Source organism: Strigops habroptila, chromosome 9, assembly GCF_004027225.2.
Source record: "Strigops habroptila isolate Jane chromosome 9, bStrHab1.2.pri, whole genome shotgun sequence".
Taxonomy (NCBI): Eukaryota; Metazoa; Chordata; class Aves; order Psittaciformes; family Psittacidae; genus Strigops; species Strigops habroptila.
Genome location: NC_044285.2, coordinates 11,664,171 through 12,817,603, shown reverse-complemented (window position 1 = coordinate 12,817,603; position 1,153,433 = coordinate 11,664,171). Strand labels below are relative to the sequence as shown.

At 39.1% G+C, this 1,153,433-nt stretch overlaps 11 protein-coding genes and 1 long non-coding RNA gene across 34 annotated transcripts; 5 read left to right on the top strand and 7 right to left on the bottom strand.

The window, feature by feature from the left end:
• Positions 1 to 27,536: 27,536 nt before the first annotated feature.
• Positions 27,537 to 40,208, bottom strand: LEO1 (LEO1 homolog, Paf1/RNA polymerase II complex component). 3 transcript variants are annotated; one of them, XM_030496840.1, is made up of 12 exons: positions 40,097 to 40,208; positions 38,480 to 39,205; positions 38,106 to 38,213; positions 37,265 to 37,359; positions 36,741 to 36,886; positions 35,221 to 35,305; positions 34,807 to 34,901; positions 34,388 to 34,522; positions 33,693 to 33,828; positions 33,202 to 33,388; positions 32,842 to 32,939; positions 27,537 to 29,176 (listed from the first exon to the last, which is right to left on the bottom strand). In XM_030496840.1, the coding sequence occupies exons 1-12, from the start codon at positions 40,152 to 40,154 to the stop codon at positions 29,072 to 29,074; spliced, it is 1,974 nt and encodes a 657-aa protein (XP_030352700.1). In that variant the 5' UTR covers positions 40,155 to 40,208; the 3' UTR covers positions 27,537 to 29,071. The 3 variants fall into 3 exon arrangements, with proteins under 3 accessions (XP_030352700.1, XP_030352701.1, XP_030352702.1); XM_030496841.1 differs by having other exon boundaries at positions 38,106 to 38,210; positions 40,097 to 40,195; XM_030496842.1 differs by having other exon boundaries at positions 29,104 to 29,172; positions 38,106 to 38,210; positions 40,097 to 40,195.
• Positions 40,209 to 41,041: 833 nt separating this feature from the next.
• On the bottom strand, positions 41,042 to 67,113 carry LOC115612533 (tropomodulin-3). 4 transcript variants are annotated; one of them, XM_030496843.1, is made up of 11 exons: positions 67,029 to 67,113; positions 60,388 to 60,589; positions 58,769 to 58,925; positions 51,615 to 51,737; positions 50,912 to 51,001; positions 50,244 to 50,374; positions 48,907 to 49,014; positions 47,314 to 47,457; positions 46,820 to 46,964; positions 45,605 to 45,696; positions 41,042 to 44,203 (listed from the first exon to the last, which is right to left on the bottom strand). In XM_030496843.1, exons 2-10 carry the CDS (start codon positions 60,511 to 60,513, stop codon positions 45,641 to 45,643), a joined length of 1,080 nt encoding a protein of 359 aa, XP_030352703.1. In that variant the 5' UTR covers positions 60,514 to 60,589; positions 67,029 to 67,113; the 3' UTR covers positions 41,042 to 44,203; positions 45,605 to 45,640. The 4 variants fall into 4 exon arrangements, 2 of the variants coding, with proteins under 2 accessions (XP_030352703.1, XP_030352705.1); XR_003993063.1 differs by having other exon boundaries at positions 43,576 to 44,203; positions 45,555 to 45,696; XR_003993062.1 differs by having other exon boundaries at positions 43,576 to 44,203; positions 45,574 to 45,696.
• A 6,576-nt stretch (positions 67,114 to 73,689) lies between these two features.
• Positions 73,690 to 108,322, top strand: LOC115612531 (tropomodulin-2). 2 transcript variants are annotated; one of them, XM_030496839.1, is made up of 10 exons: positions 73,690 to 73,789; positions 84,131 to 84,339; positions 86,060 to 86,216; positions 97,298 to 97,420; positions 98,185 to 98,271; positions 100,944 to 101,074; positions 101,701 to 101,808; positions 102,047 to 102,190; positions 102,519 to 102,663; positions 104,771 to 108,322. In XM_030496839.1, exons 2-10 carry the CDS (start codon positions 84,214 to 84,216, stop codon positions 104,803 to 104,805), a joined length of 1,056 nt encoding a protein of 351 aa, XP_030352699.1. In that variant the 5' UTR covers positions 73,690 to 73,789; positions 84,131 to 84,213; the 3' UTR covers positions 104,806 to 108,322. The 2 variants fall into 2 exon arrangements, with proteins under 2 accessions (XP_030352699.1, XP_030352698.1); XM_030496838.1 differs by lacking the exon at positions 73,690 to 73,789 and adding an exon at positions 73,933 to 74,151.
• A 24,045-nt stretch (positions 108,323 to 132,367) lies between these two features.
• Positions 132,368 to 143,396, top strand: LYSMD2 (LysM domain containing 2). The gene is made up of 3 exons (XM_030496724.1): positions 132,368 to 132,750; positions 136,633 to 136,970; positions 142,633 to 143,396. Exons 1-3 carry the CDS (start codon positions 132,553 to 132,555, stop codon positions 142,682 to 142,684), a joined length of 588 nt encoding a protein of 195 aa, XP_030352584.1. The 5' UTR covers positions 132,368 to 132,552; the 3' UTR covers positions 142,685 to 143,396.
• Positions 143,397 to 149,150: 5,754 nt separating this feature from the next.
• Positions 149,151 to 175,432, bottom strand: SCG3 (secretogranin III). Of its 2 annotated transcripts, none has more exons than XM_030496721.1 (12): positions 174,773 to 175,432; positions 174,072 to 174,124; positions 173,472 to 173,517; positions 173,163 to 173,378; positions 171,960 to 172,102; positions 170,802 to 170,963; positions 170,299 to 170,476; positions 168,306 to 168,422; positions 156,936 to 157,019; positions 156,218 to 156,346; positions 154,107 to 154,184; positions 149,151 to 149,939 (listed from the first exon to the last, which is right to left on the bottom strand). In XM_030496721.1, the coding sequence occupies exons 1-12, from the start codon at positions 174,855 to 174,857 to the stop codon at positions 149,821 to 149,823; spliced, it is 1,410 nt and encodes a 469-aa protein (XP_030352581.1). In that variant the 5' UTR covers positions 174,858 to 175,432; the 3' UTR covers positions 149,151 to 149,820. The 2 variants fall into 2 exon arrangements, with proteins under 2 accessions (XP_030352581.1, XP_030352582.1); XM_030496722.1 differs by having other exon boundaries at positions 149,346 to 149,939; positions 154,119 to 154,184.
• A 4,401-nt stretch (positions 175,433 to 179,833) lies between these two features.
• On the top strand, positions 179,834 to 203,146 carry AP4E1 (adaptor related protein complex 4 subunit epsilon 1). 4 transcript variants are annotated; one of them, XM_030496717.1, is made up of 21 exons: positions 179,840 to 180,021; positions 180,429 to 180,500; positions 181,357 to 181,480; positions 183,320 to 183,393; positions 185,837 to 185,958; positions 186,802 to 186,961; positions 187,466 to 187,632; positions 188,272 to 188,345; positions 188,894 to 189,016; positions 189,106 to 189,215; positions 189,497 to 189,636; positions 191,024 to 191,136; positions 191,280 to 191,398; positions 192,109 to 192,411; positions 192,705 to 192,819; positions 194,913 to 195,048; positions 196,164 to 196,419; positions 197,212 to 197,787; positions 199,391 to 199,575; positions 200,400 to 200,557; positions 201,016 to 203,146. In XM_030496717.1, exons 1-21 carry the CDS (start codon positions 179,860 to 179,862, stop codon positions 201,174 to 201,176), a joined length of 3,450 nt encoding a protein of 1,149 aa, XP_030352577.1. In that variant the 5' UTR covers positions 179,840 to 179,859; the 3' UTR covers positions 201,177 to 203,146. The 4 variants fall into 4 exon arrangements, 3 of the variants coding, with proteins under 3 accessions (XP_030352579.1, XP_030352577.1, XP_030352578.1); XM_030496719.1 differs by lacking the exon at positions 183,320 to 183,393 and having other exon boundaries at positions 179,834 to 180,021; XM_030496718.1 differs by lacking the exon at positions 188,894 to 189,016.
• Positions 203,147 to 205,754: 2,608 nt separating this feature from the next.
• TNFAIP8L3 (TNF alpha induced protein 8 like 3) lies at positions 205,755 to 253,725 on the bottom strand. The gene is made up of 2 exons (XM_030496723.2): positions 253,455 to 253,725; positions 205,755 to 208,820 (listed from the first exon to the last, which is right to left on the bottom strand). The coding sequence occupies exons 1-2, from the start codon at positions 253,504 to 253,506 to the stop codon at positions 208,258 to 208,260; spliced, it is 615 nt and encodes a 204-aa protein (XP_030352583.1). The 5' UTR covers positions 253,507 to 253,725; the 3' UTR covers positions 205,755 to 208,257.
• Positions 253,726 to 281,964: 28,239 nt separating this feature from the next.
• On the bottom strand, positions 281,965 to 304,839 carry LOC115612630 (aromatase). Of its 2 annotated transcripts, XM_030497142.1 has the most exons (10): positions 304,700 to 304,839; positions 295,692 to 295,859; positions 294,572 to 294,722; positions 292,246 to 292,400; positions 290,862 to 291,038; positions 289,939 to 290,053; positions 287,940 to 288,054; positions 287,146 to 287,308; positions 285,473 to 285,714; positions 282,060 to 283,378 (listed from the first exon to the last, which is right to left on the bottom strand). In XM_030497142.1, exons 2-10 carry the CDS (start codon positions 295,834 to 295,836, stop codon positions 283,127 to 283,129), a joined length of 1,515 nt encoding a protein of 504 aa, XP_030353002.1. In that variant the 5' UTR covers positions 295,837 to 295,859; positions 304,700 to 304,839; the 3' UTR covers positions 282,060 to 283,126. The 2 variants fall into 2 exon arrangements, with proteins under 2 accessions (XP_030353001.1, XP_030353002.1); XM_030497141.1 differs by lacking the exon at positions 304,700 to 304,839 and having other exon boundaries at positions 281,965 to 283,378; positions 295,692 to 295,873.
• A 20,375-nt stretch (positions 304,840 to 325,214) lies between these two features.
• Positions 325,215 to 346,252, top strand: GLDN (gliomedin). Of its 2 annotated transcripts, XM_030497145.2 has the most exons (10): positions 325,215 to 325,634; positions 329,829 to 329,880; positions 332,109 to 332,126; positions 333,336 to 333,443; positions 335,524 to 335,670; positions 336,364 to 336,498; positions 340,493 to 340,573; positions 340,655 to 340,780; positions 341,527 to 341,677; positions 345,053 to 346,252. In XM_030497145.2, exons 1-10 carry the CDS (start codon positions 325,338 to 325,340, stop codon positions 345,510 to 345,512), a joined length of 1,575 nt encoding a protein of 524 aa, XP_030353005.2. In that variant the 5' UTR covers positions 325,215 to 325,337; the 3' UTR covers positions 345,513 to 346,252. The 2 variants fall into 2 exon arrangements, with proteins under 2 accessions (XP_030353005.2, XP_030353003.2); XM_030497143.2 differs by lacking the exon at positions 340,655 to 340,780 and having other exon boundaries at positions 345,053 to 346,245.
• Positions 346,253 to 347,624: 1,372 nt separating this feature from the next.
• Positions 347,625 to 401,392, bottom strand: DMXL2 (Dmx like 2). The gene is given in 48 exon segments (XM_032920162.1): positions 347,625 to 349,135; positions 350,243 to 350,460; positions 351,516 to 351,568; positions 352,147 to 352,238; positions 352,852 to 352,929; positions 354,572 to 354,699; positions 354,788 to 354,848; positions 355,461 to 355,599; positions 356,351 to 356,472; positions 356,554 to 356,640; positions 357,036 to 357,098; positions 357,929 to 358,046; positions 359,100 to 359,301; positions 359,546 to 359,631; positions 360,504 to 360,640; positions 360,991 to 361,204; positions 362,762 to 362,814; positions 362,816 to 362,842; positions 362,844 to 362,871; positions 362,873 to 363,008; positions 363,672 to 363,811; positions 364,494 to 364,566; positions 365,963 to 366,164; positions 367,262 to 367,489; positions 367,491 to 368,362; positions 368,976 to 369,240; positions 370,211 to 370,376; positions 370,543 to 370,640; positions 371,941 to 372,110; positions 372,870 to 372,980; positions 373,266 to 374,945; positions 375,374 to 375,601; positions 376,079 to 376,198; positions 376,944 to 377,061; positions 378,413 to 378,502; positions 379,572 to 379,693; positions 381,147 to 381,843; positions 382,031 to 382,308; positions 383,404 to 383,634; positions 384,445 to 384,619; positions 385,585 to 385,768; positions 386,480 to 386,658; positions 387,486 to 387,552; positions 388,517 to 388,667; positions 389,274 to 389,352; positions 390,193 to 390,264; positions 391,996 to 392,121; positions 401,152 to 401,392. Coding segments are annotated over 48 exon segments (9,261 nt in total). The 5' UTR covers positions 401,239 to 401,392; the 3' UTR covers positions 347,625 to 348,925.
• A 94,539-nt stretch (positions 401,393 to 495,931) lies between these two features.
• On the top strand, positions 495,932 to 1,060,150 carry SEMA6D (semaphorin 6D). Of its 11 annotated transcripts, XM_030498697.1 has the most exons (22): positions 495,932 to 496,085; positions 800,485 to 800,596; positions 837,485 to 837,588; positions 926,697 to 926,777; positions 1,045,359 to 1,045,515; positions 1,045,877 to 1,045,988; positions 1,046,581 to 1,046,641; positions 1,046,745 to 1,046,807; positions 1,046,893 to 1,046,994; positions 1,047,215 to 1,047,305; positions 1,047,587 to 1,047,706; positions 1,048,150 to 1,048,238; positions 1,048,967 to 1,049,184; positions 1,049,293 to 1,049,424; positions 1,049,621 to 1,049,776; positions 1,049,859 to 1,050,032; positions 1,050,809 to 1,050,949; positions 1,051,051 to 1,051,131; positions 1,051,944 to 1,052,035; positions 1,052,369 to 1,052,425; positions 1,054,232 to 1,054,399; positions 1,056,458 to 1,060,150. In XM_030498697.1, the coding sequence occupies exons 5-22, from the start codon at positions 1,045,407 to 1,045,409 to the stop codon at positions 1,057,759 to 1,057,761; spliced, it is 3,270 nt and encodes a 1,089-aa protein (XP_030354557.1). In that variant the 5' UTR covers positions 495,932 to 496,085; positions 800,485 to 800,596; positions 837,485 to 837,588; positions 926,697 to 926,777; positions 1,045,359 to 1,045,406; the 3' UTR covers positions 1,057,762 to 1,060,150. The 11 variants fall into 11 exon arrangements, with proteins under 11 accessions (XP_030354557.1, XP_030354558.1, XP_030354559.1 ...); XM_030498699.1 differs by lacking the exons at positions 495,932 to 496,085; positions 800,485 to 800,596; positions 837,485 to 837,588 and adding exons at positions 842,980 to 843,054; positions 862,344 to 862,443; XM_030498698.1 differs by lacking the exons at positions 495,932 to 496,085; positions 800,485 to 800,596; positions 837,485 to 837,588 and adding an exon at positions 842,968 to 843,054.
• Positions 1,060,151 to 1,060,152: 2 nt separating this feature from the next.
• On the bottom strand, positions 1,060,153 to 1,129,068 carry LOC115613353. The gene is made up of 3 exons (XR_003993366.1): positions 1,128,883 to 1,129,068; positions 1,061,444 to 1,061,581; positions 1,060,153 to 1,060,387 (listed from the first exon to the last, which is right to left on the bottom strand). It is a non-coding gene; the product is annotated as an uncharacterized LOC115613353 (long non-coding RNA).
• Positions 1,129,069 to 1,153,433: the final 24,365 nt, after the last annotated feature.

Here is a 1,153,433-nt window from a genome sequence, read left to right as displayed (position 1 = left end):
AGGTTAAGGATGCTTGTTACTTGTGTTCACTAGGAGAATATTGTCCAATTGTGCCCGACCCAAGTGGTGAAACTTCATTCTGTGCATCCAAATTCATCCCTATTAGGAAGAAGCTGGAAGCAGTTTCTTATGTAAGGAATTTCCATTTCTACTGTCATTTCACAGAAAATGGGGCAAAGTATTTTTTGCTTTTAAGAACAAACAAACAAACAAAAAACCCTCCACAACCCCAACCTAAAAACAAAGCAATACCAAAATGAAACATTTGCTGTGAGTCACCTAAAGCGCAGCAGGGAATCCCCAGAATTTCTTTGATTAGAGACTATAATCATGGATTTGCATACAGACACACAAAAGGGACCCACGCTATGAAGAGACACTCCCTCTTTCACTTGAACAAATACCAACTATTGAAGCATGTCATGTGAACTGTGAGATGCAAATGGATCTTGAAAAACCGAGGGCCCATCTGCAAGTTATTTACCCTGTGGAGGGAGTGACTTGCAAAAGCATTTGTTCTTCTGCTGGGGAGCAGAAGAACTCACAGTACAACCATGGAATAACCCTGTATTATAATCCTTCAAAACAACCCCCAAAACCCCACCAAACTAGTACACGCAATGAAAATGCTTTAACCTCACCTGTGCATGCCAGAGCAGGCTGGGATGCAGGCAGGACACCACTGAGTTACAACACGGTGCCATGGTGGGGTAAGGCTTGCTGCCAGGGGGAAGTCTGAATGCTCCAGCTGCTTTCGCATTGCAAATACATCACCAGAGCCCAAGGAAAGTGCTGGACAATGGGATATTAATTTATATCCTGACATGCTGCAGCCAAGCAAGGGAAAGCAACCAGAGGGAAAGGTTGCTCAAGGATGACTTGGAGATGTTAAGACTTGAAGGTCCATAGGGGGCCTTGTCACTGAGTGGCTGTCTACACAGGGAACTGGAGGAGAAACCAGGAAAGCCTGGGAGTTAGCAAGTTGCAGGGGTGAGGCAGAAAACTGAAACAAGCTGCCTGCAGAAGGACTCGGTCACCCCAGCTAAAGCTCAGAAGAAGCTGTCTTAGCTTTAGACCAAGATTTACACTGCTTTCTCTGCCATGTTTCTGAGGCTACAGAAAGCTTACCCCATTGCACTGTGCTTTTTCTTTATAAAGTGATTAACGCAGTTCAGCTTGTCTGAAAGCAGTGAAGAAGACCAGTCTAGTTAATTCTAAGAACAATGAAGGCTGGTGCAAGACCCCATCACATCAGCATTTCTCTATTCAGCGCTCTCAGAAAACATGGGAAAGTTGCATTGACTTTCACAGCCACATGCATTTATCTTGGCTGTCGCTGTATCAGGTTGCTACATGCCACAGGAGAGTGAGGAGAAAGGCAACGTGATGCTTGGTGTCACATTGTACAGCAGTTCAAAGGAAGTCAGCTTCTGTACAGGAGAAAGCAATTAGCTGGGAACAATGGGTATGTCCCGTACTGGCAGTCTGGGGTGGGAGCGCTGGCTGAGTAGGCTAATGGTTGGCTAGCTAGGACAGGAAAAATAAACTGCCTTAGATTGTACTTTTACCTCTCACAGTGTCTAAATAATACATCTACTGATTTAAGTTTTCTGCTTAAACACAGTTAAACTTAGAAAAAAAAAATTGAAACAGCTACTACAAGGAAACAGAGTGAATGAATCAGAGATTGCTAGAGAATATTCTCAGGCACGAGATAACTGGATCCAAAGGCAACTGCAAGAGCAATGATCTCAAAATAGCAGTTTTTTACACAACATGATGCACTGGGGCGTGCTTACACTGCTGACACCTCCTACTAAAGCACAGCTGCTGGGGTTACAGTAGAAATGTACCTGCAGCAATGTAAGGTCTTAGCATGGACTAAGTGTGTATGTATTTATTTAGCCAGTTCCCATAACTTGTGTTGAATGCTGTGTTGCCCTGATGAACTGGAGTGCTATCTTACCTGAATTAACCAGCATAGAGCTGGTTGAGGTATGCCTTTACATCTGCTGACTTGCCAGAATACTAGTCTTTTTATTTCTTATGCCTGCTCAGGCACGTTAGAAATGACTTGCTGCATTTCATACCACTTCAGATGAGGCTGTAACAGCAAAAGAGGAATTTAATAATACCTGGGATCAAAGACTGCTCTGTAACCTCAGTGTAATGCTCCTGATTTGATTTATCATCTATGAAGATCATTCACAATGGAAAAGTCAAAGATTAAGCGATTTCCCTTTTCTTTCCATATCTAAAGAGCTTCATCTGACTTCACCCACAGTGACAGTCTGTACTCACTAACTGTCTCTTTGAAGTACGTCATTATCTACAAGCTGTATACAGTGTGGCAGTGGGGGAAGTATTGCTAACCCTGATTTACAGAAAGGGAAACCAAAACACAGAGTCATAAGGTCTCTTCCCCAAGGCTATCTCCTGAAACCAGTGGCCATTCTCCTGGCGAGGGTGCAGCTCCAAGCACATGCTGGGTCCCAATGACAATAAAGGAAAAGACTTGCCTCCAGCCCTCCACACAAACCATATGACTCCCTTACAAAACGTTTTGCCATACAACCTCACCACCACACATCACTACTGAAGATGCTCCCACTGCAGATATGTGCTGCTCTTTGAAGGAGGTTGGAGCAGGCTCCGGAGTGGGCTCTGTGGCACTGGCAGGGCTGCAGCACAAGGCTTGCTTTGAAGCGTGGATCAAATACAAGCAGTGATTGTTCCTGCGGCACTGAGCGGGAAACCTCACTGCAGTGACCGGAAAAGAGACGTTAAAGCACAGATTTCAAAACCTGTTGCCACAGGAGAGGCCTCCAACATCTGGCCCTTCCAGCTGTGATATCATTAGGGGGCTGTGGAACACTTGCTGGAGATTAGTCTTCATTAGAGAAGCTCACAAACAACATATACAGGAAAACAGTTGCCATAAACTTTACAAGTCCAGCTGAACACAGGACTTGTACGTATAAACATAGAAACAGTAGCTCCAAAATCAATTCATTTTGACTGGAGGAGGTTGGGCACCTCCAGCAGCAGATCTGACGAAACCTTTGTAAAAGCAGATGGTTCTGCTATAAGGCAGGAGCTGGAAGAAGGCATTTGTCCATGAGCCGTATCCAAGCACCTCCCAGCCCAAGCCAAAGAGAAGTCTACCAGTTCTCAGTTGATGATTGCCCAGAGAGGATTGGTGCTGTATTAGTTTAAAGCCAGCTACCCTGGTGCAAAGCTCTTTGCAGGTCAAGGCTCAGAAAAAACATTCCTAAAGTGCAGTTTCACCTGAAGAGCCAGGAAACTGGGATTCACAGCACCATTCTCCTATCACTTGAGATATGGTACTCCTAATCCCTGAAGCTCTTCTGGCTTAGCCCTGTTGTCATGGCTGCCAAGGAGCCTCAGGGTACAGCCTGCAACTACAACTCCACATTAGCTCCCCCAACTGCACCCCGGGCTTTTTGAGCTCCTTTAGACCCCACAGCTTCTGTTCGCAGCCTTGACAGGAGCACGCCTCCTCACAGTGTCACGATGTTCATGAGGAATAGACTGCCCAGCTCACAATAGCCACTGTTCCTCATCTAAATCTCCATGGGGCTCATATTGCTTCAGAGAGGGGTTGATCTTCGCCAGCAGTTTGAAGGGAGGATTGTCAGTCGACAGCCAGTTTTCCAAGGGTGGTTCTGGCACAGAGGTCATGTCAGCAATGGAAAGACACGTGCATGGGACTGAAGCCTGCTCACATCAGCTGAGGTTTGGACCATTGAAGTGTGCTCAGGTGGCAAAACATAATCAGCTTCAAGTGTGTGTGTGACACTGAGCAGTCAGAAGCTGGCACAGGAGCATCGCTTCTGCCTGATGCTCATGGGTGAGACACCTCAGGTGCACCACTGAGGGGTGAGGAGATCTCCGCAGCATGCTTTGCTCCCCACACACAGTTCCTTGGAGAGAAGTAGATTCATCCAAACTATATCTGCAAAGGCTCCACTCCCAGGATTTCTTACAAACATGTGAATAACTAACTGTGGCAAACACTTATGTGCAGGACAATCAGCAACACCAGCACTTCTTTCTGATGTCAAGGTCTTCTGAAGCCACACAGGTTATGTCTGTTAGCTAGAAAGCTTGCTGGTCATATTTGCATGGGATAAAAAAGAAACAAGAATGAGGATGCATTCTGGGAAGGATTACTGAACTGACAGAGAAGAAAGTGCAATTTAGTGCTAAAAATAATGGTAACACAAGGAGATTCTTGGAGAGATTCTCCAGTTATGCTGATCGGCACTGGAGAGGAATCAAAGAGACAGATTCCTACAGGAGCAGAGCGTGCCAGCTGCTCAACACCTTATGTAAATTGATCCTATGGGCACAAACACAGCTACTAAATGCTAGACGCTTGCAAAAGTGCAAGCTAGAGCTCTCTAAGGCCCAGAGGCCAACTGCCACCTGCCCAAGACCTACTCAGTGTGTCACATAGCCACTAGCAAACTGGGTTCACACTGATGGTCTCAGGGAGAGGTGACAGGCTAGGGACACCTGCACTGCCAGATGTGCTTCAGGTTTCCTCACAGCATCTCAAGCACTGGGGTATTTACAGCTGCTACCCACACCCCTGCGGGCTTCCCCTGATGGTGGGGGAGTGAGGACAGGAATGTCAATGGAAACACAAGTGGGATTTCCTGTGAGTAGTAATACTCTTAGTCCAGAAGGGAGCATAAACCTGGACAGGAATCTCCTCTTGGACCACCAGCTATTGTCAGCAGCTCTCTGTTCTATTTTCCAGCTCCCAACTCATGTACTGAATTCACACTCTTAACTGGGTCATTTTTTGTCCTTCACACAATGCAGCTCCAGGTCTGGTGGCTCCTTGCTCTGAGGGAGAAGGTCTTTCCCTTTGTCAGCCTCTACAACCCTTTCCAGGGTTCAAATAGGCCAGTGTTTTTCCTAAGCTCTATGAAATGAAAACACAGACAATCTGCCATTTGACCAGTTATGCAAAACAAAACCTCCTTCAGCGAGGTATGATTTGTGGATTAAACTTGAGCTCAACACAACCTAAAAATCTCTTCCGGCAGCTTATCACAATTTAGCTAACCCCAATCTTTAAAAGGCTTCTCTATCTGAGCACACCAAGGAAGGTCTTTGTCAGGGACTTTCCAAAAGCCCTCGGCAAACCCGCTGCACTCAGGGTACAGTACGGGCTTCTGAATTCACAAAACGTCTGAGATGCCAGAGTGAGAACTGGGGGATTTGATGTCAGGAACAGAACAAGCCTGGGCATTATTTCACTTCAAAGCCTTTTGCCAGTCATGTGGGAACTCATCACGTCATTCCAGGAGCATGGAAAACTGGGGGCTTCAGTCAGAGCACATTGTTCCTCACATCCGAGATTTATGTGGTTCTGGAGAGGTGGCAGCAGCTCCCTTGGGTAGGCTGGAACTGGTCAGTGAAACAGAAATGACAGAAAACAACTCATAAAATCCCTCATTATTTCCAGATGCTTCTTCACAGACTATGCTGCTTTCACCCTCTGAGACATGCATGAACATGAGACTAAAACATGTGCAGTCCAATGGATTAATCAAAGGATGCCATGAATTTGTTGGGAGAAAGCAGACTACATGCCTGCAGTAACGAAGGACATAAGGAGATCATTATCAAAACACTGTCACAGGCTGCTTTGGTGATTTTTGTCTATTCATAATAGCTCTGTGTTGTAGCCCTCTGAAAAACCAGAGAAGATTATCAGGATGTAATCTTACCAGTTTCACAAACACCACCACGCTTAAGAAAATACCTGAAAGTCTGGATAGGCAAACAGAATATTTTCAATATACTCATCTAAAGAGCAAGATAAACTCCACAGCAGCAGAATACACATTCACATTATTTGCAATGGAGCCACATCTTGCTAACCCAAAATAGCTGGAGCTTGAGCTCTATGAAAAAGTAGCACATCATGTACGAGTACTCGCTAGCACACAGAGAGTTAACCTCTGTGCACTGCCCTTTTAAACAGAACTGGTTTTGAGATGTATTTGTTTAAACAAGTTAACAGAAATGTCAGAGGCCATTTCATCGACTGCACATGACGACAGCCTTCCTCCTCTATCAGCAGAGAACAATTACACGCTGGGAAATAAGGGCTTACTAATGTTGAGTCAGAGCAGGAAAATCTGTCCAGAAAATCCATGCAAATAAAGAAAGAATAAAAGAAAGAAAAGACAGACTTTGAATTCTGTCTTCCCCCTCTTCCTCCTCTCTTCCCTCAATAACATGACCTCCTCCTCTGGCTTGAAATGCCCCATTGAAGAATTTGGCACATTGACAGTCTTATCTGTTCCCACAACTCCCGCATGGGTAGATGGTAGCAAATAGGATGTCTGGATAAATCCTAGCTAAGGTTAATGACTTCTTGTTATCTCAAGGCAGGAAACTGTTTTCCAAGGAGTATCAGGAAACAGCATGTCCTTCCATGGATAGGCTTGTGCATAAAGCACAAGAGCTCTTAGATCTACTCCAAGATGAGAGCTCTGGACTTCCTATGACCACATGGACAAACCATGCTGGTGCTTCCCTCCAACCACAAGTTTAACGGCAGGGGACACCTTCACGAAGGACCCAGGGCCAAAGGGCTTGTTAGTTGCTGGGCACAAAAAGGGCCTGCAGAGAATTCAATTTTATTTGACTGTAAGAGCCATCTCTTCCATGTTTAACTGTAAATACTCATTAATAATTGTGCACACGTGGGAACTTCCAGCACCGAAACCGACTGGCAAGATCAACTGTGAAACACCAAGTTCTCTCCCATGTACATCTCTCCTCGCTGCCTCTCCTCTAGAAACAGAAACCATAAGAGAAACAGGGTTATCCCCCACTTTACTTTGGAGTTGATTTCCACCTACAGAGCTTACCTGATTTCCACTCGTGACCATGACATAGCACAAGGCTCCAAAGCCAGTGCCTCTTGCTTTCCCGTCCTTTCCCAGAGGGATCCACTGCCTGTTGGAAAGGCTCTGCAGCACCTCTCCACCTTCTAAATGGACAAGCCCTTCTGAAACCACCACCAACATCCTAACCCTAACTAGTTTTTAAGAGCAAGACTTACTCAAAACAAACTAACAAGAGAATCACCACTTCTAAAATTTCTGATCACGCGTTTAACTTTTTATTTCTAGGAGAGGATGAAACCCAGGTGAGATGCAATGAGTTATTCTGGCATAGTTCAAAAGACTTAACCATAAATAACTCAATACTCCCACCTCTTCCAGGAAGACCAGTCCTGCTATACCTTCCTCTCCATCAAGCAAAGATGTCATGCATAGTTCACTCCTAAAGTCAGGAGACATCAGCTCTTTCTCATTAAGGAAAGTCTACTATGTCAGAAAAGCATCAGAATTCGATCGAAGTTGCAGCCTCATTTTGCAGGCAGATCTGTTGACGTTGTGGTTTTCTAGATGTGCACTATAAAACCTAGCCCTGATGTGCACAAACATCCCTGGAGTGACAGCCTGCGAAGGCAGCGCTGCATGGCCCTCGATGGTTGGGTGCCCTGGGCAGGGCTGGGCCTCCTGGAGCAGGGTCTGCGCCTCCCTGCCCAGGTGACACACAAGTAAGGCTCCCATCCAACTCACACATTTCACTTTGGCTTCTTGCATTGTGATAAAATGGTCGTGCAATAAAACGCTACCTATTGTACCCACTTAATTCTGCCCTGAGGACCCGCTCTGCTTTTAACATCCTCTCCCTGGTCTCGCCTCCCTCACTAGGCTCTTGTGCCAGTTAATTAGTTAATGTTTGCAAGGTGCTTTGAAGATGAAGAGTGTTAAGTACTCAGCATTAAGCATGATCATTATAAAAGTACTGCAGGCTCTGGCAAGGCACTTCAGGCAGGTGAGTGTTACACTGCAGCCGCTTTATCCTTTTGCCTCAGAACTACCATCACCTGCAGCATGTTTCAGTTACCCAGACACACATGGCACGTCTTGTCTTAGAGCTTAATTATGAAACAACTCCTAGTCAATGCTGCGCTTCGCGGCACAGCAGGAAGGCCAGCCCTGGTTCACGCTGCACAAACCCCACCACTGTGACAGACCAAACAGCAAACTGCCTCCTGACAGAGGAAACAATTTCCATGACGTCCCCAAAGGCAGCAGTGGTTAGGTGAGGGGACCCCCTGCAGCAAACAGCTAGGATGCGGCAGGATTGTGAAGACAGAGACCAAAAATAGGCAGGAGAAACAAGCTACAGGAAAATTCAAGACCAGGAAGTGCAGCAGCAGGAGCCAGAAGTGAGGGAGAGCATCCTGACCCTGGGCTCCAGCCAAGCTTACCCTCCTTATCCACCTCCCTAATCCCTCCCAATTTCCCTAAAAGTGGAAAATGCCGCTCCTGGGTCTGCATCTGGGTCAGCTCAGTTCCCAGTTCAGCAATCCGCTGCCACCAAAGGCAGGCTTGCACCAAGACCCAACTGAAGTCCCCAGGATGCAGACACTTGTCCCCTGCTGCCCTGTAAGCCCAAAGGATGGCTCGAGGTGACACTGAGCAGCTGCAGCTACTTGATCCGCCAGAGTCAGGCCCCAGGAGTGGTGCTGAGCAGGAGAAGACACGTGCTGGACACGGGGCTGCAGGAGCAGCGAGCACTCTTCCTGGCAGCACGAGACATGGGTGAGGCGGAAGAACGCCAGTAGCCCTCTGCCTTCCAGATCCATGCCTTTGTGTGTTTGATATATGAAACAGCAAAACAGTTTGCTATTTCCTCAGTAATCAGGGAAACCCATTAAAACAATTTTCTTCTCCCTGCCAGTGCAAGGCTGTTACCTGTTAGTGTTTTATACAGTCAATCCCTCTTTCCTATGTATTTTCTTTAAACTTACTCTCCTAAAAACATTACAGTTGTATTCTTTTTGTACAGGAGATACCCCACAAGGAAACAAGCTGCTAATTAAGCTAGTACATAGGTACATCTGTCACCCCACATATGCTGAAATGAGCTAGGAAGCTTTTCCTCAGAACCATGGTACAATCAAGATCCCTGAAGCACTGAGCTGCTTTTCCCCAACATGAGCACCAGCCACCTTGCTGCAGAGGCTCACACTGGAACCCTGCTTAACCAGTGACAGCACAAGCAAGGGGAAATTTATTAACAAATGAATTCCTGCTATTACAAACCACTTCCAGTGCACTACCAGGGTTTTAAAGGTTCGTGGCAGGGTAAGCCATCTCCTTTCATTCCCAAGAGTGCAATTGAAGGCTTGATTTCCATGATTGCCGAGCTCTCACTGCAGCTCCCATTAGCTGTGGCAAAACCTGCGGGTGTTCAGCTCTTCTGAAACACAACAGCTTGATGTGAGGAGGGGAGCTAAGCACCCCCTCTCTGACTGAAGGCTCAAGATGCACCCAGTAAGTTTCCACTCCTGATGTGAGGGGCAAGTGTGAGTACATGCCTGGGGTAGCCTATTACACGCTGTGTCCATGGGCTTTGAGCATGGGGCTGCCCTGGAATGGGATGGGATGGGAATAGGCTGTATCTGCAAGAAAGGTTTGACTCCAGCTCCTGCCCTGGTACCTGCAGTTAAAGACAGCCAGAGTGGGGACAGCAGGCCAGGCCTGGGGTACTTTGGAGATGTCTGATCACAGCCTTAGCCTGCACCAATCCAGAAAACAACTGCAACAACAAGCTGATGTGCTCATGTAGGGCTGGACCTCCTGAAGCTCTGCATTAGCAGCAATCTCAGCCCTAAATTTAATTGGCGAGAGGAAGGTTTGATAGACATCTGCCCTCAGTTAGAAAGTGCTTTAGAGAGACAGCAGATTCTTCAAAGTAATTCTCCCGCATCACCTACAGTTCCTCCTCCTTATCTAAATGTGATGTTAGCAACCCAGCTATCGATGCTCCCCAGGGATTTAATTATTTGCAAGAAATCACTGTTTGCTGCAGCTAGTGCTGGGTAAGGTCTTCTGGGATCAGACTCCAGGCTGCTTTATGCCTTGACATTAGAAGGCAATCACATGAAAATCAGTCATCTTGTACATGATCAGATAAATGCAGTCATCAAGCACGAAGTTGAAAGCTCTTCAGTAAGAAGGAGCAGCGGCTTTTGTTTTGTTTTGGTTTTTTTTCAAATGCTGAAATGAACTATTAAGTCAAAACCAAATCATGAAGCACTTATTCAATCTCTAGTGTTTGCCAGACTCACACAGGCTTCTGTGGGAGGTCTGTTTAACAAGGCTATTTTCAGCTATCCACCTGGAGGAAAAAAAGAAGGGGAAAAAAAAAAAGAGAAATAAGGCGGATTTTGTTTCAGTATAGTCTAGTCCCACCACATGGTGCCGACTGATCCGTGATGAAGTTTCCAGAGCTCGGCAGCTGTTTGGGGAGTGGCTGCAGCCACCCATTCAACACAACTACAAGAGAAAGATCAGAAACCCAGGCCAAAGGAAAGAGTGCAGGAAGTTAGGTGCAAAGGTGAGTGATGAAACTACATGAAACTCGTGTCAAACACGATGTGCAATAGAGAAATTAAATTCTCCTTCTGGGTGAGAGCAAATCAGTTGGTCCCTGTTACAGGGCACTCTTCCATCACACTGACAATCACGAGGCTATGCATATTCAGATGCACTGGTTGAAGACCCCAGGAATCCCAGGCCAGAACACAACTCACAGCATACTTTGTACACTTACTTCTTCCACATCATTGCTACTATATTCAGCAAAGGAAAAAGATTTTATCCCATCTCTTCCAGGACTCCTGTGGTCACACAGAAGCTGAAAATCAACAACACAGTGATGACAAATTCAAGCAGAATCAATTCTTTGCTCTTTATGTAGCCCAAACACCAATGAGGAGAAAGGAGAAAGTTTCAGCTTACTGCTGATGCTCAGAAGCAAAAGTGCCCACAACCAAGGCCTTTGGCTGTCAGATGTTTCAGAATGACATACTAAATATAGTCATGACTCTAAATATACCCCATGTACTGTCTGCATAGAGTAAAACACTACACATGGACCAGCTAGACCGATTTATTTCAGTATTGGTGCCATGCGTAGGATAAACAGTACATGCTTATCCCAAACTGCTACGCTGTTATAAAGGCTGTTATTGCTGCAGAAACCTAATTTCAGAGTTAACTATAGAGACACAGGAATTAGAGCAGCAAGGGTGCTGAGGTTTAACAAGAACAGACTCAATGGCATTAAGGAGATAACCCGGGTTCAGGTTACCAGGCAGGAAAAAGGATGGATAAAGAGTCCCTGCATGTACGCTGTCTTTCCCCTTGGAAAATAAGGCAAGCATGGCTCTGCACAACTCCCTCCTGACTGTTCCGGAGAGCGCTTCCCAATATGCAAGCAGAAAGGCTCGTGGAGCCGCGGGCAGGAGGCACACCCCCACATTCCTGACCCGGGGAGCCAGCCTTCCTTCCTCCGAGGGGGATCCAACAAATCAAACACCAAGCATTTCCCAGAAAGACACGCACATACCAGGAGCCTCTTGGTCAAGGGAGCAGCACGTTAACCTCGGAGCTTTTCCCACAGAAGCTGCGGATCGTGGGTTGGTGAAAAGTCAGGTCCTTTTCCTTTCTGTGCAAGCTGCTTTTAATTCCTGCAGACTCTACCCACTTTATTACTGAAACTGGAGCAGGCTGATCCAGGGAAAGCACATACTCAGCAATGCACCGAGTTTTGCTCCTATAAAGGGAAAGAGCAAAACCAAATCAAAGAAACTCACTCACTATAGAAGGTTGCACTTTGCCTGCGTACACATATTAAATACTTTGGAATATATCAAAGTAAATTGGTGTGGAAAACTGACAGTTGAAAAATAACATAATAGTGTTATTATATTTGTCTGAATCCTCACTGTTCTATTTTATAATGTAAGGTAAAACAAACCAAAAATCCCATCACAAAGGAACCAAACAGCTGATGGCCGAGGCTTCTCCAAAGAAGAAGCCAAAATGGTCTGACCAGCCTGTATGAACACTGCACCGGTTGCTGCCATGACTTGCACATACAAGGACTTTAAACTTGATTGCTACTGTAATGATGAATCATTGTGTAACCGAAGCCTCGCAACCAAAGTATCGTTTGCAAAAGGATCACCCTCTACTGTTTTTTCAGTTCCCTGTTAATTTTTTCACTGCTGCAGCTCTAGTCCTCAGAGAACGACCATAAACACCCCTAAGGTAATGACCTAGCTAAACACGACTGTATTTATAGCATTATTATTTCCCCTTTAGTACATTTCGGAGCACAGGGAGAGCAATCGGACCCCTTGAGGATTGTATCCCAACATATCTACTATAAATATTTATCTGAGTGACTTAATTTTAGCTTTACCTTGGTCTTTCAGGGACACACAGTGGGCCTTAGGTTGGGAAACCAGAGAAGCAATGCAACGTGACCTTCTCATGTTCGAGCCAGTTTCCCCTTACTATTCCTGGGTTCGGTTACCTGTGCATAACCCATCTGGTATGGCCTCGCAGCGTCCCTGCTTTTCTCAGAATGAATGCCAGGACTCACAGTGCTGGGTGGATGCTGCATCTATTGCTGAAGTTAATGATGGAAAAGGCAGCAGATTTCATCTTATTTTCTTGCCACATGAGACCCTTTGCCATGACAATGAGAAGACTGGCACTGCCCAAATTAGTGTCAGTTCCTTTCTGCCTAGTACAGCACATTCTCATGAGAGAAAGATTCATTCAGCTACTAAAATGAAAAAAAAATAACATCCTGGTCAGAGGAACATCTTGGAAGTAAATTGCAAGTCAGAATAACAACATAACTTCTGGACCGTGACTTCGGGTGTCTGCAGTGATATCTGCCTACATGCTTGACACCTTGCCCTGTAAACTTCAGTCTTGCAAGCAGCTCCCTTCTCCAACAGCTCCTGCTCAGGATTCCCCACACCGGCTCGCCTGACACATCCATGCGGCAGGAAGGTTTGTGGGAAGGCACCCCAGGTTCCTCGCACCGTCCTTCCTCAACCAGCCCCAGAGCAGCAGCTATTTTACCCCACCACAGCATACCCATTACGGGCACTGTGCTGCTTTGCTCCATGCATCATGCTTTGTCCCAAGTGCTTGCTTTCAGGCAGCCTTTGGGCCTGGCTGAGCCACCCTAACGTAAAGGCTATGGGGAAGCCAGCAGAACCAAAGGAGAATCCCTGCTGCAACTACTGCCCTCGCACCACACATGCTGCTGACTTCAGAGAGGGAGACCTGGCACTGCAGGGTGGGACAAGACTGCATTGCAAAGGGGGAAGTCCAACAATAACTTCAAAATGTCCACCAGAGGAAGCAGGGCATCAGCTCTGACCTGGATGAACCCCCATGGTGCTCGTCTAAGCATTCACCACTCTCAAGGACAGACTGGTATCACAGCTGGCTTTTAGAGGGGTTTTCCCACCTGTAGTATGGCCAACACAGTCAGTCCCGCTGCCCTGAGGATGCTGCAGTAGTCCAGCATGGTCTCCTCAGCTATTAACAACAAATTGATCCTAATTGATTAACTTGCATGCTTGCCATGTGACAGATATTTAAGCATCACTTCACCGGCAGGAAGAAAGATTGTAATAAACTGCAAAAGCAAGCAATGTTTAAAGAGCCTCAGATCTGCATCCCTGAGCAGCACTGCAGAACCACCACAGGCTGGAGGGAAAACATGGAAACCAAACGAATTGAATCACTCAGATTTGGCCATTGCAGGCAATTCATCTCAGCAGAAAATGTAAATACATAAAGGAACCTTTGCCAAAGATACAGTGCCTCCTCTTGACCCCCCCTCCCTTGTTTCAGGGTGGAGGCAGACGCCTCACACACACGCCTGGGAGGCCAGTAATGCTCTCTGCAGCTTTACAATGTTATCAGAAACTGAGGGACATGCTGTTCACGTGTGAAGTTTAGCTCCAAACTCATTATTTCAGTACTCCCACTTACATTGCAGCCCCACAGGTGGGTCTGTCAGCAAAGCGGCATGAGGGAAAGTCCAGGCTCCTGGAGCAGGAATAGTTTAGTCAAGTGACTTTGGTTTGTTTTGTCAAAAGGTTTTGTTGCTAAAGAAAACGTGACATTGGGCTGCACCTTGAGTCACATTTTGGTACATGAAATATTCTCACAGGCTGCAGTTTCTCCTTGCTCTCCCTATACACAACAATGCATTAGAGCAGGCCAAATCCCACCCTACTGAGAGATAAGAGGCAGGTGATGGGTGGTGGATACAGGCACTGGGGTAACATTAGGAGACGTTTAGCTCTTGGCTTGTGGCTTTTAAATCCTTCCTTCTCCAAAGAGTTTGCTGAATTCTCGGTGCACAACATGGTATGAGCAGCACAAACTGCCACAGAAACTCTCACTGTGAGATCCACCTACCCTAGGGATGATGAATCACCAACAAGATGAAAATCCTGCCTGGTTCTGCAGTAAGGTGGAGTTCACCCCACTTGGGCAGCAGAAGTGGCCAACATCTCCTTCTCACCTCACGCCAGGCTGCCCCTTGGGCTGCCAGTCACGGAACTTTTTACGGGGCTGCACTAACAGGAACACATCTAGGTCTTAATATGAATACTATTAAAAGCAAGAAAGATAAAATCAGGTTTGTGTTTAAGGGCAGACCTGCGCAGCACAGCGTCCCACGCGCAGTTGCATCACCAGGAGGAGAGGTTCACTCAGTTCCAGAAGCCGGGATGAGAAGCCAAGAGTGGAGAGGGGAACACTGCCACCAAAGTGCCCACACCATGGAACTGCACCCATTGCAGCCCACTGCAGGAGCAGCCCTGTCCTTCACACAGCTTCACACTAACCACCACACCGGCACCAGCAGTGCTGACCCCTGAGAGCCCTCCCAAGCCAGGCACTGACGCAGAGCCTTCAAGCCACAGCACATCCCTTCAAGGGAAGCCTCCTCTCCCCTCCTCTTCCATGTGAAATAGGTGACCATGGGGAAGAACAGCATTACGGGAAGTGATCCTTTCAGTGGTGCCTCCTAAGCTCCGCACAGCAATGACAGCATCCTGGAGCATGGCCAGGATCACGGCTTCACATCCTCTGCTCACCACAACCTTTCTTCACAGATCTAAGGGGACCCATATCTCCTTAATGACTGTTTCAAAAAGGATACAAGAGTGGATGTATCTAAAATACCACAGAAACCAACATTTCCAGGAGGCATCTCAACGCCAAGGAAGCAGTGCTGGGCTGGCAGAGCAAGGGTTAACCGGCTGCTTTGGCCACTCACCACACCAAGTGCTGGGTTAAAATACTCCAGAAGCTGCTCGGAAAAGCTGTAGTGCTTGAGGGAAAAGGTAGTGCACGACAGGCAAGGATGGGTGTGGGGACTGCAGGATGCCTGTGGAGAACAGCCTGCCAGCCCCTGGCTTGTGAGGAAACCACATCTGCAATGTAAATTGGCCACGCACAGGCAAGTTATCATCCTGGACAGATTGGCAGGCCTGCTCTTCTGTCACTTCTGAAGAGGAAGCTGGGATTTTCACCATAGATGCTCATGCGGTAAAAGCACTGCCCAGCAGCCAGGGGAGGGGTGAACCAGCTATTTCAAATGCAATTCAACACAGATTCCTCTGGGAAGAAATCCAAATCCCAGGGGTCTCCCTGCCATTCCCAACATACCCATCCCTGCTACTGCCTACCTTCACCAAGATCAACACCCAAGCCACCCGCCAGCATCAGAAGATGTTTTGATGCTGCGTATCCCCAGCAAACTGACTCCAGCACTGGGGAAGAGAAAAGGCTGCTCCTATGGGGAGACCGTGTCAAACTGGGCAGCTGACAGGGATAACCACAGGTGGAAGATAATAAAAGGTCTTTCTTAAGTGCAGTTTTACACGGCGCCCTCAATATTTGATATATAATCCATTTATCAATGTCATAAAAGGTTTATACTCATCGCATTAACGTAAGCATTGAGTGAGTAGCTTACCTGGCCCAGAAAACAGGAAGAAACACAAACCTCACAAGCCCTGACACAAGTATAAATGTGTCACATCCGGCAGCAAACAAACTTTATATAGAAAAACCATGAGACACACAATGTCTTCACCCAAACAAAACCTGCCACACACTTTGAACCTAAACTTCCTGCTTTCTACAGCTGCTGCAGCAAGGGCCAAGAAGGCATGACTGCAGTGCATAAGAGCTTATTAAACTGGTCTGTTGGTGGCAGAGCCGTGTGCAGCTGTACGCTGCAGCATGAGCAGACACCCGCTCCTTGAGCAACCAGTGAACCCGCTGACTTCTGTTGGAGGTCATCCCAGGGCCCCGTCGGCCCCAGGGGTTATGCAAGCCCAGCTCTGGGCACAGTCAGACAGTTACCTGAAGTCACCAGGTTCAGTGATCCCTTCCACTGGCACAACTGTGTCCAACTGGTGGGCAAAATGAACGATAACATCTCTAACATGGACAGGGGCTCTCCATGGTTTCACTCATTATAAGGCTCCATGCAGGAACTGTTTTAAGAGCACTTGAAACCTTTACCAACCTTCCAGGCTCTCACGTCCCCCCCTGTACTGCCTGTGAGGAGCACAGGAAACCTTTGTACCTGCACCAAAGGGCAGTGAAGCAGAAAAGCCCCCTCAGCAAGCTGCTGCACAGGAGCACACCAACCTCAGAGTGGTCAAACACATTACGTGATAAGGAACAGCAACAGTCACTGAATAATTTATGTGATAAACTGTTTCTGCAGCATTTGATCAGCTCTACTGGCTATCATTATTTCTGCTGAATCAACAGCCCCCATCAGAGCATATGCTCTAGTGAAAACAAGCAACACTGTGACAGGTTAGGAAAGACATTTACTAAATTAAATGCACACCCCACTTGCTCTGCTGAGCCATAATGCGGTACATACATGGAAATACAAGCAGCTAAATGCATACTTTTCCTGAAGTGGCTCTCTGAGCATACACAATCTGTCCTTCCAAGGTTTTTCCATTAACATGCCCGTGTGTGGAGCTATAAATCAAACTGAAAGAGAACAGAGCAGGCCAGCAGAAGAGCAAGAAAAAGAAGATACATCGCAGGCTGTTTTGCAAAAGGTGGTGATTAACTATTATCAGTTAGAAGCAGTCGCAGACAGAGCGATTCCGCACCTCAGCAGTCTGCAACAGAGGGCTGGGGAAGTGGAAGCAGGTTGAAGAGAAACAAGGTGTTGAGCTGCTCTTGAAAACAGACATGACAATTTTAAAGAGATTAAAACCATTGCTAAATACACACTTGGATTCAGAATTTACTACAAGCAGAAAGAAACCAACAGTACTGACTTCTGCAGAGAAGTAGGACCCAAAGCAAAGGAGGGGAATGCAGCAGTGAAGCACAGAAAGTGCCCTGGCCAGACACAGGCCTGCACAGCTGCTCTGGTACCTCCCTGAGGCTGCTCAAAGAGCTGGTGTGCACAACTGGCTGCCCACATCCAGCGCAGGAAAGGCATTTACACGAGCACCCCTCCACTGCAGAATGTAGTACCTGGGATTAGCTGGGGGGGAAATTACCAGGCATTTACTACAAACATTCCCCAGGGACACCCCTCCTACAGAACCCAAAACCCTTCCTTGCTGCCACCTTTCTCCAAATGGCAGCTGTGCACCACTCTTCTTGTCATACAGTTGCCAGATTTTCAGAAAAAGAAAGAACTGACCAGATGATGATTTGATCAGCACTGATCACGAGACTCCTTTTGCTAGTGGAAGAGGATGCACACTATGCAAGCCCCCATACTTGCACTAAACTCCATGGAAACACACCTGTGGAATCACCTTGGTAGATCTGGCAGCAAAAAAAAAAATCACTGCTTCATGTGTTTTCCCAAAGGCACTCGGCTTTGGACAAGAGAAATCCCAGCATTTGCTGGGATCTTCAGCGCAACGTATGAATTCTCTTCAAATTTGATATTAGTAGCACACAAACTCCCAAGCCCCATGTGCATGCAGAAGAAATCTCATTTTCTACCCTTGACCAAGCTGAGGTGACAGTTCACAAGAACACCCCAGACCAACAGATGATGCTGGTGCAGTGAATCAGTTCAGAGCACGCCAGCGCGCATGACGAGGCAGGAGAGCTGCCAGCTGCCCTTCGGCTGCTGGAGCAGCTCCTCTCTGCACAAACACTGGCACGACACCCACTTGCTATCTGGCAACAGCAGATTTTACACTGCTCGACGCTGCTGTGAAATACAGGAACCATTTTAGAGCACAAAGTCACACGTAACAGGTTTAACCAAAGCTGCGTATTTTCCTGCTATGGAAACCGGTCACAAGGACCAAAAAGCTGCCCAAAAACCAGAATTAGGTGTGCTGCTCTCTCCGAATCTGCCCTGTTCCCTTCTGAAACCCTAAAACTGATGAACGGTGACATGGTCTAGTTACAGCCAGCCCCCAGCAGCATCCAAGCTTTTCACATCAAAGCTCTGCCAATACGTTATCAGGGGTCACACCAAAGCACAGAGATATTTCACCTGCCACCTCCAAATGATCTTGTGCAATGCACAGCTTCACCGAACAGACTTCCCACACGCAGACAGACAACAGACCTTTACGTTGTAAGGCCTTAATACATGGTTTGGTTGGGTTTTTTCTCCAGAGGCAGGAATAATCCAGAAGTCCAAGTAAATGGGAGCTGGCAAGAGCTCAGTGGCTCACAACTGAATGAGACAGACTCTGCCATATTGAGAAAAAAGCTCAAAAAGCAGCTATGAAAACAGTAGCTTGCCCTTGCCTATTAAGAGTAGAAAATGTTCTGACTGAAGCTGTAGCAGAAGGTGAGCTGAGACTCAGAAAACCTTTGGGAAAGTGGACACAGCTAAGCAGCACAATCATTACCGGGCATTTACAGGTTAAAATGTGTCAGGAAGGCTTACGCCAAGTTTATCCTGTCTTGGAGCATGGAGGTCCATGTCCAAACTCAAACAGGTTTAAGGTTCTATGAATCTAAACCCACTGGTGTTTCATGCTGAGCAACCCAAGAAGCAAAGCACTCAGTATTCTGTACTGCAGAATTCTGGCATTAGAGATTTGCTACTCTGTGCATCTCAGCAATCATTTCCCTACTTTCTAAACATTTAAGTAAACTCTTGTAGGATTTGTAAGCTATGCTCCCATCCATCCAACATCAGGCCCCCCTGCCATGTCACACCACAGCCCTAAACTCACATCCTGCGCCTCAGAGAGGCTTCACACACAGGCTAAACCCGAATGCTATCAACAGCCACATACTCATAGGATCCTTCCCGTAAATTAACTACCTTGGAGCAGAGTAACATTGCACCTTGTCTGAAAAAACACTTCACAGACCCTAACTTGTGCAACGACCAAATATTTCCTGTGTAGAAAAGCACAACTCTGCCTTGCAAGAACAGAAATACACCAGAAAGCTCAGCCCTCAAGATGGAACGATAAACAAAAGACTAAGCAGGGAAGACATCCTGGTGGCAGGTCTGCAGGGGACAGGGGGCACAAGGAGTGTCCACACAAGCACCAGGCTCTGCGCCCCAGCACAGCAGCTTGGTTGAATTGGAGGGGAGAAGCACCCCAGAGTGGTGGTGTGAATCCAAATGACTTCTCAGCCTAAATCACATTGGTATGTGCTATAAATGCTGGGGTTTTTTTTAATGCAAGTGTTCAGTTTATTTTACAGTCTTTTTTGTTACCAGCTTTAAAATACATATATTTATATGGTTTAGAAAGAACCATCTGGAATCACATCCTGAAAAACACATCCTTCTGGCAGGCAAGTCATGTACTTCTGAGTAATTAGTGTGTGTTTATAGAAAGGCAGGGCATGCTTGGGTTTTTTCATTTGTGAGCCCACTCTTCATTAATTACCACATTTCACAAAGAGTGAGAAATAACATTCTGCCTCTCTCAAACTCAGCTGCAACGAGCCCCTGTGTACAAGGCCAAGACACGATACACACTACAAATGCCTGTAACTTGTGCCTTCATTCCCTGCACAGCTTCTGTACATTTCCCTTGGGTGGTCCTGCATGGCCCATGGACAGGCAGTGCCTGCAAGCACTGCAGGTTCAGCCAGCCACAGCTTCATCCAACAAAGCCCCTCTCCAGACTAACCACCTGCCAAGAGTTCTGCCACGTCTCTGCCTCCAAAAACAATGGATTTTTTTTCCATCTATTTCAGGCTTCCTTTCATTTTAAAGCTTTCAGGTTTTTGAAACATTCATACAACCTGATGTAAGAAACATCTAAAGGCTGGACCCCGAAGGCCTTCAAAAAGCCAGTTTACCTAAAAACTCTAATAACTTCTGAAAGCTGTATATTCTTTAAATTTTACCATCACAGTCTGCTGACAAAAATGTGTTTGCTCCAAGTTCAGCCCCGCAGCACACAATGCATCTGTCTTAAACTGCTCCCAGAGATCCCCAGTGCAGTTGTGACACCTTCTCAACTGTCAAAGAGTTTGAGTTCTCACTTCTAGTGCTCTGGCAATAGTAGTTGATCCACCAGCACACCTTGGACGATGTTGTGTAACAACAGAAACCTGTCTGGCCTAGGAAGGTCTGGAGAGATTTAATGAGATGTTGTGAAAGGAAGGCAAAAAAGAAACCAAACCCAAACCCAGGGATAAAGATAGGCTTGAAAGGAGTTTATGAAACCCATCTCAAAATAATTTCTTCCCTTAAAACGCTTCCTTCCAGCTTATCTGGGAAGTGTTCTTGCTATGCAGCCAAGTGTATTTCAGATACAAACTACTGTCATATCCAGTGCTACATACAGAACCATTAACTGTTCCAAGCATCCAGCTCAGCACTCTCAACCTTTCCCGATTTGCAGCCTCAATATTTAACAGTTATATTAGCTCTTCTGCACATCCAACATCAGCCTACTCCCAGTTCGCCAGCTTTTCTGAGTTACGTGGTGTGGATTCCTTGCAAATAAGTTCAGAGACAGAAATCAGATTCAAAAATGCTGCTCTACACAGCTATGTGACTTATGCAGAGGTGTAAGCATTTCTACTGAACATATTGCAAATCACAGTGTGTTACACATTGCTATAATTCACATGACATCAATCCAGAATTGCCCTTAACAAATGTCACTGTTACATATATTAAGGACATTCAAATGAGTTGAAAAAGCTCAGATAATCCTGCTTACTCAAAAACTTTGCTGGCAAACTGAAGGAAAAGTTGTCCTAGAATTTAAAATTACGGGAGCAGAGGTAGGAAATAACAGAGGAAAATGACAGCCCCGATGTCCAGTAAAGTGCCAAATTACAAATGACTCAAGTCTTCAACCTGGCAGTGCAGCATTCACAGATTTAGTTTCCCACAGCATCTAGTAATGTCATGCTATGGAAGGACTAAATTTTAATACAGACAAACACATACATGGTGCTACCTGCTACATGTCAGCAGCTACTCCAGGTTTAGTGTTTGAGAATGTCTGAGTGCCAGAATAATCCTATTTAGTTCTGAGAGATCAAACAGGATTTGTAAAAGGGTAAAACATATCCACAGATTAGTGAAATGTTCTCAGTTTCAGTGTGGTCACTTTGCAATCATGTTCCAAAAGCATTTTCATCTGTAGATATAAAGAAAGTTTTTGACCATATCCAGAGACATTAGAATTACATGGATAATATACAGTCATAAATATGAATATATATATATAAAAAACTTGGGAATGGTACTCATACACCACCAATCCCCTCTTATCTACCCCTCAAACAAATTTTGACTCACTCACTGATACAGGAAGGTTCTCCCACTGCCATACTATCAACAAAGAGAACACATCAACAGAGCACAGTAGATTTTTCTTGGCAAAGAAAAGCCCATCAATATTCTCTAGTAATCAACTTTTCTAAACAAAGTTTTCTTCAGAAGGAAAAGAAGTATTTAAAGATACTATTAAAATGCCAGTTGTTTAAGCAAAGTCCATGGTGATATTATCCACTATTAATTGGTAGTGAATCTGAAATGATGTACTGATGCAAGCATCTTCAACCCAGCATACAGCTGTAGAGGGGTCCCTCATCCCAGCCTACAACTTCTTCAAGGGGGGTGGTGATCTCCGCTGGTGACCAGCAACAGGACACGGGGGAATGGAATGAAGATGCACCAGCGGAAGTTCAGGTTGGAAATTAGGAGAAGGTTCTGCACTGAGAGGGTGGTTGGTCACTGAACAGGCTCCCCAGGGAAGTGGCCACAGCACCAAGCCTGGCAGAGTTCAAGGAGCATCTGATGATGCTCTTAAGAGAGATAGTTTAGTTTTAGGTAGTCCTGTGAGGAACAGGGACTTGGACTCGATGATCCTTGTGGGGCCCAACTTAAGATATTCTGTGATTCTATATGCCTAACCCCATCTGCAATTACAGCAATTAACAGTTTCCCAGAGCTCACTGGTCCTTAACAATAGTCCTTAACATTCGTCCTTAACAATAGCTTAGATACAAAACTTCCAAGCCTTTGGTCTTAATTCTTTGTGCTCTGCCACTACCATGAAAATAGCACCCAACTCACAACAGAAAAGCCTCCACCCAAGGCAATTGTGAACGAACAGCTTCCAAAGGAAAATGCAGTCCACTTCGACCACAGGGGAAAACACAGCTCAGAGCACTGAGCTGACTGTTTGCAGCCTCAAACCTCCACCATCACCTGAAGGGCAGGAAGGGACCCTTCTGAAGGAGTTTTCTACCACTCTATTAAAAAAAACTAGAAAATCAGCCACCTGCCAGCAGAGATCCTGGGAAAACATTGCCTAAATGGTTACAGCAGACACAAACCTAATTATCAACCAGACAAGCACCATAAATAACCTAAATAGATGCACAGATGTTACTTCTGTGATAAGAACAAGGGCAGTCAGAGCTGCAGAAAGCTCTGGATCTCATTCAGCCAATACAGGACAACTCCTGCTATCCTTGAATATTAATTCCCCTGCCCTCTAATTTTTTCATCCCATTGCAATTAAGTATTAAACTCAGACATGCATATTTTACTTTTCTATTTACAGCAACATCCTATCCAACATGTCTGCAGAGGAAGGGCAGCCAGATCAAGTCAGCTGGCTGCCAAGATAAAAATCAATATATTGTCTGTGTGTATCCCACTTTGACTCAGTGGATAGCAATGCCTTAAGGGTGCTGTGATCAGCTGCACTTAAACAACCTCATAGAAGCTGACTGGTGACAGAACTCACTACCTGTTAGAATGCTGCATTTCTTACTCTGGGCTCTGATGGACTCTATTCAAGACGTGCCCATACGGCCTGTATTGCTGCTCGCTGGCTTGTTCTGTAAATTGCTGGAGAAGTTTCAGTACAGACCTGAAATTAATACTGACAGCGACCAGGCACATCCTGTAACTGCACACTTCACTGGGTGCTGAAATGAAGACCAATTTGTCTTGATAACTTTAGAGAAAAGAACAGCTAGTAACAAATTCCTATTTTCTACTGAAGATACTTATCTATCTTTCTTCCCAAGCACACTTTATTTGTACATCTTATTTAAGAAAACTTTTTTTTTTCCCAAGGAATCTGATCCCCCCCCCCCCTTACCTGAAACAAATAATTCTTCTCTTTTTATAGCAATGCCCACTCACACAGTGACGGGTCAAGGCTGAGTTAGTGTTTCCACTGTACATCACATTTCTTGAATCTTTTACAAGCCTACCATAAATACTCACATGGGGCTGTAATAGCCTTATACACCCTGATTAGATCAACAGACAGATTTTTTCCTTAAGACAGCTTTCACATCCTAGACTGTGTGCCTGCATTTCACTGAGTGAAGGATTCTGGAAGCTGACCATTTTCTCTCTACAATACTTCAGGCTGGCTATCCTTCCCCATAAACCCAAACACTTCTGCAAGTGTCAATCCTCCTTAAAAACCACAGGCCTGTCAAGTCAACTTGCTGACTTGAAGGTTGTTCCCCCTCTAAATTCATTTCCATTTATTGTTACAGAAGATCACTGCAATGTCCATCTTGGGTATATTAGATCATTTATACATAGCTGGACTGTTACAAAACTTAAATGCTTTCCTGAAATTATAATTTGAAAGTTTAGCTCTTTTTCAAATGAGGGAGGTTGCTACAGGTTTAAACGTCTTTACTGTAGGTACTGCAAGAGTTTGATCTCTATCCTATGTTCTCCCACTAGGTTCATCTAAATGTAGTTAGTCCCAAAATAAGAACACATTCTAGTCATTTTCATAAGACTGATTTAAGAATCCAAATATATTTGGGCCCAAATTTGCATTTACATTAGACTATAGCTGTCTTTGTTCAATAACACACTGGTGTAAGTTCCAGGAAGAGGAACACCATCTACATCCCAAGGCAATTCACAGAACTGCTGGAAAGGGTAACAGGCAAACATTTTTAGTCAGTAAGCTAACACTCCACTATTTCTGTCCTTGTTATTTAAGCCTCTTGTTTCATCATGAGACACGAAGCTGTAAGTGATCACCAATGCTTCTCAAAATGACAGCAGATATTTTGCATTTTTTTCCAAAGGAAAAATATTCTCATTTCCTTTCCTAATCACCAGAAACACCTGTACTGAGAGGAACAACACAGAAAATTCGATCCAAAAGACACATTACTGATCTGACACACACAATGCGACAAGGTAGGTATGAAAAAGGGTAATAACTCAAATGGTGTTAATATAAACGCCTGAATGAAAGAGCTGGCACTGCTGTTACCAAAACCCTAATGTTTATTTCCTTTACATGTTGAAAATGAGAGTGCTCCTTCAGTGTCCATGTATATTTTCCAAAAATGGATTTATCATAAGATCAATAAGGAGTCTTACTGTAAGAACCTGTCCTGTACAGAATGTTTATCATGTATCGTTACACGTCATGAGAAGAAAACCTCAGAAAAACTGCCAAATTACCAGGCTAAGATTAGCACCTCAACTCCACAGTTACATACTGAAGTGAGGTGTCTTGCATAGAACAGGAAAAGCATGAAACAATATAAAATGAGATATAACCCGACTCAGCCAAGGATATAAAAAAGAGGGTATGTTAGTTAATACTTTCACTGTTTTGTAAGATTTTATTTATCTTTAATTTACAATAAATAAAGAATACAACATGGATATGATTCCATGACTAACAATAACTGCATGAATGCAACTGCTTCCCAGTGAATTTCAACATAACCCAGAGACATGAAGCTACATTTGTTGGTAAACTGGCTCCACCACCTCTTATTTCTTCAAGACTAAGCCTTAATGGAAAAACCCCACTTTCTGAAGTTAAACTTCCACTTTAATAAATGACTTTTTCCAAATATCAGCCCGTAAGATTCATATAGGCTTTTAAAGCATAAAAATAGCCTTTAAAAGCACCACCAAAACCCTCAAGAAACCAAGAGTCTTTTCAAAAGGATTCCTCTCAAAGGACTTGGTTTGTTTTTTTTTTTAATAAAAAGGCTTTGTGTCAGACAATCGTTTCAGCAGATTTACTTAATTTTATGTTATTTTCTCCATTACTTAGCTTATATAATTCCCCAGAATACGCAGGAGTTTTAAAGCAATTAAAGATACAAGCTAGTAATCAATACCAGTTTGCAGCTTTTCTGCAAGTCTTTCATGTCCAGACAGGTATTAAAAAAACCCAGCTCAAGTCAAAGGGCATCACTAGGCAACAGCAGGTATTAGTCACATGCTCTCCAAGAAGCACTTCCAAGGCAAGTTACAGGCAAGTTCCTGAGTGTTAGAATAGCCTACCTATGTTTCACACATGTAAGACATTATACCTCTTACAGCAAAAACTAAAACATTTATCAGAAACAGATCATCTTCTCAGTCATTCCCACCTAACAATCTCTAAACATTCAACACCCAGAGAGCTTCATTAGCAGTCTAATGCTGTTATATAAAGGCAGTCTGCTAGCATGGGCTGACACCAAGGACCCCCCGTGCCTACTGATTGAGAAATAAATACCCATGACTTCATAGGAAAGTCACCATCTCATGTCTAACACATTCCTCAGGCTGCAGCTTCGTATCAGAGCTGAGCTAAAACTTGCTGCCATATACAGGATCTGTCCTGCTTCGCCTTGCACCACCTCAAGGCACAGATGACTCTTCATTGGTGCCAGCTCTGGCAGCTACACCAGTAGAAAACTACTCACTTCTTTCTGTATGGTCAGGGCAAGTTTTCAAAGAAAGCCAAGTAAATGTCTACCTCAGCTAACGACATCACCCTTCCCTGATTTCCCCCAGTCGTGGCCACACCGACTCCCTGCGGTGGCTGATGCTCACATGGCAGTAAGGCAGTCAGTCCTGCAGGCATGCCTGACAGAACACACAGCTCAGCAGAAAAGCCATTTCCTGGCAGTTTAGCAAGTTGACTCACTGAGCTGGGCTACCTATTGCCAAACCTGCTGCTAGAAGTGAGGGACTGCATGAGCAGCTGCTCTTTCCAATGGGCACTCCCTGATCCATCGCGTGATGCTGAAACATGAAATCCATGCCAAGTTGCATGGCCAGGATGGAGAAAAATGGATAGTGGAAAATGCTATAAGGTACTAGAAAGAAAACTCCAGATTAACAATTGGAAACCCAGATAAAGCTGAAGAATATACTTGAAATTACAAAACTATATAGCCAAGAAGAGCTTTCAGTGACTGCTTCAAGAGAATTTATCCTGCATCCTGCCACTAGCCGGAAAATCCAGTACTCACAGAGCTTAGTATCAGCTCTTCAAAGAAATTTTTCTTTGTTGGAAGTTGTTCAAATCATGCCCTTTCTGGAAGAAGTATTCTGACCAGTTAGTACAAGAGTAAACACAGTTCAATCCACATTCTCTTAACTTTGGCTTAATATTTTTAATTTTAATTTAAAATGAAACAATTCCAAGTAATTCTCTCATACTGGAGGCTGGGAAAAGGGATAGCAGAAACTGTCTTCAAGTTAAGTAAAACTATACATTAGACTCACAACTAAGAAAATACTGTGGATAAGGCTAAGTTCATTCAAGTGACTTTAATTACACGATGATTGTTAAACCAATTTAAGATGAGAAAACACTTTCTAAAATTCCATGTCTAAAGAAGACTTTAAAAGAGCAATTTACAAAGGACGACAGTGAAAAAAAAATTACTTCTTTTCATCTTCATAATCCACAAAAAGCCTAATTTTTGGAAGCTAAAGTGGAGTACTTAGTAAAGGCTTAGTCAGCATCAAACCTATGAAAGTGATTAAAACATTTTCACTCTTAGGAGTGTAGTCAAAATAAAAACAGCCAACACTTAATTGAACTGACATAAAAGCAAACACATTACCAGTGAAAAAGCAGTGTGTTTCCATACAGCAAATTTGTTGTTTAAGAGGTATCTGGGAGGTTTTTATGTGAAATTACAGTATGTTACATCCCTATAGAATGAGTCCCTTTCTAAGCAGATGGCTTGTTCCTGAGAAGGTTACGAATGGAAAGCAAGTAACCTCATGTAAGGAATCAGTCTCCCAGCAGAGGCCTGAACTAAGAGGATTACAGGGTCAAAATTCCAGCAGATGGAGAAAGGTTTTATCTGCACATTAAAGAGGCACAGGAACTCTTAGATAACAATTTAATTATAGAAAAAACCCCACAACAGTTTCTCAGGCACTCAGATTTCTGAGTTGATATTTTTCACTTTGTTTTCATACTTGCAAATATCGACACTGCAGTCAGCTGCTCATCAGAATATATTAGCACAGAGCTCCGTCCTACCGCAGCTAGAACACTTCCTGTACCTTCCAGGCAGGAGAAATTGAGGTACAGTACTTTGACAAGCTATTATCCTAATTAAAGATGACAAACCCAAGATGTCCAGGTTGAAAGCTGCATCTCAAAGCACCAGAGAATGTCACAAGAGGAAAATGCTGACTATGAGGCACTTGCCTTCTACTGTTTTTAAAGAGGCATTAAGCTAGTTCTGTTTTCTTTCTGTTACCTTATTTAAGTCACATCCAAACTCCGTAGGACTGTGTGGAAAGACAGTTAAAAAAGCAACACAGATAACATCTGAATGCTCTCTCACCAACGAGGAAAACTACATATGGGATATTTCATCTTGGAAAGAAAGCATGGAAAAGTTCAGGTATTTCTTGTAGCCTTTCCCCGCTTTACAACTGGTGTATCATCAAATAAGGTGTTTAGAAATAGTGTAAAAGCAGCAATGATTCTGTCCAGAACATTCACCTCCAGCGACTTCCCAGCTAAACAAACCTATTTATACAACCAAGCAGGAACAGCAGGAAATAGCACCATAAGGATTATAAGAGATTATGAGCCACTATTATTAGGATGTATTTTTGCATTATGGTTCATTTCACCTTTTAAAGGAGAGTTTCATCTCTGCTGGCAGAAATTTCTTAGTTTTGTTTAAACAAGTGCTTTTACTCTGACATTTACATCACTAGCATGTGCCTATTATTATTGTTATTATTGATAATGCTCAGGCAAGATGCAGATTTTCATTCTGGGCTTCAACGCATGAAAAATAAATGTCTTATTTGATGAGTTAACTATTCTAACTGCAGGAACTTCATACTCAGACATGGTAAGAAATATTTTTAGTCACCAAAATATATCAGGATAGTGATGTACTGTCCACAGTCAACAGGAAATATGGAATATCTAGAAATAAACCAGAATTGTACTGGACACTCATATGTTCTTCCAACCCTTCCATACAGATGGTAAGCTAAATCGCCATACCCTTGTCAGGGAAATTTATCATTTAAGCATTCTGTAAAGATTAGAATGGTTTCTCCTGAAGAACACAGTAAAAATCACTGATTAATTCACTTGGATAATCAATTACTACAGTTCTCCAAACTGAAATGTACTGTGTGAGATAACAAATGGCACTGTGACAATCCCTGGTGCAACAGTTGCTGCAGTAAGAGAAAAAGCTTAAAAAGTAAAAGGAAGTCAAAAAACTTTATTCACATCAGAAACTCAGACTTCAACGGAATTTTCCTTTATCAAAATAACCCCCTTATGGTTACTTACATCTTCGCTGTAAGAGAACTGTACAATATATATATAAATATATATATAAAAAAAAAATTCAGCTTCTGTGCTTCCTTAATATTAATCGTCATCATCTTCCTCTTCATCACTGATCACATATTTCTTATGCTTCTTACTTGCTTTGTCATCATCCTCTGCTTTTCTCTTTCCAGAAGGTTCACCTTCCTAAAGGCAAAAAAAGGACAAAACTCAACACACTTTAAGCCCAAATAGAAGACTCAGAAGAACAACAAAAAGACCTCACGGTCTTTCTTGTAAGAAAAGCAAAATTATTCGTTATAGTTTTCCCATTTTGAGTACTGTGATGCAGGACTGCTTATGGATCAGTACTTTAAGTTCAGTAAACATTTGCTACCAGTATCAAGGCCCAACCAGAGTGGGTCCATAATACATTTGCAGCTCCACTTACGTCAATGGACATGCAACCATATCTTCTTCAAACTGAACTGTGGCATGGAAGTAATTTATGTCATAATCTGGATTAATGAAATATGCAATATCATTCTCAGCAAGTCTTACAAGTATGGGTAATTCCTAGAATTTGCAGGGAATTTTTCAACATGCAGCAGCTTTCCCTTCTGGCAGCCTGTGCAGCTTTGCTCAGTTTTCAGACTATTGACACTTGTGTGCCCTAAGTTAGAGCTACTGAGGCAAAGAAGAAATTGAGTAAGTGGGGAGGCACTTTGTTTGTTCATTAAAAAAAAAATCCCAAACCAGCAACTAAATCACTCTCTGGCATAAAGGAAAAAGACTGATAAGAAACCACTGAGAACTAACATCAGAGTTTACACTCCAAGAAATTTAACAGTTCAGGAGGCTTCAAAGAGCTACTCAAAGTAACTCAAATTATTGAATTAGTTACCTGTTTGCAAGCAATACCATAATGATTTTATAGGCTGGATGACCAATTTTTAGCACCTAAATATTGAGTCAACAGGTTGATTTTTATTCCATGTGCATTTACATGAGCTCAGTTTAAAGCCTCCTTCCAAACAACATTTTAAATCAGATTGCTATGAAAATGTTTAATCAAACTACAAATCACCAGTTATTAATGCAAAACTCATCAATTTTGACATAAAGTACAAGTGGTAACTCCACTATTGTTTAAAAAGAAGAGTATCTTAAAAAATACCTTCAGGTCTAAGCAAGCTCATATCTTTTTCCATTTTTGGGCTTGGGGGTGGGTTTTTTTGGTTGATTTCTTTCTAAAGCAACACATATTACTCAGATTTTAAGAAGCAGCAAAGATTGAGTTGCAGAACTTTAACAAATTATTGGAGTTTCAGAACTCTAATGGTTAAGTTCTTATGTAAAGCATTTTATTCTATATTGAGTTAGCACAGTGAGAATCTAGGAAAGGAATTTGAAGCATGGAAAACAGACATTAGTAGGGGTGGGAATCTCAATGATAGCTTCTTCCTCAAAACAAGCATTCTCTTGTAATCTAGCCAGGCTATTGTTAAATGATTCATCTTCCTGGTTAGCAGAATATGCCCATTAACTACAGTAACAGTAAAACTACTTGCCATGTGTTGATAAAATGCATTAATAGCAGATTGACATTTTCAGTAATGCTAACAAATTATTACCAGGACAAAGATTTGTGCTGTATTGGTGACTGACAGCACATAAAAGTCTGTGTATGAGGAAGTCCGTGTTTCGTGTATGTGCATACGTATTACAAATACCATACTTCCTAAGTGGTGACTGAAAGTAAGCAGTGATGATGCATCCTGGGGTTTTTTCATAACACTGCAGCACCCCTCTGTGGCCTTGATGGGAATATTACCTGTAAGTCAAGTAATTTTAAAATGGAGGCTATTGTTCCTCAAGCAGCAGAGAAATGCTGTTGACTAGACCTGTTCTTATGAGACTGGAACTGCAAAGTCCTGACTTTGCTGTATCATGAACTAGCAGCTATTCAGTTTCTACTAACAAACACTAACAGAGCTCACAAAATTAGTTTTGTCCATGTGCCTCACTATGGCTGTGTCCAGGATTACTGTCATATTTTCTGAATTATTAACATTTCCTCGATGTATAATAAAAAGCCAGAATCTATGTCTAAAAAGAAGAACTAACTTTTACTTCTGTGTCATATTAGGGCAAATAGTCAGTGTACAGTGCAAGAGGAGTAGTCACAGCAGCAAGAACATGCACTCAGAATGCAGCAAACATCCAAGAGGCTCAGAAGACATGACTCCCGAGAAGTTTACAGGAAGCACAGTATAGAAATGCAAGTAAGAGCAAACCTACTCCTTCAAAAATTAAGATTTCTTTAATTATGGAGGTATGTGTCATACTGAAAACGATGTCCTCTATCAGTCATTTAAACACAACTTTGGAATTTCAGCAACTGTGATTACAGAAGTCTGCCATGCATTCATTCACTAGGACACAGAGCAAGCTACACTGCAAAATTACTCTTTTAAGAAAAGGTTTTATTACAGAAACCTCTAAAATTCAAGGATTAGATTTTAGCCACTTCAGCAGCTATTAAAATAGCACACTAGGTATGACTGTAGGAAATCAGCTGAAACAGTAAACAGGACAGGAAGATTAATCAAACTAACAAGCCAATGTAAAAACATCTCTCATACCTACAAGTATACAGGTAGTAATAACAACCTGTTAAGCTAAGGTAGGTTGTATTTATTATTCTGCCACATAAGTGAAGGTGCCTATCAGCAGAGCCAGGTGTGTCCAAAGTGCCACTCCTAAGCCAATCTTGGCTTGAGAGCAATGCAAGCACAGCTGCAACTCGGGGCTGCACTATACCAATCAACAGCAAGATTACAGTAATACAGAACTGGTGACATCTCAAAGAAAGAAAACTCATGGGCTACTAAAACCAAGTAGGCCAAACACCTGACCCAACCCACTGCCCTCTTGAACAGGGCAGTGGGAAGCCAGCGTCAATTGCCATGTGTCACGAATTCCAAAATTGCCTCTTCTTTCAGCTTCCCAAGGTACACAGTAAAAGCCCTATGGCTCTTTGCCACAGAAGCATATTACAATGAGGAGCAAGGGTCAGGAAAACAGACTACACAGGTATAGCTGATATAGGACAGAGTCCATATACCTCCTGGTTTCACTTCTGTCACTGGATGAAGACAGTTAAGTTTTAATCTCAGAAATGTCATCTGTCAGTTTTCAAAAGTGCTATACTGCAGTGCTCTCTCAGAAGTCACATTACTTGAAATGAACTAAGCCTCAAGACGTGATGTGCACAAAGATTCATCTGCTTAAACCCAGCAGTGATAAATTACTAACCAATAAACCACAATTTCAGAAGAGGAAACAGCACTACTGCTGTAGCTAACACTTGACCATGGCCTAACGTTTAGGATAGTACTTGGGTGATGGATAATACTTAGCAGTGGATATTAACTCTTTTCTACTATTGTTTTTTTAAATATTCTGGTTACTAAGAGAAGAAATATGATGTGAAAACGCTTCTGCTATTTACGTAATGAACAGGAGAGCACCATGTAGCTTAGCAGAAAACACTGCACTAGGGTACAGATATTAAGTCTTCTTACTTCTTGCATAATTCTGGTAAACTCATTTTACATAACTCTGCGTAATTTTTTCCATCTTTAAATCAGCAATAACAATAGTGACCTCCTTTGGGAATCACTCAGGTCTATGAACTGATGCAGTATGTAAGAAATTGGTGATTAATTGTCATGGGAAGCACGCCAAGTCAAATACATTAATCAGAGCAGAAATGAAACTACAAAAGTCTCAGCTTTAAGAAACAGATTTAGTGCAGGAAATGTTCCTGACGGAAAATTAGCAGCTTAAGAACAAAATCTTTTTCTTACCTCATCACTAGTAAGTTTCTTTGCCTTGAGTAGTCTTTGTGTTTTATCTTCATCCGAGCCTTCATCACTGTCAGAAGAGTAGATTCTAGCACGTTCCTCTGCAGAGAAAAATTCAAAGACAAATATTTATCTGAAATTGGTGAGGAAGAGGGAATATTAAAAATACTTCTCCTACATTTAGTCCACAGAAAGCTGGCAGAATCTAAGTCCAGAGTAAACAAAATAAACTTACACAAACTCAATTCATGTCTGCTCATGTATCAAATGAACTGGCAAAATACAATTTCAGCAGGACTCTACCAAGAAATTAATCCATCTGAATCACACAGGCCCTACTTACACCCTGTTAAGGTTTATTACCTCTGATGCCACCTTTGTATCTGTTTTTGATAGCTGCTAGACTGATTGCATCATCTCCCTCATCCTCTTCATCATAGCGGTCAGGTTCCAAATAATTTGCACTCAGACCACGCTGATGCTGCTTCTCCCGCATTCTTCGCTGCTGAGATTCTCTGCGAATGGAAGCTCTTAATCTCTCCTCTTCTTTCTGTCCAAAGAAACAAGGAATACATAAAGACTGAGGAAAAAAATCCCCAAACAAAACCAACTGAAGAGGAACTTGTATTCTACTCTACCTTTTGAAATAATGTCACGGCAGTGTAATGACTGGACTGTACTGATTTTTTTCTAATATGTAAGGTTAACCACCCATGGCTAACAACTCTTGTCTGTAACTCCAAAATACACTCTATTTTTCGTAAAGTCATAAAATGTTCAGAAATGTTCAGCTATATGAGGGTTGTGATGTTTTAGATTAAATCAGCAGATAAGAGAGTTCCCTGCCACAATACCTTAATCATTTCTGTCCGCTGCGACTCTGGATCACGACCTGCCATTGGCAGAATACGGATTTTCTGGGTCTTTGAGCACCTATCTGCCAGAGACAGAGTCATCTTCCTGTGAGTGGCACTGTCTGTAGAGTGTGGCCTGTTAAAAAATAGCTACGGGTTAAATACTTCTCCAAGGAACATCAGTCAGACCAGCATACTTAAGATTTCAAAGATTCACCTCCAGTGACGGAGGTGCACCTTATGTGCATTGTAACAGCTACTGGAGACATCAATTCCTCTCTCAACAAAGCATCTGCAGTCCATTACCAGCCTAAATAATCATCGTCACATTTCACGTCAATAGCCCAGGACGTAATCATCATCTTGATAGCAACTGTGCATCAGACAACAGGTTAATTTCAGGGAATATTCCTTCTGATTCAGGTGAGGACTTACACTTAAAAATGCAAATTAAAATATATATTAAAAAATACATGTAGCCTACATATTGCAGTGAATGGCATATTAACCTTTCAAACTGGGACATCTAATTTAGGACAAATCTTAGCGAAATACTGACTTTGGAAAATAGCACATTTTAATTAAACAGTTACACTCCGCAAGTTTAGGAACTAGTATGTCTAATCTTTCTATACTAGTTACAGCACTTAACTGCAAAGGAAGTATAAATGTTTGATATAGAATAGCATGTTTACCTGAAGGTTAATTTTGTCTTGAAAACAGCCTGTCCTTGTAGACCTGTCCCTTGTCTGATAAACAAATGGTTGTGATCTCCCTGTAATGGCGCCTTGTACACGTCAAAGACTTCGTTGCCCAAGTGAAGAGACATGCTTAAAAGAGATTCATATACCAATTATTTGACAAAGCCCCCACAGTCTATTTTTTGCCTCATTTCTAAATGGAGAAAGCCTTTGTGTTTTCTTTTCAAATATAGCCAATAATTATATTTCAATCCAAACTAAAGAGAGCATAAAATTTTCAAAGCACTGAGACTAAAATAATTTCTGCTGTGCAGAACTGATATTGAAGTTTGTTGACCTTCCAATTTTGCAAGCCATAGCATTTCACTGGAAAAACAACTGTATTCCTTCAATAGCACAAAGTCCAAACTAACCTTCCATCTGACCACTTCACTATCCGTGCATTACTTTCTCTGATCTCATTCCCTTCCTCATCTCGTCGCATCCGCCATCGTATTGTGTTTTCTACCTGTGGGGAAAATAAACAGCACACTTTTTCTAACTCATAGTAAGGAAGATTGTGGTAAAATATACTCTGTACAGGTCAAGAATTACAGTTAGAAAGGCTAGGATGCAAAGAAATGAAAGGTATTGCTTTTATAGGTGAAATGCAGCTGTAAAGGTTTTTTTAATTATTACTGAAATGGATCAACTCTCTTCAGTGCTGAACTGGTGCACTTTCATGACCTGAACCAGAACTCAAAACACCATTCTAAAATACCTGAAATAGACTTTGAAGAAATATGTCTAGATGAGTGTAAAAGAAATAAGGAAACTTAACGTTATACCTTGAGTTTTAACCTTGTTCTACCCTCTTCATCAAGCATCTCCTCATCTTCAAATTCATCTTCATAATACTGGGGGTCAAAAGGTCTGCAATAAATTATACAATAGTCTTTATTCTTCTAAAAATTGATCCAGCTGATTCCAGAGTTGTGCAAAATAACAGGTGCTTGAAAGGTTTAAATCATACACTGCACACAATAGTAGGCACTGCAGCTGTGAGACAGCAATTTCTGCAGTAATGACATTTACTGCATTGATCTGACACCACAGGAGGCCTGCCCAAGCATCTTCACCACCATCCATTACAGCCACTTGAACATTCAGACCCTCTAAATGGCTCTAGCTAAAGAAAACAAGTGAGCCTCAGAAAATACTGTTTCCTTAGCATCAGGATAATGAGGTCAGGGTGAAGTCTGGAACAAAATCTATACAATAATGTACAGAGAAAATAAAAAGAAAAATACCATTTTATAAATGTGGTGAATTAGGGATTTTCTAAAAGCACAGTCTTTGTCATTTTTTTAAAATTTGAATCTCAAAACCAACCAAAGGGAAAGGAAGATGAGATTGATTTTCCTCTCTTCCTTCAAAAAAGCTCACGACTGGGCTGGGAGTGAGTGGGGCAAGGCCATTCCCTAGCCTCCTTCCTAATAGTTTCCAGGCTGCTGCAAGGGAGAGAACTGACAAACAGACTCTGTTACTGCACAATCCTATTTTTAGTCCTGTCTGACCCCAAAAGATCCCCAGGATTTCCCTCACTGATTAGAGCCACTAACTGGATTCTTAACAGTTCCCTCCTGAAACAGTCTATAGCATGAAAGCCACGAAGAATGATTTAGCTGCCACATAACAAACCCAATGCTACACCAGCAGCTAACAAGACACCTATTAAACAGTGCAATGAAGCTGCCTAACAAAACACTCAAAAAGATGGCTCTGACAGCACTTTGCTAGAAGTGCTGAAGGTAGAATCTAGGGCCAAACCTTACATCACAAGCAACTCTAATAATTTACTTTGTTTCTCCTTATAAATTCCAGAATTTTTTTTTATCTTGGGTGAGGTAAATAGGAAAATAAGTAACCAGCCCCTTCATAGTTAAATAGCACATTTAGCGTGTACAAATAAAGGCTCATTCTAAAATTGAAAATGATGGTTTTATTACTCAAAAGTGCATTAAGATGCTGTCCATTCGGCTTTTACATATCCGAGAGCCTGAACCTATGTTTAAGATTCAACTGAAATAGGACACGCTTTCAGTTAAATCATATTTTTGTTTGGTTTTTAAAGACAAAAGGTTATTAAATCAAGCTGAAACCAAAGTTCATCAGAAAATTACTCAGCACTTGATTAGGTAACAGCAATATATATTACTATTGACTGATCACAACCAGAAGTGTGCCTCTTAATGTCAACCATTTTAAATATGGCCAACATATTTAACTGTATTACTAAATCAAAAACAATATAGGGAAATACTAAAAAAAAAAAAACCAACTTATCATGTATTTAATGTGCAATTACCTGGGCTCCACACTAAGGAAATTGGGCAGCTTCACAAAATACAAATCATTACCCAAGTCTGTGTTTACTTTTGGTATTTCTACTTCTATTCTAGTCTCTGGAATAGGCTCTTCTTCCTGTTGTTCTTGACTCAGTCCATTCTCATCCTAATGAAAAAAAAGAGAAGAGGAGCATATGGGAAAATACATCTACCTGGCAACTGTTGCTTTAGTAAGCACTTACATTAGCTTAAAGAAATGTCATCCATGTGCAGAGAAAAGAGATCAGGAAGATTTGGGTAAAAGAACTTGAAAGTGTTCAGTGAAAGCAACTCAAGTCAGCATTTTTATATGCTACTTAATGTGATGACAAATACCAGTGTAAACCCAAGAGACCAAAAGACAGTAAGGAAACAGCAAAGCAGCTGACATATGGTTTTCAGCTTAATGCTGTTACTCTTTTTCACTAAAATATTATCATAATCAGTGTTCTACATTTCAGAGTGGAATGGCATGTTAATTACTTCAAAAGTCAACTCTACTCACAATGGGCTGTCCTGGAGTTGGTGGCTTGTCTTCTCCATCACTCCCTGAGGAAATGTCATCTGCACCTCCAAATAGGTCCATGACATCTGCATGCTCTTGAGCAGAAAAATTGCTATTTTAAAATACACATGTATGTGTACACACACCCCTACATGCAAGCACACTTACAGGAAAATAAAATTAACACATCCTTCACTTTTATTGCCACTTAAAATCACCTACAAAGGTTAAAAATTACAAATGTTTACAAAGCACATGCTATTCTCTTATCCAGAACACCAGTTTTCCTCTGTATTTTTAAGCTAATGATTCAAGGTATGTTTTCCTGGAGAGACTCTATCAAGTAAGAGAATCTAGCTGAAAAATGGCAACAGAAGAATTAAGAGTGTAAGATGATCCTTTACTCACGTAAACAAATCTATATAACCAGCAACTTCATTAACACGTTTTAGCGGTTTTACTTCTCAGCAGAGTCAACACCTCTTTCTCAGCCAGCTAAACATCACAAAACCTCAGGTTCTCTGGGCTGGTTCTGATTAGAGGCACCATTTCTTAACACCACTCAGTAAAAATGTATGAAACAATGTTCACAAAAGAAAAGCTCTGTCTCTCATGGAGGAAACCAAAATACTGATACAGCCAACTAGAGATAATCAGGAGAAATACAGCACGTACTTCCCCACACAGAATTCTTGCTGTGTTGTTTTCTTATTTCCATGGCACTGCAGTTACACCATCTAGCAAGCACTATCAATTTCATCACGTTCTGTAGAAGATGAATGTCACGCTTAAGATGGGGATTAAAGGAACCAAACCCCCACAAAACAATGTCACCATTTACCTTTCTGTCCTTCTGTATCACTGTCCGCTTCTGAATCTGATGCAATGGGTTTCTTTCGCTTCATTCGCAGGACTTCATCTTCACTGTCACTGCCCCTTGCAGACTCTACTGAGGAGCACAATTATTCTCAGCAAATTAAAAATTTTGTTCCACATATTTTTTAATTCCTTTGTATTAATAAGTTGGTTCAGATGAAAAGGAATTTAAAAGTGCTACATAAAAAAAAAAACATTACAAAGATGACTGCAGTCATGTAGCAGAAAAGCTACATGATTAATGCCTTTATAGTGAAGTCTGAATCTTTTCATGCCAATATAAATGAAACAATAGAGATCAAACCAGAAGCAAATCATTACTACTGTATTCCATCCTACCAGATTTGTGCTCTTGGTCCTCCTCATCGGAGTGCTGGGCCCGTTCATCATCGTCAGAGTTCTGTATCTTCTCCTCGTCAGAGTGCTGGGCCCTTTCATCATCATCCGAGTTCTGTATCTTCTCCTCATCAGAGGCCTGCGGCCTCTCCTCATCATCAGAGTTCTGCATTTTCTCCTCATCTGAGTTTTGGAGTCTTTCCTCATCATCAGATACCTGCGGCCTTTCATCTTCATCAGAGTTCTGTGCTTTCTCCTCATCGTCAGAGTTCTGCTGTCTCTCCTCATCATCAGAGTTCTGCTGTCTCTCCTCATCATCTGACTGATCGCTTTTGTCCTCCTTGCCCCACTTCTCATCCTCTGAATGTGCTTTTTCAGAACCATCTCCCTCTGAATGATGACTGCCTTCATCAGACCCATGCCCGCGATCATCATCCTCATCATCATGAGCAGCTTCTGAAGCACTGTGCTGGTCCACGTCTGACTGGTCATTATCTTCATGCTCAGAATGTCCTGAAGCTTCAGAGCGATTGTAGGATCTTTCAGAGTGGTTGTCACTCCCTGTGTGATGGGATGCCCCTTCATCCTCACTATCGTCTCCAAATAACTCTTTATTACTAGGTTTTACTGCCTCTCTGTCATCGTCCTGGTCACTGTCACTTCCAGAAGCATTACTACCAGAGCCAGCATTCTCCTGATCAGAATCAGATTCAGATCCAGAATCGGAATCTGCAAAGCAAACATCACCTTTTAAGAGGTAAAACATCCCTCCAAGGATGTGCGTATGATGCTGGGCTTTGCTTTAAAACAAACAAACAAAAACCCCCAAACCCAGAGAGACAGCCTACAGAGAATGGTAAGAAAGACATATAAAAGTCACGTAAAACAGTAAAATACGATGTCTAATAAAGGCACAGCCAATGAAAGACACAATGAAAAACGATGGGTGCCACATAAAGTTTCAAACCACAAGCTATTATCTAAGACTCTAAAGCTGTAGAAAGAATAAGCAATTACACAAAAGAAAATAAAATGTGAAATATTGATGGTTTAAAATAGATAAACACATATATATCAGATCCTTCAAATGTGAAACTGCCATCATGCCTTTCACCCAAGTCAGCTTTCTGCGGTACCCTGACACGCTCATTACAATGGAGCTACTCTGGAATGCTGAGGCTGGCGGGTGCCGTTTCAAACGGGGAAGAAAAGGAACACTTGCCTTGAAAAGTAATTTACAGAAGCCGACACAAGCATTTTAAAAGCATACAAAGGAGTCAAACCGGGAGGTGCTCCATCCGTTCTGGTTTTCTTTACACGCTGATGACAGCTCTCCAGCGTGGCTGCTGGTGACAGCTCCTCTAGATAGCGAGGGGCAAAGCGGGCACCCGCCGCGCCTGCCCCTCCCCACGCCCGCACGCAGGTCACAGGCGCTACCACATTCGGAAGCGCGCCCTGCTTGTGCTTCCCACCGCGAGCTCCCTCGGCCGCGGCCATGGCAGCACCGCAGCGCGGGCTGGCCGCGTTCCGCCGAGCCCCGCCGGCGCGCAGCGGAGGCCCCGGGCTCGCCGCAGCGGCACGTTACCGGCCGGCCCGCCCGCCCCCCGCGGCGCCCCGCACCTTTCTGCTCGGCCTCCGAGTCCGCGTCGCTGCCGAACAGATCCTCCATGTCCGCCATGGCGGCCCGCGCGCCCGCCGCCACACCGCCGGCGCCGCTCCGTGACGCAAACACCGAGCGACGCGACTACGGAGCGTGGCGCGGAACCGCCGGCTGAGGCAGAGCGGGAGCGGGGAGCACCGCCTCTTAAAGGGGCCGCGCCCCACGGCCGTCACCGGTGGCGGCGGTTGACGCGTGTCCGCGCCCCCCGGGACAGTTCGTTAACGCAGTGGCCGCGGGAGGCAGCGGTGAAGGCGGATGTGGCCGCAGCTATGCGGCAGGGCCTGCCGGAGCCCGGGGCTCGGAGCAGGACCGAACAGAGGAGCTGCGCTCGGTGCGGGTTCCTCCCGTTAGCAGCGCTTGCCGAGGACAGGTCGCCCTGCCCTGGCGCCATCGCCGTTAAATACAGCTCTACACCCGCTCCACGCTGCGGTTGGACCTGGCCCCTGTTTAACACTGACAGTGATGGGAGATGAGCTCAACCCGCCCGTTTCTATGGGTGAGACACGGCACACTCACCGGAGACACAGAAGAGTGACCCGCTGTGTCCAAGAAAAGGAGTGTAACTCGTCATCTTCACCTCTACACCCTCCCATTGCCAAGTGCGGCTGCAATAACAACGCACAAGGCAGCCTAACATCCCACTCCACCACTTCTTTACTTGCTCGTGTGTATTGACCAGGCATGACAAGATGCTGTTACTCCATTTAGGGGCTTTACTCATCTTTCTGCTGCCTGCCATGTGAAAAACTGAGTTCCACAGCAGTAGCTTTTTACTTCCAGAAATGCCATTTGGTCACTCACTTTGCTACTGGGGAAGAGAAAGTAATGGCTTAACATAAACACACTGTCAACTTTCAGCAAGTCAAGGTGCTATTTAAACAAACCAAACAAATAAAACCCCCAAACCACAACAAGAATACAGTACTTTAATCATCCAAAACTTTTACTGGTTTACAATCTGACAGCATATAGTGCTGATATGCTAAAACACTCAATTCATGTTTCCTCAATGGAAATTTAAATTGAACACTTGTTCGTTTGTAGCTTACAAACAGTATTATTCAAGCTGTAGAGAGAATGAGGCTATTTCTTCAAATACAACACTAAATAGATAATTGCTTTGGAATATAGGGTATGTTTCCATGCTTAGCTTGGAACCAACAGAATCAATGTATGTGATCATTTGACTTTTGCATTAAGCCCAAAATATAATCAGGAAGAAAAAAAGTATCACCTCTTTCAGAAAAACAGATCTTGTAGTTACGATAGCTGGTAACCAAAGTAATACCCTTTTGCCCTCAAAAATAATGAAGTCATGCACAAGATCTCAGTACATTTGATAGCATCACATAGAATCACAGACTGGTTTAGGTTGGAAGGGACTTTAAAGCTCATCCAGTTCCAACCCCCTGCTGCCATGGGCAGGGACACCTCCCACTAGACCAGGTTGCATGTTCACTTTGCATGTTGAGACCATTTATGATACCTAGCTACAGACTGAATTCCTTCACTTATTCCAACAAGGATACACACTGTAGGCAGTAAAGTGATGGTTGTAAGTGTTCCATGCATCATATCACGTCTTGCACCAATTTGGAAGGCTAAACCCTTCTGGTTGAAAATAAACCAAACTAGTTTTCTATGCCCATCCTGTCAGATACCTGTCCTGAAAGTGACAGTAAGCAGTCAAATATTCAGCTGCTGCCTACAGAGCTAAATCCATTATTAAGGTCTACTACTGTCATCTGTGACAGAACACCCAAGTTGCAGCTTAAAAGCCCTTGGTTTTGATTGGAATATAAATCGTTAAGCAGCTATCTTGATTTAATAAAGAAAGGAATTTAGGCTATCATTTTCATAATCCAGCCTTTTATTTTCTCCATCTTCATGTAGGAGATGACTGCCTAATTTTTTTGATAATAAATCATCATAGAATCACAATACGTGAACAGATTCCATGAACATGCAGCCCTTCAACAAATGAAGGAAGATATTACAGCCTGTTTTTTGACACAAAATGATTATGGTGCCTAGCACATAAGTAGCACAGCTTTAGGCAACGTGGCACATGACATGCTTTGGCCATGTTTATACAGCACTGCCTGTAAAAAGACACTTAACTTGTGACATTTTGTATACTATACAAGAACTTGAATTTCAAAATCTAAAAAGTTCTTGAAAATTTACAAAGCCAAAACCAAAAGAAGCCCTTTTTGTTACTAGTCAGTTTCTAACTGTTTCAAAGTTATAGTATGTCTTTGGTTCTAACAGAATTAATACCGACTTGATTTTCAGAGCACACATTTATTTATAACAGAAGGCTGATTCTGAAATAGGAAAACTGTTCTTCCACAAGTATAAACCAGTTATATACATCCTCACTGAAGGCACTATAGTTTAAAATTCTCTGTACAGTTGCAGTAAAATTCGAAGTCGCCTCTGGAATTAAAGTCTGTCTTCAAAGATCCAAAACGAGATTTGCAGCAAATGACGTGGGCAGAGTGTCAGAGAGTTGCTCTCTTAAATTTTTATAGTATATACAACCTAATGCAAAAATCTCAGTCCAATGTTTTCTATACATTAAATGCTCACCATCTTACAGTCCTTTGATGAAAGCAATAGTCAGTTGAATTTGCTGTTGCTAGAAAGATGGCTGAGCAGTCCTAAAGAACGTTTCTGTGATCTCATGACAACAGTGAGCTAACTAGTATAGTACAAACTGACCTGCACAAAAAGCCTCTAGGCTTTCATATTATATCAAAGAAGTCTACTGTGACTATGTACAGAAGTTGAAGTGACTCTTGTTGCCTTATTAGTTTGCTTAGATACAGAACTTTAAATACTTCAGTAATTACCATATCATACTGAGTTGACACTGCATATTGGTTAATTTCTGCATGTCTTATGTAGTGTTTCAACATCAAGACATAAGTAGAATAGAAAAATCCTTTCTTAAAAGTGTTCCTTCACTGCTTTATTTAAAAAATGACAGATTTAGATCAAGTTCTAATAGCTTAATGCAACAACTTGAAAGAAAGGATTTTTCCATTTGCCAGTGAATTAGAGCAGTGGTTTTACAGAGTTTCCTGTACAGAATTATGCAGAATTTAAAAAAAACCCCATGTCCACCACTTCTAGAGATATTGATACTTATGAATGTAGATAAAGATTTTTAAACAAGGAATATAAACTAAATGCTGATGAACACATGAAATCAGTCTAAAACCATATCCGGTTCAGATACAGAGCAAGATACAGTCATGGGATCTCTCAAAAAGATTTTAAGGGTTTAGGTGTAATAGAAAAACTAGGTGTAATTTTATAATAGAAAAATTAGGTGTAATTTTGCAAGGCACCTTTTTTTTTTTTTTTATTTCAAGGCTTCCAATTTATTAGCCCCTCAAATCTCTTGGAAAAGTCCTTCACCAATTTATTTTTGTTAGGTTTAAAGGGATGTCTTTAATTAGTCACAGTATCAAGAACTAATAAAAAATAAAAAAGTAGAATTACAATTGAGATAGCTGTGAAAGATTTCTCTTCAGTGCATGAACAAGGCTGAAACAGCTCTACACAATGAGACTAACTGTTGTGTGAAGAATCCTTTATCACTGATGCATTGTTTCCAAGAATATACACACCCCTCCATGTAAATAAGCACCTCCAGATTTTCTAACAAACATTTCAATTGGGTCATTGATTTTGAATGTGGCATTCTTTGACTACAGACAATTATAACATTGATTCGTAATTACATTTTTAGCAGAAAGCACAGCCAAAGTCTTGAAATACAAATAAGTTCTTTAAAAAAACCCGATCAAAAACTATGGTACAGAAAATGGTGCAGTTACTGTGTCTCAATCTGAAAAACGTGATGCATACCAGCAGATTATTCATATAGTTTTGCTTTAAAAGGAATGGGGTTTCCAGTCTTTTCCCTTCTAACCCAGGTAAATTTAGTCCAACATTGCCGAAGCCCACAGTGACAACCGTGCCTGGACGACCCTTGAAATTTCCACACAGTTCTGACAAGATCTGCTAGATGTCTCCTTCAACCCTCCTCTTGCGAACTGTAACAGGAGAGAAAAAGGGTTTTAGTGTTTATCATTTTAACTACTTTTCATTATTTCTACAACATGAACAGTTGCCACATAAAGTTGGTAATTAGCAGAGTATTATCCATCATTTAAAGCTTATGCTTTAGCAGTGCTTATTGCCTTATTCATGAACAGCTTCAAATACTTGTGAGGAGAGACTTGTGGGAAACAATCATTTTGCTTGGTAAGCAGATTTAGCCATTACTCTTTTTACACATTGCAGTTTTCTTACTGAAACTTACATGGCTTCAAAAGGAACAGTACAAGAGTTTCACAGTGTATCTAATGATTTATACATGTCACCAAAAAATGTTACATTCAATAGCCTAAAACAATCCATTTGTTAATAAAAATTATCAATTGTCAAGAAATACAAGTGACAGATTTATGAATAAAATCACTAAAAGCTCACACTCTGTTTAGACTTAAGAATACGCAAGATTGACTGAATGACTGGAGTTTTGCTTATTATTTGTAGTGGTTTTAATTGATATTTTCTTCCCCCCCCATCAAATTGTGTTTTCTGTGCAAACATGAGGCCAAGTGTCTTCAAAATTATATAGGGTACCTCAATTAATATCCGTTAGCAAGCACATCGATACACGAAGTGATTCTGTTCTCAAATCCACTCATTGGAAATCATGTAGTTTTACACATATTTGCAATTTGAATTGATCTTTACCTTCAGATCAAAATAACAGAGGCGAAACTGTTTTGTTTAGCGCCTCCCTCTTCCTGTCTCAAGAAATGCTTTAGATACAGTTTAAAGAAACAATCAGAATAAAATCTCACTAGAATTTTACTCTTTACAAAGCAAATGTAGTGCTTACTTTGAGAAGAACCCATAGACTTATCACAGAATCATAGAATGGTTTGGGCTGGATGGGACCTTAAAGCTCATCTAGTTCCAACCCCAGGCCACAGGCCGGGACACCTTCCACTAGAGCAGGTTGCTCCAAGCCCCTGTGTCCAACCTGGCCTTGAACACTGCCAGGGATGGGGCAGCCACAGCTTCTCTGGGCACCCTGTGCCAGCGCCTCAGCACCCTCACAGGGAAGAATTTTTTCCTAATATCTTATCCAAATCTCTCCTCTGTCAGTTTAAAGCCATGATCTCCATTTGACCCCAAATCATTTTCAGTGGCAGCAGTTATGCACACCTGCTTCCATCAAATCACAAGAACAGATGGAAGAGATTCCAACTTTAGACTTCTCCAATCATGCAGTTCAAAGCAACACATACACAGTTTCAGACAAAGGGAAGTACTACACAGTGCAAGCAAAGGAGAAAGATGATGTAGACTGTTTTTTTAGAAGAAACATACAAAGACAGAAATAAGATACTTTGAACATCCCAGTTTTCAGTGCTCAGTACCCAATTGGGTATTCAGTGTAAGCTGTCTCTGTAGCTTCAGGGCTGGAGAGATGAAAGGGTATTTGCAGAAACTTTTACTCGCATACTCCAGACTAAGAAAGCAAAGAAAAAAGGCAAGATATCAATAGAAACATAGATTTCCAACTGTCAAACACCAAAATGAGAAGTAGTGAAAAAAGAAACCTTAAAAGAAAGCAGAGCATTATGAAAAAAAGATAAGAATAACTGGTTTAGAATCTAGAGAAAGAATTATGCAGTGTCTGAGTGTCTTCTCTATGCACTATTCTTCACTCCTCCTCCATCTCTTTCAGAGCTGTTCTCCTCCACTTTAAACTTTAGTCAGAGTGGAAGCAATCTTTAACCAAATTCCAATTTCCTGTCATTCTCTCTAATGTGTCCCTGAGCTACTAGTCCTACTAAACTGGCCCATTTTAGTGGCCCATTTTCACACTCAGATGTGTAATCCTTATCAAAAAGCATCTAAAGCCAAAAGGTTTAATTAAATGGAGTCTTAAAATGTAGTTCTATTGAAATAGATGGATTACGTTATCTTGTTGTAATTGAGAGCTTCAAGTATTTGACATTATTACACAAATGATTTCCATTCATGTGCTATTTTACTAACCAATTTTCTGCTGGTCCACTTAGTTAGGATTCTAACAGATGAGCTCCAATAACTTAATGCAGCAAATAAAGATGCCACTGCTGCAAGTTACCTTTCAGAGAGGCAGGGAAGGTACCTGTGCATGAAGAGAACCATGAGGGAAGAGATACCCAGCCCCTGCAGTCTCTGCACATGACAGTATGTTCAGTTTCCTTGCTCAAGCCACCCAAATGAGACTGAGTGTGCTGACACTAAAGAGGCCATCGTGCGCTATTAATTTCAAGTACTGCTCTCAAAGAAATGATCAATCATATCTCAAGAAAACTGATCAAAACTATTCTTTTCCCTCTTTTTGCCACAACTCGTGGAATTTCAATGTTCTTGTTCTAGACTATGCTAAAAATACACAATTCATTCACCTGAACACCCTGCAACAAAGTAAAAGAGTATCAAGCAGCAACAGAAGAGTAGGAATAAAGCACAGGAGAAATCTGAAACGGATCTACTCATATCTTGCTATCCTGGTTATGTCAACAGAAGAGCAGAAAAAACCAGACACCTGCACCACACACACATTCATTTAATAGTCATTCTCTGCTGACAGGACTTACCCAAATCATTATTTTTTGTGATAGCTGCAGCTGCCCTGGCTCGAGGTCCCTGTTGTGTGAAATGGTATCCAAATTTGAGGATCCTGGTGTTTTCTTCAAGCATCTTGGCAATTTCTACTTCTGCAATTGTGCCCAGCTGCTGCCTCTGTTAAAATAAAAGATACACAAGGACAACAGCGCTTATGTGTATTCAGCCTTAAAGAGATCAGAATACTTTCATCACATCACTCAATAAACACAGATTCATTTTGATTAACCTAAAAGGCAGCAGGTCACGACATGTATTTGCATGCTTTAAAGCACAAGCAAGCACAGAAGTGACCAAGAATCAACTTCAGTGGGATGCTTCCGAGAATCTTACAAATGATAATTCATGGGGTTAAGGTATTTAAAAGCAAAGTATTTTGGAAAGTTTATCACAAGCTGCCTTCTAAAAATACTCAGTCAACTAGGATAGACTGTTTTGACTACGATATTACCACCACCTCACTTACCTGATTATCAATTTTGATCTCTGCCAATGTTTCGTTGTCTTTCAGTGCGTCGATCAGTGCCAGAATTCCAACTCCAGTGATGAAGTTTGATTCTATGTTTAAACTTTTTAATTTTGTGTTTACTCTCAGCATATCTGCAAGAGCCTTTGAATGCAAGAAAGCATCATTAAGCTTTCAAATTTTGCTATGGTATATCATAGCACACACTGATGACCTCTTCCACTAACTAGTTCAATAGGAGCAACAAGTCCACAGATGCATGGCATAACTTTGCAAGCTTTCACTTATTGAGACTGAAGTGAGTCTTCAGGCATTATCTACATTCTCCTTTTAAATAGTATTAAGCCAAGAAAAGCCCTTTCTCTTGTTACAAACTAAAAAGCTACACAGAATATAGATTGTCTGAAATTAGCACATTGGACCAATTCCCTTTTGTCAGCCTTCACAGTATACAATGAGTAACACAAGCTGCTAAGTAAAGGCCAAAGAAAGGGTATTAGTCAAGTGAAAGGAGAATTAGATATGGTTAATTTGTAAACAGGAGATCTGACTTTCAAAATGCTTGTGTCTACAGATTTGGTAGGAAGAGGTAAAACTCAAAGCTATAGGCGCAGCACCAGGATGTAGCTAAAAGCATTCTTAGGGAAATGGCATATACCTGATCTTATTTCTGAGAAAATAATAAAACAAGAACAAGTAACTGCTGAGGTTCACTGTCATAAAAACCATAACCTTGAAATTTTTTTTGTATCAAGTCACAATGCAAAAATACTCCAAGAAAACCATGCCTGGGAAAAGAAGCCTTTATAGGCCATTGCAAATGTTTCAGTTCTACTGAGAAGGAGCTTTGTAACTGACCCAAACCAAAGCTCTCTAATGGTCAGTCAATGGAGTCTTTCAAAATAGTTTTCTTTCTAATTTGAAATTAAAACAAATGCAAAGGATTGTCCTGGCAAAAGTTAGAGATGTTTTCTTACCTCTTTATTTGTAAATAAATCAGGTAGTGCTTTTAATTCAACATAAGAAAAACAGGACCAGATGACAAATGCTCAAGTTTCAATTGTGTCAAACTAGATACCTTCACTAATGTCATGCTTTATATGCCGATGCTTTAAGCCAATCTTTGGTAGCAGGGATATCAGAGAAACAGGTGCTTTACAACCTTCTTCAACTAAAACTCTAGCTAGGTCAGAAAGATTATGAACTTTTTCAGTCCTCAAATGTGCTTCTTTTAAAGTTAAGTTTGAATATACTACTGGCTCTTGGAATGAACATTAGGAACTAAACAATTGAGAAAAAAAAGAAAAACAGGAAGTTAGCAAATGAAAAATCGGGTGGAGGGATTGTAAAAAAAGAATTCTCACTCATACATACATTCTCACTCATACATGGCTGCATGTTAGTCAACTAGCAATCACTTACCAACTTTGATACAACAAAGGTTTGTTAAAGAGAACATACTTTACAGGGTAATGGAATTTAATCATTTTAATCTCCAAATATTTAAACAGAATTCAACTCAATCCCTCACCATTGTCTTTCCATCCTAACTTCCCTTGCACCCTGTTTAAGCACATTAGCAAGAGTACTTACAACAGCAACAGGATCATTGCTTCGGGTGGCCGCAAGGCTGAAATTCTTCACATGCGTGTTGGTTTCTAAGGCTTTTGCAAATTCTTTCAGTGTTGGAATTGGTATGTTCTTGAATTAAAAATAGCATTTCACTCTCTTGAGATATACAAGTTTATTCCCTCCCCCCAACTTCTTCTATCTTATTCTCTTTACAGCAAAATGTACTATATTAACTATCACTGTTCTCCAGCAGTCTCACAGTAAAGGCTACACATGCAGAAAAGCTATATTTAAGATACAACAGCTATTAGAGTCATCGATTCTACAAAGCAAAGTCATTTTTACTACATTGATGCAACTGCAGTAATGTAAGTGTTAAAAGGTATTTAGCTGACTTGGAACTGTTACTGAGCAAAATTTATATGAATGAATATTCTGCTATCTGCATCAAATTAACCTTTCTCAAATATAAAAGCATTTAGAGCTTTGGACTGGTCAAACCATTAGCATTTCATTCTCTATGTTATTTTAAGTATAATTCCAGAATTTGCCAATGTATAGCTTGATAGTTTTTACAGTGTTTGTAGTAACCAAGCTTAAAAGGAATAATTTTAGGTAATTAGGGTAGCAGATTTCTCAGTTTATTATATCAGAAATTTTGTTCTGTTGCCTTTTTAGGCATTTATTTTGGTTAGCATGTCTCTATTGTACAATATTCTTGAACACATTTTATTTTCTTCCTTTAGTAAGGGCAACAAATACGCCAGGCTGTTAGTGAGGCTGCAGATAGCAGCCCGTCACTGCTGTCTGCACTGTAAGTCAGGAGTGCTATAGTTTTGTTTTCTTTCATACAAATATGCAAAAGTTTTAGCCATGTTTAAAACCACAACTGTTACGAGCAGGAGCTGCCCTAATTGCCAACAGCTCTTTTGTAAAAGAATCAGAAGGATGTCAGGTACAAATTTCACTTTGTCTGCAACAGTAGTAACCAAGAGCACATTGCTTCATAACCAAGAGCACGTTGCTTCATCCAGGATAAGGGATTCAAAGAAGTTAACTCCATGATGGTGAACTGCTGGAACTGTTGCCAACTTGACAGCAACAGAAATCTGGGCAGTAAGAAAATCTAAGACTTTAAATACACATTTGGCAAAAGAAACCAAGATGGCTTATCGGTTTAGCTCTGGGTTTCTGAGATTACACACACGCTACAACATTTAGCAGAAAGGCTGCTTCACTTAAACCTAACGTACTCTCTTACAAGCTTAAGCTGCAAAACTCTCATGCAGAGTTTTGCAGTTTAAAGCATCTTCTACTGAGCAAAAGCAACATATTTACTTCAGACTTCAGGTAATTACCTTAATGTTATTTAGATTAACTTCAACAAGACGAGAATCATTATCTTTAATCCTTTGCAGTGTCTCCTCTACATTTGTGGGATTTGGCGGCTCATCAAAAACAGGCAACATTTTTTCACCTTTTACTATATCTGAAAAGTAAGGCATTTAATTGTAACCAAACAGGTCACATCCTTCATTGTGAATAAATGATACACATACTAAATATTTTCTGTCTTTAAATATCATTAGTCTTTACATCTCTCCCCCACCTGAAAAGCATACCATCCTCTCTTGACCATATTTTCATAAAGTTCAACTCTTTTCCAAAGGCCCTCACAGTCTTCCTGCTTTCCTTCCAAACCAGAAAGCATATAGGAATTGAATTACAAACACAAACATGAAACCTAAAACCCAACACACACAATTACAGGTTTATGCCTACTTTTATCCCCCAAAAGTGACTTAAAATTAGAATAGATTGCAATACACATATATTTTAATTCCACTCTTGCCAGAACTCAATTAGCAATTTTAGACATACACATTTCCAACTCAAGACTGAATAGTCTACAGACTGCTAGTGCAACAGAAAATAGTTAATGCTATAGTACATAAAATAGTTAATGCTGTAGTAACTGTGTGTAGTACAAAGAACTCATTAATCTAGCACTTGTGTACACACTTACTTGAGAAGCTGTCTTTGTCAACCCCATTACTGCTTCCTACTACATCACAGAACTGATTGTTTGTTATCAAGTTGGACATTCCCAGTATAGCTGTAAAAGGATAAAAGCAAAAAGCAAATAAAACAATTTTACTGTTTCTGACTAATTCAGCTCAGGTTCAGAGTTCCTTTAATAACAACTGGTGTTTGTAAAACACCCCGTTATCAGTACAATAAACTATTTGATCTCTTAATAATTTAAAGAAAAGTAGAAAAAAAAATATTAATTGCAGACTTTTAAGCTGTCTTTCGCATCTTAGATTTGACCTCAGCAAGCTCAAGCATCAAAGTTAAAAGTGCAGCTCAGTTACAAAATTATTGACTTAAGCTTTAGAAATAGAGGTACATAGCAGCACATTCTTGCATGCAAAAAAAGTAGTACCATACACAACAAAACCCAGCCAGTCTGAAGAATGATCTTAGAGGGGTTGAGTTTGAAAATCAGGCATCTTATGCAGGCCAAAATAATCTACCTTCCTATAAATTATCACAAAGCAGCACAGTTGATACACTACAAGTAAGCTGACATATAACATGATCTAGTTGCTATCACAAACACAACTTCCTCTAGTCACGTTTCAAATAACAAATACACAAACACATTAACTATAGATCTTTCTTGTCTAAATACACACCAGCCCATTGGTATTTCAAACACAACTAACCTGCAAGGTCACCTAATTCTGTGTCTGTGGCACTGGTCAAGGCTTCCTCCAGTTCTGGATCAAGAGTGAATTTTTCTTCTGCGTAAGACTGTACAGGCTTTTGCTTGGGGATAAATATTTTCCCTGGAATAAAGAAAATGAAAAGTCTGATGTTACTTCATATTATATTGCTACTTATCTTTATTCTTTTCTGTACTTATGGAATATATATTACGTAAATCCTGAGAAGAGCACCAAGGACAACATAAAGAAATGAGGTTTCTTCTTTGAAAGTCAGATATGGAGAAAGAACACAGACAGGAATATGATGTCACTTATTCCAAATATTCAGAAGTCTGTATTATGACTCCAATAATTCATTTCTTCCCTAAGGATTAGAAAGTAAAGATAAGCCTCCTTTATATATTTCAAACAGCCTAGGAAAAGTGCCTGTAAGGAAAATTTAGTATTGCTAGAGAATGAGGACCAGTTTCCTCTCAAGGGAGAAAGGGACCCAGGCAGAACTGTAATCTGAATGTGTCAGACAGAACATATCAAAGTATCATCTGAAATCATGGACCTGAGTATTCACTGCAGTTTTGCAGCATACATGGTATTTCTGATTTCAGACGTTAACTCAATTTTTAAGCAGAAAAGGGAGATGCCCGAGCTGCTTGAGGAAACCACGGTCAGGGAACAGCACAAAACAGGATAACAGATTACTACGCCAATGACACTATTTTCTAAAATGATAGTTAGAACGTTCACAGAGAATGGAAAAAGGAGCAGTGGTAATACCACATTCTGCACGAACTTTGTAGTCATTAAGGACAGATAATAGGAAAAGTTATTCTAGGAGACATGCTAACTACATAGACCTCTATTTATAATGCATAAGTCCTGCATATATCTTCAACTGAAAAGTTAGGGTAAGAAATCAGAATATGAGAAAACTATTCTAACAGTTACTCAGAATCAGTTCAGATTAGAAAGATTTAGAATTGACCTTTCAGAACTAAGAAGTCTGCCACTAGTTAAGAACCCAAGAGAGGTAAGGAGTGCTGAGGTTCAGACAAATTAACACGATACTGTACTGCATGAGAGAACAAAAGTGATGCATTTGATGTAAGTAATTCACAACTAGAAAACCAACTCTCATCTTCACAGTTACTCAAAGTTTTTCAAACTTCCCAAGTTGCCTGAGCTATCAGCAGACAGAGTTGTGGGAAAGGGGCTCCAACTGCCTTTATTTCCTGGGTTAGGAAGTGGTGTTGATAATCTTCCTATGAAGTCTCAGTGCTAATCCAGGTACCCACCCTCTTCCCTATCCATAGCTATAAAACATTTTTGCACACAAATCACCCTAGCTTATCCCAATTACATGACGAAAACCCACCGTGCACCAGAGTCAGCTGGCCAGAAGCCTAAGACTTTTTTTAACTTGAACTGCATACAAGCATATCTTGTTATATGTTTGGACGAAGACTAAGTTTAGCATTTTTAAATACCTCCCAGTGACAAGAAGCTTTACAGGGATATTTCAGTTTTATTTCTGGGAAATTCCAACAAAGCAGGAGCTTGGTTTCACCACTTGCAGAAAGCAATGCCTGAAGTCAGCTCCTGGGTCCCACAGCAGACACAAAATCCGTAAAAGCATAACAAAACCCATCCACCTTTTCTCTCTCTCTAAATCCCTATCCTAGATTACAACAGTATGTAGTTCATTTTCTTTTTATAGGAACTTAATGCATGACCACTCGCACAGATTACAAAGAAGCATATCAGGTTTTTCCCTGACAACACAGTCTGATGACAAAGATCTGTTGCTAGCAACACAGTATTTTTGTTCCTGAGTTGCTATCTCTTTGGAAAGTTGTATAAATGGTCATTATCTATAGTCAGAAGCAGAAAATAAATCTTCTTACATAACTGTATTGACTACAAACAGCAGCTGAAAGCAGCTGACATGCATTACCACCCACACCTCAGGTTTGATGGACAGTGCAAAAGTAACTATGCTTGTGGTGATCAGGAAGAATAAATGATTTATGAATACAACCTTCATAAATTGAAGGCTTCCGTAGCAAATGTCGAAGGTTATTTTGATATAATTGGTATAATGCATTTCTACCTCCATTGTACCACTATCACCTCCTGGGGAAAGAATAAACTTGTAAATTTTCAGAAGAGAAAAGAGGGTTTGATGAAGTTTTCATTAACCCATGAAACACTCTGAAGAGCATATACATGATCTAAAGCCTTTCATTAGCTATGTGTTGTTTCCCCTCAGTAATACAGGCCAGTAAAAAAGTGAGGATTTCAGAGTACCAGGAGAGAGAAGGGAAGTGTGATGTGAGCACCTGAGCCTTCATTCATGTCATCCTTTATCAGCAGGCTGCCAGTGAGAGAAGGAAACTGATCTCAGTCAAAAGCAACTTTGTAAAAATTTTGTCTGGTTCATCACACAGTACTCACAAAAAAGAACTGCTTTTCCTAGTGTTACTTTAAGTAATTCTTCAATACAGAGGTTAGGAACTTCTGGTTCTAAACATTTCCTTCATAAGACAAAATTTATCCGTACATGCCTGACTCTTAAGATAACCTAAAGAGCCAGAAGTATACCCAGTTTTTATTAAAGCAAAAATGTTAAAAGCCACTCCCCTCCAGAAATGTTCATTGCAGCCAACTGCAGTCACATGAACTGGGTCAGGAGCAGTTTTTGTTACAAAACAGGTCACACCCTTGTGTATATAATGTCTCATTCATTGGCTTCACCTCATCCTTGCCCAGAGTTCAGGGGTTTAGCATGCACATGCGAAAGCAAGTTCTTCCTCACTCCCCGCTTCTAGTAACATACCTCAGAAAAAGATAAGACTCCTGGGTCTCTGGGGACAATGATCTAACTCAAGGCCTGCTGCCAAGACAATTTAGCAATTCCCTTCCCTAATGTAAGCTTTAAAAAACCCCACAGACTACACATCTGTTCAGCCTATGAGCTGAATAGCTTTCTTGGCCCTTGAGTGGAACATTTCCAAATAGCAGGGATTTGCTCACATAAAGGAACAAGACATCCTCCTTTTCAGCCAACAAGGATACTGCAAAGGTTAAGCAATACAACATAAAGAGGCAAATTTCCGAGTTGTTCACATGTTTTTGGTAATAACTATATATTCAGATCTCCTATGCCTTTACCTAAGGAGTTAAATGATATGCACATCCCAGGATTAATTCACAGGCTTTGTTTGCTACAGAATGAACTTTCCAGTTCCACAAAATTGCATTGTTCAAAAGGCAGAACCGTTGGATGATGTCTATTGACGTGCCCATGACATTTCATGCACAGACTCGCAGTATCTAAGGTGGGACTAAAAGTCTTGCAGAAATCACATCTGCTCAGTGAGGCCACACACTGCGTAGTGCTGGTGCTATTCTCACACACCCCACACTCCTACCCCCAAGCTATTAGGCAGCAAGTGACCTCAACTTGCAGATCAGAAGAATGTCCAAAACCCACTTTGCAGTACTCTGTTTGCAGGAAAGGCATCAAGTGTCACCTGAGGACAACTGAATACAAGCTTGTCTCATCAGTGACTTCATGAAGAACGAGCAACATCTGATAAATCCTTAAATCTTATGTTCCTTGAAGTTTCATCAATCCAGAAATTGATATAATCTGCAATTTACCAATCACCAATTCTTACCATGTGACAGACTTGGGTTCATCAATTCACTTCTAAGCACAATTTAATAGTATTTTTTTTAATCCACTTACAAGTGACTTCCTCAGTGTCTTACTGTAGAAACTGCACTGTTACTCATTATCTGATTACAGAGCACATAGCAGTGAGTTAGAAAACTGTTTTACATTAAGGCTACAGTATCACACGCTATTTTGTTCTAGTGGTCTTGTATGGAGAATGTCAATTTGCCAAGTTGTTTCTCCAGAGCTCCTACAGGATATTAGCTTCCTTTCAAACATGTAACACACTTCCTTTAAAGACTAATGATAGAAAAGCAAACAGAACACAGCATCACAAATCCTACTGCAACAGAAGCAAACAGCAACAACTGATCAGGGCAGCAACAAAAGAGCTCTAGCCAGGTGACTACAGTTTCAGCCTAACAACACTTTCTGGGTGACAGAGCAGGGAAAAAAACCCAAAACAAAACACCAAAACAAAAACATTAAAGAGGAAGTTATATGAAACGCAAATCTACACAGGCAAACATACTCCAGCTGGAATGCAGAGGGAGAGTTGGAAGAGAAAGCCACAATTAGGAGAGTGCAAAGGCTAGAAACGCAAAGCATTAATGCCTTGCACTGTGCAGCACAAAGTACATTACTGGTGTTAGATATGTTTTTATCTCAGGTGCACTATCATCTTTTGCTGTTCCAAGAGAAGTGAGGAGTATTGGTCAGACTTAGTCAGATGTGTGGAACACACTCAAGGGCAAGAGCCTCCAACACTGAAGCCTTATTTCACTGTTTAGATGACAGATCCTTCTCCTTGCACTATGCCTTGTAAAATCTTTATGACATACTTATGTACACAGATTGAGACAAAGCTAGTTTTGTTGAAACTATTACCACATTGCTCTCATGAATCTCTGGAACAATGCTTTACTGTATGGTTCAACACTTAATTGGAACAGAATGTGACTTAAGTCATTAAACCGTGTTTAAAAACAAAGTATATTTTAAAGAATGCTTTTAGGAACAAAATCAGGCAGTGGAAAAATGCAATAGAACAAAATTTAGGGATTGTTAAACTTCACATTTCTTTAGCACTGTTCATCTCACTGTATCAGGAAACTTTATTTCACATATACATTTCATAGCACACAGCAAAAAGAGTTCCAAAGACTTGAAGAAAATCACATCATCTATCAGTGAAAGATGATGCAACACTGTTTTAATAAAATGTTATCCCAAAATGAGGTACTTAGGACAACTGGAAGAGAAGATTTTCCTTTACACTGTAGTAGGGAAACAAGATTACCAGAATCATTAGCAAGCCAGGATGTTTAAAATTAACCCAGGGTAAGCTTCTTTGATAAACCTGCAGGCCAAATCGCCACATGGAACGTTCTACTAGAATCAGAAAAGGAAAGAAGAGCTTTTCCCCTTCTTGCTCCATAAAATAATTAGACCAAGTTAGAGCAATGAGATCACCTAGGCACACACAAATATTTTAGCAAAGCCTGACCTACAAAAATGGCACCAAGAAAACAGCTGTAACTCTAATCCATCTCTCTCTCCTCAAAACTTATAAATCTGAAGGTTACAGTTGTCAGGTTTCTTTCATATTTTTAGTTTTAATGAAAGTAAGAATTTTATTTTTCATATAATTTTCCCCTCTTATATGGTACTAAAATGTTATGGTAGAAAATGTTATTAAATAGCAAGGGATTTTTTAAAGATATGGGAAGTTTTGCTAACTGAACTGGTATGACATATTGCAACATACAGGCAGATTGCTATTTACTACATTACATAAAGGAAATGACATTTGATCTTTCTTAACCAAGATCTGCATTACAGCTGGACCCTTCTGTTTTTCTACATGATTCACACAGATTTTATCTACCCAAACAGTTTTCCATGTGCATGTATACATAAGATGACTTTAAAGAACCACATATCTGAATGAAGCACTAGCACTCACTAGAAAACCAAGTACTAACTAGAGAATATCCTCCATGCCCAGCCTCACAGCCTGAAGGAGCATTTAATTCATTACATTCAATATACTGCATTATCCTGAACTCAGTTACTCGTAGAGATCCAGGCAGCAAACTCCCATTCGCCCGTAAGGAAAGCAAAGGAGTGTCACAGTTACCTTCCAATGAAAGTGGTGTAAACTACACAAATAAGGTAAACCACAGTGTATTAAGGAAGTAGTACATCACATACAGTGCAGCACATTCAAGTAACAATCTCTCTTTCAAGGGAAAGAAAAAGAGAGACCAACATTGTCAAGTAACAGCTATCTGGTACAGGTAAGAGAAAATACAAATATCCCAAACAAAATTTGCATGGGATATACACCACCGTCACGATTATATATACAAACAGTAGATGAAATTTCAAGTCTAAAATAAGCAGTGATTCACAGCAGACAATTAAGTAAAGGGTTTCAAACTCTTGAGAAGAGATGAGCCTGTTCATCTCAGGCAGTTAGAATGCAACTTATCAAACAATTTACTGAAGTCTTACTGCAGCAGATCTGCCCTGCTGCTGGGGAAGGTTCAGACAAGCTAGGGTTCACAAGCAGCACACAAACACTGAGGTGAGAGCTAAAAGCCTCCTCCTATGCCTTATGTGCCCAGGACTGGGAGTTTCTGTCCCTACCAATAGCACCTTAGTAAGGCACAACAAATTTGGGAACTCTTGCTTTGTGGGGGAAGAAAATAAATAAATCTGTTCTTAGATATTTAAGATTCACATTCTTTAATTATCAACAGAAAAGGAAAACACTTCCCATCCAAGTCAGCAAGATGACTAGATCCAAAACAAAGATTTAAAATCCCAGGCTTTAATAATGGGTCCACTCATTGGGTCAATGTTTCCATGGTTTTTTGACCACAAACCACTGCCACATTTCAAAGCTGCTTGCGATGTTAACTATGTAACTAGTTAATAATAACTATGCAATCTTATTAGACCTCTCAGTAAGGATACTAGAAAAACAACATGATTGCATACACCACTTGCCTGGCCTTGTCAGCCTACAATGTCTTTGAACATTATTATCTACCACGACATCATTCTACTGCTATTTTTTTTAATTCAATGTATTACAAACGTTACTGTCATACCCAGCTCCACAGGGCATAAACCACAGGCACAACAACAGCATTTGTTATTACTAACACAAATCAGGGGTAGCTCTTACTTTGAGGATACCACCTCCATCAGAACTTTGTAATCTGATAAAATCTTTGAGTCTTGTCTCCTTCCTGTGCTAGATACAAACAGCACAGCAGCCCCAGCGTCACAAATGCCAGAACAGGAAGCATCCCGCCTCTGCACAACAGCACTCGTTTGGAAACGCCACCAGTTTAAAAGCATGAGAGCTGCCAGTGCTTCAATAAACTTTGGTTCACAGCAGTTCTGGCTGGTCCACTTCAGAGATTTCATAACCACCTACACCGACCGGAAGGGGTGGTGTTACCTTTCTTTTCTCTTGTAAAAGGCACATAGTCTTCCCTGTCTTTGTGCTCAAGAGCCTGCTTCTCTAAGTATGCCAGGAGCCGTTCCCTGTCGAAGGGACCCGAAGCCTTTTTAGCAGTCTGGTCTTTCTGTCGGAAGCCTGCAGGCAGCAGTGCATTCTGCAAAACAAAATGAAGCATATAAAGTACAGCTTAGAAAGTCTAAGTGAACACCTGCTTAGTTTCATTTCCCTCTTCCTTCTCCCTCTCCTCAAGGTTCAGACTCAATGCATCATCCTTTTTAGTCAATCTTTGATCCCTTGCCCACTTCCTTTTTTTGGGGCAGGCGAAGGACACAAGATAATCTGTTTAGATACCAAGAATATATTTAAAAATAGAGCACTCTGCACTCTGAAGAGGACTGAAGCAATACTTTAAGTACACTAGCTCCCAGCACTAGACTTACTAGGTAATTTGCATTTATTTTCTAGAATGCTGTTTAAACTAGTAGTAAATAAAACTCAGATATTTACAGCTTAGACATTCAGCAAGAGACTGCTTCCTCCATCACTTACACCCATGTGTTTCTGAGTCTTCAAAACAACTGCCTATACTGTTGTACGGCATTTAACACAGGGTATTTCTACTTTTGACATGATTCAAGGTGGGGTAGGGTTTTTTTTGCCATCATTAACATATTTCAGCTAAAAAAAAAAAACAAAAAAAAAAAACCATCCCCAAACAAATACAACAAAACCCAAAAAAACCCAAGCAACAAGAAAAAAAAAAAAGGAGGATATTAGAATGGAAAAAACATGGTATTTTGAAAATCGTAAAGGACAACCACTCACTTTTGCCAGTTCTCCTCTATTAAAATGTCTAGAAACTCAAAGCCAATTAAATTATCAAGAATATTTCGCAGTGCAACAAAATAGGTGATCATAATACTCTTAAATGACACCCAAACATCCAGACTAAACTTAATCTTGGCGCTATTAAAGCAAGAACAGACAATCAAGAGGTGAAAACACAAGTCTTCGACTCTGACATTAGCTGCAGTATCAGTAGAAGACATAGCTCGTTCTAACAGAAGGCTAAAATGTTCTTTACCCCACACTGATATTGTAATTCAGGAGCTGAGCAATTATTTGCCTCCTCTTTGCAAAGTCAGCATGAAGACAAGAATAGATTGAGGCTACCAGATACAGGACCAGAATCTTTAGAAGAGGTCAGCACCTTCCCTCTCCCACCAAACTCCAACGGTGGAAGCAACAAAACAAAAATGGATGCAGAAGGGCTGTTTACCAGACAACACTGGAAACAGGGAATTTAAACAGGCCTTTCTCAATAAACCTTCTTTTCAAGGACACAACTCAAAGCAATTTTTATTATAAATACGTCCCAGAAAGCTCCTCCTGACAACTCCTTCTTCCATTTTCCTCTACTGCAGTTGCATTTATATTGCAAACAGGAAATAAACAGTTGAAACATTATATACACAAATATATCTGTAAATAAGATCATAAGCAGACTAGGAAAAAACTGTTCAAAAGTATAGTGTACAAGTAAAAAAAGTCTCAATTTATTTCAGACTAGTTTCTAAACAAATGAAAAAATAAAACTGCTCTTGGCTAATACGTACCTCAGGGTCAAGATCATCCAAAACAGTTTCCAGTTGTTTCAGTTCTTCTTCTGAAAGTTTGCCAAGAATTTCATCCTCATCAAGATCTTTGTACTTGTCCAAGTCCTTTCGAAATGGGAGTGTCATGACTCCCTCGAGTAGCAAGTATTGAGTAGCAAGTTGCTCAAACACTTCAAAATCCAAGTCTTATTCTTCACCAGATCTATAAAAGAAGAAAAGTTTTTAAAAGAAGTAACAATAGTTAAGGTAAATATCCCAAGTACAAAGCACCTTCAACCTTCCAAATACATCTCTGAAAGGAAAGCTTTTTCATCCAGTATTCATATCTACCTGTTACTCTACAACAGACAAAGAGCACTTGGAAGCTGTCTACACCTTGCCACTTCGCTGACAAGAATCCTGTCCTGCCATGCCCTTTTCCATCAGTAGCTAAGCTAATATATATTTTCAGATGAATGCCAGACCCAGTTTTCTCAACGAGAACACCAAGGCCATAATTCCCACAGAGCTGGTCAGGCTGCAGGGCAGGATGGAATAAATGCCAACTATACCTAGTATTTATAAGTCCAGCTTAATGCCACTGTTCTTATACAAATGTTGCAGTCAAAGGAGAGCTAAGATGCTTTACATTTATTGTTGCTGCTGCTGTTTAAGAGCAGTAAAGGAGAACTTCACTACAAACAAGCTAATTGTTTATTACTGACTCATATCCCTGTGTATTACCTACAGAGGGAACAAAGGAAGTTTGCCTCCAAGTTAATTATAGCATTGCCATTGAAATAACATTGTTTTGTCCAAGGAAAATCAAAACACCTTGATGAAAAGCTTAGGGAATACAGCTCCCAAGTAGCAGTATTCTAGGCAGTCCTACAATCCTCCCAAAAATTAAGAATACAGAACAGACTGCTAACTGCTCACTAAATATTATACTTAGAGGAAACTGGGGTCCTTCAAAAGATGTACAGCCTATATAGCTCTTCTTACAGAGAGGGAGAGCACAGGGCACCTGTTTTCTAACAGTCACAGTTTTTGAGCATTTGGCTTGTAAAAAACAAAGAGTTGATCACAACAGTGCTGAAGCTGACAAGTTGGTTTCTCGAATTTTTCTGTAAGAAGTTCTGGGATTCTCCTTTCGTTCTGCCAAGTTCTTGCTTTAAGTTGAGCACACGCACAAAAAAGGTAACTTGAATGACTCTTTGTAAGTGACCAAGACTGTCCACAATGTATTTGGGGAGCAAAAGATAGATCCATACATTCAGGCTTATTAGCCTCCCTAACACCCTATAGAAATACTCAACACAGATCAGACATGCAGCAAACTTTATTTGTTCTCCAATGGCCCACATTCCAGTTTAGATACTCACACCATGTGTACTAACTGCATTAGTTCAAACCTGCACTTACACTGTACGTCAAAAACAGATCAATTTAAAGTTATTGCCTCTTAAGTAAAAGGAAAAGAAGGGCCGTATATACATACTATACCATGGAATCCTGCTTACAGGATTCCTTTACCTCAGTTGTTTATATCAAGAAAGGTTTCCGTGGCAGTCAGTCACATACAGTGATATTTTAGTTCAGAGACACTGAACAGACATGAGCACATAAAGGCGCATCCACACCATTTGGTCAAGTTTACCTGTAAAGTAAATCTGGTTTTAACAATTGCTTTTGCAAGAACAGTAAATTTTCAGTTCCTACCAACATCTACAGCAGAATGAGGAATAGATTTACAGCTATTTTCAGGATGTCTGCTTTTAAAAGGTATTACTGATATTAACACTAGAGCTTACTTGTAAACCACAGTTGACACTGATAGGACTTAATTCCAAAACTGAACAACCAACTTTGGTAAAGTTCCCTCAAACATAATGAAAACCAGGAGGAATCCTCAATTCCATGGTATATTATGCCAAAAGAATGGTGTCTCGCCTCCTCTGAACTACAACCAATAATGTTGAAAGAGCTTGGACCTTTTGCAAGAGGCCACAGAGCTGAGAACATCCGAGTTTAATGGCTGCAGAAAACGCAGAGGGTAGAGCACCTATGTTTTTCAAACCCATGTTCCAGAAGTAACTAAAGCAGTGTCTCCGTGGTCTGGCATGCCACCTCCTACAGCTTTCATAGTCTCGTGGTATTTGTTTCTCCAGGTGCATAACAGCTGAAGGACAATTAGCTGATAGCTGCAGCAGATGCCACACAATCTGCATGCACACTTCTCATTCTGAGCGCCTTAATGTTTTGCCCTTCCTTACAGTTCAAGCCATTACACACTATCATAAGAGAAAAACACTTCCTGCAGCCAATTACACAGCATTGTTTGTGACCAGGCTGCACCATCTGAATCCTACATCAAGACGCTGCTATTTACCACATTTCTGCATGTCCATTTGCATTCAAATATTAAAAGGTGCAGTTTTAACAGGTAATTATAAGGAACAGAAGAGTTAGCATACTGCAGAGTAATGCTCCCCTTACTCTGAAGGAGAGCAGCACTGCATAACCATACATTACGTTTATGTAGGCTGGATTTACTCTCTATGAATTGCTGTAAAATATTGTCACCCAAAATTAATCACCTTTTATTTACTCCATCAGTATGTTTCACATTGGAAAATACTCATCCTTTATAATATGTCAATTAACATTCAGGTCATAACCCTTAGTCTCACTTGTGTCTATAATGTGATCAAAGTAGCCATTGCAAATCCTGAGCTACAGTGCTCAGACACGCACACAAAAGTGAAAAATAGAGCAGCAGAGCAAAAAAAAACCCCCTGTTTCTGTAACCGAGTCTTCAGTTCAGCAAGAGGAAGAGAATCACATGTGGCCTGGCACATTTAAAGAGTTTTGGCCATATTTTCTAATACCTATCAATCAAAAGTATTTTTTAAAACATGAAAGCATACTTAATGTGAGACACCTTTAAGAAGTTATGGTGGTGGCACTGATTAGCATGGCTGTACTACAGAGATTCCTTGGTAATGACTTTCAGAAACATTCCCTACAGCAGAAACAACAGCACACATGACACTCTAGAAAACATGCTAAAAATCAGGTTTCAAAACATGGTGTCAGGAATTCTCACTGCCTAAAAAGGGCATAAAGGCCAGCTGAAGCCCTAATCTAATCAAAAGAGCCCCTTCACATCCCATTAAACACATTTGGTACTCTGCTTTCCAATCCTCACTGTAGCACTGCAGCAAAGATACATGCATAGCAAACTACAAGTTTTTAGAAGCAGCATTTATTCAGGCTGTGAATGTTTGTGGCCCATCTCACTGCAAAATCATAGGCAAAACAGTAACCATCAATTTCGGCTTTGCAAATACACTTTCTTGATGAGCAGAGCTAGTTTTCTTCCAAGTATCTTTCTTAGCTTTACCACGAAAACATTCCATATGTTAGAAGTCCAAAGGGCTAGCGTTTGTTTTTCAGATATATAAACTACAAGGTAAAGTTCTCCACTCTAGCAACTTCACAGTTGCATCAGAAACATACAAGGAAACGGAAACAAAGCCATCACTTCCAATCAATCAAATTTCAATTCTCTACTTGCTAGGCAGAAGTGGAAAAATCAGAAATGAAGATATTCTGCTAGACATCAGAGAGACATAAATCTTGCCATTATTCCTTCACCTGAGGAATCCATGAACAACTGAAGAAACTAGAGGACAGCAGTAACTCTAGGGCATTTCATAATTACCTGAATCATCCTCTGAAAGACTGTCAAGCAATTTTCACATACTTCTTCTCTACAAGTTAAAGTATTTGTTTTCTCCTGTGTGAAAAGGTATTTTAAAACCCAAGATTCTAGAATATAGCTAGCTTCCAACTTTCTTGCAAAAATTCACCCATCTCTCCCCAAATTTCTATTATATTTAAGAACACAAGTTCTTGGGACGCTTTAGCAGGAGTAACCCTTTAGAAATATCTTACCCATAGGAAACTACAGTCTTGTTAAAGTCCACCGCAAATGGTTTCCATAATTTAGATTTTAAAATAGAAGCAACGTCATGAAAAACAAACCGAGCTGGTTCAGCTCAGCACGTTTGCAGAGGTCACTTTAATCAAATTTGTTCCTTCAGAGCCTCCTTCCACCCAACCTCTGAGTGAACCTGACCCAGAGCAGGGGGTCCACAGGGCTGCAGCATTCCTGCACCAGTCCGGGTCCAGACCATCCCAGCTGCTTGCAGAGGCCTAATCTGAGCATTTCCCAAGGGAACCCCTATGATGGCAACAATTTTATTTTCCAGTGTGTGAGATTATACAGAGCTGTTTATGAAGAATGTGCTGCACTTGAAGGAGCTGTCTTTATTTACCAAAGCTAGGAGAAAAATGAGAAAATATAAATATTACCATAATCCCAGCACGTTCCCTGGCATGTTTCCGTAATGTCTTACGGTAACTCTGCTGAACAGCGCGATGCTGCTTTTCTTAGCAGAAAGCTCTCAAAAACCCAGCTGAGCCCTCCTGATTCTCCAGCCTGGGGCAGGGCACAGGAACCAAGTTCTCCTGCACAGGGATCCCGTAAGCATCCCCTGGCCCACGGCCTTACAGAGCCAGCAGGTGGCAGCTCACCTTTGCCTACACTTTTTGTTAGGATAAATTGTGTTTTCTGAGCAGCAAGAAATAGCTATTCTGGGCTATTTTCCTACAAAAGCAAGCCCGAGGCTTCTCTCTGTCCAAAGAATCAACTCACTAAGTTTTATACATGACAAACTGAGCTTCGCCAACTTCACATTTGTCCATACGGTGACCTGGGGAGTGGAGGGGGACAGACAGCTACTGCAGAGTAAATACAAGGACCGTGAAGGTTCTTCCATGATGAAGGAAATCTGAAAACAGTTGTACTTCCAGTTCCTGACAGCTCCTCCTCTGCATCAGGGCGCACCAGGAACCAGACAAAGCCCATTCTTTGACCTATCCTGTATACAGCTACACAGAACTAGGACATAGCTATCTTGCAGGCAGGGTGCTCTGTGCAACGGCTAAGCTGCCAAGTTGGCATTGTCCCATAAAAACTTATTCCGCATGCCTGTTCCTGAAAACCAGTCATCACACTCAGGGCCATATGGACATTCCCATCCAGCCCAGGCAACAGCAGAGGGGACAGAGCACACTTGGCAAGCTGCACAGGGCACGGAAGCAGCAGCCTTGGCAGCACGGGAGGCAGCATTCCAGCACACCCATCTCCACAACACTTCCAGGCACACTCATCAAACTAGCTGCAGGGCAGGTGTTATGATCCCAAACACACACGAGGCTGGGGTAAGCTAAAAACCCCAGGTACCACAGGTACTGCCTGCCCTAAGAAGCTCCTCTAACAGAAATCCCCACTCCAGCTATCCATTCCCTCTCCCAACAGGCAGGGCAGCACCACCGCATCCGGAGTTACTGACTGGCCAGGATAAGGCATGTTTTTTGGTGTTGTTTTTGTAAGACAATAGACCTGGATTTTCCTCAGTAGAAATGTACTGCCCACAGACCCTGATACACAGTTCCTCCCAGAGGAACTATCTACCGGCCTTTCAATCAAAAGAAACACCTGGTACAAGCTATCTGAAACTGTACAGAAGCATTCAGGTATCTGTATCCATTACAGAGAAGTGGTGAAACTTACAAGCCTAGAACAGGACAGCAGAGGAAATTAACTTTATTCCCATTATGTTACTTAGGGAAAGCTTCTGAGTAGTAGCCAATTTCAGATTCTCTCCTTGAAAGACAGGCTGTGTTTCAAGCTCTGCACACCTGACACAGGAGCAAAACATTAGTCTTGAGAACGCATACAATATATTATAACAAATTTAACACATTCGACAGCCTCTCCAGAACATCACAGCTTGTGCCTACCTCCAAAGAAACATGCGAATAGCTTTCAGAAGGTTATACCGACAGCTTATGTGCAAAGTCCCCAGGAAATGGAGGGAGCCGGGAGCGCAAGGCACACGGGAACCCTCCGGGGATCACCCCTTGCCCGGGCCCACGGCTCCGTGCCGGGGTGCAGCGCTGCACAGCACTAACCCCCCTAGGCATGGGTGCATGGGAAAAGCATTCCTCCGCGGTTCAGTGCCGTGCACTGCGCGCTTTATAAGCTGTACAAAGCACACAGAGCAAGTTGAGAGAATTACGCTAACCAGATCTACAGGCAGAGCTTTCAAACTCACAGCTCTCGGGTCTCACGGCAAAGCCGGGCGCTGGCTAAAACCTCACCGACAGCCCTACGTGAGCATCCACCGGCTGACACCGCCCGGCCCCTCCCGCCCCGAGCCCCGCACCCCTCCCGCGGCCAGCGCAGGAAGCCACCGCCGGGCGCCCGCTGACCAGCGCCAAACCCCCGCCCCGCGCCTCCCAGCTCCGCGCTAACGAAGCCCCGACCTCCCCGCTCCACGAAACCAGCGGAGGTCCGGGCCCCGCGGTGAGCCGCCGGGGTTTGGGGCGGGCGGGAGCCAGCCCAGCCCCTTCTTCCTCCTCCCGCCGCCGCGCTCCCGCCGCGCTGTGGCAGCGGGCAGAGGGCTGCGCCCGCCGCTGACCGCCCACCCGCACCCTTCCCGGCACCTCCGCGGGGCCCGCCCGGCACAGCCCGCCCGGCCGCGGACACCCCGCGGCTCCAGCCCCGGCCCCAGCCGCTCCCCGCTCACCCGGGCGGCGGCAGCGACCAGCTCTGTCCGCCGCGAGCAGCAGCCCCACGCCTGCGCGCCCGGAGCACGCCGGGAGCTGTAGTCCGGCCGCGGGGCGGGGCGCCGGGCTGCGCGCCTGCGCTAGCAGGGCGGCTCCGCGCCTGCGCAAGGAGGGGCGGGGCGCGGCCGCTCCCGCTATCACATAAAGCACAGGGCGGTGGGAGGGCGCAGCGGGTTTGGGTGCGGCAGTGGGGAGGGCGGGTCAGTCAGTCCTTGGTTAGGGAAGGGAGGCGAGGCCCTGGGCCCCGGGACGGAATCCCGCGCAGGAATGGGATTGGGACACAGGCTGAGGTGTGCGTCTGCTGGCTTCCCCCACCCGGGCACGGCCTGTGTCTGTGCAGCCAGTGGGGTCCAGGTGGCCGGGTCCTGCACCCCTTGCTAGACCTGGGGAGTCAGGAAACTGCGGTGTGCCTTAACAGCTCCCCACAGCCCTGCAGATCGCTCTTCCCTTTGGCCTCTCCAGGTTCCTCATCTTTACCTCTGCCTACATGTAGTTTCCTCTCCATTCAAAACATGCAGCTTCCTTTTCCGGGCTGTCGGGCAGGGCACAGGGCAGTCCCCTGTGGCTGTGTTCAATGTCCAATCCCTTCCTGATCCCAACAAAAGGAGCAATTACAGGGATGCAGCAGCTTCTCCTGGGAAGCCTGGGGACAGAGCACCTTTGGTGCCCCCACTGGCATGGCGCTGGTGGAGTTCAAACACCAACATGCCCTGGCCAGGGCTTAATGAACATGCATTTTTGGATGTTTCAGCTACCAAACATCATGTGCTAGTAAACATTAACTGTGTACAATATTTTAAAGGTTTATAGTATGAAAGCAATCTGGACAGATTGTCCTGAAAGCAGTGAAAGATCTTACCCGGTTCTCTGTTCTCTATCAGATTTCAGTGTATGTGAAAGCTGGAGCTGCTCAAAGACAGCAGTTTTCAGAGGTTTGGTTTTTTTCACCATGGGTTTCCTTTCTTCTTATTTCAATGTTGGAAAAAAGTTAAACTTTCCACACCTCAAAATAAAAATTAAAATTAAAATTAAATGAAGGCACTTGTCTGGCGTGTGCCATTTGAATGGCAAAATTCTGGCAACATAAAACAATGGAAATCAGGGCTTTAGAAACAGTTGAGTAACCTTCCTTGTAGACATTGCCATTCCTGTCTTCAGGATAAGGCATTGGTAGCATACAAATAATAACTGATAATCATTAGCACAGATATAGCAGTTCTGCTTTTTACAGATATCAAGGGCTCTACAACACTGCTGCGATTTAGAGAAAAAAGATTCCAAGGCTTACACAGTAGGTAATAGTGAGGTGCTGATTTGTTCAGAGTCACTGGAAACTCTTGGCAGATTTGGGAAAAGAAACGGGGTGAAATGTTGGCCCCACTGGCGCCAGCATGAGTTCTGCCATCTGCTTCAGTAGTGCCAAGATTTCATTTCCATAAGAAATATAGAGTGCAAGTTATCATACATAATCCATCTTATTTAATATGGAGTTTATTTAAAATACTTTAAATTCTAATAACTTGTGACTGGTACATTAATTAAAGATATTTTGCGAAGTCCTGGCTGTGCTGAAGTCATTATTGAGGCTCTTATGAACTTCAATAGAGACAGAAATTAATCTGATAAATTGTATCAAAATCAAAATTGTGCACAGTTAAAATGGAACAATCCAATGTGTTGGGCTGAACCACCTAAGAATGCTTTGCTTTGAAGACAGAAAGCCCCAGTGTGTGCAAAGGAGGAGGTGGGGAGCGGTCAGCGGGTGACGGAGCTGGGCTTTTGACCGCTGTGAGATTCTCACTTGTTCGGCACTGAAGGCAAGAGACCCACAAAGCCACACTGAGCCTTTCTGGCACCGAGCGCGCGGGTGAATGAAGAGACACTTTTGTAACCACAAGAGCACTTCTGCAAATGCTCAGCAATAGATTCATAATCCTCCAGTCATTAGAGGGCTGGCATTTTCCAAGCTGACAGACCAATGCATCTATCAGAGGGGAAACATAATGTTCTCAAAAGGATTAGGAGAGAAATTTCTCTTTCAAAGGCTGCGATATAATTTAAGACAATGGGTGAGGGAAGTGTTACAATAAGAAATCTCAAAGGACATAGAAGACCTGGACAGCAGTGGAATTCCACTAGTGCTGAGACAATGCCATGCAAAGCAAGAGCAGATACAGCATGAAGCATCCTCACTGCTGTTCACTGAGCTGAGCTGAGCTGAGCTTTGCACAGCAGGAAAGAAACATCCAAAGCCTCAGACATAATCCTAAACTGATTAAATCATAATATATTTACTTTCTATAGTGGTGATGTGGCACAAATGAAAAACATGGGTTCAATGTATATGGCCTGGGACAGAAATATCTCCCTGGGTGGGGAATTCGCACAGGCTATAGACAGGAAGGATGTTGTCCATAAAGCAAATGACAATAAAAAGTGATGCCTGGACCTTCTATCCTATATAATTTTTTTATGAGAGTGGCCAAAATCAGATTGAAACAAATTACAAGTGAGGAAATACATTCCTTGCAGTGGCAGCAAAGAAGGACACAGTCCAGTCCTGGTTCTCTTGAGACACAACCCTAATGCTTTGAAGATTTTATGTTCTGACATGAAAGGTTGAGAGGCTCATCCCCATGAGCAGGGGCTTACACAGCTTTGCTGGGAGGCCTGCACGTGTTGTGGAGTTTGTCCCCCACTGCAGAACGCTGCCTTGTGGACAGCCGGGGCCCGCCTGTCGAGGTGTGTCCAGCACCGACTGTCACACTCGCAGTGTTCTAAGCCGGATCTGCAGGAGCCTACACACTGCCTAATGTGCTTTGTCCAGCACCTGGGACTGCTCTGCATAGGAGATTGTTTTTTGAGTGCAGCATTAAAGCAGTTTGGACATATCTCAAATAATCGAGTGCACTGTCAGCCGGCTGTGTAAAAGGAATATGTACTCAGAGAAACGTCTCCAGTACATATTGGTGAGCTGCAGAGGGCCTTTGTCTGACCTTGGGCCTCAGGCTCTTCAGGTAGAGAAAGAAATCCAACACTGAACAAGCTGTCCTCCAGATCCATTCATGGAGAAAGAGGTGGAGCAGAAAGATCTTCACCATTAGCAGACACCCTAAAGAGAGTACAACAGGATCTGTTAGCTCCTGCTCCCTTCTGAGGAGCAAACCACTTTAGATGGGGCAGTTTAAAGGAGGTGGAGAGTTAGCCTGTACTTCCAAAGTGTCCTTCTCATACCAGTAGTAGCACAGACAGTAGAACTTGTGCGGGTGGAGGAGCAACTGTATCTCAGCGGGTAGAGCAGAAGTCATGTTGCCTGTACTCAGGGCTGGCTCCAGGAAAGTGAGAGCTAATCCAAGACACACTTTTGGACATGCTGCCCGGAGCAGAGCGGTGCTGCCTCGCTCTGAAAGTGGGGTATAGAGCATGGTGAGCTGCTGTTGGCTGGTCTCACAGTCAGCAGTGGTCTTCTTACATCCTTGGGCAATTCCTTCCACCTTTCAGCCTTTCAGAGTCCAGTGTTCCTGTCCCCAGTTGCATGCCCACCAAGTGTGACCCAGATTTAAAATAACTATCTGGTTTGTGTCTCACTTTCCACATCTGCAAAGTGGAAAAGGTGATTCAATTTGAGATCTACTGCTGCAAATTAATTGGTACAGATGAGGTATTTATAATTACTGTTACTACCATGGCAAGTACAGTGTACAAATCTAAATGCATTTCTTCAGGATTTAGAGTGCTATGGATATAGAAGGGCTCTCAGAAATCAAGTTTGGGTGAAATAACAGATGACTTGAAGTTAGTGTTATTTAATGTATTACAGTATTACTTACTCTGCCTTATGGAACAGCCCAAGAAAATCCTATTATCTGTCAAACCAATGTAATTAAAAAATTCCAGCCTAAATATAGTTGGAGTTTGACCACTTGAGATGCTGCTGGCCAGAATTTCAAGGCTTGAACCACCAGGCTCTAATGAACTGGGTCAGACTACATGCATTGGTTCTTTTTCAAAGGCATTTCACAAGTGTCACCACAACTCAGTAATTTTACATGTGAACAAGAATCAAATTTTATCTCTACCCTAGATCCGAGATCTGCTTATCGGGCATTGAACCAAGGGGTTTTAGGTAAAGGTCTGAATTTGATCAACAGCTGTTCTTTAAGGGAAGAGATCGCATCACGCACAACACAGTAATTGAGTCCAGATGTTTGTCTATAAGACAAGCTCCAGCTCAAGCAGGAATTAATTACATGAAGTCTTACAAGCTGTATTATAAGGAAAACAGATGAGAAGATCACAACAGCCCCTCTGTTTTTTTATTAAAAGGATATAACAAACAGTTTAAAATGACTGACCACATTTTGGCTACAAATAGTTCAGTGAACTAAAACTTGCTGTTGTGTGCCCCAGTCAGTGATTTACTGGTGCAGCTTGCTGCTGGTGAGCTCAGCTTAGGCAGTGCTGGAAGAACACCAGACCTCTACACTGCATTCACTGTGCAGCAGCTCCGAACCAAACTGTCACTGTTCAAAGGGAAGGAAGAACCAGGAAATACTGTTTGGGGATCCACAGGACCACCGGCTTTTGGAGGCACCCCTAAGAGTGGAGCAAAATTTTTTATAGATATCGTGTATCCCATAGACGGGTTATGGTGTGTCCCATACATGGGACATAGCTCAGATTTGTGAAGGGTATTCAATACTTTTTCGATTTTGTGATTTGGGCAGAATGAAAAACTATTTAGAACACACACTGTACATGAGACTGAAATGTGATACAGTTTGCTTTGCTGTGATTTTAAGGAGACTGTTATTCCTATACATGTAAGCATTCTGTCTGTACATCTGCATTTAATATATTTACCAGGTGTGTTTTTTCTGCGTGTCTCATGAATGAAGGCGACCTGTATCTTTTCTTAGACGAAGACTGATCATGTTTCCAATTTTTCACTTGCAAATTCTATGCATGAGGCAAAAGGAAGAAAGAAACACGAAACCACAGCCAAGGAGAAGAACCTCAACTCCAGCCAAACTCTGCACTCATGGCAGAGATCTTAGATTGTTACAGTTCTAACAGAAACTAATAAGAAGTGAATTTGTCAGCAGATACAAAGGAACTGCAAATGGAAAAGTCAGCATGGGAGGGGTTTTTCCCATCTGTATCAGCTGAGAGTTTTAACAAACACATTTTAAGGTGTGACAGGAAAATCTGAGTGAAAAACTTGCAGAAGTTTATCAGAAAACAAACACCCTAAAGTTAACTTTCACTGTTTGCTGATAGCATACATTTCCCTTTCCAGTATTTTTATAATTGAGTAACTCATTCAAGCCCTGATCCTACAGACCAAGATTAAACCCCAGAAGAGGGGTTAATCCATGTGAAGAATTAAATCTACATTTCTCTGTCTCGTGTCTGAATCAGCCCTCTTTGCAGTGCAGCTTCAACCCCAACGCCAAACCAGCAGATTCATCTTCAGCCTGAGCCACCATGGTACAGAGTGGCAGGTTTCAAAGCAATTTGATCCTGCTTCCCAACACTTCTAGTACTGAACAAGCAAAACCAGGGATGCACACCCTGTTGTCTCTGCACGCTTCGAGGCGGAGAGAGAGAGGGGAAAATTCTGGAATAAATGGAGCTATTTCTTTTTCCTGTTTCTATCTGATAACATTTTGGGTGTTTGGCAAAAGCTTTAATAACTTATAGCTGAATATCCCATTTCATAAGGAGATTGAGGCATGGAGGCTCCAAGCAGATAATTGCAGCTCTGGAGCATCGCTGTGCTCTCTGCACATGATTGTGGATACAGGTGTTTTCCTGAACAGCCCTGGCAAACTGCCCAAGGTAACCCTTCAGTCCCCAATACCAGTCTGAGTTTCCTGCTGTAAGTCTTGCTGCAGATGCCTGAGGTGTTTGTCAGGGTTTGGGGTGAAGCTGAAGGTATTGTATTTCCTAGTTGTACTTTCTTTTTTTTCCATAGGAAAGTAAGTCTCTGGTGCACATCTGCTTCTTAACAGGGCGATGTCTTATTTTCCTGCCAACATGTCATGAAATTTAAAGACATTTTAATCACAGAAATAGCTTTTCTGCTGCTCGTGACTCATCACTTAGTGCTCAGAACCAAGGGCCTCAGTTCAGCTAAAGCACAGTGCCCAGTGAAGGCAATGTGATAAATTAAATTATGGGCATACTGATTACAGGGGGTACATTCAAATCGTATTACATATTATATGCAATTTCAACCAATGGTTAACTTCAGTGTAGAATAAAAACACGAATATAAATTGAATTGTCAAAACTAATTAAGCTAGGAAGAACATCAAAATGGTCTCAGATCCCAGCACCCTTTACTCCAGAGTTGGCTCCCCGGGGTCACAGGTCTTGGTGCTGAGTGAGGGCCAGTGGGCTTCTGCTGCAGGACCTGTTGGGCTGGTTCAGTTTGCAGAGGGTGTGCAAGAGAAGCAAACCATATTCTTTAGGGTTGGCTGCTGACATGCGTGCCCAGAACTGTCCAGCACATCTGCCGAGGTGTCAGTCTATGCATCCACTTGTAGTGGGTGCACACTCAACTGCTTACAGACGTGCACAGGGCAGGGGCGGCGGCTGTGTTTGGCGCAGCGCAGTGCGTTTTCATGGTTTCCATATAGAGGGGGCACAAGGGAGGCGTGAGGCTGAGGCTGCATCATGCCAAAGGCGAGGGGGAATAAACGTGGTCTGGATGCAGGTTAGGTGTGGCTTCACCCGCAGGCTTGGGACAGAAAGACAGGGAAAGGGGTGCGGGAGGACAGGGGACCCGGGGTGACTTCTCAGGTGCGGGCAGGAGGGATGCTGTTGAGAGGTGCTGGCTGGGGCTTGCCGCGCTGCTGCCGCCGCTGCCCGCGGACCCCGCGGCGGCTGCCGGACTACGAGTCCCAGCGTGCCCGGCAGGACAGGGCCCGCGGTGCGCAGCCGCCGCGCCGGGCACCCACCTGCCGCCGCCGGCGCCCGGCTCGGGGCGCGGAGGGGTGCGCAGGCGGCGGGCGGCGCTGCGCTCGGGTGCGGAGGGGCGCGCAGGCAGCTGCCGGCGAGGGCCGGCCCCACGGCGGGGTAAGGCGGCGGGACGGGGACGGGACCGGGCGTGCCCCGCGGAATCCCCCGTGGGCCACAGGCGGGCGGAGGCTCCGCGGGGCTCCGCGCACCGTGGTGCGGTGCGGAGCGGGAGGGGCGGCGGCGTGCGGCGGAGCATCCCCTGCGCGGAGCATCCCCCGCGCGGCGCGGCTCGACCCCAGCCCAGCGCGTCCCGGCGGCAGAGCCGCTGGGCATCACCCTCGGTGTGTGAAAAGCGGCGGGGCTCGCCCGGGCGGCCGCGGCGCGTCCGGGGCTCCCGCGGTGTGCGGAGCGCCCTTCCCCTCCTGCCTATTGTTTTTAATAGCGCGTTTTCCCAGGGATCGCTGCTGGATGTATTTGGACGTGCTCGCATGCTTTATGTCAGGCGTTAAATGACAGAAATCAGATGCAGCAATTTAATAAAATACGGGAGGAAGGTATTTTTGTAGATGAAGATGAGCTGTGCCGGAGCTCTCACGCCTTTTGTACGTCAGGAACACGGCAGGATGGATGGCGGGCGGGCAGATACGCTCTGCTGCCGTAGAGCAGAGTAAATGTACTAGTGACAGGTTCAGACACAGGATGCAGATTTAGTAACATTTAGTAGCATTTCCAAGCTCTTGATGGATAAAATGCGTCCTCAAAACCTGCACATCGGCATCAGATATCACAAATGCTCTATTTTGTCATCTGATTACAAAATTACCAGGGTGGCCCTCTGCTAATTGGAGAGGGTTTGCTTTGATGGAAGCTTTGGGGGAATTTCTTTTACCAGAGTAAAAATCCACAGTTGACCAATGAGAAACATGTAGAGAAATCTGAGGATATAACACTGAAAAATAAATGAGAACAGGTTATACTCATGTGACCACCCTGCACTTAGGAGAAACATAACTAAAATCCTGTATTGTAACATCATTAATGGTGAAACAAGTCCAGAAATGTATCAGTATCAAAGAGCAATTTAAAAATAATTGGAAGAGGTGATAATATTTTTATACCATGAATGATACACTCTGTAGATCTATGCTTCTGAAAACGTTTAGTAGAGGAAGTCTTCAGTAAGTTATTATGTTGCGTATTTGTAGTAAATCAGTGCAGTCTTTAAATTTCTTATCATATGAAAGCTTTTCCTTAACTGATTATTCTCAGATATTGTCCTTGAACTTCTCTGTTCTGCCCTCCGATTCTGGAGGTAGGAACATGTAATGGGAAAGAAACTCCTGGGACCAATTGGCCTAATACCGCAGGCATCGCATTCTTGAGTGCCTTGCAAGCGATACAGTTATTAAAGTGTGAACTCAAATCTGGGGCTGTGTAAGGTGTCTCGCTGAATTATACTAATGATATTACAATCTTTCCTGTGTTATTCTGCACCCATTTGCCATCTAACAGACTGTCTTTGCTGTGGTGCTGTGTGCTTTTAACTGCCTTCCACTAGATATATTTAAATTTTTACCACTATGTAAAAAATGAAGGTTACGTGAGTCATTTTAGTGACTTTGCCAACCCGAGTTCCATATCCATCATTTCTCCCATCCACCTAGCTTGGCTGGATTTGTCTGAACTTAGCCAGTAGCCTCTCTCATCTTGACAGCCTAAATAATTTTGTTCAGAATGGCACGCTTCAGTCTCTCGCTGCGTGGCTTTCCTTCCTTCCCCAAATTATTATTATTTCCAGTGTTTTACTACTTCTGGACAGTAATGTTTATGCATTTCTGCTGTTATTAATCTGCTCTAGGGTTTTCTTGTAGCATTCCTAAGTTATTGAATCTCATAGTTTGGTGTCTTCCTGTGACTGAGTATCCCTTTGACGGAGTCTGTAGTAGCTGAGCAGGGTTTGGCATTGAGAGGCACGGAGCAGCATCCCATAACTACAGGTATTTGCACATGGTAGGTGAACACTGGGGTGAATGTGTATGTTCTGTTCACTGGCCATAACACACAAGTGCAGCAGTGGCTTCTGTTCAACAGTGGAGCTTGATCATCATTATTTGGTGCTGCAGAAATCTGTAAACTTATTTTTTTACATCCTTCTTTACTAGGGTTATTTCAAGGAGCAGCTGAAGGTCCATCTGCTGTTCTAAAGCAGGGAAATCTGAGAACAGCAGTGACAAAAAGGTAGCACACCGTGTGCTGTCTGTTGGCAGCACAGGTGGAACACTGCTTTTGTTAGTGTTACCCAGTGTCCTTTTTCCTATTGATGTTTCCAACATATGAAAAACAAACCTAGGGTTGTCTTTTCCAGAGCTGGTCTGATCTATTTCTATGTGAAAATAGAAAGTCTGTTTCCACGGACATTTCCTTCTCCTGTTTACTGTTTCAGCTATGAGGATGGACACATCACAGATAGTTTCTGGCTTTGGTTTACAGCTAAAATGCAAAAAATGTAGGTAGTTATGATGTCTCTGTACATCGTAAGGAGAAAAAAAAGCTTACAAAAGGTGCAAAAAGAGGTGTTTTTAGAAGTTACCCATCAGTGATCATTATTAAGGATCATAGTTCTGCAATCGGTAGTATGTGCTCTTTGCCTTTGGATCTCTCTCTGCTGTGTTTTCGCTTGGTGTATATTGTTCATTTAAAAGATGCACTTAAATGAACAAGATTGTCCATGGAAGAAGGGACCCATGGCCAAAGGAAAAGTGGTCCAACACTTGATACTTGGAAGATGATTCAGTTCCTTGTCATGCCACAGACTTTTTGTTTGACCTCAAACAAGGCATTTCCTCTGACAGGACAGTGAAGTGGGGAGGTTCTTGTGTGGCTGATGGTGTTTAAGGCACCACAACAATTGGTTCCATTCTTTACACAACACAAAATCTGGGAAACTGAACAGGATGGAGACACCATCTTGTAAGTGTCACAGCTATCCCTGTAACGTGCATGATGTAGGAGCTGATTTATCTGTGTTCACCTAGGGACCACAGAGCCATGGGCTACTGTGTCATAAGACTGGGACCATGTATGCTCTGGGGTGGTGCTCACTTGAGGAGGTGCAACCTCTTGTCCAAGGTGAGTCAGCACCTGACTACAGCAGAATCAAACCTGCACAGTCTGGTGGTTATCAAAAGAGGTTAAAATGTCATTGGCACCCCACAGAAAATGATGGGGCTCTTTTCTTCCAGTGGTACAGCTCAGCACTGGGTGTTTCTGTTCATGTCAGAGCTAAAGCTTAGAGATGACGAATTGTGGGTGGATCTGCCATTTCATAGCCTATTTTCTGTATAAAAAGACTCTGCTCTCAAGGATTTTCAGCCTAGCACTTCACACCAGCCTCAGTTTCAGAGAGTAGCTATGTTATGTTTTTATTTTAGAAAAGCTAATTAACCTTGCATGGATTTTCAAAGAATCACTTAAGTTCTAAAGATGGAAGAAACATACCTTCCAGTTCCACAAGGTTACCAGTTGCAATGAGCAGAAATAGAAGATGGTTTCTTCATTGCTTTAGAATTAAACTTTACCCATCTAAAAGTGAGGGGGAGTCTCTCCCTGCAGGAAACACAACAGATGGGCAGGTCTCTTTAGTCTTTTCCATTTCCAATACTTGGATGCCTCACTGGAGTGTCAGAATGCCACACACAATCCCACTAACATCTGTAACACTTAGGTTTGTTCTGTCATCCTCTTCCTGCAGGTGGGAACTGAGGGATTTAAAGGTAGCTTTAAGTAAGACTGGCTTAAATCATCATATGGTCACTGTATAATTAGTCATAACTTTTGTATGGAAACAATTCTAGTGGTTATGATCCAAATATATGATGATACCCAGAAACAGGTTATAAATTCATCAGGCATTGTGAAGACATCTACTTCCTTCCCAAGACTTAGTTTCATATTTTGAATGGTTATGTATAATACCCCTAATGTTATCTTGGAAACAGTCAGAAATTAGTTATTATATAACTTTATTCTGCATCAGTGGAAGAAGCATTAATGTTTCATCTTCAATCACCAGTGAAAAATCTTTCATGTTGTCTGAATCAAAGGGTGCTATTCTCTTTATATCTGCTATAAATAACAGTACATTCATATGGATAATTTTGCAATATACATAACAGTTATTTTCTTATAAAGGGCATGACTGAACTCCCATTAAAGTGAATTGATGTCTTGCATTTTATTTGCATAGGAGTTGTCAATCCCTCAGTAAAGAAGCCAACTGTAATGTAAACTACAGAGTGGTGTGAGCATTACCAAGGTTCAGAAGGGCTCATCAAATTATGGAGTTTCTGATTGCTGATGATTATCCTCAAGGTTCAGGCCTAGTCTAATGTTAGGACAACATATTAATTATTTAACAGTGTCTATATGGGACTAAACCAGTTGCTAGGAACGGAATATGATGAAATAACCCTACATTAGCCCTGGAAAAAACCAGTTTCAAATACACATGGATTTTTAGGGATTCTTTGCTACAGTATGACAAAGGATGGCAAATGGGTCTTGGGAATAGAAGAGGTTTGTTCACATCATTACCTGCTCGGTGCCAGGCCCGACTGCCACGTGCCATGTGCAGCTAAGTGTGGTCCTCCGAGACACCCTCTCGAAGGACCTGGTTCTACAAATCCTTAAACAGGTTATTTGCTTTGATCCACCAAGTGATCGTGCTGTGTCTTGGATGGAAAGGGTTAGAAAAGGTGACCAAACCAGAGCAGTTCAGTGCTCCTTATGAATGAGTTCTTCAGAGTTTTTTTGGGGGGAAACAGGCAAAAAAGTCGGTAGATTCTAGAAGACAAAAATCCTTTTCTACGCATCTCTCTCCCACTTTCTACCTACGTGAGTTTCTTTCACATGTCTACTGTCTCTATCTACATCAGGACCTGTAGCTAATACCATTTTCATTATACTCACAAAAAAATCAGTTTCATAATGCTTCACTGTACATTCTTATCATACTTCTGTGCTGTGCTTGCCCCAGTGCATCCTCTCTAGCTTTCCTGAGATTTATGAACCTCCCTAGCTCAAAACCAAGAGGAAATTTTGAACCACAAAACATGATCTCTAGGTATACATCTCCCATATGTTCATAGTCAGAAAGCACATATTGGTCTTGCTTTTAAAGTATAAAAACAAAAAACGAACCTTATTTATTTATCAAATAATGAAGTATTTCTCTCTTCTGTTTTAAGTTTGAGCTTTCAACAGCCCAGCTTTATTTTTCATAGCAGTTCCCGGACAGCAGAGAGGTCCCTTGTCAAGCACTGGATTAACTGTATTGGTGGGAGCATTCCATTGCCTGGATGGTGCGGGACAATCACCCTCCTTCTACTGAGCATCTGCTTGTATTGCACAAACACTGCTCTTAATCATAACGGCCCCAATCCTATTTATTTGGTCCAGTATCAATTTAACTTGGGATTTATTCTGCCTGTTTCTTATTTTCATGTTTATCTACTTCAGAATATTTAAAGAAAGGGAAGAGTTTTTCCATGTTTACAGATCAGTTTCACAACTATTTTTCAAAACACAAATATCCAGCACTGTTGATACAGAGATAGTTTGAAATAGATCGTGTATCAGAATTTCCTTTCTGAACATCAGTTGCTGTGATTTGGAAAAGTGAAAACAACTTCTCAAATCTGATTATGAAAAAAAGATTTTTTTTTCTATGAAGATGCAAAGAACTCTCATGGATTATTTCCCATTCAGCCCATGGCATTTTACATCATAAATGCACATTGCCATGCAGCTTCATTCTTAGCTTGTACACACTATCAAAAGCTAGAAATCCACATCATCTGTATCACAGGATTCTCATTGCTACAGGACCCCACAGACATTATGTTTTTCTAGGTATATAGTCTGTGTTTTAGACGGTGTGAGTGACCTGATGTGCCTTTGTAGCTTCTGGTCCATAGAAGGCTCTACAGTTCAGGTTGTTCCAACACTTCTCAAGCAATCCAGGCAAATGCAGGTGGGACCTCTCTGACATCTAACATTAATTCAGCAGAGGACTGATTCCCTCTCAGAAAGAAGTATCAGTATCAGCAGGAGAAAATTACAACAGTATTATGGTATCAGCGGAAACTACAGCCTAGCTACTCTAGCAAACCCTTTCAGTAGTGTATAAGGATTATAACCAAAAAGTACTTATGGAAAACAGCAAAATATAGAAGAGTTACATCACAGCAGGTGTTGACTACATAGAGCAATACTGATTTTACACAGGCTGACTAATGACACCCTTTTTGTCTTTGAAAACATATTTTGACTCCTGATGTTGACAGGCATGGGTGAAAAAGCTGCCCCAAATAAAACAGAAGTATGTATTTCTTTCTTTACAAGGAATCAAAGATAAAAAAATATAGCAGTGGATTCTTTGAAGCTCACTGCGAAATATCGATGCTCCACAAAGATTTAAAAGTAGCACATGGTTAGCAGAGATGCTGCCCCTCACGGTACCTGCAGTATGAATCAGCATAGATCTCACCTGTTGGGCATCTAGCAGCATGCTTTGTTGTGCAGCAGTGCGTGTTGGAGCCTATGGTAAACTGTGACACTCCGTGTTGAAACTAAAGGGAAAAAGCCAAATGGGGTTTGTGCTTCTTCATTCCTTACTCTCCTTGTTCACTTTTCCTGGTAAGTTTGAAGGGGAGCTCCACAGTCATACCCATGGTCCCTCATTCTGCTTCCCTCGGTGTCCCAGATGCAGTGTAACATTCAACAGCATATCACCTCTGTGATTACATTGAACATCTTTCTACTGTTTGACACTGATCTGCTTTTGTACACTCAAAACAACACTTGCTAGGAGCTGTTGGTTAGTTTGGATTGCTTTTTAACAGATGAAAGTTTTCATACAGTAACCATAACAAAGAAAATCAAGTGGATATAATCTGTAAAAAGTAAACAGTATGTGCACACTCAGTAAAGTCAAACCACAATAAGTAGCAGCACAGACAGGATATGGTCTTGTTTACGTATACATAATTAACAGTATGAAATCCAGTTAGGAAGGTGGAGATCATAATCATCACTTTAGACAACAATTTCTAAAGTGTGGGAACTCAAGGCTTAAGCATTTCCTTCCCAGACTGAATTATGCTGAATTGTCACATTTATCTCATTCCCTTGGCTTCCCATAATGTGATTGTGGTGAAAGGTCAATAGAGAGCATAAAGCCAGGACGTGAACGACAGGCACTTCACCAGAGCTTTCACTAGCCTGTACAGCAGGGTGCAAGCTCCACAAAAGCTTTACAACTTACAGGGATTGTGGACAAAGAAATTCTGTAAGTGTCTTCTGCTTTTGTTCAGTCACAGGAGAGTAGGATTCAGTTGTGAAAGGGAAAATATCAAGGGAATTTCTGTTGCAAATATATGTGTGCAAGAAAAGCATGGTTTCAAGCTCTTCCATGCACCGCTAATCTAACAAGGGCTGTCCAACATAGTACTTCATGCCATGAGGGAAGTTAGACTGATACATCCTTAATACCTGGGTTTGTATTTCTCTTTGGGTGTCCTTGCTGCACATGGTCAAATACCTTCTCTTCCTAATAATTAAAAGGAAACAGTTACGATACTGAAAACCGTCAGTTGTTGAAAAGCATCCTCCGGCACATTTCCCTTTATGGCTAAACACAGATGTAGTTCACAAAGAAACCAGAAATGTCTGGTGCACACAAATCAGGTTCTGCAGTAATTACCCATTAGCACCTGGATTCAACTTTGCAGACCTTTCCACAAAAGCCATTACACACGTGGTCTCGCTGATCTCAGTAAAACAACTCCCAGCTGTGTTCCTGGATGGGAATCGTGCAATGCCATACAGCTGGGGGAGAGGTACCGGCACTAGGCATTCTGCACAATGGAAGTGCTGAACCTCAGCCAGGGAAACTGTGATGTATTCTTACTAGTTACTTTTCCAACACTATTTAATTAACCTAACCTTGTGATTACATTTCCTTCTTTTCCAGGGATGAGATTAAACTCTAATAAAATAACCATTTAAACTATTAAATAGTTTTAAAAAGCTGTAATCCCCTCAAAGAAAGTTTTCAGCCCAGTTAATGACTGCTGGCTGAGATGTTACATTTTTAATGAGTTTATGCAAAGAAACTTAGAGAAGGCGCCTGGCGCCTTAGTACAGAAATGTACTGCAGCTGAATTTGTTTTTACAGTTTAAACAAATATACTTATCGCTTTTAAATAAAATGCTTTCATTATTTAACAAGTAGTTTTGATAACAGTTGTATCAATTAAACATATGTAGAACTAATGTTCTCTTTAAGCACCAAGTGCACAAAACCATAAGCTCTTTTGGACTTTTTTGTTGCCAAAATCTCTCTCACGCACATCACATATGATAGAATCTTGATAATATAAGAATTTTTCACAATGGCTGTAACTTTGTGAAACATCAGATGCTGACTAACTTCCTAAAATTAACTCACAATTTAAAGAACAGTTGAATTCTACCATGACATTTGGAATGGTTTGATAGTAATATCATGCTATAAAAACGGGCAAATAGAGCAGTAATAAGGAAAAAAATGAGAGTGTATAGGGGAAATAATGCTTTTTCTTGGAATAGGATGTTTATGTGTTTCAAGTCAAGGCTTATCATGCCTTGCAGTATTCATAGAATTCCAGATCTTTCAAGTTTGTAATTCTACTAATTATTCTCTTCCCTTTCTGCAGATTTCTGATTTCTAGTCTTTTTGATAGATAGAAAACTTAGATATGTTTTAATGTTTAGTATCTTAATAGTGAAACTCTAAGTAAATGTAACATTTTCATTTGGATTTTGAATAGAAGCAAAATAAATATCTGGCTTCCAGCTCATACGAAGAACAACATAACCCACATGGATGTTTTTAGTTTATGACAACTAATGACTTGGCCAAAGGAAATCAGAGTTTGGGTTCATACATAATCCAGCTGTAGGTGCCAGTTGGCTGTTTACCGTATCAACCATAGCTTTGAAATTTGTGAATGCAAAAACTCACCTGTAAAACTGCACAGCTGGCTGTGTAATTCAGAGAGCTCTGGTCCTGGAGTGGGAAATGGGGAGACTTGGGAGGGCCTGGAGCACAGCTAAAGTCCCCAGCAAATGCTGTTCCTGATCATAAATTAATTCTCTTTCACTCCATTTATAAGCAGATTCTGGCTCTAGAATTGGTTCTGGACAGGACAAAAAAGCAGCTAAAGACAGAGTTCTTCATAATGACAAATGATATCGTAGTGACTACTGTGGCCATGAAAATGATACTTTCTTGTTACTGAACAGTTGGAATCATCTAACAAGGAACCACATTCATGTTTTAAGACTTAAAGAGTTTGTGAAATACCAAGTCCATATTTTTTCATGACACTGTTTTGAATGCCTGCAAGTGCCCCATGGTGCAGACTACTTTACAGATGATTTTTTAAGTTATAAGTAGCATATCCTCACTGCAAGAATTATTTGGATGATAAGTGCTATCATTTGTAGCCAAACATTTTAAATAAGACTACCAGGCAGCATGCTTTACAGCTGCTTAGGTAACCGGAATGTACCAAAAAGCCAGCCAAGGTGATGTGGGCAAGCTTTCAGCCATCAGCAAAGCTGGGATAAGATAGAACACCACAACGCATATCGTTTTGTTTCTTGTTTGTCAGCGTTGGACTGTTCTCTGTGACTCTACCACTTTTCTCTGCCTTTAGCCAAAAGAACAAGTAGATTCTGCTGTTTCTAAGCAAATTAAACAGATTTATCTCTATGGAAAAGGATGAGCTCCTAATGTTTTTTCTTACCTATGTCTCAAAGCTTCTCTTTGCTGCTGCACCCGTGAGGTTCCCAAGTATATTGTACCCCTCCTTGCTGTTTCTTGGCTACTGCTGCACAGGCAGCCCCAGTGCTTCCCACACTCCCTCTGCTGAGCCAGGACATCTCGCTGCTTTGTTTTCATTAATAAAGTGTAAATGTGACTCTCAGCATGTGGGCTTTTTAGGACTCTATCAGCTAAATGGAGATCCTCATAATGCTTTATTGTTAACAGTGAGTGAAGCCGCAAGAAGCTCAGTACTCCTGGATGGTTGAAATCTTGGCAAGCAGCACCAGTCAAGCAGTGCAGCAGGAGCCATGTCTCTGCCCTTCCGAAAAGAGTTGGAGAAATATAAGAATATCAATGAAGATGAAATACTCAGCAAACTCTCAGAGGATGAACTGAAACAGCTAGAGCACGTTCTCGATGACCTTGATCCTGAGGTTAGTGATGGTGACCAGGGGATTCATAGCTCAAAAGCTGCCTTTTATTAATGCCACAGACTGCAGCATTTTATATTAGTATTCTGTTACACTAGAGGCAGCGTACCCTAAAGTAGGAGCAGCTCATCTAGGGACATTTCAGGTTTATTCCTGCTGTGATGTGCTACTTGCTTTTGTACAAGTCACTGTGCCCTTTCTCTACCCCTTGTCTGTTTAGACATGAGCTTGTCTGCAATCTAAATCTTTAATCATGTTTGTGCACTGCAGCATGATGAAAAGCTTTTTATGGCTGCTATTTATGAGCACAGCAATAAACAAACAAACATAACGTGTGTCTGTGAAGATCAGATCTTTTGAACTTCTGAAATTTGTTGACAGTGTCATTCAGCACTGATAGTTCTAGCTGAAGGGAATATATTTAGGCATGATTAAGAAAAATAAGGTTCAGCTACACAGCTGACATTTTCTAGAGAGCAAGGATAATATGGGTATTTGGAGACTCTCACAAAGAATTTAAAGATTTCTGGCCTAGGAACCACTTGGTCCCACAATAATGAGGTTACAGTCACAAGTGTGCTGGATGGGAATTCTGACTGTACCTACCCCAAAACCAAAGGTAGGAGTTTGAAAAGGATTTCACTCTGGAAACAAAATACATTTGAAAAAACACAATAGATTTATAGCTCCTAGTTCTATAGCACAAATTTACCTGGAAATTAAGGGTTGGGCTTTACTGTTCTCTCCCTCCATGTTGTCGCTTCCCTCGCTATTACCACTTTTACAGTGCATTTTCTGGTATTTTCAAATACCATTTTCTGGCATCTCAAATGGAGACACATTAAACCAACCAACCAAACAAACAAAACAGGCCATGCTGCATTTGTAGTCAGGCTATATATGTGCGATAAATTTGTAGCACTCTGGGCACATTTGTGCCCGCACAGGTAAAGTGTCTAGTGACTTGAGTTCACTGGATGCACTCAGAATTCACCAGGTATTTGCCATGGATCAGGTTTACTGGCCGACAACAAAGTTTCTGCAGTACTCTGGGGCATCTTCAACATAATGGCTTTACTGCACATGCACTACAAAGTCCACATACCTGTACTTCTTTCTGGGATTTCCTGGATTGAAATGTGGGAGCCTTACACATCTTCCTATATTAAGGGGTACAGATGCAATCACATGGTCACAGAGCTACATGTTTAAAGTGGGGCTTTATCTCTCTGCTTCGTACATACTCTAAATAACTAAATTCTGCATCATTCACCAGTTACTTTCTGTGTGTGCCATTAATTTCTGAAGCCCAAGAGACATCTGCATTAGCATGAAAGGAATTTTTTAAAAGATGAAAAGAGAGAGAAAAAAAATGGAGAGAAGGAAATGTATAGAAAACTTATCCTGGTCTGTTTACCTGGATTGTAAACTCTGTGGTTATGTGTAACACAAAGGGCTCTGATCTTGCGTAGGTCTTTGGTGCTATGATTATAAATATAGTTAATAAAAATACTAATAGGTGGTACAGTCAAGAAGCCCGAAAGATATACTGGATTTAATGGTTACATTTAGGTAATGTGTATTAGTGCTGTCACCAAAGAGCATTATGTGAAGTAACATGCAAAGAATGATTTCATTTAAAACCCAACAACATTGAAATGAGATTTGGAACGCTGTATGAAGTTGCCTCATCTCCCTTACATGCCTCCCTTGTCTTTCACAGAATGCCTTGCTTCCAGCAGGATTTCGGCAAAAGGACCAGACCACGAAACCTGCCACGGGCCCTTTCGACAGAGAGCGCCTGCTCTCATACCTGGAGAAGCAAGCACTGGAGCACAAAGACAGAGAAGACTTTGTACCATTTACAGGGGAAAAGAAAGGTACCGTCCATCTTCATGTGGGTGTTGAGTAATGGACTGCCTGGTACAGGCACCACCCACTGCCTGGCCTTTATGTGGAGTATACTGGGACAAAAGAGGTGGAGGCTGTTACTGTGCAGGGTGAGGCTCAGGAGTCAGATCTAGAGCTGTTGAGGGAGGAGATGTGGTGGTGGTTTAATCCGCTGTGTAGTGGTCTGCCTTGCTACACTGGAGTTAGAATGGCAAGTTTAACCAGGCCTGTTGGTGGGGATGGGAACACATGAACGCCCATCCAGCAAAGGACTCCATCAGCAGCTCCCAGATCAGCAAATGTCTCTATTTGCAGTCCAGCATGGACAAAGGTGGCCTCACTAACCTGACTGAGACTATTCCCATTAGGCCCATGCAAGGGTACTGTAGTGGGGGAGTGTTTAGGAGGAAACATAAATGCCTTTCTAAGTAAGTATTGCCTACAATTGCTGTAAGTAATACCTCAGGGAACACATTTACAGAAAATGAGTATTTTTCCACTTGTTTACTAGCACATCTGGCAATGCTATTTAATGCAGACATTTTCTCTGCTTCCCTTTGTCCTACAGCTACAGGAAAAAAAGGAAAAACAGGAAAACCTAATTCTAATCATGCAAACACTGGTAGGATAACCTTAGGGTTACAGGAACAGTCATATTTTTAAGCAAACAGTGTTCCTTTAGCACCATTATCTCATTTTCTTAATTTATATACACACACGAAGTGAATAAAAATGCCTACCTCAGGCCACCCCTTCATTCAAGAAGGAACTTACTATCTGGGTCCATTTCTGGCCATCTGATGAATTTGCCAGTATTTCAATGGGCTCTGCTTAAGGGAAAGCACATATTTCAAGAAAGGCAAAGACAGCATTTTTTACTTTATGTATCATTACCAAAGATAGAAAATGTTATTTGCAGGCCAGGAGCTGTTACTATCATTACATTGTATTATCAGTCTTGGAAACAACGGTTTTAGACAAATGTGACATTTTTCAGATAGATCTGGTTTACATGTTGTTTTATCATGCAGCATGTTCTTTAACCTACTTCTTTCTCCATCGTAACTTGTGCTTTACTGCTATTCACAGGGTTGATTCTGAGCCCTCTGAAATGCAGTGGCACTGCGGTGATCCTGCTGGTAGCAGGACTGAGCAAGCACATACTGTACAGAAAGGAAAATGGTTTATGGTAGTATGGATTTATTACCAATTGTTTTCAGTCTCCTACACACCACTGTGTCAGAGCAGCACAAGTTACTGCTTGCAGGTCTCTGCATATTTATACCAATATCTTCAGTCAGGTCTCACTGATATTTACTGACTTAGGGCTGAGACTTTGCATTTTGCACTATAGTCATGTCCAAGATCTCTAAACACGCCTGAAACATAAGTACATAAAATCCAGCAGTGTGTGGAATCGCATATACTCATAGGACTGGCACTTGATCTGTACAAAACTAATCCCTATATTGTCCCTGACAATGTTATTGTACATACTGGCCTGTTTATTTCAGTTTTCTTTTGATGAGGTTAAAGCAGTATTATTCCTGCATTTGCTTCCAGATACCCTTAAAATGCTTATTAGTGCTGCACAGAGTGAATTCAGCCATGCTAGCACCTAAAGCTATTCTTACTTTGGCTTTTGATTCACTGTGATCATTTACTTCAAAATTACAATTTTAAGAATTACCACAATTACAAGGTTATGAAGCATTTTAGGCTAAAGGAATTATTACTTTAATTTCCCCTGTTCCTTGTACACCACCAGTTCCTGACAAAGTCCTCATTATCAGCTTTAGCAGATTAAGTCAAATGAAAACAAGCACATGTTCCATGATTTCTGCAGTCATTTTACAATTACAATTTAATACAAAGAACTCTACTAAATTTTCTTTGAAGTCGAAGGCCAAATGCCATGAAAATACCCTCGGTTTCTTTGTTAATATTAGAAATAACTGAATTAATCTGAGGTCTGATGAGGTCCAGTACCTTGACAATTGCGAACTGGATGGACTGCACAGCGTCATTTTTGTGCTGCTGTAAGGGAACTGTCTTTTGAGAAAGGATCTGTTTATTTGAAGCTTGGCACATCCCTATTTGTACTTGAGTATCTCTTCTGCTGCCCCTGGCTTGCTTGGCAGAAGGTGTTCTACAGAAAGACCACCAGACTTCAAAGCACTGGGCTTTGCTGCCTCCTTTTCTTGTTCTCCTTCCCCTTGCGCTGCACTACAAAGACTTCACACAGAGTCTGAGCCTTATAAAGCATATGACTGAAACCTCCAACTGCCAAATGCACTGAAATCTTCCCATGAATTGTACCATAATCCTGCTGATATGGTGAATCTGGTGAAAGATGAGAACTGCTGCACAGAGGCCGTGTGTGGCTGGCTCTGGATCTTAGAATCCATGCTTGTGACTACAGCATTACTTATTTTGACACTCAATTCAAAAAAAACAATAACAGAATAACTGTATTAAAATACTAATTACTTGATTTGCATTTATAAGAAGATATTTTCCATGCAAAGAAATAAAGCAATTCTGCCAGATATGATACTACGTGCTCGATTTAAAGTCACTTTAATTAGAGAATAATTAGTATTCTTCCAAAGCTTAGTAATTACTTCAGGATAAATAATTTACATTTCTAAAATGTGTCCTCAAAAGAAGCTAAAGAAGGACATCTCTTGAGGAAAAGCTTATTCCTCACCTTCTGCACGTTGATGGTCTCTAAGGTGTATTTAAAGACTGGTAAATATTTACATGATTCTATTATATAGATGCCTGTTAAATGATTTCTTTGCGTTATAGCAGCACTGTAATATAGCCATATCATAAACAGCCCCAACTTAATTTTACGCTAATTCTGCTAGTTAAAAAATAACTTCTGCAGTAGCTCTAAAATGCATCCAGTGGCGTATAATTAGAAGTGAGAGGTGTGGTGCCAATGTACCATTTGGCACTATTTACCACTTGAGAATAGTTGTATGTCAGTAGGATTAGAATATGTCAAATGTTGTTTAAGCTTTTGTCAGTGTTTTGTACTTTGGTATTTGTCTGCTACTGGGAGAGCATTAATTTTTTCAAATTTAAAAAGTGGGATGCTGCTACCAAATGTTAAGTGACATTTCTACCAGTTCCTGCATTTATCATGCAAAGCTGATGCTGACTTCAAAATCCAACGATGAACTGAAAAGAAGGTGGCATTTAAAATATCCTCCTTCCAGAATAGTCTGTGATACATCATTATTTTTTATCTACTGTCTCTGCCTCTCTGTTTTTGTTGTTAACAGCTTATTAAAAAGTTCTTGACCAAAAAGCAATACCAAGCAGCTGCTGAAGGATAAAATTCAGTTGCCTACGTTGGTCTCCATATGCCGAACACAGCCATAAGGTTTTGATTGTGCTAGAAAACAAGCCAAAACAAATTCCAGAGCTGACAGGGATATTCAGAGTGGTTGAAACACAGGAAGTGTTAAATACGAGCTCAAGTTGTGGGGCTGATCGTGCAGGGAATTGCCTTGGTTTTGACTGTAATCATGGTTTGGAGAAGTTGAAGATGTTTGGCAAAACAAATCAAACATATGGCATGCATTAGATCATATATGCTCTGCCATATTTCGGCTTGTTAACATGCTACATTAATTGCTATACAAAAGGACGTTTTAAGCCTGTACAGGACAGCTCTCAGATTTCAGTGAAACCCCATTGTTAATGAGCAATGGAGGTATAGGGAGTTAGGGCTGATAACTGTAGCCATAGCAACTGGAAGTTTGTAAGTGTTTATTTTATGTATTTTTGGATTAGTTCCTACTTAAGATAGATATTTTAGAAATCCTTACATAGAGCCTGATGAACTACAGAAGTTACTTAGACTGACCCACTGCATTTAACACATCAGCTGGAAGAGCTGGTTATCACACTTCGATCACTGAGAAGCCTTTTGTGTATCATTTTCAAGTTCATGAAAGGTCCAGGAATAAAAAGAAGAGGTGGAGAAAGTAAGGGGCAGCATAGACACAAAGTATTAGAGCAATGTCAATGCTGCATGTTTTCTCTCTTACTGAATTCAGTGTGCACATCTGATCTCAGTTAAGATCTGAGTACTACTGTAATACAAACATGAACTATTAACATTTCTGTTCCTGTTTTGTTGCAGTGGTTCTTGTAACTACATGATACTAATGAAACATAATTGAAAAAAGTTCTGTTGTTGTGAAATATTAGATATGAAAAGTCAGGCCATGCCATTTTTAATCGCTATAAGGATTGTTGTTTCAACCCTTTACCACTACCCCTGTTTTCTACAAGTCTTCCACTCCTTGCCAAACCATTTCATTTTGGATCCGATCCAGTTCTCATCAAAGTCATGGAAAAACTCCAGTGGATTGGGCTATTATTATTTGTGGTTGGAAAGGGAAGGGGAACACACTTGTATATGATTAAATGGTAACATTTTTAGCCAACTGATAAAATGGAAAAGGAAGAAAATAAGGATGATTAAACAGAACTTTCAGCCAAAGCCTTGTTCCCAGTTGCTCTGGCAGGGACCATCTATCTTGCATGTTGCACTGTGCCAAGCAGAGTATCAATACACAGCACTAGTAATAACGACAGTCATTTTCAGAAGGTCAAAGTATTAGAGCAGATGCTAATGAATTCCAATGCCAGCTTCTGTAACAGACTCTATAAAGAAAAGTTAGGGTTTAGTTTAGAGACACGGCATCTTTCTCAGCTTGACAAAGGCAATCTTTTCACCCCCAATGCTGAAATGGCTTATTTAAATTTTAGCCACCTTCTTCCTGTTCTTCAAGGCGTAAATTTAGAATTGATATTTGTCTCTTAAAGCATTGAAGGTGCTGCAGTTGCTGATACTAATGCCTCAGCCAGTGCCTTTTGCTGCTTGCTTTTATAAGACCCTGTTTTAGTTGCTCATGACTTTGCCAAACTTGCACAGTTCACACTAAAATTTCCCATGCTGAGAGTCTGCCTCAGGCTGAATTTTTGGGAAGTGTCAGCAAAAAGGACTTGGCTGTTCCCAAGAACAAGATTAGGAGAAAACACATTGCTTTAGCCACGTTAAGTAAATCTTTCCAGCTGTTTTTTTATGAGCTGCAGTGCCTCCATGCTTTGAAGAAGGGACTTGAAATATATGCCATTTGGAATCCCCAGGGAAATACACTTTAATTTGGCATCTTCAAAATATTGTGTTTTCTTGTACCTCCAGTTTGTTATAGTGTTCTCCAAATATCCTTCCTGCAGTGAGTATTAGTCATGTCCTCAAAGCTTCTGCTTGCATGAGCACACGTGATAGCACAGCAGCACCCGGAGAGACCTGGCGTGGCCGGCTGGAATGTGTGTGGGATGTGCAGGATGCTCTTTGGGAATTGCTCATCTGAGAGGCCACTGCCACACCAGAACCAAGGGCAGGGAGTCTCTCTCCTGCTCTCACAGTGCTCCCCTCACTTCATAAGGGCACTGCAAAGGAATGAAGAAGAGTGAGCAACCAGCAGAGAGGCTAGTGTAGAGGTGGAGGAATTGGTTTTCAAGGAGCTTTATGAATATGTTCAGGATGAAGGACTAGATGTGGCTGCTCTGGGGAAAGGAGCTGTAGAAGAGAGCAGTGGTAAGAAATAGAGGACAGAGGTGGTGGGAAGGGTCAGGATTCAAAGGTGTGCAAACCCAGGAGACACTTAGATAGCAACACATGGGGCAGTGAAGAAGGATATAAGGGATAGGAGAAGAGATGCCAGAGAGGAAGATAACTAGTGTGGCATCTGGTCCAAGTTTCAAGGTTCTTTGATGTCCCTGAGAACCTGAAGCCCAGCGGCACAACTTGACTCTCTTCTTCCTCTGCTGCCATTCCACATCAGACATAAGAGCTTTCTGCTCTGTTGGTGAAGCAGGTTAATCCAGGTGGTAATCCAGAGGACTGCTGTAGGACTACAGGGATCTGAAACAGTTGGGATAATGTGATAATCCATGAGGGTCTGATTAAATTCTGGGCTTTCTTCTGTTTTAAAGATTATAGGTTGGCTGTTGTTTATTTTTATTTGAGAATGTATACTTTTCAAAAGAATTCTTTAAAGGGAATTCCTAAAGTGGCAGACACAACACACTGATCAAAGATGCTGGGACAATTTAACATCACTTTTTGTGTATAGGCACAATAGATTTAAGAACTTCGGACAGCTTAACTTTGCAACCTTCCTATCCATTATCATTAAGGCATAGAATATGTAGACACAAGTCCAAGAGTAACAGTACAGCTGCAATTATGACACTGCATTTTAATTACTATTAGCTTTCAGTTTCACACTTCTTTGAACTTGGCTCATTTTATTCTTCATAATACACATTTTTTCCCGGTAAGAACTAATTGAGCTCCATTTTCATGAAGTATTTGTAGGGAGGAGTTTAAGTAAGCTTCAAAAGGGAAGAATAGTGCAAAATGGAAAAATTGAATCAAGTGCCTGTGATTTATGCAAGGCAGATTTCCAAGATTATTGAATTTCACTCCTAAGGTCAGTGTCGCGTTCTCTAATTGAGAATAAACAGGCACTCACTGTAGTCAGAGATTCATTGAAAAGTAAGAAGTAATAAGTGTAACCAGATATTTTCTTGAAAGTACAATAATCTGAGCTACAGTTTATAGGAAAAGAGAGTACATTATTGTTTTACAATTGTGGCAAGAAATGCATTTATATTATAAAACTAAGTAACTATCCTTAATAAACTGATGTTAAATAAAAGGACATTTTTACAGCAAGTATAAATGGCTTATTTCCCACTGCTCTGTGCTTTGTTGAGTTTTGGCTTGTACAAGGTGGGAATAAATACTAAGTATTTATACTAAATAAAAATGGTGGAAATTTGTATTTATTCACAAACGTGTAATGACATAAGCAGGAAGGCAGAGAGAAGACATACCAGAAATGATGCTCCAAATGCTGAAAACTATAAATGGTGAAATCCTCAAAATGTTCAAATGCCTTTTCTTTTTCCCCTTATATAACAATAAACAGATAAACCTACTTCAGGAAAATGCACTTGAAGTAGTTCCCTGCTCATTAATACAATTTCCTAAGATGCGCATATGTGCTTGTGCAGTTAACTATTACTGTATAAGGAGATGAAGTTAGGGATGCATCTCATTTCCTTGCTTTACTTTGATATTGCTTTAATGGGGTCATTTGCAGAATGCAGGAAATCAAAGCTTGCTGAAACAAAGTGGCAAAATTATGTCTAGGGTTTTATGACTGTACCAAGTGTATTTCTTTTTTTCATAGAATTTTTCCTTTTACCTCACTCTGCTTTTCTGTGTCTCTCTGTAGTCCTTTGTTGAATCCTTTTCTCTAGCTTTCAATGGATTTTTTCCCCGAGCTGCTTTTGAGTAAAACATGAACCATATCATATTTCAAGTTGAATAGAAGTTTTGCAGTGTGTGAAAAGGAATAGGTCTGTGGTAGACTAAGGCAGGACAGATCTCACTGCATTCACAGTCAGAAAGTCCCTGGGTTACAATAAGCTGCCTCAGTCATCTCCAGATCACCCCGGGGACTTATCCCAGTTTGACTGAAAGAAGGGGAGAATGACATTGATTTATGCTTAAAATTTCATGTTGAAAAAAGCACTTTGGATTCCAGACAGTTTGGGTTTCTATGTATGTGTGAAAATAAAATGATATTTTAATGCTTACTTTTTTTTTTTTTCTGGAGTTTAATTTTGTTTTGCAGTTAAACACCAGAATATATTATTTTTGTACATAAATGTGGTTATCTTCATGCTGTTCAACTGATGTAGCTCAAGTACGATATGTATAAACATAACTTTTGTCACTGTGTTTTTCACTGATAGAAAGATAAACTATTAAGACTTAGCACAGAACATTAGCATGTTCTGGAGGCAAAATGTAACACAATTAATTATACCACAATTAATGTTATAATAAAGTACCTTCTGAAATACAGCGTGAATATAAATAGCACCAAAAGCAGCAGCCTTTCATCATAAATCTCACTTTAAAATAATAAACATCACTATTCTTCCAATGTTTCTTCCAAATAATACATTTTAAATTTAAGATGGACCATTGAAACAAGCAAGCCACAATCCATATTTTATTTTGGCAGTGAATTCCATGATGGCACTCTATAATGAATTTACAATGTGTGGATGTGGGACTAGAAGGGACTGCCTGAATCTTTAAACTCCGTCCTTAAAATAATGAAGGAAAACTGGTTGGAAGCTGTCTATAAACACAGACACACACTTCTGCTGGTGGTGGACCAATAACATGCTAAATGCATAAACTCTTCTAACCTTTATCTGCTATGCTACAGCATCTCTTCACAGTGGGATAATGCAAAAGAATGTTCTTATCTAGATAGCAGGAAAAAGAATATTTTAAAAACGCCACTGGATGCCAGCAAGGCCCACATACATTAAAGATATATATTACCAGCTTTGACATGACCTCTCCCCCTTTAAATATTTCAGATAACCAATAATAGATTTTTTTTCTAAAACATTTGCCAAGAATGCTTTAAATGAAACTATCATCGGGGTCATATACACATTTAAACAGATTTGGGCTGCTGTCCAGGAATTACATATGCCTGAAACAAATGCTTAAAAATTGTATTGCTATATAAGTGAACTGCACAGAAAAAGTATGAGCCTGTACTAGTTTCCATTACCCTGGATCTTGTTGCACAAGATACTTGCTCTACCCATGTCCATAGAGAAGGACCAATTATATTACATATTGTGTCCAGTTTACACCAGACTCAAGGTCCTGTGTCTCCTTATGTATGAAAGTATAGATTTCTGTCAGCATTTGTTAACAGTGTGGCTGGGGTTTGGGTCTGCGAAGAATCACTTATTGCCTGATGGAGAGGTTTCGTGCAAGCTATGGCTCTGTGGAGTATAGCTGTCAGGGGATAGTATTATCAGTCAGGATAAAGATAAGTAGGATTCCCTCAAGATCTCAGACAACCTACTGATTACTTGAAACTCATGTGGGACCACCAGTGATGAGAAAGGAAAATATTTTATGGACAGCACTGCTTACTGTTGGTTGCTTACTCAGATATTCTGATTCATTTTGGTCTTCTAGTTTCCAACATAGTAACGATTTCCTTTCCTTATGTATTATCCTTACCAGTCAAGCTGGCATCAAGTTAAGTCTTGGTCAGTGGTGTCTGGAGCTGCCATCCAACACTCCAGATTAGGTGGTAGTACAGAGAGAGTCTGAAATCTTAGCACCTGAGCTGTTACAAAATCTGGAGGACATGACTAATCTACCTTCACAGAGTATTTCTCACCCCAGATTTCCACTTGACTTTTGTTTGATGCTGCTGGGATAACTGTCTCTGATTCATTTCACCTACTGTGTGGTGAAAGTTAAAACGATTCTTACCTTTGGTCCACAAAGGCTTTTATCCTCTAGAAGCTTCTTAAAAAAATGACTTCCTTAAAATATCTCCTGAACAATGAGTCATAATACTTCTGTCTTTGTGCATAACCTTCTGTCCAGTTTTGTACTCAGAAATTATTTACCATTGGTACAAATATCTCTAAGGCAAATAATTCAAACCTTGCCAGAGTTCCAGAAATTTCCATTAATTTATTTCCCCCCCCGAGCTTATTCAATGACCTCTGTTATGGAAGCTGACAGCATAGAAATTGCTGTAGATAAAGAGATAAATGAATTGGGTATTATCTACATGAAAATGATACTTTGGACCATGGTGGGGAAAAATTAAGCCACAAAAAGATGACAGTGTTGAAAAACCAGAGACAAAGCATCTGTAATTCTACACTAAGTATCAGAACTACATTTATTAACGGCAACAAAATGACATCACTAATACAGTCAAAATTAAACTATTTTAGAGACATTTCAGAAAGCCACAGGATATGCTTCAAGCATTACATTTAGAGTGTACAAAGCTGCACAAGAATACAATTTAAAGTTGTCAGTGGGCCAAAGCCACCTGCATCCAAAGATCATCCCAGCTTCATTACAATGGGATTAACTAAAGCCTGCTTGAGAAGTTGTTAGGGACAAGGTGAGGGGAACTACTCCACAGGAGAGAGTAGAACATGGTAACTCACAGAACTATTAGAACAATGACACCATCTGTTGCATGTGGCATCATCTACTGTATTACTAATATGGGTTTGGTACAGGAAAGTGCTGAGTGGGAGAAAAGCCCCAGCAGCGCTGGTGACTGAAGCGCAGCCTTAGCTCTGATGTAAAGGGCCTTGCTCCAAGTGTTTGCAGTTACATCATCACACTGCTGAGGTTAACTACAATAGCAGGCTAAAGGAGTAGTGGAACCTTTTATGTTGTTTCTGGATTTATCCTATAATTTTCTCATTTCAGCAGAAGGAACCATGATCTCAGTCTTGGGGGAATATCGCATGGAAACACACACTTGCTGACCCCAATGTAACAGCAGTGTACACAGAGGGACAGAGAGGTCAGGAGTTTTCTTGGGGAACATATGGTTCAACTCAGTCCAGACTTTTCAGGCCTGCGCTTTTCAGGATAAGGCTATTTATGTGAATGATCATTAGGAGATGCAGAGGGGAAATACTCATGGAGAGGGTGGGAATTAAATTCCATTACTGGAAGAGAACAGGTTTACTGAGCTTTCAGGTTATTGTATGGAATTTGGTAAACTGAAAGATTCTTGCAGTAGGATGGTTTTAACTGCTTTTAGTGCCTCATTTAACTATAAGGATGAAATTTGTGCAAGCTTTTTGTGTAGACCTGATTCTGCCTGTTTAAGGCCAAAGGAACTTTAGAAAAGTCCCAGCTGTGACTGCTCCTGGGGATTTATCTTAGGGAATTTGCTTCCACATTAATAATCACCAGTATAGAGCAGAAGTCTGCACCTTTTATTTTTAGACTCTTATTAACACTCTATTGTGGAAGATAGCATCATGTAAGTAAGAGGAAAACAGGCATTTCCACTGTCACAGACCTATTCTCACCACTGCCGGGAGGCAGAGGAGTTGTTCCAATAATTCATTACTCATTTTGGCTTTTTTCTTCTCTTAGGAAAAATATTTATCCCTAAAGAAAAGCCCATAGAAACCCGTACAGAAGAGAAAGTGACGCTGGATCCGGAACTAGAAGAAGCCCTGGCCAGCGCTTCAGATACTGAGCTCTATGACCTTGCAGGTTAGATAATGTATAGGTATGATCCCCCTACATGTCCACTTTTTCTCTGCCTAACCTGCCACCGGGAGTGTCTCACGATCAGCTCTCAAGCACCTGTTGTTTCACTTTTCCGTAAGAATAAACTGATGATAAAAGTAAAAATCTACAGAGTTAATAACTTTTAATTAATATATGATCCTATAGAATAACATCCAATTAGATAATTTATGGGAGAAGTATCAGCAAACACAGCACAATTTATTCTCTGACACTACAGAAGTTCGAGCATGTACAAATTCTTCTCGGATATGCCAAACAATACAACAGAAAACAGTAAGAGGTTCAGGTTGTATATTAGGAAAAAAGAAATGATTTGGAGTATAGCACTGAAACAAGTAACCCAAAGAGTTTGTGGATTTCCCTCCCTGGGTGTTTTCAGGATCCAGCTAGACAAAGCCATGGCTGACCTCATTAATGTTGGCAACATTCCTGCTTGAGAGGGAGGCCTGGACAAGATGACCCGCAGCGGTTCCTTCCAGCTGGCATTTCTGCGAGATGCATACTACATTGATTCAATTGCTCAAAAATCTATGTTAAAAATGTCTGTATGTCCAGTACTTAGATCTCTAAAGACCCTCTCTACAAGTGAGCATGACTCAGAGTGAATATTTTATAAAGGGGGTTTTGTTTCAGGACCTAAACTAGAATTTGTAGCAGATATTTTTCTGCAGTCTTTGTTCCTGCCATTAATGTTGCATTGTGTTGCTGGTATTTACACATTTTAGCTGTTCTTGGAGTGCACAACATGGTCAACAACCCAAAATTTGATGAAGGAGGAGCTCGCAGTAAAGATGGAAAAGGAACTGTGAGAAGTAAGCAAGCTGATTTCTCTTGTGGACCGTATTTCATGTTTAGAGATTTCTGCATCTAGAGGTTGGGTATACTGGTCTAATTTAGTGTAATGTAACTGGGCCTTACCTTGATTGATCTAATTATTCACGAAGGGTAGCTCTTTAAAGTAAATACAATCTTAAAATTAATTATCTATAATGACAACAGTACTATGCAAATAAATCATTCCTAAGGAGCTTTGTTTTCTTAGAGAGCAACATCTGGCTCTGCAGAGGTGCTTGAAAGGATGGGAGTATTTAAGAAGCTAACACATACATATTCTCATTTCACTTCAGTTTAGATAGCAGACAGAAAACAGTGAGCTGTAGCTAAGAGGTGGCCACAGCACAGGCCAGGCCATCTCACCCCAAGTACATTTGCTCAACTGAAGAATGACTTGTAACCATGGGGCTCAATTGTGTCAGAATCCCTAGCAGAGTCACATTTGTGACTAGAGTCACATCAAGCTGCATTCACAAGGAGCCAACAACTGCATGGATGTGCTCCTGCCCTGGCTACTCTCTCTGATCTACTACCTCCCACCTTTGCCCTGTGGCAGTGTGTTTAAGCGTTGCCTGTTATATAGTTCTTTAGGTACACGGGAAGCGTAGCCATTCAGGAAATCCCCCAACAGAAACAGCTGTAGTTATTAAACAAATCCAGAAATGTTTGCATTAGATAAACAGACCTTTGCTGAATCAGACCTTAGCTCAGCAACCAACAGGAGGCTGGACAGGGGCAGAAATGGGTACATCTGAATTGCAAGTTTTGCTTGAGCACTGCCAAGTCTTGATCAGGAGCTCGTCACTTCCAAGCTCCAGGATATCAAGAGGGCTAAACTTTGCTTTTTAAGACAAAATTGTGGAATGCCCTTTTCTAGGGAAACTACTCCAGAAACATTTACTTCTTCTAAGGCCATGCAAACAGCAGCTATCTTTAACAAGGACTTTTATTTCCATGCTTCATTACTAAAGGGGAGGTGAGAAAGCAGACAGGACACCGTGTCACTTCATTTTTCTCAGGATTAAGACTGCTCTGTAAGCCTGCTTAACAGGGCCCTGTGCGAGCTGCCGTCTATCTCATAATAGGCAACTGCAAGCATTACACAGATTTCAGAATATTTTTGTTGTACTGAGTCAAAATGTCAGCTATGTGAATCAGCTAAACTGTGCTCCAATCACACAGTTAAGAACCAGAAAATCACCATCACATCACTGTATTCTTTGGTCCAAAAGCAAGACCTTTCCTTAGCTAAGTAAAATGCTTCAGTAAAAGGGGGAGACATCTCAAAAGCTTCCTGTCAATGTGGCAAAACAGAACTAAGATTAAAGAAACAAGATATAACTCATGAGAAGCAACAAAAAATAGAAAATGAAAAATGCTGGTGACTCCAGACTGAGTATACTGTGATGTCTAACCTGAGGACAGGGTGCAAGTTTCTCTCCAGCTCCCAGCTTGGCATGATGTTACCACTAGTGCAAAACATGCTCTGCTGTTTTTTGTTTACTTTTCATCTTTGCATCCAAGGTGAATTCACTATATTCATTGTACCTACTTCCCCAGGAAGGCTGGAGTGTTATTTAGGGATATACGAGGTCTCTCAGGGGCTTAATAAAATAAGAAGTTCAGGGCTCAAGGGAGCAGAGTGAAAACCAGCTCGAGGTTTGTGTATGACTTCATCTCTACTAAGAGTATGAGTTCTAAAAAAAATATTTGGTTTTCTTTTGGCCTGTGATATGGCATGAACTTTACCCACTGCACTGAACAGCAACATGGAGTACATTGAGACTTGAGCACGTCTTCAAAATCACTCACTGTGTGCAGCATAAAAGGGTTTAAACGTGCTTGTGGTCAGTAACATATTCCTTGGAGGGTTGGGTGGTCAGGGATTATAAATTAATCTCTGAAACTACATGCATGGGAATTAGAAGTACTAATTGTGTTCTAACCTATGATTTTTATGAATCTCTAAGAATATTTATAGCCCATAGCTTCTAGCATTAAAATCTGTATCTCTTTGGAGCATGAATGCTCAAAGTCTTCATAAATCTTGGTGCTGGCAGACAGACTTGCTTTTCATGCCTTGATAGTTTTATTATTTAGAAAGTGCAGATGTTGCAATTTTACAAGAGCTAATTGAATTGAAATGCAAGACCGACAGCATCAGCCAAGAGAAGGAAAGTGAGGGGCCTCCTCCTCATGTTCCTTTCTGTTAGCACAGCCTATTCATAGGTACAGGGACATTTTCTCACTAATGTAATGGGCAAGTTCTGAGCATGCCTTCCTTTACAGATATTAGACAAAGAACAAAGCAGCCCTTGCAGTATATTACAGTGTATATCATCGCATATTTAAGCTGCTTTGGCTCAATTTCATTGTACCGTGACTTTTGTACATAAAGAAGAAATTTGCTCGTGACAATACTGCCCAGCCTCTGTAACCACAGCCTCCAGTGACATGCTTTTGGGTGCACAGAAGGTGCAGAGGGCGAGGCAGAGATAACGGGGCTAATACGCCTGTTTCCAAGGTTTGTGGTTCATATAAACCCTTTCTTGAATGCGACAGTACAAACCTAAATGGGAATTGGAAAGTCAGACTGTTACTGATGATGCCTGATCCTCACATCAACATTTCATGAGATCTTGTGTTGCAGATGTGGTGAAAGGTGAAAAGGTCAAGCCCATCTTTGAGGAGCCACCTAATCCAACCAACGTGGAAGCAAGTTTACAAAGGATAAAAGCAAATGATCCTAGTCTCGTAGAAATTAATCTCAACAACATAAAGGTAGGTGCTGTGGTTTCATTTATGTCAGTCATAGGAGAGTTTATTCAAACATTTACAAAGCCCTTGCCTTTTATCTTAAAATTTTGTCTCTCTCTACTCTTCAGAAAAAGCAGGACACACAGAAAAGGGGTGTGGAAGGAACTGTTGTAGAGGTTTCAAGGTCACCAATGCCTGATACTGAATTAGATGCCAATTAAAAGCCCAAGGGGTGACTCTGGATGCTTTTCTTTAGCAGACTGTAAAGCAAGATCTCTCATGGGCACTATGTAATCATCACCAGCCAAATTCAATTAGCCCATCCATGCAAATGGAGGAGAAGCTGGCATGCTGAGACTAAACAACCAAGAGCAGGAATAGGAAAGTAGCTCAGAGATCAGTCACATGCTTGTGTTGGCCTGACCCAGTTAAAGGCAGCACTCACATCGCATCCTGGCGCAGGCGTCCCACGGGTCTCTGAAGGCCTCTATGAACAGAGGACACTTTGTCCATTCTAAGATACCCTTAAAAGTATCAGGGATGTTTAAACTGCATAGACTGTGGCTATCAATCAGTTTGATAGTAATTAATATCAGTGTCTAGTGATGTGACTGGCTTTCCTAATTACTGGATTTGTCTTCTTAATGTAGAATATTCCTATTCCAACACTGAAAGAATTTGCAAAAGCTTTGGAAAGCAACACGCACGTGAAGACATTCAGCCTTGCAGCTACTCGAAGCAATGACCCTGTAGCTATTGTAAGTTAAACACTGCTTGGAAAAAAACCCCTGCTTTAGGATGCATTCTTCATTTTCCCCTCACAGAATTTCTCTATGACTATGCAAAGTAGAAGTGTAATCTCTTCTGATCTACCTCTATGTTCTTCTAAGCCTATTTATGTCTTATTTTTTTGTAGGTACTATGTTTTGCAAATTCCTTGTTATTTCCTGAAACTCTCAAGACATTATTTCATGTTCCCTCTTTTTGACCCCTCAGGCATTTGCAGATATGTTGAAAGTGAACAAAACACTGAAGAGTCTGAATGTAGAATCCAACTTCATCACCGGGACGGGTATTTTGGCACTGATTGATGCACTGAAAGAGAATGAATCCCTGACAGAGATTAAAATTGACAACCAGGTAAAGATAGAACATTAAGTGAGTCTGGTTTTGTTTCCCTTCTATATGGATTCCAAGAGGGTTGTCTTAGAGGGCTCTGGCAAAGTCAAGGCAGCCTCTGTGACTCAGTCATTCTGCAGCTCACGTCCCACGTCTATGCAGCCGGACAGTGGAAAACTTCTAAATAAAACTGGTCAAAGCCAAATATAAAACCCAGAGCAAAATCTCTGGGGATGGGATTCTCTTTGTAGTTTGCAGCACAGTACTGAAATATAACTACTTATTTCTCTTTCATATGAAAACAAATATTTTCTTTTCTTTTGGGGACATTTCACCACATCACCAACAGAGGCAGCAGCTGGGGACAGCTGTAGAGATGGAGATTGCCAAGATGCTGGAGGAGAACTCCAAGATTCTCAAGTTTGGATACCAGTTCACAAAGCAAGGTCCAAGAACCAGAGTAGCAGCGGCTATCACTAAAAACAACGATCTGGGTAAGATGCTACTACATCTACTCATTTGTTTATGTGAGCCAAGCCCTGACCTTCCTAGACATAATTCTTCCTGTCTGTACATAAGATTGAATTTCACCTCTACAACATTCAATCTGCTGTACATGAGGGGTGATGCATGGCTCCATGGACTCTAGCATAGACAACAGAAAAGATCTCACTGTGATTAAAAGCTACTATTATTCTTCTTCCACCCCTTCTGGGAAGGAGAGTTACTTCAGTCTTTTCCATGCAGCTCCCTCGATTTCCAGCTGCCCTGTCAGCTGTTCTGCTCAGTAAGTAGAAAGCCAAACCCATCCTGTTTGTTCAGTGAACACAGAAGTCATTGCTTCTTTGCCCTGCCCATGATAAACCAAGCCTGCTCACCCAAGGGAACAAAGAAAAGACTTTCCTGCCTGCATGACCAAGTACAGGCAAAGACAATAAAGCTTTGCAAGTTTTACCTGAGCATGACATGCTCTGCTTAGTATGCTCAAGACATGTAATAGGGAGGAGATGACTAGGCAGGAGCAGTTTAGAATAAGAAGGGGGAAGAAAAAAACTATGTGGTTTTAATCAATTCCATTTCAAAGTGGGGTGTCAAACCATGATGCCTTTGCTGCTTCAGCTTGGGTTTATGTCTCTGAGAACTGAGATAAAAGTTGAACTAAAACTCATTTCTTTTACACGTACTTTTAATTATTTTTTTTTTCAGTTTTAATTTTTAGCAGTATCTAAGATTCCAATTATGTACTATTTGTCCTGAAACTATTAATGTTCTGGAATGGTATTTGAAACATCCCAACAAGAAAGAGAGAAAGACCTTTTTTTCACTATTTAAGCAGATGCCATTAGACATCTGTCCTGCTTTTGTATTGGATGGTTTTGTTCAAGATTTAGTAGGACAGAATACCTAAAAGAATTCAATAAAATAAAATAAATGAAGCAATGAAAACACTGAAAGCAGACAAAAATGACTGATGTTACACTGCAGGCTTTGGAATAACGCAGTCTGTTTGTCAAGAAAGCACTATGAGATAAACCACCCGATGGTAATGGGATGTTTGTAGTAATATATTGTTGTTATTGACTTTCTGTAGTGAAAAGCATTCATTCATCCAGTTTTACTGCTTTTGTTCTGTACTTCAGCAGTTCAATATCAGAAACAGAATACACGACAGTTTGATGTAACACCAAATTTTGTATCGCACAAACAGGAGAACCTCACTAATCTTTTCTGGCCAAGTCAGAGAAGACTCAATACATTTTTACTAGAGCATGGAGTAGCAAATGCTGCCCAATTAGACCTGCTCTATACCAGCTGTAATGTATTTTAAGTGCTGTAAAAGTTCACATGGGGCTGCTTGTCAAAATAATCCTGCCCATAACACAAAGCTCATCACTGTCTGCTTTGCTAAATGGCAACTTCAACCTACTTGGTTTCTAGTGAGAATCTGGAGTTAATTGTTAATTAACTTACTATCAGATGGTTGATGCAGTCAGAGCATGTTAAGTTTAAACAGATAATTTAAGGTCCAATATGTTGTTTTCCTTGTTGCCAGTACTCACTGATATCAGTACTTAAAAAGTACTTCAAATTATTTTCTAAAAGGATATGATTATTGCTCACCTATAATCACAAATTAAAAGTGTTATTTACTTGTGATGCCTAATGCTTAAATAATCCAGAGCACTGCCATACAGATTCGAGCACACAGCTATCAACTTAGTTGAACACACCAGCTTTTAAAATAATAAAACTGTAACAAAAATCTAAATGGAATCATTGGGAAGAAGCACTGGAAATGGCGATTTCTTCATTATCTAAAACCTTTAGTTCAGAATCTAATTTTTATAGAAAATGTGTTGATATGAACACTTGGTGAAATTCTACAGTCCGTGATATAGAAAAGCGCAATTTAGATACAAATGTTTCATTTAGCATTGAGATCTGTTAATTACAGCATTTATTGACATATCCTGCTGAGTATTTCTTAGAAGAAGCTTCTTTCCTATTCGTGGTACTGGGAAGGGAGTGTGTTAGTGAGAAGAGTCCTTGGGCAATCAGGAAAGCAATAATAACTGCTCTTGTCTTGTTTTATTGGTCTAGTTCGTAAAAAGCGGGTGGAAGCAGAGCGGCAGTAGCCACGCCATAGAGGATGCAAGGCAAGATTGGAGGCCACCAACAACCGCAATCTCAGAGTGCTCACTGGTCAGAAGGGAGTTTATAATGGGAGTTGCTCATTTCTGTTAATGTCTGCTTTTAACCTTGAAAACACAGCCTGTTCGTTTTTAACTTTCAAGGTTAATTTAATTTTCATGAGAAAGAATCACAGTTGGTTTGATTTTAATGGGAAGAAACCAAAATGTTTTGCAATATCTGAAGCCAATATGCAGAATCTTCACTGTGTTACTGAGCATAACACATGGTGATTCTGACCCTTATTTTAGACACCTTTTGATATGTTAAAATATGATCTTGTGTATGATAAGGAATTCTCTGCTGAAAATAGAAATTTTAGGGCCAAGTTCTGCAATGCCTTATATTTGTGAATAATCCTTTGTGTATAGTCCTGCTGAACTAAATCCTGCAATGGGATGCTCCCGGGAGTAGAGCTAGTAAAGCCAGTACAGGTTTGCAGGATCACACCCTTGAGCCTCTCTCCTGCAGCAGGATCTGGGCAACTGGAACAGCACCCTTCTACCTTGTTGGGTCTTCACCCATCCAGGTCCAAGTGCAGGATCATGCCTAGACATATAAACATTGTCAAAGCCTACTTGTTTACATAAGCTTAGGTGGATCATTTTGCAGTGTTATTTGTTGTCCTTACTCCACATTGTAAAGTAATAGTAGTGCTGCCAATCCTATAGATTTTGAATGTTTGGGGTTTTACAGACCAACAGATTTTTATTTGCTACTAGAATGCACAGTTTACAGCTATTAATCTTAATCTAAACAAGTATTCTGAGCAATATTTGTTTTGCTTTGAGCCATGTTTTGGACTTTTTTTAGTTCTAGTATTTATGTACATTTGTTAGTATTATAGAACCGTTCTCAGGACATTTTAGATAAAGATTAATTAAATAGTTAATCCAGAAAAGCAGCTGTGCTGCCCAGAAAAAAAACCATCAAAAGGGTAGTTGTGACAGCTACATAACTTACATTTAAGGCTCTAGTTCAGGTTTGTCCCTGTATCACAAAGCACTTAGGTATCCGTATCAGTGCTTACCTGAATAAGGGCAGATTTAAGCATATGCACAAATGCTTTGCTAAATCAGGGCCTTAACTCAGACGCTTGGACATGATCTTAACCCAGTGGAAAGCACTCTTGAAGCAGCAGCTAACCCCAGTGCTCAAAAGCATGAACGTTTTAGTAAGAATTCAGTCTGATGTTTCATTTTGTGTATTTTACAGTCTAAAACTATTCTTCTTCCACTGTTTTATCACTGCCAACAGTTGTCTCTGACCAACAGCCAGAGGTTCATTTTGCTTACATATATGCATGCTGCAAGAGCTAAGGGAGACTCGGGTTAGGTGTGTCACACAGACATAATGCTTTCAGAAAGCTGCAGAAACGCACCTGGACTAGTGCTGCTACCTGGGAAACACTAGCCTCTCCTCTGGGAACTCCTTCGGGACAACAGGGACAAAGCATTGCTTCCTTCACCCGGGTGATGGGTTAATGCTGGAGGTCATGGTCACTGCAGCATACTCCTGACCCGGGGGGAGAGCTGTGAGCCACTGTGCAGCTGGCCATCCAGGGATTAGAATCCAGGGGATCCCCAGGAGCAGCTGGTACATGTCTGACATAGTTCCCTGAGTCATGTCTTCATGACCAGAGCTGGGGTGCAAACTGACAGGATGAACCCTCCCTCCGTGCCTTTTATAATGGAAATGAGTAGGTCCAAGGCAACACTCTTTAACTCACTGTTAAATACTGGTCCTCACACTAGGGTCCAAACTGAATAACATACACTTAAATCTCACTTTACCAAACTATTTTAAGTCTACTGAGCTGGGATGTAAAGAGCAGTATCCACAGTTTACCTCCCTAGAGAGCTCCCAGTCTTTACAATTTCCACCTCTCCTTCCCTTCCTCAGAATAAGGCTGAAACCTTTGCTTTGCAAGTAGAAAACATAACACACCAGGGAGTATTGCTGAGGTTTTCCCTGGATCCATGCAAGATTTGTTGTGAAAAACTTTGATATCCCATTAAAAAAAACCCTCAAGTTCTGTAACATAGTCATAACTCTGCATGGGCTTAAAGAAACAGTCCTTAAAAACTGTGTGGATTACCAGGGGAGTACTGGGCTTTGCAGCACAAAGTCTCATGGATAGGAAAAATCCTCATCTAGGATTAGGATAGGAAAAATCCAAAACCTAAAGATTATGGTTACTAACAGACTTCAGTGATTAGACTCACACTGCCCCTATTTTCTTCTTTTCCTTTGATCCAAGGGAATCCCAAATCTTATTTTTTTTTTTAAAAGGTATTTTGAAGATTTTTTTTGTTTTTTTACTGTAACTTTTTTTTTTTAAGGGTGGTACATGTACATGTTTAAGGGAAACAAGTGCAATCCATACTAGTCTTAATTGCTATTTAAAGTGTTGGTATTTGCATGCAGCAGTTTTACAAGGATGGAATGGTCTAACTGCTCCATGATGTCTGCAGCGCATCATCCTGTATAGCTTTGCTCAGAGCCACACAGTGGTCATATAAGTCTGGTGGCTCCATCCACATCAGCTACAGTTTGCACCATGGACCAAGGTACCTGGCTGGGGAAGGCCCTGGGGGCTCCCCATCCCTTCTTGTGCCATGCTGTCTGCACAGGCATGTTTCCTTGCAGGGGGGATTCCTCAGGCACTTGGGAGTATCCATTCAAACACCAGCCCCACCACGCACTAGCAGACAGTGCCTGGAGCTGTGCCCCCATGGCGGGGACCTGGGAGGTCTGGCTCCTTCCAGCACGCATGAGGAGAATTCCTCATCCCTGGCCTTTTCCTCCAGGCAGCTGCTGCCAGCCCCTGCTGGGGGGCTCAGTGACCAGGGACATCTCTGTCCTACCTCTTGTGTGTGCTCCACACAAGGGCTTGGCTGTCATCCGGCCTTGAGCATCACAAGTCAAATATCGCAACAATATAGAGATCTGTTCAGTACAACAGCAGCACACGATGGTGATGCTTGAAGGCAGATTTTCATATTAATACACATATAATACCATTTAACTGAGTAAAAATCTCTGCAACTAACATGAAGGGGGTTGGGATGTGACTATTTTAAATTCTACTTTCTATTCTCAGTACTTAATGGAGAACATGGACAGAAGAGTCCTTTTTTCTTAAGCAAACATTCAGGAGTAACTTTGTCTGGTTTTGCACATTGCTTCTCGTGTTGACAGCTTCAGTTTGGTTTGTATCTTTTATACTTTTTTTCATGGAAAATCTCAACTTCGTATGTGTCCTAACATATATGTGAACGATGTGTGCACTGAGGACCATATGTGTACATGTGTAACTCTAGATGAAGATGCTATCTCTGGAACAAAAGTAATTGCATGCGCACAGTGTGGTGCATATTACTCAAGAAGAAGAGAATTACCATGCTATGTAACAGTGACTCCCCAGCATCGTGGTTTTTCTAAATAAATCTTCATAAAGGATTTGGCTTTTGCAATTTCTCATGGGTTTGGGCCTTGAACCAAGCTTCCCGTGATGCTCTGACATCTTCTCCCCAACAGTACATGCACTGGGCTGGAGCTTTGTGAATGACAGTTGGGTGCTCAGAACCAGCACTGAGAGCAGAGAAACCTCTTCCCAGGTTTAACAGACTACCCAGATTTACATACATAACTCTATAGGACGTGACAAGACGCATCCCAAAGTCCTGGGCAATTGGCTGATGTCATTGCCAATCCCCCTTCCATGATATCAGAGAAGCCATGGCAGTCAGGTGAGGTCCCTGGTGGGTGCAATGGTTCCCTTTTTCCAGTCATCTTTAAAAAAGGTAGTAAGGAGGACCCTGGGAGCTACTGACCTGTCAAGCCTCACCTCTGTGCCTGGGAAGACCATGGAACAGATCCGGCTAGGATTTGTGTTAAGGCACACAGAGGACAGGGAGATAGATCAGGACAGCCAGGAGGGCTTCATCAAGGGCAAGTCCGGCCTGACCAACTTAGTGACCTTCTACAATGGAGTGACTGCATCAGTGGACCAGAGAAGAGCCTGAAAATATACAAAATTATCCCTCCACCACTAGCTTCTACTCAGAAAACCTGCCAAATGGGCTTTCCGTGAGCATGAGGTAGACACACATGTATTTCCTGCCTTCTCCACACAGTGTCTTAGCGATTTTCCATATGGCACTTCATTTGACACTGAGAACATACACCAATTTCTTCTAGGGTATACACAGACTCTAAGCTTCAAGGGAATCAAGGGCATTGTAGAACACCTAAAGGCATAGACTGATTTAATGAAATGGTTAAGCTGACCCTTAGAACCTATTCTGCACCTTAAAAGACACCACAAAATACACATAACTACACATACATAAGGATAGTTAAGGAAATCTCAGAACATCTCCCCACAATGTCCCCTGCAATCCCAGATAAGGTCACAGTTTACCCAGAGTAAAAACATCTTCCCTACCCATTTAAAGCCAGCCTTTTGTTATGTCAATACTTTAACCCCCAAATCTCAGAGTGTCTTTTGTTTTCTTGCATGTTAAAAATAATGAGACTCCTCAAGAAAATGAGGAAGTCTCATAGTGAAAGGAGATATTCATATCCCAGTATGTGGTTCTGCTGGGATTTGCAGAGGCTATCATCAGAGGGAGTGCTCATGGGAACTATGCAGCACAATTCCCAGATCCTCAGTCATAAGGGAAAGAGAGAGTACAGCTGTAGAGAAGCTCAGGAGGTCATGCACTCCCACTTCCTATCTCCAAGATGGGATTTAATTTTTCTACATACTTCATAACTTTCGCAAAAAGACAGGGTTTGGTCCTGAATCCCTTCCATTAACAGGGTTGTGTTGAAGTCCCTTGGGATTTTGACTATAAATGTAATATGTGCCAAGGAACACAAATACAGTATCCCACCTTCTCAATCCAAGCCTTTATTTTAGAAATCAGCTTCTTCCCGTCCACTTTTCAGAATGAAAACTTTGTGTACAAAGAGTTGAAAAATAACTAATATAGAAAAAGGACTGATACTATTCTTACAGTCTCTTGAGCATGCATCTTCATATCTTTCATATTCCAATCTGCTCCATTCCTCGCCCAAGCCTGAGCAACAGCAGTGCAAACCCCAGGTGCTACATTTTCTACAAGGAATGCCAGGTCAGTCTCCCCATGAACATGATACGGAGCAACAGCCTGAACTGCAGCAAGTTGCATTCGCCACTGGCCATCCATCTCCTGCTGCTGCCATACAGAAGGTGCCTTGCTTGTGTTCTTTTGATGCATCTACACAAAAGTAAAATCTTCAATTTTGGCTGATACAGAGACTCTAGGGAGTTTTAATACATAAAGAGGCACAAGCTGACTACATCTTCTGCCATACTGCAGTAGCTCTGATCTGTCTGTGTGTTTCTCTGACCATAGTAAGGAGCTTTGCTCTCTGTGCCCAATGTCGAGCTGCTGCCAAACCTGCAAGAGGCTGTCATCCAAATGCAACTCGTAGAGAGCACACTGCTAGGGAGAGAAACCACAGGGCAAGTCTCTGCTGGGTGTGAGGATGTTGGACAGAAACCACTAAACCATACAGCTCTCAAATCATCTTTTTGGCTATTTTAATAGAGGACAGCATTTGCACATTAAAATCAACAACCAGCAAAGAATCTGTCATTCTAATCTGTTTCAGCTACAGCAAATGTCTGTCTGAATGGAGCAGAATGGTCAATGGCATTTGAGATTTCCTTTTTGAGGAAGAGGGGGGACACAGCAGAACTGTGTTCAGCCTGTTCCCGGGCACAACAAATTGCTTTAAATATTCATGCTTTTCTTGTCCATTCCCATAAAGCAGATGAGCACAAACAAAGGCAGCATGAGAGGCCTCCCTTAATGAGGGTCTGCCTGTTTCTTATAGCCAGCTGCTGACTTCATTGGATCTGACATTAGGTAGACTCATTCAATGAGCAAGGGAGGAGAAAACAAGGCTGTCAGATAAAGCCATCACATGCACTGTTTTACTCTATCTTTTCTGATGAGGACTGTGCTGATAGCATATTGAACAGAATCTGGAGGAAACATTTCATACTTCCAAGTTGTTTATTTCCCAGCTGTCACCACAGGTGCAGGTCACCTAAAAGCTGCCTAGACTCTCAATCTGTGTTAGTGAACACTATATATAAAGAATTCCTCAACCCTGAGAATCTCACATTAATTCTGCTACTTGTCCATGAAAATGTTATATAGTCATCATCTCTCTAAATGAGCATCAAAAGCTTTCAGATGGTGGAGAAAGAGATCACAGTGTACAAATGTCCAGTGAACAGGAGTTTTGGCATTCTTGGTTGGTTTGTACTCTATCAACGTTGGCACACTGTACACACTGGGTTTCATCACCACATCAACTAGGTTGCTTAACGGTCAAATGTGTTATCATTGTAACAGTTCATTTAACTCTGCATTCAGGAACTGAAAAGATAGAGACATGGGCAGGAGCTGGTGCCGAGGCCCCCCACAGCCAGCCCCCTCCCCAGGCAGCCCTGGGTGGCACAGTTGCTCTGTTCCATTCCTGTATTTTCCTGCATGCTTTTAGGCTGCTTGGAGGGAAAAGAAGTGTCACTAAATATCTCAAGCCCACCAGAAAATAAGGATAGGCCCTCAGAATAATCTCCTTTAAACTTCGGTCTTCAGAACTGACTGCTCTGTGGCTGCTGATTAAAGCTCCAGTTAAGCTCTCTCTGCCTTTACACTCCAAATGCGGTGGTTGATCCAGGTTAACTACTGTGACATCTTAAATACACCACAGGGAAGTTTATGGCATCTCTCCTTAGCATGGAGTAAGGTCAAGAACACTTCATATGAAGCTGGACGTTGTTACATCACATGTAAGTTGCTCCCCTTACCATGTTTTTGGCAGAGTCCTGATCTCATATGCATTTATGGAAAAAAACAGAGTGCCTGACAGAAGGGAAATGGAAGTTTGATTGTCATAAGAGGACAGAAGTGCTCTGCAGCTGTGACAAACCCAGCCAGCAGGGACATAAGCAGTTATGCCACCTGCCAAGAGCTGAGTCCCTTCCAGCATTATTGATTCACAGAGTTTAAAAGATCATTTCCACAATGAGAAAGACTGAAGGCTTAAACAAAGATATGTGATGACATTTAAAAATGCATTTGCTTCCACTTGGTATACATTTTTTCAGTAAAATGAGACAGTTGGACTTAATCTTCTACTTATTTCCTATTCTATTTTCATATCAATAAGAAAATCCAATTAAAAATATTACTTCTCCTCACTTCTGAACCTTTCAAACCAACTTTAATTAAATGAACAAGTCTGAACAAGTTGCTTTTAATATTTGTACAATGGAAACCCCACTGTTTCCAAGGAGAAGAGACATGATCCAGCATGCCCTGAAGTCAGCTGGGACTCAAACCTGCACACAGCCAGTGCCCAGAAGAGCAGCAATCCCCAGAAACACCAGCTGAAGTACCTGCTGGTCCTGTGAAGGACTCACCGGGCTGTCTGGTGAGCTTGGAGTCAGAATGAATCACTGCAAGGATCCAAGGAGATCTGGGTGCTGAGGGGCAGACTTGCAGAAGGTTTTGCTTACTGTTTTTCCAGTGATGCACAGTCATTGTAGTGTCCAGCCATGCCACTCCTATCAGCGTCATATAAGCTACTGCAAAGACCACAACGGTGTTTATTTTACCTTGATGGTACAGGTAACAGCTTTGCCCATGAGTTACTGTCAGCTCCTGCTGCTTTGAAACTGCTTGTTGCTTTATAATAATGATCCTACTGGGTCTTATTTTTCCATAACAGGGACTATGGGGCCACCTAGTCTGGCCTCTTGTGTATCTGATATCCTCAAAGTGCATGCCAGTACCCAGCCTATAATTTATTCAGGCCAAATACTTGCATCATTTAGAATAAAAGAAAGAAGCTGACACTAGAACTGTGCTCTAGAGAATAAGCAGTGAGACAGGAATGAGCTAGGTATGACATATTGCAGATACTTCCATGTGCTGACAGTAAAATCCACCTGCTACAGAGGAAGTGAAAAGCCTAAGGTCTGTCAGCTCAGCTGGGCTGGAGGGATATCTGCTCAGAGCTGGTGATTAAGTTTTACCTCTGGACAAATGAGCAGTTTGGCACACAAGATCTGCCAGAGATACTAAAAAAGCACTGGCACCAGCCTTCTGGATTCTTTTATGGAAGTTCACATTGAATCCAATCATTGGCTCTGCTTGGAACTTAACAAAAGAGACCTCAGCAGGCTAATTTACTTGAAAACGTCTAAACCAGTGCCAAGATAATCAGCCCTCTGGATGACCCTTTGAATCTCCTCCTCTGAATAAAGCTGCTGTGAACTTAAAGAGAAATTTACCCCCAAAAGAATTCAGATACCACAAAGGGTTCATACAGTAAAACTCTGGTCACAGCTCTGAGCAATCTGACATTGCACAACTAGAGTTTAATGTCATCACCACTGAAATTAACATGCACTTCTTAAGTGCTTTCACTTAGACTATGCCCAGCACCTGCAGTAATCATCAGTGTGCTGATGGTGCATTTACCTTGTAGGAGTTTAGAATAGATACTGCTGCTGTGCTGAGCTGTATTTGGAAATCCTCTCTTATCTGCAGCACAGGACACAAACAGTATTCCTACACTGTGAAGGAAAGCCCAAGCAAGCAGCAAATTACTGCTCATTGTCACAAAATCAGGTTTAGTTCACTGGGTTTTAACAGGGAACACACATGTACTGTGTTGGAAACACCAGTCACCTACTATTAATTAATACCAACTTACTGCAAATGCAAATGACAGCATTCCCCTCATCAAGTTTTACAAGCAGCAGGAATGAGAAAATGAGCTCTGAAACAAGTGCTGGCGTTTGGTGGGGTGCCCTGCACTGTACAGCTCCCCAGTCCCCTGCTGTGGCTTTGGGTAGCTTAGTACTGGTGGCTGCTTTGCCAGGGACGCCAAGTACAGCAGGTTTGCCTCCAGTGATAGATGTCACAGGATGACAAACAAGTTATTTACAGTTAACTGAAGAGGGAGGGGAGGCAGAAAGAGATTTGGGCTGAATGTGTGAGCCTGACTGTAAATGCACTGAGATTTTCGTAAAGCTGAGGAATACACCAAGCGCATAAGGTTAGTACTTTTGGGGTGATGCATCTTTATATAATTCTTTAAACTGGGCATTAATGGCTACCTCTCAGGTTGCTGATCACCAGAACATCCCATCCAATGCCAACTTGACATGTAAAAACAAGCCCGTTTTAATACCTGCTTTAGAAGGGGTGGCTATCAATTGCACACCCCCTTTGACTGGTACAGGTGACATTTCAGTTTGTGGACCATCTTCAAATCATAAATAAATAGTTTGCTTTCATTCTGCAAAACAGTTTTGGTGCAAACACTTAAAAATACTCAAACAGCAAGTCCTGTACGTATCCTTTACACTACACAGGTGGAAACTAAGACACAAATACATTCAATACTTTTTTCCCATTCACTCAACAATGTTAAAAATAGAACTCCCCTTGATATTTCCTGTAGCAGTTCCTACAGAGCCTGATGCACTGCCCTGTCAATGAGGATTTATCTACTAGTCATGCGTTTGTTTTCCAGTGGAGCTCATTGGGGCTGCAGTAATACATCTCCTTCCCCTCTGATCTCTGCAGTGAGTCACTGAAGCCTTTGCTCACTGTCTGGGTAGGAGCAGCGTCACCCTCTCCACATACACGCACCCCAGGAGCCGAGGGGAGCAGTAGTGTGACTCAGGCTGCAGCATCCAGGGGCTGTGCTGCCATGGCAACTGCACTTTAACCACTGGATTACTCAAACCAGGCTGCCTTTAATTAATGGCTTAATTCTCTCTCCTTCCTTTCTTCCACAGTCGTAATATTTACTGCACTTCAAGCAGACAGAAAAGAGCAGAGATCACAGCCGGTCCACATAGCATGTGGGAGAAAGCTCTGAGCTTCAAGGAGTACTGATGAAGGGGACTGGGTACAGCTGCTGGCCTGACCATGGCCTCAAAGAAGGGCAGTGCCAAGGTGATGGACATCAAGTAGATCTGCCCAGAGCCAGTGTGCTCATCACTGAAAGACCTGCATGAGATTCACTGCTGGCACCTGTCCACCTCTAACATTCAGAAAGTCCCTTCAGCATCAGAGCAAGGAAGCAAAAGATATACTTGGAATCAGAAGCTGCCCTCAGTTGTATCACTGATCATGGGAGTAAGAGGTCAGGGTTTGTCCATTCTCCTCCCAGTGGGATGACTGAGACTTACCACAAATAAGTTTACATCTTCTGGTAGATGGACAGTGGGCCAATAACCTTCAGGAATCCAAAAATCATGGGCTAGAAACCACTATAGCACAGAGTTCAAAACCGAAGATGCAGGTGGAAATTGTAGGGCTTTTCTCCTGTTTGAGTATTAGGTGAGAGTCTATACAAATAATCACTCAGGAAAGAGATACAAAAATCAAAGACAACAAGAAAGGCTAACACTACATACTTGTAATTTTTAGGAATGGCATTTTTGAAACTCTTTATAACAAAGGAAATTCCAGTCACAGCATGTGCTATGGGAAGACATCAATCCAGAGTGGATGTTGAAAGTCATTTTCTAATAAAGAAAAATCAACTTTGGACAGGTATACAACAGGTACTGTAAAGATCCACTTTTAATGACAAGCAACTGAAATCCACAGCCTGAAGTAACAGGGCAGCCTGTGAGTTCTATAGACCAAATTAAGTATACAAGGAAGACAAGAAAATACTCCAAAAATAAAACACGAAGCAATTTGCTTTTCCAGATCTGAAAACCTGCATTCTCACAGGCCTGATTTAAGCATACTTAAACTCACCCCTAAATCATTGCATAGCCAGAATAGCACATACCCACGGTAAGTATTCAGAACTGTCCAGACATACCTTCTTCTTCCAGTAGAGCTGAGTGGAGCACCACCACCATTCCATGAGTATGTGGCCTTTGCACAGTTACCATTAGAAGTTTTCAGGATTGGCTCCTCAGTGATGACTATTTCTAACAGCTAAAAGATAGATTCATCTATTCTTAATGACAAGGTCATTACATATACCACAACTACATGCATATGCCCACCAATACCCATCACACCATCATATACATCATTAAAAGTCTAGTCACATTACAGAGCCCAGATCTCACTGACCCTTTGCTCTACCTTTCTAGTTAATACCTGCCACTCCCAATTATTTTTATGCTGTTGGAGAAAGGGCTACTGATCTACTAGCACTACATTGAGAATCTCCATTTTCCCTTTAACTAAAAGCACTCCAGTTGATTTCTGCTTTACATGTACAAAATAGGTTTTAAAATAAATTGTACTGCAACTACATACAATGTACACAGTAGAAAGCAAGAGAATGAGACCATTGTCCCCCTAATTGCCTGATGTCCACAACAAGAAAGGATGAGCACTATGGGGGATACAACCAGGGTTCTGTCCTTTCAAGACTACAATTTGACTTCAAGGTTCAAAGTCTGAAGTGCTTTTTCTCTTAATGTAGATTACATAAAAGGCTTCTCCAGATACAGCCAAGCTTCTAGCTAAAAGCTTTGACTTCTAAAGATCTCCCTACTTTAATATCAAGTGGGAGCTCTTTAATACCGAGTAATGTAAATCAGCATCTGAACTTCCACCTCTTCCTCACTCCTCAGATGCCATTGACTGTCACCTAAAAACACTCTCCCCAAGGTTCAGGACTCCTGCTGAACTTGCCTTACTAGGGCCAAATGAGTGACCTGCCCAGAAGAAATTCCTGAGGATTATCTAGAGAGCTGAGAGCTTATTTTGGCTCAGGGAGGAGCAAAGACACATTCTTTCTCCAGAACATCACTTTCTCTTCAGTAAGTTATAGAGAAAAACCTGTCTGAGTGCTGAAGAAAACATGACTAACAATGCTCTCTCCAATGACAGCACATTTTCTTGTCCTGCACTTCATGCCTGAGACATAGTGGGGTTTGATGTTAACAAGGTAGGACTAACCTATTTACAGTATTGTTGCCATGATGACAGATGGAAGATCAAACTTACTTTCAAAATGATCAGTCCAGTTGTAATAAAGAACACAGTTTTAGGTGTTTTGATCTCATCCCATTACATATGCAATCTGGGAGAAGAATAATGATTTTAATGTGAACCCAGTTCAGACTGACTTGAAAGGTCTGTTACATGTCACACCACGCACTAACCAGACAAAATATAAAACCTAGAAACCAATGCCATTCATGGCCTTGAAATTCAGCATAAATAGTAATTGCCGCTCAGCTACAAGGAGCAACTACACTGCTGTGTAATAGCACAGCTGAAACAATAGCAGCATCATCTTCATCAGATGTAACCACCCAAAACAAAGCCACATGCAGGGAAGACAGGGAGACAGAGGTCACTGTAACAAAATGCTGCTACACTGCCAAGATCTGGGTTTATGAGAAGGATTAGCGAACCTGAGACAACACAGACACAGAAATGCAACATGTACATACTAACATAATAGCCAATACCTTAACATTAAACCTTACAGGCTGACAGTGAAACTAAGGTAGATTTTGTGTGCAGATAGGTTGGCAATAGAGATGAACAGAAAACCTTGCAAGAAAACACACTTGCCAAGACAATTCCTGACTAGTGAGTGCAGTTAGAAAAATGACTGAATGGCACAATACCAGCATGTCCACTGCAGAGCATGTTTTAGTGTAACTTTTAGTGTGATCACTTTTGGAAAAAATAAACTCAGTCCTAGTCTAATCCTCATAGACTCCACCTTTGAAACGTCAGCTCTGAATACACATTCTACTTGGTTTACTTGTTTGCCAGATTTAACATTCAACAACAGAAGTCTGCCTGTTTACACAACCAGGTCAGGAGTTGGTGATGAAGAAACAGAACTACGGGATGTTACAAAATGGACCTAGGGATATATTCCAAGCACAGATGAGTAATGGTACCTACTTCAGATGTGCATCAAACCCAGCCATCGTTAAGATGTTTGGGCTGTTAATCTTGAGATTTGCAATGCTGTTAGATTTTAAGTTATTCAAGGACAGAAATAGTTATGATTCATAAAGAGGCTTTTAAGAATATGAGTCTAAGCCCTGCACTGGAACAGCTCAAGTAGTGCTCTCACTGTAGCTTAGATAATCACTTGGGTCAATTAAAAGCTACAAAATTAGCTCTAAAGATTGCATGTGAATTTGTAACAGCTATTTTACAAAGCCAGCAGCCTCACCTGAATGGGAGGCCCCAGTGTGCCATGCATGTTCACCCAAATATCTAGCAAAAGCATAGTTATCATTGCAAAAAGATTACAAACTAAACCAGCAGTTTTATTATTTCTATTTTAGAGTTCAAAGTTACAAACTCATCTGGCTCCATTGCACCTGAGGCATAGAAACCCAGTTTCATTTGCCTTCATATGTTCTGCTCTCTCCAGCGACCGCAAGCCCAGGTGCCTCTCAGAGCACTTGCAAGCAGGCAGGGCTAGCCCAGGCACGACTGTCTGCCCAGGGACCACACTCAGCCTCCACAGCAGAGCAAGGACTCCTCACCTCCTGGTCCTCACCCATTGCACTCGGTCACAGAAACCATTCTTTGGTTGCAGGTGCTTTCCCCACAGAAACCCCACAGAGGTGACCAGGGCCATCACAGCCACTGAGCTACAGCTCAAGCGGATGCCATCCTACTGGGGAGAAAGATCTGCCTGAAAGAACTTCTCTTATTTCCACTTTCAGGTTTAATGTGAATACCAGACCAAAGCATCAAGTCCTTTTAAATCAAGACAGGAAAAGAAATGTACAAGTTTATAAAAAAAAGCTGAAAAGTGCTTTTTTCAGGACACTGAGGCACTGGAGAACATAATGTGTATTCATGGTGTGAATTATGCAAAGAATTTAAAGAATCATTAACTTGAGAGTAGCATTTAATTTTTTTTTTTTTTTTTTTTTTGGACAGAAACATTTAAATTATTTCCAAAAGGTCCACTACTGAAAGTGCTTTCTGACTTCTACTTTGAAACAAGTCTAATAGCTGCAAACACCATGGATTTAAAAGGTCACCTCGTAATCCAATCTCAATGATTAACATTTTCCTTTGTAGTTAGGACTACACTAACATAATGATCCCAATTCACAGGACGATTAAACACATCTATTAATTTTACTTCAGTAAAACAGGCTGATAAATTTTTGTATAACCAAGCTGGCCACAGCGCAGTTCACAACACACTTTCCTTCAAGGAAATTAACTGCCATTTAAAACAAAAAACCCAGTTCTTGTTCAAACCCAGCTTTTTCCTATTCAAAGCTGTGAAATAAGATTCCAATTTTAGTATCTAATTCAGAGCCAGCATCTCCATACTGCTGAACATTTTCCTTTTGCCTGCTAATTTTAAGGCACTCATCGTTGCCCTAGGAGGCATGTAATTGTTTACTGTAAGAGTTCCCATGCTGTTTCAGCCATTTGTACAAATATTCACTGAGATGAGTAAGTGCACTTGATACGAGGTGAAAAACCCTGCAAATTCACAAAAATGTACGCACTCAGAGCCACTTGTTATCCACAATACTGTCTTTCTGTGAGAAAGAACTTTAGTAGACCTTGATTTTTTTTTTTTAAGATATCATGTATTTCTCAGCACTAACTTGGACTGATTACATAAGCAGACCTCACTCTCAACAAGAAGACCAATTAATATGTAATAGTTTACTTTTAAAAGTTGTTTCTTGCATATTTTGTACTCAATTTACATTTCATACTAATCAACCATATAAGTGAGCAGAAATATACTGATATATGAAATGTTACTTTTAATGAAGGAAAGTTAACCTCTTGCCCTATCAGACAATTAAAACATTTATTAATGAAAGCAGATGGCAACTAGGTCATAACACTTAAGAGATTAATATATTCAGTACTTCTTGTTTCTCAATTCATGCATTAAATACTGGTGGTCAGCTTGCCAAGTTCAATCTATATGACTAAGCACATGGAAGTGGAGTGAGGAGAAAAAAGTCTAGTTGGCTCTTTTTGCAGAGTCACATTATTCATTATGTTTCAGAAGAGGACAAAGACAATAAAAGGGTTTGAACACCCATCTCGATGACATCCTAATCCCTCGGCATCCATACAAGACAAGGACCAAATCATGACAGTCATTTTGGGTTTCTTTTCTTTACAGCTTATAAACTCATTGGAGAGGCACAGACACAGCTTTACAGAGACTGGCTCCAGAGGGCTGCTCTGACTCCTCCTGACACATGCCTTTCAGCTTTTGTTTCCAGCTATGGAGCTCTGGAGGTGAGCTACATGTTTTGTACATATGAGGACAAGACACAGCTCCTTCACTTTCTCTTTCCTTATTTATGTGGCGTACTCTTCTAGAGGCAAGATACTGAGCAATACATAAATGAAGGCATTACTTAGTGGTGTCACATTAGTGATCAAACTGCCTGTATTTTATGGAGAAAAGCATCCTGGCAGCCATAGACATAACCACTGTAACAAACATGGCATGGAGTTAGGAAGTGATTCAAAGCAGGTCAAAAGAATCACTTAACAAAAGAAGATGTGAGGCAAGTTCCAGCAAATGTGTATGATTGAGAATAGCACAGGTGTTTGCATAAAGTGTTTGTGCTCTTTCAGGTAATTCCTCCCAATGGCTCATTTGACATCTTGGAAATATTTGCTCAGCTGCTGCTAATGACAGGACACTCACAGGACAAGGCAGGTCCCCTAAACCACTCTGTTCAGGTGAATTAGCTGATGGCAGCAGTTTGTTCTGCAGTTCTTCCACTCCATCAGCTTGATGGCCAGCAGTGGACTTAATCTCAGGAAAATGAAAATCCCCAGTGCCAAAGAATGAAGTGACAGATTGGAACAGTCTATTTTGGAAAAGAGCTGCCACATCTAGTTAGTATCATACACAGATTTGCTGCACAGTAACAAATGGATGTTGGACTGAGCTTGGAAACTAAAGCCAAAAGTATATTGAGGATTTCAGCCAGGAAAGGGAAAGAAAAATGCTCTTCTGCATTGAATTGCTGGGAGCAAGTGTTCGTATTTTACTACTGTTCCCCATTTTGTTCCCTTCATTTCCTTTCAAGTTATCTTTTTAAGGACACAAGACACCAGCATAGATTATGCTATACATGATCAAATTTGAAATTCAAGGGAAGCAAAAACTATTTGATGTAAGCAGCAAGCAAATCAATGGGTTCCTATTCAATTCAGGTTTCTCAGTCTTCTGCCACCATACCTCATCTAAACTCTGTAAAAAAGGGGTAATCACTATAGAAAACTCTCACACAAAACCCCCCAATTCACCCCCCCCACCAAGCAAAACATTTTATTTGCTTTGATATTTCTTTTATAGAAGAACCAGGCAATTTAAATATGAATCTTAACAATGAAACTACTACTAGTAGTTTATTACTTTCCAACTGATCACATTAATCTGTTGTTCCTATTTCTTACTCTATGCCACTGTATATTTTACTGCTTATGTTTGTACCCACTGTTTTAGTGTAAGAAGAACTTTTATATACTCATGGGTGTTGGCATAAATCAGCATTGTTATACTGTACAGCACTGCTATACTGTATTTAATATTAACATTTAATGTTAGAGATAACCACTGCTTCAACTACTCCAAATTATTAACTTCTGCTCTAGAATTAGCTGTCCATAACATCTGCTTGCCAGTCTGGCATTCATGTTTTCAAATTCAGAGCATAACTTGTTATGCACCCAGTTTACTACTGCAATATTCTGGTAATTTCCTTTCTATATTCTTGCCTGTGGTAATAACTCCCCAGACAGTCTTCACATACTTTATTTTATTTTGATGGGATTTCAGATAGGTAAAAGCTGGGTAAAAGCAGATGAAGTGCCAATACAGTCATTAAAAAAAAAAAAAAAATAAAAATCACATTTTATGGCCAGTACCAGAGTCTTAATCAAGGAGCTCTCAGCAACTACAGATGTAAATAACTTCTGAGAGAGCTCTTCACTACAGGCAGTCTTTAGCTGAGCCAAGTCATCAAGGAGATTATTTTACTGGCAATATTTGACAGATATTTCACACAGAGGCTCTCAGAGGTCTTCATATACTCAGACATGCCATATAGTCATATACACATAGGCACAACTATTGCAAAGACTCATCACCCATGAGATGGTGAGCAAGAATTAGCTGGTCACTGCTGCAAGTACTTTACAGGCTGGGGGGGGTGGGGGGAGTGGGGAGAAGAACCAGGAGGAAAAAAATATATATACACAAAAACATAAAAAATATACACATATATAATATGAAACTGGCAGGTGAAGAGATTCCAAACCAATAGGGAAGTAGAGAACTTAAATAACCAGTCCTGAACGGCTCCCTATAGAAGGGACTCTGCAGCTAAGGTTCTTTGAGGAGGAAGAGACTGGTTTGCATGACCTTCTATACTCACTTATACCTGACTCCGCAAGCACACTGATGCTTGCACAAACAAGCCTATCACTAGATGTGTTAATGCAGAAAGAATGTATGCTATTTTCACATTGTGCATGATGATAGAAGTTTACAGTACATAAGTACTATCCTCCGTCTTTATGAAAAGATGAGAGCATGAGAATACTCCCAATAGGACACACTTGGTACTTGACAGAAAATTTAATAACATATAGGTAGGATTATATATCTTTTTGGATAATTAGTCTACAATGAAGCATGGAAACATGGAATATTCTTCAAATACTCTGGGATGCTAAAAACGAGGTCCTCCCAAAACACACAGCTCTCTTCACGTAAAACCTTTCCTCATTTATCTTTGCTTTTTAACTTGCAGGCGAAACAAGTCACATACTGACACACATTTCAGTGGCCCAGAAAAACAAGCATCTCCAAGTTAAATCAGTACACTAAGCTATGACTTACCGAGGAGCCAGCCTCCTTATGCTTCTAGCAACACTGCTGTAAGGACTAACCTCTGGCATAGAGCTGTAGTATAAAACTGAAAGCAACAAGGCCTCAAGTTGCTTTCCCACAAGTCATTTTTATCCATCCTTTTATTAACTCTTCATCTTGTATCTTCCAAGCACAACTACAGGCTGCATGGAAAGTGGTTTCAGAGCAGCCCTGACAAGGACTCAGGGGTGTTGGTTGATGAGAAGCTCAACACAACCTGGCTTCAGTGTGAGCTTGAGTCCAGAAACCAACCGTGTCCCAGGCAGCACCAACAGAAGCATGAGGGAGGTGATCCTGCCCCTCTACTCTGCTCTTGTGAGACACTACCTGAAGCCCTGCATTCAGCTCTGGGGCAACAACACAAAAGAGACATGGAGGTGTTGGAGCAAGTCCAGAGGAGGCCATAAGGATGTTCCGAAGGCTGAAGCACCTCTGCTGTGGAGATAGCCTGAGAGAGCTGGGCTTGTTCAGCCTGGAGAAGAGAAGGTTTCAGGGAGACCTGGTAACAGCCTCCCAGTACCTAAAAGGGCCTACAAGAAATTGGACAGGGACTTTTTACAAAAGCCTGTAGTGATAGGACAAGCAGGAATGGTTTTAAACTGAAAGAGGGGAGATTTAGAACAGACATTAGGAAGAAAGTCTTCCCTGTGAGGGTGGTGAGACACTGGCACAGGTTGCCCAGAGAAGCTGTGGCTGCCCCATCCATGGCAGTGTTCAAGGTCCAGTTGGATGGGTCTTTCAGCAACATGGTCTAGTGGAAGGTTCCCTGCCCATGGCAGGGAGTTAGAACTAGATGATCTTTAAGGTCCCTTCCAACCCAAACCATGCTATGATTATAAGATCGACTTAGTAAACTGTCAGAATGAGTTAAAGCTCTTTCAGCGGCTATCTTCATACAGGACCTTTGTTACATGACATTTCTCCATAAGTGTCATTGCCAGAGACTAACTCAAGCCTGCCTGGAGTTTAACAGAAAGGAAGTTATAAATTAATGGGGGGAGACCCAGAGAGCAGAGTGGAGGTACTGCTTAGACAAGCTCAGAGATCTTTACCTCACTCCTCTACAAAGTTATAGTTTCTATGTTAAAACAGTGCAGCAGATGGAGTTATTGGAAGAAACATTCATATAAATTAAATTTAGAGGGCTTGTGGTCAGAGTAGCATCTCTAATATTAAATTTCCTCCAGAATTACAGTTGTCCATTTGCTTGTAAAGCCTGAGGACACCGTTGCTGCCAGGGAGCTCCAGCTGCTGTGCTGTAAGATCACTTGGAAGCTCGGGATCACTTCCTGCAGAGAGCAGGCTGGCTTCAGCTGACCCCGGAGCCTCGCTGCACTCAGGGGCTACCTGGGCACGTTCACCCTCGAAGGGCACAAAGGGCTCCAGCAAGGCAGGAATAACAGCTCCGGTTGGATCAACCAGCTGGCGGCCACTCGAGGGCAGCATTTCAGTACAAAAGAAGCCAACATGGGAACAAAAATGGACACCAAACTACCAGACTGCTTTAGCTCACCATGAGGATTGTTTGCAGGTCAATCTCAAAGCCTTCTGTATCTATATAAACAGAGTAGCAATATGAGAGGAGTACTGAAGTGTAAGCAGTGAAGAAAAATGAGATCAATACCAGATAAGTAAGACCAAAGACCAGACAGGCACTTTCCCTACAGCTTAGCTACGCTACCAGGAGGAAAGGCGGATGCACCCACACCTCCCACCCTCCTCCCCAGTGGAAACAATTTACCCGAGATAGGGAAAAAGTTAGTTTTCATTCAGATCAGCCAACTGTCTTCTACCAGATCACACAAAGTTGTTGTACAATTGTGACTTTAAAAGCTAAGGAATGGCAACCCAGAAACTGTCAGGATACAAAAAAATGACCCACTTGGTTCATCATCACCTTCTCACTTTTAGTAATGCCACTGTAATACTTCTGAGGCAAATTGCCCAAGATGAGCAGCCTGTAATAAAAAGCATGGACACTGCTGGTTTAGTGCCTTATTTACACCGACTAAAAACAGTCACAGGCCAAAAACATACTCCAGTTTTGGACACTGAATGACAACATGAGCTACAAGGCAAATTAGGGCAAATTAAAATATTCCCACAGGAAGAAAATACACACTAGTAAACACCCTGGAAGGCAAAGAGAACTCTTGGAATAGAAACTTGCTACACAGCTTCAAAGGCACCCTTGTCACTGTTTTGTCATCTTATTCAAAGAGTAGCTTTCCTTCTCACCAGCAACAGGCTGCTCTCAGAGGAGCATCACAAGGGCCACCACCTTCAGGCCTGGCTGGGGAAGCTGTCGTCTGAGGCATCCTCTGCACTCAATGAAGACAGGTAATTCTGTAAGTGACTCACAGCAAAACACTATTTTGAGTTGCTCTTTCCAAGGCAAGAGTCAAACTTTGGTTTTCCTTGAAGGAAAATATTCAAACTGAACCCCCTCCCCCCTATTTTCAACTGCTGCTCTAAGCTCTATCTCTAGACACATGTATACCCTGCAATCATGCATTGCAAAAGCAAGCATCTGTATGCTTCTCCCAGCTGTTCTTCCAAGTGGACAGGGGGCTGTTGGAATATCTGCAAGCAGCTGAAGATTTACAGCTTTTATTTAAAAATTACACTCTTTGTCACCCAAGTGACTCCACAGATTGAAGCCAATTGGAGTCTAGAGACCAAGTCTACTGGTAGTTCAGATTCTATCTTGGACCTGAAGCCAGACCCAGCCTGACAGAAAAAGGGCAAGAAAAAGATGGAAATGTAGGATGAGGATGGACAATTAACAGACATAGGCTCACTGAGCAGGCACAAGAAAGAATAAGCATAGTTTAGTAGGCAGCACATGTTGATGAAAAGCTTAATACTCTGACCTAGATTTTTGCATGTCTACTGACTTCATTCATGTTGTTGGGGTATTTCTGGACAGCTTTGTATTCCCTGATGAAGCTGTGTGAGGTACACTTTGATAAAGGACAGACCTTTTTGAAATCACTGGTTGGTTTCTATCATACTGAACCCTAAGACTGAAGGAAGGGCTACAAAGGGGACTGCTTTTTTTTTTTTTTTTTTTAAGTCTTCCTGAGCTTTAAAAAAAAAAACAAGCATGTATAAAAATAAGCTATTCTTGACCTGTTAGAACAGGTTATACAAAACTGTTGGTAAAAATAAGCTTAAAAAGGGAATTCTAATATGTATAAGTAAAGCAGTCTTTTCCTCTGTGGTTCTTAACTGGGAAAGTTCGCTTTGGCTCTAGACAGAGCTATGACTGAAACTACTTTGGCAAAGGGAGGTGCATAATGACACTTTAAAGAAAAATACCCACTGACAAATGAATGTTGATTTTTAAAGAAATCTCTGTGTGCATAACCCATTTCTAGTGGTGAATCACCTGTTCACAGAGTTTTCAATAAAATATACCCCAACCAAAAGTGTTAGGAGTGAAGGCCACTCACAGAGGAGTAACAGGGTGAAAACAAGACACTTCCTTGTTACCATCCCTCTGGCTGTTTTGCACAGCTCTCCCACACAACAGAGCTGTCTGTCTTGTGCTCACTGTTGTGTTTACACATCAGTGGATGTGCCATTATCTATCATATTACAACCAGATTCATTGTGTTGTGGGGGTTTTTTATTCTTTATTATTCTTATTATATAAGAGAGGCTACAGCAGGGGTTAATTGCATTGAATTTGAATTCTGCAGGGAAAAGACAGTGTTCACTTGGCACCAGAAGGCTCAGCAGTGATGGCAAAGTGGGATAATGGTGAGGATCCTGCATATAGAGGCCTTAGCTGGGGTGCAGGTGCATGTGAACAGAGGAAGCTTATGGGAAGCAGCAGTTAGCATGGACAGGCAAGGCCGTGGGAATAGAAACATACAGAAGCCAAATTAAAAACATGTTTAAACTCAGAAGTATTCTGCAATGAGTAATATTCTAATGTAATATGCAAAATGTATTTTACATTAATTTCACTCTGAAAATTGAAATCAAATATGGTATCATGAGGTTCAATGACAAAGGAATCACTCAAAGTTGAGTGTCAGCATTATTTTTGGTGTCCCTCTCTGTACTCTTCCCTTTCCAAATGAGCATGACATGCTGGATTTACATGGACAACAAAAAGCAACATAAGGCATCACCACCTGCAAATCTATAAACCATCTTGGGAGGTCAAAGGTATGTTGCCAGTATCTCCTGTCACTAATATGCTCGCTAAACAGTGTAAAAGGGACCACGCTATTGACACACTACAAAGTTAGTCAACATTTACCCATCTGCTATGCATAATTTGAGGTTGCATACATCAGCAAAGCATGAATTTAAGGAAGGCTATAGCCTGACATTTCAGTTGTAAACTGAACACAATTAACCCAGAAGTTATTGAAGGACAGCACATACTGTCCCATAGCACCTTCTTAAGAATTGCTTTTTAGTGTAGAACAGCATTTTATAAATCCATTAACATTATGAACTACATATGCTGCTGCTCTAAATGTTTCCTCCTCCTGTACTGTTGACCTCACTACCTGATAGCTTATTAACCAGACAGAGCTGTAAACAGTTTGATTTCAAGGATTTTACAACCTTGAAGAAAAGTTGACAAACAATAAAAATGCTGAAAAAAATCTGAACAAAACCAGAGCCTGAAGGACAGAAGCTGTCCCTGAAGAACCACTGGACAGTTTGTCCCACAGTCCTCCAAAGCAGTGTCAGCAGCCTGCCAAGTCCCCTCTGCTGTGGCCCCATGACAAAACGTATAACACATGGATGGTCCCCTCTCAGCTGCAGACGTGCAGAACATGGTGATTCCACCAAGCATGTTCAGCCAGCTATTTTCAGTGGAAACAACCATGAATTGCCCAAGAACTACCTGCCCTTTCTATATGCACAGATAGAAAACAAGTATCAGTCAAAAGATGTAGTGAGGAAGAGGAGGCCGACTAGTATCATCACTCTCCAGCAGATAACACTAAAAACCACATGGTTGGAGGAGACAGGACACATCTGTGAGAGCACAAGCCAGCTCTCACCAGGGGACCCAAACCACTTGCATTGTTTCCTGTGCAAGGCTGCTCCTACCAGCATGGGACTTGCGACACTCACATTACTAAGTAGTAAGGGATGTATAAATAAAGCTAGAGGCAATGAAGAATGGATAAGCATGCATTACAACATAGCTTAGAACAATATTCGGCCTCTGGAAATGGTAGGGAAGGGGAACAAATGCAACTTCCCTGCCACTTTATACAAAGCCAGAAATCTGAGAATGCAAACCCACAGCACATGATATTGCAAAACGGTCTTGTAACCTGATTACGGAAACCCACAGTAACCCCTGCTAAGAGCATTAAATATTAAAAATGGCTTACAGCTGCTACTGCTACATAATGGGCTTATTTTGATGAGGAATATGGGCACCACTTAAATAATGTGCATTGGTTCAGACAAACCTGCTTTCCTTTTGAAATTCATGCAAGACCCTCTCGTCTTGCTGTAATTAATTGCAGGACCCAGGGCTATTTTTCCTCAAAGGCAGGATTTATCTCTGATCTTTGTCCTACATTACATCTTTGTTTTTGTCAGAGGTTGCAATGTGAGCAGAGGTGGATAGCATACACTAGTCATTACCAGGGGGTAGCCTTCTTTTTGTCTATTGTCCTGATTACTGTGAATCTGCCCACACATACAGCCCAAAAGGATAGGGTGGCTTTTTTTCCCTGAAATTAAATCATCCCTGTCCTACATCAGTACATTAAAAATGGTAATGTTCCTGGCTTACATCATCATAAACAAAGTTAGGAAATGCTTGTTGTTTCATTTAATACTTTACTAAATGAATTTGGGTTTCTTTACTTACAAAGTAACTAATGAATATCTGATCATTAACAGATTCATTACCTAGCTAGAAGGCATTCTCTTCTCTACTTACTTTGTCATTAAATCATATGCCCACTTTAACAAGACTCGGTACTGATTTTTATTTGAATGCTGACTTTCGTCTGTTGACCTATATAAAATAAATCAAGACCTCTATGCACTTACTGATCTAGATATGGATGATTTTCAGTAATAAAATGGCAGCTGAGTATCCAATACTAACTGGAAGTCAATGGACTGCATAGGCTTAAATACTGTTGGTTATTTAGAAAATTCATCATGGAGCTCTAATGAAAACTCTCATCCTCACAGCAAATTCAGAAAGACAGAAGAGGTAGTGAGAGTTCCTGAACCTAATGATTCATTAGAATTAGCTTTGACTACTGCTGCATGAGTAGATGTTGCGGTATTAGCTCCCATACACATTGTATGTCCTTATCCAATTTCTGTACAAGAATTTTTATATAAGAATGCAAAGCTAGTATTATCTAGGTCTGAACACGTCCTTAAGAAAAAAATGCAGAGAGGTTTCCCTTGCTTCAGACTCAGCTCTAAGGAACCCTTAGGTCAGGCAGGCACACCACAATGCTTAGTTGAGGCTCTGAAGTTAAAGCTTTCATTTTTAAAAGTATGTTTCCAGCTGCTATAGCTGCAGCAATAATGAAATGAGTAATAGATGTAACAATGTCTGCAGCCAGCCTTGGAACAATGACTCAGAGGAGTGAACTCCTCTGTCTCATGTAAGTCTTGATGAGAGCGTCAAGTCCAATTCCCTGCAAGCACTACCTGAAGAATTACTGATTTTAATGCAAGAAACAGGTTTGGGCAAGTACAGCTCCTTGGAACTGGAAGCTACTGTGAGGAAGGAAATCACAGAAGCAGTAATGAGGAAAGTCAGAAGAGAACAAGGAGGAAGGAAGTAGAGTCAGTAGCACTAAGAGACTCCCACAAATTGCTGATGCAAAGAAAAGACAATCCAGCAACTCCAGAAAGAGGAAACAAACAAACAAAACCCCCACTCATACATATCTTTGAAAAGGTTTATTGCTAAAATAAAGCATTTAACATTAAAATATCTGTGGTATCTTTATACTTATGGAAGAGATGCTCCTGCTGTTCTCAGAGTTGCAACAGCTGATTCAAAGTGTATTGCACACACTTTGCATATAAGTAGTTGAAGATAACAGAAGGAATAATACTGCCTAATATTAGTGCCTCTGTCAAACATTTTCAAACTAATTGATATTGCACATACAGTCCACTGTATCAGTGATGTTAAAAAACATTCCCATTTGATTTAACTGCAGCTCCCCTCCACTAAAAGCCACTTTAGCTGAAGTAACAGGTTTGAGTAATTCCAGCTTTAGGCAGACATCCAAATGTTTGTGATTTCCATTGATCAGCCTGAAGAGGCTGAAGCTGATCCACAACTCCACACTGTACACACATTTTTAACTTAGACATTTTTAATAAATGCTGACCTGCAACTCAGCTCCTTTGCTAGGTGGGTCACAGCTGACTTGCTGATGCAGCTTAGCAGATCAAGTTGTTTCACAAGGAATTGAAAGCACAGAGATGTCACAATTTGGTGTTCTCTTTGTATAGCTGGTATAAACTCATTTGGACATCCTCAGGAGCCTCCAACTTCACAAATTGAATTTTCCACAGACTACAAGTGAACTTTTTCTTGCCAGCAATTTATTTAATCTCTTGCATTGCCCTGATCCATCTACACATTGCCTACAGTTCCTCTGTCTGAACACTCCTCCATCATAACCCTGGCTGCTCTCATGTGATGGTAGGGTGCTGACATGTCATTCCTTAGCAGTAACTCATGCATCTTGCAGGGCACCTTTTATGTTTTCCTAACTTATATGCCTGCAAACTTGTAGGCAGATAATTAATGTTTGTCAGACCTGCCTTGATTTTTTTGTACTGTATTCCTTGGACACTCCATGACCCACCCACTGAATGTAATTAATCTAAAACCCACAAAACCTACAACTAGATATTGTATCAGTTGATCCATTTCATTTTTCCAGTTATGTGAATACACACTGGGGTGAGGAATGCTGAGGTTATATTCATGTCTTTTTTGCTGAAGTTTAAGCTAGAGGTCCATCTTTCTAGGACTTCCCAGAAAAACATTACACCACATTAGGTGATTGTTACTCATACGCCACTTCCCAGAATCACAGCATGTTTGAGGTTGCAAGCGACCTTTGGAGGGTATCTTGACCAATACCTCAGCTCAAGCACACTCACCTAGAGCAGGCTGCCCTGGCCATTTCTTGGCGTTTTGGTACATAGTGTTCCTGTAAATGATGTACCACAGAGTTTTTGTTAGAAAGCTCCTGCTCAGTAACAATGGTTCAGCTTTCAAAGAAAGCCTATACACAGGTTTCTTGGCAAGAAGTGTTTACTTAAAACACTGCTATTACATTCATTTTAAAATAACATGGATATTCTAAGACTTAGGTTACTCATCAGGAAATTTAATACCTCCCCCCCAAATGAATTTTTCTTCTTACTGTTCTAATAATTCTGGCATAATTACTACATTTTTCAATTTGTACACTTATGCCCAAGGTTTTGCGGGTTGTTTTTCTTTTTTCTCTTCACACTATTTGCTTCTCATCCTCAATAACAAACTGCATTACTGAGACTCCAGCTGATGAACAGGCTGCAGTCTCAATAGCCAACAGAATTATTTGTAACCAGTAAAAAAGAAATTTTAAGTTTCTACTAGACTGATACAGATTCTGGGAACTAGCACAAGGACACCGAGCAGCCCTGAAGGAGAAGGACTTCGGGGTGTTGGTTGATAAGCTGAACACAACCCAGAAGTCTGTGCTCCCAGCCCAGAAACCAACTATGTTAACCAGAGCATGACCAGCACGCTGAGAGAGGCAATTCTCCGCCTCTACCCGACTCTCAGGAGACTCCACCTGCAGTCCTGTGTTTGGCTCGGGGCCCCCAGCACAAGAGAAACATGGAGCTGTTGGAGTGAGTCCAAAGGCCATGAAGGTGCTCCAAGGGCTGGAGCACCTGTGTTAGAAAGACAGGTTGAGAGTTAGGCTTTTTCAGCCTGGAGAAGGCTCTGGGGAGACCTTACCTTCCAGTACCTAAAGAGAGCCTACAAGAAACCTGGAGGGGGACTTTTTAGAATGGCATGTAGTGATAGAACAAGGAGGAATGGCTTTAACCTAGAAGGTGATGGATTTAGATTAGACATTAGGAAGGAATTCTTCACTATGAGGGAGGCAAAACACTGGCACAGGTTGTGCAGAGCAGCTGTGGCTGCCCATCCCTGGCAGTGCTCAAGGCCAGGCTGGTCTACTGGAAGATGTCTCTGCACACAGCAGGGGGTGGGAACTAGACTATCTTTAAGGTCCCTTCCAAACCAGTCTGTGACTCTGTGACATGCGTCACTTTCAACATCCAGCAAGTCCCCGCATGGCCTATACTCCCCCCTCACCCCGCTTTTCTCCCAACCCCATCGCAAGGGCCCCGGGCCGCGGCGGGGCAGTTTCTGCAGATGAGCGCGGGGCTCAGGGCCTGCGGGGAGGCCCCGTCCCAAGGCGCGCACAGCTCCCCCGGCGCCCGGGAGCCCCGGCCCCGCTCGCACACCGCCACCGCGCAGCCGCGGCGCCAGGGGGCATGCGCGCTGCCCCCGCGCATGCGCCTCTCCCGCTGCCGGTGGCCGCGAGCCCCGCCGAGCCTTCCGCCGTGTCCGCCGCTGGGCGGGCGGTGCCGGAGGCGGGGGGTTGCGCCATGCCCAGGGCGGCGGAGCAGGCGCGGAGCCGCGGTCGCTGAGGCGCGGCGGGAGCATGGCCGAGTCGCTGCGGGAGGAGCCGCCGGGCGGGCCGGAGTCGGAGGCCGAGCTGTCGCAGCGGCTGGCCCGCACCAAGGCCCGCTCGTACGGCAGCACGGCGAGCGTGGCGGCGCCGCTGGCCGAGCGCTACGTGGAGCATCGGCTCAGCGCCGGCGACACGCTGCAGGGCATCGCCCTCAAGTACGGCGTCACGGTAAGGCGAGCTGCCGGCCCGCGGAGCCAGGAGGGCGGCGGGGCGAGCCGGGAGGGGCTCAACCCCGGGGGCTGCAGCGCCGGTAGCGGCAGCTGGCTCCCCTAACAGCGGCACACAGTTGTTCGGCCCACAAAGTAACGGAGCTAAAGGGGAAGAGACGCTGGAAGTAGAAAACAGCCGAGGGATTACTGTATGGAGTTTTCCCATAGAGCATTTCCTACTATAGCAGGCAGACGATTCAGTTCTTACCGTGGATACAGTGCTAGGTTTAGTTTCAGTATTTAAAATGCTGACATCTGGATCTTCTGATCTGCCTGGAGGGGTCAGCACCCTGCTCTGATGGTCAGTGGCCGACAGTCACACTGCCCGAGGCAGGGCATGGGGCCCTATCCAGCATGGGCTTGGGACTGACAAGCACTGGGTCCACAGGACTGGCTGGTGGTCCCTAGGGAAGGGAGATGCACTTGCTCCCACTGAGTAAACCTGTGTTCACATGACAATTCACCACTACACTCACTTCAGATTAAAAAGAAAACAGTGTAAATTTGTCTCCAAAAGAATCATTATTTTGAGGTTGACACATATAGGCTATGACAAGAATAAAGAATTTCTTCCAGTAGCTTCAGGGCTAGAAATTCTTTCATTATCATCTGCTGTCATCAGCCTAGACTTGACTTATAACTGATTTGAAAGTGTCACTGCTTCTCTGCTCTCTTCCTATAAAGAAGAAAAATTTCCTTCTGTGGAAAATGTTGAAAGGCTTATGCCAGCCTGAGACATGCAGAACCAACAGGCCCCAACACTAGCTTCCCCCACAGAGCAGAGCTCAGCTACCCTGCCTTCATTCCAGCTTATTTGAAGCCCAGTGACCACCACCTGACTTACCTATACACAGCCTTGGTAGTCCCAACACGCAAAATCACTTGGGGCCAAGCAGCCAATGTGCATATCTAACAGCATGATGCTGGACACAGTCAATGCCACCTCAGCTGCAAAGAGTACCCACCAGTTGGGCTCCATCTGGTAAAGGTATGGTGCAGTCCTGAATTAATAGGTTCCAACTGGAATAGGTTTCTTTTCCTTCTCTGTGCAAGATCTACTAAAGCCTTCCAGGAACTCCAACAGCATTCAGCCTTTGTTGAGAAAAGGGTTAGAAGTATTTCTCTTCACTTAAAGATTAAACCACTTTTGACCATATCTTGTTGGTAACAGGACTACTGGCATTTTGGATTTACACTGGTCCACATTAAAACAAAGTTTTGCTCTCTATGGGGGCAAAGCAAAGTGACCTGAGTTGCTCCTTGGATTTGTTTGAAGTTTTGGTTTTAGCAGTGCTTTCCATAATGACAAAGTCCCTGGCCTAAATGACTTTAGCTATGTTGTTCTCTAGTCAGAAGTGTATTTGCTCACTGCAATAAGTGAAAATGTAATCAGGTTACTAAAATAGTAGTTTTCTAGGAGGAAGAGGAAAAAAAAAGGCATTTCTAAACACTTTACAACTCCTTTTCAGCTTAAGTTGTGGATCAAACCTGTACAGTCTGAAAAAATACTATAAACTTTGTTCATAGGATAAGTTTAGTAAGCTTTTGCTGTGCTAATGATGCATTCAAAGTACAAAAGCATTTTTTTTTTAAATCATTTAATTTGTTTTAATGTTGCTAGTATTCTGCTTAAGAAACCAGAGCTGCATCATTATAAACTTAATTGAGAAAGGGACAATTTATGTCTGTTTACCCAAGAGCAATGCCAGGTTAGGTGCAGTCAGCCATAGTGTTTCTGCCCAGGGTAGGAATGTATGCAAACATGTTTGTTTTTAGCAAAATGAAGAATCTTATGTATTCACACAATGACAAGGACTAACTTCCACTAAAGACTCATTACATTAGCTTTCTGCATCCCATATACTTGGCTAGAAGTGAGAGTTGCCATAATGGAAACATCAGCGTTATCTTTGGCTGCCATCGCCTTCAGTATTACTGTTTTTAGAAGTTTTCCCCTGTGGTTTTCCTCAATGGGAGTTACTTTGCAGCAAGAAACATTCTGTCCGGTGCCTGCCTAGGCATGACACAGCACAGGCAGTTTAGAATGGACAAAACCAGCGTGCTGGGGGAGAGAGATCAGTGTACTTTGTTTGGCCTCATCCTCTGCCCTTCACTCCTCTCCCCTAAATATTTTCTATTAATCTTGTATGGCTTGTGTTTATTAGATCTTCCTTTGAGTAGTGTTGGGTAAGTTAACACAGGGAATGAATATTTAGTGTTTATGGTTCCGTTGGAGTGCTGTTTTCCCTCATACAAAAGGTATCTCTTTTGAAGGGAGAAGGAAGAGGACATTTGTTTCATTGTCAGTAGAAGCAGCACCAGTTTATGCATTGGTGCAGCTCCAGTTAAAGTTCTAAAAGCAAAGGCTTTAGCACATGATTTAACTATTATAGATCTGTAACTAACAGAAATTAGCTCAGTTTTCCTAACACTAAAGCTGCTATTGTTAAATCCTGCTCTCCCATACATCTATGCATTTGTGGAGTCTTACTGAGTTGTAGGAGTGTGTACTGCACATATCAAGTAACCTGGTCAAGGCTGAGGGATGTTCTTTTTAGAACCAAGTATTTCCCATTTTATTGTTACGGAGTGCAGAGGTGCATGGTCTTCCAAATGCCACAAGATAATATTTAAGAGGTATTTTAGGAAGAAATAACCAGAGATAGAGTTACAATGAAGTAGGATAGAGAATAGCAGTACAGTGCATTATTAATTAGCTACTGAAGCATCACCTTCCAACTCCCCTGTGATAGAGATCTCACTTTTCAGCTTTCATGTTGTATTTTTAGAGAAAAGCTCCTGCTAGCATTTTAAACATTTTTGATACCCATCAAGACAGACAACTTGGAGTTTTGATGATTGACATTTACACTAGCATCAGATGGCCATTATAGGTCTCATTACTAAGTCAAGTGAAGCTTCCTTTCTTCCTTTCAGATGGTACTCAGCCTGGGAGAGAACTTGCACCCTGTACTGTGTAAGGGTAACTAAAATAGTTTCAGGAGCTGGAACAGTAATGAGCTTCTCTTATTTGTAGTAACTTACTGTCTGACTCTGGATGTTACTCAGTTTTTAAAAGGAATTACTAAATCTAATAACTTCATTATTTAGTCATCTACATCAACAGGTTGGGGTTGTCTGTAAGTAGAGAACACCATTTTTGGTATATTTAATGGGTAGAAATAGCTCACTGGTGAAACTTACTGCACTGTTTCCACTACTTGCCCATACACCTAGCCCTTCTAGAGAGAATCTCCTATTTATTTTTTAGGCAGAAAGATTTCATCAGGCTTCCAGGACCCAAGCAAATGCATCCATACATGACACCAGATCTATAATAGCACTGCAGCAGATACTCTTACAAGTCATACAGTACAGGTCTACATTGCATACAGTAGTTTATCGCAGTTCTGTAAGTTTGCCACAGTCTCACATCTGCAGAGGAGAAAAACTAACATCTCCACTGCTTCCTCTTGGTTTTAGACAGCTTCGCCTGCTCGTATGCACTAAGCAGCACATAGGCACGCTAACCCAGTTAGCTAACAATGTCACTTAGGATTTTTCCTAATGAAATCATGAGTTCAAGTTACAACTAAAGCTTAAAGTCACATAACAATGGATACCGATTTCTGTGCTTTTTTAAAGCTTGCACTTGAGAAATAGGAAGTTAAACTTACTGTTTACTTGGAAGGCAAATTTTGATGAGCAAGAACTTAAACAACATTCTTAGTAGGGAGATAGTATAAACGTTTACTGTAACTAAAGGTTACTGTATGCTTTGGAAGGTTAGTACTTCATACTTTGCCAAAACCTAATAACTTACTTTTCTTATCTTTTTCAGATGGAACAAATAAAGAGGGCAAATAAACTGTTCACTAATGACTGTATATTTCTGAGGAAAACTCTGAATATTCCTGTTATATCAGAGAAACCATTACTGTTCAATGGACTTAATTCACTGGAGTCTCCCGAGAATGAAACTGTTGCCAGCTCCCCTTCTTGTGAGGAAGGACTAATGACAGTTCAGGAAGAAAGTAGTTCTTCTCCCAGTCCTCAAGAGCCTGACAATCAGCCCACTGCACCAGAAGAACTATCTGCCAAAGATTTCCTACAGAGATTGGACTTGCAGATAAAGTTATCAAAACAAGCAGCCAGAAAACTAAAAGATGACAATGTCAGGTAAATGCCACTTTTAGTATTAAGCTTCTCAATCCCATCCTAAAGGCTTTTTAGTCTGAGCTGAACCCTCTTTGTGGGGTCTCAGACAGCATTTGTAGTTTTAGTTTGTCAACAGCAAGTCTATGCTATTACCATGCACCAGATACATTCAGAGCACACCATTAGCAGATGCCTTGATCTGGCAGTTATAAAGGCTTCCTTATAACACATTGTTTATAGAATAGCAATAATACTGCATGAAAGCTAGAAGGCCAGCATTCTCCAAGATGTCTTGCAATGCAAGTTTTTAAGCAAACCAGTAGTTTTCAGTAGATACTAAGCCAAGGCCTATGTGGAAACTGATTGCCCTACAGCAAGGCATGATCACTTTTCTTCCTGTCCCAATTGCCTTATAAGTGCGTAGCTATTCTTCACATTGCAATTTCAACTAAGCTATCTCGTTTCCCTACACAGTCCCTCCCTTTGTGGATCCACCTATGTAGACTTTTCTTCAGTATTTCTTCTACAGCCAGGAGCTCCCACACACTTGACTCATTAAAAGCAGGACTTTTTGACCTCTCTGCCACAGTGATTATCCCCTCACATGTGTAGGCATCCCATGGAGAGTACAGAAAGACTTAGAGCAAGAGTGGACTTCAGTAGTGTTTGTTTTCCCATGTCCTTGGGACAAACTTTGTCAGCTTGTTCACAAGCAGTCTCTTGGGCTGGGTGCTTGCAGGTGTATTCTCTGCAGAAATTACCTCTCAGCAGGTGATGCCAAGGTGGCCTTTCTTAAGGGGGAAATGGTTTTAAACTGAAAGAGGGGAGATTTAGATTAGACATTAGGAAGAAATTCCTTGCTATGAGGGTGGTGAGGCACTGGCATAGGTTGGCCACAGAGAGGTTGTGGCTGCCCTATTCCCAGCAGTGTTCAAGGCCAGGTTGGACAGGGCTTGGAGCAACCTGGTCTAATGGAAGGTGTCCCTGCCCATGGTAGAGGGTTGGAACTCCATGAGCTTTAAGGTCCCTTCCAACACAAACCATTCTATGATTCTATGACAAAAAAGGTATGACTGCAGGGGACTGGTATCACTTCTCTCACTAGAGAGCTGGAGAGATGTTGTGCTTGCAGATATGTACTTCACTTTTGCAGATTTGTTTAATCCAGAACTTCTTCCATCATCCTGGTTCACTTCACATACTGATTTTAACTTTTAATGTTAAAAAGAAAGTAGTCTTTCAGGAGCGAATGTCTCAGGTCCCATAATTTCTTTAACAAGTCAAGGGATTATTTCAGCAACTTAAAAACTTAATTCAATAGTAAAAAATCTGAGGAGGAGCAGTATAGCGCATTTAGCAATTGGACAAGCTTTATTTGGAGAAATATCCTGTAAGACAGCTTAAGGCAATTCATTACCTACTGCAGTCCACATACAGCTCTCCAAAGCCAGGAGGACACTGGTTTAGAATTAGTCTAATTAGGGCAGGCTGGAACACTTTCACATCTTGTTAATATGCTTTTCAATTATTTTCTTTCAAACTGATTACACTGAAGAGGAAAAATAGTTGTTGGAACTCAGATCCTTCTCTATTCAAACTCATTCAGCTGCATGGCTGTATTTCAAGCAGTATAGATTATCTATCAAAATATGCTGCTGTTGCCTCTCAGATCATTCGACATGTATCTAACACATTAGAGTAGGTGTTGGCCCAGCAGTTAAGCTGGGTGACAGGAAACCAAAGTCCCTGCTGGAGGAAGGCAATTATTTTAACATCCTTTCAAACGAACATACTCATTTACAGAAGAAAATTCACTTAGACCTTGCTGCACCATGAGCAAAGCCAATACAGAGAGTGACACCACACAGCTAGTACATTGCTACAACTAATATCCATTTCCTATATTGCTTAAGTTACAACTTGGGAAATGAGTGCCTGGTACTAAGTTTCCTCCCAAGGAGTAATGGATCCAGGAGGATAAGTTACTTTCCCACCTCCTGTTCAGATGTAGCAGGTAATTTTGTTAATTATGCATAGAGCACAGTTTATTGGTCATGATACTACAAAAAGCACAAAATACAGACCTGTAGGCGGTCTGAGCAGGATGTTATCCAAACCTTCTAAAGAGGAAAAGCTTCCTTTATGTCTCAAAGTTCTCATGATGTCACCTTTCACCCCACCATCTCCAGCTTTCAGTCATGGCTCACAAAGTTATCCGTGCCTTATCTTCTCCAACTACATCCACCTCTTTAAAGTCTGTCAGGAAGCGAATGTAAATGTTTTCTTCTTGCAGAGGGGTCTAATGCAAGTTCTTTATAAAGTCTTTAAGTTTTTAGGGTGGTACTGTGGTAGACTAGAACACTGGGGCCATATACTGTGCTTCTGGGACAGGTCACATCTCTCTGCAGTTGCCTTTCAGTGACTCATTTTGAAAGCCTTTTAATTGAGTAGAGCCACTCTAACCACTGTTAGTTGTACAAGCCCATGTAACTGGCATGCAGCACAAGAACAGAAGCATGTACTGTCATCTGCTCAGTTCCTTGACCTGACTCTGGGAAAGAGCAGGGTGTCAAAGAATTTGAAACTGGTAACTAATTGAGTTTAATTTGCCTAGTATTTTTTCACCATCATTGGCTATCAGCTAAGAAAGCAGATACCTCAAACGAAGCTGACTGTGAAGAATCCTTTCAGGCTTTCAAAAGCTTTTAACTCTCAAACTAGGATTGCTGCCCTGTTTAATTGTGGGTTCTAGAAGTATCCAAGCATTGAATTCAAGTTTGCTTGTCCACTCAGGTGCACTTGGTCTTAGAGAAGTGGTTATTAGCCTTATTATGGTTATTATGGCCTGATACATAAAAAAGCTTGCAATAGATGGCTTTCAGCTCCTGTAACCTACAGGCAAAGCATCAACAGCAAACAGGAAGAGACAGCACTACAAAGCATTGTAATGCTCTGCTGTTCCTTTCACTATGCCTGAAGGAGAACATCGCAGTGACTTACCACTTTGCTATTTTAAACATCTTAGAAGTGCAGAAAATTATTTGGTCATTAAACATACACACACTGCCATGTTGGTGCTTGTGGGCCAGAGGCTATAGCTACTACTATGTAATTTTATTTCATGTAAATCTTGGCTTCTTGTTAAGCCATCAGAACAGACATGTACTTGCTCTGTACAGTTCTGAAGATCTACTTCAGTAGTAGTATTTACTCTAAACCAAGGTAATAGCCAGGACTGTGTTGTAGACTTCATCACAGCCTAGTACTGCAGCCTGGGACAGAAGGTCAGAAGCTATTCTTACCAGCCCTTACTGACAACTACAGCATGCCTGAGCCTTGGTCAGAAACCTATTTTGTACATTACAGCCAATCACTGCTTCGCTTAGGTTCAAGCATAAGGACCTACTACATGTTTTTTTACATCCCTGCCACATACAGAAATCTCCAAAACTGGCTGTAACCCAAGTGTCAGTCATCTGCCCTCTCCTGGCAATTGCCAGGAGCCCATAGTCCAAGTGCATTTCACAAGGAAGTGGAAACAAACACAGATTAGATGTTTTGTTACTTTGATGTCTGAAGTCCTGCTAATATAACACCACTACTTCAATGCTTCAGTTCTCCATATTCGCCCCTACTATCCACCATAATCAACTGCACTAATTTCAGTTCAGTGTTTGGCTGTTGCCATGTCATGATGAATGTTATTCCTGTATTAAGGCTTTCAAGAAGAAAGACTGAAAGGCCAGTTCTGGCAGACTGATTAAAAGGAAGGCCTCTTTGTGGTAACTCTGCCACATTTTACTCTCTTAAAAGGGCAAGTATAACAAACATAAGAACTACAAAGTAATTTTCAGGGTACAGCATAAAAAGGTTTCTCCCCTACTGGACAGTGTAAGCTCTGAAAATATAAAAGTTCCCCTTCATCCTCAGAAACTAGCAGGAGATTGCTATTTGCAGCTGTGTTCTGGACGCATGTAGCTAAAAGCCCATTGCTTCAGAAGGGCCGATATCAGAGCTTCAGAAGATGCTTTTTGAAATATTCAGCTTCAGCCAAGTAGTTACGGTTGGATTTTACAGTCCTGCAGCCCAGTCTTACAAGCTTGGTATGATGATAGGTTTTAATTCTGAAAACATAGGTTTTAGAATGTATTGTCTTGAGACAATTTATACACAAGTGCTTTAGTGCTTATTCAACCAGACATGAATTGTTTGTTTCCTTACTTTACTATCATGCCAGGTATTACAAACAGCATCTGCAAACTATAGTGTTCTACAGCAGTTTTGAATGCAGACTAGATGACATAAGGATACTACTTAAACATCTGTATCTTAAGAATTGTGCTTGGTACTGGGTCTGTAGCATCACTAATCATGTAGTATTTGTAAGAAAAGCCAAAACCCATTCTCAGTACTACTGTAACAACACAGCCCTGCAGTAATAACCAGTTTCATCCAACACCCTCCACCCCCTTTTTTTGTTACAAGACTGTTTCAAGGCAAAAGAAGTAGCCATGCCTTTGGCTTCAGAATATAGTTTTGCTGGTCTAGCCAAGAACAGGGAAGGGCTGAAAAAAATGAGTGCAAGTACACAGCTGCTTGCTTAGTTTCTAGGGTTCTCTCCTGAGATTCTATTCAGGGGAGGTTATAGAAAATTTAAATTGTAGATAAATAATCATGCTTAGAAATTAGTGAAAAGTCCGAATGATTGGGGTTTCAGAATACTGTTGAAATATGTAGTTTTTACCTTATTATTAGACTATTTCAATAACTGTACCTTTGTATGGAGGCACATACAGTATTAAAAGTGACTGGAAATCCTTTGAAGCTCAGAGTGTGGCAACTCTTAAGTCTTTCTGTTCTCACCAAAACACTAAAATTGGCAGCAGCTTTAAGAATAGGTTCTCAGGAACATAATTTTGAAGCTACAGTAGTAGAAAATGATCTTTGGAGAACTTGGCATGCTTGAATTAGTACTGGATGCTGCACAGCACTGGGTTTACGTAACCACTTTAAGAGGCAATATTGTCAAGTAAACATAGGCAGATTTTTCCTGAGGATTTTAATAGCAACACTACTTTGGTTTATGCAGTCACTGCATTAACAGCAGCACTTGGGGGCAACTTTTTTCTCTGAAGATAATCCAAGTGATCATTCTCAACATTGATGCACAGGAAGTATATACATCAAGGAGCCCACTCAAGGAATATCCTTGCAGCATCAAGCCACAGATCTAGCTACAACTATGATGGACTGCTCCTGTTCTTGCTTCATTCAGTCCATTTGTACCCCCTGCCATTCAAAAGGATGAAACAAGCCTACAACTAAGCTTGCTTTTGAAAAAAAAAAAAAAAAAAAATAAAAGCAACAGTACTGAAGTCCAGCACTTTGGTATCCTTTACAGGATTTCTTATGGATTTGGCATTGTAGTGTCAGTTCATTAGACTCAAAATGCATTCTGATGTTGTTAAACTTACGCAACTTTAATTTTCAGCATTCTGCTCCTGAAACAAGAACTCCAGAGGTGCATAAGGAACAGTAATAGACTGCAAATAATATACCTGCTAAGCAGAGCCACTCTGACCTATTTTGATCCATTAGGGAAGCTGGTTATCTGTATTTGCATTAGAGTTTTAGTGTTCATGGTATATTCCTGATCTGATGACTATGATCATTTTCTTTTTAGAGAGGAGGAGAATGAGGAAGGCCCCTATGCAACTTCTTCATATCATCAGTAGAAGACAGATGTGATGGCCTGAAAACTTTCCATGAAATCAGTTCTTAAAGAACTAAATGGTCAATAGCTCAAAACCCAAGTCTTTTGGACTCATCGTCTTGATGTACTTAAAACAAGTCATGAATGGGTAATTGCACTGAAATTATGACCTCTTCTGCCTTCCATAGGTTAACGTCCTTATGCTATATCAACAAAGGGTTTAAGCCTTCCAAAACTAGCAATGGCCTTTATACCCCTTCTGTGCAAACTGTAGCATGGTAGCAACAATATATCCTTGAGGTCACCTTTATGCAGGATGTTGATCTTTAGTAAAGATTTTGTAAATACTGGTTATAGTGAAATTTGTTTTAAGTATTTAAAAAATATTGAATAAGTTTGCTTGTAAATGACAAACTATGGAAGTAATTGAAATTGACTTACTCTGCAAATACAGGCAAGTTTGCTGTGGAAGTTTTGTTTACTTCAGGGCTGCAGAACTTGCCTCTGAATTCTGTGTGTGGTGATGATGTATTCCTAGAAAGGGGAATTCAACTCATTTTGAGTAGTTAAAGCCTTTGTGGTTAAACAACTGTTTGCAAATTGGATTTCTGCTAATAAAAGGGAAGAGCTCCAGCAAGAGACTTTTCTTTGTGAGATATGGCATTGGAATACAAGATGTGTGTTCTTGTATGCAACTATATTTTGTGTTGTTTTAATAAATACAGATATACTGATGTGTCTGGTGATAATGAAGTCAGCTCGGTTCTAGTCTGGTTTTGGTGAAGAATGATTTGTCACATGAGCTATTAGATCCTAACTTCAGGGCAAATAATGGCCTTTCCCATATAGCTCACCATCCTAAGTAAGGCCTGTAAGAACTATTTGATCTACTTGTGCAGTCAAGAAAACTTTATTATGCTTAGTAAGAGCCACACGGGTAAGACCTCAGTGTTCTGAGATGCCAGTCTGCAGGTGAACCCCACCTGAAGCCTAGGAAGGCAGACTATTCACTCTTTGTCCTCAAGTTAATATATCAGCATCTTCTTGGTAAGCATCCTACAGTTTTTCCTCAAGTACTCAGTAACCTTCACAAAACTCTTGTCAGTAAAGAATTGCTGGATCCCCACTGTGACAGGTGCTGTTTCTTATCTTCCAGCTCATTTATATACTTTGTTGCTTCCAAAGCAAAAAGCCTCCTGCAATATGTTAAGATGGAAGCAATATAAAAAGTTACATTAGTTTGCTAAAGCTAGGAGTGAAAACTCAAAGCTAGACAGGAATTGGTATTTCTCTGGAGCCTGCAGGAGCCCCTACTTGCAGGCTCATTCAGATCATCTCTAGCTCTGATCTTAAGGAAGAAGTCTGCAGTGGCACACAAATTAACAAGAGCAGCGAAAGCTTAGAACAAACAAAAGAAATCATCGATTTTTCTTGAAGAGACTGAAGAAATAGTTTTCAATCTTGTATCTTTCTTAAATTGGGAATTATATTTATTCTATACAGGTTTGCTATTGTTGCCAGTTAATTTCAGTAGGACATTACCAGAGACAATAAACACTCTTCGAAAGGCAGCCCTAGCTTCTAGTGCAGTTATACTTTATAACCCTACAGAAAAAAAAATCCTTTTCTAGCAGACACCTGTTATTGCAACACCCACACCTATCCAGCACACACAGAGGTGCTTTGCTAAGCATAGTTTCCCTTACACAGCAAGCACACCTTGTGACAGAGCAACATTCCACTCCATCCTTCTCAAGAGCACTGCCGTGCTTATAGGCTGGATGACCTTCAAGACAAGCAACAGAAAATCACTCACACTATTTACACTTATTTTTCCTGACTAAGCCACGCAGAAGTGCATGGGAAGAAGCAGCTATGCTAGTCTGAACAAGCCACAGATTTAGGCAGAAGCCCATAACCACACAGCTTTCCCCCACAGCAGCAACTACATAAGCAGCCCAGCCCTGCAGCCCAACCCAGCAGCACCCTGATTAACCCAGGGCACCCTTCCTTGTTGCAAACCTCACCACACCGGCACCTATTACAAAACCACAAGCATAACTCAGTAGAAACACTTAACTTACCTGCTATCTGTTCCATACAAACATCTTCCCTCCAAAAGAGTTTTGAGACTACTATTAAGCACCACAAAAATGCCTGTAAGAGGCCCTACCTTATCAGCTGTAGCTTCAGAGCAGTTGTTTCTTCCTCACCTAGTCCACAGGCTCAACATTAAGCCAGACAAAACCTCAGCTTTCACTTCCACACCATCTTCTTCAGTTCCTCCACACCTACTAAGACCCAGACAGCAACCCCTGGCCTGGGGCAGCGGCTCTTTATGTCCCGGGGCCTCCCAGCAGGCTGTGGGGCCCGATGAGCCCTCCGCCCAGCTGGGCCCTCAAAAGCCCCCGGCCTAGCTGGGCCTCCTTGGTGGGTAGTGGCTGTGGCAGCCTGAGCATTCATGAGGTGGGGTTCTCTGCAGCCTGGGAGCCTGGTGCAGCATGGATGAGCAGTTACACTTTGTGGTGTTTAATGAGTGCTTGTCTGTGGCTTCCAGATAGGTAGTAGATGCAGTGTTTTATAGTTCCTAGGGCAAGTACAGAGACAGGTGAAATGCTTTCAGAAATGACTTTGCTATGGCTCTGGAAGCTCTTCACACCCCTTTGTTGGTAGGTAGCCTTGTGGCTGGGCCCATGTATTTCTCTACAGGTACCCTGGTGTGCTCACTTCTGGGGAAAGCTGACCACAGAGAGAAAATGGTCCCTAGAAATGGCCTGTAATATATCCAGAATGATTCAAGACAGTGTTTTCCTACTCTGTAGAAGAGGATTCTTAAAACTCTGAAATAACTAATGTTTTAATATCTTAATCCACATTTTTGTCATTACTCAAAAAAACAAGTTTTCCTGTTTGCATGTTTTTATATGTTATCTTGTATATTTTGCTTCTCATTTTACTTTTACTTCTCCTGTACTTATAGCTTCATTTTTTGTGTATTGCTACCAGCCCTACAAAGTGTGGTTTAGGGCTGGAACAGGGTGGTTTCAGGCAGAAGTGAAGTGCACAGTGCAGGTAAAATACTAGGGTTTAGGGTTGTTCTGTGGTGGGGAACATGCATGTTTGTAGTTTTGTTTTTACGTATTTCTTCAGGCAAAGCTTGAAAAGGCAAAACATAGGCAGGCTTGGACTAGAATATTTTTAAATGAAATGTGAGATATATCTGATGATAGAAAGCTTTAATTTGAGGCTCAGTTGTAATGTGGCTGGAGGCTACTAAACCCCTGTGAATCCAGCTAGGTCAGCCATCAGGTGCTGTTGTTGCATCTAACACTTTCAGAGGCACACTCCCTGGTTCCTGCAGACACTGTGATGAACTCCTATTGCTCCATGGTGTAGGATGTCCTCAAAAAGCTGGGCAGTGGATAAAAAAGATACCTTCTCTTTAAGGCACAAAAGCAGCCATGTACTACTTTTATGGTTTAATCCCAGCCAGCAACTAAGCACCACCTAGGTGCTTGCTCACTCCTCCCCAGTGGGATGGGAGAGAGAACCAGAAGGGTAAAAGTGAGCAAGCTTGTGTTGAGATAAAGACAGTTTAACAGGTAAAGTAAAAGCCATGCACAAGCAAAGGAAAATGAGAAAGTCATTCACCACTTCCCATGGGCAGGCAGGTTTTCAGCCGTCTCCAGGAAAGGGATCATGGCATGTGACAGTTACTTGGAAAGACAAAAGACCATGATTCCAAACATCTTCCTCCTTCTTAACCAGCTTTATATACTGAGCATGACATCATATGGTATGGAATATCCCTTGGATCAGTTGGGGTCAGATGTCCTGGCTGTGTCCCCTCCCAGGTTCTTGCACACCCTTAGCCTACTTGCTGGTGGGGTGAGAAGCAGGAAAAGCCTTAACACTACGTAATCACTGCTCAACAGTAACTAAAACTTCCCTGTGCTATCAATGCTGTTCTCAGCACAAATCCAAAACATAGCCCTGTACCAGCTACTATGAAGAAAATTAACTACTCCAGCCAAAACCAGGACACTACTGTAGCTTGACGTAAAGTGTTTAATAAAGTACAGTATCAGAAACAATAGTCTAATAGAAAAGCTTAAAAGATGAATATTATATGTATTGTACTTGTTACATTTTCAGTGATATTTTAGGGCATGAAGGATTTCTGAAGGATCCAACAGAGATACAAACAATGTAGAAACTGATTTCTGTCCATTTAGAACCAGAGATATGCATGTGTTGAAAATACCTTTTTCACCAGGAAAAAGGAAAGCTCTGACAGGATATTTATTAATATTTTTTTGATTTACTAATTTTGATTTACTAATGAGGTATTTAGCACGCTAGCAGCAGATGTCCAGGACTAATGTGCTCCAAGTGTTCCCTTCACAATAAGGGCTGATCTGTAGTGCAGGCTGAAACTTGCGTCACTCGGTTTGATTTTATTTAGCACAAGTCATAGCCTTTTAGAAATGCAGGGTGATTCATCAGGCTGGCTGTGTTCTTACTGCCTAGTTCCAAAAGGTGTGATGTGCTGATTGATGTTCATTTGATGTACCAGCAAAGAATCCAGCATTTGAAGCATTCAAATAACAAGTTTAATGGGCTGGGGCAGGATGGGAGGTGAATCCAGTTTGAAGAACTTCAGCTGAGATTGCTTATCTACCCATCAGAGGGGCTTGCTCTGCTCTCAGCTGCTTGTCAGGCTGCTCTAATTGGCCTGTGTATGTACCCTAAGTGATGCATGGCTGCATGGTAAGGACAGAACAGAACAGGACCAAGAACCTGCATACTCTGAACTAGAATCAGGTCATACCCATTGTTTGGACTTTTTTTTTTCCCCTAAATGTCATCTATGCTTTGCAAAGGTTAAAAAATATTGCACCAGTCTTTTTGTGGACATGACCTGTTCAGAATCACAGGTCGCTAGCTGATGGCATCTTTCCATTAACATGAGGCTCCTGAGAGGCCAAAGTTGTTTTGGTTTGGTTTGGTTTTTTTTTTTGAAGTAGCCATTGGAGGATGAAAGTGTCCTTTGTGTTTCTTAAGTGCAGCTCGTAGGTCACTACCACCTCCCCAGATGTAAAGGTCTATGGAGGTCTATGGTAAGTCATCTTTCTCCTGATTTCTTTCATAAACCCAAATTTGGGGAACAGTCCACTTTTCCAGTGTGATAGTCTCAGAAGAAACTAAATCACGAACAGTTGCAGGGAACAACTGAGATCTATAGGGACAAGAAGAAATTCTGATCTTGGGGAACATTAGCAAATAATAATAGTAATAATAAAGACTGTTTAAATGACAACTACACTGATTCAAAATAACAGGATTTTTTTTTTCCCCATAATTATTTTCTCTCTAGTTTCTAAGGGACTATTTGTCAAACAGGAAGGTTACATTGGCTACATTTCTGGATGCAGTTTTTACATTAACAGAAGTATTGCTGTGAGTGACTAATACTGCAATTTAGTGATCCATATCGGGACATGTATGAGCAGGCAGTGACGTACTTTTTGTATGCTAGAAAGCATTAATTGGCTTATGTATCATCAGTTTTCAAATAGATATGTTACACCTTATTGCTACCACATTCATTTTATATTTGTTACCAATAATGTTCAGTTCATAATTATGTTCTGTAGGGGTTCCAAAGTTTACTTCAGTTGACTGAGAAACATTGCTCAAATTCCTTCCTCAATCTCCAACTGTGCTGAGAAAATGAAGGAGATGACATAAGAAAATGATTTAACATTTACAGAACTAGGTGCTGTGTGGGCAATGCTGTAAGTCAGCATCTCCCTTCATTGGCAGGCAGATACCAACGTCTGCATCAGCTAACACTTTTTGACTGTATCAATCTCGGAGGTATCATGAGATTTTTAAAAAACATAGAGGAGGGATAACCTCAAATGATCAATGAAGAACCTCTTAAGTAAAGAGAACAGAAATGGCTTTCATGGAGTTCTTTTAAACAAATGACTGCTGCAGGGAATGGGTCTCAGACTTATATTTACTGCAACTTGGTTTAAAGTTTACTTTCCTAAAAACTTCTTCACCTGTGATCTTGCTTCTTAAGATCTTCATACATAAAATTATCTGTTCACTTAAGTCTAAAAGATCTTGTAAACTATTCTTCAAAAGCTCTGTAACCTGAACTTTTTCATTCTTTTGGGAGTTACCAAATTCTTGGCTAATGATAGCATGTAGATGGGGAAAAAAAATTTCCAAGGTAATACTGTTCAACACAGATCAAAAGTCAGTGAACAGAGATGCTGAGATATGATAGGCTCTTAAAGTTACGTCTTTCTGAAAAGCAGGGTCCATATTCCTCAGAACATCCCTGGTTGCAAACTCCCCTTCCCATGCAAAATTGCTCTTCTATTGTTATTAATTTAAAGAAAGTAATGGCTATTTACACTTGTTACAGGCTACTCACATCAGGAATTCAACTAATTATGCATGCACAAGCATCAAATGGTGCACCAAAGAGAATGTTTATACATGCTGAATAGTGGGGAGAATACAGCTCTACAATGGGAAGGGCAGTGTAGTGTCAAAGATTTATCAGTGAGCTAAGAATACAATAGTCCAAGTTATAGAATACTACATAAAGAAATAAAAAAGGGTCAAGGAAAAATGAGAATTTAAAAACAAGATTTCTGGCTATAAAATATTAAGATTAATAAACTTTAATAGGTGAATTATTTTCAAATATTTTATTTAGAGAACTATGAGCTATCTTCTAATAATGCCCTTTACATAGTTGCATCTATAGAAAGCTAGTGGAGTGAGAGCAAAAAGAAGTAGCATTAAAAGAACTTTCCATCACAAACAATTGGTTTATCTACAAAAGTAAACCAAACACAAATAATAAATCAAAGAGAACATTACATAAATATTTGCCCCATCAAATAGAAATTCAGTGTCAGAATTTGGCATTTAGGGTTGATTTGTGAGTTTAGGAAAATACAGTATGCAGTCAGTGTACAGAGCACTACAGCTCTTCATTTGTCTAGAAAGTTGTCAGTACAATGTAAACAGAGCATTTCTAATGATACCCTCAAATTAACAGATCATAAATCATTGAGCCGGGAGTGAGGGAAACTATTCTAGTTTTCTACATGTTTGGCAGCCACTAGCTTTTTACAGGCTGCTGTATATGCGTTTAATTACATCAGCCTCTTCCTTGTCCAGGATGCCCTTGTCCACGTAAGCATCGGCTTGCTCGTCAATGAAATCTCTCAGCTTTGAAAGATCATAGTCTGAAAAATAAGAATTCATTTGTACAATGAGTCACTGCCATTACACTGTTTCACCTAAGAAGCAGTGTCATTGTGAAGTTTATCCAAGAAATTCACTTTACCCAGCACGAAGAGAATTCACTGCAAGTGCAACTTGTGAAAACAATGTAAAAAACCCCACCACCGCATAAAGTCTTTTTACACATCATGAAGCTTCTACTATTGATGAGGAATAATCATTGTATTTTCTGGTCCAGAGATTTGATGATCTAGTCTGCACGGCAAAAACTGTTGTTAAAACCCTATTTTCACAGTTGTCATGGATTCAAAAGAAAGTGTTAAATTGACTGTTTCCTAAAGAAATCCCAGTAAAATTCCCACTTACTGCGAACACTTGTAGTGAAAATTCACAAAAGCAACTTCGTGGAAATAAAGAACACGCTTACCTTGATACAGAACATAATATCTTGTCGTGAAAAGTACTGCAGTGAGTGGTCTTTCTGGGAGTGTCAGGGTCAAAGTAGTCTCTGACAATCTTTGTATGACAATCTGCAATACAGTGCTGAAAGATCCTTCCTCCTTTTCCAATAGATGGGTGCCGCTATGCAGCATCTATGCATTAACTAGCCTTTTCCTATGCCAGAAAACATCGCTATTTTCCATGAAAAGAATCCTGCTGTAGAGCAATCTTTTAAATAACATAAAAAGGTAACCTATTGTGTAGTCGTAACTCTGGGAACAGATCCAGTATATTCGCACAGAAACATGATGCAAGTTTCAGTTGCACAATTTACTGCATAAAATGTAAAGCTTAATTTGTTAGAATCACAAGTTAGTAGTGTGGAAAACATCTGTGTCTTAAGGGTCCATACTAAGTTAAATGAATTAATATCTTTCACAAAAATAGATACATCCTGAATTTTTCGGTATAAATTACTTATTTCATGGATAGAACCTTCAGACTATGTTAATACTGATTTTATGATGTAGTCCAATGTATATCATCATACAGCAATAAGTGGTAGGACCTTCTTTCAAACTATACATTCTTAACTAATGAGGCAGTAATGACTTTCTGTCTTTTTATAGCTGAGTGACCAAAATTGGATAGAAATAGAAAGACATTAAGAAGCAAATTAATGCTTGCCGTCATTTTTAAAATGGTATAAGGCAATTTCAAGTGAGTAATACAGAAAATTAATATTCAAAACTCCCCACTCCTGCAGAGGTGTCTTCTCCATATCTGAGTTAACAGGAATTTTGCCATTTGCTATACTGATGCCAGGATTTCATGTCTGGTCTGTTACCAGCACTACTTAAGAGGATGTAACCTGTTTGTCTCTCCATCCTGTCTGAGTAACAGGGACAAAGAGTACCCAGCAACTTATTAAGGCTGGGAGATTTCATTCATGTTGACAGAATGCGAGTCTCCAGTGAAAAACACCATGGAATGGAAATGAACTGAAGAATAAATACTAAATTAACATAATATCCACATTATTCGCATTAACATTTCTGAGCTTATTTTTCTTCTAGAATAGTATTTGCAAGTCTAAGATCATTAAGTGGACATGTGAAGGTTTAATTACTAAACATTTTGAGATTATAACCATTATAATATTATCTAATTCTGGCTAATTTTTATATCTCATGGCAATTTAATTGGATTTTTTCTATGAATTGATAACAGTTAATTTCTAATACTTATTTAAAACCTATTAATTTTTACAAGTAATTAGAAAAATCAGCTTTGATTTATATTCACCACAACAGCTGCAACATTACATTTTGCTGTATAACTGCTACAGTAAATGAAGTGAGCTCTTATTTGCATATTCAGAACAATAACTTGCCACTGCAATTAATTATAGAATTAACTTTCATTCCTAAATGGCTATTGTTAGTGTTATGAAACTATAAACTACCTAAATATTTTGTGAAAATCCTGAACCTGCTATTTGCATGTATTAACTGGGTGACTCACAGTTATGTTCTTTGGAGACTAACTGCAATAGGATACCCAGCAGCCAATGTCTACTGGTGGGAGTGATGTTAATTTACACAGGAGAGGAGCTGGTTTTAAAGAGCACTGGATTCAAAGATGAAGCCATGTCTGGGAGATACTTAGGACAGGCCCACAAAGCCTATAGATTGTATATATGAAAAACAAACTTTGGACACAAAAGCCAATCAGGCTGAAATCTAGGCTTTTGACAAGTTTCTCTTTAAATCATACAGACCACAAGGTTTACTTGCCTCCTTAACAGGAAATTGATAATTTTAAACTGGCAAAATGCAAATTAACATTTCCAGGGTCATCAGTCATTGAACGAACAACAATTTCTACTGAAATTCATACAAAATCAAGTTTCTACAGATACCTGCCTGAAGAAAACTTAAAGCTCTTCAAGTGCATTTGGTGAGTAAAACAATCCATGAACACGTGTGGAAAAGACTGGCCATTTTAATACATAAATTTCTTGTGAATCACTTTTCTGCTAACTCCCAGGTGGTAGCTGGAAGTGTAAAAATGATTGATGAACACATCAATACCACCTCATCTTGTATGGAAGAAATGCAGCGCAATGCATTCACGGTTAGATAAGCTTACCCTGCCTGCACTTCCTTTAACATCATCCCAGGAGAACTGAATTAGCATTTTACAAAAATAAAAACTATAGAAATGCACAATAAAGATAATGTATCAGAAGAGTCAGAACACTGTTCTAATTCTGTCATAACTTACACTTACTTTCAGGGCCATTTCCATTGCCAGAGGGCAATAAAGATATTTTAGTGCAAATGAAAATCCATCTACACAGCAAGCATCTATCTTAATGCATTCACAGGCACATAAAATGCTATTGATCTGCGGTCACAGCCATTTTCACACTGCAGCAGCGCAGAGGAGAGGTTACTATGAAGAGGAGTGAGGAGTTGCACAGTCAGCATGTGTGATACAGGGAAATAATCACACATGACTGAGATCTAATTACTATAATGAGTACATTGATAAACAGAAACATGTATTAGAATTGGCAGGGAAACACTTGAGCAAATAGATATGCTGCTGCTAATTGCCATTGCTGCTATGGTGTGGAGATGATTTTAGAGATGGAAAAATTTTTAGAAAGTCCTTTCTGTTAAGGAGGTTTCTTATAGGCAAATGAATGTGTTGGGCTGTAGGCATGCACTCATCTCTGAAATGTAAATCATATGGAGTTCAATTCACAGAGAGGGTGGCTAGATTACCCAGGGCTAATCTCATCTCAGATTCCCCTCTGCCTGGCTGGTGCAAGAAGGATCCTTCTTGCCAGGCGCCAGTCATACCCCAGGGATTGGTCCCTTGGCTAGGAACCTTCACTTACAGAGAGGGTGATGCCAGAAGATGCAGCAATGGCAAAGAAAAGGGGCAGGAGGCTGGTTTTAAGTAAGATCTTGAGGGCAAAATGGTATGGATAAATAAAGATCTGAAAAGTAAGATGGAAATTCTCCCTCCAGCTCTTGTACAGCCCTGCCTCTGAGGAAGTCAAATGGTGGAGCAGCTGCTGAGCATACCCTGTGCAGCTGCTTTAGTCACTGCTCCCCTTCTACACAGCTTTGTGTGTGAGAGCTACAAGTCATTACAGTTGATTTGGGCTGTAATCCAATGTATTACAGTGTTAGTGACATAAATTTGTATCTTAACTATTTATGGTAACAAAAAAAACCTTGCTGTTCTTTGTGATGGCACGCACAGTGCTGGCCAGATATGCTGCAGTATTCTAGACACATCCAGACATTTAAAATACATTTACCTCATGTATAAAATGGTAGTTGAAAGATGTATTGAACTAAGAAATGAAGCACTAGACAAAACTGATGTACTGTTTCCCAGTGACAGCAGAGCACCAGGGCTACCTGGACAGCACTTCTAGCTGGTGAGTCACTGTTTTGCAGCCAAGGGCTGTTCAATTCAGTTTGCATAAATTTGTCTTAGTTTACTATTTTGATACATTGATTTAACTTTTACATGACCTGCATTATTTAACTAACACCACTAATTGTCACTATAACCTAGACATGCACAGTTTCACATTACTATTATTTAACTTACAGCATACTGCTGAGTTACACAACATGATTTAAATTACATGCTTCGTAATGTATATGGTGCCCACCCCAGTGTCAAGGCTTTTTGCATCATACCTTCTTTGTTACCTTGTTTGTGTTTTTTTAGCCATTCTATGTTCTTCCTGATTGCTTCCAAATATGCCTCAGCTTTCCCTAGAGGAAAGGATGAGAGAGAAATTGGGCACTTAGATCAATGAATAATGCAGCTTGGTTAACTGGGCACAGCGAAGGCAGATTAAAACTATTCTTAGTTTCTGTTTAAAAGCTGAGTCCTGTCAAGCTTAGTGAGGCAAAAGTCCCACAGATGGCTAACAGGTTTTGTCTGTGCAAGATGAGTCATCCACAAACTCAGGATCATGGCTTTTTTTGATCTTTATACATTGCTTTTAGTGATATGCATAGATACTGCATATGTGGATCAAAAGCAACCTGCAGCTTTTTGATCATCATAATTGTCCAGCAAAGATGAAGGTGTTAAGACAGCAAGGAATGACTTAAATAAGACTGACAGCTTTGAGAATCTGTTCATATACAAGTGTCAGAGAACTCCTCCATACAACAGTACTAAGAGCATATAGCAAATCTAAGATTGTGGTATTTTGGAAAGACAAGTTGAAACACAGCTACTTCTAATTTACTGAGATACAGGATGTATTACAATTACCATGATAACTCCTTGTTATAGCTGAAATTTTAAAAGTGAGGGCTATTTTGGACCAGAAAGCACACAGGACAGAATTAGTTCAAGGATTACCTAATAAGGCCCCTAAGGAAATATTCCAGCTAATGGGTTTTGAATTCTTAACTTGGCTGGAGCTTTATTGATGTAATGTTCTTACATTTGTCAGGGTTAAAAAAAAAAACACCCTGGTGTGATTAGCATGTAGAAGGCTCCTACTGCCAACTATGTGTGTCTGGTCCCATTAGTAAGTGGATATTAGATATGCCATGATTTTTCATCTGGGAGCACAGGATTAGCCTTATAGTAAGTTACTCTGTGAAAGAGCAAAGAGCATTGCAAGATGAGACAAAGAACTAAATAGGGATCCAATTTAAATTTCTAAAAAGCTATTGGGCTGAACGTTTTTCTGAAGGTAAAGAAAAATAACCTGAACCAAACTGAACAGACACATCTTCAGACAAGAGAAATATGCTATTTATCACTTCCAACAGGTGACAATTTTTCTTTAGTGTGAAATTAGGGAGCTATTTTCTATGCTTAAATAAGCATTGCTGGAAAAAAGCCCCTTCCATCTGTGAGTGGATGACAGTTTAGATGTCTGCACTGCCCACAGGACTGAAACAGGTTACCAATGAACTACAATCTACTGTAGCCTTGATTACTGCAATTCATTACTGAGCATGTTGCTGTGAAAACGTGCATCCAAAAAAGTACAAGCATAAACCAGCATCAGCGCAAAATAAATTATAAGCATTTTTTTTAACCAAGTGAATATAAAATCTAGATGCTTATGCTGGATCCTTAGCAATAAGAGCTCACTGAAAGGTTTCTGCACCAACAAACATCCTCCTTCAGAAGTTCTTCACTGTAAGGAGGCACAATGTCCTCTGCAGATTTGGTTTGAAATAGAGCAGCTGATTTGCAGAGACAGAGACTTTGGCTACTACAGTCTAATGTAGCATGGCACATGACATTATTTATCTTGCTAAGGCAACTATGATACTAAAAGTTTTCTTATTGAGATAGTAACTCACTGTAATAGGTTTGCAAAGTTATGCAAAATACTTTAATTGCTGATGACCCTTAACCTCTGGCAAGTTGTGTCACTTTGCAGAACTTTTCAGTACCTTTCATTAACAGCTTGTTCTAACACAAACTAGAGAAATCAGTGGGCTCACTCAGAGCACTGAATATCCCAATGACTTGATTTCACTGAAAAACCACAGATGTGAAGAAGCAAAATCTCTCTGAACTTCGTATTGCTCTCAAAAGGGCTTTGAATTCTGTAAAAGATAATGGCCTTACTCAGCAAGGGACAGAGTTTCATATATTTAAGAGTAAGCAATTGAGTGCACTTCCGAATCAAGCTGTTGTGTGCTGATCACTGGTAACCACAAATTGCAGATATTTTTGCTAACATAATGGAAAAACAATACCAAAGATAGGAAAATATTCCAATCACTTGGAGAGTATACATGTAGCAAAAGCAATGACTATTTTGTACCTCTGGGCTCTTCACTGTTTCCTGCTGCATTTTGTTCTTCATTTTTTGTAGAATCCTTTGAAATTTCATATTCCTTTTCCATTTTAGCCGCTTCCTCTTTTGTGCTGTCTGCTTCTTCACTACTCTTGTCTGAAGTAAGAGCAATTTTGTATCAAATGTATCAAAAACACTTCTAAATCACATCAACACAATCTCTAGGAAGTAAAATATTCTGACTGATGATTGAGGAAGAACCTCACTGGAGTGGCTCAAAGTGGTTTCTAAAGGTCATCTATACCCCAGATCTCTGGAAACAGGAGTGTCTATTTCTGCTCTTACGAACAGTAGCTGAACACAGGTGACTAAAATGTAATAATATGTAGTTCATAAAGGCACATTACTTTGTGCAGAGAAAAATAAGAAATTTGCATTCATTAGATCCAAAGTTGACAAAGATTGGGTTTTTTGTTATTTAAGTCTTAAAAAGCATTGTTAGAGCTTGCTTTAGTATGTGTGTAATGTCTGCATTCCACAGAAGAACACTGAATATACTTCTCAAAAATTAGATAAGTAAGTAAAAATTCCTCTCTTGTGTGTTTAGACATCCAAGCTGTGGCTACAGGTCCTTGAGGGACTGTATTTTTAACTAGCAGTCTGGCTTCTAAAGCAATTAGCATGCTTTTAACCGAATATGTTGAAAAGATGTGTTATCCAGGAGAGAAAACTATAGAATAAGTACCTGCTGATAGCTTTGTTGTGGTTTTCGTGGAAGGGTTCTCAAGCTTCTTCTTTGTCTGCTCAGCTATCATTGTATCTAAGTTTTCTAGAAATCAAAGTAAAACAAAACCCCAGTTATTCTTCAACAGATATGATGCAGAATCTATACTAAATTCTTTGCAACACTGGTTTGAATGGTAAGGAGAAATCTAAAGGAACTGTCTTCATCCTTGCCTCTGAAGAATTAATGCAGAGCCAGCACTAAGAGAACAAACAGCTATATGGAACTTTGATAAATCTTGCTAAAAAAATTAACAACTAAACCATGACAATAGGTGTACCAAACAGAGCCAATATTCATAAGGACAATAAATTCTGCATATACTAATTATTTATGTCACATGAGTCACAAAATATAAATATCTGTAGCAATTTATTCTGATGAAAGCAATGAAAGGGTTTAACTTCAGAAAGCATACAAAACTCTCAAATATGTGCTTCATCCTGGTGGGAAAATATTATCTGAAACTGCTTGTCTGTCTGGATTTTATATGGTTTCATTGGAAAAGTCTAATAAAAGGTTTAAAATTATATTTAGATGAAATAAATATGCAAATCAAACTGATTAAAACACATTTTTTCAAAGTTGCTGAAGTAAAGCATTTACGCAAAAACCCAGTAGACAGCCGTTGCCATGTATACAGCTCTAGAAGCCTGGAAAATGTATCTCATGCAAATTTCAGGACTCATTTGAAAGTAAAAAGCACCTTTTAATCAAGAGAGACATTTTAGATATAAGCATTGTGTGCTTATGTGTGTGGGGGGAAAAAAAGGTTCTTTTGATACAACTTTTTATAGATATTCACAAATACCTATTCTAAATATCTAAATATTCTAAATATGTTTTCTTCATCAGGGACTGTAGTGATAGGAGAAGGGGTAATGGGTTCAAACTTAAACAGGGGAAGTTCAGGTTAGATACAAGAAAGAAATTCTTCCCTGTGAGGGTGCTGAGGCGCTGGCACAGGGTGCCCAGAGAAGCTGTGGCTGCCCCATCCCTGGCAGTGTTCAATGCCAGGCTGGACAGGGCTTGGTGCAACCTGGTCTAGTGGAAGGTGTCCCTGCCTGTGGCAGGGGTTGAAACTAGATGATATTAAGGTCCTTTCCAACCCAAATTGCTCTTATGATTCTATAATTCTAAATGCAGACCATCATACAGTGCCATTTTTCCTCAGTCATATTATGGACATGGCGTAGAATTTTCTTTCCCTTTGTCATCTTCCCCCCCCCCCCCCCCAAGGTTCAATTAAACATGGATCCAAAATTTGATAGATGTCAGTTAGTTGGTGGGGTATTTTTGAGAGACTTGGTTTTGAATTGTCAATATTCCCTCTATATAAATAGAGAAAATGGTATGAGATGTGGTAACTTGCAAAATAGGTATTATAGAGCAAGTAAATTTTAGATTGTATCTTCTGTGTAAGGCCAACATTTTATCCATCAACCAGGAGCATCTTTTTCCATCAGAAAGATACTCAGCACTGAAACCTAAAGATTAGGTTTTTAGCAAGCACATCTCTCTCCATGGCAGATCACCATAAGCAATTCTGCCTGCCCTCTGATGAGAAACCACATAATCCTGTCTGCCCAAGTCCTCTATATTGTTATTTACATAAAATGAAAATGTAAGCAGTTTTTGTTGGCACCCTGCCTGATTGTAACCAGGCAGTTCTGCATCACATCAGAGTTGGTTTTATTTTTTTGTGAAAACTCTTTTCATTTGATACGTGTCCTTTTAATGTGATTTCTGACCTTGTTGTCTGCCCTAAGCTAACCAGGTCAGGGCTGGGTTACAAGCTGGATCAGACATACTGATGAAGAAAAAGCCAAGCCAGAATTATAGTGGTGGTATTGATGCCTCACTAATCACTTGATCCAAAGCTTATTGAAAGGACTGTAAACATCCCTTTCAGTTGAGCTTAAGATACTATTTTTTCATCCTGAATCAGTATCATACTAGTATTCCAGAAGGAATATAAGGGTTCCTCTGTTGCAAGAGGCACAGTTTTTAGAAAAAGATTATGCAGCTAAGAACTTAAAACCCCTTTGTAAATTGAAGTGAATAGATTATTCTTCTACACTAATTCATGCAAATGCAAAAATGTTGCTGATTTTAGACCTTAATCCAGCAAAATGTATTAAAGTAGGCTTAATTTTAAGTATTAATAGTATTTTAAAATAGGACTATTTAAGTGTTTAAAATGTAACACATATGTGACTGCATTGATTTGTAAGTGCCTTTCGTGTCCTGTCATGAAAGTGTCTGCATTTAGGCACTGCTGCAGTAAGATTGTATTACCAGAAAACAAAGACTCCACCACAAGACAGACTTATAACCCACTTAGGCATCTTTAGATTTAAATGTCTGCATACTGATAATATTTCTAGATGTTTTTTGATGTTGATAGTGTTTCAAAATTGTACACATCCACATATAGCATATGCTACTGAAAGCAGTAGGATTTATAGTCCTCCCTTATTCAGTTACTTCTATAAATACCATTAGGAATTTTGAGTCTTTTTGGCTAACAATTTGAGTCCAGTATATGAGTAATATATAATATTTCATAGAATCATAGAATGGTTTGGGTTGGAATGGACCTTAAAGATCACCTAGTTCCACTCCCCTGCTGTAACATGGTAATGGGCAATATTTTCCAGCCATATGCATTGAACAGTTACACTGTATATCAAGTATAATATGGCAATGTTGGCCACTAATGATCCAAGCTCTGCCCCTAAATCCAGACTGAATATGGTAACAACTATATTCCATTTTAAAAGCTTATTTTGTCACTAACGATACAGACAATTTAATATGACAGGCATTTTAATAAGGACTGTGTTTTACAGGAGAAATAGTGATGACTCTATCCTGCTACCTGGGTGGCACATCAACATGAATCTCAGGATTTCATAAGCAGCTGTATTTTCTGTGTGACAGAGGAATTAACTATGTAAGCCTGTTCATGTTTATGGGGGTCATGTGGTGTACCTACATATGTATCATAGAGAGAATATTACCAGAGAATCCCAATTCTTCCTGAACAGGATTTACTACCCTTTCCCCACCTTTAGAATTACCTGTCTTTAACAGCTGGTATTGTTTCAAAACATGTTTGTACTTGTCATGTTTGGCTAGGCCAGGGCTGAACAATGTTTGCTCTGAGTTACGCTGATGGAGTGAGTCATCTTCTCAACTGAGATGTGCCTGGCCAGCAGCTAAGCAACTGCATGTTGGATTTGGAGGTCTAACAAGAATTGATTACTTTTCCAGTATTGTTTCCCTAGCAACGTAATTTTTACGGAGGAAGAGTTTAAAAAGGTACTGACCTTTCCCCAGAGCTGGCCACTTACTTGAAATGGCACTAATTAAAACAACAGAACAATAACTACTGAGCTAATGGAAGTGACCTATGTTGGTAAAATAGGTCACTCCTCTGGTGGGTGGCTTTCTGCGGAGCACTATAATCTCATCACTGGAACCAGACACCAGGAGTCAGAGATCTGGTTTCTGCGTTGCCTCACTTTCTAACTTGCTCTTTTATCTGGGATGACTCACTGAAGCATTCATGCTGCAGGAGGGCTCCTATTTTGAGTAGGCATTCTGAGACACCCTAAGCCCACATTCTACAGGCACTACACACCAATAGATCCTATTAATTGCATCTGAAAATGCAAATTCCTAGCAGTTTTCAAACTTGTAAGGCCTTTGAGCTGGGCGTCCAAAAATCTGAATCGCATAAAAGCAGAATGCTTATCTGTGCTCTGGGAGAAAGCACTGCAGTAACACCCTTCAAATCCATGGAAAAAGACATGGAAAAAAAATGTTACAAACTAAATTACTTTGTTCTTATTAGAGAGGAAGAAACTAACATACCCATCCAAGTATTTAACAAATTGGTAACGGAAGCCTGAAATGGACCCTTCTGTATAGGGTCCAATCTGTCTGTCTATAGAGTGACAGATTACAGTGTTTTCTGCACTCGTGGATCTTCCTGCAAAGAGCTTTTTCATCTGCATAATTGTCTTGCACCCGGGAGGCAGTTTCTAATTCTATCCTCATCAAATTGACTGAAGCTGAGATTTCATGTCATTGAAGTTCCACAGAAAGACCTGCTTTGCTGCTGTTTTCGTACAGCATGGTTAGGCTGTGTTTATTAAAGGAGCGAAAAGGATGACCGTGGTGCCTGAGAATCTTAATGATAGATAAAAAAATTAGTTTAATGAGTTCATACACTGCAGCAGCTTCAGCTGGGAAGCTTTGTGCTGATGACTGCTTGTATGAGATGCACATATTTCAGGCATTAAAAAAGTACAGTTCTCCCAGGGTTCCTCTGTCTCCTGCAGTAGATGATCCTTAAGAGTTTGTAGGTCTTTTTTCCATCTGTGACAAAACTCGGGACATCACAGCATTTGCTTGTGACTATTCTGTGGGGAATAGCATACCTGATTAATTCTTTGGCCAAATCTTCCTTTTAGTTTACGTGAGTGCAGGTCCAAGAACAGTCAATATCCACTGGATCTTCACCAATATAGCCAAAAGCAGAGTTTGGCTTTTAGTTAGCTCATACATGTATCATGCATTTGTCACATAAACTGCTTAAAATGTGATGAACAAGAGAAATCCCTCCCTTGTGGTATTACAGATGGGTCTCAGCCTTGCAAATCTCCTGTTCCTAACTCCCTGCCTTACAGGTACAACATTTTCCTTTTGAATCTTCCTGTTTTGACAGATTTTTCACAATGGTGCCATGAGGAATGACATGTCAGGTGACAAACCTCAGGTAGTGGCATCACTTGTAAATGCATTACAGGCAAGATGAATGGTCAGAGTGATTTGAAATACAAACATCAGCAGTATTGCTTGGCAATCAGATTGAAACCTGTTTCCTTTGCATTGCTCCAGGTCTCCTAGAGCTGTGTGGTGCAGTCCTTTCCTAATCCTTTCCCAATCCTTTCCCATCCTGAGGCTGCTACATGGCCTGTGTGCACATTTTATATATTTCGATAGCATGCACTTTATAAGCATGATGGTTGGGGACTGAAGCAGCGCACAGCCGCCTCTACTGCAAGAGTGGGATGGAGCTTAGTTCTGAAAGTTCAGTGACACCTTCTTTACCCTGCACCCACATCATCATCTCAAATCGTAACTTACGGTCTCGGTGCTCAGCTGTCAACAGAGATACTGAATTCGGAAAGTAAGAGGGGTTTTTTATGCAGCTATTAGATACAGTAAGAGAAAATAAAAGCATTGCCCTCCTTTCTTTAGAAATGCAAACCACTTGATAGGATGTGAAGCCTAGATTTTCACACACTAGGCAATATACTTGTCAAGAGACACTATGAGGAGATAGAGATTTTTTTATAAAGTATCCAGTGGGGAAAGCATCGAGGAGGCAGTGAAGGGAAATGGAAGATGAGGCAATATATTTGCAGGAAAAAGCTGCAAATGTAAAGGGTAGCTAGTGATAAGCAAAGGAATGAACTGTAATATATTCATTCTGGTTCTTTGACATATGATTTGATAGTCATGTAATAAGATTACTAATTCTTTTTCTTATCACAAAACTACTGGATCTCTCCCAGAAAGATATCTGAGAAAATTTAGATCCTATGGATACTGGAAATACCATGCTCTCACTGTCACTCTCAAGTGATGCCCATTTTCCTGTAGTGTGTGGTGGTCCTGGTTTTTAGGATGTGGGAGATTAGCTGTAATATACTTTTCACACCATAGCCACCCATTTTTTTTTTCTCTGCGGTGAGTCTGAATGGGGGAAAATAGGTGATAAGATCTAAGCAGAGGGGGCAACAAAACATTCCAATGCAAAAGTAGCATGGGACAGACATGGGTGAGGCATGGGGTCAGGCTATAGAGAGAAAAGCTGTAAAGTTGCAGTGTGGTCTGCGATCAACATACTTCCTAGGTTCCACTCTTGTCTGGGACCTTTGCACACTCTCTGTCCCCACATCCTTTTATTTTACCTTCATGCAGATTCGTCTTGGGTTTAGCTATATTATGAAATACTGTCAGTGCCCTTCACCTCCCAGATCAAAATGAAGGGAAGAACAAAAGGTTCACATGATACTGTCCATGCATCACTTGCAGCTTCTGGCACTGGTTTAGCCACGCCTTCCCTCACTCCTCTGAAATCACACAGTCTGCATCAGGGAGCATATGCTTCTGGAGACAGTGAGTAAGGGAAGGTGGTGCCGGTCTGTGCTGTGATCTGCTCTTTGCCTCGCACCTTTGGCTCTGTGCCTGTTCTTGCCTAAACAAATATCATGATCAGACCTTTGGCCTGCAGCATCTGTGCTGATGAGAACTTCAGGCATTAGTCACAGTATTCAAACAAGTCCTCCTTGACCAAGAAAAGGCCAGATTGTCTACTATGCACTGGCCTATGCCAGGGAAATTGGAGAGCTTTGCCTTGATGAGAAGTGGAGCTGTGGAGGCTACCAAGTGCGAATGTGAGAGGCAGAACAGAATAGGTATTCCATATTCCTTAGCATGCAGAGGCAGGGACATGATAAAAATCAATACAGGGGACTTTCTGCCTCTTCTATTTCCCCTGTGGCCTCAGGGGAAATTTCATGCTGCGTCAGTCTGTCTGAAAGAGAGTATTATAGTAAAACAATATCCAACAGTAACTTTAGGAAAGGACAAACTGATGACTGCATGTATACCTTGGCAATAGCTTGCCGATGAACCATCCACCTCCCTATTGCTAGTGCCTCCTGCAGTTTGATCTTCTTTCCAATTGTTGATGGAGAACAAATGATGAGGGGGTAGAAGAGGTAAATAGAGACATCTGTTCATGTCCATTTCTAACCAACACAATCTCCTACTCAGTCACGGGGGAGAGTGTGGATTCTGACAGTGAGTCAGAGCCAAAGGGAGGCGGTGTGAGAGGTGGCTTTGGTTTGGTCTATGGAGGGAGGCAGCTGTGACTCAAACACTGCATACTGATGAGCTGGAGCAATTTCTCCATTTCCTTCCTAATGAAAGGGGGGTTTGCTCCCCAATGAGTCTGCAGTGGGCTGTGTGCTGTACACTGTGGCTCCAGTAAGTAAAATGCTCTACTACGAGGAGGTGAAAAGTGGGATCTCCCTCAGAAAGAGCAAAGCTATGGAGTGCTCAAACTTAATTTTCTTCCCACACTTTGCCTCTTTTTCTTTTTCAACAGAGTCCTGATTTAGAAACTGAAAACAAAATTACAAACCTCAATCATGTGATGTGATAGAACATGCAGTATCGTGGTGAAGCTTCTATATCTCTGTGAGAGGGAGATGGCAAAAGTTTGTGCTGCATGTACCAGTCAATAAGTGAGAACTCCATACAAGAATACAGTGTGCACATAACTGATTTACATTTCTAGGGTAATAGTTCATTGGATAACACAACTTTAATTTGGTTGGGGTGGCAATAGATAAATTTGCTACAAATCTACTCTTGCAAGCAGCTTACAGCAGGAGAATATAATCAATGTGCTGTGTAAAAAGAGTTCATACCTACACAGTGGTGCCTTTTAGGAATTTGTCTAGCATTTCTCAAAGCTCTATTTTTGTTATGGTCCACTAGGCTCTAATTACAAATATTTCCTAGAATGGTTCTAAAAATCACTCATTATTTTGGTCTTATTAGTGGGAGGTGATTTACAAACATATCTGAACAAACTGGCAGGAACCATTTGTTCTACTTCTAAGCTGACAACAGTATTATTAAAATAAAGGTATTACAAAACTACAGTTTACTTTACATAATTACTACAAACAGAGCTTTTACCAGGATAGTAGTGGACTAGTATGCTTTCATTTTAAAATTAGGTAGATACCCTGGTGTATGCAGGAAAAGTCACTCAGCACGCAAAAGATTCCCTTTTGTGTGGTGTAGATGAAGATTTTCCTTAACATTTATCTGGCCTGCGATAGATGGCTCTGATAAAAAAGCTCTCAGGGTGAATCTCCACCATGACACTACTCAGCAGACAGAAGAAAAATAAAGTATGGTATTATTCCCAAACTAACATTCAAACAGTAAAGTATCTCTACAATGCATTCTTTATTCTGCTCTGCTGAAATCAAAGTGGGTGGCTTGAACAGCACTTTTGAAGCACCATGAAGGATAGAATCCTTTCAATTCTGCTTGGAAAATACAGTATCGGCTATTTATGCAACAGAAACAGTATGAATGCCATGGATAATGAAATATATTATGCTGAATCAGTTGTAACTTCTCTAAAAGTTTCTTGCTGCTTTCCGCTGGTCATTACGTGGAGAGATTCCAACTCTTTCATTCCATTCTGTCACTGCATCCTTGCCAACAGCAATCATTGTTTCAATAGCTTTCCTAAGTCCTTCCTAATATTCAGCCTGTTCAGTGATAACAGCCTGTGCCTCTGGCAGGCTGCAGCAAGCAAGGAGAGTTCAGCTGTTTGGGCAGCATTTGCTGGATGCTGACAACCAACCCATAGGTGGATAAGTTGATACCACAGTTGGATCTAATTAATAAGCCACCTGTGTAACCGAGATCCTGTGTCATATGATTAATTACCTTATGCTTTCTGTACCAAGAATATTTGTCCATTAATTTAATTGCAAAAACTATATTAGAGCAGCTTTCAATCTTCAGAAGGCAGATAGGCTTTCTAGAAGGATTTCTGAAAGCCTTTGAAGAGGCTAGACATATATCATGAGGCCTTCACTCTACAGAAGAATTTGTGCCCAGTACAATAAAATACATCATTCATAGTTAAGGAAGTAAAGAGTGATGGAAAAGAGTGGCATTTTGCCACAGCAGGGCAATTATCACATATGATGCATTTCAGCTAAACAGTTTATATCAGTTTGTTACAGCCTGTCTTTAATGCTTCCAGAGCTATACTTTCTGAATAGACAGTGTAAAAGGTAGGCAGTACATTTTCTCCTGGCTTTCTGGGTTCTGAGTTACATATTTAGCATATGGAAAGCTTTTAAATTTCTATTTAATATTGAATATGTATATTAAAACAAGAACTTCCCCTTCTTTGCATTTATATGTATACGCATCTGTGTTTTTCTTGCACCACACTGCAGCTAGATCCTTTGTAACTTAAAGCTAAACCTAATAAAATCATTCACTGCAGCAGCAAGATACTTTCCCCTAGAGTAGGATACAATGATGATGACATAATGCTATGGTTTCCAAATCCCAAACCAGCTGTTACTGGTATATGCATCCAAAGTCACTGTCTCTGCATCTGTGCGAGAGGCACAAAAGCTTGTGACTTGATTCAGTAAATGATTTATTATTTTGAATGTATAATTCAGGGACATAGCTTATGCATGGCTTCAGCCACAGAGTGAGGAAAAGTAATTTAGGCAGTTTCCTACTGTAATAAAACAGAGAAAGGATATAATCCATCTGCACAGACCCAGTATGCAAAAAGCTGCCCATTTTAAAACTTGGTTTCTTCTCTCTGACAGTCATTCATACTAATTCCTTTATCTGCTATAAATAAACACAGCTGGGCATCAATCCTCTAACCCAAACCGCACCAGAAACACAGTACCTATTGAAGCATTACTGGGTATATTATGATGTAACTTTTAGTTGAATAAGGGTGGCAGTGAAACTGCTGCCATGCTTAGGGATACTGGAAGAAGCTAAGATTCTCTGGTGCTTGCTGTTCTTGAATCTTTGACAGTATTAGTCCAATAAATGGAGGTCAGCATTAAAGTAATTTCTTAACAGCAAGTCTAAAAAAAGAATACCACAGAAGCAACTAGAGACCTATGAGAAAGCTTTTTTCCACTACAGTAAGTTGCTTTGATGGAGTAAAAAATCCATCTCTTCGTAAATCACTCATTTGCAAGGTAGAGTCTGGATATATCAGTTGATAGTCCTACTTTAAATCCAGACTGAATCAGACCACTGAACCTAATCCCTGCCTTCCGTACTATGTCATCATGGCAATTTGTTTCCAGGGATACAGTATTTATTTACTCAAAGTAAAGCCAATGTGAACAACTGCCCTGAATTTTAGCAGGAAAAAATGCATCCCTAGTGTAATTCCATTATCTGAGTGGTCTTGCGTCAGGGATGAATTTAGCCGATTAAGTTTTGGCACAAGACTGTCAGTGAGGGCAATATCTGCTCAAGCCATATTATCTTCGTTTGTAGAATGCCACTGAAACCACTGAGGTTGTAACCAACCATTTCTTTATGTGCATCTTTCTTTAAATGTACAGGCAGCCAGAGAAGTAAAGAGCTGAACTGTAGCATAAGTAGTAAAAACATTCCAAAATTCAAGGGCTTCTCACAGAAAATAAAGGAATAATCTTAGTTAGAGCTATAATGAATTCTTTAGAGAAAAGGTGCAATCATGCACTGAATGTGAATTATGATACACTGGATTTTTTGTAGCCAAGTAATTGATAATCAATCCATACAGTTACAGTTGCATGGATCAACCATGTATCTGCAATGGCCCATATCAAATAAGCCAGCAGAAATCATGAAAGATCACTGCCAGTCCTATCTCTGTAATGGGCTGATTTATTAAGCTGAGAAATTGCCCTGATGTAAACAAAACCTTTTCAGGCTAACCCAGACCAGGAATACTTAATAAAAATGAAAGGTTTGTGCAGAGCTTATGCAGATAAGCCCTTCTGTAGCTTTGCTTGTTTATCTAGAGAGGCTACCAACAGTTAATAGAAAAGTTTGTAAAAACCAGGAGAGCTGTGTGAGAAAACAGAACAGAACAACAAAACCAGGCTGTTCCAACATCCCTCTCCAGGAAATTTTACAAAATCCGCATAGCCACAGACTCTAAAACAGATCCAGGAGAAAGTGCTTCAAAAACTACTCCTGTGCCAAGATGTAACACTTTCCATAGATACAAGGAGTTTCATTTGGCGGAAGACTATAGCATTAGGTCCCATCTACCCTAGCTACTTACAGGTGACAGATGAAAGGTACTGAAGTGCTGGATTCTTTTTAGAAAATGCAGGTACCTGATCCACAACAATATATCTGAGCAAAACACTAATCTTCCCCTGACATAAAGCCATTGAAATCAAGTGCGCTTCACAGGTGTGAAAGTGGAATAATCTTCTGAATACGTATCTGATAAATAACCTTTCCTTCATTTGATGGAAATACTAAAGCAGTTTGGAATTCAACATTGCTATAATGAATGATGAATCATTGCCAAGTACAGCTTTAACATTTTGAATGAACAAGTCTAAAACAGAATTCATAAGAGCAAGAAAGAGAAGATAATTACCACTATTGGTAAAGTAAGAACATAGCATTAATAACGCTGTTGCATAAAGTGTGTGCTCTCACCCAGATAGGAAACTCCTTCTTCTGGTGTGATTGTTCCATATTTAACCATCGTCTTCACAAAATCAATCAGGGTTTTCATAATAGTTATCAAGGTCTCTTTCTCTTTTGCCTCTGTCTCTGCATGACGAGATAAAGCAAAACTAGTCAAAGACTTCAGGTAACTTGGAAAACTCAGTTCTGCAGACTCTGCACAAACTTCATGCAGAAGAAATGACCTACTCACTAAAGAGAAAATGCTGTGCTGGATTAGCAAAGAGAACTCCTGTATATGTTTCCCTTTAAACTGCTCCTGCAAAGTACAGTTGAATATACTTTAAAACTTCAGGGTTTGGTTCTTCATAGCTTTTTGTCTTGAAGGTCTGTGTTATGGAAGGCAAATGGTATAATTCCATTTTACAGATAAGAACACTAAACACACTGAGATGAAGTGACTCGACAAAGTTCAAATTGCTGGTCAGAGGGCAGATATAGGCAGAGTTTTCTACAGTCTCTGTCTTTTTTTTTCAGTAGACCAGTCTGGCTCTGTATGAGGACGATAGTTCAGTGAACCTTTCTCTTATCAGATCCGTGAGTTCAATGACAAAAATATAGTGTCTCAAATGATATTGTTAGCATGCACAATATCATGGCTTAATATACATAATATAACATGGTTGGGAGGATCATGACTCCAGAATAGGATACAAACAATGATTTTTCATTATAAAAATCAATCTTTCTTGCCCATACATATCTCTATCTTCACAATCATTGCTTCTTAGCTTTCTTTTTTTGCTGTGTTTATCTGCTGAACAATATGACTCTATTTCTGCATTAGCAGCATGAAACTCCCCCATCACACAGTTTACACAAGCTCTTCCTGCAGCTCAGGTTGTTGCTGAAGGACCCAACAGAGCCAGGGGCACTGTCAGACAGGGACAGTCAGAAATCTACTCCCAGCTTTGGCAGAGGGTCAGCCCCTTTGGAGAGCTGCTCAACAGGTGTTTTTATTGCTGCCTGCAATTTAACCCGTATCTGTAAGATACAATTGAATCCCCTGTCCTGCAGCATGACACAAGCCGGCAGGTGAATAGCATAAAGCAGGAGATAGGCAGCGATGTGCAGCCAGTGGGACCTGGTTCTATTTGCTTGATAACCTGTTAAACCCAACATGCCTTTCTGCTCTGTGAGTAGAAAAAGAGAAAGAACAAGCGTACAGAACCGCTATGGGAAAATGAAAAGAACAGGAAGAAGAATATGAAGTTTCGCTCAACATTGGACTTGAGCAAAACATGCCCTCAGGTTCTAGCTCTCCACTCAGGTGTTTATGAGGACAGTTTGAAGCAAGATTAAGGCTCCTGCAGGACAAGGAATCTACAGAATAAATTGTTGCTGACTGTGCTGGAAAGAGCAGAAGATATGCTGGCTGCAGAGGGTGAGAGTGGGTGTATGGCAGAGTGTGCTGACAAAGGGGCTGTGGCGAGGTGCCACAGTCTTGCCTGAAATAACTGGAAGGCAATGATGTCTAGCACCGGAATAGGAAGAGACATGCAGAGCTTTCATTGCAATAAACAGCAAATCTGTGGTTTGTGAAAAGGCTGGGTGGCTCAGACTCATTTACTGGTACCATCACTGGGAGAATTCTACTGTGGCTTACTCGTATCTCTGTTGGCTTAGAAGACATGGATGTTACTGGAAAGATCTCTAGAGAAAACAGTTTGCCAGTTTTTCCATCAAGCCGTTACGGGAATGAAAAGAATTCAGGACTCCTGAATCATACAGCACAAGATGGGAAAGGCTACCTAGGTCACACAATTTGCTGTTCCTCCCAATGTTTTGCCATACTCACTACTCATTAATTTCTGCTATGCATCTTAGAGAACATTTTTAAAGCACATGGTCTCTTGGCAACTAGGGCAGCTGTGGGGAAGGGAAAGCACGAGAAGAAAACAGAGAAAATATAGACTTTCTAACTTTTTTCGTAACTATTCCCATAAGCACACAATGAGCTCACCTGAGTTGAGGCTTTTTAATAGTGCGTAAAAGTTTGGAAAATATTGGAGGTCTTCAAAATTATCTTCAGAGGGCAGCTCATTTCTTCTTTCCAAAATATTAGATGATGACCATGTGTTATCCAGTGTATCATCAATTTCTCCATTAATGAAACTATCCTGATCAGCTTTGCTTGGTATCTCCATAAAAGACATAAAAAAAATAATCATCTATAAGCACATTGCTTTTGGTGATAGAGTTAACAAAGCAATAAATAGCATCATTATCTTATGGTAGCATTTTCTTAATTATGAGGTGAAGATTCTACTATTTTCTCAAAGTTATTTCAATTTGGCATCTGACTTAAACCTCAAAGTAACTCATGATTCATTTTTCTATATGATGGAATTTCTTTAAGAACACCTTTAGTTTCCAGATTGAACTAATTTTTCCCTAAAGCAAAGCAGTGCATTGGTCTGCTTGTATATTTGGCAGATGAGTCAAAATAATTAGCTAAGAAGTTACCATTCTTTCCTGTTGCTTTTCTTTGGTATCACTCTCTGCTCTGCTTGGAAGGTAATCAAAATCTTCAGACTCCTTCTCACGGTCCTTTGCTTCATTTGCAATTAGCTGTTGTAAAACCTCTGCTACTTCATCTTCCAGGGTATAGGCCTGACTCTCTGTGATCTGTTAAAACATTTGTGCAGAGTACTTATAGAATATTGTGGTTTTCCTAGATTGTCAATATGAAACTTGAGCTTTGTAAATAGGTTGCTTCAAATATGCTTCCTTCAAAGCTAGGTACAGACAAATTAGGTGTAATACGTTTACTGATGTATATATGTATACATATAGACATATATACATGTCTATATTTTTATAAAGATATATATACACACATACAAACACACATGAAATAGGTGGGTCTAGATAAAAAACACCCACCCACCCCTACAGCCTCCAGTAGGAAAGCAAACCCATATAAGGCTTAACATATTGGAGTCCAGCTTGAAAGACGGAGCTGCAGGTGTGGTATGTATGTGTATATACACAAGTGTGTGTATAAATACATATGTTCTGCATCATATCGGTGGCACTCAGCATGCAATAGCTACTTGCAAAATCTACTGCAGAAAAGATAAGGTTTGTATTTCAAAATATAAGGATCCCATATTGCAATGGCTAAAACCATTGAGACATCTAGAGGTCAGAGACAAACCCAGTCTTGCTAAAAATCAGTAACAATGAGAAATGTATCCCCAGCTAACCAGCAGCATTATACACCTGCCGATGACAATAATTAGTAGGTGGATAGGAATAGGCTCAGACTTTTCCGCATAAGCATCCAAAATAAATTAAAAATACAAAAGATCTCGATGAGAAGAAAAATTACAGGAAAAATGAGGGCAGACATGGGAGGAGTACAATCAGTGAATGTTTTCTCAACATCAGAAACATTCTGCAATTTGGCCTATTTTTTTGCAAAGCCATCACAGGAACAACAATGTTATTGCAGAACTAAACCAATGTGCCCAAATGACTCAAGAAGCTTGCCTATAGCCTAGATCCCATTCATTTTCACTCAAGTCAGCAGGCAGGACACAGTGTTCATCCAATTGCTTTTTAACAGAGCATTAAACGAACCCACAAACCAGCTAAATGAAGTATAAAGAAGATACTTACTAGTCCCAGATTTAGAAGTTTTGAAACAATCTTGTCAAATACTCCTCTATCATTTTCCTCATAAATTCTTGCAGCAATTTTTTGAACAATGTCTTCAGCAGTCAAAGGAGTGCCATCTAATTGATGGAGGCCATCTGGATCATCTAAAAGGATTACAGTTTAACTGTGTGCTGAGTGTCCTAACTCATTTGGATTAGACATCTTGTAAAAGAAATATCTGCCCACATCTTTTTCTTTTCAGAGCAAACCAGCACTTTTTAGACACATTAGGAATATACTTTGATACACACTCTAGAACCCATTACATCACTCCCAGTAAAAAGTTCCTTGTGTCCATTTTCCACATCTGAAAAATGCCTTTCTAACTTGTTCTTTTGAAAGAGCAGAGATGAATGGCAGGAGCATACTCTCCTGCTTATAAAAAAGAACGTAAGAATGAGAGAAGACTGCTCACATATCTGCTTATATGCATCTTCCTGGTATCAAGTTCCATTGTATGGCCACTTAGACCAAAACTGATCATGACAAACAGCATACTATCTCCTTGTCTGGATTTCAGCAAATGAGGTTTTAATTATGTAATCATTACTTACAGCAAATAATATTATCATTACCAATGGGAAAGTGAGTATGATGAGGAAACCTAGGTCTGCGATCAGCATACTTTGATATAATTAAAAAGATCCTGAGCTAAATGCTGCTCACAGCTCTCAGAGGACTCACTTAAACTACAAGTCAATTAACTACTCCTGTAGTAAAAGGCAAGTGTTCTTTGGCCTTCAGTAACTTCTTTTAGCTTTGTGATGAGAACAATTACCTAACATTGCACAGAACACTTGGAACAAATATATGTGATTTAGCTCTATATAAAAGTGCATCTTCCTTTCAAACCAGAATAAACATATTTTCATTTAAAAGCAGGTCCCATTTTCCTTCCATCAAATCTAAATTGCTGAAAAACATAATGCAGATTACATAGTTGGAGTTTCCTCCACAGAAGAAGACTGAAAATCAACAGCAATTCTTTTGTCTTGTGTTTCAAAACCTAATTCTAATATGAGAAGCTTCCACTACTGGAAGTAATCGAAACTGCATTCCAGTAACAAACAGCTCATGCTTAGTGGTGACTGCAACATTCATGACTGCAGTCAGACTGCAAGAGAAGTCTAACCTAAAGTTCACTGAAAGATAATTACAGAATACCTTGGAATTTATAATCAAGCCCACTTTTAGTAGAGTCATAGTCATCCACAAGCCTGCGGTTCTTGGTGGAGTCTGCATCATCCATGGCCAGTTGCTGTTCATACAAAGAGCTTCTAATTGACTCTCTCTCCTTTTCATTCCTCTCTCTTTCTGCTACTGATTTTAGCAGGTTCAGGTCATCGACAAAGGAATAATTCCTGAACTCTGGCTGATTTTCTGGAAAATATATCAATGCACACATGACATAAAATCTTACACCTCTTTGAATCTGTTATGAATATTGCTATAAAACCAGGAAAGATGTTTTACCTGTGGGAGCTATCTTCCTATTCTTGTCTGCCTCAGCTTCAGCAATCTGATATACAAAGATAAAACAAACAAAACAACAAACAGGCAGAAAGAATAAACACACTAAAATGCGTGATCTTTTATTTTATCAGTATCAGCAGAAGCCTTAATGCCTGATCTTCACTCTTAGTAAGAAGTTTGCCTTAATAAGTAGAACATGATTAAGCGCTTGGCACTTTTTGTCAGTTCCACCACATCCTCTGATCAGAATCGGACATTACGAGAAGCTGCGATGGGCTTTCCATTTAAAGATAAATGCCAGTTACATTTTCCCACTTCAATCCAAGCTCCTGCTATATTCCTATAGGATGTCAATACAAAGGGGTGACATACCTGTGAGCTGCTGGAGCTAACAACCTGCTTTTGGAATGCTGGACAGCAAAACTCTCTATGCCAGTTCTCTATTTTGTATCCAAGCCCATCAATACTTACTTTACTGACAAATCTATTAACTCATTTGTTAAGCCATTAGGATATTCATGGATCTGGTACCTGAAGGCTCAAAATATTATGGGAATACCCAAACCAAAAAACACTGTAAATATTTTTTATTTCACTTACCTGTTCCTCCAAAGGTCTTTCTACACTTAATTGTCTGTTGTGTATAGCTTTATCTAGAATAAAAAAACATACACATATATACACTCATTTATATGATGCATGCAACTACAAAGGGACAGCATATTTTTTCTTCTAGTTTTCTCTCATAAAACACAGCCTTAAATCTGATGCCAAATGCTACTTCATGTAAAAAAAAAATCAGTGTTCCTAGAAGAATGAGAATACAATAAAAAAAGTCAAACATTTAAACAAAGCATGATTGTTTGGGGCAGAGGGAGAGGTTCTGCAAAAGATGTAATACAAATATAGACTTAGTAACCCCTTTCTGATAAGAAAACTAATAGAAAAGGGGGGAAAATGCTGTAAGAGATTGACTAAAATAGCAATAATCGGATTGGCACAACCAAGAGATTAGAAATCTCTTACATCCCGAATACCAGGGGAGACTGGGAGTGAGAGAGAGACTTGTGCAGAAACTGCTGTAGAATGGAAAAAATTCAGAGCTTTTCCCGCTACCAGCACTCTTCACTTTCATATTAGATTGCAACTTCAGTGATCCAGCGTCTTGCGCCAGGAATATTGTTCCTTTAGGATCTAATTGCTTTTAGTCAAGTGGAAGGAAAGTTTTTACTTTATCTGTACCCTGAGAAACTTTCCCCATTCATAGAAAACGGAGAAAATGTGTTAAGGAAGGCGCTTACCTTTGCCCCCGGGCTTCGGGAAGCCGTGCGCCCGGCTTGCCAGCAGCGACAGCACCTGCACCACGACGGCCAGCTTGAGGAACATCCTGCTGCCGCCCAGCCCCCTCGGAGGGCGAGCCTGGGCAGGGGCCGCTGCCCGCGGGGTTCCTGCCCGCACCGCCGCGGCGGGCGCTCAGCGCAGCGCAGCCGCTGCCCGGCGGGCGCTGTCCAGCGGCGCGGTGCTGAAGCAGCAGAGCGCAGCAGAGCAGAGCCGGCCGCCGCGCTCGGCCCCTCGTCCCCACGCCCGCAGAAATGGTCGAGACCGTCCCCGCGGCCGGCCCCGGGCAGGGGGGAGGAGACGGGGGAGGGCGGAGCATGCGCGCCCCGCTCCGCGCCCGCTCCCCCGGCGCTCCCGCCCCCGGGGGAGAGGGGCTGGAACCTCCCCAGGGCTGCCCCGCCGCCTGCGGGAGCGGGCCCGCCACGGATGGAGGTGCGGAGCGGTGCGGGGCTGGAGGCTGCAGCCTCGGGAACCGGCGCGGTCTCTCTGGCAGTGCTTCTGCGGGGGAAGCTGTGGCCGGCGCGGGGATGCCGGGTGCGCACGCCTCCGGAGCTGGGGAAGTGCAATGCGGCCTTGCAGAGGGACCCGGGAATCACGTACATCTACTCCGGACCTTCCCACGGTACACAGTAAAGGCACAGCCACCAACGATGCTTTTACTACAGAGAGAGGATCTCGCTCTTCAAAATTTAGTATTAAAAAAAAAAGCAGTAGCGGAGATGACCATAAGCATGTAAGCTAATTCTGAACACGTTCATAAATTAGAATTTAGCCCTTGCAGACACAGAGCATCGACAAATCCCTAGAGATGAGCAGACATTTTCAGCGTTTTGTGGCAGAACAAAGGATTGCAGCAGTAGCTCTTTTCAGCACGATAGGATCTGCTTCCAAAATGGGAGATCAGTCACAGGGGGTTTTCTTCAGAAAAGACCTCATCGTTTTGTATTGATAGATGCATACATGCAGGGGTCAGCTGAAAACACGTCAACATCAGAAATCTCAATACTTGCTAACTGCTTAGAAAAATGGCTGAAACCTCTATTTGGGGAGATGAAGAGGACCAGTGCTTTTGCAACTGAAAGCCAGGAACACAGGGGAACTGTTCAATCCCTTACCAGTGTATTATAGTACAAGCTGGGAAGAACACAAAAAAGTAGAGCAATAATTAATTGGACCACAAGCACTGAAATTGCAATTTCTTTTTTCCTGTTAGCAACCCCTGTAATTAATACTCAAGCCTTTGTATCTAATTTAGATTAAACAATGACAAACCCTGATGCTCTAGTTTACATCAGACTCACTGCTGTAAATTAACCCGCCTGTGATCCACAGATTCAGAGCAGTAACTTTCAGACGTGCACCAATAACCCCATAATCCTTACCTACAGCCAGGCTCCTACCCTTGGAGCTGCACCAGAGTTAGGATTTATGGAATATTTTGGTTTGGGTTGATTGTATGTTAGAATAAAATAGGCTTATTTACACAGTGCCTGGTAACCTACAAGAAAATTATTAGACTAAATGAAACTTTCCCTCACTTTAGAAGCACAGAAGACAAGAGCTTCCACAAGAACGTGTAGAGTAGCCTCTTCCCCTGCCAGCTTTAGCTCATATATATATGTATATATACACATACACACCAACAGGAATCTCAAAACTGCAGAATATTACTGATACAGAAAAACAAAAAGATCAATTCTTATTTCAATATTCTTGATATTCTATCCCAGTTTTGTATTAATTCAACAGTTCATTGCCTATCTAATGTTCTCAATGTTCAAAAAACACATTCTTTCTCTCATTTACCCTTCCTGATACTTATTTCTATGCCACCTGCACATTTCCTGCAATGCATTTTAAACATGTATCCATTTATAGGGCTCTATACATTTCATCATTCAGATAAAAGCCAGCACACAATACAAAAGCAGTGAATGTATTTTAAACATGATGAAAAGAATGTAGCTGTAAAGCAGGTCAGAAAAGGAACTCTAGTCAGTGACGACAGTGCAAAGAAGTTGCTAGTTAAAAATACACCTATTTATGTGATATGTCTACCTATGGCTTTTTGTGTATAATGGTGTGTTTAATTGTGTTCAAATGTGTTTATTTTCCATTATATGCTTCTGTTTATGTAATAAATGGAAGTTGTGGATGCCCCATCCCTGGCAGTGTTCAAGGCCAGGTTGGACGCGGTTTGGACCAATCTGGTCTAGTGGACGGTGTCCCTGCCCATGGCAGAAGGGTTGGAACCAGCCTGTGATTCTATGAAACCTTTTTATACTACTTCCCAGTTCTGTACAGTTCGTTATTTCCTTAGTGCTAAATCGCCTTCTGCTTTGCCAAGCCTCTCTAACAAGAAATGATGCAGAAGGACTCTGTAGGGTCTGGGGCGGATGGTGGAGAGAGAAAAGAACTCAAAACCTGCCGTCATCAAAAGAGAGTATGCCTGCAATAGCCACTCTAGTTCTTGAAATTGCAAGCTAAAAGAAACCATGCCAGGAAAGCCAAGCCTGAACCTTCAGACACGAACCATTTCGCCATTCGCAAAGGCTTCATGTCAAGGCAATGCGCTCACAGAGGCTGGCTGCAGCTGGCAGCCCAGAGCACACCTGCAGTGCGCACTCTGCTTGTGCATGTTCCAATCAGTACTCCTGGCTAGCACAATGGTAAGCTGTGTGACACAGGACAGATAATGCATCATCTCTGCTAATTATGACAAAACACGTTCAATCATCATAGAAAAATGCCTGGGTAAAAGTGCTGCCGTTGTTTCTCACTATATCTGTGTTTTCATTTGGCATCATTTACATCATGTACTACTACACATTCCTCTTCCCCGCGCAGAGACAATACGGTGAAGAACGTAAGCTCTTCTATTTTGGATTCTGTTTTGGCTCATGCACAATCAACCCATTTTCTATTCTGGAACTGTTTATTTCCAGAGATGATTCATGAGCCAGAAAGAATACCACTTGCCTGTCAGATGCCAAGGAGAACTTACAGGAATGGCAATTAGTATGGTTTTTTATTGTGGTGAGTGCAGTTGATATGGAGCCTAGAGAAATAACTGAAATGCAGCCTTTCAGTGCTATTTTTGCTGTTGTTTTATAACCACACTTCAAGGGTTTTCATCTAGCTGATGAAAACAGAAGGCAGATGAAAGCAGAAAAAAGCCAAACAACCCAAAAACCCACCTTGCCAAGTTTATGCCTAGATGGCAGACATTCCTTACTTCTGTGGATGTGCTTTCTCTACTTTATCTCATATTATGCTAAATGATATACTACATATTCTGGTGCTTAAAAGGATAAAAAATGTTGGAGAAGTTACTGGTGATCTTCATGCAAGGCATCAGATATATAGACAATCATCTGACAATAAGTCACGTATTGTGCACGTGTGCACTATGAATAGTCCTCCTGATTCCAATGCAATCATCAGCAGTATGAGAAATTAATCACACACAAGCTCGAGGGTTTGTACAAGTCATTTTACATACAGCATTTATTTGTACACCACCTGAGGCAAAGATAAAAGACTTAAGACCCTGGAGTCAATAAAAGAAAAAAGTTGAAGTTATTAAGATTTGAGCATTTATTCAAGTTCTGTCAGCTTAACCAGCAGCTTTTCCTCTGCTTATTGAATTTACATTTTTGGTCTGCAAAGCTCACAAGCTTTTCTAGCTTCTACAACACAATATGATGACTTTACATGAGCAGTTCTTAACTGAGATACTCTTAACCAACTCATTTTATAAAATCAACTTTAAAAAATACCAGTCCAAATCTTTCAACTTAGCTTCAAAGAAATGCCAACTTTTAATACTTTTTAAACTACTGAGCTCAGTTTGTCCCTGTTTGTTTGGGGTTTTTTTTTCCTGATAATGTATCACTTTATAGCTTCAAACATCAGCATGATTGTCTGACCAGATGCATGTTGGAGATGGATGCTTTTTTCCTTGCAAACACACAGCTTGGAAGGGATTACTTCAGTTTCTTCCCCACCCTTTCTAGAAAAAAATATCCCCTTTGAAGTGACCTTCAAACCAGAAAATGTCAAGTAATTTTGTTTCAGAAAAATACGTGTAACTGGAAAAGCCATATGTGGGTTAAGGTGGAATTAAGCATCCAAACCTACATAGATCAAGTATTCCTTTAGTCTGCTGTCTTTGGTGAGATGATTGACACTTTGGATGGCACTATGCTTTTTCCTTGTTCACGGGAAAAACTATTGTTAAAAAATACAGTGAAGTATCTATCTTGTTGCAATTGGCTGAAGATTTCATTACACGAATTTGGGAAGGCACAGCCTAACAGATCAGACTAGGCTAGATGTATGTTTTCCTGCTCCAGCACCTCGATGTCTTTCTTCTAGTGGGGGCCCCAGAACTGAACACAGGATTCAAGGTGCGGCTTCACCAGTGCCGAGTACAGGGGAGGATTCTATGATTCTACGATCACTGCCCTGGCCCGGTTGGCTACGCTATTGCTTGATACAGGCCAGGATGCCACTGGCCTTCTTGGCTGCCTGGGCACAAGCTGCTCATGTCCAGCGGCCGTCGATCAGCACTCCCACGTCCTTTTCCAGCCACTCTTCCCCAAAAGGAAGGCATCTGCTCGTACCTCGACGCGACCTGTGGCCGGTGACCGCGGGCACCAACCCCTGGAAGCCGGGCAGGGGTTGCCGTCACCCCGCTCCGTGCTCACCCGCTCTAGATGCAGTGGCTCAGCTCCACCTTCCGGCTCAGCGCTGAGCAGGCCGTGCTATCTCACGGCAGGGCCGGGGGCTGGGAGACCGCCGTTCCACAGCCACAGCCCTGCCCCGCGGCTGCTGCCCGCCCGCCACGGCGCGGCGCCACCGCCCGGCGCTGTCACCGCTCGGGCCTGCAGCGGGCGGGGCGGCCCCAGGCCCGCGGGCCCATCCCCTCCCGCCCCCAGCGCGCTGTGCAGCGCCCCCTGCCGCCGGGCGGCCCCGGAAGTACGTGAGAGGCCGGCGGGGCCGCGGTCCGGTCCCTTCCGGGCGGCGGCGGGGAACGGCGGGGCCCGCCATGAGCGACGTGGTGGAGCGGACGCTGAGCGTGCTGCCCGGGCTGCTGGGGCAGCACGACCCGGGCGCCGGGCCGGGGGGCGCCGGCGGCCCCGGCAGGGCTTCGGCCACCTCCCGGCTCGGGAGCCTCATCCGGAGCATCACGGCGCTCACCTCCAAGCATGTACGGGCTGCGGGCCTCGCTCCTCTCCCTTCCCACCTCCCGGTCTCCCTGCGGTGCCGGCGCGGTCCCGTGTGGCGGTGCGCGGTGGCGGTCTCCCCTCCACCGCGGGGTCGGTCCTGCCTGGGGCTCATCCTCCGGAGCCCGGCGATAAACCTCACTGCGGTGCGCGTTCGTGGGCTGTCGCGTTATGTGTTACCTGCTGTGCAAGCACAGTACTGCCGAGAAGTACTGCTGAGAAGTGCTGCTGGTCTCGGTGCGTGCCGCAAGCAGCCCGGTGTTACTGCTGAGGCGTACGCTGGTTTTGAGAAGACACTGGAATACTGTGAAATTAACATGTCTTTGACATTTGTTTCATATTTTGTCTCCAAAAGTTATGCGAGGTAAAATAAGTTTTGATTTTTTTCTAGGAAGAAGAAAAATTAATCCAGCAGGAGCTTACCAGTTTGAAAGTAGCAGTTTCAGCCCCCACCACAACACTCGTAAGTGTGGTTAGTGGTTACAGGCTGTGGTAGCAGCAGACCAAAAGTGGAGAAAAGCAGTGTTCTCACTCTTTTTGCCAAGTGGAGTGCGCAGGTTACCTGCGTTATAGATACTTAATTATCAGCATTAAAGGTATTGATGTCTGTGGTTTTGCAGCATGGTTAAAATAGTGAGGACACTGTGATTCTTTTTGATGTGAATAAGCTGTAACAGTACAGTGTGCAGAGCTTGTCATCCTGTAGTCTCTGAAATAATGCAGACAAAAAAGCTAGGTGATGAACTGCTTCCCTTAAATAATGTTCTTTGCAGGCTGACATTGGTTTTATCATTGATTTGTGTTGTAGAAGTGGTGGTGCTTTGTTGTATGCATTGTTGCTCATGTCTGAATTGTAGGAATTGATATACCCTAGTTTGAGTTAGTTGATGTATATCTCAGTCCCACAAGTGAGAGTTTTTGAAGGGAAAAATAAAGTTTTACCTCTTACATAGTGAAAACCCATCCTAGGTCAGTGTAGTGATTGGTAAAAAACAATCTGCATTAGCAGTGTGCTCATCTAACACTTCAGTTAACTCGTATTTTTTGTTAGTCATAATTTTTTTCATGACATGCATGCTAATCAAAATAACATATTTAAGGGTGGAGCATGGGGAATTCTGCTGCTATAGTCAGAAATTAATATTGATTCACAGAAGAGGTTTATAGCAAAGGAGAAATTACAAGTACTCTGATTTTAGCAAACGTGGAATGAGTGTATGTTTCTGTCAGGTAAAGTCGTCTACTTTGTTGCAGCAGTGAAGAAGAGAATAAAATGTGACTGACTCGACAATCTCTGTAATTTATTTTTGGTATTACAGAGACTAATGAAAGAATGTATGGTGAGACTCATCTATTGTGAAATGCTGGGGTACGAGGCTTCCTTTGGATATATCCATGCAATCAAGCTCGCCCAACAAGGAAATCTCTTGGAGAAAAGAGTTGGTATGTGCATGGAGCTGTAGGCTTCATAATATTCTCAAACTGTTTTTAAAGTTTCTAAGAATTTGTAATTCATGTAAAAATAGAACTAAAAATGTTGCTCTACTCTCTTGGTCTTGTTTCATAGTCTCTCGCTACTCTTGGAAAATAACTCCCTGGTTTGTGAGGTGCTTTGTGCCTGCTTGTAGAACAGCAGGCAGGGGGGATTATTGACATCATCAGTTGTTCTTTCATTGTTTTGAATTGTGGCACCACTAGAATAACTTGAGATTTTGCTAAAAAACACATCAAGCTGAAAATGAGTTTCTGTCAGGATCTGGTTTCTTTTCAAGTACTATAGTACAAGACTAGACAAGGATGCTGATATCAGAGATTGGTCAGACAAATAGTTTTGGTTTTGGTGCTTGTAGGATTTGTTGGGTTTTGTTGTTTTTTTGTTTTTTTTTTTTTTTTTAATTTAGAAACTGTTGTAGGAAATGAAGCAAATGGGGCAATCCTACTTGCAGCAGTTCCTGAGGAAATCTGAAAGGCTGGTTCAGCTTTCTTTGAACTTTCATGCTGTTGGGATTTCCTTGCCTGCCAGTGTGGCGATTAACTTGTTTCCACTATGTGTAGTTTGAGGTAGCTGTCAGCCTGTCTCGTCTGGAGAATCTCTTTGCAGTTCCTGATTCAGCTGCCTAGTGAAGACATTTCTTCTTGTTTGCAGAGAAAATGGTTTAACTCCAAGCAATACTATGTCTGCATACACAGAAGGAAGGCAATGTCTTGCGGGACATGCTTGTTTGATATCCTTTGTTTGAATTTCATCTGGATCATCCGCTCATGTATTGGAGTTTCTGAGAGAATGCTTTAGAAGTTTAAAGTTGCTTTATCCCTGAGTAACGAAAGCCAGTGCACAGATGCTGTGGTAGGGATGAAGAAGTTCTGTCTTCACCCAACCTGGGAGGGCAGGTGGTAAGCTGATTTGAAGAAAACTCTGTGACCCCTCTAAGTGTCAAGAACCAGTGTGTCTTGGTAGTAGTTGGTTTGAGACCTTTCCATACTAGGGCTTTTTTTGAGAAGGGTTTGGTGAAGCAGCATTGGTTTATATTTAATTTTTTTTTTTTAAATGTGGGTGGCTTAATGTTCACTGGACACAGCAGAGACCAATCTGGTAGCCCAGACAATAGTTATTTGTATCTAAGTTGTTCATTTTGGTCCCTGAGCCTTGAATGAACCAGGGCGGATCTTTTTTAAGATCTGTTTCTGCAACACAGATATTGTCATTTAAGTCCCTTAGTTTAAAAGAAAAAGAGATCTTGAAGAAAAAGGTTTAGTTTCTGGGCTTCTGGAATTGTTTTCTCCTTGTTAAGAAATAACAAGGAAGTTTTTGGCATGGGATGGTGAATTTACTCTTCTGTATTGCAAGTTGAATATAAAATTTATTTGAAATTGAGCTTTATTTTTTTGAAAAAAGAGAAACAGATGTAACAAGTGTGCTTGTTTGTGGAGTCTAGAAGTAATACTACAGAGACGATACTGGTTTTTCCAGGAAGTGATTTCTCATGGTGCTTTTAGCTGCTCCCTAGTTGTAACAGTATTGTGATGTCTCTTATTTCTCAGAGCTTATGAATCCTTAGCTGTTGAGCTTTACTGCAACTTACATATAGCTGGTTTGCCTGTAAATAAAATAAAGTCTTGGTATGTAAAACATGAGTAACTGTCATCCAACTGCGGGGTTTTTTGTTGGGTTTTTGTAATTGTTTGAGTTAACGCTTCTTGTATTACAGGCAGCCTTAAGTTTTCTATTTTGAAGTTGCTTAATTGCCTGAAAGTAGTAATGGGGGCTACTTTCTTTTATAGGTTACTTGGCAGTTTCTTTATTTCTACATGAAAATCATGAGCTGCTACTTCTACTTGTGAACACAGTTGTGAAGGTACAGTATTTCTGGAGGTCTGGAGGTAGAAAAAGAATTAAAATCTTAAAGGCACAGGAGCCAGCCATCCGCATGTGCTGAAAGAGAAGCTGGCAGGGAAGAAGACTGACCTGGCTGAACAGGGAGCCTAGCTTCAACTCAGGAAAAAAAGGAGAGTTCATGAGCTTTGGAAGAAGGGGAAGGCTAATCAGCAGAACTACAAGGGTGTTATGAGGTTATGCAGGGAAAAACTTAGAAGGGCCAAAGCCCATGTAGAGCTTATTCAGGCTACTGCCGTAAAAGTAAAAATGTTTCTGTAAGTATATTGGCAACAAAAGGAGGGCTTAAGGAGAATCTCTATCCTTTATTGTATGTGAGAGGGAAAACATAGTGACAAAGGCTGAGGAAAAGGCTGAGGTACTTCATGCCTTCTTTGCCCCAGTCTTTGGTAGCTGGAATACAGGGGTGGGAAGCAGAATGAAGCCCCCATAATCCAAGGGGAAATGGTCAGCAACCTGCTACACCACTTAGACACATGAGTCTATGGGGCTGGGTGGGATCCACTCAAGGGTACTGAGGGAGCTGTTGGAAGTGCTCACCAGCCACTGTGAATCATTTATCAGCAGTTCTGGCTAACTGAGGAGGTACCAGTTGACTGGAAGTGGGCAAATGTGATGCCCATCTACAAGAAGGGCTGGAAGGAGGATTCAGGGAACTACAGGCCTGTCAGCCTCACTGCTGGGGAAGGAAGGTTATGGAGCAGATCATCTTGAGTGCCGTCATGTGGCATGTACAGGACAACCAGGTGATCAGGCCCAGTCAGCATGGGTTTATGAGAGGCAGGTCCTGCTTGACTAGCCTTATCTCCTTCTATGACAAGCTGACCCACTTAGTTAAGGAGGGAGAGGCTGTGCATGTTGTCTACCTGGAGTTTAGTAAAGCCCTTGACACCATTTCCCACAGCATTCCCCGGAGAAACTGGCTGCTCATGGCTTGTATGGGTGCACTCTTTGCTGTGTAAAACGTGGTTGGATGGCTGGGCCCAAAGGGTGGTGGTGAATGGAGTTAAATCCAGTTGGTGGCTGGTACACCAGGTGTTCCCCAGGGCTCAGTACTGGGGCCAGTTCTGTTTAATGTCTTTATCAATGATCTGGATGAGGAAGTGGAGTACACCCTCAGTAAGTTTACAGATGACACCAAGCTGGGTCAGAAAGCTCTCAGAGGAATCTAGACAGGCTGGATTAATAGGCTGAAGCCAACTGTATGAGGCTTAGCCTTATCGCATAGCAGGTCCTGCACTTAACGTTACTACAGCCATGTGCGATGCTATGGGCTTGAGAAGAGTGACTGGAAAGCTGCCTGGCAGAAAAGGACCTAGAGGTGTTGGTCAGCAACTGGCTGTATATGAACTGTCAGTGTGCCCAGGTGGCCAAGAAGGCCAACAGCATCCTGGCCTGTATCAGACATAGTGCAGCCAGCAGGGCCAGGGCTGTGATTGTTTCCATGTACTCAGCACTGGCGTGGCCACACCTTGAATCCTGTGTTCATTTCTGGGTCTCTCACTGTAAGACAGACATTGTGGTGCTGCAGCAAGTCCAAAGAGCAACGAAGCTGGTGAAGGGTCTTGAGCACAAGTCGTATGAGGAGTGGCTGAGGGAGCTAGGGGGGGTTGTTCAGCTTGGAGAGAAGGAGGCTTGGGGAACCTTGTCTCTCTACAACTACCTGAAAGGAGGTTGTAGCGAGGTGGGTGTTGGCCTCTTCTCCCAGGTAAGAAGTGATAGGACAACAGGAAATGGCTTCAGGTCATTCCAGGAGAGGTTTAGATTGGATATCAGGAAAAACTTCATGGAAAGATTTGTCAAGCATTGGAACAGGCTGTCCAGGGAAGTGGTGGAGTCACTGTCCCTGAAGGTATTTAAAAGATATGTAGATGTGGCACATAGGGACGTAGTTTAGTGGTGGACTTGCTGATCTTAAAGGTCTTTTCCACCTAAATGATTCTATGATTCTATAAACTAAACTTGGACCAATTCTTCCCTTCTTGTCACACATCTAAACTATGTACCCATTAGTTCTGTCTTGCTCTCTTAAAGTTGCTGCTGCTTTGGTTAGCAATGAAAATTTTAAATGGCTTTTCCTGGATTTTTAATTTAATCTTGGCATTCCTGCTGTTGAAGGCATGTTTTAAAATGTTTTTTAAAATGTTTCAAATGTTACACCATAAAATACCCTTTTAAAAATGTACCAATTATATACATTCTCAACTCCAGGAGGAGCCATGCACACATATTTCAATATAGACTTCTGCTTTTAGCTGACAGCGATTGCCTGTTTCTTTGAGGTTTTTTTGATAATTTTGATAGAAAATGGAAATATGCTTTGGAGTGACTGAAAATCTGTTACCTAATAATGTTTCAGAGGCGTCATCTTCTGTCTTACTCTCTTATTTCACTGATTGTAACAGGACTTACAGAGCACTAATCTAGTAGAGGTCTGCATGGCATTAACCGTTGTCAGCCAGATCTTCCCACGGGAGATGATTCCAGCAGTTCTTCCCCTAATAGAAGACAAGCTCCAGCATTCAAAGTATGTACTCATTTACAGAAATTCAAGTGATCTTGTACAGTTGAGTGACTCAATTCTGTAGGTAGTCTTAGTAAAATGATGTGTTTTTCTGAGTTGTTTTTTCTAATCATTACCTTCAGAAATTGTTCCTCTTGTAGGTTTTTTTTCTTGGATTCTTGTCTCATTTATTTGCAGTCTTGACTGAGTATTGGACAGGTATTAGTTTTTTTCATAACCAGTTTTAATAGGTAAATGTAATTGAATTTATCTGCTGGAAGTATGTGGATGAGCAAGTGTTTATAGACTGAGTGGAGAAACAGACTGGGATCCTTGAAGTACTTCACTGATACTTCTTTTAATGAAGCTCTTTATAGAAACTTTGTTGATAAAAGTATCTGCAGATATCAATACCTTTGAGTTGATTGATTTTTAATTCATAATATCCCATGCACAGAGGATAACATTGTAAGTTTCGTGTTGATTATAAAGGGAACTGCAAAATGAGCTGACTCGGTAGCTTCTAGACAGGTATTTTATTTGGAGCTGCACATGCGACCACAACAGATTAGCAGTGGCCAATTTCATTGCTTATTTGTTGGCTATTCTTTTGATTTGTCAGTCTGCATCAAGGCCTATTATTCTTCTAATTTTGCTTTGTCACTTCCTCACTTAGATATTATTTGCAACGTCATTTGTTAGCAAACATGTGTTCTTGCTTCTCTCCGAGTTACGGTGTTCTGATGGCTGAACACGTAATTTCACACTGCTATAGAAATAACAAGTGCAAGCTGTTTTTTTTAAGTCAAGTACTTCAAATGCACAAGCAGCTTCATTTTGTTTTATGTAAATCTCATTTATCTTCAGGGAAATTATCCGAAGAAAAGCTGTTCAAGCTTTATATAAATTCTATCTCATTGCTCCTAACCAAGTGCAGCATATTCATGATAAGTTCCGGAAAGCCTTATGTGACAGGGATGCTGGAGTCATGGCTGCTTCTTTGCATATTTACCTTCAAATGATTAAGGTAGGTAAAGAATTAGAAGCACAACTGAACTTAGGAGCTATTTATGTATAAATATATATATAATTTTCAATACACAGTTTACTGCACGGAAGTTTTGCAGAAAAAGTTTGTAATTGTTAGAAAAGTTGATTTATGTGATCCTGGATATGTGTTATGTCTGTGCTAGCTCTGCATTTAGCTTTGCATGATCTGGATGTTCAGCGTCATTGGCATCCTTAGCTAGAGGATCTAACTTCTACTGTGTTTTAAAGGGGTTGCTGAAATTTGCTTGTGAATTTTTTTTTATTTGCTGTTGCCTTCAAGTTACATTTCACGCCCATTGCAAATGTGTGTGAAAATAGCATTGGTTTAAAGTGAAGAGCTTACAGGTGTTGGGGGATGAGAATAGAGGTTTGATTTAAAGAGATGAAACCATCGGTGTAGGTATTTTACTCAAGTTGTGGATTATTTTTACTTTTGAGGTGTGGCTTCAAAGTATTTGTATGTTTCTTTTTCATTACATAGGAAAACTCATCTGGGTACAAGGACTTGACTGGGAGTTTTGTAACCATTCTGAAGCAGGTAGTGGGAGGAAAGCTCCCTATTGACTTCAACTATCACAGTGTGCCAGCACCATGGTTACAAATTCAGCTTTTAAGAATATTGAGGCTATTAGGAAGAGATGATCCAAGGTAACAAGATCTTTCTCTGTAATTACTATTTTGAAGGTACAAAGAGTACAGTCATGACCTATATCTCATAGACAGCTTGTTGTTTTTTGGTTTGTTGCTTGTTTTGTTGTTTGGTTTTTTTATAAGAGAATTTCACTGTTTGACAACTTATACATTTGTTATTAACCAATACAGTAAGGAGATACTTTTTAAACTGCAATATTAGTTTCTTCACTTCTGGATTGAATAAACAATTGGTTATTGTGGGATATGCTTGAAATACATTTTTTGCTGGGATTTCTGTTACTGGGTTACCAAACAACTGTGTGAAAATCCAGAGTAAAGGTACTTTAAAAAGTGGTGTTGCTTTGTGAGAACGTAGTTGTCTGTGATCCTTTTCCTCTTGATATTTTATTTTTATACAAGCAGTGAGGGAAGTGTTTTTATTCTTGTGATATAGTAAATATTTCTTTTGAAAGCTGCAAACATCTTGTTAGATGCCATTTAGAAACATCTTATGGAGCTCTTCCATGTTAAAGCAAATCTGGGGATATGAATAATTTGTGTTACAGATTTCAGTACTAGTGTTTGAGCTGTTTGGCAAAATAAGACTACATGCTTGTTAGTGCTGCAAATAGTTTCTTTTTTCTTGTTAAACAGGATGAGTGAATTGATGTATGATGTCCTAGATGAATCTTTAAGAAGAGCAGAGATAAATCATAATATTACATACGGTGGGTGAGGTTCTTTTATGTAATTATTGGTATTTGGGAAGATTGAAAATGTGAGTCGTTGATCATGCTGAAATACTTACAATTTGAAAATACGATTATATTCTTAATAAACAACTGAATTCTTAAGTGCCCAACTAGTAAATTGTGAAACAAGTGATATATTGCTGTACAGTGCAGCTTTTGATCATTGGAGTATTATTCATGCATTATTGAAAAGTGTTTTGTCTCAAATCCTTTATAGTTGCCTGTTGGCTTTCTACAGACTGTCCCAGTCCCTTGAGCAATTATAGGAGATTTTGAGGTTGGAAGAACTTTAAAGACAAATTTTTCTTCATAGTGGCAAAAGCTAATAAGAAATACGTATATGCTAAAGGAGATAGTCTTTCATCCTATTTTTACTTACGTCAGTAGGTACTCTGCAGTTAAATTCATTGGGGGTGGGACAGCACTGCAAGTCCTTGATACAACCAATGAGTTTGCTTGTTCAAAAGTTTTGCATTATAGAAGTATTTAATACACATTAATTATGTGTCTTTCCCCCCCTGCAGCTATCTTATCTGAATGTGTCCAAACAATTTATACTATTTATCCCAATTCTGAACTACTTGAAAAGGCTGCCAAGTGCATTGGAAAATTTGTTTTGTCACCCAAAATTAATTTGAAATACTTAGGTAAGGATACCTGATTTCATTAAGATGTTTTTAATTTGGTCATGGTAGCATATATTCTCTTATATCACTTCCAATCACTTGTATTCTAGGTTTAAAGGCTCTGACCTATGTTATCCAGCAGGATCCTAATCTGGCACTTCAGCACCAAATGACAATAATTGAATGTCTGGACCATCCAGATCCCATTGTTAAAAGGGAGGTCAGTGAATTTTTAAACATCAAAATTAAGTTAATTTTTAAGATGGGTGATAAGTTTTCTAAAATGAGTAGTGTAAAAAGCATGTTATGTCTCAGCTATTGTGAGAGCAGTTACAAACAATATTAATGTGACAAGCTGTGTAGATAAGCAGTGTATTTCATTTAGGACTTGCCAAATAAAGACGGTTGCTCAATTTGGCATCATACTACAGTGTTTCTGTTTGCCTGCTTCCTTTTTTGTCATCAGAGCCAATTAAATATATTTTTTGCTTTCTCTTTCAGACTCTGGAGCTTCTCTACAGAATTACAAATGGACAAAATGTAATTGTCATAGTTCAGAAGATGCTTGACTACTTAAAAGAAACCAAAGAAGAGTATGCTATCATCAACTTAGTTGGCAAAATAGCAGAACTAGCTGAGAAATATCCTTTTATTTTTCTGAAGTAGCTGAGAAATATCCTTTTGTTTTTCTGAAACTTTGGAGTCAGAGCTCAAGCAAATGTAGCATTTGTACCTTTCAAAGCATCTTTCATAATCTTTTGAAGCAGGAAGTGTTACAGCTATGCTTTTCTTTCAAATGCAAAAAAAAAAAAAGACACAAAAAAAAATGCATACAAAAATGACTACAGTATTTCTTATATTTCACTGAGAAAGTAATAGCACTTAAAATATTTCATTTTGGCTGTGGCGTTTAGCGTGCAAATCTTGTGCTTTTAAATTAAAGCTTTGAAGTCTTACACCGCTGCATGGAGAGGATGCTTCAGTGCTACATTAAGTGTTCTGTAATTATGTTATTATCAGAACTCTTTGTTGGTGTATAGATTTTTAAGAATAATACACTTTTAGAGAAATAAAAAGATTCTTTAACTATGCCAAAAAGATGGAAGTGATGATTAGGGATTTGGTATGTGGTGGACATTGCAGTTAGACTTGCCATTGCCTTATTTTCTGTATGTGTTCTTGTCTGATAATTTGAGTTGTAAGCTCTTTATACCGGAGAGCTACCTTACCATTCTGTTTGTACACTGCTTGGCAGAGAGTAATGTACAAAAAAAGCTGTGTTGTCATGCAGTATACAAAAATATTACGCATGTTTCTGTACTGTTGAAAATTTCCATTCAGTAAGTGTGCATTTTCAGGCTTTATTTGAGGGAAGGCAGACGCTAATGTCCAAAGTTAGCAAAGGCTGATCAAATTTTAAATATATATATAAAAAGCAGTGCTGCTTTCTGTGGAGTACGTAAAAATGTTTATTGTTTTTCAGTAGATCAGCAGCAAAACACTGATGGAAAGAACAGCTTGCCTGTCTTGATCAAGTGATACTGGATAAAGGAACTCAAAAGATTATGCTGGAAAGCTGGCACAGAACAAGTCTGAACTTAAAATGCAGTAGGATAGGTTTCCAGAGCTAATCCTTTTCTGTTCCTACTGCGTGAGTTCTGCTTAAACTCATTTTTCACTCTAGCATTTATTAATGCACAACTTAAGATGTATTGATTGACAAGCCAGCAAATAGCACATAATGGATAACTGTTAGTTTCACATGCAGGCTTTTTCAACAGGGCAGTAACTTAAGACTTCTCTACCTACTGCCAGTTTTCATGAAGTTTACAGGAAACACTTTATAAAAGATACAGGAATAATTCATCTTCAGTTAGATTGAGCTGATATTTGATCATCAGGCCTCCAATTTATTGGGGGGAGCAAGATGGGTAGCTTAATTGTTGAAAATCTGTTTCCTTGGGAAACACACTAAACAAAGAAAGAAAAAGTTATGCCTTAGCACTTAATTCCTTAACATCTGGACACATATGCCCCTAACAATGAGTGGTTCATCCAAACAATGAATGCAGTGTTTTCAGTTGGAGGTGATCTTGTGCATACTGATATCCCAAACAACTTTCTGAGGCTATTGGCTGAAGGTGAGCAATTCCATGAATGCCCTGAAAAATAAGATGTGTTCCTTAATCATCTGGCTTGTTTTTTTTCTTAAAATGAACGTGGAAATATTTGATGGGATGTGTTATTTGCATTTTAGGCAAAGTGTGTATTGTTTTCTATCTAGGATTTGATGATGGAAAAGAAGATGATAAGCTACGGATGTATGCAGTAAAGTCTTACTTAGCATTACTAGAAGAGGAAGATGCACTGTATCCACAGAAATTCCTTCAAGTTATGAGTTGGGTATGGCAGACACATGGTCAAAATTGAATACACAGACATGAGAAAACTGTCAAAGGTGGTGATGTTTTAAGTAGATATTTTAAACTGTTTTCTTTTTAGTCATGAATATTCTGTTTTCACTTGAAGTCAAGATAATATGCCAAAATCTATTTCTAGTGACCTCTTCTGGTGCCCGAGTTGTAGTTTGTGGAAAAATCTGACTTTCTCCCTTTAAGGCAGGTGACTGTTGGAATGGCTTAGCAGCCATATGAATCTGACTGCATGCTGAGAGCCTTTCTGCCTTCATCAGAATTAGACCAGATGTGGTTGTGAAATGGATTTTTAGCCTTGCAGGTGACTGGCCAAGCATGATACTAGAGTTGTCTGGTACATGGGTGAGCATCAGCTTCCACCCAAGGACGAGGCTGCAGTATGAGCGGATCATGTTTTGTCATGGCCTAATTGCGATTTTTAGCTTTCTTTTCAGTACAGCTATTTGATTTTTAAGAAACTAAAAGTTGGAGTCTGCTGAGGTAAATACACAGAGAATTTCAAGCCTTTGACATTTAAGCCACAAAATCATAAAGAAATTTGGAACATGTTTAAATAGTAGTTTTTTGAATGTGAGGTGGATTTTATTGTGTTGGTATTTAGTACTACATTCTAATTTCGAAACTGAAAGCACTGCTCTGTGTGACTAAATGCCTGTTTTGTCTGTTCTTTGTCAATAGGTGTTGGGGGAATATTCTAGCCTTGTTACAGATGTTGATCCAGAAGTTATTTTGACAAAGCTACACAGCCTGCTGAAGAAGACTTTTGTTACTTCTGAAACTAAAGTGTGGATAATGGCTGCAGTCACCAAGATAGCATCACGTACCTCCAGTTCAAAAGCAGTTGATGAACTAATCCAAGAATTCAGCAACTCCCTAGATACCTGCATGAGACAATATGCCTTTGAATTGAAGAATCTGTGTGAGGACAAAGCACTGATGAAAAACTTGCTTCCATTTGACGCTAGCTGCAGTGACATGGTGGTAAGACAGCTGCAATGTGTGATTCTTCATGAACCTCTTTGTAGTTTGGGATGTTGGATATTTTGGTAAAGAAGTGTTTTCAAAATGAATGATGTTTGGCAGTTCTGAGTGGTGCCAGTCTTTAGTCTGCTTACAGTGAGTTTTCAGAAACATTTTTTTTCAAGCATAATGTTCTCTACTGAAAGGTAAAGAACCATGGTGTTTAGTTAGTAAGCTGGAGTAGCTTTTGACAAAATTATGATTTCATATGTTGGTTTATCTCCTGATGTCTCACTTTTCTTAATTCTGTGTAGGTAGATGCTTCCTTATCTTTTCTGGATGGGTTTGTCGCTGAAGGACTTGGTCGTGGTGCAGCACCATATAAGCCTCATCACCAGAGACAAGAGGAGAAACTTTCTCAAGAAAAAGGTGAGTGTTAGCCTACTGCAGTTATTAAATAGCTGATAAATTATCTGATAAGTGTTAACAAACAATCCTAAGTGTATAATTAATACTATTTCGTAAAGTAATGTTACTTTAATCTTAATCCATCTCTTGTCTGTAGATTTAGCTAAGTGCAAGTTACTTTAGTTCCACATTTGTCTGTCTGGTGTAGGCATCTATTCATTTATCATGGGTTGCTGTTCTGCAGATGAGAATGTTTTACTACAATCTACGGGATTTGAAATTTATGGGGATTATTAAAGTGAAAGCAAAGGGTTCCTAACTTTACTGTACTGAGCACTTAGTCTTGACTGTGGAATAATAGTTTGCAATATTAACCATTGGAATTTATTTCATGGCATAAATCTTGCATTTCTTTACCTAGTGTAGGTACAGATAAGACAGCAGTATGTGCTTTTATTTATTTAAAAATACCTCAAAACTTTAACTATATTGCTTATTTTTATTTTGACCTTCCCCCCCCCCCCCCCCCCCATAGAAATACTCATTTACTTCATCGTAACCCGTCACATAAGGATTTCTCTTAGACACTTCTGAATAATTCACTTTGAGGTTGGAAGGCTTTTCTAAAACATTTCTCAGCTTTACTGTTGAGGAATTAGAAAAATGAGTCTTGTACACTGCATTATCTACAATTAAGTTGTTATTTCTAAAAGATTATTTTGACTGTGCAGGTTAATGCATACAATAAATAATACTGTCCATTTGCTTGCATCTGTAGCTTGGCAGAACTTAACACTTTTCTGAGATAATTATAAATTGAAAGTATTACGTCTACCACCTCCACTTTAAGCCTACTAGAAAATGCAAAATTGTGGCGGAGAAATGTTGAACAAGGTCAGATATGTTCAACCTGAATATTCTACACTGATTTTGCATGCACATAAACCCAGTGAGGAATATAAGCTGTTGTATGTCAGATTGAGCCTGTAACAGTGCTTCATACTGAGGTGCTGAGAGTGAAATTAGCGGTCTTTACTGCTGAAGAACATCCGTTTAGCACGCTGGTGTTTGCAGTGTTACAATTTTGCAGGGAAGCCATTGTAGGAACCCGGTCGTGAATTGCTGTTTTTTCTCGGTAATCATAAGTACTGATTAGCATCTTCCACTAGCTCATAAATATTTTAGGAGGTTAGATATAGGTGAGGTGGAATATTCATAAGTATTCTAGAAGGGGAGTCTACTGAGTTTTTGCAATTTTTTGTTTATAGATAACTAAATTTATGGGTTGGTAGAGTTTGAATACCTTTATGTGGATACTATTTATCACAAAGCCCTTTGGGTCTTTGTTCCTTCTTGCTTCTTTATGGGACAGGACACTTCCTTAGCACTGCCTCCTCCTTTATTAGGAGACTTCTCTCATCCCAGATGCCCAACAGCTTTGCCCTGCTGCTTCACTTTGCTGGGAATAAGAAAGTGTAAGGCTGGGGTGGAGATGAGGGAAAGGGACTGTACCCCTTGATAGCTCCAGGGCTGCAAAGGAGAGTCTGTGCTCTGTTTTGTATGTAACAATGATTGTTCATGTTCTAGTCCAAAACCATTTTTAGAAACTATTCAAACTACAGTTCGATTCATAAAGCATAACAAAGTTGGCTGGTTCTGAATCCTGATTTGCAAGTCTTAGTGAAAACGATTTATCACCCAAGGTGTCAAGTATGTTTGCAAAGCAGACAGTGATATATGGACATAATGCTGTGGACTCAAAAGGTTATTTAGGCTCGTGAAGAAATGGAAAAGCTCATTTATTTAGATCCAATACAGTACTTCTGTCTACAAATACTATAAACACTGGCAGATGTTTTAGTGATATGCTGTAAAGTCGCTGTGTCTAATTTCAGTATTTAAAATCAAATATCAAATTAATACATTTTAGAGAAATTCTCTCCCTGTCTGAAAAACTTACCTGAGAGCAGAAATGTCTGTTTTGTGTGAGGATAGAGGATCCTGAATGGGAAGCCTGAGAAGTGCAGTTGTACATTGTATCTATTTTCAGAAAATAGATTTCTTTCTTACCTTTTTATGCCTCTTGTAATTTTGAGATTCTGTCTGTCTTGCAGCTCTGAATTTTGAACCTTACAGATTGTCATTTGCTTCGAGTGTGTCCTCATCTGGCATCACCGGCAGACAGTCCCCCACTGGTTTATCTTTTGGTTCTGATACATCTGTGAATAGTGCTGAGACAGGGCATAAAGAGTAAGTTAATTTGTGTTTGAAATGAAGTACATTTAAGTTCTATTCTTGTCAGTATCATGTGTCTTTGCTTCTTCATTACATGGAACTAAAAAGAATAGTTGAACTTGGGAACCTGTAAGAAGAAATTCAGTTGGCGTCGTCTTGGAAATAACCAGAAAAAGAGCTAATATGGTTAGGCTGTTTTTCCACCGTCTTGACAAACTCCAAATTAACTGATAGTTAGTGGAGTAAAACTGGGACAGGATTACCTGATGATGACATAATTAAGTATTTTTTCTCTGGCTTCTTTATTTTTCTTACAGGCTATGCTTACTGCTTACTTTTTATGGGCTTACAATAATGGGCCTTGTAAGGAAACTCTTTCAGATAACAGTGAGGCTAAGACTTGCAGTGTAAGATACTCTTTAAGTTTTAGAACACTACAAATAAATTCCGTATCCATAGTTTCATACAAATTAATAACTTTATTTTTGTGGTAAATTGGTGTGCAGGAGATCTTGGAAGCTGTTTCAGATTGTTTAATCAGTTTGTGTAAGAACATTTGAGTGAGGGTTTTAGGTGTAGGACTTACAATATTTAGCCTGTGTCTGTTGAACTAACTTATGCTAGAATTCAGAGTGTCTGACAACATGAACACTTTTCATAAGAAATAAAAATACTTTCTAGGTTTCTCCTAATTTTCAGTCTCTTACATTAACTTAAATGATTTTTAAGGAATCAGCAGCAGAACTATTTAAATACACTTAGAAATTCACAGACCATGTTGTGTGTATTCAGTTCTAAAAAATTATTCAAATACATAATAAATGTAATCTGAAACTCTGGAGTTGGCAAACACAGTCTACTACTGGCTGCAGGGATCTAATGCAGACTTAGTATTGGTCTATACTTAGGATTATGTAGCCTAGTCCAAGTTTGCATTTGTGGGGTGTTCTGAAGGTAATGAAGGACATTAATAACGTAGAACTTCATGAACATGCAGAAATATATATTCCACTACTCACTGTGTTTATCAAAGTATCAAAGTTGTGAATAATGTTTGAAGTAGAGTGTTGGTATGTTTTTATGAATGTGATGTTCATGTGGTGGATCCTGCTTTTTGTTCACCTTTTTAGGACAAGTACTCTGAAACTTGAGGGAGTACGCAAGCTATGGGGTAAAGAAGGCTATCTTCCAAAGAAAGAAAACAAAGAAGGAAAAGAAAAAGAGCCACAAACTGTTTCTTGTGGCAGCTTGTCAGCAGGACAGGTGGGTGACCCTCCTGCATTGCGGTCTGATCAAGTTGCCAGCATCTCCGAAGAAGACAAAGAGAAGCAGCAGTTAGCATCAACTTTGTTTATTGGCCTAGGATCAAATGCTGGTGTCAGTCTGGTAAGTGGCTCCTTTGAGACTTTCCCAGTTTAAGGTTTAGATATTGCCTTATTTACAATTACAGATATTGATATGCAAATGGAGATCAAATTAGTATTTTGGTAAAAGGAGGCAAAAAAACCCTCTAAGTCATTGGAAAAACTATTGAAAATTACTTTTGTAATCTGATTAATCTGTTATGAACCCAAAATGGGTTGGATATTGCTTGACAAGCAACCTCTGGATCAGATCTGATTCAGTGACTAGAACTTGCCTGTTAACAAGTTGTGCTTCAAGCATTAGTTTTGGTTTTCCCTAACAAATATTCCTTGACCCAACATTGCAGAGCTTTTTTGGCATTTATTTGTCAGTAAGGCTAGAGTTTGATGCCCTATGTCAAGACCATTTTTTATTTATGTATGGTAATACACAGAACATTAAAAAATTCACCATTAGGTAATCTGTTTAAGACTGTCATTATCATATTAGCCAGCTCAAATCTTAGCTTTTATCACTGGTTTAAGCAGGAAATTACCCGTGCTTGCTTTTTAATAGAAGCTTTTAGTTTACCTCTTGGAAAACTTAGATTCAGTCTGGCATTACAGGCTAATCCAATACCCTGTAAGAAATATGACAAAAGCCCATTACTGGATCCATTAAAATGTTTGGAATCTGTTTGTATTTGTCATCTGAATTGATTCCTTAGTCATTATTTGTCCTTGCTCACTCTGTTTCATGCTGTTAGCAGTAACACAGCTGATTGCTAGAAACTTGCCCACCCTTTTCTTGTTTTTTAATCTCTCTCCTTTCCAGATGGGCAAAGCAGACACAGCTACTCAAAAGTTCAAAAGAAAATCGAAGATAAATGAAATTCAACACAGTGAGGAGGTGTCAGACTTCCAAAATAGTACTGTTTCAGATTTTGGTCCCTTACTTGATACAGTACCTATTAATGTGGAAGACTCTGAGGGAAGTTTGCACACAAGGTTAAGGAAAGCCTCCCTGTGTTCTTCAGATATTGTAGAAGATAATTTAGCATTTGAAATGCCTCAGTCCTTCAAGAAGTCTGGGCTGGATGAGAGACTTTCAGATAATAGGCTGTCACAGTCATCTTTGTTTGCTGATAGTAATATTGAAATTTTTCAGCCTTCTCCAAGTGCTCAATGTGAAAGTGCCAGTAAAACACCACTAGTCCCTTCCTTACCAGAAGAGCTAGAAGAGCTCACTCACTCTGAAGTAGTGGAACTTTGTCAGAGCGATGCCTTAGCTCTGTATTTATGTAAGGTGTGGACAGATGACTCTCTGTTGCTCACTGTTTTTGTTTCAAATAAAACCACTGCTGTACTTAATGCTGTGAACTTAGTGTTTGAAGAAGCGGAACATTTTCAGGTAAGAACCTTTGTTTCCATTATGTTTCATATTCACTTGGAGCTTCTTGCTTTTTGCTTGTGTTTAAGTGTGCAGTATTTGGTTTAATGTAATAACCATGCCTTTTTCCCAGTGTATATCCATAAAACCTGTGGTATGGCTATTACACACATCCTAAAGGGTAGTGAAAGAAATCTCAATACTACACTTAGTGCCATTTGGTATAAAAGTTAGCATCTCACTTTTTTAATTCACCTTAATACAGCTTGCCTCCATATAACAAATATGTATGATTTTCCAGGTCTGAATTCAGCTTCTTCCTGGTTTTTAAGACTGAATGCAAACCTAACCAGTCATACTCAGAATGGTATGACTGGACTTGCCAAAGGAATCAGTATGTAACTTTGTCTGGGTGTGACTGTTAGGCTTGTGCATTCATTTGTATCCATGATAGGCAGACATGATGCAGTTTCTTCCTTCGCATAAAATTTATGTAAGCTTGCTTCAAGTTTTGTTTGCTTGCTTTTTGAGAGACATCAGTCATATTACATTCTTGTTCACATGCATTCAGCTGATAGCGGAGAGGAGTTGGTAAGTTTATTATTTGACACTGGCTACATCTGCGATTTAACTGGTTGGTAAAAGCATGTAATAGTCTTGATTGAAACTTCACTTAAATAATTGGAAAGCTATTTAGTAATTGCCCATCAGTGTGACTATCCATGGATTTTGCTGAAAGAAGCACAGAATTACAAATGGTAGATACAGTTACAGTAAGTGGATAAAGAGAATTAAGCAGAATGTTTCTTCTAGAATTGACTTAACTGAGGAATTGACTAGCCAAGGAGCAAGGAATTGGTTATGAAGTCTTCTTCATTCCTGTTTCTGGCTTGAATCAAACCTGTCATGGCATTGATAGAAAGTGGGCATCTCATGTCTAGATTTTGCTTGTAATTCACTTAAAATTCCACAGAGATCACTCTAACAGAATCTGTGTTACTAGTTTGTTTGGAGAGGCTAGGGAATGCTGAGTCATCTTGAAATTATCCTTGTTATTAGGGATGATTTCTCAGCTTCTTGCTTTTAGCATATAGCTTGGGGTGTCACAGAATTGTTACGGTTGGAAGGGACCTCTGGAGATCATCTGGTCCAACCTCCCAGACAAGGCAGGGCCACCTAGAGTAGGTTACACAGGAATGCGTCCAGGCAGGTTTTGAATGTCTCCAGAGAGGGAGACTCCACAACCTCCCTGTGCAACCTGTAAAGCCTGTATGTTGTAATGTTGTATATTAGTTTATTTAGGGACTGAACTATGGAAATCAGATTCTTGGTCATCAGTTCTTGGTCTTTCTTGAGCAATCATTCAGGGGGCAGAGGGGAAGCCAACTGGCAGAAAGAGATTGGTTTCTCCAGTGTTTTAATTCTCATAGAACTTTTGTACATGTTAATGATTGATTTATCCTCAATGAGTACTGAGAAATGGTAGCTCTGTTCGCTTGCCAAATAGTCTGAGAAAAATTAATTGAAATAAAAAGCACTTACACAATGTTATAGCTATATCTTAGCCACGTTCACAACTTGACAGCAAGACTTATATTCTATATTCTTTTAAAAAATTATGTAGATTTTGGAGAGTCCCAGCCATCAGTTTCCTGTAATTGAAGCTAAAAGTGTGGAACGTTGCCAGAAATGCGTGTGGATGGGCAAAATCTGTAGCCAGGGATTTCTTTCTGGCTCTGTTAATTACCAGTCAGAGATGGAAATGCACCTTGACTTTTCAATAACTTTATCTTTGATGGACTTCATCAGGTAAATAAAATTACCTGTAGTTTTTAAAAATGTGTGTACTCAAATGTATTAGACAAGGACAGGATGTTTGGGTATTATGAAGATAGGCTTCATCTTGAGGAGCTAATTTTAATCTAATGGAGATGACTGTTAAAGATAGTAAATGGTTATTTCTAAACTTAACAAAAAAGGGACAAAGTTCCAGGAAGAAGTACAAATCCAGTGAGAATATTGACAGTAGCTGCAGGTTAGAATAGTCTTGAAATACAGAATGTGTTTTTGAGGAGGCTAACAGAACTGAGTGAGCAGAAGGGCATGCTGTTTTAACTATGTCATAATATGAACATGTCAAACTGAAATAAGTGATTTTGAATACAGAGACCCATATGTTATATGAAAAGGCTGACAACTTTTACAGGGGAAAAAGAAAGCTCATTAATTCCATTTTTGAACACTGCATTTATTTTAGGAGTAGAAAAAGCAAGTATTGTTCTTCCAGTAGACTTCTGTTTTATAGTGAAATCCACCTTGTTTTCCTGCCTCTCACTGAACTTGTTTCGTCTCATTCAATGGGCAGATATCTCAAGGCCATTCTCTTCGGTCTTCCATTTACACAAAATAATGTATTTATTTATTTATTTTAATTTGGAAATCTAAAGCAAAGGATGCAAACTTTAAAAAGTGTTAAGCTGGGAAGAGGAGGGGTTTGGGTAAACTAATCTTTATTTGCTTATTGCTTTCTCTATTGTCAGTTGCTTCCAGATACTATTTTCTGGGATATTAAATATATTCTGAATAATATGTCTTACTTTTCTAAGATGATTTTGCTGTAAACTTATTTTTAGGCCAATGGAAATGACTACAGAAGACTTTGGGAAGCTGTGGTTGTCCCTTTCCAATGATGTAAAACAGAATATAAAAATGTCATCTTCTCAAGGTTCCCTTTCAGCAGCTCTGAATACGTTGCAGCAGAAGCTGAAGCTCCACATAGTTGATGTTATAGGTGAGTGAAAGTATACTGTAAGGTTGCTTCCAACCTGTAATTTGCCCAAGAAAAGAAGTGCATGAAGCAGGCATCTTACAGTTTAAGGCAAGGAATATTTAGGAGCATAGTAAACACAGGAGTGTTGTCGTATGGACTTTATTTGCCTTTCTCGGGGATCTCTGTGAATGCAAAGGTACAACTGTACAGCAGACACTAAATTTTACGAGGGAGAATGCTGTTGCACTGTGAAAGGTTTTGGACAGGACAAAAAAAATGGGAATTAAGCTATATGAGAAATCTGAAGCTGGGATTGCATTCAGGAAGCATGATTTTTTGGTGACATGTTAGAGTAGTAGGGTTAAGAGTAGCAAAGAACAGTGGAAATGGAGTTTGAGAAAAGGATACATTTTGTGTGAACTAGAATATAGCTATTGTTAATTACTACTTACTTTTTTTCTGTGGTCTCTTGTTTTAAGGTAATGAGGGAATACTGGCATGCCAGCTACTTCCATCTGTGCCCTGTCTGCTGCACTGTCGAACTCACTCAGGGATGCTGGCTTTGTGGTTCAGATCGCCTTGTTCTGCTCTTCCAGATGGTTTGCTTTATCAGTGTCAAAAAGTGATGGAGGAATCCTAATAACAATAGTGCCTGACTTAATCTATTTGGTATATGAAAAGCAAATCAAAGATTTATACAGTTGCACAGATAATTACCAAAGCTAAATTAAGATACTGCTTCTCAGAAGTATTAAAAGCTCTCTTCCAGCTGGCATATGTCATGTGGACGTGGGGGAAGACTGATGACCTAAACTACGCCTGCAAAAACATGCTCAGGACTGTACAGTGACGAACAAGAAATCCATTAAAGTATTGTTACCTGTTTAAGTGAAATGTATATTTCTTAATTTTGTTGTAAATGACTGAAAGTATTTATTTTTATTATGCAGCTTTTATAGATGCCTACAATTATTCCTCATAGCAACCTCTTAAATATGATTTTAAAGAAAACATATCTCCATTATGAGATCAGACTTGATCAGTTATGAGGATCATCTGATTTTATTTTGATAATTTTTCTAAAGCTATTTTTAAGCACTGCTGCCAACAAGACCCATATTGGTGGTTGTACAAAGTAACTTATGTAGCAACAAATGCATGTTTTGAAAACAGTTAAAAGATTTTAGTGAGCAACACACTTCTCATGATCTTAGATATTTACCTTAGATATCTAAGATCATGATATTAAGTACGTAGTACTTAGATATTAAGTGGTAACATCTAAGTAGGTTTTTGATAGGAGGCAGGCATGTGAAATTGTATGGAAGTACCTCCTGGGTGATGATCTAAGGCCCTTCAGGTTAGTTCCTGCCTGCAGTTCTTCCTGCCTCATGTTTCAGTCACATTCCCTTTCCTGTGACAGTCACTAAATATTTGTGTATGTCTAAGGATTAAGTTTAATGTGGATCAAGTCTGAGATATCTGAGCTGGGAATAGATGGTTGTGGACGTGTTGGCTAGGTGGTAGTTGGCTAGTGGACATGTTTGTGACTCTCCAGTCAATCCTGTAAATTTAATCTGGCCGATACCTCTGTCCATGAAAATTCACATGGAAGAAATACTCTTTCTTTTTACTTCTAATTATTTATAGCCTCATTATGGCTTTTCAAACCTTTGACTTGCTCAGAAGTGGCTGTGTTGTGTGTGCATGGCTAGGAACTGTGGTAAAGCATAGGAGATCTAAACTAGAGCAGCATATGTGATAAATGTGTCTGTCTAGATCATCTCCTTCCTGGAATAACTTCATGGTCTTGAAAATTCAGCAGTCTTGATTTATTTAGATGCTAAATGAAAACTTTAATACTGTTTAATATTATTTATGACTGCTCATGTTTATTATTTAAAAACATCAAAGATTGTACACACAGTTCAGACGTGGTATAAATGGATTCTACAGCAGAATTCTTTATGTTTAATTTTAACAAGGAACTTCTTTGTTATGTTTTAGTGTTATTCTGATAAGCACTGGTTGGAAAGGAAAAAAAAAAGTTCCATTACTTTGCTAATGTTTTGGTAAATGTTCATGAAAATATCATAAGAATGTTAAATGTGCTGATAGTTTTGGGTTTTGGTGGGTTTTTTTGTTTGTTTGTTTTTAGTCAAGTCACTTGTGTTATCACAAGTATAATCAAAGTTCCTTTTTTATTGCTGTTTCAGTAATTTCTTACTGAGGAATTTAAAGTGCACTGAACCTGTAAATATACTTAATGTTCTGCATACTTTCATGTTTACTTTGCACTTCAAGACAGTTTATATAAATGAAAACTGATTTATAGTGGAATAATTTCAAGCAAACTATTTCTCTGCTGGTAAATCAGACTTGTGTTATGCAAGTATGTTTGTGGCCTATGCATTTAAACCATTTCAGCAATGAGATGTTCAATATCCTGGTGTTTAAAAAGAACAGCAAAAGACAATAATGCCTTCTGTTGTTCATGTAACGTTCTTTATAACCTTTTTCACCACATGAATAGTGTATGTTAAGCTATCAATATGCGGATTCAAAGAGCTGTATTGTGACATCACATAAAGGAGTTTGCAGGGAATTGTACCTCTGTCAGGTTTTATTTTTAGATTGCCCAGCAAATGTTTTTCTTAATTTAGCACCATCTTTGTGTTTCTTGTAGTTTAATAAAATTCAGTTTCATTTAAAAAAATTAGCTTGATACTTGTTAAATATTCTTTGCAACTACACGTAGCGGTGGTTCTGCATATTAAGAACAAGGTTCTATTTTAATTGTTTCTCTTTGCATCTGAACATCGATGAAGAATGTAACATTGCAGAAGTCTTGAATCCATTGGCGTTTGGTATGTCCTGCAGTCCGTTGGAGGTATAAGAGCAGAGTACACTTCAGAGCTTTTGAACAGCATTCTGTGTGCCAGCTCATGTTACCCATTACTCTTTTTATAATGCTGCCAGATTGTAGGATTTGTTTTTAAGCATCACAGGAGACTTCAGGGTCTCTTGTTATTCATAGTTGACAGCAATAGCATTTATTTTTAAGTCCAATGCTAACATAACACACCATTTGCTACAGTACTGAGAAGGAGTTGGGAGTTTGGGAAGTTTGATGTAATTGCTGAATTGAAGGTGGTTGCAGTCTTCATCTAAACTGTGAGGCTGTTTTTTATGGCATGGCTGTTGGTATGTAATAAGTGCATGCTGCATGGCAGTTTTGGCTGAAGTGGGGAGTTTAGACCCTTGAGAACCTCAGAATTCAGTGCTGGGAATCCCTCTGATCCATTATCCATTTGTCTCTAAAATGAAATATAGCTGCATAAGTAATTGCACAAAGGAATATTCTTTCATCTAGTTCTGTATTGAAAATCTTGAGCAATTATCTTCATTGTCTTGTGGTGTTCCCATTTACTTTGTGACTTACTACATCTTGAGGGTTTAACCGATTTTCAGGGAGAGGGAAATAAGGTGCATAGAAATAGGCTAGAAGGAAGAGAGCATGTAATCTGGTTAACAAAAAGAAGTTCACTTTCAAGAGGCAACCAAAGACCAGTCAGAGTATATACTGACCTTTCTGAACTGGCAGGTTAATAGAGTTTTGGACCAAACCCCTGGGTACCAGGAGATTGCACTGTTTACTGCTCTGTGCCATGGGCAGCTTGGAGTTCTAGACGTTTTGGAGTCAACAGGTAAGTGATTGTATTGGATCCATATTTCAAGTGTTTTGTCAGGTTGTCCCCCTTTACTCCAAGTATTTTCAGATATTTCTAGCAATTAGGTAAGAAAAAATTGGTGGAAGTGAAATGTGGCAGTATGATGCAGTATGTGCCTAAACATAGGTCAAATCTCCTGTTGTTAAATTACTTTCTGCTAGGTATTCCCAATCCCATCCCAGCCTTTAAGGAGCCCGGAGAATAAATTTGTGTTATGCATGACACTATCTTGAAGTTTTCCTGTACTTGCAAGTAGGTCATAAATGACATTGCCTGATGGTTTCTAAATATTGGGAAGGTACTTATCTGCTACAAAGTCCCACTAGTAGCTTTTCAGCATAAAAAGCTGTATTATCTTTTCTGTGTGGATAAGGCTGTGCATTGTCTCTGGCATTGAGGGGCGTGAAAATGGAAGTAGACGTGCTTAAATCATCCAGTTAAGACTTGCTTTTGCATTTCTGCTGCTGTGATAAGACTTAATTCTGCTTTACCCTCTTGGTTCGCTTCAGGGTCAGCTATTTATACACCTTTCTGTGGGAATGTTTCTTCAACACAAATAAGATTACATGTGCAGTGTACTTCTCTGTGGTACACATACAATTTCATTAGGATGCCAGAAGTGGTCAGTCCCTTGAGAGTTTCTTGATCATTCTTTTCTCTTCATTACATAAAGTTGGCAGTGATGAAGCAAATAATATTGTGTCCTGCCATGATATGATTCATAAAATTAATCTGACAGCAATGTTTTAGCAGCAGTGCGGCTCAAAACACTACTTGGGAAGATTGCTTTAAACTTTTATTTTAAGGTAGTTGGCAGTTTGTGCCAATTCTTAATTGCTTTGAGTATAATTGCCATGTGAGTTGTTTGCAAATCCTAAGCTTTTTCAGCCAAAACATTTGGCCTTTTCTGGGAATAAGGATAGGAGAATATATGCTTGCTGTTGTTAAAATATTCTGGTAGGTTCTAGCATCTCTATGTTTAGGGCAGGGATTTGAAATCTGTCAGGGGTGTGTCTTCTGCCTAACTTAAATCACATTAGCTAAACTGAGTTAAATATGTCATGGAAAACTTGCAGGAAGGGGCATGGTAGAGAGCTAGATTTTAGCATTTTCCATCTGCTCTGGCCCTGACACAGGCTGCCAATGCATTTTCTAGGCTGAGCCCTGGTGACTGAACGGTACTGCTAAACACATTGAGTCACCGTCATTTGTTAGCTGAAGTGCTTGAGAATTTTGGAAAACAGAATTCATTTGCTGCTGATGCATGTTTGTGTTGCGTCTGTGTGATAGCACAGAAATGCGGATTTCCAGTTTTCTTTTAAACCCTTAAAATGTCCATCTACCTACCTCCTGCCTTCACAAAAATCTGGTCATCAAAGAGCATGAAGGTTGCAGAAGGTGACAATTTAGATTATCCGAATTCCCTCCTCTTATTGCTAAATTTCAGTTCACATTGGATGGTAGAATAAATAAGGGGAAACAAAAAGGGCAGTAATCACGCATTTTTAATCCACAAATATGATAATACATCATATACTTAAGGTGACCTGAACATTGCCCGTATTTTAGCAATGTTATTACATACCAAACTACAAGTACAAAAGTAAACAATGGATATACAGGATATGCAAGTATGAGAAATACTTGAAAACATCTCTTTCCTTAAGGCTACTGAGATTTATAAATAAAACAACAAATGTTCAGCTGGTGTGTCTAAAATACCAGAATCTGAATATTGATACTTGCAACACACAAATAGAAAGTCACAGAGATCCCTTTCCTTTGGACATCTTGAATGTTGAATAATCCTTTCTTCTGGCTTTAAAAAAAAAAAAAAAAAAATCTTAAATTTGTTTGCCACAAGTGAAACAAACACACAAAATCTGAAATGTGCACTGAGACAGGAGTGTTGGATACAATAAATACTGTTCAAAAGCATCGATTGACAAGTACGTGCTTGGAAAAAATGCAGCTAATGGTGCATGTAAGTATGACTCTGCAAATGGCTGAGCTTGCAACTCCAGATGTTAGTGTTTCGTTACTGTGTTGTGTTGCAAAGGAGTTGTCCACCTTCATTGATGCTAATTGTAATTTTTATGGTTAAAGGAAAGATGAGGGGGAAATTTACATCGTTACAAGCTGCTCTGCTAATATCTTGTGCTGCCATTTTTACTGTGCTCCAAATGATTTCTCCTCGGAACAGATAAAAATCCATGTAGCAGAACCCAAGTGAATATGTGATCTGTGTGTGTGTATTCTCTGTATAATGGTGTGATAGTCAGAACTGTTGTCGTAAGAGAGAAAAGTTATTCTGGGATGAGGAAAGACAGACGAAGTAGAATAAAATTTTGAGCAGTTTTCTCTACCACCATAGTACTTAAGAAATGAGAAACATGAATTTTTTTAATCCTAGAGTAATAAATTATCAACACTGGAAGCTCTCCTTAGAGAGGAATGGCTTTCAACTATATTTTCTTGTCTTCGTCAATTTTCAAGTATGTGCATCTCTATATTATATGTGATATGGTAACAATCTCCAGATAATGGGATTGTCTGCTGTGCCAACTAAAAGGAGCTACATGACACTGAAATGCCAATAGATACAGGTGAGGCTGGAGGATAACATGTAGAGGGCAAGGAGAGATTTCCAAACACACTTCCTTTACTTGGGGTCGGTCAGCACCATCCCAGTTGCAGGATCCTAAAAGTGGCAAACTTGTGTATCTGCTCTACTCCCGTTCTCCCTTAATCCTAACAAAACTGGACAGAAACCAATATTTCTTTGCAAAATGTTTCCAGATTGCAGACATCAGTATGTTTAGTTTAAAAAAGGGGGAAGAAAAAAAAAAGTCACTGACAACATTCTGAAGAAAAAAAAAGTCATCCATGAAGCTCCACGGCGTGGCTAGGACTGTTCTCTTCAGGCTACTGCAGATGTACTACCACTGGATGGCACTGCAAGCATGAGTCGGGCTTCATCACACCTCTGGTTTACTGTAGGCACAAATTAACGTCGTGGACACATTAAACTGAGAGTTTTATCTAGGCTGAGTATTTTGAGGATAGAGAATGTAAACGTTGCTCCATTGGTGTCACTCCATTGGTGTCTTAGTCATGTTCCTCTTCCCAAGTGCAATTTCAAAATCCTCACAAAGAATGTTTTGTTCTGTCAGGCAAAGTAGTAAGAGCACAAAGAGCAGCACAACCTTCAGCCTAAACTTGTCTGATGTTACCAAATACACAAACCCTGAGAGTGGGGAAACTGATGTACTACTATACCTAGTTTTCTGGTTACCTTTGAGCTTGAACTATTAAGCTGCTTTTCCAATTTAAAATGAAATCTTCCCTATGTTAGCAGGTATGAACCAAAACTCTCTAATGAAAGCATTGCTTCATAGACCAGTTCTTTAAATTTTCTCCCACTTCTACTCAGTTTGCATTATTTGTTATTCCCCTATCAGACTTAAATACCATGCAAAATCAGAGATGGCTTCTCATATTGATTCCTGATCCTTCTGGAAGGAGTGAGCTTAATCCAGTACAACCCTACTTTCTGTCTAAGCTTTTTCATGGAGATAATAAAAACATATGCACTCAAGGCGTGGGGATAAATTCCATGCGTTGCTCTTTAGCCTTCACCTGTCTAGTTTTACATAGCCATGCACTTGAGTTTACTTTCTTTTCCCATGTTCAGCCTTGAACACAAAGGTAGTAAGATTGTGGTGTGTAGCAATCTCTTTCTGAACAATAGGTATCGGCAGCCTTGTTCGCTCCACTTCTTGGAAAAGAGTGAGTTATTGGAACAAAACATTAAAATTGATAGCTTTCTGATTGAAGTTCATCATGAGCCTGGTGAGCACTTTCTGGCCCTTGCTGGAGACTGTACTAAGAGAGTGGTGGGAAGGAAGCTTGCTTGCTCACCGCAGCTCATGAAGGGTGGCCAGTTCTAGAGAGAAGTTTTTGGTTGGTTTATTGGTTTGGAGCGTAGTTTCAAAGGACCTTCTCATCAAGTAGTTTGTTGATGCCGTCACAGATCTTTTTGAGGTATGGCCGACAATCCCCATCAAGACTGTACAGGGCAGTTAGAAACTCCACATCTGCAAAGTGGTTGAAGACGTGGTTGATGCGCCCGTGGGATCTTGGTGTCAGGTGTCGATCTACCAGTTCATGCACAAGGTCTTTACATTCATTCAGAAGTTCTGCAAGAACATTTCTGTCAAACGTGTACTCTACCTCATAGAAACTGACAATTGTCATGGCAGTTTGGTTCAGCTTCTTCCTGAACTTGTCTACGATTTCCAGCTCTTCTTGGTTGAACTGATTATTTCGATACAGGATCCCAATTTTTATTGCCACTTTAATCAGGTCTTTCATAATTTTATGGGCTTCCTTTTTGTTTCTCGTATGTTCCTTTGTTACTTTGTACAGCTCATCGAAGATTTCGCTGCTTGTGTCATCGATGAGCATGTTAGCCATGGTTTTGGTTGCCATTTTACTCAGGATCTTTTTCTGGGCTTGCAGTGCGAGATTCTTGGAACTGAAATAATCAGGACCTGTTTCAGAATAGGAGGGAACAGGGAAAAGGTTAATTTTATTTGGTGAATAATTTTCATAAGCACTTAAGAAAAGTAGTGTTTAACTAGTAGTATTTGCTTAACTGAAACATTACGTGTATCACTTATCATTACATATAGTCATGGCTGCAGTAATACGAACGCTTCCAACACTATTTTCAGGCACCTTTGCGGTCTCAGACATCTGTGTTTCAGGTCTTGCTGTCACTGAGGCTTTTTGCTTGCAAATCAAGAACAGAACATTCTGGCATGGGATATCTTGTGCTGGTTCTTTGCTAGGCTTTTAATTTTGAAGTTCAATATTAAAGCTTTCTTGGCAGAGAGATCCCTTGAGATATTGTGTTCAAAATAATACATAAGCTATCAGAGACAAGCAAAATGAAATACTCACAAATAAATACATGACTCTGAAAGAGTTGTACTTTCGGTCATTGGGAGGCACTGTTGTTCCACTGTTACATCTCAGCTAAGGGCTAATAAGCAGATTCAATTCATCTGCGTGGGACATGGTTTAGTGGTGGACTTGGCAGTGCTGGGTTAATGGTTGGACTTGATGATCTTAAAGGTCTTTTCTAACCTGACATTCTATAATTTATTTTGCTTCAATCACTAATAGCAATACCTTTCCTGTTTGTTACAGGTTCGCAGTTACAGAATGTGATTTTTGTGACATGTTGGTACTTCAGTGCATGCGATCCCACCAAATGAAAGTACCCAAGCTATTTGCTCTACATTTATCAAATAAATATCTTGGATTTTTAATCTTTTACCTGTCTGTGCAAGTTTCACTCAGGTGTAGCACCTGAGTGAGCATGTGGCTACTCCTGCTGGACTTTACTCAATGAGCTTCTATAATTATTGCTAGAGATTAATTTGACCTTCCTCTGTTTTTCACATTAATGTTGGTTTTTAACTGATCCCGTGTGGACAAACTAAATGAAACAGACATGTTTATTGTATGAAATAATCATCCAGTTTAATACTAGGGTACTGAAGTCTCTGTTGGATCAAAAGGCATTTTGTCACTGTAGCCAAATGGTGAATGTGGTGTACTTGGGCTTACAGCTGATGAGGACGGATGCCAGCAGAGGCCTCTGGTACAAGATACCTTCATTGCCTTTCCCTCACACCTCCTCTCAGTGTTTGCTCACATAGAGGAGATGCCTGTCTTTCCCTGCCAGCTGGAGACCTCGCTCTGCTCACCAAGAGACCGGAGCCTTGCCTTGTGCAAAGCGGATGGAGACAACCACCACCAAGTTATGGATAACAATGAAAATAAAAGTTTCCAGTGCTGATTTCAATTTGGAGCCTGGGTGGGTCGAAGCTGGTTGGGTGAGCTCTGGGGACCCTTTCCAGCCTTCAGCACAGGAATGCTGTCACTCCACTGCCCAGCCGCCGTCTGTCACATCTGTCCATGCCTCAGCCTGATCCGCAGCCTCACTCACGCTGCCATGGGTTCACCCTCTCCTTCCTCCCCGTGCTCCTCACATCCTCGCATGAGGAAAAAGGGGTGCTGGGTGCCAGTGCTCACTTCGTATAAGTAACCCTCTGAATTTAAAATCTTCTGTTTAAATCCTGTTTTTTAAGTTAGTTTGAATATTAAAGTTGTCATCTTTCTTTGTGTGCTACAGCTGTACTACTGAGCAGTATGAAAGAGTAACATTTAATTTCAAATGAACCACCACCTGGAAAAAATAATTCAATGTGCTTAAAAGAATTGCCTGTCATTTGGAGAGAAAATTGTGGGGCTGAGCTGCCGACTGGAGGAAATGGAAAAAACTGTGATTTAATCTAGAAATGATAAAACCAGGATGAAAGCATTCTTTCACTTAGCAGTACGTGGGTATATAAATAGTATCAGTGATGAATAATTATGTGCATTTGATACAGTAAAATGGAAGATTAATATTAGCGTCTGTTCCTGTAGTGTTTGCTATTAATCAAGTGGATGCAGTTGTTCAGTGTCTGTTTTGATCAAAACCTGCAAGTAACTGCAGTTAGAATATTGATTTTTCTAACGTTCATGACACACGTGTGTCACTGTCACCGGGTCACAGACCTGTTGGCTCCCGCTGTGCTCGGCTCCACTGCAGGGAGAGCTTTGCTGAGCCGTGGCAACTCCACAGCTGGAGCCAAAGCAGCAGTCGTGGCACACAGAAAGCAGTGGCTGGCAAAGCACCGCATCCCCATCGCACGTCTCCGGTGTGCCAGGACATCTGTGGGGGAGCCAGGACCAGCACAACCACCAGCACATCTCACACACACATCAATGCACCTGCCCTCCCATCTATGTGCTTTCTGAGAGACAACATCTGATGCTATATTAGCACATCAAAGCTTCTAGTAAACTTAGCAGAAGTGAGGTTTGTCTGGGCCCAGAAAAGTGGTTCTGAGGTATGTTCCTGTATTCAAAGTCCTGGCTCTCATCCACGAAACTGAACAGAGCATGACCTTCAAAGGTGGGTTTCTTCCCCCACTACACCCCTGGGTTTGGTACCTTAAATGACAGTAACACAGCTCCCAGTAAAAAGGTGCACAAGCTATGAAATGGGCAGCGCGGCCGGAGAGCATCAGATTGAGTTTAACTGAATGTTAGGCTGGAGGTTTTTTCCATGGCCAATCCCAAGAGTGGGATCTGCCATTTAACAGCATGAGACTGAGCTCCTTTTCGCCTTTCTGAAAGTGAAATAAAATACTCTGTTCTTTTGTTGGCACTGCTAAACTTTTTTCTAGAAGCTGTATTCCCCTTTCCTCTATCTTTTCCTTTGCCAGGCCCTAATGCTATATCCGTCACCCCTTCTTGTATCTTTTGCTCTCCTCTGCTCAAATCAGAACCCCAGTTTCATGGCTCCTATTATTGCTGTGGCCCCCTTCACCACTCTCTGCTTTGTCTCTCCAGCCTGTCTCACCATGGCAGCTCTACACCTAAGCTATGCCAGCCACAGGTGCTCAGAGTCCTTAGAAACCAGGCAGATCCAAATCCTTTCCCCTGCCTCCTTCCATGATTTGTACTGCTCTGTCTATTGTAAAATCTAATAGCTGATAATTAGTTTCACCACCATGACTGCCATACTTCTCCCAGTCAACTGTTCCAAGCAGCCAAGGTCCCAGTGGAGAAGGGCAGTGCTTGGTGGGGACACAGGACAAACCTGTGCACCTGCAGCACAGGATGGTGCTGTATGTTAAATACAGAAGCTGCAGACTGCTGCCACAGTCCCTCCACCACAAGAAACTGCTGAAAGCTCAGGGAGGAGGAGAACTGGTGCATCCCAGCTGCATGAGCAAGCTGCCAACCTGGACTCCGGGATCAGCGCTCCGCAGAGCCTCAGCCCCTGGTCTCCAGCTGCCTGAGTGCTTGCTGGAGGGGTCAGGCAATGTGTGTACAGTGAGGAGGAGGTAGATCACAGTCATCAGCACCCTTGTGCAGCCCAGACAATGGCGTGGGGGCTGTTTGCAAAGGGCTGTGCTCAGCTTTGCTTATATTCGGGGCATGCAGTTTTACAGCAGGGTATGCTGGAAGGCATGAGAGAGACTGTTTGGATTCCTGCCTCCAAAATCACGTCGTGTTCAGACACCAAGGTGACGCTTTGCCTTTCCAAGATCACAAGTAGTTAGCCACATGATTAAATCCAGGCTTTCATGGGGACTGCAGGTTCACTGTGGCAGTCTTTTCTCCCTGCAGCACATTGCTCATTACACAAAAAAACAACATCTTCGCCTCCTACATACAGCAATTCTATTTTCTGCTTTCTTTCATAGAGCAAAACAAATCAGCAATAACATTATAGATGCCATTAGCTTTCAGGAACATTACACCAAAGCTAAAAAAGAAAAACCAACCTCTGAGCATACTGCTTTGCTGGATAATGATTAGCTTCCATTATAGAAAGTCTGACATCTTAGTTTTTACTGAAGTAAGAACCAGTTCTGCCTTCAGATCTGTTCCTTCCCTCTCTTTCTGTCATCTAGAGAGACGTGTATGATAAAAGCCATTAAAAAAGCCCCTCGTGATGGGATTGGTCTCATAGCAATCATCCATCCACCAAAAAAGTGCAGTTCTTCAGACTTGTATTTCCACAGCTGTGGTGCCTGAAGAGGCAATGGCGCAGACCCAGCTGCACGAGCAATGAAGGGGAGAGGCTCCCTGTGCCTGGGCAGTCCTGTGGTCAGGATGCTACACCACTCCCTGCCAGTGACAGCCCCGCTTCTGGCAGATGGTGCTGAGGATGACAAAGATGTCTCACATCCACTAAACTTAATAACAGGATTGCTTAATAACAGAGCTGCTTAATGACAGAAGTGTGGAAAAAGTTTGGCAACTCCAGAGGGTGGATGTAAGAGTTCTGTATTTTAAAAGTTTTTGAGATAAAAATGCAAGAGCATCTGTAATATTCTTGAAATATTTTGGTTCCAGATGGCTGTACCAAGTACAAAATGGTTAGAACTAAATGCTCAGCAATACTATTTTCATGTAAATATCCATTCAGCCACTCTGTACAAAACACATGGCAGAACCAGTGAACCAGAACATGCTCCCACTATGCCCAGGAGAGAGCCTGGTTGACATTTTCTGGAAGCAATTATGCAGACATAGAAACAAATCCCTGAAATGAATCCATTTCCCTCCCAGTTAGCCACTTCTTAGTCAAAGCCTTAATAAAGTTTTGCAGCCAGGATATTTTCTCCCCTGGCAAAGGGCTGAAAGACGTGTTGAAGTGAGCTCTGGAGGGAGTGCTGCTTCACAGGTGAAAATGGAGAGCGCAGGAGTTAATCTGAAGTGTTTCTGTGGAGTTTGCCTAGGGCAGTTTTAATTGTATTAGCAGGCTTGCTTGGAAAGGAAGGATACAAAGCAATTTCTTTGGTTTTGTGGAGTCACATCTGACACTGGGAGTTGTTACCGTAGTGCCTGCTGCAGCTTGCACTCATTAATCAATTACCTCAACCACTGACTTCACCTGGTCTAAAGTGAATCACACTTGGAGCTGTGTGTCTGATCTCCCACGTGCTGTGAGTACAACCCCAGCTCCCAGCAGCTGGTGATGGGCTGTGTCCTCAAGCCATTGCTAAGTAGTGTATTTGAAGGCAGGGGGAGGAGGTAGCTTGAGAGCATCCTGGAAAGGTGAGTTAAGCTGTTGTAAGTTAAAGGACCGAGCTAAAGACATGAAGACGATGCAGGACTGCAGTGGGATCCTGCAGCCTGGCACGAATGGGAGGTGATGGGAATGTGAAAAGGTCCCTGCATCTGTGATCTAGTTGTACTGTAAGTAGGCAAAGGGCTGAACCTTGACAAGAGAGAAATACACTGGAAAGTAAAGATGATGCAAGGCTGAAATATTTTTAATACTCCTGAATCCTCAATTTTCAAATGCAGAACAGCCTCTGCAGCAAAAGACAGACTTTAAGGAGTCAGCAATGCTGGTGGAGATGCAGGCATCCCTCCAGCTGTTAGCAGTTGCTCTGGCTTGTGGGAGATAGACTAAGCCAGGGGACAGGCACACTCCAAGGAGTCTGCCACAGTATGAGATAGCTGGGTTGTGAACATTGGTGTAGGAATGTGCTGTTTTAGTGATTTGTGTGACCCAGTTTGTATTTTAACCTAGTGGCCTACCTGCCCCTGAGCCTGGAGAGTCTGGACAGCCAAGAAGAAGGAAGGAGGCAGCTGTATGACAAAGCTCTTGCAGAGAGCTAAATGAGCAGTGGATGGTATCTGCATGGTTATTCCAGTGTTGCTGCTGGTAATTTACATGGCTGGCAGCTTGTTTCATTATAACCTGAAGCGATCTGTAATGTCTCTTTTTTTCTTGATATAAATAGTTCAGAAAGCATAAACAACATTTGAGGAAAATAAGAGCAAGGAGTTTTATTAAGCTGATATGTAAAGCTATAAGGACAAGAAAAAGCTAGTGCAGAATTGGAGAGTGTAGAAAAACAAAGAGCAAAAAGATCTAGTTGTTTAATTTGCAGCATTTGTGCAAACTAGATGTAATTAGCTGCAAACCTGTGTGTTTTATTTATCCTTTAAGAATCACTTACATGCTATAAGACTGACTAGAAAAGTAAACCACAGAACTCAGGATTTCAAAATAGCTCTAAAAGCACGCTGGAAAAAAGTGCACTAAAAGCACTTCTCCCATAGTATTTAGCATGGTGGCCAGGGTGCTAGCTCTAAGTGTGCGTGTTGCTCTTGGACAGCTACGGGATCACTGCAGAAGAAACATTCAGTGTTTCCAGTAACTTTAAGCCAAGAAATCCAATAGACCAGATGGAATATATCAGCTTTCTGGGAGGGCCAATGTAAACATGTGTAAGCACCAGGGGCCCGGTGCTCAAACTCTTAACACTTCTAAATTGTTACTATGAACATAAAAGGGTTGCTCATTTCCATAGTGGAACAGGAGATTACAGACTGATAATTATATGATCCTGGGAGAATGTACTGGTATCCAAATGTCTGAAGGCAAAACTTGGTCACGCTGGAAATGGCAGCAATAGCCCTGTACAGAAGGAACATGACTAAATGGAAAAAAGAAAAAGACCATTTTTCCCTTCAGTGCTTTATATGAGCAGCAATCATGCTGCAAAAAAAGCACTGTCTGGGAATCTAGCAACTGGAGATTTCTAGTGATAGTCTTATTTCAGCAGCTGGCTTCTATTTGGCGTTTACTTTATTAACAGTACCTTGTTGCTACATACTGGAGTGTGCCTTTCAATACCTGGCAGAGGCGGCAGTAGGCTGGGGAGCGCCTTCTGTAAAGAGAAGAGGCACAATGCAAAACAAGCCTTGAAACTATTGTCCTCGTCTTGGTAATGCCTCCAGAGATGATACCTGGGGGGAGAGGAGCTTGGGGGAGAGGAGCTCAGCTGCAGTTTCCATCTGCTCTGCTGGAGTTGCCAGGAAAGGGGCTGGCTAAGATGTTCTCCTGCTACCCCCAGTAGCTGGCTGGGGATTGAACTACACTGTTGTATTCTTCCCCTCCGTCTAAACACAGTAGTTGGCTAGTGCTATCTGGGGGACAGTGCTGTCCTGTGCCTGAAACTGGCCTGTGGTGTGGAAACCTTCACAAAAGCTCCCTTGGTTATATGTCACAGCTGACATTATGCTATGACTTTGTACGGCTGCTATTTGACACTGATACACTTGGTCATATCCTGGAAACTCACATCCAGCATGTGAGAGAGGAAACCACTCCCTGACAAAAAGGCTCAGTGAGGATCATCTCCATGTGTTGTGTCCTGGTACCAGGCAGCAACTGCTTTGCTAACAACCCAGCCCTTGGGTCTGGCCTGCCAAGTACAAGCTTGGCACATGCAAGCAGGAAAGTCACCTCTCCAAAAGTGGTGAGTAAAGCTCTTATTTTTTTTATCCTGATAGCATATATCAGAACCAAATCTAAAGCAGGCTGTAGCCAGGGAATGACATCTTTGAAGAGTGACTTTCCAGTGTTCAGTTTAAACTTTCCACCTCCCATTTTTGTAGCATGCAGGGAAGCTCTGCCAAGGCAGCAAACACATCTGGTTAGCTTCTGGCAGCTGGTGGTGAGTGTAAACAGCGCAGAGCTTGCTTAAACAGCACACCCGGGGGGCACACCAAGTATGAAGAAGGCTTTGCTCTTATCTGAAAGTGCTCAGGTGTTACAGAAATGAGTTAAGTCTGTCTGCCGGGAGTGATAGCAAAATACTGTGGTGTTTGGGTTGTTTAAGCTTTACTATGCAACTAAAAGAGATTTTGATAAACTGACCACTATTTCATAAAGCGGTTTTAGGTCTCTCGGTGTCAGCTCATTATGTTGACAGCAAGTGCAAGCTCCATTGAAAAGACTGAACATCCCTACCCCAGAAGCTGCTGATTTAACTCTGCCTGACACTGCAAGACAAAGCTTGCACACTGATGGCAAAGGTTTGACAAAGGAGGAATGTGCAATAGATTGAGCCATAACAGACCAAGGCATTGCCTGGGCTGATCTTTAGGGAATGGAAATGCAGGAGGATTGGTTACTTCCTATTGCATTGACCTATTGATCCTTTTGCTACATTTTGAGATAGGTATTTATGATTATATTAGTGGATTTTTCTTTAAATGATAACTTTGATCAAAAAAGGTCTTCTAGAGCAGAGAGGCATACTGATATATCCAAAACACTACAGCAGGATCTTAGGACAGTGGTTTGGTGGCAGTAGGTGAGGATTTTTTGGCTTTCAAACTGTCAGTGACTTCCCCCCCTCCAATCCCCCAATATATGCTATTTAGCAAATCCTGGGCAGTAACTGTTGAAAAGTGTATCTTCAGTCTCTGAAACAGTTTGTGTTTAATCTCCTTTGTCTTCTCCACAATTACTACATTTCTTAGACCTTCCTTTTAAAGATACTTCATTTAAGAATAAGTCATCATGGTGACTATGTAGCAAAACTATCTAATTAGACAAATAATTATTATCTCTAAAGGAAAATTATCCTTGTTTTAATGTCTGGCCATGTAATTTTCACAACAGGACAGTAATGAGTCCTTTGATATGTGCTAAGGAACTGTTTATTGCTTAGATGGGACAAAGTTTCTGGGGAAGCATCAGGCATATAATGAATGATCAACCGATTATCTTGTTAAGGTGAAAAGCCTCATAGGCTTCTTTAAAAGGACTCAGCCATCACATTCTTCCACACAAAAGTAACAATTACCTAGAAAAGAAAGGATTTCTTGCCAAAGTGCTATTTGCTACCATGACTCTTAGAAGCCATGAGAAACTGTTCAAGATCTTGCAGCTATCCTGGTTTTATCCAGATGCAATTATTGTAGCAACTTCTCTTTGTAGATGATCTGTAGAACCTGCTTGCAGTTTTACTTTTTGATTAGTTTCCAAACTAGTAGATTCTGTTTTGAACAAAGACTTGAAGAGGAAAATAAAAAACAAACTTGCGAGCACTAAATCATAGACAATCCAGCCTGTGTTATCTAAGCATGGGGAATACAGCTATGCATCCTGAAAGCCAGCAGCTAGAATTGCTTGAAGCTGCTGAGGCTTTCTGATTTCAGTACATACAATCTTTCTTGATCCAAAAATGTAGTAACAATTCGGTCTCTCCTCTTGCCCCTCTAAAACAAACACAGCACCACCTGCCTCAAACCACACACACAGAGAAAACAGAGCCAGGTCAGGCAGTGTACAACTGTATGGTAGGTGCCTTCCACTAGCTGTATCTGCACCAGTGGTCACCTGCAGAAGCACATCTCCTAGTTCAACCTCTGGCTATGTTTTCCTGGTGTCGACGGAGGATTTGGTGCCTGGGAACAGCTATTCCCTTTTTCTGATGTTTGACTATTTCACCAATGTTGCCACAGATCTTGGGGGGTTTGAGTCCATGTGCATGAATGACTTGGATTCTTGATCAGGCTGTGTAAGCTTTTCTGTGTATTCTTTTTTCATACCTTCTCTGGCAGGGTGAGGGAAAGATGAGGGCTATAGAAACATTTGTGCTTTTGTGGGCTTGATGCTTGGCAATTGCCACAGTCATCACTCCTGGTTAACAGGAAGTGCAGATTTCCCTGTGCTTCTGTAGCTCGAATGCTTTCTATTCTTTCCACATAAGTCTCTTTAGCATGCAGGAGCCAGTTGTTCCCAGTAGGAACATAATAACATGCTGTTAGTAAAGCAAGGCCTGGCAGTATCAGCCCTTAATATTAAACAAGACCTCTGTGTAATACGTGTGCTTTAAACAGATAAAGTGCAGCTAAGAAACAGGCTATTGGGTACTGGTTCACAGATTTCTTCTCTCTCTCCCTCACCTCTCATTTCTCATCCCCCTCAGGGAGAAAATTGAGGGTTTATTTTTGTGCCTTAAAGTTGCCTGTTGTTGCAGTACACTATTCTTTCTCTAGAGTTACAACGTCCTTGCCTTTTACATAGAATAATTCTATTTTTGACTCTTAATATATTGAGTGGCATGAAAAATAACCACATCTATGCTCTAGGGATGTACAAAATTCCTTGAGAAAGCAGGCAGTCGGGACCCGAGGGGAGCTGGTCTGAAGATGCTCTGAAACCCCAAGTTGGCATTTCTCTGTAACTTAATAGGAGGCTTAAAAATAGGGGAAAAAGTATTTCTGTTAAAGCAGGTCAAGGTGAATAATCTTTCAAAACCCCTACAACAGGCTGCAACCGCAGAAGGTGTCAAGCTGCTGCTGACCAAGCGGGTTCCCAGCTGCATGAGGCTGAGCTCTGGAGGGCTGGCAGCTCCAGCACCGCATCTCTGCAGAACTACACCAGTATCTATCTCTGCAGAGCATATGGGTCTCTTCACCATCCTCCAGTGCGTTGTTCAAATGCACCCAAAATAGCCCACCTTGTCCCACAGAGGGGAGTGACTGGAAGCAACATTGCAATTCACTCTTGTCATGTGTTTTTGTCTTGTTTTTAAAAACAAAAACCGCACAACAGTACTGTTTAGCCTTCTGTGCTTGAAATGCTTTGAGTACACTGACACAGTGCAAGTGTTGGATGGGTAGGGGTAACACTGAACAGTGTGTGTGTGTAAATGTGAAGAGGCTAAGGGAATTTGGGGGGTGGAGAGGAAAGGCAGGCTGTTTAACTTTGGAGTTGATTTAAGTTAATGGCATTTGTGTATCTTGTTAGGTTTTTTTGGTTTTTATGAACACCATATGCTATATTGTTTTGCTACCTTGGTATTTGGTTGCTTGACCAGTAGGTTTTGAATTAAGAAGGTGATGGATAGAAGGGGAATAAATCAATTGCAGAGGTCATGTACACCTGGAAAAACATACTATAGGTCTCTAAATAAAATACCAGAGGAGCTGTTAATTTTTCCAATTAGCACCAGCCATGCTTCCAAACTCTGTTTGAACTGGAGAAGAAAATCAAATGAGGGAAAGATGAAGCGGGCAACAGTGGCAAGAAGTGTGACAGCAGTTTTCTTTTCCAACCCAGGAACAAGCACTCTAGACTGACCAAAACATTTAAAACTAGTCAGAAAAGAAAGTTTAACCTTATGAATAGACTGTTTGTTGTCTCATTTTTACTCTTTGCTTATGTGCATTGGGGCAGTCAATTAAAAGAAAAAATATTTTGGAAATGCCGATTAGTGCTTACAAATCAGGTGCCTCCAGTCATGCCTACTTATAATATTTGCTACGTCAAAGCATCATTACTTACAAGGTATGCGGGTGCTACCTATGCCTGTCTACTTACAACAGTTTTTGTCCCCTCCGTAAATGCAAAGGCCTAGGTTTGTAAAGGCACCTGATGTATCACTAAGCACAGTCCAAAATATTAATTCCTAGTCTGAGAATATTTAGGAGGAAAAGAAGGATATAAAAAAATCTTGTTACTGCAACTTGTGAAGTCTTTGGGGTAAAGGAAATGCTCCCAGTTAATTCACCACTTGCCATACCAGTGACCCTCCTGGCTGCAGAGTGTCCCTTGCTCTCTTTGCCCCAGGTCCTTCTGCCCCAGTGTGCAGTGCCTCAGTAGGTGGCCACACACTGCCCTTGCTCTGTGCCTGCCTGCAGGATGGAGGGACCTTTCCAGACCCAGGCTTTAAACTTAGCATAGTAGTTTTCAGCAAACAGGTCCATGCTCCACCCGCACAAACACTGCAGCGTGAATTTCATTGCCATTTGAAGCAGACAGTTTTGTTTCCCCCAGCTCTAATTATCTGATGCTCTGTGGCACAGCTTTACAACACTGGTGCAACACCAGATGGGAATGTTGCTTGTGCAAGTCCATAAAAGACCTGAGGGCATCCTCCCTTTCTTGAGTAAGAGCTGCTGATAATATCAGTGCCTGAATGGTGCCTGTTCTGGTTTCTTTTAACTCATCTGAAGTATTTATTTTTTTTTTCCCCACTAGAATTATAAAGATTTCTTTAGAGATGTCTAACAGACAATCCCACTCTGGCCTTGCTGAAACAAAACTAGTTTGCTCTTTGTTTAACCCTCAGAAATGGTGTTGTAGAATCCATCTTCAATGAGTTAGTTTGGTGGTACAGTTATAGATGACCCAGTGGTGTTAATGAGTTTAAAAAAAAAAAAAAAGAATATATTTTTTAAAATGTCATCTGCTTACCCTGGCTGACAAGCAAGTAAGTAAATTCCTTTTCCTTCTACTTTAGGGTTTTTCCCCATTCTTCAACAGAGAACCGATTAGGTGTGTGCTATGCTGGAATAGCTGCCTGTGCACAAACACTCGTGCTCTGAGCACCTTTACAAGAAAAATCTAAACTGATTGTGTCAATACTGTTGATCCAGGGTGAAAACAATGTTTTAAGTCTGCAAGTGCTAGAAAAGTATTTCTTAACAGCAAAGCTGAAACTGGAAAGGCAAAAGACATGAATACTTAAAAAGAAAAAGAGACTTTGCTTATGCCCATTTACTGTTGCTCCCAAAAAAGGAGAACAAAACTAGAGGAGTCTTCATTTACTTATTGTTTTAAACAGTTCTTTACTGTTTGCCCAGTAATTTTTTTTTTCCCTGCCTCTAGAGAAGGATTAGCTGCTGGGGAGATGGCCAGCCCTGATTCTAAATGGAAAACTCCTGAGCAAAGGAAAAATTAATACTGGTCAATGCAGCTGGAATTCATCATGCTCTCCATCTTTTACAAGTTTTTGTACATTTGATTGGAGATTTATTGGTAGGCAGAAAGCACATATTGCCTCATGTCTCAGATGTGATCTATAACCCTGCTTTCCTTTAAGATGAAGCCTGATTTGGACTTTAATATGTCCTTGGGTTGATCTGCTCTGCCCTGCTCATCTGCAGTGTTGGGTCAAGCATTCAATCCAGACGCACAAAACGCTAAGAATGGTATATGTGATGGATTCCATCCCCGTGGAAAAAAAAAGACACAGATTATTTATCTGTCCATCCCACACAAAGTAGACCACCTGCTGTATTCTCCACACTCATTCTCTGTAATCCTGTCATGAAGAATGACCACTGTTTAGCCAGAATTTTCTTTACTAAAAAGGAATGGTTTTTAAGCCATGAAAACCTTCATATAGCCTAATGAAAACATATGCTGAGTCTTACAGTAAGAGTAAAAGATTATTTCCTGTGGAAGGATACAAATCTCAGTAACGTGGATTTGCAGATCAGTTCTGTTCCTCCTTGGTTTAAGATCTGCATGAACAGTATCTGCTGAAAGTTACAGTGTCTTGCTGTCTTAGACTAAGGAAAGAAAAAATCCTGAGGTCATACTGGAAAAGAAGGAGGAGAAACTAGACTAAAAATGATCATTTCCTTGTTATGAGTTTAAGCTAAAGTGCTAAGCATATCATCAATACTTTCACAGGGAGGTAACTGATCCAAGCAGCATAAATAACATCTTACAGTCAAAGCTCCTGTAGAGGATAAATACTAATGAAATAATCTGGTTTTGCACTTTCATCTTGTTCATGGTGTGTATACGTATTGTAAAACATACCATGTCAGGAGGAGTATCCTGATAACAGGGACACTTTCTCTGTCATTAGGGAGCCTCTAATAACAGTTTAACAGCAGTTGCTGTAACCACTCATGGTGTAGAAGTTCACTCTAAGTACAACTCTTTATTTCAGGAAAGCAGAAATGGAAAAGATGCTGGACAAGTACTGAAACAGTAAAGACAGTTCTTAGGAGGTCTGTTTCATTATTCTGAGGCATGTGAGTAACAGCAATGTGTTGTGGGTGTGTTGTTTCTTGTTAATATATATATATGTATCCTCATCATATGATATTGCAACTATATGGAGTGAGGATTGAATTTGCAGAGGGAACATCAAAAAAATCACTACCTTTATGTTACCTAAAGAAAACCCTGGGAGGACAAATCTCAATGATAAATACAGATAAGCACAATGTGGCACCCCTCCTGAGGTGTCAATCCTGTGACATGTCTGAGTACATATGTACTGAGGTTATATGTGCTGATACCTACACCTGTACTGAAAGCATCCAGCTGAATCCAGGATAATGCAGAATTGTTACCTCTGAATACAGCAGTAACAATAGTCTCTAGAGAGACTCCACATGAACCCAATCATGCCCAGCCTGATACTAAGAGAAAGAAGAAACAGCCCATATGCTGTTATCATCTCGCTGTTTCAGATACCAGCAAAACTGCTGCTGCCTTTAGATCTGGTTAATGGTAACAGAATAATAGAAAATTCCACAGTTCTGCTAAAAAACTGTGCTTGGGAACAAAAAAATCATTCCACCAAAACTTGTAAGTTGGTCAGTTTTGCATTTCTTACTCTCAAGCATGTTTTTTTAGTGTCTGTAGTACATGCTGAAGAAACAGCCATCTGCATGCTGCTTTTCCTTCTGGAGCCATTCTAAGTACAGGCAGCTTCTTTAGGCTTATCAAGAAAGTTACCAAAGATGAGTTTAGACCCACCTTATCTCTCCTGGATTTTGATATGGTATTCAAAGAGTGAACACCCTGTGGAGTTTCCTCAGATAGTCTAGCAGCTGCCTGAGGGGAAATACTGCTTAGTTTCCTATCACTGCTTTTCAGGGAGGTAAGTCCTTCTTTTTCATAGAGACCTAATATTGCATTTCTTAGTCCTGCTCTAAAGCTCTGCTGGATTCAGTGCTCTTTCTGCCTGAAGAAGCATGACAAAATCTACTTCTTGCTCAGCTCTCACCAGTCCCATAGGAACAAACTGAATTCTGCCCAATCTCATGTTTCCCATTCAACTTTTTCAACAATGAAGAAAAATAATTCCTTTCTTGAAGAGGGACATCACAGAACCACCGAATGGCTTGGGTTGGAAAGAATCTTAAGATCATCTAGTTCCAAACCCCCTGCCATGGGCAGGGAAGCTTCACACTAGACCATGTCGCCCAAAGCTCTGTTCAACCTGGCCTTGAACACTGCCAGGGATGGAGCATTTACCATTTCCTTGGGCAACCTGTTCCAGCGCCTCACCACCCTTGCAGTGAAGAACTTCTTTCTTATGTCTAACCTGAACTTCTCCTGTTTAAGTTTAAACCCATTACCTCTTGTCCTATCACTATAGTCCCTGATGAAGAGTCCCTCTCCGGCGTCCTTGTAGGCCCCCTTCAGACATTGGAAGGCTGCTATGAGATCTCCACACAGCTTCCCTTCTCCAGGCTGAACAGCCCCAAATTTCTCAGCCTGTCTTCATATGGGAAGTGCTCCAGCCCTCTTATCATCCTCGTGGTCCTCCTCTGGACTTGCTCCAACAGCTCCATGTCCTTATGTTGAGCACACCAGAACTGCAAACAGTACTCCAAGCGGGCTCTCACGACAGCAGAGTGGAAGGTCAGTATCACCTCTATCTGTATGTTCTCCACTGTGTCACGTTTATGTGAACTGGATTACAGACTACTATGCTGACGTGTTTTGTAGGGTTCAGCTTTTCCTGAAACATCTGTCTGTAGTTCCTGCTCTGTGCTCCTGCAGTAGCATAACCTAGGGACATTCATGTCCAATTACATACACAATTAGCAATCACTGCTGTGATTCATTAATATGCTTTTAAATGGAGACTGGAGCCTTAAAAAGGAATGACTGTGTACCTGTCATCCATTACTATCATTTCATATACCAAAAAAATGCAAGAGTTTCCTATGGGTTTGCACCACAAAGCCTAGAGAATGATAATCCAGTGTTAGTGCTCTGAATATAGGTATTGCTATACTGCTCATAGGGAATAATTGTTAGCAGCAACATTTAAATAAATTCTATTATGAAGTTGAATGATGCTCTAAAATAAATCATTTAACTTTTACCAACAGTCATTATTAATTCAATGAAATTCCCAGGGCAATTTAAACCAAAAGAGAGACATTTCACAGTCCTCCCCATAGAGACATAGTGCATTATCTATTCAACATGAAAGGCCTGGAAGAGGAGCCCTTTTGTTTATTCTTACTTCATTTTAATTAATGCTAATTTGAGTTGCTACTGTTATGCTATTAAGCCATACACTACAATCTATTTGAAGCTTCCTTTGGCAAATAACTGAGCGGATACGTAACTCAGCTGGACTCACCTTAGTGGAGCTGGTTTTGCTGCCAAACTCAAGACCTGGCATGCTTTTTTTTTCTTTTTTCCCACCCAAGTCTATTCAAATAGTTTCTTTTGCAGCAATCTGTTCTTCCTCTGAGCCTCATGGTGTGTTGCTGAGGACCCCTTGGCATAGCACTAACTATTCAGGCCTGCCTTTGCCTTTGGGGTGAACTTGCTCACCTGCATTTCTTCAGCTCCTGGCAGTACTGGTCCCTCCCTAGCTACAGTCCTCTCCAGGTTTGTTGTAGGAGATATGCTATCAGCATCTCCCCATCAGCCAGCTGTCTGTCCTATCTTCAAGCCTAAAGCCTGAATACGATTTACCACTTCCTGCTTTTCAATATTCTCTCCCTAAATATTAAATATGCTCATGCTTACAGAGAAAACACTGCAGAAGCTTTACCCTTCTGGCATGCTTAACAACCATCCCTCCAATGCAAAATATGCTCATGATAAAATCACATTTTCTTACAGCAAATGGGCACCCCAGTGAGCCTCTCAGACTAGCTTCCCATTATGTGAACTCTCATCAAGTGCAACCCAGTGGTGCTAGCATGATGTTCCATCAGTGGACACCTATTTGACTTTAATATACACAGAAATTGCTTGCGGAAAGCTTTTATCAAAGAAATAATACTCCAAATGCCAGAAGCCTGTATCTCATGTAGTGAGAGAGTGCCTAGAAATCCAAGCAGCACGTTACAGCTTGCAAAATTTCTGACAAATGGAAACAGTCACTTAAAAAGAAAAAAGTAGTCAGCTGTCACTGCCCACGTTTTGGTCCCATGTTCATGCTCATAGTTGGCTGATGCATTTTCTTCCTGGAACTCACACAGAGGACACATCCTCCTTGTGGAGGAGCATTTGCTATATGAGGCTCTGTCCCTGAAATACATATAGATCCTAAGGTTGTATATGAACAAGTTGATTTAGGACATGATTCTCCCTCCTTCTGCATAGATTAGAATTCTTTTGCTATATTCAGTGTTTCATGAAAGAAAGTCTCTACTGATATCAGTGATAATGGCCTAAACTGGCCATGTAAAATTATGATGTCATGTATGATGACAGGGAGATTATTTTTCCAAAGATGCTTCCCTACTTTCCATGACGTACTTTGGTTTGACTCCAGCCATTTCTCATCCAAGATTGACTTAATATCCAGCAGGTGCTCTTTCCTAATTCTTTTAGAGGGAACTTGCTATTCAAAGGGGACATATCCCAATCAACCGCATTTTTTTGAGATTCCTTGCATCATGTTTCTCACTATATTGTCTCTGGACAGGATATCTGGTGTTATTGTTCTAACTTCCCTCAGGTACTAGAGGATAGCCAGGCTTTGCACACTGCCTGAGTTAATGTCCTGAATGCAAACAGTATGTCTTTCTCATACTTTCATCCTCCAGACAGGAGACTGGATCAGTAAACGCAGAGAAGGACTGTTTTCTGATTTCTCTTAGTTATGTTTATTTTTCACTATGACAACTTCTCAAACAGAGAACAAGCTGAAATCTTACTGTGTCTGTTCTTGCCTCATTTCTCCTTTTTTTTTTTCTCTTTTCATAAAATAATTATGCAATTCATCTGGCATATGATAATATAAATTACTTCAGTCAATGGCTAGATTTAGGAGTGACTTTTAATGACATTATCTTTGCTTTAGCTTCAGAAGTAAAGAGACTAAAGGCATAGGTCACCAGAGCAGTAAAGGAAAAAAACAGCTTCAGAGATAGGTATGGATAAATGTGTACAGTGGATGATTAGAACCTCCAAAGTGTTGAAATATTATAGGCTAGTTCTACCAAGCTCTCATGATTTATATGATCTCTGGAACTCTTAGTTCTATGTTATTTCTTGGCTGTCATTCTTATCACATATGCTAGTTAATGTGTTTTGTTAAATATGGGCAACCGTAATCACACTCTGTTCTCTGTTCAAGGTCTGCTTGTGTCATCTTTTCCCCTTTCTTTGTTATACAAGAAAAATAGACTTCAAATAAAAAACCACACGAAAACCAGGTTAGACCTCTGACAATGTCTAGTATAGTCTAAATGAAATGGGTACATTTCTATGGATTTTGATTTTATTTACTTTCCCAGTTGTTTGTAGGTATTCATTTGACCTGGAAAATCTACAACACATCCCTACTCAAGTAAGGAAAGATTAGATGGAGAACGCTGAACAACACACAGTGCATTAACTCACTCTTTGTTGTTTAATAGACATTTTGTATTGCATTAACAGCAGTATCTCCTGTTTTGTTTAAGCCCTTTGCAAAACACACCTGGTTTATTTTTCTTTAGTGGTGAAGGTGCAAGGTAAATGGACTCTTCCTTCCTCCCTCATTTCTACAAAATAATGTTCTTTCAGGTATCTTGTTTTATAGTAATCATTCAGTAGGCACACAAACGCCCCCCTGCTCTCCTCCATGCTTCCGAATAGGTTTATCTGTGTGCTGCTCAGTACACGGGCAGCAGTGATGCAGAGGTGGAAACTGTTCATCAAACACAGGACTATGATTATGACAATGTGGTTTCAGCTCCTCCTGCCATAGGAATAAGCTGTGCTATCACACGCTAGGGGCCAAGGAGATTAATGTGGCCAGGAACTGCTTTAGGTAATATTTTTTAGCAGGTAAGTACAGGGCAGTACGAGGTTTCTTGATGAAAGAAGGTATCTTTCATAAGGACCTCCTCATATCCTTGAAGCGCTGCCTTTTTAGTTTCCTCAGATAAGATACAATGCCTGCACAAAATCTAAGTAACAGGCCATTCCCTGCACTTCTGTACCTCTGGAGCACTGACATAGCAAAGGAGCCGTTTGTTAGCATGGCAAACAGACTCACAGATGCAACCCTCGGGATAACATGGATGTAAAGCACCGAATTCAGTAGCATTATCACTTCTCTTTCACAACTACATTTTTGCTACTCATGCAATATCAAGTGTAGTATTTCCCAGCAAAAGTGATCTGTAATTATAGCAATTCCTAAAGTGTCAGTTAGTTTTAATTGCTGCCTTTTACTGTATTTTTGGACTTGCAGCTCAAGATGGTCAGTGTTGGCTTAACGTTTCAGACTTAGTGTTTACTTGGGAAGGGGAAAATGCTTAGCTAAATTTTATAGTAACGGACAGGTTTACGTGGAAGCTTTAAAAGATTCAGTGGGAAAAGTCTCCTCTGATTCCTTGCAGGATTTGCAACATTACGTTGCAGCACAGTTCATGAATGAATTCCAGAGAGTAAAGCTGTTTGGTCTGCTTTCCCTAATTGAGATGCACAGAAATGAACTGAATTATCTAAGTGGTAAGTGGAGCAAAGTAACACTTTTGAAGTCCTAACTAACTGTGAGAGGTTAGTAACACCAGCAAAGCCACCTCCATGTAAAAATCTAAAATCCTTATCCTTTGAACAGTTACAATAATGAGCCTATTCTACTCTCTTAGTCCTGACTAACCCACTAAAGTGGGAAGAAAATGAATGAAAAGCCGTTTCTTTCTCCATTGCCAGAGAACAGCTCTCCAAATAGTGCTTTTCAGCGGTACCCTGATTAGAATGGCTGGCGGCTCGGGGGACTCCCAGTTGCCAGCCTTGGCACCTCGCTGATTTTCAGCACTATTTGTTACTTTTTTTAAACCCTAAGCAAGTTGAAACTAATCAAAACACACTTCTTTAACAGCCAGGGATTTCACAGCCAAGCCCTGCTTAAACTTACTCATGTAAATAGCTTTGTCATTTTATAGGGTATATTCTGAGTGAAATGAACAGACCTTAGTGTGAAATTGAATTTAAAAAAGAATTGATTTCTTTCTCCCCCCCCTTCTCATATCTTTCCAAATACGTCCTAAATTTTTGCCTGTACTAAGGTAACGCTGTTCATGGATCTAATGTTTAATAGTCACATTGAATAATATCCCAAAGATGAGTCAGAGCATTGCTGAAATTTGCACTGAAGTCATAGAAAAACATAAACCCTGAAGCAAAAAGAATTTGCGGTCTTTTCATCCCAAGGTACAGATCTAGCCTCTGAAACTATTTGTTCTTCTTTAAACTAAGAAGCTAAGTCCTCTGGTGTACACTGGCACAGTTCCACCTGCACTGATAAACCACTGCAGTTCTATATCAAGCAAGTGAGCACCCCCCTTATCAGAAACATATTTAATAAGTTGACTGAGGAACAATAATCACTCTGGACCTTAAGACTGGACAGATATTATGGCTGTATCTACTGTATCTACTTATGCAATTAAGAACACGGAAACTCATAAATTATGGTTTATACCTAGCACTAATATAAGCTGGAAATGTTGTTATTATGGAAAATATTGACTGGTTGAAATATTGTTGGAAACGTGTATTTTTTTTAAAATTCCATATGTTTTCCTGTCAATCTCCCAAGCTGTCAGACAGCCCTTTCTTCCTATGTGTGTCATTTGCATTAGCTTTGCCGCATAGATTTTAGCTGAAAAAACAAGTTGTTCCTGTCGTGTGATAGGAAATCCAGGTCTCTGCTCCTCTTCAATCAAACAGAGCTGATATTGACCTTGGTCTTGTAGACTCAGTGTTGTTTTGAGGAAAAAAACCAACCAACCAAACCCCAAAACCAAACGCCAAACCCCTGTGTGTATATATGCATAAATATGTATATACACACATATTTTTACATTTTCTCAGGAAATTAGTGACAACACAGCACCACTAGATTTTGTTAGTCTTTCAGCAGTGTAAAAACTGCCTTTTAATCAGGTCTAATCTTGCATACACTTATGTAGATTTCCCTAATGATACTGTAATTTCATCTCTGTGACACCACAGAACTGACAATAATGATTTGTTCAGCATTTGTTGTTACCTACTGTCCAAAGCCTTTGTCATTTCATAGAATACCAAATGCACTTATTAGGATACCCTACTTCCAATGGGAGTAATACAATGGAAGAATTATTGTTGTCATAAAATTTTCTAAATGTATTTCTGTATGAAGGGAACAGCCCTATTTCTCATCAGATCAGTAGGATTAAATCACATACTTTGGGAGCACTGTTGCTTATTAAGAAATTATTTATGAGTTGAGTTATATTGCTTCTAAATATATAAAGAGTTGGGATGGCTTCCAACAATTATTCAAGAAGCCAGCCGAGTGATGCTTTCCAATTAAATCAATCTGACTTTTTTTTTTAACTTCTTAGTGTCCTGTGTTCTTTATTCTGTTTTCTTTCATGATTGAAGTAGATAACGTATTAACCTCCTACCACTGAAGTCTTGCACATCTCCTCTTTGGTATCCTTTCATGTGGTGGTGATCAGTAGGAGTCTCTCTGTAGGTACTCACTACATGAAAGGTTTCTTTCTTGTCCATATGCTGCTGGTGGTGCTTAAGTTCTTCCTTTTATTTAGGACCAGTTGTTATACAGAGCTTCAAAGCTTATAACTTCTGATGGCTCATTTATATTTGTATTGTTCATTCTTTGATAGTGATCATGTTAAAAAAACCTCCTGAAAACAGTGCAGCACAGAAAACGTTGACTTCTGTGGTAGCACCTGTGCTGTTCAAGTTATGCAAGGAGATATGTGTAACTCCATGGCCTAATTTATTATCACAGGAATAAAGACACATTAATTAAAAACAAAAATGCAAAACGAACAAAAGAAAAACAATTCACTAAACCATAAAGCATTCCCTTTCCCACTTGTAATGGATGAAACTCTATGGAGAAAAAAAATAAATTACAGCTCTCCACAGAGGTTTATTTCCTAGGCAAATCGTATTACAGAAAGTTACTTATCTAGGCTGAGCCTTAGACTGTGGACCTGGGTGGACATACCCAACCAGAGTGGCCCATGAACTTTTCCCAACTTGTCAGTGAAAAAGGTAACTAAGAAAACCTTGTCAATTATGTGTAAGCTTAAATTTACTATATAAGCACTCTCAACTGAAGAAAGTTAAATAATCTGCAAAATGAAACAAAACACTGAAAATCACTGGAGCAGACTATTGAGTGCTTATTCCTTGCCAGATCAGCCTTCCCATAGCTGGCTATAGTCATCGTTGCTGCAGAGTTCACTTTGTTCTATGCTGAAGGAATACGTCTGCTCCAGAGTACGAGGCCTGCCTTTATTGCTGGGGTTGGAAGTATGCCACTCAAAGAATTAATCAGAATCATTTCTTTTTTCCACTACTTTGGAGTAGATAGCAAGCTCATTTGGGTATCTGGCATATTTATTTAGCTCTGTTACAGGTTCATCTAGTTACTGATGTTCATTTGCAAGATTTAAATAAAGGTTTCTCCTCCATTAGCACCGGAAAATGAAACCAGACTGTGTTACTTGGAAAAATGATTTAAAATTATGGAAATTACTCTCGTACAAGGAGGACAGAAATAGCCCAACACAAGCATACTTTGCAGTTGCCAGTTGAAACAGCAGCCTATTTTGTGCTACGCCTTTCACTGATTCATTTCTAGGGTTGTTCCCTAAAAAGAATCTACAGTTAGTGGGTCTGAACTGCTGCTTTCTGTCAAGGGTAAACTGAGTGGCTATTCCATAGCCCTTTTCCAAAAGCTCCTTTTGAAAGCTGAAACACTGGAGCACAGAGATCTGCCAGAGTGCGCCACTGGGAACAGAGGAACACAGCCCTTGCCTAGTGTCTGTACATCCTGCCAGCTCCTCCCGTTCTGCTATGTCAATTCATATGCCCTAATAGTGGCTATTGCTGCTTGTGCCATAAGTAGTTTTAGTCAGAGGATTCATGAAGCCAAATCCATTTTTAACACATCTGTATTTCCACCAGCCTTTACAAGAACTTCCCTGAAACAATGCTGAACAATACTCGGACTTGTAGGCAGAGCGCAGCTTGACACAAACTGCTCTCCTTCCTACAGAGTGGAATTACCCTGCCATGATGTTCCATATGACCATATATTAAGGGACTGGCACTTACAGGCCTATCTACTGTTTTTAATAAAGGCTTCTTTAGGTTAGTTTTAGGACCTCGAGTTTTCTGGGCACAGAACTACCATCTAAATTGATGCTTCTAGGACATTGCATTCATCTCTGCATGGGAGACAACAAATCAGCAGTTCTTGCAGAGATTGACAGGATTAAGGTAGTGAATGACGTGCCATGGGTGGGGGGAGGACAGTTTCTGACCATATGCAGAATACCTCTGCTTTTTCTTTACATTGTATATGGGCAGCCAGAACCATGGCTACTCCTGGTGAATGCAGTCCTTATTCTAAAAGTCCTCTGGAGCAAATCAGAACAGAGTTAGTCTGTGAGGCATTACCAAAGAGCACTCACAAGATAGCGGATGAATCTGTGATTATTATAGTCAAGCTACTCTAACTCATGGTTAATTTCATTCACAGATTAATCTCATAAAAGATAATTTAACGCCACTGTGCTAGGCTCAGGTAGGGCTGTTAGTCCCTTGGGTAACATTCCTTACAATCAAATGATGCATTAGATTTGGGATTTGGCAACAAAACTCGCCATCTCATTGAATTATACCACACCTCACTACGTTTTCACAATGACATTCAAAGAGTAATGGTACACTAAAATACATAGTTATGTACTTTAAGTACACTTTTGTGTTAACAGACTTTTGTGGAATGTGCACTCTGCTTTTTAAAGCTGCATTCTCACAAACCAGCTTCTGTAAAACTCTTACCAACAATGATCAACCACGGATAATTTTTTATGGCTAGAATTGAAGATCTTCTTAACACTATATTATCTGGGGGTAATGGAACATATAAAGAATCCCCACAAAACTCTGCAAATTGCTGAAGGCCAAAATAAGCCCTCAGCAGTATATGGACCTTAGGTCCTTATCAATGTGTATCTTACAGAGATCTTTTTTACCCATATAAATTCTAGTCAAAACTGGGATGGATAGAGGAAGAGTGGGAGAAGGGAAAGCCCTACCCCAGTTCTGATCAATTCATTGATTTTGTTATGCGCTTCTAGCTGTCAATGCATCTTCCTCTTCTAGGTCAGGGCTGCATCCGTCCCTGCCGATCATATGCTCTTAACTTTCTTCTGCCCCTCTGACAGCAGCTAGTTATTCAGATCACTTCCAAAATAGCACTTTGCTGCTCCAAAAATTATCATAGCTTCTCTTTTGGGTCACAGCCTCTGTCAAACTGTTTATTTACAACACATCTTAAAAGCCCCTTGACATCCCAATCAGTAATAAAATGAAATAATCATTGATTTCTTACAAAATGTATCAATCTTTAAACCATTATGTAGAGCAAGTAAAAGAGAGGCTTGAGAGATAATCAGAGTAATAACTTTTGAATCTTAGTCTGGAAATAGCAACACATACATATTTTAAAAATAAGGATTTTAAGCATATTTTTTCTACATTTTTTATAATTTGAAAGCTCTCAAAGCATTCTGAACAAAAATATCGGTCAGGTTTTGGTTGCAGAGTGTCTCTTAATGAAGAAGTATCATGCATAGCATGTTGGCTCTTAAAAATAAGCACTAAAATGAAGGCTGTCTTAACAGCACAGATAAAGAAGGTTATTAATATTAACACTTAGCACCTACATAGTCTATGAGAGTCTCTGCTCAGTGAGAACTGAGAAGTCCTTTGCATTTGTACTAGAAAGGTCATTCTGTAACATCCCTATTTGAAACAACTTTTTCTTCTCCTCTCCGAGAGGAAGTTATGAAAATTCTCTCCATACAAAATTGTACAGAGAATTAAAAAAGAAGGCTTTCACAGCAATCAGTTTCTGAGGTATTTAAAATTCCCTTAGTAGACTGAATTAAAAAGTGGTATTAGTGCTACCACAAATTTGCTAGAAAGATAATGACAGATTTGTCCTGAGCTTCAAATAGCGGGCACTTGTTCATTGTCCTTCAGTAATGAAATACCAAATTCTCACTCATGTTTGGAAATCAAGTGACAAAATCCTTTGACTACAGCACCATACAACAAAGGCACTAATTAGAAAATTCCTTGGCAAATGACAAAACCAACACATTTCTGTTCAAGACCAGGATGTTTAAATTTATTCAGTTAAATAAGACATGCAGAAGACAAGGATAATCAGATATATGTTTAACCTAAACATTTTTATTTCCCAATAATTTGTACCAGATTCTTTTTTATTTCCATATAAAAAGTATACCTTCACAGTTTTACTTCTCACCTTCTCCTAAGCTGTAAACTTCCTCCTGCTGTATATGCTATCCATGTCCAATCACATCATCTTTGTCTTTGTACCCACCAGATTTCACACTCAAGCTGAGAGTTTTCATTAAGGTCTGCAAAAGCACAGATTTTGGGATGCAGCTAATCATGATTCCTTTATTCTACCCAAGTATTAGAAAACATTCTGGGAAATGTAAACTTTTCAAAGCTTTTTGCCATTTGAATATTTTGATTTAGACGGAACCCTCAGTTATTCAGTAGTATCAGTTTGTGCATTTAAACATAAACTTTCTCTCTTCTCATGCTAGGAATCCCACTTCGCACACCAGCTAATTAACTACAATTTCGAATGGAGTAGGAATGATTACTCTACTGTAATGCTGCTGTTTCTTAGCAACCGTGAAAGATATAGTGAAGGATGTGAGAGAGAGACACAAATAACATCTTTTCCAGAGTGAGAACTTCCACCTAAACTACCCTGCTAGTGGGATAGTAAATTAATTTTAAATTTTGCCTACTTCAGTGCTATATCCCTTGCAGACTCTTAAAAGTGTGATTTTCACAGTCCAAGATGGCACTGAAGTATTTAATTTCCACAGAGCTGATAATACCTGCTACCTACTCCAAACAACTTGTAAAATTTCATTAGAAAAATATTTTCCTGCTTCCTTCCCACATAATGACTTATGTCTAGCACTAACCCCTCACTTGATGGGAGTTTTACCAAAGTAAAACTGCAAGATTAGACATTGCTTCAGGCTAAAAATAAACAAAATTAATTTTACTAAGAGCAAAATTGGTAATTATGTTTTTCCCCATAATGCTAATAAAGTATTTTTGAGCTTTTAAATTGCTTTACTGTACTCTGAAGATACTTATTTCATATAGTAACTGGTTTTACACTGCAAGACAAACACTGCTGTCACTGATTTCCAAAAATACTAATAGAACTTTAAAAACAGTCAATAGCTGAAAGTCCAATTAAAAATTAAATTCCTTTAATACTTTCAGAATCTTTTTATGCCTTGCTATGCAGCCCTACTCTGCAATTGCTACTTGCATATGGCATTGTCAATACTGCAGATTTAATTTGTATTCTGGAAGGGCTGGAAGATTGGTCTCTGATCCTATTTGTAATGTGCTCTTTGAGCATGGGAATGTCTGAAATGGAAAACCACATAGCAGACTTCGAAGTACCAAAGTGAGGATAAAAATTAATTAATGGCTCAAAATAACATAAACCATGGTGTTAGATTTTGGTCTATGCATCTGAGACGTGCAGTAATGGGAGATACACATGGCAACACTGTGTTGCTGCTGTCTCACCCACAGCACCAGGTGCTCCTCATCAGCAAATCAAGGCTTTAACTGACCAGCTTCACCTGCTGCTTGAAATGGGAGAGAGGCAGAGTGGAGGGTGTGTTATTCACTGCAGGGGAGCATGAAGGAGAAGGTGGTGATAGAAGGCTGAAATACAGGTGCAACTTGCAAGGTGGGTGTGTAGCTCTTTGGTACTGCTGGTGTGCCTTTGAACTTGGAACATCTTGGGGCTGTTAGTTGTTGGCGGCTGTGGGAAGTTTTTTTTCTGATATTACAAAGTTCTTGTCTGGGCATTTGCTGCTGTGAGAAGTTGTGCACTGGGCTGGAAGGAGCCTTGGTCTAACTCAGTGATTGCTCAGTGCAGCCTACAAAAGCATAGTGGGGCCTGTGTGGAAAAACTTCTGCAAGACAGTAGCTTTTTCACAGCGGTACAGGGTGTATGTATAGGGTAGAGTTTCTGTGGTCCTTCTATTGCTCTGGCAGCAGGCACAGGTGGAACCAGAGTTTGTCTGGGTGGCCACTACAGTTTTGGTTCACTATTTCATGGAACTGAGAATGGGTTTAACCGCCTAAGTTGTTGACTTTTTGCTGGAAGAAGCCAAGCTAAACATATAAAAATCTGAAGCTGTAATTCTGTAGCCATAAACTTAATGGTGTCTGGCAGGGCATTCTGTGGAGTCCTGCGTGAACCAAGGACTCAACTCTGCTGGCACTATGTGCAGTAACATATCCATCAGACAGTGTCTTTAAAGGGCTCTTGTTCACTCTGTGACTTTAATGTTAGTTTGGCAGCATTTGAATTTTTGCTTGTTTAGTTTGTGTAGTTTTCGGTTTGTTTTTTGTTGTTTGTTTCCTCCCCACCACCCTTTTTTTAAAGTAGAGATATTATTTAGTGGTGAAGTCAATGAAAGAGAGGAAACTGTTGAGTTAACTGGTATAACCAAGTACATGCTCTATGCTGAAGTGGTGTTCACAGAAATGGTGTTTTCTTACATGGTAAGCTCAAAGGGTCTCTGGGAATACTATTCTATTAGACTTAAATGCTTTCTGTTGAGGTATTTTCATCTCAGAGGTACATGAATGTTTAACTCCTTCTTTAATATTCAAATGAATATCATCAAGGCTTGATTAGCTTATTTCTAGCAGCAGAATAGCTGAGCATTATGCCAACTACTTTCTGTAGTAGTTTTATTCATGCACTGTAGTTCAGTAATTTTGTTCTGATGTACTTTCCTTGCACAGCCCAGAGTGACTCTGTGGCACACTCGTTGAGAGGAAAAATTACTTTTCCCTTGTCTCCCTCCTATGATTAAACTTAAGAAAACCTTTGTGTTCACAAGTTCCAATCTTGCAGCTCCTAAAGGCTGGCTTGCAGGTAGATAGAAGGCAAGACTGTAGTTGGTTTGGACTCCTGTCTCTGTAAGGCAGCCTGCATCTCTGTCTCCTTCTGTAGTCTGGAGCTGCAGAGAGTCTGTTTTCTTAGCCTTGCCATATTTTGAATTATAAAAACTGAATGAAAGATTTGGCGTTCCTGGCTACACACTCAGCAGAGCAACTCAAGACCTGGTCCTCACAGTGACCACCTGGAAGGCATCTCTTCTCCCTTACTTTGCATGGAAACCAAAGCCTGTGGGAGGAAGGCTGAAGTGTCTCAAGTCTCTCCTTTTATGAGCCAGGATGAGGTTGGAATTCACAAGAAGATTCTGGAATATTCTAATATTTCCCCCCCTCCTTCAGTCTGCTTAGATTTTTCCAGGGGAAAGTTATAGCACAATGAAGAAAGGAGTAGGGCTAGCTGTAATTCCTAGCTTATAACATTGATTTTTGCCCTGCCCCCCCCCCGCCCCCCCCCCTTTCCTCCTGGGTAAAACTAGGATTCCTAAGATGGATGCCTGCTTAGTCTATCTTAGTTCACTTCAGGAACACTTATACTCCCCCCCCCCTCCCCCTCCCTGCTATATATGGCTTTGCTATAACAAGATTAAAATGGGAACTTGAATGTTTAATGTATAGAATACATTTTCTGGCAAAGCTGACAATGTCATCTGCTCTTCAGCAACACACTTGGTGTTATGTTTTGGTATAATTTGCCTCCTGGTCTCACTGCACCGTTAAGCTGTAAAACAACACCTAATCAGTGTGTAGGCTGGGAGAGGTTGGTGTAATTTAATTGAGCAGCAATCCACCTTCCTATTCTCCAGGTGTAATTTACACCTACAAAATGCTTCTAGTGGGTATTAGGCAAGGTGCATCTACGATACCTACAGGAGATATATTTATAGTATTATTTAAGATTGCCATTAGGTGTCAATAATGGCTAGTGGCTACACAATACCTAAATACAAGATATCACCGACAGACCTCCAGGTATAGTTTGCTGATGACTTAGACTGGCTCTTTTTCTGCTTTCCAAGCCAGCTGGCACAGAAGGTGGCTGCACCTGGCTTCTGGAGGAACACTAGCTTCTGGAGAGGTGAGGGCAGTCTACAGGGCAGTGCCTGCTGTAGCAATTGAGCATGAGTAATAGCTGAGGTGATGCTGGGAGGGATTAATTTGAATTGAACCTAAGGAGATGAGAATGGATTGTGAATGTGATCTGATAGCGTAAAATACACACAAGTGGTGCACCCTGATCTCATGGTTTAACATAATCTATGGTTTTTCAGCTTGCAGAGAAGAAAGGATAAAAATAATCAAGTGGTTGTTTTCTTTTCCAGCTGTGTCTTATGAACCTCTGCAATTGAGCAGTCTGCATTTACACTTTGGAAATCAATGTTTGTTAATTGCCTGCAACCTAGTGATTAGGTAACTGATCAGTGAACAAGGCTCAGAAGCTCTAAAGTTGGAGCCAGTGAGGGTTGTTCGGCTAACGTTAGGATTGGTAGACCGACACAGATAGTAAGCATTCTACAGGAAGATCGGAGGTCGTATCTGAAAGACTATCGGTGTTGAAAATGAGATAGAGTTAGGGACCGATTTTTGGCAAAGGTTATTCTGTCTGCTCACACAGAAAGCGAAGTCGGGGGTAACAATTTGGTTTGATGTATAAAATCGTTTATATCACCCAGATAACCTTCAAATTGCTGTGTATTGTTGCAGTATCACAGAAGCATGAGGTTGAAGGAATATTTTATCAACCATCCAATCCATTCCTTTCTCTGAGATAAGACCAGCAGGCTAGAAGAGATAATTGTCTAATCTGTTCCTAAAGACTAACATCCCTTCGTAGCTTAATGCAGTGCTTGTAACTCCCACAGCTAGAAAGATTTTTCTAATGTCAGACTCGATCTCCCTGACTGCAAGTATGCAAAATATGCTGAGTGCTTCTTGTTCTGTCTCCAACAGACATTGATCCCCGTGTGCATTTAACTAACTTTAGCAATCTTCCAGTATGTGTGTGTGTGGGAAATGTTCTTTAGTGATCTCATTTCTAGATTGAATGAACTGATCTTGAGATGTAAGAGAAGGAAAATAACGTTATCCACTACAGCTGTTCACTAGTAAAACTTCAACCTGTGTTTCTACAGGCAAGATTATTGTTAGAGCTCTATTAATGAAAAGCTGTGCCTCAGATGGATCTGATTTTGGAGTTTGTAATATTTCAGACCAGGATTCATCTAGATTTCTAGAATTTGAGGTTTAGTGACAGCTTACCAGGTCTTGCCACCTTAGAGAATTTATTATTCCTTCCACTGAGGCATTGCCTGAGATGAAGCAACAGAAGGTGAATGGTTTTAAAGCACAAATTCAATATCCTAGAAAGCCATCATCCTGCAGAAAAGCCTTAGCAGACAGGATTGGAAAATGTCTATATTCCTTGGGCTGCACACAGGTGAGCTTGGCAGCAAGCAACCCCTTGAGGATTATGGTGTAGGTGGGTTATATATGTAAGGTCCACACAAATGAAACTGGGATTGTGAAGAAAACAGTGACTCTACATGCTGTAGGGAATACTCTTCACTCTATGACTTACAGTGGGTTTCTTAGTGAGACTGTGTTCTTAGACTCTGGTTTATCACAGTCATGGAAGGAAGCTCATGTCCTATCACTTGATCAGGATCTCTCTGAGCTTGATCCCACCCTGTATTTGGAAGACTTGTATTAGAAAATATGCCAGTAGTCATGAGCATGTTAATTCTGCCAAGCTGCTTTTGTTCTGGTAAATTCTCTTTGGGTGAAAGGCTTTCCTCATTTCAGTCAGAGGCTCATGTATTAAAAGGGAAAAGCAAAACAAAGTTTCAAATTGTGGGTTCTATTTTTATTCTAAACATGCTTTCACTGCCAGAGAACTGGACAGTCAGAATCGGAAGCAAACGGAAAAATGAGGGGAGAAAAAATGTGTGTTCTCTTTGGTTTAATTGTTAAAAAATACAAATTTTCTACTTCCGTTTGTAACATTCCTTTGTTGTCTTATGATGTGCAGTAGCTCTGCTCATTAGAAAAAAAAAAATCACAGTAATCTGTTTAATATGACAGAAAGTCAACTGTGGTTAAGATAAATAAGTGCTCTGAACAGCAGCCTTCTATGAAAGGTTTCTGAAAGACCATACTGAATGCATATGGACCTTTCATATTTAAGATGATATTTAAGTGCTAACTGCAAAGGTGCAGCTTCTTTCTCAGGGTTGGAAGTTATAATATGTCTATAAAAGTACCTGCAGTGACCATGCACTGCATTGATATTAATATTTACTAACTTTTAATAAAACATCTTGGGGTTCTTTTTGCACAAACTCATAATGAAAGACATTCCAACCTAAAAATAGTAAAGGTAAACAGACAAAGCAGACCAGGAATAGGAGGAGAAATAGATCAACTGAAATACTTGCTTAAGGCTGTGATTAAGACCCTGCTGTCAGTCCAGTACTTCATCCATCAGATTTTAAAGGGTATGATATGGGAGGTTGCACAAAGAAATTAGACCGGTATCTTTACAATGTCCTTAAATTTCAAATCCTATTTGATTTGAAATTCAGGAAGGTGTTACTTAATAGAAATCTGAAATGGCAAAGTTAGTTTTAAAAGATATATATATGATGCATACCTCTTACAATGTATTAAATTGGTGGACAAACTGTTAATATGGAAGTCCAGGCTTAATATGAATACAGTATTACTAGTACACACACCTACTGGGATGTTCTATGAGGAAAGGAATCCTGTCATTGTTTGGTGCTCCTTTTTTTTTTTTTTTTTTTTTTTTTTTTTTTTTTTTTTTTTTTTTTTTTAAATGATGCAAAAACTGAGAACAGAAGAAAAAAAAAATAAAAGCCAACCTGAAAACCCAGGGTATTTTCTTTCCATCATTTTTCCAAATGAGCATGTGGAAACATAAGGAAGCTTCCTAATAATGCCACATCAGGCCATGTCACACAAGGTTCCATCCAACCTGGCCTTGAACACTGCCAGGGATGGAACATTCATCACTTCTTTGGGCAACCTGTTCCAGTGCCTCACCACCCTGACAGTAAAGAACTTCTTCCTTATACCTAACTGGAACTTCCCCTTTTCAAGTCTGAAGACGTTTCCTGTTGTCCTATTAACTGTACCTATCTAATGTTTCCTCTGTGATGTCTCCTCTACCTGAGTCACTGTGCTATCGCAGAATTGGTCACCCTGCTTTCACTGGCTCAGATAGGACTGTCCTGAGATGATTAATTTTTATTTGCCATTTCAGTGTAAGTTGTTTTAGGCAAGCTAGTGTCCATTTCCCCTTAACATCATGAAAAGCGTGTGTGTGTATATGTGAGCCCAAGTGAAAGTAACTTTAAATATAAATTTTATGTGTGTCTGTGCATATAAACCTTTGTATTGCGGATCTGCTAGAAACAAACCAGGAAAAACCCCAACAAGAGAACCTACTACAACTGCTGGCACAATGCAGGTATGCTACCCTCAAAGCCTGAGAAAGAGCTGCAAAAGGTCAAAATGCAGGGTTTTTTTCCAGCACTGCAGTAGCATTGTGTGCAGTTCTCCCTAGGGAGGTAGCTTCCCAGCCACAGTGCTTCCCAGGGGCAACTATGGGGAGGCAGAGATTGATTTATAACAGTCTGCAAATTTGATGGCACAAAAATGCCCTGTAGCATTCTTTTCTTTCCCAGAGCTGTTATTCCACACTGTTCCTCTTGAGTGGCAGAGCCTACACCTTCTGTGATTTATTCAGCTCTTGACATTTGTTAAAAATATTTAAAACTTTGCTTTAAAGTCTTGCCTACTGATGTGTGTGCATTTGTGGTAACAGGGCATGATCATTCCTAGAGTGAAAAACGTGAACCAACAGGATAAAGACTTCCATTCTGCAGGACACTGTTCTCTCTACTTACTAAGCTGTTCCTGGTGCTCTGTGTATTTTCATGAAGGAAACTGCTTTTATATTGTTTGTTTGTATTTCTGCCTCTCTGGGGATGATGTCAGAAAACCTACTGAAGTCTAGGACTTGAAAGTATTTAGCTTTTCTATATATAGCATTTCCTTAAGGAAAATTACTTTTGTCCAATTTACATAAGGATAAAAAAAAAACAACCTTAGTTATATTCAGGCACATGCGCTTTGTATAAAAAAGTTTTTGGCTCAAGAAAACGGAAGTTAGACCAAGGCAAGTTTCAAACCAAAAAGAATTCAAGTGAATAACTAAATTGCAGCAACAAAATTGCTGAGTTTTACGAGCTTTATGGTGTTGTGTATCACTTCATCATGGTAAAGAAGCCATATTGCTTTCAAAGCAAAGTCCTTATTTAAAGATTTTTTTTTTTTTCCCCCAATGTTTTCAATAACACATGATCTGTAGAGCAAACAGTCTGTGTGTCATTGGTGAAGTGGTTTAAACATAGGCATCAACTGTCCCTAAATTATAATCTCTGTTAAGTGTAACTATTTCTTTGTTGTCTGTAAAATTGAGGAAAGAAAGTATTCCAGAATTAGCATGTGTGCCGTTATGATAAACAAGTATCTGAATTCCCATCCAATGTGGCTGAGGAAAAAGAACTCTACAAATACAGAAACTGTTTTAGTAGCAAGTATATTAATAAAAACCACTCACAGCCTGTAGTTGCCTGCATTGGTTATTTGGTATGTCTACTTATATTTCATTTCAGTGCACAGCCAGAGGTATTAGACATGTACCTTTCTACCTGCTTGTCATTGACTGTGGTAACTTCAAGGAAATTAAATTCTTTTCTGCAAAAATATGGAAAACATTGAATAATGGTTCCCCCCATCATGACCCTAAATTCTCTTCCTACACATCACTTGTCTCGGTCTCAATACTGCTCAGCTGTTGCTAAGGCAATATTTTCCTAGAGAAGTTCTAAAAGGTAAATACACAGAGCTCTAAGCAGTGCAAAAGCAACTGTTACTCATCTTCTGTGCATGGATGGGCAAGCACAGACACAGCTCTTGGGAATTTGAAAGCTACATAGGCATCCTGGCTGCAAAATCCTATCATGTAATGTTAGCATGTCTCTCCTGTGGTGCTGCACCATGCAAACGGGGAATGGCTGAACCAGGGCAAAGCTGTACTGTCCCTGTCTGTCACCCGATCTGCTGGGCAGGACTGTGAGTCCTCTTGTGTTCTGCCAAATCACACACAAGATGCTGCTGACTGAGGACGAATGAGGTGGGCCTGGCATTTGGAGTTAGAGATCCAGAGAGATGCTGTGGTGGAGAGTGAGGACCCTGTTTCTAGCCACCCTGGTGATGGAAGGTGAAACCTGGGTGTCAGGGAAGCTGCTGGCCCTGCAAAGGGCAGACTGCTCTGATTTGCGTTTGATTCAACTCAGCCAGGTCAGCAGTGGAGTGGAAAGGTGGATGCAGGTGCTGTGTTAGTGTTCTGGTGAACCTGCACCTTCTTGGTGATTCTTCTGCTTCATTTCCCTAAAGCCTCCCTTGGTGTATTTTTGTGCACTCATCCTTGTCTCAATGGACATGGATGTCCTGAACCCAGGACACACAGTGAAAGAGGCATTTTTGTCCTGAAGGAAGAAAAGTTTAGTTTCTAGAAGCATCTCCCAACTTTGCTACCTCTTTACAGCTGTTTAAAGCTTCTGCTTACGTTCTAGAGGCAGCCTCCGTGAATCCTCTCACAATATCTCTTAATGAAAAATTATTAGAACTTTTAAAAAAATATATTGGTAAACTTTGGGGGGCGAGAGGGGAGGGGATCTGTGTACATGGTTCACCACAGTACTCTGCAAAAGGGCTAGGTGGGCTAGGCTCTGTTTTCCTTTATTGCCTGTAATTAAGCTATGTCACTAGAAAGCAGTGTCCTCCTCCGACCTCATTTGATCAATGACAGTCACAGGCTTCTGTGTCTGGAGAGAAATGCCATCTATTCTCTGGATCTGCTATTCAAGCCCAATGATTTGATCTTACAAGGGTGAGGCTCTACTGTTTCTCCAAGTAGTTGTTTTGTTCAGGAATGCACTCTGGAAATAACAGGGAAGCTTTTGCTATCTGTGGAGATGCTATTGTGTTCTCACTTTCTGGCAAATATTGGATCTACCTGTTTCAGTATTTCAAGATCAAATTAACTTTCCTGTTCCCAGCATGCTTTACTAATCAAGATAACACCGATCTCATTTTCAAACCCACTGCCTGTACTGTTTGTTTGCCAGAGGAGGCAGGTTGGTTCCTCTGGCAAGGCAAATCTGTTTCTAATACCTCTAATTATAAAGACAAGACAGAATCTTACTCCCATCAGTTTTCCCTTTCATTAAATATAACTTGACAGCATTCACTCCCTCTTATAGTGGCAGAAATCATAAACCCAAGAGTATTTGAGAAGGAATGAGTTGAGGAAGAAAAATCAGATCAATATGGGAACAATTGATGCTTGCAAAGAATAGTATATTGGCCAAGGCATGGGGAAATGAGACATCAATTATATGCAAGAAAGATGTGAATACCTGGAGAAGGAACACAAATTGTTAGTGTAAAAGGTGAGGATGGGTGGAAAGAGAAAGAATTTAAAAAGACTGTAGAGGTTAGAAGATGGAGAATATAGATAAAATCTTGGTAACTGCATTCCTGCAAGGGACTTGTCCTCTCTGGTAGCATGTGGCATTCAAAGAGAGGGTTCAGGAAAGCTTTTGACCTTCCTTGCCTTTTGAGTGCCAGAGTGGGCTGCATGTGCCAGGCCTCTTTTCAAAGCATGAGGCATTTCTGCCTGCCCTCCCAGGGAACAGTTCCACTCACTGTTCTTGATGTAGTCAAAATAACAATTTTTACCAGCATGAGCTGCTGCATGTAGCAACATAACATTGGAAGTGGCTATTTTCTGGCTCTTCATAACTATGCTTTTGAATGCCTAGCAGTGAATAAAATCAGCACAACTTTCTCTTGAACTTCTTGAAGTGAATCATACCAACTAGTTAAAAAGAATCCTAGTTCACAGTTTGGAAGTCAGCCTCAAAACTACAGGAGAGTACCTGGCTTGGAGGATAAACAGATACCAGCTGATTAACTAAGTACTGGAACTGCTCTAAGCCCCCAGACATCTGCTTTAATCTCAAATTTGAAGTTAAATAATGGAATTATGGAGCACATTGGTATTTATCTGTCCTTCAGATGATTTTTTTTTTTTTTTTTTTTTTCCCCCTCTTACTATTTTTCCATCAGTTCTGTATGATTTCTGTAGGGGGAAGTGTTTTGTGGAGAAATGCCAGTGGTGACTGTTTCGGCTAATACCCTGGTCTGGGGTTTTTTTTCCCTTGAGGGTTGTCAGGCAAGCAGACAGGAGTAAAATCTCAGCCATATCTGCCCCAAGGACACATAGAGTGTTAGTCATTCATTCTTATGCAGAGTAATATCTGATACCAACCTTTAAGAACTGATGTCGAAATGGACTCTTAAATACAGGTAAGAGAGAAACCAGACACACCTCATAGCTGAGCTCAGGCTAGACTTAGAATCATAGAATAGTTTGGGTTGGAAGGGACTTTAAGGATCATTTAGTGTGTGGGTTGTCCCCCCCACCCCGCCATAGGCAAGGACACCTTTCTACAATAGAAGCTGGTTTCTGCCAGAGATGAGGTTTAATCACAGAACAAAACCTTCCTCTTTTAAAGACCATGTTATATTTAAAAGGCACCAGTTAATCCAAGTCATAGAGTGCCAGTATACTCCATTCTTACTGTTTGTGGCAGTGGTCTTTACATATGCTTAGGCTTGAACTTCTTATCCCATTTGTAAATTTGTAATCCAGGTCAACATTTTTCCTCACCGATTCTTTATCCTTGTCTAAAATCCAGTAGCTGTGCATCATAATGACTGTACTGATTATTTTTGCCTCTACTAGTAAACATTTCTGCTAACAGATCATTAATGAAATAATGTATCAAAGTACTGATGAGTATCAAAATAGTGAGGTACTAACTATAACTTGCTTTGAAGTGAACACGAAGGTTGCTCTTGATACCTTTAACCTACTTCCTTCTGACTTCTGGGAGTTAAAGGGAAATGATGCACAAATAGAGAAAATTAAAATTAAATACAAGTAAACAAAAACCAGACATTCACCTGTCAAAACATTATATGGCACACAGGTTTTGTTTAAAAAATCATCTGAAAGATGGTTATTTTAATTAACAAACAAACCAAAGAAAGAGCAACTTACTTTAAAATTCAAGAAACCTGTATTTGATCTGCATATGTCAGTGATTGGACCATGTAAACAATGTGCTCTAAAAGTAAAGAGAAAACTGTTTGGAAAGGAAACAGTAACACAATAATAGTGTTAATGCATTTCTTCAAAGAGAGAAAATTTAGCTTTTCCTGTAACACAAGCTGCTTGGATAAACAAAGTTAATGCCAGAAATGAAATGCTTATTGGTCGTAGCATGGTATTCTCCTAATTTTTAGTATTTGTGTATCAGATTACCTTTCATATTAAACTAGCATGAGTAAGAGGACCAAAAGGAATGTCTTAATGGCGAAGCTTGTTTCATATCATAGATGGACATAATTTCCCTGCTCTAATTTCTGTTGTTACATCAACACACATTAAACAAAACCTACATCTGTACAGAGAGACTGGTTCCTCTGTAGGAAGGCTAGACAGAACCAACTGATAAAACTCGACTTCAAACAGAATCTCTAGCAAAGAGGGATTAGTGACTGCTGGAAAGGACAGCAAAGTGACTTTTGCTCTTTCTCAGCCTTTTTCATTAAAGATGGTTGCCTTAAAAAGCAGGAAAATCATGGGCCGGTGTCTGAGCAAACGTGGCTTTTCCGGATGATGTTTGAGTCTTGGGTATAAAGTCATAATTATTACAGCAAGTTAGTCTTAGCTTCCTATAAGTCTCCTTCAGTCAGACTTATTGGCCTAAAAGATGCCCTCCCAAACTCTAACTGGCAGAGAGATTTCTGCAGACAAACAGCAAACGACACACTTCTAACTGGGCAAGACTCCAAACCCAGGTCTTGGCCCATGGCTGCTGCCATGAGAGTGGTCCACAAGCAGTCTAGCAGCTGGACAGCCTTAAGCAGTGCACCGGAAGTCATGGTAATAGTGAAGAATCTCTGCACCCTGCTCTGACCACAGGGTCTATGTAAATAAACTGGGACAGAACCTGTTGTACATGCATTGTACTGCCATCTGGATTCAAGTTGAATTCTTTCCCACACTCCAAATGTTTAATTCATATTGGCCACTGTTATCCTCTGTCTCATGCCAGGACATTTTGTGGGAGGCTATCTGGCATGGGCTGAAACAGTGCCAGGAAGTATATTAATAGATAAACAGTTCAGAGGATTGTGTACCACTGCTTGGGCTCGCAGCCAGGTCCTGCTTAGTTTACCAGAAAAGAAGAGTGCCCTTAAAACGTTACAAGGTTCTCCTACTTTTCTGGAAGGGCTTGTCACCCCCAGGCTGATGCTGTGGGTAAAATGCAAATACAAAGGCTTCTCAGGCAGACTAGGTCTTCAGGAACTTTCTTATCTCTCTGGCCTACTGTTCTCCTTTTTTATCTGAGGTTTATAGCTTTGTTCTTCTGTTACCAACAGTCAGGTGACACTCTTCCTACCATGACATCTTAGTCTTTGGTGTAGATGAGAAGAAAAGATAAAAGATCGATTTCTTCAACCAGGAAGTGTGAGGTTTTTGAGGAGATGCACTCATTGCCTTGTACAGGCATCCACTATTGCCAAAATATCACATCAAATAGAACTCGCTCTCATTCCATGCCTTTGGCAAGGCAGATAGGACTGGTCGATGATTGCTATGTGCTTTGCATTCCTGTCTATGAACTTCATCTGGCATCATATATTCCTGTACCAAGGCTTATCCATATTCACCTACTATAAAAAGTAGAGGCTTTCTGTTCACTGACTGCTAGCAGCATCATAATTTCAGGTGGGAACAGCTCAGTTTGGGGCTATGGAGAGCCCCTTACAACATCATTCATGTAAGTGTAAAATCAACCCCTGTGCCTTAGAAATGGGTTATCTCTGACCTGGCAAAACTGTGGCTGCTTTCTGTATGCTGTATGTGTGTCTGGGTGGCACTAGCATGCCCTGTCCTGAAAGTGAGTAGTTCTGATCAAGAGTATCAAATATTTATGCACTAAAATAACTTAATACATCTTTTGTGTGCCTGCTGTCCTTACCTGGGAGCCCGAGTCTGCTTCACCCATGATGACAAATCCTCTTGAGGCCACGTGTTTCAATATGCCATCCTCAAAAGTAGGAAGAAACTATTAAAGCTACTGAGAAGTGCTATTGGCTATTGCTGCTTAGCAGTTACTACTGGCTACGATGCAGGCAGGTGAGCTCAGGCTTCAATCCAGTGCTTTATCAAGTTCATAATTCCGCTTGATTTACAAAAGAAGAAAAAAAAAAACAACCCAGAAGCCTGAACAAGTTGACTTGTTCAACTAAACTGTCTACTCTGCTTGTCCAAGTTGCTTATTCAACTTGACAGAAGTAGGATTTTTCCAGCTGGACAATCTGACAGTCACTGTGCTAAAAAGGGATCTATATGTAAATCAGCAGCCCAGGTGTTTCCTGGAGGGAATAGTGAAGAGATCCAAAGAAAATTCACCCAACCAGGCTCTTGGCTCATGTGCTTGCCCTAGCTGCTGCTCTTACAGGCAGTTGCTGCCTGCTCATCCTGAAGTGTCTCTTGCCCGCACTCTTGGCAGAGAAACTTGGACACATGCTTGCATTAGTTTGCAGTGTGAGCCAAAAAGCACTGTAAGAGAGTTTGGAGCATGGTTTCCCATGATGTGCTAGTTCGTGTATGTCATCTGTCCATCTTTTTTCAACTAGCTTTGTTTTTCCTTTGTTTTCCAGCAGAAGGGAAAGGAGAGCCCTTTATTAGGTAGGTGCTGGAAAACACTTCATAACAGAAGCATCCACTAGAGCCTGCACCTTCCATTCCAAAGAAGTTTTTTTTGGTTTGTGGTTTGTTTGTTTATTTTCTAGCTTCCTTACGTACAACATGCTGTTATCTATGACTTCTGCTGGCTTGTCTAAAGTCTGATAAATATTATTGCTTATCTGAGTTGGAACTTTCTACATAGAATCAAAATAAAGCTTTGTTAAATCAAAACCCTCCTTGTTCAAACACTCTGGGGCAAAATATACCTTTTGTCATGACAAATGTTATTCAAATGACCAGTGTAATACTGCAAAAAGAGTTATAAAATGCCTACTTACATTTTATGTCACAGATGTATATTACTGATGCCTCAAATCATTGTACTAAATATCTCATGGTACACTTCCTAATTAATTTTAAAAATAATATATTAGCTCTTCAATGGCATTTAACTTTGTAAAACAGTGATTAAAATATGTACCAGGCTTAAAAGATTAATATCATGAAAGTACAGGCAGTTCATGTAGCATGATGAATGATTTGCAGGAAAATTATTTGCTAAGCATTGCAAATCAAATAATATTACAGCTACAGAAAAGTTATTTGTGTCTATCAGGGCTGGCTTACAACAGTAAATAATGGTTAAGCCTATTCTTGTTAAGAATATATTTCCTGTCCAGGGTAGAGTTCAGATAATTTATTAAAAATTTGAAATGCATTAATATTCTTGTGCCAGGAGGCTTGGGGTAAGATCTTGGCCCTATTGAACACCATAAGACAACTCCCACTGCCATGATGGATGCAAGCCTGGTGATAAGGTTGTCTTCATTTTGTTATCCCTGGCATCACAGAGAGTTTTATGCTTCACAGTGTTAATGCTTCAAACAAAAAAATCAAAAATCTTGTCACCAGTTTAGGGCTCCAGTTAGAGTGCAAGCTGTAGTCTTTCCTAGGCCAAATGTCTTTTGACTTCAGCAGGATGAAAGCCACAGAAGGCACCAGCTCTCCAGCATGTGTTAAGGTTCATGAAAACAATCTGTTTGTGTGGGTTGTTTGGTTTTTTTTTTGGGTTGGTTTTTTTTTGTTTTTGTTTAAGACCATACAGGCAATTTAGCTTCTAGTTATCATATGTTAATAGCGTAACATAGAATTCCATGTCCATTTTTTAATGGAACTGTTACGTTCTTAGTAGCTTGTAGAAAGGCTTAAATCAATACAGCCTAAAAGCTATATGGCTGAATTCCAGCCTGTTTCAGCCAGGGCACCTAGGGCAAGGCACACCAAATGAAGGTCTGTTGCCTCCTTTATCTTACATGCAGAATCTCGAAACCCACTGCAAAATCACTGCTGTTGGTGATGACCTGGATTTTTGTGTAATCTTACTCTGAAAGCTGGCATAGGTGATTCATATTTTCATGTGTTAAGCTGCCTATGAAAGGGCTGGGAACAAGTAGTTCAGTGCTCTACTGAAGAGTTCTTTTTTAAAAAATCACCTCTCAATAGGTGGACATTAAAAAATGAGAACAGCGTTCTATTTTTAAGATTACCAGTTCAGTTCTCAAAGGCTTATCTATAGGGCAAGAAAAATACGATTAGTTGCAGTAAAATTCAAGAAATGTCACTGAGGGTAGTGCTAGTAAGCATGTAACTTTTATTTTTGCAGTAAAAATTTTTTTTTATTATTTTTTTTTTTTCTCCAGGATCATGAAGACCTGTTTAATGCTCTTACTGGGGGTCTGTTTCATGAGTAACTTTTTTGGCAAAAAACAAACCAAAACTTTCTTACTATATAGACAACTCAAAAGCAAAGCAGTAAAGGATGGGTGTGAAGGAGATTGTGGAAGGCAAGGCCATGGAGCTGGATGCTCTTGTGTGCAGAGGTGTGGTGCTTTCTGTTGTTTATTTGTTTTAAAGTACAGCTAACATCTTGCACTACTGGAGTACAAGGAGCTTTTTGTTTGCACCAAAGAAATCTGAAGATGCTATCATGACAACATGTTCAGAATAAACACAGAAAAAATAGTTCTGCCTCCTTGGAGACTCAGCTTTAAGTTGGCTATTAAAGGAAATGAGGCTGCTGGGATCTCTGAGTAGGACTCCAGCTGGCTCTCAGAAGCCAAGCATGTGCGGCAGATGGTAGGGGCGTACAAGGTAGCCTGTCCTGTGCACACCCATGTGAGTCCCAGGAATGGCAGGGGTGCCGTTCCACCAGGACAGAGCAAAAGGCTGTCTAAGTACTGCACAAGTAGTACAAACCCTTAAATGAGATATGTTTTGAAACATCTGTATTGCATTAGCATCATGGAGCCACAGTGACAAACTGGATCACACTGGGCTTTTGAACAATCAGACAGCCTAAGAAGTGAGCAATGGCTACAAGGAGTTTTAACTGTGTAAGCTGAAGTCACTGCTTTATGAACCTGGAAGTGCTGAAAGTAATGAAGAGTGAAATAAACATTGATGCTTGTGTCACTTTCAGTACAAAATCCCAGCTAACCAATGACCAAAACTGAACCATTACTAGGACTTTGTCTCAAATACTGCTCTGCAAGCTGCAGGCAGAATGCTCCTGGTCACTGGGATTGCTGTGGTGTGGCACCTCCCTGAAGAAGGTGGTGACTGAATCCCACACCATAACCCCTCAGCTTTTGTGCCTGCAGCAGTGACTGACAGCATGACTACTGAACACCCACATACACGATACAGCACTGTACATATGGTAGAGCACAGAAATAAGACCAAATGAAATTTAGCAAAAATGTATTTTTCAGAAGAGGATGGGGGACAAATGGCAAGAAATTCTATAGTGCAGAAAAAAATTATTGCAACTGGTTGAGACAAAATCACCATTTTTTCACTCTATTCTACTGCATAGGCATCTGCCATGTATGGTCAAAATTCCAGATTTTTCTTCTCTTAGATAGTACAAAGCAGGAACAGAAAAGAGGAGACTGATGAACATCAACTTTTGGCAGCTAGCAAGTGATGACATAAAAAGCACTTATGGCAATCTCCAAGCATAGTTATTTTTAATTTATTTAAAAGAAAATCCTATTCAGAACAGGAGTAAGTTGTTGGCAGGAGATAGTACATTAATTTGTCCATAAATGTGATGTTTGTAACTTGTGTTTCACATACTGCTTTGGATATTTGGATGAAAAAGCATAGCTGTTGGTGGTCTTTGTTACTAAGTTCAGCCTAATGGAGCTTTATGAATATAAGGAGCTCTGTGACCTGTTGCTAGTCTTATTTCTCTAGATCACAAGTAGGAAAACACAGAACAAGGTATCCCCTAATAGACTCCTAATATTTAAAACTGAATTGGATTTATGACTGCTATAAAATCTCATTCTACTCGGACACTAGGCAAGATAACACCTATTGATCTTATGGTAAGGGTAGTGTTCATCCTATCACTGCTTGTCACTACTGTATTAATAGAACAGTTAAAATATTCCACAAAATAGCTGGCATTTTTTTCCTATCGTAGTTAAAATATTGTTTGGTGTTGAAACCTTTCTTTTTGCGGGTGGGACAAGGTGCCAGCTGGGATAAAGGACATGTCCAAACTGGACAGATTTTGGTGAAAAGACTTTTCTCAAAGATCTTGTAATGCGACATGGTAACTTCATTACATTTTATGATCACTAGGATTGTTTCAGACATTGCAACTGTGCTTACTTGTGTTTGATGCCAGTTAAACAGCTTTTGAGGAGGTGCCTGTGACTTCCACCATGGGAAGCTGGAGGTCAAACAGGTCCCTTCTGCACCCACTGTCAGTAATGGCCCAGCATCCTTCACATGCCAGTGTGTGTGGCACCACTGCAGCCTGCTCTGCTGAGGCTAGGTGACACCACTGTTCACAGAGGATGAGTTACAGACTTCATACATGCATGGGGGAGGGGGTGGCTTTGAGCCGACAGCAGTTCCCCATGGACTGGCACTGGGATGCATGGATGCATGCTGTGCCACAAGAGCAAACCTACCTCTGGGTATGCTGGCTTTCACACAAGTTTATTGCTATCCCCACTTACTGTTCGTGCAGGACAGCCTTTGACTGCGGCTCACCAGCAGCGGCTTGTTTTGTGCAGGGCACAGGAATGTGGAGATTTGGAAATGGCAGGAGAGAGTTTTATTTTTTTTTTCCTTCTGTCTCATCTCAGAACTATGCGGCTGCAGCAGCTAGACAAACAGCATTATGGTTTCTGGTGAAAAGTTAGGGCTTGAAAACAAAAGCGATGGGGCCCGAGGGCCTTGCATGCTCGCCGCTCAGGGGGACTCTCCCCTTTTGCACAAGGGCTAACTGCTGTGCTCCTGGAGCGATAGCAAAATAGCCCTAACCAAACCCAAAAAACTTCGCAGCCTCTGGATACAGAGCACAATGCATCCGCTTCACGCCAGCGCTGCTCATTCAACCGGCTGTCACGTCGCGGTTGAACTCTTAAGCGCGGCTCTCGCCCCTACCCACGGCAGAGCGGAGCCCGGCGCCGGGCCGCACCCGTCCCGCTCCCGCGGTCTGTCTGTGCGCCAGCAGCCGCCGGAGCAGCGGGGCGCCGCTCGCACCACCGCGGGGCGGGCGGGAAAGGGGAGGTTTCTGCCTCCGATACTGCCCGTCCTGCGGCGGGGCGGCCGGGACCGCTCGGCAGCCGCGGGACAGCAGCGGTGTCCCTTCAGCGCCGAGCCTCGCAGCGCTGCCCCGGAGGCAGCGGGGTGTGTGCTGGGCGACCCCTTCCTTCCCGCAGTCGCCCCCGACCCGTCGTTGCGGGGCCAGGCAGGAGCAGCCCCTCTTACCTGCAGGCGAGACCAGCTCGCCTTCGCTGAGCTCCGCGGAGTCCGAGTCCATGCTGCCGGAACCGGCGGGGCAGAGGCACCGAGGGGCGGCTTGGGGCGTGCGGCGTGCGGCTGGCCGCCGCTGACAGGAGGAGTGCCCGCAGCCGCGGAGCGGGAGCTGGGAGCAAGCGGAGAGCAGAGCCGGCTGCCGCCTCCTCCTCTCCCAGCCCGGGCGCTGGGTCCGCGCCACCACATGCAGCCACCTCGCTTAGTGCCATTGGCTGCAAAGGAGGAGCGGAGACGGGCGGGCTCCGGCGAGGGGAGGAGGGATCGGGGGCGCGGCGAGGAGCGGGTTCTTCCCCGAGCCTGTTACACAAGTTCTCGCAGCCGCCGGCGTCGGCCCGGCCGCCTCGGCTGAGAGAGACACCGGGCCGCGGGTCGCCGGTGATGGCCTGGAGTGACGGGCCGGACCCGCGCCGAGGCCGCTCCTAAGGCAGGACTTAGACGACCAAAATGACAGTCCTTTACATTTGCTGCCATTGCATCCCCGTTTAGTTTGTCTTTTCCTTGTCTTCTGGGCATCTCCACTGACCTTCAGTCATCCCCTTGTCACTTTTCACAAGCGCCCTCTCCTTAGTGATCAGTGTCCGCAAAAATTAGTCAGAACGTCGGAGGCCAATGGAGAAGAGTCAGTTACCATTGGATATTAGTGCCCAGAAGAATATTGAAGGAGTGAGTTTTGCTGCTGCCTGTTTGCACGTTATTCACAAGCTCAGGGTGAAAGTGTAATACTTGGTAAACGAAGGCCATGTTGGAAGATTGTTTTGAACACTGAGTTCAGCTCTGAGGTTAGGCAGATCTTTCTTTCCCTTTGCATTTATTACTTTCTATTTTTTCCTGTTGTTATAGGCCAAAGATCACTTGAACTTTAGAACAAAAATCCCAGGAAGGCAGTAACAAAAGTTTTTTTTCTAGCTGGGAACCAAATGTCATCCCAAACCAGACTTTATAATCTAACTGATCCACAGATACGTCACACCCTAAAAGCCTGGAACACTTATCTGCAGGTTACTGCAATTTCCAACCAGAGCCGTATGCCTGTAGCTGCAGACCGCAGATATCTCATTCTTCACTTGGTAACTCTCCCCCAAAACCGCTCAGGTCCTCATTGCTGGAGAAAACAATGTCTGGACACTGCTTTGAGGCTGCATCTATGAATTATCATCATCAGACTATGCTCAATGCTCTTGACTTTCTCTGTTAGCATATAACATGGCACTTAAAAAAAAAAAAAAAACAGATAAGGGTTCTTTCTAAACTCAATGGGTCTTGTCAGTGATGGCTTATCCTGTGCAGTGTTGAGTGTAAGAACTAGAACTACGATGAAGCCAGAGTTTGCCTTATGTTCTAGGGCTAATCTTAGCACACTCTCCTGCCTTCAAATCAGGTTGAGCCTGAAGAGGTAGAAGACCTGAAGCTTTCTGGCCCTGGAATACACACATTCATATGCTGAACTGGGACACAAAAATCTTCAGCCTCTGGAGTAAAGTTAGTTGTTATTTGTAATGTTGCTGTTATACCCTAGGCCTGTACCAAGGCACTTTTGGTTTTTATTCCATGAAAGCAAATTCTGACTTTTGGTTTTGATTACTTTCATTAAATTTAAAATGACATTCCAACTACTGCTGATTATAACCCCATAAGTTAGTATCATATAAGGAAAAACATCTAAATTAAAGTGATTCTAGGATTCTGTTGTGAGGAGCCAGTGCAAAATCTGAATGGAGTAGATCTGGAGAATCTACAAGCATGATACAAGTAATGTAGCTACAGAAAGATGCCAGCATTAAGTTACAAAAAGTAATCCTGGCTTACCACACCAAGGACAGAATCTGAAAACGGGAAGGGGTTTAGTCTCTCTGTCGTCTTCGTTGTTTTCTTTTTACTAACATGCAACCTAAAAATCTTCCTGATAAGAGAACAGTTTGTCTAACGGGAAGCGAAACTTTGTATTTGAGCACAATTAATTTTCTGCGCTGTCGTTAATCACTTGAAATTAGAATTTCTAACCTGGACAAGTTCTACCTTTCTAAGGATAATGGCTGTAATAAGCAAAAAAAAAAAAACAAAAGTTTTTTGCAGGGGCTCATGTACAGCAGAACCCTTCCTACTCCCTCAGCAGCAAAGGGGGCTGCCTGGTATGATGTATTCTGGGTCATGGTACAATGCAGCTGTATATGTGCTTCCAGGGTATTCTAGGATCATAGAATCATAGAGTGGTTTTGGTTGGAAGGGACCTAAAAGATCATCTAGTTCCAACCCCCAGTTGGAACTGGTCTAGTTTTCTGTGTGGGGTTTTTATTCTGAGTGTATAACCTATGCTACAATTGCAATTAAACATTAAAACTCTCAACAGTCACAATTCTCTATGCTGATTATAGTTTAGTTGGTAAAAGGACAGATTATTTTTCATGATCCTCTGAAAGACAAAATTCTTGGCACGGAATAGTTTAAATGAAAACTGAATCCCACTTATTTTAATTATTGTCTTTTTTTTCTTTATCCTTGTATAACCACAGTAATAATATATTATGATAGAAATGGTGTAACTCAATCAGTATTGTATTGTGTCAGACTTGTGATATATACATTGAGTATTCTCACTAGTATGCTGTAATTACTTTCTATTCCACAATAAATGCTGTTTCAAGATTACTTTCCCTCTTTTTTGCTGCTAACTGTAAAGCAGTTATTAAAGTTTTCAGCTGTCACAGAATGAGCATATTGTTTCATTTCAAAACATATGGTTAAAATTCAGTTTTTCTTCTTCCTAATGTTCTCTGCCCAGCAGAGTCCAGCTCTTGGTTTAACATGTGACCTGGAAAATTCCATATGTGTACAGCTCTGAACTACATAGTTTCCACTCGTTACAATACTGGTGCAGAGAAAAGCACAAAAGGTTTATTAACAGTAACGTATGTACTAGCTAGATGCATATTAAATGAGACTCCACGTGGAGAAAGTTGACATTTCGTGACTTATATGAATGTAGTGCAAATAGTGCAATTAGGTATTAATTGTTATAATCTAAAGTTCTGTGGCTTTGTGACTGTTTTCCTTATTACTAGGATAGACCTAAAGTTTGTTGAGATATTTAGACACTGGAATGTTTTTTCTCAAGGCTCAGTTAATACATTTGCCTGCAAGTCTCTACAAATATAACTTACGAGGGGAGCTGGCAACCCAGCCGACTGGAACTGTTGCATGTATTCCCAGTTATATGATGCTGTCTGTCTTGTAGTGGCTACATCACTGTATGGCTCCTCTATCCGCATTTTGCCTGCATCTGGTCTTGATCTTCATTCCATATGGAACTTATCTGAAATCCTCCTCTGCCCACTCATTGTATCTGAATGCTGGAGATCTGCCTGGGAGAGCTTTTACTTTTTCACTGTTCTAGCTGTAAATCACACTTGTATGTTCACACAAACACAATTTCATTGTATTCTAAGTATTTAAGTAGGCCAACTATCATAAGCATCTGATATATTTATCCTTACATGACTATTGTGAAATAAGGATAACGGTATTTCTCCCTTTGAGAGAGAGGTACTGAGAAGCTGTGATTTGAATTCAAACATGGAGCACAGACTTTCACCTGTAACTCGAGATGTACCTGAACTCTTAAGTTATCACTTTCTGCTAATTAAAAGATTGGCAAGCTGCCTCTGTGCTTTGCTACTCAAGCTTTCCTCCTTCAAACTGAGCCTTAAAGCCTATCCCAGGAAGCAGTGTCTCTTTTCTTTCCATTGTTAAACGTATCAGAACCTACTCTGCACTACCATCTATGTGTTTGTCTTGTCTGGTTTATACTGTAAAGACACATGGGTAGGATTATATTTTCTTTCTGGTTCCAAACGTAAAAATGTAAGATTATATTTTTTTCTTACAAATAATTTAACATTATTTAAATAAAGGTCTACCCTAGGATATATTATTTCTAATATTGTTGCCTAATGTTTCGCTTCACGGTTTATAATATTATATCTTTCATATCCAAGCGCCATTGCTACATTGTATTAAACAGAGAAGCATCTTCCACAGGCTGAGATGCTCATAAAATGTACTCTGGCAGATTTTAGATTCTACGCCCCCACCCCCCCACTCCCCTACCCTGGTTTCTTTGTGATGCCGGTGTAAGTTTTCTTCGTGAAGTATACACATAATCTGCACCATCACTGGCAAAGCATGATTAACCAGTATCAAGGATCAGTAGATTCTCTGACATCAACTTTGTTGTGCCAGGAACTGAAATTATTACTGGTGTCTGGAAGCTAGTCAACATGCATATACATATGTACATTTGGCATGTGTGTTTAATAGATTTTAGTTGCAATAATGCACCTATTGGTAGTCTGCAAACACTCTTAATATTTGATTTAGAATTCAAATAATGAACAAGATGTCTGCATTAGTTTAGTTCCTACTCATGTAACAGCATTGAAGAGTGCAGTATTTTCTGGCTCCAGGTGTTCTAAATACTTGCCATAGTATAGACATATATTTAGCTGCTAGATTTGCTGAATTATGTTCTGCCTTCTTATAGTGTTGACTTTTCTTCAAGAAGAGCTGAGGAAGCAGTCACAGACTGAGACTGCAGCCTGGTACTGGTGCTAACCTGTGCTGTGATGTTTTTGGAATATTGGATTTAAAGTTAGGACTGAAATGTAGCTTTGCTTGCTTCAGCGGCTTGTCAGGTGCTCTTAGACATTTTAATCCCAAATGAAATAAAGTAGAATAGAAAAATATTGTACTCCTGTGCAACTTACATCCTGCTGAATTGCTTACTCTTGGTAGGCTATCAGAAGGGATAATTTTGTCAGAAAATGATATTTTCAAATGTTTAAGTAGGATAGGACTGTGGGTTGAGTGTCCCAGGTAAAGTTTAATAACAGTAAGTAATTGGTCTGATCCAGTTTCTGACTGCTTATATGAAGAAAGGAAGAAGGAACAATAAGTATCTTTGAACTGATGCGACACTGAACAAAGACAGCAACTTTTAAAGAAGGAGCAGTTAAATTGGGAGGCAAGCTTCCTGACATCTATGCATACAGACAGAGCAAAACAGCACAGCCAGAGTAGTGCTTGCTTTCTGTGTGGCGTAGTTGGTTTTGTGTATTGGGGTTTTTTCCTAAAGTAATGTTTTACCTTATAGTGTTTTACCTTTTACCTAAAGTAGTAATTTACCTTATAGAAACAGGCTCCTATATGAACTGAATGGCATAAATGATCATGTCCACTTTTTGACCATGAGGATGTTGTTATTTTTCTGTTCCCTTAGAGCAGGATTTTGCTCTTAGAATAAGAGTTTCTATATTAAACTGTAAATTGAATTGCCTGGGCATTTCAGTTTTGTACTACTTTAGTGATATTTGGTTTTATTTTTTTAAAGATACTTTACCATTCTTTTTGGGGGATGATGATTTGTCCTGTGCTTAGAGGGATGCCTGTCTTGTAAGTTATGTATGCAATTTGCCATCGATTGGCAAACTCTTGCATTCAAAACCTTTCATTCTAAGCATTTTCAGAAATGAAAGCTACCTTCCCAAATTGAAAACACACCTTTTAGTTCTGATGGTGGAAAATTTCTTTTGAGGAAATTGTGTGTGGAAATTCTACTGATTAGGCCATGACCTTCACTTGTTTTTGTGAGCAGGGAGGTAGGCATTATTTTAAAGCCTTGATAGATGCTTATTTTACTTGCAGTTTTAAGTGGGATACTAATAATGTTGAAGAATAAGACTGATTAGCCAAAACATGAACTTTATTTCTGCTTTGCTCAGGAGTTGGAAAAATAAATTTTTAAATTTTTTTTTTCTTGAGTACCACTGAAAAAATACAGGTTAAGGCAGGGGATTGTCTCATGCTTTGTCCCCATTCCAATGCTGTCTAAATAAAGCTCGGGAACAGCTGCAGTCAAAACCATTTTCCTGTCCTCCACTGTCTTTGGGAATTATTTTTCATTTTTGTGGTGGCCATGAAGGTATTTTTAAAAATGTCACATTCCTTACTTTCCACATGTTGTTGAGTTATGCTATTCATTACGAGGCTTGATTATCTGATGGCTACATATAAGCTTTTGACGGTGTCTGTGATGCAGGTAGAACACAGTTAAACCAACAACAGATGCTGCTTGTTACTGAGCTGTGTTTCAGCAAGTTTGAGACAGTTTTCTGCTTCTAGTTTGGAAGATGGGTCATCCGTGTTTTCATCCATGATTTCAAATTATGTGTAGGAGGATTCTACAACTTCATGATACTCTGAGAAAGTAGAGAAAAAATTGTTGCTAGGAAACTATGGAGGACCTATACTGTATTGTCTTTCCAGAATGTTTTATAGTTAGCATCAGTTGTTTCATTAATTTTTCTTATCCTTTTCTTTATGCAAACAACCCATATTTTTTTTCATATTCACAATGTTTGTTACACACTTATTTATACCAGAAAATTCATTCTTTCTGTGGTTATTTCTGTATTGTTTTCTTCTATTATTCAGCACACAAAACCCACCCCACCAAATATTTCAGATTATGTTGTGTTTTGAAGACTAATATTTATTCATGTGATAATGTAGCGTAGACATGCTGAATTATTAGGATATGGTAGATCGTGCTTTCCGATAAAAGGCAAATGAGATCTGCAGTTACATCTCCTATATAGAAATCTAGTAATGTTTTTCAAAATGGATACTACCAGGAGAAGTCTTAAAGCATACGGTGTTTTCCAGCTGACTAGGTCTGGTTGCTCTTTTACACTGGATGCTGTCACTCCCATTTTACAACCATAAGATGTGTCTGCACATTGGAAAAGTGACTGAATCAGTGCAGTGGATTTTGGTCCAGGAGTGATGCACCTGTGGCTGAAGTAGTGGTGCAACAGCTGAGATTAATCTTGGTATAGAGTCTCTGCTAAAAACTGTTCTCTTTGACTAAAGGGAATCAGAATCTCTGAGAGTCAATCACAGAGAGAGAAAACAATTTTTTGTGGAGCAATTCACTAACATCCACAGACTTCACTCAAATGGCAGAATGTTAATCTACTCATTTGTGGTTTCTGTAGAGCTTGATGTGATTTTTAGTATGGAAACATCATCTTCATCTGACAGTGCGTGGGCATTACTGCATGACCGTTTCTAAGAGCATGGCAAAAGGTACTATGCTACCCACCTATCTATAAATGACTAAATATCATCCACTCAGACATAAAATTGCATTTTATGGGTAGTCTTAGGAACACGCAACATAGGCAATTAGATTACATGTAGTCCTAGAACAGTCCCAGCAAAGAGAATGAAATTACTTAGAAACTTGCTGTCCAGACCTCTTCCAGGTGAATTATTTCTCTTGCAAACACTGAGGGACTCCGAGTACCTGTAATACAATATATGAATGACTTGATTTCAGCTTGGACAATACAAATTTGTCTCTAGATGGGTAGATCTACAGCCTTTACTTTTCTATGACTAGGCTCTTGGATTGCAGGTCTTAGGTCCTCTTTGCAGCTAAGGTAGCTGGAAAGGCTAGAGAATATATATATGAAGACCCTTTTTAATACTGGTAGAACTTTGAAGAAAACAGAAAATGTAAAGGACATCAATAACTTTCCATAGTGCTTCAGTGAGGTTGCCATTAGCAATCACTAAGGACAACCTATCCCAGTACAAGAGGTAGCCTTCAAGCCAGATTCTTTTTTTTTTTTTTTTTTTTTTTTTCTTCTTCAAATAAAGCCGCTCCTTGGTGGCTGCGTGTCTTTGGGCAGAATCCTTTGTTCACCTGGCAACTCTTGCTTTGTCCTGAAAGAAGAATTTATGGAAAAGCTTGGATAAGAATGTTGCTAGTTTCATCTTCCCTCCTTCCTGCCTTCTTCAAGCAAAAGCATTTCATTCACCATTAGAACTGTTGCAGTCATTATTAATGTTCTTCAGGAGTGGGGAGGAAGATGACATCTCATTGAGAAGGATTTTAAGGTTTGGGACTGAGGAAAAAGAGAACAAAAGCAAGTTGCAGTCTTAAACTATTTTTTAGGTTTTTCCTATTGGATCTACATTGGTTCACTGTCCTCATTTGCCGTATTAAAAATGAAGACTTGAACCTATATATCTTATCTTATATGAAGTGTCTATGAGTAGTTCTGATTCATTGCATGTATTTGTAGTTATTCAAAGTGAATAGTTCTAGGAAGAGTGGCTACAGATGTAAATCATCTGTTCTCTTTGTAAATAGTATCAGACCATTTTCCTTTAATATTGCTGAGGTCAGCACTGTGCGATGTGTCTGCTTAATGATGTCTACTCAAGAATTTTATGTAAATTCTACCTATTTCCAGCATATATCGGGGAAGAGTAATATTGAGAAGCAAAAAAAGAGTGCAGCAAGTAAGCATACCGAGGGGTTAAGAAGGAAAAATGCATATTAACACACCTGGTATTGTGTGATTTGGAACAAAAACACTTCGGTGCAGTGCTTTTTGTGAACAGTGCTTAATGCCTTAGTGCTGGTATGCTCATATAGAAATACCTGCAGCTGGCAAGTCAGAGAGCAGGTGTGCTTCTGTCCTAGGAGATACAGATTTCAGAATTATGAGGGAAAATGTTGGAAGGTAGAACAGGAGTATTGCATTAATGTGTCTTTGACTTTACCTTTTGTTAAAAAAACAAGCTCAGGCTGTCTCTCTCTGTCTTGTCTAAATAACTTTTAATATAGCTAGCCAGTTCCAAAAGGTCAGAAGAGGAAAGCGTGCCTCAAAAATGATTCAGTTTCTACAAACTGTGAAAACTGGGTCTCCCTCCTTCACTCAGCAACCAAACTGGTGTCTCTGCTAAAGGGAAAGCAGGGAGAGCTCCTCTGTTGGTTGTTTGGCAGCAACTGGCTGGACAGTTGTAATGTATTAACTCAGATTTAGCTAGTGTATCATGTGCTGCCACTCTGTTGGTAGGTCTTTTGGTAAGTAAATTTTGTGACTTACTGTGGGGAAGAAAATAGGAGTGACTTAAGTGCTAAGGGATCCACATCTACAGGAAAGAAGGTATGTTGATTCCTGTGCATGTGGAACAGCATATTTGAAAGTGGAAATACAGTTGTACTAATGCAGAAAATCACCTTTGTGACTCACTATGATCCATTCCATTTTTATTCTGACCAGAAGGCAGTTGGTTGGAAAAAAAAAATCGGGAGAAATCCATAATGATGAAAATTGTAGTGAGATAAAATAGTAATATGCTTTAATCATTTAACTGGAGTGTCAGGCAGATCAAAAGAGTACAAAATGCTGACAATCCAAAAATTGGGGTGGAGAATGCTGAGTAAAGATAAAGTCACAGGAAGGCCTGAGCATTTTCCATTTTCAGGCAAGTGGGTAGAAGTAGAGGGTCAGCATCTCACAGGAAGCACTGAGCGCCACAGAGGGATTGGACTCTGACAGGAGAACTGATGTGAAGGATGCTAGTGTGGGATGATTTGATCAGCAGCATGTGGAGCAAAACCTGGTTTAGAATGTGAGAATCCAAGCCCCCTTTCTCTGTGTATGGGTAAGAAGCCCAGTTTATTATGGAGAACAAAAGTAAACCAACAGATCCAACAGATTTCAGATAGTATCCATGGATTGGTTATATACCACTTTCAGCTGTTTGTCACCAGTTACTATGAGTAGCAAGCTGAGTCACTGTTGAGATTCATTGTGGGTATAACAGACCCAAGGACAGATCAACTGCTGCAGCAGGTGCTACAATGAAAGAATTTGAAGAATGATAGAAAGCCATCACAAAGTCTACAAACTGAAATGCTGCAGGGTACTGAAGCAAGCATGCCATTTCATTAGGTAAAGACATGAGATAAGGTTCTCACCATTTTGAAGGATAATGAACTGTGACTGGACCCCCTAATTAACCAGAAATAATGCACAACAAACACCAATTCTATTAATGAGGCCACATATCCCTAAACAGAGTGTTTGGAGCTTTACTGAAGTCAGCCATGTACCATGAAGTTCTAACAGTGTATTGAGAATTTCAAGAGAAGGATCTGAAGTAGTTAGTAGCTGATGTCATTTTGGAGATAAAAATTTCTTATCTGGGGTCTGGGTACTCATGTTTTTACTGAAGGACAGTATTCTTTGTTCTAACGAGTTCTAGGAGTTTTAAGAGTTCTAATGAGCAGTGCTTAACACTGTGAAGGAGGCATGGAGCCTGTGGTGTTGCTCTCACCTCTCACAGCATCTACAGTGAGAATGAGGAATGATTCAAATAGTCACAGCTGGGATACCATTGCAACCAAATTTTGGTGTGAACTACTGGAACTGCTAGGAGTGGTGATCCTTAGTTCACCAATTATATGCTTTTTAGTTTATTCCAAGTTAAGGATAGATAAGAGGTGAAAATTAAAATAAACAGAAGTAGTACAAGGATATCTACAACTAGCACTACAGAGCATACAGTATCACACTGAACACTAGCCAAACCTCCTTTGGGATAACAGTTTCAGTTTCAGAAATGGACTTCAGCTTAGAGTGAGATGGTTTTGGAAATAGAAAATACTATATGAAAAGGCAACCTTAAAAAGCATTGGACAAAGCATGTGTGGGTTGGAGTTAAGTAGTCCATTTGTTGTATCCCTCTTATACTGTGATAAAATGAATCCTGAAATACCTTCTGTAATGACTCATCTGGTATTAAGATGTGTCAGTGTTCATAAACAATGCTGTTCATCTTGTGTATGTGCATGTGTAAGAGATGTAGGTGGAAGCTGAAGTTTTAGTTGTGATGACTCAGCCTTTATTCACTGTTTCTCTTATTTCTGGCTTATGAAGAAATTCTTTTCTTCCTTGTACACTTAGACAGATGAAGTTCCATGGTTCAGTGAGGAACATAGTGTGTTTGTTTCCTGGAACAAGCATGAGATTTTTGTCTCGGATATTTGACTGCTAAAAATTCAACCTCTTGTCACAGACAAGTCTCTTCTTGGGATTTTTTTTGTCCCTCATTTCTTCACTCTCTGTTTTGTTAAGCCACTCAATGGGGAAGTACTACCTACCCTCTTCTCTGTCAGATCTTACATACAATTATTAAGTGCTTTTGTAGGTAAAGCTTATTAAGAGAAATATGCCTTTTATGAATTTCATCTTCTCAAAGTAAGTATTCTTATTTTGTTACCTTGCCAGACTATTTGATAATCCAGTGACCAATTAGGATACAATGCAGAATATTTACGTAGCAAATATGGGGAAAAGAACAAATAGTTTTGTCTCAATTGGTAAACGGGTGAAATCATCTATTAAAATTTCTGGTGTGGGGTTGGTTGGGTTGGTTTTTGGTTGGTTGGTTTTTGGGTGTTTTGTGGTTTTGTTGTTGGTTTTGGTTTTTTTGTTGTTTGTTTGTTTTCTTCTTATGGGGATTTGTATCATTATGAATTTTAGGTTCTGTGATTTGTATAATCTATCAGCTGATAAAAGCTCCTCAAATAAAGTATGAAAAATGTGACTTGTCTTGTACAACTAAGTTTAGCCCATGAGTTCCCACTTAAACTTTGTATTAGTGACTTGCAAACCACATACACGAAATGTAGCCAGTAGGTGGAGGGCTGTACTGGCTGCTTAGATTTGTACGTTGGCTGTCCATGGCAGACACTTTACAAACATTCTGAAAGCTGTCATAGTTTTGGTGCTTCATATTTCCTACAAAATAAGAACCTGTATTTTAAAAGATGGACTATTATAATTATATTAACTATATTATAATTACTATATTAACTATTATTATTATAATTATCTATCTTTTCTTCACAATGATACATAGCTCCATTTGTGACTTTTAAACCTTTGTGGATGGTGATAGCATTTAGAAACCAGATGATCATTGCAAAGCTAGGACATATACACATACATACATAAATATACATATGTGGGAGTTGAGGGGGTGGTCATCTGCATTTCTTTTAACCCCATGAAAACTCAAAGGTCTGTAACAGAAATGTACCTGCCATTCTTGATACGCTGCAATGGTAAGTGGGCTTTTCTGTTTCCTTTTTTTGGTAAATGTTGACAAGTATAATTCACCACACTAAACGCTGTCTCCTTATACAGTGCTATACAATAAAAGCGCATAAATATACACCAATAGTTGCAGTTCTCTCATAATGAAGGGTAACCATTGACTGCAGATGTTGTGGAACTTCTCAAGAACATTGTTACACCTGGTCAAATGGATGCAATACTTGTTGATACAGTAATCCCTTCTTCTAAGGCATGCTCAACTTGGGACTTTCTCTTATCTCTTTGCTTTGTTATCTGCCTACTCCTTGAATGGCTAAATCAGTACAATAAACTTTGTGGAAACAGGCAGTCTAAGCAGTGACATCAGCAGGAAGGAAAGAAGCAGTTCTGCCGAGTGTTGTTGGTATGTGAGTTGACCAGGGCTGCTGTTTTCTTTGCCAATTTCCTCTTTGTTCTGACCCCTCGCACTTCAGGGAATAGGGGCAGTAGCAACAGAAGCAAGCTGTGTGTGATCTCCCCCCAGGTTTTTCCCCTTGTCTCCTCCATAATGGGTCTGCTGGACCATCTCCCTCTGTTTCTTTTTATCTGGTCAGCCAACCCAGCATGACTTTTCCCTGTCTGCCTACCATCTGCCTGTAGACTCTCTTCTCCTTTTGTTCCTCTTTAAAAGCTCACTCCTGTGAGGCACTGAGAGTCTGCAGTGAAATGCTAAACATGCACATTTCCTACTGATGTCAAAGTCAAATGATTGCTCACGATCAGTTAAAAGAGTTAGCATCTAGAGACAAGGTATAATGATTTGTAAAAAGGACAGACCAGCAATGGTAGTCAGCTTGAGCCGTGTTTTTCAAAACCTTGCAATGATGTCCTAATGAATATTTATCATTATTTGTGACACCCTATTTTCAGCAGTTGTGTATTATAGCAACAGCTGACAAAATGTTCATTTTGGTTTCTAATGAAATTGTCTCTGTTTTAGCTGTTCATTATGATGGGGATGTCACTCCCATACCATTGTGTCTGCCATTGTAACACAGCTGGATCATTGGCGGGCTAGCAAGTTTAAAGGCATATCTGATTAGTTAGTTTCTTGACCAGATGAAGGTCTCAGAGTGGAAATGTTAACTCTTTGTACTATGCATTTATCTGGTAAAATACGTGAACAAAATCTAGTCGGGTTTGACAGGTTTGGTTTGGTTTTTTAGCACAAGAGAACTTTTCCAAAACTTTTCAAGCTTTTGTTTTTAGTAGCAGTCACTAAAATAAAACTCTTTCAGTAAGAAGCAATACGAAAGTTTCACTGTCAAGTAAATTCAATTGAATTAGACTTTTATCAACTTTAAATCTGTTGGAATAGACTATCTAATTTAAACTATTCTATGATTCTATGATGTTAGTATTGCAATAAGGAATACTTGTTACTGACATGCCACAAGAAAGTTGTGTATGCTGTTTGGCAAAGTCTAAGTAGTATATTTTGAACAGTAACCAAGCCCTTAGCTCATGTTTCAGACTTTGTACTTCACCTTTCCTGTACATGCACGGTCCAAAGTTCTCAGTTGTCTCATACTCTTCTTCCTTTAGCCCTGACCAGCTTATTAATTCATTCAATTTCAAGGGCCTAGAATATAATCCCCAGTTTTATACTTGTTAAAAAATGTATTTAAATCAAATAAGAGCTTTAAACTTCTTTTATTCCTGACATTTTAAAGTAACTTTCTACGCTTGCTTTCAATAATATCAGACTTGGAATAAGTAAATTAAACTAATTGTGGGTAAATCTCTCTTACATTAAAATAAGCAATCCACAGAGAGCGTTCATGAGTAACAGCTATTGTACTTTAAAGTCATATCCACTTTAAGCCATGTTTTTGCCTTCATGCTCTTTCTTTCACCACATAAGCAAGTTGACACAAAAGGTAGATATCTAAGGAATCTGAAGAAAGATATTTTGCAAGCTAGGACCTTTATTTTCTTTCCTACTGTGGTCCATTGACCTGAGGGCTTTAGTAATGCATTAGTAGTAACCTATGCAGTATAAACCTGAACCTATTTAATCTGGCACACGGCCTTGGATTTTAGCTACCAATACAATTCTTCTAGGTGTCAGTGAAAGATATTTGCAATCTTACACTGACATTTAGGAATCTGGTCAAAATGTTTTGTCGTTATTTTTCCTTGACTTAAGTTTTAGCAAAATCCATGCTAGTCTGGAAACCTTTTTACACTGTCTTTCTTAAACTAAGAAACAAAAGAGCGTGGAAATGCTCATTAGAGCAGAGACTTAAAGCTAAGTTTCTGCCAACAGAGAACATCTTTAAATAAACCAATCTTACTTTTGGGATTACTGTCTCCCTTTTCCCAAATAATGCTGCTGTTTTGAGGATGCTCAGTTTAGGCAAATGACATTTTCAGATAAAAAGATATTTTATTAGAAAACCAGCTCTAACTTAATGCTGTCTGATGGGTTAAACCATAAGGTTGTTTTTGCAATGTTAATTTTAAAGCTCCAGATAAAAGCTGATTTGGGTTCAGTCTCAATTATATAGACAAATTCATTGACATTTGAGTAGAAAAGCAATCTGAGTGATTGATTCCACCTTTAGCCAATTTCCCTTTCACTAAAAATTGAGAACAAATAGGGTTGGTTTTGCTGCAGAAAAGTATACTAAAGTTGGGTTTTGCCTCTTAAAAAAGAACTTGGAATGATTTGGAGCTGGATGCCATTTACTGTTCACAAATTTCAAGGACTTAGCAGGAAGAAAGTATCTCTTATTTGTTCTGTATGATACTGACCAGTAAGTACCCTAATTTTGTCACTGCGGCACATGTTGCACTACATCTGGTTTGTTCTTACATCCTCAATTTAGAAAGAGATACTCAGCTGTTACCATAATTAAAGGAGAGAGCTATGCTGGCATTTTAATTTTTAAAATGGACGTTCTAGAATACTTAAAGCAGAAACATTTTTTCAAAATTGTCCATGTTCCTGTGAGAGTATGCAGAAAGTGTCAACAATATAACACAGCACATGAGAACAGATGTCCCATGGCAAAGTTTAAGTAAAATTGGAAGAAATTAAAGACCAGTTTGCTAATGTGCAGCAATGGAAACTTTGTTCTACATATGGGGGCTCAAGCTTGGACGCCTACATCTCCTCCCCTTCATTATTGAACAAAGAAGAAGATAGGAACACAATAAAAATAGAAACTCATGAAAAAAGCTCAATCAATGTGTTCATTTTTATCATGTAGCAGAGTTTCATTTGCTGATCCATTTTCCTTGTATGGAAATGATGAATTGAGCTCACCTTTAATCTCTGAAGCACAACTCTTAATTGTATAAATACAATATATAAAGGCATGCAACAGAATTCCAGTTCTAGAACATTGTTACTTTGATCTTTGAGACATTATCTCATTAAATTTTTATCTCTCTGAAATTGTTTAAACTCAACAAAACTTAGAAAATTAGGAAGTTTAGATAAATGGTTTCGGGTTTGGCCTGTCCTGTTTCAAGTACAGATGAGGAAAAAAAAAATCAGTATCAGATTGAATAAAGTCCACTGTATCCAGATCCTGAAAAATTATGAGTAGTTTCACACATGATAGCTTTGTAAATTTACAGGATTTTGCCTTCTTCACAGTTTAGAAATAAATTTATATACATGTGTAGTATCCAAAACTCTTCTTCCTTATTTGATATTGAACTCTTAGATCAGCGGTATCACAGCACAGCACTTAAGAGGAAATGCCACTAAAAGCCCTTTTTTATGTGTCAATCTTTGCTGACTTGCTGGAGGTTTTGTGTTTACACTTTGTATTATTCTGAAGAGACAAAGATCCAAGGACCACTCACAGGAGAAGGCTGTCTTTGACATGCAGGAAAACTCTCTTGCACAAATATTATTTTTTCATGTGAATGAACCAAATATAGATATGGCTAAATTATTTCTAACTGTGAAATACTTTTGCTGCCCAGTAAGGACTGACAGTTGAATCACTATTTTGGCTTCTTTATCTAAGCAATTGTAGAATATCGGTCCTTCTTAGGACTTGCAGAGTCAAGGAAGTGTGATTAATTTTGCTCATCAGAATAAGTTTATTTAACTATAGCAGCCTAGGATATCAGAATCTTACAGCTTGATCCACACATTATGGATTGTCTAACTGTTAGTCTAAGAAGCTGGAATTTTTTCTATGGTTGGTATGTGAGAAAATGCTGTGGTAACTGTGTTGTGATGACTGACTAGCAAAGGAATTCTTTAAGTAGATAATTCCAAGTGCAGTTTGTAGCTTTTTCTTCACTACTTGTATTTTAAATTGATTTTAGAAAGATTTCGTCTTTTAACAAGGTTTATTGGAGTCTTACCTTTCAGTCTCTCAAAAATTATGATTCTTTTTGTGTGCCATGCATTAGCTATTGTTCTTTCTCATCCAGAAAACAATAGATCAATTTAATCAATCAATTTAATCCTATGCCTCTGCTCCTCCATTTCTAATAAAACTTAATTATCAAAAGATGCAATGCTCCTTTTATAGCAGTTGCATTAATTAGACGTCCTCCTAGATATAATCATTCTGAGCACTTCAGTGCTTTCAGTTTGATAATTCATTACATTCAAGCAGAGATTGTGCATCATTATATATATTTTAACTTGTCACAAAGAAGTTTCAGATTTTACCCTTTCAGAACTTTTGAACATCTGCCTGAAAATAAAATAATAATAAATAATTCTTAGAAAGTTTGACATGTTGAGTTTTTGGTTTATCTGTCTTTTATTTGTCCATAAATGATCGGGGGGGGGAATCCCTTTGTGTGTCCGGTTCTAAGAAATAGATTTAAGTCCCTCCTTTCACTGTATCTGATTGTTGGGGAAGCACTGCTGAATAGGGTTTGAGAAAGGACCGATTCAGGCTACCTGAAAGATATCCTTTCAGGTAGATTTCTATCCTCATGTGATCATTATCTTCTGTACCAAATATATTTTTTTTCCCCTCCAAGATGACTGCAAGAACCTAATTGCAGTTATTGTATTGCTGTGCTCGAACTACCAAGTCCTGCTGAGAGGTGGGTTCATTGTGGAGCTGCTGAAACTGCATGATTCTCTCCCAGTTCAGAACCATGGACAAAGCATCCTTACACTGGCCTTACAAGAACCTTGGAGATACTAATGTAAAGAATAGGCAGTTAACTTTAAAGGTTTTCACCCAGCAATTTGATGAAGTGAACCCCATGAACAACCCCCTACCATACAATTTTAAAACACAATACAATTGTCAGCTTGTTTTAATGGAGGAAAAAAAGTGCTGAAGCATTATGGAGTAGTATATATAGAGTGAATGCTGGGAAGAAAAGAGATGTAGTTAGTAAAACCTTTAAACTGTGATTACACGTACACTTGCTATTGTTCTATAGGGCGAAAATAGAAAAGAGAGACAAATTAGCCTATAAGTCTTCACAGCTGCAGGAGTTTTGGATGCTACAGTGTCCTGTGTTCCTAGAATAACTAAAAAAATATAGATATTCTTCTTTATCATATGGTAATATAGGAGTTTTGAAAGAACATGGGGCGGGGGGGGGAAGAAGGCATCAAGCCTCCAGTACAAATTCAATACCACTTCACTGAGCCTTTGCTTTCAATGAAACTGCGCTGGACAAATTGTTCAATTCCTGATGATCAGTAAAATTTGCTTAATTTAGTAAAGTATGTTTTAGTGTTTGTCACTTATGGAAAAAAAATGCAGTGTGTAGTATTTGATGACAGAAGGTTTATATTCCCTGGTATTTGAAGTCTTTGACTTAAGGGCAAAATACTTCTATGTTATGACAGAGGTGGCAAAGAGAGAGGGAAACTATTGATGTTTACGTACTTGATTCAGCAAGGTTTTCTACAGTCTAATCAGTCTTGTCTATGGGATTTTATAGAACTTTACATCCACAACTGAGAATTATGTGAAACATCGCTTATTACCAGCTGCTGTGATGGGACAATGTCTGAGGCTTGATAGGAGACAAAAGATTTTTTTTGAACCATCAGACATCACCTTTGGTGAAAAGCAAAGTAGAGCCTGTGAAAACATCTCATCAAGAGACAGACTAGGACCAGGCAGTCATGAGAGAAGGGTTGTTTTGGGGTTTTTTTTTGTAGGTTTTATCAGTAGGACTCATAATGAATGTCTTTAATTTTGATAAAAGAACCTTTCACAGCTTGCTGAGGTGATATAATGGCTCTGAGCACCATCTGACTTTGAGATCTGCACGATATGTCCTTTATAATATCTAGTTTTGAGAACTACGGTGTCTGAAATGTCTAAGCAGCAAAAGAGGGAACTATGATAAAAGGGGAAAGAGAACACTTCACAAGATTTCCTGGTACTGTTGAAAGCCAACTAATGTCTGCTGGCTGCTAGCTGAGGTGAACAAAGTGAAATAATACCTTATGTCCTAGCTGTAGATCCTCAGGTTTCTGTGTGTCAACAGCATGTGTTAAATAGGAACAGATCCTGATTTCTGAGATTGTAGGTAGTGAAGACAGAAGTGCACACTTTTATGAAAAAAGTCAAGGACAGCCTTACAAGATAGCAAAAAGACCAAGTTGTTAGTGATTCTTCAGTTGCCCACTATGATGGAACCAATCTCATTTGATTAGTGTTTCTGTTCTGATTTTTATCAGTGGTAAGTATGGTAAAGCTGTTCAAAATTAGAATAAAATTATGATATTTCCAAAGCATATTGTTAAAGCTTTATTGATTTGACTTTGGGATGGTTTGTGAGGAGGGCCTGTGAGTCCTAGTGATCCAGAGAGCAATGCCTGACTATGTTATAACTTAGTAAGGGCTGCCTTACTAAGCTTTTTAAGCAGCATTTGGCAACTCAGGAAGTGTCTGCAATCTGACAGGTTGGTTTCCTGTTTTTCCTTCACCCTGTCACTCATCAGTCATTTTCCTAAAACAGAATTCTAGAATGTTCTTATAAAAACATACAGAGCTTGAGCTAAAGTGCACAAAAGCAAAAGCTTCTTGTGCCTTCAATGGGCTTCATGCAAACCCTGTTCTGAACAGTATTTGATTTTTAGGAACAAGGATCGTGAGAGAGAATTTATGATCCTGGTTGTTCTAGTAAAGATATCTTGTAGTAAGCTTTTGCTTTGATTCAGGGGTATATTTCACATAACTTCTGTTTTCTGCTCTAAAGAGAATAACTAGTGCTTCTGTCTCTGCTGTGAACATACTGTGCTCATGTAGGTATGGAGATGAAATTTTTGTAAGAATTTTATGAAGTGATAGCTTTTTCCATGGAAATGTTTCCCATTTTGGTTCTGTAAAATGAAAGAACAATTGGGTTTTTTTCCTCAATGGCAAATGTTTTGGGAAGTGGGAACACGACATACCACTTAAGTACTGAATGGGTTTCAATTGTCATGCTTAGTGTGTTGTGTGCATTGTAACAGTGAAAAGACAAGAAAAAATTGATATCTGCTGATGTTACTACCCCTGATCTCTAGTTTGGAAAGTTTCTGCAAGTTTTAATGGCTTTAGAATCTCCTGTGGATTTATGCTAGACCATAGCAGTCAGAACTATCTATATGAGTCTGGGTTCTATAAAGATGAGGATAAAAATATCCTTTTCTAATGTAGTTTTGAAGCAACTGTTGCTACTGATCCTCCTGAAATCAAGATGCAGAGTGGCTGAAAAATGTGATTCTGAATATTAACAAGTTAAATATATTTATTCTGTAATGGCATTAGCAGGCTGACCAGATAAAGTAAAATAAACAAAACGTTATGTACTTTATAGTGCTGGGGAGGTTTGAGCTTTGATGCAGTAATTCAGGATCATATGAGAGTCTAATAAAACTGAGTGTTAAGAATCCTCTTGCATCCGTTCCAGATGGTTTAGACTTTCTTTAGAACTGATTGTCCAGTGTAAAATTAGCTCCCTGTTTATTTTCAATTAATAACACTTGCAAAGGTGAAGAGAAAAATCCAGAAGACATGAGAACAGCAAGATGTCTGTCTTGTAAAATAGTTAATATTGAAAGATTCAATTCTAGTGTATGAGAAAATAAGCACTTTGTTTTACTACATGTATTCAAACATATGATGGCATGCAGAGAAAAGGAATCTTTCCTAGTAAGGAAAGCACTGGTTTCCTTTCAGAATTGGGGGGGGGGGGGGAATTCTAAGAGGTTTGTCATTGACTGTAATGGGTAAATAAAATTGTAGAACCTTTCCTATGCATACACACAATTAATATAATCACCACCACATCATAATCAGTTCTTTGATATTCTTTAATAAGGAACTAACAGTATAGTTGTCATGGACAACTCTGTTGCTTGTCAGCTGTATGTCTTTTGCACAAACATCAGTGTACGCAAGAATAATTATTTTTGTGAGTCATTGTTCTAGGCCCAAAGATATTATGCCCACTTGGCAAAAACATATTGCTATTAATATATGAGACCTGCTCTGAAAAATAATTTAGGGCAGTTTGAAGTGATTGCTTTGTTCTTGTTTGTCTTTAAAAGTTTTCTAATTCAAAAGAGATATTGGAGGTTGGGGATTTAGAGTAGATCTGACAGAACTTGTTCCCTGATTAGTTTTAAAAAGTCTTGATTAGCATCTTTTAGACAGTTAATTTTGAATGCACAAGTAGCCCTACTTTACAGTCTTGATTTATTATCTGATATTTTTACTGCTGAGGGAGTATTAAACAGTAGATTGTTTGGGATGTATGTTGTCTAAGCATGGCTCTTGATATGGTGCTCTGTCATCTTCTAGGGGATAACAGATGGGTTCAAGTGATCTGTACAGTTTGTTCTCAATAGAAGCAATTCCTTTTTCTCAAGAATTTCAGTAGTTTAAATCTAGCTGTTCCGTTTTAGTCTTTGCTGCTATTTGGGGTTTTCAAAAGCAGTTTCTCTCCCTGGTACATGACTCCCAAAGAGCTGGAAGGAAGACACGAAAGTTCTGTTTGGTGAAACCACATAGTTTTGTGGCACCAAAACTAGGAAACCCTTATTCATTTCTTGAGCTTTTTCTAGTTTAATGAATTGTGAGCACCAAAATTGGATCTGTTTAAGAAGGCTCCATCACATGTCCACTAGACATGATCTAATGTCTAATAAATTAAAGGTGGCTTGGTTTGTTTGTTGTTTTGGTGTTTGGCTGTTTTGTTGTGGTTTTTTTTAGTTACAACATTTCTCTCTTCTTTCTTGTTGGATGTTTTAGAAAATTTGTAAGATTGAAAGTATTTTTTTAACTTTTTTTTCCTCTTCCTCTTTCATGTTTTTATTTTTTTTTTCTTTTTGGAAAGAGAGCACACACAAAACCAATACATGACTGTATAATCCCTATTTCTGGAGTAAATGGGATTAGCAATGTATGTGTTATTCTTTGATTTCCACACTTATCTATGCATCTACAGTAGGTAGAACAATCCATGTTTCTCCGTTTCATATCCTACTAGATTACATACAAATGATGTGACGCATCAAATGTTTTCTAATAACCTAGCAGAACCATCATTAGTAAGGGGAGGGCAATTATTTCTCTTCATTAAACTTCTGAGTGCTTATTTTAAAGTAATCAGGAGACCATATGCTTTATAGTCTTGCATAGCTAATGCATATCTATTTCTGCATTTTCTGTAACATCAAAGCTCAAAATTATAGTGAAGGGTTAGAACATATCTGTGGTCATATGGCGATTTCAGAAATGGCTGTTAAGAGGTGTTAATTAAATTCTTGGTTCTTCTAGATACGTTTTAAATTTTAAACAGATTAATGTATGTGTCTGGCTACTACAGGAACTTGTTAAAAATGTGTCACTGAATGTAACCTGCAGTTAAATCTCCAAGAGTTGAAAAGGTTTAAATATTCTTTTGTGTTTGTTTTATGCACTGGAAATGGATTTGAAGCCAGTATCAGATCTGAGTGCCTTTATCTCAAAGGGAGTTCAGAATCTGAACCCATTTTACATGCTAATCTTAAATCTACTTTCAATCCAAAATGAAGAAAATAAACTAGGCTTAAATACAAAGGCTTGGGGTTTATTTGGTTTGTTTTCTTCTTTCAGCAGGCCACTTAAATGTAATTCAATAGAGGTGGGGAAAAAAGCTTGGTAAACTATCATGAATTCCATTGAAAAGGGACTTCATTCCTAAGGGTTGCAAAACACCTTAAATACATCAAAAGATGTATTTATTTCTTATCACATGTTCTTCCTGATGAGTTGTATGGTTCCTTCCATTCACAGTGTGTTATTGTCTTTGAATGTTTGGGAATGTTTACTTGTGCATCAGTAACTCCTTGATTTTAGGAATCGTCTGCTGCTAAATGAGAGTGCTAAGGAATGGGCTTGAGCACTAGACCTCCTCTTGTTTGCCTGTGCTGTTGTAATGCTAATCTGACCCTCAGCTGTCTTTTGGAGACTTTCAACTAGCTCCAGGACAGAGGGACAGTGTGATAGGTCTCCTTCAGAATCCAAGTATTGTTTTCTCCATTATGCCAACAGGCTTTACATCTTTCATATGATCTCATATGTATATCAAAGCATGCATTAAAACCTTTAGTTTTGTGTAGTTGTATGCATAAAATCATGCTGCACTGGAAGCCTACAGTACAGCACTTACATTATTTCTGACATTCATAAGTGGAAAAAAGAGATCAAGGACTAAATACCATCTAATATGTGACCTAAGTCTGCTCTAGAAAGTTTCTCCCCTGATAAATCAGTTAAGCTGTTGTAGCTGTATTTTGTCATGTTATTGCAAAACAGATGGATAAGTGAATGAAAGAGTTCAGAATGCTGTAGAAAAAAAGATTTATTAGTGTAATAGCACAATGAATCTACAAATAGGAAGGCTTAATCTCATATTGCTCTATTCATGTTCTGTGACTATGCTCTGTTCTACAGAGAACTCATTGATTTCTTGGAGGAGAATTGGGAATTTAATAGTTTAATTAAAAACAATAGCAAAAAAAGAAAATAAATACAATTTTTTTTAAAGTCTAATCTGTGGAAAGAGATTCATATTAGTAGACTTCAAACAAATTCAATAAATGCTTTGAAATTTAAGTAGGTCTAATATTATGCTTTAAGCTGCTCACAAGTTGATGATCTGTAACTTGTCAACTTTAAAGTTGAAAGCAAACTTGGGCTTTCAGTAGTTTACAATGTTCGGAGACTTCCTGCACTTCAATACTGCACACTGCATTATTGCCCTGTCTTTCAAAAAAATACAGTGGATTGTGGCTGGTATTTTTGTTTATCTTATTTTTTACAATTATCTGAACTCAGATTCTATTATCACTGGTAGTAGCTAAACTGCAGAGCCTTGGCCTTCTTAGACTTGAGCTCTTCCACAGGGCTTTTAAGGATGAGAACAGTTTCCAAAGAGTACAGAGAGAGTCCAGGAGAGAATCCTCACCAGAGAGTGTATCTTCTATGCATAGTCTGCATAAACTTCCTTGTCCTGTGAATCACAAGTCTCACCATCTCATGCCAATGTTTTGTACTAGCATGCTATATGAAAACATTTTAACCCTGTAAGATGTGGTTCTCCAAAACAATTTATCCTTTGTTGGGTCATGATACAGTTCCCATGGCACTTTTCAGAAATGATTAATGATAAATGACTCAACTTTAAGAGAATTTCAACAGGCTTTTGTATTTGCAATGTGTCGTTCTCCTGTTATGACAAAGAGCTCTAGTGTGTAGCTGAAACTGAAAATGGGGAGTTGTCATTCCTTGATATAATTTTAAGTAGCTGTTAAACCAACTAACCTTGAGGTTCTTGCACTTGTTTTAAGCAGGGTACTTGCCTGCAAAGAAGGAAGACACATGGTAGAGAGTCAGTCAATAGTTTACTGGTAACCTAGTTAATAAGCAAGCACTAATGAACCATAGCTGGTACATTTTAGCAGGCTGTATATATCCCTCCTGAAGTGTTCTCCTTGCATCTTGGTTATGTGTGGAATCTGAAGGCTGATGGCTATTCTTCCCTAGGTAGAGTGTTGCAAGAAGACTTTAGTCTCCACAGTTCTGACAAGGAGGTGTTATATCTGAGGGTTGTGTCATCTTGTTCACATGTAGGCTCCCTAGAGCTGCATGTATGCCTTTACAACAATAGTTAGCTTACCTTCTCGTTTTTCTTTAGTCTGCAACTTTCAGTTATCTCTGAGTTTTACTGTACATTCTAACTAAAGTATTGTCATTTATTGTATATTTCCTGCTCTGCTAACCTCTGGCTAAATTGTTAGATTGTGATTTATGCAGTGTTAGAGAAATTTTTACTGTATACATAATCTTATTTACTTACACAATGCATACATCCTCATAGATGCAGACCCTGACCATATATCTTGGTGTCTAATTAAAGGCATTTTAGCTGTATTATGGCCCTGTTGTCTTGGGGTTTTGACCGAAGATTGTCATCTGAGTGAAGGGGCCCTCAGGCAATTAGTTCCTGAGCTACACAGTACATTGGTTTTTTTACTGTGAATGTTTTGTGCGGCATGAGTTTAGCAAGTCAGGTCTGTTTTGAAGACTTATTTGATACCCTTAACATGCTTTGAGATCCTTAGGTGCAGTAATATAATGGATTGATAACATTTCTGTAGTTTGAATTTCTCTTCCTTGCATTACTCTTTGTGTAAGGAAGAAGGCAAGAGCAGTGACTATAGCTTCGTCTGTATTTATATATCTGAGCTGGTGAAACTTCATTTGAAAACATTTCACTTCACATCAAATAGAAAAAGATCCATTTGCAGCTGCTTTCATATTCATTCAGTCACTTTTGCAAAATTTAATTATGTGCTTTCTGAAATGGAAGTAAGTGGCAATTTTCTTAATGCGGTTAGCACCGTACATACTTAATATTATAATAATACTGATTTATACTCTTCTCATGCCTCTCTCCAACTATTGTTTAACATTCCAAAATATCTTCTAACATTTGCTGGAATGAAAAAGGTGTGTAAATACAAATATGTGTATAGGTGTTAGAAGGTGCAGTTTCTGAATGTAGCTATTTTGTTCTATAATTACTTGCAAGAATCTTTCAATGACTCTAAATGGAGAATGAAATTCAACTCCATCTACATATCATTACAAGGTAAGGATAAGTTTATAAAGCATTAAGTGAGGTGCTAATCAACTCCTCTAAAACTGAAGAGGAATTAAATGATTGAAATCCGATGGGAGGTATTTTCAGCCCTAATCAGGCAGTTTAATGGAGCTGTGCACATTGTGCCAAATGTATCCTTTTAGCAGCTGAATTAAGTGGTTTTGATTTTGACCAGCAATTCTTTAAAGAGTAAAGAATTACCAGGAAGACCTGCTCTATTATTGGACTGCGTTAATAAGTTAGTAAATACTGTAGAACTGTGGTGAGGCTGCATGAAGTACTGGGACTTGCATTGCTCATTGAAGGATCAATATACAAAAATCAACTTTCCTTCAAAGACTCTAATGTTTCATTAGAGAATCCTGCTCTGCTGTGGACTATGGAAGAATGCCATAGAAGCACTAAATTAAATTAACCAAGCGTCAGGGTAAAATATCATCTAAAAATACCATACTAAAGAGAAAGCGAGTTAGTATCAATGCATCAAATTAATTAAGATAACGTGAATTATACTTAAAAGACCATCAGAGCCTTACAATTTCTCAGAAATAATTTTGAAACTTACTGAGCAGGGTTCCAAATCTTGATGCCAAATGGTACATACAGGTTCCACTCAAGTAGACTGGGAGAACACTTGTACTAAAAGGTGATTTTTGAAGTCTTCTAATGGCAGTACTAATTGGGATAATACCAATAAATTGGTCCACACTATTGGTGGTTGGTTTTCTCTCAACTTCTACACTTTCAATGACTCTAGAATGACTCTACTTCTTCCTAAAGCAGTGTTTAATAACTGAGTAAGACCACAGGAGTCTGTTGGCTTTTAGCTTTTGTATATCAACAGGGACTTTGATAATATATATAAGCTGTTCTTGTTCCATGAATAAATTTTCTGCGTGTGCCATCTGCTGGACCCTGCTCAGAGTGCAGTGTTAACTCATAGATCTTTTCAATTGTATTTGTACCTAAATAAACTTGTCTGCAACTAAAGAGATTATTGCAAAGATGAACAGCATAACATCATCTCACTTTATGAAAGCAGTAGGGTTGTTTTGAGTGACTGTAGTTCACAATATATAATTCTAAAGAAGACAATTCTGAATTATGTTTTTAATGCATTGATGCATTTGAATAGAATTATTGCTACAGTAGTATAGATCTGTAGAATTGAGTGCTTGTCTATATCATAAAATTAAAGATCTGTGTTTGAAAACATTGAAATTATAACAGTATGCAAACCCAGAACTTTTTTAAATAGATACCATAAAGTTTAAGGCTTACAATAATAGTAGATAGGTAATGTTGTTTTGAGCCTTAATAGTTTTAACCTCGCAAGTCCTGGGTAACTGCCTTTTTAAAATGAGTATGTCAGCAGCAAATTCCAGTTTTAGAGAAAGATTTTATTTCACCATAGATCAGAGCAGATTTGGCCCAACATATTAACTGTTTTTCTCTGTCCACAGGAATACATTCCTTTCTACTGTAAAACTTTAATTGGAATTTTCTTTTAAAGAATTGAATTTAACGGGGTATTAACTGAGGCTATAACACTGGATTGTATTGGAGAATGCAGAAGGTGAACAATCTAATAAAATGACAATTGTTTATTAATGCTTAAAAATTACTAATAGAGGAAAATGTTTTCACTGGGAGAGTATCATGACTGGTTACTGTCTGAAAAATGTATCCATTTTCTGCTGCTATGTCAGAGTTCCTGTGGGGTTTGCTTTGGTTTGGTTTGGTTTTTTGTTTTTAGTGTGCCATTTGCTACCTTCTGGTTTTGTCACTCAGCCAAATACAAGAATTATCACTCTGTAAGCTTTCATTTGAAAGTGAAATAGTTAGCTATACAGATATATATAATATATATATATAAGATACAAATTGAATGGATCATGCCATCATGATATGAGTAGAAAGAGATGACATTTACTTTGAACTATGTAGTCAGTATATGTCTTCACTTGGTTTTATTTTGTCATTACTTCAGATACTTTTTTCATTTTCTTTTTTTCCCCCCTTCACAAATAGCTGAGCCCTTTGTATCATCAAGCCAAGCTGTTTTGTTACATCTACAAATCCCTATTATCTTCAGAATCACCAAAACTTTCCCTTCTTTCTTCCCTTCTTTTAAAGCTTCAAGAAAGTGCATTCCTAGGCAGTCAGTCTTGTATGAACTTAAATTACTTGTTTCTACTTTCTTACTATTATCGAAAACCTGCAATACTATATCCCCTGACAGCAGTGATGAGTTTGATTTTAAAATATCCCAGGTTTCATCCTTGTATCTAATACTTCAATAATCTCTTCATGCATGCGTACACACGCATTTAAATACTTTTTGTGATTCTTAGGTTGGGAAGACACACTGAAACATGATTTAAAACTTGGTTTTGTGAATACAACTTTTATTTGGTGGTTAGATTATTTTCTAACAACATCCACGTTTATGTGCTGTGAACAGCCCATAATCACAGTGATGTATAAAACATAGTCATCAGGTTTGGTCTATGTCGATATATTGAATATTAATGGAATAGTCACTTGATGATAGTAGACTTCATGTGGTTTTAAAAGTCACTTAAATTTTTACAGTACCTGGTAATAATCAGAACTCTGTTTTGTGCAATGGCATATATACATTGAAAAGATTTAAAGTGTTTATATCCACATGGCAAGCTTTGAAACAGTGCTTCACCAATTACAGTTCTCAAATGCATGTTAAGTACGTGAGGAGTGGAAATAGACCTTATCGTGCAAAGATTCATGCAAATAGACCACTGTGTAACAGCCATAATGCAGATACGGAGAACAGGGCTCAGATGAGCTAATGGCTCAAATTAGCTAACAGCTCGGATTAACAGGTCTATTGTCCAAATGTGGGCAAAATTAAGCACTGTAGTAATTTGAGGGCCAGAAACACTATGTGCAAAGCGTATCAGAAAGAATATACTTAAAATACAATGGGAAATAATTCTGCAGGCTTGCTTACAAAAAATAAAAAATGATACTGTTTTATTTCTTCCATAGAATAATTATGGTAATCATGTTTCTGAAATTCCAGCCTACAAATTCAACAATATGTAATACATTAAAGGAATCAGAGCAGCATGCATTTTCCATATATCTACATGATTTTGTATAATTATTTCAAAATTTGAATGATAAAAGTAATTTATTAATTTCAACCTTGTGAAAAAACTTACTCAGGGAGAGACCTATAATTATGAGATGGAAAATCAGAGAGTAAATTATCACTATGAAAATGCTTTTCTGTGTGAAATAAGCAAAGATACATATTGTGTATAAAAGAGTAGTTTATTCCCAAGAAAAAAAGACTCTTCAGTGTATTTCTTTTTAAAGTTCTTGTACAAATGAGAAATGGATGTCCAGTGAAGTACCCTTTTTGGTCTTTTATGATACAGAATGAACAAGAATGAGATTTAAGTTTTTCTTTTTTTTTTTTCCTTTTTTTTTTTTTTTTTTGAGAGAGAGAGTGGAGGGTAGGGGTTTCTGTTTGGGTTTTTTTTGTGTTAGTTTGTTTTTTCTTCTCCCAACAGCTCTAACAATTTCCTAGTTTAAAGGCTATGGAGATGGTAGAAGTAGAAGTTACATTAGATATTCCAAAGGTTTATGCCAATATAGCACTGAGGTGAGGTGGGAATTTTCTACAGTTAACCAGATGAGGTGGAGCTGAGTGTTGCCCCCCTGGCTCCTGTGTAATACTAGCGGTAATGTTACATGTTCATCATCTTGTTCTAAAATGGTCTTTACCAAGGTGTTTACAGATCCTCTCTTGCATACTCTATAGCACAATGTTGACTTTTAAAAACAGTTATCTTGACTATCATTATTACCCAGTACTCTGGAAATTATTACCATCAGTAAAATCTATCTGACACTGTAAGTCTTTGGTATCAAGCAGCATGGTATAACAGCAAAACACAGTAAAGAAAAATGTTTGAATGACTTCTTGTATAGACATTTTTATAACTTAGATATGTCCTAAATATTTTAAACTGTTTCATAGTCTTAAAATCAACTTTGATATTATTCATACAGATGTTTTCAAAAATAGATAATTAGAGCTTTTGCAATAGTCAAATACCGCTAGATCCAGCTTCGAGGAGGTTGGGAAGAGAGGGACTCATGCAGTCCTGGAATTAAACACGTCAGGCATGTTCTTTTGTTGACCCCCAAACCTTTGAACTTGCACGGTTTGAAAAGCAAAGCATAACATCATCTGAACTTGATGGTTTTAGAAAGTAGCCAGGAATCCTGCATATATTGTGGCATCACCTAGCAACAGGATTATTTCGTAATTTTAGTCTTTCTTTATTACTTTGAAGCTGTGGCCAGAACCTGGTTCTGCTGTGTGGGCAGAACAAGTTCTCAGCTGAAGTTGTAGCCATTTAGGGGCAACAAAATGTTTTACTCTATAACTTTACCTAGGAATGATGTGTATTTCTTAGTTGCTCTGACTGAGAAAGCCCTGTAAATTAAAGCTGATCTGTTTTAGTCACCCTGGTTCTTGTTCGTGTTCCTTCTTGGTGTGAAAACCATCTCCAGCAGCGGTTGCCTTTCTATTGGGTGCATGGATAAGTCATTGTTTTTCTGGATGTTGTTAAGGCCTCTTCCTTTCATTGTCTGTACTCTGCACCGTCTCAGAAGAGTCACCAGAATTGCTTTCATCATTACCATGGCAATAAACTTTCCTACACAGCCCCGAGGGCCAAAACCAAAGGGTTGAAAATAGCGTGAAGGAACCTGCACAGAATAACATGAGGAATAAACTTTAAGACAATTTTTTCTTCATAAAACTAGTGAAAATTATGATTTAAATTTGTAGTACATTAATTCTGAAAAACTTGTGGAAAGAATCTCTTAAGAGCAATTACTTCTTTCCTTTACACTGAAAAGCCCTCCCACCGAAGTCAGATCGAAATAGAGACATGCCTAGAAAAGGTATACCATTTGAAATGCTAAGATAGCAGTGAATGTAGGGTTAAGCAGTTGAATTCTGCTGTGAAATAGAGTGAAGCTTTTTGCTCTTCAACCCACATTAAAGTTCATTAAAAACATTTTTCAGAAAACGTTCATTATGAAGCTCATAAATATCTGAGAAACAGGCTGATGCCTTGTCTAAAGATAATCATAAAGCCATGAACCTACTACAGTTGTCATTGAAAAGTTAGTGTTCCTGAGAATTAATTTGTCATAAAATGTGATGGTGAAAATTTTATTTGATACCTAATAGAGAGATAATTCTTATAAAATTATTATCTCCTGTTCTATCAACTAAAATGTGAACTGCAGGATTCCCAGAACTGTTGAAGAATGCACAGCCAGTTTCTCCTGCTTTTGTTGACATTGAGTAGATCAGTTATCCAAAGCAGCCAGTGGCATGAATAGTACTGCTAATGAGGTGCAAAGATACTTGTTATGAGTAAGAAAAAGCAAATCTTTCAATAAATAAATAAATTCTTCATCTGTGTAGTTTTCTTTTAAAACTGGCTGTCTTCTGACTTCCTATTTAACTGAAGAATAGAGTAGAAAAGGTTGCTTTATATTAAATTATCTTGAAAAAAGTGTCCTTTTTTTCTCATTTTCAGACTGAAAAATATTCTCCATTTAAAGTTTTTCGAATAAACTGAGCTGTACTTTTAAAAAAATGATAGGTAAATACAAGTGTTTATAATACAGAGCAAGTACAGCAGCTGGCACTACAGCACAATGGCAATGCACAGCCTGGGAAAATGGAAAAATGTTTGGATTCTAACAATGCCATCTTATCATAAATAATTGTGTGGATTGCTATTCACTTAGAAAACTGTGTGAAAATTGTGCCTGCTAGAAAAATTGTGTGGCAAAGAGAATGCATCAAGTCAGATAGAAAATGTGTGGTTAAACATTTGGTCAAGGGGAAATATTTTTAGTAGCAAAATGTACTTACAAAATGATCAAGAAATCCATTTTGATAGAAATACTTAGAATGAAAATAATATGTGGCAAAATGGAAACAGTTCACAGCGAGTAGTTATTTCAATAAACTTAATCACTCTTTTCTTGAATTTTCTACTATGACTTTGTTCTTGATCTATTTTCAATACTGAGTGCAGAGTTTGCTGTTAACCAGGTTTAGAAATGTTTACCGGGTTTAGTGCTCTTTTCTGTGGGTGGCATAAATGGTACTCCAGGATTTGTGATAGGATTGCACATAGGTGAAAATTCACTTATTGCTTTTGATACAGGACTCAGTAATGTAGACTAAAGAAAACTCTCGGTTTTTTGAGAGTTAGAATATAACTTGAATTAGAATGCTGTGCTGAACTGGGACTGAGTCACTCAATGTCTGCAGTGCCGAGTTGGTTCAATTTAGGATTTTAATTTGGGTCTATAAAATATGTTTATTTTTATTTGGGAATTAAAAAAAATGGGTGCTAGATTCTCACTCTCTCAGGAATTACTATACTGCTTCATCTCTCCAGAGAATCCTCACACGGCCGCAGTGTTTTGTGCTACTTGCATGTCTCTAGCTCATGAAACCTCTTTATTTTGTTTAGTGTTAGGGGATATAATGGGAACTATGTGTGTCTTTGACAAATTTAATTGGAAATTTCAATTAAAATTAAGATGTTTGGGAAATCTTTCGTTTTGATATCATAATTATTTTTTAATTAAAAGGCACTTTGATAGGAAAATATCTGCCCAGCTTCAATAATGATGATGTACAGCTAACTAGGCACCTAGACAAAGGGAAAGCAGTCTTATGGTCACGAAGTTCTTGATCAAAATAAGAGGAAGAGACATTGTCAATAAATAACACCCAATTTTCTGTAAGAAATAAGATGGGAAACTTACATTTTTCTCAAAATTTTCAAGAGAAAACTCATTTGGCTTTGGGAAGAATTCAAGCTTATGCATACGTCCAATGTTGAGAATAATGTTTGTCCCCTTTTTCACAGGATAGCCATCAATTACATCATCTTGTAAAGCTTTTCGCATGATCAAGTCCACAACTGGCTGGTACCTCATGCTCTCATAAATAAAATTCTCCACGACTTTTAAGTTCGGCATGTCATCACTCTGTACGTCTCTGTCACCTTGTGGAATAAAACAGGTGGTGAAAAAGTTGGTTAGGAATTTAATAGCTTCATTGTACAAATACAAAATATTTTTGGAAGATTCTCAGGTCCTGAATGGTAGGAGTATCCAACAGCTTCTAACAAGTTTTATGTAGCCTTACGTATCTTGGAAATCTGGTATATTGTTCATCAGCATAAACCCTAGTTTATTAATTTATGATCTTCTCACCTTCTTAAGACCAGTCTTTGTTTTGCTTTCTTGTCAGTGACGAAACTCTGAAAGTCCTTCCCTGACTTTTGTATGACTGAGAGCAACAAGACACAACAAAGAAAACTTCTGAGAGCCGACAGCAAAAGGGATCTGGGAATACTCTGCAGATAACTGAATGGTGACCTCATAGATTAGATTAGATTTTCATCATGTGGTTGGGTTTGACTGGATGTACAGCAAGGTGCTACTGTGGCCTGACTATTTCAGCTACCATGAGTAACTTCCTCCCAGCTTGATGCCATTGGCAGCAGTGACAGTGCCATGATGGACTGCCAGTGGGAGCCTTACTTTAACTTTTAAGCCACAAGCAGTTCAAGAACTACAGGGTAGTTTACCTACAGTGGTAGGTTTCCAATATAAAAGGCAGCTTTGCTACCGCAGCTGGTCTTTTGCTTAAGGAAACATGCTACTGGTTTAGAAATCAAAGCTACCAAAAAGAAATAGGAAAGATGAGTACTTAACTCTCATGAAAGCAATAAAATAAAGTTTATTAAAAGTACCTTGGAAAAAGAGTAAAGGAATTGTCATATATTTTCCAGTGTTTAACTGACCAGAAGTAAATCTTGAATAAGAGTGAATGAAATTAGATTCTATATCAGTCCAGTGCAGGCTTCGAATCAAGTCTAGAGAAGGGGAAGAATCAAAATTTGGAATGTCTTGATTGTGTTTTGAATAGTTATTAGTTAGTACTTGGAGGAGACCAGTTTGATATAAAAATGGATGACAGCAGAATATAATTTAAATTTTCTGTACTCTTTCCCTTCTGCAGACATAGTGAAACACAGATAGGTTCTGCATATACACAAAGAAATATTGATGATTAGAAGTATTTGAAATTAGTGTCCCCTTTTGCTATTTCAAGGTAAATGGGAAATTTCAATGAAACCTATTAGGCAAGCACTGATTTCCTGTGCTGTTGCTGAGGAGTGAATATAGTGTATTCTTTCTAATAGATTGTCAGTTCTGATGATTCCTATTTGAAATTATCTTGTGAATTGCTCATTTCCCTTCATCTGACCTTGAATAAAATCTATTGTATAAAATGGTAGTTCATGTATTTTACAGCAAATGCTTCTGATCAAAGAAAGCAGAATTTTGAGCCTTTGAATACTCAAAATCCGATCACTGCTGAAGCAAAATTATATTCCCACATCACCAATTTTGCATATCCTGCTTACCCATAACAGTTTCAATTTCTCTCATCATCTCCTCTTCCACTGTGGGGTGCTCTGCAATCAGTATTAGCATAAAGAAGAGAGTCACAGACAGAGTATCAGGAGCGGCAATCATCATCTCCAGCACACACTGGTTCACATTCTCAGCAGTCAGATCCCCTCTGTTCTGAAATAAATATGAAATTTTGGAGAAAACGTGGATTGCTGATCTCTGATGCCAACAAAGGTCCTATAGCACTAGAATGGGAAGGATCTAGAGTATCTGTTTCAAACAAAAGTAAAAATCCTGACAGTCTTTCTATCTCATGTGCATTTATTTTTTTTTTCTTTTGGAGAAAAACAAAAACCTCATGTTTTGATGGGTGTGTATTATCTTACTGAAAAGCAAGTTTGCTTTTAGCTCAGATTCTTACTGATTTATTGCCTTTCCTCACAGAGTTGGTGAGCTTGATCATGCAAGATAAGATTTACATAGCATTTGAAGCCTTTGCAACAAAAGGCAATAAATCAAGATAAAATACAAGGGTTAGGGAAAGAGTGGAGATAGATGTAAGAGTTTTAAGGATGTTGTTTAAGCCATGAAAAGAAAAATCAGACAAGCACCTGTTCCCAAAAATGCAAATATTCGATGTTTGAATCACTGTTAGGGACTCCACAGAACCAGCTGATTTGTATTTCTTTATGAAGACATGACTTTGAGATAGGTGCATGAAGTTTAAGTTGCAAAGCCTGTGTTGTTATTGCCAGGAATGTCAGAAAAATCAAGGTTAGCCATATTTTGAGTACATTGCCAATACCTGTGCAAAAATCAACTGGGATGCAAAATCCATGTGTTCATCCAGCTTTTCAACAGTGGAAAGCATTTGTCGTTTCTGTTCTATTAAGATTTCCATTGCTCCTTTCAGATCCTTGCTGAAAACAGATGAAATCCAACATATTGATAAATATCTGCAGACTTCTAGTATACACTAGGGTGTGACTAGAAACAGAGATTATACCAATGAAGTTCTCTAACAATGGCAGAAATTAAATATTCCGAAGAGTGGCTATGTGGTTCTCTGCAAAAGTAATAATACTAAGGGAAAGTGTGTTTTCTTATTTCTTACCAAATAATTGCTTATTAGTTTGGACTAAAATCTTTTTACAGGATAGGCTGAAAAGGATGAAAATATGTCTGTATCTTCTATTAATGGAGTTTTTAAAGATTTATTAACATTTCTAAAGGATTTGTTTATTTGCTTCTATTTTATACTGTATTTTATCAGCTAATAAAATGAACTGAGAGAATATGAGGAATAATTGTTAGAAAAATGTAGGAAAATGTTAGAAATATTGGACTGTCTTGAAAGTAGGGTTGATCCAAATTTTTCATATTTAATGCTGTGTCAAAAGTTTGTATTTCAGGGGTAAAAAAAGCAATGTCCAACAGTTTTTTATAATTTTATTTGGGATTTTCAATTAGCAATAGATTTGAAAGCAATGCATTTTAAAAAGTATTTTGACAAGTTTTTGAATTAAATCCTCAGGCTTTCTATTTGTGCTTGTTGTTGTTGGGATAGAAAATTTGGCTGGCTTTGAAGGGGTAAATGTATTTAAAACTTCAAACCTGGTAAAGTTCTCATTATTTCTAACATCTTTTATGTATTAGAAATAGCAAGTAGTCCTTCTTGCAAACTTTATCAGAAGAATGTCAGAAGTCATTATACCCTGAGGTGATTCTTTGTATTGTGTTAAGTCTAGTGATCTTTATAATTTTTATGCAGTAGAAATTTATGAATAAGCCCATTTTAATGGGATTGCTTTTGAAACATCGATATTTGCCTGCAGGGGCTTTCTAGCAATAACTGGGCCATCACAGTTAACTATTATTAGAATCACAGGGTATAGCACTAATCAGTGCCGTAATAAAACTAGCAAGCAAATGTTAGAGAAGCGAAATCTTGTGTCTAGTTTGTACGTGTTGTCAATTATTTTAGATGAACCTTTATCTTTCCCTTAAAGACTTTCTGTTACATAGCACTATTAAAATGATTTATTACATATGCTTCATAAGTAGTAGTTTCTCTCACTAGATGGAATCCAAATCCAAAATGAACAAATAGATTGCCAGCTCTTTTTATAGCCAGTTCTCTTTTGGCAGAAGACAGAAAATGGGATCATAAAAATAGAAGACGCATTTTGTATTTTTGCAAAGAGGAAGATGGCAAAATATGTTTGTTCCTTATTTAGGAACAAATAAAGGTTTTTTTAAAAAAAAACCTTGAAACGGGTTATCATGCTGAGTACCAAGTTTTAACTAAAAAATGAGTTGTTGACTCAAAAATGCATGTTGAGGGAACCAATAAATAGAGTTATGCTCAGGGATGAGCTCTTCTAGGACAGCGTCATGAATGTAGATGGGTTTTCTTGTTTTGATGAGCTGTTGCTTACTATTTGACAGTCTTTGACTCAACGGCAAATGTAACTTCACACCATATGATGGCTTTTCAATGTCTGTTTGAACTTAACCAGTGGTTTCAACTTAATTTCATATTTGAGCTGGTATTAACTAATATTTTGGTGAGTAAAATAGGGCTAAATAGACAAGGGCCTTAACTTGTCCCCTGATATCAGCCACTTAGAGCATCGTGGCAAATCTTGTTCTGATCCTATCTTGGGTCTGCAGACAGGGGACTTCAGCCAGCCACCTTTGCAAGTTTCACAATTTATTTTCTGAAAGTCATAGGAAAACATCGAGGAAAATTTTTGTAGAAAGAAAGACTTATGCGAATGATTTGTAAAACTTTTGATACTTACACTGCCTCTTCATATTTCTTGCGCAGCCAAGAAATCTTAAAAAAGATGTCGGGCTTTAATAAAAGTGCTTGCCAAGCATCAAAGTAGTTTTGAATCTTAAGTACAATGGCACTTTCTGAAAAGAAATGTTAACAAAAAGCAGTATAAAACATAAGCCTCAATAGTCAAATAACACAATGCTTCAAAATAAAATATTAATAAGGCCTAGTTCCCTACTCTAAGTTCGTGGGAATTTGATAAACGGTTGGTTTTAATGGTGGTAGATAGTATTAGGAAACATTTGTAGCACACTGTAGAAAAGGTATAAATCTTTGTAAAAACTCTTGGTAGCTAGCTAAAAGGAGACAGTGGTGTGTGAACCAAAGCCAAATGCTCGCCCAGAGGGGAGCAGAAGCAGAACTCTTGCAGCATATTGAAATGGGTTAATTGAAACATCACAATAATGTTATTTCTGTCACATGGTTTTGAGGATGAGAAAGAAATCACAGAAGATATAAATTGTCAGGCAAACTTTTCAAGGAAATAATTTAGTCTGAAGGAAAAACTTCCAATTCTTACATGCATATAATATTGGTATCATACCAACTTAGTGCATAAAAAAGCCTCCTCTAAATGGTACTATTTATTAAGGTGAATGTGGCAAGTTAATGTCCATTTTTAGTCATATAGAATTCTTCTTATAACTGAAATGACTAATTTATTTCGTGTCTCTGCACATGGCAGGGGGATTGGAACTAGATGATCTTAAGGTCCTTTCCAACTCTAACTATTTTATGATTCTATGACTTCAATTAATAACATGGTGTTATGAAAGTCTGTTCTTGCTCTGTTTTCTGGAACAAAACTGGTGAGTGATGTCAAGGAGTTTTCCTTGGACATGCACTTTAGATCCACATAAAGCATAAAAACAAAGCTGTTGGTACCATCCAAAGGAATCCCAAGAAAAAGCTTGTTAGATGTGTCAAGCATGATCCGTCTCATAAGATTCAACACATTGATGTTTCCTACTTCAGTGGTTACTTCCTCTAGTTTGTCCAGGTGATTAATTGTTGATTCAACACAAATTGCTATCATACGCACAAGACCAGGACCAGACAGAGCTGTAATATATGTGCAAAATTATCAAAAGATTGGTTAACTTTTGAACCTACTGTATAATTAATCAATTGGTGATAATGGTGTCAATAGAATGTAAGACATCGTGTGAGTGACTGGTATAAAACCATTTTGAAACTTACTGATTTATCATCTTTTGAAAGAAAAATGTAAATATTTTGAGTTAAAATGGCAATGAACTTGAAAACCAAATATGCCTTGCATCCAGCCACTTTATCTCACAAATTTTATGCTAGGTTCATACCACATTAAGGGAAAATATTTGCCTCAAGGACATTATCTAATATATATTGAGAAGGATTAAATGTTTGTAATTGAGAAGAGAGGAGGTCTGTTTTGTAAATAGAAAGAACTGGTAGTTCTAGGAGTATGTAGAAAAATAAATAAATGGAATAATTCAAGCCAACTTCAACCAGTACAAAGTTGCTGATATTTTTCAATAGCAAAATCATGTAGAAAGGCCCAAGCATCATAGAGGACCACAGATATACCAATAAAATAATTTAGAAAATTTAAACCAGTGGATAATTTTAGATGCTCCTTTTTTTTTAATTTTCAGATTTCAGAATCACTGTCAAACTACTGCAGTCTCAGCTGGTGAGAATCTTTTCTGAACTGTGGAGCCTGCAGCACAAGTGTGACAATTTTGTTAGGAAGGCTCTAAGGTGGCTGGAAATTTTCAGTCTGTGGAAAGGGGGAGTTTATGGAATTTCCTATTTGATTTCAACTTAGTGATGTTAATTAATTCAATCTTCTCTGTTACTACATTGATTCCTAGTATATTAAAGGATTAATAAATAGAAGTGCTGTGAAATTTTCTAAATTAATTTTGAAATGAAAGCTCTTTTTTTATTTTTTATTTTTTTCCCAGTTAGAACTGAAGCTAGAGCTGGGACAGGAACACCCAACTACATTTATGGAAGTGCCAGATGAGCTAATGTAAGTGCTGGACTTGAAATGTAAAAGCATTTAAAAACACGGCTTGTAGGGTAAAAACACCCATTTCATTGGGTGAGATTAAAAATCTGCATTTCAAATAGCACACCAAGCAGGATAAGTGTGAAAGAATGTGCAATAAAATAATTCTATGGGATATGTAAAGAGAACTGATTTCTGCAATCTAAGTTTGCAAAGGACAAACAGCATTTCTGAAGAAATAGTAATGCAGTGGATTAATGTGCACTGATTTACCTTTGGTGAAAAAGGGTCGAATTTCTTTCCAGTGTGCTGGGTTGTTATTGAATATGATCCCATTTTCATACATGCCAATGCATTGTAATCCAAGCTTGCTCCCAAATCGAGAAACATAATGCCAGTGTTTCATTACATGGAACACACTTGAGGATCTGGGAAAGAAACAGAGGGAGAAAAAAGCCCAAACCAAAAATACTGTTTCATAGATTGTACACAGACATTTTATACTGTCATTCTATAGCTCTGAATTAGACTTACATTCTTAATTTAGTAGGACAGATGATGCTTGACCTTAAATGTTATTCTTTTTATGTAATTAAGAATCTTGATAAGGAGATGCCTTCGGATTGTATATTAAAGCAATAATGTATTCTGTTCAGATTTAAAAGTATTTTTAAGTTAAAATGCAAATGGTTTCAAAAATATTTTAATCTGAATAGTGCGTATAGATAGGAATATGTAGATATATGATATATTCAAGCAATGACCAATGTCACATATTTCTGAAGATAAGATGTAAGTATTTGACAGTTGATAATTTCATCATGATGTATATTAAATTACAGCTATACTTTTGTAGCTATTTGGTCAATCCCAGACACATACAGAAAGCATAAATACAGATGTACCCATGCAGCATTATAATACGATGATATGTGTGGGATAAATATTCCTAGACATGTTAGGGAAATCAGTGATATGTGTATTTCTTTTTACAGTTGACAAGGTTTATTTACACATGCTGGCAAACAGGGTGTGACCAGCATTATTGCTTGAAGACACAATTTCTTTTAGAGGGAGATAGCATTTTAGAAACATGGACATGGTGAAAATTTGATCAAATGAAATCCAAGAAAAAAGAAAGAAAATCAGAACAGAGACTGAAATGAAACAATACGCTACTTTCTTTACCATGTAGCGTACCTACGGATCAAATCCTAGACTTCTTACATGGGTTTAAGTTATTTTTTCAGTCAAGCAGAGTACATAGGACTTTTGCTATTGACTTGTAGTGCTGTTTTTTTACCCTAGTTTCGCATCACTAAAGGTAAAGTTAACCTTAAAGGCTTTTTGCATATTCAGGGACATCATCTATATTTTCATGAACATAAGAAGATGATGTTGAATTACGTCAGCTGTGCTAAGGAATGGGAAAATGCAGGATGCTCATTTTGCTTCCTTCTATTCCACACATCTACACTGGAGACGCATAATAATGTTTTAAGGAAGGGTTTTGACATATGACCTTGTATAAGCATATCTTCCCTGCGAAACTATTTAATTAAGTCTTCCAAAAGACAACATCTGCTGTAATTGAGACTGCGAGTCCTTCTCTCTGTGCATTAGTATCTCATTATGATTAGATTTCATGGTCAAAATTCAGATGACATTGGAGAAAATAGTATGCTTCTACAAAATTCAGGTTATATTTAGTTCTGCAGTGCATTAGTTGATATTTGCAATACTTGTGTGTAGGATAAGAATGTAAATAGTTTTTCTGTCATGTTTACCTCTTTTTACTGAGGTAAAACCAGAGATGAAGCTGACTTGCTTCACATGGCAAATCCTGTGATAGTCCTCTCTACTATGGTGTCTTTCAAAAGCTTTTACACAATGAAAGCTTAGTACAGATTGATTGACATCTCTAATAAAAAGTTTATGATTCTTTATCAATTACACATGGTAAACATTGTTAATTTTTTGGGTGTGTTTTTCATGGCATAGCTCATAAGCACCCAGAAGATCCAGTGTAAGAATAAAGCAACCGTTCACTACAGCTAATAAAATGACAGACTGCAGTTATGTTTAATACTGTGTATAATTGAAGTTTATGAGTAATCCTATTAATTTGGGTGGAATTATTTATAATCCTATAACGCTGCATTTGCTTAATTAAGTTGCTGAATTGGAGCCATAATCTTCAAGCGTTACTCCCATTTTAAGGAGAAATTTAAGAACCCAGGAAACTAAAATTTGGCTTAATACTGCATTGCAGTCAGTCTAGGTTCCCATAGAATACCTAACCCTAATGTTAAATGGAATAATAAAAGAGATTGTAAACATTTCTTTTGATTGAGCCACAGTGCTTAATCTTCCTTTCCACAAAGAAAATGAGAGAATTCCCATAGACTTCAATAGCAGAATCTTTAAAGAAACAACAGGTTAGAAAAAAGTCTGTGAACAGCAGGAATTAAAAGGTTGATGTTAGGATAATTTTTGAAAACAATAACTTTAATTCTACTTTAGAAAAAAAAATAGCAAAGAGGTTGTAAAAATATGACAGAACTCTTCATATTATTAAGGATAGAAAATAAGGATTTACTTGCTAATTATAAATGTTTCTTCACCGCTGATCCAAACTCTCACAAATTCTCCATATGTCTTATTGTAGTAGTTGCAGGCATTACCTACTCCCATCCAAAGAAATCTCCCATGTGAAATGAGGGGTCCGATTCCCATACAGTATCCTGGCCCTAAGAAATAGGGTAGGAAAAGTTTGGTCTCAGCAGTGCTCACTGACAAGAATAAACCTCGGAGCATCACCCTTTTGAAAGGAGCTTTTTGACATGACAGTCAAAGTCTGCATTGGAGAAACTTGCCCCTGCATTGTACCTACAACTAATGATATTAATTACTTCTTTGTACAATTTCAAACTACTGCTTTGAGATTGCTTATGTTTCTGTTTTATGTTTACATATTAAAAAGAAGATATGATCTAGAAAAAATGCATATGGTTAGTTAATTTTTTATTTTAACAAGTCCTTAACTTTTGAAGAGTTTTAGCTTATTGAAGGATGTTTGATGAAGATCTTTTCTCAGAATTTCATTCAGTTGCCTCTGCATTGGTTTAGAATTATTCTTGTCGAACACCTTTGTGAGATGTGTACACTGCTCTCATTCATGCAGTATGTCATTGCATTGAATCTAATGAAATATAGGCTGAATCAGTAAGGTCTACCATAAACCCCAAAAATTACAGAAAGGGCCCTCTGAAAAGAAAAACACTTGATGTTTTTCTGTTCTTTAGGGTCTTCGATGCCAAACATGGTGAGAAAAATTTATAATCTACTAAAATCTGAATCATTTCCTAGATAATAGTTTGTGTCTAGTAAAGACAAATTAGAAAGCTTTAAACTTAAAGCATGTAAAAATTAGTTTATAATGCACATGAAAATATGAACATCTTGAGTTTGTAAGATGGTATTATATCTTTTTAGCATATACATAATAAATAAGGAAACTGAATGTCATACACTTATAAGGCCAAGCCATGTTTATTATGAAAGTTCTGAGGTTAGAGTGAGCCCAATTTCTTTTATCAATTATTTGAAAAAACTGTATTATTGAAACTGGCTCTTAGTAAATTTTGTTGGCATGCAGTCATTATTCAGCATTACTTTCTCACTTAAATTTGAGAAACAAACAAAAAAAGGTAATTTACCTGGTATTGATGAAGTTTCTTCATGATTCCACATTAGAAACAGAAAGCACATGAGAATGAGTACAGGCACTGTAGCCACTGGCATCATATCTGGAACTAGGCTGGTGATGTTGTAGTGCATTAGATTCAGAGTTTCCAGTACCATCTTTTCCAAGAGATCCTGCTTTTCTGTAGGGAGAGAGAAAGGGGAAAGAGATAGAGTTTTTCAAAGCTCTGTATTTTCAAAGATATATTCAGCTTCAGTTGGTACCTCTCAAACCCCTTTGTAGATCTTGTAAATGAGCAAATTAACTCGAGGTAGCTTCATTTTATACTGAGAGTGATGACTGCCGCCTGGACTGCTTGCCGGGACAAGCTACGTCAGAAGTCAAAACAGACATGCAGCAGAGACACTCTTTGATTAGAAATAACAAAGCTTTCCTGACCTTGATGTTGAAGCATAGTTTTGGATACTTTGGCTGACAGACCTCTTATCTCTGATACTGACTTGACTGGCCAATATTGAGGTTTATTCCTTGAAATTTTGAACCAAAACACAAGAAATTAAGCTTTTAGCACATATGGAAGCCTTGATTGAGTTAATTTGCAAGCTTTTGTCTCTGTTAGCTTTTTTCTTCCTACATGCTCGTAGGGTCAGATTCCTTGACTTTTCAGAATAACTACAGTAGTTTTTCATGATGCAGATAAAGCGTACCCCAGATTTTTGTTTGAAACAGTGTATTATGGTGGTGGGTTTTTTATTTGTTTGGTTGTTTGTGGGGTTTTTTTTTTGGTATTGTCAACCTTTGTAATATAATGTATTGTATTTCTTCATGGTTCTTCTGCTATTAATTTGAAAAATATAGTGTATGCCATAAAAAAAAAAAAAAACCAACAAACCCAAAACCAAAAAACCCAACAAAAAACCAGGATTGTGGAATGTCTGGTACCATGATTTTCCTCAGGCAGTAACCAGCACTTGACACAGGAAAACAAAACCAAGCAAATAGACAAGCCTATTAATGCAGGAGTATAAGGATTCCTTCAAAGTTGTTTTGCATGTTTTTGACTTAAATCATAAATATGAAAGATGACTGTGCCTGAGAAGGAAGATGTTAGTCTATCAATGATAGCTCACATAGAATCTTAGAACGGTTTGGGTTGGAAAGGACCTTAAGATCATCTAGTTCCAACCCCCCTGCCACGGGCAGGGACTCCTCACACTAGACCTTGTCACCCAAGGCTCTGTCCAACCTGGCCTTGAACACTGCCAGGGATGGAGCATTTACTGCTTCCTTGGGCAACCTGTTCCAGTGCCTCACCACCCTCACAGTAAAGAACTTCTTCCTTATATCTAACCTGAACTTCCCCTGTTTAAGTTTAAACCCGTTACCTCTTGTCCTATTGCTACAGTCCCTGATGAAGAGTCCCTCTCCGTAACCACAGACAGATTCTTCTTGCATCTGCACAGTAATTTGTCAATAAAGCACCTTCTTAGTTTTGCTCTGGCAATAATTGAGAACAGATTTGCTTTGTCCTTTCTTGCAATAGTATTTCAAAATTGAAAGATGTGTCTACTTAATAGGAAGCTTTTAGTTACAGTTTGCTTTCAGCAAGTGCTTTCTTGTTTATCTTGTGCTTTGGTCTCAGGCTGAAGAATAAAGCAGAGCTTACTTTGTAGCAACTGTCAGTGTTATAATTATATTAAACTAAACCAAGTATGTGATGGATGCTTTCTAAATAGTAGGAAGATTGGTAATTGTGATCGAAGTGGAAAATGAATAGTGGACAGGCAAAACCCTGGGAAGGGGGCAAGCAGTGGCTCAAAACCTTCCAAGTGCATGCAACACTCCAGTATTTTGGGTGATTGCTGTGCAAGGCTTCTGGTATTGTTGTGATCCAAAATGACCATGACACAATATGCCAGGTGACCTTTTAGAAACATGCATGCTATTCCAATATCTAGTAGTACACCTCTTGTGATATGTACATGGAGACTCTCATATCTTGTACATGTTCAACTGTTGTATTGTCCTGCATGCTGTGAAAAATGCTTTTGTAATCACAAGCATTTTTAATCTCGTAATGGGGTTTATTAGTTTCACTAATGTGCTGTTGCGCACTGATGAGTCTTGTTCAACAAGGAAAAATGCTAGCTTTAAATTTCCTTGAGTGCTATTTATTACCACAACAAACATGTGCCTGTATATATATTTAAATACTTTATTAGTTCCAGTGCCTTTCACTATATGAGCTTACAGCATTATTGAAGGAAGTAACTACACTTAGGGCACTTATTTTCACTTTTTCATTGCTTTCTCTCTGGATCTGAATGAACTTCATCTCTGTACTCCATTGCAATAGATAGGCTTTAATGTTTGTTGGCTTTTGTTGTTTGTTTCGTCTTCAAGATATTCTGGTATGTCTGTACAGTAGTTTCTCTGCCCCTTATTCCCTATGAAGAGAAGTATGTAGGTGGTTATGCATTTGGGTGGTAGGAAATAAACACATCTATGTGTACAAACATGTATCCATGAATATCTGTAGGTTAAGCCCTGCTAGAGTTCAAGGTGCTGGTATGTTTGCATGGTGTACTTTGCAAGCATGAGTCTCCCCCTTTTATTTACTGAAAACTGACCCTGAGTTTTGATCTTGCTCAGTTCTTAGTTATTCACAGCTAAAACTTATCTTTGCTTTGGCAGAGAATTTTTTTAGTAAAGGAATAAATTTTTTTTTGCTGTGATATGATATTTAATACATCAGTGTACACCTTGCTGTTAAATTTATGATTTTTATATGCTGGATCATGCGCTCATGTAGATAAAAGATATTAAAGGCACTGTATTAAATTTGAGTCCTTCATATACTCTTGCACTGATCTAAAGCAGTCGCATTTTTAGTCAAAGTGGCTCCTCAAGCCCTTAAACAATTGACATTTCTTGTATGGCAAGTTCTTTGCCTCATTTCAATGAGTATGATCCAAGCACTTTCAGGGTTTGCATTTCTAATGCTTTTTTGTTTTAATTGCAAAAGCCAACTGGACCATGAAAAATTCAGTTTAAAAGTATTTCAACCTAACTGCTCATCCTGCTTGTACCCATTGTGTTTTTTAAGAACTGTCCAATTGCTCCTAATAAAAACTCGGCCAAGTAAGTGGACACTGAATAGGTTAAAGAAGTTTAGAAACGGAACAAGCCTAGAGAGCCCATTGTGCATGAAGGCAGCTTTAATTATTCTTTCTCATTTTGTCTTGAAGTCTTCTACACATAATTTTCCTTTCCTTGCAGCTGGTTGAGGTATGTGTCTGATCAGAGGGATTTGTTAGTTCTGTTACTTATATAATGAAGGGGGGACAGAGATGGGGCGCAAAAGCTTTTAAAAAATAAAATTTTAAAAGAGAAAAGAGACTTATGCTAAGGTAGTGCTTTTGTGACAAAATATAGATGGATGTGCACAGGCTGCCTGACCTGACAAGAATTGTGGATCTTAACAACTGGAAAAGCATCTGCCAGCAGAGGGCCTTTTAGATTACTGGCTTGTAAATCTTGATTATAAAGATCTGTGAGAAAATTCCAGGCTCTTAAACGTTTTCTTACAAAAAGTGATATGATGAATTATGACATTCCACAGTAAAGAAAAAAGTGAATATATCTAAAGGACAACTCTGACCCCTTTTATTCCAGTTAAAGCTTTGTATTCAACCATTGTGCCAATAAAAGAGCAAATTATGTATAATATTTTAGAATTGGAGCTGAAAACTACTCATGATTTTGAGCAGGCCCTCATAAAACAGCCTGAAAATTCTTGAAGAACCATTTTTGGTTCTTTTCTCTGTAGCAGCTCCTCTGTCAGGAGAGACAAGGGAGAAAAATCTGCTACTTGTTATAAATCCCCAAACGTTAGTGACCAATACTAGCAGCATCTGAAGAAGTGACCTAGGTTTATCTAAACAGTTTGGAAAAATAAAGTTTTAAATATACTGATTTCACATGAAAATAAATCTATTGGCTTATATAAGTCCAATAAGTCTTTATTTTTCCAGATAAGATGTTGTAGCCTTCCTTTCTTTCTAGACCATGATTCTACATGTTGTCTGTTTTCTCTCAGTAAAGATTGATGGTTTCATGCAGATTGTAAAGGTTCAGCCTTTTACATGTAAGTATGTAGATAGCTTTTGGTGTGCATTCAACAACTAGAAGGCTAATGCCTAGCTAGGTAAATAGTGGGTTTTTTGTATTTGTTCTGTGGAAGCTGCCTGAAGTTGCAGTAGCCCAGGAGAACTTGGAGCATGCAAACTGGGGTCTTTTGGGGTGGAAATAAACCAAGTAATATATTCCAAAGCTGTCTCTCAAGGACACTGGCTTTTAATGGGGATTCAAATGACAAAAACAGTTTAGTTCTATACTGAAGTGAACTCCCATGAAATGTGCATAGTGTAGGGAGTGAATCATTACCAGCTGTTTTGCTTCACAGATCTGCTCCCATTGTACCACGGTGTTTGCTAATGCTGATATAGCCTAAAAAGAACACAGTATATTTTGACAAATAAAATAGTTGGTTTTAATTAGTTTTAGGCATGTAATTGTCTTGCTGTATTGGGAATATAGCAGTTAACATAGGATGAGAACTGTCTCTCATTCTTAACTGCATGTCAGACCTCTGTAATAGAGCTCATGATGAAAGACATATATACCTATTTTACAGCTATTTTAACATTGTCTTTAAATTGTGGATTTTATTGCCAGCTGTTTGTTCCCAGCTGTTTAATAAGAAGTCATATGTGGAACTACTGTAAAATTAGTTGCATTTGCGTGGAACCTATTGTAAAAACCACTAAAAAAAAAAAATTTTATTGTTACATAGTTACATTCCTTTTAAGCAATTAATTAATTTGAAGTGGATAATTATCACCAGGTGTATAGCATATGTCACATAAGCCTTGACACAGAGATTGTCTTGTTCCCTTGGAAGTCTGTGGGGTTTAAAGTTAAGAACACATCAAAAGACTTTATTAAACTTTGGAGTGCTTACTGCTCCTTGTAAACTGAGCTGTGCAGTTATTCTGTAAGTGTCAGATTGCATTTTTACTTAGCATCACCCTAGAAATTGCTCTCTGATATTCTGTAGCCTCTTCTAATGCTGTAATTCTTTCAGAATGGAATGGGGATGTCACTGAGAGATTTCTATCGCAATTTATTGGTCATCTGATATTGTGTTAGTCTTGTTATGACGTTCTTTGTCTTTGACTATATTTTTTTTTCTTATTCATTTTTCACTTGCTCTGAATCTGTACTTTAGTGAGCTGATCCTTTGGTCCTGAAGACGTGTGTCTTATTATAGATGTTTTCATTTGCAATCACAATGTGCAGAGAAGCCTTTTTAAAGTTAGGTGTTTATATTGCTCTGCTTTTTGAAAGCACTCTGACTTGTTTAGGTCTGTTTCCTGCTTTTAATTCAATCCTTTGCAACTCAAAAGAAAGATGATTATGGTAAGATGTGAACATGAATACACATATATGAATATATAGTTACCTTTCTCAGACATTTCTAGAGTTTGAGTCAGTGGCTAGAATTTTTGTAGTTGTAGAGGTCTATCATACCTAAGTGCTAAGGAAATATATTCTAGCAAGGTTGAATGATTATTACAGCCTTGTAGAATGATCCTATACCACTTGCTTATGAAATCTGATTTAAATGGTACTTAAAAATGTATCTGTTGTTCAGGTTAGAGGAGGAGGAAGAGGGAAAGGAAGCGGAGAAGCTTTTAGCAGAAGCTTAGAAGTGGGAGTTTAATAACGGTCATCCTGGCAATCTAAAAGGGCTTTTCACAAGTAAAGGAGGAGGTGGGAGCCTAAAGTTGTGTCAGAGGGCAGTTGAGACAGAAATGCAGAACATATCCATGACTACGCAGTGTTGAAAAAATATGTCTGTACTGTAGATAAGAAAAATTGTAAGATTTGATGACTCTGCTATTATTTGGTATTGCAATTTTCTTAATTTTAGTTGAGCCTTCTTATGACGTTATCTCATTTCATAATAGAATAGGATCTATCCCTTGAGTATGTTTTTATGAGTTTTTAAGTTCTGTCAGCTGCCTTCACTATCACTTCTAAAATGCTACTGCATATTTGTTATATGTTAATGGTGGCCACCAGTGGCTCATACACAACTGTAAAAAATAGTGGGCTTTTCTTACTTGCCTTAGTGGCCACAGAACTCAACTTCTTGTCACCTCTCCTACTCAAAGTGTACTGTAAGTTTTCAAGGTGCAGAGAAGGCTGTAGTTGCAAATGCTGACATTCCTGTTGTTTGGAGTCTGTTTGCTCAGCTAATTTTCTGAGCACCAGCTAGTACCAGCATGTGTATGAAACTTAATTGGTCAACGCAGGTTGAACCCATTGACAGGGAAACAAATACATTAAAATTATTTTCTATGAATGTAGGACTATTTCAATATTACTACTTGTTTGGAAAACTGTAGTAAAGGCAGTGCCTCTTTTCTGTGTCTTTATATGGTGGTGCAGCCTTCATCTTGTGAACTTAAGGCATCTTTCTGCCTGCCATTCCAGGTCATCTACTGAGATATCTTCTGGGTTAAATCAGAAGTTGTAACAGGGATTCATTTATACACACATTTAGGTATCATGGAGGAGCCATTTGAAGCCACTGTAATGAACTTGGAGCTGTAATTTCTGCAAGGTGATAGTTAAATACATGTCCTATAGGCTGCTCTTCTCCTTGGAATTTAATTAAGTGATTTTTCTGGTACTATAGAGCTCTAAGTCCTGCCTTTAAACATTCCAAAGAAGTTACTGGATCATTTTAGTGACCCTTATTGCCCAAGATCTGATATTGCTGACATATAACCAAGTACTGTCCAAGATGATGAATTATTGCTGAAATGGCTAAACAAACTTTTTATGTTGCTGTTGATCTTAGAGCTTAGTGAGCTGCCAAAATAGAGTATTTATAATATACTGTCAGGTTGGTCTGGATGTTGTCTTTGGGACTAGCCAGTGAAAGTTCTGATATTCTGAAAGTCTTGATTCAAATGTATTATTCTAGAAATTTCTGATTACTTTAGATGTCTAAATTGATCTTCAGAGGATGAACATTCACATCCTGAAAAATCACTTTCCTGGAGTGTTAAGCCTTCAAAATAACCAGCAGTTTGTAAAACCACAATTGCCTGTAGTGAGCAGGACTTGGAGTGAAAAACCTGCTCTGTAACTAAAAATCTGGTAGTCATCTCTCTTCTTCCTGATCTGTGTCCATACTATTTTCTTGTAGCTATTTATACAACATGGATGTATGAGGCAAGGTACTCTATGTGCTTCCCAAATAACTGTACAATAAGGGTTTCTGTTTTCTGAACAGTCTGTAATTATATGGTGATTTTTCTTTCAGAAGAATAATGATCTGAAGTTAGAATTTGGACTGTGTCCTCTTCTGGGGTTTTAATTGCAGTCTGGTGTATGATTTGGAAAAATAACTTGCCAGTTTAGTACCTTTCACAAAAGGTCTCATTGTTGCTTAGGAACCAACATAATGTCCATGAAAAGTAGCATCCACATTAGATAGTAAAAAAATTTCATCTGAAACATACATCTCCTGAAGCAGAATGGGTATATCAGTGCTTGTAAGCCATCAAAAAGAGCTATGGAGATAAGCAAACTTCTGCAGTATTGGTAAGAATGTACTGCATGTCTACCTCAATGTTTCCTTAGAACATCAGCTCTAATTAACTCAAAAATAACCAGAAAGTGATTTGTGGATATCAACTGAAATTTCTCTCTAACATGCTTTTTATCAGACTTCCTTGTTACGAGTACGACATAGCAGACCTGTATGAGGAAGGGTGTCTGTATGTAGTTACTATCAGTTTGCTATTGCTATTGGGTTGGTAATTTTGCTTCTAATTTGGCTGATAGAAGGCAGCTCTCTCTGCCATGATTATGTCTCTGCTGTAGTATTTATTACTGCTAGCAAATACTTTGACCAACTTCAGCAAAAGTTAGTTGACATAGAAGGGACCACTCTATAAGAAATGTAAATTAAATTTTTGACTATTTTCTGGCTGTAAATACCTAGTATTCTATCAAAGTGTATGAATTAATCCTGAAGAAAATTTATCTGGGTACTTGAAAAAACAAGTCTAAGGAAAAATGTGTGACTATTCTCAAACCATCCTTCCTGCAAATTATTTTATTAATCAGAAAATATTATTAACTAAGATGTAGTAGCCTAAAGAAAGATAACAGTTTTCCACAAATGAGAGAGATCAAGCTATGATAGAATTAAAAAATTATCTTTGTCGGTTCCAAACTTGTTCTACCTGATGAACTTTTTCTAACCTCACTCATAATCTGGTTTTTTTTTTTTTGCCTGCTGTAAAAATGATGCTTGGAAACCAAATTCACTTACTTTCCAACTAATTCTGCATTGCTGTACATCATCAACAGCTGGCAGTGTCCATTCAATGCTATGAATTCTACCCTAACTTTGTCATGGTCACATCTTTGCATGAAATGTAGTGAATGGAACAAAATCCACTTTAGAGTAGCTAGAATGAAATCGGAGACCACAGAAACACTGAACAGGTTAGGTTTTTTTTAAAATCAGTGGAGCCCATATCTATAAAACCTAAAAAGTTTTCTAATTTCTTGATATGATATAAGCAGTTTGAAAGGTTGAATGAAGGGAGCACTTTCTAAGGATGACTATTCTGCAAGACCATATTGCCATTTTTTTAAAAAAGAAACTTTGTTACAATACTTACAAATTATATAACACATTATCGTTATTTTAATATCAAGAATTTGTTTTAAGACCTGCAGATTTTTTACTAAGAAAAGCCCCCTTTATTTAGATAGTGGCAACATATAATTTACACAGTTAATTACAGTAACTCAGATCAAAGCAGCTCCAGAAGGCATACTTCCCACTCAAAAACAAAATAAAAAACATTTCAGTAATGTCCTACTTACACTGTTTGAAGAAAAATGGTAGAATATGAATTAAAAATTTACCTGAGTTCTCTTGGTACTTCTCAATTTTTACCGGTGAAGAGTGCTATCTTTGTTACTGATGTGCTCCTTTTAAAGATCTGAATAGGTTTTCTGGTGATCACTCTCTGTGGCATCTTTTATGCAGGTGCTTCTTGTTGCTAAGAGATCAGTTGCTTAGAGATGGAAGTTTGTGGGTTTTTTGTAATAGATCAGGGGGCATTGCTATTGAAAAGAAAATTTTGTAATTTTACCTCTACAGCTCAATATATCTGCGGCAAAATAGCCAATGATAGATGTCCATATGCCTAATGCTGATTAGAATTTAACTGGAGAGTAAACCAGAAAAGTAAACAAAGTTTATAATTAGGTTCACTGGTTCTGAATATCAGGAGAAGAGATTTGTCATTTAGCTGCAGGTGCAATTAGAAGAAATGTTAATTCTTTGCCTAGCGTATCTATATGCATTTTTAATTTTCAACAGAAAGGAAGAGAAGTCCAAAAGTTTTTTCTAAAATTGAGATGCACAATGTTGTTGTTAACCTTTTTTAAGATAGTCTTGCATTGATACTGGAGAGGTCTTACTGATTGTCCTATGTATTTTTGTATGTACTATTTCCTTTATATTCCCAGTCAGTTTGTTAACTCTTCAGAATTACTGTGCAAGATAAGGGCTGAATTCTGTGCTTTGTGATCCTTCTCTTTTCTTGCTGTAGCCCTGGTCAACTTGAACAAACTTAATTTATGGAAATCCAGATGTTTTCAAGAACTGCATTAAGAAATTACAGGGATCATTGAAATAATGACCAGAGACCTATAGGAAAAGGTGATGATGTTATTAAAAGATAAGAATTACACAGAAGTATGAATAAGGTACTTGCATCTGTTACTTACTGTTTTGAAACACCAACAGAAGTCCAAATTTCCTGAATTTCTGCTGTGGGAAATCTTTGGCTGACTTGGCTGCCTCTTCTATAAATATACCCCTATGAGTCCAAAGAGACTGCTTTGTGAAATAGGTCAGAAACATCTTTTTTTGCTTATTGCTCTCAAGTTTAGAAAATCCAGTCACTCAAGTCCATTTTCAGCAAGGCCATGTTATGTCTTGTGGCAGGAAGACATTCTGCATCCTTGTCTTTCACTGTCATGCCATAAACGTAAAAGATTCCCATAAAATGTTTTCATTCTTCTTTTTCCAAATTCACTCAATGCTTCTGCATTAGCATTTAAAATGAATAAATAAAACAAATTAGAGCACTTATAATAAGAAAACCCATCTAACGGGTAAAAGGGTCTTACATCTGAAGGACTATGATCTCACTTGGAACAAAAGTTATTTAAGAGTTACGTACAATAGGTCCAGTGATGGAATATTTTTAAGTCAGTGAAGGATGGAAAAGGCCTACAATTTTATTGAATGTACAATCTCTTTTGAGAAGCCTTTCTTAAAGTCAGTCAGCCAATAAATAAATAATGCAGACAGTTTGGGAGAATAAGGACTGAATTCATGTGGAAACGTTTCCGGCATTACCGCAACCTCATTAAAGATACACAGCTTACAAAACCAGAAGCCAGCATAATTTCAATCCAAGAACTGAACTCTTTTGTTCTTCTTCCACGTGCACACACTCTTCCATATCTATTTATTATGCAGAGACTTGTTTGCAGTACCAGCAGAAATGGGCAGAACTTCAGTGAACAATTCTGTTGTGTCCTGTGTTTAGAGCTTGTCACAGTAATGGTTAAAGCCTGTTGTATAATATCTGATGTTTTGAAAGCATTGAAGTTACATTGGTTTATTTCAAAAAGAGGTGATAGCTGATTTTAATTTTTAAGCCTACCTAAAGTTTTGGGGGAAGTCATGCATGAATATTTTTTAACAAGCCAGCATACATTTTTACTGCTTGTAGACTGGAATATTTACATTCTGGAGGAAATGTATTTTTAGCCTAGTTTCGGTCCATTTCATGGTATATTTCTCATAGATTGTTAATGTGGACAAACTAATATGAACAGTTCTGAATAGATGGATAATTTTCATGGATGCCAAATTCAGCTGCTGAGAAGAAGCTTCTGTTGAACTTTGCTTGCTAGTTTTTTCATGTTTTTCTTTGAGTTCCCCACATATTTTTATTAAAAGTCAAACTCAGCATTTTTTGCCACTGCAAACATCTCATTGCTTTTGTGTTCCGCCTAGGCTATAAAGGAAGTTATGATAAGTCCAACCTTTGTGAGGTTGCAGCTGTCACTCGCTGACTTTGGAGATGGTATATTGTTTTATAGGTGCTGGCTCAGGCTGTAGTATTAGTATTATTCATATTAATATTATTAGTAACATGGCTATTGGAAAAAGAGCTCTGGGAGGCATTCTTTCGCTATTGCTGAATTGCAATTAAAACAAATATTAGCTTAATTTGGAAGCATCTATATCCTTAGATACTCCTTATTATACATGCAAATGGTAAGAATTAAACTACTTAACTACTCATATTCTTCTTAAAAGCCTCAGAATGAAGTTTGGTAAAATAAGAAATTAATATAAGGAATGTGAAACCAATAAAATTTCTTTGTCAGCATGTGTTCCTTGAAGTTTAGGGGAGTCCAAGAATGATCTGGCCAGTTTCCCACACAAATGCATTTTGATTCCTTGCGCCATGATAATTTATTTACTCAAAAGTACTGATTCTTAAAAATGAAAAATCTGCTAAAGTTTTTTTGGAGCCGCTTCTTCTGTCAGTGCTATGTATCTGTTTACTGATACAAAGAATTTGTGCATGAATCGTAATTCAGGGGCAAGAAGCCAGTTGAATGGGTCATGAAGATGTCACAAAAGGGGTTAAATAATGTGAGAATACTTGTTCATAGTTAAACTAGCTTTTGTAAAGACTGACTTTTGTGGGATATATCTTTAAATCAAATGTTATTTGATTTATATATATCATATATATATATATGATATATATATATATCATATATATATATATATATACCAGAGAAAATGTATTGAAGTTCTTTCATGCCAAAGAATTCCCGGAACTTTGTATAATGAAACCAGAATAATTGGACTTGTTGTTCACTATAAAGATCTGTGGTTGAATACTGCAAATTCTTCAGAGCCTGAGTAGGCATTCACTGAATTAACAAAGTTCTTTTTTATACCATTAAAAATAAGGCAGGTTTTTTTCCTTAAATATTTTACAATAGACTTTTGGGGAAAAAAGATGCAAAACGCTCTTGATAGTTGAGCAGAAGGGTAACCAACCCTGTAAGGACCCAGTTGCTCATGTGATAAAATTGATTAGAGTTTTAGTAACAAGTGCTTGAATCAGAGCTCACAGTTTGGGGTTTTTTTCTTTTGCATAGCTTTAGAAGACTTTTGTTGCTTGCAGTTATAACACCAGGCTGATGTGGCAATTCTGTTTCTGAAATCTTTACAACTCACATTCTAGGATATATTCCAAAACCCCTAGTCGTTAGAGGGTGTTGGAAAGCGTTCTACATAGATGTTCAACATTAGAGATGCCCAGAGAAGTTGTGGCTGCCTCATCCCTGGCAGTGTTCAAGGCCAGGTTGGACAGGGCTTGGAGCAACCTGGTCTAGTAGAATGTGTCCCTGCCTGTGGCAGGGGTTGGTACTAGATGGTCTTTAAGGTCCCTTCCAACCCAAACTGTTCTGTGATTCTATGATTCTAGAATGTCATGGAGGCCTCTCCGTTTCAGTGAAGTACATTAGCTGTTATTCTGAATGTTGGAAATTAATAGAAATTAATTTTTATCTATGAATTTGGGGCATTGTTTATTTTTTAGTGCTGGGTGAACAGAGTAATAAAGGCAGAAAATACACACACTTTAAAGCAAAAAGTTTTTAGTGAATTCCATTTCTCTCAGTAACCCCTATCCAGAGCTCTGTGAAAAAGAATTAGGATGCCTGAATCCAGACTTGTTTGTGTGGTAGCTTACTGTAGATCAGGAAATATATCACTTCAATCCACAAGATGAATTCCTGAGAGTAAGAGCAGGTCATGCGGTGGGAAGCCAGAAAGAGTTCCTCTTGTTTCATCAAACTTGATCAAAATCAAACCATCTGCTTTAATGTTGGTTGAGAAAATCTACTCGAAAACATTCTTGGTGGAATTTCTCTGCTTGGCTTACTAAACTAGCTGTAAGTCACCTGTAATCACCTCCTATGTGGCCTCTGGGCAACGCTTTTTGGTGGGAATGCAGAAAATGAAAATTTTATATCATTTAATTAAGAAAGAATTGAAAAAAGAAAATAATCACAGGTGCGTGACTTTGACTTGTCATGTGTTCTACCTCAACTAGACACAATAGATTTGGTGTGTGTGGTGATTGCTAGCCAGGTTTATACAATCTGCCAATTGTGGTAAAATAAAAGTAGTCTAGCTTGTAAGTTAGATTAACATAGAATGGGCTAGATGCATAATGAGAATGCATAATAGATGCATAATAGAATGGGCATGCATAAGCCACTTGTTTCTGCTCTCTCCATGGAGGTCTAGTTATTTCCATAACATCTCAGCCAAAACTGCTTTCTGCCTTTTATGTTTCTATTTTGCATTTTAAAGGGTTAGAAAAAAGCCTAGATAAGCCAAAAAAGTTGGATAATATGCATCTTTGTGTCTCCCCTTGAAGAATAATTAATAACAGATGAAACAATCCTAGTTTTCTCTGCTGCCCCTCGGTAATCTGCATCCACTATGGCATGGAAAGACCACTATATTGGAACAAGAAGGCAATCCATAATCTGTTCCCTTTTGCTCCCTGATCTGATGAAGTTGCTCTATACAGTGATGGGTTCTGTGAAGTGTAAAATCATCCTAGGGTTATCACATTTTTCTCAGAAAATAGCTGTCCCTGTGCAAAGGAGGAGTCTGAGGTCCATTTCTACCTTAATTTTTCTGTCATCCTATTCATCTGACATCTTCCCAGCAGCTTTTTTGGTCTCAACCTGTCTCAATGTTGTACCAATGACTTTGAGACGAAGAGTTTTTGAGATCCCATTTTTCTGTCATCCATAATGCAAGAATCTACTTAGTCAATAATTTTGACTATCATCTACTCCTTCCTGTTTAACTGACAAAGAGAAAATTTCTGCATAAGCTTGCTGTAACACTGTTGTGCATAGCAGCTACACATCTGTGGTGGCTGCTACTCTGTTAACACATTACACGTAAAAATCAAAATATCTGTGTGTGTTCAGTGTGTGTTCTTAAGTAGGCCTTCCACATGCTTCCACTAGCTACAGGATGCTTCCCCAGAACCTCTCCTTGCTGAAAATTGTTTAGAAATGTTTAAGGAGTACCAAAAGAAAGAAAAGCTTTGGGAGATGCTCGCTATACCATTGGGTACAAAACAGTCAATAAGTGCCTCTTGAAATCCTTTCTGTCTGTACTGCCTTGAGATAGGTACAAGTCTTCAGAGATTATCACTTCTGGGGACTTGGGGTTTGGCGTTTGTTTTTGTTGAGGGTTGGGGTTTTTTTGTTGTTTCTGTTGCTGATGGAAAGAGCTTTATAAAAGAAGTTCTATGTGGGCTTGAACACTCAAAAAGATCTCAGTAATTTCATTTATCTGGAACAGACACAGATGGAGGAAAAACTGTAAGTGGTATGGCTGAATGCAGCTTATTTAAGAGCCATTTCCGTACATATGTTTTTATTAAAAACAGGTCTCAGTGTTTGGGTACTCTGTGCTTCATTACAAACATTCTTTCCCTGAATAATAGATATGTGTGTAGCTGCACAGGAGCCAGTGTTCAGCTTTTCTTTTCAGGGCCATTTTCCTCGCAAACCTGTATCACTTATAGCTTATAGGAGTTGTTGCACACATCACACTGCATTTTTGGTTGATAGATATTTTACTGATATATACTGATAAAAAACTGTGTAATTCACTGTGGCATATTAATACCAGAATGTTAACAGTTACTTGAGAATTGTCTACCTCAACTGCTACTGCATGAACTGATTACTATTTTGGACTGTACTTGGGAGTATTTTGACTAGATTTTGAAAAATATTTAAATATCTAACAGCCCTTGTGTGAAGTGACTGGTGGTGGCATTCATTGATAAATCTTTTAGAAATATCTGTAAAGAAAACCTGGCATTAGATAGCTGTTGTTCAGCACTGTTCTTGCATATTAAGAGGATTTAAATCTTGTAATAAAATTAAGCTGTATTTTCCTGGTGACTCTCCCCCAAATTATTCTTCTCATCTGTCTACACCAGGTTGGTAGGAGAGCATTAAAAAGCTCCTAATAATAGTCAAAATGGAAAGAGTTAACAGTATGGATATTTTTCTTCTATTAGTCTGTCTGCATAAGTTCAGATCTTCAAACTATGGTAGACTATACTTGTTAATTCAAAAAGTACTTCTTATTTTGAAGATGGGGACAGTGTGTTCTTGTCACAGGCAGAAGCAGCTATAATCAAGTGTTACAGGAACAGGTCACAGACATGCTATCTAAAACTAACTCCGTATTAAGTATTTGAGTGCCTACAGTTTCAGCTTGTTAGCTGTTCAACTTGTTTAGTTTTTTTTTTCTTCTGAATTCGTATTGCAGCTGGTGAGAAAAAGGAAGAGAGTGTGAAGACTTCTTTATACTTGATGTGCAGGAACTAGTGAGGGCTATCTCAGATTTTCTCTCTTTGTCTATGGATGTAGGATAATTAGAGAGCAGTACTTCAGGGTCTGGAGAAAGGTGTTTTGAGGGACAGTCTATTTCCTTGCAATGATAAAATGTGCAGGCTATTCAGAGTAGTTTAGGATGAGTCTTCAGGTTGTTACAGGCTTCTCTGACATCTAAATACTTTTTTCTCCTGTCTCTGCAAGTCCTGTGCAGCATTCTTTTATGTAATGACTGCAGTAAAAGTGATACGGAACTTGTACTTGAATGTGCAGCCACAGGAGCAAAATATGTTCTATTAAACTTTTAATCCACTTCCCGTATTTTTCTCCATTTTAATCTTTTTGAAGTAATAGGTATGCAATAGAAGTATGTGTTGTTATTGTTTATAAGAACCTGATTTATTCAGGATTTTATCCCACTGATTCAGTGTTAGTATTATCTACTTTACATTGTAATTCTTTGGATGCCTGAGTAGTTCACGCCAGTAAATTCATTTCCTCTTTTGCACATGAGGTTAAAAATAAATCTTCATCAGAGAGATGGAAAATGTAAAAGCTGAAAAATCTTTTTATTAGAACTTTTATGTCTTATAGTCAGCTTTTTTTCATTTATAAAAAGGTATGCATGTATGTGAGAACATATATGATTAACAACTCTGTGTTGCACTAATATAACTAAACATACATATATGTGGGCCCACTGCAACGGCTGCAGCCTCCTTTCCCGTAATATGTAGACTGAGTGTATTTATCTCAACCTGTTCGCACAATTCAGGTTCTTCTGCCTTCCTTTGAACGAAAGTTCCCAAATAGACAATACACACTGCTGCTAGGTATTGCTTTTTTCCATTGTTAACATTTTTCCTTACTTCTGGGGCTTGTCTGTTGCTGCTTACATCTTCATAAGTTCAAATTGCTAAGCACTTGTTTTTGTTGCTCTAATTATTCCTACTTGCTGGACTTGCGAACAAACCTCCTCCATTCCCTAACTCCTACCAGTTTCTCCTATAGAGAAGTAGGGAAGGTTGGGAATATCTGCCTGTCTGAGCTTTCTTTGCACTGTAATTCCAGTTTCTTGGCCTGTTTTTAAAGGGGAAAGGTAGGATTGCAGTCTTGAATGAATACTAAAGAGTAATTTCTTGCTGTTTGGCCAGATAATCTCTGTGTATTGGCCAAATGCTGGCACTACTCTCCTACTCCTTGGAATCATTCCAGGTATGCTAGGAGGCTGTGGGTCCACTAAGGCCACTGGACTTTGTGTTTTTGTGGGGTGACTTCAGCAGCTTGAATACACTTGCTGTCTATTGGAGCCACTTTTAGAAAAAAGCTCTAGTATCCCCTTAATATTCCAAAGCAGATTTCTGCTATTTGGCTGTTAAAGTGGGAACAGGAGTCCACTGTGCTGCTGTTGTATCACATAGAACTTTTTCTAATGGTCACTTGGATATATTGTGGGATGTTTAAGCCATTTTTCTATTTGCTTGTTTTAAGAAATAGGAATGCTTTCCACCAAAAGTTCAAAACCAAAATGTTAAACTTTTGCTGACAGTATAGCCAAACCTCTAGTGTATGTAATCCCAACCAGTCAAAGCAGACATTGTAAGAGTGCTTACAGAGCCTAACATTTTCAGTGCTGAAGGTGCTGCAATAGAATTAAAACACTCAATACAATACTCAAGTACAGCTTGGAAAGAAGGTGCAGAGGACCCAAATGAAAATGCTACTAACCACTTCTAGTTGTTCTGAATCATCTAAACTGCTGCTTCAAGTGCTGGTGGTTATTTTACTAATAGTACTGATTTCTCTGTCAAGACAGTCTTGGTTGCATAAGCTCTGAAGTGGAGGGAGTTCAGGAGGTTTTTCAGAAAGTTCTTTTTTACTGTTATATAAGTTTGCTTGTTCATCAGCGCAAGTTATAAAGTATTTTGCGGCTGATCAGCTTATAAAATGCTGCTTTTTTGTCCATTTGTGCTGTTTTGGCAAAAGAATATTTTGGAATGGTCTATGGAGAAGAAAAATGCCACGAACATTGAACTTACAGCTATGTAGAATTTCAGGTTGAAAATACTCCATTAAAATAATTCCCTGTGTGTTGAAATATATTGTTCTCAGCTGCTGTCTTACCTTCACCTTGTAAAGGCTGAAAGCCAATTTGTAGAAACATGCATGTCATATGTTTAGACCCTCTCATGTAAGTGTTTAGGGGAATATTACAACTTCCTGCTATACAACACACTGCAATAGTGCAGAAGAAGCTGCTGGCAAAACCAAAAGAGTTACATGTGATTATGTACCAAAATAATCAAATTTGCCCTTTGGTTGTGAGCTCAGAATTCATGAGCTCTGGGGGAATAATCTAGCATGTGACCCAGAATATAACCCAAATCTTGTGATTTGGGATATATTCTGTAAAAAATTATTTTTTACTTGAAAATTATATGAGGTAAGTGTGCTTAATATGGATCCCTTCCGATAAGCTATGAAATGCAAACAAAGCAGAATTTATCATCACCTGCACAGGTAAGACTTCTGAATCATCTGTAATTACATTTATCAGCTAATCCTACAATAAAATATTGTCCATTACAAAATTGCTCACAAGTACAGGTTTGTGTACACAAAAACCAAGTTGTGACAAGCTAAACCCAAATTGAAGATGCAGTACTGAAATCTATTCACCTGAAGAGATGTGTTTGCTGAAGATTATGTCTAAGACAGAAGCATAATGGAAACAGTGCAAAATCCCCTCTGCAGATCCAGTGTTTGGTGGAATCCAGTCAATTTTAACACCTGAAACACTTGGGATTATTAGCAGTTCTAAATGAAGCTTTTGTAAATAGTGTCACATCATCACTGCACAAGGCAGTACTCCACAGTAATATTTAAGCTAACCGAAGGAAATTCCATGGGGGGCTGCTAGCAGAATGACCATGTTTGTTTGGTGCTCTGCCTGTGATAATTCCCTCTGCTTGTTAATGAATGTTCTCAGGTGGAAGTTTCTCTGCTGCGGTTGTGTGCTGTTCATGGTGAAATGGCTGGTATATGTAACCAAGAGCAAATCTCCTGGTCCATATTTTTCTTAAAGATTTAGATTATATTTGTAGGCTCAAGAGGTGCCAGGTCCAGTAGACCTTCTATAAATACTAACTCAATAATTGATCAAAGGCTTGAGTGATAAGCAGTACAAATCAGGTTAGTATGTTCTAGATTATGAATGTCCTCTTTTAATGAATAATCAAACCAGTCATTGTGGCTTTTACTTTTACTTTTACTTTTCATATACAAATTGACATATTCAGTAATCCTTATGTTTGCATGTCAGCAGACTCCCCACATACTTGTAATAGATGCCGATCTAATTCTTAAAGATATAAAAGATAATCGCTCAGGCATAAAAGCATTAATTTTAAAATTAGTGTCTAAATAGATAAACCAGGCAGCTTTTTGTAGTTATTTGGCTATGGAAAAACACTTATCAGCCTCCAAATTGTATTAAAAAAAAAAAAAAAATTAAAAAAACCACAATCAGGCCACATATGATCTCTGCAACGTATCATGGTGAATCGCTCTAGAACTGTCAATTTATTTGGCTTTTTAAGTAACAAATTTGGCTGAGGAGATGCTACAGTTCTTCATTGATAAACTTCCTTTACTTAGTAACATAAGTACTGATATCCAACTTTCCCATGTGAAGAAACTGTATAATCATGTTTCATTGCATTGATATTAAACCTATCCTAACAGTTGTAAAATCTGTATCTACACACAGATGAGAAATACAATAAAACCACTAAATTTTGTGCTCATTTCTGTTACGGAGGAAAGGCTAAAGTTGGTTGGGTTTTTCGGGGGTTTTTTTGTTGGGTGTTTTTTTTTTTTTTTTTTACTCCTTGTCCAATCACTACAGTCCCTAATGAAGAGTCCCTCCCCAGCATCCTTATAGGCCGCCTTCAGATACTGGAAGGCTGCTATGAGGTCTCCACGCAGCCTTCTCTTCTCCAGGCTGAACAGCCCCAACTTCCTCAGGCTGTCTTCATATGGGAGGTGCTCCAGCCCCCTTACCATGCTCGGGGCCCTCCTCTGGGCTTGCTCCAACAGCTCCACGTCCTTCTTATGCTGAGGACACCAGAACTGTACACAGTGCTCCAAGTGAAGTCTCACGAGAGCAGAGTAGAGGGGCAGGATCACCTCCTTCGACCTGCTGGTCACGCTTCTTTTGATGCAGGAAACGGTTGGCTTTCTGGGGTGTGAGAGCACACTGCTGGCTCATGTTGTTTTTCATTGACCAACACGCCCAAGTCCTTCTCCTCAGGGCTGCTCTGAATCGCTTCTCTGCCCAACCTGTAGCTGTGCCTGGGATTGCCCTGACCCAGGTATAGGACCTTACTTTGTTGAACTTCATGAGGCTGGCATTCGCCCACCTCTCAAGTGTGTCAAGGTCCCTCTGGATGCATCCCTTCCCTCCAGTGTGTAAACTGAACCACACAGCTTAGTGTCATTGGTAAACTTGCCAGTGAGACAAATAACTGCAGGGTTCTTCCTGTCCGAATAGGCAGTTCAGATTGCTTTCTTTATAAATAGCAGGATACAAATACAAGGCCCTAGGTCAGTGTCAGTACTGTTTTTCTGTATTTTTGCTAATGCTGCTTTGATAAGACAAAAAGTCAGTATCACATCCTGTAAACATACTTTGTTTAAACGAACAAGAAAAAGAACAAAATGGAGGGAGGCATGCTCATACCAAAGAAGGTTTAATTGTAATATGTGCATAAACTAGCTTATGCAGGAGCAATGCATAATTTTCAAAGTGACAGAACAAGAATAACCACATAAAAATAAAACTGGGGGAGCAGAGGAAACATAGAAGGGATGAATGTCCTGGACACTTCTTACTTGTGATCCAATTTCTCTTTCTTTCTTCAGGAAAACTCGTTGATAAAAGGCATGGAACTAAAAAGACTTTGGGGAATTATGAAGTGTATTTCGGGGGGTGGGGGGTGGAAATTGACTTTCTTTAAGTCAATTTGTCACTGTTGACACAAAGATGCAAATCTTGATTTTCAAGCAAGAACAAAAGGGGAAAGAGCATGCAATTTTATACCATAGTGACAAAAACTGTAGAAGAAGAAAAGTCAAGTTATCAGTATGTTTCTGAGAATCATAAACATAATTTGCAGTGATCTCCACTGAAGTATTTACTGAATGACCTACTAATTGGCTATTACCTTAGAAAATATTATGATAGTACATAGGTAGAAATCAACATAAATTGTGTTGCTGTGCCAGTTCCTTTATCCTGTAATTCAATCCTTAGTTTGTAATTTTTTGTTAAAATTTAAATACATCCATTTTACATCTTGGTTGTTGAGATACTGAACGAAGAATGGCAACTATACTTATCTGTCTGATTCTTCTTTTATGGAAACACTGAATAGCATAGTACAGGTTACATAGCAAAAAACGTTAGCTTAAGGCTGAAAGGCCATACAGAAAAAAAGCTGCATAGCAGAAAAGTTTGAGCTCAGCTACCCAAATATTCTGTTGTCTGTAATATAAAATGTACCTACCAATACAATCTCTTATTTCTATCAAGAATACTGTTAGATCTGATTATTACTCCCAATGTCTTTCTTATAAGAGGATCTCTGCCCCTGTAGAAGGTATAGATGTTTAGTACCTTTGAGACTGCAGTCCTGTACTATCCAGACTGTCATGCATTTTCAGGAGTCTGATAAAGTTACTCTTTTATTTGAAGATCTACTTGTTTATAATATTTTTCTTTTTGAGTCATTATTTGTGCCATTTCTTATCCTTTTGTGGTATCTTCAGATCTTTTAATATGGAGACAAGAAACGTAAATTCAGACAGTGCAATCTGAGGGGGATCTTCCCAGACATGGAATGTGCCAAATTGCTTGCGTGTTGACGTGGGCTGTAGCTACAATGCCTGTGAAGGAACTAAGTATTCTGCCAGAGTGCCCCCTCCACCCTGTATTCCCAGAACAATTTGAATGTTCATAACCATGAGCCATTTTGAAATCTGCACAGACTTGCACATTTTCTGCTCTGCTAATTAGGACACACACAGCTCTTAAATAAGGGTGTTAGGGGAAAGGGAGGGAATGTGCCCCTTCTTTCCCCCTTGAGAAAAGCCTCACTGCCTTCCACACTTTTTCCCTAAATAAGGTAAAATATCCAAAATACAGTTTTACGAGTGTACATTCTATTATTGAGTTGTATATGCAGCTTTCCTCCAAATTGTGCATCTAGCAAATTTATATAAAAACCTCCTACTTTAAACTCTAACCTAATAATAAAAATCTAATATATAAAGACTCCATCTCTTGCTTGTTTGTTTGGTTCCTGTTTCTGCTGTGTATAAAATCTTTGAAATAGAGACAGTCTTTTAGGAAATGTCTTTTAATAAGTTCTTTCTTAGTATCCCCCTTTCCCTGAGTGGCAATACTGCTATGGATACAATTCATTTTCCTTAACTTCAGACATTGTATGTCTAAACCTGTCTTCTGGAATTGCTTTGTTAGCAGTAGACAAAAAGCAGTCATTTCTAGGATGTGATTCACCTTGTTCTCAGGTAGAAGTCTATGTGGTCACTTAGTTTCCATGCCTGTCTGTAAGAGGCACTGAGGTGTCATGGATAAATTTATTTAAGGTTCCTCTTTAATTAATCCAGTGTATGTGATTTTTATCCTGATTATGTGTAAATAGGTGGGTTACTGATAGAAACTATAACTCTTCTGACTGAAGAAGATCCAATTCTAGATTATTAGTAGACTTTAAAGATGAAAATGGCAGATTAAATTGCTTTAATTATTTGAAATGTCATTCTACTGCATGACTTTACTGCCAACTTTAATATAGTCTTTCAGTTACCTTTCAGTTCTCTCTCTGTCTTTAAAATTACAATGTATTTAGCTATCAGGACCTCAGAGAATATGTTCTGAGGTTTTTACTTGAGTTGCTATATAGTGCCTATAATAACCTGCCCAATACAGCTAGCAGTTCTCTTGTGAATGTTCTGAGATCACATTACCATTTTCTCCAATTATAAAATATCCCAGTGCAGTTAGTGCATTTCTTTTGCAGCTGTCTTTGTGGCTATTACTGCCTTCAGTTTTCTGAAAGTTGTAGATACCTGTAGTAAATTCAGTACATGAAATTTCTTCTGTATGATTTGTTAAACAGCTTATATACTGCTATTTCTTTCTGCTTTATAATTAGCATTACAATGTATGTTTATGGTGTGTATAGTGATATATCAAATTAATATGTTAAAAAAATAATTCCCTGTGAAACAAAATGGTAAATAAAATGAATGACAAAGTTGAGGTGAAAGGAGCTAGAATACTGTTTGTATTCAGTACCTTCTGATTGAAAATCACCAAGAGATACAAATGGCTTTAGTCAGCTCTTTGTACTATGTGCTATACTAGCTGTAAGAGGGATGGATGCAGTCTATAGCTGATGTAATGCAGAGAGAAAGAGGAATTTCTTAAGTAGAGGCAACCTTAATGCTGCTCTAGTTTATATCCAGCTATTTTTCTTTTTTCACTCTGTTATCCTTGTGCTACAGAGACAACCACACTTTCTCCTTGGACAGATCTGGAAAGTGGATGATGTAACAGAGATCCCACAGCATACAAACTCTGACTATTTCCTCTGTTGTTGGAAACCCTTTACCAAAAAATGTCTGTTGTTTTGTGTGCCTCTTTCAATATATATACAATTTGGGTTTGATATTTTGTTTCATAATGAATATTCAGTATTTACTTCCTGGCGGGGTTATGTAGTGGTTGAGGAGTGTTCTCTTCTTCCTTTGATTCCTTAATGAACTGCAGGATCCTTTACAAAAAGCAAGGACTATTTTTCAAGGTCTGTGGATTTCTGCACTCCTATTCATTGTTTTCAGATTCCGGTGGTGTTGCAAAGATGTAATATATCTGTTGAGCCACTTAGCATTTGTCATGGTTTTTGCTCAGTTGCTTTTATTCCCATAGATTAAATTATGAATGGATGGTTGTAGCCATGGTGTTTGAATTGTTCTGTTTGACTTCACTTCTTAAGTCATCTTTCTCCATGATTCAGCTTTGATTTTTGTCTAACGCATGTGTATTGTAGGAATTCTGAGCAGTTTTCTGGGAAAACAGTCTTTAGCTGCCAGTGTCCTAATGATGCATCTCTAAGGCATCTTCCTCCAAGACTACTGAATGTTCATTTAAAGACAATGAAACATTCTGTTGATGCCATTGAATAGTACTCTTTGTGCTGCACTACTTGCAGATATTTATGGGTTTATTTTGAATTTTAAGCACCCATGTGGCTTACCTAATAAGAAATTGTTTTTCATTGGTTCTTAATTTATGATTTATCATTAAGACTGGATATTAAAAAATAGCAGCTGGTACATGCTTTGCTCTGCATAAATGTATTTATTCTCGCATCTCTGTATTAAGTAGGAACTTCCTGAAATCAGTGGTACTTTTTATGGTATATGTAGCTGATTCCTTAAGGAGCTTTATATCCTTGTGCCAATGAAATACACAATTGAACCTTGAAGGGGTTGGGGTATAGCTCCAGCTTTTTCAGGTGGTAATTTGTTAAGCATTAGCTAGCAATTCCAACTCTTTCCATGCAGAATTTGTATTTGCCTGTAAAGTATTGCTTAAAAGAAAGTTACCCTATCTCTAATTAGATATTTTTATCATTAATTTCACTTATTCCAGTACTGCTCAATGTGTAACTTTTTTTTTTTTTTTTTTTTTTTTTTTAATTGGCTGCTGTTTTGGTGGTAATATACATTTGTTTAGAGCACATCCACTGCTGGAACTAAATTAATAATTAATTCTTCCTGCCAAAGTATAGCAATGAAGAAATAATTCCACACACCTTTCTTTCTATTAATACCTTTCATCCCAGGTTGATATACAAAACGTATCTAGTTAACCTTTCTGGAGTATTCTATAGTAGAATCTAAGGCTTCTTTCATGAAAAAAACCCCACCTCCTGGGATATAAAATGATCAGAATTGTACTATTTTCTGTATATTTTATCTTCCTCTAATTCTTAAAAGTACTTACTTGTTTTTCCTTTTTTTTCTCTCTTATGTTTTTAATCTTTTTTTTTTTTTTTTCTTCTAACTTGAAAAGCAAGTCTGTGTATCCAATGTGCTATATAATCTGTGTGGAATGCATGTGCAGAAATGGAGTGGGTTGCATTGTGGTGTCTGTCACTGATACAAGCCTGAAGTAATTCTGTGGGGTAAGGTTAATCATGGAGCTTCATGTAGTCTGAATCACTGCAAGTCTGCTGTTGTGGCTGACCTACAGTTAATGCAAAGATATTTCAAACCTACGTATTCCAATTTTTCTGAATGTTAATAGTCTAGGACCCAATATGAATTTCAAAATCAAACCTTTCTTTTTGCATATGACAAAAAGAAAGCATTTTAACGTTTTAAAGCTAAGCATTTGCTATAGAAACAATGTTGGTTTCAGTGCCAGTATTGAATTGGAACTGTGATTTGGATGGAGGAGCTCTGCAGCCGGTTGGCTGCTAGTATGCTACATGTTTGGAGCAGCGGTAACAGAGATGAAGAGAAAGGGCTTTTATAGCTCTTATTGTGGCTTGCTTTCCTGAGTACATCCATACTGAACATACAGTTGCAACAGTTACCAGTATCAGCTGTTGCAAAGAAAAGCACACCAAACTTACTGGAAAGCATTAACTTTCATCAGTTTGAAAGTCCAAAGAATGATCTTCCTCTTCTACTTTGTAGACTTGGAGAGTAGAGTAGATTTGGAATCCCAAAACAAATATATTAATCCTCTATCATATTTCCTGAGAAGAAGGGGATTCGATAAAATCTGTCAGTTATCATGGGAAGTTATGAAAGCTTTATAAGTTTATTTCACTTTAACTAGTTCAGGAGAGAGGTTACCTTCTTTCTAATAGCATTCATAAAGATTATAAGCCATATAATCTTTTAATGGCATCACCAGTGGAAGTTTATTTATCTATCATTAAGAGCATCATCCTCAGCAAGTCAGTCCTTCTTTCAGCATTAGTTATCCAAGTGAAAATAACATGCCAATCTCCAATACGCTTTGTCCCTGGAACAGCTGCCTAAATAAATGAGATTTCAGTAATAACATTTTTTCAAAGTAAAACATCAGTGGGAACATTAGTTAAGTGTAACCTATCTGAATACATTCTCAGCCTCAGAATAATCAAGTGATAATCTTTATTATACACATAGAGTGTGACATGGATACAAAAATACCTCCTGTGGTAAAGCTGTATTTTATCTCCTAACAATTTATTTCAACTGTATGACTATGTGAAAAGCATAAACATGATGATATATCTGTAGTTTGCATATTTATATTGATAGTTTCTATCTAGTTCCTGTATAACTTGGACAGATTTACATCATATTTGCATGCCATGCTTCACTGCATGTCAGTTTTGATGCACATTTGTGTTAGGACATGCTTTAGAGAAACAAATTCTGAAATGCCAGGAAATAATTGAAGTGCTGCTTGCTGGCATTCTGCCTACCTAAAAAAAAGACTGATGGGTTTATGGGATAACAGTTTTCTCACATTGGTTTAGATTGCTACTGAGCATATTTCTTCTGTCCTTTGGGTAAGGAAACAGGAGTGAAAGTTTCCAGAATTTATCACCACCATTCCGAAGCTTCCATTGTGCTTTGCTGATCACCAGTCTCCATTTCATCATGGAGAAGGAACAGAGCCATAAAGCATGAAGCTGCATTGCACTTCATAACGAGCGCTGTATGGGCAGACCAAAATTTCAAGTGTGTTATATAAGGACAAAAGATCTAGAAGGAGACATAGGATTGTAGGGCAGTAGCAGAGGATGAGACGATATGAAGACATTTGGATGAAGTGCTGGTTATATGGTGTGGGGACTCAGTAGAAAGCTGGTAAAGGCACGTCCACAGCCTCGTGAGACAGTTGCTTCTGCTGCTGGAGTAGCTAATTGGACTTTCTAAGCAGTCTAAGCTTGGGAACCCCTTTGCCACAAAACTTTCGTGTTGACTGGTGCCTGACTTTCAAAACGGCAATTTGTTGACAGAGGTAAACTCTTCGTGTTCTAGCAAACTAATCACAGTACTGCACAGACTGCCATGTAACTTTTGGTGTAGGTAGCAGCTCTGGAGCGATTAACAGCCTGGGGAAGAATCCTGCTAACTGTGCCAACTAAGCAGGTTCTGTATCATAGTGATCCAATGGCCCATTTTTTTTAATGAACAGTATTCAAATTCTTTTTGATTGTTATGCAGAGAAAACCCTGCAAGATTAGACAGATGGGGAAACAAGAACTGTATTGCTTCTGTTATTCTCTAAATGGTAGCTCGTGATTATTACACTCTTTTAACTCAATCATTATGCTCTGAAATGGACAATAAAGATGAAGAATTGCTGTTTGTTATGCTATCTGGTCTCTACAGTGCAGTTCTATTTATGTTCTCAGAAAGAACACCTTAGTTTGCTATTATGATAATACTGGTTTTATTGTATCTATGAAATTATAAACTAAACTGTGTCTTCTGGGAATTTCTATGCAAGGTCATAGGTTTTTGTTTTTTTTTTTCCTCCTCTCTCCCCCCCCCCTTAATAGTATAAGCAAAACTCAAATATGTACTTGCTAGGAGTTCAGTGTCCTAGTTTTCTAGGGATAAAGTTAATTTTCTTCTTAATAGCTGGTACAGTGCTGTGTTTTGGATTTAGTATGAGAATAGCATTGATAATACATGGATGTTTTAGTTGTTATTAAGTAGTGCTTACCCTGATCAAGGACTTTTCAGTTTCCTATGCTCTGAACAAGAAGCCAGGAGGCAGCATGGCCAGGACAGATGATGCCAACTAGCCAAGGTGGGGTACTCTATACCACAGAGCATTCTGCTCAGTATATAAACTGTGGTGAGTGAGTGAGTGGCTGTGTGGTACTTAGTTGTTGGCTGTGGTTAAATCGTTACACAGAATAAACAATTAGTCCTGTAATCTTCATTGGCGTCAGAAAGACTAATCACATATAAGTAGAACTTTGTGATAGTTAGTAATAGTGTGCCAAGGCCTCAGAAATAATTTTCAGGAGGTTTTTACATTTTTTGCTTTGTTATTATTCTTTAGAATGTCAATATTTTACTGGTGGAACCCGTTTTAAGACTGTATTTTTCAGGAAGTTTTTGCATTTTTTGTTTTGTTGTTATTCCTTAGAATGTCAATATTTTACTGGTGGAACCCATTCTAAGACTATTCATCCTACAGAAAGATATGCACATCTGTGTGATGTTAGTAGTCTTACATAAAATGCCTTATCTGCAATATATGGTGAAGAGCTAAAGCTGAGAATTTAAGAATTAAAGAATTAAAGCTTTAGTGAGACTGTTTTTGGTGAACATTTCATTGGAGGCTAGTAGTGGGAACATATTTAGATAATGAGGTTGTAGTTCTGTCAATATTTGTTTTGGTTTGGGTTGGTTTTTGAATTAAGTTTTAAATGGTGCACTAGTTTCTGAAAATACCAATTGAGACGTTAAATTCCTGATCTTGTTTTGTCAAACATAGAAAGCTGAAAAACTTACTGTGATATGGCAGAAGCTGAGGAGAAAAATCTGCTTTCTATGATTCTATGGTGGTGAGCCTTGTACCTTTGGATGTATGATGATTTTCATTTATCTTATCTGTCATTGTGGGATGAGATTGAATGATATTTGTTCCCTCTACTTTCACCTTGCTCTACCCATACCCATCATGACAGTTTGAGAAGGAAAGAGTCTCCAATGTGATGCCTGAGGACACCACCGCTTTTTGCAGTAACTTTTTATTTCAGAGAGATGAGAACTTTAATATGATCGATTTGGTTTCCTGTCTTGGCTTCCCTACTGTGTTTAACCTACTGCAGCAGAACTCCATGTATTCAATTCAGATGTGATTTGACCTAATAGTTCACCCTTCAGTGCACTGTGGGATGAGCATGAATTGCAGGTCAATGGCATAGATAGAACGGAGACAAAATGTACCTGATCAGCTGCAGAGATCTGCAGAGGACTGTCACTGACAAAGTTACGATCAAGAACCCTCTCTTGTAGGAATCCTGGCACTCAAAAGCTGTTAATTTCTTAAGATAGATTTGAAGTAGTAACAATGTAAGAAAACACACTGCTTTATCTTTGAAAGTAAAATGCCAGCTTTTAAAATAATGTTTCTAAAAATGTTCTGAGTTTAGAAACTTCCATATTCTTCATAAAGTCTTTACATGCAGTCAAATTCTGCTGTTATTTACAGGAGTAAAATTCTGGATAGCTCATTTTCTTGTCTTTACTATGAATTAATTGGGAGCAAAATATTAAAGATACCCCATGTCACAGAAGGGTTAGCAAGAGTAATTTGGGAAAAGTCAGTGCATGATCATCTAAAGCCATAGAAGTGCTATTAGTGAATGACTTATGATATTTTTAAACTGTGATTGTATGAGCAGCAGAATGACAGTGTATGTATGAAGGAGGGATTTTTGCTTTTATATCATAGCTTTGGGGAATGAAGTTAACGAGAATTGTGATACCTGGAGAAAGTCATGTTCAATTTGAGTCGTTTAAAACTACACTGATTATCGGCAGAGTCAGCTGAAGGCTACCACAGCCGTTCCTCTCTGGAAAAGGTCGTTTCAGAGCAAGCTTCCCCGTCACGTCCAGCCCGGCTTTGCTGGGCGGTGGGAACCTGCCCTCGAGGTGCGCTGTCCAGGTGCGGGACCCGGGATCAGGCAGCCGGGCCGCGGTCCCTGTGCTCAGCGCTGCCCGCCCCCTCGCCCCTGCCTCGTTTCTTCCCCCACTCCGCTCCGCACCCCGGCCCTCCGCTCCGGCGGCTCCCGGCCCGCCGCCACTCCCCTCCGCCCAGCCAGCGTCCCACGGCGCCGGGGGGGACATAAATCCCTCCCCGTCGGCGGCCGCCGTTCCGCGGCACCCCGCGGCGATGTCGGCGGCGGGCGGGCGGGCGCTGCGCTGCGCGCTGGCGGCCGTGGGGCTGCTGTCGGCGCTCAGCGCCGCCGGGACGCTGTTCCTGCTGGCGCAGTGGCGAGAGCTGGGCGCGGCGCTGCGGGAGCTGGAGGCGGCGCGGCCCGCGGCGGGCAACGGCTCCCTACGGGACCTGCTGGGCCCCGGCGCGGCGCCCGCCCGCAGCAAGCGGAGCCACCCCGGCGAGCGCGCCCGCGGACACGTGCGCGCCGAGAACGACGAGATGCTGATGATGATGACCTACTCCATGGTGCCGGTACGGCGGAGCGCCCGTCCCGCCGGGGCTGGGAGGGGAAGGGGGCCGGCAGCGGCGGCGTTGGCCCTTGGTATCCGCCTCCAGCCCCCAGCGGTAGGGGGCCTGGGGGGTAGTCGAACTGAGACTTGTCCCAACTGCGGCCCGATGCTTCCCCTAGATGGGCCATGCTGACATTGCCAGGTCTGGGCCGCTCTTGCTGCTGCTGGGTTAACGTTGTGCAAAAATACCTGCTTGATGGTTTCAGTGTGGTGCCTAAGGAACAGCAGTACTGTCATCTGTAAACCATAAGGTCTTAGAGTTGATGTGCCGTCTACCTTACAGGTTATGATTAAACTTCCAAAATGATAGTTACGTAGATAAACGGAGTGAAGTTATTTGTTAGAAGCATGGGTTTAATGAAGCTTCAAAGGTATAACTGTAATAGAGTCAGCCTTCTGGTTCTAAGGTTTTGGATCTTTTAAATCTCTGCACCACTAATAGAACCCCCACATGTTTCCAGCTTTCAGTATCTCAAGGTGAGGTACTTGACATCACTTTACCAGCACATGTCTCTGAAGTTAATAGTGCCCTTTCAGTAAGTGTTAACTTTAAAAATAGTACTCAGTGGGTCAGTAGAGAACTGTATGTCCTTTCTCTAGCAAAATTGCATAGTTTTTTGTGCTTCAGTGCAAAGATTATCCTTGCTTGGTATTAACTAGGTCATGTAGTTGAGAAGATATACAGGTCATATAGTTAAAAAAGCCTGAATAGATTGAAAAGCTTATAAGTTCTGAGTCAGAAGAAGTAGAAGAAAAGTATTACTGTTGAGAGAAGCTTAGTGGAAATTCTGTCCCAGTGAGGATCGCAGGCCTTGGCCCACAGAAAAGCAGAAGAGGCTAATTCCAGCTCCTATTGCTGTCACTAATATTATTGATTTAAAACATTACTTACAGAAAATACCTTTTCAGTAATGTTCCACTGGCATTTTTGTTAATAGACTATTGCAATGACGATTTTGAAGTAATAGCATTGCCATTAATATTCAAGCTAATGAGATTGTAGAGTACAGGTGTTCATAGCATAGCATTTTGATAATGTAATTGTTGGGGGTTTAGGATAAATAATAAAGTTAAAGTGAAATGTAAATCATTATTCTTTTAGAACCATAATTCTCAAGTTACTGTTACTGAACAGGATTCTTTCAAATTTGAAAACTTAAGTGACTTTCTAGAAACATACCAAAAAAAAAACCAAAAAACCAAACTTGGAAAACAACAATACGTTTTCTTTAGATTTTTTTTTTTAATCAGATAATGTTAAAAAATTTGATGACCCAGTGAAATATTTTTATGTGCTGTAACTAAGCTTTTCAGCAAAACATTTAGTCAAAACTTCTTTCTGTTTCTCTTATGAAACCATCTTTGTGTTTGGCAGCTACAGCTCATTTTGTTCCATCTGATGTGAATCGCTGCTTTGAGTCTAAAGAATCCACAAATAAAATTATCAGAGAAAAGATTCAGATCCTGACAGGGACTGAACACTGTTGATGCCATTCACCGTTAGGTGCTCAGGCTTAAATCATTAGTGGCAGTTGGATGTCTAGATAATCTTGGCAGTGACAGTTAAATATGCTGTCATTAGGTAGCAGGTATGGATTAAATGAATTTTATCATCCTCTCCAAATAGCACCGAGTGACATGGTGTATATTTTATCAGCATGTGGCAAGACTATTCGCTTATGCAGCTTCTCCATTTAAATCACCCCTGTGACTACTGCTGTGTGCGATGTGCATCGTTTAAATGTGTGTATTCTGCAGGGAGCTGCTTGGTTTTTATGCCTTTTTGTTCTTACAAAATTTCCATCAAATGTTTTTCATTCTGGCTGTTGCTTGGAGTGTGTAACTGTGCAGACCGCCTTGCTCAAGGGGAAAAGTCCTCAGAAAAAATTTCAAGCACCCCACTCCCACTCTTTCATTTTTCCATTTTGTGCCTAACTCCCACTACTGTAATACGAAGACTTGAATGCTTCTTTGTCTCACTTGTAGTGTGAGACAAAGTAACTTACAGTTGGTGAGATGATCCTTACTACACTGGTGGGCCTTAGAATGATATTCCAGCCTGTGTTGAATGTGGGCCTTGAGTGGAGGTGTTCTCTGAGCAGGATCTCTCCTGTAGCAGAGGCACAGGTTTCTGCAGGTTGGTGGTGTAGGTATCAATATCCTACAGCTCTATGCAACCACTGGTCAGGGGAGATCTGTTGTGGCAACTGCTCAAGAGTCTTTGAAATAGCTTTAGGTATCAAAAATTACATTTTTATTTTTAATAACATGAGCATAGTTTTTGGTTCTGGGCCTTTTGTTTATGAATTTATAAACATATGTATTTATTTTGTAAGAGAATAAAAATAGGAAACTGCAAATCTGCTGCACTAGAAAGACAGCTAAGCAGGTAACAGCCCAATACATTTGTGAGAAGTAAGTCTGAAAGTGAGATTTGAGACAGTGCAAGAGGTGATTGCTTATGGCTATCTAATTATCTGAGTAGTTGCTTCGTAACTTAGGTTGTCTTATTTTCTTTTTTTCACTCTTTCTTAGTGAGAAAACTAAGCTTTTATTATTTAAATAATATGCTTTTATCTATAGCTTTTCTTCATAGTGGTGCTGGCTAATTGGATGACTGGTACACTCATCTTTTATAGCTGATCAGGAGGTTCTGCTGTAGGCTATTTGCTGTAACACACTTCTCAAGAGCCATGTTTTTTAATTGTCACTTGAATTGCACTGATTGGTAAAGTAATGCTGCTGAGATAATTGGAGGGCCCCAAAGCAAGTTACAATCACTTCAGCGACCTCAACAAAACCATTTAGATTAAAATGCAGTTTGGATTAGAGCACACATGGACAATGTGTATTTTACAAGTTACATGGTGAAAGCCAAGTGTTTGGGGTGTGAGGGGAAAGAGAACAAGCAAATTCTGATATTCAAAACCAGTTAGCTCTTCTCAGCTAATTTAAATTGAGTCTAAAACTTGTAAATACAAGAGCTGTTCCAGTACAGTCTAGAATCCAGTGAATTCTTCGAATGTATCTAACTGACTTAAAATCCTTGGTTTGATTTTGCAGCAAAAGAGTACTTGCTGTCAAAATAGTTGTCCTTTATTTGAGTCTGTTAGATTTGAAGCTAATGATGTATTAATTTTAAAAATAAAGATTAACAGCAGCAAATAACCTTGTTAGGATTAAAGATCAATCTGCCTTTCAGACTGACTTGCACATGTTCTATGTTTTGAGACTAGTGCATTCCATTATTTGTAAATAGAGTAGTTGTACAAAGATGAATAAATGAGCAACTCTGGGTAAATAATTCATAAATTATCATATATTGCACAGCTTTGAAATAATGGTCTTTTTCATTTCTGACTATAAACATTAGACTTGCCCATGAAGAGTTGAGGCACTTCCAGTGCTCAAGTTCATAATATTCTCATTTCTGCTGGGTGTTTTGATGAGTTGCAAAACATTTTATGGTGTTGACTCTCACTCTCAGCATGCGGAACATATAACATGAATGTTTTCTCAGCCAAAACCCACATGTTTTGTAAAGATGACTTTTTGGTTGATAAATTTTAGTCTATTCTAGATTAAAAGCATCTATATGAATGTGTTTTTCAGCTTGGTTTTTATAAAGTCAGTCATTGCTGGAATGAAGTATTTTGAATACATGGAAGTCCATTCCAAATTAGCAGACCTTGGTTATTCCAAGATAAGAAATCACTTATTTGGAACATAGGTCATATTTCTCACTGGTTATGCTATGTTGGACAAGTATCCATCATTTGACATGAATATAAAATAAAGTAGAATGTAACTTTTATTGGCTGATGTTGGCTTTTAATACCTTCTAGTGATAGAATCAATGCATGGACAACTGCAGGTTTTACAATAAAAACTTTAATGTCTAGATGATGTATAGGATTGTCTGCCCAATATTTTCTTCATATTTCAGTAAGGTTTAAAATGAGGTATATTAAACAGATTCCTATGAGAATCATTGCCTGAAGAGATGGATGGTGTCACAGTATTAAGGTAGTTTATTCTTATGAGCACAGAATGGACAGTTGTATCTTTGGTTTTGGAATTATTTCTCTAGGCAAAGTAAACCAGATACTTTTATGGTATGCATTGTTTTCAACTTCACTTTCTCTGCAAATATTAGGTCCGAGTGATGGTGGATTTATGTAACAGCACAAAAGGGATATGCTTAACAGGTATGTTTATTGCCTTCAGCACTACACCTACGTTACCTTCAGGAATAAAGAATTACAGTGTTTTCAAAGAACTTGAGGTCAGTGACTATGTCGAAGAGCTGTGCTATTTACTCAGAACGTATATATCAATTGGGCTACTTATTTAAAAAAGATAATAGGTGCTACTTTTGGGTTTTACCTATGCCAACTTAATAGAAATGCTGGAATCTAAGGAGCTCAGTTGATGTTAGTTGGAGCTATTTCTTTCCCAAGACTTGGGTGTTTAAAATACTAGTTGAGGTTTAGTCTTGGTATTTTTGTCTATGTCCCCACACTTCAAGGCTAACATGGGCTGTGGGGTAGTGAGACTTAGATGAGTAACATGTTTGTCTACCCCTGCATTGGACCATGGTAGCAGGATGTGTTATCAGTGAGGAATTGGAATGGCTGATAGCTAGGACAAGAGAAGATGCGAGAAGTTTCTATGTGATTTGGTGAAAAGAATGTCAGGACATAGCCAATTTAAGGGCTATGGTCCAGCTTTGAATTGTGTAACAGACAGAGTCATGTCCTTTTTTGAAAATGAGAAGATTAGAAATAAGCCACTTTTTATGTGTTTAAGAAAATGCTTCACTTACTGTCTGGTTTGTGTTTTCAAATGTCTATTGCGTCCGTTTGACTGAACCAATTTCAACATAAATCAGTGTCGTGGTACTACTACCATAGTAAACACAGATGCTAAATACTGCTTCTGAAACTGCATATCAGTTCTGATTGCAACCGAAGCTGAACCACAGACAACTTAATAGTTTGCTTCCTTGGGCTCCAGTCTTCTGAATTTATGCTGCTTGGTGCCTTTTGTACCTTTTTGCTCTCTTGACACTATTAAATTTTGTCTCTGTTACTGGCTTTCTCTGCTATAGGCCTTTGTGACAATTGCTGCTTTTTCAAGCACCTTTCTTATTTATATTATGCTTATACAAGGATAATAAAGATCCTCAGTTTTTGAGATGAGGAAGTAATTGAACGCACTAATGGATGTAACATTGTAGTGTGGAAAAAATGGTCATTTACTGCAAAATTGGCAGAAAGATGTTAACTGACGTTACTGCCTGTACTGATTAAAAGGGATAATTGCTGTAATGGTATTATAAAATAGTTTTCACTTTACTCATAATGCTTTCTAATTAATGCTGAAAAATTGTCATCGTTAGGGAAATCTAGTAATTACCGTTATTTTCTGTTGTAGAGTTTTGTTGAAACAAGACTGCTTTGTTGGCTAGATGAAAATGTTCACAGAACTAATTTGGTTCTTTAATTGCAACTGCCACCTTTCTTTGTACTCTCCTAACCTGCTTTTCCTGCTTGTTTTTTGTGGCTTTTTTTTTTTTTTTTTTTAATGTGTATTGGTGATAGATCTTATTGCAGAAACTGTTTTGATTTATTCTTGCTGTACTCTTGCCTGCTATGCTTTCTTCTCATTGAGGCCCTGTACTTGAACTCAGAGAGAGTTCTTGAAGTCAGAGAGAGTGAGACAGATTTTATTGCATGGCATGTTGCTGAATAACTAAGCAAGGCCAGTTTCTAATACACCAACCAGGGTCTGCGGGCAGCTTGATCCAGACTGGAGAACAAATACGTGTGAAAAGCCTGATTATAATTTAGATGTAGTTAATAAGAATGACAAGACTTTTTATTATTTTTCCCAATTTAAATAGTTTGAATCCTGAACTGCAATGAAATATATATAACACATGAGAAATGTAGCATGTACTTTTAATGTGTGTTTTCAACAGGATTTTTAATTGTGACATTTGTCAGTATTGTTAAAGCTATTCTTCTTCTACGGTAGTAGGATTGTGCAGAGCACTTATATGAAGGAGATGTAATGATTGTTAAATGGCTTGCATCCATGGTGGTGTAAAGACACCTAAGCCCCTGACAGTGAGATGACCTTGTAAAGGTGGTGGTTTGCAAAACCTGTATCACTTGAAATTTGCAAAAAGCAAAATGTATGTGTCTATGTAATTGCTTTTAAGGATACTCTTTCAGTAAGTGAATTTCTGCTAATGTTTAAATAGTTATTTATAAAACGAAGCAGCTAAATCCATAGGTGTTCATTGTGAAATTTGGGGGGGTTTCCTCCCCTTTTACTGTTCTGACTTAATCCTAATCAATTCAGTTTGGAATTGTTTTTTATTTCTTGCTAGGTTAAACTCATCATTTCTTCTTTCTTGTTCTTGTTGTAGGCCCCCCAGGTCCCCCAGGTAAGATACCTGGTACAATTGCACTAACGTTTTTGGAGAATTGAAACAGTTGCTGGTACAAAAGTTTAAAATGTAGAAGTGTATCTTTTATGGCACAGTCTTCCTTTGCTAATTAGAGTGAGAGGGTTGAATGACTGCCTGCCTTGCCTGCCTTTATAATTATTGTATTTAGGTCAATTCCTCCCCCCTTTTGAGGAGGGGGGAGGTTTTAGACATTATACTTTTCTAGTGGAGGGAATGCAGTAGTTTCACATTTGCCAAAACATATTTGATCAAAACCAGGTGGAATTAAGAGTGTTTAAGTAGCATTTAGCTGAAGGCATGAAGGTATGTATATAAAAAACCCCCAACAACCCCAGTAAATTGATATTATAATTTAATACTAAAAGCATCACTTAAAAAAGATGTTGGTTAATGATTCCACCCTCCCACCTCCCTCATAACTTCTCCTCCTTTCTTATTTAATTCTTTCTGTTCTCCCTCATGGGTTGCAAAGCTATGTGAATGGTTACTTGCTTTCTTTCTGTGCTGCTTTAGCTGTGGGTCTGCTTAGAATAATTCTCTGTATTAGAAAAGTATCAGGTACCTTTTGTTTGTCGGGGCTCAAATAGCAATGAAGAGGGAATGATGTCTTCTCAATCAACCAGTCATGGTTTGGCACTGCAGTATTCTGGACAAGTAGGTAAATGTTCTTCTTGTGTTAGATTAGTCCGGCAAATATCATGAGCAGCATTAAAGGTTCTGCGGCTTGTGGAAGATGCTATAGACACTGCCAAATTCAGAAATAGGATGGGTTCCACTGTTCTTGTCCTTGAAGTGAAATCCAAAAGGCTGATCTGTACTGGCCTTAATGCAAATTGTGGGCAGTATTCATTTCAGTCAGTTTTCTTATGCTAAGGCCGGGGCAAAAAAGCACCTTACCTTTAAGTTTGGTTTCACAGCTTTTTATTGTGGGTGGGTGTTTGTTTGTATTGGTTTGGTTTGGTGGTGTGGTGTGGGTTTGTTGGTGGTGTTGGTTTTTTGTTTGTTTTAGGAGGATACTCTATTGGCATGGAGAACATAATGGCCAAATAGAGGATTTTATATGTCATATATATATATGTGTGTATATATATATAAACTTACTATATGTAACTATAGTATAATTAAGAATAAATTGCATTTAACACTGCAAACATTTATCAGTTATGCTGTTTGGTTTTGGTTCAGGGCCTCCTGGGCTTGATGGACGGCCTGGCTACAATGGATCAGATGGAGTCCCAGGGACACCAGGACAAAAGGGAGAACCAGGAATAAGTGGAAAAAGAGGAAAAATAGGTATCTTCTCTTTTTTTCTATCTCCTTTTTTTTTTTTTTTTTTTTTTTTTTTTTTTTGGTGGTGATTTAAGAAAGAAATCCTTTCTTAATGGTATATTCAGATGTACTTACTTTTGGACCTTTTTACAAAGAGGAGGGTTTCAGTGTTTTTAAAGAAGCTGCGATAGATTACTTCAGATTTAATCCACAGTAAGGAAGATGATACAATATTGCAAATTAAAGCTATTCAATGCACTCAATTGGATCTCAGTATTCTGAACTTGCTAGTAAATACTGTTATTGTAAGAATATTTCCATTTGCTCACCTGCCAACATAATGGCCTTTTGGCTTCAGATGTCTTTAAAAAAGGAAAGCCAGAATTTGCGGGTGGAATTTGTTATATGTTACCGCAGCTTTGGTGCCAGATTCATAATAACTATGGCAGAAACTGTATATTTCCATATTTGTCTTCTTTTCTGTATTGTCTATTTAGGCTGTAAACTCTCAATTTTTAGTCTCGGATATACTTGCTAATGCATTTAGCCCACAAGTGATTTTTTATGGTGGTTGAGGAAGCTATTTAGCCCAACTTACTGATTTCACCACAACATATTTCTGCTAAGAACGGAGAGGATCAGCAGCAGAAGTGCTGTCATTCCTTAGCTGTCCAGCTCATCATGAGGAAATGGGACAGGGAAAGGCTGACTGTAGAGAACAGAAGTACAGCTGGCATGCCAGGATCAACAGATCACTGCACAGTAGCTGAGGCAGTTACTGTGGGCAGAGCCTGTAAACTACTGTGAAGTTGAAAAGTGGCAGCAATTGGTTTATCCACTGATTTACCGGATGCACAATAGCAATGTGCAAGCATTGACGGATAATTGGTGCCTTCAAGGCAGAGTGAAAAAGCAATTGGGTTGTGCGTGGTAGAAGGATAAGGAGACAAAAGGGTGCCAGAATGGTAGATTTGAGAGGGGGCAGAGAAAAGAAAGATGAGTGAACAGGCTGACATTGGCGGGTTGGTATTTATAGTGGCCCATCTATTATTCTGGCTTTTGCACCTAGCTGTGTGGGTTTGCTGGCAGGTACAAGTGGAACAATTGTCTACTCTATCTTGAGACACTGCGTGATCTGTCACTTCAGTATCCCCAGCAAATACTTAAAATTGGAAATGGAAGTGAGAACCAGTCTTCAGAGAGTCAGGTGGCAATTGCGCCAAAGGCGCACTTCAGATTTCACCCCAAACTGTAATTATTTCTGATTTCACGAAGTCAATTTAAATAGTAAAACCATGAGTAGAAAACTAAGCATTTTCTTCTTAAGTATTAACAAATGTAATTCACTTGAAACCTACAGCTGCCAGAACACTTATGTTTCTACTTGTACAACTGTTAAGTTTCCCTCTCCTAAAGCAAGAAAATACTATCAGAAGTAGAGAGTGAAAGGTTTTGATGTGTCATTTGTGCAAACACACCGTTGTTTTCCTTATTGCAAAACTAAATCACATAGGACAAAGGAATGAATACCTTGCTAAATATGCTAGTTTACTAAACAGTCAAGTGCAAAAAGTACCTGGACTGACGCTTCTACCAAGTGTAGAGGTAGGGTTCTAGTAACCATGTGAAAATGTTACCAGGAAGCTGTATCTGTGCTCTGTTGGGACAGTGGAAAATGTTAAAAGTGCAGTATGTGTTGTAATGTTTAGTTATTGCTTTAACAAGCAGCCTAGAACCATGAAAATGCCATTCTTTAGTGCCTTACAAATGTGAGATAAATATATTACTTCACATCTTCCCTTACTATTCTTTCTTACTCAGAAATTTTCTAGCCAGTGTTAACAAGGCCCAGGTCTGTATATTTCATGTTCAAACCTCAGAGATCACTAGATAAAGAGTGTATTATTTGCACCAAACAGATTGTACCAAGTTTCCCTTTGTATTAGGCTACAGTGTCATTTTGAAATCAGACAAATTGCGGCTACCCAGTTAAATACAGGTGAAAAAAACAACTAGAGTGAATATGTTTTGTATTTAAGAGTGTATTGGTTGATGCTTAATACTTGAACAATGTTCTTGGTACTGAATCACTTTTAATTTCTAGGTGTGCCAGGACCAAAAGGTGATCAAGGGCAGAAAGGAGAACCTGGAGAAATGGGTTTACCTGGCAAAGATGGTATGCCAGGAGGAAAAGGTGCAAGAGGAGCAAAGGGTGAAAAGGGGGATGCAAACAATGATGTGATATTAGAAGGTAAGAAGTGCTCTTAGGAGCTCTCTTGCAACAGTGTGCTTGACAAAAAAAGATGTACTGTGCTTCTGAAGCATGAATGTGATCTGCAGAAGTAGGACCAACCAGTACAAACAGGTTATCCACAGTGAAGTTTGAGTGTTTCTCTGCCCAGGAGAAAATGTTCTCTCTTTAATGCAAGTCTTCACAAAAACTTTTCTGCTTTGGCTTTGGGTTGAGGTGTACATGAATTCTAACCTTTCCAGTACGCTACTAGCCAGTTGACCCCTTCCTGGTCTTTCTTGCAGTGTAGTTTTATTTATCTATTAGAAAATGAGGGGCAGATTTCCACTCAGGAATATGTGAAGCAGCCATAAATATAAGCTGTGTAAAATTATAGCATTGTAACATCTGACATTGGGGTCTCGGAATACAGTAAGTAAAAGCCAACAGTGCTTTATAACTCTCTAATGTACCTGTAATCCAGACAGATAAATTGCACTGATGTCCTACAACTTGCAGACTTCTGTATGGTTCATCTTCTAACAAACAGCACCCCACTGAGTTTATTGCACCAGATTTCTGTGTGCAGATACCTCTTAAGAAGGGAGGGGTTATTTTACAGATCTCTAAGTCCATCATGTGGACAAGTACAGTTCTCTGCGTGTTGCCTGTTTGCTCTAGGGCCTGTGACATTGTACTCTGTTTTGTGCATAGGTGCAAAGGGTGAACCTGGACCACCAGGGCCCCCTGGACCACCTGGGCCCCCAGGGCCTCCAGGGCCTCCAGGAAAACGTAAAGGTAAAGGTAAAGCACAGCTTCAGGAGAACATATACAGCAGTAAATGCACAGGTTAGTTCTTTCTAGTGTTCTTCTTAGTATAATAAAGTCTCACAAAACAGTAAGCATGTGTTTAATTTTGCTGGCATCAGTAAAACTGTACAAACTTAAAGCTGAGCGTGTGGTTAGGTGCTTTGTTGAAATATAATTTGGATAAGGCAGCAAGCTATCTCCAGTATATTAGTCTTTCAATCATGCTATGCAAAGTATTTAATTGTGCTCAGGCAAAGTATTTACATATGGGGTTTTCTGTTAGATGGGGTATACTTGGAAAGTAAGAGAAATGCAGTTGAAATTTTTAGCTTTTAAATGCTGAATTTTAATTTTATATGCAACCATAACACCTATTAACCAGGTTATGTTTCGCTGTATTCTACAAAATGAAATTGCCTGTTATTGGCAGAAGTGAAGCAAGCTTGAACTACCTAAGACTTTTAAAAGCTGGAGGAATACAAAAGGATTCTCTGAGACTTTGTGTCCATTTGAATATGTAAATTTTGGAGCAGGGTGATCTCGAGTTCTTTTCCCCTGTTGTTTGTTCATCATTATTGTATCCCAAATGACAGGTGGATCATGAGTCTCTTACTTCCTTTACTGTAGCTGTGTTGGTGAGATATATGGCTAATTCTAATATCCATAAAGAAAAAATTAAAGACAGAGTAGATTCCCTCCAAACTATGTCTGCAAGTGGCACAGCAGATATTGTTAGAACCAAAATACGAGCATCCAGACTGCTAGTTCACAGACTGCATGCTGAAGTGTAGCAGCTGCTATGCTTTAAGTCCCTGATTGGGTGCTGATCTAACTACGAGTTTGCCATGAGAAATCTCTGGTGTGATTTTCAGGTGTGCCTGAGTAGTAGTAAATTCTCATGGATTTAACTTGATATTGTGGATTGTTGAAAAATCATGTCAGGATTGTACTTCTAGCTTACTCCAGTTTGAGAGTGGAAGCAAACTTTTGGATTTGTATCTACATAGTAGATCTGGCTGTCCTTGTCCTTTACCCTTGGATGGTATTGCATTCAACAGGGCGGTGGCTTTCAGTGACTGTTGCTACCCTTAGAGTTCTGGGATGGATTTTCCTCCCAGCCCTGTTTTCAGGGGAGGTCAGAATGATCCTATAAACTTAGGAATAGCAAAGGATGTCTCAGTTACTAATCTTACACATTTCTGGAAGAGAGTTATCTGCGGCAGTGCCTGGTAAAGGGGGATTTCTTTCATAATTGGAAATGTAGCATGGGAATGTAGAATGGGCATACCAAAAGGGAATAGGTCCCCTTTCAGGAACTTACGAACTTCATACAGTTATTAAGTGTGAAACAAGCAGAGCAATTTGTATGTCGCACCATTAATAGGGTGATATCTTTTTATGTCACCATCATTCAGCACAGTTTGCTGAGATGACTTTTTTATTATTATAAATGAATGCATTTATATTTAATTAACACTGATGTAAAAAAGGTGTCAAAATTAGCAAGTGAATATTTAATATTGGGTGAAAAAACATACCAACTATTTCTGCCTCTTATTATAGCATTTAATTGTAGTAGCATGTAAGAACCTCAATCAAGAGATTCTGGGTATTGATGTATCAGAACTGAGCCCAGAGAGCCTCCTTACAATGGAAAGTAGATAGCTGGAGCAGAAATCTCATCCTATTTGAAATTCAGAAATGCATGAACTATTGTACAAGATATAATTGGACCATTTACTCAGGTACCCTCTTTTCAAGTGTTGAAACAGACTGAAGTGCTTTGAAGGATAAGCTATATCTGATGGATCTCTGATGGATTTTAAATCCCAGTGTGCAAATAGGAGTTATGCTCAAATAACTCCGCAAAGATGAGATCTTCCTCAGTGGGCATTTACTTTTTATGAGTCAGTAGGCTATGAGATCTTATTACCAAAATTCAAAGAATAAAACAGCTTTTGTAATTAAATATTCATATCCCTTTGAAGAAAAAAGAATACACATGCTGATTTACAACTGTAATTAACTTATTACATAGAATACAAGAAGAGTTTCTTTAAATTAAATTTTGTATCAGGTAAAACTTTAAGAGAAGAGAACAATTAGTTGAAAGCTCCAGTGTATTTGTTCTCAGTGGTACTGTTAGCTAATTCTAAAAGAAACAAATCATCCCTGCTCCACACTCCCTTGCTCCATCCTTCCCTCCCTCCCAGGCAGCCCAAATCAATAGTTTCAATGTCTTGTAAACTCTACTAACTCTCAGCCAGAATATTTTATGATAGGAATCAGTAGGATATTTATCTCTCTCCTTTTATTTTTTTTTTTTTTAATGGAACAAAAGTGGAGAAAATTCCACATAAGAATCTCTGATGGAAAACCATCTTTTTAATCTTAGCTGCTTTCTGTTTCATGGAGCTGAAAGTCCTCAGAGTATTGCAAATATTCTCAAATGCAAATAGTGCACTCAGCTTCACTGCAAACACTGACCTTGACTACTCTATAGTCTTAGATAAACTGCTGCATAGGGCACTGCTCATTCAGTTAACTGCATTTGTTAGACTTAGTCCAAGAAAATTAACTTGTGCATTGCAACTTATAATTTACACTGAGTGGGTTCCTTTTTTGAGATATTTTAACAATGTTTTGAGATCAGAATCTGGAAAGGGATCTGGCGGGATTGCTGGATTCTAGCTACAGGCACTCATCTTCCCCTGGTTGGACTGACTGTGCCTTATTTTGGAGATATGCTGTGGTCCCTTACAAACTTTTAATGTCATCACTAAATGTCCTAGATAAATGGGTGGGAGAAATGTGCGTAGTTCTTCTTCTATCTTGGAGTAATTTTGTTCTTCGTGAACAAAGAATGAATATAACCTAAAGGAGAAAACAACAATGCAGTATAATCTGTCCTTTCTTTCCTAAATGTCACAGTAACCTTTCAGCATTACTTTATAGTTATTTCATATTTTTACTATCTTTCTCATTTAAACTTCAGCACAGAAATGTAAGTCCTAGAAATATACTGGAAGGCAACAATGAAAAATACATATCCAAAAGAATTTGCTGCTTGCATGTCAAGCAGTATGAAATGTGTAAGGAGATGAAAGTTAAGAATGGAATTAGAAAACAAGGCTACAATGAAATCAGGGTATCTTCAGCAAAGAGCTGAGAATTTTTCTCCATGGTTATTCATTCTAAGCAAACTGAAATGTGTTGCATTGTTTTAAAGGCAGAGGAGGTACCTGGATTTATAGAAAAAGGTTCATAAATAATGTTATCCAGGCATTGTTTTAACAGTAAATGCTAAGAGAAAACTCAACCCAATTTAGTTACTCTAAATTGCTGAGGGGTGGGGAAAAACATTCCCAGGTGTTTGTTTCTTATGTGAGCCATTTCTATGTGTATAAGGAATATAGTGTAAAATTTCCCTTAGTTTTCATACTGATTAATAACATGGATGACTCACCTGCATTCTTACGCATTATGTGTCAGTGTATGTGTTCATTCTTTATTACTGTCTTGGGCATTAACAGCATGAGCAAAACTTCCAGTATTGCCTACAGAGTACACCCCCTTTGCTGATGTATATATATTTGGGCATGAAGCTTTTGAGTTTAGCTTCACTCACTCCCAAGAACACATTTTTGGTATTGCTGCTAAATCAGCCAGCTGCCAGCTATCTCAGTTGTCTGGTTATCTAAGGAAAAGGGCAACTCTGTCTTTCTAAGCAGCTACTCAGAAATTCACAGCTCAGGAATTTAATCTGTTGAGCAAAATCAGTTACTCCTCAAAGTAGACTGTCAGCCTGTTGACTTTAAGGAAACAAAACTAGCCTGAACACTTAATTTCCTTGATGGAAGTGAGAAAAAGTCTCTTTTTATCTCTTTTTGACCAGACTAATGTAAGCTTTTTGTACCAGATGAAACAAAATCCCAGTTGTCATTCCATTATTTTAATGGAGTCACTGATGTGCACATCTGCCATGTCAGATACAGAAAAGTGACATGTTTGACCCTTTCTCTCTCAACTCTAGGTGAGACGTGTGCTGTACCAAATGATGATACCCTGGCTGGAAAAGCTGAAGACAGAACCCCTGCTCCTTCAAAAAAAGCTGGTAACATGCTACAGAGTGCAACTAACTGCTACATACTGTTTTAATATCACAGATAATGGACATGTGCTTTTTCTCTACTAGCGTGTGTCATAACATCTGTAGGAAGTCCTGTTCACTTTGTGAGTGTACAGCAAACATTTGGAACTTGGATGCGGGAACCTGCAAATATAAGTGATGAAAGGATTTGGCTTACCATGCATTTTTCAGGTACACTAGGAGTAGTCACTGATCAAAAATCAGTTGTTATACTAACTATAAGTTGGGGTGCTTTCAGAACCCTAAACTAATAATTCTAATCAAGAATGATGGCCTTTGTACCCTCATCTTTTTCAGAATGTTTTCTGTATTACCTATATAATACTTGACTGTATGGTTATAGACATTTGCAGCGTCTTTAGATGTTTTCAAAGTCAACATCAGATTTTGAAAATAGTTTGAGGGTTTTAGTTGGGGTTTTTTTTTTTTTTTTTGTTCGGTTGGTTTTTAACCGATCCAAGTTTAAATACCTGCCATTCATGCCTTTTTTGTATTCTTTCAATAGTTTCCTATGGCTTTACTTCCCTAAACTGTAGCTAGGAGTTTTGCCTTTTCCTTTAGCTAGGCATGAAAATGAATCAGATGCTGCATGAGCTACATTTAGTGCAGGAGCTAAGCGGAAAAAGGAAATGTTTCTGTGTATTTACCAACTGTGTTCAGAATTAGGGCCCGTCAGGTCTGTGGGAAGCAGCCTTTGAACACCATCTCTATAGATTTTTATTATTTTGGTATGTGTGTCTGGATTGTTTTATCACATTCCAGCAAGTTGAATTGCTATTGAAAACATAAATACAATTGTTGTCTGTCAGATATTTGACTGAGATTGACTTTAAGTAGAGATTGAATTTGAGAATAGAGATTTCAAAATTAGATGAAATAAATGACAGTTCTCTTTTCATGTTTTCCCCTTCATTTAGGAAACTCTCTAAAAGAATATGAGAATTCCAATGCCTTGCTGAATGACAGCTACAGGATCATTAACATCACAGGATTCTTTTATGGATGTGGTCATGCAGTACGAAACAATCATCTGTACTATCAAAAGGGAGGAACCAATGTCATTCTGAAGTAAGTCACACATAGTTGGCTTAAGGCAAGTGATGATGTAGAAGGAGGAGCGAAGAGCTACAGTGCAGAGGTGAACCTCAGAAAAGCAGACCACTTGTACCATTTTATATTTCATTTTGATCCTATCCAGAATAGGAAGAATGGAGGAATGGTTCAGAATTCTTTCCAGAATAGAACAACTAATTCTTTCTAATCTGTAGCTGAAATGTGGGTCACCAGCCTTCCCTCTGCATGTGTAGATGCTGTGGAAGGAGAGGAACTGGGAGGGTAGTCCAGATCCTTTACTCTGCTGTGACAGTCAGTTTTTTAAGCATTGTTCAGCTCTGTGCCTAAGTGGTTATCCTGAGTGGTTACTGCGCAATAGGATAGTGGGGCCTCCAGATTAACGAGATGCCATGTGTAGAGGTGACAAGATTTTTCTTTTGGCTATGGTGGGATCCAACTGGTTTCTATTATATGTTACATTGCTGCGAGTGTTCTTGCACTTGGCTTTGCTGTGCTCATAATTGCAATAAAGAAATAGGAACGAAGGAATCTGGGAGTTAGAAACAAGTATTTGATTGAAAAAAAAAAGGGGGGGGGGGGCTCAAAAAAAAAAATCCGTGCATCTGCATCAGAGTAAGAATTGGTTCTGCTGCAGTCTGGGGGACATGGATGAACAATTACATGACTGGAGCCCACCTGTGGAACTTGGCTTTCCAGAGCTTCCTGCTGGGTTGATGCACATGCTCTGCTCTTGGGTAGGACTGTTCTTAGCTGGCAGGGGTTGAGTTTATGCTGCTAGTGCAGAGGAATGCGCCAAGACACCAGCTGAGGACATGGCGACCTGGTGGATTGCACATCTCGTTGTGGAGGAGTGGCTCCACTGTTTGATTTCCTCGTAATAAGTTCTTGCAACTCTCCCAGTGTATCTCCCTGAATTGGAACTGGGAATTACACCTCTCTCTTCAGTTTCTACTGAGGACAGAGACAGACAATACAAATCAAAACCAAACTCTCATCTTGTGGGAAGAGCCAAAGACAGACAGCCCAAGGGCAAGTGAAAGATTGCATCTGCTTTCAAATTCTCTTACGTGACTCTGATGTTTGAGCCAAGAACATTAGTATACTTTGATGTCTATTCTCAAGCAGGTGTGAGTGCTGCCTTCCTATATTTGTTTGGATGCCAAGGAATGTGAACCATCTGCTTGGATTCTATACTGCTTATTCTGCCAAAGACAAGCTCACTTTCTGGCAACCTCCTTTAAATATCTTTTGGGCTTTTTGTTTATACAAATACAACCCACAGTGATAGCACAGAGGTTCCTTGCTTTTGCTTGGGTACTGTTAATTGGGAAATGCCTTCACGTACAGATGAGCACAAGCTATTTGTGGAATTTTCAAAACCTCTCTCAGAAGTTGCCGAGACGTGGCCTTTCTGTTCAGTTATTCACTCTAAAGATTATTTACCTTCAGCACAGATAGAATGAGGCATTATGAATTCTGTGACAGCAAACTCCTTAATTTTGGGCTGCAGAAAAGCTTCTGGGAGTTTTTGTATTGATTTAATGGAAAGAATAGATCAGGACCTGCTTGGTTCATTTTGCAGATGTTGAAAAATATAGTTCAAGAGTTTTCTGTCATATTTAAAATCTAGTAGAACTAGGTTTGTCTGACTTTTGGCAGGTTTTCTCATGATGGTCAGATCCCTGACATGAGATTGCTTCATCCTTTCGTCCATTGTTTCATAACATGCTTTCCCACCTCTTTTTATTTTTGGTTGACTTCATTCATATTAGCAATCAAAAATTGTAGGTTTAATTCCCTGCAGTTGATGAAAATATTACACTGCATCTTGTCATTTACCCCAACGTGCCAGAAGATTAAGGGATTTCTGAGCTGTTTGGAGTTCTAGGCTAGACTGTCTTTGATGGGGGGAGCAGAAGAGAACCTCAGGAATGAAACCTCACTTTTCTGCTCCCTGCAAGATTTTCATATAAAAGAGGAAAAGAGAGGGTGATTTTTGTTGCAGTTCTTGCACATTTCTCATGAATCTTGAGATACTTTTTATCTCGTTGGCTCTTTATAAAAAAAAGTCCTGAAGAAAATCTGCCTTTCTATGTAACTGCTCCTGCTAAGGGCTGTCCTTCTAGCCCTTGCAAGGTTATTTACAAACACGAAGCAACTAGCAAGATTAACTGCATTGACACTCATGTTGCTCAGAAATCTCCTCCAGCCTGGAAGCCTTTTTGTATTGCACATACATGCTGCTGGAATATGGAGTTGCTGCAGACATGAGTTTTACAAAAGCTGAGGGGAATCATCTAGTTAGTCATTCTTGACTTTTCTTACAATGATTTTTCCAAACTATGCTATCAACACCTCTTCCACAGAAAAATTATTCTTCCAGTATTCTTCCTTCTATTGTAATTTCCTGGATCTGAAATGTTCTTGTCATTAAGCCTGTCTTTTAAGAATTTTGTATCAGTAGCATATTCCTGTATTGAGTAATGTTTTTCCTATTTGAGGAATGGAGCTATACAGTTAGATAGACATCAGACAATGAAATGTACTTTATACAGAAAGCATTACTTAAAAGGATAAAGCATTACTCTCTCTGCCTTTGCAAAAGCACTGCATTTTTCAGTGATTAAATGCCAACTGCAAATATATCTTGATAGTAGCTGATTACCCTCTTAAACTAGGAAAGGAACTCAATCTAGCTGCTCAATTCTGCTGTCCTCAGATGATCATCCTATTAAGGAATTTCAAGGAATAAAACCAATTTTATATATCAGAGATTAGACGTACAGTCTGTGCTGTTGGAGGCCAGCATAAGGTCAGGATTTTGGCTCTGCAAAAGTAGAATTTTTATTCCTTTGATGTTTACTTGAGCAAATCACTGCATTATCTGAACTATTTTCAAAAGGAACTCTAAGACTAGGTGAACTTGCCCAGAATTCATGCTGGTTTGGTCAATCACATTTTCTTCCTTTAGTTCCCACCTAGTAGAAAGTAAACTTCTGTACAGATTTCATAAGTTTGGGCTTTCACCTGGTATCTAATTCTTTTTCATACTCATTCCTTTTAGTTGCTGCTTTCATCCTAGTGATAATAAAGCTCATAGACTAAATAAAGTGAAACCTACCAAAGTGAGTTCATGCTCTCATGAGTTCATGCACCTTTTAGATTGGTTATTGCTTTGGAATTTTCTCCTGGTGTTTTGGAAGGTGATTTGAGTGGAGTACTTAATCTTAAAAGACATCAGAATGGTCCTCGAGGACAAGTATTTTCAACAATGCTTCTATCAGTAATGATGCACTCTGAATTGATTCAACCAGTGTGTATAAAAGTGAATTTCTAACACAACAATCCAAATACTTTATCTCATTTCAGACTGGGGCTTGACAAAGCATCGTTGGGCACATTGCTAATTGAAAACGCATTATATCATGGTCGTAACTACCTCTTTTCTAACTCGAAGACGTATTTCAAAGTAGCAGTGGATGAAAAGGGTCTTTGGATTATATATGCCTCAAGCACTGATGAAAATATGATAGTAGCACATATTGATGAAGAAACATTTTCAGTCATTCGGCGTATCAATACCACATACCCCAAGTCCAAGGCTGGTAATGCATTCATAGCATGTGGCATTATGTATGTTACTGATACTAAGGACATGACAGTAAGTTTTGCTTTTGATTTATTGAAAGAGAAGCAGATTGATGCAAGGTTTGAGTTACGGTCTTCACAGTCTGTTCTTGCCATGCTTTCATACAGTCTAAGAGATAAGAACTTGTATACATGGGAGAATGGGAGCTTAATGGTATACCCTGTACATTTTGGGAGATGAATATATTTTAAAATTTCATGTGCGGGAGCTGTGTTTGACTAAATAGATTATTTAAAGCTGTACGGTACGCACACAGGGGTCTCTTAGGATAATTCTCTGTTCACTGATGGTGGTTTCTGAGTGTGTGTAGAAGGGAGAGCAGGCGCCTTTGCATAAACACACTTCAATTATACAGGCCATTCTCATCTCTTTATAAGAATAGCTGTTCAATATTGCAGCTGGCACAGTTAGCACAGACTTGCTTTTGTTTTCCCCCTGTTATTCAGACGATAATTATATCTAATGTACATTGATTCCATGGTCATGTGCTCAGCAGAGACTATTTATAACTTTCAGTTGCAATCATCTTATCTGCAATCATTTTCTAGTCAGGGATTATGGTTTAGCAGAAATAATGATCTGTTGTGTACAAATACCTTTGTCACTTTCACTTAATACTTTTCACTGATTCTCTGTGAGCTTTTTTTTTGGACAAAGGTATACAGCTATTAAAAATGAGGATGGAAATAGTTGTTTAGATAGAAAAAAAGGAGATGGCTTTGAATTTGACAAGCTCAGTGAAATGTTTCTTTTGCATAAAATCCAGCCCAAGTACAAGGAAATGGGAATAACTACGTTGTTAAATATTGAATATACATAAAATCATGTTTAGTAAATGAAGCATGGGGGAAAAAAGTAATGAAGTATAAAATTGAAGAGAAGATGTAAAATTTATGATTAAAATTTCTTTTTTAACGGTGTTTGTATTGCTGCAGACTCTTCCTTACTCCTCACTGCCACATAAACTATACCACTACAACTTCCTTATAACTATACTTAATTATAGTAAGGTATATTTCTAAAAAAACATTCCTCACATTTATCCATACAAATGAAGTCATAAAATGAAGGCTATACTTTCTCCTGCTATTAGAAAAATAAACTATCTCATGCAGGAATACATGTATCCATCATAGTGCTTAGTGACTTCAGTTATTGTTAATCTTAATTCAGAGATTGTCCATTAACCTTCAAATTTTTCAGAGCTAGAGGTGTGAAATAGGAACTTTTTGATTTTAATTTTGTTATGGTATTTCAGATTTCTGATTTTAACATTGAAACATAAATATTGGCTGTTCCTTTGTGTATCTATATTCAAAATCATGACTTCAGAAAACCCCTACCTGAATTTCTAAGCTGTCTCTGTATATCAGCAAAGTTCACGGAGCTCATCCAAATATTTAGAAGCAAAGTATTGCTTAAACCCTGAACTACACTGAGCTGTTTAACACTTCTGACATCCAGGTGCCAAAGGGATTAAAGAACTTGGGAATGTCTACGCCTGCAGAACCTTGTCTAGCAAACGTGCTGGAAAATTACCCCTGCTGAAGCTAAGCTTCAGTGTGTGATACAGTGATGGGTGGGCCTGGGCTGCATCATCTCTCCTCAACATGCTTTCTGGTTTCCCTAAGGCCAGGAGTCAGGCCTTGCATGATAAGGAGAGAGATGCAGAGGGAAACAAAAAAGCATAATTAATACTTTCAACTAGTATATACATCAAAACTTATATACCAGAGCTATGGCCTTGTGCATGTGGGCTTCTTGGGACACTTGGGTGTGGGTGTTAAGGTTGGGGGGTTTTTATGTTAATTTGGTTTTTATAATTGGATTTATTTGGAATTTATAATTGAATTATAATATCAAATTTTTTTATAATTGAATTAGACTTTTGGCTAAAAGAACTTCCCACCTCAGCATGGGCAAATATGGTTCAAGCCTGATGTGACAATTTCTAGATAATGTGTCTAATCTAAATCATGTTAAATTTCTGAATGTCATTGTTGAACCACTTGGATCAAGCTCTTGGAGAAGGAAGGCTAGCAAAGCCTGCCTCTTTTCTCAGTGACAGACCCAGGCTGTGTTTCCTGCAGCTGCCTTTGTTGGAGATGAGGATCTACATTCTGTTAACCTTATGCTTTTCTAGGATAGCTGATAATAAAATGCAAACAACTCATCCTTTTTAGATCAGTACAGTCTGAGGTCAAGTTAAAGATAGCTCAGCAGTATCCAGTCAGTCTACTGGAGGTTTAGTCAAATCCATTTAAATATAAGGAAGAGTTCTGCAATGGACTGTTCCATGAAATAAAAGTAATTTATTGAACTTACAAAGGGAAAACTAAACAGTGACATTTACTCTTCTTTCTTTTCGTACTTCTCGTACTTCACAGCCTGCAATTTAAAATCACCTTGGGAGAAAGGTGCTTTTTATTCTAGTATATTTTACAATACAGCACAGACATCAAAATTTTCATTGGAGAAGTAAGACAGTTTGTTAACATTTAAATACGCAGACATCCGTTCCAGTCTCTTAAGAACATTTTTTGTTTACAACAGAAAAATACATCTGACAACAGTAGCTAGTTATATTACAAGCAAACAATATTGAACTCTGCATAGTTTATACAATATACTGTGGTAATAATTTAATTACCAGTTTTATCCACTATTTACTAGCTGGCCACATAAAGCCTGACATTCATCTGAAATGTGGCATTATATGTTCCATTGGTATTCTCTTAACAGCTTCATTTAATGAAGTATTTTTCAGGACAAATGAATTTCAAAACTAAAAGCTGACTAGAATCATGGATGTCTTCACTACAAACATTTAGTGCTTACAATACATTCCTAAAGTAAAGGCAGGTGTCCAATAGAAAACATAGCTGTTGGGAAGAAAGGAAAATAGTGTGCAAATTAAAAAACGTTGTGTTTAAAAATGTGTTGATGTGCAAGCTGCAGTATCAACTGTGTATTAATACTCACTAGGAAAAAAAATCTCAGCATAAAATGATACATGTCTCACAGTACGTTCTTGATTGCACATGTTCCACGGCATTTGCATCCATTACACTTTCTTGCGAAAATGAAAATACACCAAGTACCCTTAATTAAAACTAAACTATTTTACAATGAGAAGTTGTACACATGCTTCAATTAGTGCGAAAAACTGGAATAAAAATAATCAGAATCACATCAGAAATGCTTACTGACTTGTAGAGCCACAGTGCTTGTGAAGTGACTGACAACTGCCAGAATCTTTGCAATATGCTTACTAAATGCAGCTTGTGGGTTACAGAGCAATAACCCTGCCTGTGACTGACTGTACTGGGTTTAATTCTTTGCTTTTACAATACAGTACATGCATTTCCACCCCAGTGATCCTTATGGGCATACTCGAAATACACCTGTTGTAAAAGTGTTGTGGGTTGGTTTATTTTTTTATTTTTTTTTTAATCTTTTTTTCCCCCCATAATACTAATGCTGCAGTAACTGCTTTGAAAGGAAACAGAATGTTTCCTTTCCACAGTGCTTATCACTGTGTTTTTAGCTACTTAAAGGGACATTATATAAAACCAGGATTAGCTCATGTGATGCTACAGAGTGTCAGAAATGCTTGAAGGTACATTGAAAGCATTGGGAAGAACCCTCATTTTCAGTGTGCCATCTGCTCCACAGGAGAAAATACGATTGCCTTGCACAGTTTCAATCTGGGTGACACCAGCACCAATGTTTCTGAAAATGGACTGCTTAGCATGTTCATTTTTAAATGAATGAATTAAATTATAGCCAGTCAGTCTCCACACCTGTATCAAAAGAATGACAAAAGGAGATTAAAATTAGGATTTGTATTTTTTCCTTGATATTTCAGATTCTTGGCTGTTCTAAACGCTATTCAGCAAAGATAAAGGGTATTTTTTGTTGTCTGTTAGCATCAATTACAAATCCTAGAGTCTTGAGAGGCTCCTGGTGAAGCATAAGGTGAGACAGCAGAAAGCTACCTTAATGTGGACCAGCTGGTTATTGGGCAGAGTGAAGCTGCCCTGTGTTACCTGGCCAGTAGTGCCCCTCCCAGCTTCGCCCCATGAAAGCTGCAGAAATGGACAGGTTGCATTTTTATCCAAGATGACTATTGTCAGCTTTCCAGCAGCTGGAAATGTTTTTCTGCTAAGGAGTGCTGCACAAAGTAAGCTGTATAACTAATAAGCAAGCAGAGTGGTAGCAGAGCTGAGCTGTCCTTGTGTGCAAAGTTTCAGAAGCCCTCATCAAGACTAGCCCAGTAAGTGCATGGATGCACAGAAAGCACCTACTAAATAGTACGCAGTCCAGTTAAAAGGAAAGAAACATATTCTCCTTCTCTTTAGCATGTTCTTGTATTTCCTTCCTTTAGTATTCAGGAAATATGCCATTTAAAACAGGGACTGTATTTCTGTTTTGTTGTTGTTTGTTTCTTACTGCTATGACAGCTCAGTAGCTGTGTCAAGGGCTCCAGCACCAAGATTAAACAGAGCTTTGTGATACAGACACTCTACGCAGTATTGAAGTTACTGAGCGCCCCCTGTATTGCAGGGAGAAATAGCCAAAGGCAAAACCAGACCATTTTTAACAGAAAAATAAAGCTAAGGTTTCAGAATCATGCACTTTGATTTATCCACTTAAAACTCAGTCACACAACTTTAAAAAGACTGTTTAAATGGAGAGCAAAACCTACTTGCTTTAGAAAGATATATTTCAGTTTACTTATAAAATGTAAGGCAAGCATCCTATGTGTCAAATGTAGGTTTGGGTTTTGGGGATTTGTTTTTGTTTTGTTACTGCATTCATCTGCCTAATTTACCGCATGCCCATCAACATGTGTCAATACACTACTTCAGCTAAATACTCTACACAACTCGGCTCATCCAATATCTTACCTTCATGTTGCCTTCTGCTGAGCCTGTGACAAAATAGTCCTCAGAAGGGTCCAGGGCAAGGGCCTTCACAGCTGACTCGTGCGCATGGAAGGTGTAAAGGAGTTGCCTCTGTCTGATGTCAAAGATGCAGATGTATCCCTTCCTACCTCCAGAAATTAGCAGTTGATGTTTAGGTGCGTACTGAAGTACTGTTGCACCGTGATCATGGCAAGTGAAGGCTGAAGAAGGAGGATGTTGGAAATTAATAGATTTGAAACTGTAAGTAGCTTTCGATCTTAAAATGTATTTCTTCTAGAAAGTGTTATCTGAGTATTTTCTAACTTGACAGATACGTTCCTCCACATAGGTAATGTCATATGAGCTGACAGCTTGTTGCTCTCATAAAAGCTATGCAGAGATAATGCACAAGAAAACATGATAGGCAGTCTAATTCATTTTAGAATACGGGCATGTACCTGGATTTAAAACAAATGAGAAAATACAAAATTCCCCATATTAAGTTCAATTAAATTCCCAAGTTGAAAAAAAAAAAAAATACATATATATAGCTGAACTAAAAAATCTCTTTAAAATGAGGCTGAACTTCTGTGCAATCTCCTGGTTTTACAATATGAATCTCAGAATGCACCTATTGCTTATTCAAGTAATGAAGTTATTTGCAGATGTTGATGGTTGAACTTGCTCTTTTAAAAGCCCAGGATATTACATTTGGATTTGTATGTATTTTTCTTTGATAGTGCAACATGATAGGATTTTGCTTTGGTTCATTACATAAAGATGAAATTATTGAAGTTGGTCAAATAGACACAAACATTTTTTAAGACTCCAATCCAAGTGCTGAGGGACAAGAATAGTAGACAGAAGGATTTCCTTCTACTGTTATCTACAGTTGTCTTTTCCTCTGTGCTCCAACAGAGTACTGGATATATTAAGTGCCACTTTTAAGTGGAAGCCTGCATACACCTAAGTGTTCAATAAAGCAGCCTTATTAGTTGGGGTTTTTTAGGACTGTATTCAGATATTTCAGTCTTTATTAATACTGGCACAAAACCAGTGTTCTGAATAACCTTCTTTCTTCGTACTTTCTTATATAGAACTGATAAACATCATGCTAGAGACTAAGCAGTACCAGTTCTGGTGCATGCATTAGTGTACAATATACGTTTAGAGCAGTCCCCCAGTGCAAATTTTCCCCCTTACCCCAAATGCATACACATGCTTTATTTCCTTAATCAATAAGTAGTAGAGGTTTAATTTTCACTGCATTACTTACCATGTATAAGATTGTTACCAGATGAAGCCAAACTGTCCCAGAGGCACACATTTCTGAGGGGGGGGAAAAAGTCATTATGGCCTGTTGCTAAGTGATTCATGGGGTGACATGACTCAGAAAGCGTTCACATTTTACATCAAAGCCTAGAAGGCAGAACTGAACATGGAGCCCTAGACTCTGCAGTCCTCAGAGAGCATAAGCAAAGAGTTAAGAGCTTTAATTCTTTCTATGCTCTTTCATGCTTCTTAGTGGACCTATACTTTCTATCTTTAAGATGTGTAATCCTGAGTTGTACTAAGAAATTATAGTTGTTCTTTTCAGAGAAAAAGAATTATTTTGTCTTTGCTGAACATTCTTCCCCCCAGCAACAGCATCATGTCACACTAGCTGCATTTAGAATACACCTTGAGAAGACTGGCTGTTGACCCCTCCTCACAAAAACTAAATTTGGGAAACCAGCAACTGGAGGAATACGTTCAAAGAAATCATCTGTAAGTTCAAGCTATAACCAAGCTTAGAACACTGAGCCTTAAGATAGGATGTCAGCCACACATGAACGCACAAGAGCTAGCAAGTTAATGAGATGAGTAGGTAAATTTGGTGAAATTCCTCAATGTTTCTTTAAACACACCTGTTATCATTGGACTGTCCCGATGTAGCAACTAGGCTTGAGGAGGTTATAAATGCAAAGTCACTTGTGGTTTTACTGTGGCACTGCCAACTCTATTAAAAACAAAACAAACAAAAAAGATGCAATCTTACCAGTTCTTTTCTGCATCAAAAGTTACTATCAGTCTGATATCACTGATAGCATAACACAGGCAGTCTTTTAGACAAAGTTTAAAAACTGATGGGCAATGCAATTTGAAACCTTAGAGAACAGACCAATGGATTAAAAATCCAGTATAAAATCAAAAGATACTAAATAAGTGAACTGTAACAAATCCACAATATAGTGTATCACCATAGCCTGAATTTCAACGTAAGCATGGTCTGGTCTTCATGTACTGTTAAGCAGCAGTGAAAAGAATTGAAGGGTGTATTTTTACTAAGTCTTGTGGTTGTAAAGTCATTACTGTCAGCTCTGATTTTTAATTTAATCAAGAGTAGTGCTGAAGTAGTATTTGTAATTACACTGCAGCTTATGGTTATTGTAGAATTAGTTTTCCCAAGACGTCTCATTGAAACTCTACAGTTGTTTTGCTAAAACATCTAATTAAAAAGCAGCAGAATCAAAACATCTCAGTGAAACTTTACACTCTTGGCCTGTGTGAAGTCTCAAAGACTTAACTTTCCTCTATAAAGAGAAAAAAATAAAAAAATTCTGTGTACTTACCAGATAGGGTTTAGGATTTGAGGTGGTTTGGTTTACTTGCCAAATACTTAGAAATCCTTCACCATCAGCAACACCGCACTGCAAGGAATGAACTGCATTTATTAGCACAATGTACTGGTTACTGGATGCTTACTTCATGAGAGTAAACAGCTGACCAGGAAAAAACCCACCTAAACCACCAAACCATATTAAATATCAACAACGATTGTCAGGTACAAAAAAGTAGTTTAGAAGCCAAGTGAGTTCAGTGCTAATTGTTCAACGATTATTTAATGATTGATGCTCTCCTACATATCTAACTCTTTTCTGGAAACGGAGGCTTTTTAAGTGTGGAAGCTTATCTTTCAAATCCTAATGTTAAATGCTAAAGTTTACACAGGCATGGGTCCTCCATAACTCTACTTGAAAATGCTTAGTGAAGTAAGATGCATGACAGTGAGCCATAAAAGCATGATAACAGTTATGGAAGGACTGTACCATATCATGAATGGTAAAACGTCTGAGTTACATTTATTAACCAAAATGCATAGCAATTAATACTGTGTATGCTATACAACGTATTCTATACCTGCAAGTATTTTTAAAAAGTATTTTTAGAAATATTCAGAAGTATTTTTTTATATTCTCTGTTTAGTTAAGTTTCATGAGTCCTGCCTGAGTAACCCCAAGGTGAAACACTGGGAACAACTAGTACATCTCTAGTTGTCTCTTTTTCTTGCTTAAAATTTCTTGCAATTCTCTAATTTCTTGCTTAAAATTGATTCCCACGTGATGTTAAGATTGCAATATCTCAAAATATAATTTAACCACTAATCTTGTTAAAAAAAGTTTAAATGAGATTTTATGCTACCTGAAAATAAGTATGCTGGGAGATACTTTATGTTTCCATCTATTTCTAAATGTTGACCTTCACTGTTTTATAGCTATCTTGGAGTCATGCCCAAACTCCTTTAATTCACTTTTTATGCCTTTTAACTATAACGAGGTTAAATACTTCGACAGAAAAAATGCAGACAAGACCTGCTAAAGTAACAGAATGGGCAGCATGAAAAACTGAAGAGGTGGGTATTCCTCCCAGTTTCTTTCTTTGGCTACTCTGCTTTCTGCACCTCATATACTTTGAAGTCATTTCTGGCCACAGTATATGGTGCACTCTTTCTGCTCTCCCCTGTACTGGAGTATATTTATATTTTCCAAACTAACACATTGTATTATATGTATCTCCTAGGTAATGCATTCTGTCAAAACTTGGTCTTGGTCAGAATGCAAAGTGTGAAGCACTTCTTGAAGACCCGTGCCTAGATTGATACAAGTTTGCTTCTACAAAATACGTAAGCTCAGTATTATTATATTTTTTTAATGTTTAATTAAAAAAGGTGACCACATGGGAATACAGATCTCAGAACAGGGAGATCAGAAAGTCTGAAAATGCAGCAAATGGGATATGGGATAACAGTGTAAAGCTGGCAGAAAAGAAAGGAGAATAAGGGCCAGTATTTATTACAAAGCTTCCATATGCAGACAAAATGAATGATATGACACTGTTTGTGATATCATTCTAGGACATCTTAACAGTTTGGCGTATCATCAGTTAAAACTGCTTTTGAGGTCACAGCACAACCAAATGTTTCCTTAAGAATAAAAATAAATAATTCTAATTAAAAAAAAAAAGGGGGGGGGGGCCCACAAAAAAGGGAAAAATTCTAAACATTGTACTTACTTTATTGCCCTGGGAATTGAAATACATTCTTGTAACCCTGGCATTCCCAGCCTGCTGGAAGCATACCAATTGCTGTGGCCTTGTCCACTCAAACATTCGAACACTACCATCTTGTGCTCCTGTAAGATCTAAGATAAAGATAGATGTTCATTCATTAATACCACAGTATTTTATAGAAAATTATCTAATCTCTACTAGTAAATATGATTCACTTACAATACTGATGGACTGGATGTGAAGCCATTCTCTTGACATTATTCAGATTTCTTTTAATAAGCTTCATATAAGACAAATAAAAAATAAAATTACTTTGAAAAAAAGACACAAACACACTCTTCAATTTTCTTTATACTACTACATGGTGAGTGTCCCCCAGTTAAAAAACAGCCTGTTAAGCTAACTTTATTTGCATCTAATTATGTTTAGTGGCAGTATAGTAATTAAAGCCTGTTCATGACATAACTCTTTTAGACATGAAAATTCAAATAGTATTAATGTTATCTTCTATTATACAAAGAACTTCAGCACATGCTGATGTGTATGCTTTTGATATTAGTCCCAATGCAAGAATTTAAAGCTTGGGCTTGTTCTGGTTTCAGTTGGCCTTTGTTGTTTGCTTGTTTGTCTCTGGAAACTAAAGGTCTTACCTCAAAGTTTCCATAAGAAAAACCCGACTGTCCCATTGTTTTCTATGTCACAATAACTCTATGCCACAATAAACAAGAAAATGCTTAGTTTGGCCCTCTTTTGGGCCAGGTCTTGGTCACTGTAGGCCCTTTATGTCAATACTGAATTAACAGTATGATGACTCGTGCACACTAGGGGTCTCTACTAAATACTACACTAAAAAAAGTAAGTCTCTTGAGCTGCATGCAACAGAAGTACTTACCACACCAGCTCCAGTGCTAGTTTGACCACTGCCTAACCATGGCATAGACGAAGATGGCTGTATCTGAGTGGCTCCAAAAGATGATGCAGCAGACTGAGCTAGTGTTGTGGTAGAACCACGAAAGTCAATATCATCAGAACTGTAAAAGAACAGCAGTGCTATGTTTTAAACAAGTGTTTCTTTTCTACCAATACTGTTTGGTTATCTCATTGTCAAGTGCTTAATGGCAGTGAGTAGATAAGTGATTATAATGAGACTATAAATTGATTAATTACTGCACTTACGTTGTACAAATGCTTTCCACATGCTCCAAAACTATCAGTGTTTTAACTTCAACAGATGGTCCTAACTGTGGTAGACAGATGTTGAGAATATAAGCTCTTTTGAGAGTAATATTGTTGGAATATTCCTGACCTGTGTGTCTTTATGTAGACCTATTCTGTGCAATGGAACATGGTAAAGATGAGTGCCTGGTGCAGCTGATATATTCATGCTTCTCAGCACGGTAATGGAGGAGGCGGTAATTCAGGCCATTGCATTATACCACTAGCATTAGCTACCACAACTAGCCTCAACACTGCAATGATGCAACCGCAGTGGTTCTAAGGTAGCACTTCCTTTATTAGCTTATGCACCATGGGACTTCACTGTGCAGACATGCCAAAAATACTCAAACCCCTCAAAACCTTAGTTTCTCCATTTGTAAAACAAAGACAGTAATTACTCTTTTGCCTTTCCTTGCTCCTTTGTAAAGCAATCTGAAATCTAATGAAGAAGAGTAATCAACTTTTTTTTTTTTTTTATGACCCACTTGTGCTTACACAGGTATTATATATGCATCCTCGCAGTAAACCAGTACTCTTAATATAACCACAAAGAAGCAATCATACCTTTTAGACTCTCTGTCATATTCTTCCCCAATCCATATAAATGACTGAGCAGCCAGTAGAGCGGAAATATCAAGTTCTTGAACATCATGTGTAGACGCCAAAACAATTTCATTGCTGTTTGCCTATGCAGCACAAAGAGAAGGTTTATACTAACTACAATTAAGATCTTTTTATTACATTTATTGTAGCATTTGAGGGCTTACCTTATTAACTGCAAATGCCATTATCATATCTGATTCTTTGTGAATGATTTTTGCTTTTCCTCCAGGGTAGCCAAGATCTGCTTCAACCTACAAAACATGTGTAAGACATTTCAATTAGCGTGAAAATCCATTTTGTAGTGGTACATTCAGACTGAAAAAATCTAAACAAAATTCATGCAAGAAAAGTTCAGTGGCCTCAGCATTGTTTAGGAAGCTAAACTTTAGACTTCTCATACTCTTTAGTGTTCTAAAAGCCAAAAGTTATATTTGAGTGTATGAAACACAAAGTTGTGTGTGCAACGCTATTTACAAGGTGTTCACTCATCCCAATTATCAGGACATCCGAAGTTAATTCATGGATTAAAAGCCTGTCACACAGACTACACAGAACACAGAGCTTCTGTTAGTCACATTAGAGAAAGAAAAGCCAGTTCCACAGAACTTTTAAGAATGTGCTAGAGGTTTGGGAGAAGGGATACTACCTTGTTTTTGTGATCTTCTGCTACGCAGTTTTGTTTGACCTGCTCCACACGATCTTCTACAGACTACATAACATCACACAGTCACAAACACAAAACACATGCACAAACAAATATAAAAAAAGAATGAAACATTCCAAACTAGATTTTAAAGGCCACTCTGTCAGTAAATGATGACAAATGTATTTTTAACTTTTTATAAAAGGCACAGAAACTAAGACAGGAATCTAAACAAGCTCACTTAAAATGTAATGCCTCCTAGATGAACATAAAATGTATGATATAGTAAATAAATGGAGGAGTAATACACACACAAATTCCATACTTACAGGAATTCTTAAAGATATTAAGTAGTATACTTATTCCCATGGTACTTACTTATATTTTGGTTTAAATTTTCAGTTAGAACTCATTCAGTTGTAACTGGTACAATTTGTAAAGCCCCGTATTATATATTACTATATAGTATTAATTTTATATGTATATATTACTCATGCATATATACATATACACAAAGCAATAGCTCATTTAAATTTCTTTTTCAGTATGACACACACACAAAGATATATGAACACTCAAATTTATTTACTTATTACTTATTACTTATTGTAAATGTTCTGTTTCTTTATGAGGACAGTATTCGAAAACATGTAAGGTGAGAAATGTCTCATCTAAAAATATTTGGTTCAGTTGATATTTCAATAAGCAACATGTCATGTTGATTTTTTAAAAAAAATCCATAGACTGTTAAATGAAAGGAAATTGAAATACCAACAAAAAAATGGAAAGAAAAATTAAAAGAAGTACTGAAGAGACTGAGGGACAGTTAAAATTGAAGGGGTTTTTTGGGTTTTTTTTGTTGTTGTTTTAAAAAAAAAGTTACATCCTTTGTTTACCTCACTTTGTTTTCTTTTCTTTGTGAATATGTATCTTATGAAAGTCTCCTGAAGAATTTCTTGCTTCACAAGAAAATGCCAGAGCCTTTTTGCTGGAAGTGCTGAATAATCCTTTGATCTGGATACAACAAAAGAAGGGAAAAAAAAAAAGGGGGGAGGGGGGCGGTGGGAAGAAAAAGCTTCAATGTATCTGAAGCTGGACAGAAAACACAAAAATCTAAAAAAAAAAAGACTCAATGACTTTAGATGAAATTCTGAAGAAAAAAAAAAATCAACCAAAGTTTAAGATCTAATGTGCTTAAAGCAAATATCGAGATATTTTTCTCTTGCCTTTTTTTAAAATCCACACTGTGTTACTAACTTCCAAGTACTACACTTTAATCTGCTGACTTGCATTTATGGCTATATTTGCACTCTACTAAAAATGCTTTTATGTTGGAATTATGCTGGCTTTACAGAATTTCCTTATTTATTTCTTTCAGTATTCAAAAGAAGTCATGAATATTTAGCTCATGAACCAATAAAATTCACTGCCTCATGTTTGAGGACAAACACTTCTAAAGAAGCAGTGCATGTTTGTAAGAATGGTTTAATAAAATCCTATTAATGGTTTAATAAAATCCTATAGCAGTATCAACCATAAAAATCCAAAGTCATTTATAGTGAGCAAACCTAAAATTGTATTTTAGTATACTGATAAAAGCAAGCTATGTTTGAGTTGAAAACATGGCTCACTATCTGCACTTAGGGATACCTGCAAGCATGACGTTGACCTAACATTAGAAGCACTATACTACAACTTCCTTTCTCTCTTCCTCTTGACATCTCGCATGTACTATATAACTCTCTTGTTGCTAAAGTAGGGTGGGAAACAGCTGCTACTGGAGGAATAGTAAAAGAGGTTGAATAGGGTCTTCCCTGTAGCAGTCATTGCCCTTGTCCTCCAAGTTCTGCTCTTCCTATTTTCCTTTCTTGCTGCAAGTTGTGAAAGGTGCAGGAGTGTAAGTAAAGGCTGCTGCAGGAGACAGCTCACTAAGAAGGGACAAGGAGACATGGGAAAGTGGTTTCTATAAAGCATTGGCTAGAATCTTTATTTGGCTGTTTAGGTGGAAATACTCTTTAGTATTTATATGATCAAAGAACGTGGTTTTGCTAGGAAAGAAATGCTTACTTGAATGGTGTGTTTTCTGGTTCAATCATTGCTTTATTGCGGAGAATAGCTGGTCCTGCACCTATGCCAATGTCACTAGGATAAGTATTGATGTAGTTTGGTGGTGGGCCTTCAAACTGGTCCATTCTATCTTGAAGAATTTGTTCCCAGTGTTCCAAATTTTTTATTACAGCAATGCCCAATGGTGATGTTACAGGCAGATCTAATGAGAAATATTAAGAAAGTAAGGCTTAGAGGAAAAAAAAAAAAATCAATGAAGTTACAGCATGTCTAAAAATCCCCAGAATAAAACCATTTAAAAAAAAAAAATTTTTTTTGAAAGGAAATGTGCTTGGCAATTGTAAAAAATAATGTATTATTTAAATTTAAAAATGAAAATAGAAAACAAAGTCTGACAGAAAGCCACTTATACAGAAAACTAAGATGTAAAGCAGAATTTAGCGTACCAGTGATTTCCAGACCAGCAATGGGAAAGAAGTTCTTAATATTGTGCAGAACTAATTTTACCATTGTCAGATGCAGAAGAGCCCAGCTGTATGAAAAGAATAGATTTAGTTGTGATAAAACATTAACAGTGTTACCTGGAGAACATTTTTCTCCTTCTACCAAATACACAGATAAGAAGAACAGTGTAGCTGTTCACTGAGGCTTACCAGACACAGAGAAAGGTATCAACTATGCAATCGTTAGAGGTGCCTCTGAGGGCACCTCCCTCTAACAAGCAGTATCCCCTTCTCTCTTTTACAAATCCCAGATTATTGTACTCTTCCCCCAGATAAAAGAGCGTGCACGTTCAGGCCTCTGTATGACTGAGAATTAAGTGCAAGCTTAATTGAATTGCCTCCTGAAATTCTGCATGAAATGATGATGAATACAAGACATTAGCTAAGTACCATTCATGGTAGAAGTTTTCACATGGAAAGAGTCTCACATTAAAGATGCAAATCCTATACAGTATAGCTGTAATGACTAATCAGAGACTTAGAGTCTTTACGTGTGAAGAACACATAAAAGAGCCATCATTTTTCTCCATTTTTATAATGATGAAGTGATACATTTTATTTAATTTTATTTTGCAATATTTAATCTTTTAAGTGTTCTATTCAGCCTGCCCCTCATTCAAAAGCTAAAGATCATGCTTGAATTGGGTCTTTGTGTTTTAAAAATGAAGGTTTCTTTGACTTTTGACTTCCTAATCCTGTTTTTTTAGGTAAGTAAATTCAGAACCATTACTGTGATGAGAAATTGTCACTTCTTTAATCCCATCGCCACAGATAGGTCTATCCACAGTACTAGAATTATTTGACTTAAACGGTGATGCAGAGGAGCTGTATTTTGTTTAATTGGGAAGCAAAGGTAAGCGCTTGATGTAATTATTCTGAAATAGTGGTAATTTCTGCTAACCTGTAAGAATTGGCATCTTTGTGTTCCTGGATCTGTGTATCAGAGAGGAAGGCATCATCATCGTCTTCCTCCTCATCACTGTGAAAGCTTTCATCGGAGTCATATATAACACCACTGTCTGAGAGAGGAAGAAATGGCTGCAACACAAAATAAAGGTCTGCTATAAAAGCAATTTTCTGATCTCTCAATATTCAATTCTTACTTCAGTTATCACTGTCACAGAGTTTAAATGCCAACTACTTAACCAATAAGTAAGTTTCCCTAAAATGCAAGTAGCAAGGGGAAAAGTATTAATATCTCTTATTGGCAAGAGATATGTTTTGAAACTTGAGTAACAGACTTGCAGGCTCTTCATCTTTTATTACAAAGATAATATTCTGCAGCAGACTATGAAGAGCACTCAAAATTTTCATGTTATTTTTATCCTTTAAAACTTAAAAGAGAAGAAATAAACTTTTATAAACTTATATTTTCCATTTTTAATTACCTTTGCCATAAAGTAGTCCCACATGCTGAGTTCTGGAGGGATAAACTTTTCTTTGTAAGAGGGTCTTTCTGCAGGTACAGGTGGTGGTACAGTGCTATCTTTTACTGGTCTTCCCGGCACTAGCATTCTCATATTAAACCGACGGCGATGTTTATCCATTTCTTCTGACGGAAGAGGTGGTGCTAAATTCAGGTAATTTGAAAAGCTGATGTTACTACTGCATCTTTAGAAATGGCTGTATTTTCTAATCGAAGCAACTAAAACCACTGTTTTAGGTCCTGATTTCTACCATTTCACAAATCAAAGCCAGCCTAAATAAAGTAAGTGTAATTATAGAAAAAGTTAATTTATGACAAATTCAATAAGTCTGGAATTTATACATTAGATATATCACGAGAAATACATTTTATTGTCTGGATTGAGTTCTCAGGAGATGGAGCTTTTAAATAAAAAGCTTTTAGCTGAAAAAATTCTACAGAAATTAAAGAATTTAAGAAATTTTGTTGAGAAATAAGTGTAATGTATAAAATTTCACTGAACCGTAAACTGCATAAGTAGCAGTAGTTATTCAAAATATAAGCCAAGGAATTCATGGCAAAGAAAACTTGAATAGAGAGATAGGCTTTTTGACAACTGAAGTCTATTTAAAGTGGTATGATTTAAAATGTCTGAAGACTTATCAAAATATTAATGTGGAATTTGGTTTTCAAAGTGTTATTGACCAGGCAACATTAGAAATCGCACTTACTTTATTACAAACGAGCTAGATATTTAAAAATTGTTTTTCTTTTTAAAAAGCCACTACTAACATTCATCTACACTGCAAGTTTTTACAAACCTTCATTACTGTCCTCTGAAACATCAGAAGCTGTAGCAGCTTGTAGGTTAAAGGAAAACAGAATACATCTCAAAAGGAACACATGGCTTATATAAGTTATTTATATTAACTCTTTTGAAATAACTACTCTAAATGAGTTTAAGATATTGCATGGATGCCAGATATCTATTATGCATACTTATAATGGTGCATTGCCTTATTATTGTTTGCTTTATAGTTCAGATTTTTTGCACAAGTTTTAAGCCATCATTATTTTGAAAGTCTGTTTGTGACATGGTTTTCAGTATTGTTGCAGTGTGAAGGCTATGACAAATGGTTGTATTTGCCTTGTCTCCAGAGCCTGAATTCAATCTTCATTATTGCTTTTGTTGTGCAGTATATTAAGACATGCTCATCCATCTTTGCAAGATTTCCTGGGTTTAGTTGGAGCTTACATATGCATGAACTATTTTCCAAGAGTTGAAGGTTGATTTTTCTTCTCTGTGGTCTTGTGCAAGGTGAACCATATCTTGCAATAGAAACTGGTGCCAGAATATTGCTTCCAAGTTATGCGGTTGTTAAACAGTAACACTCATATCTCACATACAGAAAAACCATAGTATTAATACTGATTATACTGTCTGTTTTTCACTAAAAAATGGTGACTGAAAGGCTGAAAAGTGTTATAAGTAAGCATCTCATAGTAATATTAGCAATTATAATAACTGTACAGTTTTTTTGGCAAAATTCAAAATGTGCTGGGTGACATTACAAAGGAACAACTGCAAGACTGATTTTTTTCTGCTTTTAATTTATGTAACAGTTTCCTTGCCAGTAGATATTTAAATTCTGCTTGCTTGGTTTTTGTCTTTAAAAGGAAAGAAATCTGCCCTACTAGGTTACTAAAAGGAATAAAATGCAAATCATTAGCGTGACCTTCAGAGAACACAGTACTGGAATATTTCTGACTGCCTTCGAGGTTTTACAAGAAGTTTCACTCCTCCTCCCAAAAACAGCAGCCCACATTCGACTGTTTCAAAGGATGAGCTGCTAGTCGAATAATCATTACATGAATTAGTTGCAAGGGCATGTATAAGGAGACTCAGGTAGACAGCTACAACAGCTTCACAAAGTAGGATGTTTAACTTTGGTTGATCTTCATCCTGAGCTGAACTTAAGAGATTTATAAGTGAACTCACGCCTGGAAATAGAAAAGAGGAAAAGTTCTCTGTTAAATGAGTAAGAGTACAAATGGAAAAAAAAGTTTCACCTCTACATTTTATGATAAACATATATTAATAGCCACTAATATTTTTATTCAGATGAAATGTAGTATTGATACTTTTCTTAAAATCATAAAGATCAAAATTAAAAAAAGCTTTCTTGGGTCTGGGACTTCTGTGTTGTTGTACCTCTCTGCAAATATGGGCAATTCAGTTTGCCTATGAAATTCCTGCACTGTTTCCACAATTTACCTCAAAAAACTAAATTTATGCTTATATACTGGGAGTACTTGTTGTGATAGCTATACCATGTAAAGCATAGATGTAAGACAGTACTGTGGAAACAGCTAACAGAATTAGCTTTGTTGGCGGTGAGGCAGACTGGTAGAAAAAATTTAAGGATGACAAATTATCAGCCTTACTGAGCTTCATCTTAAAGATCTGGTCTCTCCTCCAAGCAAGATGTTTGCCATGTAGAAGTTTATTTCATTGTTTTGATAGGTGAAAAAGTTAAAGACCCATTATTATTTGAAAACTTAATCAGAAACATCACTGACATCCATCATATTATAGGGCAGTGAATATTTTGTAATGTGGAGGCTCATCCAGTGGCGTGAAAAGTAAACCTTATTTTGACTCACCAGGCCACTGAGCAGGAGATGAGTTTGGAGTTGCATGCTCTTCAATGCTTTCTGTCCTCAGTCTGCGTCGATCACTCAAAAGCAGTCCTTGATAAACCATCCCTGTAAACTGATTTGCGTCTGCTTGAAGGCTAAATATAAATTAATTTTTTTCTGATGAGAAAGGATTTTAGAATGTTTTTGTCATATAGTATATATACATTCTTGTCATTTTAATCAGAAGATGCAAACATTTTAAAATTCTATGGGACTAAGTCAAGAGGTTTATAATTTCACAGTATACAAAATACATTGTTTATTAAAACCTGAAATGTTTCCACGTGACATTATCAATTTTAATATGTTTGGTGCATGGCTGCAGATATGAAAAAGGCTTTTTCAAAAACTTTAGTGATATATTTGTTCTGAATATTTATTTATTTTTAAATGTACTTACAGCATTCTCTTCCAGTTTGGAATATAAACTGTCTGAAACCTGACTTCAATTAGGTTTCAAGTGCTTCCCCTGCACCACTAAACAGCAATGAATGTGCCATGGAAAGCCAGCATTCCATTATTTTTCAGAAGCATCCCAAGTGAGAGTGACACCAGATTTTCCTACTGTTTATTGGAAAAAATCCAGATGATTGGTGTTATTTAATCTGTGTAAAACTGATCTGGCATATCTAAGCTAGCAATGTCTTAACTGTGTAAGTATCTATACCCATACACAGATATTTAATCCCTTTTTTCGACACGTACATGAAGAATGTTTCTGGGTTTGGTATACTCCAAATAGTAGGATTTGTAGAAAACTTTTGCCATTCTTTACCATGTAGCTGTTGGCTGTCACATAATGCGTTGATAAAATGGATGCAGAAAGTGGAAGCTGCTAAAGAATGAAGTGTGTACACGCCTGAAAATGCAAAAAGAAGCGCAATAAGTTACATTATTAAAGGTGAGTAAAACTTCAATTCTTTATAAACAGCACTGGAATGGTGTGTATCAGGAATGTCTCCTAATTTAAACGGGCAAGTTGCAGGAAATAGTAGTTGAATTTGTTCCTTTAAGCTGGTACCAATACAGTAGCTTTGAAAATCCACGAACTGCTCTGTTCAAGATTCATCTGATTTGCAGTCAAAACCTTCTGAATATGTCAAGTTTAATTAACTTGCCTTCTAATACAGAACTCCGGCTGCATTGAATGACTATTATTGGTGAAGAAGTTAATTAAGTATGTCCTATTATGATAATGAATTTGATGGGATGGTTCCGGGAAGCCATATTATTTAACATCACAGTTCAATGTAGTAGTAGTTGCTCAAAATGCATAAAATGCAACAGTTTGTGTAATCATTGTATGATTGCTTTATCTGTTATCTCTTTTTTACCTCAGTTCTCTGCTTACAAATTTCCAGAAGTCTCCAGGAAAACAAGAATAATACTCCATTATTGCTTCACAATGCAACAGAAATACTCCAGTTCTTAAACAGAAGAAATTCAAGGATTTCTTGGAAAATCCGGTGGAATCCACAGTGTGAAGAAAATGGTACTGTCAAACTTAAAAATGTTAACTTTTTAAACTCACCATGTGTTTATTTCCCATCTTTTCCTACCATCCTTCCATTTAATCAATTTGCTAAACCTTAGACTAAAGCTATGAATTATTTAAATAGTTGTTTTGCAGTTAGGAGGTGTCAGCTTTTCTTTCTGAATTCTCTATTAAAAGAAAATGCATGTGAAGTAGGAGTTTTTAGAGTAAGAAAGATGCTTGCTGTAGCATAATGCAGGATGGATAAAGAGTCAACTAATACAAGAGAAAGTGAGATTTAAATGAGCTTGGGTTACAGTTTTAGAAACTTTACTACCTTAAAGTGGGACAGCTCATTTAGTTTCCTAATTTTTCCCTACTTTCATCTCATCAATAGAAATTCAAATTAATGAATAGGAATACTGATCTAAATGTACAAAGTAACGATTTAGCTTCTTACTAATTTACTGTGTCAGTCTCGGGCTCTTTGACGAGCCCCACCCCCTAAATTTACTGACTCAAGAATTCAGTGTTTTAGTGAACCAATCCACATTTTGGAATAGTTCCTGAGAATGGCCAGAATTTGGTCATGAACTAACTGGATTCAAAAAAGGTTGTCAGAAAGCAAGCGGTTAATTAGCATTTTCGGTTCACCAGACTTAAATGAGAAGGTCCAGTATTGTGAAAGAGTAAGTTGAAAATTTAACTCAAATACCACATTTTATTTTTCATGTGCTCACTCCCCATTTATAAAAAAATCATTTTAGCATGTCCTGAAAGCTTTTCATTACCTTGACATCTTCAATATGAGGATGTGGTGGTGATTTCATCTGCACAATAGTGTAAAGAATATCATGGATGTGGTTGTTTAAATATAGCACAGGATTAGCTATCACTGTTTTTGTGGATGCTATGCTTGCAGAAAGCAACGGTAGTGTTGTGGGTAGTGGAAGAGGAGACTGAAGCTGTTTTACAGTAGTTTCCTGTTTAAAACAAAAGATTGTATTTAATGATACTGCTGAGGGGAAAAAAAAAAAAGTTAAAAAAAAAAGGAAAGATAATTTTACATCTTTAATGTTTTTTCCAGGGTTATTTATCCTCTTCCACTGCTGTCTACTCAGTATAGAGAAGATTTTACTGTGACTGATGTCAAAAGTATCTTAATTACTATAATAACATGGATCAGACCCGACAACCAAATTTGCTGGAACACCTTTTAATTTAGTGCAGGAAGAGGATTTTTATGTAGTTCATTAGGAAGTATTGGGATTGTCTAATAAGAAACATTAACTAAAAATGCACTTACAGTAGCATAAGTTGACATAATACTCACTGGTCTGAGTTTAATAACAAAATCAAATTTGCACTAATCTGAATTTCTCAAGTGGAAACAAACAGAATTTTTTTATTTTATCCTTCAAAGTACATGCTAAGCCTAGTACCACCAAAACAGTTGTCTAGCACTCCTACGAAATGAGAAATCTAGGACTTGAGCAGATAATCTGATACTGCCTGGTATCAGATTATCTTCCGTAGCTTAGTTTAGCCATTAACATTTGCTGGAAAATCTCTCTTTTTCTATGAATGTAGAGAATGCCATAATAGAGTAAAAGGGAGCACTACCCTGTCTTAGTATTACCTTTTGAGTCTTGCAGCTAATAACCTCTTCCTTGTAGCTGCCTTGAATGGACTGCAGAGGGGCAGGGAATCAGATTTTGTCATACTTCAGCAACCGTGAATTTAATTTATTATATAGATCCCCCAAATAGTGTGATCAAAATTAGAATTTCATTGGAATACACTGCAGCTATAATATAAACAACAGCATTTATACTCCATAATTATAGGTAGCCTATTCTTCAGTGTCACGTAACAGATCCTTAAGGACCAAATAATCAGGATGATGTGTAAAGAAACAACTTAAATATGAAGTTCTTTCCCCACGAACATTAAAATGATCTTGACCATTACACTTGCAGAACATGAGAAACATCTATCTAGCCACAAACTTCAGCATTTGACAAAACTGACAGTCCAGAACTGTCCATACTTGTGAACAGAAATTAACTGAATGTTTTACCTGCTGTGACTCTTGCAGCAAGAACTTCAGCTCCATTCTTACAGATGCTAAACCACCACCTTGTGCCCCATGAAGACTACAATAACTTAGAAAAACTCTTAGAAGAGCTTGATTCTTCTGCAGCCACCACTTTCGTCTTTCAGCATGTTCTCGTTTTGCTTGTAACCTCCGTCTTTCGATCTGGTTGCCGTTCATATGAACAATGTCTGGCTTATCCATAATATCATCGTTGATCAAGTAGATCCCCATTTACTTTGGTATACGTTTTACAATAGTCTTTGCCCCCTGTGTCATGGTTGCATATTTCATGCATAGCAGCAATCTCTTTTTCAAGCCAGTTGTACAGCTGAAATCTGAGCTTTCCTCCATCTACTTCATAACCTGTAGCCAAAGTCCTCAGCTCAGTCATAAGGATCTTCAAACAGGCTCTGAACTTCAGTTGTTCAGCAATAACATCAACCTCAGTGTCTCCTGCATCACAAGTCTCCTCATGTGGTGTTTGTGGGATGTTGGTGTCTGAGGTTCTCTCATCATCTTCTCCACTCTTAGAATCAGATTTTGAGTTTTTCATTATTATACCAACATCCTTCTCCTCTTCATCTGACCCATTTTTGTCTTCACCCCAGTCAAGAGTAAGGGGCTCATCATCAAATTTTACGGCTGGCTGACTCCAGTCAAACTGTGCTGAAGATTCAACAGTATTTTCCAATGCAAAGGAAGTTGAAATTGGTTTTGACCAGTCTATATCACCACTTCCAGCACCATCCCTTAGGACTTTGGAATCTGAAACACCAGCCTGTATTGGAGTACTAGGTGACTCACTCTCTGCAGCTACCGTAGACTTTTTTCTTACTTTTGGAATTTTGGAAAGGACTTCAAGAGCTAGTACAGGGCAGCCCACTTTAAAATGAGCATTTGCAGTAGTGAAGAATAACTTTCTTTCTATAAGATTAATTTTATCAACAAAGCTTTTCTCAGTTTTTAGACCTAAGGTGGCCAAAGTCCCTTCTGGTGAACTGAAGTATCTTCGGATGAGCAAAGGGTGGGTCCGAAGATAATTGTAAAAACTGAACACCACAGGATTGCACGACTTGACGATAACTAGGGAAGTAAACAGATATGACACCTATTGAAAATGGCTTTAAAATGGTATTATTCTGTTTTGCACTATTTCCTGCATTACAGAGACTTGTCAAAACACAGAAACCAAGACACTTTTGCACCTAGTTGCCAAGACAAAGTGAAGAATTACTTATTCCCCACAAAAAGATTAAAGGTATGAGCTGGATGAGTAGAAAGATACTGAATTCCCTCATTTGCCTCACTCTTATATTTTACTCAGTTAAGCTTAAGAAAAAGCTGAGGTGACCAGTCAGATAGTTTTCCACAAGGGAGGGAATATGCCACAGAAACCTATGTAGCTACCTGTCCGTTAACATTAATCTCAGAAGAGAAAGGATAGGAAATCTGGCTAGACTACTGCTAATTCCCAGAAGCAAGAATGAGAATTTAAGTCCATTGGACAAGTCCTTGGAAGAAATGTGAAAAAGATGGTTGGTGTGTGTTCATTTTCTTTTTTTTTTTTTTTTTTTTTTTTTTATTTCAGCATAATGGCATCTTAGGAGAAGGAACTCCATAAATACATAGGAAGTATTTCTTCTTCTCTACTCTGTCTTAGTAAGTTTGTCCCATCAGACTAAGGTTTTTCCCTTACCTGGGTTTTCATCATCATCTTTAGGTGTTTGTTCCAATAACGTGTCCAGTGCTCTAGTGTAATCTTTCATTATCCAGTATGCAATGCTTCTCAGAAATGGATCAGAATGCAATTTAGTACAGCTGAACCCAGTTCCATCCTTTTGGCAGCCCAAAATCTTTTCATAAAGAATGGAGGTGTATGTGACGGAGGTTTCAAACTCTGATTCATATAAACGAGCAATAACCATAGCCAACTGGATGTCTTCCATTTTCTCAAGACAAACCTATGATAAGAAGTGGGGAAAAAGTTGCTTTATAAGGGAAAGGTAGTTCTTTAAAATAACAATTAAGTGAATAGCAATAAATGTTTACAGAACAGATTGATTTTTTTGTCCTCATCATACCTGTTCTTTAAAGTATATATTAATCTCTGGGTCAAAACCATGGTGATATATATCTGTGCAACATATTTTCTTCCATATTTGGGAAGAGGTGTGCTTTCTTCTGTTTCAGGAATTATGATATGAATACCAGTACATCAGCATGTCAAAGATTAATATGGCAGAAGTAAAGAAAAAGATGTTAATTCTACTTAGTAGAATAAAGATAACTTCCAGCTTCAATGTTAATACATCACTGGTAAGATATTCTTCACACCGTCTCATCTGCAGAATTACATCTCTCAGGAAAATTCTTTACATTCTCAGGTAAAGACAAACATATTGCATATGAATAGGCAGGAGAACTAAGCATTCTCTAATTCCCATTCTCTTCTGAGTGGTACTGCTTGGGTTATGACCCTACTTACAGCTCTCACTTCCCCTGTGGCAGGCAACATCACAGCTCCACTAGAAAGGGATCCTAGGGCTGCTTCAGAAGAGAACTCTGACTTTTTTTTACTTAATGTTTTAACAATAGGTCATGCAGAATAGCTGGAGGCTGAACGGAGTGCCACAACTGAACTGTTACAAAATTTTGCCAGAAGGGTCATGACTGTTATTCTCAAGAGTGCTTCCGCTGAGAACTGATGTATCTGAAAAATTATCCTGGCCTTCAGATCAGCTTTCAGTCTGCTTTTTACAGTAGTGTGGAGGTAAATGGTATGTCTGCAGAGCACAAGGAGGTCATGTGTGGGCACACCATACCATTTGTGCTGCCACAATTTATGGAAAACATCAGCAGAGAACAGCTTGTAAGGATGCAGTTACATAGGTCAGATTAGAAACTGAAACTTAATTTCTCAAAAATGAATACCTCTATAGCATCTTTCAGTGAACCTGCTAGCAGGAAAAATGCAGCTGATTGTTCAAAGCGTTGTTTGCCCAACAAAGCAAAAGCATTTTTTAAAGCAGCTTTGCGCCATCTATCTTCACTGAAGTTGTGGCTGAAAAAGGCAGTCATCTTCTCATCATTCTGGGACCTGCATAAGGAAATGCAACATATACAACTACTTATTATATCATCTTAGCATACAATCACTTAAACAATTAATAATTTAATTTAAATTTAAACTCTAATCTGGATGAGTTCTGCTTTGCATTCCTGGTTCAATTAAGATTTAATCAAATTTAGTTAGCAGAACTTACCTAAACAGACCCCACACTACTGCCTTTTTCTTCATAGCAAGGTAAAAAAGTGCAGCATCTAAAGCATCATTGTTCCTCTGAAATGAAGCTTTTGCAACCTGTAGTAAGCAAAACTTACTGTTATTACTGAAAATATAGAGGCTGCTTTTAGCTAAATAACATACGTTTTCTGTCAGGAAGGATGGTATAGGTGACTGTATTATTTCTACAAAGTAAAAGTAATTTCTGTCAGAATGTTTTATTTGTATGTAACAGCTCTCATTACACTGTAAACGTTCTTAAGACTCAGAAAAACAGCACTATTGCAGATATTAACCCTTCTCAACCACAGTGGGATATTACAACTATGCAAATAAGTCTCTTCTTTGAAAGTGTTACAGTAACTCATACTATCACACAAAATTCTTTTTGCATTCCATTATGTACATATATCTAAGTTCATACAAGTATTCCCTTAATGAACGCCGTGTTTTGTATAGGATTCGGAGATGTAATTTGGAGTACTAGGATAATAAAGTTTTACTCCTGGGTTCCAGTATCCTGTAATTTTTCAAAATGTATTTTTACAGCACATGACTTGGAAATTTAGAAAACTAGTAGGTACTTCTGTTCCACAGACATTTCAGAGATTGCATTATTTGCTTTAATTCAAAGCAAAATCTAGTAATTATTCAAATCCCTCAAACTTCAAGTTACAGAAAAGCTGAAATTCTTATTAAAGCAAGGATTCAAATCTGATTGGTATCTATAGGAAAATTTTAGATATCTCAAAAATATATTGCATTTTATCCATTATTAGTCCTCCCATAAGAAAACTACATGCAAATGAGATTTGGTGTTATTTTGGTTTTACATAATATAGGTGCATGTTTCAATAAAATAATAATTTTATGACTCTTAGAAGAGTAAAAACTTCATTTAGTTGCAATTCAGATCTTTTATGTTCTATACTACTCCATTATAAAAAATACAAAAATTGCAAAAAGACTCTTTATATACTTTTTAATAATATTTATATATATATTTATTTCTTAAATAAAACCCACTACTGAATTCAAAGTGTAATTCCCTGTTTAATATTGACTCTATCTGAAAACAAGATTCCTATTAGAGTACTTAATATGCTCTTTAACATACTGTAGAATATTGGGGGGGAGGGAGGGAAATTAGGTGCTTCAGAAATGGTTTTACCCGGGATAAATTGTATTATATCTTACTATTGAATAATGAAATTTGTAAGCCAAGAGTGCCAACATTAGTTGGCATAGAAAAAACTAGTTACTTTATCTCCTGGCTGGGCTGGAGTACAAAGGAATCTGCTGTATGCAAATCACATGCGTATCTGTTAACGCATACTTAACAGCATGTTAAGTATAATGTGTAAGCAGTAAAAAGTACCTTCTCAATGCACCTTCGGAGTGTGTTGATATTCCTGACCCACCAACCAATACCCATAGCTCTTAATTCAGACCACTGAGGGTCTCCCTTCTGGATAGCAGGAATCATACTGATCAACTCCTCCTCAGCCTCAGAATGAAAAGCCCACGCAAAATGGCAAGTAGAAAGGCCTAAATGGTAACATAATAAAATTTAGAAGATTAAGCCTTGTTAATAAGCAAATGAAGTACGTGAGAGATCAAAGTGGGATCTCCAACCCAAGAGTTAGGTAGATATGAGTGAGACTGTTTCTCTCAACAGGAAGTAGAGCTGCAAAAGGAACAGCTGAAGTATCTTTCTACTTGCTAGGGATGTCCTCTCCTCAGTGCTGCTTCTGTCATTTCCTGGTACATCATTCATATATGTATGAAAGTTATATGGTGAAAGACTAAAGGAAAAATATTCTGCTATTGAAGAGGCAGACCTATTCTGTGCCAGAAAACTTTCTGTCTTTTGCTTAGGTGGTAACTGCTTTTATTTCCTGTATTTCACAACAGCATGTACTCAGATTGAGCAGGGAAAAAAACTGCTGTGATGAAAACAATAAAGTAATCTTTTAGGTAAGATAAAGCCATCCTTATGTAAAGCAATTACCTTCATTCTTCCAGCTGAAACAATATATACAATTTGTCTGTTATCTAGTTGGAGAATTTATTCATGCCTGAAACTGAATGAGACAGAATCTTTGTTCTGTTCTACTGGTTTTTTGCTATTCACAGTGCATGCAAGGAAGCCTGTACTAAACCTATGCAAAATAAAGGCCTTGATGAAATAGAATCTAAAATGAATATGCAGATAATATAAATATCATAATAATAGAAATAAAAAATAACCAGACCCTGTCAGCTCAAGTGGATCAAATGAAAGCAAAACTTCACTCTAACAATTACCTTGGTGAAGCAGCTGAACTCGATACAGAGGTGGGAGTGATGTCAGGAGGCAGGTGTGCAAGCGCATAGCCAACAAGTATCGTAAGCCACATTCATCTAAAGTATCTCTTCCTGTGAAATAGAAATGCTGATTTTCGAACATGCAGATGACTATAAGAGGCATATATACAACTTACCATATACAGTGTGAGGGATGTATGTTTCTGAACTTGCTGAGAACCTGAACTACAAGTTATTATGTATGAAATATAAGTAGAGATGTATATTTAAGTTATTCTTTCTTGCTGTATCTAATCTGAATAACTGATACTAGCTTTGTTATCCCAAATACCCAAGGACTAAGTCTACCTTTGCTGAGAAGAACAAGAATGTCAACGCAATACGTCAGTTACTAACCTGAGTAATTCTTATCTCTGTTCTCATCTAGTTCAGTGCTTGTTGTGGCCACAGTGTCTGCCAAAGCTACAAGGAACATCTGCTCCAGTCGAGTGAGGCCTGGCAGACTTGAATGCATCAGGTGGCTTGACAGAACACTAGCATGTTCTTGGCCAAAGTAAGTCGGACCATACTGTGACAGATTAATAACTTTGGATTTACTCTCCCTCTTTTCAGGCTCAAAATCAATAAAGTCTTCAGTTGTAACAGACGGAATTTGGAATAGGTCTGAGTACTGATCTTCAGTTTTTCTCTTCGCATGATCTTCAGAGCCCTGAGGTATTTTAGAAGTTTCTTCAGAAACAAAAGTGGCATCTTGATCTGCAGCAAGCAACGCATACAGTGGCAATGGGGGAATTGAGTCTATCTCTGTATAGTCTCGAGTACCGTCTTTTCCAGCTGTGATGGTATCCTTTGCAGTACTACCACTTACACTAATGGTGCGAGAAAGATGGCGTTTAGGACCAGTTCCTTCTCCAGCTTCTGTGTCTTTAACAATTGCAACTTCTCCTGCAATACATTTAACTAAATGCGATAGAATGGCTTTGGCTCGGCGAACTTTACCCAGATCCATAAGTTCTAATAACTGGGTTGGATGATACTGGGGTAGAGTAGGTGAAAGAACATGAGCAGCTTCAAAAAGGCCACCATCCTGTATTACAGTTGGAGTGCCAAAAACATCATCCACAATACCTGCCCTATCAATTATACTGGTTTTCTTTGCTATCAGGCTTGTTTTGAGTGGATCTTGTGTTGTTGAGTCTTCAGTAGTAAAAACATCATTTTCTCCATCACCAAACCTGATAGCGTGTTTCCACTGGGCATAAACATGCATTTCACAGTCCATTCCCACTACCAGTATACCATCTCTCACCCAGGACAGAGAAACAGGCAGTGAAGGAGTGCCATCTACAGATGATACCAAATCAATTGATCTAAGCAACACCCACTTCGACTTTATACCTTGTTTTATGCTACCACCTAGTGGTAAAGTAATGACAGCTACTCCCTCTTTGCTGCTAGTTTGATCTGTTACAATTCCTGAAAGTCTTCCGTACATGTAGATGTTGGCACCAACTCCAACTGTCAATATATGTGAACCATCTTCTTTTGATACCCAGTCCAAATGCACCAAATGCTTGATACTAGGCACCAGGTATTTGTCTTTATTCAAAAAAGCATCTGATTTACTGTAAACAAATAAATTACTATCTACACTGACTCTTGAATCAAGTACACTTCCAACCTTAACTAAATCATCCAGATGAATTGTCTGTTCCACAACCCATTCTGATCCTCCTGTAGACTCACATTCAAGTATACAAACATGCATGGAAAATTCTTTGGAAACAAAACCATTATGCTGTATGGGTTGTTTGTATGCTACTGCAAGACGTCCTGTGTAAGAACAGCTAACGGCAACTGGCCTTCCTACAATGCTCACTGTACTGCTGTTGTCTTCTCCTTCATCATTCATTAAAGGCCATTTCCTCCAATGATATGTTTCCCTTTCTTCATTTTTGCTGTTTAGGTCTGTCTCTACAGTACATCTCCAGAACCGCACTCTGTTGTCTGAACATGATGTTACTATCAGGTAAGGTGCAAGGCAGACTGGGTATATTGATGAAGAACTCAGGTGACCTGAAGTTAGAACATATTACATATTTACTTTTAGTAATACAAAGTACAATGCCTCTATGAATAAAATGAAGCCTAAGGAGGGGAGGGAGGAGGAAGGACAGGAGAGAAACGAAGACAGACGAACAGAAGAAGGCATAAGGGCATCAGGTAAAAAAAAGTATTATATACCCAACATGCTAATATTGGCAGATGATATAAAGCAGGTATAAATTGTTCATTAATAAATTAAGACTAGAAGTTGAATTTCCTACCATTAGAGCAGTAAGTTTCAGGAACAGCTTTCCTGTGGGGACTTGATATATTTATGGAAGGGTAACATGACATGGACACAATGATTTGAGAGAGCCTTTTTAGTCTGGTGTTCCCTGTACCAGTAAATCAGAACGTGATAGGCTGAGGACCTGGATAGAAAAAAATGTTACATTTACCTGCTGAAGGAGTTGCTCTTATTACTTCTACACCAGCAGGAAGATCCAGAGGTTGGCTATACACAAGCCTGGAGCTCAGAATGAGTTTACTAGCAGTCTGAAGATTAGCAATTGATGAAGATCGTGGAATAGGACTTATGCCAGGTGATACATTTGGAGAAGAAACTACAGTCTTTTGCACAGGTACACTAAGCTTATTCTCTGGTGAAGTAGCTTCAGTTGGCTTTGCTTTATTAAAAAAATTGACAACAGTGTTAAAAAAAAATGTTTAAAGACAAGCCATAAATATCCTACAGTATCAGATCTATTTTTAGCCATACTTAAGTTACACAGAAAATAATTATATGATGTGTGCAGGCTTTGTTACTTTTATTGCAAGCTATGGCTATACATGTCGGGATACCCATAACATTCTGAAATACCAAGAATTAAAAATAAAGAATCCAGTGCTTAAGTACATTACCCTGTCAAGAAATTTTTACATGGCTATTGGTGTAGAAGACAACCAGTGTTTGTAAGGACTCTTATTGCTATTATTGCATTGATAAAATTCTAAAGGTTCCTGACTTTGAGGCTTCTGCTCAACAAAGGCTCACCTGTCACCAAAGGTGACAGTGTGTTTTGAAATGAACCACCAAGCTCTAAGTTTTATTTTAAAATAATATGAAAGAAATGTCTGTCTCTAAGAAAATTACAGTCACTCACCTAAACAGGCTTGCACAGATTTGAGATGAAGATGCCACATCTGAAGAACAGAGCAGCCATTGCTATCTTTTTCAATTACTACTAGGTAGAACTTCTCTGAGAAAGGTGGTGGACGATACCCTGTAATTTAAACATCATTATCATGAAATTTACCTTCAACATAAATTATTTTCAATAACAGAAGACTCTCTAAAAATTATTTATACTAAAAAACCAATTTTCTTCTTTGGAAGAAATAGCTTGATTAGAAACAAAATATTCAAACAGTACGATTAATAACTTTTTTAACATTAATAACATTTGTTTGCTCATGCCTACAGAACAATTACAAAAATAGATTGACTGACTTACAGACAACCTGAGTGCTAGTAGCAAATCTATTTTATCAGATATATTTTCCTTCCAGGTCAGTTTGAACTATCTTGTTGTATTGTAAAGACTCTTTTCTACCTGCCTGCTTCCTTCCTTTTAAAGTTTTAAGTCTACTACCAAATCCCCAAGTTACTTTCTATTGTATTAACTTGGAAGTCAGATATGTTCATCTTATCACCTGGAACTACATATTGATGCAGAAAATTCACTTCTGCTCTATTTCGTGCACATTTTTATATATAACATACAGCGTTTTGAAAAATGGACTTTGTCATATAGATTAAAATGTTTCACTCTAAGCAAATTAGAATGCCTTTGTTTATTACTATTACCACATGAACAACAACTCACAGGAGAAACAGGAAACAGCCATTTTAGTGAATTCTACAGATTCTCATAAAAAAGAAACTAACAGATGCTGGCTATTTCCGTATTCTTAAAAAACATTTCTAGTCCCTAGGTTTCATTCATATTAGCTATTTTTATGCTGTACCTTGTGATGGCTGGAAAAATATCTCAGTTTCTTTCCCTTCCACATCTTCCTTATGCGGTTTGTATCCCAAAATGAAGTCTTCTTGAAAGACATGAAGCAATTGTGTGTTTGAGCGACACTGAAATATTAAGCAATAGTTATGCTTCCAGACCAATAAGGCAACATTTAGTACTAATGCAATTATTTCTTTTGTGCAGTCTAGCTACCCATGAGGATCACTTCCTTTTATAATGTTAGAAGTTATTTTAATGCATCCGAAAAACTGAATGTTTTCCTTTTATATTAAGAACAGCGTATTCTAGAACTTATTGTTTGTATATGCAAATCATTTCACTGAGATCTACCCTGGTAGACAAATTCTGTAATAACATTTTTGCTGCAGTTATTGACAGATGCATTAGTACCTGATTGGTTATTATTGCTTCAGGTATTGAATAAATGACAGTGCGAAAAACTCTTAGGCTTTTATCCCTTTTCAGTAGAAAGACACATCTGCAGTGAACTGCTTAGGAAATATAAAACAGGGCATGAATTGCAGATTTTCCTTCTCTTGTATATCTCAACAACTGTCCTTCCTGACAGCAACAGATTTCCTTGCAGTACCTCCACCTCTCTACAAAGGAGGCTGCTGGCAGTGAAATCCTTTTCTGCAGGCAAGGAAAAATATGTCCCCAAAGACAGAGATAGGTAAGTTTTCATGCTGCAAAACACCCCCTTTTTCCAGAGAAACATGGAAAGAGAGTATTTTCTGTACTCATCTATAAAAATTCTAGATGAGTATTTTGTAAATTTGAACTTAAGACTAAAGATTATATGTGATTAATACTTAAAAGCATGGAAATTTATTGACGAATATAGAACTACTTCTTTATATATGTCAAAAACATCCAGATACCTAATTAAGAAATGTAAAACGCTGTTTTCACAGGCTGCTTCCTAACAGAAAATAGCACTGGAACATTCCTGATTAAAATACCTGTGAGTAAGAACAAGGTCTAATGCTGCTACCTCCTCATTGTTTAAAATGGATAGCTGTATTAGTTAGAGACAGACAAAAAAAAAAAAAGTAGTAATCCATAGCTACAAATCCTACATTTCAGAATAGTCAGGTCCAGTTTTTAGGTTGGTGGGTTTTTTTCTTTTAATGTTGTTAATCTTTTTGTTTGGCTTCGGGGGGGCTGTTTGGGGCTTTTTACCTTTAAGTTATGATGGTTTGTAAACCAGTCTTTACTTAAGTTTTGTTTTCATCAAGATTTATGCTTAGAAAAAAGCTCTAGCAATGGGTTTTGACCTCCTAGCAGCTAAAAGAAAGTTGCCTGACTATAACGTTCAAGGTATCCTAACAGGCAGTCATTATCACCATAGAGAAATGTCATGTCTTATCTCTTTTCAACTGATTAGGTTAATTAACAGACAGAGCTATTAAACACCTTTATGTGAAACTCTTAAAGAGTTAACCATTTACTTACTTTGTTAGTTATTGCATCAAGTTCAATAATGCATCCTGGTCGAGCAGTAGATTGTTGGCTCACAATATTAAACACTTCCCCAATAAGTTTCTGAAACAGGGAAAAAAAAAATAAAAATTAGAAGCGTTAGTATATTTTTCCTTCAGACAAAAGGAAATTGCAGTCACTTACAATAAACTGATGCTTTAATTTTCCTTTTTGGCATAAACTGTAAGCGAGTTCTTAGTTTTGTCACTTAAAAAGCATTTATTAGGACATTTGCACTGTTGTGTCTGCAGCTATTCATGGGGATAGTGCACCAGTTTTAATGGAAACTAAATGTTGTTTATTTAAAGACTTACCCTTTAATAACATAACTCGGTATCTGTGCCATAAGAAAGTCAAATACACTGCTTCGCTTCTGTTTAAAGCTTCAGGTTTTGTCACAACACGTAAAAAAGTCAGTATAGCTTATACATAAACTGAAGGCTCTATTGATTTTTGCTGGAATGTTCACAATTATTGCTCTTGGAACAGATTCCTCAGACTGATCTGAATACTGACAGGCTCTACCTTGCAGGATAGCTTAGAAAATAACACAGGAATGGAAAAAAGCAAAGATGTGCTTCTTTATACGATAACAGTGCAAGGTCAGGCTTTACTTTGCTTAAAGTTACAGAAATGGAATATTAAAAAGAGGGATGAAAAAATTGCTTATTAACGGAAAAATAAGACCTAATATTACCCTTGGCAACAACCTGCCAGTTCCCTCTTATCCCACCATCTCTGCCCTTCCTCAGATATAGATGTAACTTTGGATACACCTAAGTCTTGTTCTTCCTTCTTCACCTTCCCACTTGCTCTGACTCCCCTCTTTAAAGAAAACAAAGAAAGAAATCCTGTTTTTCCTTTCCCCACCTGCCACAGGCTGGGGAAGCGTGTCAGGGAAATTTTGTTTCAGTGCAGCCACTTTTAGTAGTAACAGCTGTATTTCTGACTGTTGATGTTTAGAGAGAGATGCAAACCATACAATTATTTAAGGTATAGACATAAGATTGTATACACAGAATGGAACAAAAATTATACAGGACCAAGTGAAGACAAACTCCCCACTAAGGAGGGGAGTTACCTTAATTAGTTTTATTTTAATACTTTCAAAGCGTTGCTACACAAAACTTACAGATGATTCAGGGTCAGATAATTCATCTAGAAGTTTTCGTGCATCTACAACAGCTTGATAGAGTCTCAAGTTTTTGCCATCAGATGCAACAAAGCAAGCACTAGCAGAGTTGCAGTATGTACCTAATAGAAAACACAAAAACTTCGTGGTTAAAAAAAGTTGCAGTGAAATGGCATCGGGTAATCTATTATGTTCCACTTCACTGTATCTGAATACGTTTCTAACGTAATTTCCATAAAGTATCGAAGCAAAAAAACTAAGCAAATGTGTGCATTAAACCACCATTATCTGAATTTTGAAATAACTCTCTTTCTGCTCATTTATGTAACTGAAACTCCTCATAAAAGTTGAATAATCTAAGCAGAACTCATATCTTTACAAACATGGTTCACACATGCAAAAAACATTATGTAGTACACCTGAGCAAATGTTGCCATTCCTTAAGGGAAGCAGGTAGTTATTTGTGTTTAGAAGACACTGGGATTTACATAGCACAGAATGTTACTATGTGAGCAAAGAAAATAATTGGTTTATTTTAAATAAAAGACATGTTACACACTTAAGTATATTTAGGATTTTTGAGGTTGTACAACATCTTTGACACCTATTTTATCATTGCAAAGGTTAGACTGGCCTTAGCATAATAAAATAACTTGGCATTATTAATAGAAAACAATGTTACATCCATCGCAAAAATGACTTTTTTAGTACTGTATGCAAAGGCGACTACTACTGCAACAGCATTTTTGTGATAATTCAAAAATAATTATCTGAGTGGCTGAAGAGAGTAACAGTTGTAGAGACTATTTTGTCTTATCAGCACTGGAAACTATTTTGCTAACTGCAGTAGAAAGCCCTAAAACACAAAACCTGAAGAATCATCCTAGGGCATTAGACATCAGATTTTGTACTGCCTGACCTCTGAAAAAGTATTTGCAGTTCTCTAAAGTTCATGTAGTCTGTTTCTTTAAAAATCCTCTGTTCTGATGGAGCTTTTGTAAAACACTGATGGCCTGAAGAATTTGGGTACCATTTCAGCATCTTCTAAGCAGAGTTTTTAGCCAGCATGTTAAAAGATTTTGATACCTTGTATCAAAATTACATCAAAATGTAAATTTTGGCTGAAAATCTTTCCCAATTATTCAGACATTCAAGTGGGCCAAATACTAGTTCTGCCTCCTGCAGCTGTATGTGGCCACCAACCCAGATGCCAAAGTTGTCAGAACATCTGCATTATTAATACCATGGCAATGCAGGGAACACTCAGTGAAGCTGGCTAAAGCACTGAAGAAAGGGATCATCTTGTTCTTTATGAGAACAATGATTGCTTACTCACACAAAGAAGTCACTGAATGTCAGCTGATTCACAGTAACTACAGGCACACTCAGATCAGATGAAATGTTCTGAAGTAGTTTAGCCTCAAATTAAATAAAAATACTTGATTTGCATAATACAAGGAAACTGATGAAAAGTTAATATAAATATACTCCAAATACAAGAGTAATTTATTTTGAGAAATTAATTCTATGACTCATAGTGTTAACTCTATACGGAAACATGCTAAGTATACTCACCAAGGCAATAGCTGGGAATAAGTGTTGGAAGCCAGGCTACGTTAGAGAAAGCGGAGGTATGAAGAGAGTTAATTCGAGCCAATTCGGATACTCCTCCAGTGTATGATAAAGGTCCTATAGGGTCTACACGCCATAGAATCAGTTCACTATAGATTGCATTTGGGTCATGGAATGTACGGGTTGCTGCATTTTTAAGCTGCTGCCTAGAAGAACCTTTCACATGTTTAATTGGATCCATTTTTCTGTTTATCATATCAGAGTCCCAGGAACTGTCTGATTCAGGAGTTAATAGAGCATTATGATGAGAAGATGTTAGCAGTAATGGTAAAACAGAATGGCAAGCTAGATCATTGAGATGAAAACGGTGACCACAGTACCTAAATTTATGTGATACAGTTAGCACAGTAGTGAAAGCTGATTTATCAGCAAAAGTAACTGCCCACTGATTTAGAGAGCCATCTATATGTTTGGAAACCATCATTACTTTGGGAGAAATTATATTCACATTCGCACTATCCTGGTCAAAGCTTGATCCTTTATTTGCTAGAGTCTTATCTGGAAAGTCCACTGTCTTCTGATAGACAACATTACTGTCATCTTTTACAAAGACGGGGCAAGCGTACATCATAATATTTTTGCTCAGGGAGCTAGCATCTCCTGATGGAAATGCGACAGGAATCCTAGAAGCAAATGAAACCTAGGGGAAAAAAAAAAAAGGAAAAAAGAAAAAAATTAGAATTTAACGCCGCAGCTGAAGTCTGAATAAATATTAGCTGTTCCACAGGAAGTACTTAAACTCATACTGATGTTCAGGTATAAAAGAAAGGGCACAATGATTGTTGATTAAGATCATAAATAATAAAACATTTTCAAATATACAATACCTGAACTTGCCGAAAGATGCCTGGAGTGTATTCATCTAAGTATTTCACATGCCACACCAAAAAGGTACCATCAATGGGATGGATAGTAAAAAGCATATCTGGATTTCTGTTCCATTCAGTTACGAGCAACTCAATTTTCTGATCTAACAAAACTGTTGGAAGAGGCATGCATGGGCCTGTTAGTAGAGATGTTTTGGGGCTTCCCTCTCTTTCTCCATCTTCATGTTCTGAAGAGCCTGTACCAGTCCCTGTCTCTGACTCTCTATCCATAGACAATTCTGCAACAGAAAAGAAATGCGCCATTTTATGCATTACAAAGATTTCCTTATCAGTTTCTATTGAAAACAACACAATATTTCTTATCTGCTAAGAGTAGTGTCTGATAAGAACATTCATGCGCATTGAGGGTAGAAACATCCTTCTTTGTCTGCAGAAAAATGTGAGGGTCTGGCCCTTGACTATTGCTTCTAACTGTGCAATACAAGTAATAATAAATATAACCATACAAATTCAGATTCTTAAGAGTAATGCCCTGCATATGATTATTCTGGTCAACTATATAAACCCACACATTTTATGAGTGCTGGTTTCAAGTTAATGTGGGTGGTTGTTTGTATTTAATGTTTGTGGTTGTATATATTCTAAATACATTGATCACAGTGATCATTGATAAAGTAGTATGTTCAGTAAGAATTATCATACACTTAATTACTGCACTGGTAATCTATATTTTAGAACCTAAGCATTATAAATAACAAAATATATCATCAGTTTACTGTCACAAATTGGTCTTACTGGTTTCTGTAAACATATTTTTATTTTTACTCCTGCTTACTGACCAAGTGACCCTCCTATACCAATGTAAGGTATTTCTGGTAGGATACGTTTTCACCATTAATTTCAAAATTGTCTCTCCGTTGCTTTGTGAACAGCTACAATTGGCATCATCACATGATCTAAAGCTTAAGATTTAAATCTTACCAGTACTGGAAACACTGCAGTTCCATTAAAATGGAGCTACGTCCAACCCTACTTAAAGCTTGCCATAAATTGGTTTGTCCATAGTGACAATCAGTAAGGTAAAGAGAGCAGGTCTTAGTCATGATTTCATAGCTCAGTGGAATATATTCAAAATGGAAATGAAAGACAAAAGCTACCTTTCTTTTTCACTGTGTATGTCACTATTGCATTCCAACAGAGTACATCATTACATTTTTCATGCCTACAATTACAGCACTCAAAATTTCAGCTGTAAATGTCTATTTCAGGTTAGTGATGTTAGCACTTTCATTCCTGTGGTAAATAAATGCATTAATTATTGCATTAATGCACTTCAAAATAATTCTTGTGCTACATATCTCAATATTACTAACCATGATCTAATTTCATATGTAAACCTTTCTCTTTTTCTTCCATTTCTTCTTCCTTTTCAGCCTGAACATCAAAATCTTCTTCTACTTGTTCAGAAATTTTTCTTAGATGCTGCATAAATACTTCAATAGAGGATGTAAAATTAAATTCTTTATTATTCAACCAGTGAACAACGAAGCCTCCATTTCCTTCATCTATATTAAAAGCTGTTCCAGCCAAGACTGATGGAATATCTGTGGACATTTTTAAACAAATAAAAAAAACTATATATTAAACTGCTCACCTTTAATATATATATACACACACACATACACACAGATTTCTGAAGACATTTAGGTTATTTTAGGTAGAACCTAAAAAATATTAATAATTTGTGCCTGTAAGATCAGAAAAGGTAGGATACAGATCAAGTTTTTACATGCAATTGTAATTAAAAAAAATTAGAAGATATTTTAAAGTCAATAAATTTGCATGAAAATTAATTCTTATGTGAATGGTAAATGATACTCAACAGTTCTAACTGCGCAGTTTCATATGTTGCAGTGTTGTCATTTCACATACAGATTTTAGGTAACTAACATGATTGCTCTTTAGTCTTTCACTTGTTTATAACATTCTGCATTATTCTATAAAAAGCAGCTGCTTTCCTGCAAAAAAATCTGTTACAGCCTTTTTTTAATTGACTGTCTATTCTGTACTATGCAAATACTCTATTCACCATATACCATTGCCTCCCAAAACCCAACAATCTTAACACCAAGCAGACATGCAATTTAGGTTTCTTTTGCTTTCTAATATACAAAGATTAATTTAATTGGCTTTCAGAAGTTCTGAAGGTATTCAGAATAAATTCAACCTCATTTGTCTTACAAAACTCTATGAGACATAACAGGCTTGTGAAATAAGTCTTCCTACAAATTCCCCGTATTCAATTAGGTAAAGCAAAGAATGTGCATCTCAGTCTCCTCTCCTCCCCCCCCCTTTTTTTTTTCATTTTGTGTAAATATATTATTACAGATTGATAAATGGTTATAATATTTCACCTGTATTAGGGTTGATGCTTGCTGCTATATGGAAGTGACCAAGTGCATTTGCGTGATGTGAAATGTGACGCTGAACTTCATGAGTACCCTGTTGATCTGGCAATGCATCTGTGTGGGTAACAAGAACTGAAGATCTCCTTTGTCCTTTTCTCATATTTTTCAACTCATGAATTGTCTGGTATATTTATTAAAAAAAAAAATAAAATTAAATTAAATTGTAAGGTAAAAATTCATACTTATGTAAAGCCTAAAGCTTTTTAACTTCCTTCTACCTAAGACTTGAGGACTAATTTCAAAAGGATTACTTTAAATAGATTTCAGCAGAGATTAGTAACACTTGTCTACCTCAGTTCTAGCTAAAGGCAAAGCTCTTCTAACAGTCTTCTGAAAGTTACGTTAATATCTGCTCCAACAACACCACAAAAATAGACACTATTTTGTGTAACTTTCATAAACAAGATTATAACAATCTAAAAGCAGTAACCTTGGCAATGTAATTTTATAATGAATTATTTTTGTGTAACCAAAAATTGCTGAGAGCACAACTGACTGAACAGCTCAAAGCATATTTGGTTCCATTTTCCCTATTTGTTGACAGTCATGATATGTAAGAAGTAGAAACTTCATTGGATTGTAATAGTCTACAAATGAGTAGTGGGGTGTTTGTGGTTTTGTTTTGTTTTCTTGTTTTTATATTGATAGGTTTTTTCTTACTGTAAACTTAATAGACTTGGTATGACTGCCACTGAAATTTAGAGCCCCGTAGTACCACTTTTTGGAAATGCAGTTATCAAATCAGATAACTAAAAATTAAAAGATTTTATTTACTGCTTCCTCTGTTTCTATAATTACAGACTTTCAGAGCCAATCAGAATGAAATTATCACTATTCCATATTAAACATTGTCTCATCACTATTAGTTAGCTATAGAAAAAGTAGATTGAGTTTTAAGAACACAGAGCTTGAGTGCAGAGCTGCTAAGCTTGTTGAGTAACAAACTTCAAAAACTGGTATGTAACAATTCAGACTATTTTTATCCTTATAAGAACTAGATAATACACATTCATAGAGTTCTACATCCTTTAAGCATTTAAATTTTAAGAATCTTGAAATAAAAAAGTGACAAGTATTTACTTGTACCTCTAGTGCATGCTGTATCTTGTCCTTTTGCTTTCCAGATTGAGAGACAGTGCTGCTAATGCTAGAAGTGCTGGTTTCACAGATCTGCTCACCAAGAAGAGTATCTTCTGGTAACAATGTCTCTGCCCACAGCCGACAGATGCCATCAAGACAAGATGTGAGTAACACGTTACAGACCAAACCCCTAACAATAGACATATCAAGGTTACTGCCCAACATAATTAGCTATATGGACACAGTGGAAATTAGGGGAGAGTAATTATTGTTTCATCCAAATTTCTGCCTCTCTGCTAACTAAAGGTTTTATATCAGTAGTGATTTTTGGCATGCTGGTAAACTCATACTGGATTTGGCAAAACCGATATTGATTGTTGGCAAAAGTGCATGTGAACATGGAAGGATTATTATTTGATAAATGCAACAGTTATTATAAAACTGCAGTTATCGAACTGCCTAAACTATCTGACTTGCTGGATTATGTGAAGAATGCATAATTTTTACTAAATAACTAAAAATGAAATTGAATAACTAATTAATAACCAGTACATACAATACAAAATAGCTTACTAAACGCTAATCATTTAAACAAGTATTTTATTTCCAATGTCATAGCACCAATTGGTGACGACAAAGCTTTACATTCATGCTTCCTGGCATAACTTGAGAAGGCACTAAATTTTAGACCATATTTTAGAATAAACCTCACCTGTTAACATGACTATCACTATTGTACTAGGTAATACAAAAGCTTATGAGAAGATGTTCATACATTTTATTAGAAAGTATAAGCGGAGAAATCTAAACATGTTCTTGAGCGCCAAGCTTTAACCAGCGTGTTAAAAGAATACTTGCTCAAAGCCTTGCCTGGGTTTTTTTAAAAAGAAAACTTTCGAACCTGGGCATGTACTTGCTAATGTTACGCCATGAAAATCCTGTCACTGCTCGAGGATGCGCCAAATAAACAAATGAGAAGTTGACAACCCCTGAGCTTTTTTTCTTTTCTTCATTCTCTTGGGGCAGAAGAGATGACTTCCAACCAGTCATAGGATACCAAACCTTTAAAAGGCAGTCATTCTAGGTAAAGCAATAAAAAAACATGGGGTTAGCTAGCTATAATTAAACATATCACAAAAATAAAGTCCCAAATAATAAGGAAACTGCTGTTCTGGTACTTTTTGCAGTTTTTCAGACAACCCATTTCTGAGACCACTTATTTCATTGATGGTCATCCTGGAATAAGTTACAGGATAGAAGAAATGTTCTGCTGGCAATATTCCATTCCTATAAGGATTTTTTTCTTCCAGTCCAGTTGGCCCCCTACTTTTCTCTTGGTTCACTGTGCATTTTCTGCTTAGCACATACGCATGCTTAAAATGCCATGTCCATTTCCCTGCAAAGATAGAAGCCAGAAATAGGCTGCTACTCACACTACAATATTAAGCTCATTAACAGTGAGTTTCTCCACTGAGACAACTCATGTTGGTTCCCATGCACAGGAAGCCTGACTTTCATGGAAAGCACTGTACCTACTGAGTACTGGCACAGAGTGGAGGAGCAGATGCATATTACAACCTTATCCTCCACCACTACCACAACCTGTGCTACCTTCCTGCTTTAAATGGTTGGGCACCGCTGACATAATTAATTGAAACAAAAGTGAAATGCTGAAACAGCAATACTACTAATCGAAAACTTAGCTTGAATAGCAATTTGACAAAAAATACTGCAAACTGAAATAGAAGTTAAGAACTGGTAACTGAACCCAGAATTCACTAAATAGAAAAATCTTTTCTAATTTATGCACTGAGCTGTACATATTATCAGTTCAAATGGTATACATTTGTTAAACAAATAAAAAAACATTGCAATCACTTATTTAATTATTCTTTTTTTGTTCTTACTTTCCCAGCTGTTGCAAAATATTCACCATCAGGAGACCATGCCATCAAATGTACTGATACAGCAGTCCTAAAGAATATAAGAGTAAAGTTTTAAGTTGTAAGTAAAGTCTATTTATTCCATAGTATTATTCCATATGTATTCAGTTGATTAAATATTACTGTTCATTATTTAAATGAAATGCATTAGTGTTTTATAGTTGTTGCTTTAAGCATACTTTAGAAATGGCAGAAGCATAAGAAGTATTTTCTACAATGAAACAAAATATTTAGTATTTTCAAAATTTTACAGAAAAACAGCCCATAAAATACATTGTTTTAAGTATGGCAAGCCTAGGCTAGATCCAATGAGATCACAGAAGTGAAGTTTGTCCCACCTACTCCTCTACTCCCAGTGAAGACAAATAGTAGAAAGAAATGAAAGTGAAGACCTTCTAGATAAATTTGTGATACTATTTGTCTGTGACTACAGCGTATGGGTCTGCTGTCTGAAAGAGGAAAGTAGCCTATACAGTGCTTTGCGGGCACAAAATCTAAAAGGGCTTTAAAAAAGTCAAGAGAAAACAGGTTCATAGGCAGCTGCTTCCCAAGTCTGCATGTATATATATAGAAATGGCTGATCATGAAGCAATTCCGTAACATGGATCTCAAATAGAACTGGGCAAAAAGTTTCAGGACCCTCTGGCTCACATTCAAAAACCAGTTCTCATCTTTATCAGTGTAGCCTATCTGCCTGCTACTGCTCCTCCGTTCAGCTTTATCCAATATCTCAACACTACTTTCGAAGAAAACAGGGACCATTTTGACACATTGCCAGAGCTACCGTTTGGGTAAGCCTTTGACTAGCTTGTCTAGTGATACGTCACTTGCAAAAGTGAGGAATTTTTATTTGGAGTAACTTACATAATTTGGATTTTTATGGTATTTTAAGCTGATTTAAAAGCACATTTTAAAATACGGTTTTGGAAAGAAGACAGGGTTGATAAATGAGGTGGCACTGCAATTTGTCTTAAAATAAAAATTATCTCACTCACTTGCACTGCCAGACACATTTCCAGTCATTTAGAACTGGGAGAACTTTATCATCTTTGACCTGATTGTCAGGATCATCATCTTCTTCTAGAATGTCACTAGATGGAGGGGCCCACAATTGCAAAAAGTCAGTTGCTGTCAGCAGCCTGTTACCTGTAAGTGAGTAATATCACAACTGTGAAGGCAAGATGATGCATGTATATTGAAAGATTAAGCCTGTCATCATATTTTGCTGAGAATTATTCAAAACAGGTTGAAACCTCAACTTCATGAAGTCCGTTTTAAACATGATAGGGTATTCAATCATATTATATAGCTGTTTTTATTGAAACATTTTGAATTTATAATATGTTTTAAGAAAGAACATCAGGGTTTTTTTGGTGACTTCAAACGGTAAATCATATTAAATAATCAATGTTACATCTCAAATACGCATCTTAGAAAGATCTGTGTCCGGGTACACTGCTGATTTTAATTGTGATAAAATTATGTCTAAATGATTATTTATGGTAATTTAACTCAGTTAACAACTTAGCACTGTGACTCCCAAACTTAAGATCTTGCTTAAGAGATTCAAACACTTGGCACAGCATCTTCACAAATGTTAAATGTAGCCTCGCATTTTATGCAACACTGCTTGAGATCAGATATTCTAAAATTTCCATATTCATGCTCTCCCTTTACTACAATAACAACAGTTTGCGTACAAGTTCTCCTGACTACAAATGTTGAACAAATACTTCACAAACTTCACATTACCTTGAGGATCCCATGCCAGGTTATAAGTCATAGAACTGAGGAAGAATTGCCCAGTTTTAAGCCACTGACACTTTAGTTGCTGTAGTTTAAAAACAGTAAAGGATTAATTCTCACATCAACAGCAAAATACAAAAGTATTGGTATTTCATTCTTTCCCTATGAAATTGCTATTAAGCCTGTTGCAAAAACATTCAGGACCCTGTGGCAGATGGCTGAATCTAGTTTGCATAATTTCTTTAATTGTTTTATAAAAATTAAAGTGCTCTATGAACCAGCTCAGGATCTGCACAGATATAAATATATCTGTAGACTACTTTAAGCTAGCTGGGTCATATATTTATAACAGTATAAAGGATGGCAGTATAGATGGAACAAAGACTGTGAAACCTGCTTAAGAATCACAGAATAGTTAGGGTTGGAAAGGACCTTAAGATTAGTTCCAACCCTCCTGCCATCGGAAGGGATGCCTCACATTAGACTATGTTGCCCAAGACTCTGTCCAGCTTGGCCTTGAACACTGCCAGGGATGGAGCATTTACCATACCAAGAACATACTTGATATTTGAGTGCTCAGCCATGGCTGTGCAGTTAATACAAGCCTGGGTACATGTATACACGTCTAAGTCATATTTCTGTACCACAAATCCGATGACCTCTTCAAGCTATAGAATTATAAACATGTCACTGTGTCATTCTAGTATGAGATTCAAGAACAAGATGTTATTGTGAGCTTAGCAGATGTGCAGACCCCAGTTTGATTCATGCAGTGGAAGACTCTACACATCGAATTTTATTATGGACGGTGGAAAATGTTTATCCATTAGTCTTTGGTATGCCAATGTAATTTAATAACTGGCAGACAGACTTTTGCCTCTTCTAAGAGCTCAAACCAAATTGCAACCATGAAATACATACTTACACTATTTCTTTTGTGAGAATTTATACCAAGCGGTTCAAAAATGCAAACAGCGTTTCCATATGATGCTGCAATCTGGAAAGAAAAAAGTAAAACTGAAAACTCAAACTGTAAGGTTAGGAGATAAGTATAACCACTCCTCAGTATTCCAAACTAGCTAAAGAATTTCTAGTACCTCTTCTATGGGTCATTGTTCAAGAAAAGTGAAATTAATACAAGCACTATTAATTATGTTATATGTATACTTTCTTAAAGAAGTTGAGAAATACATCCTTCTGAAAAAGCCCACCTTTAAGATTTTAACTCTAAGTAGCGAAGACATCTTGTTCAGTGGGATAAACACTGTCAATCAGATCTAAAACACTCTTCTAGGGTAACTACTGTTAATGCATAAGGGAAAGCTGATGCCTTCACTACTTCTGTCTACTTCACAGCTAATAAATTAATTATTAGTGACTGGGTCTCTGTGTTCCCAGATTCCATTTTGTACCACTGAATAATAATTATGAGAAATGGGAAGAAATGTAATTCTATTTTGAAAACTTCAGTATGTTTTGAGGGGAGACAAATGGTAAACGGAAAAACTGAAGTACTTGCACCACTGAACCCCTCAATTTCTTTTACCCACTTATTTCACAAAAACCTCCATACACAAAATGGTCTTTATGAGGAATCTATCTGGTCGGGTTGCTAATACTCATGTGCTTATGAGTACTTTTGACTATCTTTAAAATTCCTTTTTCTTCCTTAAAAGACTGTCTCAGTTCTTTCCACTTAGGATCTGGTTTCTTCAATACAGAAATGATGTAGAAGTTTCAAAATATTTATTATGAAAGCTTATTTCCTCTTCAGGGCAGGGGAAGGAGGTTGCAACAACAGGCTCCTACAGAAAAGAACAGTCCTTGAGTTCAGAGTCCTGAAGGCAGAACCACCCAGGGGGTCATGGTGATCTTGCAGGGGCCACCTGTGCAGCTGGAATCTCTCTTCCAGTCCTTCTGGGACTGCCTGGCTGCAGTGCAGGTGCCTTGCCAGCTAAATCTGCCCAAACCCTAACTAGGGCTTTCTCAATACTGCAACTAATTTTTAACTAGCTAATATTAGTAGGCAGTGACAACTGACAAACAAAATTTGCTCAGTGCATTACCATAACTCATAGTTTTCCCCAGCAATGTGAACTGTCTCTTTAGCATTGTGCAGGGATTAAAAATAAAACCACATAGCCAGTAAAGGGGCCTCGCACTTACGACTGCTCATACTGTAGCACTTCTAAACACATTAAACATGCCTAAGCTTTTCTGAAAAATAAAGTATTTCCAATTCATTACTTTGCAGGACACAAACACCCACTCACACATATACGTGTATATATATGTATACATGAATATTTATCCATATCTTCTTTAGCTAGATGAAAGTATGAAATAGTGGAGACAATAACAACCATTTCAGTACCATTCCAGTTCTGATACTATACTGTAACTAATACATATTTCCACATTTTGTTAGACCTGTTATTGCAGGTCCTGGAAAGGAATAAAACCCATTGTTACAAAATGTCTACGCTCTCCCTCCCCGTGACCCCCACTCCCCCCCCCCCAAAAAAAAGAAAACTTACTATTAAATTGAAACAATTCTGTGAGTAACACAAACCTCAAAGTGTTACTCAAAGTTACAGATCAGTAAAATAAGATATTTGCCATGAAAGTAACTCATTAACAACATTAATGTATTATGTTGCTGTTTAATTATTTCATTTAGAGTATTCCATTTAAAAAAAAATGCTAAGAAATTTATTAAAATCCTTACCCTGCCTTGTTGCTGGGAGCACTCCACACAACTGACCTGGATATTTCCATGTTTAGCACCAGGAATAATTTGCACACATTCAAAGTCATCTGCCAGAATAACAATATCACAACCAGAGCCATATGCCTGAAATATTTTAAAAATAAATACAAATAAAAAATAAATTAAAAAACCTGAATACATATTAGACAAGTTTGAGAGCTCTGTGACAATCGCCATTGAAACAAGCTGTTACTATGTAGCAGTGTTATTCTAACCAATTCAGTAGCATTGACAGACTAAGCAACAAGTTAAAAGAAAGTAGCAAATGAGACCTTAAATCTTCCAGGGCTTAAATCACTGCAAACCAAACTAGTAAAAAACCCAAATAAACAAAGCCTCAAACTTACTCTAGAACTCAAGCTCTGTTTGTACTTTCATACTTTCATTTGTTTTGTGGGGGTTTTTTTCCCCAGGTTTTAGTTGTTTGGGTTTTTGTTCTCTCTTCTAATTCTTGCGGCCTCTTAAAGCAAGGCAGCCAGAAGTCTGCTGTTCAGGTGGACTTACTGAATTTGCATATAAATTTCTTAAATATGTATAGCCCCATAAGTTATAGAACAATAATAGCTTGCAGCTATTGGGAGAATAAATTACATATATCTGCCTGCCAACCTTCACCTGTCCTAGTGTGTCAGAATACTCTAAAAAGTTAATCATTCCAGATGATCTGTTCCATGGACTCCCATATTCAGGCACAGAAATCCTCTCTAGCATCTGTCTACCGATAAGCCTTTCTAATGTAAACATTTATAGCTACAAGTCTCCTTCCTTAAAGTAAGTTTTCCACCGATTTGAATACAGTAGGCAGAAATTTTACAAGAGATGAATTAAGCAGAGGGTGCAAGCCCTCGACAGTCAATTTCAGATGGTACAAAATTACTTTGGCATTTTAACTTGTCCCCTGCTTCTTTCACAGTGGAATTTCCAAATTCCCAAGTCCTAGCCCTCTCCTTGAAGGTCAATCAGTTTAAAGGCTACCTGTATTACTTTTGAGAAGTGTATGAGAAATTGTATTTCTATAGATTTACAGGATCAATGCCCACTGATGTGTACATGAAGAAAATGGTACAAGATAACCACTGGAACTAGAATGCACAATTTAGGTCTCATGACCTTCTACGTCTACTTCTAATCCTCCTGGGAAGGAGCAACAAGTGAGAAAGTCTGAAGAAAAAGGCTTAATTTAGTTAAAGTACAGTCACTGCTAAAACCAAGAAAGGAACAGCGATACAAGCAATGAAGCAGAAACTCAGGCCTCAGAAATAAACACACCATACAATTGCACAAAAAAAAATTGAAAACTGTTCAGAACATAGATTGTCTAAAGGATTTCCAAGGTCATCTCATAAAAGCAAAGTGAGACAGTGCTGTCTGGGTCCTCAAGCCCACAGCCATTGTTCTGGGAAGGTCTGAGGAACTGATACTAGAGTTATTCACAGTGTAAGCTGGAGAGGGGAAAAAACGCAACTGCTAAAAGGCTGTTAGAGGGAGATTATCTATGTAACAGAATAGCCTAGCTCCCTGATGATTAGGCTTTGCAATTATTAGATCCAATTGGAATGGAGTAAGTTGTTATTAAAATGGAATAGGATTATTTCCAGAAAGTAAGAGAAAGAAAGCTGCGATTCTGGCATTGAACAGAAACACTTTTCATTTTCTTGTTTTTCTATTTCTTTAGTATTGTAATTTGTTGCAAAACGAGCTCCATCAGTGGTGCGGAATCCTGGACAGGCCAGCAAATGTACACAAGTATGAAGGAAAATGATGGAGACCAGGATGTCCATAAGCAGACAGGAAAATAAAAGCAGGTCTTCTTGTTCCAATAATTTATTCAGAATTTTAATGTTCAAAAGCAATTGATACTCCTATTTATTTCAATGAGTGAACAATTAAAACAGCAAAGAATTGAAAGACCTTTTTTCAACAGTCTGTCTCATAACTACTAATACAAACCTACTAAAAGACATGATTTAAATTGTTATCAAATACAGTAAAAAAAGGTATGGATTTACTTCAAAAAAGGTCTTAAACCTTTCTGATACTCTATCTTTTCACTGTCAGTGTTGATAAACTTGACTGGCAAATTTCAAACTAAACTAAACATAATTTACCTCTAGTTGCAATCCTGTTAGCAGGAGATACGGACGTGCGTCTCAGAAATTACACAGGCAAAGGAAGAGACTTCTCAACTTTAATTGGCTTATGCTTACTATTCTTAAATATGCATGTATTTTCGTGTGTGTATAGTTGATAACACATGAAACAAAATACCCAACTATGTCTGTTGACTCTGTGAGGCAAAATAATTCAATGCCTTCCTTTTAAAACATTTTAGTTTCTCTTCTGTCCCTTCTATGCACTTCGTATTACAGTGACAAAGCAGTATTTTTTTTCCTGGCTAATTATACTATTTAGCACATTTTTACAAAGTTAAGTAAAAACATGGTTGCGAACTAAAAGTGTGGTTTACAGTAGTTTCTTTTTTTTTTTCTTCTTAAAGAATCATCGAGATGCAGAGATCTCTTTCCTAAGTGAACTTTTATTACTGTCACCCATATCCCTCCTACTCTTTGCCTGTTTTTGGCACTGCACCAACAAGTGACTCAGCACACCTAAGTGTCATGCCAACAGAGAGGATCCAGTCTGTTAGGGAGCTTAGTCGGAACACATTTCCAACAGTAGGGTATCAGCCTTCAGCAAGTGCTGTCTCTTGGTTCTGAGGTAATTTTCTCAGTGTAGATATTTATTTTGAGAATGTGTCTCATTTCTTGAAAGTATATTTAGGTATATTTACCTTAAACCTTAAATTTACTTTAAGAAGTAAATTTATTATAACCTTTGAGAAAAGGTGCTCCCTCATTTTAATGTGCTCACTTTTTCACATTTATAGTCTCCAAATTTCTCACAACAAAAAATATCAATATACTTTTCTGTACTGGAAGATATTTCTATATTTTATATGTCTAAAAGCAAGTTTTCCATTTGATTACTTTTATGAGGCTTTTCTTATATACTCAATATATTAACATGTTTATACTTGAACAGAACACATTTGTATTAAATACTCTTTTCACTTTGTCCTTTCACTCCTTAAGCTGGTAATGCAGTAGAAGCACCCTACAGTGGCAAAGAACAGGGAAGTGTCATAATATTTAACATCAGTACTTCCTTTTAAGGATTCAGCTGACAACATCTTCCGGAAGATCATTCATGCCACTACAGACATCTCCTGCCAGAAATAACAGTGGCCACAATACTTGTGGCAGCAGACTAGCAATCTGCATAGCCTGAAAAAAGGAATGGAAAATCAGTAAGCTATACAAAAAGGGAAGATGGAAAATAAGATGCTGAGATACTGTTGTGGATGACAGCAGCATGGAGTTCTTAAACAGAATTATAAGCAGTCACTGAATGAAACAATTGCAGTAAAAACCACCCACATGGAGTATCTGCCAACCTCCATTTCTAATGTCACTGATAACTTCTAAGAGAAAATTAAATGGAGTTGCAAAACAGCCAGAATGCAATGATGACTTGCAGGATCCATAAGCAACTAATAAGCTGTAGTGTGCCAATGTCTGCTCTAACTGTCAAGATCTGGGACCACTGAAATGAACAACAACAAAGCTCTAATTAAATGCAGGAGCACCAGACGGAAGTAGGACATTGTGTCCTAAGAGTTTATGCTATATCCTCAATTTTCAAACAATACAGAAGCAGCATGTGCATCTCTCTTTTTCAGCTGCCCATATTTTCTGGTTTGGTTGTCTAATTTTAATGTTGAACACTGGAACTAACAGTCAGGGCAACAATTATTCCTTCACATTCTCATCTTGGTTTTCGCTTTTTATATTTTTCACTGTGTGTATATATATACACACACGTATGTATTTTTTTTAATATATATACATACATAAATATTCTTCTCTTTCTATAACCTGCAACTCTTTACAACTTTGGCACAAATGAAATAGACCAGGCATCCTCAAGCTCCAATCTGTGCTATTTGGGGTACCGAGGCATTTAAAGAAGGTAAATGATGCGGAGGAAACAGAATCAGCCCACAGTGATATTCAAAAAAGGCCCAGAAATTCATAAACATCTAAAATTACATAAATTAATTAAAATCTGTATTAAAACCTGCATTAAAGCATGTATTGTCCTTATAGTACTCCTCCAGTATAACAACACTTATCCTTAAGTTTCTGGCTATGGATAGTAAACATGTAAGATGCAGAAATTCCTTCACCTTCCTACTGGTGATGAAGACACCCGAATTCTGAAATACTTCCGTACTCTCATAATGGACACAACATTTACACTTGCTCCCTCCCGTGGCTAAATACTAGTAGAATTACACACATTTAATGCAAACAGGCAAAATAAAAAAAAAACAAGCCAACCCACTACTAGCCTGTGGCCTGTAGAACATTTTCCTCAATTGACATTTGAGACAAATTCATGATGAAATACTTTACCATATGCTTACACACAAACTTCAGAGAAAAGAGAACACAGTAAGGATTTAGATGTTAAGTATCTGTAATCCAGTTCACATAAACATGACACAGTGGAGAACATACAGATAGAGGTGATCCTGCCCCTCCACCACTCTGCTCCCATGAGACCCCGCTTGCAGTACTGTGTGCAGTTCTGGCATCCTCAACATAAGAAGGATATGGAGCTGTTCGAGCAAGTCCAGAGTAGGGCCATGAGGATGATCGGAGGCTGGAGCACCTCCTGTAGGAAGACATGCTAAGAAAGTTGGGGCTGTTCAGCCTGGAAAAGAGAAGCTGCAAGGAGACCTCATAGCAGCCTTCCAGCATCTGAAGGGGGCCTACAAGGATCCTGGACAGGGACTCTTCATCAGGGACTGTAGCGATAGGACAAGAGGTAATGGGTTTAAACTTAAACAGAGGAAGTTCAGGTTAGATATATGGAAGAAGTTCTTTACTGTGAGGGTGATGAGGCCCTGGAACAGGTTGCCCAAAGAAATGGTGAATGCTCTATCTTTGGCAGTGCCCAATGCCAGGCTGGACAGAGCGTTGGGCGACTTGGTCTAGTGTGAGGCATCCCTGCCCATGGCAGGGGGTTTGGAACTAGATGATCCTAAGGTCCTTTCCAACCCAAACCATTCTATGATTCTATGTATAGGTGTGTATATGTAAGTATAATAAATAAATGACAGGGATTTGCAAATAAGGGTTTTATTAAGTAATTTTTCAAGAAGGATGAAGTAGAGGAGAAACCTACACAGTAGAGGAAACCTATTCTCACTCACTGTATTTTGTGGACATAATGCTTTGGATGAAGAATTTGCTGTTTTCAATGACAATAACAGCTTCTGAAACGCACTACGCACAGGTCCAGGCCAAGTGTCAGTACTGGCATGGAAGATGCCACAAAGCTTGTCCATTTTAAAACTGAAAAAAATTTTCACTTCTGTCAGCAAAGCTCTTATTTAAAGGTACATCTGAAATCCAACATTCTGATTTTTCATCAACAATGTTTAGTGTTCCATATTTACCTTTTACAAGAGGCAAATATTCATTATCTTCTGTTTGTGGGAGCTTGGAATTTTTATATTTATAGGATCTAGCCTGTAGGTAATGGACATGCTTACGGATTTTTTTTTATTATTATTTTTTTAAACCTAGACTGATCTTAGAAACAGCTACATATTCTGTTCAGAGTTTCAGGGGGAGGGAAAAACAACCCTGAGCTTGGACAAAGGGCAGAAGTCATATAAACAGAATCAGAACAGCTCATCGTCTTTATCTGAAACCACCTTATTCCACACCACAGAAAGTCAGGTTGGTAACATACATCCCACTTGGAGTTACAGTCAGTGACTGAAAGCAGCTTAACATAAAACGTCTGCTTAACAACAAGAGCTAAGCGAAATCAACTGTGGTTTGAAAAAAGCAGTTTACTACCTTTAAAAAGTTGTTAGCTGCCAGTTAGACTATGAGGTTCAAATAACATACCCTTCTTCTGTCTAGGCAGGGTGTGCTGTAAGGCCCTTCTGTATAAAGCTCAACCCTGACCTTCTGTAAACTCACTTGTGAAACACAGTTAACAATATTTGCTGAAATGAGAACATGAAGCAACAGCAAGTTGAATAGTGCACAGGATTATTACCAGAATTTCTGTCATTTAGTACTTAAACCCTTTACTTATGCATTGTCCTTTTTGGAGCTCAAATGAAGGGAGGCTGAAGAGACTGTTTGGTAGAGCACAGCATTGTGAAACTATTTTTCTTCTGCTTGCCCTTCGAACCTTTTTTCCTGTGTATTACCTACCCTACTAGACTGGGCACAATACAGCTATAACATCCACAAGCCGGTTTATTAACCAAACATCTCTGTGCTTCATCCCTTATTTGGGAAATGCTAGATACATGTCAGGATTGCTGCAAGCAGACTGTGGGAGCACAGGGAGGAAAGAACACTATGCGCATTTCAGATAAAGGACTGACAAAACCTTTTTAGCCAATTTACAGCAATTGTCTCTATTTCTTTGAATTTGTTTTGCTTATGGAGTCACCCCACTACTTGGGGTTTAGCAAGTAAAGAAAAATTAATGGCAAAATTATTTCTTTTTCTTATTCTCAGAATAACTAGATGACTTTGACCAAAGCTTTAGAAAAGTTGAGGCAGAACATGTCCTCAGTTCTGGTTACACTAACTCAGAAATTAAAAGAATTAATTACTATTATTAATAAATAATAGTAATTATAAATTACTATAGAAAAAAGGAAGGATGAAGAACCTCCAGAATTGCAGGGTCCCTAATCAGGACAGAAAAAAGTGTGTTCCTTCTCTCAGAATCCTAAGATTGCTGGAGTAGGCATCTAAAGCAATAAAGCAAGTTCATCTTAAGGCCCTTCTCCTCCTCCTCAAAAAAAAAAAAAAAAAGGAAATGCCTCCCAAACTATCAAATAGCGAATGCATATATACACGTACTCAAGCCATTATTCTGTTAAGTGGAGTAACTTCAACATAAGTGATTCATTTCTGCACACAAAAAGCTGTATTTTCTAGTCCCTGCGATGAATCAGTTGCAGCAATTCTGAACTGCTTCTCACACATTTTAAATGAATGCACTAACATCAACCAAAACACAAGCAAGCACACATGCACACAAACAAAGGCTCCTCTGCCACAGCCTAACTTCACATGGATTCATACAGTACAGCACATACTGTGTAGATTTCCCTTCACTGCTTGCCCTTTCACTGCTCTGCTTCTGCTGAGTTCTGGGTTCTAGTGGCTGACTTGGGTCTTAAGAGCACATTTAGAGAGTCAGGCCCTGTCACCAATACAGATGATCTCTTGCCTAAACTGCAAAGCCTGCTTCACGACCTGAAGTTATGACTCCAAACAGCTTAATGGTTTGGGGGAGGGGGACAAAGCTATGTCAATACAGCGTTACTGATGTTGACCAACAGAATTTAAGGTTAGGCACTAATAAAGGTGACACCTGCAGTTGAGGGTAGACTTAAGCTACGGAGAGTCACGCAGGTGAGTCATGTCCTAAGAATCTGGATATAAGACCCCAAACTGTTTGCAAGCAGATATTTTAAACCATACTGTTTACTATGGGATCAAGGTCTAGATCAGCAGTAAAGAATACCACAGAGAAAGAAGAAAAGGGAATAACAACATTACAGCTGTGGAAATCCAGAATATACATTTATTAAAATATACTTATCCTTTTAGTTCCTTCTTTACTGTATAATAAAAAAATTGGATGCAGCAGCCAGAGAAGACAGTGAGGTCTGTTATATACAGTTCCATAATTAACATGCTACCAAATGATTCTGCATTTCTTTTTTTGTAAAATGTGACTTTTGTTCTTGGGTAATTCTTGTGTAAACAATAATATATATATTATTCATTATTGATGTTATAAAAACTATTATGAGAATTAGCGTAAGGTTGCCTTTCATAATACAAGTTGACTTTTCAAACTGTCACAGTAAACAGAAACACATTAGGATATGAATATGAGTAAATGACTTCTTATATAAATATCAAAAGTAACAGAGGTCCCTTTAATGGCAGTATGACTGCATAGCACCAGAACAAGGAAAATAAAGACCGACATGGCACCTTTTTTTTCCTGAAGACTTTGAAGCATTCATTACTGAAATTAGACATCTGTGATAATCTAAAGTAAGCTTTAAATGTTTGACAAGTCTGCTGACAGTTACCTTAGACTAAAAATGATGCTCTGTATCATTTAGCTTGGAATTGGTTTGTGCCTGGGATATAGTCTTGTAAATGTTAATAAAAAAATCTAATGAGACAGTTTATTCCCAAATAATAACGTACTGATTAGACGACAGTACGCAAAACACTGCAGGAGCTCATCACTCCTCGAAGTCAGAGAAGCATATCATAAACTGAGAAAGTGGAACTTGACATTGAAATAGACAAAAATAGCCTGTGGATGGTAAACGGATTTTATTATGTAAATTTAAGCACTCCTGAAATTTACTTCGTGTATTTCCTTCAATTTCTTTCCTCTTCCAGTTTAAGAGGACCATTTGACAAATTTGTGTTTTATTAACCACAGTAATTGAAGCAAGACGCTCATCACTAGTGGATAGGCTTCCTAAAAAGCCTAGTGCAACACACTATGTCCTCTTCGCAGGAGGATCGTATACACACACACACATACACAAAAAGCCCCAAGCACCCATTAAGATGTGGGGACGCCCGAGTCGGGGTTTCCCAGGCTCCCTACTCGAACCCGGAGCATCCCCGCAGCGCTCGCCAGCGGTGATGGGTGCACCCGCGGACCCCGGCGCGCCCCTGCGGCGGCACCCGGGAGGGGCGAGCAGCGCGGCCCTCCGCAGGCGGCGGGGTCGCGGCCTGCACCCCACCCATAAACATGCCGGCTGCCACCGCCCCGCCCCGCGGCCCCTTGCTCGTAATCCCCGCCTTAGCACCCCGGTATTACCCATCCCGGTATTCCCGATCCCGGCACGAGGGCCGCAGAGATCCTGCCCGTCCCCCCCCCCGCCCGCAGGTTGATCCTCTCCAGCCCCTCCCACCGCTCTCCTCGGGCCTACACAACACCCCCCTTCCCTGCCCTCGCCGCCACCATTACCGTAAAGGGGATGTCCTCCACGCTGCCCACCGAGTAGCAGTTGTCCCCGGGGTTGACGGCGCCGGTGAGCACCTGGTGCAGATGCATCGCGGCTACCCCGGGAGCCGGCAGCTCCGCGGCCCCGGCCGGCAGCGAGCGGACGAGACCCGGATGGCTCCGCGCGGGGCCGAGGCCCTGCCCACTGCCGCCGCGGGCGAGCGGGCGCGCGCCGGGAAGGCGGCGCACGCGCCGGGGCAGAGCGTGAGTCAGGTGAGGCGCGCGCAGGCTCCGCCCCCCCCCCCCCGCGCGCGAGCGGCAGCCGTTGTGCGCGAGCGGCGGCCGTTGTGCGCGCGCCCGCGAGGCATCTAAAGGCCGGGGTTGGGGGCAAGGTGGGGTGGTATAGCCTGTCCTGTCAGTGCGAGGTCCGGCTGCGGGGCGGAGTGCAGGGGAGCGCCGGGGTTGAAAGAGGAGAGGGAGGGACGGCCGAGGAGCCGGGATGCGGAGCGCTCGGCTGGCACCGCCAGGTGAGATAGTGGCAGGGCGCCTCATGGGGCGGGATGGAGGAGAAACAGGAGTTGGAGGAGGGGGGTTATCCGCCACTGCGGCGGCTGGGGAGGTGTGTCCCCGGTTCGGGAGCGGTCTCCCATCACAAGAGAGGCTGGCAGTGCCTCGCTGGCTGGAGGCCCGCAGGTGCGCCGCCGCGCTTGCACTTTATTAATTGTGCGCAGCGGCTCTGAGGATGGTTTGGGTTGTCCTCGTTAAGGATCCTTGCGTTTGGTCGTATCTCTTGGGAAGCTCTTGGGAATCCATAAGGTGCTAGTGGGTATACGGAGGCCACCAGCAGCTGCTGGCTGGTGTGCCGTAGTTGATCCCTGAGGAGTTGTACTTAGCTGTTGATTTAAGAATGGGGCCGACGTTAAGTCAGACTGCTTTGTGTCAGTGAGAAACAGACGGTGTTTCAGGGTCGTTGTAAACACCCATTTACTAGAAGCTAGTGAGAAAATTACCAGTACTTGACACTAAAAGCATAGTAGGAGGAGGTGGGGGGCAGCCTTTGTTTAAGGTATTTGATTGCATTTTAGGCACGTTATGTGACCTCACAGAAATTATCGTGGGGCTTATGCTGCTTTATTTGTGTTAACTGCCAAACATTGTAGAAAACAAAGGCTTTTAAATGTGCTCATCTTTTTCTGTCTCAGAAGTGTGAAGAAGGCTGGATCCTGAAAATTGTTTGGAAGGGATTCTAAACTCTGAAGGGGAAAAAATATACCCTCTAGGCTGTTTGTCATGATATGAGGAAAATTCTTCGGTTTTGTGTACTACGTGAATATGGTAGTCTTGCTATTGTAGCACTGGTGCTAATGATTGAAGCCGCAAAGGTCAATCTCCTTTAAAGTTTATAGTAATTTTCCTGCAAGATTCATCTTGCCTTACACCTCTTCTTGAAAGTGTGCCTCTCTTGCTGAATAAATGAGTTTACTCGGAATGTAGAAGCAAATGAAGACATAACCAAGTTACCTTTCACTGGAAAAAAAAGTTGTCGTAGCATTTACGGTTTTATCTACTGCTGTGCTTGTTAAAGGGAATCTCTCTTTAATGGGAACGGTATCTCTACTTGGGATGAAAGGGGAAAAAATACTTTGATCTTAAGATCAACTTAAGTTGATCTTAAGTTGACCTGGTTACATATGAAACTACTATGTAATGTTCATATGCTTCCACTGATTAGTGTTCCATAACTTCTCTGATTGAAGACTTTTCCACATAAAATGTATGCTAACTTACAATTGTTTTTTATTTTGGGTTAGATATTTTTGCAAATTCATGAAACAGGCCTTGGAGGCAAAAGCAGTGTGATGGGTTTTTTTGTTTGGTTTTTTTTTTGTTTGGGATTTGTTTTTTAAATGAGTGAAAAAAAGTCCAACTAATGCCTGAAAAGACAGCTAGCTTTTGAATTAGTACTGTCACTCATAATATTAAGTAGGATGTTAGGAGAATAGTATGATCCAAAGGAAAGCATTTTCGTTTCTTAGGTGTAGTAAAGTTACCTGGTTTTGACGGCGAAAACTCTTAAGCGAAGGTGGAGTACCTGCAAGGATCAGTTATTTCCTGGGTAACAGACATGAGGGGGAGTTTTGATTTTCAGCCCAGTCGTGTCGCCCAAGCAGACTAAGACTGCCAGTAACTGTTGGGCATGCCAACTGTGAGAAAGACTTTCATCTTATTGCTTGGATTGGTGAGAAGCTTTTCACAGCTTTTGGCTTGTGTGGTACTCTGATTCCATTGAGACTTTGCTGTGGGACAGAGAAATGCCTTTTATCCTGAAGCAGGTGAAGTTCCTCTTTAAAAAGGTCAAATTATGGGTTCAGTAGTAAGATACTCCTCTTTGTCGCTGTGGAAACCTGCAGACATGGCTAGCTCGGTGCACAAAAGCTTTAAGCAAGAATCATTCTGCAATTATCTGAAGATAAGGCCTTTAAGTTCTTCCTGAAAACAAGTATTTTCACCTGAGTGTTGCTGGCAGGTTGTTTTATTTACCTTAATTGATTCTTCCTTATTAGAGACTTAAAAACACCTCTCATTAAAGGAATTTGTGGTGTATGTAACAATGATTTCTGTGCCCAAGAGCATGAAGCAATCTCTCCTATATATGAAATAATACTTAAAAAAAAAAAAATCTAAAAGGCCTTCATTCTCTTTATTTTTCTTTTAATTCCTGACTATCTTGGTGCTTTGTTCAATTACTTTCTTTTTAACCCTGAGAAAAGGCCTATTTAATTTATGCTGATAAGCTGGAACTGCCTTAAGTGGAGTTCTAAGAATGTGTTAGGAAGGCTGAGGGTACTTTGCTCTTGTCTTGCTCTAGCTGGATGGATTACATGACCTCTCAAGACCTTGCCTGCATCATGTATAAGGATGACTACAGTTTTGCCTTCCGCTTCTCCAACTACAGGGGAGGGTAAAAAATGTATAGGTATTCAAAGGTTGAGACTGTACTTAATAATCTTTGCTGCTGCTTCCAAAAAGAGATGGAGGCAAAGGAAAGAGGTCCACATTTAGAAAACAGACACTGAACTACATGGATGCCATGGATAAATGGAACTTAGTTCCATTTGCTGTAGGAAAAAGTAGTTTTACTTGGCAAAACAAGGTGGTATTATACAAAACAATCAGAAGGAAATACCATGTTTTGATATAGAAACCATGATTATATATAGAATTAATTTTTTTTCCCTAGTTTTGCTTAGGGGTAAAATATGAGAGTTTCTGCTTTTGGCGAAAGGTAGAGGCTTTTATGGGAAGAGAGAAAATTCAACAGAACTTTACTGTGAAATCTGCATAGGGTAGAGATCTTAAAGCATGTGCAAAAGAAATGTGCTGCACACAGCCTAGGGAAAGAAAGCAAGACTCACAAGAGTCATCATGCAAGATAAATACCTATGCTGGACTGCCTTTCATTTCAAAAGTGAAATCCTGCACTCCAGGCTTGGTACCTTGAAACCTGAAGAACACTGTTTCTAACAGTGTCTCAGCTTTCCATGCTCCTCCTGAAGGCCTGTACCTTTCCACAAAAAAGAGAATTTGTGAGCACAATGCTTTTAGGACACTATGAATGTTTTTCTTATGATCCATGATGATTGTCTCAAATCTTCCCTGGGTTCTTGAAGTACTTTTTTGTTTTTCAAATTGTATTTTTCCCTGAAGGCAAGTTACTTGCCTGTTTTCTCTTTGATCCATAAGATGCAACACCTGTTTTCTCATATTAATTTCTGAACTGCAATGTGGGTTTTCTTCCAACCTTTGTTATTAGTGACAGAACAAGGTTGTTGCCATAAAGATATTAATTTGTAAACATTGTCCCCATAATAGTCTTAATTTTGTAAAGTGTTGCTCATTGTGTGTTTCTGTAGAAAGCCTTAAAAACTTTGTGAAAGATGGTCACCTCTTACATACTCCTGAAAATGCCTTGCTACAACACAGTTTTTGCTTGGATATTTTTAAAAGATTGTGTTTATGGAAAGTGACAGTCTTTCTTCCCCAGGAATATCTAAATGCTGAATGCTTTTGGTAGTGCATAGGTGTCTCAACATTTTCCCCTGTTTGGACTCCTACTGTCCTGTGGAATAATCACTTCTACTTCCAATCTTAAAGAAGACAAAAAAGGGCATTAAGAATTGCAGTGAAAATGAAACTTTTTGGTAATTCTTTTAAACCACAATTGGGTACTTGTAGAGACAACTAATGACTAAAAATTCCAATCCATTAGGTGGTGGAGTAGGAAAAAGGACGGGCAGTTTAAACAGCACGGAGGAGTTGAAGCGCTTATTCAAAGGTGCTGACTTTCTGTGGCTAAGGAGAAGGCTATATCTAGGAGTGCTGTCTTAATTCTCTTCAGAAGCTTCAAGGCTTTTGTTTTCTTGCCTCGTATAATTGTGATGGCAGTTGCAGACCAGTAGGGTTTTTTGTCGGGAGTGGGATAAGATTTTTCTTTTTTTTTTTTTTTTTTTTTTTTTGAAATGACTGAGTAGATGCTAGGCAAGCAGAGACAGAATAAACATAAATTACTTCTAGTAGTGATATGTGGCATGGCATTGTACTTTAATGGCATAGGATTAAGTATTAACTGATTCTGTTGGCTGAATTTGTGTGCTCTCTGCTAAATGCTTATGCTATACAGAAGCTTAGTGAAACTTATACTGAACAAACATATTTAGCATGATTTTCTGAGTGTCTGGGTGCTAATATATAGTAGGAGGCACTGTTTTAATATAAATATTTTTCTTCAGATGGAAGAATACTTTGTACATTTGCAGTTCTAATCATCTGTGTATCTTGCTTTTATATATATGTATCTTTCAAGTATCTAGAAACTAGAATCCCTCCAGTGAAGTCACAAATGGCCACCTACATGTTCTTTAACTTCCACTCTAAATGATGATTTAGTAGAATGGCAAATGATTTTATTGTCAGTTGCACACAAATAACTTCATGACATTCTGCATCAGACCAAGTGTTCTGATGGCACTAAATGTACATGAAAGGTGTCCTGGGAATTTCCCTATATCATCTTTTATTGGGGTAAAAGCAAACAAACAAATCTCAGATGCATAGTGAGTCAAAGGCAGATGTTTCTCTCCTTAAGGAGGAAACGAAGGGTGTTGCATGGGGTTATTTACAGCACAGACTCGTATCCAGGAACTGGAGGACACCAGAAGAGGATTCCACTTATGAACATCTGATGACTGTTTTCAGGCACAGACCACATCTTTGACAACCTTTTTATATGCACCACAGCGAAGACTGAGGAAGACTTGAATTAAAAGCCCTTTTGGGGAACTTAAGCCAAAATATTTTGGCCTGACATTTGGAAAGCCTGTCAGCAGTTTAGGTTTGTGTTGTTTTCTTAATAGCTCTTGTACTGTGTATTTCTTCAATTTCAAGTGCCTTGTCACTGATACATTCTAACTTTATAAGATGGCTATTATTCTTCTAATAAGAAAAGAATCTATAAGGGAAGAATTTTTCTACTGTGTTGTTTTAATTTTTGCTTTCTCCATGGTACCCTTCTTGAATTTTACTGGCACTTAAATAGACTGTTTTTAAAACATGTGCATCTCCGTGTTATTTTGCCTAGCTTATTTTCTACAGGTACCTGAATGTATCCTAAACCATCATATTCTGAAGACTCACTGGCTTTTGGTAAGACCTTAACTAGCTTAAACCTGTTACAATAGAAGCATAGATAATTATGCTTCAAAAGATTGTAGTATGGGGTTTTTAAGTTGTAAGTAAAATTAACCAAGCTTGTAACATTATAGCTGTCACTTGCTTCCTTTGAATTGAAGATATAAATAAAGTACGCAATCATGTATGGATTTAGTGGTTAAGAGTCACTATGAACCTGTTATTTTCTTCTGTTTGCAATATTAAAACCCAATAAACACTTTTTCAATCTAAAAGTATACTGAGTGAGGAAGAGGAGTGGAAACAGTTTCCACATTGTTTAATTTTTGTTTGTTATATGCGTGGCAAAATCTCTGCAGAGCATATGTAGAGTACCTAGCTAAGTCTTTCAAACTGCCCTCTGGAACATCTTACTAGTTTCTTGACTATAAAGGGAATTCATTGTAAGAGGTGTGTTTGCCCCTTGTGCAAGATACCACCATTCAGTGTAATTGATGTGCTGTGTGCTAATTCCTGGGGTTTAATTTGGTTTGCTGATTTTTTTTTTGAGGCTCTAATCATCAACTCTTAAGTATTCATATCTGTAGCATAAATGTTATGACCTTGTTGACACTTGACCTGAACCATTGCTAATTAACCCAATAGCATTTTCTTATGCTGAGAACAGCATTGCAATGTATCTGTATGGGCTGTGGCTTAGGTAGTACCTATGTGTCTACTGTGAGTAAGTGCGGGACCACCAGTATTTCATTTAGCCTGTTGACAGATATGAATCACTTCAAGTCAAGTAAAATAGTTATCAATATTCCTTCTTACTAACATAACTCTGAGGCATGTCTCACCAACTTGGCTTAGTGATGAAATTTATTTTTAAAACTTGAGGGAGGTTCTCGTGTCTAATTGACTTTTAAAAAGTTGGAGATATATTTAGTAGTGTCTGGGACTGTACGAGTCTGATATTTTTCCCCCTCATCAATCAGAGTAAAGTGCTGAAAATACAAAATCTACTGTGAAATAGAAAATTAAAAAATTCCCCCAAATACCTCAACTTCTGCTGCTCTGCCCTGATATGTTTTTCCAGCTGAAAATTAAATTCATTAGAATCAGTTCCACTAAATAGTGTTTAGCTGGTTTTTATCCATTGTAAAACAGTCTTAGTGAAGGAAACTTTAGCGGGTAATAAGCAACAGTAATACCAATAAGCAGTATTTCAGTGAGTTAAATTTGAGTTGCTGGCATTTTCTTAATGAAAGAAAGGTCAAATTATAATTTTTACTATTATTTGTAGATGAAAAAACCCACCCAAACAATGTTTTAGAGGTATAGAGTCCTGTGTTCAGTGAGAATTGAGTTGCCTGATTCAGAAACGGGCTGACAAATATTTGCTTGATATGTGACTCAATGACTGCTGATGAATGGGAGAGACTTACTCAGAAAAATGGACTGGGATTTTACTTGTCTTTGCTCTTCTGTCAGGGAACGTATAAGGTCTTTAATATACGTCCTGTGGAACTTGCAGTTGAAGTTGGTATCTTGATTTATATTGTATCTGTGGTTTGGTTTTTGGTTTTTTGGTGGAGTGTTTTGGTTTTGTTTTTTTTTTCCTTGTTGTTGTTATTCCTCCCCTGCCCGCCTCAAGTACTGAAAATCTGTGCAACCAAGACTTCCATACACCCTTTCTCACTGAGCCTATTTAGTCATAGGGTATTTTGTCTAGAACTATTGCTATCCTGATTTCTTTTTCAGGAAGGCAGAGGTTTGTCATCTTGGGGGAGTTAGTGAGCTGTAACTGCTGTGGAATTTGCTGAACTTCAGAAGTTTCTTGGTTTAACACCTCATAATCTGTGTCCACAGAAAAGTCTTTGAGAATTTCTTGCAGTAATACATAGAGAGCATTAATATGGAAGGTGTATGCATTATATATTTGTAAATTACATTCTAGAAGTGCATCCAAGGAGCATATCTCAAGAACAAAATGCTATTGATGTATTCAGTTGCTAAAATTGTGCATCATGAAGTTTTTTGGAGGTAGTAAGTTGAAGGATGACATGCGATTTGCAAAGCTCTATGGACTTCATAGTTTTGAACCCGTGACTGACTCTTGTGGACTCTTTATTACTCATAAATAATAAAAACCAAGTTCCTGTTGACAATAAACTAAATATATTTCCCAGAATATTACATATGGAACAACTCAGTTGTTTGTAGCTTTTCTGCAGAGAATGTGAGAGGTCTGTAGAGGTTTTGAACTGTGGAGATTCTCAGTGCAAGTACAGTTAAGGGTTGTTGATACCTATGTCAACATACTGATAAGGAATATATTGATTTTACTCTAGTTTTCAAACTGATCTGCAGGATGATATAGGATGTGTTAAAGTGAAATTTGCTTGACTGCTTATATTATTGAGTCTCTAGTATTATTTTGGGATGTGAACTGTGAGTTCTGATCTTGCAGACAATTTTGCAATTGTAATAAAGATGTGTGCTTATGGAAAAACATTCCCTGGTTCCTACAACCACAAACAGGATATGAGAAACGAACCAAATGTTAGCCATCATTAATTATGCTATGAAACAAATTCACTGAAAGTGCACTCTAGCTATCCAGTCATAGACCTCAAATTAAGTCAAGATAAAAGGTGAAATTTGGGCCTAAGTAAACAAGTAGTTTTTGCCAGTGACTTGGTAGGATAAGTGTTTCTGGTGTTCTTTAATTTGTGTATGTTTCTTTGAGGTTTTGTTGTACTGTCTTAGCTTGTGTCCCGCCTGCTCATTACCACTGAGTTAAGTGATATATGCCAAACACCTCTGACAGGTCAGCGATGTGTACGTGTGTTCTGAGGGTGTGCACAGGAGTAAGCCAGTTAAATGGTGGTGATATTTGCCAGCAGTGTGATATGGAATGCTGCCTACTGCATCACACAGAACTGCTACCATCTGTTCACAAAGGTTTGCTGCATTGAGGGGAACACAAAATTGTATAATCTTCCTTATGTTAAAGCCTGTGGAAAAAACTTGCTTTTGATTTATTTTTTTTTTCCTCTGAATATTTATTTTCTCTGAATTCAAGTTGTCTCTTTTTTTTTTTTTTTTTAATATTTTGAAATTTCCTTGGATCTTATGAGTTTAAGAGGCCTTAGCTATGTAAATAATATTTTCTTCCATATCTAATCAACAATGATTTTTATGTGCGTCTGTGTTTTGCTTTGCTCTTCCAGCAAATATGTAAACCCAGTAATTGAGGTGGCAGGACAAGCAGTCTGTTATGTGGATCATATAGTCTTTATTACATCTTAATAATAATGTACCCAAAAGGGATCACTTAACAATGACCTTGTAGTCATAGTTATCGGACAGTTTATGTTTTGATTTTTGGAGTTTAGCAGATCAAATAGAATAATCACAGTTGCTGCCATATTTGTTACTCATGGCTGTTTGCCATTATTTTTGGCCAAATAACTTACTTAAAACAGTTTTATTTTTAGTACTGGCTGTGCAGCACAACACAAAACCAACAGTGGGGTGGTCTGTAAAGGATCTCAGACTACCAGCGTTTAGTGTCAGACACTATATTGTAAAAGTAAGGGCAGTTGGCCTTAAATACAAGTTTTTATTAAGAGGGCCAGCAAGTCTGAGTAGGACCATTCAGTATTTTCCCATCTGCAAATTGCCATTTGGACACCAGCTGTGCTATATTACCGAACTGTACTGAAAAATCTGACATACGGCATATGGGATCTGTAAGCAGTGTGTTCTGATGTTCAAATGGTCTCCAGTTTTCTCCATCCCAGTACCTCTTTGTGCCTCATTAACCTGTTCTGGAGTCATAAGCTTTCACTTAGCTGAAGTGCTGAAGAATCTGTTAGTGTTTTGCTGGTGATGACAATAGTTGCTACTGCTTACCTTCTGCCTCTCCTCTTTGGGGATCTCTGGAGCAGGAGACACCCAGGCTGAACTTCTGTTTTCCAACTGCTTTTTACCAGTGGCACCACAGTACACCTTGCCAGTTGCTGCAAGTAGTGGATTAGGTCAACCTTGAATTTGGCCTGCTTTGTATCAAAGAGCCAAAATAATGCTGACGGGCTTGAGAGCAGCCAAGTGCTCTCCATTTGGTTTTGAACTGAGCCCAGTGCCAGGACAAAGATTAATTATTCCCATTATGTCTTGGTCCTAAATCAATAAATAAAACTGAAAAGGAGAGATGCCTAGGATAAATGGTTCAGCATTGCAAATGGCTGGATTATTTGGTTCTGCCATGACCAAGAAATGCACTAGCTATAAATCAGCTGTTTTGTAGTCTAGCTGTATAATAATTTATTATGGTTTATACAGTTTAATTTGATGTTTGGTTGCTTAGACCTCTAGTACCAGTGTAAATTCTCGATCTGTGCAGTTCTACTAATGAAGTAAAGAACTCTGATTAATTTATAGAGCTGGCTGTTGACTGGAATCCCTGTTCTGAAGAAAACTCTGAAACATTTTACAGAAAAGTAGAAACCAGAACACCTATGAAGGAGGAATTAAAAAAAAAAGAAGGAAAAGAGGAAATCGAAGAAATGTGTTTGGGGTTGTTTTTGTTGGGTCCCGTCCCCCTGCCCTGAAGGTGTGTAACTTGGGAAACCTGGAAGCTTATGCTGCAAAAGCACCAGGAGTCCTGGTACCTTCCAGTTCCAACTGCAGAGAATGAAAGTACTTCTAATAAATTTTTATCTTTTTTTTTTCTGGTGGGAAGAGATGAGAGGGTTTATGTATTTTGCTGCATAGAGCCCAAAGGCCTAAGGGAATTATCCTACTATCTGCACTTCTGTTCAGTCCTTTTTCATTCATGTTGACAAGGCCATGCAATTTTTTTCTTTTGGTGGTAAGACATATGCAATATATACAAGTTGCCAATGTGTCTTAAAAAAAACATCTACAATATGGGTCCATTTCTAGACTTTGGTCTCTTGGCTGCTCCAACTTCCAAGGAACAGACTGGTTATATGTTGCTGGCTTTTTCTCTTGTTTCCAGCTGAGAAAAACTGAACAGACGGGAGTGGGAGAAAAAAATGACAAGCCAGTGCAGACAGCGTGATTAATTTATTGGGGATGTAGTTGTTGTTTTTACTTTTTGTGGGGTTTGTTTGTTTGGTTGGTTTTGTTTTGAATTTGGGAGGATAGTGCATGTACTACAGAAAAGGCAGCAAAAATATACAAGTATGTTTTGGGTGTTATTATCCATGCCTCAAATTTCTTCAGTTGCTGGAGGAAGATGTAGTGGGAAGGCAGCTAGCCTGTGCTACTATGTTTAGAAAGGGTTGCATTCATCAGGTAATGTTTCAGTGTTTCAAAACTCTGCCAGATGGTGTTAGCTGTGAGAAAGTTCTGTGATTCATTTTGTAAAATGTTTGTTGTGGCAGTTGAGGAGGTTCAGACTTGTGGGTCCAGTCAGTGGTAGAAACCACCACTGATCTCACCAGATGTGATGCTGGATGTAAAGGAAACTTCTCATGATGCTACTTTTAAGCCTGGTTACTTTGTCCAATGAGATGCAATTTTAAATTGTTTTTGCTTGCAGCTCCATCTGAGGGTTCAGCAGACCTTAAATTTGGTATTTCAAAACCTTAAGAGAGCTACTCAGAAATATAAAAAACTTTCACTAAATTTTCCTTTACCTTGTGTTTACAGTAACTAATCAAGGAAAAATAAGTTTTCACTTAGATTAAATTCTCTCCTCTCCACTTCAGAGTAAGAAGTAGGAAGATTAGCCCAGGAATGGGATATCTAGTAGAACAACAAAAAAGAAGGGGTGGGGGAAGGCTGGAACAACAATGGATTATTTTCTTTAAATAACTGGGGACAAGAACTGCAAGGTAGTATTCTGATGATCTACACTAGCAAAGAAACCCCCAAAACCTTTGTACAGCTCTGTTCTCATTTTGCTGTTCGCAAATATTTCCTAGTTTAGTGTCTCAAAGTCCAAATCTGTCCCTCCTTGCTGGTAATTAGTAAGCAGCAATGCTGTGAAGTAGATCAGAATAATTTCCCAAGGAATACTCTGGTAGCTGCATTGGCGAAAATGACAAAGCATCCTCAAAGGCAACATCACATAATATTATGTTCCAGGAAGGGCACATACTGACAGAATGGATGTCTAGAGAAACAGAACAGAAGCCTTTTGGACTTATAAGCTTTTGTAGGTTAAAGAAAGTATCTCTATAATATAGATCGTTGCAAACCAACTCCCGCTGTAAAACTGAGAAAGCATGAAAACCATGGAATATCCAAAGCTATTTCAATTTCCATAGTCAGAATCACCTATTTAGGAATAGGGCTTTGTGTATCAAGAAGTGATTATGGAAGAATTCTGCCTTCCTCAGTCTCAAGAAAAGACACAAGATCTTCAACTTTAATAGTGCAAGTCAGTTTTTTAGCTCTGAGGGGGTGGGTTTTGTGTTTGTGGTTTTGTTTTTGGTTTTGTTTTTTTCATTTGTTTGGTGTTTGCTTGTTTTGTTTGGTTTGGTGTGATTTTTGTTTTGTTTTCCCAGAAATGTGTGTTTGCTGTTGTGCAATTGACAGATGCCAGAGAACTGAAGAAGTATTTTTCTGATCCCAGAATATCTTTATTGATACTGTGATAAAGAAAAGTATGTTTAAAAAGAGCCTGTGCCAAAGAGATACTTTAGACCTTAATTGACATACACCAGCACTGCTTTGCTGTCTTTAACAGATCTGTATCTGCTGACATCATTTCAGGATCCTTCTCAATCTCGTTGTGATATCTGTTTTCTTTCTGCATACATATATGTATCTTCCTTGTAATAAAAACATCAAATACATATTTTATTATCTAATGAAAAAGCTAAGTATGGGGACAAATAGCAAGATAACTTTGCTAGCTTGTCTGTGCTGTATTTTGACCAGACTCTTTCTGTTCATGTAATTTTGTCAGGTTTCTCAGCGATGCATGCTGAATGTTAAAGTTGCATAAGACTGGGGAAAGGGAAGCAGTAACATATGTATATTGTGTACATATGCATTACATATGAGTTGCATGTTTAATTTCTGATGTTAAAAGGGAAACAAACATACTATCTTCTGTCAGTCAGCATACAGTTTTCACAAAGGGAAGCCTTTACTAAGTGGAACATCATGAGTTTGAAATGATGTGTGAGAAGCGGAACCATTGATGATGGTATAAAACTTTAATGAGATGTACTGTTATTAGCAAAACATTTTTTATATTCCTTAAACTTAGTGTTTTCTAGCAAGATTGTATAATAGTAGTGGAAAACTTATTCTTTTTGAGTAATAAGCAATTTTTGAGGGAATGGGAAATACTTTACTTTTTATAAAGAATAAACATGTTCTCAGTAATTTGAGATTTAAAATTATGGGTTTTTATAGCTGATCCTTCCCATTGGAAAAAATCAGAACTACTTAAGTATTTCACTTAGAAAACTGTATGCTAAATATTGTTATACTGAATACTGAAACAATATCTTATAGTGAAAACAAAAAGGTTAATTTTGTCCTGAATGATTTATTGTATGTACATCTTTTGTGAAGTGATAAGAAAGCTGACAACTTGACAAACCCTCTTTGCTAAACCCGATGAAAGAAAATCCTTTTAATTCGTTTGCTTTATTGAGGCTAAAATAGAGCATTGCTTGTGGAAAGTCAATTTACTGGCAGCAAAAAAACCCCTAGTGTATAGAAGTCTCACCTCTAAACCTCACTTACAGATCAACCATACAGACATAAAAAGCACACTGAAAAGTTCTTGTCAATGCTGGATTTTATTATCAGTTGGTAAAAAAATTATAACAAAGGATCTGTTGATTTTTACCATAGGAGCACATTGGCTTTTTTGTTCTCTTTGACATCGACTGATTAGCTTGGTGCGTTTTCAGAATGACTGCACAGAAACAGTTGCTTTCATGTATTGTTGTTCTATGGCAGGATTTCGTTGCTTGCTAAATTGAATGCCGTTCAGTTAGATTCGAGGCAGAAATAGTATTGATTCTTGGGAAAACACACAAACCTCCTGAGATTTTGTACTGTCATTTATTCATCTGCTTAAATTTAATGTGGTCCTAAATATGTAGGTATTTTATGAAGACTTGAGAATTGCCAAAGCATGTGGAAATATTTCTATCAGAAAACACATGTAAAATGCAGTAACTTGCTGCCTTTTTATAGAGCATTAGTGACACCCAGTGGTTATATTCGGTTCTGGACTAATGTACATTATAAAACTTATTCTAAGCTTTTTTTCCTTATAAAACTGGAGCTCAGAGAACCTATGGGGAAACTGTTTGAGGTCCATGTGCCTTTGTCAGGTATGTATTTTGCCTGTACTTTAGTTTCACGAATTTGAATAAACTTAAGTAAAGGGATTAAAGGGGAGAAAAAGCACTTCAGACTGGTTTTGAAATGATTCTCACTTTATCACTGACTTAATGACAGTGGGGAAAATGTTCTTGTGCTTCCCTACCTCCCCTCTTTTTTCACATTTTAAAAGGGTACACTGTATTAACATTTGATTTAGTCTTCCACTGGTTTAAGAAACTCTGTACAAAAGACTGGGTTTACTATTTTACACTACTGTCATCCCCCTTTTGTACCCTGCTTGTTTTGCTAGAACTTGATTTGTTGTTTTACAAATACATTTAATAACTGATGAATGTTGGCAAGGTATTTTGAGATTAGGGGTCAACTGTTGCCTATTCAAAGGCAAAGCTTACTGTTGAAGTCAGTGAGAGTTTTGTCTTAGTAAGTTCATTAGGATTTTTTTTTTTGTTTGTGGTGGTTTTTTTTGTTGTTGTTGTTGTTGTTCAACCTGTAGCAAGAGGTCTGAGTGTTTGTCTAAATACTCAGGCTTGGAAATAAGTCTTCTAAATATGGATGGTCCCCAAGGTAATGATTCCAGCAGAGGATATGAAAGGGCTGGACAGCAAGACTTCATACCTCAGTGACATGCGAAGGTGATATGCTCTTACTAGTACCCTTCTGGGCTTTAGAAAGTTGGAGTAAGAAAGGAAAAGAAGAATTGAGAGAGATGGAGGGTGAGGGGAAAGAAGGTAATCTCTAATTCATATAGAAACTTAGGTTATGAACCTATCTGCGTTCAACTGGGGATGATGTAAACTTTAAGCTTCACAAGGAAGATTTGGGTATAATTCCTTACTTTTACATGTACTTGGGTGAGTCATATAGTTCTAAATACATTTTCATCTGTAAAATGGTGATATCGGTGTTTCCCTGTTTTTGAGAAGAGAGAAACTTAAGCTTAGTGATAGTACTTTTTTATGGGAGCTAGTCCAGTACAGTATGCGGGTGCAGAAAGCCTATTGGCATTCATTGTAATCAGCATAAAATCCTACTTCCTTTGAAGGCAGGCATCATTTACTAAGCATGTTAAACCCAGCAGCTGCTTCTGTCTCCATTTTAGAAGGTAAGCTTAACTAAGATGATTTATAACCTTATTTCAGAATCATTGCCTTTGTATTAATTTGTTCAAAACTTTTATTACGTTTGTTTCATAAAATGAAACATGGGTATGTTTCTTGCCTCGCAGTGTGCTGGTCCTTTTTCTGAAGATGCTAAGGGTAATCAGAGAGCATGGCTGCGCTTCTTCAGCATCTGTTCACAAGAGATGCTGCTGTTGTAAAGGGGCTGCTTTGGGTCTTGGAATGAAGGGCAAAAGGAACTAACCATAAGCCTGAAAATAGTCACTCAGCCCTCAAAGTTTCTCTGGAGCATGTAGTATCTATAGCCTCAACTGTCCAATCATTCCAATACGCACAATATTTATCTGTAATATTGATCAATTTAGAACAGCTGATACTTCCATTCAGGGTGGCTAGTACTCTGCTTTATGATTGCAGAGGAGAATCCATGAAATTGAAATGAGACCAGTGGTGGGATTGATTTTCTTGTATCTGTCTTGCTTTATCAAGACTTGAGCTGAAATATTAAAATGTTGGGTTTTTTCAGATGCATGCATTTAACTACAGAATATATTCATCATATCTCCCAGAGAAATGAATAATACCATGAGGAGCTATTTAATCATGAGCATGGAGATTGCTCTGCAGATTGCTGTGCTCTGACAGTGCCAGTCAAGATGGAATAAGAAAAATTATGCTGGAAAACAAGGTGTCAGATTCATAGTTACTTAAAAAACAGTAAACATAGCCTGTACTTTCTAAACAACAGAAAAAGAAATATGTACAGAGAGAAGCAACAACATCTGTTTTTATTAACTAAATTTAGCAATACAAAATTAAAAGTGTAATTTATAGTTCTTTGTCTGATACCTCTCATCATGTTACCAATACTGGGAGACAGTCTTGTTGAGGAGACTGGAATTAAGAATATTCTGGTGGAGACTGAGTTATTTGACTCTCTTTTGTACTTAAAGTACTGAGCATATATGCAGTTAGGATATGAAGCTTGGTAGGCAGTCACAGTTAGCCAGCTCTGAACCTCTTAAAAACTCATTATCTTAAGCCAATTTTGTGTTTTAGTGGTTCTTCCTTGTATAGTTGCATAATGTATTTTGTTGCTGGATAAAGTTCAGCTGGTGTCAGCTGAACTTGTGAAGGTGCGACATGTATTGTGTATGTGTGTTCCAGTGTGACAGCATTAACACAGTTGTGATGAAGCATATTTCTTTCACGTAGACATGTTCTTAAGCTACTAGCCGTTAGCTTATAGATGTGAGAACTCCTATGCACAACAGGAATTTTAGTGGAAGAGATGGTGCTGTGTGGGAGCCTGCTTAAAGACAAGAGATAAGTGAATGGAAGAAGATCAAATGAGAGATCAAGTGTAAAAAGGTGCCTGCACACCTCAGCAAGATGAAGGAGTGATGTTTCACAGTGACAGCTATAGGACTTTTGTTGCTCAGTGTGACATTTCTCAGTGTTACAAAGACAATCTGTGTTCTGATTGTCTACAAATCCCGTCTGCTTTAGTGACAGGTCTTTCAAGGAAGGACTTTCTAAATGAAATATCTGCCTGCTATTGTCCACTTGACATCACCAGAAAAGCATGGTGATGTCTCGAGTGATGAACTGAGGGGCCACCAGTTTTGTGGGCTTAACTGGTTTTCCCTTATCCAGTGGTTGAGTACAGGTACATACTGAGAGAGTATAGATGCGAGGCAAAGTTCGGATGAGAGCATAGGTAGCACAGAGTTATCACCACTAATGATATGGTTTGCTCTGCTGTGCACTGATTGTATGTGCACTTTGTAAGTTTAAGTCAGATTTTAATCTCTCTAAATAAGCACCTTTCTCTTTTCAAATCATGACTGATGAAGACTTCTATAAACTGACAAGGGAATTTCTTGTGCTTTTGCATGGAAAAACCGACAGCTGAGGAGATGTATCTAAAATTCTTGGTTAGGCTCAGCTTTTGAGAAGAATGGAGTGTGGATAGGAGAGACTTTAGGAGACAGAATCTGCACCCACAAAAGCCAATGGTATATTGGTAAATAGTAAATACAGGAACATCCATGTGAAGAGGAACAACTGCTAGGAGCTGTAGGCATGTTCAACAGCACCTCTGCAACAGCCACTTTCTCTTTAAAATAGTACCACATCTGAATGGCATGGTCTGAGTATAAGAAGGTTGTGGGTTATATCAAGAATTTATTAGACTCTACCAAAATTTTAAGTCTTAACTAATGAACACTCAGAACATAGTTTTTTACACCTTGTAATTTAATTTGTTTTACAAATCAGACATAGACACCAGCCAACAGACATGATGAGGTTGGTATCAAGGATTCAATTTTCAAGCAGTGGTATCTTTCTGTTGAGAAGTGTTTACAGTTTCTTGGCACTAGCAGGCAGATAAGGGAAATGGTTGAGGCAGTGTGGTGTTTGTGGAGGCTTTTTTGTTTGTTAGGTTGTTTTTCCAAACTGTTCACTTTTGCACAGAGAGAATGTTTCAAAAATTTCAGTCCCAGGGTATATGTTTCAAAAAATGTTTATGAGAAATGTGGTATGTAAATGGAACAGGTGGAGTCATTCTCCTCGGTTGGAGCAAACACAGCACAGTCTTTTCAAGCTGTTTGAATTCTAAACAGCTGTTTGGTTTGGTCTTCAATCGGACATTTCAATTTGTTATTCTTATCTTTGGATATAGGAGCTTCTAGTCCTTATTGTAGGAAGAAGAAACACATGTGCATGGAACATGGATTGGTTACCTTTTATTTGAAACTACTTTTCTTATTATTCTTCTGAATTCAAAAGAATAAATCATACAATCAAGGGGCAAATTAGATAAGTTACACCATAGTAAAAGGGGAAGAATGACAAACACAATTCTTGACCAACCTGTTGGCTCACATGTATTCATGCAAATATTCATTATTCCCAATTCATAGTTGCTTGAATTCATTATTTTTAATATGAACAATTCTGGAAAAGAAAAATGGGCTAAACTTTGAAAAGTATTTATTTATTACAAATAATAGTAGGTCTAACTTAAGATTAATAGAAAAATAGAAAACCTAACAGTTACTGCCAGAGACTGCTGCAGTATTTCTTTACATTTAATATGTATTTCTCAATGTTAAGCTATAAAATTACAGGTTTATGTATATTTAAGAAACACTAACACTTACAAAACACAGCAGTAAATTGAAGCTAAATATGCCTGTGATAAAACTAAAAATCAACTTCAGGATTTAGAGGTGAAGTAGTCCTTAAAAAATTAAAAAAAATCCAAAACTGTTGATGCATACGCAATCTCCTACTGAAGTTAATAATTATGCAGGGAGCCCTGCTGCTGGTTCTGAGTTCCTTCTGTGCATGATATGAAAGCAAAGACAAAACCACAACAAAATGAGATTTAGACAGGTGCATAGTCAGAGATTTACCCAGCATGAGAGTAGGAGCTGAGTTGCGCAGGTACTTTTATGGAGAAAAAGAGCTCCAGATTCAAAAATGCAGCATAGGAAGCAAAATAATGCACTTGCAATTGAGGTAACATTTATACATGTTCTGTGATTAAATAATAGTCAGCAAATAGTTTGTCTTATTTGTATTTAAAATATTTACTGAAACTGTTGAAAAGCACCTATCAACAGGACAAAATCCATTAATGTGACATATCTCGTGGCACATTCTAACATATTTTGCAATGGTGTCAGGAAAAAGCTCAGCAACTTCTTTATATTGGAGCTTGATCCAAAGCCTGTTTAAATTAGAAAGATTGATTAGTCATTTGATAAGACTGTGTCTTTTATACTTTAATTTCTGGCATCACCTCAGACATTAAAAGCTCTAAAAATATCATTTTACAGAAGCTGTAACTGAAATACAGTATTTGGATAGCATATTACTTATTTGAATGGAAGGGCTGCCAATATAGTATTCTCTTGAAAAGAATCATGCTTGTAATAAATAGAGTGCTTATATGGCTTTGCTAAATGGATTAAACTGCTAATAACTGATGGATATTTTATGTCCTTCAAAAAAGAATCCTTGGAAGAAAGAGCCTGAGTCAAAGGAGACCATCTCTTCTCATTTGTTCGTCCCCTGGCCTTGCTTTAAGGTAAAACCCTTTAAGAAGAGGTCATCTACAGAAAATGTTCAGTTAATACTTGGGAGTAGATCTGTGCTATTTATGCAATTTGAGAAAGATTGCTTTGAAGGAAAAGATACAGAAAATTGTATGGTTTTTGTGATTTGTTTTTTTTTTTAATATGAAACTTTGAAGCAATATATGGGAACAAGTCATCATGAAAAAGCAAATCTGATGTATGGAAACATTGACTTGATTTTTTTTTTTAAGTGCTGTACATTATTGGTGGGCTCAGCAGGCATTCCATGAAGAAAAAGGTTGATGAAAGTTCTCGTGTGTTCAGTTCTTGCCGTAGCAAGACAGTGCAGAAACAAAAAGAATCTTAATGCTTTTGACAATCTCAAGAGAAGCTTGAGGCATGGGATAGGACAAATATGAAAGCTGCTGGATTGTTACTTACAATCTAGCATAACCCACAAGATCTGGATGGTACGGAATCCCAATCATCCTTGATGCTCCTTTTCCATTCCCCTCCTTGCCAGTGCTTACGCTCTGTCTTCACACATTTAGGTGATCATTTCCTTGCTGATGAATGATGAACAAATGAGTCATCATCTTCATTTGAAGAGGTTGCTTATTTTTTTCTTTATAAAAATTGTTAGGTCATTGTAGCTGACAACCATAGTCAGCGTAGTGACTTACTGGGAAATGTAGGCAATGATTAGAGCAGTTGTGTTTCCCAGGTACTGTTTTAAGTATCGTTTTTGTTCTTGGGTTTATATGCATTTTGGTCAAAGATCTATGGCAGCCTAATGCATGCTGTCAAAGCACTTGAAATATTTAACGAGTTTTGATTCCCAGTCCAATACCTTACTTGAACAAAACTGTGGTGATGTCATTTGAAAAAGGAGACTGCCCTGAAGAGCACATATAGCAACATCTTTTGTGATCACATTTTAAAGTGGCAGAAAATACTGGATTCTCTTATGTTCTTTAACTTAAAACTGTAAAATTCTAACCCGCAAAGCACTGCAGAGAAGTCTGCCACCTGGGATTTGCTCTGAGACAGCTCCACAGAGATATCCCCTATTCTGAGCTTTCCGGTTTTATCATTGATTGTGCAGCTGTGTGTGAAACTTGCAGGGTAATTTGTTTCCTATTCTTCTCTGGTTTGGTTTCCTTTGCATATTTCTGTTGATATTATCTCAATTTTCAGATCTTCTGCATTATTTTTTGTTTCCCTAACTATTTCTTCTGAGTTAAATGAATCTCTGAATACCTTTTCATTTGTTGTTGTTTCTTGTTTCCAGTCACTCATCATATATGTCCAAAATTCATCAGTTGAAACTCATTCTTAAGAGCCCTTGCCTGGGTTGAAAAAGCAATAGTTCCAGAGATGCTAACAATCTTTGTTCACAAGGACGCTTCTGGTATTGCTTACATGTTGTGGGTGGAGCTTGTTTGTCAGAAGGCAGTCTTCAGCACTGCTTACCATGTGCGGATCAGCCACTTGCAAAGGAAAACCAGCAATTCAGACAGGTTTTAAAATGTAATTTTGCAGTGTTTAATGGTTATTGCTAGACAACAAGATTTTTACTTCTAAGGCTTCTGGTGCAGAAATCAGCTGGCTTAAATTGAACAGGATCACAATGCTAAGTATTAGTTGGCATTCATCTGAAGGGTCATGGTAGTCTGCGATAGAAAACTGTCAATGTGTCAGCAGGGGCTGAGACATTGACACAAGGTAGTCCATATTGTTTAGCTGTTTGCATGCTTCCTGCCATGGTTCATGCGAGCTGGCACTTGCCCTGTGTTCATGGGACTAGCACAGGTAGGTACTATTCACAGTAGGCAGCACTGATAAAGCTTGTCAGTGTGAACACAGGCTGTGCTGTGCTGAAGAGTGCAGGCCTTTTCATAGGCTAGAATCTTACAGACTGAATAATGGTTGGGGGACACAAAGATTTGGGCTCCCAAAGTATAATAGTTTTGTTGGATTTATAAATGGCTGCATTACTAAAATATTGCCTGTAGACAGAACCTTATCCTAAATGGTCAACTGTGCAAAATCCTTTTGCGTTCTAGTTCTGCTAATGCATGAGCTGGTTTTGATGTAAATAGACATTGGACAAGTTTGCATCTGACCATCCAAATGCACTTGATCTGGGTAAATTTTTCAAGCTCATCTCCTGTCCAGAGACTTGGGATTGTCACAAGAGTTGTGTTGATTCAGCTTGAATTTGTCTAATTTGTCTCTTTTTTTTTTTTTTCTTTTTCCTTGTGAGGAGTAAACAATATTGAGACTAGAGAAAGATTAAAATCTTTGCATAATACTTGAATTGTTTGACTGTTAGGGCCATAGGAACAAGAGTTGTAGTAAGGTCCTTTTGCCCTTTAAACCTCTCAGCAACAAACCTGTCAGTGCCCTTTATCTCAGCTGGCTGCATACCAGTTACACGTGGGTGCAAACAAAGAAATTTAGAATACTGTAAAGCTGGAAGGAGAACACATGCTTTTCTGTCACAGTAGCAGACACAGCACAGGAGAGTGTATGAATCGGGCCTTGCTGATAGAAAGCAGTTCTCAGGATTTCATGGGTACTACTCTTCCATTTAATAAGACCTTTTTTATTTGGCTTGCAACTCATTACAGTTTGTTCTTTTCAGAAAATGTGTTCAATCATGATGCAATTTAGATAAGTAAGTTGAAGACTGTCATCCCGAAGTGTATGATGTAGCTATTAAACAAAATAAATGCCACATTTAAGAAATTGCTTTTTGATGTGGTGTTCGTTCCTTTTCTTGATTGTTCTTGTGATGACTTGAGTGGAATTTTGGTAATTGGTTCTTCAAAACACTGCAGTGGTTTGAATCTGGGTAGGTATCCAACCTAAATTCATCACTGTGTCAATTGTATTTTAGCAGCGGATACTTCCAGCAGCCTGGACAGGTATCAAAAAAGTAATGTCTGCATTATGTATTTCCTCAGTATAGAGGTTTGCTTGCACATGCTTACCCCAGAACTTCCATACTCCAAGATGTTAGGGAAACTTCTTTGCAATGTTATGGTGGCATGAGTTATGCTAGTTGTGAAATATTTATGCAGAGCAATTAATTCCATTGGTTCTTCATCTTTGTGGACAGTTTTCTTCAAATTATGTTGGTTACTTGCTACACTGTTACTGGTTTCTACCATTGGTTGGCACCCAAACATTAATTTCAGCATCTCTGGAACCTAAAATTAGTTTATATATCTATGTATGGAAGTTCTTACAAAGTACTTGAATACTGACTCATTTTCTTCTCTTTGTGAAACAATGGACTTCCAGAATTTTGTGCGAACACAGCGTTCCTTCCCTCCTTTCTGGAAAAGAAAGTGCCTGGAAGGAAACATTGTGTGCATTAATAATGAAAGTTCAGTTTTAAAGTTGTTATTGATCATGACATTAATCATGAAAATTAGTTTTTAAAGTTGTCATCAACTAAGATTTTAACTAGTAACTGTTATAATCCTTTGATTTAAGATTGAGTAATTCACAAAAATGAAGCGCTTACCCAAATTAATAAATTAAGGCAACATAGCATTCATTCTAAAAGCACTGAGCTGTGTTTAGGTTAAAGTCTCGACCTCTCCCAGCAGGAGGAGTCAGAAGTATGTTGTAATAACACTTCATCTTTATGCATTTTTGCATTGTGTAGTAGGATGGATTTTCCAGCAGAGGGAGCAGTATACTGGGTTATTGGGAACTGAGCTACAACTTTGCAACCCTTAGTTCAGCAAAGCTGTATGTAAAGCTGAGAATTCCTGTTACTTTGCTTAGAAGTCATACTTGCTTGTTCTGACTGATGTTCTTTTGAAATGTCAATGTATCTTTCTGCCAAATTTGTTACCAGTAATTTTTATGTCATCATTGTTTTGGTATTTTTTTTAAACGTAATCAAATAGCTAAGTGCCTGTTTTATAGAATTCTTTTCCCACATCTGTAATAGTCTGGGCTAATGAGTTGCACTTTTCACTGATTGCAGTGATAGCTGTTCCTTAATTCTTAATTAAACTATGTTAAAATATGCTTTAAGGGACGTGTGATAATAATGTTCATCTAGTCATTATCAGAGTAATCTATGGATAATAGCTGTTAAAAAAAGGGAGGGAACCCCTCCAAACCCTTCCTCAAACCAGATCAAAAAACCTCAAACAACAATCCAACAAAACCTAGAGCACTCCTTGTTAGAATAGCATGTTATTTGAAATGTGAATGAAGAGTACAGCATGCTCCAAATAAGAGCAAATCCTGTGATGTGCCAAACTTGGCATTATATGTTTTGTCATCACTGTTCTTTCCTTACTGGCCTCAAATCTGTTCTCTTCCTTGCTTAAAGCACTTTAGCCATGTGCCAGTGCTACTGATGATTAGTAATTTGCTGGTGTGTGGTTTGAAGTATGTATTTTAGTCTGTGGAGCTGCTGTACAATGTCTTTTAGGTGCTATTTTATGAGAGAGAGTAGTGTCATCCACAAAGACTTTTAAGTCCTTTTAAGCCATAAAACATTTTGTTGCAGAACATAGTAAATTTTGATCATTGCTGTCTCAGGAGTTTCAGCTTTGTTTTAGGAGTCTTAAAAAGAGAAAGGGTGGTGGAAGGTGTTTAAGCTTTAGTGAGGCCACTTCTACTCTCTGTAACAAAATGAACCAATATGGAAATAATTATTCTGCAATAACTACATCCTCTGTCCTTCTTGTGAAAGTGGCCATGTTCAGCAGTGAAACTAATGGCACTGGGAATATTACTGGATAACTTGTCCTCAGAGACCAATTCGTGTAACACTGTCAAATTACACAATGTCAGTGCAAGGTATTGAAGAACACATTACAATGACAAATTAGAAGTGCAAGGTCCTTTGAATAATGTAGTTCCTGTGAAGGTGGAAACTCATTACAGAGTAGCTCTTGGGACTCCACAAGCTATCTGGGATTTATGAATATGGCAGGTGTTTTGGTTTTAGGGTCTGGGGGAAGAGGAACTGTAGCTCTATAGTAAGGCTTTTGTTTGTATGAGATGAACTTGCTTGTTAATGTGAGATGCAATATATCCTGCTGCCTCCCTTCTACAGGAAATTTGCATATAACAGTTGTTTAGGTAATTCTTTAACTCGCAGAGCAAGGATTAAAAATTGAATTTATTGCAATGAGGAATTACTGCAGCTCTGTTAGTAGAATCAATGATGTATAGAAAAGGACAGTCATAATTCTAAGCCTTTGCAGGGACATAGCCTGCTTTAGCTGACACTGAGTATAGTAGCAGCTTTTTGGGGAAGTACTCCTTGTCTGTTCCTCTCTAAAAATAGAACATGCATCAATCCTTTGGCCTTCTCCTTTCCCCAGGGGAGAAGGCACACTAAACAACATGACACTGTTAAGATCTTTTAGTAAGTGGACCAAGTGAGGGATAGACTATGTCAGAGAAGCTTTAAATAGGAACATGTGTGCAGGGAGTTAACTAAGACCTGCTGCAATTATCACCCCAGCAAGTAGGTGCAATCAAGCCTGAAGGACTGGACACTTGCTCTGACTTGTCTCAGTGTAAGATTGTGGTGGCAGCTCAGCACCAATCTATAAATGGTTTACCTTCCACACTCTGCTTTTACGTGGTGACAGGTATATGCATACATGCTCTGTACCCTTCTTCCTATTTTCTTTCCTATTTTTTTTAATAGCCATGTGTCGGCATAGGCTGCTGATCAAATTAGTCCATGCTGGTATCAATTCTAGCAATTTCAGGTATTCTCCTGTCATTTGTTAACCCAGAAATCCTACCAAATCTTGTGTTATCCTGTTGCCCATGGCTTCTTATTCTCAAGTCCTCTTTGCATTGTCCTGTTAATTGTGGATGACTCAGTAGTTCAACTCTTCATGCAGGCAAAGCTGCTGTGACACCCTTTGTCAAACAGGAGCAATGTTAAGACTGTGTAGGTATAAGTAGAGGTATGTAGTTGTTTAGGCTGCTTTTTTTTTTTCACTGGAAGTAGATACTAGCTTGTAGATTCTGTTGGCCAGGCCCAGATATTCAACCATTAAAGTGACATGTCTATATAGATATTATTGAGGTGATTTTAGGAAATATTGGTTATTAGTCTCAACAATAGAAACTATATTTAGATAGAAATGGTTTGTAAATCACACTTGTTATAAGATGAGGAAAATATGGAAGAACATAAGAATTTATTTTAGTGTAGCACCAGACCAGCAATGTGTAAAGGTCAACTGAGGGATGTGTACAATTGGAAAACACTTTTCTCTTTGAGTTCTTAGTAATATTTACCAACTTATTTCAGAAGAACTGTATTTTATGTAGTGAAACAGCTGACTGAATTCCAATGACAATATCATCCTTGATGTGTGGGCAGTTCATATTAATAATAAAAAGTTGTACAGCTTTTTGGGGTTCTATGCAGCAACATTGGTTTGCAATGCAGTCTTGTGAGAAGTGAAATTTTTGTTAGTGGACAAGTATAAAAATGAGAAAAACAAAACTGCTTTTAGTCAACAACGTTTTGTTTCATTTAACCTTTGGAACCCTGCTGAAATTTCTAGATCAATTAAAGTATTTGATGCAGTATTTTCATTTTTAGGCCATGCAGAATTTTTTTCTTTCCCCTCCCCCTCCTTTGGCCAAAAATATTTGCTTCCTTCATGAATAGTTGTGACTGTTTTGAAGTTGGTTTTACCAGTATCTCTCTTCCCTTGTGCAGTGAGTTTTAATGCTGGTTTCACTCAGCCTGCTCAGCAAGAGCATGGACTTGTACACAGTCAAACTTGGCCTAAATGCACCTTTGGCAAGCTAGTTCCCTTTAGGACCAGTCTGCACAACTATAAATTGAAAGGGAAACTCAAAACTCCCAAAAAACCCCAACAACATAGGAGGAAAGGAAGCAAGTAAAGCAAAGATGCTATCTGCATTCAGTACTTTTTAGCGTGCTTACTGCTGCCTTCAATATTTGGTAGGCATTGACAGGAAGTGGAAATGCCTGAATGCCTTGGTAATACTCAAATAAGATAGATATGGCTGTCTCTCTGAACTCCTTTGCCCACCTCCTCCCCTCCTCCCAACCTCTAAGCTTTTATTTAAGCCCAGTTACTCGTGCCAGGGCTTGCTGAGCTTATTGATCTCGCGTTGTCTCTCTCCCTCTCTTCCATTACGGCACAGTTTCACTAAGCCTAGAATAAAATCCTGTTTCATCTGGCTGTACTGAATATGGTGGAATGCATGACAGGAACTGGTTGTGTGTAAAGGTGTGATTGCATAGTCACTTGCTTACCCTAGCATGCTATGGGAGTGAAAAATACTGAGGTCATGGTAAGATTTTGATATTTTTGTCAGTCATTACCTGGTTTCCTCTGAACTTCCAGTCTGTCCTCATAACTGCTATTATTACAATTACTATAATACAGTTGATTTCTTTAGTGTTACTAATAAATTAATGTATACAGATTTATAGTTGTGGCTGGGAATGTTGCAGTGCTTTTATTTTGCAAGTCTGCTTTTATATTTTTGGTTTTGCTGCTTTTATTTCTTGCACAATATGTTACAATTTGCAGATATTTCTACCTAGAGTCATACTGACTGTTGACCAATTAAACTTTGGCAGTTTTATACTAGCTACCTAGTTATGTGATGTCATATTTTGTGTGCTTCATCTGTACATCTAAATCTGTACTGTAGTTTGACCCAGAATATTCTTAGATTATTTGGCTCTTTAATATGTGAAGGGATGTACTTTCCACCTCAATCTGCAGTGAGTTACAGTACCTAGCATTTGAATTTTGAAGTCTTGGCTAAAAAGGCGTAGTGAACATTTAACCAAATTGTTCACTAGTCATATCAAACACAGCTCCTGAGAGGAGCCCTTGCTTTCTCTCTTATCAGGAGACACAAAGATCTCTGATGTTGCCAAATAGTCTGGCTGCCAATTGGTAGTGTAATCCTATCACGTCAGTTCAAGTGAACTTCAGCGTGCTTTATTAATGCTTTGTGCCTTCCCTCCTATTCGAGTAACTGTCATGTAACTGATTTTTGCATACTGTAGCAATGAAAGACATTAATGAAATGTACTAATCTCCCATTCCTGCTCCACTAGTGGGAAAGCAAAGGGGAAGGCTGCAGAATGGGGAAATGTCAATGATTCCTGTGGCCAATGAGTCTGGGCAGAAGGGGTGACCACATGAGCACCCTAGGCTGGCAGTTGGGTGTAAGAGAAGGTGTTTTGTGGACTGTCCTTGGCTAGAACAAACACTCCCCTGCTCCCTCTGGGGAAGAGCATGGCCTGGAGGAAAGCGGTAAGGTCATTGTGGGCTAGAGGACCTTGTGAAGTCCATGCTGTTTTATTCAGACCTCATCTCTGCTCTTGTGGGCTGAGTGATTCTACAAGGACTGAATAGGGACTGGAAAGAGCTTATGCCATGTGCTAATCTGGACCAGTTATAAACAACTTCCGGTCTGATTTTATGCATTTGTGTGTACTTGGAATCAGAAGAATCTATTTTGATATACATACAGCTGTGCTGACTGCAGTTCTTATTAATTTACCTGAATTGTCTTGGATTACAGCTATGTGGCAGCACAGAGCTCAAGGCAGGCTACATGCTATTTAACCAGTTTATTAGTTCATTTTCTTGCACTAATGCTGCACTTGCACTCAGGCACTTAGCTGTTGCAGAAACTGAGCTCTAGGTATCTATCTGGTTACTATGTGTGCTGGCTATAGAAATAGCTCTATGCTAGCCAAGGATTTCTTTTATGCTACAGGAATGCTCAGGGTTGAGAGCGTTGGATGCATTTCTAGCTGCTTTTTGCCATTTTGTGCAGGGTAAGACTCTTGGAACCAAATTGAAGCTTGTGCTTATGGGATTTTGTTGCTTCTGCGAACAGAGCAAGTCTCCTTAGCTTAAATTCAAACTAGACAAAGTTTAGTCTTTAGACAAAAATTTTACAGTAAGGGAAAAGTAAGTTTTTCAGTAGAATTGCTTAGTCAAAATTTTAATGGGATATTTCACTCTTGCATATAGCTGAATACATATTAAAAGCTGGGAGGTGTTAAAGTATGAATGAAGTAGTTTTGACTGTAAGAGCTATTTTAGGGGCAGGCTATCAAGTTGTATTCCTCAAGAAAAGGGTTAAGTTGAGGAGAAAAGCTAGGCATGATCTCAGTGATAAAGTGATTGTTGGTGCAAAATTTCTTTTTCAGTTACTTTTGCAAGTTTTCATGTGTGTGCTGGATTACCTCTGCACATAGTCTCTTTCTGTAATTTCTTCATACTAGGCTCAGAAGTTGTGAGTATATTCTACATGGGATAGAAGGAGGTAGGTTTTAGACAAGTATAACATAAGAGAAACTGGGAGGGGAGGGGGTTTGTGTTTCCATCACTGATATAATACTTTTGGTTGGTGAGCAAATTAGATCTAATCAGTTGTCTAATGCACCAGTTTACCATGTGAAATTGTCCACAGTTTGTGTATGACAAGATAGACTAATGTGCCTTTGAAGTAGCCAGCTATTGTGATTTAGGCAGAATTGTCTCTGGAGTCATAACATACTCCCTCGTACTTGTTGCAAAATGAACTTCTATAGTGTCCTATTTCTGAGGGTGCCTACTCCTTGTTCAGCTGAGGGGGAATACCTCTGAATCAAATTAGATTGCTCTTTCTTATGTTTCTCCAGATAGCATTTGAAGAATAGAGGAGAGAAGTGATAAGTGGAAGGAAAAATGTGTGAGAGATGAATAAAGAAGATGAAAAATGAGAAGTTTGCTCATGACAAATGCATGGGCTAGTTATGTCAGTGCTTCAGTTCATTTCTCACTGGCACCACAGAAAGAACAGGAGACATGGCAAAGGAAATGCTCTGGGAGCAGTTATTCTGGTGCAGATGTGGTGTAAGCAAGATGAAAATGATAATGTATGCCTTTACTTTGTTCAGGTCCTTGAGCAAAGGGATGGCCAACAGATGAATAATATTGTTAGTAGTGCCTTCAGCACTCGTTGGTCTGAAAGACAAAGTGATCAAAAAGGCAGAAATGTGAAAGTAAGCAGGCAATGAGTGGGGTAGAACCATGAAGCAAGAAACACTTCGCTGAAGGCAGTCAATAGCTAAATGTAAATTAGAGTTAATATAAAGGAGCTGGACCTTGGGAAAGCAGGAAATACCTGGCAGTTTACTGTGTCAGTCTGATGGTATTGTCTCTCTGAGGCAGCTGGTCTTTTGCCTGTGCCAGAGTTTGTAATGTGACCTGCCTCTGTTGAAAAATGTTCCCCGTACAATTATGTATCACAAGCCAATTCTCATATAACAAGATCTGCATTTCAAGTGCATCTGAAGGGCTGTGTTGTTTGAATGTGTTTAAATGACCCTTCATCTATAATTTATGTACATTGCTTTTGTCAGGTAGGTATTGATTACCATTCTATTGGATGTCGGTTCCCTCTCTCTCTAGAGATGCATGGAGCAAAGCAGAGAGCTGGTCCTTCTGTTAGAGGTCTATTAAGCTGTAATGATTTGCAGCCTTGCATACCACAGAAGCTGTGTAAGGTCGTAGATCCTGGGACTAGAGTAAGCTGACCTACGCAGCATGATGTTCGGCCTCTCTGTGGAAACGCTTTGCTGTTTGTTTTCACATATCAGGCACACAGATCTGTAGGGGAATTTTGCTCTGGAAACTCAGTTGTGATACATACCTGTGTTACTCGAAAATTCTGAATGTGGGCAGCTGCTTCTTGGAGTTATCGGAGTGTGTATCTGCCTAGGCAGGTTTATGACCTGGATCAACTCTATGGCTCTGTTTTTAAAAAGAATCAGCACACACATCCTTTCCATTCCTCTTCGCTTGGTAGTTAGAAGATGCGAGATCAACAGTCCTAGCTTGTGTTTTGGTTTTCTCTCTTTTTTTTTTTTTTTTTTGTTGTTTTCCCCTTCAAAGGCAGAAAAGGTCAAACATCCTTAAGACAGTATTTATTTAAAAACTTTTTTAGAGATGATGTGTCTTTAACTGTTATTACTGGTCCTTATTACAGTAGCACTGCAAGGCTTAAATGAATGTCAGGGATCCAATATGTGAAATTCTGTATAAACACAAAGCAAAACTCAGCAAAACCTTTAAAGCATTTACTATCTGGATAGAATTACAAGTTGACATTGAAGATGCTCTTCCTGTACACATGATACAAACCAGTCTGTTACCAGCTGCATATATTGAATGTGCCCACTATACAGCTATGGCAGGCTACTGCAGTTACAGTTTTCTTCGCGTTCTGAGGATACATCAAAGGAACCAAACCAAGCCTGTGTGGCCAAAGTGGAAGGAAGTACTGTGATAGAAATTCTGGGTGGGGCAGTAGTTTATCATATCCTATTATGCCAGGGGGAGAACAATTTTCAATGGCTTTTTATACTCTTTAACTAAGCTGGATAGGTATTTCTGAATGGGCTTCTTTTGCAGTGGGAAGTTGTGCAGGTGATGCAAGCCTGCAGAGCTCAGCAGGACCTGTTACCTTGAGTTCAATACGGCACTAATGTCCTCTTGCGGAGCAGTACTGTGCTATGTGGCATAGAAGCACTGCTTGGATCAGCTCAAGGCTGGCCATCTATCTCATGTAAATGCATTCTTAGCTTCCTGTTCCTCATTGCTACAAGTCCATTAAGAACTTTCTCAGACTCAGCTTAGCAAGTAAGAAAAGCAGGCCTTGCCAGGTGTTTGTGAGCACTTTGTGCCTTTCCACAGGTGAATTTTAGTATCTGTAGTGATTTGTCAGGCAACTTGGTAGCTTGGTACAACCAGAGTTAATTTTGTTTTGCCTCCAGTCTTGACTGCCATCCTCAAAAGAAAGGTTGAATTAAAAGAACTTTTCAAAAACATATCCAGAGGGAACAAATACCACTGATTAACTTAATAGGTGAATGAGCATCATTGCACTACAGAAATATATCTCTAAATTGGATTCTTGGTGCAAGAAATCTGAAGGAAGGAGCTTGACAATGACAGATATTTCTTTGTGTGGTTTATTTGTAGACAATGAAGCAGTTGGTTGCATTTTTTTTGTCTTTTTTTTTTTGTTGTTTGGTTTTATTTGTTTTATTATTACTATTTTTCCCTTAAATATCTAGGGAAAGCCTGCATATTTTTATTCATTTCTATTCACTTATTTATGCTTCAGATATTCAAAGTCAGGGAGACTGTTACTTAAAATGGAACAGATTCAGTGTAAGGAGCTGGGTGTAGGGAAAGTGGGGAAAATGGCTGTTTTCCTTCGGTGCCATTTTTGATGCTTGAGGCCCACATCTTTCCCTGCAGCAGGCTGGCTAGGACTGGTTTTATGTTAAAGTTGCTGATCCTCTTCTGTCTGTTGGCTCTTTCTTTTATATAGGGCAGCAGAGCTCATGATCTGGCTTTCTTGGGTCTATTTGAGAAGCCACACAAGAATTGCAACATGTAAGTTTGTGTCACGGTTTGAGCCCAGCCGGTAACTCAGAACCACACAGCCGCTCGCTCACTCCCCCCCTCCTTCGTCCCCCTGCTCCCGGAGGGGTGGGGAGGGGAATTGAAGGAATGTAACTCCCATAGGTTGAGAGAAGAGTAGTCCAGTAACTAAGGTATAATACAAAACCACTACTGCTACCACCAATAATAACAATGATAAGGGGAATAACAAGGGGAGAGGATACAATTGCTCACCACCTGCTGACTGATACCCAGCCTGACCTGAGCAGCAATCTGGGCCTTCCAGGTAACTCCCCCCAGTTTATATACTGGACATGACATGCCATGGTATGGAATACCCCTTTGGCCAGTTTGGGTCAAGTGTCCTGTCTCTGCTTCCTCCTGGCTTCCCCTCCTCCCTGGCAGACCATGACACTGAACAGTCCTTGATCAGGGTAAGCACTACTTACTAACAACTAGAGCATCAGTGTGTTATTAGCACTGTTCCCAGACTAAAGTCGAAAACACAGCAGTGCACCAGCTACTAAGAAGGAGAAAAATGACTGCTACTGCTGAACCCAGAACAGTTTGCAAGTGTTAGCCTGTGCTATACAGCTACAGAATAGATACACTGAGATCATGCTTTTGCCAAAAAAAAAAAATAAAAAAATAGGTTGCTCGTTTGGTGGCTTCCTAAAGACAAAGGAATGTTTCGTTTCTGTGTTTCAGAGGCATTCAAGGCAGGAGGCAAGCATCTGGGTATCCCACGTGTTCTGACATTGGCATACACATTAGGTAAAACAGGAAGGCTGGTAGGTTATTATAGGGTTATGAACTAAGTCAAAATCTGACTTCTGAGCTTCTGAGACTTCCTTTACTGCATCTAGCCTTTCATCTCCTATAAAAAGTAGACTATATGCACTGGGACATGTTGTAATTTCTTAATTTTCAATACTTTTTACCTTAGGTTGGAGACTACTGAATTATTTCAGAGATAGGTTGTCTTTATGTCTAATGTCTATTTTTTTCCCCAGATATGACTGTAAATACCTGTATAATGATCAATGATACTGAAATTTTTGTTTCTGGTACACTATACTGAAGTATCACTGCTTGTTACTGTGATAAACAAAACCTTTATTTCATGCCTGAACGACTGGAACAGCTCACATGAGAAATGCTAACATAGTTCTTATTTGTTCAAGATTTGCCCTTCACTTTTTGTTGTACATCTACAGGCAGTTTTCTCTGCTTTGGAGAACTCAAGCAAGTGGCTTGTAGAAATTAAAGTGTTTTTCTTTCACACGAAGCTTTGGGCATAATATACATTATATTTGTGTAAGTCCAGTGAAGAATTTCCCTTTTTGGCATGTAAATTTTTCTGCGGCTTACCTGAGCAAAGATGTATGTTGATGATTTCTGGTGTTTCTGCACTGGTAAACACTCTAGTTAATGTTGCAAGCAAACTTTCATTATAGCCCTCTTTTTATCCTCACCATCTACATTTTTGAAAAATTCTGCAGTCTCAAAACTGTCATCATTAGTCTCAGCTCAAAAGTTTTCAGGAAGGTTTCAATTAAATGCAGTCAGCTATTATGCAAGTGGGAGGAGAATACAAAATTGCCATTACTTTAGTTTTGCACATAATAGTTTGAAAATAGTTATGTATGTACTTAAAATGTGGTGAAACATGATTTGCACATGCAGAGCTGTTCATCATTTTAAAGTTGTAGTTGGACTTTCTTCCTATCATAATAATTACAACCTAAACTAACCTAAAATCCTGTCAACTTGGTTTTCCCACGTTTTCGAAGCATTGTGAGAGAATGGCAAACGGCTTGTGCTTTCTATTGTATGGGTGTAATTAGAAAGGCACTTATCTGTTTATCCAACAGACTATTAATGATTTTAACTCTTGAGGATACTTTATCAGTGGACACAAAAAAGCATTGATGTTTGGCTTTAATTTGAAGCAGTATGTCATTGCTGTTAAACGTATTTTTTTTGTCATAATATCAGGTCAGTTTCAAAGAAACATCTTAATCACCTCTCCCTTCAATACTTTCATTTAAAAAATTAAGTCTAGTTCCAATGTTTTTTTAATGTCTATTTTTAGTAGTATGCATTAAGTTATAAGTACTAGGACAGGAGATCATATATTTTATTATGTCTTCCACAATTTCCTAACATGTCAGCAGTATTGGCACAGGAGAAGATACACCTTATTTTACTGGGGTATGCTATGTCCGGTTACTGACATTTCCTGACTGAGAAACAGGCACTCTGGTGTTTTGGGTTTTTTTTATTTTATTAAAGAATAAAAACCCCTTATTGATGGCCACAGTGTAGCATTCACTGAAACATTCTGTAATTGAAATCAGGGTCTCATATTTGTAATCACAAAATCTGGTATTTTGACACTTGTTGGAAAACTAGAAACTGAGCACTCCATGAACTAGACAAAGTAGTCTTTAAAACCTTTGTACTAGTCCATAATATTCTAAAATTTTGAGACAACTCTTTTTCAGAAAAGCGTTTTGTATTAAACTTTGAGTTTATTTCTGAAGTGGCATTTATTTTTCACGTTTACTCTGGTTTGGGAAACTTTTCAGTTCTGACTTCTTTTGGTGGGGAAGCAAAATGGCAAGTTTTGAGCAACTCTTTGTAGCACTAATGTGGATAAAATATGTATTCTGTAGTTTTGAGTTATTTTACCCATAATATGGCTACAAAATTCAGAAGCCTTGCACTTTGCAAAGGTCACACTCGTATTAAGCTCTCAAATGGTACATTGTGAGGAATACAGGTGAAGGGTTGATGCAACTTCGTTTTTAATGAGATCATTGTTGATGATGATAGTGGAGTATTCCACTTCGCTGCTTTAAAATTAATGCTATTTAAATTATTATAGTTTGGGATTTTTTGTTTTTTGGTTGGTGATTGGGGGTTTTTTTTTATGTGTGGTTTTTTGTGGGGTTGGTTTATTTTGGGTTTTTTTTTTTTGGTGGGGGGGTTTTTTGTGTGTGTGGTTTGTTGGTTTTTTTGGTAAGAAAGTGGGTTTCGAGTAAAAATTAAAATCTTTCATTAATCTTGAACACTTTTTGATGTTTTCAATATATAATGTATACCTATATAACCAATACACTTTTTTAAATCTGGCAAAGTTTTCTATAATGCTCAAAACCTGCTGCAAGAACAGCATGGTAGTCAAGTGAGGGAATCTCTGCAATGTATGACATGCACCTTGTTCAGTACAGTCATGAGCTGAGAGCACCTTCTGCAGATACAGAATGCTAAACCTGTTTACAGCGCAGATCTTTCCCTGTTTCAGCACCTGCCTGCCCTTTTCTTTGCTTTACATTACCGTCAGTCCCTATCTTCAGTGATGGCAAAATTCTTCTGCTCATCTGACCATGGTCTTATGTTCAATTTTCAGTGCCCTAGTTTCAGTATCAAAACTTTCTATCAGTTGCTGTTCCTGGGCTGTTAAGTGACAGCAAATATTACCTGTCTGCAAGCAGCGCTTTTCCCTGGGACTTGCTGAAGAAATCTGCCAAGTGACAAAAGCAATTGGTATTAACCATGTGCAGATTCATAGTGAGTCTTGAGGGAGCAGGGCTTTCCCCCTCAGTGCTGCTGCAGCCCTGAGTGAACCAAAGGCCACTGGGTTGTTGTCTGGCAAGGCAAACTTTCTCAATGTGTCCATCAACCTGTCAAATATTTCTCTGCCTGTTACAGACAAGCACTGAGCCATGTCCAGAAAACTAATGCGTAGAGTTGGTCTCCGTTTTGTTTAAAGGAGAGCTAATACTTTCTCCCTGCTAGGCTTGGAGCTTCAGTCTGTATAAATAATAACTACTTCTGTTGGATTGAGTGTTTACATCCCTTTATTCTTTCAATTCAGGTCTATGAGAGAAGTTTCATATGTGATTTCTGCTCTATACATTTTCTAGAATTTCCTAATGAAATTTGACTCACAAAAATAAAATTGTACTGCATTAATACATTTAAAAATGTCTTGGTGATCTAGCACCTTCAAGTAGACCTAAACAAAGTTTTTACCAGATGCAGTATATTTCTGGAGATCAGGCAGTCCACAGCTCCACTGCTGAAATAGTTCCCATGTGCTGGGACTGGAGCAGGTGTTTCTCTTGTCACGCAAGGCCACCCAGTTGACATCTGATTTCCAGATGTTCTAAAATACTACTTTATAATAGTCTATTTCTTCTGTGTGATTAGTACTGTTTAATTTTTCTTCAGACCGCCTGTTACTTTTCTAGCTTTCACCTGTCTTTGTCCGTTTGTATGTCCCTAATTTCTTTCAGTATTCTTGACATCTCCAGCAGGTGTCTTTGGACTGAGTGCTTCTCAACACCTGCTGCCTCCTTCCACATTTTCTTTTAATGAGTATTTCAACTGCTACGTATCGGAGGGAGAAAGGTAATTGCTTACATATTACGTGAAAAGTCATTATTTTTTTTTTTTATTTTAGACAAGCAAATCTCCCACTAAAAAGAATAGATCCTATTCTTCTATTCTTTTTCCTTATTTTTGCAGTTGTGGTTTGGGTTTTTTTCATTTTTTTATTTTTTTTTATATTTCCCCCTCCCCCCCCCATGTATGTGGAAAACCCCAATAGCTTCCATTGTTGTGGTTTAAACCCAGACAGTAACTCAGCAGCATGCAACCATTCACTCACCCTCCCTCCTTCCCCTTCCTCCCCAAGTTGGGATGGGGAGGAGAGTCAAAGGAATGTAAACCCCACAGGTTGAGATAAGAACAGTCCAATAACTAAAGTATAATTTAAAACTACTACTACCAATAATAAGAGAAATAACAAGGGGAGAGAATATAAAACTAAAAATGGAAAGGAAAAAAGCCCCAAAACCAAACCCCACAAGTGATGCACAATACAACTGCTCACCACCTGCTGACCAATACCCAGCCTGACCCAAGCAGCGATCTGGGTCTTCTGAGTGACTCCTCCCAGTTTCTATATTGGGCATGGTATGCTGTGGTATGGAATACCCCTTTGGCTAGTTTGGGTCAGGTGTCCTGTCTCTGCTTCCTCCTGGCTTCCTGTGCCCCTCCTCACTGGCAGAGCATGAGACTGAAAAGTCCTTGATCAGAGTAAGCGCTACTTAGTAACAACTAAAGCATCAGTGTGTTATCAGCACTGTTCTCAGACTAAAGCCAAAACACAGCACTGCACCAGCTACTAAGGAGGAGAAAAATAACTGCTACAGCTGAACCCAGGACAATCCTGCTAAATAAATGGGCAATGACCAATGAGAAATGAGATAAGATGCAGAGAAAGACTCTCTTACCTTCTTCTGAAAGAATGAAATGTCAGTATTACTTTGTGTTTAAGAGGCAAAAATGTAAAGCATACAGGTTCTTGAAATGCCTTTTCCTTGTATTGCAATAGGTGAAAAATCAAAAAGCTGAGGCATTAATATTTTTCCATGCTAATAATAAACACTACAATTGTGTAAGACTGGGAGGGTTATGCTACCCTGAAATTCTGAATATATAGTTTGTTCTCTGTGAAAGTAGAAGATATCAAAAGAAAGTTACTGAAGATTCCAGTCATGGTAGTAATGTTGTGTCACTGGCCTAAGATTTAAGAAATTAAGTGTTCATGGGCACAGATAGTCTTTTATGAGGCCAGCTAGAATATTTTCCTTTCGTCTGCCTCTAATAACTGATCTAGTAAAAGATAGTTTGTTATTACAAAGTTCATGTCTCTGGACTTAGGCCTTTTTCCTTTTCTTTGTTTTTGTTTTTTTTTTGCCACCCTCCTTTATCACTGGATTCAGCACGTGTTATGAACCTTATCTCTCACAGCCGTGTTTTTCAGAGAGAGAGAGAGCGAGAGAGCGAGAGAGCTATGATGACTACCATTGATTTCTGTGAAAACTGTGTATGTCCATTGTATCTGAAAAGCAGTTCTGTCCCAGGCTGACCACTTGGGAGTCCAGACCTGATTCTCCTCAGTTTGAGAATTATGACATTCCTTTCTATTGGAAAACTTCCCTCTTGGATGAATCCCCACCCTCCAATATCCTCAAGCTATGAATCTGCCTGGGGACAGCCAACTCCAAAGTAAACTTGATCTGAAATTAATTGTAATGATAGATGTATATAAATAATTGAATCTCTTAAGTTTAGGAGTTCTGATTTCTAGGTGCTTGAGCTTTGAGGGTGATATGCTTTTTGAAGATGGGTTATATACAAATATCTGGGATCACGAAGGAAGTGTTGTGTGGTTGGGGTTGTTTTTTTGTGTTTTTTGGGGTGGTTTTTTTTTTTGTGTTTGTGCTTTGAATACTAAATCTGTAATCTGGACCTGATTCCTTTTTCTCCCCCACAAACCAAAGCATGAGTTTCAGCAGGCAAGTTGGCAACATGAAGATGGGCACCTTTTATTTTTATCTGACCCATCCAGCTTTGTGGCAACATTGTTACAGAGTTTTGGAGTCTCTCATGGGGCATATTTCCATTCACAACAGTATGACTTGCATCAGGAATGGTATATGTATCATTGCATACGTTCCCTTTTATTTGTTAATAAACCAAATTCCTGTTTGCCCTGAGAGAAAGTAAGTCTATGAATTTCACATGTTCACTGAAAAAGGTCATTGTAATATTTTAGATAGAGAAGTGCAGGAGTACAATTCTAGAGAGAAGAGGAATGGAAAAAGTATGGGAAATAATCTGCTTCATAATAGTGCTGTGGTTTGAGCAACATGTTTGACTGGTATCCTTGTACTAAATAAATAATTTGTTTCTTCAGAATGTCTGCGGAGAAGTAACATGGCTGATTTATTTTGTGAAGCCACGGTGGTTGCTCTGCCTTGTCATCAGAATCCACATGGACATGCAATACTAGGTCATGAATCAAAAGTGTTTTCTGATGGGCCTTGAAGGAAAACAAAACAAACCAAAAAAACCCCAACAGTGTTTGATTTGCACCCTTGGAAGGTCTGAGCTCTGCGAGATGTCATTTCAAAATATTTCCTGTGTTTTCTTTTGCTTAGGCTCAATACGTCAGGCTCAGCTAAACGAAGAACTAAATTAAAACTGTCATTTCAGCTCATAAATAACAGATGTCTCACCCATTTAATTATTTATAGTCTTGAATCTTTCAAAAATGAAAATGGCGATACACATTTTTAATGTAGTTCTTGGTAATTTGCTGCATGAATGATAGGATTTGAGATAATCCCAGCACACAAACATGAAAAATAAAACTTTGACTGACTCGCTTATCTTATGTGACTGCTTCTTTGATCCCCTGTGCCTTTTTTTAAATTAAAATTTAAGTGAAATCTAATCACAACAAAATGATGTTCATACACTTGCATTAATAATTTATCTGCTAGAGATCACAGTGCAGGTAATATGGACATCAGAGATTCATTTTTTGCCTGAAAATCAATGCTTTCTCTTTTTGGTAAGATTCAGCTTTTCAGCTGTGTGAACTGTGTTTGGATGGATCGCAAGTCTGAAATAATAATGTTGGAAGAAATTGAGACTGTGTCAACATTAAAAAAACACCACCCCCCCAAAAAAGCCATATCAAACAACACTTTCCTGTATTCCTTAGCTAATGCTAAAATTATATCACTTAATGACTTTAGCTATCTTCATAAAAATAGAGTATCATCTAGTGAAAGATGAACTTACCGGGTTAACCAAGATTCACCAGAACAACCCGCAAACCAAGCACAATGTATGTGAGCTGAAAGAGGAAACACATGGGAGTGAATGCTGTAGTTCCTTTTAGAGAAAAGCAATCCACTCCCTGCCCCCAAGAAAACACCCCTGTTCCTCTCACCTCCTAAGCATCACAATTTAAGTTTCTTTATGAGAAACAAAAGGAAATCACTGTCAGTCCTCATATAAGGAGAAAGTGTTTGGATTGTCTGGAATCTATGTCACATGGACTAAGACTGTTTTGTTCTAGAGCTGAAGAGGTGCAAGTATCGCTTCTTGGGTAGAAGAAGGACTTTTTTGAGAGTGGGTAAACTGAGGGAGGCACAAACTCCAAAATGTGAGGATGAAGGAATCGTGTGGTTAAAAAAGCATTTGCAGAGCAACTATGGATAAAAAAAAAATAAAAAAAAAAAGGTGGGAGTTGGCATCTTGGCACGTTGCAGGCTGCCAAAAGGCTTAGAACAATGACTAAAGAAATGGTATTGCTGTTTGGTTCATACTGTGTTCAGGAACACAAAATCTGTTTACACTCTTTAGTAAACAGGAGCAATATCCAACAGTTACTTGGATATTTGGTTCTAGTTGAAGCAATCTTTGAGACCCAAATCTTTTAAAAATGCTTGAAGACTAAAAATGCTGCATACAGGTGGCTTTGGTAGTTAAGGCAAAGTGTTTATACAAATAAAAAGAAGGAAATCTGCTTCACTTTAAGTTTCTGACAAAAAGGAATAGTTTTGCTACTGCTACTTGGGTACAGCAGCATTTATTAGCAAGGCATTTGTTAACAACCTTTGCAGACAGAAATCAACATAGATCCTTTGAATTAATGGAATTGCTGTTAACTACTTGCTAAAGCCAGGGTTTTCTATCAGGAACTGCTCCTTTGAGTGGAGCAGTTAAAATGGACCATTTAAAATGGAGAGCATGCAGGTGTTTGGCCTTGAAGGCTGACTAAAAGAAATAACTTGTAGCTGCAGTATATTAAAGGCAGGCATAACTACTTACTGTCTGTTGGTTTACTACAAAGAGAATTAGAAAAGCACTGTAGCACTATTTACCATTTTGGTGGTTGCTCAGGCTAAACACTTTCGTAGTTGCAAGGAAGAATTGTATGTTTGCAGTTTCTCATCATGATGCATCTAGTGGAGTGTCCTGGGAAGCTCTGCTTCAGAGGTTAAGGTAGACTGACTGTAATCCGGGTTTCTGGGAAGTGATGGGTAAGAAACCCAGGGTGTAGCTGAGTGCATTTAAGCACTGATGTTCCTGTTGGCGGGGAGAAGGAGCTGGACACTTCGGGGAGAGAAGTAGAGGATGGGAGAACAGAACTGCTGTGGCCTGAGAGAAAAATGAGTAAGAAGTGTTTCTGGTATGTTCAGTAAGGATTTAGGCATATAAAACAATAGCCAAACTGGGGCCTCCCTGAGCATCAGAAGCCGCTAACTGCGTGACAGGGAAGAAAAGTGAAAGAAGCAGGCTGTTGAGAGACTACAAAAAATACAGCCTGAGTGCTATGAGGAAGGGAGGATTGCCAAAGACAGGAGGAAGATATTAGGTCAAGGAGCTGGGGAGAACTGCTAGGCCTGGCTTGTTGATGTAAAAGGCAGCTTATGTTTTGAATACGAGTGACTGGAATACTCACATAAACTGATGAAGTCTTCCTTGGTGCTTAATAAGCTGAACCAATATTGGTAAATAAATGTATAAAAGCACTTTTATACACGCTAGGTGACAGAACCAGGAAAATCATTTTTTTGCAAACACCACACATCCAAACTTGGCTTCCAGCTCAGTGTGTTTTGTAAATATTTTCTCAACATGATAGTGTATAACAAAGAAAAAGAGTATCCTGGCATTCATTTTTTCAGCTGCAGGGAAATCTGACGGGCTATTATAATTGGAGAATGACATATCAGGATTACAAACAGATTTCTGTTCCCAGTTTACACTTCGTAAAGATTGGCAAAGGTAAGTAAAATAATGATTTTAAAAATCTGATTTAAGCTGTGGCAGTGTCTCTTTAATGATGTTTCCCACCACTGCAGAATTACATATAACAGCTTTTTACTAGACACTGCCCTTTGCAAACTTTCTGGAAAATATTTTCCATCATTTTGACATTTCATTTAAAATGAAATATAGAAGATATTAGAAATTCATGTTCATGACAGGTATTATTTGTTTGACTTTGAAATATACAGCGAGCGCACATTAATGCACAGTGACTGAAGTGTTACAGGGGTGTGTGTCTGCATATTCATGGGACACTTCTTTACTCCACAAGAAAGCATTGCAGAATCAGAAGAGGAGTGACCTTTTATAGTACTAAAAATCTGTGTGTGCAACAATGAATAATTTAAAAAGGGACCAGCTGGAATGACCTTCTCCCCAATATATATACATGTGTGTGTATAACCAAGAAAGACAAAATGTTATTTTTCCAGGCAAAGGTGCACAAGTCTAGAATTGTTTATAAGTTGTTTCTGTTTACACGTTCAAGCACAGAAATTCTTATCTAAAAGGCTATGTTCATATAGGTATCTCTGTGTTTTAGTTATATATCCTAGATACATATTTAGGGACTTGTACAAATGTGCCTGCTGTGAATGCTGCTTCAAAGAGGGAAAGCCAGGACCAGAACACTGTCATTGTATGTGATCTGCAAATCAGCTGAGGAGATGTCTCCTTTCCAGTCGTCTTTTTGGAGTTTCTGCTTGGGGAATATGGAAGTATTATGTCTCGGGGCTGGAAATGAGGCTACTGTAAGTTTATATTGAAGTGTAATCTGAGAGCTAGTAAGGTGGAAGTTCATGTTGATTTTTTTTTTAATTCTTTGAGAAAGTTTATTTGCTTAGGAGTCCTTTTAACATGAGGCACATTTTATTTCTACTAGAAAGAAAGCAGAGACACTGAATGGGGTTTTTATTAACATGCACCTGTGCACATGTATGATCAGAGCAGTGAGTAAGCTGTATGGTGGTTGAAATTGTTATAAGCGCAACAGAGTATTGATTGACAACTCCTGTTTGTTGTCCAGACAAGGATAAAATCCATTTGAATTGACAGTTGCCTTCCTTTATGGTTTAACTGTTGCGTAAAGAACTACTCTTGACATTTTTTTGATGACCCTCTTAGCTGTTTTACAAACCCAGGACACACTGCATTGTGTGGTGAGGAATTTTTTTTTTTTTTTTTTTCCCCGTATCAAATGTTTCCTAAATTATATATTGTTACTGAGGATTTATACAACTTTTTTCTGAGGTGGGGATTGTCAACAGTTTGTATTGGAACTTTGGTTTAGCTGACTTCTGTATTTAATGTAGTCACAAACTTTACTATATAATAGTAAAACTTTCATATTTCTGATCGTGAGCTTGCATCTTGTGGGTGTCAAAGTGTGTGGTATAGCATCTGTAGTCTTGGTAAAATTGAGAGCTAGTAAGTTTGAAGTTTTAGGCAGCTGGAAGAACGAAGGGCTTTCTTCCTCTGATGAGATGGTGTTACTTTTCTCTCCCTCTGACCTATTGATGGAGAAATTCTAATTGTAACTGATCAGTGCTAAAAAAATTCATTTAAATTCTGTTTCCTCTTAACTACCCACATCAAAACATTGTTAGTTTCCAGAAAAGGTACAAGATGTTGTTTGTAGTGGGAATTAGCTCAACCTGGAGACACATCTCATTTTTTGGTTCTAAAACTTCTATTTAATTGTAATGGTTGTCATATTTTCAGTGAGGCCCAGTTTTAATTCTGCTTTGTGTACCTGTGCTTGCTTGTGCAATCATTGCAAGTGCACGTGAATATCAGAAAGTTCTCTCTTCTCTAAGTCAATTGTTAGCTGCTTACTGCAGTTAAGTGCAATCACTGAATTTACATGTGCAATTGTACAGCTAGGCAATACCCAAGTTTTGGTAATGTAGATAACTTTTGTTGGTGATGTGCATCATAGGAGAGAGCATATGCACCTAATGCAGAATAACTGATTATATCATTAGAAGGGTGTAAAATCCTTCTCAAACAGGATTAGTAAGTAGGTATTTTGTAAGTAGATACTAGTAAGTAGATAATTTGCAGCTAACATCTACAGACCAAAGCATCTGATTAAGTAAATAATCCCTTCTCATTCTGAAGTATATAAAACTTGTGTGATTGTATTATTTTATTCAAATTCAAATAATTTTCCAACTTCCCTTTGATATTTTCCCTATAACTTTAGTTTTCAGTTACAATTGTAACAGACAACTGAATGCCAGTGCTGGATTGTTTTCTCATGCAAAGTGGCCTCTGATCAAGAGCAGCTGATTATGTACTCTTCCCACATGCATCAGCATGTTGATTATGTGAAATCTCATGAAGAGTTACAGTCAATGCCAATCACTGTCTAACTGAAGGTCAAATTTTACATTCCTCTACTGATGTCATATTTTTTTCTATACTAATCTATAAACCATGTAAGGAATCCTTGGATACATGTTCTTAACAAAATGTATTTAAGCTTTCAACTAGTGTTTTAGCATGCAAACCAGGGCTCTGTTATTGTTCAGCATGCTATTTCTATAATGTTTATTGATATTGGAAAAAAGGAAACACTAAGAAGAGCCCCAAGGTAAGGAACATCTAAAGCTGAAGAGGGATGCTTAGGTATTATGCCTGCTTTGTGCAATGTCTGCATATGGCTACTGCAGCGGGGCGTATCTATGCTCAATGCAATCCCTGTGTTAATAGTCACATTCATTGTCGAGTCTGCTTCTGCTGTTTTAGCATCTGGATGGGGCCAGCACTGCAGATGATGCTTTGGGGGGTTAGTGCCATGCTTGTGCTCTAGAAGTCTCAGAAGCACAGCCTACTGGCTCAAAGTAGGTTGGTTAAGAAAAATATTTTGTTGCTTTATCAGTGCTGTGTCTTTTCTGATCTACTTCATTTGCATTTAATTTATGTGATTAATTGCTTCCTAGTGATTGCTTTGTATTAGGCTTCCATATGAAGTAGTCATGTGTCTAGCAGATGTAGGCAATCAACAAACACTTCAATAAGCTTGATCAATAGAAGGGCATCTTTGCCTGAGATCAGACACCAGCTATGGAAGTAGCCATGCAGTTTAGTAAGCCAATGTTAACTCAAGAAATGTTTGTCCAGTTAAGCTTGTAGTAAATATAAATTGGACACACCCCCCCGCATAATAATAATAAATGGAAAAATACTAACAGTATTCATTTCATGTCAGTGCCCTGCATTTGAAATGTCAAGGCCAGAGATTTTGAGAAGGCAGTTAAGCTATATCATATGTGTGATGTCTGCATGTTATTTGCAAACAGCTTATTTTAAATTAATATTGTTGAAATATGCAGACCTTTATATCCATATTCTAATATTTTGCTATCAAAATATGAAATAAGTAGGAAATTAATTTTGGACTTTTTTCATAATCCTATACTAATTCCACTGTGTCTGCATGGTAGAAGTGCAATATTTTCTGTAGCAAATAGATGTGTTTCTATTTTGCTTTCTGTCCTCAAGAACAGCTGTGTACAACAGGAAGCTACCTTATAAGGCTAGCCGAAAACTTTTTCCTGACAAGATTACATAAGGCTAAAACCTTTGTACTCAAAATCATGTCTTTGAATGTATAGGGACATTCACATTGAAGAATGTGAATGGAAAAGGTAGCAATCAATTTTTGCAGTGGGGTATGATGAATTCAGCAGCTCAGAAAGCAGAGGTGAATAAAGATTATTATGCACGGTACTGCTGTAGTATCTACACATCTCAGTCAGAGGTGGAATTTAATTTCAGCCTTTGTCTTCCCCTAGATGAGACAAATATGAAAGAGATTGGAATGACTTGGCTAGTATTTCATTAGCAGATCATTGCCATAAATTTTTGGTTTAGGTGCTTTAACATTGCTAATACAGGAGTAGTTTGGAGTATTTGAAAGGTTTCCTTTGAAATCACTCTTAATGGAGGAATGGAGGGGTTTTTATTTTGCATTTTTAAATAATTTTCACTATGTGCTGGAAATAAACTTTAAAAAGAAAGAAAAGTATAGAGACTTTTTAAACTTTGCTTATAATGAAACCTGATATCCATTTGAATTCTGCCTGACTGTTGCTCTAATATATTGAAATCGTAAGCTGAATTATTTTTTTTCTGGCCGCACTGGCTTTTGTTTCTTAGGAATTCAGTATGATCAGGGCCCCAGCCACTGATTCCCCTCAGTAGAAGGGAAAGTGGTGTATTGTGGTATATTGGGTTACATATGCTCACAGTATCTGTAGTACTCTGGTGGTGATGCTCTAATGAATATTTTCCAGTGCTCAGTAATGGAGATGAATAGATAGTTTGATGAACAGTAAAAATTTTATCAGGAAGAGCCATTTCTTTCGAAATTCTAGATCTAGCAGGTCTTGTGGCATTACTTAAAGGAGAACACTGCGGGAGAAATAGTTGTGTGTTTTCTTTTTATTATGGGACCAAAGTCCCCAGAAATACAGTCTCTGTTCTGCTTCGACAGCCTTGGCCAGATTAATGCCCAAACTGGTTTCCTGCAGTTTTATATGTAAACTAGGATTTTACCAATGCGTGTATATGTTTATAGAGCTTTTTCCTGATGTGATTTATGCCAGTGTGATTCTTAGCATTGAACTGATTTTCAGTGGAGAATCTCTTGTTACTATTTAATGCTAGTATGGAAGGAAGGCAGAAAGAGTATTTCTCATTCATTAACTTGTGTAGTCAAATTGGTGTCATTCTAAGAAAGATGACATTTCTCATTTAATTTTTTTATTTGCATAATTTAGATATAACTCGCAATAGGGTAAAGAGTGTGGTACCCTGGTGTGGTCTTGTTTGGGACTGCTCTGTTCAGTGTCAGTCCGTAGGATGATAGGCCTGTTCAGTCCAGAACTGGGAATTCAGGGTTCTTGGTTTCTTTCATGTTAACCGTTCCCGGGATTACACTGCACCCAGCCCCACTATCATAGCTTCATGGTGTGAAAAATTACATTTGAATTTTTAATCTTTGTATGGAGCCAGTACTGTTGAAACAATTCTTTTCTTGACTTAGGGAAATATTCAAAGCCATAGCTGAAGGAACTAATATCTTTAACAAAAATATAAAGAAGAATGAAAAAGTGAAGACATAAAGCTTAAAAAAAATCTTTACCAGGATGTATGAAAATGTTCATTGTATATTTCCATTTTAACTTGAATTACATATATAATATTTGAGTTGTATTATATTCACTGCAAAATCTATTGCTCTACCTTGGCAAGAACATACAAATATGTTTTGCTAGATGAGATTTTGCTAGATGTCCGATATTTTTCATTTTTAAAGGTATGTAATAAAATTTGTAGGAAGCTCGTGTACCCTCAACTCTTAGTATTTTCTTTGAGAGTTAAGAATATTCTTTAATTTGGCTAATGAAGTTGACTCATGATACCTCTGCATCTGGGTTTATGAAAACCGCAGCAAGAATCTGCAGTCTCACGCTGAATGAATCTTTTCTGAGTCCCCACCCAAAGAAAACTCAGTTTTTTAAGAAGCTCTGTTATTCACTTAGATCCATGTCTAGTAAGTTCATTGCGTAGGACAGCATTCTCTTTTGTGTTCTCATACAGTTTTGTTGTTAAGCAATAACATGTGCAAACGTGTTTCAGAATAATGTGCCAGACTTTGTCTACAGTTAATTTCTGAATGTCAGCCAGCAACATTTTTTGTCTAGACATATTTAGGAGCAGATTAACTTTTATGCCATCCAATTTGGTTATGTAAGTTTTCTTTGGATCCCTAAGATGTTTGTTTAGATTCATATCACCTAAACCTGTACTTTTCATGTCTTTATTCTTTTTTTTTTTTTTTTTTTTAAAGGCAATCATCTCATCAGGGTATAGCAAAGATTGTCAAGTCCAACAAGAAAACACTGTGTATGAGCTTCTGAAAAATCAATCTGTAAATATGCAATTAATATACTTTTCTCCAGGATTAAGCAAGTCACAATAAATATATCATTTGACTGTTAGGAAAAAAAGAAATAGAAGTAAGAACAGTCTATGCATACTATGTCTGTAAGCAATATAGTAAAACAGTTGCATTATTCAGTAAGTTATTTAATAAAAAATCATTTATTTACTAGAATTTAAACCTGCTGCTTTTGCACTGTAAATGACCATGCACATACCTTGTGACTTCATAAGTACAATTAAAAGAACTGAGTGATTATGGCAGATCAAAGACTCACAGTGACATTGTAGTATTAGCCATCGAAGATGGGTAGGATGAGAAAAACTGTACTAGGTCAGACCAAAGATTTAGATAGTCCAGCAGCAGATTTTTACAGATGTATAGGAAGACCCTTTTGAGGAAAGAGTCATTTTATATTCTTGCAATGCAACTTATGGCAATCAATAGTTTAAGGATTTCTAAGTCAAAAGCTATATCCTAACGATCATACCAAATATCCAGTGATAGGCCTATCCTTTGGAAACTCGTGTAAAACTTTTTCAAGACATGTAGTTTAGCCTTTGCATTGCCCGTGGCACAGATGCAGCTTTTCACAGTGCAATTATGCATTGTGTGAAGAAATATTTCTTTTGGCACGTTCTGTGCTTGATACCAGATACTGCAGCAACGTAGTCCTGTTTGCGCTGTCTGTGCTCATTTCTTTGCACTGCTTGAATGTTTACCAGCCTGTCACTTGAGGGGGAATACATGTGGTTTTAGCTGCTGAACCAGCAGTGGCTTCCATTTAAGCTTGACTTTCAGCAGGAGAGAAGTCTCACTGAGCAGCTTCCCTCATTCTTAGTAGATACACTTGTTGCTGCTGGATTGTGACATTAGTCTTCACCAAGGAGGCGATCCTGTCCCTCTACTCTGCTCTTGTGAGACCCCACTTGGAGTACTGTGTGCAGTTCTGGTGTCCTCAGCATAAGGACATAGAGCTGTTGGAGCAAGTCCAGAGGAGGCCACGAGGATGGTAAGGGGGCTGGAGCACCTCCTGTATGAAGACAGGTTGAGAAAGTTGGGGCCGTTCGGCCTGGAAAAGAGAATCTGCATGGAGACCTCATAGCAGCCTTCCATATCTATAGGGGGCCTACAAGGATGCCAGAGGGGGACTCTTCATAAGGGTCTGTAGTGATAGGACAAGGAGAAATGGGTTTAAACTTAAACAGGGGAAGTTCAGGTTAAATGTAGGGAAGAAATTCTTTACTGTGAGGGTGATGAGGCACTGGAACAGGTTGCCCAAAGAAGTGATGAATGCCCCATCCCTGGCAGTGTTCAAGGCCAGGTTGGACAGAGCTTTGGGTGACAAGGTCTAGTGCGAGGCATCCTTGCCCATGGCAGTGGGGTGTGGAACTATGTGATCTTAAGGTCCTTTCCAACCCAAACCATTCTGTGATTCTATTCTATCATGACTATTAAGGATGAAGGTCTGAAAATTCAGAGAGATTATGAAAACAATGTCTGTGATTTGCGTATTGATAAATATGCATAACTTCATCGCATTGAAAGCAGTAAGCTGCATATTTGCACAGTAAACATTCCGTGATGGTTGTCCCCTGGGTCACTTCATCCCCACAGCCAATCAGATAATTTTGGCTGGACAGGTATGCCCCTTAAGCATTCTTTTTGCAGATGCACAAGTTTTGTCTCCTGAGGCATTATTTTTCCCTTGAGGTTGCTTTCCCTCACAGAAGAACTTATGCATGGTTATGATAGTTTTGATGAGTGTTAATGGTATATACTGCTTTAATATGATGCTTTTCTTTTTTATCCACAAGACATTTCACAATAAATTGCTCATAGCTCCAAAGGTCCCTACCATACAGGCTCATTGCTGACTTTAGTATGAATGACTGCTTCTGTACTTTTCTAGAGCATTAATAGTGACTTGTAAGTGGGAGTCTATCAAAATAACACCATACGTGGAATATGTAGCAAATGCCCTAGTAGACGAAACAGTATTCATTGCAATAATTTTAAACTTTCAATATATTTTTTCTCATTTTTTGTCATATGATATGCTCATGCTTCTAACTAAAAAATGTTTCGTTTCTAGCATTGTGTGTATATGTATGATATCTGATCTGAGATGTATAGAGCCACTGACTTTTGGTACATAGTGTCTAAAATTTCAGTTTCAATGTAATCAAATTTATCTGTGTATTTTTCTTCTTCTTTTTCTTTTTCTTTTTTTTTTTTTTTTTTTTTTTTGGTGCTGGGTGGATTTTTTGTTTCTGTTGTTTGGCTGTTTTGTTCATTCCACATATTACTTCATAATCCAGGCAATTTGAGAGATAGTTAAATCGTAGAATCATAGTATGGTTAGAATTGGAAGTGAACTTAAAGCTTATCTAGATCCAGCCCCCTGCCACGGCCAGGGACACCTTCCATTAGAGCAGGTTGCTCCAAGCCCCTTCCAACCTGGCCTTGAACACTGCCAGAGATGGGGCAGCCACAGCTTCTCGGGGCAACCTGTGCCAGTGTCTAGTTCCTGTTCCAGTAAAGTTAACATAATCTTTACATTTTGGGAAATAGCAGATGGGAGCTGTAGAGTAATATTGTGGCAGCATGGAACAAAGAGTGAATTAAAAAGTCTGAGTTTAAAATAAGTTAATCACTCAGTATCTGTGCTTTGCTAGTGGGTCATTTGAAACATTATTTATTGCCATAATAATTTATTAATACAAATTTTATTAATTTATGATGCATCCATGCATGTGCTAGGCAACTCATAAAATAAAGCTGATATTTACCAAGAAGGGCTTACATTCTTAGAGGGGATAAAATCTCACCGTGATAAATAGCAATATATCACCTGTTAAGTCTCGTATTTTTATGACGTAAGATGTTGGAAAATGTAGGGAAAATGTGGGTTTTTTTCCTAAACAGCATAATTGAATTCTGTTAATTTACTTTTGGGTTTCTGCTTCATCACTTTCTTTTTCTTCTCATTTGAGCTCTTCTCGCATGTTTCCCAATACCTTAGTTGGCTGTCATCTTTACAGTATAGATTTTGGGCAACATATGAAAGAAGAGCAGTCATTTTTATATTGAGGTTAGAAATGCCTTAAATTTCTACATACTGTGATGAAATTGAGTTCAAGTGATATTTTATCCAATACTTTTAAATATTACCACTTTGGGCAAAATTGGATGAGCAAATGTGTTGATATTCTCTTCTGTTCAAAACAACAGTTGTTTCTTTTGGACGAATGACTAGGAAAGTGGAATTAAATGCATATGATGTTGATTGTTTTGTTATTTCAGTAAATACTGTTGTTGGTTTGTTTTGTTGTTGGTTTTTGTTTGTTTGTTTGTTTTTTGTTTTTTTAAGCCCGCTTTGGTTCGGTGAAATGAATGCTGTAAGAATATACTTGAACTTCACTTGTCTGTTGTTTTCAGCTGATAAGAACACTGGGACTGCTAAAATAAGACTTCCCTTCCTATGGCTTATATCCTGTAACACCAGATTTCTACCTTGATCTTTAGATGATTAAATTTGTATGTTTCAAAAATCCCATTAGGAAATGCTGTTTGTTTCAGATTAAGGTTCTTAGTAAGAATGTAAGTTTTGTTTTGTTTTTTCAGAAGGGAATCTTAAATCCACAGTGCAACTTCTGGTGAAAAGCAGAGGGGAAATAGTAGACAACAGGACAGAGTAGTCAGTAGCTTTCTCGTTAGTATACTAATACACAGGCTCTGGGATCAAACCGTATTATTTCTGCCTTGTTTAAAAATCTTTAACTCAGATCTCCGTATGCCAGGTAAATTCTACACAACTGGGGCTATGAGGTCAGTTTCTGTGTTTATAGACACGCTGAAGGAATAATATGTCTGATCTACTCTAAATGTTTACTTTAGGATGAAATGAATATTAGACTCCATTGACTTTCAACTAGATTTCTATTGATTATTAAGGAAGCCTAGGGTGAATAAGTCTATAGCCTGTAACAGAATATTGAAGATATTCTTTAAAGTGTTACCAGTAAGTCTCAGACTGTGAGGTTTATTATGTAAGAAACCTAGTGTATTTTAAAGTATATAAATCTCCCATTTCCTTCAGATACAACAATGTAAGTATCCAGAAATGTATTGTATATATTGAAACATTTTTAATTCAGCAGTGGCAACCTGATGACATGTTGACTGAATCAAACCTTACTATTTCAACCATTCCATGACCTGCTTCCCAGTATCTTCTAGTCCTGGAATCCTCTTCTGTAAGGTAACAAAAATCAAGATTTTCATAGCATGGACACACCTGTATGTTGGTGATACAAATGGAAAGCCATAACCTTTAGCTATGGAGTGACACAGTGCTTGCTCATATTCTAACAATGTGAGCTACCACATCTGGTCACATAATAGCATGGTCAATTGATGTGGTACCTTCATTTCATTCAGGACAGCTCATAAGAGACTTTGTGCCTAGGCCTGGTAAGGGAACGGTAAACATGATTTTGATTTTGGAAGAGACTTGAGAATGGAGGTTACTGAATCAGCATGGAACTGTGCTTTAATAGATATTTATTCATGATATGGCAACTGTTTTTCATCTGTCATTGTGGAAAATAGTTTTGTTTTTTATTGTATTTAAATTACAGGATAAAACTAATTTAAGTCAACAGAATCTGCCCTTGCTTTTTTTTCTTTCCTAAAGTTAAAGTGATCAAGAACTGAAAAGATAGACAGTTAAATGCAATCTTATTTTGAATTCTAAATGCTTTTGCAAATAGGTATTTGTTTCCATGACCATACTGGTTGCCTGAAGCCCAAGCTAATCATAATCTGAAATGAAAGAGTAGTTAGTTCCTTTCTTGCTGAGACGGGAATTCATTAACACTATTAATAGACTTTGCTGCCTACAAACCTTACTCTAAAACTGTAAATTCTTCTAAATGCTTTCTTTAACCCCTGAATGCATGACACAATCTGACTTTAAAGGCATTATAGTGAAAGAAAATTCTCGTTCACTAGATTATATCTTCTGAACAAGTGACTATAATAAATTGATGTATTGTATATTGCATGGCTTTAAGCAACTGTACCATTATGAAATTAGAGCCAAAATGAAGGAGAAAACAATGTTAAGGGATAGAAAAAGAAAAGAATCATCAATGTCAGAGAAAGAAGGAATGCACATTCTGGGTAGCTTTCTTAAATTTGACACAGATTTTGATTGTTTTCTGACACTTATGCAGCTTCCAGCCACCTCAGATTATTTAAAATGTAACACTTGATAGAGTATTTATATAATAAATGCACCTCATTTAATCATTGACTATGCTAATACTAAAACAAATCCACCTTACAACTCTGAATCACAAACCCACTGGGATGTATCAATCTATCTCTGCCACAAATGCTCACAGAAAAGATGGCCTTTGCAAAGTGCCTTGAATATTAATGAATCAAGCCCTGAATTTTACAGAGCTAGAAAAATTGGAAATGAACATCATCCTTGAGTGACATAAATCTGTTCAGCCTTAGAAGTCCATCCTCACCAAATGAGAATTTGACTCTCTGAACATGGCTTGTGACCTAACATATCATCTGCTGAATAAAAAAAAATCAGTATCTTGCCCTCCTGGTTCTAGGATCTACCTGTTTATCTTTTTCTGATATAATTCCCATCCTAAATACTTACAGGCAGACCCAAATCATCTCATTTGGTCTAAAGACATTAAGGAAACCTTCCCTGGCAATTGCTAAAACCAGTACTTATTCTCATCTTAAATAACAGTGGAGAAATTAAGTAGAAAGAATAGCATTCACTGGTCCAGTGTGCTGCTACAGTGTACTTCAGGGGAGAGTTTGACGTAGAAGGAAAAGAGAGAAAAAACTGCAGCTGTGTAGGTCTTAGGTACCAAAGAATAGCAAATAGAAAAGTACGCAAGAGATTTCTACCCTGTCCTCATAAGATGTAAAATTCATTAAATGGCAGCATGATTCAGAACTCTGCTATCAAAACATTCTTCACTTTCATGTTGGTTCTGTGGACTGGGGTGTTCATTACTGCCAAAAAGGCAATGGTACTTTAGACCTACTGAGGCTACGTGATGAGCTTGACCAAAGTATGCATAGGGTGAAGAAAACTGTATCCTTCATTACCCACTGAATTTCATCTTGCAGAGTTTTTTCCTGATGTTTTCTATCTTCCTTCCTGCAATCAATCAGCATAGGATGATAAGGTGGTTTTTAAAGGTGTTTGTGAGGTGGATTCATCCTAGTTTTAGAAGAATTTATCTGTATTTAAAAACAGCTGTCTTAATAATAGTATATAGTTTATTGGTGGTGTTTTTGCAGCTGTTCTTTTTTCCTTGGTTGTTCATTTTTGTGCTAGAATGACAGCCTTGTCTGTGGTATAAATTAGATTCAAAGGAAGTAAAGCATAATTTCTGAATTCCTGACTGATAAGAAAAGTGATAATGTGGACAGTAAAAAAATTCCTAGGGCTATGACATTGAGAGTCTTCCGGGGCCTCTGTCAGTAATTCACAGTATTAGCTGACAAGGATGCAAATCTGATTGATTGTCTTAGCCTTTGGTCCAGAATCTGGACAGAATTGGGAGGTACAGGAGAATCAAACCAGTCAGCTTCTCCATGGTTGAACCATGGTAGGATTAAATAATTCATCTTCTTGCTCCATATAGAGTTTTATACTGCATTTATGCTTCTTCAGTCTGAGTACCTAGACGACATGTACTCATGTAGAACATAGACTCTGATTATGGATGACAAAAGTGTCTGATGAGAACGTGTGTACCTGTCCGGGGTTCAGCTTAACTGAAATAAACCTGCCCTCAGAGAAGTCATACAAGTGCAAAATAAAAGCTGGTGATGTAAACATTTGCTTTTTTTCTTAAAATCATTCAATTGTAACCACAGGCTAACTGTAGCAGAGCCAGGGATAAGGGCCAGGATACAGGAAGACGGGATGTTAACAAACACATTGCAAAAGCCTTCCCCCTCACCCCCTTTCATCTTTGCACGGTGAGACTACAAGGCTGGGCCTTGTATTATTTTTAGGCACGTAGGAAGATGGTTTGTCAGCAGAGCATAGACATGTTCAATTTTCCAGTTATCATAAAATTGCCGAGTTGTTCTTTCTGGAAATTCTCTGCTTGTTTTTTCCTGCAAGGCATGTGTTTTGGACATTTCTGTCAGTGGTCACAAAATCCTGTGAAACACATTGTGGTAACAAGATCCTTCTGCCTCAAGGCATTCGGAGTTCACAGTAACAAATATCAGCGTAACTCCCCTGAAGACACTTTAGAGCTTCCTCCTTTTTAGGACCTATACAAGGACAGAAGGACAAACTAAGCACTGCTAATCTTTGCTTTCTCACACGAATGAGTGACATCTCTAATGTGAGCAGCAAAGGCAATGCTTAAATTATTACAATTAATCAGTCATTCAATCAGTGCTGAAGGAGAGAAGGCAATCCAGAGGAAAAGGAAGAAAACGGAATGAGGGTGAGGGTGCCCAGAATTGAGGACACAGTTTCATTGAGTGATCTTTTCTGAGAATCCCATGTATAGTAGAAATGCACCCCACTGCATGAGAAGCAGTATCTGAATTTTTCCTGATCAGCAATTCACCAGATAAGGAAGCTGCAACTGTTACTAGTTTTTGTGTAATTCCTTCAGCTTTCCAGCTTTGATGTTTATCATATTTTTGTATTAATAAGAGGCCTGAATCAGTATACAATTACAGTAGACACTTTTACACATACCCCCACGTTTTTCCCTTTTTTTTTTTTTTTTTTTTTTTCCTTCAGTGAAATGTGAAAGGGCTGGAAAGGATGTCCTATGAGGAGCAACTAAGGACTTTGGGCTTGTCTAGTTTGGTGAAAAGGAGGCTGAGGAGCAACCTCATTGCTTTCTACAGCTTCTTGAGGAGGGGAGGTGAAGAGGGAGGCGATGGTATCCGGTGATACAACACTTGCGAATGGTTCAAAGCTGCATCAGGGGGGTTCAGACTGGACATTAGGAGCCATTTCTTTACCAAGAGGATGGTCCAGCACTGGAACAGGCTTCCTAGAGACCACCTTCCTAGAGAGGTGGTTGATGCCTCAAGCCTGTCAGTGTTTGAGGCATTTGAAAAATGCCCTTAACATGCTTTAACTTGGTTAGCCCTGAATTGGTCTGCCAGTAGGACTAAGTGATGCTTGTATATCCCTTCCAACTGAAACAGTTTAATCTGCTGGCTCATATAGGATAGTTTACAGGCCTGCAAAGAAAAGACACAGTAGCAATCAGTCTCCTATGCCAGTGTCATAGTTCACCCTTAGCCTAATCATCACGCATCCCTCTGCAGCCCTCTTAGCAAATGAGGTGTTTAGGAAGAGACTGGGAGGAAAACAATGATATTGCTTGGTTTCTGTGGTGATCAGAAGAAGGAATCTCTTCTATCAGAGAAGGGCAAAGCCCAGTGGTGCTTTATTTCAAATTTGATGAGCAGATAGAGGAAGATGGCATTCCTCACTGAAGGTAGAAGAGACCTCCCAAGGCAAACTGCAAGATGATGAAGGCAGAAGTATTACATTATATGAGATGCTGGAAAATAGAGCCTGGAAAAAGAATTTGACTGAGAAGACAAGCAGGAAAAATAGATCCTGGTTACATTATATAGATGCAAGACTGTCAAATACCAGAGAACAGTTGTGCATGTCCCTAAAAAATTTCTGATCTGAATGAATTCCTGTTGAAGTCAGTGGAATGTGTTAATTTAGCTTTTTTTTTTTTTTTTTTGTCTCAGAGCAACAAAACATTGTAGCTGTAATCAGCATTGTAGCTAAAATTAATCAGCCAGCTCTCCCTGCTATTGCTGCAAAATAATTTATCACTTTCGCCTATCCTCAGGACGTATTCTGTGATGTGGTTTCAGTGCTACTGCAGCAATACCGTTTGCAGTGGAATGCAACATACTGCAATTAAATCTGTTGTAAAATGTAATGCATAACTTGCCAACTAAGAATATCCACAAACAGCGGCAGATGTTAACTCTTTCCTACCAAGAATGTTCATCTCACACTTTTCCCATTTTTGGGAATTTTTTAAGGTTTTCTAATTATCCATGCTCCATCAGAAGCTGAATGTGCACTACCATACTACACTATTTTAACAATACCCAGTGAAATGCATATTCAGTTCCCTCTGTCAGCATTATTTGCAAGGCATCTTCAAAATGGCATGGTTGCCTTTGTATCCCTGCACTTTTCCAGGCTCTGAGTTGGTCAGCAAATAAACCCTACAGCAGCCTTCAATTTCTTCTTATTTTCTGTGATGTGCTTTTCCCTGACTAATCTGACTTTATTGCTGGATTCCCTCTGATACTGTTACAGGGCAGCTTTGAGCCCACAAGTGAAAATGCATTATGGAAATTAAGTTACAGTCCCAGAGTATTGTCAGATCTCCTTTTGAGCTGAGTGGAGGTTTTGTGGATTTCTTTTTTTTAATTTAAAAATAAGTGGGTTTATTTAAAATATTTTTTTTTTAATATCACTTTGGTGCTTTCGGTTTGTGTGGTTCCCCTTGAGATCTGGCTGTGCAGTTTTGTAGAAGGTTACCGGTTTTATTTTAATTCCTTTGTACTTGGCATATCCTAAGGGTGCTCACTCTCTGTGGGAAAGGAACATCTTACAGCATCACAATGAGATTGCCATTTGCCACCAATTCTTGGAAGACTTCCAATATCATTTACTTATCTGAATAGAATTACTCTATTCCTAAATTGAAGTGCCCAGGTAACTCTTTCAGGATACTGAAATGATACGTCATTAAGGAATTTAAGATATGAATCAAGCAGTAATATTGTACATATAGATGAATGTCACTTGCTCTACTTTTTTCAGCAGGAGCCTAAATTCTGCTGAGGTCATTAGTTGTAGTGGCAGTTTCCCTTACCACAGCTACGTGGCCTGTTAATATGCCTGCTCATGTCATGTCTTTCACATCTGAAGTTTTGTCCACTTCTAAGTATTAAGCACATTGTGTAGAAGACGACTCTTTAAAAGAAGAGTTGGTAGTGGGTGGTATTCCAGGAGGTCACAGAGCATTATGCCTCCAGCTCTCTTGTGATGGAATTGCTTGGTGAAGCTTGAAGGGTCAATGGGCTGGATGATCAACATCAGCTGGAGATGTGGCTGAATGGAATATTTTACAATGCTCTCCTCTCCTGCAAAAATGAGAATGCAGTACATGGGTGTAGCTGAGCAGAAATAATTTCTTCATTTCTGCATTGAGTCTGTTCTGTCTGTTTTGCTTCCTGAGCTAACTCATCCATTGCCTTTGTAACCTAATTTGTGGGGAGATCAACTTTTTATCCTCATACCCTCCTCCCTCCCACCCCCTTTATCCATTCCTTCTGGAGTGAATATTCAGAACATTCAGAAATATTCCAACATATGGCCAAGGACAAAAAAGTTAGAAGCTTGATGTGTCTAGTTCGTCATCCAATTTATGAAGATACTTCCTGCATTCCACGTTCTCAGTTCCTTCCCTCAGCTGCTTGGAGGATGAATGACCTGTGTCATGAACTATGGTGGTCTTATTGGTAAGCATTAACCTTAGTCTTTTCTGGTAGTAAGACATCTTCTATGCAACACTTCATAATGTGAAGTCAGCTCAGAGCTCTTCTGCAGAGACCACTCTATTATTTTATCTTTATTTCACAAACTAGGTGTTATTTTTATATAAGCAACTTAGAGCAAGCTATTGTAATGCTTGCTGTATATTTTGGAGTGTAGTTCTCTGGCCATATGAGTGGATTTCCTAAGTAATTATATATTTCTGTAATCGGGGTTTGGAAATGCCTGCAAAAAGCTGCATCAACATATATAAAGGAAGAATGTTCACTTACTTAAGTGTCACCAGAATCCTTGTAGTAGCTATAGGTAGAGGAAGAGTCTTAGATATAATCTGAAATTGCTTATGACCTTGTTGGGGAGAAGTGGGGGGAAAGAAGAAAGCAAATGATTGTTGTTACTAGTTTACCAAGAAGAGCAGCGCAGCCTGGTGTTGCTCAAATTAATAATGGAAAAAAAATAAAAATAAAAAAAAAAAAGATGATACCTTTGATTTTTCAGGATTTTTTTTTCTCCGATGTTTCAGTGTCACCTTCAGTGACTGATTGCATGAAAAATGCCAGATGCCCAGCAAGTAAATAATGCAGCTCAGGCTGTGATTGTTAATTACAATCACTACTGAAGAATTTGGTGGAGATGATGATCTCTTCAACCCATGAGGAGAAAAAAAAATAAATCAAAAGGATTAGTCAAAGAATGTTCAGATAAGGAGAATAAAGGAAAAAAGAGAAACTTTCATCTGTGAAAAATCATTGCAATGAACTTTTTTATTATAAAGCATTGACGGACAAATGTTAAGGGGTAATTTCCTGAAGGACTGCTGCTGAACTCTATATTCTTTATGCAGAAGATAGTGCCAAAAGGTAATAATTAATCATTTCCATTTAAATCTTCCAGGCATTGCATGAACGAGATTTAGCTGCATAACTCCTGTGGCTAAATCCCGTGCACTGGAGAAAATGTAGATGATAATATCTGCATCAAAAAACTCAGTGTCATGGCAGAAATATTGGAGCCAGTCCCTGTAGGAAAATGGTAGTGATCTAGTGGCTGTCAGCTGCTATAAGATATCATTCTCATTTTTGTGTCCTTGCATTACTCTCAGGTTTTGGCTACTGAACAATGTGGTTCATGCTTGCTGTTTGCTGAGTAGCATTCGATCACACAAGAAAAGGAAAGTACACTAGTAAAGATAAGATGGACCACTGCTTGAGTAGACCATCAATTACTGGGTGGAGTAATCACATTAGGAATGATTGTTTCATCATGTGGCTACCTGAAAGATTGATGTTATGTAACCTCAGAAATATGTGCAATTCCATAACATGCAACTGGGACTTTACTATTATGATCTGTAATTTTTCCTTTTAAAGTGGTGGTTTTGTTTTTTACATTTTAAGCCAAACATGAAATTTAATATTGCAGTTAAAATATCTATAAGTAATGTTCCTGGCATGTTCCTGGCTGTCATCCGAACAGCTATTGTAGTAGAATAATGCTGCTTTCATTTGTTAAAATGTCTTGTTCTATTAGCAAAAGAGAAGCCTATTTCCTATTGCTAGAACTTCATTATCCTCACATAATCGCGAGGAAGGTGGTAGTATCTCTGGAGAAAACCTAGAGGTATGGACTTGTTCTCACAAAAATGGATGTATTACCTTGTTTGAAGTAACATGGAGAAGTAATTGCTTCTTGCTGCTATTCATGCAGATGTTTATCCTAGTATGAATACGTACTTGGCTAGCACCATCAAGACAGTGCCTAGCCTGGTTTTATTAGGAAGGAGCATTTGAGAAGTGTGTGCTTTTTGTAAGGACTTGGATTGGTTAAGATGAGTGTTGTTCGTAAGCGGTCTAGGAGCTGCTGAGCTTCAATGTGATATGAATACATGTTTCAGAAGTAACAAAGGCAAAATACATTATAGCAGAGGAGCAGGTCTAGAACAGCCTGGAGATCTGTCATACAACAAAGATTTAAATAGGAGTGTTTCTTGCAAGAGAAGACTGTGTTTTAAACTTCTTTAATATGTACTTATTAGAGTTAGTAAAAACTGGATATTTGTGAGAATTGATAGCTGCTTTATCTGAACATGTGATCCAACTTCAGCATCAGAGGCTACGCTAGGGTATGAGGAGTAAAGGGGAATTTCTTTTGCCAGCAACTGGGCCATCCTTCTACAAGCAGAAGTGTCCCATCTCTATAGTCTTTAGAGTTAAGTTACAAACCTAGGTAACACTGTGTAAAAAGATCAGAAAGGTGAAAGAGAGAGTGCTTAAATTTGGGGCTGCTGTTTCCTTTACACAAACAAAATTCTAGGTTTTTTGAAGTTAATGAATTCAGGTCTCCAAACCAGCAATGAACTTACAGGTAATCTGAGATGTGGAGTTCCTGTACCCTGTCATGAGATGGGGTATTACATCACCAAATTAGCTGGAAAAGATTGTGCTACTTAAAAAATAGTGTACACAGTTAATATATTATACAGGCTGAACTTCGGGTTCAGAGGATCTTAAAATCCCTCCGAAATGTCAGCTTAATATTAGTGTCTGACTGCTAATTGCTTATTTAATATTGAAGTACAGCCTTGATTATAGATTTCAGTATTTAAAATGACATAAATGTGAGAGAAATAATAATAAGGCTAGTAATGGTGACTAGACCAGATAACCTACTAAGAGCATACACCTTATCTTGGTGTAGCAGTTAAAATGAGAACAAATTTCCTCACCATGCCTCCCAAACAACACTTCCTTCCTCTTTGAAGCAATTATTAGCTTTATTTCCAGCTGTCATTACATTTCTAGATGTGTGGTGTTCTGTCTCTTATTTGACATAATATACCTTATTTTTGTGAAGGAAACACATAATAAAGGGAATTTTGCATGGCCTTTAAGTATGCTAATCTGTTTGACCTTAGTGCTGCTTCTGCTTAGGTACCTGCTTCACTTGCAGTTTGTTAGAGTGACAGAGGGAACTGTTTTGTCCTGAATTTAGCTCTATTGCACTGCAATTACTTGTTGCTACCCTTAGTGTGCATGGACAGGTGAGAGAGAACATATCAAGAAATTACAGCATATGCAATGTTTGCATGGTTCCTTGTCTGCCTTTAAACAAAGTTTCTGTTCCCATGAAGACTGACTGGCTTCATAGCTGCGTGCCCTTTTCTGCTTGGGATGCTGATAACAGTATTTTTCACTTTGCTGCTGAAGAGCTGGTGGACAGCCAGAGTTGGTCCATTCGCCATTGTATGTGCTTGGAACTGGCACACAGCTGACATTGCTTCATAAATGGTGCTTTGTGTTTAACAGCCACCCAGGGGTCTGCTGAGATTCTGGAAGGTTTTGAAATGAAAGATTGAAGGGAAGCTGTTCTAGAGGCTGTTGCAAAAGTGATGAATGAGAAGGGCGTGATACTAGTGGGGCTGAGATTCCTGTATAGGAAAGCAAATCTGGATATCTAGCAGATAAAGCACTAATTGGTGACACTCCATCCTGTCTCTCATCTACGTCTGCTAGAGTGCAGCTACAAACTGCCCTTTACATGAAGCAGATTGCAGAGTACAAGAAGCTGGACTGAGCTTCAAAGCTTTGACTATCACAGTAGAAAGTGTTGTCCTGAGCAGACATTCATTTGCTTCTTAAGTGGAACATGTGGTCTGCAAAGTTGCATTTTTTCTTTTTTTGTAGAGTTCTGGTCTGCAGACGTGTTCTCTAAAGAAGTGCCATGCAGTATGGTGATAACTGCGGGCACTGCCAGAGAAGAGAGAGTTCAGATTGAAGTCCTCAAGTAAAAGAAAACAATCTAGTATAAAATCTCTAATGGCACTTTTTAATTCGTTAGAAGGAAAATACTGTGTTAGTACTTTTAAAATTGTATCTTTGAGAGGATGGCAGGAAACAAGCCTGTATTATTTCTGCAGGTTCTTTCAGTGTAAATTGTGGATGACTTCGGGCAGATAAAAGAAATGTGTCTCCATTCTCTAAATGTAAAAATATGGGATATAAATTTTGCATTCAATTTTGCATTCAGTGCTTTGGATAAGAAAGTGTGTTAAAGTAAAAGTAGCATGATTGATTATGACTTCAAATCTTGAGGACCTGAGAGACTGTGTAAAATATTTCTCATGGCGTTTTGTGCTAAGATACCGTCTGTCCTTTTGGTACCTCCTGTCTTCTCCCTTTAGGCTCTTGAAGAACATCCTCTGAATCTAAGATATCCTGTATTTATGAATGATTCGAAAACACATAATTATGTATGCAACGAGTGCATATAATTGAGTCCGAATGTTCATCTCCAGGAAGTTCTGTCAAGTCTTCTCTTTGACAGTTTTTCATACTTGGTTTCAGAGAATATGTGTGGGAAAGGATCCAGCTAAGCTCCTGCTCTAGTGAGATACTGCTCCAGGAAGCAGAATCTTGGTTTGAGAGTCCTTGTGACTTCACAAGCTCTGTAGGGTTCAGTTTCTGTTGCTATTTGAGGACAAGTGTTTGGAGCCAAGAATGCTGTAGAGCCATGAGGATTACTGTTCAGTCCTGGCACAACTGAAAGTCAGAATTTACTGCTTGCATCAGCCGTAAGATATGTCTCCTCTTGCCATCCTCATGAGCTCTATCAACCTAATAAAATGAGAAAAAAATCTCACTGTATTGCTCAGTCATAGCAAGTTTGAGGCTTTCTGAACATTCAAAGGTCATGGTTTTCCATTGCTAGATTGGTAGCTAGTTCTCATTTATGCCTCTGAAAGCATCCTAAAAAGACCTTAAGCAGTTTTAGTTAGACTGTTCCAATATGTTATTTCTGTTTAATCAGAAGATTTGGGTAATGAGGGCTGTAAACCTGTGCAGAGATGCACAATGGTAATTGCAACATACCCACTGGCAGTTTGAGATTGCTTCTATCTTTACCTGTGTATTAAGCCTCATTTCTTTCAAATAAATTAGACCTGCAGATTCCCAATTTGTAGTAACTGAAATAACCAGCTTATGGAAAGTAAAATAACAAACAAGAATTTAATTGGTAATCACTTAGCTGAAAAGTATTAATTGTCAATTGTTTTGGGCCGAAGTTTGCCAGTGCCTAAAAGACTAATGAAATATAATTTAGACTTTTGAGTCACAGGTTTTTTCTAAAAGTTGGTCTAAAAATCAGACTATGGACTTGCAAAAAAAAAAAAAAAAAAATTTTTCTGAATCAATTATTCAGAAAATCTTGGCATTGCTCACAATAAGAGTGCTCAAGTACTCATTAATAAAGCTCATATCCGATAGAATGGTACCTGTGACTGAGTGATCTGTATTACTTAGGGTTTTTAAGCATATCTCTTCTGTAGACAAGTATCCCAGTAAAATGGATGATGTCAGTATGGCAAACATTAGACAGTTTCTGTACCTGCAGAGCAGTGATTTCTGTTCTGAATGGCTAGGACCATTTCCATTGTGTTCAGTGTATTTTTACTTCTGAATTTTATCGTCCTACATCAAGAAGGACTGAAATTGCAGAAATAAAAGCATTGAAATAAATGTTATTAAAGCACTTTCTGAGCTTCTGGTAAACTGATTTACATGCAGCATCTGTGGGGTAAACTGAAACAGTAATTGACCCCATTGCCCTCTCCTGGTTATTCAAGGTGGAGTAATCTCAGGGGGACCTGTTCATCTCTGTGCCATAGTGCTAGGTAACTGCAGAGTAATTACAAGGAATTCAGGTTTAGACTTATAAAGATTTATCACTAGCCAGTGGATATCATTGGGCTCAATAAAATCAACAAGCTTATAATTAGTCTGAACTATCTAACAGTAACCTAATTTAAAAATGCAAATAATAAAAAACATCTACCAAAACATTAAAAAAGCCATAAAATATTACAGATTCCAGTCACAGAAGAGAGTGCTGATCTTGAAAAGCTTGATGCTAATTATGTGCTTCACTGAATTAAAATGAACTCGTGTTATTAATAAAGACTCAAATGATCTAGTCTGCTCATCCAACCTTTCACCACCTCACATTTTCATTGGAAATGAACTTTTCAATTAAGACCTGTCTTCCAAAACTTAGTACTGAGTTCCAAAATTAAGTTTTCCAGGCTGTGATTCAGTCACATGAACTTAAGTAATACAGAACAATCTTGCAAAATTTGACACTGTGACATGTCATTCTCTCATACTGCTTCATGGGTCCTTTCACATTAAGTGATCATCTTGTTCAGGCCATTGACAGTGAAAACTAGATCCAGCTGAGTGGTTACTTTAGAAGAATAAGGCTCAGAAATAAGGCAGATGTGTACAAAGCATACCTGTGAAAGGCAATATTGAAATCTGAAAATTGAAATGCAGCTGTCAGAGCTCTTCCGATGAGTGCCAGAAGCAATGGATGGAATGAAAAACGTTAAAGAAAGCTTTGTGCTATTTTTTTTCTTTTTATATATATATATAGTTCAAATAACATTTTCTCATAGGAATTTTTTATTCTAATAATTCTTAAGGAAATCCCATTGATTAACTTGTTAATGAAATGCAAATGCTGTGAGTGTTGGTATGTTTTCACTTTTTAAAAAATAGTCTTTGGACTTGGCCTTTGCTACCTATTCATTAAAATTTTATCTTGGGGTACATTTGGTTTCAGAAATCTTGAGAAAATAGGCTTTTGGGGGCAGGTGGAAACAGGCTATTCTGGGTATTGGAGTGTGAGCATTAGGTTCAGAGGAATCCTGAGACTGTGAGGAGTAAGGTTTGAAGACCACAGTTTGGAAGCTGTTTCATTTATCAGAGTTGTCAATGGGATGTAAAATTCCAAAATAATTTTTCTTCATAGAAGAGGAGGACCAAGACAAAACAGAAGTTCCATATATGAGGACTGAATGAAACTTGATTTTTTTTTTTTTTTCCTCTCTTCACTGAATTTTGATCAAGGTCAAGAATGTAAACAATTACCCTTAGGAAAAAACCCAATGTCCTGAATGGCCAAATCTCTTACTACTTAGGACAAGAGTCTTATAAAACATCTCAGAATAAATAATGTAGCAGATTGCTTTGGATTTGTTACTGTCCAGTAATAGACTGGAGGAGTCCCTACAGTAACTTCAGTTGTGGTGATGAAAATCCCTGATAGTATTACGAAACCATTTGTAATATGTTTCGGAGTGGAAATTGTACCTAATTTTTCTTGATGTGTGCAGAATATTTAAAACATAATTAGTATGTTCGAATGTTTTATTCTGCTGTTGCACCTGTGAGGAATTTGAAAGCTTTTGTAAACCTTCTCCCACCCCTCCTTTTGCAGATGTAATTAAATTCTCACCCTCTAATACACTTGCATGGTCTGCTGCACCATTATCTTCTCTATCCCTTACAACTCAATATGCTGGTCCTGAAAATATCTCCAGCTGCTGTAGAAACAGTATTTGGCTTAATGTCTGTACTAATGATGCTAACAGCTTTTGGCAGATACAAGGTCCTTGTGGAAAGTTGTGTGAGGAGTGACTCTGGCCTTCATGTCTTGTGTTTGATACACAGAACATGGAGGGAAAAGCATATTCCTGGAATGAGGAATTATTTTGCTCATTTAAAACTACAGGTGCAGTCATAAAGTTGTTTTTATAATTGGCTACCACTACTGCTCTCTGCATATCAAATTCCTCCTAGCACTTTGAGGTTCAATTCCCTGCAGATACTGAAGAACTTTAACAGAGGAAGGCAAAAAAGAATAGTAGAAGACTGAGTAAATGACAGATTCTCTGAAATCATCTTCCAGTAGACTACACTGATGAAATTCGTCGGAGAACTTTTTTCTTTTTCTATACTTGGAGAAGCTAACCAATTCATAACAAAGTGCCCGCACCACGGCCCAGAAGTAGTACTGAAGAATTTACTAGGGCTCAGAGCAGCCATATCAGACAAAGGCTTGGAAATCACAGAGACACAGAGAAGTTTTGGAATCTTAGCCTCAGAGAAAAGTAGTAAAATTATGTGAATAATTAAGAGAAAGGAAGAAAAGAAAGATTTCTTGTATAAAACCTCTTAGTCTTCATGAAGCAGATTTTTCACATGCATTGTCCATATTTTGTGCGACCTGGCTTATTTACCTCGCTACAGTGTCTGACTTCCATATCTTCACTTTTGTCTTTCTTTTGTTCCTCCAAAAGAAAGACACTCCAGCCTCACTCCCAGATATCTCCTAACTGGGAGTTGTTCTTCAACTTTGTCTCCCCTTCAGCTCTTCTGGATTCTACCCTAGTCTCTCTGCTTAGCAGTCTACTTACTTCTGAGTAGACCTAATTCCATTTGCTCTCTGTTGTCCTTCTCGCCCAGATGTTCTGGGCCTCAATCTGTCTTTTCCTCACTCTTCTCCAGTCTCTCTTTTTTATTCCTCAAGGTTGTCTGTCCAGTGTGTTCCCTTGAAGGATTGGTCCTCCCCCTTTCTATTTGAGTTTGAAAGCTTGAGAGCTGCCTCTTCTGTCTTGCTTGGACTTAGTGAGGAAAGTATTGAAACAACAGTAAAGACCTCTGGCCTTAGTTCAGATTGTTAGACTCCAATTTGGCACTAAGCTGAAATTGCAGAGAAAGACCTTCTCAGGCCCTTGGAGCATGTCCAGTGCAGACAGAAAGGTTAGGAAGTACAGCAGCTGAAGTCCAGGAAGTACTGTCAGCACACAAACCATAGACTTGCAAGTTGGACACTTTTGTGTGGCTTTTCATTGAGAGTGCAAAAGGCACAAGATCTCTGCCAACTTGCAAGTCCTTACTGTAAAACATGGTATTTCTTAAAGGTTTTCAGAATCTTTTAACATTCTAAAAGTGCTATTTCCATAGCCTTTTTCTCAGGAGTGGCTGCAGTATTTTGACTGAAATTTTACAGGAAAATTGAGGCCAAGGCAGACATACGACACAGATGATCAGAGCTTTTTCACTGATTTTAAGTGATTGAAAATATGGTCTTTAGTAGGGGTACTACTTCAACCTTAGTTTCATAATACTCTTTTAGGGGAAGCTGCTTCTGTCTTTCTCTGCAGGTGTGTATTTCTTAATTCTGCTTTTTAATACCTGTTCCTTAAAGCTTGTTAATCTATTCATCTTCATCATTGTGGCTTTAATACTTCATTAAGCAAGCAGGGACATGAGAACACTTGACATTTGAAATCTGACCATAGATACATACTCCCCTGTGAGTATATAATTTGTGTTTTTCCTGATGTTTCATACTATTCTTATATAAATGAACTAAAACTCCAAGTGAATATGTCTTTTGAAAAAATTTAATAAATGAGAAGAATAACATTTTGATTTCTTTGCATTGGAAGTGAATTGAGCAAAGATGTAAATAACTCCATCTTTCCTAGCATCAGGTAAGGGAAATTAGAAGTAAGGTGTGCTGTGCTGAACCTCTTTCTTCACCACCCCCCCACCTCCCGCCTTGATTTTTCACAGGGGTTTTAGCTCAGTGCTGTAGTTGGCAAACTCCAGACTTTCAAAGACATTCAACCTCAGAAAGTTTGTAAGAACTCCCATAACTGTAGACACTAGATCAGAGACTCCTAACCAAGAACATATGTTTAAGAACTTACATTCAAAGGTGTTTTTGAAAAGTTATGCTGACCTGATTCATAGTCCTCATTGTGTCACATTATTACATTCCTATCACAGTTCCATTTGAAATCCAGCAGAGGAAACTTAGTTACCAGAGTCCATTTTAGTAAAGTATTATGTGGGAAGAACTCAACTTAATTATAAGATTCCCAAGCTTTGTAGAAAAATTGTGTTTGCAAAACAGCAACATTTATCTTGAACTTTGTGATATTTAACAAAGAACTGTCTTTTCCCCAGTCTCTTTCAACTTAGAATTTTCCTGTTGTCTATATTTCATTAAAAGCTGAATGATTGCCAGTATTTTTTAGTTATGTCAGACAATGTAAAAGCTCATATTGGAGAAGATTTTTTGATCTGAATTTTAGATTTGTTTACAGCACCTTGCTTCAGAATTGCCATTTTTATGCTTAGCAAGCTAGTCTAAAACTGTATCAGAAATATTTTAATTAAATTTTAGTCCACTAAAATTTAGATACAGTTGCAATGAAAATATACATGAACTAGTATACATGAATAGATCTTGCGTTTATGAATGGAGTGTTATGTTTTAAACCTGGTTGTATCCAGTGATGTAGTTGCCTTTATGAGGGGAGTTTGGGGGGGAGAATGTTGAAAAGACAAAAGTAATTCTAAAGTCATGGAAATGGTTTTGTCTCCTAACTTTGAAAAATGTTCTCTGGGCCTGTAGAAAGCTGGCATGTTTGTTTTTACTGTGATAAAAGCAACAGAGTATAGCAAGCTGGTGTGGTATATGTTGTTCAGTGTGTGGCTGTGCAAAACATTCAGTCCTCTTCTACCAAATGTGAAATATGTGAAACACTTTTAGGGAAAGATGAAATGTAAAAAGTTTCTAATTACCATTTGTAAAGTTTTAATGGGTTTTTCTGTATAAACTTATTTGTCTTTCCCTGGACTTGGAATAACAAAAAAGACTGAGTATGCACTAAGAATTTGGAGGCACAAGGAGGACTGAAAACTTCTTCCTTTAAAAAATGCAGATTAAAGATTTGGCAGTGAGGTGTGGGCCTTTGTTCTGAGACACTGCTATGAGTTAAGGCAGGGCTGATAGTGATTTAGGTTGGTGATACTTCTTGTGCTTGTTTTGTGTAGTAGAGCCATCAAATGAAGACCAGATCACCTGGCAGTCATTGGCAAAGTTTAACTGAGAGGTCTAGAATGAATGGATGTGGAGGTTGACTGACCTCCCCATAGGGCCCATACAGCAGAGCTTTTGATTGTTGTGTATTGGAGACAAGGCACAAAGCTTGTCTATTCTATGCATCCTAAGCAGCTAAATGAAAGATTTTGTCCTCCAGACCTCATGATGGCATTAATTAAATAGAAGTATTTTCACTGTTTGTCCAATTATTGGCAAAACCTTGTTCATCTGCTTTATTAGCTGTTACATTATGATGAACATTCCAGAAAAGGGGATCTGTTTTATCCTGTCTGCATATTGGGTTTTCCTGTTATCAAAATGTACCCTAACACCATTTTAAATGGAAGATAAGGACTGAAAAGGAAGCACTATTAGTTTTGTAAATGGCTGAAGACATTTGGTGATATTTACTACATGTGGAAGAAGTTGGAACTGGGGAAGGATGTTAACAGAGCATGGAGAGCACATATGCATCATAAACTGTTTCATAATTTAATGTCTGTCATTTAGGGGAGTCCACCATATAATTTAATGCCATGCAGACTGCAACAGCAAAACTGCTCCAGTTTTCTTCATTAAAATGTTTGAGCTTTAATAGCAAGTGGCTGTGATGACAAGTTCTAGATCTCCTAGGAAACTATGGTATGATCCAGTAAAGTCTGTCACTCACTGTAGTCTTGCTTATGCTCTGCGGTTTTCTTTTTCTGTAGGAATAACATTTGTCTGGGATAGCTATGCGAATAAGCCCCTTCGGAAAGGATGTGGAATGTATTGTAGCATTTATTTGCAATTACTTGTAATGAAACATTTATTGCAGCATTTATTATATCAAAGGCATTAAACGGAATTATCTGAGAAAAAGTTCATTATTCACAAAAACTATTTTTGGAGATGTTTATGGTCAAAAGAATTTACATTAGAAATGAAGTTTGAATGTAAAAATTCTAGGGCTATTTTTTCTATTGATGGCCTTTAATGACTGCTTAACCCTAAAATGCCAAATTCATTTCTGCTTCTCAGTACACGCCTGAAAGACACAATATCATGTAAAGTGATGATTTCCAATAGCTGGCAGTGCAAAAAGTAGCATGTAAAGTTTGTAGCATCTCCCCTGCCTCCATCAGGAACTGCTTCTGCATACTTAGTTTTTCATTCTTGACTCATAACTCTGAACTGCCAGACTCATAATTTATATTGTAACTGCCAGTTGATCGGCAGAAGGAAGGAATTTTATGTGTCCATATGAATTATTAAATAGAATACCAAGATGTTGCCTCATAACATTTTGTTAAAATGCCATGATATCCTAAACATTTCAACTATCCTGAAAAGCATGTTGAAAATGGATCCATTTGCAAGTTTATAGACATCTATTAATGGGTATTGCTGATAAATTACAATGAATAATTTACTTGATGAATTGCACCTTTTTCTTAGTGAAATATCTTCTAGGACCTGCAACTTTCTCAGATTAATATTTTTTTCTTTATATTTCAGAGGTGTTTCTGTGACTTTAGCTGAGTATGGGTACTCCCTTACTGCTTTTTCTGTTCCGAGGTTGGGTACTCATAAGAGTATTGCCATAGAAGTTTGAGTTGCTGTTTCGTGCAGCACAGCAAGGCCTACCTTTTTTCATAGTGTATAAGCATACAGGTCACTCTGGAATGATTTTAAATTGGTTTGCTACATGGGAAACATCCTTATGCATGTTCATACCCTGATAAATCCAAGAGAAAATACAAGATAAATTGCATTTTTTCACTGAGGAATAAGCTACGTCACCCTTTTATGAGCTAAAACCATGCAGAATTACCGTGGAATAATTGATGAAACTTAGCTTTCTCTGCAGTCAAGTGTGCACGTCTAGTGTCTCTCTCATAAACTTGCTTCAGAATGTAGTATCATCAAGCAATTTATGGAACAAATACAGGAAGTAAAAGTTTCTCCTTCATCTGTGTCAGATGTTATTTATAGAGCTAAGGGTATCAGTTCTGGATTTATTTTGGTAATGCCTTTAAGCATCAGGATGCATGCTTTTTATTCAGTTCTCACTAATAAACATGTATTTCTCCTGATTATCCATAGGGGTCTAACCTGCCTGGTTTCTGGTATGAATACTTGAAAGAAGTAAATCAAAAATTCACCTTCTATGTTCATTCATGCTGATGAAACTCAATTAAATGAACATTCATGTAGAGCAAATACAAGAAAGTAGTAAGTGTAGCCACGACAAATGCATTTAAAATTTCTAAACTACTTTTCTTTTTTTTTCTTTTTTCTCCTTTTTTTTTTTTTTTTCCCTTTTGCGGTATTTGCTGTCTCTTTCAGAAATCCCAAGAGAACATATGAGTTATCAGAAAATGGATGAATGAGTACCCTCTAGAGGCAGAGTTCAGTTGGGGAAAATTCCAAGATACCAAGATATGGAGAACAGGTATCAGTGAACGTTAACAATACTGCAGTGTGAACGTTAACAATACTGCAGTGTGAACGTTAACAATACTGCAGTGTGGGGAAGAGAGTTGGGATTACTCAAGGCTCACATAACGATATGCAGTGAGTACAGTTTGAAAGTTAAAGGGGCTCCCTTAGGCAGAAAATCTTTGAATACTGTAGCTTTAAAGTAATTTTCATACATATTGAATCTGAATCTCAAAGCAAACTTGATCTGCATAAAATTCAGCCAGAGGATCTCCTAATAAGTTCAAAGTAAGGCTTAATGAAATTATACCTTGATGCAGAAACCTTTGGCATTTTTGCGACTAACAGTATTTTAGGAGCTATATGGAATTGAAATAAAACCATTGTGAAGGAAATGAACACTGTGAATTGTGGAATATTTTGTTATTTGGCAACACCGAAAAACAGGTGTGAAACACATGGCGGAGTTAAGCTCAGACAGGCATTACCTGGTGTCTTGGTTTTGGGGTTTTGTTCTTTTGTTAATTAATTTATTTAAATAAAAAGGAATTAAACCTTTTGGGAAGGCCAGCTGAAAATCAACTCAGGTCAGTTCTGTAAAGGAATACAAAGATGAGATGTTTTGCTTGGAACAAGTAATACATTCAAAAATAAAACATTCTATTTAGAAATGCTAGAAATCAGTGTTCAGCATTAATCTTCTAATTAATCTCTTCTTTTAATTTTTTAGGCTGTCACATGCTTTTTTAGTCAAGTCACTGTACAGTGGGATTTTTTTTCCAATTTTTTGTTGATTGGCATATGAGGGAGCATGTATATTGCTAATCTAAGTTGTGCAAAACTTTACTAGTTCTCTAGCACTCTTATTCATACTCAGCAGTACAGATCTATGCCTTTCGGTTTGAAAAGCAGTGTCCTATGATCTTGTACTTAGTGATCTAAAACCTCTTTGTGGTCTATGGTCTTTAAAACTTTTATTTATTTTAAAACTCAAGTAGGACAAAACATTCTTTTTCAGCCTCTTGAACAGTGAACTCAGTCTCTGTTCTCTTTAACTGTTATGATATCAAACCAGTGAGAACTCAGTGAGGTGTGATAAAGTTACGGAAGGTGCCAGATTATGTGATTTCTTGCCGGTTTTTATATCAGAACTGTCATTTGAAGGTCTAAGGGAATATTTGTTTTCCATTAGATGCTCATGTTCTATTTGTTTCCTATGGGATACCTGTTTGTTTTCATAATCTATTCGCATCTGTTATAAAGTGATTATGTATTTAGGGCCTGTTTCATGTCAGAGTAAATTAGTAATTATTCTAAAGGTGTCATTGACACTCTGGCAGTGTTAAACTGGCATGTGGAAAGAGTACCAAAATACCTGTTCTGATAGTACAGTGGATGATCTGCTGCTTTTTGTTACTGAAGAACCTCAGGCTTTTGTATTGGCTTTGTAACAGTCATATATGTTTAGAAGACCTTTTTTTGCCTCATGGTTAGCTGTTATAATTAGAAGATAGAGATAACAATGCAGAATGTATCTTCTGTGTATGCTCTTCTATGCAACTGCAGCACTTGTACTGGTTTAGATCCTACTAGGGAACAAACTTAGGGAGTAGATTTACCTTAGGATGTCCATTAGTATTTCCCAAAGCAATTTGTGTCCTTTCTTGTGTGATATTGATCAACTGCCTAGTAAGTTAAATGGTGGCAGCTTAATCGTGTAAACTTCTGCTTTCCCTGGGGATTGTGTGTTCTACTTCTGGGAGTCAGTGCTGTAATATTTCTCTACTTTTGACAGAGAAATCAGCATCCTGATTTCTGACAGTCTTTCAGTCAATTTTTCTAAGCTTTCTACTACAGAGCACTACACAATTATGGAATTCTTAAGAGATTTTGTTGCTGCATTTTTTTTCTTGCTGCTGTGATTTCTGTAGCCTATACAGGCTTGCCCTTCACCTGTTTTGTGTTAGCTGTTCTGAGAAGTCAGAGAACCTTCCTACTGCTGAGCCAGTTATCTGCACAGATGATCTATCTGTAGATTTCTGAGGAAAAGTCAAATGACAACATGTCAGCTTCTCAGTTCCGGAGAAATTATCCCACATTACCTTGGCAGTGCTAATAGTTTACAACATTCATGGTCTGTAATGGGCTGTTTGCCTTAAATGGCTTTGACAGTTTTGTTGAACTTAACATGTATTCAGCTAAGGGATGATCTCTCTTCACTACATCGCTTGCCATTTGAATAGGTCACATTTTGATAAGATGTGTTTGATTTGCTGACTGTGAAACTGCTGTATAAATCTTCCTTTATGCTTACACATTTCTCAAAAGATCCCCTGTACTATTCTGAGCAAATATCTACGTATTTGCTACTGAAACACTTCTCTCTATTTCTGAAATCCTTTGGTGACATCTGCCACAGTAAGTTTACATCCAAAATGAATAATGCAATGGTGATTTCATTCCATGGTCTTATTGAACTGGAGTCTGGCTTTGTGGTAAGTTTAAAAAAAAAAAAGTGAAGGCAGAGTGCTTGGTGGGGGGTCTGCAGTGGCTTTTTGAAGGTTATGCTGTCATGGCTGAGGAAGTGAAGATCTGCTCTATGCATTGGCTTGTTTGACTGCATTATATCCAGGTCTGGAACTGAGCACGTATTAATGTCATTGGTATCAGGTGAAGTTATACAGGTACTTCTACACCTCTCAAACAGACCTCCCGAGAGATTGCCTCTGAAACTGATCCTTCTTACAATGTTATGTCTTCTAATCACATATTGGAATGAAATTGGAGGAAATAACACTTAGAAGAAAAAAAATTGCTGGTGTAATGGATGGAGCTTGCTTGTGTTCTGCTAGTATCATCATGATAGTATTTGTAGGGCTGCAAGGAAGAAAAGTTCTCGTAAAGTGTTACACTGCAGAATGATCTGGGGTTTTCTGCAGGATTAGGATGTCTCTTACCAGCTGTCTTGAGATAGTAGGTGTTGGTTATGACAGTGCAGGCCAGCAGAATTAGGAGATGAATCATCAGCATTCTAATGTCTGTTATTTTGACAGCGGTGTACCTGTACTAGGACCTCTATATAGAGTTCAAGGGCTGTAAAAGTTTGTGCAAAGACAAAAAAGCAAAATGAAGTAAATATGTTTAAGAACAACTACTGTTAAGTAAAATTCTCTAATGGTGGATATAAGGTTAAAACAAAGCTGTGTGTTCACACACAGAAGCATTTGAAGCCTGTCCTGGAGCTGCAGCGAAGTTGTGTGAAGCTGTCATAACAACACTAAGCTCCAGAGTTGTTCACTTTCTGTTTGCCATTTTGAAGATTATCTTAACTGGACTCCACCATACTGTGAATATATGATCAAAAATAATGTGACATGAACATACTGCGCAAGAAAAGGTAATGAATATTTTAATGCTCACGGTTAATGAACAAGGTAATGAAAAAGTTTTACAACAGAAACTGTTTCCCTGAGTTGGCACCTGAATTCCATGCATAACTCTCTGGCTGTGTCTTTGGCTATCCTCCAACCGGCAAAGCTACTTGTGAATTGTAGTTCTTTGATTTTGAAATGTGTATAAAGTCCATATACAAACCATTGTATATGCAAACGTAGCAGCTGAGTGTATCAGCCCAATTGTCTGAGCATCTGACGATGCTTATTAAGTATCTTATTAATATCATGCTAACTTTATTCCACCTCTTATTTGGATCTATGACGGAGAATTTTCTTAAATTGGGCCTTCAGCCATCAGTGCTTATGTCTGAAAAATGGTAACAGACATTCTGTTTATCGCTTGTAATACTTGCCGATATGCCACGTTAGGTGTCAGGTGGAGGTATCCTTACTTCCCTGTATCACAGGAAGAAATACTGTGGATTTCAACCTGGCTACATTCAGAACCCACTGAGTGCATTCATTTGGCCAGAGGGCATCCCATTAAGCGGCATAAGGAAAGTCTCCTGCAATCATTAAAGATCTTTCCCTGCTGATCCTGGGAATCTGTGGTGGGAACTGAAACCAGATCTTTTTTGGTTTTGCGCAGTTCTGTGACGATGCCTCCAGGGCTGCTGATGTATTAGGGAAAAATTCCACCAAGCTTTTCACAAAGTAACATTTTCTTTCATAAATATGCCAGCTGGTTTTAATGGCAGTTGTGAGATACTGTTCCAGAAAGTCACTGTGGCAGAATCTTACTTTGTTTGTGAGTGGCAGACAAATAGCTTTAATTCCAGCTGCTTAGAAAGCTTAGAAAACATCTAAACAATCAGAAAGTTTTTGCAGATAAATAAAGCACCTGACCTTCTCTTCCACTGTCTTTCATGACATCCATAATGATCTGATATTTGGTATACCAGGCAGGTCCCTGAGAGCTGATGGGTGAATTATTTATCCATATGTCCATTCACAGTTCTGCACCTCTATCAGCTATGGTACATTGTATGCTTCCTCTGGTTGGGATGTTTTATTCCATACCAGTCTAGCACTTCTGTAGTCATCAGGAGTGTCTGTAACCTCAGATACAGGCCATTTAGTTGTTCTTTGATAAATAATAAATAATCCATCAAGTGCTGGCATCTTGCTTTACCCAGTTGAATTATATGGGGAAAACTTTAAATGTAGCAAACATGAATTCATGGATGACTCTGGGTTTATTATCTGTTTCAGTTTCCACAACTGTCCTGCATCTGAGTGAATGAAATATTCCCATTCTGAAAATGACTAGAGACATTCATGTGTTTGTTTTCATTTCTTCTGTGTTTCTGCCACTGCTCACCATTCTTTCATAACAAAGCTGTCCCCCAGCTTGCTTTTTCATGTTTAGATCACATCAAGGTTGTGACATCCAACAGAGAGATAATACTTTTGTTTATTTCTCAGTTTACTGAATGCATCTACAACATCTCGAGGTGCATAAATTTCAGTAAGTGAAAAAAATAAGGGAATATTGAGCATATCAGGAACAGTGTTACACAAGAGGTCACAAAATTGTACCACAGCTAATGGGATGCCCTGGAAAGTGTACTGACAAAAGGGCTGTTTCAAGTTCCGCACTAGTTGCTCTACCACAAGCCATGCTGACTGTGTGGTGGGTGACAGCCTCTGTAAACCATAGGCAAATGCTCAATGTGCAAGGGCAAGCTGTAGTTACCTACTGCAGTGACTTGCAGCTGCATCTATTGATTTCCTAGTGCACAAATGAGAGATGACATCAGATAAGCTTTGTGCTAGAGACTTGATTAAATTGAATGCTGCACCAGACAGAAAAGATTACGATGATGTTAGAGGTTCTAAGAAAACATGTAGCACAGAAGGCTAGGCTGTACCTCTGTCAGCTGAACCTGACAGCATTGCTCTGTGAGGAAAACCTTTGAAGGTAAAGACTAGTCTGATGTACTTTTCTGATGCCTGTTTACATCAGGCTTATGGTATTTAAAATCTGTTTTCAGTGCTGCGTATTTTTGGATAGAGCAATGTGACCAACATCTAATATTTCAGATCTTACACTGATTTAGCTTCTTATTACATATACATGGTACACCAAGTGCACATTTCTTTTGAGGTGCTATAAATTAGCTACAGTGTATGAATCTGGGCATGTAATATGATAGCATTTTATTCATGTTGGAAGTAATGATTGTATTATGTATTTTGTGCCCAAAGAGAAATAGCATGACTTCAGGCAACAGAAATTAACAGTATGAAACATTATTGTTTGTGGTGTTGTTGATGTTTTAATTGCTGATCATTAATCTGTGTTCTTCAACTCCAGTGTTGGTGGAATTATAATTAGTCCAGTGTGTTTTACTGAAATGTAGAAAACAATCAGTCTGCCACTAATGATAGGGCATGTGGGACTGCAGAACTGAATATCAAGTCAGTACTTCTGTTCCACAGTGCGTATTTTTTTTCTATATTGATATTTTTGGAGATAATTGTACTTATGAGAAGAAAAACTTAAAGCTTACAGAACTTGAAAAAATTGACAAAGAAAACTTTCATGTTTTATTTATTTCCATCTAAATGCTAATTACGTAATGATGTAATTATTGTATCATGGTACGGTGGAAAAAACTTCATACATACATGTTTCTGTAAATGTAAATGATGTCATTGTAGTTGATCCTTTCTGTGGTTTTCACTGCCTTGTATGTATTTTTGCCTAGTCAATTAGAAGTATGTGTACTCCATTTATTGTTACTTTTTTATTCAGGCAAAGATCAGTTTCATCATAAATTGACACTCATATGATAATATGTGCCCCCATGTGCATTCATGAAATTTGAAAACTCTATGTGTTTCAGGATTACTTATATTGTAGATCCAAATCTAACTCTGCTCTTGGACCAAGCTCACTTTAATTTTAGAATAATTTCTGTCCCTTTTTCAGCCTTTTATCTCAGGTGGGGGAAAAAAAAACCCCCAAAACCAAAACTGTTAATGCCAGTAAAAAAACCAAAAACCAAAGGACGAGCAAACCAAACCACCATTATATCGCATTTTTACATCAATGCAAAATGAGTTGAAGAATTGCAAATTAGTTGTGTACTTGTACAACTTGTTCATTATGGGAGATATTCACTAGAGTAAAATATCTAAAGGTTATAAATCAACTTTTATGATTTTTTGTTGTCTGCAGTAGCAGAGCTTTGTCTGTGTAGGAAAGATGCTGCAGCAAACCAAGGTATGACTGTAAACTTCCAAACTTGAGTCCAAGTATGGAAGATCCTTGTTTCATTTTCTCTCAGTTTAGCTAAAATCAACTGGAAACAAGCTTTAGTTAAACAAAAAGAAGTGACCGATGAGTGTCCCACTGAGGGTTTTGCACACTATAACTACACTGGCTTCAAATGCATTTACGTCACACTGATCCATTTAACTTTTAAAGTGTCTATAATCTGATCTAGTTCTAGATGAAGTCAGTGAGATACTGCCACTTGCTACAAGGGGGAGGGTTGAATCATTCTTTTAATGAGGCAGGGCCAGTTCCCATTTGGCATAAATCAGTGTTTAAATAATTTATCCTGGCTAAGAATCCATCCCCTTCTGTTTGAAGAATAAACCTATTTCCTAGTTAGCACTGATGCTGTAAAATTTCATTAACCTACTTTTTCCACTTAAAAAAAATAATAAAAATTTGTATTCAGGTTTAGCTCAGATGCAAAGAGCTGTTTATTTAGAAATTATTTGGTATAATTCTAAAACCAGATGTTGTTCCCACACTACTCTCTATAATCAATGATGACATTCTTATTGCCAGCAGACAGCTGAATGTCAGGCTCTTAATGATTGAATTTTCAACAGGGCTCCATTTCAGTTTCAGATGCAGTGGTACAGCAAAATTATGACAGTTTCATGACCAAATGAAGTACACATCTCATTATAGCTGTAATGGTGGACAAAGTTTTGCACTGAATGTCACTTCACTTTGACCATCAGTCTTACGGTGCTAACATTAATTTATGATGACAAACCTGCATGTGTATGAGATTAAGAAATAGATGGCTTAAAATCTGGAATCTACTTTTATAACACAGTTGAACTGTCAAGTTTTAAGGTGTGTTAATTTATGACTAGCACCTGATTCTAAATTAGTTTGTGGTAACATATCCTAAATGGGGATGCCTGCTTAGCTAGTTGGGAATATACCCAACTTTTAAATCTGACCTAAAACAAAGACAGGCTTATACATCTATCCACGAAGAGAATAATAAATAATAATATATTACAGTGACTTAAAATACTCCCAGAATATGGTAAATTTCAGTAATAACACTTAGCTTGGCTTTTCTGTATTGCCCAGCAGTGAAAGGTTTAAAGTTGAGGTAAGATGTGATGAATGAAGCCAATGAATACTTTACAAATCCTTCAAAAGAAATAAAGAGAAATACTCCCACTTCAGAATCAGCTGTGTGATGAATTTGTGTAATAGTGACAACCCAGAGAAACTCTCAAAAGGGATTTTGTTACAGACAAGAAATTTTATGTGGGAATTTGTTCAAATTCTGATATGCTCTTTTTGAAGTTTGAGGTGTCAAAGGTGGGTAATAAATGGCATTGGCTAGCATGTGACGTAGGAGTTGTTAAAAGTTGCCCACTGTTACTTTTAATTTTTCCCAACTGCAAAGCAGATTGAGACTGGGTAGCTCTTAAAATGAAAATTGAGGTTGGAATAAAACTTGACAGCTGTATGACTTGTGCTGGTATGAAGACAACACTCATTTCATTGAATCATTCAATATTATCATGCTGATTATAGATCCTGCAGAACATCTGCACAACCTAATCAGTCTTTCTTTCTTTGTGGAGTACATTTGTTGTGTTTGTATGAGATTACCCAGCTCCCTGAGTGCTGTGCAGTAGCATTTCTCGGCAGAATGTGCCATTACTTTTAATAAGATAAACTTCAATGTATTGTGCCACGCTGCACCAAACTGTATAAACCCTTTCATTTCTTTGCTTTTCATTCTTTACACCTTATCTGGGAAGCATTAAAGGCAACCAGCTTTTTGGCTTTCATGCCTGCCTGAAGGTGTAAGTACAACAATGCTGGTGCCAAAATGACTAAAGAATCAGAATGACAAACTCCCTGAATGGAAAAGGGGTGGGAGGGAAGCAGAAAAATGAGCAAAGAAGATGAAAGAAGAGCACTGAGGAGAAAAACTATTTCTTAATTACACTACGAACTTTCTCTTGCAAGTCTTGGATCTCACTCTAATTAAAGTAATTGGCATGTGGCAGTGTGATACAGATGGAATTCAGACACATTCTGTACTGGGCAAAGAGAGTTTAGATTTGCATTTGCTAACTAGCTTGCAAAAAGGCTGTGTTCGGGTTTTTGTTTGGTTTGGAGTTGGTGGGGGTTTTTAATTTTGTTTGGTTGGTTTTGTTTGGTTTTTGGTTGTCGGTTGGGTTTTTTTTTTTTTGTTGTTGTTGTTCTTTCATTGTGTGCAAAAGGAAGAGGGAGATTACACGGCTGTTAAGAAAGAGAAAGCACATGAATGCAAAGATCTATGTTCCTCTTTAGGCTCACTAATGTTCACCTTACATTCAGAAGGAGTTGGAACTCCTGCAGGGATGTCCCTGTGATAAATCCTCAGAATATCTTAGATACCATTTAGTTGTTTGGGGGAGATTTTGTCTAGTCTGGGAGCAGACAGGAGTTAGAGACATCCCAGACTAATCTAAATCCTTTTAAAATGGCTAGAGGGACACTGGATAAAAATCTGTCGTCTTACTCCTTCTTTCTGCTCAGTGAATTCTCATCAGTTTTGAGGTTTGAAAGGTGAAAGTACTGTAAACGGTAATGGGTTTGAAAGAGAGAATTGAAGCTTCCATTGGTGGAAAAAAAGCAACACGTACTGATCAAATGGATCACGAAAGCGAAGTACTTGCCTGCTGCTTCCCTACAAATCACAGCTCTGTAAGTCTGATCTGGGTCTGGAGGCTCTCTTCACACATCCCTTGCTCTTTGAGAAAACCCAGGGTTAGTTCAATTCAGTTAGTAACAGGGTTGGCAAAAAATACTGCCAATGGCACTGTAAAAGCCATAAAAAGCCTGAATGGTTTGACTGAGGTTGATCCAACCCCTCTGCAGGACAGCTGTGTCAGCTCTAGCTGCCTGGAAATATCTGGAGAATGGGCAGTAAAGTGAAGTCACAAACTATTAGGACAGCAATTCTCACTGTGGTCTTTGAGACAAAATTTCAAGTTTTCTAATGCAAGTTCCAGCTGAAGAAGTGCAAAGCTTGCTCACTGATTTCAAAATAGACTGTGGGTTCTCAGCACAGCCGTGTATCAGGACATGCCTACACGAGTGGGTTTGAAAGAAAGGAGATTAGCTGCCTTTGTCCTTTTTCCACATCTGTAAATCTAGAACGGTAATAGGTCCTGTCTTCAGTCTTCCTGTGAGGGGAAAAAATACCAACTTCCAAGGGAACTGTATTATCTCTCAAGAAAACAAGTCTGTCCTCACAACAGAGAAAAGACTGAGGAGTTATAAACATAAATGGAATTCTTATTCAGAAGACTAAGCTCGCTCTCTGAGTTTAGTGTTCCCTAATTCTCTTGTTTACAGTCTGAGGATCAGAGTGAGTGAACCGTTAGGGAGGATGGCAAACCTTCACTTTTCCCTGGAAAAAAAAAAAAAAAAAAATTAATAAAAAATTCAGTTATCCTGACAGCTTCAGGTGTCAGTGTGTTCCAATTACACGTAAATAACATGCCACCAGTGGTGTGTAGTGCTGGAATATGCATAGCCTACTCTGTAGTATGAGCTTTAATGACTTTCTGGTATTCATATGGATATCATTGATTAACAGGCAATGGTGGCTTTGAGTCTAAGTTTCGTAACATGCTTTCGAGTTTTAAGCTTGAAATTTTCTGTGTGTACCAATAGAAGAGTTTAGAGCCTCAGAAAACAGGTGATGTATGGCCTGAACACTGTTGTTCAGGGGTGTCTGTGTTCTAGTAACAAGTGCCTGTCTTCTGCAAATTGGTATGTCTGTCTGTGCTTTGCATGGCATTTCAGTCCTGAAAGGTTTCTCTTTGTGATTGCTGCAGTCTGCCTAAATACGTCAAAGAAGGACATTATGCTGTTGATTGATGAACAAGGTGTTTGAAGGCCTTCCCCTGCCCTCAATGTTTTTGATTTGTCTTCAATTTCAATCAGGTAATTAAATTTCCAGGGGCAAACATATATTTAGGTTATCTCTGGCCATTGCTTAAACACAAAAATTGTAACCAAAACCACTGGAGAGTTTAATGGTAAAAGAGGATCATTCTCATAGGTGTCAGTATCCTTTTTCTTCACCTTTCTTAGAGTTAAAAACAGTTGGAACAACACAGTGAATCCTTTGTAAGGATTTTAAATATGGGTATGCTACTTCATTTCATCCTGTCACGCAAGTAGGGGGTGCACCATTGTCTCCTTACCTTGTCAGCTCTTCTGTCTCTGGAAACAAAGAAAACCTTAGCTTTCTCTTCTTCTAGTGGGTCAGTAGCAATCTGTCTTTCTCAAAACCTGTTGTGAGATCAAATGTAGGGGTCACTGGATGGGAGAACTGCTACAGTGCAAGCTCACCAATGGAGCAAAAGCAGAGTAGCATGGTTTCCCTCTGCTCAGTGGCCCATCTGCCAGAGGTGAGACCAAGAAACTTGACATATCCGTAGATGTACAAAGCCAATAGGAGAGCTTGCTTTGGAGTACCTGCAAGGAGGCTCAGCTCTCACCCCTTCTTATTGGGAGCAGTAGCTCTGCTGGAACCTAGTGCAGTTTAACCAGATACTTTAATTAAAATTATGCTAATTTAACAAGTTACAAACTCTGATTAAGAGTCAGAAAACTGTATGTAAATTATTATAAAGTTTATTGTCTCAGACATTATTCATTATTAAATGTTTTCTAGACTTTTGTGGTGAAACAGAACTAATGGTGATTAGTTGTGGAGGTCATACATGCTCTGCATATGTTTAGCGTATTTCATAGGTCTAAATATTTATTAGAACTGCAAATATGCCTAAACTTAGTTTGAGTCAGTGAGACAAAGGCTCAGGTGTACTTTTAAATGTTTTTCTGGGCTGGAGCTGTATATAAAACTGAGGCTTTTCCTCTGGTCATGCCACACAGATTTCTGTAATTGCCTTAAAGGTTGGTACTGAAGATTGTTTTATTTTTAAAAGCTTCAAGTGAGTTGAATAGTTATTACTAGAATGTTCCACGATACTTTCAGAAAGCAGTTGCTGACTTATTCATGATGTGTTATTGCTGTGTGCCTTTGCTTGGGCATCTACAGGAGTAAGCAAAGCCATGATGTTTAAAAGACACTATCTCTTATGTGTAAAATTGGGTGTATAACATTCTGTAGGGTGAGTTTGTTAGTTTGGGGTTTTTTGTTTTGTTTGTTGTTGTTTTAAGTACACTGTTTTTATGGCACTCAGAGTTCTGAATATAAGCAGAAAGCTGTGAGATAAATACATGGTGCTCTGTGCTTAAAGCTGCATTTCCTGTCATCCTTTTGTGTGTCTAACAGACCGTATTTTATGGTGGAAAAAGTTATAATTTCTTTAAATTAGGAAAATAAGTCCAATGAATCGTGCTAAAAGGCAGTCTCATACTGTTGTCATTAATGGCTTCCCCTGAGAAACTGGCAAATTGATAAATTAAGCTTTCCTCCTGTGACAGCCTTTCACATGCTTAAGATGTAGTCCTACTTTAGTCTTCAGCAGCATTAAATCAATCTACTATAGAAATACTTTGCCTTGCTAGCTAGGTGCAAAATAGATCGAGAGACTTCGTGCATCAGTTCACTATGTTTAGCTCTACGTCAGTCTTTTGGCAATCACAAGAGGCTTAAATTTTGTATTTATGTTGAAATGCATCCCTAATTAAGATGTCTATACTCCTTCAAGCCTCTCTTCTTGAAAACCAATTAATACATATCACACTAGAACACAGTCTTTTTATTAAGACTCAATTAAGGAAGCTATAATGAGGCCAAACAAGGTAAAGCTTTTAGTGTGTATACACACTAGATCTTGAAAGATAGATGCAAAGTCAAATCTCACTTTGAACCTGCTTTCATCTAGTAGTATTAGTAAAAAATTCTATATGGTGTCTGTACCAACAAGAAGCTCATTAATAAAAAACCTAAGCAAACTAAAATACCCTTCCATAAGTAAGAGATGAATTCTAGTTATGTCTCGTGTGAACATGGGAAACTGATATTTTTGTTTCAAACTTTTTTATGAAGACGGATAGCTTATTTCATTAACTATTACCAGATGCTACTAAATCATTACTATTTGCCAGCATCTCCTTTTGTGTATATTTTTTTTCCCTCCAACTGTAAAGAATTTCTGTTAAGCCAAATTGTCTTCATATAAATACCAAGAGGTAGAGTATTTTTTCAGCATTGCATGTGATATGTTGCTTTAGTTTCTCAGGATTCCAAGTGCTAAGTTGCTTTAAAAATGCAGAGAGTGATACTCTGAAAGACCTGTGATACTGTTGATTACTGTGTTTCTGCAGAACTGAGATGCCAAAGAGAATCTCTCTTGTGTGAGGACTGCAGTAACGGCTGATACTGACTGGTCTTAGCCTGTTGGCCAGAGTGATAGAAAACATGATAAATTTGGCTAAGCATTTGTCAGAAATCTGAACTTAGGCTACAGTATTTAAGAAAGTTGAAAGTAGTGTAGTTGATTATGATGTCATTAATGTTTTTAGGCAGAATGTGGCTGAATTAAACACAGGCTTATATATTATAATCTGGTTTACAGTATATGTATTACCAATGCAGGCTATGATTAAGAAGAATAAGAAAGATGATGAAAAACTTAAAAAAAAAAAAGATAAGATGGAAGGAAAATTGCATAGGTCATCTTTACAAAAAAGAATCTTGAATTATATAATTGTTGTGGACACAATGAATCTGACAGCATCTGTCTTGTTAAGTGAAGGGCTCAATTGTTCAGCTCTTGATTGCTCTTGTTCTGTCATATTTATAAAGGAAACTAACTGGTTTGTGTCACTTTTTAAAAGATAAATACGATCCTTCTTAGGATTTGAGTGAGACGACTTTGTTCCCCATTACTGTTGCTAAGTACTATTATTCTCAAAATACAAAATCTAAAGAAATTGGCAGAATGCCTTCATCTTTATTGATCAATACAATGCTCAAAACCAGTAACTCATAACCAGAATAATACTGTTTGTCACAAGTAGTAATTCCAGGAAAATTTGAGTATTGAGATGAATCTTTTTATTTGACTACGCATGTGGCTCTCAGATTCTGTCTTGGCACAAGTTTGATCAGTCTGGCCCTCTGCTAATATAGTATGTCAATTTAGTCATATATTGAAATATTTGCAGCATCCAGATGCCAAAAGGAAAGCATGAGAAACCAGTCATGTTCTAGTCCCTCAACCTTCGTAGGTTAATTACTGACTTGTTTCAATAAGGGAAAGCATATGAGTAACAACTGACAGATCTTCCTTCACGTCCATCTTTACTATCATTCATTGCTTCTCCCAGCAAGTCCATTAACTTCTTTTAGTTCATTATCATCTTCATTTCCTATGAGTCCTTTAGCATTTTAGAAGCCATTAACACACAAAGGGCTTCTCTTCTGTGTTGGTACCATGAGCTCTGTCCCAGTCACAGGTGGTAATAATTGGCCATTAGTTTTCTTTGTTTAGTCACCAAATTTTACATCACATCCTATTCCTGGCAAGCACCTCACCTTTTTGGGGCCTCTCATTAAGTTTTTCTGTCTCTTTCTGTGCATTTAGCTATGCTTGGAGAACATACCTGTTCTATCATATTTCCAGGTTCTCAAAGTACTGATTTTAAATTATATTCAAGTTCACATTCGATTTCTGAGGCACAGCACTTCTATTTTAGGAAGCGAAAACCCCAGATTTCATCTGCAGTGTAACAAAATCCTGAAAAGTATTGAAGAAAATGCCATTATTAATTCAATGTCTTACAAGTTGGTGAAAGCTGAGTAAATTCCAAGAGGGAGAAGGAAGGGGTTGTATTGGTGTGCTGCTGGGATACCAGGAGACTTTCACTAAGAAATGGGCAGGAGGTAAATATTTCAGGGAAAAAGGATGAAGGTTGATGGCTCCCTTCTCTCTTCAGTTTTACAAATGGATGAATGAGTTTAATTTTGTGCTGAACATTGCATTCAAAACAGCCTTCCATGAGGCTTCTTTCTGACAATATCTGTTAATCTATTTAACAAGATTTGAAAGAAAGCACTTTGGCCAGGTTCCTGAGCTGTAGTTCCTTTGTCCTGTTGTGTTATAGATTTTAGAAAATTTAATTAATTTACTCAGGCCCAATTTGGTATTGACTTATTGTTAGGACTCTTGATGACATATCTCCTAGTATCACAAGATTTTGAGTCATTTTTACACAGGTGAACCCAGGCTGTGTGTCTTCTGAAGAGGTTATTCCAAAGATCATTATGGAAGACAATGTGTGTGGCTGCAAAGAAAGAGGAAATGGGGATTTTGGAGTTTAGCATTAAATAAATTTTCAGTTCTCAAGTATAACTCCATTTATTTGTTGGATTTAGCTAGACTGTAGTCCAAAAAAGAGGTCATTGGGCCTTCATCCAGCAAGGCACTTAAACACATTCATAACTTTAAATCATGAATGACTGGATTCAAATAATGACCCTAAGTGGTTTTTTTTTGACTGGCTATCCATTGATTGCTTTTTGGCACCAATCTCATTCTTTCTTTAAATGAAGTCAGTCAAGAAATTAGAAGCCTTAGTTCCGTTCCTTGTTCAGAGAACAATACCAAACACAGGGCTCTGCTGATGGAGCTTTGGAAGGCTGAGCAAGACGTTTTTTTGTATTGAAGAAAACAGTATTGTACATGGCTTCTGTTAATTACTGCTTGATTTGAAGATCCTTATGGTTCTCTCAGCTTGGCCTGGTCCACTCACATGAAGAAGAATATACTCATTTAAGGTTCTTCTTTTCAAATTCATTTCAGCAGTTACTCCTTATCCTTTGAGACTTCCTGTAGACTGTGGATGGCAATCAGTTCTTGTAAGTGTTTTTGGCTGCAGGTGTCAATAATTTGATATCGGGGGCCAGAAAGTAATTTTGCGTCAGTGAGTGGATCTTTACAGTTGTAAAAATAATAGCAAAAATGGGCTGTTCTGTACACGAGAGTGCCATCCTGCCTCAGCCATGTTCCAGATCGTTTGTGGGGAGGAGAGGAGTTGTAGTGGTGAGTTACCTCAGCTCATACAGCAGAGCTTCATGGAGACGAGCAGCTATCTCCTATGTTACAGGAAAGGTCATGTAGCTCTGTTCCAGAGCTCACCATAATGTTGAAATAGGTTTCTTTCAGCCCCTGAGCTCCAGCCAGCTTGTACCCTGATCATCACTCCCATAATATCTCCTTTGGTGATTGTAGGATGCATGATATAGCTGCTATATTTGTGAAGGTCTGCTTGGCTTCTTTTTCTGATATTCCCTCTTTACCTTTCTTTAAACAGCTTTAGTTAATTACTTAAATAGTCCATGTGAATCAGATTAGAGAACTTGAGAATCTTTCCATATGGCAGAATGTCTGCTTGTTTTTCAGTAAGATCAGACAGTTTTTCTCTGAATTCTTAATTTTCTGCAAAAAGCATTCACTTTCCTTTTAGGGCACAGTGTTACGGTTCCCCAGCTGCTGTGAGTATATACTGCTTTGTATCCCCTTGCTGCTCCTCAGCAGCCCAGCTTTGCCTTCTGCGCATGTGTATAGGTTGGAGCACCAGACAGGGTGCAAGACCCTCATTGTAGAGGCAGAGTAAAATCAAAGGATTCATTTTTCCTTGCAGTATACATTGCTGAAGAAGGAAGAAAAGTTTATTAGATCTCTTCTGATTTTGAGAGAGATACAGAAAAAGCAATACAAAGCAAGCAAAGAACACTTACATTGGCAGCACATTAGAATGCTTTGCGTGTGACTTAACACATCTTTGCTAGTTTTTCCATTTCTGGTTCTGAAGTTGAGAATCAAAAAAAGCACTGTCCTTAAGTTTCATTACAGGAAACTGATTTCATGACTCTATATATTTCCTGCAATTATCCCCATTATTCTGACAGAAGTGCACCTCTTGACAGAAACTACTCATGGCTGGCTCAAGGATGAGCAGGAAATGAAGACGTGGTGTTTGGTCTCAGACACGAAGATATCAATTAAAAGGCAGAAACCCTTGTGGGAAGTTTATCCTAGAGGAAACTTGGAAATGCTGTTAATAGCCAATTTCTGTGGCAGATTTCCTGAGGAGAATCTTTTCTGTTTAGATAGGGAAGATGGTTTCATTAGAAAGCTGAAGAATGATTGCAAAGAAAGTTTCCCATGAGAAGGTCACATTTACCTCTTAAAAATTAAACACATCATTAAAAGGTCTTGGCTGAATCAAGGCTAAGGGAACTCAGATCAGTAACTCCACTTTCACACCTGAATACTTATGAAGCAAAATGTGTGAGGCTTCTGAAGCTTTATTCCTAATTTCTGCATTCAGTGGACTGGTTTGCAGATAACTAAATTCTCTCTCAAGATTAATTTTTTTAAGATGTGGTAGCATCCTAACTGGGGAAAAATACCCCCATGCTTATTAATGCATTGAAGTGTTTGCCAAAAGTGTTTCCTTAGACAGACAAATGGGAGGACACAGGACCTAGAAAAGCTGTGCTCACTGAATGTGTTTGCCAAATGAGTCAGAATAGCATATTTGGAAGACAAGGTGGATAGTGCTAAGTGCATTATTGGCCTGTCTGTAGGCTTAGCACAGACAATAATGACAAACTGTCAAGAATGGAAGGTAGAGGGGTATTGGAACTTTATTATGGAGTTTAAGTTGTGTAAGATCATGGCTATTTTGGTCAGCATCTCAGTCATGCTGGACAATCTGAATACCTACCTGCTTCATCAGGCTGTTTTCAGATGGTTTATAAACGTCTGCCAAAGTTGAAAATTGAAAAGGATTGATTTTGACTGAATGAAAGAAAAAACCTTTTCACTTTGAGGACAGTCAAACATTGGAACAGGTTGTTTGGAAGACTGTATAGTCCCAGATTGTGTGAATTCCTGGGGGGTTTTCAAAACCTGACTGGAAAGAGGGCTGAGCTCATAGTTGACCCTGCTTTTCAGCAGGAGACTGGACTATGGCCCTTCAGATGAGGTCCTTCCCAGCCTGAATAAACCTGGGATCCTTATGTTTTGCCTATGTGCATGGTGAAGAAGATTCTTGGCCATAGGTACTCTTCTTTAAAAAAATCTAAGGTCAAAGAAGGAACTCTAAAATCTTGACAAGTAAAATAGGATCATCTGACTCTGTACGCTGAGAGCTAAACAAGTGCCTTTTCTTGAAATGCTGTGCTTTGCCATGCACTGGATATGTTGAAATGTAGCCTATGAAATAATTGATGAAACTACACTAGCACGAAGCCAAAGGACTCCAGTTAGTTTCTTACTCGGAGCTGGGAAACATTTAAACTGAAGAGATTAGAGGAACTAATATAATTGGGTAGTGAGATTTTAAGTCATTCACAGAGGACTCCACTAGGGAAGCTAAATTTCCCCGCAATTGCTTGCTTCCATTTGAACATAGCCAGAATCCCTGCTGCGTGGAAAAGTGGCGCGGGGGAAAGAAGAAAGAAATAGATTAAAAAAAAAAAACAACTCTAAAGTTCTGAAAAAGCATCTTTGGATAAGTTTGTTATTTATGAAAAATTGACTTTTAGTTTTGGTTGGTTGTGGAGGTGGAATGTAATGGCAGACATTTCAGCAAGAAGTTGCCATTTAGATTCTGGGCACTAGACCAGCTGTTCAGTCCCACTTCTGCACATCAAATTTGCGCTAAAGGGGGCAGTCAATGTCGTAAGCCAGCCTGGGCTCTTATGTAGAAGAAAGGACAATGGAAAATATTTTTCCTTTTACCCACCACTCCTCTTCCCTTCATGCTGACTGCTGAGAGGTTTTTAAAAGCCTATCACCATCATAGCACGTGGTTGGGTTTTACCTTTATCAGGCACAGAGGAGGCAGGCCAGCCTTTTGAAACTTCTCAGCAGTCAGCAAGAATAAAGTGGGCATCCCAGTGGTAGGAGTAATTTTCAGCTTCCTGACAACAATTGGCAGAATGCTGGGAAAAGCTATTAAAAATGAGGTTCGATCACCAAAGTCTATTTTGGCCTATATTTAATGAGATGTGTCAGCTAGAATTTACAGTAAGTGGCTAATTGTTAATAATAGGCCTGCCTAAGACACTGTGACTTCAGCAGATCTGCACAATACAACCCCATGTGCTTGCTGGCTTTTTCTTTATTGGGTGTCACAGGTCAACTTACCACTGTAGTGAAAGAACAGGATGTGACAGGAACAAAGGCATTGTTAACTTTATAAAAGTTTGTTATATATTATTGAACATATTATATGGGTAAATTACAACAAATAATTTAAAAATTAAAAATTGTGTGACCCTCAATATAAGTGGAATTTCATCTCCCTTCTTAATTGTGCTGAGGAACAAGGCTACAGTCAGCTGCGAACCATGTTTGTGTTTAAGGCACTGTGCAGCTTGAGTGCAAAGGTTTCATTGTTGCTCTGGGCAAATTACTACATTTCTTTGTGCTTTAGTTTTTTGTATGTAGAAGGAAATGACACTACTTTCCTTAGCAGAAGTGCGTATGCACACTGAAGTGACTGAGGGATAGTCTTAAGATCCTATAAAAAGAATTTATGACATAATGACTTAGTGTGAACAAATCTAAACCTCACTTTCTTAATCTTTTGAATAGTAAGGTTTGGAAGTCAGCTATATCTATTAAATTAAACCATGCTGAAACTTCAGAAAACATTTAAGAACATTTTTTCCCAATGCATTTATAGCTTGCTTGAAACTTTCTAAGTATGACTTTGGCCCTTTGGATACGTTTGGCCAGTGCTCAATGCTCTGACATCCCACTGTAATGTGTGGCTGTACAGGTAGCCAGGACTACTGTACTAACGCCACCTCCTGACTGTGCCATGTTCTTAGGGAAGTTGCTGCCTGAGATATTGAATGCTTCAAATTTGCTTTTAGAAGGTATCCAGAGATTTGCTTTCCTTCTGCCCTTGTCTATTTCAGTAAAGTTTTCAGGGACACATGATATCTTTCATTAAACTAACTGATAGTTGAATAAACCAGAAAAACTTTAAGATATAAAGTCTTAAATCAGGCCCTGCTTTAATCCCTTCACCATCATGTAAAAAATTGCTATTGTTTCTGGCTTTGCTTCTTGACAATCATTTTCCTCATATGAAAAAATAAACTACATATAAAGTTTATCTACTTCCCAATTTTTCTTTAGCAGACTTTTGCAGTTTCTGGTAGTGAACAAAACCTAGGATACTGCTTTCCTCATATGTTTCCAAAATGCATTCTGAGGGTCTAGTGTAGCTTCTACAATCCCATAAATTGTAAGGAATCTTAGAAAATATAGTGTAAATGATCAAACATAAGAATTGATTGATAAAACAGAACTGTTTGTTCAAGCGGTTGGAAAACTGGTAGAAACTGTAGACACTTTTTTAACAGTACGTGGTGGAACAAAGTAGGCACCAAGTCTAGTAGTGCATGCATTGAATAGGCACCCAGACATTAAGGGTGCTGGAAAATCATCAACTGTGTGAATGGGCTTAAGGTGGGTGTGCATGCTAAATAAATGGCTTGCATTGGAAAGTGAGCTTGGGAAATGGATGGCACATCCTTACGGAGAGCTGCGTATTTGAATGGATCTTCTTAGTTGAGCATGAGATCCAATATTTCAGTAGTTTTGTCTGTATAGAACGGATTTTTCTTGTTAGATTTGGTAATTTCTGAGCAATGAGCTTTTATCCCTTCTTTCCACCTCTAGCTGCCAGTTCCTCTTGAAGATTTTATAAGCCTATGAAATGCAGAAGAAAGGAAAAAAATAAGACTTAGAAATTGAAACTGAAGGGAAGGTGTCCGGCCTTGGAGCCAGTGTCCCCAAGTATCACTTTTCAGCTGCTCTCACTGAGTCTAAATAATGGCTCCCTTTCTGCTGATTTCTCAGAGTGTAATGAAGTAAGGTACAGATGCCTCATTATGGTCTACCGAATAAAGTAAGAGACACAGAAGCAGTGCTGCTTCTCTATCTGTTACTCTCCTTGCATGCGATAGATTCTGAGGACTTTTTAATACTTTATTTATTTCCTTAATTTTAATTATTTTCTTACCACAGGCACCACTTTTTCTCCCCTTTTCCCTGCTCTTCTCTAAGGAAAAGTAAAAAAAGGAAAATTTTGAAAACATCTGAGTAAAATAATCAACCATCCTCCAGGGTTACAATGATAAAAATAAATCTGGTTTCTTAGACTACCATCTTGGGCTTGTGCATTGAGCATTTTATTCCTTATTGTGGAAACAAATGTTTAGTTATTCGTGCACCACCTGCCTTTACAAATTAATTTGTTAGTTTATGAATGTTGTTAGAGGAAATATACAGGAATTCCTTACGATCTTTCTGAAAGCACCATTCTCAGCTCCACAATTAATATATTTAAAATGGAAATAATGTGTTTGTTATCTTCTCTAGTTGCTTTGATATTTTGCTATTTAAAATATTAAATCAATTAAGTTGTTTGCTTTCTAAACTATTTTTTTTTTCTTTTCCTTCTTTAAATGTTTAGAAGCATTGTAGAATTCTTTGTATGCTTGCTGGGTAATAATGATCTACATGAAGGCTCTCATTGACTTAAAGTTTTCCTATCATAAATATCTTCTTGGGAATCTACTGAATTTCTTAACTCCAAGAGTAGCCAAATGAAACAATTCTAACAAAGATAATGGTACTCCTAAAGAGTTATGCTTTTGTCACCTAGCAACTTTTAATGCAGATAGACAGATGTTTCTCAGGGATCTCAGTACTTCTAGACCCTAATAATGTGAGTTATTTTTCAGAAGCTCTTTTGTTGTAGTAGACTAAGTTATTGGCCAGGTTGGCAGTCAGTACAGCATCACATCACATGGTGGTGGACTAAGCAAATGCATTTGAAATGCATTTAAATGATGTTGCCAGAACAAAGGTTATATTGGCAGTATTTTGGTAAATTGTAATTTCTGTGATGGAATATTTTTAAAGTTTGTTTCCTGGCGAGCAGTGTTATAGCATGTCCCTGCATTGGTGACTAAGCTCATATTGGTTTTTAACTAATTGGAAAGATACTCTAATGACGCATACAGTGGACATATCCGTGGTGTCCTTACGGCATAGGGATGAGTCATGAATCATTAGTACTAGGTGACGATAGGCTTCTGAGTTTTCCTTGTCAATTTTTGTCTTGAAGGAGGCAATAACATGTACTATTCATATAGAAAAATACTTAAATAGAGAGCTTAGACGATTTTTCTTTTTAATTAGGGCTATTTTAGTGTGGAAGATAATGTAAACGATCTCTACTTAAAGGAAAAGATAGTGATTCTCCTTGAATAGTGTTTTGAAAACGTGTAATCCTTGTATTGCCATCTAGTCACACGAAATTGGGGCGCACTTTTATTCTAAACTGCTGTGAAGTTGTGGAGGATATCTGGCTAATTTCCAAGTCAAGCATGATTAGAATGCTGTGCCTTCAACAAATTTCACAGAACTAATTTAGCCTTCAAAAGCATGTGAGGTTAAAGCTAGGTCAACTGACATCTTCCTTGTGCAACAGCATGTCTTCAGTTAATTATGTTGCATCTAAATGTGTGTTCTGTGTTGTCATACTGACTAAACTAAGCCTAAAAATACTATAGAAGAAAAAACGTAATTGATGAAGATGAATGCACAGACTGCCAGCATGGCTTAGTTAATAGCTTCTTCAAATGTATTAGCGAGGAGTTTCAGCTCAGAGCCCATTGTCCAGTGCTGCAGCAGATCTGTCCTACAAGCAAAATCTTACCAAGTGTTAATAGATAATAATGTTTTTCAGGCTAAGCTCTGCTGACACGTGTATGAAACCATTAAAATGTATCAATTCAGCTTGAGTTAGACTTCTAAAAATAAGTGTCTGCGGAATTACATATTTGTTATTTTACCACATCAAATAGATTATAGTGGGAATCATGGAGCTTTTTGTTAGCAATTAATCCAGTACATAGACAGTTCTAAACTATAACAATGCCACATCATTTAGACAGTGTTGAGTACTCTAGAAGGTAACATAATAAATTACATCTAGGTCATGTAAGGAAGGATATAGGAAAATAACAATATAGGTAACACTATATAGTCGTATACGTAGTGTGTATAAAGACTTGTACTCTAGACAAATCTTGTGGCACTACTGGTTTCTTCTTTGTATGAATCCTATTCATGCTCATACTAGTCTGAAAGTGCATAAACACAGCAGTATCTGCTCAAAAGCATCAGATTAACTGATCTCTCTACTCCTGTTTGTTCTTTAGGAAATATGCTTACAGCAATCATTAAGTGCTCGTTCATGTTTGTGTGTGAAATCCTTTCATAGCAATAAAAGGGCCTATAAGCCCTGCACGATTTCTAGTTATGTAATTGTGTCACTCATCATCTGTTTTTCTACCTGATCAGTTTGCAACCTCATTGAAGCATAGCTGCACACTGTGGGACATGACTCCAGAACTCCTGCATAGTTAATCCTATAATTATACCTTTCTATGTTTGCCATCCTGCCTAAAGCTGTACCCTACCTACCTCATTGCCAGCAGTAGTCCTGCTAAGAAGTGTTATCCATCTTTGTTTTTCAGTTCTGCAGTATCATTCCAATGTCAGCCAGATGAGCACAGCTTCATCCTGGAGAAGTATCTGGAACAAGCACTGCAAGGAAACAGCAACTGCAGTTTCTCACCTGCAGACACACTGTGGACTAATTTGCATTGATAAGACAAGATGAATATGATCCAGAGGCCTGAGAATTTTCTAGCTATATTTTTCTGCTGTGAAGAGCTAGACATTTCTTGGCACGGCTTCGGATACTCCTGGTTAGAGCCCCAAACACTAAGCTACTTGCCTGCCACTACCCTGTTTATAAAGAAGGTAAATTTTTAGATACAAGGAAAACAAAAAAAAAAAACCCAAACCCCGAAGCTGAGAAGTCATAGAATATGACTGATGACGCTTTAAAACACTGGGGTGTCAGACAAATATGCATAGAATGCATTCTGGGAATGACATTTGTTCTGGGCATTCTGGGAATGAAATCCAAAAGACCTGTTTAGCAGTGGTTCCAGGGTTGCCTTCAAAACAGAAGATTTCAGCTAGCTGGAACATCACTTTGGTAAGTTATGCTTAATATTTCTATAGTTTTGTGAGACATTTCTGTGTTAACAACTCTGCTGGTGAATGACTGTAATGCAAGGGGAAATTCTGGCTTTTCAGGGAAAAATTAACTCTGATTTAGAGCAGAAGCCATACGAGGGGTTTGTTCAGAGGCTTCTGCTAGCTGTGCCCCTGCCATGTGCTTGTCAAGATGGGTACTAGCTGTGGGGACTTAGGACAGAGAGTAGTGTATTTGTACGTACTGTATTTGTATTTCTGATTATATTGCATGGCCAGGTGTCCTTCAGTATCTATGGATCAAAGTAGAAGAGTCTGAAAAAATGCTAATAAAAATATTAATATGATAATATTAATAAATCTAACATTATTTGGAACATTGAGCTGAATAAAAGCTTGCTACTGTGATTCAGTGGAAGCTGTACAAAGTGCAGGGGGACTGTTCTTGCTGGTATTCTTGGTAAAAAAACACATTCATGGATTGCTGGAATATGTATATCCTTGGTGGATCAATCACTGTGGAAAAATACCAAGTGCTTTTAAAGAACCTTATCTTACTAGAATGTTTTCCTTCCTCTGCTTCCCACACCTGTGTGGGAAGGTATGTAGGACAACAAAAGCCTAATTATTTTTCTCCCCCCTCTCTTCGCCCAAGTAAAGGACCTTTAAGAAAAATACAGGAAAAAAAATTAAACCCCCAGATCGATGTGAATTCATATACTGGTGCCACAGCAAATGTTCTCTTCCTCTGTGACCTAGTGATTGTGCAAAAGAGCAAGAATAGCATGCCCGAACGACAGAACTGGGAACTACTGGCCTTATAACACAGGCAGTGAGTGCGGAGGGAAAGGAGTTGTAACATTTGCAAATCGGAGATGAGGAAAGCTGATAGCAAAGGAAAACATAATAATAAATCTACTTTAAGAAAAACACTGTGGACTTCTTGCAAACTTCCTAATATATTTTTCAAACTTTGAGAAATGTCTTTTCTATGTGTAAAAGCTTTCCATGGCTAATTTTAATATGCAAGAGCAAATTAATGTGAAAATACTTCAAGGTTAGTTAATGTTGGGCTGTAGTCTCCAAACTATCAATGTAACTGCATGTCATTGAATGTAGGTGCAGCCACTGCAAACGAGGGGGGCTTGATGTTGCCTCTGTGTCCCATTTTGCTGTGTTTTGTCATGTTATCCAGTGAGACAATAATGACATCCTGACAGAAACAAATGCCTGGTTTAGCAAGTACCTAATCTGTAAATAACAGTTTTTGCAAGTTGTTCTCAGACAGTTTGAATAACTGAGTAGTTTCCTAGCCACATAACTGCAATATGAGGAATTCTGGAATTAGTTTTATCCTAAATCACTTCACTGTGATAGATACGTTTTACTTTAAAGGTAATTGACGATAGGTGACTTTAGCTTAGTGATGTAAAATAGGTGATATTTTATTCTTTTAGATTGTAAAGTGTGCATTAATACTTTACTTGCTTTTAAAATTCTGGAGCATCTCCTGTGCAGAACAAGCCGAAGCTACCTCCAGAAACTGAAACATAATAATTTCACTGAGACACTTAGGGAGTATTGTGGCATAATTATCCTATGTGGTGTAACACATAGAAAACATACAAGTTTTCTTGTAAGTTGTGTTTTGTTTTTTTTTATCACTATGCCATATCAGTTATTTTAAGGTTGTGCTTGGAGTCTACCTTTTCTTTTTGGGTTTTTCAGGTGTGCTAACATTATCTCTTAGGGTGGACAGTTACAGGATTGACAAAGCCAGACATGAAAAGCAAGAAATGTCAGAGGCTACTGCATAGTTGCCCCTACTTTCACGGAAACTGAACAAATTAGGGAATGAAATATATCTAACAGTTGTTAATTCGTTTGGTGAGTTGTTTTGGTGAGTGTTATATGGAAATACATCTTGTAAAATATGTATTTTCTGGGTCTTCCCCAGTTTTCCGGGTGATGAAGAACATCATACATAGAACTAAAAGTTTAGAAAACAGAATTTTTTGGACGAATACAATTTAAAATTATATCCCTGCCATAGTTTATACATGTATAAATATATGTTATGTCTGTATAAAATTCTCTAGGTCTTGAGGACCTCTGATTACAATTTTATTTTACTGCTATTTCATACCATTCATTTCTGTTATTAACTTCTACTTGAAAAATGTACTGTGCATTTTTTACCTTTATTTTCATATAAGCCTCACGTGTTGGAGTTTTCTCTGTTTGATTTGTTGAGGTATCTCCAAGGGCACTACCTGGAAATGGTCAATGTGCTCGAGGGAAAAAAAAATGGGCTAAGAAATGTACAACTTCCTGGGAGGGTGTTCCAATAGGCTAAGCTGCTTCTACCATGTGGCATCCATATTAATAGCTGAGGTGCTGTTCAGCTGATTTTAATACACTATTTGGCCTTCCTAACCGAATAAACGATTCTGTGGTAGACATCCCGAAATACATAGGTGGGACAGCCTGAGTGATACATGGCAATAGGGGACATAAAAGCAAATCATGTTTTTTGGCAAGACCATGCAGATTATATGAATGTTTCATGGATAACTGTGCATATATTAAAATGTGTTTTAAATTCACTTGACCCCTTCCTCCTTTAGCAAGTAGTCAATTTAATTAGTATTGCTTGGTCTCATAGATTTCACTGTCAGCAAATGATATTTGTCTGAAGGATTGAGTGGTGCCTTAGTATATTATCTAGAATTTTCTTATGCATAATTTAATTATGATTAGTTCACTGTGATATAAGATGTGTGAAGTCATCAGTCTGTTTTTCTGTTATAAGGTACCTGCTCTGTATCATAGAGGTGACCATATATGTATTTTTGGCTGATATTTTCCCTAAAAATTCAGATTAATTTGTTTGGTGCTTCAGTCCAAAAATATTCCTGCAAAAAAGTTCTGATAATATAAGATACTTTTGACACTTTGAAAACAAAGCTCTTTTGTTCATTAGTTGTTTTTTCTCCAAATATATTTTAATGTTTAGTATTGTTTTACTATTTAAATTTATTCAAATAACTGTTAGAAATATTTATAGTTTGGGGTGAAATTAAATAGTCATTTTCAAAAGAAAAGTTTGTGTAACAGCTTGGTTCACTGAAAAACATCTGTTTGGGTAAACACAAGCTTTTTTATAACAACAACAAAAGAAAACCAAACAAAACCCCACAAATTTTAGAAGTCAGAAACAGTATAAGAGTAGATCGTTGTACCGGTGTGGTTTGTATCTTTCAAGATTTTCCTGAAACCTAGATCAGCTGCCTCAGTGAGTAACACCATGGAATTTCCTATGTCTGCCAATATTTCTTCTGCCTGAATCATGGGCCTGAGCCAGTGAGTGAGAAAGTTAAAATCTTGGATAATTTAAACAAGAACCTGCTTTGCTGTGGTAGCAGGAGCTGTGTTAACAAGCCACAGATGCTGAGTTAATGAGTGTGTTTAATAAGTAGATGGGTGGTAGGAGTGGTTCTGCCTCTGTTCAGGAAGAAGAGGTCCTTAGGAAAGACAGACAGCAACAGGGCTGTGCCTGAGTGTATCGCTGGTATGTGGTATTACTTGGCATGGAGTAATTTACTAGCATGTAAGCTTTTTTTTGAATGTTTCGTTAAAAATCTTATTCCTGTTTGATTTTCATGTTGTAATGAGCGTAGTTTGGAGATTGTTTAGGACACTGAAAAAATAATTCAAAAACTCTAAAACGATTCTCAGTGGAAGAAACAAGGACTGAATTGAACCTAGAGACTGAATGAGCCTTAAAATTGAAACAGTGCATCTAATCTTAATTGAATTTTGTTATCCAGGGAGCTCTGATAAAACAGATTTTAAGAAGAAAACTTGCTGAGGAAAGTAGGGATGGCAGAGTCTCATTTGCTACTGAAAGGGAAGATGTTGAAGTAGGTGCTGTGAAATGTGAAAGCTCCTGCTAACCTTCAGGAGGTCTTCACCCAGGTGATGAGTCTGAAGATGTGACTGGCTACCCAAAATCATTATGTAGGACTTGGGACCTGTAAGAAAGCATCTCTCTTCTTATGACCAGTAGTCTTTACCATGTATTGGTGTGTATGACCGTGGCAGGTATCTGTCCATATAACTAAGAAATGAGTGTGGTTTTGAAATCCGAGTAATATTTCTGGTTCATGTTGGACAGTAAAAGCTTTTTGTTTGGTTTGGTTTGTTTTTTTTAAGTTGTTTTGTCAGAACTCAGAAACATGACGGCACAAATCCAGAAAGTCATTGAATGGGGGTGGTCTCCTGTTCAAATATAAACATCTAGGACTGTAAACTGTTTTTTCTTGGTAGGCTTCATAATGTTCTTTGCCCCCCCCATGTCACCCTGATGACATGGGAAGAAGCTGACTAACTCATGGATGTTTGAAAGTGAGCATGTTCCTCAAGAAAGGCATATATGGAAAAGCTTCTGGTTGTTTTGTTGGGGTTTTTGGGGTTTTTTTGGTTTTGGGATGGGGGCTGGGTTTTGCGTGTGTGTGTATGTTTATTTTTTGATTTTGCTTTCTTACATAAAGGTGTTTTGGGGGTTTTTGTGGTGGTGTTGGGTTTTGGTGTTTTGTGTTTGGGGTTTGGGTTTTTTGTTTTGGTTTGTTTGTTTTTTTTTAAATGGGAGGAAAGAATGAACAACACAGAGGCAGAATAAATGGTTGAAGGAAGACACAACCACATCTTTCAGTAGTAGCGTTGTTTTATGGCCAGGAGAAAATGCAAAATCTATAATCATGGTAATTATTTAAACCGAGAAGGAAGAAATAAATTTTGCCTTAAGAGACAGGGAACTTCTACCAAAGCATTCATATTTTGTAAGCTCTTTAGATTGATGTCACTTTGTAATTTATTTGGCTACCACAAGTGATGAGTGAAGCATGGAATGTTTAGTCTGTATTTCCTGATAAAGTCTTTCCAGGCAGGGAAAGGGCTTTCAGCCATCCAAAGAAGGGATGCAATTTAAAAAACAAACAAACAAAAATAATCAGAACTTGGAAAGTGTTTGCTTTGATTTGTACACTGTAGTTCCAAATAAAAGACAAAGAAAGGCTTTCCTTCTAATATTGCTGCTTTGTCTCTTTCTAGACCAAATAGATTCGTAGAAGAACAGTATTTGTATCAACAGCATGCATTAAATAACCTTTGGAACCGTACTGTTTCATGTTTTGAATGAGGAAATACAGATTGGATTCCTTGACTGTGTTTTAACTAAACTCTTGATGTGGCAAAATGCATAGTTAGTTACCTGTTTGCTAGTTTCTTCTTAATTCATAATTGGACAATACTGCCATTATATTTATGCTGTTGCAAGGCACCAAATACTTTTTCACAATAATTATTAGATTCAGGAGATTCACCTGACTAAATTAAATAGTGTAGAACAGTATATGGCTCTGATAGACTGAAAACTAAACAGATTAAAACTGGCTGAGCCTCCCACATGTCTATCCTAAGAACATGCCTTTAGATGAAAAATAATTTTCTGTTTACTTCAAGACTATATGACAGCTTCTCTCAGATTATATAAAACCACTACTGCAAAATTCATATTCCGCTGTGGAAGGAGAAGTCATCTGAATGGGTGCTTAGAAAGAAGCACAGAGATTAAAAGATTTGGGATACCATCTCTGTAAACTATAATTTAGAGAGCTGCAAGCTGTGTTCTGTAATCAGTGAAATTATAGGCACACAATTACTGTTTTCTTTATTAAAGCTTATATTTCAGTGTACTGTTGCAAATCCATCTTGTTCTCCAAATAATATCAACAACTCATTGGTACTCATGAGGACAGAATTCAAATTCAGTACTGTCGAGGTCTCATGGCAGGTTTGTCTGGAAAGACATGAGGACAGGAGCCTTGCAGCGTGAGAGTATGCTGTATGCTGGCAAGTGCACAGAACCAGCTGAAAAGTCACAGAAAAAGTGGGACAGTGATGAAATCCCATTATAATGTCTAGTGGCTATGCATTCAAACCATCAGGGTAGAATGTGCAGATACAGTTATTCTTCAATTCGGCTGCAGGCATGCATCTCTGTCCAGGTCTGCCTGAAGTGGTTGAATATATTTGTTTTCATAGCACAGGTGGGGAAAGTGCTTTAATCTGCTGTAATCAGTGCCAGCTTTATTAGCTCAAACAATCTTCAGTGGTGCACTATAAGAACTATGTGGAGAAAAAAGTTATTGGACCTTGCTGATCATCACAGCCCTCTGCTGCCTCTTCAAAATTGCCCGCAAGTCTTGGTATGGTTGTGCTCCATAATAGGTTTCCACCAAAGTAAACTTTGCAGACACAGGGACTTTAACTTGTTCAATAAACTGGCTGACCTAACCCAAAGTAAATTAAAAAGTTATTCTGCTACAAACTGGAAGCAAGTATCTTTGCTCCAGATACACCTGAAAGAGCAGTTCTGTTCACAACCTGAGGAACCATATTCCTAAGAAAACTTCTTGGAGGTCAAAATCTGTGTAGTTCAAGCCTTAATATCCAGCACAAAGTATCCCTCAGACTTCTCGCAGAAGAAAGTCACTCTAGGTGACGCTAAATAATATACTACCTTTGAGGGAACTTAGCAAAATGAGACAGGTTTTGTAATCATTGTCACAGGCATTCCTTCAGTATTGGTTAAGAGATAAGGTCTGAGGCACTTCTGGAAATTCGTTACAAGATGTCCTGAGTTGAGCAACCAATAAACAAGACACTTAAGGTTAATGAATGCTTCTAAATGCTGGTGGTTTGTATCTTCCGGAAAGACGGCAATGCCAGCCAAAGACTGAGGCAGCTCCAGGATGCCTGGCATGCACAGCATATGTAGTATTTCCTAAGAATGATGCACACCAGCAACTTGGACTAATGCTGCTTTTACCAAATGCCTGTGTGGTTCGATTTTGTTAGCTGCAGTCTTTTAGAAATGCTTTTGAAATCCTGATCTACAGGAGTCAGTTAGTGCTTTCAATTTCTTCCGCATACATTAGTCACTAGATTGTTACTTTAAATTTCCAAACAGGCGGCTTGCATTCATATGCAAACTAAATTAGGGGCTGAGGCATGAGAACATACCACTTCTTTTTGCATTGAACTTTCAGGCCTGAGAAATCCTAATGTGCACAAGAATATCTCGGAAGTGCTCCTAACTGCACCCGCTGGGAGAATGGTTAATCGGAGATTCAATCAGCAATAAGTTCTTCTGCTATCAGCCTTGGCTTTAGAAGACTTATTTTAACAGGCTGGTGGCAGAGTTCCAAGGGTAGTTAAAATTTAAGAGATATATATATATAAAAATATAAAAAATATGCTACAGGTTTAAGGAATCCTAGAAAAAATCCCAATAAGTTTACCAGTTTTATTGTCATTCTGCCCTCCAACTCCAAATAACCATTTTCTCTTTAGAAAAATGTGCTTCTGTTATGATGCAAATGAAATAGATGTTTGCAGTGTTAGATAGTACTTATCAGTTGGCATACAGTGGGGAGCTTCTAGCTTTTGAATGGCAGCAGTAACAATACTTAGTGTTGCATCAAACTGCTCACTGAAGGACTGTTATAAATGCAGAGTTTGAAATAAAGGGAAGAAGGAAATGCAGATGTGAGTTAAAAAAATGGATAGGTTTGCTGCCCTGTCAAGTTTTTCATTCCTGAGTAGGAATGGCTTGGTTTTGCAAAACATCAACTTGAAAAGTACACATTTAGGCAAGTTTTGAGATTTTGAATGTATTGATCAAATGCTAGAGTCTGTTAATTTGTTCCTGGTTTTGCAAGGGTATATTGATTTCTTTGGAAAGTATGTTTATGTTTAGATATTGTATTGTCATGTTCCGTCAAAAGTTATCTGTTACTCTTATCTGTACTTAATTTTACTTGCAGTTGGCAGGTTGGTGTTTCTAAATAGGCTGGAGGATGATCTAAATGAGGCTCCCAGAAGCAATTAATTCGGACTGTTCACCTTAACTATGCAAACAGCCTGATCCCAACTGTCCTGTATCCTAGAATTTAGATGTGTTTCTCTACAGTGCCCCTTGGTTTTTTAAGGCTAAGCACAGCCAATGTGAATGAAACCTGGTTGACATTTCATTTCAAAACAATGCATTTCTCAAGTTCTCATTTTCTGCTTTGAAATAAGTTTCTATTTTTTTTCTCATCTTCTTTCACAAAATTTTTCAGATGATAATATTTACAAGAGTACAATCCGGACTTGTTAAATTATATTCTTGATTGGTGTCAGAGGCATTTTAAAAGATTAGTGTGTCACTCATGGTGGTTGCTTTCTGGTCACGGCAAACATCTGTGCTTTGGTTGTGTGCTTGTGGAATCTTGTTTGTTTTATGCTGGGTCTGGAGGACATTCCCAAGAGCAAGCAGAAGTGTTGAAAGGTGAGACTGTGGCCTTAATTTAATGTCCTCCTCAAGCCATGTCCTTAAAAATGGTTCTCAAGCTTTTTTGTTTTGTTCCTTGGTTTGGTTGTTTCCTTCTCGCCAGCATTTCTTTTGCTCCTTGGTGGGTTTTTCTTTAGCTGTAGCTTACTTTCTATTTGTCTTGTTCCTAATCAAGTACCGTCTTTTGTATTTGACTTTATGAAACTGGTCTCAGCTACTCTGTAGCATATGAAGAATGCAAACATTCCCATTCCCTACATGTAAAATTCTGTGCACAGGTTGGCATCAAATGCACAGGAGAGTCATCGAATAACTGACTCTGTTGTGTATATGTGTAACAATCTAGAAGCATATGCATATAATATGATCTTTGGCTGCCTGCTTTTGTCAGAATGGAGATGATTCAAGCTTGTTCCATTGTGACCATTTTTAGGTAGAGAGGCAGATAGAATGACTTTTTCTACAAACAGCATTAGAAAATGTGCTCAATTCTAGTGGTATCAAAGGTTCTTGTATCTTTTTCTCTCCAGATAAAACAGTTTGAGGAATGGAGAAAATGCTACACTATTAGAGATTTAATCTTGAGATAACTTAGTTACAATATGTAATTTATCCATGAGTGAAAAATCATTTCAATCCAGCAGAAAATGGTGAAAAAAAGAATCATTGAGAGCTGAAACTAAACTGATTCAGGTTGGATGCTAAATATAAAATATATAAGGGGGAGTGGGTTATTAAACGTTGGAAGATGCAGCTGAAGCTCTGGGGTGTGGTGGATTCTCCATTGATATTTCACATACAAGTTATTTGGCTCAGTGCAGGAATAACTGGATGAGATTTAATGGTCTGTGGTATAGGCAAAGTCAGCATGTATGATCTAATGGTTTCTTCTGGCTTTAAATTCTGTGAATGAGAGTTGTAAAAAATGTATAGCTTCAAGTCCCTGTATATCAAAATAAGGTAACTTTCTATTCTGTGTTTGGTTCACATTCAAAACGGCTTTTGGTTTGTTTTTTTTTTATCCCTCTCCTACAGGGGCAGCACTGCTCTCAGATTTATGTATCTGTAAGATGTGTATTAAACACAGAAGCAGCCCGAGGTCAGTAGCTTTTGATATTTCTTTTAGGCCCTGATGGTCTACAGGAGGCGTCTGAGACCTTAATAGACTTAACAGGCTTGACCCAAGCATGAAATGTAACTTCTGGCACCAAAGGCTTGTTAGCCAGTGGATCATATAGTTATAAACCTTTTTGTTCACTGCTTCTTAACCCATCTGTGGCATAAGAGGAGTTTGTGGTTTTTATCCCCAATACGGTCCCTGTATTATCAGAAGGCCTGAAATTAATACATATATTTACAAATATGGATGAAGCCTTGGTATATTAAATTAGAATCATGCAGCTTATAAGGGTGGCTGATCCTTCTCCATTCTTTGCATCAAGGAACCAATCAGGAAAGTTAAAATGGAAATACACCCTTTTTTGCTAGACAGCATGTTGTTTGTCACTAAAAGTTAAAACAGTGGCTCAAGAGATGTCATCACTCATTAAAACTGCTGTGAATTGTTTTTAAGTTTCTCCTCTTGTTTTAGCCTACTTTGAGGTTAGAAAAGGCAGGGTATAAAATAACGTTCATATTGCTACGTTTTAACAGCACTTTCTCATGCGTTAGCATGGCTTACTTGTTAGCTTACTAGAAACAGGCATTACTCTATTATTATGGCTCTATTGCTGTACTTATGATAATATAGTTAATGTGAACACACTATTCTGAATTATGAATTCTGAACCCTTCCTAAAGGGAAACTTGTCAGTATTAGTAATTTGGTATGTATGATTATGCCCATTTCATGATGAAAGTAAGTTTTGCTGTGTGATAAGTTTACTATATCTTTTGTTGGACATCTTCATCATTTCGCTACAGATACTTTGTCCAAACAAAACATGGGGAACTATTCTAATTTGTCTGGGGTTTCCAGGTACTTATTCGGAGTTCGATGTACCATGATTTGTTGGAGCTAATGGAAGGAGGCAGGAAAGCAGCAGTGCAATTGTCTAATGCATCCTAGGTAGTTTAATTTTGATGTGCATATGCTACATCATTAAATATTAGAATCAGACATCTGAGCCTGGGAAATCCTGTAGGAAACTGAATTCTGAGATTAATTCTTCTGCAGAGTGTAGGTGGGGGGGTTATTGTATATCTGTACTGAGCACAGGAGGGAGATATTAGGATGTTAATGATGCTCTGAAGATGCTCACCACATTCATTCTGCAGAGGAGCTCTGATTTTCTGCTGGTTTGCTACTTTGATCTGTGAGCCTTGGACTAAAAGGCAAGAGTTTTGCATGCAGATGTAAACTGAGTTAGGGTTATATTCAAGTTAACTTTACAATGGAGGCATATTGTAAATATCTTTTTATGACTTCTAATCAAAAGAAAAAACCTAATTACATATACTGTCAGACTGGGAGAATGAACTTCTACTTTATCCCACTGCACAGTTTCCCAAAGGGTTACTTTTTGTCTTGGGAAGTAGATAGTATAATCTGCTGAGAGATAAAAATTATAATGATAGGATTTTGCTAGGGACACTAGAGAATCTGGCTTATGAATTAATGTCATGTAAGCAACTATATGGTGGTATTTATTTCTGGAATAAGTATCAGGTCTTGGTTTAACCTAGTAATCTGGAGAGAAAATTCTTCCTACATACTTACCAAATTCTTGAGAAATCAAATGACCCCTAAGAGGATGGTCTTTAGCCACTCTTAGGTTTTAGGTATGTTTTATGCTTCTAACTTTCTCACACTGAATGGAATAGACACGCTGACAAAATAATTGGTAGTAATTGTTGTACCGGTGTCAGTTTTAATAAACTGTTCGAGCAGAAAATATTTTACAAATCCAGCCATTTCCTGTGTGTCACCGGAAAAAACTTCCACATCCTTCAGTACCTGGATCTTAAAGCTTGTATTTTTCTTTCATGCTATATTTTTTTTCTTGTTAATAATAGAGCTGTCATTTCTAATAAAATATGAAACAACCATCCAGGGAAATAACACTGGTGAGATATAGAGCAGGCTGAAACACTAGACTGAGTGAACACAAATGCTCAATAGCTCAGAATATAATTCTGTCATTAAACTGAACCTGTAGAGGGACTAGGACTGGTGAAAGCATTTCACTGGGGTGAAAATGCTTTGCGCTTAGGAGACTGATTCAGCTTCAGTTGAGACTGTTCAGGTCACTGGAGTCAGATCAGGTTCTGAGAGTTGAAGGAGGTCCTGCAGTGAAGGAAGAAGTGCTGTCAACAGTCAGGCAGACTGACTGGAGGGAGAGCATATAGAAACATGCACCAAAGATGCATCAGCCTCTCTGCCAAAAGATTCCCTTTATTTGTCACCCACCTTATTGAAGAAAAGGATGTCAAGTCCAATCAGAAAATTTGCACACAAAGGGATCACAGGTAGCTCAACAGATCTTTTTTATTTTTATATTAGTAACTAGGATCCAAGGGAACAGGAACAGTGCAGTACAGAGAACCCAGTCTTCCTGCTCTGCTTGAAATGGATGTGGCCTGTGTAGGAAAGATTTCCTTTGCCTGTGGATCCGGGGGCTGAGTTTTCTCTCTCTTTCAGCACTCCTTAGTAAGGTTTGTCCAGTAACTCAAGATATACACTGTCGGTCACTTGGCAAATTGTTTCTTCTCACTGTGTTTGTTTCCTCCATTCCAAAAATGGAAATGCATATGTTTCTTTTCTATCTTTACAAAACACTGTGACAGTTCTGGAGGGACAGTGCATTAGGATACTTCAGTATCACTGTTATTGTAAAAAACATTGTTTCTTTGTCCCCAAATTTGGAAGACAAGTATTTTTGGGGGGTATTCCAAGTGGATAAGAAAAGTAAAACTGCCTGTTTAAATGATAATTATGTGCTTCTCATCCTCCAAATAACAACTAAAATGTCTGTGTTTTTCTCACCGAGCAGTCTGGTTGGCTAATGGACGATGTCTATTTGCAGTTAAAGCTATTGCAATGTTGACAATTAAGCATATACGTGCAACAGGGTAATCAGTATGAATACGGTTTTATCACCAATGTTAATTATCTAATATTTTCCAGCTTACAATAATGTGAAAATTCCTTAGGCATAAATGGAAATGAACCCATCAGTTACAATTTTTCTCAAGATAATAGCTGACAGAACATTTGCTGCCCCACAAAAAATGGAAGCAAGAGAAAAATTAACAAAATTAACAACTTAGTTGTTCAGGCTCTATAGTATATAAATGTAGTCATATATTACATGATGTGCATTCTCATTTCCTCATGGGGGGAAATTTCCAAGCCAGTGACTGGAATTACTCATACAAATCTTTCTTTGCAAGAGGTTTGTATGTGCAGCCATTTCTAAAATTTCTAAAGAAAACACTTTTAAAAGCAGCAGAACAAACCCTGGTCTTGTGTGTAGGTTGTGAATGAGAGCAGAATTGATCTAAAAGCTATTGTTTACTTTAATAATTCTCAGAAATGCACTACATCAGTGCCTGGGAGACTCTGTGCTGCTTTATGTAGAAACAAGGCCAATACTCTCTGGCATGTCTCCTTTATATTCCTGAACAACTTGCCCTTTTCATTTTATTTTTCATCAGCTGAAGACTAATCTCAGTTACGATCATTCCAATCAGACATTCTCAAATGACCTTTAAATACTGAGGAGAGCTGCTGAAGATTATTTGTTAACCTCCATCCTCCAAACTTGAATAAGCATCCTAAGTTAACAGGGAGTGAGAGAAACCATGAATAAGCAACAATTTTCAGGAAGATTAATCTTGGCAGTTTTACAAGCCTTGTCATCAATTTTCATTTTGAAATTTATCTTCAAATGAAAACTGGAAGAAGCCAAATTACTCTCAAAAAAAAAAAAAAAAAAAAGAAAAAAAATGTTTGGTAGTAGCAAAGACTTTTGCATTTCAAAAACTGGGGGACACAGCTATGGGCTTGCTGAGATCCAAAGGGAAGTGCAGGAATATATACGCTGTATTGCATGATATAAATATTTGGATTTTAGTTTTCTGTCCATAGCCAATCTTCCTTAAGTATTTAGGTTTTTGAGCAAACTGCAGGAAATGGGCTTACTGTCAACAAAAGCCCCAGGCAGTGAGCTTTTTATGCTCCTGAAACTCATTTTAGGGACCTATACCACAGGTATAGGTCTTGCATTCACTGTGTGCTACAAGTTGAAATATCTTAAATGTCTGAAATATGTTCCTTCAGTTGCAGAAGAGGATTAAGATTACACCAAGTTTGTGTCAGAAGAAAAGTAAGCTGCTTCCTCTCGGTCTTCTGTGATAATCCACATGTCAGGTCTAGCTCCATTAATGACTGATGTAGAAATTCCAGGGCCCTTCTGTGTATTTATAGAACAAAGAGATAGTTATTAAATCTGATACCTGAAATAAAGTAAGTTAAAGCTACTCTCAGCTATTGACCAGCAATGCCAACTGTTGATATAGGTCATTGTACCACTCTTTTGCATGTGACCAAACTAAAACAGAAAGCACGTTAGCAATTATATATTCTCTGGCTTCCTTCGGCTTTCAAGCTCATGAAACTTGTTGGACTGTGTTCTCTGCCTTGTAGGTGAAGGGGCTCAGGTTTATTGAAATGTTTCTTTATACTGACCTTGTACTTTAAAAAATAATATGAGTTCCTATTTTTTTGTGCTCAACATAGAGATCTTTATCTGTGCCCTATTTTTCTCCAACTGATTTTTGTATAACAGTCAGTACTGAACTAAAAGAAATGTGTAACTCTTTCTTCTCTAAGCAAGCTAATCAACTTGCTAGAGATCTTCACTTACGTAACTTGAAGCCCATTTAAGCTCTAGGGGACTAGGATTTCAAAGTAGTCAATGTTCAGTTTGTAAGCACGGCAACTTCTCACCCACTTGCCACAGTAGTAACATGCTAGACATCTGTACATTTTCAGCATCGCCACAAAATAAAAATGGAGGTGGGATTGAAGGAATTATGCTATTATTAATCATTACATTCATGTTTGTAAATTGTGGGTGGTGAGCCCCTGCACACTAGAAGGGCACGGGCTTTTATGCATTCTGCCACCAATCCTGGTCTCTGGAAGATAATGTATTATCTTCACCAAAGGAATACCAGCATGTGCTAAAGCTCACTAAGGAAATCTCATTTCCTTGCCACGGAAATGGATGCTGCTGCTTAACACAGTTTGAAGATCCTAACTTTAATGGAGATTCTGTCAGTGTGTTATGGAACTGCATGGCTTTGGCAGAGCTCTGGTGCTAAGGTTGCCTGACACGTGGAAATGGAGATTTGATAAAGGCATTCCTTGCAGTGTCTCTCATCATAAAGCTTGATTGTTTTAATTCCTTTAATCAAAAGTTTTAATCAGGTCATCATGTGGCCACACTGTGGCTGTAATTGCATCTATGGATATATGTGCAACACATCAAAAATCTTGCAACAAAACAATTTAAAACCTTTCTTTTCATTGAGAAGTATTTTTCTAGCTTTCTGCCATTACACAATTGGATGTAATTGCTTGTCAGTAGGAATCTGCTTGGGAAACATAGCTCCAGGATTCTAGGGAAAGAGAGAGGAAAAAATTACAGCTTGCATTAAGCATAGAAAACCAGCAAGTCAGGCAGAACTCTAACTTAAAAATGTTACAAACTTCCAAATGAATATGCTAATGGCCTACGTGTGATATATTGTGGCTTTAATTACATTGTGTGATAAAAAACCTGTATATTGTGTTTATAATTTTTTTTATACTAACAACAAACAGGAATTCTTTCTCTTAAAGTCTACACCTTAACAGTCAGGCATTTCTGCATGTTCCACAAGATTGTGTTCCGTTTTCTCCCACATTGAATACAATTGTACTTTTATATATGTAATAATTAGGTTTGTTAGACACTTTTAAGTGTCTGCCAAAACTAAATATTGCCTTCCAAGAATGGAATGTTTTGGCCCATAATCTTTTTCCTTTCCCTTACCTCATTCTACATAATATAAAGAAAATTCAGAATAGTCTTTCTAATATTTATTCCATTTTCTGTTGAAAAATAAAAACAGGGAAGAACAATATTCCCAAACTTGTTTCTGCTATAAAACAGTATTAACAGTTTAGCTGAAACACAACACCCTCTAAGACTGAGTAAAATTCTCATTTAAAAATGTAATGTAAATTGAGTCATCTATTGGACATGAAACAGCCTTAATAATCTGGTTGATGTTCCTCTAAATACAGGATTATTCCCCACAGAAAGTTTTCTTGTGTTTTATGCATCCTACCTTTAAATACCTCAGACAGTGGACCACACTTCCCTTGGAGACTAATTTACAGGCTTAAATATTTAGTTAAAAAGTCAGTTGTGGTTATGAATTATTCTTAGTATTACTTGTACTGTGATAAGCAATAGGGTTTGTTGTGCTAGTCAATGTTAAAAAATATAACAAAGAGATAGTCCTTTGTTTCCCTGAGACAAGTGGTCTCTGTAAATCATCGGCTTTTTTCAGTGTTTGGACTGATGGTCGGAAACAGAAGTGCTACACTGGAAAGACCACATCAGACTCGGTGTGGGTCTGTCTTGCTATTGTGAGTGGAGAAGCTCTGCCTTCTCTGTTGTATCAGGTGCTGCCTGCAGCTGTTGCTTCAGTTTGTCACACCAACTTTGCCACATGATAAAGTTACAGTTGGGTAGGTCTGTGCTACTGTATGCAAGCCTTTCAGGTTTCTGCCACTGTTTTGAATTGTTTTCTCCACAGTATATGGAAATGTCTTTTTCTAGTCTCTCTCATTTCTTTTCAGGGTAACATGTCCATGGCTACTAAGTCAAAGGTATATTTCCAGCTAATTTCTTGCTTCTATTGCTTTGGAAGCTGCATGACTTGTATCACAGGTATTAGTGATCAAAAATATTCCTTGAATCTTTAAAAAAAAAAAATAAAAAATCAGAACTATCTGTGCATTTGAGCAGTGCCAGGTACATTATAGCACCATTTCTGGTTGCGGCTTCTGGGCAATGATGATGTAAAAATTTACTTTGCATAGTACTAAGCAAAATTATTAAGCTTGGAGAGGTTCTGATTTCCATCACAGTGTCACTTGGATAATTATAGGACATGATGGCAAAATGAAGGTAAATAACTATGGTTTGTATTGATAATTTAGTATGATTTTACCAAGGTAAATAATAAACCATTAGTGTTACAAAGTGAGTTGCAGTTTTTATCAGAAACCATGAAGTTCAAAGGAATTTAATCCCTGTTGATTTCTTTGTAGGTAGGTTGACATTTTTTCTGTACAGAGATCTGTCCCTAGAAGTGCAGAATTTTTCATTAAATCAGGGTAAAAATGCTGAACAAAAGTCATTTGGACTGTATTCTTTGAGAAGCAGTTCCTTAATCTCTTTTTGAGTTTTCAGCTCATGTTTTAGTCAGCAAAACAAATACACTGCTCAATGTTGTAGGCAATGATAACACCAGGGTAAATACAGGAAATGCTTTTATTAATATGATATAAGCATTTAATTGCCTTCCTTGTACTTTAATCTTATCTTTACACATTGAAGCAGTGCATGTTGTACATTTCTGATCCTCAAAGGACAGCTTTTCATATGGCATTGTAGAATAAGACATTATCACCAGAAACCTGACAGGCCTGTTGCTTGTCAGCCGAGGGGCTGGAAAGTTTGTTATAATTATGAAGGAGATGTACAAAAGATCATGGTTTGCAAAAGGCAATGCCGAACACAGTTTATAATTAAAGAGAAGGGGTAAAGTGAAGATGTACCATAAATGCTGGGTTCCTATGAGAAATGAAGTGTCAGAATTCAGTAAGCCCCAAAGCAGAGAGTTCAGTCTCCAGATGATACATTTACAATCAGGTTAAAATTAAAGAAACAAAGCTTTGAATTCTGAGTGATAAAAGGACTACAATTAAGAAGCTTAATCCCACATTTTAGGAGCCATATTTATGATAAACCAATTATCTAGAGCAACAGTTCTTGTGGTGGTCAACTTAAATTTTTCAGATTAGAACCACATCTCTGTACTTGTACATGTAAAGGACCATAAACTGAACTAAGAAGGGAAGCTTGGGTTTTTTTACTAGCTATTTTAGTTTCCTCTCTTAAGGCAGGTGATGTAACGCCAGAGCCCCTTCTCTGTTCCAGTTCTAGATTAGTTTTTTCTTGTTTAAATGTGGATAGCTAGGATTGCAGGCAGTTTAGATTTCACATCTAGTTTCACTCATGCTTAGAATGTTACTCTAAATCTTTTTCTCTTTATATATTGGGAATATATGTCCTAATATATTTTAGAACTACACTTGCATTTTTTTTTGTGGTAGCAATGTAGCACCATACTAATGCCTGAATTTCAAATATCTTTGTGAAAGCTTAGTGAGAGCCTTCCATAATTACAGAATCCATTCCTTTAACACAGAATCTGCTCACGCTTCTTGTCACTCATATGATCTATTTCCATAAATATAGCTAGCATTTATTCCATTTTTCCTTTATTTATTTTTACTACTTCTATTCCTTCTTTTAAAATGTGCTATAAAGCACTTTATGCCATAGAGAACCCAGAAAAAGACATGAAAGGAGTAAATTATCACTCTGCCGTTAGGCTGTACAGCTTGCCTTGGGATGTGCTGCTATTTAGACTGCTGAAGCCAAGAAGCCAGGATACATTGCTGTACCCCTGTATAAACTCTCTAAGACTGTTTCAATCTGCATGGCAAATGGTAATAGAGTAGGTAACGTGATTATAGCTACATGCATAAGTCCAGAATTAATATGCCATTATGCAGAAAAATGGTTAAGTAACTAAATAATTTTTCCCTCTCTCCTTCAAACTTTAATGAAGCAAAATACAAGTATGAGTTTCAGATACTGTGAGCATATTTCTTTCAAAACCCAATGCCTTTCCCAATCCTCTAAGCACCATTTTGCGGTCTGTCTTAGAAATGCTGTACTAGGTAGCTAAAAAATATTTGAATAGAATGTGCATTATGTATGTCCTTGGCTCTTTATGCATAAATTTCTTCCAAAGGCAGAACTGTATAGTACATTTGTTTTAACTAAAATCTGCTACAGACCAATATCCTAAGTTTAGACAACTGACAGTATATTTTGCCTGTAACTAATTCATTTGACGTAACAATAGACTTATATTGTCTCAGTACAGGAGCATGTCAGAGAAATTTCTACAAGGCTTCTGATGTGTGAAGCTAAATTACAGAGTGAATCTTGTCTGATCCTTTTGCTGTTTTTAACAAACAGTTAAGAATAGGGATCTCCTTTTCCGTCTTGAATTTCTCAAGGATTATAGGCTTTGAAAGCAAATATGATCAAGTGCACAGATATCCTTTAAATATTATGCAGTTTCTTTGCAGCTTTTGAAGCTGGCAATGAATTTCCTCATGTCATTTGTAAGACCAACAATTTATCCATATATTTTGGACTATTATCTAAATGGTGTTTACATTAATTTTTGCCAGCAGATCTGCAACTGAACTCCCATTAACTTTTGTAAAAGCAAATGATACGAAAAAATGCAATTTTAGTACCATATAGTCATATTTCATTTCAACTTTCTCAAGGCCAGGAGCCGTATTTCTTCTTTTGGAGTTTCACATGAACATGGTACTGTTGCTTTTAGTGGAATCACTTCTGATATACAGTGGTTGAAACCAGGCTTTAGGGTAGAATAATTGACTTGGTAACAATCTAAAACAATAAGCATCTGCTCTGGTCCTTTCTGTGTAGATTTATATATATAAGGGTGAGTGCTTGGGAAAGGTGAAGACAATATTAATATTATTGTGTGTGTTTTTTCTATATGCCTTCTGCTTGGTTTTTGAACTTGAGGGGTCCATTGGGAAATTTAAGAACTCTTATCAATTACTCTAATAATAAATTCGTCAAGACACAGCTCTCGTAATACTTCGTTCTTAGTTTTGATTCAATTATTTTGACGTTACTGAAATGAGCCTAGAAATGCCTCTCCACTGGGGAATACAAAGGCAAAAAGAACAACATAATAAAGAAGTCATGAAGAAAGCTTTGTGAAGAACCAAGTGATTCAAGAAACAGACAGGTGGAATGTTTCTTATTTCCTGCTGTCCCATCTCAATATACTTCAGCAAGTGAACCGTATTTTACCATTAACGTCTTCCGTACAACTACAGCGGTTTTGCTCTGATCAGTGATCCTTTGCCTTCAAGGATTTTAAAGAGGGGGTGGGGGAAAGAAAAGCTAAGGATTTCTACAGGGACAAATAACCTTAAAAAAAAAAAAAAAAAAAAGGTAGCTTAGAGGATTACTGGAAAGGCCTGTCTGCTTTTATCTGCTTTTGATGCTATTTGGTGGAATGTAAAGAAATTATACTGGAATGAAATAGGAGTGATATAAATATTAAGAGAATATGTATATGTTTAGTCACTTCTGTATGTAGGACTGAAAAGCTTTGTAACTTTTCACATTATTAATACAATTAAATTGTATTATTGCAGTTGTTAAGTGTCAGTTCCTTGTATTCTGTCTTCTGCTTTACATCACAGCCTTAGTTCAGATCCTGAATACCTTAATTTAACAGACAGATGACACTTATGTGGGAATTAGTCTGCATAATGAAATGCTTGCCTGTACTTGTTCTATCTCAGTGGAGAAGTCTGATGCTGTTGCTGATGACCTGAATGACTTCATGGATGTTTAGACCACTTTCCAATTTTATTGCGCATGGTCCTTTACATCTTCCTCCTCTTTGAGGAAGCAAAATCTCTGCTCTAGCTCATCTGCATTTCCCACCTTTAGATTGTTGCCTGATAAAAGGGTGTGGTGGTACTCAATTATCATATGATGATACTGTAATTGTGTCATGGGCTTTTATTATGTTAGTGTCTGATTTGCAGGCAGTAGTTTCATTTTGGATTATTTATCCTATGTTTTCAATTGTCTGATGTTGACTTTATTAGTTCTGATAAATAGTGCTGGACTGCTTTGGGCAAAGCTACTGCACTGCTCACTTTACTGGAAATGTTATCTTTCCTGAAGTGAGAAATTCTGCTAGCATGGGATTTTCAGTTTGGCAATATTTTACCAGGATTCCTGAGAATCTCACAGTATGGTCCATGCTGCTTTTCTCTGGCTGTAGGTTAGAGGAAGTCTGGAAATCTTGGTGTTGTCTAGTTTCTGCTTGAATGCCTTCTCTTGTTTACGGACAGCTGATCTGCCCTGAGCACACCCTTCAGATCTGCCATCCACTTTGGTGGGAGTACACACAGCAAAGCTGTTCCTGTTGTGAGATCAGCTAACCCTGTGGTTTACCTGTGCTGCAAGTGTGTGATCATGTCCTAGGTTCACAGGTTTCACTGAACCTATGCCGAATAGTGCATGAGTGTGAGTTTATGTCTAGGGTGTCTCGAGTGATTTTATAAACAATATTTTTAGGTTCTAATGTGCTTTGAAGTGCACAATCTCACGTATTATGTAAGGCTTAGACACTTGCTGGATCCTGTAAAGTGTTAATCTGTATGGGAGAAAAGAGAACTCTTCTCAGGTTTGATGTTCTACTTAGAGTATCTAATATAGTTGATTTATACCTGCAGATAAATGATTTCTTTATCAGCATACTTACATTTTTCAAGTGAAATGAGACTATATGGGTGAAGACTTAAGCTTTGCCACTAGCCTGACTGTACCTCTACATTTAAGTTGGTCAGGGAAGAGTTATGTTTGAAAAAACAACAGCTTTAATTGGAAAGATGATACTGTCAGGATTCTCTAGCATAGTAAAAATCATAAAATAAAGGATAAAACTATGTCCATGGTAAAAAATGCTTCCAATCACAAACCTGTTATGTATAGCTCAGTATAGTTTGGCACTGTCAGTGTTTTGGTGTAGTGTGCACTGAAGCTCTTGGAGATAAAATTCTTTATTCTTTCTCTTTTCCCTGCATGTCATCTCCATATCAGGTTAAGGTTCAAAGACAGCCCTGGGGACCCTGCATTGTGGCTGTGTGTACATAGAGCTGACCTATTGATAAACAGGAGGCTCTGGTGCTTAGATGCGCCAGTCTGTGGTTGTAAAAATATTTGCTCAGAAGTGGAAATGAAAACAATACATGGAGCTTTTATTTCTTTTGGGACTTGCTTCTTGTCTTCTTTTGGAAAACTCCATTAAAAGCTTTTCTTCCATGGAGTTTACTGATGATGCAGTGGATAAGTCAGATGAGAGTGTGCATCTAACGACTGAGAAAAAATTATTCTGGCTGACAGCTGAGAATTGTTAGAGTGATAGTGAGCTATGGTTAGTGTCATGGCAAACCTATAGATCATCTGCAGCAAATGCAAATCAATTCACCTAGGGAGCTGTTATTTCTTCACACAACCATTGCAAGAGGTGCAGTTTGCTATTCACTAGTATGTAGTGTATGAAGATAACAGAAATCACTACCAATGGATACGAGTGATCTGCTTTTCAGATCAGCAAAACCCTTTGCATTTCCTACTCGATATAAAGAGTAGGTACCCAATGGCTCTGTAGTTGAAACCATTAAAACTTCATTCTAGTCATGTTCTGCAGTATTACATCAGTGTCTTTAAGTGAGTGAACGTAGTTATGTATTTTAGACTTGGTCAATTTCTGGCAAAGTAGCTTAATTCCAAATAATTTTCTATTCATTACTATTATTAATTTAATAATGTGTTATTTTTAAAATTAAATACAAGTAAATATTTTGACATGTAGAAGCTGTTGGAATTTTTAAAATTCCTCTGGGAAAGTGCCACTTTCCTCAAATCAATTCCTGATGGGGTAGTTTGCTGCTAAGTGCTAATGGTTCTAGACATGTCTACGCAACTGTTCTTCATTTTCCTCAAGATAAGTAGAGCTCCTTTCTTCAAGGAGGACACACTGGAAGTAAATGACATGTCTCTTGTGTCTTGTGTGAATCTATCAAGCTGGTTCTATTGGGTTGTTCTAATTTTGTAGATAATGTCTGACCCACTGGTGTGTAAGATCTAGATAAGAAAATTTGAGACCCATTCCTCTGATTTGCACTCTCAATTGCTCTCTTCCTCCCTGTTGTACTTGAAAATATTAGAATGTTACAGAATCAGAAAGATCAATTTCTTGACGGATGCATAATTATTTTATGCAGGGTAGTCATGTATATATACGTTGTAACTTTTTTCTTACCATCTTGCTTCTCACAGCCTTCTCACAATGATTTTGACAAAGAAAGTAATTGCAGATAACACTAAAGAATCTATAAATCATTTCAAAGCCAAATCTTGTTACAAACGAGCTTGTAAGAAATCAGGAGCTTTGTAGATTATTTCTACAAGAAATGTCCTTAGATGTTTGGCGTAATGACTTGTTTCCAATGAACCATTACTTGTGCCTCTGGAGTTCCCATACAGGAAATTAAGCATTACATTTAAAGTGCTAATTTTTTTTCATTTTCCACCTGCAATCTGAATAGCAATTTTCAAAGTTTACTTCCAGTGAGAATGGAGACATAGGTTAAAATAGGAAGAGTTAAAATTAGTACAACTAGGGGTCATAACTCAGCAGTAATTGGGAGTGGTTGGAGCTGAAGCAGAGACAGTTGTTAGGACTGAATCCTGCTGCCTAAAAATAAAGAAAAATTATTTGAGAAGAAGTTTTCTGCAAAGGTAAGATTTGAAACTCCTTCAGTCCAGCTCAGAGGCCACTTTGCAGTACACTAACCTATGGATGACTCTTTAATCAGTGAGGAGGAATTGATAAGAGTCAGGCTGGAAACTGGGTGCTTTGCTGTGTTCTACTGCATCTTGGGCTTGGATCTTGGTGTTTGCTTTCTGTCTGCTCTCAAGTTATCTCAGGAACAAGAGGGCAGCAGGGCTGTGCTGCATCAGTTGATCTAGGAGCAGCAGCCTTCTCCGGGCTGTTTTGTTTACTGGGAGGGTACAGGAACTTGATCTTGTGTTATGTCCTGAATGTACCAAACTGGTGGAAGTCTAGAAGTGTTAAACCTGTGTGTGGAAGTGCTTCAGTGGAAGAAATGTCGGGAGCAGGCCTGAGTGGTAGAACAGGGCTATAGTTTATGACTGAGCCTGCTGCTTGAAAACGCTTTCATTGCTTTATAAGTAGATTTATCAAAAGTAATAACTTTAGGATCTGGCTTATTATCTTTTTTCACCTGAGATTTCTTCCGTTGTTATCACTCAACCAGTTATTCTTGCAGTAACACAGTTCTGTATAAATTAATTTAGGGTTTTTGCTTGTTTGTTTCTTATAATGCTTTTGTGCCTTAACTGCTATATTAATAAGAGAGTTTACTGACCCTGTACCAAAAAAGTTGCGTCTTATTAAAGTTCTTGAAGACTTGTGTACTATTGCAGGTCTGTAATGGTTAATGGTTGAGTTTGATAGTTCTCATGATCAGTTGCAAAGAGAATCCTTGTTTCTTTTTCCCTTGAAATGAAGATAAACCAGTTCTTGCTTCACAGTGGTGTGGTGCCATGATGAAATTATATTCCGGATATTTTAAGCAAGACAGTGAGGTTTGTTAGGTTACTTTTGTTTGTTTGGGTCTAGAGGATGAGCAAGATGAAGCAGAGATAAGCAGTTCTCAGTTCTACTGTCTGCTGTCAGATTCTGTCCTGCAAGAATGAATTTTAGTAGCAAGCACACCCTAATCTATCATTTCACATGCACTGAACAGAAGACTGGCTATTTTCCTGTGTACCTCACTTCAGGTTCAGAGAGTGCTTTGTAGATGATGGGTGATCCTTATAACAGCTCTGTAAAACAGGAAATCAAAGGTAGCATTAGTCACATTTCAAGTGGGGAAGTAGGGCCCTGGGGCACCTGATGCTGCAACTATGAGTTCCATCTAAAGCAGCCTGGCTGAGGTAGTACTTGCTGAGTTTTACTTTCTGTGAAGTTTAGGTGGGTTTTTTTTCTCCCTCTTCAAGGAAGTAGTGGTTTCCATTAATTTTGGTTTCTTTTTTAAGAGTTGGAGGCATTGGAAGAAAGACAAAAATGAAAAGCCAATTATAATAAAAGGAAACAAATAATCCAAGTTTTCTTCTGTGACTCTTCTGAGGATGAAATGTGTCTGAGGTGGCTCAGGAGTGTAGGGAACTGTCCTTTAAAATCCAGTTTCAAAGTAATCTCTCTCTCTCTCTCTCAGTAAGTCAGCATTATTCCAGCAAACTCCATTTTCCAAGCAGTAGGATGCAATCTGCCTTTCCCAAGACATCTAGCAATTTCCATCCAAACCTGCAGCAGTGGGGCTGCAAGCCCAAGCAATAAGCATTGCTGGAGACTAGGCTAAGTGGTTCAGTAAATGGAGATTGCTTGAGTGACAGGAACAGAGGTTCACCCTGTGTGCCCAGTACACTGTGAGACCAATAGATACATCTTAGTATACCTTAATACTGGCCCAGGGCTCTTTTCTGATTCTTTTTTTCTTTGTTTCTTCCTGAATTAGGTACTGGAGAAGTCTGAATATGTATGAATATGGAATTAGATGGCCTCTTTATAAAATGAGTTTGCCTGTTTTCTTTCTTGTTGCTCAAATTTCTTAGAGATTGGGAAATGTGCAGTTAAAATTAACAATGTTCACACTTGAGGTGTTAAATTTAATATGCGTGTCATGTTTGAAAATGTCAGCTGAAAAGACTGAATAATACTTGTTGCATATAAATCTGAAGTACATAATTACTCCAGCTGACATGTATGAATGCACTTTCATTATCGTGTCAAGAGGACACTTTGTGCTTGCAAATGAACAGTGTTTGGGGTTGGCAATAAAACGGGAAGCACTTGCTTAAATAAAGTTTATTACAGCTTTTTAGAAAAATATAATTATGAAGTACTCATACTGAATGAGAACACTGTTTTTGAAGTGTTAACTTTAATACAAAAATGGAGTTATGGTTTAAAGGGGAAGACTGCATAGTGTTTAGGGTTTACTAAAGTGAGCACAGTACAAATGTGAAATAATGCTATTTGATTTGCATGCCCACACAATATTCAGCAGGTATGTGAGCTGGTTCCTCAAACTAGCCAAGGACTGGCAACTCCCTACACTTTCTTAAATCAATCCACTTCATTTGGTGAGCACAGGTGGAAACTATATGTGTAAATATAGTGATCAAATCTGATAATCCAAAGTAAAGTGTCTAATGCTACAGTTAATACCTTACTTGCAGAAAAGGTTATCTATTTAAAAACTAAAAAAAACCAAACCCCAAAACAATCCCAAAATAAACCAAACAAGAAAATCCCAAATCACCAAAGAAATTGTATTGAATAATGATGAAATAAAGTAGTACTAAAAGTTTCATTCAGTATCCATTATCCATACACTACCTTATGTTACAGACAGGGAAACTGAGGAAGGTATAGTAAAGCAAGGATTTGTTACACTGAGATGTTCATTAAAAGTTTTTTGGAAACTTCTAATATTCACTGGTGCTAATGGACCTCTGGCCTGTTTTGTAGCTCTCTGGAGATATGACACATTACGAGAACTAAATAGAGATTTATATGTCTAATAATCAGCAAATGAATTTGAGTTCTAAACATAGCGTTCCAAGTTGCGTGGGGCAAATGCATCCAAAACTTGTGTATTCCGGGGCATCAGAGGTGGTACTCAAATTTATGAGCTGCTGGCTTACCAGCCTTGTGTCTCATCTATTTATTATACAGAACACATGAAATAGGCTATGATCTTGACTGGTGTGTTGCTCTTGGTTTAAATCAAGTACTGTTGAATTACGGGTTGCTATCTCTGGAGAAGCACTGGATGAGTCTCCTGTGTAATCTGTTAATGTCAACTCTGCTGTAGAGTTAGGCAGTGCAGGGAAATGTAGGATGTGAAGCACCAGCTGGATGAAGCAAGTAGGAGAGGTGCCGGAGGGTGTAGTCTCACCTGGTGGTGAACATAGCAGTCAGTAGCAGCTGGCAGGACCTGGAGAGACACCCATCTGGGTGCTGGAGACAGAGTTTAGCCTGGGAAGCTGGAAAATACATTGATTCATCACCTCCACAGATACCCTCTGCCAGCAAGACACTGGTAGAGCCTCTCTCATCAAATGAAAGCTGAAGCCCTGAGAGAGCGCAGATGGCGGTATTATTTTTCATGGTGATTAATTCCCTCTTGTATGTATTTTTTGCACAGCTGTGGATCTGATCCACACTGCATTCAGGAGTTAACAGGAACTTGTTAACGTCTTTTGTCATTGTTCACTATTTCAATTGTTATGTAAAGTTAAGCTACTACTCTTAAGAGCACCCCCTCCAAATAAGAGCTTCCCAATTCCATGTTTTCCTTTGTTCTTTAAGAGTTTTTCAGAAACTCCAGCTATGCTGCTGTATTTAAAAGAATAGTAATTGTCCCAGCAGTGAGGGCAATTTTGCACAAAGCAAGTTATGAGTCAAGTCATATGAAAGCTTCTCTGTCCATTTACAGAAATAGTTTAGATGTATTTCCCTGTAGCTCTTGTAATTTTTTTTTCCCATTTAAAAACCGATATAACTTAAATGTGCCTCCTACTTGTCTACAGTCATGTTTCTGCTGTTTATTTTCTTTCTTCCCCCCCCTTTTTTTTTTTCCTTTAGAAAATAAGAAAAATAAAATAAAGCCAGTTTAGAAGTCTTTCCTTGTCTTTGAGCAGGAGCTTTTTAATGAAATCTTGTCTGCTTTGCAACTTTCCTCTAATGAGCTTTCTCTGGTTTCAGCAGCCTATTGGAGGTTTAGAGATACTTATATAAATTTTTTCTGTGACTCCTCATGCCTGCAAAGTGGCACTTGTAGTATGAGTGCTGCCATTCAGTGAAGATTCTCATAAGAAAAGATTTCTTGTGATGTCCATAGAATTGCATATATTCCAATAGCCTTAAATGTATTGGGTATCAAGAAGTTCTAGAAAGGTGAGATGCTGCATAGTGCTGTGTGGGATCACCCACTCATTTTCAAGCTGTTAAAAGAACAACAAAGAATTCTAGTTCCTATCTGTGTTTCTTTATGTCTGCTGTTTCCTTCTGGTATGCTAAAACATCACTCTCTAGTGACAGTTGATGGTAGCAAATCAGGAAAAATTGTTTAACATAACTTAAAAATTATTACACTTTTTTTTCCTTTCATACTTAATTACCTGTGTCACTAAAGAGAGGCAATCCTCTCAGAGAGCTGATTTTATTTCCCTTGCCGAATTAAGCAGTAGATGCAGAGATAGAAAATACAATAATCCCCTTAATGAAAGTTGGGGTTTAAAACGAAACAAATAATCGTTTCCAAGATTGTGTGTTAAGTATCTAATTTAAACTGGTTAAAGGGAAGCTATGTAGTACTGGAGCGCTCTCTCCATCCTTAACTTGCATGTATTTGTTCAGTACATTGTCCCTGAGATCTCAGGTAGTATTTGTACTATGGGTTTTAAGCACAGCAATGAGAAGTGAAGACAGAGCCACAATTAGCTCTCAGTATTATTGGTATTTTTGGGTTAGATAGCACTTCTGAAAACCACTGGGTTTTGTGTGTGTTGCCAGCTATTGCATGTTAGCTTAAATTAAAATAAAGGAGGCAGTAGGATGGGCCTCTATTGAGGTGTGCTATCGTGAGGCAAATGAACTGCAAAAAAATTGTATTGATCTAATAATGGTCCTGCAGTTTGAAAGGAAATCTGCCTCCCCCCTCCCCTCCCCCCCCAAGTCTGGTTTTAAACTGATGGGCCACTTTTCTGTTTTGTGTGTTTATTTTATTTGTTTGGTTGTTTTAATGAATACTGTGGATAAACCTTGAGAAATAACAAATTATCTTTCGTGTGCACACAGACATACCTTCACATACTAATGATGGACAGGGATTTGCTGTGGTGTTGGTGTGAATGCTAGAGGAGGCACTGCCACCTCAAAAAAACAGCGGAAATTCCGCTGGCTTTGCATAGTGGCTCAGTGGACATGGAGTCTTACTGCTCATGATATAATGTCAGCGGAAGTCAAATGCTTCCAGTGAAACAGGCACTGACATAATGCTAACTCATATCACTATGGTTCCAATTATACGACAGCAACTTGTGTTATTAGTCTGATGGTAAAGAGTGCTTTTATCTGCTTTTAAAATCAGATGATAGACAACTGAGTTTCATTTTTAATTTAAAGAAGGAGGTGGTTTGTTTGGCATGGACTGAATGTGCCCCAGGTTATATTTTGACTACACCAGATCTAATAGACAGGAAATATTGGAAATATATTCATCAAGAAAGAATGGCTGCAACACTAGGTATTAGCTTAATGACTATTTGTGTGTTTAATTATTTCATTATTAGCCCCTACTGTGCACTCAGCACTTGTGGGAAGAGTGAGAGATTCATGGATATTTCTTTTCTTTATGTCTTTCACCTCCCACTAATGAAGAAAGATTACACTTCCTCAAAATTTAGTCAAGTTTTCTGCACATAGACCCATATGGAAAATAAAAGGTATCACATGCAATTCTCCGTTGGCAGAAAAGGGAGAAGGGAATGACCATTTTGCTTTGGGACAGAAGAAACTGGAAGCACGCAATCTCTATAGACGTGTAAATCTGTTTATTTCATCTGCAAGAACACTTATGAAAGTGCAACCAAGTTATAGCTGGTATTCTGTGTGGATTTAATTACAAAATGATTAGGGGTTTGCAAAAGAATTGTTCAGTTCTTTATTCTTTTAAAGTGTTATTTTAGATTGTTTTAGTAGGTTCTGTCATGACAAAAGCAGATATGAAAATGTCAGTCATAGCTCAGCTTTTTGCAAAGTCAAATGTGTTTTCAGGTGTTTTAAATGTGAATTCAGCACATTCTTATGGTTAATCTCACCATTGGGTAGCATTTTAGATAATTGAAAGGATGATTAGAAAAGGTTAAAATTAAAGCAGAACAAGTGATGTTCAAGCCAGAATGTTTGAGAGGGGAGCCAGGTAATTGCTATAGTTTCTTCTTAATTCTGTTTTGCATCCACGTTTCGGAGAGAATGAGACCACCATCATTTCATAGTTGTTGTGTCAACCCTGAGTAGCTCGTGTCTAGTACCAATGCAGAGTTTGTGCAAAAGGAGGTATCTTACTAAGTTGGGCTGAATGTTTTCTTGTGGATTTTTGTTTGACTTTGTTTGTTTGTTTACTTTTAAATTTATTTGTTTGGGGTTTTTTTGTTGTTGTTTTTGTTGCTTCTGTTGGGTTGTTTATTATTATTATTGTTATTAATATTATTATTATTCAGGAGTTTTCATTAATTTTTATTTGGCTGAATATTGAAGAACTGGAATATGCCAGATTGCTATTCCATCAAGAATATGAAACTATGTAGTTAATCAGTTCAGCTTTTCACCACAAAACCCCAACAGGAAGATACTGGATTGGAAAGTGTAGAATCTTAACATGATGATAAATCTGAACTGACAAAGCAAACTAAAGAAATACTTTACTCCCATATCTGGTTTCTAATGTTCTTTTGGTCAGATGTTTCATAGCTTATCTGTAACCGCAGTTAACGTTGAATATAAATTCTGATATTGCACCGCTGGAAGATGTCAGCAGGCATGAAACATGGTTATAAGTGAAAATTGAACTGTGAAATTTGGGCAAAGTGGATGAACAACGTGGGATACACAATGGTTATTAAGATGATCAGAGGTAAAGAAGTTAGGTAAGAGGCATTAAGTGTGCACTTTAGTAATTGAACTGTAAAAAGAGAGAGAGGAATGAAATGTTTTCCAGATGTCAGCACTGCAGAAAAATGAAATCCAGGAGGAAGCAGGTCTACATGACTGGGAAGATAGATGTAAACAGAGTTTTCAGTGTCAGGTTTGGTGTGTATAAGAAGGTTGCCAACCACTAGGATGATACAGCAAGCAGGTAACGTTTGAAGCGTAAAGACTGGACTGGTGTAACATAGATGTATTATTAATGTAGAACACTCACTGTACTTTAAAACAAATCCTTGTGATGACTGTACAGATTGTCTTTGTTTTGTGCCACCTCTCTAAAGCTGATCTATCCTGTTTTGAAGGTATACTTGCCTCTTTTGGCTGTTACCACCAAACTGGCATAGCGTGCGTCATAACGTGACATCAGTGACAGCACTGTCAAATTAGAGGGAATCTGCTTTTCCTGTGCCTTAAACTATTATCTGTGTAAAGGTGAACTCATAGCTCTTTGTAGATTGTTTTCTGGCTCTCTGACCATAATTATTGGTTACGATACAATAATTCTTGATGCTAAAGATTTTGTACAGGAAGCTAAAATTGCATACTGGAGTTTACAAGTCAAAGGAAATAAAGATTTTTTCAATTTTATCTTTTTTCACCCTCTCATTACATTGCCTGCTTCTGTCACTGTCTATGCATGGTACTTGTTAGAGGGGCCACCTGGCACGCTGAGGAAAATTTAAAGGAACTGAGGACATGTCTAAAACTGAGTGTCCTCTTTTCATGAAGATTACGATGTCTAGTGCAGTTTATTCCCACCATGCCTTAGGTTTTGGAAGGTATGTTGACAGTACAAATCTGTGTTGAGGATTTAGAATTAGTAGTTTTTAGAGTATTTGTGGGTATGACTAATAGCAAACGAATTGTTACTTTTCTGGCAAACTAAGAGAAAGCTAGGAATACGGGAAAGAAACGTAAGGAGAAAACTGAGAGGTGAATCTGAATGCTCCTTTGTGAGCACTAGCTTTTTGTTATCATAAGTTTTATGAAAATCATAAAACAATATTATCAAGGTGGAGCGTTAAATTCCGTGGTAATAACAGACAAATTCTGAAGAGTTTATTTTAAGGAAGTTTTCTGTTTTAAAACACGCAACGATTTATATATAAAGGGAGTATTGCAAATGCTCAGTCCCTTTCTTATTTGGAATTTTGGGACAAAACATGCTTTTATAAACAAACACTGTTTGATCAAAGTAGAACGATTTTGTGGAAATGTGTCAGAGGTGTTGAACTTTTGTCTCAATGCAGATTGCTTTCTGACAGAAATCTTCATGGTTTTCTGGAGTTTTTCTGTAGGGCCAAATAGTCCAGGAATATTCTTTGCCGATGAGATAGAAACCATTAACAGGAGAAAAATAAAAATTCCAATAACTCAACTCTTTCTGAAATGAAAAGAATTACAGTTCATGGAAGAAGTCAGAAAAGTCTATTTCATATTCAACTAGCATAAGATCAGATTCCAAGTATTGAATAATGTTGTGAATCAGAAAATCATAGGTCAGGCTTTTATCTTTTGTTTATTTATATGTAGGAAAGGTACACTGTGACTTCTAAACTCCTTATCATTTTCCTAACATTGTTTCATGTGATCATTTCTGTGGCATTTGGGCTGCTCACCTGTTCTCTGCTGACCTAGTTAGAATAATGATTTAAATTTGGTGTATTGTGTTTGATATATCTGATTAGCTGGTATGTAATCACTCCTTGAACAAATCTCATCAAGTAACTCAAGACTGAGTTGCATTTAGCTTGAACAAACAAAGAATAAATCAGTATCTCTGATTTCATTTGTTCATTTTAATCATCCCTTTGACCTGAATTCAGTACTAGTTTGCCATATTTAAGTACTCTCTTGTTTTGAGTCAAAGGCTGCTCAGCTCAATTGTCATTGAATAAAAATACCAAAGTCTAAAGTAGACATGGGTAAGAATTCTAAACCTGTTCACCCCTGAAGTTCCTGGGGTGAGAAGAATATTTAAACTTGAAGTAATTTCCCCCCGCCCCCAGCCATGTGTAGAGATGCAAACCTGTTACTTCTCCCCTCAAATTAACACTAGGAATGAGACCTCTGGCACTTCATTTGTGATTCAGCCTCATGCTTCACCAAACATAGCCAGTGTTATTCAATCTTGTAAAGAAAAGACTTTAATTTCTAGTGTCCCATGCCCAGTCAACAATATTTCCTTTTTGTGTAGTCATAGCCAAGCACTTGCTAGTAATCATACTAGTGACTCTAAGTACAAAACCCAACTGAACAATGCCAGGTAAATTTGGCTTACTGGGTACTTTATATTAATGATAATGCACAATGACACAAACCTGTTAATCTTGAACTCACATTGTTAGCTCTTTTCAGCACTGTGAAAATACTGTCCCATGTTGCATGCATTTGTTTTAAAGACATTTTAAATTTCTAACCATACAATGATGTGTATCTGTACAAAGGTTTTTGTGTATGAGACTGATTTGTTCTCATTGAATGAATGAACAATCATGTTCTCAAAAGAGGATGTAGAGAGAGATAAAGTATTAGACAAGATTGGAAATAGCACATTGGTGGTGAAGGATATTGAATTACACAACTTGACTCCCAAAGTGTATTCCCTCATGATTTTGCCCATTACAATGAAATAGTATATTAGGGGAATAAAAGATTGTCAATAAGGTATTTAAGCCTGCTGAACTTAGAATACTTATATTTTACCTTTTAGTAGTGAATAAAATACTTGACTTTGTCAAACTGCAATAGATTAGGAGAAAAACTGTTCCTTTCATGTTTTATATCAGCCTTAGGGTGAAGGTGGGATCAAATGCACATTTAATGCCTAATGCACTTTTGTTCTCATCATAAAGCTAATCTTGTAATTTCTCAGAAGACTGGCAATCTTGGGAGAAATGAGCTAGTACTGAGGTTAAATTACCTTTCACCCTAAAGAAGGCAAAGGATATTCTTGGATGAATGGCTCAGCATGATACACATTATAGATAACTAAGGTGTTGCATAATGTAAGTCTTAGCTTTTGGCTATGGCAAGAGCTTTAGTCCTGCTTTTAGTAACATAACTGTCCGGAAAAAAATTCAAGTCTTTTTGGAATAATTCAGTTTTACTGGAAGTCTTTAAAATCAAACTGTCCCATTTTATATTATCTGTTGACTACTGATCTCAGCATTTTTAGTAACAGCTGGAGCCATTAGTGCAGTGACTTTCTAGTTGAAGAATGTACAGTGCTGACTTTTTTGGTTAAATGTGCAATATACTGGAATTAAAGTTCTGTTTTTGATTTGTACAACAATAAGTGATAAAATCCCTTTTTTCAACGGAGCAATCGATCCAAAATTTTTAAAATCCTCACATGGATACTTACAGATTTAAAGACAAGAAACTGTGTAATGCTTCCAGTGATTACTTAAAATTAAATTATTTAAAAAATGAACGAATCTAAGAAAATGCAGATAAAATCCACAAATTTGTTTAAAACAAATTCAGGAGTCTTTCTTGATTATTGTTTCTTGAAAGCACAGACTCCTCTTTTCTGAAACATACTAAATTATAATAAAGTACAGAGTCATAGAAGGGGTTGAATAATAATCCTTGAATAAGTTATTTAATGACTATTACGCAATTACTTTTATCCATAGTAGATTATTTTTCATTATTTTCACCCAGTCCATCCAGGAGAGGTCTGAATTGAAAGAAATTACAATGCTTATTAAAATTACTAAGATAACATCGTTTAAAAAGTGGAATGTTTCTGGAGACTGTAATACACCTTCATTTGCAAGAATTAAGGGGAGAGATCCACTTTACTCAGTGCTCTTTGATATATCTTTCAAAAAATTGGATGAATTCAGCAGGTTTTTTGGAGATATTTTTGGTTGGAGATGGAAGATGGTGCTCAACATGGCAGAAAATTTAATAGAGAGACAAGATGAATGGGATTCTGAACCAGTGAAATTACAACTTTATAGAATAGGCTATAGGCTGTTAAGAAGGTTTTACACAGTAGCCGGCAATCACAGATACCAACAACTTTTATATACATGTATAGAAACTTCAATTAGAAATAATAGTTTGAGGGTAAATTAAGGAGCTGGAGTATATTGATGCTGATTTTAATCTCTTGATTAATTCTGAGTCACTTTTGGAAAATCCTTAATTACAGATACATACTTACATTGACAGTCTGATCTACAGTTTTATGTTGATATGAGACTTTGATACTTCTTAAGAAGTTGTAATAAAACTAAATCCATTTTGAACGAAGTATTGAGATGAATTCTGGTACCAGTAAGGGCTCATGTAAAAATAAGAGTAATAAGGAACTGAATTTCTGTTAAGAACCAAATAGTAATTGTACTGAAATGGCAGCAAATCCAGCGAACAAGATGATAAATAGAAGACACTTATTTGTGAGAGTGGACCTTACAGTTGACCAGGAAAAAGACAGAATAACTTACTTTAGACAAGAGAAGAGCTCTTGATATGAATGTTCAGCAGCAAGAAAGAATGCCTTTAACGCAAAAATGTACATTCAATGTATGAGGAAAGAACGCAGCAGGCAAGCAGAGAGGAAGAGGAGAAAGCAGAATGCTTTTCTGTTCCCTATGCCTTGGTGATGCCTCATTCCCTTTGAGGAGAGAAGGTGGAAAACAGAAGGCGGGTGGGGACTGAGGAAGGTAAAGATCAACAAATAATGCATGGTTTCTTTCTTTTTATGTATTGAATGACTATGGCAGGCTTTTCTCCATGATTTATTTTGTAAAAATCTGCTTTATATTAGTAAATGCTGCAATAGTAAATGTTAAAGTAAGTTTCAGTGCAAGGTACAAAATATCATTTGCATTTCTGAAATAGAATCATAAGCACATTATTTTCCAATAGTATTCTGAGACTGAAGTAGGCTGTGCTTGGGACTTCCAGTCCTTTGCGGGGGGGGGGGGGGGGGGGGGGGGGGTGGGTGGTGTGTTTGGGTGGTGGGTTGGTTTGTTTGTTTGTTTTGTATTTTATGTTAATCAGTGCTGTTTCCTCATGTGTGGGGAAAACTTGGCTTCTGTGAGATCTGTTATAGGAGTGAAACTATGAATTTCATCCATTACTTCCAACATTTGGCCTTTGTGTAGAATGGTGTGTAGACATCTGAGTTAGAGAAAGAATACATTTACTAGTTTCTTAATTCCTTTATCTACATGATCAGAGGTATTAATAGAAATGGCTGAAAGACAAATGTTTGATAATATATGGACAAAGATAAACAGTCATAGTAGGATGCTCTTAAAAGGTAATAATAGCAATGATGATAAGTCTGGGAAGGCCAAGAAATTATTACCATCAACAAGAATTGATATTATGTAATTACTGACATCATCGTTCTTGTTCTGACTGTTGTTTGTATCATTATGTACTGTTAATATGAGGAAGTAAAAGCTCCTTCAGCGGAGCCTCTATCTTCTGTGTCTGTTACTTGCAGAAGTAGGTAACGTGAATAAGCTGCCCAAGTTCTACATTATCAAACAATCAGTTTCACAGGACTCAATAAGGATCTTCATATACAGATTGCTGGCTTTGTCATGGCATCCAAACACTTATTTGCTCTTTCAGTTTTTGTTAATTTGAGTTCTGATTTCTTTTCTGCCATCTGCAGAAGCAGCACAGGGAAATGACAGGGAAGCCCCATCACAGTGTTAAATGTCTTCAGACACAAGAAGGACAGTTAAAGTTAAAACTCCTCCACACCTGCTTTAGATCCATCCTCACCCCTTGAACTGCCTGATGTGCTGAGTGTGTGGGCAATCCAAATAGCTGCCTTACCCTGAGAGCCAGCAACCCCATTTCCAGAGGAGCCATGTTTTCAGCACAGCTTCACTTGCTCTGTGCAACTCTCTCTTGCTCGCTCTATTTTTAAAATGAAATTCTTTGTGTCTGTCACCTCTCAGCTACATGTAGATTGTGTGTCAGGGGGCTGACACACAAAAGGCCTCAATCTCTTAAGAACCTGCCACCAGAACACCTAATAGACTGTCAGTTTGAATGTTTAAATGAGACACAGCAGGGGAGGGGAAAATGCTTTTAACAAAAGAATGGTAGACTAGAAAAAAAACCCCAGCTTCACTGACAAGGTAACTGGAAATGTAGTACTTGCAATAGAAGGGAGGTATTGATTAATGCATTAGTAACAGGTGAAAAATGGTGCTCGGATTAGGGCTACTAACAGGAAATAGGGAAAGCATTTAAGGGTGTAGAAACAAGCTGGTAAGGAATCAGGTTAGGATTTGAATTACATTAAGCAGATTGTCTCCTCTGTAGGATTCAGTGTTGTCTTGTCTACCTTTGTGATGACTTGTTTGAGCACTATTTTAAAGCTGCATCTGTGTGTGTAGTACAGATTTGTGCATGACTGAGCCCTGCAAATTAGTGTTTGTACATCTTGCAGATGCTTTATGCCATTACAGGTAGGTACATCTTCAAAACTATACATGGCATTATTTGGGTTAGGGATTCAGAACCTAATTTCTGTATGTCAGCAGCATCTCAAATTCCTTTACTCAAGAACGAAACGGGGAAAGGTTAGAAATTGCAGGAAAAGTTTTGTTCTACTTTGTGCAAGTGATGTATGTGAACATTGCCACTATGAAATAACATTTGCTTCTGTACCTGTTTCTTTTTCAGTAAGGCCTGTTTCTTTAAAGCTGTGAATTATAATTTGATCCTCATTTTTCACTTGCCGCATGTACCATTTCTTCCTGCCTAGAAATTATAAGCAAATACTCCTTGATTTTATTTTTTTTTTTTAAACAACTGTAACCATAAATGAGTTCATACTCTGTGCAAATAGTTTCACAAAGCGGTGGGTTTCTCTTGGACTGTATGTTTGACTGTTGTTCACTGATGCTCAGAGATTGGTTACATAAATTGCATGTTATCATTTCGGTTCTGGTGGCTGACAGACAGCAGTCAACCATTACAAGCAGTGGGAAAGCATTTTTGCCATGAGTAGAAAACCATTGCGTAATAACAAATGAAATGTCTGCTGGAGGAAAAGTTATCCTTCATGATCTATGGATATGAACTTTTGTTCCTATGCATATAGAAAAGTATGTGAAAAAGAGCATATACAGGTAAGAACTACTCAACTCTGTCATAATGTTGAGAATGTGCCACCGTTAAATCGCTTCCTCTTTATGCTTATCTTACCTATCTGATGTGGCATTAATATTGGGAAGGTGACTGCAATCTCTCCCATGTGATTTGCATCTCCTCACATCATAATTGAGTATCCAGTTCAGTCATAGTGTGGGGCAGTTAAAAAAACATATCCAAATTTCATTTTACAGGGGTGAGTGCTCTATACATGATTGTATAGAAATTGCAGTATTTCATCCTCATTTAAAAAAGAATATGTTAATACAGAAAGTTTTTAGAGGGTACCAGTTCCAGAATTGCAGCCTTATGACAGACTTCTGGTATTTGTGAAAGTCTAGTGGGTTTGAAAAATCTGTGTGGGCTCCCTTTTTAAAAACTGCTTTGTGTAGTCTTACTGAAAACGTATCTGAAGATTATTTTCTTTCTTTGTTGTTTTTTTCATGTGCATTATTCGAAGGGGAGAAAACTCAAAAATAATTGATCCTTTAGTCAGAGTAAGGACTGGTGAACAGTTCATATCTTGAAAATTCAATTTGGTGGTACCCAATAGTTCCAAGATATGCCTTCTTGCCAAGCTGGAGACTTGTGTGAATTAGCTTTGTATTAGCTTCCTCATTTTGTGGTGAGATTTCTCTTGTTTCTTTACCCTATGAATATAGTCATGAGTGTGTCTTTTTAAAAATACATGTATGCACTTAATATTGCGATCCAACATATTTTATAGTATGTATGAAATAATAAGGGGAATATAGAAGTTTTCTGGTTTGCTTGAGAACAGGCATATAAAGCAAACATCAGTGTTGGTGTAATGTAACATGGTTTTTTTTTTCTGTGTCTTATTTCTGTCTCATTACTGGGAAGTCTTTAAGATGACAGGATTTTCGGTACACTAAAAAATCCTGTAGGATTACAACTGAAACTTATTCCTACACACACTACCTCATTATAGCAGCTTTTTCTGATTCCATCTTAAACCTGTTAACTCATGAATAGTACTGCTACCTTTAACTCAGTTTAAATGTGCTAGGTGCTGTCACAATTACTGTGACAAGCAGTGATCCTGGAAGCAGAAGGTAGAGATGAATCTCAGTCTTAATGCAGGATTAAAGCAGCATGGCAGCTATTAGTCAGAATTACTGTTAATATGCAAATGTAAGATGCTCTATGGAAAGGAGAAGAGCCTCCAGCATTTTTGTCTGCTCTGAACTTTTAACATTTCCTAGTATGATGTTAATATTCAAAGTAAATATATCCAAACTGATAATTTATTTTTTTTAGTTATTTACTTTCCCATTCTGTGTTCAGAATAGGAAGTCTAATAAATTCCAGCATTGAAGTTCGAGTGTGTTAGAGGGAAAATAATATATAATTAAAACATATACCTTATGTTTTTATATACAACTCTACAAGGAAAATGCAAGTAATCTTCTCTACCTGTGTTGCTCCCCTAACGCCAAATATCAGTGGTGACCAAACTTACTTTGCAGTACATCACGCCTAAGACAGCAGCTAGATTCTGTGGTAATAAAATAACTGCACTTGGTCTATTCTTGCAGTACTTGTTACCAGCACCAGAGGGGTCCTTATTGGTTCTAGACGAAGTTTTAGACTTCAAAAGTAGGTGAAAGTGTATTTCCTCAGCTAGAGTAGTCCAGTGCAGCTTTGTCCAAGCAGGTACAGAACTGTAGGAAATGTGCTTTTGTTGTAGTGAGGAGTTTGCTGTTGTGAGACAAGACAGTCAATAATGTTTCCTGTTTACTGCTCTTTGCTGTGTATACAATTTGGTTTTAGAATTTAAGACTGAAGTGGCAGGTTGGGAATGCAGGCAGAAGCTGTTGGTATGTTCTCTAATGGCTTAAACCCTATTTCATATGTAACCTAAAATCCTTGCAGTGTTTCTTTCCTCTAACTTGGTTGCAGACAGAATTTCTGTACAGATGCAATATATGTTAGATCCTAAATATGTATTTATTGAATGGGGAATTGAGCTCATGCTCTGTTCTGTGCTGTATCCCTTTTTCTGGCCACCTAGTTCTGAAAAAAAGATTTCTGTGCTTGGAACACTGTTTGGGCTGTGAGCACAGAACGTGAATCATGCACTTGAAAGGACTGTTTTCAGATGTGTTTACTACAAGAAGGCCATTTCAGAAGATGTTTGGCCTCAGGGGAAAGATTTCTAGGAAGTTAATTAGCATTCACATGCCACCTCATGGAGTTGCTCTAAATTGTCAAGCTTGTTTGAGTGTCTCTCTATACTGCTATAGATTGATGTGTGCTGGAGAGGAAGAGCCACCCAAGCTCTCAATAAATGATCTGTGGAGCTTGCAGTAAGTCCAAGCTTTTGGCTTTTGTCATGCATTCATTTTAGAAACTAACCAAAGAAGCTTCTGGTTTCTTCAAGAAAAAATGGAAAGGTCTCTTTCCCTGAGACAGTAAAATACCTTTCCAATGCTTGGTTTTATTCCATGATGTTTTTCAATGGAAATTGGACTTTTTTTAAAAAATGAGTGGCCCAAAAAAGAAACCATTATAAGTCAGTCACTGCCTCTTTTTTCCTGCCTAGCCCTGAATGATGGATCCACTCATGCCTTTGGCTACCTGTTTTGCTGATAACTTGCCAGTTACCAGGTGGCAAGTCCCATGTTGCTGGATGTTATTAAATAAACAGTTTTCCAGATGGCTATAATATTACATCTTTAAATAAAAGTACACAAGCTTAGTGTCAGCGTCTTATTTATGGAATGCTTTTGGCTCTTGAACTGCTTGTTGAAATTGTTGTAAGCCATTTGGTCACTGAGAAGTAATTGTGTATTACTGTAGACAACAAGCTGTTTGCATTAATTAGCAATCAAAGCATATTGCCAAATGGGGAATAACATGTCTTTGACATCTCTGCAGATCCTGGTAACTGAAGCAAAACCGTAGCTTCTCCTTTGCTGCATGTTTATAGTATGAACTTCCAGCCCATCTGCCCATATAGCTATCTGCAAAATCAATAGGGCAACAGCTGGTAGAAGGAAAACCTAAGGTTGGAAAAACAGCATATAAAGGTGCAAGGGAGTTTGTAAGACACTGTCTTTTGAAGTAAAAGTAGCTTTTGTGAGCATTTCATGCAGTTTCCAAAAAGGAAAAACAGTGAATGTTGTCTTGTTCGTAAGCATGGTCTTTTCACCAACTAAGGAAGAGATGTAGTAAGTGTGATCATAAGTAACGAACCAGCTTCAGAGAAACACAGTAAGCATGATAGAAGGGCAGACCTTCTGAAAACAGAACAGTAAGCTGCATTAGATGAGGCAATGTATAGATCACATGGAATAACCTTAGAAATTATTGAAATCTTTCCTTTCTCTGTTTCTTCCACAATGTTTTTGAAAGCATGGAAGTTAAAGCTGCTTGTCTTAGAACAGCAGTGCTGCCACAGAACGAAATTTGGATGTAGAATGGGCCCTTAGCTTGAACAGCTACTTGTGATAGCTTTTTATTTTTATTATTTTTGCTGTTAAAAATAGTTGAAAGAGCATTAAAATACAGGGAAAAACTTTGCAAGAGATCAGGAACTTTGTTCCATGTGGACAAAGAAGAGTGAAGATAAATCATCTAGACTTGACACTATGAATAATGATACGGGTTTTTTTCCCCTTTAGCCTGTGTTAACTTTCCCCTTCCCTTGCAAATATGAATATTATGCAATACCAAGTGCATTCTAAACAGCAACTGTATATATTATGCCCTCAGAAAAACCCGACATTCTTAGCATTTCTTGTGTAGACCTGTTTTAATTCCTCATCAAAGCTTTTCGAAAGTGTTCTTAGTAGTGAAGTATCACATGAAAAATTAGAAGGAAAGAACCCAGAGTAGTCTGGACGTACTCTGTGGCAAAAACATTCACATGGAGGGTGGGAGCTGTGGGTTTAAAAGTTTAGAACTCTGGAGCCTCACATGCCTCCTTCCTTGGTAGTCCCAGCTGCAATTTTTGGTCAGGTGTTCTTGTTTGCCCTTTTTTTCTCTGATGACCAGAGAAATCTTTGTTGACAAAGAGTGTCAAGATGTGTGTTTCTATGAAAAATTAAATGTTAACTATCAAATTAATTGTAGAAGCTTAAAGTGGCTTTAAGAATTATCTTCCTGGACCTACGCAAAATAACTGCATGTGTCACTGGGAACTGTTGTGCTGCTGTGGTGGGTTGGAATAATTTTCTGTATGTGTTTTGTTGTGCAAGTGGTAAGACCAGTTTTGACTCCAGTGTGTGTATTTGTACCTAGCTAGTAAACATGGTTATTTGAACCCCAGCTGTGCCCGCGTGGTTTCTGCCTGTTCTTTTGAGTTGTTAAGAGAGCAAAGGCACAATGGGAGAGAGGAGGGAAAAATACATTCAAGTGCAGATCAGTGCTTTGTGTTTCAACTTTTTTTTTGAGGAATGCATGTATCAGGAAATGCATTTATTCATTTATGCTATGCTTAAGAATTAAAAATATTTGCTACTAAAATTGCCAGGTTCCCCGAGTTATTAAGCACAGTATAATGAACCCTTTGCAGAAAATAACTAGAATGTGATCTATGTCTGCAGAGGAAGCAAAGCAGCAAAACACATTAAAAAATAAATTAATGTAATGCAAAATAACCTTAGTTCCACTGCACAGAAATCTATAATTGCACTGATCTTGTTAAGCTGTTCTTCCAGAAGATGCTGCGCGTTTTATGCAGAAGTACAGAATGATGATGAAGTGTCATTCAAAATTAGGATCTTTCCTACTCAGTGTTTTGCACGTGCATTTCATGTGTGCATGTAGGGGCATTTCAGTGAAGCAAGATATATTCTAGGCAGGAATTCTAACAAACCGCTCCTACCAGGTTTTGGGGTGTTTCTTCTGAATTTTAGCTTTTTTTTTTCTTTTTTTTTTTAATCTTTATTTTTAAGAATTATTTTTCTTTAGGATGTATTGCTTTTTTGTTTACTTTCAAAGGACAGTGCAGTGACATAATCTTTTAGGATCTTATTTATGCCCCCAGGGTTACACTGGAGGCCAGGGCTCCATTCTCCGCTTTTACTGACTTGCGAGGGATGGGTATGACTGAATAGATTTTGGAACAACGAAACAAATTTCTGTGATAGGATAAGCAAAGCTAAAGAATCTTCACCAAAATGTAGAAACTCAGAGTAACTGGCCAATAAACAACAAAAATTCTCCCTTGCTGTGCTGTCTTTCAGGATAGCATCTCTTGTAGAATGTTTTTCACAACTTCAGAGAATTCATAGGCCTTAGCTGCACAGATTTGAGACTTGCTATTCTTAGACATCTTCTAGGGGAAACTGGTGTTCTGTATATTCCCAAAGAAAAATACATCTGTGGGCAGAGGAACATGATGATGAAGAACATTTAATAGGGGATCATTTAGAGGGAATGTTCTGCCAATAATGCATACATCTGAAATAAGATCATGGATTCAGGCAGCTTTCTTGACTGTTCAGGGAGATACATACAGCCATGTATATGCCTGTGAAGCCTGACGGAAAGTCAAATGTGTGCATGAGAGGTAACAGAGTAACTCATCACCACAGTGGCTGCAAAATGATAGTAGTAGCTGACAAGAGTGGAAGGCACAAAAGGAGGAAACTGGAGTGGGAAGGGTGGGCGACTTGGATCTTGGCACTTCCTGGGGCCATTGTGTTTGGGGTAGTTGCCGTATTGGCAGGCTGTCTTTGGAGGTGAAGCAGTACTAAAAGACATTTGTTTACATGCATAAGTAATCTAATCAAACTGTCAGTCCTACCATGATATTACAGACATGTATTCATAAAGACAGGTTGAATTAACAGTGACAGGGTGCCTGGAAAAAGAGCACCTCGTTCTAGGGCTTGTAAAAGAAGAGGGGCTTGGGGATTTTTTTGTTGTGTAAAAAATGTTTGCCGTTTGTTATTTTGGAAAATAAATCGGACATTTTCAGAATAACTTTATTTGTTCACTATTTTATTTTTTTTGATCTATGAACAAAAAAGGGAAAAAAAGTTAAATAAATGGATTTTTAAATGCTCCCAAAGTAAGAAAACTGAACTTTTAATTTTGGATAAAGCAGAAGTTTCAGGCTTTGTTTCACTAAATTTATGAATGTGCTCTTTTTTCTAAAGGCATGTTTATTTACATGAAGGCTGAGTTGGAAAGGGGGAAGGTGAGTCTAAGAATGAACTTGAGCAAGATGCTTTCAGCTTGCCTGGCTTTGATTACTTGTGAGGAGCAAGTGTTGCTCTGTTACTGAACCTGTTAATTTGATTGTTATGTAGTTCTGCTTTTCCTCGAAAAGCTCCATCAGATATGTTCAGATGTCTTCTTGCATAAAAGGCAACAGAACGAGAGAGAAGTGCCCCTGCTAACTTGCACTGTGGAGCGGGTGCAATTTTGCTTTTGAACCTGGTATGATATCTTAATCGTATATCAGTGTAGAACTTTGATCTTATACTAATCTTCTTGGCATTGTTCTTCAGACAGGAAGATTTTAGCCTTAAACAATTAATTCAATAGTGGAGATATTTTGTAAAACCAATGCCTGCATACTTTTGTTCCCCTTTAGGTTTTTTTTCTTGTCACACCTCATTGCAGTGAAAACAATTTATTCACTGCTCTTTCTAGCATATGTTGGTTCGGCAGTGAAAGTAAGATATCATTTTCAGTGTCTCATTTGATCATCAACATAGACAGCCATCAACAAAATATTTACATCTTTCAGTGATGGTTATGGATGAGGATACATAAATCAAGGATGCTTTACATTTTATAAGCTAAATTGACAAAGAAGAATTGAAACTGAAGCTTTATTAGGAGTAGAAAGTGCCAAAATGACTCCGTGATCTCTAAGCAAGGCAGTAACTGCTGGAAACAGTCAAAATCAAGGCCTTGTCTCTTTAATATATTTTCATTATTTTTCAATTAATTCTTGCCAGTACCTCCCACTGATGCTAGACATAAAAAAAGGTAAAGTGTAGCAGTTAGACCAACAAAATACTCAGGTAATTTTCCAAAAATTGTTAAATCGTTATAATAGTGCTGGTTTGCACCACTGACGTGTTTGGGCTTAGTTCTAACTGTTTGATTGGTTGGGGTTTTTCTCCTCCAAATTTCTGGATTGGGCATATTAGAAAAGACTTGCTGATGGGCAAACTTCAATCTGCTTTTAGTTTGTCAGCATTGTTAAAACCCAGTTCAGCCAATTTATATATTAGCCACAGTTTGGCATATCTCTGTAAGTTAGGTCATGTTCTTAATTCTTTTATGTGAGGCCTTCTTCCCTCCTAACTACTTAGAAAACTTTGATTTAGGACGAATGTCTGTTTAGATATATACTCTACCAGATACTGAGTTACTAGACATTTGTGAGAACTTTGGTGATTGGGGTAGTGTCTACTGCCTTTGAATACATATATATGCTTTGATAACTATTTCGTGTTCTCACAGGTGTTCTGAAAGTTGAGGCTCCTTCTTTAACAATCTATAAAGACATAATTGCAGAATGGTCAAAAGTCCATGACAAAAGAAACTGAAATACTATATATATTAATCTTAATAATTCTTTAAGGATTATTCAGCCACTGTCTCCCATTCAGCAATCCTGAACTAACCAGATGCCTTTCATAAACCAGCTCACTTTTCATTTTAGTGATGGAAGTGCTTTTCCACAATAGAAGAGTAGTTTTCAAGAACAGATATTTGTGTGATTGTGATACAGTACAGTAAACAGACAGTACTGAGTGGCCATCGATCGTTTGTCACGCTAACCTGTGGGTCTTGAGGGAGGTGTAACAAATATAAACCAAGCTGGGTAAAAGAAACTAATTCTTTTTACACATTAGAAATGCCTTTAAAAAAACTTTTACTTCTGTTGGTTTTTTAACTTATCTTTTAATGCCTGAGTTGACAGTGTCTGCTGATGGGAAAGCTCAATTAATGTATTTACACCACTGTTGAATCCGTAAGCAATACGTGATGTTGATGCAAGCTAGGTCTTACTCCAGTGTGACTTACTCTAGTAATTCTACTCAAATGCTCTCTTACCTTTACTTTGTATACTTATACTGTGGGTTGAGACTTGTGTGGCTTTGGAGCAGCTTTATGGATGCATATGGACATCTGCATAAATATATCCCAGCTCTATTTCCTTAAATTGTTTCAGTGTTTCCCAGGGAAGCACACAGGCTGTATGCTCCCAGATGCCCTAAAACTTATTCTGTAAGTCAGTATTATTTTAACACCTCTTCCGAAAGGAGAACCTTTCCTACACTGGGAATTAAAAAGCAAGTACATGGGATCTGAATCTAGAATTTATTGCATCCAAATCGATGATAGCACAGAGTGAGCAGAAAACCACATTTCTGAGGGTGATAGGCTCGTATACTGCATGAGGTGAAGTATGGAACTTTTTCGGGCTGGTGACCTTTTTCATTAGGGATGGAAAGGTGTAAAACCTGACATATTTTCCTCTAATCACCTTTCAGAAGATTAAAACCCCCCTTCACTTGGATAAGGAGAAATGATCTTCTTTGGTTTTGAAATGTTCTACATATGATTGTACACACCAACTTAGAAAAGTTAGAAACTTAGAAAACTTGGAAGAATTACTATGGAGCCAGAATGCCAGGATTTATCTGAAATTATGTAGAATTGGTTTCAATATGCTTTTTTAAACTAAGAGTTTATATAAAGGTTTCACTATCTTTAGATACGAGGGAGTTTCTTCTCACTGCTGGTAGTTGTAGCTGGTAATTATTGTCGGGGAACTAAAAAATGCCTCCTGTGTCTTTTGGTCACAGCAATATCTTCCAATATGCCCCTTAATGCTTCCTTTTCTTCAGTCAAAGTTGTGCTTAGCATGGAAACACTATGCACAGTATCAGTATGCCCAACTTGCATCAGTTTTATAAGGTGTCACATTCATGAGCCACATTGAAACCCAAACTGTTGCAAAAATAAAATTATTTTGATACAAGACAACTTGTGGCAGGCTACCTTCTGTCCTTCCTGCAGTAAAGTAATGGCTTTTGTCACTTGTTTTTAATTTCAAACTGGCATGCTGGAAGTATCTATTTCAAAGATTAAGGAAAAGTAAGACAAAAAGAGATTGTTACTTCCCCAAATCAATTTGATTTCTGTCATTACAAAACAATACCTTTACAGAAGATGCCTTTGAAAATCAGCCAGCACTATGACAGGTAAGTTATAGCTGGTCTGATTATAAATGCAGATATCAGCAGGTTATTCCAAGAGGGCTTTATTTCATATTGTTAAAGCTGTTCTCTAAAAGAAACAGTAATCTTTTTGATGAGTATGGGGAACAATTTCTTCAATACCAATCCAATTTATTTGGACCCTCTGATTGGTGCTTTCAGCTAGATCTCTAAGCACAATATTAATTATTCATTAAGGTATTTGAAGGGAGAATATTTGCATAGCCATACTGTCAAAATTGATGAGGCTTTGCATATGCACCATAGGAATAGCTTTCAACCTAGTGCTAAAACTAGAGATGATACTCATAAAATTCTTCAAAAAATTATCTAAAAAGCCAACAATAATTTGAACTTTCTCATAACCACAGCACATTTATTTTTATAGCACCCACATGTCCTATTGAGAGATCATGAAAATATTCTTCCTAAAGATGTTCATGTGGGTATAGAATAAAAAAAACCAAAACCCAACCCTCAAGAACATTTGTATAATAAAAGGTCATAATGGGGATAATAGATGATGAAAAGGAAGAAAGAGGGTTTGTATGTGTTGAAGAAAGAGTAAGCCTAACATTTAATATATCCACCTGGAAACACACGGACAGTTTTTATGGGAAATTGTAGTGTTCTATCACTATATGCATACATGGGTGGGCAGAGGGTCATCTGGCTACTAAAAAATAGGGATACTTCTCCTTGTGTGTGCATGTTAAGGTGCAGCTACGTTGAAAAGGTAAATTAAAAAAGAAATCTAACATTTTTAAAAAGGGTAAAAATATCTAAAAATATCATGGTGATGAGGAAAGCTACAAAGGGACTACACTATGACTTGGCTGTAGTTCCCACAGTTCTTTCAGACGAGAGAACCAGGCTGGGCCATGCTTGAGCTTCTAATCTTATCTTATTCCTTTCTCACAGACCTTGAGCTGTGCAGGGGTCTTACTTCACACCACAAAAAAAAGAAAAAGGAGTGACTTAACTGAGTCTTGAAGTATTTTCATTCACTTCCTCAGTATCCACTCACAGCAGCAATGCTCAGTTACTCTGTGTGAAACGCTGACTGGTTCATACCTTCAAAAATGGCATCCTGGCTAGCAGAGAAGGAAAGAATGTTCCAAGTTTTTGAGCTCAAAGGTGTCATAAATTTTGGTAAACATTGAACTAGAAGTGGTTGGTTTGCCAAAAGCAGGCTTAGCAGCCTCTGAAGTAGATAGATAAAACTCTGAGAAGTGAATTTTTACTCACAGGGATGTAATAATGTTCGTAGGATCATCTTTCGGAAGCTGCTGATAGACATACAGGAAAAAGCTGACCCCTTGTTAACTACTACTGAAGTTATTTCCGTTGCTGAAGCAATGCGAGATTTTAATTTTGTTGCTGAAGTTCTGCTTTTGCACTCTAAAGGGGTTGTATTTTCTGTACCTTCCTGGGATCCGACAGCAAACAATGTGCTGGTCTGTGATCTCAGAAATATCCATACTCAAACGGGGCATCATAATGAAGATGTGTCCCTTACATGGCTTACTTCTGCATAAAGCTTTATCTTTCACAGACCCTATTTCCATATTAATGTCAACAGAAGCGTAGCCCAAAAGGTTATATAGCATTCCCTTTTCAGAGTTAAAACACTGGAAATGTCAACAGTGGATCAAGAACTTTGTGATTTATTACATATCCACAGCAACCAATATCTGCAGTTTTATTGAGAGTCTTAAGATATTGTGCTTTATTTAAAACTAAAGGTCTGAACTAGAGAGTCACTTGCATACATGACTTTCTTGCTTATTTTTAAATGAGCTGAAGTCCACGCCTTCATGATAAACTTCAGCTGTAGTTATTAGAAGCAGAAGGCAGATATTTTTAAAGCTCATTATTTTGACGCCAATGGAGATAGATGCAGGCAGCTGTATTGCATTGCATACTTAGAAAAAGATTTTTACCTGCATCTCTATGAATTTATATACACCTCTATAAAGTGTAAACTTTTTTTACTGAAAACACAAAATTATACCAGAAGCTGTTTACTAAATAAAAGGGATGAGAAGTACGGAAATAGTTGCACAATAACTTCAGTGTTAATGCATTATGAATTTATTTTTAATTTTAAGTTTAATCTTACTTCAACACCTTTTGAAGCAATCATGAATTTACAATATTAAAACCATTTGAAAACTACAGTACAGTTCCGCAACAATCTCGGATCAGTTTTAGTACAAATCTATTGACTCCTAAAAGGTGTGATTACACCAGAAAACCAGTTTTAGTGCAGATCTATGGAGAAATCATTACAATATAAAATGTTGTCAAATCAATTATGCTTTCATTATAAAAATGAGCTAAATTAAACAGAAAATAATATGCTTAGGTAATGTCATTCAGAAGCAAACCCAGAAATAAAATAATTCCTATTTTTAGTGCCTAGAGTCCTAGAGTGCCACAGGGCTTTGAAACTCAGCTTTTTCATGTCTTAGGAACTGCAGAGCAAATACATTTGATGATACAAGTTTTGGAAATTTCTTAATATGCCAAGATACAAAAGATCAGAGGCCAGATACTGCAGCAGGTCAACTTTAATTTCAAGTGAAGTGTTCCTGCTTTTGTACATAAGTCTAAAGTTTTCAGTCTCGTGGAAGGAATTTGGATGTTCAATTTGCATTGTAACTAAGGGCAATCCAGCATCTCGCTCCCTTGAGAGTCTTTGAAAATATTATAATCTTATCTAAAATCTCATTTGCTTTGTTTTTACCTTTAACGGTTTTATACACAACCTGAGTATTATTAAAATGCCCTTTAAAGTGAGCCTGACAATATTGAGATTCCATTTCAAAACAAGGGATGAATATAATTGAAGAAATTAGGGGAGAGAGAGAAAGAGAGACTGTCTGTAATGAATGTTAGAAAAGGCATCTATACAAGCCCTGTGCTAGAATCGGAAGGCACCAAACAATGGAATTGGAAAAATGCAATGTTACATTAGAAGAGAATATGAATTTCATCAGTATTCATAACAAATGCTGATATTCTATCAGTGAAATGCTGCTGTAAGCATCAGCCCCATTTGCATGCAGAGCAATGCTCTCTTAAATAGGAAAATAAATGAGGAGTTAGTCCTGATATGAGTAATGTTTCAGACTGTTTCCTTACATTCAAAATTCAGCATCCTTGGTATGATTGCTGATTTCTGAATTTTTAAATAAATAACCATGAGATGAAGTAAGTAACCACAAAAGAAATAAAAATAAGTATTTCAAGGAAGTTTTGGTAATGATTTGGGATGTCATGTGAAGGCAGTATTAGACCTCAAAGTTGTTACACTGCATGTTCTCCTTATCTTTTCCCCTCTCCCTTTCCCCTCTCCTTTCTCTCAACATAAAGCCTTTAGAAAACATGCCCCCACAAGATCTTTCAAACAACCCAAAATATCCAAAATATCCTAGATCACCTCTACTTGGGTTGGACAATTTAAGCTGAATTTACCTATCTGATCCACATTGACTAAAATGTACAAACCAGCTGCTTGTGCTGATCCTACTGGCTAGACATCTATGCTGCTTTGAAAAGAAACATTTTTCTTAGATATTTCCTCATCATTGATCCATTTTTCTGTGGCTTCTTTCGCGGCTAAAATTATCTTGGACTGTATGCAGACATATTAGGGTAGAGTCATCCTCAGCTTTTACTCAGTCAACACTTAGATTAACTACCTGTAGTTCAAGGCTGTGCTGATTAGGCTATGGTTGCTAACACCTTCTAATAGCATACTTCAAAATTCAAGCTGAGCTTAACCTGCATGGTTGATTTCACCTATTGAAAGAGCACCAACCACTACAGCTGAAGTTGAATCTGACATCAAAAGTCATCCAGATGCCTGTTAGGTAATAGAAAAGTGTGAACCAAGTTTATCAGTGAGCAAAAGGCGTATGCTTACATACAGATGCTACAGATCTCTCCTTTAGCTTTAATAAAATCGTGGTTTAGGACAAAATCCACCGCAAGTATCTAAAGATATGTGTCTGTAATAGTAGTGAGCAGCAATTTCAATGTTCCCTTTTGACTGTGTGGTAGAAACATTTATAAAACTGTTATAATTTAACAGACAAAAGGAGTCAGTTCACTTTTGCATCTTGTTCCGTCCTCTTAATAGAGTGCACCTAAAGGCTAGTACATTAACTGAGGAATTGAATATTATCTTTAAGCAGCTTTTTTTTTTTTTTTTTTTAAGAGAATTCAGATTCTGTTGGGATATTTAGTACACTTTTGCCTGAGGAAGATTAAGAAGATCACTTCCCCCCCCCCCCCCCCAACTGATGAAGTTAATGATTGTGTAGATGGAATTGAAAGAGATTTAAAATCTGTTATCCATCTAGGTGAAATGAGTATGATTTGACATGAGATCATTTGGCTTTCTTTACAGTTCTGTACTGTATCTCCAACTGGAACCTCAGAAGTAGAAATCCTCTTTTCCGGAAATAATGTGAATGTTGGAGCATCCCCATGTTTTGTAGTTGTGGTTTGGTGAAATGTCAGTGTTCAGAAGAGTAAAAATGCTGGATAAAGAGCCTCATCAGGATATTACTACTGCTTTAATTTGTAATTAATTTTACTGCTGCCAAATGTCAATATGAACCCCAGCCCCAGGTATACTTCAAATCTAAATTCTCATTTAATTCTAACTTTCTCTGGGCCTGTGCTGCCTCCTTGACTTATCTGACATAACTACCAAATGTGACTCAAATGTTTTATGTTTCAAAGTACTTTGATTTGAGAAAATACCTCAACCCAACATGTGAAAGATAAGAGGAAATATCTGCACTGAACAGATTTCCTCTTTAAAACAATAAAATTTTCATTTAAATAAACCTGGAAGAAAGTATGTCTGGTCAGCCTGTGCTTTGCAATTTCCAGTAAGGATATCATAGCATTATAATTAACAAATATTTAGTAACCTAAGGTGGAGGAGTTAACCTCTGCAAATAGCATGCCATATTTTCAGATAAGAGCTTGGGACTTGCTGGGAAAAAAAAAATGAAAGGTTAAAATAGTCTAGTCTGCAGCTAGAACAGTCAGTGTTTGCTTACAGATGACCTACGCTTTCAACACTACCCTATTTTTCCTTTCTCCTGGCAGAAGCTGAAGAAAACTACCCGTTATTTAACTGAATGTTCAAGAGAGCTTGGTTGTGATCTTTTAAATGAATTTCTTAGTCAGAAGAATCTGACAAGAGTTTATATACTGAAATCATGTTCCCCTAATAACTTTGTGTAATGGTACTGGTATGATGGTCTCTGTTGGTGCCTGAATCTATCTTGCTGTTGTTTCCAAAGCCAGCACTGCTTTGGAACTTTCAGATAACATTTCCATGGCCAATTGACTTTGTGTCATCATGCAGTAGCAAGTTAAATAGGTTAATTATTTTCTGCATTTGTCGTTATTGCTTTACAGCAAGTACTTATCAGTATTTGAACAGAAGGAACTTAAAATCACAAATGCAGTTAGGAGTCAAAATACATGTGGGAAGGAAGGTATTTTCAGGAAGACTTCTCTTGTTTGCAGTACTGACTAGTACTCCTGAATAGAATTTATCTAGAAGTTACCTCTTAATGCTGCTGACTTGAACATCGTCTATTCAGTTTGGTAGACATGCAGCATGATGGTGTTTCAAGGGACTATTTTACTGGTTCTCTAAAATGGTTAAGACTGACACTGCTGTTATATATTCTTCTCTCCATGATCCCTTCACAAGTGTGCTACAAGGTAATATTGCAGCCTTTCTTTGCCAAGATCATTGCAACCTCCACAGACTTTCCTAGGTTACAGGACTCTCAGAGTGTACAGATCTCTCAAGCCGCTATGCTGACCTAGGTTATTTTTTTTAGCTGCCATGGAAGATGATTTCCTATTCCTTAAATCCATTTTATTCAAGCAAAATGGCCGTGATTATGATCTTACTGAGCTCCTCTAAATTTGAAAGCATTATGGAGAAACAGGTAGGAATTAGAAACAGTTTTGTGAGGTTAACAGTATCAGTTTACTGTTAAAATAGTAAAACCCAAATGGGAATAATGTGTGCTGTTCATTTTGCAATACATATACAGTTTCTCTTAAAATTATCAGTTCAAATTAATGCATAATTGCAAAAGATACATTATTTTTTATATGCAAGTGGCTCATTGACATTTAGTTTGTTGTCCTTTATCATTAAAAGTCTCCCTATGAAATATCTTGAGGTTTATATCTTTCAGTCTTTTCTGTTGAAGCTGTTTGTTCTATGAATAATAATTTCTGGAGTCAGGTCTCTACTCACCTGCAGCACAGGTGAACTCCCTAAAAGCCTGCACTTCTCTCTGTGGTCCAATAAACATCTTTTCAACCTCATCCTCTGAGACATGGGAGATTTGGTTTCTGTCTCCAGCATCAAATAAAGGAACCTTTATTCTCTGGGATTTGGAAATATGCGAAATGTAGAAAGCTGGTTGCAAAAGGCCTGCCTGACTATCAATTTGGCCCAACAGGGAAGTTGGATGGTAGACTCCCTAACCTCCGAATACTGTTCTCATCCTTGGCATGGGAGAAACAATAAGCAGCTTAGTTTCGAGCAGCCTCAGGCGCTCTGTGCTTGTTCAGTGACTGAAACATAAAGGACTTTATTGGCAAAAACTAAAGTGAGGTAAGTGTGCCTCCAGGGTGTGACAAGGGATTTGAGGGACTAAATTCACGTTTTGCACCCAAGTGCTATAGGTGATGGTACAGAATGTCTCTCCTGTGATGAAAGGTGGTTAGCTGGTAGTGGGCATTTTTCTGTAGGTTTGTAGCTGTTTGTAAGGTTTTTGGGCATGATACTTTTTTTTTTCCTTTTTGTTTTTCCTGCAACTTGTCCTAATGCTTCACATCTGAGTGTGGTATCTGAAAATGCTGTTGTGGTGCCAGGAGATGTTTTATTTCCAGATTCTGTGTTAACATTTCTGGAAATATTCAGCCAAAGGCAGTAATTAACATACTCAAGCAATCTACTACATGCATCAGCGAGCTGAAATAGTTTGCTGTATTCACTTCCCTGATTTAATGGTCTGCCCAAGACCCCTGGAGGATGGTTAAAATAGCTGCCTTTTGATTCTGGCTCTCAGTATTGCTCCTTAGTAAACTGGATGAATTTAATCTGAGGTAGGGGAAAGGCACAGACAAGTAACCTTGGGAGAAGCCAAGGCATGGCTGTATGTGATAACACATCAGCTGATTTGCCATGAGTTACCTCCTCCCCTTATGGACATGAAGAAGCTGTGTGAAGAGTAAGCCTGCCCTCTCATTTTTTTGTAGTGTGAGCGCCTATTTACAGGCTTTGTGTAGTAGATACACTTTACATCCATTCTTCGCTTAATCTGGAGTTTCTTGTCCATATGTCCACATCAGCAAGTGCATATTGATTACTGATGGTCTAAAAATTACCCAGACAAAAGAACTCATATTGTATTTATAAATATAGCCATTTAGATGAAGTATTTTCTCTCTCCTCATGCAGAATACATCACGCATTGGGAATTATGAGAAAAGTATATGGGATCTAAACTGCATGCAGGAAACTTGGACACAAACCTAAACAAGAAGCAAAGTCGTTAAAGCATAACAAAGCTCCTAGCCTGTTTCTGTTCCAAAGAAAAATGTTTTATCTTCATTTCTGGGTACTTGACTTTGCAGATTTACTAATGTTCTTTCTTTTGTATGATTTAGTATATTTTCTTTCCCTGCCTAGAAAAATGTTATGATAGAGTCTCTGATTGTCCATGTATTATAGTGAAAAATGTGGGGGCACAATGTCATATTTCTACAATAACCGCTTGCCTTAATGCTTCCCCTCTGATCCTGCATTAATCAATTTAAGACTGTGTTGCCAGTGAGACAGGAAGTCCTGTCCTGTCCTATCTGCCATTTATCTCTGGCTGCAGATTCCTGTCTACTTCCCTTGTACTAGCATTAGTATTTGTATGGCTGCTCAGTATGTCAAGTCAGTACTTTGACAGATGCTTTTTTCTTATTTGATTTTTGGTCTGACCATAGTCAACTATGGTGCTACATCCTGAATGATCTGTATTTAAGTAAGAGTTAAGATTTGCCTTCAACACACCCACAGGAAATCTGCAGTTGCTCAGACCTCATTCTTAGTCTAAAAGGCAAAGATTTAAAATCTCCAGTTAGTAGATATCAGACTTAGTCAGCAATCTTCCTCTCCTTCCTTGGTGGGCAGGTTTTAAAGGAAATGGCTCAGGGAAAGCAGCCATAAGGAAATGTAGAAATCTAACCTGGATAAGGCAGGCAGAGAGTTTTGAAAATGCAGGATGCTGGCAGAAATGATAGCTCGGTTCCTAAATTACAGATGAGGAATCCATCTTTGAGACTTCTTGCAACTGAGATCAGTGACAAAATTTTGCTGTTGGTTCCTCAAGATTGATTGTACAGTTAAAGTGCTGTGATAGCTGGGCCCAGTCTCCTAGTTGGAAAGTGCATGAAGCAACTCCGCTCCAGAAATACGTGTGTGCCTGGCTAGCTGAGAGAATGATTCATCGGTCTGCAAAGCAGACAGACTTCATAAGCAGGAAGACCCCTGTGGCACACTAACCTGTGACAGCCTCAAAGTGTCATTCATTCTAAAAGAAGCAAGGAAGGGGTACCTTCTTTGCACTTTGCCTTGAAATCCTTCTCCTTTAAATGTAAAATAACTTAAGTATCATAGCCTCGGGTACAATTTGACCTTGGAGAAACTTGATGTGGCTGTGCTGAAACAGCAATCTGAACACATAAGCAGCAATAAATATATTTGGCAGTATACAAGCCCTGAACTGCAACTGACAGTTGAGTTTTTATCTTAAATATACATTGCTAAACTCTTTAATGACACATGCTTACACGTCAAGAGGTTCCACTGTCTTGCGAGCCTGTGATGCATCAACTGAGATCATGGCTGGATTTGTCTGTAAGTCAGTTAGCTATGCTGAGCTTGCCAAAATTATTATAGTATAAAGGAGGAGGGTGGCTTTAATTTGGGGGCAGTTGTTCATTATTCTCATTTCCAGTTTGCTCAGTAGTAGAAAATTTTCACTCTCACAGGAGAATTGTTTAATGTGTTTTCACAATAAATTAAAAAGGAAAGCTTACCCACTATTTTTTACTAAAAAGGGTGCATTGAAGGATGATCTGGGTAAGTGACTGTGTGATACCAGGAGTAACACAAATTAAATTACTTGCATCACTTTTAATTCTGCACAGAAGGAAGCTCTGATATACAAGTACGGGACTGTTGACAAAGTTTGGGGAAACAGTTCCTTTGCTGTTAAATTGCAGCTTTTCCTAAATCTATTCTTTCAAAAGAAACACAAAATTAAAATTGAACGCAGGAAGAACTTTGTGACTAAAAATATAATCTTGCAGATTGGTCAATCAAACAATACTAGAGAAGAGAGTGAGATAAGCAGAGTTGATGTTCAAACTGTCCTAACTTCCTGCTCCTCAGGGAAAAAACCCTCTCAAAATATCCCAGCTGATGATGCTGTTCATGCTCTGAAAGCAATCTATAATGAGGCAATGTTTGTCAATAAGCAGAAGTTTGAAGAGCTACAATAGATCACATTACTTTGCAGAAGCTTGCAAATGTTTTAGAGTGCACACAGGTTGAAGGGCTTAATGATGACCTCTTTAGCTCAGAGGAATTCCTTCATTAAATCAGTGGATGCCATTGTAGCAGATGATGAATAGACTACCGGTCTGAACATAAATGGGACAGTTGTTAACTTTAAATTGGACGTAAATGCTGAAGTCAAATGTTGTACCAGAAAGTATATACAAGAAAACATATAGTAACAAGAATGTTGTTGGAATTCTAAAGAGAAAAATAGAATAGAAGTTGAGGGAATGAAACCCAAGACTGGGGTCTTGACTACTAAGACTCTAATGAAAGAACTATGTGAGAAAATATAAAAAGTAAGGAAATAAAATATTATAGTAGCATCCTATTGACTAAAAATATATATGTAAACCATCAATGTGATCATAACGTCTTATTGAAATAGAAAGGGACAAGACAATTGAGAGTTTGAGGACACTTTCATGATGTCCTGGGTTCAGCTGTAAGTTGTTTTTCTCCTTCTTAGTAGCTGGTGCAGTGCTGTGTTTTGGCTTTAGTCTGAGAACAGTGCTGATAACACACCAATGTTTTAGTTGTTGCCAAGTGATGCTTACCCCGATCAAGGACTTCTCAATCTCATGCTCTGGCAGTGAAGAGGGGCATGGGAAGCCAGGATGAAGCAGAGACAGGACACCTGACCCAAACTAGCCAAAGGGGTATTCCATACCACAGCACATCATGCCCAGTGTATAGACTTGGGGGAGTCACCCAGAAGGAAGCGATCACTGCTCGGGTTGGGCTGAGTACTGGTCAGCGCGTGGTGAGCAATTGTGTTGTGCATCATTTGTGTTTATTGTAATTTCTTTTTCATTTCCCCTTTTCAGTTTTATATTCTCTCCCCTTGTTATTTCCCTTATCATTGTTATTATTACTGGTAGTAGTAGTAGTTTTGTGTTATAATTTAGTTATTGGACTCTTCTTATCTCAACCTGTGGAGTTTACATTCTTTTGACTCTCCTCCCCATCCTGCCGGGAGCAGGGAGGAAGAAGGGGGAGAGTGAGTGAGTGAGTGGCTGTGTGGTTCTGAGTTACCGGCTGGGCTTAAATGTCGACACGTGAGAAAGGGAAGCTTCCACGAGAATATAGCAGTGATCTAGATGAGCCCATTCATGCTTCATTCTTTTAGCAAGGGTAAAAAGTTCTTGAAAAGCTTATATGCTGAGAATTGAAGGAGTAATAAAAGTCTTACTTCCTGGGAAGAGTGTAGAGGATAATATACCCCGTCAACTATCTGAGTGCTGATTAGTTAATGAACATCACAGTTGTCACTTTTGCTTCTGAACTGTTCTCTTGGATAAAAGCAAGAGTAAAGGACAACCTTAAGCCTTTTGAGCTAAGCTATCATAGGCTTTTTAAGCAGAAAAATTGATACATGCCTTGGCATCCAGTCTTTGGAAACCACCCATCAGAGCTGTAAAATTCATATTGCCAACAAAGTATTGAAGAAAGTCCTATTAATTACCTCCATCTCCACAAGACACTACCATGATACTAAGCTCCTTTTCAGCTGAGCTGCCAGACAGAAGATACGAAGCTGGAAGATGAAGTATTTATATCTACTTGTTCTTAGAAAAAGACATATTAGCTATAGATATTTTGCTGCCTATCTTTGCAGCATTTGATACAGACAGCCATGGATTCCTGCTATCCTGTCTCCGATATGTGACAAGAAAATGTCTTTCTCATTGTGTTGAATATGAATTCTTATAATAGACACATTCATTGCCAGGATATCTTAATGCTTAGTCTCTGATCTTTTTTTTTCTTTTTTTTTTTCCCAACCAGTAGGTCTCTATTCTTGCTTGGCTACAGATAAAAGATTAAACACTGTTTATGAAGTTTAACCTTCCTCTGTAGGATGCTCTGACTTCCAGAATAATATGTTCTTCTAGTGTGTGCTTCAGACTGAGTAATGGAAGCGAGTAGAGTGATGTAAGAGAAGATGGAGAAGCATCCCTTTGTCTTGCAGCGGGAACTATGGCTTTTCATTGCCTTGGAAGTCTCTCTGTGGTAGGGAAAAATGGTATACTGGTGGACTCGTAATGTCTTTGTCCACATGGATGTGGGCAACACACAGAAACATAAACATTTTCTTAACAACATGATCATAACTTTGAAGAATGTTTTTTGCTATTAAGGCATGCAAACCAAATGTTTCCCTATAAATCAGCGAAGAAACCATTTTTTATATATATATATTTGTGTAATGTTTTTTGGGAATATTTGCATACAATATTTTATGATTTACATGTAGTTAGGAGATACAGTATTTGCATGAAATCTATATTTACAATGAATTTAAGATGTGCATCTCCAAACATTTCTTTCTGTGCATCAGTTGGTATATTTTCTTCATTCATATTAGGGAGGTATTTCAGTTGTGTGATCAAAATTTGCTGAACTGTGGTTTATAACAGACAATTAACAGCTGTTAAATAGGATTATTGCAGGCTGTTATCTTCACGTAGCATCGATTCAAATGCTAATTTCACTCAATTTACTGCTCATAAGGCTACCCTACTGCCAGGTACACTGTACTCATGATGAATGACAAAATTTATCTGAAAAGAATGTAACCTATTTAAAATATGTATCAGTAGATTTTATGGCCTGGTTTGCAGCTTCTTGACACAGGTGAGAACATTATGCATATCAGGAAGATGTAGAGTCAGGCCTAGCCCAACAGAACTGCGAGAAAGCAACATTTCCTAGTATTTCTTTGGCTGTGATTATAAATGCAATTTTGGTAATGAAAACAAATCATGCTTTTCACCCTTTGGTTGTTTCACCTCTTAAAGAATGCCATTCATGCTGGGAGATATAGTAGAATAGGAGTAATCTCTGAGTGACGTGCTGTGTCTAAATGATGCACATCTGAAGAACTGTAGTTTAAAATTCAAAGTATACCTTTTTCATGTGAAGTGAACTATAATTTCCTTCTCTCTATCAACCTTTTCCTCCTCTCATATTGCAGAAATAGCCAACAGTAGATGCTCCACTCTTTCCAGGTTAACTTCAGGGTGCAATAATTTTCTAAGCTTTGTTGTTGGGATGATGTTGTTGTGGGAAGGCAATATTCCCCTTCCTGCCCTTTACTGTATATTTCCACTGTAAGCCTTCAGCTGACAATAGCAGTCATACATATTGATCCAATCTGACAGGAAAATAATGCCTCAGAAAGGCATTTCTGGTGAAATAGGTTCCCTGCCTTAGGTCTCTATGTAGCCACAAGACAGTCAACAAGAAAGTATAGTGGTTGGACACTGGGATTACTGGTTTGGAGCTCTACAGGTTTAGACTGGCCCCTCAGAACCAGCTGGAAAGTTATACCCTTAAGCTGTGATTTCTCATTAAATTTTGTTTCATTTTTACAGATGGTATATGTTGTCCCTTGGTACCCACTCTAAGATCTTTGCAATTTTTCTTTGAATGCTCCTACACAAAGGAGTACTGGGTATTTTAAAGGAGAGTTTGCTAAGTTTATGCAGAAAAATTATATATTAAAAATTCTTCTTATTCTTGCCTCTAATGCTTATGAAGGCAGCAAGATACTTTTAAGATGTATTTCTCTTAGGTTCAACTTCTGTGCTGTTGTCCCTGTTGTTTGGTAAATCCCTACATTTACTGGTCAATCAATACTGTCAAATGTTGCATGAGGAGAATTTGAACTACTCTCTGATTGGGACTGAAATGAAGAAAGAAAAAAGATTGCCTTGCTCTTACAGTTTTACTGTTGTCTCACAGTGTCTATGGGGAAAGTTATCTTTCATATTCAAACATACAAAAAGTATGTACAAAGTAATGAGCTTGCTGCTACTGCAGTGAAAGGCCATGTAATAAAATAGGATATATTATCAATTCGATCTAGTCTAATTCTTCTTGTTATTAGCAGCTTGTAAGGTATGTATCAGATGTTTTATAATTATAGTTTAGACTTGGCTTTCTAAATAAATCCTTGACAATAGTAAGTAGAAATATTAAACCTGATTTTATTTTCAATAGACTTGTATAGCCCAGAGACCCACAAAACTACAGCAGTAGTCTTTCATTTAATGCTGCTCAGATTCTTCTTAAGTTCTATTTAAGTGGGTCACAACAGGGGAAATTAAAAGCTTATCTTGATGCCTAAAATAGTAATAAAAATTGAACGAAGTATCACTGGAAAGTGTCAGACATCTCCAGTTTAAATAAACATAATCAATCACGTCAGCATGACATTTTCTTCACCACATAGGCAGCAATGCATTGTTCTTAATTACATCCAGATTTGAAACATGGGAAAATTAATGACTAAGGGATTAGAGTTGCTATTTAATACTAAGAAAGTCTTATTAGGATAAAGGGTTTAAGATCATCTTGTTTTTGTATGAGTCATGATTTATTGTGGTCTTGTGCCAGTGTGTCTTACACTTGCATTACAAAGAGTGTTCATCCATTTTCAGTACAATGGTAAAGTAAAACATCTATTGTTTTGTGGACTTTCAACAGTTAACAACCGAAACATATCAAGGCATGACAAATGTATGGCAGTTTGATTATAACTAGTGTAAAAGGAATATATTCTATGTCCAATTTTGGAGAAATAAATTTTATTTCTCACTTGCTCTGCAGAGTAACGATGTTATATTAAACAAAAAAAATAGTTTAAAGTAGTCTGTAGTGTAGAGGACAAATAATCGTATGTTTTAGGATTGTGCCACTTGTTAAGCACAAGGTAGGTAGATTGTTATTAAACCAACAATTTTCTGGTAAATGAAGTCTGTTTTCTATTCATGAAGTATCCAAAAGCAGACTTGTTTGTAATAATTTGAAAAACACTTTCTTCCCTCTGTGGATTGATTTTGAAGTATTTGCTTTATTTAGAAGCTACTTTTTATTTATAACAAGTGACCAGTTTTGGTAAGGCTCACTTATTTTCCTCTGCTTGTGGAAGACAAACTTTTTACACTAAAGAAGAGCAAAATTATCACTAATGACAGACAACCATATTCTTCTCTAAGTCCCCCTTTCATGTCTGAAATATGAAAAGAAGAATAACTACTCTCCCATATGTTTTGAACAAAAACTCACATCTGCATTCCTGGTGAAACAAACAAAGCAAAGTTCAGGTATAGCTGAGTAAAAAATGTTTGGGAACTGGGGGAGCTGACCAGAGGACTTGCAAGTAATTATTCCCTATATTTATCTCAGTCCTGCTGGTAACTCCAAAGGGTTTATTAATGTTGCCATTGAAATCACCTGAAATATCATTGATGAGAAATCCTTGAAAATAGAGCCTCCATGGGAGTGGCTCATAGCCTGATCAAGTGTTTCTTGGAGATGATGAAAGCCTTGCAGAGAGCCTTGGCAAAGGCTGTGTGTAGAGGAGCAGCATGTGGTACTTTACCCATCTTGATGCAGGCAAAAATAGCTGTCCTAGAATACAGTTTATATTTTTGTGCCTTTTTGAGTGAAATCTTTACCACAGTTGGTTTTGGAGCTCAGTGCAAAATTCTGATGAAAACTTTGAGGGCCTAGATCCTGCCTTCAGATATTTGCGCATGGGTCCCACTGACTTGGTAGTCTTGAAAATTCTAGCTTTTCCTAATGTGCAGGTCAGACTTTATTACTAGGATAGGCACATAAGCTCTGACAGCAGCAGAGACTTGTAGAGAAAATACTGTATTCTTTAGCACCATAAAAAGCTCTAAAACCTTTCTGAACCAATGGAGAAAGGCATAAATACAGCTCCACAGAACTTCAGCTGCCTCTTCAATCTGCAAGCAAACACATCTTTCACTCAAGTAACATACAGTGCAAATAAGCTTTATATTCAGTACTAGATCCCATGATTCCTAAGATCTATGCCATAGGTGAAACAGGTTTCGTGTAAGGAAGTAATCTTTTTATCTTAGCACTAATTAGAACCGCAGCAATATGATTCTGTACGCATTAACTATAAACGTAATTAGAAACATTGCATTGTATGTGTTTGCATGAGGTGGTGTATGGCACAGTACATAGGGAAAATAACAACTGAAAATACTGTGAGACTAGAGGCAGAGTGAAGGAATAGTGCTGGCAGTGAGGGCATGAGAAAAAAGCCACTAGAAGCCTGGATTCATGCTTATTCTTTGACCTGTGTAATTAAAAAAAACCCCAAACCAACTCATTTTTAATATGTAATTAATGGAAATGATTAGTGTTTTTCCTTTATTTGGAAACATCTGTTTGAAACTTGTCAGAACAGTGATTATTTCCGTTACATGTTTATACAATTCTGGAAAAAAGGAAGGGTCATGCTACTGTAATTTCAAAATTAGAAGACATTCTTTGTTAGAGACACTGAACAGAATCCTAGAAGAAATGCGTATTGCATGTTTCAGTGATAGCCGGTGGAGTAAAGCCTAAGGAAGAAACTCCACCTCGGTTGACTGTTGTCAAAGCACACAATGATTTCAAGGTGGCCAAGATTTCAGCATGCATATTTCAGAAGTGTCCTGAAGTACACCTCAGGCTCTTATCACAAAATTAATAGTGGTGCTTATATGTCCTATGGGTGAAGGAAGGCCACAGACACCATCGCTTTTATTTGTATTTATGTGATAAAAGTGCGTATTGTGTAGATGAGTAATTACTATGATTAATCAATTTATCTTTGAAATGGTTGTTTTTCTGTGCAAGGGAGGGAAGTGCAGAATTCAAAATAGAAGTGGAATTAAATAAAAAAGGACATGATATGACTGCAATCATTGAAAAAGCACACTGTAATTTATGAGCAAAGCATCTCTGTGCCAAGTTCTTGGCCATTTGTATTGATATTCATGAATAAAGTGAAATTGATATGGGAGTATAACAATCATGCAATATACACGTTCAGGCTCCTGCTTATTTTAGAACAGCCAATAAAAAATAATGGAGTAGTAAAAGAGTGTTTTTCCTCAGTTAAAGAGTTTTAGAATAAGAATATTTGTAAGTAGATTTGTCTGGGTTTATGGTGTCAGGGTTGTTAGATAAGGTGGAGAGATTTTGTTTAGGAAGCATTTCTTCTTACTGATAATAATTTTAAAGAGCCTAATAACATGTATCTGCCACCAACACATCCAGAAAGTCTTATCAATGTTCTTTATTTATTGTGTCTATGGCTCTTGTTACACCATGCATAGGTGTGCAGGCAGAAGTCTTTGTTCATGTTCAATAACAACCTATTGCATGTCCAGCCTGTGGCCCTCATTGCGTTTTGCATCAATATGCAGTCAAACCCAGTGTTCATTCCCAATGCATTAGACTTAGTGTTCAGGATTGTTGCATGCTGAAACCATGTGGTGTCTACCGGTACTGCAGTCACTCAAGTGATTTTGCACGTAAGGAAAGGAAAGCCGTAGAACAAGTTCCAAAATTCTCTTTCCCCAGTTGTTTTTCAGAAGCTATTTAGTAGAATGTAAAGTAATAAGGCTTTAAATCACTATAATTTTTAAAAAAGGTGACCTCTGACCAACCCTTTAACTGTTTTTTGAAAAATGTAGAAGAAACCAGGTTTGAAGTTGAACTGCTATCATCTAATCGGTGTTTAGTATCACCATGATAGCACAGAAAAAGAGAATTGAAAATAAAAATGATGCACTGAAACAAGGGAAATGTAATTTGTAAGTATCATTGAGGATTTTTCTCTTCTTTCTGGATCCATTCACACTCAATAAAGCAAATGGCATATGAAAGGATCAGCAGTGATTCATACGGCATTGTACATAGCTGGTTTGAGTGTGCCAGATGATGTATTTGCTATTTATGTAGTCAACAGACAGAGTTCTAGGAAGCTTCTAAAGTGGGTAAGAGACAAAGAATGATTTGTCTTTTCACTAATGACAATCAGTGTCTTATGTAGCAGCTTCATAGCTCAGGCAAATGGACTTACCTCATTCATTCCTTTCAGAGTCTTAACATTAGGTTGTCTGGAAAGTATAAATTATTTTTATGTAGTAAAGCCCTGGAAAAAATAAACTAAGTATTAAAATAACTTTGTTAATGTTAGAAATAGGCAATAAATGAATGTCTGGAGAGGCTGGCAGTTCAGATGTCAGCACCGAAGAACTGAACAAAAATCCCACCTCCAAATTCTTTCAAACTTTACAAAAATCTGGATCCAAATATTATGAGTCGAACCAATTTCCAGCCAGCTGCATGCCTGCTTAAATTACCAAGACCAGTCTAGAAATTAATTGCTGTTTAAAAAACAAAACCCCAAAACCAAACCCAAAGCATTTCTTTATATTGTTTTGTGAAGTAGAAGTATTTGGTTACGATGTATATAAATTTTTACATTTGAACTTTCAGTGGTTTTAGATGAATTTAAAATTTTCTGGTTTTCAGTGTATAAAATGATAGTACAGGTGGTAATTTTTTCCAATTTTGGCTAATTTGCATCTTTTTAACACTTGAAAGCTAATTTACTGCGTTTAGAGGAAAAAGTGACAGGCAGACAAATTGTAGGCTTATTTTTCAAAGCTGAAGAAGTTTTGGAAAATTGTTCAGTAAGGAAAATGGAAGAGAAAAAAAGTTTTAATTTTTGTTATGTTTGATGAAAACTTTTGGTCAGATTTAGTCAGATAATTAATCTTTGTTAGTTGTTGCTTTTAAGCACTAGAAATAAAGAAGCTTGTCCTTGTGTCTTGGGAAAAAAATCACCCTCAAAATTTTTTATATGTCACTCTTGTCCTGGTAGGTGAAATAGCTTCTTTTTGTGCTTTCACATGTTTGTGTCTCAGTCTTCTCAGAGGGTTTTAAGAGAAGCAGAATGTGTGATAGGAAGTTGGCTGGTAAAAAATAAGAAAGGAAAGGCCTAAACCTTGCTTTAGATCTTGAAAAATTAGAAATTTCTCTGTCTCAAAATAGTCCATGCCAAAGCATCTATAATTACTTCTCAAGAAATATTGTGCTACAGACCTCTTCTGAAATTAAAAAAGTTATCTGAAGATAAGTGTGATTATTGAAAAAAAACCCCATCCCAACCTCAGAATTGCTTAAGATTCAGGCCTAAATTAGGAGTTTATTAAAAATAGATAAATTTACTAAATGATGGAATATCCTTTTTTCTACATGAAATATTTCATTTTGTAAAAGTTGAAAACATTACAACTTTTGTGAAAGACTTTACAAATCTTTTTGTAATGCAACTGACATTTCACCAAAAGTGGCAATTGTGGTAGGGGAAAAAAGGGAACAGGGGCTTTTATTATCTTAAACCTCCTCAGAAGTTCTTCAAAAGAATAGAAAACCATCACTGAGTAGTCAACCTGAAATTGTTTTTCTTCTAAAACCCTTCAAGTTTCCTCGCTATTTTAGGGTGACCTGATTTTTCTATTTGCATATGTGAAAGATGGGGATTCACCCTGAAACGGAAAACTCGTAAAGTTTACACCTTTGGGTACTCCTGCCCTTCATTGGCCACTTGTTTGTTTGTCTGTCTGTGGGTCACAGGTGAGTTCCTCAAGAGAATGTGAAATCTTTCAGTGAGGTTTTTTTTCTTTTGAGAAATTAATTATCCTCAAAGCTTCTTGGGATTTTGCCCTGTTCTGTCCAACTGGGAAAACACAGAACATAATCTGACAACTAATTTCCACAGCAAATTATGTGTCTGCTTCTCTGCATTACATATTGGAAGGAGACTGCATGAGATTCTGCCCTTTAGGTGGATTGAACTTGTCTTTAATTTGTTGGGCTTTTTTCTTTTGCTGCAGTGTAATGACAGATCTTGCCTAAAATGATGAAATGTTGGTTCCTAGCCAAAAATTTAAAGCGACGTGTGTATTTTCCGCTAGGAAAGTTGATATTAGCTCATTAGCATCTTTCACAGCTGAAATAACACAGTGAGCCAATGTGAATCAAACGTTCCCAGGGGGCTAATTTCCTCCCACTGATTGGAGAGTGATGAAAACAAAGAATAAGAGGTCAGCCTGCATCTAATTTCAAAAAGTGCCCTATTGATGGAGAAAACATCTGAGATCAAAAGACCATCATCCAAGTGTAATCTATCCTGACCTGGTTTGTGATAAACAGTGAAATCAACCATTATAACAATATTACCATTCATTATTATAACGCATCTGATAGTTTTCCCATATTACCTTTTTTTGCACTCTACACAAAATCTATATTTGTATTGTTACACTTCTATTGATATTTCAGTTGATGAACATCCTACCTGGCAGTTGTTCTGCAGCTGTGCGCTGTAACCAGAGTCACAACTATTGAGTTACCTGCCTGGTGAACACAGAGCGTGTTTTCACATTACAGGTTCCCAAATAGATTTTCGTCCTCCTAAAGCCCAGGCCCTCTCTGCTATACTGCATTTTTGGTACAGTTCCTCAGCTGCTCAAATGCCTCTGAAATCAGAACAAAAATAAAATTAAAGACTAAAATTCAGCACAACAGATGTACAAATGAATGTTGAGATGAATACAGCATGAGCTCAGAAGTTAACTGTCATCACTCCCCATTGCATTTTTGTCTGTTCCATGTGCTGTGCACCTGTGGCTTGCAGACAATGGATGTGATTGCGCTATAGAAAAACTGGCAGCCAAGTTGAAGCTGCTGCTGCCTGTTGATGTGTCTTTATTCTCTCCTGCGAGTTCTTTGCAAGCTTTTCTCCTGGTTTTTATTTTCTTTTGATTTTTACATTACTTTTGTATGGTCTTTTAATTATTATATTAGTACCCTTTGCTGCTGCTTTTGAGATACTATAAATGTAGCAAAGAAAAAACCGTGGTTAAGTGAAGGCATTGTAGATAGTAGACAGAAGAAAATAGCTATGCAGCAGTCTTTGAAGTACACAGGAATAGGACCAGTGGTATAGTGGCTTGAGACCACCAGGCAGTAGAAATGAATTAAGAGCAGACTATCCCCTCCCCCCAGATCCTATCATCAAAATTAAGTGAACACCTGCACTAAATAAAATTGAGCTGAACCACCATGAATATTAAATTATGAGCTTGATTTACTGCTATGTTACTTCAGGTTTATGCTGGCATAAATTCCCTTTAAAGCGATAGAGTTACATGTTTGTGAATTGGGAGTAATGTGGTTGTGAATCAAGTTGTTCAGTTTCTTTCCTGTGAAGTCAGGTCTTGTTCTGCTTTGGAGTATTGATACAGGTGCCACTTTATGTCCTTCCTGATAGAACGTAGTGCTAGAGATGCATTGTTTGTGAAAAATAAGTCTTTTGTGAAATTTTCCATTGCTTTGTTTCACAAGATTTTTCAGTTTTGTAGTGGCTTGTCAGGTGTAGGAGAAGCACAGTTTCTCTAATGGTTTATTACCAAAGGACTTGCTCAATGAACTTGTCACCTATACACTGTTTTCTGATACATTTCCCATGGAAGGGCTGGCCTGGTCCTTGTTGGGCACTGTGTACAACAAATGCAACCATTTGTTGTACATATGTGTACAGTTCTTTTGTGGGCCATGCTACAGGATTGCAAAGGAACTTGCATAGAATGTAGTACAAAATTAAAACTGTAGAGCATGGAGTATATGTGGAGAGCTATACATGTAGCTCACATGTTTTTATTACACTGTAATCACAGATTCACCTGTTGCAGGTGTGCTCAGTTTCAAGTCCATGTGCAAAATGGACACCTTGTTCATTGCTACGTGCTGACTGGTGGAAGCACTGAAATCTAAACAGATGCCAGATAGTGTGACTTTGTAGGCCTAGAGCAAAATAATTGCTCTTTGCTTGGCAAAGGCTCTTACTCAGCTTGACTAAGCTCAGTGTGCCTGAGAAGCCAGGATGTTCAGTGGGAGACAAAAGCCCTTCTTGGACCCATCTAGTTTTGAGTTTCTAGAAGAGGTTTGGGCTAATTATTTCATAAGAGCTATTTTGTCCATCCTAATGATGAATTTAATATTTTTCTAAGTTGTCATATCCAGCCTAGCCACTTGATCTGTGGTACACATCTTATTTTCCTGTATTTTCTCTGTGATAGAGCTAGTTGTTTTTAAGGAGACAAATGGTAAAAAAATCAGACTGTGTGAAAGATGCAAGGAGATACAGACAGAGACATGCAGTTGCAAATAAAAGTGCTACAAGGTAAATAAGCTGAGAACCTAACCTCAGTTCCCTGTCTGATAGGGCTCAATCTAAGACCTTTTAAAAACTTCCATGGACTTTAGTAGGCATTGGATTAAGCCTTTAATTCTTTATTTTAAACTTGAATTGACCAAAATGGTTGTTTAGTTTTTCAGGAAATCTGTGTGAGATTTGTTTTGTTTTGTTCTTTTTCCTTCCAGGTGCTGGGTAAATAATTTCATCTTTTCAGGACTATCAAGACTACCTTATCCTCTTATTGAGCCATACATTGGTGGTTTCTCTATTTATTATGAGTTTCTTGCTATCCTGGCTAATTTCTAATGAGATAATACTTGCTTTATTCTGGGAAATTATTTACAATACACAGTCATCCTGAAAGAAACCCTCCTTTCCTTTTATAGTTTACTTTTCTGCTACAGCTTGCATTCTGATATTTTTTTCTAGAAAATGTTCCTATATTGAACACTTTTTAGATCATTGACCTAACTGCTCTATTATTAATTCAAAAGTTCTCCAGTCAATTCTTGCTGTACTACTATAGGAAAATTTTAGTAAACCATCCTGTCAGTTGCATTGAGCTTTCTATTGATATTTCAGATGATAGCAGGCAGAATGCTGCAATAATTGTTCTGCCATTTCTCAGTAATCTTCCATTCAGTATTCCTCTTTTTCACCGACATTATTGACTGTATGTTAAAGTCTTCTGTCAGTGCCTGTTGTTGCATGAGACAATGAGTTTTTAGGGTAAAAGATAGCTTTCCCGCAGATGTTATCCGTGTCCCTACATACCCAAAAGTGTGTCCCTTGTTTCAAAGGCTTTGGAGTTCTTACTTTGAAATACAGAAGGCATCTTAGATACAGGAATAAGGGATTGCAGTTTTTAAGGTAGAAAATGCAGCATGAGATTGGCAAAAGTAAATTGAAAATTCAAACTGAAAGTGGGAAGAGCATCAGCTGAACAGAAAGTGTCAGAAATTACAAAACTTTTGATTTGATGACATTATGGTTTGAGTTTTTGGAAAGAAATTAAGATTTTGCTTGAAACAGATTTTGTTTCAAAACTGGGCTTCAAAAAAATCTGTCTGTGAAAATAAAATGTTACTTTCATAATTATTTCATTGTGTGCACACACAAATCTAAGGTATTCCAAAACTTTTAATCATTCTGCAGACTTGCTTTTGAGCTTTTCAGACACTTTCTCGAATAGGAGCATTCAGTAGGTGTTCCAGGTAGGACCATAGGATCACCCTTAGCTACTCCTGCTATTGGTAATTTGAGCTGTAAATAAAGGTGCCAAGGACTACAAGTATTGCATCCAGATTTGCACAAAGCAGCAAGCGGAAGTGTGGCAGAGTCACTGACCATGTCGTTAAGCCAGAAGATTGTTTATTTTCTAAATACCAACATGTTACCAAAATGATGGATAAAAATGAATAAAGAAAAAAGTGAGCAGCCAACAATATGAAGACAATCTGTCCTCTAATGAACTAGTTTAATGGGTTAAACAAACAACTGAAAAATCTAAGCAGTGATATGTAGTCCCTGCCCACAAGCTCTTACTAGTCAGTTATCCAGGTATCTTGTGATCTGTAGAGACTGCACACTTTCAAAGAGAGCTTTTATTTGTCCCGGGTGTCCACCAGTTCTTTGTTCTGGTTGCCTTCTATACTTTGTCTTTATTTGGGGCTAGTAGGTCTTCCATTTACTTCAGCACTTGCTTCTTGTCCTCCAGCTGTCCTTGCTTTAGTCCTCTTTAAGGAATCTTAAGTTAGGCAGTGGCAGCTGCTCAGCTCATTCTTGGGATTGTTTAGGGATCACTGATAGATTCCTTATGTTCACTGTTGTCTATACAGCTATGAGTTTCTTGTCTGAGTGTTAGGCCTCCATCTTCTAGTCTCTTCTACTGTTATGGCTACACTAGAGAGGAGCAAATGGAAGATGATCAAAGCTGGGAACAGTAGCAGGAAAATGTGTACATGTGTGCCCAGATCACACATTACATTTCCATATTCATGCCAGTGTAAGATGATTTGGAGTTTGTATCCAGGTATTTGTTTGTTTATGAGATTGGGTTTTGGAAGTAGTATTGGATTGTGTGATTTTATGAGCTTAACAGCCAAGCAAAGGATACAGAGTGTAATGCAGAATAGTAGGAAGTAGTTACAGAGTTCCTTTATGCATTAACAGAAACGTAATTGGGGTCATCTGTGTATCAGCAGTCATCTTTAGTGAATAATTATCTAAAATGAATTTGAAATGACCTAATTTCTTAACAAATACTTTTCACATAGGCAGTTATGTGCACTGGTCTGCAGTGGAAGTTTATCCTGGTTCTGGTACTCATCAGGTAGCTGCTGATGGGGACTGCAGCAATCTGACACAAAGATGGGCATTTGTGCTTGAAATGTTACCCAAAATGAGGGCATGATCGGGCTTAGAGCAGTGGCTGAAAGTTGCCAACAGGTGGCATTTTAATTGAAACATTGTAGTAGAGCAGCTTTTGTTACTATGCTTGGTATGCTATCTTCCTTGTCCATAAATAAAGGGCTTTACTCCTTGGAGTTGTCAATCCTGAACATTTTCTAAGAACCATTTTACACATAAGCATTTTTTCTCCTAAAGAAAGTAGTGAACATAGTGGGAATGTCATCATTGTATAGCAAGTATTTAGCATTTTAATTTTGACAATGCTGATTTAATGAGAATTAGCTCATGATGCTGGGAACTTTAGAGTTCCTCCTTCTTGACTGCAGGAGGGTTTCAACTTGTTAGTCTCAAAGCAGACACTAATACTGACTGTCAATTTCTAGTTAAAAGGAAATTGTTATCAGCCCCCTTGATACTTTCTGCCTGACAACTAAACTTCTTCCTCAAAGAGGTTAGATATATATAACCTCTTTGATATGTATGTGTATGTATGTATATATATAAAAGCAGAGATATATAACTAAGCAGTAAATACCCCAACGAAAGATCAGTGGTTTACAAGAAATAATAAAGAGAGGGAAAGGCGTAATCTACAACACACTGAAAATTATTTTTCTTTAGTAATTTAGATATTAGGAATTTCAATCAATTTTCTGAAGTTTACATGCACCTTACAGATTAAAAATGATTCACTCTGCTACTGCCAGTTAAGTTAATGGGAGCTCCACTTCACCTACATTTTAGGAGGACTTTAGTGGTAGTGCACTCTACAGGTGTCTTGCCTTGGACAGCAGTACAAGACTTCCTTATGCCATTTAATTTCATCAGATGTGCTATGCCAGGCATTGGAGGCTGAACAGAGGAGCTGGAATGCTCTTTGCCCGCTGGCTGCTGCACTCCTGACATGCAAGGCTTCTCCCTCTCGGGCTGGCAATGCAGGCTGTATGGGAGCAAACTAACCAGTGGAGGAATAGCTGACGATGCTGCTGGTGTGAGGCTGACCCAACAATCATTAAGAATACTCTGGGAATGTTGCAGGCAGTGTGCTAGTGGGAAGAACCTTACTTGTTGGTATTCTCATGCTGTCCAGCTGTCTTGGATGAATTGGTGTTGCTCTTAGGTCCAATTTAAGAACCTAGGCTTCTCAAGCTATAGGTGGGTAAAATAGGCTTCACCTTACTGAGGATATACTGGAGGTAAGTTACTTCTTTGTGGCTTCTTTTTCAAAACTAAAGATGAGATGGTAAATTCACTGGCAGTCTAACCTTGGTAACAGTATACTATGATTGAGCTTGGTTGTGTGGCTTACAGTAGATTCTCAGAAGTATGCAACTGGTCATAGTCACTGTAAAACAGATATGTGCATATAGAGAAATTTCATGCATGAACTTGCATCAGCAAATTAGATGTACAGGTTTTACATGATTTATAAAAAGCTAGTGGCAAGTATATTTTGTAAGATGCATATATATGAGAGTTTCCCATGATGTATATCAAATACCAAAAGTAAAGTTTCCATTAACCATTTTTAGCTACTCTAGAAAGAGACATTTCACTTTAGATAAAAAGACAGTGTTTTTCAAGCAGTGTTTATGTATTATATATTTAATTAAATAGACTAACAGATTGCATAAACCCACAGCAATTTGGAGGCAATAGCAAAGATTTCTGGATCTGAAGTAGGTTCTGTAGTTCAGCCACAGCAGTGAAGGCTTACAGCTGTGATTACCCTCTGCTCAAAGAATGAATAGCTAGTTCAGAGATTCTGTGAACATCAGAAATGACATGATTTGACCTTAAGCCATTCCCAGTCCCCTTCCATTGTGGTAGTTGATTAGAAAAAATAGGAAAGCCCCATTGCTAGTGTTTCCATCAAAGCACCAGAGATGTTGAAATTTGTCCCCAGAATGCCAGACACAGTTAATTTTATAAACACGAGTGATGTTTTCAGTGAGTCTCATCCATTTAGATGGTAACTGATAACCCACAGTGACATTCAGGCTGGCAGTGCAAACCAGACCAAATACCAGGATACTTCTGACAGGGGAAAGGGAAAAAAATCTGTCAGGGAAGCCTGTCTGTTAAATATGTTCTTCAGTGACAATGCTGCATATTTTTAATATATTATTTAAATGTCTCCTTGACAGTGAAAGAAAGCAGTGATTTCTTGACACTTGAAGGGCTTTTAAAGATATATTAAAAATTTTACCAGAATTTAATTCCATAGGTGATCAAGACATGAAGCAGTATGAAAGTATATTGGAAGACACGAAAGGGACTGTTTAGTCCAAACAGAAACATTGGGTTATTTGTAAAATCTGTAACATGAACTTGCACTTTTAAGGATAAAATATTTAAAAATAGCTGAAGTATGGAAAAAAATCTTTCCTCTAAATTGTCAGGTTATGATCTTCTAGTGATGGAGAGCTGTCAGTAGTATATGGGAGCACTGTGTGTTCCAGGGGGTGATTAGACTTACATCATTAAGCATTTAGTGTAATTGGAATAGAATGCAGACATAGAATAAATGTCTTCTGCTCTGAAAATAAGTGTCTTAGCTTCTTATTAATGTTTATTGAAATTGATACTTCTAATGACAAAATGACTGAATAGATTTTTTTAAAAAAACATTTTAAACATTTTTTCCCATAGATGAGAAAAAGAAACTTTTCCACAAAGGCAGGAGCTACTATGCCAAAGTCAGTTTGAGTATAAAGATTATTCAGCCCTTGAATAAATGGGTGCATGGTGGAAACATCTGTTTGGCTGTAACTAATTACAGTGGTACTGTTGGGTGCTTGCATTTTAATCACAAAATAACCTCACAGGAGTAAAACCGTGAACAGTAAGGAGTTTGCAGAAGTGAGCAAAGGAGTGGTATTCAGTAAAGAATTTAGGAGTGCAGTGATTAATTGACAGTCAATGGCTACCTTCTGTGACAAAAAAGCCAAAGAAATCATTCTGAAGCCTTAACCATGCTAATATGAAACCAGAAAGAATTATCCCTGACAGTCTGCCACACTCACCAGGCAACTGTGCAGCGACTCTGAGCTGAGTTCTTCATACGTCAAACCAAGGATAAAACTCTTGTGATATTTTTGAGCAAGTTCTTCCGTTTTCCATCTGCTCTATGTCAGAAGAGTCTTTAATGTCAACATGAATTACTGGGAAGCATGAAAACACACAGGGAAGCTCATCTCAGGAGTTAATCCTCTTAGTGAAGTTGAGGTAAAGTCTCAAACCCTGAAAATCCCACAAAGCAAGCAACAAACCAAGCCAGGACAAACATCATCACTCCAAATATCCCCCTTTCTCCTTCTTCCCATAGCTGTATATACTGACGTCATGACATCGTATGGTACTGAATATCCCTGGTGTCAGTTGGGGTCAGCTGTCCTGGCTGTGTGCCCTCTCAGCTTCTTGTGTACCCGTAGCCTGCTGGTGGGGTGAGAGGCAGAAAAGGCATTAGTCCTAAGGGCATCTGAAATGGTCCATGTCAGCTTGCATTATTAGGAGGTGGGATAAAATTGACTAAGTTAGTTCTGAGGCACGTCAGATGTGGTCCTTAAAAAATGTGAGTTCGCTGTTTAGTGGATATGACACTGCTGTTGGGGGGAGGGGATATATTTTTTGATAGATACAAAATTGTTCACCTCCTGAGAAGTTTTAGTAAGGTGTATAGGCTATTTTTCACAGGTAGTCCAGCAGGTTTAGTTTATGTTCCCAATAACCAAAAGGAGACATTAAAGCTTCTATGCTAAATCACTTCTGAGCCCATGACGGTTATTTTCTAGTTTGAAACAATACGGCTAAGAACTGATCATTGCTCACATACCATCTAATCCTTTCCCATTTGGCAAGAAGAAGAAGAACCATTCTTTATTCCTTTTGAATCTTTTTTAATTCTGCAGGCTTTCACTTAATTTCAAAATGTGTAGATGGCTTTAAAATATTGCAAACTCATGTTCATCTAATCCTAGGACAAACAAGTTTGAAAAATCCATCTGCCTACACTAATAGAATATAATCCCAAGAATATAAATTTTGCTTCACTTAGAAAACAGAATGAGCATGTAACATCCCTAATCTAGGTTAGCTGGTGCAATCCGGTAAGCTGTATGAAAATGAGAAATGCTGAACCAAGAAGCAATCTGTGTTCACACATCATGTTGTGCTTAATCACATTAGTCTCGAATATGCATTGGTGGTTTTTGTACTTGAAGCTGCTGCTGCTGTTTATTTTTCGATTTCTTCATTAATGCCAGATTCATACGGCATTAGGCAATAATTTGCTGAGGTACTGGCATATATTTTATTGCAAAAATGTAATCATGCCTGTCAATTACAAAACTGATTGCGTTAGATGTCCAAGTTACTCTTGCTTCATATAATTTAAATAAAAAGAGGGTCTTTAAATCTTTCTGCAGCAGAACAGCTTAAAAAAATAAAAGTTTAAATTATTTATTAGTCACATTAACATTAATAGCATCCAATGATTGACAAAACTATGTCCTGTAACAATGTGCAACTGTTCGTTACTAAAAAAGATGCAATTCTGAGCCATCCATCATTTGATAAGCAAAACTTTGTGTTTCTTGGATCCATGTTTGCAAGAGTCTGCTCTGCTTGTTGAAACTGCAGCAATGTGTTAAAAAGGTTTTACTGTGTATGCTGGGAGTGATGTAGCCACTGTAAAGTGAGGATCATTGTCCCAGTCATTCCAAAGGACAGATGTGCCTGGTACATCGTCGTGCATTATGCTGTGTTGGACAGAAAATCTGATTTATAAAATGTTTTAGGATATTTTCAATGAATTTATTTGAGAATAAGGTTTATCCATTGTTCTTGTGCTTTATGATTCTTACTATACAAGGCTCACAGAGGTGAACATTAAAACTTTGAGCTTTGTAATGTGAATTCTTAGGAGCAGCATGAGCATTCCCAGGAAAACTAGAAATTTTTATTTTGTGAGACTGAATTTCCTGGAAGGTGTTTTTAAAGTTACCTATAGGAGATCAGAGTTCTGAGCTTAGGTTTGAGCTTCAGACTGGGGTCTTTCTGGTTAGGTAATGAGTGGGAATGGGGAAAAGGCAGGTACAGCTAATGAGGGCTGTAGAATCGGAGGGGGAGAAGAAAACTTTACTGGTGGAAGCCCGCAGTAGAAATAGTCCCTATTTGAATTTGCTGTCCTTATGCTGTATATTAGTGGGTAAAGTGCAAGAGAACCTACGTGTATGTGTATTTCATGTTTTGAATATGTTCTTGTGTGGTTTTCTCCAAAGGGAAAAGAAGATTGGGGAGGGTGAGAGTGAGAGAGACTAAGTTAAAGAGCAGGGCAGAGTAACTCAGATAGAAGGGGCCAGAATCAGTGAGAAACCTCATGCTCTGAAACTAGAAAGAGAGTTCACACTGCAGGTAAGCTGCATGTCTGAACTCAAGAGTGCAACACAGAGGAAAGATTCACAGTGCAGAACAGACAGGTAATAGATGTTGAATGTGTCCCAAAGCTTGTATGGCTCTAAATAGTCCTGTAAACAATTGCAGCTTAACTCTCAAGGAAAACCCTTTCCTATGAGAGATCTTGGTCCATGCTGCTGTGTTAAAGACCTAGAAAAGCAGCTAGAAGTGAAGCGCATGTCACCTTTTCTGTGTACAGCTATAGGTAACTTAAAACTGAAGAGCTGTATTTCGAATTGCAATTCTATCTCTCCGAAGACAGGCAGGAAAGACTGGATGAACTTTGACTTTCTTGTGACTTACTGAAGAGAATAGAGCATTTGAAAAAATGTATGTTGACATGTTGATCTCAAAGCCTGGGTCATTAATTCCTCTGTAGTGCTTAATATGTTACGTGGTGCTGTGCCATACAAAGTGAAGATTCAGGCACTCTGGCAGGTATTTTAAACTGACATGGGAGAGATCTTGATGGTTTGAGAAAGTGTCATTGTTTATGACTGTGACTTTTGTATTGTAACAAGACATTCCTTCCCAACATCACATGAGTTTTCTTAGAAATGATGGACTGTGTATTCACCACTGGAAAAGCACCTGAAATGGCTTATAGCAAACATGTTCCTTTTCTTAGGGGATCAATCCACAAGATAAAGAATAAAAAGGAAAACAAAAATCTTGCAGCTGTACATTTCTTGATGTGAAAGTTCTGCAGAAAAGCATGTGGAGAGGGCTTTTGTTCCATGACTTGGGTCAGCTGCAGGCCGCTTCCTGAAGACTGAAAAAGAGACAGTTATGAGCGAGTGGTTAGTATACACGTTTGCACAAAATGGGAAAATTATATGCTACTTGCAGTCTCATCTTCCCTACTGATAGCTTGCTGCTGGCAAAGCAGATGTTTCTCTCAGGGTACTGCTTGGCTGTTTGTATACAGCTTCTTTCAGAGACATTCCCAAGAGCATAAACTTCACCTGTACACTGGTATTGTTCTCCAGTAGTCCGTGTCACCTTTTGTGACCCGAACTGTTGCAAGTCTTATTTGAAAGTTTCATTTCTTCTGAATTATTTCTTCAGGTTTAATTATTATAATTAGCTCTGCCGCATGAGTTCCTCTATTTAAAACTATTTTAAATTATTTCTGGTCATATCTATAGTAATAATGTTTAGTATCAGGCATTTTTTTTTCCACTGTAACACCAGCACAAATACTTCCTTCTGGAAAAATATTCAGTATATATTAGGAGGTAGCTGCTTTTGTAGACCTAAAGCAATAGAAAAATAAGAACATGTCATGTTATATCAAGACAGTACTATTAAAAGGGAGAAAGTTAAAATTTAAATACAGTATCATGAAACCTATTAAAATCCTTAGACATTTGGGAAGCAGAGTAGGATAGGATTTATTATTATTATTTAAATGAATACAAATGTGAAGTTTCTCTGTGTAGCAGGAATTCTAGGTTTTAGCTAGCTTTAACAATGAGATCTGGATTCTCTTTGAGTTTCATCACTTTTACAACATCCTGTTTAATGTCCTGCTTTCCTTCTGTCTAAGATAAGGATAAGAGCTCCCTGTCTTACTAGCACAGTGAGATATTTTACTAAGATAGTGAGCAATTATGTGTGACAAATTAAGCTCTGCGAGTACTTTGAACTTCTCATGTGGAAGCTCCTACTGAAATACGGGCATTGTTTTTCTGAACAGGTGGGACAGGAGAAGGCTGGTTGAATTTTTAAGCTCTTTAGCAAGGAAAACGAGTTCTTAGCAAAACTTCTACTACCAGCTACTAGTTAGAAAACTTGGAACAATAGCTATATTATAGATTTGCTGTAGGACCCTTGACTTCGAGGCTGTATTCAGCAATTCCAGACTTCTGTTGTTGCTGGTTTTATAGTCTCAGAAATAATGGCCTCTGTATTGTTTCCCTAAAGTCTGTATTAGAACAAAGTGTAATAACATCGGTGCTCAATTCTGAAGGTAGTAAGGCATTCGTGCCTGCAGCATTATTCAGTGTGAACACTATATCTAGTGCTGACTAGATGCTACTATATCACCAAGTGACAGCAAGCTTACTTGACTACAGTTGATCTAAAAGAGCTCTCTTGAGCAGAGTCCTACAGGAAAGCACAGAAAATTGTGTGGTTCATGATTGTGATTAATGTTAATCTGGTTTTGGTTAATGATGATTTGTATAACTAGATGACGAATAAACAAGTTGGGGCTGTTCAGGCTGGAGAAGGCTGCATGGGGACCTCATAGCAGCCTTTAGTATCCGAAGGGGGCCTACAAGGGTGCTGGAGAGGGACTGTAGCAGTAGGACGAGAGGTAATGGGTTTAAACTTAAAATGGGAGTGTTCAGATTAGAAGGAAGAAGTTCTTTACTGTGAGGGTGCTGAGGCACTGGAACAGGTTGCCCAAAGAAGTGGTAAATGCTCCATCCCTGGCAGTGTTCAAGGCCAGGTTGGACAGGGCCTTGGACAACATGGTCTAGTGTGAGGCCATGATCTTTAAGTCATGATGATCTTTAGGTCCTTCCCAACCAAAACTGTTCTATGATTCTATGCTATATCAATTACTTTTAGGAGATCAAATATTTGGTGTTCAAATTATCTCACCTTTATATAACTTCAGGTGTTTTGAAGAAGTATCAGAAGATGTGGTTACAGAATCTTTTCAAGACATCTTAGCTCCCAAAACACCCCATGGGGAATAGTCCGCTTACCAACTGTTCTTTTTGGATAAATAACTGGCATAATGCAAAGGAGCGACATACAATCAAGGATGCAATAAGATCCTTAGCCAAATATGAAGACTGAGGCCTACTACAGTTAACATAAACTCTGTTTTATGACAAGCTGATTCTTGATTTTTCACAGTTTGCCCTTTTGAAGTATCATAAGGCATCCCCAATTTCCTCCCAATGAAATAAGTAGTCTGCCATTGATTTGCATCAAATCGGAGCAGGCACATGTTGTAATGAGTGTTTCATTGTTTCTGAAAGTAGTTCTAAAGCAAAGAGTATATTTGTCTTCCCTATGTGTATGTCTCTGCAGCCTCAAAGCCTCAACAATTGTTTGATTTGTGTGGAGGAGGAGTTGGAGAGTGGAGTTGGTAGAACTACCTCAGGAAAGTTACTGGTAACTATTGTAAGTTTTGGGCTTTTTTTGGGGGGATAATTCATTCTCACCATTTCCTTGAGAACTGTCTGTCCCTTCAGAGCAATGCAATCTGCTTAAAATCATGCCTGATTCCTCCACATCATTCCAGCATCCATCAAAACTCCTTTTGATTCTATATATTTGCTTTTTTTTGGCCCATGAACAAGGCTGTACTATTTTGTAAAACATATTTCAGGGTTTAGTTTCTAAGGCGGCAAGAAGATATGTGCGCCAGATTCCTAATTTAGTTTTAGGGTGCCTTCAGCTGAGCTGGGAAGAAACAAGTATCAGACCATGTAAAAGCCAGTCTCTTTCAGTCTTGTTTGCTCATTCAGGATAAGGTAAATTCAAATCTAAATGATACAGGCCAAACATATTCATGACCAAAGACCATCAGGATGACTTGAAACCTTGGACCTACAGGACAAGACATGGGATACACTTTGGCATTGCTGAGGAATGAGGAAACTGTTAAGGAGAATTACGAGAAACAGCTGGTGAAGCTATAGGAATGTTTTCTTTCTCACACAAGTTAATTGAATGAGGTTGTAGAAACCTTTTTCTTCTGTAGAAAAAAGAAATACTCTAAAAAAATGACATTTCTAATTTTCTTCAGTAAGAAGCAATAGTTTCTGTGTGTGTATGTGTGTCCCAGTAGTCCCAAAGTCTCTACAGACAGCCAGAAGAGTTATATTTGAGTGAAAGCCACTGCATCACACACAGGAGCTTGCAAAAGTACAGTAAACATCCTTCAAACAAATTCTTATGTGCCCTGACTACAGAGTAAATGAAAAGCAATACACAGGGTTGGAAAGAAACTGCATTTCTAGGTTGGTTTCAATAGACTCTTAGTCTTCCCAGTGTATTAGTACTCACTCCGAGTCTGCTACATCCTGCTTTCTCCCCCACAACACAGCTGAACTGCACTTTGTCTACCACTGTGCCATTTTATGGAAAACCAACATATCAAGAAGGTTTATCTTTAAAAGAGTAAAAATAATAACTCTTGGTACATGTGTGGGGTCTTATTAATGTAATCTCTTAAAATGTACTCAATAGAGACACAAAAATAGCAGTTTTCTCCACATGCTAAAGAAGCAGGAAAGAAAGTAGATTAAAGCAGATTCCAGGGTTAGTTTAAACACCCTGAGCCATACTGTGCCATTGATTTTTGAACAGAAATCCCCATTGAGCTCAGTGAGGATTTCTGCTTAAAAATCAATGGTGCAAAATGACACCCTCAAATTAAGATACAAAGATTCCCCATTGAGCTCAGTGGGGATTTCTGCTTAAAAATCAATGGTGCAAAATGACACCCTCAAATTAAGATACAAAGATGGAGGATGAGGCTTAATTGGTACATTCTTGTTGGGATGGGTTTCCCCTTTAGAGGGAGTTGCTGCTCTTTTAGTTAAATAATAAATAGTAAACCTGGAGGAGTTTTCATGCAAGAGGATTGTTATTCTAACATTATTCCTATTACAAATATTACCATATATTAGATTTTGCTAGTTTCATTAAAATAAAACACAAACATATTAAATACTATTTTTTAATTAATTTTTTTTTAAGATTTTAGGTAATGTGAATAATCTCAATTGGGAACTACAGTGTAGTGCTTGGGCAGTGGAAGGCAGACAGAAGAGTGTAGTACATGCTGTAGTCCTCTACACACCTACTAGGCTGAGAAACAAACTAAGACATTTTCTGTGGTGTTTTCTGCGATATGAGTCATTTCACACCCGTTAGTTAATATATGTCAAATTCTGTAGGAAGAAGCAGTTACTTGGCCTCATGTCACAGATGCAGAAATAAAGCACAGCATCACTGTGTGACTTGCCTGTGTTCTTTCAGGGAGGAGATGGCAGTGGTGAAAACTGTGTCCCCTTCTCCAGAGGCACAGTTGCAGAACATGCTGTCTTCTCCTTGCAGGAATGCATGGCTGCTTTTTAAGAGGGCATGCTTCGGGTAAGGAATAAATATGGTCACAGGATACATTTTAGGAAAAGTAATGGCAACTATTATTGTTAAAAAGTGGCTAGCTGATGAAAGGCCTTTCTGAAAATTCTATAATGAAAGGGGGAAAAGGAGGATATGTTTGAAGAAAAAAGTTCCTGCAAATGGTTGTCAAGCAATGAGATAAAAGCTGACAGTAGTATTCCAGGTAGAATTCCTATGACTTTTGCCTATTCTTGTCTGATTGTGGTTAAGGTAGCAGGAAGCAATGGTGCTTTGAATTATTGCTGTAATTCATTTTATTGGTCCATAGGGAAAACAAAAAGTTTGGTGACTTTTATTGCCATTACAAGAAGCAGTTCTGGGTGTTACTCAGACAAGAAATCTATTGTGCTATTGTAAAGGAAAAAAAACCTCACAGATGCTGAGACAAATTTTGACCTGAGGCTTGTCCTGCTGAAACAGTGTCATCTGAATGCTCTTGACTTAAAAACAAAAACAAAACCAAACAGACACCCCCCCATAAAAACCCCAAACAACAAAACGACAACAAAACCCAAACCAACAAACCCCAACAAAAAAAACCCCAAACCATTACTTTCCTGAAAAGAAATTAAGACAAACTTGGTGGGAGTCATGCAATTATTATAATGTAGTAATGGACATTGTGAGACGTAACTTCACTTATTCTTTCATAGCCTAGTCAGATCTGTTCAGGATTTATTTCCATTAGAAATGTCAATCCTTTTTTCTTAAAAGAAAACATCTCACATAAAAGGTGGCTTTTTGTCTCTGCCTTGCACAGCATGAATGTGAAAACTCAAAAGCTTTTTTTTCCTGAAAATAAAAAGTAGAGGAAAGACAACATTATTTGTTTAAAACAAAACAAAAAAGTAGGTGTAAGAAAATTAAGGGTTTTGTTTTTTCTTTCAGTCTTATGCATACTCTAATTCTTCAAAGCATCTGTAGGGTGCATATGTTGTTTAATTTATTAATAAATACATGTCTCAGTCACTTTTTTGCTCTGGGGGCAGATGGTGTTTCAGATTAGTAGCATTGTCTGAGGTGTGACTGTACTGCAGGGAGAAGTTTTTCTAGTTCTTGGCTGAATGGTTTTGTTTACACAGTGTCCTGTGTTTTGTATAAATTAGTTTTAACTGGTGATTGACGAGGAACTCATTCAATGGGAAAAAATAGCTCCTTAACTGTGCTTTTGACAGTGGCTCTGATGCATCCCAGTTCAGCCGAAGTGATGCGGCTATTATTTGGCAGGTCTGCATACAGCTCAGCAGTAGTTGATGCAGCTGTGCCCACTTGGCACTCAGGTTTTTAATTTTGCAATTGGTAGCTGGCCAGTAACAACCAGTTCTGTGTTTTCTTGCAAATGGGTGGGGAAGGAGTGACCCATGGTTGCTGTATACGTGAAGAACAAGCAATAATGCTGGTACTGTAGGCATATTCATCCTACTGACGGCCTTCAGCATTATAGTGGAGGAGATGCAGTCTGAGAATTGGTAGGTGTAAGGGTTGGAATACATACCTGATTTCTCTTAATTCTGCCTGTGAAGGGTGTTTCTTAGGTGTTTAGCAGCTGACTGAAGAAACTTCAGGATGTGATAGTATGTCTGTGTGCTTTTTAAGTGTCACAAGTTTTTCTAAGGTCTTTTGAAAGACCAGGCATTTTCCAGACAGTTTCCTTATGAAATTGCACAAAATTTCAAGAATAGACTTGTGTAATTTAGGAAGTGTAGGAGAAGAATCTGAGGAGTGCCAAGACTAACTTGTGGTACTATCTAAACAATGCATTCTAGATCTGATGTTTAGGACTGTGTAAGTCTGTGTTGGAGGCTGCTTCTGTCCAGAACAGGTCTCCAGCCATGTGTTATAGCCATTATTGTATTTTTTCAGTGCTCCTGTAGGGAACACATTTTCCATTTCCATTTCCTTTTCATCCTCTGAATACAGCCATCTTTTCATCTTACTGAATATCTCAGCAGAGCATCATTTCTACCAGAAACATGCACAACGAAAAAGTAAAAAGTAAAAGATTACTTATGCAGGGGATACTGGGTGGTTGCTTCTTCGTAGAAGAGATGTGATGACTTGAAGCATGTGTCTGAAACCGCCTCACTCCAAATGTGGGGGTAGACAGTCAGTATGTGCCAGAAGAAAGGGTGCAACTGTGTTGTGGCATAAAATCTTCATCAAAAAACTTGATGAGTTGTCTGTATGAGGCAAAGAGTCAAAATCTAGGGATCTGGATACTCCGTCTGTCAGCTGCAGTTTGTGAGTTAGAGAAAGCCATATATTCTTTATGTTTCAAGCACTGAGCACTGATTAACTTTTGATTGTTATTTATTGCTGTCCTCAAGCATGGATTAATGTTTGAAGGTGCAGTGTCTTTTCTAAACCTTTGTTTTATTGGAAAAAAAAGTTACTCTAGTGACTTCACTCTGTTCATGTTCCTTTTCCTAGCCTTGCTGATGCTCATAAAAAGACTTGAAGCTGTGAAAATGCCTTTTTTAAAGTTAATTCCATTCTGAGCCATGATGTCTTTTCAGTCTCCTTGGCACTTGAGCCCCGGGTCACAGTGCAGAGATAAAAAATATGTATGTTCATAATTAGCTTATAAATAATGCAGCATTCTCATTCAGACTTCATCCTTTCAACATGCCCATGGATTATTGTTCTCTGGGCAGTTTAAATTTCTAAGCACTCTCTGACCCAATGTTTCTACAATTTAGTAGGTTAATTCTCTATTACAACACACTCAAAGCCCAAAGAATGCAGTGATGGGGAGTCTGGGTAGGCATTATGTTTTGTTTTAATTTGTTTTTCTGTCAAGAATGTAACAGGTAAATGCTATGGTGCTTGCCTTCAGGTATGAGTTAGTATAGCTGGAGTCTGAACTGTTGATGCAGTTAGATTCATGCTTCACTCCTCTCTAATCTCAAAGGTTTTATACTATAGATAGGACTCAATAGAGGTTGTTTGCAGCTGGGGTGCACTAGTAGGTAGTTTAATAGAATAAAGAAGCATGAAACGGGTAGAGTTCACATGAAATATTTGGACATAAAAATGAAAGCACCCTTCGGTTTCTTAGTAAAAAATCTCCAGTGCCTCTTAAAAAACATGAAAGGTTAGCCCATTTGAGGGGAGAATGAAAAAAGCCCACAACATTTATTAAAGAGATACCTTTTCTTTGACAGATGTTTGCTGCTCAGATTTAATAAACCAGAATATTTTTAATGGCTACTGGCAATTTGCATGGAGAAAGAAAGGGTACATGAGAAAATTTGCCCTAATTACCAGTCTGCTTATATTTTTGTTGAAGAGGTGCTGCTGTTTCTCACTGACCATGGATCAGGCTGTTATTTTCAATGGGGATTTCTGTGGCGAAAGGGCAGAGGGTCAGAAAAACTCCTTGATGAAACACCTAGAGGTTTTTATTATGCATCCTCCCAAAGGAAAAGTTATTAGAAAGAGGGAGGAAAAAAGAAGAAATGTCGTATCAAAAGCAAGAACTTGTAATCTCTCCCTCTGCCTCCACTCCTCAATACCTCCCACGTAACTCTCTGGTGACCTGTTCCCCCTGGAACTCAGCATCACACATACCCAGAAACATTCTATAAATACAGGAGCCTTCCTCATGCTCTAGTGTACTTACAGAACAGACAACTACCTTTGCAGGAGGCTGAAAACTAGCAACACTTTTGCACAGATAGAAAGGTGTGAGATCTGGTCTAGAATAGGAATACTACTGCAGCCTCAGACTGTTATTTAACTATGAAGAGTAACAGGGAATGAGTACAGTTCTAGAAGATTGGAAAAGAAGAAATATTAAACCTCTCATTAAAATGAAGCATGGATAGGGAAACAATATTCCCATAAACAATATTCCATTCCTGTTTCGCAAGTATCTAAAATAGAACAAAAGGTGAAAAACTGGGTAAGATATCCATAGAATAGTTACCAAAGAATAGTTCACGGTGAAAATTAAGGAACTATTGCTTGAAAACCCATCTCATACTGCCTTAGAATCATAGAATAGTTAGGGTTGGAAAGGACCTTAAGATCATCTAGTTCCAACCCCCTGCCATGGGCAGGGATGCCTCACGCTAGACCATGTCGCTCAAAGGCTCTGGCCAACCTGACCTTGAACAGTGGAACATTCACCACTTCTTTGGGCAACCTGTTCCAGTGCCTCAGCATGCTCACAGTAAAGAACTTCTTCCTTATATATAACCTGAACTTCCCCTGTTTCAGTTTTACTCACTGAAACATAATGAATAACAATGCAATGAAGGACCTGGGTGTTAGAACAAGGAGTAAGTTTGTAAGACTTGCTGGAAGGAAACAAAGGTCTGGAACGAATAGCTGACATTTTGCAGGACAGGATTAAAATTCAAAATCATTCAGTTGAAGAAAGACTGGTCTGAAAAGATAGGATGAAATTCAGCAGGGATAAATGGTGCTGTGTTCTCCCATTTACACAGAAATAACTAGCAACGCAAATATAAGAGGAGAAGCCACTGATTTAGGAGGATTATTTTATTTTATTTTATTTTATTTTATTTTATTTTATTTTATTTTATTTTATTTTATTTATTTTATCTTTTAGAAAAAAGCAATGGGTCTGTGGTGGTTTATGAACTGCTCAAGAGTCAGAGGTCTTGTGCTTCTGTAAAAAGATCAAACACAATTCCAGAATGAAAAGAGCATATCTAAACCACACTTTACTAACCTTGAATGAAGAGGTTACAGCTATGCTATACACAGTACAAACCTGCTGTTCTCCAATTTGGAGACAAGACATTTCGAAAAAGAGTTGAATCATCATTTATAGAGGGCCTAAAGAGAAGCAAGATTTATCTGAAAACATGAAATATGAAGAAAGATGTAAAAATGTCAGGACTTTTATGTTGAAGAGGACTCTGAGAGGGGCATAATAATAATAATAATGTATAGAAATATTATTGTAAAATAGAAAAGTGTATGTAGGAGTCTGTGGTGACTACAATAGGTAATAGACTTACATCATAGCAAGAAAAAGTCTTTAGGGAATGCTTTCTGAAGCAAAGATGATAAATGCTGTTTGAGGAGTTCTGAAGTTTCAGTTGTTGGAGCTCTCAAAGAAAGGGATGGGAAAGTGTTTCAGGAATGATAGAAGTATAATTGATCCTGCCTTGGGTAGTGCAGCAATACATTCTGTGCAGTGACCTCTCAAACCCCCTGGAGCTCTGTGGCTTTATGTTTTTATGCAATAGTTTAGCCACAGCAGCTCATCCATTTCTAAAAGACAATCTGCATTGTTCAGAAAGCATGTAGCTGTCCCGCATTCCCACTATCAGAATTACTAGTGAATGGTTCATTGCACTGTTCAGCATAATCATCATTGTTTCTGATAAAATATTTCATCTCAGAGTTCCTTTGAATTTGTTATTATATGATGGAAGACTAATTTGTGGCTTAATTCCCAGATTAGGCAGCACTGAGTAATGGAATTCCTTGAATGTGTGAGCGACGCTAATGTGTTTGCTCTGTTGGTGTAAGTATTCATAGGGAGATTGTTTTGCATTATGTAGTCTGTACACAGAGTATATTGTGTTTCTGCAGAGATTTCATAGGGATGAACAAAACCTGAATGCTCATGCAGTAGTGATGGTGAATGAGAAATGGCAACCTTCCGATTGGTTTAATAGAAAATACTTTAATTTTTTTTTTCCATTGTTTTAGATAATTTGAAAGTTTATTCTATCTTTTGTTTAAGTGACCAACTGCAAGCACAAGACAAAATGTTTCTGTTGTTGCACGGGGATAATTCATTCATTAAAATTGACATAAGAGATTAAAGTAAGTGCAAATACTAAGTTGTTTGTTTTTACAGAGAGGCATTCAAAGCATACTTTAACTTCTAGTTCAGGTATTGCAGTTAAATACTATATAAAACTGCTTCAGATTACATTGTGGACAGGGTCTAGACCTTTCAGTCATCTGCTGTTTCTGTCCAGGAGTTCATTGTGCTGGTATTTGAATTGAATTTAAGGCTATATGTGCATTCACAGAAGTCCAGATTTTGGTTTGAAATATCTGAACCAGTAAAAATCAAAATCTTCTGTCTCAGTAGCCTGATTTAAACCTCTCATCTTTACCCTTATCAAGTAATTGGGGAGTTCTGGGTGGCATAATGTAGTTAAGTTTGGGGTTTTTTTCTTGCTAATTATGTGATGTGTGTCTTGCTGCTTCTATGGGAAAAAATGCTATTGGTAGACTTGTAGCCTGTTTCACATCAGTATGGAGATGGCAATGTGCTCCTTATGTGCTTCATAGACCAAAGGTCAAATGTTGAACTCCCCCTGGCTGCCTGACTACTTCCCCTGGCTGAGATGGACTGAACATTTCACAGGGTGCTTAGTTTAGATAGAGTTAAGCACAGTGATACTGGGGGTGAGGGAGGTATGGGGGACCAACAACAACAAAACCCAGTAACAAAGTAATACTGGGTAGCCTTTGTGAATAGCAAATGTGGAATAATATTCTGATTCTTTAAGACGATATTTTGCTGTTGAGTTCTTTGAACTGCCTTGTTTTCTTAATTGCACTATTTTATTTCCAAAAGGGCTTTCACAGACAAGAAACCTCCACAGGAAGTTTATTTTCTTCGGCTATCTTCGAAGGCTCTTTCGTCAATTTATTATCACAATAGCAAGATACGCACATACAGTAAATCAATGTAGGTTAACTTTTTAATAGGAAAGGCATTCTACATTTCTGACATCAGTCTGTTTCTTCTTTCAATTATAATGTCTCTCACTGGGCTTAAACATTTGTCTGGTAGGTGCGCGTATTGGCGACAACTTAATATTCAAAGGTCAAACTGCAAAGATCTCGCCAGTGTGATGGCATCTTTGCTCTTTAATAATCAGATAGGATGTCTGTGATGTCTTGAAGTGCTTCTTCTAGGTGGCAGTGTACCACTGCAGTAGTTAATTGCCTGTTAGCTTCTTGGATCAATGTAAAAGAGAGATGTGAAGATTTTTCCAAAGTCTGTTTTCTTTTTTCCTCCCAACACAGCTCTATTTGAGCACTTTCCTCTGATTTATCCAAGAATAACCTGAGTATGTGAGAGGAAACGTCAATACTCAATTTAGGTAGCTGCCTAGGAGTTTTTTACCCTAGAGGTGGGTGGAGGAAAGGGGGAAATTTTACGTTTTCTACACCAAAGGTTGACGATTATTCACTGCATAGGGTCACTGAGAAGAGGTTCTGTTTTTTCTCAGCTGCCCCAAGATGCCTTGGTGCTGTGCCTCCACTGGGGTCAGTGATTCTGTATAATTCTTTAAGCTTTCTCCCATGGCAGCTGAATTAATTACTAATGCTTTGTGCAAACGTTTTGGAGGTAATAGAACCTTTATAAGCCAATTGATGAAGATATTAAGCAGTACTTGTTCCAGTATGGACCCCTGAGTGACACTACTTGTCACCAATCTCTGTCTGGACATTGAGCCAGTTGACCACTAACCTCTGGATGCAACCATCCAACCAATTCCTCATCCACCCAATCTGTGACTGGTGAATGGTTAGGGTTGGAAAAGACCTTAAGGTCATGTAGTTCCAAACCCCCTCCCTATCTCTCCAATTCAGAGAGAACACTGTTGTAGTGGACCATGTCCAAAGGCCTTACAGAAGTCCATATAGATGACATCTGTGGCTCTTCCACGGTCCACTGATGTAGTCACTCCATTATAGAAGGTGACTAGGTTGGTCAGGCAGGACTTGCGTTTGAACAAGCCCTGCTGGCTGTCCTGATCTATCTCCCTGTCCTCCATGAGCCTTAGCATATTTTCTAGGAGATTCCATGATCTTCCCAGGCACAGAGGTGAGGCTGACAGGTTGGTAGTTTCCAGGGTCCTCCTTTCTGCCCTTTTAAAAAATGGGTGTGATATTGACTTTCAAATATCATGGAGAGTGATTTGGCAACCACATCAGCTAATTCCTCAGGCATTTGGGATGCATCTTTTCAGTTCCCATAGACTTACGCATGTTCAGGTTCCCCAGGTGTCAGAAATATGAACTAGTGTATATAGGCCATGAAGCTGGCTTTCTAACGTACCTCTCTGAGAATCTAACAACTGTAGGATCCCAAAACTAAGAATCCTCATCTCTTTAAGTTCTTTTCTTCTTGATGCAAACTTTAATCTTGAAGTAAGAAAGAAATGAGAAAAAAAAAGTGTAAAAAAATGTATTCTTGCCTTCTTTTCTTTAAAGATTCTCTTCTGTCGTAGTCATAATTCCCAGGAGGCTGCAAACAACACAACTTCTCACATGAACTTTCACCCTGTTGGGTTTTTTTGGCCATGGTCATGTCATAACATCCAGTGTCAATGTTGACATCGATTTGGGAGAGTCCCAGTAGGTCACAGCTGTTCTGTCTCCCTGCAGAATCAAGGAGCTCTGAAGTAGAAGAAATGAAGCACCGTGATTTGCTAATTTAGGGATTTATTTCACCACTTCAGCATTATAGGGAAAAAGGTAATTGTTGCCTCACAACACATTTTCATTTCCCCTTTTCAGTAGCTGTCAGGATGCTATGACATACTGAACTACTGGTCGATATGTAATAACATATCTGTAATAACAGTTCTTACCAGGATGCCTTTGAATGCCTTTCTATCCTAAATGACCATATCTTTCCAAATACCTATGACTCAGCGGAGAAGGCATAATTTAAAGTGAGTCTAGTGTATTTACAAGGATGTGCTATACTTATAAAAATAAAGTAACTTTTGGTTATCTTATCACTATGAAACTGATCAAGTACTTTCAGCAAAAGACTCCAGACACATCACTGTACCTATGTGAAAGCTTTTGAAAAATTAAGGCTGATGTGTTGACAGTTGTAATACCATTAGCTTTTAATCCTTGGTTTCTTTTTTTCATTATTAGGGATTCCAGGACATGGGTAGCAGAAGATTAAGTTTATCCACTAACAATATAAAATCCTGTAATCCCTTGAAAGTTTAAAACCTTCCTTGGGCTGGAGAAGGAACGCTTTATCAATATGTACAGCTAGTGGCCTCTTTAAAGGATAAAAAGCACATCTCCTAGCTTAGGGGAAGAAGAATCACTTTATATTAGCCTAAGGAATTTCAATTTTGAACCTGTGCTTCAATTCATGAAAAAGGTTTGGGTGAAGCTACTATTTTTTGTTCATATTTTCTCTCCATTAGGTATTATTTCAATTCAGAGAAATATATGTCATTAGGTTTTTTTCATACATTGCTTCCCATCTGTAGCTTTCTAAGAGGTTTTTAGGGGTCAATAAATATTATGTAAGCCTTCTGCCAGGCACTGACTGGCTGCAATGGGAGCATCTGGAGGTCCTTACTAGATACGAACCCACAAAGATAGAAGCACCGTCCAGAAACCTGAGATATTGAATTTGATTGTCTCAGTGTTTTCTAAATGATATTTTCATTACTCACAAGTGATGAGCAAATGAAATGAGCTTAAGCAAAACGAACTTCTGGAGTGCTGGAAACATGAGAACATGTCGTGAGCAACTGCCACAAGACAACCAACCTACCCCCAACAACTAATAAACTATTGTTGCTGTCTCTTCTCCAGTTATGACGACTCACACGTTGTCTCTGAGAGGGGTGTTGAGTTTCTGTGACTTTTAAAAAGCTGGTGAGAGAGATGGGACCAGACCCTGAATCAGCTAGAACGTTGGGGGTAGAGCATTCCCTCAAAGTGGAGCTCAAACCAGAAGGACTGCTGGGTCTCTAAAATGGTGTTTCATGAATCGTAGAATTACAGAATCAACTAGGTTGGGAAAGACCTTTAAAATCATTGAGCCCAACTCCCCAGGACTGCCAAGTGCACCACTAAATCATGTCACTAAGGGCCTCATCTACACAGTTTCTGAACACTTCCAGGGATGGTGATTTCACCACTTCCCTGAGAAGCCTGTTCCAATGCCTGATCACCCTTTTGGTGAAGAAATTTTTCCTAATACCCAATCTAGAGATATGCTGTAATGGGGTGAAAGAACCTCAGGCTGGCTGAGCTGAAGGAAAAGCTGCTTAAACAGCTTTCCTCCTACCTTCTCTCAGTGAGAGTCCTGTCCTCTGACATTTTGGGATGATATTCCACTTTCTGTCCTGAGCCGGAAGTCTTTTGGTGCATGTTGGTGCTGCAACAAGCTCTCCAGGGATCCCTATGGGTCGTTAGGGAAAGTATCTTTTGAACCTGTCAGTTTTGGCCATGTCTACTCTTTAAGGTGCATTCTTACCACAGGCTTATTTACTGTATTCCCTGCCCCTTTTCCATCTGACTTGCTCTTTGCTCTAGAAGTTCTCACAGCAGTTCTACATGCTGAGTTTCTCTCTGGGAAGACATACTACATCCATCCTTCCTCTCTCTCTCCTTTCCAAAGGGACAGCAGTCAGTTGAAGGTAACAGAGCAGCCTCCCTCTCAGTGACCAGACTTAGCTGTTTTTAATACAGCGTGCAATACTGATACACTAAATGGCAAATAACCAAGTAAAAGGCATAGCACACATTGCAGGAGGCTTCTCCAGACTTTTTCTTATCCTGATATTTCTCATTAGCCACTGCCTCTCGGTGCCGCTCATCAGCTTTCCCACCAGATAAGTTTGTTGTTAACTGCTCCTGTTCCTGCTGGCTTTGCGCCCTCATGGCTGCTCCCACTAGCTCTGTTCATTGCTAGGTTCCCCCCACTGCTTTCTCTGTGAGCTGCTTCAGTCATGCTCCCTGCATGGCTCTGTCCATCACTGTGAGAGCACTGAGTCTGCTTTCCCACGGCGCCCATCTGCTGATCCGCAACTCGGGTAGCCCTGAAGGTACTTCAGTTCTTGCAGATCAGTGTGATGTTAAGCTGGAAATGTCCAGTATTTCTTGTTGCAAAGCAGAGGCTTTCTGGATGGAATCTTTTCTGATAAGTCCTGGGATCTTTGCCACAGTTTATTTGTCACAAAGCTGCAAGTTGCAGTACTAAATCCAACTGACTCCTTCCCCTGGAGCACATCTGGCACCACTGAGGTTTTTTGCTTTGCACAATGTGATTACAAATGAAATCATTCCTTCAAATTCACAGTTTAGATGTTTCTAACACAGAATTCTCAAAATATGGTCTATAAGTAGGTAAGGAAAATGCTCCTGTTAGTACTGTTTTCTTTTGTTTCTGCTTAAGGCCGGTAAATATGTCCTGTCCACATCCTCTGCCCTTTGGACATGCTTTTTTTGCTAACATCTCTGTCCTACTTTAAGAGAGACATAAGTCATTTGTCCAATGAACATAGTTAACAGCCAAATACACAAGAGAGACCAAATCTTACGACTTTTCAGCATGTCTTTTTAGCTGAAATACTTGGAGGCAGATCTCAGAAGCATTCATCAGTTTAATCTGTAGAGTAGAAAAACGTAACTATCAACCAGTGCTGCTGGGACCTGACAGCCACATTGTATAAAACAAGAACAGTCAGCCATCAATTGTTTGAGAGAAAAATACATCCCTTTCTGCAGCACAGCACCATACCCCATGTGCCGGAAGCTAACTGAGCCTACTTATCTGCCTGCTGCTGTTGAAGTGACCTTTATTCTTCATAGAAACCAACTTGACAGATGAATGTAATCAAAATGCTCTGATAGCCTAATTTAGACATATTTTGCTATCTGTTTGCTTTATTGAAGTTATCCCATATGCTTTATAAACAAAAGCTGACCCTATTTATGCAAATGCAGAACGTTAACTGAATTAACTGAAGACTAAGGGGAACCCAATTTTTATGCATTTTTCCAGAGAGTGAGAAAAGTATATACAGCTTGATTAGTGAAAAACTAGACTTACTAATTTTCTTTTTTATATGTAGTTTCTTTTTAAAAATATAACTTTACGTAACAGTTTCTGAGATGAACTTCCATGTTAAAATGATCAAGCCCCCAGAATAGTTGTACATTTTCTTAGCTTTGCCAATTATTTAGTAGTAAGTCAGCCACTGGGTCAGGAAAGGCATGACCATATAATCCCTTCCATGGAACAATTCTCCTTTTAGTTATTTATAAAGTTTAAACTGAGATTTTTCAGGAAAGCTACTCAGTGTTAATACCTTACTATTACAAATGCAGCTCCTGAATAGAGGGATTAAAGTATTTACTTTGAACCTAGACTAACAGCAGCAACAAATTTGTGTGCACATCAAAACTTATTTCTCCTTATTCTTGTAGATAAGCATGTGGTTACTTTGCTAAGACAGTGCCTCAGGCCCTGAACTTGCTATTGCATTGTGTTCAAAGGTTGTTTCGCTGTAACTTTCTGAGGAACTAGGGCTTTGGGGAGAAAAAAACCTTTAAAATCTTTTATAACTGGGCTCCTAGAAATATAGGGGATGAGTATATACTTTTCTGTCTAAGGAGATTCTTATAGATTATGTTGTGGGGTTTTTTGTTTTTTTTTTTTTTTTTTGTGTATGTATTTATCATTAAAGGAGCAATAGCTACAGAATGAGAGGTCAGAGAAAATTCAATGTCAGCTCACAAAAAAGTGATAGATTTTTTTTCTGGAATCTGGAAGTTTTAATTAGCATCAGTATTCATCATATGCGTGTGTGTGTATAGATACATTTATAGATACATTTATATGTTTTGGTTTTATCTTAGAGAAAAGTATTTAATGAATTATAACTTAAATTGAAAAGTTTGCTGGTGTCCTAACACAAATTGCTGAACCTATCCATAGAAGTCAGGTTTTGTTTGGTTTTGGGTTCATTTTCTGGGGGGTTGTGGGCTTTGAGACACTTGGAAATAAGATCCTGATTAATACCTATTGGAGTCAACATAAGTCTTTCAATAACTGCAGTGAGCACTGAAATTTCATTTGAATCTCTACTTTGCAGCCCTTTACTTCTTTTTTTGCAATTTAGAACTAATCTTTCTCAGTTTAGGAAGTGCAACAGTAACAACGAGCCAAGCTTGCAAATGCTTGTTTACATATATACCTTCAGAGATGTGAACTGAGTTCTGCTGAGTCCTGAGGGTTATCTGTACGCATTAATATCAATACATGCGCTTTGAATTTTGAGGGCTTGGGACCTCTAAATACATAAATGACTCAGGAACGGTTATTTAGCGACACAATTGCTTAGTTTTCTTCTCTGACATATGATCCCAGTGGCCAGTTCAGAAGAATTTTTCTCAGATAATAACTAGGGAGAAAGGGAAACTGCACTGCACATCTAAATAAAATTGCCCAGTAGAATCATTCCTAGAATCCTCTGAACATATTTGGAGCAAAACTGAAATTTCAGTATGAACCTCCTCAATCTTTTTCCCTGTAAGGCTCTGCCACTGTATTTTTAAAGCTTTATAATTTTGTTGTGGTTCTACCCAATGTGTCTGAAAAGAATAAACCACTAGATAAACTCCATAATTGCCTCAAAATAGGACTCTGTGGTTTAAAAAATAGAAGAATATCTATAGCTATCACTTCAGTTTTTCTGAATCCTCAAAAATTAGGAGTCATGGTGAGATTGCAACATATGCTTTGTCTTTGCTTTTCTGGGTATGAATACAATACCACTTATTTTTATGTACTGCCCTTCACAGAGAAAATCAGCACCAGAGGAATGGCTTGACACTTAGCAGGACTGTGCAATGGGTATCTCTAAATATATTGTCCTCTAATTCTGGCTCTAGAGTAAAAATCTGAATAAAAGATCTTGAAATTTCTATGGAATAACAATGTCTTTCTCCATCTTTTTCACTGTGACACCATAAACTATACTGCCCAAAATGCTATTATTTGTGTACTGCTTAAAGTTCTGGCAAGCTGGTATTTACTTGTTTTCATCAACAGAGGAAACACTTGTTTCCATTTCTTAATTTCTTATTTCTCAATTTGGCATGCATGGTATTATTTTGATATAGATAGTGTGTGATATATATACACACACACACATGCTTACATGCCTATAATCCTTATGTATCCCATTTTCTCTGAAAACTTTGTTTCTCCTCTCAAACTTCCTGTGGTTTAAAACTCACTTATTTTTTCTGTGCCTCTATTGGGCTCTTGTTATTTCTTTTAACACTGATATACTGATGTGCTGGGTGGGTAGTAACAACAGCAATCCATCAGGTCTGTAGTGCACAGACTGCCATCTTCACCGTACTCAGAAATCATGAGTCAGGTCCCAGAAAAGATTTAGGATAGTTTTAAATATTATGACAGTTCAGAAAAATCATACATTTGTGGATCTCTTGCATTGCCTGTTTCTTAAATTATGCATTTGTGGATCTCTTGCATTACCTCTGTTTTTTGTGGTATTCAGTGTCATGTTTTTATAGCTTCTTCTTGCAAGCAAGCCACTTAGCACCATTGTTCCCGCAGTCATTATTAATGATGGTTGATGTTATCTTACACTGATTCTCAGTAGTGGAGCTCTGGTGCAAGCATTGCCTACCTTGAACTGAAAATACTGTGTGCCTTTCCCTCCTGGGGCCTGCCTGTAATGTCCTATAATTGCTAGCCCCTGCTCAGCCAAGCATACAAGCATATGCTTCATTTCATTGTAGCTCTGCTTAAGTGTTCTCTCATTCAAGCAATTACTGCTACCATTTAAAGACTTGACTGTATTTTGGTAGCATACACATTTTCTAGGCGTCTTCCAAATATAGGTGAAAAGGATATATATGGCCTTCAAGCATTTAAGTCATAAGGCCAAGATTCACAGTTTTCATGTCAAGAAATATTCTTGTCTTAGCTAAGTAGAAAAAAAGACAGAGATATATTTTTTAATTATCTTGCCTTTTTGTAGTTTATCCTAAGCAAATGTTTGAGCATCTGAGACATTTCTATTTTTGGTGAGTAATAGTGTCAGTCTTTTTTGCTTCATTTGATTTTCATGTGAGATTCTTGCCAGGCAAGAGCAAAATATTCAGGTCTCATTTACATTGAAAATTACTCTCTCATGGTTTAGGGGAAAAGATAGAGTTGTTTTTTTTCTGACAGGTGTTCTTTTGTTGATGATAGCGATTGCAGCTATAAAGTGATGTTCTATAAGGCTTTAATGCCTTCTATAAGTGCATAGCTGGTCTTTAAAGACCGTAAATGCTAAAGACCTTTACTCCAGGAGAAAGAAAAAAAAAAAAAACAAACCAAAAAAAAGGTTCTGTTTTGGGGGAAGAAAATGACCTGTGATAGCAGAGTACTTGAGTTGTGCAAGTTCAAATCCTTGATAGATTCAATCATATGAGAAAGGTAAGAAGAAGGTATAGGTGAATTTTGTAATTTTTTCAGGCTGAGCATCTAAAAATTCAGATGATTATCTGCTACTTCTTGGCCTATAGGCTCATGAGAGAAAATGGGTTTCATTTCAGCCAGTAATGCAAGGGAATGAAGGATTCATGTACTTTTGGAAGAGATTTCAATGACTGACTGTGACCAAAATAATTGAATGTTTTTTAATAGTATTTTAAGTCTTCAGCTGTTTCAAATCTTGAGTGATGTTTGGTTTGACGGGCTTAAATTTTGAGTTTGGCACATTTATCTGTTCTTTCAGAATGTCAGACATTTACATCATTTTTCTTATTCTTAAAACACCATCCTGCCACTGTAGAATCTTTTTCTTCAACAGAATTTCCAAACCTGAAAACTCTACAGCACATACAAATGAAACTTCTCAGTGGTAGAAATACATTCAAGTATCTTTTAGGTGATTTTCCAGACAATCATTACAGCATCCTTCACAGCTTGTGGGGTCTGGAGGGTGTAATTTCCTGGTTGTCAGGCCTGGATACGAGGAACCAGAAAGTGAGATATAAGTGATAAGACAAGTTGAAGGAGAAGAATCCCAGTGCACAGAGGTGTTCAGGGAGTTCAGAAGTTCTGGAGAACATTGATTGGCATGTGGATTGATTTTATGAGTGGGAAAGGTTTGACACTGAGTAACAGAGAAAATGTGAGGGAGATCTTTGCAAAATGCAAATCCTTTGGGACTGGAAAAAAAAAAAAAGGAGAGGGGATAGATAACGAAGCACTAACTTTATTTGTATTTTAAAACTGAAATTTTGTCACTACCTATTGATCATAGTGCTTTAAGTTCCCCTGTTGTGCTGCCATCAGCTGCTCATATCTTCCTGTATTATCCTGCTTGTCACATAAATTGTTTGATCTCTTCTTTGACTTTTGTCATAAAAGCTACTATGAACTGGACTGAACATGTGCAGTGATCCTGCCAAGCTGTGTGCAGATGACAAGGCCAACTAGTGACAAGCTCACTTGATTTGGTCCCTGCGCAACAGTACAAAAGTTCAGTTTGGAGTAATTTATTGGATCTTGAAATGCTTGAACAGAGGTGATAAGCAGGCTGTTGCATCTGAATCCATAAGCTATAAACAAACAAGTTTTATTTGGTTTATAAAACTATCACCTTTATGTCAGTTGAAGAAGTGAAGCTGGTATGTGTTGCTGAAATTAAGAAAGACTAATGATGATGATGAAAAAATTACAGACTCACCCAATGCCTGAGGCTTTGTTATGATGTGAACTGTTTTGTTCTAGCACATGAAGAAAAATCTTATACCCCAAACTACAGCCGTTTTATTACCTTATCTACAACATACTGTTTTTGAAAGAGAAATCATGCTGAAATGGGTCTTATCAGCTACCACCAGGCTCTAGCAACTTCCTTCATCTGCGTTTAAAAAACAAAACAGCAAAAACTGAATTAACTCGGAAGCAAAGGGAGTTAGCTGCTCTGCTGTAAGTCTACAAAGATGCACTTCCAGTGACTTGTAACACTACTCTCTATTTCAACCATAAACATCATGTCCTTAGCAGCTGAGCAGCAGGTGTTTTGGACTGTCAGTGCTCTTCACACATGTATGGGGTATGAAAGCAGGCTGATCACATGTGCTGTGGAACCATGGCTTTTGTCTTGCTCAGCCTAGTACTTAATGTTTCACTTGATGATGTGTAATACCTCTTACTGACTAGGTCTGCATCCTTATTCACAGACAATGTGTTAATGTCACTGCATGCTTGGTATTTTCAGGTTTTCTCTGTATATTGTTTGAAACATTTCAATGCTCTGTTGCTACCTAATGTATACTAAGAAAGTATTAATGATCAGCTAGTTACGGCAAACTGTTGCTTTTTATGCATTAGTATGTATTACCCTGCCAGTATATTTTATGATGTCCATGTTCTATTACTTCCCCTGTCCAGCTGCTGCTATTGAGGAAAATGACATAGCCACTGCATTAAGCCCTTTGGGGAGCACTGCAAAAGACTTAAGCAGCTGGAAAATGGAGTGGCAACTACAATGCTCAGGTGGTCTTTCCATACACGGGTGACAGGCACTTAATTATAGATGAAGGGTCTTTAGATAAAATCCTAGAATGAACAGTGATAGCTAACACTTGGTAGTACTAAGGCAATAAAAAGGACATGGGTGAATCTCACTGTTGGTTTCCAGTAACTTTATAACAGCCCACAAATTGAAGATTATCTGTGAGAGGATTTTACCTGTGCTAAATGCCTTTTTCCACAGTTTGTTCCCATTTTAGTGTCCTGTTTAGAAGAATGAAGTGACATCTCTGCAGGGTCTGATTCCAGGATGAACCAGGCTAGGACACCGATACTTATGCTTGCGTCTTCCTGTCTGTGCCTGACTTATTCTGAGACCTAATTGTTGGCCCTTGAGACACTGATATATTTAATTGAATTGTGAAACATGACAGAAGTTCATTTTTCAGGCTTTAATCTTGGGGAGTTTCCAATGTGTGCGGATAGAGTTGTAATTCTCAGTTGTTCCGAGGCCTAACAGATTCTAAGATCATTAACATTATGTTCTTTACGGCACAGGGTTTGGCCATAAATTATGTTAGTGTGAGCTTGAATAGAACTTTACGAGCTGAATTCTGCTGAGGCCCTCAAACCCTGTGCTGCTACAGTTGTAAGTAAGGATGCAGGAACTAATTAAAAGGAGAAATTCCAACACCAGTGCAATTTTTCAATAGAATCTGGTAGTTCAGTGGAAATAAAGCTGCTTCAAATTACTCTTTGCTATCATTCTGTTCTAAGGCAGTTTATTTTTATTTTTACACATATATATTGTTGTTTTATTTCTACTTATTCTTGTTTGCTTGTGAAATGCTTTTAAGTCACATGGCTTTCTGGTGATGCTATACATTAGTAGGGCTTCTAATTACTCTTTGAAAAATAGGTCATTCCTAGCCATGTTTAGTTTTGTTATTATTTCTTTCCTAAGGATAGAGTCTGCTTTTAGACTGGTTTTCATAAAGGGTAAGGATTAGTGCCTTTTTATTAATGTTGCCCATATTGTTGCTCTGTATGCTTTATTGTAACTGCTAGAAGGTGCTTCTCAAAGACTGAGTTCTGGAGCTGTAAAATCAAGCTTCCAAAAGCTGAGGAAAATTGAAATGTCACTCTACATGGAGTTTTAGGAGTTAGACTGAGCATTTACCTCAACACAGAGCATCCATTCTGGTGCCTAGTTTTGAAACTTTCAAAATAAATTTTAAATCTTTTCTTTATAGGTTTCATATCCTTTCAATCTCCTATTTTTCTTTTTTTTTCTTTTTTTTTTTTTTTAATTTTTACTGAATTGCTGTGACTAGAGGAACATTTGTGAAAGACATTGATTTGTTAGCTGCAGTGACTACTGTTCTTCCTTCGTCTGCTGTACCAGGCACCAAATCGGATGCAGAACTTCAGGTTTTGCCAGATGCATTAGGCTGTTGTTCTGTTTGTTGGACAATTCCTTATATCCATAGAACAAGCAACGCTCTTCCAGGCCAAATTAGATTTATGTGGAATGGTAGCTGAGCTAGCAGCATTGTATTACCTCTAAGTGACTATGTTAATAAGCAACTGAAACATAAATAGTAGCATCTCTGCAAGGAGAATACTGGCATGCTTAACTACATCTGTGGCAAACTGAATTAAGAGAAATCCCATTATCTTGCTTGGGATTCTGCTTTCTACTGATGATATTCAGTGTTACTGCAGGCCAGTTACTGCTGAGATATTTTATTACTCTAGTAGGTTCTCATAGAAAAAAGCATGAAGCCGTGAAAGCTAAACCAAATCCCTAGGAATGCTACTAAGATCATTATTTACAGTTGAACTAAATAAATGGCTTGCCCTTTTTCCTCTGTATTGCTCAGGTGAGATGATGGAGTCACCAAAGCATGTGGTATGTTCATAATTTTAATGCTGTATCTAAATACCCATGTTTACATGCTGCTGTTAGGATAATACCAGTGAGCTCTTTCAAAGACGAATATTTTTCATAGTACTTATAACTTTGTCTTTCTCTGGGGCTTGTTTTTAGCAGTTTATGAACATTCCTATAAGAACAAAGTATATTCAGCCATCTATGCATCTCTTATTTTATAATTTTCCATTATATTCTGCAAAGAGTATAGAAATGAATTTTTCGGTCCTATGATAAAAGTAAGATAAAAGCCTAAAAGTGAAGGGCATGCACACAAATAAAAGCAAATATACAAATTTCTTATGTACAGTAATTCTGGGGTTAGGGGAAAATAAAAGCAAACAGAAACGTATATTTATCCCTTTGCACCTTTGCTAAACTAGAATCATTATATTCAGTTTGATGGGCAAGATCTGACAACTAAGTGGCATATTTAGCTCAGCTTTGGCACTGACATTTTCCAACAAGGAGTAAGAGAATGATTAGATTTTCAGTATGTAGCATTGCTATTTTAAACATTAAAGATAATGTCAGGGGGTTTATGCATTAGAAGCAAAATATCCTCAGAGGGACATAAGCTCAGATATCAACTACTTTGCCTCACTAAATTTTAATTAGGGAAACCTGAAAATAAATCCAGCTGCTTTTTTGCAGCCCCTTTCTCCTTTTTGTTGAAGCTTTACCAATGAAAACGAGTCTTTTCTGTAAAAAGACAAGTGGTGGTGTTAAGGACTCTAGTAAACCAAACATGTTATTTCAAATATCCGAAGTTTGCAAATTGCTGGGGATACCTTCTTCCACAGAACTTGAATTGAGTTCGTGACAGATACTTCAGCAATTTCCTTCTGTTCTGATCCAGATTTTAAATTATGTTCATGTGTGCTGTCCTGGCTTTTTACTTCTTTCACTTTAAATTTGAATGAGAAAAATTTCAATTGTTTTAGAAGAGGAACATATTTATACATGAGAAAGCAGACCCTTTCCATCTTCCTGGTATGGGCTGTATACTGAACTAGGGTATTAGGTACTCTGGTTTGATTCTGTCACTCCGTCCCCACAGTGTGGAGTCAAAGAGCAATGTTGAAAAAAATATATCATCATGTTTATTATATTTATTTACCTTTATTTAAAGGGAATATTTTGTTTTCACAAAAATGCCAGTTCAAGAGCACTAAAACTCACAACACCTGGACAACCCCCCAGACTTTTGGTGCCAGCTTCATGTCTGATTCTGAGGGCTTATCTATTAAGAACAAGGAGGTGTAATAGCCAGGAGTGTTTGCCAGCTGCTGCTATGCATCAATCTCTTAGATACTTTTCTCGGCTGTGCTGAGTACTGCACAGTTCATGTTGTTCAATAGTGTGGTACGTGACACCATTGGAAATGAGCTCTTTTCTTATCTTGACTATTTATTTTTTTTTTCCCAGTTCTCATGACCATTTGATATTTGGCTTTTGCTTAAACTGCTAATGATAGATAAAAATTGCTGTTACCAACTATACTGGTGAGAGCAATTTACCATCACCATTCTAAAAATAAAAAAGTGATAGGTACATGCTGTACCTCTCCAACAAGTTTTGCCAGTGCAGTAGTTTGTTCTGCCCCACTGCATTCATTCTGAAATGATGTGTAAAAGTCCCACTCACAGGGCAGACATGCATTGCAGCCTGCTTTGGTAGGAAATATCCAAGCAATGTGCTTTTGTGTCATAGAATTTGGAATCCTTCCTTTTCAGGAACAAGCCAGGATTTAGTTGCGAGCAGTAACCATGTGCTGCAGAGGGTAGTTGTCTTACTTTTCAGCTTTTATAGTATCCTCTGGTCCTGGAAATTTGTTATCCTTCGGGTGTGGGGTTTTGGGGGTGTGTGGCTGGTATTTTCTTTTTCTCTAAACCCTTTATTATTGAAATGTCACCTCAGTGTCACTTCATACTGGTGTGAGAATATTCAGACGTCACAAATGAACACAGGTGCAAAAGCTAGACTTTCTTTGGGAATGGCAGGATGCCCTTTTTCTGCCTTGATTATCTGTTGATCACAGCAGCTCTCTGACAGGCTTCTTCCTTCAACTGTATTTCCAACAGCTTTTGTTTCTAGTTTTTCTGCTTGCAATAAGTTATTTCCCAAAATTTCTCACCTGCTTTAACAATTTCACATTTAACTTGCCAAAATTTGGGCTGCTTTTTTTTTTTTTTTTAAAATGCATTTACATACGAGTTTTACTTTTTTGATGAATGTTCTTTTACTGTTAATAATTCCCCTTACTCAGCTGTTAAATTCTACTAGCTCAACTTGATCGTCCTTTCAGTCTTTAATGCCTGATACACATTTACTCTGAGACTCTAATATGATATGTTTAAACAATGTCTATGCTGTTTGCAAGAATTTTACTTTCAGATGTTCTCATTAATGAGCCTTCTCTCTGTTACACGGCTGAAGTGTCACCTATTTTTTTCCCCTTTTTTCTTTTGGATTTTCCATCTGCTGAATACGATGGCATTTATTTGTCATTACAGAACTAATCTCCATAGTTTGCTTGCAAGCCATGGTCCTTCCCTGACTGTGGCTAAATCAAAAGCTATTTTTTTCCATAAGACTTGCCCCTTATGGATCAGGTTCTTCCAGTCACCAGTACCACAGGCCCTCTAGACAGATGATGTCTTCCTGACGCTTGTCTGCTCTTTCTGGAATATTTGAAAAAAAATGGCAAAATCCATGTCTATCTTTTCCAAATTTTGGATGGGATGTTTCAAGAGGACGTTCTCAGTCTGTGTGTACTGGTGGTGGACTAAGAGCTATTCTCGTTTCACAAGCCCTGTTAAAAGTACATCTAAGCACAACATGCTTGTATCAGTTGCTTGACTATGTCCCAACTAATTGTGCACACTAACCAAGGTGCAAGCAACCAGTACTCTACTCAGCACATAGCCACTGCTAGGCCAGAGTCACTCTCGTTTGTGGCAGGCTGCTGCGAGCTGCACTGAGGCTGGGATGCACATCTCCTGCCAGAGCCTATAGAAATCCCTCACAGAGGGTAAAATCTCCACTTCTGTATAGTCAGGGTTCTCTCTTTACCATCAGTGCTTGGTGCATGGATGTTCATTGACCATGCACTCTCCTGGACTGGAGCAGAGGAGGTGTCCTCCTCAGAGTACAAAGGGACTAAGAGGAGAACCAGAAAGGTGAATATGTTTAAAACAGATCTGTAATGCCTGCTTACATCAGATAATGTGCAGTCTTGTGAAGAATCGCTGTAAGTACTAAAAATTACATTCGACATGATGTATGTGTATGTATGCAGATTCAGAATAATCAGCCAGGTGTCTACAGGAAACCCAATTTCCCAAGACCAGCCATGAGTACTTTGTAAGTGGCAGGTGTCATAACCTTTGTGCATCTGAACTATGTAAAGGTCAATTATATTCCACTCACTGCAACTATGGTTACATTCATGGGACTTTGTGCTTAATGCTGCTCTTTAACTAATATGTCACTGTAGAGGTGAATTATATTAATGCGGAACTGAGATTATTCTCATCAACCATAGTAAGTTATTATACTTAAAAAATAGAGATAGGAAATATATTTGTTATAAATTATCATGTACTTTTTGGGTTGCAAATATTTCAATGAATTATCTTCATTTTCTGATAGTGCTTTTGTTATTTTTTAATATTTCTTTGCCTGTCTGGACAGATAAGTTTCAGCCTGTGGGTTGTGATAAGTAAACTTGGACTATTTCTTATTTGCTATCTATTTTTTGTAATGTTATTTTTATAGACCAGTTATAAGAGCTGAGCTTTCAAAAAATTATTGAATGGAATATTTTTAACAAGAATTTTTGTGGGTATGGGCAAGCTATCCTGTGTATCCACAGTTACTTAGGTGTTGTTTAGTATTAATGTTATCTAGATGATTGGACAAAACTCAATGCCTTTAAAATGAACTTCCAAACAGGTTTTGGTTATTTCGCTACACTCTTTAGAAATTTTTGCTATACATCTTTAGGGTGGCTCAGTCTAAAGGAAATTTTAGATCGCTGGTTGACTGATTTCTTAAAGGCTTAAACATTTTCTGCAGGTTTTCTGTATTTCATATGCGAGCTTGTTTCAAAAAAGAAGTTGGATGTTCTTTTATGGATCTGGCTTTATCACTTTAAAGTTATGTATTATCACCTCTATGTTGAGCTGACAACATTATGCAGAATACCCTGTGAATTTTCTACTTAAAATCCTGCAGTAAGGTGCTGATATTTCCCACTGCCTTTGGAAACGAGGTAGATACGGTCACAAAATGAAGTAGAAAAAAAAAAAGTTCTCCGGTGAAAAGTGCTCTGACATGGCAGAATTAAGAGGAGCAGGCTCCTTGTAGGATGAAGTGCTGCACTTTGGCTAAAACCTTGAGGGGGGCTTGCCAGGTTAGAAGCTGCTACATTTACATGATCATGTATTAACACAGAGCAAGAAAACAGAGAGTCCAGACCCCTCCTGTCACAGGAAACTGTTGACCAACACCCCCAAGTTCTTCTCCTCAGGACTGTTCTCAATCAGTTCTCCGCCAGCCTGTATTTGTCCTTTTTATTTATACTTTGTTTTATTGTAGCAACTGCCTTAAAAAGACAAAATCCTACCTGTTTGAGACTGTGTTTTAGTGGCACAATAGGGAAAATCAAGAAGGTAAAAGAGCAGCTACCTGTGGAGATAATAACCCTGATTGAAAGGAACTGTACTTGTAACTAAGGCAGGTGCTATTGTTAAGTATATCTGTGGCTCTGCTTTCCAGAATCTCTGTATGTGCTTTTCCTTTAGGAAAGCTTCTCTTTTGGTCTTAGCCAATTCATTGGTAATTACTAGGCATTCTGTTATGTGATGGGAAATATCAGAGCTCACTCCTGTGATCATGCTGCTACTACATGTTCACTTGGACACTTAAATTACCACAGACTGGATCATGACATCTGTAAGTTTTTCAATATTAGAGAGAGATACATACACAGACATTGAACAAGCAGCATTGGTTAGCAAAGATGCAGGGGGCCTTGGAGCATCTTTACAGGGATCAGTTAGTTCGTGACTCTGTCCATTTACAGTAAGGTCTCCTACCAAAACTCCTTTCTCTGTTTCTAGAGCTAGTTTGAAGGTTATTGTTGGTAAGCTCCTTAAGGAATCATGGTGAATGAGAAGGGGGTCCCGGCCCGAGCCATCTAATTGTGTGTTAGTGCTAAAGAGATTAGCCCTTAGCCATGGTGAATCTGTATGTAGTTATCAAACAGCTGCTGGTATTCTGAGTAGCTTGGTATCAAACCCTGCACTTTGGGCAATAGCTTTCAGGACTCTGAGGTGCATCCTGGTACTTCTGTTGCAGTATTTCTTCTACTGCAACCACTGTGGGGTCTAAACCAGAACCAAAACCTACTTCCTGTAATAGATATGTATATAGCTGCTAAAAACTCAACCAGTTTAACTGTTAGAAGAAATCCTTTCTCAAATGTTAATGAAACTGGATTTTTTTTTTTGATACGAAGGTAGTTTTTGCATGCCTGTGCCTTGAAGATCATGAGGAAGCTGCTGCAGTAAGTCAGATTTATTCATACTGAAGCGTAGACTTTTTGTGCAGTAACATTTGTGGACCAGGTTAAACTCAGAACTTTCCCTGATTTTGTGGTTGTTTTTTGCTACACTTCTTGCAGGATGGTGGCGAGTATTGCACTGCGTGTTATGCCTCCAAACTTTATGGAGTTTGCCCCTCAAATTCCTTCCTAGGCTAGGTACTCCTCATAAACAAATTGGTTAGAGAGAACAGTTTCTCTGTCAAAAAGCTACAGTGTCAAACAATATCAAACCTTTCAAGTGTTGCTTTACAAAGACACACCAAAGAGAATGAGGAGCATGTGACAAAACTGAACAAGTTGTCAAACTGATATGAATCTTAATAACTAAAGTTCTTTCTTTAAAATGATACATAAAATCTGCACTTTGCCCTGGTTTTGATTGTTACCTACACAGTCTAGTTATGAAGGAACTGAATTCAGTGGTACCACCACAACATGAGAAGAATCAGAATCTTCATTCATCCTATTGTGCTGAGGCAACAACTTGGATTTCAGCTTTGTTAGTCATTCATCCTGTGTGGCAGGAACATGTTTTTGCAGGATACCTTATGGTGATACAGTTTGGAATTTCTTCCTGCCATTGTGCTAGAAACACACATTCCTGGTGATCTTCCTGAATGATTATAAGCTATGCAGTCACTGTAATGCAATATCACTATCTGAAATGTCCTGTATGAGATGCATGTTGGATGCTATGAAACATCTGAGGTCTATGTATGGAGTAAGCTTATACATAGGCATAACATGTTGAATTAGATGATCTAAATCCCCAGTTCTCCCATCGAAGTTTTCATAGATGGATCTGCACGTTTTCTGTAGTAGATCAAGTCTCATTCACTTTGCTTTGATTACACATCTCTCAGTTTAGCAGCAATGAAACAGATTTCTTTCAAAGATGAAAAAAGGTTGAATGCAGTGAGTTGCTTCTGATTTCACAACAGTGTTAAGCTGGCATATACCCAGAGAACCATATTCTGACCTTAGCTGTTGTGCTGTTCTACAACTACTACACTACCATCGGGTTGCCTGGATTTACTCCTGCCTTTTACCTGTGTGCATGAGAACAACTAGACCCTTTCTGTATTAGATGTAACTCTGTCGTGGTTGGTTGTGCAGTGTAAAATGGCTGAATGGCTGATGGCTCACCATTCATTTTCAGGATCAGGCAGTCCGGGATTCTGTGGCATTCTAGTCACGATATGTAGCAGAACCCCAAAGACAGATTATGCAGTCACAGCGATGAAAATTGATTACTAAGCACTCAATGAGTCATCTGCCTCAGGAAGTAACTACTTCAATCTATTATTGTCGATGTCCTGATGGGTCAACCAGGACGTGAAAAGGAATTTGCATTAAATTGATTTGAGTGTTTTTTCTAGAAAAATATCACTCAATCAAAGGAAACATTCAGACAGAGCTAGGGAGAACTGACTGAATTTGATTTGGGAAGGCAGAGCAGCAAGGGATGAGCAGGCTGATTCAGATAAAAATATAAATGGGATTTAGAGTTCCATAAATCTCACGTTACAGAATGAAGAGTTGGAACAATTCGTAACAATTTACGCAAAGCAGATTGGGCTGCACATTTTGAAAATCCTTTATTTGCCTATTGATCTGTGTGTATACATATCTATATAGACACATCACCCAGTTAAGTAAATAGTGTGTTTATGCAAATAGTGTGCTTATATATGCACTCACCATAACAAGTTGCCATCAGGTAACATAATAATCTGGCCAGTTTCCAGTTATTTTGGATGATTTTGCTGTATTGAACTCATATGAAAACTGGAGAGCAGGATGTTTCTCTTCAAATATTTTTTTCTTCTTAGAGCTGAAGACTTTCAGGATGAGCAGCCCACCACTCAATAAAATTCAATAAGTGATGAGTCATACTGAAATGTCACTTCCTTTTCATCAGTCTTAGTCTTAAAGCAATTCATCCTCTCTCTCATGCTTGTAGTATCGTGTGGGTGTGCTGGCATGTTAAACTGTAGTGGGTTTCTGCTACCATGTTATTCCCAGTAGCTTTGTATCTTCTTCCAAGATCATTACTTATATCATCTAAGAGGCCAATTAAAATCAGATACTTTAAAGAACTCACTCCTTGCCATATACATGGTTTGTGAATTGTTCTCTAATTGATTTTTATACAGTTAGTCTTTATGTCCATTCCAATAAGTTTTACCTGAGCGATGATTTTGTGATTTGGCCTAAGAAATTACAGCAAGATCTAAAAGGGAAAAAAAAAAATCATTCACCTGGTTTGTTCCAGTTTTGATTTTCCACAATGAGGCATTTATAAAGCTGTGATAGTTGAGGGTGTATATTGCTATAACTGCTTCAGAGTCAGGCCTCTCAGAAATTTCTACAGAAAACCCGCAAAATTGTGGCATTCACCATCATTGTCACAGTTGAAACACACTAGCTTTAATAAATGAGGCTTAACTCTGAAGCAGTGCAAGGAGAAAAAGGACAGAGAAGAATGGTTGGAGAGGCATATGCTAATCTGGTAGTGAACCTGTACAAGCGTCACAGTGTGTGAGCACCAACTTAGTGTGCTGGATACAGGGTGAGCAAAATCTCTCAAATAATAAAGGAAGGACCACAGACACAATTCCCTTTGGCTAATCTATAAATTTCATCTCCTTCTTAAGTGGACTTAGCTTTATCCTGCCTGTTTCAGACAGGCACAAGGAAAGCAGAGAAACTACCCTGTAGGGGAAGGAATTAGGGAGCTGCCCATTATTTCAGGCCAACAGCTCAAAAGACCAAATTATATCACAGTTCTCATTAGGAATCTGAAGAGCACATAGTAGGTTTTGTTGTTTAAGGGGCTGTACCATCTGGATATGTTACGTAATTAAACATCAAGGTTTTCCAGTCTGAGTCGTGGTGTACGTTTAATGAATATATGGAAAAGTGCATTTTATTGAATAAAACCTATATTGCTTTAGCAGTCAGGAGCCTAGGAGGTAGCAAAAAGTGATTGTGCTATTGTCAGATAAATCATTCAGCCACATATTCACTATTTTTCCTGACAAAACCAAAACATACCAATTAGAAAATTTGATGCCTTGATGGCATATATTGCTATTGAGTAAGGGAGAAAAAAAGCAAGTGTGAACTTCAAGATCTTTTCTTGTGTTCTTGCTTTATTTCACTCATCATTTGTTCTGGTAATAGAATATGCTACTTCTCTCCTCCTTTGCAAATACAGGCGTGCATGTTTCTCCTTCAGGCAGTTAAATTGGTTGTTATTGATGAAGATGTAACATTAATAGATTCTTTATATTTTCTCGTGATGCACACTTCTGTGAGATTAATACTGAGTTTTCAGCATGTGCAAATGATGGAGAATTGGATTTATGTGGTTTTGACAAAACTGTGAACATACCCATCAAGTGGCATTAGGAAGAAGCTCTTCCTTGTGAGGGCGGTGAGGCCCTGGCCTCACTGCAGAGAAGCTGTGGCTGCCTCATCCCTAGCAGTGTTCAAGGCCAGGTTGGACGGGGCTTAGAGCAACCTGGTCTAACAGAAAGTGTCCCTGCCCGTAGCAGGGGGGTGAAACTAGATGATCTTTCAGGTCCCTTCCAACCCAAACCAGTCTATGATTCTATGAAATGGAAAGTCATTGTCAAGCTGCTTAAAATATACGGCGGACCACTGATTACTGGGTAGTTCTGAAAAGACTAACATTGCCACTATTAACTGCCACGGCTGCATTACTTCATTTCCTAAAGCATGTTACACAAGCTGAAGTTCCTCTCTCTAATAGTCTATTCAATTCTGCAGTGTCGGTTAAATCTAAATAGTAGCCATTGAAGGAAGATCGTAGAGAAGGCCTTATAATGTCGTTTTGTGCTAAGTGTATTACCAGTCTGTAACTAGAGACAGTGTCTGTCTGGCATTGCATTATATATGTTAAAAAAAGCCTGTGAGCTTAAGAGCCCAATCACTGTATTAACGGTATAATAATCACTTCTGAAATCTTCACCTCCATGAAATAAATTTGGAAAAACATAGGAAAAGGAAATAGTAATGATTCTTTCCTACACTGGGGATCCCAAAAGTGCATCTGCATTAGTGTGTGAGTTTGGCTCAGAAGAGGAATGTCTTGATTGCTCCCATTTAGCATGTTTTGGTTCGCGTTAGAGGATGGCCTTGGAGTGAATTCAGATTTCACTTCAGTGAAACTGGACTGAAAAAGTGTTTCAGAAATGTACCTAATTCACTCCAACTGCTAATGAGCATTAAATTCATGTGACCAGACTAAACCTAGTCCAAAGTAAATCTCTGAAACATGTAGTGCAATATTAAATCCTGGGAACATTTGTTTCATTCTAAAGAAGCACTTTTGCTGGCCTGCAGTACCTACTCATTTAGATATATCATGAGGTTGCACAGAAATGTATGTCTCAGTTCAGCAAAACAATAAAGCCCATGTCTAATGTTAACATTTTCGATGTGCAGTGGTTGCTGGTTAAGGTTCCTGGCAAGAATCAGAATATAAAGGAACCAAAATGAAAAATGCTTGAATTTTAACAGAGAATGACAGAGAGTCAGGGCAGACAGTAATCTAAGGCTGAGCACAAGCTCCAAGATGGAAGAGGCATCGATCAGCTCCTATAAATAACATGGATGAGTGGCCTGAAGTACCTTGAACATAATGAGTAAAACTTTTAGATTATATCCCTGATCCCCAAAAAAAAAAAAAAAAAAAAAAAAAAAAAAACCCACAAAAATCTTAATCCAAGAGGTAACATGATCAAAATGAATGTCAGGACAGCTCTGTCAGGGCACAACGTGACAAGTAGCTTGAGTCTGACAGACTGAAATTAAAGTAGGTCAATCAGGAGGGCTGCGATACAGGGAAGGGAGAATCCTCACAGAGGTTTGGACCTGGAATTTTTATTTTCCTGCAAGTATTTGCTGAGTTTAAAAATGCTGTTAATTGAGGCTTGGTTTGTTTGGTGGGAGAATTTACAGTTACTCAAATTCCCTTGTAAAAGTATTATTTTGCTGCCTCTACCCAAGAGTTCTAATAGACAACAGGATCCTGTAACAACTACTGGAGGAAAGGGACAGTGAAGGGCAGGCAGGATCTGATACCTTCCTCAGCTACAGTGATGGAAAGGACAGAACTTCTCAAAGTCAAGGAGGTGCATCTCTACCAGTGTAGTCTATGAGAGTGCTAATTCCAAACTGCTTTATAGTCTTTCTTAAGTGCATGCTGTAAAGATCAGTTGCCATCTGAAAACTGCAGTTGGGTCTTGAGTAAGGCCAAAGTCCTGGAACATCACAAAAACAAGTAATAGCTTTTCTTTCCCCAACCCCACTGTACTGCACATACAGATACAACAGAATAGAGGCCTTACGGTATTCTGTTTTAAATCAAACTCTTGTAAACTCATTTAGTGTGGAACTCCTTTTAAATTCTCTCCAGCCTGTATTTGTGGGAGCATAACTTAAATCATGCACCCCTGCCTGCGCACTGTTAATATGTCAGACATGCCAATTAATGCAATAGACTTTCTTAATGAAGTGAGCATTAAATTTGCAGAGTAACAAATCTATCGTGCAAGAATTGGTACTTCAAAATTATGCTCACTCGTATTTACAAGAATAGAGTTGCCCATGTGTATGAGAAGACTGCTAGCTGAAAACTGGACTGATAAATCATAAGTATTAATATTTTCATTACTATTATTTCTAAAATAAGTAACTCATTGGCACAGCTGCTGGCTTCAAAGAAGTCATTAAAAATGAGCACTGAAGGGGTTTATAGCATATTCTTTGTGGAAAACATTATTCCCCAGTTATCTAGACTGAGCCACAACTGAGATGATCCAGAAGAGACTCATGCAGAATCTCTGCAATGATCCTGGTCATAATTGTGTTAGTAGATCTATTAGCATCAGAGTTGCAGAAATTGAAAAAAAGAATATTTGTCACTATCAAAAGTTTTAGTACTAGATGTCTACAAATAGTGGCACTCAATATTGATATGAAGAGCTTGGTAAAGTTTGAACACTAAATTATTCAAAATAAATGGATTTATCATTCTCTGATATAAGCAATGCAATTAGAAGAGCATAACCATAACTTTGTAATGGTTAAAGTATGAGCTGGGGTAGGAACACTGATGAATTTTAAATTATGCAATTTGAAGCCAGCAAATGGGTATTACTTTACATGATTCCTGAAATAAAACATGGTTTAAATTGTCATTAAATGAGCACAGGTGCTGTCCAGTCAATTTAATAAAATCATCAGCTACCTGATGCCAATGAGTGCATTGCATTTGTAAGCAGAAAAATGGGCTAGAGATATAAATTAGGATGAGGCAAACTATCCTACATTTGCTTGTCCTCTTGCTTATATAAGTATGGCCAGCCTTTGTGTAGTCCTGTATATTGTCTCTGATTTAATATTAGCAGATGCCCAATAAGGACAAGAGTAGCATATACAGTTGCTGTCCCAGAATATTCTCGTAGTACCTACAACTTGCATCTCTGGGCCTTCCTAAACCAGAAAGGTGTCTTTGGTGGACACTTCTACTAGTTCTAGTTATCTACATTGAGAGTACAATGAGTTATACTTGGAAAACAGAAATGGTTCCGTAGTTGTCACAGAATATAAAGGAGGAAGAAGATAGTCCAGAAACAACACAATTGAGTTAGGAGATTTTTTGGCAATTTTAGCTACGACCTTGAAAAAGTGAGGGTGAAATGACTAATACATAGTCTTGTCATAACATCTCTTAAGTTAGGCAGCAACTTCAGGATTTCTGAGTTTCAGATTGCCACTTGCATCAGCAAACCTAGTGAAAGATGAAACAGATCTTGATCTGCACTCACTCTGAATTGGCTTGAACAAGGAATTGGGGTGAGGTTTGAATGGTCATAGAAACAAAACAGTACAAACCTAAATAACTGAAACACTGAAGTTGTTTTCTGTATTTAGTCTGTAAAGACCACTGTTAAGAGAAATAAATAATATTTCCATAAGGCGGGGAATGCTAAATGAGGCTGACAATACTTAAAAATCTAAAGAAAAAAAGCATTTGCTTGAGACACTGTGAGGTAAAAATCAATGATAACAGAGAGGCCACAGTAGGAAAGCCATATGAGTTATTCTGTGGCTGTCCACTGTCATCCAAAGTGCACACATTTTCTCAAGCACTGGCTAAGTGAAGCTTCTTGGTAGCTGTGTAAGCATCAGTACCACTGACACATCAATCATGCGGAAGCATTGTACCAGGACCTGCAGTACAATAGAGATGTCCATAGAGTAAAATACAAGAGTGAACTAATACTTTTTAATTTTCCTGTTAAGAAAAGCTCAGGAAACCATAGCTAGTGTACATTTATGGCTAGCCTGAAATGTAAATGTCTAATGTCAGCTTAAAGAGAAAGTAACATTCTTCTTCAGTTTACACTCTTTAATTGGCAGGATTTCTATCCTCATAAACATAGTGAATAAATTCCCATTTTCCAGATTGTATCTCGTAGCATCTAGATTTCCCAAAGGCAAGCAGCAGCTTCCCATAAAGCTAGTTCAAGTGGTACTATTTCAGCATTTCCTGATGAAGCAAAGCTGTCCAATTTTTGAACCATCACAAGCAAAAAAAAAAAAAAAAAAAAAGACCAGATTATTTCCATGTACTTTCTTATGTTGCCTGACTTTCTTTGAGAGCATCCCTGATGGGTTCCCCACAATTAGCCAAGATTGAATTGGCTAATCACACACTGGTGGAGCTCACAGTCCTGAGGGATGTGGGTCAGGTGAAGATTAAAGTCAGGACCCTGAATTTTAGGAATGCAAACTTTCAGCTGTTCAAGGAATTACTCAATAGGACACTCTGGCAAACTGCCTTCAGGGACGAGGAAGCAAAACAGAGCTGGCAGATCTTTAAGGATGCTTTCCATAGAATGCAAGAACTCTCAATCTTCTGCTGTAAGAAATCAGGCAAGGAAGGCAAGAAATATCCTTTTTATAGATACAGTCTTGCAATTTTCTGTTTCAGTAGCTGAGTTTTAGAATTTTTTCAGTTCTCTTTCTCCAGGAGGAGGAAATCTGAAGTTCTAGGCAAGTTCTTTTTTGCAGTTATGTTCCCTAAGTTACGGGAGGATTATCCAAAACCTCATTGTTATCTTACAGAATTGTATTTTTGAAATGACTGACCTGAGGCTGAAAACAGGTAACAATTGCCAAGTTATATGTAAGGAGACAGTTTAATCTGTTGGAGAGGCCATTCCAAATTCAAAAGGTCACAGTAATTTGCTATTTATTGTTTCACAGAAAAACTATGAAAAACTTCTTGGAAGTACAGAATAGGTCTTCAAGGTCACTTTGTACTTGAGCAAAGAGGATAAAAAATGATAGATAAATTATATGTCTTATAAGAGGTAATACAGTAGTGCTTGGTACTGGCAGATGTTTTTCATATTAAAAGCTAGAATATTTGGCTCCAGTAAACATATGGAAGTATTTAATTTACTCTTTTCATACAGAATGAAGTCTGTGAACAGGTCTCTAATGTATTAATTGTATTGTTTTAGAACAATCCAGCAACTTTTAGGGAATACAGATATTCTAGTAAATAAACAACACAGGAATACTATTAATAGTACCATGATAATGATGGAAGAAAAGGGAATATTCATTTGACCTTTCAGAAGAATTTGCTTAAATTGTATTGAAACCTTTCTTACATTAAGTTTTCCCTAGCAATTGAGTCTGATTTTGCATTAAGCATCCTCAGAAATGCCTGCATCTTCCAGGTCCCTTCGGCAATAGTGTGTTCTGGCAACCATATTTTGAAAATAATGCTTTGCTAACACAGTTACTGAGTCAAGGAACAGAAAATATGCCAAAGGGCTTGACTAAGCAAAACTGTCCAGATGGTAAATACGCTCCATTTTTAAAGTAAAAGATTAAAATCTTCCACTGCTATTCTATAAAAAGAGAGAAAGTTTCTTGAATGATACATTTCCGTGAAATATTCTTTCCACTTCAATTATGAATAGATTTAACCTGTGAGTTTCAGGGCATACAGAGATCATTGTCTATATAGAAGAGAGCTGTAAGAAATCTGTAACATAGGAAGAAATGAGATGTTAATATCACTGTTAATACTTGTGGAGATATGAAAGATGCTCACACTCAGTGGGAAAAAAAAAAAGAACAAAACAAAAGCTTTTTTTAGCAATACAGGCTTCTGCTTGAAAACCATCCTAAAATTGCCTTAATGTGGAATGAGTGGTATTTTTCTGTGGTCTTTTAATTATAATTTAAGGCTTTCTTTTATAGTGCCTGTCTGCCTTGCAGTTTCTTCATGAGCACAGTTCCAGGCATGTAAGGCTAGTTAAGCAAAATACAGTATTACCAAGGGAAAGGCCAGTATAGTGTAGCTAAACTCAAGGAGTGTCGTTATTCAGTCACCACCCTCAGAATATTGGAGGAGGTGAAAGGGGGGCTGAAGTTATTGTCCTATTCTACTTATCTTAACCACATCAGTACAGATGGTTTATCTGCTATTTATGGGCTTGCAAGGCTACTTCTTGCAGTGATTAATGGTGAGCAGCAGATTCCCCTTTCCTTCCCACCACTCATTAAGCATTTGAGACAGATGAGAGTAAGTTTCTGCAGAGGCCTGGCTCCATAAATAACCTTACAACTTATGGCCCTTCAAGCTTAGAAATATTGTCTATGAGATTATGAGGTAATTGTAAAAATTAAATACTGATATTTAAAAGCTTTTGTTTTTATGAGGCCTCTGGCTGCACAGCCAGTCTACTTTCTCTAGTTACGCAGGTTCAGAATCTTCAAAATCATATTCTGGCTATAAGGTGTTACTCATGTTTTACTTTTGAACAGGAGTGCTTATAGCATTCTCTAGATGGTTAATGAAATGTTGTTATTTCATATGAATATCAAGAGTTCAGAAGCTTGCTGTCAACATCTGTGTGGAGATAACTGATCCTGAGAAAATAATATGAATATTTTCTTCTGTGATGTTGCTCTTAACAGGAATTATTTCGGGATGTTTAATGCACAGGTTTGGATTTGCATAAATTTCGAAGGGATTGGTTTGTGCTGGCAATACGTCAGAAAAAGGTTAGTCTTGATGTATAAAACGAAAATCCTGTTTTGGCTGTGCTTCTGCTTAATGATCTTAGTATTAATAGAGTGCTATAGCAAGTAATGCAACTGAAGTGATTAAATTGGAAAGCAAACTGGTCTTTCCTGCTGATTTCTTAAATATGCTTTCATTTCCTAGTTGATTCAGCTCAGGTAGTTTATATCCATATAGAACTCGGAGGGATGCTTTCCATTTTGGTGAAAAGGGTGCTTTGTTGCAATCAGAAGAGGCAGTCAGAAATATAAATGTACCAGTGTAGTTCATCTGTCTCTTAGCAGATCTCTTTGCGTAACATATGAGATTGTCAAATGTCCTGTCATCTTTGGACTAAAGCAGTTAATAGGTGAGTCTAGACCTATTAAGGTGATGGGGGATACACTGGAATTCACAGTGCACTGGTATGAATCCGGAGGGCAGGGCTGATATTTCCAGAGATGCCCAGAGGATATGTGAAACAAAAAAGGTGAATAAATACATCAGTATGTTGTTGTCAAGTCAAAGCTCCCTAGCTTTTATGTTAATTGAAACTTCGCAGAAAAATCTCTTTCTAAAGAAGCTTATGTTAACATTGTCTAAATTGATAAAGGCAGAGCATCAAAATCAGCATGTGAGTGAGTATATAATAGATTATATTAGATATCCATGTATCCATGAGTACTTATGCAGGTTTGTGAGAGTGCACTGCTCACCTCTAGTAACAAGGTAATTTTGCTAAACCAAAATTCTGAGGCAAGCACTGCAAGTCAGTTGGCTTTGCTATTCACAGTCTGGCTCTGATAAAACAAAAATAATTTAAACTTCATCTGAATCCTTTGAATTTATATTTTAATACTGCATTTTCTTGTAAATGTTATTGACTGAGTTTCCAGAAGCCGGTTAAAATTGAGATAAAATATTTTTAGCTCTAGTGTGAGTCAATGCAGGGAAAAAATAGAAGAGTACAAAAACTTGCAAGTGGGTGAGCTAGCAGATGTTCCTGAGGTTTTCTCTGCTCTGTTAGCAGTAACAAATATCTTGTCAAGTGTTATAATACCTCTTTAGCATGTCCCGGCAAAAAGTTCTCACTTCAGTTTCTTTTTTGGAATAAAGGTTTATATGAAGTGGTAATATTAATATTGTCTGTATTCCACAGATAAAAATAGATTCCAGTTTATGTTGGTGTATTGGGTGGATTGGGAAAATAGTTTGTCTTCTCCATTTCTTTATCAAATACTTATTGTCGGTACAGAAAACATACATGCTTTTGATCAATGACAAAATTGCTAAATATTGTCAAAAAACCTTTAAAAATATCTATGGCTCTAAAGATGTTGCAGTACTTTAAAAATAAACTTTTTTTTTTTTAATATAAAAGAGAGATTTTCTTATTAAGGTTTTTGTGTCTATTACAGCTTCTAATCACATTTCAAAATTAAATAAGTACTGTGTGATTGAAGCTCTCTGCTGTGATGTTCCTTCTGCAAGAAAAGATTGAAATTACGAATGAAACATTGGAAAAGCATTGTTGAACAAAGGGATGCTGGAACTATGTCTGTAATCTGGAATTCACAGAATGTGACATATTTCTCCTTAAATTATTAGAAAATCTTTGCTGTGAAAGAGGATAATGGCATCTTCTGGATCTCTATTTTTGTCTTTCTTTTAATCTAGCTTTGTTCTTCCAGAGGATTTTAATGTCCTTATATTCTTGTAGGTTATGAGATAACCCTGGACTACAGTGGTATCGAGGGTGGGATTCATCTGGCCACAAAATGAGCTAGTTGTCTAGATTCCCTTTACAGTAGGTAGGTTTACCTCATTCAGAAGTGGACATGTCAGGGGTTGCCATAGTCAGGGGTTTGGCTATTTAGAACATGGGGCTCCATTTGGGAGGCCAGATCTACTGGAGGCTGGTGGAGCTGGTCTGACAAAGAAGGGGAAGAGCTGTTTTGGTAGGAGGCTTGCCAGGCTGGTCAGGAAAGCTTTAAACTAGATGTGTTGGGGGAGGGGAGCATTGATCCATCCCAACACTCCTGGTCAGTTGCCAGCACCTGTAATAAGTGCTTGGAGCGATGTAGAGATGTTCCAGCTGCCCCAGCCATTGAGTCGGCTGCATTTGGACCTCGGCTAAGGTGCCTCTATACAAATGCCCGTAGTATGGGGAACAAGCAAGAAGATTTAGAGATGTGTGCAAGGCTACGGGAATATGATGTCATTGGTATCATAGAAACATGGTGGGATGGCTCCTATGACTGGAGTGTCGGAATGGAAGGTTACAGGCTGTTTAGAAAAGACAGGCCAGGCAGACGGGGAGGGGGCGTTGCTATCTATGTCAGTGATAGGCTAGAGAGCATGGAACTCTGTCTGGGGACGGGTGATGAGGTAACAGAGTGTTTGTGGGTCAGGATCAAAGGGAAAACAGCAATGGGGGACATTACGGTGGGGATCTGTTACAGGCCGCCTGATCAAGAGGACTCTGTGAATGAAGCGCCCTACAGACAGATAGGAGCAGCCTCACGCTCGCAGGCCCTGGTCCTCATGGGGGACTTCAACCATCCTGACATCTGTTGGAGGGACAGTACGGCCCAGCACAAGCAATCCAGGAGGTTCCTCGATTGTGTGGAAGACAACTTCCTCTTTCAAGCAATAGAGGAGCCGACGAGGAGAGATGCCATGCTGGACCTTGTGCTCACCAACAGGGAGGGACTGGTTGGAAATGTGACGCTCCAGGGCAGCCTTGGCTCTAGTGATCACGAGATGGTTGAGTTTGAGATCCTCAGGACAGTGAGAAGAGCATGCAGCAAGCTCACTGCCCTGGACTTCAAGAAAGCAGACTTTGGCCTCTTCAGGAACCTCCTTAGTAAGGTTTCATGGGATACAGTCCTAGAGGGCAGGGGGGCCCAAGACTGCTGGTCGATATTCAAGGATCACCTGCTACGTGCTCATGAGTGTTGCATCCCGACTAGAAGAAAGTGCAGCAGGAGGGCCAGGAGACCTCCATGGATGGACAAGGAGCTGCTGAGGAAACTTAGAGGGAAGAAAGAAGCGTATAGAAGGTGGAAGTGAGGACAGGCGTCCTAGGAAGAATATAGGAGCATTGCCCGAGAAGCTAGGGACCAGGTTAGGAAAGCTAAGGCCCAGCTAGAATTAAGTTTGGCAAGGGATGTAAAAGATAACAGGAAAGGATTCTATAGATACGTAGCAAGTAAAAGACAGGCTAGGGACAATGTAGGCCCTCTCCAGAAGCTATCAGGAGAACTGGCTACCATGGATTTGGAGAAGGCTGAGGTTCTTAACGACTTCTTTGCCTCAGTCTTCACCAGCAAATGCTCTGACCGCACCAGGAAAGTCTTGGAAAGCAAATGCAGGGACTGTGAGAATGAAGACCTTAAGCCCACTGTAGGAGAGGATCAGGTTCGAGACCATCTTAAGAACCTGAATGTGCACAAGTCCATGGGACCTGATGAAATCCATCCGCGGGTCCTGAAGGAGCTGGCGAATGAAGTTGCTAAACCACTGTCCATCATATTCGAAAAATCCTGGCAGTCAGGTGAAGTTCCTGATGACTGGAAGAAGGGTAATATAACCCCATTTTCAAGAAGGGGAAGGTGGAAGACCCGGGGAACTACAGACCAGTCAGTCTCACCTCTGTGCCTGGCAAAATCTTGGAACAGTTTCTCCTGGAAAACATGCTAAGGCACATGAAAAACAACGAGGTGGTTGGTGACAGCCAACATGGCTTCACTAAGGGGAAATCCTGCCTGACTAATTTGGTGGCCTTCTATGATGGAGCCACGGAACTGATGGACAGGGGCAGAGCAGTTGACGTCATCTACCTGCACTTGTGCAAAGTGTTCGACACTGTCCCGCATGACATCCTTGTCTCTAAATTGGAGAGACATCAATTTAATAGATGGACCACTCGGTGGATAAAAAACTGGCTCGATGGCCGCACGCAAAGAGTTGTGGTAAATGGCTCAATGTCCAGTTGGAAACCTGTAACGAGTGGTGTCCCTCAGGGATCGGTGTTGGGACCGGTCCTGTCCAACATCTTTGTCGGCGACATGGACAGTGGGATTGAGTGCGCCCTCAGCAAGTTTGCCGAGGACACCAAGCTGTGTGGTTCGGTTGATTACGCTGGAGGGAAGGGATGCCATCCAGAGGGACCTTGACACGCTTGTGAGGTGGGCCAATGCCAACCTTATGAAGTTTAACCAAGCCAAGTGTAAGGTCCTACACCTGGGTCGAGGCAATCCCAGGCACTGCTACAGGCTGGGCAGAGAAGAGATTCAGAGCAGCCCTGCAGAAAAGGACTTGGGGGTGTTGGTTGACGAAAAGCTTAACATGAGCCGGCAGTGTGCGCTTGCAGCCCAGAAAGCCAACCGTATCCTGGGCTGCATCAAAAGAAGCGTGACCAGCAGGTCGAAGGAGGTGATCCTGCCCCTCTACTCTGCTCTTGTGAGACCTTACTTGGAGTACTGTGTACAGTTCTGGTGTCCTCAACATAAAAAGGACATGGAGCTGTTGGAGCGAGTCCAGAGGAGGGCCACGAGGATGATAAGAGGGCTGGAGCACCTCCCGTATGAAGACAGGCTGAGAAAGTTGGGGCTGTTCAGCCTGGAGAAGAGAAGGCTGCGTGGAGACCTCATAGCAGCCTTCCAGTATCTGAAGGGGGTCTACAAGGATGCTGGGGAGGGACTCTTCCTTAGGGACTGTAGTGGTAGGACAAGAGGTAATGGGTTCAAACTTAAACAAGGGAAGTTTAGATTAGATATAAGGAAGAAGTTCTTTACAGTGAGGGTGGTGAAGCACTGCAATGGGTTGCCCAGGGAGGTTGTGGATGCTCCATCCCTGGCAGTGTTCAAGGCCAGGTTGGACAGAGCCTTGGACCACGTGGTTTAGGGCAAGTTGTCCCTGCCCATGGCAGGGGGTTTGGAACTAGATGATCTTAAGGTCCTTTCCAACCCTTACGATTCTATGCTTCTATGTAAAATAGGTCAGATGAACTGATCCTTAAAAAAGTGTAGATATTTCCAAATTGAGCTGTAGTGAGATCCTGGTCTGATTAGTTTAACTGTAGATGCCTGCATAGGAAATGTCTTCATGCTAAGTGAAACACATCTTACTCCTGCTGGCAAGTGGTAATTCCACTATCTTACTCTATGAAGCTCGCTTAAAATGAAATTCAGCCTAACGTGGCTGGTCAGAACAAGCTTCCCTAGGGTGTGTTGAAGTGCAGGGGTTTATTTCTGGCCTTTTGCTGGAAGATGAATTTCACTCCTTCTATCTTTTGGCTGGTGGTTGCTACACCTGGAAAAGGTTAATCCATATGGTTTAAGGTTATATTACCTTTGAGAGCTTATTTTTAAACTTTGCAAAGAAATTAGAAATATGGGGCTATATTTATTTAGCTATGCATTCCTGTTGTCCGAAAAGGGTGAGGTACTCTTCTATTTCATTTTGTATTCTGTCCTGCACAGATCCACAGTTCTAATCTTCTGTATGAAAAATCAGATCTTGTATGAAGAAAGTGATTATTTAATTGGTGCTTTTCCTTCATTGTGCTTCCATCCCCTTTAAAATGCTAAAGCTTTTTAATGGCATAAATACTTGACACGTAGTAGAAGAATAGTAAAAATATCAAGTTGCAGTGGGATTTGAAGTTTTTCAAGAACTGATTATATACAATCCAAAAGTATGGTTGAACAGTCTTCATTAGAATCTCTCAGCAGCCTGAATTTAGGCATCAGACTGTGATTCTTAAATCTTTTTCATCGTTTTAGGACTGTTAGTTGTTTTTAGCTCTTTTCTTTTGGCATCCATCTGTCAGCACCGTTCTCCTGGCTAGCCACAGCAAAGCGCCATCATCATTCAACTATATGCTAGGACAGAAAGGAAAAATGAGTCTTTAGTACTTATTTTTAAGGTATCCTTCAAGTCCTTGGTGTTTTGGTAGCCCTTACTTCATGTGCCAAGGGCCTATGTATCTTGAGTACTACAATGCAAGGATTATAGAGGTAAAGGGAGGAACTGGAAGTTTTTATATAAATAATAATATAGATAGACACTAATTGTTTGGGAGGAAAGACAAAGCAAGTTTTGCCTTGACTACTGAAGAGGAGGTACTTTAAAAAAAAAAAAGGCAAGGAAATGAACTATTGGAGAGAAGTGGATATAATGATTAATTATATAAGGATATTTAATACACAATGCTCTAATGAGTAGAATGTAGCAAGAGAGAGATCCAGAGACTTCCATCAGGTGTCTTAGTATCTTACATTTCTAATGATCAAAAGAATAGTAAGCCAAGGTTGCTGAAAGTGCTGTTGAGCAGTAATGTGGGTCACGAACTACCAACCTATATGATGGAAAGGGATCCCAATGGCCCAATATCTGCTTAAAATGTTTGGCAGACAGTTTCCAGGTTTTCAGGATTAAAGAGTTAAAGGTGGGGCATGGATTGTGTTGTGGTGGTTAAAGATGAACAGGTGAAAATGCAAAAATGAAAGGTGGGGTGAGTGACAAAGTTTATGAAATATTGATGTTTCTGATACCGAAGAGAGAGATAAGAACAAATAAATATTTGACTTAAAGAAGGGATATGTGATATCCCTAAGTTGCTGATATAGATACAGTGTCAGAGCAAGAGAAAATATGTTCAAGATAACTGGCAGTTCCTGAGAGACTTTCTGGTGAGGCCACAGGCACTAGCTATCCTTAAGTAAGGGTCAGCTAAATCGTGAACTCTTCGAGGACTTAAATGTCAAGAAGGAATTTTGTAGAAAGTGGAAAGTAGGTTGAATTGCTAGGAATGGCTGCCAAAGAGTAGCAAAGAGTATTTGTAGGGAAAATGTGGGAAAAGCTAAGAACCACCAATCAGCCAGGAGCATAAAATATTAGAAGTAAGCTTTCTGTATGCCAGTAAGCAAATTGCTTATTTCACTGCTTAACAGGAAGGAGAGATTGTAGCAGATACTGCCTGTAAGGCTGAAAACTACTTTTTGCCGTGTTTTTCACCAAGATGTGTTTTAATCCTATGATCAAAACTAATATAAAAGAAGTCATGGTAGATCCTGACCTGATCTGTTGGCCTTCTATCTAGGGAGTAGTTTCAAAATATTTAGGTCTGCAGACATTTTCTTTGGGACATTTAGAGCACCGGTTAGAACATCTTGGAGCCATTTGTTATTGTGTATGAGAACTTAGAGAGGATGAATGAGGTTCCAAAGGCCAGATGTAAAGCTCTAGAGCAATTCTAATTGAAGAGTAGTTATTAATGGCTTTGATGAATAGGAATCAGCGGGCCTCTCAGGCAGTCTGCACAGGGTTTGGGGCTATTAGTACATTTATTAAATTTGCAGATGATACCAGGTGAAGATGGGCTTTAAAACTATAGCAGAATTGATTTAGAATTCTTTAGAATGATTTTAACAAGCTAGAATACTTCAGAACAAACAAAAGAAAGGTATAATTAAATATAGTAAAGTGAAATTTCTCCTTTTAGTTAGGAATACTACTGAAGTGCAAGAATGACAGATCTGTAGACGATGATCAAGCCTGTACTGACTGAACATGAGTCAGCAGTGTCATATGGTTGTCATAAATGTAAAGCTCACGCTGGGATATGTGAACAGACACCTGTGTAAAAAGCAGATGAAGGATGTCTTTCTTGCTATTGACAACGATCTGCTTGGCTGCAGATATGGCTGTTTATTCAACCTGCCAAAATTAGTGGTTTCATTTTCTTTCCCTCATCCTTTCTGTGCTGGGCAAGATGATACCTAGTAATGATCTTTGGAGAAGGTTTTTGCAGTGCTCCCTGTCTTTAAAGACTGTAATTACAGATTAGCATCAGCCAGAAAGTAGCATGTTTAGAGTGTGTTTGATATGCCTCGTGTTGGTAATCTAATGTCTCAAAGTTGTTCTTCCTGTCACCTCAGCCTTTCCATTAGGTAACACAATTTTAATTTTTGATTGAATTGGGCTTTTGAGGAAAGGATGTGGACGCAAGAAAAATAACCTTGAACTTGCAGGGGAAACTAGGAATTTTAGCCTAATCTTGAAAATAAAGAGCTCAGGAGCTCTTCAGATCTTTCAGTATCTTGGGACTTGCCTATTCGCAGTTACTGTTTGCTGGGTTTGTTCCAAGGAGGTTTTGGCAGATGAAAGTTGCCACTTTACACAAGCAGGCAGGGTATGCTTTTGTTTCTGTCAATCTGGGTGTAGCTGTGTAAAAGCTTCTATTCCTTTCCAGACTCAGCCCCAAAACTGCCATATTTCATGTTTGTTTGGTTCTTTGGAATATTTTCATTACAAAATTACCCCCAAGATAGTCTGTTATCAAAATGAAATTGCATTTGATTGTTAACAGGTTAAATCCTGAGGGAGAAACATCAATTGAAAAGAACCTTGTTATAGCACTGTAATGGCTCTATACCATATTTTCTGCTGGTTTTACCTACAATAAATCAAATTACTTCTTTTATTGTTGTACCTAGCAAATGTTTTATGTAAAAAATGTTGCCTTTATATTGCTTTTTTAATTTAATTTGGTTTTATCTCTTAACCCTTTAGAGCTCTTGCCCCAGGAAGCATATCTCACTCACAGTAATTTGGGTGGCAGAGTGGTAAATGCAAGTGCTTTTCCATTGGAGCAAGACCAGATTACATATGTACGTATTTATTGTCCATCTTTCTTTTCAGTGGCATAGCTGAAACACAGACAAATAGCGAATAAAAGATTTTTTTCTGTAAGAATGCTAGTGAAGACTTCAGAATTAAAATAGCATTCTTGGCAACTGTCTTTTCCAGAAAACTATTTTGAGAATGAGTTACCGAGTGATAATTAGATATTGAAATGCACCCAGTTTCACATTTCAGTGCTCCTTTCCAATTAGAATGGCATTAGAGTGAAAGTGTAGCTATATAATTGTATGAAGAATAGATCCAATTTTCTCAATGTCACTGCAATATCACCTTTCAATAGTAATGGCACTGAATGATTATGCATATCATTTAGTAATAGTATTTTATCCATTTCACAGAGAGAAATTTTTATTTTATTTTGAAGTGGACATGCAATCGGATTGTAAATGAGCATATAAAGAGGAGGCCATGCTACATACAAATATGTCCTTCTTAATGTTACTGCAATCCTGAACTGCTGGGAGCAACACGATGCTCTTGTTTGCTAACATGCAGCATTTGCAGGCAGAGTACATCTTAACTGGCTTTTTAATGGTCAAAAAAGGCAATTGCAAAAACCTCTTCTCCCACAAGTTAAGAAATAGATCTTTACAATTTCTTTTTGGTCAGCTGCTGTGTGTAGCTACAAAATGAACTCTGGTATAGGTTTAGGATTAAACACTCCCATTAGCCTTGCTGGTTAGCAGGCATTTTGTATGCATCCTTCCTTCTTGGTCTCTATCATTCCATCTTGCTGAAGAGCAAAGCAGGCTGCAAAATGGATAATCCCTGTGAGAAGGTAGTGCAATAGAACTCAAATCAATCATGCTGAATGCTACTAGAAATATTTCTTATAGGTCATGATTGGTAATTTATCCGGTAATTTATCCAGTAATTTGCATTTAAATGGCAGCTGCTAGAAGTAGAATGTATAGAAATAAGTATATCATGTTTAGGCTTTAAGACACCTCCCTTAGGACTCTGGGAAAACATGGGACTCTTTAATACCATAAATATTAGTACAGCAGTGCCTTGCACATTTGAAACAACCTTATCAGATTAATCGGAGGCACCTGAGAGGGTTAAATTTGATACAGTATGTTTGTTTGGGGGTATTTCCAAGTTTTGGACATCCGGGGATCTTTTGCTTTAACAGCTAATGCAAAAGCATATTGAGATTTAACTTTGCAAGTACACCTTCACATTTCTGTGATATTTATTTCTCTCTCTGGTCTCATCTTCTTCTCATGCCTTCCTTTCAAATTCGTAGATTCACTGGAGGCAGAAACAGTCTGTAATTACATGTGTGCTTGTTTCTGCAATTGCCGTGACCCATCTGAATATGTTCTATCTCAGTATTAATTCTTATTCTTATATTGGATCTTAGATGCCACTAAAAGAAGTCAGGTGTGAAGGTTATCCTGGCTGTACCCCAAATTTCTAAAATAATACTTTGGCTGATCCTGCTTATGCTTTATTCATTTAAAACTTGCCTAAAGTCATACCCTGCGTTATCAGTGCAAAACAAATGGTATTTTGATATCCTAAACCAAATTATAAATAATAAAAAAAATATATATAAAAATATATAAAAGTCATATTACAGTTTTAAGCAAGGACTTCAAAAAGTGGCTCTTGCACAAGTCTAGTAGATTGTTTTGAAAGGCCTAAGCATGCCTAATGGGTCTTCTGTTGGTTCTCTCTGAAGAGGAAAATATGCCTATAAATGATATTATTTACTGTAATTATGAATGCAATAAATAAGAGTATTCTGAAGGATGTTTTTAGAAAATAATAGTCCTTGCTTTTCAAGAAGTTGAAATAATTAAGATGATTCTCAGCTCTAGGGTGTAATGACACATCACAAACAACAAAATTAGAGAAAAAAAGAATGCTAAATATATATTTATAAAATACATTTTAAAAATCCAGAGAATTAAAATAAAAATTGACACTCCAGTTTAACTACAGCTGCTGTTGGTTCTTCACACAATAGCAGGTTGATAGCATGATAGCAAAAGATATATTGTCCAACCTGCATGAGTTTTCCACCTTTTCTATTCCTTACCAGTGATTTGCCTTTTCTATCAATCTGGCTTGGTGTTCTTTTAAAATTATGATCATTACAAAGAAAAATGTAATGTAAGCAAATGGAAGTAGCAGCAGGGTTCTGACATCATTAATGTTGGTTTGCATTTCATATTGAGAAATAAAACATTTTCAAAGTACAGTGTACTCAAAGGCTAATATAAATTCCAAAAGAAAATATTTTGATGCATGAAGATCTTCCACCTTGATGTCAGGCAGAAACATGGCATGTGATTGTGCCAAATTCATATTAAATATAACAGAGTTACATACTTCAGTTTTTATTCTTGTAGTCCCTGAAAAATAGTATGGGGTTCTCTTAGAGATTTCTTTTATTTGTGGAAATAAATTTGCAGTTTATTCCAGCCAGGGCAAGCTTGGACTTCCAGCAGCATTTGCCTCTCTGGAAATGCTGTGTCAGGAGCAAGGCTTCAAAGTGTGTTACTGTATTGCTGCCAGAAGTAATTCTTGTTCTTATCATTCTAGACATCCTTGAACTAGCAACAAAAAGGACAGATGGCCAGTGAAGGGGACTGTCTTGACTTGAACAAATTGAAACCTCTTAAGACTATCTGTTTTGATTTGTTTTTGATTTTTATGGTCATATTTTCTGTCATTTGTGATGGAAATGGAGAGTGCAAACCAACTAGAATATAGTGATATATCATGGCCCACCAGAGTAATGTAGTTGATAGTATGTAAATTGTCCCTCATGTAACAAGGCATTTTCCCAGATAAAAAGTAGGTGTGGGTGTGTTATCGTGCTTTGCACGCTGCTTTTGCTGTTTGCCAGAGTTAATATGGGCTTGAAAATTCTATTCATCAGTATTTCCTCCCAGTGGAGTCTATCCAATGTGCTTTAGCTTAATGTATTCTAAACATCTGCATTCAAATAATTTATTCATAGGCTGAAATCTCTAATCCCAGTTAGAGATTTAGAAATGTTTACTTGGTCATTTATACTCTGTTAATCTGGGACAGTGACAGGCAAGTCACACGACATTGTCCTGTTTCGTACAACTTTCTGAACAATGAATTGTTCGTCATTTTATCAAAGAGCTAGAGGTAGCAGTCTGTGTAGATGTATTGAGAATCAGCTAATGGACAGAAAATACCTGCTCCGACACATTAATTCCCTTCCCTGTCAGCCTGCATCATTGTAGAGTGTGCATGATGGGAAGCAAGGTCCCATTGCACTATGGCACCTGCTGCTTTTCCATCTGCCGAGCGCAATAGCTTCTTTGATTGCCCATTTTTCAGCCTAATGACTTTATTCCTTTTCCTTTTGTAAAGTTTTTACATTTTTTATTGTTCTTTCAATAGTCATGGTTTGTAGGTTTTTTTTTTTTTATTTCCTCCTCTCCAGTGGGCACTTAGCGTGTTGATAAAGGAATAACTAACAAAATAATATTCCAAACCTGTGCCCAAATTCTGCGTGCCCCAAGTGTTGTGTTTCATAATTTATTCTGATAAAGTTGTCATGGTGATAATGTCTCTTGAGAATGAAAGTGCCATGTGCCTGGCTGATTACAGGAAACAGCTCAGATGGTACATAAACTGGTAAATATTGAACCCATGGGCAATAACATTAGCTGTATGTTGTCCATTTATTTATTTATTTAACGCAGCTCTGGTCAGCTTGATTATGGAAAGAGTGCGACAATTCATATTTTACTTTGTGTACACTTAGATTTGTGAGGATGGGAGACAGGATTTTGCTGGGTTTTTTTTAAATCCAGTGACATAAACGTTGGCAGACTTCCCTGAAATAGCCTTTGAATTCTGTCTAAAGCTGTTGATTTGGCTGGATTAGTCAAAGCAGCAGATCATTAATACATATTGAACATCTGTCAGAAATAGAACTTGCAATTAACAGATGTCTGTAAGTTGTGGCTTCAGATTTTATGTGAAGAAGTACCTTCAGGATTCCTGATAAATGCTGATCTTGTTTATTTCAAATGTGGAGATAAAAGCCACACTTTTAAATATAATTCTTTTCTATCAAGGAGAATAACATGGGTTTCATTCTAAACACTGCTCATGTTAAAATCAAAGCATACTAGTGTACTCCTTGGAGTTCCTCATGAAAAAAATCTTTCAGTAATGAAGTTTGAAACTGGATACTCCAACAGGGAAATTTTAGATTCTTATGTGCTTTTTTCTTTGTGCATTTCTTGCATAGTGTAGTTTTTAGTCTGTATTTAAGAAATGCCAGAAAATAGCATGCAATTTTTATGCAGATATGCACTGTTAGTTACCAGCAATATTTCAGTTCTTCCTTTATGTCTTTTTGCATAATACTTTTGTTTATTTCTGTGAAGAGATTTAGAAAGGCATCAGCTACATTTAAGTGTACTGGTTTGGGGTGACTTGTGACTTCCACTGGAGTTTTTTAAATATTTCTCATTTCTAACTCTGTGTATAGAATTGTTCAAATAGTCGTAAAGAACTTGGTGAATGAGCTTTCTGTAGGGTCCTTTAAACCCCTTGAGAAAAAAACTGGCCTTACAGATAGAAATTTGAGTCCAGGCACATGTATTTGAATGATATATGTCAGCACAGTTTTGAACAAGATCTGTAACTTATCCAAAACAAGATCAGATTATACAGGGACATGGAGCTGGTTGGAGATTCCCCTGAGCAGATGGGATGTGGTATTAGTGTAGTGTTTTAATCAGTGTAGCGTGCATGAGCTGAGAACTGCTGGCCAAACCCGAAGGAGCTGGTGGGCTTGCAGGTGGTGAGAAGCAGCTTCCGAGAATGCTTTTCAGTAGAGATAACTGTTTGAATTGGCAGGAATGTACGGTCACAGGTTGTGCAGGGAAGATGGGTCACTCAAGGACACATCTGATGCTAGACCCAGACCCAGGCTTACATCTGCTCTCTGTATGTGTTGAGGAAACAGAGCAGACCAACAATTTCTGCAGGTAAGTGCTGTCTAGCAGAGCAACAGCAGGGATGCCAAAGACACAGCACTGATATCTTTCAAGGTAATGTTGATATGAGCACAGACTGCCGTATCATGTGATGGACATCTGTGGGAGGCAGCAGATCACAGTTTCTAGTATGTAGTGAATTCCTAGAAAGGGTCTAGATCTAGATCTTTCTTCAACTTCCGTTAATAAGGACCCTTCTCATGGTAAGCAATAACTTAATGGAAGATTAGTACCAGAGGCCCTGACCCAGTCAGCAGCTTGTTTAACATGGCTTCTTGCACAAGTTGCGTGCTGACAAGAGAGAGGGGTCTGGAATGCACTAAACCAGCAGATCACTGTATCATCTGGGGGCCTGTGCATCTCTGTGCGCAGTTTTGGTTATGTAGGCTGGGTGTCCTGGCTCTATCCACCTGCCAGGCTGCTTCTCTGTGGCTGAGTGGCTAAGATGTCACAGCAACCACAGTACTAAGGCACTCAAAAATGCCTGCAGGATCACAAAACTGATGCAGAGAAGGAGCTGTCTACCCTGGAGCTGAAACACCCATACTGTGCTTGTAGCTTGGAGCAACCCAGAGCTTTAGCAGATCTATTTGCTTCCATAGGACAGGTGGTGTCAAGCAGATTCGTGCTCCTCATTCAGCACATATCCTCATGTTCTCCTTCCCTCGGCTGTTGCATGCTTTGCGATAAATTCAGAGGTGAGTCAATTCCCTACTACTGTTATCACGAGCAATTCTGAAGCCCTGTTCTAGGGATGGCTGTTGTTATACAGCACGGGTGTATCACACAAGCAGCACAGAGTGCCTTATGTATGACTGGCTCAGTTGCAAATTCTTTGGAACACTGTGGCAGGATTATATTGCAGAATTATGTGGGAAGATAATGAAGCAGAGAGAAGGAACAAGGAATTGAACTTGGGAAATAGAAGGCTTCTATAATAAATGCGAGATGAATTCATAAAAGGAATATGAGGGTTGACCTTAAAAACTTCAAAGAATTTCCTTCCCCCCCCCCCCCCCCCCCCCATCTTTTCCTTTGTTTTGTTCATGGGTCTGAATAGGTTCGCTTGTTGACCACTTGCTCCGGCACTGGAATAGATACTTGGAATGGGCAATTCTCATCTACCTGTCACTGTGCAGAGCAGGATTTTATACAGCTCTCCTATCCTTCAGTGTTGTCTTTCCCATGCAGAAGAGGCTTGGCCTGCTTTCAGTCATTCCTTGATGATTCAGGAGATGCATCTGACTGTGTGTTTCAATTGCAAAATTGTAATCCCTAATTTGAAGAAGAGAAATGCAGTTTGGCACATCATCATGAAAGGACCTGGGTATCATTGCTGCGAGCTACATCTCTGTCATGGAATGCAGAGCTTCCGAGCTCTGCTGCAGGCAGCCTGAAGGGCTGACACTCGGGCCTGTCTTTTTTACCCAGACTTCCTACTACAGGCGTGGGAGGCTCATCTTACAAGTCTCTTAATTTGTCCTGCTAAAAATCACCATAATTTTGCCAGGACTAAAGGTGTAGTTGTTATGGGTCCTGGTTGCAACTGTATGTTTTTTTAAAAAATAATTTATTTCATTTTTTAACCAAAATATTGCCTTCTAATGGATATTTCACTTCCCATTCTATGACAGAGCTATTAGTTTCTCCTTAGAAATTTGGAGTTTCTGTCTTGAAGATACTCCACTTTTCAACGGTCCTTTCCCACCATTGGTGGTCAAGTCAGTAATCCTTCCACGACCTGTAAGGTAATGTGTGATGTTTGGAATTTAACCAAATCCCCTCATCTTTCAACATTCAAAGGAACTCATAGTTTCTGCCCTCCTGAGATGTCAGTCACAAACTTCCACTGGACTAGGATTTCTCAGTAGAGGCAGGATTTCGCCTCTGTCTGTGCAAGAACAAATTGATTCACAACCCTGAGCTACTGCACCAGAGGGGAAAATTAACTGCTTCTGCAAGCCATCAAATTGTTATTAAAGGAAAAAAAAAAGAAAGAAACTTATTATAAAGTCAGTGTGAAAGTCTTCAGTCCCTGACACTTCTCTGTTTCTTGTGAGAACTTGCAGTATATTTAGCTCTTTGACAAGGTTATACATTACACCTAAAAAGAAAAGGGAAGGAAATTCTCCACACTACAGACAAAGCCTAGAATCATCTTTAATAGGTGAAAGACAGCTGTGACCCCAGCTCAGTGCTGTGATGGAGAGCTGCCAGTGTGACAGCTCCTTTCTGCACTCTCCAATACAATGAGACAGATGGAAGCAGAGTGGCATTCTCCCACTTGCCATTCTGCAGGAATCAGAGGAAGAGTCAAACTTGGTAAAAGCAGAATGAAATGCTTTCAAGGTACTTTTTCAAGTAACTTGAAGCATTTGAAAGACTTGAGTTTGTATGTTATCTAACCACCATAGACAGGAAAACGAGGAAAAGGGGCAAAGCTGTTACATTTCTTCCTGCAAATGATCCAAAATGTGGAGTTCACTTTTATTTTTTTGTGCTCAGCTGAAAGCTTGAGAATAGCTCTGTACACGTGTTCCACAGAGAAATGGGGAAAGAAAGGGAAAAGAGTCACCCAAGATCCAGAAACTGAATGCAGTAAAAATATACCAAAGCCTCTTTCAGCCCTTAATTCAGTGGCCCTCAAATCCTCTTCCCAGCATTCCCAGCCTTTAAATGCAGTCTGTGAAAAGTCGTAACCAATAACTGTGATCAGTAAAGCTGAGCTGCCAAACAGGCTCATCAAGCACACGCTCCAGCTGCCAAAACAAACCAGTTGGATTTGTAAAGACCTGTGACAATGTTAACAACATTTATGAGAGCTCAGGTAATACGCTAATTATAAAGCCATGAAATGAGTTTAGAACAGTTCATCATTTAAAGATCTGTAGATGTTAAAAGCAGTGGAGAGAAAGTTTTGAGGGCTTAAAATTATTTTTAGGCAAAAATTAAATAGCCCTGAACTTACATAAAAACCGTACATAAAACTGCATCAAACTCGTGTATGTGATAATATACATATAACACATAGCTCAAGTGGCACCTTTCCTGTGGGTTTCTTTAGGAGCTGAGGTTCTAGCCCTTCATAGTTTAAACCTTTTGGTCTTGAAGCTCTTGTTTGGTATTTGAATCAATTCAATTGCTGCTGCAGACTCGAACACATTGTTCCCAGCAAGTTTCTAGCAGGTTTTGAATCCCAGAGCAGATATCCCTAGGACATTTTGATTTTCAGTGGTCATAGCAACAAAATGCCCTCCTTGGCCTTCTTGGAAGAAAACCTCCATAGGAAAAGCATTTTAATTAAGAAAATATACTAATTAGCTACCACCTGAAGTGACGATAAGAGTTTCACTTCATTAGCGAGGCTGGGTGTGTTGGAGAAACTCACCTGGCAACAAGGGAACTCATTTTTCAGGCTATTTTCAATATTTCTCTTCCTGCAGGGAGAAAGCAATCTTAATTAAAACCTGTGAAAAGCAGGGCATTTTTAGCTGGTAATTTACAGAAGTTTGAGTAAGTCAAAAGAGGAAAAGACACCTTTTGGCAAATGGTGCATATAGATGTCTGTCAGCAAGCCTGCACTTAGCAACAGGAGCTTTTTATAAATCCGAGAGAGGCTGTTGTATTGGTGGAACTGCAGGGTTCTTCTGAGATGAAGGCTGGGGTCAGTGGTGTTCATGAGCATGTGTCCCCTGACCCAGACAAGGCCTTTAAACCCTTCCGTCCCATACAATTTATAATACACACTAGTTGTGTACCTGTCAGGAATCATCTGTGCTGCTACAAACCAGAGTATCATGGTCCCGTATGTAGTCTGTGCACCCAACTAAGGGCTATTCTGCCTGAATCCAAGATCTTTCTGCCTTTGCCCCCAGCTTTATTTTTTTTTCCCAGCCATTTTCAGAGATTCTTGAAAGATGGACCAAAAAAAAAAAAAAGTTTGTTTCCAGTATTTAATGCTTGATTTGTGACCTTTGCTCTGTCAGTCTCTTACAGTGACACATACAAACCCAGCTTCAGGCGCAGCTCAAACACCCACTATTCAACCCCCATGCCTACAATGAGATTGCAATGCAGTGTGATCTCATTTTGGGCAATTCTTTCACGTCAGTAGCTCCGTTTGGTGCTTGCTCCTAGATCAGCTTGAATTTTTTCACTTGTGTGGGTTTCAATTATTTGTGTTTGTGGGTTTTTTTCTTCCTGCCCCTTTTTTGTCAATTAGAAAGACTTGGTCGTCCTTTCCAGCCAAATGAGCCCATTCAGGTGCATGATGGGGGACTTGTGGTCCAAAGTTACCATGTTTTGACAAGCTTAACTGTTGGATCAGAAGGACTGGCAGCCCTTTCAGGAGGCTTGTTAAGAAGCCTGATTGAAAATTTGTGCTACATTGTTAGTGCTGGATTAAATGAGGGTCTTTAAACACTGACTTACTTTGCAGATAATGAGGGTGGTACCAGCAAGTGCTGCTGGTCGGGTAGATGCTAAAGGTGGAAATTTAATGGGAGACTTCTGAACTGACAAGACTGGAGCTTTTTGGAGGAGATCAGAACTGGCCATGTGGCTGATTTGGGTCCATTGAAGGTTTGGTGAGCCTCAAGATTTGATGGCAGAAGAACTAGAATTCCCCTGTGCTCTACCCTACTTAAACTACTGGCAGATCATTTGATTCAAACATTTTCTGATAGGACATCATGATGGTGTCATTGGTGTTCATCTAACACAACCCTCTTATTCTCCCTTTTTCATCAGTATTACTTTTAAAATAACTGAAAAAAAAAAAAAAAGAGTTGGCAGCAGTTTAGATGTCTGGAAAAAACCATAAATAGGAACATCCTTATTATGTGGGTGACAACTTAGTCAGATTATTTTGGCAATGGTATTTATAGTAAAGCTTTTCTCCTTAAAATTGTTTAATTAATGCAAACTGCCGGCCTGATACATTCTCTTAATTTAAAGAAGGGAAAATGGGATTTTAATTTTTTTTTAAACATCAGTCAAATGAAGCCAGATGCACAGACACTGAAGAAAAAATAGTGCTGACATTTCTATATGCATTCTGGATTCTGTCTTCAACAAATATCAGCTACAGCCAAGCAGTGTGGCATTTTGGCCCCTAGCCAGCCAACCCTCAATACTTTAAAGTCAAGCCACGTGTAAACTGTTTGACAGTAGTAGCAGACAGCAGCATACACCAAGCCCTAATCTTTTCTTCCTCATGGTTCCAGAGAAGTGCCACAAGGCTGCTCAGAGTGCTAGAGCACCTCTCCTGTGAAGACAGGCTGAGAAGGGTTGTTCAGCCTGGAGAAGAGAAGGCTCCGAGGAGACCGTAGAGCAGCTTCCAGCGCCTAAGGGGCTCCAAGAAATCTGGAGAGGGGCGTTTTACAAGGACCTGCAGTGACAGGACAAGGGGTAATGTCTTTAAACTGACAGAAAGGAGATTCAGATTAGACATTAGGAATAAATGCTTTTCTGCGAAAGTGAGTGGTGAGGCCCTGGCACAAGTTGCCCAGAGAAGCTGTGGCTGCCCCATCCCTGGCAGTGTTCAAGGCCAGGTTGGACAGGGCTTTGAATAACCTGGTCTAGTGGAAGATGTCCCTGGAAGGGTTGGAACTGGGTGAGCTTTCAGGTCCCTTCTAACCCAAACCATTCTATGATTCTATTGAGGGCACTTACAGAATGTTTATTGTAAATGCAAAATCTGACTAGGTTCTTCCTGCTTCCAGATGTGTTGCTGCTTAAACTTCACCACTGATCTATATCTGAGGGTGATTTAAAAATATTATATTTTATATATTCATCTCTATTTGTAGCACAGAAAATGTAAGAAAAATGTAAGAAAATGTAAGGCTATGAATCAAGCAATGGATCTGAAGAATCCAGTATTTAGTATTTTTAACATCCGAGTTGTCTTTCTCTTTTTCTCTTTAAGGTCTCTCCAAGTAGACAGTAGGCAAGGCTTTTCCCATTCTCCTCCATTTCTGAGAGATATTCCATGCACATATACTTTTCCTTGTTTAGAGAAACAGGGCTACCTGCTGCAGCCTGTCTCCCTCTCGACGGGCATCAGGTCTATAGTTTAGACATGAGCCTAAAGAGTTGATTGTTTCCTGGTGTGATGTGTCAAACATCATAGCAATGAAAATGCCCACATTTTACTGGATGCATATTTGGAAGGCAGCCATGCCTATTAAGTGTGCAGTCAGTCTTACTCTAAGGTACTCCATCAGCGCAAGCACTTTAGATGTCCTTGCAAGGTCAGGATAATATTCACTGTGATATCCTGGAAACATAACTTACCCAAGGACCAACAGTAACTAAAATACCTTGAAATTGTGCGTGTTGATAACTCTTGGAATAGCAGAGTCTGTATTTGGCTAGGTAAGCAAGTACTGTTCTGCTTTTCTTCCTTCAGAGGAAGCTGTTATGTACATCCCTATTGCTTAACAGAAGCAAATAATAATTTTGCATAATTGCCTAAGTATTATTGGCAGGACTGGTTAGATGATGCACTATGCCCTTAAATCAGCTCTTTCCACTTAATGGGTAATTGAAATCTTTTAAGGGCATAAAATACAAAGCCAGTTTGAAAAAGCAAGTCACTGAATTTCTTTAGTCTCCACATGACTAATTTTGTTTCACTGGAAATAATACAGCTTTGCTGAAAGCCCATGTTAGAAGTTAGGAGGATATTAGCATAAATTGTTTGAAAAATCCCCCTGCTCTAAACCTTATTTCTTCTCCCTGTTCTTGCCATTTCTAGGCCACATCTAAGCATAAACCCATGTGAGCACAATTTTTCACTATTTTAAGTGAAACAAGGTTTATGAGCAAGGTTAATATCTTTTATTTGCCTAACTGGTACAGTTAGGGGAAAACCAGTTCCTCAGATCATTGGATATAGTCTTGGGTTCCTGAAATCTTTGGGTTTTTTCTAAATATGTTGGTCTAATAAAAAGATATTCAATCTTCCTACATACTTGTTTATATCCTTAGACTATAACAACATTATTATTTTAATACATCATAATTGTACATGAATAATACATTATTGACAAATTATCCATGATTTTCTTGTAGAATATGTTGTCTGGAAGCCAGAGAAAGTGAAAACTAACCTAATTTATTCTCTCTCAGTGGAAAAGCAATGCTACCTAGATGTGCAACCTAGATTCTACCTAACTCTCTTCTCTAGCTGATGACCAGCCTATTTCCCTATCTGTGGGAGTCTTCAGAATTTAAACAAAATTTAAGTATTCAGTCATAAAAATCCTAGTTGGGATGCCTTATGATTCTCTAGTCAGCCAAAACTGTAAGATTTTATCTCATATAAGATTTTATGTCATATTGTATTGTCACAAACCAAAACCCTGTCCATAATCAGCACAGGTAGGTTAAGGCTGCAGGTGGCATTGTTTCCAAATATATTTTTGTTCAGAGTATTCTTAAACTTTCAAGTAATGATGGTGAACAACAATCAAAGATAACATGCAGCAAGATTCCAAGAATGTTCAGTGCTTTTCAACTAAAGGGTGGCCAGAGGCAAACCTTGCTTGCCTCCACTTACACAAAGTTGTGGCTTAGGGGTTTTTGTCTCTCTGGGAACCACAACTTGGTGTAAATGAGAACTTATTCCATGTTTCCATCTCTGAGAGGAAGTTCAGAGACAGGAATTAGTAAGTAGCCCAGTTAAACACACTGGTATTACTGAGCTTGTTACTGGACTATCATTATAAAGTACTTTTTTTGCACAATAACGTGCAGTTATTGGAAAATTTTGACAAAGTCACCCTCATCACTCTCCTTCCCTGGTTGCAGAAGATTTATCATTATTTCCCCGCGCCCCCCAAAAAAGTAGTTGAAAAGTAGAATTCCTCTTCTGAACAGGAAAGTGAAAGAAATACAGTATAGTGCTAAAACTGAAGTTTTGTTTCAGGATAAATTGAAACGATATTTTCATTCAGCTGTATCAAAATGTTTCAGCAAAGCCAAAACAATACTGATTCAACTTTTTAAACTGAATTCAGTTAGAAGATGTAACAGTAATGCTTCAGGACAATAGTAGTATTCATATTATATAAAATACTTTAACTGTTATTTAAATATCAGAAGGCTGAACTTTTCTTAAATGTTTCAGTGATTTGCCAGGATGAATCATGACAAACCCTTGCACAATTCCAAATCTTTTTTAATTTACCCTCGTGTGGAAAATCTTTCCGTCTAGAATTTTGACTACCTGTGTCTGCAACATAATGGACTTCTGGCTCCAAGTATTTTTGTAGCATATACTCATGTGTGAGTGAAGTGCCTTGGGAGATATTTGGGGTTTTTTGTTTTTTTTGGTTTTTTGTGGGTTTTTTGTTTGTTTTTTGTGGTTTTGGGGTTTGTTTTGTTTTGTTTTTTCATCTGGAGGGTTTGGGTAGATCCACTTTAAAGCCTGGAGAATATTGAAAATATATGAGCTGATTTTCAAATCCTTTTGCATTCAGCAGATTATGTACATACTAGTTTGGTTTGGTTTGGTTTTGATTTTGACTCAGTCTGGTTTTAGATTAAATCTCTATATTTAAGATGTCTGCTGCATGCTCAGTGGTTAGAATGCATGTGAGCTTCCAGGAACATTAAACCCTAATCCAGCAAAACATATAAGGATATTTATAATTTTAAGCCTATGAGGAGTTCAGCTAAATTCTTACAGTCCAAGACATGAGGGCATTTAGAATTAAAAACACCACCTTTAAGGAATACAGAAAATGGGCTGATAAAAGACTTACTTTGAAACTTTTTTGACTTCGAAAATACAAGGCAGATGTTTGACTCTAATTTTACCTTTTTCAATCTACCATTTTCCTTCCTTGCAAGAGGTTTGCTAAGGATTGCTGAAGGTATCTACCACAGGCTGTTAGTTTTATCATCAGTATTTGTCATATAAGAACAGTGATTTGTATCCTGATGTCAACATGTTCTTGCCACAGAAATGCTCTAATCATGAAGTCTTAAGTGTGGCTTTAATAAAGAGACTTGCTAGTTCTTTGTCTAAACAACACTTAAGTTATTGGCTGTTGTAAAATGATTGTGGTGGGACATAAACCTCAGTGAAGAATGCCAAATGGTTTTCTTTGTCTAGCTTTTTATCTAATCTGACATTTGTTAACTACCTTTGCATGACAATTAGAAGAGCAGCTGGCCAAGTGCTGTACAGTTACATTTAAACAGATTCTACTTTTTATGGTGACTGCTGAAATAAAACTCTCATAGGCAGATGTGTAAATATGCTTTGTTATATTTGCCAAAGTCTTTTTGTGCTGGCAAGGTTAAGGTAGTGTGAATACCTTCTTGGTGCTTGGTGAGAAGAGACTTAGTGTGTTATGGGTGAACCCAGAGTGCATTCACTACCTTCCTCCCATTGCCTCAAGCTTGCCATAGTAATTTTTCTCTTTCCTTATATGTAAACCTAAAGGAAATAATGTGGTCATCTCTGTGGCAGAGAAAGTGTCATTAAAATAAACATGATTATGACAGATGTTGTATCAAAACTCTGTATTCCAGGGAATTTTGGCTTCTAACTGTGTGTGAACTTCAGGACTTTATACATCCTTTGAGGGCTCAGATATAAAACAGGGTGCTTTCTTTTTTTATTCAAAAAGATTCAACTGGTTGGACTGATGACTTTGCTGTAAGTAGGAATCTTTAATTGGGACTCAGGTTTAAATGGACAATGCCTCCTTAAATTCTGTAGGAGAGTGTACATTTGTAAGAACTGACTCTGCTGTATAACTATATCATTTGGTGACTGGCTGTAGTAATTTAGTAAATCAGCTGGATGGTGATTCAGTTCAGGTTCACTGTTAATCCACTGATTTTTATTGACTCCATTTCAGTTTTGACCTTTGCTTGTATCATCTAATTTCAGTTTAGTAGAAGTTTAGAGAACTGTAGCAATATATTAGATCTCAGGTTTTCTCCTTTTTCAGGTCTTAAAAAAGCCTGTGAAAAATAAACAGAACTAGTTATTCTTCCAGTGTAGCAGCTTGAATGAACTTCAAGTAAACAAATGAGGCAAGGAATCTGAGGGCCACTTGGATTTTTGTCAAAGGATATAAAATTTGGTATAACTGGGTTATCAGATCAGAGACTTACTGTCCAAATCAAATGTAGGAGAAGATGCCTTCTGTGGCCCCAGAGCTAAATCAGAAAGGTTTAGGCTGTTATGAATTTATGAGGGGTTTAGAGGGATGTAAATCAGGTTTACAAAACTTATTTCCAACTGTAATTACTTCATAAAAACGAATGATACAGTAATGCACCTAGGCAACAATGCCAAACTAACGGGAAGAGTAAAGCCTGCAAAAGAGAATGACGCAAAAGAGGTAAGTAGTCATAATTTGTTTGCAGGCTTTATTTCATGGTTCTGTAGCATATTTATAGCGGAAAAAGCAGAGGGAATTTCAAAGCAACTATTCTGGGCACTTCTCCAGAATTAAGTGCAGCTGTTTATGCCTTAAAGTCAATTATTTTTCATGTTTGTTCTCTAATCATTCGTTATTTGTAGATGCCACAAAACAATCCATGTAGAACTGACAGAACAAACATTATTCCCTGTAGATTTTTTTTTTTTTTTAATATTCATCATATACTTAAATTCTGTATTAAGGTACTTCTGTGAATTCTGCAGTACTGAATGTGGAGAGGGCAGCAATGTGTGAATTTAAAGCCTTTTACGATTATTAAAAATTAAAGTCTTATTTACTTTTAAAATCACTTGGTTTATATTTTCCTTCTGGCACATATTACTGTTGGGATAAATCTATTAAAATATGGGCTGAGTTGGTGTGAATCTATCGCACTGTGATTCTTTTTAAATTAATATTTCAAAGAAGGATCTATCTGTTGCTGTAGTGGTACAAATACCTTTGTCCATCCAATGCTGGCTTGCTTGATGCTGGATCCTCACCTTGAGAATTTCAGTAGTAGCTTAATTATTAATAGAGGGGAGATATGATCCTTAGCTACAATGAAAGAGAGTTTCAATGAAGAATGCTCACAGCAATTATTATGGTTTTCAGTTAAGGATTGTGAGGTTTGGGTAGCCTGAGTAAAAGACCAAGTCATCCACACTTTTACAAACATTAATCTCAGAAAATTGTGTTAAACTTGTGGTCTGTAATATGTATAAAAATAGCTGTGATGAATCCCTGTGAATCCACAACAGTTAAATAGACAGTACCAGCCAAAAAACATTTCAGGCGCTAATAGATGACCTTTCCTTTCAATAGTTAGAGCACCATTTCCAGTACTAGTATATGAAATCCTCCAGATATGATGATGTAGGACTGGCTGACTGAATGATGCACATGATGAAAGCCCTCTGTTTCGTTTCCTGCTGTCTCTGTTTCTGTAAAAGTAGAGAGAAACAGGGGGAATAAACAGCCTAGTTGTGCCTGTTAAAATTTACCACTCTTTGTAGTAGAAGAGAGGAGAAATACACAGACACAAGGGCCAGAGCCACTAGTGGGACAAGAACAGTTGTAGCATTGTACAAGAAAAGAAAAGAGGAAGGGGTAGTACAAGAATAAAACAAAACAAAACAAAATCATGGGGGGAGAAAGATGTCCAGTAATAGAAAAACATGTGTAAGAGAACAAGGAGGACAGCAGGGAAAGACCTACAAAAGGCCTGTTTTCTACTTGACTGCCCTTGTTTTGGATGCAGACTGCTTTCATGCAAGAAGACACTGGCATTTAGAAATAGAGTTCAATAGGACTTAAAGGCAGCTTGCATTTGAAAAGCTTTTACATGAACCCAGTCCTTCTTTCCTAATCCAATTTTGATTATTCCTGAGGAGAGCCTGATCTTGCATTTTGTTTGGGTATGGGGCAAGCAGAAGACTTTTACTGGAATAATCAGTTCATCAGTAGCACTGAAGGTGCCAAATTCAACTTGTATTTTCCAACATAAATCAGGAAAGATGCGGATGAAATAAAATGAGTGTGAGAGGGGAGTAACAGCTTGACCCGTTGCCCTTGTAGAGGCAAAAAATGGGAGTCAGTGTGCTCTTGCCTGCACATCTCTGCTAATGTGTAAATCCAAGTGACTTAATAGATGGACAGCTACAGGCCATAGCCTCTTTTTGGGGGGGGGAGGGGTAAGGGGGAGGAGGTCGGGGTGGTGATGCTGTTTCATATTCAAACCCCTTTCACATCTTTTAAAGCTATTTGTGATGACATCTTCAACCATAATTGGCCCCATTCTCTTTCCATTTAAATCAAGGACACAACTTCAGTTCCATTTGCAGTGTAGCCTCTTTAGGTCTTTAGGTTCTGCTAGATAATATGATAAATATCTAGGACACATACATGCAAGATGCTTTATTTTGTATCTTCTACTATTAAAACAGGAAATGTAGCAGAATGCTAAATAAATGCAGATTGCATGTTTTCAGGAGTGCTATTCTATTAGCCACCAGCATGTTCAGCTTTGAAAATAAGCTGGGGATAACTTGTGTCCATGGGAATTTTCTTGCAATTGAAAGTGGTTTACCTATGTATTGATTAAAATACTGTTTAAGATGTTTTTTAAAGATGAGTCTTTAGAGGACAGTCTAATAATTCAACCAGCCAGCTTAGTCCTCCCTATCCCTCACAAATTCCAAAAAAGAAATGCCCATAAAGTACAAGTCTAAGAAATGTCATTACAGGATCGACTAATATAAATTGCTTGATGCAGCAATGACAGTGGAGGAATGAGTGATTGCTCTGTAGACAAGTGTTTTCATGACTGAAATAAAGAGATGCTGGGGGCTGAAGCACCTGCAAAGTGATAGGTGGATTGACTACTTAGATGCCAGCCTGAGTCTGGTATACACCCAGCAATAAGAAATTATATTGCTAGGTAAAGTGAAGTATTACAAGAGCACTTGACCTTTGCAGACCCATGGTTAAGTCCACTGGAAAGGACACCATTTATTATAATAATTCTCATTAAACACAGGTTTCTATTTTTCACCCAATATGAACATTAATGTGGGTGTATAAATAGAGCAAATTAGCACACAATGAAATGTAATTCAGAGCGGAGTCTGCATGGAGGGCAGTGCTGCTAGCTTCTCTCTACCTATAGGTTTTGACTCCTGTTTTGATCCCACAACTATGAACCTACCACCTTTCATAAACATTGGTTTCATTTAAAAGTAACAGATCTTGTGGAGGAGAAAAAAAAAAAAAAAAAGAAAAAACCACACAACTGCCCACCATCAATTGATCTCACTCTTTGACTGAAATAGTAGCTATATTCGTGCAACAGAAACACTGATTTTGTTTTCTGACAAGTTGTAAGGACAGAGACTATGGATGCAATTCTGCTTATGCTCTTGTTTCAAATAAGGTACAATCCAAATAACTTCTATGAATCAAATTCTGGCCTCAATGCACTGAAACTGGAGATACTCATCAATGTTAGGAGAGCAACTGCAGGTGTACACTAGTGTAAGCAGAGAATTCAGGTAAGTAGATCTGTAGAACTGTAAAAGAATGTGTAAAAGTGATTAAAATCAGGTTCAGTGTGTAGTGCAGTGTTCAGCTAAGCTCAGTTTCTATACATACTCCTGAGGTCCTAAGCACAAAGCTAATGTACAGAATATCAATCTTAACTCTGAACTTCTTTGGTTTGCTGGCAGGAGTCATGATCACCTGAACATCATTTAAGCTGAAAAGAAGGGGGTTTTGTGTATGTTAGTCTCCTGTGGTGTTACTATACATTATATACAGCATTCTAGATATAGAGCAATTTATCTATTTTTATAGAGGTAGTAACATTAATTTTAATGTTAGCCTTTGGTATGACACAGTCTTTGTTTTCATTCTAAAATATTGTTAAAAAAAAACACCACAGATCATTGCTTTGAACTATTTTTCAACAACTCAGGTCAAGACCTAATTTCTACAGCAATCTTCACTGCATTTTATTGTTCACCAGCAACTTGTACATGATTCAGGAATCCATCAGGAAAATTCTCTTTTTATTCTTTCTATAACATCTCTTTTCCCAATGTCCTATTTGCAGGTTTTGGGGGTTTTTTTGAATAGGGAAACCAGAATAAAATTTGAGGATGAAAAATGGAAGCTATACTTCAGAAACTGGCAAGTTAATTTCAACTACCTCCTTTGTAATTTTGCGTTTTGTAACACAACATGATATTTCAATCTTGTACAAATGTACAAAATGTGAAAAAACCTCATTCAAATGTTTGCAATATGGTGTCTGCTGGATTTCTAATAAGGCACTATTGGTTGCTTTCAGCCTGAGAATTCTGCCAAAACTATTCATGCTGGCAAACGTTGACCAGATTCATCAATTCATCTATTAATAAATAAATACTGATTTAAAGAAATACATTCATATACATATATGTATGCATGTCTGCATTTGCACCTATGCATATGTCTCAAACACAGAAGCCAGTCAGCTTTTTGAGGCTTAAAATTGGATACCTCTGGTATAAGGTTTTTCTGAGTAAGGAAGTAGCCAAGTTGTCCAAAACTTTAGTCCTTGCTGGTATGTGACGGAAAAGAGTGTGTACACGTGTTCAGAAGGCGAGCTTTACCAGATGTCTTGCTTTATGAGTAAGTTCACAAAAATTCTCATGCTGATAATGTGCTCTTTGCTGTTGATTGTATAATGTATAGACTCAAAATTGCCATCCCAGATTTACCTCTGCAAACATTATTATACTCTGATTTCTGCAGTTGAAATGAACTGTAAGGATACAAACTTTAATTAGTGGTAAGATTACTAAAAGTTTTATAATCATAGAAGGCATTAAAATTCAGATTTTTTCAACTGAAAATGTATGGCAATCTATTAAACTTCATTAACCATACCTGTAGTATCTGACTTACTCATAGTGAAAGGTCTTAGATGTGCTGCTATAGCAAAGTGCTCAATTTACAGATATACTGTGTAGACATGTCTATATATACATATAGTCCACCAACACAAAGCCTAAATAGATTAGGTTATAGGTGGTCCATAGAAAATGAGCTGTGCGCCAATTTCAGTACTCTGATATTACCTTATTGGTTTTGCCCCAAGAAGTGTTACTGCATGTTATGACACAGGAATCAGCCTTTAGAGATCTGTTGCAGACTTGTTTGATGATGTGAGCAAGCAGGAGTTGTCATCTTTAATCTATGGGTTCCCACCCAATTAAAGAGATAAGAGCAGACAGAAGGTTGGACTCAGACTGATGCCCCAGCCAAGGTAATTAGGATTGTAAAAGATGTTTTTGTGTGGTAGGACCCAGCACAACAAGTCAGGATTCATAGAAATTTGTTTGGGGGTAGGTTATTAGAGGCTAGAACCTGTCATCAAAAGAACATTTCTGGTAGTAGCAGTATGTCAGGAATGCGGGAATGATGTTGAATCCTCCTGGGAAAAGGCATGCCAGTTTTGGCACAGGCAGTAGGCAGAGCAAGGAAGAAGTTGTGCCATGCACAGACAGGAACAAGGCACAGTGATGCTTTAGGAATGATGACTGAGACAGCAGGGAAATTCACCACCGTCTGTTTTCCAAGCTCCAGGAGATTTTTAAATGCTCGTGGCTTCATGGAGTCAGGATCAATTTTAGTAGTCTGTGGAACGGAGGCCTTTTTCTCTTCCTTCTCTTTTTGAGCTCTTGTCACCTAGCAGTCATCAGCTAACTTCTATCAATTGCATCTCTCAGAAGGCTTATGTTCCCAACAGTGCTCCCAGGATGATACCTTCTCAAAATTGTGTATAATGCAAAGCAGTTGATACCAGCACAACATTTATCAAGGTTAAGGTGAAAAATCCCTTCTTGGGATTTCTCTGAGAATACACCAGGTGGTGCCATGGATGTTTGCTGAGACAATGTGTAATTACTTTTCTTGTTCTGCCAGAAAAGCTTTAAAAGGCCACAAGTTCTACTTTATCACTTGCCCCCCTCTTTTTACTCACACTGCCTGTGACTCACTTGGACTCTGTTCTGGAAATGTCTCTGTGCTCAGGGATGTGACCCCAATTACTCCTCTTTGCTTTCTTCCTCTTTCCCACCCTAAATTCTACTGGATTTTCTTCTTTACATTTACATTATGACTAAGAGAAATAACCTCCTGCCCTTCCCAATAACTCGATACATGAATCTGCAATCTGCCATCTGATATGAAACATTTTAAGCCATATAGAACTGCTCTGTATCTTGTTGTCTGTTAATAGAACTGAGTGGACAAGGTTAAAAATAGAACTGTATCTTAAAGCAACAATAGTTTCATTTTAAATGAAAAAAAAAATAGTTTCCATCGATTCTGCCGTTATCGTGCTGGAGCCTTCTGATTTTGTATTTGTCTAAACTAATGCAGGTAAAAGGCTTTTTTGAATACTAAGGTGTTTTCCACCGTTGCTCCTTGCCTAGCTCATCTTTGGTTGTCATGATGATCTTGTAAGGTCCCTGTCCAGTCTGCCACCGGCCCTGCTCCTATGCAGTGACATGTGAAATTGCAGTCTTGTGCACCAGGAGTGTGAATGGCTCATACTAAAGTGAGCACTGGTGCATGTAATGGCAACGGCCGTGAAAAGGAAGCTTGCAGCAAATAGCCCTGTGCACAAGGCGTGGGGGAAGGTCATTATAGGGCTGATACTCGGGATGTGAAAAAATATCTTTTCTCAGACTCAAGGCTGAAGCTGACAGTCCTTCCCTCTTAGAAGTTCTTCACCAGAGAGGGTGAAGGTCATGTTCATATCACTGATCACTTCTTGACTCGTGATCTCAATGATCAATTAGGTGTGTTTAATAGCATATGTGTGTGCATCCAGCCAACTAGCTATGACTTTCTCTAATCCAAATGTCAACTAGAACAGACTTGCCATGTGCAGATTTTTTTTTAGGACATTGAATTGCAAAAGTATTTAGTAAGCACTGGTTTGGATTATCTTACCTAAATGTTTTAGCCTCCAAATTGTTCTTGAGAAAGGTATTTAAGTTTCAAGATTATTTAAAGCTTCTGATAAATAGCAATCTGTGATACCAGGAAAGATCTGAAGAGAAGGCTGCCAAAGGGCAATTTTGTCAGCAGTCACAAACCATTAAAGGAAGTTCCCAGATTTCTCTTTCTGGAACTTTGCATCTCTTTAAAAAGTATTTCAGTTTGGAGAGAAAAAAAACAACCCACAAAACCAAACAACAAACCACACGCCAAAAACTAAAACCCCCAAACCCTGCTTTTGACTCCAAATTGCATATTTTTAAGACCACAATTGTGGTCCAAAATCCCCCCCTCACTCTTTTTCTCACCCCTAATTGCCCCTCTCCCCCAGGTCTTTTCTCTCTAACTCAGTTTTATAACCTGTTTTCCTTGTGTTATTTACTCTTTTTCTGATCCTTTCTCAGCAATCTCTTCCAAATGGAGCTCAAACCAAGGGCAGTTTACTTGGAAATCAAATCTTCAAATTCACAGACTCCCAGTGGTTTTTAACACTAGTTTAAATGAGCTCACACAACCCTAACCAGAAATATTTTGAAGTAGCAAGTACACCTCATGCACAGCTTAGCCTCGTGATGAGCAGTAAAATAAAGATTTGAGCCACCTTTAAAAAAAACCATCCCTGTGACCAGGACTGGATTCAGCTACACTCAGGATAAGGGGCAGATGGAGTAACTGTCTGCTGCTGTAAACAATGAAATGATTGCGTCTTAGCCCCTTAGTGAATCCATGTGTACTTGTAAAAATATAAGCTTATAAGCACAGGTTGGAAGAAGAGAAAGAAAGAAGCTATTGATGTGCTTAGAATTACAAGCGTACATAGCCACTTGTGGCACAAGTATATTTTCTTGGTATATTTGCTCATTTGGCTGACAGAACAAAGTTAAATACAGGAGTGGTGTTAGGGAAGGGGAGCTGAAAATAGATGATACCATGAGAAAAAAAGTGTCCTTGAGATAAACTCTAGGTGAGATGATAGTGTTTGCATGTCGTGCTCAGTGAAGAGAGATATAATATACATACTTTAACATGGAGTATGGAAGTTTGTTTAGAGAGGCAAAGAGAATAAAAGCTGAATTTTATGACTTCTGTGCTGCTAATATCTTTCTCAGCTCATACAACCCAAAGTAGTTCTTCAAGGAGCATTTGTTTTTCATTTTAAGTCTTGGAGCTCATTTGTCTCCAGGCAGTATCAATCAGTATTTGCCAAGAAATGCCAATCATTGATGTCTGGGACAGATCTGTTGTTATAGCACATAAGACTAGGTTCAGAAAAGTACCAAGGCGTGAAATTTCCTTGCCAAGGTGAACTGTGCCGCACGTTTTGGGTTGGTGGCACTTAGAGAAGTGAAGCGTTCAGTGGGGCCATAGAGCTGCGACAATGGCTTCTGTAGCATCTGTGTGACAGAGGTGCTCTTTTCTAAACTTGCTGTTGTTATTGTTTAGCCTCAGTCTAGTAATTTGGCATTTGCTTCAGTCGGTGGGGTCCCTGGTTGGAAAAAGTACAGAACCGAAAAGAGTCAGGAGCAGAGGGGTGGGGCAGATCACATTTCTACCAAATAACCAAGCACACAAATTCAACCAACCTTTAAATAGCCTTTTTTTTCTTTCCTCTGAAGAGAGTAGAAGATAAACAAAGAGATTAGGCCATGATGACGGCCTCTAGAAAACTATAAAATCTAATAACACTGACTTTCCATCCAACCTCTCACCCATGTATCAGAGAAAAATGTCCCTTGCTAAATACAATGAAAGTTCAGTTGGGCAGGGTTATTTATTTTCATTTTAACACTGCAATTCCCACGCATAAGTATACTTATTCTATTTGTGCACATATCTGCATAAATGATGTATCACTAGTATTCATAATTCATAGGGGCTCGGTGCAAAAACTAAAGAATTTTCTCAGTTTAGGGCTAGTTTTCAAAACTGAAAATAAGCCACACCAGCACCACCTACAAACCTTTTCTCTTGATGCGTCTAGGAATGTGGGTGGGCTTTCAACTTCTTTGGCCATTATTACAAGGCTCCAAGGTTTCCTTTCTGCCTATGAAAGCTGTCTTGTGGAATAATGCACCCTTAGAAGCCCAGCATTGTGTGAACTGTACTTCCGGGATGCAAGGACTGAAGGGAAACCTGCATCACTGGTCTCTCACATTCTCTTCAGATGAGAAACTTGTCTGTGGGCTACTTAAGGAGCTGTGGGCAGGCAGTATCTCTGGACACCTGCTTTGCTGTCCATGTCATTTTGTCCCTGAATTCCTCATCTTCCCAGTTTTATGAAGCTGTTTCCACAGTGCAGGAACTGCATCTCTGTGGGTACATATGTACAGATGATACCCCTGCATCTGCCTAAGTGAGGGGAGAAATTTGTCCCACAGCATTCACCAGTGTAGGTTTAAGGGAATTTCTTAGTGTAGTGGGTGTAGGAAATGGGATTTTTATAATATACTGTTGTCAGCAGGTGGCTTTAGAATCCAAGTCTGTTGTATTTTTTTGTTCTGTAAGTTTACTTAGAAACTTGTATTAATTGAAAGGAATGCTTTTACTCAGCCAGGAATTATTGACCACTTTGACCAAAAACCCCATGCACTCTACAAAACTTCAATTACAGAATTATTCAAGAAGGACTAGTACCTCCTGTGGCATCTTTACTTAGAGGAAAGAGATAGTTGCATTAATCAGGACTTCTGAGGATGCTGATAACGATAATTCTTTTCTAATGTACTGATATAACTCTCAATTGTTTCATATTATGCTGAGAAAATGGGAAGAGTTAGAAGATGGTACACATTTTAATAGAAGCAATAATTCTGCTTGAAGGGTTGTCTGAATGCTGTGCTGGGAAAATGAAACCAATAGATCCCATTTTACTCAATATAGCAGTGTCGGAAAAAAAGTCAGAATTCTGTGCCTAATTCTGTTACCTTTTTAAAGCTGATGTTAGTCTTTTTCAATTTATTTTGTGGTTTTAAAATGAGGATGAACACTTAGATGTAATAATTACTGCAAACTACGAAAGTTTTTTCTTTGTTTGAATCATATTCTTTAAGGTTATTAATCAGCGTGACTCAGCTGCCTTCCACTGTCCTCAGTTACATCAGTATACAGCAGGTAAAGATCCAGCTCACAATATTTCGTTCCTGCTGATGATTATTTTGTGCTGATGGGCTATTAGCTCTTATGGGCTACTCAGCAATCTAGCACACATTGCATTCATACCCAGAAGTCTTGCTAAGTGAGTAGTAACAAATAACTGCCTTTGAATTTTCATGAGCTAAGCATCGTGGGTCAGATTCTCATTTAGTCTAAAGCACCTCTAGATGCTGTGGCATTATAAAGTGGCCTTATTGTGGACGTAAAATAACCCTAGCCTTTTGAAGAATGATGCCATGTGATTTCTCTTAGCTCTTTCATTTACCCTAAGCACTTTGCAGTCTGATCCCATTTTCCTTTATATTGTTTCTTTTTGGGAAGTCTAAGCAGTGAGATCCTTAATGCAGGCCTGTGGCTGGTAGCCTCTGAACCTCACAGGAAAGTGATCTCTGCCAAAACTCAGTAGCACTGTCTGTTAGTAAGTACTATGTCATCAGGTTGTCATTGTTAAAAAATCTGGACTTATTTTAGTGCTGTAGCTACTAAAGACAATGTTTAATAAAAAATACATTACTGTTCAAACTACTAGGTGGGGAGATGTGTACAGCTTCAAATTAGTGTTTTCCAGTATTCTCCCCCTGATTAAAAAGGAGTCCAGAGCTCAATTACAATTTACAGAAGAATTGAAAATACTGTGAAAACCCCAAACAGTCATCGTTTTCATGCAACTGAAAATCTGCACAGTTTAGATCATTTGGAGTCATAGGTATGTAAAATAATCACAGCCAATAACTGGAACACTTTTGGCTGGCCGTACCCTACTGTCTGATATTGAAATATTTGCCTATTCTCATTGTTAAAGTGACACACTATAAAGAACAATAAGAAAGGTTTAAGAGTTAATAGGGTTAATATACCTGGCATGGTGTACATAATTCCTTAAGGAAATTCTTCCTCTCCACTAATTCTAAAGTAGTGCTGTTGCATACTTCTCACCATTTATAAGGCAGTGTTGTCTAATTGTTTTCTATGAGAACAGAACTCCAGAACTGCTGGCTTCAAATCCCTTGTCTGTTTCTAGCTGGTTCTGAGTCTTGGGGAAAACTCAGTAACTGGTTTTTACTTCAGATAAAGTAAGAATAACTACTTCATCCAATTTAAAAGGCTTTGCAAAAATTGCTTTTTAAAGAAAAAATAAAAGACTACATACTAGAAGTGCTAGGTGTTTTATAGGAGCATCTACAATAATGCTAGAAGCATGTGTAGGGAAAAAACCAAGTAGATACCATCAGAACTTGTGTTTCCTAAAACTCAGATAGAGATTATTTAAAAAAAAAAAAAAAAAAAAAAAGTCTTATATTTTTCTTTGGTCCGTTTTCTATCCCCATGAGGGTCTAGGCTCTACAGGCGTTTCCATTACTCTAGAGCTGTACCACCTACTTTCCCAAGACTTCTAGGAAACTCTGGTTGAAAAAAAAAATGTGCTGCCACTACCACTCCTGTATCTAGTTCTGTGACTAAACAGAGGACTTCATTCTTCTGGAATATTAATCTACTTCTTTTCATAAGCATCAACATGAAATTAGTATTTGCAAAGGTCAAGTTACAGTATATGGCAGGAAAAACATGCCAAAACCAATTAAAATTACTAGGTCTGCATAGGCAAGTCACACACACCACATACTGCTCACAGGTGCTCTGTGTGAAGTCCAATCCAATAAATGTCAGTCCAGTCATTTACACTAGGAGAGTGCCAGTCGTGTAAAAAGAAACAGAAAAACAGATGTTTATAAGAAACAAACCCAATACAAATAAACTCAAAACCGATTATAAAAAATTCACACTAAACAAGTATTAAAATGCATGTGAACTGCATTTGAGATTCTTCAAGTGTGTTGTCTACATGTGGGATATAGTAGCTGATTTGTAGAGCAAGAGGCAAGTAATTTTTAGTGCTTCGTAAGTCTTTTGAAACCTTGCCTCCGCATCTCTGTGAGATTTTATTTTATTAATTCCTCTGTCTTTCCATATTCTTTGAATTTTGGTTTTCAAAAGGCCAGAATGCCCACAAAAGTATAGTGAAATTTAAGAATTTAATCTATGGGTTTTTTTGTTTGGTTTTATTTAAGTGCTAAGGACTAAAGGTTTGACTTTAGTATGTGTTTTTGAGAAGTTTACACAGCCCTGACTTTTTGGGAACTAGGGCTAGCTTTAAAATCTGCTAAAAATGCAAGATATGTGGGTTTAGTGTTTATTGTAAACATTTCACGGTTAAAGCTATTATCCCTGACAAGAGAGAGGCAGGTTCATCAGCTACCCATGCTTTCCTTCCCTGTTGGCAAATGTCTGTATGTGCCACTGTCATAGCTGGAGAATCTAGCACAGGTTGAGAACTGCTTGAGTATTAGAGTATTACATACTACTTGAGTATAAGAGTTTATAACTGTTAGATAAACATGTATAGAGTCACTTTTTTCTATAAGCCAAAGATCTTGTAAGAGGCGATGGATTCTGGCCTGGTGACATTTTTAATAGTCCAATTTCATGCAAGTCACAACGACTTCTGGATCTAGGCATCCTAACCAGACGCAGTCTACAGCGCTGCTGGCCACTTCTGGCCTGCTGAGGGGTCTGAATAACCGGAATCAAATGCAGCTGAGCTGAACAATTTTTTAAGGGCAAGTCAGATGTGGATTTCATTCTTTTTTTCTTTTAACCGAAATAAACGTAGGAGCCCTAAAGGTTCTGCAATACGTAGACCTTAAGCTTGAAATTTTATACTCATAGAGACTAGTGCAGAGCAAGCCAGTAAAACTCACCAGATAAATTGTCTCAACTTTGACCAGAGAGACCACCCTTTTTAGTAAAAAGCTAACTTGTGTTCCTTAATTCCTGCTTTTCTGCTGAAAGTGTTGACAAGGGACTCATTCCCACCAGCAACTGGGCTGAAGCCACACATTCATTTCATATATGCCACAGAACAGATCTGTGATACTACTGATTTTCAGACTCTATGAACTGGAGTTGGATCTGACCCTGTGACCAGTAGGTTAAAGGTTCCAAATCCAATTACCGAAGCCAGGAGATACCAAGTCACTTTTGCTTAAAAATGTTGTCAGCACTGCTGAAAACTGTAGCGAACGGTTGTATTCAGCCAGGTACACCAGCAACATGAAGGCAAGTTGCTAGGATATGCCCCTTTCAGACAGCATATTTCATCTCTTCTGCTTTTCCACACATGGCATTCAGCTTTCTTCAGAAAGGAAGAGTTGAGTAGTTGAGAAGGATCCTGTGAGCATAAAATAGACAATCTCATCCTTGGCACCATGCATATGTTCAGTATTTGAAAATACTGGGTGATTCCCAAGTGAAAAATTGACTGCTGCACATCGTTTATTCATGGCCTATCTACAACTGACATTTGATATTCAAGATTCATGCTTAGCAGCTGGTTGATGCCACCTCTTGCCAGTATTCTTTTTTCTGGTGCTGCTGTTCTGTCACAGCTGAGAGTGACACACTATTCGCACAGAGGCGAAGAGTAGCTGACAAAATGTAAATGCACAGGGCAAGAACATGAACAGTTCTGCTTCTGAGTCATCCCTGGTCCCCTTAATCCTTGTTCAAAGGCCCAGTTTATGTAGAAGGAAGACCTCAGTTATAGGTAAGTTCTATGATACTGGTGAGCAAGGAGGTGTTTTACTGGAGCTAGACTTTGGTTGGCAATTTGGGAAGAGTAGAGAGGGTTAAATAGGGAAAAATGAGAAATACAAACCAAGACAGGAAAAGGTTGAAACTTAACAGTAGCGAACCATTGAACTGATAACTTATTTTGATTTCTGTGACGGAGATGTCGGAGAAGAACTAGAGTTCAGCCATATTTATTCATAGGACTTTTCTAGAGGATCTGCTATAGATCTCTTATGTTGTTAAGAATGTTTGAGGTTTGTGGAAGGAAATTTAAGTCCCTAAAATTAACTAATAAATGTGACTTTGTGACTGTTATGACTGAGAGGAAATATTGTGCAAAATCACACTGGAGAGCCAAGAAGTGGATGCAGTACTACAGGTGAGGCCTCACCAGTGCCAAGCAGAGAGAAGGGATCACTGCCCTTGACCTGCCGTCAGTGCTCTTCCAAATGCAGCCAGCATGCTGCATTTGGAAGGATGCTCAGCAAGATACTCAGCAAACGTGCTGAGGGTGTACTCTTCTCCATCATCCAGGTCATTAATGAAGCTGTTAGACAGTATTGACCCCTGGGGGTCTTGCTTCCGGCTGGACTTTTGATCAACTGATCACAAGCTTCTCGGCCTGGTTGTTCAGCCAGTTTTTACTTGACCTCACAGTATGCCTTGGATTGGAGAGGAATTGGACAGGGGACTAATATCTCGTATTACCTCTGAAGGTATTCAGAATGCAAAAGCATTTTCCTTTTTTCAGGGATGGTTCGTTCTTTAACAAGATGACCTCCCCAGAAGACTATAAAATCAACAAATAGTAAATTTCTGAACTCCTCTGAGACATGTCTAATAACAGACATTGCATTGCTGTTGAGCGCATTCTCTTTGCTGAGAGATACAACATAAATATCAATAATTATAATTTACTGCTATAAATAGTACTGTATTCAGTTTTGGTTTATAAAATAATTTTAGCCTCTGTGGACACAGGAACATTTAATGTGTGTTTACAATATCACTGACCATTATTCTGAATGAGTTAAAGTTCTGTTCCTCCTTGGGTGAAAATCACTTGGCCAGTTTCTTATCTGGAGAAGTCTCACAACAACCTCTACTAGTATATATGTGATATGAAAAGAAAGAAGGACAAAGGAGCATTACATAGGGAGATAGGGCACAAAGAGACGAAGGGTAGAAGCCAGAAAGGAGATGTGATAAAAAGGCAATATTTAAAAAACCTTTTAGCTGGGGAGGGTGATTTCCTTCCCGCCCCGAACAAAGGCAGAAGCAGTAGGCTCAGGATGTCTCATGTACAATCCTTCTCAGAAACAAGCTCGTTCTTTGAATGAATCAGCTCCACTGGTAGCGCTCATTTCCACTGCCAATGGGCACAACTGAGAACTACATGGAGTGCAGGAAACTGGAATGTTAAATAGCAGCTGTGACTGTAATGTCAAATGAACTTCTTTAAAACTTACATTTTATTTAAGTGCAAGTCTCAAATATTTCACTGTGTTCAAGTCTTCAATGTCAATTCTATTATTCATATACATTTCTTCGCTTCATGTGCTCTATGATTGAGTAGAATCATTTAGGTTGGAAGAGACCTTTAAGATCATCGAGTTCAACAGTAAACCTGACACTGGCAAGTCCACCACTAAACCATGCCCTTAAGTGCCACACCTACATGTCTTTTCAATTCCTCACGCTCCCAGGAGTTGAGCATGGGCTCTCACAGCAGCAAAATTGCAACAGCAATTGTACACACTGCTTGTCAGAATGGAGTGCTGCATGATAGGAAAAGCTTTGGTAAGCCAATTAAAGTAAATGCATCTGAAATAAATTATCACACCATAAGGACTTCAGTGATGGCTGTTTGGAGTGAATATTACACATAGAATAACCTATTCTTACTTAATCTATTCTGTTAAAAAAAAAAAAATAGAATGCTGTCTTTTGAAAAGGCTCTTTTTTAGACAAACTAGAAGGCAAAGCTTGATCCTCAATTAATTACTAGGCAAAACTGGAACTAAGTATCTGTTTTCGGAAGAGAAAGGGATAGATTTCATATATTGTGTGCATGTATGCATTTCCCACTGGGACAGATTTCAAACAAAACAATGAAAAAAAAAAGTTGTTTTAAAGAGCTAAAAGAGGGTGGAGGCTGGAATAGGAGGCGAACATGTCTGGGCTTGGTTTCTTGGTTTGGGGGTTTAATGTTAGATACAGCCTAGAGACTCCTGGGGATTATGAAAAATTGAATTTTTGTGATGAAGGATTTTATGGCATTTCTGAAGTATGAAATGTTCTCAACCATTGCTGCAAGCTCAGGCAAGCTTAACATCACCTCCTCAGCATGATTGGCTAGTTCGTTATGCAATAGAGAAGCAGTGGAATTTGCTTAAGATTTAAAAAGAAAGCTTCATATGCAAGGGGCAATTTACACGGATTTAAATGTCTCTAAATGAAAGATTTAAATCTGTATAGGAAAATATAGGCACATTTTCTGTATTACAATTTCTAACTCTTCATATATACACTGTTAATCTCAAGAGGAATATGTGCAGGACTTCATTCTAGAGAGGTGTACACAGTAGGTTGGTATTTTAGTTTTTGCCCATGAGGAAAAGTGAAAAGGACACGATTGCCTTCGAAAGGCATTGTGCTGAATTAATGACTTCAGTGTTCTTCCAAATACTGGTGCAACCAGTGAAAAGAGAAAACTGTATTTATTTGTTAGATGCCTTCGCTCTAAAGTGTAATAAAAAAAAAAAAAAAAAAATCAATGGTGCTGATGTTCACATTTTCATCAAGTGCCAGCTCTTGTGCCCATCTCCATTTTAATTTGCATGTTGTGTGTGTGGCAGTCTCAGTAGGCAAGGCAGGTTTTAATGAGCAAGCAAACTGTTCCTGAGGTCCTCTAGATCTTGTGGGTTGCACTGTGTCTATTCAAGCCACTTCCAGTGCATCTTGTTTGACTAACCAGTACCAAGTATGGTGATCTGCAGTTATAGAGAGCAAAAGTATCGCAGTTGGTAATAGATTAGGATGTAAACTGCCAAGTGTGAGTTAGGGGTTAACTGCTGCACTTCGTGATAAAGTCCTACTGATGAATAATTAACAAACTTCTTTCATGCCCAGGACTCTAAACATGTGACAGCTGAACAGGATCACAGTAAAATCCACCCCCCCCTTTGGTGTGAAATACCAGCATTGGTTAGGTTAGCAATCCCAAACACAGTTATCTGAGAGTTTTAAACAGGAAAGACTGATTAGAGGCACACAGGGAAATGGATGAGCTGAGCTAGAAACCAGGATGACTAATATTGCCTGCAGATGTTGTGGGATATTTCTGCAGATGGCTGGTGATGCCAGATCCCTGGTAGGGCAAGTGTCACCTGTAGGCATTGCTTTTAGGCACATTGAATCCCTGTGAAATAAAGGTAGGGGAGTTGTGAGACTAAGATTCAGAAACAAGATTGAGAATGTCTTTTTTGCCAATATAAGCAAATTTTTTTTTGGGGGGGGGTGGGGGGAGGGAAGGGGTTTATTTAGTATGAAATAAAAACCTTGCACAGGGTGATAGAAATCAGAATTAGCATAGAAGGCTGACTGAGAAATGAACCTGTACCTTTTTTTTCCTCTCCCTTTCTCTCCCTCATTTGAACACCTGGCTGATGAAAAGTGTTTCTTTTACTCTGTATGAACGGTGGGGTTTAAGGATGTTAATTAAAACCAGCGTTTTGATGCTATGGCACAGGCTATTTAATCAATTAGCTGTATTTGCAACACACTTTTAAGGACTAATTACTGCCAAATAATAAGTGGATTTCTTTTGTTAACTTTCAGAAATGGAGGATGCCAAGAGGAGAGGAGCCTAGTGTCAGAGCTCAGCAGGCAGCTTCTGATCCTCTCTCATTCTGATTCAACAAGAGCAACCAGGTCGGAGTCCTGACATAGCAGCAGGTTTTGTGTAAAGTAGGGCAGGTACACACATAATAGCTGTTAGGCTTTGCACTTGGAGATGTGCTATTTCTTTTTGTCTATGTGGACTTGGGTTTGGGTAGGTTAGATCAGGCATCCTGTTCCTATTCCCAGGAGCATGTGGTTCAGACCTTTAAGCCTGTGGTCAGTTGTGTGTCTGATCTGCTGCAGGATCAGCACTCGCACTAGTGAGGCAGTGGAGCAACGCTCACATGCTGGTAACTGTTGCCCAAGTAAGCAAACAGGAGGATTCCCGAGAGACTCAAACTATTCCCTGTTCCCTCCACTCAACACTGCTGTTCACCACCTGTAGTGGTGACAGACCACAAGAAGCAGACTTGACAGGCTCCAGTCACGCTCCATTTTCCTTTTCTGGAAAAACACAATAGAATTTCACAGTGCATTAAATGCAAACTGATGAACATTGGAGAATGAGGTATTCTTCATTTAGGTACTAATATCAACAGTGCATAATGTCTGACATGAATGATTTCTGGACAGTCAGGCTATTGAACCATTGTCAGAAGTGTTAAAAGCAGGGGTATAATAAGAGTACTGGTGAAAATAATGAAGAAATTGCATGGCAGTTTGTGGCTAAGAGGGGAAAGAAAACCAGGAGACATATATTCTAGTCTTGGTTGAGTAATATTTATTTGACTTACCCATACTTAGCTCATAGTGTCTTTCTTGAAAGGAATGAAATAGAAAGCTCCCAGGGATGTACATGGTAGGTGCCTTTGCAATATAAAGCAAGCAGCTACAGAGAGAAACGTTTCAGATCTCAAGAGGGAAGGATGCTGTTCCTGTGAGCATGCAATAATTCACCAAAGGCTATGTCCTTAAACTTGAATAGAAATGAAATCATTAAATTAAGGCCTAAAGATCTAATCCTATCTTTGGTAGATACAACAGCAGAAAGCTAAGTAGTACTTATAGTCCTAAATAGTTGTATTGACTTCAGTGGGACTCTTTGGGAGATTTATCTCTAACTTTGATTTAAAAAAAATGCAGGACTAGACTGCAAGCATGCTAAAGCTGCAGCAGAAAGATATTATAATTTTTGGTCCCCTGTTATTCTGGTGTCATCCACAATGGCGTATAGGAAATGGGGAGATTTTGAAGAAATCTTAGAAATAAAATAATGTATTACAAATCTCTCTTTTTTTTTTTTTAAGGTATTATCTATGTAATTAAAAAGAATATAAAACTGAGGATGGTGCATTCGCTTCTCTGCTAAAATATGTAATGTGCATAAGTAAGTCTGTGTTCATAGCTCAGTTTTTTAACCTTAAATGCAGTTTTGTGAGTTAGTAGGAAGATTAACATCACTTAGACACATCTACTGTGCTTGTTAGCCTGTTGTCTCTTTTAAGGCATAAAAGAATAAAACCATAAAAGAATATGAAAAGAACAATATACCTTGTGGTGAAAATTAAGATCATATGTTTGCATGTCAATACAATAAGGTTACTGAGGAACTATTCTAATTAATAGTATAAAAACTCTTACATACAGGTAGTGGACTAGTTGCTGTGATCTATTACATCCCTTTGTGCTATGCCAGCAGCACCAAAGAGCAAGTAACTTTACAGAAACACGTGGGGATATCTTCTGAATGCTTGTTTTTAACTATCCCCTAGACCTTTGTAATTTCAACACAGTAAATATAATGGTTGTCCCAGATAGCTGACTGTCATACTAGAGTTTAGGCAGCAGTAATTTTGAGCACCTGTGCCCCTTCTCTAACTTATGGTCTCATAAAAATCATATCAAGATATGAAAACTAGACAGTTTGTTTCTGGAAATTTCTCATTTCAGTAATTCTACTGTTTCATACTTAGTCCAAGCCTAGAACCTCCTGTTCTGCTATTAATTAATAGTACGCCTGGGGGCGCTGCCTTCTACATGAGTATGAACTCAGTTTCTGTTAATGGATATTGTGCATGCTAGACAGTAATCACTTAGCAAAAGAAAAAAGGTAACTTGGAAAGCTGGTGTTTCTGAGATTGCAGTCTGCCTGGCTAAGCATAAGCCCACTGCTTGTTTCATCTAATGGTCCTCTTGAAGAACCACATATTCCCATTTTCATGAAATCTATGCATGCCAGATTTCAGCCTAAAACACGCTTTTACACACAGATTGTAATGCCTGAGAGACATACTCCTGTTGACTAGAACAGTGTGAATTGTTCTCATCTTGGATTTAAGTGCTGCTATTTATAAATGTCTCAGCACTAGATGCATCCTTCCATTAAGACATATGTGAGGCAAAAGTAGATGAATGGATCAGAGAGGGTATAAAGAGAGAATCAGTTCCGCAGGCTTGTGAAAGGCTGGATATGAGAAAACCCTTGCATTGAAGCTTAGTTGGTTGTTCTCATCTTACATGAACTTTGAGAGTCTGTAAAAATAAGATTGATATTTAATCTCCTAGAATTACAAAATCCTCCTTCAGTGTCTTGCATTTGACCCACATATTAATCAAGATTTCATACTGCCCTTGGAAAATGAGTATCTAGAATTCATTTGTTTCCTTGGAGGGAAATGGGGTTTAGACATTTTCAAGTGCTGGTCATCTTTTTTTCTCATTCTCTTCTCCCCAGCCCCCATGACAATAATAACCATGGTGACTTCTGACAGATACGTTCACAGCAGATTTTCTTTCACTTTCTAACTAGAAAAATGAAGCTATTACCTGAAAGTAGAAAAGGGATCTTCCTCTGAATCCTATTGACTAGAGTTCAAACAGTAAAAACATTTTAAAGCTTTGCATGCTTTTAATGAGGGGATAAAAAAAAAGGACATGTCGGCTTGTTGACTTTGCCATTATGTTTGTAACAGTCACTGTTGTGGAAGATGTCTCACCTTGGAATTTATTCAGGTTTTTAATATGGCAATAGTGAAGAGAAAAATGTTTTTAAAATATAGGGGTGATAATGTGATAGGAACAGTACTCGAAATTGCTCTTTAACATATTGACTTTAAAAGCAGTGTCAACTTAACTAGCAAGTATATACAAAGGGGATGAGGTGAAGAAAATTAAAGACTTTGAATATTCAGTATAGCCCTCTCTGCAGTCCATATGGTTAGTTTACCCATCACTGAATTCAGCTGCAATAGAAACACGAGGAAGCCCAGTGGCAAAGGATTCATCCTGAGTTCAGGTGAATAGAAGATAGCTTATGTCTAATCATAAGGCATTTGATTCAGGAAAGACAGGGAAAAAATCCAGGCACTTGGTTCTTATAAACTTTGAATTATGCATGTTTCCAAAAGAGAGAATTTGGTACTTCACTTTCATAGTATAGCAATCAAACTTGGATTTGTGTTCACAGAAAATTGTAATTCGTTGTTAACAGCCAGTGCTTACTATTAGATACCGTAGAATAACCAGGACTACCTCCTATTGCAAAGATCTGTAGGTAAACCCATCATTCTTTGACAGTGATGTTTCTTTTCCTGCTCTAATGCAGTACTTCTGAGGATAGCACAGTTGATTGTTTCTTTCCTCAAATATAAAGTTTTTTATTATTACTTAGAAATGCAATTCCCTACTTTCTTGGGTTTCTTTCTTCCACAAAGTAGCTTGATAAAAAACACAGAAATTTGGATTCTGATTTCCTCTTCATAGAAAGCCAAAGACCTACCTTGGGAAGAGATGAATTAATTGTTTGCATCATTGACTCTCTGGAAAAGAAGATGGTTTCTGATAACCTTGTCTTTAATAAAAACAGATTCTCAGTTACTATAGGCAGGAAAACTGGCACTGTCCTGCCATTTAAAGCCCAGGTGATTTCAGTTTACCTGTTTCCAGTTGTGAATTAATCTAGAATTAATACAATCTTCTACTAAGATTGTATTAAAAATCTAAACTTACAAACTGTTGTTATATTTGTTCCAACCTAACTAGCAACATTAATAGTGGAGCCTCATTTACATGATCTGTTACTGGCAATCTGCATCTTGGAAAACTTGGACTCTGAACAGCCCTAATTAACAGCAAAATGGAGCCGGAATTAATTGGCATCAAACTAGGTGGAGAATAGAACTTGGAGAAAGAACTGTCTTGCAGTCTTTTTCCTGACTTACAAATCTGTATGCACAGCAAATATTTCTTTCTTACCTAGATTAGAAAAAGATTTCCACCTGCAGTGTGGATTTTTCCTGGCTTTACTTTTTAGAACTTTTTACTAACTTTTTGATATTTAGTAACCTTTGAGCATAGCCAATAATGTTTTATGTATTTGATTAAACAGTGCATTATAGTCATAACAGGAAAACTGGCTGGGAACCATTTTTTCTTTTTTATTTCTCCAAGTTGTGTTTGGTGTTTTATTTCTTTCCTGTATGCTAGCATTAAGTGCAAGGCAAGGAAAGAAGCTGTAAATATTGTGCTACAGTACTATTTTGGATGGAAGTCATATCTAAGAGGTGAAGTTCAGACCGAAAACTGTGATGAGTTTGGCCGTTAATTATTTCTCTGAAGGCACTGAAGATTAATCCTTATTGTTTACTAAAGCCAAAGATCAATCATGGAAGTGATGTTAATTGGCTCAAACTATTTTCTTGGGACAGCTAAGATCTTATTTTCTAAAAAACTAGCACTGAGGCCTAGAAACTTGAGGTTTGGCATCTGTCTATCCAAAGTGTAATTTCCACAGACTTGCTTTGTAGCATTTACATTGTGATGTGGTCTAACATCTGGCACTAGATGAATGCTTGCTTTTGAAAGAGCAAGGATCTGAGGCTGGGGTGTGACTTTGAGCCAGTGATCATCAAATCTAAATTGTTCTATGTTTGCTGACTTCTGGCATTTTTCAGGTCCATCCATTCTCTAGCCATTTTGGTTGCTTGCTGTCACTTTTAATGTAACCCATTAAATTTGTTTTCTCCACTGCAAAAATTTATAGCTTGGATGACTGGCATCATTTCATTCAAAAGCAGTTTTAATAAAATTCCTAAAGTGCAACATTTCTTTTCTGCCTCATATAAAAATCTGATACTTTTGGGTTTCTTCACGTAAGCACAATTTGAAATTTAGTAGAAAATGGAACTATTGGGAGATTAGTTATAAAGATGGCAGTCTAATACAATCACATTTTAAGATTTATGTTATTTCCTGTGAGCAGAATTCTAGCATTGCCTGGAGTGCTTCATTCATGGGGAATGATTGAGGAAGTAATTAGAGTGAGCTACCTCTATGATAGTATCTGCAAACACTGGGATTGTACTTCCAGATTGTAACTACATTTAGATCCCAGAAATCATTACCATTTTAGAAGAAAAAAGCTATAGATTGTAGGGAGGAAATACTACAAACCAATCCACATGTTTAATATAACTTTATTCATATTTAAAAAAATATTGTAGCCATAAGTTGTAAGAAATATCTCAACGTTATCTCCCTATGTCAGCATCACAATGTATTTCAACAGAGTTATTAGCTATAACACAATCCTGCCTGTTGTAAGAAAGCAGCTACTAGTCTGAAGATTATTTTCCGAGAAGTTTCTCAGCGTATTTTAGTCCATCTCAATTAAAAAGCACAAATCCCTTGAAGAAGAGTCTGCTTTTGGGCAGCAAAAGGGAGAAAGAGAGTCAAGGTTATTGGAAACTAAAAGAAGCAATCCGCAAAAATTCTGTAACTTTATCTTCCTCTGCTCACCTGAGCACTGTGAGATACTTTTCTTTTTTATCGGGGGTAAAGCTAGTAAGACTCAGCAGTAATCGCCCTTCAGTTGAATACAGGGATTATTAAGGACCTGAGAGCAGAGGAGATTGGCAGGGGAATTGGTGTTCCCCTGCCAGGTTGGTTTGGTGCAGCCACACACTTAAGAAACAAATATTACTTCATTCACTTAAATATAAGTGAGTTTGGACATAATTCTTGTTTTTACATCAGAAATGCCCAACCCTGTCTGTATGTGTGCAAGATGGATATTTAAAGGAAAGAAAAAAAACCCTCAGACTTCTGGGATATTGAATCACTGAGATTTGCTGTGACTGATTATATCATCCCTTTACTGAGCCTAAGAACTCTGCTCTCTTACTGCGTAAATGTTGGATGCAGCCAGGCACCATAATACAACAATGGGCCATTAAATAAGGCACTTCTAAAAAGGTCATCTTTTTCCAAATCACTATGCTTTCACTGTGGAGAAAATTAATTATAATAAATACAGTGGCCATAAATTTGTTTTTATAACCCCTTGTCTTCAACCTAGAATAAATTAGTCATCAACATAACAGTCTGTGATATTGAGATTTATGGTTTTACTTAATCCCCAGTGTTATTCCAGTGTTACACCAGGAGTGCCTTTGATCTAAGTGTCTATCCAGTGAGTTATAGAAGAAGGGGAGCCGCCTTCTTCCTTTCCGTTATTAATCACACTGCATTGCCTCCACCTAGAGAAAATCTTTTTACTGTGGTTGCTCTTATTATTTCAAGCATTCTCTCCACTGTGCTTATGAACTTTTCCAGTATGCCGTGTCATTCTGCCTTTAAGGTGAAGGCCCTGTGATAAAAAATTCGCATCTCTGAGCTTTCTCTACAAAGTAGTTCAGCAGTAGGAGTTTGAGGTGCACTGCTGGACCATATGTAGTTGAATTCTTCCTACTGTCACCTGAAAGAATACCAGTAGACTTAGTACTTCAGTGCTTGTTTGACGGCAGTCTTTGTCCCCTTTTTACTGATCTTCAAGAGCAGAAGGCAGAAGAAAGATGACTTTCTAACCTGCCTGGAAGCAAACTGCTTTGGACTTTTGGGATTACAGGTGTTTAGTTTTTTATGTTTTTTTGCGGTTTTTTGTGACTTTTTTGTGACTCAGCACCTTGCGGAAGTACTTCTGCACACATGCCCAGAAAACTAATGAGTGGTTCAAGCAGTGGCAAATAAGACTCAACTTTTTTATCAAAATGGATTGTCCTGGCTATAGAATCTGTTATCCTTAGTGAGAAAGGGAAGGTACTTTATATTTCCACCGCTTTCTTTTAAGTGCCTCTGGTTAGTAAACAGTGTTTCCCGTGAGCATTTTCAAGAAGGATGTTTTCCTTTCAATGTTTTATATTTTCTTAAAAAACTACTTTCTTAAACCAAGTTTTGTTTTGGTTTTGTTTTGGGGTTTTTTGTGGGTTTGTTTTGGTTTGGTTTTAGTTGGGAAATTTCTTATAAAACAGAGTTATCAGGAAGGTATTCTTTTCCATAATGAGGTTTGAATGGAAACATTCTATTATCTCTGCTTCTAAAGCATCTGCTTTAATCTGGGTTGGTATAGATTTGAAGAGCAAAACAGATGATAGAACAAAATTGCATTTGTACTATTAATATCAATTATATAAGGCTAGTCGTCAATTTTGAACAACGTAAAAGAACTTGTGTCAATCTATCTCTAACAGCCCTGAGAAAGGTAAAGTTGGTAGTTAAGAACACTGGGTGAAACTGCTCTGTAACAACAGTGTGACTACTTTGATGTCATCAGTGAACTGCAGGAAAATTGTTCCCTTTTAGGTTTCATAATCCAGGTATTACAGTAACTGTGGATATAACAGAACCATCTAGATACTTCATTTTTGCTAATATTCAGATTTTCTGCATAAATCTGTCTTCTCAGCAAAGAATCAGTATTGCTAAACATACTTTTAATAATTAAATGCATGATTACACCAAAGCAAAACCTGTATGGATTTATAGGATTGTTTATTCCAACTTTGTGGAAATACAAAGATGATTTATTTTTTCTTTCTTTTAAAAAGATGTGAAGGAGTAGGGAGAGTCTTTTTGTTTCATAACCTATTTTGGCCAGCCTACACTACATGCCCAAATTGTCTCTAGTTGAGCATTTTGCTTAACACTTTTACCCCTCTTTCATGATTTTCCTGGGACCTTTGCCACTACTTTGATTAATATGTCAGACCAAATGTTGTGAGTGAGACTTTTGCTACCTGGAGTGTGAGACATACTGGCACAAGTTGCAGAAATGAACTTTAAAGTTCAGATTGTTTATTAGCTATTTTTGTGGAAGTGAAATATCAAGATGTGGTGGTGAGAAAGAGACTAATTTCATCAAATTATCCTTTAAGCAATGCTGGGCAAAAAGCAGACCCACAGATGGGAGCTATTGCTAATGCGAATGTTAAGACTATCTCTGTAAGTCACACAGAAGAAAATCCAAGGGGAAGAAGACCCTAATGTTCAGGACTGGAGTTAAGGTCCTTTAATTAAATTTAAAGATTTTCTTCCTCTTGGGAAAGGATATAATTAGCTATTTTCTGACAGCTATTTGACCTGCAGATGCTTGCATCAGCAGCCAGAGGAGTGCATTGAGAAGTACTAGCAGATTATAATTATGACATTTTGGGAACCATTCATTATTTATGTGACATCTTGTTTTCTAACTGCTGGGATAATAGGATAGTAAACAAGTATCAGCATCTTATGTAATAATAAAGACGTGTTTTAAATTGGTGATCAGGATCTAGGGCTGGCTTCAGGAAAGCAGATGCCACATGTCCAGTTCACTGTTACTGTCCTTGCATGTGGTACCAACTGTATTCCAAAAGAGCAAGCAGCCAGAAAGAATTTTATGAAGTAATGCAGTGAAGATATGTCTGCATTAACCTTAAGGAGACCCTAATTAAAGCAATATGGTCCGTGCATAACTCTTTATGACCCTTCTAAGTTAAGTTAAATCGGAAGCGATTTTGGTCCCTGAGCTTTGGGCACCCATGTCACATTCTAGTTTTGTCTATTCAGCAAGTAAGCCTGTTACTTCATTTCACATTGGCATTCGATACACTACATGCTAATCTCTTCAGTCTCTTTGTCCTGCAAAGGCAACAGCTACTGATGTAGAGAGACAACAAGAGTTGGAACTCCATATGCGTATAGCATAAAGCCAGCAGGTAATAGAATGGAACTAAATAGGTGGAGAAACTGGATGCATGTTCCTCAGCACAGCAGGGCAGGGTGTTCTCCTTTTTGTGAGTCAGATTTGCTACCAAACCCATTAATTTGTCTGTATCTTAATTTGTATCCTGTCTTAGTAGGTATCAGTGGCCATTTGGCCTCCAGTGTAACTATGGGGCTCATATATTCATGCCGTGTGGAGGGGAAAATAATCCCAAAGCTATTTGGAATTATTCTTTCAGGAACTGCTGTACAGTAGTGGAAAGCATTATAAAGATTTTGCTCTGCAGAAAGGAGAACTGTGTTTCATCATCTCTGAACTACTCTCTTTAGAGGCACAAGAAAGTACAGTACACTCAGAGAATGCCAAAGGAGATGTATTCCAAAGCAGGACATCTTCCAAGAAATCAGATGATTAATGTAGCAGAGGTTGCTGTTGATTCCTGCATATGTTGGGAATTTTTTGAAATGAGCTAGATTTAAGCAGGTACGCTAATGGTTTTATTCTAAGTGCTTGAAAAAGGAGGTGGTTTGTTTATTGAATAAATTCACAGCCACTGTCATTTTAATCCTGAAAAATTGGTTTGGAAAAGGCACCTGGTCCTTCCAGTGTGCAGATAAAAAATGTGAAGAAGCAATTACAGACACCTCCTTTCAGCAGTGATAGAATGAAGCCTCTTTTTGGAAGGCTTCTGAAGACAGAAACTTTACAAGACAAATTTGTTATCTTATTTTGTTCTTAAATGCCTGGGTAAGGGTATTAGAGGTCTCCATCTCTGTTCCAAATCTGGTGAGAGGTTTTAAGCTTTCATAATTAAAGTTTCTCTCTATTAAAAAAATAGAAAGAAAAAAGGTAGCTATCATTCAATCTCAAGTATAAAACTGAAGCAAAACTGCAGCTCTGAACCTGCACCGGTAGACAACTGCTTAGCTGTTAGACACACTACTCCAGCAGAGCTGAGAAGTCTACTGCCACATTAGTCAGCTTTTGCACAACTGCTGTCTGCTGTATCTGCTCCTTGATGGGATCAGTAACTAGCTGCCAGTGAAAAAAAAAATAATCAGTTTTTCAAGGCTTTTACCTTCCCCTCACCATTGTCCACAATTTTGGATTTATATAGAGAAGCCATCCTATGGCTGTACTGTTCTCTAGTAGTGAGAATGTCACAGGCAACTAAAATAGGAGTATTCGGATTAACTAGCAAGAACACATCTATGGATTTTTATGAGCAAACAAACTACTCAAGATATGCTTTTTGCCCACATACAGAGATTAGTGTAAAACACATGTATGCAGTTAAGGGATTGTTTTCAATCTCTGCCTAAGGGCCCAGATTGGCAGATGTTATCTGTGTATGGACATAGCCTTCATTTAATTTGAGCAAGAGCTCTGAAATAGATAATGTTTCAGATAGTTGACTTAGTTTTCATGCATTTGTACTACAGCAATTTTATAGTGTCGGTATACTTAGGCTAAAGGAATAGGAAGACTAATAGGAGCAATTGACTTAGTTCTGTTGGCTTCTCTGTGGCCAGACAGAGAACAAAACCAAAAATTCAGAAGTCTTTTCTGGGAGTTGAGAATAATGTATTTTCCTGGCTAAGTGCTAAAGGCTGTAGTAGAAATAAGATCTTAATCTAAATTTGATGGTTACATTGTAATGGTAAAATATTTAAAATACTACCTATAGGTAATGTTCAAATGGCAACCACAAGCAAATTTCAAACTGAAGGTCATGAATATATGGCGAAAGTAATTTTAAATGAAGGCTATTTTTTTCAAATATGCAGAGCATGCATTTTGTCCTGGTTTCCATGAGTCATTTCCTTAACCAATAAAGGACAAATTCTGAAAGTTGTGTTTCAGATGTAGAACTTGGAATCATTACAGTTTGTTGATTACATGTTCTCTGTTAGATAACATTGCACCCCTGGAAATCTCTTTTGCCCTGTGTTTTCAACAACATGTAGTGAAAACTGGCACACCTTCATGACTCACCACTTGAATGAATTCTGACCTCTTGGGACCCTACAACTCCTGTAGTAGCCAAGGTATTTCTAAATCTGCTGAGTATAGATGGTTATTGTCACTGTATCTGCCCTCTGATTGCTCATGCATGCATTCATGCCTGCAGCACATGCACATCTAGTATCTTTTTAGCTTGCAAGCACTGCAGGCTTGCTTCCTAGAACCAGTTTTAAAGCTCTCTGAATTTGTTACTTGCTTAAATGTATTTGCCAAACTTGTTTAATAAGAACTGCCAAAGTTTTGTCTTCTAATTTATCTTCTTGAGAAATCATGTGGCAGAAGGACAGTGAACAGAAACAAAGGAATCTTTTAGTGATTTGTTTTTGAAATGTAAAATCAGTTCCAGGACTGTGTAAAACAAAAAGCTACTGATCTCAGATCATTGCTATCTGAATTAAGAGTTTGAAACGAATTGTTAGGAGACAGCCTTGCCAAACTGCTTTGCTGGTCTTGCTTTTAAATTTGGTACAATCTCTGTGGCATTAAGATGTGCTCTTTTTGCAAGGTAATAGCTGTCCTTCGGTTGCTTGTTTCCACCATGGAAATAACAAACTTTAGCTCCAATAGAAAGTAAAATAGGCATGATGAGAGCATGAAGGTGCTAGGCTCATTCTCAACTAGGATGCCTTACTATCAATATAACCAAGCGCAACAATGGGAATTCTTCAACGTTGCTCAGTGAACATTCCTTGAGAGGGGAGACTTTTTTATTCAGCAGATCATGCACATCCACAGAGGATCTCTGTGGACGTTGTGCTGAAAGGATAAAAGAACCACAAGATCTTTAGAACCACAAGATCTGCATTAATGGTCATAGAAACAAGAGAATGTAATAATTATCACTTCCAGGTACCAGCCTTTCGCCACAGCTATATAGTTGTGTGGAAGGGTGGACTCCTCAAAACAGTGATTTAATTTTCTAACCTTGCTGCATCAGGGAGCCAGCCAGCTTAGGATTTGTTTTGTGATCAGAGAAGGTACTGAAAAACATCCTATTTTACAATCAGTTTCTTTTTTTTTGACTGTCAGGTCTTTGGTAGGAATATTTGCAAAGCAGCAATAAAAATTAAAATGTCCTCACCATTAACTTCTGAAATATTGTTGTGAATTAGTTTTAACAGTTACTTTAAAAATCACTTACCAAATCCTTGGATCCAGAAAATGGTAAAATGCTGTTGATATTATACCAGAGCTTCCCACACATTGGTTCTTGGTGTGGAACAGCCCACTTCACTCCCTTCCTGATGCAGCATCCACCCACAGTGCTTTTCTTCTAAAGAGAACAAACAGCTGGAAAACACAACAGTATTATTCTGTTTAAAATTCAAGTTAAATTTCACCAGTTGCCTGTGCTCTCAGACAGCTTCAGACTGAGAAAAATAAAGATATGGTATAGGACTTATGCTGAGTTTGAGGAGATTTTTCAAAAGAAGAGAGGTGTTTATTTTTTGAGTGAGTATGTGTAGTAGCTTTCTAATTTTCCCACTCAAATAATGCCTAATAGCTGCTGGTACAATGGTAATAAACATATACATCTGCCATTTTGTTTTACAAATAGTAACGCGCTGTTATTCAGAAAACAGAGCCACAAAGAAGATCAGTTATTTACCTAAAACCTCATGTCATATCTTAAATATCTCTTCATCGCTATGCCCTTATTGAACACTGTCACTTCTGGTCAAACTGCACAATTTTGGCTTAAGCAAAATTCCATGCTGTATAGGGTCTGCGAAAAACCTATGCAGCACCTTTGCACACTGCAGCACCTGTGACTTTGCTGTACAGGGTCAAGAAAGACCCTTTGCCTCAGATAGCTCTTTATCAGGACAGTAAAACTATGGAGGATGCAAAAAAAGCCAAGTGGATCGTATATTTTTACACTTGATGCCTGCTTTAGGAAAGGTCTGTGTATCAGCCTCATTTTAGGGCAATGCCTCTTCTTTTGTCAGAATTAGTGGTGCAATACATGTACTAAACACTGTGGGCAGTTGTGGGCAGGTGGGTTTTCTCACCCCGCGCCCTGCTTAACAATCAGGACATTTGCCAGATAATTTGCCTTGATTGCAGAAAGCCTGATAAAACAGAATAAATCTGAGCAATTCTTCAGTTGCCCTGAAAAAGATACTACTCCTGGCAGTTCTTAGAAGCCCTGTAAGCTAGTAGCTGTATGTGTTACAAGATTGTCTTAGGCCAAAAAACGTGCAAATAGCCAAAGTAGCTCCTTGTAGTATTAGAGAATCAGAGTGAAAACAGAATACTGAGATATATTTAACTTAATTAGCTGGGCAAAGGGAAAAAAAAAAAAAAAAAAAAAAGAAACAAATTGATGCAATATTTAAAGCAGAAAATCACTATAATGAAAAATGACAACCTTGTAGCTTGCAAAATCTGCTAATGAAGTGTCTGCTGTGGTTGTTACTAAAACTAAACTTACGATTTGTGATTATCTAACTATTAAATGTAAGTGGGGGCTAAACTGGATATCTGTGTCAGATGATGTCTCAGCGCTGTCTGGGCTGAGAAAATTACTCATCAAATTTGATTTCTGATGCCTCCCTTCTCTGAAGATTAGCCCCCTAAGGAGTTTACAGGCATCTAGAAAGATTCCTTCTTCCTTCCTTTTGTCCTCTTTCTCTCTAGTAATTACACTGTAAGCTTCCTTTAAGTTTAATTTGTAAACCTTTGAAAATGGCTTATGTAGAATAACTGTGCTATGGTGAGGTGGCTGACCACAGAGCAATTCTGCATTGCCAGAGGAGAATCCCTCCCACTTGTGTATAATTATTTTTGTCCAGGTTAAATTTGCTGGACCTATAGCAGCAATAGTGTAGGTCCCTCCATCAGCCAGGTTGTTTTGAATATATGGGTATTTTTGACAGAGTTATATCAGATAAAATAAAGTTCAGAAAAAAGACAAATTCAACTGAGATAGTAGTTGGAACATTAGAGTTTCTTTTTGATTGATGTATGATCCATTTTTCGTTGTCAAGAAAATTGTTTACACCATTTGACTAATGGGATGGATGGCCTGTTTAGGAGAGAAAACAGACACATATGGCAATGGAAAAAAAAGCTCTTATTTTGTTGGATTACCGCACCCATACCAAAAAGATGTTGCATATGTCTTTAGTTCCAGCCTCAACTGGCTTCCACTGTAGTCAACAGGACCCGAAAATGGTCTAAGTGGTTATGGCAAGAATGGAGCATTACTTACTGAGACCAACAAACTGTACAAGTACGGTGCATTTACCTTTTTTCCTGCTCTTAGAATGGGGTGAAGTAAGGTCAGTATATGTTCTGTTAATTCAGGCATGGCTTCACACCAGTTGATTTCTTTTTAGAGGCTACTGGGTTTGCTTCTGTTAGCAAATATCCCATTACCAAAAAAGTCCAGAGCTGATCTTCAGATGATGAGGTTGAAAACGTAAACCCCAATCCCTATTCCACCAATGTATGAAAAAGTGTCATAGTAGGTACTGAATGCATAATATGAAAGCATCTGCAAGTAATGGGAAGGGTGGATTTTCTAGATAGCTCAGTACTCTACTGGCCTGCTTAGTGTATCAAAAATATTTGAGAATGATTTTATCCTTTTTTTTTTTTTTTTTTTTTTACTTCCCTTAAAAGCATCAGAAATTAGTAAATTGTATTACATGGCTCAGCAGCAGTGCCAGCTCTTGGCTGATCTCAGCCTTCTTTTAGTAGAGCAAACAGGAGTCTGGAGAGGGTTCTTTACCAATGGAGTTATGTTCTGCTGCAGACTTTTATGTGCTGAGACCTAAGATGGATTGACAATGACTCCATCCACAGGTCACTTAACAGGGTAGCAATTTTCAGTCAAAGCTAACTCGAGTAGCTCTGGGCAGGTAGCTTGGAGAAGAAAGTCTCTGCCTGCATTATATTACACCCTGAAACCATTCAAATTTGTTCTCCAATTTCTGTACAGCAATCATCCAAATTACAGAGCAAAAGGTTTTGTGAATAATGTGCCAAGTACAGCCAGGATTCTTTTAAAAATCTAACAGTCAATAAAGTATTCATGCTTTCTGGAATGAAGCTGTGCCTCCATATATCATTGATCCTTTATTAATGATTTCATTTTAAATACTGCTATCCTGATTCACAAAGGAAGCATTTTCCGTTTTCCATTGCTCTTCTGTTAAATATCCAAAGGGAGAATATTCTGCTTACGGAAAAAGTAATTTCACAGATGACCACAATTGCTGAGGGCCACATTCAGAAAATTACAATCTTCTACTCTCTTTCTCCAAAAGTTCCTGTCCTTGTTCATTAGCCATACACAGCAAGAGGTGAAGCAGGCTGTAATAAACATTGTAATTGGGTGTCTCCCACTGATGCCACATTAATATATCATTAGAGTAATATCTTTTACTGACACACAGGGTTTTCGGAACATATCCAGAAACCTGACAAGCTGGGTACTGTATTTTAAAAGATTAAAATGATTTATACAGTTATTATTTAAAAATTTCTTAATTCTCAGGGTTTCTTAAAATCTGGCTGAGATCCTACCAGGTTATCACATCACTACAGAGAGCCGGTTGCCAAAAATACATGTGGAGCAGTGGGTCACAATGGTGATAGTGCTAAGGAGAAGCCCAAGTGAAAATAGTACACAGAGCTCATTCTCTAAGACCTGAAAGTGAATACCCTATATTCCCTGCAAGTGGGTTGTCTACAATGTAACTGCAGCATGCACTGCATGTGTATGGACAGTTAATTTTTCGGAGGGCAGGAGTCATTTTGTAAAGGTTTAGCTACCTGAACCAGCCTGCTGTGGGGCCAGACAAGTAGTGGAGCAGTCAGGTGAACAGGAGAGGTGGGAAAGTAGATTAGGTTAGTTCTAATGCCAGATTTTACTGTGGGTTGGGGAATAGGTCCTCAGTACTTGGTGGTGGGAGCCAGACCCTTCTAAAAAGTGGGCAGGTCTCAGGCTGGTTGCAAGGCCCCTTCTTCATTGACTACAGAGGAAGAATAAAGTGAAAACATTTTTTTAATATGGCCTTCTCTATTCAGTGCCTGAAGTTAGATTGTTTTAATCTAAGATAAACCAAGTCTTGTTTAAATGGAAAGTATGTATTTGCCTTGGTTTTGTAGGATTTAAGTTAAAGAGGAATATTGCCACTTCTCTTGGGCTTCAAATCCAAAACTGGCATTTAAAACATTCATCAGGTTTTCTTTGAAAGCTATTTAAACATCTGAATAAAAGGAAGAAGATGTATTATTATTTAGAGCTCCTTGGAGAAACTCCAAGCTTTAATTGCACTTCACTTTAATTTCAGTAAGAATGAATCTGGATGAAAGTGTCTCTGTCCTGTGGTGCTCTTTCATTCCCCATCTTAGTTCCTGTGAAAACAGTACATTGGTGCAGCCGAACTCAGCCAGGAGCCCTCCTGCTGTTGACTTAGACATCTCTTTTGGCTCCTTGCTGATTTTCTCTTGTTTTGAGAAAAAATTAAAAGCACGTTTGAAAGTAGTGATGTCAATATTCCTAATTACCTGACACGTGGTGACTGTAAATGCCACACTACCTATTAAATATATTCAAGAAAGTTCAGTGGATGATATCCAGACAAATTGACTTTTTACAGGGAATCCAATGGTTTTCTCTGAGATTTTCAGGCCAGATAATGTGTGCACATTGGATGCAACATGGTGGTTCTGGTTTGTTGGACTTCAGTTTGTGTACAGGCACAGAAAAATCACCTTGTTTCCTAAGAACTTGCTGAACGTGTTCACTGGAGTCCCTCTGTACGCTGGCTAGCTCACTGATGTCTCCAGATGACACAACAGCAAAAAAAAAAAAAGAAAATTAAAAAAATTTTCCTTTCAGAAATCATGAGTTAAAACATAAGATGGTTCTGGAGAAACCCAGGTCTGTTTATCTTGTATATGTCTAATGAGAGAAGTCTTACTCTATTTTACATCTAAGCACATTTGCTGAGATCTGTGGCAGTGCACTTAAAACAGTTTCCAGAGGAAAGCTGATGGCTGAGTTTATCTTAAATTATGCAATGCTTGTTTGGTGAGCTCTACATGTGTTTTGATACAGTGTCAGGAGTTCATCAGCTGAGTAAGGAGTGCTTGATGTTCCTTCATGCTGTTCTTTTATTCCCAGGCCTGTTGCTACAGATTTCCTCTTCCCTTGTACAAAGTATACCAGATTTTCTACTATTTTCAATGTCTTCTGACATATGAGGTTTCTTGAAATACAGCTGATTGATATTTGTATATGCAGATATTTCCTATAGTACCTGCTGGTTTTCTAATTCTAAACTGAACATACATCAGAACTTCCTCTGGCGAGACAGTCACGTTTGGGGAATGTTTCATGGGATATTGCATGTTTAAGCCTTACTTTAACTTTATTTACCTTTACTTTGTTTGGCGTTTTTTTCATGTTAACTTACTATATAAGACTTTTGGGGCCAGGTTATTCAACCATTACATAATCCTAGAAATGACTATGTTCATGAAAATAAGAATGGAAGGACTGGACAATAGACTATAAGTTGCATCACTATAAGGATGGACCTAGTTGTTTAGTACATATAGGCCACTAAAACTTTGACCTAAATTTAAACAGACATTAGGAACTGTGGGAACAGGTACTCTGGAGTCAGATTCTGTGTGCTTTGTTATAAATGGATCCTAAATGTATGTAAAAACTGCAAGGTAGGGGAAAATTGGACATATCTGTATCTGCCATTTTAACTTATATAAAGAAAATAAGGGTTTATATCTTATAAAAAGTGAGGTTCTTTTTTTCAGAAATAAGTTCATAGCCCCAATTATATTGCATTTGAATTTCACACAGTTAAAGCACTTTAAAAGTTTTAAAATCAAATAAAGAACCTGATGAAAAAATCTATACTGGAAACTTTCAGCTTTTTCAGAAGCATAATCTTTCTGAGTCACTGATAAAATCATAAACAATGTATTCTACTTGCCTGAATTTAAAAGAGGGTGGTATGATAAGTTATAGTTAAAGCTATAGGTAGTACTGACAGTGACCTTTACTGTCAACAAAACAAAAATGGTTAAATTCTTGTATTTATTTTCCTATGTTCTGTAAATGCCCAGTGATAAATCTTGTATCTTTCTGCGGGTTGGCATGAAGCTGTAGACCAACATGTTTCATATGAGTAGTAAAGGAATACAGGGAATATTTCCCATTTCTTTTTAAGGCACTGTAAGTGATCAGGGGGGAATGAAGAAACTGAGAAATGGGGGAATATTGTACTTAGAGCATCTCATTTGGACACAGTCTGTTCAGAGAAGTTTTTTGCGAGTGTTCGTTGTGGGGAAACTAGAGCGTGCACCATTGACAGGCGGTAGGACTTAAGGTTATCATATTGGCATTTTTTGGCTTTTATTTTTAGCAGTATTGCTTAAGGTATTCTCACATCTGTGAGGAAGTATTGATGCTATTAGACCTTAAATACTCTGTGTGTACAGTTCTCTGCTAACCTGGCTCAGGAAAACAAAATCTGGTGTAAAGAATGGGTACAGGGTAGTAGAAGCCTGCCTTATAAAAGAAAGCCAACAGCTTCTTTGGACTAGCAAAACAAAAGCTGAAAGAGCTAAGACTGCTCTCCCTGACAGTCATGAAGGTTGAACGTGAAACTGCTCATGAAATTTAATATACATGTCTTTGCATTGAGATGCTGTGAGCCTACAGACCAACTTAGATTTATGCAACTCCTAATTTCGCAGTTTGCTCATTACAGACTGAAAAAAGCCTTCTAAGATGCACCCACACTGTCAGATACCTTACAAAGATATTAGTGTGCTGTCAAATTATGGGATGTCTTCTGTATGCCTCACAAAATTTGAACCCAAATATATAAAGTGTCAATGTATATAGATCCAACAGATATATTTGATTTTCTTTATGCAGTTGTTTTTCTATTATTTTTTCTAGTTGCTCTACTTGGTAATCTCATTCTTCTTCTAGCCTTCCTAAAGCTTCTCACTGTCAAAAGTTATTTCTAAATGAGATGGGTCTGCTGAAGTTTTATATAAAAAATATATTTTAACATCTAATATTTTCATCACCTATGAATGAAAGAAATTCATCTTTTTGCAAAATCTTAATGCAAAACTACAAAGCTGTAGACAACAGTTCTTTTATAAGCTATCAATTTATTGTTCTGTTAATCTACATGCAGAGCTGGGGTACTGGTATTCAAGAAGCATATGCGTGGGCTAATTGGATTTTCCATTTTACATTACTTCATTGTTGAATATGTGCAGGCTTAAAAGATTCAGGGTAATAAAACTAGCATAATGCTACATGTATATGATTACCTCTGTCTTGTTGATGACTTAATCCCAGAGTTACTGTCATTTACTTTTCAGATGTGAGAATGTCCCATCATCTATTAAAATATTCAACTGACTCTCACACTACAATATCGATTGGCAGAACTAGGAGTGTCCTTAAAGATTTTACTTTTTTTCCAGTTTGAAAATTAATGCAACAAGATCTAATTGAATGTTGGTAGTCTATGGCTTTTGTCCTGTGATGTGTCAGAACAACAGGATGGGTGATGGTAGCTAGGGGATGTTTTAAAAGTTGTCTTTTTTGTTAAATGCCTTAGTAGCTGAACATTAAGAGTAGTTAGGACTTGGGATTCTGTTGTCAGAGCATTGATTTGCCTTATTTCTCTCTTAATGACTACAACTTGTTAAAATGCACAGCACATGTAGAAAAAACACTACATATAAAAAAGAAAAATAGACTATGAGAATTCAGGTAGACTTAGAGATTCAGGTACTTGTTTCCACTGAATTCAGTATCTAGGGCTTGGACACCAGAATTCAGTAGAAACCTTTGAGGATGCTTTCTACCTTTGTAGTACTCCCTATTTTGAAGGTAGTAGAAGGATCAGTACAGGATATCAGCATAACAAAGAATCTTGTCCAGCAGTGAAAAATGGATGGAAAAGTGTCAATATGAGAATAGAGCTGCTTACTCTGGGTAGCAGTTACAACAGGGCAAAGATATTGATTTTGCCTCTAGCATTGTCTAACCAAATATTAGACCTGGAGTCTAGAAACAGACTTGCATTTTTTTTTTTTTTTTTTTGCAGCTTTCTGTGTCTTGTCTCCCTATTTTCTTTTCCCTCTCTGAAGGGGAGTTGTTTACCCATGGTATAATCATAGCTATGTTTTATTGTGGTAAGGCTGTCAAGTAATACACCAGCAAGAGTCCAGAAAAATCCCCAAAAGGCAACCCAGAACATTGTGCAAGTAATCAACAGTGATAAATTTAGCGTGAAACATTTGGCCGTGTAAGCTGCAGATTGAGAACAATGGATTTCTCCAGCAATGATAGTAGGGACTAGCTGCCCCCGTGTGCAATAATTGTCTGTGAAAACGAGGGTTAGGGATTGCTAGCAGGATTAATTACTTTGCAACTGCTGAAAATTATGGTGATTTTGAGAAAGTAGCAGTCAAAGAGAATGTCTGTACATGTTTGACAAAAATAGCACAGCTAATACTAGGCCATGTTTTGAAGTTTTGAGCAAAATGTGTCCTACCATTTCAGTATTGCTTGAATGCTAAACAAGCTGAACTAGCAACAGGAACACTATGGCAGCCTGAGGTAGTAAAAGCCCTCAGAAGATGCTTGAAGATGTCAAATGCACTAATTTTGTGCATTTATGATAGACAGAGGCCATGTCATGGAGCTGGTCTTCTGTCTATGCAGATGTGGCAGTCTTCCACCATTTCCTTGAGATGTGCTAATATGGGGATCAGAGACAATGGGAGATGAACAGTGAAAATAATGCAGAGATTTGCTTCCCAGGGGAGGTTTTCTATGAAAAATGATAATGTGGACCCATATTCTGTTCTTACATGTGCTGGAAATTTTTTGAGGTCGTGTAAAGAATAGAGACGGTATCAATGGTCTCATTGATTATAAATTTTACTCTGTCAGTTTTAAGCAAAAGCATGGTCATCCCATTTACTGTCTAGAATATGCAACTCCTCCAGAAGACATTTAGCTTTACTAATTCAGGAAAAGGGAAATATTGGAAACAAACTGAGAAATGTTCAGGTCTTTATGGGCTTGCTCTTTTGTGGAGGCTGCTGGCCTATATGTCCCTCCTGTCAGTTGGCAATTTCCAGGTTTTTCTCCTGGATGTGTATCATAGCACAATTATTCTAATGGCTTTTGGGAAAGATTTGTGCACAGCATACTCAGTCCTTTGTTTTATAGATAGTTGTTATTACGAAATGAACATAGCCTTAGTAAAAGTGTATTTTAAAAAACAATGAAATTTGAAGACAAGAAGACTGCAAATATTCATAGCTCCCTTAGCGATGGTCTTGAAAAAATTCAACAATATATCTTTATATTACACTGTACAACCTTTGAGGCAGACATCTCCATCACATGCAGACCACAGTATATTAGACAGCACACTGAATTCTGCATTAATGACTTTAAAATAGTCCTCACAACTCATGATATTGCTTGAGCTGTGGGAACAGTTTTCTGTGAGGCTTACTGCCAAATCTTTCACTTTTGTTATTCTCTTATGAAACTGTGGCAATTTAGCACAAGCCTGTACTAAAAGCTCACATTTTATGTACTCAAGAAGTGCAAAAATCAATGCATGAGCAGGCAGAGAAATACTAAAATGCTTGTAGTCTGCAAGGGGGCTACCTGCAAATCCATTTCATCAGTCTGGCTAAGTATCCCAAAGTCAGGAAGCTTAGCTGATCTACCTAGACTTCTTGATGAAAATCTCACAAAATCAAAGGATTTCTGAGACTTCGTGATTTCAGTTATTCAGAAAATACCATAAGAAGCACTTACATTTCTCTCATATTGCATTTTTTTGCTGCCTGCAGACAAATCAGAAAATGAGAACACTGAACAACTCTCAGAAAAGTAACCTTTATTAAAATCTCTAATGGTTTTGGCTTGTCTCTAATGACAAAAATGAAGTAATTTTGTTCCTGCTTTTGACACAGCTGACTGATCCCTGCTGAAAATGAGTGTTCACACTTCCTTGCTTCAATAAGTAAGACATGAAAAGGATGTCAGGGACAAAATTCCAGCCAGGTGTAAATAGGTGTAATTCTACTGAGAATGACGGAATTTTACCCCAGAGATTTTTAATCTTTCACAGATGCAAATTAAATAGCCTTTCTGGTTCCCCTTTACAAATGTTTTGTAATGAAAACAGAATTGGTATGAAACTTCATTATTATAGCAAAGCATTTCATGCCGTGACAATCCAGCTCCCTTCAGACAGAATAAATGCAAGAAATTGTCCAAATCAAATGGCAAAAACATCTATTCCTGAAGGGGTTTCAACCCTGACTTTCTTGACTGCGGGATGTTTCCTGATATGCCTACCTCCCAATAGATCCTCAGCTTGTCAATACAAGTGTTTTGGCATCCTGTCATTCTCCTTAGAAATAGTCAGTCTTTTGCATTCCAACTTTCCACGTATACTGTGAAGAAATCTTAAAGAAAGATTTTTCAAAAGTCATGCTCCAGTGAATAAATAAGGATTACAATGACCACTTTCAAAATGTACTGTAGTTCCAGAAGAACTGCTGGTTCTGACTGTGCTGTCCACACACAAGGTGTAGGGAAATCTTTGAAACCTCTGCTATCTCCGAAAACAGCATCAATTGTTTAACTGTGCCCAGGCTTCTGATGCAGATCCTTGATTGCAGTGGGATAGAGAACTATGAGAAATGGTTCACATTCATTGACACGATATGCTCCTCCCCCCTCCTCCTGTCACCCACCACAAGAACAAATCCTGGTAACTAACTCCTTGTCCATTTTCACAGGATTTCAGAATATGAAATATTTTTTCAAATAATCCACAATTCAGCTCAACAGATTCTTAGCTAGAACTGTCCCCTCAAACTGAAACTAAGCTTTAAACAGAAAAAAAGTTCCAAAATTGCATTTTCTTAAAATTGTGTTACCATTTACGTGTCTCTGCATGAATGTAATGAATTTAATAACTTCAAAATATGAACAGCTTAATGATATTAAAATGGAACAGTAGCTTGGAGAACTATGCTAAAGCATCCAGAGTCATCGGTATTTTTTTACTTTTCAAAGGAAGGTTCAAGCCAGATCCCAAACATAAAGAGCCAGAACACTTATAAAAAAATGACTCATTGCATTGTTTCCCAAAATAAAGCATTTACGTACTTGAAGCCTTCTGCTAGAAATGCGTCCTGTAAATTTCCCAGACTAGATTTTTTACGTGTACCTTGAAGTCAAAGAAGCACCTGAGCTACTGTTTGCTGATCAAAACCAGAGCAAAGCTCTGTTTGCAGTTCAGCCACCTCTAATCAGTGGAATTTTAAAGGGCTTTTGAAAGACTGAACAAAGCGCATGTGGCTAAGACGAAGCGCTTGTCAACTCAAGGGAGTAAGTTGCAAGCCAGAGTCAATCTGTTCCTTGCATGACGGCACAGATACAGCCGCAAGCAAAGGCCATTCAATTTACTGAGAAATGTGGAGTCAGCTATGACCAGTTCAGGGAAATGCGATCCTTTGTGTTTCAGGTACCTGCTAGAAAGAACTTGCGCCATGGCTGTATTTAATGCTCCAGGTGGCACAGTTTCTCATGAAATGGTGTTGCTGCAAGCCCTTCACATTCACCCTGCGACGTATAGCTATATTATACCTCCTGCAGTAATGCTTTCTGCAGCCAGAAAAAGGGAGTTTTTAAATGATGCTGAAATTATTAACAAAGGCAAGCATAGATGATTATTTCCTATGCTTAAATACGAACAAAAATACCATTACCAAGGACAGATTGCAGAGACAAAACTCCAGCATTCAGGCTTTCCAGAGCCAATGTTGCCGTCCAGCTTTAACGCTGTATACATCCTCCCAGGCATATGCATTTTGATTTACTGTAATATTTTTACTGCTGGTCCCGAGCCACTCCTAGAGCAGTGAATGTGAATAGCTATTCAGTGCTTTGTTCTGTCCTCATGGCTGACAATGTGTCCAGACCCTGCTCTGGAGATAAAATAAATCATTCTCCTATGGGCTTTTCTATGATACAGATCACCTGTCAAATAAAATTTCAGACCAAATGATTAAAGTTTGGCAGAGTTAAATGGTATTTGAAAATGGGGTGTTAAAATGGGAAGCATCAGCACACTTAATAGAAGGCATTACCATTCCCACCTGTCTTAAAATTCTGCCTTTGAAATGTATTTAAAGTGATTTCAACTATAGTCAGCTGGTTTGCCCATTCCGGGATAGATCAGCAGGGGTAACTGAACAGCAGCAGTGTTTAAGGATTGCAAAGAACTAATGCCTAGGGATTACTCTGAATCAAACTTAAAACTCACACACATGAAAATGTTTACTAGCTAATTCCTGGAGTACTTGATGAGATAAAAATGCATGCTTTCAAATGAGTTATGGCTGGGAAAGTGGCTGTAGAACAGAAGCAGTTGTCACACCTTTAAGAAGATACAGGCAGATGTATCCTTTGCTGGGAATGCCCATTCAGTGTCATCATAATGCAAAGATATCTTCTGTGATTGTGGCATAATGAAGGTAGTCTAAACATTATCAGTAGTATGTACAGAACTGTAAAATGCCAACTATGAAGAGAAAATGCGTGTTTCAAGCAAAGTTACATAAAGAAGTGGGGAGCTTTAGTGCTATGAACTGAGTCTGTCTGTGCCTAGCCAGAGGAGGAAGTTAATCCCCCAGATCCAAGGAGACTGTAGTTTAAAAATCAGCCTTCCAAGGTCTTGCTGTTAATGGTACAGCCTAGACAGAGCACTTAGTTCTCCTTGCGCTTTGTCTGTGATAATTCACCTCCAGAGCAATATTATAGATCAGCCACTGTGAATCAATAATATTTGCATGCACTTATGTGTAATTCATGCTAAGGAGGGTAAGCCAGAGCTAATCAAGCTAAAACATCATTTGTACACTTGGCAGCTCCCTGCTAACTTTGAACAGTCCAGTATATAAAAGCGTAAGGATCAAAAGATCTAGAACTGAAATAGTGAGGACAGCTGATTTTTAAATGGAATTACTATAAAAGTCAAGTGCCTCATGAAAGCATATGGGTTTCTACAAAGCTAAATGACAGATCTTGCTAATACCCAAATGGAGGCAATAAATTTCCCACAACCAGCAGATAGTTCTCAGATCTCTCTGACTAACAGTGTCTGAACACCTCCCACATATTTAAAAACCAAAATAATTCTTTTTCAGTACCTGGAGGAAGAACAGCTTGATGGATATCTATTATTTGTTTGATCACAAGCGAGAGCAAAGATCAGCCTCTATGCTAATCAGGGTTTCCTAGTCTGTGAAGAGATAATGTTTCAGATCAGCTTGATTTATTTTATTTAAGATCCTCACACCAGGATACCAGGTACCTATGTCAAGCTGCAGCTATATTTTGTTCTCCCTTTATAAAATGTGGTAGCATCAACAATGCTTTGAATAAGGGCATCTCATTAATGATGTAAAATGCAAATGCAATTATATAGGTCCTAGATTTGAGGGGAGGGAGGTAAATTAATTGTGTCTGCATTTATCCATCATACACTTACATGTAAAGAGCCTCTTCTTATCAGTTGCAGATATTTATGACGTATTTGTGCATAAACTATTTAACCCTTTGTGCTGGTTTTGGCTGGGCTGGAGTTAATTTTCTTCATAGTAGCTGATATGGGGCTATGTTTTGGATTTGTGCTGAGAACAGTGTTGATAACACAGGGAAGTTTTTGTTGCTGTTGAGCAGTGATTACACAGAGTCCAGGCCTTTTCTGCTTCTCACCCCACCCCACGAGCAAGCAGGATGGGTGTGCACAAGAAGCTGAGAGGGGACAGAGACAGGACAGCTGACCCCAACTGACCCAAGGAATACTATACATCATATGTCATCATGCTCAGTATATAAAGCTGGGAAGAAGGAAAGGAGGGATTTTTCAGAGTGATGGCATTTGTCTTCTCAAGAAATCATTACACATGATGGAGCCCTGCTTTCCTGTAGGTGGCTGAACACCTGCCTGACAATGGGAAGCGGAGAATTAATTCCTTTTTTTGCTTTGCTTGTGTGTGCAGCTTTTTCTTTACCTAGTAAACTGTCTTTATCTCAACCCATGAGTTTTCTCACTTTCACTCTTCCGATTGTCTTCCCCATCCCTCCCACGTGGGGGGAGTGAACGAGTGGCTGGGTGGTGCTTAGTTGCCTGCTGGGGTTAAATGATGGCACCCTTCTGAACCTAATCTAAATTTGCCATCTCTCTGTAGAGAACACAGCTTTATCTCTGTATTCCAGACCTGTCTCATTCTGCTCAAAATAAAATTGGTCCGTCTTCCTAGGATTGCCTTGTGGTTGTCTGGCCATCAGCTTGAACTGAACAGGACTAAAAGAGAGCTTTTAATCTTTCTCTCCAAGCTACCTCCCTATTATGTCCTTCTTCAATCACTATGGACAACACTGCAATCCTGCTTGTTACTTAGGCCAGTTGGAGTATTATACTTGTCTTGTAATGCTTTCTCTTGACAGTCACATTACGTCTAAATCCTGCGAGGTTGGTTGTGGATTTTTGTTTGTTTTGGGGTTCTTTTTGTTTGTTTGTTTTAATCTTAGATATAACCTCTCCAGTCCTGCACACACAGCTAAAATGCTCATCCAGAGACTGTTCATCTTACATCCTGAAATATCCTTTTTATGGGCATTGCGAATGGATTTTGCTCTGTCCATATCCATCTAGTACATTGGTGCCAACACTATTTTCCTAGCTTGTTGCTTGAACTGTATTCTTGCAGGATAAATGCAGCCACTGGAGTTTAATTTGGGCAGCAAAAAATTCCCTTATATCTCATTTACACCAAGTAAATGAAGGTACCCTGTTTTAGTTAGAACTACTTCCTTCTACTAACATCCAGGACAGTTTGCATTCACTTCCAGCACCTCTTCCTTCTACAGGCTGGCTTGTGATGATTCACCCCTTCTGCATTTCAAATGAGCACCCAATGTGCTTCTCTCTGTTCTTTTCATGCACAGGTTACATGGTCAAAAGCATTTCACAGAGCTGCTTCATTGTTCTGCTCAAATACCTAAATTGCCATCATCTTTACAAAGATAAAATCATGTTCTTAGTGTATGATGCTGTTGCTGATCATACTGACAAATATGACTTCCTAAACATCTGCCTTCGTGCTCCCTGATACCACCTCAGCTCTTTCCTTAGACACAGATTGTGTGCTCCTTTGGGTAGGGACTATGTTTGAGACACTGTTAATGGAGTAGAGCACCCACTTGTGACAATAACTATAACAAAAAACCTGCCAACAATGTGTTGGTATATATGTTCCTGTTTTGGCGTTCTGTGACTCTGGCTATGCAAAACATGCAATCCATCATCACATGTATGTCAAGTGTTAAGTTTATGCCCCATCCAAACCCACCTACTTTGGTAGTGCTTATAGAATAATGCTTCAGCATTTACACGCTTGAAAAATTGAACATTTTCAACATGTATGCTTAGAGGATTGTGCTTCAACTCATAGATACAGTAGCAATAAATAGTAAAGTGTATGTATAGACAGGTGGAGAGAATTTTGGTGGGAGAAGAAAACCTATCTCTATTTGTCTGTGTAATAGTTCTCTGACTATTTTATGATTTTCAGTATCAGATACAGTAATAGCAATGATTATGAATCTCAAGAAAACATTTTTTCATTAAGGAGAGGAGAAAAGAGGGACAGAAAACTTCGATCTTTTGCCAACATTCACTACAATATTCAACTAATCTGATCTGGGGAGAAGTCCAAAATTAATACTGTCAAACTGAACAGCAGATGTTGAAAAAGAATCAGGCACTGCAAGAAAATTGATGTGCCAATGAAAATTAGACAGACAGGAAATTCTCACTAAATAAAACTCAGCAGGTTACAGGGGCACAAAAAAAATCAGCTTAGCTCATCCAGCCAGTTCATTTTCATGTAACCATATTAATAGGGTTTTCTTTTTTTACTTGTTATATGTATATTTGCATAGTAAAAAGAAATCTGTATGTTGTTTTAGCCTTCTGCAAAGCACCTTTTCTCTGTTCACTGGAGTCTCAGCCAGATTGGCTTCACATTACTTGCAAGACTTTGTATTCTGTCCTCTAACTCGTCAGCACTCACTTCTCTTCAGCACCCATTGTTTGCCTTTGTATCTGGGTGTAGACAAAGAGGCTTTAGTGGATTGTTTGCAAGAATATGAAATAAATTTACATTCAGCAGAGTAATGGGTTTCCATTTCCAGAGGCTAAGTGAAGGAACAGCTGAATTTAGAAGCAGGCTTGTTTGCAGGATGGCTGCAGCATCAGTCTGTAAGTGGTTCTGCACAGCACAGGCACTTTTAGAGTGTAGAGTTTATGTTATCCCTGGATTGTTCAGACAAGAGCCCAAATATTGGAAAATGGTGTCTGCAGATTTGGAGATTCTTTTGCCAGCTACAGCTGCTGGGCCTCTCATTTAAGTTGTTAAAACAGATGTGATTAGGTCAAACATTTTTGAGCCAAAAGCTTGACAAACATAATAATTTGAAGACTAAAAAAGACTAATCTTCTGTGTCTTCTAACTCATCTCGTGTTTTCTCTCAGATAGCAGCTGCTGCTTTAAGTTGCACACAGCATTATTATTTTTGTTTCCCTGGTTTGACTCATTTCATTTGGAAATAGATCTCTTAGCTTGTTTTTGGCAAGCAGAATTCTGGCCCGACTGTGGATTTTTCTCTTGCTCTCACTCACTCACACATACTCTGCTTCCCTTGCTGTTTTTCCAGCTTTTTAGCTGTTCCTCGCTCTGCCATACTTCCCGCAAGCTCTGGGGGCTCGTGCATTAGCATCAGGCGGTATCTATGGACTGTGTCCTGGTACCTATGTAGTAACTCTGTTAACACAGTGACAAATAAAGGCATGTGAAGAGATTATTTTGTTTTCAGGGATGTGAAAAAATAATAAATATTGTTGCACCCTGTTTTGTGTGTGTGTGCACGTGTTTGTTAGAACTGTGAGTTAGTGCTACTGGAACTGCAGTTAATGTTACTGGCTTTGGACTGAATACATTTGCTGAATGTGAGCCAAGACCCTTACCAGATGGCAAACCTTTCATCTGAGATGGATCAGGATAGGTAAGCAGCAGTGTGCAGATTAACTGTTGCACTGGCAAGTTTCAAAGCTTTCCTGTCCTGGTTTAACTGATCTCTTGTTTTCTTGGGTTATGGATGAGTATAGGTCAAAGTGATGCAGATTTTGGTGTGCCTTTCAGAGGTGGAGACAGGAATCCACACAGAACTGTGTACAGTTTTCCCTTGGTGGCAACACAATGGCAGTTTTTAATCAGTGAGACACAAGCAGGGACTGTGCCACTACACCAGAAATTGCTTAGCAGTGCAAGGGCACAGGGAGGTTTTCCTGGATACTGTCTTAAGTTCTTCATATATGTATTGTGCCAATAGCATCCTGCTATCCCTATTATCTGATAATTATCCAGAAGTTTCTTTCCAGAAATTATAATTCCATAGATTTAGCTACATGTCATTCCCTTCTTCCCAGGCCCATCGCTCCATTCCATGCAATTTAGAACAACCCTTAGACTTAACACAAAAGGAAAGTAGAAATCACTGAAGAGAAGCTAATCCCTGTGTTTAGAGTCAAAGGACTCTATGGGAATAAGGAACCAAATCCAGATCTCACTGGGGTTCCCAGAAAGGTTCACCAGCATTCTTTCCAATTCTTGTCCCTCCCTCTGGCTCAGGGGTAGCAAAGCAAAGGCAAACATAGGAGGTTTTGTTACAAACCAGATACAATTCAATGGGTCTCATAAAAACAAAACAAACACACACTCTGGGCCTGTCTTTTGCTTTTCATGAAGTGGAGTCCCATCTTATTTCTACTAATGTTTAAATGTTGCAAAATTTTGGGCTCAGATCTGAGTTTTTCATTTGGATGAGCCTGGAACAGCAGGTGAAAGAGAGGGATGTGATAACAAGGTACCTTGGAGCAGCTGTAGATACCCACAGTGTGATGCAGGACAAAGTGGGTCATTCTGAAAACTGCCAGACAGTCAGGCTCTGAAGTTGCTGTCAAGCATGGCAAGTGGCAGGGTGAGTGGATGGTATCAATACTTGCTCTGTTTTTCATTATGGGATGTTTTCCTGAATTGATTACAACCTGGTGGAGCTGCTGGGTAAGTTAATGAATTTAGTGGGGTAGGGAGAATACTGGTGGCGGAGCAGCACAGTTTTTATATATCCAACTTCAAATATCATAACAGATCTGATTTTCTCAGTCTGAGATTCAGGCCACTGAATCCAGAACAGAGCTGGCTGAAAAAGCATATATTTTGCTTAAAGTGTTGCCTTGTGTTAAGCATGTAGTTAACTATTTTCCCGAGCTGGTACTTCTCTCAGGTTTTATTAGCACTCTTAGCACCCTAAATAAGATTGAAGTAAAGAAAGGAAGCAAAATTTCTCTGATGAATATGTCAGCTAAATGTCTTTCTTTTTCCCTGAAGAAGGTTATAATGGGTTTGGTTTTTTTCAGATCTGCAGAGGAACTGAAGTGATATGTGAGCACTTAGCAATAAACATTTTTAATGGAGACCCCTATCCCCAGCTTAATTTCTGCCCTCAGTCATATTGCATTAATCAATACTAGTGATGTTCCTGGCTGTTTCATTGCACCCTGTGAACAATTTTGCTGCTTGGCATTACAGAAACGTGCCTTGAGTGTATTTTGATACTCAGATTTAATAACAGGGGATCCAATATTGTTTTTAAATGTGAAATTGTTTGCGTATGTGTACGCACATCTGTGTTTTTCTGTGCACCAGTGTCCCGTGCACTGAACAGTCATGCTTCAGTCCAGCGCTTGCGACTGTTACAGTACTAAAAGGTTATCTGAAATGGTACAAACCATGACAGTAGTGATTAGAGGGAAGTAATATGACCTTGCTTCACTGCAGATTACATGTAAGTTTTCCCCTCATGTCACATTCAGTGTTACTCACACACATGTAATTTTTACCAAGCATTTTTGTCAGTGTGAGTATTCACAAAATTTAGTCTGTCATACTATCTGTCAGATGATAGTATTACGCTTTGTGTGGATGGGTTCAGGTCTTAAATCTGAACTTCTGAAGCCAGTATTTCTAGTTACCCACAATTCCTTTTCTGAGCAAAACGCACCCATGGGCAAAAACGAAAGTGGAACCTTAAACAGGCAAATGAGATCTGCAGGCTTAGAATGGGATTTCTGCTGGTAGTATTTATAATTCCTCAAAACTGCATAGCTGAATTTGATTGTCAGTGAAGTATACTGCTTTACTATCAGCCAGAAAGAGACATATGTGCTATTCAAACCCATTTCAAGCCATTTTTAGAGGGCTTACATGGGCCGTTAGAACTTCTTGGGATTTCAGCCCCTGGGAACAACCATTGCATGTGTTTTTGCTTTCACCTACACAGAACAAAGGCATTGGGCTATGCAGGGGTCCTAACTTTTAGCTGAGCTTCATCAAAACACAAGTAAAAAGTAATTTCAAAAGATCTCTAGAAGCTATTTCAGCATCATATTTAAGCGTTTTAAGAGGTTTTCTCAAACCATACTTCTAACTGCTAACACAAGCCATGGCACAGAGATGTTTATGTATACTCATGGTTCAAGAAAAAATATGCCTCTGACATTCACAGAAAATTCAGTCTTAATATTTCACAGGCTGATGAGTTGCAGTATTAAAAGAAAGGTTAGGGGTTCTTGAGTTTAGAGGTAGCGAAAATAAGGAACAAAATGAAAGTGGCTGGTCAACTTTAATTTTCAACAGTTCATAAGTTACGAGGCAATAAACACACTTTTTTTTTTTTTTTTTATTTAGAGCAGATTATTCCTTGGCATATGGGATCTGAAGGCTCTCACACACATGCTTTTACAGTAACTTTCCATTTCCATTAAACAATGTACTTCTATTGGGACACTTTCATGCAGTCCTCCAGAGACCTGCTCACCAATACACACCAGCTCAACACACCCTTTGAGTAGGTCGGGAAAATATCACTGCCTTTCTTCTCCCACTACAGGGTGACAGGAGAGCACACAAGGAGCACTGTACTGAAGCTGATGATCTATCACAGGAGTATGGCCTTAGACCTTCTGCTTTCTGTGTAGGTTAATAGAAACCTCTTCTTGCAGGTAGCTGCCTTTTTATGTAAGAGGATTTTATGTTGTTATTTAGTAACAAAACCAGATATTTGAAAGCTGTATCTAAATTAACAAAGACTGCTTCTATAAACATCTTTAAATTAAAATACAGCATGGATAACTATTTCCTTTAATAGCAATACCTTACATTTATTAAGCATGTTTCTAGTTACCAAAGCTTTCTGTGACTTTTCTACTTTTCTCAGCCATACGCCTTCAGCAAAAAGGATGGTAGCCATAATATATGTACGTCCATCATATGGATAAAGTGTTTGCATTCAATTTACAAACTATTTTAAAAATGATTGCACAATGAGGGTGAATAAATCACTGGAGTTTTTGGTATCACACTACACATACACAAGATTTGTAAAGGGGTTACATTCAGTATTCATAAAATTAAAGAAAACCTTGTTAAGTCACAACAGCTCTACTACTATGAAGATAAAGAGTTCTGTCTTGAGCAATATGTGCAGATGCATATTTTTATATAGACAGAGAGGATGACATTAATCCATAGACTTTTGGATAATACATAACACAGACTGTCTTCCATGGAATCAAATTCTGCCATTTTTCATGACACATACAGAGCAAGACATACGTACCTGGGGGGGCCTAGGTAACGCTTGCTCTGTATTTGCCACTGTTGTGTTGTTGCAGCAGCAGGAGCTGCCACTGGGAGAGGTTTGGTATGTTTGTCCATGTTGGACAGCCAGCCTGTCATGTGGCCTGGGTCCAGGTACCCAAGATACTGTGATGGCTGATCACACAGACATGACCAGTGTTTTACTGGAAGTTGTAAAAATAAAGGACTCAATCTCTTCTCTACAAGTCCTGTGAATTGCAAAAAGGTCTAATATGTCATTCTTGCAAGCAAATTTGGATATAGGGAAACATCTTTAACACTAAAGATAAGTAAGCACTAAAACTGGTTACCTGGGGATGTTGAAGGGAATGAAACGTCAGAGGCTTCTAAGATCGTTTTAGACCAATGGCTCTCGGGCATGGCAGAAGAAGAGATCTTCCTGTCATTTGACTTAGGGACTAGATTAGAGCACTCTCAGAGTCTTTTGTAGTTTCTATTCTGTGAGTTCCAGCCCAAGAAAGACAAGCTGGAGTATACTGGCATGCATGGAGGGCCTATCTCCTCTCTCTTTCCTCTTCTTCACTCCTAGATCTGCAAAATGATCATCTGTTTAGTTGGACACGTGTAGGTACACAGACACAAAAGGGGCAGAAAAGGATTTTGGCCCTCATGGTGTAAAACATGTCTCCTGGAAGTTAAGAGGAGAGCAGCATACGTAATGAGACTGATCATCGGGAGACGAAGCAAATTAGTACTGCTTTGCTTGAAACTTGGGTCAGCGGAGCACATCCAGAGAGCAGTCGCTGGTCCGCTGCCAAGAGTAAAACAGGCCCCAGTCGGGATCACCTTTTCCCCCCAGACCCAGAAGCACGTAGAAGAGGTGACCCTCTCCAGGAGCACAAGGGATCATAGAGCATCTGCTCTCCCCCCCGCCATCTGGGCTGGGGAAGCACTAATCGGAGGCTGAAGCTGGCGCATCAGCTGCTCACAGCAGTGTCAGGTTGGTGAGGAATTCATCACGGCCCTTCCTTCACCTCGCCAAAGTGTCCTGGCTCTGTGAGCACATAAGGCATGGTCAGAGGAGTGCTTCTGTTCCTATTTTATCTGTGTAAACCATGGCTGCACTGCTAGGCAGATCTGTGGTAAATGGTAACCCGCTCGATCCTGCTCGGTTATCAGGCAGCCCCTGCTGCCCCGAGGCAGGCCCTCACCTGGCTCAGCTGCCTCAGGAGAGTCTTCCAGCCCCTCATGTGATGGTGATAAGAGCACACAAATAAGCCACAAGACAACTTCTCGGGAGGTGAAACAGCCCTGGCAGGTGATCCACTCTCTGTGAGAGACTCAGCACAAATCTCCCCGTTGTGGTGTGGGCTTCAGTCAGTGCCTCTCAGCGCTTTCCTCGGGCTGAGGTGGGTGCTGGGTTTGAAGGGCAGACTCTGTCCCCTGAGCTGTACCCACAGGCGGCTCCTGCTGCCCCGGCACCGCCGCTGGGCCTTAATGGCGGGTGCCCTCTCTCTTCTGGAAGGCTCTCATGGGCTCCACCAGGACGACATAGTGACCTGCAGCCCCATAACGTCAGGAAAGTGTGAGGTACCTGTGGATCCTGAAGCCAGTGAAGTGCTGTTTCACCCCAGGGATATGTCTCCTCCTGGCCCCTTCTCCCCTGAGGGGTCCCTGGCACAGCGCAGGCCTGAGGTGGCACACAGAGCTCCCATCGCCATCACCACCTGCAGGACCAGCAGTGTCCCTTCCGATCCAGTGGGGAAGGAAGGAATAAAAGCTGCCCTTTAGCCTGCCACAGCAGCAGATCATGGAGAAACTTTCCCGGTGCTGCAGCCATGTTGCATTGCAGCCTGTCCCTGTGCCCCCTAACCCCGTGGCTTGGCTATGTGGTGCAGGCAGCCTCATCCATCAGGGACTGCGCCAGTCGTGTTCACCTGCAGGAGTTGGCCGTCTGAGAACACCTAACACAAATCAGGTGTTTTAACAGCAGAAAGGGAAATTTGGGGCAAGGACACAGTGTTAAAGGCCAGGAATTCGTGGGGGTTTCAGTGAATGAAGAACAGGCCAAATCTTCAGCAAAACGAACTACGTGCATTCATCGCCACACTGCTTTGACTCTGATTTGGCAGCATCTGATATGACAAAATACTGTGGAATAAGATGTCCTTGCAGCCTTTCCATCCACACACTGGGCATCCTCACATTTCATAAGCTCCAAATACCTCTAAATACTTAGCCGCTTACACAAGGTACTTCAAGAAATGAACTTCTACTATCATTGGCACTGTCTGTCGAGAGAGAATGGGAAAACTCAGAGTCTACACAGGTAAAATTTGAATTATTAACCTACTGGTTATGTTTCTTTAAATGAAGAAGCAGCATGAATTACAACTAATTCCTTTTTTTGCAGCCTTACCCTTGGCAATGTCACTATCTGCTGACCATCAGTACAAAAATCTATCCTAGCGAGGCCAGGCTGGGATCTTTCAGGATTTCATGCAGATTAAATGAATGTAATTCTTGGTGTGATGCTATTATCTCACATCCATTCTTAGTGTTATGTACCTTTTAATTTTCCTAGCAAGTTCTCCTATTATTTAGTATGAACTATTTTTCTTGCTGTAATCTGAAATGATGGCTACCTTGTACCTAATTTGTAGGTGGCTTTAGTCCCCCCTTCTTATTTCTTGATGCCAGGGGGACTAGTGTTTGTTAACAATTTTTTTATAAATCTCTTTCTTTTCACTCTCACAGCATGCAATTCCTATGACTGATATGTCTTTCCTCTCCCTTAGGTTTCTTAGTAACAAAATCCAAGTGATGTTTTTTCTTGATGAATAGTAAATTCACAGTTGTATATTGAGGAGATCAAACTACTTCCAGTTTCAGGTTGAATTCAGAGAATAGTTTAGGCCAGAAAGTGATTAGCACATGGAAAAGCTGAAGTGCTTTAAAAGAAGAATTTTGAGATTTTTGGCTTGGGTTTTTGTTAAAAAATTGTCCCAACTCAAAGAGTAAACAACATTTTAAGTCACTGCAAAAGGTTCCATGTTAGGGCTAATGGAATATTTCATAAGGACCACAACAATTCTTCCACGCACCCTCATACCCAAAATGAGGTACCAATTTGACCAGACCCCATTTTGCAGGGAAGGTGCCATATGTGAAAGCAAAACAGGAAAGTCAGCTGTGCTAGTAATCCCTGTTTACCAGGTGTTGTGGCTGGGAAAAGGAGGAAGGTCTGTTTTAAAAAGTACCTCCTTAGTCTGCCATTATCTAGTGGGGTATCACCCAGAGACAGTTGGCCTTGCATCACCTCTCTCACACAGTGATTTCCCTCTGCCTTTCTAACTATTTTTCAAACCCAGCATGCAGCGCTTGTTCTTTCACATGTATTATTGGTGTCACTATAATCTTGGTCAACATATTTATCCATCTAACACACCTGTCTTAATGTGTGATAGATCGTGTAAGTCTATTAATACTGTGTTGCAATATATACTGTACTTGTTGTCAGCAGTTTTGTGTGTTTGAAGACCTTTACACTGGAGCAAAATCAGGATAAAATGAAACTAAGACTGTTAAATTGGTCGGTGTTTTAGTCTTTCTCTCCAGGTAAAAATCCTTAGTGGTGTAATGTGGCAGCAATCCATTTGAGTCCAGCTACATGACTACTATGTTAAAGTATATTGCAGTCAGTGGAGTGATGTTGTTATGCTCTGGTGGAGGATTTGGTCTGGTTTTTGCCATCATTTGCTCTGCTGAGCTGAGTAAATATGGAAATTTCTTGGATTGTCAGTAAGAAGATCACTTTTACTCTTCAATTCCTTCTCGTCCACTCTAATTCAGTCACTCAGTTCCAACTTTCAAACTTTTTAGATTTGACTCTATGGCCAACAAAGATTAAAAAAAAAATCACCAGTACATGTAAAATGTGTACATGTGCTCATGGAAAACAAAAGCACTGCTGTTTCTGCTGCCAGTAGCAAACAGGGGATGCTGATGCTGCTGCCTTTGACTTCCTAGTCCAGATGCCTGTGGCTCACGTATAGTCCAATAAAGAGCTGCCTTCAGATCAAGATATAACTTGCAGACAAGACCAAACCTCATGTCTCTCCATGAAGAAGCACATACCCTCTTTAAGGTTCCTTGTATGACATTCAGTTGCCTCAGTATAGGTTTTTTGTGAGCCCTAGTGGAGTTGTTTGGCCTCTAACTTTCATCCCAGAAATGTGGGGATTTCCCCTGGGTCTTGTGCTATGTCTGCTAGTTACATCCAGATGTTTTGAATACTCTAGGACATTTAAATGATGCTTCTGGTTGGGTTGGTTTTGGTTTTATTTTTTTTCCTTAAATTAAGTCTTTATGTTTTTGCAGGTTTTGGTACAATGTCTCCTCAGCTGTCTGTAATATTCCTATCATCTTCACAGGTGCATACAATCGTTCTTGCCACTGACTTCAAAGCCCATGTGCTCTGCAGGCATCCCACTGCATTTTCTCTCACTCCTGTCGCATTCTGCACAGAATTGCAGGATGCTTTGCAATCTCCATCTGGCTAGCACAGAGGAGGAGCATGGCAAGGGTTAATCCTTTTCCTTCACTCCTCATTGAGCAATTAGGCAACTAAAAAAGATCTTGTTTACAGATACTCAAAGAGGCTGTAACTTGCTAAGTCTTGTAATAAATTTACATCCATCAGGATGGAGCCAGAGGCAAGTCTGGAGTTTCAGCAGTGGCTGATTTGTAGCTTCACTGTTGGGATAGGAATAAAATTTTGAAAGTTCCCAATACTAGAGCGCTTTGTTTAAATCCCTGAGCACCAAAAAATGAACTCTTGCTTTAAAAAGATGTCTGAAAGTGAAATTCCTCACTATAGCATCCATCCTTAATAGAATTGGGATAATTAAGAGGACTGTTACAATTTACCCAGCATGCCTCTCTGTGGGCTGTGCCTTTAAATTTGGTGGAGACAAGCAGCTGTGGTTTTCAAAGGATTGTTACAAAGCTGGTTTCAACACTGCTGCTTCTGTTTGGTAAGGCCTTTTAGCTCTTGCTATGAAATTTTCTATGTTTGGGCCAAAAGCTGATCCTTTCTTATATGGTGTTCCTACGAAGACTTGGCTTACCAGGTAGCAACTAATGAATGAGTTATAACTAGCTGTGTGCTTTTTACAGGACATAAATAGCAATGTGTTGTTGTTGTGTTTTAAAGTTTCACCTCGTTAAAGCAGTCTTCTCTAGAATTATTATTTGGAGTATCTCCTAGCAAATGCTGACTATGTATGGTGTGTTTTAATCCTATGCACTTTTAGTAGAAGACCTCAAATTGATCTCTTGGCTAGAAAGTGGATTTAGTATCCAATTTGAAGCAGCTGCTTATTCAACTCTGGGACAAGAACAGTAATGACTGAAGGTTGTTATCAGTTGATTGTTACTGAGTGGTTTAAATGAAATAAGGTTTTAGAGTATCAGTCAATTTTTCTATGGACTGTTTTCCATGTGACACTTGGCATTCTTGTTGGCCTTTGCTAGTGAAGTGTTCAATGTACCATAGAAAATCAACCTCTTGTGTCAGGTGTGAGGTATATTGGCAGGATGGGGGGGGAGGGAGGATAGGGGAGAGCTGTGTTATTTTTGTGTGTATTTTATCTGTTTTTTTCTATGCCTGAAGTCCTTTAGTAACCTTAAAGCATCGCTCACAAAGACTATGTTAATGTAAGGTATTTACAAACTGAAGAAACTCTGCTTCCAGAGTTGTTTTGGAAGTGTTATCAATGGTGATATGTAAATAAATCAGGAAGCAACCAAAAGAACAAGAATATCAGCTGATTTCCATTTAATTGAAAGTACCACTGAAAAAGGGGAGGGCATAGTTATTGAAGAGAAAAGCTGAAGATGGATAAAAAAAAATAATGGTAGTTGTAAGCTGCTGTGAAACAACACAGAATGAAGAAAATTGCTTTTCTAGTCCTCGGTTTGTTTGGCTGGTTTATTGGGTTTATAATGAATCACGCAGAAATACAAGTGAGAAAACAACAGCAAAGACCTGCGGTGAAATACTGTGGAGATTTATAATGGTGTGGAAATGCACAAGTGCTCAAATACATTGTCCCATTTTGATTGGAGGTTCATGTCTACAGCCTGGTTTATCTCCTTACATCTCACACTGCTGGATTTAAGTCTGCAGAATATAAAAATGACTGTGCATTTTGCTCGAGCACACTTGCAATCCATCTTGTAAAATAAAAAACAAACCATCACAACCTCTCAGCTATGGGAATACTCAACAGTCTCGTTAATTTTCAGAAGTCTCCAGTGGGACATCATTTTCTTTTATCTTCTCACAAATAGCCTATAGAATCATATGCATCTTGTGCTGGTTTGGTATTGAGTGTGCTATAGTTATATATTATTTAACATTTTGGCCAAGTTTTGGTTTAATGAACAATTCGTCTTCTGCTGTTCATTTGTTCCCTTGTGATTAATGAAGGTTACCAGCTTATGATTGCAAAGTGCCCTGGGTTCTCTCTTTTACCTAATCCTGTTTAAGTGCATTTTGGTCTAATTTTTTCTAGTCTTTGCTGTGAGCTATTAATTCTTCTCACAGGTGCTGAATAATGTCTTTAGGTTGCATATTGCTATGCTGGTGTCCATGGGGAGGCTACAAAGCTCACTGATGCTGTCATACCCTGTATTTATTGTTAGGAATTCTGGTAACACAAAGTGTCTGGGGTCAAAGGGGCTACAGCTTTTAGTTTGTATTTACAGAGATTCTACTAGCTTTTCTGATTTATTGACTTTTGTGATCAGTTTGACAAATGAAGACATACTGGAGTCATACAAGAAATAATATTTTCAGTTTCATCATGAACCTTTGTTAGTGTTAGGGTGCTGTATAGTAGCCTGTTGTTCAGCTGTTCCCCAGTTTCCACAGGAGAAAATAATTAGTGTTTTAAGACTAACTTTAGGCTCTTTTTTAATGGACTATAGGAAGTATATTTACTTAAATTTCACAACTCAGAATTTTCAAAGGATTTCACAGAATAAAATCAACTATGCCTGTACAAAAAAACATCTACAGCGGGTATTTCCTAACCTGTAAAGAATGGTGATGATGTGTGGTGTTTGAGGGGGAAGGAGACAGTTAAGTGCACATGTGGATTTTAGGGTTTGTTTAGTTTTGGGTGAGGAGGTGGGGTTTTTATGCTCCCTTTGATAGAATTCCCCAGTTACCTCAGTCCCAATATGTACTCTGCTCCTTGAGACCCCACCTGGAGTACTGCGTTCAGCTCTGGGGTGCCCAGCACAAGGGGCATATGGGCCTGCTTGAGCAGGTCCAAAGGAGGCCACGAAAATGCTCGGAGTGCTGCAACACCTCTGCTATGGAGACAGGCTGAGAGCTGGGCTTGTTCAGCCTGGAGAAAGCTTCAGGGAGACCTTATAGCAGCCTTCCAGTACCTAAAGAGGCCGACAAGGAATCTGGAGAGGGATTTTTTACAAGGGCATGTAGTGATTGCACAAGGGGAAATGGCTTTAGGCTGAAAGAGGGGAGATTTACATTAGACATCAGGAAGAAACGCTTTACTATGTTGATGGTGAAGCACTGGCACAGGTTGCCCAGAGAAGCTGTGGATGCCCCATGCCTTGAAGTGTTTAAGGGCAGGTTGGATGGGACTTAGAGCAACGTGGCAGGGTGGGATGGAACTAGATGATCTTTAAGGTCCCTTCCAACTCTAACCATTCTGTTTGCTGCTGTGTAGGAGATTTCCATGAGATTGTTATGGAGGTTTTTCCTCTTCGAGAACGAAGTGTCAAGCTGGGGCTAAACTGTAAAACTGATGTGTAAGTCCAATTAAGACAGATTTCACCTATGGCTTATTGGTTAAATTTTAGCAAAGACAGGTCCAGCTTGTACTTCTCTGGAGTGAGCTTGTGCATCTCACTTAAAATGAATGAAACTATTTTGATCTGTGCATATTGGGAACTGGGCCCGTGCCCACAGGTCTTGATGAGTTTGACACTGTGAATCGGCTGCAGAGAGCAGGGAGGAGTTAATCTTCACATCATTAGTTGCCAGTGTCAGTTTGTGGAGTCCTGAAATGATAGAGAGTAATCGTGTGACCATTGCATGCAGTACAATGACCATGAGAATTGTGGCACTTTGCCCACTGTGTGTTTTTGTTTTCCATTCCTTGTTCTTACAGCAACACAACACCAACACATGCGCATGCAAACACATGTACACACATGCAGTGTGTGCCTGTTTTATGAAGCTGTAGGAAAATTACTCAGTTGTGGTTTAAAAGTAGGTGGAAATGCATGTATCCACACCATCATCTGCTAGGAAGGTGGGAGTTGCAGTTTTTTCATTTTATGAGTGAAGTTTTACTCTCTTTCTCTCTCCTTTGAACAGTTTTTGGGTTTTTTTTAAATAATAATCTCATGCCACTGTGTGAGATGATGTTCAGTGCAGCATAGACTGTTCTAATGGCTGATTTCAATAATAAAAGACAACAGGGGACTAAAAGGTGCAGTGCAGGAAGCTGGGAAACACATTCCTTTCCCCAGAGGGTGTACTTAGCTTTGTGCCTTTGATCACTTGAGAAGTATCATTAGAGTACAAAATGGCAGGCACTAGGGAACATTACAGCAATTATAATGTGATAGTTAAAAAAAAAAATATCAAAAGAAGTTTGAACTTATTTGGGAGTTTACTCCCATGAAGGACTGATCACAGCTGAAGGATAAGATGCTCTAACAGATAAAATACAGACACTCCAGTGGGACTTTTCTTCAGATATTGACTCCTAAGTTAGCTCTGGTGCAGAACAGTCTGTACAGAACAGACTATATTTACAAGTTCAACAAATCTAATCTGGGTACGCACTTTGTCATTACTTACGCTTTGTACTGCAGTAGCACCTGCAAGCCCTTGTTACTTACCTAGTTCCCACTGTGCTAAGAACTGTACAAACATGGAACAAAAAAAAACAGGCCATGGAATGAGAAAAGTCTTAGAAAGGCTTTAGACAATGAGGCTGCAACATAGTTGTTGGCACTTGGAAAATCAAAGTATTTGTCTAATACCTTGCAAATCACTATACAAATATTGTTGTAGCTTACTGCATACTGTTATGAAGTGGGTTTGTGTTTTATTTCTTAGTTCTTAAAGAACAGAGGAATTTAAATGACAGTGTTTTATCAAGTTTTTTAGTAGCTCCTTGGCAATAGAGAGCCAGGCTTTGCTTTGTGACCTCAAAGAAACCATTTCTTTCAATCAGAGGAACTGCTGTTGGTTGGGGCAGCAGGCCAGATGACTGAACATTTGTATATATTTCTGCTGTGTCCTAAGCCTTGGGCATAAAGCTGACAGCAAAGACTATTTCCACTTTCTTCTTCTTTAGAGGACCAATGGTGAATCATGCCAATTCTAGCAATTAGGAGCATGTGTGTTTTGTATGTGTGAACAGGAACATGAGCTAGAGATTTTCACATGACTTCAAGCATTAACTTCAGTGTTTTGAAAGCATATTGTATGGTGTTCAGTAAAAAGGCTAGGTGGCTAACAGAGCAAAATGCAAGACTTCAATGTAAAACAAGAAGACTGCAGACTTAGAGGTGTCCTGTGCTTTATATTTAAACTGCCTAGATAAAACCAGCACAAGTACTAACTAATGCAGCAGTATCGTGTGTCCTGTATTGTCTTTGTACTGCACAAAATCCAATAATAAGCACAGCTTTTAAATATGCCTTTTACTACCTCATCACAAGCTGTATTGATTGTGCTCACCTGCAACAGCCTTAACATAAAATACAGCAGGTAAAAAGAGAAAAATAACCTAATTTGTGTGTGCGGGGGAAGTGGGGAGTGTTGAAGTTCCAGTTGGACACTTACAGAACAAATCTTGTGGTAATGTAGCAAAAGAACTTCAAACAAACCATCTTATCATCATCACCATCAGCCAAAACAGGCAGCCCACACAGCCTTGGCATTTCAATTTTCTGCTCATTTTCTTTTGTTCGTATCGGATGTGTTGCCTGTTTTCCTTAGTTCATGGATGTCTTGCTGTGATAGGAGCTTGGAGAGCAGCAAGCAGAGCCCATTTTCATAAATGGCAATTACAATGAAAAAGGAAAAGGTAATAAAATGATCCAGATTCTACAAATTATTCCATAAAAACTGAGTTTAAATTGTTTTTCCTTTTACTGGTCCTCCACCCTGGCCCTTTCTTTTTGCAGCAACTTAAACACTATGGGGTTGGTGGCATATATAGCTACATAAGACTTATCTCCTGGCTTACTTTATATGACTGAGAAGACTTCCTGCTGTAGAAACAGCATTGCATAGAGAAGAGCTGTCTTTGAGTAGTGGTACTCTGTTTGTCTGGGTGAAAAGCCGGAGGGGTATGTAATCCTTTTGTGCTGACACCAAAGACTGTTTCAGCTTCTGTTATTTTTCTTTGAAATTCCTAATGTTAAATGCGTATGGTTGGTTGGTATATAATCAATTTTAAAAGAGTGTGTTTTACGGAATAGAGTAAAAATGAAGAAGAGATCATTAGATATGGAGCATATAGTTTATAAGCACCAGATAAAGGAGCAGGAGACTACTATGTTTTCCAAAGCAGTGGGCTTTCCAAACCTCTCTTGTAATGGCAAGTCACTTGATTCTCTTGGCTTTGCTTCTGGTTTTTGTGAATGGGATATGATTCCTTTCTTTGCTTTTGGTAGTGGGAACCTATGTGTGCCCTAGGTTGTGAGTGTCTCTTATTCATTTTTTCATGTATTTGTTCCTGTTTCTCTGAGATCTGCACAGGTCTTAAACACTGAGCTTCTATTTTGGTATCTAACTTACCATATGTTTTAATGGTGAATTAATCCCCTCCATATCTTTATGGGTATAGTACTAAATGATTTGCCCAAAGAGACAAAGGAAAATACAGTGAGCTAGTTCTCCAAGCTATTATCTCCTAACTGAAAGACTGGATCACCATTCCTAATATTACACTAAGTCTTAATTCAGTTTTTGTAAACCTCTTAGGAGCAGAGCTTTATGAGTACAAAATGCTATTTTATTCATGAACTTCTGAAACCTTTCATACTTTGATTTTTTTTAATATTTTTTTTTTAGAAAGAGTATGTAATAGAAGACAAAATTGGACATCTACAATCTCAGGATTTCAATGTGAATAAGGAAAGGAAAAAGATACTGCTAAAACAAAATCTTTTGTGTGACAGAGGGCGATACTGAAACTAGTCTGAGTAAGAAAGGTAAAAGCTACGGTAAAGTGGTGCCAGTACAAAAATCCAGTTTATTTCAACCTGAAGTATTTTCGTGTGAATTTACTTCCCCTATCAGGTTTTTCTGGCCATGAGACCTTGGGCCAAAGCAGTCTAATACTTCCCCTCAATGCAGGAAACATATCCTTTGCCATTTGCACCTTCTACATTGGAATAATTGAAAGAAAAAGGGATTGAAGCTCAGGACTGCTGTTTTCAGAGTACCAGAACAGGGCAAAATAAAAAAGACTATGGGAAAAGCCTTCAAAACCAAAGATCATAGGAAAACAGGAACTAATAACAAACATATCCACAATCTTTGGAAGGTGGAGAGGGTGTAATCCTAAATCTTGAGAAAGATGGTTTTCCTCAGCATTTCCTACTCATATATAGTTTGCCATAACCTATGCTTTGAAAACAGTCTCAATATTTCAAAACACATACTCCAGGATGCCTTCTGTGGCAGGCTACAATATGAAAAGTTGATAGGAAAAGATCGTAAGTGCGATTGATGCTACCTTGATTCTTTAAACATACTCTTTCTTTAAGCCTAATGGGCTTTTCTTCAATATATGGAACTGTGTGATATAGACTGCTGCAGATTCTCATCAACACTGCCTGATTTCATGCAGGAATGCTCATTTGTAGTAACTGCAGATAGGAACTTCACTGTGCAGAGATGAAATTGTGGGATGAAATTCAACCCTGGAGTAGTATTTTTCAACACTTTACATTTTGGGAGCTATCAAAAGAGTGAACAGTCATAGAGAGAAAAGCCAATTAGAAAAATGGGATTCAGGTGTGAATGCCCCATTTCACACTGGCATTGGCTCATTCCTATCTATTGCTCTAAGGAAAACTGAGTGACTTCAAGGTCGCTTCATTACATGAAGTATATAGACTCCAGATTAAATGCTGGATAGCAGTTTCAGACAGATTGGAGAATGTACCAATCTGCCAATTGTGCCTTGTCCTTTTCCAAGTTTGGTGTCATTGAGAACAGTTTAGCTTCATTTATAAAAGGCTTTGAAATAGATCACATTGCAGTTCACTTCCAAAGTTCCAGCACCTGCCTGGAGTGATCTTCAAGGCCATACTTGCCTCTTGGATTCACTTTTGCCAGCAAAGTTGAAGTTAATGTTGTCAACATCATCATAAATTAAGAAGTAGTGGCAACACTTCTTCATTGTACTTTGTAATTTAAACTTGATTGTCTATAATACCCTGCATCACTAATTGTAGAACAATAATATGTTCCTGGTATTGCATGTGAGTTATGGCTGCTTTGACTAATAGCCATAATGGCAGAAAGAATTCTGACTCTGAAATGAGGTGCTTGTGGTGGGAGCTCTGCCAACATACCAAATCGAGCGGGAGGTCTGAATGCAGTGTAAACTGGTGTTCCGTATGCTCAAGAGACTTTTGGAATCAGCCCAGCCTACATATGCTTCTGTTGGCAAGCTCTTGAATAGAAAGGAAGATATTGTCCTCACCCTACCTAACATACCTCCCACTCATTTGAAATGCTCATTTGCAAATGGAGAGCATTCAAACCTGAGAATGAGAATGGCACAAACCCAATCTAAATATGGCTGGATAAGAGGGGAAAAAAACCCAAATCAAGCAGGTTTTAAATCAGAAAAGGTATGGATGTAAGGCATTGGTAAAAACAAAATCTGAAATGTTCTATCCATGATCTGTGGAGTAGCAAGAATAACTCTTGCTATTGTACTAAGGTGCACAGACTTCATTAGCCAGTCCATGGAACTGTAGTTTGCTGGAAGATGTTCTGGTGAACAAAACAATATCATCTTCCACTGCTTATCTGTGATTGCAGTGAAAAAGCTATAGTACAAAATGGTCCAAGTTAAGGCAATAAAGAGGATAAAAAATACATAGAGAGGATTTTAAACATGTAGCAGAGAAGAAATGGGAGAGAAAGAATCCCTGGATAGAGGGATTTGGAGAGATTAAGCAGCAGAGTGCTGGGTAGGGGAAGAAATGATGGAGCAAGCTTATTAAGTAAACAGGTTTTCCACTGGGCTGTCATCTGTGCCATGAAGCAGGTGTAAATGTTCTCTCCTCCTCCCTTTTGCGATTAATTCTCATGTCTCCAAACATATTTTTTCCTTTTCTTCAGTACCACCATGCTCAGCTGCTTCAGTTATGTGAATGCCAGGCATGCAGGATTGCGTACTCTGGCTTTGCTCTGAAATTCCCCACTTTCCCCTTCACTCCATGGGTTGAGTCTGCATGTAAAAGAGCTGTGGGGATAATGGTGGGTAGAGCTTTAATGTATAATGCTATCTTGCCACAAGTGGCACAGATCAGCCACACAAACATCCTTGATTAAATTGCAAAGCAAGAGCTGAGCTGGAATGGCATTTACTCCGTATCTATTCCTAGACAGTCCCCACTGAATGCTTTTGCCCTTCCAAATGTTTCTGAAATATTAGGTTTTGGCAAGTGGTATTCTATGGGCCTGACCTATCACACACCTCTGACACTCTGTTCGCATGGTGCAGGTGGATAGGAAGGAAATAATGGCTCTCAACTCACTCCAGAGATACCCTTATCACTGATATATACAAGAACTTGATTGCTTCTCCTCCTCTGCTGCTGCGCTACTGCCTTGCTGATGATTTGTAGAGGGATGGTAGGAAGCTTCTCAGTACATCTGGTTTGCAGCACAAACCTTTCTGCTCTTAAACATGTTCTCTGAGGCTTTTCAATACTGACCTCAAGATGCTGAATGCAATTGTATTTCCACTTTCAGCAATGATATTCCCTGCCACAGAAAAGTTCCATTATATGCTCTTGCTCCCTGTTTATTCTTGTGCCTTGTACCCATCACAAAGTCCCTTTCCCCTGCTGCCTTTACAAGACAGTAGTTGCCATTGCTAGGAGTTTGATAAAGTTTGAAGAGTTTGGCTCTAAGTTCTCCTTAGTAACCCTCAAACCTTCAATTCACCTGCCTCTTCTTTCCTATATGACTCTGCAACTGATAGGTGGTTAAATAGCAAGTGTGGAAAGAGTTTCACCACATAGCTTGAATTTCACAAGCTTCAGTCTTTTAATGGTAATTTTGGGTGAATTTATACGAATACCCTCTATTTCTGTTGAACATCAAAATATGTAATTTACTTTAAAAAAACAAACAACACAACAAAAACCCAAAACAACAAAGAAAACAAACCCCAAATAAACTCTGTCTTGGAGGCAACAGATATTTTGAGAAAAACTTTTAGTACAAAATTTGATTAACACATGAAGAGATCCCAGCAGAGGGCAATTCCAATTATGAAAAGACTTCAAACAGTGTTGTCATTGCACCGTGGAACTTGAGTGATATCTCTTTAAAACTCATGTGACGCCCACCACATCAGTTTTTTGGGCATCACAGTAACTCGGCTATCTATCACCACAGCTCTCCTATGAAATGAAGTTATCACCATAGCATAAGTGGCAGCGTAAGGCACAAAATGATCAAGGGAGAGGTCTGTAAATCCAGTGAGTTTCCTTTAGGTTTCATTGGTGTGGGGAAGAGTGATCCACCGCTCACCCTGAAAACACACTGTCTAGCCTTACTGGTATGAATAGCTGTGCTGGAGGAGTGATCCAGAGTAATAACATTAAATGTGTACGTATGTGTTGATGGCATTGGGCCTTGTGCCAGAAGTGCTCAGGGAGGGTGTTGCATTGTATAAACCATTGTCAAAAACACTTAAATTCTCTTTTAACTGCAATGAAATGACCAAAGCTGTATTTACTTGAAGCGACTCAAAAATAGTTGTTTGACTGCTTTCATTTTCTGTGAATAATTTTTTTTTTTTCTTATGTATCTCCCCTGCACTAGACTGGAATAAATAAAAGTTGGTGCTATTAAAAGGGCTGTGAGAAAGCAGAGAGGTACTTCTGTGAGGTTACTGCAATCAGCGGCGATTCTAGCATGGAACCATCTCTAGTGTGATTGCTGTTGCTTTGTTTGGATTTTTTTTTTCTTCATACTTCTAACATTTGGGAGTTGGAGAAATCTTGGATTCTTGAGACTGGACTCTTATTCATGAAATGGGAGTGTGTGTGTATATATATGCATATGTATGCATACACACATGCACACACAGACATCTTACATGAAGTCCTCCTACTCACCACTACCTCTTTCCTCTTTATACTTTGCCCTTGTTTATCCTTGTCTTCAGAAAAACAAAAATGAAACCATTTGGAGCTTCATAACTCTTCCACTCAAAAGCAGAAGGCTTTGGCCTGCTGTTCCTCTTCCTCCCCACTGCCTGAGACTTCCCATTCTGGGAGTGAGACATGCAAACATATGTCACACAAAAGCGGCATAAATACCATATGCAAACAGATTCTTCTGTGTGGGTGGCAAGTAAAAAATCCAGCTTCTGGCACCAAAACCCATCACCCCAGTCCTCTGGAAAATTCTAAGAAGAAAAATTGCACCAGGTGACGGTAACATCCAGTAAAATGCAACTCTGTCAGGTTTGCAACATGAGTAGCTCTGAGGGATTTCTGTGGAGGTTGGAGGTTTTCAAACCTCCTGAACCACCACTGAATTTCACAGGGTCTGCAAAATGAGTTCAAATCCATGCTATATTTTTCTTCCTCTTTCCCTGAACTTATAAACCCTTGTGGTTTCCAAGGACAATTCAATGTAAAAGGAAAAAAGCCCAAGCTAATGGGAGAGCTCCATTGAATAGGGATGGAAGGGTAAACCAAGAAACAAAAAAAAGAAGCTGGCACGAGTTTATGGCCTATGTATACATGGGATTTATACTGACAAACAGACTTATCCCTGCTGGCATGAATCCCAGAAACCACAGTGGCTGGCAAGTCTGCCCAGAAATGGATTGCACCAGTAGCGTGAAATGCCTGTTCCCCCCTTCTCCTGGGGAGAGCTCAAAACATGATAACTGCTGAGTAACGGGATTTGGCTGAAGAAATTAAAAATTACGCCCTCCCAAGGGAGAGGGATGGGGGATATTTGCAGTAGCAGATTCAAGCTGTCGAATCTTTTTCCTAACTTGAAAGTTTTCTTCACTCTTCCTTGCTGTCATTCTATGCTTTCTGTCAGCACTTTTCATGCTATCTGCTCATTGCTAATCTGGTTTCACACTTCACCTTTTTTTTGTCATTGTAGTCTCTTCTAACCCTTAACAGACCTGCTGGGCATTAGCTTTGTACCCTACAGCATCACTGGGTTTAAAATGGATCAACCTTTTAGTAATGGAAAATTTTATCATGAGAAATTGTGGTGTCTCTTTTTCTTCTTTCTTTCCGTGTCGAAATGTAGCATCTAGGTCTTGGTTTATAGTTTTGAATTACAGAATTATTTCTCAGGGTGTTAAGTAAAAAACAAACCAGCCCACCCTGTACTAAACACTGAAGTGGTTCCTAGCTTTTCTTTATTATTCTATTTTCAATGAGATTAGGAAAAAATCACTTTAAAAGTGTGAAAATCATCATTTTAGTAAGAATATTAAAGTTAGATGCGACACTGCACCTTCAATGAATACAGTGCCAGCACTCACCCATAGAAGAGAGTATTGGGCAACCCTCTCCAGTACACAAAGTGCTAGGTTTACCCAGTTGCTCTCCCCTCAGTAGAAATGCCTGCATCTTGCAATACTTATCTGTATATTTGGATGACAGTAGCACCTGGGCGTGATTTTTCTCAAATCTCTAATTTTGTCACAATCCTTTCATAGTAATGTAGTAACTAGACCAGTTCCTTATCAGACATGAATTTTACAGTGCCACTGATCCACTTCTACCAGAGCTGATGATCAAGCTGCTTAGGTGTGTAGTTGGGGACTTTGACAATTTAGCAAAAGAGAAAGTTCAATTGCAGACTTTTGCAACTAACAGTTTTCTTTCTCCTTCTCTCATGCTCTTCCCACCACAGGTATAACATTCCAAGTATTTTTTTTCATTAAATAAGATGATGTTCTTCTGTTTGGACTGAAGAAAAATAGTGGGAGGCCTCTTGTCTTTGCTAGATTTTCAGTACTCTGTGACATTTCCAAAGTTCAGCAGATAAAAAGAATGTATGATTAACTCTTCCAGAACTTGGACAGCTTCGAAATCTCCTGATGCCCTCTGTCAAGCACAGCACTATGTATTCTATCTTTCTTGCTGCATTCTGTTTCAGACTTCTCACAGCTGCCTGCTCCTCTGCAACCATGTGAAGCAACTAAGAGTTGAATGTTGCACAGGTGACCATCTTTATTTACATGCTTCCAAGTCAGAGCACTGATGACATCTATTTGTGGGATATTAAGAAAAGATTTCAGAATTGGAGTAGAGCATGAAGAGTAAGTTGGTCTCATCACAAATGCATAAAGAGACCTCCCTAATCAAGGGGTGATTCATAGAATGAAAAATGCTACATGAAAAAAAAAAAAAAAGCCCAAACCTGTTAACACTGTGTAGGCTGTGCTCAAGATTGTTACTTTCATGTGGTGCAGACATACTGGCCTTTTAGCAGCATAATGACTGAATCATAGAATAGTAAGGGTTGGAAAGGACCTTAAGATCATCTAGTTCCAACCCCCTGCCATGGGCAGGGACACCTTGCACTAAACCATGTGGTCCAAGGCTCTGTCCAACCTGGCCTTGAACACCGCCAGGGATGGAGCATCCACAACCTCCGTGGGCAACCCATTGCAGTGCCTCACCACCCTCACTGTAAAGAACTTCTTCCTTATATCTAATCTAAACTTCCCCTGTTTAAGTTTGAAGCCATTACCCCTTTTCCTATCACTACAGTCCCTAAGGAAGAGTCCCTCCCCAGCATCCTTGTAGGCCCCCTTCAGTTACTGGAAGGCTGCTATGAGGTCTCCACGCAGCCTTCTGTTCTCCAGGCTGAACAGCCCCAACTTTCTCAGCCTGTTCTGTGATCCAGTCCTATGTACTTGGAAGATGGTGGGGGTTTGTTTATTCTCATCTATCTGCTCTGTTGGCACTCTTTGATCTTACCTTTCGCTAAGAGAAAATTAATGATTTATTTGTAAGCTTTGTGTATGCTGAAGTGGAAGGAATCTACATGCAGAAAGTGTCTGAGAGTAGATATTTTCAGAAGAGGTAAAATACTTCTATCAGTCAGGTCTATCAGACCTTAAACCATAGTGAGAGGACCTACTTCCTAGAAATACTCATTTTGCTTACAAGCTTTTACGGTAAGGCTTGAGTAAAGGAATTACAAAGAGGTCTATTATTATACTATTATCTCTACCTTGCTTTTTTTATCCATACATCATTATAGGCTTTGATTTTTATTTTTTTTTTTTATATTTTCCGAAATGATCTGCTGCTTAATTTAATTTCACCTTTTTGCTTAGTTTCTTAAATGATGTGCTGATTGATGGCTGCTTTAGTCACCCATGCATTCTTTTGCCTGAATTGGATGACTTGGGCTTTTCAAATTCCTGATGTGATTGCAAGTTCAATTTGCTTCCATGGACCACTGTTCATAAAGTTTCTGCTCCAGTGAATTTTGAAGCAACCATAGTAATTCAAATCTAGTGAACAAACAAACAAAAGGTTAACTTCTGTATTTAATAATTTCTCCTATAAAAGATTATTCCTGGCTGTGTGGAGATGAATGATAACATCCATGAAACTGTATTCCTCTGAAATTAGGGTAACTTCTCCAGAAGTAATGATTAGATGATAGCTTTGTTGGGATTGACCTTTTCCTCTGTAGTAGTGCAGTCAGAGGATATCTGAAAGAACTTTGAGTGCTAGCTGGATGTTCCAAACCTGCCAAGTTTCGCTTAGAGCTGTGAAAATGCCAAAGGGAAGAGCTTCCTTATCCTACTAGATTTTCATCAGATTTTCAGATGATTTTATGCACTTTTTGCTTATGTCATTCAGAATGGTGTTTGTTTTTTTTTTTTTCCCTCTTAGTTCCAAACTTTTTCCATCATGGACTTTGATGGTTGGAATGAGGTACAAGTCAGGTTTGCTGATTGTCATGAGTGAGTTTGAAGAATCACTGTCAAAGGTATTAGCAAAACTGGTTTTATTATGTTTTTGTAAAAGTGCAACTTTCATGGCAAGGTTCACTCTATTACTTACTACATGGAAGAAACACAAAGGAAAATTGAGTTAGAATCAAGTTAGAATGAGTTGCACAGAGACTGGAGATGCAAAATGGTAAGGGAGACCCTCGCACTGAGTCATCAGGTTCAGAGTGGACCACCTTGCTTCCTAAACTCTTGATGGAGCTTAGGTGCAGCTAGGTCCAATCTTAGTCCAATTACACTTGGAAAACAGTTTATGTCTAATGGACTTAACTACATGGATTTCATTAGTAGTAATTTAGCATGCTATCAGTTGGTTACTGAGAATCTGTTGAAAATAAGGGGTCTTTCTGCCTTGGGTAAGGAAGAATTTCTAACACTCAGGTAAGGAATCTCAAGATTTGACAGCTGTCCCAGCTCAAGGGGAGGTCACGGTCGTAGAGCCACACTGCCTAGCAGGAAGAGCTCAAAGAACGCTCACTTAAGTTGTCATGTTTATGGAGTGAAGTGGTTGGCTTGTAGTCAAATTGCATACAATGGAAAGGTATGCATGAGACTCCTTGTACCTTCAACTGTCTGTTCCTTGATAAATGACTCCTGGAAAAGCCAGCTGCTATTCACGTGTTGTAGTCTGATCACTGTTCCAAGCTCATATGCATCAGTGTTCACTGTACTCTGCTCCTTTGTGGGTTTTCTGGAGGAGTTCTTGGCCCCACTGCAGCTCAGGCCTTTACCTCCTTTGAAGCCCATAACAAAATTACCTAGTTCAGTTAAGGGGTTTGAGCGCATCCATCACACTCCACCCTGTGACTACAGCCAACCCACTTCATCGACTCAGAGTTCTAGTATGGTTACCTCCTACCTCTGTCGTAAATACGTGGCATACTGCAGATCAGTGGCAAGAGTCCAATTATTTGATAAGCTGTTTAGTTTAAGTGCCAGAATTAATGTTGATTATATACTGTGTTGGCACACTTGCAGATCAAAGGTAAGCAAACAGCTTTCATTATAAAATACTACTATTACGCTCTTGTGAGATTCTTCATGGTGAGCAAGGAGTATTTTCTTTATTATGTACCAAACCTTTACCTATAAAATAATTATAAATAATAAGCATAATATTGTTGGAATGAATAAAACAGCACGATGAAACATTCAAAGTTCCTGTTGCTGTTGATGACCATCTGAATAAGGTATCCCACCACTTATATTCACCATCCTTTTTCACTCTTTCTAGGACATGTTGTATCTTTTCTGCATCATGATGGATGGCAACTAGGGTTCTTTGTCCATTGTTCTGGATTTGATGGCATAGGGTCCAATTTTAGAACTCTAAGGGGACAGAAATTTTCTATCTTCTACAATCAGGGCAGATGTGAAGTGAGGAGTGGTGGATGCTGTTGTGCTAGGTTCAGAAATGTCTATTTTAAATTTCAGTGATAGTCCTGTGTCCCTGTGAACCCAGAGGCAGATTACAAAACCAGGTTATACCAATGCAAAAGTGTATTAAAAGTCCAGTGTTTCAGAGGCACAATGTTTCAATATCTGTAGTGTTTCGTGTAATGTTGTGGACAGAAATCCCAACTGTTTTCTCATAGGTAGAGCCATTGATCATCCAACATCCTATTTTAATTTCTTCTCCTGCTGTTCCCCAAAGTCAATGAACTTTATTAACTATTAACATCTGGTTTGTTTCTATCCCAGCTCCATTGATTTTTAATAAGTATACTTTTGTTCTGTGCATAATCACAATTCAAATTTCTCCTATTACAGTATGTTCCCATACTGCTGGTGTACTTACCATGAGCTTGAAACGATGACCACTGGAGGGGTTCTTCAGTTAGACTTCTTGGTGAAAGTGGAAGAGTATTCAAAGTGGGTACCGACATCATTGTGATAGGTTTAATGATTTTGAGAGATACTGATCCTACTGTTATGTTGTGTCCCTTTAGAGTGTTCCATCTGTGTGATATTTAAATATCATAATGTTCCTTCGCTATGTCGTATATTGAGCAATGACTTATAACATTTCTTTTATATGGCATATAAGAGTTATTATGAATAACATATATGTCTGTTAATAACAAGATGAGTGGCTTATGCTGACACAAAAAATTGTGGCTGGTTTCCTGATTGATAATTAAATTGAGACAGGTGGGCATTTGTGGGGAAACAAGTATTACTGACATCTTCAACAGCAGAGGGGGATGTGTTTTACTTTCATCTTGGAGGAGGCTGCAAGACAGAAGGGTAAAAGAGACTGGTCTTGGTGGGGTTTTCAGCCAGGTTATCCTATTAGAAAGAAGGAAAAATCCGCTGTGCACTAATTCTATGTTTTGCACCACTGCTACCAGTAGCTTCTCAGGCAAGTGGGACATGAGGTTTATTTAGTCATAGGTATGGTTCCCATCTGTGTTAAATTTACCATGACAGGTTGTCCAGGCTGTAATGCTGTCAAATCTTCTCTTTCATCCGAAGGTGGAGCATTAGACTTAGCTTTTGCTAAGAATGCTTGGCTCCCAGCGGGCTCATACTGATTATTCAATTGATGAAGTACTCTGGAAAGTCAAGTATCCCACTGGGCCTAGTGTGGCTTAAGGCTCTTTTTCAAGAAGTCATTAGCTCTTTCTACCTTCCCATTTGATTGAGGGTAATATGGAGTGTGGAATATCCATTGAATTTCATCTTGGTTTGCCTATTCTTACACTTCCTTGTATGAGAAGTGTGAGCTATTATCACTTTGGATGGCATCAGGAGTACATAGACTTGTACTTGAGAACCAAGATAATAGCCCTTGTACTGTGTATTGGCCATCAGCCTTTCAGCACGTACTCACTGTAAGTAAGCCTGAGACTACTTCTGCTCCTGTAGAAGGATATCCTGATATCCTGCAGAGGGCTGGAATGGCCCGATATAATCAATCTGCTTTGTAGACCACGAAGTTTTTCCATAATTGATACGTAGCAGTGATGCTTTAGTAATTTGTTTGTAATTTGAACCTATAATGAGGACATTCTTCAGAATAACTTCACAAGTTTTCCTGTGCAGGGGCCACTCCTTGCTCTGTGCAGGGGAAAAAAAGTGCCGCTTTACCTGTGTGACCCAATTTTTGATGTAGCTGTTTTCCCAACCAGTATTGCTCAGGATTTAAGGAGTTTCATATTTTTATTGTCTTAATTTTAGTCAATTCATCCACCTTTTGGTTCCAGTTTGTGGATGGTTTATTGTCCTTGGTGAGATCTTGAATGGTGTTTGGAAAAACAGCTGCTATTCATGTGTTAATGGATTGATCATCACTGTTCCAAGCTCACATGCATTGATGCTAGCTTTGCTCCTTTGTGGGTTTCCTGGAGGAGTTCTTGGCCTGGCTACAGCTCAGGCCTTTACCTTCTCTGGGGCCTGTAATCAAGCTGTGTATTTTATTTAAGGGTGTTGAGTGCATCAGGCACACTGAACTCAGACTTGGAAATAGTGAGACTTGAAAGTAGCTGTACAGAGATAAGATGGGCATTCCTTAAGGGTAGGCTGTTTGTCTCTAACCACTGTCCAGGTATCCAGGAATGCGAACTGACAAACCATTGAGAAACTGGGAGACTTGGTTTGGGGAGCGGAGGGGGAGAGATTTCTTTTTCTTCCTCCCTTCTTATGACTTTTTCTGGTCACCAGTTTGTGAGAACAGTAACATTTCCCCAACAGGACTGTTGTTTTATGTAGCTACAGGTAACTGCAAGTCCCAGTCCTTATTATGAAGCTGATACTGTAAAGTTTTTACCCAAGTTTAGCTACGTGTGCACCTTTCTATTTGAGGCAGCTTGTACTATAAATGCTTGCTCTTATAACGGATGACAGAACAAAATCCTTGCTGTTTCAGCAGTTGAATCTTTAGTCTTCTGTTTCTGGACCTAAACCATTTTGCTTCCTGGGCTAGAATCTAGCTTAATGTTCACGCTGCTTCTCTTAATAGCAGGCTTCCTAGGAGATGTATTTATTTCTCTTTAAACATATAGATCACTTACCTTTGTCGATATAGGATTACATAATGTCTACTTTCCCAAGAACATTAGTCCCGATTTTCCATCATATTATTTATTACACTTACTGTGACTAAGAGATGACTAGAATAAAATAGTGCTGTTAAGCACTACACAAACAGAGTAGTGACTGGTCCTTGCCCCAGTGCCATTACTGTCTGTGTACTGTATGGCTTATTCATTGCTAGTATTGCTGCTGAAAGCCATTCATGCCTCAGGATATCTTGGAAGGGGAAAGATTGCCATCAATGTTGACTCTACAAGGCTCTATTTTCTTAGGAAACTTTCTTCCTCTGATCAGGCTTGAATAGCTTGGCTGTCAGTCAGGGTTTTCTTCCTGTATTCACAGACTATGGATGAGGTAAGATTAAGGAATACTCGTTTCTCTGTTGCTTTAAAGGATTCTGTATCTAAACTCAGTGTAATTGCTTTATGGTAGGATTTCTATATACGTCTGCCTCTTCAGCATTAATTCTTTTAGTGCTCTGTGCATGGTTCAGCCTATGTTAGAGAGCTGTAGGGTTGTTGTTTGTTTGTTTTTACCAATAGATACCCTGAATTGCTCCAGCAATTCTTACACTTCAAATGGGTAACGCTTTGACATACAAGATTACCAAAAGAAACTAGGCAGTGGAAGACTGGTCAGGGGCAGTCTATTTGTTACCGTTTCAGTGATTAGTCAGAGATACTTTTCCAACAAATCTTACCTACATTCAAATTTGTTTGCTTTTGAATACCCTTTAATTTAACTTTTTTCTTCTCTCTTATTCTTATGTACTTATGTCTCTACATACATGTTGTTTTAATTGGACCTGTCTTTTTACTCTTGAAAAAGTGTTTTGTTGGGCTTGAACTCCTGAAATTATTATCTAGCCCTCTGCGTGTGCCTGAAAGAAAATGGATTGTGAGTCTATTCCTATTCGGATAAATTGTGTTTGGATTCCAGTATGTACAATGTTTGAAAACTTTTGCAATTTAGAAACCAATAGGTTAAGTTTGGATACACTGCGCGCACACACACACGCAAAAGGTGTATTTAATGCCTTCTCTTGCTTTCTTGAAGTCCGTGGTAGTTTTACTATTGATCTCAAGAGGAGCAGGAGCAAGAATATAAATGCATTAACTTTGGGTAGTAGATTATAGAACAGATGACAGGACTGCCACGGGATCATTGTTCAGCTTAACTGTCCAATGAGAAATAGCTCAAGTTGCAAGTCTGAAATAATTGTTGTTATTTGTTGTTGTTGTTTAGCTATGGGGATTTGTGGGTCTTTTTTGTTTCTTTGTTTCATGAAGATCCTTGTGATTAAACCTGGTCTATCAGTGCATTATTGCATCTCCTGGCACTGCTGAGCAAATAGGCTGACACAGCACAGCTCCCTGCTGACCTCCCAGCAACGGCTGATTGACTTTGCAAGGATTTTTCATTTCAGAAACATTTGCAATTTCCTGAAATGACTCCAAAGAATCACATCATCTATTTCGTATTCACATTTGCTTGCATCGGTTATTTTGGGGGTAGAAGAGAAGGGGATGAAATTGTTTCATATAAATAAGTTGGATGTGTCTCATAACAAGCTATATTCTGACCCTAGCACTATTGTTTCTGTACCCACCTATATTGAAATAAGGTTTCATTATGCTAGGATATCACAGGTTACCCAGAATCCCACCAATTTTATTTGTTCTGCTATAAAGAAGTACCATTATAACTCACTTTATGCCTATTGTTAAGAATTAACACAGTTGAGAATCAAAACATGATGAAGATGTGAATGTTGAGAAGACAAACGATTGCAGGTATCACAATGAGTTGTCCACCCACAGGCTCACGAGGTTCTGGAGCAAGCATCTAGGAAATGGAGTTTTCTGGTACACAGGCTGCAGGCACTTTGGTTGCTTAGTTTCATTAGAATGTTGTTCAGAAAAGAAATACAGTGAAAGGACTTTGCTGAGCCCATGCCTGTTATAATCTATGAAAGACCTTAGAATTTCCCAAATCATCCTGTTTTTCCAGGGAACAAACTGTATAAGAACATGAAAAATGCTTTATAATCTGCACTGGGCTTGGGCACAGAGCTGTCCAGTTCGTGTCACAGCTTTTTCTATCTGGGTGCTTCCAGAGGGAAATCTGAAGCACAGGTAAATGCATGTGTGATTTTTCTTTATAGGACACACTCTGCTCGATTCATCTCCTGCTCTCTCCATTGATTCTAATTACTTTTCAAGTTGTGGTTTTGTCCCCTATCACGGCTGTCATCTCAAAGACCAGTCAGTTTGATTAAGTACATTGAAAGAAATCCCAACATCGCTGTTTCAGGGGGTATGAGACTCAGAGAAGTTGATTGCTGCTTCTGCCTCAGACAGTGATTTCTGTTCTCCCCTCAGTAGTGTCACAAGTGTAATCCTGGGAGAATTTAGCTAGCTTGCATATATTGGATGGAAAATAAGATGTGAGAGCATAATTGGAAAAGGACTTTTTTTCTTCTCCCTAATGACTCTTAAAATTGAGGCATCCTTGGGGATGTTTTCTCCTGTTCATCACTACAGGCAGTGAATCTTTTCTCTGATCTACTTATCTCTCTTTGGGTGACAAGTGACCTGTCAATTTGAAAGTGCATTTTCTAGCTAGATGGACCTGTCATCTGACTAGAATTTCTTGTGTTGGATTTGGCCTTTCAACCTGAATTTCTGAGCTAAAATACTAAATATGTCATAGTTATGAAATATGGTTGGAAGTCCTCAGTTTTTGTAGATGTAAATGCTGCTTATAGCCTGAACTTAAATGTTTTGCTGCAGAAATTCCAGAGGGTTGAGGAGTAGGATTCCCTCCTTAATTTGTGGAACTTGCAACTTCTTGATGGTGTGCTCTATATAATTCCATGCAAAGCACTTGCCATTTTCACACCTGACAGAAGGTTGGCCCCTCACGATCATGGCTGCAAGGAGATTATAATGTAGATGGGCTTGGCACAGAGTGACAAAGGTCACATAGCAGGTCAAAAGCAGAAATGAAAACCCAATTGCTTGCTTTAAGGATGGAATGAGAATTATTGCTTAGAGAGGAAGTGAATGAGGACTTAAGCTTAAATGAATTTGGGTAAAGAAACCTGGCTGTTCAGACCCTATCACAATGAAATCCTGCTGTGTACAAACCTTAGACCTGTACTGTGACATACTATGGTCTAAGCACTATGACAACACAGGTGACAGATCTTTGTCTTCCAGTATTTAAAACAAGAATGCTATCTGTGACCATTATAATTGTTCTGTATTTATACATATTACCAGAAGTTGCAGAAGGTATTTTAATAAGTTGGAGTCAGCTAAAGCATAACGAACAGAGGCTCTTTTCTTTTATGATATTAAATCTTTCTTTATTTAGAGTCTATTAAAATGCATGGAACGTAAAGAGGAACCCTGGTGTTCTTTGTGTCCATGACATCATTTGGTAGCATCAGCATTTCAGAAGAGCCTTCCAGTGGTCGTTTAGCAGTGACCAGGCACAACCCCATTCGCCAGACTTAAGGAGCTGAAAAGATTCTTTCCAAATTGAGCAAGCAGGGGAGCAAATTCTCTGGCCAGATGGTACGCAGATCTTACTATCTCACTGTGAGGATGCAGAAATAAGAATGGACCTCAGTCTTCCTGTTTACATCTAGGCAGCATTCTTTCCCTCATGGTAGCATAAGAGCTGTCTTGTTCAGAGTCATGTGATTTGATAACATGGGACTTGGCGGCAGCACCAGCAAGAGTTCTTCACACCCCTACCAGTGGTGCTCCATCCCCTCATCACACTGGCACTCTTTGCTGTACTGCACTGTTACCTGGAGGGGAGGGCTAGAATTTCATGGAGACCCAGATGGTCAAATCAATGCTTCTGGTAGATGAATTAGAGTTAATATGTGATTATCATTGTATTAATTAAATCTCAGCTACTTCAGCTTGATGTCATTTAATGTCATTGTGGTAATGAGTTAGGCAAAACCTAAAAGAAAACCCCAAATGTCAAAACCCACCACACACATCAGTTATTTAGTTCTATGGGTAAACTGGAGTAACTCTTCTGAGCATCCCTGTGTGGACAAACTCAGTCACTGACATCATATTAGCTCATTAGCAGAACATTCCTGTGCTAGTAAGTTACACCCAATTTTACATGCCACCATAACTGCTTGCCCTGTTGGGGGCAGCAGTCTCGGTGTCATTAAGGTCAGAGAAGCAATAATGGCACATCAGTATTGGCTTTACTTGGGGGTGCATGATGTGAATCTTACCTGACAGGGCTCTCCCAATAGCTTTGTTCTTGACGGTGATTTCAAGTTCAAATTGAGCTGGCACTGCAGCTGTTCTCAGAGATGCTTTTGCACCCAGGCTGAGTTGGAGGGATCCTGGCACCATCTCCCCCAGTACCTCAGTTTGAAAACCTGAGAGACTATTTTGCAAATTTAAACCATTTCCTAGAAATGGCTTGCTTGTTCTTTCAGTTGCATTGCCTAAAACTCTGCTCAATCTGTTTTCCTTATTCAGCTTCTATTTTGTGGTTTTACTGATGCTACAAGTAATAGATATAGTAATAGAGATGCAGACCTGAGATCTGATAGCAAAATTGTAACTTTTCATTTGTAAAGCCCTCAGAGTACTGGATGCAGATTTTCCAGGGCAGCCCCTCACCTGTGTCTCTCTGGAAGTCAGTGGAATTATGCTGGTTTATATCAGGTGAAAATCCAATCTTCTTTATATGAGCCCTTCTTGATATGAGTTCCTCTCGGTTGCCTGTTCACCTTTTGGGTTGGTCTTGGGGTTGGTTTTGTGGTGGGTTTTTTGTTTTTTAGTTTTCCTTTTTTTGTGATTCTTTTTAAACACATAACTTCTTTATAAAAGGTGCTCATCTAATCCTCGTTAGGACAATTACAGAAAGCATCAGTAAGCACAGCAAATAAGCACTCCCTTGTGTGAATTATGTCTTCACTCTAACCACCATTCAGAAAAGCCTTGTTGGACCTTACTTGAAAGCTAAAGTCTGCATATTGTAGCACAACTAATGAATGCAGCAGATTTTATGATTCTTTTTAATTTTTTCATGATCTTGTGTCCAAAATCAATGTTCATAGTGCAAACAAGTGTGTTGGGGTTTTTTTTTTTGGGGGGGGGGGGGTGTTTTTGTTTGTAATGTGCTATGTTGCAGTTTGGTCAAAATCAATGGAATAATCTAAAACCAGAGGGCTGAGTCAATTTTACGGAAATGGAGGAACTGGATAAAATCTTGAAAACTTAGTGGTAATGGCAAAAGTACTGAAGTAATAGCTAGGACATATTAGAGCTGCCTGCTAGGATACATAGGAAATCTGGGGTCGGAGAGTAAGAATTGAGTAAGGGAGAAAAAACACTAAAATGTTAGTAATAAAAAAGCTTTTATGGTCAGGAATAGAATTGCAGAGTGTGTTGGAAAAAGCTTGATGCTGTGTGTTCCAGTCACTCAAGTTTTAGAAGTGTGATAATTCCTGCGGCTAATTCTAAATACCTTATCAACTCCGCATGCATATGTACAGTGAAGCTTCAACCAAGCAGAAGCAGTGTTTCCACTGAGCAGCAGGCCAGAGAGGCTTGGCACCTTCTGAAGGTTTAGGAAAGGAGTTTGGGGTATCTTCTGGTACACAACTGGCAAAATGCCTGGTGCATGGGAGTTGTAATTTTACACATGAAGAGAATACAGTTTGTTCAGATTGTTCAGATTTTATGACATCTGGCCAGGATGGAGTGTGAAGAGCTGAGAGAGTGGACTAGTGAGAAACAAAAGCTAGAGCATGGCCTATCCACTTTGACAGACATGGTCTTAAGTCTGCTCAGGTTGAAACCAGCTCTCTAATATCCTGGTGAGTTCTCTGACCACAGTGCCGCTGAATAGAAAAGGAACAGCACCATCTCCTTCCCTGACTCCTACTCAGTCTTTTTAAACAGGCTGTTTTAGGTGCTGATGTGGCAAAAGAATTCAGGGTTTAGAATGCCAATTTGACACCAGTACTACTTCAAGGGCAGTATCTCTCTGTGTAAAGAGGGCAAGATTTAAGACAAACTCCTTCCTTCAAAGCTTATTATCTGCTCTCGAGCTGTGTTCTGCAGTGGTGTGGGTCTTATAAATTCTGTTCTTGTGCAAATACCCTCTGGATTCCTTGCACAGAGACTATGCCTATCACCTTGCTTAGATTTCTTTGTTACGCCAGGGTCTCAACCCATAAAAGTATTAGATACTGACGCAGATGGAGCCTAAGCCAGCCTTGTGATGCAAGTGTTCCTGCACTTACAATATAGTATCCCAGAACACCAAGTAATGGCCGCAGCAAAAGAAACTCTGATCTGAAAGAAATAAATTGGCTGGTAATTATTTATAGAGAAAGTCCATCTGAATATTAATTGGAATCAATGGCAATTACTGTGCTAGGAAGAAACAACTTAAGATTAAATCAATTAAAGGTAATGCCTTGAAGGAAGGACAATGATATTTAATTTAAATTGTTTTAAAGGCTATTTCACACTTTTAAGTTGTTATTTCCATTAAGACATTTTAAACATTTTACATTAAAAATTGAATTTAATTTTCTCCTCAAAGGCAGAGAGCAAAAGGGAATATTGGCAGCTTTTTATTCCATAAGGTAGGTCAGGAGTTACAGAAACCATTTTATCTTACAGGTCTTTGCAAGCTAAAAATACCCCTAAGTGCTTTGGAGGGGAGAGTGTCTAAATAGTAAATAACATACACTATTTTTAAATTAATATCTTTTATTTTTGGGTTGTCCTTTATTTTGTTTTTTCTTTCCCTAAATTGGCACTCCAAGAAAAAACTGTTTCATCAAAGGCTTGTTTCTTTTGGGGGGTTTGTTTCGTGTTTTTGTTGGTGTGTGGGTTTGGGTTGGGTTTTTTTTGGGGGGGAGAGGAGGTGAAGAGAAGGGATCATTACCACCCACCCCCACATTCCAGCCCCCCACAGAACAGTCTCTTCAGATACCGTATGTACTAAGGTCTATATAGTCCCTGTATTTTCAATTTCTTATACTTAGAGCTGGAGTTTCTAAAGCTACCTAGATTTCTTTTTGTTGTTGTTGTTTAGCTTCTAAACATGGAAACCTGGAATACTAGTAGACAAAAATATTTCTCTGCTTTTCTTTTACATTTAGGGGGTGGGGGGGTGGGGGGAGGGTGGAAAAAGCTATGAACTCCAAATTTTCTATAAGATTTGTGGTATGTCCTGAAAAACAACCATGTCCTATAGCTGATCCTTGGGTATGACTAGCTCCAGCCTGGAGCTAAGTTTTCTCAAAATGTGTTAACTACTGCCATCCCATGGTCCCTTTGCAGAGATTTTAACACTACCTATGTAAGCAATTTAGCATGTTCCATATAATGTGTCTGCATCCATAATATGATCTCTTCAGCTTTCTGCTTGTGCAGATTGGAGGACTGGTAGCAATAATCTCAAAGGAAATGTTTCTTGAATGGTACGGGATGCATGCTGCTTAATATTTTGTATTCTTTCTCTATTAATGACAATCCCCTACCTTCATTCCATGAGGGATTATAAAACCAACCGACCTGTTATAACATCTCTTATACATGATTTAAAACTTACACACATGTGTGTACAGCACTACTTTCACCAGCCCCTGTGTTGAGGATGAACACGGTGTTTGGAACATTCTGTAGCAGATGCATTAGTGTAAACTGCACTGGTTGCAGTGGTTTGACATTGTCTGAAATTCTGATGGGGGAGGGAAGAGAGGAAAATCCCAGCCGAACCTGGTCTGGTTATGAGACCAGAATTTGCAGCAGCTCATGAGGTGAGGACAGCGGAGTGGAGGGCATCTCATGCTATCCAGGGCTTTGCCAGATGTGGCATTGCATGGAGAAGCTTGGGAACCTTTGTTCTAAGGCATATCCAGTGCATCTTTATCAGACTTGTTCTGCATGGTGCATCAATCTTCAGTAAAGTAATCAGAGCAATCATTTCACAGAAAAACTGTAATTGTGGATACCCTTTTTTTGAAGCTTTGCATATTCTCTGAATGATGCACATTGTGAATGCGTCAAGCCATCTGCTTGGGGGATCCCAGCAGCTCAAGCTGCTTCGTGGCTTGCATTATGTGAAGTTATTATTTATAATTTTGCAACTGTCTGGATGTCAGTGACACACTGTAGAGGTTTAAAGTTGCATTTGTAAAGGGTGCTGTGTTTCTGACATTTTCTTCCTTTGCTAGCACCTTCTGTATGGAACCCCTCCTCTCCCTGTCTCTCTTCTTAAACCCAGACAACCTTCAGCCAAGTATCACTGCAGGGCCAGAGGAACACTGTCACCCTTGACAGTTGCTTTGTCTAATGCAGACAAACTGGTGTTTGGGCTATTTGATCAGCTTCAAGACACAGACTGTGCAGATGAGCACTTTATAATTAGTTGTTTATAGCAGTGTAGCAACACTGTATTGGTTTTGGCATTCAGGAAAATGGTTTTCTTTTTTATTTGAGAAGGGGGGAAAAAAAGCTCATTAGATATTTTATACCTTCTCCTTTTGGATGAGCCTTACAAAGATACTACTTTTCATTTACTTTTCATACAAAGTTTCCATCTAGCACTGTTGACACATGAAGAAATTAGTTTTGAAAGTTTGAAGGCAGTTGCCTTTAATTCAAGAAATAGAAATGCCAGGAGTGCAGCTGGGAAAGTGACTCCGAATTCTGTTGTGCTTTGCGGTGAAATCTGTAGAATATCCACATTTTAGCCTTAAAGGAAGAATGCAGACTACTTCTGGAGCTCAGAGCAGATTTTCTCTGGTGCAGTATAAGAACTTCACTGAGTTGTTCTGTAGTAGTAAGAAATCTGCTCTTTTTGTAACATCACATAGTTGGAGGTTTTCCGTTTCACTTAAGCTAGATTTTCAGGGATGTAGGTGCCCAAAATTAATTGTTGTTGCTGATGTAAGCATTGCTTGAATTCAAGCATAATGTGGTATGAAGTCTGCATGAAAATTGCAGTGACCTTTCTTTAAGCAGGTTCAGCGAGGTGTTTATCAAACTTTCTCAGTAAGCAGCAATTAGATAACAAACCATTTCACAGAATAATCTGTCATAAAAGTCTTATTGCCATAAGTATTGAAGATTTGCCCACACCTTTGGGACAACATTTGCAATAGATTTGAATGGGATTTGCATTTGCTGTGTGTGAGAAAAGTGATGTTTACTGCCTGCACAAGCCTCCAGAGAAACATTCTGTGTAGCTCTAATTCAAACTAGACCAGCTGGGCAGATAAATCATAATGTAAGAATACATAATTTCTATTAGAATATTTCATAGAAATGAACAAAACTAGGTATGTTTCCCTTCCTGAATTTTCCCTAAAATGCTGAATTTACTATAATTAGTTTTGTTCTCTACAGAAACCATCATTTAGTGGTAACACTATTAAACAAGTGAAATACAAATTACAAGTGACATTTATATGATCATAATCACTCCTTCTTGGCTGGCAGGAATATTTTGTCAGAGAGGAACCTGCATTTTTGCAGATGGCATGGAAAAAAAAATGAAGCTTGCAGAACACACTATTATTCCTGCGAGGCTGTCAGTTCGTTAGTTGAAGCAGCCAAGTCTTGACGAGCTGCAACTGATCAGCAAATGGGAAATGAGCAGGAGTATAAATTCCCAGCAAACTGAATCATTAACATTTGCTGCCTGCATCCTGGAAACACAGTAAATCAAAAGTGTCATGATATATCAAGACAAAATATCATTACAAATTGGGATTAATTTGCTGCTGTGGGATTACTGACCTTTGCTGAAAGAAAAAAACCCACCTGCTCATTAACTCTTGTTACTTAATTTCCTTTTTTCTTTGAGGCTGTAGTAAGATTTCAGGATACAGGCTCTTCTAATAAGTACCATTATTGTTGCATTTTTTTTCTGCTTTGATGGGCAAATATGGAATTTTCATTTAAGAAATAACCTTCTTGTGGATGTGTGTGTGCAGAGGGAATATTAGATAACAAAGATGAAATTTTGTATAACCTTAAGCAATGTTAGATTGGCTTTATTTTTTTATTCAGTTGTGGAATGAAGGAAGATCCACTGTCAGCTTCATTGAGCACTTGTAGTGTCTCCCAAAATGCTCATTGATATTTCCAAAAGTTTCTCAAGTGCTCTCATCTCAAAGCTTGCTGCAAGCCAGGCTCTGGGTGACTGAAGCAGGGAGTGCCCCGAGGTGCTGGAGGGGCACCTGAAGCCCCCTGCAGTCTGCAGCCATCTGCCAGAGACAGGCCGGGGGAAATGCCGGCTGGTGGGTGCAGCATTTAACCTGTGCATGCCTGGAGGGGAAACATGAGTGTAGGACAGGCTCACCAAAAGGCTGGTCCTCAACCCTGTGGTTTACTGATACACTCGTGTAAGAAATAGTGATTTGGGTTTATTTTTAACTCCTCCGTACTTAAACAAGATGAAGGGCATCAGAGCCAAGCTGAGCCTTGAAGGGGAAAGAGGCAATTAGACCAGCCTGATACAAGCTATAGAAGCATGTTACTTTGCAAAAAAGATAGGTCATGTAGCTGAGCAAGACGGGGGGAATAGTTGTGTATGGACAAGGTGTCAGGCTGCCCAGTACATGCTAATGGCATAGGAGTATTGTTTGGGTCAAAAACTGGCCTAACCCAATTGACTTTCCTCCTTTTTGCATACTTCGTACCTATTTATGGTAAGGAACCAGTAGTAGGAAGAAAAGAGGAAGAAAAATGTGATAAGAAACAGAACAGCATACCTGAGAATGGAGATTTCTTAACCCATCTACTTACAACCTCTACATTTCAGATCAGTATTCCTCCAGTTATCTCTGTCAGCCTACCTGCAGCAGAGAATTAAGAGATTGCTGCAGGCTTGACTATACAGACTTTCCGTGTACCATTTTCCGTCCTTGTCCTCATGTATCCAGCTGTGGTGCTGTCCCTAAAAATGTTCTGAGAAGAGAATGCATAGTCAGTTAAACTGACAAAATAATCTTCTTGCTCTTAACACTATTAGGCATTTTGGCGCCTGTTTCAATGCAAAGTCGCCATATGCTTGACACCTTCCCTGCTGATGAGTTGCTCCCCAGATCTTCCTTAATATGTCCCCAAGCTCGCACCAAATTGTAGTTAAGCATCTATTTAGTCTGCCAGGTTTATGCACGTTCTTCATTAATTTCTGATGCTTGCTCCTTTGTAATGATTTCTTTACTCTCCTACACAGACTAAATCATTATGTCTCTGTAAATACAGGGCAACATGAAGTTATTATAGAGATGATGGAAGTAGAGAATGGTAGAGTTGTAACATATTTCTCATGTGACTTAGGTTTCTAATTTTGTAACCCTCCTATTTTACTGTTTCATAAACTATAGTGACACAAAAGGCTTTTACCACTTTCTTCCATTTCTTTTGGTCTGGGGTCATTACCCTGTGTTTATGTCCAAGAAAGAAGCCATTTTTTCCACATTTTTTTCCTGTTATAAGCAATCCTCTCCCCCTCTTTGTTGGTTTTTTTGTTTTTTTTTTTTATAAGCAGGGGGAGAAGGTGGATTATATGCAGAGATCAAACACACAATAAACTGATATCCCCAGGTTCTTGCACCACTGTCAGACAATGTTACTAGAACTGTTATATTGACTGTAATAATCCAAACATCTATACTGACACTAAAAAGGGAAAAGGACAATGGTCCATAAATAATTAAGAGGAAAAAAATCATTTGTTCTCTGTTTAATGCTCAGAGATAAGCTCCCATTTCAGCTTGAGACATGTTGCTGCCAAAATTGATAGGCCAAGGTCAGTCTGAGTTTTGCGCAGAACTCTTTGTGAAATAGTATTCTCGTGTTCAGAGAATGGGAATAAGCACAGCTTTGGTGCAAAGCCAATGCCATAACCAGTGGGGCTTGGTTTAGCTGGTGCCTGTATAGGCTCTGACTTTCAGTTCTGTTGACCTGTCTTGTATCCTCACTTAGGTACATGCACAGTGGTGTATGCAGGAAATATAAGAAATGCCAGACTGAAAAAGACTTCTCCCATGGCAGAAGTTGGATTGAGCCGGTATACACACACTACAGTTTCTTCAAGCGCTGTAGAGGAGGAATGTTGGCTAGAAAAGGAAAGGCACATATGAGAAATGCGAGAAGGTACTATGATAATTTGAGGCCACTTATAGTTTTAAATTTTTGTTTGGCTGTGCCTTCAAAGGATGGAAAAGAGTTTGGACTGATGTGGGGTCTTTTTCAAGAATCCTCAAGTAGAGAAAGGCAAGCGATACATTCAGCCAGGAAAAATAAGCTTATTAAGAAGTTAAAAGTCCACAGACTTAAGTAGTGTGGCAGGAAAAAAAAAAAGGCAACCTTTGACTTCTGTTGCATATTTGGCTGTGGTGCAAAATGATATGTTGGATATGGTGTGTGTTTGGATGGCATTGCTGCCCACAAATGGCAGTGAGCTTATCAAAATGGAAGACAGATATTGAGAAATCCTGTGCTTCTATCAATGACTACATGAAAACAAAACAAATTCCTTCCTTATGAAGCACTGCATTATACTTATGGCTTGGATCTTGTCACTTCTTTGTTTAATATGTGTATAGGATGGCTTCAGATGCATGATACAAGGATGCTGGGGAGGGACTCTTCCTTAGGGACTGTAGTGGTAGGACAAGGGGTAATGGGTTCAAACTTAAACAGAGGAAGTTTAGATTAGATATAAGGAAGAAGTTTTTTACAGTGAGGGTGGTGAAGCACTGGACTGGGTTGCCCACGGAGGTTGTGGATGCTCCATCCCTGGCGGTGTTCAAGGCCATGTTGGACAGAGCCTTGAGCCACATGGTTTAGGGCAAGGTGTCCCTGCCCATGGCAGGGGGGTTGGAACTAGATGATCTTAAGGTCCTTTCCAACCCTTACGATTCTATGATTCTATAAACTACCAGCTCGTCTACTGAGCTCAAGCTGACCTTATTAACACTATCATTAAAAGGAAATACACAGTATTGCATGAATTTAAAAGAAAGAAGCTGCTTTAGTTAGTGGAACTCAGCTTAAAGTTCCCTGTGCCTAAATTCAGATTCGGTCACCTGAAGTGTACCTGTATCAGGAACTGTAAAATGGCTTACTTGATCACAGCCAAACCCTCCAGTGTGCCCTAGTGTGCTTTTAGGTTCAGAGTCACATAAATACACAGCTATGCATTAGAAAGACTTTAAATCACCTAAATTACGGTTTAACTGAGCTAATAGTACTTCATCGTAGGTAACATGGTTTGTTAAGGTGGATGATGTATTCCATGGTTGTGACTTCCAGTTTTTCCCTTGGATCACTTAAAATACATATATGCATACAACAGGTATATGCATATGTATACATTTCACATAATTGATGAACTTGGCTATTTAAAATCCTTGTCTGACATGGACATTCTTCTTCCTTTCACAGAAGCATAGCTGTTGACACAAATAATTACTTTTTCCCCTGATTTCTGCCAATGACAGATGACAGCAGCTGAACACTTCTCCGGGCTCGGAAGGGTTCTGGCGTAGCAAAGCCTTATCTGTCTGCTCTCACTTTGCCATACTTCATGTTTCAGAAGCTTATGCTGAAAAATGAATCTATCCACTTCGAATGTAGTCACCTTTCTTGCCTGTTTGAGCAGTTTGTCATATTGCACTTAATATGTTAAAGACGACTCTTGTTTGCAATGTAGTTCTACTTGGGCCCATTTGTACTACCTCTATATTCTGGTCTTCAGACTCTACACCTGCATCATCATTCCTGTTGACCTTACTGTCATTTTGCAACTACTGTGTTATTCTCATGCCTGGGTTTTTAAAGTCAGTAAGAAATTAAGACCTTACAAACAAACAATCTTTCATGTGTTGGTTTAATGCATCTTCCTTTTCGAACTTGAAACAGTGCAAAGTTTTAGACTGACACAGTTATTGACAGCTTCATTTCTCAAGATGAGCTGTCAAGTTCATTGCATAAATTGGTAACAATGGATCAAGAAGTACTGACCACTCTTAGTATTCCGTGCAGCTGCCTGGCCAGTTTTAATCAGGAGTAGCAACCACTGAAATACACAGGGCTAAAGTGAAGGAGAGTCACAGGGTTGAACTCAGACTTTTAACCACTCAGGAAATGTGTCTGTTTATATTTTTCATAGATGAAGAGAAACTCTACATTGTCATTATGACCTTTGTTATTAAGGAAAAGACCCCTATAAAAACCATGGGAATCCAGCTGAATACATTGAGAATTGAAAAGTAACAATGAAAATGCAAGTAGTGATGATTGCAGAAGATAAAGTGAAAGACGGAAACCATGGGGTATTTTTCCTTTAATCATTTGTTGTTAATAAACTTTCATGTTTCTACATGTAAGAATCTGTGGTAAAGAGTTTTACCAAGATTTTCAAATCATTGCCCCTTAACAAAATGACCAATATAATAAAATATAAAAGGGAAAATTTTCAGACATTACTCTGTGTGCATGCATTACAGTATGCAGATAGCAGCCTCCTAGTAATTGGATGAATTCACGTTTAGAACTCAGCATATAACTGTGAATGATTATGTGGTTCTCTATGGTAAAAATTAATTGGTGCCATACGCAGCATACATCTTGTCTCCTAGCAGAAGGGGAAAAGTCTGTCTTTTTTGCTTTATGACACAATGCAGAAGAAGCCATACAAAATTTGAAGCATTTTCCTGAGCACCACAGAAAGTGCAGCACCGAGCTGCCCAGCTTGCTTAAAGATGATGGAATAACTGGCTGAGTACAGAGAAAGACTCTACCTCTTACACTCATGAACAATTACACTCACTGAGCAGTCAGCATAAAATGTTTTTGATTTTCTTGGAATGTTTTCTGGAAAATCTCTTGGAAAAGCAAGAAAGAATTAAATCTCCTGCCTAAGGGGTTTGGAGTTGTTTTTTCCCCCTTCTCTTCTGGTTTGTGTGCAGACGAAGAAACATTTGCTTCCTCAGGAAGACTAGGGTTTGCCCTGCCCTCTGTTACTGGGTTGCATATGTCTCCCTTTGTAAATTGTGTTCAAAGGAAGGATTCCCCTTGAAGCATTTCACGCTTCCAGCTGTGACCACAAATACTGTGGAGTCATTCATAAAACAGTTCATGAATGAATATAGGGGGATATCTTCTAACCCCATGTTCGTAGCAGATGAGCACCAGGAAATGAAAGCAAGTTCATCTACTGAAACTTCCCAGAGGTTCCCCATGGTGGCATATTCCCTCTACTAGAAAAATGCCATTTATTTTATCCACCTCCACCCCCCCACCCCCCGTTTACATAAAATGAAGTTAATCTGTAGAGGATATGAAGCTATAAGCAAAATAAGCGTCAGAGTTGATCATGTGTTTCTAAATTAATAGTGTTAAATATATTTCAGTAACTTTTAAGACTACTTCTGAACACAGGATTGCATTGTTGCACTTGAAAACTCCACCTGAAAAGTACTGACTGCAAATGCCTACTAAAACCACACATGCTGAGTATTTGTGAGCCCAGGCTCCTAGATCCAGAGAATTGCACTTCTAGGTTGATTTTTGCATGTTCTCAGCTAAACAAGTGGCTTGACCTTTCTAAGAACATCTTCCTTCATCATCTCCATTTGGCATACTATATAAATATATATAAACACCAGTGTATATATATACCTAAGTACACACATGTATACGTGTACATAGAGATGTATGCATTTATACATAGTACTTCTTAGTATCCAGGTCAGTTGTTATGATTTTACTTGCAGTGTATCCTTACAGTCTTAAAGGGTACTTCATTGAACTAGCTGAGACTGACTTGAAACCTTGATTTCTTGCTTTTGAAAATACAAAGTTGCTATTCATTTTTCAATTGCTTTAGGTCAAGCTACGACAAAGGAAAAGGGCAGGTGTTAACAAGAGGGAACTTGCTACAGAACAAGTAATTTATTTTTTTTTTTTTTTGCAGTATCTTGTCACAGTGCTTTCAACAGCACTATTGTTTCAAGCACAAAGCATTGCCAGGAAGATGCAAGAGATCTGATAATACGTTTTTGATAGCGCTTTTGTTTCTGCAGCTGTATCCCAATTGGAGCATTTAAACATTATGATTAGAAGTAAAAATACTTATTTTCTATAAAGTAATGACAGGTAACTTTTTCATTGTTAACTACTTAAGGAGTGAGCTAGCTTCAAGATGTGTTAGTAATTGCTGGCCTTTAAAACAAACTTCTGAAGTTTTGGCATGAGGTTGAAATTGCAAAGATTTTTAGAAGTAGGCAACAAACTTCATCAAAACATTTTATTCACACACACACACACAGACAGTGTTTTCCTATTCAGTGAAGCGCTTATGTATGTTAAATGAAAAGCATGCTGAAATTATCATAAGTTTTTCTTTGTTGGCTTCAGAAAAACATGAGGAAAATGATGAGGAGGTAGTATGGGGGGGATTTGGGGTGGTTGTTTTGTTTTGTGTTTGTTGGGGGTGTGTGTTTCTTTAGCTTGATAACCAAGATAGTTCCAAACATACAGGTAGTCAGCTTTATTAGATGAAAACCTTTGGAAAAAAGCAAACTATAGCTCAGCCTAAAAGGCAAAGGCATTTCAGGTCCGCATCGTCCTATTTTTGAGTAGGAGCTGGTTGAGGGGCTGAATTGCTTTGCTGGTGTCTAATGCAGAACATGTTAGACTTCTCTGTGTTCTGAAAGCTTTGCCTGGAACCTACATTCACAAATCCTACTGCACAAGTCCTTTTCCAGCCAGTTTCAATTACACTCTGTGGTAACCATATGGCTAAGCTTTACACAATTAGGTGAAAGTTTTTATTTGTGTGTGTGTGTGCATATATACACACACATATATATATGTATAAACTATATGTGTGTATATATATATAAACTATATTTATTTAGAACTATAATATGTATATGTTTCTCAACACTTTTATCTGAAGACCTGACATTTATAATGACTTGTTTAAGGTCAGGTAATTCTGGTGTTTAGGTAATATACACCACTCTGTTTCTAAAGGGAAAAGATGAGGTATCGCATGTTGTTAATGGCGCTTTCGCATCCGTAAGTGCTGTAGCTTATCCTAGTAAAGTGGTTGCTGTTTTAGGACCTGCTGCTACTTTTGCCGTGGGCTCCATTGCTTTTTAAGTTTCTCTTCCACACTACGTACTGTGCTGTATACTGGGTTTCACTAAGTTCTTATCCCCTAGAAATTGGAGAGTCACTTCTGGCTTAGTAAAGTCACAAAAGTTTTACCATTATTTTAACTGGATTTCATTCTCACTGGAAAAAAAAAATGGTGTATCCTTTTGGGTTTCACAAATGAAAACAAGCCACAAATTAAGAAAGGAGTTATTAGACCAGCCAATCTATTTGTGGTTGCTGGAGAAAATGAGAATTTTTATGGTGATGCACATTTTGAAATATGTCAGCTACTTGAAATACTTTATGTATGATTTAAGGCTTTTACTTGTATAATTCAATCACTGTACAATTTCCTCATGTTATTAATTTGCATTCATGTCTAATGCCTTCCCATTTAGTTCATTGTTGTCAGTGGTATCTCTGAGTAAAAATCAGGAGCTCTGAGTGTAGATGGAAATGTTCATTGTGCAGTAGCAGCGTATTAATATTATCACCAAAAAGAATAGATATTAGCGCTACAGAAGATTCTCCTTCAGAAAGTGCAGTGTAGTCCTACTCTATTGTGTCTTTTGTTCTATATCATCCTTATATCAGGTAATAAGAGCTCAAATTATTGTTATGGCCTTCAAATGGGGCATAATTTCATACACTATAGAAAAGAGTAAATGACAATTTTCTCCACCTTTTGAGGTATTCATATTACATTTCTGTCAACTATAGATCATTTTTGGGACAAATTGCTTTTGCAAATGTATTTACCACTGGATAATATAAAGAAGAATGTACCTCTGTTATTCTGCTGGGTATATACAAGCACGTATTTAAAATATAATTATAGTCCATAGAATAACTATCTGCTTTTGCCACAATATTTAATGAACTTTCATGAAAGTTTGTGACCAAACTACCCAAAATCAAATTAAGATGATTATCCATGAAATGATGAAGTTGAAATGAGAAAGTTCCTAGCTCAACCTCTTGACTAGCTTCACAGAAGTATTTAAAGTTATTGGTGCTACATGAGGAACTCTTTGGAGAAGAGCTTGTAGTTAAGGCAAGAACAATACCAAGAAGGGAGCAAATGCACCACTAGGTGCTGTCTGTGAAAAAAGCGGCTCCTGGTTCTTGCACAGTGAATGTAAGGCACCCAGAGAAAAAGGCAGGGCATCCAGAAGGGGGCAGCTAGAGAATTATCACTGATTTCTGCAGAAAGAAGACATAAAAGGAAAACCAAAATTACTTCACTTTTCCCAGAGTTTTAGTGCTGTTAATGCGGAGGGCTGTTCTTCAGGCTTTAGATTAGATAAATTGTATATTGTTAAGAGATTTATTTTTAATTTGTTAGACGGGGCAGGGGGTCTTACCCTGGTGTGCTTTTCATTGTGTGTGTTAATTTTTCATTATTGCTATATAGGTTAGGCCTGTTGTACCAAGAGGGAATATTTGCTGCTTTGATTTGTCAGCAAACAGGAATTGAGAATGATGACGCTGTTAGTAAATGTGATGTTAATCTGGGTTTCCCAAAGGCATTCTCATTAATGGTGAATCCTAAATAGGTACAAAGGTGACTTGGAAAACCCCTTTCAACAGGTGACTGATTCTGGTCAGTGCTGCTGTGCAGGTTGTGCTGTGATTCCAGACAGTCCTATTTGATGTGACTAGATCTTTTTATTCTATTCTCTGTATAAGAATATACATATTTTTATATATATTCTTATTTATATTCTATTCTCTATTCTGTGAAAATAGACCTAGGGCTCTATTCTCACAGCCCTAGCAGTGTAGGCTGTTAGATATTTATAAGTCTTTGACATATTCCTGGTTAAATACTCATGATCCAGTATCTTAAAGTCATGTTCCTTTCTAATATTGTTTCATTCTCAACATGTTCCTCATCACATGGAAACTGGCATTCCTTTTCTATCCCATTTATCACTTCTGTAAGGTGGTTCCTTTATCACCCCTGTTCTCTGAGAGAATAATTTTCAAGAGTTGACCTCCTCTTATGGTTTTGGTCACTGGCTTTGACTCAAGGCATGAAAAAGTTTTGATTTCCTGGGAGTCAAACTAAAACCTCAGAGCTTTATACAAACCTACAGTTGAACTTAATATTTTGGTATATGTTGAGTATGTTTTTAAGGTTTTGAGGGAAATGTATTTGGAAGAAGACCATTTCCTAAAGCCTACCAAGCAATGCAGCTAATGCTAAGACACATGTCTGTATTACGGGTAAATCTGTAATACCAATGTCTGTTCACACTCATTTTTTGCCATATTTTTGGTTGTCCCTTTGCAAAGAATGTACCATGGGTACAAATGGAATCCACTCAGAACAGTAGCCATCAGTGGCCTCATACTTAAACTGGTAATTGCAGTGGAGAACTCCGAACATTTTGAAAAGATCTATGTTGCTATGAATTTAAAACTTGTCTTTAGCTCCTGCAATTCCCTGAGCTCAGATTTTCTAATGAACTAACACTTAATGTAAGGATAAATTCTCCTCACAAAACACAGCTGATAACTGTTTAAGTTCAGTTTATGGTCTGTTGATTGGCTAAGGCGGAGTTAATTGAAAGTAATTATAAATAGACAATTTGCAAACCGTGAAAAAGAAAATCACAGTGAAAAATTAAGCCTCCATGGTGCAATTCAGTGACTCTTACGGTTGGAGAAAAGAAACTATAATGCAAACATAATTCGTCAGCTACAGTGTTCTTTCCACTATTATTATTTGAAAAATAAATGCAAACAGCTACAGAACTTTCTACTGAACATAGGCCCTATTGATACTAAATCTTTCTTCCTAAACTTGCCCCAAGTGAGATACCACACCCTGCACCCAAAACTACCACGGGAAAAACACAGATCTTAATAAATACGTAAATATTTCTTTCTATGTGATTGCATTAATATTACCTAGGGCTCATGTCCTTGTTTGTTTAAGGTAGCTCTTTGGAATTGGTTGTGCAAATGGCAGAGTGTTTTTGTGTTAGGGAAGGTGATGAGCACTTATCTCGCAGTGCAAATGGGCTCTGGGTTGATCTTGGAGGGGCATTTATCCATTATAGGATTGAGCATTTCAGAGGGAATAAAGTGCAATTAGAGACATGGCTTGGCACTGTTTATGTGCACATGAGGACATGGTGGTTATAGCGCTACACTTGAAACCAGTGAATATGTGTGGTCTGCCATGAATCCAGGATGAGACCTTTTGCAGATTATATCATTTCTCATTCTTTTCCCTTACCTCAACCTGAAAGCTTTAATTTTTAAACTCTTCAGTTAATGGGATTGCTTCTTTCTGTTGCTATGATATTCAGATACCCACATCTTGGGTTCAGCTAGAGTCTGTGGGAATTGTGTAAAGTAAATAATGCTACTGGAGAAGATGACTCTTGTCATCTTCTCATTGCTTGTAAAGCTCCAGACATAGTGTGATAGAAAATAAAAATAAATATAATGGTATGGGGCATGTAATCCAATAGCATAAAGTGCTACCTAGGCTCCAGTAATTACTACAGAAAACAATTCATTATGTATATACTTACTTTCTCTACAAAGTGATCTTAAAAGAGCTTTCTACCCATTCAACCTTTCATGTTGACTATCAAACCATTAGCATGAATTTTAATTACATAGGACTTGCATGAAGCCTCAGGGGCACTTGTCTTCCTACTTTCATCAAAAGTCATCATAAATAGAGAGAAATTTTATTAACAGTGACCAGCTACCCAGATGTCTACAGCACTGCATAATGTCATCCTTTTCCTACAACAAGGCTACCTTCCAAATTAATCTATTAGCTTTGATATCACACAGACCCCCAAAGCATTGGCTTACTTCCATGGCTGTTCCCAGAAACATTGCTTCTTCTAAAAGAAATAATATTATTCTACAAGAATAATATAAAAATCTAGGAGCATCTTTTTAACTGTTAGCCTATCAGTCCAGCCTTAAAGAAAACAACTTTACATGTAGAAGAGCTCCCTCAGTGGACTCTGCGTATCTGGCATTGATAGAGACTGAAAGAAAACCAATGGAATTTGCAGGGTATAAGACAGGGGTTTTTGCAGATCAGCAGTGAGCCTGGAGGCACAGATATTCTTTCCCTTTGTGAGATGTATCCCTGCGTTGCTGCGTCTCTATCTCCCCCACTCCCACTGTCCTCATAAGCAAACAAATACGAGCTCCCAAGAAAAAGAATTTCAAACTTTATAGACCCTAATCAAAACCACGCTGTACAAATCAGTAAGCTTGTATGTACAGCTTTAGAATTTAATTTCTTTTCATCTTTCTTCCTTCTTGCAGCCCATGGAGGATATGTACAGCCCCTGTGACACCTAGTTATTTCAAGACAAAAATCCAAATGCTGCACTTTGGAATATTTCAAAAGCTTTGTATTACAGATTTTCTAAAAAAATGAATCTTACAACTAAATTGCACGGCGTGAGGAAATCATGTAATTGCTGGAGTGCACCAAGACTGAGTTTCAGAAATCCAAGTAAAAGTAGAGACTAGGGTCTGCCGAGCTGTACTTGGCCCTGTTGGCATGGGAGTTACTACTAGCAAACAAAGTGTCCAAGAACACACAGCTCACTCCTGATTTAAAATTAGATGCTCATCAAAGTCTGTGAGGATATTTGTATAAGTAAAAGTAAAAATGGCTGAAGAAATCTCTTATAGGTGATAAATTCTTTACTGTGAGGGTGGTGAGACACTGTAACAGATTGCCCAGAGAAGTTGTGGGTGCCCTATCCCTAGATGTGTTCAAGGCCAACCTGGTCTAGTGGAAGGCGTCCCTGCCTGCAGCAGGGAGGTTGGAACTAGATGAGCTTTAAGGTCCCTTCCAACCCAAACCATTCTATGATTCTGTGATTTTATTGATATATTTACCATCTTTTCCTCTTTATGGAATAATATTCCATATTCAATTTCATTCATGCTGGTAGAATTTATTCTGTTTCATCAAAGCTAGGCTGCTTTTTTATCTTTTGGTAAATGTTTTGGCAGTTTTCTCCTTAACAAAATTTCCTTGGGCAGCTGAAGTTCATGAACAGAGGGCTTAAACCTACCAGTGTTTGTTAATGCATAGCATAGATAATCATTTTATGTAGAACTGGTCAAAATTATTTGTGGACAGAAGACTTATTGCAAAACATAACATTTTGATACTTTTTTTTTGGGGGGGGGGAAGGGGTGGGTTACTATTAACAATATGCTCTTTAGGCGTTATGGGGCTAAAGATTGTCTGAACCAAAGCATTTCCTGCAGCACACTAGAAAATGCAATGTAACTGTAGTCTAATTTGAAAGGAAGTGCCATACAATTCCAATCCACACGAGAGCAATCAGCATTTTGGCATGGCTTTTGGTTTTTTGTTTGTTCCCCAGAACCTTCTACCCAAGAAAAACGTAGATATTTGAGCATTCTACCCAATTCAAGAGAGAAACCATACTAGAATGTTGAAATACACCGTAATGCAGAAAATCTTAGTTTCATCAAACTCTGTAACAAACATGTCTAAAATATATATCGTTGGGCAATATATCTGGCCACCTTTGGCATTAGTTTGCATCACCAAACACACACTTCTCAAGATAGAACCATTATTATTATAAGAACTAAATGAGGACTTTGACATCAGCTCACTTTTGGGAAAATATATAGTGATGTACATTAAAGGATGGTAAGAGGCATTTTATACCATCTAGAGATTAAAAATGTGGGTTTAAAGCATCAATCTGCAAATAAAGCCATCTAATAGCAAGTAAAATGAGAAAGGTGATAAGAGTGTCATGATTCATGGCATGAGCCAACTGCATTATGGATGATCAATGAACATTATCATCAGAACAGTGTCATATTCTTACAATTACGGTGCATCATAAATGCAAATATAATTGCTTAGTATGTAATGAAATACAAAAGCCACATTTAAATAATAATGTTAAGGTTGTGATCCAAACTGGCAAAAACCTTGAATAGTCTGCTAAGCTGACATGATCTCATTCTTAACCTTTTCGCTGCTGTCAGAACAGAAATATGTTTAGAGAAAGTATGTTTAGGAAACATCAGGATTTTCTGATGACATTGGAAGTGTGAGTTTGTTTTTGGTAGATGGGAGGCCAAAGCAAATATATATAATTTCTTCTCCTCTATTTTGAGGTCATCTTATTGATTTTGCAGTTGCTTCTGTGTAGCTAAGAGAAGAGGTGAGCCAAGTTATAATGCAGTTGATTATGTGGGGGGAAAAGGAGACTGCAAGAATTACAGTGCAGTAACAGAACTAACCGTAAGAGAAAAGGTGGCAGACACCAGATATCGCTGTGTACATCCAGTGAGTTTCTTTGTTTAATTTTTCATACCAGTACGGACATCATAGTGCTAGAAATGGATAAAGTGATATTTCAGTTGTTAGTTTATCACTTATTTGAAGTGTGCAGTGGCATACAGGAGTATATACGCTCTGCAATTTATTGCCTCCAGCAGGGAGGCAGTAAGGCCTGCAGTTTTCGTGCCACTTCTTTAAAAAGCCATTGTACATGTGTCTGTTATTAGCCAGTGTAAATAATCCACCACATGGAGAGGGAGATGCAATCAGCTGTGCAGAGGCCAGGTGTATTCTATTCCTTCTGTTTAAGGAGTGTAAAGGACTAAGGAATGTGGCACAGATTAAATCTTGGCATCAGGGCTAATCAGCAGCAAAGCTGATTTGAACAGGATCAGGAATTTATCTCAACAACCATTCCTGAATGGTACTCTCTCATGATGGAGTCACTATGTGACTTTGTAAATGTTGATACTGTCATTCTCTGCATTCCTCAAGTCATTGTGCATTCCTCTTTCCTGCTTTATTCTGATATAAGTATAAAGTAATATTTCATTTGAAGGTAGAATTACCCATATTTTTTTAGGAACTCTGGATGCTACAATGGCTTACAGTTCCCTGGTTTCTTGGCATAGCTATTAAAAAAGGTCAGATTGCCTCAGCTGGTTGAGGACCAGCAACTGCTATATTCACACCATTCAGCAGGAGAATTATGATGTCATACTTCAAAACATGTATTTTGTCAGATTGTCTAGGAACTGTGGCAAAGTGCAAAGTTCCTATCTGCTACAAATGGCTCCAAATACATAAATATCATAAGTTAGTCTACTTATTGCTATGGATTTTAATAGGAATGGTATACTGAGATATTTTTTTACATGTAAATATTTACAAACCTAGTGAGGGGCCAAACCAATAAATTTATGAGCAATTCTCCCTAATCTTCTGTGTATAAGGGTCTTTAAAAACAAACAAGGTCTATTATGACCTGATGCTGTAAGAGGAGATATCAGTGTAGTTTTCATGTGGAGTCAGAAACCAGTGGAATGCTGCCTGTTAGAAATATGGTTCATAAAAAGCAGAGCTCTGATGGCTGGGCTGCCTTTCGCAGCATCCTTGCAGTATGTTAAATTGACAAAAAGTCTCCATTAAACTCTGCATGAAAACACTTGACCCTTTATTATTATTAAAACTTATTGGATTTTCAGCATGTCAATGGCAGAGCTGGAATAAGTAGTTAAGTTAGGACAGGGCCTTGCATGAAGATAATACCTCTATCTATAAAGGACCAGGAACATTAGGACTGCATACAGTAATGAAGTGCTTGACCCTTTTAGTCCTGCAGTTTCCCAAAGGTTATAATTCTAACATTAATAAGAGCATTGTCATTACCAAGAATACTTTATTTCTAGGCAACATTAGTTTGGTTTAGAAGGTAGTCATAGAATATTAGAAAGTTTCCATTCCTATAATTGTACTCTAATAGTGTGATTTACACATATCTTAATATGCAATTTCTGTTAATAACACTTTCTTAAGTTTGCAAGGTATGATTCCAAGTTAGTTATCTGTGACTTATCCTGCAGAGGATAGAGTTGAGGTGTCCACATAAAGCAGTTACTGTAGAGAAATGAAAAATAACAAGTCTCAGCATATTTAATCATCAGATCTGCAAGATACAACACATGGGACTACAAAGATCTCCTGCATTTTCAGGTCATGAAATCCGTATGTGTATCAAGCTTTTGCTTAAAACAAATGAGGTTTTGCCATAGTCCTGTTATTGGATTGCTTGGGTATGGGAGTGTCACAGCTCTGCCTCTGTCTTCTAATTTCTAAGTTAGATATTTGTAAGCAATTTAAATCTACCTGCTGTTCTACCAGCATTTCCTTCTCGAATCAAATAGTTGTGCTGCTTTAGCAGTGTTAATCCCCAGTGTATTTGCTGAATATTGTTATTCCTTTATGTTTCTGATTTACTAGGTTTTGGTTAAGCCCATGTCAGATCTGAGTTAGGTCTAGAACCAGAAGAGGAACAATTCCAGGAGTGTGAAGTCCCAGGTTATTACAGTTCTGCTTTCAGTGCCTGTTAGCACAGTGTTGTGCCATGATGGCTGGTGTGTTTAACATGGATGATTACACCTGATCAGAGCACATCTTTGTGAAACTATGTGGTATAGGCACTATTTATGTCATGTTCTTGTTATAATGCATATCATATGCAGGGGCGTTTCAGGCATTCAGGAACAGGCTGTCATCCAGGAAGCTTGCAGTCAACTGTCCTGATCCTGGGTGAAACTAAGCAGTTTCTGTCGTGGCACTGGCTGATTCTTGCAGGAACCCAGGAGGACACAGATTTTTACCCTGGCAATACATACTGAAGGACAGATGCATAGACAGGCTGGGACATTAGGAATAGAAGCAAAAATAGCCAAGAAAATTGTGCACAAATGAACTTGATTTTCTTTAGGTTTTTGAAAGAGAATTTTCAGAGGGCAATTGCATAAAAATAATAATTTCACATAAGAGAAAGAGGAAATGTAGGGGAAAGAGTAACTGTGGTGGGATTATGTTCAGCTTTGCAGATGTTACATGACTAAATGAAAATGTTCTTAATTCATACATAATATAAATCATATGCGATCACATGTGATCTCCTTCTCTCCTAATTGATAGCAGATAGAGGTGTGTGTCCATGGGTTTTGATTGCTCCTGTTGCAGAATGTGTAGTTCTGTAGGCCCCAGTCAGGCATTTCATTGTTCATTTTTTTTCTGTTAACACCTGTTTCTTTCTACCATCTCTTGCCTTCAATGATGAAAACTTATACAGGAAAAAAGTAGAAGTTAGGGAAAATAGAATTCAATCAACTCAGTAATCCCCGGTAGCAATAAAACGTGATTGTTCTCTCTTAGAACAATCACAAAATGTGCTTCTTGCTTAACAAAGATTTTTGCATGGAAACTTGCTTGTCTTTAATAAAGGAGAAGAGGAGGCAGACTGTTCCCGGCACACCTGCTGATTTCCAGGGCAAGCCTCACACAGCTCCCTGGATTCATGAGGAAAGGTCAACTTCCCATGAAATCACGACTCACAAAGACTGGGGTTAGAGTTGCAACTAAGTGTCAGCTGTAAGAGGTGCACTTTTGTTACTCTTGTGATTTGTAGGTTTTGTGACCAAAAGCCCTGTGCTTCTGTATGCTTTAAAATGTTTCTGCTTCAAACAGCAGGGCATCAAATATGAGCCACCTTCTCACCTACTCCAGAGAAACAGATACTGCTGATGGGTTTGGGGATTTTGCTTGGTCTCTTTTCTTTTTTTTTTCTTTCCTCCTCCTTCTGATATATTTTGTGTGTCATGCTTTACAGTATGTCCTGATGCTTCAGTATGGAAGTACCACTGCAGCAAGCTTTGAAATTATGTACCAACTGCAAAATTGGTCTATACAGGGAAAAAAAAAAAAAAGTATGTGGAAGTGCACAAAGGCAGATATTTGCCATTGGCTTCACAAAGCTTAAGCTTCTTTTGTGGGTTTCCTTTTAGTTTGGGTTTTAGTACTTTGGGTTTGGTTTTGGGTTTTTTTGGGGGGGGGGAGGGGTTTGGTTTTTGGCTGGGAGTGAGCAGGAGCTCAGCAAGGTGAACCCAACATGCTCCTGAAACAGAAAACCCTTTTCAAACTGTGTACCTTGAAGGAACAGCATATTGATGCTTCTTCAGGAAAATGCGCGTTCTTCTCCTATCACATGTCATGCCTTCTCTTCCTTGTTGCTTTTTCTGCTTCTTCAGGATGACATGGCTAGACTGAAAATATGATAGCTGTCTTTGGGGCTGAAGAATCCCAGGCAGCATAGTGCTGTAAAAGGATCTATTTGTGGTGTACCAGAGGGTCTATCTTGCCTTTCTCTGAACATATTGCCTCCCACTTAAAGGCAGATACTGCAAATTGTCTGTAGAGTTTACCCTTCATCATTTCATGCAATGAATGTTTCTTGCCCCTCACACCCCACTCCCCCCTTTTTTTATGGCTTTTGCTTTGGGGTGGTGCTTGTTGTTAGTCCTTGCTGCTCAATTGCTGGTTTACACCTTTCAAGAAGCATTGGGACATGCTTATTCGTCAGATGTTCCAGAGCTGGAAATGTCCTTTCTCCCCATGTCTGGAGAGAGAAGGGGTTTGGTGTCCATAGTGCTGATGTGTGGAGGTGCCCAAGAGAAGCAGAAGGGCTGTTCCTCAGTGTCAAATACTAAGGGGAAAAGAACTGTTTTAACCATTATAAGTTCCCTATAACAGAGGTAGTGCTGCACTTCCACAGGATCCTGTGATTCGGATCATAAATCTGTGGTACCACTTTATAAATCATTCACAAAACATGCACCATGATTCATTCCCTTCCTTATGGAGAATATTAGGAGAGAATATGAAATAAATGTATTTTTAATAGGGTCTGATAGTGGGAGCATTGTCTCTTCAGGAGAGACCAGAGTACCAAAATAAACTCCTGCTTGCCTGTGTGTTAATTAAACTGGCCTACCTCCTTTGTCTCTACTTCCTTTCTACCCGTTACACTGATAATTGGCTGCTGGGACTTGAAAATGAAATTGGAAGCTAGTGAATGTTGTGAGGGATAGAACAAACTGTGTTCACGCATATTGAAGTGAGAGGGGGAGAGGCGGAGATGCCATCTTTATATATTTTTGTGTAGTCTCTCATGATTTTTTTTCTTCTTTTATTTTCCTCTGTTCTTTGTTACTATTCCATGGTACTGTGAGACAGGCTATTCTCCTGGTGTTCTGGGTTCTGCTATATTCAAGAATTTTCACAAAGAAGCTGGATTTTCAGCCTAGAGACATTTGGGTGTCAGTATCCTAAAGGTCGTAGTTTTGTGGATGTGCTTGGGTGACCTAAATGTAATAAATTGCACCCACAGCTATTTATGCCCAAAGTTTCTGTGGCTTCAGAAATTCAGGCCCCAAAACCTGAGTCAGAGTCCTAAGTACAGTTCATGATGCTGCATCCCCTTGTCTGTGATAGTTGTTCAAACTGAGATAAATTTCAGTCATGAATCTATACAGTTGTTCCATGACAGAGTGAGTGACTCTTATTTCTTGGCATTGCTATTCATCAGATAAGGGTTGTATCTAAACAGACATAATTTTGTATAATAGAACCGAAGTCAGTAAAGTAGTGAATTATCAGAGCCTCTGAAAACCAGCTGTCTTTGGCATGTATATAGAAACATAGAATTATTATCTACTGACAGTATTCTATCTATTATTGCTATCTCTTCATTATTTCAACTAGCATCTGTATTACTCTGTCAGATTGCTATGTGCCTGACTCTGATATTCACATGCTTTTATTATTACTTTTGTTCAAGGTATTGAACTTCCAGAAAAAGAAATCTTAAAATTCTGCCATCATGATATTTTTGACTTATTCTTCCATCCAACATTAAACAGCATGTTATGTCCTAACACAGTCCCAAATCTGTATATTTAGTGCCTGATCTAAAGCCTGTTCAAACCCATGAAAGTCTCTGTGGAACTGGGATTCGTGTAAGGCCTTTAACACTGCTAAAATATAGTACCTGATTGAAGATGTCTCTGAGCAGTAATTACTGAGGAGGAATTGCAGTGACTGAAGGCTGGGCAGAAACACCTGGGGTCCATTTGGAGCTACTGCAACATTCATTAAATATTGTGGAGAAGGGCTATACTCCCCAAGTTACAGGCAGACTTAGATTTCATTGTTTGATGAGGTCTTTGAAATTGTATAGCAGATTTCTGTAAATGGATGAAGTTCTTAATTAAATGAGGAAAAGTGTGCTGCAATTGGCAAAGTGACTGCTGTGCTGTTTTGGCATCTGCTAAACAGAATCAGTTTTATCCTTCCCCATTGTTGATGCTGGTGTGTCTCGGGCATTTGCAAATAATTTTTCTGCCACAGAAATTGCTGAAAGGAGAGAGAAGATTCATGAGGTGGGGAGGTTGGTATCTGAGGGGATGCAGACTTGTCATGGAATTGTAAGTAAGCACACAGACCAAATGTTTCCTCAAAATAATTAGCACTGAAACAGTTAATGGTGTAGGGAGGGGGGACCTCAGTTTGAAACAAATAGACTATTTTCTGCTTCCCAGGGCTATCATTTCAAGCAGCATGCAGGCTATGGAGGAGAAAGCTGAATGAGTTTACATGCAGTTCGTGTTTTTGAGGTTGCTCTTAGAGCTGCAGGATCTGGAATATGCCTAAAATAAATAAGCAGTTTTGTAGACTCATTTTGTGGCAAGGAATGGATTTTGCCCACAAGTTCCAGATGGATAGAATGAAGCACTACAACTGGCTTCATTCACAGTGTCATTTCCATAGGCCCTCAGATTATGTTACAGTGAGTACAAAAGATGTTCTTCCACAGCGCTGATTTTTCTTCATAGCTGGAAGATACTGGCTTTTAATGTCCTATAGCCTGTGGCTTACAAATCAACTCAAGGGCACAGCTATGCAAACATTACAATTAGAGACTGGAAATGAAGGGATATCCTTCTCAACTCCCTGTGAAGGATTTACAGGGTGAGGCAACCTTAAGGAACTTAGACTGGAAGGGAGCTCAGCTAATCCAGTCACCTCACACTGCAACAAGGATGAGTGCTGCTAGGCCTTCCCTTATGAAGGTTTTGGGAGGCAACATTCCTTACTGTCTGTGAGAGAGACTGTAGGACTGAATTAGATATTGCAACCACCAAAACCTGCCATCCAAATCTCTCATTCCTTAGGATAAAGCCAAATTTTACATACTAGCTTTAATTTGTCCCATCAGCTTGGCAAAATCTGAATAATCTAATTCCTGGCTCTGAATAGATTGTTTGGTTAAGCAAAGTAAATCTACGTAGTAAGTAATGTAAATAAAATAAGTAAATAATAATAAATAAATAGGTACATGTAAGGAAAATTCAGCATGAATTCTCTGACTGCTACAGCCATTGCTCCCTGTCTTTTTAGTGCTACAATTTCTTTGCCTGACTGAAAAACCTGCCTTTGGTTTGACCCTAATGAATTCTAAAACAAGTTATAAGAAACAAGACCTCTAATATTAGTTTTAATTCCAAAATAGGTGAAGAGCTATTCATTAAATTCTATTAGCAAACAGATGAAGCGGCTACTTTGCACAATAGCAGGAATGAATAAGTTGAGAAGATGGATGCTATAGGAGAAAACAGTTATCTCATTTTAATCCTGAAGTCTATTTACGCAAAGTCATTTAAAAGCACAAGTTTTAAAAGACTGAAGAATCACTAGGAAGTAGCAGTGAGTCCATTTTACAGAAGTTATGGCAAGAAGGAGCTAAGGAATTGTTGTATTAAATAAATAGACTTAACTGACAATTGAATTTAAGAGGAACTCTTTTGCAGGTACTGATTTAATTCTTCAAATTCACTCCTTTCTGAGATAGATGTGTGTATTTTTGGGGGGGTCATTTGATTTTATTAAAGCTGAATATTTTTGGAGAAATTACTTTTACAGGGGTTTTTATTTGGGGTTTTTGGGTTTTTTTGGGGGTGTTTTTCATTTTTGGTTTTGAGTTTTGTTGGTTTTTGTTTGTGGGTTTGGTTTTGGTTTTTTGATTTTTGGGTTTTTGTTTGGTTTTGTTTGTTTGGGGTTTGGGGGGCTTAGGGTTTTTTGTTTTTTTTCTGGTTGTTGTGGGGGGTTGGGTTTATTTTTAACCCCACTAAACTTTCAATAAGTGCACTCTCTCTTTTTTTTTTTCCCCCATTTATTTAATGAGTTTTTTAATATTCTTATCTGAGTTTTTGAGTTTTTTTCCTTTTTAAGCACTTCTGTTTCACATCTTTACATAAAAGGAAAAGCAAAGATAATAAAATTAGAAGAGAAGCATGTTTTACCCAGCCTACCCTGATGCAATTAATAATTAAGATCAAACGGCTTGTAAAATACCTACCAGTATGATTTAAATGCTATGAAAAGGTTGCTGTAAGAATAATTGCTTTTTGTTTAATGTAACCAAAAAACAAATCCATGGTTCAATGTCTTGTGTTGTATGTTTTCTGTTTTTAAAATTAATGTGACATAAGGCATTCTTTATGCTAATGTTATAGCTCCTTGGATGAGTTTAACACCATTATCTTCTTTAATGAATAATTCATTCCCTGTTGAAAACTCAACTATATCATTTTTACAGTGTGTAAATGAAACTTTGAAGTGCAATTTAACTTTAAAGAACTTCAGATTGTAGAGAATTCTCATAAACCAACAAAAAGTGCTGTGCTTGTAATACTGTCTTCTACTGAAGTGTGAGCACGTTGCGGTGAGCAGGTTTGCAATTTTTAATTTCACTGCTGCTTTTAAAAAAACCTTGGAAAGGATTCCTGCTTGGTTTCACTTTATTGGCATCTTTCTACACTTTTAGTTATGTCTTTTTGAAAATAAAAATAATATTTGTGAGCACAGCAAAGCTCATCTCCTCATTGTCCTTAACTATTGAGGAAGAACTTCTGTGGGAAGGTGGTGAAATGGGAGCAATACTCTTTTTCCCACACCAGATCCTAGCCTTCCTGTAAATCAAAGTCCTTGGTGCAAGTGAGAGGAAAGATGGATAGATCCTAAGAACTTCTCAGACTTCTGTCTGTGTCCAGTGTTCTTTCCTATCTATGAAGGTGAGGGCTGCAGTTTCATGTGGGGTTATTTGTTGCTTTGTAGTGATCCCTGAATGTTAACTGGAACATAAGGCCTTGTGATTCTGCGCAACTCTTCCATCTCCAGGAAAGCTGGGCTCTGAATCTAAACTTTCTTTCCTCCCTAAAAATGAGATCATTTGTTTTTAGTTAATGTGGGTATGGGAGAAACAAAATGGGGCATGATCTAACTGAAGAAGGGTTGGCCGAGTAATCATGATATCATATTGACCCTAAAGCTTAATCACAGTACCTGATAATTGATTTCAAGTTTTAGGAGGAACATTCAGTTAATAGGTCAGTCCCATGCTGCCATCTCATCGTTGGAATATGCATGTTTATGTTTGTGTGTCACACTTGAATTTAGTTACAGGGGTTTTTTTATTTTATTGCATATAAGTAAGTTCATGTAAATTCTGATATCTGAAGAATTATACTGTGCCACTGGGCTCATATTTTTGAGGCTGTTGGATGACTGTATCTAAGGCAAGATGGTTAACCAGAATATGTATTTATATCGTGTAACAATGACTTGTTTCCTGATGCTTATTGAGTGTCACCTGTAGTGAGACATGATTGATTGCTGTGCTTTGATAATAACGTGACTGAATGGGCACTGCAGGGCTGGGGGATCAGATATGAGTCCTCCTGGGTGAGGAGGTAAATAGTAAAACAGGGGACTGTTTCCAGAGAGGCATTTTCCATGCACTAATTTCATGCTAAGCCATGCCTAGTTTGAAGGTTTCCTGATATCTCTAAATCAACTCTGGAAGCTGGGAATGCATCTTACTGTGTAAGTTGTTTTTATTCTCAGTGGAAATAATGGCTTCTGGGTACTAGGGAGCAGCATGTGCTCCTTCTTCCTAGGGGAGCACATTATCAGCTTTATTTTTATTATTTCCTTGCAACAGATTTTCATTTTAGACATTTTAAGACTCAGAGCTGCAATATTTTATAAAATGCCACTTAGCAAGTGCATTTGTGCTTACTACTTTTTCTCTCTCCCCTCCCCTTCCTTCCTTTCTTCCTTCCAAGGTCTCTGAGTTTGCAAGTCAAAGGACTCTAAGGAGTATTTATCTTAAGTCAGGAAACAAACTGGCCAAAATCAAACAGCTATACTTATTTAATTTATTTATTGGATTTCTTTTCCCTGTGTTAAGGTTTTCTGTATCTTTAACTGATGATGTCCTCAGAGAAAACAGGCGCATGTCCAGACCTGTATTGTTTTACTGCCCTGCATGCCTTTTCCTTGAGCAGTGAGTTCCTTGGACATTTCTTTCTGGGACTCTGAATGTTACAAATCTGTGGTGCTGTTGTTCTCTGCCAAAGATAAATCATTTGTCAGGTATATTATCCGCAGAAAAGAGTGAGACTGGGCAGGAGGAGGTATGAATCATAGCACTTTGCATAATATGCTATCCCTCTGAACATACCTGGCTGTGGACAGAGAACAGTATTTTTTCAAATGAAAAATAAATCCTAGAGTATTATAGGCTCCTAACAACGGCAGTTCCACAGTCTTCACTTGGCATCTGGAGTCATGATATTTTTGGTTTTTTTCCATAAGCTATCATTATTGAAAGCTTTGCACTTGTCCATCTGCACATTGTGAAATGTGGGCATTTTCATTTTCCTCTCAAATCAATTGTTTAGTATAAGAAATGCTTTATGTTTTTCTAACAACTTTGGATTGTACAAAACATTTGAAATAATCAGAGTTTATCCTCCTTTTCAATCCAGAGTTCATGCTCTTGTCTCCTCCTTTATGTTCCTTTCTCTTTTTGTCAAATGAAATCCTTTGAAGTTGAGCACACAGAGAAATTCATTTTTAGCCTTGAATAACACAAGCAGTCATTACCATCAACTATTACATAGGAGATTAGCTTTGTCATTAAGAGGCATAATCCCTATAATACTCCTACTCATCAGGTAACATTTAAATGAAGAAAATGTGCGCTATTTAGTGCATGGTCCTGGCAATTGTTATTAAAATGTTATATAGAATGTGAGTAGACTGAGTGAAAAAATAATTAGCACACCATTTTACTCTTTGGCATTATTTAGGTTAAGAGGCTCGAATGTAATTTATAATCACACTTCAATAGCTGTGTTTTCCATACCATTATTGGGCATTTGCTGGTCACTGTGTCGTATTTGTGTCTCCCTATTCAGTGGATTTATTGATCTGTGACGCATCTCAACATTTTCTCAAATATAAGCTAAGGCAATACAAATTTGTGATTGTATAATTCCTTCAGTCGTTGTTCTGATACCCAAAATATCCATTCACTTGAATCTAAAGGTGACATATTTGTTTTCTGCCAAAGAACTATACTCTAATAATATGGGCTATATAATCTCCTCCTGAAAACTATAGCAGAGTATTCAGTGAGTCGAGGTAAATGCGTGTTGATGAAACACATGCACAGAAGATGGGCTAGCATGAGCTACAGCAGCCAAACAGCAAGACTGCTGCATATAAATTGTTCAGAACAAGATCTGAATTGAGGCACTGAGCAGCCTGGATAGCAACGAGACTTTTGCATGCATGCTGCCCATCTGTCCCTGATAACTTTTGAATTTGATGGTCAGTTTTAACCAATGCTGAAGGAAGAGTCAAAGTCTTAAAGGTCATGAAGTTCTTAGACAGGCCTTGAAAATCAGCAGCAAAATATAAGAAGGAGATCCAAAGAGATGTTTCCTCCAAAAGCAGCTGGCAGATTTCAGACTTCATAGGTTCTGCCTGGCAGCGGTCAGGCAGTGACTGACACTTGCACAGCCAAGCCAAGCCACAGAGCACCCCGCCCTATGGCTGGGGCATGCTTCAGAAAACGGTAGGAAACTGCAGAGGAAGAGGGATGTCAAAGAGCAGAACCATGTAGAGTACAAATCCACAGGGAAACTGGGAATGATGTTCCTACGGTTTGTTTCATTGTATGCTCTGCACTCTGTGTATTGGCAAAAGTCTTAAGATTGAACGCAGACCTGAGTAACAGCAAAGCAAATGGTGTAGGGCTGTACACTGCACATAAGCAACATGATAATTTTACAAGGAATTTCATCCAGCTTATATCACCCTGGAGTTCCAATTAAGTGTAAAATAATTGCATGTAAGGAAGAGTAGTGCAATAATAGCAGTCCTTGTCATTGAAAACCAAGCTGGTTGGATCAAACCTCAGCCCTGTTGACTGACTCATAAGAGGGTTCTATACAAGGTATGAATTTGAGACCCATCTGAAGAACAGAGGGGAGATATCATGAACCCAGGTAAACAAAAATTGCGGAGACACATACGTTTCAACAGTCGCCTACAGAGAAGTGATCGTTGTGAAGTAGGAAGGGCAGGGAGGAGGCACATCTATTAAAATGGAAATGTAGTAAGAAACTTAGTCTCAGGACTTAGGGAGAGAGATGTTTCATGTGTGGTGAGCAGGAAAAAAAGGTCAGTGTTGCTATTTTCCTCATATTTCTGTCACATGGCTACTGATGGTATATTGCTGTTTGACTGAGTACCTTCTAGCTGAAAAGTGATCTTTCACTGTTGATTTATAAGGAAGAAACTAATTGAAAAAAAAGTTGGCAAGGTGACTCAGTGGATGGGAAAGGATTCATCTGTTATGCTCTGATGCAAGTCCTGGCAGAACTAGTTACATTATCATTATGTTCCTGATGTCAAGCAGCCAGTTTTCAGATTTTCTGACCCTTTTGGTATTTTTTATTTGTTGAGAGTTATGTATGGCTTGTTGATAGAGTTCAACAGCAGGAAAAGCAGTAGTGATCACTTTTGCCCTAACTGAGAATAATTGCAGTCAATGGGAATTTCTGCAAGAGGTTTCCAGGGACAATCTGCTAGCCAAAAGGCAAAGGCAGAACTAAATTATTATAGAAAATTGCAGCAAACCTAATTAAGCTAGGTTTGTGGAGAGAGATACTGGTTTTAACCACATGAATATCTATTATCTGCAGTCACTAAAGATGCTTACAGCACAGCCCTCGATAGCAAATCATGCAGTACCTAGCTAAAGTCTATAAGGACTCTCTCTTAGGTGCCTCCATATGGTACAAGATATTTAATATTAATCCTTAAGATGGCAAGTTTTTGTGACACTTGAAAAATGCTCACATATGCTCATGGTGAGTACCAATATGGCTACAAACAATTTGTGCAGTGTGGATGACACAGCAATCTGTTTTCCCAAACAGTGGTTTTGCAACATGGAAAGATCAGAGAAGCATTTTCTCAACAAATGCAGAATGCAAAATACTGTTCCTTCAGGAACTGGCATACAGCACACAGTAAGAATCCCATATACCATTCATCACAGGCCCTCTCTGCTAGGAAGGGAAGGCAGTAAAACTCCATTGTAGTATTTTCATTAAGGCAGATGACAAAAGAGACATTATGACCTTATGCTAATCAGAAAAGACTCGTATCAGTGTGGCATGGGCCCAACCAGACTCTTTGCTGAGTGAAGAATTGATTCTCTTCTGCCCTTTTTCCCTCCGTCTGGGATTAGTATCATTATTGATTAATGATCATTATGAAAACATTGTCCAGAGACCCCAGTGAAGATCAGAGCCCCATTGCTAGCGCTATTCAGTCCTGATGATTTTACAGATGTCATAAAACTGGCTTTGTTCTTATTATGAGCTGCTCTATATTGTACTGTGCACAGGCAGGAGTCCTTCAACAAGTGGTTGTCAGCCATTTTTGTGGTGTTTTTCCCTAATATATTTATACTTGTCCAGTCCTAACAGATTTGTTATGCTGAGAGGTAGGAAGGAGGGTTACTAAAGCTGGCTAGTGCTAAAGTGCTAATATGACTTTCACAAGTTTTATTGGAGAATGTCGTAGGCTTTTCACATTAGGAAGATTTTCTGGGGTGATTGGTTTCTCCTTTTTGTTACACACAACTTTTGGAGGTAAAACTCCAAGTCATTCCCAGAGCTTGGGGAATTTCCCAAAAAGCCCAACAAAATTTTGTGGGCTTAGACTCAAATGTTTGAGGTAAACATGGTTTACTACCATGTGGTGAAAGAGCTGAAGTTAGCCATTGGGTCACACAATGAAAATCTTTCTGTGCCTTCTAATTACACAAATGAGAGTTAAAAAGTCAGCATAGCCCTGAAAAAACTTCTAGTATCTTAAAGAGATGCAGTTTGGATCAAAATGCTTCTAAAGTGAAATACAAACGATATGCTGGCCAAATGAATAAAAGATCTATGTTGTTTACCTTCTCCCACATATATCATTGTTGCTTTACAAAGCTTGCCTCCATATCTTCATTTTTCCTTGACTTCAGACATGAAGTCCTATTAAAGACTCACTGAATTTTAATGAGCATATATTTTGCAGTACATTGGATTTCACAGTGCAGTTTATGATACAATTCTGACAACGTAGAGTTAATTCTTTGTAAATTGAACAGTCATGTTAAACAAATCTTAGACCCTTAATACAAAATCAGTGTATAAATATGTGGATGTAAACATCTGAATACTAGACATTGTGTCTGCAGAGAAATATATCTGTACAAGAGAGGAAGAACTAGAGGCCCTTTTATGGTCTGTCTCCTTAAAAAAGTGTTAGTACAGCACCATCCTTAGAGCAGTTCAGCTGGAAGGGACCTACACTAATCATTAGCCCAAGGGGCTGACCAAAAGTTAAGGCATGTTATTAAGGGCATTCTCCAAATGCCTCGTAAACAGTGACAGGCATGGGGCATCGACCACCTATCTGGGAGCCTGTGCCAGTGCCTGGCCACCCCCTCGGTGAAGAAACATTTTCTAAGCTCTGGTCTGATCCTCCCCGGGTGCAGCTGTGAACCAGTCCTGTCAGCGGATCCCGGGGAGAGCTGAGCACCTCCCTTCCCCTGCCCCTCCTCAGGGAGCCGTGAGGTCGCCCCTCGGCCTCCTTTTCTCCGAACTAGACAAAACAAAAGACGAGACAAAACTTACAGGGCCATCCAATAAAAAGCTGCTATTTGGCAGCATGTTTAATAAATACACTGGGCTATATAAATATAGGTGGGGGGGGGGGGAAAAGACAGCTTATGAGATACTTCAGTGAGAGGCTGATTGCAAGCACAATCGAAGGTCTCTTATACGTGCTGCTGAGGGCAAAACTGTTCTGTTGTGCTCAAGCTGAATGATGAGATAAGGTGATTTTAGCTTCCTGAAGGATTTTATCTCGGCTGAACTTCACCATCTCTGTTAGGACTTTGCCTTAAATAAAAGGTAAGTATAAACAGCCACTGTCACATTGAAGACAATAGCTGTTAAAAAGGAATCAAAGACCAACTTTTTTTAAAGATTTATTTGATTTTTTAATAGAACTCATGTCATTACATCAGCATTTGCCAAGTAGGAGACTTGTATCAAAATACAAGCAACTTATGAGGACACATGTGAAAGGCAGTAATTATAGGTCAGATTGCTGAAGACTGTTAGGAAAATACATGAAGTGAATGGCAGCCATATTGTTACTAAACATTAGGGGCTTTTCTAAAGTTTTTCTACCAAAATACAAAAGACTCTCAACCAGCCTCTCAAACTTTAAGGCTGAAATATGTGGATTACAGAGAGAAAGTGGTGACCTTTTTGAGATATATGCAATTCCGAAGGGATTTGAGAGGATAGATGCTACAAGATTATTTGAACTTGTGTCAAACACAAAAACAGGAGTCACGAAGTAAAGCTAAGAAAGGGTCAAATCCTAAAGGAATGAGAGTAGAGTGTGTCTGTGCACAGAGAATAACTATGCTGTATTAAAAATAAGGCAATGATATGGTCTTCACAAGAAATAGGGTTAGGCAAATGTCTAGGGAAAAAACATAGTTGCAGGATGTAGCAATTAGCTGCAGACAATGCAGTGATGTTAAGAGGATCTGATGGCTGCTTCTGGTTTCATATTTCCTTTGCAGTTTGTGTATGAACTGTGTTTCTGTTAAGCAAGAGCTGCTCTTCCTGCTAGGAGACATTGCCATATGTGCAATGCTGGAAGCAGCAACAGTGTGTTTGTGCTGCTTAATAAAACATTAACCTTCATATGAATGCTACTGTTTGATAGAACCTATGTATGAGTAAACTCTCCATGCAAAATGTGTCCATAATTGCCACTCCTTGGATGCATGAATTACTGCATTAGGGTTCTTTATTGCAGCTGGTTAACTGCTGCAATACAGTGCAGTGCAATAACACTGCACATTCTCTACACCACCACCCCCACGTGTTATGCTGAATGTAGGAAAGAAAACTAGGTAACTCCCTAGGAAACTAGGGAGCTCTTTATGAAGAACTCATTTCCAGTAGACTTCCTTTAACTTACAATATGATGGCTGTCTCCAGTGTCACTCCCACATCCTTCCTGAGTATCATAGGACACATTGGAGTTCAACTGAAGTATGGCTAGTTTGCTATTCCTATGTGTGAAGTTAGAAATTCCTTCTCCATGCATTTGTCTTGAGATGTGCAAGGGCAGGTTGACAGACTGCAGACCAATTGAGTGCTTTGTGGATTACTAACTTTGTAACAAATTATTTCTAACATTTATAACAAGTGAAATCAAAGTAATTATGAAGAGCTTTCAAGAAAAACTATATTTTCCAAAGACTGACTGTGCTAATAAAAACACTCTTCTTGGGGCATAGACTGTCCAGTTTGATGATTAATTTGCACTAAACATCTCATTAATAGCACAGATTGTTTTGCCAATGCTTCTGAACAAATATAATTAGAAAATTTATCAAAAATTCTTTAATGTATTTAGTGCTGCAAAAGACAAAATAGATAAATTAATAACAATATCTAATGATTTATTTGCATGTTATGGTATACTATTTTGTGGTTGGGATCAGAGCTGTAGACATGTAGAGCTTGCCAGTTCCAGCAGTGGGTTTTCTCCTAGGAATGTTTTACTGTACCTCACGCTCCAATGTGAAACAAGTCTTGAACCTGGAACTGAAAGAAGTTCCCATTGTCTCAAGGAATGAATAAGAAATGCTTTCAGCATAAGAAATGCATTCAGGATAAATACACAAAGTGAACTGGTTAGTGCCCAAAGCAGAACCCTGCTCCTGTAGTAATCTCACTACAGAACACAGCTCCAACCTGCGTCCCTTCCATAGGGTGCAGTCCCTCAGGAGCAGATGGCTCCAGTATGGGCCCCTGCAGGGTCACAGCTCCTGCCAGCAAACCTGCTCCAGCGTGCACTTACCACAGGATCACAGCCTCCTTCAGGCATTCCCCTCTTGCTGGTGGGCTCAGTCTTGGCCAGCGGCAGGTCCATCTTGGAGCTGGCTGGCATTGGCCAGCCAGACACTGGGGGGAACTTCTGGCAGCTTCTCACAGAAGCCACCCTTGTAGTGCCCCCACTACCAAAACCTTGCCATGTACAACTTTGGATTGATTATATTCATTACTGTAATGTTTCAAGAAATAATTTGTTGAGGTTTTTAGATCTCTGGTACTTTGCTGGGGTTTTGGGGAGGTGGTGGTGGGGATGGGGGGAAGGGGAAGGGAGAGGGAGCAGGGTTTGGTTTTTGTGTGTTTGTCTTTTGTTAATTTGGAGTAGTTTGTGAGCATTCAGTAGTGGCTCTTCAGCTTGTAGGATTCCTATCTCATGAGCCAGCAATTAATATTCTTCCCAGACTGTAGAAACTTGAAAATTATTCCATCACAACCTCTGGCTTGCTTTAGTTGAGCATGTGGTTTCCATGAACACTTTTACATGGAACTTTCAACCATTTTTCAGTGGCTTTTCGTGTAAACAAATTTTAGTTGCTGTTATAACAGGATAGAGCACACACTGAAGTGTCAACAGCACAGCTGAACAGGAGCTGTCTTTGTAGAAAAACTGTGCCAACTTCTTTGGTAGATATCTCTGTAGGTGAACGTACTTTATTTTTCTGTTTTTTAAGAACCAAATTTTTAAAGTAAATGAACTTTTTAATAATAGTGTCCTTGTAAGTTTTACAGATGGGCAACACCAAACCTTCTATGCCTGGTCTGAAACACATATGAATAAGCTAATCAAGTGTACGAATGTATATGCACTCACACAATACTATATACTATTGTGTGAGTTGGACACAATTTTAATATTTATAAGTTTATTGTAAACATATAAATCTGTATATTTAGATACCTAAAGAGAAATATGAACTGTGACTACCAACAAAATCAAAAATGCATGTTACAAATGGAAGAATCCCTTTTAATTCTTAAAAAGAGTTATAAACAATGTTTGCAACTCCTTCAGATGCTCTGGGAACTAAGATAGATATCTTAATGTATGTGTTTCAAATGCCCATGTTCCACACTTCAGTAGCTGATGTTACTTCTTGACTGTTAAAATTGCACTGTTTGTTGCCAGCCTAGAACATCCATGCCAGTTTGAACAGCAAGTTCATATTACTGTTTAGGTTTTTTTTATTTTTTAGTTTTTTTGTTTTTTTCCCCAGAAACTAGAATAAGGTTTAGGTCACACACCGTGTTTCATATAGCCGAACAGCACACTGAAGTTTTATGCGGAAAGACCTATTCATGTGCCCTAATTCGTATAACCATTTTAGAGTCTGAATTTTCCTCTAGCTGGGTTTATTAGCTTAGGTGCAGTGTCACATTGATAAGCCTCTTTCTCTGTCAAAGTCAGCTCAGTAAAAAGCAATATACCTGTGCTCTGTGTTGAATTGAAAACTACAGATGTGCTTCAGAAGTTGTTGATTCAATTCTTGCCCCTCCTGCAAAAAACCTTGTGTCTGGTATCTGTTTTGCCTTGGTTTCACATCTGGAAATAGCACTAAATACCTTTATTGCTGGCTTTTCTGCTTTATGTGTTTTAAGTATACTGTGGGACAGGGATTGTCTTTTGTTACATAGTGTACAAAACTCCACAAGACAGCAATCCAGCTTGATTGTATTGTATCCTATTGTAGGATACATAATTTTACTCAGTAATACACTTAATAAACAAAAGTAATATGAAGGCTTTTGCAGATTGTAACTTTTGGGAAATGTTCTAAAAATAATGCAACAGTGACTGCACCAGTTAATCAAGTTGACCTGATATTTTGCAGAGCTGAAGATACACTTCATTGTGCCAGGGGACTATTATAAACAGCCCATCTGTTAGTGCAGCCAGCTGAAAGTTCACAAAGATTTCAATTCTAAAGTGACAGCAGCTATTGCATCTATGCCATTCGATGCACTAGTTGCATTAGGCAACTCTTGCATCAATGCAATTTCCAGATCTTATTCTCCTTGCTGAAGAGCATTCCACATTGTACTTCACCTGCTAACCAGAGGCCAGCACAGTATTGTCTCAATGTGTTCAGTACCATGGCTTAGGTATAGAAAATGAAAAATTAAGTTAATAGCGAACTCTGTAGCTGCTTTAAAATCAATGGACTGTCTAAGCTGACGCATGTCTCAGCTGAAGATCTGGCCTCGATGCGTTTTCTGGCATGGTTTTGACATGTTGTCATTGGACAAATTTTCCAAGTAGTTTATTTTGCAGCAGTTGTGCCATAAAGCTGCTGATGACTTTACAAAATAGTTTTTGAAGTTCAGACATCATTGCAGCAGTACTTGAATGACTTTTTGCAAATTTATGGGGGTTTATGAACAAGCCAGGCTGTAGTTTTCCTCTTCAGCTAGAGTTTATGAGACCTTATATTGTGTGCTACAGAAAGACAGTTCATTAAATCTGCTTCTCACGAGAGCATATGACTCTAAACTTACGGATGGGTATATAACTAACCAGCATCCTTGTGTCAGGTTAGGAGTCAAGAACCACCCTAGTGGAATGCCACAGTATCAACACGTAGTTTTAGTAGAACCCTCTATATTGTATGTCAATAGTAAACGGAAAACCAGAAGTCACGTAGCTGCTTACAGATAGAATTACCTCTTGAGAACAGCAACCAATCCAAGCATGGTATGAGGACAGTAAGGCACCCCTTTTTCCTCAAGAAAGTTAGGCAGAAGCACAGTGGTGTATTAACAATTCATTAAATATGGAACATCATCTAAAAAAGACTTCTCACAAAGAATGTCCGTCACTCAGTGTTCTGAACAAATAATAGCTAGTAACAATAAGCTCCTTTCCTTGCTGTTTCTAAGTAGCAGTGTCAGATTTAAAAAAAAAAAAACCACACGAAACCAAACAAAAAAACCCCCAAAACAACAAACCTCCCCCAAATCCCTCCAAAAAACCCCAGCAACAAAAAAAACCTAAAAACACCACCAAAAAAAAAAACCCACAAAAAAACCCAAAAAACCCCCCACACACAAAAAAGAAAACCAAACATAACCCCTCCCCAAAAAAACCAAAAGCAGAAATAAAAAAAAAACCCCAACAAAACCAAAAAAAAAAAAAAAAAAACCAACCAAAAAAAACCCCCAAAAAAACAACAAAACAAAAAAAAAAAAAACACAACCCAACAAACCCTTTCTCTTGAAAATCAGATGCAAAAGAAAACCATTATCTCTAAACTGGAGAGAGGTTTTTTCAGCCTTATCTTTACTGGCCTTTCTCCAAGTCCTTCAGATGATTGGCCCCTCTCTGCAAAAACCATAACCAGGAACTGTCAAGAATGCATTCTTTTCAGTAAAACCTAGAAAGACAGTTTTATTTAATTAGAAATGATGGAATAATTTTTCCCCCAAAAGGATCAGGTGTCCGGGTTTTCTTTAATTTCATTGTGCCACCTTCCATGCCTTGATTGTGCTCACTATAAAGATAAGGCTGAAATAGGAATTCAGTGCTGACATTTTGGAGATGGACTTTGGTTCTGCTTTTGCAGTCAAGCTGTGCCTGCAAGGGTGAAATTCAATTTGCCTTGCATTTCCAAGCACTATAGAAAAAGTAGTGTAAACCCTACATTAAAAATAAAAAAAAAAAAAAGGGTATCTTGAACTTAATTGAAATGGACGCTATGAGCATTGGCTAGAGCTTCCTCCAGCTTTTGATGCTGTGACTGCAGGTTTTGCACATAGTTAAATGATCACACGTGAATTGTAAGGGTGGGTGGTTCTTCCAGGAAGAACAGATGGAGTTGTAGACCTTATTAGTATTGTCCAGTGAAATGCACGTTTTGTCGTGTGTCTGGAGGATTGTGCTGATGCTTTCCTTCGTTATAGCAGCAACCTCCTTCAACTCCAGCTGTGCCTGTGGTTGTTTCCACATGTTGATCCAGGAATGTAGGAAATAGGACAAATACACACATACTTAATGTTATACCTTTGCTTAACCATGGTGATGCAACAGGATTGTATTATTAGTGGCTCTTGGGGGGCGGGGGGGAAGCAAAATTATGTACATCATTTAGACCTACAATTTAGGCCTTCCAGAGGGACTAAAGGCATAATTATTCCTTTAGTTACATTTATCTATTTGGAAGCATCTTTTTTCTGGTTGACCAGTATACACGTTTCATGTTTACCCTTACCATCCTTATTCCTCCTTCTTTTAATGAAATGCACTTATCAAATCTTTACTCCAGGTGATTCTTTAAACTTATAGCATGAGGGGAAACAGAGAATATTTCACAGTGGTATTTTATCGCACTTGTTCCTTAAAATGTTCAAGCCTGTAATATTCTTCAGCCCCCAGGTGTAGAACATGAACTCCTGAGGTTGAACAGAATGATTCACTTGTTTCACTATGAATTCAAAGTGGATATGAAGCATAAATCCCCTTTTTCCCTCTGTAATATAGTAGCCATGAATCACAATGTCACGCTGAGTCGATCATAATCTAACACTTCACGCCTCAGCCAACAACTTGATTTGTCAAGAGAACAGGCCTGCAAGCTGCCAATAGCATTGATTCCCATTGGAGAAGAAAGGATAATTAAGCCCTCAGTGAGCTAATTTCTTCTTTCTTTTATAAAAATAACATTTACTTTTATCTTGTAAGTAAACAGAAATGAAGAAATATTACATACGTATAGAATCAGTTAAGTGTTTACTTTCCCTAGACCACTAGTAGGAGTTTTTGTTCTGTTTCTGCCTGATAAAATGTGTCCAGGAGGCCATAAGGGGGTGAGGGGACATCATGAAGGGTGAGGGTCAGCCATAAGGAGAGATCTTCAGAGGAGATGAGGGGTGGCCATGGGCGGTAGGGGGAGATTATGAGGGGAGATCATGAGTGGCCATGGCCATGGGTTGTGAAGGGTGGCCATGAGGTGTGAGGGGAGAGCAGGGGCAGCCATGGGATATGAGGGGTGGCCATGCGGGGACATCTTGACGGGAGATGAGGGGTGGCCATGATGGATAGGGGCAGTCATGAGGGGAGATTATAAGGGGAGATCATGAGCGGCCATGGCCATGGCTTGTGAAGGGTGGCCATGGGGCGTGAGGGGAGAACAGGGGCGGCTGTGGGGTGTGAGTGGCCATGGGACATGAGGAGTGGCCATGAGGAGTAGGGTAAATCATAAGGGGAGAGGAGGGGGCGGCCATGGGGGGTGAGAGGAAATCATGAGGGGAGAGGTGGGGGCAGCCATGAGGGGAAAGGGGAGGTCATGAGGGGCAAGGAGGGGTGGCCATGAGGGGAGATCATGAGTGGCCATGAGGTGTAAGGAAAGATCATGAGGGGAGAGCAGGGGCAGCCACGGGGTGTGAGGGGCAGCCATGAGACATGAGGGGTGGACATGAGGGGGGATCTTAAGGGGAGATGAGGAGTGGCCATGAGGGATGGGGCAGCAGCTGTACAGTGTGAGCCACTGTGGGGAGGGGATGAGGGGTGGCTGTGAGGGGAGATCAGTTTGCCCTTAGTGACATGGTTTAGTGACGGTCTTGGCAGTCCTGGGGTAACACTTGGGCTTTATGATCTTAAAGGTGTTTTCCAACCTAGATGATTCTGTGATTCTATGATTTTAGTTCAACATACAATAACACATTGTGCTACATCTCAATTAGGGAAACTGAAGCTAAAATTAATCACATGCAATGCGCATGCTAACTGGCCTGCCAGAGGGTGCCACCATTCCTGGGTACAAGTGTGAAGCAGCAGTCTATCTGTGAGCTTGTTGATGATCATGAATAATCCTGTGTTTTGCTGGAATTGTAGGCCATTGCAGAGAGGTAACAAACCAAATGTGCTTGGAATCCTAAATGTGGCTTGTGAGTCCTAAACATGTACAGAGGTTACTGCCTGTATTTCTAATATACTGTGATATGTTTCCCATATGGAGATGTGGTACATGAAGAGATCAGTTTGTTATGGGCAAAAATTGCTGTTATTTCAGGAGCAAGAATGCCTTGATGCTTGGTTTTCACTGCTTGTGAATTTAGCCAACAAGTGGAGGCTTCTTCTCCATGTAAAGGTAATACTGATACAAATAAATACCATACTGGCATGCAGTATTTATTTGATTATGCTTATGAATATTTACATTAAAATTAGATTGGGTTCTTGCATTTGTATCCCCTGGGTGCTTAGATATTTATGAAACACCTAATAGTCAATGCAAAGCCTGGATAAACCCATTGATCAGACTGTAATAGATCCTTCCACTATTTTTCCTTTTCATTGTAGAAGAGAACAGCCAGTATTTATCCATCAGGGCCAAATCGCTCCATCCTTACTTTCTAAGTTTCATGTTTGGCAGCACAACAGAAAAAGGCAAGCACAGACTTTCCAGGCATAAGGTTGGAAGATTCAACCTTGTCATCAAGTCCAATTTCCTATAATCATAAGTAATATTGCAGAAGACTCCTAGACCACCAGAGTCCCTGCTTGCTGTAGCCACAAAGGACTCTTCAGCACCCTTGGAGCAAAGTCTGCCCTTACCATAAATGATTAGACGAGCTGTCGAGATGGAAAACAGTTTCTTAACTTAAGTAGTACAGAGCAATCTGCATCTCTTTCTTCAATGGCTCATATGTAATGTAGCTGCAATTCTCTCTGCTGTGCTATTGTATTTTTCAGTGACAGGCATTTCCAATAGGCTGTGTCAGAGGGAAGGAACTGTTTGTATCTTTGTCATCTCTGGGCATCACATAGTCCTAAGAGATGAGACATAAAGTGTTCTGTATGTTTCTCCCAGCTCCTCTCCTAGCAGCAGAAAATACAGACCGAAAAAGCATCCTCATTTACAACCTTACAGCAAAGCTCAACTTACTTGGTTCTGCATGGTTATTAAAATATTTCTGGTAATTTAGGGCCTAATCCTTTACTTCCTCCTGCACCAGAATTTATATAGTATAGTTACAATATCATATAAATAAGTAGGCTTTGTCCTTCTAGGCATTTCTTGTTTCTTCCTACAACTGCCTCTCTCAACAACTGCTCCCTGGTTTTCCTATTACATGTTCTATAGTTGCTGGGATACATGCCATACGTAAGTCTCCTGAAACAAACTCTCTTTTTTTGGCATTGATGAAGCTTAATGTGGTCTAATTGTACTTGGTTTTCCCAAGTATTTGCTTGGGTTGAATTGCTAAGATACCATGGCTCTGCCCCCTCTTCTCTCCTCCACTGGAACAGAATGCAGACAGCCTCTTTGAATATGGCTGCTGCTTTTCCACTAATATGTTATCTATATTTCAGGTTTTTTCTTTAAAAATAGAAGACTTCCCCAGCAGCCCAGCTGCTATTCAAATTAAGCTATATGTAAATCATGCTTGAGAAGGGAATTTAAGTAGAAATTTATTCTGACATCTGTTTACATTTTTTCAGATTTTGTTTGGGGCTAAAAGCGTTTTAAAAGTCTGTCAAAAGTGAAAAAAAAAAACCAAACAAAAACAAAACAGAAAGGGTGGGAGGAGGGGAAAAAAAGTCCCAGCCAAAACAAGCTCACCCCAAATCTAAATCCTCCTTCTTTAAGTGTCCATGTTACTGAGGTAAAGCAACATAAGTTAAAGAGGATTTATGAACTGTGGCCACCATGTGTTTGGAACCTATAAAGCATATTTTTAAATGCTATCTACCTGTTGTCAAGTTAGGGTGACTTTATCCTTACAAAGCAAATTGTTTCTAGCACTGTGTCCTTACTCTGTCTACCTGTGTGATTAGAGTGCTGTTTTGGGGAGGGTACCCTCTTTAATACTTACTTACAAAGTACCTGAGACAGTCTGGTCCTGGTTTCTAAGTGGTCCTCAAAATGTTAGTGCATATATTGTGTACGCATCATCCAGCACAAGAGCTTAGTTTCCTGTTACATTACTAATAAATTATAATAATACAGGATTGAAGGACTTCTCTCAATTATCTACATAGAAAGTGTGGTACCTAGAACACCCATAAATGTTTGTCATTTTTAGACGTATGCATAATGTTATGTAGAGATGACGTACATCAGAGAATGGGAGGAGAAAGATAAGTTAAAATCCAAACTTATTAATTATTCCGTTCTATTAAAATCTCCCTGACAAACTTAGATTTATCCCTGTCTTCTAATAGTCTTTGTAAGATCTTGTAATAAATAGGTTTTGTTTTAACTCTTCTGCAACATTTGTAGCACATTTGTCTCTGCAGCCTTACATGACATATTCCAGCATAAAAGTCCTTCAGATCTGCAGAATCTTCACTTTTCTTACTTGTCAGGTTTGATGCTATTGTGTCAACAAAGACAATGTTGTCTGATGTTGTTCCAGGACAACAAACTCTTTCAAAAATGATTTTGAACCGCATGCTAGTTAAGGTATACCATGCAGTATCTGTGGGATTGCTTAAAGCACCTTTTTACCTCGTTATAGTTCTGCATAAGGAGGCTTTGTGGCAGATAGGAAGAGGTAACTTGCAGCTTTTCATAGGAAGCAAGCAGCAGCTTAAGGGGAATATGATTCCATTTGCTTCAGTAATGCCACCATGGTGAGCTAGCGGAAGAGTAGCCCAAAACATGCTAGAAAAATTGCATCTGACAACTGATATTTCCATTTTGAGTCACTTTACAGAAGATCTGAACATCATGGTGGAGAATCTGATCCTTCATAACTTTCAGAAGATATTTTCAAGCAATACATAAAAAGTATTTTGTAACACAACCATCTTTTATATATTAGTTGACAACTACAAATGTTGGTTTTGTTTTCATTTAGCTGTCTCTGAATTTTAACCAAGACAGAGATCAAAACACAAGTGAGTACTCTTTAATTCTAGTAAAACAGCATTTAATAACGATCAGGTTCACCTCTTGTATAAAGACGTTTTGGTTCCCTTAATCCATGCATCTCTCCATAGAAGATAACAGGAACTTGAAGAGAGATGTGCTAGAATGGGGACAGAGGATTTTTATCTAATGTGTTTTGAGGCTTGACTTATGTGTAGTATCACCAACATTTATAGCTTTTGTGTTCTGGGAAAAAGCTGTATGTTTGCTCAGTGCAAAAGTTCAAGGAACATTAGTATGCAAGAACAAATTTGAATTACACGGAAGTACCCTTCAGTATCTTTGCTTGTTAAACATGGTTTTAGATGAAAAAAATGTCAACATTTGATCAAAGTATCATTTTAGCAAAAATGATATTTCTTCTTTTTCTCGCCAACAAGAAAACCAACATTTTGTCACTCTACGCATTCTGTAACACAACATAACGGTGTAGTACACATCAATATCACCATATTGGCTCCCTTGACATACATTTATAGTATTATTTATACTTATTTTCACCTGGGAAAACCACTTTTAACTCACATAAAGGACTCCCAGTAGACAAAGTGACAGTAAACCTGTAAAACCTAAATATACTAGAAACCTGAACATGATATTTTAATTAATAAGCTAGCTCATTTGTAGCTTACGTCAGTTAAAAGTGTTTGTAATCACCAAGGAATGTAAAAGGGCATAGAGTGCTATGAATCCTTCTACTTCAACTCTTCCTGGTTTTTCTCCTGGTCATCAGGGAACATGCTTTAGCAAATAGCAAAGTGGATTTGTCTGAAAGGTCTCAAAGATCATGGAACTGCTGTAACTACAATGATCATACTGGCTTGGGTGAGAGATTCTCTGGGTATGAAGTTCATGTCTGAGTGAGCTCCAGAGAGGAAAGAATAACAGGCCAGAGAAGATACTACATACCTGAAAAAGTAGGAGGAAGAATTAAAGTTGGGCATCTATGATGAGATACGCAGTTTCTATGGTTTTAACCATTTTATTTAGATTGCATTTGACTCTTGATTTGTGGAGCCTTGAACAGTTACTGGAATATCAGCTAAAAGTACTTCACAGAAAGCCCCAAAACTGAGGAAATTAAACCTTGTGTTGTAGGATTTAAACACAAAGTGTGAATAGCAAATAACTCTGCAATGACCAAAGGGGCTAAAGACTTGATTCTGAGCAGTCTGAGCCTTAATACAGTAAAGCGCTTAAACTCATGCTTATCTTTAAGCATGTGAGTAGTCCTATCAAGTTTAGGCAGTCATATGCTTGAATGCTTTGCTGATTTGAGGCTAGAGTGCTCTGAACCTTGCAGGATTAAGCCCTAAACCAACAGTTTCTCTGTCAAAACTTTCATTTTTAAAAGCTCTCATCAATTCTTGTAATTCTTTATGCAGTTGGATTAGGGGGGAATCTGCTTGAAGTAAGAATGAGTAAGAATTTGTAGGACTGAGCTGTCCAAGGAGAAGCTGGACAATGTTCATATATGAAAACTGTTACTGCATAACTAGTAACATTACAATGTTTCTTCAAAAGGTTCCTGCTGTCACAAGCAGCGTAAGCTTTGTTATTCACAACCATGATGAAAAGTGAAGGAGAATTTGTATTAATTAAAAAAAAAAAAAAGGCGGCTCTTATGGCCTTAATTTCAATCCTGTTCCCTTATTTTGCCGTTGAATCAAAGGGAAGCTAGATCATATTCCATGCTGGAATGTGATAGTCAGAAGTGCTATCTATTTCTGATGATTCTTTGATAAGCTTTGATCACACTGGCCAAGTTTCACTGTTGATTTCAATAGGATTATGATTTCCACACCAGGTTCGTTCTGTAGCTTTTTAAAATCAGAGCACCGTGTACGTGTGGAATACTCAGCTAAATCCTTTAGCTAAATCCTTTAGGGGGTTCCATTTGCAGTCTCCTCATTGTGTCTACAGTTTTATTTACCTGGAGTAAGCTGCTTTTGCCTCTTACAATGCCTCTGTTCTTTCTCTAAGGGGTCAATGTGACTTAAGAGGGGAGCTTTAACCCAATGAAATCAATGAATGCCATTTTCGAAATCCCTGCAGTACTTCCCGATCTCATGCTGGAATAAATGAACTCGTGTTAGTTTAACAACAGTATGTCAATATTATTAAACAAGTAGCTCCGGAGGAAAAGATGCTAAGGCAAGCCACACCTAGACATGAGAATCAGAATTCTGCCTTTGAGAGCTGGGAATGATCTTTAAGGAAATGTCCTCACAAAGCTTGTTCATGCCAGAATTATGGCCTGCACAGAGTGATGTATAGTCTTTAACAATCCACCAGTTATCTACACTCCTGAGCACTACGGAGGCCCTATAGAATATAATTTCCTGGCATATTTTCATGATATTAATACCATGGAGTCAGTATCTCTGAAAATAAGTATTGTGGGCCTCTTTTCCCATAAAAGCAGTCAAGATGATTTAACTATGATCAAAGTTGAGCCGAGGACAAGGAAGACATAAAAGTCATACATGGCCCATTTTCTAAACTTTGGAGCAGAGGAGGAGAGACTAAATTCAGACAGATAAAAATGTTCCCAGTTCCTTTTTTAAATCTCAGCTTATTCCATAGATTCTGCTAGGTGATTTTGGATTTGCATTGGCATAACTGAAAACAGAGTTTAGAATATAGGTGAAAGGAGGCAAAAAGGGATATGAAAGATGATTCTTAAATGTCTTTTAATAGACTTCTAATGGAAGGGACTTTGGCTGAACCTTAGAATTATTATAAGCATATTCTGTCACAGGACTATAGCTCTAATACGGCAAAGACTGATTGTGGAAATTATTAATCCCTTTAGTCCTTCAGCTCCTGTTTATGTGACTAGTCTTTACACAGCATGTGAAGATTTTCCTCTGGATTGCTCAAATAGGGGGTGCATCAGGCACTAGATCTAGATTCATCATACATTTGTGAGAGAATTCTTACAGCTGTAAGAATCAACTGCAGTTTTTTCTCTGTAATAACACAGATAAGTAGTGGGAGAATGGAGGGGGTTAGTTCGGTATCAAAATACAAAGAGACTCTTCATTTTCAGCAAGATGAATTACAGTATTAATTAAAATAAAAGAACATTGTGAACAGGTATTGACAATTTTCCCTCTCTCTCTATTAAATATGCTTGAATGGTAAGCCAGATTCTGCTTTCAAGCCAGATTTATACCTGAGTAACTCCATTGGTATCCATGAAATTACTTCTAATTTGAATCAGAGCCAACAAGATCAAATAAAGATTAAAAGCTCTCTCACTAACAGTTCTATCCTGTATTTGGTGAGGTTGTTATTTTATTATGGCTCTATTATAATAAGCCTGTTTTAAGTTGCCTATTTTATTTTTGCTTTGTGTGCAACAGTATAGGGCTGCCTTCTGCTTATCTCTCTCAGAATAACACCACTACTGCCCAAGTCCACATACAGACTTGCTCCTGAAAGTAAATTTGCCAGATGAGGTATTGCCATCAGAGGGTCAGGTCAAGTGCTGCAGAGTCATTATTCTGCAAAGTATACATGAGAAGAGATTGCCTCATGGCCTGTGTTTTTACCATACTAAGTATACTAGCTCTGTTTGTGCAAATGGGGTCCTAAAGTCTATCACAGTCTCCACAATGACTGCTAATTGTGTAAGGAAAACATAACTTGAATTTAAAAAGTGCGCGTTTCCTAGATTACAGTAGGGCTCTTGAAATCTCCAAACATGCTGAATTTTGAATCAGGGCAAAAGCCAGGTTTCCCAAGAAATCGATTTTTGAAAGAAATCTACTTCATGTCAATGTTATGAAAAATGTTTCTTCCTTATTCTATAAAAATAGTCACCAGCCTTCATTTTTCCCTCAAAATTCTTACAAACCTGGAGAAGAGCAAGTTTGGCAAGGGTAGGTTTGCCCCATAGAAACTTTCCTGGTGGTTCAAAAGCTCAGGCAGTTTGAATGAGATGTGTACAGAACAATCTGAAAGAGGATGTTGAGATATTCCCAGTGATGGGATAGTATTGTTTATTTCATAAGGGATGACTGCAGGTTTTCATCAGTTTAACTAAAAGGGCAGCTTAAATTCTGGTAGTTCTATCCAAAGACCCATGAGTTCTTGTACCGCCATTATTTTTGTCAGACTATTTTCTGCTTTGCTGAAATGAATGATTACTTGCTAAATTTCACTGAGGAAAACACATGTTTTTCTTTCACAGTTAAATATAGTATACTATTTTCCTCAGACCAGGCATCTTCTTTAAATCACATTTTATTTAGACTAGACCATCCATATTGGTGTTATGCCAATAGATATGTAAAGAAGCTCATCTGATTATCCTACTCTGATTATCACAATAAGGTCTTGTAGGCTAAATATTCTCCTCTTGGTTTAGGCACCTTAAATGGAGAAAACTTACCCATAAGTGAACAGATCTCCTGAATTACAAATTTTTGGGAGAGAGGAGAAAAAAAAACCAACAAAACCAAAGTTGTAATTTGATTCCTTTTGAGAACTATGTACAGTCAGGTCTGGAAACTGAAAAAGCAACAGCTGGAAGAGAAGAGAAAAGGAAATACAACCAATCTTTTCTGAGGAGATACAGTTCTTCAGCTGCCTGAAGAACCCAGATAGTGATAGTTGGTAGACTGGGCAAAATCTTGGACAGAATGAGTCAAGGGTCGTAGTTATACAAATGAGAGGGGGAGAATGAAATTGTGAAAATAACTACACATTTTTCCCTAGATGACAAAATAGAAAAGTTACTGTTTCCTTGAAACACAGACCTCTACTGTGTTCGGTATAATGTGCTTGTAATAACTTACTTGGATCTTTCAAAAATGCAGCGTAGTTTGTTCAGCATTTGTGTAGCAGCCAAAAATTATGTTGATTTTTTTCTCTTCCTGGCATGCATAGCACTTCACTGAAAAGAATAATGCTAAGAGGTATCACTGAAATAAATCAAGTACTTTGATTTAATGCTTAAGTTCAAAATCACCTAGTTCCAGTCTCTACTTCTAGACATCATTGCCATCCATTCAAGTGAAGCAATATGATTTAGAGCTGATACTGCCACCTTCACACTGCATCATCTGATTTAGAACAGGTCCTTGAGGTTACAGTGCAGTTAATGTTGCATTTTCACTGATGGCTAATCTAATAGCAAGATCCATCCTACCATGTTGATGTTCTTGATATCAAAAGACTCTTGCTATGGATCTACAAGACTATTCTAAATTAAAATTCATTTGTACCTCTCTTCAAGATCATGAGAAAAGAAACAAAAATCCATGTAGTATGGGATGATTTAAATAGCCCTCTCTGCACTCAGCAGCAAAAGTGTGAAGGTGTATGGTGACCTTAAGTCCATGATACATGGCTTCAATTTTACATTAGTATAAAAGAGGTCAGAACATGGTCCCAGCGCATAACAGTGACATAGATTAATTTATGCAAGTTAAAGTTGGGTCTCCTCTAAAACTGTCACAGGACCAAACTGAATAAGGAAGAGCCTGGGGACATATTTGTTTGATAGGATGTGAAAGTATAAATTTATCACCATTGACTCTGATAGCAGAATCTGAGAGGAACAAGGAGCTGCTTTTCCTTCTCTACCACCCACCCCCAAGGCAGGAGCATTCTAATCCTTGACTGCAATAAGGAGAGATCAAGCTTTGCACATAGTTAACTTGATGATGTTTTGATTGTCTAAAGGAAATAGCTTGTTTTGGAAACAGCCTCCAAGAGGCTATTAACATTTTTAATTACATAGATTGTGTTTAATGTAACCCTATTTCCACTTCCCATTCTTCTCATCCTCTTTATTCCCTTGTGTGGAAATAGCATCTCCTTCTGCTCAGATGCTTCGTTTGTGCGTTCTTAACTCGCCTACTATTGCCCAGAATTAGTCTCTGTCCTTACTCTGAAAGTCTTTTAGTTTCTCTCAGATTTTGTTATACAAGTACGTTCTATACAGTGCTTTCATCAAAATGATCTTAAAACTCAGCTACATACATATAGGTGTGCCTATTTTCACTTTCTTCACCATTGTCATCTGCTGTCCGACTAAGATGTTCTTTTAGGAATGAAAATAAAACTCCTGGTTCACTTGTTTCATTCTGGCATGTTGTTTGTCATGGTTCTCCCCTTTCTAACTGTGTAGGCTGCCATTAACGTCCTGGCATTGTGCTATCTCATTAGAATTCATTGTTTTCAAGCACCGCAATGATGTTGGAAACCAGAAAACAAGGAAGAGTCATTCAGCCAATGTGGTAGATAAAGCTGCATTACTGATGCTGCTGACAACTTACTGAATCAATCTAAGAAAAAGGGAAAAATGTCAGGGAAAAAAAAAAATTTGTATGGACTGTCTTCTATCAGCTCTTCATGTCAGTGGGTATCTTTCAGGCATTTGCTGTTGTGTAGGCATGTTATAAAGAGGGATGTACCAAATGCTTCTGTAAGTGGTAGGGAGGGAGCCGGAATACCACAGGGCATGTGTAGTGCTGCGCAGTTGTGAACATGTCACATGAAAGCAGAATTTCTCTTCCTCTCTGTTTCCTCTCCAGGCACATTTCCCTCCAACAGGTCAGTGGTGGATTACTTGCAGCGCATCTAAAAGAAGTGTCCTGAGTGCTGTGTAGAGCTTTATCTTTTCTGCTTTGAAAGGTCATATTTGGTTGGGTTTGGATCATGAGAGATGCCATGTTCCCAAAATACCACTAATAGAGGGATTTAGTTCTGAGTAATAGGAGAGGTTTAAAAACAACAAAACCCAAACAAATAAACAAAAAAACCCTCAACCAACAAAAAAACAAAAAAACCAAAAAAAAAACCCCAAAAAAACCCCAACCAAACAAAACCAAAAAACCAAACCAAACCAAACCAACAAAAAAACCCCACACAAACCCAAAAAACCCCAAACAAGCCCTGTTGTTATCTTGTCTCTGTTGTGATAAATCTTTAGTTGACTTAGTCAGTTATTGGAAATCAAAAGAGTTGGTTGTTTCCCCAGTGTTTAAGATGCCAGCTACTGATGAAGGGCATTTCAAGGAAGGTGGCTAATGAAAGAAGTGAAAACAGATCGAAGTGGTTAGTTATCAAGAGACAGACAATGTGTGACTAGTGATGTTAAGACTGTAGTGGGACACAAGTTCTTAGAAGTCTGTAAGCATTTAGAAACTGCTGACATCCTTGGGAATTAAAATCTAAAAACCTAAAACTCTTAATTCCACAATGAAGGAATTCTATTAATGTTGTTGGGGGTGTGTGCGTTTATTTTCTCAGGATAACTTTTTGTGGAATGATCCTATTCTCAAAGTTTTCTACAGAAATGCTTGTGCTTCTCATGTTTTCAGTTCACCAGCCTGAAGCTGTGAGAAGTATCAAACTGGGTAAATAGGCAGATGCAACTTAAACTGCCTTTTCCGTGAGCAACCCTGTCAGACTTCCCTTGCCAGCCATTCCACAGATGTACACCCCAGTGGCACTCTGAGCTTGTGTGTTAATAATAGTCAAAAGGAGAAGCCTCTGTTAGTGCCATAACTGGAAACAGATGTTAGCTGCAGACAGCCACCAAAGAAAATGAGCAAGAAGAACAGCTCTGCAAGCTGATAATTTGAAGGCTTAATTTGCTATAGGCATTCATCTGTGCATTGGTGGTGATCATTGATTCTGGTCCAATGTTTTACTTGATTCCTGATAATGCAAGGAGAATACATCAGCATCTGTAAGTGCTTCCATGCAGTCTTCCAGATGTGGAAATAAATTATGATGAAAATGACCTGGTTTGATGCTGCACAAAGCACCTCAAGCCATCCTGCTTTTCATAAAGACTGTTCATCCTGAGTTTGACAATGAAGGCAGCATGAGTAAGGAAAAGAAAGGGAGGCAATCCATGAAATATTGAGGATAATGGAATTAGAAACCTGTAGTTACATCTAAAAGACAACACGTAGATGAGTGCCAGCCTTCAGAAGTCTATTGTTTACAGTGCTTGTCTTATATTTAAAAGGTTCATTTAGATGCAGCAATGGGCCTGTTTTCTGGGTCTGTCTCAAGATGGCAGAGTAAGAGTAATTACTCACTTCAAGAAAACAAATGCTGTGCAAGAAGATTTCTAGAAGCAAAAGACAAGAATAATAGAAACAGCAGTTTGCCTGGATAAAAACAAACTTGTTCATCTGTATCTAATAAGATTGGTTTAGAATGATACTGTTTCAAATTATAAAGAACTCAAGTGAATATGTGCATACATCTGTTTTCTTTAAGGGGAAATTTGTGATTTAAAATATTCAAAATGCGTTCCAAATCTGGATCCCAGGAGTCATTGTCACAACTCACAAAGCATTAGGAAATAGGCAAAACTTGGAAGGCTTTCCATTTGGTTTCAGTTCAGATAAGCCTGAAAAAGTCTGGAGGTTTGCAGTTGGTACTGTTAAAAAGTTTGGATTTGTGAAAGCTCTGATTCAGCAAAACACTGGGTTCAGTGAAGTACTTCAAGTTAAGCAAAATTTAAATTATTTTGCTAAGAAGAAATAGGCTTCACCAGGTGTTTCAGAGTTTTTCTCCACTGCTGCCCAGGTTACTATACATTGTAATCTGAAATATCTCAGTTTCTGCCTCATCTGTATCAGGGAAGAAATGTAGTTGAATTAAATATATTAATTTTGTTAATTTTATTTAAAGGGGAAGAAAGTTGCATTCAGGGTTAAATTTTGAAGGTAACTTGTACAATGATGGTGCTCTGCAATAGGGTGAGGGACCCATCAAATCTCATCGGATTGAAGGGTCTGATCCAGCGTTTTCTCCTTCGTTTGGTATGGCTCTTGTTTTTATTGAAGTATTTCATCCATCTCCTCTCAAGTCTGCCTTCTGCGTGATGCAGTTTTAGTGTAATGAATCAGGATGCTACTGATCTGCTCTGTTCTTTGTTGTTGTTGTCAAGTCATTTTAAAGAAATCTGCTGGTAACAGTGGTTCAAATATATTTGACAAGGTGATAAAATTGTGCCCCTAGGTATCCTGCATTTCTGACCTCTGGAATAAAATTGTCAGTCATATCACTGGGATATTTTATTGGCTGTAACTAAGAGCTTGAATTCTCCTTCTTTCGGATGCTTTTGATGTTGGGAAGCTTTGTTTAACCTCGAGACTTCAGCTTGCTCTTTCAGCTCTTGCTTTCTTCATTTATTTTTTTTTTTTTTTATATTTTCCTTTCTGATTAATGTTGTCAAAAATAAGCCATGCAACGTTTGTGTCCTAACAATTGTGTCTTCTCACTTGTCATCTCAGTATAAAAATGTTGCTGCATCTGGGTGAAATTTAGCTCAATAAGCAAGTAATTTCTAAAGCCTTCAAAGTGACTTAGTTCTTCACTTAGAGAGCACAAAAGTATTTTCAGCACTTGTGCCAGCATGGTTTAAAGAACTTTATTGATAGTCAGGAGGTAGCTCTCTTGAGGAGTGAATGTATTTTTGTTGAAAAAATAAGTATGTATTAATCATTCCTTCTGTAATAGTGAATCTTTTAATTGGATTGTTTATTGAGTATAATTTCCTATGGTTTTCTTTCTGAGACTAAAGAATTGTTATTACTGTAATACATTCATTAAAAATGTTTAAATATTTAAGATATTCTTCATCAACATAAAAACTACCATTTTAATTCAGGTGCATCATTAGAAGAAAAATACTTCATGATACTGGAAAATACCATACACCCACAGGAACAATCTCTGCTTAATTACTAAAGAATAATCTCCATCTGGTAGATCTGTCTTCCCAGTTCATTCGAAAATAAGTCTCCAGATAATCTCTGAAACAGTCTCCTTAACACACTAAGGTTTCTATGGTTATTAGTAGTAATTGTGTTGCACAACCAGGGGAATTTTATTTAGCATGGTGGAGGAAGCAATGTCATTATTAGTTGATTAGTGTGAACAATCTCTGACAATATGTACTACCAGCTATGGTTTCAACCACTGACACCTCATTATTCTGATTGCAGTTTGATTTGCAGTGTGAAGAGGCAACAGGAAAAAAGCAATCATCCAAATCTACCTCTTTCAGCTGAGAACAATGGGAGGGGGTGTGTTGTGCTTCATGGTATTCTAGAAATTTCCTTCCCACAAGAAAATAAACCCACTAATTGACAGGTGACTGACACTGGTTAGCAATTAGCACGGGTGCTGTGACGTTTCTGGCACACCCTATTGTATGTGTGCTTTGCTGTGTTGGGAATTGATAACAGGATTAGAAGTGGATATTGTTGTATATGTTGTATTTTCTTGAAGTGCATATCATTTAAAGCAAAGGTGGTGGATGTTAAAATGTTAAAAATCACTCAATTTTTTATTTGGATTTAGCATTAAACTAAAACTAAAATCTTTTGGGCCAAGCTCAGCACTCCACATGGGAATGTGGGTGGCATAAACCCCGTTAGCAGTCACCTTTGCCTTGTGGTCATGGGGCCAGGCTTTCTCCCTGAGTTGTAGTAGTGACAGTAGCAATAGGAATCTGTAGGGCACTGTGCAAATGGAAGGTATTTTAGTTTGCTGGTATTCCTCTTAGTACGTTCTCAGGAATGATTCACAGGTTATCATCTCTGTTAGTAGGACATGATAAAAAAGCTACTTGTATTCCCTCTGTGGAGGAAACTGTCTCACAGCAAAAGGACACAGGCTTTTGGTGACTGCAGCGTGTGGCTCCTGCAGAAGGGTCAGCAGCTCCTGGGGCTGAGCTCACCTGTCCACACCAGTGAGGTTATGTGAACACATGTGCATGTTGTCCCACTATGATTTCTTGGCGATTTGGGACAAGGCTTTAATCCTGTGAGATTGCTATGTTTGATGCTGTCACACTGTGTAGCATCACTGTTTGTTTTTCACCATGGCATTTGAAAAAAAAAGTAACAGTTTATGTTGGATACTTATAGGGGTACTTAAGTGTAAGCCCATGGGGCAGGGAGAGCTAAGTTTTTCTTAGTTCATTATAGGCAGTGCTTCTCATACTAGCTTTCTCTTTACAAATTCCCTGGGCTCTAGGGGATGTAAATTGACCTGTTTAGAGCTCAACGTTCTAAAAGCTGTTCTGAGATTTCATTTTAACCCTGGATGACATTTTTGTAAAATGAAAATTCTCAAAAGTCATGCTAATTTTAGGACTAATTTAGTAATTAATAACTGCCTCCAATGCTTGTCTTTCACTCTTCAAAGAGCACTGATTTAAATGCTGTTTAATACTTGTTTAATGTGTTTGCCATCATTTAAACAAGTAATTACAGCACGTGGTACAATCAGTAGCCAAGCAATTGACTCTTTATTAGTAATCTTGGGGGAAAAGGGGAATGAGGACAAGGTGCTTGTATTACTGTCTGTACTAATTTGGACTTAGGAAAATTAGCATCTGTTCAACCTATATGTATTGGCAGGAGCTACAGGTGAGCTGGGAAGCAGTGGTAGCTTATGAGAAGAGATTTGGGAGCTTTTTCTTCCACTAAGGACAAGACGACTGCTAAAAGACATGATGTTAAAATGCTAAAGCATGCCTCTCAACTTTGGAAATTGTTTATGGGGCTAAATTCCCCTCTCTGTTGCGTAGCAGGAATGTCAAGCCATGATGTTAAATTACACAGACTCACTCTGCCCTGAGCTGCCAAAATAAGCAAGAACATCATTCGGACACACCTCTAAATGAGGTAGAGCACAGGCCTTGTTCTCACAAGTGTCTCCTGGATTCTTAGGACACCTGTAGGCTGGGGCTGCGCTTAGCACAGCTAGAGAAGGCTTTTTGCACTGGAATTGGACTGTCTGTAGTAATAGCTACAGATACAAGGATTTAGACAATCAATTGAGTTAAGTTAGTTATTCTTTCTCTGAATTCTATTGATTAGAAGGTACTTGGGTAAATGAAATATATTCAAGTGTACTCGGTGTGCTTAATGGCATCTTGATTCAGTGAGTCTTAGCCAACACTGCAAACTAAAAGTTTATTAATTTGACAGCTATTTCATTAATAAAATAAGTTGCACAAGGGGGCATCTTTAGAATTTAAAGACAAAATGGGAAGAACTGTTTTGTTCAGTTTGCTTCATACAGTGCAGAAGACCATCAAAGCTGTTGCAAGCAGCTGCCTGCCAATAGGCCTGAGTTGCATGCTGAGAGGCCAGGGTTTCTCTGAAAGCAGCGTGCACCCTGTCACCTCTGATGTTAAGCCAGGCTGGATCCTGGCTGAGAACTGATGGTGGTTTCGCATATCCATTGTTCTTACAGGACTGTGATGAGTAGAGGAGAAGGAAAGGAGCCTAAATATATATTCCTGGCAGTCAGTGACTTATTCTAGAATCATGGAAAGTCTTTCCCCTCACACACCCTACTCCTCTGAACTGTTTTCTCCAGCTTCAGGATGGTTAGATGATCTTTCTGTCAATGAGACACTGTTTGACTGCTTTAGTTTATATTAATAAAGTGGTTTGAGTTCTACTGACAAACTTTGCCTAAGAAACCAGGTCTCAAAATCATTCGGAGTTATTTTTAAATTGTGAAAAGTTTTTTAAGGGTAGCATTTCTGACTGGCTGATAGTGGCATTATACCCATATCGAATGTTCCCTGCTTCTTGTGTTTATGAGTATAAATTCTGTTTTAGAATAAGATATCCCACTCTGTGCATTTCTACAGGATTACTGCACTCCTCAGGTGGTGAAGTACTCTGGCCTCCAGCTTCATGCTGCATAACAACACCTGAAGAGTGCAATAATCACTCATTCACCACTGCCTGGTGTAGCTTATTGCTTAAATACAGTGTGTAGATTTAGAAGAACAGAGAAAACAAAAAAAAAAAACAGTGGCTGGGTCCAAACACATAATGCAGTTTACTGGTTGAAATTGATTGAACACACTCAGATGATGGCACTTGAAAGGCAGCAGAAAGAGGCTAGCAGAGCGACAAAAGCAAGTAGAAGTGGCAGTCTCTGAACTCACGCTCCTCCTGCAGGTGAGCACAGCCATGCAATGAGCTCTGGGTAACTCCTGGGTCACTTGGGCACCTCTGAAGTGCTGCAGAGCCCCACGTTCTGAACCCTGGAGGTTAAGTGCAAGTCTTGTAACAATCCTGGTTCTTTTTATTACATTTGAAGTATAGGTTGGGTTTTTTTAATTTCTTTCTTTACATGACATCAAATCCACTTGGGGTCACGCATCCCTTTTTGAAACCTGTGGTTTTCTTTGGGCAGTTTGCTACCATTTTTAGATTTTTACAATATTGTGGGCTTTAGGGACCCCTGGATTTTGCAAATGCATACTGCTAGCTGCTGCAAGGCAAGAGGGTTGTTCAGAAAGGGTTTGCTCTCATCCAAATTTCAAGTGAACCCAAGTTCACATTCGTTGGTTTGGGTGGACCTAGAAACTATGCCAAGGTCTTTAGTTTGGGTTGAAACTAAGCCAAACTTGAAGTTTTACTGTGCAGTAACTCTGGCCATCAGAAAAAATATACATAGAGACAAACCTCCCATTGTGAGGCCACACAGACACCAACCTCCCCCCATCCTCCCCTCACCGCCCAGAAAAGAAAAAAGCTGTATTTGGCTAAAGGCAGGACCATGACTTGCCATAATTTCTCCTTTCCCCCAGCCCATTTCTGTGGCCATAGCATTTGGGCCAGTTAGGAACTTTGCTCTCTCCATCCCAACACTGCCCCGTGTTAGTAGCCAGCCTTCAAGGAGGTGGCCACATTAGTCCTGGCCCAAGCTACAGCCACCTGTGGAGTACTTCCAGCACTTCTGCTACTCTCAGCACTAGTGAAGGAACTGTAAGGTTGAAGGAAATGTCACAGACCAGCATCCTGTTCATCCTCATGTAGCCCCAGACAGAGTCTAGGGAGTGCCCACTGATTCACGCCCCTTGGAGGCTGAGCAGGACTTGGGATGGACATAGAGTTGTGCTGACTTTGAGCACGAGTCACATTTCCCTGCCTGTGAGGTCAGGTTTTGCAGTTTTGATATGGGGTTTTTTTCAGACTTTTTATTCTGCGCATTTTATTATTACAACAGAAGTCTGGGCGTGTAGTTGTATTTTTTTGCTGGATCTGGATATGTGTTCTCACAAACCTGGTAATCAAAGCAACATGGATTTGGGAATGCAGAACATCAGAACTACAAAACATGCCCTGGAAGAGACAATTGCTACTGTATTGTTACATGTATTGCCTTTTTTTTTTTTTTTTGACAAACTGCACTTTTTGCTCAGCTATATAACACTTAATCAAAATTAAGGGCAAAAGGTGAAACATTGATCACACGTTACTGATCATGTAATCTGCTGATGTTTCCTGAGAATTCAATTCCAGGTACTAATAAAGCCCACTTGCTATTAGCATGCTTGAGAGGATGTGAAAAGAGGATCAGCACATTCATGTTTGGAAAGAATAACGAAATGTTTTATTGTCAGGAAAGCCCACGCTGTAGAGCACGAGTCAGAGAATGCTGCATTTGCTATTCTGGATGCATAATAAATAGCAGGTTAGGTATGTTCCAGATGAAATGTGAAGTGTCAGTTTTTATTAATGAAAGCCATAGTGCAATAGGAGTGATGAAGACTGACTGGCCGGGTGTCCTGGGCTGTGGGTGCTGCTTTTAGAACAAGTATGATCCAATCAAAGGAATGTGCACTGCCTGCAGAATTTGTGATCTGGGGAAAAACGCAGATTTAAACGTTGTGATAAAGAAAGGGAAGAACATAAAAAGAGCTCTTAAGTCAGAAATAAAGGATATAATTCACAGCCTGTTGAAATCAGTAGGCATTATCTCACCTCAGTGGACACTGGATTAGGCCTCAAAAGGGTTGAAGCAACATAGTGTTATTCAAGCAAGTTTCCATTAGTACCAGACCATGAGAGCTGTGGTGCTCAAAATGAGAGTGCTTTGGAGTGAGCCAGAGCACAGACACAGCTATGTCATCTTGGTCAGAGTCTCCTTCAGTTTATCTCTGCTTGCTCAGAGTTCAGAATACGCCATGCCAGTTTGGACAGGGCCCAGCATGGCTAGAGCACGGAGGTGGTCCTGTCCTGCTGTTTATTGGAACAGACAAGGTCCAAAAGGATTCTCAAGTCTTTAAATCTGCATTTGATTAGAAAACAAAAGTGATACATGGCAAAAGGGGAATTCTTTAAACGGAGAAAACTCAGATGTGCTTGGTGAGAAAGATTAAATAAAAGGCTTGCAGGTATACTTACCCTTAGCCTTCTCTGTCCTTGCTGAGGACAAAAGAGTGAACGCTCTCCTCCATCTTTGTTTTCTAATCTACCAACTAACATTTTGTTTCTGAATTGCAAAAATTCTGCCATCTCTTTGGAAAGACCTTTGCAGACCTTTTGATCCCTCAGCAAGATTTGGTCTATCAATGACACTTCCAGGCATTTCTAGGGCTGTTTTCAGCAGTCTCCTCTGCATTTTGCAGGAGTAGTCTGAGTCTCTACTCAGGTTTGAGGTTTCTTGCATATTTCCCTTTCACAACCTAGCTTGGCCTCTATTCCAGAAGGATCTCCAAAGGCATGTATTCTTAATTGCTCTTCAGTCAGGTTTACTGTCATCCGTTCCTCCAGACAGCTCATCCTGACCCACACTGCAACGGGAAGGAAAATGTAAGCAGTTTGATCTTTTTCTTCCTGACCAGTCTTTTTAGCAGAATTTACTTTGTACAGTGTCAAATGGTAACTTGTGAACAAACGAACCATAAGCCTCAGACTAAGCTTTCCAGTAGATACATGTGTGAAGCGTATGTTAAGTGACATGTAACATATGTGACAGGCAATGGAGAAGTAGAATGTTGTGTTTCTCTTTGCCCCTTAACATGTCATACCTTATCAGCATAGGCATGTGTGTGAAGAGCTGTTTGTCAGTAGAACCCAGTAATGTGGTTTTCCTGTATTACAATTGGCCTCAGTATTATGATGGGAAGCATAGAGCCATTCCCAGCTTAGTGATAATCCCCCTTGATGGTTTCATTTCTGCATTGCAAGTGCAAATAGCTTCCACACCCAGCTGTGTCGTTACTAAGGTGTCATTTGGATGGAAGTGTCTTGCCACAGGTGATAGATGCTGTTGATCCTAATGTCTTTCAAATGTTGAAGCTAAGGAAGTGGAATATCTATGAGAAATGAGCTGTGGTGAAATTTGATTTGTTACAAGCTAGATTGTTTCCTTTTCAGCTCTGGGTAAGTTTATGATGGTTGCCATGTGTCTTTTATGCATACTGTATGTGCAAGCATATATGCAGCATTGCTACTGACCTACAGATTATTGCTAAGAGCAATAAAAAACTAGTTCCTCTTAGATCTGTTAAGTAATGTCTAGGCCAGATCTGCCTGCACGAAGTTTCCTGTAGCCAAATGCCATCTCAAAGTAATGTGGGCACCACTGTGTACCATTTCCCTTGGAGTTAGCAGAGCAGTCTTAGATTTACTTCTCATTGGTCTCGTTTCAAGATCAGTATTTCTGCAACTGGTGCTGAGGTAACAGAAACAGAATTGCTTTCTGATCTCAAGACAGTATTCCTGGAACTGCCATGATGAGGCAGCAGTCTGAGGACAGATCATGTCAATGTGTTTGTTTGGTCAAAGACCAGGCCAGGTCATGGAGTAATATTCTAATCCTGATTACAATCTATGCCACTTTTTGATGAGTTACGAAGTTATCTACTTTTGACTACGACATCATGTAGGGCATGTATGGCCCACAGCTAAGATACTAACCATAGTGCACTTAGATAGCTGGCACTGAAAGCTGAGGGTGCACTTTGCTTATGTGAACTTGTAGATTTTCTCCCAGATCAGATAAAAACAAATGAGCAATGATCTGAGGATGTGGGGAGGGAGAAATGAGTATCACTAGGCTGCATCACTTTCTAAGGCAAAGGAAATAATGAACTTAAACTGAAATACATTATTTTTACAACTATCTTGGAGAAGATTTTCAAGTATGCAGAGGGAGTGCACAGAGTCAGAGCTGCCAGCACTGTCAGTGCTCTGACAGCTAATATAACTAAAAAAGCTCAGCTCCCACCTAGGAGAGCATCAGGAAGGGTTCAGAGATTGCTTAACATAAAACAAGTGGCAAAGAAATGAAGTACAGGAGCTTTCTTCTTTTGAGGTACAGCAGGCACATAAATCACATTATTTTTCTAACAGCATTTTACACACACCTCTCCCTCACCACTTTGAAACTCATTTGAACAGCTTGTACAGTTTGGAAAATGCCCTCTCTGGTTGTCTGGGGTGAGACATCCATCTGATTTACTTAGCTGCGTTAGTCAAAAGAATCAGGACAAATGGTTCTTGGTATTTTCAGCAGATATTTGGTTTCTTCTCTGTACCTGATTTTGTATATATTTAAAGGGGAGAATTTTGGGGTTGTTTTTTTAAATTTTCATGTTTAAAAGTCTGAGAAGAGAATCCACAGGTTCCTCTGTCTTTAATCATTCAGTGTGCTCATAAATAATTCAGTGAAAAATAGAGAGAAATTATTGTTTTACAGATGGGTTCAAGCATGTGTTAAGTATTCAAGGGGTTTCAAATGAGTTCTAATACATTTAAATGCAATTTCATCCATGTCTTTCTGGTCTGCACCATACACTGTTCTTCATATGGCCTTGTAGGTGAGTTAGCAACCATAGGATAAAATCCATATGAAAAGCTGAAATTATTAGATCCTATGCAAATAGCATGATTTGCATTTCAGCAAGTTTCACAGATTGCCTCATAGAATCATAGAATAGTAAGGGTTGGAAAGGACCTTAAGATCATCTAGTTCCAACCCCCCTGCCATGCGCAGGGACACCTCGCACTAAACCATGTGGCCCAAGGCTCTGTCCAGCCTGGTCTTGAACACTGCCAGGGGTGGAGCATCCACAACCTCCCTGGGCAACCCATTGCATCGAAACTTTCAGTTGTGAGTCTCAATGCATTTGTAGTCCTTGAAAATCCTTTGGTTACAGCTCAGATTTCGCTTTAAGTGGTAAAATGAGTGCCATACATTCCGGTTGCCTCTGTAGTCTCCTTTTGTGGAGGGCACATCCTTGTCCTATAACTCTTCTCTGCTTGCCACGCTCAGACAGGATGGCTCTGCTGAAAAGCTGTCACTACAAATTGTCATTGACTTCAGCAGAGGGATGATTTTTATCTCCTTTTCATTTCCATAATGGGATTACAAAGATTTACAGTGTTGCATTTTTCTATGAGACCTAATAGCTGGACTAGTATCAGGTCCCTCCACAGGTAGGCTGTGAGCTTTGTTGCAGTTTTAATAATTGCCATAGTACTTTAAATTAGGATAGAGCACCATATTCCTGTGAAACCATAGAAAACATCTTGAAGATGTAATGAGTTTCAGCTGATGCCTGCTGGTTATTCTTATTCAAATCCTTCCAGACTGGGAAGGAAAATTTGCAGAAGATTGTAGTATCAGCCAGTTTCACATCACTAGAAGACCTCTGTGCAAGAAAGTAATGATTTGTGCTAACAAGAATTACTTAACATCAATTTCTTTTAATTTTTCATATGATAAGGAAAAGTGTAAGTGGTCTACAGAGCCAGCTTTAGGCACTTCTGATGTTCCTGGGCTATTTTGACCTCAATTACTTGGGTTTGGGTAACAACAGAAACGAGGGGAGGTAGCTCCACGCATTTGTCCGGTGTTTGGTTTGTTCTGCCACTTCTTTTAGGACTCTCTGTTTTGCTGTGAAAAGGTCTCTTATTGACAAAAAAATCTAGTTGCCAAAAAAACTTGGCATAGGAACTGATGAGCTACCTGCTCCTCTGAGCTAGCTGTGACCCCCAGGAGCGATGCTGTCAGTCACCCTTCTTCCCCTGGAGTCACATCCTGATGACAGGACATAGCATGTGGCTGCAGTACCCTGTATTGTGCTGCAAGCCTTTTCCCTTTCACTTCCTCTCTACAGCACAGCACAAGGCCCACAGGTCCCCAGGGAGAATGCACTTTTTCTTTCAGTAACACTGCTTTGATTGTGGAGCCTCTTTCCAGAACTGTCCTAATCCCTGAGTGCTTTAATACTACCTGGTTTTGGGACACAGTGCAGAAATCGTGTGGTTTCAGTAGTAACTTAGATGGGTACTGTCACAGAGATTTGGGGTCTGGCTGGCTTAGGGATGTGAGGGTGATACAATGAGCTTTTGAGGGAAAAGCAGCCAGTATAGTGCCTGTCTGACATACTTGGACTGTCTGGGCCTACTCTGTACCAGAGAAGTCTGCACCAACTACATGGTAAAATGGTGTATTTAGGATAGAAAATCTACATCTAGAGGACACCTCTCCACTTACAAGACAGAAAATCAAGACCCAGTGGCTGTGCTCACTACAAGTATTATCCCCATTTAGCAGAAAAGGACACTGTTTCCTGTTTATCTGAAAGCAATGAAAAGGCACTCCTTGTCCCACAACACACACAAACATGTTCCATTTCAAATCAGGGGATGAGTTACCTCAGTGAAAACGAGGCACATAAGCATCACCGGTTCAATGACAGAAGTCTTACTGAAATGCCTTGTTGTTATCTGTAGCCATTGCCACTTGGTCTGAATGTGAACAGAGCTGTCAAAAGCACTGGAGGAACTCTATCAGCATCCTACCGGTGCTGTCTCAGGATTTCACTGCTATCGCTTTTGATTAACACAGCATCTTCTGCATTTGTTTCCCTAAATGATTTACTACCCAAAGTAATAAACACAGATAGATGTTCTGGACTCTCTTGCCAAGAACAAAAAAAATCTGTACAATAAAAGTCCACATTTTAAATAGGGAAGCTGTAGAATAGCTCTACTTCCCAAGTATTGTGTAATGGTAATGAAGAGAGCATACGATGAGCTATATTGGAAAAGCAATAACGGCCAAGTTGCTGAACATGACATCTAATTTCTGTATCAATTGATTTACCTGCTATTGATATACTACAGTATTTATGTACCCAGCCCCAAAAATGAAACATTAGGTATGGCAAACTGCTCCTCCTTGCTGAGCACCAGTGCAGAGTCTGTGTTCTTTTTTGTTTACTTTGCTAATAGGATAGTCTAAGCAGCATTTTTTCCCCTTAATCTGGAAATACCTATAAACAATTAGGGTTGTTGGCAAGCACATGGCAGTAAATTTCCAGAGAAGCTGTGATAAACCTTGTATTGTGTGAGGGGACTGCATTTCAATTTGTGTGTGCATTTCAAGTAGGGTCCTCAAAAGCACTTGTTCTTGGCCTTGCCCTCACTGAGGTTGCTGGAAGTTGTTAAGTCACCACTAAAAACAGCTACGAAGCATCTTTCATCCTTGCTCTGTAAATGACAGGGAACTGCATGGCTGGGGGAGTTTTGGTCCTGGGTCACTGATGAAAATATGATTCAGATCCTTTGGAATCTGTGCAACAGCTCTCCAGCAGGTTTTGGTCTCATTCTGCTATCTAATGGTTAGTAAAACTTGACAAGAAATCTTGCTAAGTGCTGCCAGACGGGCTCTCCTCTCGGTAGTCACCGCAAAGCAGCAGAGGTTGAAAAGCAGCAAGCAAGCATGAAGCTTAAATCTCTGTTAGGTTATCATGAAGGTGAAGCTAAGGCATATTACTAGGCAGCATGAGGGCAGCTTGGCTTACTGATGAATCTGCTTTGCAAATAGGCAGTGACATCTGCTTATCACACTGTCCCACTGATATTCCTCACATGTACCAGGGTCACTTGCTTTCTAAATGTAAGAAACTTTTCTTTTCTTTTTTACTCTCAAATATTCCCACTTCTGTTAAAATAGCATTTAAAGTAATTTTTTTTCTACAAGTCAAAGTTGTATGCCCACAGCAGAGGCAGATGCAGTTCTGGTTTAAATGAGCAGCATGTCCAGTCGGAAAACTTTGACCACGTCATATAGCACTTCGTGTACTTCTCTGCGAGCTGCTGCAGCGAGGAGGGGTAACTAAACATCTTCAGCCTGTTGCAGCATGTACAACCTATTCCTCAAATGTGTATTGGTATATAGTGATGATGTTCTGCTCAAAACAAAAATACAGTTATAGCAAATGCAGCGGTTGGTTCTATATGGACCAAAAATTAGGTATTTCAAAATCCCAACATTTAATTTGTCACCATTAATTTCAAAATCTATGCTCTAAAAAGGTTCAAGCAGGAGGCTCGTGTCTCCTGAAGTCGGGAGGCCACTGGACCAAATTAACTTTAAAACTTCCACCATGGCTTTCTAAACCAGCGGGTGAAATAGCTTATTAGACACTGTTACACCAGATCATATCGCTGTCACATGATTAAATTTCAGAAACTTTTTTTTGGCTAATCAAGAACTTAAGGCTGCAGTAATGAGAGCTTCATTACAGAAGCAGAGGTAGATTTTAGTGCTGCCTACACTGTTCAGCATCTGGCACTCACTGAGAAATTACCAGCTGTGTGTTTAGAGGTGTAGATGCCGTGCAGTGTTTCATAGCTTACTAAGGATTATACATCTTTTTTCGGTTCAGGAGAGCAAATAGCTTACACTGGCTTGTCCTATCAAATTCAAGCTGACACAGTGACTCTATAAAGAATATCCATATTTCTGATATATTTATGACCAAATGTTTCAAATGCCACGATCAGAAAATGTAAAATAATTCACTTAAAAGGCAACACAGTTGGGAAGTGTTCCAGCTCTGTGCTGGCAGAGGTTAGTGGAGATTATGTATGGACATGCACAGCTAGCAGTGCTGCTATTCTAACGAAAGGATAAGAAAGGGCCTTTAAATAGCCTGGAGTACTTGGATGACCTAAAACCAAACAAAAACATTTTGGAAAAACAATGGATTGAAAATATCAAAGTGAAACATGTCCTGTGTAGAGGCCAAGACTTGGCATAAGGAACAAAAAGCAGCTTTTCAGGGTGGCATTCAACTTTTCTGATGCAGATTTTTTCCTTATCTGGTGTAAAAACTGCAGACCTTGTCTGCCGTCCCATACGTCCTTCATTTCCTTGCCAGGTACCAGGCATCTCACCATGCCTTTAAATACATCTTTCCCACTCAGTGCTGCGCTGAATTCCTGAATTCCTGCCCCTGTACCTTCATTAGATTTGTTGAGAGATAGCACTAATTTACAAATTTTTTTTTTTTTTTTTTTTAAAAGGCTATACTCAAAGCTAATCTGGGCAATTTAAAATCATTCAAATTGTCTTTAATTAGGGCTGTGTTTTTTATAGAATAGCTATTCTAATGTATTACTGTAGTATACAGTTGTATTAGCGTAACTTTACTCTTCATCCCTACAGGAATAAGCAACACTTCTAATATCTTTTTTTTTAATCTACCAATAGAGGGAGATATATAGCTCTGGCTGTAAGGATGTATTGAGGCAGCCCAGCATGTGTGTATGCATCAGGCTGAGATCCATGAAGGCACCTAAATATGGTTGATTTCAATAAAAGCCCAGTGCCTAAACACCGTGGTAGCATCTAAATGGTCTATAAATTTTTCTAATCTTGTACAGCACCTGAAAAGTTGTTGAAAATTGCCACAAGTGAGAAACAATGAGTTTTCTGCTGGTTTCAGGAAATTGTTACAAAGACAGTTTACTTATCCTTTCGCTATCAACAGCACACATGCTTTGTGCTCTGCAGCATGTCATCAAATGCTTCAGTTAATTACTCACTAATTATAACGCTGTTGAATGGCTACACTGTGGCAACCATATAATTATGGAGCATGAAGTACTGAGCAGTTGCAAAGCTGAGCATATTGACTGATTACAATAAATCCCCTGCTTATTGTTGATATTTTTCACCTGCTTAACAATTCTAATGTTTGCCTATCACATGCTCAAACTCAGAACAATATATGGTGTGTTAGTAGCAGAAGTTAATTAAAGTTAAAAGCAGGTAAACTGTATTGAAATGGTAGTGTATGATGACAGATGTATGTTGAAACACAAAACCTAGAGACGGCCCTTCACAGCTGCCAGGGCACAGCATTCCTCTCACACCCACAGTATAACACCCTCACTGAATTAGGGAAAAGGAGAAAAGGGGTCACTGATGTTTTACAAATACAGTGTGGTGAGCTAAAATCTCAGGGCAGCTCAGAGGCAGGGAGGGAGTTCAGCTTGTGCGTGCTTCCAGGCCTCCAACATTACCAGGGGGGAGAAGCCACTGAAAGAGCTGCTGGAAACATTGCCAGCTAATGAGCCCTACAGGGACTCTCCTGGCATGTTGAGGCTGGCTGGAACACCATGTGCCCCGCGTTACCAGTGGGTTCCCCATCTCTGGCTGGCAGGAAGCAGATGATGCACAGCTGGTTCAGGTTGTACTTCCCAAACAGTCGCTTACATCACAGGAAATGTCAAATAACCATCTTAGGACAGTTGCCTAGACTGCTTTATGCTTGCTGGTACGAAGAATACATAAGGACCTTCATCTACCCTTTCTTGTGTTTAAAGACAGAAAAAAAAAATCCAGCACTAGAACAAGATATTTTTCTCCTTGTGCTTTTCACAGATCATTTTCTTCTGGCCCCTCAAATATTCTTTCAGAATCTGGGAAAGTGTATACTAAGCTGTCACTGCCATTCATATCTTACACTGTAGCCAAGAACAAGATACAAAGCTGTTCAGCAAAACACGCTAATTCATTAAAACTCAATGAAAGCGTTGCTTGCTCATGCTGCTACAAGTAGTTCTTTCTTTGTTCTCAGAAGGGAATGGCAAAGCAGGAAGTGTCTGATCAAAGAATTTTCAACTTCACATTTAGGAAAGTGAGTCACTCACCACTTGTGTGGTTCTTCATTCACTAACAATGCCACCTGCTGTATAAATACGCACTCGGAGGAAGGCTCAGCGATTGTCATGTGCAGAATATCTAAGTTGTACATACTCAACTTTTCGCTTCCAAGTAAACGTGAAGTTCTTTCCACAAAGACAAACCTTTCTTGTACTGTACTGGTAGTTCCTTCCCTGTGAATAGAGGGTGACTCTTGGAGTGGCCTTGCCTTTTCTCTGTACTGAAGAGTTCTGAAAGTTGACAGGAAGCCTAAAGTGACTGTGTGAGCTATTAGTGTAAAAGGACTGACCACACACTTTGAAGCTTCTGTCTTTATTGTTGGTGTTCATTATCAGAAAGAATAAAATGTTTTAGCAAGATGTGATAAATTAATGCCATATGGAAGACTGAAACAATTGATGGGTCTGGATTTGGACTACAGCAGGAAGAAGATAATTGCTGGTGTAATTACATACAGCTCCAGACAGTGGTGTATATGACCCATGGTCATTTTTATGCCCGTATTAAAATGGCAGTAATAACCCAGCCACAGAATGTCACGCCATTTTCCTCTCTGAATCCTCTTAGCACTGTTACAGCTGATAATGCATCTGTAGTCTGTACATTTTTCTGTGTTCAGTTTGTTTTGGAAATGTTCCATTCCTCAGCCATCATATAAACTTCAGTGTAAGTGATAGCCTGAACCTGGAAGAATTTCAGGACACCACGAGGGAGGGCATTTACTGCTTCTCAATGCCCACTGAGAATGATAGACTGGTAAAGTCTTCTGTAGATGGTATATGTAAAGTACATGGATGTTTGCCAGTTTATTCAGTGTATTTTGAAATGCAGGTTACTAAAAAGAGGACTCTAGAGAGACAGCCAGACTCCACTCTTTCTACTTTATCCTACCATAGTTCTGGTCCCTCCTTTTTTTGTTTTTGTTGTTGTTTTGTGTGTGTCTGAATTCAGTCACATCTTTTGCATTGTTGTAACTGGGCCCAAATCTGACCAATCTGCTATGAATTCTCTGAGATATTTGTACATCTTTGAGCTTTTTTTTTCTCATTCAAGGCAGCATTCCCTTTGGAATTTCAAAGCAGTTTGTCCTTGGGATAATTTTCTTACATTCCCTTCCTTGACACCCACAGAATAGCGCCAGGGAAAAGTTTGACCCCTTTCTTTTCAGTGTATCTCTCAGAAAAATATGACTCATGGCTTTTAAAACTCCTTTTGTTTTGTGAAGATGTGACCTTCAGAACATTATCAAGATGAGGCTAGGTGATCAGCTGGGAACAAGGAAGGATAAACAGGTTTCCCTTTACCATTCTTGTAAATGGTAAAGGCAATCTTGCCTTCAGATTTCTATCCTTTTTTGAAAGGCTAATATGAATCTTGCTTCCCCTCCTTCCAAACTCTTTTTGATCCTTAGAAGCTCTTACAAACAAAAGTCTTGGACAGTTTCCCTAGTTTTGGGGGCAGGAATTAGTAGGCAGAAAAACATTCAAGCTTTGATTTTGCAGAATAAGGTGCGGGGAAATGCATTTGAGATCATGGGACACAGGGAAAACTGCTGCATTGCCACCCTGCACTGACCCATGTGGAGTGCTGGAGATAGTGGCTCCATTTAGCATGAGGTCAAGTCGCAGTTGGAAAGCACCACATAATACTATGGGGTCAATCCAGTACTGCTGCAAAAAAATGGGAGCTTTGTAGTTTATTCCCATGTCTTAGCCTCACAACATGCAGAAGCAGTAAGAACACTAGACCAAAACACAGCTTTTGATTCCTGTTCCATGAAATGTTGGTATCAGTCAAGTGCTCTTATGAGCTCTGAAAAGTTCAGTAGTCTGAACTTTTACTAATTGTACAATTCAGAGAAGAAGGCTGTTCTTGTAAAGAAAGGAGCCAGAGGCACGCGTGATGTAAATCTGCAGTTCCATTGATTTCAACAGAACCAAACAGGCTTGTGCTACATCAAGAACTATAATGGGAAATGATAAACAAATGATGGGAAATGAACCACTTTAACCCCTAAAAAGCCATTTCAGCATGCAAAAATCTCAGTGAAATGAATGTGAACCATAGGCACATAGATTTGAGCACATGGCTGAGGGTACCTGTGACATAGTTTAGGCTCTAAATTATCTAGAGAAATAAATCTCTAAGTGTTAGAAAGGTGAGGGGCAGTTGTGCTGTGGGTGCTGGAAGTTCACTAGGGCCCCACTCTTCGCTCAGGTCCTTTTCACACTGAAGATGCAGTTCTAGGGAATGAGAGGAGCTAGAACAGGGGAATGTGGCTCTTTTCAGGTCATGGAGAAGACCGATTTTCTCTGTAAAGACTTTTTCCTTTAACTGTACCAAGGATCATTTGCTGATTTAAAAGAACATTTCCCTCTTTGAAAGGGAACAAACATCACTCTGTTTCATCTATATCAAGAGGTACAGCAGTGTGCAAGGGTAGCCAGGTGACAAATAGGCAGCCTGTGCCTGAGCACTCCCATTGTTAAATGCGCACACAGAGCTGAACCCATGTCAGGAGCTGCAGAAAGCAAATGTTTGTTGCACATGGTCTGTTACTCCCATTATCAGCTTTCTAATGAACACACAAAAAGGAGCTGGTTTGTGACATAGCTACTAACACTAACACACAGTGTCATTCATGGAGGAAATTTAATCTTGTGCTCGCAATTTAATTCAGAATTATCCGTTAATCATTTTTCCCTCCCCAGATACTGCCATTGCACTGCATGCAGCTCTACGCACCAGGCTTAGCTGGGCACACACGCACAGGTAGTGAACACAGGCAGCGGCCGAGCGGAGGAGATGGTGCTGACCTTCCTGCACACAGGGCTCACTGCTGTCCAGAGCTCTGCTGGTAGTTTCAGTAGCCAGCTTCTGTTATTCTTAACACACTCATCTATCAAACAAGCTGATAATGCTGCAGGAAACCATAGCTCTCCCAAGCCTACAGCTGTGGCTTAACAAATGTGAATTAACTCACAGCCTTTCCCCTGGCCATCCCTCCCTGGACACTGTACAGCATCCAGCAGGGGATGCACGAATCCAGGCAAGGCACAGGGTTAGTGAGAGCAGAGGTATGAGCAGAGGTGGTTCTTTCAGAGTAGCACAGATAAAAGTGGTACTGAAAGAAAAAGCAGTTTTATGATCTGTATCCCAGGTGGCAACATATGGGTTGATTTTTCCATGACCTAACATCCACCCAAGCACCGGCAGAGGGGCAGACTTGCCTCCAAACTTGCAGAAGCTGTCTGGGGCTACTGGGGAACCTCACGAGAGGTGAACTAGGTCCAGTGAGGAAATTCAAAGCCCAGCTGCTGGGAGCTGTGTGCAGCACGGAGTCCAGCCTACAGGGTTTGACCAGCTTTTGCACACTTGTTAATGGCTGAGAGGGTATAATGTTACAGCAGGGTGGATTTTCTTTTATTTCAGCAATTAACAGAGTTTCTGAGGAAACTCAGTTTTCCCCAGGAAAAACTGGGGACAAGATGAGGAATTCCTAAAAGACCCAAACTTCCTTCCCCCACCAAAAAAAAACCCAAACAACAAACCACCCCAAACCTCCCCTCCACCCCAAAAAAACCACCCAAACAAAAAACCAACCAACAAACAAACCAAACCGAAAAAACCCAAAACACCAAAACTTTTCAACTTTCTTCTCTGATTAAATACTTCTTGTGAGAACACAAACATCTGTTTACAAAAGAATAGGAAAGCTTGCTGGGGTAGATGAAATCAATCATTTTTTCTTGCCTCAAACTAAATGTTTTTTGATTTACCTGGAGTCTTACATTTTTTCATAGAAGAAATGGCATAAAAGGAAATCGCATTGTTTTGGTTTGATCTGGTCATGGTTTTTTAAGCTTTTCCTGTCTTTTTTTTTCTTTTTCTTTTTTTTGTCCACAAGCTTTCCTCTCCAGTGACTCTTCTCTTTCCTCAAAATCACTCTGTGTTTGTCTTAGGCTTATGTCTGGAGTTGGCACTGAGCGAGCAGAGCTGGTTCTTTGACCTGCATAGAGACTTTTGATGCCAAGGGTATTCTTTAATGAGACTTATGTCTGCCCAGTGACCCATCTGCGCTCTGACTGAGCTGGTACTACAGGGCCTTAGGGCAATGATGAAGTAGGCATAGTGTGCTAATCCACATCCTCAGCTACATTTCGCCATGTGCATGTCAGAGAAAATACAAAATCAGCTCCCTTCTACCCTGAAATTCAGATAGCAGAGCTACACTGCAATCACATAATTCTGGTTTTCCTTCTTAACAAAGCGGGAATGGGAGACATGCTTCCCTTTTTAACCCATCTTCAGTTTGACACTCTAAAAATACTATTTGCTAATTTATGATAAATGCTTTTGGTTTGCTTGTGTCAGGAGGATCTAGGCTGCCTAATGACCAAAAGAGACATGAGAGAAATTGCTGCCATTCTGTGCAGTTTTCCTTTTGTTCTCTAAATTTGCAAAATTATTTTTCACATTTCTACCAATGAAAACAATCTCAAACTGGTTGAGACACAACTATGTAAAGAACAGAGCCTCTTACAATAGGAAAGGGGGAAAAACATAATAGATGACTGGACTGCCTTCTTTCATTTTTTGACCTTTAATTGAAAGATTGAAGATAAGTAGTTCCTGGGAGAAAGCAAAAGGCTGATTCACTTACCCTGTAGCTTTGAGTGAAAAAGCTTCCTGGAAGCCTTACTATATATTATGAATCATCCTCTTGTCATTCCAAGAAGTTCATAGCCAAGTAAAATGTTAGAAATGGATTGATAGCAGAGTGATGGGCAGTAGGGCCTAAGTGAGAGGTTGAAGGTCACGAGATAATACATTCAGGCATCCCTCAGGACATTTTTGTAAAGCTGATGTTTCTGACCTCAGGAATCCTTGTCTCACTGTATTAGGATTCACCGCTCTCTTAGAATAATGTCATTTTGAAAAGTTCACTTGTTCCATATGAAGTTTTAAAAATGAAGACTGATTCATTTTTCTTTCAAGGAAATCAGATGGAGCTGTCGTTGCTTTATGCTTATGGGATTGTAGAGCATGTGGGCTTGACTGATGATCAGTGTGCCATTTCAAACCCTGTAACATAAATGAGAGTAGCTATGAAACAGGTATGATCACAGTAAGCACAAAGGAGTCAATTATTAAATACTCGAGGGTGGTACGGTGTATTATAGGTGGAAGAGAACAAGCTTTTGCATCTTTTGAGGAGCCAGAACAGAGGTAAGAAGAGTAACAGTTCCTCTCCTTGGGATGGGGGTTAAGTGTTTCACAAGAATTCGATTGACCTTCAAAGTATTTGATCCCTTTACCCTTTTTCAGAACCATCCTCTCAAAATGCTCATTAGAATCTCTAATCCTTACTGTCGACTGCAAGTTTGCTATATATTCTTTCTAAAACGTATCTGCTTCCCTTTTTTAACATACATCTTTAATCAAGGTGATAACTCAGTGCCCATTTCTTAAGCTGACTACCAAAAAGTTGAGTGCCAGAGAACCAATGTTCCTATATACAATACTTGTATGGCCTCATGTGAGTGAAGGTTGAAGAATGGTACGTTTTCTATAGTTATTCACTTTTAACCAAAGGAGAGGATGGGGATAAACACACCCTTTGCTCTGCTGTAATCACTTCCATCCGACACATTTGACCACTGTACAGTGCTTCCAAATCTCCACACGGGCAGTCGCACTAGCCCTAGTTCTCTGCAATAAGGGATGAGGAAGAACTAGTGCATTGTTACCAGTTTATTCAAAGGGCAAAAATACCCAGATGTTTTAATGCCTTTCTTAAAGGCTTGATACTTCAGACCAGCATAATGGTACCACTTTTGCTGTATTCCATTTACATGAGAGCTGAAAGAGACTGTGAGGTGTTTCTTAGGTTGAGCAGTAGCATTTAGAATTATTGTAGCTTGGCTCTGAAATGAGCACTTCACTGGGGTGAATATGGATACTGAAGAGTGAAAGCTTCTATGCCTTTTTCTGCTGATATTGTTTATCTGGAGACAGCTTTCTGCAAGACTGGATTACCAGGGCAAGAGTGCATTGATTTACATTCTGAAGGTTATCTTTCCAGGGGAAAAAGGCATGACAGTGCGTGGGGGGTTTTTTAAAGTGAAGATTTTGAGGAAAAATATATGCTAAAATAAAACTGTAGTTGAGGAGGAACAGTACTGTGTGGATTTCTGAACAGTGAACTTTAATACTGGAGGAGTGAGGGTTTTCTATTTCAGTTGACTTTTCATTGTTCCTACTTGTATGCTGATATGCATCATGATAATGTATTCTCACCCTTGCTTTTTGCTTTAGCCATTGACTCCTTGACTTGTTTGTTGATAAAAGGCAGTCAGCTGAATGAATCCCAGGAGGGGATGACCAGAATTTTGATCACTAATGGCATGGTACCTCAGACCCCTCTATAGGGAATGTCATTTGATTTGATTTATATAGTGAAGAGTTAATATAATATTATCTAAAGTGCTTTTTAGGATTGATTTATGTACTCCTACTTTAACATTAATTGGAAAGTATCTCGTGTTATCTCTCTAAAGGTCAGCTTCTCCTCTGCTTACTCACATGAGTAATGTAATCACTTGCAGTGCATCTGCTCACGAGAATAAGGAGACCTGATTTGATGCCATGTTGAATGGGAATAGCTCCAGTAAGTCTGCACGTACATGTTGAACAGTACCACTTCAAAGCAATCTACCTTATGTCTTTGATATCTTATGTTGCTTCCTTTCTTATTTTGTTTGGCTAGACCACTGTAAAGTGTAAATTCGATCTCAAGTCTACTTGTAAGGAGACAATCCTGGTCATTCTCAAACCCTTCACCAAATGTTTTGCTGCTTGGTCACCATCCGCTTAAAACTGGACTGGACAAGTAGTTGGTTGGGTTTTTTTTCCAGCTCTGGGTACTTCATTTCCTGTGCCATTTGTTCTGCCATAGTAAGGTAACTCAGAAATGGCATTTCTCCATCACTCAGCATTATGCATGTTGTCAAGCCTTGAAATTTCAGCACAATACAGAAGGAAAATAAAGTTTGAAATTTTAAATATAGATTTTTAAAGAAGAATGGAAAAATATTGTTTATTAGAACTAGATCTTTACCTGTATCTGTGCTTTTGAAAATCACTCCTATGATTCTGCCAACCTGTCATTTTTCTGAAGTGAATGATGTCCATATGCTTGCTTTTGTTCAATTATTTTTGACAGTGTATGTTTCTGACACATTAACAAATTGCTTGTAGTCACAATTACCTCAAAGATTTGGAATTAACACTTTAATAACATATAATCTGCTTCCATTCATAACTTTTGAGTTTTAAATTATAACACATATAATACTTTAGTGCTGAATCATTCGAGGGGCTCTGCAAAATATAGAGATAAATGAAATGAGGATTTATGAAATGAGGATTTAAACTGGGATTATTGAAAGGAGGATTAAATTCAATCTGTGAACAGCTGGAAATGTTGAGTTAATACAAACACAAAAATTCTGACAGATTTAGAGCATAGAGCCCACTGTTCACTGGGAAGCAAGAAATAGATATATTTTCCTCCTGGATTTGAAATATGTTAGAATTGTAAAGGAGAAAAAGGAGATTTTATTCACAGCTGTAGAACTGTATAATGAATAAAGTGTAGGGGTTTAGGAAATCTTGTACCAGTTAATAGACTTCCTTGAGTTATAGAAAATTAAGGCTAAAAGGGTACCTCAATACATCTTCTGGTCCATCTTCCTCCTCCAGAGCAGGATGTGCGGGATACTTCTGCCAGTCCTGAGAGATGTTTATCTGACTTCATGCTGTGGACTTCCAATAGTAAGGCCTTTGCAGTCTCCCTAGATAAGCTATTCCCAAACTTTATTTCGTATTGAGAAAACATCTTCCTTCCTATCATTGCCCACAAATATATGCCTTGTTCACCTTTATTTTGTTCCTCCTGAAAACTGTTATTTGTAGGCTTAAAGACTACAGTATTCCTCAAACATGCTCTCCCCCCATCATTTCTGTCCTTGGGCTAGTATACCCAAATTCCTTGTCATAGGTTATGTTCCCTGTGGGCGTTTCTGGTATAATCCAGGTAGTTGTTGCTGTTTTACTTTTTGGCTGCATGATACAATTGACTCACATTCATTTTGTAATCTGCTGTCTGGCTGTTTACTCTCCTCAGTGTTGCATGTCTGCCTCTGACTGTTCCTGCATGAGCAGGAACAAGTGCTAATCTTTGCCCTTAATCATCATAATAATTTTATCATCTTTTTTTCCACATCACTGCTTCAGTTAGTAAAAATAATTTTGATTTCTGTTCCTGTTCTCTAGCGTACCTGCAGACCCTCCCTTTTTGGTGTCACCTGCGAACTTAGAAAGCATCTGTCCTTGATAAAACCTTGAATAGACCCAGACCCAGGATAGAGTTCAGCTTCTTCCTTATGTGGTTGCCTTCTTCTGCTACCATTGAAGGCAAGGAGATTTACTTTTTTTCCACGATTTGTTCTTGCAAATTCCATGTCAGCTGTTACCTTCTTGTCATCTTCCGAGTGCTTACAAATAATTTTATTACTTCTCTTGTTTCCCCAAGGGTTCAAGTTAAGCTATCTATCTGATAAAATTTTCCAGCTACTCTTTTCCCCCATTTTTTAATATTAGGACTGGATTTATCATTCTAGTAAACTCTTCTCTCTTCAGGTTCCAATAGATAATCACTTCTGAGATTTCTTCAGCTTGTTGTCTGAATATTTTATGAGGAAAATCATCAGGCCTAGACTGTTTGAAATCAGCTCAATTACTTAAATATTCTCTAACCTATTCACTCCTCCTTCACCTCTGAGATCTTACTGGGTTTTTTAGTATTTAAAGCAACTGACTCCTACTCATAGTTGACTTTTCTATTAGTTAAGGTGTAGACCCCTCTGCCAGGTCTGTGAACATAATACACTCGATGTAGTTTTGCTACAACAGAATTGAGGAGGTTATAAAGATTGTGCAGCAGAAATTTCATATGCCCTACCATAGGTCTCTAAAGAATGTTCAAGTTGCAGAGCAGAAGGTGGTAACTCGGCTCCATTGCAGCTGCAGCTGCATGTATCTGCCAGGCCATGGAGTGGCAGCTTAGACCTCACACTGGTGCCACTGAGTCTTGGAAGACACCTCGGGTGACAAGACTTCCCTGAAGGTCTGCTCTGCTTTTACAGGCAGCGCAGTCCTGGCAATTCTGTTTCCTTTGAGGGACTTTCATGTGCTTCAGTATAGAAGCAGAATTTTTAACTTGGTTAAACATTATTAAACAGCATTATTGCAGTTTCTTCCTGTAACACACCTAGTTAGTATGTGATCTGTTTAGTAATCATAGAATCATGGCCAGCAGGCACATGGAGAGGCATCCTAGCCAAATCCCTGGGCAGGGACTAAAATAAAAATGGAAGTGTTTCTGGCAGATGTTTGCCTTATCTGTGCTTAAAAGCTCTGCAATCCTTCTAAGTAGTTTTTTCAATGCCTAACGCTTCTAGTAGGCAGGAAGTGTTTGCTTGTGTGGTCTAAATAATTCTTGTTGCATTGTAAGACTTTTATTTTCTATCCTGTCCTATCCTAGTGGAAGAGCAGAGAAGTTCATTATCTTTCTCTCTGTAGCAGTCGTGTATGTACCACGACAATGTACTAGTAGATAGCTGTCTCATGTCCAGGCAAGGTGGTTCTTCAATATTTACACCATTTCCCTTGAAATATGTTTTAAACGTGTTGGGGACAGAGAATAGCTTGTTCAGTTTCAGAGCTGGCAGACTGTGAAATCATGGATTGATTCTGTTATTAACCTAATGTATGTTTGATCAGCTTTTCTACTTTTCACTGCCCAATCCCCTGTAATGCTATATTTTATTTTTTATTACGTTTTTATATTATCACAGTTACAGGTTTAAACAGGATAAAAAACAGAACCTATGGAATAATGACACATCAAAGCAAATATTTTATTTTTGTATAGTTTCCAGAAAGAAAAAAATATCCCTAGTGTGAGCAGACACAATTCTTTGGACTTAATGGGGATATATGGGATTATCATGAATCTGAACTGGCTTTCACTGCAATATTGGTTATTGTGGATGTGCAGGAGGCACAAAACTCCTGCCAGAAATAGTCAGTAAAAATATAAAGCATATAAGGACACATATATATGATTCCATGTTAATGTTGTTAGAACAGAAATTAAAACTAAGGCAGTTAGAATAGTAATAGATACCAGAATTCTGTTTACATAATTAATGAAACAAACTGTATTCATCAACCAGTTTGTAGGGCATTGGCTTTGCGGGATTTTCCAGACTGTGGTTTAGATAAACTGTTTCATGTTTAACAAGACACATGTGAAGACTTCAGGCTGTGAGTGCAAGACACAAGGTCAACCCCTTCTGGAACCAAAAGGAAAGACATATTAGGATAAACAGAGTTACATCTTGACATTTATAATTGATGGAGTGACTTTGGGGAAGGAAGAGAGGAAGAACAGTATCAAACGACAAGAATATTATTCAGCAGAAACAGTAAAAAGTAATGATATTGGGAAACCAGGATTAATAACTTCTTATTAAAGATCAGATATTGATCCTTCACCCTGCAAAGGGTGAAACTTGAGTCTAGAGGGCTCAGCCAGAGGAGCTTAGGACATGCAGAGTGATATTTCCATATGGTTTCATCATCCCACAGTTACAAAACTGAGCACTCTCAGTGGTATCAATGCCTTGCAGAAAACAGCATAACTTTGAGAAAGAGAGAGAAGGGAGAGATAACAAAGGAAGTGATGGCGGAATAGGCTACATCAACATCAAATTTGCAAAGGTGTTGCTTTTCACTTGGCATGAATCCTACATTGAGCCCAAATTCACTTTGAGAGCAAGTTCCTTCTCCGACGCAAAAGGCAGAGTGGAGTGATGCACAACTACTATTTATATTTTCATCATGTCCATGCAAGTATAGTTTTTATTATATTTGACTTCCCACAACTGCACAACAATCTGGATATATGAGTGCACACATGTGCAGAGCCCTGTCTCAGTTACTGCCTAGCCAAAGCATCTGAGGTGGCTTCTAATCAAAGTCCGTAACTCTCAGCATCATGCTGTGTGAAATCACACACTTGAGGCTTAGCAGTAGCATTGGAATTAAAAATGAAAGGTATAAAAAATTTAGTTCTCGTGTATAATTAAAGTGAAACTGGAACTCATTTAATACTTTTGTCAAGAGTCAGTGGTTGGCTTTTTACAAGATACACATCTTCATGGAATGACTAGAATATCTATACCTTCTGTTTCTTCTGCGTTCTGAGTTTTCTTACCTGTGTTTTCTCTCTGAGTAATATCAATCAGGCTACATGACATGAATTGGATGTTGCTCTTAAAATATGGCATCTCAGTCAGATGCAAGAGGTGGCACAAAAGATCTTGGCAGTAACTAGCATGTGTAAACTCTGCTGAGCCCAAAGAGCAGCAGAAACTTATAAGATCCTTTTTGTGATACTATGCATATGAGAGCATTCCCAAACTTGTGTGTGGGAGAAGAGCTTTGTGGGGAAAAGGATGTAGCCATTGGCATATTTGAGATGATTGAAACCAGTGACCAAATGCTTGTTCAAAGTTAGTTATTAATATTTATGCTGAGATTTTCAAAGGAGCCTAAGGGAAATGTATGCTCCTGACTCATTGAAATTCAGAAGAAGCTGAGTGCCTAACTCCCTTAGCTTCTGGTGAAAATCCCAGCCTTAATCTCTGTGTGACAATCTGATTTTGATGTTTTACAAACCGTACTCCCACTAATAAGGATATGCTCAGGAAGCTGGGAGAGTGCTCCAAGTGCTTACATTTAGTGCCTTTATTTTGACATAATTGTTTAAAGGACTTTAGGTGAAAATTTGTAAAGTGAAGCAATTTCCAGCTGAAAGCCTTATAACACAGACTTCTCTCTGTATTACTGATGTAAACATATGCATTAAACTTTACAATGGAATTTATGAAACTTAATGAGTAAAATTTTATTGTGCTGCAATACTGTGTTGAAGCTGTTCTTCCTTCTTTGTTTTTCTTTGCCTACAGCTAGAAATAAATTTGACATGCCATATTATTATGTTGTCCTAGTTCACTGTAAGTTTATAATGTTACCTAAAACCAGAGCCTTTATTTGAAATTGCTGGCAGAAGTGATTTTGCTTCATGCCTTTCACTCAGAATGAATATCCCAAATGCACCCAGTCATTTGAAATATAAGTTGATAGTATATTTTTTTATCATATTTATTTCTAATGTTATTGCAACTGTGAATCTTCAACTAACCAAGACAGCCCAGTCAGCTTATTTCTTCAAAAACTCACTGTAGCATTATGAACAAATATAAACAGGTAATGATAGTTTAAACTGTCAAATGACTGCATTTGTTCAAAGACATCAAGATCTATGTGACTTTGCAAACTCAGTCGTTGGTTATACTCCTGCAATCAAACTAGTTGCAGAAGTGTAACAAAGGAAGAAGTTTCACTCACATCTGTGAGCCTGACTCTGTAATCCTAAACTATATCATTTAAATAGTACCCAAGTGTGGAAATAATGTAATATTTCAGCATGTGTTTCAGCTAATTGCCTTCCCAAAAACGAAGTAACCCACAAAGTCCACTTCTTTCTGCAGAACTGGAAATTTTGCCTAAGTCTTTACTATTGGAACAGGTGGAGGATTCCTGGCTGCACCAGCAACCTCCACTGTTAACAGCTCAGCTTCTTCCACATTATTGTTAGTGTAAACTATCACCTAAAACCACAGGTCAAGTGTGCTTATAGTCGCATAGGAATATACTGTAAAAACTAACCTGATTGCTAATCAGTGAACTATTGTAGTTAAGCCCCACTGTGTTATAATACTGGAATAGGATGATTTCAGTCTTTCAAATTACAGACAGTATTTTCACAATGATATTTCTTTCAGCTGAAAGCTGTATTTTGAACCCCAAGAGCTGTGGGAAAGCAGAAGCAAAATACATACAATCTAACATTCTGTTAATTTTTAGAGGTGTAAATGGTAAGGTAACTATCTAGATGTAAACACTACACCCTGTGAGAGATTAATCACTTTATCACTCTTCTCATGTGTGCTGAACAATGGGCCCTAACTCAAGCCTACTGACACATGGACTGTTTGGCTCTAGTGCCATGTATGTGATAATATTGGTAATACTCAGCAGTGTATCATGCTTCACTGTCCAATGGAAAAAAGAGGATTCCTTACTTGCTTAAAGAAAGATTTACTGAAACAGATCTTAAAGTTAATCTTACTGTATGGTTGAAGCGCTCAATACCTCTTCCCCTGTCTTCTAGAGTACGTTCACTGAAGGCAGTATGTTACTAGCATAGCTAAGGGTCCACTTGGCTCAGACTTCACAGGCGTCTCAACCAAGGCTTTGTTTTATTACTGAGAAAGAACGCTGTGTTCTGGGGCTACGAGCACAATCAGCTGCGGGATTTTAATATTCTTATGCCTGATTAGGAGTCCAGGTAAGAAGCAGAGCTGGTTGAACTTATTTCCATATGAAAATGTAGGAAGAAAATAATTAAACTAAAGAAAAATGTGAACGTTTTTGTCAGCACTTCTCCCCCATCCTCTTTGGTTACATATGAAGCTCTCCTTATTCAAATCTGGAAGATCAAAAAGCAAAAAAAAAAAAAAAAAATTATTCCACCATTTCATAGTTCTTCCATCTTTCTTTTAAACAACTCTAGAAATGAACCTTTTTCTTCCTACTGTGATTTAAGTTTCTCTGCCCAAGGCATGATTTCATAGTGACCACAAATGATAACGTTGGTTAACTTGGCTTCAGAAGCTTCTTTCAGCTCCTCCTGTTGAAAGAAAATTTCTGGTACTCAAAAATCACGTAGTAGAATTCTAGCCCCACTGAAGGCTTCAGGAAACTCAGCTGCATTTATTGATAACAGAGTTTAGCATCTATTTTTATGATAAATATGCCTCAAAACTGTATCTGTGCAGGTTTTCTTTATAAACTTTTTAAAATCTAACTATTCAACAAGACATTATCCAAGTTGTAAAAAACCTGTTAAGCATTGCCAATCCCGTTAACATCATTGTGATGAACAAAAGTGCAGTAGGAGTCATTTGACAACAGACAACACGGCTAACCCTTGTCTTCCAAAGCAATTCACAAAAGTGTAAAACAATCTTTTCATCTTTGTTTTGCAAGTGGAATGACACCTTTTGTCTTCAGAAACATGTAAACTGTCACTGCCTGAAACATCAAGCTGAGTCTTGTCATGCGTGTTTATATGAGACTGATTGTGTACTACTAATCTACAGGCTTTGAAAGTGCTTCACTTGCTAAATCTAGTCGAAGACTGAAAAGTGCTTGATAAATCCTCAGAGTTCTTTAACTTTGAAGAATTCTTTTGCACCCGGAACAAACAGGATTAGTACGTGTGGCCTCCCATAAGGGAGCTCTGGATCTCCCTTTCACTGAGAGAGCACCCTTGCCATTTTTCCTCTCATTGACACCTCTTGATGAGAAAGGTAAAGAGATCAGTAGGTTTGTAACAGCATCTTTTTAGCCTGGCCCTAATAAAATATCTGTTCAGCTCTCCGTGTTACAAGACTGTGATTCAGAGCTTCCTAATGTAGCTGTAAAGCATGTTCTGGGCAACATTTTCTGATAGGAAGGTGTGCTGCAGTCGGTGGAACGCTTTCTAATAAATTCCAGGAGCTCTGGATCAGGTTATAAAAGTTTATTCTGTTGTTTTTCTTTCTTTCCCCTCCCACCGCCCTTCATTTTTCTTTGCTGTTGAGGTTACAGCTCCATCACTGAATATGTTCTACTATTAAAAAAAAAAAAATACATAGAAACCAAAGCTTACATGATCACTGTAATTAAGAGTTTAGAGATTGATTGGCTCTCATAACTACTTTAAATTACTTTTTAAAATGAAACCTTACAAGCTGCTAAAGACTAAGCAATCCGTGGTCCCTTTGCAGGTGCTTTTACCTATGTTCACAAATGGCTTTTACTTGCCATTTACTGAGAGTACTGGAAACCACCTACCTTTGTATTCAGAGGAGAAGCAGACTCTGCTCCTGCAGCTGGGAGGTGTGAGCAGGGTGGAAAAGCACGGTGTTTTACCCACCACTCCTTCCAATTGTACGTGTCATTGTGACCCAGTTTGTAAAAGCAGTGGAGAACCATCCTGTATGCTGAACAGTGCCTGCAGAGCTGAGAGGGATTTTGCTGCCAGGGAAAATGCCTGGCAGGTTACAGTGCCTGGAAATTTAGCTCATTCATTTTGGAAGCATTTTAAGTCCATCAAAAAGAATTCTGTCCTAGGACATGGAAACACAAGTGACTGAATCACACAAAAGCCCTGCTCAGCCCCTTCAATGCCTAGGGAGCTTGGCACCTTTTGAAAGGCAGTCTGCCCATTTTGGCTGAGCTTGCTTCCCCCTGCAGCCATTCTGGAACGACAGACAAAGGTGTTCTTGCACTTGACTGTCCAAAACGTAGACCTCTGCAGAACACAAGAGCACACACCTTTAATACTGAGTTCAGTAGTGACAGCCACTGGTGTACAAAGGTTGCTCTGGTATTAGTGTGGCTGCTCCCAGCCTCTAAATGACATTTGAGCAGGAAAAGCATTTCTCTGGGAAGTATAAGATTATTCCCTATGCTGTTTTCAGGCTGAGGAAGATCAAAGACACATTGTTAAAGAAAACGCTACCAGCATCCACACTGCGGGCTCTATCCAAAGTGGAGGTGCCCTTCACTCTCAACTGTATAGAAAGGTTTCACAGGATTAGGCCCAGTAAAGCCAGGGGGAAAATGAAGTGGGTATATTTGGGCAAAACTGTAATCATGCCAAGAATAGCTCAACTACCGAAAGTAGCATAGTGATGATGCTTCTCAGCAGAGTGGTTTGATGCAAGTGAACCAATGCATGGAAGACTCACAGGGAGTGAGCTTGGGCAGCCTTTCCTGATACCATGCTGTATGGAATAAACACAGAGAAAGGCAACACATCAGAAACAGTTCTATGTTTATCATTCCCTATTGCTTCACTTAGGTGTCTTGCACCTCACTTAGTCTTCTATCTCCAGTCTATTTCCTTCATAACCATGAGTAGTGAATCCTGCTGCCAGGGTTGAGTGCATTTGTATCTGGGCCTTAGTCTTCTGCTTGTCTGTATGGTTTTTAGCAAATAACAGCAAATGCTTTAGCTTGCAACGTTTTTCAAATCGTGTTTAGCACAGAGGAAAAGCATCTTTGACAGCTCTGCAAACTTAATCTTGAGATACAATAGACTTTTACATTGCTGTAGTTTAAAAAGTTAATAGTATCCAGTTTAAAAGCTGCATGCCCAGATAGTAACATGACAGGTTTTAAGCAGCTTTAAGCCTCTCTAAAGTAAACAGTACTAATACTAAAAAATTGTTATTTCAAGCTCTTTCCCTTTTTTTCTTTTTTTTTTTTTTGGTAAGGAGAAACCCTGCAAAGATGGCAAATGTGTATCTTTTCTAACACTTCACAGAAAAGCAGCAAAACATACAGAAGAAAAGCCTTTCTCTCTGGCTGATTTCCCAAATGTACTTTGAGTTACCAACCACATTTAAGAAGCTGCTGGAGCTTCTTTGTACAGGGAGAAAGTACTGAAACAGAAAAAGCATTGAGCAGAATATGCAATGACTTTGTCACAATTATGGGCATCAAACACAGGGTTTTCAGACACAATCCTTTATCCTGGAGATGTTTCAGTTCAGTGTGTTGATCAGCACATTGCCCCAGGAAATTGCCTTGCTGATCAAAAGGTGTCTGTGTGTGCTCCCCTTGCACATATCCAGAATAGTCTTTTCAGGACAACTACCAGTTTGAATATACAGGAGCTAGCAAAATTGTAGACAAGCAGTTGAAAAACTCCACTGGTGCACCTTGATTCGTTAGAAATGCTCCATCTATATAAGCAAAAATATTTCCCTCACATATAACATTCAGCACTTAACGATGTATGTAGGAACGTAACCTTTGCCTCTTTGTTTAATGCTCTCCTTTGGGAAACAAGTGCCTTTTGAGATATCAGGAAATGCAGGCTCAGTCATGGTAACATTTAGTTTTCCTTTCAACATACTGTATATAAAACTTGCCAGTGTGTGAGAATTTTCTTGGTACTATGGTCATGAGGCCAAATCCTTTCCTGTTATTATCTCGTTCACTTAGTTGAAGTGATGTCTGAGGAAAACTTAGTTTTATCTCTGTATTGTCTTTCTTGCTAGAACCGTGGCCAATATATAAAGCTGAGTAAGTGTTACTTGTTTCTGTGCCAGAAAATATCTTTCCTTCTTCACTCAGGTGATCAGTGAATTTGTGCCTTTTCTTTGTCAGATGCCCACCTTGTGCCATTTTGCCTATGAGTTTTGAAGATACCAAGGACCAGCTGCTTCTGTGAACTTCATTGACAACTGGAAGGACTTGACAGTGAGAATCTACCTTATGGGTGAGCACTCAAAAATGGAGTTTTCATTATGTCCTGATAGTGATAAGACTTCAAACCACAGTCTGCCTCCCTCATCAGTCTAATGATTAAGGGCTAAACATTGGAATCTGGGTTCACCCACTTAGCTCTCTGAGCATTTACCCAAGACATCAAATTGATTGTTCAATGCCAAGAAGACCACTGCTATAGGGAAGGTTAGTTAGCGGCAGGCAGCATTGCCTATCAGAAGTACCTCTCTCTCTCATTCCTGATCAAAAGTACCTCTCCCTGCCATTCCCTGCGCTCCTCCGTGTTGGCATCTCAGACTAGGGCCTAATATTATTGAAACGACTCTACTTTAACAGTGTGTCAGTGAAAACAGATTTATGGTAAGGAAACATAAGGAGGTACATAGGTTAAACAACCACCTGTGGACAGGGGAACAGTGTGTCTGTACTTGCCTCTTAAGAGGCAAAGGAGAACAAGGAAGAATTGGGTCCTAATCCCCAGTGTCCTCACCTAACTTTCTTCCAACCCAGCTAAGCCAAACCAGAGGGAAAAATAAGGAAGCAAAATATTTCTGTGTTTTGCAAAAGGGAAGAACAAAGTGTGATTGTTCAATCTGCTGTTTCATAGAGAAGCAACATGTGGCCATAATTCAATCTAGTGCTCACTCATTAGTTCTACAAAGCATTTGCGCTTTTATTTAGAAATTGGATTTGGTAAATCTGACGTGTTCTACTGTGGACCAGAAGGGAAGTTCATTAGAGAAATTGCAAGGCTAAGGCCTTTTTACCTCAGAGTAGGCCTTTGGATTTTGTTAATCAGGTACATTTGTCATTTACACTGATGATAAATGTTTGACAAGTAATCAGCTCTGGGAGGAACATGATTTACTGCTGCAATCTGGGTTTGTGCTGTTAATAACAATAATAATGTTTGACACCAGTATAGCCAGTGTAAGCAAAGGATAGAACAGATTTCCCAAGCTCTAGCTGGCTTAATGTGGTTTTCCGTGTCCTGCTGAGAAGGGTTTGCCAAGGACAGGCCTGTTGGGATCAAAAGAACATGGAAAAACAAGAACAGAGGCTTGGTGCAAGTTGCCGTTGTGTTTAAGGATGGATTACTGGGTTTGCTAGGATTTCTCTTATTTTATTTCTCTCAGATGGATTTAATTTAAGACTGATCTTTTCAATGTAGTGCTGTGAAAGCATTTAATTTTTTAAGAAAAATTTGAGTAGGATTCTGAATAAACTGTTGAAAATTTTATCTTCAACTTTTTCTTGTAGAAGATAAAGCATTTGTTGAGGTAATGGTTGTTCTTTGTTTAATTTGATTTTTTCCTTTAGTAGAAGGCGTTTGTTTCCCTTCAAAAGTAAAGGAGATGTGTTTTCATTAAAAGAATGAAAGCCTGCAAGCATAAAACATTTGTTTTGGTTGTGAAATGCCATCCTCTCCCCTTATAATCCAAATTTAGTCATTCAAACTTCCAGTATTTTCAGGGAGCTGGGAAGGAAGATCCAGGAAAGGAATTTCCAGAAACATGTGGTATCTGTGCATGTTTCCAGAATGTCACCCTGCCTTGGATCTGTACATGTTTTCCTCCATTGCAAAACTGTCTTTGGTACAGATATGTAACTATTTGTAGTGAAAATAATTCCTGCCAGGTCCATTTCTGCATTTCTGGGTAGCTGTTAGGTTTTGCTGCAGTTAGGATACAAAGAATCAACACAGTTTCCTTTCCACCTTAGTTATTATGCAAAGGGTCCAGACAAGATTAAGAGCTGTTTGACTGACAGCAGAGCAACTTTGCCATTAAACAAAAGTGAAACACTCACATACGTGAGAGCTCTTATCCTTCTGAACAGGAGCAGGTACTCACTAGCTTGTGCGCTGGTGCAGTGGTTCTTTTTTATGGCTGATTGCTTAAATAGCGCAGCTGAGACCCACGCAGCCCTGCTGGTGCAATGTGATAGGTCTCCGAGGGCAGCAAAGGTTACATGCCGCTTTGATGATTTTATTCAGCTTGATTCCTGGCTTTCTGACGCTGCAGCCCAGCCCTTTTCTGAAATCTTCCTGATAGCTGTGTCATCTCAAAGACCTGTCGCCCACATTTTATTCATATATTTACTTCTTTATTGAAGAACTGTTTTTCTTTCAGATATACCCGTTTTGGGTGAAAATACAATTTTTGTAACACACTTGGGTGGGTTTTGTTTTGTGCGAATACAAAGTTTGGACTCTCGTATCATTCTTTCTGTTGCAACTTTTGCAATATGTTTGATAGATTTTATTACTATGGTTACTCCAATTTTATACAGCAGATTTTATTTGTGAGTGTAGTATCACGCTCTGCCCTCATGCAGCCTGCTTTGTTTATTATTGTTTATTGTGGGGTTTTTTTCCCACTGCTTTCCTTGAAAACAAGCTTGCTGCAAAATAAGGAGCTTCCACTAAGTTCTGCACTGCTATCTTATAGAGAGAGAATCTTACATACAGAAGTACCAAGAAATTCTGCTGTCTGTGAGAGTTCAGAAATCAAAATCATACAAAAAGCTTCCATCTTATTACATGGTGCTCTCTTTTTTTTTTTTTCCTCCTTAATTTTTATTTGAAAAAAACATTTTGCAGGGCAAGTCACAGTGATTTACGTGCACGCTGGAGGCTGATTTAGGATGCTTATTCGATCAGTCTGCTTCTAATGACACTAGAAATACCGTAATGGATGGAACATTCCTGGCCTGCTCTAAATTGGATTAGATGGTTTACTAATGTAATACCAGCAAGGCAAATCAGCCTGTGATGCCATGGGGATTAATCTATAGGGAATATTTGATCTCTAGTGCCCAAGTGCTAGTTGAAGTGCAGTCATATCTTTTCATTTAATAAACCATTTTTGTATTTCCCAACAGTATCTCTGTGTTTCAGCAGAATTAGCTAATTGGTAGAATTACCCTTTTTAAATGAAACTTCATAACTTGCTGCTAAATGGAAGAATACCAAGTACTTCAGTCTTAAAAGGTTTGGCTGTTGTTTATGCAATTTCTTCTTGATAGCTTAAATGCTAAGGACCACACAAGGATTTGGTGGTCTCTGTTAAGAGACAAAGCTTACAATCCTGTTGTAAATATTGTAAATATTGTAAAGTACTTATTTGTTACTGAACTGAAGGGTCACAAAAGATATGTATCCCAGTAAGTCCAGTATATTAGATCTGGTTTTATTCTGGTCAACACATACTTCTTCTAAAAATTAAACCTTGATACACAGACATTTACAGATTGCTGATCAAATAAATTATTAGGAAATAGGTTAAGAAATAAAGAATAATTAAACAGTGCCACATTTTTGGGTGTCATTTTTTAGCACTGTGCTGTTTGCTGAGGTGTTCACTGCAGATCTGTCCAACCTTTTGCTGGCAGATGGCTCGTGCAGGTAGCAAGGAGAGGCACAGGGGAAAGAACAAGAGAACTGCAGAATTGCAAAGCCAAAACTTCCTCTGTGTTTAGGTGTGTGCATCTTAGTGCACTTGTACTAATTGATAGCTTTTACTAAAGTGCGTGTAAAATGTCTGCAGTACGTCCAAGTAACTTTGCTGTTAAAAGAAGTCGTCCTATACCAACTGAAATCTGCTGTAACTTTGTAACTGATTTTGATAGCAGCAGAGGAAATCTTTTGGTGAAATTAATAAATTAATGCATATATGTGTGTGTGTGTATACACATGTGTGTGTGTGTATATACATGTGTGTGTATATATATGTTTCCTGGGCATAATTGCCTTAATTCGAATAGGTATGACATAATGTACAGAGACCTGAAGTAAAATCTTTCCTCTTCAATGTGCCATCTGATTAACTGCTTCTATGGCTAATATTTCAGTCTTCCATACAGATGATGTAAACATTAAACAGCACTTATCACAATATGAAAATACGTAATTTTCCTCACCAAATTATGCATGTCACACATCTGAGACAGACACATCTTTCCCCTTCCTGGAACTGTGACAGATCCTAAATTGAATATCCTGACTAACAGCTGAGTTTGACACACTTAACTATACTCCATATCACAGCTAGGATTACAGGATTTCCAGTTATATGTTTTGAACTGTGTACCACACAGAAGCATGTGTTTCTAACCTTGCCCCTTCACAAAATAGCAGACCATAAAATAATTACATCTAGTATATAGGAACAAGATTTTAGATACTTGTAATAGTATAAATAATTTATTATTACTAACATTTCTGTCACACCAAGTCTTTCCCAGTAAATGAGTAAATCTATTTGAAAACTGTTTTGAGAAATAGTACTATAAAAACAATAGGTTCCTACGTTTTTGTCTGAAATCTTTTTCCAGGAAGCAGAAATCAGGATAGTATTTGCTAGTCTGTATCAGTTGGTTTTGCTGGTAATTAAAGTGGGCTTTCAGGTATTTTGCTTCAAATGATGATCTATCAAATATATCAAACAAAGAAAATCAGACCATATGTTTAGCTTCCTAGCTGTTTTATGTGGCAAGAGATGTTTGATCTTTTGACTGCCATTGAAAATTGTCCTTCCAAAGAATCTCCAAATATTACCATACGAGCTGAAGTATATTTGCTTGCTGGAGTTGCCTTATCCTTCATTAGACCAGTTATCTTTAGCTGACATTTTTAAAATAGAATGTTTTCACTGGTAGTGAGTCATCATGAGTTGCATACCCCATGCCTTTAGGTTTCTGTGAAAGTCTTGTCTCACTATAATGTTCTGTATCTCTCTTTCTCACTTTGTCTTGGTATGTGGGCCAGAATCTCACTGTATGATAGTCTGGGTGTATGAGAAGACATAATGTTGAGGAAACAATTGTAGAGGTTAGTTCCTGTGGCTGGGTTGGTCAATCGTTACTTTTTTCCAGCAGGGAGCTTTCTGACAGATGTGGACAGCTGTTCTTTGACTTACACTACTAGCTATAAAATCTCCAGCAATGGTAAGACACTTCTGGTAATAAATCAAGTTTGGGAGAACTGGCATGCGTTATCTGTTGTGTTTGTGTGCTACTGACATGAAGGGACACCTTTTCAAACACAACTGCTTGAATTTTGCACAAGTATTTCCATGCAAGAACAGAGATTGAGTTTTGTATTTGACCAGAGCTTTGCATTTATTTGTGCATGAACACATGCTGTCTGTTCTGTCTTGAGGAAGTACATCTGAGATGTTGATATACTTGGAAATTTTACACTGGAGGATATATATCATATCTGACGTGACTGTTGCTGTTATGCTGTAAATTTTAGCAGAGTTAGTCAATTTAGAAGAGGACTTTAGCTAGAAATAAAGTTATTAGTTAACATTTAGAAAACGTGCCAGATGTAGCCATGAAATAAAAGCCTTTGACGTAACTTTTGAATAATGAAGAATAGCCTAAGTAATAGACATGGAGTCATGTTATGCTTTTGAGTATCTAAATATACTTTTGCCTGTTGGCATACCTCTGCATAGTGCAAACATTCCTGATACTGTGACAGTGCAGAGGGCCCACAACCTTTGTATCATAACTATATGGAGCCCCAGGAGTCTGACTTGTTCTTAATACTTAAAATCTGCTGAAGAAAATTCAGAAACACAACTATATAATTATTTATCCCAAGGACAGTGTTTATAAAGATTCCATGAATGTATTTATTCAGCTTGTCATGTAGTAAGTTGCAAGTAATAATGACTTTGAATTGAGATGAAAAGAAGAGGGAGAAGAAGTGCAAGAGTAGTTCTAAATGCCCCAACAATACTGAGATCCTATGCAGTCAGTTCAGTAACTGGGACACTTCGGTCCGTATCTAATAACTTCAAAAAGCTGTTACTTCAAGGGCATGTTTTACAACAATTTTAACTTCTGATCATCTGGGTTATGTCCAGCTCAAAATGAACGATCACCATGTTCTGGACAGTGATAGAGACTTCTTACAGTTCTGGTAAAAAATACATATATAAAGATGTAGCCATTAGACAGCTATATGTATATAGAAGATATTTACTTTGAATTTGGGATTCATTTCCCTGTGTACTATCCAAGACACTTCAAACATTTTAAAGACCCTCCCATAAATGCATCCCTGCTCTTTTCCACAACTGTGGAAAGTGGTGAGAAAACAGGCTTTGAAACCTTTGCTCACCAGTGCACACATATAAACTGTCTGAAATCTCTTCTAACTTTTCTTACTGTCAAGCCATATAACTGCTTCCAAAGACACCTGAGTTCACTAAGGAAGAGCTATAATAAATTGATCCAATAAACATTTCCAGAAATGTTCTGATGACACTCAGATCCACATAAAGGTAGAGTCAGTAAAGAGCAACAAACAAGCAGTACTTCACCATCGCTGTAATGCCAGCAAGGAAAGCACACTACTTCTGAGAACTTTATAGTATATGTTATGAAGCATACCCTGCCTTGTGCAAGACAAGAAAAACTGTAGGATGATGATGATGATGACTTGAAACAGCACAAGAATAATGTTCTGGTTTTGTATTCCACCACTTTGCACTCCTTGACTTTCAGAAGCGACCATTTCATAAAAGTCGTATTTGCTTTCCTTTGATTTACAATTATTGAAATTTTAATAAGGATTGTGCAGCGACTCCAGACATCACATATTGTCAGTGAGAAATTATAACTTTATTGCAGCACACACTGACAGCCAACTCATAAAAATGAATGACATTCTATATCATAACATCTCGTAGGCTGTTCAGCATGTTAATAGCTCACTTCATCTTTCTTTAGCATAATGAGGCAGACAGTGTACCAATATTCAACGTGAAAATGAAGATTAAGAAAATTTGAATTGAAGCAAGAAAGTAGCATTTAGCAGAGGTTCAGGCAACATTCAGATAAAAAGTTTCAATTAAAGTACTGTTAAGGAACCTTTTATCGCTGTAGCAAGGCTTTGCTACCAAAGACTAACACTTACTACAAAAAATGTCATTTCAAAATGGCTTTTGAAATACTACTTCTGAAAAGATCTATAGTCTTTCTCTTATCCCGTACTTTTTTCTGTAGACTCAATTGTATAAGGTTAGATTGATTTATAATAAGCTATTTTTTCATAGTAGATCAAACTGAAAAATTGAAGCGATATTTAGGAAAGGGATAGACATTTTTAGGACTTAGATGATATTTTTCTTTATGCTATTCTACAAACTAAAAATATTTAGTAGCCAACCTAAAAACTACTGATATATAAAGCACTGATTGCAACATATGAGTGTCTCTGAAAAGGATATTCATAGATCTACTTCAAGAGACGCAGTTACAGCAACAATATTTATGATACAGAAGTACTACTTAAATATAATTAAAGAATTGTAAAACAAAACATAATGGTTGATAAACTGTCAGGTTATATTACAGATTTTTGTTACTGTCATTAGCAGTTCCCAATGTATCTACCTAAACTTGTATAAAACTGTCCATTTACTGTCCCTAATCTGGGGGTGTTATTAATCAAAAACTCTGTAGTCATTGAGAGCCCTGCTTAAGACACCCCTGCAGACTCACTGCAGTCAGCTATGAACTTATTTCTTCATAGTATGAACCTGAATCAACTAACTGTAACTACTTATATAAGTAAAATTATCAAGTAAAATTAGGCAGCTGAAGTTGCTGCTTCTGGCTTTAATTTTGCTGATGATCAATGACAGACACTCACTTTAGTTTTGTAAAGCTCCTTCTTCATCTCTAAATGTATAAAAATTAGAGAAATGTAAAATCTTGGGAAATACCTAAACCAAAATACTGTTTCTTTTTAAAATACATGCACTTTTGAAACAGTTTTACAGATTTGCATTATCTATGCAGCATCTGAGCCAAATGTAGCTCCCTGGATGTGGAAATATGTATTGTATCTGTTGGAAGGGAGTGCATCCCATCATCTGGATAGAGCGCAGTAGACTGATATTCGTTCTTGGAATAGGATGGCAGATTTGGTCCTTTATCACTTCAGAGGGGTCTTTCAGTGGAGTCCCTCTGTGAAAAATGCCAGGTCAGTACAATGTTTCATACATCTCAGAAATATGTCATTAACCATCTTACTTTGGGATCTACAGTCACCAGTGGTGAAGGTCATCGGTGCTCCAGGGCACCAAGCCCGACTGCCTGCCACCGAAAGCCCTCAGCTGTTGGAAGTGGCCACGGGTCCAGAACAAAGCAACCGATATTCTATTTTTTTTTTCACATCCCAATTACAAAGGGGCTGACTTAATCTTCAGGCTTGTTTTTTACCATTATTCCAACCAAAAAGTGATTTCTTCTGAGCATTCCCGTAACGTCTGACACCTGCATTGTTGTCAGCGGAGGTACATGAAATAACAGTAACATCCTGGAAACACTACTAAAGACACATCCAATTTTCAGCCAATTTAATTGAATTCTCTATCCTCGTTCCAAGTACAAAGAAATTAGCACTGTATGTTCCAGCTATAAAAGACACTCCTAGTGATGTATGCTCTCTGTGGAGATCCATCTACCCAAATTTAATGGTCCTCCTCTGTTTGTTTGAACTGCTTTGGCTACTGCTTTTTTCAGCCTTTTGATTTTAAACTGTTATTTCTTCAGCATGCTTTTCAGTTCATGCCATTCGGGTTTTCTATCACCAACCATTCATTCTGATTTGTTAGTTAATGGCCTAAGCTGACTCCTGATTTGATTCTTCACTCATTAAGACTTTTCATTATGGGTGATTTTAAAATTTATGCTGATGCTTTGGAACATCCACTCTTACAAAGGTTTAATGATTTGTTGAATCTCCTCAGTTTATCACATTATGTTAATTTTCCTTCATGCAAAATAGGCCATACATTAGAATTGGGTATGTTACTTAATCTTCATCACAGTAATATACTATTCTTTCTTTTTCATTCACATTTATTTCCTCATTGTGGACTAGCTGCAGATTTCCCTCTCTTTCCTTTCATTTCCTGTTGTATTTACCAGCTGCCCAGGGCTCCATCAATGACCTGCATGAATATAGTTCTCAGAGTCAGTCAAAGCCTCCTCCCAGGTCCTTCTGTCTTCTTTTTGGTTGACCCCTCTATGCCTCCTCCTTCCCTCAGCAGTATGGGATTCCTGCTTGCAGCTCCTTTCCCTTCATTCATTGGATTCAGTGTGCTGTCAAGCGCACAGTGGCCATATTGATATTTATTGCTTTTTTCCTCCATGAAATTAAGATTCACATCTCTGTATTTCTGAAAACAACAAAAAAGATTAGACTACTTCATTCTCTTTTGGTGGTTTGCCTTGTTTTAACTACACTGTATCTATTCCTAATGCTAATCCACCTTCTGCTGAGTATTTCTTTTCACTCAAGGTCATCTCCTAGCTTGCTAGAATAAACCTGCAATTACTTTTAGAATTAAGAAAGCTTAGCTAGTCTGACTAAACATAGTGAGTTTTAACCCAAACTATACCCTTCCTTTTATTTCACTGGCAGCTGAGAAGGTGGTAGTGAAATAGCTTTTGCAGCAGCTTCATATATTTGATTTTATCAGTAAGTCTTAGTTCACAGATCTGATTGCTCATTGGAAAAACTCAGAAGTAATTCTCTGAAGCTACTGAGTTTAATTTATCCCTATGTCATAAGTGAGTTCAGCTTAGGACTGGAGGTCTGATGCAGATACGTACTACTTTAAAGGTTATCTGGCTTTCTCTAGGGTTTAGGAAGTATAGCTGCAGTGAAGAGTAACTGGAACACAACAACTGTCTAGCAATGTCATGGGCACCAACAAATTTATAGAAGGAAGTACAGAGCCAGCCATATACATCAGCTGATGACATGTAAGGATTGTCTCCCAGGTTGATGGAATCACTTCTCACACCTACAATATGAATGTGCTATATACTTCGGGCTATGACAGGTAGGGACCATCTCCTTGGTTGCTGAAATCACCTCTCACTCTTGTAATACAAATATATCTTAAAGCAGAAATTATCTGGGCAAAACTAAGCACAGGGCTTCCTGTGCCATGTGACTTCATATGAAGATAATTGCCTTGAATTCATGAGAGTTCAGTGATGTAAATCTGGTGCAATCTTGGTAAAATTATATGTACTGTTTTATTTTGCACTGAGTCATAGAGTTCAAACTTCTCAATTGGTAGTGTGCAGCCAAACAATTGCTCTACCTGATGTCTCTGTTTTCCCATTTATCAAACTTCTTTTTTCATGATCCAGGCATCTGTGATCTTTTCCTCAGATATGGACTGGTTTATAAAATGTTGATTTTCTGTCTTCTGTTACTATTTAGCTAATGCCATTTGTCTGAAGAATTATTATTGCAACTGCTGAATGCCTTTTGTGGTCAAAGCACAAAGTTAACATTATTCATATACATTGTTTGTGGTGTCACTGGCATGCAGAAAATACCCAGATATTCTTTCCAGTCTTCACAGATCTTGAAAAGCAGTTGATGTTTTGCATAATTATCTAAGGCATACTTATAGATAGATGGCTTCATATTCACTTAAACCTACTGCATAAAGTCAAGCTGCTGTTGAATTTCTGGTTTCCAGAAGAGCATTCAGGGTAAAACCAGTAGCTTTCTGCACTAAATTTTTTTCCCTATTAAATATATCTATACCTAATACTAAAGCAATTTGCAGGTGATATGGGCTTTTTAGTTTGGTCTTACATTTCAGTGTGCAAATGTCTTATTTATAGCTTTTATGTCATCTTTTCTGAAGAAAATCCTCCCACTTACATGTGTACATATACATATGTATGATTTCCCAAGGAAATGCCTGAGTTCTTATACAATTCCTATAGTCTATTCACAATTACTTGCTTTTAGTACTATACTGTTTCAAGGTTGTTTTCTTCTTTGATTCCGCTTCTCAGAGAAATGGAGATTGGTGAAGAGCAGGAGAAATTAAACACTTTTTATTAACAATGCTTTTTAAGCACAGAGCCTGCTCTCTGCAGTTCAGCTCAACATGCAGTGGCAGAGAGTAAGAACCAGTACTCTACACAGACTCCTTGTGCATCTCTTAAAGAACCAGTGCCCTCAACAAACGTTTGAAAATTCATCTGCAAAACAGTAGAAATTCAGAAACATCCTTAGCAGTATTCTTCTGTAGCATCAGCTTTGAGAATGTACAGCACATGATGGGGAGGGAGCAGTTGAGCCGCCTGCGATCGGGTCTGCTACTGGTAGCTGGATAGAGAAGAGCTAGAGTACTTAGGTAGCAATTAATTGTCAAATATCTGAGATATAGTAGTGAACTTTTTTTTTTTTTTTTTTTTTTGTGAGAAGAAACAAGATAATGACTTTACTGTGCCAATTCCTGGCATAATTGCTAGTGATCCATGTATGAAATTTATTCAGCACTGGGGTAGATGGTCCTATGTGTGAAATCCCCAGCACTGGAGATTCCAGCTACAGGCTAGACAAGAATTTGTCAGCAGTACTTTAGGTCTAATCATCTTCCCTTCCAGAAGCAGTTGGATTAGTTGACCACAGAAGGTAATTTCTAGCACCGTTTTATGTATTTCCATGGTTCCATGGTTGTGTTTGTTAAAGTATGCGACTGACTTTCAGGATAAGTAAGGATTGTCTTTACCTTTCCTATCAGCTAGTGATACTGTAGTTTTCAGTTAGGGGAGCACTTCTTCATCCAAAACTTAACGATATCTCTTGCTACATAGCTTATAAAATCTGATATTCCACTTCTACCTTTGAGCAGAGTGAAAGGTTTTTAAGCTACACAGGACAGCATATAGGAATATCTCAAATTAGCCAGCCCTTTACATTCTAGTTATTCTTAATGAACTTCCAGCTTATTGCATTCATGGTCGAAGTGTGTATAAGGGTAATGAATGATTCATACCAGTTGGAGTAATAGCATTGAAACATTAGCAAGGATAATGTATGATGCTATACATCACTTACTTATTTTAACTCCTTTAACAAAAAAAAAAAAAAAAAAGGAAAGAAAGCATCTAATGCAGCTATTTTACAAACTCTCCTTCATTGTGTCTGTAACCCTCTTTCCATCCATTCAAGGTGTATTTGGTCTGGCTGAGATGGAGTTAATTTCCCCTCTAGCAGCTCTCATAGTGCCATGCTTTGTATTGGTATCTAGAAAGGTGTTGATAGCACACCACGTTTGGCTACTGCTGAGCAGTGCTCCACAGCACCAAGGCTGTCTCTTTAATATCCCATTCACCAGTAGGCTGGAGGTGGGCAAGATCTTGGGAGGGGACATAGCCAGGACTGCTGACCCAAACTGACCAAAGGGGTATTCCATACCATATGACATCTGCTTAGCAATAAATCTATGGAGGAATTCATTGTTTACCATGTTTGTCTTCTGGAGCAACTGCTAAGCGTACTGAAGCCCTGCTTCCCAGGCAATGGCTGGATATCATCTACTGATGAGCACTTGAGAATAAATTCTTCTGTTTTCCTTTGCTTCCACGTGCAACTTTTGCTTTATTAAACTACTTTTATCTTTACCCACAAGGGGTTTTTTTCCATCTTATTTTCTCTCCCTCATCCTGCTGACAAGGAGAGTTACAGAGCAGCTTGGTGGGCACCTGGCATCCAGCCAAGGTCAACCCACTGCAGAAGGGTATATTTCTAACTCTTATTTTAGACACTTCAGATTGTGCTGTTATCTTCAAAAGCATTGGATAAAACTTCAACTGTGTGCCTTACCCATTGCCTTGTCTCTTTCCTCCTCTATTCTGTCGAGATCAAAGCTCTTCCTGTTCCCATTTAAAAGATCATTTAAATACAGAGGAAAGAGGATCTTCTCTTTGCTTTAAAGATACAATTTTATTTATTAAAAAAACCACAAAAACATTTGGCTGGGCATGTATACAACATCCAACAACAAAAAGGGAGGTGCTGGATAGTTTCTTAAAATCAGTAATAGATGTCCAAACTGAATGTATTGCCTGAAAGAACTTGAGACTAATTTTTCTGATTTTGAAACAGTTGGAATGGAACTGGGACCCTCTCAATGAATGTCCTCATCTGTCCATGTCTGTTTCCTCATGTGTAAAACAGAAATAGTAATATTTTCCTCTCCAGCATGGTGTTACAGATCTCAATTAACAAGCTTTCATTGCCTGAGCACTAAAATGTTTTGTTTTGTTGGTCTAAATCCAGTGTGAAAGCTACACATGGGCAACTGCAGAATTGGACTCTGTGGTATTATTAGAGTCCTAATAATCATAACTTTAATCATAGTTAATTCCACTTGGGGATTTAAATTTACAAATAGAAATATGAAGCCACTGTTGTCCACAGTCTGCGAAGGGACAATAGAAGAAGTGTGAGATTAAACACTTGCTAAATTATCAATTAACAAGTGCAAACTTCATCATGTTGTCAAAGCATTAGAATAGCCTGGAACTATTAAATTATAGTCTTCAAAATGTTTGCAAGGTAGGCAAAAAAAAAAAAAAGGCTTTTGTGAGTTGCTGCAAAGGAATCAAAATTATGTCACTCTTTCTAAGATAGACACAGTGAGACCATATACTGATCTTAAGTCTGCAGGTAGGAGAGTTGTTATAACTCTAGTGTTGTAAAATTGCTTTTGGTTCATGGCACGTGTTCTATGTGTCTTCTGTATATTTCTGGAGCTAATTTGATTTAAATTGCTATTATCTGAATGGAGCATATCCTACAAACCAAAACACAATGGATGTTAAATATTGACTTTCAATTGGAAGGACATATTCATTATCCAACTGGAATTATCCTCTCTTCAATGTTCATAAGAAAACAGAATCTAAAAGCTATAGAATTTCTCTTGAAAAGTAATGTTTGTTGTATCTGAAATGCTCTTCTGACTCTGCTTTTGTTACTTCTACTGCTGTCAACTACCTGATGTTAGATGTTCTCTTTCCATTATGGCTTAAATAATGTTGTAGACTCAGTTAAAACTGTTGTGCACAATAAGCTGTTCTGATAATTCTGTTACAGGTTTTCTAGAGGTGACATCATATTTTCTAATTTTCTGATACCAAAATATTGCCTTGAATTTTTTTTCGTCTCGTAATTTAAAACCTTATAGATTATATGGAACTTGCATTACCCCAGTAATGAAAGTGCTAATCTTTTTCTTTCTTCTTTTTCAAAGCAAATTTTCACATGGGATGTTTTCAAAACTTGCTAGGCTAGTTCTTTATATTTATTAAATTCCTTCTTGGCATAGCACACAGAACAGCAAAGAAGAGCATCAGCCAGTGTTACAACTCCTCACATCCCGACTTGTCTGCAGCCCAAAGTAGGACAAATCATTCAGACCTAATTTACAGTAACAGAATTAGACTGCTAGCCTGTGTGGAGGCCTATCAAGCCCTACAACTGCTGGTTTCTGTCATTCCCAGTGTATGTCCATTTGCAGACAGTGAATTCAGCTATCCTGGCTTTGTCCCTAGCTGATTTTCTGGCTGTCTCTGTGTTGCAATACATAGGGGATTCAACCAAGACCAAGTGTTATGTCCATTCTATATATTTCCTGGCACAGTCAAATAAATATGTTTTAGTTTTGCTCCAGTTCAGGTTAATTTTTGGCTGAGGAGGTTCTATCTCAACATCACAGTTGACATTTAATTCTGATTGGAGAAAAATAAAATGTCGGAGACCAGGTTTTGTCTGGAGTTTGATTTGATTCCCAGACTCACTTCTGCTTTAACCACCAAGCTATTGTGTCCATCCTTCTTTCTCTGAACTAATAAATATTTCTAAAGTAAAAGATTGGCAGCTGTCCCATGAGGCTGATTACAGTACTTACCTGAATATTATCCCTGTTCTACATAATCCAAAACAGAGGCACAGACTGGGTCTCATCTGAATGTCTCAATCACTCAGCTGTTTACTATTTGGGTCTTTCCTGCTTTTTTTTTTTCCAGGACATACATTCCATATCCAACTTCAGAAATCATTCCAGTGAAAATATAACCTAGCAAATATCCTTGGTCAGGTTTAACCTTCAGTCACAACAGTGACATAATATTCAGAAACCCCTCTACCTTTGCAAACTGCTGAGGACAGGCAGCCTCACATGATACCCTTGATAAATCCCTCCAGAAGTGCCTTCCTTAAAAATCATTGTTTCTGTCCTACCTTGAGCAGGCCTGAGGTTGTGACCTTTGCTTCAGAATCTTTTCTGGAAGAAATTAGAGACTGAAAAATCTAGGTTTGATTAAAAGATGTAGAGCTGAGTCATTTCAGCGAACTGATAACACTCAGGCTTAACAGTCATCTCCCTTGGCATCATATCAGCTTTAGTCAAGTTGGTGTGGGGAGAGTGGGAAGAAACCTTTGGACGAGTTTTTCAGTTCTGTGAACCAGCAGCTATACTTCTGCTATCTTAGATCTCAGTTTTCAGCTTAGTGGAGCTGAAAGTTTTTATTTTTACAGCTTTCCACTCTACTTAGCTTCTTGCTAAGCCATAAAATCTAAGATACTGCAATATTTAGTCTATTCATGCCCATATAGAGAGCTTATTTCTTCAATATCTAAAATAAAGGTGGCTTTGCATGACTCCTACTTAAGCAGACACTTGGGGATCCCCACGATATACTCCCCACAAGGGAGTTTAAGAAGAATCATCCTTTGTGTAACTGCTTGAGAAGGTGTAATGCATCTCTTCCTGACATCCAGGCATCTTTAAATGCTGATTATTCCTGACTGTCAGCATGGCCTGTTGTAGCCACAGGTATTGGCTATAATTGAGAACATCCATCAGATATCTAGGAATTCTAGCACAGTACTATGCCTGATCAAAATTAAAACTGGTAAAAAAAGGAAAAATGTGATGGAGCAGTTTCCCACTCAAAAATGCAGATTTACCAGAGCATTTCACAGTAATCTATTTGATTGATCAATTTTTTTACTGGTGATAGCAAAATTTAGCTTAAAAAACAAGGTAAGGCATTTAATTTTTAGTTTGTGTAATAGAATATAATCAACTTAAAGTAACATCAAACCAATAATGAAATGAAAAGCATCATTGAGATGTACTGTTTTTAGAAAATTATTTGACAGTTCTCTAAAACATTTTTCTAGACAGACATTTAACAGCTCTAAGGATGGTTATAAGGTTAGCCACAGGCATCACAGGATTAAGCCAGAGGCAAAAGCAGGAGCCAGGAGTCAGGGGCTAAACAGACAGGAGTGGGAATGCAAGATGAATGCAAGAACTAATGCATTGCTGAATTACAGCTTGAGCAAAAGCCAAGAACACTGGTAGACTTGAAAGTTTCGTTCCTGTGTGGTGTCAAGAGGTGGGCACTGTGGAAGGTTCTGTGGCAAGAGCCATTATTCTAGCTCCTGCAATCACAATGTCCAGCATAGGCATGAGACAGTCTCTGGGTGAACCTGTGTTGATTCATTGCCTGTCACCTACTGCTGACTCCCAGTACATCATCACAGGGGAAGTGTCCCTTTCTAGCAAATGTCCTGGTATTAAAAGCTACTATGATATACATGAAATAAATCAAAGGAGTTAAGAGGCAGAGTTCCTAGATTTGGCTACGCGTGAGCTCTGAAAGGAAAGGGACCAGTTCCTATTCCAGTCGTAGCAGAATGCACTGGAAATAAATTTTAAATAACACTACAGCAAATAGCAGCTGTTAAAAAAAAAAAAAAAAAAAAAAAAGAAAAAAAACCCAAACAGCCGTATAAGGTCACCTGCACTAATAAACAGCATCATTACAGACCCACACATCTGTGAACAGTGATTCTGCTAAACGCTTTGCTTTGCTTTGCTGATCAGAAAAAGTAAGCAACAATGAAAAGAATGGTTCAAAATAACTGCATCTTTACAATTACCTGCAAAATGGTAAAGGATAATCTCAAGATTATTCATTTTGATGATTTTGCCTCTTTGCTAGATTGAGCTGGTTTAAACAAGCTCAGGAGAGGCTGTGGGACAGGACCTGATTCTTCAGGGACAGGGGGAGAAGGACAGAGTTACGCCGGGGCTGTGCGCTGTGGCAATCCTCTCTTTAAAAAAACCACAACAAACCCACCATTGCTGCATTTCAGTTTCTGTAAAGCAGAAGACACTTTTTTCAAAGTAGTTGCTGAAACTTTAATCTTGATTTGATTGTGTCTGGGTTTCTTTTATTTGTGAATATTCCAACATCCAGCTTTTGATGTTACCTTTCAGCGGAGCCTTATCAGGTCCTGCAAACAGCTTCACAGATGAAAATTCTTCTTCTATTGTATTAGCCTGGTTTGAAAAGAACCTAATTGACCTGCTCTAATAATAGGTGTGACTTTAAAGTTTGATCCCAGCTTACAAGGGTTTGCATCTCTTGGTTCTGTCTTTTGAACACTTAATCAAGAGACATTTTTCAGATTCTAAAAGGCTTTTAGCTCATCCACATGTATGGACAGTACCTAATGGACCCTATCCATTTATTCACTGGTCTCCACAACTGTGAAATGTGATTCTTTTATGCTTTACAACATCAAAATGTTTTCTATTTTTAGGTCAAAATGAAAAATCCATTTGTCTTATTTAGCTTTTTAAATATTTATTTTACAGTATTTTACATTCTTTGTGCTTTTGCCGTGGGGCATTTGTACATAACATGCTTTAAAATGTGCACGTGATTGATTTGATTTTTGAGGCTGGCAACAGGAGTCAGGTTTCACTCCCACTGAAACTGCAGGAAAGTGATGGGATCTTATTAGAGAAAGCAACTGTTACATTTGCCTTGTAAAGAAGAAGGAAAGTTATATTGAAAAGAATGACCATGACGAGGCTTTAAAAGGAATGGGCTGGATTCTTCTCTGGATCTCTGCTGGCTCTGCCAGGTGAGAATATGGCCCAATATTTTTTCTGTAGTCTGTAACTTCAGAGAACCATGAAAATTCAAGCCCACAACATTTTATTGTCCCTACATCTTACTGCCTCAATGGAGAAATATGATGATTTATCACTGAGAGGCAGAAATAGATTCTGTATTTGCAATGTCTCTCCCATTTCCACTCCAAAGGCCAGCTTAATCGAACATGTCGGGTCAAAGGATGGAAAATCTTCTTCCTGGAGGAAGGCACTGAATGAACTGTTGAAGCCTGATTCTGCAGGTTGCACTCAGGTGCAGTGGTTCCTGCTCACTTAAACAGGCCTATTGATCAGAACTGGAGCTCTACGCTCTACAGACACTGGGCTGGTTCTGAACAGCCTGACTCCATATTTATGCAGTCAAAATTCTCACATCAGTTAATAGGAATTGTGTGAGAACAAGAATTTAGTAAAAAGTGAGGATGGCAGGATTTGGACCTGTACCAAATGCCTAGGAGAAGGCTGCACTTCCTGTCCTCTCAGTTAGAAGTTGGGTGTTGTGAAACTGCCAGCAATGCCAAGACAGTTGGCAAGTGAGCAAGACAAAAATAATAGAATTAAAGGGGAGAAGGACTTTTAGCAATTAAAATTGCATGTACTGGCATTTCTAGTATGTGGCAGAGATCCTGCACATTTTACTCCTGAGTAACAAAGAACAGAGCTGTGTATGTCACCATGGAAATGTAAATGGAGCTCCTTTGACAAACAGAGAAATGTATGCCATTCCTTTATGCTCAAATGAACTGTTAGTAGTGGGATGCAAGAGAAGAAAGGGATGTCTGTTACAGAAAAGACATGAAAATGCAATTGTAGTACCTTGTTCTCTGTTATATTTTTATTAGGAGTTTAGAAAATACAGGCGCAAAAAAAAAGTGATTTTCCTAACTAATTCATTAACACAGTATTTTTAGCAGGCAGTATAAAATAGCAGTGATCAAACGTATCAAAGAACATGGGAGAAAATATAGCATTGTATGCTGTGCTGCTTCTACCTGGGCTGTATACCTGCTTATTTAAAAAAAAAAAAAATAAAATGGATATTTATAAATGAAAGGAGATTTAAAAAGGGGTGGGCAGTTGTGTTCCAACATTACAAAGTTATTTGGAGAAATTTGTTTAGTTTTTATGGTCAACAGATGTTTGATAATTTCTGTTCTAATTCTGGCTGTCTTTCCTTTCTTTCTTGGGGCATGAGTATGTGTGGAGTACCAGGCAAAAAATGATGAACAGCAATCTGTATTGGGAGCTCAAGAACTCCTAACTTTTCTAATATTCTGAAGATATCTGCTTAGATTTTTGCTATGTGCATTTGGAAGAGAGAGCTAGGTAAATAACATCAAATATTTTCTGGTTTCTATGTTGCTGCTCTAATATATGCTTGTGCTTGATTCCTCTAAATACATCTGAGTTCAACTCCCACAATGACTGTGAGAATTGGGTGTCTAGTTCATATGTTTGGATATTTGAACTAAAAATGTTTTAGGAGATAAGCAAGGGAGATGGAGTTGCCAAGCCAGTTGCTTTAGACTCAAAAACATAAAGGCAAAGAAAACAGAGAAGGATTTAAATCTAAACACTTTATTTACCTTTTAACTCCTTCTGGAGTTATGTTTTATGACTGTCATAAGATGAAATAACTTTAGACTCCATAGCAAGCCAATAAACTTTATAGTATCCTGTTTCTCTCTTAGGAATAAGGCCTTGGATGAGGCTTCTGCAGCTCAAGAAAAGCTTTAATGGTAGCTATTGTTCACCTAATTTTGCTTATTTTCATTTCTTTCTAACAGAAACCCAGTACCTTCTTTAACCCATCTTCCTGATTTAAATTCATTCAGAGTAGCAATGATGCTCCACCCAGCTCATGTTTTGAATATGGAATTTGAATGTCATCAGGGAAGTTTGTCGTCAAGATATAGGGCACTTTTTGTAAGTTACAGAAGAGATTTTTGAGTAAAGTTAATTGGCAAATTAATGAAAATCTTGAGCAACCTGAAGATTTTCTAGGAACAGAAAAGGTCAGTAAATTACTAGTTGCCTCTGAAATATAGACATAAAGACTGTTGTGTGACTAAACTGGCCTGTTAAAAATATGCTCAGGAGTGACCATTGCCATATTCTTTATATATTATGAATTAAGTATCAAATTTTTTAATTTGGAAGAAATTTATATTTAAGGAAATTAGGGAAAATGCAGTGCATTCAAAGATAATGGTACTCACATCATTTGTATAGACTTTTTTCTCCCCCCAGGTAAGCTAAGGTGATGCTCTTTGTTTCCTTGCTACTAAAATGCAACTGATTTGGAAGTGGAAGTGATACCAGGCAGCAACACTTCACAGTAATCTAGGACAGGAAGTGCACAGCTGACAATGCTGGATCACTTCAGGGAGACAGACTATTGTATGGCCAGAATGAAAACAGTGCTGGTGAAAGGAGCATGGTAGATTGTGTCAGCACTTTTCTCAAGATATCTAATTTTCCTTTAAAAGTTAGTGTTTCCTTTAAAAGTTGGTACTCCACACCTTTAGGATAACTTTAAGGTATTTGGTTCACAAGTACCTTATGCATGGTCTAGTACCACTTTCTCCTTTCTGGCCTCGATGTCTCACAGCCTAGCTTTTGTCATGGTTCCTGCTGAATAACGGGATTTTGTATAACTTCATGTGCCAAAAGACTGCAGCTTCCTCTTCCCCCACCATATCTATATACTACTTTGTACGCCTTGCTGTTGTCCTTTGGGCTTGTCTTGATGGAGAATTTACATGAGGTTGGCTTGTTTCTTCTTCATGCAATGTTTAACTGTACAGAAACTGTAGTACCATTCTGTCTTCTTACTTCAGTAAGAAGGCTTCAGTAGCTTGCTTGCCAACCAGTGCAAACTTCTGCACTGGTTGGCAAGAACCAGTGAGACATGAGAACTTAGTGTTCTGGGAGATGTCTCATGATACAGCTTTTTCTGGTCTGCTCCATATCCTGTTTTTCAGGGGTGATCCTGCTGGTTTCTTTCACCACGGCATATTGTGACATGCTTATGGGGAAGAATAGAAATTCTAGAATGAGACGGAATCAAACTAACAAGTGATTCCTCTCACAAAATCCAGTAGTAGTTATGAGGTGGGTTTTGAACTGCTGTCTGATAGCTGAGAGAAGCACTGTGACCATGATGATTCTTGTGTGAATAGCACTTGGAGTCTCATGACCAGCTGGAATTTCGTGTTGCAGCTTTGTAGGATGAGGATACTGTGGGGGTGAGGTTATAGCAGAAGCAGGAAGAGCAAGTAAGTAAATTTGAAGAGACAGGTTTTCAGGCCTTTATATGGAGCAGTTACAATCAGCTGCTTTTAAAGTACACCCCAGTTATACTGACATTCCAAGGGAGCTGCTTTGCCTTGCATTGTGCATGCCAAGATGAATGCTCTTCATCTCAAGTTCTTTTTTATGACACCTACAGTTCAGCATAAAGCACACTGCAAAATTAATAGCATTCTGCAGTAGTTGTTCTCAACTGAAGGGGTTCAAGCAACCCTGGATGCATATAACACCTTAAAATCTCTATGCTGCTTGAAATGTCTCTGTAGCCTAATTTGGGCTACTCAGTTCATAAAACCTCATGTTAACCCAAAATTGAATGAATAACTGAAACTGATAGTTTTAATATCACTTTTCCTGTATCTGTGGCTGCAATAAACATGTTTGCTTTGCAGTACAGTTGAATTTTGCACCCATCTTCCCCCATCTTGTGCTGTTTTGCAGTAGGAAGATGAGGAGAGCTGGCATGCATTTGGGAACAGAGGAACAGGTTTGGGAAGCAGCTCAAGAAGAGGGAAGTTAAGCAAAAAGTGTGCCTCCTGCGTTTAGGATTTGTTACTGCAAGAACATAAAACTTCACAGCATTAGGTTTATGGTGCTTTCATGCTTTAGTGAGTGACTTGGGAATGAGAGGATTAAAAGACAACAGGCAGAAGGAGAGCTGTAGCTTCTAACTCTTCCCAAAATGGTAATGAAGAGCTGGATACAGAAAAATGAGATTTAAATTCCTCCCTGTGCAGTTTGTAAGATAATACAGTTCATTATATTTAATAATAGATGTCCTTCTGTTGTATAGATTTGTACAAAAGGACTGGGTGAGCTGTGTAAATGCACACAGCTTGTAAAGCACACAGCTTGTCACAGCCTGCAGGATGCAAGAGCTGTGCAGGGCTGTGGGTGCTGGCCCAGCAATGGCAGGGAGCCTGCAGGAGCAGGTAGGGAACAGTCACGTACAGCACTCTGTTGCTCATTCCTAGCAGTATACAGTAAAAGTTTCCGGTGCTTCTTACTGTGGCCTGTTGAAGAAGAGTTTTAGCACAGTTCCTTTTGCCTTTAGCTCTTTTTTTTTTTGCCAAAGCTTTTCTGCTTTAGCTCACTATTGAGGTCAGATTTGGATGTCTGATTTTCATTTATTTTTACTGAACCTCACAGGTGCCTTCACTCTTTAGACAGGACTAGTTGTACAATTTACCAAAGAGAGAAATTAAATCTAGGGCCTCTAAGTGCACACAGGAGCACCTGAAAAACAGCAGTTTTAAAGGGGATGTGACACTGGTTATATGAACTCAGTTCTGCCTAGGGGTCTAAAAAGAACTTCTGTCTGTCTAGCAGCCTTGGAGGAGAGACGAGAAAATGAATCCATATGAGCCCAGAATTGCTGTGGGTGTGTGATGCACAGATTTGTGATATAATACAGTGAGAGGATCATCAAAATAGAGTAGAATGTGGTTTTTGTTTGCCTAGAACAAAGAGATGTATATGGTGTTACTCCTGTTCCAGAAGGATTACTCACATAGAAATAATATGCCAGTGATAGGGCTTAGACTGAAAGGATTTTAAGGATAACAACGAAAAATCCACCCTCAACTGTAAGGGAAATAAAGTGGTAGTTTCAATATAGTTCCTGGGATCTTGATGCCATACCACAAAAATTAATGGAATTTATACCAGTTGCATTTCAGCTGTCAGATTCAGCAGGGAAAGTCACTCAGAAACTTAACCAGTAGGAGAGCTCCAAAGTAGGGAGCTCTACTGAACCAGCATGGGCATGGTGTGCACGTCGCTATGGGCAATCTCACACTACAAACTTTGACTGTGAATTTGCTCTCTATATAAAGAAAAATTGAGCTTTCAAGGCTGTCAGTCAAGCACCATTCAAAAGGAAAGACTTCATTTCAGAAAAGGAGAAAGGAACCTGCCCAGAAAAGACTGGTTTGGAGAGAAAAAAAGAGCAGTCAATTTTGTGCGTTGTCTGCTAAGCAAGAATATAGTAAATGAATCAATGACATGGCTTTCTGTTAATTGTGGGGAAGGCAGCATTATGAAATGAGTCTTAGCAAATTTTGTGTTGGTTCTTTTTTTAAAAATAAATTCTGATAATGATGGTATTCAAAAGAAATAGCAAGATCATTCGCTATATTTCAAAACACCATTTTCAGCTAAATCTCATTCTAGTCAGAGTAGGAAAAGGACAGAGTAATGTAGAGGAAATTACAGGAATGGAAGAAGTCAAGCTATCTCAAAAACTTTATATAGTATGAATCAAACTATGAAAGCTGTCTGTATCAATTTTGATAACATGGCTCTCATGGACCTCTGAAGTCTCACAGCAGAAAACAGTACCATGAAATATATGAGGGTCCAGAACAGTTACATCCAGGAGAAAAACTGTGCAGCAGATTTCTCTGGGAAGAACTAAAGAAAAATGCTAACATAATCTTTCTAGTTTTCTGAAGATTATAGTTTTTGCCACCTTGGTAATCTGGACACCTATGCTTGCAGGAGACCTGCTGTGTGTAGAATTTATAATAGTAATAATAATAATACCAGAATATCAGGTATAGATGTGAACTGATAGTGCTGCTGAAGCCAGACAGAAAAATTATACTATGATGAATAATGTTTTACCTGATATTTTCTAGAACTTCAGAAAAAGCTTGTGGATCAGGTAAAGATTTTAATTTTCAAAATTCAAAAATAAAGCACAAGCAATTTTCTCTTTTTGATCTGTTCTCTGAATGGGAATTCCCTACATGTGTTGTCTGCCCATCAGCAGGATAAGGTGCAGTATACGGCACACAGCTAATTTCCAACTTGTTCTTTCTCAGTATCAGAAAGGTAATGTTATGCACTAAGTTTAGAGGTGTAGACGCATCTGTGAATGACCATCTATTCTACGTGCAGAAAGCTAGAAAATTATCTGTGAAGTAGACAGCTTGAGAGCTGTTCACAGAATTATATGAAAAGGTTCCAATTCACTGAATCTTTTTTTCCATATGCTTGAACATCTGGAATATAGGAGAGCTTTGTGTGTGTGTACATAGGTAGCTAGACAAAATGTTATGCTGACTTCTACCTACTAGAATTTGGTATCTCATTTGTTTTATTTAAATGCCCAAGGGAAACACTACAGTCAGGAGCTGACAGATACCAAGGATCTACAAAGATTTGGTAGAGAAGAGCTGAACAAATGCTTGAAAATAATGAAACAAAGAAGGAAGAGAGATTTAAGAACAAACTTGAACAGTTATAGTGTTCAAATGAAGAAAGGTTGAGAGACATGGCATTTGTAATATCCTGTTAGGCCAGTGAGACACACTAAACCCTTTCTGTTCTGATTTACATCTGTGTACATCTGAGATAATTTATGGCAATCATAAAAGAATTCTAGATTTGTATTTTGACTAAGTTAAGTCAACATATGCTGCATCGATCACACTATAAAGTTCTAAACCTTACTATTACAAGTTATTAAAAAACAGTATTTCTATAGTGTTATTCACAAACAGATGCTAAAGTTGCTACCTTCCACAGGTTTTTTAACCAATTTTCCCGTATGAAAAGGCCAGTGCACTAATTCACAGAGAATCATTAATAAGATAAAAAATACAGCACAGTATTCTTTTTTGGTTCCAGAACTGCATAGCAGTGCTCTTCACAAGAAGGTATTCCTATCTGATAAAAGATTCCACAACTAAATTCATTCATAAAATGAAGATTGAACAATTTTCTTGTATCTCTTCTCCTTTCTGGAAGGGTCATGACAGCACTAATGAAGGTTAAGTAGACCGAGGAATGACTTGTAGAAATCTGTGGGAGATCTTAGATGCATGAAGCTTATAGAAAAAGCACTGTAGCACCTACCACATCATGTGCCATGACAGGTGAAAAAAATCTTTCTCCAACTCCCCAGGCATTTCAAACATAATTACTCTAAATACAATGGGTGAAGAACCTTATTAATTGTGAGTCAAGTAATTGTTCAAGCTCGTTCTTTTCTCTCCTTCTGTTTCATTACATTTGGCTGTTTTTTTCACTATCGCTTTTTAAACTATAATTGTATTGAGTCCTATATTGAAATGATAATTGAAACTGAAGCTATAGGAACATATAAGTCTTGTAGTGCCCCAAGTCAGTTGGCTATGCATGAGCAGGACAGCAGGCAAGGAACCTTCCTTTGCTAGATGCATGATCCAGGCTCAATCTGCATCCTTTGGTATTAAGATCAAGGCAGTGCTAAGACTCTATTAGGTGACGAAGGAAAAGAAAAAGCTTTGACTCGTCCCTATGTCTGTCCACACACTTGGCCAAAGTGAGGGAGGACATGTTGTGGATTGTAAAAGTATTTCAATAGATTCGGAGTAATCCTGTGAGAATTTATGAGGCTGGGCATGTTACATCTCTGATGTGTAGAGAGTACAGTTATCTTAGTAGTGAAATGTCTGGGATACTCACAGGAAGGAAAAGAACAGCCCACAATAGCCATCTCTTTGCAAAGACTTGAGTTAAAGGGTTACACCCAAACAATTAATTTTACTATTTTTGCTATGGCTGTGAACCTACAAAATTTGCTTTGTCCCACAGTGGAAAAAACCCATGACAGAGATAAACAAAAAATTGACTGTGGTTGAAGAAATCAATTTATTGCAGAAAAATGGCTATCAGAGAACCAAACTAAAGTATATATTGTTTGAGTGTGCATGAAGAAGTTAGCTTTGCCTATGTTGCCATCAAGCTGGCAAGGTGCAACTACACTAGGCAAGCACATATAATGCTGCCAATCTCAGGATCCTGTGATTATATGCTTTATTTCCACTGCTAATGTATATGGTGTTGTTGCTTAAATGGATTTTCTGACCAATATACACATCTCCCAAATGGGAGAACAGCACAAGTGCTTGAATTCAGGTGAAGAGAGTGCATAGTTGTGTGCAGGGTTTGGCAGTTTGTCAGCAGTTTTGGCATTTCTTCATATGGCAAAAGGTCTGACAGCTGGAGATGAATGCAATCTGAAAACTCAGAAAGGAAGCATGTCCAGCTACCTGCATAGCCACAATAGAGATGTGTCTATATTATGAGCTCTCTGTAGCATGTGTTCAGACCCCATCCTGAGTGCTTATCTCCAAGCCTGAAATGGGGGAGGGAGGGCCTGTTCTGTTATACATGAGTTTTCATTAAATTAAAGACAATGTTTCTTTTGCCCAGAGCAGGAGTATTTCAACTCTAGAAATTGTGGGCCCAAATTTATAAAAGACTGAGTGATGTCTATTCTTTTCACTGTTGGAAGGAAAGTCATAGACACTATGCCATTATCAATCATTAGGTCAATTTGTGAAGGAAGACACACAAAACCAGTCAAAAAGGGCAGTCCAGCAGATTAAAATCACTGATGCCAAAACAAAATCCTTCAAGTTCAGATGCCAGGCAAAATAGTCAATTGGAAGGCAAAATACCATAGCACTCATAATAGCTAACAGAGAATTCAAGCAGAATCATATGAAAAATAGGAATTATGTTTGTAGCAGAAAATAGAAATGTAGCAAAATATGTAAAAATGAAAGCCATGTAGCACTACAACAAGAGCGAGAGTTTTAAACTCCAGTGCAGGCTCAGTGCTAACATATGGCACTGAGAGCTAGAGCTACCCGAAGTGTAAAATCAGACACCCTAAAAAGTAGATTTATATAAAATATTCTGATTCCAGATAAATATACTTTTAACCAACATGGAGAGATGAGAAATCAAAATCACCAGCCAGCAGCTTCTCTCCGTCAGTATGAAGAGTGCACTCCATAGATGCAGAGTGCATACTTCAGATACCAGGACACAGACACTTACCTAGAGCTGCCAAATGCAAACCAACCAGTGTCATGAAGGAGCTGTGCAAGAAAAGCCCTTGGAAAGCCCATTAGCAAATAGGATGCATTAGCAATGCAGTCACAGCTCAGTAGGGCACTTGGAGATGGTAGCAAATGGCAGAAGTAGAGAAGACTGGTTTCTGACCCATTCACTTACAATGGCAAGGAGTTATTAAGCCAAAGAACACAATCATTAAAAGTGACCACATTCTTAGGTCAAAATAGCCCATTTCTTGATTAATTCAAATGAACAGAATCTTCTACTATAACCTGGAATTCTCTGACACTTGCAGCTAATCAAAGCTATCTAATAGCAACTGCATCATTTGTACGATTATTTTCTACTGAGAACAGAACTTACCAAAAACTGCAAGATGCTTCAGTAGTATGTAGGAGACTAGGAGATAAGGGCCATGGGTTAAGTCCACCCTGTATACTTACTATGTGTACTGTGAAACGCATTCCTTCTCATGGCTTTGAGAGACCAGCAATTTATATGAAAAATACAAAATATGACCTTCCCTTTTTACTGTTTTGAAAATTGGTGTATTACAAAGAGTGTGCTTAGTTCCTGTGTGTTGGGGGAGAGAAAATGCCCATCCTCCACTTGGAGAGCTCTGCTCTGCTATGACTTCTGCAGAGCTGGCCATTGGGGAAGCTGTGGCAAGAGGATGGTGTATAGGGAAGACTTCAGCAGGACGGATGATATATACCTACTACAGGTTTGGACACCTGGTCTCTGGTTACAAAGCAAACACCTAGGCTATAATCACAAAGGAGAGCACTTTCTTTGAATTTGAGTGTCTTTGATCTCTGTGATCCAATGTATTTTCAATTTCTTAATTAGATGTACGTAAAGGTATCAGTACAAGGCTCTGTTGCCCTTAGAAGCTATGCTAAGTAATTCTGCTTTGGAAGGATTTATTCTGTGAAGTAAATAAATAAATAAACCTGACAAACGCATTTTTCAAAACTCTGAGGAGCTGCACATCGCCTGCTGGCACTTCTGAATTTAGTGTGCTGCATATCAAATTGTTTCTGCTCTCCTCTATTTTGCTTCCCTTTCAAAAACTTTTTCTATTGCAATTGGTAAAACATCTTGTGGGCAATTCCTCTGCTTGCAGCCTTGCCTGTCACATTGCTTTTCCTTCACAAATAGTATAAAGAAATAGAGAATTATGGTCTGGGATGATATAGAATAGAATCACAAAATCAACTTTTTTCCTAATATCCAATCTAAACCTCCCCTGGCACAGCTTGAGGTCATTACCTCTTGTCCTATCACTTTTTACTTGGGAGAAGAGAATGACCCCCACCTCACTACAACCTCCTTTCAGGTAGTTGTAGAAAGTGAAATATAGAGGTTCTTTTGTTGCTGTTACATATGGACAGACTTGTGTTGTCAACTGGTTGCCACCTGTTTTCTTCTGAAAATGGAAAAGCAATTTTCTTCTTCTTATAAAATACATGAAACTTCTAATTAATTTTGCTCGTATCTACTCATTTACATAATAAATCCTCAAAGGACCACATGCTGAAATCTTAGTCAAAATTCACAGTAATCCATTAAGACTTTGTGTGTGTTTAATAGTAGTGTTTTCATGATTTGGAAAGGGGTGGAGAGGGGGGGGTAGTGTCACATTGTGATACTAAACCCAGGAAATCCTGCAAACTATTCACACTCAGTTTTTTGGAGTGACAACTCTGTTGCATTGCTGTGTATGTCCTCTCAGATCAAGTCTTTCAGAACATCTGCTTCTCAAATCTTAGGACTTGAATGTTTGGTACCATTGAGTTGTTCCTCTTGCAGATGGGCTGGGCAGCATTGCTTCCAGTCTTCATAGACGTGTTTCTTCTGGGGACTTTGGAATTTGGTCGCACTGTAGAGAGGAGGAATGTGTGCTCAACCTCCAGCTCTGCAAAATCAATGGGATCTCTTTTAGAGGGACTGAAGGCTTGTTGATAACTTTTGAAATCTGAAGTTTTCACTCTTCACTCTTTCACTTTTTATCTCCCAACAACACACAAAACATGAATAAACAGATTTGCTTCCTTCTGCTCCATCAAAATGTTACAAACTCTTTCTGCACTGTCTCAATAAATTATTTATCATATTGAGAGCTGTAAGACATTTGTGCCAGAAACACTGTTCTTACTGCTTTTAATCTTTGATCAGGGAAGTATCAAGTCAACAGCATTCCTATTTTGTCTCCACTGGGACACTAAACAGAATGGCACTGGTGAGCCACTTAGCCCCAAAAGAAGTTAGGGCTTAATTATAACTAAATTCAAACATTTCAAACTTTCTGTCCTTTCTAAAATCCTTGGGTTTTCCTTTAGATCCATCAGTCAGTACTTCCTTAAGTGCATTCTATTTCTCAGCAGCTTGTCATTTATGATAATAAAATAAATTGTTATGAATCTGCCTAAAGGAGGTTTTAAATAATCTGTGTACATTTATAAATTCAGGTGAACATATAATTCTTAATGTCCTGCATATTTACATAATAAATAATTGTCATTGACTTCTCTCATTTTTAATTTCAGTGACAAAAGACTTGTTGCCATACATTTGAATAGCAGAGTAACAAGGCACAGCAGAATACAGAATACAGCAGAATACAATATCAAGTTGGATATTGAATAAATTTTTACACCTTGTTAAGAGTACCTCTCCATGGAATTTTTAAGGGCAAAATTAACTGTAATGTGTAAAATGTGATGTTTAGTTATTCTCTTTAGTCAGTGGCATACTGGGAATATGGGTCTGAGGGATGCCAGCCAGATAATGCAGCCCTGAGAAAAGCTTTGAATGGGTGCACTTTTTCATGTCCAAGCAAACTGTGCGATGTTGGGAGCAGAGAGGACTGGCTCTGTCATCACTTGCCTGGGGCTGATAATGCAGGGAAGTGAGCACCCTCTGGGCAGTGATCTCTGTTGTAGGTGATTTGCACTTCAAATGGAACCAGAAGTGCTTAGCACCTTGAAGGACCAAACAGTAGCTTATGAACTGGACAAACAGACAGTTTAGTTAATAACTGGTCACAAACAAAGAAAAAAAAGATGGAAGAAAAGCAGTGTGGCAGTGAAGGCTGAGTACAGATAGATGGAGTTTAACCACTTATAGGAGCCTCTTTGAGGGCTGTGATGGATTTCAGAGGTGGCCATTTGTGACCATTAAATTGGCTTCAAAAAACCAAAATAATCTGTAGCAAAATTTGATTTTTCATTGAAAATCTATTTTTTATCTAAAGCACTCAATTTTATTTTTTCAGATATAACAAGTGTAAAACGAACTGTCAGTTTTAGGACAGAAAGCTGATTTTTTTCACAGAAAGTAACTGCCTCCTACATTTTTTTTCTGAAACTATTATTCTCCGATTAAAAAGACTGTCAATAATGAAACATACACCAGCAATTTTGCCTAATTCTCTTGTTCTTTCAAATTCTGAGGTTGTACAGTATTGTATTGACTGGGTCTGAGTCTTATACCTCTTCAAGAACTGCTTTGAAAGAGCAGACAAGATGAGTTTGGTTCTTAAGTGACTTGTTTTCATCAAATTTTACACCTTCTTGGGGATAAAAGGACCCGTGGTATTTAGCTTTTTTCACTGGAGTGGCTAGTTCTCTGAGTTTTCCAGCCCCCCTACTCTCTCTCCCCCTATGAGATTCCACATCTCCATATTTATTGATATTATTAATACTTTAACAATTCAAACTAAGAAACTGGGCTTTACTGTGACAACTACTAAGACAGCATATGTCTCAGAGCCGTTATGGTCTAAACAGACTATCTGAAGGATAGGCAGGGAAACAGGCACATGTGTGAGAGTAGTTCAATGCCAGAGATGCTTGGTAGATCAGTCTGGCTTCACTCTGGAACAAATCACAGTCTTGCTCACTGAGCCCCTCCATTTCCTGCCAAGAGAATCAGCACAGATCGTGACTTTAGCAGCCATCTTCTGAATTGCCAAGAAAATTATTAAATGGGTGCTGCTCTCTGAGTGCAAGTAAATATCCTTTAATATCCCATATTATGTAGCTACCCAGTTCTGGCCAGTCTGTTTAATAACTTTATCAATGTTCTGGATAAGGGTGTCAAGTGCACCCTCAATAAGTTTGCAGTCAACACCAAGTTGGCAGGAGTGTTGATCTGCTTGAGGGTCGGAAGGGATTGTCCCCCTGTACTCAGCACTATGAGGCCACACCTCAAATGCTGTGTTCAGTTTTGGGTACCTCACTCCAAGAAAGACACTGAGGTGCTGGGGTGTGTCCAAAGAAGGGCAAAGAAGCTGGTGAGGAGTCTAGAGCACATGTCTTGAGGAGTAGCTGAGGGAACTGGGGTTGTTTAGCCTGGAGAAAAGGAGGCTCAGGGGAGACCTTCTCGCTTTCTACAACTACCTGAAAGGGGGCTGTAGCAAGGTGGGTGTTGGTCTTTTCTCCTAAGTAACACATGATAGAACAAGAGAACATGGCCTCGAGTTGTTCCAGGGGAGGTTTAGATTGGATATTAGGAAAAATTTCTTCACAGAAAGGGTTGTCAAGCATTGGAACAGGCTGCCCAGGGAAGTGGTGGAATCACCGTCCTTGGTGGTATTTAAAAGATATGTAGATGCAGTGCTAAGAGACATATTTGGTGTAGTGGTAGACTTGGCAGTGCTACATTAATGGTTGGACTCAGTGATCTTAAAGGTCTTTTCCAACCTAAATAATTCTGTGATTCTACCCTAAAGTAATTCCAACAAGGTAACCAGGTAATTACATATTTCTAACTAAATACTTCTGTAATTTTAAAGTATTTTTCCCAAGGTGGTAATAAATTGCAAAGGTAGATAACATTAGACAATTAACATTTTGAAGAGTAGATGCTGTCACCATTAAAAGTGGGCACTTAGGACGTATAATAGCAGTGTCACATTTGTCACGACATCTAAAAGATGGGATGCTTAAATGCAATGTGAAGGCTATTAATGCAGAAATGTTTTAAAACTGCCATCAGACCTCTTGTAGTCAATACTGGTGCTTCACATAAAAATCACCCGCACTGATGATAAGGTAACTAGATTGAGGTCAGATCATTGGAGAACAATCAAATATGAAAAATCATTGCCAGCTGCCACCATTTTCAAATTGGAGACACAAACTTAAGATAATTCAGCTGAGACAATTCACAGAAACTTCAAGGGGGTGACCCCTCCAAGTATTGTACGATTCCTGACACTCAGTCAATGTAAATGATACCCGATTTTTAGAGGCAGTAACATTTATTTTCAATACATCCAAAGCATCTATCTATATGCAGCACACACACCTATACTGAAAACCAGAATTATGTATCTAACTTATCCATAATTATTATTAAGAATAGCTACACTGATTATAGACTCCTATAAAATATTATCAGATTATCTATACTGAGTAGTTGCAGTCGTTGTTAACTTTGCTCATGGTCAAGGGTGCACAGCACTGCTGCAAATGATGCCCAGGTGAAGTTCAAATTCAATGCATTAGCAGAGTAGGCAGTTAAAGTGAAGTATAATTTTGGCTTTATAATACAAAATTATTATGAATATTGTATACTTTTCTGTTCAGGAAATTTCCATGAGCTCACATGGAGCAGGGTGAAAATATACCTAATTCTTTCAGAAAGAAAGGAAACACCTGTTTGGGGACCAATTATGAACTTCATAAAACTATCAGTCCTAATTACTAAATAGCTACAGGATTCTCATTTAAGCAAAATCAACCATACTTGAAAACTAAACTTAGAATGTAAATGATGCAATCATTCATAATTCATTCTGCCACAGTACACAAAAGCAGAACCTACAGTAGGCTGGTTTTAAATCTTTTGTGCAAATTTATACAGCAAATACTAGATATTAAAAAGCTGTTAAGGAGAAGTAGATTTTTTTAAGATTACTATTTTTTATCCAGCATTTTAAAACCAATCTTAAACTTGAATGCATCTGCTTTAATAGAAAGACTTAGCAGAAAACACAATGTTATAAGCAGTCTGTCTTTAAGAAGAATGATCTACAATTGCTGCTCATCAGAAATATTAGCTGCTCATTAGAGAATGTTGTATTACCATTTGCAAGACCTATACTTACTTGTAACTGGTAAGTTAAATCTTAAATCTGGCAGTAGATAATATCTACTGCCCATACATTAGTGGAATCAATGATCCAAGGTATTCCAAGGATAATTTCTCAGGCAAGATAACTGAGGGCAAGACCTCAAGATCTCAAATACAGCTACAGCTCTCCTGGGGAAGAAGAGAAGACTCTCAATATCAATCCTTGATTTGCAGGTCTCAGCCTTTTTGCAGGCTAGAATGACCACACAAATTAGTTGTTCAAGCTGAGGTCGAGGTTTGCTGCTGTTACCCTTATCAATAGAAACTCATTATGACAACTGAATATCAATTCATTACATGTCATCCTTATGTGAAATTACTTGTGCCCTCAAATAAATACCACCCTATGAATACATAAATACTAACCACACAGAAAGTTGGTTACTTAGTACAATACATTCCAAAGCAGCAATTCTGTAGTTTATAGTGTTATTCACTTATCACATGCAAAGTTTAGCTAGAGCTGAGAAGTTTAATGCCTATGGTATTTCTGTGTACCAGTACTAAATACTGTGTAAGCCACTAGTAATCCTATGAGTAGCTTGGGAGAGAATTTGCAGTAAAAAATGTCAATCAAATTTAGTCCTTCTTTATGTTTGCAAATTGCTTGAACAGATTGTGAGATCTTCTTATTTGTTTGCCATCAGTTATTCTTTATCAAATATTATGGCGAGGAAAACTGAGCATACTGATTGATCACGAATTGTTTGCTGATGCTGTAAATATATATATATAAATATAATGTACTCCTGTACGTGTAATAATTTCATATGCCATCTGTGTGATCCGTTACTTCAGAAAATGTTATTAAATTCCCTGTGCCTTAACCTTTTTTCAACACAAAATATTACATTTCCCCAAAATCACTTTTCACAGACATTCTTAGCAATAAAACTGGTTTTTGTGTGGATTCTACACTCTCTAACCACCTGGAGTCTGTCTATCTCACAGGGACAGTGTCCAATGCAGTGTTGATCAGATCCATGCTGGGCTGGCACTCTCAGTGGTCCATATGTATATACCACTCACAATGATGACTGGATACATACTATCCTGAAAAATTTCTTTGTCATTAAAGCTGACCTAGGACCTTCTGTTTACTCTTGTTTACTCCTGAGTTTAAGTCTGGTAATATCAGGTATCAATCCATCTTTTTATTCACACTGGTAAATCATATTAGACAGGGCCTTCTTGTCCCTGTATGAGTACATCTTTGGTTGAAGATAGATGGTAAAGGAAGCTCCAGATTGCAGTAAACTATGGATTCTTGTCCCTCCTGTCATATTGAATACCTATATATCCACTCAAGCTTTTAATGAAAGTAAGGTTTGGGAAGAGTTGAACTCCCTAGAGGGTGTGCTGAGATTTTTAATTTAGCTCTGATTACTTCAATGAACACAATGCATTTACATTTGCAGGGCAGAAAAAGTAATGCTTAAATGAAACTTAATCTCATATTTTGAAAATCTGCAAACGATTTGAACTCTGTTACAGGACACTTTAAATTTCATTAAAGAATAATGGCATGAAAAAACAGCAAGCCACAGTATTCCTTCATAACTTGAAAATATAACATTACAGATAATCGAATGTAATTGTCCAGAGGTTCAAGGAAGTGTTTCCACAGACAATAATTTATATAACAAGAAAGAAAACCCTATTGTCCACTTAGCGGGGTTAAAGGTGAGGAAGTGGGAATATAAAGTATGCTATGCAATCAAATTCTTGTCATAATTGCATTTGGTTTTGTGTTTTGTGTGCAAAAGCCACATAAAATCATGTGTTCGAAGACTAGTATTTAAAGAGATCTTTCTGCACGTGTATTAGAAAGCATGAAAAACTATCTAAAAGTTCAAGCATTCAGCATGTTTAACTGTTTATGAGTTGTTTATTAATATTTTATTAACTATTGCTTTAAAGAACAGGAAAAATGTTGCTTGCCAATTCAGAGAAATAAGTGATCTTTGTTCAGTGATTTAACATATAAGCTTTATAAAATCATGAAACATGCTGGTTGCTGTGGTACTCATGGTATAGATGGGAAAGTAACAACACACATTGCATTCTCTTGCATGAAGAATATTGTTCCTTCTGGATCCTTTTGAGTTCGTCCAACTTCTTTCTTCTACAAACTTAATTTCCTATCTTTATTCTTTCTTACTGAATGGCATTCTTTGCATCCAGCAATTGAATCACTCCCTTTTGAAAGTGGACAACCTTGTGATGCACTTTTAAATTATCTGTTGCATTTACAGCAGTTGAACTGTGACATATTTTGTAAGATTGTGAAAAAATATTGCTATTTCTGCCAGCAGGAATTGTTTCATGAATGCAAAAGCTGTACAGAAAATAGAGCTCAAATTCATACTGTACAGGCTATTTTTACCACCTTGTATATAATATACTATACATCATAATCTCTCCCTAATTTTTGTCTTACTCTACAGGATATATACACTTTCGTGAACCATTCATAATAATAATAACTAAAATAGTGGTTGTTATTTTGACTGTGAATGTTTTAAAATGTCAGATAAGTCTAACAGATTGTGCTGTTTGTGTCAGCTCTGAAACAAATTCTGAGTAAAGGGGGTACAGCTGAAGTTACTGAAAATTATCAATTCATTTGTGTGACTGGAACACTAAAATCTGACTGTAGTCTAAGAGATATAAAGTTGGCAGAAAAAAATCAGAGAGGACGGCATGAAATAGTAAGGACATTTAAATGCATAGACAACTCAAAAGAGAAAAACCTGGGAATATTACAGATAAATGTGTTAGCTAGGAACATCCAAAGGCAAAGCTTTGGCAACGTGTATGGATCATCAAATTCAACTAAAGAAGAAATGAACACAGCACAGAATTGAAGAAGAAAACTAAGGGTTGTGTGGGTGAATCAGTTTGGGAGAAAAATGCTGGAAGTACCATGCAAACAGTAACAAGAGTTACTACTAAAGTTCCTGATAGTTTTCTATTAAAAAGACAATTTGCCCCAAATTGAGAATTTATGGTTTTTACCTGAAACTTTTAGTGTGTACAAATAGAAGAATCCAAACAATTATATTTCAAAAGGGGAAAATGTTTCACTGGTGGAAAATCTGATCAGGATCAAAAAAAATTACAGTATGTGAATGAAAATTCATCATCACATGGGGATACTGGCAGTGAGTTTTGGTAGGGCTGACAGGGAAGCCAATTCTTTCTTATAAAGGTGTAGATACGTGTATAAAATACCTAGCACTGAAACTCACGGATGAGCCAAAGATTGGGAGAACAGCAACAATGAAGACAGGATGTCCACATAAAAATAAATAGCCTGTAAAACTGCTTTAAAGAAGTGCTTTGAGACAGTCAGATGCAAAGTTACTCATCCTGAGATGCAGACAACTGGTTGAAATACACACAAGACCTCATCTTTAGAAGACAACAAACGTATATATCCTTCAGGCCAAAGTGTGTCTTGGAGATATCCAAACAGGCTGCAAACAAGCCAACTCTTACTGCATATACTGGAACTATGGCAAAAGAGTCCTAAACAATCTAATTTATCCTGCCAAGAAGTTTGGTAAAAGCTAGCTGGAGTGCCTCTGTGGTGCACTATGGTCTGTGACCCTGATACTGATGTACTCATGTATTTGTAGATATGACTAGAAGAGATATTTTTTTAATGATGGGTTGGGTTTGGTTGTTTACTAGACTTTCTTACTTAGTTCTTACTTAGTTCTGTATTTAGTCTTCTCTTCCTCCAGGCAAGAAGATTGAAATTGATAATTTTCATCTTCAGAAATCTACCCCAGTTTTCTGCCTCTGTTGAGACTTTGTACAACGCCTGGAATCTGTACCAGCATTGTAGGTAACTATTGTTTTCTCTGTGTATTTATCCCTTTGCTTTGTACATATAAAGTAGTCCACATGCAGACATAGAAAAGGCTAGCAATGTAGCCTAAAATATAGTTGCTGCTATTTTCTCTGATCTTGTGTATGCTTAGAGAACTATTGGCCTCCAGTTATAATGCTAGCATCCAAGTTCTAATTCAGGGCTTCTGTCTTCTAACTTGTCCAAGTGTAGGTATTGCACCTAACACGGTAGGTATCTTTGTTCTGAGATCTTTGCTGCCACTTCTTTCATGGTTTACATCAGATAATATTAATGTTTGATGTCTTTATTTAGATCACATGAATCAGCTCATGTCTGTGCTCATATGGGTTTGCAGTAACAACTGTAGAACAAAACATGTTTGTAGGCTCATTTGCCTTTTAAATATCTCTCAGTTCTTACATGTATCAAATTCTTTTTTATATTTGCCTCTTGAGAGATGCTTTTTCTTGTGTCTAGTTCACTAGGGTAGCTGATTTGCCCACTGTAATGGAGTGTTCTTCTTTTAAAGTTTGAGAATAGAGAATTTTGAGAATTTTCCAGTGTACACTATCTTGTGGAATTCTGGCAAGAACCTTTTAAACTACCTTCATGCCTACTCAGGTTTTATTCTAAAACTGGTTCTATATCAGCATTTACTATTTGGATTATTATTAAGTGACACTGTCTTTTAAAACAAGACAGAATAGTTAGTTCCCCTTTTACTGGTATTTTATGCCCTGAACATGAAATAAGTTTTGACTTCCACTTTTGTACCCTTTTTTAATCTGAACTATTATCACAATAACAAGCCATTGTGTGTCATTATCTGCTTGGAAACAATTCTGCTATTAATGTCTAGTTGCATTCTGCAATCTGAAGCAGTTTCATGTGCATTCACTGAGCCTGATTCTCTAGGACTCTGAGTTTGGTATAATCAGAGTAATATGTCATGACAACTTTGCTTAAGGATATATTATGGTAGTTACAGGTAAATAAAATGTACATTAGGGAGGAATCAGACCTTTCAACTCCTTTGAAAAACTTTGTTGTATTCCATTTTTTACAGATATTCTGTGTTCTGCTTACTTAACCTATTTGGGCTAATGTTGCAACTCTAAGAACTACACAGTTCACATTTTTTAAATTAAAGCTGAAATTTGCAAGCATTATTCTGTAAAAATAAAATAAAAATCCATTCTATCAGAGCACATAGAGGTTCACTTATCTGTTGCCTATTCTAAGATGGAATTTTTAAAATGTAAATATTGTTCCACCATGACAAGGAATGACATTTGAGACATTGAAATGGCCAGTGACGCTGAAAAGTTCAAGACCAGTTATTTCCTGATGCCAACAAGGAGAAGTAATGAGGGAATAGATATTTAAATTACAGACCTAAGAATTCTTCCATCCCCACTTAAAAGTATGGAGATACTAAAATTCTCTACTTAGATATTAGATTGCCTTTGGTGCACCTGTTTCCTGATTAAAGTAGAGGAGGTTTGGATTGCTTTGGATTACTATTAAGACAAATACACAGGTTCTAAAGCAATGCAAAACCAAGGTCAGCTAAATTTTGCAGGTAAAAGATCAAATCAAACACAACGCACAGTGCAGAAAAGATAAACAGTGCCATGCAAAGAAATTTGAGTAGCAGGACAGAGACACAAAGCCTAAAACCAGTGTATCTGCAGTAGAGAGAAAGAAAAAATGCTTACAGGAGATGAAGAGTCATGGGCAAAACCAAGGACTTCATATTCCACTGCAATAACTATCCAAAAAAAGAAAGGGAAAATGAGCAGCACCTACAGTGTTTAAGAATATTGAGAATTCCAGGGAGCAAGAGGATATCTGCCATATGACCTGAACTGCTTCGCAGCCTCTTGATTCAAATGCTGTGCAGGAAAACAGGCTGCTATATTTGCAATTGAGCTGTTAGATCATAAACCAATTCAACTGCAGCTGAATCAAAGGACCAGCTGCAACATGAGCCCCAGAAATATTGATAATATTACAAATGTTACAGTAGAGAAATGTAGCTGAGAGCTGGTGATATTCAGTATATGTACTCTGAGTCCTGTAAGCAAAACCAAGCTGTTAATAAGAAATCTGTGAAACAAGCAACATTATCTCCTGGAGTCTGTAGCAGCTGACAGGCAAAAATACTGTGCTGAGTGACAGTGTAGCATGAAAAAGAGCAATTTGCTCACCAAGTGCCATCAAAGATACTCCAAACTGAAAGAGGGAGGACAACTGAAAGAGGGAGGATCCTGATATGACGGGGATCATCCATTCTTCCAGCAGCCCTAACAAAACAACTGAAGAAAGAACAGGCACAGCTTCAAAGAAAAGGTGTTACATCTTCTGAAACAAGCACAGTGTGGATCTGCCTCCAACCAGCAGTGACAAAGTGTTTTGGTAAATCAGAGATTGGTGTTGGCTCAGAAACACTTCACAGTGAAGAATAACATTGCAATGAACTGCCTCTGAGGGGCTCTTGCCTGCTTTGCTAACATTCAGGAGTGACTATTTTGTGTTAAATTACCCAGGTTCTCCTGTCACCTGACAAAGTTTTCTTCATCCTGTGGTAAGTACCTCTGAAAACGAGTAACTATAGATGCTTCCAGGAAGCGTTATAGTTTACACCAAGCATAGTATAAACCGAATGAGGCACTTGCCAGTTATTAAAATCAGAGCAGATAATAGTTTTATTTTAGAAAATGGAAAGGGCAAGGGGAAAGTTATGCAGCGCTATGACATCAAGTTACAGTAACTTCTACGAAAAGAAAGAACATAAGGCTGAGTGGAGAAAAGCCGATAAGTTTCCCTACTTTAGACAGACAATTTCTACATCCATCCAAATCCTAAGAAAGGTGCCAGGAGAAGTATCACCACAAGAGTTAAAAACACCTTAACGCTCTGGGCTCAGATCACTTTCTTTTTAGCAATTTGCATCCGCATTCCTATATCCAGGGTGAGTGTCATCCACGAGGCTGCAAAGTGGCGCTCCTCCAGCTTCTCTTGCTGGAGCCCTGGTGAGCTCCATGTGGAAATAAATGCTGATTGAGAAGTATGAGCAGGACTCTAAGTCTCCTGGTTCTCACCTGAGAGAAGACTGATCTAATTCTCACTCCAGTTAATGTTATTTGTACATATTGAAATAGTATTGGCAGGAAAATAACCTTCTTTTCCCTCTTCTTACATCCCCAAATAACTTACAGTTTAGTAGATCAAAATGAGGATTCAAATTCATTCAGAACTAGACCTGGATCTCCTACATGCTTCAAAATTTACCCAGCCTTTAAGATACTGGAAGAGGAAAGATTGATGAAAACTACTGTGGCCCATTTATGAATCTTATTCTGAAAATACCCCAAAAAAACATTCAGCAAAGACAATCCAAATCTGTAACTGTTTGAGGGAACTAAGCGAAATTACATCTTTGTTGAATTTAGTGCATGGAAAAATAATTCACCCAGCATTCATCTAGATTTTTGTTTAAAGGGGACTAAGCATAAATTCTAGGCAATTTAATCGCAGATGTTATAAGACAGACACATGCTCATAACTTGAAATAGCGATATATTCTCAAGAAGCAAGAGAGGGGAGAGCGTTCTATTTTCCAGTAATGAATGTTCAATTGAGATAATTTATGGGACAGTAAGGGAAGTGCAAAGAGTATAGTGATTGACAGTAAAAGCCCCATCCAGCCCCAGCACCCACAAAAGCACTGCCACCATGTCAAGTGCAGCCCTCCTACTCCTAGCTGGGTTTGGTTCATGATAGCAATGACAAAGACATCAAATGCAATTGCAGTATAGTCGCCAACAGTGAGTCCATTCCCAAAACCAAAGACAGGACAGGGAGCCTTAGCCCTTCAGCTCCTTGTTTGGAAGAGTAGGAAGAAATGGGGTTTGGAAACTTGCAAGATGCCACCAAGAAAAATTAAAGCAGCAACAGCACTGAGGTAAACCCCTACCACAAGTACTAACACAGTGACAGACTGGACCAGCACATGTGTTTTTACAGGAGAGTGCCCAACAACATGAGGAGGGCTGTGGGAAGGTCTGTCCCTCAGGTGGGCTCCAGGCTGAGGGCAGAGCTCAGCAGAACACAGTGTCCCTCTGCCACCAGGCAGAGGCTGTGGGTGGGCAAGGAGGAAGAGAAGGTTTGGGAGATCTCAGTCAGCCTCCCTGCTTATGGCTGGAAGCCAAGCTGCTGGTGCAGGAGCTGAGAAACACACATCACTTGAGGACTTCCAGTGGGGAAAAAAATTTAGTATGTATTAGCTCCCTCGTCCCAGCACAAGTGTCAGTGTCCTCTGCAGCAATCCCCTTCCTCATTTGTAGAGGAATCTGTACCTGGAGAAGGGTGTGATTTTATTTCAATAGATTGTGCTTGATGATAAGTTGCAAAATTATTTCTCTTGTATGTTTTAGCTTCCACCTATTTCCAAAGGGAATACCTAGATCCTGAACTCAGGTTAGAACTACTCAAATCATCAGTTTAGTGGCTTGTTTGTTTGTTTGTTCTTCAGTGAAAATGATAGTAAACCAAAGACACTCAGACTAGACATTATGTTGCAACTCCCCAAATATGACATTTTAATAAACAGCAGCAAAACAAAGCTGCGGAAAAAAAGAACTTAATTTTATCTTTAAGTTTCAAATTTAAAGCCAATTTTTTCTGATGTTGGCTGAGGAGTATTCTGAAAAGGCATCGTTGCAGGGACACCACACCAAACGATTTCTGTTCCGTGCCAGCTGGGGCTTTAGTCGATGATCTCGGACCCGTGGGAACGAATCCGGGCTCTGCTCTGACTGTTGCAGGTACAAACCGGAGCAGCGGCGCGCTCGGGAGCCGGGTGAGCAGAGGGAAGCAACTCCACACACACCTAAGGGGAAGTTCGCCGGGATGCGAAGCAGCAAAAGTAAACCGGTTTACTTTGCAGAGGGAAATCTCTGCTTGGCACCTTTCCCCGCAGCTAAGCCGAGCGGCTCCGTTACGGATTGCTGAGGAGCAGCGTCTGCAGGGCCGGGCGGGAGGCGGCTCGGGCTGCTGCGGGCTCCCGGCCGACCCGCGCCTCAGGGCGCCCCGTTACCGCCGCTGCCCCCCGGCCGCGGGCGAAGAGCACCGGGGGGGAAGCGGGACTGCGCTAGCGGGGGGCGGCGGGAGACAAAGGCGCGGGGAGGACGCGAGAGGGGCCCGGCGGGGAGCGGGGATGCGGCAACAGGCCCGAGCGGGGACCAGCGCGGGCAGGTGCGCGGGGCCCGGCGGGGCCGCCGGCGGACAATGGTGCGCGCGGGGCAGGGGCGGGCGCAGGTGCGGGGCGGGGCCGCGGGCGGGGTGTGAGGCGGGGCGGGTCCCGCCGCCAGCCGGGCACCACCGCACCCGCACCGCGGAGTTCGCTGCGCCGCCAGCCGCGCCCGGAGCCGCTCCTCTGCGGCCTGCGCAGACCCCGTAAGTCCGTCCGTCCTTCATCCCTCCCGGCGGCGCGGAGCTGGCTCCAGCCACCCCCTCCCGCGGTGCCATTGCCCGGCGCGCAGCCGGGGCGCCGGGCGGGTCTCGCATCTCGCCCATTGTTCGCGGCGCCCCGGGGCTGGGGGGCGAGGTGGGGCCGAGCTGGGCCGGGGCTGAGGTGGGGCGGCCGCGAGCGGTTCCGCGGACGCTCCCGCGGTGTTCTGGCGGTGGTACGTGTGTCTCCTCGGGCTCTGGGAGCTCGGTACTGCCCGGCTGCTGTCGCTGCTAATTCCTCTCAGATGTTTCTACTTTCCAATTATTCTCCCTTCTGGAGGCTCAGCCCTTTCTACTCGGTGGACTGAGGAAATATTTATTTATTTGTTTTAAATGATGGTGTCCCCTCGGTTGTCTCGCAGCAGAAATGGGCATGCTGTGAAAGGTCTCTCTCTGCAGCATTCATGAACCCCCTTTGCCACCAGAAGGCATATGCATTCAGAGGAGGGTAAATCAGGGAGGGAGATGGGGCAAATGTGTGCTGACAGCCTCTCGCTGAACACAGGCACTTGCGAGCACTCTTTCTGCTTACAAGTCTGTGTCCTGATCACTTTGTTCGCTGCACCTTCCACAAAGGAGCATTTCTTCAGCTGTGCAAGGTAGCAACAATTTAAAATCTCCCCGGTAAGCCCTGGTACAGCTCCTGACCCTAAACGGCTGCTGTGCATCGAGTGGTGCTGGGTGTTAAATCTCAGCGGACCCAGCACACCTGACTGCCTCGAATGCTTTTTGTTTGATGGTCCTTGATGGACTTGCTAAGTGCATTAAGTCTGCTGAGGCTTAGAGTTTGCTAGCTCCCGGGAGCAATATATTCTGTGAACACCCCTGTCTAACGAGTTTGATTTTAAAGGGAAAATCCATGATACAGAACTGGTGGTGTGATTATGAAAAGTGATATATAATTTCTTTGAAGAAAGAAGAAATCTTGAAGCAATTCATAAAATGGAATATAAGGTTTTTGCAGGAATAGAACGTTTGCATTATCCATCATCAATTTACCCGTTCAATCCCTTTCTGCTATAGTAGCAGTTTGTTTTCATTTTCTGTTTTTATTGCCCTTTCCATAATGATTTTCTATTTATTGAGTTCCTTTTCTTTCCTGTCACTGTGAATGCTGGTCCCTAATCTAATTCTTAACAGCATTTGTAACTACAGTTCAGTTTATGCTCTCATCTTAAAAGAAAATAAAAATAATGTAGGCAGTGCCCTTGCTCATTTCACAACTTTGAATTTACAGGATTCACGCAATATTGATCCCTTTATTGTTTTTTGGTGTTCTCTTTCAAATGTTAATGAAACTTGGCCTATTTCAGGCAGATCTTGATTGAGAAGGTGAAATAAAAATGCTTTGGCTGCCTTTAATGATCATTTTGGCTACTTTCATTGTGTGTTCTCCAATAACAACATGATCCAAGTTGTGTGTACATTTCTTCTTCATTCCCCCCCCCCCCTTTATATTTTTAGCCTTCATCAAAATGTTTGGTCATCAGCAAGCCCATTTTTTTACATAACTCATATTTGGTTAAATATGGTGCTAAAATATACAAGATTACTATGTGGGGTTTTTTTTCCTGCCCTAAGAAAATTAAAAAGGAGTTAAGATGTATATAAGGAAAGGTTTAATAGACAGTGGAGAACCAGAGATTTCTTTCTTTTGGAAAAGAACCCTTACCAATGTTTATTGAATTTGCTCATCTGCATGAAGAAAAGAACTCTTGTTTTGTTATCTAGCAGCTGTAGGAAGATTGACAGCTACAAATTGCGAATCTATGAAGGATCGGTCCATGACACAATTTTTAGTTCATTTAGATCGTTATCCTGCACATCTTGTCATTTGCAAAATTATATAAACAAGATCAGTAAGTTTGTGGAGAAGATACAAATGCAGTGAATGTACTGCAAAGATTTTGAAGCTCTTTGGGATAATTAGCAGAGCATAGTCTTGCCTGAAATATGACATTAATACAGTTAATTTAAATTCAGATATTAACACAATTGTAAACATTATACTGTAGAGAAGAAATACATATTTTGAAACATGCTAGCTCTGTCAGAAGAACATTAAGTGTAATAGTCTTTTTGTTAAGATAAAGAGAACATCATTGATGTCGTGGTGTGCTTTGCATTTTTAAACAGAATCTAGTGAATTACAAACATTCATCACACTACAAGCAATCGCTGAAACTTCTCAGTACCCCAAAATAGAGAGTTATTTGTATACTCATACTCACATGTTTTCTGATTATGGTTTCACTGTAAAAACAGAAATAATAAATCAAGCTATTGTTCTGAAATGAATTCTGTGCTAGTTCCAAGTGTTTTTTTGCTCTACTTCTACCTTGTAAATTTATGTTTAAATACCTCAGTGTGTTCAGGTTATGGAACTTTTTGGGAAGTGTGGGGAAGCTGCAGGAAGGGCTGGGAGCGGCCTTTGTTGGATCTTGGAAGAGTTAAGGGCATATAATCTGTGAAAGGTCAGGCTTACAGAGTGGCTGAGAAAGAAGGTAGCTGAAATTTACAAAGGTCAAAAAGAGTGATGTGCTAATTTTAAAGGATATCTTGTATAATTATTGCTTATGTTAACATGTCAAGATGTAAAAAAATAAATATTTCTTGGTGTGTGGTTTTTATCTAGGTTTTTAACAATTAACTTTCTTAAACATGATATTTGTAACACAGTTACTGTGCTTTTAATGGTATTTCGTTCTCTGTGCCAGTGGAAATGGGCTGTACAAACAGGCCCATGCCAACTTACAACTCTTGAATGCCTCAGTTCATGACTGGTCTTGGCACTGCTCATTGAGGACTGTCACTTTCCAGAAATTGATTTCTTTGAAACATGTGAGTCTCTGGAGTTCAGTTTCGTTTCACCTCCTATCCTGGGTATTTATTATTTCATATTACCTCCTATCCGTTTCCCGTGTGTGCATGGCAGAGGTGGTAGTCACGGTCAGCAGACAGGCGACATGGAGCTCATCCCTCCTGTCTGTGTTGGCCACCAGCACTGTAGGTTGGCATGCTTGGGTCAGTACAGAAAAAACTGGGTGGTTCCTTCGGGGAGGTGGGTGAGGAGGCTGACATCCTCTGATGTCACCAAGGATTGGTGCTGAGAGTTTACTACTGAACTCTGCTGCTATTTACAGCTGGCTTTAAGTTATTTTTAAATACTGTCTCTTAAGTGTTTATCTTGTGAATTAATTCCTGCCATGGCACTATATTTTTAAATTAACTCAAACCCAAATGGGTTCAAAATGCAACAGACCTTTTTATAAATGACAGTGCTAAATGACAGATGACAAAATACAGGGTCTGGAGAATACATACCAGTTTATATGTTGGTTTCTGGTACTTCCCGTGCAATATTACAGCAACATTAGTTATCCCTGGTACTCCAGGTGATTGTCTGTGAATGAATTGCAGTGGAACTGATGTGGGAATTGCATCAGAGTGTACATCTGCAGGAACTCTAGGTCATAAAACAAGTCCTAGGTTTGATCTGAAGTAATCAAGTATTGTTGATCCTCCAGGGAAGTGCTTAATGCTCTTTTTTTTTTCCAGGCAAGAAAGCAGTCAGTAAGGATGCCTATTACATGGGGAGTGACGTTTTAGTGGAGAAAAGTCTGTATCTCAAATTAGGTGGTGATATGGATGATTTAATTGTGAACGAATGTAAACGGTGTATAGAAAACCAGACAAATCTTCAAAATGTAATTGTAATTCAAAATTAGAGAAAAGAAAGATGCATTATTTTCAAAGGCTGGTACCTGGTAGTGTTTCAGGGCTAGAAACAAATGTTCTAAAAGAGAACTAGGGATTTCCTTTTTTCTGCTGGTATAAAACACCTGTTTCTTCCATTGTAAGCTGAAGATCACTTGACTTTATCATGCAATTCAGATGTTTAAGACAAGCTTTCTTTGGTGAGGAAGAGTCATTGTATTTCTCGGTGTGTTCTGCTCCCGTGGCAGGCCTGCAAACACAGTGTGTGCTTGTGATGCTACTAGCAAAGGGACTGTTGCTTTAGCTCAAGTAGCAAAGATCTCCACTTGGAAGGAAGGTTTTTGAGTCCTTTATTCCAGAGTAGGAGTTCCTATCAGTTTTGCAATAGTATTTTTAAGCAGCTTCAATTACATATTCTTACCTTTGGTTCACTAATGAGAGCTCACCTTTCAGTCTCTCTGACCTTTTTCAGTGAGGTTAGCTTCCACTGAATCCACCCTGTCTGTTCTGTTAGGTTGTAATTCCTTTTACAAAGTCAACTTTTGCCTTTCTTTATTCTGTCACTTCTGGTTTTGATCATCTTCCCTCAGTTCTCAGAAGTATTTTGTATTCATTAATCCTTACCTTTCCCACTGATACACCACTTCTGTCTCCCTTAGTCTAGCCAAAGAACCCAGTTCCTTTTACTCCAACTGCTTGGTTTGCTCACTAGCTCGAAGATCTCTTTACACCTACAACTTTTTCTCCCACTTCAAAGCTAGTCATGACAATGTGACAGCACACATTTTCTTTCTCCAGCTGTAGCATGTATCTGTAAGTCGAGTATTATGTTTCTGAACTTGAATTTTTTCATGCTGCTAACACTGCACATGAAGTTGTCCCTGTGAAGAGAGTTCATCCTTACAAGTAGTTTTACACTGGAAATCTGTGTTCTATCCATGGTTTTGAAAGCCAGCAGAATTGATGCTTAAGGACATGCATTCTATGTGAGAGAGAGATGATTTGCACAATGGTTCTGCTCCGAGACATAAGTGGTTCCAGTTTTCTTGGTTAAAAAGTTAACTGACAAATTGCTGATGGATTCTATTTTTCCCTAGGACAAAAAGAAGCAGTCTTCTCGAGTCAACGGCCTGTGCCTCTTTCCCTCGCTAGTCTTCCAAGGTTCAGAATTCTCTCTTGAGATCTATTCCCTTCTGCAGAGTTAGGATTTGTCTACAAAATGTGTTACAAGGTTCTTTGTGAGATTACAGAATTCTACTTTATTGCAGCTGCTCTAGAAAGGAGTAATTTAATCCTGAACTTTCTTCATGGGTGGTAGCTTCTTGCTAGCTCATCATGGGAAATATTATTGTAATTCCAGTACTAGCCAAATTTACGAAATCTACTTTAAAAATGCTTTAACCTCATTTATTTGTGGGATAAGGAAGAGAGCGAGTTCTTCCATATAATGGAAATGCCCACTACTGAGTCAGATGTAGTCAACCTGAAAATGTCAGATCATAAAGTTCAGCATTTTCAAATTGGGGTTGAAGTGAGAGAGACCCACTTATACTTTGCCATTTCAAGCAAGTATTACTTTTTTCACTTTCCCATAATTCAAAGAACAGGTGAATGAACCTGTCTAAGGCTGTAAAATTAAAAAGAAAAATCAACTTCGGAAGGAAGGAAACGAGCCATTTCGCAAAGCAAAAGACCAAGATGGGACATTTCAGGTATAAATGAGAAAATGCACAAACATGATTAGCATGAGAATATGGGTTTACAGTGCAAAGTCTAATCAAGTAATTAAGTTCCATTTTGTTTCACACATAACATAAGAAGTGAAAATCCAGGATATGAACAGCCGTCATGAAGCCAAGTATCCAAAATTTTTCAAAACTAGGTTTTCTAGACAGTCTCCAATTACACTTCACAATTACATCATGACATTTAAAAAATATAATCAGTGAAGTGTCCAAATCGAGAGATCTTTGCATTATCCAATATCCATCCTATTCTGCATGTCACTGCCCCATTTACTGATTAATGTGACCCAGCTATGAGATCAGAAGTTTTAATAGTAAAATCCATTTTCTTACTGTGCTTCACAGCTTTCTAATGATTTTTTTCAGAGTAGCAGTACCACTTGAGTTCCTGTTGCTACCCCATTGTAGCAGGTACAACTATTAAAACTTCTGCAGGTTGGATCCTGGGCTGTCATGCTGGTCACTGAAGAAATAAGGAGCATGCAATTGTTAGTCATGTTTATTAAGGCTGTTCATTGCATTTCTATTGTAGAGACAGGAACAGAATCAGTTCTCTGGAGCAACTTATAATTGCATTTATCATGAAATCTTCCTTCAGTCTTCTGCTTGTTCACTGCAAACCTCTCAGCTTTTACTACAAAAAAAAGGTTGGGGATTGTATATAAACTTTTTTTTTTTCCACCAGTAAGTTGCTGTCTAAGTCTTCATTATGTTTAGACAAGATTAATCAAGCTGAAACTACCAGCAGGCTTGTTACTCCCACCTTGTAAATGCGTAGCACCACAGTATTTATTTATTTTTCTAAAACATTGCTTTTATGTTGCTTTGTGTGTTAATACCATCCTATGCTGCTAAGATGTAAAGGGATTGTGTCTGCTTTCATGGTCTGTGAGCAATGTTTGAACCTTTGGTTCACCAGGCAGGTTTCTGCCACCTGAACTAATGAAGTGTTAAGGAAAGTAGCTGGTTCTGCTTGAACTATATTAATGGAGAACATGATACATACTTTGCCAGATCTACCATTATTCTGTCATTTTCCCCAGCAATCTTGGATCTCATTCGGATCTGGAAGAATGTTCTAATTCATTCATCTAAATTCACATCATGCTAACTGAACATCTCTTTGCTCTAGTGCCCCACATAAGTCTGACCTGGTTTCTTGTTCCTCTTTTCCACTGCTTACCTTCTTCATCCCAGTTTTGTTTTCCATTCCCAGGCTTCTTCTCCAGACATCTTGCCCAGTCACTGATTTCCTTTAACAACTCTCTTCCTCTTCCCCTTCCTATACAGGTTCACTGATCTCGATATTTCTTTATTCCTCTCATTTTAACTTACCACACGATCTCACTTGTCTGCTCTGTAGTTTCCTTACTCCTGTTCTATTCTGGTAGTGAGTCAACTCTTTCCTATTTGAAAAATGACAAAACCTCATTCTTTCTCCAAACTGCTTGAGGTTGTGAGGAGAGAAGCTTGTTGTGAGGAGAGAAGCTTTACCTGCTTGTTGACTTGGTAGCCAAAGCTGTGCGGGCTGCACCAAATAATAAAAAAAATCTGGGGGGAGTTTTGCCAGGTCCCTAAACATGTAAGATAAAACATGTTGAACACATGCTGAAGTTCCAGAGAACACAGCTGTTAAACGCTAAACCCCTACAGAGAATTTCACACACCTATGAAGTAGACAAGCTTCTCTTCTTCCATCTGAAGAATGTGTCTCTGTCATTAGGACACATTAGAAATGTTATTGTTTTGATCAAATGTGAAGTCCTTCCACCAGTGCAGGAAAGCCTTTGGACTTTCTTGGGAAAACATGGCTTGCCCATGTTAAGGCATTCCCATTTTCTCCTCACAAACTATACATATAGCAAACTGTGTAATTCTAATGCAGCATTTATTGAAAAACCATAAGAAAACATTTTTTCTACCCATGTAAAATGTAAGCATAATGACATTTGTGCTAAACTGTACCTACTCCTACTTGTAACGGCATCTTGTAGCAGGATATATTGGGCAGCCTTAGGTAGGCACACATCTCCCATCCCACCTTGGACTCTGCACAGGCAGTCTAGAATATTTGTGTTTGTGCAGATCCCAGGCCTGCCGGGATGTGCCTGCACTTGCACAGTGCAGCACTGCGCTGAAATGAAAGCCAGTTAAGTAAGAAAAACAACGTGAATTAACGCGAGCAGAGTGCTCTGCTACAAGGTCTCCTGCATACAGAGTAGTTCAAGAATTCCCACAAAATACCGCTGTACACAGTATAGCTGTGAGTGCCTGGGAGGATGGAGCTACACACTGAAAAGCCATTACATTTGTGGGAATACAGCTGGCATGTCTACAAGTGTATGGGTGGGAGGGAGGAAATACGTGATAAAGTTGGCATTGGAGATTTCAGTAGCAATCCAACTTAAGATCATTGTGTTACAATTGAAAGAGACATATATGTTGATGGATAGATGCAGAGTGTAAGAGATTGGTATCTATGTTGGTATGTATCTGCTTGAAAGTAAGATGAAGTGAAGATAAAATACAGTTAAATCTTAAAGCACTACAAGCTGAGAAGTAACACTGTTCGGTAACCATTGTGCCCTGTAGAAATGTTCACATGCATGGCTCAGCTCATTATCTGTGAATATGGAGATGGCAATTAATTGCCAAATGGGGATTTACCTTGTTAGGCTATCAACTGTTTAAAGAAAAAAAAAAGTTCTACAATTTAATTTTGTATGTGATGAGAGGAAATACATAATTTGCATGGGGCTTTTTGCTTTATTTAAACTGTAGAATTCAAACTCTTCTTACCCATGCATTATTTCAGTGTGCTGTGAGCATCTAACAGACATACTCGTTGAGAAATTGTCAGAAATGTTGTTACCACTTTGCTTTCTGGCAGACAGTCTATAATCCAGTTTGTCAAATGAATTTTCTTGATTGCCTTGCAGCATATGCAAAGTACTTAAAAATGTCATAATTACCTCTCTGAAGAGTTGGGGTGGGGGGAGAAGAGAAAGATACAAAAGAAAACAGGCATAAATTCAGCTTTCTATTCTTTTGTAAGTATAAAGAAAATGGTACTGCAGAAAGGCAGGACAAAAGATGTAACAGAAATGTTGTAGTGAGAGCAATCAAGTCCTTCGAAATGCTGGATAGTGGTTGTATCATGGTGGGGTGGGAAACATTGCTGTGTAAAATATTGAATGTTTGTTTGTTTTTATTCAGCAAGCTAAACTTAAAGTATCAAATGCACCTGTGATCTGACTTTCACCTGAATATAAATATTTGAGATGTCAGTTCTGCAGGACTTTTAAATGGGGGGTGCTTGCTAAAGCCAACGAGTGTCCCTCTGCCTCTAAGTCCACTGTTCAAAATTGCTATAAAGATCAAAAATAGTTTATTTCGCTTCTACTACTGTGATATTTAATATATTTCAGAATGCATTCATTCAGAATGAACAGTTGTCATTGCTGGCTTTGTACAGAATTTACAACTTACACTGACTTTGTTACCTGCGCTGAAGCAGGGAGAAATGTTTTTCCTAAATATTACTATGTTTGTGTTATAGGTAGTCTTAAGCTATTGTTTCTTCTATGCTAACTTATATTCTTGTTACCAAAATCATGCGTACAGTATTTGCCAGGAATCTGTGGCGGACAAAGATATAAACCTTTAGCAAACAGACAGGGTTTCACAGAGAAGTGAGAAAACACTTTGCAAGATTCATGGTATGAATTAAGCTGCTAGTTGATTGGCTTTTGCAGCTATTTTTCCTACCACTCAAGAAAGGCCAGTGTGTGGTACAATGAATCTGGAGGTCTTAGAGGCTGATATTGCTGTATCTCAGCTTCTCGATTTCTAAAATGTCAGTAGTGCTTATAAATCGGAAGAGTCTGCTTGGTATTCCGGGCAGTGCGCTTGCGAAGCCAGGCTAGAGGGAGCACCATGATTGTTGCCTTTTCGCTGAAACCCCCAAGAATTGTCTGGAGAAAAAATTCTCTTATATGGAAAAAGACCTTCTCGGTCTGTTGCCAGGAGGTGTCACTACAGCTCAGGAGTAACTATATTGTCCCCTGAGACTCACTTCAATAGTTTCAAGGTCTCATATAAGTGCTGGTGCTATCAGGTGCATTAATGCACTGCCCTTTATCATATGCCTGAAGAAAGAACTCTGAAATTGTGCAGTGTACTAATTAATATATAGAAAAGTAAAAAGATGATGCTAATGTGTGCTAAGTGTATTATCCCTCAAAAATACCCTTACTGCATTGATACTGAAATATGCATGTGATGAGAGCTGTGTGCATCCTTCCTTTGGGGAATTAGTGCTTACACAGAGCTATCTGGTGCAGTCATTTGTACTCCCTTGGTCTTGTTCAACTCTCAGGGTTGTAGCAGAATCTCAGCAATCACTGATCAAATGTATTACACTAGAATTAGCATGGCAAGATATCTGTGAAAACCATGAGGGTGAAAGTGTCCGTCTGAAGGAGATAGAGCCAGGAACTGGTTTGGGAATTGTATCCTTAAATGCTACTCATCCCACTCTTCCAAAACAATTTAAATCACTTATTTTAATGCATGAGATTAATGCATGAGAAGCTTTTTATTCTCAATCAGTTTTGCACAGCATATTATATGTATTTTATACAGGCTGCTAATGAGCTGAAGACTTGTTAATTATATGTTGCTAATATGTGTGTGGAATGGCAGAGCTGCTGAATTATGCACATCATTTTTCTTTACAACGAAGCCTTCCTCTTAACTGTGTCTATCCTGGTTAGTAGTTTGCCACTACTAACTTACCTCTGTCACTTCATTATCGTCAGTCTTAGGGTTTTGGTGGTATGAAGAGTAAGTCTGAAAGCTTGAAGAGTTGGCTAGGCAATAAAAAAAATATACTGCTTAAAAGCAGCTTCCTGTGTCGCATAAAACAGCTGTTGTGAATTTTATATCCCCTGAAATAAAAGAAAAAAGTTTAATAAAAGAGTGTAAAATCTGTAATGGTTCATTTAATTTTCTTCCTTTGGCTGTCTGGTTTGTAATTCATTACAGTTTTCATATTTAATATTGTCCTCTTGATGTACAAAAAACAAACACCAGCCTCCACCCCCTCCAGAACAACAACCAAACCTGAAGTTATACATGTTATTTGCAGCAAAATATTCTATTGTACCAGATCGGTGTTGTGAGAATTGGAATCTCAGTATAAATAGGTCCTGAATCTATCACCCTTACAAAGATTATAAAATGTAATGGTAAAACTGATCAGCTGCTTATTGCCTTGGAAAATTCCAGAAAGCTATGAAAATTTACGATGCTGGTGATACAAGTTACTTACTAAACAGTGTGTTTTTATGTAAACTTGGTGTCTAGTATAGAATTTAAATCATTACATGGAAATAAGATTTTCAAAATCCCTGTGTCTTTTACTATGAATTATTCATGTAAATGAATACTGATATCTATCTCAGTATGTGTTGAATGGGGATGATGTTTAATTTACATGTGTTGGAGGTCATTTTCGTAGATCTAGGGGAAACATGGATGATGAAAGTGAACTGGCATACCTTCGCTTTTACTGAGCTCTAACCTCCATTCGTATGTACACTGTGAGGTTGCTGTTAAAAGTCTGGCCATGTAGTGCTCTTTAGTGTATGTGTGTGATCAGAACAGTGTGAGTGCACCTTCTAAGTCTTCACTGGTGAAAGATGTACCAAAAAAAAGAAGTGAAAACCTGTATGGAAAACTTGCAAAATGATGTCAGTTGGATGTTCGGCATCTCTTGTCACTTCCTAATCTCCCTTTGGTGATTTCAAGTTTCATTCTGACATTTAAAGTGGTGATTTTGATTTAGGAGCCTTAAGTGGATGGAGATCAGCTTATGTTAGCAGTTTTCCCAAGTCAGTATCACGCTACCCATTTTGGAAGCTTAAGATGTTCTGGGACTTGCTGCTTGAGTCTGTGTCTTTTAAAGAACACTTTAATTTCTCGTGCTCTGTCCTGTGGGCTACGGGGTCTGCCCAAGGCTGATGAAACACTCCTGTGCTGTTCAGGTGCTGTTGGAAAGCAGAGGTAGTTTATACCAGGATTTCTGTCACCTGGAAAGCTGTACATTTAAACAATGTCACGATTGCAGGGGGCCTGGTAGGCTGAAAGTCTGAATTGCTTTTCAGTGGCAAATGTTGATTCTTTCAAAAAAAACCAAACAAAAACCCAAGCAAAAACCAAACACCCAGCAAACCAAACAAACAAATGAAAACAAACCAAAAAAACACCCCAACAAAAATCTCTGTTTTTAGTTTAGAAAAAGTGGGCTGCTTTTCTATTCCTGAGTATAATTGTGTTGTAAAGGTTAAAGATTTGTGGAAAGTAGAAATAGGTAGTGCAAAGTCATTTTGCTGAAGATTTCTGAAACGATGATTCTATTTGTGAGGGAGTTAGTAGAAATATTCTACTTGTAATAAAAGGAACCACAGCTTTATTTTATATCTTGTATTTCTGAGTTTGTCAGTCTAGATGAGGGACTTGTATATGGCTAAAATAAGCAGAGAAAAGTCATTGAACCATCTTGATCACAGACCCTGGCTGCATAAATCGGCATTGCCACCAAGAAACAAAGTACTTCTAATACTGTCACTTGAAAACCTGATCAGAAGTTGTGTGTGTTCACACTCAGAGCTGCATTATGGAACTTCAGACTAAGGATTTTCCATGTTTTTCTCTAGTTATTGTGTATTTTTTGAGATTCATAAGCAACGTACAGAAAAAGAAAAAAGCTGCAGTGTGTCAGTGTGTGCATCTTGGACAGATAGTCATGGGAGAGGAACAGGTCCGAAGGAGAAAAGGAAAATCCTAAATCAGCTTGAAGGCTTCTTCTGTCTTTGTTGTTGCTCTTTATGCAGAAAGCAAGAGGTTTTATTTGTTGTGCTAACATCAGCTTGTTTCAAATAAGCCATGAAATGACTATTAGACAGATTATCAGCCTTAAAGGATTATATGCATCTTTCATCTTAGTTCCTGCTGCAATATACACACAATAACAATAATCAGCTTAGTTAAGTTCCAGCAGGTGGTCTAAAGGGAAAAGTGTGTTTTCCCTTCATCTTCAACAGTGGAGCATGTGATTATGTAGGCAATAATTAGGGAAATTGCTTAGAGGCACTTTGAAGTCTTATGTTCTAGGTAACCAGGATTGGTTTGGTTTTTGGGGTATTCTTTTAACCTACTGATTTCATGCCATGACATGGACATGAAGAACTCCAATTTTTCTTATCTGCCTTGCAAAAGGAGAGTGGTGTATCATGGCAGATGGCGAGTGGATTTCCCTTCCTAGCTAGCTGACGACCTTGCACTTATTCAAGTTTTGTTAATGAAAACAAATTCTTTTTTATTTTTTTCCTCTTTCCCATACACATTATTGGGTTGTTTGGTTGTTGTTTTGTTTTCTTCCTACCTTTGCAAGTAAAGAGGCTCTGATCACTTCCTTTCATGGTATGGAAAGTGGTGGTAGAAGTAGAGCTGAGCTGGTGGCTCTTGGTTTCTTCATATTCTCCCTTGGGTCGGCTGGCTGCTCCAGAGCCAGTGGGGTGCTGAGGATTAATCAGACACGTAACATTTTTGTAGTTAAGACTGAGGGTTAGGTCCAAAATAACTTTTAACCACTGCACATTTCCCAGTAACTTGGGATTTGCCCTTCCATAACAGACACCCTCTGTTTTCCTCAAGTTGTTAAATGTCTAAATTAGTTTGTTTCTTTGAAGTAAATTACTGTCTATTTGTAGTAGTAAATGCATATGCCAAGTTCTTAAAGGGATATTGATATTATACCAAATATTTTAATACCTGGAAATAACTGTAAAACCAAAAAAGGAAAATGAAGCTGTACAATTACTTGTGGGGATTCAGGGATTGAGTGAATTATTTTAAGTGTTTCATTACAGGGCTTAATTAACTGCTTGCCAAACTTTGTAGCTTAAAGTCAATTGTTCATAAACAATTTGGAGTACAATTTATTGTACTGTCTTGGAGAAAATTCATGTGACCAAGAAAGTGTCTGAGGTAAGCAATTATTTCTGTTGTCATTTAAAAATATTTTCCTTTCTGTAGAATTCTTTTGGCTGTTTTCTATGACTGGTATAAAACCATGATAGCTTTAATTTTGTCAAAAGATATTGTTGCTACTAAGAACACTCATGGCAAAATGCCATAATATATGGCTGCAGAAGTAAATATGTGAAAGAGGCACAGTTTTAAGACTTTGAAATAAAGCCATAGGAGCTATGGTTAACTGGAGACTTTCAAAAGCCTTTTTGTGGTTCTGTATTTTTAATAATGGTTTAAACCTAGCTTAGAAAATGACATGGAAATCCCTTGACCTACAGATCAAAAACTAAGTGCAGTGAGGTGCTGTACTAATAATTGCTACAATTGACCAGATCAGTGCTGTGGGGCAGAGAACAGAGGAAGGAATTGGACAGAGAAGGCAGTCTAAAAGACTGTTGCACAATCTCTCTTTCCTGCATATGCCTAAAAATTCCTTTTTTACCCCATGTGTTCAGAGGAAAGCTTCCTAATTTATTTCCAGACAGTTTGTTTCTACATTATGTGGCTTTGTTTGGGACAACACTTGGAAGACTATTCAAGTCTTAGCATTAAACTCCCCACAAAGTAAGTTTCAAAGTAGGAACCCAGGAAGAATGAATAGTATGTTATAAAAAACCATTTGTATGCCTGAAGTATCCGCGTATGGCAACAAGATTATTTACTACAATATTGTGAACTAATTGATTGATTTCATCTGGCTGAGATGAAAGTACATTTAGGACAGTGCATTTTCAGAGTTTTTGCCATGACCTTGGTTTTGATTCTTCTTTATGGATTGTCCAGATAGAAGTGTCAGTGTGGTGTTATATTGCAGAAAGCACCAATATGTAAGAAATGTAGGAGAAAAAAATCTTTATTTTTTTCTCCATTCTGTGCCACAAGTAAATTGCAAGCAGAATGAACAAGAGACTGATTCCACTTGAATTGTGGTTGAAGGAGGGCATTTCATCCTTCTGTCTCATGTAAATCCAATTTGATTTTTTTGGAAGTCAGATGCTATTTACCCTCATAAAAAATCTGTACCAGCTTTCTTCATTACATTAGGTTTTGCTTATAATAATGCACAGCATCCTGTATATTTTGCCACAGATTGATCTGCTGGGAATGGAGTGGAAACGTACATTAGTGAGACAATGTAAAGATTTCACACTTCTGCTGCTTCTTTAGTGCTTGTGTTTGAGATAAATGACAGACTCCAGGACACCAATTCTCCTCCTCATTTGCACTTTCTCTAGGCTCCAAGGAAAAGATTCGGAAGCCTAAACATAGACATCTAATGCCATTTTAGATGCTTTGGGTACCTGAGACATCTGTCAGGGCTAGCATGTGTGACAGATGACTTAATGCCTTCTTTAGCAGCAGTTGAAAGCCATGGCGGGATGCCCTTAAGCATCTAAAATAGCACTAGATGTCTATGTTTAGGTATCTGCATTTCTCCTTAACCCTCTGTTGTAAAATGAAATAAATTGGATAAAGATGACTTAATCAGTTTTATAGGATGTTTGTATGTGTTTAAGAAATTACCTGCGGTAATTTTGTAGTGGAAGTTAGTGATAAAAATGAGATTTAAACTACATTTCTTTTTGTATCAGTTTAAATAGCTTTAAAAATTCCTTGTAGTACAACCTCTATGCAAATTGCAATTGTATAACAAGTGAGATGGGGGCTTTGTTTTTTAAATGATCACTTACAAAGCTCTAGATAATCATTCATATTAAACTTGGTGTATATTCAACTACTGAACTTGCTGCTTGTAAGATAACTAGTGTCAAATTGACATCAGTAGATTCAGGGAGATTTCCAGCACTTTGGTTAGAAAATGACTGTTTCTATCTAATGGGTGCCATTGTGGAGATAAGACTGTAGTTTGTTCAGTGCAGTGTTGCAATCGGGCAGAGCCTTTGAGCAGGGGTATGTGTGGCAGTGAAGCTGTACCGCCAGCAGCGGTCTTGCTTTGTTTTTAGAGTGCCTTCACATATCCAGACTGGTACCTGAGTGCTGCTGTTATCCTTCAGCTTTTATCACAGACAAAAATGCAGGGATTGGGAGAACTGAGATGCAAGTTCTCTCTTGTAGCAGATGAGAAATAAGGAACCTATCTGCCACCTGAAAGACTGTGCTGTGGACATGCAGTTAGCATCTCTTATTTTGAGGCATGGTAGTCATGTACTGTAAATATTGAAACAGGCTCAATAAATTCTAAATAGCAGTGTCCTTGAAGTGGTAGTTACTCATTGAGCTCTATGATCAGAATGAAATTTTGAGCATTCCAGTATTATGTATTTATGTTCTCTGTAGTCAATGTATAGTTAAACAATAAGGCACAACAGGCATTAGTCCCTTTGAAATATACTCCTGATGTCAGAGGTATCGTTTGGAACGAGCTGAAGGATGTGTTACTTTAACTACCCGAGTGGTACAGTAATCTTTCATGAATTCATTACACGGGGCATCTCATTTCTATTATGAAATAAATAAATAAAATCCTTAAGGAGCTGCTCCTCAATTTACAGGGGATTTTAGCAGAAGTTTAACCTTACTGGTAGTTAGTAAGGAAAATGGTATTTACGTGCTGCATTCTGAAGATGTTGGCTTTATTTACATCAAGTCTAGCATGTGACATCGTCACAGGTACCAAAACTATCAAAGCTTCAAAGTATATACACAATTGCAGTCAGTAGTCCAAGTAACTTTTCTTATACATGCTCTCCATAATTTATTCTGAGCAAAGCCAGAAATAATTTGTGCCTAGAACAACAGCTAGAGTAGTGAAAACCATACTGCAGTGCAAGCCAATTTTTTTTCTAAGAAAGATGGAAAACAAATTGCATGAATGATTTTTTCTTTTTTTTTAATAGCGCTTCATGCTTTCCAGTGTGGAACATCAAGTTAAACAGTACATTATTACAGAGCACAGGAGGAGCAAACAGAAGTAGGAGCAGCCTTCTTGTTTCTTTTTTAGTCTAATATGCAATCACAGTTAGTAGAAGATGCTTTTATTTTAAAACATGCAAGTGTATATATTCATAGGTTTTAACATCTGTTCTTTTTCAATTGTTTTCTTACCAGCTATTCTTAAATATTTCAGAGAAAACCCAGGGGCTTATTAAAATTTTAGTAAGAAAGCTTATTTTTTTTCAGGGCACACAAGATGTTACCTCTAAAGAAATATTAGTGGATTACTTCTTCCCTTGACTGTAATGATTTTATAATTATACTTTGTCATAAAGGAAATCTACACAGGTTCATTGTTTCTCATCTTTTCTGGGTAATAGCTAATCTTGCCCTGGAATGTGGACAGATGGGAATAACCATTGTAAGCATTAGTTGTGATGATTTCTGTGCAAAAATTAGTTTATTTTTTTAATCTTGATTTTATTTTGGGGAAGAGGAAAAAAACAAAGAAAAACTGAGAAAATCCATACACATCCCACCATGTTTTGATCAGTCTGTGTATAGTGACAAACTGGAGATCAATGACACGGAGTACTTGCATAGCCTGGAAATGATGACTGCAAAACTGCCGTGGAAGAAGAACGCTTTATTATGAGATTTCACAATTAAGAAGCACACAAGAATGTATTCACTTGTTACACATTCATTTTCATATGGAGTACTATCTTGCAAGATATGGACTTGGGAAGGGCCTTTTCTGCTAGGACCACTTGGATCTTAATCTTGTCATCTTTATTGTGGGTTATGGTCTGTTTCCTAGAGCTGTTTGGAATATTTCTTTTAATTGGTTATTTGCACATGAACATAAAATATGGACAAAGCCTTTGGTTTATTCCATATAGTGTTGTTTCTGACATCTTGGCTTTTACTGCTAAAAAACTTCAATTTTTTTTCTTAGGCTTGAGTTATTGTGTTTTGAGGTAGGCAAAGGCGGCTGCGAAGGGGGTCCCCTTGTGGAACTGGCTTGAAAATGTCTGTTACAAGCTGTGTGTGATCTTATGAATTCAGTTATTTCTCATCCTGCTTTTGTACTCTAGTGCTCCAGCATTTCATAAACATGATTTAAAAACACCAAAAGCAAAGTAGCCTGCAATACTGTGACTCTCCTTAGTGTGAAAAATGCAAGACAGAAATTTTCACTTTAAATCTAATAACAAGCAGAAATGTCTAAAACTTTGCAATATCTCATAATAGATGGCTAATCCAAAATAGTTAAAATAGAACAAAATGTATTCCCTACCCTACTGCTGTCAGTAAACAGCTGACTGAAGTGTAAGGACTTACACATCATCCTTAAATTTATTTAAGCTCAGCTAGATAGTAAATACTGTCTTGCTATTTATTTATTTAAATATCTAATCCTCTCTCTGTCCAGCTAAGCTGCTGACTGCAAGTTTTTCCTGTAGCAAGCTCCCCAAGTTAGTCATGCACTGTGTAAAAATACTGTCTTTGCTCAATTTTGCTTTTTTGCCTTCCAATTTTGTTGTATCTCTTCTTTGTGAGAAATGTCTGACTTGGCTTCTCTGTACAATTTATTCTTCTGCATAGCTTTATTTTATCAAATCTTGTGTATTCATCTTTTACAGAAATGGGAGATTCCTAGTTTCTGAAGCCATCTTCCATGCCGCTAATCATTTTCATTGCCCATCCCTGGACCTCCTCAGTGTTTTCTAGTGTTGACTCGTGTAATTGCATTATTGTATTTTCAGTGTTTATTCTATTTCTCTATGTACTAATACTTTTTCCCTGCGTGTTTGCAGTTCAGATTGAAGCAAAGCAAGACTATGCAGGAGATTGTTTTAGCATATGGTGCAGAACCTCCTTTAAAAATGGCTTTTAAAAACAGCTGTAGGAAGCTGTGCTTTCAGATCTTCCTTGCTCCTTCTTTCTTCTGACTTCAGTGAGGACCCAAAAGCACTTACCTCCAGTGCAGAAGGAGAGAGATAATTCTTGATTTCTGACTCTTAGACCCTGGTGGTGTCACTGGTAAGTCCACCCAGTGCGCTACATCAGCTGCAGGTAAACTGGTGTACTGCCTAAGAGCTGTCACAAGGAATTCTTAGTCCATCATCTCTGCTTCCTCCTGCTCATAAACCCGTTGTGAGCTCCCTCCAGGACTTTATGGAAAACTGGCACATGGAAAGAGAAAAGAGGGGTTTTTCCTTGTTCATATCTCTGAACTGGCTTAACTGCAGAGGTCATGCCAGGGGAGGGCTGAATAACCTTACTGGTAACAGCTACTTGTTAAAGCTTGCTTGTATTGTCCAGCTGCACTCAAAGAGCAATCTGTATTGTTCCTTTTGGAGTGTCCTGCAGTGTGTTTGAGCTTAATCATTTGCTATACTGGTTTGTATTGCAACTTACCATGTCTTCTGTAGAGGCAGGGAATTCATTATGTCACTTTGCCTTCATCTCTTTTTGCCTTGGTAACCACACTGGATGGAAGGGAGACCTAGTAGCCCATTTCCTGGAAGTCTGGACAGTAAACTAGCCTTAAAGTTGGTGATCATTAAAATCTGCTTTTGCCCACTGACTCCAGTCACTGGTGGGTTGGGGTTTTTTGGTTTTTTGTTTTGGTTTGGTTTTCCTTTTTTCGTTCAAGAAGAAAAATGTATGGTTAGGTCCTGCTCCTTTGATGTAGTTTAGACATTTCAGATCCTTTCTGAGCTGCATGCATAGCAGAATTAATGCTTGTAAAACTTAAAATAGTTTGTCTTTCAGGATGACAGAAACCAGATAAGTGACAGAATTTAACTACAGACTCTACCTGAGACCTGATTAAAGCCGTCCAAATCTGTGGCTGCAGACACTCTTTGAGAGGGTAAGCAGTCGAATAAGTTTTATATAAACCCTAAGACCCATATTTCAGTAAACCAGAAATGCTTTTTTGTAGCTGTTGTGTGTGAAGTGAGTTTCGAGTAATTGCAAAAAGGCCACTGTAACATATATACTGACGCACGTCAAATTAATCCTTTAAAGTGGTTGAGGGCTATTAAAATTGTTCTCCACTTTCTAGATCAGATATTTCTTTCAGGAAGAAAAAACATAAAGAGCTGAAATTTATTGACTGTAATTAGCCGTAGCTTGCAGTGCTAGGTATTTGCTTGTCTTCAGCAAGCTCTAATTCGTTTACCCCACACCTGATGATATTACAGATGCTGAAGGAACTTCTACGGAACTCACATATTATTAAGTGCTTGAGTGGTGAGAGGTTTTGAAGCATTTAAAAGAGAAAATATAAGAGGAAAAAGAAATTCCTGAGCATTTTTGCAAATACGTGGGTAAAGGCATTCTACACAATCCATCCTGTAGTTTTCTGATGTTATTTAACTATACGATGAGTAACTTGGCACGCTTCCCAAGAGACATGAGAATTTGTAAGAAATAATTCTTCTTATGGCATGATGCTGCCCTTTCTAAAATTGATTTTAAGATGCAAGGTACTATACATTATTCCTGCTGTAAATGTAAAATTATTAACTGTTGGATCTTTATATTTTGGCAGATGTACTGTTATTCGGCAGTTTCCTTATATTATTTGTGTAATTGTACATAGGAACAGGAAAAATCTGAATAATAATTGTGAATAATATGCTAGAGGCTTTCTGAGCCTGTCATTGCAATATTTATTGAGGTAGGAGACATACAGAAGAGCTTTTAGCCTTTGAGTATGAATCTTCCATATTGTGAGTAAGTCTGTCTGAACTGTGTTTTAATTTTACGTGTATGTATACATAATACCAGTCTCATGGAGAAAAGGGTGAAGGCCTTATTTAAAGCACAAAATACTTCTTCTTCCGTATGGCAAGCATAGATCTGAAGGGGAAAAAAGAGCTATGTTTGGAGTAGGGGAATAAATATTCTGTTCTTCTAACTTAGTGCACAGAACTGACTTCTCTCATGACTACTTGACTCACTGCAGAAATGGCTTATGTGGTGCACCACGTCTGTGTAATGCACATGCTCTGGTAACCGTGGGTGAAAATTCAATGATCAACAGGCAATGCCGTGGGCCACTTAGAAATGTAATAATTTTTGGATTTGCAGGTCTTGAATATTTTTTTAATCAGACTTGCATAGTACTTCTGATTGATCTGCTAAAGAACTAATAAAAAGTATTTGGATCCTAGACTAAAGTATGGAAATTTTAGACATACACTTTACATGCAATCAATAGATGCCTTTCAACATTTGCTGAAAGCAGGTGTGCTGTGTAATACAGTTCTAACTCCTCTGCATAGAGATTGCATTCAGTACAAGCTGGTAAGGAAGCACGTTTATAGAGGAAGGGAGCTGAATACAAAGAAGCTACAGGTGTATTATGAGGTCAGTGGTGATCTGTGCAAAGCACTGCATAGCATCTAGACTATTGCATGCTTCTTGTCCTCCTTTAGGAGGAAATTAGACAGTAAACACTAAAGTAATGCCTGAAGACAGCAGATCAAAGTCATTACTGACATAAGTAGATACAATCCCACTGACATATCTATTGTGATCTGTAGTTTTGAGGCTTGGTATTACCTTTAAAAGGAGCTAACAAAGCCAGATGAGCAGAAACCAGGACAGCACATGAAATTGATTTTTGACAAGTGAAAAACTGCTCATACTGGAAGAACTTCATGTACACATTGCTTCTCTCTCTTCAACATCACATACAGCAGTGCTCAACCATCAGCTTTCTTTCAGGTGATAAATCATTTTGAGGTCTCATCTACTTACTGACTTCTGGTGTATGTGGAATAAGATAGCAGAATCTATCCCTGGTAAACCTAATTATATCTCTCTGTGACTGTGAGAAATCATCTCTTTGTCTCAGAAAAGATTGCCTGTACCTAAGACAACCATATAAAACCACAGAAAACCCGGGGTGGGGGAGGAGGGGAGGAAACAAGTTTGCATGCAGGAGCATAATGCTGCCATTTTAAGGAATTTGCCATCCACTTAAGGAAGGAGAGAGGCACTGGCAAGTCTCAATATTTGTGTCTCCTCCTTGTTCTCACAGCTACTCAGAAACATTCAGGTATTGTCAGAAATCTACGACCAGACGTGTCCTATTCTAAAGACAGGTTTAGCAAATGTGAACTTCAGGGAACTTTAGGTCTTCATTGAAAATACTTCACATGCCATAAATCACTTTGATTGTATTTGCTGAATAAGTTCCATGCTATAGGATAGGATAGCATAGACAATAAAAATCAGGGTTGAGATCTTACCTTTAAGGAGAGTGGCAAAAATTACTTCAGTTGGGTCATTTTTCACACTGAATCTCTGGGGTGCTGGAAAGGGAGAAAAATAGTGTCTAGGGAAAAAAGCCTATACCCAAAAAGCAGTACTGAATTTGGAGCTGATGGTGATCCAGTCTTAGTGCTATAACAGTTGATAAAGTTCTCTGATACTTTTTTTTCCTCTGTTTTCTAGAGATTTTTTTCCATTTGTGTGTTGGTTTTTTTTTTTGCCATAGGCCCCGTCAGTGCATTTTCTTGAGTCTAGTCTGGTGGAATCGTGTAACTTGCATGTTTGTTTATTGGTGAAAATTAAAGTTAAACTATGACTGCACTGGCTAAAATATAGAATCTTAAATTATTAGAATGGAGATTCTAAGAATTCTATATAATTTTTTATGTATATGTATTATTTTTTTTAATCAAGAGGTAGCTTAATCTTACACCTCTCCCCTGTCTATCAGTTGTCCGCATGCTCCTACTGTCAGTCACATGTGTGGTCTTTGGTCTACTGTTATGGAAGCAAATTGTTACATTCAAGGGACAGAATGAACTGGTTAATATTGTCTAAACATTTGTCAATTTTTCACATTAGGTGCAAATTAAAAGAAGTATTTTGCTAAGCAGAGCTACTAATAGGAGCTATACTAATAATGGATAATTTAACAGCATGGCTGCACAAGCAGAACAAGCCTTTGAAAATGTCCGAACTTATGACTGTGACGGAATAAACCCATGAATTCCCTACACATTTCCATTCTCATTCCAGGTAATCATAATGAAAATATGTAACTTTATTATAGAGAGGGAAGATGTGCTGTATTCAGAATACCACAGTACATATGTGGTTGCTTATAAAATGTCATGCAGACTGCGAATAGTGTAATTTTAGATCATAAAAAAGGCATGTATTCTGTCGTGTTTTTCTTACAGAATTCCACTTACTGATCATGGTTCAGGTGCGTCTCAGTGAAAACGTTCAAATTGGAGTGAATAATTAAAATTACGAAAAACATACCATGTTGCTTATTTCTGAGGTACAGTGGGAAAACAAAGCTACTGAAGCATTAAAGCTTTTGTTATACTGTTGATCAAACTACTCTTGTATGTTTTTAAATGTGCCAGTATGATGGTGGAGGAGTCACTCAAATACATTAATACATAATTGAGAGGTGCTGCTGTGATATGTTGATTTGTCACTTTTTTAAAAAGCCTTTGTAGAGAAGTTCTGTCATGAGGCAGTAGACCAGAAAGAATGGATCTTGCTTAAAAACAAAAGGTCTGATGAATGGCTAGGGCAGTGAAAGAGTAGGGGTAGATAGAGAGACCTGTAACTAGTTCCTTAATCCTTTGTTGTCTATTTCTGACCTGCTTTAACTGAACCAAGGTCCTAAATGATAAAGCATGGGATGGGTCTGTGTTGCTATTCTCTCTCAGTGTAACGCAGGGGAAAAAGTCTAGTACAGCTCTTCCTTATTGCTACTTATAGGAACTTTACAAATGAATGGGAATTCTTCCCTTGAGCTCTCTGGCCACAAAAGTACTGAAATATCTGATAGAAGAAGTTGCCTGAATACTTGGTAGACGTGAATAAGTTTGATATGATGGGAAATGTGGGGAAAGAAAAGAGAACAAGAAGGATTCTTTAAAGGGGAGAAATGAGGTATAGGGGAGCAAGTGAGATGTAAGGAAAAGAGAAGAATTTTGCAATGGAGTTAGAGAAGATAAGGTGGTAATGGTAGGAGGTACACTTTTTCAAGAGATGTAGAAAGAATTCTACATTGAAACCTGTAGAGTGAAGGAAGGCAAGAAAAAACAGAAATTGAAAGAGGATGGTCATTTTACCCTCTGAAACTAATAACTTCTCAACTTCTTCCTTTAAAGCTTCCTTTTAATGTCAAGGAAATAAGAGAACACATCAAAAAGACTTGCTGTGAAAGTGACTGAAGGCAATCAAGAAAGTCAGCGTTAATGCTAACACTTATCTGTACTAGCTGTTGTATTGCTTTGTTGCTGGGGTGGCTTCCACTTGTTGTCCTAATCTTTAATACAAGACATATTGTGCTTCCTAGCAGAATTAGGACACAGTATTGAAATTTATACACCAATTACTTCTCTTATCATTCACTGTTTAGACTTTGCTTCAGGTACTTTTAAATGAGAATTTCTGAAATCTTGAAATTAAACCTCTAGTTATTAGACATGATCCTTCAGACCTTGTGTAGGGAGTAACTCCTTTTCATTCTGCGTTCGATAGGCACTTCCCTGCATATATAATAGAATGGCCCTGAATGAATTCATATAGGCTTTTGCCTCAGGGAGAACAACAAGCTTAGGTAGGTGACTCTGAGTATGAACCTTCGCCTGTTGACATTATTTTTAAACTTTTCTTCCCCAGGCTGTAGTAATGTGCACTAAATAAATTATAAACATCAGACCTAACAAAGCACATGCTAACCATTTGAACTACAGAGGGTGCTTTCCAGGCACCTGGGAGGTGTGTGTGAATTATTTATTTAGGGGAGAGGGGCCTGAAGGTGTTATTCTGTCACCAGTTTTCCAAAAAAAATGGTATTCAGGCACTCAGCAGTGGGGATGGATAGTTTCTAATGTATTTAAAAAATAAATAAAAATCACTACAATTTACTATTGAACTGTGTGCACCAGCCAGCTAGTATCGTGATCTAAAAATGGGAGAAATTGCTGATTTTCCAAGTACCTGTATTGCTAGTCCTTAAGCAATTTCTCCCAGCAAAACATAGGATGGGTAATGGCAGAAGTGCTAATTTCTTCTCTGACCAAGCAAATACACTAACTGATGAAATACTCAGAACTGATGAAAGATGCTTTCAAAGGCCAGTTTTATTGCTTGCTTCCAGTAAACATAATATAAATACTCGGGGACATAACCACATATAGAAAACAACTTTTGTTAAAGAAATAAAGTGGCTTGGCTCCAGCTTAAGCTGTAAAGAGAATATTATGTGTATGCAGGATGTGGGTGTTCTTATTCTATGGCTGCCAAAGCAGTTAATATAATTTGCTCACTTGCTGCTTTTAGAGCAAAGGAGAAGTTTTAGACGAAACAGTAATAACTCTGTTGTATTCATTCTGAAGTTGATCCATTAAACTGAGAGAAAGCCTGTCTGGAAGGTCACTTGGAGAAAGGAAGCACATTGACCAGTTTAGGCTTATGCTACTGGGAGAACCAGTTACGAAGGTGGAGCTGAAATGACTTCTGAGTCCAAGAGGATTGATTATTCCACAGTCTCTGCCTTCCATGTTTTATGTTTTGTGCTGTAAATATTTATTATTATTTTGCTTGTTGTTTCTAAGCATAATGAGTTTTTATAGCATAAGCAACCTCCCTGCTCTGCCAGCCCCTAAAGAGACAGAGCAAGGAAGTGTCGGGAGAAGCCCAGCATGTCTATGATGTGACACTTTGACTAATACATTGCCACATTATTCCTGCAGAAGTTTGCTAATTAGTCATTAAACTAAAGCTTACCCCTACGATCTTGTCCAAAACGTCACATGAATCACGTTCATTCAGAACCAACAAAGTTGATAATTTTTTTTCACGCTGCTGCATAATGTCGCATTATTTTATGTGGTGCCTTTCAATCTCTGTGCATAGTATGTGCCCTTTTTAGCAAATGGTATGAGCTAGATTTGAAGTGGAGAAAACAGTCCTAGGACTTAAGTGCTAGAATAAGAGACCCGCATGTAGCCAGGGTTCCTGTGTATGTATCCTTCAAGTGCTGATATGTTTTACAGTCTTCCATAGATTGAGTGCAAGATTTGTATGGGGAAGTGACTGGGACAGTACTCTGGTTCAAAATCTCTACCCTGTGCGTGCCTAGGTTAGAAGGAGATGACGTACGTTTCACACTGTCTTCTGCTTCTGTACCTTTGAAAAGTATTAACTAAATTATTTTATATGGTATGTAAACAAGTACTGCTAGGGAGGAAGGAAGACCTGCATACCAGCCTTGTGACCTAGCTGCAGAGAGGCTCAGGGTCTATAGAGATTCAGTAGCAGATGCATGGTGTCTACACTTAATGGAACTTTTCTCTGGTTTAAGTTATATTTTTAACTGTATTAATAGCCAGTTAACTTGATGCAAGCGATGAACGTTTGTGGTCTGCCCTAGGGCACGGACATTTGGACAGTGCCCAGAATAACCTTTAGAGAGAGATTAACTATTCTTAATTATTTGGCTGTAACTTAGAAATGTAAGACTCACTAGAGCCCTAAGAACCGGAGGGGACCTCTGTCTGACTGAGCGTGCGGGGGCTTTTGTGGCCAGCCAGGAGGTGGTTCTTCCCACAGACTTGTGACCAAACCTCCTTCAGTGTTAACCAGCTCCAGTTTCAGGGCCATTGTCAAAGAGCAGTGAACTTCCCCAGTCATCTCAACAGTGTCTTACATTTGGCACAGCTTTGTGTATTTTTCTTTTTTCTGTGAGAAATCACCTTTGAAATTCTTGTCTCCAAGCATGAAGTTCAGCTGATCCCTCAATTGTGCCTTTCCAGTGCTTGGCAGGGTGGCTACATTTTGCGAGTTGAGTATGGAATAACTGCTGGATTCTTCTATTTGTTGTTTTGTTAAGACAAAACTCAAACACATCCCCATCCTCTCACGCCCAAGAAAAAAAAATCTACAAACCATCACCCTCAACTGTCATTAGTTGAGGTAATTCTTAATGGGGGCTCTGTACCATAAAGCAGCAAGCAGGTATTGTATGTGTAGCCATTTCTTGTTCTCCAGAAATGAATGTTGTAAGATGTTAAATGGTGTATCAAAGACCCATAGACTTATTCGAGAAGTGGAGAAAATACCTGCAGTGAGAAATTTGATGAGCCAAGCCAGCACATTTTATCAGTAGTTTATTACAAGATAACTAGATGAAGATGTCTGCATTTGTAGGCAGGAAAACAATATATAGAAAGGTTACCTCAATTCAGTGAAAAAGAAAAAAAAAAAAGTTCACATCTGAAAGAGGACTCTGTGTGTTTGTTTAAGTAGTGGATCTGATTGACTACTGAAACAAGATATTGACAGATACAGTGAACTTTGTAGGTTGTTATGATGTCGATTTGGAAGCAATGCTTGTGAAAGTTCCCAAACTTTAAAGTGAGTTGGCTACTGTCAATACTTTTAATTCTTAGGGATGACCCTTTCCCCAAACTTGTAATTGAAAATGCGGAAAGGATGTTATAATTAGAAAGAAAATACTAAGCTTTGTATTCTACCTAAGATTTGCTTTGTCATGGGCTTGTCGATCACAGCAGAAGAGCCATTGTGTTACTCAGAATTAAGACCCAGCTTAATTGGAAAGCAGCTGTTTTGGTTATTAGACTCATAATTGAATTAAATGAAGGTCAGGTTTAAATAGCTAGTGGACTTTCTGACTTTAAACTCTTGTAAGATGAGTAGTAGTAATCTCAAATAAAAAAAAAAAAGTCATGAGAATGTGGAAGGCTTAAAATCTAGGAAGATCTAAGTGGAATGACTGTATAAACTATTTAATGTTCTCTTGGCCTTAGTTATCGAGCAGTTGAGAAACATGTCAGTAGCAGCCAGGAACTCTTACAGTAAAACAGATGTGACTGAGAGATTGAAACAGATCATCGCATGGGCAGAGATGGAAAATTACACACTATTGAGAAGACATGGAAGTGATCAGGTTTATATGGGAAATGTTCATGTGAATGAAACTTTCTTTTTTTAGATTTTGAGGATTCCACAGAACTTGGAGGCGTAACATCCTTGTCTCTTCTTCTCAGTCTTTCATCAAGAGGAAGCAGCATATTAATGTCTTAATTGATTGACAGGTGCTTAGATAGGCTTAAAATTCACAGGCAATCTACTGACAAAAGCATTTCAACTGACTCCATATTGCTGAGTTTGCCATATAGTGATGCCGTTGGTGTAGCTGATTTTGACAACTTGCTTGGGCAGACAGTAGATTGCCAGTTTTCTGCTTTCTTTCCCTGTGCCTTTTAGCAGTATCTCATGGGTATGGCTATGTCAATATTTCCCCATTTCATCCCCTGAAATAGCTGTTAGCTGCTGGTGTGTCCATTGTGAATCCCTGGAGATGGTAATATTTCAGCCAGGCTGTGGTCTCTTGCACACCGTGTCTTTCATCCAGTGGTGGAGCCATGCTGGACAAATGCTCCCTTGCCTGCCTTTCATTTCCAGGAAAGCTTTCGTCCAGTGATTCTGCTCATAAAAGGAAAACTTTGGTAGCAGAATTATTTCTATTTAAGAGACCCTGGTAATACTATTTCTATTCTATTAGTATTTCTAATAAATAGTATTTCTATATACTAAATAGTATTTCTATTCTATTCTAATTACTGTTACTCTGTTAATAGTATTTCACTAAGAAAATTGAAACTGAAATTTTGTTTTCAAACCTATTTTGTTATTTCATTTTTGTTTGACCTATATTCAAGTGAAATACTGGCTCTTCATTGGATTTGACCTAAGAGAAAAAGCTGAGGGCAGTTGTAACTCACATTTTAAGACAAGTTGGATCCTAAAAACTACTTATGTGAAGGATTGGCTGTTGTGGTAGGCAGGGTTTTTACAGAGATTTTGAGATCTGCTATTGCAGAAAAATTGTGCATTTAATGTGTAGTAATATATGATAAACTCAATATTTCTCAGTGCTTTCTGTATGCTAAATGTAGTGTCTGGTAGATAGACATTAGGCACTATGGTTTGCTCTTTTAGAGTTTCAGCATCACCTTCAGCAAGAGCAGGAGTAGGTCCTTTGTGCATCATCATTTCACTATTTATCAAAAGGCTTGAGTAGTCATTTGGGCGTCTGGCTTCAGCAGATGGTTGTAGAATGCAAAACTTGCAATGCATTTCCAGTATTTCTTTCAAAAGCAGAGTCAATTTATCGTTAAGTGACATACTATGCTCTACGCAATTACTTCTGGGCCTCAACCAACAGCCATTAAGTATGTGGAAAAGCTCCCATTGACTTTAATTAGGGCTGGCTAAGTTGCACGCTGAAGAAGACTTAATTGCTGTCTGAATTTAAGGCGTAAGTGGGAGGTGCTCTATAACTACTCGAGATAATCAGATATTATTAGAGTAATTTTATTTGTACGTAAGTAGGAAGTACAATTGTCTGTATAAGTCATCTTACTATTTTTGTTACTAATAAATAAAATAAACTTGTGTTTAAACTGTTGAGTAACTACACCATGACTGTAGTTTAGTTTAACATGAGGGTGATGCTGTCATAGCGCCTGGTTTTAATTTTTAGAGGTGGAACTCCAAGGCATTCTTCTATTTTAGTTTTAACTATGTATTAAATTTTTAAAGGGTACAATATGTGTAGCTCCAGATACTGCTAAACTTGACCTTTTCATTACTTGCATTATTGCTTTTGATGACTTTTTTTTATTAGAAATATTAAAGAAGGACAATAATTTGTAGTGCGATGGAAAAGACCGGTAATTCAGAGGAGTTCTCTGAGTACTCTGAAGGAAGTCTGGGACATACCTTTGGATACCATAAGGCCTTCCTCAATTAAATTCTGTGAGGAGGAGACTTTTCCCACAGCATGTGACAGCTGAACAGACTGTGGGGTCTTATGTGTGTTAAATTCCTGTTAACATTAATCAGAATTACATGTGCACATTCTGAAATTAATAAACTCGTTGGTATTGCCTCAGATAGCTTTAGCTTATTTCCACATTTTAAACTCTTGCAGCAATGTCTCAAACTTCTGCAGACAGTACCCATTTTTTTTAAAGCGTGCACTCACATGAAACTGGATGTGGCCAAGAAAGGAAGACTAGGTAGTGAATGCAAAGAATAGAATCACCAAAGCAAAGAGCAAACAAAATTATTTTTGCTGGCATTTTTAATGACTAGATTCAGAGATGGCATATATCCATCAGGAAGAGAAATTGTGCAAAATGGGAGTCCAAGGCCAAATTTTTATATTAGTGGATAAGAAACAACATGTACTAGATATTGCGTTAAACTTTTATGTGACTTGGTTTAGGAAGAGATTTTGGTTGGTAATAATAGTTAGATTTTTGCCATTTGAGTCTGGATGAGAATAGATTTTCTCTCTTGTTGGTTGAAAGACTCTGGACCAGGGTAGTTTATTTGTGACTCATTGGAGCAGGTATGGTAACCTCACCCTCAAGTGCAGAGGTAACTATTCAGAGACAAGATATGGAAGAAGAAAGAGATCCAAAGGTTGAACTGTAAGGTTCTTGTGAACAATGTACTGAATAGAATTAGAGAGCTAGAGAGAGAATTGGGAGAAAACAGGACCTAGGGAGGGAAAGATACTGAACAGTCCATGATCACTGCTTTTTAGCCAGTTCTGAGGGTGAAACAGGAGGCTGGAATATTGACTGTCACTAAGCTTTTTGCTAGAATTGTGTTATACTCCAAGAAGAGCTTGATGTATTAGAAAACAGATGTGATGTTGGGGAAAATGGTATGGGGATGGCAGTGAGATTGAGGAGGAGGAGTTACTGGAGCAAATGGGGGATAAAGTATGAAGAGTCATGGAAAAACTTATGTATTGTTGATAGCAAAGAAGTGGAAAATAGCAATGACATAAGGAAAATCAGATTGTTTTGCATATATTCTCTGAAGAAAACATTAGATGCACAAAAAAAGAAAGAGAAAAGGTTACAAAAGAGAGAGAAAAAGTTTCAAAACAACAAAGACAAAAATAGCATAAAGAAGCCTAGGATTACAAACATAGCACTCTGCAAGGGCAGAGAACTGAAATATTTTAACTAGGAAGATGTCAGAGCTGAAGGGCAAAAACATTTATAGAAAAAGATGTCAAGTTGGTCAGTTCTTTTCTGCCAGGAATGCCCACAGCAACACATAATAGTAGAGAAAGCAGATGTTGTGGATGAACTGGGTCTGTAGGTTGGCAAACCAGGCATTGCTTTTGTAGGGAAGGAAGCAAAAGTGGTGGTTAGGAGTACAGCCTGGAGAAAATCAGAAGTTTGCTGATACAGTCCTGAAGAAATGGAGAAAAGATAATTTTTGGATCAGAAGGTCAGCTTTGTGCATAAGCTGGAAGTTGTTGCGCAGATATGTGTGAAAGGGGGGCAACTGGAAAACGTTTTGGTTATTAAGCAAGACTTGGTAATTTTGTCGGAGCCCTTCCAATTTGAGGATGTTGTGCGTTAACATGCACACACACACACACACACACACACACAAAGAAATGTGAAATTGGAGCCACTTTTATGGGACGAAAAAAGTAGTTGTGTGTTATAGTGACGGTATATTTATTTAGTACCTTTTGGCTATATAAAATTGCTTTTGGACTGTTTTTAGGATTCTTCATAAAACAAAGACTTATTAAATTTACTTGGCAGCTGTGGGGTAAGGTAAAAATGAAATAAACTGTGCTTGGTGGTGGTTTGTTGTTGTTGTTTGGGGTTTTTTGTTGTGGTTTTTTCTTTTTTCCTTTTAAACAGCCTTTGGCAGTTCTCCAGCATTTATTTTAAGCAGATTAGACTCAAAACTAGTGATTACATTTAACATCTTTGGAAACTTTTGATCGTATTTGGCTATCACAAATTGCAGTGGGAAGTGTCCTGGAGTCCAGTTTGTGACCTAATTCAATGTAGGTTTGGTGAATGAGGTCTGCTGTTGGGGTTAGATGTGGCTGCAGTGGTAATTAAGGCACTAAGAGGTGGCACAGTTTCTCTTTTATTGTGTGCCATGGAGAGCGTGCCATACTGAGGAGTGTTAATGAGACAGGAACTGTGCTGACTGAATTACTGCTGTTGAGCCTTGTGAACTAAAATAGAATTCTAAGTAATAGTTAAGTTTTTGAAATGTCAGTCTACAGGGATTTTAAAAATGAATGGTGCATTGACAGGACAAAATATTTATCTTTATTGTTTAGGTGTTTGTTTTATGGTGTGTTTTTTTTTTTTATTAAACTTTTTTATTTTACTGTGATATCTCAGGATGTTTTTATTCAGCCTCAAGGGAGACTCATCAAATTTCCCTTTTTCCTTTTTTGTCCCATTTCAGGTCATTGCAGATTCCTTTTCTCTCCTCAAAGCAGTTAGCAAGACTATAAACCATGGTTTATGTGCAGAGAACAGGCCACTCTTTTTTATTTTGTTGGGAAAATGATTGATTTCCTTGCACTTGTTTTAGCAGTTCCTTAATTCTGTTTATCTTTATTTGCTGACAGTAGTTTTGTGCTCTCTGCTCCTGAATGTGATACAGCCGTTCAGTTAAACTTTTCCATGCTGATGACTTGTTGCTGGTTTCCGCACCCATCTGTGGGGCAGCATCACTCTGAAATAGGCGTAGGCAGCCTTTTCCAGCAGTACCTGCCTTAACGGTGTGTGCATATTCCTGTTCATTCTCCTCTCTTTTCGTGTCTAAAACCACATCTTCTGTTTCCTTGTCACTTGTAATAACTTCTTGTATTATGAATTTGTTTGGACTGTGCTTTATTTTTCTCCTTGAGACTGTTGTCCATTTGTCATAATGTAATACATTAGATAAAATATCGTCTGGCTGTCAGTTCCAGACATTGTTTTTTTAGAGTAATGACCAGAGTAGTCACTCTAACATCTGAAACTATTGTGTAACCAATGGAGGGTTTTTTCCTGAACTCTTTTTTAGGACTAATTAGTCATTTCCACCCATTATTTTAATGAAGAAGTTAAGATTTAAAGAGCTTTTGTTCAATTCCTATGATTGACAAAGCAGTTTTCTATATGCAGTATTTGAAATAATTTGCTACCATTTCCAGTAGGTATAGTTTCTAATAAATTATATCTTTGATGTTAAAATTGGAAAAATAAAGCGAATGAGGAATTAGCTGAAACAAGGTGCTTGGTGGGTAATTCTCAGTATTGCTACTCATGTAAAAATATCTTTTTCCGTAAAGTTTTGGATTCCTCATTGACTTTTGAACGTTGAAGTATTTTTCATCCTCAGTAAACTTTATTCTAGAGCTATAACTTCTTTTTCTGGCAAACTTTGACCATTTCAGCATAGCTTAATTTCAGATACTTATGAGATTCTCCTGAAAATTTCAAATTCAGTCTCTCCTTTTGTTAGAGTCTTAGCTCAAACCTCAGAATTTACACATTCTGTTTCATTTGTCATCTTTACCTTGTGACTCAAAGCAAATATTTCATCTGGTTTTTGTTGTTTGGTTTTTGGTTGGAGTGTTTTTCCCCGTTGTATGCAAGATTCTGATTTTTGTATCAGATTTACCCTGTCCTACCTGTGTTTACCGAAGGCTACTTGCTGCTTTAGCTGACTGCTCTGCAGACCTTACTGCTGTCAGCTTGTTACCTGAATGCTTCCTTTAAATACAAAGCAACCTAGTAATTTCTTTGATGTTAAAAGTGAAATTTCTGGTAAAGTGCGTAAGTGAAGAGGTCACTGTTAACCTGGAACTAAGCTAATGCTTTGTGATTGTAAATGTTATGTATGGAGTTACTGGGTTTCTTTTTGGATTGTTCTGGATTCACTTTCCAAATGCTGTAAGGGCAGGCTTAGCATTACTGTTCACTGCTTCAGTGCAAATGCTCGTCTCGCATTGGTGAAGTCAAATAGGATCAGTAGTTAGAATTGTTGGCAGAATGCAGCAAATCAGACTTCTAGTTTACTGTGGATTGAATTTGAATTAAATCTAAATATTCTTGCCTCATTTCTTCTTATCTGCCTTAGCCGTTAAATTGTATTTCAGCAGCCTTTAAAATTATTCTGTACTCACCTCTTTGCCCCTCAGGTCTGCCCATTTTAGTTTGATGTGAATTTTATTATTATTTTCAAACCCTCTTTTGAAAAGTTCCTGTAGATTGTTTTACTCATAGGTATGTTGCTATTCCTCTTCAAATAGAAATATAGCCTCTGATTTGTTTACAAAAGAGAGGAAAATACACTGAACACTTGAGATGTACTTACAAGTGGACAGTTACAAGGAGATTTTTGTCAAAGTTGATTTGGTCTGTTCTTAAAAAATTTTTTTTTTGTTGCTTATGTATTAGAAATTCTAAAACATGAGACAGGCAAATTGAAAACCTGCCTGAAAGAAGGAACTAGGTAAAATTGAAGCTAACAGAGAATTCTGCATTGCTACATTTAAATAAATTGCATTGAGTCTGTTATGTTCTGCTTATTATGGCCTGAACCTTTAAATATTTGTGCTTATGAGTAAATGTTTATTTCAGTAAGGGTTCCCATTGGCAAGAAAAGATTGCTGGATATTACAAGATCTTTACAGAATTGTGGTGCAGCTATCTGTTCATTAAAATATAATGCAGAATGTGGCCTTTCCTAACATGTGCTAATTGTTTTGGATTCTTGCATTTTTAAGGGTTAATGTTTTCCAGGTATAAGTGAGCATCCCTCACCCTGGCCAAGATTTATCACAAGTTAAGTTCAAAACTTTGTAACTTGATTTTCTTTACACTTGGCTGTTTTGTTCTAGACGCAAGGGGCAAATGTAAAGACGGGCTCACTGAATAGTGGCCTTCAGTTCCTGGAGGAAATAATTCTATGGACTATGTTATTAAAACAAGAATGGGATTTTAGGACTGAGTGAACACTCCAGACAGCATATAATTCAGAAAACGTACCTGTGAGGAAGGAACAGATGTCATGAAAGGGAGGCAGAAAAAACCCAAAAAGGAGCAGTGGGAGCGTGCCACTGAGGAGCTGGGAGAGTGATGAAGCACTTGTTTATACCAAAACATTTGAAGATAGAGCTGTAGTATACCTTAGTAGCATAATGTCTCTATATGTATGCAGCCTTCATACTAAAAATTATGTATGACCTATTAAAAGTGAGAGAGCTGATAGAATGCCCAGCAGAAATCCATCTAGAAATTCCGGCAGTGAAGAAACAATCATCTGGAAATTGCCTGATCTAGGGGAGATTAAAGAAAAATGTTTTTTCAAAGGAGTCAGGATTTGTTTTTCTCTCCACATAGGCCCATTATGCACAAAAAGAGGCGAACCTTAGTTCCAATAAAGAGTAATAGTCAAGAAAGCTCACACTGGGCTCTTTCTCCTCATCCATTTATCAGCTGGCTGTAAGCAACTGAGCAATGAGCACACAACCAACACAAAATGTTATCAGCCCAGGACTATGAATGTTCGGCAAGACTGGCACATTTATTTAAAAGTGGAGAAAAGCACTATCCTTGCAAGCATGCCAGGCGCTTTCCTTTAGAGTCTAAAAGGATGAAACTTTCATAGTTGCCTCACATGGTACTTTAAATACAAAAGTCGAAAAATTGAGTCAGCTGTATCAGTCAGTACACTGTTCTGCCAATGCATTCCTTAAACTGATGAAGGAATGTGTGCAAACAGCAGGTTTCTGTTCAACAAATCTCCCCTCCTATAGATATATTTTTCACTCCTCTGCTTTGGTGGGGTGGGCAGAGGGAAACTGCTATATATAGCTGTCGTTATGCCAGGTGGTTCTGGGCACGTAAAACAGGCTAATACCTACCTCTCTACTACATCCCTGAGAACAATTGGTAGCTGCTTTGCCTTTCCAGGATCACCTGTAAAGACCTTTCTTAGTTCATGCCTTTAGTGACATTGAAGATAACAGGGTTTTAATTGTGTCACTTGGGGACGAAGCAGCAGCTCAGAGTAACTGAGGGTCTGAGAAATCTGATACTGATGAGATTTGAAGAAACTAAATTTTCTTTCCTGGTTTAGTTTCATTTTGAGACCTAGTAATCAGTGGATGGGGGAAGGAAGTTGGGGAGCAGTGTAGGGACAGGGAGAGATCACTTCCTTAGCTGGTTACATCTGAACATTTTTGAGGGGCAGCAGGCATGGAACCATATGTGGCTGTTCTTAAACAAGTATTTTTCTACATGGAACAACACTTTAGGGGTATTCAGCATTGAAATTACTGTCTGGATGTGTAAACCTGGATTTCTACAGAGGTTCTGCTCTATTTTGCACCACATTTAGAATTTGTAATATTTTTATTATAAATGATAATAAACTAAACTAGAAGTAATGGCAAAAATGGACAGTAGGCAATATAATACAGTAGCACTAGGGAAAGCTAACATTATTTCTGGTATTTACCCTCCTAAGGTTTTGATGCTTTAAATGTGCAGCTTTATCACTGCATTGACATAAACTAAAAAGAGTAGGGAAAAGTTGTCTGTAAATATTAATGTAAATTAAGTTAAATATTACATGTTCCCCATTGAGTATAACATGTTCTACTGAATTCCAGCCATTCTTCTCCATGGAAACTATCAGTTTATATTGGGGGCCAAGGGTGGTGGTAGCATCTGTTTAAGAAACAGTAGTTTTTTTTATTTCACATGATTTATGTAGGTAACTGAAATACGATGAACTTGAAAAGCATGTATGAAAACACATCAAACAGTGGTGTGTTCCTTTCCCCTCACAGCACTTCAAGCAGGTCAAAATTAATCTTGCTGGGTATACCAAACTCACGTGAGTGGATTTTGGATGCTTAAAGTATGCAGGGTCAAATCCCCTTTTCAAAATACAGCTAAATGTGAAAATATCAGTTATAATATTAACAGCCCTGACCCTAATGGGCACAAAACCACGACAGAATACAAATTTTCCTTCAGTCTTTTGATTATATTCTAATTCTTTTAAATCCTGTGACGTGATTGCAGGTTACTAATATATTGATAATGCTCGTCAGGATCTGTCGCGTCTGTTTTACCTCTAATCAAGTTCAATTTGCAATAGTTTACATTATAGATTAGTTATTATAAATAAAAACATTTGTCAGATCTGGATGGGGTCTTCCACTTTCTGGAAATGTGAAAAATTAAATGGGCATAGGCTTTTGGCTGTACATTAAGACCACGAGGGATCCCAAGGAAATTTTGTCCTTTTTATAGCAGAGAAAGCCTAGTAGCTGCATAGCCACATAATATGTAAGTGTAATTCACTGAAACTTGAGTAGGTGAATAGAAAATAATGTAAGACAAAAATGTTAATTGAAAAACAATTTCTGTCTCTATATAGGTTACAGGAACAAATCCAGAGCTGCATGCAATATTTTTGATGAGTATGTTCTTTTAGAACAAAATAATATATTGCCATGGTAGTATTTTATCAAAATGCAAGACTTGTGAGAGGAAATAATAGCTTTTGTTTAACAGATGAGTAAATAGTGCAGTAAATACCTACAGAAACTGTCATCAAGTGTTACTTAGAAATCTATGGCAGACAATTATCCTTACAGGGTTTTTTTTAGCACCTTCCTTTTTCTATTAACACACATGAACTTAGTAAATTATAAAGAAGTTGAACTATGAGGAAGGGGGAGGAAGCTGAAAATACTAAAATGCATTTTCTTTTTTTGCCCCTAAGTAGCGGTGAGAAATCTAATAAATGGTAAGAAACAGGAGACGTTGTAGTCATGTAATCAAGCTTTACAAGTCATGAGTAATAATCTCAGACTCATTGATAGAAACCTTTATTCTTCTGAGTTCTCCAAGACATCTCAGTCTACACAACTTTCAAGATGTTAAGGCACTGCTGACTGTCACACTGCACATATGTGCAAGGCCAGGAGGGATGGGGAACACTCTCCCCTGTGGTCTTGTGGCCATTACTTAATCAAAGCTACTCTAGCCAACAGAAGTGAGCATGCAGGAGTGAGACATGACCGGTGAGGAGTCCTGTGCTACAGGAGCTCCCTCACAAGGTGACATAACCCTGTCAGAGCTGCATGTAATCTGCAGGGGACATTATGTGATGTCCTGCACCGTCAAATGCTCTGTGGTGGGAGTGTAGCAGGTGCCCAGGCTGGGATCTGGGTGGGATCTGTGTGTGGCACCAAGATCCTGACTTTCCAGACCACTTCTGTTACATGTAACCATAGATGTAAAACTTGGCCATGGTTGGAGTACAAACATACTAGTTCGTACCCTCATTTGTGTACTGAGAGATTCACTGCAACATATCCTACATTAAGATTTCCAGGAAAATAACGTTCATAAATACTGTTGGAATTAGTTCAGGGGCAGAATTGGTTGAGCAGTCAACAGTGAAAGGAGAGCCCTGTGCCTTGAACCATGAGGGATAAAACTAAATGAAAGCAGTCCCTTGGGTCCAGAGCGTATGAACAGAATTACAGAAGTTGCAGAACAATATTTTTCAATGTAAATATTTTTATTTACTTCCAGAGCATAGATTTCTAAGCAGAACTGAATGTAGACAAAGATTTTTCTTTTTCTGGAAGCAGAGCTGTATTTTAATTTCCAAGAAAGGCAGATACATGCTGGCATTGTGGAAACTTAAAGGCTACTTTTATAAAACTAACTACCACTACCACATGAGTATGTAATCTTCGAAGGCTGCATTTACTCAAATTAAAGAACAAATGATGCACATCCAGACTTCTATTCAATGAAGTTTTGATTGCTTTGGGATATCTGTCTTTGGCAATAAGAATAAAGTTGATCAGCACAGCCGAAAACATGAAGTTTTTGAGTTTTATCAGCAGGAGAGCTTTGTTATGGGAAACAGCTTTAAAAATTATCTCAGGAGGTGGGATTAATCTAGGGAAATGAAACTAGTTAAACTGAGATTTAATGAGGTTCAGGTAAATCAAAGTCAGGAAATTATTTTATTCTTTCAGATTATGTAGCAGTTTTGTTCTTGTAATATAGAACTGGAAAGAAACACGACTCCTTGTATTGTCTAAAAAAGTCTGCTTATATTTTGTGACGTGTTAGTTAACAAAAGCAATCATGCAAAAATAGAGTACATTAATGCCAGCCAGATAACTTCATATTGTGTACAGCTGTATGGGAAACAAATACAAAGTTAATGTTTGAATTTATCAGATATTTTCCATTAACTCTCTATTTAACAAATGATCAGCTATTGTATGTAATATCCAATCTCCAGAAGTCTTAATGATCATGGATATGCACAGTAAGAGATTAGCATAAAATTAGCACTGATGCAGCTATTAAAGAATCTCAGAAGATTCTGATATCCTGGTACATAAATTGGGCTGCAGAACATATCTGAGCTTTATCAAACCCCGCAGGCTGAGTTCAAGCAGACTTATGTTCCCCTGGGGTGTAGTCCCCATATTCATACCCCCTGTTTATTACTTGTAGTAATCTTCAAATTCAACAAAATAATTTACAAAGCTGTAGGGGACGTGCTTCCAGCTGATGTATCTTTTAGGATCAAACCTCAAAAAGGGTGCAAGTTGTTGAGTGAGTCCTGGGCAGGGTGTAAATAAGTGCTTTCATATCCATATTTGCTTTTTCAGCACAATGCTCAGAGCAGGGGGAGTTGGGAGGTGTCCTTGAGGGTTTTGGGTTTGGTTTTGGTTGGCTGGTTGGTTGGGTTTTTTTAAACTTTCTGAAGTTTGCAGTTCTTGCAAAGGTGTGCAACAGTCACACTGTATATCGTGTCAGGGTATCTGAGTATGTAATGGCTTGATGTTGTCTGGTACATCAGTCTTCTTAATATGAGAAGCAAAACAACTATTTTGTGGTAATGTTCTGTTTCTAGTGATTTCCCTCACCCCTGCTCTTGTCAGAGGGTCACACTGAATTGCAGCTTTTTACCCTATTTCCTCACTCTGCTGAATGCTTCAATTTTTAAGATATTGGCTCAGGGAGCCAAGCATATTTTTAAAAGAATCTGTTAGCCCTGTAGGGAATATTGTCACTAAAATGAAATATTTCCAAGATGAAGCAAACTCTTTAAATAGTCTGAAATTAATTCTGAATCTTTTCAGCACCAAAGTTCGGGATGATGTGTTTTCTTTCATATTCCTCCCCCACCTCTTCAAACTGGCTCGTTTGTCCCTACTGGAAACAACTTCCTGCTACTTGCAAAGCAGTAATTATCCTAATTATGCTTCAGCATTTAAAGCCATCTTCTGGAAGATGATTTACAAGAATTACATAAAAGAGATCTATATACAATGACACACTTGCTTGTTTGGCCCGAAGCGTTTTATGTTTTCCAGCTTAATCGGAATTCTTATGATGAGTGGAGAAGTTCTAATGAGTTTCTGCATGAATCTGTGCCTGAAGATGCGTTCAGAATTGTACTTGGTTAATTTTTTCTTTCTGAACAGCTGAGGTGGTAAAGCAATCCTTTATTACTCTGACTTTCTAGGTGTTTACTGTGACCACTTGAGATCTCAGTTGCCACCAGTGTGTGCAACAGTTTCTAGTGGTTGAAAAGTTAAAAATGAGAAAATACGGGGTGGAAGCTAAAAATAGTGTCAGCAGGTCTATCGGTGGTACACTGGTGTGAACCAACACGCGACTTTTTTCCAAGAGGAGAATTCAAGGAAAATATGAAAATGAGATAATTATAAAAAGCTCTGAAGGATTTCTACCTCTGCTTTTTTTGTTTTGTTCACCTGTGGGAACAGGTGAAGCTTGGCACATGGATTCAGAGGTCTGGGTGGTGGGAGGGGAAACAGCTGTGTGATTTTTTTGATGAAGACACTATGGCAGCATTTGATGGTTCTTTCTATCTGTTTATGAGATATGGTTATCAGAACAGGTGAAAATGAATGGTGGTGGGGCAAGATATTGCAGTAGTTTCATTTATGCCCATTTTGAGTTTTGCAGTCATACCCAAAATTAGTCTCAACTTTGTTCTTCGTGTGTATCTCGGAGGGTTGGCTATTGACCCATAGACAACGTGCATAGTAAACTGATATTCCAAGATAACATAGTAATGACGGTCATGATTCAGTAAGCTTGAATCAATCCTGAAAAGCCCACAGGAACATGGTAATATGCCTGATGATTTAAATTAGAAGCCCATTTCAGAACACTTCAGTTGTAGATAGAATGCTTTCAATGCAAAACGTTTTCTGAGTAATTTTCTAAGCTCCCAAACTATAATTCTTATAATATTTCTGATGTACAGTGTTTACTATGGTGCAGTACTAAAAGAAAAGGACAATCTTTAAAAGCTGATTACTCTTCACTCTTCAGAAGTCTCATGAAAATTTAGAATGCATCCCAATGCTGTTTTTCTCATTACATCTCCATATACACTACTAAGAGTATGATAATTAACATACAGTAGGTTAATATAAATTTTAAACTGATTATAGAATCATTTAGGAGCTTTGCTTTCTCATAGCTTTTGCCTCTGCCTCTAAAATAGTGATGGGAAAATCATTCAGTACAGAAAATCTGCTGGCTTCTTGTGGTGAGACTACTATTTCAGAAGTGGTTGTAAGGAGGAGGAAGGTAATACCTCTACCATAACCTCAGCATTTTAAAAGTAGAATATGTTATGATGATATGCAGCCTTGTTTTATAAAACAGTTAAGTATTTTCTTTAGATGAAACAGGATATGCCAAGCTCTTCCATTAATGGGAGAAGAGAAATGCCCTCCTCAAAGGCCTTACTTTGTGTTATTGCTAGGACTGGGGAATGGCTCATAAAAAAAATAAAAGATTGGCTGATGCTTTCTTATAATATAACTTTCGTTCAAGCATAGAGTGCCTTAGTTTTTTCTCGTTACCTTTGATAGTGAAAGGGCATTGCATCTAGATTTTCACATGCTGCTTATTATAAAATATTAAACCTTTCTTACAGGGCAGACTTTTGAACAGGTATTTTAAGTGAATTTATAGAGCTACAGAAATATTTCAGCTGCTGACTAAGCAACTGAAAACTTTCACCTACATTTCAGTATTAGTTCAAATCCCATGCTTCCTGACTATGACCTTAAGTTACTGGATGGCGATACTTCAGAAGCCGTTACGTGGTGAAGTTGTGCCTTGGCTGAGTTTGACAGCTAGATATTCGCACACCAGGCAAGGATGATACTACTAATTCTCTAATCATATTAAGAAAGTCTGCAAAGTAGTTGAGATGTGAGCATACAGATTTCATTGATATGGATTTCATATAGACACACATCTCATGTTTTGAGAGGCAAAGTGTAAAAGGAGGACTTCTGTCTATAGGAAGACATATGAACACTAAATTGGTTTGGAAAAGGATTAGGTCCTCTCATTAGTGTGCAATATTTTTCAAGTCAAATATGACCTCAGAAAATTAGCAACCAAATTGCTTTCCAATTCCTTACTCTTCAGCTTGCTTAGATGCTCATGCATATTATTTGCCTATGGTGGGTCAGGGTTTCTTTTATTGTGGAAAAAAAGTAGGCAACAAGTAATGAATTTTTAGATTATGCATGTATTTAGGAAAATTAAGACTGAAGAAGATTGCATGGCTTAAAGCTTAGCTAGTGGTCAGCATAATGGAAGGTGAAATGTATTGGCTAATGCAAAGTAATGCACATTAAAATAATTTCAAGTGCTTACAGAAATTACAGGCATATAATTAACTGTAATCACTCAGGAAGAAGGCCTAGGTATCTTTGTGGAAAGGTTAAATAGGTATCCCTTTGAAGCAGAACACAGTCATCAGGAAAGTTCATGAAGTTGGATAAGCCTAGAGAATGGGATTTTAGAAAATAAATCCAAAAATATTGTAATTCTCTATTTGGAATCAGTTGTTTACCACAGTTAAATGTTGTATTAGGTTCTGATCGGCCATTCTAAAAATGATACTGCAAAGAAGGTAAGGATTGGTGGATTGGTACTCACTGCTGTAGGATATCATTGTAGCAAAAAGCTTGGCAGGATTCAAGAAAGGATTAGACATTTCCTTTTAAAATGAGAACACCCACGTTTACAAAAAAATAGGATAAAAACATTTGTAAGAAATATACCCTAAAGCTGAAAGACTGAGAAGTGAGCCACTGACTGGAGGTAAATAGAAAGCAATTTCTCTTAGGACAGTTTCTCTGTAGTAGGATTTGTCTTGCATTTACCGGAGCTACTCTAGGAAGTAGCATTGTGGACAAAATATTTGGTGTTTAGTATAGCACAGGTTCTGTCTAACTCCCTCCCTCCAGCGTATGAAAGATGTACATCTGTGACAGTGTTCATTGTGAAGAAAAATACATTATCTTGACTGCCAATATTATATGTTTACATTTAAAAACCAGACAAAGTCAAGCTTGCATTCTTCATTGTAGGGTTTATCAGCACAGTCGAAGGAACTCATAAAGGAGCTTATGTTTCCCAGTGAGTTTGGAGGTCTCTTGCTGAGGGTTTCAGTGGTACCAGTTGGGCATAAATTGTAGCAAAGAAAATTCAACGTAAAATAGTGTCAGCATGAAACCACACCACCCAGATCACCTGTTTCTGTGCTTTGCCACCAATTTTATTTTTTGTTATACTTAATTTTCTTATATTTACAAAATGTGTATTTTTTTAGTATAAGCAGCAGCAAAACTCAAGAGACAAACACATGCTGTATTGACACTTGGAACTTTTAAAAATATTTATGCGTTTGATCATTCTTACTGAACAAACTATCAAGAGACAAAGTTTTAACACTTCTTTACTGTCCTATTTTTTCCTCACAACCTGACACCTCATTTTTGAGAAAGACAATTAGTCAGTGTGAGCTTGTTTAATGACGCATGGTTCATCTGTCTAGAAATATGTTAGCACACAGAGCTGGGCCTTCGTACCCTGGGCCTGTCTCTGTCACCATGCCAGAGCAGTTCAAACCCACAAAATTCATTTGAGCCACGTGTTCCGTTTGCATAGAGTCTTCAGCCGTTCCCTGAATGCACCAACCTGAATGCAGAGATACCAGACTTGGGGAGAGGTGGGAAAGCACAGCTGTGGCTATTCCAAGGTGCTCTGTGGCCCCCATAGGAACTTGATGTATTCAAAAAACTTCAGGATTGAGACCCAGGCCAGAAAAACCAGCTTGTTCGCCTTTTGTTTCCACTCAGCATGTTTGGCCTAGCAGGTTCCTGCTGTAAACCAGTGAGCTTGTATTCCCCTAACTAGTGTTTTCCTTCCCTTTTACAAGATCTTTAGCTGCATACAGCACCAAAAGAGGGGAAAAAGTGGCCTCAGTGAACAGACTTATTTCTGCTTGAGGCTGTGAGAAGTCATTAATATCTGGGCCTCAAAGTGGAAAGTGGAGGTACTTTCTTTGCTTATACTTCTGTTTTCTTCCTGTGGAAAAACTACCTGTATCAAAGTAGAGATTTTATCACTTAGCATTGCATATGGGGGCAGGTGACTGCGTAAATGATCTTTTGTAGTGATTTTGTTTATCGTGTTTGTGCCTATTCAAAGATACCCCCCACCCCTCTTCTTTTATTTCTTCTGAATTAGCTTTCCTGGAAACAATAAGCTTCCTGTCAGTCAATTGGCAGGAGGTGGTGTTGCTAAGAGTGCTGATTAAGCAACACATGGAACCAGAGCCTATAGGAATCACTTAGGGAAAAAAAAAATCAATCAGAACATTTTGCAAAAATACTTTTGGTGGGTTTGAGTTTTAAAATGAATCATGGGGGAGGACGCAGTGGATGGCGATGCTTGAAAATGTAAGAGAAATAAGGTGGGAATGGGGAGAGTTGATTTAATTTTTCTCCCCAGTTTACTCTTACCTTGTACAAGTCCTTTTGGCTCAAAAGTTGAAATTTCCTGTTTCCTCAGAAAGCTGTTATGGATTCAAATTGTTGCTTTTCTTTTTAAGAATATTGTCATCTTTCTGGAAGTCTATCAGCATCCTGATAACATCGCATCACAGGCTGACACTCTACCAGAAATCAGTGTGCAGAATTTTTGTAACTTATTTTATTACATGCAAATTCACAAGCTGTGGGAAAAGAGGCAGCTGCAAACACCACACAGGCACTTCTGTCTTCCAGAAATTTCAGTTCCTAACATCCAATTCCCAGGAATGGCTTCCAAGTATAGAGAATAACACAGAGAATAATTCTTCTGTCTGCCACCAATTTTACATTAATAATAATTAAAAAAACAACCAAAACTGAACAGAGCCAGACATTTGCCTTTGTAGAAACTAAAAACTTGCCCATGGTGTGGAAGAACTCTAGATCTGTGTATAATAATACTTTTTTTAATTCCTTAAAACCAAGATTATGCTCAATGGGATATTAAGTAAGGGCAGCTGTATGGAGCTCCGCTATAAAATTGCATCTAAATTATTCAGTATTGTAGCCATGCTTATCTTCTTCCAAAGAGACTGGTAAAATCCTGATCTCACAAACTACAACTGCTCTGTGCCAACTACCTTTACCTCCCTACCTTTAAAAACACATGCACATGTTTTCATGTTGCCCTCAAATTACAATCCTCAGACATACACTCACATAAAGCATTTTATCACTCATATTTTGGCTTCATGCCACAGCTGCTCAAATAGTTAAAGTGCTGCTCAATGTTGGCGCTGGTCTGTAATCAAGAAAGCACTTGAAGGGAGCACAAACCAAGAATTCCCGGGGTGGGAGGGAGATCGTGGCTGTGCCAGGAGCAGGGACAAGGCTCTCAGTGTGGCAAATTCAGGGGAAGGCAGGACAAATGGAGATACTGGAATTTTCAGCAGGCAAAGGCAAAAACATAGCAACTAAGAGAAAGCATCTTCCACCACTTCTCCATTCTCCGGGTTTTGATTTCATGACCTGGGCAGCTGGAGCTGATGAAGCTATAATTTCTTTCGTGTGAGTAGGCTAAGAACTTGTCATAATCTATACCACATTTGTATTTCCGTATTAGTTTAATAGAGTGGGATAGGACATAAGACTTGCCGGGGTAGGAAGGGAAATGGAACTGTTTTCTCTTTAGCATCATGCTGAAGTGCCTTGTTGTAGAAGTAAAAATGCTGGGTTTTGGGGGCTTCTGAAATGAAGTGTGGTGAGGGCTTTTCTGAAGCTGAAGAGTTTGGAAAATATCCAATTTCTGAAGGTTTTATTTGGACATGGAAAGCTTCCATTAAGTAGAGCCTTCAATAGCCAGGAGCATCACTTCTGTGGAACTGTAAGTTCAGCAACCTTGTAACTGAACTGCCAAGGGGCTTGATACCTGCTGTGTTGAGAAGCACAAGGTTTTAGTACACTGACTTGTGAAGTATTGTGTAGCAGAGCTTCAGACAATGCAAATCCACAGGCCACAAACCCACCTGCTATTCACTCAAGGTGTAATTGATATGAGTTTGGAAAATCATCACTGTATTAGTCTTCAAAATGGGATTAATAATGGAGTATTTCCTGTCTACAAAATCAGAGGAAACAAGGAACATCTACCACTGAATAAGTATCTGAGGCTTTCATTTTGTGTCCTTCTTATAAAGCTAATTCTTTTTCCAAGCTTAAATTTGCACTATCAAATAAGTTGCAATTGCCAGAAGTCCAGGCTGTTAAAAAAGTATTCGATAAAATCCTGTAGACTTATTAGAGTGAACAGGGTTTTTTTTTTTTTAAACAAGTTATATGTAATGACTACATTATTTACCCTTGCACAGGGAGACCTACTCTTTTCACAGATCAATCATTTAGTTTTGTTTCCTTGGGGGAGAAGAATAATGGGTGTTTTTTATGGAAAAATCAGAACTGTTTCTCAGTCCCTCGGTAAAGAAGAGCTGATGCCAGGTTCGTGACAGGTTTGGCTTTAAATGAATAAGGACCCTTGGCGTTTTATTGGGAACTGAGGGAGCCCAGAACTAGCCTCCAAACCAGGTCCTGATATTGAGTGATAGATGATTCTGTCTGAAGTGCCTGCAGCTTCTCCTGCGCTTTCCCTGCAACAGCAGAGAGAACATTAATTTTCTGAAAGTGTATTGCTGCAAATATGACTTTAATGTAATTCTCAGATGTTTGAGTAAAACCCTAATGTCTTCCAGTAATTCTCTTCTATAATCCTGTGTCACTGATGATTGTAGACAGAGACAAATGCCAGATGTGTCTGATTGCTGTTTTCTTTGTCTCCTGCCTCCAGTTACCTTACTGGTTTGGATAATCCAATATTCCTTGTTAGGCTGTTCTAAGTTTATTATCTTTCATATGAAAGGAGTACAGGCGCTTGATGGATAGGCATATCCAAGAGTATATCTAAGGAGCTGCTAACCACCGGGGAAGGATGGACATGAAGCTGGAGGCAGTGACCACTGCAGCTGAAGGTATAAATAAATGCGTACTTGTGGCTTATATGTGTGTGTTTTTTTTCCCAGAACCATCACTTTGCAGAAGCTAGCCTTTTTTTAACATTTCTTTCTCCTTCATGTAAGTTAGCACACAGATATCTTGCTGTTGCTCTTCTGCTGCATCACTAGGCTTCATTTCCTTTATTTACACTTCCCACTGCTGAAAACCAGATCATGACCCATATGCCATTGTAGAGTCTTGATGTCCCCTTGGTATCCAAAGTTTCCCTTGCATTTCTGTTCATTCCTGTACTCGTGTTTCAACTTATACTTATCTCCCTTTTATTTATTGTAGCTGGCAAAGTAAATGAAGAAGAGGGGCAGATTTGTAGTGAAGAAGTTTATCTGCTGTGGTGGTTCTATTTTATTAGCATCCCTGATGGAGAAAAATACTCAAAAGTGCTGTATTTGTGGCTTTAAACAGTGTCCCAGATACCAAGAGAATGCTCCTGTAGTCACGTATTAGTCTCTATTAGTCCCTACTAGTGTAATTGAATTTGGGTTGTAGGGAATTTTGAAGGCTTTCAGGAACGGTAGCTGGCATTAGATTACTTTGAACATTAGGAATACAAGCAAGTGCAGCTGACCACTTGCCATTGTGAAAACCCTCTGTAAGCAGTACAGCAGGCACTTGCTATCTCACATGGGTACATCCCCCTACCCCGGAGGCAGAGGCATTCAAAAGGGAATGTATGGGCTGTGGCTGGCAGAAGCCAGCGCAGCTCTGAGCATTGACAGGTGCACTGTAGACCTGTCCATAACTCAGAATGCAGGAAAGACTGCAGTTCATTAAGAGAATGAATGTGAACAACCTGGTCTAGTGGAAGGTGTCCCTGCCCGTGGCAGGGGGATTGGAACTGGATGAGCTTTAAGGTCTCTTCCAACCCAAACCATTCTATGATTCTGTGAATGAAACAGCTAATCAAATTTCTAGCAAGGAAGGAGTGTTCCCTTGCTACCCATTAGGAGTGACAAAAGAGGATGCTGTCTTTTCTTTCCAGGATTCCTATCAATATTTCCAGTTTTATGGCTTCATATTTTAGGGATAGGTGGGGCTCTTGTGTAGATAACACAGGCTTTTTTCACTGGTAACAGTAGAAACTGCAGCTGATTTTGTATTTATCTAAAAGGACAATGTCTTTTTTTTCTGTTGTTGTTCTTATGATGTTTGTCTTGCCATTGCTTTTGTTGTACTTTTTTTGTCTTGAGATTAAAGAAGTCCATCACCTTGCTGCTTACTGTTATCCTAACACTGGTCTTGATATCTCCAAATGCCTTACAGATATTGTTTTCTTGGAATAGGACTGCTCCCAGAAAATTGGAATAATCATGGCATGGTTGAATACAGGTTTCAGTCCCTTAATTTCTATGAGCTGGCAAACAATAGCCCTTTGCAAATTGAGACACATAATTTAATTCAAAATATATCTTCTGTAGAATTGACATGTACTGTGTAAGCACTGCAGTTGATAATCTTTCAGAAGACAATTTTAGTGACTATGGGTGTGTGTATTAATGCTATCACTGTTCTTCTACTGAATAGCATCATTTTATGCATGTAGTTCTATTGCTTTTAATTGAATAATCTGATGAATGGGGAGGGAAAGAGCTATCTTCAGGAGGACTAAAATGGCAGCATCAAGAACATGGATTAAGCAATGGTGCTTCAGGGAGGAGCATTAGACCTTAATATTTGTGTTACTGCCACTGAGATAAGTATCTTAAGCTAAATTCTCAAAGGTTTGCAAAGAGTTTAACCACACATGCCATTCAAATCAAGGGAGTCACAGAGCTAAAACCCCATGTAATGTTTTGAGAATGTATCTCCTGGGTGCTAATTTCATCATCTAAAATATATAGTATAATGGATAGTTGCTGCATGAATACAAAGTTTTAAGTCCCTCTAGGGGCTCTGCTAACTGCACAAACCATGAGAGTGTATCTGAGTTGTTTATGAACAGAAACAGAGTCCCAAGAGTGATACACAGCTATAAATTCACTCCAGTCTGTGCCTATCTATTGTTATTTGTAATAACAGAGAGAGCAGTTTTCCTCTAAAATAACTTCCTTTAAGAGCTTAACTGAGGAGCTCTGCTTGAAAATCAGTTCTGGTAGCTGAAGAGCTTTGCTGGAGAAAAGACTCCATTTTCTTTATCAGTATTTTATCACACTTTGGTTTTGTACTTATAGTTATTTAGTCAGTTCATGTGACTGTGCCATTTATTTGCAAATAACTTCATGAATTCATTTTATTTACTGGATCTTTTTTGATAATAGATATTCTATGAAGTTGATTCTATGTTTTGTTAAAATATACTGTTAATTCACAAGCTATAATGATGTGCTTAAAAGACCTCTTTACACAACTAAAATGTTTTGTGTGATTTTTTCATTAAGAAATAAGAGATAAAAAGCCTAATGAACTTTTGGAGGGTTCAGTTGCATCTGACATCAAGCCCATCTTGGGCTTAGACACAGCAAAAGTATAACATATTGGAGAGGACAAATTTGATTTTTAACCTTGGATTTTTCTACAGCAAATTTCTGACAATAGTTTTATGAACATAGAATTTTATATGAACACAGAATTTTATATAAGATCTGATTTGTATTTAAATGATCAAATGTTGCTATAACTGTCATCCTAAATAGTAGCATATAGTAACATAGGTCATGTGTGACCTAAATAGTAGCATATTATTACCTTGTGTTATATTTAGATATAAAAAAAGATATTTATTCAATGTGTGACAGCATGCATGAGTGCTGCCTAAATTCGTAACACTGGCTGTCAGGCGTAGCTTTATGAACCATCAGATTGAAAAGTTAGGAAAACAAGGACTCTAGGTAGCAAAGAAATCTTATAGCACTCATGAGGACTCTGGTATCTCAAGTCCCTCAGAGAAACAAGCAGGACATTTAACACATTACTTCTGGTTTTGGTTAGTAATAGGCCCTGATCTTTGTCCTTATCCTGCACTGGTTTTGGTTTCTATCTGGAAGAATTTACTACTTCTTGCATTTTACAGTATTTTGTGGAGATATAGTCCTGATGGTACCAGCATAATTCATCTGACAAAGCATTTGGATCACCAGCAATTGCTCTTGCTCATTTTGCACCCTTTTTGATTGGTTTTGCTTTGTTGTTTCTTTTCTTTGAAAGGTTACTGAGCAGTACTTTACACACACTTTGGGGGTGTGAAGCGGTCTCCCCCCAAACAGTCAGAATTGGTATCTCACAAATGGGAAGGACTGTCTCAGAGTTTCGTACCTTCGAGAACTGTAGCAGAGGAAGGATGCACCCGGAGGCTGCTGGGGCTGAAGAAGGCTGGGTGGTCACCTGTGACACATAAGAAAATGGGGAGTATACTTACTAAAATAAACATAAATAAATAGAACAACAAACAAACAAACAGACACAAAACCCAACCAAAACATAAACAAACAAACAAAATCAAAACCCCACCAAACCTGCAGCATTTTTTGAGATCATTAACTGGGATCATACTGGGGTTTTTTACCAAAGAAACATAGTCATCGAGGCCCTGTCATCAGTGGCTTTAAGAGAGGAGGCTTTAAATTCATTCTAGGTTTGCAGCAATAAGAAACTTGTGTGTTTTAGACTACATATGACTGTGTTTGGACTTCAATTTCATCAATGCTAGAGTATTTGGTAAAATGTATCCCTGCAGTAATTCTTGAAATTCATTTAAGTTATGATTCTGTGATGTTACTAGTTATCAAAACTTTCTGTTACTGTGAAGCTGCATAGTAGGAAGCAACTTGTAAACACTTCTGTTCATGTTTTCTGGCAGTTGGTTTTTGAAAACTAGCTGGAAAGGGTTTCATCATCTGTTATTTCTTAAAGAAATGTTATTCCACTGAAATAAGCAAGCGGGCCTAAAATTCAATCTTTTTTCAAACTTGTTTTGGACTGCTGTGTTTAGTTTGATGGAGAGAGATTGTCCTAAAGAGGCTTCTGAGATAGAACCACAGTTGAGTACATGATGTAGGTCTTTTAAGTGGTTGACTTTATTGCGCACACAGCAGTCTTCCCCCCACTCCACCTGCAAAGAACAGGCCATAGAAAAAGTGTAAAAACAGTAACTCAAAAGGGCAAGTTGGCATAATACACATTGCAGTCAAAATAGATGCAGTGAAGTTTCATATCTATAGAGACATGCAGACTGTGCAAAATCAGTAGTAAAGTGAAAAATGTGGCACAGAATCCTCCTCTGCAAATTCCAAGTGCCTGAGCAACCAGGACAGGATCTATCCTTTATGTCTTGGCTCCGTCTTGCCTGGGATCTTACTTATAAAAAAAATGTAGTTATTCAGAGGAGTCAGCTCAGACCATTCCATCACCAAAGATACAGTCAGCAAAAAACAAGTCATCTGAAGTCTTCCCATTTCACTTTCGTGCTTGTTAGATTGGGCTGCATGGCACCTGGCATCTTGCCTTTATGAAACCCAGAAAGCAAGTAAATTTCACAAACTCGTAGGAATCACGTCATCTTTAAAAGTAATACTCATTTTCAGCTCTGTGGTATTTCTGCATACTCTCAGCTTTAATGCTGTGTTACTGTGTTCTTACCTGCTGGTTGTTGTAGAGGAAGCCTTGACTGGAGGCCATCATAGAATATTTAAATATGTATGTCCTGAGTGCCTCCACCAGTGAAGCGGGGGGTGGGAGAGGGAGGTTCTGTTTTGTATTTTTTAAGAAGAAACACACAAAAAAGCCATCCAGTATCTTCATGGTATGAAGGAGGAAGTGTCTGCTCAGTTCCTGTGAACTCCTGCAAAGTTTGAGAACTGAGCAAAGCAAAGAAATTGGATCTTGGGGTTGATGACTGTAAGACTTGTGCTGCCAAAGCTGTGCAGTTGATGTGTGACGCTGAGTGTTCATCTCTAAACCATTGCATTCAGATTTACTTCTCGTAATTTAGGCCATTAGCACAGTGAAAAAGGTTAAGCTGACTATTATGAATAGCAGATCTCAACAACATGTGTTCCAAAGGCTATTTGAAAGTCTACTAAATGTGGCTTAAAGGAGACAATTCATAAAATATTATTTGGTCTGTTTCCATGGGATTCTTGAAGTATTTCCCACTGATAACTATTCTTTGTTTACAGTTTCTAAGACAGTTTTCACTTGGAGTTCTTTCACAGTCCTTTGTGCTTCTAGTTTTAAATAAGTTTTTTTCTCCCCCTGCATTTTTTTTTTCCCTTTTGTTGAAGGAAAACTCTTTTTGAAAATCTGGGAGGAGACAGAACGGAAAAGTTTGCATCTCTCAGCATTACAGCGACTTCTGACCTTAATAAAAAAAGAAATCATGATTACTTTTAATTATGTTTTTTCAACTTTTGCTAGCTATTGTATGATAACCTTTGTTTTGCACAAACAATTTCCTGTTGAGCTGGTTAAGGAAAGCTTCCAATAGTATTCACTACAGTGACAGTACAGTGATTGGCATGAAGCAGGAAGTGAGACTGTGCAGCAGAAGTAAGAAGTGGCACAACATTTGCCAGTATTCAGTCTTTTGGTTCATCAGACTTAGAAAAAATAGTGTTCTGCTCTACTGCTAATTTCTTTCACATGACACTAAAATCTTAAAGAAGGTGATAAGTTCATGGTTTTCATTTTGTGTTGAACAGACATAGTAGTGCACATCATTAAGAATATTAATAAACGTAGAATCTCGATGGATATATAAACAAAATGATAGAAATGGGATTTTCTGAGAAATAAATCTAAGCATAGGAGCTCATTTCTGCAACAGGAACTTGTTCTGGAAGTAAAGAGTCTGAGTTATTTCTGTAATTTTGTAACTGATTAAATAGAAAAGTTACATCTGAGGGAAAATCATAGGTTTTGTCCAGCAGTATATAAATAACAACTCATAACATTCTCTGATATCTGTGATATGATTTTTGTCTCTACGTATGCAATCTTTTTAACGTAAAGAAAGTATCTATTGTGCAGTTATACTTTGCACATAAAGTATGCCCAAAATTGCACATCTGAAATTTATACATTTTAAAGATCTCTCTTGCCTGTTTTTCTTAATTTTTACCAAAGGACACGGAAAGATTTACCCCAAATACGTTATTTCCTGCTGAAGTGTTGATTGTTAGGACTTAATGTTATTTATCCAGGAGATGTCTTGTATGGTTGTCATCTGATAAAAAGGCAGATAGTAGTTATAGTTAGAAATGGCTGCCTGCCATTCTGTTTAAAAGAAGAAATTGTGTGATTTTTCTAAAGGGCTTAAGATCCACATTGAACCAATCTCTAAGGCTGGCAGCATCAGTATAGAAAAGAGAAACCAAGTAGGTTTATTTAACAGTTTAATCTGCCTAAAATGTGTGTGTCCAATTGTCCATTCCCTTGGAATGAAAATGCTCTGAGAACAGGTTCTGAATTCATTCTGAGTTTATCATCAAGATTCTGCACATCCCTTAAAACCTATTTAAGCTAAGAAATGGCAGAAATGAAAACAGAGTTTGATCTGCTTAAAGGTGCCAAAGGTTTAGATTTTCCCATGAAGAATAGTAGAGTCTACCCTGATTTGCTAACTATTGTTCTATACTCTCTTCTTCCATGCAAAATTATCATAAATATGCGTAAGAGGTGATAAAAAGTAAGCTTGTGATAAGGTAGACCTTCGCAGAGGACAAAATCTTGAGGTTTCTGGTATTAATATTTATAAAGAATTAAGCCTCCTTTGCAATTTCTATCCATTTTAAGATAGAAAAAAATCTTCTTTTATCCTCTTTTTTCCCCTCCTTAGTTTTCCTGGAACAAAAGGAAAATAATTTTATTTGTCAGTGATCGTTTTCCCACATTGAACAGTATCTCACTCTGTAAAATTGTCATATTGAAATTAGAATCCGGCCTGAAAAATATGCAGTGAGACCAAGCCTGGAAAAATCTATTTTTATACTTATTCTAATCAGTTAAAGAAGTATGACTTAATCTGTGATCCATTGATCATAGGCAGCCCAGTCCATAAGCAACAAATTCACTGTATGATTGTCCTTACAAAAGTTAACCCCATTTCTGCAAGTAAGCAAACTGTGCTGGAAATGAAAGCAAGCAATGAATAATCAAAGATGAGGCTAATCTTCAGTTGGCTGTCAATGAAGACCATTGTATAAAATGGTCCCAAGATTTTTGTTACATAGACTACAAAACCAGTGACTTGAACTATGCCATCTGTTGAAATGTCTAGATATTGCAGTATTATTTGAGAATAAGAAAAAAAAATCATAAGCTTCAAAAATTGCTCATTCTTACAGGACACTGACTAAACGCTGACTGGTTTTTATTATTTTTGATCCATAAGTTCTGGTTATGGGGCTGTATTGGTGTACTAGTTTGGAGATCTCGGGATGCAGCTACATTAGCATTTCATTTCAGAAGTGTACTTTTGATGTGAATCTGCCAATTGTTCTTTATGTGTATTGATTTGCTGATAAAGCAGCTGTGAAGTGCAAATCTTCTGCATGAAACTAATCAGGAGGAGGCACTGCAGGATTAAATCTTATGTCTTCTAGTTTCTCCTGTGGTCCGTGGGACCAAACTGGAACAACTCAAATGAAACAACCCAACCATGTGTAGATACTAGGTTCTCAAACTTCTGTGTCTGCAGCTCTGGTTTCCATGATTAGACTGTGCTTTCTCTGATTCCACTTCCATGGCTCCAGGTGCACCATAGATTTGTTCCTTGGTTGTCTTCCTTCTTGGAACATGCAGATTACCAGGAAAATCACATTGAAAAAAAGGAAAAAAAAAAATTTAACCCCCCCCCCCCGACATAAGTTCCTGGGGTAGTGTCTGTGAGTTGAACACATACAGTTTCTTGGTTCTCTACAGCTTAAGGAATAAAAAGCCAGAAAGTAGGCTTTTATGAGAACAAATTTTGTTTTGATGAAAATTCAACTTAATAAACAGTTTTTCTGAATCTTTTTTAGCAATCCATCCAGTTTCATGTCAAGTTAAATGATACTCAGATACTGTAGTTTCATTCTTATTGCACTATCAATAATAGAAAGGCTGGAGCTTGTGTAGAGTTTCCTTTAAGTATCTGAGTCTTACTGGGAAGGCAGTGATTTACATGAATTGTCCTGATTTAGGCAGTTCCCTGGCTTCCATAATGGGGGCATATTTGGTTGCTTGGTTACCCATTTGAGATGACTGTATTTCAGATAATCATTGATTGAAACGTTACCCAGAAGGTAAGTGAGCAGTGTGATGCAGATTTTCAACAGGCCACAAATGTAAAAATAGATCTCTGCGAGCAGAAGAGAAATTGTAATAAATAAATGTAATTTACATATTTGCTCACACTTACTGAACACGTTTGCACAGTGTCTTTATATGCTATTTTGTTGTTGTTCTTGCATCCTTAAGCTAAAAGAAAGTAGAAATTACAGAAGTGTGTGCTTTAGATCAGCAGGAATGGTGATGATGGGTATCCCATAAGATGTTGAGAGAAGAAATCGAGAAGGTGCACAGAGAAATCAGACTCTTGTAGCTGATTTGAAATCCATTTATTCTGAAGTCTGCAGCAGCTCAACCAATCTTTATTTTGTAAGGAAAAGATAATTTGTTTATAAAACATGAGAAATGCAATCTTGAGTATGCGGACTAAAAGATTCATTAAAATGTTGTTTATGATGAGAGGTGCCAGCTGTTTGACATGACATGGGGCAGCAGTTTAAGATGAAGCCTGTTTACAAGCAAAGTCATGCTTTATGATACAGTGACAAAGAATGTCACTCCAAATGTACAAGCACAGCTTCTAATTTTGCTGTTACGATGGAATGTCTACTAAGATGACTTGAAAAATTAAGAAGAATGATGCAAATATTCCAGGTGACTGTTTTGAACTGCTTCTACTCCATTAAACCTCAGAACACCAGTGTGGTCAGTGCTTATGATAGTGTCTCTCTCTTGCTGAAGGTAATTGTATTAGATCAAAACTGGGATGCATGTTCCTTTGAGTACAGACTTGAACTGTAGCTAATTTAGATGCGTACAGCCTGATTTTTGTCACCACTTGGACAGAGTGATGTCTTGTTGGCAATGTTTGGATAGTTTATGTCCACATTCCATTTAGGAAGGGATGTAAACAGAAGGGGGTGTAAGTTGGAGCTGAACATAGCCAGCACAATTCATCATCTTCAAATATGCCTGAATCTTTGCAACCTAATTCTGTTATGTTAATCTTTTTTCTTCCTTGTTTAAAAACATGTGATCATCTACTCTCCCTGTTGGCATGTGATACCTTGTTTTCCTTTTCACTCTGTACCAAGGGAGGAAGAAATTTCTGTTAAAAACACATCTCTCTAGTCATTAGAAACCCTACTGCCATACAGCAGCTATTTAGTGTATTAACTGGAATAGTACTTCTGCCTTATGGGTCTTTGTATTGATTTTCCTTGTGGGAAATTTAACCCCATCATTCAAGAGTAAATAGTGGAATCAGCTGTTTATAGAGTGAAAGAACAACTTTTCTGACGTTAGAAAGGGCAGCATACATTGTGGCTGTCCTCCTGCTAGTTTTAGTACAGTTTGGGAGAGCGGTGGCTTTTATGCGCAGCATAAAATGCCTTTGCAAGTGTATCTAACATGCACTTTGCATTATTACATGGCATACTGTATTGGGGAGCGCTGCCACTGGGGCACATGATAGCCCTGCTCTTGGGAATGAGTTTGGTTATAACCATGTGTGTATGGACAAAGTGGGGTGTTCATCTTTACCTTTATTTATGATGCAAACTTCTGCCGTATAATTTTGAATCAGTGCCTGTTATCTTATTGTCATTACATAGCTAATCCAGCTCCACAAGTGAGGATTCCCTCCGCAAAAATGTTCCTTATAGGTACTCCTCTGTTTCCAATGGCAGCAGTAAAACCTTCATTGACCTTAGTGCAAGAAAAGGTGGACTAACATCAAGTCCTTGCTCTTTTCTAAATATACTGTCTTTGTAAATCAGTGAAGTGGCAAACTTCTGCAGTGATATAATAGTGATAATCTGCTTACCAAATGAGGAGATACAGAGGATCTGAAATCACATTCTTCATCAGAATTCTAGTCCTGTGGCAAGATTCCTGATCTTGGCAAATATCTGGAATTTCGAAGGGGGTCCTGAGACTTTTAGTTCAGCAAAATCCCAGTGATTATGGTAGAGCTGCACTTTGCTGGCCCTTCATAGAATTAGCCTGCTCTTATTTGGTGCTTATGTATTGGAGATTACCTATATGCAGGCTTCCAGGTTTTAAATATCCTGTCTTTTTGTATGGTAGCAGAACATCTAACAGATGTAATTTGTTTTCCATACCAGTGTGGTAACAAACATATGCCATCGTTTTTTAGTAAGGGAATATTAGTATATTTATGTATGTGTGCTATTAGCTGAAGCGATTTTGTTGTAGCAAAAGTACACTTCACTTTTGCTTTAAACTCTTATCTGATTTTAAAGCCTGAATTTACCCATAATTCAAGTCATCATGGAAGAGACTTTACCTGGGATTTGAGTCCTTTGGGCTGTATAAAAACAGGATTATAGAACATCTGGCTGCACAGTAGGAATATTTCACTCTGAAGTACAAAAATAAAACTACAAAAGATAAAGAGAAAAACATTCCTGGCAAGGAATTATCCTTTCTTTATGCTTCTTGTATCCATCAAGAACTAGCATCTTAGAGATGGAAGGCAAGGAGACAATGAAAGAAAAATTGAGAGAATTTAAGAGCCACATCATGTCATTAATACTTTGGCAGTTTTGACAGCTGTGATAGCAATGAAAAACACTGCTGTTTCGAAGTCTGTGATCAATGGGGAACTCGGCAGGTTCTCAAAGTCGGGCACTCAGTTCAAATTCACTGGAATGAGCATCCCACACTGATACTGGATGATTGTGAATTTAAGAGCAGAAAATTAAAATTATCAAATGTGTTTATGAAATAATCCCCAAAGAATGTATTTTTGAAAGTCCATGACTAGAACTTGGAGGTTTTTAAAAGAAAAATTATATGTTTGGGGTTTTTTAAACAGTCTGACTTTCAGAAGTCGTTTGTTCACATCTGTGTCTCAGTTAAAAATACAAGGGGAGCATATATTGAAGCTGAACAAATGTCTTCACTCTCTTATTTCTATATTTTGATGATCATAAAGATATCACAAAGATCTGTGGTCTGTTGTATTTTCATTAACACCTCGTCAATCAAAAAGTGACTTGTCATGGCAGTTGTTGGTAGCATAAAATAGTAGCTAATGTCTTTGATATTACTTAACTATTAGTTATATGGCAATGGAGCAAAGAACCGTGTTAATCGTTACAAAAATCATTGCTTAATTCCAGGATATAAAGCACTATAAAAATGTGAAATATCTTAAAACTTTTAATTAAAGCCTTGAAATAGCCCTTTGAATTAAATGAGTGGTATTTTTACATTATGAATGAAAAGCATTTATCGGTAGATGTGTTAGATATACAAAGAGGCAGCTAGATAATATATTTCATAATTAGAAAGGTATTTTACATCTCAGAGTTGCACAAAAATCTGGTCAAGATAGATGAACTTGCAAATGAGAGGTACTTTAAGATAATATGGCCCAACAGTATCATATAACAAAGCCATTGAATATGCTATGATTTAAATATTTATTTAAAAAAAAAAAAAAATTCAGCTTAGAAAAACAAACAAAATCCCACAAAAAACACCCCAGACCCCAAGTACCCTCTGTACTTATGTAACTGTGAAGCTGAGCTCAACAACCCAGGCTGAAAACATGTTGGCTTGACACATGAAAGCGATGCAGGGATTAGTTTCCCTGTACATGTTTTCTTGCCTGTTGAGATGACATTCACCACCTTTAGCTGGTACATGTATTTAAACTACACATTCTGAAGCTTCACTTGCAGACAGGCTGCTACTGGTTGTGCTGTCTCCCCCAGGTGGTTTTCTGGCTGCTTCTGGTCTGTGTAGCAAAGAGAATGAAACGCTGTAACTCGGTCTGATAACACATGACAGTCAGTATTTTCAATGTTAAGGTACTGCAAAATTGCAGTATTAGATGGCTGTTTGCTCTGAGTTTGCTAATAGTCCAGAGACTATGATCAATTATGACTCGTAACACAAATTCTTCTAGAATCGGGTCATCTCAGCATTTGTGCTTCTGCAGTGCTTGCTGGTTTACTGATTTTCTACTTTGAATGAAAGCGAGATTAGAAGCTATCAGCAAGCATTTATGTGGTGTTCTTCAGTGCCTTCATTTTTAGTAAGTGGGAAGCTGAAGCTCGGGTCTATCACATTCCTCTGTTGTTTAATGTCCACTGTCTTCAGGGAAGGAGGAATGTTTTTCCCGGTTTTGTGTTGACAGCACTAATATCTATTAAACATTTCAATTAATCAAGTTGAAGCAGTTCTGTGTTTCTCTCTTACGTGGCTGATGACAAGCTTTTGGCTCACAACCACTTCCATTTGACAAAATGAGATCTACTAGTTCTAAGAACAGGAATCTCTGGTAGCTTGATGTTCAGCTTTTCCTGCACTGTTATGTTTACTGCCTGCCAGCAACTACTTGGGCATAACTCAGGCTAATAGGAAGGTTGCAGAGAACTTCAGCAGAACTAGTGTTCCTCTTTGTACAGTGATGCTTCAGTAGTACAAAGTGAGACTTAAGCAAAACGTCTTGCTCATTTTAGGCAAGCCACCATTATTCCTAGAATAGATAGGATCTTTTAGAATTATAAGGCGTTATATGTAATTTCTTTCAAATTGTTTGACACCTTTACAATATATTAAAGACTTGCTAAGGAAAGACAATAATAATTTGTAATAGATGTAATACCTTCTTAGCAAATTTCCTTGCCATAGATTTTAATTTTCCATGATGTTTCACCCACACTACTTAGAAAGCAAAATCTAAAACTGCAGTTGTGATTTGAAATTCTTTTCAACTGAAGCTGAAAAGATAGATTTTTTTTTCTTCAATACTAAAAGATGGCAATTATCTTGAAAAGAGGTTCAGACTGAATCTTGCTGATTATTACAGTAATCAGACTGCATTTTAATGCAAGCTTAAAAGTTAGCATATTAGAACACTTTTTTGGATCTTACTTATATCCTAAAACACTAAATAAGAAACAGAAAAGTGTTTTGGTTTCTTGCTGGTTTGTTTTTTCTGTTTGTTTGTTGGGGTTTTTTTTAAGACAGGCAGTTTTCATTATTAAGCTTTTTCTTGTTAACAGCAGTAGAGTCTTAAGTATTTAGTTACTGTACGCGTTGGCCTGGATGTGTGCGTAGGTTATGTATCTCACCAGAAGGGTTTGTGATACATCAATACAGTGATGAGAAAATATTTTGCTGTTTTTTCACTTATTCTCTCTCTATTAATAATTTTCTATATTAAATATCATTATAATCTTACCTGTTCTAACTCTAAGGACTTGTCTGCCACGGAAGGCTCTGTGGATTAGGTGAGAACACAGCCATTTCCCAGCTGAATGCTCTTGTACCTGCTAAACCATTCTGTATGAAGATTATTTATTCTAGACAGAGATTGTTGCATGGGATTTTCATGCAAGTTGGTAATTTACAGTGCATGAAAAAAATATGCCACATTAAGTATTAGCTACTAAATACAGACAAGCTTTGGATTATTTTTAACAATTTATATTACAACATCTCCCAGAAGTCTAACTAGGATTGTGGTCCAAATGACCTAGATAACTGTGTAGAATTGTAGTAAGCAATGATCCTCACTCATAATCACATGAAAGGTAAGTGAGCCATAAAGATAGATGGGATACAAAGACACCAAATGTCCTGTTCAGAGGTATACTGGAAGCATGTGACATATCCAGTAACAGGATTTTGGGTTCCTGTAATACAGTCCAGTGCTGTAGTCAGACTCCTCTTTGCCCCAGATAGACAACGTAACATTGCTTGTGTTGTGTACCCACAGTTTTTTGCAATGGCCTTCTGAAAATAGGAGCCTTGTGAAAGCATGCTGTCTGCATCTGTCTGTCTCCTTCTGCCCTAGTAACTTCTGAACCAATGGGCCAATTTCAGTGAAATTAAGCAAAGAAGTGGAGAACTTCAGGACAAGTTAGTTCTCAGTTGTTTAGACAGGTAGAAGAGAGACTCTGTGACACTAAGAGAAAAGCTGTGGAAGCAATTCCTGCTCAAAAGACAGAGACGTGTTTCTTACGATCTGTGCCTAACTTATACAAGGGATCAGTCAGCAAATTCTGACAAATTCTGGGACAAATTCTCACCAACATGCTGAAGTGCACTGGAGTTGGAGATCTTCTGGGAGAGGATCTGTCACATAATTCAGAGAACTGTAAATTAGAACTGCTCACTAAAACTACCAAGGAGACTCTTAATGTTCCTGTGTTCATTTTTTCCAGCTTCTGTATTAATCTAGTTAAGTGAATATCCCAAAGAACTATGTTACTCACTCATAGAAGTAATATTAATGGGGAAAATGTGTGTGACTAAGCAGGTAATAAAAACATGTACTTCAAAGTAGCTTCTTCAAGACAACCATCTAAATTATCATTAACAGCTCTCCCATTTCTGTTTTAAGTATTTGTCAAGAAAGGCTTTAGCATCATGTAACTGTGTTCAATTTATTTATTTTTATCCTCTGCTGTTATTTGCAATTAAATTCTAAAAAGAACAGGCGTTACTGTTCAAGGGCTGAGTGCTAATTTTGTATTTAAAGGGGCTTTTTTTCCTTGGCAATTGAGTAAGTTCAGCCAGACGTAGGATGCTGTAAAATTTCCAGAGCATCTACTCCATGTCATAGTTTTTGTATAACTCTGCTTTTATGGTTTTTAAACTTAGAAATGACATGTTTTACATCAAAGAAATTGCACAATTCAGGGGTATACAGAATGCTAAAAAGAACTTGCTGAAAAGTTGAATACACGTTGCAGCACTGATACCATACGTTTGGCAAGTGTTGGGGAAAGATCTCAGTTGGGGAAAGATCTCAGTACCCTGTATTGTTCTTTCTAATCACTTCTACCAAAACTTTTAGTAGTCATGAGCAATGTAGTACCAGAGCAATGTTGCCAGCCTGGCTGCAATAATGATCACATCATGGTGTACGTGTCTTCTACTGGTCATGTCAGTTTATGGATATAGTTAGTTTAGCCTCCTCTCCTCTTTTGTTTTCTGTAGACGCACTATGCTATTACGATGTGGCCATCCATAATTATGTAAGCTGCTGGTTCTAGTTCAGTTGAAGTACTGTTAACAGATATATTGGAAATGCCTAAAAGGGGTAAATAGGATGATTCGATCTTTCCTGCAGTCCCTTTACAGTTACAGACTCTTAATCTAACATGAACCTGAGTGGAAAATCTTCAGGCAATTAAGTTGCTGCCACAAAAGAATTTTTGGAACACACCCTATTTTGTGACACCCTTCCCCCCCCCCCCCCCCAATTTCTAACCAACTTAGATCCACTAATCTTAGAAGCATTCTGTGGTATTTGTGTCTGTTTTTTTCTTGAGGCTTCGGCTCTGCAGGGAGTTACTCAATGACAGGCATTTCTGAATACTGATTGCAATCTAAACATTTTGGTTAACTTAGGGCATCTGTGAAAGAGTAGGAATAGACTTTAGGCATCATTTACAGAGGGAGAGGAAACAGCGGTACCGTCTTTTACTCTCTGCAGAAATGAAAGGATGGTCTGGTAGCTTAGAAGTGAAGACAGTAATTTCTCGTAACATCTGGACTTCAGCATCTGATTCTATGACTGTTCAAATGTTTTATATGGAGATGAGTGCCTTTCAGAGAACAGCTGGAGGGAAAAAATAAAAAGCTTCATTCCACTATTATCTTAACATGAGGTCTCAGCTTGCTTCTAGGCCCTGTCCCAAGTCAGGAAAGAAGGGACTTTAAGATGGGTTTTCTCCATCCAGCATGATTACTCTGAGCACAAGCCTAAAGAAAATAATGGAAGGAGCCCTGTCTGTGCTTCCAGGCTAGTCTGGCACCTAGGCTGCAATGGGAGATGGGAGGTTAGCAAGGCTAGCTTGAGAAGTCACACTCTGCCTGACATGCAGTGCAAAGACACATCACCATTTCCAGAAATGTGTTTTTATTTCTGTGTCTCTGGACTGATCCATGTTGGGACGATCCCAGCACAACTGGAACAGTCTGTGGGCTGCATGAGCTTGGTTTTGCTCTTGGAGCTGAGGACTGTTAGGCCTGCTGACTGCCTGCAGGACATGTGGAAGTTGATGGCATGTTAAGAGCTCAGAGCTTTGTGGACCTTCTGCTGTGGTTGGTTAGCCCAGCTGCAGGGCAGTATTGTATTTAGAAGGGATGCACAAGTATTCATGTTGAAACTCAGCTCATGTCTCATCTTGTTACAAATATTTATTATTACTAATGTTACTAATATTTATTTAGATATTCTTGTTTAATTCATAAGCATAACTAAGTTGTGAGTGTAGAAATGAGAGCTGATCAAGCCCTCAGCTGAATATGTTTAGGTTGCAAGCAAACTTTGTTGTGTGAGGAGGTCAGAGATGCAGAAACCCTGTTGGTTCAGAAGCGACGCCAGATCCCTAGATAATGTCTGCCCACATGAAATGTGAGATGCATCTAAGCAGGATAACAACAAAGTGCAGCAGAGATAAAGAATTGACAGTGGTTTGAAAGGGCTATCCAGTATCATTTTCTAAAAGACTAGATAACATTAGCTTCAAGCTAAACATGAAAGATAGCAATCTTTTTTAAGAGGTGACCATGTGTTTAACAGCTGATCAATTCAATACAATACAGAGAATTAGCAGGAGGAAATTAAGAAAAGCAGAGAAGCTTTGTTGGCTAATCTATGTTCTTTTTGTGTGCCTTTCCAACACAGATTACTTTTTATATTACTCTTCATTTCCAATTTGTTGCTCTTTACTGTGCTGTTACCTTTATTTCAATATCATTAATTCATTTTGATCTTGAGCACAGTTGGTTGCAAACTGCTGTCTGTTACAAATTGATTTGTCCTTTAAAAAAAAAAAAGGGAGACAGAAATGTCAAACTTGTTTCACAACGGAAATATTGAACATAAGAGTTGGCTCCAATATAGTGTCCACCCAGTGGTTCTATGAATAAGTGTTTATAGATTGTACTGAGGTTTCTAGCCAACTCCTAGTGTCTCCTATAATTGCTACTGTAGGAAACAAAAATGTTCATCTGAAAAACAAAACTCTGCATTTGAGCTGGGTAAAGCTATTATTCTACTTTCTGTGTAGTTTGCTAAAGGACAATAAACTTGTGTTTAAAGAATACAGAAATATGAAATTCACTCGCTGCTGATTTCCTTCCAACTTCAGTGATGACTGACAATAACACTCTGGTTTCCTTGACTTCTTTTAGGGCCTTGCTGTTGATTGATATTTTGATAGGGTTTGAAGGGGTGATCAGTTTAAAAATGTCTGGACTTTCTGCTGAAATTCTTGGGTTTACTCAAAAACCTTGTATCATCCTCTCAGTGTCTACGTGCATTCTTTCCTGTTTCTCCTGTTGATTAAAAAGGTAGAGGAGATTAGTTCAGAGGAAATGAAAAAAAATGAAGAAAAATTGTAACTATATGGCAAAAGTAAGCATTTGAGCAGGCGATGTAGTCAGGAACAGCTATTAAAAGGTCTATCTCATAGCCCTTAAAAGAATGTGCAAAAGCATATACTTGTGTCTCGCATACAGGATCGTGCAAGTGCTGAATTTTTTCTTTTTGTCATTTGTGTTAAGCAGGTGCACGAGTTGGTCTCTATATTGCTTTAGGTGATTGATGTTCGTAATTTTCCTTTGAGTGTATTAATATGGGACATACGCTAAATCTTTCAGTAGCTCAAAGTTATAATTTCTTTAAGTAAAACAGTTACTAAATGGGACAGAGACAAGAGTCATTTAAAAACTCTGGAATATATGCTGTAGAAGCTGCCATTGTTCTACAGCGCCACTCTGCTGCTACTTTCTGTATAAGATGGGTCCTATCTATACATACAAAATACTATACAGCAAAAAGAGGGAAAAAAAAAGGAAAAATTGTATACCACCTGCTGATGTGTGAATTGGATAGCAATGCAGGAAATGACATGTGTTAAATTACGCTGATGATAGAAGGAAGAAAAGTTAGAAAGTAAATGATTTATTTTGAAACACTGAATTAGAACATAGCATGTGTTCAATGTGAAATACAAAAGCTGAATTCAATGTAATATTGGCCACTGACATTTAAAGTTTGAACAAATGCAATGCTTCTAAAATTTAGAGATGAAGTAATACTCAGACCATACTGCTATAATGCATGCAAAGGATTAAAGATTATACTTTATTAAATTTGAATCACAAGTCTGAAAGGCTTTCAGCCTTAAAGTCCGTTTGTGTAGGAGTATGTGAGCATGGATGAGTGTACTTGTACATATGGAATATAATCAGATTTTTCTAAAGCTCCATGGACAATACACTTGTGGTTTCTATATGCCGAGTGGCAGATATAGATCTTTGTGCTATATGCTTTATGAACGGGAAAGGTAAACTTTTAACTTTACCATTTGGATGTGGTATTCAGCACAAAAACTGGAAGGAGAATTCCAGAAGCTAATATGCTCATTCATATAATGTGATTCCCTCTGTTTTATGATCCTTTAATTGAGACATATTGCTGTGTATCCAAAATGTCAAACTCCTATTTTATGTTAGAAATATTAATTGCAAAACTTGGCAGCTTCCGATATCACGTCACTGAAGGAGGCAGTCTTGGTCATAGAAAAACCTCTCTTCAAAGTCTGTCTTACGTGGGGCTGGGCATGGTGGGAAGACACATAACAAAACCAGTAGTTTTACTTAGAAAGAATGCATTTAGGGGCCAGAAAGCCCCAAGTACTCTTTCAAGAATGAGGGAAGCTTTGGCTTAAAGGCTTCTCTCACTCGGGTCTGAAATGAAGACTGGAACTGACAAGAAATTAATAACAAATGTTGTAACAATGGAAAAAAATACAGCAATCTGTATGAAGAAGCGTGAAACAGAAAAGTGAAATGGAAAGGTAGAAAAGGAGAAAATATATAGTCAGGAGAAAATATATAGTTAATATAACTACAAAAAATTGGTAAATTAGGAACAGATTGCATCCTGGCTGTAGTTTTAACCTGTAAGTAGACAGGGGTGGCAAGATCACCAACAAAATGACAAAGTAAAGACTGAAGTGTGCATTTACTACTTATTTTCTGTACTGGAAAGGAAGCAGGATATTGCACATTGATTACATTAAGAAAGCAAATAGTTTGAAGTCCCTTAGTAAGCAAGGAAAATATAACCATCATTTAGGTCTAAACATTTTATACAACATCTGTGAATCTGCTATTTGAATGTTCTATCCAGTTCAGAGGTGCAAATTTTTAAGTGATGCTGATAAATCAAGGAAGGTGCTGAGAAGAAAGATGAGGTGGTTATAGTGTTTCCTCTCCATAAGAAAGACTTTATTCTGCATAGTTATTTTATCCAGGAGGTAAAATCGTAACAAGAATCATCAGTTGGAAACTGAAACATAATAAATTCAAATAGGAAATCAAACCAAAGGTGAACAGTGGTGCTGATTAACCTTGAACAAACCCAAGGGAGTGTGGAGGTTTTCCAGCTCTCAATAGACTGAGGTCAGGACTAGGTGCCTTTTTGGAAGGTCCCACACAAGATTTTAAGCTTGGTACTGGAACAACTAGTGAAATGTAATGACCTGTGGTATACAAGAAGTCCCATTAATGCCTCTGACTTAAAATGTTCAAATTTATTAATCTTGGAGAGATTGATAAATCTAGAGGGAGATTTTGAGGGAAGTTGAAACTCCGTATTTGTTCCTGTAAGACACTGGGGCAAAGCCAAGAGCTCAGCCTTCAAGCAGAAAGCCTGGTTGTGCATGCTCTGATGAAGGGAGGCAGCAGGCGGTGCGTGGCATAGGGGTTGTAGGGTGGCAGCCCAGGGGCAATGCCTGCCAAGCTGGCACTGCAAGGACAATAAGCAGCTGGCGCTTTGAGGTGCAGTCTTCAGAAGCCTTTCTCTTAGTGGCTGTCCCACAGAGTTGCTCCTCCGACTGCAGCTCTTGGCATACTGAGAAAGCTGCTGCTCTTATGCATAGTCAGTTGTGGAAAACTTTATAACAAACATCTGCCAGCAACACATCATTTCCTGTGGTTGTCCTAGCCATGAATTTTTTACATTGCTTTGCCTTCCCTCTTGCACATTGCTCATCTCTGATCACGCTTCTTTCTCCGCTCTTACTCGCTGGAGTCTAGGCTGGCTTTAATGTAGAGACCAGCTTGCACTGCTGATCGCTGCGCCTTTTTGTCTTTCTTTTTTCTTCTGAACTGTTTGGAAAGACTAGGTCAAGTTGTTACTTCTGCACTGACTAGTTATGCTCAGTATGTGACATCCCTCCACAGCTGTTCTGATTATGCCACATCCTACTTCATTCCTCAGACTGTGTGCAGAGCCAGATTTGCAATAGTCTTTTTTTCCTGTGCCTTGCTTTATTTGGACAAGCAGATCTGCCCATCTTTTTAGATGGTAAGTACTGACATATCTAGAGCGCTAGTAATCGGGCTTTTTACTGCTGTCAGCAGCTAGTATCATCTAGCACTGTTGTGCTGTGCACCCAGCAATAAGAAAATGAGGAAACCACAGAAATACAGCTGTGTTCCAAATAACTCTTGTTTACTACTGTGTATAAACACGCGAGGCTTTTCTATTTAGATATGCTGTGTCTCTCCAGTATTCTGGTAGTTTCTACAGCAGATTCTAGGAAGAGCACTTTGAACTGTGTAAGTAGAACTGATTTTTCACTTCTAGAATGCGAAATGATCTAAAGTGAAGTTTATTTCTGACAAATCATTATGTATATAAATATATTTGTGCAGGCTCCTGGTTGGTTTTTTGTTTGGTTTGGTTTGGCTTTTTTAACCCAAAATTAAATGTTTTGAGGCATCTTTATGAAAAAGTTTGGAAATAAAAAAGGAATATTTTACTGGATTCCAGTTCTTCTGGAAAAGTGGTGAAGAAGGTACTCTCCACCCCATTGAGCTCAGTGATTTGATGCTTAACACACAAAGCAGACTCTGAAATTCTATTTACACAGATACTGGGAGCAAGTCTAGGGGAATTATATTTTTTTCTCCTCCATCTTCTTGGGAACTTGTATCTGAGAAGGAAAGATGGATTGACATTGAGAGAGTGATGAACTGAGGAATGCATAGCCCTCTGAACCTCTGAAGTATCGCACTCTTAGCATGAGAAAGTGTAAAGGCTGCTTAATAAACAGAATGAAATGGAAAACACATAAAGGAATAAACAATTGAGAAGCAGGTATACCAAAACAGTAATGATAACAGTGCTGTCCCAGGGAGATGAAAAAGCAAACTGTAATTCTGATACCACCACAAAATTATTGAAATAATAGGTCCAGAAACAGTGGTGGGTTTGGTGCTTGGGGTTCTTTTGGCGGGGGTGGAGTCTAAGGGGAAGGGTGCAAAATATATGAGAAGTTACTGAATCATTCATAAGTTGATGTTGGTCCACTGGCTGTACTAATGGGTTGAAAAAGGTATTACATGTGGAGGTTTTCATTGAAAAGGTGATTGAGGTGATACTCACTATAAAATGTCCGTGTTTCCTTTTGTTAGTGGCAGAACACGTAGGTTCCCGCATCACAATACTCAGCTCAGGAGGGGGCCTGTGCATCTTAATTTATTTTTTTTTTAGTACCGTAATGATCCAGTCTAAGATAGCAATTCATGTTTAGCAATTCTGATTTAATTTACAACTCAGCTAGAATATAATTATTTTCTGATTATACTTTAGATTTTTTGATAAAAGACAGACTAGTTTTGAAGTTTGTAGGAACGGTAAAGACTCATAAGTTTTTATGAGTCTACGGTTCTTTCTATTTTTGTTTCTACATTTATACTGATTTTTCAGTTTTGTACAGTAGGTGATGAATTTTTCTGTGTTCTTTTTAATCCTAATGTCAGAATTTATTCCAAACTGCAGATAGGCAAGGGTTAATGGATTTCTTTATTACAAATTTTAAATCTTAATGCCCACACAACAGAGTTCTGTTAATTTCACAGAATCACAGAATGGTTTGGGTTGGAAGGGACCTTAAAACTCATCCAGTTCTAACCCCCTGCCACAGGCAGGGACACCTTCCACTAGAGCAGAGCTCCACGGAGCTCCAAGCCCTGTCCAACCTGGCCTTGAACACTGCCAGGGATGGGGCAGCCACAGCTTCTCTGGGCACCCTGTGCCAGCGCCTCAGCACCCTCACAGGGAAGAATTTCTCCCTAAGATCTCATCTAAATCTCCCCTCTGTCGGTTTAAAGCCATTCCCCCTTGTCCTGTCACTACATGCCCTTGCAAAAAGTCCCTCTCCAGATTTCTTGTAGACCCTCTTTAGGTGTTGGAAAATAAGGTCTCCCTGGAGCCTTCTCTTCTGCAGTCTGAACAAGCTCAGCTCTCTCAGCCTATCTCCATAGCAGAGGTGCTGCAGCCCTCAGAGCATCTTCGTGGCCTCCTCTTGACTTGCTCAAGCAGGTCCACATCCCTCTTGTGCTGGGGGCCCCAGAGCTGGAGGCAGTACTCCAGATGGGGTCTCACGGGTGCAGAGTAGAGGGGGAGAATCACCTCCTTCGACCTGCTGGTCACACTTCTTTTGATGCAGCCCAGCATGCAGTTGGTTTCTGGGCTGTGAGCACATGCTGCCAGCTCACATTGAGCTTTTCATCAACCAACACCCCCAAGTCCTTCTCCTCAGGGCTGCTCTCAATTTGTACTGATGACTGAAAGATCTGCAAATTAGCTAGTAAATATGATTAGAAAAACCACAAAACTATGCATTATAAAGGTCAATGCATTCATTGGCAGACACTGCATAGGATTTGGATATTTATTATAAAGCTACTGTATTAGCAAACATAGAAAATAGAGACTTACAAGACATCGGTTTAGCATCATGTTTCTACTTCAAACAGTTGTTATATTCCTGTACCTCTACTAGTGCATATGTTGTGTGTTTTTTCTCTTGAATACTTGCCAGCAGTCCCTCAGCAGTATCCCTGAGGGACTCATTCAGCCTTATGGACTTTCTACATCCTACAGGAAATGTGGAAGACCAAGTATGCCTCCTGTGTGTTGGCAGCTCTCACCTATCGCTTTGTCCAGGCCTTTTACCGCCTGTGTCAGGACTTCGAAAATGCCATTGCTTTACCATGCAACTTTGCTCTCTTAATCACCACTAATTTAATATAGTGAATATATTCAGTTCCTTTCTTTCCCTTTGTAAATCTCATTAGATCTATGATAGCATTATCAAGGCTACAAGCCTTGTCCTTTCAAAATGGCTATACCAATTCAAAGCAGATGCTGTATGTATCTATCTCTGCTTTTGGGGACAAACTTATCCCTGGTGGCTGAATAGCACATTCATCTGATAGGCAGGAGGCATCAGGCAAAACTGTAGAACCCCCCCACTGGTTTCTCAGGAGTCAAAGGTACAAGCACAGGCTTATTATCTTATGAAAAGTCAGCATCTGCTCTAGTGTACTGTGGATCAGTATGGCTGAGAAATCTTCATTAGAGGAGGTAAAGAACAGATGGATTTTCTAAGACAGACCCTTCTGAAGTATTCCTCTTCTGGGGCATGATTCCTCCCTTCTCACACTGATCCTGCTGGTGTGTCTCTGTCCCAGATCATTCCTGGGGGCTGGTGCATGCTGCAGTGCTAGGAACTGTCACTGCAGCTCCCGCTCTGAAGCAGTAACCACTGCTGGCGCAAGCTCTTGAGACAGCATAGACTCTTACAGAGTTAATTCATCTGTTAATTCCTCTGCAGTCATATTCCACATGTTAGCCTGCAGAAATGAGAAAACACAACACTGGCAGACATGTTCCCTGCTCAAAAACCTGATTTCATGCTATTTTTCTGGCTTAGTCTTGCCTCTGATGCCAGGGTTGCAAGTCCTGGACTAGCAGGTATTTATTGATGGAATTGCAGTATGCAGGAGAAGAGGCAGCAGTGTTGAGACGAATAAGCTTACTGGGGGCTTATTCATCTCGCTACCTCCCAGACAGCAAAGTTCCCTGACCTGCAAGGTCTTAGGAGACTGTGAAGCCTCTAAAGCTGGTGCTGGGTTTAGAGAAAAGATGCTCCTCACAGAGTGGACAGCTTTATACCTTTCTAATCACCAGTTGTAGGCTGTGTGTGTGGATAGTTACTCAAGAGTTAGGGCACAGTTATTATAAATAACTTGCAATTTCTGCAAGAGTTGTTAGGGTCTTTGGCACATAAAATTCTGCATCTGAAAACAGAAGTAGGTTGACAGGGGCATCGGTCATGTATTGCACCATTTGTGCTCTTTGGGGAAAAAACCCCAAAAGCTGAACAACCAAGAGAATCCTTGTGGTGTGGCTAGGCAAATGTCTGAGTTACTGTATCACAGACATGTGATACATGTCTGTGATAAAAGAGCATGATAAAAGAGCAACTTGTCATTTTAAAGCTCTTCTTTAAGCAGGGAAAGGAGAGTGCCAGTTTTCGGGGATGATTCTTTTATAGCAGTAGCTATCGGAGTTACCCGATGCACAGGTTTCCTGGATTGGGTCACTGAAGAGGCTTTGATCATAGCGCTGTATTGGGTGCAGGTGGTGAGGGGCTGGAGGTGCCGCTGTGAGGAGAGGGCAGGGCTGCCTGTGCTGGACACAGGCGGTTCCCAACAGCCGCAGCTGGGCCCCTCAGAGAAGCAGGTGGCACCTGTGTGGAAACGCACTTGGGAGCGGGCACAGCCCCACATGGACAGCGAGGGCTGAGGAGAAGGACGTGAGGAGCAGCCCTGCAGCACCCAGGTGAGAGGAGAGGCAGTGGGGGGAAGGTGGTTTTGTCTTTGTTTCTTACATCAACTCTATTTTAATTAGCAATATGTTAAATTCATTTTCCTCAAGTTCTGTTCTGCCTATGATGGTAACTGGTAAGTGATCTCCCTGTCTTTTATGTCAAACCAGGAGCTTTTCCATCTTCTTTTCTCCTGGGCCCTGCTGAGGTGGAGAATGAGAGAGCAGCTGGCTGGGTGGCTGGAGAAAGACAGCCTGCCATGGCTATTTTAACATGGAGCTCTAGAATGTTCTGACTTTGCATCAAAATATGTCCATGGTTTCTGCTGAAATTACAAAGAATGTTTGGGCTTTACTTCATTCAAAGCATCACAAGAAGAAAATCAGTAAACTGTAAAATCCTTATGCTGCTGAACTGTTCTGAGGTGAGGGATCATGAGGGGAGCTGCTGCCTGGCTCATGTAGCTGCAGTTTGCCTAGAGGAATGGGTCAGTCATGTTGGTTACAGTCCATGTGGGAAATGGCTGTGTTTGGATCTGGGTCTGCTCTGTGAGAGATCAAACCACAGTGTGTCTGGGAATAGCACTGTCAGACAAGCATTCAACAGCAGAGTTAGCTTTTGTCTGGTGTACTTGAAATGGAGTCAGTGACTCCCAGTGATAAAAGCAAAAACCGTTGCATCTGAAGAGCCCCATTTATGTGCACGAACAACATACCTTCTCTCTGAATTGGTGCTGAGGGAGGTTTGCAAGACACAGTAATGGTTTCCTCCAGCACTCTCCCCTTCTTGGTCCAACTGAGTTCATTGGTTATTCTTCAGTGCAATGCCCTGTTGCAGGAGCTGAGAGGAGACTTTAGTCACAAGGATGAAATTCACCCTTGTGCAACACCCAAGTGGAATTTGAGGCCATTCTTTACAGAGCTGAACTTACCCTGGAGGAATAACAACTTCACAGATAATGCCAAACTGATTTTTTTCAGACCATGTAGTTGTTATAGGGAAGCAAAGTAGTTAGAAACAGAGGGATGAAAATGGCAAGCTATGGGCACAGCTTTTACATTAAAAAAGTAGTTTATAGTGTTGCTGTGTACATGAGATACAACTTCTTGATGACTCAATAACATAATCCTATAATTAATATTTTGAAGAGTATTATTATGTTTGTCACTTACAGGTTTCTAATATTGCTTAGGGATAGGACAGTTAGATGAGCAGATCTTCCTCAGCTGGGCTCCAATTTCACATCAGTGTTAGAGCTTCTGTGTTGCAGATATTACATATGCAATTCAATCCATGTAAAGGGGGAATGACTAATCTGCATGTACTTCCTGTTGATTTGCATGGTAAAAATGGTAAGGATTAGAGAGAAAACTTAGAGAAATTACTTAACTTTACTATTCATGCAAGCATCTCAAATTTCTTAATTTATGTATTCTTGACAGATAAACTTGATTAAAATTTTCAATGTACGACTTTGAATCATATAAACAAGTTGATTTTATAAAGTACATATTTACATATTTTAGTGAAACTAATGTCAGTGGGCAAAAAATATCATCTATAATTGAATACATTACTCTTAAAATAATGTTAATTTTCAAAGACGTGGTGTTAGAAGTTAGTAGATGCTAGAATTCCTTCTACTTTGGTAATGCTAGCCTTTTCCTTTTCCCCTATTTAAAATGGTGGAATTAGATTACTAATGTCCCTCAAAGGATTCTTAAACTAATCAGGAAGTATCTGGAAGAGCTTCTCTCCTCCCCAAAGGACTTGGTAGGGTTGTCCCATCTGCCATGTATTATTTGCAATAGCAAAAAAGCTTCTAGGACTACTCAACGAGAAAGGATAATCAAATCATATATATATATATATATATATGTATATCTCTATCTATCTCTCAATGGTCAAAGCCTGAGTAAGAGCTGATGCCCCCTGAAACAAATTCTAAATATGCCCTTTGGGAAACATTTCCTGCACAAATCCTTTTTTCATGTGTGAGGAAAATGCACCAGGCAGTGCCACTTCAAGCATTAGGGGCGTCATGTGCACTTGTCAGTAATGAAGGCCAAATCCTGACACGTACAGCATCCACAGCCTAGAGTTTCCACCAGTTTCATTGAAGGCATAAGGTTTCATTCCAGCTACATAATCAGATGTGATCTCCTTGTATATGATAAATCACTGTATTCCACTTGGTTATAGCAACATGATTTGTAGTAGGTTTCTTTAACTGAAACAAATTGCCAAACCTACCCAATCCAATTTGCTAGTTTCTAATGGTTAACTTAAGAAAAAGGGAGCTGTATTCTTAATTTCACTTCACCTTGTTTCAGCTTCTAGCAATTAGTTCTTGTTATCCCTTTCTTCATGGTATTAAAGAACCTCTTTGTAACAAGTATTCTCTCAGTTATGGTCACTTCTCAATCTTTTCTATTAACAGATAGAACTCTTGGAATACTGGACTGGACTTTCTCTCTAGTCCTCAAAACAGTTCTCTGGTTCTCTTTTTCACTTCTTGATGAGTTAGGGTTTCTTAACAATGGATTCCTCCTCTTTAAGAGGAAACATATCTAATTCTTTAAATACAATTTTTTATTTTTTTTTTTTAAATTGGTCACCTCAGACTCCCGCAATAGAGACTTACCAGAACTGGTTATCATTTATGCTGACTAAACAAATAATTTCAAAAGTAAGAATACTCATTCTCATAGCAGATGTTTCATGATGTTTTTTCAGTTCTGTTCTTTTAAAAACATTTTTACACAGCAAAAGAACATAAAGACTGTGAAGTTGAGCACTCAAAAGGCAATAGATGCTGAAGCATACGTTGCCTCATCCTACTTCTCTTCCTCTCCTCAAAGCTAAATGAGGTTTTTCAGACTTGTGTTTTGGGTGTAGACACTAAAGTCCTTTACAGATTTTGTTATAAGTGTCCTGAAAAAACCCTAAAACAATCTCAGATCTACAGAATCAGCTTTGTAATGAAATTCTAGCTGATCAAGTATGGATGATTCATAGCTTTTACAAACCACTTGGCTTCCCACACCTCCTTAGTCATTCACTGTAATTTCATAGGACAGAAAAAGAATACTCTTCACAAGGGAAACAGTTGATGGAGTCCCAGATGAAATACATAATTAGAACACCAGTAACATATATAGCCTGCTGCTCTTTCACCATTTGTCTGCTTCCAAATCACAATTGGATAGTAAAGCTATTTTTATTTCTTAAATGTGTTTCTCTACCTTGTGGCAGTTGATTTGTTCTTTCCCCTTTCTTTCAGCTAAGTTTTAGAACACTTTGGCTGTGGCAGTAGTAGGAGTTATCACAGAATATTTAATGACATCAATCAGTCCCAATTCCCAGATAACCAGAGTTGCAGAACAGTGGCCAGATTTGTGGTATAAAATTAAAAACCATGCAAAACTTCCAAGTATGACACAGGGATGGATTTTTATTAATTCTAACAATAACTTTTCCAGTAATTTCCATTACAAATAGGAGTTTTGAATAAAGAATTACAAAATCATTAAGAAGTAACAACTTAAAATTGATCAGTGAAATTATGTATTTTATTAGAGGTTTCAGAAAATATGCTTTTAATTTCCTTTTTTTAAAACATATATAACTGATCAAAAGGCCTTATTTGCCCCTTTACTGAGTATGACAAACAAGGACCCTCTTACAGAGGAAGACAAGGAAAAGCAATTTTTGGCATCAGAAATTCGGAAACGATGGACCTGTGCAGAATGCTTCCATTCTACGAAGCCCTCCCTGTGTAGAGGTACTAGACTGCCCCTATGCAGAATGTCCTGTGATGATAAGTATAGTTTAGAGACATGTCCAAAACCATGCTGCTGCTCCCCTTTGTAATTTGCAGTCACCGCTAAGATTTTCTTTTGCAGTTTGTCCTCCAGCCCTTCAATGACGGTGGGTGAAATAAGGCAAAACTCTTTATTTATTTGTTTATTTATTTTTGTTTTTTATTTTCTTTTAACTCTGAGTTTTGTTTCCCAGGCCAGCATGTGCCACTGCCTTGCAAATGTCACATACATCTGTTTCTTTATGTAGCAAATCTCAAGACTTACATAAGTAATAGCTTTCGGCATTCTTGAAGCTATAACAATGTACAAGTATGTCGGAAAATGGTGAACTAAAAGTTATATTTGACTGTCCTGTTGTGAATAATGATTTAAAGGACTGAGAATAAGTGAATTCAGGGTAACATCTTTATGCAGAGATGATTAGAATAACAGGTTGACCTGGTGTACCATACTGTGAAGATACAATACAGCTACTGGTATGCTTTCTTATTAGGAGAAATATCCACTGCTACCTGATCATGGAATTTGTCTGTTTTCTTCCTGCCTTTCCAGCATCTATCTGTTGCTTTATTTTTTGTCTCTTTGGAAGGTTAATTTAAGAGATGATGCCTTTAATGGTGCTCAGAAGGCACCTGTCACATATGGGACACTACCAGGAGTAACACATAATGACGATAATCATAGCCAGAACTTGAAATGGTGTGATAATAAATGTGAAGTCTGTAGATTCCCCATTCCTCTAAAACCTGTCAGTTACCTTTAATCTTTAAGTAGAAGATCTGAACTGTAAGAAGAGCTTCCTGTGAAAGCTGCAGCATGGAAATGAATGCCTGGCTATTAAAATGAATAGCAAATTATTTTAAGGATATGAAAAGAAATAAAACCCCCCAGTTTACAAGTCCATTTTAGCAAGACTCTTATTTAGCCTCGTGGTACTTGATCAGCACCATATATACTAAAACATATGCGCATGTGACCCATATTGTGATTTTCCTGGTAATTAGTTACAGTTACTTCTTAATTATACATAGCCCTTTACTTAAGCACTTCATAAAAATAGAGGTCTTTGGAAAAAAAAAAAAAAAAAATGGAAAGGTACCAGAAGGAGTAAATAAATTGTTCTGCAAGTTCAGCCTTTAATGTAATGTGCAAACCCTGGGATTAAAAGGAGTAGGTATCACAGGTCAACTGCACGCACTAATCACTGCCTCAGCAGAAGAGATTGACTTTGTTGCCGGCTGGCTGCAGTAAGAATAGTAAATCACTTCATAGACTTTATATTTATTCAGTTCACAGCTTGAGCACTACTGTTTCACCTTTCCTCTGAAAAACAGTAATACTCTTCACTTTGTCCAGGAAATAGAAATTGCTCATGGAATCTCCTAACTATTTGTTTTAAGTGAATGAACAATACAGCTTATGCCCACTGGTTCCTGAAATGAGGCACTGTCATAGCACAGTGTTTGGAATGAGTATTTATATTGAAAATTGGGGGGAGGGATTTTGGTTGGGTTCTTTTTTTTTATTCTTCTTAGACAGCCTCTGACAGATGATTGCGCTGCTTTATGCGTTACAGTTTCTGTACTTTGTTATCTGCAAAGACTGCCATAATACAGCTTTGCAGGTAGAACTGCAGGTAGGCATCTTGTGAAAGATGAGCCTCCTGGGATACTGATTGCATTACCATGCTAAACAAAATTGCTGTAACAAAAATGTTTAGCCAAATCTCCGTAGAAAAGAGTAACGTTCATTCAAATGCATTTTCAAAGGGAGTCTTCTGAAATGGAGGAAGTACCTGAATATGCCTTTGAAATAACTAAGTATGCAGATGGAAGATCAAAAGCGTTTGACATACTGTTTTGCTTTCAAGCTGTAAAGTTTTAATTTTATTAAGAATGAAAGTGATGTCCTAAATACTTGCTGACACCAATATGTCTCTGTGGCAAAAGTCTTTTTGTTTAGAGCCAGGTTTGAAAAGATAGATTTAGGGAAAAACTGGGCCTACAGCAAAGAACTGCCATGCTGGGGCTCTGGGACAAATGGTTTCTGCAGGAGGGACACCAAGATTCAGGCATGTTCTTCTTGGATCAAATACCCTTCTCCATTGGCTTCATTGGTTTGGGCTTATGTCTTACAGAAGGCAAAGACTGCCTCAAATGTGAGCTACAGACAGCTGTAACACCAAGTTTTATAGCTGCTTGTACATCTTTTTGTAGCAAATTACCAGATAAAAATAAGTTTAAATGCTTTGTATTGGTAGTGGATGTTTCTTACCTAGCTCTTAACCCTAATACCTTCTGAGTGATAATTTGAATGTGATTGTTATTCCAGCTCACAAAATGGGTTTTGGAAGGTGCTGAATTCTTGTCTGCTGTTAACAGAGTAACATAGTGCTATTAAACAATGAAATCAAAGGTTTATGATAGTTTTTTGTAAATCAATGGCAAGAAAAATGAAGTACAACAAACTATTAATTTAAGACAGAGTTTCCAAAACTGTCATACATACAGTTGCATTTAAATGAGTATGTTCTAGACATGCAATTAAGTTGCTTGTGGTGCAGCTAATGAAATACAAGGATTGGTTTTCACATACATCCTCCTGAGCATTCAAACTTTAATATATTACTGTGCTTAAGGCAGGGTCTCGAAATACAAGGGAGGGAGGGGGAGTTGTTATTGCCTGTTAGTCTCAAATGTCGGAAAGCATAATATTGCTATAAAATGCAATGGATATTTTGATACAGAGGTGATAAAAGAAAAGCTGTTCAATTAGGTATTATTTTCAGTGTTAAATTATAGCATATTACTCTTCTGAAATAAGCAATTAATAGCCATTCTTAAGTGTTATGTGTCATCACTATTGGGTTTTTCATGCTTTTTAAAATCAGCATACTCTTAGTGAATACCTTTCTGAGGAGTTTTCCATTGTAAAGAGGTTTCTCTGCCTTGATGACTGATTGGCCAATGAGTTGCATTAAATTCCTGTATTTGGTACTCAGAAGGTCTCAAGTTTGCATCCTTTTGTAACAGAGGCTAGGTAGAGGTGACAGCTAAACAAGCTGCATTATTTTGGAAGAGGCTAATTCTTGGACAACTGGGGACAGCTATGTTGTGAAAGAGACTGAGTACTCGAATGGAAAAGGATACAGCTTCGAATAAGTTCAGCTGTACCTGGCCTGGGGTATTAGCTGCTTGGTGCTGTCAGACAGCCTAGCAGAGAACTTGGGCATTTTTCTGCATGCATCTGTAGTAGATGAACCAAATTGCTAGGATCATTTTATGTGGCAGTGAATAAATACTTATTTATCTTTCTATAGATATATAGATAAAATTGTTTAAATGGTTTTAAAGAATAATGTGGGATACAAGTGCATAGGATGTTTACAGGTGTGTTATAATGAATATTTATATCGTGATTCCTACACGTTCTCAGGGACCGTGAATAACTCCATCCTAGTAAAAGCATGCCCAGGCGGAAAAGCGTCCTTGGAGAACAGAAACAGACCTGCACATTGCCCTGTTTTGTTGTCCTGGGCTCCTTTCCTGCTGTAGCAGATCTTCTCTGGCTCAACACCCCTTACACCCTGCTATGAGAAATCCAGTACCTCACTGATGTTGTGCCTTTTCAGGGGAGTCCAGATGCTCTTGCTTAAAGTCTGTCTCTGAAAACCACCCCTTTTTCCCTAGAGGGATGATACCATAGTCAATAAAAAAGCTTCATCTAAAGGGAAATGGGAGACTTACTACTCTCTGGGTGGGAAGAAAAAGTAATCTATAAAATGTTTCCACAGTAGTGGTTTTCCATCTCTCCGCCAGGCCTTCAGAATATTCCAGTTTAGTAATACCTATTATCTGCTTCTACTTCTTCATTTCTTCAACTAATGTGCATTGAAAATGTTCACTTATCCACCTGGGCTCAATGGAGCTTTATACACTGTATGTATTCCTGTTAAAGGCTGAACTTATTTTTATATTACTTCAGGTTTTCAATTAACCTTGCTTCCACATATTTCACAGCATTGAGAGCAATTTAGTATTGAACAGAACTCACATCTCCTCACACCTCCTCTCCTCCCCCCCATGAGACTTTAAAATGAAGCTTTTCTATGCTGTATGAAACCTTGCGATAATCTGAGTTACACAACCAATTCAACATTGGATTTACGTTATTTCTAGGAAATAACAGCAGTGGTAATTTTCCAGTGACAGAGGTACTAGCAGGTGTTGCTACATAGAGCTGCATTCCTTCTTAGTAAAACATGGACATCAATTTTTATTCAAGGCAGATAGGTAGATAGAGTTTTTTAATGTACGTGTTTACACCTAAAGAAATAAAAATTGTTATTTTGGAAAACTCTGTTAAATTCAGTCTGTTTACATGGAAATGGGTGAAAAGCAGATTCATGAAAGAGAGCAGAAATGGTGAGAAATCCTTTTCTAAAATGTTGTATTTGGTGCTACTGGTTTTCTTTTGTTGTGTCACACATACTTTACACAAACTAATCTAATGGATGTGTAAATTAATGAGTCTTTTATGTTAATCTAGTCAGACAAGTGTACTGTAATAAGATGTAAAATAAAGCATTGGGTTCATACCGAATTTTAGGGCATTATCAGTTCAACCATTTGTTACTCTTTATCATCTCTAAATTTTTGAAAGTGCTTGTCAGTGTTTGGTCAGGATTAACGCTGCTCTTGCTAAGGCCTCTGTGGTACTTGGTAATATCTGAGGCATACTACTTAGCAAGCTGAAGTCATGAATGTCATCACAGACCCTTGTGATCTGCAGTATAAATTTAATCTTCAGAGAATCGTCAATTCTATCCTCTCAGCTAATTGTTCCTCTCCGAATGCACATTTGGATGTCACTTGAGAATATATTTCTTGAAGCTTTTTGACTTAGAATTTTGACCTTTTTTCCCCCTCATTCTCAATCTTTTAGTCTCAACTCCTGACTTTGCCAAAACTGTAAAATTTCATCCAAATCATTAATAAGAAAATATCTTCATCCAGAAATATCCATTCTCAGTGTCTTACAATAGTTTACTTTCACTAAGCTTTTTGGACCATAAGTGCTCATATTATGCCCAAGCTCTCTTTGCTTCCTGGGACTATATATTTGCCTTATATAAATCATAACATTAGCTTTTTCAGACATTGTATTAGCCATTTGTCTGCCACTGCTTTGAAGGGCTTAGTGCTGCCTCTGCTCAAAACTATGTTTGCTGAAACTCTTGTGTATTACCATGCTTCCATGACACTGTCTTTTCCTCTTTGTGCTCTTTGGTGAATCTGCCTTATCAAGTCTCCAGTAGAAGGAGTTTACAGGGAAGTCAGGTTTTTACTTCCTTCCTAGTTTATCCATGAAGTGTCTCACGTAAAAGCACAGATTCAGCTACCATGTTAATGAAGCTGTTTAGGAACTCTGTGGACCTCTGGACTTCAAGTCTACCCAATCTAAAATCTAAGTCTTTCTGTATAAATATTGAAGTGTTATCTCAAACTAAGACACTAGACCATACTCTTTCTGCAGATGCCCTCTCAGTTACTCTTCATCATGATGTCTGTTAACAATCTGTCACCTCATCTGTCGCCCAAATTCACTATCTGAGCACTGTCTTCAACCGAGATTTCTCTTTTTCACCTCGCATCCATCTGACGTGAAGTCAGACACGTGGTCTTCCCTGGCCATCTATATTGGCTCTTAGATTTCTTGCACTGTAAATCTGTTTTCTCAAATCTCGACAAACATAATAATTCAAATAATGCTGTTAGAAAAATTGTTTTCCTAGTTTCTTTTGGTTTTGGCCATACTGCTTTCAGACCATCACGCTCATGTGATATGTGGCTCTTCCTTTTCTCTTTTAAGCAGTTTCTTTGTCGTTTATCTGCTTTGTCATCTTAATATGAAGACAGCAGCTTCAACCTCAATTTGAGTCACGATGGACATTTGCTTCTCAACTCTTGTTTTCAAGCCAGCATCTTCATGCTTTGTCCCAGCAGAACTCTTCAGGCGCTTATGCAAAACTGGTTCTCCAAATCGCTCCTTAAAATGTGCCTTTGCTGGGCTGCCTATAAAAAATACTGCTTGTCCTAATGGCTATTATTTTACTTTTTTTTTTCTTTTTCTCTCCTTACTTCACACTGACCTGTTGCCTTTTGTCCTCCATCCTCTCTATAAATTTTTAGAGGGTTTTTCCTGCTGTGCATTTAGATAGGGGTAATACTGTGAAGTGCGGGTCCATGAGTAGAACTCAAAGGTGCTATGGTAAACAGCACTGAAGGGAACAGTAAAGGCCAGGAGGAGTTGAAGTCATGACTGTATCCCTGCAGAATGGGCCTGGCACACTGTTCTAACAGTTAATATTTTTGGCAAGAACAGAGATATGGAAACTATGTCCATAGCCAGATGTGCACAGAGAGCTGCCAAAACAGAGAAGTATACACTGTAAGTTATACTGTTTTCTCCAGTAACGTACACAGAGATGCTAGTTCTTACCTTGGAAAAAGTGAAACACCAAATAAACTCTGGGATCTGCAGCTACGGTTCTGGGGTGATTTAAAGTATTGCGAACTGATACTTGACCAGCTAAGTCATTCCCTCCAGCACCCTTTTGTTGTAATCTCCCTCCAAAGATATTAAAAATACAGAAACCTTGGCCAGGTTGTAGTTGATCTAATTTATAAAACATTTTCTGGGTATTAAAAGCTAGGGCAATGCACTAGTAGTTTTTAAATTGTGTTAAATATACTGTAAGCTCCCAGAAAGAACCCTTCATTGAAGATTATTGTATGAAGATTTGAAGATTAAAGTGTCTAGATTAAAGATTAATGTGAAGTGCACTGGGAAATTGTTTGATGTATAAGGAGCTATATAGTATATTAATCGTGCACTTTTCAAAACTGCCTGAGGGAATTAGACACCCAGTTCTCTTACATGTCTTTGAAAATCTCACTCTAAGGAATTTCTTGTTACACAGTGAAAATGGTAATGTTTTCACTGGGAGCTTGATGAAAAGAGGAAAGATGTAGAGACCCTCTGTGTTCATATAGGGCTTGATGTTGGCTCCTTACAGTTTGTTCTTGCTTTGAATTTGATCTGTTATTGTATAGAGGCAACCTGCCTTTGAGTGCTATGAGTTCATAAAACTAGTCTGACCCAAGAACACTGCTTCACCTGCCTGTGTATTTCTTGTCATTTCCTGTCCATTTCTTCTTTGCTTTCACTTCAAGATAGTCTACGTTTTCCTGAACAGAAGTAACTTGAATAATTTTTAAAATACCCATATGTAAACCTTAATGAAACAAATGTATACATGTACATATTTGTATTTACAGGTTTTTGTTGTATAAATACAACAAGAGAGTTGTATTTACAGTATAATATGCATTAATGAAAAATAAAAATAAAGGATTATTTTGTAAAATAATCCTTTTGCTGGGGTTTTCCTCAGTCATGTTTTTTTGTATGGAAATTTCAATACTTTAATGAAAGAAACATTCCACATATGGTAGAAATTACAAGTTTGCTTGTCCCTGAAGTGCTGCAATACAAATAAGCTGTTAAATGCCAACTCTGAATGTTATTTTTCAGATGTTGAGAGATAATCCTGTACTAAAACTATTAGGAGGCAAATTTATTTGAACTTCAAAACCTCTTTGATGTGAAAGGAAAATGAACTGTGAGTGTGTGCTTCATTAATTTGGGCTTGGCCAGTTGTGTGCATTCTCGTTTGTTTGTTTTTTCCGCGAGGCGTCTTTCTAATGCAGTTTGTTAAACCTAATAATGTAATGCACTGTTATTTTTCCTGGTAAACTCTGTTGCATTGCTTTCTTAAAAGGACAGTTTTTCTGTTTAAAGTACCCTGTGGAAATCAATATTCAGGTTCATAGTCACTCGAAAAGTCAGTGTGCTGGTGTGTTGCATTCAGATCTATTTTAGTGGTGTTATCATTAAACCTGCAGTAAGCATTTATAAAGTAAGGCTTCCATAGGTACTGGGAGAGTGTGATTAAAAATAATCATCTGCCTGATGGATATTTTCCCCTGTCTTTTGGCAGGATCGCTCATCTGAATTTGTGCCAGACTCCATAGGAACACTGATGCCAGCAATTTGAGGATCTTCACATTTGGTCTCAGTGGTAAGATCTAAAGTTGCAATAGTAAACCATATTAGAATATTACCGGTTTCTGTTATGTTACACTGTAACTGAATCTATGTGAATAATGAAGTATTTCGCCTTGACTCATGCGAGGATAGAGAACAGAAGAACATATATTGATCTGCAAGAGATTGAGCTCAGGACACAATTTCTGAGTAATTTTCATCAGGCTAAAGTCAGAAAGGGCATTTTTATTGTCCTCTCTCCTAATGTAGCTGCTCTTGGAAGGTTCGACATTGTACGTTTGAAGAATGTAACCATTTACAGAAGGACGGTGGACAGGCTCTAAAGAGAAAGTAAAATGCACAAAAAGGAAATTCAGTAGTTTCCTCTTGCTGAAAATGGAGCAATAAGTTGTAAAATTACAAATTATTTTCCCCTCTAATGCTACCTTTGTTGTAACTAGTCTGATCACTCAAACTTTTAGCCAGATTCTCAAATGCTGCTGTGGAGACCTTGTAAAGGGCTGTAATCTATCTGCATCTTGAAGCTCAGAATTTTTGCTGCAGAGATAAATTTTCAGCTTTGGTGAAAGAAAGAAGGAAGAGGGAACAGCTGAGTCCCACTATACTTTTGTATCAACTGAGAATACATTTTTCTAGAAAACTGTAGTTGGGTAATGTGGAGTAGTTCTTTAACAGGAACTTATGTTGGTGCGTAAGTGTTCAGCTTTTGGGGAAGAATGAGCTAATTTTTAGATTATAACACTGTCTGTGATGATACTGTGGTCAAAATTATTATCTCCATTATGCCACATATCACATTACACATTTTGGTAGCTGAGGACGTAGGAGGCCAGGGGAGGCATACCACTGTGTGTTACGCTCCTCCATTTAGCATCGCCTAATGGCCGCTGTTAGAGGCAGGATACAGACGGCCCTTTGATCTTGCCCTAAAACCATTCTCATGCTGGTTTTAGATCACTGATACATATGTCAAGTGTCGCCACTTCCAAGTCCTGCTGATTCCATGCTATTGAAGTATATATGTTTTTAAATTAGATTACACCACAAAACCTAGAATTCTTCTGACATGGAAACAAAACCCATGTTCCTCTAGCAGTTTTTCGTTATTAACCAAGTAGTTCAATAAAATCTCAGCTTCCATTTAAAGAGGTATTGAACAACAATAACACTCCTATCTAATCTTCTCATACAAAAATGAGTATTATAATGTGTTATCATGAATCCTCAAGACAGATTACATTTCATTATTGCTGGGTAACTCTTGGAATGTGTTCCTAATAAAGGACAGTATCTCCCTCACAGCATACTGTACTAGTAATGCTCTTTGTTAGAAATAAAATAAGACAGCATTCATATCATGTTACTTGATCACATAACCAAGGTGCAGAACAACAAATTATCAAGGCAGTTTTGTAAGGAAATAATACGATCCTAATATCACTCTTCTAAACTTTTCAAATTGTTGCTTGACACTACAAAATTCTGTATGTGCTGCAAGTTGAAGAGCTGAAAGTCAATGCCGTTCTGCCAGAATTCATGGAAGCTAGAAGTGACTGCTACTGAACTATGAGATCTTTTTCCCCTGGAAACAGTAGACACTAATGACCTAGTAAAGGAAAGCAAGAGAGCCTCATTTTTTGTGTCTTAACTAAGGCAAATGAAAATCTATTATAAGTCATCCAAGGTCCAGCTTTGTGAAAAAACACCCATTCACTTCAGCAGGAGTAACTCGGGTAATGAACATTTAAGTATTAAGAAATATAACTGTGTTTGGATAAAGTTCTTTAGGATCTAGGAGAAAAACTGACCAATTATAATTACTTACAGGGGGAAAGAGTTCCATATTCGTATTATTGGTAAATATGTAGCATATGCTTTGGAAAAGATTAATGACCTTCAGGGCATACAGATGATGAGTCCACTCATTCTACTGTTACAGAGTCAAAAAATAGTTCAATATTCTGTCCAATTAAAGAAAAATGTGTGTATATGCACATGTATGTTAAAAGAAGGAAAAAAAGTGTTCCTTCTTACTGCACTTTTTTATTTGACCATCCCTTCACACTTCATTTCAGCCTTTATATAGGTTTTGTGTTCATACTTTATTATATTTTCTTGAGGCAAGAAAGGTTTTCAGTGAGAAGTTGATGAATGTCCATATTAAATTGGATCCCTTTTTTAATTAAGTTCATCTAACTTTAATTTTGCAATTTTACTTCAGTAAACTCGTCTGACTCCAGATGTTGAATGTGCTTTTCCTATTTCTTCTCTTGCATAATTGTACCTGTAAAAGATTTATGACTTGGGCATTTCTGAACACTTTTGAGTATTTTCAGCATGTGTTTCATAGGTGGCTAGTAACATGACCAATTAGCATCCAAAAAAATACGGCTCTGCACCCAGGTTTTCTTGTAACAGGATGTTACTTTTATAAGCTTGAACTTTGAACAAAAAATCAGTTTAAAAGCAGCATTATCAAAGCATTTCAAGTGATAGCGATACTGTGTACTACAGGAATTTTAAAAGTGAAAGAGAAGCATTCATAAGCCTGCAGGATGCCGTGAGAAAAAATATAGCTAAGAATTACTCACTTTGATTAAAGAAAATCCCAAACAGTTTGTAGGTTTAGGGGCCCCTTTCTTTCATTACAACTGTGGTGGTGAATTGTTTGGTACTTGAACTTCGTCAACATTGGAAATACACACTCAAGTGCTTGTTGGTCTTAAGGGTTTAAAAGCGCTTTCACTAATTTTGCTAACATGAGCAATGACTGGAGATTAACTATCACCACATACTTTTCATATTCTGTCATATCTGGAGCAGTGTGAATGGCTCTTATTTTAAGAATTACCCAGAATTCTCTCCTTAAATCTGGACATATCTAATAACATTGCACGTGACACATATGCGGCATTGTATCAGGAAGGCTCTGGTTCTCATCAAAAAAACAGATACCCCAATTGAACTTTCAGATACTATTAGAGAATAGTCCAATTGTAAACAAAAAGATGGTTGTATTCTTTTTCTATAAAACAAAATCACTTTCCTTGAGCTTTTTTTGCTGATATGAAGCTTTTTGATATATTAATTTGAAATATTTATCCATGCAGTAAACAAATCCAGTTTTGAACATTTGTGTCAATTCAAGGCTCACAGGATGCATACTGCTCTAGGCATGATTGGCAATCTGTCACTTAAGATTTGTTTAGAGGTTTCTTCAGAACAAGTAGAATTAACAGTACCAAGCATCAGTAATGCTAATATGAATCAACTTCTCTGTTTTCTTCTTTTATATTCCTACAAGCCTCCATAATATAACTTGGCACTTACTAAAGAATTCAAAGAGGTGGTGTTATTCCTGTGGTCTATGCGGTAGGAAAGGGAAGAAGTGAAGCAGTAAGTCCTGTCTGCATGACAGATGTCAGTCAGGGCAGGCTGTAGAGCAGTGTCTTTAGTGACTTTCCATAGGCAGTGGAGGAAGTCAGTTGGGGGAGTTTCCTCAGTCAGAGCATGCCCATAAGCCCTGGAAATTTAGCTCAGATTGTATCTTTCTAGTGAAAGATGACCTTCTAGTGAATATCTCAGTGCTGTGGGAGTTAGACTTGTGCATCTTTCTCATAACATGTTTTAGTATCTTTATGTTAGTTCATCTGCGTTTCCTAAAAGGACTTTTTTTCCATTCATAAATAGAAGGTGTGATTTTTGCATAATTTTCATTTCCCTCAGAATTCTTAGTAATCCTGGGTTAAAGTAACTACAATACATAATGCAAAGCAAGTATACACTTGTGAAAGTTTTAGCAAAGAGACTCAAGTAGCTTGTTTAATTTCTAGCAAAAGAAAGAAACAAAACAATCTTCCATTGGGTGAAACGCTTCTGAGCTTTAAAGACTTCATGTGGGAGTCTGGATGGGACCCAAAGAAGGAACCACTTCAGAATTACAAAATGACACAGCTTATGTTGTTGTTAAATTGTCAAGATTTGCTATATACTTGCTGAGATGGTGACCATCCAGGATTTTTTCAAAGATACTAACTAGACAAAGGTATGTTAAACCTCCGAAGTCTTAAGAATGCCTAATGACTGCCTGCCAATACAGCTGAGTCCTGCTGGGTAATGGGGGAATGCCTACCATGTAAATATAAAGGGGGTTATTTAGGAGACCCAGTGAGCTGTGAATTATTGCCTAGGTTGTCACCAAAAAAAGAAAAAAAAAGAAAATGAGTTGTGAAGAGGGAAGAACGTGTACTGGGTTCTGAATAGCTTTGTGAGACTTTTTTTTGAGATAGATGAGGAAACTTATATACAGTCTCTGCAAAAAGAGATACCTCTTTTGTCAGATGGCAGATGCACCAGCCACCTAGATTACTGTGAAAAACCCATTAAAGAAACAGAACTGGGTTATTTTTATGTCTGACAAATGCATGAATCAAGAGAAAATAATATTTATCCAGTAACTGAATTTAAGATCTGTATTGATCCATCTTCCACAGAAGTCAGTGGGAACATTTCCACTGGTTTTAATGGGACTTGCGCTGGGCCCCTGGGGAGCTAGAGTTAAGAGCTGGATTGACAGGAGAGGTAGTAGGGAATTCCTTCCAAGCCCGCTTGTATCGTGCATCATTAGCGCAAAGCAGTTGAAATTATGAACTCGGAAATACTTTTAAAAAACCTGTCATTTAATGTGCTGCAGCTCATAATCTGAATCCCAAGTGAATAGTCTGAAAACCCATGCTGTGTGTTCTATAAGGTTACATGTTTGCTAACAAACTTTTACAAATGAGAATTTCACCTAAATGACAAAGCTTATCTTTCAGCTCCCCTCAGCCACTTCATCACAGACTGAGGCAAAAAATACCAGGGTAGCAGGATCTAAACAGCTTGTTGGTTTTATTCTATTAAACTCATACAATTTCTGTATTTTCTGCTCCATTATATAGTAACAGGAACTTGCTTATTTTCAGCATCTTATCTCTTTAAATGGAGTATGTGAGTTTATAAGTATGGTGACAGAAAGAGCATAGGAAATGAAAGTAACTTATGTCAGCTGAGTTAATTTTTTACAGCTAGTTCCTTTAAACAGATCTAGCTGGAAATAGCCTTGCTTTTCAAAACTGTAAATGGCTTTTCAAATTAAAGGTCTTTTTATAAATTCTGCTTTCAGCAGAATAAATAAAATTTGGTACAAACAAAGAGACTGAATAAAAGGGGAAGACTAAGACCACAGGAAAGAGTATTTTTCGAGGGGTTTGCCTTATTTTCTCGGTAAAAAAAGTTCGAGATTTTATTGCTGAAAATGAACAGCTGAAATTAACAGGAAGACTAAATGTGTTTTCATCTGCATTTGAAGGTAGAGTAGAAGTCTTCAGATCTCTCAGTAATTGTTGGTAAGGACACTCTCTCTGCTGAGCTGAGTGATTCTAAATTAAATGATTTGTTTTTTCAATATGAATAAGATTTTCTTATCAGTCACCTTACATGTAATCAACTTAAATGCAGTTTTAGGAAGAGATGAACCATGTCAGTGTAATTCCCAAGATGAGAAATGAATACCTGATGAACCTCAGTCTTCTAAGATAAAAAATAATGCATTACTTCAGCTTTTTTTTTTTTCCTGGTGACTCTGTTAAGTACCGGTTATGGGGTCGGTTCCTGTTACGTAGAGAATATTCTTCACATAACATATGCACATACTTATTCGTCTTCTACTGTAATCTCATTAGCAGTGAAATATAGGAAGATTGGGCTTTGAACAAAACCGGTGGTCAATGTGAAGTATGGACCCATACTTTGAACCATTGCCTTACTTTTGTAAGGTTTCACCTGACAAAGGTCAATGTGAAACAATAGTCTGAAAGTAAACCGGGCCTCGGAGAGTAGGGAGATATTTATGGTAGTAAGACAAAGTGAGGTAGTACAGATGATCTGGTGTTAAGCTGAGCTGAATTTCCTTCGAATAGGCTGTGAGATGACAGCATAGAGTCAATGAGAGGTCTTGGAAGGGAATGCAGGCAGTTTTTTGGGTGCCTTCCAGGCAATGTGGGTTAGTCCTTAGCCATAGTGTTAAGAGAAATAGAAAAAAATGCTATTTGGGAAAGAGTATAATACAAAGGCAGGTCAGTAAGAAATCTTACATGACATTATGGTGCTTCATGACTATATGTTACATGTGCAGGAGGAACCTCTTCAAAAACAATTCCCCTTTTTACCAAGGTCTGAGGAAATGGCCCACTGGATTTCCGTGTTATGGAGTGATGGGATGTTACTGTACCCCATAAAAATGCAGTAATTCTTCATTCACGAGAATTAATAATACACAGTACAATAGACTCGACTAATTTATTTATTTATTTACTAAATGTTCATAGTTTAAAGTGCAAACAGTAAATAATAATTTAGAAAATAAACTAAGAAAAAACCCAAACCACAAAACCCTCTTGGTCCTCCAATTGTATCTGATACATACTAGTGCAGAATTACTAATGAGAGCATATTTAGGTATAAATAAATCTTTTATCCTCATTATAACTCCACTGTGTTCCTACAGTGAAGTCATCCACACAGAGCTGCTTATGGGTTGAAAGCCTCAATAGCCTCTTTTATTTATAATAAATATTGCATACTAATGTTAACAATGTCATTGTGTGATGTCTCAATAGAGGATTATGACTTCATGTAATGTTAGCTTGATGTCTTGTCTCTCCTGTAATGGAGTCAATTTTCCTTACAAAGGATATGAGAATCACTTATTCACAAACCCTGTAACGAACATTCTATGGACCTACTATGTTAACCCAATATTAAGGTGGCATAATCAAGCTCAAAGCCAGGAAACAATGTTCAGTTCTTCATTTAGCCATGTTGGGTGCACAGAAATACATGTTAAAGTTAGAAATCTATATTTCTCTCAAAATAATATTTGAAGTGTGAATTACTGCATTTTCAGGTGTAATTTCACGTACAGGTATATGGAATATTCCTGAAATGTGCATGACTATAAATAATCATAAAAATGATCTTGTGGCACATAGCTAGTGCAAAGAGAGGATAAAATGTTTTTATATTAATGAGCAAAGAGTAAAGCAATCTTCCATCATCTACCAGAGACAAACGGCACATTGGGGAATAGGGGCCTATCTCAAACAGCACTTATGCACATGCTTAACCTCAATTATGGCATCAACGGGACTTCAGTACAATCTTAAACACCAGGGGGAAAAAGGAACTAATGCATTGGCATAAAGACTCATATTTATATAATAATGCAAATTATTAAGTAAACTATAGCACAGTCATTTGTGATGTAATGAATATAGATATCTTGTAATATTAGCATAATACAGTTGGATGCTTAGCTCCTGATTGCCTTCAAAATAATTTATCTGAATGCTCATGAGAGAGAAGTTCAGGCTAAGATGAAAAGCATACATCCACCTAACAGCTAACAAATACTTCACATAACTATTTAAAGACATGTTCAGAATACGGGATTTTTTTTATGATAACTGAAGAGCAGAATATTACAGCTCCTGTGAAAATACCTGCTCTTATTAGTGCAAGTTTGCAACTTTACATGAAAAATAACATTAAACAAGAGTTATCCTAAACCAAAACTCAAATAGAAACAGTTTCAGAACCAATGCTATCAGCCCATTTTTCATATCTGCAATAAAAAAAAAGATGTCACATTGCATAGGCCGGTGCAGGTACTGGAAATACATGGATACTTCTTATGGAGAAAAATGTAATACTTGAGAGAGAATTATTTATCATTTAAACTAAACTCATGTCTGTATTTTCATCAGAATATCACTTATCTGCAGTGTAATGCTGCCTAATTTGTCTGGGGATCTGCAAGGTGCTAATATTTTTATCTGTGTTACTTGTATTCAAGAGCTATTATTTCACTTAGTAATTTGGACTAAACTGTTAGGTAGATTGTCTTTTTTTCTGTCAGTATAAATTTGGAGATACTCCACCCGTATCAGCAGTCCACATTATCACCAATGTATCTGTACAGGAGTAAGCATTTGCCCTCCAGTCTGTTTTCTCGGTTTAATTGCATGTTCATAACTTTATTTGGAGTTCCCTTTTATTTTCATTAGAGTACATACTAATTGGGAGTAACTGTAAATGACAAAATTGTGTGGATTGTGTTGGAATGAACAAAACAGAGGATGTGTATATGACACCCTCTGGCTGAGAGAGGTGATCGGTTCCTGTGTGCACAAAGGAAATTGCTTACGAATCGCCTGATATTTTTGCCTGTAGTCACTGGGAGGACATAGGTTTGAAATGTGTGTGAAATGAGGGAAGCAATGAACAGATGTAGTTTCATCTTGTTGTTGACAAGGTGGGTGTCAGCAGGTATCATTCCAGGAGCAGTGAGCAATGCTTTTGGTGCTCAAGTGGTGTAGATGTGTTTACCTGTGGAATTTGTTATCTCTGTGGTGATCGTTCTGCTAAAAAAAACGAGACTTTGTTCAGTTAACTCCAAAAAACCAGGCCTCTGGCTCTGTGCAGGGCTCGCTAGGACTCATGGAGTCTCCAAACTTTACCTCTGGCTTAATTTTGTGTTGCTTTACTTCAGTGAGGACTGTTCACCCACTTACAGTCCAGCATGTTGTATATGTCTGCAGGATCAGAACATCTGATCATAGCTCTTTGGGACACTACACTGTGCTTAGTGCAGGAGAGGTCAGGCACAACAGTGCCTTGAGCATGATGCAAATAATCAAGAGAAATGTGAGGCTCTAAACTTCAGCCAGCTTTTGAATTGTCTTAAATGAATTTATAAAACAGGAAAACCGCTATTATGATCTCATTTGCATAGCCTAAAAATTCTAAAGGGATTTTCCTTTGAACTTTAAAAATATCTCCTGAGATCATTTAACAGCCCAGTACAAAAGCTGCAGGTTTTGAGAATTAGAAATGAGCGAAAACAGGATTTCTGCTGAGGCAATCTTTCCAGTTTAGGGATGCATTTCTAACTGGACTTCCGCCTATCATAACTAACAAGGGCCAAAACTTTCACATCTGTGAGGGAATTCCTCATTTGTGCAGGTTCACTCTGGTCATCTTGGAGGCTGTGAAAAGAAGAGTCTCCATGAAAGGCCTGGAGCTCTCAGCAGCCAGGTCTTGCTTCTGCTGGAGGTGCCTTAAGGATCACCCATTTCCACGCTGCAGGGCTGTGGTACATGCAGTAGCCGTTCTGCCTGGCAGCAGTGTCAGTGCTGGGCTCAGATTACAGCCTGACTGCACAATCTCTCTGCAGTGAAAGCCATGCGTTAAAAGAGTCCTTGTAAACAGATAATTAACTTCATGTTTAATTATATGTCCAAAAATTGTCTGGAAATTGATGTTTCAAAAATTAAAAATTAAAAACTAATTCAGATTTTTTAGCTGCTCTCTCCACTCTCATTACGAAAATCCTCCAAAAAATTGTCTCTTGAATAAATAAGCCTCCACTCACATAAATAAGGGAGCCATATTTAGATTCCAGTTCGACATGCAGGAGAAATTTGGCAAATCCAGTGTTTTTCAAGTCAATTTGGTATGTGTTATGAGAATAATGTCAGTGGAAAGGTTACTTCTTAATTTTTTTTATCTTTAAAAATGTAAAGGAGAGAGAAGAAAGTTGGCTTTGATAAACAGACAGGCAGTGCTTTAAATAGAGCAGTGATAAGGCAAAGAGCTTCTAAATAAATGAGGCATGAACATTTATTTTTTTTTTAACTCCAAATTAAAATCGTGTTTTCACCAGAACAGCTTTAAATTTAGTGAAATGGGACATCAATATGTATTTTACAGTTTCAAGCACAGAAGCAGGGAGTCTTGCTGTAATAGAATATGTACTACATTCCTGAAAAGCAGAAAAAAAATAGCTGAAATGCTTTCACCTTGACCAAAGAAATTCTATAAGATAGAATAATTTTGATTTGGAGTTTGATAAAACTGTTCTGTTGGCTGGGAAGTTTGCCTTTCAACTGTGTTTGATGTGATATTCAGTTCGTTTTGCCAAAATATTTTATGCCAAGTATTGCTATTAAATCTTTTATGTTGCAGAGATTTTTGTCAACAGACACACAAGGATTAGATTTTAAGTGGAGTTAATCATTGAACATGGAGAATAGAAACACTGGGGGAGTACTTCACTTACACAAACAAACCACGACCATGCAAGCTTCAGCCATTTCTGCAATTATTACCCTGTTTTCAGAACAGTGTAGGTAAAATATAAAATCTGGCTCCCCCTCTGATCTCTATTCATGTTTAAGACTTGTAGAACCTATTAGAGAAAGTGGATAATTAAAATAGAAAAGGCTATGTATTTGCCGCAGCTGCTGGTGCACCAAACCTTTTGAAGTCTACTTTAAGCCATTATATCTGAGTACTTCTTTTGGAAGCCTAAGAAATAACATAGAACTTTTTAAGATGATGTTGTTTTTGTTTTCTGACTCTTTCACTTCTTGGTAAATAGGACATATCATTATAATGCAAAATGGATTAACATTTAATCTAGTCTTCAAAAAAACAAACCTTAAAGGGAAAAAGGATGCCATAGAATGAAGTAGCACCCTGCCTTTTTTCCCTGTACCCTCCAGCATATCCAAAACAGTCGCATTTTAAAATAATATTTTTAATTGGTGTTTGTGGTTTCATTTTACTATTTGATTTACATTGTAAATTTGGACATCTCTTAAAGGTAAATATATACTGCCAAGGTGCGGTTTGGTGTTTGTTATTACTGTGCACTCAGGTGGATGTAATCACTGAGTGTAGATAAAACCTGTAATGGGAGCTGCTAATAACTAGATATTTGGCAAGTGATCCCTTTCCATACCAGAGAGGAGAAGTAAGGGTGTACTTGAACATGGATAATACTGAGTAATGTTTAGCAGATATTACTGTGGGGTTACTGAAACTTTAACTTATAATTCATAAAGCAAGATCTACCCTGCATCACCAAAAGCAGTGAGGTGTGGTAGTCAATTGTGATTGGGATGTGGGAGATGGCACGATCCAAGATAAGAAATAGATCATGGCCTAATGACAGAGCAGCTCTTGCTACCTAATGAAGCTATAGTTCCCAATAAGCATGTCCTCCTGAACCATAGAGGATAAGGAATCTGCAATTTTAGACTCCTTTCCCCTTTTCACAGAGCCCAGGTCCAACAGGGAGGCACTATGGCATAAAAGGATGGCTGCCATATTCCATTGCTGTCTCTTTAGTTAAAATGATTTGTCCTTGTGTTTCTTATTTTCCATAGCAATCACTACCATAACTCTGTGTCAAGTGGTATTTGACTGTGAAAGTGATACCTACGCTAGGGAGTATGACTGATGGATTTGCAGCACTCTATCCTAAATAGGGACAAAAACTTACAACATGGACCCAAACAGTCAACCTGCTCAGGCCCTGCAGTTTAGCAGGGTTAGCTGCAGGACATCCCCAGTTTGGATTTTGAATAAGGTGGTAGGCAGTGGTCCCGTCTTCCTTAACATCTCCCTGGAGAAGGACCATAGAGGGTTGAAGTGCAAGGTGGAACATCAGGTATTGTTTAGGAACTGCTGGCAGGGTATAACAAACCATGCTGATGTTCATTGTCTTTCTTTTGGAATGCTAATAGCACAGCATGCATTAGGGATGGCTTGGCAGTGCAACACAAAAAGCCCCGTATGGATGCCACAAGTAATCTTTCCTCCGGGATGATGGGAGTTTTACAGGAACTGCTCTTGTCTGGCCTGAAATACTAGGGAAAAAAAAAAATCCTTCCGGCAGAGACATGTCTGTTGCAAGTAATTAAAACCAGATCCCGAGCTGACATTTCCAAATTGAAAGTTTTATTTCAAAATAAAGCATCCTAGCACACGGCGTTTTTCTCAGGAAACTGATTACTTAGACTCTCCACTAACCTGTTTCTGCTGAAAGGGCCATGCCAGGTGTGGAAAGGTGGATCTTCCCATGCAGGAGGTGGCTCCAGGAGATGGAGCTGAAGAGCAGCAGGATGAAGGAAGGACTCATCTGCCCACCCACCTACAGGAGCTGTGGCTTGTGCGAGCCCTGGGGCTTTAGTTTAAAGGGTATTTCTTTTGAGGGAGCTACCCATTGACTCCTGCATCCTACTTTGTTGTGCACAGAACAACTGTTTGTGTGGCCTGTGTTAATGGAGAAAAACAGTCCTGTTTACTGCTCAGTCCGACAAGTATCTGTTTTGGGAAGAGTGCAAGGGCAGAAATAAGGATGATGATGCAGAAAATGTCTGGTTGTTTTTTACCCAGGAACATTTTGCTCTAGGTACATGATGTGGTCTTCAAACAATTATTTTAGCCGAGCTGGGGAGAACACTGGGGTACAGGGGCACAGCATGTGCCCAAGGCTCCTTCAGCTGATACTGCTGCAGAAAGACACACTTGTGAATGTAAAGCCCTGGATTCAAGTCTTGAGAAGCCCAAGCAATCCAGGAGTGGCTGGGTCTTGCACCCTTGTGAGCTCACAGAAATCGAGGCTTGAGTCCACCACCAAGACCTGCTACTGGTATTTTCATTTTTTCCTGTATCATAACAGTCAGGAGTCCAGCAGATACAGCAGTGCCAGGCTAGCACGGATAGGTAAGGAATAGTTTTCTCAACAGAAGTGGAAACAGCTGCTCTGTAATGGCTCCGAGTTACCTTGAAACAAGAGCCAGAGAAAATGCAATGTGTCCCTTGCCTAGAAAGTCTCTCTGAGGCTTTAACTTTGTGCACATAAAAAGGTTTTACTCTCCAAAAACTACTCCTCAGTTAAAAAGAGGAAAGATGCCCTTTGCTACTTTTGCCTAGAGCCCAATATCTTCCGACATTTCATAGCAGCTGTGGCAATGCTCTGCTTAATGCAAAGAACATCTGGGCTGCCTGCAATTCTGGGAGAGAAGTGTCAGAAGTGTCATAGACATCCTTGAGCAAAGAAGGATCTTCACTTTTATTACACAGAAGTGTCAAAAACAGCATTATTGAACATCAGGTTGCAATTTGGCACACAGAATGTAAGTCTGAATAGAAGTGACAAAACCCCTTCTAGGAAATTGCTAGTTAATGTTAGTTTTTCATAGTTTCAAATTAGCATTTAAAGAAACAGAACAAATGGTGAGCAGCTGACAGGTAACCCTGCCACTGAAAGATCCTAGCATTCTGTCTTTGGTGCTTACTTCACAACATCATTGCTGTCCACTGGGTGACTGAGATTGATTAAATCACTGTCATCATCAGTGAAATGCCATTGATCCGGCCTCACTCACTTACAAAGCCAGCCTATGTGATGCAGCTAATTTGCCATTATTGAAAGTTCCAGCTCCAGAAGGTAACAGAGCTGGACTCAGGACACTAGTTATCGTTTTCTCCCTGGAGCAGGGTCAACTCTCCTGGTCAAATACAATGGCTTTGTGTCACACTTAATTGCTTTTTCATGGTTTGTGTAGGATGAACCCATGCTTTCATATTTTGATTGAATTTTTATGGCGGACAGAAGATAATTATCACCTCTTTATGGGTTGGTTGGTTTTTCGTTTTTTTGTTTGTTTGGGTTTTTTTTGGGTTTTTTTTAGGGGGGATCGAGCTCTTGTTTCTTACTCAAGTACAATTCTACTAAAAAAATCTTCAGATGAGGATAGCAAATGTCTTTGGAGAAGGATAGCAGTGTGATACACATCATTAAGTATTTAATTTACAAAGGAAAATATGACACTAGTTAAAAGTTTGTGGAGCAGTGCTGAAGGTGATGCTCTTCTTTTCTGTTACCACATCTCTGTTTCCCACCTTCCTCTCTTTATCCATTTTCTGCTCTTCTCTCCTGGAGCTTGAGTGCTGCTGTTGAGATCTGAGGCTGAACCAAGTTTGAGACTATGGAGTTAAGTAGACTCAAAGGTCACACACAGTCAGAGAACAGAGTCGCCGCAAAAAGACATGCAGACAGACATCAAGACTGGGTTGTCAACTCCTTAGTAATGCCAAGTGTTTCAGCTGAAACTCCTCTGAACAGGGTCCAATTTCCTGATGAAAGGTTGTGCCCTCAGGAAAATGGCCATGAGGCCATTTGCTTCGTGCTGTAAGATGGACACCAAAATCCCACACCACTTTCAAGATATGTGGTTTATGTAAGCAGTGCAATATAAATATACATGTGTAGAAACTGTTTCTCATAAAAAAATATCAGTCAGACACTGAAGTGTTTGGAAAAAATTCTTTCCTTGTACTTTATAGAATTCAGGGGGCACAATTAGGAATGCAAGCAAGTCTTATGAGCTGTGTAATTGCTTTGTTGGCCCTTTGCTCACAATGAAATTAGCAGCATATCTTTTATTTCTTCCCCTGTGTTTGCTGTTAAAAAGTCAGCATATCCTAATAGCTCCCATTGCTTCCCATTCCAAGTGCAGGTCAAATGCCAGCTTTCTAATGGTGAATGTCATGTATAATTTATCATAGAAAGAAGTACTTGATAAAATCTCTGCAATAGTTTCTTCTTGCTTTGTTATTCAGATAATGGTTTTTTGTGTGTGTTTGTTGGTTGGGTGTGTTGTTGGTTGCTTGAGTTTTTGGTCTATTTTTGGTAGCATGCCTTCTATCAGCTATAAAGCAAGCAGGGGGAAAGAAAAAGGCACCAAAATGTTGATGTACTGGCAATAAGGTAAAGGACAGGAGGACAGTTGTGCTTCTCTTGTGGGACACTGGCTTGACACAACTCTTTTGTAATGAATTCGTATACCTTTAATTTCCGAGTTATTCAAAAGCGACTTGTAGGGAAGGATTTTCACAAAGCAAGCAGCATAGAATTGGCATGAGTTTGGTGATACAACATTTTTTATGCTGATGAACGAAACAGTGAGTTGATAGTTGGCTTATTGAAGAAGTGTAAGACATAAAAAGCAAATCTTTCTATAAAGTTTGAAAAAAATCTAGTGTTTGCTCATATGCATAGAAGTAGGAGGTAGATCTATATCATATACATAACTCTCTTCAAAAACAAAGGTCTAATCTAGGCCAAAGGGAAACGATGAGCCAGAATGCAATAGCTCTGATTGGCTTATGCTTTTGTAAGTCTTTCGAAAGTTTCATCTTAGCAGCTTTTAAAACAAAACTTGCAATCGCCAAATCCCACTGGGCTCCTATTTATAGTATCCTAATTTTCAAAGAAAGCAAATCAGGCAACTGTTTTTAACATGAATAATATTGCTCCCAGCATTCTGCCTGCAGCCCACACATTGTGGGTTTTGGCATGAGCGTGGCAATTAAAAAAAATAAACAGCTCTCTTTAATATTATTTTTTTTATACATAAGCTATTAGAGTCAGCACTGACACAGCTGGCAGAGAAACTCAGTGAAAGGTAAACATTCTGCTCCCAATGTAATGTAACATATTGTTGTGTTTGGTTGTTAAAATGTAATCTTCCTGAAAGAATATTTTAAAAGTAAGTTTGGTTTTTTAGGGGGTTTTTTGGTTGCTTTTTTGGGAGGAGCTGGTTGGGGGTTTTGTACAGAATTTCTAGGGTATTGCTGTCTGATTTAAAAGAATAGTAACCTTGTAAAGAAGTGACACTTCTGGCACTGGGTGTTTCAGTTAACAGCTTATTGAATTTTTAAAAATATTCGTACCAAAAATCAGGAAAGAAAATGAGGTCTGGTGTTTTCTCCTGCAGCAGAATGTAATAGTCTGAGCTAGCAAAATCAATTTCTTTTAATAAAATTCTGTCCAAAGCAGGAAGTTCAATAATAAATGTCTTAAACTATTTAAAAGGAATAAAACTTCCAACAGAATTAAGGTTAGTTTGTGACTTGCTTCAGCAACAACAAAAGATTTAGTTCCTTGACCTAATTACTATGAGCACATATGAAGTGAGATTATGGAATGATATGTTTCACTAGAGAAAACACACAAAGGTGTTTCTTTGAGGTAAGGGCCATCAGTAAATAGTTATCTGTAGCATATGTCCAGAAGCTCTCAAGATACTGGTTTGTTGTTTTGTTTTTTTTTAAATCATGACTTTGTGCCATTGCTTATGATTAAGATGCTGCACTTCCCACATGTCATTCGCTGTTGGAGGCAAATGCAGAGACAGCCAAGCAGAGCTGGGTGCATGCGGGATTCTGGTGCTCTCTGCAAGGCTTGGGAAGATCTTTAGAGGAGCTGGGTGGTGCCCATGTGTTGCAAACCCCACCTCTGCCTCGAAGTATGCTGGTGGTCACAGGGTAGCTTTGTGGGGAGCATAAACAAACAGATGCAGAAAGCACTGAGTGTAACCATTGCAGAAACCTGTGGACACATTAGAGCTACACGCACTCCATATTGAGTGACAGCTCAGCAGTTATTGAAAATCCTGATTGATGTTGGGTGGCCTGACGTGTAAGAGTCAAGATGTGCTGGTTTGTGCTAGCTAGGCAGTGGAACAGCACTCTGTCCCCAGACATCTGAGTGTCCACCAGAAATGATGTCCCTGTCAGCTTGCCTGTCACACTTCAGTTACCTTTGAAAGGAATTTTTTTAAAGATCCAACTTCTCCTTTTACCAGTTATCAGCACATCCTTGGTATTGGAGTTCTAAATTCGACATGTTTCTCCTCTCAGACTGAGTTATAAAAAGGGCAGGTGTGCTGCAAAACAGATATCTGCCCTTTTATAATCTAGTAAATAGCCCACTGGGTACAGAGTTGGAGTATATGGATTTGAGTTTATAAAAGCAACTGAATAGTCCTTTTTTTTTTTAATGTATATAACATGAGATGAAGAGAAGCATTTAAACTTTAGAACAACTTTCAGTAGAGAGGGAAATTATCTGGTGAATCCTATTGTTGATCTTGGAACGTGTTTCAGATGTTAGGTGTGGACTTCATATTACCCTCAGGGCAGTTCATAGCAGCTAAACAAGCATTAACTCTGCTGAAGTCAGTGGAGATCTATCAGTGTGAATCCAGAGGGATTGCTGTCTTCATGTCTCATCACAAAATAAATTCAAATAATCATGCAACAAAAGCAGTGTGACAGAAACGTTCTGAGGTCTGATTTTCCAGTCATTCCGAACTGTTACACCAGGACAATTTTGAACCAGCACAATTGTGACTGGGGCAATTGTGAACTCAACTTTTCCTCTCTAAGACAAATATAATGCAAATGATTTTGATTACATAGAGATTATTTTTTTTTCCAGTGTAAATACCACAATTAAAAGAGGAAGCGAACTTTTGTGGGGCAGGAGCTAATCCTGGAATTTCTGTCTAACTAGAATTTTAATAACCTGTGTTCTGTTTGTTCATGGAGATGATCATACTTGGTATCATAACGTGAAACTAACAGAAGACTAGGAGCATGATGTACTTTGTGTGGAAACTCAGTTGCCCTGGTCTGATCTTTGTATAAGTAAAGAGGAGAAGCATTTCCAGAGTCAAGAGATTTCAGTCCAGCCTAAACTGTTAGAATGTCTAACAGTATGTTATGTCTATGAGTATTTGGGGACATCCCATATCAAGTGTTCTATTGATTCCTTAATCTTGATAGATGTGCCCCACACAGCTGTTCCAACGTGCATCTTGGTGGGTTTGAGAAGAGTCATATGCTCCTGACTGGGGCCGGTGTCTTGCTGTTCTTACTGAGTTTCAGAGCAAAACCCGAACAGGATGATTAAATAAAGTGAGCTATATTGTATCAATCAATTACACCATAGACAGACCCTCCAGGATCAGAGCAAATGAAAGTTTCCTGTGCCCCTATCTGCTATTGGCAATACATTTGGTTTAAGCTTCCAGAACCATGGATACATGTTCATCTGCTCTGTGCTAGTGTTCTTAGCAGCCCAGACAGCTGTCCGTAGCGAAAGTTCACCTCTAGTTGGTGTAGTCCTGATGAGCAGATCCTCACCTGTACCTCTTCCCTGAGACTTCCAGGCGAGCAGGTTGGAGTTCCATGTGGAGCTGTTGGTGTGCCCATGCCCATGATGGACAGCAGACTCTGCATTTCCAGTCTAGCCCAAAGTCAACAGGAAAGGAAATACTGTGGTATTAAAGAATTTAAGTCCTTTGTGATATACAGCACTATGATTATTACTATGGAGCCTGTATTGGGCCCATGTAAAATGAAGTTGTTGATGTTAAACACAAAAGTGTCCAAGATAATTTTATGTCCTTTCGAAACACAAGGGGTTGAGGGGGAATAAAAGAGGGAAAATGCAAGGGATCAATATTTGCTTAATAGAAAAAGACAGCATCTGTAGGGAGAAAATTATAATTCTAAGTTTTTTAAAACTATTACAAAGAATAGAGGATAAAAATAGAGCTGGAAAAGCAATAAAATCTATAAACATTAATTCATAGCATGCTTTTTTTGAAGTGTATGACATTTTTTTCCACAAACCCACTAATAGGATTCTAAATATGAGTGAGAATAGCAAATTGCTTTTTTCATCTCTAGGATCTATAGCTTCACCTCTACACTTGAATAGAAATATTAACCAAGAGGCAGATACTTATTTCTTTTGTTTATGCTCATCCTCAGGAATTTTTCAGCTGAAATCAATAATTAAAATTTTTATTAGCAATTGTAAGTGTTACAAATGCAACTTTGCTGAACACAGATGTATATATATCTTGAATAACTGGGATATTTATGTCCAGATTTTTTAGCCAAGTAACAGAATTTGGGAGGAGAGACAATGTATAGTAGATACTGTATTAACTAAGGAGATTCAAACAATTTGGTATCTTTTCATTTTCTTTACATAATAGAAATTGGTAGTTGGTTCTTAAGAAGAAACAGATTCACACAGGCTTTATTTCAAGGGTAATAGCAAGCATGGGGTTTAATGTAAAAGCTTCTAAAAGATCACTGGAGAACTGTACGAAGTGATTGCAGGAAGTAGAACTGCTGGTGCAGCCAGAATTTCAAACACTCTTCTAAATGAATGGAAGTCTCCAATTAATCAAAAATACTTATAATACCTACCTGAGGTTACATATGTAGTTTTATATATGCATGTGGAGCGAGACGATTTGGATGTATATTTGAAAAGAGAAAATGAGACCTTCGTATTAAAATACGTATCTTGGCTTCTGGCATCTCTACTGTTGTCTGTTTCTTTCCTGTTGTCTGCTATCTCTACTCTTGTCACTGGTGCTTAGGAAAGAGAACTGTTACTTTAGATATTTCATAACAAATTAGCTGAACGCTATCTCTGTGTCAGATTTACAAGGTATCAGCACACGAACTGATATTTGAACTGGGTCTTTGAGTGCATGTTTTGGATAGAAGAGGGCTCCTGTGCCCGTACACAGTACTCTGCCATGGAGGGGCAAAGGTTAAATAAACCCATACTTCTGTTCCTCCTCTTCCTGGCACTCTGGCCAGGGCTGGTTTCATTGCTAAGGAATGAAGACATGATTCTTGTTTGTTAAGCTTTTGGGATTATAACACTGAATATAGTTAAATAAGCCTAAAGGTTTGGGAAACTGGAAAGCTTTCTTCAGATACCTGCAAAAAAAAAAAAGCTGGTTTGGGGGATAGGGAGGGTGTTTGGTCTTGGGTTGTTTGTTGGGTGACTTGGTTTTTTTTTTGGGGAGGTGGAAGAGGTTCAGATTACTTTTCCCTGACAAAACAAACACAGTTTCTTCTCTTTGCTGCCTCTGAGCATCCCAAGCTCTGAAGTGGAGCTGAACATCCAGCTGGCGAGGTGCAGGTGAGGGAGTGCCCCTGCTCCTGCCCTTTGCGTTCGCCTCAGTCCCCTAGTGAAAGTCAATCAAGCTCTGCAGGATTCTTCCTCTTAGCCACAGATCGAAATCCACAAAGCAAAATAGTTCAAAATGCTATGTTGTCCCCTTGCTCTTCTCCTTACACTAGTGGTGCTAGCTTGGAGTACTGCATTCTCATGTGCATCTCTATTTTTCAATCCATAGCTTTTCTAATAAAATACCTTACTTTAATGAACACGTGAAATGCTGTTCTTCTCTGAATCTCTCCTCAAAGCAATGTCTGCTATGATGTCACAAGAAGTCACTTACACCCAGGGACAGCAGGGGTTCTGTGCCAGCCAGAATGAGAGCTGGGTATTTTTGTTAAAAACTTTCAGATGTCTTTGGAATCATTAAACTGTGAAATAGCTATTTTGTTGGCTTACAATTTTTCTATAGATAACATTTATTCCTCTTCATCCTTCCCTGTTTTTGCTTCTCATAGCTATTTATTGCATCTTGCTTCAGATGAAAGTGTAAACTCTGAATAAGCCTCACACCTTCTTGCTCACTGACCTAGTGCAGTGAGGCCAATGACAACATGCACATCGCTGCAAATAGTAGTCAGCCCCCTCAAAGGTGGCGTAGATAAGAAATACCCTTCTCAGTATGTGCAGTCACCAGGCATAGGTATGGTTCCTACTGTTAGTCCAGCATATTTCTTAGAAATTATATTCTGTTGACTGTACTTTAATATGCATTTCTTAAGATAAAGCTATTATCCTATAGGCTAAATTAATATGTCCACCTTCTAAAAGGAAACTAATCATTTGGAATTAAATGCTCTCTTATGTTTACAAGAGTAGAGAAAATTGACCCTAATAGGAAACCCATGATTATATATCCGGTGTAATAAACAGTAATAAATTTCTAAAGGCTATCCAGAACTTGCAATACTGTGCCCTCTATTTTGTTCTCTTTTATGGCTGTGATAACACAAACAAAATCCTTACAACCCTGTGAGTGGGCTTCCTCAGAGTTGTGATCAGAACTGGGCCTTTTGTTTGTATCGATGCTAACCTGCCAAAGTTTCTGGCTGACAAGGAGCTCCTTCAAGTTTTGCAACGTACTGAAGTACTGACAGTACAAGTGCAGTTCTGTATTTCTGCAGTCAAATGCACTGTGTAGTCACTGGCTCCTTGTAGCAAGCAGTGACAGGTTGGATTTTGTATCCTTCAGTTTCTGGTTAGATTTCTGTAAGCGTCTAGAGGGATAAGTTTTAAATTATATGTGTTTTGTTAGGAGCTGAGCATGCCAAATACACCCTTCTCTCTGCTTTATTCGCTGTTGCAATTTGGAAATAAGTAGCACAGCTAAAAACATTGGCTATTTGGAGATTGATAAAGGATAAGTATCATGGAAGAGCAAGGTTATTATTTGTGTGCTTTTCATTTAATTGCCAAAAAGTTTAGCCAGAATGAAGCAAAAGTATTCATACCACATGGAGGCTGTGAGATGAGTGTCATTTTAAATACTCATCTCCTCTTTTTCATCTCAGCTCTAAAGAACAGGCTTAGTATAGGGAAGGAAAGTGTGAGGCTGGTAGACTCAGCTGTAATTTCACAATACTGGATCCACTGTATGCAGCCTGGCACACAAGCAAAAGCACTGGAAAAAATAACACAAAAAAAAATGAAGCCAAAAAAGTAAACAAGCACTCTAACAAAAAATAAGAATTCTCAGCTAAAGAAAGGAAGCATATCTGGTGAAACTGTAAGATAGGAAGGGTGTTGAACTGCTCCACCAGATTGAAAAAAGATGGGGTTTGGATCTACCATGGCTTTCTATACTTGGCCTGAAAAGTGCAATGCTGCATGTGAAACAGCCAGTTTGCTGGTGAGTTCTCATGCCAGAGCCTCTCTTGAGACTGCTCAAAAAAGAAAATGTTTAATTAAATGAGAATAAAAAAATAGGACCCCAAAAATATGGTCAAATACCTCAGTATGTTAGTCTAAGTATATCATAAATACCACAGGAACACTTTAGGACAAGAAATGTATCTTACCCCCACAACCCACCACCTCAATACAAAGCCTGGGCAAGGGAAGATTAATCCTGAACATTGATGCCCAGTTAGTTTTGAGATACCACGGTAGGGAGCAGGTCGTTCCAGCATAATCTTGTCTAGGTAAGTCTGCAGGGCTCTCTGTGCCCATAGAGCTGGACAGCTTCTCATCCAAAAAACTCAGTTAAGTTTGCAGATTCAATGAGGGAGGTGCTTCTCCTAGGGCACTGGTCAGGACTGGAACTTTTCAGTATTACAGTAATACAAATACTACATTATGTTAGGAGGCTTTGAAAGAGAAATGTTTGACTGTATCGAGCAAGTGATGATGTTTGATGTACCTCCAAGGTGGCAGTCAGTGGGTGAGCCTTGCAAAACTCAGCTGCTTCTCTCTCAGCAAGTTTCTGCCTTGTAAACAGTGCCTTTGTTTTCTGTCTATGTGGGCTCTGATGCCTTAGATTTCCCTTTGAAGTATGAATGAATCTAGTGCTTCAAAACAAAACTCAAAATAGAGCTGTAAAAGCATAGAGGGAGAGAAGAAAGAAGGGAAAAGGAAAATGTAGTTTTGAATATCCACATTAATAAAGCTGGTGAAATGATCTGTGTACAGTCAGGGTGATTGTGTTCTTGCTGTTTGTGACCATGTGGGGCAGTTGAGGCTTGTGGATAAACTTGAGGTTGCATGAGGCTTTTTCTGTTTGCTGGCACCTATGTGTATGTGAGCAGTGGCAGTGGCAACATAAAACAATAAAAATTATGACCACTGTCTCACTGACCAGAGACTGATTTACATGGACTATTTGAAGCGTGCAGTTGTGCAGACAGCACATAAATGGCAACAGCAAGCTGTCTGTAAGCAGCTCAGAGGCAGAACTTTGTTTACACAGAGCATCTGTCAAATCACTCAATACAGCAACTGATTCAGGTGAAAACAGTAACCTGCTCTAGCACAAACTGTGAGCAGGCAAACCGGCCAAAGACAAGGCTGCCGTGGCCTGTGTATGGGGGGAGCGACCTGGCCACTCCTGATGGGGAGGGAGGATGCGTCTTTCATTGCACCTGTCCATCTCATGGCTCTGGAGTTCTACAGGTCCTTTAACTGTTCAATTATCCCATATGGAAATGGAAAAGAGGGAATATGCCCTCTTTTGCTTATTGCATATGTGTCTGTGAGAGAGCGAGATGAGGCTGCTTCCTGGGTTTATAGTGGTGAGGCCGCACAGGGCAGTGTGCAGGACAGGCTGCCCTTCTTTATGTCTCAGAATTGTGAAACAGAGCCCAGCTATACCAGCCCTCAGTTTGTCTAATAAAGTTGTGTACTATAAACGGATCAGCCAGTTGGGACTGGAACCACAATCCTCAGGGAACCTCTCAGCAAATCTGGTTTGAGTTTCAAGTTGCAGTGAAATGTGAAACGAGGTGGGTTTCATGCGGTTTCAGGTTTTGCTGAAAACCTTTCAATCAGCTCTAGCCAGTAGCTGTTACTTTTTCAGTTTTCTCCGTCTAATGTGTCTCTGGTTTTCCTAGTTGATTGTGCCTCAGATTACGGGCAGTTAGGAAAGAGGGTGAAAATAAAAGCCCCTAAATGTGACTCAATGCACTGGGAATCAAGAAAGAGTGGGGGAGGCGCCCTTTCCTTGTTGAATTCCCCTTTTGGTCCCCTGTCTTGTGGAGTTTTCCTGAAACTTCATTTTCATATGGAGATTTTTTTGACTGTTTAGCTCACTGTGATAATAGCACCCCAGCTCCTAACTGGCTGGGGTGAGTGGAAAAGGAGCCTCGCAGACTCTGTTTGGCAAGTGGACAGGAGACCTGGAGAAGCAGTCGGCTTCCCAGCTGGCCTGTGGCGCTTGCAGCCGGGAAGCAGTCTGCATGCTGCCTGCCATGGAGCTGGGAGGAGAGGAGGTGCTCAACTTCCCAGCTGGCAAGGGGAGCGCAAGGCCTGGAGAAGTGGGCTGCTTTCCGTTTGGCTTCCCAGGTTGAGCAAGAGGCCAAGAAATGAGGTTCAGTTCCCATTAGCCTGTCTGGTTCTTGATTTGCTTCCTTTAGTTAAAAGAGGCAGAGAATACTGATGATGTTTTGCCAGGCACAGGATTGAAGCTGAGTGGCATGGAAGAATAGAGACTTAAATGAGCACAGCTCGCTGTCTCCACTTGCTTTTGTCAGTTCTTGTAACAACCTTGCTGCCAGCAACCTTCCCTACTAAACGGAGGAAAAACCAGGGGTCACTGGGAGGTGATTGTACAGTTCTATGTTTGGTACTTAGGGTTGTTTTAAATTATTACAGAACCATTTCTACGGGTAGAGACTCATTGTTAGCCCAGGCAGGGTATTGATGCCTTAAATATTTAGGAAAAGATTAGTATTTAGTGATTCATTCCCACGTATATTGGAAAATACACTTAATAGTTTGCCTGTTAAAAGGTTACTTAAATACATCACAGCTATTTTATGTGCAGACAATTTGAGTTTCATCTCCCCTGAAAGCATATTTGTAGCATATTATTTTTTTACTACACAGTAGTTATAAGAAGGACAACAGTACATCTTCTGTTAATATGTGGCTAACTTCGTTGTAAAACCTGATTTCCTCCTCCCTCCCCACATCACCCCTTGCCTGTAGTTATTCCTTTGGAATTTGTGGCCTGTTTTTAAAAATCATTCCTGATTTCTGTGCCAATCTTCACTGGAGTTTGTAATAACACGCTGTAATTTAGGCAGCTCTCTGAAGTCTCATGTGTAAAGTTATCTGTGTAGTGCTTGCCTGATCAGAATCCAAGACAGCCGCATTTTCAGTGAGTGCAAGATATTAACATTTTGAAATTACTTCAGATCCATAATTCAGTAAAAGCCAGTGGAACTTGAACTTCAGGGCTCTCTGCACTGCAGGCAGTAGCACATCTGTTACCTCACTTATAACACAGTGCTAATAGCCAAGACTGTGGCAGCACATACTTCAGCTGAGAAGCACCCAAAGCTTTGGAAGGCTTGAGCTGCCTGGGCAGAAGTTCATGCTGATACAGCTTCGCTCTAGTTGTCTGAGTTGGCCAGTGAGTCTCATCCAGTGCATTCACAGGTGCAGCCTTCAGTACACGTCTGGTCCCACTGTAGTAACAGCATGAGTTGCTTCTGAGTTTTACTATAGATTTTTAGCACGTAACATCCATGCATGTTCATAGCCAGGACTGTTTTTATATTTGAATGCCCTTTATAGTAAGCATAGTTTGAAACTAGTCTCCCAGTCTTATCACACCACAGCCAAATCCAGGGCTGTGAATGAACTCACAAGTGCAGTGAATTAGTGGGGCACTCCTAATCTATCAGCACATCTTGGGAACCATGTGTATTATCTAAGGACATGTCTTCAGGGTGCAACACAGGGTTCTGCAAAGATAATCCAAGCTAGTTCAGGTGCTACAAGCAGTATGACCAGCTTTCTCTGGCAGCCCCCCGGACTCATTAGTTGCACTGTATGACGTTATCACTGGTCTGTGGGTCCCAAGTGTGCCACTGCACCCTCATCTTGGGGGATGAGTCACTGGTGAGGAGCTGTGAGCTTATCCATCAAACCCCATTGTCTTGAAGCAGTTTATAAAGGAAAGCCGCTCAACCAGCCAGCATCTTCTGAGCCATGGAAGGGTATTGCAGAGTGCCTCAAAACGTAACACTCTGTGTGGGTAATTGACTCATGACTAAGTTATGGATAGAAGCCCTAGTAAAGAGGATAAAGCACAGTCCATAATAGGCACTCTCGAGTCTTCACTGAACCTCATTAGCATACTTTTACTGAAACACGCAACATCCATGAGGTGCACGAGCAACCTTCCCTTTGAAAGCATTTGTGCTCACCTCTTTTTTTTAGGAAGACAGCTACAATGGCATTATTCAGCAGGGTTTTTTGCATCCCAAGCTGGACTTCCACATCTGCCTGGGGAAAATAGGTTTGTATATAATAACTCAGCGTGTTCTCAGTGCACAGCTCACCCACATGAGGAAACATGTATTTGGCCTGCCTTTACTGTCACAAAATTCTACTTTTCCCATAATCAGTTTAAATCATAGCATTTATAAGTTGGTTCATTTTACTTTTTTTTAATAACAGTTGATTGCCATGTTATGTAGGCAATAACCTACAAACTGGAATTGGTTTACTCATAAAGGCTTAAAATAGCAAATCTAATTTGTTTATAAAAAAGTGATAAAAAAAAAGACAATGCCCCATGCTGAGACTTGTACACCACCTTTCATTCTGTAGGACATCTTTATAGCTGTGTTATAAACCCACTCGTAAATGGGTTTTGTAGTAAAAGTGCTGACACAACGTCAACTATAGAATCTTGAACAGCAGCAATGCAATAAAAGATCAAACTGTAATGCTAGAATATAAAGAAAGAATCATGATATGCAAAAAAGAGCAAAAGGTTTTCAGAAGTAATCAATCCTAAAACAAAGATCGTAGCTATGGATAAAAGAAATAATCTGACAAAGTCTTAAACCAGCCCTTGGAACATTTGTCATTTGGGTTTTAGACAGGCACTGGGCTGTTGTATATGTCGATCAGATCCAGAAAACTGCTGAAGCTCAGCTCACTCTGGTGGGTTTCTCTTGTCCATTTCTGGCATGAACAGCTGACTGTTCATGAACAATAGTCGGTTTGCACTGTGCTAAGCAATCAGTAAACTAGTGACCTGAGACAAATGTGCTTCTGTAAGGGGTCTTTAGTGAGACAAATCCAGTGTAAGACATTCCTGCAGCAGCGCAAGCTAGTCGCTGTCCATCCATGTTCTTCACAGCAGCTAAAACAGCATCCAACTCAATAGCAGCTGTCTGTGTTATAAAAGAATCCTTCTGGGGTATCATATGCCAAACAAATTTTTACTGTTGCTTCACATTTGTCAGCTTACAGGTCTGTTTGAATTAGTGGAGATCATAATGGAAATTATGTGTTTAGCCAAAGAAAAATATATAGCTATTGTGTATTGTAATTGAAATGGCTGGGGGGCCCTTTTGGAAATGGTCTGACTATGTCAAGTCACTTTGTTGTTGTTCAGTTTGGATGTACCTGTAATGTAGTTTACGTCATGCGACTGACAATCAATTTGTTCTCTCACAATTCTACGCTACCTCTCAAATTAAGCCCTATAAAACATTTCAAACAGAACAAAGAAAGATGGATGAAATAATATTTCATCTTCTGAAATAAGGATTTGTCAAAGCCCATCACATTACACGTGGCCAAGGAGGACGCTGCTCTTTTGAAAGGCTATTGAAAATCTGAGAGCTCATAAGTTCAAGTCCATCTGCTGCAGACTTCATGCACTACTAGCTATTACAGTCGTTTGACAATAATCTCAGCATCATCTTTTATTCCAGTCACAAAGGGCTGTCAAAAACCAAATAGTAAGAATTACTATAAACAGTAATGATTCAGTCTCAATGGCAATGGCTTTCTATATTCTCGCAATGTAATCTACCGCTCTACCCTTAAATTGGATATAGCATATGAAGTCCGTCAGCCATGCAAAAAGTGAAAATGTATATTGTCAAGGCCTTTGCTGTCTGCGAAACTGCTGATGAAGAGTCACAAAAGGAGTTTTAAATGCCCTAGAAGAAATTCCAAGTAACATTAAAGTCACAAATAGCAAATTTGACAACTCCCTCTGGACTAAGAAACTGCCTTCAAAAGTTTTATTAGCTTCATGCATCATTGTTATAATTTATTAATGTACAATTTTTAGTTTTTTTCAGACTGCATGGCTGGGGAATGGTAACTGTAACTTCTTTTTCATGATAAACAGCTGTTGAAAGATTTGCCAATATTCCTTCCTCTTATAATTCAAAAATGCATGCATTGCTTTTCATATTTCAGTTCCCCCAAAAGCATAATAAGATACTATATTTATGAGTTAATCGATGAAGCCTGTTCTCTGTGGACATTACTACATTGTTTAGTTTGCTAATGTGCATATTTGCACCTAATCTATTAAAAATCAGGTGTCATGGCTGCATTAGGGCATATACTAGGTGAAAGCCACCTTTAAAAAGCTTTGACTTTTACAGTATTCAGCAATTCTCTGGCAATTCCTATTCATCTTTCATTACAATCTCAGGAGCTTGGAAGAAAGAGGCAAAATTGATAGGCAGTAAAAATACAGATTTTTGAAAAGGTCACCTGCTAGCAGGATTAAAACTTTGATTCCACCTGCTCATTATAAAGAACGTACCAAACATGAAATGGCATAACTTGAATCTGTTCTTCCAGCAGCAGTTGGTTGATAGGACTAGCAAATGCCATATACCATTCTTATGGCAGGCTGTGTGCAGAGAAATTTTTACCCTGGCTGGGTATTGAGCACTCCAACAGCTGATGCATGTGCTGTTCTAGGGGAGGACAGGTTAGACTGTCCAGCCCCTGTAGCTGCTGAAATTTGCAATGCATGTCTGTTCCTACCGCTTACAAGTACGGTGTCTGTCTTGCTGGTTTGCATCTGAGTTTCTCCACAGCCCATAAGACACCATTTCTAGAGCCCATAGGTGTACAGTATGTGCTTGATCTTTGTTCATCTCCGTGTAGCATGACGGCCAAAAGACCATGGCATTGTTTCTGTGAAACATGTTTGAATTATAGGATCCTTAATTTAATCATACAATAAAACTCAACATTGGAGGTATTTGCCACATTCCCTCAAAAGGGGAAAGCTTTGTTCAGTCAGAGGCCTGACTGAAATACTTTAGAAGTTAATTAAATGTAATGATCTTCTTAATATTTATTATGGGCAAATTCTTCATTTGATCTTAAGCAACTCTCGGGGTAGAGTCAGGTAAATGGGAAGAGATAAATCATTAGGGAAAAATCTACAATTTTCTCTTAAATCCAGCCTAAAGTATTGTAAAGGCTAGATAGTGCATGTCTCAGATTATTCCCACTAAACTCAATGACAAAATTCTTCATTTTATTTCATCTTTTGTGTACCAGTTATTACGAACAATAATATTTTGGTAATAGTTATTTGAAATCCTTATCTATTCCTGAAATAGAGTGCTGTAACTGGCAGTAGTTGATCCATGGTATAGTGTGATTTAGCTGCTGATACAAAAATGTAACACTTTTCTGCTTCCCTGCATCACTGCACATAACACTTTCTTCTTCCTCTTGTGCCTCCCTGAAGGATGGATTCTTGTATTCTTGCAACCCCTTACTAGTATAAGTAAGTTCAGGTGATAGCCTTGAAGACTCTGCATTACAAACTCTGTATACCAGCTCACACTGCCTTTAAATATGGAGTGAAATTTATCTGTATCAGAGAAGAGTACACAAGAAGGCTTCAAAAGACAATTGAAGGAGAAACGGAATCACTGCATAAGGAAATATGCGGTAGAAGTGTGTGTGAAATATGAATAGGGTGGCAAATATTTTTCATGATTTATGTGCTTGTTTTTGAATAGCATTCATTTTGTGATATCATTACAAAAAACAAAAGGTGGCACAACCCCCATTTTGGGGTTTGACACTAAGTTATTGTTCTATAACAGCAGTTAACTAATATTCCTATCCCCAGGCTGTTTCAGCACATATCATTCCAATGATACTGGAGAACAAAGATAGAAGTAATTTTGGCTTCTATTCTGCCATAAATGAAGCAATTAAAAATGTTTCAAAATGTTTGCCCAGTACCTTAGATCAGCACAGTAACAGCAACTATCTTAATAGTTACCCAGGGACAGATAAATTAATGGCACAAGCAAATGTTGGCTGTGTGGGCACGTAGGCAATGGTACTGGTAAGTTACAATAAGATAAAGTAACATTAGGTTTTGTTTTCATGCTACTAGCGCCAGGAATTGCTGTGCACCCGGCAACTCCAGCCACTACCTGCTCACTCACCCTACTGCATCAGGTCTACTCATTTGGCACGTACAGCCAAGACATGCTGTTCATGTCCTTTTTACACTGACCTAAATTTGAGGTAATCCCACTGATTTCTCTGGCACAACAGCGATTTAAACTGAATGAATTTTCCAGAAGTTTATCTTCGGATCAGGGACTTGGCACTGTCGTGAAAAATCCTTAGGAAATATATGGATGTTGCATCCATTAACAGTCAGGGACCCGGCAAGTTTTGGGTTTACTGAGAGATTAAAGTGACTTAAGTGGGAGAGGAAAAGATACCATTTCAATTTTATCATGGATTCTTAGAGACTGCATCTTGGGTAGGGACTACCCAAATCTGAACAGAGCATGGAGATCATGAAGGGTTTTAATTATGTCACTGTAAAGCATCCCAGTCAGGAATGGGGTTCTCCTGACAGTCCAGCTATGTAGGAAATTAGTATTTTTTATTTTCTTGAGGATATGGGGAAATCACAGAGAAGCCAGTAGAGATGTGCAACTGAGGACAGTCTGGCATTTTGTTTTCCACATGTTCTGGCTGTTTATTGTCTTGGACCTCATTGCTGCCTTTCTTTCTAGCATATGTTACCACTTTAGAGGGACAGGAAGCACAGTCTGCTTTGATATGAGCTCCATTCTGTCTTTATTTTAGAAATTGCTACATCACCGGTGGATACAAAAGAAGTGAAGGTCATAATCTGTTCACAATTGCAAGTTAGGTAAAATGACTGATATTATTCATATGAAAGAAGGTGGCTTTGGCCCTATAATGATGTAATAAAAAAATTAGAGGACGTGAAAGGGAAATCAGATATTTGGATGACAATCTAGAATTTTTATCTGTAAAAGTAAAAAAAAGGTCACATCAGACTTATTTTAGTGAAAATAGGATGAGAATCTGAGCTTGATTGACATGAATTCTGTAATCTGTAAATGTAATTATTCCTTTACTGTTGAAGGAGCATCTGACCCTGCCTCCCTATTTCACCTCCCACCACCCTCCACCCACTTCCCAAGTCAGACAATGCATAGCTCACACCTCCACATAACTGGAGATCTAGAACGTGTCAGGAATACCTCTGGTGTATTTCTGAAACCCTTTTGGAAGTGTCTGTCACTCTTTAGTACATGTATCCTTCTCTTGTGATTGCAGAACAAATAATTAGGTGCACTAATTGGTATTGTGACAATGCTTTTATTTATATTTTAAAATATAGTAAGTAGTGCTTTAAAGTTCTCCTTTGGTTCACTCCATTCTTCTTTGCCCTCTTACTAAAATAACTTTTGCTGCTTACTCTTCATTTATTTTGTTCTCATCCACAGTGCTTAACCTCCTTCCTGTCATTCTCACATCTTCATCCAGTTCACTTTGATGGTTGCTGCCTGTGCTATGCTCCAAGTAGTGAGAGGGGCTCTATTTTGGCAGTGTGTGTACATTTACAGTGTGCTCCTTGGGAAGGCCGGGATGAACTGCATTATCTGTCACAGGCAGAACTGGGCACCCTTTGATCCAAGGTTAGCTGGGTATCCAGCCTTACAGGACATTTGAAAGTAGAGGAAAGATTTACATCAAATAATGCAGTCACTCAAAATAATGATAACTCTAGGGGAGATGAATTTTTCTCAGACAATTCCTTCTTCCATTCAGCTTCTCAGTCCCGCCTGATTGAAGTCTAGCCACCCATATGGTATGAAGATGTCTGGCTGGGCATAGCTGCACACAGCTGGAAATTGGTTCATCTTTTCTCACCTACTTTCAGAAGTTTCATGCTGGTAATGAATAACCTGGAAAGTCCTGGACCAGGTGAGGGCTGTCAGGGTCAAGACACAGATGCCCACGAGGAACCCTCATTAAATATGAACAGAGCAAAACTTTTTTATGAATTAAATTAAAAGTCCACATAAACATCAGGGACTAATTAATGGTGCAAGAAACAGAATAACAGCTTCTTTGCACATGTGACGCAGAGTACAACCACACAGCTCACAGCATTAGAGCCAAGATCCCGTTCCGTGAATCCAGTGTTCAGTAAGAAACCTTAGAATAGTCCCTGCTCTTAGCTTTCCACATTAAGAATTTTATTTGTTTGGGGTGGGCAGCTGAACCTATATACATCTTTGGGCCTTTTTTTAAGCTTTGTATCAATGCTACAGACAAGATAGAGATTGACCATGCCAAAGGGAGGAGGCTTGAAGAGTGACTCACTGTTTTATTTCTAATTTGGTAATGTATCATTTTTCCCCCACCTGCACTAGGGTGCCATTGCAAGCAGCTGAAATGATTGCCTGAATGAACAGGCTGATGTCAGATTTCCAGAGCTAATTCATGGAAATCTGTGGTGTAGTCTTGGTTCTAGAGCACAAATCATGCAGGAGAAAATATGATCTCCCTCTTAACTGAATTATTTTTCTAAGAACCAGGACCCAGAAAAGAGTATCTCCCAGTTATCCAGCCATAGGCGTGTCTTTGGTTACCTCTCATGGTCTCCCCACCGTGTAGGCAAAAAGCTGTGAGCCAGTAAGTGTGGTTTCAAAAGCTGTATGATTTTAGAGCACTTTGTTCCTTTTTGTATGGTTTTATTCTAGGTGAGTGCACATGAGCAATTACCATTCTTTCTGCAGGTAATTGGCATTAATGGTATTCTTAGTTGTAATTGTGAAACAGCACTTTGACTGCTTGTACAGTAACTACTGTAGGTGCAGTAGTGTCAAGAATCCTCTAATCTGGCTCTAAAGCAATTCTTTCAAGCTAAGCTTTCATGGTCGCTATGCCTGTACATCGTTTTCTCATCTTCTACCCTGTAAAAGAAAAGGAAGCATCCACTGGATCGTGGTGTTAGTCATTCACAGAGTAAAAACTATTTGTTCATCCTAAATGAATGTTGTTCTCATATTGGCTTACAGGATACATAACTCTGACTGTAACTGCTTTACTACATTTCAATGCCTATTTCAGTAGGTATGAATCACAGAAAGTACTGACAACTTGTTAGAATTGGGCCTATGAACAATGGTTTGGTTTTAACCAGGCCTTTGGAGGAGAAGATACAAATAATACAAAGTGAAAACCCTTTATACGTCTTTCTCAACTTACTCTGAATAACACCCAAGTGAATATCACTTCTTATTATTTCCAGTTGTTTTACACAAAGGCTGTTATATTTAAGGCCAGAATATGTGCAGCATATGTTAAGCTATTTATAGATTTACAATTACCTCATCAGACAGAATCAGGCAGATGGTAAACATTACTACTAGGCATAAGTACATTTAGAATCAGACATTTAAATAAATTCAGATCTGTCTCAAGCTTATTTAAAGGGGTTTATCTCTTAAGCCATTTGAGGTGTCTGGTTCTCCTGAGTATATTTGTATCACGTTCAGATATCAGGCTGCATGACCAACAGCCTATACATAGCTGTAGAAATCAGATTACATTAATTCTTGGGTTTTTTAACCTCGCACAGGCAATTGAACTAGTAAGTGAAATTAATCTGAGAATAAAGAGAATAAAACTTTTAGATTGAAAATGACAATGGCTGACTTCTTTTATGGTGTTGAAAGAATATACATGCCTCAGAGAACATCAATTGGTCTCTCTTTAAAGCTGAAAGGCTTCATATAGAGATTAAAAAACTGACAAAGATACATGCCAGAAGGCCAAATTATAATCTTTCAACTTCAAAACCTCAGGCTATGGTGGCTTTTCACATGAATCTTACAGATGAACAAAAATAAGAGTTCAGACTAGATCTGAGAATTGAGTGAGCACTTCAGTTGAATGTGATTAAAGTTCCCCTGGACTGCTTAAAAACATCTTTAGGTTCTTCAAAATTGTTATTTTTAGCCAATTTAAAAATATATGTTCAGTTAAATGGTGTTGACAAATGAAACCAAGCAGTCAGAAAAGCAGACTTTGTCATGTGAATTGAGCTGCCTGGGCTTGGGGCTTCTTTTTTTAGCTATAATTTTTTAACTCATTTTCTGTTTCTTCAGAACTCCTCACCTGATACACTGTGATACAAATCTCTTAACCTGCTTTTTCTTTGGATGGCAGGGAAAGAATGCAGTGAGCCAGATTCCACCCTTTGTTACTACAGTGCTAATCCAGAGCAAGCAAGGAAAGTCAAAGCAATTCCTTTAGAACAGCTGCACTGTAGCTGAAAACATAATTTGGCCTGAGGTCTCTTCAAGAAAGTCTGACCCAGGGGCCCAAAAATACCAACCAGAGGAAATATGAAATAATGTCTCCAGAAATCCACTCTCTTAAGGTAGATAGCATTCCAAATGCTGGCTGCAGCAGAGATGTGTGACTTCCACCTGTAATATCCTCATACATGCAGCAGCAACACCAACAGTGTAACCAAGGTCCTGGGCCAGTGGGAGCTTGCGGATGCCCTTGGGCACAGTGTCTTAGGCTGCAGGGAAGGAGCCCTTCCAGCAGGGTCCAGGCATCCAGCAGGGACAAGCTCACAGATGCTTGTCAAAGCATCTTTGGGTTGTCCTGAAAGACTATACCAGTCCCACCCCTGGCCAGACCCGACAAGCTACTGACACCTGCTAGCATTTTTCTAAAGCATCAGTTGAGTTAATCTACAAAGTGCCTTGAACCACTACCCCAAGCACTGAGTAACGGGAGCACCATGTGAGCCAGCAGTGCAGCCCACAGAGCTCCTCTATACTGCCAGTATTGAGAACAGGGATAAAGGTTTGCACAACCTCCACCTTCATGAAACTTTTCATGCAGTTACATCTGCTAGGTCAGTCTGTGCTACCACAGTCAGTCCTCTTTGCCTGCCTCAGATAATATGTTTCATGCTGGTATCTGATCAATAGAACAAGATATCCACTAGGACATGCCCACGGGCTGGAGGTATATCCAAACGGACATTCAAATCTCCCAGTCTTTTGAGACACCCTCTGGGTTTTTTCAGTGCTGGCCTTCACTGTCTACTTGAGGGGTAACACTTGTACATGTCTTACTTTTCTTCAGTTATGTCCTGGGAGTCCAGTTGCTCTTCGAAAGGTCACATTGGTATCCGAGAATTATCAGACACAGGGTAATTCTGCACTCCTGGAAAAAAAGTAACGGTGATGTATGTGCAATCATTTCTAAAATGATTATGGTAATTTGCCATGGTAGTTGCCACAGAGCTGCCATATGACTGTATTCCAGAACCTAAGCTTTTCCTGTAAGTCTAAACCTGTAGCTTTTACAGTTGAAAAGTGAATCTTTGAAACACTAAAGAAGACAGTAGCACTATGGTGATTGTGCAGGGGTTGGTTTGAGAAGGGTGATGAGGAAGAAGAGCAGGAGTGGGGCCTCTGCTCTGTGATGCAGCGGTCTCTGCATCTCTGCCTCTTACTGTGGATACCTGCAGAACATTATCACTATCAATATTATAGAAACATAGAACTGCCCAGGCTGGAAGGGACCATGAAAGACCAGCTGGTCCAACCTTTTGTGGTAAAGGGAGCCCAGATAAGATTTTTCTAGCAGCCTGTCCAATCACATCTTGAAAACCTCCAGTAACAGGGACTGTCACCATGGCCTGGGGAGGTTGTTCCCATGAATGATTGCTCTCACTGTAAAAAATGTATTCTTGTATCAAGATTAAATATATTTGTGTTATATATTGATACAGACTGCATAGGACACAAAGCCATCCAGACACCCTCTGGACTTAAACATTCAACACCAGATACATATTACTATCGCTCTTTCTGCACATTATGAGATAACAAACAAGATATCTTTATTTGGTCCACGAGTGCGTTAAATCCTAGACAGAATTGAGTCTGAATACAAATAATCTTCATAGTGCAGCAAGTGATAAATATAAATTGTTTGTCCAGCACTGTCATATCTATCAAACTCTATTGTTAAAATTACAAAGTAGAGTTAGTGCGGAACTTGCTAATGTGTTTAGATGTTATGCTTCATGTTGTTAAAAGACTTGCAGGTCTGTCTTTGGATATATAGAATTGTCTGGGGGCTTTGAACCATTTTATTCCATACAGCATTAACATGCTAAACCTAATCTCTGCTGCCAAAGACGAAAAATATGTATAACTCTCTTATTGCAGGTGGCCCAATCCTCATTTTTTGTTGCTGAAATTCACTCTGGTCTTGTATCTCTGTTTTTTGCAACTTCCCCTTGTTCTTCCAATGCCTTTTTAATAACTGAAACCGTATCAGGAGCAGCAAAAAACAAATTAATGAAACTTCTACAGATACAAGGAGAAATAATAAGCTTATCTTCAAAAAGCTGCCTGATAGTACAGATAAATCATGGAGAAACAGAAAGCATAGCGTAGTCTCACTAATTATAAATGGATTGATACTGCATGTAGTCAAACTCTAAATATTTGGGTTTGTGATCACAGTAAAATGCAATTACTTCTACTGCAGTTTGTTACTATGGAATCAATAGGATCACTGTACTAATATGCAGAAAGCTTTGAGAGATGTAGTTTAGAGAGTCATGTTTTGTAGCGGTCAAGTTATTTCTGATACTAATGCTGCTTTTGCTTTGCTAGTAAGGAAGGTCTTGCTAAATAACTAAACGATAGTTTCTTTCTTCCTGTAAATATAATAAGCTCTAATTTGGAAAAAGCTGGTCAGTAATACACAGTCATGCTTTAGTAAGTTGTCAAAATAATTGCTAAATGTAAATTAATCATTTAGGTCCTTGATGTGTTTAGCCTGTTTCTTATTAGTGGCTTTAATTTGTTTCTAGGTAGTTGAGAGCAGGCTGCTTTGATCTGAGATTGCTCTATTTCATTCACTATCTTTAACTTCTAATGAGTGTAATTTTAGCGATAAAAGTAGTTCCTAGTCAAAGTGTTGTATCAAAGACTTTGTAAGGAAATAAAGGAATTCACTGTTTGTGAAGAGAGCTAATCTTAGTTTTCTTTATGAATCTGGAAAAGAAAGGGGGGAAGGGCCATTTTATCTGAGCTTTTGAGTAAGAACTCTGAGGAGTACAGTAAGGAAGCTTTCTGTTTAAAGATTAAGAAGTTTTCTGAGGAATGCATAAAAACTACTCATAGAGAAATTGAAGGAAACATTTGTATTTTATCAAGTAATTATAAATAGTGTAGTGCCTGGACTATATTCAATACAATATAGTTTTGAAGCGTCCAAAACCAATAACTGTTTTCAAAGGAGTTCAGCTTGCCTCTAGGTCCTTAAGTGAGTGGAAAGTTTGGAAATCTGGCCAGTAGTGTCATACTGAGAACTTCAAGTGGCTAAACACTTTGAAAAGACTGTCCTTAATCTTGTGCCAAATGGGAGGTGAGCTCTTTTGATAATTTGGCCCAGGGTTTTGTAGTTAAAAATTTGCTTGCAAGCCCATTTGGAAAAGTGGCCTTTAATGAATTTCCTAAACTTACTTCCTAAGTTTTCTCTGTTACCAAATGCAGTGATGGGGACAGGAATCTTCTCTAATGCTGAGATTTAAAACTAGGGATGCTGAAAAAAGGTTGTGTTTCTATTCAGTTTTTCTTACAAGATACACACTGGAAATGAGCTGTTCCAGTGGGGGCAGCAGTAAGATGCTGTGGAATCATTTTCAAACAGTGTACATTGCTTTCTGAACTTCAAGGAAAACTACTTTTTTTCCCCACAATTATACTGGCTCCATGCAGTGCAGAAAGCATAAATCAGGGGAAGAGTTTGCATATTTCGTATGTCAGCTGCAGACATGTGCAAGAACAAATTTCTGGGACATAAAGCCAGAAAACAGACCTTTTGCCTCCAGCAAAAGTGTTTGATTCTAAATGAAAATTGGTGAGAAGAGATGAAGGAACAAAAGAGCTACGAGCAATCTCTTCGCACTCTGCCACAGAATCTAGGGAAAGTCCCTAGAGATACAAAAAGATATTGCATATCTTTGTACTATGCACAGCCTTTTGGTTGTTGCTGCTGAAATTCTTGGTGCTATCTTTTTGCTAAAAAAGGTCTTGTGGAATAAAAGTGAGTTACTGCTCCCCTACTCACCAAAAGTAAGATTGCTTGATGTTGGCAGAAAAAAGCTGGTGCTTACCATATAGGTGCCTCACATATGAATTAGGTTGTACATCTATGATGCAATGTAGATTACACAACACTAGCTGTGTGTTGAAAAATGTAACATGGCATACACATCAATTTTTAGCAAAAAAAGCCTGATGCCATTTCATTTTCAGATGTAATAACTTGTTGCACAGGTGCAAACCAAATGTTTTTAGCGATAAGCAAACCTGCACTAGTTTTCAAGGCTGAATGGTAACTTCAAGATTAACAGCAAGGCTATCTCCCGAATATATTTCTGTTTATCTTGATATTTCACTGATGACACTGGAGTCATCAAGAAAGGGAAATATTCAGCCTGCCATAAGGAAAAATATGTGACAGGAACATGTCTTGCAACAGGGAGATTTCACAGCTGAGGAAAGTTGAGCACAGTTCCCAGAGGCATGGCTTCCTTTCAGAGGCCTGTAGACTACAAGGCTGCTGCTTCATGTCGCAGGAAGCTGCGTATGCAGCAATAAATTCAGCCCTAGGATGGGTGATTCTGTTAATTGGGATTGGCAGGCACAAGGGGGCTATGATCACAGTCACATTAAAATGATGCATACTGACTGGGCTGAAAAAACAGCCACATTAGGACAACCCTCTAGTGACATTCCTCGTTTTTAAGGATATCTGAGAGGACACCAGTAAATGTGTTCCTATGTTTCTATCATGATTACTAAATAGGATAATTAGAAATACTAAAGGTAGGCTACTTGATTGCTAGAGATTTAACAGCACCTGCAAGTAAATGTATGAATAGAGGCATGTGTTAGCCTGCCATATGTATACAGTAAACAGAACCTCTACATGCAATATGCAATCACTGAATTTTAACGGAATAAGGAATTTATGGCTATGTTTTAAATGGTCATCAAGGAAAACATAGACTGGTTTGGGAGCCCATCTTTTGCATACTTTTTTCTGTGAGGAAACCTGAAATGTCCTGACAGTTAGAATAGGCTTCCACATGAGAGTTTTTCCAGTGCATTTTTCTTTAGAACTTGAGTTACTGGGTGACACTGCAAGCAGATGTATCTGTAGAATTTCTGAAGGGATGGAAATTGCAACACCAAGGGCATGACTGCATTGTGGTTCAGGAGAGGGGAGGTGGAAATCTCTGAAGCTGGCCTTGCTTGTGGAAACAGTGTCACCTGAGGCCCGCTCTGAGGCTCAAAGCAAAGTACAGTCTGACATTTAAAAATGCACATTTCATTAAACAGAAATCCAAACTCTACTAATACATCTTGCTAAAAAAAAAAAATATGATTCACAGAGATAAAAGCAATAAAATTACAGATAATTTATTTGGAAAGTAAGGTAAAAATAGCTAATTTATCATGATATTTAGGTACATATCATCAAACTAGTTAGCTGTGGGTCCGCACATGATAGTTATGTTGCAGGATTTCTCTACAGGAAGAAGTAATTTTATAAATAGACCAGTGCCATTTCAGCATTATTACTTGACAAGTGCGGAAATTGGCAGAGCACGTGGTAAGTTCTCAAGTGATGGCAAGTTCTGCCTCCCTGGGAATGTGCATTACAGCAGGCCCCTTGCTGCATGATCAGGCAGTGACTCAACCTACTGAGCAATATTTGTTCTTACTCTTATTCCACTGTTTAAGAGAAAGGGCCAGCACTTTTGTAACTTTCACTTGCCCATAAAATAAGTATTAGATGGCCATGGCAGCACCCAGGGCTTTGTGAACACCACTGCCCATCTGACTGTTCACACCACATGGTGAATTGGCCATACGATGAGCCCGATGATGAGCTGGTACTTGCAGGCAGTCACAGACCTCTCCCAGCCAAGGCAGAAGTGTCATTCTGGGGATAAAAATGCCCAAAGATGGGTCAGGGTACCATGGCTGGTGGCTGAGGGTATAGCGTGTGTGTACTTTTAGAGCCATCTGTCAGCAAAGCTGATGCCAGAAGGATCTGGGATCCTTCAGCAGGCTCCCAGTTGAGCCTAAAGACCTACAGTTCTCTCCACTCCAACATGGCCATAAGCAGGGAAGAACCTTGGCTTTTGTAACACAACATTAGTGTGCTAATGTTCCTTTTAGAATTGCAACTGCAGATTTCAATTGCACCACAGAATAAATTAGACTGCATTGTAAATTAATCTCATTCCTAATTTCAAGCATATGAGTAATCCTGGTGATTTTCAGTGCTTTGCAGAACAGGGATCTTAAAGAGATTTGTTTTTCTGGGAAAGTTTCTGCAGTTTCATCTGTAAAGTTAGCTTGATTCACTGATGTGAGAACAATGGAGCAACTATAACTTATTCCAAGTAAGGACAGCAGTGTATAGTGCACAATCACACTGTGATCTTTAAACACCAAAGTGATTATGTCAGGGGCTAAAAATCAAGATGTTACAATCTGTCCCCCTCCCAAAGAAGACAATTCAAAAGAAGCCGAGTGGTTTTGCTTCTGCCTTTCTCCAGGCTATGGCCAAGTATGAAAAATTTCAGCATAAAAGGTTTCTTGAAGGTGTTTTAGAATGTGCAAAGTGACAAGGTAGAATGAAAGTGTCATCTCAGCCTTAACTCTCAAGTCTTTATTAAGTTACATCTTGAATTTCTTTTTAATTTCTGCAAACTGCAAAGTGTCAATGTTGGAGCTTTAAATTATAAATAAAATGTTTAGTTTGACATATTTAATAAGATCTCATATCAACAGCCTGTCTGAATTGTTAATAGTTACCATAGCAACGTCACAATTTTTCTCTCTATCATTATTTGCAGCCTTTGGTCACATCATTTTAAAAGTTTGGTTTCTGTGATAGCATAGCTTAGCTGCAAATTTATTCATACCATTCTTTTTTTTTAAAGGGCTACCCATTTCTGTCTCTCTGCAGAAGTGTCAGAGTTCCTGGCAGTTAAAGGCAAACTTGCTGTCACTTTTACAGCATTACCCAGGCAGTGGCTAAAATAGTGGGCTAGGACTTAAGCAAGAAAAGAACTGAGTCCATGGTTGATAACTAGCATGTGGGTTAACATTGATTACCTTGAAAAAGGCCCAAGTCTGAACTGGGTGATTATCACGTTTAGGATTTAACATCTGCAGATTTCAATTTTCCATCTATAAATATTTAAAGAAACAGATTACTCTTTGTATGGATAACAGCTTCCCCCCCCCCCCCAGCTCAGTGTTTTGTGTCTTAAACTGGACATTTCAGAGAAAGAATATCTTGTGTATGTAGGTACAGCACCCACTTCATGTGGCCCTCACTTCAACCTCTTCTCTGGGTCCCTGTCTGTGTTCTCCATCTATCAATTCAAGGTCCAACCACCTGAGATAAGGTATTTTTTTCTCTCAATGAGGGCTCATGGCAGTTGAGAGAATTTCTGATGCTCAGGACTACTCGTCACAGGTGATTAAAGGGTGGAGATTTTGCAATAATTAAAAACCACATTTGTTGCTAAACTACTTTTGTCTCAGGACAGTTGTTTCATGTGATCTGAGAAACTTCCAAGTTAGTTGACCTTTATGGGATGTGTTGTAGTCAAGATTTCTTCTTCTGTTTTGTTTTTGTTTTGTTTTTTAGAGTAGGTGAAGGTGGTGGGGTTTTTGTTTTGAAACATTTTTTGGGAGGTATTATTGGTAATTATGATGCATTGATTGACTAAGGAAGGGTTTAATAATTCATCAGTGAGATTCACAAATTTTTCTTTGGGCACATGCCAACTGTGAATGGATGGCTGGAACTAAAAGTGAGTATGTGAAGCAAGTAAATGGCACAGTCAGTAAGCTTTGCTTTCTCTTTCACCTCAAGTGATCCTTTCTTTGGCTCTGTTCCACTCCTTGGGGTGACAGCACACTCAATCCTTTAGTCCTTATATTTTTCAAACCCTACATCCCCCCAAATGTGTTAGTACTTACATATAAGTAATACAGTTCTGTATCCATACTGCTTCTGGTGTGTCCGCAAAATCCCTCTGTAAGAATTTACTCTTTTATTCTGTGTCCTTTCATCTATGCCTTCCATCTTTCAATAATGACCTCAACATCCATCCACCTCTTACCTACTCCATCCACTTCTCTCCCAGATATTTTTGTGCTTTTAGATAAAATGATCACAACAAGAATATATGAAGTCTTCAATTCAGCCACATGGACAATCTTATTCTGTTGATCCCAGATTTTCTTTAAAGCTCTGACTTCGCAACATTTAACCATTTTTGTAACTAGCAATGTACAAAGTTCATAAATAGTTATAAATGCATTATATTTTCTTTGGCTTTTTTCTCTACACATTTGTCTACACAGCAATCCCTTGTTTGTGAGTCTTAAGGTAGGATTAAATCTTTTAATAAGCAGCAATTGCCTAAGACACAGAAATAATAATACAAATACTTTCAAGGTACCTTCTCTGCTATATATGGTAGCAAATATTTTTATTTTTTAAAATGCTCCTAGAAGCATGTGAAGGCAACTCAAATGTCCTGCACAGGTTGCAGTGAACTTTCATTGCTTAGCTGGTTTTTATTGGCCTCTTACTGACACGTTAGATAAAACAAAAACCAGAATGAGACCCACTTTACCAAGATTATCAGGATTGAAAGAACAGTCAGGTACTGCTTCTTAGAAGGGGTATGGTGCTGGAGGGAAAAAACCCCAGAATGACCTTGAACTGCATTGCCTGTTGTTCACTGATTCTGTTCCTCCCCTGGCAGAAGTCCATCTCGGCATCATTGCAGTCTACCAGTGGGTGCTGCTATGGACACGGGCAGAAAAGAGCCAAGTGTGAGACAGAGAAAAGGCAAAGACAAAAAAAGGGAAACTCTTAACTGAAACAAAGAGAAAAAATGTGATGGGTGCTATGGGTACTAATGGAACAGCTCTACAATTTCAGTTTAAGTCCTGCCGCAAACAAGATTTTCTACTGCCCTTCCAAAAGTGTTGTAAAAAACTGTAGTCTTTAAATAGCTGAATGTTACATCTGCAAATCATCTGTGGAAATAATCCATCCGTATTTTAAAATGGAGAAGTGTTTCAAGAGCGCAGGCTTTAAACTGTTTTACTCTACAGCTGTATCCTCCTAGTCCTCCAAAAGAACAGCCAAGAATGAAATGGGACAAATGAACTCAAGTTTGGGTTGCATGTAGCTTGTAAAGTGCTGCTCTGAGTATTGACACAGAAGAGTATCTGAATATTTTAACAGATCTGATCTTCTTTCTGACTATCTCAATTCTTAGAGCTGCTTTCCCTTTAAAATCCTCACATAGGAAATACTTGCCATGTCCATTGAAATCGGTTTCCTTCTGCACCCTCCCTCACAAGCCCTTGAAGGAATCTGTTGCTTAAATGGCTATGCAGTAACTACTCTTTTTGCTACAACACTGTGATAGATGAGGCTGTGTGTAGCTCCCATACAGATTCACCACAGAAAAGAACCGTTCATACTCGAGGACATTTTGAGGATTGTTTTGCAAGCATAAAGTCCCACATTGCTCCATGTATCAAGTCTTGTAATTTTGTGCCATAAAATGGTTTTGACCAAGAAATACTTGTCATAGATCAGCTTGCCTGCACCACATGGCAGAGGAATATCAACAGTCTGCTCTGCCCTGCCCCATGTGAAAACAAAAAGATGGAGATAGAGTAGAGGGACAGTCTCAGCTGCAGACACCAGCTATGCAGAAGCCATAGGAATGGGCTGAGCAATCACAGAGAGCTGCCTGGGAGCCACCATTCCCTGTAGCTATTGGTGCCCTTATGCCGGTGGGCCCAGGTGGGGTGTGAGTTGAAGGCAGAGCCTTGTGGCACACTTGAATCAGTGCTCTTCCCTGAGAGCTGCTGTGCCACGCCAGCCCTGCCGTCCTGTGCAGTGCCACTGCCCAGACGTGATGCTTTGCACATGAGGTCACAACAGAGTGCTGTGAGAACCTAATGGGATGGGTCTGTGGGACGGGAGGGCTGAGGGTGGCCTGCAGGTTGTCTCTTGTTCAGACCTGCCTGCACTGCAGGCATTTCTTTGAGTGATAAAGAGAAGAAAGTTCACGTTGCAATTCCAACTCATCTGTATATCCAAACTCCTCCATAGTACCATCATCCTAGTGCCAGGCAGCATCCAGGGCTACCCAGAGGTGAATTTGCAGGCAGTCATTTAAACACTAACACCTTGCTAGTGCTAGTACTGCCTTGGGCCTTTTACTTCCTTTCCCCAGGGGACTAACCCAGTGCAAAGCTACTGCTGGGTCTAAGGAGCTCAAGCACAGTATGGTGCAGTGTGTGCAGGTGTGCAGGCATGCGGTAGGGTCTCCTCCATGCAGATGGGGCTGGCAGTTCCCACTGTGCTTCAGTCTATTCGGATCTGAAAGTGATTGTTTTGGGTTTCTTTTCAAAAAAAGTGTAGGAAATCAATTTGTAAATTAAGGTAAATCCAGCTGGCCTGCTACGTTATCCATCACTGTGGATAAAGTGGTCATATATTGATTTACATCGTATTGTCTGGTAGCTCTTCACAACTCAAAACTCTATGTGACTGGGTAGCAGCTATCCTGTTCTTGAGGACCTAAGTTCTTCTTCAGGCTTTTTGTATCTTATGCTGTTGATTGTCTTCTGTCACATCCCTTCATGTTACATCAATCCTGTGCCAATGTGACTGAAGGTCAACAAAATAAAATTACATAGTGGTAAAACTAGGAGGCAAATACACCTGTCTTTGGATGAATTATTGTACCTACTATCAGCTCTGATAGTGAACAGGCAATCCCAGTTTAAGGCAGATAGTTAGGATTCTGTTATCTGCTAAAAGTGGGTAATTTTCTCTAACCTTGAACCATCCATGGAGACTGAATGCGAGTCCTCTCTATCTCTAATTGGTGCACTGCAGATGTGGCCAGTACTTTTGTACATTTTTTTCCCCATAAGATAAAGGAAAAACAGTTATTGCATAACAATAACCATTCTACCTCCTATGCTCAGCTTCCCAGGAAGGGACTGAGCACATGTGCAGTACAGCCCAGGCAGCATGAAGAAGGCTTAGTGTAAGGGAGGGGGAATCTGTCCCTTTCTGCCAGCAAAAGAACAGGAAATTGGGCAGAATGGTTATCATAAATGCACACTGGAAATGGAAAACAGTTTGCAGTGATGCTTCCACCATTAGGCCTCATTCAGGAGCAATCTATAACACAAAAGTCATTTTGGATGATTGCTTACTTATTTTTCTGCTGTGTGTACATTAGCCAGAATTTTTAATGTGTGCATGGTGGGTTCTTTGGGGTTGGGTTGCTTTCTTTGTGCTCTTGATTTGGTTTGTTTTGTTATTTTTTCTGGGGGAAATGTGTTTGGTTGCTTCTTTGCTGTGGCCAGGGCTTTGAAATAATGCAAACAAGTCTAATGGGCTTGTTAGTAGTACACATAGGTCCCCATAGCGTAGGGCCTGTGGGCAGCCCCCAAGCCCAACAACATGTAACAACACAGCTTCAGGAGTCAGACTATTTTTCAAACTTAGTAAAATCTAATTTCAGCTCTTTTTTCCCCTCAGCCAAAACACTTCACAGAAAGCTTCCACTCCACATGCAGTCCCTTAGCTTTTATAGGAACCACCTGACCACTTCCCACCTGGACCTGATAATTGGAAAGAGCTGGCTGGCCCCAGGCCCTGGGGCTCTTTATGAAGCAGACCACCCCTGATACACATGCCTTGTTCTCAAAGCAACAGACATTTTTTGGAGGGGAAAGGAACTGTTAAATGAAAGATGGCAAATGCTAGAAGAAATACCAAGCTCCAAAAACATGTATATATTTTTAGAAGTTGTAAGATCTTCACAGATGTTTTTTGGAAAGTAGACGTACACTGCATCTGTGCGTACGTATCCATGTAGATACAGGCATGTCCTGGCTCCAGCTTAAACCACAACAAGGCGCAACTGCTTGACTACACGTGTCAGGTTTCCCACAAGGAGACATGAGGGGAAAAAAATGTAGGAATTGTATAATCCTCTTGGTGTTTCAGACACATAGATGTGAACCTGCTCATCTCTTTCAATTTTGTGCTGCTCTAATACAATGTTATGAAAGAGTTCAGAGAAATGGAGTCCAAATGATGGAAATTTGATGACCTGTCCCACTCATTCCCTCTGCTTCTGATGCCTCTTTCTTTCACAGCATTGATATGGATTGGGAATGCTGGGTTTAGATATTAAGAGCACAATCACCTCCCTTTTCTAATCTAGTGATTTTCCCATTTCAGCCTTAGTGTTCTCCTCTTTGTACGAACTTTCATCCCTATGAGAAAAAATAAAACAAACAAAAAAAAACCAACCCTCTAATTTCTAGATCTAATTTGTAAAATAGAAACAGCCACAGTTAGAAAACTCTCAGAGGGGTTCTGATTCTGGTAATACTCTGCTAAAATACCCAAGAATCCAATAAGAAGATAGGTTTAACAAGGCCATTTGCTAAGTCTAAGAAGAAAGAAAAGGCAACTAAAAAACAGCATCCAAAATTCAGTTAAAATTACTTCCAAAGTGCAAAGAAGACGGGAGGTCAATAGTCAACAAAATGACATTTTGGCTTTAGCGAGTCTTTATTGCACCTTGCTTCTGTAACACATGAGGAATGATAAGGGCTCTTTTCAGTGGGAGTGTCATCTTTGCTTCTCCCTCTCCTTTTTTTACCTTGTTTTAAGTGCTTCTCTGCTGTGATTCTTCTATGGAGGGGCCTTGAGTTGTCCCTGATTACTAGCTGATGTAACTTTGCCTCACATCATTTCTTTCCTGGACTCTGAACCCAGAGCACCCTTGAGGTTATGTGTGAAATGAAAAGATTTCTCCTATCCTTCTTCCCCTTTTCCAGTAATTTAATATTGCATAAGGCCTTATGAAGGTATCACAGAGCGGACTTCATCAGGGTCTCTGTAACATTTGCTAGGAAAAAAACTGCTAAGAGATCAAATGGGAACGTGACACAGATCCCCAGTTAACCCATACTGGAACATCTTGGTTGTTTTTGCTGGCAAAGTCAACAATAGCCAGTTGTCACTTGTTCCTTCCCGCCCCCAAGGAAATCAAATGTAAAAGATATGTTAGCACAGCCTTAAAGCTGACATTCAGACGTGTTTTGCAGTGTTTTTATTCCCACTGCAATTGTAATTTGACTTCACTGCACATTCTACTGTAAAGCATAGAAATTAACATCACACTGCTTACAGCAGAAGATATTACCGTAGTACTCTGTGAAATACTGTAGCAATTTGAGAACAGCATTAGGTTGTGTCTGCTCCAAGCTCTTGAGTAAGTGCGTAACTTTCAGCATTAATACACAAGTTATTTGGGATTGGGTTATGTTTAAAGTCCACGCTCCCAGGTTAGCAAGATTTTGTACCTACATGTAACTTGCAGCACATGATTTGTGATTTTTTGTTTCTTAGGGATTACTCAAGTGCTTAAAATCACATGCCAGCTTAAATTCCAAGCTCCTGAGAGCAAGGCCATTTTCACATAGGGATTGTTTGAGCAGCTGCTTGTATCTTTTGAATCTTTCACTTTTCAAGCAAAAATTTCCTATCCTCGGTGACTCCTTTTTTATTACGTTTAAAAATTAATTCTAATAAAGCTTGAGGGGAGGGGAAAAAAAGGTTCATTGGTTTTGAGAATGAGGTGAAGAAAAAAGTTCACTTTCCCATTATAAAAATTGCATGTGACTGGTATTGAACAATTCAACCCCCTCAACGGCTGGGTTAGGAACCTGGAATTTGGCAGGCAGACAGGTGTTTGGGGAAGAGGTGCCTTCCACTGTTCCGGTAAAAATCTATTTTGCCTTGCTGAGCGCTTGGAAACCATTGCTCAGTCACACTGGGTAGTCCTTGAACAGCAGCTCTCTTTCTCTGCTGATGTTCCAAAAGCAAATGGGCTCCATGGCCAGTGAACAACGAATCAATTAATGACTTAGGGGAAAATGTGATAAATTTATGTACTGGAAGAAGTAGAGATGTCGTTGCACCCACTTTTACTACTTCTTCAGCTCTCTCTTCCACTCTTAATCTACTGTGGCATCAGACCTTATGCTAAGTATGATTTTACATTCCATAGCCACTGCTGGAAGGTTGCTACCACTAAAAGTGTATAAAATATTGTAGAATGAAAGTTTCTTTAGAAGCTAGTACTGTACTGCTCTATCAGGCTGAACTTAAAAGTACTCTTTTATTTTGCATCAGTAAACTGTGTGGTAACTCAGAAGCACAGACATGGTTGTAGGCACTTTGTACACCAGTTCATAGTTTTGTAGTTGGTACACAAGATATGGAAGCCCAGGTTTTTAGTGCAGAGCTTGTTACTGCAGCACATGGAGCCAGCTGGTGCTCTGCTGAGAGGACTGCTGGTTTCTGCATCTTTTATTATCACAGAATACCTGCTGTAGCCAGAAACACCTCTGCTTAGACTAACTTCCTTTTTTTTCTGGCCTCTTCGTCCTTGAAGTGTATGAATATCCTGGGGAATGCGCACACATGGCAGCTAAGAGAGCTGTGCATATGAGTAACACTTGGTTATTAGTCAGGCTGTTTCCGGCAGTACTGGTGGTGACTGAGCCGTGCCGGGCCAGCAGTCTCACTAGTCCTCTGAAGGATGGAGCAGCCTCCTGAGGCAGCGAGAGGCTCACAGCCTTGCTGGGACAGCCCCACCGCCTCTGTGGCTGTGTGGACACAGGGAGAGCTCAACCTCTCTGAAACCCAGTGCCTGCTGTTTTGTGGTTAGAACCTCACATGGGCCTAGTTGGGAAGACCAGAGATGAAGGAGCGCAAGCATTTCTACAGAGAATCTTATTACAGTAGATTCAGGACCATAACCCTGAAAGCACAAGGCAAGGCAATTGTTGGGTCTTGGTACGAGGTGACATGAATCCTTTCGCGTTTGCAAAAGCAGCTCCTTCTGTAATGATTACCATCAAACAAATAATGCAAATATTACTTCATATATTGTTTAGGAAATTATAGCATTTAATATTAAAATAGTGAAGTGCAAAATTAACAGTTTTCAGTTAGATTTCTCCACAAAAATGAGGAACAGGCAAAGGGTTTCGGCAATATTTTAGTTCCCTGGTGAACCTACAGACTGCAGAGTTCACAAATAGATGAACAAACAGTGCTTTTCCACAGTGGAATACGATGTTTTTGGAATTACAATAGCATATGAATTTAATATCTCTAAGAATAACACGTTTTCATTACTGGGTGGATATAGAGAATCTGGATTTCTCAGAAAGGGCCGAGAACATGACGTATTAAAAAAACAGGCTTGGAAAGGAGGTTTGTAGAGCTACAGGCAGTTTCCTCTGGAGACTTCTCAGTGCTTGCTCCTGACAATAGTGGTAAATACTATATGATTAAATAGATGCCAGTTTGAACCCTGTTGAGGCTGATAAAGTTAAATAATTGTTGTGATTTGGGTTGTTCACAATCTTATCTGCAGCAGGCAACCCCCGGCTTCATATGCCAAACATCTGTTTAAAGAGCCAGGTGCTCCGAGGGCTCCCGGTGCTCATTGCTGGGGATGAGCCCAGCACGTAAGGGAAGGCTTTCCAAGGAAGCTCTCATTGTGGCACCCATATAGCAAAGAAGGGAAGCTCCGGATTCCACTCAGCTTTCCAGGGGCCGAAATCAGAAGAGATAATTATAGTCAGGCAAAATAGTTGTGAGTCCAGATAAGAACAGTTTGCAGCTTTAAACTGATTTTTTATAACTATTCTGCAGTCTCTTATATCTGCATTGACTGAGAGAAAATTGTTCCATCATGGCATCCTAGACCAGATCAGTAATCCAGTGCTGATGTTTGAGCAAGGAGTTGCCACATCATCTAAGATTTAAAAAAAAAAAAAAAGTGACACATACTTTTATTATGGATTTTTGCACATTTCTGATGTTCAAATTACTGTTCCCCTCTCCAAACTAGCATCAGGAAATCATGACCAATAACATTGTCCAAAAAGTCATGTGGAGTTAAACTTGCATCTCTGTCGTGTTTCGAGGAAAGCTGATCAACCAGAGACTTTTGTCCATGTGTATCAGTTCTGTTACAGGCCAGAGTACTTGAACGCATCTGCTATTGGTGTACTTCTGTGGGTTAGGCATTAAACTCAGGGAGCACCTCTGCATTGTTGATTTGTCTTTTCCTTAGAAGCTTTTTTGCCATCACCCATTTTTTGAAGGGATTCCATCTGAAAGATATCTTCTAGCAGCATTTATACTGTAAGTCAGTGTTTATTCCGTGGTGCTCTAAAATGCATTGGTACATACAGAGTTTTCAAATTTGTATTTCTTATTAGTGTTGGATGTGCAGTGAGTGGGGCAGACTCAGAATCATTAGATTTAGGGAGTCTTCAATATTCAGACCCCTGAATAAACAGCTGCACTCTTCAGCAGATTATTATAATAATAAATACAGTTTTATGGAACATCTGTGCCCAAAGGCCTCTTCAAAAGCACATTTAAAATGTTAGCATATTGCAATCTCTTCTGCTTCTCATCACATTGCTTTAGCTGAATTGGGAAAGAACTGCCCACAGAATAGTCCTGCCAAAATGTCACAATAATCAGAGTTTATAGGGAAATGGTAAGGTAAGAGAATAATGGATAAAATATATATGATTACAGAAAATTCTTGGTTTCTATATAAACACACTTTATCAATGCAGAGTGCTCCAAAATAGTGCTAATGTAGACTTAAGGTTGCGATGTAATGCTTCTGCCTTGCTGGGTGCAGGACAGCTGGCTGGAGAGCAAGAGGACAAGGGAACTGAGCTTTCCCTTCTAGTTGGCATTTCTGAGATTGCGTCTTACAGAATGGTTTGGTTTGGAACATTGCAGCTAGTTTGGGGTGCCTGAGGGCAGCAGAGAGGCCAATGGAGAGCTGCTGAGGTAGTCAGGGGCTGGACCATACAACGTATGAGTTTGTTTAACCTGGAGAAGGCTCAGGAGGATATAGTCAGTCTTTCACCACCTAAGGAAGGGGTTACAGAAAAAATGGAGCGAGGGCCTTTTCAGAAGTGCACAGTGAGAAGACAAGAAGCTATCAAGAGAATTTGCAACGAGAGAAACTTTAGTTGGGCATAGGGAAATAATTTTTCACTGTGAGAGCAGTGCACAGGGAGCAGGCTGCCCAGAGAGGCTGCAGGATCTCTGTGCTTGGAGGTTTTTAAAACACAGCTGGACAAATCCTTAAGAAACATGATCCAACTTTGAAGTTAGACTTTCTTTGAACAAGAGTTTGTACTAGATGGAGATCTGCAGTGGTCACTTCAAACCTCACTTTTTCTCTTCTATGGATCAATTTAGCTTAAGTACAAACTGATCCCCTTAGCTGTACACCCTCTGGCATTCTCTAAACTGGCCAGACTCCCCACAAATTGTTCAATAGCTGAAGTGTCAAAAATTACAGAGAAGGAAACAGTGTGAACAATCACCATTGCATACGTTATCTTGAATACCTGCATTACCTGCACACAGTCCAGGGGTTCGTGTAGCCAGCTGGGAGCTGTGTGACCGGAAGATGAAGACTGAGGTATTCCTATCTTGAAGGAGTACACTTCAGGGTTGAGTTCACGGTGCCAGTAGAGGTGCACAGGAATTTTTTCACTGGAAGACTGGCAGCAGAGTAAAGCCATGTTGGAGAATGGTTTCTCTTAGGCTTAGCAAAGGGAAAGGTGGAAGGCAGAGTGAAACTAATGAGAGGATAACAGCCTGCAAGTCTAGGGTGATGTGAAGGGAGCAAGCTCAGCAGTTGAGCGTATGTAGTTCTCACTACCTGCAGCTGAGATTTGATTTAATAAAGAGGTATTAGACTTCATTCCATAGTACTCATGCTAAATGGTAGATGTTTATTGATTTCACAGTCTTATGCTAAATGTTATGATACAGATTTAAGTAAGAGGGAACAGTTAAGATTCAAAATCTTAAGATTTAAGAATTCTAATTCTTTATTGCCTGATGTCCAAGATTTAAATTTAAAAGTACGTGATATTCTGTGAGAACTGGTGGCACACTAGTGAGCCTTAACTCTGTTGTAATGATTATTTGGGGTAGTAAATATAACAGAAAGATGTAGGGGGGTACTTCAAACCCATCAGTCATGCCTGACATTATTCGTATTGCTATCTCTTCTGCTGCTGTAAATGAAAAACATTATAGTTTTATCATGCTTCAGATTGCACTTGTGCAGCTTTCTTTTGTGCATATAAGAACGTAAATATTTGTTTTTCTCTGAGATTTTGCTGCTGATAACTACCTACCAGCTAATTTATTTGAATCTTGACTTCTAAAATTTTATGGCAAGAATAGCTTGGTGGAATAGTGCAATCTGTCAAAGTTTTCGGTTCATAGCAACGTTTACTGACTCTTCATTACTATTTTTGTGCTGTACCCATGTTAGTAACATAATCACAGAGCGTCCTTAACATCACTAGAATGCTAACTATCATACTCGAGACTGAGAATTAAAGAAGAATGCATATAATAAGTGATTTTTAGCAGTCACTTTTAACTGACAGTAGGGGATGTTGCCTCTTTTCAAATGTCATGTCCAACTATGAGGTATAACTTCAAAATATTTGGAATTTGTCATTGCTAAAATAAAGTCTTTCTGATCAGCAGTGAAAGGAGTGCCTGTATATCATGATGCATATGCCCAAGCTAGCATCAAGCTAACCAGATATGACGTAAACCCAAAAGGGGCTCCAAACCCAGCCAGGGATTTGTTCTACTGCTAAATATCCCTCTAAGTTGCCACAACACTACTGTTGGAAATGTCTGTACCTAAGTGATCTCATGTGTGATTTGTTATATTAAGACCAGTTGACACAGTTTCTTTCAGGAAAAATAAAGATAATTATACTATGATAATGCATCTGCATTGCCAACATTTTTACTTGAGTGATGTTGGCTTTAATAAAAATATTCATGACTTATGGAGTCTTTGGGGTAAAAAAAGTAATTATAATTAAGGTTGGATGGGCCAGCCTCCATGAATTTAGAGATCCCAACTCATCATAACAGTATACCTTGTAATCTTATAGAAATAAATGCATAGGGCTCTAACTAGGGCTCTAACTCTGATCTGATGGCCTTTGACGCTGGCTTTGCAGTAGGATCGATAGCTGAAGTGGCAGAGGGGTGATGAGTTAGTCTCCCAGTGTTTTTAGATGGACTGCAGTTATATAGGGCCATTAAATCAATTAACTAAAGAGCCTCTAATTCACTGAAAACTTCTTTACTGTAGAACATAGCTAGGTGAAACTTCCTTAAAATTTTTAGTGTTCACTTAGCTGCTGCATCCAGTAAATCCCTAATAATCACAATGTGATATGCACAAGAGAGATGTGGTAAACGCAGCAGAGAAAAAAACAAGATATCTAAAACTATTACTGTGTGAAAAGCTTGGGAGTTTTTTGTGTTCGGTTTTGGTTTTGTTTTTTTTAAACACAGCACATTCCATGTGGCAGGCTGGCTTTCAGGGAGCAATACTGTACCTTCCACTGCAGGATACAGTATTTTCAACACTAAAATGAAAGCAAACAGGAGCTAAGGATCTTCTGTCTCACTTGGAGAATCAGTTATAGACATGTAGATAAGCTTTTGCTTAAAAACGAAGGCATGCCTGCTGCCTCATTGAGTACAGCTAGTATAAGCGCCGCATTAACTGACTAATGCGCAGCAGAATGCCAAATGGAGTCTAATCAGAGTGAATTCCAATTTATAGAAGAGATGAGCCAGCGACTTGAGGGTGCCCTCATCAAAGAGTGCTGATATTGTCATTAAGCCCTATTTACTCATCTCTGACATTAAATTATAATCTGAACTATGTTGTTTTCTCTGTTTTTGTGAAGGGAATCAGATATGGTTCAGAGGTATTTACACTTTTTAGTTGTGTTTCCTTGCTGAAAACTGAGCTTATGAACCTCTGATCATAAAACAAAAAGCAGTGGCTCTAGGAACTAGTAAAGGTTCCTGCTTTAACTGCATAGTTAATGCACTACCTTGCAATTAACACAAGGTGCATGTACATGTGCACACTATGTACGTACATTAAAGAGCATGAATGAAAGAGAGATGTCTATAAGCAGAGTGCTGGAAAGGACGAGAAATGTGATATCCATCTCAGGCTTTATTTTTGTACTGGTGTAGTACTACCGGTCACCCAAATTTGGCAGTTCAAAAATGGCCGCTGTAGCCAAAGATACTGAGAGCACAGAATATCTCCTAATGGGTCACGACAAGCTGTCAGTTTTCCAGTAGGAAAATTTGATTGATCTCTTTTTACACAGCACATTATGTTTGCATTAGCATGAGCTGTTAGGCAGGCTATGTTGTTATTGCCCTCTTGAGCTATTACTCCACGACATATTTAGTGCATCTTACATGCAAACTTTTACAACTTGAGCTTTACCTTTCCTAGAAAAGGTCATGAGTTCATTTCCCAGTGAGAATGGCTTTTCAACCCACTTACATGAAATACGGTGTTACCATTTTTAGCTGCACTGCCATGTTCATTTCACCAGAGAGAAAACCATCTTGGAAAAGCACTTAGAAACAAAACTGAGAGCTGACCTTGCCATATTCTGCTTTGTAGGGGCTTACCTGGTGCCTGTGTGAATTGTCCCTATAGCCACAGCTATTGAGAGCACAGAATGCCTCCTAATGGGTCACAACACGCTGTCAGGTTTCCAGTAGGATGCTAATTGATTATACAGCTTTCAGACTCACAATATGTTCCCCCAAAGCCCAGCATTCTACCTTGTTGCGTTGAACACTTTTCAGCCATACCGTGCTGGTTTTTGTGGTTTTAGAGCCAGAAAACAGAGAGAGGTGCATTTCACAATTTTTAAAAAGTATATATTATTTGGACCTAAATTACGTGTTTTTACAGTCAGCTGCTGTGAAACTAATTATAAGGAGTCTATGTGCATTCAGTTCTGCTTCTTTAAACATGAAAATAGCTTCCTTGTCATTATTATGGTTCAGTGAATAGGAACAGGGGTAAGGAGGGAGTTTAGGTATTGATTTTTGTGGGGCCCGAACTTCACTACAGAGCTCTCACTTTTCTGGCTTGGGTGGATGTAAGACCATGACAGTAATTATTCTCATCTTTGCTACTTCAGCAATGTTTAAACCTGGGCTTCAGGTTTCCTAATTGCATAATGGGGATGGAGAGCTATGCATCCTGCTGAGGAAGGGTTAGGAATGATGGATGATTTTTGTATACATGCCAGTGGTTACCACTCAGGTGAACAAGGTGAGCAGGATACTTAATTACTCAAAGTGCAATGGCAGACTAGTATTGCCTGGCTAGCTGTTTCTTAGTAGTGTGGTACCAATGCTGTCCTTGCCATATACAATCGAAAGATGCTGCAAATTAAATACAGTCATCATAGCAGCCACAATTAATTCAATTTGCATGTTTTTTTCTGAGAATTTCTTCTGGGGATTTTTATTTTCAGCAGTCTTTAACTTTATCATTACCTGTTGGTCTCTAATTACTGGTCTCTAATAGGGGAGCAGGCAATGGGAACTGAAGCCTATCCCTGGCTAAGATCCCACTCTGCAGCTCTGCTCCCTCAGCTGACCCCTTGCATTTTTCAAGTATTGGGTTTTCCAATGTGAATGTTTTCAAACCAGAATGGAATTACTGATCCAGTAATACCCATATTGGAAATTAATTGAGAACTTTGGTTCCTGCTAGAGAGAGAACTGGTACTGCAAAATGTCCTGGTTTGCCTGCCTGGAGAAAGCCTTTCATACAAAATGCATATATTTAAAATCTCTCTTGTAAACTCTGTATTTATAGTGTTGACTGTCACATTTCTTGTAGCACAAAAGGATGCAGCACCCATGTTTTCTCCATCAGAAGGTAAAGCGCCTTCCCTGACCCTTTGCACGGAGAGCGGCAACAAGCAGTGCAGCCCAGCACCCCTCCCTGGTGCAGGGTTCCTCAGTACCAGAACTAGTTGCCTGAAGTATCAGCTTGCAGGCCAAGGGCAGAGCAGGTTGTTGCAGAAATTAAGGGTTTGTAACTGGCTTCTTGATGGCTAACCACCAAAGTGTATGAACACATGTGTTCTGATGCAAAATAGTATAGAAATATTACAGTATAACCACACTTAAGGACTAGAATTCTTAGTGACCATTTTTTCTGTGCATCAAGCTAAAGGAAAGTGAAAGCCTTGTGATAAATATACAGTATAGAACAATAGTTAAACCTGAATAATAAAACCATGTGGTCTTTCTTTGATTCCATATTACTAAATGTTCTCAGCTTTGTATTTTGCATCTGTTTATGTCAGCTCTAAGCTATTGCCTGAAGGAAGTCTGATGTGACATGACACAATGCAATGTTCATGTCACCTGGTAACGCACTCTGAAGGGACCCTGATTTTTCAATGTGTTATACTTGGAGATTATTAATTGTGATGCTTAGCTGCTGTATTGTTCTGCTGCTAGGCACAGCTGTAACAAAAGCATCCAGGATTTTATAGCCAGTACAGTTCAGCTTTAAATTTATACATTCTATAAATGCCATAATACTGTTATTTTAATCTGTAAATCAGGTTTGTCATAGGCTGTACATTAAAAATGGCTCCTGTGTCCAATATAATTCCAAGCAGCCCCAATTTTGGTGGATAAGTGTTGATTTTAAGAGGACTCTTATGCCCTGAGCTCATCATACTCCTGACTGCCACAGAGCAGCCATGCTATGGAAGATCAAGTGGGAAAAATATTTCTGTTAGTGAAACATTTGTTCTTGGCAGGCATAGAAACTTAGCTCCATTTTCAGTCCTACCATTCCCCAGAACCAAGACATAAGTCGTCTTTTTTAAAGCTGAAACAAGTGGGATTGGTGGGACCGGCCCAGGCAGCTCTGTGCTATTTCATGAAACTCCTTGAGTCCTCCTCAAGGAACTGTGAGGCTGGAGGCATGCCATGAGCACCCCCCATGCTGGCCAGTTGCAACCCAGCTCCACTCTGAAAGATCTCAGCAGGGTGCTAAGGCCAGAGAAAGGAGCTTTGTTCTAAAGCTAGCAGCAGTACCTCAGCATCGCACTAACAGTGGTACGAAGCCTTGAGACCAGAGTTGGCCTGAGTGCTGCCAGCCTACAGTGCAAAGGGCACTGGTCTGAACAGAGTGGCATACAGCAGCAAAAGGAAAAAACACCCTCAGTAATTTCATAAAGACATGGGCCAGAGGAGGGTCAAAAAGGGCAGCACAGGAGCTGTAGGAACCTCCTGTGGCAGAGCTCATAGGCAGAGGGTGAAGATTCACCCTCTGCTTGCAGAGGCAAGGCCAGGGAGAAGAGATCTGGGTACCAAAAGCAGGGAAGGAGCCGAGGAACACAGGTTAGCTCAAATTTTACAAGCTGCCTTTTAAGCGTTGGCAGATGGCTACCCAGCCACAGCAGTCTATGGGTGAGCACGTTGGGTTTGTGCTAAGAGATGGGACCCATCAAACTGTGACAACAGACCTGCAAGAGAGGAGTCTGGCAGGAAAGAACAAATAGGCATGTGCAGTGTGAGGATGTGTGTTTGCTGGTACTTGATTTGTGTTGCCTGTCCTTAGAGAGTCTGACATCCAGGGGTAGCTGGTATACTTCCTCTTGGTTCCTTGTTTCAGCCCATCACTGTCTTGACACTGAGGTCAAGTTAAAGAGCAGTAGTTTGAAGTTTCTTGACTTAGATGTCATTATATCTGAGAAAGGTAATGGGAAACGTATCCCAGTGTGAGACACCTGCACTGAGGGACCAGTATGGACAGAGCTGACCAAGTGGCTAGTGTTCCTTTTTGCCACCAGATCTAGGTGACTATATCCACAGTTGCAGAGTTTCTTCCAGTTGCCTCCATGAGTATTTTAAGATGCTCCTGAATTGCGTTAGCATACTGTCTGTTCAGAAGAGAAGTTTACTTATGAAAACAGGCTGGTTCTTGGTGAGCTGGTGTGAATCAACAAGCTCATAGGTATGAGCTGATCATACATTTTCAAAGCTTTCAGGTACCTGTGAATTTTGGAAAACTTCAGTCTGTGTTTTTCTGTTATTGATGCTACTCCTTTTTCTATCTTGTCATGAAACAGCAATTTCACCTGGCCAGACCAGCAGCTTTCTCTTTTTTTTTTTTTAAGAAAAAAAAAAATACTTTCCAGCTGGTATTTTTTCAGATAAGAGTTATGGAAATGGAAATAGCATATTGGGAAATAAAAATTAGTGTCATTTTCCCTTGATTTCCTCTTGTACATGGACTTAGTTACTACAGAAAAGTTCCACTTAGTCTGATTGTTTTCTGCCCTAGAAGGACAAAAAAGGTGTTTTGCAGTTGCTGATGAATTTTGCTCTGGTCACAGCTGAATAGAGCAGGACACCATTCACTGGAGCAGTGAAGCTAATCCTGTTATTCAGTACAAGGGCCCTTCATCACTCGGGCTGAAGGAAGATTCCCCAGACCTTGATTCCTTTCCCACATATACAAAGCTGGGGCAGTGGCAGCCACAGGACGCCAGACCTGAGTCTGGAGCCAGGTGAGAGGCACTTGGCATGGGACCACTTTCCTTTCTGCAGGTCTTATTAGTTATTTTCCATTCAGGTACTGTGTTCCTGGCTAAAGACAAAAGCACTTATTTCTTCCTATGTAATTTAATCAGTTTTCCAATTTAGATAGAATTTCAGTAGCACAGCAAACAAGTAGCACCTTTGGGGTAGCCTGTTACTGGGAAGGAAACAAAACCCCTGTTCCTAATGTACGACAGATTTTAGATGTTTCAAACTAGGAAAAAAGAAAACCCTGAACCCATTCTAACATGTTGAAAAAGAAAGATCTGTGCATTTCCAGTAGCCTGCTTTTGCAAAGGTTCTGATCAGAAGATGTGGTAGTAATAAAACAGATTGTGCCCCGCCTCTGCACCCAGTTCTCGAACGCTTTATGATTGTTTGTCAGATGCCAGCATTCCTTAACCTAGAAATCTTTCTCCTCCATCCAGATTTCTGAGCAGGTTGTAAGACATGGTAGACGCACTATTAACTCTATTTACACACTAATCCCTGCTTGAATGTTTGAGTAAGAAACATGCAGCTCTATTGTGTGGTAGGTAGTGAAAAATTTTGAATGGACACATGTAGTGTTTGGCCAGAGAAGACAGTGAGAGACTCCAGAAGTCTCACCCTAATGAGGTCTTTGCCAAAACCCCAAATGTGTGCATGCTGGCTCACAGTGTGAGGAAGCGTGTAACCTGCATTGCTTTGCTCTGTAGTCATTATGGTCAAATCTTCTTCCCTTTGACTTAAGTGTAAGTAACAAGAGCAAAGTTTGGCCTCTGAACTGCAGAAACCCATATGTGGTAGTCTTTTTAAAAACCTCATATCTGTATTTGTGGATAATTTTGGTATTTTAACACTGTATATTTCTGTGCTCCATTACTGGAAGATGTGTCTGACCTTAGCCCTCTAATTGTGCAGTAATTAGCATCTAAATACCATGCAGAACTACCTGCAAATCAACCAATTGGAATATTAATTCTTAATCTAAATATATCCTTAAAAAATTGTAGAAGTGCAAATTCAGTCAGTAGAAAACTGCTTTAGCTGCATCTGGTTGTTTCGTGCGGCGAGGGAGTTTGTATTTTAAGTGTATCTAAAGGCACAGGAAAGTGCCTCTGGAACTGAGCGTGAGACATCTGATGCCCCCCATAGTCTCATGGGTTTAGGCCCAGAGCCCCAGATAGTGTTATTCTGTATGTGCACTCCAAGCAAGAAAATCAAAATGTGCATTAAGTCAGATCTGAGATTCCATTATTATTGACTATAACCATACGGCATATTACAAGTCTCTTTTTGATTTAGTAGAACACTGTCAGTGGTAGCGATACATTTTATCTAGACAGCTTTGTGACAAGCTATAGTCACAAGTACTACTCTCCCAGGATATAGACAAGTAATAAATAATTAAAAGTAGGACTCCACATCTCACAGAACATGAAAAGGTTGGCATGTCCTTCCTACCACCTACCCAAGAGCTAGAGGAGCTCTCACCTGGTAGATGGCCTGGCCCTTCGTGTAGTCTGGATTCAAAGAACACCACATCTGCTTTGTGTTAGTACTGGAAAGGCAAAATTTAATCTAATAATTTTATGAGCAGAGAATTTAAATTCTGCATTTTAGTTTTGATTTTTTAAAAGACTGACTTTTCAACTGTTCAGACAAAAACTATCAAAGATATTGGAAAGGCAAGGACATGGGGGGAAAAAAAATAACCAAAGGTGAGTCAGCCTCAGAACAGATAGTGCCTAAGGGAATTTTCCTCATTCAAAGCAAGGTTAATTCAAAAATCTACACTTGAAAATTGAGAGAAAAAGTGATAAATGTCAAACTGTAAACAAGAATATTCTATTTTGGGCACATACTGCTATTTTATCAGGAGACACACCTAAGATTCATCACCATTTACGCAATACACACACTCCCCCAAAGCTGTGCAAAAACATTGATCTATATGTACACTATGATAATCAGCAAGGTTTGTGAACTTTGGTCACTGTAATAACTTGATTATATTTAATATATGCAAAACTGGAAGCTTTATGTCATCAGTAGCAAAACATGAAATAATATATGAATTAGAAAAATCCAATAACAAACAGCAGGATGCCCCATGCATACATATCACTGTTGTGGTTATGAGCAAATACAAGACTGTACATGATTAACCACGATTTATTCTTGCTATAAACTCGGCAGACGGATGCAGAAGACATGCTATAATTGCATACACATTTCCTCCCAGAGCTTGAAACCAATAAAAATATGGTAATTTTGTATAACTTAAGACACATTCTTTACCATTTTTAAAATAAATAATAGGAATTTAACATGATTCCATTGTTTTGCCTTTTCAGTTTTTGAACTAAAACTGATGCATATATTGAATTAGAAACAATATTACCTTCAGGGACACTGATATTGTCATAGAGAAAGATTTTCTGAATTAAACTTAGCAGTATATAGGGGGTCTATTAGATGCAGTTCCAGCTATTTTAACACTTTCTGGTTTATCCGGTAGTCAGAGTTTTGACTGAAGTAGGTTTTTTACATCCCATTTTGCCATCTTCAGAAAAGACATTTTCAATTGCACAAAGTGTCTTTGAATAAAGACAAAACAAATATCCAAGCCAAAATCAGCCTCCAGAGCTCAGAAAGTGGATACAAATTTTGACAGTAATTAAAACTACGGAAACACCAATTGTCTCAGTGTTATTTAAAACTAAACATTTCTATACAGTCTCCAAAAGTGTAATAAGAGTATATCTAAATATACAGTTAATTGCATCAAAATAGTGCATCCATCTGTGAGCTTTGTTCTGAGCTTGCTGAGCAAGTTGAAAATACGGAATGTGATCTGCAAACCAAGCAAGTTACTAAGTAGCTGTGGAAAACTTATCTAAAGAAGTTGGTTCACTGAAGTTTCCCACTGCTGTTCTCACTGCAGCTGTAATGAAGCAATTTCAGGACAGTCTCAACAATTTAACCTCTACAACAGAAGTTATTACATGAACTTGACCCTCTTCCCTCTCCTTTCCCCCTTCCAATTTCCTTTAAGATTTTGTGCCTTTGGTAAGGTAAGCACCTCTTGAATATTCATTGCCTTGGGCCAGTGCAGATGAGAAACTTTCATCAGCCATCCATGTCTTTCTACTGTGACAAAAAGGATCTCTTCACAAGGCATTAGGGTGAGACTTCTGGAGTCCACAAGGTTACTTTTTCTGTTTGTGTTTGTGAACTGGGAATCCAAACAAATAAAATGGAATGCAGTTGCTGAATACTCAGATCTTTAGCTGGGGAAAGCCAGTTTTTGTCTTTGGTTTTCCAGTCTGATTAATCCTTTTATGAACCTGAAAGCTGCTAACCTCTGTAGCTGGATCACATGGCAGCGCTCTTTTGTCTGCCCCTCTAAAGCCACAGTGCACCTTCAGGAAAGCCTGTTCTTCAGGGAGGGTTAAAGCAGGTTGCCTCCACAGATCACTGTAATGTTATATTTTAATTACGGTTTGCAGTGCACTTCAGCCACTCCAGCAGGACTGCCTCATTAACAAGGTTGTTCAGCTTTCACATAGTATCAATCAACTAGTTGCTGAAAATGTCTTGATCTCATTTTCTAAGATTAAAGTATAAACGAAGGACACTTTGCTCCATTGTTACTGAAGTAAGGCACTACCATCTGGTTTGCAAATGGGATATTAAAATCTCTGGAAATGTCGGAGGCCCCAGCTCAACAAAGCAGTAAGCACATGCTTACCTTTGAGTATGTAAGTAGGACCATTTATTTCAAGGGAATCACATGCTTAAGGTTGAATGTGTGCCGAGGCAATTTCTTCTAATCAGGATTTCATAGACTCACTTTTAAATACAATACCAAACTTTTCAAAATAGACAACAGTGAGGTCACCCATTTGTAACATTAGGGAAATCATTGCTTAAGTAGCTTAAATAAATTTAATATCCTCAATAGCTTGTATCATATGAGGCTCAGTAACAGTGCCTGATAAGATAATGTAATTTTAATTCAAAAATCTTCCACAGTACTTTATAGAGTCAAACTGTTAAAAAAAGGTAATTGCAAGTTATACAAAGAAAAATGAGTGAAAGAAAATGGCTATAATTAGAAATAATTTTTATCCAGAATATATGCTATCCAAACATTTACTTTTAATATCTATTTGAAACAGTGAAATGTGTATTGGGGATTGTTATTATACTAACACTCGAATGATGTTTTGAGTAGATTAAAACTAGGTTTGAGCTGAACTGTTAAACTCACCTCTCCCTTTTCCCCTCCCAATTTGCCACATTATTTGGAAATTCTTACTTGTGAAATAAACAAAATAGATTATTTCCCAAAAATCTGGCAGCAGTTTCTGGATTTGCCACTAGCCCCAGGGGGCAGTGCACTGGCTCTGAGGATGTGTGATGATGCAGGAAATCAGTTTAGTTCTGGGCACTCGGTTGCTGTAAGGGAGAGTTAATGTGCACCTGCACTTTTCCTGGCACAGGTCCTTACTGTGGTGAGTCAAAGCTTTGCAGCCCTGCCCAGCCGCTGCTCCGCACCATGCAGGCCCAGAGAGGAGTTGCAGAGGCAGCAGTGAGAGTAGCAGCCTCCTGCAAGGACCACTCTTTCTTCCCACTGTAAAGCACTGCATGGAAAGCACATGCAGTGGAGACAGATGGTGCTTGCTCTCTCTGCAGTGCCATCACTTGGCACTTGCAAAGGAGAATGTGATGGCTGCATGAATGCAAAACTGCGGATTTCAATACTAGAAACTCAAATTCACTCCTCTGCAAAAAGCAGGAGCAAGACCTCTTCCCCACTAACACACCAGTTCTGTCGTGATGGCATATGTGTGAGCTTAACTAGTGCTCAGGGACAGATTTTACTCATAAAATCATAAATGGATTTCATTAAACCTACATGGTCTTTAATATATCAGACATAGTTGAGCCTCAGGAGTTGGGAAAAAAAAAAAGAAGAAAGAAAAGAAGAGAAGATTCTCTTCTCCCCCAAATATGAATCATAGTTATTTCTAAATTGGCTCTGAAAAATAAGCAAAATTAGAATAACAGCTGCATAAATACAAGGTGAAGTGGCCTTCCTGGGAAACAGAAGTTAATACATGTATGTAGATGTGGTTTTAAACATTTTTAAACCTAATTAAAAAAGTATATAATCCTCCCTCTTTGGACCCATCAAGAAAAGCTAAAACAAGAGTCCATGACCACAGGAGGCTGAATATGCAGGGAAGCAGAAGAGGATATTGTCTTTAACAGTTTCATTAGATTTGGAAATAAATGTTTCAGCATCCTTTTATCTTCAAACACGCTTCTTTCCTTTAAGTTGCATTGATTGTTGATGTCTTGCAAACCTAAAGCAAAGGCCAAATGCATATAGTTTCCTTATTCTTTGTCCTTGCTCTTTGAAGAAGTTTTTAGAGGCATAGCATGTGTTTCCATACTACATTGGACTTTAAAGAAATTTGAAGAATTATTCCCATATTTAATGCATGGTTTTGAAATGAGAGCTTTTCCTTATAAACACTGATATTTTATTCCTGCACATGAATATTGGAGCACGTACTGGCAGCTGTAATGTGCTGAATAGCTGGTAACTGCTTAGGTTAAAAAACCCCTTCTGTGCTTCTGTAGTGTGTTTATCTTGAAAAACCACGTAGCAGTAAAGCTTTGTGGATTAATGCCTTTGAATCAGCAAAGCTGCTTCAGATTTACAATTCTTTAAGCTGGTGCCATATTTTTTTATTCTATATAATAACAAACATGATTAGCACAGAAGTACTATGCTCTCCATAACCTGTTTGTAATTGGGAGAATCTGCAATGTGTATTCTACAGTCCAGCTCACACTGAAGATTGAAGTGTAATTACAGTACAGGCAGTCTCATCTCTAGTAATTACAGCTGTCACCATCGATCCAGTTAACCAGGATAACTAACTCTGCTGAGCCAGAGTTGACAAAGCTTTCTGCCTAAACCCAGATTGCTGTATAAGGGTTTTCATTGCATTTTTGAGACTCTTTGATGGCCAAAACATTGCTGCTTGGAAAAGCAGATAACAAATATTGTGGATTATGGATTAGGAAACGGAAAGAAAATCTGATTTCGCTTCATTCTTAGGATCGAAACTTGTAAACGCACCTTGCAAGGCAAACAATGAAAATGCAAAACAAACCCTTACATAAATGAGCTGGATATAGAAAAGGGCAGGACTGCTTCTTGATGTAGAGATCAGGGATGTGTCTGGTCCCCACAAGGATAATAGAGTGCAGAGTAGGAGGCATTGCCTGCTGGAGAGCATGTGTGCATTGTCCAGTGAGGGGTGCAGGGAGCCCCAAGCCCGTCAGGCCTGTAGCTCTGGGTCTTCTACAGTTCAGCTGCAGGGCTGTGCCAGCATAGCAAGTTTCCATTTTTTTTGTTAGCCTCGCCTTACTTGACAGCATTGAAATGCAGGAATATGCCAGCTCAACTAGGTAGCAGCCCCAAGATCCCTGTGTCCTGCTGCAGCCCTCAGAGAAGATGTACATGCAGGTTTGATGCTACACCAGCATGGAATTCTTCCAGCCTTGCTGTGCTGTGACTGAAAGCAGGGTCTGGTCCAATCCATGGACTGATACTACCTCTCTCTCCGCACACAGATTTCTTACAGATGCTTTTAGGTACTCATCAGAAGTACACCACAGTCTAAATAGTTTAAAGAGGAAGACAGACCTCAATGTGTAGTTCAGAGTCCTAAAGTGTAGGTCTTAAGCTTGGCTGGAAAATAAAACCTAGTTCTGACCAAGAGAGGAAATATTCAGATGGCCCTTTAAAAGCAAATGAGTATTTTACAGAAATTTACTAACAAAGAATTATGTCCTCCACTGTACTGAAATAGAATTGTTTCCTTTTTGTGCTACAACTCAAAACTCCCCCATATGCAGCTTGACTAAGCCACTACTATAGATTCTGCCATATTACAAACCGTTGCCTTGCCACATTCTTGGTTGTTTTATGGACAAGATTGTGGACAAGATTGTGAAATTTTATGTAACTAGGTAACACTTCCTTCACAGGTGTCGGTAGTGAGTTCGCTGGGACCATGTGAGGTATAAAGCACTCTTCTGTGGGTTTTGACTAGATTTTCGATAAGAGAAGACTTTCACGTTCTTTATGTCAGGCACTGTTCCAAGCCCAAACTGGACTGTTAAAATATGATGTAACTCAGCTGCCTGACTTTATATAAAAACAAGGGATGAAGATGTAAGTGAGCAACAAGATTTGATACTTGCTTGTTCCAGAAGACTCTACGGTATTACTATGGTAGGCTAAAGGCTTCTGCATTACATTTCTGTGCCTCTGGCTTTTTAGGGAAAAATACAGGTTTTGAGGGGGTTTTCTGTTTTCAGAATTCTTCCTGGGTTCCAGGAGTGTGACTTGACAGAAAGTTTTGAACGAAACAGAAATTTACTGGTTTTCTCACACCATTTTGTCTAGATCTTACTTGACCAACACTCCAAAATATGCAAAATGGCCATAACGCCAGTGTTAGCAATGAGAGTGACAACTGTAAACTGTGAAGCTGGAAAGTTCCAAATAGTTCACTATCAGGCTTAACACATGTAAGGAAACTTCTTCCTAAAATGTCGCCAGGAGAAACCAGAAGAAGGTGGCAGATCTTACTACAATTTGTCTTCACTGCATCCCAGACCATAGTGATACCAGGGCAAAAAGCGCTGTAGGTAGGCAGTTGTAACTGATGCCCTAGAGAATTTTTTTTGGAGCACACTGGCCATGGAGAAATTCACCTTTTCATGAACAAAGATATCAATTTATGTAGTATGCTATAAGAGAGAATGAATCCATCCACACAACCAAAATCCACAGCATCTTTCCCTCCTCACTAAAGCAATATATAGGTACCTTATGTGCAGTACTTTGCTTTTACTTGTATTTATAGCCCCATTGAAGAAAAAAGTCTATTGGATGTACTCACCACGGGACCATATATACTCCACCATCTGAGCAGGATATAAAATAGTCCACTAGATGCAGTGACTGGCCGTGCACTATACATTGCTCTCTGTGTAATGTCAAAAAAAGTGAAATACAAGAAACAGAATTGTGAAGCCATGTCCCATCAATAATACAATGTACTGTAAAAGGGCCATAAATTGAGAAGACAGCTTGTTGGTTTGGGCTTTGGTTTTGTTTCTTCGGTGAATGTGTTTGTCCAAGAAAAGCCTTGCAGTGAATCAGTGTCGTGGTGCTAGCTGTTTTTTAATGTTTTCTAGCTTTTCTCTGAGCAGCAAAACTAACAGCTAGGTTTAATGAGTAGGTGTTTTAGCATCTATTCAAGTCTTCTAAGTTTTCTACATTTGCATATAGAAGACTTCTAATAAGGGACACCTTAGAGGTGTGTTCGCTGTCAGCTATGAACTGCAGTTTTTCCTTCCCCTGTTCAGCCCTTTGCTGTTTTGCTGCAGCATCAACCAGTGGGTCTTCGAGTCTTTGGGGAACACTGATTAATCGTACCAGAGGAGAAGGATGGCAGCTGCTAAAGCAGAGGAGCTAGTTCTGCTGTCATGGAAGTCAATGGTAAAACTCCCATTGACTTAAGCAGAAATTGAGGCATGCTTAGCATGGTGGAATATCCTCTTCCAAATAGAAGAAAACAGATGCATGAACTTAGTCCCTTTCTCAAATGACTGTGCAGAGCACAGTGGTAGATTAAGCCAAAAAAACCTGTGACAAAACAGAGCTGAACCTGTGGTCATGTCATACTTTGACCACCATCTCAGAGATCTCCAGAGCAGCTCAAATCCAACTGGCTTTATTTCCCCTGCTTTAGGTTCACTTTTTTTTACATGGACTGACCCTGTTCAGTGACACATTTTTCTCATGCTTGAGTGTCTATATATGCACCTGCATCTTAGGCTTTCTCAAGTACATGCATTGTTCTACATAATGTTAGTGGAGCACAGCTAGCACATTAAACTGCCTCTGCAATGCCATGCTCCACTGTGCATGTTTTCTCGCTGTACAGCTTAGTATGCAGGTTTTATTAATCTTCAGAATTAGATCTGTAAACATCTTAGCAAATTCTGGGGGGTGAAAAAATGTGATCCAATATTTCTTTGTTCAGGCTTTCATTAGAGAAAAAAATCTATGACTTTTCTTTCTCCCAAAATGTAGATCCATAGCCTCTGTGAAAAAATGCTGTCTTTCCCTGTTCTGCACAGCTCATTAGCACTTCCCTCTGTACACTTATTTCTGTTGCCATTTATTTCTTCTGATATCATATTATGCAAATGTAATACACAGCCTTGCTGTATAAATAAGAAGCCTTCCTTAGCGCTTATTCCTTTTTTTTCAAGCTCTACAAAGTGCATTTCACAAGCACAGTTGCTCTACAATAATTGCACGAATTGGATAACAGATTAAAAATATGTGTGAGAAGAAAATCCCTGAACAGTTAATCTTAAAGGTCATAGACTAAAGTAGTTTAACTTCATAAAATGGGACCCTGTGTCCTGAAGGCTGGCCAGGAGAACCTTGGAACGTTTTATGTGAGGACAAGTGAAAATCTTTGCATGTCTAATGGCAGATTTATGGTCAGACAAACTCTAAGGAAGTCTGTGGTTGTTTTTTGTAATCCTAAACACAGCTGTTTTGTTAATTGGAAAGACCTTTTAATAAAACTGAATGGTGGGTGCTTTTCAAGTAACCCAATTCAACAACTACAAAAGCTGAAACCACAACGCTTCTTTTCCCAGTAGTGTACGTATTTGGAAACAGTTGTTCGGGTTTATACATTTGCCAGGATCTGTCAAGACTAGAGTTGGATTTTTTTCTACTCATGCCTAGCCTGGAAAATATGTATTTAAATGTCAGTCTTAGCTGATGCAAAACATTTTGCCTGACCTGAGACAAAGAACTTTATTTTGTAAGAGGGTTATTTACCTTTTTTTCCATCCCCCAAACCAACTGGGTCTGTCAGTTTCAAAATGCAATGTCATTTTGGAACAAAAAGTCAAAATATTTCACCTAGAAAATGTCAATGAATAACATTTATACTTCTCTGATTTTACTCTTTTGGCCAAACTATTTTACAACATGATCTGACTTTCTGAATAGTTTAATTCCCTCTGAAACTGTGTATCTGTAAATTTTATGTACCCTGCAAACATTTTCAACCTCCTCTAGTTAACATGAAGGTACTGCTAAGATTTGCATTAACTTCGGTATCACTCTGCACAGGCACATCTTTAAGTCGTGAGGTCTCACCCAGGCTGCCCACGGGGGTAGGGCTGAGGGCAAGCCCTAGAACAGCTCGTCTGCAGCCAGGCGGGATCAGGCCCAGGTCAGGATCTCTTGCGTTCAGAATGCGTGTGCCAGCTTGCTCTGTGGCTCTGACCCTGTTATCTCCAGCCAAAGTTTTGTTTTCACTCGTATCTACGCATATCTGGGGGCTTATCCTGGCAATTCTTGCTCATACCAGTGAATTTCATTGCCAGGAGATTCCCTTTGAAGGCAAAGCAACTGTTTCCAATATGCCCAGAAGTATGTGCAGGCAGGATCAGGCCTACAATCAATACAAAACCCCTTGTGCAGTCAAACATTGTATTTGTATATGTTAATCTTTTACAATGTTAAGGAAGTTGTGCTAGAAAAGCTCATTTTCCCTGAAGATTGTCAGCCTTAATAAGAACTAAGAAACTAGAACAAAGTCATCGTGAATTCTAATGTATTTGAACATATGGCCCTAGGACCTGTTATTACCATATCAGTCAGATAAAGGAGTGGAAGAGTGGTTGCAACAGCACAGAAGGAAAAATGTTAACACAGCAAAAGGAATCTTTTAATTTTAAAGAAATACTCAGTCTGTGAATTTAGTTTCCAGCTTTAAGAAAGTCTTGTAGATAGTATAAAGTTCTTACAATTCTTGTTTAAATGTTATTCTTGTCGTTACTGCTGAAGCATTCATTTTCTGTTTAAAGTTGAGGTTTTTCTGTAAATCTACTTTTAGATTGAATGAGGGTTTTTGAAATACTGTATTTGCTGGTTGTTCATGGTAGCCTAGGAGGGTAGGTAAAATAATCTTAAGCGAGCAAAGTAAGTTCAGGTCAGAGTCCATTTCCAAGGCACATCTAAAAACCTAATCAGTTCATTTAGTCTGTGTCCTCCAGCTCTCAAATGAGTATCAGCACAGGCAAAGGTAGAGTTCCCAGGTCTCCAAACAGCAATTTGCCAGTTGCATATGTGTGTGACGGAGAGAGGGAAAGATGTGAAACCATTTAATTACATGTATTTGGAGCAAGAACTGGACCTAGGGTTGCTGCATGCTTTAATGCAAGATTTAATCAGGTTTACCTGTAACTCAAGATCATCTAGACATGTACAGGGTGACTGTTTGGCTGTTAATTCATTGTAGGCATTATGGTATTTACAGATTTTTTTGAGGAAGCAGAAAAGGCTTTCTAAATGCATTTGATAATTTTGTACAATTTGCTGTAGGCATGGATGCCTGGCAGCAGGTTAGTGAGTCAGGATAAGAGGTCTGGTTAAGTTTCACGAATGCAGATGGTGCAGAGTCAGGATGGATGGTAGTGTCTTGTGATGAACTACTACCACCACGTTCCAAAGCATATTGCACCATCTGGATTGTGATCATTTGAAAATTTCTTGGTTTATATGTCATTAAAACATTTCTAAAGCTTTTCTTGAGTTTTATACCAGTCTTTTTACTAACTTTACAGCTGAGCAAATGTAGAAACATTTGGATAATTGCTTTTAATACTTGCATTAGCTTCCATCAGCTTTTTTTTTTAAGAAGGATTTTTCTTTGACAATGTTCCAGTGTCTTCTGTCCTTCCTTCCCCAGATAACAACATAAATGAGTTTGCTAGAGATGGGTAGAATTTGTCCTGTATAGAGAACCATCACAAAGTCTGTATTGTGTAAGTACCATTTCTTTGAAATAAGGACAGGAAAGAGCTGAAGTAGTTCTTGCATTAGAGCTGCTTATCCAATAGCTACAACGGGAAGGAGAGGTGATGGTGGAGTCTGGTTCTGGGTTTGCCATGCTTGCTGGGGACTGGTGTCTGGCATCACCATGGCTTTTCCAGCACAGCCACATCTGTCACTAGAGAGTGTAACTTCTGCACTGAAATATTCTTGCCCAGTCAGCCCTAGCGCTTGTCAATAGGATTTTCAGTCCTAGCTTTTGTCACTGGCATTTTGGTTTATGTTGTAAGGAATGTGATTTTAGCTTGGGAAGGGAAAATATGAGTTGTTTTCTACTATACTGAGGGTTACGCTGAACAGCTAAGCACTTTCTTCTGTTAAAATTTAGTCCAGTAGGATTCACAACAGGCTGAAACCTCGCTCTAGGAAAGACCCTTAGGCTATAAGCCTGTCTTCTTGCTTGTGACTCAATTTTGCAGTTAAATCTTAGCGCAGTGCCCATTGTTTTTGTTGGGCTTTGTTTTTCCTTTGGTGGCTGCTTTTGTAACGTACATTTGTGCCTTCATAAAGTTTTTAGGAAAAATTTCTCATTGCACCACAAAAAAGGCAGGCAGAAACCTCTGTGGAATGTTGAACATGAACGAGCTCAGTACTAATTGTTACCTAGGCAAAAGAAAGGGATGGAAGCCTGTGCCTTCATGAAAATGTGTTAACACCTCTTGAGACCTGAATATTCCAAAGACCTGATAAGAGCTCACCACATACAAGTACAGGATTATTCACTGAAATGCTTCGCCAAAAGATTTTGAATTATGAATGAAGCAAAACAAGCTGTAAACTGTTCTCTGACACATCACAAACAGAATGAGAGGCTAAATTTGTGCACTATAAATTCACTATAATTTGTTTACTCAGCTTCAGCCAGTTTATAGGTTGTGCTGGAAATTTGCCAGGTCCTGGTACAGCTGAGGCTCAGTAATTCAAGAAGAAGCCCTGTTACCGCTTATGATAAGAGGTGCTCAGTACTCCTCATGATGGAAAGGCAAGTGAAGTGAAAGTACATCTTGATATACTCCGCAGTGAATTTCAATACTGCTTGTGGGCAATTAGGTCAAGACATTGTCACTGGATGTGTGCCACCGCTAGGGCCTGTAGGCCAGGCTAAGGGGTAGTATCGTATGTCAAACACTAATGTCCAGGAAAGAACGATGCTACCCACACAGAAGCCACAGTAGCAAAAGCCTGATAGCAAGGAATGGAGTGGAATGTTTCCTAGAAGATTATTATGGGGCTACATGACTCAAGAAAACTGTGACCACAAACTGTTGAGAAATTACTCTTTATGCCCTTGAATCGTGCCTGGTTTCTGCACATGCTGGAGAACAGATTGCTGATGATACAGCAGAGGGCAGCAATGGAAAATGACCCTTTGAGATTCCACACTGTCTATTTTGCAAACAATAAACAGGCATAGGGTAAATAAAACATAAAAAGACCAGACCAGAATCAAGCCTAAATAGATCCTCTAGGAGTAATCCTCCAAAAGCTGAACATCAGGCAATGATACAGTTTAAAAAATGTCAGTGTAAATATCATCCTTTTCTCCTTATTCTCAGCCTTAAGCAAATCTTCTGCTAAAAAGTGAGGGGCTTACTACAGATATCAGGAAAAGGGGTGCCAAAAATCAAATTGTCTCTGGGGCACTTGGAAGCCCAGCAGTTCAGTATCATGCTATTGCATGAAAAATAACATGTGGAAAAGACCATTCATTTTCCATTATCTAAACAAAAAAGCATATCCGTAGCAATGTGAAACAGAAATTCAGCGTTTAACCTCCTTGCACAGTAATAATTGAGGAGGGTGTTAACACAGATGACCAGCTGATGCAGCCTCTGTAGCTCTGGTGGTTTTAGTGGCTGTTTGCTGAGGAGCTACCCCAGTGCTGCTGCTGTGCCCTTAAAAATCCATTCTTTTGAATGAGACAACGTCCCTTGGTTAATTAAAAGAAATTACGTTTATTCTAGCAATGTGATAAGGTTTCAAAGAAATTCCTGTGTCTAAAACCCAGAGCTTTAGGGTTAAACAATTTTCTGTGAGTCAGCTAAGAGTAATCTCTTGCTACAATCAGAGCTCTGGGTAATGGCTATATTTCAGACATACATTATGTGCACTTTAAGCAGATAAGTGTTAGAAAACGAAGTTGAAGTAGCCTTCTTGTGAACTGTGCTAATACAGAATGGGAAAGATGGTCTAACTGTGAAACTTGAACAAAGGGGGAAAAACTTAATTCTGAAATGGCAAGTGTGCATGAGGGACACAGGAACACAGAGGAAGGCAGAATTATTACTATGTCCGAGCACTTCATGCCCTGAAGAAGCAAAGAGGGTAATTTGGATCCATTTTCATTTACCAATCATGCCTTTTGAAGCGATAGTGTTTGGCAAGGATGTTTATGACTTGTTTAACAATTATTAAACTAGCCTTTCTGTTAAAAAAAAATAATCAAGCTGATTGAAATGGACTCACCTTTCTTTCAGACATGATTGCTCTTTGATTATATTGGATGGAGTAATGTCTCGAGACTAGAATAGCCCTCAGAGAACTGTCACTTACAGTATTTAACATTTATTCAATGAACAAAGATTATGCTGATCTAGAAAACAGTAAGCAAAAAAAATCTTGGGTGATTATAAAGATAAGCGTACCAGAATTTGATTTGGAGAGCTCTGACCTGTCTGCTCTGACATGCAGTGGAGATTTACTCTTCCTCCCCAAAAGTTCTTTTGGAGATACTTACTGTACCTACAGCAGGCTTTGCTGAAACTGTGTTCTGAAGGATACATGTAATGTGATTTAAAATCAATAAGACAACTCCAGTTCTTCATTTTAAAGATGAAACTTTATGAATTCTAAACAAATTCTAAGTAAAACACACTCATGCTGCAAATACTGCATAAATCGTCCCCCAATTTTATCTTGATTGGATGGCAACTTGTTAGCATCAGTATTTCCCAACACATTTGTTTCATAACCATATGAATGACAGAGGCAAATGATGCTTGTTAAATATATACATTGATATTTTTTACCTTCTGTTGCTACTTGAGGTAATCTTAAAATACATGCCTCACCTTCAAATGTGACAGCTGTTCCGTTTTGTTTCTTTTTAAGAGCTTCAACCCATATTAGACTAGTCAGTCTTTGGTGTTATGCAGAAGCTGTCTGCATTTCAGGCTGCTAAAACAAAGAGTATTTTGTATTTAGCATACTAAAGTCAGCATATTAAAAAATCAGGCACAGTATCATCTTCACAATATAAAACATGTGAATCATTTATACACATTTTGCTGTCAAATGATGTTTGACAATCATCATATGATAATGAAATGTATAATTAATAATAAAAATGCCAACATCTGTTAGCTTGCTATTACAGACTGATTCTAAGTGTACTACTTGGAATATGTCATCATTAACTTAATTAATATTAAAATCCTTTTAAAACAATTTGTTTTCATTAGTTGCTAATTTAGGTAGGTACAAGGCATACAGAGGAGATTCTATTTTTCCTTTCATCAATAACTAAATTCCACAAATGCTTTTAAAACTGTTAAATTAATATAAATGCCCTATTAGGAAATGAAGCCAGTTAGATGAATGCATAGTGTTGAGCCATGATTGACTCAGCCTTTGCCTTAGCTAGGTGTGCCTGTTGAGGGAGACCCCCTCTCTGGAGGGGTACTGGTTTGCCTGGCATTCTGCCCACTCACCTCTTCAGTTGTCCTGCTTTCTTGCTGCCAAAGTACAACACACTCAGGTGCTCATGCGATTCATTGCTGCAAGATGCAGGCCCTTGAGCTAATTGTATGCAGTTATACCATGCATGTTTATAGCCCTGAGCCACTCTCCTGCTCATTGAGGCTGAAGGGGTCTGAGATGAGGCTCCTCTGGAGGCCATATCAGCAACAGATGCCTTCAATGAATGAAGAAAATGTCCCACTGAATTTAAACATACATACATATATGTATATGTACACTTAAGTGTATATGTGTGTGTATTTAGTACATTAACACTTGTCAAGAGAAATACCGGACAGTTGGGAAGCTGTATGGTGAACAAAGAGAGGCTGTTGTAGAGAAGAAATTGCCATTTCTTCTGTCGTGCCATCTGCAGGGAAGGTCTTGCGTATGAAGCAAACTGTGAGAGACTGCAGCAAAGCAACCTATAAAGCAAATCTGCCTATCTTTTAACATGCAAATTAAAGTCATCCTCCAGTAGTCTGAAAACGCCCTAGGGATTTGCAGAGGCCATCTGAAAGCTGCTAAACTTCTCAATAATGGGGGTGAAAACATCTGGCTATGGAGGAATATCCCCCAGAAACATCCCATTCTTCTAGTCACAGCTGAATTGGGAGGCATTTTGTCATTTTTGTGCTTGGAGTCTGTTGGTACTGTGTATCCCTACAGTCCTTCTCTGTAAAGTTAGTAAGTCTATTGAAAACAGCAGAACCAGCAGCCCAGCACATGGATGCACATTTTGCTTTATGAAGCTGTTATCTAAATATTTGTGATAAATTATAAGTGTTTTTAAATAATCCCTACATTTTTGCAACAGCGGATGTTGGAAATTTTCATAGGAAAAATGCATACAGCAGAGATTGATTACATTCATCTTGTCGTCATGCAATTAAAGCTGTCCACAAAAAGTGTCCAGTTATCCATTTTCTGCCTGGGAAGGGCTTGAGCTGAAATAAGTGAGAAGCCAGGTGTTTTTCACATCTTTTTTCTCTTCATTAAATTGTCCATCTACCATTAGAAGCAGTTCTGCTTTAGTGAACACAGTAGAAAGCAACTATTGCTGGTTTTGTGGAGTTACAATATACAAATCACAAGTTAGAATTAATGTATTGTAAAAATACACTAATTATAAAAATGAGGTAAAAAAGGAAAACCAGCATTTATGCTGACCACAGAGATAAGACAGCTTTCTTCAGTTCACAGTAATGTTAAGGAAATTAAAATAATCAGTGAGGTTTTGTACGTAATTTAACAAGAGCAATGCCATATTTCAATATGATCTGTAATAGTTTAGTCTCCTACAGTATCTTCTTTTTTGTAGCCTTCTTCCATCTCCAGCAGAAAGAGGCAGATACTTTCTAATATGAAACTTTTCAAGCTAACCTGATTTACTTTGGCATAAATTTGTGAGTGCTCCCACGTGTAGCTGAGCTGGCCAACCTGAGGGAGCAGTAACCTCCAGGAGAGTGAAAGTAACTACCAGTGGTATGGACTGAGGGTACTCTTCAGCCAGGACTGGGACTTCTATGTCTGTAAAATTCCTTCAACTGAATGATCAGTCCAAATGCTTATGGCTGAAGTTAGGTGAGATTAAACACCTAATTCATCTTTATCGTTCATGTGAAGAGTGACTAATTTCTCCTTTTATCACTGGGAGCTGCATGTATGCAGCCTAGAGAAGTTTAAGACACGAATAATTAGTAACAGCTTTTCTGAACATTAAAAAAAAAACCAAAACCAAAACAACCCAACACTAAAATCGAACAAAAGAAATGGATGCAACAAGCAGGTTGCTCCTAGGCTTTGTCTTCACATGAGCAGCTTCTTTGTTATATGATTTGTAGGTGGCAGTAGGATGGAATAATATTTTCAGGCAGGCTGATGCTCTGTTATTAGCAGCAGGCCAGAGGTTTGGGGTTGGTTCCACTCCAGAAATTTTTAATACTGGATCATGACTCAGTCCTGGATACACAGACTGCCTGATTCAGTGATTATTGAAGCTCTTTAATGAACTTTGGGGTAGATTTTTCATATGAAAATATGGAGAATAATTTTTTTTCTTTTCTTTTTTTTTTTTTTTTTTTTTTTTTTTTTCCATTCAGTTTGGTCGTTTCCCACCCTGATTTTAAAAAAACACAATTCTGGGCACACAATCTCTATTGCCTCCAGCATTTTGTTACAGCCTGCCTGCAAGAAGTTACTGTTTGCTCCAGGCTGCCAGTTGAACTGCTGTGGCAATGCCTCGCTCCTACCTTCCAGCCAAAGCAAATCCTCACTATGCAAAATGTGCACACTTGAAAGGTTAGAAGTGGGAGCTGACTGCTGCAGAAGCTCAGCTGGCCGAGCTCAGTGAGCCCTTACCTCCTGAACCAGAAATGGAAGCATGTCCATGTCTAAGGGAACAGACCAGAGACATGCTGACTACATGTGATTCTCCCTGTGCCAAACCCAGTTAGTCCCTTTTCCCTCAGTCTCTCTCTCTGATCATTTTATTCAAGTTAGTATGCAGCAGTTGATGTGGGATTGCTACAGTTCCCGTATACGTGTGCTTTAAGAAAATGGAGAAACTAAGACACATTTCTAAAATCTCTGGTATTGCTAAATATACTTTTGGCATATTTGATACATTACCCTTTAAACAGTTTAGCCAATAAAACATGCTCATTTCTACTAGAGATGAGCACCCTTTAGCTGACCACATACTTAATGCAGAGGAGATCAATAGTTTTTACTGAACTGCAAAAACTGGTTAAATACAGTGTTTTACAGGGAGAGTGTGCTGGTACTGCGCCCTGATACCACTGAAGTCAAAATCAAAATATACTGATTTTAATAGGAGTAAGTTCTAACCCTTGAGAAATAGAAATAAAGGCAAAGCCAAATCTTTTAGATATTCTTCAAAGAATAAGTATTATAAAACATAACACTTACTATAAAAGAAAAAAAGCAATAATATTCCTGCCACAACTGCATTATTTTCTATAGCAAGTGGAATATACTAATGGAAATACAATATTTCCATTGGCCCATGTATCCACTTTATCTCACACACACAAAAAATGCACGTGCCTAATAATCTTTCTTAGTATGAGAGAAACCGTGTATGGTCTGGCTTCTTTCCTTGCTGAAGATAATCTAGGCATTGCATTTATGCCACTATCATTATTGCTTGTCTGTCAAGTGAAATGAAAAATGCAAGTAAAAGGGGTTTTCATTTCTACATTCTATATACAGAACTCTGCATCCTCTACCCTTTCCCTAGTCCAGTTATGATTGTTACATAGATATTATTGTTTAATCAGTGATTGAAATGTAAATAAATCACATTTTCCCTTTGTGCCGTTAATGCTTATAGTGCATCTTTGCAGAGTTTTAGCACTTTAGAAGCTGCAGGAAGTGAAGCCTGGCACTTTGAGGATGTATCAGGATGTAGCAGTTTGAGGATATGTCATAAAGCATCCATGAGGTCTGAAGGAGAAAGCCCATCACATGAAGGACTGTAACCAATATATCAGTTTTCATTTGTGGGTGTTTTGCAAACCACCTCAAATCTCCACATTCCTGCATCCTGGCAGTTCCAGAGTATTTGTCTGATTGGTTTATTTTTCTTTTCTACCACCTCATACTGTTCTAAGATTTGTTATTCTCTCTGTATATTCTCATATAAAAAAACCCTTAGTGTTCAGATAGAATGAACCAAAAGCATGCATGTACTAAGAGTTCTCCTGTTTGTCAAAAGTTTTGCTAAGGAGACAGACATTTACGTGAGCAGGGCAAAGTGGACAGCCATGGCATTAAGAACTCGGCATTGCCTGTTTAATATCACAGTTGATCACTGTTTTTAAAATACAAACCATTTGCAGCTCTATAGCTCTTGCCTGTGTGTACAGTGATTACCAACCAATGCTGTAGAATAAAGCATACCAATGGACTAGCAGCTAAAATTAGTAATTTTGAGAAAAACTTCACCCTGCAGATCCTTCCTGTAAGATTTTCAGATCTAGCTTCCCTGGAGGCAGGTTTGCAGCATGATTGCAGTTCTCCTGCTAGAAACTGTGCAATATTAAAATAAAGGGACCTCTAAATGACCCACTCCCGCTCTTGGAATGCCCCATCACCTTATCCCCTTCTCTCCTTCCCAAAGCAGATGTAGCTCATATATTTCTAATGCTGAATGTATTCAAATTGAAGACACCAATTTTCTAGGGCTTTTAGGAATTACCTCTGCTCCGAAAGGAGTCAGATCACATGCTTAAGCGGTAAAGGTTCAGCTATTTTGAGAGATGGTACAAAGTCCTACCAGAGAGGTGGATGTGAACGCAATCAGGCAAATCAGCAGTGAGATATGCTAGTGCCAGGCAAAGTTTCTGTCTGGCCTCACAATATATGTTGCTCCTCAGTACGTGGACTCCAGGAATGGATCTTAACTCATCTGGTAATTGGAAGACCCCCCTCTGATCAAATTTTGAAAACCACAAGCCAGTAATAGCTGTGTGGGTAGATGAGAGGTTGGACATGCATTAAAGTATGACTTCCTGGGTGTTTTGATGTTTCATAACAAAAGTAGCAAGTGTAGCAAACCACATCAAACTTGTATAGCTGAACCAATTAAAAACAGCAGCAAGTCATCTGTGCACTCGAGTTCCTAAAGGTTAGTGAGGTGAATTATTTCCTCCTGGGCTTTAAGGACCACCACAAGTTGGAGGAAATTGGTCAATCTTCATAAACAAGACACATACTAAGAATATTTTCTGTACTACTGAGTTGGCATGGCAGCATGGAGCTGAAAGCAGAGGCAGGAATAAGGAGTAAAGAGTGCCAGTATTCATCATTGTGGACTTATTTATTGCTTTGCTAGGCCAATGCATGCCCTTCACATGAAAGTGGTATTAACTGAGGGAAGTATTCATCATCTCCTTTGTTTGACATAAGATATGAATCTGGTCTGAAGACTGCTTAAAGGAAATTATTTTTGAGGATTAAGTGAAAAAAGACTTGGTTTGGTTTTCATCAAGGCTGCAGTTACGGCCACAAACAGCTGAGCAGAATACCATTTAATTGGGCTGTAACTGAGCACATCATACTCCTCTGGCTCCAAACCTGTGTCTTCTGGTACTCGTTCTGATTCAGTCACACACATCTAGCTTAAGATGGCTATTCAAAGGCTGGATAAAGCAGTTAGCATTACTGTATTTTCTGAATCTAAACTTTGCGATTAGTTTTCCTAAGAGAGTAGTATTTTCTATGTAAAGTATACTTTACAATGTAATGGAACTTAACTACAAAGATATACACCTTCATAAGTACAGGCCATTAAAACAATTTACTAGTATGTCAACAAGTACCGATATATACATAAAACCAGAATAATTTGGTTTGTTTTAATGCACTGAGCCAATCCAGCAGTGTGCCATCAAGTGCTATTGAGAATCACTTTGCACTAACAGGATGACATGACTGGAATCACATTCACTGCACATCTTAGTTCTGTTGAATGATCCAGAGTTGAAATGAATGACTGACACTTTGTGAATAAAAGAATAAAGCGACTGTGCCATTCACATTGCTCTTAGGGTGCAAATTTACTTTCATTATGTTGGGTATTAAGATTCACTATATTAGAGTTCATTAAAGTAGGTGGGAGAATAGGACTCAGTGAATAATTAACAATAAGTCATTTATCAGGGAAGTCTAATTCTTCCTTCTGCTTGTAGATAATCCATAAGCAGATCACAACTGCTTCAGAAGTGTTTGCTACTCAAACCTATTTTAGAAATAGGATTCCCCTCCCCAATTCTTAGTAGTTTGATTGTGATTTGTCTTTGAGGCTATAACATACTTGTTAGTCATGTAGCATTGATTAGCTATGCTTGTCATATAGGTACATGATTATCTGTCTTTCTCCTAGTTGGATGCGTTTGCCTACTTTTCCAGGGCAAATATCAGCAAGGACACATGCAAATGTAAACTTTTTCTTCAGCAAAATCTCTTCAGTGAAGTCCATTTACCATGAATGCTGGTGCAAAAAAAAAAAAAAAAACAAAAAAAAGAGGTTCCTTGAATTTCTACCAAATATGAAGAAAACCAAATCTAGAGTACAAGTAAATCAAGTTGAAATAATGGCAATATTTGCAGAGTATTTTTGCAATATTTCACTTAACTAGGTTGTATCAATGGATATTAAAATTTAGAAGAAATTAGGTAGACAAGCCAAATAGTCAAAACCAGTAAGTCTGACATGCAAGATATGCAACAGATAGCAAATATCTGCATTTAGAGTTTGCAGTGCTTTGCTACACAGGGCATATTTTGAGTACAGAGACCATGACCATATTTTTCACAACACTTTTTTGTGTTTATGGCTCCACTGAAGTCATTTTGCTATTAAGTGCAGTGAGATCAGTATGTTACCCAATACAACTGACCATTGTCCTCTGTAATGGCCCAGTGCACAGCGTTCTGCAGGCTTCCTTCTTCAAATGATAGGATCCCTCATGCCACATATTTAGCTTTCCTCTAGTAGTAAGTGCTGGTATCTGGTATGAGATCAGTGGATTAAAAGCTTTACAGGAGTGCTGAGAATTATTATTATCTTAGTTATCACTATTTTTCAGAAGTGCAGAAAGTCTGGGCCCCTAGATTGCAGGGTCAGACAGTGCTGAGTGCCTGACACTATAATAACAAGAGAATTCATTCAAATAGAAATGGTGGTTGCCTCCTACTAGTTCTGATAGCACTCAGGTAAAGGAAGGATGTCAGAGGATGCCTGTGGGAAGAGATCTGTCTCTAATCAAAAGCCATCCAGAATGTCAACAAAATTAATTTCTCATTCACAGCTGATGCTGTGATGTGAAAAGGTGCATTTACAGTAAAATACAGATATTGAATCCCCTTAGCAAAACACACACCTCATACTTAAAAATACATAAAGCTCTCTTTGAATGCCTTTTCAGAGCTTGTGTTGCCAGTGGTTATGCCTTACCTCTTCTATGTGACAAACATGCCTGCACACCTGGCAAGTAGCGCTGTGCTCTCGGGCAGAGGTGGATTGGGTTACAAGGAGGGGGCAGTGCCGGGAAGGTCTCGGGAGGGATGTCTGAATTATTTTTTAAGAAGAAAAGCTTCAAATGGAAAGTGTAACCCAATGCTTTCTCAATGTGGAGGCATGCTTAAAGAGCAGTGCTATTTGGTTTCTCTCTACTTTAGAGAAATTTAAATCCTCGGTAAATAAATCCTGCTCTTCAAGTACTGAACAAATGAAAATTGCCTGATGAAAATTTAGAGAGGCTTCTGCTGCACTTTCCAAGAGCAGGAGGGCTGGGGAAGGAGCCAAACTTGCTGAAGGGAGAGCTAAAGCTCAACCTCTAGCACCAGAGATTGCAAGGAGATAAATTCTGTCCTTGGGTCAAACTCAATGGAGCCGGGATAGGCTGGGTGTAAGCTGAGAGCAGAGCCTCACCTTGTTGGAAGAAGATCACAGTCAAAGTGAATGTGCTTTCTTGTAGTAGAAACAGCTACCTTCAGAATGAGGGGCTTTCTTGCTTTGCAGCCTTCACACATGACAAGCAGGGGCTTAGCAAAAATAGACACGGGGAAAACCAGGAAAACAGAAAATTACTGGGAAATTTTTTAAGCACCTAACGTGTGTGGAAAAATTCCTTCCTATTCTTGTGCAGTTGTGATCTCTAGGCACAGGTGTGAGCACAAACACACTCCCCCACAGTGGAGGCTGTCGGCATAGGAGAGGAAATAAAACTGCTCATGCTGAGGAAATTATCTTCTAAAACACTGCTGGCTGGGACACGTTCTCATAATATTTTTGCTTGAGTATGATCAGGTCTGTGGTCAGAGAAGTAGCAGGCATGTGGTAGGGCTCATGCAGAGCTGGTCAGGCCTCTTTCAACAGACAGTTTGGTTTAGGGTTTCTTTCTTTTTCTTGGAAAATTTCAGTCAAGCTAAAGCAATCCCAGTCCAGCAATTCAGCTGCGCCTGTTTGCTCTGAAGAGTCATTGGAGCAGAGGCTTAAACTTGCATCAGTGACACCTGAGGTGAATGCCCAAACTTGCTGGACTGTAGAATCCATCTCTCATTAAGTTTAATGAGCATTTAATTACTCATACAAATTGGAACAGCTCAGGAGTGACAGAGAAATATGCCTTTCGAGTGACCAGTTCCTAGTAGTTAAACCAGGAATGTGGGATGTAAAAGTTCAGGTTTTGAGTCTGCCTGGTTTCAACTTCGACTCATTCTGGGCAGACTTGAGACTGTGAGGTGGAAGATCCTAACCATGAAGCTCACTGGCTAATGCACTGTCAAGCCTTTTCTCTGCTGCTTTAGGAGAAAAAAAAAAAAAAAGACAATGTACCTCCTCCTCATAAAGTAGAGGATCATTTGGCATGTCCCAAATAACTGATAGATAGAAAATCTTTTACACTCCCCTTGTTCTAGGCAGGAGCACAAATATCTGTTACACTAAGCCCTAGTAAGTACTTCAGTTGCAGGGTAGCTAGGACAAATGCAAGGGCCCATCTTGTGAAAACCACACTTATACGTCTGGGTTAAACTCAGCCCTGTATAGAAGGCTCAGAAAATGGCTTCTATACAATTTGCTTCATCTTTAAAGCCAAATAGGGGTTTAATTTTTTCACAGCAGGATCTTTTCCCCCAATCCCATGCCCATTTTACTTTCAATAGCAATCCTCTTCTTTTAATAAGACGAGCCTCTTCTCTTATTTTATCTGCTATCACTGTTTAAGATGGAAGTAGTTAGGGATTAAAACCAGGAAAGAAGATGAAGAGGTATATAATAGTGCTACAAGGCACACACAAACTAAGCTTATTCTGCATCCTCTTATGGCCCTTAAAGACTATTGAAAGAGGGCCAAAAGATGTCCCACAAGTGTAAGGAGCCTTTAGTGTATTCTTCATGTTTCTCCCACAGATGATTTGGAAGAAATACAGTGTACTTTTGTATGCCCCCAAAGCAAAATTACAACCAGCTGATAGAACTATCTCAGCAGCAACAACGAGAGTCAACTCAGAAAGACAAGGTTTGTTGCCAAATAACACAGATTGTTTATAATGAATATAAACAGTTACACTGCTGACCAGATTCCCAGTACACTTCTATCCACAGAATATACAAAATACTGCTCTGGCACTGGTCTCCTAAATATCTGCCATATATTGAGCATTTTCAATGAATGAAATTCAGTGGAAATGCAACAGAGGGAAATCCATACCACACTGTTCCCACTCCCCAGCAATTTTTGTTCCATATATTTATTTTCTTTCATATTATGATCCTATGTAGGCAAAATCCTTCTTGATCCACCATGATCTGTCCCTAATTCTTTGATCCCACATTGATTTTTCTTTTCATGTAACAAGTTTAATGTTGAGCACAGACAAGAAGACAAGGGGAGATGGTGTGGGAGCAGATATCATCACATTGCAGCTTCCTCAGCCATACTGATAAGTCTTGCCATTTTTCTTCTTACCTCTTTCTCTGCCACATCTCGGTGCAGATCTTGACACGTGTCCTGTCTTTCTAGAGCTGAGACTATATGTAAGCTGGTGATAGTACAGAAGAAGGGCTTTCCACTGTAACACCCACCCAAGTGGACCAAGCATTTATCTGAAAGCAGGAATGTAAGAGCTTTTTAGTGCACTGTAATATTTAAACCCTCCTATGGGACAGTATTGAGGGAACAAAAGTATCCGCAGCAAACAAGAGAAGAATCTTGCAAAAGAAAACTCCTTTCAAAGATCTAGTGATAGAAATACATTATGTGTGATGTTAACACAGGTAATTTGCAAGAAAGGTACGTAAGTCATCATTTCAATGGGTCACGAACTTCAAACTGTGCATTCAGCTCAGCAATTTCATTAGAGCAGAATAACCTTATTTTCATACAAAGAGCAGTCATGGTGCTAATTCTAAAGTAACAAATTGTTCTTTTGTTTCAAAACTTATTAGTACTATCACTGACACATATGGGGGGAAAAAATAGAATAAAAAACACAACAAGAAAAGCTGGCCTTTCCAATGTTACCCACAGAGAGGAAGTTGAAGAATGACAGAGACAATGGCCCACTCATAGCAATTTTCTGTTGGCATCAAAGGAATGTGTTTTGCTGGCAGAAGATAAGTTGCATTAGTTATTACTGGAGTCAAAAGCAAACTCTGTGTATACGAATTTGGAGCGCAACTTCTATTAGCTGCTTACAGACTTCAGTACTGTAGTTACTAAGTCACACTGAGATGAAGACACCTATCAGCCAGTACTAGTCCACACAACTTGCAAAAATAATACTTGCAAAAATAATACTCCTTACCCATAAGTGTCTGGTGAAGTTTTATAAATAATAAACAAGCTGATGTTTCCCAGTTGCTCCCTATACAAATAATCATAGAATCACACAGAATAGCTGAGGTTGGAAGACACCTCTGGAAATCATCTAGTCCAACCCCACTGCTCAGAGCTGGATCAGCCAGAACAGGCTGCCAAAGGACTGTGTCCAGTTCAGTCTTGAGCATCTCCAGGGAGGGAGACTCCACGACCTCTCTGGGTAACCTGTTCCAGTATATGAACATACTCAGAGTAGAAAAAGGGTGTTTTCCTTAGGTTTAGATGGAATTTCTTGTATTTCTATTTGTGCCAATTGCCTCTTTTCCTTGGGCACTGCTGAGAAGAGTCTGGATCCATTTTCCTTACATCCCCCAGTTGCTAATTTATACACACCAGTAAGATCCCCCAAACGTTCTTTTCTCCAGGCTGAACAAACCCAGCTCTCTCCTTGGCTGGGAAATGCTCTGAGACCTTAATTGTTTTCTCGCTGTTTCGCTGGACTCAGTCCATCATGTCTATGTCTTCCTTGTACTGGCGACCCCAGCACTGGACACTGAACTCCAAACGTGTGTCTCATAAGTAAACTGCATCTGTTAACTACTGCGTCCTTATACAGTATTCACATATAGCACCATATTATCTTCCTTTTTTTCCCTTAGAAAGCTGCTTTTATCTCCAGAATGTTTTTCTTGTAAGGAACAAGAATTAGTGTAGCACAATTAGGCAAAAGATAGCTTTTCTCTGGGATTTCCTCAAACCACTCCCACCAACTTTATCATGAGTGTTAGGAAGATACCTATGGGTGAGTTGTGGGTTAAAGCTGCATTTGTCTTTGTAGAAAGCTGTATTTCTGATGCTGCATTTGTCTTTGTAGAAAGCTGTATTTCTGATGCTGGCCATCATCTTAGTGCTACTCCTCTCCTTGCGCATTTCCACCTGCCATCCCATTGGGGTCAGGCAGTCACCAGCAGGCCCTGAAGTTCTGACCCTCGTCTCAGCTAAACTCTTCAATACTGAAGAGCTTTCCCAGTTTTCAGTTTTATCGAGTGCAGACCCAGTTGTGCACTTACCAAAGCTGATGACATTGACTTTATCAAAAACAGGACTGGGCCTGTGATGCCGTGATTAAAGTTTCAAGTGAAAACACGAACTCTCTTGAAAACAATGAACTGTCATACAATATTGAGTGCCAACCAATCAGTCAAGTTATTTCCTTGGGCTCCCTGTAAAACACTGTATGGCCTTGGGTACAGCAAATATGAAAACTAATGATAAAGTATGATACATTTGAGTCTGGCCTTGAAAATCTGCAGCTACTGCAGCTGTGGGTGTCTTAAACTAACTGCATCCTGTTTATAAACAGCCAGCACAAAAATGTCATTTTTCTGATTTGAAGCCGTTTGCTGTAGGCAAATATGTGTTTCGTGATAACAAAAGTATCTTAGCCAGTTAGGATTCATTTCTCTGCCCCTGCAAATGAATAGTAATCAGCTCTCCCATTGGTGGCAGTTGCTCACTTTGTATATGCAGCTACATCTCTCTATGAATATGCAGATCTCTCCACTCTTACTAGTTTCTGAAGTGCCTCTGCTTGCTGTAGCTGGCATTGGGTGACAATCCCGCAGTTTATCACTCTCTGCCAAAGACAAAGATACCGTTAAAATGTGTATAAAAGAAAAAAGAAAAACAAAACAAAAAAAAGGTGAAAAGATGCCACAAATCAAATACAGGCGATTGCTTAATTTTGTCTCTTAACAATGGATTTTCTATGCTAAGAAAGAGTGGTAAGGAAACGCCTCTTACAGATTGGTGGCTCTTCTCTGTAAGGAGTGGATCAGGCAGTAACTTTGTCCCATGCCAATAAGTGTGGTGGAGTGCGTTTGCAGGGCTGGGTCTGAGTAAGACACCTTCTCAGAAACTAAGCTGGTTCAATGCAGGAGCGCAGGCTCTTGCTCTCAGTATAATAGTCTGCTTTCACAGCACTGGCTGGTGCTATGCCTTCTATGTTTTTCTGGTTTATTTTTAAATAGAAGATAGTGTAGCAGACTGCATTATGTTCCAAAGCTTAAGTCCCAAAAAATGTATTTGTGTTACTAAGAAAAACCTGAATCAACAGCTCCTCATAGGCTTTATGCAGGCCACGTGAGCACGTTTGTGAAGGGTGTGTACATGCTGATCTTGCAGAGATGTACATCTGAGTGTAACCCCTCTCTCCTTCCCTCCCTCTCTCTCTCCCCACACCACCCCAGCAGCCTGAGAGAAGTGATTGTGAACCCACAGTATCAGTTAACAAACCATTACTGTGGTTTAAGGCATCACTGCTTCACTTTTCCCAGTTACCAGGAAATATAAGAAATTTCCCCACATTTATTCAGCGGACTAGTCTCCAAGACTCTCCCTGTTTTTCCTTTATGTTGTCATGGATTGAAAACTACATTAGGCTTAAATAGTTTAAGCAGGCAGTTAGGCCAGCTGTCTTGATTTTGCCCAGGGAGCCCAGGGAAGAGGTATGTGACCCATCCTGCATTCCAGTTACGGGGCAGCAATGGTTGGTAGAGGGGCAGTATAAAGCAGCTGGGCCTGGTAATGAGCATCAGCGCGCATGAGGGGATGCATGTGCTCGGCCTGAGCACCTGGTCCTGCACCAGCACTGGTGCTGGCAGCTCCTCTGCCCAGGCACAGCCCCCGTGGCTGCCCAGGGCAGGTTGGGAAGTCCTCTGGCTTATCTCATCACAGGACTGGGGACGCTGGTCTCAATCAGGAAAACTGCTCAGATCATTAATAACTGCAGTCTATGTCAGTGGCCCTTCAATGCATGTTCGAGCTTAGCCATCTGTAGATGGAAGGGAACGTGTCCAGGGAATTTAACTAAGCCATAGGACTCTGCACTGAAGCAGCTACCGAACGCTCACGCGGTCTGCTCCATCCACTCCTTGGCGGGACATGGCGTCTGACTAGCAGGTGGTAACAAACAGCTTGAGGAAATTGCTGCATCTGCTTTGTTAAGTGAGCATGTGTCTGAGCCCTGAATCCATCTTTCAATCAAGCTTTTAATAGGAAAATGTAATCCTGAAAATGATATTTCTGAATGGGACCCAGTAAGGAATAGATGGAAAACGTGGGCATGGTTTAGAGTGAAATCAAAACAAATCTGACAAAGTGCTGTAAAAAAGTCACATGGTGCTGAAAGCAATCGATTATGAAACTGTGAACTAAAGTTTGAAACTGGCCAATCTCTTGTCTAGTTTCACTTGCTAGGTTGAGTCTAGTTTGAACAAAGAAAATCAACAGTAAACCAAAGAAAAGTCATGGGGAGACATAGATCCAGTGTTTACATTGCATCCCTTCCACTGGGCTGTGCCAAGAGAGAGAGTAGAAAAACACAGATCATAAAATACAAATCTTATCTTGCTATTCCCCTTTCAGAATTGATGAGTAATAAAAGCAATTAGCCAGAAATGTTTTTTAAACTTGTCAAATACATTATTTGTCAAATATATTCATAAATCATGTATCTAGTCACAAACTGTGTGAGCTCTGAAAACTACCTCATCATTTTAAAAGAACTTGAAAATCTCATTTCATCCACTGATGAATCACCTGCCCACATTAGCAATAAACTGGCACAAGCAAGACAGAGACATTTTTATCCTTCACATCATAAGAAGTGCATTTCAGGACACTTACACTTTGCTGAATTTGAGCAAAGGCAAAAAAGACACAGGAGTGTCTGTGTGCGGAGACAGTGGATGCACACACACAGGTTTAAGGCAGTTCTCTACATCTGTGAAAGCCTCCTCTGGTTTCTCTGCAAGGATTCTCCTTGGCATAAGGACCTGTAGAGGCCCATAGGCATAGGGAAAGCTGAATCTCTCCCCTCAAGTGATCCCCAGCCAACCTGCAGCTTCTGAACTGGGAAAAGAGCCATTTAGTCCTTCAGGCAGCCAGAAAAAGATTATTATAGATCAGACTTTACATTCTTATAAGCAGCAACTTTAATCTTAAGAGGTCAGGTAGCTCCATGCAGACAGCTCACGCAAAGAACCTGTGTCACCTCCTGTAACCCAAATATACTCCTTTAGATGAAGGCCTTCCCTCTACCCACTCACATGACACTCTATGAGGCTGAGAAGCTCTCTGCTCTCTCATTCACCTTCCTCCCTCTTGCTGCAGGCCTTGACAACAGCTGAATTTGATAAAAGTGGGAAGAGCTTTAAAATCCATATTTATTTAACTGTTTGTGTAATTGCAAGAGTGCTTGTCCTGCACACTTAACTGATAGTGGCTTTCAGACCTGGTGGATGCTTCATCTGGCAAATGTTTTTTGCCTTGTATACTGCTCATGACCATGTATTGTCACTTAATTAGGTTGAAATTAAATAAACACATCTGATCCAATTCTCCAAGGTTATGGGCTCACATCTGTGTGCTGGATTGTAGTAACTGGTTGCTTTGCACTGCCAGGGGATGTAAATTGTGTGCTTGGTTTGGTGCCTATACAGCGTGTACTGAACTCCTGCGTGCTTCTCAGAGAGCCCCCAAGCTGCAGCCAAACCCAGCTTCACCAGGTATTTCTCCAAAAGAGAAGTTAAATTCTCAGTTCCTCGCAGTCTAACATAGAGTCATTCTCGATACATCTCTGAATCATACTCAGTTCATGGTGCTTCTGTTATCCATTATCAGTAAGCTGATGATAACTGCTGTGCCTTTTCTTGCCATGTACTCAATGACATTTGCAGATGAGCTGGCTGGAAATACATCTTGGTGAGGGAGGAACAGTTCACAGAGGTGCACTGGTTTTCTCAAAAATTTCAGCTGCAAAAGACTTGGATCTAGAAAGAAGGAAAAGAGAGGAGGAAGAAACAAGAAAAAGAAGACCTTTATTCAAAATGAAACACCAAAAGCATTGCTTTCAGTGCAGAGCTGAGTGGGAACCCACTACTAAGCCTCAGAAGTTGCTGCAAAATGGAAGTATTTCCTATTGGATCATTTTCTCCATCTCACAGCCTGGGAGTGTTAGGTCTTAGCTGAAAAAGGAAGCCAAGTCTTCCCATCTTGACATCAAGGTACACACTCTCTCTTCCTTTCTCCAGAGCATTGTTCCAGCTCATCTCTATTAATTCACAAGAAGCCATACCATATATTAATAGACAACTTGGCCTTCAAAATTATTTTGCAGTAGATTATTTTATTGCCTCATAAACATAGAGCTCCCTTAAATTATCATCAAAGTACATCACCATAAAATTACTGAAGCAATAGAAGAAAAAATGTACAGCATTACCACACCAAATTCTGCTACAAGTATTATGCTGCTCTTCTCTGAAATTCGCTGTACCTGCAGGGATCTAACAGCTTTGCCATATTCTTTCACTGATACCAGTAGTCCAAAAGAAGCAATCACACTTTCAGCAAAAGATGATTGAATTTCCATGGGACTGTGGGCTTCAATCTGGTAGGGCCATCTTAACTCTTCTTAGATGCAGCCGGCACTAACTGCTGTTCTTCACTACTTTGCACCTTAGTAGACATTTATGTCTGCATAAAGTAGCTGTAATTTATATCTGAGTAAAGCAGGGCTCTTGATTTGGAAGCACTTCCCATGGGTGTAAATGACAAGCCCAAGGCAGCAGCAAATCCAGCCCAGGAGACACAGTCAGTCCATTTCCAGGAGGAGGGGAAATGAGGCTTTGATTATTGTGATCAGTACTGGGTAGATGTTAAAGGCTGCGTGACACTGCAGGAGAGGAGGATTTTGCTTTCTCTGAGCCTTGTTTCCCACACTTGGTGTGCAACATGCCATGCAGGCAAGGAGCCCGGCACACCCCACCCATGGGAGCATTCCCACTGGGCTTCCTGCACCTCATGTTGTGAAGGGGTTTGGGAACCTCCCAGATGTGCAGACACAGATGATGTTATGATATGAGCCCTGCAATTCTCAGTAAATAAACTGTTAGGAAATGGCAGTACCAAATTAAATGTCAATAAAGCTTTTGTTGTCTCAGTTTTATGCAGGTTTTAAGACAGAATCTGTGATGAACTGATTCGTGTATGTTTGCACCAAAATAAAAGAGGGTAGCATGGCTTAGAAATCCGCTTAGCATTAGACCAGTATCTCTTTCAAATTATGACTCACTAACAGAGTTTTACAGAAATTTGATTACAATTTCACTGCATGGAGGACTCTTTTGCATCTGTTTCACAGATATCCACCTTTTAAATTTTATTTAATTTTTATTGATTTTCCGTGCACTTTCATAAGCAGACATCACACGTCTGAGCACACGCAAAAATGATTACTTAAGTGATGATTTAAAAATAATGGATGTACATTAGCACATGAATGATTAATTCCTTTTTGTGAGTACAAGCATCCAGGCTATGGCTGAGTAAAATATTGATGGTACAAAGGAAATGAGCTGTTGCTTAATTTAGTTTTGTTCTGGTAATGTGTAACTAATGTTGTTTCCTTCTAGCAGTATGCATTTAGTGACCCTTTTAAATTTTAATACCTAGTGATAGCTAAACTAATAGCTTCATGGGACATATAAGGGGGGATTTTGAAAAGATGCAGGTACAGTTTACATGTATTAATTTGAGACACTCTAACACATTAAAACAAATAGGTACTACGGAAGAATCTAGATAAAGTCTCCACACACAGGCTGGCATTTCCCTAGAAAGCTGAGGCTTTTTTTGCACAAGGCATATTGAAAGGTGGAGATTTCATTGTCGTATTAGTCTCACGAGGCTGTGGCATGTGAATCCCAGTTCATCAAGGCCTGATGCTTTTGTGACGCACTCGAGAAAATGAGGATTTGTGAGACTAGTACAAAATGAGAGCAGACTGCTCTTACCACCTGAATCTTGGGCATATGTTTACATTAAATGTAGAGGACCTGAGCGCTGAGATTAACCCTGTGCTGGACTCCTACAGCCCAAGTCAGAGATACCTCTGTTGTGGTTTCTCACTGTTCCCACAGCTGTTGAAGTGTTTTTGGACATTTCTGCCATGACTACAGCATCCTGAAGTGTTTTCCCACATACTTGCTGAGAAATGCCACAGTAGGGAGAGAGGCACTGAAAGACAAACGCTACTTACATGGTTTTGCCCACACCTTCATTGCCAAGCATGGCAGGCCAGGCTCACCCAGCCAAAACTTAAACCAGGTGGATGGTCGAGCAGAGCAGTATGGGCTCCAAATGAAATAGAAGTGTTTTAAATTACTCTGTAGATGTGGCTGGGCCGGAACGCATGTAAAGACACAGGTTATGGTAGAGCACGGCTACAGGCTTTGACGTTCTCAGATGGGAATACAACCTTGTTACTCAAGGTTGATATACAGACTGAATCACTGGCACTGCCTACCCACTGCCCATCTGTTAGAATGGCACTTTGCCCACCGACATGGTGACGTGCCAGGTTTCATTTGAAGTAGGTGCCTTCTAACAATGGGTTTAGAAAGCAGCCTGTTGAAGACAGCAACTGACACTTCTTTCTTCAATAGGCTATTTTTGGAGTGGGAACACTTGCTGCCAGCAAGTGCAAAGGGCCTAAATCGGCTTCTGTTAGTCAGCTGCAAAAGAAATCTCATTTGCTACAGTAACAGAAGGTTTGGGCTAAAAAGTAAAGCGATTGCTTCCATTTGGACTTGCTGGCCCCGCATGGGAATGTTTATTGTGGCTACTTAATCCCCTTTACTAAACTACATGGCAATCTGCAGGTGAGAAAGGAAAAGGAGGAAGAGGCACTGTGTGCTGCTTTTGACTCAAGAAAGAGTGCTTTTTTTGTTTAATTTTAAACTATGATCCTTTGATATTTTCCACTGCTGCAATGGATATTATATGGTAATCCTGCCAGGACATTTTATATGTGAGGAAGAGTTTGAGGGTTGGTTCCCTAGGATGACATTTGACAAATATAGTTCACATTCTTTTCCTTTGGGAACTAAGGGATCTTCCTGCAGTCCCAACAAAAATCAACAGGCTTTCTGTCATCAGGTCTTTCAGAAAAAGTTTTGAAGATCCTAGGGAAAACATGGACTTCAACTCTGTTGAAAGTCCAGGAAGGGGTGTAGATCAGAGAGCAAGTTAACACACGCAGTTGTCTGGTGAGTTTCTGGATACAGATACATGCCTGAAATGTGGGCAGAGTGTAAAACCATACAGCTTTAAGAGCAGCCCAGATGGCCAGCAACCCCAGGAATACATGCACACATGCTCTCCTGATCCTTCTAGGAAGGATTTTCAATCTAAATTGTCAGCCTGACATCAGTGCCATGACATTACTGATCGGCAGGAATGATACATGATCCACCTTGCAGAGAGCTACTCACTTGGGTCTGTAGTAAAGAGTCACATGGCCTAACATCCCTGTTCTGACATGTCCAAAACTCACCTGGCAGTGTGATGTTACGGGAGTCTCAGCTTGACCATGGCTCCAACCTGCTCTCAGAATCACCTGGCTGAGCACTGGACAGACTGCTTTCCCCTCCCTCTACTGTCTTCTCCTGACTGCACTCTCCTCTTCACGTCTCTGCCAGGACAAAGCGCTGTCCTACCTGGCAGAGCACAGCTAAGTCTGTGCTTCCTGCAGCTGGGTTCCCAAACCACATAGAGAATGTTTCTGTACGGTCTGGCTACACAAAGAATTGGAGACCCTCCCACCCCTCTCTGGTTTAGTGTTGAGCTCTTGGCCTGATGCACATATATGGCTAATGATGACAGGGAGAGAAAGGACCAACTGGGCATTCTCCACCAGCATGCAACATACACACAAAATAAACAACCATTGAGATTCTTCTGAACACAGGAAGTTATTCAGGCAGCCTCTGAAGTACTCAGATAAAATATCCAACTCTGAAACAGCTTTTGATAGGAAAGCTGAGAATAACCTGTAGTTATCTTTGGCTACTGGACAGTAGGGACTTTATTGTAAAATTACTTATTTGCTATAACATGACTGCTAAACTGGCACCTTGTTATGCAACTAATTAAAAAAGTCAAATCCATAAAAGGAGCTGGAAGACTTTGGCTGGAGCCACATGTACTGTTTCTTCCACTGCTTCCCAAATAGAGAGCTACTTTTCGTGCCCTCTCTTATCCACATGGACACAGGAAAGGGGAGATCTGTAACTAACAGCCACAGCAGCTACAGCTGCATCACTCCAAGCTGCAGAGGGAGTAGAGTGCCTGCGGCAGTCTCTGTGCTTTGCCAAGAATGGAGATGTCATGGCTTACTTTTTTTTTGAGCCACGTCACATAATAGTGTTGACATTCCTACCTGAGCCTGTTTTTCCAAGTCAAGCACCATCCAGAGGATATAGGAATAACTCGATGATCACTGATTGCTGCTTCGTTGTGTATTTTTGCTATGTTAATTCTTCCACTTTGTGCTGCAAATAGGAGATCTTGTGGGATAGAATGAATAGGTGCCACTGCTAATTTATACTGCCTTGGATCCAAAGTGATTTCTGCACTTTTGACCCCACACACCCCTCTTCTAGAGCAAGCCTCTGCCCTGACAGCTCCTTTGCATGGCTGTTTCCTGCATGACTTGTCACAGACAATGGTATTTCCCCAGACTCCATGGAGCTTTGCATCACTCAAGATTAGTGGGCTGACGTGCACAGTCATCAAGCAGCTGGCAGACTGTGATCAGTGAAACAATGTGGGGATGAAATGGGCCACCTATCTCATTGTCACCTACTGTCACCTCAAAGGTGAAAATATGTCATCTTGCACCCACTAAAGGAAAGTAGGAAGATGTGTCCCAGGATCAGTAATAATGAGAGTGGCGCTCAGACATGGTGCACCATTTCAAATAGTTGATGGGGGGGGAAGGAGTAGCAGTAACTCCAAAGGATCACAGCCTCCTGCACTCACTTTTCATCTCTTTAGTTTTGATAATGTGGTATATAGAGAATAATAATTGTTTGTATCGCTCACCTTCTGTAAGTGGAATTTTTTCTTCTGCACAAACATGTAAAGCACAGAACAGAGGAACACAAACCTTTCATGGATGGCTCTGTTACAGCTACTCAGTAGAAAGGATCTGCAGCCCACAGCTAGCACACAGAAGGAGCACTGAAGTACACCAAAGCTAGAAGTCATTTTTTAAAACAAGCTGTATTATTAGATAAAAAATAAAGGTACCCACCTTTGCCTCAAGAACAAAATATCCTAGGCTAAAGTCAGACACTGAGATGTCAAGGGGCATACACTGAACAGAAACTCAAGTCAACATGTCAAAGGCAGCAACTCCTGTCATTACTGGTTGTGTGTGGGCTACGAACTTTCTGTATTTGTCACACGGTAAAAGTAAACAGTTCTATCACCTTTCTTCAAACCTAGAATGAGTCTACCCTCTTGCTAGATTAGGAATGCACTGGAGAAATATGGTAAGAGTTTATGTCAGAGTTCAAGCAGATACAAATTTACAAGCAGTTTGTTTACCTTTCTATTCTTAGTGATTACTGCTATTAGCTATTTTCTAAGCACCCTCCCCACACCAGCCATGAATAATGTCTGTCTGATCCTTTACAACTGTTTTACTGTCACCCAAATGAGGCAGGTTTTTGGCTCCTGAGCCAGTGCTAGGCTGGACAGCTGCTTAGCTGTGACAGCCCAAGGAGCTACCTCAGGCTTGCCCAAGGGAGATTCAACTGTACTAAATTACATTCTTAGAGTCTTATTTAAGGCCTTAATCCATGGAGTTATATTTGGTGGGACAGTGAAGGAGCAACGTTTATGTGTGTCTGTGGATGTGTCTGTGTGAGTCTATATGTGCACACATGCCTAATAGCTTGTTTCTGTAATACTAAAACTTCCAGGACTGTAAAATGTCATCAGCTGGTACCTGTGGACTCACCTTTGTGTAGGATGTGGTTGTTGGTATATGAAGCCAAGCTGATTCATGTTTGATTTTATGGACTCTGGAGTGAGTAACGTGATACTAATCTATAGATAACTAATCTGCTGGTATTTATAACCAGTGAGCAATTGCCTTACCCCTTAACTGCAAGTTTTGAGATGTGACAGTTACAGTAGACAGTAGCTTTACAGTAGCTCTGAGCTGTTTGGGAACCAGAAGGATTGGCTAAATTTCTAAGGGAACATTTGATTTACGTGAAAGAAAATGTCAGTCTTGTCTTTGGTCATTCTTACTGATAGGGAGTAATTTTCCTTCTGGGCTGGGACATAAAACACTTCAAGTCTGAACCCAGTGAAGTAAATAAAAAGGTAAAATTATCATTTGTTCCTATCCTACATTATCTTGTAATTTACGCATAAATAACAGTGAAATAATAGAATGTTTTCAGGCCTGCTCCTGTTCTGAAGGTCACTGGGTCTCCATAGGACAAGAGGGACTCGTCACAGAATCAATTACAGGATTAGGTAATCCCCTAAAATGGGACTGAAAAGCGATTTTGTGTAACAGAAGTTGCTATATATAATATAGATAGATAACATTAAGTGTCTTGTCATCTTGTGATTATATGCCATGAACATAGATTTGTTACTAATACATCTTTTCATCTGCCTGTGCCTGAAAAAGGCAGCACATTTTACAAGTAGTGAGGAAAAGTGCAGGTAAACACTGCGGATGGTGTAGGTGAGCACTGCAGAGTAGCACTATGACAAATGAAATTTTGGAAATTAAAATTGTAGGCTGTGAGGAAGATCACCAATTAATCTTGGAACTATGCCATTAAATTAATTACAGTATTTTGTTGATATTAACTTAGATGTTTGAAATGAATTCTTCATCAAAAGATAGGGGATGAAATACACCTAACTGAAAAGCTAATCATTGTACAGAAAATGGAGTTTTCTTGCTTGTAGTGACTCCTGTAGACATTTAAGGTGTCCTGTAGACATGAGGGGAGTTAGCAACACCTACTACTCTATACTTGGCCTCAAAGGGCACCATGGCAAAGCCTTCAGCTTGGCTTTTCTGTTCCCAGTTCTCTGCCCTGTACAGCTGTCCCTCTGAGACTTTTTTTTACACAATTACTCTTTTGCAAGGACCAGGAATTAATCACATTTTACTACTGCCATAATCTTTGCAGGGAAGTGCCGCGGCCAGAACTGTTGGCCCGAAAGAGTTGGCTTTTCCAAGTTAAGCCTGATGGGGAGCTTGCAGGCAGGAAAGACCAGTTTCACAAGACTGTGCCCAGTTATGTTTATTGCTTGAATCCCTTTTATTAGCTTTGACATAAAGTCATCCAGATTTCACTCTAAGCACATTTCAAGTAGTAAAATACACAGGACAACCCATTACAAACATTATGTTTGTGTCTTTTCTGTCTTTGCTGATGCAGGGTTATCTCTGCCAGCCCCACAGCCTCAGCAGAGGAGGAGTTTCTGGCCCTCCATGCCTCAGGTTCATCTGCGCAGGATCCCACGTGGTCCCTGCTGGCTGACCCACGCAGTGCACTGCTAAAGCATAAAGAAAAATATTTGTTTTCCAATTATTTTTATTAATTACTGGCACATTTCCTTTACCTCCCCAGGGGTGGATGGGGGAACTGGAGAGCCAGCATATTGAATTTCAGTCAGACTTTTGCCTAAGTAAGAATTGAGAGCAGCTCTTAGATTTATCACTTACATATTCAATATAGACATAGTGTTCTGAATGCTTCTCAAGGTAAACTGATGTCAGATGATCGTGGGTAGGCATGGAATAGCGGTGTGGACCCATTTCTTACACCAGCTGGAAAGATGAATGACAACAGTGAAAAGCATATGCACTGCTGGCCCTATATAGAGCCAGGATTAAGTTGCCAAGTTCAGATGCACAGCCCATCAGTGTTAGCAGAAAATTATCACTACGCCTTCAAGTGACAGGCATACAACCTGAGATATCTACACATCCCTCTAAATAAGGAGGAGGCAGATTAGAAAGATATAAAAAAGACAGAACAATGATGTTAAATTGAAGTTTTGACAGTCAGAAATACTTTTAAATCAACTCTCAATAGAGTACCCAAGAAGATGCTAAAAGAAAGTGTTGAAATTATTTTATGTCTTCCTATACTTTACAAAATGCTAATTGCTCGAAAGCTCCTCCTATAATTTTTTGACAACTGACAAGGGTGAAAAAGGAGTTTCACATCACTTAGAAAATATGAGAAAATTATTTTCTTTCCTTTAGGCATTATAAAGAACTAGACTTACATGCTACTTGAATTGGATGCTATTTACAGGGATGAAATGATGATGTCTTTTCTTCAACTTACCACTCTTTATACGGTACTTGACTTATAACCAATTATTTGCCTGTATCAACACAGCACAGGCTTGTTTTATTAGCAGTTTGCTATTTTTAGCCTATTGGTGTAAATCATGAGTGACAGTGTTCTGAAATGTCTCACTTCTAACTTGCGTTGATACTGACAGAAGCTCAGAACTCAGAGAATGAAAATGGTTGGCTCAGTTTTATTGCTTCACCAACCAAACACTGGGATTTTCACCTGTATTTCCCCAGGCAACAAGGTTTAGGGTGATTGAACAGGGATAGGATCTCAATGCACTCCAGGCAGATTAAAGTCCCATCTTCTTGAAATCTAAACCATGGTGTATGGGGTGAATAAGTGGCTACAAATAGGGCAATAACTACAGTAAGGGTTCATGGAGACTGGATGCTAAAACGAGAAACAGTAGGCATCCATCTAACAGAGGTGAGGATTAGAAAACACGTAATTCTGCACTGTGCCTGCTAACAGTAGAATACCGCAATGAGCTATCCGCTTCAGTTTACGTGGCTTTAAGCCTGTTCTGGTGATGGGCTGAGAAGCATTATAGCTTGAGCTTCCTATTTTGTACAGTTATGTTCTTAGAAAGCCAAAGGAGAGAATTATTCACCAATCGATAGGGATGAAAAGCCTGTTTTTCTTGGAAATTGTTCTACATTTATCCACATACTGTACTGCCTGCCCTGCCCTATGCAATGGCTCCCCGGATACTGACAAGGCACGAAGGCACATAAAACCAGAGCTGTATGAAAATAACTTTTCTAGATTGTTAATAGAAACTAGTATTATCAGGCAGACTAATATTTACCCCTGCAATGGGAGCATTACTCATTGAATAGCACCTCAAATTGTCCAACTGATTTTATGCGCTCGTAATAAATGAATTGTATTCTCTTTTATTATCAAACTTAAGTACAGTCAAGGTAAGTCATAACATCCGCAATTTGCAACTTAGATTGAAAGACAGCAAATGTAAAACTGTGCATGTCTACTTCATCAGAAATTGTATTTCTGATCGTATTAAATCACCTACCAATTCCTCTATACAGTGCCATGCAGTGGGCAGAGGCCTGTATGCATTGGTGGAATGTGGTGCTTTCTGGAGGAAAAAAGGAAGAGGGAGGAAAAAAATATTTAGCTAAAATATAACTTAGCTATAGCTTAGGCTATAACATCATCATATCCTGGCACTGCTGTGATTTGACTATCCTTCTGTAACTGATGTTTGCTGGTTTTATTGGAAATGACACAGCTTAAATGAATATGTCCTCAAAATGTGAGTTTCCCATTTCATTCAGAAGCCATCGTGTCCCTGCGTTACTGTGCTGAGTCACTGATTCAGCTCTGGCTCAAGCAGAGGGAAGCCATCAATACCATTTTCTTTAGCGCTTGGCATTTCCTAGGGATGCACCTTTGGAGCAAACTTTCCCGGGCGACAATGCTCTGACGATGGTTTTCCAAGTGTGCAAACTGCCCTGCACTGTGTGTGCTTGCACTTTCTTACCAAATCACCTGCTGAAGTAGTGATTTCAAGGAATTCTTCTCCTTGCTGAGATCAGTTCAGCCTTGGTTATAAACCCAATGGAGGCATTCAAGCAGAATGAAATGTCTGGTTTAAACACATATTAGTTTAGTATTATCCGTATTTAAATTAAGCAAAAACTCAATTTGTTGTTCTAACAGATGGTGGTTCTTTGTATGTAAATTTTGAATATTTTGCTTACATTTTCAAATTCATGAATGAGTTGTTGCTTAAGTCTGTTAAAACACTCAGAGGGTGAAAAGTCCTTTAGGCAAGAGGAATAATCCATAAAATATACCTAAGAGATGGGGAGTAAGTGCTTTCATTACCATCCCATACACAGGGACAGTCTCATCGGAGCCAGAGCAGGTCCTCTTGGGCTAATAGTCCATTTTATTGTGCCTCTGTACTTTCAGATTCTGCTGATGTGTTTCTTTTACAAATCAATCATTCTAGGAGTAATTAACATTTAAAAGCCAGGTTTATTTTAATTCCATTAGTATTTTTTTGACAAGAAATGTGTTGGCAGAATCCAAAGGTTAAGAGTTACAATGAAGAACAAGTTTTAGGATAAATGAAAGTTAAGGCCTAAAATAGCCTGACAATAGCCCATTAATCTGCACACTATTGACACAATAGTGGTCTGTTGTGTCAATGAGGATTTAAGAAGCTTTGCAGCACATGTTCCTGATAGTTTATCATATCAATAGGAGCCTGCATACATTTGTGTTTAAAAACCTGTGGCTGTGTAATTCCCTGACTGCACACATATTTTAGGTGCACATACTTTAAATCCTTACATAAAGTGGTTTCTAGCCATGCAGCACATTTTGAAACTATAATAAACTACCATATTTAAGTGTAGACACAAGATATTAGTCTAGGCTATACCAAAATCCTCTGAAATGCTGTACTTCAAACTGAAACCCTTTGCCCTAGAGGAATGCGATCCAATTCTTAATATTGTGTCATCTGCCTAATTGAAGCAGAAGGAGATTTAAACCATATTAATCTCTCATCCTGATATATGGAAGCCTTGAGACAGCTTGTGGCTGGGATGTATAGCAGGGAAGAAAGGTCCCTTCCCACAGGCAGCCCCTCTCCGGGCAGAGGGAAGCGTGCAGCCACAGCCCAAGCAGATGCCACAGGCTGAGTGCTTCCCATGCCCCCACTGCAGGGATAACCAAGCAGCATTGCCGAGGAATTTCTACATGCCAGTCACAAAACGGATGTATTGAATGAAAAGATGGGTGCCTCTTCTGGGGCTTCAGCTCCTCTGGCTGGCACCACCATCAGGCATTTAAAAACCCAAGAAGCAAATCCTACATTTGCACTGTGCTGGCACAGGCAGCTTGCACCGAGGTACCCGCACCCTCCACAAATCCACACGGCAGCAGGGCTACTCCCGGTGTTTTGAGTCCCAGAGGAAAGGCCACGGAGCTGTTCCCTGAAACCGAACGAATCCTTCTGAGGCACTCTAAGCTTTTTGTCCTCAGGTTGCAATTTGATTCCTAACTAAGCGAGCAGTCTCAATCGCAGCATTTTCATGCACTCTGCAGATTTTGATGGTTTTCAGATGAGGGCTGTTCCTGAGAAACTACTGTCCTTGCACCTTGAACCAGGCAGCAGCTCCTCGGGTGCAACACAGCCGCGCTGTGTCTGCTGCAAGGAAGCCCATAATGATCTCGCCTTTAGCCTGTCACCACCAGGAAACATCAGAGGGAGACAGCCAACGGACTGACTTGCCAAAAACGTCCAATTCCCATGGCTGAGGGATTCTGTTGGCACCATCTCTAAAGAGAATTTACTATGGGCCAAACCCTGGCGCCCTTGCTCTGATGAATCAGTTCTCAAGAGGCAATGCTCCTGCGGTGAGCGGTGCTGGTGTGGGCTAAGAACCGGCCAGAGCAGCCCAAATCCCTGCTCGGGAGCACCGAGTGCAGGCAGGAGCGACCTGTCCAGGGACCTGCGGTGGAGGCAGTGCAGAGCTGAGGGCAGGAACTTGGGAACTGCATGTGACTGACAAGAGAGAGTTCCCCAGCAAAAATTCTACTCAGAATTCTTCCCGTTTCCCATCAAACAAACACACACAGATGATACACTTTGGCGAGGAATCCTTTTTCTTGCAGGGGCATCCAAAATATTTCGTGGCACTTTAAGCCTTAATTAATTTATCTTGCATGGGAAGATAAATGAATTAGTGACAGCTATTTCCTGAACTTCATTTCTGGGATTAAACCTTTTGTTTCTGGACTATCTGAGGGGATGTTGGGCAGGCACTTCAAAGATGTCATTTCAAGGACACCCCTCACCACCACCACCACCACACGCGAAGTACTCGGCTGCAAAATTGAGTCTCATTAGCCTGCAGAACTGCATCGCTCGCAGTGACTTCTTTCCGAGTAGAAATGAACATTTCTCTATTAAGCAGCGAAGGCGGCGCCGGCGATGAACAAACCAAACCGCCTCCCCGTGGCTTCGCTCCAGCGGTGTACCTCCGCGCCCGCGGAGGCGGGGCAGGCGCGGGGCTGGGGGTAGCTTTACCGCCGCGCTTCGGGAGGGAAAACTACGGGCGAAGTTTGCCCGAGCTCCGCGCTCGCAGCCGCGCCCGGTGCTGCCCGCGGGGGGGGAGGGAAGGAGAGAGGGGACCGAGGTGGTGCTGGTGCCCCCTCGCCCCGCCATGGCGCGGCTCAGCGCGGAGCTCCGCCGCCTCCCGCGGGCCGCGCTGCGGTGCGAGCCGGGGGGGCCGCCGCGGCGGCAGGAACCGAAAAGTTGGCCGCGGTAGTGGCGCGGAGCGGACGCGGTGTTTGGGCGGAGGGCGGAGCGGGGCCGGGCGCGGTGGGACGGCGAGGGGCGGGCGGGAATAAACACATTAAAGGGAGGGGCGGGGGAGGCTGGGGGTGGGCTCTGCGGGGCGCGTCTCCCTGCGCTGGCTCGGTCCCGAGCGGAGCGCCGGGATGGGGCGCCCGGCGGGGGACAGCGGGCGGAGGAGGCGGCCCCGCCGGCGGGCGGCGGCCGTGGGCAGCGGCGCGGCGGCAGGTACGCGGGGCCGCGGCGGGTGCGCGGCGGCGCTGCCGAGCGGAGCGGGCGGCCGCGGTGGGAGCCAGCGCTGGCCTGAGCGGGGGGAGCCGAAGCGGAGCTGTTTGGTTTATCCCCGGAGAAATCGCCCCGGGGCACTTGGGGTGAGTTTGGGCTGCCGCTGGGTCGGGGGCTGAGCCGGCTCATCACCGGGGGCTCGGTGGCGGTGCGGGCGCTCAGCGAGGCGTGATTTACGGGCTCCCCGGCAGGCGCTGGGAGGCAGAGGGAGCTGTGTTTCAAGCTCCCCATCAATTATGGATGGAAACAAATACTAGAGTCGGTTCTGAATTACCCCTGTGCAGAGGTAGGGATCGCTCCGCTCTGTCCTCTCGCCTCCTGGTGAAAACAATGCTCAGGTGTGGAGCGGGGAAACTTTCTTCTTTTTTTTTGGGGGGGGGGGGAGGAGGAGGGCGTTTTAGCACTGCAGAAACAGATACAGCTGCTTTCAGGGAGTAATTAGAAAGGGTTTAAAGCCTTCTTTATTATTTATAAGCGCTGGATGGAAATGAAAGGTCACACAGATAATTCTAGGTGAATATTATGCTTGTGTTTTAAAGGGCTGTGGGGTGGTTGTGCCGGGGTTTATGATTGTCATTGTGTTTCATCGTGCGAGTTGAAAAATGCGATTAAGTACGCTTTAGGTCGATGTATTGAAAATACTGTAGTTCCGGTGGCTATCCCACTTGTTAGCATTAATACAGCTAGTCTCAAACTGGGGGGGAGGTGGTGGTGTGTGTTTGCCAGTCTTTGAGTTGTTTCTTCTGGTCAAGACTATGTCTGTATCGTGGGCTTTTGTGAGTAATTTGAGCAAAAATCAGCCCTCAGTGTGTAGAGTCATTTGTATTTATATGTGTGTGTGTGGCTCAGAATACATTTACTTTTGAGCATAGCAGCAGCAATGATGGTTCATAATGCTCACATATGTGGCACTTGCTGTACAGATGGTATTGTAGCTTATCCGTGTACACACACGCTTCGCACATAATGTGCAGGAATTACAGCAAACTTCCTCCAAAATACTGTTCAGTGCTCTGTAAACGTGTGGCATTTTTTCCCCTGGTTATTTCCTTTGGCAAAAAACATGCATCTTTATTGGGATACCTTTGTGTTCTAAGTAGTTAGTCTTTCCTTAATAATGTTTATGAATTCACTTAAATATTATCTGAAGGAACAGCTTCCTACTGTCTGAGAGGCTTTTACTGCTGGTCTATTGCTCCCACATACAAATACTTTCACAGAGAATTTTCTGAGCTTCTCTCCTTTTTCCAAGTCCAACAGGAAGCTCATTGTAAAGCTTTGCAATCACTTTTGTGGCAAAAGAGAATAGACGTTTTTCCTGCTTTATTCACACTATGAAATTCTATGCACCTCTAAAGTCTACTTAAGTTACTATTCAGTAAATTAAGCTGTACGTAATCATGTTTAATGCAGAAAGTGACAGGCGTGTTTTGTTAAGTTGGCAGATATTGTATAAACATTTACTCTGCCTTAGATAAATACAAATTGCCAGTTGAGTGCTCTGATTTCTTTTCTATATCATCATGAACTTCAACACTTTTTATATTAACTAGTATAAAGCTCAGTTGTTTTAAAAACAGGAAGAAAAGGTTTGTAGTAGGAGTTTATTAGCATTCAGAATTATGTAGCTCAGATTTGTCTTCAAAAGGACAGCCAAAAAAGTATAACCCAGAAGCTCTAAATAGGTTTATTTAACCAGCTTCTCACTTTCATCTGCACCTTTAGTTACAGTGAACAGCTACCTTCCTCCCTCATATCCTGCAGTCTGTCACTAGCTGCTCTCCTCTATGGTTGAGATGCAACAAAGATAACATCATTTTCTAAACATGCTTTGTGCGATGCAGGAGTGTGTGCCAGGAATACAGTGATGGCCCTGTCAAAGCTCCACAAACCAGCTGTGTGGCTGCGGGTTCCCCTCAGCTTCTCGTGCCCTTCGAGCTGGACCATCCAAATGCTTCTACTTCCCCCGTATGGCTGGTCTGAGCTGATATTAGAGCAGGTACTTTAGCCCTTAGAGCCACTGTAACTTTGATGTAGGCTTAGGAAGAGCACACATTTAGATAGAATGCTTAGTTATATATGCAATTAATTCTGACTAAATTGGTCTTTGATCTGATCGGTCCTGTCATGAGATGTGTAAAGGTAGAGAAACATACGTCATAGAAGCTCTCACTTCAAAGCGTACATTAGGCATTTGTAATAACATATCTTCTGGTCTTTCTACAGTTGGTCTCACACAGATTGCAGCTCTTGATTTCTATGCATTTTAAATTCTTTTAAAAACGTGGCACTTAACACAGGATTTAACATCCCTTGAAGGTGGTGAAGCCCAGTTAGCTGGAACCTGTATAGAAATGTTAAAATGCTTCGGTTATGCTTCCTTCTGAAAAGAAAAAGTGAAATCTGAAGCCAAGTGGAGATCATATGTGAATATGGTCAGTTTTCATCAAGTGTCGTGCAAGTGATATGACAGAGGCTGTTTTGATTTTAGTCTGTGTTTGTAAGACAAAGGAAACAGTTATATCAAGAGCTTCTGTGCGTGTATAAGCTTATGTTGAGCTTATTTACATTGCAGTCTTTGATATTTTTCAAGGCATACACTGTGTTGGCTTTGCTTACTGACCAGAGGAGGTCGTGGTTGATTACATACCTGTGTGTTAAACATACCTATAATTCCAGTTTGAGAAAATCAGATGTCTGTCCATTGGATGGAGTAATAATTTGCTCCACAAGTAATTAGGAAAAGATGGAAGGCATTTTACTTGCATTGGGTAGTACAAGTTATTTTCAGTCTTAGCAGCTCTGTATGTAATTAAAACAGTTCAAATGTTGCTTTCGTCAAAACTGCTGTTAGAACAGATGATCTCTTTCCTTACGCATCAGATAAGCTACTGCAGTTACCGTTAAAATCCATCTAAGCCATTTTATTAAGTTGTTACTTGTTCTGTGAATAGCTGCCAGCCTCGAGTTCAGGAGAAAATAGGTTCTGATTTGTTCCCATGTCACAAGGAAGATGTGTGCAGTGGAAATTGTGTTACTGCCCTTCCGATGCTGTTTTCCGGAGCTCTGTGTGTTGTCTGCTGTAGCCCACTTTCCCTCGCTGTGGCTTGACAGTAATTACAGTACAGCTAATATCAGAAGTTGATTCAGTTTATTCAAACAGGAAGACTGTTGAATTGTCCCACTTCCAAAGTCAGATGTTTGTGTTAACCACAGAGATCAAATCTGTAGTGCACATATATAACACATGAGGAGTGTTTATTTCCCTAACTTTTCTATTCCATTCTGCTTTTGTTAACTAACCCAGATTAGCATTTTAACAACCCTGAAGTGAACTTCTGCCATTCTCCCTGCTTGGACAGTGTGTGTAGACCATCCATCATCCTGTCCTTGGCCACAACAGGCTACTGGCTCCATAACCATTTGGAGCTACACAGAAACCATCCAACTGTGAACAGCACAGCTGGCTCCAGCAATTTTTTCTTCCATGCCACTGGCAGCATTGTCTGGCTATGGTAACTAAAGTTAACATCCAGAACATGAAGTTTCTTTAGCTCTGGCACCCCAGCCCTGCTGCAGCTCAGTGGGCACACCTGCACAAGGGCTACAAAATGGCTGTGAGGAGGAGGAGGAGGAGGAGGAGGAGGAGGAGGAGGAGGGAGGCCAGCCTCCTTCTTTTCAGGGCTCCAGTTTGGAGACAGCAACCTGTTGTTTGGGAGTGGGGTTACATGAACTCCGTACCTACTGGAAGGGGAGTAAGCTGCTCGCTGAGCCCAGTGCTCTTTCAGTGTGCAGATCTGGGTGTGCTCTGAGAGCCGCCAGCGAAAGAAACAGAACTTGCTGCTTTAACTTAGCCACGTAAACTGCCAAGGAGCACAGAAAGAAATGGAGAGTTTCGCTGTGTATTTCACACATTCTTGTAGAAGCCTTTTTAGTTCCACAGCGGAAACCATGTGATTTCACAGGATCTGTGCCCAGACTCTAATACTTGCTACAGATGCTTTTCTTGGTTTGTTTTGCAGATCTATGAATGCAATAGGAAATAAGTTGCAGGATTTATTGTTTTAATTCTGATGTGTGCTGTGGATGGCAGGTAACCAGCAGGTGAATGTGCTTGTGCCTCTGTGCTAAATTTATTTATTGAGATTTTTGCATAGTTTAACTAAATTGGCCTAGCGTGGCTGTGCATCATGTGTGAGGCACAGCTTTCTTGCTAGAAGAGAACTCTTGCTTTCAAGAGCAAAGGAGGTCAAGAGGTGTTGCCAGGCAGGGAGGGGCTGGGTGGAAGTGGAGGAGCAGAGCAGTGGTGGTGAAGAGGAGGAGCAAGGAGCTCATGCAAGCAACTGACATTTGTTCTGTCCAGAATGGTTACAAACCTTGTAACTGAAATCAGTCCCTGGGCAGCTTTGATTTATATTCTTGCACAGCAGATTGGCCTTGGTCTGCCTGACCTTGGTAACATTACAGAGGTCGTATTTGCACACAGATACTCTTCTTGCAAAAAGCTTTGTTGTTGCTGTTATTTTTTTTAATGGTTGCATCTAGGAGCCAAATCGCAGCCCAGGTTTCTAATTCAATAGGCACTGGATAAACACAGGATAGAAAGGATGGATCCTGTTTCCCCCAGCGGATGGTTTAAGGGAAGAGACGGCAGATGGGTACAGTCAGGCAGTGGCCTCTAGAAGCAAGAGACCGCGTTGGCCTGCATAATCAGCAGCCGTGTTAGCACGCAAGTGCCTAAACATAGCCAAGCTGCGTGTGTTGGGGAAAGGGGGCACACATGCTTGTAGGCATCAGAGGCAAAGGAGAGCTTTGAAGAGGGCTTGGGATGAGAATGAGGAGTTAATTGGCAGATGCATGCTGGGGGGCTCTTCAAGTGCATGAGGGACAGCTGGGAAGCAAACACAGAGGTGCTCGTTTGGAAAGGTAATGAGTGAGCAGCAGGGACCAGCATCACAGACTGGCTGCCCACCAGAGGTGGGAGTGAAACCTCACAAGAGATGAGAGGTGATCAGCTGGTCACTCAGCTCGGCTTTTACTGCAGTAATAGATTTTTCTCGATGTGAACCACATAGTTCATCTCTCTTGTGCCAAATGGTCAAGACAGCTGGGTCTCTCGCTTTCCCAAGCAGCAGTAAGGTACCAGCTCACACCTCTGTTGGGTGGGACCTTCCTCAGAGCTTTATTGTGGCATGAAACAAAAGGTATTTCCCTCAAATGGTGCTGCCATGCTTCCCAGGAATGTTTATAGCTGCTGGGGGTGGACAGGGACTGGGGCAGCTACAGCACCAGCAGAAAGTGTTGCTGCTATTTCTGTGTCTGTGTATCATGACAGATGCACTTTGGGGTCAAAAGAAAATTCTCACGCTTGTATTTGAAGCCCTTGTCTAGATATCCCTCCACTTGGGTACTCCCTTCCCATGCTGTTTGAACACTTGCGTCCTGTCAGGCTGTGTAACCACCCTGTCTTGGGAGACTACAGAGAAGAAAAATGTGTGTTTGACTAACAAAAGCCTTAGTGTACAGTTAAGCCTACAGTATTAAAATTTTAGATGGTGTCTGAATGTAGCTGTGAGTCTGCCTGTTAGTGTAATGGTAATTAAACAAGAGCTGTAAACAGTCTGCATGTTCCCCGAGTGATGCAGCATGCTTTGTGTTAAATGTTTGTGTCCTGCCTGGTGGGTCAGGGAGGTGCAGGGCCCTCTGGAAGCAACTTGAACCACCCAAGCTGCAAGTCAGGAGAGGGCCCTTTGGCTTTCCAACAGTTGTCCAAGAGCCAGCGTTGGCACCCCTTGCAAATATAGCTCTTCTGTGTATTGCCACCTGGAGACAAGTGCTGAAGAGAAGGGTAAGGATAACAGAGGAAAAGCAGTGGTGTGAAAGCTGTCAACAGTGTGTGAACAATGTCCCCAGGTGTCTCATGAAAGGAGTAATAAGGGGAGTGGGGAATCATCTTGCAGAGTTGAATGGTTTCTTTCAATTTGCAAACTTCTGCTCTCAGTGATGATTTCTTTGACCCAGCATGTGTTTGTCAAAGATTGACACTGAAAAGCAGGTAATGTTTTGCTCAGTAAATCATATTTTCTTCATAAAATAATTGCTGTGTGGCTATTTTTAGCATTATGTAGGGTTTTTTTCCTTATTGATAGCTTCAGACAAAAATAATCAAATCCCATGCTTTGGGGATTAATCTGATTCCCTGCAAGGGTATGGATAGGTTTGGGTTTTTTTACTTGTGTACCACTGTGCAGGTTTTACTGCGAGTGGATTATGGCTTTTCCTCCCTCTAAAGCATCAGGGTTTCATCCCTGCCAAAGATATAACAAGCACTGCTCATGACTGAACAGTGGTCTTACATGGCAAACTGTGCCAACACACAGCTAAATGTATTTGGTGCAACTGTAGAGGAAAAACAGACCTGCAGACATATATAGTGTGGGGGTCAGATATGATTATTTAATCACATTCTTACACTGGCCCAGTATTACTGGTGATAACACGAGGATTTAGGGCAACAGTGTAATTGTACTGGGGATCTTGGGAGGCTGGTATGGAGGAGAGAATGGCACAGGCTGTAATGTAAGGCTCTAAGTCTTGTTCTCTGATTTGCCACAGATTTCCCTGTGACCTTGATTCAAGCACTTGCAGTCCATATGTTACTGAGTTGAATTATTTTTTACTTCTAAACATCTGATCCATGGCTTCTCTGTGGCTCACTAGTCAAAATGCCAAAGTATGGTGATGCACATACTTCCCTGCCTTGCAGAGTGACTGTTATATTGAGGTGATGTAGGGGAGGGGGAGCTGGTGTCCAACATGGCTGGATGCTGTTCCGGACAACTTTCTGGAACACACAGACCAGTGTGGGCTCTGCAGATTGCATTTGGCCTGTGGAAAGTGGGCAGATCTGTGGTGCTGCATAGGGACATGCCCAAGCTTGGGACCCAGAGCAGGATAGCCAGGGTTTCACATTGCACCAGTCCTGCTTCCAATCCTAAAGTGGTAACAACATGGGTATAATTTACCTAACTGCATTTGCATCAGTTCAGTAACTTCAGCAGACTGTAGAATAAGGAATCAGCTGGATCAAATCCTGCACTAATACATCTGATGTTTAACTAAACTAAAGTTTCCACCACTACACCAGTGTGTGAAGCCAGCTGCTCCCAGAAGACCCTCAGGATGGGTACCTCTCTCAAGGCATACATCTGCCCCTCTAACTGTCCCCAGGGTCTTGCAGCATGAGCACCAGTGTTCCCTCTGTCCCCTGTGAGTATGTATATACATACATTTACAAATACACACTCGGAGACTACAAAAGCAGCAAATGTAATAATGTGATCCAACTGTTCAGCGCTAGGCTAGAAAGAAGTGTTTTTCTGTCATTATGTGAAAATTTAGCGTGACTGGAACAGAGTCTGCATTTGATTAGGCAATTTAAGAAATGTAAGAGACTTCATACTGTAGGGCAGTACTGCAAAACAATTGCTCGGAACATGTTCTAAAATTGGTTTGCCTTCACCAGATTTCCATGTGTTTCTGCACGACATCTCAAATGAAAATATGAGCAGTCACGTGGCAAGTGACTATGCTTTGGTATTGTGGTAAATAAAAGCAGCAGTTTAAACAATTATTCCAAATTCTGAGTAGCCTTTGAGATGAAAGAACACAGAACTCTCCCTCTATTTACTTTTCAGCCTGGGAAAAACATTTCATAACACATCCTTTCACTGGCATAGTTAATCTTTAATGCTTAACAAGATAATAGTAATTGGTAACTTTGAGCTCAGGCTTCCTCCAGGTTTTCATGCCTGCATTTTGTACATGTAGTTGATTGTGCCCAGGAAAGTGGCAGAGCACATGCTTTGCATATACAAGTAGGTGACCGGGTGGCCAGCTAGCAGGTTTGTCTATGCAGAAAAACCAAGACTAGTTAAAAACATGTTCTTCCTCAGTCTCTATAGGCAGTATTCTTGTGGGCAAGGCTGGCTGGCTGTTCCAGTTCCGAGAATGGCATACTGATAATACTAGCGCAGTGCTTAAGATGCTCTGATGTGTTCCTTGCCCGTTGATAGTCTTCCTCTGTCTCTCCCCTCACATTTTCCAGGAGCCATTTACTTTCTCTTTGAAGTGAGAGCAGGGGCAATGTGGCAGCCTTTACCTTAGCAGCAGCACTCAAGCCAGCAAGCCCTATGCTCCAGCAGGGCACTGCACTGGGGTGCTGGAGGGATGTTTATAGCAATGAGAGCAGTGGGTGGGAAGAAGGGATGCTTTCTGGAGTGAGGGTGGCAGCAGTGTTGTCTGAGGCACAGCCTGTTCAATAGCAGATGTGCCCTCTCCACAGTGCAGATACCTTTTTTTTTTTTTTTTTTTTTTTTTTTTTTCTTTTTCCCCTTCAGCTGTCCTGCTTGTCGGTGCATATTCTTTCCCACCCCCCAAGCCTCCCTTCCATTTCAGAACATCCCATTCACTTCATCCTGTAGGCAAACCCTGACCTCCTGGGCTTCAGCCAGGTCTAAAATGGGCAGTGCTTATCTCGGGGATCAGGGTTGGAGCACTGCTCAAGGCAAAGGCTGCTTTCTCCACTGCTGGGAGACAGCAGGGCCCGCAGACGGGAGACCCAGGGGTGCTGCCAGCAGCTCGCCATGGCTGTGGCGTCAGTTGGACTTGTGCAAGTTGTGTCCAAGACCTTCATTATGTCCTCGCCTGCAAATACTGGTTTATACCTGTCCCAGAGCTGCCTTATCAGATGATGCCTAATCATGCTGAAATGAGTGGCAGTTTTGCTATGTAAATCATGGACTGTAGGATTGCAGGAAGAATACTTAGTTACTTCACTTATGGCACTCACCCATCTTTGTAGCTAACCCTCCCTGAGGGAGGAGGAGGTAATACTTTGGTCCAGGTTTTAGGCTTTTGTTTGGCTGTTTCCTAACCTACATCTAAGCATGTATGTACTACTGCACATAATTAGGTCTTTGCCATCATGGCTTAAGACTTCTCTCTAGTTTTCAGGATAAAAGTATTTCAGACTAAAAACCACTGTTGAAAGACCCCTCTGGCACAGCTGTGAGCTGGAGTATGCAGGAGTTCACCCTGATGGAGGTACATCTGCTCAACCCAGCAGGGTGGCATGGCTTTCCTTGTGTTGGGTCAGAGCAGAACCTCGTGCTGCCCAGGGCCAGGAATTAGCAGAGGATCAGTTCTGGGAGTATAGAACAAACCCTGGACATCACTGTATTGACATTCTCTGCACCAGTCCTTGGACACTTCACAAATAAATTTAGTATTTCCTAGGGCAGTCTCAGTTGGGCACGAGCAGTTTGAATTAATAAAATGCAGGCCTGCTAAAATGGTGAATCCAGAGCACTGCTTAAGTCAAACTTCCTTGCACCGATAGCTCAACCCTGGCAAACTTTCAAGGGGAGCGTGTGCTGCAGGGGTTTTGTAAAACAGAACAGATTTGACCACGGATGTGAGCTGAAATCAAAGGTTGTTTTCAGCTGGAGGACTTCCGTATCGCCCTGGTAAGGGAAGGTAGTTAACATTCACTTTCAAAAGTAAACTTAAAATAAACATAATTGAAGCAATCACTTACAGTTTGCTCAGCATTTTATTTCCTTTCCTGCTGAAACTACCTTGTGCTCAAGTAAATTTTTGATCACAGTAGAATTTAGCCCTCAAAGAGCATCTAATCAGCCACTAAACACTTGCATCATTAAAAATCACCCTATCCATTTTGCAGGCGTTCTGTCAGCTTGTTCTAGAGCAAGAAGGGTGCGCTTTCTGTAATGTTAAAAGCCTGCAAACAACTGAAGTGTAGCTAGCAGTGCCATAAGCCAATTAAGATGAAAGCTGTGATATTCAGTGGTAGGGTTTCATCACTTTAATATTAAACTATCTTTTTTGCTTAGGCATAGATCAAGAGGTGTTAATGCAGAATCCTTAGAAGAAGTCAAGTATTATCTTAAAATAACAGACCTGTTATTTGCACTTTCATGCTCAATTAATATCATGGCTCCAAATATCCTGTATGTTTTCTTCAAAGCTGCAGATTTTAAAGTTGTTTCAGAAAGGATGGCTATGTACCTTTTGGTACATAAATCTGAGTGTACATTTACAGGATAGGAACAGGTCTTACAGCATAATTTTGTATGAATAAACAGGTAGTTTCTAAAAGGGACTACAAGAATTATGTTTCTTTTGTTATAACCACAAATATTTTCCTGTGTGATTTGATAATTCGCTGAAACAATCTGTCACCAAACTCCACAATATGGATTTATCACATCACAGACAATCGCTGAGATTTGAATGTGCAGTAAACTCCTATGTCAGGCATCGCCTTCAGGAACTTCACTGAAGTCAGCCTTCATTAGAAGCAACACATTTGTACTGGAATGCCATTTGAAAAAAATAAAAACTAAAAAGAAAATCACATTTGCATTGATGCTGGCCGCTGTACCCTTGTTTTGGGAGGGCTTACCACACTGAAGCAATTGCATCATTGGAAAACCTATGTATAGATATGACCGAAAATGGGAATCTCATCCCCTGCTTCTCATATGATAGATGCTGATGCAGATTTTTAAGGCAAATGTTGCATTCTGTGTGGAATACTTTCTGGCTTGTAAGCAAATTACTCATTATACATATTTCAAGCAGTGAGACATAGTAAAAAGGACCAAGACCAAAAAGAATAGAGGTAGCACAAAGAATTGTTTGCTCCCTCTCTAGAGTTCAAGCCTCCAGACCCTGGGCCTTGCTGGTCTTGTATTTTGAATTGGATGATATAAAAATGCTTCATTTTCAGGTTTTGAGTACCAAAACACATTTGGCCTGGTTCCCCCAGTGTGTGGCTCTACTCTAGAGTTATATTACTCCATGCACAGCAGGGGTAAGATGCTATTCTGAGTGAATATTGTTGTGCATACATGGTTGCCAATGCTTGCATTTCTACAACAGGTCTAGGGCACCACTGAAGGTGGCCTGTAGCACCTCCATATGTTTTCTTCTTAATGTTTTGTTTTCTGAAAAGACTGACCTGCTTGACAATCCAAAATTCAGCAACAACGTACCTTTCTGTGCTATACACTAGTGAAGCACAGCTCCTGCAACAGCACCTTACTGGCAAGCTGGTCTAGAAATTGAACTTCTCCAACCTGGTAGTAGTTACCATTAGCAAGTAAATTCATATGTGAATCCTTAGCCTTCTAAAGCAGAGTCACTGCCAACAGCCTTTTAACTTCAAGAAGCCCAGAATTTGAACCATACTCTTTTCAGCTAGTGTTTTTCAGCCTGCTGATAGCAGACCGTGATTTGTACATCAAAAGATAATCCCTGAGGCTGTAGTAAACAGTATTTTTAACCCTTTTTACACTAGTCCTTTGTATTCCCCAAAAAGGGGGGCTGTGGCTGGTGCTAAAAACAAGTAAGATCCCATTTGGAGACTAACATAACTTTTATTTGGTTGCAAGTGAAATCTGTGACTTGCTCTAACCCAGCCAACAGATCTTTTGTTGTTTGAGTGGTCTTCTGGTTAAAGAGCTTCGAAGCACTGATTTGGCCAGCTGCTCAGTGCCCTGAAGCCACTGTCCAGGGATGCACTGTCACCTTCACTAGGTTGTCTCAAAGGCTGAGATGAGTGGAAGTTGCTGAGTGTTGCACAGGTTCTGCTTTGCTCTCTGTCAGAAAGGGGAACTGAAGTCTCAGCTGTAGGCCCCGAGAGACTTCAGCATTTGTGAACAAGCAGCAGTAAAGGATGTTTTGTTTTGTTTTAGCTTTTGTTATTAGAGTGGTTTCATGCTCAGATTTTCAGGAGGTACCATCTCAGAAATGCACTAGTTGGTGCATTTGCACTAATTGGTGCCCTCAGGGAGCCATTTGCATGCAGGAGGGAGCAGAGGACAACAAGGATTTCCTCATCTGTTGAAGTCCAGTCACTTGGGATTGTGGGAAACCACATCACATAAATTGACTAAACTCAGCGTATTATTAATCAATTCTGCCTGTCCCCCCTCAACGTTATTGTTAACACATACCTCCAAGCACAGAGGAATCCTTGATCTCACCTAACAGCCTGATTTTGCCATGCGTCTCGTGGAGAAGGAGGGCGATGTAGTCCCGTCATGTTACAGGCCTGTTCTTCAGCTTTTGTTGTTGCGACCCTTTTCTCCTTTGCCTCGCCGAGCTATCCACAAGTGAATTAACTTTTAGGATATATCTTTTGTTCTGACCTATCTTGAACTTTAGCCTGGATTTACCATACCACACTCCTGCCTGCCCTTAGCCTCTTGAGGAGCATTTATTGTGTTCAGGAGAGTTTTAAGATTTATTTATTTATTTATTTTAGTGACTAGAAGATACTGCGTCAGTATGGTTTGAAGCTATTTTATGTGTTGCTTCTCTCCAGCTGGCTGAATGCCCTTTCTCTTCCCCCCTTCCCTTTTACATGGCAGTGCACACAAAGATGAGTGATGGAGTGTCACCAGTGCGTTGTCAATGGCTGGAGTAGATTAATGGGCAAGAAACACCAGCCTGTTCCCCTTCATGTGTGATTGTTTGAAGGCGGGCTCATATTTTAACAGAAATGATGTCCTGCTTCTCTGGATTCCCCCAATCAGGAATTGAAGGATGGGATTTGTATCTGAGATTGAAAGGTACCAGCTGCAAAGAACCAGTTTATTACTTGGGACAACTGCCTGCCTTCCACTTGACCAACAGTACTTGCACTGAAGCCTGTTCAGTCAGGCTGCTGCCCTCTTTATGGATGTGGATCTGTTCCAGCAGTTAACATTTACACCTCTGTTTCTCTGTATTTGCAGGCACAACTAGTTATGGCATAGACCAAATGGCTGGAAGATCTGTGGTCTGTTACTGGCTTTTCCACTTGGGTGACACTGGGCAATTTGCCTGTTCTCCAAGGAATGAGCATGTATGACCCAGAGCACCTCATAGCCTTTGGAAAGGCTTTTTTGGTGGTGGGCCTTGGTCACAAGTTCAGCTTTGATGTGTGCCTCAATTCCCAGGCTGCAAAGCAGGGATAGCAGTATGGTAATTTCCAATGTTGCACTCCCCATGATTTGTTTTGTAGCAGAAGTGCTAGGAATGCGATTTATAAGAGAAATTAATCAAAGACTGGTTTGAATCCTGGCTGGGGAGAAATAATGAGACCCAGAGTATGATTGTTTCCGGGCTTTTCTTGAAGGTAGACATTGCCAGCATTTCATAATCAGCTATTCTGGTCCAAACAGATACTTCAGCATTGTTATTTGTAGTCCCCAGTAGTGGTCTCCATTAAAAGGTTTGAATGTGGCAAGAATTATCTTTCACACCAGCCTGTCTGTGCCTACCAGAAGCATACACCTGGCTGTCATAAACCCCTGTTCCAGGGGCTAGATGGAGCCCATTTTTCTGATTATCCAGGGAACAGCTGTTCTTCCAAGTTCATTCTCTTTTCAGTGGTTCTCAAGCCTGTGTCCAGCCAGCTAAAAGGTGCATTTAAATGCCTCTTAAAGCAGGTGCATTTTCTTTTCATATGTAGCTAGAAATCAAAGCTGCTGTTCATTTTCTTGTAGGATCTTAACAAGCAAAATAATAATGAATGTACTCCTTACCTGTCTGGTAAGAAGTGATTACCTGTGGTTTGCTGATCCAGCCCAGCGCTCTGCCTGCTTTTCTCTCTTGTCATGACAAAGGTCTTTGCTTTGTGCAGATGTAGACATTTTCTTTGATAGAGACTTGTGACAGATGCTGTGTAGTTAAAAGAGATTGCTGAACATAACTGCTCCCGCCTTTATGTTCTCAGAGTTCATCTCTGGAGTATGTTCAGAGGTTTGAGGGGGTTTCGAGTGAGTTTTTTTCTGCTTTGGGTGCACTCTCTAGGGAGACACATCCTGTGGTTTTACATGTACAAAACTTTGCCTTGTTTTAGGCAGTGTGATACGCCCCCTGAAATCTGAATCTAATTGAGAGAACTGATACTGTGTTTGTTTACCTGACATTTCAGTCCCTTCCTTCTTGGGTTTGTGACAGTTTGGTTTTAGGTCATGATTGTTCTGGCCAGTATGCAGCAATTTGTCTTTTTACTGTCTGCAGCCATTTCCTCACTGTAGGAGATGGCGTCTGCCTTTGTAAGGCAGGTTACATTTAAGTTTTGTATTTGTTGCCCTAATGAATTCTTCCTAGACAGAATACTGGAAGGAAAGAGGAAGAAACAAACTCCCTAATACATGCCCATGCTTGATACTGGCAAAACTTGTACAGTTTGCAGGCTGGGTGCATTTTGCAGCCAGGCCAAGGGTCTCTGAGTCACGATGTGTGGGCCATGAACAGCCTCATCTTCTATGCTAACTAAAGCCTATATAGCTGGGAGAGCTTCTTGCTCTTTGGCAATTTGTATTCATTTGTTCTCCAAGAAAATAAGGCTTCAGGGAGGACTTTTACTAAGCACCTTAGAGATATTGCTGTGCACTGGCTCAGTGTACAGTTTATGTGCCTCCCCTCTCTGTTTTTCATTGGGACAGCAGTGGGTTGGCTACTTGGAGCCTGCTTTCCGTGGGATTGTGTAACCATTAATGATTTGTTATTGTGTCTGGGAGCCACTGTGCTGCAGGACTTTGTTCTAATGGTGCTTGCAGCAGAAAGAACTAATTTGACTAACTTTATCAATTCCAGTTTGGTTTAAGTTTGCTCATTAGTAATTTAACGCAAGATGCTTCAGCTGAAGAGGCCATGTCAGGATAAGGAAGAGCAGAGGGAAAGTGCCAGGAATCATTAGTGTTTATTAACCACTGCACTCATCAATCTTGACTAAGAGCACAGCCCATTCGTTCTGGACTGGTGGACTGAGATACAGAAATATCAGTAGCAGTGGAAAATTCTTCTTTTCAGGTCAGTCTGTAATGGACAGGCATTCAGACAACACCCCCATCGCCAGATGGTATCAGCCTTTTAAGATGGTCTCCTCACAGACCAGCCTGAACTGAGAGAGCTCAGCAGCCTTGCGGAAGGAAGAAGCCCTGCCCCTAGCCCTAGTATCAATTAACAAATACAGTATTTTCATCCCCAGTAAACATGACTGAAAGGTCAAGTATTGTTATGAAGGGGGGTTTTAATTGCTTTTCAAATTATTAAATGATTAATACTTATATGCTTTGCTGGATCAGGTCTGGCACTTTGTGCTGGCAGCATGTACATCTCACAGCCATTCTTGAACCATTCAAATGGAAAGGCTTCTTTTTTTCTGTTTAGACAAAGAGTTTAATAACCAATTTCAGCGACTGCAAGGCATCGAGCTGGTGACTCAAAGCTCTGACCTGTGAATCAGGGCTGAATGAATGCTTCCAAAAGGTTGGAGGAGGGAACAGTACTACATTTGCCAGGTTTCTAATGAGAAATATGACCCCTGCCCAGACCAGTTGTGGTCATTAAGGATTGCATTTCACTTTGAGATGCGTTTTCTTGCATCCTACCCAAATTGCAACTTGAGTAGTTACATTCTGCTCACTAAAATATCCCTGTGGTTTAATTGGAGAAGTTATGTTTCCCTTCCCCTCTAAAAACCTTCCTTGTACAATGTTGTGGTGCTGTCATAATATGTGCTGTATAATCCATAGATGTGAAAGTCTTAGAAGTTGCTAGCTTTCTACAGTGACAATTAGGGTAAAAGTGGCATCTTGGGAAGCCCGTTCAGCCCCATTGGAGGCTCTTGCCACCCTTGCAAGGCACGTGACAAACACTGTCACACTGCAGAGGCAGCAGGTTTGCATTAACTTTGCACATGTGTAAATCGCTGCACAGCTCAAAGCATTGAGTGTCTGGTCCTAGGCGTAAGGTCTCTTGCCATGAGCATGTTAGACTTAGTATTATGATGGCACTGCCTGGAAACAAGTAATAATTCTAAAACATGGCATGGATGTTGAGACAGATTGTATGTGTCATGACGTTTTGTGGATAAGATTTAGGTATTTTATGGGGAAAGGGCTTTATTGGATGACACTCAGTGATAGAGGGGATGGAAAGAGATTGCAGTTTAATTAAAACTGTAATCCCAAGTTTGACAATTTTTCTTGCCAGGTCAGCAGCCTGCATGTTCTGTTGGTGATTCCTGTGAATTAAATGGGCTGACAGTCGTCAGCTTCTTTGGAAATGCCTGTAAATCCAGCTAAAAATTAGCAAACATCAATATGTTTCAGAGCAGCTTTGAGTAGGGCGATGTCATGCAGTAGTTTTCCATCAGTGTACATAGAGGAGCCTTTCGTAAGCACCAATTTAGGCCACTGCTGCCAGTGCTCAAATACAAATGAAAAAACCTTCTTCTGCAGTAGGAAGTCACATTTACTGTCCCGTGCTGCTGAAATCCATTGCCATGTTCCTGTTTTGCAGGTAGTTAAACAGTGTTGCCACAAGGGTAGTACTCACCTTCCACCAGCCATGAGGCTTCCTCTGCTTTGTGCCTCCATGATGCTGATGAGTCTGTCCCAGTGCCGGGCTGTCAGCTTCCCTGAAGATGAGGACCCTATTAATGTTGTTGACTACCACTGTAAGTACCGTGCAAATGGTGCTAGCCACTATGGAAAAGGTTTTAATGTTTGGGTTTTTTTACTTGGGAAGTTAGAAAAAAGAAGTCTGCTTCCTTCCAGATTGCAATGTGTTTACTGGCTTGTATCTTTAATAGAACACTTCATCATTTTCTTTAAAAAGCAATCAGAAATACAGCAATAACTTCAGGAAAAAGAACATTTGCTGACATTAGCCATCTTTTTCTCATTTATATTCAAGACATTACTCAAGGAATTTAGTTTAAACCCTTCTACACCTAGTATATACAGCTAATCAATGCCATATATTGATTCTTTAGCTCTATAATCCTGAGTGATGGTGTAGCCCATTTTTACTTGCAGATTCAAGGCAATATCCAGTATTTAGAGGACGCCCTTCAGGCAATGAATCTCAGCACAGGCTGGACTTCCAACTGATGTTGAAAATTCGAGACACACTTTATATCGCTGGCAGGTAATTTTCCTTCACTCAGTTCATTAGATAAAAATTCTTTTCTCTTCTGGTTTTGCATTTATGTGTAAAATTCATTTAGAAAAATCTGCAGAATAAGATAAAAATTAGAATTGGGGAAGGACTTCCCAGAGAAATACACCATATCTATGGCCAGGGCATGAAAATTGGATTTGAAGGCTGCAGTTATTGTAGTTATGCTAAAACCAGTGATCAAATACTCTTTTCCCCTCTTTTATATTATTGCCCTGACGAAAACCTCTCCTGATCATTTTAAACTTGAACTGACACATTGGGATGTAGGAAGTGAGGATAGCACACTTGAATATTTACAGTCCGGGTTAGTCTTCAACAGAATGGAAAGACAGAGGTGGATGACTGGACACTGCGGTGCTGTCTAAGGACCATGCCAATAAAAATCAGCCACCCCAAGTTGCCCGTGACCAACCTTCTCCAACTGGTAGTAGACACAGAAAATCCATAAGCATTTTGTAAAGTTTCTGGTCTAACAAAACACTCTATTTTAGAGGTAGTATATCAAAAATAAGGCTAGTGAATTAATGAATTTACTTGTCTTTCTACTTTCTGCAAACAGGGACCAAGTTTACACTGTAAACTTAAATGAAGTTCCAAAATCGGAAGTTAGCCCAAGCAAGGTGAGTAGATACAGGAGCTGGCAAGGGAGAGGTATTTCCTTTGGGTGTAATTCCTTTTTTGTATAAAGGAAATCAAATGTTCTTTTCTGGTTTGCTTCAACAGAAATTAACATGGAGGTCCAGGCAGCAGGACCGAGAGAACTGTGCTATGAAAGGCAAACATAAAGTGAGTTTAGCATATAACAGTATAGAAAAACAACATTAATATGTATTGTGAAGTCTGCAATTAATACATCTTACTCTCTTTTCAGGATGAATGCCATAACTTCATTAAAGTCTTTGTTCCAAGAAATGATGAGATGGTGTTTGTCTGTGGAACAAATGCATTTAACCCTATGTGCAGATACTATCGGGTAAGAATATTGAAACCGTCATTAATCCATTACTGGGTTTGTTTGCACTAATCATGCTATAGCAAATACATCCAGTGTGATTGGAGAGTGCTTCAAGGTGAAATAAAACCAGACAGAAGCCAATGTGCTGAATTAAGTGTGGTGAAAAGACAGTGTTATGCTATTGTGCCAGTGTACAAAATAGAAATGACACTATCACGCATTTATTTTTCTTCTCTAGCTGAATACCTTGGAGTATGATGGGGAGGAAATTAGTGGTTTGGCAAGATGCCCATTTGATGCCAGACAAACCAATGTCGCCCTCTTTGCTGGTAAGAACTTTTGCTTGTAATGAGTCTAAATGATTAATGACACCAAAGGAGCCAGAGGGCTTTTAAAGTGAGCACAGGAAAGCTAAAGGTGTCATGGTGCCCCTGCTTTTAGATTTTTTTTTTAAAGGGCTTCCAAAGGATTAGAAGCTGAGCTGCTAATAAATAGGTTACAGCAATTTGGGGCAGAGTGGCAGTAAAGAAATGGGGAAAAATACAGGCTAGTCAGAATTCTGTAGATTATGGAAGGCCTCTTAATACCATGTTCTCAACTTCTGTTTTAGATGGAAAATTGTATTCGGCAACGGTAGCAGATTTCCTGGCAAGTGATGCTGTTATTTATCGCAGCATGGGGGATGGATCTGCCCTAAGAACAATAAAGTATGATTCCAAATGGATAAAAGGTAATTTGGGGGAGTATTTTCGCATACACATGGCGAATGTCATTTCAGTGGTGCAGAGGGTGAGTGTGCTTTACACGTATGTTACAATGTCAGCATAATGCGGCTTTCAGTAGAGTGTGATTACAATAAAAAAGCAGTTTAATACCAATGAAGGCAAATTCTTCTTAAATACATCAATGAATGAATCTGCAGTAACAAAATACCTCAGCTGAAATGCAATTTCTGTGAGCCCTTTTTACAGTCCATTAGCCAACATTAAAGACTTCAAGCCCATTTAAGCTCCAGTGCACCCATATTTGTATATCCTGAAGTGTCTGGAAGGCTGGAGCTCATATTAGCTGATATGGAGCTGTGGAGAAGCTGCCAAGTCACACAGTATAGTCAGTGTTATATGCCCATTGAGAATTTCTTTGGAGTAACTTTCTCCTTGCTCTTTCTTACAGAACCGCACTTCCTCCATGCCATAGAATACGGGAACTATGTTTATTTCTTCTTCCGAGAAATTGCTGTAGAGCACAATAATTTAGGCAAGGTGGGTATTGTCACAGCAAGCTGTCAGGTAGCCATGAGTCGTAGCAGGATGAGGCCATTCTAAAGTAGCATCAGTAACAAGCACAGATTACAATATGAAGTAGGGACTAGTACAAAGTCCACAGTTATCCCATCGTTTTAATTTAAGGGAGTGTGGGAAAAATAAATAGAACAGTGTATTCTTCAACCAAAAAGGTGTTTCTGTTCTGTCTGCCTCGCTGGTAGGCAAGATCATGGCAGGTATCTTCTAGTGTTGCTGTTGCCTTAACACTTGTTGCAAGTAATGGAAAATCCAAGGGGGGTTTTTTCATGCTTGTTAAAGAAACAAAAGAAAACAGTACAAAAGAAGAGTTTCAAAGACGTTGCTCTAATGTCCCTGCGTATTGAATAATTCAGTCATGCCAGTACAGAGTATAATACACATGCTTCACCATGGAAGGATATTCTATAATAAATTATTAAATCCTTTACACATGGTTAATCAAAGTCTTTAAGTCTCATGAACAATATGATTTTGAAGGGGGAAAAAAGCTGCAGAGCTGCATTTGTTTGGTGATACATTAAGATGCCTGTGCACTGTGAGCTAAACATCCTTTCTGTGCAGATAAATGGCAGCTTCTTAACAAAATTATCTTTGGTTTATTAACAGCTCAGCAACAAGCACTGTTTTCCTTGCTTCTCTCAAGGCTTTCTCCCTTTTCCATTTTACTTTTTTTTTGCCCTTGACAGGCTGTGTATTCCCGTGTGGCACGAATATGCAAAAATGACATGGGGGGGTCCCAAAGAGTCCTGGAGAAACACTGGACATCCTTCCTGAAAGCTCGGCTCAACTGCTCAGTTCCCGGGGATTCATTCTTCTACTTTGATGTTCTGCAGTCTATCACAGACATAATAGAAATCAATGGAGTCCCCACGGTTGTTGGTGTATTCACCACACAGCTTAACAGGTGAGCGATGAGCAGCCTGACATCAAAGGTAGCTCTCTGGTTCTCTCTTACCCTGAGATTGGTGCCATTGTAGTCTGAGCTCTTGCAACTATTTGTCTAATTTTACAGCATCCCTGGTTCAGCAGTGTGTGCTTTCAGCATGGATGATATTGAGAAAGTCTTCAAAGGGAGATTTAAAGAACAAAAGACTCCTGACTCTGTTTGGACAGCTGTACCTGAAGACAAAGTACCAAAGCCAAGGTAAAACATTCTTACTCATGATGCTGTAATATTGTCCTTGTAAAGAGCTACCTTAAATCAGCTGCACTCTTGAGTGTCTTGTCAGGTGAGAACCAAAGCAGAGCTTAACACTTCAGCCATAAGGATGCTCATTAGCAGGCTGCCTTCTCTCATTAACCAAAATACCAAGAGGAAAACAATGTTGTTCTCCTTTCAGACCTGGCTGCTGTGCAAAACATGGCCTAGCAGAGGCTTACAAAACCTCCATTGATTTCCCAGACGAAACCCTCTCATTCATCAAATCTCATCCTTTGATGGATTCGGCTGTTCCCTCAGTCATTGAGGAGCCCTGGTTTACCAAAACACGTGTCAGGTATGACACTGTTCAAAATAACGCATGTGAAAAGGAAAACAAGAAAGTGTGCTCTTAATGATGTGCCTTTTGCTCTTGATAGATACAGATTGACAGCAATTGCTGTAGACCATGCTGCTGGACCCTACCAGAACTACACAGTCATATTTGTTGGCTCCGAAGCAGGAGTAGTACTTAAAATCTTGGCAAAGACCAGGCCGTTCTCTTTGAATGACAGTGTATTGCTGGAAGAGATTGAAGCATATAATCATGCAAAGTAAGTATTACCAGGACGCCAAAGCTCTTCATCTAGTCCTTGGTACCTAGCTAAAAGAAATTATGGTAAATGAAAACCAACTCCCTGTCACCAACATCACCACTTGTTTGTCATTTCACAGTGTTCCTTATGTTGAATAACCTGAAAATAGTTGGTCACTTGCCATCTTGCATGGGTTGAGTGAACAACCTAATTCTACTCCAGTGACATCAGTGATACAGTCTAATTCTCCTGTAAATAGATACACTTCTTCCTGAATATGAAACATCAGAACTACCTGCTGCAGTAAAAAGAAATGATGTGAGCTTATCTTGAGGGTTTCTCAAGGGTGACCAATAATGTATAAACTACATCTAATCATTGTAAACTTGTTTATTCTGGTGCAAAGAATTTAGGAATGGAAGCATTCCTGTTAGTCTCTACAGGTGTCCAGTGCAGGACTCCTGTTCTGCTCTGTGGAGATATTTATACCAACTGAGAGAACAAAGAGAAGGGATTTGGATTTTTTTCCTACATAGTTCAGCAAACATGTCACCTAGTTGTCAATAGGAGCCAGAAGCTGTCATTTGATAACCCACAGGTTTGTTTAAAAATCACTCTGCAAAGGCTAAGAAGGTACGTGTGTGTGTGTGTGTGTGTGTGTGTGTGTATATATATATATATATATAAAGTCTGTTCAGTATGTACAGACAGTAAATAAAACGTTCACAGTGTAAGTGCTGCACAAAGTACTACAGTTACTAAAATAATGGCCTCCCATTATTTTTGCTGGGCAGGTGTAATGCTGAGAGCGAGGAGGACAGAAGAGTCATTGCTCTTCAGTTGGATAGAGACCACCATGCTCTGTTCGTGGCGTTCTCCAGCTGCGTCATTAGAATTCCTCTGAGTCGGTGTGAGCGTCACGGGTCATGTAAAAAGTACGGCCCCGTTCCTGAACTCCCCCTTAAAGGAAGGGCACCAACATCTCTTGGGAAGGAAGTAAAAAATGCATGATTTTTTGGGGTTTTTCTTTTGCAAGGGCATGTATTGCTTCACGGGACCCATACTGTGGCTGGTTAGACCATGATGAGGCATGTGGAAGAGTGACACCAGGCATGCTGTAAGTACTTCTTTCCAAATTAGCCCAGCGCCTCCATATGCTTTATAGACCACATGAGCTCTTATCCTATGCCTGTTCCCTTGCACTCACTTAATAAATCTGCATTTTTTTAAGATGGTTTTGCAGTGTATGGCATATGTAAGAGAACAGAACACTAAAGTCTGACCCAGTTCTGCAGCCTCTAGGTGAAAACTTGCTTTCAGGGTGAGGTTTACATGTGTGAGGGAAGACAAACAGACCTGTAGAAGAGCATTGGAAGCAGGAAGGAAAGAAATTGCTGCCTGCAAACCTGAGCAGCTCAGAGGGGACAACACAGTCTCCCCTCCCAGGCGTGCTCGCAGCCAGGGCACAGTCAATTGCAAATATGAAAGCACAGGATTCACAGTGGGAAGAGAGTAAGATTTGCCTCCATGCTGGAGCTTGGGTGATATATATGCATACCAAAGGCATTTTGCACAAATCAAGTCTGTAATATACAGTGCATTAGCAGCTGTATCTTAAAAAGAGGCCTTTGTAGCAGGCCAGTGCAAACTAGTATAATTGGATGGTTGTATCTAAACCCAAGAGCATGCCCAATATAGAAGACATGATGAAATTGCTGAAAAAGGGGAATTTATTTTTTTCCATTATTATTTATTTCCTGGCATAAGCACATTATATAGAGTTTTAAAGCCTTGTTATAACTGACTTGTGTATTTTGTAAAACACTTTTTTGGGCCATACAGTAGCTCTTGTTTTTGTTGCCATTTGCTGCTTCCAGAAAAAGAAAAAAAAATCACCCTTTGTTTCCCTGCTGATACTGTTAATTGCAGGTTCTCTTTGTTTGTTTCATACAACCACAGCACCGGAGGATACATACAAGATGTCGAATATGGCAACACAGTCCAGCTTGGGGACTGCCACGGTAAGGCACAGTCGTTGCTGCTCCTCTGCGATGTCTCGACAGTAGTCTCTGGCCACACCTCACTCTGGATGTTAAATTTGTAATGAGCTTTCCAGTAAGATGATGAACACATCACTGTGACTGTTCACAGAGCTGAGCTTTTTGGTCCTGGGTGGCAGAGTTTTGTCTTTCCTTTGCCAATTTACAGCTATTTGGGGTCTGCAGCAAAGTACTGAAGAATTTATTTTTGTAAGCAGTAATACTTTAGTTCCTATTTTCCATTACTCAGGTTTGAGATCTTTTGCTTTCTTTTTGTTACTTTTTACTGATTACTTGTTCCTTTAATTCTTTTAGAAATTTTGGCTACTACAGCTACACCAGATTACAAAATATTTGGCGACCCAACATCTGGTTAGTTTTTTTTAATTTTTTTGAATTAATGACCTTTACTTTCCTTCAGTTCAGCATTTTCAGCCCTTTTTTCCTTCCTTTTGCACAGTTGGCAATCCTCCATTTTTGTGCTTTTACTCATGTTCCCACTGATGGTAAAGATAGTCAGACTCTTCTCACTCAGCACTTCACCCTGTGTAGCTGCATGTTAACAGCTCATTATTTATTGGGACATCTTTTATTAAAGAGCCTGATTAACATAGATGACATCTTCACTGCTCGAAAGTCCACTAAGCTTTACTCTTTATCCCCAGCCATGCATTTGTGAATGCCCCTATTGGTCATCTCTAGTAGATGAATGGCAGAATTTCATCATCTTCCTCCTTACCTCTCCTTTCCTCTTTGCCTTTGTTCCCAGCAAGCTTTTTGCACAAATACACATTTCCTACAATGTGTATTTCTATATTTTTGAAATGTTTTAAGTAGCTTATGCTAATGGAAAAAATTTAACATCACAAACTGTAGCTGAATGAGGACTTGAGTAGACAAAGGTGGCTTAGAAAAATCCTTATGCATTATTGTCAGATGGACTTTCACATCCTTTTCTCCTTCAGTGGTTTTTCAAATGGTGTTTTCACCGTCAGACCCTGGTGTGAAGGGAGGTGGGACCCAGTGCTCTTCCACTGAACTCAAAAAGCAGAACCTGTGTTGACTTCAACAGGAGAGAGACTCAACCCTTATTTTCCAGTCTTTACTCCTTGGAATTTGGGTCTCTGCTTTCAAACCAAGGCCACGTTTCTGACTGACAAATATGAAAACAATCTATTCATACGTTAAATTGGTAAGAGTGCAACAAGAACGCTGTTTTGGATTCTGATATTTGCACTTCTGTAACTTGACAAGAAGTAATGTTTGAGACAAATATTTTCCAGATATATTTACCCATAATGTAAGGTAGAGACTCACTTAGGAAAGCAAAACAAACCAAAACTGTGTTGTATGGAAATGCTGCCTTGCTTGCATGAGTGTTTATCAGCTGAATTTTCAAAGTGATATTTTAGGACACAGATACAACTGAGCCTTATTTTCAAGTCCTGAGTGAGCGTGCTTTTGAAGTACATTTCTCAGTCAGATCTTGAGCCATAGACATTCATGCCTAAACCTGCTAGGACAGTGAACACAAAATACTTGAGTGTGCAAAGCACACTTTGGATTGTAACCCCAATTTGATGTGTTTCCTCCTCATGTGCATTTTCACATAGGCTGTGGTGGTTCTGTTCAGCAAATGTACTACAGAGAAGCCAGAATCTATGCAACATTGTTCCTTAGGAACCATTACAAAACAGGGGTTAAAACATTCCTTTCATCCCCACCTGTAGAAATGGCTCATTCAGCAGTTCCTGGTATACCCTAATAGTGCTACTGGAGCCGATCTGGTTTCTCAGGTGTAACCTGTCAGGAGTGTGGATCTTTCCAAGTAACTTTTTTTTTTTTTATTGATGTTTAAAAGGCAGCCAAGTGTGTTGTCTCCAGTGAGGAACATTGCAATTAAGTAGAATAAGTTGTGCTTTTCACCTGCACCAGTTGCTTACTTTAACTTTTGCACTGCTTTCATGTTTGACTTCTGGCTTTTTTGGCTAGCAGCTGTTGATGTTTTAATGTATTTTTTTTGCTTTGAATCAATTGATTTTAATCAGCCTTCTGTACCTCTGCAGAGTGTAGGGGGTCACATTTTGCTCTGACTTGTAACTCCCTTTACATACTGTCTCCAGCTATAGCTTAGATGTGCCATGAAACACATTAATAAAAATCTGTTTGCCACCACAGACATGAAGTTCTCCTCAGCTTCCATTACCACAATGGCAAGTATCCCAGTTATATCACCCAAAGTGATTGGTTCCTGGAAACCTAAAGTGACTGGCTCTCGGAAATTTGTAGTTCAAGATGACCCAAACACTTCTGATTATTCTGATCCATTATCAGGTGTCCCAAAGGGTAAGGCCTTACCAGGGAATACATTGCAGCTGAATGGAAACCTGATAGTCTCAGCATTGTCTAAGGCTTAAATGTAACAGCCATGATTGTTAGGCTATATTTTACACCCATTTCCTGTGAATATGCAGACAGTGCAATCATGTTTTTCATATGTACTTACCTGGTGTACAAAGTGCTGCTTAGAGCTTATAATGGGAAATACAGGTAATAAGCTCAGCCTTTTATTCCTGGGGTGCTCCAAAGCTCCCATTAAAATCAGTAGGAGTTCTGGATGCATTAAAAAAAATTACATTCAAGACTTCTCTGCAGCTCTAGTGGTTGGTTGCAAACCAGTCTCATTTGGATGAGACTGTTGGTGCTCATGAATGGTTGCTTGCAAGAGCTTAAGGAGGAGGGAGTTGGTTCTTTGGTTGGTTTGGAGCAGCAGAACAGAAAACAAAGCACAGGTCCATGGGAGATCCACGCATTAAATGGGGTGCATCCCAGACTTTGCCTACCTTCAGCACCATTCTGAAGAACATGGGTCAGATCTGAGTAAGCAAGTACTGAAATTTTAAGCTGTGGCTATGAGCATCCGTTTACAGACCATCTCAGTACATAGTGAGACACACACAGGTTTTAACCTGAATGCAAGCAGCAGCATATTCTGCTTATAACTCATCTTTCTGTAGGCATTCTTTCAGCTAAGTGAAGCTTTGATTAGGCTCTTACAGCAACAAGGGTTTTAATTCAGCAGGGCTATTGTGGTCAACCAAAGAATCAGGAAGCTTCTGCTCCCATAACAAAAACTTAACCTAAGTCTTCATCAGTACACAGCATAGCCAGGTGACAGACATGTTTGCACAATTCTGTATTTACTGAAAATCTCACCAGCCAAAAACCATTTGTGTTTTATTACCATTCACCAAAACATATCAGGTTTCCTATCAGCCGTTATGGCAGTGCATTTGTCATTTTAATTTGTTGCAGTTATTTTCCATTTTGCTTTAAGTTTTTGTTATCATTTGCTCTTGTGTCATAGCTAATAGTGAATTTTACTCATGTTTTCTTTCTTCTGCACAGTGCCATTAAAACCTATAACCCTGAACATTAACAATGTTCAAAGGCCTTGCCTCTAGCAAAAGTGAATCTGTCCCTTCCTCTTGCTCTTTCATTTTAACATCCCTTGGAATAGTTAACAGAATTACTTCCATTAAAAACTAACATTGTCTTAGCTGCAAGATGTCTGTGGTTGCTTTAAAAAAATCTCAGAAAACAAAGGGAGCTTGTTAATACACAAATAAAAAACTAATCCAATATTTGACTTTTTGGTCTAAGCTAAAAGTTTTCTAAATTTTAACATTCTCTAATTACTTAACCTTGCAAGTTGGGGGTTTTTAATGTTATACAAGTATTTATGTTCATGATTGACTAAAAGGAAAAAACTTAGTGCTCTACTAGAACACCCTAATCTGGAACTTCCACAGTTGCACATTTATGTAATGCAAGGTGTGCCACTCCAAGACTAGCAACCTGTGGCTGTGCTAGTTTACAAGTTCTGCACCGTAGTACATTAACATAGTTATCACAATGCAGTATGTACATGATACAGTTTTACACAACATTTGCATAATCCTATCTCTCTTGCTACTGATTTATGAGTTGGGCAGAAAATTGAGAGAGAAATCCATCCATGAGTTAGTAATCGTTTTCTGGCCCAGTAGCACCTTCCAACCTCAATTTTCCAGCCAAAATCATTAATGTTAATAACATACAGGCCCTTATTTGTGAACCTTAAAGGAAATTTGGGGGCAGGCTAAACAGAAAGTCATACAAAGAGAGAAGCTTGGACAAGAACTTCTTATTATAAAAGAAAATGGACAGTCTTTGTTTAGACTGGTCAATGCTCACACATTTTTATGTAGAAAAGTATTTGCATTCAGCAGTGCAGGATCCAGCTGAGTTACACAGAGCACTTACAAACACTTCATAGACACAGCCCTGAGGGAGGCTACATCCTTCTGAATGTATCCGTATGAACTGTGTGTAGATTTATGATATACTGCATGTCTTTTGCAGGTGTAAGGTGGGAAGTACAATCAGGAGAGTCCAACCAAATGGTACATATGAATGTCCTTATCACTTGTGTCTTTGCTGCTTTTGTCCTGGGAGCCTTTATTGCGGGAGTGGCCGTTTACTGTTACCGGGATATATTTGTACGGAAATCCAGAAAAATACACAAAGATGCAGAATCTGCTCAGTCCTGTACTGACTCCAGTGGGAGCTTTGCTAAACTGAATGGGCTCTTCGATAGTCCTGTCAAGGAGTATCAACAAAACATTGATTCACCTAAACTGTACACAAACCTGTTGACTAGCAGGAAGGAGTTGCCACCAAACAGTGATACAAAGTCCATGATGATGGACCACAGGGGCCAGCCTCCGGAATTAGCTGCACTTCCAACTCCTGAATCTACACCAGTTCTTCAACAAAAGACTCTGCAGGCTATGAAGAGTCAGTCGGACAAAGCACTTGGTAACCTCAATGCTTCACGAAAGGAAACGCCGCTAAAAAGCCCTCAGTTTTTTCCTTCCAGTCCTCCACCCCACTCCCCTCTAAGTCATGGACATATCCCTAGTGCTATTGTTCTTCCCAATGCTACCCATGATTACAATACATCTTTCTCAAATTCTAATGCACACAAGGCAGACAAAAAGATGCAGCATCTTGATCACCCCCTTACAAAACCGTCCAGCAAAAGAGACCACAGGAGATCTGTTGATTCCAGGAACACCCTGAATGATTTTCTGAAACACTTAAATGAAACTACTGGTAATCCCAAAGCAATTATGGGAGATATTCAAGTGGCCCACCAGACTTTAATGCTGGATCCAATGGGAAATATGTCTGAGATCCCACCTAAGGTTCCCAACAGAGAGGCGTCCTTATACTCTCCTCCATCAACTCTTCCAAGAAACAGCCCCACAAAACGAGTGGATGTTCCCACCACTCCTGGAGTACCAATGACCTCTTTGGAAAGGCAGAGAGGTTATCACAAAAATTCTTCACAAAGGCATTCAATATCTGCCCTTCCTAAAAACTTAAACTCACCGAATGGTGTTTTGTTATCCAGACAGCCTAGTATTAATCGTGGGGGGTACATGCCTCCCACAGCAGGCACAAAGATGGACTATATGCAAGGGACGCCTGTTAGCGTTCACCTCCAGCCTTCCTTGTCCAGGCAAAGCAGTTACACGAGCAACGGCACCCTTCCTCGTACAGGAATAAAGAGGACATCCTCCTTAAAACCCGACGTGCCACCAAAACCCTCATTCGTTCCTCAGACAACTTCAGTCAGACCACTGAACAAGTACAGTTACTAGGACATGTCTGTGCTAAAAGTGAGTGTGGCGTTGACCTGTACAGGTTGTGAGATGTTGTTGTGGTAGACACAGAAGACAGAGACTTGCTTGTTATTACAGAGAACAAAGTGGCCAAAGAAACTGTCTTTACTTCAGTAACATTTGTGTCTTGCCACACGTAGCTATAGCAAGACTTCGCGTACTTGCTAAGAGCAAACACAAAACAAAGGAAAGTGCTGGTCATTACATTTCTTTTGTTTGGAGCTAAGGAGACATGTAGCACAATGGGGTGGGGGCTACTTTACTGTTCTGAATAGCTAAAAAAAAGTTACTGGGAAAAAATCAGTAAGCAAATACTTGAAAAATGGGTTCCATTTTAGACTGCCATTAAGTGTGGTCCTTCCCATTAAATGTGAACATTTTACTATGTATGCATTCACCTTGCCTCTTGCACAAATGTCAGAAAATGGTAATGTCTCAATGAATATCTGGGTTAATAATCAATTTTCTGGAATTCAGTCTCTGGCCCAACTGTAGCATTATTATTTTTTTCTCTTCATGTGTGTGGCATTTTGTTTGTGCCACAGATAAAGCTGTGCGTGTGTGTGGATGTGCGTGTGTACTGTACACACTAGGATGTACTTAGATTCCCATTGCATCTTTTATGCTATGGAATTGTTTACATTGAGCATGACTGAACAAACAGATGACTCTGCCTTCTGCAGCCCCTTGGGTTCCGTTTGGAGACAGCTAAGGATGAACTGCACATCTCTGCCAGCCTTCTGAACGCTACCGCCTCGATGAGCTAGTCCCCCAGTGAAAGAGCGCAGATTGTTTAATTCTTCATAACTCTGTTATGCTGCTATTGATTCAGAGCTGTGCATTTCAAATCTAGTGTTTTGGGCTGGAACGGAGGAGTTGTTGCGCTGTGTTTCCACAGTGCCTCCATCCAGTACCTGGCCACTGTGAACTTGTGACCCTGTACTTCTCATTGAGGGCAGCTAATAATCAATCTACTCGGCAAAGGCCTGTGTAACTAGAGAAGGTTACGTTCTTGTTGCATTTAATAATGCCCTACAAGCTGATAGACTCTTGTCAATAAAACAGAAGAAACATTAATTGGCCTGGCAGAAGCAGTCTGTGAAAACTCAACAGTAGTGCAATCAATTTGTTTTTGTTGTGTAATGTAAGGTTGTTTTTTTTTCCAAAGTCATGCAGGTAATGACAATATTCTGTAAATACTATGTGTGAGTTTACCTGAATCTGTGCATTTTGTGCCTTATTCATGCAAATGATAAAAGTACTAAAAAAATAAATGAATCTGTCAAGTGTTCTCACTATAGCACATATCTCCCGAGTGCCAGTTGTAAAACCTCTCAACAGCACCCAAAAAAAAAAGAAAGATAAAAAGCAAGAATAATTAATGGTAACTGAAGGCAGCCTACAATCCAAGAAGACAGCAGCATTAAATCACCTTACCACGATAAACATTCCACTCCAGCTCTCCGAAGGATCAAACACATATAATGTGAAATCAAATGAGGTTTCTAGGGTAATGGAACACCTGCTAAAGTTGTGTAAGCTATTTAGTAGGTTTTACAGTATCCACTTGCAGCTGATGTTCAACACAGATGGCTATTTTAGCTTGCAAACTACACACTACCACATTGTTTATTGAACATAACTATAGAAATAACCATGACAGAGGAATATTCATGAATTAGTGGGACAGATAACTGCAATGGGTTTCAGAGACGGTGGAGATTTATATTATGTGTTCAAGGGGGAGAAGAGGTTAGTCACTGAAGAGAGGATCTCTGTTACAGAACAAAGAATAGAGGATAGAAGTAGTCATTTTTTCTTGTAAGGCTGTAAGGGACATTTATTTCCCGAGACCTCTGGATCCAAAAATCAATGATCTCTCTTCCTAAACACTTCTGTCCTGCAACTAAAACACTACAGATTAATAACAACTATTAAAAATGTACTTGGTTGTCAAAAGACACAAACTGATCCGAATTCACTTTACAAATATTAATACAGACTTGTGTGAAACCGAACAATAAATGTATGTGAACCCTGATAACCTCCTGTAACATTGTGCTGCCTTGTAGATGGTAATGTGAGTTCTCTCAGTATTTATGTTGAAATTTCTAACATTCAACCTAGTCCTTATTCTGTTAATTTAATAATAAAAGATGCTTTATCCATTTGTGCAAAGGTAAACGCAGATTGTATCTTTTTTAATGGTACGGCATAAAAAAAGTAACCCTTAAATGAAGCTGCTCTATACTATAGAGTACTTTAACATGTATAGATATCTTGTAAACTTGTATTGTGGATGTGTAAATAATACGTTCTTTGGGTTTTTAACACCGCATGTAAAGTCAAAATAAAATATTCCAATGTACCAAGTGTCTGATTTCATTATTAGTGAAGCTGGTTTTGTTGTTGGGATTACAGTGAGAAGCTCTACCTGCCTTTGGTAGCCGTGACTGGCGCACGGGAACATCCTCTCATCAGCCTTTCCGGGGACTTGCAGAGGTGGGCAGCGACGTGCACGGGGCTCCTGCCTTTTCCCTGCAGCCATGTGCTGCCATGCGTCGTCTCCAGGGAGCGTGACTGTCTGTGGGTGACTTTCAGCCTCCTGCATTAAATATAAAATATCAGAGTAACCGGCGTGCAGTCAGAGTGTAGCACAGTGCCAGGGGTGCCCAAATGGCACACCAAGAAGATGTGTCATTTCAATGAATCCGCAAATACACAATATGAGCCCATAGGACACCTTAATTGATGCTTGGTTTCAGCTGGGCTCCGGTTCCTGTGAACCTTTCTTGTTAAGGTTAGAAAAATACCAGTTTTGTGCAAATACACTACAGTTTGGAAGGAGGATCATGTGCTGCTTCTAAAATTTAGGCTACAAAGAGAGAGAATTCTTGGCAAAATTAATTGCAGACCCTAAGCATTCCTAAACACTTGCTAATGCTTGATTGATAACAGAAATTCATATTTCAGGCAGACAGTATAGCCCAACAGAAATATACATGCCATCTACTGAGCATGTGCCAACATCACATGTAATTTTAAAATAATCAGGGCAATTTAGTATCAGAAAACAAATATAATGTATTCTTTTAATTAAAAGTTGATTTTAGATAATGGATAAAAATGATTTGTTATGAGATGATGCTGTCAAGATAATAATCATTTGAAATTACAGTGCATGTTTTAACAATATAACGACACCCAGTTATGTCTTACTAAAAAATTATATGTATCTTTTAAAGGGAAAAGGAATATAGTGCTAAAAAAAACCAACCAACCAACCAAGCCTATAATGGTTCAATATGTATCTTTTCTAGTGCAGAAGCCAATTTAGATTTCTTTTTACTGGGGATGAGGTGATGGGTGGAGGAATGTTATTGGATGTCTTTATATATGAACTTACTTTATATAGTCTCTGTCTATGAACTGAACACCTATAGCCATGCCTGTGCTGTGAAACTGTCAGCCATAAGGTTAGTGGGGTTCCCTCTGAGAAGGGGCATTTCCTTTTGGAGCATGCCCACTTGAATAATTTTCACTCAGGCATGAAGGGTCATAATGAGAAATTGCAAACGGTTGTTTTAGTGACATATAAATGGGCATCTACAACACAAGTGGTGGAGTATTTTTGTTCAGAAAATACATGTATTTATTTTACCTGAAAAGAGTCAAGTGACTGTTGTCTGCAGTCAGTTGCTTTGGTCTACACTGAACCAGCCTTCCCTTAACCAGAGTGCTGTGAGCCAGGCAGTCGTCTCTCCTGACATGCTCTGCCCGGCTCCATGGTGGCAGAAACCTATGAAAACAAATACCCTTTGTTAGAAAAATAAGTACAAGAAAACTCTCCCTTTACTAACAGAGGGAACATGGCAGCCAAAAGCTAACCAGCTAGAACAGCAGCTTTTAAACTGCTTTGTCCTCAAAGATGATGCCAAAGCAGACACCTGCAGACTCTCCATTCTGAAAGGGAACTGCAACAGCAAGGAGAAGCTTAGCAAGAAAAGAAATAAATGAAAGCAATTTCAGATTTTAACCCTCAGGTGCTCTCCTGGGTCAATTGGTTGGTTTTTTAAGTGTCCTAAGGTCTCTTGAAGAACACGCTGTAGCCACAGCACTAGCTGATGAATGAGCACAGGAGGGTGCTTGATGCTGGTGGGCAGGAACATGCTGGCCAGGGAAGGTCCCCAGACCAGAGCCCAGGGCTGGCCTGAGCGCTCAGGGCTGTGGGAGGCACACAGAGGCGTGTGGAGGTGGAGGCGAGGCTCCCGCTCATCCCTGCCTTGCTTTGGGTTTTCTTGGGGAAAAAACATAAATAATTTGGTACATAACAACACAGACAAGTAAAAAGACAACACGGAAACGGCTGCAGGCCCACAGCAGTGAGGTGACTGCAAGAAAATCAATTTGTAAAGCCGTCAGCGGTTATCTCTATGCCTGTGCTGCCAGCACAAACCTATGACCTTCTAAATTGGGGTCTTAAAGTAATCAGTTACAAAAATCAGGCTGCCTCTGTCTTAGTACTGTCTTGCTAATGCTCGCTCTGCCACCCTGGGAAGATTATGCAGGGTTTATTCAGTATAATGGACCCTCACAAGGCAGTGCTTCTAGTTAGAGCATGTGCAGTTGGTCTGTTCGTAATGTTTTCCACTTATGAAGGTTTTCTTATTTTTCCTTCTCCCTCTGTGATTCTGAGCATCAGCAAGGACATCTTGCAGGTAAATAAAGGGAAAGAGAAATCCCTTCCCATCTGGGAAAGGTTAGTATTTGCAGGAGTGGAGAGGAGTCGGTTGGTATTTCCCCAGGTGCCTATTAATTTCGTGGGATGGAAAAATGTTTTTTTAAAAATTGATCACGACAAAATACCTCATAAATGTGGCATCTGGACTTCAGCTGGGGTGTGCGAGCTTTTCATATGAAATGCAGTACCAGGAGACCAGCCTACCAAGACTGCATTTGCTCAAATGTCATCATATCACAGTATGAAAGAGCAAGAAACCAAAGGATTTGGGAGGAAAAGAAAAATTAAATATTTAATTAGATTGAGCTTTGCTCAGAGAACTGCAGAGTGTCTCCTTCTTATTCAATTCTACCGAAGTGCAACTGGTGTGAGGGCCTGCCTCTGGAGCAGCCGCTGCTGCCTGCAAACGTTTTTGTAGGCATATTGCATTGGCCTGACACACATCTGAAATTATAATCTGTCCTGGAGCCTCGACTGAGGAACTATTTCTACTCTGCCTGAAATGAAATTTATTGGGAGCTCTCATTTTATTAGTGCATTCCGAATTCATCCTATGACCTGATTTATGGGCTGCTTGCTTGCTGTTTTCCTACAGTCACCAACAACTTTTCTGAGCGCTAGTCATTGAAATCCTAACTAGATCCAAGTCTGTGTCCTACAGCAAAGGCTGCTGACCAGAGCAGAGACAACAGGGGATCACCATGTTTAGGTATATTTTGTGAATTCCTTGGGTTGCAGTGGTGATGCTGCGTCCTCTCTGACAGGCTCTTGTCTGGCTGTCCTGCCTCTGCCCCTTGTGCCAGCCAGCAGTGTTGCTCAAGCTCCTGTAATACTTTTTAAGGGTAGGGAAGGAGAAGAAAATCTAGCTCATGGACAAGCTGTCCTGACCGTCATCAGGAATGGTCCCTATTTGTCAACAAAATGGGAAGTTTATGACAGGAAAACTTGAATGGCCAAAAAAACCCAAACCCAAACCCTCCCTGCACCCATCTTGCTGTGCTTGCTTTGTGAATCACAGCCTGTTTTTCTAGGGCAGAGTATCTCTGACTTGCACAAAAATAACAGTTCTCAGTGAAGGCCCTTCTGCAGGGTTATACCTGGCTGTAAGAGCTGTTTTGTAACTAACTTTTTCCAGTAGCTGACCTTAAACATTGGCAAAGGGAGCCCATGAGCTAACTGGTTTGCTCCTGCAGCTGAATGACAGCCTTTAACATATGTCTATTCCTGCACAGAAATGGACGGCTGCCTAGTGAGAGAAGAAAGGTGGCAATTGGCTTTTAATTTGGGTCACTTTAAGCACAGGCTTATTTCTCAAATCTTTGATTTACACCACTGGCCTCACATGAGGGAAAATAATCAAAAGTAAATCAGAGCAGATGAATCATAAAAGCCATGCACAAGCTGGCTGTGCCTTCCCTTTCTGCGCAGTGAATATCCATCTGATTATGCCGATTTCCTCAGGAATACATGTTGGTCAATTAACAGCTTGAGGTTTTTTTTGTTACAGACTAATGGCAAATTTTTATAATCAGGCCATGCTGTATGAGCGTGAATGGCCATTAGTCACAGGTTATTGTGCCTGGCCAATGATGAGGTGAGCGAGAAGCACTTCCAATAATAATGCTGGATGTGAGAATTGATTTCCGTGAGAGCTTGTGCATGCAGCTCTGCCATTCAGTCTCTGTCACTGTTAGCGAGGTGAAATACTGACTCCATCGAATGAGATGGCAGAGCTGCATGTGGCCAGGCCTTCACCCTCCATCACTCAGACGTTCCCAGAAAACAAATGCTAAGGAGGTGTGGGCAAGGCCAGAGAAAAATGGGATGCACATCTGCAGGAAAGCATTTGCTGGAACAGGACAGAGCCCCGACATCATCTCTGGCCACATTTGTTTGATAAGGACATCAAGGCTTCAGAGTAAGAAAAATGTCTCTGCTTTTTTGGGGGTTTGGAGGGGTTTCCTGCAGGTACAGCAATGGGAGCTGAACAGGCTTGCTTAGGCCAGCTGACATTTTGTGTGTGGAGACCTCTTGCCATCCCTGGACTACAGCATGTGTGGTTGTAAATTTGCCTGGTTTTACATTTACATATATTACACTCAACTGGGACATAAGGCACCAAACTCCAGGCTCCCAGGCACAAGAGAAAAGCTATGTAAAGGTACTCTTTGAGCTCACTGAGACTATCCTGTGGAGAGCTGCTTGTGCTAACAGGAGCAGAAGAGGGTGTTTTGTGGTGTTAGTTTCACTTCTTTTGGTAACACTCAAGTAAGGGGTATCAAAATATCAAAATCACAGAATCACGGCGTGGTTGGGGTTGGAAGGGACCTCTGGAGATCATCTGGTCCAACCCCCCTGCTCAAGCAGGGCCACTGGAGCTACTCAAGCATTCAGGAAATCACTGAGCTGAAAGACAGTGAAAATGACTACTCATCCTCAAAATCCTTTCTAGGAGAACTTCCAGATTAAGCAAGTCTTTTTACATACAGGTGAAGTCCTCCTTCTACCCAGACTGAGGTGAGTTTGAATATCTGGCTACTGTATTGCAGCACTTATTTCTCTTTGACAAGCATAAAGAGCACATCTCAAATAGTCCTTCACTGCTGAGATCCCACAGGGTATCAGCTGATCCCAAAGCAGAACCTACCACTCTCCATGTGAGTCTTTCATCTGAAGTGACATCACAATCAAAGGCGAGGTTACACAGAGCAGCACACTGAGAAAGTCACGTGGTATTTCAGAGCTGCTTCATTACTGGGATGGGTAGTTCAGAAAGCACTTGAAAATGACATTTCACTATACATGATCTGTTCCATATTACAAGCATTCCCTGCTAGTTCCTGCTGCTTCAGTTGAACTGGAGTACTTGGTAAAAGGCTGGATTTTCTCTTCCACAGGAGCCTCAAGAGGCTCTAACTACATAAGATGCTGCAGGCCAGGAGGGACAGAATATCCCATAGGACACAAAGCAAGATCAGTTGCCAAAAATCACATTTCAGAATAAAACTACTTAGAAACCTGTCATCTCAATTTGATGGGTGCGGTGGGAGGGTGGATGGAAATATTTGCCCTGAAACTGGTTGACAGAATGGACAGCTTTATGATGTTGGCTTCTAAACAATGTTGCACAAATGCCACACAGCTAACAGTGTCAGCAGTTTCTATCTAAATCCAGCACTAGAATTTTTTATACTCCTCTTTGTGTTCTCCAAAACACAGTTTCACTTGTCCTGCACAGGGCAATAACTAACCTGTCCTGAAACCTCACTTTTTGGTATTTTAGTGCTCATTTGTTTTTTTATAGAGGCCTTCCAGTGAAGGCTTCTCCTCTTTCTGGCTGCTGCTTCACAGGATATTCTAGCCCCACTGCCCTGTGCTTCAGATGCAAGGTCAAGTCATGGTGAGAGGAACCCAGCTTCAAAAAGTCAGACTGCACCTTTGTTATGGCACCTCACCTCACCTCCAAGCTCATCCCAGCATGTGTGATTAGAACCTTCTCTAGGATGGTTCTCCATTAGCTCTTCCCCATCGAGCATGGGCTCCTCCATCCCATCAGTGTAACTTGGGTGTTGCCACTTGTACCTCTGAAAATTTCCCCACGTCTCCATCAAACAAACACCCATAAGCAGTTTGTCCACAACAGGGTCAGGGAGAGCAGTGGGGAGACAGACCCACACCAAACAAGGAATCTCAAAACAAGTCTGGAAAACCAATAGAAACTAGCAGGAGATACATGTTTGAATGCCACTCATGCCTTTGAAAATCCCCTCAGCTGTTCTGCCTATTTAATCCTCACTCTTCTGTTCAGACATTAACAAAGACACCAGCTATGATGTGTATCATTCACCCTATAGGCACAGGGAAGAACCATGGCATCTCTGGAAAGCATAGCAAATCCCCTAATTCCAAGCCGAAGAAGCTGCAGACACCAACTAGCTAATATCTCGTGATGAACACTGGGTTTCAGCCAGTAACCACAGACCTATGAAGTCCTCAGAACCTTATTTAAGTATTTCTGAACTATCCAAAGTTGCAGAATGTGTTCTCATTCTGGGGGTTATTTTCCTTAGTTGGGTTGCTTTGCTGTTATGGCTGTTGTTTTAAAATAAAGCAATTCTGGAATACTAATAAATCTGAGTGGATTTTCCCCCAAGAATATTACAAAAGTTGACATTAAATGCACCAGCCTGAGCTTAGTTTCTATCTGATTTAATGAATTTATGCCAGCCAACCAGCAATATTTTTTTTTTCATTAACCCTGAAGGTTAAATGGAAGTTTACTAGAACCAGAATATGTTAAATGAATAATTTCTCTTGGCTTCTTTCAGGAAGTCTCTCTCTTACCCCAATAATCAGTTCAGCTGCAAAGAGATCAATAAGGTCTTTCAATTCAATGAGTAGAAGGCATACATTAAAAAGTTGGAAACAAACCTGACTGATAGACTGGAGAAGATATTACAGCCTGTTACAGGGGGTTTTGACACTAAATCTATCTGCTAAAAATTCTTGAGAAAAGGTTACTGCCCATACACTAATGTTGCCAAATGGAATAATTTGTTAGTGTTGCTTGAGAAGATTTCCTGGCATTTATCCACAAACAAAAGACTTGTCTGTTAAATCCTCATTACAGGAGAAACCAGACTATTAATCCTGAAACCCAAAATAGCTTCAGAAGCCAAACATGGTTGGACCTTCCAATCCCGTAAATGGATAAAGCAGGTTATCATTTCCTTAGACGACAAGGGCCCAGTTAAGGATCCTCCCCCTGCCCATTTACGAGACTCCCAGCCTAAGAGCTCACCAGGTACACTGCACACACTCCTTTGTCACTCACGTTATGAAGCTGTCTCCTCATAGCAGCTGGGGTTTGTTAGCCCCAGGAGTGGTCACTCAAGACAGTTCAGTGAAGGTTCTGCTTGCAAGCAAAGACTGAAGTGATTCAGTGTAAGCCTAACTGAAGTACATGTAACAGTATAAACCCCTCCAGTTACATCCTCTTTTGGGCTGCAATTATACCGATAGTTTTAGATCATTAAATATAGCCATCATCACACTTCCTTCAATCTCTTAAGCCAAATGTGCAGACTCACAAAGAAAATGGGTGAGTTTTAAGAGCTGAACTGTAACAAGAGGTCGGTGGCAGAGTCCACAGCAGTGCACTGGAGCTTAGCTACACTTCCCAGCGGAGCAGCATTTCTACATCCCTTGCAGGGGGCAGAGCTAACATGTTAGAAGAATTTCATGCTGCAGAATTCCCTCCATGGATTTAAACCCTCAGAGAAAGAAATGTCTTGGTTTATTCCATGATATTTCTGTAGACCAGAAATCACCTGGCAAATTACTTCTGGTTGTGTTTGGCAGGGATTTACCAACAGTGTTTCAGTTCTCATCTCAGAGTTTTCCTCAGTGGCCCCATTTTGTTCTTGTTAAGTAAACAAGACTAGCACTCAGAAAAGTGCTCAAAGTAAAGCGCTTTCTATTAGGTGCCTGACTGAAATAAGCATTTCAATTAGATTCATTAAGGAAGTTATTACTTGTTAATTGAATAGCAACAGACTGCTAAGGATCACTTATTGAGGTCTAATAAGTATGTAAGAGTGAAATCTACTCTTCATGTAATTCCATCAGCAATAAACTAGTATAATTATCTTCTTACTAACAAACTTCAATTGTGGGGAATTTTGAGGCAGCTAATTGGCACTTAGGAAGATACCTATAGCAAGTTAGTGCAGTATCAATTAACATACTTATGAAATGTCAGTTTAAACTCTGAACAAATAATTGATACCAATGGACTGTGGGTTACTTGGTTAAATGCTGTTTAAATGCTTAAACTTTCAGATTCAGAAAAAATTATAACAAGTCCTCTCACTGCTCTTTCTAAAAGTTATTGCCTCATTATATGCCTCATTTCCAGGTGTATAACCTGTGAATTACCTGCACTAACCATCAGTAAGGGCTTGGGTGCTGGCTGACACGTGCAGGTGATTCAAGGACTCACTTGTCCAGGCTGCTGCCTGCTCAGGAGCCTGCTTGCCCCTGTCCCCTCACACCGTGTGCCGGTTGTTTGGCAAGCTAATTTCACAGAACTGTACTTCTAAAGGAGTGAGAGTGGCCTGAGGACCAGGTAATCCCCACTCCTTGCGCTTCAACAGACTCAGCAACCACAGGACCTCACCCCCTGACCAGTTTGACCAAATTAAGGTTCATACCTCATGGCTGTGAAGTCTCATTTTATACATGAAGAATCTGAGGCACCAAAGCAGTAACTTTTGCCCAAAGGTGACTCAGAAAGATCACAGTAGCTCTGCGATCAATTCCTTCCCCAACAGCTAGTACTTACGATGCTTTCATGTGCCATTTGGACACCATAGTCAGCCTGAGCTGATGGAACAAGGTAAACATCAATAATTGTCTGGTCAAGACAAGCAGCAACACAACCAGCCTTCATGGCTCTAGTCCTGTGATTTTATCACAGCTCTGTCTCTTCCTCCAAATATCCTCCAGGTGTTCTGAAAAGGCTCTGCCTGCCTGCTCAAAATGCAAATCCTTCTGCTCTTTCTTTGACTTAACATGCAGTTTGGCTTCAGGAAATGAAACATTTTGCAATTGCACGGAGCTTATGGAAGACTTCTGTTTGTACGCAAAGCCTGAGCCTTCATGCTCAACGGAGGCATTGGGAGCAGCAGCAGGAGAGGAAGGTAAGAAACCCACACTGCAGAAGCAGAGCCAGCCCTTCGTGGCAGAGGCCGTGGACTGGAGCTTCAGTGAAGGGGTTTGGAGAGGAGGCAGGCACCAGGCAGGAGAACGGAGGACAGCAGTGAGGGTGCCCCAGATGGACACACCAGGGTGTGGGGCAGAAAGGCGGGAGCGGAGGGGAGCACAGGGATGGGGCCTGAGCCACAAGGAGGGCAGGAGGGGCAGGGAGCAGGAAGCTGTTGGCAGGGGCTGTACTTGCCATTTTAAGGGTATCTGCGCAAACCAATTTTAGAAACTTCTATTTTAAAACAGATTCACCCCTCCCCCTCCGCACACACACAAACACACTGATCCATCATGTGGAAACACTTCAGACTCATCTATTTAAAAAAATTGACAGTGTATCCCTGTCAGCTACGAGTGTGATGTTTTTTTCAGCTATGCCAGCAGAAGCCCCAATGTAGACACAGCTGTAATATGAGCAAAAAGGGGGAAAAAAGTTTCTTTTTGCCAATACAGCTTCTTTTGCTCAGGCAACTGATACCAGCTATATTTTTTGCAAGCTTTTTCCCAGCGTAAGCCTCTGCACTCTGAGTAACTGCACTGTCAGTGCAGCTGTGCACTGGGTTCAAAAAAGGTGTCCATAAGAACTTCAATGTGTTGGAGAAAGGACAGCACCTAGCACTGTGAAACCCTGTCAGGACCTGGAGCTTGTAGGCATGGATGCAATAAAAGTACAAAATAACAATGAATTCTGAGCCCAACTTTCCCAAGCTCCAGAGTAATGGCAGCCAAATCCTTCTCGCTTCCCCAACCTTTCTAACAAGGAGCTCTAACCCACTGCAGCATTGCAGGTAATCAATGTCTGCTTAGAGTAAATCATATCTCAAAACTTAGAGCTGGCTCAGCATCCAGAAAGCCCTGGGAAGTTGAGAAGTATGAGAAGGACTTTTCTGTTCTCTATGAATGGAACAAAATTCAAGCATTTGGGGGGAAAGGCAATCTCAAATAATAAATAATGCAGAAACTCCAAGATACCTTTTAAAGCTTCAGTCCCCTTATAATTTAATGTTTGAAATGCTATGCTATTCCTTTGGAAGCTTTTTCTCCAGTGCTGCTGATGGTCTGTCTTCTTAGACACTTGAATAATGTCCCTCTTCCTCTTGTAACAACTTCTTTCACTACTCCTCATGCATAGTAATGCTAATAATCTTGCAGCTTTCAGCAACATTTTTCTTCCATTAAATAAATGTCTGGTTTTATACAGGGCTGTTTTGTTCAGCACCTTGTCTCCTGCATGCCTCTTTCACCGCACAGTGTACCTGTGTACATACAAATGTCTATTTACTGCTGCCCATTATGAGCTGTTCATGTCCCATTTAGCAGCATGCAGAAGAATCAGTCTAATTGATTAGCTATATTGTATAAATTCTAGCAAAGCATAAATGATACTATCAAGATTAGCTTGCTATTATGTTGAATATTGTACAAATATATACGTAAGTATAATCCCTCCCAAAAGAACTTATACCATCATTAATTAGGGACCTTTTGCATGTGAAATGGACTTGATACCCAGCAAATTATGCAGTGGATAATACTATGTGCAGTCATGTCGAAGGATATATTTTATACTACCTGACCAGCACAGAGTTTTGCAGTTCCTCCTCCAAGAAGTCGAATCCAGATTCTATCAATCATCTCCTAAATGTACTAATGTAAATCTGGACAATAGATAAGTACTAAGCTCATTTATCAAGGGGAACTGGGCAATTCATCTCAGGTTATGAAGCAAGAAAGGATGAGAAATGCAAATAGAATCCAAAATTTAACTGTTAGTCCAGTCCTGTAACCAATATGGAGCACACTAATGTGCTTTGTGCTTCTAAGTTATTTTTAAGCACCTTCTCAGTCATCATTAAATGTTAAAAGGATCTTGTATCTTTTGGAAAGGGTGCAGTTGAAGATCCTGGCTGTTTCCAAAGCTTCCTGAAATAGAAATCCTCACGTGTAAATGGCCAATATAGGATTTCAAATGCATTTTATGTAAATAATTCTGGTAGGAAACCTGGACTAAGATCATTCTAGTGGCTTTGATACAAGTGCACAGTTGGTCTATGAACTTGCAGCCATTGCAAAGAGTAATCACATTAATCTGAACACTATTCCAATAGCAGCTGCCAAAGAAATGAACACCAAACAAGTCAGCTCAGGCCCCTCCTGCTCATTTAACCAGTCCTCCTGCTGCACTTAATATTATCACTACAAAATCCAGAGAGAACTCTTCTACTTAAATACTGTCTTGAAACAAAGTCGTACGCTGCATTCTCAGAAACAGTCACACACTATTAAACATAAGCAGCAAATTCTGAGCAAGAGCTTAGAATAGAGGTGAAACACGCAGACACCTTCAGAACATTGAACATGATTACAGCAAATGCCATCCTTTGCTTTTCCTTTGAATTGATGTTAACAAGTAAAGCATTTTACTTGTCTTTGTTTACCAGAAGAACATAAATACTGCATAAACTACATCGTCTTGCCAATTAAGCTTTGCCTACAGGATGGCAGCTTGTTCAAACTATACTTGCAAAGAGCTGAAAGCTCAGTGGTTGTGCAGGAGCAATGTGAGATGCTATATACATATGAAATGTGGTTTTCATTAAATAAGTACTTTAGAAAACCTTAAATGTCTCAGCCTGAGATTGCCTAAAGATCTGCAGCACCGCTCAAAAGGATCTGTCTCCAATAAGTATTTCATGAAACACCTGAAGTGCCATGGGAGCCTACATCCTAGTCTAAATAGCAGCTTCCTAAGGGATTTAGAGCCACCTTTCCTAGGAAGAGGATCGCAAAAGCACTCAGGTCTTTCTGAGGTGCTAATGCACTATTTGGCAACCCAGCAACACCCTGCCTAGGCTTTCTACATGTTCCAGCTTCCCTAATTTTGCCCATGGAATGGGCATGCCGAGCAGATGCTCAGAGGCCTACGGACTCCTTTCAGTGAGCCAGCTGCCCCATGCTCTGGTGTTGTAATGCCAGAGTTCCCAGTGCTGGGATCCTGATGAAGACTTCCTGTCATGGGTTTGTCGTACTCCAGAAATACTGCGTACACAGGCAGAGCTGTGTATGAACAGTGTATGGACACTTACAGAGCTTCCAGGGCCACACAGCTCGTTTGAAGGAATTTTATACACAAAAGCTTCAAGACCTCTGAATGCCAGCACAGGTACAGCGCTGGGTGGGCTCCTCGTGTCTATTCTTGCAGAGCAAACACCAAGTGATGTTGCAGGGGAAGCATCTTGCAGTATTGTGTGCTATTTAGTGGGGACAGAAAAAAGCCCTTGTCCTTAGTCTCCTACCAGGCAAGTGTAGGGACTCCTGCCAATTCAGCGTGAGCTGATCTAAACTTAACTGTTTCAATCTGCCTATGATGGGCTGTTTCTGCCTCCAAAGCTGCAAGCTGGCCAGAGACCTGTTGTTAGGACCTATGGATTGCAAGGAAACTGGAACAGTTTCCACTGGATTTGTATAAAGCTGGAGCTGGCTTGTGAAAGAAATGACAGTGTAATATCAAAGAGTATCTTTCAGTCAGCCCAAAGATGAAATACCCTGGGTGCTTCTGCCTTGCTTGAACACCCCAATTCCAATTTGCTGTTTCACATGGAAGCAAAACATGAAAATTATATGCCTAAGCGTAGTTGCTCTGTCTAATACAAACTGGGCTGTGCTCCATAGATTACTGAATGAAATATTAGCATCAAGTACCACCATGCAGTGTGTAACACCTGGAAAGAAGTTATAGAGCCATTTCCGTTATTTTTATAGAAAAGAAACTGCAAATGATAAAAGGTATAATAGGGAATGCTAACAGATTGTACATTGTCAGGGACTCTCTTTCCGGCTGCGGCAAACCTGATAATAAACCAAACAATGATCTCGAAGCTCAAGCATCAGCAGAAACAAGGCAGCTCCCACGGAGAGCTTCCATGCAAGACAGGCTTTCAAGATGGAAGTTCCCCACGTGTAAGAGGCAGGCTGGATGCTTTGGAGAAAATCTGAAAACATTTAAAGGATCAAAGTATAGCCTTGAGTGAGATATTCCTTTTTTTTTTTTTTTTTTGTTTGTTTCTTTGGGAGAGATTTTCCTTGGTTTGTGCATTAAATAATAAAGAGAGCAGAAACTTTACTTGCAAGAACATCCTCGATGAGCATATATTCTTAGGAGAATAAAGCGGAGATGGTTAGAAAGCAAAAACAAAGGAGACAGGAGAAATTCTAGGGACAAAATGTTCTTGACTGGCTATGGAGAGAAAAAGAAATCACGAGCTGCAAACCAGCAGCCCCTGTTATTTGCAAACACGTACCAAGGAGGCTGAGAATAGATTCAATGACAGCTGCAGCCTAATTGATAGGAGACTCGCCTAACAGGTTGTCAGACTGCTGCGTGGCTCCAGTCCAGGCTGCGTTGCTGGAGGCGCAATGTTAGAAACACTAACAAACATTTACTAAAAATAAATAAAATAATATTCCAGGGCAAAGGGAACTATTGCTCCGAGTGACTGCCTGGAAAATCGCGTCAGATCTCGAGGAAAGGGGAAAATCAGCGGCACAACGCGTGAGAGTCCCCCTGGGGCCTGCAGGACAGACGCAGGCAGCCTGCCAAGGCACTCCAGGATTGCGCTGCCTGTCAGGAGCGTTGGCTCTGGCTGTGCTGAGAGCAGACCTCCACAGCAACAACGAAAATAACTACCAGTTCAGCAAAGAGCACAATCAGGAGAGTTGACTGGCTGCGAAAGAAAATGGTATTTGATGTATAGAGATGGATCTGTTTAATGGTAGGAAGGAAACCACAGGGCAGGTCTTTGAACTCTTATTTACCAGGAAAAGGATGTATGGCTTCCTTGGCCAGTGGAGATGAGGAGCATTGTGAGAGAGTTGAAAGTAGCTTTGGTCCAGCCCTAAGCCCATCCCATGCAACACACTCACAGCCAGAGAGTCATATTTGGGGTTCAGCCACATGCTAGGACAAAAAGCTTGAAAGAATCTTTCGTCTTGAGCTCCCAAGTCAGCAATGCATCCAAGCAAGCTGCAGAGCAGACAGGTGAACAAGAGAAAGCCAAAGTGGGAAGGAGAGGGGGGAGGAGAGAAGCCATATGGATGAAAGCCTGTTAGGACTGTGAAGGCTGCTCTCTTTGAAGGAGATCCAACCTTGGTAAAGCTGAGACTGTATGTGGGAGGGAAACAATCTTCTGAAGGTAACACCTAACACTACAAACAGCACCTAGGGCAGGAATATTACAGTGCATGCATGGGCAGAGGGACCTTGGGCCATGGGTTCACAGTCCCTCTGGATTTACTAGCACTACCAAACAGACAACTCGAGTCGATGCCTGAAGAGACCCCTTCCACAGCAAGGAGAACAAAGCAGAGAAAACCAGCACTGGCTGAGCAGTCTATCTTCCATTGCTCTCCACTCTCCCCATTGGTTTGGGATTAGTGTACTTGACACTTCTCTGCCAGTCTCTGGTTAATAGTGAAGATGATCAGCAAATTAACACATTCAGAATTCATTCCTAGGATTACTTCATTAATTTCTATAGAAAGGAACTTCAGTACAAGCACTTTCTGTACTTGGTCACACCATGAAATTAATTTCTGTCTCTAAGAATGTCCAAAAAGGTTGTGAAATATCCACAAACAATGTTTTGCAGAACTAACCAAGTGATTTTACATAACAAATAAACTCATAAACCTCCCTGTCCTCGCATGCTGCAAAACAAAGCCAAAAAGCACTGAGGAATCATTGGCTTCTCTCTCCTTTATGGAAAAGTGACGTTAGGTCTTTATGACCCTAGAATTAAAACTCAGAGGGCAGGTTTTTTCCCATAGCAACATACAGAGGTCACAGGGCCACCATGAAAATTAATGGAGCAGCCACATGGCTAACCACCCTCTCAGGTACTTTCAATATGTGCTCCTCAGCACACTTAGCAAATCTGTGGGTAGCTACAAGAGATCACCACAGCCAAGGGTGCTGCTGCATGAGAGTGAGACACTGTCAGAAATGGGTTTCAGAGGTAGGTTTCTGCAGCATTCTCTGAAATCTCAGCCTGCTCATCATTATCTCCCCCCGAAGCACAACTATTAGCAGACACTTCTCCTTTATTAGGTGAGTTCAGCAACATGGTTTCCAGTATAGGAAATAGGGAATAACAAATAAGAAATTCAGAGCAAGGATCATGAAACAAAAACTTACCACTAATGGGAGCCAAAATTCTCCCAAAGAGACTTGTGCTTGGTGGATTCACGTGTACATACAAATATCCAGCTCATGCATGCAGATGGATCAGAAGTCTTTCTGATAATTACTGTAGGAGGTGAGTCTATTTCCAAGCTTTACAACAAGGCACCTCTGAATTGTGCACATTCTGAGAGTATCAAATAAAGAAAACTAAATCACCCACAACTCTGCTACCCATTCACAGCCTCAGATCTGGCTTAAAATATTAGTTACCCCATCTCCTATTAACTGTAATGAAAACTTAGTCCCTGGACTATAGGGAGAATAAAATCCTGTCGAAGGTTAGCCTTCACTTCATAAGGCCCAGTACTCAATTCCTTTCAAGGTGCTGTGTGGGCGAAAAGGCTGTAGTCAGAACCACTGTTTTTGTGTTGTTTATTAAATAAACTCCCTGAAGAGCACACTTGCATTGCATTACTGCAAGAGCAGAATTACTGCTTGTGCTGGAAACCAAGCGTCTCAATTTTTCATACAGAAACTTTCTGCCCCCTATAAAAGACCCCGACCCAGGTTGGGTGAAATTTAGAAGCATGATCCCCTTATTGACTTCAATAGAAACAGGATTGAGCTCTATAATCAGCTTTTATTTAAGGCAGGCATGCTCTTTTGTACCATGTTTTTGTAACTTCACTAGACCTTAGGAAGCATTAACCTGTTTTGAATTCACAACAGTACTCCTTAAATAGTGGATTCTCACCCCAGAGACTAAGGACACTGCAACACTGACCTCCTGCATCCAGTGATTTTGATCATGAGTTTGCATCCCAGAACTGCAGGTCAGGTTTAGATCCCAGCTCAGTATATGAGCACATAGTGGGAGTGAGCAGTTATTTTCTAGGGCACATGAGTCAAATGCTCCATGCTGATAGAGAAAATTGTATGGTTACCGAATGTAAAAGAGTTGCTGCTTCTTTGCAGCCAGCCCACTTCAGCAGAAACCTCCGTAGGAAATAATGTAGAATTACTTTCTTACTGAGAAAACCACTGAAAGATCTCACTTACTGACAGGGAGCAAGAGATGGGAGATAGAAGAGCACAGGAATATTCAAATGCCATTTGGGGCTTTACAATAAAAACAACTTTCTGCTTTTAAATGGAATAAACTGTAGTTAGTCCATTTCCCCAGACAGCAAAATCAGAATTTTTGGAATGCCGTAAATTATTCATAAGTTGCATCTGTGTCATCCCAAGAAGCCCATCTAGCCACAGTATTCAAGATTCAGAAAAGGGTTGAGCATGTCAGAAGGGGATCCAAAGCCCCCCACACCAAACCACCATAGTGAACATCAGCAAAGAAGTGCATTTTTGAAGTTTCATCCCTTGTTGGAGCATAAATCCTGGGCAAAGACTGCAGGTTTCTCAGCAGGGCTTCATCCCCCAAAATGGCACAGCCACCTTCTGTATAGTTACTTGAACTTTCAGGCACTCACCTGGGCTCCAGCTATCCTGTAACCAACCCACCTTTGATTCACCTTTCAGGTAAAGAAAAGTAGTTCCTGCTCTGGTCTCAGTACTGTGGTTTATAATTCATTACTCACTCAAATTCAAGTGATTTGAGTTTCAGTTAACATTATTCAATTCTGACACACAGCAGGCATTGGGACCATAGGTCAAGGCCATTTGTTGACCATTGCAGATGCTCTCCAACATAGCAACAGAATTGCTCAAGTACATCCTCTCTGCAATTTGAGAACTGCAATCACCAACTGTGTTCCTTTAGCAGGGTCACACTTTCCTTCTGCTACAACAGTAAAACTCATCCCTGTGGGATACTACCCAGGGCAAGGCTGTGCAAAGAACTCCCCAGAGCCACAGTGCCTTACATCCCCATCATCCGTGCCAAGCATATTTCTAGCATTAAAACCAAATCCCAGCACAGATGACAAGAGCAACAAAAAACCCCAATTCCCTGCTATAAAACCCTACGCAGCCCTCTGTAGTCCAAGTGACTGTTGTGGGGAGGCAATACATGATACAATTAACTGTTTATGACAGGTAATGATTTCAGACACTGCTTGGAGGTACCTGGAGTAAGGGCAAAAAAGTGGTACAGCAGAGCTCTGCTACCAAATCTGCTACCTACATCACTAGCACAATGCTCTACGCCTGCCCTTTAGCATTTTTCAGGATCAATTCCTAAGGTTATACTAAAGCAAAGTGACCGCAAAACAAAGCCCAAACCAAGTCCCCACGCACCACCACAAACATTTCCAGGCACACACGCTTCCTTCTGCCAAAGAGGAAGAAGCTCTGTACTACCAATGACACCAAAAGAAGAGCCCCAGGTAGTGATTGAAAGTTGTATATTGTTCATCAATATTTCAGCATTAACTGCAGGGCTGGAGACAAAGGGCTTTTGTTTGGCTGTTGTTCACCACTCCTCAATTAGTGGTTTTGCTAATCAAGTGAAGAACAGTTGTTTTGTCTAGAAGAATTTTTTAATCTCTGTCAATTTAAATGAAGACTCTGCTAATCCCCAAAGCCATGGCAAACAGGCAGGTCACAACCATTTCAGGGAAACCTTTTATATTTCAATGCTATCAGGAAATACCTGACTTAGCCAGCATTCGAACTCTTCCTGTTCAAAATGCTCAGCTAGGAATTATCTTGCCCACAGGTGCCCCAAAACCAGAGGTTACAGGCTTGTTGAAAAATTTCAATTGCCACCTAGGAAGATCTGTATTAAGCATATGTGCTAAACATCATTTTGTACAACTTAGGTCTTAAAAGACACACCTACCAGCCCATTAATTAACAAGTTGTAACTATTCTTGTTTACTGAAAGCAAACACTGTGATACAACATAAAGTGAGATAAGAGGTACCCCTTGCCCCAGTAAATTACAAAGATTCAGTCACTTGTTTTGACTGAAGAACTCCAACGGGCTAATGAAAAAATGACTAACACTTGTTGGAGACCATGCATGGAAAAATTCAGTAGCAAAGAGTGCCTTGGGAAGTTGTGAGGCTGTAAAAACAGAGATGATATTTCTGCTGTAACCTTCAATACTTAGTAATCGTAACCAATTAGACTTAACCTGATAAGAAAGACGAGGCATTGACAAAGCAACAAGCCTGAAACTTTGTGAGCAGACAGACGAGCCTTTACAAGTCTGCCTGGTCCAGCTTACTAGATTTTACCCGCAACACTTGTAAGCCTTTGTGATAGCCCAGGTTGACTGTTTTTGAGAAGAGTGCTCATGACTTAGGCAGACATTAGATAGAAGAGCAGTAATAACCACAACCACTTAATTTCCAACAGGATCACCAGCTATTGCTTTTGCTTGGCCCTGTTTCAACAGGATCACCATATAGAAGAACAGCACAGAGGGTTAGCAAAGAAAAGACAACTAAGAAATTGAGATTCCTTCTTCATGGTCTTCACAAAGTTCCCTGCCCCTATGTGTTATTAGTCCCTCATTGGTAAACAAGGGCAAACCAGCAGGAGAAGGTGCTGCGTGGTAACTCAGTAAGCAAAGCATCATTTTGAAGGTGTCCTGCAAATTGGAGCGTATCGTAACATAACCGCTCTAACATACAAAGTTTAATTTTGTTTCAAATATTTATGTTTCTTCACTGTCTAGCATAACAATATGATTATGTATCACCACTTTACCACATGAATACATTCCATCATTCTGGATTACAGCAGTAACTTATTATGTATAGTATGACAATTCAGTCATAACTCTCGGAAAATTACGACTGTATTTCTCAGAAAGATTCCCAAAGAACAAAAGCCTGTTTATTATTGAAATTATTTTCTCCACATGTGTCAATTCACTTAATCTTGTGTACAATTCAGCAAGCTTTAATCCTTCTGCCTATTTCCAATTCAGTAATATCACCCTTTTAGCTACTGCATTTGCTCTTAATAGAAATTTTCCCCCGTGGTTCATTTATATTCAAGAGACTATTCAGGTCACCCAGTGCAAATATTTTTGGATCATTGGCGATGTCATTGTCCAGAATCATATTCACTCTATTTCCTTCATTCCCAGAATGAATTTACTAGATACGGGATGCTGAAAAAAGCTCTCGCTCTCATTCATCTCATATTTAACTGAAGAAGCAAAACAGAAAATAAATGAAGTCTGATTTGCATGAAATTGTGCATTCTGTATCCTAGTGCTGAACAAGAGCGCAGACATTCTTTGAGTTCTGTCATGTCTAGTTTCTATATTTAATTCATCTCCTTGTCACCTTCTGCTGAATTAACAGAATGATATAGTAAGGTTTCCATAACTTGGTATTTGCCACTTTATCTGGCTACTAACCCCATCCTAACACTACTACCCTCCTTCTATCTGCAGATGCTGCATTTGTCTCTCAGTACCTGAATCCTTAACAACTGAATCCAACTTAACCTGTTGAAAAATGCACAGAAAAAAGGAAAGGAGGGAAACACATCCTCCCTGTTGGCTTCCCAGCTGAGAGCAGCACTGCATTTGCATTTTGCAGCTCCTGCCTGAGAGAACATCATGCCCCTTTGCTCCCCGGTGCACTTTGGTCCCCTGAGCTGAGCAGTGCCTTGCTCAGCCACTTCCAAGCTCTGCTTATGGAGACAGCCCCAGACAAGCCTGTCTCCAGGATCTGCCAAGCGACAGATCAAAGCCAGAAAATTGCCATTAGAGTTATTTCCAACGCTTTTCCTGCATTTAACACTTTGCGTTCTCCCCTCCAGGCACCCAAGAGGCCTCTCTGGCTCCTCTGAGTAAAACCTGGAGCCTGAAGTCCTGTTGGTGGGAAAGGCAGCACCGAACAGACCCCCAAGGGCCCAATGATCAGAGGATGTGCCAAGTTAGATGAAATTAGCTCTCTTGTTTCTCTTTTAAGAGACGAAGGAAATGAAAGACGAGCTCGAAGCAAGGCCATGTGTCCCCCCTATTCCTTACCCAGCCCCTTCTAGACATTATTTACAGCAGCACTGGAAGCGCTGGAGCCTGCCTTTCCCAGCTCACTGAAGAAGTCAGTGGGAACCTTTCCAGTGACTCTGCGGCCTTGCTGAAAATTGCTGAGGTTTGGTCTGTGCTCCTTTAAGGCTGCAGCCAGGGTATGAGCCGTGGGACACAACCTAAACTGAAACTGCTGCTGAGGGGAGAGGGACAACATGAGACCAACTATTCTCCAAGCTCAGAAAATAATATTTTTTTAAAAAACCTTTTCCAAGCAGCTTTGTTTCAACTTTAAAGAGCAGCTGCAGCTGGAGTGGTGCCAGCTGTGCAGGCTCGCTCAGCAGACACAGGCTGAACATCACAATAGCTTTGGGTATTGATGGTTTTAAGACCTGAGGAGCCTTTTCCAGCCCTTTAACCCTCAAGATATTGCTGTACTTTCAAACTCCTCGTTTTGGGATTGTTTCATGGTCCCAAGCATGGGCCCGGGACTAGCTACTGCCACAAGAAGCACAGGTTTAATCCTAGTACTGCCAGCTCAGCTCTTCATCTTGCACAGATACCTTGAACGCCACACAATTTGTTGAGCATAGGCTGCTCAGACACAGCATCAAAAATGGAGTGAAATGCTTTGCAGCATTTCTCTAAGTGTAGCAATCTGCTATAGCAGTCCTGAGCTAGACACTCCCTTTCTCACTGTTCCTTTGTAACATGCTGGATGAGACAGTTGCTGCTACTGCCATGTGGCAAATTTCTGTGGCCTATCAGGATGGAAACAGCTGTACAAAGGTAAAATGACAGATAATCACAAATGCCTGCAATCTTCAGATAAAGGCAACACACAGAATAATACAACTCAAATAATATGACTGTGATTTAAAAAATGCAGCTTCTTGTCACCTGCGACTGCTATTCAGATGGACAAACTTTATTCAAAGGCAATCTGTTCTTTGTGGGTCCATATGTGTCCATGTTTTCATTTGAAAAATACCTTACTATCCTTGAGTATTCTCATTTCACATTTCCTGGACTGAAAGAGGGGTTGTCTGGTACCACTGTCACCCTGGTGTGAACAAGAATCCTCACAAATGCCATACAGGCGGAGCAGCACTGCAAGCCCTGCAGCAAGCACAGCCTTTAGCTGCAGAGGGATTTCAGGGTCACATTTATTAAGTCACTCCAAGCAAGGGTAGAGTGACATGATGATGTGATGTCACCCAAAGACTCTTCCACCCTAGCAAACCAAGCATCACTAGCAAAAGCGCTGCTGGACTGGTGTGAGCTTCAGTGAAGAGTCTGATGTATGTTTTCCTACTGCAGTCAGACAAACAGGAATAGAGTTTCCTGTATCACTTCCTCTGCTTGGAAGATGGTGTGGGAACTTCAGCTGCTTTTTCCTGATATATGGGGAGGAGAGAGACAAGGAGAGAAATATCTAGAGAGCGGGTGGAAGTACATTAACTAAAAAATAAAAGCAAGAGTAAAGAAAGCAGGTATCCAGGGCAAAATAGACAGAATGGCACCATCTTTGAAAGACAATGGTCGGTTAACTGAACCAGGCACTGTAAGACTTACTGGGAGGGGAGTGGAAACATGTTTTAAAACAGTTTTGTGTGGCTAAGATGTGCAATGCAAGGCCCTAAAAGAAGAGTCTTCTACAGGTGGCTTTATTTCCTGCTTCCAAGGGAACCAGCAGTAGATAGGGCAGCAAGAGAGCACAGATTTGCATCTTGAACAAAGCAAAAGGGCAGGAGGTGAAAGAGAAGGAGATGGATGAGGAAGGGAATATTATTTTGTAGAGCAATACAGTACTTTGCTGGTTCACAGCCAGCCTCTGAATGCACCTTAAACTCTTATTTCCCATTCTGTCCCAGCTGGATAGATAATTGCCTGACTATAGAAATATATTAATCATTTTTATGTCTATGATCTCCAATGCCAGAACAAGGAGTGCTGTTAGACAAAGCTATGTCTCACCATAGGCTGCAAGAACAGAACAAGACCCCCTTCCCCTCCTGTATTTGAGATCAGTCTCTAAGAAAAGCACAGGAAACATCAGGAATTCACAAGGATTGATGGGGTAAGATATTCCTAGGGTTTCAGGCATATATATTGTATTCCTTCCCCAAGCCTTTCATACGCAGCCTGATTTATTAGCCTTAGTCAGCATTCTGTCTTGTAGACCTGCCAGAAAAGCGCAGTGGGATGAAACATCTGGTAAATTTGCTCAAATTCTATTATGAAATATCTTCAATTCAACTTTCAATAAAAAGTAAACAAGCCATTGTCTTTAAAAAGTGATACGTTTTGCTGTCAGAAAACACTGGCAATCAGCACTAGGCATTAGTCCTCTTTTCAGGGCTGTCAAGGCAGAATAGCTCCAATAGCAAACCACTCTGGGCCAGGTAGAAAATCATGCGTATCATTGCCGGTTCAGTGAAATCTGACTTGTTCACCAATGTCTGCTGTCTCATCGCCATGCAGTGACATTTGCTTATATTTTAAGAGTACCCTGGGGGTGCACAGAGAGCACAGGACACAGCTGGCTTGCATCTCCCCTGCAAGGCAGGGTGCTGCAGAGACTCTCAGTTCAATCAGCACTGAACTGACTCCAGAGCTGCATGCAGTTTAGCAAGGTATTAGGTACAAGCCTTCCCAGAGCCAGCTTGGGCATTTCGAATGTAGTCCAGCATGGTGCCTTGCAGATGTTACCAAGTGAGAAAACGCAAACTGTGGTGGAAAACAGGTACAGCTTGTTGAGCTACAGTCAAGAAAAGGAGGTACTTAACAAATGCTCTCTATTACATTTCTCCATGCTGGCTCCACACGTATGCAAATCCATTCGCCCAAAACTCCCACATTATCCTTCCCTGTAGGGCAGGGACCAGAGCCGATCATTTCAATCTCTACATTGGAAAAACACCTATAAAGAGGCTGCCCTTAGTTTCTGCAGGTGAATTCCAGCTGCCTTAAATCACTTGGGCTGTTTGTGGAGGGAGGTGAATGTCCCCCACCAAAGGACTCTTCAGCGGTAGTTTAATTTCTACAGAAAGGCATTCCTCTCTTATCATCAGCAGCTTTAATAAGTGGATGTGCTGCTGGAAAAGAATCTATTGGTGGGTCAAACTACAGCACTTGACTGTGTTCATCCACAGGGGATATTTTTTAATTGGTGAGGAGCCCTTATAGAGCCATCTGACTTTCCTACATACCTGTGGTGCATGGTATATTTGAGGTAGATTTAGCTAGAAAAAGACAGATCAAAAAGACGGTGAACACATTATGGATCATTATAGAAAACAGAACTGCACTAAGATCTAGTCCATCTGTAAAGGAGCAGATACATGCATTTAGGGCAGGCTGTGCTCTGAAAGATGGTATAGCAGAGAATATGCTTATCTGCGCAATCTACACAACATGCTGTCTGCAGTCAACACATTCCTACGTGCACTGGCTTGAGCCATTTGAAACTGATTTTCCATTTGTGCCAATTCTCATGTTACACCATGCCAGGCTGCTGGAGCTTGGACACTGAATGAGGCAAATCCCTGCTACCCTCTTTGGCTCAGGGTGACTTCAGGACAACACAAAGTACTTGGAGTAAAACAAGATAAGACATAAAGTGAAAAAAACCAAACCAATTAGAAGTGCCATCAGAGCTGGAATTTCTCTGGGAATGTGTGATACAACTGGAGAAGGTTTAGAAAGTGCTGCAGACAGTAATGTGGCTGCCAAAAGGAGAGCAACTGTCAGAGCAGGGAACTTTTTTCAGGCCACGGCTAGTCCTGAAGAAGACAACAATATTCACAGCTCTTACTTGATCTAGGCAAAGAAAGCTGAGTGGGGAGAGCTAATGCAGAGACAGGAGCAGAGCTGCAACCACAAAAGATTAAAACATTTCAGAGACATGTTTAGAAATGGAGTCTGCAAAAGAGGCTTCTGGCAACAGAGAAAAATTTTGGACCAATCTAATAGCAAGGCACCAGTCTCAGTTGTAAGGGGCTCTTCTGGGAAAGCCTTTCGGACCTGCCAAGCAGAGGAAATCAGACAGTCCAGACCAGAACTGATGGGGAGATGACAGTCCTCTTTTGTTGCAGGCAGGAGAGAATATAAACTACCACCAAAAAAAAAAAAAAAAAAAATAGATACTGGAAGCAAAAAGGTGCAAGGAACTCATAGTTGGAGCTGGCTGAAAAACAACACATCAAGCAATGGACAATGTCGATCATTTGGAGAAGAGGCCCAAGAATGTCAAGGGGCTCATTTGAACAAGATCACAGCATGGAAATCACAGCAGTGCCAGAAATAGTGACTTCAGCAATGAAAGAACCACCACAGATAAAAAATAAATGGGTGAAAAGCCCTCCCATTTACCAAGCAGGACCCTTCGCTAATCCCCACTGTGGGAGGATGTGAACTGCATGCTTGAATAAATAATGTACTGGAAAAGAAAGAATATGTGATAAATAGTACCATGGAGAAAAGTACACACCCCAGGGCAAAATACATGCCAAGGCCCTGGTCTCAACAGGGTGGACCAAATGTGGAGGTAGGGGAGCAGAGCAGCTTGGGGGAGCTGTGTGGGGCAGGCTGACCGCTGGGCTGGCAGGCACTTCCAGAGCTCTGCCGGAAACAGGACACAAAAGCAGGGAGGAGGAGGAGGGATGAGACAGAGAACAAAGCCACTGCAGACTGTCTGCATGGGGAAGAGCCAGGACTGGAGGCACAGTGGTCAGCCAGTACACAAACTAGATGGAAATCTTTTACTCCTCCAGTGAAGCATGTAACTAAAGTCACACACAAAGCTAACAGAAAATGAGATTAAAATACTGCCCATTTCACATTCTAGTGAATTGTGTTTAAAATGAAGGGATTTTTCCTTTTTTTCTTGTTTTCTATAAGAAAATATGTAGCAACTGCTGCATCTACCATTACACCACACTTGAGTATGTGTCCCAATCATCACATTTGGAGGAGGCAGGGCTCTGCGTGAGCAGACACTAGCTCCCTGCAAATGTGTAACATAGGCAGAGTGCACTTTTGAAATGTTCAAATTAAACAAAGGGTTATTGCCTTGCTGAAGATAACATAATGCTCCTCTGCCAAGCAGTACTAAGAGAGCAGATCAGACCTGTCACCTACTTGCCTGCTCCGATATGGCAAGTGAAAGCTGCAATCACACTGCCCCAGGCAGTCTGCAGGAGCCTCCATCTCCCTGTCCTTCTTCCTCACTTTTCTGCCCTGTTAGGAAGAAAAGGCCACAAGGTACAAGCGGTCAGATGCCTCCCTTCCAGGACTCCCAGAATTCACCCTGATCCGATAGATCAGCAGAAAGCCAATATCTTCCAGGCTCAGAGACTCTGGGAAAAAGCAGCAGGGAGAAGGAGATGGATACAGGATGGGGAGTGAATAACTGTGAGAAGGTTGGGAGCCACAGAGAACAGCTCTTCTCTGTGGCTCCCATTGATGTGGGATCTACCTTCTCACTCCAGTTGTCAGACTGGACTCTTGCAAGCGCTTTCTTTTATTGCTTTCTCTAGCTGCTATCTCAACAGAACATTGTTTTCATTACTTTCTCTATAATACCAATTTATTCTAATCAATAAAGCTAATGATGAATGATCAAGAAAATGCATCAGAAAAGAGAGGATAAAGCCCTTTTCTACTCTGAATGGGTTTTGGCTATCATTGGCAGACAGCTCATGATCCGAACCCCAGCCATGAGAAAGCAACCCCCCAGCTGTCCCACACCTTCTGCCCTCCGCTCTCCAGTTCCCTTTGTCATCCTCAGCCTGCACAAGCCTCTGGTATTGGGTACTCATTGCCATGAGTAGCAACAACGTAAGTGCAAGGCAGGACCGAGAACAGAAGGGATAGACAAGCAGTATTTACTCTCCTCTGTTCCTTGAAAAGCCACCATTGCCTTGTTCTTCAGCTCTCTGCCCCCAACCCCTTTCTTCTGTGGCTTAGAAGCAGCAAGATCTGAACAAGAGGAAAAAATATTTTAAAACGCTTTAGGGATATAATCGATATAAATTAATGGATTCTTTTCCCCCCAGGGAAGCACAAGCTCCACACTTCCTTATGTCTTTCTTGCAGCCCCAGGCCTTTTGTTCTCTGGCAAAAGCTCCCCATTGAAGTGCATGGCATTTTCTGGGCACTATATCTTCAGTATATTCTTTGCAGCAGTGTAATTTTTTTGATAGTCACTTGAATAATCATCAGTCAGTGTTAAAATACAGCATCGTACATTGACACCCCTAACCCCCAGGAAGCAGCAGAAGATGAAGAGGGAAGCCTGCAGTTTTTACTGGCTTCATTTTCTCTCCTTGAGAACTAGCTCTTTCTTTCCTACACACAAGTATCCCATACAGTTAAAGCCAGCCCTAGTTATCTATAGCCAGCTCTTGTTCCCATCTGTAATATCATAAAACTGGAGTATGGGGGCTGATTAGGCTAGTAAGGGAATAACGTGGGCTGCTAAAGTTGTCCCTGAATGAGTTGTTTGCACAACAGCTCTCTGTGTTCCTAACGTGAACACCTCCTCAGGTGTGGCAAGACTTAAAAAGAGCTGTGGACATTTTCCGTTTGCAGCTCTCAGTTAATTCGTTAAACGCTGACCACAAGGCCAGTAAAGAAGCTGGCTGCTTTAGGTCCTACCCTTTCAATACCAGGATGTATTTTATAAATAACAAGACAGAAGAAATTAAGGAAGGAAACATAGAGCCAAGTCTGAAGGAAGGAAAGACTGTTCTCTTATCACAGCTGAAACCGTTTACTTTTGTTACGTCGTTATACTATTTTGTAAGTACTCAGCTTTTTTAACGCTAATTCAAGCTCGCTGTTTCTTGCTGACAGCCTGCCATATGTGACCCTCTGTTCTTTATAAACATTACACACCGTGCAAGGAGATTATGTGGTTGCAGACAATGGGGTTTTTTCCTTCCTGTAAAACTAAGTTCTGTCAGCCTGCACCACTGGCATGCCGTCTCCATTCTCCTCTCCTGCTCTGAACTTGCAGCGTCAGAGGCTTAGATGTAAAGGGTTTTTCAGTGAGGCGTGTGTCTAACTGGAGGCTCTTTCTGCTTCCCTGCAATTTCAGGCTGTTGTTTCATCCTATCCTTTCCAAGACTACAGCTGCTGCCACCAAAAGTTAAACTGAAAATTAGGAGAGCTGGTAATCCCACCTGAGACCATGTCACGACTTTCAGAAGGCTTGTGGAAGTACTATCATCCTCCTTTAGTCTTTCCTACCTGGTAGGCAGGAGCAGCTTTGAAGTCCTCAAGCCATGCTTAATTAGCTGCATTGCTGGGAAGTGTGCTTGTGGCCCACTGTGACAGATTTGAAGAGAATAGAGTCACAAAAAATGCCATAGTGGCATTTTTAACTCAGGAATTTCTGGCTTTGTTTTGGGCAAAGCAGTGCAGTTAAATGATGTCTCTCTAAACACATATGGAGGCCTGATCAGGAGAGACATTAAAGTACCCAGCAGCACAGTGAAACAGGATGCTCAGAACTTTGGGCAAGGCGCTGCATTCCAAGCAGAAGCTGACCCAGAAATCACAGGGACAAGGCTTAGGCTGAAACCAAGTGGTGAAACAAGGCCAAATGGAAGCTCTGCCTTATCACAGTTGATAGATGCACTCTTAGGCTCAAAACAGAACATCTCAGGAGCGAGAGGGAGAGAGGGAGGAGAAACAGCTTTTGAGAAATAAAACTCTAAAGGCAAATTGTGGGTTTGCCATGAAAGAATCTAGGGGAGTGACTCAGATAATTGCATTTCTCCTATTTCATTAATAGAGCAGACAACCCCCAGAAACAAGGGCCACCTTATGTTCTTAAGAGCAAGTGCTGTAGTTTGGCTTTAAACATGAAAGCAGTTTCACAGAGGACAAGCACCACCAAGGGTCTACTGCTTGCTGAAACACTGCCAGTCCTTCTGAAGGTGTTCTCTTTAGATATACAACACACACCAAGCCTTCACTATTTCCTTGCTGTCAAGTTTGTAACTTGGCCTTGGAAAAGCCAAAAATGGACTGGAGTAATTTGTGATTCAGGAGATTAAGAAGAATGAAGGCAATCCAGTCAGGTAAATCACTGGGAGAAAGGACACAAAAAGAGAAATGAATGACCGTGTAACTGAAAGGAATACAACAGGTATTTGAGACAAGGAATTGCAGGAATAAAGCTCAAAGAATAAAACTTGGCTAGGAAAGGCTGAAAGGAAGAGTGGAAAACGATTTTCAAGAAATAAAGACAAACAAGAATATTCAAAGTATATAAGATGCAAAATGTTAGCGGGGCATCTAAGAGAGTGCTGGGGTTATTTAGCAACAGAAGAGATTGCAGAAAACTGAAATGAAATCTTTACCAAGTGTTCATTAGAAAGGATGTAAGACTGAGATAGGAGAGAAAATTAGTTTTTCCATGAGAGGAGAAAAATACTCGAAGAACTGCAGGTCACAAGTAGAAAGAATAAATAAATATAATCTCTGCATAGTACAGACACTCCCTCCCCCAGTTATAAATGAGGCAGGGAGGGATCCTAAGAGTGAATTTTAAATGTATTCTATGAGAACCAAGAGCAGAAGAAAAATGGGTTACTATTATATTCATCCATTGCACTCATTTGTCCTACATGAGGCAGAAATCTATATAACCTCTCAACCTTAGGTACTGTGAGAGCAGAGATCATCTTCAAGAAACCATCCTTATGCTATTTTAGTCTCTCTGATGCTGCAAGGGCCTCTCAGGGAAAGACAGGTTTTTTGTGTGCACACAGCAGCTCATAGCTGGCCCTGCTTGTACCCCAGAGCTGCTGCGGGACCAACAACCAACAGCTGAATCCCTCTGCAGTGTTTGTAATTCAGGAAGGATTTCTGGTGTTACAAGGTGGACCAAGCTCACCTGTAAGTGCAGTTGGTGACTTGGACAAGGAGCATTCACCAGGCAAATAATGAACAGACTTAAACCGGAAACAGAAAACCATGAGGAACAAAGGGAGAAAGGGAGTAGCATCTCTGAGACAGGAAAGGCTTCAGACAAAAACGGTTGGAACTTCATAATCAAATTCGACCCACTGTTTTCACTCCTAAATAACATTTACCTATTTATTAGATTTAAGAACAGGGTATTCACAAGGCACATGAGCACATGACAAGAAAAGGACCTCCTCATGTGTCCCCTCCTTGAGAGAGTTACAAAGTGCCATGGCTGATGTGCTTCAAACAAACCTCATCTGGATGCTCGTCCCAAAGGACAAACATTGCCAAATGGCTGTCAACAGTGTGCACTCTTTGAGCTGCCTAGCCCTTACCTTGTATTCAGTCTCATACTGCTTTTGAAAACAAAACGTATGGGCAGAGGGTTGGAATCAATGTATTGTAGCAGCTTGGGGAACACTAAAGAAATAATAAATGTTGTCAGATGCTGATGCTTCCTCCTTAAAATGTTTTTGCTCAAACTTGGCTTTTCTCTCTGCTATCTTTCCAAGCTTCCTGTTAGAACACAAGGTGACCTTTCCATGCTTAATTACCCGAACAAAGTACACAGAACATTAATGCCAAAAATGCCCCTTGTGCATTCTGCTACATTTGCGGATGTTTGAAATAATCTAACCTAATCTCTTCTTTTTCAGGTTAGGGTGAATGTGGTGTGAAATAACCAAGGAAAGTAAACAAGAGGAAGGAGGATGGACAAACACATGTTGACAAATACAAGCTGAGAGATACAATCTCTGTGTGCATCACAATAAACTGTTCCCCAGCAGAATTTGACTCTGTTCTGAAACAGATGCTTGATTAGAGTGCTTTGACTCTATATAGCAATGTTCATGCAAGAATCTCAAGGCATCCCGCAAACAGTCACACGCAGCACAGTGTGGCAATCAGAAACTACCAGTATAATAATTTTACAGGAAAGCAAATTGGTTCATTTGGTCTGGATGATTTATTCTTGTTCATCACAAAAAATCAGTGAAGAAGCTGGAAGTACAACATGGAAATCAGTGCTCATGAAGCTCTAATCATCATCTCCGCTCCACAGTCTTCACCCTTGCAGACTGCTAAAACTGCAGTGAGAATTCCCCTGCTGCACACCTGGGGAGGATGCACTCCCTTCGCCAGGAACGAATGTCTGCCTGAACACAGAATACACATTCACTGATGCACCTTTGCTGTCAGGGGCTGAGGCATCACCTGCTCACCTCACTACCTGTGATTCGGGGCACATTCAGACAGCCTCTGGTATATGAAAATTTCAGCTACTGCTCATGTGATGAGGCTACTTCAGGTGACTGGCAGTTAAGCTGTGCTGGTGCAGGGGCACGGGGGGCTCAAATCCATTCTTCCAGGAAGAAGTGAGACTGCAGGTACCCTGAAACCTGGCTGGGCCCAATCTGTCTATGCCACACTGGAACAGGAGAAATAGGAGCCATTGCCATGTCCCATCCATGGACTGCTTCCAGAGCTCACCCATGATCAGGTTTCTGAGATCGGGATGTGCCTTTGGGCTCCCAGCTAGATAAAGTGCTAGGTCACAGCTCAACACAGCATGAGATCTTCAAGGAGCGGACTAAGAAAACTCTTCAATAGACTGGGAGTACAGGAAACCTCAGGCACACTTTGGAGGAGCTAAACTGTGGCAAAGAAAATGTTAAAACCCATTTCTATATGACAAGGCACTTAAGTAGTTCTGCCAATTAGACTGCTTGATTGGCTGACATTCCTAACACTATCATTTTGCACGCAGGGTGTCTCATGCATGAATGAAGATGGTGTTTGAAGGCTTTGAATTTTTGTCTATGCTTTTATGCTTTTTCGTGGAATAAGCAAGTTCATATTAATTTCCCTAGCATTTTGACTATAAATGCTCTGGGCACCTAATAAATTAAATTACCATTTATTTAGTTACTGTTTGGTTATTTAAGAACTTAATAACAAACATATGTAGTGACCTGAACTTGAATTACAGAATTCCTCATTTGCAGTTCAGATATCAAGATAGAATAGCTCAGCTTCACTTCACAGCCCTCTAGCCTGGCACCCAAATGGACACAGAAGCGATTGAGATCATTCAAATGGAGATACCCCCAGGGTGCCATATGCATTGAGAGAGAACGATTGGAAATAAGAGGAACATTCAGTACAGGAGAAAAATGTCCCTTAGGCAAAGATTTCACTAGCCGCTAGAGGCATGTGGGATAATCCCTTTCCTGCACAAATCACACAGTTCAGTCTTCAGCTCCCTATTGTGCAAGCAGCCCTAAAAGCATTTCCAAACCTGCCCTCTGTCCTGCATGCAAGACTTCAGATGCTGTAATTATACAAATAATTTCTCTTGTCTTTCACTAAAATACTACTAAGCATTTATACAACATCCTTCACTGAAGGCACTCATAACACATCCAGAGGTAGGCAGTCACTACCTCTCTTTCCTGGACGACAAGAGGCATGGGAAGGACAGAGCTAGATTAGGAGTTATCCTTAGAGTTTTTATGCTGAACTCAAAATAACTAAGGTCATTTTCTCATTCCTATTGCAAACAAAGAGATCTGCATTTACTTAATCTCAGCCATTTCACAGGGGAATGTGATTTGGCCTAAGTGATGTACCCAAATTCCCAGAGGAGTTCTTGGGTACACCTCCACACACAGAGGTTTACACAGACCTCTTCTATTTGTGCTCTGCAGTCACTGGGTAAGAGCCTGATACAATCATCTGGACACTAGTTCACAGTAGTTAGATCTAGTACATATTGCCCTGCAGCAGCACTAGTTCCGTGAACCTCTGAGAGTGTGACGTACCATGTACCAGCTAATGGCTTAGCAATCCACATGAACTACAGCTTTCCTCTCTGATTGAAATAACAGTCTTGAAAAACTCTATTTTTTCATGAGAACTTAATCACAGTCCTTGGAGCAACACAAGATCCTAAGGCTGATGATAAATCTCTCCTGATCAACAATCTCAGATTATCTACAGAAGTTTAAGAATAACTAGCTTGATTCATCTTTGAGTAAGTCCATTTCTATGTTGGTAAAAAGACACTGGCTTCAGCGCCACTACCATCTTAGAGCTGGAACAAGACAGAGCTCTTCTCTGGCATAAATCTGGAATAATATGGAATTTTGGGAGGATTAATAAGCACAAGCATTCAGTCAGTTGGGCCAGGATTTGAATGATTCCTGTTTGGGTCTCATGCTCTTTGAAGGGTCAGAACCCCAGAGAATTGCAGATGCAGAGGGGCCCTCCAGAAATCATCTACTGCCCTCCTGCACGGCAGCACCAATGTACCTATGACACTCTTGACAGTTGTTTGTCCAATCTGTTCAACAACGCTTTAAGCCAGCCGAGGACTGGGTCCTTGACTTTATCTCAATCCCCAAGATAAGTGAGAAATCAGGCATGTTTTCTGTATACACTGACATGCCAGAGAAATTGAAAACACGATGGATTTTCATATCAGACTGGTGAGGACTAATTACAACAGTGCTTTCCAGCAAACCAGTGATTGTAGGCTAATTTTCTGTTATGAAACAGAAACCAGGGTTAATGAGGCTAATTGTGTCTACCAGTGTTTCAAACAAAAAGGAAGCCAACTCAATTTTGAAGCAAGTTCTTTGTCAGGAACAAATTGAGGAAAATTGCTACAGTTGTACCAGCATTTCCTAAAATTGCTTAGTAGCATGCTTGGGAAGCTAACACTATAGAACACAAGCTAGTGGTACAGAAAATGAAGCTTATTAGACAGTAACTATATTGAGTTTCAAATGCAGGGCTGTGGGATGTACAGTGATGGTTGAGCTGTTGAAAGCAATGCAACAGGGAGTCATTAATAAAGTGACTGACCCTCATTCCAGCTCTATTGAGGTACTACAAAGAGAAAAAAATAAGAAATCAAGGTATGTAGCAATATCTGTCAGACAAACAAAAGCTTCAGGTTCTATGTCTCCTCCATGACTGATTAATTAATTACCCAAGCTGGACTAGCACAAAATGAACACATTGCTGCAAAGCAAAATTCACACGCAGGAAGAAGTCCTCCAGAAAAAAAAAAAAAAAAATCAGTTTAAGCTCTCTTGCTACAAGCTGATAATTCTAATAATTACTCAGAAGAGACAAGTGACTTCAGTGACAAAAGGCATAAGTAATGTCTGCAGCATAGCACAAGCAGCTGCTGCCGGGAAAGCCTCATCCCTGCCAAACACCGCTCAGCGTTAGTGCCCCTGCTATTCCCTTCCCAGTCGCTGTTGAATCCCCAGCCAGGCCAAATAGCAGTGCTTTGGTTTTGCAATGTAACCAACTGGAACTAAAATGCAGCCACGTTCATTTGTTGGTGCCCAAATCAAGTCGGTGTGTGCTAGAAAGAATATGAGGTCTTTCAGCTGCAAAATACACAGATGCAATGGCTGTGGTTTGACCTTACTGCAAAATCCAGCCTGTCTTGCCCTCTGCATGCCCAAGGCAGAAGCATCCTGGGATTTACAAGAGGGCCTTACTTTGCTGCAGGGGAGAGCTTATGTGGGAGGGGATCTAAATAAAATCCACATCCATACGTACGGCTGTGCAAAGAGGAGCTCCTTAGGAGGACAGTGAGTAAGAAAAAAATCATAGCATGCCAGACAGCAAGGACAGCAAGCAAGAAAACAGACAAGCGGAAGAGGTCCTGTGGGGAAAAATGTGGAGCGAAGGAAGGAAAGGAATTAATGTGATAATATATCAACATAAGAGAGAATAAAAAACATATGGAAGAAAAGGGGAATCTAAAGATTAAGCACAAATAGGGAGACATACTGGTTAAAACAGGCAACAAAACCATGCACAACGAGGTCAGTAAAGGTCACCAAGTCTTTGGCCTATATCTCCTATCGGAAAAGCTGTTCTGGAAGAAAATGGGTTAGGGGAAGCAAAGGGAGTCTCAAGACAGTGGGGAGCACCTGGCTGAGATCTAAACTTTTATAGTGAAAAGCCCATTTGATGTCTTTCAGTTTAAAGTTACAGCCAGCGGCTATTTAGCTCCAGCAGCTCTCCTGATCTGGGGCCCTTTGCAGACTGTAATGAGTTCACTGGAATCGAAGTTTTCTGTTAGAAAACTGATGTCTGCATCTCTTCTGGTTTGCCAAGATATAGCCTTCACTATGTAAACCAATGCTCTGCTGTCTTGTTGAAGCTACAGCCTGAGGTATGAACATCTCCCATTCATCTTTACAGGATGTAACCTCAAGGCCTCGTTGTGATTCTCTGCATGCTAATACTATATTAAACAAGTTGTTTAATGTAGAAGTGAGTTTAAGTCACATTTGTACAGGATAACTGGATTTGACTTAGATTTTGCATCTGAGGACCCACAAAAAATAGTCTGAACAAAACAAATACCTGAATTTCCAGTCTCTGGTCGTCTCTGCAGATCAGTTTTATTTTGGTTTAGAGATGCAGGGATTGGCACAGGTTTGAATGACTGCTGGATTTCTCTATTTATCATGTGCAGGTAGCTTTGCTTTCAGAATTTCGATTGCCTCTCCCAAAGCTGGTGTCAGCACTACCTGTGTTTATAAAACCTTTTGATTCACTTTTCTGGGCTAGCCTCTGCCTTCTTTATTCATGTTCTCTGGTCTTGAGAAGACCTCAATAAGGACATGAAAGGAAGAGCTCAGTGATGAGGCACATCAGAAGTTATCAAGCACCCTTTGCTCCCACATGCAGATTAACATGCATGGGCAGAAAGAGACCTGACGCCTCAAGGCAGTGCATGCAAGGGATGAAAACTCCAAGTTTCCAGAAGTGGATGGCAGTTACCAACGCTTCCATTGTTCAGCTCTCAAGAGGAATCACCTGAAAGTTTGGAAATTGCTAATACCCACCCTGAAAAAACTTTGGAAGCTTCACAAGTAACCAATATCTCTGGTCCCCAAGTTTCCCAGTAGCTCTAGGAAATCATAGGTAGGAGCCTTACCTAGAAGTCACATTCAAGCCCCCACACTTTGGCCTTGAATAAAGATTTTAGTGCTGGGCTTACTACCAGAAGTAAAGGCACATCCATAAAAAAATAGATCAAAAGACAAATGAAACTGCCTGCTCAGATAAAGCCCTTTTCAAAAAGTTACAAGGGGGAGGGGGAGAACCATGTGAGAGGATTTAAAGAAATGTCTGTTGAAAGATAAAATAAGCAAGATGCTGTGATGAAGAAAGTGAACAATGAAACAGAATCCAGTACAGACAGATCAAGTGAAAGAAAACCACATTACTATTTACAGTAAAGATCACTTGTCTAACATGTATAATTAGAAATTCACACACAAAGATAAAAGTGACCAGTGAATGCTGCTGTAACCAAAAATAATACAGCATTGTATATATTTAAAAAAAAATCTAACGCTCTCCAAAAATAGCTACAATGAGCTTCATTAATAGAGTCTTCATCTGAACTAAACAAGTTCCCTTTATTCACATCGTAATTTTTCCTAGCCTGCCAAAAGAAACCCTCACCATAAGCCGTCACAGTGCAGCCCCCCTGCCCCACACATCTGTGCCTCGCTGAAGTTTAGTTGCAGACAGGACAATGATACCCAAAGAAAACCATTAATGTTTCAAAGACTTTCATTTTCACATGAGCTTGTGTTGCTTGGGTTATATCTGAAAATACAGCACAGCACCTGGGTCTTTCGCTTTGTGCAAAACAATGGCTCGCAACACTTCTGCACTGCACTCAGGCCACACACGTATCTTTGGCTGAAATACAAATGCTCAGTGAATATGAGGGACAACACGCCACAGGGGAAGATCTTGTAGTGCAAGGAGTAGTGAGAGAAGATATTAACATTTCAGTAAAATTTGGAAGGTTTCAAATACTCATTTAGGTATTGTTTTTCTTAAAATCAATAAACAAATAAAAAGCCCACAACACAAACAACCAAAAAACAAAACCCCAAACAAATCCCAAAACCAAACAAAAAACCTTCTAGCAATGGAAGCAAGTTCTTTTCTCTCGGCCTCTTTGAAGTTTATTCAAAATCTATTATTGTTTACATGCCAGTATCCCAAGCAGACACACAGTCAGAGATGGTTGCTATTTTGAACTTGTAATTGGTTAGACAATCCGACTTCCACGCAGGTAACAAGCGAGAGAGATTTGTACTTAGCTAGAGTCCCAGGAGACTCACCAAAATTCAGCCATGAAAGCAAGCAAATCTACAAAAGGGGCATGATCAGGTTGCAGCTATACTGTCATAACACCAGAAAATTTCAACTTAGTATGTTATTTACTACTATTTCCAAATCTGATAATATACTAACAATATCCTGTCCTTAACAAGGTACTCCCAAGGGCATTCCTGACTGCTGGTACTGCACCGTTCAGTCTCTACAGAGTGAAATTATCCTGGAAAGGCCATAACCTACCAAGCTGGGTTGTTTCTGTCTCCCTGGATTGTAAGCCTACCAGAAACAGTGTGATCTGGAAACCTGTCTCTGAGCAATTGCCACCTCTTCCTGTTGTCTTTCAAAGGACAATAAATATGGTTACATTGCCCTAGATTTACCCTTATTATGTCTCTTAGGTGCCATTTAATGCCATATGGAAAAACACTCATCGAGAAAAAAGACGGAAAAAGAAGACAAGATATAAAATACCTAGTCTACGGATTTTAGTTTGACTTTACTAGCTATGCAGGGTTTGCATTTTTGTTGGGGTTTTTTAACATAAGCAGCCAAGTGTTCTGAGGATTCACGTGTGAAGCAAAGAGAGATGTCAGTGCTCAGCACCTCTGAAAAGCTAACTTAATAAGCTAGTTCAAGTCCTACAGGTTTAATATTCCAGACATTACCAAAAAAAATAAAGTGTAAATATGTGCCTTCTTAAGATAGTACTGATTTTAAACTAAACTTTTTTCTATTCGCCCAAAGTGGTAATTAATAATTGCACAACTAGTGGAAAACAGAGGCAAACATAATAATGAAAGTGAAGTCAAAAATTCTCCAACTATTATATTTATGTATTATTAAATATACACTATACTGCAGGCACTCTCATTATTATTATTCACAAGCAGCCAGCTTAACAAATATTCACTGAATTCACACCTTAAAAAAAAAAAGAAGAAAAAAAAAGAAAAAAAGGAGTGAGCAGAGAGGCAGACAGATGGAATATATCAGTGAGTCAGGAAAACAGCTATCTCATCTTGAATCAAGCTTTTTTTTTTACTGGAAACAAAAAAAGGAGTTCTTACTTTCCAAAACTGTTTACAGCATACTAGCAATTGTCAGCAAACTTGCTGCACAATAAGCCTTTATTAACATTTTCTTCACCTCTGAAAGACTATGAGCCATCTATTGTGAAAAATAGTAAGGAAGAAGGACAATAAGCAGTGTATGAAGCAGGGCATGGAAGTTTTATATGCTCTCTTAATGGATGGGTTCTACAGAACGGAGTAGGAAACACCTGAAGTTGCATACATGCTCCAAGAAATATCATAAAATCTAAATAGCCACATTATGAAGATAATAGGACTCACAGTTTTCTTACTGAAGTCAACAGTAGTTTTACCACTGACATCAGAGCAGGACTAGGGCCAATAAAGCACCATAGACATCCCTAAGAGAAGCATACCCAGCAACTGCCTGTAGTGGTTTGTATGAGCAGCTCTAGGAGAAGACTTTATTCTTCCAAGTAACCTGCTCTAGAAAGTCAAATACAGTGTTTCACTGGGACAGGAAAAAAAGCTCCAAGTCATTAAAATACCTATCTCCAAACAACAAAAATCAGAATCTTTTTACTGCCTTTACACTAGGGAAAAAAAAAAAAAAAAAAAACCAGAAAAATATTTCAAGTCCACTTGCTAATTTTTTTTTGTCATCATGCTGAAACATCTCACCATGTTGTTCTGAATTTACACATACAATGTGAGTTTAAATTAGCATATGATCAGTCACCAAAGATGTCAAGTACATTATCAAGATTAGTCAAGTATGAAATACTACGGAGGGAAAAATATTTCAAAGAAGATGCAAACTGACCTAGTTTCCCAGCCTGTTGTTCCAAATTATCAGGATTTCACTAAAGACTGTATTTGTTTCATCTTGTCAGAATGACTTGCAGCTTATGAGGTGCATTTATCTACTGGTGAGAATTAATTTTAGAACCCAATGACTTCTGTCAAAGTAATATACTTAGTTAAAACCTTTTTGTTGTATATCTTTGTTGGTGTCTCCAAAATTAAAATTCAAAACTTAGCAAAAGCAGAACTCCTGAGGAATCTCAAAGCGTCGACTGGAACTTAACAATTCCTTCTCATTTTGTATTCCACACTAAACCCTAGGTCAGTTAACAAAATATATTCTGTGAAGAAAAGCATAAGTATTGGCGTAATTTGCAGTGCAAATGAAAGAAAATCATTACTGCTTAATTAGCAGTACATATGTCAAGAATTCAGCAAGAGAAATACTTAGAAATAAAATAATAATAATTTTAAAACCTAGAAGCTTTTTATCTTCTGCTCTGAACAGAAACCACAAGCCCTGTATGTTGCCTAATTTCTTTTATAAATAATTCACTCCAAATTGTGGACATTTTCCATAGCAGATATTTAAATCTCGAGAAGGCTTAGTGCTCTAAATAAGAGGAGCTTCATTAATCATTCTCTGTTCCTCAAAGCTAATTTTTAACTATGGCTTCTTGCCGAAGAAAACATTTTGTTATTTTAAAGTTCTGTATAAGAACCATCAGTAACATCTCCTCTGGCATGTCTGAGATCCTTTTAGATACTTTTCTTTTTAAAAAAATTAGTACTTTTTAACAGAACATTTCCAAAAATTCTTTAAAATATAGTGGGATGCAACTCTAGTAAAGTCAGAGTGTTCTAATGGAGGCTGGACCTAATCCACAGGGTTCACTTCTCAAGTCATCACTGCACTGGGATCTGCAGTTACATCAGTAGCAGCTTAGGAATGAGTACCTGGTTCAGTTCAGAACAGACAAAGAAAGCACGTAGGGAGTTGAACAGAGAAGGCAGCTTATTGTGCAGAGGTAGAATTGGTCACCCAAGCTCCACCCATCTGCTCTGGTGCAAAGTGGCTCATTTTCAGCATCGTTGCTCTACCCGCCCGCATTGCAGTGCCTTGCTTGGAGCTCTTGATCAAGGTACCATTTCACATAGCTGTCAACAAACCACACATTCATCATGGGGACAACTTCCAAAGTTAAGGCAATTCCAAGCAGTGGCTTTTTCAAATCAAAAACAATAACAAAAACACAGCTATAAAATTACTACACAAAGGGCTAGTACAGAATGTGCCCTGTAAACTCTCAGATAGAGAAATATGGTCTGTCAGTAATCTCATAGCAAAGAGTGTGCATTCAGGGTAAAACACAGAAATTTTGCTCAACTTACAGGACCCTACCCAAAACTGACACACCTAAAAAAAAAAAAATAAATAAATAAAAGAAAACACAATTTTCAAGTACAGAAAAATAGTTATGCAGCTGATTTCTCTGACAACTTTTGAGAGATAGTATTTTCATCAATTGTTTTGTTCCAGGTATTAGAGAAGTTGTTTATATGTATGTTAGATTTTAAAACAAAAATTTTCCAGGCACCCTAACCAACATGAAATTCTAGACTAAGCTGATGTAATAAAAAGCCACAACTACAGATATCACTAAGTTACGATAGCAGTGTATCAGCAAACTGGAGTTATCAAAGCTAATTTATTCCCGTCAGCATAAAAGTTAGTTAAGGTTTGTTTTACTATTGCATGTCCTGGAGACTCCACTGATACTGAGCACCATGGGGACTGGAACACTCTATAATCGATTGCCCCATGTAGGTAAATGTTTGGGATTTTTTTTCTATTTTTAGGTTCCCCACTCAACATGTCAGAGGTCGTATACAGAGAGTGTGAAGAAAACAGAGACAATAGAAAGTACAATATAACCATCAGTTCTGAAACAAAACAAAGCCTATTTGAAACCACCCACCCAACCTCACCATCACAGACGTGACATGCCACAAAGCAGGGGAAGAGTGCAGACTCAGGGACAGCTTATTACAAACTGGCCTGAAGAGGCAATATTCCCTGGGTGAAACCACAGGGTGGCTGTGGATCGTTAAAGCCTTGTCTAGAGATATTGAACTCTTCAGAGGACAGACACAGCTTAGGAATAATTAACTGCATTAACATTCACTACACTGCCAAGCATTGTTCATCCCCTAGTAAAATGAACTTTGGTTTTTGCCTTGATTAGCCGCCACAATCAAGGAAAACATGTCTGAAATTTGCAGACAATTTTCATGCTTGAGGAGACCACTGTCTTATTCTGCAGCACAAGTGCTGTATTATCCTTCGCTTCTACAGAAGAAGATGTCAGTATGAGACACACTATATGTGACAATTTAAATGCGTGCCCTGGGGCTTAAATCAGCACAGTGCCAAAGTCTAGAGATGCTCGCAATCACAGACAGGCTGACCTCAACTGCAAGACTCAGAAAATAGGCTACATTTCCTAAATTCTGAGCTGGACAAGGCCTCTTTATAAGAGGTCCTGGGAAGAAGCTCATTTCTTTTTTTAAATTGTATAGTCTGTCAATAACTTCTCGAAAGATTGAAAGTAAACCCAAAATTTTCTTGCCTAAATCCACTGGTTTTCTTCTAATAAAAACCATATTGTTTAACAATTGTTTAGTTGTGGTTCTGTTCAAACAAGGTATAATACATGATAACGCACACATGACATGCTCAGATAACATGGAGCAGAGCAAGCACAAGAAGGGAAGTCGACTGCTGACTACCATTCAAACTTCTCCAAGGTGCTCTGGGGAGTGCGGATGGATAGAGACGTGTAGGTGAGACCATCTGAGCATTCCAGGGATGACCTTTACTGGCATTAATGGCAAACTCTCTGTGATTTCAGCAGAAGCTGGAGTTGCAATCACAGCATTTGAGTGTACACGGATGGAGCCTCCTGAGCAGCAGCCCACCCCAGTGACTGGTGCTCACCACTGCTGCAGTGCAGACCCACTTTTCCTGCTGGGTGTTTGCTTCATCTGCAGGCAGCTTTTCTACAAACATAGCTATTGCAGTTAGGTATGCAATCTAGAGCAGCAGCGTAACAGCATCTCCCAACACAGAAACAGTGCTATATTGATAGAAAAATGGCCTTAAACTGTCATCACATCTCATTCTCCTCAAGTGAGCTCTTTAAGAGTGGGATCACCATGTAGACACACAGTGTTACTAAGGTGGTAGAAGCCTGTTAGCACACTTACAGCTATGTAGGCTACTGCAATATGCTCCAGCTATTCTCACTCAAGAACCAGGTGGTGTCTTTCCAAAGCAAAGCCTTTCTAACTCAACCATCCATCCATGTCACACTCTCAGATGTCTGTAATCAAATACTGCTCATTTTGCTTTGCAGTGTGAATGGAGCTTGGATAAACTCTTCCCTGCATTTTCCTCACGTTTGTACTTGCCTGTACCTCAAAGAGGGGACCTGTGCCCACCCATGTTATTTCTGTCAGAGGCGTCACATCACTTCCAATGCGCCAGTGAATGTGCCGATATCTGAATCCCATGACCATTCCCACTGTGGGCTTTCCCTTTGCTGCCATTTCATGGGTATTACTGCTTGTTAAGGAATATGAGCTGGGGCCAGCAGAAGAAAACTTCTCACCATTAATATGCTATTGTCACCTCCTGATCTATGAAATATGCAACACAAGGAACCACACTGGAGAAGGGTTCTTTGCCTTGAAAACAACTCTGGATACAAAACATGCAAAAGTCTGTACACCTGTTTCAACACAGAGATGAAAAACATTTTGAGTTACCCTTCAGCCAAGTTCTAGAGGCATTTCGAAATCAGAACTCAGCAACTGGAGCTTTCGGACTGTGTTCTGCTTTCACAAGCCCCCAGCACTGTTTCTCACACGTGAACCCATCTCACCAGGCACTGCAGGAACTGGCACGCAATTCTGCATTCTGTAGGTTCTTCCCATGCAAACTCCTGCCATGGGCCACACTTGTCCTTGGCTGCACAGCTATGTGAAATGCCCATTGCTGGGGGCTGGGTCCTACGCAGCATAGTGATGCTACGAAGCCAAAGTGCTCAACACTTTCCAGAAGAGAGCCATTACTATTCCATTATTTTAAGACACTGTTGCCGACAGGCTCGGCCATTTCCACAGGCATGCATGTCAGCTACTCCGAGACAAACGGGCTGCCTGAGCTGCATTCCTTCTGTTCTTGCCAGCCCCTGTCTATCATCTGTTTTCCATTTCATTCCTTTACCTCCCATTCTTTAAAAGTATCTGTAGGGTTGAAAAGTATCCGCTGGCTTCTTGGTCTCTGCTGCTGGAAGCAGAGTCGTTTTTGTTACTTGTTCCAGGGAGCAGGCCAGAAGAAGCCAGCCAGCCAGGGAGAGCATCAAGCCAAGAGGTGGGGTTTTAAGGGGATTGTGGGTTGTTTTTTGCCTTCTTGTAATCTCTGCCTCCTGCCTTGAGATTTTCCAAGCATACCCAGAGCTGCAGGGCCTGTCCATGAAATGCACTCACTGCTAGGTCACAGTGGTCATGGTCACAGGCTGCTGTGAATCACTGAGCTGAGAATGACTCCCTCCTTCCTGCACAGAGTGTTGCCCTGAATCCAGTTAAGAAATTTAACTGATTTTAATTAAAATAATGCAAACTCCTGCATGACGCTCTCAATTTAGTCTAAGAATAGCTTATTTAGATTTACTTTACACATGTGCCTAATTGATTAAAACAAAATAAGTCATGTTCATGCTAGAGTCAGTGCACAGGTTTTACTAGCCCAGAGCTTGTTTGTCCTTCCAAATGTGTGCAATAACAAAGAGCATACGAAGGCATGCAGCGAGTATTAGCTTGGACTGTGAAACACAACATTAATCTGTCACCCGCTGACCCTGCACCGTATTGCCAATACGTCAAACATCTTCACTCTGCTTAGCCCAAGCACATTCCATGCACTGTGTTCTTTGTCAATAACCGTTCAAATACTTCTCTGCCAGTAAAAGTCACATTTTCCTGCCCCCTCCAGCATCAGCAGAGTTTCTTAGCTCTTCATGAAAATTCAAATGAAAAATATCGACAAGTTTTCATTGTTTTTAAGCCACACAAAAAGCAACTCCATCTGCTTTTCCCCTTTGCAAAGGGAATGCAATGCCTGTGGATTTTTAATTCCACCTTCATCTTCAAGTCAGACTTGAAAAACTGAGAACCTGTTTTTATGTGGGCTTTAGGAGAACAATTTGAGAGTTTCTCAAGAACAGCTTAACTGAATTTCAGTAGTCCTAGATGTGAATTGTTTTGTGAAGAGCTTTGGAATCCTTTAGTAGAGAAGATGCTATGCAAATGGACAACATTTATCATTTGCACAATGCACACACAAACACAAAACTGACAGAAAAGATCTCTTATCTGTAAAACAGGACACTATCCACTTCTGAAGTGGATACTTGTCACAGCCATCCCTCAGCACACTCTATTGCCTCCCACCAGAGTAAAAATGCTAGCCTGGGTGGGAGGGTTGAGGTTTGCTTTCAGCATCTTTTGGCTAGAAGGTACTTTTTTTTAATATTAGTGAGCAAAAGAGTTAATAGAGAAAGGAACTGGCATCATTTGATACCTGTGTGGGGAAAATCAGCAGCAGTGTCCTGGCAGGATTAAGCCTGGATTCCTGCATGTGAGATGCTTCAGCAAGCTACAGGTTGCAGAGGCATGTATCTCTGGGCAGCTGAGATGTATCTCTGGGCACCTATGAATATTAGAAATTTTAAAAAAACAAATGAAGGAAGGTAAGTATGAGAATATCACCAGAGTAAATTATTTGGGAAGAGGGTTTTTAATGAGTCTTCTGATAGTTTTGTTGTTTTGGGGAAAGGAGAGGGAACATGCCCAATTCTTTTTGGAAGTGCAATGAAACTCTCATTCTCAACAGGCTCTTCCAAATGTAGTCCCATGTTATTTCTGGAACATTATTCCAGAGGTACATGGTTTTATTCCTGTTCTAGACCCAGTCCCATGACAGATGTCTGCAAAGTCATGCTGACTTCAGTGGGACATGGCAAGTGGGGGGACACAGGTGTGCTATCTGACTTAGCTCTGGAACAAAGATTCTAGTGAATTATTTGCTCTACTGACACTATATATAGTAATTTCTAAATCAATCATGCAAATTATTCTGTTCCACACAGGATTTGCAATTGTACAGACATTCATTTCCTTAGACCTTTAACACTCCCCTTGCAAAGGGACTGTTTTTTGAACTCTGAATAGTTACTGCTCTCAGTCTTACAGTATGTTCATGGGATTGCTAACTTCAAAGAGGAGATAATAAAGTAATGAGGGAAAAGCCACAAGTTATATTTCCCTGCAACCCTTGAGTTTTTATTTGAGCTTCCTTAACTCCAGCGTTTTCTCTCAAGAAGCTTCTTTTTGTTTTTCTGTACTTTTTTCCCCAAATAGAAAACCTCTCACAGCAGCTCAAGTGCCTCTGCCTTGCAGGCTACCCTGGAGTTTCCAGCCCTGGAATAACTTCTGACTAGCCATGATTTATCTGGCTGGTCAGAGGTTACTGTACACAGAAATGCAATTTCTTCCTCACACTCGGTCTATCCTTCTCTGGCAACTCCAGGTGTCATCAACAATCTGTTGCACGCCATTTTATGGCCTTTCCTCCAGTATTTTATTCAACTGATATTGCTTTTGCTGAGCAACACTGCCTAGAAAGGGCTAGAGCCCTTTTATATATATGTGTGTATATATATTTAATTAGTGTAACTGCTGACTTATGTACTAAAGGGTTGAAAATTCATTCGCAATAGTTCTGTCCTTGCAATGCAGTCAGTGTGTTGCTTCAGCTTGAGATTTGAAGAAAATGTCTTTTTATTCCTGACTGCATTCAGGTCTGGGATGATATTCCTCTCCGGAAATTAGTGTTCAAAATTACCTGGTTTCTCCATAGTATCCCAATTTTTAGTTACATTAAATACCACTAAGGTTTTGCATTAAGCTTTCTCAGTTCTGTGCTTTGATGACTTGAGCCTAGGAACTGACAACCTCAAAGTCTCCTTAATTCTCACAAAATAAATGAAATTTCCCATGCTCCTGATATTGTCTTAAACAGAAGGCAGAAAAACTGTATCAACTAAGCCTTTACATTCTTTGCAAATCTGTTGCTATGCTGCTTCATCTCTTCTCCTGTTTTTTGATCAAGACCTCACAATCATCTACAGCAAAGGACCCAGATCAGATCACTACCTACCTCTGCTTCTTGCTAGTTTCCTCCCAATTCGTTGGGGCTAAGTCTGCAGCACAGATAAGTCAAGTCTAGTCCAGAGTCAGAGAAAATACATGTGATTTTCTTTTTTTTTTTTTAATTCCTTTTTTATAATATTTGCAGTGACAAGGACAAATTATTGTCCTTTACTTCATGCTATTGGGTAACGGCAGTGCTACTCTTCCTGCTATAAACTTTTGAAAATATTTCTATCTCCAGCCCATAGTTTTAAGGATTAACAGGAATAGAGAAAACTAAAAGGACCTAAGAGACAAAGTAGCCTTCATTAAATACTTTTAATTAGGAAAGTTTTGGGGATTCGCAGATTATATAGAAGAATGTTTCACCCACAAACACTGCTACTGTGCCAGCTACCATCTAGACATGTGCTCCTGGAGAGAATGGGAATTGTTAGTTATCTTCAGTGTGAACATGATCAGGCTTGGTATAGCCAAGAATGCAGGACTGATCTATGATCAAAAGGGCAGTTCAGAGTAAGGAAAGGCATTTCCTCCAAAGGAAGAAGATATAGCTTCCATTTTTCTTACTAGGTGCTCTCAGGTAGTCCAAAGCCTGATTTATGGCACTAAAGATTTACAGCATTCAAAAATCCTATGTACCCAGGTATCTTTTTTTTTCTTCTGAGTCCTTTTTTCACCTATTTGAAATAAACCCAGTGTTTGATTATCTTCTGCAGCAAATCTACATGCCAGCATTCATCAGATTAGGCCACTAGGTACACTGTTAGCTCATTTTTAAAATGCTTCGAGCTCGGGTTGCGTAGTGCTTTCACCAAAGCAGATGGACGATTACAGCTTTATAAGGCTAATTTTTAAGCACCAAGGACTGAAAATATTGGCCTAACAAAAGTCAAGAAAAATATCTCCTGTCAGCTAGTGCTAGCTGAATAAGAATGAAGGTGGCACAAAGAAGTTAGCCAGCCAGTGATCACATTAAAGAACATGATCCTGTTACAGGAGCACATGATGGGAGAAACAGAAACAGGCTCTGAGCACTGCTAAACCACTGAAGAAACAACAGCACTGAATACTATTTTTTTTAGATATTTAAATTCAGGCAATTACTTTACAGGCCTGCTTTGGTCTGACATGTAGTTTAGAGAATAGCTTCCAAGACACACAGAGTTTTCTCTGAGTCTCCCTAGGAAAACAACAAAGGTCAACCCAAGTAGTATTGGGCACAATTTTGCAGTGGGTCAAAAGAACAAGCAAGACATGAACAAAGGAGATATTATAAAACTGATTGACTTCTTAAAGCCCAACATTAACTGTTTTAACTAAAGTAATATCAATAAATGTATTCAGCAATACCTTCAACAACAAATCTACTCAGAAATGCATACGAACAGCTTTCTATACCAAAAACTGCAAAGAGTGCAATTGATAGCCAATGTTTCCATTGCATGATCACACTTCTACTGTGGTTGTTGTGGAGTCAAGGGGGATAACAGTGTCTTTTAGTAGGTGAGCTGCAGACCCATACTAAACTGATTAGTATCTTCATTACTAACTCTCATAGACTTATCTAGCCTTTGACCCTCTTCTTTCTCTCTGTTGTTTTTGGTTGTTAGCTTGAACACATGCAGCTCAGACTGCCTGAGGAACAGAGGGCAGTTCCATACAACACACTATCCGAACCTTTTGCTATGTTCACAGATAATAACTTCAGATTAACATTAAGCACATGATACATTGGCTCACATTACATTACTTCAACTGTAGCATGTCACGTTATGTCAGCCAAGGTCAACATTCAGTGTGACATGATATGATCTAACACGATGCAGGGTTATTGCCTCCTGTGTTAGGAATCTCAGGCTAAGAAACAGAAATAGAATGAGCAGATGCACATAACAGATCACTTGATAATACTCCTGGGAAAAAGAATCATTATTAAATTCATTGCACATTTTGCCAGTATCTTTCTTACTGGATTCAGCTGGGCCTCCAAGCTACCACAACATGTCTTTTTGTTTTAAAGTAAGACCCAAGGCTTAGCAAATCAGTCAGATTGGTACTTGGACCTCATCACAGGAGGAATTTCAAATAATTCAGACTTCACAAGCTCTGATCACTCTACTAATACTTTTTGCTCTCCTAGACTTTGGAGACCTCTGTTTCATGAATAATGTGACAGTACTGAAAGTCCCAGAGGATTTTGATTCCACTGAGCAATGTGGGGTTTTGGCCTGCAGAGTGACAAGCCATAGGAAAGAAATGTTTAGCTGCTGTACCAGGCTCAATATGTATCAGAGAAGGATAAAACTTTAAAAGAACCAGTAAGTCTTCTGGAGTTTTAACTTGTTTTCACACACTGTATAGCTTCCAAGTTACAAGCTCTGTTCCCTCCTCAGTTAACACCCAAAGAACTACATCTGTGCTTTAAGGACAGAGCGAGACCAAAGTTAAACTCAGCCATATGAGTCAAAGGGGCTGGTTATATTCATGCAATTCTGCTGTATGGCTATAACCTCCCTGATTTTATTCTTTGTACTCACTATAAGCATAGCCAATATATGCAGTGTAAGGATGTTAGTATTCAGCTTTACTCATGCAAAAGCTAGCCAGATTCCCAAAGAATAAAGACAGGAAATTCTCATATAAGGTTAAACCTTTAGTTTTAAATTAGAAGTAATAAACTCTCATACACTACAATAGAGTTATCAGTGGCCACTGAGATCATTTAATATCTGGCAAAACAAAAACGCAGAGCTTGCAGAGCCCATCCTGTCTCTGCTAGAACACAAGGATGTATCATTTTTAGAACAAAGGCTAAGCTAATCGCAGGTGACTTCACATTTTTCTATTTTCTGTTCACTTTTGTAAACATGAAGGTAACGTTTTTCTCTTTAGTATTCTGTGACAACAGAAAGCACAAGCATCATTTTATTAACCTTTAAATGCAATTTGGTTGTTCTCTTTCCATTTCAGCTCTGGAGCTTTGATGTCTGAGTGACATTGGATATACCTTAAGGGCTCAAAAAAAAAGTTCAATAGGCTTCATAGCCTCAGCATAAAATACAGAATAAAGAGAGAAAATAAATAAATAAGTACATACACACATATTTCCCTCTTTTATGACTTTGAAAAGCCGCAACTGTCATTTGGTTCCTCGCTCTTTCCTCAGGGTAAAGATCATCTGATGAGATATGAATAGGCACAGTAGAGTCCTTAGATTGGATGCAGAAAAGCTGATATTTTACCTAGTCAGCTAGCATAGTAAAAAAAACCCCAACAACACACCCCCCCCAAAACAAACAAAACCACAAAAAAACCCACCTCCAAAGCCCTTAGCTATATCCTTAGATGTACCCAGAAAACTGTTCCCCAAACTCAGGAAACACTGACGTCAGCACTTATCTGCACCAGCCACCTCGCATTTCTGTGTACTCTCCAGAATCCAGTAAGAAAAAAGGAATCTTGAACCCTGATTTTCCAAAATTGACCCCAAATTTGACAAAAATTGACCCAAAACCAAATCAAGCATTAATTCAGGCCAGAAAAATAAATCCTTGGACTAAAACATAAGGCACTGTTCATTATGTTGAGACACCTTCAGTACCACAGTATCAAACCTTAATCCTAAATCTAACCCCACAATTACATCAAAACAACCTACCAGTACAGGAAACAGAATGTAGGGTTGGACCCCAGTTGACAGCAGCCTCTTCTAACACATGCAGTAAGCTGGATTATTGACCCTTTCAATATCTAAGCCCCTAACAGAAATGCTAAAAAAAATACCCATATTTTCAGTTCAGAAGTGGGATTGACACACAACAAAAGTCAAGATGAGACACTGGTCTATACTAACATCAGTTTTCCTGAATTCTGTGACCTGTGCCTTGAGGGGTAAAATGAGCTCTGCCACCCTAACCCTCAGCATAGCTCCTCATGTAGGTAATGGACCTATTGCTTCTGCAAAAGACAGGATCAGGCATACCAACACCTGCTGTTTTAACACATCCCCTCCTTCTACAAGCTCTCTCTAGAGGGCTCTTTACACAGCGGGCTCTTTACACAGTCAGTCTAGCAAAGATTAAAATGTCTATTTTTTTTGCTCAACTTACAGATCTTATGAAAACCTGCCCAAGCTTTAGAACAAACATAATACGACTTGTTATTGTTCTGGATTAAGGCTTCAGTAGCAGGACTGTGGTGATGCCTCTTAGATCTTACCATGGCTGCGAGCTTTGTTTTGTTGTCTGTGTTCCTGATATTCAAAACAGAGCTTATGTTTACCATATACTATTCCATCCACCTCTACAGAAAACAAATAAATAAAAACCTGGATCATGCCCTGACATTGGTAACTCAGTTCATTTTCACAAACAGCACAAGCTCCTGAAATGGGAATAGCAGAGTGGTGTAAGCCAGGATGGCAGGTGTCACTACAGAGGTGGCAAACCTCCACCACTTGATCTTTAAAACAAGGTTGCATCACTTAGGTCAAGATATAAGACAGTTCAAATAAGTCTGAACTTTGGATCAGAAATGAGGGATTGATCTTGTACCAGATTATCCGATCGCACTGACCCTCCTTTCCTTTATTTGTATTGTGCTGAGAAAGAAAAAAATCACTTCAATCCTGCCCTTATCAAAACAAACCGAGCCAAGTTACATATTGCTTGTACTACTCTGTCATTTGTCAGTGAGCAAAGGCAGAAAGCAAAGCAGCAGGGTGATGTAGTGACTATAACTAATGTTGCTAAATATCACAACTTTTTTAACAAGTCTGTCTTCTCTCTTCAGTAAACAAGAGACAGTCACTGAGCTTGGTGACAATGAAGAAAAATCTGCTTCTTTGTGGAGGTGGGTGAATTTCGCTGCCAGAATTATGGAAGATCCAGTATCAGTGAAGTATTCTGACTCAAGATAAAGGCAATTCTCTCCTGAGAGCTGGTAAATTCGAAAGTACTATATACAGAGGCAAAAGCTAATGTAGAGGACAGTTCCATTTCTTTCAAGGGCTTCTAGACAGGAAATGGACATTTACATTTCAATCCCACAATAATATTCACTGCAAGTCTTTGCTCTTTTGAAAATAAACCTGACATACACTTATTTTTTTCCCCACCAGATCTAAGCAGGCTGTAATTTTCAAAGAGCACACTGAGCCTCTAGAAACATTTTGTAAAAATCTGGACTACAAAATACTGTTCAGGAAAACCACACAGCTACAAGAGTGTAAAACCGTAAATGGAAAAAGAGATAGTAAGGAAAAGCTGCAACAAAGAGGCAAAAGGGACAAAAGCACTGGCCGTCCAAAAGGGAAAAATCCCAGTGGTCATATTACCTGCGTTGTTAATCAGGTGGGGCAGTGTCAGCGCAGAAGTGAACAGGAACATCAATGTTAAGTGCTTGCCTGAACAATTTAGCATACTTAAAATATTCATAATCCATTTCACTTTGAATTAAGAGCACTTTTTAACCTACAGAAGGTTTCAAGAAGGAATGAATAATCATGGTACATTTTGCCTGTGAATAGAATTTTTTGGCTCGTACACCACATACCCTAAATCTCTGTATTTTCTCATCTGTCAATCTTTATTATAGAAATTCCCATTCAAGCTGAATAGCTGTCTTCCAAGACCTCATCTGCTCATGGCATTGATTCCCCAATTGAAGCCAGGCCTTTGCTAGAGATGTCATCTGCACACCAAACTGCAATGTCATATGCAAAGGATTATAACTTCAAGTAAGATACTGGAAGATGCTATAGATGTATTTAAGGAACAGAAAATTTAATTACATATGAATTATTTATTTATATGAATTTAATATATATGAATTTAATTACAGGTGAATGGGCAGTAAGTATACACAGATCATATAAGCTAGGATGTGCAGGAGGATTTCAAAATAAATTTGTTTTTCAAAACTAACAAGGAAAATAAGCAATCTTTAAATAAAGTGCTTGATATAACATACCTCACCCCAGGCAACATTTAAATTTGGGTTTTTAGGTTACAGGGAGAGACGATATGAGAAAAATAAGAAATCACGTATGATTCAGATGGAGCTACTCTTGATGTCTATTTGGATGAGGTTATTGGCAAATACATGAAGATATTTTAGTCCTGTGGGAATTGGGTCTTGTGCTGTCTTTCCAGTCACTAATTGTGCTAAGAAATTTTGATATTGGTTTGACTGATATTTGATATAATGATCTTCAAAGCAGTAAAAAACATTCTTAACCAGGGCTGCTTAAGTAAAGGGAGCATTTCTAGACAAAATGCTGTAAGGCAGCGACAACCTCTGGGTTATTTCACCTAATGAGGACCATCCCGTAGCAGTAACTAGCGTGTAAAGGATTGCAACGTTCTGATATGTCGAGAGAACCATCGTGCTGGCCTTCAAGTGGAAAACTGAAGCAGTGCTGTGAACAAGCCTTAGATTGGCCAAGGAGGGGAGAGATGGGGGATTCCAAGAACTGGATTAGCTTTTACTAGAATCCTTTCATATCACCAGGATAGATGTATAAGCAGAAAAACAGAAATTGGGTAAACTCTGCCAAAACTCATCCTGCCCCAGCAGCAATCTGCACAGTAAACTTGACACTCCTGCTTCATCATACATTTTCCAATTCCAGTATCATTAAATAGTAATTGTTCTGCTCTACTTCCTGTTTTGAAAAATGCTGCTTTTTGCTCTGCCTTCATAACAGCCTCTTAAGTCATTTAAGTTTTAATACTCTCACAATGAATGGCTGTGAGAAGGAACCTTGCTGAACTGTATAAATTCATTTCAGGACTTGAAAGATGCCATCATTTATATCGTTTCATAATTATTGTAGCAGTCACTTGCAACTACTTCATAATGCCTCCATGAAAAGGGGAAATATTAAAAGGAAAATTTTCCAAAAGGTTCAAAGCTCCTATTGTGGTTGCTGGATACAGCCAGCCATCACATTTAAGTGAGTAAAGAAAAAGCAGAGAGCTCTTTTAAGAGTGTGACCATGAATGACTTGTTCTCATGGACGTCTGTGCCAGAACTGAGAACTGACCATGCATCCACACCAGGGAAAGGACCACTTTTAAACCTCAACTTATAACTCACATGAGGTAGGGAACAGCGATAACAGTTTGTAACATCCTAGCATTTTATCTCTGCACAATACAGGTTCCTTATCCAAGTGAGGGCATACAAATTCAGGTGAGGTCAATGCCTTTAGTTTATAGAACACAAAGTATATGCTATATTCAGAGGTGGGAAAGGGAGAAGTAGGAGGTGGTGAGAAAATGATGCAATAAAAGTAAGACTGAGCAAGCAAGAGACAATTCTGATAAGATAGGGAGGCAAGAGAAAGAGAGGGTGTCCAGAAAAGTAAGCAATCTTTCACAGCCACCTTAGTATCCAAATACTCTATGTGCAGCGTTTTGTACATTCTGGTGCTATAAAGCAGGCTCCTTGATCGATGGTACACTTTCCTGTTGAACTTCACTGTGTACATGAAAGCGTGCACTTCTTTGCTGCACCTGACAAAACAAGGTTTTTGTTTCCAATGCAGAAAAAAATGAAAGAATCAGGCACAGCAACAGGAGGGAAAATGCACCATGGCTGCATTACACCCTCAGTACACTTCTGGTTGCTCAGCCAATGTTTCGGGAACATAACCAGAGCAGAAACCAGCATACCAAAAGGTTCTTCAGTCATTGCATTCAGGAAGTTTCTAACCACCTTGCACTGATGCACCCTTTATAACTACTCTGCTTTGTAGCTGTTTTCTCCAAGCAATACTGGGCAATGGACACATGTCAGCATGGCTCACCTCCATTGGAGTGACCACTGGCCCACCCACAGCAAACTCTATGCCTGGTGACACATTTACTGCTGACTTTGCCAGCAGTTTGAGCCCCCAGCCACAAGTTCAACGAAGCCAGGCTGGAGTTGCTGCCGAGAGGGCTGTTTCACCCACTTCAGCAGTGGCATCTGATTGCTGGACTAAGCACATGTGTTTGACAGATAGCTGCCTGCTGTTCTGCCCTCTCTGACTGGAGATTTTGTGGCATCCCAACCTGCAGGATTTAATAAAAAGGCAGAAAGCCCCAAAGCCCTCTTTTGTGTGCTCCCTGCAGAGCCCCCAGCTTGTCAGTGGTGGGTCTGTAACATAAAGAGAGTTCACAAGCTGCAGGGGAAGGTAAAAGATCTGCTATTATAGCTGCCCTGCAGTCAGCAGTGGGGTTCAAAACTGCAAAAGGGGACCCAGGAGTAGGACCTAAGGCTGCAAAACCTGGAATAAGATGTGGGTATTTATTTGAAAGAAGCTATAGACTAAAGGAAAGTGTAAGTTCAGATCACCCCAGGTATTACTTCAAATCTCAAACAAATTAACTGGAGTGCATGTGCAGAAACTCTCTGAACACTGCCAAAGCATGCGATAAACCCCTCAGGAGCTTCGAGAGCAGGGTAATTACCTCAAAATTGGGAAACCCTGTCTTCAGCATGAAGGTCACTGACATTGTGCTATCTTATTTTCTGCAGCGTTTTTAAGAGCCGTTAGTGAAACTAAAAAGCTGGATCACACACTCTCACATCAGCGTATTCACGCTCACAGAACAAGGAGGAGTTGCTAAAAGCCTGCATGGTGAAAACCTCTCTGTCAAAAGGACATTGCCCCGGAGGCTGGGAGTCCCACACGTGGGCCCCTTCTGTCCTTTGGTCAGGCCATCTTTCCCTTAGCTCCCAATACTGCATTTACTAGTACCAGTAGGTGTTCTGGGAGAATGAAGACCAGATTACCACAGATGTAAGCCACACAGGGCACAGCTGAGCCCATCAGAGAAGCTGGTGCCACCTGTATGGAATCGTATTTAAGAGCAGCCAAACCCCCCCTCCCCACAGTGTAAGGTGTGAGGGATAGCCCTGCTAAGCCCCAGGTAAGAGAAGGAGGAAGGAAGGAGCAGTTCCAGGCACCGGAGCAGGGATTCCTCTGCGACCTATGGAAAGTCTGCACTGGAGCAGGTATATCCTGAAGGACTGCAGCCATGGAGGTTGGTTTCTCATCACCCAACTCTTTATTAACTGGTGATAGATTAAGTTTCTCCAAGTCAAATCTGTTGTGCCTGGAAGGGTAATTGGTGAGGGATCTCCTTGTCTTTACCTCAACCCACAAGCCTTTCCATCATATTACTGAGGACGAAAGTGAGGGAGCAGCTGGGTGGCTGGCTGGCAGCTGGACATGCCAACCCACTACACTATATTTAATAATTCCAGGGAAATAGTTAATATATTCAGCAGAGGTGTCATTATTCCCGCCCAGAGTAAAATTAATTCTAACTGGTTATTCCTGGAAAACCCAGCTCTGTCAGTGGTGTTACTGCATCTGTGTGCCTCTTGACAAAAGTAAAATATCAAGCTGAAAGAAAACAAAAAGAGCTCCTAAGCAGAGAATTCAACTCAAAAATGGTGAGAAGATAAAGATGAAAGGAAATATATAAGGGGCCTGAAATTAATTCCATGTTCATTTTATTCTAATTGCTAATAGTGTGGGTTTTCACCAGTATCTCTAGTTGCTTCAAATATAGTGTCAGCCCTGGTTTTACAACAGAAGACTACCCCAGCAAGCAATTTTACTCTTGGAGCAACTTGGACAGTGGACAGTCATTTGCACTTACAAGTCAAATTTAACTGCTAGAGACAAGCCAGCAGAAAACACCTTCTAAAGGAAAAACACAATTGTGAAAACGTGTTTTTGTTCAGAAGACTGGCTGTCTAGATCAGAGTTCTTGGACAGGCAAGACATCCATAGGCCCCCCACCTGCTGTTTGGGTCACCGGGGATGAGGAGGCAGCAAGGTCCCTGAGCTTACAGGGCAGAAGAAGTAGAAGAGGAAGGGCCAGGGGCTGCCGAACAGCCTTGAAGAGCAGGGCTTGCTCTCCCTGCTGTTGCTGAGGTGGAAGGTGATGGCAACTGCTTCAGAGAGGAACTGCTCTTGCTGCTTTAAAACTGCTCCCTGCCTTGCCACTCCTGTCCTTTCCCTGTGCAGACAGGAAGGGCTGCACAAGCCAAAAGAGCTGATCATCATCTCCTCATCCCCAGGCAGACCTGTCAGGCAGCTGCAGGCTAATGAAGGAGGCAGTGGCCTGTTCTTCCAAGGCCTGGAGCTGGCTCTGCTGTTTGCCTCTTGGAAAGCAAGTGCAGACACCTGAGTGTTAGCAATTAAAATGATGCAATACATGACGTATCAGTCAGAACTAACCTAGCAATTGGGTGTTTGCACGCTCTACTGCAGATAAGCTGGTGCTGATACCACTTGAACTTTTATGTCTCTCACCGAGGTATTTGCCACAATACCTATTTTGTTCTCTGCTCTTAAATCTGTATGTTGAATTAGTCTTATCACTGATTGTGGGAATCCTGTGTGGACAGAGGGGATTTGACAAATCCAGGAATAATGTAACTTGTGTTTGACGATGCATTTTGCTGGGGTTTTTTCATTAATCTTGGAAGTTACGCAATAATATTAAAAACTGAGCCATCCCAAACAGCATGGTAAGATAGACTGAAGGAACAGGCAGAACCTGGATAATCCCCTTCACAAGCTGTTTTAAGACCTTGTCTGCAGCACAAAGAATATTAGCACGTTTAAACACCATTCAGGGTTCTGACAGAAGGCAAGAAATTTGGTGGAGCGCGCACCACAAGTTGGTTATGATAAACTTCAGTGTGAGGCACTGATGGAGGCAAGAGGTTCAGCAGGTACAGCACCTGGCTGAACCTGAGAGCCAGGTGCTCTCAAAGGTAAAGCCATGCTGTGTGATGTGGAGTAGGCAGCTCTTCCTTGCAATACCAGGCGTGTCTGCACAGTACAAGGTGGAGTCAAGCAGAGAAACATGACTCAATCTCTGCAAAACTCATTCACAGCTATCTTAGATCCTAAAAACAACAGTCATGTTAATGTGATGCTCCTGCCTGGGCATGGCTAATCAGCCTTCCCGAATATTGTGCAATGCAGCTATTCCACTGCCTGTTCCACAAGAACCAGTCAGATTTTCTCATTCCCTTGTTCTGCCTTGTCAGTTTAGGTCTAAAGCACCTTCAGAGAAGGTCTGCTGGACTTTGTAAGTGTGCCAGCTCGCAGCCTCAGAACTGTCACCAGGATAAACCAATCTAAAAGGCAGCCAGGACCTCAATAGTGCTTGGAACAGAAAGGTTGACTGAGGGTTTTGCAGTCTGACTATGGTTACATGTCCCAGAAGTTACAAGGAAGTTCAAAATTATGCAATTGTAGAAAAAAAACCATGAAAAACCTCAGATCTGCACATGAATGGACAATTATACATCAGAGAAGCAGGTGGTTGAAGAGATTTCTATGTGCTATATAACAAGGGCTTGATTTCTGCCAGAGTAACCCATGTAAAAAATAGATACAAGTTCCCTCAGGTCATATTTACTAGTGCTCCCACTTCAAGTAAAACACCCACAACAGGTATTTTTGGAAATAAGCTACCTGTATGTATTTGGTGTCCTACTAGTATTCTACACTTAGAAATCTTGGCAATGCCTCCCAGTCAAACACTGTCTACAGGTGTTACCCAGAAAAATTTTTCTCATGCACATAAGGCTTACTTATGCTCAGTAGTCACATGGATTTGAATGACAGATTTATGTAAGTTAAGGTTTGCAAGAAAGGATCTTAAATGTGGTGATGGAGCAGTCAGTATTTTCATACCTAATTAAATTAATTTGGAAAGGTATATTTATGGATAGGATTAGACTATTATTAATACGGCAGAATGGCAATGGAAGCATATCTTTTAATTACCGAGGAGCTTTTGGATAGGATTTAGTAACCATAGAAATTCTGTACTTTGATATATTGCATGCTGTCAGGATGGTTTTGCTTTTTCTTTGCCTAGGTCAACCAACTATATACCGTGCCTCTGGCAAAAAGTAGCCATTGAACTGATCACTCCTTAAATTTCAATTCCTGGTCACACTTAATAACTGTCTATCCCCAAATCCCTGTGAGGGACAGGAGAGTATCACAATGATACATCAATTTCTATGACACTGACTCGGGTACTGCTGGCATTGGAAACGCTCTGCTTTCAGATGGTGCACCTACAAGCCCAGAGTACAGTTTAGGGAATATAAGATTAATTAAGGGAAACCTAGGGAACTGGGACTCCGCTTATTCAGGTACTTTTTACTTCTTTTTTGGCTTTTAAATCTGACTTCAGATACAAGTATCTGATATTTTTAAAGATAAGAAAATGAGAAAGGGGCACTACTGCTAGATGCACTCCATATCTATGCTTCAGGTGTTTCCTCGAGTTCTGCAAAACAGATTTTGATTAATCTAGTCGCATGCACACACAACTTCAGCTCTTTCCAAAAGGGAGTAAATCTAACACTACACAGTTTGCAGGCAGTCTTTAATGCATCTTATCACACCTGCTTATTAGGAAAAGTGAGTAATCCTTCCATAGTCCTGAGCACTGGACAACTCATTTTGCTAAGGAGAAAGTGATGGCTTTGAACTCCCTACTGGTTTATAAGAAATCATATTTTAATTATTTTTAAATATCTATCAATTAAAGTATCAACTACTGACTATCTCCTAACATCGTAACAGTGACTTTCCTACAAAAAGAAATAGTGAGTCAAGTGTGTCCAGGGAGCACTGGACTGTCTTCAAACAAGCTTGTTGGCAGATTAAAGACTCCTGAACGTTATGATGTTAATACAGCTGTATGAGCTTGTTCACATTAATAAACACGTATGGGGGAAGGTTTAACTCTCTGCATCGCAAGTAGTTCTGCCTCTTTGGTTTCCAGTGGGACATTGTTTTAGGCTCAGTCCTGAAAGGAGATCAAAGTGGGTGAAAGCCTCAGAGTAGGCGTTCAGTGGCTGCTGGTGGGCTGTGCTTCCAGCTGCTGGTGCAGAGAAAAGGCATTTTGCAAAGAACTGACACTGCATTTCATCGATGTCATTCCTAATCCCTTTTAACAGATTAAAATTATGGGCTGTCTGGTTCTCAAACACAGCATCATCCAATTTGCATGGTCCAGGTCCTCTTCCGCAATGAATGATGGGCTCAGTAAGTGATATTTACCACTCTGTCATGCCACTGCACTGCTGCTAATATGCACTGAACCTTCAGAAAGGCAGTGTGGAATTAATTCTCAGAAGCAATCAACATTCATTTGACTCTTTTCCTAGTTTACCGCTGGAACTCTGACTCCAGTGATTTCACATCAGGAGAAATAGGCAAACCCTTAAGTGCTCTCAGCAAACATAAAAATGTGAACTGCTAAAATCTATATGGAGACTGCCAAAGGCACCAAATAGCAGCCAGGAATTTAACTTTCACTGATGATCCATGATCCAGAAGTCAGCAAGCATGGGGAAAATTTGCTGGCATTTTTATTTTTGAGGATCTCCCCCTATGGCCACTTACATGTGTCTACAAATCTGCATTGTAAAGCCAAATGCCGCTCTAACGAGTACACCCATATAAAAGCACACATTCGTGCATGTTATAGATTCACAACATAGATCAAATGACTGGTTTTGCCCTCCAGGAGTCTCAAGGGCCTTCAACTACTTAAATTACCCTTGTTGTTCAGTGAGCTCAAGCCTATAGTTCTACAGCTCTCCACAGCATCTAAGACGACATGACTATTTAGGTTCCTTGAAATAGTGAGATTGTAGAACGACCACTTCAGAAATCACATTGTAACCATTCCTTGTGACAACATGAGAGTATCAGAAACAACATGCAATACATAACAAAGAAACCATCACAAGTCATCGGATGCTGACGGCTGCCTGAAGGATCTGTGGATCCTGTATTGTGCCGAAAGTGACATTTATCTATACAAATGTATGTCTTTAAGCTTTGCTTGTTTGTACACACACAGGTAATATATACACTGTACTCCCACATAAAGATTTCCCCATGGAACCAAAATATTATGAATATAACTGCCATTTCAATGTCAGCAGAGCCAGTTGCTTCCCTGCGATATGTAATACACTGAATCTAGTCCAAGGCATTGCCTGCAGCTGCCTTGAGCAGCAGGCTATTGCCCCGAGCACCTGCAGTACAGCCCCAATGCAGCCTCAGGTCTGGGAGTCACAAGGTGGCTGCCATCCTGTGCACAAGCAATTCCCCAGGCAGGTGGCAGGGAGGCAGGCAGCGCCGTCCCCTGTGCAACACAGATACTGACATTTCCCACAGAAGGGAACTGTTTTTAAGCAATTAGTGCTTCATTTACATAACTTCAGAACACAGTTGAGCCTGAAAGCATTGGCTCCCCAGCTCCAAGACTCCTGGCTCAGCAATGACTACAAGCGCTGCTGGGCTCCTCCTGCCCCATCAGCCCAAATGAACCAACAAGAAGGAGTTCAAAGCCCTGGGAGCCATCAGAGGGCAAGAAACCACAGAGCTTGGAAATCGTGGCTCCTACGCTTCCAGTTGTGTGGCGCACTGCCCAGAAGCCCTCAAAGAACCCGTGGCATATGTCAGGTCTTTGGGGATCTCTGGAGGCATGCAGCACGTCAAGGCTATCCTAGAGCCATATACCCCACGGCTTGCCAGGAGCCATGAAATCAGGCACGAAGCCTGTCAGAACCCATCCTGTGTCTTTGCAGAAAGTCACTAAAACTGATGCTTTTGCAAAATATTTTTGTATCAATGTATCTGCCTTTTCTGATGGAAAACTGTTTTGTCAGAAAGTTGCCAGCTAGCTGCAGTCTGTAGATCCCTTAGGCAGGCTAAAAATCAGTAGAGCTGCTACTCTAATGTCCAAAGTTCTTGTATAAAATTATTTAGAGAATTAAACTTGTGTAAAAAAAAAAAATAAAAAAAAATCAGACTTCTATTGGACCATTCAGAAAACACAACTGCCCTGTAAATGAAGTGCTAGACTGGACCTGCATTTTGTTCTCCACTTCATGATCACATTTGTGTGCAGTGCCCTGCTGCCCTCTAACATTTTCTTTTTCTTTGTCCTGGTTACAAGCTCTTTGAGGCAGGGGCCTTTTCCTGACCAGCAGTTTGTGCAGTCATATAAACAACAAGATCATATCAGTAGCAACCCTGGCATTTTCTGTTTCAGAGGAGTGACCTCAGCAATAGGTTTCCAGAGTGTCTTTGTCCTTCAGTACCAAGCACTTGCAAGCAAATAACACTGCCTATAAATTTAAGGTATTTTGCATAGAAAATACTCTCTTTTAAGGTTCACACAGAAGCTTCTCTTATGTAAGGTTCTGTGTTCTTTTAAGGTACACTTTGAACTTGAGTCAAGAAAGGGTCTTCATATAAAATTAATTCTACCAATACAATATTTCACCCTAAACTAAGATGTTGCTTATTAAACATGAAATGGATGGTTTCCTGCCGTCACCATTGCACTGTCGTTGACTATATCTTGCATTTTTTCTATAAATGAGACAGGCATTCAAGCAACATCAAGTAGGAAAACTCCCCCCTAAAGTGTTTAAGTCTGAGTCAGGAAGGACATTATCCATTTGTTCCAACGAAAACCATATAAAAGTTCTAAGCAGTATTTTCTAAACCCTGATTTTTCTATACAAAAACATGTAATGCTTTAAGTAACATCACAGGGTATCATTTAAAAGCTTACCTAGCAAGCCCAAGCTACATAAACTAGCTGTAAAGCTTTTAATTTGTCTAAAGAGATAATTAAGCTGGATCAAGCGTACTCAGGTGTCACAACTCAACAAAGGAGTTTGGCAATTATTCCTTTGAGAAACTAGGAACTGCACTTACTAGTATCATTTTTGTCTCAAGTGATCCAACATGAATTCTTAGAATTTTAGAATAGAATAATTACATTTTTCAAATTTTATTATTTTATTTTTAGAATTATAGAACAATTTGTTCTGCTTTACCTAAATTGCACACAACGAATGTTTGCCATGAGCTCAAATCCTTACAGATAATTACAGATCTTTTTTGTATGCAACTTATCCATGCACATTACCTGAAATTTTACTTCTGTTTCCAACTTCCTGCTGAATTGAAATGGAATAGCATCATTTGTTATGCCAAAATATTCATAGCCCAGAAAGTGAGATTAGTTAGTAATTTATAGCCTCAGTCACCTCCTTCAGACAATTACCTCATGGGCAGGAAGGCAGAGCTAATAAAAGCAGACAGAGTTCAAAACAACCTGCAGAGTCTGAGCTAAAATCCACTGAAACGAGTTGCAGAAAATTCATTTGACTCCCAGATTTTCAGGTGTGAATATATATTGATATATAACCATTGCTTCCTATTCTTTTTAAATTACATGTTAGCAGTTAGATACAGTTTCCCAAGGTTTATTTCAATAAAAATCTTTTCCAATCATTCGGACACAAAAGAGAACAGGGAATTCAATTGGCTCTGGCAGAACAGGATCCCAACAGTTTCAGATATTCCATGGCCTGAACTTAGCTGAAGTCTCCAGCAAGACCTGAATAGCCACATTCTTGTCACCGTCTGACAGAAACTTCTAGGTTGGCATACACCTACAAGTGTTGTTCCTTGTTTTACAGTTCAGAATAGGCTCTATATTATTTACTGTAAAGAGCTGACAACCTACTAACCAGAACCTTTAAATTACATGCATGGTGTGCTTTACCACAGGCAGCAAAAGCTGATGCAGAGTTCATCCTAAATGACTGGCAATCAGCATCTGCAGAAAGCTACCATCTTTGTATTTTTTTCTCTTCCAACTTGATAATGAATTTTGTTTCTACCTTACATTTCAACCCCTAATTTAAATATATTTGAAAGATAAGCAGTACCCATCTATTACACACGATAACATTACACTACCTATATATTTAAACACCAACAACCTCCTGTCCTTATACCCTTAATATCAAAAGATTCATGACTTCAACCATGGTTAAACAGCTGGCAAGCTGCCATCACTGCATGTTCTACAGCCTGACACAGTTTTCCTAAGTCCTTCCCTTGCCACACCTGTACTTTGTGGTTGCCTCTTGTCACATCCTCACTTGAGCTTGTACACACCTGACACTGGGGGTTACAATGAAGAACCAGGGCTCTTTGTCACTGCTAGACTACAAAATAACTAAATGTGTGATACCAGATGGATGCACAAGCTTCTTTATATAGAAAAGGATTTACAGTTTGTTGTTATTTTCATTTTATATTGGTTGGTAAAATTTTTGTCAACTGCAAAATCCTTCTTAGGAAGCAACAGCTCAATGAAATGCTGAGTTGACGACTCATTAGAAAGCACATAACCCCATCTGGTATGAAAAGAATACTTCTGTGGATACAAATAAGGGGACCCTTCAAATCTCAGCCATAAAATGAAAGCTGGCCATATTCTGAGCTGTGTCAAACGATTTTTGTGCAGTAGAGAAGAAGCATAGTCATAGTGCAAGTAAACACTCCACTGATTCAAAATCATACTTTTCAAATACTTTACCTGACAAAGTATTCCAAAGAGTAAGACAAAACATGCAGCTACAACACTATGTGAAAAACAAATAAAACTCCAGTCATCGTAGGTAAAGCCAGTAAAAAATGCTGCTAATTGTGGTTCCACATAATGAAAGGAAAAGATTATACTGTGTTAGAAGAATTAGGCTTCTTAATGATTCTAAAATCTATACAGCAGCATAGGTCACACAGAGCTTTCCACTGAATTCAGCGACTGGAAAATTTGATCTCCCATTTAATTTGATTTAAAGCTCTGGAACCAAAGCATCTGTGTGTGCAACTATTTCCAGCCTTTTGTTTTGATCAGTTTTCAGCATTTGTTTCAACAGTACCTACTTCACAATTGCAATTCAGTCACTGACTTGTAAAAAGAAGACATTTAATTAAAAATGCCAATATTAAAAGAGTACAAGAACAGTCCATTGAAAGTTACATTATTTGGGTCACTGGTGCCGTTACAGATACTTTCCTGTTGTTAAACAGGTTGCATGGAGCAACTTCATGCCTGTACGTGGAAAAAACAAATCAGCCACTTCTACTAATCAATGAAATTGGAGCAGATGTTTTCAAAGCAGCAGAAAATACAAAGGTACACATAGAAATTGAGTTATCCCAGTATACTGATCTATTCCTGCACTGAATGGGTTTGTTTTCTGAGAATTTGACAGCTGTTGTACTGGCCAATACATATTCGCTGCAGTGTCCTGGATCTGTTTTCCTGAGTGAGAATTTGACAGCTGTACAATTATTTCTAGTGCAGAACAAGGAAACGCACTGATTACTGCCTTCATCTTGCTTTATGAAATTCAGTTTCAATACGACGCAACAAAGCTGCTATGCTTCCACATCAGCTACTTGCTGGAACTGAAACTTGGCAATGAAAACATAAAAGATAGGCCTTAGGTTAACGAAAAAGAAATAAAAAATCTTGTTAATTATCTGAAAGACCTGTTTTTTCCATCCAGGCAGAATGAGCTCAAGAGGAGCTGCTTTTCTGGAAATGAGGTTGATATGACCTCAGTCCAATGGATTTCTCAGTGGTCTTAGCATTCCAATTAATTTTCTAATTCCCAGTTCTTTACTGGTAATGCCCCTCAGAGATTGTTTGACCAAGAAATGCCTCATTCCTATTCCCCAGTGAACAACTACCAAAGTATCCCTGTGCCTCACACTCCCTCTCCACCTCTCCTCCTTCCAGAGGGGGAGAGGGAGATTTGCGTATTGTTTATTGTTCTGTTATTAGAGATCTGTCCTCTGCAGTGACTACTCCCTCTGTCCCTGCCACCTCCTTGAGGCCTTCCTCTCACTCCAACTCAAGAGGAGCTGCATGTTGCAACTGGTGAAACTCTGGTGTGGTTAATGGCTGTGCCAAGGGCTCTGGAGAGAATAGAAGCTGAGACTGGCAAGAAGACAGAAGCTGGATGATTTTCAAGAAGCTGACTACCATTTTATTCATAACAGAGAAGAACTGATTGCAGAGTAATCGCCAGCTACTCTGGGATGTGGTTTTTCCCAGGTCCAAAACCCCCCACAAAAAATACAACTGGATATTTGCATAGTTTTTCTAAATGGTCTCATAACAAATACCATCACCCCTTCACTCAGGAGGAAAATCAAGTCACTGAAAGGTTAGATGATTTTCCCATACAATAACGGAAGGGCAGAGCCCTGGCGAAGATCTGGTTCTCAGTGTCACAGTGACCCCACAAGGTCCCTACAAGGCTCTTCTGCTCATGACAGCTCAGAACAAAAACCTCTGTAGCACAACCATGGCACCACAGAACTCCAGCACAAGCCGAGTGACTTACCCATCACCCCAGTTCATGGTGAACGCACTGGCCGTTAGTTACGTGGAGGTTTCCTAGATTTCCTGTCGGGAAAAGATAAGAAACTGCAACAAACAAACAGATTTCCCAACTCACCAGGTGACTCTTCTCTAAAGGATTATTCAGGATCTGTCACCAATTTACTGTCTGCCTCTGTCTTAAATTGTGCATGATTACTTGGTTTCGTTTTGCTGACATTTGTGTTTTGTTTAAGGGTCTCTTTGTGCAATCTTCTGTGTCTGCTTTAAATAAACATTCTTCCTGTGCTTGTAGCAGCATGCTTGGGTTCAGCAAGATGTCTATCACTTAATCACCAAATGAAAAGTTTAATCACCCAAAAGCTAGCTTTCAACCTGCAGTTAACAAAACAGAAAAGCTAGAGATGTTCCAAATATATTTTTCTTTCTATTTCCTCTGTTATCACATTTGCTAGTCCAAGCAAGTTTGGTGTTGTGTATTTAGTCCTGTAAATATCAGCTTAGCATGTGGAAACAGGCAGCATGTATTCTCACTTTGCAGTCAGAATCAGTCCAGTAAAGAAAAACAATTACTCATTGCAGTCCTTCAAAAAATAGTTGTTTTTTGTTACTAATTGCTGAGAATGTCTGAAACAGAAAGAATATACTCTAATGGCTTGCTGAGCACATCAACTGCTCAAAATTGGGCAAGCATATCTGGGCAAAACATGACATGGAAACCAAAGAGGAAAAATACAAGTCATGCCAAGGTGTCATTTTTACAAAGTGACTTTTTTAAAAAAACCAGACAAGTTAATGTCCCAGTATGGGACAATAAAGCTATGTTAAAAACACTTGCCATTAACAGCCATCTGCTCTCTGCAATTTGGGGGTAATTTTTATGTACAGCTGACAGCTTTGCATCATCTTTCCTCCTTCATGAAGGATTGTCTCTGCCTCTAGTGTAAAAAGCTTCTGAGAAACAGGATCTGTCCATTACATTGTGGTTCTCAATAAGCTTGTGCTGCTAACAAACACGTAGCATTCCGCACTGGATTTCCAAATAGAAGTAAAATGTAAGATTTGGAAATACATATATGCTAATAATATTCCAGTTCTCTCTAATAATATTCTGCTCATGTCAGCATTGCCTGTGAAAATCAAGAGGCAAAGTGTGCTCACTGCCCTTGACATATTGTGATGGTAAGAAAAATCAAGACTGCTTTCTCACTGTTTTCTGAGTACAAGGACAGATCTCGGCTTAAGCCTATCTTCCTTGGTCAGAATGTCTCTGGTGTCCTTATGCCTTTTCCTCCTGTTTGTTTGAACTTGTCTTTTCAGAATATTTAGTAAATACAATTCATGTTCACACCTAGAGGAAAGCTACCTTCTTTTGTTTTGTTATGTGTTAGAAGTCTTAAAATACACATGCACAACAAATGGCAGGGTCACACTTCCCTCACTTGCAATCCTTGCAAAAAACACTTATGCAAGAAAAGCGAAGAGAAAACTAAAATTCTATTAACATTCAAATCATACTCTGACTGTCATTTCCATTCCTCAGATCTGATATAATTTTAATATACATTAGGAATGATACCAGAAAAAAAGAAACTGAAGTAGCTAAAAGTGATTTGTCTATTGCCTTGTAGTGCTTCTTTTGATACACAAGAGATAGTGGTCAGATTCTTCCACCAAATCCAGATCAACCCCATAACCGTATCCTACCAACAAGCCACCCTGTAAACACTAGGCACATTTATACAGTATCTAACACTGGACTACACAAATCAGTCAAATCCTCTTTGCAAGAGTCATGAGATGGAGCTACACTCAACTTGATCCTGTTCCGTGTTTCAAACATCCCAAAGTCAAGGGGTTGGTTTTCATGCAATTGAAAAGAACAAAAAGGACAATTTTCACAAGCATCATTCAGGGTCAAGTTACAAATATCTTCAGCTACCAAAGACAAGAGTATTCATTCGTCTGGTCCCACTTAAAATGGAGCTAACTCAGTGTCTTTTCCTCTCAAAGAAAACACATCTGCTTAAAAAACTCCCTTGAGTAGGAATTTAGACTTGTATGTACACACTTCAGGTCTATTTTTTAACTGAATTTTCTTCAGCTTGTTGTGAATTTCAAAATGGGATCCACATCATCATGCTAGTTTGCTTCATGCCCTCAACTTCCTTACACTTGGGTCTGATCCAAGAAGTGTAACAATGGAAAGACGTGCAATTTTGACTTGAATTGGTTCCAGATCAGTATCAGATCTAGTATTTTTCTTCTGTGTCACACCTGAACCTTGCCGCAGATGACCTAAGAGGAGGTTTCAGGAGATAATTCCCCATGCAAACTGGGAACCTGATGTTCAACAACTGTGAAACAGACACAGTATTACTGCCTGTCATATCACTGAGAAGGTATATAGCTTAACTACAGCACACACCTTAGACCTTACCCTTTCTTCAGATAGGTCTTTTGTTTTGCTGTAAAAGCAGCCATTCCTGTGGTACAATCTGTCACACACCTCATCTCCCAACTGCATTGCACAAGTACTGCAAATGATGATAAGACCACTCCATAAGGTCCCCTTTATGAATATTTTACCCTTCTAACTCTACACATTATAAGAATCAACCCTAACAAGATTCAATCAATTCAGGTAAGCCCTTATTCTCTTACCCCTTTGCTAAGTCCGTAGCCATAGAATAAATAAGAATCATACATGTGTTTCACATTAGAGTGCTATGAATATTTATTTAGTCATCCATTCTAGCAAACCATATACCTTACATCCTTAGGTCTCTTATTAACTACCCACTAGAACTGAAGGACTCACTCCTTTTCACTGATGAAAATTACGTATTGTGTTTTAGTGTACCATTCGGTTCCTGTCTCCCACTCAAATCAGAAACATCAGAAACTATTTCTTACCAGATTTGCAGCACATGGGAGAATTTCAAATGTCTTTGCAAAGCCCAAGATGAGGAGTACAGTTGGTACACGAAAACCATTTAGATTTTGCAAAAAGCTTATCAGCTAAACTGTGATTCTGCAGACTAAAACAGATCTGAAGTCCATTGAACCTAGACAGAATATCCTCTGCAGTTTCAGATAACTGACTCCTATTTGACCCTTTTCTAGATAGAATTATAAGTGTATGAATGACTGAATTGGGTTAAAAAACTAACTTCAACCCACGTCTTCCCCAGAATTAATCTCAGAGTTTATATGTCTATTTTTCCTGAGATTTTCTTACTGTTCTCATCAGCTTCTTCCTGTGGGGCCTGCAAACACACTCCAGGAAAGGAGCTTGCCAGGATATAAGAGAAATCTCACGAGAAATTCTGTTGTTGGTTCATTTCCAGGAAAATTCTGCAAACTCAAGACATGCAAGTAAATTTCCCCAAATTGGGGAGACAATACCTGTGATATCTCCAACAGCAACAGTGATCACTTCCTGAAAGTTGCTCTTAATAGTCTCATTTCTCAGACCCCTCTTGGATGTGAAAATGTCATTTCCAGTCTGAGCAGCACAGTCATAACCAAGACTTAATGTAAAGTAATGAATTTGTTTGAGTTCTACAGAGGGCTGCAGATAGCATGCTTAGAATTTAAAGAAAATTAGAGCAAGAAAAGCCTTTACTGTTCCTCCTTGCCTTATTTTCTTGGGCATAAGACCCAGGTGTTTGTGGGTGTAACAGAAACTGGTTGTTCTGCTTGGGCCCAAGTCTGTGGTTCCATGAACATTTCTTTAGCAACACCATTAACCTAATTAGGCGCCATGCTAGGAAGAAAACATGTCTCCTGAGATTGTGTATGGGGACAAACAATGGTCTCAGAAAAACTACCACATTAAACAGGGAGCACTTCAGCACAGTCAACCAGAAACTCCGTAGTACTAGTAAAAAGGAAAAAGAGCAGGAAGGCACCTGAAATCCAGGAAAACTTTCGTCAGGAGTGAAACTGAAGTTAAACATCTCTCTCTGCTTGTGATCCACAGCTCAGAACGCTCTTGCAACACCAGAAAGCCATCTTCCAGCTCAACAAGACTTACCTAAAAAAAAAAGAACAAAAAGACCACCACTTTAATGACCATTAAAATGGGTCATTACATAAAATCCCACTTGGGATTCGCAACCACAATTCAAGTTTCCCTAAACCTAATACCAATACAGAGCATCCCCTCATGCTCTGTTACTCTGCGTAACAAACTGGACCATACACAGACATCTTTTTCTGGATCTAGCTGCATCAGGGGCGAGGTTACTGCTCGCAGCTGCTGTTACTGCCCTCCTCACCATCACCACTTTGGTTCAGCTAACATTGCAGATGATACCTGACAACAATTAGAAAATACTCCCACAAACAGCCCTCTTACCCCGATCAAGAACTCTCCCGACTTCCTTAACACACAGGCAGCATGCTCAGCAGAGAGCCCCGCACTCTCACTGCACACTACATGTGCCACAACCATCAGCCAAAGTAGGCTGCTCAGGGGAGGCAGATGGAAGAATTCCACTGACTGCTCCCAGCTGTGTTTGGGTAAGTCCTGAGCAGTGGACTGCTCTGATTTGGAGCTGTCTAGATGTTTACAGTGCATTTCAAGAAGCTTAGAAATGTCAGTACTAAAAACATATTCATGGAACTGAGGCCAGCTGTAGGCTCAGGTGAGCTGGATCATGAGGCATTTTTCTTTCTATTTAAATCCAACTCTAGGTGCTGACAGCTGTTATAAAATCTACTTCCAAATCACACACCTTATCTGCTATACTTGGGTAAGGTGAGAGAAATGCCTCCTTGTTCAGTATTCTTAAGCTATTTGCATAAAATACACGCTAAATAATTCAGGAGACTGATTTGTAAAAGATGAAGTCTTTACAAATAAGAAAGGGTAGAAATAGAATTCAGAGAAGACACTCCAGAGTCCCCTAGTTCTGCTGTTGAGCTTCAAATAATCTTTTTTAATTATTGCTATTCAAGGAAGAAAGGGATTTTTATCTCTGGGACAGGTACTAATCTTTCAGAACACATCCCTTGGTCACACATACTTCAGTACCCCTTTAGGCAAACAAGCTCAAATTTTCCTATCTATGAAACATTTATCTTTGCCTCTAGTTGGTGAATTTTACCCAGTTCCTATCCCTAAGTGTAAACCATCATTTTACTTTCAATGGCCATAACACAGCATTCCCACTCATCGTAAAATTAACATTTGACCTAATGTTCACTGAACCCACAAGAAAGAGATCCTCTAATTTCAGTGGGGTGGGGAACCAAGCAGATAGCAAAGTGCTGTGCTGATATTTGCTGACTAAATCCATATAGTTTACTTCAGGGGTTAATTGTATACTGTACTATAGAAGGTTAAACCCTTGGCACAATCGAAGAATCCAAATATCCAGATCAACCAAATCACACAAAAGTTCTGATTTATGAACTGTAACCTAGTGTGGCCAAAGAGTTTGCTGAGTCAAGACAAGAAAGCCAGCCTTTTACTCTCTTCTTTAAACTTCTCCAAAATAACTTTTTGCTGTTTCATAGTGGGATAACTGTCGAGTTCACCACATCAGAGAACTGTATGAAGCTGCAGATCTAACCCTAACCACTGTAGCCCACAGTCACACAGTTTCATCAACTAAAAGCAGTTTGTGTTCAATTCCCAGCGAGAAACCCATCACAGCTTCGCAGGCCCCCTGCTCGTGGGTGTCTGTTTGTAACCTGGATCTTTGCAGAGTGTAGTAACCACATCTCAACAATAAAACTTCTGGAGGTAATTTGATTTTATGCTGCCAGCCAGCACTTCATTGCTAATAGTTACGATGCATTACGTATTTGTCTGTGAACATTAGCACTCAGATAACAAACTCTTCTGCTGGGTGTCCAGTTTAGGCTCTTCAGTGAAAACACACTGCTCCCACAGAGACATGCCTCGCATATAAGCAAATCTAATCCCTAAATCTCTTATGCGGTCAGTAAATTAAAACCTCAGTTGTAGCAGTTAAATGAATTCCCTTTCCCTCTTTTTTTTTTTTTTTTCCCCTTCTTTTTTTTGGCACTTTCTAGCAACACAGTTCACATACAATCACTCAATGGCTGGAAAGCAGGCTTGGCAGAAGAAGCCGAGGCTCAGCATGGCTCCAGTCAAGACAAATGGCTGAATTATTGTGACGTTAGTAAACAGGTAATTAGTTTTGCATGTCATTGTTCACCACCTCAAGCTCATTACCGAAGTCTTACAACACTCTTTTTAAGAATTCAGACCTGTTTGACCTGCTACCAGCTACAGTGCATTTCAAGCACTCGTGGATAAAGTGCAATCTTGTCAAACTGAAGACACCTGCTCCCAGCAGGAACACTACTTATGAACTGCCAAGTCTTTTGTTACACTACCTTGAGATGCAATGATCTTTCCATCTGGAATAACCAGCATTAACTTGGCTGCAACCACTGTAAAGCAATCTTCGAATGTTTATTACATGAAGTACACACAGGTATAAAAGCAGGATATACATAAATGCAAAAAGGGAGAAGACTAATCATGATAACTTTTGCTGTTTGCCACACAAGATTTTGAAATTCATTTTCTTTGGAATTGCTCCTGGCAACAACTTTCAATTCTTTTTTTCTCTATCACCATGTCTGTCAGAGTGAAGCTCCCCCCTGTATATAAATTATTTCACAGGTGTCAAAATTAACATATCTCCCCTTTCTGTACTTCTTGTGCTCAAATTTTGTCAACTGTTGCTGATCTAGGGGTGGATAATTCATGCTACGGACTAATCAGGCTCTGTTCTTGTCTCCAAAGCCCCTGCTGTAACCCGGTGTCATACCGGCGCAGCAAGGTGCTTTAGGCTCCACTCTGCCAATGCTTTTTAAAGCTTCCGCTACTTCTTTCTTCACAAGCTTTGCGGAGGAGCATACACTGAACTATTTCTCTTTCCTTAGAGTTTTGCTTGATCTCATTCCTTAGCTGTTCATTCTCCTGGATGGTGGACTGTGTTCCTGAGTTTACTTCTGATTAACAGCCATGTTTAATCCGTTTTGTCCCAAGAAAAGCAATAGCACTGGATAATTCTTCCCTTCTCTTCTTTATTTTGTGTGGGTACAAGTGGTAATTTAAGCTAATTACATTTTAGTACTGTGGTCATTAAAAACCCAGTAAAAGCACAATCTAGGGCTTGGGTGAAGGTATCACAGAATTTAGGTTTATTTCCAGCATTTTCTTTGCTTCAGCGCCTTTCACAAGGGCAATGAAAAGCCTAATCAGGAGCTCAGTGCTCCTCACGCTTCCAAAGGCAGTTTAATTCAACAACACGTTCCTTGCTATCTTCTCTGCCCTTATGAGACCTCAATGAGCAAAGTCCATTCTGCGTCACTTAATAATATATATGCAAATGTTACATTTGGAATTTGGAGCCCAACGTGAGCCTATTTTTCTTGAGCTATTATTTTAAAATGCACTTTAAATCAATTTTGCAGTAAACACGGGGTATGTTTCAGTACCAACCATTTTTCTCCTGATTAGTAAATTACTGTTGTTTCCAATGTTTCATTCTAACTACTACTTGCTCAGAGTCACAGGAAAACAGAGCACTTAGTCAAGACAAACTTCCCTTTATTTCCATCTCAGCAAAGCAAGGTCTAGATTACTTTTGGAAAAACAGTTTTCAGCTGACAAAGTGAAAAATGTTGCATAACAGCAAACTTATAACATGGTAAGAAAGTTTTAATAGAAGGATTACCACTTTCTGTTGTAACTAGTTTAAAAGTCCTTTAAGACTTTCTGCTAAGAACAGATGATTATATTTGCAGTATTTATGTAATTTCTATTGGCTGGCTGTGTAATAATTTATGAAAGTTGTGACAGCACAGTGCTTTAATACAGATTAAACTATATTGAGAGAGGAAAATACAGCAAAATGCCAGTGTGCTACACAGAATACAAATCCCAGGATCATCTAGAATTTTAAAACAGTTCAGCTTGAAAATATAAATAGTGTTTTCCCAACCATTGGACAATCTCTCTCAAGCACATATTTTTCTGTGTGAGCATGTATTAAATCTACCTCTTTAAATGACGCTCTCTGTATTTCAGACCCCTGTTATACAGACTTAGGAAGACACAAGCAAGTCATTCATATCATGTTCATCAAGAGACAACACATCTCCTTAATGTTACATCATTGTGTATTCAGTATGGGCCATGCGTCTTAGAACTGTTATCAGTGCTATTTGTATGCATTTCTATTTGTAAAGCTAGGCAATCATAACGCAAGTCTTAGAGGAAGATGAAGGTTTTAACTTTCTAGTTCATGGCAAAACTGTCAAACAACTTCAAACAGTCCATACAGAATGACTGTGATTGTATCACAGTATTGCAGTGTGAAAAAAAAAGTGAGATCTGTCCTATAGGTTAGCTAAATCACATCTTTTCAACGACACTGCTCTATTCTACAAGCCTGATAGATACTGGAAATAGGTCTCTCATGGAGGATTTGTATTTAGGACAGTAATGGGAGGATATGTTAGGTTTTACTTTGGTTTGAGGCTGGTCAAGAATTTTGATGTCCAGGAATTGATCAGATGTAAAACATAAACGCAGCTGATGACAAAGATTTCATATTTATATACCTGCGGATGTACATGAAAATGTACATGCGAGCACATAAATCCTGTAGATCTGCCTTTTGCATTTGCAAAGTCCCCATTTTAATTAACATCAACTATAATCGTATGGTAAACTAGGCATAATAACAGTAATTAAGACCTTGGCCTCTTAAAACTCATCAGACACACACAAAGGCAAAATCCAATTTGGAGAAATATATGGAGCATTCAAAGGTCGGTATTGAGATTCTATCTAGGATACCTAAATAAACAGGCAAATCAACCCTATTTAACATTGAAAGTGTTTTTCTTGAGATCTCAAGAGGATTTCCAATTATTCACAAATGGCTAACCGTGTACTCCTTCCCAGAATTACAAATGAGGCACCAGAAAACAGCAAGTTTGACGAAATTGTCCAACAGCCCATTAACTGTACAACTGTGCTAAATAGCCAGAGACAAGTCTAAATCTGCCAGAACCAGTGTCTCTCGAGTCTGCCAAGGGGATAGATATTTCAGCTGCAGAAATATCCATTTGCAGTTTGCCACCATCTGGACCTTGCAAACTAAGCACTGAAGTGATGGGCTGGCACGATCCACCTCAGGAGTGGCTTTCTAGTTCTTAGGAAAATCTTCACAGTTAAAGATGGTCACACTAAAAGGCTTGCTTGCTTGAGATAGATATTTGTATTCACAAAAGATTATTTCGTTACCTGTATTCCTTCAAAGCCTATTTGGTACATAATTCTAACTAGTAGCTAAACACATTGACAGTTTTAGTTGTTCCCTCACCTCATCTGATTTTAAGGAGTTCATTCAGCCAAATTACACAACATACAGATCCAAACAAATCATCTGGAAAGATGCCTGTGAGCAGTTATATGAAGTTAGGCTGGGCACATAGGGAAGACCTGAACGCAGTGAACAAGGGCATGACACGCTGGGGCAGCAATCTTTACACAAGTTTCAAAAAGCCAGGATAACCACTGATGCTGTAACCCATGTAAAACTGACCAGAGAAGGTCTCATCTGTAACATGTTCCAGGTAGTGAACAAACCGAGCATATTTTTAAAAGTAAAAGTTTCAAAACTGTGCTGAAGCTTTTCAAAAAACGTAACAAATTGGTCCAGTAGTCTCTACCTCTTGAAGCACTTGTTTTCTGTAAATGAGGAAGGGGGAAAAACCCAACCCACAACCTTGATATATTGGAAGAAAGTTTAATAATGCATGCTTTGAGTTAAAGCAATATATGGGAGTGAAAAAAAGAGGGCACTATCTATAGCCTCTATTAGGAAATATTACTATACAGGAGTTTTTACAAAAAACATATTGTTGGATATTTTTAGCAATGCACTTGTTTGCTTTACTACTATGAATCAAGGCCCATGAGACCGTGCTTATCTCCTTTTTCTATTGGCTGAATACAAATACTTCTTTAGATCAGTGTTGCACCCTTCAAGCATAGAGTTCTCTGAAGCTTATCCATGTTGTAACAGCCCTAGAGAAAACTAACACACAGAATATTGTTTTGAGGTTATGTTGCAGCAACAGGACACACACTGACTTGCGAGTCTGCAAATTGTTTTTTGTTCGTCTAATGTAAGATGATTCATAAACTATTATGGTTCTCATAACAAAGGCTCCTGGTTGTCTTCAAACCATCAGAGAAGGAGCCATTACCATCAACAGCAGTCATGCTTAGAGTTCTTCTTTTGAAGTCTTATGAAATCAAACCTATTTCTACCTGTTTTCTCCTGAAAAAGCAGAATGTTCAGCCTCCTTTGAGACTCATGCTTGACCCTGACACAAAGGAAACAAGAAGAAATCCTTCAGTTACATCTGAAGTTTCTTCTCAAGCCATCAGACAAGTCCTGCTGAGTTGAATTCTACCAAACAACACCACTTATCTTTGCGCTGGAGGAGGCATACATAAAAATGTGGGTCAAGCTTGCGAATTCAGGTTCTTAGCTGTAGGAATATTATCCCAGGTTTACTTCCTTGAGCACTACAGGTCTTAAGAATTGCCTTTATAATTCTGGAGATGTTTCTGAATTTGCATTCACTTATTTACAAACTCAGACTATTGAGCATTCCTTAACCACCTAAACTAATTAATCCCTTTCCTGATGACGCCTTTCTACTCACTAACAAACTCTTAGATTCGTAAAGTTTTTAGGAATCAAGTTCCAGATAAACCAACAGGACTTCAAACTTTCGGAAGTGAGCCATGGCCTTAAGAAGGGCTAAGCACAAGATCCTACACCAGATGACAGGCACTCACACAGTGGCTAGTATATGGAGATTAAACCTTTTCCCGACTTTAAGCAGCATTGCTTTATTTATTGGCAAATGCTAAGTAGTGATTGAAGGGAACTCTTTAGGGCCCTTTGGCCTTCCTCTAAAGACATATTATCAATTTCTTTAATTATCACAGTGACAGGAAAACTTAGTGAAATATTTAAAAGAGGGAGGGAGGAAAACACGTGTTTATGTTCATTTAGGACTACTTGAAAACAGATTATTCTGAAGATGGAAGGAGAATCATTGGACATTTAAATAATTAATTACAGTAAATCCATTAAATGGGAACCAGTGTAACATTTTGACTGATTCAGCACAACCAGCTTTCACTGATCAGCTTCTAAATTGCTATTTCTAAATTGCCACTTGCAGGAATTTTAGCATAGCAGAATATGAATCACTAGTCAGTCATGTGCCCCGTGTACCAGAAAACTAAGAGAGAAATAGTCTGGTAACAGCCTGGCTATGATAATTAGATAAAAATCATGCAAATGAACACAGACCTTCTATCATTTCCATCTCTGCAAGCAGCTCCGCTATTTATAAAATATTAAACCCTGGACATTTATTTTAGATAGTTAAGATTTACAGCAAATCTTATGACATATGGTTGAGCACTAATAAGTTTCTGTAGGTGAAAAGCAGAAAGTATAATTTCTCAAACTTCATTGTTTTGCTAGACAATGAGAAAATTAGAAGCAATAGCCTGGTTAAGACTGCTCTTACCAGTATCTTTATCAGAGCAACACGGCAGGATGAGAAGCAGCTTTTGCTGCTTCAGATGAGCTGCATCAATTCTCTGCTGCAGAAAGCATAAAGAGTCAAAAGAAGGCAAGTGCACAAGGTCAAAAGTAAAAGCAGCAATTTCTTAAAAACTAGTCAACATTTCTCCATGCTTGGTTTTTTTGCCTGAGATTAAATATATTTGTAAAACATCTACTTTTTTTTTTTTTTTTTTTTTTTTTAATGTAAGTGATATCAAACATGTAGTGCAATCTCAGCTCAATCAAGCTGAGTAAGGTTGAAGAAGGGAGCACCTTCCAAAGACATTGCTGCTGTAAGTGCTCCACACAATCTGGTAAGCAGCACTTTTTTGTCAACGATGTAACAGTTTAAAATGCATGGGTTTTGTGATGTTATGCTGACAAACAGGCAGTTGTGATTCTTTTGTATGAAACATTATTTAACCTGCATCCCAGCAAATTGTTTGTCCCTGGAGTTGCAATTTTTCACACAAGCCATAAAGGCATTTCTGAGCTTTTCAGTTCAGACCCCAATTCACATGGTACATTGTGTGGGAAAAGAAGCTGCACCTCCCAATTTCCTGCCAGGTCCCAGATGACGATTACTTTCTCTCTGACTACATTCTCCCAGTATTTTGAGTTTAACATTGTATTTTTCCATTTTGATTTCTATCACATGTTGTTTTACTCCACCATATACTGGCAAACAGTGCCCTGACTTGACAGAGCTGCTATAATCTATATATAGTTTGCATATTGATTCCTGCAGCACTTTGAGATGCTTCAGATAGAAGGTTACCACAATATAAGGTTCCTTCATCTGTCATTTAAGGTAACCTTTAAAAGAGAGTTCAGTTCAACCCAGATGTTTATCCAAACTGTTCTAAGTCTCTGGTGTCTGGAAATACAGAAGGAACAGGGTTTTTGAGAGACTTTCAGTACCACTTAATACCAATTCAGGCAAACTACCATATCATCCTGTCACTGTAATCACATGGGATGCTAATAATGCCTACCATTTCTGTAGAACTTGATGAAGATGAATCACATCTACTTTTTTTTTTTCTTTTTTTAATGTAAGTGATATCAACACAGTCCTTTGCAGTATTATCCCCATTTTATTATTGGGGAAACAGGGTGTCTGCTATTATGTTACACCGTTAAGTGACCTGCTCTTCCAATCTAATGAGAATAGCAAAGAAAGATGAAGAAACTATTACTGTAATTTTCCCAGCTTTTGTGTGGTGAAATACTGTTTAAATATTTAGATCCCACAAATTCTTTTACCATCATAGCACATTTTTAGAAAAGCAGGCCTCTGAATAATCATTCCATTTTGACTGTGCTGTGCCTTAGCAGCAATATTTCATTTATTGCAATTTTTATCATGGTAGAAGTCAGCTGAATGTAAAAAAAAAGACACATGTCACTGTTCACTGTTTTCTCATGCAGCCTCGGATATGCATTTAGATATCATTTAGATAAGGTGTCAACTTCTTGAAATCAGAACAATTCTCCAAGGAAAAAACAACAATGTATCACAGACTATAATACAGTCCACCACTTAATCTACAGAAATACTTCCTAGTTCCTGATTTCCATGAAAGGTCAGTGGTGTTGGAAAGTTTGCAGGTTGTTTTTGTTTTGGGGGTTTTTGTGTGCTTTGAAAATCTCAGCCTTTGTGACTAACACCATGGATACTAAAGAAGCTGGGGGAAAGCATTGTATGAAGAATATTTTTGTATCTCTATCAGAAATCTTAAGGACCTAAACCAAAAGATGTGTCAACTTCACTAATCACAGAAACCAGAAAGGACAAACCAAAAAAGTGCTCAGCACCATCATGGACTCACTTCCAACTGAACATTTACGTGTCCTATAAACCCAACAACATTAAAAAAGGCCCTGCAGAATTAATGAAGTGCCAGTTTGGCCCTGCTTCCCATTCAGCAGAGTCATCTAAGGAAAAATTGTTGAAGAAGAATCTGCCACAATTCCACTTCCAAATCCCAGAAGTCACAACCTGTGACTTATCCCAAAATATTTTGGCATTGGTTTCATGTTAACTACACTTCAAATTGTGAAAGACGCAGTTTCCCTAGGAACTCATCATTGCAGAGTTGGGATTTTCTGGTGAAAAACCCTTCAGTCAAGACCATTTCGAGATTTTACCTAGTAGAAGAAAACAGTTCACCAGAAATGGGTCTCCACATCCCAGTTCAGCCCTCTGAAACAAACTGGTGAGGTACCAAAAGGAACTTTCATTGTACCTAGATGTACACTGTAACTAGACCGAGAAATTAATGTCATGTGTTATATATCTAAATGTAAGTGAAAAGAAATTGCTCTTTTATCTAGATTTTATCAAGAAATCATAATTCAGAATTAATTCACATGGCAGTTGATCAATAACAATAACTAAATTACTGAATATTGTATCACACTGTGTAAAAAAAACCACCCCAAAATATTAAGTATAATTAGTAAAGAAATAATATGACATTTTCCACAAGATGCTTCTATTTCAAATATATTCACCACTTCTGTATAGCAACTGTGAGACCAAAACACAGCAAAAGCAGAGTAGCCTCAGCTCCATCAGAGAGTATGGCCCATCCTCACATCTCAATAGTCATAGCAAGAATACCTTTTTCCCCTTTATCTTGAATTTGTGGAAGACAGATCTTATCAAAATTGGCCACTCCCACACTAAAAGCTGTGTTTTGTGTATTCTTTTTGTTTGTATGTGCAGGTATGTTGTTAAGCATAATAAGCAAAAGAAGCCTATGTGAATTCTAAACATCAACATAGAAGCAGAAAAGTCAAAGGTGGCAAGATGAACTTGAGAGCTTCATTAGCAGGATTACACGTTACAGTGGCAGCAAAGGACTAGATTCCAACAAGGACCCTGGTCTAGCTATTCCTACTTTACATCCCTGTGACACAAGGCTGATGCTGAGAGTACAACAAATTATGAAAGGGTACTGAAAGAGGCAAAGTTTACAGGACCCTTATGTATTATTCTCCTCAAATCTTTATTCTTTTTATCACCAGTTAACAGTTGCATCTTTTGCTTTCTACTCAGAGTGTGTAATACAAAGGAACTAGACATGAACAGTGATGTTCAAATAGCCACAGCTAATAACCATATCCATCCTTCAAGACTGCACGCATACTGGTATTCCAGGAGGGTACTGGGGGCATTGAAGAATTAAGATAGAGAGGTTGAAGATAAGTCTTGTAGATTCTCCAACTTTAATAGGCAAATAATGAAGGACTTTCCCTGTTAAAGATAACTAGAAATTTACCCATAATAGTATTTGTTCCTGCTTTCTAGCCTGAATCAGAACACAACAAACTATAGCTAACCCAATGGAGTCCCACTACTGGGCATCTACACACAGTCAGACAGCGAACAGATGTATCATTGCAATATTACTGTACGACCAAGGAGGAGACCAGGCTCTCCAGCTCTGTTTTCATTAAGGAGTCATTAAGGTGCCTAGAGGGGTTAGCTTTTGACGACTGTACTAACATGACAGGAGAGAGTTTCATCTTGTCAAGTACCTTTACACTTACCAAACAGGAAAATGAATACTTCTCAATTTCTTTTCTGTTCTGGAAGAGATACCAACAATCAGTCTACGTATGAGTGAAAAAAAACCTACCTTGCAAATATAGAGCAAAGCAAACCCTCAAATGCTGCATATGTGTTAACTTCAACGTCAATTCTTTGTGGCAGGATACATCCCCATGCGTAATGTACTTTCTAGGCACAACAATAAAACTGGCCATGGGTATTATTTCAATTTCTAGAAAGGGCAGTTGATGTAGATGAAGGTCAGTGCTGTTAGCAAAGGAGACAGCAGCACTGACCTACATATTTTAACAAGGATGTGTCCACATGCAGGCTAATTCTGGTAATTCACATCAAAGTTACACACACAAGAGGTGTGGAACTGGATAGATGATGGTAATTGAACATGAAGACTACAGCAGAACATTTTCATAGGGTGTTTGAAGACATTAGAATAAGAGGCTTTCAATACCTGGATGGTGAGGGAGCTCCTATTTTAATCACCTTCCCTAGGATTCTACAGTCTGTGTCTGAAGCTAAATTTCAAATCTGTTACAGCATAGATTGAGTTGCATTGGACAAAAATGCCTTCTATCCATAACCAGGGGTTTGATGTGTACCATTCGGCTTCCTAGCAGGGATGGCACTTGAATTTTGTGGGCTGAACCTGTATCACTGTCACAAATGTACAGCCATTCTCTGGTAGCATGAACAATATATTTTGAACTTTGATCTTCCACACTATTATGAAGGAAGATGAGTTAGACATCCAAAATTGTGGCATTTCTTAATTTCATCTAAACTGTAGAGGAGTATTATGAATACTTCGCACAAGGAAAACGTACCATTCACATTCCTTTTGAGAAAAGACTTAGTATATATGATACAATCCCTGATACAGGTATAGGGAACACACATGGGCCTCACTTTCCAATGCAATGGGCAATTCTAAAGATGCAGTCTGATATTATTGTCCAGATAAGCAGCAGTTACTGGGCAGCAGCCAGGCAGATAAAGCTACAGTATTACCCAAAGCACTACTGGTAGTGTCCTTCTGGAACAGTGACTTTACCTACCATCAGTAAAGAACCACAGTAGACTGAATACCTCTCTAGCTGCTTCAAGCACTGGAAGACTGCTCTAATGAAAAGGGAATCCCTGGGCAAAGAAAACCAATACAAGAGACAAAAGACATCTGCTTCCACCTCTTCTTTGGCTGATTGGCCTTATTGTGAGTGGTCATGTGAGCATCTTTGCATCCCCTCTGTCTCTGGCCATTGTCTGCACTTGGTACTCTTACAGACCCTATTTTAAGCACCCAGCGATGAGGTGCAGGAGCAGTTGTCCTGTGTCTTTGCTGGAAGATGATTCTTATGAGAGTGTGCCCCAGTGGTACAAGTGTTATGGACTCCCCCTCAAGACGAGCTAGAGATCCAATTTGATGTTCTAATGAAAAAACAGCCAAGTTTAATAGCAGTTCATGTAGTTAGGTTTTTAAAAGTCCTCACTCTCTCAGTATTTTCTAGAACAAGTTCCCTCACTGCTCTGATTTCTCCCGCTGTCTTTCTATTGCTCTGTTGGCTTTTTATCTTGCTGGAACAAATTTAAGACTTCTTTTTATTTAATTGCTCTTATTAATATTCACATATTAATGCAACACATTTATTATTCAAGTTGATAACAATGTCTCTCTTCTAACAGCCCTAATTCAGAGAATGAAGATCCTAAGGAAATCAGAATGACATTGCTAAAAGTCAAAACATCACTTGATTTATTTCCAGCTATTTTGGACCTTTTTAGGCTCCAACAACATTACATATATTTGAACAGGAGTAGAAATGATGCATAGTTTTCTCGATACCCATTATCTGCTCTTCCTTAGCAAGATGCCAATAGGGCATTTCAGAGAGCTGTTCTCCAAGTCCCTGCTTCTTTCTTGAAACAGACTTTGGGCTTTGGAAGTCTGAGAACAGAGTGGATTAAAATGCAAGGAGAAAAACTGACTCAGAACCAAAGGGAGAAGCCATGTTTAAAGTGATGGACAAAGAACAAGCCAGTGTGACAGAGGTGTCAAACAAGCCCTGCTTCACATTCACATTGTGGAAAAGGAGAATGTTTACCTTAAAAAGGGGAGTGGGACGATCTGGTTTTTAATTTTCAGTTTCCCAATCACACTGGAAACCCGGGAACTGGCCACCACATCCCATAGAGCAGGAAGATGCTGCCACCTACAGGTGCGAGTTCTAGGAAGGCACCAAATCACACCCGCTGGCTCCCCACTACGGGCAGAAAATAACACCTTAGTCCAAAGTCCAGAAACCCATAGTTACATGGTGCTTGCCACAGTGACACTTCATCCTCTTTCTTAACCTTCTTTCCTTATTCCTGTTGTTCAGAGTAATTACAAGCACATAAACCAGTGCCTTCAGCACAGAAAAGAATAAGCAGTCTTGCTTTGTAGCAAGGTTCCACTGCAGGAACTACAAGACCTCTTAGAAACCCCACTGCATGACACTTTCACTCCCATGATGCAAAGAGCAAAATAAGTTATTCTTGTAAATAAACCCACGAATCCTGATCTAAGACCATCATGTCGACATTCAGAGAGGTCAAAATACCTCACACGACTGTGCTCCTGGCTTGCAAGTTACAGACATTTTCATGTTTAGCTTTACAATGCTTACTCTTAGTTCCATGGTGGGTTTATAAGTATAGTTCTTTATAACACGAGCTCATGAAAGGGTGAAGCAAGAAAATATTTTGGAGAGGCTTGAAACAATACAAAAAAGCTTGGCATGGTGGAGGAGGAAAGTAGTCCCTAACCATGGTTCACACAGAACAAGGAGTTTGGCATGTAGCTGACATACTCAGGGAACACATTTAGAAGGACTGCATTTTACAGAGCACTCAGTGAAAAACGGGAAGTCTCACCTCCTGGGTCCAGATAGCTCACAAGTTTATATTCCCATGGCCATGCGATACTAGTAGCAAATACAAATCCAAAGAAATCAGGAAGTCTTAGGGAAAAAGACAGTTCCTTTTATCAGAGCTTTTTTCTCTGAACAGTCCATTTGACTTTGGTTTTTTTTTAACCAGAGTGCAAATACTGTACTATGTTTATTCAATAATACTCCCATCAGCATGCCAACCAGCACAACTTCTTGACTGGGGACACAGTAAACCTACAATGTCTGCCAAACTTTACTCCCTGAAGGCATAAGGGGACCTCTTGAAAGTTGTGCTTTGAACTTCTCAACTCCTGTGGGTTCTGATTAATTGATGTTTTACATAACACTTGCGACCATCACCACAGTGAAAGAAAATAAAACAAGTAATCTACAAATGCAGAGGGCACCTTCCTCCCACATTGCCTGTTTCAGACTAACACAGCCTAATTACTCTGTTCTGTGAAAATAGTGACGGAGCTAGGACAGCCACTGGAGCTTGGACTGCTACAACAGCCACATCTTGTGCCCCAAGTCTTCATTTTATGGAGGAAACAAACCTAGCCCTAGTCCTAATTTCTGTGGGGGCTGAGGGACTCCAAAGGTTGAATGACACCTACCTTCAAATGCAATCTGGATTTTACAAGCACTCCAGCGACTAACAGCATTACAGCACTCCTGCAGCGAGACGGACTTGTGGAACAGCTCGCTTACCTGCACGCTGAGCTGGGTAAGCAGCAGCCAGCTCTGCTCTGAATCGTGCAGATGCTTAGAGCATCCTGCAAATGCTCCCCATAGGTGCATCCCCAGGACGGTCTGCACAAATGCCAGGACATCAGTTGTGTATCAGTTTGCAACATGCTCACATTATGTTTACTGGTTTCAATTTACTAGTGCAAAAGCTAAAGTAACATTCAATAAAAAACATTTCTTGACCTACACTTCAGTGTTCTCCTCTGTACCCTCCTCACGAAAATACCTGACTCCAGTAAGACAACTGCCACCCACATGCAGCACACTAGGGATTTCCATAGCTAAAAGTATGTCATGCACCAACTCAAATAAAGCGCCAAGGCTTGTTTCTAGCAGCTATAATAATTCACACCTTCTGTATCAGATGCAGAAGACTACCTAAAATACATTCATGCCAGTGGGCTACACATGCAAATTACACCTTGCTAGGCAGAGAGATTAAGCCTACAGCAGTTGTGGGTGTTTTATTCTCATACACAACCTTTATCTCACTGCATTTATCAAGACCCAGACAAATGCATCAGTGCTATTAACACACCAGCAAGGTGAATATACGCATTACAGTAAGGGAAAAACAGACATGTTGCTGATTCTCATCAAACTAATTACTTATGGGTGAACCCTGGACTGAGCGAAGGTGCCAGTTATATTGGCATGAAGTCAAGAAGAATCAGGCTTGATGCATAGAAACACAACACACTAAAATTCAGGATAACAAATTCCACCTTTAAAGGTTCAGTGATAGTTTTCTTAATATAAACTCACCTACACTGTGTTGGAACAAAACAGCAGCTTGCACATCAGCAATGCTGAAAACAGCTCACAGATTTGGGGTAAGAAAATTCCTACTTGGATACCATTCTCCTCATCTTGTCCAGCTGAGCAGAGCTGGAAAGTAGCTCTGCAAATGAAATGCAAGAAAGTGAATCAATTCATCTCAGCAAATATAAAAATACAACACTATTACATTGGTCAGGCTTTCCCCGTATGCAACAAGCAATACATTCTATTTTCAATCTAGAGGATTTATTTTCAATTATGGAAGACAAAATGAAAAAATACAGGTCCTGATATTGCAAGCAGCTCTATGCAGACAAACCAGTGCCTGCACGTGTCTCCTGCTAGAATTGCAGTCAAAAAGTCTAACAGAAAGTGTAAAACCAGCTTTGACTTATTCTCGGACTGGGATGCCTGGGACAAGACCATCTCAAAAGATATCCCAATGAATTCACTTGGGTTTAGATCTGCAGCAGAACAAAACAACCCCCTGCAAAAATGCAGCCCCTCCCCACTCCCTCAAAGAAAGGGATTTTCTTTTGCTCCCATTTCTACACACACCACATATTCAGACAGACGTAAGAATTCATCACTGGTCCAATTCCTTGCTGTACATCACTGAGTGCTTTCATCCTTTATAACCAATTGTAGAAAGAAAACATCCTTGTTTGCTTCCTATGGTACCTACTGTAGCCAAAAATCAATTGCTTTTGATCCCAGCAGCCAATCAGTATGTCATCTAAAGCTCCAAAGAGCTTAACCATTCTTTGCAAATTCAGTGAGGGACACTAAAATATCAAAACTTCTTTATTCTGTCTATCATCTAGTACCATCTAATAACACTGGAACACCTAAGTGTTGCTATTGTACTAAAACATGGCATCAGCAGGTTTCCATGTAGCGATGTCCCATCAGTAAAAGCTCACCACTCATCCCCAACTAAGCAGCAAACTGGATGCTTGATCATGACCGTCCAGGATTCAGTCTCCCCCTTGCAGTTTGGCATCTTCTGAACTATGAGACTGACAAAAGTCAGAAAACCTCCATTCATCCCAACTTTGGAAGTGCAGTTAGGAAGTCTCAACAGATATTAGTTATTTTGAGAAGCAAAACCCAATCCAACCCTAAACTTTATGGGTGTAAAAGGCCTCTGGAGCTGAAAGAGATCTACCTACAGAGACAGCCCTGGACTTCACAAGCACTTGCAACAGCCCACAACACAGGCCCGCGCACAGCCTTAACCTCGCATCCGTGGGAAATGCACAGATGCACACATGCCAAACTAGCCAGGCAGGAGCTAGCCTGACTGTGAAAATTGAGATGCATTCAGGGAGGCTGCACACAAGCTAAACAGCAGCAGCTTAGAGCTACTGGTGCTTTCCTTGGACAGTTTGCACAGATGCCAAGAAATCAGTTGCTGCTGCTGAAGAGTCAGGACGTTAGTAACTAGAAAGCACAGGAAACAATGCTGTCTTGATTTAGATTGCTCCAATATTTAATCAGTACCAATTGTCCTTAAAAGTCTTGTAGATAAATAGCCAGAATCTGACAGCTTTGGATTTTAAGCTCTGGATGCAGCTGGGGGTGGGGAAGTATTCCTGCATTCTTTTTCTTCATGCTATCAGCTGCTGAACTTGAGCATTCTTTGCCACTCACACATAATGCATTTCTACTCATTCCTCCCCACTGTACAACTAGATCAAAAACTTATCTGAACTATCCTTCAATTGTAATAGAGAATCCCTCCATTCTGATGTGCATTTTGCAATGGGACTCCAAGTTTCGATAGGTTGGTCCATAATGTCTGTGTCAGCTGATAAATGACTGAGTGCCTAGGGAAGAGTGAGTGGCATACAGAGGGAGACTTACCGTTTTAATACTGGGGTTGTGTCCTGAGGCTTATATTGTCTGAAAGAGCTTTCATTTTGGCAATATGAACAAAGTTAAAACACTACCTTGCCACATTTCTCAGTGGCCAGAACTAACGCAGCACAGGAAGCCACCGCAATAGAAAGCACCTCTGCAGTGGTAAAAGTGAAGCTGTTTTTCACTTCATAGCTATAGCAGGAAAATGGGGTAAAACAGCCCCTGATCTGCCCTTGGGCAAAAGGCAAGGAAATGATACTGAGAAGTCTCCAGTTGGATCTAATAGGTCCCCTGGGGTAGTCATCTGAGTCTTATCTTTGGCTCAGTTGAACCATAAAATGAGATGAAAGCAGACCTGAACAGAAGGTGAATTCTGTATCTGAGCTGCTTGTTATGAAGTTCTATGACAAAATTTCAATATCAATTTGTGTGTCAATATTTTGAAAAACAAAAGGAGCTGGATGGAGGCACAAAATGCCCCTCAATGGGCATCAGAGAAAAACAGCTGCTAGAAATGAGATATTCTTCATTCATTGCTTTCCACAGCTCAATCTTCATTAAAGATTTTTAAAAGGTTTAAGATCTAAAAATCAAGCTCAGACATATCACTGTCAGTAGCTTGTCACTGATTGAAATCCTGCTAATGCTAGGAAAGAAAATTAATTTTACAGAACTTTCAGAACCTCCTTGCATGAATCCACTCAGGTCTGCAGTTCAGGACCTTGCTTATACATGTATCTCCACAGGTACAACACAGGTTGCATGGTCCAATGTTGGCCCATTTGCTCTCCCGTGCAAGTTAAATTTTGGGCAGATCTTGCAGGTTAGGTCTTGGCAGGTTAGATCAAGGATATTCTATGCCTCCTTCCACCTAAAAGGTAGAGTTGGGATTTTGTGATGAAAGGTTTACAGTGGTTTCCCTGCCCACTGCCCTTGCACCATCCACTAAGGGATCTTATTTTCAAATGTGCCTAAGTAAAGCCAACTTTGCATAAAGAACTTAATTTAAATGAAGCTGTCTAGCCCAGAATCTTTAGTAGCATTACTTTAGAGCTCAAAAATAAGGACTTAAGTCTAGACTTATATTTAAAAGCATCCTCAATGGCATGGCATTTCAAAAGAACAAAACCTGAAAGTAGTACTCAAGACACTTACAGGAGAATACCCTTTCGCCTGTTACCCCTTGAGGCAATCCCTGATGATGGTCTAATGAAGATTACCACCTTGTTGACAAATTACTTATTAATTGTACAACCCACATGAAGTTTTTCACTTTTTGTTCATACTGTCGAAAAGAAAACCTCTGCTGATGCACACAAATGAGAAGCAGAAGAACAAGCTAGCACAAACTCTGTCAATAGACACATACTTTGAGAAATGGCTTCCTAGTTTATAGCAGATTTATAGTTCTTATCTCAAGTTTCCAAAGTTCATCTGAATCTCCAATACAGGGAATTTCAATGTATCAGTAAATCTTTTAAGCCATGAAGAAAACTCACTCAAAGAAGCAATGTCCCTTATCAGTGGAAGAAGTGATAAATCTGAAATAATATATAATTCATGATGACACATATCAAGACATTACAGCAAAGACTGACACAAGACCTATTTATGGTATTGCTTTTCTAAGTGTATTCCCTGCAGAACCATCTCCTCTCTTATTCTGAACCAAACACCTGCTTTGATAATGCACATCTCTTCAGAGCTGGGAAAAAAAGCAAATCTAATTCAGTAACCATTTCTCATGATAGAAAACTAGTGGCCTTCAGCCAGCAACATATAAAAGTAAATGAAAATTTAAGTGCAGATCAAAAAGAAATGTGACACAGTATGGCTACTTTAAAAAATTTATGACCTCAGACATCAAGCTATCCATTGTCTAAAGCATGCTAATATGAACATTAAACTGTCCTTGGCTGGGGAGCAAAGTTTAGTTTGGTTCCCTCATAACAGCTTCCTCAGTCTGCATAGTTTAATACACACACAGATTCCTGAGCTTTGAAGAAATTAAGAGTCTTCCCAATCTTTCTAATATGGTCCAAGGAGTTAAGGGTCACAGACGTCCTGTTCAGGAGGCATTTACATTGCCACCTGAAACTGAGAACCTGGGAATACTCTGAAAATATCAACTAGAACTTGCAGCAGCCTTGGGAGCAAGACCACTACCAGACAAATGGGAGACATGCATTAGCTGTAATGACTACAGGTGACATGACTGGCATAACATACCACGAGTCAGCATCGCAATCCTTGAATAGTAAGAATAGGTTTTGAATAGTTAAAACATCGTTCAACAAAACTACACCAGGGATAATATAGAGTTTGGGGAAAAAAACATAGGTATATATTTGGAAAAAAGAAAAAGGAGAAACTATTTCCCTGCCAAGGCCATTACTGCAGTTCAACTTTGAATTAAAAATAAAGTAATAAAAAAACAAAAGTAGCTTTGCTTGCACAAATGTGTTCTGAAGAAACCTGCAGGATAGACACCATCTTCACAAAACACAGAGCAGGGATGCATATATACTCCTAATCCTCCCCACACCATCAAACCTTGCCTCAGGCATTAGCTAAACAACATATCTACAATGGTTAGCAAATCAGAATTAAACTAAGAAACCAAAAGTTGGCACAGATGCTGCACAGCAGTTTCGCACTGTTTCACCAGTGATGGTTTTCCTCTCATCTTCTTAGGTGAGTCATACAGAATAATGTAATCTGAAATGTTAATACACTTGGTCTGAATAGAGAAAATTATTCCAAGCCCGGCTGTGGTGCGGTCGAAGCAGCACTGTGTTCTGAACCCGCTGAACAGCCGCAGATGTGCTGTTTGCAAAGCCTGCTCAGACCACCCTGTGAGACACCAGGACATTCAAAGAACACACAGGACATTTAGGGACTGGGCAATCTTACAGTTTAATGAAATGGTTTCCAATGTATTTTTTGTAAGGATGAGGAAAGTGCCCGGATGGGTGGAGGCTGATGCAACAAAGGCATGGGGACTGGAAACGTTTACAGAGAATTCACACAAGGAGAAGAATAAAACCAGTCATATACATACTTGGATAAACACCACAGTAGTTGTACTGAAGTGGTGCAGTAGGAAGCACTATGATGTCTACAAATATGAGTGGGATAATAATTTTATGCATACATAATTTGACATATACCTACACTTGTCCATCTTAGTTAGGTTAAGGGCTATCTGAATCTGACAATGCTTCTCACCTCACTATCCCCCCACAAAAAAAAAGCATGAAAAGATGATTCCCCAAAGACACGCTGCAAACACAACAAGCAGTCCAGCAATTCATTGCCTCATTCTACACCAGACTGCCATTGTGAAGGGGAATTCTCACCCCTTCTTCCTGAAGGCATATGTAAAAGAGTTCAATTCAGAAATCTGCATTCACTGCATATTTCTGTTCCCCAGCACCCTGGGCTGCCTTGATTGCCTTTGCCGTGAGGAATCAAAAGCTCTGTGACATCCACTGTAATCCAGTCCAGATTCCTCTTAAGCTTAGTGAAAGCCTGGTAATTTCTGGCAGGCTCTTGTGTAACATCTCCCCTGACTAGCATGGGCCACACTGATTTTTTTCTATACTTATAAAAAAAAAAAAAAATGAATAAAATCAGCAATTCGTTGTCATCCTAATAGATCAACCTGCTGTTCTGAGGACACCCAGAGAAAAACCTCAGCACAAAGTTTCAGTCATGATATGGAAAACCAAAACATAACATATGCACATCACTACTGTGAGAAACACCCTGCACTTTGCTAGGGCAACATCACCAGACAACCTCATCCTTCTGTTTGATATTACAAAATGAAGCTAGACATGAAGGGTCCATCCAGACAAGATGGATGTCCTGACATTCACAGATATGTACTCGGGTTCAAGCCTCTGCTCCACCAAGAGATCAGGTGGCTGGGACTGAGGTCGAGGCACTGCTCAGACCATGCACTAACAGTTTCTCACGCAAGTGTCACTACAGAAAGCTTTGAGAAGCCAAAGCAACCTTCCACTTGGGACCACCAGACCTTGGCTCCTCAGTTTGTTACTTGCTTTTCAGGTACCCTAGGTCTGGAACGTTCAATCACCAGCTGCTTTCCTGCACTTAAATTCAGTATTAATTGGCATACCTGAACTAGACACAGCTATTAGGTGATCCAAGCTTGGCCCTTAATAAGTCAAGTGATCCTGTTTTCCATCTTTATAGTGGCCCAACAGACAAACGGTAAAAAAAGTCCACTAGTAAGTGTGCATCATTTAGATTCTGGGATAATGGAGGTTGTATAAAGCAGCTAAGAAAAGTCAAAGATATATGGTAGCAATGAAACTGTCTACCTCATTCAGAAACAGAAAAATTATCTAAGTGCATCAGATAACTCCCACTAAAACCAAAACATTTTCTAGTGCAATTTTAACAGTAGATTACAACTCATCTTCCATTCCCAGGTGTTCACAGTTTTAAACTGACACAAAATTACCTGTATCAGTATAACCCATACTACTTCTGTCCATGAACCATGAATAAAACTGTAAAAGTAAAAATAAGGCCAGTAAAACTTGTGTAAACCAGCCAATAGCTAACCTTAGAGGGGAAGGGAAGGAACCTGCCCACATCTCCAGCTAATCTTAATGTATCCCTGGAGAAATTCACCTTACTGTCTTCTTCCTTAGTCAGCTGAGCCATAAAGGAAAATAGTTGCCCCTGAATAAAAAGTTTTCTGTATTCAAGCTGCTTTATATCATATTAGGAATTTTAAATATGAAACTATACATACCATATTACAGAATAAATGGAGCTAGAAAATTGGGAAGAAATATTAATCTGGCATCTATAGGAACAGAGGATCAAGTGACAGATGGAAAGGGGAATCAGCTCCAAACACTAGGTAACCTTGGCTGTCAGATCCTCCGAAGCACAACCTGCAATTAGAGCGTTCTGTACAGCAAAAAATAAAGATTGCACTCACAAATACAGTTTCATTGGCAGCAATAATTTCAAAACAAGGACAACAACTAATTATACTGATTCTGTTCCTCAGATGTATATTCTATTCCTTCTCTTTCCCTACAGAATAAACAGAGTGCAGAGAATCACCCCATAAATTACTCTTGCTCTTGAGAGAAAAAACAGCAACGATTCTCTTGATTTCAGCAACACAGGGCTGACTTCTTACATATGTGATGTGTCTAGTTTATTCAGTATGCATTCATGTTTGAAACTTTGGAGATCTTTGTTTTATAAACCAGTTAAATATCATAAAGAATGATTACTTAATGTCGTGTTTTTAAACAACAATTCCCTTTCACGGTTATGATAACAACTGGCCTTTCCAGAATGTCCAAGAAAAACTGGGAAGTGCTGGAAAAGAAACTTCTGAGAGCTCTCATCACTATGTTTACAACTGTAAGATCATCCTTTCATGCCAAGGGTCAGGAAGGAATGGCTTTATAATGGGACACAAAGTGTTGTCCACTAGTGTTTTCATAAAGCCAGATGGGTTTTGTAAGACACTAACATTGCTTTCTTTCAAACTGGATGTTTTAAGGACTTTGTCAAGAGCATTCCCTGTCTCTTCTCTCTCATCAAAACAAAAACCAACAACCAAAAACCAAAAAACCCTGAACACATAAAACCATCAGAATAATTTGATTAAAATGAAAGAACATTACCACTGAAATTGCTATGATAGATTTGAAATATAATGCTCTAAACCAGGCTAATTTTCAGCAAACCTTGTGCAGATGCTACATAGATGACACATTTCTTACACCATCGTAAAAATGATAAAAGGCCCACAGTGGAGGTATTCAAACGAACAATAACAAGAGATCACCTTCACTACAGACTAGGACAGACTTTTCTTTTTTGGACAGTTATTTACATGCAAGGGAATGAACTAGAACTAAACTAATAAGAACTAGTTTTGAGATAAATACCACACTGAACAGTGCAAAGACATTCAAGCCATTTTCCTATAGCTTCACTAACATGGGATGATTCTCTTTTTCTTACTGACTTGCTTGTCCCTCTGACATAATACAGTCACATTAATTCACACTAACAACTGGGAGGCCAATCACAAATTACCAGACCTTGCAAATTAGCAGGTGAGCAAACAAACGCTATTAAAAAGCCCAGTCAAGGATATCACAGCACATCATTTACTTTGTTCATTTCTTTTTCAGAAGTGTAATTTAGTCCCCTAACACTCCACAGCACACCAGCAGTGGGCAGAACACGCACAAAAGCCCCCACCATTGATGTCTGTTTATTGAGGTTTGCAATCTTGTCCACTCAGGCTGTTTGAAGAGCTAAGGCTTGGTCCTAGAGACATTCAGGAGGAAAAAATCCAAAAATGGCATCACTACTGTGTGCTGGTGTCTGCATATAAGGGGTGTAGCCACACTGAATGTCTGCAGATGAGTAAAGTGCCTTCCAGCCCACAAACAGACTTGGTGCCTGTCAGGTGCCCTGTTAACCCAACAGCAATCAGTATTTGCCACAAGCAATGAATTATTTGTAAAGTACAAGTTCATATTGGCAGTGGGCTAACAATTAGCTGCACTAAGGCACTGCCATACCACCTCAGGTCACATGGGAAATCTTTTGCCGGCTCTCCTGTGGATGGGATGAAGGAAGAAAGAGTGAGTTTTCCTCTCTTTTGGTAAACCTGATGGCTACAGTAGCCTTTTAGACAACTATTCTATACCCAGGCCCTGAAAACCAGGCTGGTACAGACCAGCCCAGCAAGCAGCTGTGTTGAAGGCCTCTCAATTGCAAGATGACACAGGGCTCTTCAGAGGCACTCCCCTCAGCCTGAGTTAGAACCTGGGGCTCAGCCTCTCCCCCTGCTAATTTTTGCCACAGCAAATTACTATTCTGTGAACATCTACTTT

Excerpts from the sequence above, each read along its gene's own strand:
- LOC115612531 (XM_030496839.1), top strand. The coding sequence starts at position 84,214 with ATGTCTCTGCCCTTCCGAAAAGAGTTGGAGAAATATAAGAATATCAAT. Across the intron at positions 101,809-102,046 it reads GCAATGACCCTGTAGCTATT|GCATTTGCAGATATGTTGAA; the intron begins GTAAGTTAAACA and ends TTGACCCCTCAG. Across the intron at positions 102,664-104,770 it reads CACTAAAAACAACGATCTGG|TTCGTAAAAAGCGGGTGGAA; the intron begins GTAAGATGCTAC and ends TTATTGGTCTAG.
- LYSMD2 (XM_030496724.1), top strand. The coding sequence starts at position 132,553 with ATGGCCGAGTCGCTGCGGGAGGAGCCGCCGGGCGGGCCGGAGTCGGAG. Across the intron at positions 132,751-136,632 it reads CCCTCAAGTACGGCGTCACG|ATGGAACAAATAAAGAGGGC; the intron begins GTAAGGCGAGCT and ends TATCTTTTTCAG. Across the intron at positions 136,971-142,632 it reads CTAAAAGATGACAATGTCAG|AGAGGAGGAGAATGAGGAAG; the intron begins GTAAATGCCACT and ends TTTTCTTTTTAG.
- SCG3 (XM_030496721.1), bottom strand. The coding sequence starts at position 174,857 with ATGTTCCTCAAGCTGGCCGTCGTGGTGCAGGTGCTGTCGCTGCTGGCA. Across the intron at positions 174,125-174,772 it reads CCCGAAGCCCGGGGGCAAAG|ATAAAGCTATACACAACAGA; the intron begins GTAAGCGCCTTC and ends TTTTTATTCTAG. Across the intron at positions 170,477-170,801 it reads AAAAGCAACAGGAAAGAATG|ATACCAAGCAAAGCTGATCA; the intron begins GTAACTTCTTAG and ends TCTTTTATGGAG.
- LOC115612533 (XM_030496843.1), bottom strand. The coding sequence starts at position 60,513 with ATGACACTCCCATTTCGAAAGGACTTGGACAAGTACAAAGATCTTGAT. Across the intron at positions 58,926-60,387 it reads TGGATGATCTTGACCCTGAG|AATGCACTGCTGCCTGCAGG; the intron begins GTACGTATTAGC and ends TTTGTTTTGCAG. Across the intron at positions 45,697-46,819 it reads CACAAAAAATAATGATTTGG|TCTGGAGTATGCGAGTAAAA; the intron begins GTAAGTCCTGTC and ends TTGCTTTCTTAG.
- TNFAIP8L3 (XM_030496723.2), bottom strand. The coding sequence starts at position 253,506 with ATGGACTCGGACTCCGCGGAGCTCAGCGAAGGCGAGCTGGTCTCGCCT. Across the intron at positions 208,821-253,454 it reads CGAGCTGGTCTCGCCTGCAG|GTCCTGATTATTTCAGTTCC; the intron begins GTAAGAGGGGCT and ends ATTCTGAAACAG.
- LOC115612630 (XM_030497142.1), bottom strand. The coding sequence starts at position 295,836 with ATGGTACTGGAAACTCTGAATCTAATGCACTACAACATCACCAGCCTA. Across the intron at positions 291,039-292,245 it reads TCGACCCTTTTTCACCAAAG|CTCTGTCTGGTCCTGGTCTT; the intron begins GTAAATCAGTGC and ends CATATATTACAG. Across the intron at positions 285,715-287,145 it reads AGAAATTGAAACTGTTATGG|GTGACAGAGACGTACAGAGT; the intron begins GTAAGCAGGATA and ends TTATTCCACAAG.
- LEO1 (XM_030496840.1), bottom strand. The coding sequence starts at position 40,154 with ATGGCGGACATGGAGGATCTGTTCGGCAGCGACGCGGACTCGGAGGCC. Across the intron at positions 34,523-34,806 it reads GTGAAGTGGTCAGATGGAAG|CATGTCTCTTCACTTGGGCA; the intron begins GTTAGTTTGGAC and ends ATCTCTTTTAAG. Across the intron at positions 33,389-33,692 it reads AGCGGACAGAAATGATTAAG|AAAGAAGAGGAGAGATTAAG; the intron begins GTATTGTGGCAG and ends TTCTTTGGACAG.
- AP4E1 (XM_030496717.1), top strand. The coding sequence starts at position 179,860 with ATGAGCGACGTGGTGGAGCGGACGCTGAGCGTGCTGCCCGGGCTGCTG. Across the intron at positions 187,633-188,271 it reads TTAGGAAGAGATGATCCAAG|GATGAGTGAATTGATGTATG; the intron begins GTAACAAGATCT and ends CTTGTTAAACAG. Across the intron at positions 196,420-197,211 it reads CAAATGCTGGTGTCAGTCTG|ATGGGCAAAGCAGACACAGC; the intron begins GTAAGTGGCTCC and ends TCTCCTTTCCAG.
- SEMA6D (XM_030498690.1), top strand. The coding sequence starts at position 1,028,834 with ATGGGGCGCCCGGCGGGGGACAGCGGGCGGAGGAGGCGGCCCCGCCGG. Across the intron at positions 1,045,516-1,045,876 it reads TAATGTTGTTGACTACCACT|ATTCAAGGCAATATCCAGTA; the intron begins GTAAGTACCGTG and ends TTTTACTTGCAG. Across the intron at positions 1,051,132-1,051,943 it reads AGAGTGACACCAGGCATGCT|GTTCTCTTTGTTTGTTTCAT; the intron begins GTAAGTACTTCT and ends TGTTAATTGCAG.
- GLDN (XM_030497145.2), top strand. The coding sequence starts at position 325,338 with ATGTCGGCGGCGGGCGGGCGGGCGCTGCGCTGCGCGCTGGCGGCCGTG. Across the intron at positions 333,444-335,523 it reads TGGAAAAAGAGGAAAAATAG|GTGTGCCAGGACCAAAAGGT; the intron begins GTATCTTCTCTT and ends TTTAATTTCTAG. Across the intron at positions 335,671-336,363 it reads CAATGATGTGATATTAGAAG|GTGCAAAGGGTGAACCTGGA; the intron begins GTAAGAAGTGCT and ends TTTTGTGCATAG.